Source organism: Nylanderia fulva, unplaced genomic scaffold (assembly GCF_048542155.1).
Source record: "Nylanderia fulva isolate GAGA-0341 unplaced genomic scaffold, ASM4854215v1 Scaffold29, whole genome shotgun sequence".
Lineage (NCBI taxonomy): Eukaryota > Metazoa > Arthropoda > Insecta > Hymenoptera > Formicidae > Nylanderia > Nylanderia fulva.
This window is the reverse complement of record NW_028190358.1, coordinates 1,606,987-2,760,419: the sequence shown is the minus strand read 5'-3', so window position 1 is coordinate 2,760,419 and position 1,153,433 is coordinate 1,606,987. Positions and strand designations below refer to the sequence as shown.

At 35.7% G+C, this 1,153,433-nt stretch overlaps 29 protein-coding genes and 6 long non-coding RNA genes across 79 annotated transcripts in view; 18 read left to right on the top strand and 17 right to left on the bottom strand.

Moving 5' to 3' along the window:
- Positions 1–103,653, bottom strand: part of LOC114945841 (uncharacterized) — a 148,313-nt gene extending 44,660 nt beyond the window's left edge. Inside the window, exons 1-3 of one of the 4 annotated variants that reach the window (XM_029322163.2) lie at positions 103,235–103,653; positions 47,916–50,115; positions 7,014–7,058 (exon numbers count right to left, since the gene is read on the bottom strand). In XM_029322163.2, coding sequence (XP_029177996.1) covers positions 7,014–7,058; positions 47,916–49,586 — 1,716 coding nt within the window. In that variant the 5' untranslated portion in view covers positions 49,587–50,115; positions 103,235–103,653. Of the gene's footprint in view, positions 1–7,013; positions 7,059–47,915; positions 50,746–73,550; positions 73,631–103,234 lie in introns of those variants that run through there. The other 3 variants (XM_085484101.1, XM_029322165.2, XM_029322164.2) reach the window with 3 other exon arrangements.
- LOC114945851 (UPF0669 protein C6orf120 homolog) overlaps positions 1–109,688 on the top strand; it is a 120,089-nt gene extending 10,401 nt beyond the window's left edge. Inside the window, exons 1-6 of one of the 2 annotated variants that reach the window (XM_085484109.1) lie at positions 108,082–108,290; positions 108,618–108,735; positions 108,857–108,981; positions 109,138–109,254; positions 109,318–109,465; positions 109,551–109,688. In XM_085484109.1, coding sequence (XP_085340235.1) covers positions 108,694–108,735; positions 108,857–108,981; positions 109,138–109,254; positions 109,318–109,465; positions 109,551–109,622 — 504 coding nt within the window. In that variant the 5' untranslated portion in view covers positions 108,082–108,290; positions 108,618–108,693 and the 3' untranslated portion in view covers positions 109,623–109,688. Of the gene's footprint in view, positions 1–108,081; positions 108,291–108,617; positions 108,736–108,856; positions 108,982–109,137; positions 109,255–109,317; positions 109,466–109,550 lie in introns of those variants that run through there. The other variant, XM_085484108.1, reaches the window with a different exon arrangement.
- On the bottom strand, positions 23,995–35,705 carry LOC114945848 (uncharacterized). Of its 4 annotated transcripts, XM_085484110.1 has the most exons (3): positions 35,377–35,705; positions 24,971–24,992; positions 23,995–24,872 (listed from the first exon to the last, which is right to left on the bottom strand). In XM_085484110.1, exon 3 carries the CDS (start codon positions 24,381–24,383, stop codon positions 24,051–24,053), a length of 333 nt encoding a protein of 110 aa, XP_085340236.1. In that variant the 5' UTR covers positions 24,384–24,872; positions 24,971–24,992; positions 35,377–35,705; the 3' UTR covers positions 23,995–24,050. The 4 variants fall into 4 exon arrangements, with proteins under 4 accessions (XP_085340236.1, XP_029178021.2, XP_085340237.1 ...); XM_029322188.2 differs by having other exon boundaries at positions 23,995–24,992; XM_085484111.1 differs by lacking the exon at positions 24,971–24,992.
- Positions 109,627–113,110, top strand: mei-9 (DNA repair endonuclease XPF mei-9). The gene is made up of 9 exons (XM_029322191.2): positions 109,627–109,754; positions 109,829–110,008; positions 110,087–111,251; positions 111,347–111,652; positions 111,734–111,952; positions 112,030–112,203; positions 112,297–112,437; positions 112,501–112,701; positions 112,813–113,110. Exons 1-9 carry the CDS (start codon positions 109,687–109,689, stop codon positions 112,966–112,968), a joined length of 2,610 nt encoding a protein of 869 aa, XP_029178024.2. The 5' UTR covers positions 109,627–109,686; the 3' UTR covers positions 112,969–113,110.
- On the bottom strand, positions 113,096–115,924 carry LOC114945846 (zinc finger protein 277). The gene is made up of 9 exons (XM_029322185.2): positions 115,428–115,924; positions 114,931–115,114; positions 114,667–114,844; positions 114,376–114,578; positions 114,117–114,279; positions 113,833–114,048; positions 113,615–113,757; positions 113,432–113,533; positions 113,096–113,346 (listed from the first exon to the last, which is right to left on the bottom strand). The coding sequence occupies exons 2-9, from the start codon at positions 115,098–115,100 to the stop codon at positions 113,334–113,336; spliced, it is 1,188 nt and encodes a 395-aa protein (XP_029178018.1). The 5' UTR covers positions 115,101–115,114; positions 115,428–115,924; the 3' UTR covers positions 113,096–113,333.
- LOC114945847 (uncharacterized) lies at positions 115,443–119,851 on the top strand. Of its 2 annotated transcripts, XM_085484106.1 has the most exons (5): positions 115,443–115,919; positions 116,192–116,590; positions 116,870–117,047; positions 117,469–117,640; positions 119,686–119,851. In XM_085484106.1, exons 1-5 carry the CDS (start codon positions 115,807–115,809, stop codon positions 119,688–119,690), a joined length of 867 nt encoding a protein of 288 aa, XP_085340232.1. In that variant the 5' UTR covers positions 115,443–115,806; the 3' UTR covers positions 119,691–119,851. The 2 variants fall into 2 exon arrangements, with proteins under 2 accessions (XP_085340232.1, XP_029178019.2); XM_029322186.2 differs by having other exon boundaries at positions 115,444–115,919; positions 117,469–119,851.
- On the bottom strand, positions 118,467–133,392 carry LOC114945844 (dystrobrevin beta). Of its 6 annotated transcripts, none has more exons than XM_029322182.2 (17): positions 132,925–133,392; positions 128,888–129,052; positions 128,314–128,530; positions 128,012–128,094; positions 127,780–127,931; positions 127,592–127,700; positions 127,342–127,508; positions 127,132–127,259; positions 126,949–127,047; positions 126,767–126,791; positions 126,516–126,554; positions 126,318–126,436; positions 125,688–125,853; positions 125,225–125,544; positions 123,553–123,698; positions 120,956–121,015; positions 118,467–119,954 (listed from the first exon to the last, which is right to left on the bottom strand). In XM_029322182.2, exons 2-17 carry the CDS (start codon positions 129,045–129,047, stop codon positions 119,692–119,694), a joined length of 2,253 nt encoding a protein of 750 aa, XP_029178015.1. In that variant the 5' UTR covers positions 129,048–129,052; positions 132,925–133,392; the 3' UTR covers positions 118,467–119,691. The 6 variants fall into 6 exon arrangements, with proteins under 6 accessions (XP_029178015.1, XP_085340230.1, XP_029178011.1 ...); XM_085484104.1 differs by having other exon boundaries at positions 120,956–121,072; positions 126,767–126,848; positions 132,925–133,391; XM_029322178.2 differs by having other exon boundaries at positions 126,767–126,848; positions 132,925–133,391.
- LOC114945845 (uncharacterized) lies at positions 128,190–149,816 on the top strand. 2 transcript variants are annotated; one of them, XR_014925014.1, is made up of 4 exons: positions 128,190–128,562; positions 128,916–131,148; positions 136,289–136,443; positions 144,872–146,728. XR_014925014.1 is itself a non-coding variant. In XM_085484105.1 (4 exons), the coding sequence occupies exon 4, from the start codon at positions 146,963–146,965 to the stop codon at positions 148,601–148,603; it is 1,641 nt and encodes a 546-aa protein (XP_085340231.1). In that variant the 5' UTR covers positions 130,709–131,148; positions 136,289–136,443; positions 144,872–145,130; positions 146,739–146,962; the 3' UTR covers positions 148,604–149,816. The 2 variants fall into 2 exon arrangements, 1 of the variants encoding a protein (XP_085340231.1); XM_085484105.1 differs by lacking the exon at positions 128,190–128,562 and adding an exon at positions 146,739–149,816 and having other exon boundaries at positions 130,709–131,148; positions 144,872–145,130.
- On the bottom strand, positions 133,874–150,303 carry LOC114945843 (uncharacterized). Of its 11 annotated transcripts, XM_029322166.2 has the most exons (20): positions 150,014–150,303; positions 143,683–143,749; positions 143,394–143,601; positions 142,734–142,950; positions 141,026–141,196; positions 140,406–140,477; positions 140,253–140,330; positions 139,907–140,014; positions 139,541–139,666; positions 139,247–139,418; positions 138,109–138,348; positions 137,818–137,996; positions 137,556–137,726; positions 137,002–137,187; positions 136,726–136,927; positions 136,340–136,441; positions 135,844–135,945; positions 134,433–134,600; positions 134,234–134,302; positions 133,874–134,076 (listed from the first exon to the last, which is right to left on the bottom strand). In XM_029322166.2, the coding sequence occupies exons 2-20, from the start codon at positions 143,729–143,731 to the stop codon at positions 133,958–133,960; spliced, it is 2,739 nt and encodes a 912-aa protein (XP_029177999.2). In that variant the 5' UTR covers positions 143,732–143,749; positions 150,014–150,303; the 3' UTR covers positions 133,874–133,957. The 11 variants fall into 11 exon arrangements, with proteins under 11 accessions (XP_029177999.2, XP_029178000.2, XP_029178001.2 ...); XM_029322167.2 differs by lacking the exon at positions 135,844–135,945; XM_029322168.2 differs by lacking the exon at positions 136,340–136,441 and having other exon boundaries at positions 150,014–150,302.
- Positions 150,304–150,832: 529 nt separating this feature from the next.
- On the bottom strand, positions 150,833–154,692 carry LOC146722675 (ATPase family AAA domain-containing protein 2-like). Its single transcript, XM_085484055.1, is given in 10 exon segments — positions 150,833–151,250; positions 151,401–151,502; positions 151,568–151,883; positions 152,228–152,413; positions 152,482–152,668; positions 152,731–152,912; positions 153,125–153,316; positions 153,540–153,809; positions 154,037–154,185; positions 154,273–154,692. Coding segments are annotated over 10 exon segments (2,124 nt in total). The 5' UTR covers positions 154,508–154,692; the 3' UTR covers positions 150,833–150,945.
- A 158-nt stretch (positions 154,693–154,850) lies between these two features.
- LOC114945834 (ATPase family AAA domain-containing protein 2) lies at positions 154,851–166,163 on the bottom strand. 3 transcript variants are annotated; one of them, XM_085484029.1, is made up of 17 exons: positions 165,752–166,163; positions 164,902–165,127; positions 163,675–163,987; positions 163,430–163,601; positions 163,252–163,318; positions 162,907–163,156; positions 162,612–162,826; positions 162,230–162,522; positions 161,824–162,141; positions 161,556–161,737; positions 161,267–161,453; positions 160,548–161,026; positions 160,286–160,471; positions 160,053–160,088; positions 158,959–159,820; positions 158,688–158,766; positions 154,851–155,136 (listed from the first exon to the last, which is right to left on the bottom strand). In XM_085484029.1, exons 1-16 carry the CDS (start codon positions 165,755–165,757, stop codon positions 158,713–158,715), a joined length of 3,846 nt encoding a protein of 1,281 aa, XP_085340155.1. In that variant the 5' UTR covers positions 165,758–166,163; the 3' UTR covers positions 154,851–155,136; positions 158,688–158,712. The 3 variants fall into 3 exon arrangements, with proteins under 3 accessions (XP_085340155.1, XP_085340154.1, XP_085340156.1); XM_085484028.1 differs by having other exon boundaries at positions 154,851–158,766; XM_085484030.1 differs by lacking the exon at positions 160,053–160,088 and having other exon boundaries at positions 154,851–158,766; positions 165,752–166,162.
- Positions 166,164–166,887: 724 nt separating this feature from the next.
- LOC146722674 (DGAT1/2-independent enzyme synthesizing storage lipids) lies at positions 166,888–169,589 on the top strand. Of its 2 annotated transcripts, XM_085484031.1 has the most exons (6): positions 166,888–167,748; positions 168,017–168,155; positions 168,466–168,560; positions 168,681–169,042; positions 169,125–169,328; positions 169,418–169,589. In XM_085484031.1, the coding sequence occupies exons 1-6, from the start codon at positions 167,703–167,705 to the stop codon at positions 169,514–169,516; spliced, it is 945 nt and encodes a 314-aa protein (XP_085340157.1). In that variant the 5' UTR covers positions 166,888–167,702; the 3' UTR covers positions 169,517–169,589. The 2 variants fall into 2 exon arrangements, with proteins under 2 accessions (XP_085340157.1, XP_085340159.1); XM_085484033.1 differs by lacking the exon at positions 168,017–168,155.
- A 958-nt stretch (positions 169,590–170,547) lies between these two features.
- Psi (P-element somatic inhibitor) lies at positions 170,548–181,479 on the top strand. Of its 7 annotated transcripts, none has more exons than XM_029322140.2 (14): positions 170,548–170,712; positions 171,428–171,503; positions 171,636–171,809; positions 172,202–172,331; positions 173,426–173,695; positions 173,805–173,976; positions 174,102–174,308; positions 174,446–174,629; positions 174,886–175,043; positions 175,129–175,237; positions 175,316–175,477; positions 175,564–175,775; positions 175,853–176,141; positions 179,396–181,479. In XM_029322140.2, exons 1-13 carry the CDS (start codon positions 170,563–170,565, stop codon positions 176,111–176,113), a joined length of 2,265 nt encoding a protein of 754 aa, XP_029177973.1. In that variant the 5' UTR covers positions 170,548–170,562; the 3' UTR covers positions 176,114–176,141; positions 179,396–181,479. The 7 variants fall into 7 exon arrangements, with proteins under 7 accessions (XP_029177973.1, XP_029177971.1, XP_029177972.1 ...); XM_029322138.2 differs by lacking the exon at positions 179,396–181,479 and adding an exon at positions 177,616–178,974; XM_029322139.2 differs by lacking the exon at positions 179,396–181,479 and adding an exon at positions 176,816–177,446.
- LOC114945833 (Inosine-5'-monophosphate dehydrogenase ras) lies at positions 179,300–182,374 on the bottom strand. Its single transcript, XM_029322144.2, has 6 exons — positions 182,116–182,374; positions 181,379–181,498; positions 180,887–181,144; positions 180,575–180,763; positions 180,288–180,490; positions 179,300–180,198 (listed from the first exon to the last, which is right to left on the bottom strand). Exons 1-6 carry the CDS (start codon positions 182,200–182,202, stop codon positions 180,003–180,005), a joined length of 1,053 nt encoding a protein of 350 aa, XP_029177977.1. The 5' UTR covers positions 182,203–182,374; the 3' UTR covers positions 179,300–180,002.
- A 1,404-nt stretch (positions 182,375–183,778) lies between these two features.
- On the bottom strand, positions 183,779–186,919 carry Fkbp59 (FK506-binding protein 59kD). 2 transcript variants are annotated; one of them, XM_029322161.2, is made up of 6 exons: positions 186,789–186,919; positions 186,197–186,539; positions 185,930–186,053; positions 185,602–185,849; positions 185,008–185,511; positions 183,779–184,673 (listed from the first exon to the last, which is right to left on the bottom strand). In XM_029322161.2, the coding sequence occupies exons 2-6, from the start codon at positions 186,536–186,538 to the stop codon at positions 184,506–184,508; spliced, it is 1,386 nt and encodes a 461-aa protein (XP_029177994.2). In that variant the 5' UTR covers position 186,539; positions 186,789–186,919; the 3' UTR covers positions 183,779–184,505. The 2 variants fall into 2 exon arrangements, with proteins under 2 accessions (XP_029177994.2, XP_029177993.2); XM_029322160.2 differs by having other exon boundaries at positions 185,008–185,514; positions 186,789–186,918.
- Positions 186,920–187,367: 448 nt separating this feature from the next.
- Positions 187,368–191,683, top strand: LOC114945852 (uncharacterized). 3 transcript variants are annotated; one of them, XM_085484056.1, is made up of 5 exons: positions 187,368–187,477; positions 187,580–187,807; positions 187,899–188,051; positions 188,128–188,211; positions 188,379–191,683. In XM_085484056.1, exons 2-5 carry the CDS (start codon positions 187,679–187,681, stop codon positions 191,139–191,141), a joined length of 3,129 nt encoding a protein of 1,042 aa, XP_085340182.1. In that variant the 5' UTR covers positions 187,368–187,477; positions 187,580–187,678; the 3' UTR covers positions 191,142–191,683. The 3 variants fall into 3 exon arrangements, with proteins under 3 accessions (XP_085340182.1, XP_085340183.1, XP_029178025.2); XM_085484057.1 differs by having other exon boundaries at positions 187,368–187,807; positions 188,379–189,644; positions 189,720–191,683; XM_029322192.2 differs by having other exon boundaries at positions 187,368–187,807.
- A 2,036-nt stretch (positions 191,684–193,719) lies between these two features.
- Positions 193,720–247,187, bottom strand: Synd (protein kinase C and casein kinase substrate in neurons protein Synd). 5 transcript variants are annotated; one of them, XM_029322153.2, is made up of 12 exons: positions 246,846–247,187; positions 204,335–204,726; positions 203,782–203,970; positions 203,066–203,086; positions 202,422–202,502; positions 202,341–202,352; positions 200,161–200,387; positions 199,776–199,896; positions 198,507–198,617; positions 196,487–196,650; positions 196,233–196,393; positions 193,720–195,414 (listed from the first exon to the last, which is right to left on the bottom strand). In XM_029322153.2, exons 2-12 carry the CDS (start codon positions 204,695–204,697, stop codon positions 195,302–195,304), a joined length of 1,563 nt encoding a protein of 520 aa, XP_029177986.1. In that variant the 5' UTR covers positions 204,698–204,726; positions 246,846–247,187; the 3' UTR covers positions 193,720–195,301. The 5 variants fall into 5 exon arrangements, with proteins under 5 accessions (XP_029177986.1, XP_029177987.1, XP_029177989.1 ...); XM_029322154.2 differs by lacking the exon at positions 246,846–247,187 and adding an exon at positions 220,375–220,627; XM_029322156.2 differs by lacking the exon at positions 198,507–198,617.
- Positions 247,188–248,567: 1,380 nt separating this feature from the next.
- LOC114945838 (E3 ubiquitin ligase Rnf121) lies at positions 248,568–252,479 on the top strand. Of its 2 annotated transcripts, XM_029322158.2 has the most exons (8): positions 248,568–249,063; positions 249,287–249,321; positions 249,438–249,579; positions 249,660–249,814; positions 249,888–250,116; positions 250,187–250,422; positions 250,507–250,623; positions 252,367–252,479. In XM_029322158.2, exons 1-8 carry the CDS (start codon positions 249,028–249,030, stop codon positions 252,449–252,451), a joined length of 1,035 nt encoding a protein of 344 aa, XP_029177991.1. In that variant the 5' UTR covers positions 248,568–249,027; the 3' UTR covers positions 252,452–252,479. The 2 variants fall into 2 exon arrangements, with proteins under 2 accessions (XP_029177991.1, XP_029177992.1); XM_029322159.2 differs by lacking the exon at positions 252,367–252,479 and having other exon boundaries at positions 248,578–249,063; positions 250,507–251,863.
- Ten-m (teneurin transmembrane protein Ten-m) lies at positions 252,169–773,204 on the bottom strand. Its single transcript, XM_085484047.1, is given in 18 exon segments — positions 252,169–261,019; positions 261,298–262,051; positions 262,196–264,504; positions 264,596–265,431; positions 265,608–265,824; positions 267,509–267,535; positions 269,156–269,363; positions 269,628–269,963; positions 270,600–270,974; positions 271,768–272,014; positions 272,168–272,457; positions 273,271–275,799; positions 276,126–276,289; positions 278,155–278,239; positions 283,569–283,751; positions 539,523–539,837; positions 644,605–644,686; positions 771,896–773,204. Coding segments are annotated over 17 exon segments (10,380 nt in total). The 5' UTR covers positions 644,621–644,686; positions 771,896–773,204; the 3' UTR covers positions 252,169–259,530.
- On the top strand, positions 686,829–693,386 carry LOC114933156 (dietary and metabolic glutamate transporter-like). 3 transcript variants are annotated; one of them, XM_029305638.2, is made up of 7 exons: positions 686,829–687,356; positions 688,636–689,011; positions 689,843–690,122; positions 690,342–690,927; positions 691,205–691,337; positions 692,095–692,336; positions 692,884–693,386. In XM_029305638.2, exons 2-7 carry the CDS (start codon positions 689,008–689,010, stop codon positions 693,076–693,078), a joined length of 1,440 nt encoding a protein of 479 aa, XP_029161471.1. In that variant the 5' UTR covers positions 686,829–687,356; positions 688,636–689,007; the 3' UTR covers positions 693,079–693,386. The 3 variants fall into 3 exon arrangements, with proteins under 3 accessions (XP_029161471.1, XP_029161470.1, XP_085340169.1); XM_029305637.2 differs by lacking the exon at positions 686,829–687,356 and adding an exon at positions 687,416–687,840; XM_085484043.1 differs by lacking the exon at positions 686,829–687,356 and adding an exon at positions 687,416–687,840 and having other exon boundaries at positions 688,563–689,011.
- LOC146722673 (uncharacterized) lies at positions 706,034–707,424 on the top strand. The gene is made up of 2 exons (XR_014925016.1): positions 706,034–706,550; positions 707,090–707,424. It is a non-coding gene; the product is annotated as an uncharacterized LOC146722673 (long non-coding RNA).
- LOC146722672 (uncharacterized) lies at positions 708,125–709,522 on the top strand. Its single transcript, XR_014925007.1, has 2 exons — positions 708,125–708,648; positions 709,190–709,522. It is a non-coding gene; the product is annotated as an uncharacterized LOC146722672 (long non-coding RNA).
- Positions 773,205–832,436: 59,232 nt separating the features above from the next.
- LOC114933157 (uncharacterized) lies at positions 832,437–839,984 on the top strand. Of its 2 annotated transcripts, XM_085484049.1 has the most exons (10): positions 832,437–832,490; positions 833,614–833,692; positions 833,955–834,401; positions 834,810–834,992; positions 835,258–835,700; positions 836,258–836,407; positions 838,222–838,392; positions 838,674–838,844; positions 839,144–839,314; positions 839,591–839,984. In XM_085484049.1, the coding sequence occupies exons 5-10, from the start codon at positions 835,321–835,323 to the stop codon at positions 839,781–839,783; spliced, it is 1,236 nt and encodes a 411-aa protein (XP_085340175.1). In that variant the 5' UTR covers positions 832,437–832,490; positions 833,614–833,692; positions 833,955–834,401; positions 834,810–834,992; positions 835,258–835,320; the 3' UTR covers positions 839,784–839,984. The 2 variants fall into 2 exon arrangements, with proteins under 2 accessions (XP_085340175.1, XP_085340176.1); XM_085484050.1 differs by lacking the exon at positions 838,222–838,392.
- Positions 839,985–888,627: 48,643 nt separating this feature from the next.
- On the bottom strand, positions 888,628–889,738 carry LOC114933147 (uncharacterized). The gene is made up of 3 exons (XR_003820027.2): positions 889,586–889,738; positions 889,137–889,307; positions 888,628–888,866 (listed from the first exon to the last, which is right to left on the bottom strand). It is a non-coding gene; the product is annotated as an uncharacterized LOC114933147 (long non-coding RNA).
- A 2,247-nt stretch (positions 889,739–891,985) lies between these two features.
- On the bottom strand, positions 891,986–899,740 carry LOC114933122 (uncharacterized). Its single transcript, XM_085484051.1, has 9 exons — positions 899,684–899,740; positions 898,500–898,578; positions 897,795–898,238; positions 897,054–897,236; positions 896,346–896,789; positions 895,659–895,808; positions 893,565–893,735; positions 893,100–893,270; positions 891,986–892,390 (listed from the first exon to the last, which is right to left on the bottom strand). Exons 2-9 carry the CDS (start codon positions 898,556–898,558, stop codon positions 892,195–892,197), a joined length of 1,818 nt encoding a protein of 605 aa, XP_085340177.1. The 5' UTR covers positions 898,559–898,578; positions 899,684–899,740; the 3' UTR covers positions 891,986–892,194.
- A 12,977-nt stretch (positions 899,741–912,717) lies between these two features.
- LOC114933134 (uncharacterized) lies at positions 912,718–914,151 on the top strand. Its single transcript, XR_014925013.1, has 2 exons — positions 912,718–913,253; positions 913,689–914,151. It is a non-coding gene; the product is annotated as an uncharacterized LOC114933134 (long non-coding RNA).
- A 40,304-nt stretch (positions 914,152–954,455) lies between these two features.
- Positions 954,456–954,995, bottom strand: LOC114933145 (uncharacterized). The gene is made up of 2 exons (XR_003820026.2): positions 954,907–954,995; positions 954,456–954,778 (listed from the first exon to the last, which is right to left on the bottom strand). It is a non-coding gene; the product is annotated as an uncharacterized LOC114933145 (long non-coding RNA).
- A 124,193-nt stretch (positions 954,996–1,079,188) lies between these two features.
- On the top strand, positions 1,079,189–1,090,426 carry LOC114933098 (UDP-glycosyltransferase UGT5-like). The gene is made up of 6 exons (XM_029305558.2): positions 1,079,189–1,079,315; positions 1,087,613–1,088,018; positions 1,088,107–1,088,432; positions 1,088,844–1,089,063; positions 1,089,180–1,089,399; positions 1,089,763–1,090,426. Exons 1-6 carry the CDS (start codon positions 1,079,220–1,079,222, stop codon positions 1,090,133–1,090,135), a joined length of 1,641 nt encoding a protein of 546 aa, XP_029161391.2. The 5' UTR covers positions 1,079,189–1,079,219; the 3' UTR covers positions 1,090,136–1,090,426.
- A 14,456-nt stretch (positions 1,090,427–1,104,882) lies between these two features.
- On the bottom strand, positions 1,104,883–1,112,604 carry LOC114933095 (uncharacterized). The gene is made up of 13 exons (XM_029305553.2): positions 1,110,875–1,112,604; positions 1,110,258–1,110,449; positions 1,109,763–1,109,998; positions 1,109,239–1,109,450; positions 1,109,084–1,109,160; positions 1,108,801–1,108,997; positions 1,108,574–1,108,734; positions 1,108,312–1,108,480; positions 1,108,050–1,108,243; positions 1,107,858–1,107,987; positions 1,107,604–1,107,793; positions 1,107,373–1,107,515; positions 1,104,883–1,107,124 (listed from the first exon to the last, which is right to left on the bottom strand). Exons 1-13 carry the CDS (start codon positions 1,112,274–1,112,276, stop codon positions 1,105,085–1,105,087), a joined length of 5,343 nt encoding a protein of 1,780 aa, XP_029161386.2. The 5' UTR covers positions 1,112,277–1,112,604; the 3' UTR covers positions 1,104,883–1,105,084.
- Positions 1,112,605–1,116,312: 3,708 nt separating this feature from the next.
- Positions 1,116,313–1,119,239, bottom strand: LOC114933146 (putative cytochrome P450 6a13). Its single transcript, XM_029305627.2, has 7 exons — positions 1,118,939–1,119,239; positions 1,118,450–1,118,616; positions 1,118,134–1,118,388; positions 1,117,868–1,118,039; positions 1,117,341–1,117,559; positions 1,116,692–1,116,943; positions 1,116,313–1,116,485 (listed from the first exon to the last, which is right to left on the bottom strand). The coding sequence occupies exons 1-7, from the start codon at positions 1,119,237–1,119,239 to the stop codon at positions 1,116,313–1,116,315; spliced, it is 1,539 nt and encodes a 512-aa protein (XP_029161460.1).
- A 3,528-nt stretch (positions 1,119,240–1,122,767) lies between these two features.
- On the top strand, positions 1,122,768–1,126,898 carry LOC114933041 (cytochrome P450 9e2-like). Its single transcript, XM_029305475.2, has 8 exons — positions 1,122,768–1,122,844; positions 1,123,093–1,123,444; positions 1,123,753–1,123,919; positions 1,123,985–1,124,239; positions 1,124,346–1,124,517; positions 1,124,840–1,125,058; positions 1,125,490–1,125,741; positions 1,126,600–1,126,898. Exons 2-8 carry the CDS (start codon positions 1,123,144–1,123,146, stop codon positions 1,126,770–1,126,772), a joined length of 1,539 nt encoding a protein of 512 aa, XP_029161308.2. The 5' UTR covers positions 1,122,768–1,122,844; positions 1,123,093–1,123,143; the 3' UTR covers positions 1,126,773–1,126,898.
- Positions 1,126,899–1,128,268: 1,370 nt separating this feature from the next.
- On the top strand, positions 1,128,269–1,131,734 carry LOC146722671 (putative cytochrome P450 6a13). Its single transcript, XM_085484040.1, has 8 exons — positions 1,128,269–1,128,345; positions 1,128,626–1,128,977; positions 1,129,262–1,129,428; positions 1,129,491–1,129,745; positions 1,129,839–1,130,010; positions 1,130,325–1,130,543; positions 1,131,015–1,131,266; positions 1,131,477–1,131,734. The coding sequence occupies exons 2-8, from the start codon at positions 1,128,677–1,128,679 to the stop codon at positions 1,131,647–1,131,649; spliced, it is 1,539 nt and encodes a 512-aa protein (XP_085340166.1). The 5' UTR covers positions 1,128,269–1,128,345; positions 1,128,626–1,128,676; the 3' UTR covers positions 1,131,650–1,131,734.
- A 3,623-nt stretch (positions 1,131,735–1,135,357) lies between these two features.
- On the top strand, positions 1,135,358–1,138,544 carry LOC114933119 (putative cytochrome P450 6a13). Its single transcript, XM_029305594.2, is given in 8 exon segments — positions 1,135,358–1,135,703; positions 1,136,038–1,136,204; positions 1,136,269–1,136,523; positions 1,136,617–1,136,788; positions 1,137,105–1,137,323; positions 1,137,721–1,137,972; positions 1,138,179–1,138,213; positions 1,138,215–1,138,544. Coding segments are annotated over 8 exon segments (1,539 nt in total). The 5' UTR covers positions 1,135,358–1,135,402; the 3' UTR covers positions 1,138,353–1,138,544.
- A 2,954-nt stretch (positions 1,138,545–1,141,498) lies between these two features.
- On the bottom strand, positions 1,141,499–1,147,770 carry LOC114933118 (aminopeptidase N-like). Its single transcript, XM_029305592.2, has 11 exons — positions 1,147,125–1,147,770; positions 1,146,348–1,146,797; positions 1,145,724–1,145,895; positions 1,145,476–1,145,629; positions 1,144,859–1,144,940; positions 1,144,088–1,144,467; positions 1,143,585–1,143,862; positions 1,143,119–1,143,321; positions 1,142,320–1,142,589; positions 1,142,008–1,142,071; positions 1,141,499–1,141,812 (listed from the first exon to the last, which is right to left on the bottom strand). The coding sequence occupies exons 1-11, from the start codon at positions 1,147,628–1,147,630 to the stop codon at positions 1,141,627–1,141,629; spliced, it is 2,745 nt and encodes a 914-aa protein (XP_029161425.2). The 5' UTR covers positions 1,147,631–1,147,770; the 3' UTR covers positions 1,141,499–1,141,626.
- Positions 1,147,771–1,151,848: 4,078 nt separating this feature from the next.
- Positions 1,151,849–1,152,697, top strand: LOC146722670 (uncharacterized). The gene is made up of 3 exons (XR_014925017.1): positions 1,151,849–1,152,065; positions 1,152,172–1,152,266; positions 1,152,453–1,152,697. It is a non-coding gene; the product is annotated as an uncharacterized LOC146722670 (long non-coding RNA).
- Positions 1,152,698–1,153,433: the final 736 nt, after the last annotated feature.

The window sequence follows — 1,153,433 nt, the reverse complement described above, 5'->3', positions numbered from 1 at the left end:
TTTTTCCTTCCGCACACGGATTCGTGTAAAACAGAGGTAATGGCTGGAATTTCGTCATTATTGCCGCTCGCGGGTTTGTTCTGTGTCGGCCCCCTTTTCTTCCCTTCCTCTATTCCGTGTTGCATTCATTCCTAGTGTAGAAAACGTGGCCTGGAACGGCCTCACGTTCGAGCTGTCTGTTGTAACCTCGCTAAGGATAGCTAACCGGCAGCTCCTTTAACGATTTTTCGACGCACTGCTCGAAAGAAAGATCGTATAACGAAAGGCGAACGCAAGAACGATCTACAATCTACGCTTTTTGTATTATTGCCGGATCAAGCATGAAGTAGGTATTGCGAGCGATAACTTTGGTCGAATAATTATCTGAATTGTTATGGAAGAAATAATAAAAAAAATATATTTTTTTTTTTCACAAAAACGGAAATGTTACTATTATTTGCACCTGGTGCGTTCCTAATGATTATTCATCTAATATTTCTAATGATTATTTATGTAATATTACTCATTCTCACATTGCATTTTTCGCGCAATCATATGTACGCTATTAGAAAAAAAAACAGATTACTTTAAAATATTCTTTCAACGAAGTCGCAAAACGTGAATGAGTAAAAATGCAGATTGTTCATCAACGTTCTCGCGTTCCTTCCTGCTTATTAATAATCTGCGTTAGCCTCACGATTCTGCATTCCTCTGTTGGTCGTTGATTATAATTAAAAAACGTGGAAAAACCGCGAGCGTTTTATCAAAGTTCGTGAGCAGACTGATAAATGCTTCTGCGTTTCCTTTTTAAACGACTTAAATTACGACTAAAACAACAGAAACTACCGAGTATCTCAAGAGATGATATCTTGAGACTATAAATGAAAGAAGACATTTCTCATAATGGACATCAGAATGGAGTTAAAAAAAGAAAGACTAATAAAAGTTGTAACGTGGAAAAAAGTTGTCGCGAATAAATACGCGTCGAAATCGCCGAGACATGAATCGTTAGGAGGAAAAGTACTCGGCCGTTTGCCTTTAATCGGTTCCCCGTGAGTTAAGTACATGCAATCATAGCCGGACACACTGCGGCGAGCGAAAAGAGACAAGGACCCGGGCTCGGACGTCATTAAAATACGTGGAAAAAAAGAAACCCGCAGATATATACCGCGAGCTGATTACTAAGAACATGAATAGTCCGCTCTCGGGGCGTAATTGTGCGTTAGATTCTATCCAGTCAGCGAGGGAAATGACTCATATTATGAGTTAATGCAGGTCGCGTATTAAGAGTCTATACCTGAATGTATCGGAATTTTAATTCCCTTCTGCGAAAGCGTACGTCGTGTCGGCGTTACACTTTGTCGCGCTTTGATTTAAACACGATTTCATCCTCTCTCTTCTCCCCTTTTCAATCTCGCGAAATTCACAGTCAGTTTCCCTGGCTGTCCCATCACTCCGTCCATCCGTCGCCATTACTTTAAAATTATCTCCGCGCAGTAAGATGAGAGTATTCCCAAGATACCCCAAAGAAAGAGAGAGAGAGAGAAAGAGAGAGAGGAAGTTTGAAACTTTTCCTATACCTTTCGCATAACTTTTCGTTATCAAAGGAGACAGGGGCTGCCGCGCGTTAATTTCGCGCCGTCCTACATTCGAGCGACAATTCCGGTATATATACGTATGTATTATATATGCGTATATACTCGCCTGAAAATATCTCTCTCGCGCCTTTCCTACTCCTAGCCAAGTCTCGGCGCGCTCCTGCCATTCGTGGAACTTCATTCCTCCTTATCGCGTCCAGGCTCAGCATCCGAATGATATCTCTCTCTTTCTCCCGAAGCGTTACACAATCATCTCGCGGCGAAAGTGTTCGCGTGCGATCGCGATGACGATCAATGAACGACTGACTGACTGCTACCTGTCACGCCGCCGATGACTCACGCGCGTAAGGAATCTCCGGCGTGCGTAAGACGCGACATATGAATGAATGAAAATAACGCGCGTTGCCACGGCAACGAGGTGAGACAGAGAGAGAGAGAGAGGCGTGGGTGCCTCGAGGAAGCACGCTTTTATGAATGAATCGATGACAATGTACGGTTAACGCGCGCTTGCCCTCATCTTGGCGCAAAATGCCTTCTCTTCCCCAGGTTTATAAACGCCGCCGACCGTTCCCGGAAAGGATTTAACACCTTGCTGGTCATAAAGGCTGTTCATCAAAGCGTCTCTCGCAGTCTGTATATATCGACCACAACAAAGTCAATCCTTGTCACGAATCCGTGCCCACAATTAAGCGCGCGACGTAATAAAAATAGCCGCGTTTTACCCTTGAAAAGCTTAATTCTGAATTCGTCGGAAATGCTGAACAAATTTTCAGATACCGAATTTCGCTCCGGCGATGATAACGACGGTGACAATCTTGCGTGAAGATGATTGATCATCGCGAATGAATGACGAGAAGAAATCGAGCAATTCCGAAACACACGCAAGACCGACGATGATGATTTTCTACCTACTTAGCGAGAAAACCTCTCCGCCGTGTCTTATTTGTCTGATTATTATATTATTATTAATTCCACACGTCGCACACTATCATCATTGCCTGATGTGCGTGTATGCGTCATTTTACGTGCGCACATGTACAGGCGAGAAATGTACTCAGGCACTTTTTGCTGGTCGTGGAAAAAGTTGCGCAGTCGAAGGTCTCGTCTGCGAAAAAGCTCTCGCGGTGGAAAAACGTCAAAGTGTGACGAACTTGCAGCTGCCTACGAATGTATATATGGATACGCATCGAGTGAGTTTAAACATGTAAGTAAATATGTTTAGCGACCGCTCGAGAGGGATTTGCGAAGGTTCTCAAAACGAGACGAGCCGCACGAGAGACCACCAGAGGAGAAACATTCTAGAGACGCGTCTATCTCCCTGCGGCTTCGATATCGCTACGGTTATTGCGATTATTCTGCTTACACACGCAAACACACATACAGATATATATATATATATATATATATATATATATATATATTACATACAAACACGCAGCTGATAGCCGAGTATCGCGTCGATTCTCAGGGGTTCTCTCTCTTTCTCATCAACGTGTTCCAACAGCTTTGTGTAAGTTCAATTAAAAGTTAGCTTGGAAGATAAATGTTAATTAACATCGCGATAAAGAACTTCATCATACGCCAGAGGAGAGAGAAGTAAAAAAATAATTCTTTTATTTCATTTTCCTTTAATTCAGGGGTTAAATCACGAATGCCATCCACACGTGCTGAATATAAAGATGGGCGAACACACGGACGTGCTGTCGAAATACACGAAGCTCCGCTTCAAATTTAAACTGTAGCTTCTAAGATACATTTGTCAGCGAACTACGTACGGATTTTACGTTCCGTTGTAAACTTTTTTTTTTACAAACAATTTTGTGCAAAATTTTTCGTCAAAAAATGAAACTTTTTCTTCAAACTTGTGTCATTTTTACAAAAACAATTATTTTTTAATTTCCGTACGTAGTTCGCTAGCTAATGATATAAAGAATTAAAAAAAATTTGGTTTTTTGTTCTACAGCAAAAATTGGAGCAGCTAGTAGGTCGCCCGTAAGGCACTGTCCGAAACGAGTGGTCATCGTTGCAGAGCTCTGTCACCGCCATTTTGTAAAAAAAAATGCAAAAAAATTTTTTTTATATATTTCGAAGTATGTAAGATTAAGTACTTAAAAAGGATTTTCTATCACTGTTTTTGTTTTATAGTAAAAAATTATCAAAAATAGGCCTTTTTTGGGCGCTCTACAGTGGCCTAACCCCTTAATTCGATGATACCATTGTAATCAGCCGAGCCGTTTTCATTTGCGAACGATTAATTTTGCATCCGCGTGCGCGTGCGCACACACACCTACGCGTATCAGATTTGCCAATCGTTGCACTACGCCCACGTTCACCATCACCAGCGTGTCATACACACATGTATATATCGCGGTGGTAATCCAACGAGATTCGCGGACTTCGTCCTATTATGTGCGAAAGCTGTCCATGATTCATCGTCGATACGTTCCGACACAACGGCCTTGTTATCAACAACGACCACTCTTAAGCCGTTAACCCCGTGTCGAGGGTTTATCTCGCTCGCTCTCGGAATAAATGGTGAATTTCTTCTTTTTTTTTTCCCTCCCTTTTTTTATTCTTTCCGTTTCAGCGATTCGCGCGGAAAACACGCGCTACATTATGCATGTCGCAAAAATCAACGAGGCAAGAAAATGCGATTCGTCATCGACCTTGGATTCGTCGCGGCGCGAACTTGCTCCCTCTTCTTTCTCTCGTGTGGAAACGTGTGTGGAAAATAATCGAGAAGCCATAGAATATCGTGACAATAAACGAGCGGGACACGTGGAACCGGTGCATCGCGCGCATCGTCGTCAGGCCTATAAATTCCATTAAGCGTCAAGGCTGCATAATCACATTGGACGCGTACATACGTCTAATCAACGTGAATTCGCAATCGGAGGATTTATATATATACGAGCGGACAGCGAGCGCATGGTCTCTCCTCCTATTCAGTATGCAGCTTAGTTGCGAAACGCACCACGATCTCGTTAAGTCGTTGACGAGCGCGAACGTGAGGAAAAATCGCAACAAAAACTAGGAAGGGACAATCAAATCCGGAATAAAATTGGAAATAATTTTTTTCACGTATTGAATAGTATTTCATATATATATATATATATGTATGTATGTATTCCCGGGCTCCATTTTTATTTTTGATTGATTGGCGAAATATTATTAGTTTCTGACAGTTCATCCGTTTCGAAACGTCGAGCGAAATAATCTATATTAATAAAAAAAAAGTACAATATATTCAAAATATTCACGTCCAACAAAATTTATCTCCATTAATTGTCGGCTTCTGTTTGTTTATTTGCATCTCCCGAGTTCCACAAGACAGGAATGATTATAACACCACCTTTCAGTTTGGAAGCCGGACTGGCCTAGTAATTAATTTGCATTCGCGAGATTACCAAAATTGCGAAATTATTCCCGACGATCTGTTTCCATACTCCAGGTGTAGAGCGCCCCGGATCACGGAGCCATTAACTCTCGTTAATTAACGATGTTAAGATAACATCGCGACAATGGGGAGCACTGATATTCTCGCATCCTCTCATTCGCATCTCATATACTAATCGATTGCTGATTACATACGTTATCAAAATATTTGACGCAGCGCCTCGCGTGCTCGATTCATTTCTAAAATATGTGGGACAAAAAGCTTTAATGATCTCTAATGTTCTTTTAAGAAGAACAGACACGTGTACTTTTCATATTTATCGCTCCTCGTTCTATCGAATCGTGTCATCTCGCCTAGATCTGTGAAAGTGGCGCGCGTTGTACTTCAACGAAATTAACGACACGCACGATTACCCGCGTAATTGAAGAAATTTGCTCGCGCATGCGCCGTCGTTGAACGGTCGCGACAATTAGAGAATGAAGAAAGTAAGCGAGCGAGTATTGGTGAGTCATCGTCGCGGCCTCTAATGAGACACCACCGGCGAGATGGTTTTAATGAGACGCCGCCGCGGCCGCTATCTCGACGTTTTAAGAGCAACTGAACAAACACCCGGCCCAGCTCGAAGCATATTTACGGACTTGTCGAATGGCGCGCCCTTGCAAAATTTCGAGATACTCGAAAGCGCGGTCGGAAGATCAACATTTCATCTTGCCTCTCGTACCGGGAAAATCCATCACGATTCAACATGTTTTGCACACCGGAGACTTTCGCGGAAATCCCGTCCGACTGGGAACTCGAATCTCTATGCGATCGATATCGGTTGCTACAGTTTGCTGATTTTCAAGGAACTCGATTAATTGTTACAGTTTGCTGATTTTCGAGGAACTCGATTAATTGAAACACGTGCAGTGTCCGCCCGACAAAATTAACCGTGGATTTTTCTGACCCACTTGCTTACATAATTGATAGAGGCGAGCCTTTTGATATCGAACACGCCCTAAGGACACGGTTTTTTGCACTTTCGCTTGATAAATTTTAATGCATCCAACCCAGCACCCAGCGGGGATCGCGTTTCTCGGTCGAGCATTCCCCGCCCTCATTTCTATCTCGCGCAATTTAACATTGTAGATAGTTTCATGAATTTATATACATATATAATTCTTTTTTTTGTATATATATTTTATTCAGATGCGATAATGTCATATCGCTGCGTTTCTCGACCACAATTTCTTACTATTGAATTTCTATAATTTTATTTGTATTGAAAATTGAAGTTGGATTACTTCAGCAAATTTAACTTCGTCGCCGCATAATAAGAAGAAAAGTTTTACGGTCGTTGAACATTGAGAAAATCAATGTATGCAAAGGAAACGAATCACAGAGCGCGAAAGTAAAACTCGTTATTTTCCCGGGAGAGAAGAGTGAAAAGGACAAAGAGAGATATTACTAATTTCAAATCCGTTCCTTTGCTCTCCAACGCAAGATGTATAACCCTGCGACAGCGATCTCCAAGGAGCCGGAACATTCAAAGGATGCTTATTAGTAAAAGCGCACGCGCGGACGCACTTTGGGACCAGCGCGATTTCTCTCGCAATAACCTTCGATAACACAACGAGATTTGCATGGTTCATCAAGTTATGTACGTGTACGGTGTACGTGCATCGGTATCGACAATCGGTTTCTCCTCGTGCATAATTTAAACTCCGCTAACAACATTACATCTGGTCTCGTCCGGTCCCCGACCACGTCGAGCTCAAATAATAGAATTCATCGCAAAATTATCCGCGATATTCGATACATGACGGATGCGAGTTGGCCTCTACCGCGTTATTAAATGGTTCCTTCCTGTTGGACGTAACACATACGCATGCGACTTGCATGCTAATCGAACGGATCTGTCAACGTTTGTTTCGATCGACTATGTATATAGTTTCGCCGCGTGGGTGTGAACACGATTTTGCGGCTGTCAGTCGCGAATTTCTCCGCGAACTCTCGGTCAAACACTACGAGATTTCTAACAACAACTTAAATTAACTCACCCTTCCCTTCTCTTGTGTCGCGTGTTCTTTGGACCGCCTACTCACCTGTAAGAATAAAGAATAAAGAAGGATTAGAATTTCATTACATTAATTTTTTTATTATGCATGCATGCATTTTATTCTATAAGAAATTGAATTTATCTTTCAAGTGGCATTAAAATTGAAATGAAAGCAGCGGAGAAGAAAACGGAAAGTTCCATTATTGAACAGAGTTTCTCATTCGCGTTTCTATATCTATAGATTGACACGTGTAAGTTTCATGTGCAGGTAAGTGCACGCGTCTTAAGATCGCTTTTGCGACAGGGAGCATCGGTCGAGTGATTCTAACGGGCCAATAAAGACGCCAATAAAGTGCAACGACTGACAAATTGCATCAACATGTCGGTGCACTCTGCGACGCGCTGATAAAGTCTATTGGGCTTTTGTGATCATCCGTTGCTCTTTGTCATCCTGTTACGGGGTATTAAGTCACCTCACTTCGCCAATTTCGCGGTACCAATACCGGGTGAAACAAAAAAAAAAAAGAAAAAAGTGATCGATATTTATCTGCTCCTCTAGGGAACAATAAAAACTCTCCTCGATTATGCGAACGTAATGCACTCGCAAGGGACACTTTCTCCTCTCTCCCTCTTCGAATGACATTCTTTTTTAAGCAATTAATTAGGTAAATTCGAAGCGCTAATGATAAACGCATCTTTATTACGCTTTAAACACACGCGTTACTTTCACCAAATGTTGTGCCAAGACATTAATATATCCAGATAGCCATCAAACTCTGTTATTATTCTTAACGCGTGTGCTACATTTTATCTCGAAAACAAATTGTGTGTAAAGAAGGCGTACTATAGAGCGTATTAATGAAATATATGCGAGCCACTTCCACTTTTAATTGGCGATAAAACTCCGGCGTCCACTAAAAATGTTTATGTTGGTGAAAACGATGGGTCAAACCGGAACGATGCCGGGCGAAACTTTCAAGAACACTTTCTGCGGAATTCGTCGAAAAATACATATCGATTCGACTTGCGAAATCGATAGAGAAAACCCGTCCGACTCATCGGCCACCCGATGAGTCGTCTCGTTGCAATTTTAGCAATTCGCGAATGCGACAACAGTGTCGTATGACGCAACAACGTTACACGCGGAAACGTCAGCAAACAGCGGCATTAAATCGCGCTACTGACACCGATAATATCGCCGACTAATAAACTTTCCGGATGCATTTCTTGCTCAACGACGGAGCGTCATACGACATCAGTGAAAAATCTTGGTGTCTTATCGGTTTGCGGTTCCTCGTGTGAGTCATCGATGTCAAGTCGATAATATGCATACATATAGAGTCATTTCCATGTATTATGTCCACGATGACACGAACGATAATATGCAAATATGCAGATAAATGCAGAAAGATGTCGATATTTAATACATATAATATAATAAAAATGAATAAAATTTTGATACTCATTTTTTTATATTTACTCTCATCCGTCCAAAGTTCAGACACATCGAATACTCGCGGTTCTTTACCTCGGGCGTATATCCTTGAAGAGTGACAGATCACAAATGTTTCTCCTCGAAGAGGAGAAACATTGTCATGTATCACGAGGGGATTCCGAGATTCCGATAACGTTGGAGGGAAAAGATTGCCGAATTTTTTTAGCGATACCGCGCGCGCCTAAACATTCAGAGAAATCCAATTATCGTGGCAAGCGCGCTGAGAAAAGAGAAAGAAAATAAGGTGTGACAAATGACACGATAACACATTTGCAACGTATCGTTCTCGCGGCTGCTGCGATGAACCGCGGAATCCGCATAATGCCATTCTTTCATGCGCGATATCTGAAAGGTCGTCGGATTTCATGAGCGGTCCATTATCGGACGCGATAAGAAAAATACATTCGCTCGCGTGCAATTATCGATAAATGCCCAGACTGTCAATCCCCGTACTTTAGATCCAAGGCAAAAGTGTGTACATATATATTCTCCATTTTTCTCTCATAATAAAACCCCGAGAGATCAAAAATCGGAAAGAATTACATTTCCGGGACGTTCGAGCAAAACGCGTTTCGTGAAAAAAAATCAAGCACAGTTATCTTTCGACCGATTTAATCTTAAACACTCGTCTCTCCCGGGACGTTTAAAACTCACTCGCATTCTGAACGCTCGTCGCAATAATAAAACGTCGTGCTTTAAGATCTCACCGTGGAGAACCTGATGTTCAGGAAGTCGTAATACTTGACCAGGAACTTCATTATACTTCAACAATCAGTCAGGAAGGCAGGAATAACCGTGGCGATTACCGTCTATGGAGGTTTGCGAATATATATCGGAAGATCGATAACGCAAGCCGTTAAACGTGCGAACAACCGGCGCGTGTAAGAAAACGTATCGCACTAAACCGCCGAGAGAGAGACGTAAAAGCGTCGGCCCCACGATAAACTCACTATCAAGCTGTCTATTATCAATATAACGCCTTAACGATTATCCTCGTTCTCTGCCGCGACAAGCCGTAAATTACAAATCAAATTGTCCGCCACGTTTCCGGAAAGATACGCGCAATAAATCGCTTTTTTCTTTTTTTTATCTAATGGGAGAGAACCCTGATTGCACCGGTGATCCGAGAATAATTAAACGTTCCGGTGTAAGATAAAGTGGATCATCTTCCGCCGTTGATTAATCGTGGTCGATTTTTGCAAACGGGATCTCGACATACAACTCATGCGGACTGAATTGTGGAATTTCGCCGCGGTTCGCCGAGAAGAAATATTAACCAAGTATGACTCGCGAACGTGAAAAAAGCGCATAGCGTTGCGCAATCGCGTTAACGATAATTGCGCCGACGCGCGTTTACGCGTCTCTCGGCTAACGAGAGGAACCGACACGACGACGTGCCTCGTGCACGCGTCGGAAACGAACGTATGTATATATATAGATGCATATACACGCGTTTACTCTGCTCGTTTTGAACCGCCACTTTCTAATGCACCGTGAAATACAGTGCGCGAACTGCGGATCGTAGGAATGCGCAGCGCGTTGTTAATATGTTTTGTAGCGTGCGAGATATGTATCGTGTGAGAAATTTTTGTCGTTACACGAGCTATTAAATTTTTTTTTGGCAAGAAAAGAACGTGCGAAAAATCGTCAAACTTGCTCTAACACGCTTGGCAAAATCTAATTACTATTTTTATATCTCGCAAATTTAATCTCGTTTTATCACTCACGTCAATTGGTTTACACGGTACACAACACAGCTTTATATATGTTTAGCTCCATCGTTAGTGGTAATCGAATCTCAACTGCGATCTTGAATGCGCTATCGGAAAAAAGAATTAACGCACCCTCGATTATTCGCAAACGTGTGCACGCGCGTGTCCAAAGATCGACCCACTTTTCGCCCGCGGTGGCAATACTCGATCGATCGAGCCCTCGAGAATGCGTATATATATATGTACATATATATATATTTATTCACGCAATGTCAATTAATGTCGCCGTGATAGTCGCGTCAGCGTGGATTACCATAACGGTGTGACCCGCTTTATATCAAGGGTCGATTAATTGCGCGGCACTGCACAAATTGGCGTCTCGCGAAACAATTCTCTCTCTCCCTCTCGATCAGCTGATCGATGCCGGTCGCGCGCGCTCCGCATTACGCAACTCGGTTTTCATCGCGTAAGTTTTCAAGTTCGCGTGAAACGAGCAATCGCACGCGCGAAAATGCACGCACTTATGCATACGCATTCCGATGCGTGCCTACCACACGCTTACGCAATCTTCTCTTCGTCGACGCAGCGCGAATTCGGCCGCGTTTATTTGCGGTAAGTCGCGAGATTACGTGTGCGTTTTCCTTTCGTCGACCGATAAAACCGCTAACTCCCCTCCTTTCCCCCTCCCTCGTGTCTCCAAATTAAAATAGAAACACACGGCCGAGCACACAGTTTGCCGGTTTAATAATTGCCTGGTCCCGATCGCAATGATATTTAACTAAAGCCGAGAAATGTAACAAGTGTCACAGAGAATCCCTCTACGCACGATTTATTAATAATTTATATTAGTTTTTTCAGAATATTTCTTTCTTAATCGAAAGGTAACAAATAAAATTAATTTTAACGAAGAGAGAGAGAGATATTTTATAAAGTAAATTCTCGTGTAAATATTAGAGAGAAAATAATCATGTGGTCACGAATGACACCGATTATTTTTATCGTTAATCGTTAAAAAGTATATCTCCACATCAACTCTCGCCATATATAAGGAATTATCTTTTTTCCGATAGACACATTACCAGTTTCTCTAGTAAGCCACGGCCCAGTTTAAGAACGTAGTACACCAGTAATAAAAATTCACTCGATCGTCCACCGGCAACCACAACATCGGCTGGCGCGTCATCTTTAGAAACGATTTCGCAGACACATCAGACCAAATCAACATAAAGAAAAGAAGATGAGAAGTGAGGATATTTAGACAAGTACGAACGAGCTTTGAATTATTGATGTTTGTGCGATAAAGTATAACTTAAAATGCATCACTCCTCGTAATAATAAAATTTGTTCTCAGCAGCAAAACTAGAGTTTCGACTTTCACTATCGGATTCTTTTCGAAGGTTGGCCATTGATCGAACGAAATTATGGGTTTAATCTGACATTTTATTATTATCGGATAATATAGTATATTTTATCGCACAATGTTCGGTGCTTGAAGATTCGTACCACGCCTAGCGAGATCGCGAGCACTCATCTCATCGGGAATTATATCGGCGAGCAAGCAACGTCAACGCGAAATTTAGCACACCGGGCGAGAAAAACACGCGCGCGTATAATATCGCCGTATTTGCGATTTCCGCGTCCGCAAGGCGCGGTCTCTAGAAACGATCGCAGAAACCACCTAACGAGCATGGTCGTACACGCGACTAAGGGCGACGAAGGTTACATAACGTGTGCAAAATGCGCGAGCCAAAAGCGAGGCCCATGCATACGGTGTGTCGCGCGATGTAGGCCTCAGCGACGTGCCAGAAACGAAAATACTCTCGGCGGAGGAGCAAGCGAACGCGGCGAGAAAACGCGGGCGTTCCTCTTTCCGCCGCTGAAAACGGGGCTGCTGCTCTCTCGGTTCAGGTCGATGCCGTAAACGGATGAGAGAGAAACGATCCCGACCCCGGATGTCGCGCGACCTCGTCGCAACTTAGGCAAAATTCGTGGGCGCTGTTGACCTCGAGACGACAATGAGGATGTTTAAATTTACGAGAGTACCGATACATTCGTTATTCGCGTTATCGGATATATTATTGCTCGAGATTTGTTTGCGAGATTGAGATAAGTAATACCTATACATTAATAAATATTATTTTACCTATATTATATTTTATATCATGTAATTAGCATTTTTACAATCTTCTATCTTGAGACATTGTGTATCTTCGAGTGGCGCTAAATAAATGCGTGGACTTTGGCAATATTCGTCAGCTAATGAAATTGACCTCGTCTAGGTCTCTCTTGGGAGGCCTCTCACCCTGCGTTTGGTCGACTGACACGGATCTAATAATTTCATCCGCGAAATGCGTACATTCGCACAACTGTACGTTTCACGGAATATTTTTGACACAAGGGAGATCACCGTCGAGGGTAAAAGGTCGAGGGGCATTGTTAAAAATATTTTTTTTCGAGAGCGATATTGCGACGTACACGTTTTGAAAAATTTTCGAACCTTCGATATATTGGAAATATCATAACGGTGTCCATGCGCCGAAATGTTAGTACATACCCTTTGCGAAAACATATGTACAGATTTTTAAAGTGCGAAATGTCAAGTACAAAATATCGAAAAAAATATGGAGATGCATGATACATGCATGCTTCTATCTCTCACTCCCATTTTTCGTTTAATTGCCTTTCTCCTATGTTAATATTGTTATAATGACAAGAAAATGTAAAGCGTATCGAATAAAATGTAAATTTATTTCGCACGTGCGCGTATTTCGCCTGCTATAATATTTAACGTTAAATCAAGCCGTAACATTTTAGTGAAGCGTAAAATCATATTGCTTTAAACCAATTTATACTTTCGAGGATTAATTATGACCAGTTAGTAGATTGCTATTATATCATATTGAATGCAATAAAGTAATTTTGCATGAAATGAAAACGATATTTCCAGAGAGAATCGCGGAGAAATGTCAAAAGAATTTGCGAGAAATGCGAAGAATTTGTCATCGAATAACAATATTAATCTGCAGCTTTCGAGACGAAAAGGTCCACGATATTAACCATTTTTTCAATATTACCGATCGGCTATAGGTACATGACGTAACGCATGTTCGTGAATTTAACCAGCTGCTATCGAATGCGTTCCCTTTTTACGCATCTCCCACCCGAGTGCCGAGTGCAGGGCTCTATCCGTAATGCTCCTTTTAGCTTCTTTTCTCGCGAAACCAGTGTAACCGGTTGAGCGTAAGGCCGGTAGGCAACGAGCCCGCGTTCGTAAGTTCAATACGGCTCCTTGTGCTTTTCTTTCGTTCGCGGAATTTCATTAAACGTTAACATCAATTACCTAGAACCTCCGGACGGCGGACAATGAGGGCGACACACGTATTCTCGGATGCGTGCCCTTTGTTAAACGACTGTGTCTCTCTCACTTTTTCGTGAATTAAACCGATTATTTCGACGAAGAAGAGGAACCGATAATGGAGTTTTTACAAGATGTAGAAAGACTCTCTGATTTTACAAGAGGAGCAAAAAAATTGTTTTTACCAGAAGGAATACGCGACTTTCTTTTAATAATAATTCTGTTTCTCGAATGGAAATACGTTTCGACAAGAAATGATATTTAACATAATTTTTTTTCTTTCTGTAAGTGACAGTTAATTAAAGCGCTTAGCTATAACGCCATGTAACAAATATTCATGATAAATACATAGCGAAACGTGACGTATTCATTTAATTATCGGGACGAGAGACATTTTGCGGGAATTATATGCGCGCGAGGAAACGGGGGAAATGTAATCCGCGTATCAAATACTAATGGAAAAAAATTTAAATAAACACGCGCGAAATCTGGTTTTACCACGGATAGCATTTAATTATACTTAAAAAATATCCGAGTTACTCGCAACAAGCAGTCGTGGGTGTTAACAGATCTTTCAAGCGACCGTATCAACGATATTAGAAAAAGTCATATAGAGATATTTACCAAAATGTCTTGTAGAGAGACCGGCATCACAGAGCAGGCTGACATATCCGCCGGACAAGAATGCTCTCCCTTTTGACACCCGATGCCTGGTCTCTGCGACCGTGTCACGTGTTAGATAGAGCGGATGTTGATTTATGATATCAACGTTCAAAGCCAGCCACAAGAAAGGATACTCGGCGTGGAAAAGGACACAGCTCGCCATATATCGAACGCGAATTTCATTCGGTCGGAGCAATTTCTCGCGCGGCGAAGCAATTTCTCGCGCGAGCGATTAATCTCCTCTCGGAACCTTCCCGACGCGGTAAAACACGGCACGATTATAAATCGAGAAACCGATATGATATATTTCGTTATACACTGCGTATATCAGCGCGATCGCGAGCCGCACGAGTTAGAAAAAACCGCGATTATAACAAACGAGCGAAATCTCCGCTCATCGTCGACAAGAAAGCAGCACGATGGAGATTAAAAGTCACATCGCGAAATTCTGCTTCACCCCGAATTTCCCGCGCGATTTCTTTTAAACTTCGCGTTCGAAAAACGCAACAAGCAAATTAATAAAAAAAAAAGAAAAGTCACACAGTTTGACTTACGACGGCGATCGCAGCACTCAATGAATGAGAACAAAACCTTAGAGGAGGCCGGTCGCCACGAGAGGATTTTAATTAGAGGACTGACCGGAGACCCTTCGGCTTTTCTCAGCGCGCGCGACAACGCGGGTTGAGGATGCGTGTGTGGTCTCCTCGCGATGCCTCCTTTCTATCGCGAGCATATACGAGGAGGAGAAGAACCGGACTCACTTCGCCATCGGAGGAAGGTCGACTCGGTACTGATGCGTCTGGATTCCGCCGAAGACTCTCCGACACGTATATTAAATTAAAAGCGCGAGGCATTGTGTGCTGCCTTCTCTCTCGCTCTTTCTTCCCTCTTTCTTCTCTCTTTATCTCGCCAATCCCCCACCGGTAATCCAATATCGCGGCGTCAGGTATATAATCCGCTATACGTGAACGATACACGGAAAAAATGAAACGAGTCGTACGTCACGCACGATGTGTGACTTTATCTCCGGCCATAGCGACTGTTTTTCGAGCGCATTTTAATTTTCCTTCTCGTATTTTCCTATCGGCAAAACCTATTAAAATGGGATTGTTTTCGCGAACAATGCGTTTCTTTGAATAACGCGTTTTTAAATCTTTTTGAAATATAACTTTTTGTGATATAAAATGTGCCACATACATTATATGGATCAATTACGGTTGAATTTATTATAGTCTCAAAATTGAATGTATATATTAAGGAAAACTAGATATATTTTAATTTAAAAAAAACAAAGGAAATGAGGGAAGAGAGAGAGAGAGAACAGAAAGTAAGAGCCGAGTATTTTTCACCGCAATTTTTCTCAGTGATTTTTCATCCCGCGATATCTCGTCCGGGAACATTATAATTCTCCGTCTAGGTATGTCGCCTTTGGTCATAAAATACAGGCAATTTATTTTCTAGCAAGCGCGGATAAAAATAGAAGAATCGCCGCTTCATGCGACGTAACCAGTTTCAAATTAGAAACCGTCGTCGGAATCTTTTTCCTGCCGTTATGCCGTTCAGCTGTGCCGAAGAAGAAGAGCGAAGGAGAGCGAAGAATGAATACTCGTCGCGATATCGAAGCTGGCGACGATACTGGCCCGATGCCAGGATAAAACGAATCTCGACGAATCCTTCAGCGAGTAGCGAGGAAAATCGGGATTTGGGAAAGGACGACCCGGTTACACGAAAAATATACCATGTCCATTCTCACCTTCTTGAAGCCGTGAAACGAGAATGCACCTACGTTCATCCGCATTTTATGACTCTCCACTTTCGCTTCCGAAAACACTTTCCGATCCTTCGCAAATAAGTCACGTTCTCCAGATTTATCGTACACACGTCAAAAACTGCCAATTGATAAATGGTACTTGTGCCCGACGAGTCTGAATTCCGCGATTCCTGACTGCGAATCGTCTCGTTAGAGAAAGATGAGATCGAGGAATCACCTAGATTGGTATTTCCCAGTAAAATTTAGTCACAGTAATTTTTTTTTAATTTGTGGCATTGTATACAAATTTAGAATAGTATCAAATTATAATTTTCTATTTTCTTTTTGTCAATAAAAAATTACAAACATATTATGTAATATCTTTAAAAATTGAAGCTGAATTCCAAATAAGTAGGTTAAATTAAATATCACCATGTGATGAAAAAAAAAAAAAAAAAAACCAATTAGTACAGATGTGCAAGGCTCTTTTTTCCTCAGTCCTTAAATCTCACCGTATAGAGATCGCAAAAGATTTTTGTTTGAAACACTGTCTGAGAAGTACCGAACTAGATGATAATCCACGCGAAACGAGCACCAAAAGCGGTTGACCGGTTCCTCGGCATCCGGCGGATGTGGAGGGAAGAGCTCCCGCCGATCGATTTTCGTGGGGCGTCTCGCGAGGGTCTTTCGAGACGTCTTTCGGGCAGGATGGTCGGCCGGCCACTGATCGAGATGCGTGCAGGTCCGAATACCAGCGTGTGCGACCGTGAACGTGACGCGTGTGTACACGGGCGCGTGCGAGAGCGGATGCGTGCCGAAACGCTCGCTCGCTCTTCTCATCCGGCGATGCGAGCGCACGTATATTGTGATTTCTAATTAAATCGTACCAGGAATGTCATTGTCCGCCGTCGCGGATTTTCGACGTTTTTTTATCACATCGCGAGTGAGAGAATTCCTTTAACCCGCTCGAAATTTTTCACGCTTTTACTCGCGTTGAATAAATTTGTTCCCCAACAATACGATTTCCCCTATTCTTTTATATCGAATTATTCAGATTTGATTTTATTTAAATTTTCTTGAAGCAAGAATTTATGCAAATCTTTATAATATTATATACGAATAAAATGATAAGCTTCGAAAGATGTATTTCCTTCTCAGAGTTCAAAGATTCGTAGAGTTCTGCCAAGGAGGAAAATTGCCGCGTAGCTCCGTCAAACAAGATAATAGTGTTTGCACGGGAATGAGTGTGTATAGTATGTGTTTAAATATGGTAATAATGAATTTAAATGAAAGTTAACGAAGAACGTCCGAAACACCGCCGCGGACTGCAACCGCGCGCAAGATATATCTTCCATCTACAATGAAGCTCTCGGGAAGAGCATCGTTCAAGAACGCCCGCGCGATGATAATATGCACCGTTTCCGCCACATTGGACTTCAGCTTTTGCACAAAGAAGCTGATGTTGGTAAAAACGCCGGATTATTCTCAAGCCACATTTAACATCAAACGCGGTCTTCTTTGAAAATTCAATTTCAAAGATTGAACAATTTACAGAGGCGATCGAGTAGAATGATTAGATGATGAACTATGTGATTTTTCTCATGAATAAGATTTATTATACAGCATTTTAGGATATCAACCTGTCATCCTTATTCTACTTATTTTGTAAAATGTAAGATTTATGTATGATAAATATAAGATATTTATAGTAATATTTCTATGACGCATGAATAATTGAGTAAATAATACATCGTAATTGTTAAATATATTATTAAATCGCGAAATATAGAAATTATTATTATAGAAGAATGTGTTCTACTTTTTGTATGGCTGTTAGATTTTTAAAGACCTAAACTTTCAATAATCGGATTTAATAAAATTTATTCAGGAATTACGGAAGAATTCAATAAAATGCAACGTATAATGACTAAGATTGAGATAAAAAATTTTTTTTAATTCAACATTCTGACATGTGATTGACATCCCGGATCAAAAGCATATGCGCTCGCCCTTGTATCGATAAGACTGGCGAGCTGGTAAACTTTATTATTAGACTCCCCTGTATGAATGTACTCGTCGAGGCGCGTACAACAATGGAGAAGAGATTATCGTGCATTGCACGTGTGCGGGGTAAAAATGGTTCGTTAGCACGTGTTCTTTAATCCTCGGTATAAGGGGAGATCATCGAGTGTCCACCAAGAAATTATCCTTTCTATTCCACTTGTATAGTTCCAAATCAATATATTTTACGCGATCTCCTGCGCTAGGAACAAATTCTGCTCTACGATAAATGCAATTTCGGGAATAATATCCGACGCCAAACCGCAACACGTGTTCAGTTGAAAGCGTCGGGCTTCGCGAAATCTTGTTTGTCTAATCTTCTTTCAATGTTCATGTCGACACGTGAATGACGAGAGAGAAAGAGAGATTCGTCTTTAGCCAGAAAGATATATAGTTATTTCTGAATTGACACTGGCATCACCGTCATTATCTTCCGCGGGATATATATTTTACCGTAAATCATCGCGCAATAATTGATGTGATTCACGAATCTATTGAAAAGCATTATTCGGGAGAATCATTTTTCGTGATTTGTCTTACCGAGAAAATTCATCGCGATGAAAGTTAATTAGATTCGCGATAATCCGCACAAAAACCTACTATGGAATCTAACTTTTCGATCATCTTCCACATCGCCTACGAGGACTTTCATCCGCAAAAGCGAATGTCATTTGTCTTCCCACAATTTACGTTGATTAATTCGCATCTCCCGGGCGCGAGCGATTTTCCCGCGCAAGTATTAGCGTCAGAATAAATCGCGGCCGCCGCCGTATCTAATCCATCACCGTCTTCAATTGCGAACCCGCGTGTTCGCACGTGATGCGAAATGAACGGCACCGTTATATAGCCGGTGCATCGTAGCTTTTGCGAAGCCGCCGCGTCGCAATTTGCGAGGATCGCACTTCGGGGCATTTCTCCTCGTCCTTTAGATCGTCGTGAAACCTCTGGATCGCGATCGTCGTTACTTCGCCGGAGTGTCTCGAGTGTCGCGCGAGCGAATGACTCTCTCGTACGATTAATATTCATTAAGATCTATCTTAATAAGGAGACTTGATATCTGATCCTCTGCTCGCTTCGCGAGAACACGCCGGAAAGTTACGAGACGCCTGAAATTAATGGAAGTTGCTCTTCACGAACAGGCGCATATCGGTTTATATCGCCCGATGTGCTTGCTTCTCTCTCGCAACACAGTGAGAATCCACCATATAAACGCTGCTCGCGCAGCATCACCGTGCGGATAAATATAACCGACGAGAGGCGAACTTTCGGGCCAAGGTCGCGATGCGGTTCCGACTCATCCGGAGATAAGTATTATACATCGTGGAAAAATTCACGCCGTTTTATATATATAGTATATTACAATAATTGTAACAATCCGTCCAAGTAATATCTTTTTCAGAAATGTGCCACTTACGGCTATATGACTTTCTTATGTAAATGTGTTGTAACGCGCACCGATCGATTGGCGCAATCGATAATCGCAATCGTTGCTGTTTTTTTCTACGGTGACACATTATACAGCGCAAAATTGCGTTTCTTTGTGCGTCTGTCTCGACGACTTTGTATAGGGTCACGCGAGGCCAGGCGTCACGCACATCCTGCAAAACGGCGGATGTAAATATTTTTTTTACAGGCGACTCTCTCCGAGAGGAGACGACGACGGACCCCGGCTAATTGGACGTTCCGAGACGCGGAGCTATACGAAGTATACCGACTAATTTATTGGAAGCTGGAAAATTGGCTCTGTCAACCGCGGCGAAAAGATATCTATCGTAAGTGTAGTGTCTCCCGCGGGGAAAAGATCGACAAAAAGAAAAATCGAAAGAAAGAGAGAGAGAGAGAGAGAGAGAGAAAGAGAGAACACGATTACACTCTTGCGAAAGAAGGTAAAAAGGTTTTCCTTGGAAAAGGACTTCTCTCGCATTATTACCTATTTACTGTAGCGGATACACGCCATATACCGCATATTTTTCTAGCCCGACCGCGTTTAATTAGGTCGACTCTAATGAAACGGACGAATGGGTCTTCTCACGTGTGTTGTAGCTCTGCATCAGTGTCGCAACCGTGAACATTGAAATCGATAAACTTGCAATGTTACAGTGAGCTATAAATAAATTCGATGTACCTCCGTCATCCTCCATCAATCAATCATCCCTCTCGCACTCACGAAAAGGTTCTCTTTCGGCTCTATTGCCGAAATTAAAATGTTAATTTTCGCTCGTGATCCTGCGCAACCAAATCCGCGCGATGTATGTACATAATTACACGAATTCATGGTATAATTACGAGACGGCGAGATGGACTTAAATATTTTATCGCAAAAATCTCGTTTCAATATATCGAATCACACAGCCTCGTATATATATATATACCTATGCCGTGTTCGGCGAAATCTCTCACTCTTTCGTTCCGTTCATTTTCGCGAGATATGCAAATCGACCGGTGCACGTCACGTTTGAATATCAGCACGGTGAAAACAGAAGCCTGAGCGAGCTCTCATGTTCATCCCTTCGAACAACCGAGGATGGACGATCCGGCTTAAGTCTTCGACCTGATGCGTGTATAAGCACGTGTGGTACTCGTTGCATTCGCGCGTCGATTCTTTTAAGCCTCGTTAAAACCCTGACTCGAGCTTTAATTGAAAGTCTGACCCTGGTGCGGCGGGCCTTTTTCTCGGCAATCTCGCGATCGAACGAAACCTGATGCTCAAGTATACATACGTAGATACGATAAAGGTATTTCAGCTGGAGAAAATTAACATATGTAAAAAAGGTGCGCAGAAATATGTCAGAATTCACGAATACGAGATCTTAACCCTAATTATCTCGAAACAATAGCGTGTGATTTATTCCATTGCATAATATCGAGCAACAATTGTAATTCCGTCCGCTGCACACAGAGAATAACCATAAATCCGACCGGCTATTCTTATCTATGACAAAATTTATAGCTATTTCGTACATATTGTGGTCTGGGTGGGAAAAAATAAAATCGCAAATATATCGCCACGTGAGAGAAAAAGAGACGAGAGAGAGAGAGAGAGAGAAGAGAGAGAGAGAAATTCGGAGCACGACGGAGACCGCCGTCCTAGTTACGTGGACCATATTATCGATCTGCTCACCCGGTACATGCCGAACCCTTCGCAGAACCCCCCCGACGTATGATTCCGGGGAGTATGTATATCCCACATATGTGTATATATGCAACCAACCAGCGTGTCTCCCATACGTGCATATATATATATAATATGTACACACGCGAGAGATGCGCTCGCAGAGAGCGCATCTCTCCTTCTACTCGAGAATTCAATACCGAGCCGGCGAGTCGCATGATGGCGGAACCCGGTCGATTGTGTTTCGAGAGGGAAAAGTCTCGTGCTCTCCTACGAAGGGTAGCTCTTCGGCTTACGGATTCGCATGCGTATACGCATATCGTTAATGCACGTGCATCGGCTTTAACGAATCGTGGGAGCCATATGGCGACTGAATGCGCGTTTGTTTATTTAGCGACTTAAAAGATCGGACATTTATTTATTTTTAATTTTTAATTTTTTTCCGTCAATTCATTATTCATTCAAACACCAGCCTCTGGTGTAAGAGAGGTAAAAATTAATAATAATATAATAACGTAAAGATAGTTTATCGCGGGAAATACGTCACGATCGAGGCCGATGTGTCATTATCCAAAGTTGGAGAACGGCAATTACTCAAATGAGACACGCGTCGGCAAATTACGGAGCCGATCGCCTCTTCATTTACGGGACCATCTTCGTCACTTCGTAGTTCCGCAAACGCGTCTATTAACGTCGGGTCCTCGCGGCCGCGAGCGATGCTCTGACGGTGAAGTAGACAAGTGGCTCGCGATAGGCCTATTATGTCCCGCTTAAGTGCAGCTGCAAGCGCGCCAAGGTGTATATACACATACTTGAAACACGCGCCCACACACACAAACAAACAGATACGCGCATCGTCGATTCGACCTCGATGAACCCCGCGTGATCGATCCACTCCACGAAGGTACAATTAAAGCATCCCTTCTTCGTGAAAACGCAAACAATTCGAGATTACATTCTTCATATAAAAATCGTCTGGGACGTAATTAAATTTTTTTTATATTAAAAAAAAACCCCTCTAAGAAATTAATTCAATGAATAAGGAATACAGCTGAAATTAATATAGTTCTCGTTATTTTAAGAGCCTAATACGAACCGCGAAACGCCTCGCCAACTTTGTATGCATATTTTTTTTCCGAGTCGCCGAGTCTCGAGAAAACGCGCGTGTGGGCGCAGGTCAGCGCAAAGCCCCGTTAAAAATTAACATGCTAATCCGCCGCTCTGCGGGTGCAGGGGAGAGGGACCTGGTTAACGTGCGGCTGATTGCACCTGCGAGCTCGTTAATTACCTCTCCGCAAAATTACCGCTAGGAAAATAAAGCGGCGAGCCGCGCGCTTCTTATGTATATACTACACGTCCCAGCCCATAGAGACACGGCCGGTACGCATACATGTCGTAGGTATACGTAGGTACGCTCTTTGTCACGAAACACGCTCTCGTATCGCGAATTATACCACCGCGGATACGGTGGTTTCGCGCGAAGCGAACGGAACAGCCAGCCAGAGCGTGTCGCATTGTCCGCTGACTCGGTGATACACATTCGTCATCGCGCGAGGAGAACCCGTTGCGCGAGGGAAAAATTCACGGAGGAAACGCGCGCGAGTAATATACACAATGGGATACACGTTCGAACGGATATACAAAGAAATGTCCGCGCGATACGACACGAACGAACGATACGGGCTGAACTTAATTACGCACCAGCAGTGCGGGAAATGCCATTAATATTCAACTCGCGGAAATATATATCTATATATAGGTTGTTTAAGTATTAATGTTGACACTTTGCGCGTACAGATTGTTCGGCGATTCGAAATCCCAAATTTTACAGTTCCGCTCTCGCGGAAATAAATGAACAAATTTAATTTTTAATCTCTCGAAAAATGTGTCCGTATATGTGTTGCAGTATTATTATTAATGAAATTGAATTTCGTATTTTCGCTCATTAAAATATTCAAAGCATCGGCAAATAACGTCGCGATAATAAATATTAATATTATTACTTTTATAATTATATTGTATATTACGGATTAATTAAAAAATTGAAAATTAGAACATTATAAAAATAGAGCATTCAAAGTATTTCGAACGAATAAATAAATTCGACCTTTTCATTGCACGAATGGCTATAGCTTTTATTTATCGCGCACTTCGCAAGGCTTCTGTATTATTTATATCATGTGTGTAAAGAAAAATATGGAACATAATATCTTTTTAAATCGCGCTCGTTCTTTGTAGCGAGAGTGCGATTAAACGAAATGCATTATACAAGTGCTCGCGGTAAGTTAAGTTTCTCAAGAGGCAACTGAAATACGAGAGTTACCACGGCGCTTCTATCTTTTATTGAATCCTTTAAGAGTTTTCGAACGAGTTCCGAATTTTGTGCAGAACGTCTTTTGTAACATTCCGGTTCTCTAGCGCGAAATTGACACGAGAAGAATGGAATTCGTTATTAAAGGCGTTATTCGAATATTAGATTTCCTTCCCTCGCGCCGCATCGTTCCATTATTTTTTTTTTCGTCCTATATAAGATGATTCGATCGAAGAGAGAAAAAAAATCTTCCAAAAAATCAACGAGCAAATTTGACATCGCCAACATGATTTTCACGTTGCAACCTTCAAGGTGCAGTCAATAAACTCGAAGAATTTCCTGACGTGCTCGCAATGACAACGATGACGACGACGACGATGACGTCGTCGTCGTCGTCGTCGTTGCCTCTTCGTCCGTAACTCGCCGGCTTACCACATGAGCTCTGTGATGCTGATGGTGCATAGTATGATGATGATGGTGCCTCTTCTCCTTCGCGTGGTGCTTGGCGTGGTGCTTGCTGCCGCGATGCGGCGGATAAGTGTGATAAATCATGTTGACGCCGTAGCAGGGCGGCTGGCGTCACCTGACCTCGACGATGCCACACTTGGAGACACCCATCTGCTGGCCGCCGCCCTGATGATGGTGACTCGCCGTCAAGCCGCCCGGCGTCTTCCGCGACACCGACGACGACGTCGTCGTCGTCGTCGTCGTCGTCTCGGCCGGCGACTTCTCGGCATCGTCCCTTCGCGTCGATTCTTCCAGGGCCATATCGCCCTCGTCGTCGTCGTCGTCGATGTTCACGGTGAAGGCAACGCGATGATGCGGCACCAGCTTCATGGTGGTGCCGATGGGCGTCACCGTGGTGGCCGGGTCGAGCTTCACCAAGGCAGCCTGCAGCTCCAGGGCGTCCATCTTCGCGAGAGCACCCGGACACGCTGTCCTCTCCCGGAGTCGAGTTTAGACGATGTTATCTTCCGCTCGTTCGATCGTCTATTATGATAGTCTCGATTACGAGTCCACTATGGTGACATTTCCTCGGCTTCTCCGGTTTTCGCAGAGCAAACCGAAAGCTCCATCGGGAGGAATAACTTGATCCAATGGTTTATCTCTATTTCGCCATCGAGATCTCGCGTCTCTACTTCGGGAGAGTCAGAGTTCTTGCTTCTGAGTTTGACGCGAGGATTCGTCGTAAATGATTTCGATCTGTCGAGATTTATCAGCGTCGTATTGAATCATCACACTTGAATGTTCGTCGCTCTGGTGAAGAGGATCGTCGATAGTATCTCGATGTGCACTCACTCGGAGATGTTTTGAACGGTTTTATGGAAATTTCCAGAAGTAGTTTTCTCACGAATTATCTGTACATTTTCTTTTTTATTACAATTTCATACCCCACCCTGACTTAATAGCGACGGAAAATTATTCACAGAATTTATGCAGAGTGTCTCAAAATCTGGATATTCAAAGACAACCTGCTATAAGATTCATGAATGGAATACCTATGTCGAAACGCTCAAAACTCTAGAAAAAAAAAACATTATATTGAGAAACAAAGTCAATCGGTCTCGAGGACATTTCGCAAGGATAACTCACGATCAGTCGATCACGCACGTCTTTACGTGCAACTAATTTTCGCACAATCATCGACCTCTGATTACATCTAGAATTTTTTTTGCTACGAGAGCGTTGCAGAGGAAACGACGGTCTGTGGGAGAAATGGAAACGACGTTACGATCATACATTGACGGGGAGCAGTTATCCTGCCTCCGTCACGGTCATTATTCGCGAACTACGTCGGAGAGGTCGCGTGACCATCTTCGTTACGTGCTGATAAACGTCGGGTTCATTCCGTTGCGTCTACCGCGAACTACTATTTATTTTATTGTGCCATCCGTCGCCGATCGCCACGAAGGATGGCCGCGAATGCAAATTGGCGGCTGGTACGCCATCAGGCATTTTAAAGTACGTCAGAGAGAGACACATAAGTTTATATTTATAAGCAGATTTAGAAAAGACGGCAACTAAGTCTTGCATATATATATGTGTGTGTAATAAAAATAAAAAATATGACCTGAAAGTAAAACGCGAATTTAAGACTCCTCGGTACTCCGATTTGGTCAACCTTCGAAAGAGTGACGTCAGCGTCGTCGCTGAAATGGGAAAATATGTACGTTTCGTTTATCGTCATCTCCATACGATGCTCGTTTTTATATGTCTCTGGATGTAGATACGTTTCTTAACCGGATTACCAAGATATCAAAGTGTTTTTACGAGAGTTCCAATTGCATTAAAAGTACATTAATGACGCGCGCACAAAGAGGATCGATTACACTCCTTTTTTTTTCATGTCATTGAAATTATTAATTAAAATTCCCCGGCAACGCCCGATACATTAGTTCCCACGTTTTCGCAAGCCTGGAGGCTTTCTTCGCGCGCGTGGGACGCGCGGCCGATCGATGAAAAAAAAAAAAAAAGTCGAAGGGCGGGATAAAGGCGAACGGCATCGGGCTTTGTTTGAATCTGCACGATCGCGTACGGGGACGGATTTCCTGTTATGAGGCAGCGGCCTCTCATCGCGCAGCATGATTCATATTCCCGACGTCTGGCGCGGTGCGCAGACTAGGAGGCAGGAAAATTTGCATACAACATCTAGAAGGTAGACGTTCGTGTATCCGTGCGCCCCGTTGCTCCTTTTGGAAAAGAACCGTCTGAAACCCGAGACCCCTCTAAGAACTCGCGCGTATCAGTGGGTGGACGCGAAGACTATCTATATGCACGTCGGGAGAGGACCACACGAGGTGCGCAATGTCGAAGCTGCAGCGAGATGCGAAACGGTAAGAGGTCAAATGGCTGTTTTATTGAAAATTTGGATGAGAAAAAATATCGTTTGAAACAAATCTGTATACACCATTTTTTTTATCCCGCCTCCTAATTTGACGACGGATTCTACAGACTGGAAAGTCGACGATAAAAAAAAGATAAACGAGATTCTTAGAAAAATGAGATCCCTTTTCGACATGGCAGTTTCTTCGTGGTGGAGCTGGTTTTCTGTGACCAGGTAACCGAACGGGACAGAAGGGATGAACGGCCGGTTAAAGACCCGAGAGACGAAAGAAAAAGAGAGAGAGAAAGAGATCCGTCTGATCACATTTTCGCGCATTAAAGCGTTCCGTAAAACCGCTTAAAAATTCAGGCGGGTCCAAATCTGCGAAGAGAATTACGAATGCGCGCGCGTAAAATCCGTCGCGGCGAATTGTCGTCCCGGGAGAAGAGGGAGGGAGGAAAAAACCGTTTCTTTCTTCAACGCCCAAGTTTTATAGAGAGCTTTATCTTACTTTATGTTCGCGCGCGCAGCCGAAAGCTGCGGGCGCAGGTATTCGCGGGAGGAATTTCAAGGGCACGCGCGGGTTCGCCGTCGAGTCAGTCTGGGTCTCTCTCCTCTCGAAAGGACGGTCAGTGCACCGTCGAGATCCTTTGTGCAAATCGGCGGCGGCCAGCGGTGCGCATCTAAATCACGTTGGCGTGGCATTAAAAGCTATTAGGAACCACCCACGAGACTCGCCGGTCCTTCATCGAGAAAGATCGCGCGACGCGGTCACCTGTCGTCGTTGTTTCAACAACGATGTTTTACGGTGTGCGCTTGCCGTATATACGATTTCCCTGAGTAACAACGTATTATTGCGGCACTTAGCGACACTCGGATATAGAGATAGACGCGGACGAGAAACGTTCGGTATATCGGTTCGTAAAGTCATGCGGCAATTCGCAAGGATCCCAGTGGTGAACAAAGCATCCGAGAGTCGTATGTTGTAGACCCCCTCGGCCCGACAAGCTTACTTAAAGCTGGCACTTAATACCACTTTACAGCTAGGATCTCGGTGAGACGACGGTTTTATTGCCACTCTAATAAAGTAATGGTTCTAGGTGAAGTCGGCCGCGGCGATATGAAGTTGTCCAATCTCACCGGCGCGGCAAGAAAACTGATTTCTTTCCGAGCATAAAAAGGGTATATAATCGCGCGAAACTACGGATTGATAGAGCGAACTTGATTGCGAAGGAGAGAGAGAGATGCGTTTCGCAGAATGCATCCTGGAACAACGGACGGACAATGGTACTTGGAGTGTTTAAAACGTCACGATCTTATATCGTTGTGAGAGACGAAAGAAGAATCAACACAATAAGAAGAGAGAAAAGAAGAGATGTTAAAGAGAAAAGAGAAGACGGTAAAGAAACAAGCACGGTAGTCTCATTCGCAGTCATAATGACAACGTTTCTATCCACCGTAACTACTCGGCGTCAAGCTGCAGATAATTAAAGGGCGTGGAGAGGCCGTAAGCAGGTATATACGCGCAAAAATACCGGAAGTAACTCCCCAGTCCGAGCATCGGCTAGATCGTAGCCGAGTCTTATGCGCTTAATAAGTGGGAAACTGTTTGCCGATACCGCCTGGATTCGATCTCACGCCGCCATTAATCTCCGGGGAATGCGAAGACTCATGCTTGCGAGAATGCGATCCTCCCAGTTGAACGTAATCGAAAAAAAAAAAAAAAATTAATAAAACGCTCGTTCTCCCCGACCGTGTATATCCGGGTTAAAAATTCCCGAGTGATATTAAAAGTTTAATTATCGTTTTGCATTTTGTTTCGTACAACAATCCGTAGAACAAAAATTGCAAATTGCAATCAAATCCGCGCTTGATTCACCGCATATTTTTCGAAATTTTCGTGTTCAAAATATTTCATTTGCGCAGTGGAAAAAGAGAAGGTATACGCAAGACGCAGAATTACAGGCGAAAACAACCTTGAAAGCGCGAGATTACATTTGTAGATTTAATTAACACGGTTTCCACTTATTTTTTTTTCAAACCGTATTAGGTTGGACTATCATCCCTCGGAGGGAACGGCCGTTATACCCCTCGTTTCCTACGCACAGAACCGTCTCGTAATTTCTCATTAATCAATTAAGCGCAGCAGTATAATGAAGTTTATTCATCAATAAAGTGCCAAGTTATTTAAGTTGGTATGCAGCCCCTGCCATATCTCGGAACTCGTGTACCGCTAACTCGCGCTTGCTCAAGCAATTATGTACAATGATGATCCAAGTTATGCGATACCTCCTCGCTACCGTAGCCTTATAATACAGTTTTCGTGCAGCGCACTAAATTGCAGCCGCTCCCACATTTGTTCAAACAATAAAATATTAAAAGAACATATTGAAAACTAAAAATAAAATATTAAAGGAACGCAAAAATTATAATTGAAATTCCTAGACTTTTAGATAATCTTTTATAAACTAGATTTTATTATCAAAATTAAAACCCGTTGCATACTTAAGAAGTTGATTACAAGTTTCGAATTAACTCGTCGAATCGAGGCAACCGATATTTTCTTTGCAATTCACTATGACTTCGCAAAATTATAATATCGAGTGAGACACGATTTCGTTCTTCATCGAAAGAGCAACCCCCTTAAAAAGCCGCGCGCGATCGAAGTTGCGTGATAGGAGAACCAAAGAGGCCCCTCAGCCACCGGCTGTGATCCTCGAACTTAAGCGAAGCGTAGCTCGATTACACGATTAATGTCGGCAATGCACGAAACGTCGATATTAATAAAGGGGACGAAGAGAGAGAAAGAGCAGCGGCAGAGTACATTTTCTATTAGCCTCGCGGTGTATTCACGGTTAAACATGAACGCAATTCGATCAAGAGGGAAAAGAGAGGGAAAGAAGGAGGTTCACCGCCCGTTATATCACCCGGTTAACGATGGGTGGAGATCGAGGCACTTTCCTCATTTTTTTCTCCTCCTTTCTTTCTGCCTCGCGCCCTTCTCCGGCAGCAACTTGTTTTTAAGTGGGGTTACGTGATGGGGGTCGCTTGTTATTGCCACATAATATCGGCACCGTCACGTAAGTGCTAAGTGCAAAAGCTGTTGCTCAGCAACAGTTGCTGTCGCTATTGCTGTCGCTGTTGCTGCTGTCGCGGCGAGATTAGCCGTGGTAGGCGATAATCAGGGTAATAACGAACTCCGCGGAACCGACCCGTTTCTTCTCTTATCCGCCGACTATCTATGAACTCTCTCGCGATTTCGTGCTTTTTTTCCCCTGGAGCGAGCCTCGGGCGCTCCGTTTTACGGCGAGAGTATCTTAGCCATCGGCAACCTGCTTCGGCGCGTCCATCAATCCTTTCGACCGAAGTCTATTTTTCACCGAAGAATCTGGCCTATTTTCTCGGAGATCTCTGCAAGATTTTCTATTCTCCTCGACCTCGAAACGCGCGCCAAAGGAAGATCAGTTCCGATTTATAAAAATAATTATCGCGAAATAAATACAATGAAACACCACATTTATTAAACATTAATTACAATTTCGAAAGAAAATCAATGAAAATTCCACGCATCTAAAAATCTTACTACATAGTAGTATATAAAAGAAGCAATAAAATTATCTATCCGATTCTTGAAAAGAAGTGAACGATTGAAGAAAATGTCCGCAAGCGTTGCTTCGGAGATAAGCCTGGGCACAATTGATAACAAGTGGCACCGTATATAGAATCAAATAAATGGGCAATTTCGCCCAGAGCGGAAGAAATCGCAGGCGTTATACAAAGGAAGAAACACATAGATATATCAGATAGAATCGAAAGAGCAATTGAAAAAATCATAAACTCTGTATTTGCGGAATTCAATTCAATCCTCGATTTACGATAATAAATGATCGAGAAGATAGTAGCTGTATAATATATATATATATAGACCTATCAATTTATGATATTGATTCAATGATAATATAACAAAATGGTATCGGATTAAGTTAAAGCTAACAAGATATCGGATAGAGAAATACAATACGTAACACGTTTTCTCATAATGAAGCAAAGCACCATATTTCTGTAATAAGATTTGTAATAAAAAATATGTACTTCGCCGTGTCCCAGAAAGACTTATTGCACGTGTCACTCTTCTAAGGTTTCGGAGAGCGGGAGTTGGCAAATTGTAAACATACCGCAGTTTATATCGAGAGACGAGCGTTTCGTAACCATCGGCAAACGTTTATTCGCGATAACTGCCGCATCGGGATTGAACGAGATGATTTATCGATTCCGAAGCGAAGCGCTGGTGCGAGTCGAAATGAGATACGAAATGACTTTACGGACCCTCGAAAGTATCTTTCGTTCTTTTATCAAGTTTTTTTTTTTCTCGTAATTGTTGGCGAAATAAACTGCCGGAAAATTTGCTTTTATTTTCGTGGTTGCATCCATTCTCTTTTTTTCATTAATTAATATAGGAGGGAAGTATGTACATATACACGCTATAGGTACACACACTTGGAAGTTACAAAGACAACACACTCGCAAAGCAGAATATGAAGAAGAAGAACGGAAGAATGTCACGAAACGGCGGAGACAAACTGCGTCCATTTGCGGCACGTGAAGGGATTATGGTGGATCCTGTATAAAAGCCCGGCGAATTGCGCATGCTGGAAATTTCCGGAATGCATTTTTCACGAGAACCGGGATACGCGGTGCGAGAGACTTTTCACATGTGATAGGATTACATATTCTAGCTTTTGTCCTAAACCAATTAAAATACCAATACGAGGGAGAAAATTAAAAAATAATGTAACAAATGCATATATATATATATATATATAAGAGATTGTCAGATGGCTCGAGGCGAAATGTCTAATCCCAGATGCAATGCTCAAACGTCGTTTCGCCGGAAAGTACAAACAGTATAAGCAAGGAGAAGGCCATCGCGTGCACTTTATAGTGCACACGTGTCAAGGAAGAATAGAGATAGAGTTCGGTCTACGCGACTGTTGTAAAATTTTACTTCGTGCTGTACGTAGAAATGTATTATACGTAGAATGTACTTCGATACTGGTTGGTCGGCCTGATTTACATCGCGTAACCTGTGAAACTTGAACGGGAAATGGAACCGAGTAAGAAATCGATGTTGCACGTAATACGTATTTCTCGCGAAAGTATTTTTTTTTATTTTTATTTTATTTATTTTTTTTTTCAATTTCTAAGCTGTCAACATCTCAACATAGGTATACATAGAGAATGCCTATTTATCGACAACGAAGCGTTATTTTTCCAAACAAAATATTTCGCACGAGACTCAAATCGGAAATTGCAATAGAAAAATATTCGAAGCACGAAAATGTTTTTTTAATTTCGCGACGATGCGACGCGAACGTCCACGTGTTTCACCGACTGCAATTCTTTCGTGTATACACACACACATATATTTATATATATTATATATACCGATTCTTTCTATGTATATTTCTTTCGTTTTTTTTCACACAAAACTATATACGCTCACATCAATTGAGCGCAAAATTCTATTTCTTCGAACTTCTGAGGGTTTCGCCTGTTGCACTCAATTCGCGAGTCACGAGGGATCGATCGCCGGTCGATCGATCGGAATTAGTGCCGGACGATAAATCAATCAACAGCTGGAATTTGCTTAAGCATGATCAATTAACACGCCCGGTTAATGATTTATCACGACAATATGTCCAATATGCATGTAGTTGTACGATCGGTATATGTTCAGCGATTACTCTTTGATCTCCCTTTCTCTCTCTTTTGACTCATTAACTTTTATATAGTCCGACCAATTTTAGATTTTAGATTTTCAAAATCCGTCAATCACGTATAAAAATACAATAATAAATTTAATTGAAAATTACTTTCTCTTTTGACAAAATACAATTTATCTAATTTTACAATAAAAGAAAAATTTATAAAAATTGTATACGCGCGTCGAGAACTGTTGCGAAATTTAATTTCCGTGTTTTGTAATCTTCCCGCAAAGACGCTTATTAAATAAAACTCGAGTATATATGACTTTCCAAAAACGCTCCTTTTATAGACCATAAACGCTCAACTTTGTGCGGCACAAGCATTGTTTTAAATTTTAATCATATAGTACTTGTCTACTGATTTTCTCACGGACGTACTTAATAACTTATATTAAACGAATCTTAATTACCCGAATGAATCCAAAGCGCCTGTTTCAAAAATGACAATATGGGCATAGATGATTCACTTTACGCAAGGCAAGGGTTAATGCTTTAATTGTCTCTTCGACCTTCATCAGCCGCAAAGAAACGTTTCAAGTCCCTGTTACATATCCTTTCTCCCATATACGAAATTATACATGTATATACATATGTATATACATACATATATATATATATATATATATATATAGAGAGAGAGAGAGAGAGAGAGAGAGAGAGAGAAAGCCGCTTTAAAATTTTCATCCGCTTTTGCTTGTTAGAAGCCGAGATCAGATATCAGAGATCGCAATTAAATATTAAAATGGAGAGCGGATACATTACTATTCTTTTCAGGTTTCAGATATTCTCGTGGGCGTTCGTAATGCTCGTAGATCTCTCTCCTAGACAATACGCGTGTAACGCCTGAGCAGATAAAACGATCTCGCATCTGCGAACGTATCGTAATGGGTCCGCTTGAGTCACGCTCGGGCATTCTTACGATATTTTCGCGCTCGCCACCTGGCTTCATATCGCGGGTCTCGCCCCGAACGTCGGGTATTTTACGCACCTCGGATGTGTTTACGAGCTGGTGCGAGCTTGAATCTACACGTGCGGAACGAGATTCTGGGTATCGCTGCGAGAGCAAGATGCTGACGACGACGATGACGACATGGACGTCGGTCGATCGATCGATCGTCGCGAGGGCGAAACCTCCAACACGTCTCTCCCATGTTCGAGTTTCAGCTATATGTTCCTACGGGAATGTTCCGATGTCTGTGTGGCCGACTCCGAAAAATACCGATAGGGAATAAGAAATCGTAGACTCGAAGATTTTCAAGAGTTATTCCTGCTCGCTGTTGGAATTCGAGGTTGAATTCCGTACAATGAAAATGTAGATTTATATTGCTGAACATCAAACAGAGAGAGTGCATTTTATAATCATATATTTTACTTAATATTTAATTATAAAAAAAAATAAAAAATGCCATTAATTAAATCAATGAGAAATTGTTCACGTTCATGTTTCTTAATATTTTATTATAAATGAATTTGTGTGTAAATTTGCCAATGTAATATAATGCAATTACTAATTTTATTGATTATAGCAAAGTTTAACCCGCAACACACGCGCATAGATATGAATTCGAGATAATTTTAATAAATTTGTTTGTAATTAAATATAAAAGTAAACAAATTAGATATACTGCGTATTGAATTGTCGTTTTAATTGTTAAAATAGAATTTATTGGCGTACTATAAATTGTCGCTGACACGTATGATGATAAAAATGCGGGATTTGCACGAACAATTTATCCGCAGCAGTAAATACAACGATTATAACGCAACGGTGACAGGCTTTATGCCGTTTGCGAAGTATATTTTGCAAAACGAAGAGCACCGTTTCGAGTATTATACCATATTATAGCTCATTAAATCCGACAGATGGTAATCCCCTGTTTATATCGCATTCGACTTACTTTCTGCTACGCGTCAACGCTCGTGCCAACTTTCCCATATAGCGTTCAAAACATGTCCTGCGACTCCTTCCTATCCTCTACTCTTCGAAACTCGACTTGCATCTACGCTCGAAATTGAATAAAAAAAAAAATTAATTTAACTAAAATATATGTTCGTCCAAAAATCCGTATTCGAATTCGTTTGCATTGATTTTTCTGACCGCCAAACGAGGCCATGTAGCTTCTCCCGAGCGTGTTGCCACATCGGTCATGGCTGCGACACGATCGCTATATAGACACGATCGTTGATATAATAGATCCACGCAAGTCTCTCGCACGCGATCGCACGTTCAGTTCGAGTTGACGCATGCATGAATACGTAAAAGATGTACACGGGACGAAATATTATTTTGGAATAGCGATCGCGATAAATTCGTGTTTATACGCTAAACAAGTATAGCAGCTGAAAAGAAAATCGCGGCTATACAATTTTCGAGGCTAATTGGGCGAATTATTTCAACGTGATTGCTCGATTACTGACAGATCAATTTAAAAGTCCTTTTAATGCCCGTTGCTGTCTCTCAATAACGGGTATAGTTTCAGAACTAATTTGCAGTTCTCTCACTCTCTCTTTTTCTCTATATAATTCAAGAGACTGCCGCTTGAATACAGACAACGACATACGCGTCTCTTGAACAATTTAATTAGTCAAACGCAATTTGTCAAATGAATACAGTTTCCTACATAGATTTCTATAAATATAAATAATTCACATAATTAATCTTTAATTTTTATGATAAACTGTATGATATATATAATAACTTTTCAAATTTTTTCAACCAAGATTTATATGTATATTATTTCTTCCTGTTTTTTTAAGAATAACTTTATCGATACACAACTCACGCTAGGAAGTCAAACTCGATCGAGTAGACTTTTTTCAGAGGTATACGTGAAACGAATTGGCAAACTTGATTTCACACGTTTTACGCAGTTTCTTCCTCAACTTCGTCCTCTCGTCATAAACTGGTAGTAAAACGGACGTATACAATCGCGAAAAAGAAAAATTGCAAAGTACAAGGAAGCCTCGTAAATACGTTTCGTGCTTATACACTTTCCTGCTGGCGATGACCTCTCGCGAGGTCGTGTCGGTTGATCCCGATCGTAAATCTAAACAGCAAAGTTAGGGTCAGTTCCGATCGATGAAATTTGCTCTCGGCAATCTCCTCTCCTCTTTTTCTCTCTACATCATAATCTTATAGATATATAGATATACAGAAGGGAAAAATGAAAATCTCATTAACCACGATGAACGACAACGCTGTTAACCGGCCCGTATACAAGTGCGGTGTCGAAACAAGACGATGTCGTCGACCGACACTCAAAGAGATTCGCGCGTGCACTATTTCGCCTTTTGACTTTTTTTCAGGATTTTTCACCTTCGGAACTTTTTCGAAACTTCTCCACTATATACACACATACACGCGCGCGCGCGCGCCCACACGAGAACACTTCTCTCGTCTTCTCGTCGGCAGTTTCGAACGAATGGGAGCGGCACACGTCGTCGTTGAGCGCGGAAAAACGGGCCGACTTCCTCGAATAAAAACGACACCGCGACACACAATGCGACGGCGACGGCGACGACGGCGCCGACACGTTTGCGAATCCCGATGAGAAGACACGACGACGACTCCCGCGCGCTCGCACACTCGCTGGACCACCCTCGGAGCGCCCGCGATTCTGCGACTCACCCTTCGTCTCTCGCTCGCTCACCCGGTCCGGCGTTATACGCCGACGAACCACCCTTACCGGATTTGCCCCCTCCTGCCGCGCCTCCCTACCTAGGAAACGAGGGAGTTCGCTGGGGTGGGATCAATATGAGGTTGGACAAACGCGGGAAATTTGCGCGCAGGTCCTTTCCACCCTCGACGCGCGATGGATACACACCCCTTCCCGACGTCTGTCCCTATACCGTCTATATATCCGTGCCCAACCCCGACGTTCTTTTCTTTTCTTTTCCTTTTTTGTTGTGTTCGTGACCCGACGAGAGAACCGCCAACGAGAAAAGTCGAGGCCTCGATCGGTCGCCCCGTTTTCCTTCCACGACCCTCACCTGATCGCACCTTCCTTCGTCTACTCGCGTTAGCCCTGACGCCCCTGACTCACATACGTTATTCTCATCCCCTATAATACAGGATGTGGCTAAAGAGCTGGGGCTAAGTGAATTTCTCTGCTGTCGGATAACCCTCGTAGGCAGCGATTTCTGTCTCGATATTGAAAGCCCATGGATGTTACACAATCACTCGTAATCATTTATCCACTCACAGAATCTTACCGTCTCTCTCGTTCTAAATTAATTGATTTTAGAACCTTAGATTTGAATTTATCAAGATTTTTATTTTTTAAATAAAATAAGGATTGTTTCTTTCTTCGTTATCGCGTCTTTGAGAAACATGAAAAATATAGATGAGCAAAGTTACGACTTGTACATTTTATATATTATTTGGTATAATATAATATGTACATATACTTTAATTAAATTACATGTATCTTTTCCTTAATTTAAAGATAAATTTTTACAACCGTACATTTCCGTATTTTTATCTAGCTTCTTTTCTTACTCCTGGTTCTAATTATAACTATATGGTCTCTTCTCTGACATTTTTATTTTCTCATTTAAATACTTTATATTACTTTCTTATTTTGTTACATTTTCATATATGTTTTCAAGGAAAGATATATCCTCTCACCATCAACTATACTAAATTCCTACCACCGCGTTAAACTTTTGATATAATTCTATCACTTTTTTCTTTTCGAGATTTAAACGCGGAAAATTGATATTATTCGCAACGCGCTCTCGAGAAGTTGCCGAAATTCAAGGATAATTATTAACGTCGTCGTGTTTGGCAAAAGTTCTCGAAATGCCTCGCGTAACAAAGTTCCTTCTTTACGAGCGAGTCGAGAGTCATGCGAAACAACTACGCTCGCAATTCGAGAGCCGTTTTCCGAACCGGCAAAAAAAATTTTAATGAACTATAAAGCGTCGCATGAGCATACCTTATCATACGGCCGATGTAAGAGAGAAGTTATAGACCGTAAACTCGCGACGCGTTACGCAGCTCGTAGCGCGTCGCGGAGTCGTTCCGCTTTTAATCGGCACCGTCATCCGTTCCTAGAAACGTGCGGCTCTTATTCCATCTTCCACGCGGGAGAAGAACAGGTTTCCGCGATGAGCGAACTTTTTCGCGAAATCCCGTGGGAACGTCTTGGCGAATGCCCTCTCGATTAGCGCCGCACCATATCGGGAAAATATACTATAACTCCCGATGTGACCAAATGGATTTTCCAATTCGCGCTTCCACTTTTAACGAAACGACACGTAAAAAGGATAAAATCACAGTCTATAATATAAAAAATATAATAATGAATATTATAATAAATTTATTATTAATAGATTATTATAATAAAAAAATAATAAATGAATATTAATAATAAAATGTCATCCAAGATATTTTAATATTTTTATCGTGCAGGAAAAATGGTCGATTTATTTACGCGGTTCGGCGAATCGTCATGCTTCTTGTCGAGCAAATTTCAACGATGAGTGAATTTTTCCGCGAATTTTCGTGAATAGATCCTAAAGAAGCGCGTCTGGGTCGACTTCATTGATATTCAACTTTTCAGCAGCGTTATATACACAGGGAGATCGATACGCGCGATACATACACCCACGTTACAGCCTCCATCGTTATTTTCTTCCGCTTCCTTTCCTCCAGCCTGCTCTCCCACGACGGAAGTAATCAATTAACAGCGCTTTCATGCAAACAAACGGGATTCGACACAAAACAAACGCGTAGATAAGCTTCTGATTTTCCGATTACGATGAATAAGAACCCGCGTTTTCCATCGACGTAGTTTGCGGGAGCGCGATATGAACCTTTGCTCTATTTGTTTGAGAGAGTGCTAATTAATGTTGCCATATCCGCGCGGAGTTTCCATGTTGAATTATAATTTCGCGTTCCAAATAAAACGCCTTCTGAGAACTTCAGCATCTTAGCACGGGATGGAGGATGTACGCGATAATGTTATTTGATGAAACGATTTCCATTGCTATTTGATTTAATAAAATATTACTACTTGATTTAATCAAATATTATGCGCGTGAGCGAATAGGTTAAAAGTCAGAACTCCATATAGACTTGATCAAATCACGTCGAAATATCATTGTGCATCTATCAATTTATCACGTAAATAATTACAGTCATCGGCCCACGCTCAACTTCGGAAAAATATTATTTCTACGCATCCTCGCTCGCATCTGTCCTGAGTTTCTCTCTGGATCTCATGTTATCGTTATAGGTATCGAGACACTTATTCGTTAAATAATAAATAGACGGTATCGTTATATTATTAATAAAGAATCGATCTACTCACTCTTATTGGAGTCTATTATTTAGTTGTATACTGGCGTATACTCGTCGTCTACTCTTAAGCTCCCTAAAAAAAAATTCTATTGCATAGGCTCGAAACGAACAGATGACACGACTTGACTGGCGCATCTGATTATTGATGCAATCGAACGCATACCACATGGTAGATACAAAGAAACGTTTCATCGTTGCATCAGCGTTGAATTACATTTCATACGATCGCACTTCCGCTTCTTGTCACGTAATTATTTCAAGCTTGAGATGTGACTTACCGATGCAAAGTTACAATACAAATTTATGAATGATTACGATTCCAGTATGAGACATAATTCGAGTGTCAAATCGCGTAACGCGAGAGAAAGAGAGGAGATGAGCTATAAAATCGCGGAGATCAAAGTGAAAGTTTATTTCATACAATTGCTTTCTTTTATCGTCTGGTCTTTAAAACTGTTCGAAAGATGTCTTATAAAAAAAATTAAAATTCGTTTTTGCAAATCATAATCATATTTCTGTGCATTTAAGCCTACGAAATTATTATTCTGCTGGATATAAGGACAGCTACTAGACGACAACGTGCTCACTGAAATAGCTCCAGACTCAGAGTCTTATCAAATTGTCGCGTATTAGTCCACATTATGTTGTTACGGCCTACTCGCCAAGTTTGTTCGAATTGAAACACCCGTACTTACAACGCAGTAAAAGCGGAAACTGGAGCACCAAGTGTTCTTTCTGAAGAGTTTCATGAAAATATTATAAACCATAAGCAAATCGAGAACTTCGCATCCACAGAGAACGACCGTGGAAATGCCGAAGCAACAGTGTCCGTATCCACGAGATCATTGATTACGAGAAGTTCATTCCGATGAGTCAGACGAACTAAAAGTCACTCGCGCATATTATGATAATTATATTTGTATCGTTCAAAAATTATGTAAAATGTAACTGATGTAAATTTAACAAGTAATATAAATCATTAATATTAAAACCAAAACCTTATTTTCACATTATACATAATATTCAGTATATATATTAAAAGTGATATCTGTCGCGTTGGCATTCGCGAATTATTGACTTGCTCGTAATTTCTCAAGCATCAAAGCGACCGCAAATGCCAACGCGATAAATATAAATTATTTCTAAATTGAAGTAGAAAGGTCGATACTCGAATATGCGCAAGTAAAGAAGCAACGGACCAATCGAGAGCCAAACATGATAAAAATGTGCATATTATTTTTATCAAATCGATCGTCGATGATCGAAAATCCAACAAATTATTTTTATTTACTAAATATTTGCACAATACACATATAAATATAAATTTTATATATATATATATATAATATATATTTGTATTTATATGAAAATATGTAACATGTGTGGCATAATTTATATATTTATAGCATACGCGCGAATGAATTCACTCGCGATTGCGATTACATTGAGGTGTCCGATGCCAAATGCCAATTTACGAGCTGGTCGCTAGTGCCAGGCTGCTTTTTAGATGCAGGACGGAATCTGTATTACAGTTAAATCGCTCGTAGCCGCGCCGGGAGTATTTAGCATGGCAATGCGGCAGAGTGAGAGAGATATATATATATATACGTACGACGGCCAATTCTACCGGGAATCTAAATCTCGGCAACGGCGCCCACATGAACTGGCCTGAGAATCGTATACCCGCATTCCGGGACGCAAATGGATAGATTGACAGTCTGATTGAGTGTCAGAGAGTCTCCCGTGTTTACGTATGCACGCGCTCGCAGTTACGTTTCTACATGAGCTTTGTGTACTAACACAGGTCACAACCCAGTCATCGCGAATGAATATTTATGTAACGTTAATTATTGATTTGCATAATCAAGGATCCCACCGGCTTTATCCTTTCATCGCCTAATTTATAATATCTGTGTGAATTAATTTATTTTATATTACGCGCGAATTGTAATAAGGAAGATAATAAATTATATTCGCGGGCAAATAATTGCAGTTTATCATTTAAAATTAATTAAATTATAGTTTTGTGATAATTTTTTCTGTAATATTATCTGTTTCGAAATATTTTCGTAAAATTCTTACCGCTAATATATAAATTAGACGCTGATAGCACACCGTTATTACAGGTGGAAAAAATGTTGGTGCTGTCCTCTCTACAGCATTGTCTCTCGACAGCATCGTAAATGCCCGTTCACAATGTCGGCAAAACAGAATTTCACTGGTCGACATCGCAGTAAACTGCATGTTACAGGGATCTACCACATCCGCGATCGTAAAAGTTAGAACGTTATCTTGTGTAAACAAAATGTATGGCAAACAATAAAGGAGAAATCATTTTTCTTTGCTGTTGAACTTTGTGCTGTTGACAAATTAGCGTGTCTAAAAATTATTTAAAAAATTTCTAAGAAGCAAAACATCTTATTTAGAATCTAAGAAATTATTTTCTCATACACACGGTACACGTGCAGGCTCAATCAAATCATTCAACTTAAAAAAAAAAAACTAGATCATAAATGTACGCTGTTTACTTTCGATGTAAATAGGCTTTTAGATCAGGCGGATACCTTTAATGTTAAATACGAGCTTTTGTCTTACGCACCGAAGCGATCTTAAGCGGTTTAACAACCGGAAACTCGGAGTAATCGTTTATTATATCGTTTGTTAGTTAATTAGTGCGTTAGCTGCGCTTCGTAAAGTCCTCGAGGAACGTTGTGCGTCGATCAGACCGATTCTCACATGTAGCCGTAATAATCTTGTTCGATCGCTCGCAGGGAAACTTGGCGAAAATATGAGAAATATACTGTATCGTCCGTCCAATGATTCTCAACTAGGTCGCCCGAGGATGTCACGAACATCTCATCTCGGAGATGCTGTATCGAAAGACCGTTAAACACGGATACGCTGCATATATCGTTCATTACAGCTACATTTCTCTCTTTGCGTCATCTCACTCGTATACTTATCACCGCGAAGAAAGAGCTAACTTTTATCGAAAATTAGAGACTGCAGAATTTTAGCTATGGTTTGCATAGAGCACTGATGCAAACCGGAATCCGCTTGTTTGTTCGCGGCGTTATCTTCCAGACGTAAGAGTAATGCCATGTGTCCAGATCCGGTTTGCACCGAAGTGCATTCGACCACCATCTGCGTTGACAAAAAGAAATTTCATTTCGGAGAAGAGTAAGAGAGAGACGCACGTGGAAGCGCACAACCGGGTGTATCCGACAGAGAATTTCGGAGCTGCAAATTTCACACTCTCTCTTTCTCTCTGCGCGCGACATATATACGATATCGTTCTAATCTGTTCCATCGCTGTTAATATCTTTCAACAGCGACGATAAACAATTCCGCTGTTCGTAGAGCCGTGCCGGAACGATGGCACCGTTACAATTAGCGTTCGCAACGAGCAATTTCAAGAACAGCGCCTGCAGGACAGGAGAGTCCGGTGCTTATCGCAAGCTCCGATCGGACAGCGAACTCCGCCGACAAGGCGAAGATGAAGGCAAGATAAATTTCGCTTAATGAAATATCATTAAATCACATGACCGGGCCGTCGTTAAGAGCGCTATCTCGAAAACTTTTTACGGGCACGAATAAAAACGCGAAAGTTGTCGGGGAAAATAAAATTTATAGCAATACGCGCGCGGATGCAACCTTTCGGCTTTTTTTGCTGGATAACGTTCGCCGCAACATCATATTGCGTATATGCAAGAGGAAAAAAAAAAGATAAGCTGTCGTGCAAATTTATTCGACTCGTTCCAGGCGGTATCACCTCTCGCGAGATGACATCGATGATATCGCCAATAACGAAAGTGAAATACTTTACGAAATATCTTGCTAAAAATAACTTTTAATTCTTCCGCGTCATGTCATAAATCTAAAATAATGTTTCCATGACGTAATAATGTTTTGTTTTTTAAAGAACGTCTAAATATATGTACGTACTTGTTTCGAAAATTTTTATCCCTACGTTTTTAATAAATATATATCTCTCTTAATTATTTTCTCATATAGTGATCTAAAATTATTCTATGCCAGAAAGATACAGGAAAATTAGTTAGACGAATTTTGATTCCCAAAATATAATTATTCTTCCTAAATATAATTATCGAATAATTTTATAAAAATGTACATCCTTGAAAACAGAAATTTCCGCACGAATAATTGCATTTCACTATTATTGAATAACTTTGCTGATTTGAATAAGTTTCGAGTGCCGAAAGCAAATGTGCCGGAACGCGAAGCTGAGGCACAAAGGCGACTTCTGTCCGATAGAAAAAACGTCACATGTCGTACACGAGAGTGGGCTACGAGATGGCTCAAATGGCCCGTATTTCAATAATGATAAATCACCCGGATTCGATACAACGACAGACGGGCCGGACTTGAAGAGATCACCGTGAGATATCGCCGTCAGGGGTCTCGCTATCTCGTAACTTTTATCTTATAGATAGCCCTGTCCTCTACCTCCGAGGCCCTACAAGACGGTTCAAGAGTGTCTCTTACTGCCATACGAATATGTACTCTCCTCACGAAAATCATATCTTTTTTATCGTTATATGCGCGTTCTTCCTACTCGTCACGAATTAAAATTCATAAAATGCGCGGAACAAAAATGTAAATTGCAGAATGTGGGTTCTAAGACACCAAGATACTTTTCGAAAACATCGATACACGAATTTACATTCCTGCGCGTGACGAGACCTGGTTTTTTTTTTATCCGTGCACTTCTTGCAGTGTCATTTGTAATAATTTTCCTATCGTTATTCGCGCTCGATCAACGCCGGAGGACTCCTCCTTCATCCTCTATCGGTCTGCCTGCCCTATACGTGCTTCCAACATTGCGGTCGTGTCCAGATGCGTGGAGCATAAAGAAATCATGCGAAGATAATTCCTACACGGAGATATTATGTTGTGATATAAGTTCGAGTGCCGAAGTATTACTCACTGCTGACGACGAGCAACAAAGTGTGTGTGATATATATATATATATATATATATATGTATATATGTGTGTGTACATTCACGGTTCCCGCATGCACGAAAGCAATGAATACGGGATGCGGGATCAATTCAAACGACAGATTAAATGCACTCAAGATCGGGATCGTAAGAGGGAAGGGAAGGATTCGATCGCGCAGCGATCGAGAACCTGATCCGAAGACGTGCATAGAATACTCGAATATTTCTAGTCGCTTTGTCACAAGAATCTTGAAAATTGTGAACAAAAAAAGCAGCGAAAATAAAAAAATAACAGAATTATTTTTAATAAGACGAAAAAAATTTGATATATAAATAGCAAAAATTCAGAATTAAAAAATAGGCTAACAATAGCTGCATCTGTTAATCGAAAATTTTAAAACAAATTTGTTACGATCGAATTTTTATGCCTACCCTCTCGTTAGCTCGTTTCCTACCAGCACTTTGTAAAATTATTTACGTTCTCGCGATAAAATCGAGAATTATAGTTATTCGACAGAAATGTTGGCAAAACAAAAAAAAATATAAAATTCAATGATCCTCGCGATGTGTATCGAGCACAATGGACTCGTATTATTCTCTTTTTAACAATTATTTGCCCAGCGACCGGTTCGTTCTATTTCCTACGCGATGTTACACGGTTATTTCCTCCCTGCACCTTGCATCGGGCAAATAAAGTTTCCGACATACGGCAGCCGCATACCTGATGATGCGTTCTTTTCTCCTCGTCTTGCAGTCATCTCCACTTCTGTCGCCGGGTCTTTCGCGCATCATCGTGAATCGCCTAACCGCATCAGTTCTACATCTCGCGTACGCGATACGTAATTTACCGGTCGACGAAAGTGCGCGAGAAAAATCGAAGAAATTATAGGAGAATTTTTTTCTCAACGCGCGATGTTATATATTACAGAAAACTAGTTATAGAAAATTTCTCGTTTTTATCTTCGTTTTGATCTCGCTTCGAATCAGCTGTATCTGTTTCCCTCTCTCTCTTGCGACTTCTAACGCTTCGATTATATTGTATATTTTGCTGTATTATATATACCTCGACATTCGCGCATTTACACAAGTCGAAAGACGAGTATCGCAACGTTTATACGCCGTTTCCCTCTTTCCAGGGAACGTCAGCGTGTCATTACGCCATACAGTTTATGTAATTCTATGAAATCTCTTCACGGTCGCGTCCGCGCGCGGGTCGCTCATTTCGTCGATTTGCACGAAATCATATAAATTTAACGTCACATTCTCCGGTCGTGTATAAACATCACCGGTAATTTTCCGTCCGCGGAGACGGCGGCGGTAATCTGCATGTCTTTCATCGTATTCCAACGCTAACGAAAATACGTACGTCTGTGTTGCGAGCGGATGTGTAGGTTACGCGACCCTGACCTAGGACGTCTCGATTTTCTAGAGCTAAAAAAAAAAACGAAGAGACGAGTCGTGCGGTCTCTCTGAAATATATATTAACATTTCTCTCGACGGAGAAAATCTTTCTTGCCGAATTATCGTGGTATCGATTTATGGGAGAATTTTTCTCGCGCGGAATTGCGAAAGTGCGAAAATAAGAGAACTGCAGACACACGATGCGTTAAACGACTTGGCGTGATCCGGAGTGTCGTACAGACGTATCCGACTCGCGGGACTGGGAGTTGTATTCGGCCTTCCGGCGCAATTAATACGTCGCCTCGATAATCCGCGTTCATCGATATTCAGAAACATTGCGGCGACGCTGGCGGGCGAGTTACATATTCAGGCGTAATGCACGGATAAGTTGAAACAGCACGAACGGACGAATATCTGCGCGGATGCCAACCGCCGTATTTACATCCAGGATGAAACCTATCGGCCGGGGAACGTGCTGTTCTGAAAACGTACGTTGAGAGAAGGGAAACGTGAGAGGATCTGGAGGTTTCTGCGTTGGATAAATCGACGAAATAAAAATCCAGTCTAAATCGCGTATCCACTAATAGAACAGATAGTGTAGAAGGATAGAAATATATATATACTTCCTCCCTTCGACGTGCCGCGTTCTAAAAATACCGAACGGATACATTCGATACATTCGGCAGAGGCTGTCCAATTCCAACAGTAGAAACGCACACGTGCTTCCACTTATCCATACGGTCGTAAATCAGCTGATTTGCTGTGCGTGTGGATCGTGACCCGGAAAGCGTGCGAACCCGAGTTAAAACACGCCGTTGATTCGGCCTTACGCGATCAATTCGATTGTCCGAATGAAGATTGTAAAGTCTAATAGATCCGGGATCTCATTTTTAATTTATGATACGTACACTTATTACGGGTGCATTTCCGAGCGAAAATTGGAAGAAGCTTTGACCATGCGTACTCTCATGTAATTTACATAACGATTTTATCGCTAAACTATTTTCCATCTCGCGCTACTTAAATTATATGCTTTACTTTCCTGCAACAAAAATTGCGTGGCTTCATCGTATATTTGTTCGCGTACGATCGAACGCGATTCTCTCTATTCGAACGAGTCAAAGGATCGATACTAAGGCTGCAAATGATCCTTATTACGGTTCCATTCGTAGGATGTACTTCACTATCGATTACCATACGCACAGAAGCGTGCGGAAGCGGTTATATATACTGGTGAAGCTGAACAGGATATATGACGCATATTTCAGGACAAGGTATTCGCATTTCGTGCCATCGAGCTCAATTAAACTAGAAACTAACAGAATTGCGACCTCGTAGAATTACGGGTCTAACGTATATATCGCACGACAATCTAGTTCGCAGCGCACACTATGATTTTAATTCCACACTCCGTTTTTTGCCCGACGCATATGACGTATATTATGTTCGAAACACTCCCGATTATTCGCCTTTACCGATTATTATTAATCACGTGATCGTATCGAGGATAAATGCGAGCGCCGTTTTTACTACATTCATCTATTCCACCTGTCACGTGTAATACGCTCGATGCGGATTCTTATCCAACGCTCGTTGATCAATGTAATCTCCTTTCACGCGAGATAAGAGCTTGATCGAATTTACTAAGCCGTTTATCGCGCGACATCGCGATATTAGATTTCATAAATTCCTATATACCTCGATTCTGTCTCGAGATTTTAATATCCGTAATGCTCGTACATTGAATAAGATAATATTAAATATTGCGAAACAGAAAAATGGCTTTCCATCAGTTAATCAGACTCCGAGAAATTCTTTTAAAAATTGCAATACAGCTGACAAATAACAGTTGTCTGTCACATTTGCAGCGTAATAAATGCCATATGTTAATGGAACAGAAATCATGTCGTGAATCTTATCTTTTAAGATCGTACAAATTAATTTAATGAATTTAATAAATATAATATTTTTAAATATATACAATAATTTAAATCTAATTAATTTATTTAATTTAAAGAAACACAAGACGAATAAGACGATACTTTACAAATCCGTAGCTCGGCATTAAATTTATGTTGCTCGTCTTTTTCCAGCCGATTCCGCAATCTGTCTCTATCGAATCATTTGCTACCGATCGCACAAACGGCCGTAAAGCGGAATCCTAACAGAGGCGTTAGAATCGACGGAGCGACCGACGCGGAACGGGTTAAAGGCGAGTTAATAGCGAGTCGTCGGCGAAGAAATGTCGACAGGCTAACCGGACAGTCTCTTTCTCTCTCCGACTTTTCCGGCGATCCGCCACGAACACTTTTTCTTCGACGTTTATCTTGACGCGATCGCGGAGTCGTGGCGCACGCCGGGGTGAAAGTTGCTCACCGCGGAATAAACATCGCGAATAACGATAAAACCACGCGAGTCGGCCAATAATTCCATTCGCGCAAATTGCCGCATCGCTTATTTGATTTCTTTCAGAAATCAGAATACTCCGCGATATACTCAAATCAAAATGTTTTCCCTATCTTAATTACATAATCTAACATTTCTTGCTACTCTCTCTTGAACACTAGTTAATCTAGTTTTATCGAAAATCTCTTTTAAATCTCGAAATGGCCAACTAATCAACTATACTTATCTAAGATATTAAATAGAATTATTAAAAAATATAAATGTGAAAACATTGAGGTTGAAAAGCAAAATTTCGATTTCGATAATTATAAATTATATATACCATAATTTTTACTATATTATATGATTAGCCATGAATTATAATTCTATTAAAATAATTTTCGATATTACAGCATATTATATTTTGTTAAAAAAAATTCTAAATTATAAACGTACAATATACTCATTTGTAAACAAAATTTTATTTACATGAATATATATTATTCGTATAATTTAGAATCAATTTTTCCAACCCAAATTATATAGTGTGTATATAATATATATATATGAGAGTGCATTTGAAGAAACTATATATATGCCCGTATATGTACCTACATATGAATCGACCAGGGGGAACGGCGACCCCGTCCGGCGCGATCCTTTGTCAAAGTCCCTTAATCATAGCCTCATTTCTCAAACGGAATCTCCCGCGGATCTCCACGCATGGAGTATACGCGGTGTGACGAACGACTCAATTATTGTCCGGTGCGCCCCTCAGAGGGAGGAGGAGAGAACTCACTTACCTCTTCTACGAGAGATCTCTGCATATTGGTCCAGCATAGTTTGCACGGGCACACGTCCTTACTCGCGTCCTTCGGGTTCTCATTCCGTTCGCGGTCGTTCCGCGCGTTGCCGGCGGCGGCCTGCGGCGGCGGCGGCGGCACCGGTGGTGGCAGCGGACTCGCGGCCACTTCGAGGCTGTCTGAACTCGAGTTGTGGCGTCGCGGCGGCGTGATGTTACTGCCGACGTTCGCCTGCTGGCAGGTCGCCTGTCTGACCTCGCACAACCTGCCGTGCTCGACGTGCATGCCGCACGGCATTTGTTGGCCGCATCTAACGGCCAGCGATGGAGACACAAATACACTCGCCGTGCACCTGCTTGGCTGCTGCGGCTGCGGCCGCAGAAAGTCATCCAGCAGATAAAAGCTCTGCGCGCGATTCGATCTGTTGGTGGTGGTCGCGGTGCGAGTCTCGACGGCACTCTGTTCCGTGGCTCTGCAGAACTCGCGACCGTCTCGATTGTTCCTGCATTGTTCCGACTCGTCCAGCTGATGTCGATTACGTGGCGCGGGATGTCTCTCGTCGAGATCTCGATCGACCGCCGGCTCGTTGTCCTGGTACAACCTGCGACTGACCTTCGATCTGCCGGCGACCTGACCGAACTCTCCGTTTTCTCGATAGACATCTCTACTGACTCGGGAGACTCGCGCCGAGTAGGAAGTCGGTTGATGATAGCGTCCCTTGCAGCTCGAACCGCGCGATTCTTCGCGAAAGTGCTCGCCCTCGATCATGGACGCGCTCATATTTTGCGACAAGGAGTTCTGGCTAGCGTGGGAACTCCCGCCAGTGCTGTTGGCGGGAGTCCTTAAAAGTGCACCGAGGGACCGCCACTTCCGGTCCTGTTGATTCGTCGATGTAGACGAGACCGAGGATCTGTTCCACTTCCTCTCGTTCGATGGTGATGTCAGCAGACTGTTACTTACGGACCACTTCCGCTCGTTCGTGGGCGACGTCATCGAGGACGGCCACTTTCTCTCGTTCGAGGGCGATGCCATCGAGGCGTTGGACCAGTGGCGCACCGATGACGCGATAGGAACGGCACCGCTGCCGGTGCTTTTCTCCCGTTCTCCCGCAAATTGTTCCTCCCGTTGTCGGGCCTTCCACCAAGACGACGTCGAAGTGAAGAGAATTAACGCGCCCTTCAAAGGATTCTGGTTCTTGGCAGTTCCCTTCGGCGAAAGATCGCGATCTTTGACCTTCAGCGAGCACTCTCGAAAATTCGAGTCGCACTCACGATCGCTAAAAGCGGCGGCGTCCCGTTGCTCCCTCAGAGCGTTCTTCGCCGCCGCCACTTCCTCCTCGTGGTACAGGGTCGCGTTTGTGCTACGCAGCCGCGGTCGGATCCTCACAAAGCCGTAATCGTTACCGTCTTGAACGATGGGATCGAAGGACTCGCGGGACTGTTGCTGCCGAGGATGATGAAGACTGTTGGCGCAAAGTAACGAGCACTGCGTCGCCGCCGTCTGACCGCCGTACTGATGATGACCGTTGCTCAGCTGTAGACTCGGTTGTTGAAGAAGCGTCGAGGTCCTCGCGCGATGGCCCTCGCCAGCGGTGCCGCGTTGCAAGCACGAGAAGCTCGCCGAGTGCCGCAAGCTCGAGGGCGTATTGCCCGGCTGACTCACGCCCAACATGTCGCCACCTTTTATTTTCAGTCTTTGATTTCTCGCGCAAGAAGGCGGATGTGTATAGATATTAATGTGTACGTGTGTGTACAACGAGAGGGTAGGGCTGATACAAAAGGGGCAGGGCAGGTGGAGAGGCAGTTAGCGAGAAGCGAAGAGAGCTAAGATCGACGAAGGAGAAACGGTATAAAGCGGACGGAGAAGCGATCTCAGCTCGTCATTACTCCTGGCAGTGTTTTTATCAGTCTCGGCGATAACATCCGGAAGAGAGGATCTCTCTTCTTCCCTCCTTTTCTTCTAGGCTAACCTGCTCTTGCCTCGGTCGATTCCTCTTCCCTGTATCGCGCGCGTCATCATCATTCCGACTCGAGACTCGTGGTTCTTTCTCTTTCTCTCTCTCTCTCTCTCTGTCTTTTTCTCTATCTCTTTTTGTCGTCGAAAAGCCACCCTGCCACGGGCTACATCCTTGTCGCTACAAAGTGTCTCTTTTTCTCTTTCTCTCATGCACCGTATGCGACGCCTATGCTTCGTACGAGATCTGTAACAGAAAGTAGGAACAGGGTAGGGAACAGCAAACTCAAAAAAAATGGCTGCGATCAAATGAAACAGTAGTGGCGCGTTCGTGAAAAAATCAAAGTACTCGATGAAGTGAACGGGGAAGGCACAATTTGTGCCGCACAAGGAAGAAGCGGTGATTTCGCATCATGAATCGCGCGAGATGAACGAGACGATTCTCGAGATTAGCTGTCGAAACTCTCCGGACGAGCTATGATCCACGGAGGGAGATCGGTGAAGGATGAAGGTCGTTCTGCGGCCAGCGTGCTCGAGACGGGGTATCAGTATATACGTCTACCCAAGTCTTTTCCATGAAAGTTCGCCGAGTTTCTACGACAATGAACGAGGTGAAACGCGCGGGTTCGCTAGATTCTTTTCTCGGAAGTATGAGTGGAATTCTGAGCAAGAATTAATTCGCGCTAAAATGAGAAAAGATTCTTCTTGATATTAATATAAAAGAGAATATCAAAATCAAATATATAAAATTGACAAAACAAATTTCCGATTTAAAATTTAAATTGTAAGTTTCGAATGTTTCCTAAAAAATATTTAAATAAGCAGATATATAAAGATATGCAAACTTTTTTTCGAAAGATTGTTTTCAATCTACTTATAACTCGGAATAATTTACATATTACGTTTGATTCATTATCTTGCAAGCATAAGTATATTGCAAACACACATGGTGGATTAAAATATAATGTTACGAAACTAAATGTAAATAAAGATGAATAAAAGTGAACAAAATTGGAGCGTATCGTTCGGATATAAATAAAATGCACGAATGTTATTATTTGATTACACACAGTTTACAAAACCGAATTGTGCGCTGTTGAAATTGCAACACAGTGAAAATATGAATATAACAGAGTTTTCGCGGAAATGTTCGTATATGTCGCGCTAATGAAATGTAAAAATGATTAATGACACACTGCAACTTTTGATGCAATAAATAAAAGCCAATGATGTACCGGCATGCTCCTCGATAATACATAATCAATGCAATTTATTAAAAAGAAGCTCTGGGAAAACAGAAACCGAGAATTACGAAATTATTTCGTCGACGAGGATAAAGGAATAAAAGGATATATTTCAAAAAGTTTAGGACATTACGCATCTTTTCTTTCAAGTCTATAATATTGGCGTAATTATTTCCTAATTAGCGCATATAATCTAGACCGTTATTAAGAAACGTGATTAATATACATAAGGGACGCGTCTGATTAAAAAGATCCGCTATACAAAGCGGCAAATCGTGCTATTCTTAAAGATTTTGTCTAAAGATAAAGAGGATGCACATAGTGCGAAACTTTGGTACTTTGTCAAGTCGGCATATTTTCAAAATTATCAAAGAATATCAGGAAAATGCAGAGTGGAGGACTGCACTTTATCATGATACTTTTGGGTCAAAATCGAGGGTTAATTAAGACTCTTTTCTCCTTTTCTCTCTCTCTCTCTCGCAAATAAAGCTGCATCAGTTTTGTTAATACATGCAACGTCGTGTCGTCACACGAGATATCCCAAGAAAACGAGAACGCTCGACTCGCTCGTGTCAGTTTGAAGCAATCCGCATAATTATGCCGTGTCGCAAGGCATCCGGTGATTCCGCGACACCCCGTAGATACGAGAGATCGACGCGATCGGAATTCGCTCGCTCGCACTAAGCTCCAATATGAAACGGGTTACACCGCTCCCCAGGATTTCTCTGACTTTATAGGAACGGCACGCAGGGCAACCCGTCTACTGCGCGTCTGTATGCACGTGTGTACGTACAATACGTAGGTTCGCGCAAGACGGTGAAAGGTTTTTCAAGGCGGGAAAGCAGCAAGTGACACCCACACACGGCGAACGAACTGACGCACGGCGATGCGAAAAGGCAAGGCCGCGTACGCGCGGATAAAAGTTCGCGCGCGCTCTTGCGAAATATTCCGCGCGAGCAGGCGCGGACGCCTGTCGCAACAATAATAACACGTAATGGAATAGCCGCGAATCGCGCGCAATTAGATATCGAACATTTGTGCCGGCCGATCGCTCGCAATTACACGCTCGTTCTTTTTCTATGCGCCATCGAAACCCTCTCTCTTCGTCCTTGAGAGCGATATTTCTCGGGCGTATATCTCGTCGCAATTTTCCGGGATTTTCTCGAGAGAAGGCGTGACATAATCCACGTCAAATTTCGCGTGTCGCAATCTCGCCGTACGTAATAAACTTTCATCTTTATTCGCGTAAATGAGAGACCTCGATTCCACGCGCCGAACTGATACGCAATATTTATAATACGCCGTTACATTCTTGGATACTCGAACGCGTGTAAGTTCCATGTTTACGTGACGCACCAACTATCAACTATAAGAGCGCGTGTGTTTAAGTTAAGCCAAGTTTTACGGCCAACGCGCCTTCGCGGATGCAAAACGGTTCGCGCTGCTCTCGTTGCAAACGCGCGAACACGAAAGCGTCAGTCAATTAGCTCGACGATTTGACCGTGTCGTTTTTAAGCGGACGATACGCATCATCCTAGAAAATCGCGGATCTCATAGCATTCAGGGCATAAAGTCGACAGTCATTGCGCGCGGGATGAATCCAATCAGAGTAAGAACAAATGAATGTGTCTGCGCGTACAACAAAGAGTTTTCTCTTAGAATTTGCTCTGAAAATTATGGTAATCGTGGGACAATATGGTATTGGAAGAAGTTTATGAGTTTCTCTAATTAATCTTTACCACGATCAAAAATATTAATATCTACCACAATAAGATATAAAATATATTCGATTAATTTTACTATTCAGAGAAACTCTTATAAAATCTTTCTTCCAATGCCATATTACCATATTACGATTATACCATGATTTTCAGGGTAAATTCTAAGAGAAAATTCTTTCTGTGTATATGTATATAAAGGTGAATTTCTTGAATCTACATCAAATGTGTTACGAGATTATAATTTTCTAAAAATTCTATCCAGATTATGTCCGCATAAGTACTTCACGTTTAAAAAATTCTCGAGTCGAAATTTTTTCTTATTTTAAATTTTAATTTTCAGCCGAATATGTCTATTTAGATATTTTAAATCAGATTATAATTTTTTGAAACTACATGCTCGACTTATAATTTTGCCGGAAGCTTTATTTTAAATCTCTAAGTGAAACTGTTCTTTACTGTCTATATATATATACACTTGAGGTATAAAATGGAAAAGCTGAATTCCTACATAAATTAAATCTATCAAAATCTTTTAGAATAAATTTGAGAAAATTGAAATTGAAAATGGAAATAAAATTTCGATTCTCAGAGGTTTCTCCTTTGAGAGACGATATATATATATAATCGTCCATCAATTTTCGCTTAGAAGGATTCGATATCAAATCCGTCGAGAAAAGTCGCGATTGAGGTCTTTCGTTCGGCGCTGAGAGACATACAATATATATGTCCGCATATATATCAGCTGATCATCGTGTATAGGGGAAAACTCTCACCTCGCATTGTTCGCGCGCACGCGTCGTCGAACGCGATGAATTCGCGCGTGACGCGATGCCGCGCGAGAGAGAACGCAGAAAACGTGTAAAAATAATGTGCCGCGCACATTTGCGCTCTGGATATCGCGGAGTCAACGGCGTAATTGGCCGGAATCTTCGGCCGTAACTAATTACGGGCCCGGCATATAATAAGCGCGCTCGGGCGGCGCCGCGACTCTTGCACCAAGATTCGTTGCGAAAGAAATTTGAAAGCTCTTCCTCCTCGGGCTCTTCGTCCCCGAGAGAGGCTCCGATTAATTTTGAAAGCCGACGGAATTGCGCGTTCGCGGACAGGAAAACGCAACACAACGTATACACGGTTTCGCTGGAGATCCATCATGATTTTTGTTGCCCAATTCCACTTTCGCGAGCGAATCGTGTCGACGTGTCGTAAAAATAAAAATAACATACAACGCAGTGTATGTATAAGACAAATTCAATTAGACAAGAAGTTTAAAGTCAGAGATGCGAAGGGAAATTAAATAGATGGTTACTTATCTCAATCCAAGCTCAGTCCGATGCGTCTTTAGAATATTCTTGCAGCGGAGAAAGGATTAAAGCTGTGCAAGTGATTAGTCATGATGTAACAACGCGCTATTAAAATGCATGTTCACTCCGTTACTTTTTTTCGCGCGTAATTAAGACAGGATTATTTATCGATGAGTCAGTAGCTTCTAGTGGTTGGATAACATGCAGGGAGAGCCAGAGAGAGAGAGAGAGGAAATTTCTCTCGGTCGTGCGATAACATGCTCGGATTTAATCTCTAGCTCTCCCTGTCCTCAAATCCCAGGGTTTTCCGACTTACGACAGATTTGACATCATCATCGACGTCCACGCTTGCATTGTGAATCCACCTAGGATTGCGCAATCGGATAATTTCGTAGTACGATTTATTGACCGGACGAGATTTCCGCGCGGGAGCAAGCTGCAATCGCAAGATTACACACGTGTATACGTGAACGTGCTAAAGCCGCGTTTGTCAATTCCGAACGCCGTGTTATGACATGTCAATTTCGCGCACGCGCGAAAATTTTGTTTCCCCCGTGTGCCGATACATAATCACGATATATGCTTGACTCATTCTTTTTCGTTGCACAAGGTTCGAGATTTCGTCATACTTCTGTAACTTCTATAAAAATTGCGCCAGTTCCCTGCTATTTGTCAATGAAACACATTCGTTATTATTTCTCAAAATTTAATACGTGCATTATTATCATAAATGAAAGTTTCGTCAAAGATGTCGCGGTCTTGACTTGTAACTATATTCGGAAACGTGGCTTCTCACTATCCGTAACGATTCCAATCTCCTGCTGATTAATTAGAAACATAAAAATGTCTTGGCACTCGGTTTGATGCAAATTAAGAACGATATAAAAACGTCGTATATATCCTGAATATATCTTCCAGACAGTACACGCGAGTTTCTCATTTATAGCAATGATATTGAAAAGGAGGGTCCACTTTGACGATCCATCGAACGGTCGTTAAGAAATACGAAACCGCGTTCTATCGAGAGATACTGACAGGCATATAAAATATAGCAATAAACGTCCGCCCGAATATGGGCTCGATAAGCGGAAGCGCGTCGGCGAAACTTCGAAGGGCACGAATGAAGGGAAGACGAAGAAGGTCATATATACATATATATATATATAAAATATCGAAGCTTGTCTCGATCTTCAAGCCGTAGGATCTGACAAAGTCGATCATTTCTTTCATCTGTCAAGTTTCTCCAGTATAAATTTATCATGTTTCGAGTGCGCGACCTCTGGCATCTCCAGGAAGATGAACACATAAAACTTAATTCTAGAATTTTGCTGTAGCGTATACCTTGAAATATACGATGACTCGTCGAGTCCATGAATCATTTATCCTCGAATTTTGTTCAATACGTGTTCCTATCATTTATTTCACAGACTACAGTTTGTCGCTTATCGGGTATATAAAAGCACCATTTAGAGCTTAAAGGGCGAATGGAAATTTCCGAGCAAACGAATGATAATTGCAACGGTACGCCGGGATAATTAAGAACAATGAAGGGAATATGGAAAGCGGTAATAGGTAGTCGCAGCGAGGCAAATATAGATGAAACAATTGACGGCAACAACAATGACGATAACAAGAGCGATGACGGAAAAGCGAGATATTATATATAAAATCGGTAAATTTAGCGGTATGTCTACAAAGAAATCTATAAGCAGGGACATCCCTCGTTTCTTGTTGGGATAATAATCGTTACTTAAGTCACGCGATGCGAACTGAACGGGAATTTTCGTGAGCGTGACGCGAACCTTCGTTATGTCGGGAACTCATCGGGAACGGGAGACACTTTCGACGAACAATACCGCTATTCAGCCAATGGCTGCGTCGAGATAATGATGGGCGGCATAATAGACGTATAAGGGGTTAGTGTTGCAACTCTGAATTATCAAAAGAGGGAAGAAAACCTAATGTAGCAGTGTCGTTTAATTAAAGCGTTACGTATGACTTGTCATTGAAATTAAATTAATTTTTGTATTAATTAATAAAAAAATTAATAGATCAAAAAATTAAGATTATAAAAAGATAAATAAAATAAGATAAATAAAATAATATAAAATTTAATATAAAATAAAACAAATATTTTATGTAATTAAATATAAAAGAAGTATAAGAAAATAAAAACAAGGTCGTTTTTTACGATTTTAAGTTGCTCGGAAGATGTATGCTCTTCCTACCTAGCTACACAATTCCGTAATAATAGTGTGGGAAAAAGATTCTCGCTCGTGAGGCTGAGTGTACAGAGCGGGATGAGTTGGCACACGTTTACCCTACTAAACTTAATGTAGGCTGTAGTGTACAGAACCGCGCAGCGTCAAGCTAATTACGCTACGGCGAAACGTACGGTAACTTTTAATTCCGGAATTACGTATGTGGTCGACACCCAATTAGGAGAGCGCCGTATATACCGGGCCATGGGGGAAGCGCATAATCGCTATTAAAGTTGCAGTAGCAACGGCAATCGCAACACCTGGGATAGTGTTAGGCAAGATGTCGCACTTGATGATAGTTTCGCTGTGAGAAAAGTTGGGCCTGATTTTCCCAAGAATTTAATTTCCTTAATCCTTCTTCCCTCTATATACCTTCGCTCTTCTATCGAATCTTGCTTGGCGAGATAATTATAATTATGCCGGACGTTAACGAGCGCGAGAGAAAAATTAAAAGATAATAGGTTGTAAAGTACAATTAAGATATCCCGATGCCGTGACAATCATCGGCTGTAATAATTAATTAGCGGTCATTCGATAAGCCACACGTTCTCCTTCGTTTTGCACAAAAAAATTCAATAAAGAATATAGTAATTTATCTCTCGAATACGAAACTGGAAAAAATTAAGCTGCTAATCCTCGAAGTGTATATTCTTTTAATTAAAGTAACCTATTAGTGATATAGACATCTCGTAATTAAAATAAAATTTCCGTTACATGTCGCGTTATATGCACACTCTGTAATCATTCGTTTATGTCTACACGAAGAGAATTTTCTCTTAAAAAAAATGTATAAGAGTTTCTCTGATATGTACATAGTGAATATAGTAAAATTAATCAAACATATTTTATATTTTATTGTATAGATATTAAAATCTTCCAATATCATATTATTCCACGATTACCATAGTTTCAGGGTAAATTCTAAGAGTTCTCTCTGTGTACATTATGTTGTTGCAATACATGGTTTTGAACGATAGAAACTATATGGATATTCTGTAATATTGCCGACATTTATCCATAGATTCAATCGAACAATGTCATATTTGTATAAAGTGATCGCACAGTAACGTAATTTGATATATCTAAAAAAAATCAAAAAATTGTCAACAACTGTCATCAAATGTCATCGGCGTAAGGGACAAACGTTTCCAGAGACATATTTCGCGTCACGATGATTCTAAATATTCATTCGTGCGCGTAATGAATGCACGTCGTCGACATTGTCAGTGGATTAACTATACAAATCACCGGGTGTTGCGAAGACCTGTATTCAATCGTTTGGGAAGAAAGAGTAACGCAATTAAGCGGTATAATCACGCGAGAGAGTCGCGTGTATATATATACATATATATACACGAAGTTTTCTACAGTGCCGCGGAGAGTTAGCTCGTTTAATGGATTTTACGTCGCCGTACTTTGACCTCGTCGGCCAGCAACCCTGCGCCTCTCATCGAACCCTTTTCCCGTCGTCCCGGGGACCACCCCCGGCAGCCAGGGGGCAGACGGCGCAAGAGGAAAATAATTGGTGTTTGCGAAATCGATACCGCACGTGCATCGTCCCGTGTGCATACGTATATCACGTGTATATATATGTTACGTCACATATACATATATGTATACGTCACGTGACGCGCGCGCCTCCAGAGATTCGGCCGAATGAGTCGCGGTGTAAAGGTACCATTTCATGTGCAGCGTACTGTCGCAGCAGTTTGTTGCTGTTGATGAAGTTCAATTGAACGAATAGCAATTAAAGGCAGAAGAACACGCAACTAGTTGATTCTAATTATTATTATATTAAATAACGATAAAATTAATGAAGTCGCCAGTGATGAGTAAAACCATACAGATTTATTGAAATTTCGACCTAACTGACCAGTACAATTTAATTAGAAACACTACGTTTCGACCCTTAAGTACGGGTCCTTTTCAAGTGTAACTGCACAATCAAAATATACAATGATTAAGATATGAAACAATAATTTACAAAGTTGTTAACAAAGAAATTTAGAATAATATAAAAATAATGTAATGTACCTTTCAAGATGTTGATTCGACAGCAGAAAAATTACTAATCCAAGTTAGGTCGAAATTTCAATAAAAGTATTATATTAGTTAAATAATAGGTTTTAAGAATAAAACAGTATAAGAATAAAATTGTACTTTTAACTTTGAAATAATAAGAAAACAAAGAAATATATTCTAATAAATTTGGATCATGTGATTGATTCGCTGCTGCAGCATGCTGCGTATGAAAAGGCACCAACGTAATGTTACGTTACAATATCGAACGCGATGTAAATTGCACGGATCGATGTACAATACATACATGTAAACGTAATGTGCTCTGCGAAGGTTCCAATTGCAGAGGAAAATATGTATATATCACACACGAATCAATTTCTTCAAATGGTATTCTATTAACGAAAACGATGATTAAAAATTACTCCGAGTAACTATATATGTATACTTCCTGCCAGGGAAACATTGCCATCGATTACGCCAAAATTGTAACGAGACATGCGACGTTTGTCAACTCCTCGTTTTTTACTATGGGATATTAATTTAGCGTGCTCGTAATTTTCAAACGAAAGCGCCAGTGTAAAATGACACATCCATTGTACGACGAAACGTTAATGACACGCCGATCAAAAATGCAAAAGCGCTAATTCGTCAACGGCTTTTCGCGCTCGTTTCGCAGACGTACGCTTTCTCTCATGAATTGAATTAAAAAAAAAAATATATATATCGCGGGCCGTTAATACGACGTTAGCCATTAAGGCCGCCGGCGAGCAGCAAGCCGTGAATGTTAGAAATCTCCCGTAAGCAGAGCGTATACGCCACCCGTTATAGACTAAAAAAAAAATGGCATGTTTCGCGAACGCGATCGCGGAAATCCCGAGATTCCATTCAAAGGGATCAACGAGAAAGTCTATAAGCGATAGCGACTTCTGCGCAGTGAAAACGTTCCTAATTATACGATCATAATGTGATATAGAAATAGATTCATCGAAAGAGATATTACTGGAAACCAGGATATATACATATATGAAACTTGCTGGAAACTAATACTGGATATCTCACAATCACAACAAACTGCGCGCGCAGGATGTAAATAATTAATTTCGAACGGGGCTATAAAAAAAATCTTTCTCTCAATATGTAAAATTCTTTTATAAAATTTTTTAATTCTCCAAACTTCATGATTTACGCGTCTTTGTGCGCTACGAAAAGGCGCGAAGGATGCGAACGCTTGCTCGCGCGACTTGCGATAATGTAATGTCGCTTTCTCGGACGTGTAACGTAAGAGCGACGGAACTTGTTGCAACAGCAACGAGCCGCCGTCTTTTGACACGCCACACGCGCACGCATTGTTCGCGCACCTACGCGAGCGTAGAATTACGCGACGCGCGAGCGGGTTTTTCTCGTCATCGCAAACCGGACCCCCGTCCCGATGCCTTTATTTTTGCGAGAGGAGACTACGATAGAGTCTCACCGTACACTGTAAAACAATGTGTAAAATTACATTAATAATATGTAAAATTGCATAAATAATAAATGTAAAATTACATGAAATAATAAAAATAATGAAAAGGTAAAAATTTCTATTATTTATCGTGTAATTTTACACTTATTATTTATGTAATTTTATATACATATTTTTGTGTAATATATTACATATTTTTTTACAGTGTAGCGATCCATACATACGATATGACTATATTTTCTGTGAGAAGATAAAGGTTTGAAACAAAGCCCTAAAATTTTCAGGTTTCACAATCAACATGTTTCCAAAATTCAGTTTGCTGAGTAAAAAAAATTCTGTAACTATCGGAAATCTATATACATACTTTTTATAGTTTAAAACAAATCCTTGATTTCTTAAATATATTCAGATAAAAGGTCCGTTGTTTTCGTTTCTCAAATTCTCATGCTAATACATATATATATATATCTGCCATAAGATATAACATATGTTCGATTAATTTTACTATGTATATATTAATATTTTTTATTATGATAAATATTAATCAGAGAAATTCTTATTTTTCTAATACAATATTGTCCCACGATTTTTAGAATAAATTCTAAGAGAAAATTCTCTGCGTGTAAAGAACAAAACTAAAATTTGGAAAAATGAATAAATTGTCCTCTAAAATAAAGGATGGATAATCACCGGATCCACGATAGCGAACATTCCAAGGCAAATAAATAAATTTCTCGATTCACTCAGACGTTTTATTTAAATCTCTAATTTGAATCGAAAAACATCGAAATTCGCGTGTTAATCTGATCCAGACCGTAATTTCGCGCTTGGAATAAAAAATATCACAATATCCAACTCGTGTACACCATGAAATCTCGGTGGTATCTCGCGCCTCTAGTATACATATACATATAATAAATGAAATTACTGTTTACAGAGAGCGCGTGAAATGCTAGAACGAATCGAACAGCGAGTTGGAAAACTCGCGTGAAAAACGCAAAATCGTTCGCTGTTCTCGCGCGAATTCTCTCGTTGCAGAACAACGTCGACGATAGATACGAAATCTCCCTTTCGCTCCGATAATAATGCATCGCGATAATATCCCGCTTGGTACTACCAAAGGAGCGCGCACGCAACCGTGCCCGAATATGATACTCGACGGGGCTAATTATGCGTGCAACTTGGAGCGAATGATACGGGCGGCGTAGGAAATGAAATATGAAAGAAGCGGGCGCAAGAAGAACGGTGCAGAGAGAAGGAAGAGAGTAAAAGAGAGAAAAAACGAGATACAGAAATAAAACAAGAGACAAGACGAGGAGAAAAGAAGAGACACGTGCCGCGAGCGAGGAAAGCGTGAACTTTTACATAATTAGCGGCTGCGCATGCCGGATTCATTAATTGCCGGTGGTCGTTAGTGCGACGTGCATGCGCACACCGATTCTTTGTTACTGATTGGCGTGTTAATTATATCGCTGCCGATTTAAATTTGCACGTTTCGCTCACGTGATGCTCTCTTGCGATTTGATGCGATATGGAATGCGGACGAAAACATGCGCCTATCGACGTTTGACAATGCGAGCATAAGGAAATAATTGCATATATCGTGTCATCTATTGTGCGTCAAATGTTAATGATTAAAAAATATTTTGTCATATATTAGTAATCGAAATATTTTTTATTAACTTTAAAATAAATTTTTTTCCAAAATAGTTACTCTCAAAGCAAATATTCTGATAAAATAGAAAAATGAATTTACGGCATATATATATAGCATATTTTACTGCTCCGAAACGTTAAATCATCGGACAACAAACGCGGCATGTTTACAAAAAAATTTGCACAAAAAATTACATACTCGAGATGTGAATTATTCCATGCTTTCGTGCTAAAATGCGATAGACACAAGCGCGAAAAAAGATGGGTTGCTTAAATAAATGCGAGAAATTCGCGAAACGATATATTATAGAATGTCCGCAACATCGCTCGCTGTTTCTATTTGATAAGCGACTTGTCAAATTAATATATGTAAGATAGAGTAAAAGAAGAACTTTGTGTGTGCGACGAAGAATTTACTCATCATAGATATACGCTATAAGATCGTATAACGACGCAGACACGTATATATAAAATATAAATTAATGTGTAGGTAGATTTCTGGTTTTTCCGTTCAACGTTCACACACGCGCAAATATTTTTTTTAATAAAAAAAATAAAAAAAATTGGAATTGCGTTTTTTTATTCCATCATTTTTCATATACGATCTAAGGATATATATTGCTATGCGACACGCGATAGGATCGAATCGATATTCGACGAGATTGTAAAATAACAGTTATGGCGAATAAAATTGACAGCCACAATAGGGAATCGTGTTCCGGCATGCGGTACGTGATCTTAACGCAATTTTTTATTTTATTTTTTCCGAAAAGATACGAGGCACTTGCACGCGCGAATGAGAGTCGTAATGAACCAAAAATAAAAAATAAATGACAATGACGTAATTTGAGCAACACATATACATTTACATAATGATCTCGTCGCGCTTAAATCACGCCAACCGGCTTCCATCCGCATCCTTCCGAAACGCGACCTTCTCAACCCACGATCTTGCGAGGAGATCCGCTTACCTCACGCTTAAATTCGGCAACGGTTAACGTCACGCAAGTGTAAACGATCTCGTTCGATGGCCGCGAGCATATACGTGTATATACTTTGTTGCGCGGGAACTCGCATCACGTGAGCGGCAATAACGAGCCGACAATCTGTCATTGTTCACCGACCTGAGAGCGCGAAAGAGAGAGGGCGAGAGATATCACGTCTCCACTCCCTAAACGACGAGGGCGATTATCACAACGATGCAACCGGGTAGTCCATTAAACGACGCGGGGTTGAAGATTTCAATGACTCCGCGGCGCGAATTACTCACTTGATCGTTCGCGGTCGCGCGCGAATTTTCATCGATCAATTTCAATCTGCGTGCCGCTCGAGAGCACGTCAGTCGGGCTGGTTTACGGCGCGTTTATATTATATATACGCACCCCGAGTCGTGTCGTCATCGTCGTGATACAAGAAAGAATTTTTATCTCCGACGCATGGTAGTCTCGCGTATCGCTTCACGTCTCGTTACCTTCGAGACCGCAGCGATATAGGTCCCCCTATGTAAGTCCCTCGATATCGATCATTGTCCACGTGCAATTGCGACGGTTTCTCCCCCACGGGAGAGAGAAGTGGCGCAAGGACGTCGATGAATGAAAGCGAGTAGGCCGCGCTTGGAATAGGATCGCTTCGAAGCCGAAACCGAGCGGGTTCCGCGATTACCTTTACGACCGTCTTTTCTTTAACAACGCACGATTGATACCTTTAGCCGCTCGAGATCTTCTCATCATTAAAGACATTGAATAAGTGCGCATCTTCTGTCAAATAAAGCCGGAAGAGCTACTACACATATATATATATATATATATATATATATCTTTCTCGGAGGTGAAGTAGCAGATTTAGATTAAAATAAAGATAAAATATATATGTATCTAATTTTATAGACTAGAAGAGAGAAAGCGGTTTAATCGCCAACAGTATTTCAACATTATGCCGGTCAAAAACCTTCGTTAACAATGCGTTGCAACGCTACTTTCTAATTAGTCTCTTAATTCGTCGAAAACTACCGGTCAAGCGATTTCTCTCGGTAACCGACGTACGAAATTAAGTTCCCGGTAATTAAAGATTAGAAGTGACGTTAAATTCATTACCAGACCAGCACGTGATATTCGTACATAAACCGTTCGCGAAATGAAGATCTCTTTCTGAGCGTAATTATAAGTAAATTTTGTACGTAAACAAAGAACTATAAAAATACAACAGTCATCCCGGTACAGAGCCGCTATTATTTATTGTTGGTTACATCATCTGTCATAGGAGATCGTTATGCGAGTCTAACTTGAGATGGGTATCTGCTTGACCCGACGACCCCAAGGCGCAACGGTTTATTTAGCCGGTTCTTTAAGAAAATCACCGCTACCGCAGTATTGTATAGCGGCCGTCTCCATTAAATTGTAATTCATAATATGACGCAAAGCAAGAATGCACCGCCTAAAGGCAATCGCGATTACCACGCGAAACATCGATTTCGCTATATTTATGCCCTCGTCTTTTTGTCTATTGCCAGGCTACCTATACAAAAACATTTCCGTTTCTCTGCACTTTATTTAAAATTTACATTATGATGGCAATCTATCACGAGATAGAAATAAGATGATAAATTTGAAAAAAAAAAAAATGTTTTTAATTTAGAAAGTTTTATGCAAAAAAAAAAATAGAAATGTTTCATCACAAAAAGGTCTGCACGAGAGCCGGAAAATTCTAGCTACATCGTTGCAGAATAATTTCAAGAGTAATCGAACTGTCGATGAACCTGCAACGCGGTACACGAATACAGTTTCGTGCCACTAATAGAACACTCATTCGAGAGTAATTTCATTCACTCTTTCTCTCTCTTTCTCCAAGGAACGGATTTTATATATGAATCAATTTAATCGTTCTTACGCAGGCCAATAAATACGTAACATCAACTATAAACGTTTAATCGCCGACGAGACTCTCATTTCTTCCGGTTCTCGAGTGACCTTCGTCGGCGGAGTTACTTTCATCGATAATCGATACATGCCACTAACTAAAGACGAATCTGTAGACGTACGCGTCGTACAAATATAAACGCACGTTGAAAAGTCTTCATAGAGGAAACGCATTTTAACATGACAGCGTAATAGAACCTAATTTAAAAAAGCGCGTATCTTAAGCGCACTGCGATTATAACCTTGCGATATACTGTACTCAATATTTCCGGCAGTTATTTCGGATAATCGATATGATTGACAACCTAATCTGTACTTGTCGGAATAACCTAGGAATAAAATGCCGTCACCTCTGAAAAATTCATATCAAATTGACAAGGAAATATATATTTCTCTTGGGAATAGATTTAAAAAATTCTTCATTTTTCCAAATCATTCTAAAATATTGATTAAAATTATATTTTGTAATAAAAAGAAAGCATATAAAAATTAAGAGATTAAAAAATATGCAAATTAATTAAATAAAAAAATATTATATAAGAAAAAAAGTTGTCTTATTATTTATAAGAATTTTAAAATTATTCTCTCAATATGTCCTATACACATATATGTAGGATATACTGAGACATTTAAAAAAAATTCTTACAAATATAATAGAACAATTTTGTCTATTTAATATTTTGCATATTTTTTTATATCTTATACATATATAAGAGAATATTTTTTGTCTATTTCAAAGTGGAGATAAAAACGCGAAAGATTACATAAGCGGTTGTATTAATATTCTTACAAAATTATACATCTTACAAAATTAACGATTAATTCTGTAATCATTCTACGAGTTCATCACAGATAATTCTTGAAATTATTCCGCATGACTGCCGTCCGACTGTGCCTTTTTAATCGAACATAATTCGGAGAAGGCGGGAAGATGAAAGAAACGCAAGGCCGCTCCTGGGTCATTGCCGTCGTCCTCGCTCTCGCGATTCGTTTCCGTGCAGTACGCGTGTATATATATCTATCAGACAGTTATACACTTAGAGTTCTCTGTACCTGTGTCGTTGTCTACCGGGTGTGTTATTGATTCGCGGTATCGAAACCCTGGTCTTTTTGCAAAGCAATATCCTATACCCAGCCAGGGCTGTGTTAACGACTGGAACGATTAAACCCTGGGATAATTAAACCCGAGATGATTAGACCGCGCCGTTTGTAATAAATGTTTTTAACGAGTGTTACTTTGATAGTCGTATGGTTTAATAGATTCATCCGTTACGTCGATTCCGTCACGATGGGTCTTAATTAACCGGAAAAGACGATTGCGGATATGGATGCAAGAACGATCCGAGTTTTTTACGATCCTATACATTTCTTGGCAAACGGCGGATCTTGAAAGTTTCTTGTGAAATGTAAGAGATCAACGGCCTGTTGTCGATTATACTCGGATCATCGGAAAATTTCGCGAAAATCAATGTATTGGAAACGAAAATAGAACTAGGAGAATTTTCTTCGCAGAAAATAACTAAAATTTTTTGAAGACCCTCGCGCATGCAGGTTCCAAGATCGCGAAGAAAAGAGATGGAGAGAAGAAACGGGATAATATTCCTGCATAAGGATCGGGCGACTGCATCGCGTGGGTGTTGCTCGAACTCGTACCGGTTCTAAGTGCGGGTATTCGTACGTAAAATAGCACCTTACTAACGTTATCTCACCGGTAGGTGTGATATGGATCCGGGATTGTCCACATTGTCGTGTAGGAGTGTTGTGTGTTCGGTAGGATGCATTCTTTTACATTTTTCTTTCATTTTTTTTCTCCTCTCTTTCTCTTTCATACGGCGACCTCATTTGTGAACATGAGCGACAACCATGTGAGAACTGTCATTCATTTAAATGTCATCAATATAAAATTGAGCCCTACATACTGTAAAGGCATATATATATGCAGGAAGCTATAGGATCATATATAACTTTCTAATTATTGCAGTTATTTAATATAAAAAAAATATACGACATGTTAGCTCAATGTTCTTCCACATTCGCGAAATTTCGATATCGACGAGAGAATGCCGGGCTCTCGTGCTCTATACTTTGCGTCAATTTGCGAACGTCCGCTCCGACCAGAGGGAGGAAAGACTGGGACAGCCCAGAAATAAAGGGCGGAAACTGATTTCGCGAGTGCACGCGCGCGCGCGCGAGCGAGCGAGCATAATTTAATCGCGCGTACACGCGGTCAGCCTAGCCCGCGGGGCTAAGGGTTTAGCCATGCTCGTCGATCAAAACTTCTTTTACAGATAGCCCCTGATGATACGTCCCGGAGGCTACACCTGCTCGTGATACGCCACTTTGGTGTAACCTGCCCCGCGCGAGCGAGCGAGCGGACGCGTCTATGTGTTATATAATACGAGATCGCGCGGCGCGTCCAGGGCACCGCGGACTTACATCGATACCGATGGTCATGATGGTTATGCTGGTTACAGAGGTTATGTCTGGGCATGGAAGAGTGCTGGCTGTAATACGGGTACAGTCTCAGCTAAGTATTAACAAACGCGGCGATTCGATAAGCTGCAACTATACTTCTAAAGTCAAGATTTTCGAATCACTCTTCTGATTTTTCTATGCGGAAATAAGAGGCTCTAAACAGTGAGAAAAATATATTATAAAACTCCTTTCTCTCTCTGAATTCTAGAGAAAGAATATAGGGAAAAAAATTTAGAAATATATCCAAAATATAAAAGAATTTAATCAAAAATGATTGATTTTGATTCAGAGCTTCAGCATTTTATAAAATATATATTTTATAAAATTTTAATTACGTATTGACCTCACTGAAAAAAAAAAAATTACATTTTACGCAAAATGGAATTTATATATTTTATTAATATAGGTATCTCTTTTTACTTTTGAAAATATTTTAACTCGCTCAATAAAACTGTAATAATATTCATAGAATTTTTTTTATTAATTTAGTTTTATTCCAATTTTAAACTCTTTGTCTAAAAGTTAAATGTAATTTAAATTAGAGGCAATGTTAATTTTCATAAAAAAATTATTTCGAAATTTCTCAGGAGAAAAATATGAGATTTAAATATAATTAAATTTCCCAGAAAAGGAATTGATATAATCTGAAAATAAATTATCTAACGGCCTGAAGTGCAGCAGAATGCTTAAACACTCGACACGGACAATCGAGAGAAAAGCGAAGGCCTGCATTCCGAGATACATCGTGCAACCACGATCGAAGATGCGTAGATATAATATTATAATCGTAGTAGTGAGATACCGGAGTTCACATCGCGGCGCGCACGCACGATTAAGATTCACTTGTCCGCTCATTCGCTTTTACGTATCGAATTACGCGTGATTACGGTGTACGCGCATTAAAAACAAGGAACGATCAATTTATCCGCGATTTTCGCGAACCGACGACAACGACGACGATGACGCCTCGTACAGGACGACGCTAATATTACTCGTAATAACCGTTCACCGAGCGCGGAGGAACCATTAGATGACGCGAAAAATGCGTTTTCCATTATTGCAGGAACACGCTCCGCGTGAGGAATCTCCCCGTTAAGGGACGAAGAGGCGAAGACGTGACACGCGGATTACAGCGAGTGCGTACGGCGTTTAATCGTGAAGTAAAGACTCGTTGCACCGACCTCGGTCAGCAAAAATTGAATCTAACTTTTTGCGTCTCTATATAATTCAACATGATAAATAGAAATATACGGCGTTGTAAATAAATCGTCAGAAACGATTTAATTAAAAATTTTTATTCGATTTAAATTATTCAAATTTGTATAAAAATTCATTCATTTGAAATTCATTTTTATGTTTCGTGTGAAAAGTGCATTTCCGTGACTTCCTGCACATCTGTGCATTTTCTTGTTTATTAATGTGAGGATGGAGTGCAATACATGTGTTTTGCATCACCCCTACTGACGGCTGAAACCGAAGGGAAACTTTTCTGATGGGAGTTTCACGAAGAATTCCATGCATTTACAATATAATCGCATGATACATACCGCTGTTTTGTTTAATCTACTTTTAATTACCGAAGATGACTCAAAGTGGAACGTTTAATTTTAATTAATAAATCGTGTCTAAAATAAATTATATTTTTATTTGTGCCTTCATCTCGCACTTAGCTCTAATTATTATTTACATTGAATTAAAATTGCCATTCAATTTGCTCAAACTTAAAAGGAAAAATCAAATTTTTTAATTTAATTTAAAAATCAAATTTAAAAAATTAAATTTTGGTTAGACTAACTTTTTATTCAAAGAAATCATTCTATGTAACGTCGCTGTCTCAGTGTACTGTATACGCATGTATCGAGACGAAATCACGAGGAGGAGACACGCACATTGCGTATGCTTCATCTAATGAGCGCGGCTTAAATGCGAATCTAATATTAAATCTTTCCCCATCGGCCAAACGCGTCGTCTTTCCCGGCTTTTCCATACGGTTTGCCGATTACATGGATCGACTCGAAATAAACCTGCGAATTCACCGACGCGGTCTCCCCGTTTACGGAAAGCGTCAGTATGGCGCTCGGTTTAACGAGTTAATGGGACGTAATAAAAAATTAAAAAAAATTTTGACATGTAACGATTTGAATTTTACGACGGTAATTCTAACGAAGTTAGATTGTATCAATATTGATATTGGAGAGAGACGTAGAAATGCAAATGCGATTGAAGGATATACCGCGGTGAAGTATGAAAAACGATTAAGAGAAATACAAGTATGAGACACGGGAGAGAAAGAGAGATGATATAGTAAGATGATCTCAGACGAGAGGCTGACTCTCATAATAAAGAAGATTAAATACACGTGCCGTGGGAGACAGGTATCGCGCACAAGAAGATGGTTTCCTTACGACAAGTCGTAACTTTCTACATATATCCTTTTTAATCCTCACGCATTCGCATGAAATTCGTGCATAGCATGGGCATCCGCAGGATTTTTTCCAGAAGAAGACATAATTTTTTTGTTTTTAATTTTTGTTCTTTCTTAATTATTTTTAAATTTCTTTTTTTTTTTTGTTATTTGATTTGATTTTCATTTTTTTATATTAAATATGCAAATAAATTTTAGTGTTCATTCAAAAGGAGAATGCCCCCTTTTTCGTGGTATTTATATACGATCTCTATCTACATCACGAATTAAACTCGCAGAAGATGAAGAAGTCGCACATGGCGGATCTTCGCAACTTACTCGTCCTCTTCCAAAATTATCGACACGATATAAAGACGTTTTCGCTTATACTACCGTGTAATACTTCCTTCATTTTTGATGGATCGCGGGACAATGTATGTACATGTGCGTTTGTATGTATATATGCGTGTGGCGTGCCAACAATCCTTAACGTAAGTACATAATTGCGAGTTCAACGACCGTAAACAAGAGTCTCGCCGGTGGCACTTTTCCTAGGAGTTCGCTCGGCACGACGAGAGAATCTATTCGCGGTACCGCGGAATCTATTTCTGCGCACGCGGCCTTGTGAGAAATGAGAGCGCGGTGTGTGCGATTGATATTGACTCGTTATCATTATAATACCGCGCAGAGCAGTTGCCTCGGTAACTGCAGCCGGATAATTATAGGTGGCCGGGACTAGATGTCTCGAGAAGGAACGGACGAAAAGTGACCATTACGTATATCGCAACACACGGATAATAATTTTCAAACTAGTTTCGCTAACAGACGCATAGTAAAGCGTGTTTTCACCTCAAGGACGTACATTGCGGAAAATCTGGTCGCATCGCCGGCTATTAACAAATAATGTCCTTCTCCGGGCTTTTCGCGAAAGGATCCTTCCACCTCCGGGGACGATCTACGATCGCGATCTATGGAGAAATATCGCGTGCTATGGGCGATTCTATGGTCGGTATGCGTTTTCGCCGTGATTATAGTTATAATTGGCTCTAACCGCACGGTGTGTGCAGAGTCGAAGCGGCTACTGGTCTACGGGAAAAATTCTCAGCCACTGCAACGCGCCAATTATTTTGTAGCGAGATGGAAACGTACGTACAGTGGTGCGCGTTTCAAACTAACAACATATGTCGAACGATTTTGCAAAGTTCGATATCTGCTATTGGATATCATAATTGGGCAAAATTAATATACCGCAAGAAGAAGCATATATTTTAAAATTCATACATATTTTATATATATATAAGCATATTTTTGAAAATTATGTATGTATAGAATATAATTTTTAATATGCTTCTTCTTGCAGTATATTAATTTTACCTAATTATAATATCCAATAACAGATATCGAATTTCGTAAAATCGTTCGCGATATATATATTGCAATAATTTAAAAAACGCAACACATATAAAGAAATGTAAATTAAGAAGAAGAAAAGATCCGTGTGTCATTAAAAATTCACAGAAGCTCCGCGTTGTAATTTGTTGTCGCGTTCAGAGTATGACTCCGAAAATTGAAATAGCGGATGATTCACAAAGAGATAGCTGTCGTCCTCTCTCACTCTTTCTCTCTTTTACAAAGAAGTCGAAAATGGAAATGTCCGGATACAAGTCCGCGAGGCGGACTTCTCATCAGAAATCTGCGATGACAAAAATTGTCCGCGACGCAAAATACAGTTCGCGGGAATTTTCCACGATAATAAATATAAATTCTAAGGTCTCGTTGAAGAAAAAAATGCTACGATTCCCATAGTCGACGTATATACCTTCGTACTACCGAACTTCCTGCTGCTTCTTTCCCGCATAGACGCGCGAGAGCTCCCTTCGAGAAGCCTCACGCCCATACATCGACGTTCGGATTCGTGACTGGGAAGTGAGATGCACTGACCCATGACTGGGCAACGAGCGGATAGGATAGTCGTAGACCCGCGTGCAGGGAGGAGACGACGCCCGTTCTCTCCGGCCAACTCCCACGTCCTATAGAGCAGCGTCTCTCGGACAGAGAGGTTAAACCGTGCCAGGCCGGGAATTATTATATCAAACGGCAGCGCTCCCCGTGAGAGAAAGAAAGGCACCGGTGACGTTAATGAAACAACGTTAGTCACGTCCGCGCGTTTCATAATCGGTATCACTCTGTTGCGAAATGCTATTATGGTATCACCATATGGCATCAAGAGAGAGCACCGCAGACTCGTTATGCGCGCCGAAAATCATCTCGGGAAATATAACGCTGTTACGTCGAGATATAGCGGTTTAAACTATAAACACGAATCACGCAAAGATGCCGAAAAATCTAGACGGAAGTCTATAGATCAATTTAATGATAATAGAAATAATTAAATTGAGAGGGAGAAGGAAATATTTCTATATTTTTTTACACAGAATTCTTTTCTAAATTAGATTATATAATTATTTGCATTATTTTATTATAGGCTCATTATTTATATATGTAGATTATTCTGTTTATCTCTTCGAATTTATTGTACTAATATGTATCTGAGAAACTTTCTCTGAATATATGTTTTATATGTTTAATTCTTCGCGGTTTTTCTCATTTTACGGTTATTTGATTCAGAAATCTTTATCGGCGCTGTTACATTCTCACGACTTTAATTAGATATTCCGATACGTGTGCGCGCATATTCTAAATTATAGGACACAAATTTTTTTCATCGCATCATACAGATCGAGAAGATTGATCCGTATGAGTGGTCTCTTTGATTCGAGATACAAGTCGTGTGAAGTATTCCGACAAATTTCGAGATAAAACGCGCGACTTTAATCCCACGAAAGTATATCTCGTAAATTAAGCAGAAATACTAAACACACACATTCAAAAATATATATGAATATATAATGAACAATGGCGTAGAAATTAGAAATTAAAATCAGTTTAAGATATTCGTTTTCCGAGGAAAAAAAGACGTAACGCTTTAATCCGATTAAATCTGCCATCAAATTAATATCGAACTGATTAAAACAGAAATAATCGTCCCTCACTAAGAATTTATGTTCTGCATTAGCATTCCTATTTTACGCCGCATTTAGCGCTAAAGGCGAAACGGGGCAAAGAGCGCATCACGCGCGTTTGAAGTTTTAATTTTTCTATTCTAAGCGCTAATAGAATCACTGACGAACGCTCCGTTTCGCTTTCGGTCGTTACTCCCATTACAAGTCCCATTGTACTCAAGACGAAAGAAGACGAAGACAACAACGACGAGGCGAGATGTTCGAGCGGCTATAAATAACAAAATTTCGTAAAAGCGCATCCCGACATTCCTTGCAAGGCGATGAGTCAAAAAGGCTGGAGAAGAGCGCCTGGGATACGAAAGTATCCCAGGAGAGGAGAGGAAGAAGAACGCGTGTCACTTCTCATTTTTCCCGCCTCTACATCACTGTCGAGTTGCGTTAACAGCGACCCTATCCCATTTGCTTGGCGCGTCATCGTTCATGATGCCCCGATTAGGAGATACGTTCGAAATCTCTATGCACGTATTCTACGCTATCGCTAATCTACGGTCGCGTCTCTTTCCTTTGACCCCGCGATACAAACTTAAATCAGCTCGTTATTGTGTCAAAGAAATTGAGCCCGCGTGACTGCACGCGTGCGAGTCATGAATTCCTAAATGAGCTCGGATGGAAGAAAGACAGAGAGAAGAGACAGAAAGAGGGAGAGGAATTATTTGTCTCCGTTAATTTAATAATTCGATATGGCGCAATTAAATGTTAATTAATTGCCAATTTATTAATAATAAATTCTACACCCATATTGATTCATTAATTAGTAAGAGTGTTATTAAAAATAAGAATGCTGAATTAAAATCACACTAACACTTCCACTTTGAAAAGATGCTTATAATGAATTGTAAAACAAAAATTAATCGTCCAAAAATAATACAAATACATTTCAAAAATATATTATTACATTTTTACAGACGCATGAATATACGGAACATTGTAATCGTTATCAAAATATCCCCTAGTTCTGAATTGATTATTATTCGTGAACTAAATTTTAAAAAATAATTGAAAATGTTTCAATATTTATATCGCTACAAGAATAAACTACGTTACCGCGAAGTTGAATAACAAGCACAATTGATTTTAAAGATTACAAATAATATCTTAATAAATTAATTATAAATTGACGAAATTATAAATTACTCACTTTATAATTGTTTTATTGTCAGCCGTCTTTTATCCTCCTACTGTTTCTCCATAACATCCATACACAACACTTATTTGTCAAAAAATACGATCGCCCACGCACTAATTATCCAAATCGCCTGGCATTTTAATATAGCACTCCCGATATTAATCCCATATGGTGCCTTATTTTATATTATGACAGAATAAACCAGTCACACAACTTTGATAATGACTAAGCTATATAATAACGGAAATTTAAAAATGACAACTTTATTCCGCTACTGCGTAATACTACGAAATAATGGCTAATTAACAATAAGATGTGAAAATCATAGAAGTTAATTAATCACGCGGACAAATAATCTCCAGTTAATCGTGAAGAATAATTACTTTTAATATTTTCTATATTTAATATTTGGAAGATATATTATATATTAATTCGCAGAGAGCACGCGACGTTTGCTCCTGCTCGTTCAGACATCACTAAACTAATGATAAGATCGCGCGCGACAACAGCGCATTATACGTCACAAAAATTCCACGGCACGCTATTGTTTACATGCAAGTAAAACAATTCGTCATTCGCTTTAAGGTAACGAAATGACACGATGTAATAATACACTGACTGCGATGGTAGTCAACGGTGATCGACGCTTATCTTTTCACAGTTGATCTGATATTTGGCACAAATTACGCCGTATTATCTTCTTTCGAAACGCGATAATTTTCTACGATTATTATACATGCATATTAATTTCTATGATTATTATATAATTAGTAATTATTAAATTCGCGAATTTAATTAATTTTCGCGATTCACATCTCGACTAAACTATTGTATTAATTTATCATGTGGTATACTGACAATGAGTATCAGGATATAAAGTTACCGATATCTGATATCATTCTCAAATTTCAATATTTATTCACAAAACATCGTTTAATTTAAAAGCATTTATGTAACCGTAATATTCGAGATCACCTGTCACAATATAAAATATATGTCATGTAAGATTAATGTTGAAAATGCTATGTAAAATGCCGGACAATCATTAGTTTAATCATTAATGCGCGCACAATTATAATAATTATGTTAACATTTTGCATTCGCTAGCATAATTTGGTGATATACAATATGCATCACAATTGGAATAAAAAAAAGCACTTTAATTTCTTTCTCTTCCTCTTTTAAATATTATTTCCCGCTGATAGAAGATAATAAATTCTAGATTAAAGCAATAAAATTTAAATAATATCAATTACAATGCTACAATAATATTGTCATAAATAATGCTTTAACTATGCTAATTGTGTTAGCAATGTTATTCATTCGAATCTGATTTTTCAAAGTGCCAGATTAATAAATAAAAGTACAAAATTCGATCGAGTATCCAATAAAAAATTTAAACCGGATAAATTGATGCAGAGAGAGAGAGAGAAGGATATAAAATGCGCTACTAGTAGTGCACACATAAAATACATTCAATTCGTAATAACGATAAAAATATCCCCACGACGCAGCTCTTGAACGGTAAATTAAGGCAGCTAGCAACTTGACGCTAAAATGACCACTTTGACGATGCAGGCGCGATCTCTCGCGCGACAACGCGCATAAAAATAATTCCCGTAACTGGCCGGACGCGCGTTACCGTCGTAATGGAAAGCCTCCTTCGTGAGATAACGCGGTGCGTAAATAAGCGGTCGCGTTAAGAAAGGGGAGTTTACGAGGCGCGTCATCCTCTCTCGTGCGAGACCACCACCCCGGCAAATTGACCAGCGCGAATATATATATCGCGTTTTACCCATCGACGTCATCCCGGGAGAATCTTCCCGGCGCGAGAAACCGCGGTCGTTACTTTCACTCGCGGGAATCCGAAAAATCGTCGTCGGAAAAAGAGCGGCCTGTTAGAGAGCAAAAGGACTCGACACACACGGACGCATATACATATATGTATATGTATATACACACGTTCTCTCCGCTCGCTCATACTTATGCATGAGTCCGCGTGCACGCACATGCACATGCGTACCTAATACACCGCCGAAGAATGATTTATGGAACGATATCCGCTTTTTATCAGGGGCCCCCCGATTCAGGTTGTCGTGCTCGGGGCATCGGTCGTGCCGCCGAGATTGCTCTCTCTCGCCGGAGGATGCCAGGGGCTCTGCCCGAGCTGTAATTGCACTCCATCGGAGCGAAGATGGAATGGGAGGAGGGAAGAATCGTAGGGAGAATCGGTTTAACGAAATCTGTTGTTAGGCGCGATCGAAGGGAACTTTGCAGTTTATCACCCGGGGATTTAATTCCCGTGACTCGCGCGTGAGGAATTACGTGCGCAAAGTGGTATATAGCGATCACTCGCACTTCGCCGAAGAGAAGAAGAGAAAACTCGTCCTTTCGGATTTTCTCCGAGAGCTCAAAAATAATGTGGTTTCTCGATCTTCGATTTATCGAGGAAAATATGGTCACACGGTACTGTTATCAGTGTTGGGTAATAGATACATTTTGTGTATCTGAGTCTGTATCCGAGATATATTCGAATTGAAGTATATATGTATCTAGATACAAAACATGGTATCTGAATTGCTTTTTTTCAGATACATTTTCACATATTTTTGGAATAGTCCAACTCTTTAAATTTTTAAAAGATCAAGACTGCAAATTATCAACATATCGTCAACATCAGTTGAGTGATTATTAAGCATTGATCAAATTTTAGTATCATGGCAAAATAGTTTGAGTGACGATATCTTCGAGGCATTTTTCACGTGTTAAGACTAACGAATAAGTCGTGATATAAACAAAAATATTAAGAATTATTCAGTACGTTTTGTGCACATTACCACTATTATGATAAAATATAATTTAAAAGTATCTGATATGTATCTGAGATACATTTAAAGTATATGAGCATCTGTATCTATATACGTTTTAATTTGTGTATCTGTATTTGTATCTAGATATATTTTTTTACACGTATCTGTATCGAGATACATTTTAAATGTATCTTACCCATCAATTGATCGTTATAAATTATATTATTGGCCAGTCTCTCTCTACGCGCTAAAAGCTCACGCGTGGTCGAGGCTTCGTTACCTAATTCTGTCGAGCCGTGCCAATGTTCCCGTAATCTCATTACGAAAGCCAAAGGCCCGCCAGAATCAGATCGCGGCTCGAATATGTCGAATTATTGACAAATCTAGAGTACGAGCGCATATGTAAGTCGCATCCGCGCGCGCCACTTAAATAGGGATAGATTACGAAAGTTTTCGGCCGCAAATACATCACCTGCTTCTATTCGTACATACTATAATTGTACTGATTTAAAAGCGTAACTCGCAGATCGTTCCACCGACATCGTTGCTTTGAGGGGAGAACTCGGTCGATGACCGCGTTTAGGTAACATAGATATTGTACATAGCAACTACTACTACGAATAACCTCGGCCCTCGTGCAACGCTGATCGATTATATCGCTTAGACGTGGCGTTTCACTCGTCGAGTAATAACAATGCTAATCGAACGTCATTATGACTTCGCGCGCGTCTGTATTTATAATCCATCACGACAAATCCGCCTTCAATAAAAACCTCGGCGATAATTAATTTTATATGCGTAGAGAAAAAAAATAAAGAGAAAATATATCTACACGCATTATATGCCGTTTCCGTTCGTTAACCCTAACATTACCGGTGATGAATACGAAGATTTCTCGTGTAACCAATTACAATTACGTACATATTATTATTAATCCGACATTAAGATAAAATACACTTCTAAATATTATATAAAAATGAAAATGTAAGCGTAATTATATGCGCGTGAGCGTAACGAAAAGAGTGCTTGACGTTCGCGAGATTTACTTAAAAATTTTTTACTACGCGCAAATGGCGTTTCGATAGGTAACAATACTAAAACGAGTACGAGGAGCCCGGTTAAGTATGGTCATTAAATTTATCACGAACGGGCAGTTAATCTTCCGAGGCGCGCGCGCCGGTTTACCGAGCACTTTTCACGGCGAAACTCCCGACGAGCCGACTACGGTGATTTTAACCTGCATCCGCGCGCGAGGCGAGCAGTGTGCAGTATGCGAAATATATACGCATAATGCGGCGATATTTCTCCTCGCCGTCGCGCCGACAGTGTAGGAAGCTCGAAACGCATTCCATTAGCATAGCTTAACATTAAGCGCTCACACGTCTCGACTCCGTGAATTACAGGCATTGAATCTTGAATGATTACACGATTCAAAGGGCGTACATCAACAATGTCAGCCGGAAAGCAGGACCTTGTTCACCTGTTTCCGACTACCGCGCAAAATTTAACGAGAGCGCGCTTATTAATTTTGGATAAACCTTATACGTAAGCTGCAGGCGAGAACCATATGCACCCGGCCAATTCATAATTCGAGACTCTAGTAAAATATTCAAAATATAATTAATATCAAGTTTCCACGATTATATTAACTTAATGAGTGCTGTATGATTTTTATTATTTTTTTAATAATAATTATTATCTGTCAATTTAATTTGACAGAATCAATAATCTGTTAAAAATTATCTCTTATAAGAATTTGTATTCTTGGAACATTCTCATATTTTGCCGAATTTACGGAAATTTCAGTCGCGTGATGTGACGTACCACGGTTACTACTCAAGGTGTCACAATATCGGTGCGTTACTCGTTCAGGGTTAACGAAGCCGCGCGATTCTCCGAGATCGACGAACTCAGCTGCTTTCTCACACTTTGTCAGCATCCAAGGCTGGCCGTTCGCCGCGTTCACGGATTCGTCACACTTCGATGTCAGTGACCTTCACTACGTTTTTATTTTTAAACAACCGATCATTAGAAGAGCCATACCAGGTTTACCTCGGCTTTCTTTGCTTCGCATAAAAGTACAACGACAATTATAGCCCTGATGCAACGGTATCGAAATTTTTAGGAGTAATAAACTTCCGCGGACACAATATCGATTAATAAAAATGGCTGTTACAGAAAAAGAGAAATTTTTTCTGTATAATTCTCTGTTCTATGTAGGATCTATGTAGAGATCCGAACGGAAAAGCCCTGTTTTCATTCATTAAGATCGAGAAATCATGTTGCTACTTTCTTTTATATTTAATTAATTTTACATTTACAACAATCATATATAAAATAAATTAAAAAAAAATCCTGTATTTAATAAGACTTGAAATAAGATCGGTTTTCGTATCTCTGAATTGTGAAAATGAAACGAATGCGAAACGGATTAGTATATTATTATCGCTACACGTTTAGTATTGTCTTTATTCTTTGTATCCATTCCGGTCACGCGGAACGTCAAGCATTCATACGTAATATTTGCTCAACAAGCGCGTCGCTAGGCCATTTCAAGCGAGTGTGTCAATGGCTGGTGAAAGGTATCAATGACTTTTTTTCTCACTGACCCACGACAAGGAAACTCTCGATCTCTAATATCATCATGTTTACTTACGTAATCATGATAGCGTTCGTGTGCGGAATCGTTGATGCGTGTCACTAATCTTATGCGAGTCTACCTATCTAAAACTTTGTGATATAATCGAATTAGGATAATTTAATTTTTTGTAAGTAAATATTTTAATATTATTTTTTTATAAAAAACACGTCAATCATTTTAAATTATATAAAATATCTTCGCGCGTATAATTAAAAAAAAAAAAAAATAAAGAAATTTTGAATAAATCCTCAATTAAGAATTTCATAATTTTTTTCTCTATGAATATGTATGCGCAATAAAAATATACATGTCACTGATTTAAGACATATATGCGCGCAACGTCCATTAATCAATAGCGATCACGCGAGCGGTACACCAAACAAGACAAGAGGACCGCGCGAACACGATCGACTGGTTAATATGCTTATTTAATACCCCTGCGTGACAAGGTTGCTACATCGGCAGCGACGAGAAGCGGAATCGACGTGCCAAAAGTATTACCTGATGCGTTACAATGAGAATGACGTGCCGATTTATCCCGAAAGGGGTATAGAAAGAGAGATATCCCGAAGGCGCGTTTCAATATATGGATGGCAATTTGCCACATCCGGTAAACATGTCGATCAAGGATACACAACGCGTATCCTCGAAACGTACATATATATATGTATAATCGTCCAGAATCACGAAGATATATACTTCTCACTCAGAGATACACGGCGGAGAGAGGATGGAAATTGCACATGGCAGCCTGCATCCTGCCGCTTTTGCACGTTTTAATACGTTCGATATATTCGTTCGTTCGGACGCCTGACCGCAGATACCTGTGCAAGCGGACAAAAGTAGGGTAACGTCGGGTTACGCTTGCTCGCAACAGAAGCCGGCCTTCGCACCGTGGTTGGTCGTGTAACGTGGCTCTCTTTCTTCCCGATGCATCCTTCGTGTCCACCAGCCACGATATATAGATTTTGACGAGTATGCGGCAACCGCGTGGAGACAATGAATGTGGACAAAACGAGCAGTGCAGGTCGGACCAGTCCTGGAGCGGACATTAATTGGGATCGGACGGACGTACAAAGTGTGACTCCCGAACGTCGATAAAAATCAGTTATGCGGGGACGGACGAATCGGAAAAAAAAACTCCTCGAGATGCTCCTTTCGATTTCTTCTCCGCTCGGTTTCTTGAAACGCAATTATTAAAACTCAGGATGCCGCGGGACAAAGGAGCCTGGCCGCGAAGAGAAGGAGGAAGCTCGAAAAAGGGAACCGTATACGAAATATTTGCATAATTATGCACACGTAATAAGTTCGAATAAGGAGGATGCGCAATTAGTTGCCCCGAGTGTCCCCCACGATTTATGACCGAATAATTAACCATGTCAATCCCGACTCTCCTCTTTCAGGAAAACCGCACGCTCTCGTTCTTTGTCGAGTCCCGAAGCGACGCGGATAAACATATGTGCGTTAAAAGCCGGTTCCAGATATACGTTCACTCGCCGGATACTCGTCAAGTCGAGACGCAAGCACAGGTGATGCAACACACACGTCACAAATGTATTCAGCAATATATCGTGATAAAATCTGTCACATAAATTCGCATTTGACAGATGAACGCATCGATTTATTATAAGCGCGAAATGCTATTTTTATATCTACAGGTATATTCTAATTTTTCCTAATTAATCTGTGTCACTCAATTATCGATCCACGATCGGAGGATTTAAGAATCTGTCGATTCGTACCGTGTGAAACAGCCCTTAAGAACTTAAGACGACGGTCAGTCCTTCGGCAGGGAATAAAGCACGGTCGGAAGAAGCGAAGCCAGGAGCCTTTGTGCCGGTCGTTCGTGGCTGAATGATCGCCGCGCGCCCGGAGGTAGAAGAAGAAGCCGAGACTCGCTTACCGGCTCAAACGCTTTAACCACCTGCTTCCGAAATTTGAGCGCCGCGCGTCTCTCGCGTAACACTTTCGTCTTTGGTCCTCCTGCCTTTCGACGTCGGCGCAAAGTCCGCGATACGACAGATGCCGTATAATCAACGACGGGCGCTGCTCGTCATAAGAGAGCTAAGAGCTAACATTTGTCGAAGCAGATCGAAATTATTTAACGCTCGTGCGTTTTACCCAACTTGCCTCATAGCACGGCAGATATTATTTAACCTTGGCATTCTATATATATTTATATATATGTATATATCAATGATGAATTATATATATATATATATATATATATATATATATATAATTGGCGTAGTTTATATTTCATAATAAAATAATTAAAAAATGTAGCTTTCTTGCATTCAATATCTTGACACGTATATCATTACACGTTATATTAAGAAACATTTTTGCAGTCGACAATCGTATGTAATAAAATCGTTCTACATAGTGCTTTACATGGTCGTAAACGCGAACTACGTGTCCGTACAAAGAACCGAGTTATTTCGCAAAGCCAGCGGCAAAGGGCTTTGTGCTCTTGCAATCGATCGGCAGCGGGATATCAAATGCGGTAAAACGCGAGAAAAGTATCGTCATTGCGGCGCAGTACATTCTATAGGTACATTATATTTTCAACGCTATATTTTCCGTTATATCTTCAGTTATTATCAATCAATATTGTAGCGAAGCATTTTACGACAGTTTCGTTGCGAATTATATGGCTGACAATGAATAATAAAAAAACCCCGTGAAATATATTCGTCATAAAAAGAAGTTTATCAAGTCAACATCAGCTATTCTTTATCGAAGCTAACATACAATAGATTTCCCCTAAAATATGTTATAATCGTTTTGATAACGGATAATCTTTATTTGTAGAGCCACGTTGGAAATCGTGAGATTTCGTAAGACACATCGAGCTTCGAAAATTTTCTCACTGCATATTTCGACGAGAACGTCATTCTCAAAAAAGTACGACGTTGATTATCGGAAGAAAAATTTTCATTAATCGTAAAGCAAAGTACGTCCGTTTTTCCCATCAAAAGCACGGAAAATTAATCACGTCAAGAATATATTTTTCGTGAAACGTTGAAACAGCCAATGGAACTCTTTGTACTATTTCCACATGAAGCATCGTTTACAGATTATCACAACCGTGAAGAAAGTCAATGGGGCGTTGTATAAATGGATAACTAAAGTCTCTTCTACGTGAAAGTAATGCGTTGAAAATAGCGAAAAGAAAGGGACAACTCGAGCAGATTTTGCTTGGCTCTGCCATCGCGAAGTCATTAGCGGTAAATTAAACGGATGAATCGTGTCACGGAAAGCAGTTAGACTCCCACGAGTCGACAGAATCGTAATAACTTGACCAAAATTTTATTAGGGAAGTCTTTTATTGGGACAGCTCTGAGACACAATAAACGAACGATCGTAAATTCTTTTAAAAATGTCCAATTATGCTATTATCTTCCGTGTTGGTAAAGTTCATAAATAAAAATTAAATATGTAAAATTATTCTATTCACATAAAGCGTTTTATGTAAAGAAAAATTTATGCAATTATATACAATGTAAAAAAAAAGTGTAAAATAATAAATCATTATCGCAGAATTATTTGTCCAAATAATGATTAATTTTAAATACACAGAGGTGTAAATATATGTAAAGGGGAAAAAATGTGTAATAATATATTATGAAAAATTCATCTGTAATTTCTTCAGCTGATAGATATGAAGATGTATGCAAGTATCACATTCTTATCCCACGCACGAGCGCGCGAATGCAATCTTTATTTCACGCCAATAATCCTCCGACAGGAAGTCAGTTGCATGTACGCACACATTGACACGGTCATGAGAACTAAACTCTGAATCTTCTGACCGCGACTTCTCTTTCTACAGAATTTCTCTCGCATAAACAACGTTTTTTTTTCTTTGTAAATGTCCTATTAAATCAGAATTTTAAATTTCTAACGATTTTCTCAAAAGATTAGAACGAATATTCCACCCTTTCATCTAGTTGTATTAGTATAATACATTCTTTCTTTAATCTTAAGTGAAAAATTAAATAGGAATTTATTAGAATTCGGAAACAATTCTTTCTTACGAGTGTTTAAATTTTCGAAAAAAAAGAATATTAAATTTTTCAAAATAAAGTCTATAAGTTCAATAACAGCATTATTCAAATTTATTTTTGTATTCTTAGATTTGTGTATTTATAACGTATGACAAATGACAATGTATTGAAAGAGATAAATAAATAGCCTACATGGAATTTACGATACTACGAAAAAAAAAAAAAAAAAAGAAATTGTATTCGCAGAAAAATCGTTCATACATTCGCCAAGAAGAGTATATATAATGGGAAGATGAGACGATACGACGACCATTTATGTACACGACCGCGTGCATGTGCTCGAACGTGTTCGTGCGTGTCGGCGCACGCATTTCTGTATATATAGATGCGAATATAGAAGACTCGAATAAAGGCAAAAAACAGCCTCTCCTCGGCGGAGGGATACGTCTGGCAACAGTGCTGGGACTGGACCAGCTGATCGCGCCGCACCAGGGCCGTCTTCACCCTTTCAAGCTAAAATTTATAATTTCGAGAAAGAGAACTACTTAATTTTTTGCAATATCGCTTAAACGACTTGCTTAAACCGACAACTCCGCCCGAAAATATTTTCCAAAATTATTTTCTAGTCCGAAATAATAATGACATTTTTTCTGAAAAATGTTAATATTTTTTAGGAAAATATTTAATAAATGTGAACTTAAAATTTATGCTATTCGAGGGCATTTTTGTTTGTTCAAATTATCTGACGATAATTTTGATGACAGCATACGGACTGACTAATTTCTTCTAATTCGATATGAACGCGATGATCTGTCGCAAAATGCACTCATCTAGGACGAATTGCCATCAGTCCGGTTAACAATGCGTGCACCGGCACATTCGACGATTCAATAACCCCCTCTCCCTCTTTTTCTCTCTTTCTCGGCGACGAGGAAAGACGCCAAACCGGTTTCGTAATTTCCAAATGAACGATCGTCTCGTTCCGCGCCGAGAAACCCTTCCGCGGAAGCTTTGTTGTCTTGCCCTTTATTACTCTTTCCGTAAGAATCAGCCAAATTCAAACGCAAGTTTCTTTTAAATTAAAATCGATACTGTATGATTTTTCTATTCTAAAATAATTAGAAATATATTAAGAAATTGCATCATGTATTTTTTGAGAATAAAAATAATTTCTCGCTGAAAATTATAGAACACTTGTTAAGTAAAGACCGAACGAACAAATATGGAAAAAATGATTCATTTGTTTGTCTTTAAAATTCATATAAAGGCTACATTTTCGCTCTCACAAATTTGTATTATTCGAAGATTTATTATTCGCGAGGAAACGTCAATGATAAGAAATCTGGGACGCGCGCTAATCGCAAAATTAAAAAGGTCGCGGCTGTGATCTTTCAATAACTTGTAACAATCTGCTTCCTCGAAGCATCTTTTCCCAATGGACCAGTTCCGGCAGCGCTGCCGGGGCAAATGAGAATAGACTTGGTCGACGACGAACAGAAGGCAGCGTAGAAAAGACGAAACAGAAGCAAGAGTTGAAAGAGGAGAAAGGACGGAGATAAGAAAGAGAGAGTCGCTCTGCGCGGAAAATAAGAATAACAAGAAGCTGCAGAGCTCGGCGAAGATGCGAAGTCGGGCGCGAGGCGAGAGGAGAAAGGAAGCATCCAGGACTGGCAGGAGGTGACTAGACGTGACTAACTTCGCCGAGGGAAGAGAGAGGAAAAAGAAAGAAGGAGAGTGAACTGGAAAGAAGACTTGAAAAATGACCGCCTGTAAATCTCGAAATGCACGTCGACTGAGTCGAAGTGCGTAGAATCCTAAAGACGCGGAAAGAGCCTCCTAGAGGAGTTAGAATCTAACTGACGTATGTTTGACACGTGACTCATATTCCATTTCATTGACATCGTCATGTACAGAATATTACGTATTCATATTTCTTGGAAAAAAATCAAAAGGAACGAATCGTTTATATTTAACATTCGGAAAATGTTTCTAAAAAAAAACCAGCCTTTGTAAAGAATGAAGGAATTATAATCTACTTTTGCTCGCTCCGTATGAATCATATCCAACGTTATCCTTGTCGCTCATCTCTCATCAACTCTTATATACCGCCTCGCCAAAATTACATTCGCGACGTTCTCATAATTTCCATACTAAACCAAATTATCGTCTCGCTGTAGGCGTTTTCAACCGCATCCTCCTCAGTATTCACCTCGATTCATCTCGTCACGTTCGCCTCGGAAAATTTCGATACCGTCTCACTCTACCTATACTTTCATCGACCATTGTGTGGCGATCAATTAAATCTCGCATTTAATGATTTCTATTGTACAAACATCGAGAGACTTTAAGCACGTATAGATAAATTTAGCACCTAACAAAATCAACCGATCGAACGGGTCTTGATAAATAATTGCGTATTTCTTCGAAAGAAGCTTTGTCGAGCGCGATGTAAAATCTCAATTTAAACTTCTCGGTACTTCGATTTCGCCGAACACAATCGTTGTGTCGTTTTCAATTTGAACGGAATTTCTCATTCGCTCGCGCGCGACAGCGTGCAAGTCAGTGTCGCGAAAAGTACAAAGTACACCCGGATGCGACAATATAAATCATCACCATCCCGGGCCGCCTGAAAAGGGAACTCGTATCATCCACTCATACACAAGCCCTTTAATTCGGCGAGCGCAGAATACGTAACTCTCGCAAACTACAAAGTTGATAAAGTAGAGAGAAGATAAATTGAGAGAGAAAGAAAAAACCACAGAAAACGATGAATAAAAGGATGATTTTTTGAATCTTAATAACACGATATTAAATATCAATCCTTGGTAATCTCAAAGTACAGCTATCGACGGTCGCGTACAGGTCTCGGATCAAGGCGAGCAGAGAGAAGGAGAGGATTCATCTTAAGGTAGTCCGAAGTGAAGTAAGTTTAAAGGAACGAGAGAAGGAGGATGGGAGCATCCTCGCGCGCGCGTGAGCGCGAACAGCGAACATCAGCCAGCCGGTTAGCCTGCCGAGGCTATAATCGTCCTCGCGTGTAATGTACGATCGGTAGGAGGACAAGACCCCGGGTGGTGGTGGTGGTGGTGGTGATGGTGGGTAGGTAGGTAGGTTGTGGCTCGCTGGCTGGCTGGCTGCGTGAGTGAGCGCGTCGTGGAAACTGGTGTGCGCCGCCGATGTCAATGACACTGCGCCGCTGCAGCTGTTGCACACATAAGTCAAGCCCGACCGACACCGGCGCACAACACGTGCGACCCGGGCAGGCAGGCAGGTACGTGCGGGAGAGAGAGTTCGTGTCTTTTCTCTCTATCTGTGCGTGTATGTACCTGCGCGCACGAGGGCAAGAGTCAAATATTTCCATTCCGTCCGGATGGACCCCCTCCAGACTATAAGGCGAGATGTCCACTCATGGAAAGTTTTATATCATCGCTCTGTGAGCAAAACCCTTCCTCGGTCCCGTAGATCCATTCAGAGAGACACTAGACGCTCCGTGTTTACCGGGGAATATCTTGTTATCGAGAGTCTTATTGTCGAAGAGTAAAACTTATATATATACAGTATTCATCTATGCACGCATATGCAAATCATATATATTTTGATTATTTTGTTATTCTCGACTCTCGAAGAGCATTGCAAGATTCTCAAGTGACGTCAGTCGGAATATATTGCATAGATTTTGAAAATATATTCAGACAATTTTGTATCGTTACTCTCGGTGAATATACAAGTCATTAGTATTTGAATAAAAGAGGAAAGATATGCCGTACGCAGCATCTGTGAAAGTGATATCGTACAATCTGCTTCGCGCCTTCTTCGCGGATCCCATTTCGGCGGCATGCACGTGCTGGCCGCTCGCCTGAGCGACGCACGTGCCACGACGCCCGCGTGTGCGCACGCACGCATGCGCGATCGTAATTACTACCTGACGCGAGCTTTTGACGATGAATTAAAGATAATGATTTGCGGCCACAGACCGAGGGACCCAGGGCAACTGATACCTCGGCACGATATATCTGTGGCGATCTCTTTTCAAAGTAATTGTTCTCTGGGAAACACAATCTCGTGCGAGATTTCAATTATGGTAGAGGGATAACGAACGAAATTATGCAAAACACGCATATAATGGCTCGTATCATTTTTTCTTGATGTTTCAGAAAAGAATGTTTCTACCGAAGGAGCATCCGTGCGTCTGTCTTTGTATATAAACCGAAAGAAAATTACATTTTTTCCCTCGCACTAAATTGGGTTAACTAGAGCGACATGTGTCGGAACGGAGCAAAGAGATACAAAGAGCAATCGAGACAAGACCAGAAAGGAAGACTAACGTTTATATAGATGCGCGAAATTCGGTTTCGTGAATGTTTTTCGTGATGATAAAACGCGGGTTCCTGCGGTATAAACTGGATGAAATTAACGTCGACGTAAATCAAATGACCTCTTCTGAAATAAGAAAGACCTTATAATTGTATGCTTCCTAAATTCCAAGCATTTAGCGCTTCTTGAAATGTCACGCATTTTTTTCGCATAAAATTATATATTATGGTAGCTGGCAAAAATATCGATAGAATTCTTCTAAAATTATTTTAAAGAATCTCTGCTATATATTTTCATTTGCTCGTGCAACATTTGCTTGTTTCATGTCTATCTCTCTCTCTCGCTTATATTATATTATATTATCCGGGGCCGATCGCGCGTAAAAAGAGGCGAGATGAGAAGTACACAACAAAAGTTCGTAATAAATGGCGGGGCATTAATCTCCAGCGTTTCGCGTTACGTTGGTCCATACACTTGACGGGGGACGATCATTCTGTCTCGGCCCTCTCTCCGGTTGTGTGCAACGGTCGCGCTTTTTTTCGCGTGCTTGTAATTATTATAAATCCGCGTCCACTTGCGACGGCCGCTTATAAATCCCGGAACGAGCTAAAAAGAGGAGCGGCAGCCGATTCCGAAAGAACCGCCGCAAAATTGTTTTTCCGCGGGCTGCCCTTAAGGGGGTCCGTACTTTACGACGATGCGATGCTAAGAGCATATAAGTTCGGTAGAAGGATCGCAGCCAAGTCGAAAACAACCGAAAGTTATTACGCACGTTGATGAAATTATAAAAGGATATGCACGTTTATACGGAGGGAGAAGGAGCAGGATAAATATAAATTCTATCGCTCTCTCTCTTTTCATCTTCTTTTGAAATCGAAATCTATTGCACGCGCGTATGCAAGGTTATTCATTCCGCGATTTTTATAAAAAAATTTCTACGTAAATACGCGCTTCTTTGTCTCGTCAGTTTTCCCATGTCACTGTGTATAATTATCGCACCGGTTCGGTCAAACAGCTGCGCTTTTGTTGTTTGTACATTTATACATATTACGCGTTACGTTTCGCTTCTCTTCTTTGTCCCGCGTGCACGCGATGCCAGTCTATAGGAATGAGATCCCGCATGCGTTCTTCGAGTTTAGACTTTAAAATGATATTATGCAGGGTAGCCAAGTTAAGCGAAGTACACTTCGTGCGACAACTGTCGAGTCATTTACTCAAAACGGCTCGCAAATGCCACCGCGTACTTTATGAAGATACAGGGCCGCATCTATATACTTCCAAGGTTCTAATAATAGATAAAATTCAAATAGAAATGTTGAGAATTTTTAATAATAAAATGCAATATATGAAAGAGAAAATTACTTACTTAATAATTAAATTTTAAAAAATTAATCGCGTTTTCTAATACATATTATTTGCTCAATCAGTTATTTTACGAAGATAAGACAGACCCGCATCTATATACTTCCAAGGTTTTAATAAAATAGATAAAATTCAAAGATACGTTGAGAACTTCTGACGATAAATAACATGTGAAAGAGAAAATTATTACTTAATAATTAAATTAAAAAAAAATTAATCGCGTTTTTGTAATACATATTATTTGCTCAATCTCAGTTTCTTTTACGAAGATACCGACAGGCACGCATCTATATATTTTCAAGATTTTAATCAAATAGATAAAATTCAAAGACATGTGAAAACAAAAATTATTACTAAATAATTAAATTTAAAAAAATTAATCGCGTTTTGTAACTTATACATGTTATTTATTCGATCAGTCTTGGGAAACTTCGCGCCCAGTAAACAATCAAGTCGTTCGCACTTTACACGACCAAGCCTGAAGGGGAAACACCCGGACGTCATCTATACTTTTGTTCCGCGCGTCACCGGTCGTCAGCTCGGCCTCGCAAGAGAGCGCGAATTTGTAGCGTAATTTCCTCTCGTTCGCGCCCGTCAGGTCTGAGATGCAGGACGTCGCGTCTCGAGTAATGTCCCCTTGTCAAGCGCGTTCTTCGCGCGCGCGCGAGCGATTTTTTATAAGGACGCCCGATTCTCGGCGATCCTTATAATAGCTCATCAGCGCGAGGCGACACGTACTCAATTACCTCTATAAGCGTCACGTCCCACGCAATTTATTCCTCGTATGTATCAGCACCACCCGGCGGTGACCACGAAGAAAGATTTAGCGGGCACAATGCGCGCGCGTGTATGTTAAAATGTTGCATGCCTCGAGCCTTTCGCAATTCTGGACGGATCGAATTTCGCCGAAGCATTATGATCCTGACGAGCAATAAAGTTTGATGCGCGCAATTAAATTTCTAAAAGAGAACTTTATTCTAAAATAATACAAGTATACATGAAAGAGAAATGGAAATTAAAGAAATCATTTAAACAAAATGTGATCTAACAAAAATCAAAATGACATTAAAAATATGGAGTCTCTGAATTTGTCAATTATACGAAAAAGAGTTTCTCTGATTAATATTTAACGAAATAAAAAATATTAATATGTACGTAGTAAAATTAATCGAACATAATTTATAATCTTGTTGTGGTAGATATTAATATTTTCAGAGAAATTCTTCTGAATACGATTACCATGATTTTCAGAATAAATTCTAAGAGAAAATTTTCTCTATGTATTAAAATGAAAGTGATAATTTTTGTAATTTTTAGCTAGAATTAATTGATCGAGACTTCTCTCCCTGTCGACTTGCGGCACCGTTACTTTACGTTAGTAATTGCGGTACATTCCTATCTCGTTTGTCAGTATGTTCAACAAAGCAGCTAAGAAAAGGCTAATACGCAATGTAAGAAAAGGGTTAAACTGAGCCTCGAATCCGCGCGGGACAAGAAGAGCCAATTTTACTAGACGTGTCTGAGTATCTCTGAATAGAGCGAGCTCGTAATTGAGGAGACGTTTTATATGCTCTCGTGTCTCGTTTCATAACTTCTTACGCCATTACGAGTGCGAGACGTTTGACTGATGTTAAAATGTAAAGGCAACGCGAAATGTTGCAAGCGCGATATTAAGTAAAGGAACGCAATTTCACCGTTTTAACTCGCAAATATGTAACAGTCGATACATTGTATATAAATTCGAGAAGCTTTAATAAATCGTTATTTTATCGATGTTTTCCAATTTACTTAGAGACATTTGAATGGTGCTCGGCGCGCCCTTTACATTTTTCTTGAAAAATCATCGAGCTCGAAAAAGGCTCGGGCATGTAAACAGACAACGGGGCTGCCGGAGTCGCGCTGACGGAAATAACGAGCGTGGCAAAAAGGCGTGTTCTCACGTGCTCGCGGATTCAACGTCGTCGTGCTAAGAGTTAACGGTAACTCACCGCGGCGAAGCGCCGCGATGACTCACGCCAGACAATGTTGCCAGAAATGCAGTATTCTCTACAACATGTGTGAATATTCTTTTCCGCTCGATATTAAAAAGAAACCAAATAAGAAACCAAAATTAAGATATATTTTTTTCATGTTTTATTACGCACAGAGAGTATTTTCTCTTACGAATTTACCCTAACCTGAAAATAATGATAATCGTGGGACAATATATGGCACTGGAAGAATTTTATAAGAATTTTTCTGATTAAATATTTACCACTATAAAAAATATTAATATGTACATAGTAAAATAATCGAGCATATTTTATATCTTATTGTGGTAGATATTAATATTTTTATTGTAGTAAATATCAAAGAAACTCTTATAAAATTCTTCCAATACCATATTGTCCCACGATTGCCGCATGCTTTTCAGAGTAAATTCTCTCTGTACAGTTGTATGCATTTTTGTCATTAATCGTCTCTGCTTTTAGACAGAAAACATGATGGCAATAATATAAGCAATTTTTAAAAATATATTACCCGAAATAATAATATTCTATAATAAAAAAGAAATATGTACTTTATGTGCATGTATTTATTTGAAAAATACAAAAACTTTTTGATGGATTTTTCTGCAGAACTCGGTTAAATTGCTCTGACAACCGGCCTTTCGCACCGGGTCGCATTTGCCCTCGGGAGGCTATCATCTGCCATTTTGAAACTCGTGACAAAATTCGCGACACACGGCGCGCGGAATATTATTTCGGAAACGTTTCGTCTTGGGCAAACGAGAGAACGATCGCGAAGTTGAACCTGACTCGGATATTGAGTTCAACACTCGAGTTCGCTTCGGCCTCACGCTGAAGAAAGAGGGCCCCGACACTTATCCGGCCTCGCCGCCTCCGCCTTTTCAGTCGGGCGTGTTTAGAGACACTGTCGGCCGTTAGGATCGGACCCGGTCGTGGGAAGTAAACGATAGCCGTCGAAGAATCGAGCCGATCTCGAGATTGCGATCTTTAATCAGCGGACGGCAATCAGAACGACGCATTCTTTATACGAACCGTTCCATCTCCCTTCTTCGCGGATCTTTTTTTTCGTATAAAAATTCCTTGCTATATATTTTTTTTTACTCTTGTATTTTATATCATGCCTCCCCTTATTCCTTATTCTTCTCGTTTGCATAACTGCATTCCGCGAGAACTATGACTATCGCTATAATTATACAAAATCCACGACAAAAAAAACACACAAGTGCAACAATACAAAGTGATAGTTGTGGGTAGTTATGCATGTCGAGCTTAATCACGCGTGTGAATTGCAATTTGGAAGGTTACGAGGATACCCCTCTTTTTTTACGATTGGGTATGATTAAGGGATGATTGCATCATGCAACGTGTAATTTCCAATATCTGCGTCTTCATATTGGTATGGATTAATGACAGACTAATAACGCGGTATGACATAACGGCACAAAAACTTGATAAATAATAGCTGTTGCAAAGCCATGAAAAGATGACTTTGCAATATATCGTGTCGCCGCTCTGTCTAGGATTTTTTTTATTATAATCTTAAACCATCTGGTTGTCAATCATATCGTAATCAATTTATTCAATTTGATAATGTCAAATAGAGAAATAAGTAGATCGCGCGTTAGTACCGTAATATATTTCCGTTATTTTTAATATTTTTACGTACCCCATCTCTTTTCTTTTTTTTTTCTATTTTACATACTGACAAACACACATATCACATATAAACGTATATTAAATTTAATTTATTACCGCGTTTACCGCGATAAACGTTCTTTACAATACGATCGCGCTCGTAATCTTATTATTACCTTTATTGCCTGTTACGTAGCGCCATCAAAAAATTTCTACCCGACTCTGTCGTCGAGGTCGTAACTTTCTCAAAGCAAACCTTGGCTCGGATTGTCGCAACCGGCTATCTGCGCGAACAATCCCGTAAAGCGATACCCGTGATAAACAGAAGCCTTTAAAGAAACGTTGGGGTGTGCTATCGGAGGTCGATGGAGGAAGTCACTCTCATCAGCTATCGGAAATCTACCACATGCAACATACATACGCGCGCGTGGCGGCGTAACGTTCTTTCATCCGTTTGCGAAATCGCATTGTCAACAAATAACAAATTTTATTTGATCCATCATATTCCATATAGTTCTATGTAAAAGTTATTTGTAAGGCAAATACGCGTGATTTTAGCCATGCGAAATTTAAAAAAATTTTTTAAACAAATCCGCTTTTTCTCGCGCAACTATAACTATATATAAACCTGACATACAAACTTGAAATATTTTTCGATATATTTGATATTTTTATATTATATACACGGAGAGAATTTTCTCTTAGAATTTACCCAAATAAAAAATATGAATATGTAGTAATAGTAAATTTTATTATATATAGTAATATTAATCAAACATATTTTATATCTTATTGTGATAGATATTTATTCAAAAAAAATTCTTCCAGCACTATTGCGTCCTACGATTGCTATGATTTTCAGGGTAAATTTTAAGAGAAAATTCTCTCTGCGTACATATAAAGAGTCGCAAGTATATTCGTCAGCGAGCTGTTATAAAATATTGTAACACGAATATACTTATATAGAATAATTGTATAACAGTTGGCTTTGACTTAATCCGTTGTTAACTGACAGTGTGAACGCCGCTGTAAGTAACTCACGCGTTACGCAAACGACTTGCACTTTCGTACTCCTTTTTTGTTTCTTCCCACATCGTATACAAGGCACCTACGGGCTGGACCGCACACTTCCCACTTATATATACGCACCGTGGCACTTACCGCGTATTTTTTCGCAGATGCATCGCGGCATTTTCATTCGCCGCAAATTGCGGCCGTAATTTTTAAAGAGTGCAAAGTGAAAAACGTTATCTCTTATATTATGCACTATATGACGTATAATTATATATAGGCAATGTGTAATTAGAATTATACGTTATATATTATAATTATTTGCATAGATCTTCTCTCTGATGTATAATTCCTGACACGTACCTAATATATTTCATCAAATTATTTTTCGTACATATTTATATTTGTACGTGTTTATGATAAGGTAATGAGCGTGTTTTCGCAAAATTTTGTTGTTGTGGAAAATTTTATTCCGTACGATTATAAAAAAAAGGACTTATTTTTACTTTACCGAATACATGACTTTATGGTTCAGCGCGCACGCCTCCCGTAATTGAAATCAGGCGAGAAATAAATCGGGATTACACGCAAGGATAGTATCACGCGTCGACGAACGAAAGCTGTGCTCGTCAGCTCCAATTTAACGACCATTATTCGTTTGGTCCGCTATCCGCTCTATCCGCCGCGAACGTAGTTTAGTTTATTATCGTAGTGCGAAAATATCGCGCATAATTTCCGGCTCGAATATTTTCATCAGGAATAGCTCTCTTTCTCTATTTTTATATACGCGCGTGATCATCTCTCTTTCCGTCTGCATTAATTACGAGAACGTTTTAATGAAATAAATTTTCAAAACAATCGATTCGCTGTTCGGTGCTCAATTTTCTACCAACAAGCGCGTGTTACGCTAAATAATCGAGGGACCTATTTATATCTAAATTAATCAGATCGCTATTAATTATACGGTGTGCGCTGAATAATCGCGTTAAATTGAACTGAACCGTAAAATGTGCAATATATGTACCACAAATCTATGCCGATTATACGCGACACTATACAATCACGAGAGATGTGAATATTAAATATCAATATATTATATATTAAAAATCAAAACTACACACACACCTATATAATCCAAGATTTCTATCGTGACTCGGCGATAAGCAATTTAACCCGTGAATCATAAAACTTATAAACGACGGGTCTCTTTCTCTCTCTACGGTTTCCCCCGTAACTAATTTTGGAAACTTTGCTGCTCCTATCACCATTCGTCATCGGGGCGACCCTCGCACAACTCTCGGCTGGAGAGTGTTGCACTCGAATCTGACTTAGCAGAAACGGACCGCTCGAAAGGAATGAGGATAGAAGGAGGTACGGTTAGGCCAGGCTAGATATATTTAACCTCCTCACTGCGCACTCGGCGCGCAAAGAGCAACACTTGCCTCTCCTCGCGATTTAAATAAATGCACGCTCCGAATACCGGTCATTGTTTCGACGCGTGTCCGCCACGGGTTTTACGCAGATGTGAGACTTTCTCGCAACGTGAGACTTTCCCGCAGACAAAGATGAAAATGAAAATGAGGTTGTCATCGCGAGAGAATTCAGCTCATTCCATTTCCCTACGATCAACACAGAATTTAATCGAGTAACTATCGATTAGCAATAATCTGAATTAATAATATATAGCATAAGTGGAATTGCACTATCAAGAGAATAACGAGATCATCTTACAGAACATCAATATTTTCTCGATACTTACTACAGAGAGAATTTTTTTCTTAGAACTTACCCTGAAGATCATGGTAATTGTTGGACAATATGGTACTGGAAGAATTTTATTAGAGTTTCTCTGATTAATATATTTACCACAGTAAAAAATATTAATATCTATCACAATAAGACATAAAATATGTTTGACTGTAAAATTTATTATATGTATAATATTAATATTTTTTATTATGGTAAATGTTAATCAGAGAAACTCTAATAAAATTCTTCCAGTACCATATTGTCCTACAATTACCATAAGATTTTCAGGGTAAATTCTAAGGGAAAATTCTCTTCGTGTAAAAATCTCTGACATTTTGATTACTAATATTATTGCATAATATATAGGACAAATTTAAATGTATACGTTCTAAATTAATATCAAGATCAGATTTTTAATATCTACGCCTACATCTATATTTCTGAATAGTTCTTACGGAATTTTGTATATCCTTTGTGAGTTATATATATCGATACCAGTCAAATATCTCGAACGAGGCCTCTCTTTGTCAGCCTACACAAAGTAATCTAATTTTGGGATAGGGAAGGGTACACAGTTTATCTCGTCATTGACATAGAAATCGAAATGTAGGCATCGTGATCGTGAGTCATGAATCGCGACAATCGTCTCCCATATTCCGATTCAGCAATTGACACCGTCGTCGTCTGTTGTAATTTTATACGAACGTGGAGTGGGTTGCATTTCCGTCGCCTAGACTTTCGAAACTATATAATAATAATACTTGACGGCACTTGTTGCGTAGTCGCATCTCTAAATTCTCTGTACAATTCTCTTGATAGATGTGTAATTACGAAAGACAGCGATCGAGCGCGAGTTATATTCTTTGCGATCTCTCGATATAAAAATCCTCGAATCACGAAAATGCAAACAATCCACGCAATCTCAATATTTGACAAATGCACACTAGTATTGAAAATACACAGAAATCGCGAGAGCGATATCTGAAACCACCGAAAGCAAAAAAACTATCGTATATCCCGTCTATAAAAAAAACTCTGCAACGTCACGAAGAACCTTTCGCCACTAGCTTAAGTAGCATCGAGTGGTTAACCACTAGTCAGTAGTCGGAAGTGTATACACACACACACATATATATACAAAATACACACTCTCACTCGCATTTCGATACCAAACAAGAGCGATAACGAAGCAGTGTACCAGTGAAACCGTGGAGAAGGTTCTTCCTGAAGAGAAAAAAGGAAGAAAAAAAAGAGGATATATAGGCCGATATGCTCTCGTAACGTAATTGCGTAAGTATCGCCGCATGCTGGGAGGCGCGCGAACGCGTTCACGACTATTTCGGGTCCGTTCGATTCTCATGCCCGATATATTTCGCCGCGCGGACTCCTCTTCGAGAAGAGATACGGACTCGCGCGAGCGGCACGAGTCGTGTCCCGAACTTTCACTCTGATCTCTTACGTCTCGACAATATATGCAGCCCCTTCCCGCAACGCGATCCCGATCCGACTTCTGTGTCTCGAGTACGAGGGTACAAAGAATCGTGGAAATGCGTCTCACGGCGGAAATAAATTATTTGCCTCCTCGAATTTCTCGAGACCGTCGCAAAAGATTAATATAAAAAACACACAGAGAGAATTTTCTTTTAGAATTTATCTTGAAAATCGTGGAACAATATATGATATTGGAAAGATTTTTTAAGAGTTTTTCTCTGATTAATATTTACCACAATAAGATATAAAATATGTTCGATTAATTTTATTATGTATGTATACATATTAAGATTTTTTATTGTGGTAAATATTAATCAGAGAAACTCTTATAAAATTTTTTCAGTATAGATACCATATTATTATCTTATGATTATCATGATTTTTAGGGTACATTTTAAGAGAAAATTCTCTCCGTGCTTGATAACGCGTTATATAAATAAATGCATTATATTGCATCGTTTCATTATTGCGTTCAAGGTTTTTATTAATCTGATATAATTAATATTATTATCCTCTTTTAATTGCGGCAAAAAGACTTTTCTTTAAAATTGCCGACGAGCAAAAGAAAAATGCGCCGTGCAATTGCGATGCCTTATCTCGATTTATTACTTCCATGTTAATCAGCACAAAGTAATGATGTCGTTAATTGACGACGAGAGACCTTAACCGCGCTTAAAATTTCATTTGCTTTTACTGGAAATGTCTCAATTTTTGCTGTCGTATACACATGTATACACGACTAAAGGGGTTAACATTACGCAGCAAAGCTGCTCAATAATAGTGAATATATACGATGATGCGTTGCACAATCTCGTTTGCTATTTCCCCGCGGCGCGTCATGGATCCATTAAACATATTAATCATCTAACCGGCAACCGATCGCGCTCGATATTTTATTGCGAATGCACGCCTTCGTACTCGAACCATAATCGATTTTTTGCCTCGGTTCTTTTACCTCGAGCCTGTTCCTTTCCGCTTAAAGATTACAAACGGCGAGGCCCTTCCGGTGGAAAAAGATACGTCACTGTTCCACGCGCATTCTCTTTCTCTCTCTCTCTCTCTTTCTTTTTTCTCTTTCTCAGGTATAGAACCCAGGTACAAAATTCACGAGGACGCCGGAAAAAGATGAAGGAGAGCAAGAGATCAAAGAATAGAAAAGTTTATCGCCGCGAGCGAACCACTAGATATCCGGGGACTAAAAATATGAGCGCAGTTAAAAACCCACGCACATGTACGGTTGCTCATGTAGCAAAACTTTTAAGGCCGCCGCGACAAATTCGGAAAAATATGCGTCTACCGTGAGACTTTTTTTTCTTTTCTCTCCCCTCACTCATAAGAATGAAATATTTCGACGCGTGCTGACGAGTTGACGTTTTAAAAGGCAGCCAAAGTACTTTCGTGAAGAGGACGAAGAAGGAAAAGAGACTTTAAATGTCCGGAAAACAACCGTGTCGATCGTAAGCCGCTGTTACGAGCGGAATAGCTCTAAATGTGAGATAATGGAAAATTGAATGACTGTATTAATATTGTAGTGTCGTCTAATGTGAATCCGGAATCTGTAATTTTATCGTTAAATGCTTTTAAATGATGGGGGGGCATAGTTATTTTCTTATCATAGAAGTAATCATCGATTCGATAGATGACTCTTTAATAAAAATCTCCAATAAGAAGTTATACGATATTCGAAAAAATATCTTAAGAATTTAAATAATATATTATATAATGAAAAATAATTTTATCTATTGTTATAAATCGTATAAGGCAGGCACTTAATACAACCCTGACACTAAAAGATGATTTCAAAAGCAATAGTGATAATTTCAATGAATATCTTTACAATAGTAGCATTATAGCCTTTTCAAATCAAAGTTCGAATTTATACGTTTCGTGATAAAAGAGAAAAGAAAAGAAATGCTGAAAAGTTGAGAATTTTTTCATCGTTGCAAAAAAAAAGATCACGTTTGTCACAGCAGAGTGCCAGCAAAGTGCCTGCGACCTGTCATGTGGTTTTAAGGGTCAATCAATAAGTCGCGCAAATATTGACGTCGTCTTTTATCGGGATGTGCAAATCTTGACCTAGCGCATGTGATTTTTTGCTTATGATATATGTGCGAAAACGTTTTTAGTTGCATCAAAAAACGGTCCGATTTTTATTCTATCTCAACATTTAACACGATACTCATTAAAAAAAATATTCAGAATAAGACACAGTTAAATTTTATTATAAAATAGATATCTAAATACGGACAGAGATATAAGAACAAACAGCATGAAAACATCCACGTAAATGTTCACATTCGAATGTGATCATCGGAGCAAACAATTGCCCTATTACTACATCTCGAATACATATTCGAGATACGTAATTGCAAGCGTGCGTAAATGAAAGTTGCTTGAATAAAGTGAGATACAATCCATTAGATATGATTGCGCACGATGACTTTAAAGAACATTCTTTATTGTCTCAATTGTCATTACATGTGCGCCGCACTTTGTTTACGTCAGATTAAGCCCATTATTATTTCGCGACGTAACGATACCTTACACTGTCGAGATATAATTAGTTGTTCATTAACCATAACCGCGATCCGATTATAACTCGTAATAATAAATAAAAAGGTATATTTCTCTTTATATATATGTATTTGTATTTAATGCAAAAAAATAAAATTTGTATACTTTTATTTCATACCTATATATTTTATATTTATATGCAAGAATATAAAATATATTCCCATACACCAAATATATGTATATATGAAATAAAAATGTTGTGTAAGTCGTATACCTATATTTAATTTACGGAAAGAATTTTCTCTTAGAATTTATTCTGAAAATCATATGATAATCGTGGGACAATATAGTATTAAAAGAATTTTATAATAGTTTTTCCTATTAATATTATATTAGTAAATTTTACTATGTACAATTAATCAAACATATTTTATATATCTTATTAGATATTTTATATCTTATGGTAGATATTATTTTTTTATTGTGATAAAAAATAGTAATCAGAGAAACTCTTACAAACTTTTTCCAATATAATATTGTCCCACGATTACAATAATTTTTAGAGTAAATTCTCTGTGTATAGATAAAATTTTTAATAATGATATAAATCTTTAAGAATAGCTATCATTTTATATTATTACATATTCTTTGTTGTATATTTTTTTGCATTTTATGTGATAGAAATTTGTTTGGAAATTTCCGAAGATTGAAACAGACAGCAAAGTTGGATTTCACGGAAACCTGCGGTAAAGTCGAGCACGCGTCCAGCACAACGGCTTGGCCGGAAAGATCGATTGTCGTACTGCGACACTAATGTTGGAGTTGGCATAACTCGGCGGTTTGCGCTCTCGAGCGGTTCTGCAATCGAACCACGAATAGCGAAAGTTCCTACCAAATATTCCTCGATGACAACCGTCAACGATTAAACGCAATTCTCTTCATATGTCGCATTTAATTTACGAACAATTATCGTGAGCATCAATTTGGATGGGAATGTTATTAGTATTATATAGTCGTAAGCCGCGATTACCGATAATTGATGTTGTTAACACTTAAGAGCGTGGAAACGCAGCCTTGCATTTAATTACGGGCTAGAGTACGGACAGTAGCTTTCCCCGCGAGATGGGAATATTGTTGTAATTACGGCAATTATGCTAAACTGTAGTTATTGATGGCTTACGTTATTAAGATTGCTTAAACGGAAGGAAACGCGAAACTTTGCGAAGATTCTAATGAGTTTTTAAATGTAGCACACAACCACATTTTATGATTATTAAATATATTTACTATTTTTTTGGTCGTTAATTATAATTAAATAGCTAATTGATAGAAATATTATAAAAAATTGAATATATACGTACAATCATAAAATGTCGCGTAGCATAAAAACATGATACACACACAGATATATATATATATATATACATATATATATATATAAGTTATCGTTTCTCAAGAAATAATACGTGAGAGAGAAAAGAGAAAGAAGCTGAAAAGTCAAGAGTCGAAGTCAATGTACGCCAGGTGAGCCCTACTTCCTGAAGATACGTCAAGGGCTCGATGAAGACTCCGTACGCGTATGAAGACATACTTCGAACAGCCTATAATTTGCCCTTTTTTCATTGTATCTCGTCCGGAGGAAGTAACGAGATACGAGGGAGGAGAGAGAAAAAGAAGAGAGAAGCCCCGTCACGTGATAAAATAACGACGTGCATATACATATATGTATATATATATCCGCGAGTGACATACGACCGTAGTCTATTATAATAGCCCTAGTTGGAGATATAATGCTAATTCCGTTTTTAGTATATCATATACTTATGATTATGATGCGCGGGACGCATGCACACAATTTTGTGCACTCGGGAACGAGAGGAAACGTGCGTCATTGTTATTCAACACGTGCGACCGTGTCGCTCCTTCGTTTACACGCGAGATACACACTCGATACTCGATACGCAACGTCGAAAAATGCCGGATAAACCGCGGTTGAGGAGCATCTCTGGTCATCGCGAGAGAAACGGAAAAACTTGAAAATGTCGCGTTACGTCACACATGAGACCGTCGATCATATATACATGAGGTGCACTTTCTCGGGATAATCGATATGCGGAAACGTCATTTATCTAAGCTTGCGATCGACGATGATGACAGTAAATTCGCATAATAATTATACGTTGTCAGAATTGTTATCGCGATTATTATTAACGTAAACGAGATCTCTGCTTAAAACTCACGATATTATATATTTTATATTAGATATATTTCAACAGTTATAATTTATTAGATATATTTCAACAGAGATTACACACTAACTACACGTATTACAATATCTAATGGCTTTTGTAACGAGCAAAAAATTGTTAGATATAAAAGTAGGCGATCTCTCTAAAATAGACTGCGATGCATTATATATTGCGAGAAGACTATCAGAATCACACCACAACTACTCGAGGATCACATGCACAAGCGCGACTCGCTGGAATCAAAAACTCTATTCTATTCGAGCATCTTTCTCTCCGTTACGTCACTTTTGCACGTGTTGGCAAACACGTGTGAAAACCCGGCGAATGCGGTCGTTCTCTTTCTTCGAAACGCACTCTTCAGCAAACCGTTTCGTGAGCTTTTATCGCAAATAGTAACATACACGATCTCCGAAAGTCCCATCGGACTTTTTCTAAACTCTGTTTCGTTTTGAAATCGATTCTTTCTAAGTAAAAATGTTGAGTTGCTAAATTTCAACTAATAAGCAAAAGAAAATGGAAAGTTTTTAAGTTTCAGACAATAAAACGATTTATATTTGTCGATTTTTTTATTAACTCTTTGTTCTTTTTTCAAAATTAATTCTTTCTAAGTAAAAATGTTGAGTTGCTAAATTTCGAGATTAATAAGCGAAAGAAAATGTGAAGTTTTTCATAGTTAAACTGCAAAGAATACAAAACAATATATTTTTTAGTTTAATTCACACAAGTTTTAAATGTAAATTTTATATCAAAACTGAGTTACAAAAATGTATATTAAAAAATTTAAGATAAATAATATTTTTTTCGAAAGCTAAAAGAAAATTGGCTTTTAAATGAATCGAGAAATATCTAATGAAAAAGAAGATATTCGATTACGAAGTCTGTGTCGTTTTGAGCAAACACGATAAGAGATTTCTATACAGAGAAAAAAACAATCGCGTTTCAAGATTACTCAGAAACGTGGTCGATGACAGCTCGAAGCCGATCGCGTTAATCCCGAGTTTAAGCTGAAGTACAGCTCCTTAATTAAGATGAACATCGACAAAGATTATATTTCGAGGAGATACTTATTCCTCAAAAGATATCCTGCGCGATGCAACATTGTTTATAACTTGTAATTGTCTTATACTCGACAACTTGCATTTCTTATTTGGAAGTCATACATTATACTAATATTTGAAAAAAAAATACCGGAAAAATAATCTAATCTAATGTAACCTACACACGTTAAATAACACGTTTCGTTAGATTTTATTCGACTGATTTACTTTGAATATTAATAGTTGCATTTAAATTGGTATATAATTTTTTTCCATTTATTATTATATATGTGTGATAGCATATATTTGTCCCTGATATAATAAAATAATGGAAAGTGGAGTTTTTTGGTTAACGATGAGCATCGGTTAAGGAAGCATAACCTGCTTACTTTTCAAGGAATGCTTGAATTACGACTGCACCGGTATTGAAAATTATATCGTGGCACGAGAAACTGCGAAAAACCGGTGCAAACGCGACAGTTCATTTCAATACTGCACAAATGTGAATATGCCTCGCTTGTAAGATACGATCTTTCGCATAAACATTTATCGGTGTCGTACTAATAATCTCGCTTGTCAATAGACGGCATATTTTACGGTTACGATAATCGAAAGCGCCATTTGAAAAAATTCAAACCGAAGAGACAAGTTTTTGACGAACAATTATCTCGTATTTAAAAAACATGCCAATAAAACTGGCTTCCCTATTTCCCCGAGTTTAAATATCATTTTACTATCTGATGCCATTTCAAAAAAGAGTAACACAAGCCCTTCATCCACTTGTCCCTTCAAATCTGCTACGTATAAATCGCCAACCGGCGAACAGGCCACCGGTCAATGTGGGATAATTCGAAATGCACTCACCATGCAGAAGAGATTCGCGTCGTCGTCGCGGCCACTTTCGCAGGATACGATCTGTCGCGATAGAGAATCCACCGGAAATCCGAGGGATGCTTTCCTGGCCGGGTCTCGGAAGCCGTGGTGGCCGCTGCGTGCTTTCTCCTCCGGGATGAAACACCTCCGAACGAGCGGACGGACAGACGGACGGTCGGTTGCTTCCGGGAAGAGAACAGAAAAATGAACGTGCAAATCTCACTGTGTATACGACGTCGACTCGATCGCGGCGAGAGTCGGAGAGACAGAGAGAGAAAACGCGAAGAAGCTCTCTGCAGCGAACGCGAAGCTTTTACGCGAGACGAAACGAACAAACAGACGGATGAACGGACGACCGAGCGAGCACACGTATCAACCGTACGGCGCGCGGGTTCAGCGGCCGACTGAGAGGATGCAGTTCGCTCGCCGGACCTCTGGTGGCCCCTCGTGGTTCCGAGCGCTTCCCCCACTACTACTGCCGCGCCGCGCCGCTCGGCGAGAGAGACAAAGCGGCTGCGCGCGCAGCCTCGCATTTTTTGACCCTCCGTCGCAGCCCCGTCCGCCCCCACTTCTCGCCGCCCTTAGGTTCGATTCACCGCGAGGGTATACATGTATTTATGTATACGTATATACCATTTGCGAACGATCAAGTGTGTATATATGCACGTACACAAAGTAACTGGCGAACGCGAGCGCGCAGGATCTTACAGTCGCGTTCATCGCGTCTCTGCTTCGATGGACCAAAAATGGGGGAATGGAGGGGGAGTCGTTGCAAGACTGTTTACACCCCGCGAGAGACTTGCGAATTTAATAGAACGCGTATACAATTGCCATGATGAGTAAACTGACGCGAAGCGACTTTTTCTCTCTCTCTCTCTCTTTCTCTTTTTCTGTTCGGATGAAATACAATTTTTACAGAGAAAATTTTCTCTTAGAATTTACCCTGAAAATCATGGTAATCGGGATAATATATGGTATTGGGAGAATTTTATAAGAATTTCTCTGATTACTGTTTACCACAATAAAAAATATTAATATCTACCACAATAAAGATATCAAATATGTTCGATAATTTTACTATGTACCTACATAGTAAAATACCATATTGTTCCATGATTATCATGATTTTCAGAGTAAATTCTAAGAGAAAATTTTCTCTGTGTATACTTGTAAGATCTGTTCTTTGTAGCTGCATTTATGCTTTCGCATTCGAAACGAAGGTGTATAATTAAATGTTGCAGAGAAATGGAAAAATTTAGGTAAAATACAAAAAATTCAATTGCAAAAAACGGATCTATAAAGTTAGTTAAATTGAAATTTAGACCACGAAAAATTACATCTGGAAAGTTACCTACATATATTCAATTGATTTGTATGCGCGAAGCACGAATAAAGAAAAATTAAATAAAAAGATTTTAATTAAATTTTGAAATTTTTAAAAATGAAACGTTATTTTTTCCCAATAAAGATAATAAAAATAATAAAAATTCAAAAAACCAATAATATTAATTATTATATTTGGAATATTTTGTTACGTATTGTAAAAATGTCTACTTCAAATTCATTTGAAAATAAAATATACCTCTCTATGTTTTGAAAAATTATCAAAAGCGTTTTAATTTTTTTGACAATAAAAAACAATTTTAAATTATATAAAAAAAATATTACGAAATATATCGACAAATTCAACACATCTCATTTTTGTATCTCGTGAATTATACATTTGAACGCCTTTTAGAATTGCGTACAAGTTTCAATAATTTGCAATGGAAATAATCTTTGTTCTATTATTTTTTTTTTTCAATAGCACTCTCCAAATGTAACGTTAAAACTCAAGTTTTCACAATATGCTCCATCCATATACATTTCTCCATTAATAAGAGAAAGTCTCTTCTCTTTCTAATGAAAGAGTAATGCACCGACGAAATGAACTTCTGGATATCGCCCTGATCACGCGCGATATCGTTCCGCTATTATGATGCATTTCACTTTTCTCCTCGTCATCTTGGCAGCAATTATCAAAATAAACACATTCTCTTTAAAAAAGTAAAATCATCTTGATATGTTACGTGGTATCACTCTTCTCGATCAAACGTGGTATAATCTATTTTAGTATTAAATAAAACCGCGCATTATTAATTTTGGATTGCACATTTAATATAACATATAAAAAAAATTGAATATATAAATTTACGTACTGATTTAGATTAGATTGGATTTTCTCATCGCGAATCAAATAACTGCCATCAATTTCGACCTCAATATTGTGTACTTTTGTGCGTAAAATACGAATCTGTGTAAATTAAAATTGTCGCTCTCCAATACAAGTTTATAAGAGGTTTTGTAGAGGGGCCGGGTTTTAATTTACATTCGTGTTTTAGTTAGATTCGTGTTTTACACATGAAAATAAACAACATTGCACGGAAAAAAAATTAATTACCATATAGTTCACAATCAATTTTAGCTGTCTCTACATTACAATTTGAAATTTAATTATTATGCCAAATTTTAATTATAATAATTAATATTTTTAGCTATATAGTTTAATGGAAAATTCTATAATTAAAAAATATTAGCTAATATAGCTAAAATTTAGGCATTGATAACGCTTCGGGCATTCCAATTTAATGAGATACAAAAGATGAAATGTGTTGAATTTGTTGATATATTTTGTAATATTTCTTTTATATTTAAAATACATATTGTTCGTAAAATTAAAACGCTTTTAATTTTTAAAAAAATAAAACTACAAATCTATATTATTTTTCAAATAAATTTGAAATAGACATTTTTATACGAAACGTAACAAAATACTCCAAATGTATATAATAATTAATATTATTAGTTTATTGAATTTTTCTGTAGTATATTTTTATTGGAAAAAAATAACACTTTAATTTTTAAAAGATTCAAAATATATAATACTATAGATCAACAAAAGCGAGCGGTTACGTGCATGTCATTTCTCAATTTTGTATTAATTTAATTTTTAATACTTTAGAATTTTCCTAAGATTAGTGTAATTTTTCCCAATATTAGTTTTATTTTTCATAATATTAGTTTTGTTTTTTCTAATATTAGTATTATTTTTCCTCAGGTTAATATTATTTTTCCTAATATTAGTTTTTAACAATAGTTAATTGAATAAAAGAAAAGTCACTGCAGTAATTTCCTCTCAGAAAATTAAAAAAATTTTTTAGTGCTCTGCATTTAAACATTTAAATAATTATAAAGATTTTTTTACATAATATATATATATATATATATATATATATATTCAGCTTAATTATATTTATTCAAAAGTGTCTTCGAGAAGATTATTATGATTGCAAGACAATCACGATTTCAGAAAATTGAAATAGGATCAAATTCAAAACTTCTTTAATTTGCCTTTTTCAATTTCTCTCGAATTTGTGATATATAATTTATTCTGTAAATATAGATTAAATTTTAATTTTTAATAACGTAGCATTCGAGCAACGACCCTAACAAGTGTCGAAAAATTCAGACGTCAATTCTCTTCAGCTCTTCTGAGAAGAGATCATTATTTTCCGAACAATGTAACATAAATAAAAAATAAACTCACATTGCAATAAGTCGATTATCTAAACCTCTCTGCTTTAATATGCTGCTCTGCTATAATCCCATATGGTTTGACACTGATCACTGCACTGTTTTTTATATATATATGTACAATTTCAATTATTTCTTTAAAAAAGGCATGTTATATATATATATAACATGCCTTTTTTAAAGAAAGGATAGGAACAGCTAAAATTTAGCTACAGTAACTAATTATTACTAATTATACTAAAGAGCAGCAACATTCTAGAGTATGTGTTCGAAAATCTATTCACCTAGGGTGAAGCGCTCGATCGACCAATCAAGACACAGAGATTCTCGGGCGCTGATTGGTCGGTCAAACTTTGCACTTTGACAGATAGATTTTCGAACTCAACCCTAAAGCTTCTTATGTCGTAATATGACGCTATATTTACGAATCGTTGAGTTATCCACATCCATGACTAAATTACTTTATTTATTAATTGGAATAAAAATAAAAATTGAAGAGAACAAAATTCTCCTGCTTCAGTATTATATTGTATATTCAGTTTTATATTGTATAATTAAACGAAAGTGTTTTTCCCGCGTGAAGCGAAAGATGATTTTCGCGATAACAAATAAATATATATATATATATATATATATATATCTTCGAATTAATGGCGGTCACGCTAAGAGTAGCACAAACAGATGGTCTTTATTTTTTTTTACACGTATCTAACAGGAGGGAGAAATATAAAAAATACAGAACCGAAAAGAGAATAAATACTTTTTCCAGCGTTGCGCGCGCTTTAATTGGTCATTATGAAGTCTCCCTCTCGATGCAATTATCTCGGCCCTTTCGCGCTGCTACGCGGGTAATTACTATACCTTGTTTACTAATAGCCGTACCACCGGATATCATAGTTGATAGCGGTTACGCTATCGCAGGATAGGAGCGTCGTATATAGCTAGGGCAGCTCCACATATATAAACCTCGATGCGATCCGAATTGCACATTGTCGTAGGCCATGCATAAAACGGCGAGCAAATTTGCATAAATACCGAGGGTCTGTCGACTAACGAGATGTTTAAATATATATATATATATATATGGAATTTATCCGAGGGCCTGCGATAGGCGTTTCGTCATCCGATACGCTTCCGTGACGCTTCTATTCCATTTTAATGCGCATACTGCACGTGTTGCCTCTTATAAAAATGCCTTTATCGCTTAATGAGAGACTTTGATAATTGTTTCCTCCGTTAATGGCAACTGCGCGCGCTTATTTATCGTATTAGTAATTCGCGTTGATCGTGTATTACTATAGAGTTACATTAATTGATTTGATTTTACAAGCATATATCAGTCGTGCTTCGCTACGACTATGAAAATAATCTAGCGGATCGTATAATCTTTAAACGAATACCCATTAACCTCGTTTTTAAATGCAAGGATTTTTTTAAGTAATAAAATATTTCGATATAATCTATACTGCAAAAGGTGTAGTTTTTTGTCGCTGTTTATATAATATTCATAAAATTATTATTAATATTTGCAGATTATATTAAAGATATACTTACAAATATTTTTCAAATTAAAAAAATTTTTATTTAAATAAATTTCATATATATATGATATTTTAATTTGCTTCATATGTATATATATTTTATACGAAACGGGCTGATTAGTCACTATTTTTACAATCAGCTGATTCCACGAGCATCGCCAGTGGTGCGAATGTGTGCAATTTTATACGCTTTATGTAATATGTATATAAATGCAGTATTTCGCCGATTTCAATCAACGAATAATCCCACAATTAAACAGTTACAGTTATATCTATGCAAAGTATTTATCGTGAAAATCAATATTAAACAAGAGTATATTGATCGCCAATGATGTTATGCGCTGTACTATGAAGACAACATTTGTTATTGCGACTCTGGTATGATGAGGTTATAATTCTATTCTGCGCGCTAAAAGTGCTCGAGAAGTCCTTTTGCGAAAATATTTATTTTGTGGAATTTCCGCACACACATAGTGATGATTGTCGCTTAAACTTTCAGATAACTTGCGTATTGGCTTTGGAAGAGGAATTATTGCATTACGTTAGTGACGATGTACCCGGTGGCTCTTACAAATATTACAGCTTGACATACGACGGTTATATTAAAATACGGCTTTCATCACTGTAAGTAGGAATTTAATCATATTACAGTATTGTTAATTTTTTTATAATCTTGTCCAACATTTTTAATCATTGTATATTCATTATATGGGTATTTCTACCTTCTTTCTATTAATTTGTATATATACGTTGTATATATTGTATACTTATATTCTTTAGAACAGGTGATGCAGATTTATATGCATCGCAAACTACAACCAAACCAACGTATGAACCGGATCATTATTGTTTGCAATCGACAACTTGTGGAGAAGATATTATTTTCATACCTAAAAGGTATTGTATGTTATATTCTTTTAAATTTATTTTAACAGTTTACAATATATTCTATATCTGCAGCTTTAAACGACCTGTGAGTATTGGTGTTTATGGCCATCCGTCCCATGAAGTTAGTAAATATACTCTTTTGGTATCAGAGTTAATGATTGAAGACGACACTATACCATACGATCAAATATCAAGAAGTAGTTATAAAGGAGATAATAAAGTAAATAGCTACGTATAAATTATTTTATCTTCTATACTATATACAGATATGTATTTTAATCAATTTTTAAAATATCTTATTTTAGAGGATTCACATCTCGTTTTTTGCTAATTTGATATGGTATTTCATGGATTTCTTACTTCAATTTTTAATTTAAACATTAAAACAATTAAGAAATTTAGAAATTGAATTGGAATATATATATATATATATCAATAAACATGTTGGAATACGAAAATCAAATGTTCCTTGAAATCATCCAAGAGGATGGATTAGTTATTACAGCCAAGTAAGTATCATTATTTTACTCTTGCATTAATTTGTCTAATAACTTATTTAATGATTTAATGGAAAATATTATAGGGGCCTCGGTATAGAAACGGTTTTTGCTAATGTAATAAAAGCTTATTCGGATCCAGGCAATTTAGTTATAATCCTAGGAACTACAGATCATGATGAGCATTATTTCATTGAACTACTTAAAAGTTATGGAACTAATACTTTGCCACATATTGTCAATTCTGAATATACTTCCAGTGAAAGGTATATTAAAAAATATTTTATTTTTTTATTTTATTTTATATATAAGATATATTTAATAAAATCTGTTATATTTTATAGAGAAATAATGTATTTGGAGGGTGGAGTACTGTTTATATCAGGACGTATCTTGGTAGTAGATTTATTAAAGAACAGAGTTCCATTGCACTTAGTCACTGGTATTCTTGTATACAGAGCACACAATATTCTGAATAAGTATCAAGAAGCATTCGCACTGCGTTTATACAGGCAAAATAATAAGACTGGATTTATCAAGGCGTTCACAAATTCGTCACTGGCTTTTACAGTTGGATATTCACAAGTAGAACGAGTTATGAAAGCCCTGTTTGTGAAAAAGTTATATTTATGGCCGCGCTTTCATGCAATCGTTAGTAATTCTTTGTCTAAGCACGAGCCTGATGTTATAGAATTACATGTACAAATCACACCAAAAATGCAAAACATTCAAGCAGCTTTGCTTGATGTTATGAATTACATTGTGAAGGAATTGAAGCGCATCAATAAATATCTAGACTTAGATGAATTAACTGTGGAGAATGCAATAGCAAAGAAGTTTCACAAGCAATTACATTTGCAACTAGATCCAATTTGGCATCAACTTAGTACAACAACCAAACAGTTACTTTCTGATTTAAAAATTTTACGATCCCTTATTATATCTTTGATACATGAAGATTCAGTTTCATTTTATGCTATGTTGAATCGTTTACGGACTATGGAATATGCTGTGAAAGCCAGTGGCTGGATAATGTTAGATGAAGTCGAAAATTTATTTAAATATGCCAAAAGCAGAGTTTATACAGATAAGAATGAACTAAAACCAGAACCAAATCCAAAATGGATAGCTTTGTCACAAGTGTTATCTGAAATTCAAGAACAAAAACTTAAAAAAAAGGATAGTGAAAATGTTGATAAAGTTCTCATCTTAGCACATGATAACAATATATGTAGACAATTGAAGAATTTTTTAACTATGGGTGCAAATAAATATTTATTTTATGAAGCCTTAAAAAAATTGTCGCATAATAAAGAACAAAAGGAAAGTGGTAATAATGGAAAAAACGTGAAAGATCAACAATCAACATCTGAGAGTAATACGGATGAAGATGCACAAAATGATCAAGACACTTTCATACTTACTTTGACACAAAAATGTGCAGATGAAACTCAGCCAAGTACTTCTACAGAAAATACAAATCAGACATTATTTGAGGAATGCTCGCAAGTAATTTAAATATTATATCTTTTATTTATATATAAATATAAATTTATATTTTTATGGAAAATATAAATATTACTGTAAATTTTCTGATTTTATAGCTAGCAGATTTAGATTTAACCAATTGCGCGACATCTGCACCTATTGTTTTCATACAAGCTATAAAGAAGGGAGGAGATTCGATGGCTTTACAGCGAGCGTTAGCAGAACATATGCCAAACAATATTATTTTATACGTAGCTGATATTGGTACTGTAAGACAATTGGAGGTGTATCAAAATAATAATCCGTCAATAGATCTAAAAATATATTTTTTAATTTATGACGGATCTGTCGAGGAACAAGAATATCTTACTTCCTTACGACGGGAAAAGGAAGCATTTCATTCTTTAATTAATACGAAAAAAGTAAGTGTTAAATAAGCATTGTTCAATAAGCACAAAGTATAATATTGAGTGATAACATTATAATTTCCATTGCTTTCTTAGATCATGGTTGTACCTGAAGATCAAGATGGAAAATCGGAAGATTGTTTGGCTCTCACAATTCAATCAGATAACACAAATCAAGAAAACACACGTAAAGGCGGAATGCAATCCGAAGTAAAAATAATTCCAAAAGTTATTGTTGATATGAGAGAATTCAGAAGTGAATTGCCTGCTATTTTGTATACACGTGGTATAAAAGTTGAACCAGTCACATTAGTGGTGAGTGAAATATGATAAGTTTATTAATCCAAGCTGATAATTGTTATTTCTAATTAAATGATTTAAATGTTATTAAGGTGGGTGACTATATTCTTACGCCAGAAATATGTGTTGAGAGGAAAAGCATATCTGATTTAATTGGTTCCTTGTTTTCTGGAAGATTGTATAATCAAGCAGTTGCCATGACAAGACATTATGCTAAACCCATGCTTCTTATAGAATTTGATCAGAATAAAGCTTTCTGTTTTCAGGTATATATATATATATATATATATAATCTATAAAAATGTTACATAAAAATCTACTCTTTTATATATCTAATAATAATATTTATATTGTTCTAGGGAAATTATTATGTTAGTAGAGATCTTAAAAATACTGAAATAACAGCAAAGTTACAATTACTAACACTTCATTTTCCTAAACTAAAAATTATATGGTCTCCTAGTCCACAAGCAACGGCACAATTGTTTGAAGAATTAAAGGTAATGTTAAATTTAAAATAAAATTATTAATTTTGATAATTATAATGAATATTTAATTTGTAGCAAGGACGAGCTCAACCTGATTCAAATGTAGCTGCTAAGATTGGAGCAGATGAAGACACAGAAAACAAACAACTAATGGTAGAAAGATATAATTCTAATATTCAAGATTTTATGACTAAATTACCTGGTGTGCATTCGAAAAATCTGCGTATTCTATTAAATAAAGGACAATCATTAAGCCATCTTATTAAGCTTACACAGGTAAGTGAATAATAATTAGAATTAATCTTTCCTTAATAATGTTATTTTCATTACATTGTTGGAATTTGTAAGTATTCAGAAAAATATTCAAAATTATATATGTGTAATTAGGAAGAACTAAAAGAAATACTTGGAAATACAAATGATGCTGAATTGTTGTACAAAGCTATGCACGGGAAATGTTTACCAACAGATGAAAAATCATCGACTAGTAAAGGTGCTTCTAAAGTGCGTGGCAAGAAATTTTTTTCTAGAATAAAAAAGTAATATGGATAATGTTACAATAAACAAATTTTTTGTTAGTGGAAAATTTTGAGGTGTTGTACACATGTATATAGATAAAATTGAGTAGACTTGTACTGGATATAATTGAGTCAATAAACTTATATACGTGTTTTGATTTCATAAATATGTTTCATTCTTAATATAATTTAAAAAATAGCATATTACAAAATGGCAATATAAATAAATTTATAATTTATTTATATAACAGCACAGGAGTATAACAAATTTTCTAGTATGTGTGTATATACATGTATTTATATGTATATAAAACAATGTTTGTCACGAAGTGAAATAATTGTTTATTAGTGAATAGAATTTTGAAATATACCTCCTTAGAAGAGAAATATTTATAAATTAGACCTAAAATTTTTTAAATATGTTTTTTATTTGCTTGAATTTATTCTTAATATATATCACAGCGAAATTTTTTAAAAATATTACTTACATTGCTTCAGAAAGATTCTCAATGTTATTTTCTTCATCACTATTACTGGTTGCATCAAGATTATATAAAAATGAATCATTTTCTGACATAGGAAAATAATATCTGTGTGGAATAAAATATATTTTAATATAATTTTATCTCTTATGTAGATTAGGTAAATTCTACAATTTCAATAATTCTTACTCTGGCTGATTCCAGACTTTCTGTGCAGGAATTTTACAATGTTGTTGATTCTTCATGTGCTCTAAGACATTATCTGATTTTGTTTCACAGAAAATACATTGTTGTAATTGAATTTGTCTCTTTATATAATTGACTATTTTTACCTATAAGAACAATAACATATAGAAAAAGAAAAGTACATTATTAAAAATATAAAATTGATTACATGATATAATCACCTTCTCATAAAAAGTTAAGTCTTTGACTGTTTCTTCAAAATCGAAAAAATGTGTTTCTTTCATATGCCTCAAGATACATGTGAATTCATTATTGCTATAATTACACAATAGACATATTATTTCAACAGATTCGTCATTCCAATCGGACCATGAACTTTCCTCATCTTCATTATCACTATTACCATCTCCTGGATCTAGATTCTTTTCTGAATGTGGCTATAAACATTAAGAAAAATTATATTTTTAAGATCTTAAAATTTTTACTTTAAAGCACAGATCATTACCTGTCCTTGCTTCCAAGTTGTTCCTGGCTCTAAATAATTGTTTATATAAAATTTATCGTACACTTTATTATAAGGATTTATACATTTATGAAATTTTTTTCGCATATGCTCCTTTAATACTGTACGATCCTTAAATGTTTTCTCACAGTAAATACATATCAAACTAAAAAATTATATATATATATATATATATATATATATTTTTTGTAAGTATATAATATTAAAATAATATGTAAATTATAATTCTTGAATGTAATACCTTTCAATATTACTCTCAATTTTGTTCAAAAGTTCATCAAGAAATACCAAGTTATCTGGCTTGCCGAGATGAAGATTGTGCTTTTGAAAAAGATGTTTTATATATGTAATACGTGATCCACAGAATTCTGTACGACAAAACATGCAGCCACGCTTAAAACTTTTGTCTGCACGTTCAGTTTCTTGTTGTGCCAATGCCCATTCCTTAAAATAATAATTATGTATCAGTTTACATATCAGACACAACATATAATGGAGTTTATGATTTTTTCATTGATATACATATACATACTAATTTAGCCTGATGTATTTCACTTCTCAAAGTCTTGTCTTCTGACAGACAGTCAGAAAGCAAAAAGTAATGTTCATTTTTACTTGGCTGATCATCTGGTGTACGATCCATTAACAATGTTGTACAATAAGTCGTCAATGGTGCCTCTCTGAACTTTACTTTCCAATAATGTATGTAACTAAAATTATATTGAAATTATACCTGGTTAAAATGATTAGAAACATAAATGATAAATAATATATTGTATATGAAAAATCATCATACCTTTGCAAACTAGCTATTTTCGTAACATCCGCTATAACGAGACGATGCGCTTTAAATAAATGCGTAAGAAAATCCGTTTCATTTGTCGGAAGAACAAATGTGCAATCGCACAATAGACATTTTGTATCATCTGGTTTATTATCCAGACCAACAAATTGAGATTTATACATTGCGCACAAAGTATCTAAAGTTAAAATTTCATATAAGTCTTTGTATTATGATTAATTTATTTTTGTTATAAATCTATAAAAAACACTATATTTATATTTTTGACGAATTATTTTTCAAACTTGGAGCAGTGGATTTAATTTTCCAATATCGGAAAATATGTGCATTTTGTAGATAAGGTTAGATATATATAAATATATTATTAAGATAAAAATCAAGTATAATTATATAATATATAATAAACACAAGCTTTATTCTACTACGTTTATTTAACGAATAAGCAAAGCTTTATCCATATGATCTATTTATTGTTTATATCATCTGTTCACCTGATCATGCGCGAGCATTTAGTGCAGTACGCAAATTTCGATAGAAGGCACGAGGCAGGATCAGTCATATGTCAGATTGTCAGACGTGGTGGAAAGGGATTTTTACTTATACCTGATTCAAATCGAAAGATGATATTTCTATAACTTTGTCTTTTCCAGCCTTCTATATTTTTCTTCCGTCATTTCGGGCATCATTTGACAGCTGTATTTGTTATTTTTAAATCCACCGAATTTGACATCGCGAACATATGATAAATTACACGTTAGCGAGTGTTGACGGGACAAGTGGACGAGTGGACAAGTAAAAGCGATCGTGTCTAACATTTGATCGCGTGAATCGTATATCTCGTCTCCCTTTCTTAATTCTTTCGTTCGCAAGATGAATATCGTTTGCGTTATATGTCAAGATCGTTTGCAACCGTCCGAAGAAATCTTTTTTACTCGTTGCGGACATGTGTTTCATTTCCAGTGCTTGTCACGATGGCTTGAAAGGTAAACAACACATTTCATGGTTATATTTTCACGCGATCGACGTATGATGATTAGCTCTATTTTAATCGTTCACTTCTTACACTTTGTATTTTTTCTCTTTCTCTTCTCAAAGCCTAAATGCAAGCAAAACAAACTCATTGTTATGAGATTTTATAATTGCTTTAATCTCTTTTTCTCGATTTTTTGATTTCGTCTTTACAAAGAAATAGAAAATCATATTAAGCATATATATGTATAAACATAATTTTAACTAATTTTTATTTATTCCTCAGATCTAAAAGTTGTCCACAATGTCGTGAAAAAGTGACAGAAAATAGAATCTATAGAGTTTATTTTACATCTCCAAATAGTGAAACTGCTTCAGAAATCTCAGATAGAGATTCTCAGAATCTAGATTCATCCTTGCAAGAAAGGATCGATAGTCTGCAATTTCAACTTTTATTGAAAGAAAAGCATATTAAATATTACGCTACGAAGAATGTAACTCTGGAAAAACAAAATACTGGCCTTAGACAAGAAGTACGCAAAGTAGAAAGTGAAATCAAGCGGAAAAATTCTGATATGCATGTTTTAAATGAACAAATAACACATTTTAAAGAAAAATATGCAAGATATAAATTTGTAACACAGAAACTATATGAAAAAGAAAAGGAACTGGAACAATTCAAAAAGTATGTTTATATGATAATTATTTGTTTCTGATATTAGATAACTGTGAGTCAGATAAAAAATCTCTAAGATCAATTTACAATGCAACATAAATTTTTTGTTAAAAAACTGTTTAAGTATGTATTTTCAGTTAAGTATAAGATTTAATTTCTTAGATTGTTTCATTCAAAGGAATCATGCTGCATTACAAGCTCTTTTATTTTCGAGATTTTTAATTTTATATAATAATTAAATCTTATAACATAGAATCTATAATGCTTATATCATATTTTTTTGTTCAGGGAGTTTAAAGAATGTTTAGAAGTTTACAAAAATGAAAATGTATCCTTACGACATCGAATTAATGAATTAGAAAACCTTATCAATCTATCAAGACAAAATGTTACGCAATCTGATAATCAAAGAAACTTGGATAAAAACTCTTCCAATGTCATACAAAAAGTAGATGTTTATAGCCAGGTAATTAATTTAATTATAGAATCTATAATAAAAATCAGTTCTCTTTATGTTAATCTTAGCATGGTAATAATATGTTAATTTACAAAATATTTTGACAATGAAACCTTTAACTCTACATGGAGAGAGAAAGAGGAGTATATTTTGATGTAATAGTAGATATTCATTATATATATATAATTTTTATCTATTTAATTTTATCTATTTTTATAATAATTTGAAACTACAAGAAATAATTTTCTCTATTTTCTATAACGAATTTGATATATTATATTTTTATATTATATATCTAGGATAATTACATATTTTTATATTATATTTTTTTCAACAAAACTTTCAATTTTATCTTTCTAATCAATAATTTAATATATTTTATAATTTTATTTTTATTTTATTAATTTTATAATTTTGTATTCTTTATTAGACAAACACAAAACGGAAAAAAGAAAATCAAAATACTTCATTGTCTCCAAGAATAAAAACTAATGAACATCAAAAAACTGAAATGGCAGCTATTAAGATGGACCAAGGAGATGTAAGGATAACATCAGATTGTTCTTATCCAACCATTGTAAAACGAACGAAACTGCGATCAGGTAACAATAGCAAAACAGATGGTGCGATTGGATGGATAGATACTAAATATTGATGCAATTATGTAAAATTAAAAACATTACAGAGATAAGTACACCATTAAACGACAGAAAATCGTTAAAACTAGAGCTTTAGTAATATTAATGTGCTTAAATTAAACGTTTATATAAAAATCAATTCACTATTGAAATTTATTTAGACTATTGATTTGCATATCTACTATATTCGTGTAAAATTATATAAATTCTTTTTAATAATTGATATTTATTTTGTTAAGTCTATAATTTATGACTATATGATTGTTGGGGAGTTTCACACACATAATAAATAATTTAAAAATCTTGTATATCTTTAAATAAAATAATAAAGACATATATAATTATGCAAGGGTTATTTTTTTCAAAAATATATAACGTATTATAAAATCAGTGTTAAAAAATGGTATATAAAATTCGTTTCTATATTATTAACTTTATATATCAATATGTTGTATTATAACAAAGTATGCAAAGTAATATTAGAAAAGCTATTTTTTTTAATACAGAGCATCTATTTTATATTTGCATTTAGATATTTACCTCAAGAAAAAATAATAGTTACACGCGATTCTGGATAGCGTACAATTTAAAATTATTTACAATTCTCAATTAGATTTCAATGGTTTCATTTTTTTTTAATCAATTCATTTAACTTGCCATGTGCTAAACATAGATATAAATAATAATAAAATAAAAATAAGTAATGTAGAATAAAGAAGAGAGCAAGCTTATTAAATTAATAGAGTAACTTATTATCTAATTTGCCTATTGAAGAATTAAACAGCAATAATTTCATTGTGTATCTATAAATTTTATTCAGTATTCGTAGGCGCTACATTATGTGAAGAGATAGACAAAGGAAGAATTCTGAAATCGTATATGTATATATACACAGGATATTTCATGGACATGACACGCTTATTTAAATATTACAAAACGCATTGGTTCTTATTAATAGCAGTCATCAGTTTTAACAACTGGATTGTTAATTGAAATGCTCTCTTATATTCTAGAAACTGAAATATAAGTACTTTGTAAGACTAGTTTCGTTCTTCTACTCTTTCATATATTCCGTATAATTGCAAATGCGGTCAATTCAGAATCGTTATTTAAAGCGTCATCTAATGCGTCGATATTTTTATATACTCGTTTACATATTAGTTTTTTATTTAATAGCATATTGTATCTTAAGCGCTGATACGAATGTACAAAAACACACTTTGGTTCGCCAACTAAGCTAAACTTGTAATATATTAAAAAATTGATTTAATTGCAATCATCTTATACTATTATAGTTCAGGTTTGGTCAATGGTACGGTAACCTGCAACATTTTTTGCACAATCTATGATATAAACATCTGAGTGAATAGTATTGCGAGATGATAAAATTGATTTTCGACAATCGGATATAATTGTTTCAAATATGTACAGATGCGTATGCTCTGTTAAAATTAACTTTTAAGCGATGGAATTACAAGATAGATAAAGTAGTATTGCATATTTCATTTAATTCTCTTAATAGTAATTACATAAATATAACAACAATAACAATAAATAAAAAGATATGATAAAAAACGGGGATATTTATTTTTCTAGTATCTATATATATATATGGATGTATATTTAACAAACTATAAAAGTCTTATTACATGTTGCAAATTGCAGATAAATAAAGTAGCAAAATCATTGCATATATTTTCGCGATACAAATATTATTCTAATAATTATAGTACTTGTTTCATGTGAGAAACTCTTCATGATTCGTATGATGATTCGACGAATTCATCATGTCTTCTTATAAATGCATAGACTTCTGAAATCGCACAACATCCAATTCTTGAGGATTACATTTGTATACTCTAATATCAAAGTATACATCCATAATTGTATGTATGCATATGTTTAATTCAATCGTTGCCACGTGCGATTCGCCACATTTTCTTCGTCAATTTTCTCGAATTGTATCTTCAAACATCTAATGCCTAATACACTGTTATATTTCGTTCTAGATTAATTTATCGATTGACCCATCTCTTCACCGCTTCAGCCCAATTGGACTCATTCTCGTCTTCCTTCTCTCCGTCTGCTTCCTCTCGTTCACCTCTCTCCTGTTCCTGTTCGCTGGACAGCGTGGCCGATGGCGTTTGCGGTATGTTTGCATTGCGAGCTCGTAATTCCGCCAAAAAATCGTTCTCCTGTTGATAGCGTCGTTGCAATTCCTCACGCCAAGAATTTCCACCACCGCTGCTATCATCTCCGTCCTCACCGGCTTCAAAATCTATAAGTAGATGCGGATTATTTCAAAATTTATTCACACGAAAAATGTGTGAATTTTTTTATTATAATTTTTTCTCTCTTTCTTTCACTCTGTCTCTCTCTCTCTCTCTTTCTCTCTTTCGCTTCCTCTATTTCATACACTTTATACGATACAGATAAAATAGTATATATGTATGAATATAATATTACTGAATTTAATTCCTTTTCCAACGAAGTCTCAGTCATATGTGAGAAAATATTATCTGATATTTTTGCACATTTTAACTTATAACTATAGATAAACAAGAGAGTATATATATAATCATTTATTAAAGTATACGTTTATATATCAAAGGGATTCGTATATTGTATATAAGATGACTTATCTTAATATTATCGTCAGAAGTATACATCGCGCGTAGTGCCTTATGCTTATGACGATGAAATGTAAGATATGAATATGAGTATGAATATGGATATGAATATATACAGGGTGTCCGGTAACTAACGGACCAATGATTAAGGGCGGATTCTCTGGCCAATTTGGAGACGATTTTTCCTTAGCAAAAATGTTGAGAAGTCAATAATTTTCGAGTTAAAAGTCTAACATAATTACATTCTTCAGTTAATTTCAGGTAGAGTTTATTATAATAAAATTTTAATTTGAGGCTTAGTTATAAAGATACATAATGACAAATATTGGAAAGTTGTAAAAAATGATGACTTTTTTCGACATTTTCGCTGAGGAAAATCGTTCCCAAATTGACCAAAGAATCCATTTGTAATCGTTGGTCCGTTAGTTATCCTGGACACCCTGTATATATATAGTTTGATTTGCGAAATTAATAAAACAAAAAATACCAAGAAATTAAATAATACCGAAATATCGACGCTCATAGATAATCGACGCTAGAAGTTTTGTAATTATTTCGATTAAAAAAGAGCGACATTGCCGAATATCTAAAATGCAAACGAAAATAAAAATAATAAAAATCTTCAAATCATCAATGTAGAGATACTTACCTAACGGTTTTCTGATGTTCATTAGCCCAGAGTTGTGAGAAAGGTCCTCCTGGTCTGAGTCTGCAAGGCACCAGGACACATTCACAGGGGGTGCATCACACACATTCCACAACACGTCTAAAGTGTCATTGGTCAATTGTCTTTATGTGGTATATTGGAATGTCTATTTATCAGCGATGGAATTAATTATAAAAAATATATAATTATCATAGGTTCGTATAATTTACTTGTAATTTGTGTCTTCCTATTCATTGTACAATTCGCTTTTCTAACAAGATACAAGTAAATAGTAATTCTGATCTTTTTTTTAAATTTATCTCAGATTATGAATTTGTCTGTCTAAAAAGTGATTATAATTTTGAATTTTCGAAATACGGTTTAAAAATAATTATTAAGCGTCCATTTTTCGGGATCGCAGATTAGATTATTGTTATTCTGCTATTTGTAATCTGGCGTGTAGAGTGTAGTCCATGTGCTATTCACTAGGCTAATATTGACTAACTCTATTCTAGAAAGAAAATAAATGAAAACGGGTAGAAATGGCAAACAGGCAAATATACAGACTATGTTCCAATCATTCGGACTAACTTTAGCACTTAATCTCAATGACAAAAATAATGAGAAGGGTTTATATACACGATTTGCATCTGAAAACATAGTTTATGATAGTTATCGTGTAAACCTTTCTTTTTATTTCCGTTGGTAGAATCTAGCCAAGTTATACCGAATATTTTAGAAACAAGCTGTATAGAAGAAATATACAATACCCCAAAACTATCATGTCTCCTCTCTCTTTTTCTCGATTATTAGATTGCTTGTTAAATTTTGAATTAAAAAATTTAAGAAAAGTATTTGTTAAAAATTTGGAGATTGAATTAACAATTATTTTAAAAATTACATCATTGAAATTAAACTTTAATAAAATTTTGTAATAATTTTTCTTATAAAAATAGAAAATAAAAATAAAAGAAAATTAGACAATTTTGTCAAATATATTTATTTAGTTGAGAAAAAATGTAATAGTTTTGGGAATGGTATAGATTTTTATGTATTTACATATTCAGAAATATATAAAAGAGATCTATATATGTTTCTTATGTATGTGATAATTATTATTGAATTCTTTTGATTTAATAAAAGATTTATAAGAAAACTATTGTGTGTGTAATGCAAGAGGCACTGCGAAACTGAGCTCGGAAGTCACTTATTTCGCCAAAAATTAAAATTTTATAGTAATTGGAGCGATAATATACATTCGCGTGTCGATTGCTATTCATCTCCCTACAATGATTGATTTGTTATACTTACGCGACATTCTCCGGAATATATGAACATATGTATGTACATAAATAAACAGGTGCATTCACGTTCTCTTCAATTCAAGTATATCCAACGGAATATCTTACGTGTAAAGAGATCATCTGTGTGCGGACATTTCAGAAATCGTTTACGAATATCGAGACTAAAAATATAGATAGAGTAGCATTTTTCATGCTATATGATACGATTCCGACGAGATGAGAGAATATAAATGCGACGTGGCATGCCTGTTTACATTCAGTTCTGCGATGATCAAAAATATTTGAACGATAAAAATATTAATAGCAGATAGATAGAGAATAAATTCTGCATTGTATCATTTTTTACAATTTTTAAATTGAATTAAAGGTAATAAAAAGTATATGTATCATACATACTGTGCGAGAAGTTTGCATCCCGGCTTAAAAATTAGATATGCTTTCTAAACTTGTTTAGAACGACTATATGTAGAAAACAATTTCTTTTTAAAATGGCATATGTGAAAGATATGCAATAATTAATATATACATCTAAAATGTGGCAATATAGTGAGAGTAGTAATAAAAAGTAGCAGGAGTAAAAAATAGTAGCAATAATAGTAATAATATATATATATATAGTTTCGTTATAAAATGCTACGCATGATAACGGTGAATGTAAATCAGTGTGTCTATTGCTCACCTCGCTTTCGATCGAACAATCGAAATCGACATAATTACGGCTCCATTGACGAAATTGTTCGTATTACTAACATGCTACCAGCTAAAACACGGCGATAGATGCTAACAGATACTTCGTAGCTAAGCTTGCAGTATCAAACTGATCTGTTTAATTCACAAGGCAGTAACTATTGCCTCTTAAAAATTACCTTCTGTCTGAGATAATGTAATACCTATATTTCTGCGATATTAATGTCAACTAAGTGCTTAATACACGGAAAATAATAGATTCAGTAATTATTGTATATAATTAAATATCATTTAAAAACTATAAGTATAATTGGACGTAGCTTCATCAGTCAGACGGAATTCTTATCAGAAATACAGAATAAATAAATGTATTTTAGAGAACTATTAGATATTATTTTTAATACTATTTAAAACAAAATTTTTAAAATGATTTAAAATTTCGAATACACATCATATACATTATTTAACTGTAATATACGTATTTTTAAAAAAATGTTACCTAACATAGCTATAATCGAGAAATATTTTTAAATTAAGTCTGCTTGCCTACGTCCAATTTATTAATAGTTTCTGACACTAATCGATTTTATAGCGCATTATTTGACATACCTGAATTTAATTCCCTCACAAGCGTCGACATGGCATTAGTAACGCTGTCGGCAGCTACCAGTAAGTCGTTTCTCAGGGATCGGCCCAAACTATTATTGGCACTGCTGGAACCGCTCCCTGGTAAGCTGTTTGTCCTGAACGCAGACCTGACATCGAAAATCTCTATTTTCTTGGCGCGAAGCAATTTCCAAATAAAATATATATTTTTTAAACAGAAATTGCAGCATGCAACTTTTATTGCGCAAGCATTATCATTCCGCTTAATCATAATTCTTACACATTCAATTCACTACTAGTTACTCGCAAATATCAAAACATACAAGCGGCATCTATAGCGATATCTATAAAGTTTGAAATTAAAATTAGCAAATTATCGATTATAATAATATATACATGCATGATATTTCTCAGGAAGCTATATTTATTAGATTCTTTTAATGTAACGAGATGCTAACAAAAATATATCAATATGGCGAAGTTGTAAAGGTATCGCAAATGCTTTCTTTCCAGTTTAAGTATTTATCGCGTTTGATATACATTACTTGCAGGATGATATATTTACATATCGCAACGCATAAATACAACAATGTTTAAAAGATGGATGGTGTTTTACACAAGCTTAGCGAAAAAAAGGACTGGATAGGTAACTCATACGCGTCAAACTTATATCCAACGCATCAATATATAGTTTCTCTTACAGGATAGCTGCTTTTGTACTGTACATAAATGATACATTTAAAATGACTAACAATGATAGCAGAAAAACTAAAAAGATATATCCAGAGAGATAATAAGAAAAACTTACGTCAAACCTAATATATAACTTAAAAAAAATTATTAAAATAGGGTATTAAAAGCGACATGATATGATTTACAAATATTTCTACTATATACTTATAGGTCGATATATATAGATCTGACGATTTAAGTAACATCTCACGAGGTATTTATTTCCTCATACTTATTTCGCGCTAGTACCATTACTGTTCTTAATACTAGCTAAATCAGAGAAATATCTCATCGCTCATAATTGCATGCAGGAGAGAATTTAGGATTTTTTCAACTAATTGTGAAAAAATCCTATACAGTGTGCAATAATGTCTCTATATCGATCGCTACAGTAATATTGACGGGAGAAATTAATTGTTTAGTAAACATAATCGAAAAGGGTAAAGGGGGATATATATATTTCACATACAAGTGATGAACCGGATTTTTTCGAACGTTTGATTTTTGCAAGTGACTTTATCTTATAGTACGTATAATTATTCGTTTACTTAGTTAAAAGTAATTTAGAAAGATAAAATCAATTATTTTCAATATGTACAGAAATTATTTCATTTTTATTTCAATATGTATGGAAATAATATCACTCTAATAGCGAAAATATCGATAGTTAATATTGATTTAGTTTCATGTTTTAACTATATGTCTATATCGTTAAAATATATTTTTGACGTGGAATGTATAAATTTCTAAAGTACCGCTTAGAAATCTATTTAAATGGATAGACAAATTTTTGACTGCGTAGTATAATTGTTCAATGTATGAATCGCGTGTATAATTATATATTACGTAATTTGCAATATTTAAATCCGTTTGTTCTTTACTATTTTTGCATTATAGAAGGTTCTTTTTATAATGTATTCTCTCTTTGTACATGCTTGCCTACCTTACATCGCCACCAACGCACGACAGGCTATCTGGAATAGGGTTCTGTATCGTGCCAAGGATAGCATTGCCTTGTACGTTAGGCACTGTCGTTGTCGGAACGGGACTTTGATAGCTCTGGGACATTTGTTGCGGCGTTTGTTGTTGTTGTTGCTGCTGTTGCTGCTGCTGTTGTTGTTGCTGTTGAGGCGTTGTAGACAACGGCCCGCCGGGAGTCGGCGGTGCCGACCTGCTGCTCGGCATAACACCAGGTGGCAAAGGCGGTGACTTTGTACTTCGTGGTGAACTGTTTGGCGTTGATCGTGGAGACGCTTGGTGATTCTGTTGAGACATATTATGTTAGATTATGATCGCGTTCATCGTGAAAATAATGAAAACAATGGCTTTGCTTTATTATAAATTTTTCCAATTTTTTTAGAATTACTAAATTGAGTTATTAATTGCAAGAGAATAATATATTGTACCTTCAACATTTTCATTAATCCCTCCAGCTGTACCATCAACTGTCTTCTGGAATCTTGCAATGTTACTAGATGCGTCTCCAATTCGTCCTTTCTCTGTCTCAAAGCTCGCAGTTCGGACATTAACGCCGGATTTTCTAGACCCGCGGCTTCTATCTCTTGTTGCCTTCTACAGTGAAAATAAAATTTTTTAAGAAATTTTCCGATAATAATAGAACAGGAGTTGAAAGTGGAATATATTATGATCTTACATTAGCAAATAATAATATTCCACTTCACTAACTCATTTTATTTTAAGCGATGTAATGTGTGGTTGATGTAGTATATTAGTATATGAATCTAATGAATACATCAATTTACGCGAGAGCAATGAACGACAAGAATGTAATCAATATTTAACGAATTTGTTCTCTCATTTAAATGTGAATAATATCTCTTAAATGTGAATAATATCTCTTTATCAATGTCAACTGGTAATATGTGTTGTTTCTCTTTGTTTGAGCACAAGCTATGCAACCAAGGTGACACAAAGCGAAACAAAACGTTTTGAACATGCATGATCCTAGGATGGGTCAACAGGATGAAATCGAGGTTTAGGCTTGATATAAAGGAATATAAACGACACAGGTATACCTTAACCTTGCTATCTCGCGCATTATTTCCTTGTTCTTCGCTTCCAACTGCGATATAAGCTCACGTTGTGCTCTCGAAGCATCCAACGACGCCAGATTTGCGTCCGATGGTGCTCTACTCTGTAATCAGAAGTTATCACGCGTGAAACAATTCGCAGCACGAAATTGTCAATGATACTTTAAACGATGGTATACTTACTGCTTGATCTGCCTGGGACATTCTGGATGCAGTACGAGGCTGTTAACGAGGCAGTTATGAATAAATTAATATTAGTGCTGGCCATGAGTCGCGAAATGGCATAACGCATGGCTTTAATTGGCTCTCGCAAATTTAATGAATTAAGATAGTAAGAGCAATTTATTCACGTTTTAACGTTTAAGCAAATTATAACACTAGCTGTGTAGACAGTAAGCAAAAAACGTATAATATAAATATGTTAAAGGACTTACCATGGTCCTAGCTTCTTGTGCCAACCTTTGTGCATATCGTGCTATTAATTTATGTTCATCGTCCAGTCTTGAACTGTCCATACTGGACGATACACAAAAGGAATAAGTAAAGCATGGCGTCTGGCACGCAATTGGCAAAGGCAAATAAATTGTGCATAAATGAAAATCTTGTTCAAGCTTACCTCCTCAAGGTTGAACGACTGTCCACCGAGCCTGAATCAAAGGGAGCCATAAATCCTGGATCTGGAAAACCGTTGTGAGATGGTAAAGGTGATGGTGGGCTGAAATGTAGTGAATTTATTTAAATTGTAAAATCACACTGAGAGATGATGATTGCAAAATTGTGGAATGATAAAGATACTAACACTATGTGCGATAGATCCAATGTCTTCTCAGGCTGTTCTGGGAACCGCGGTAAACTGTTCTTTCCTTTTTCAGGAACGCATCTGAAGCTTTTTCGCAAAGAATGGCCAATTTGTTTGCTCGGTGATTTCTATCATGAGAATTAAAAATCAAAGATAAAAAAAGCAAAATTTAAAAATTTCAGAGAAGTATAAAGTTTAAATAATACATACAAAACTACTATATTCTCTCGTTTCGTGATCATTGTTATGCGTTCCCGAAACTTTACCACGCCAGAAACAATCTTGACATAGCTGATAGGAATGACACTTTTGACATCTGTATCGGAACCCAGTGAAATTCTCTCTGTGACAGGCGTCGCACATAATAGGATGGGCCACTGAAAGCATGAAAAATTAAAAGATTAAAATCTCCTCTATCTTATTTAATCTTAATCAGTTTATTGCGACTTCGCGTAGTTACCTGTTTCCACAGCTGCCATTCTGTGATATAACGGTAACCAGATTAAGCAGTGTGGTCCAGGATCCGACATGAGTGTATCCAGAAAGTCATTTACAGTAACTTTGGAGTTCTGTCACATACAAAACATTATTCGTTTCATTACTTTGTCCATATATTAAACCGATTTGTATACAACATTGCGTACATACCGCAGGAAAAATAGAGTTCGCGAGACCATCCGAGTATCCAAACGACGGAGATTCGTAAACTGCTGCAGTTAGTGCTAAAACTTCTTTCAAATAATCAGCAAACCTCCAGTGTATCATGTGTCCGTTACTGTCAGATATTTGCGAGTATATATCTATTTAAAAGGATAAATTTCGTTAATAAATTTATTCAGTACGATCAATTAAGAAATTAGGAAAACCACTTGCAACTTACATCGAAATTTGTCCATGAGTTTTCCCGCGCACAACGTAGCCAAGGCTACTTTCACCGAGAATACAGATATTTTATTATTTTCCCTGAAAAGAAAAAAAATAGGACTTAATCGAATATCGAACAACACGTCAGAAACGAGAGAAATAAAATGAATATTTTTTTATAAAATATGAAATGGAATTTATCTACTGTGTCATTATTATAAAAAATTCACATAATTTCTCATTTTGTTTAAATATAATCGTAATAATAGAGAAGAGTCTTCATAAAAATTGATAAGAAAAATATTTTTACAATCGTACCCGCTAGTATAAGCAGCCAATAGCCAGTTCATGAGCAATGCCGTAGTTGCGTCGACTTTAGACTGTTGCGACACCGGGACCCTCTTGTTCAACGCATGAAATAAAGAAGACAGTAGTGTTTCGAGTCTGGATACTCCTAATGTGCTTGATGGCTCTAAGGTGTTCAGACCATTTTCTCGAAATGCCTCGATCACGTTCCATATGTCGACGTTGTGCACTGTGTAAAATTATGCATCAATCATTACAGAGGTATATCTTAATCTACCTTTAATATTTTTTACAAGACCAATTAATACATAAATACGAATATTTTTTTAAAATTCTGACATGAAATTAACGCGAAATGACTTCTAATTATGCGCATTAGTACAGTTGTACAGAGGCTGAGAAAATTAGCATTCCAGAGTTAATAATCGTGGAGCATATATAGCTAATAAAGAGATTAAATTTTATAAAAATATTGTATAAGAACAAAAAGAAATGCAAAAATAAATATTTGAGATGTTGAAAAGAGTGTATAAGTATATGATGTATATTATGTAAAATTGAAGAACTAATTGGTGTGAATACTTACAATGCACTTTTTTCTGTATAAATCTCAGCTTGCAAGCAGTACGATATGATGCAAATCGAATGGTATCAAAGTTCTGCTGTCGCATCTCTTGTAGAAGCTGCAAACGACTCGTCTCGCCGCTACTTCCGTTTCCGGAACCACCTGCGCCTTCTTCTGCCATTTTCGCTACGAAAAATGAACGAATAATGTATTTATGTATTAATTAATGTATATTTTTACGTTGATTCTTCCTGAATATTTCTTCATTTATAACAAATGTTGTTTTGCAACGAACAGTATAATCTTGCACTCGAGATTGATTACGTTTCTTTCTTAAGGAGTGGTAAATTTATGCGTCGTATAAAGATAAGTGAGTACGTAAAGCGAAGGCCGAACAACAAAAAATAAACAGTCAATTATCTTGTATGTTTTTCAAATGTTCTACAAAATGCAAAAAATTTTACGTTACCATTTTAAATGAGATAAACAAACGAGGCGCTATTTTATGTACCTCGTGCTAAAATAACAATAACCACCGTTCCATCTGCTAAAATTAATCGAATTTTTTAGCAGCATTCATTATAAACACTACACGGTAGAAGATCATAATATCATGTTTTGCTTCCATCATTTTCTTTTTGTAACTCCGACCATTTCAAACGATATTTTATTCTATTTTAATTCAATGGAATACTCCGTATAATAGGTATAGACTAACAAAGCTGTGTTCTTAATTCATCTCGTAAAATAAAGGACGTTACGCAGTGTCTGGTAATCGCGAGAATAGCTCTTCGTCAACTGAAGGCTGAAAGAGGGCTAGAAGAATAAATAGAGAACTAATTAGTAATGATTAGAATGTACATGCAATGTATTCATCTTATGAAAGTAACTTTGTTCAAACGTATGAGTCTACACGTGTAGAATTGCAATTAAAATATATATTTTTTATTTATTTAAAATACGTAATATGTATATAGAATGCTTTTTATCTTAGATATTTATGTTAATTCTGTACATATATTTACTAATTAGTTACTAATTAGTTCTCTCTATAGTCCAGTTAGGTTGCTAATTAATAAACAGTTTTCATTCTTAAGTAATGAGATGATTTGATATTAAAAATGCAATAAATTTTCTTTATATACAATAAAATTTAAGAAACAGGCAACTAAAATTTTCTCTTCAAAAAATATTTGAAAATTATAATATTAAAAAATATTATTAATGAACATAGATAATTATTTCGTTTGATTATGTTCATAGTATTTTCTTGTCATATAATTTATTTAATTTCACTCTTTTCTACTGCAATTTTTTTCATTATAGATTTTTTTACATGAAAATCATATTTTCGGAAAAAAGTTAATTCAAGATCATCCAACTGTGACAATGTAATCCGCTTTACGTACACGATTGACCTAGTTAGTAAACGTCGATATCCGAAGTGTAATTGATTTAAAACCGACTGTTCATTACTCTGGGAGGTAAAAGATTAATTTTTTTCGGTCATCAACTTTTTGCTCTTTTACATTCTTGTAATCGACACATTCTAAATTAAATAATACATTTTAAATTAAGTTAATTCTTGCAAATTATTCAAGATATAAGATAAGAAGATTCGATTACTTTGATAATATTAACTGAAGTTCATTTTTGAGAAAATAATATTTTATTATACATGAAATAATTTTTAAGAAATTTTTTAATATCCAAAATCTGTAAATCTGTTTTAAATTTTTTTAGTTGAAGAAATATTCGTTCTTATATGTAGTTGTTTATATATTGTTTAAAAATTGTTATATACAAATATTCAATAGATTAGATTAAACTGGAGTGCAATGTGTGTGATATACTTCATTTTTAGAATACAGCATCAAATTATCGCATCGTTTAAATGTTCTTAATAATTGATCGTGATCAACTTTAGATTCCGGAATAGACCGGAATAGACTGATCAAGGAAGCAATGAGGTAATATCGGCTGATAGGTTCAACGGAATGAGGGAACTAAACGCGGATGCCTAAGTTTGAATCAATACGATAAGTGGGCCAGGTGGGGGAACGTAAGATCGGTCAAAGAAACGGCGGGAACGGTTGGGAAAGGAACGCCGGACGCGTTTGAAGGAACGCGCGAAATGGGGCGGCTAAAAGGCGCGGCCAATTTCATCTCGTTGAGAAATCTTCAAGTACAGCTGATTCAGAAATCGAGGCTCGACGCATCGCGACGAATAAAGCCGACGCATTTTGACGTAATCGACAGCGGTACATCAAATGCATATTCACGTATGTAAAGCTTACATTTGCCATGTGTTTAATATGTTTTACACAACTTTTATATTGACAGTGAGCTTGCAATTGTATGTCTGTTCTTATCATAACCATACTTTTCGCGTCGTCTTTTCCATTTCCTGCCCTTCAAATCTTTGTCGAAAACGCGTATTTATTTTATTTTAAATACAAAGAGTATATAAAATAATATGTAATTAATAAGATTTCCATCTGCGATTTGCGCGGGATAATTTTTTAAGTACGCGCGTGCGCGGTTTCAAAGAAATATACTTTGAGATTTCTTCTGGTACAGCATCTTCTCAATGATTAATTAATTTTTTCATCGATTAATTATACTGCAGATTACGAATTTGTAAAGAAATTTCTCGTTGAGCACAATCTGTGTACATTAAGATTCAGCATTAAATAGATGAATGACATCATCAATTAAATACCTATCATATTTTCGTTTATTGTTTTATTACATTAATTGCATTTATAGAATTAGATTCCTTTAATTTAATTTTTTAATTTTATTAATTTAATTTAATTTTTTCTTATGAGAGACAAATGTGCTTAACTTTTCTAATCAATTTTAAAGTCAAATCACATAGATAAACAATTTTGTGATTAACTATTAAAAATATTTAATATATTTATAAAATCGCCATTTAATTAACGCGTCAATAGTTTCCTAATTTAAATCTGATAATTCAAGTGTATGTATTTTTACACGATCTTTAAATAATAGAAACGTCAATGTGAAAACAATAGAAACATCAATGTGAAGATGTTTTATTTAAATTATATTTTATAAAAAATGTTTTATATTCAAATGTTCAAATATTAATTCATTTTTTAATAATTTTAATATTTTGGATCGACATTGCAATTAAATATTTGAAATGTAAATTTAATTTAGCTTAAAATAGCGAATGAAAAATCTCAACAAATTTTAAATGGACGTCAATTATATTAACACATTAATTATATTGATTTTATTATCACAGATATTTTTTTCATTACATTAACAATACTTTCTCCAATCGAATATTCGTTACAAGTTCTCTTTAACCACATTACATATTTTCTTTATTGGAAAAATATGATGAATAAATAAATATATACGCTCAAATTCATGAAAAAAATGGCAAAAAATTAAAGAAATAAAAAATAAAAAAAGGAAAAATTTACAACAATACAGAAAATAACTTTACAAAAGTGTAGGTTACAAAGGCAATTTTAATAAACATCAATTATATTAATACATATTAATTACATTGATTTTATTATCACAGATATTTTTTTGTTACATTAATTTTTCTTCAGTCGAGTATCCATTCAAGTTCTCTCTAGTCACATTATATATTTTCTTTATTCGAAAATTGTGATAAATATCCATGAAAAAAAATTGCAAAAAACTACAGAACAAAGTAAAGAAAGAAAATAAATTTACGAAAGTGTAGGTTACAAAACAATTTTAATAGACGTCAATTATATTAATACATATAAATTACATTGATTTTATCACCTATATTTTTTCATTATATTAACAATACTTTCTCCAATCAAATATTCGTTCCAAGTTCTCTTTAGCCACATTACATATTTTCTTTATTCGAAAAGTGTGACAAATAAATATATACGCTCAAATAATCGTAAAAAAAAATAAAAAAATAAATAAAAAAGAAAATAAATTTACAACAATACAGAAAATAAGTTTACGAAGGCGTAGGTTACAGGGCACCTAACCTGTTCTACCGGTCGGTTTACTTATCCTGATTCGCTTACCTGGGGCGCTCGCTGCGCGCGTGTCTTCGGCGAGGAAAAAAAGGGCACCAACGGGGGCGTGGAGTCCGTGTCGTCCCGTCCTCGTCGAGGGCCTCCCTCGCACCCTCTTAACGCTCCCACCAGGTCATCGTATCGCGGGATGCGAAACGTGGATGATAACAGTCGTTATTCGAGCGATTAATCTGACACTAGTCACGGTTTAGCACGGAGGGGGACTCGTGCGGAACCGTTCGCGGCCACGGGAGCAATTCTCGTCCAAGTGGAAAACGTACTCGTCTCGGCCTCCCGGTAGGGAGGACGCGAAGTTTTGACAGGTGGCCCGCGCGAACGGACTCTCGTTACGTGCACCGGGGCGGTGATCCCTTTGCCGGGACGACGTCACGATAAACAAGTCCGTCCGTCGAGACCCGAGCTGACGCTGACGCACGTCGCTCGGAATTCCGCGGCCATCACTGGCCATCGGTGATTCCCGAGGACTCGCGTTGGTGGCGCGACCCGAGCTGAACGGGCGAACGCGGAATCGGACCGCTCCGATACGCGCGCGATAGCTTCGAAAGATTTGGAATAGATCGCGCGTACGTACTCGTGGCGTTGAAAGATCGACCTTGGGGAAAAGAAGCTGAAAATCCCTTCACGTCCTCTTTCCGATAGAATGCATCCAAAACACTGTACGTATCAGAAGTTTTATTAAATAATATACATTATACTCGATATCAATTAGTCATTATTTAGTCGGAATTAAAGAGCCTATTATATATTCTGTATAACCTCTAATGATGTTATGTATCATTATACTATGATACAATAAAAAATCTGCACAGTAATGCGTAATTATTATTAAAAGTTATGCAGAATAGGCTCCTAAAAGAAAATAGGGATCTCCCGATCTGCAGAGATTTACAGGTTAGGATGATTATTCAATTATAAATAATTAATATTCATGGGAAAATATATCGAATTATTTTTACTATCCGCTTCCTGCTACATAAAATTTTTTATCAAGTTCCTGCGTAATGTTTATCATTTATATCCATCAAGGACCTTTCTCGTTGCCACGATTATTTTGCAAGTAATTACTGCTAGGGTAATTACAGAATTCACAAAATCCCGGTGGTCCTTGCGTTCCTGGCGCTCCTCTGACACCGGGAACACCTGTAAACAAATGGTATTAATACATTATTCATGATTATTTTTATTATACAGACATATTGTAATGAAAATATTACTAATGAAAGTTTTAATTATTCTTTGCAAACTAATTACAATTTTTATTCCGAGCTTATTTTTCATTATATGCTTTTAATTTTACCCGGTATGCCTCGCTCGCCTCTGTCACCCTGTCTTCCGGGTAAACCAACACCGTCATTACTAGGAGATCCTGTTACATAAAATATAGGCTTACATTGAAATATCAAATATTTAAATAGGCTTACATATATGTATAATCAGTCTAAATAAATAATTATTGATATAATATTTTTTCTTATTAATGATGAATGTTGTTTTACCAGGGGGACCTATTGGGCCAGGCGGGCCTTCTAAACCGATTCCCTCGAGACCTCTGTCTCCTTTTTCTCCGCGTTCACCAGGTGGACCCTGTGGTCCGATGAGACCCTGCGGACCAGGTAAACCGACGAATCCGCGTTCTCCCGGCAAACCTGGTGGTCCTGGATCACCTAAATACGATTCAAAATAGAATCAATTAAAATCGAGAAATATCGAAAGCGATATATTGAAATATATTTGAAAGATGTATCATGCATTAATTTTAACTTGTATAATATCCAGGCATTTGTTTTTAAAGCAATTTAATAAAGTTTGTCTATTATAAAATCAAAGGTAAAAGTAGAAAATGATAGGACGAAAAAAGCATAAAGCATGTGCTGCTTTTTAAAAAAATAGATTTGTTTTAAGATACTGTTACGTCTAGTATTTCATGATATTTTTTTGGTTCTCGCAATTTAATTTCAAGGCCGGAAAAATTACATAAAAATTAAATAAAATGTTAAAATAAAAACTGGTAGGAAGAGTTGCAATCATCGAGGAACAATGTCAAAAAAAAGATAAATATTCAGGAATAAACAATTAATAGAATCATAGAAACTATAACGCTTGTAAAATAAAATTACTGTGACAGTTTTTTAGAGATAAAATGCAGAGTTTAAAAAGTAATAAATAAAACTATAACCAAATTCCACATTTTAAAAGAGACCAAGTGATAAATAGAATAAAGCAAATGTTTGTTAATAACACAAAAAGTAAAAAAGGAAAATATCTATTTTGATAGAAATATGCATTTGTTAGAAACCACATACATATATAAATTTGAGAGGGTAATAAAGATCAACTCTATATCATTAACATACACATCAAACTCTCTGTAAAACATAATCTTCGTCAAACAAACTTTTCATTCTGTACAAATAATTCTTAGAGAAAGCTCTGATAAATTTTATTTTATTAATTCAGCCAAACTATGCTTTCACATGTAAATTTTTTAAACTCATTATTCCTGGAAGATCGCATTTGATCCCATCTCAGATAAGATTCGAGGATAATTAAGTTTCTTTATCTAAAAGAGGATCGCCGAACGAACGTACGAAATAAAACAATAAGAGCAGTTCGGTCGTTGACTTACTTCCAGGGTCTTTCAATTCGATATTTCGACCTGAGGTATGCATGAGGTTTTAAAAGATAATTTTAAACGTCTGTTCCTTAGGGGAAATATAAGTTACATTCTGCCTTCAATTATTTCTCAATTATTGGTCATAATGTAACAGTATGTTAAAAGCATTTTAATCGGTATGAAACTGTTAGTAAAATTACTGAAATTTTTCTCATGTACACGACGAAAGTTTCCCTTATCTCAAACATTTTTCAGACATTCCAGAGAGATGCGTTATTTCGAGTGGTAGATACCTGGAATGCCTTGCTTTCCGACTCGACCGGGACGGCCGTGTCGAGCCGGCCCCGGCAGCCCAGGTAGCCCTCGTAGACCCTCTGTTAATTCTTTCAGCCTCTCTGTGACACATGCCAGGATATCATTATTTTAATAGGCATATAATGACGATAGCGAGACATTAATTTATCGAATCATCGATATTGTTAAAATATATGTGCATCATATGATAAATCACACCATTCGCATGTGCCATGGTTCTATATGAAAAAACGATAATGATTATGATACTTCAAGCGTTTAAATAATGCTACTATATGACATCGATATTCGTTGTGGTTTGCCAAACGTTCCTTCTCGATTTAGGATCCTAGCGTTCCGCTCTCTATGTCCGAGATTATCTATAAACTAACAATAAAAAAATCTACGCAGTAGCTGATTTTAGCGATTAATATTGTGTCGTAGGCAAGTGAAAAGCGGATTGATAATCCTGACTCGATAATCCTGACGATGTACCTGGATGACCTTGGGGACCAGGCAATCCAGGACGACCTGGACGATTTCGGCCGGGCGGACCAGGTGGACCCTGCATGTGTGATATCATCTCTGTCATCTGTTCTGTACGTATATAAGAAATAATGAGAAAAAGAATCACAATTTATACACATTCTTGTGTATACGTGATGTTATTGCACGTTTTTCATTCACGCATAAAAGATACCTGATTGAGATAGAATCATTGTTTTAAATTTTAATTAAAGTTAACCAAAGTTTAATCGATTTTACTTCTAAAGTAAAAATGAAAAAATTGACAAGCGAAGGATCATTTAAACTTCAGTAAACTTTAATTAATATTTGCGCAACAACTGCAATATATAATTTTTAATGACAGATAAAGTCACCTCTTAGCACGCTGGCACAAATATCGCGAATTTCCGCTTCGTTAATACTGTGGCCCGGCAGGCCCTGAAGTCCTGGCAATCCCATTTGACCTCTACTTCCGGGTAATCCTTGCAATCCGGGTGCTCCGTCCTTGCCGGGTATTCCGGGCGGGCCTATTTGACCTTCGGGTCCTCGTTCCCCAGGGACTCCTCTTTCACCTGGCTAATTATTTATTTTAATTAATTATCTTTTCAATTAATTAAATGGTCGAGCTTGATTCTAAACAAAATACTTACTATTCCTGGTGGGCCTCTGGGTCCCTCGAGACCGGGAATACGAAGGTTTTCGAAGCTATTATTTGGAATTGAAAGACCAGGAGATCCTGGAGGTCCTGGTGGACCTGACGGTCCTGGTGGTCCAGATTGACCAGATCTTCCTTCCAATCCTGGTATACCTGGTGCACCCGGCGAGCCCGTTGAGCCCTAAATTATATAATTTAATTTTTATGTTATAAATAATTTTGCAATTATGATTTTGCATTATTAAATAACGTATAATGAAAATTGATGAAACGAAGCTAATGCCACTAATCTCATTACTATATTTCATCTATTTGCTTTATTATCATGTTATCAACAATTATTTAAATATTTAAAATATTATATATTATATATAATATTATATATTATATAATAATATAACGAATAATTGTGTGTGTGAGATTTTTGCGTAAAACTAAAGAGTGATTAAAAAAATATTCACTTTAATTCTATACCTCGGTAAATAAGTCGAAAAGTGAATTATATATTCTTTGATCACCATTGTATAACATTGTTTTGTTCATTCTTACCGAACTTCCTGGTAACCCACGAGGTCCGATAAGACCTCGTTCACCTTCTTGTCCTTTATCACCTTTTTCACCCGGTTTTCCATCAAGCCCTGGTAATCCCGGTTTTCCTGCGATTCCTTCTAAACCTCGCAGTCCTAAAGAACCTGGTTCCCCGCGTAATCCTGGAGGCCCCTTATTACAAGCAGTTTTAAATCGTGAAATAGTGTATTATTATATATATATATAAAATTATAATAATATATAATCTAAAGAAATAAAATACCTCTGGTCCCGGTAATCCTGGAAATCCATCTTTTCCTGTTTCTCCGGGTAATCCTGGAGGACCTATTAGTCCAACTTCTCCCTTCTCGCCGGGAAGACCATCCTCACCAGGAGGACCAGGAGGTCCTTCGAGACCAGGTAGTCCTGGTATTACGTTATTATCTATCAATCCTGGTATACCTTAAAAAATAAATATCATAAATTTCGTATTTATAAAATAAAAACAAAAATTATTCATGTATTAAACAATTCTTAAACAAATTCTTCCGATATCGATAAATTAATTGCAAACCATCTTGTCCACGTTCTCCGACATCACCCTTCGGACCCATTTGACCTGACGGACCAGGAAGCCCTGTTAATCCTGGCAATCCTGGAGGACCTGGTCGTCCCGGTAATCCTGTTATGCCAGGAGGACCTGGTGGTCCTGGAATGCCAAGAGCATTTGTAAAGGCATTTCCTGCATGTCCGGGGGAACCAGGAAGTCCTGGAGAACCTGATGCGCCGTCATGACCTCTCTCTCCACGTTCGCCTAAAATATTGTTGAAGGACCGTTTTACATGACACTTGATATATGATAAAGGTGATATCTTTAATATTTTCATACGAGTCAATCGTATGTAAACATTAAATATTAAATGTACATATATGTCACAAATGTATATATATCGTATCGTAAAAGCTATTTTAGTAATGAAACTTTCTTTTCTATTGTGCTCAATTACAATAATTTTGACTCTTGAGTTATGTATAATCGCATGATTTATACGAACATTGCCACGAATTGCGATAAATTGATTTACAATGACTGCGAATGAACGTATCTGGGTCAACATCAATACGTGGAATACCATGTCGCATGAACCGTTTAATAGTCGCTATTAGAATCGTGATTTTTTACAATTTGCACGATATATACATACAATCCACTCTCAAGAATATTAATAAAAAAGTTATAAATTAACCATGAGCCATAGATAATTCGAATATTTTAGCACAAATCAATATTAACGCGAGGAAAAAAATTGCTATCATCTAATTACTTATTAATTAATAAGCTGGTGACTACTTTTCTACTTTATTGAAAATTTATTAATTTTTGAAAATAAAATTATGATTTAATATACGATGAGAACGAACATTGTAACGTTATTGCAATCGTTTTGATATCCATAATCCAGATTAGATAAATAATTGATTTAGATATTGCAGTATGATGTTAAGCACATTTGTATTAATTAAATATTCATTCTCTGTAATATTGTTATACTCTATCGTTCACAGAGAGAGAATAACGCGATTAAATATATCTCGCTGCGATTTCTGCGAAAGAGGTCGGATTACATCGTTTAGTAAGTGCATTTAATCTATTTTAATTGGTTGCTTAATATGATGTTCTCTTTCTGACAATGAGCAATAATATGGCGTACCTTTTTCACCCGGTTGTCCTTGAGCACCAACATTTCCTCGTTCACCCTTAGCTCCTTTTTCACCCGTGTATCCTGGAGAACCTATCAGGCGTGATAAGTTATTATTTCCTGGTGGACCCGGAAATCCTCGAGGACCTTGATCTCCTTTTAAACCCGGAAATCCCATATCACCCTGTCAAAAATTTTACTTTTCTATCGCTCTTCCTTATTAAAAAAATTTTTTTTAATTCACGTGTTGTTCTCCTCTCTTTCCCTCCTCCATCCCATCGTATAAAATTTAAAATAGGCGCTTACCCTTTCACCACGATCACCATTTTGTCCCGGTGGACCTGGTATTCCCGGTAGTCCCGCAGGTCCAATCGATCCACTGGGACCTTGCAACCCTGGAAAACCTCTAGCGCCAGTATTACCTGGAGCTCCCTGATAACATATATCTCTTATAATCCTTTTATATATAGGCTTGTTCATATTTTATAAATATGAACATTATTTAATAAGGAGTTGTAGAAATTAATCGACCAAACTAGCCAGTAAATAATTTATTCACTAGTTTGGTCGATTAATTTCTACAACTCCTATTTAAATACTAATGACTGCTATTAATAATTTTGGGAATTTATTATTTAATAATTTCCAATTCAATAAATAATAGTAACATACTGTTCTTCCTTGTTCTCCTGGCGGTCCAGGTTGTCCTGGAAATCCAGGTAAGCCTGGTAGACCAATTGGTCCCGGCACTCCGGGTAAGCCGGGTGGACCAGGAGATCCCTAATTATAATTTCTTTTTCATTCATCAATAATTTCAAATATAATTAGATTTAAAAAGTGAAGTTTTAATTAATTGAATATAATAGAAAAAATTATATTGTATATTGAAGTATATTAATCATTTCATAAATTTTCTTATTTAATGGTTTATTTTTTATACTGAAAACAAACTTTTTTCGCAATTTGATATATAAATATTTAATAAATAATATACAAAGTTGGTAGAGGAAAAACTTACATTTGTACCGTTGAATCCCTGCAGGCAGAGTGTTTCGCAAGCAGGTTTTATTTGAAGCGCAGAGGCTTGAAGACTTTTCTACGTAACACGTTAATTATTATATAATCAGATTATGCGCATTGCAAGATCTTATCAAAATCTATCGATACTTACCGGTAGTTCCTCGCACATTTCTCTGTCTAAACTCGCAGGATCACAATTTAGACTCATCCATTGCATGTCGATCTAACGATAGTGCAAATAGATATTCATATTATTAATTCATTATCAATTTTTCAATTATAGCTTTATAAATATATTGCATTAGTAGAAAATATTATAATATTGTATATATATCTTTTTCTTCCTCTTATATATACATACGAACGATATCTTTATTTGTTAAGACGCTAACGTCATTATGTGAGCTTTCTGGATGTGGGCCAAGAATCTAATATTAAATTCACTTCTTGTCCTACTGACAGTTTTAGCCTTCTGCGTAAAGCTGTTATTAATTAAGTAACCGGGCTACTTAATTGTGACGATGCAGAACGTTAGCTCTGAAAGATGGGCATTCTTCGCAATGACATAAGCAATGCAATTCGTGCATGTTAGATATATATATATATATATATATATATATATATGCAAGCTGGTCTTTAAGTCACAGTAATAGCATCGAAATGTACTGAAACACTTTTACGATTAAGAAACAGGATCAAATTGGTATATTAAATAGTGTTATAATTAAGCTTTCAAATGCAAATTTCGTAGATATTATTAACAAGGCTTACCGGTACTGTGATTTTACTATTGTTCATTTTGGCTATCGATATGTCTCCATCAACTTTAATTGATCTGCGCGGTTTTAATTTTTCCATACCAATGTATTCGCAATCAATTTTAAGCACTAATTTCTCCTTGAATACTCCGAAATTTATTTTGTGCCAACTTTTGTCGAATATCTATTTAAAGAAATATATATATGTACATTATACGTATTAATTACAAGAAAACTTAATAATACAACTTGTATTTATTGGATAATAATATTAAATAATATATATGTTTTTTTCGTGTTATTATTCAACAATACAAGTTATAATTAAGTTTTCTTTTTAAGCTACAGAGAAAATAGATTATAAGATTATGGTTTAGGAAGGAATAAATGAGTTTTAATTCTAAAATAAGGTCTCGAAATTTTATATTTATCGCATGAATGCACGCTATTTTAAAATGCTGCAATTTAAATGCCTGCAATAGCGATATCCTCATCGATTAAAAGATTCTCAAGAGCGCATCTTGATAATCTTATCACTGATTTATCGATTGTATAACGCAGTCGTAGTTTTTCTGTCACTTGCGTGACAGGATTTCTAATGTTAAGAGTCTTTCAAGTGATGAGACTTTGCGCAAGAAATGATTTAACGCGATTTACATCCGTTACATCTGTTTCATATAATAGTATGACGCTCATACAATTCGCTCGTTCACTTTTATGAAACTCGTCACGCATCTCTCAAGCACTTACATAATGATTTCGTGGCACAATTGATGAAACACTCAATAATAATAGATTGATTAAAAAATCGTTTTATTGACAATTATGTTTCTTTCTCTTTCTCTCTCTCTCTCTCTCTCTCTCTCTCTCTCTCTCTCTCTCTCTCTCTCTCTCTCTCTCTCTCTCTCTCTCTCTCTCTCTCTCTCTCTTTGGCAGTACATATGTTTTGTAAGAATGATCATTATCGGAAAACCTTAATTTTAAGCTCCATGATACAGGAACTATTTAACAAAGACTTTCACGTTCAATTTTTAATTATTTGACATGTATAAGTGTTGCGTGCGATTAGTCATCGAATATTTATAAACTCAGATGTTTCTCTATAACGATTTTTATCTTTATTGCTTATTTTCAATTCTCTACTTGATAAGATTAATTATTTTTTATTTTAGGAGTATATCGTTACACTCCAGCCTGAAATGATATCGAATCAACGTTAATTCGTCATCGAATCGATATCAATTTATTGTTGAATCGGGTAAATCGCCGTCGCCAAATATTGATGATCGGGTAAATCGCCGTCGAATCGATGTTGATTCAACGTCGATTTGATCATTCATTTCTGGCTGGGATATGCACTGAAAAAAATTTGTTAACTTGACTAAACTAAATTACTATTTTGTTAATTGAACATGTATCAGTATTTAAGTCAAATATACGTTTTATTAGATTTAATATATGTTATATTTAATTTACATATTTTTGAATGTTCAATTGACAAAATAATATTTAATTAAGTCAAGTTAACAAATTTTTTTCAGTGTGTAACAATATAATCTCTAAAAATTTACCTTTAAAAAAAGATAAAAAAAGGCGCCCAGTTAATGGCATGCCAGTAACATTTAATTGAGTCAAGTTAACAATTTTTTTTATTGTGTAACAATATATACGCGATACGCTCTATTTTAGAACAGTGAACAAATGTGACTAATGAAACTCACGCGATCATTCGTGAAAGAGACCGTCTGCAATTTTCCTTCATCATCAATTAATGAAAAGTCCAACGTCTGTTTCCTAGGACTCATCGTAATAAGAAATTGAGCATCACCTCTCACGTCCACGATTCTAATGATATGCCAAGGATATTTCTGTAATTTTCTAGTCCTCAACGTATACATCAACGAGAATTCCTCTGGAAGTCCAGTAGGTGTGATATTCCTGAAAAAAATTTAAACATGAAAGATATATCGTATATTTTACTAATCAATGTCTTTAATGAAATATTATAGGATAATAGAAAATTAATCAGATGTAATCAATTGTAATTGTCAGCTGATTGACGGGAATAATTTATTGAAACTTGCTACTGTATATTCGTTAGATTAGGATAGGCTAAATAATTTTTTTTCGATTATTTAGTTCAAATACTGTGGAATTATCAGTAACCCTTGTAGAAATTTATCACTAGTAACACCAATTAATCACTTATTTTGAGTACTTAAAATACTGATATACAGTAATTTAAGTACTTGAAATAAATGATTAAGTACTCGAAATAAGTGATAAATTGGCGTTACTAGTAATAAATTTCTATAAAGGAAGTCTTTTTTGGAGAGGTGTTAACTACGCCGCTGTTTCTACACGAGTTAATTTGAATATACTTTGTCGACAGAGTGACATCAGTTTCTTTCTCTAGCCGATAAGCTGTCTGCATACGATTGCTGCCTCGGACTTTCGTCATGCCGCTATAACGTGCATTCAGCATATCCAATTTCAACTTGCTAATGAAGTCGAGGGTTTGTAGATCGTCATCGCCAGGCTTATAATCTTTGCATAGTTCATTTTTGACAGTGCTTTCTCTCACGTGTTCTATCAGCAAATATGATATTTTAAGGTTCAAACTAGCGATCGATATATTATAATTCTTAATGGCTCCAATGAGATACTTACGGGCATAAATTATATGCGCTATCATAAACATCCATATTTGCATGTACATTTGTCGCGACAAATAAATCTGAAACAATGTTAATAATATATTTAAAAAATTAATACAAATAACAAAGGCTAATAATATATATATACATATATAATTTAAATATTATTTTATATTATATATTTATTATAAATGCGTTCATGATTTAATAAAAGTGGTAGTTTTGTAAATAAAATATACATAGATATAGTTCTCTGGTGTAACACATAACGCATTTGACTATGAATCAGAATAAAATTCTAAGTTCGAATCTTGGCACAATCAAATTAAACAAGTATTTTTTTATTAAAAAATTAAAATTTAAAAAATTGAAAATTACTAATAGAAAAAGAAAGAGAAAGTTTGACACTAATTGTAAGAAATGTTAAGAGAATTACATATGTATCACAATAGATAGTCATTCGCTTTTACAAAGTGATAATGTAATCTCAAGCTTATGTATATCGTATATTAGAGAAATACTTTGCTAATACAATTTATATAATTATATTGCTTATTAATTGTCGAATGTGTCTGAAGTGTATCAATTGACAGAAGGAGTTTCTCCTTAAATTGTATAATTACATCTTATTACTTGAAAAGGACCTAATAATAATGGTCGAAACGTCGTGATTGTAATTATCAAATATATTTGCCAGTTTGTTCAAGAGATAAGGAGTTCATTATTTTTATTTATATAATTAGCTATTATTGCATATTGCTGCTAAATTCATATTTCACACGACAAAATAGAATAAATGTCAATTGATTGTTTTATAGTGATCATCTAAACATAAATCTTATTCCATAACTTATATTATTCTTCAAAATTTAATCAATATATGTATGTAATTAAACATAAATTTTTTTCAGAAATTTTAATTTTTTTATTTGTTTGTTTATTCCATTAATAACTTATCTGTAGCATAACGAATGTGGCGAAAAAATCCTGATATATTTGAACACGAAAATAATGATTAATAGAGCTACGAATGATCGAATGATTTTATGTGCATTTTGTATAAGAATTTATTTATAATTTATATTTATTTATAATTTAATATTTATTTAATTAAATGAAGACTTAAAATATGATTTAAAATCATGACTATTTAATTTGTAGAAATAGATTTTGTTTGAAATGTTTGGATTCGTTTTTCCTAGTCAAGAATGTGTCTCAAGGATATGTTGACAACGGATTTCTAAGAATCCTAAGAAGAAAAGCGATAACCAAAACACAAATTGACAACGCTGGAACGACAGTCGACTTTAAGCAAGCCGCGACGTTGCTGAGGATCTTTTTTCGGCTTCTTCGCCGGCGGAATTATCACCAGCACAAAGGTGAAAGACGACACCGCGTGCTACAAGTGTTGGTTTATAGATTGCCAAAAAGGTTGAGGCAAAAGTCTGCGAAAATAACGAGGTATGAAAATCAATGGTGAGAGCCTTGCATTAGCATTACTTCTTTGATGGCTTACTTGATGAAATGTTTAGTTTTTTTCCTTCATTTTATGTACTGTATGAAATATTGTTAAATATCGAATAAGCGTAGAAAACGAAGCAAGCAAAATACAGAGTTTTCTTCGAATGCGAAGCTTCGTTAGAAGATATATTCATACGTAATAATTTAAGTTCTAATCGGGAATATTATTTTATATGTATAACATTGATAATATGCATCGAAAATTTTATAATTATTTTTACTTAGTTGTAATTCTATAATTATATTGCAATTAAGTATTTTAATTCCTATATTCTATAATTATATATCTAGAATTAAGTTTGTAAACAATCATTATTAATACAAAACTTGGATCAAAGTTATTGTAGATGTCCTGTAAATTATCGAATTTGATTTAATATCGATGTCTTCAAGTTATGCCTATAGATGTTTACATATTTTTGTCACGTTTGAGATATCCTATGATAAAACATAGAAAAACAAGTATTTCTCATTTTTTTTCTTTCGACATAATAACATGAAAAATAATATAAATGTTTAGAATATAAATAAAGAAAGAAGAGAGAGAGACAAAGGAAAAGAGAGAGAAGATAATCAACGTTAATCTGAGGGATTTAATATAATATAATTACATGTAATATAATATAATCAGATTTCTGATTAATATACTAATTTAGTATGATTAAATTGCTCAGTATTATATAGCAATTTTGTGTGTATAATCTTGAAATATCAAAACTATTACTTTATCGAAGCCATACCCTGTCTATATATATTTCATATAGTATTATAATCATAAGACTAATATCTCATTATCATAAAAAATCAAATATATTTTAATATTGCGTGCTATTTGTAATATAGCTTTTTATTACTTTAGTCTTACGAATTACAACGTACATTTCTTATATGCGATATTTTATTGTTCTTCTATGAAATATGATATTGATATATCATCAGCTGCCAGTCAGTATATACTAGCTAAAAATGTTGCGTGGATGATTGCCGCAATTCGGCTTGATATCATGATCATATTTAATGCATTATCAGTATAACTATAATCATTTGTTTTGTTAGATCATTGACTTTGGTTCTTCTCAATTAAACAGTTCAGTTTTCTTCTTATCCGAAATGTATGTCATTTCAATGTGGGATTGAATTGTATACGTGTAGACAACTTTCATTTGTCTTCCACATGAAATAATTTCAATCTTTGATTCCAATCCTCTTAAAGATTTATGAATATTTTTCTTCATTTGAAGGAATCCTGTAATTCGTATAAATCTTTAATATCGTCCACGTGTTATCACAATTTGGAGAAACTTTGTCTCAATTTGTTCCTATATACAAAAAAATTATTGAATGATTCGTTGAATGTTAGATATTTATCTATTTAGATAAATCAATCTAATTCTTCGACAAATCATTTTTTGTCAAGCTATTATTTCTGAAATATTATCTACAATTACATGTTGTGGGATATATCTTGGAAAAACCAAATATTCGACCTTTGCGAATAACATATACAATATACGATCATCATGCCAATTGTCTTTTGTCCGGCGTCAGGTTGCGTCATAGTGATCCCCACACGAGGTGGCGCCACATCAGAGCCAAGACGAAGACTCCCGATGAAATTTTTGCTGTCACAGACAAAGTTCATCAGTGACGAGTCAGCACGACAGCGATCGCGCTGTGCGGCCGCAAGGACTTTTCAAGCGAACGTCAATGCGCGGCGAAGAGCGGCGGAAGAACAACCAAGAACTCCTTAGAATTTATCGAATCTGGATGAGATGCGGGCATTCAACGACACACAATTAAATAAAAGAAGCTTCCGTGTTTCCGCTGGGGTGACTCTGCGAGAGTGCAGTGTCGTCATTATCGGAAGTACGTGCAAGATATGCGGTAGAAACTTCAAATGCGAGACCGACGTTTTTCTGCATTCACGATGGCGACACAACGGGACCATAGGATCGCTAATTGACAATCTATATCACGAGCTTTATCTCGAAAGATTTGTCATCGGCCAAAAATGCGACATATGCGATATGCAGTTTCAAACTACCACCGATTTGAAGATTCACAAGCGACTGATACATAAACATGGTACAAGAGCCAAATACAGAAAGAGACCGGGAAAAGAAACAATACGCGTAAAATTCAAACTAAACGGAATGACGACAATGGATGTGAATCTGGATCGGAAGTACTTAATGGAGCATAATCTCAGAAATTTCAACATGGGTACGCAAACTCTGGACTCGCTCGAAAATAAGAAACATGAAGATAACTGCGCTGGGGATATCGATTTGTTTCTCTCGGACCATGTAATGGATAACAGTCATATGCAACATATACGGCCCCACAAAGCCACAAATCGATACATTGTAGGTAAATTCACGTCTACTAAAGGCGACACGACAGAGCGTTCTACCCCTGTAGGGGAGAGAAGTCTTATAGAGATCTCGAATACTCCCCATAGAGACGTAATCCCCGGTAGCAACGGCTCGTGCGAGGTATATGAAAGTCGTCGCAATCTTACTTCTCAGGAAAATATAGCGAGCGTATGGATCAGAAGTTTCAATAATTTAGACATTCATGACAAGGAAAATTCGCAAGGAAAGCTAAATGAACGAGAGAGGGAAAATGTATATTGCCAAACCGAATTTTTATTAAACGATAACAAAAATACTCTTATCTCTCAACGAGACAAAAACGACAGAACAACATTACTAACATCGAAGCAAATATCGGAAAATGAAATCTGTTACGATCCTACCCAAGAATCTAATGAAGTTACGGAAGATAAAGGAAGTGCTGGATCAACAAATTCTTTAGCAGATTCTGAAGAAATAATTATTGATATTGAAAATAATAATAATAATAATAATAATAATAATAATAATAATAATAATAACAAAATCTATGAAACTATGACAAAGCGTTCGCTTACTTCCTTCACTCGAAGTTCTTCTAACATTAGAAAAAACGAATTGTTAAAAGATAATTCGAGCGTTGATGATGACGTGCAGGAAGTACTACGAATAACAAGGAGACATCTACAAAGCGATATCAATCACGAATCACCCAATCGTACTGAAAGAGAGATATTAGTACAAAATACTGTTAATGAAACATTTCCTAAACAGCGGAAATCGACTAATTGCTCAGAGAAATGCAATGCTGGATTTATGGCGAATTTTGAACCGTCTAGTTGTCCAAGATTTACGACCATGACTGAAAGTAGTTATCAATATGTGGCAAACGCATTTGAGAAAAAACTGGGTATTTGTTTAGAAGATATGCATCATTACGGAATCAAATCACCATATTACAACAAAGTAATAGAAATTAACAACAACGACTTAGAAGAGTACGCGATATATGCTCATCAAGGATTCTTAGAACCACGGATACAAGCAGAGAAGCCATAATAACCAATGGATTAAAAGCGAACAAAAGACACAATGAAGTAGCTGTGCTACATTAAGCGTATGTTGACAAAAATTTATTGTTGTGCGTTGAAAGACACGATTATAAATTGTAATCTTTTCAAAGCTAAAACAGTGTATGTGCCAATATATTATTTTTCTTTATTGTTTCTTTTTTTAAATTTTAGAAAAAAACATCAGTTATTAATATTATATATTTTATATATATATAGCTATATATAGTCATTAATTTATGCAAACAAAAGGAAGCAAATTTTTCGCTATTGTCTTTTTGTTACCTTTTGTTACCACTGTCTTTCCTTATCTTAATCTAATAAGTTATAAAATATTATGATACGCGCGCTGTGTAGGGATGAAATATGCAAAGAAGTACAATGATATAGTATAAATGTAATTATATACATTAATTTCAATTCTGACAGAATAATTTTCTCCTTTTCTTTCTTTTTTACTCTTTTATTTTCTTTTTTACAATTATAATCTCGATTATCTCTTACAGCTTACAAAAACTATACAATTTTTTAAAATATAAGATTTTTTTAAATGTAAGATTTATTTAAATATTGTTAATGAAAAATATTTATAAAAATAAGAGAGAAAGAAGGGAGGGAAGGAGAATTACACTTTTATTGGTTCTAAATATTAGTTTTTTTTTTTTTATTTTGGAATGTATCGTCGATTAAAATTTTAAATGTATGTTATTATTGTCGTTATGGATGTCGATTAAGCAGGCGTTTTATAAATAACAATTATATTAATCGACTAATTCGTTTGCGCTAGAAATTGATTTTAGTCGTCTAATTCTGTATGTGTATTAACACACAACTATAATTATAAAACGTTTTCTTTTTACACACACACACACACATATATACTATTAGAAAGCTTATATTTATGTATATAACAAAAAACATGAAAGCTGTCATGTCATATTTTGTTTAAAAGAAAATGCACTTCCGAAAATAATTGTTTTCGGAACATGATTTTTCTTTTGATATTTTTGCATACCTATGTGTTTGACAGTTTTTCTCTAAGAGTAATATTTCTGCCAAAATGTGGTTTTCCCTATAACACTTAGATATATTAAATATCTTTATTTTTTGAGAGAAAGATATTATAAAAACATATAATATTAAAAAAAAATTTTAACCTATCTTTTCTACATGTTTGTAATAAATATTTAAAAAATCTAAAATTATTTGTTTTTTTTGTATCGCCATTAGAAAATTATATATTAATAAGTTATTATAAAAAAATGCTTGCAGTAGTAATAAGCTGACAATAAGCCAAATAATAAATCTTACAAATAAGAATTAAATGTTATTAAAATTAAATTGTACTAAAAATTGATCGTCTCATAAAATTTCGTGCATCGCAATAGAAACGTCTTACCGTATCGTCACTTCTCGTCTCGTCGTATCAGATATCACGTGCGCGATGAAACCTGATATAGGGAGAGATAAGAACTTCCTATCATATATCGCTACTGATTTCAATATCAATGCAACATATATCTACGCAGCATATATCTACGCGGTCTTCACTTTTTTTCCCCGAATTAATACATTAACGCGTTTCCCCCACGTGGTCTCGCAACACTGACAATTGCGCTTGGGATGCAGACGCAGGATGCAACGCGACACATGCAACAGTCGTATGCTAACTGATAAGTTTGCCGGATTGGACCCCTCTACCATGCGCAAAGGCCCCCTCAAGTAGGAGACTGATTCGATTCTATGAGTAAAGGGAGAAATGAGACAGTCATCATCAATTAAGTATCGAGTCGGTGCATCATCAAAGGCGCATGAAACATATGATGCGAGTTGGGGAAACAATAATCAACTATAAGATGTTCTGATAGGGAAGAAAAGATCAATCGTGCTGGTATTGTAATACGAGATGGTTTTCGAAGATATTTGACATCGAGAACACGAGAGGAAGTCGCTATCATAAATTGTTTTCAAAAAATCAAATAAGATTTACAAATCACATATTAAATGAAATCAATTTCCAATTATTTTTTAAGTATGCCATGCTCTTAATTCTTTTGATTTTAATTAAAAATTAGATGTTTATTTATTATGCATTTAAATTATTTTAATATTTAATTAAATTTTAAATAATTAAATTGTGACGTGTAAAAATAGATTGCAAAAAAATAATATCTAAAATGAAAAACTGAAAATATATATATCTTTTATTACACTGCAATAATTACAAAACATTCACAAATTTATTGCCGGCTATCACGATGCATTTCGCATCGGATTTGGACATTACAGCGACGATTGACAAACAAAGGGACGTTTTCACTAAATTAACTATCAATCTTCTTCCTGTTTTGCACGCATTTTGATTCGTTTCAATTCTTCATATTGTACAACATAATCATTTACAATTGCACGTAAATCTCCATTGTTTTCCATTGTGAGTTCGAGGGAGGAAAACAGACTTTCCAGTAGATAACTTGGCCACTCATCGGTCGATCGAACGATTGTTTCGACCAAGTCCTCTATTTGCGAATTGAAAAGTTTCTCAGTGCTAGATTGAGAAGATGTATCGGATGTTAATTTTTGCCGTTTTGAAGGTGGACCCTCGCCGGACGCGTATTCTCTCTTAATATTCATTCCTGGAAAGCGAATTTATATTTAACTATATAAATTGCAGTTATAATTTATAATATATTCATGAATGAATTTCAAGAAATTGTAACTGTTTTGTATCGTAAATATAAGTGTGGAAAATTATCAAATGTGCAAAATTATCAATCAATAATTACTCGATCTGGAATACGTCGAGTGCGAGGATCTTACAGTTCTGAGCTTATTTCGCGCTTTTGAATCCTCTTTAACTTTTCTGGTCATAGGTGCTGCGCTTATTTCTTATAAAATCATTGCACATATATTAACGATTTTGTATATAAAGTTTGAAACTCTTTAAACATACCTAATAATCCGTTAGAATCACTAGAATATACATAGTTCCGCAGCTTTCTATTTTTTTCATTTTTGAGCTTCTTCGGGCTCAGGATTTGCACCAGATCTGCTACATTTGGCAAAAATCATTTATTTCGATTTATCGTTAATATAATAATCGTGCGAAAATAAAATTATTTAGACAGATAATCACCTTGAGAGGAACAATCGGAAAGACTATCGAGTCTATTGAGGAACAATTGTTTGAAGAAGGATCGTCGTTTCTGCGATGAAGGCGATTTCACTTCATACACCTCGCCACGATTATTGTCATACAATTCTGCGATCTGTAATAAAACATCAATAATTACGCGTTTTATACGATTACAGATTTTATTAAGTATCCGCAGTTTCTAAAAATTTCATCATTCTGTCAATCTTTTATTTTCATATAATGCAATGTACATTATTAATAGATTTATATATTAATATATTATATATATATATATATATATATATATATATATATATTAATATATATATTATAAATATTAATATATTTAATTTAAAAAATATCATTAAAGCATAGATATAGCTATCTGGACGAATGAATAAAAATGTATATTAAAGTACAAATAAAATAGCGGAATATTAAATAAGAGAACATGTCAAGAAGAGAAAGAACATCAACCTCCGATGGCAGATTGGCGTGTCGACAGTGGACGGTCATTAACACGAGCAAATGCACCGATCGGTCAAGACCACGCATTAAAGAGGTAAAAACTACCCTCGCCGTCTCGTTCACCAAGTCCCACCATGTCAAGGCGCCAGGAATGTAGAGCAGCGCTGGTAAAGTGCGACGTGCGGTCTTGACTTTCTGTTATCATGATAAGACGACTATCGACATTTATCTAGGAACGAGGGAGGCGAATAATCTTTTTCTACTTGTATTATAGCTTCCTCGGCCGCCTTGCCTGTTTCTTCAAACATTGTCGTGACATCTAGAATGTGACAGGGTAGATGTTCCAGGGTGTGCAGCAACGCCGGCCCTAAGTGACGAGTGTGGGAATCGTCGTCGCCGCATAATAAGATTCGCGGACAGCCACTCGATTTGGACGTGGCTTTGCCTGTTCTATTCGGATTAGAGTATTTAATTTTGATTCCGTTTCTGGATATTCATTTCGCGACGCTTACATGTTGTCGGAAGTTAGCATGCCGGTCGGGCAAAGTATCTGCAAACGCGACAGGATTTCTGCCAGATCCTCCTGTAACAACGGCTGAACCTTGGAGGGTAAACTCTTGATCGGTGCAACGATAACGCGATGCGAGGCGGGGACGATATTTTGACGTGCTTTCAAAAAATCTTCCTTTTCCACCTTGAGAAATCAAGTTAATTAAACTTCTTGCAAAAGCGTTTTTATATTATTACAGGTAACATCTGTATATGCATATATCTGAAAGATGTTCAGAGAATATTCAGAAATCTTCCGAACATCCTCTGGATGTCTTCTGAACGTCTTTCGGATAATTTCATTTGTTTAATTCGTTCAATGGATTTAATCATTTATGTTGCAATTAAATGTCTTACTTTGAGGTGACGTTCGTTGATGTGATACTTGGACCTCGAATTATAGATTTGTGGATAATTTCTACGAACTGAACACATAACTGCTTCGGCGCAAAGTGCCTGCAGATCGCTGCCGCAAAATCCTAATGTATTCGAAGCCAAATATGCTAAAAATTTCTGTGCCGGTTTCTGCTTCCAACTTTTAATATGTACCTGTCATCGTGTTACGAAAATATATTAACCCAGTACACAATATGCATATCCAAAAGATATTAATCAGAAGATATCGCAAAGATTCTTTAGGCAATAAGATATCTTCGAGATATCTTCTGAATATGCATGCTGTGAGGAGTCGCTTTTCCATTATTTTTCCCTGTCAAATTTTATCAGTTTTTTTTTCTTCTATTTCTCATATTTTTACTCTATAAAACAATACCGAAAGTATCTCTTTTCGGGCGTTGTAGCAAGGCAAGGGAAAATATAATTCTTTGTCGAATCTGCCGGGTCTCCTCAGAGCGGGATCTATCGCGTCGATCCTGTTAGTTGCCCCTATCACTATGATCTCGGAATTATTGTCCAAACCATCCATCAAAGCCAAGAGAGTGGAAACTATGCTAGCGTGGACGAAATCTTGCCGACTTGATCTTACAGGAGCGAGACCGTCGACTTCGTCGAAAAAAATTATGCACGGTTTGGTCTGTTGTGCCTGGAGAAAAAAATTATTCTTTTTGGAATTTCTCGAAGATGTTCTCTTGAATTTACATGGAATATTCTTTCGCGTTTCGTCACACATATTTACATAAAACATCCGAGGGAAAGAAGGAAAAAATCGGTAGATCGCGCCTTACATTTAATTCTGAAACGCGTGTCGCGTAAAAATCGGGATAGTAATTAATATAGAATAAAAAAATATAAAAATTGAATTTCACCGACCAACGAGAAGATCTTCTCGAGTTTCTTTTCGCTCTCCCCGACCCATTTACTGAGACAATCGGAACCCTTGCGCGAAATAAAGGAGACTTTGCGTTCGGAATTGCTGCATTCCGTTGCTAGAGCACTGGCTACGAGGGTCTTTCCCGTTCCTAACAAAGGGAAGAGAAATATTCTAATGAAGATACTTAATAAACAAGAGAAGCACAATAATGCTCATTTCATAATGAAGAAATTACCTGGAGGGCCGTAAAATAATAAACCACGTGGCGGTCTGAGATTAAATTTAGCATATACGTCTCCGTACATCAGCGGGAATAGAACCATCTCTTTTACGATTCTAATGTGTTTCTCCAACCCTCCGATGCATGAGAAATCTTTCGCGACGGACATTTTTTTCTCTCTTCTTCTCCAAAAATTCTTGAAAGGAATCGCTGATTTATTTTTACTTCTATTCGCTTCTCGATTGCACATAGTCAACCCGAAAATGACATTTTTACTATCATCGACATCTCGGTACAAATCTCTCGATTTATTCGCACATTCTGGATGATTTTATGATCGAGTTATTGTCACTGGAATTTTTATACAGATGTTATTTAGAAAGTTACGAGAGTTTATTACTCAATTTCATTATTTTTGACGTATCGCCAGCTAACAAACAGAAAATCATGCGAGATATAAATCGATCACGATTACAGCATCGGTGCGAACGTTCGTATGTTTTCACACGTATGAAAACAGAAATAAATATGCAAAATGATAATTTCATGGTGGAGAAAATACTTTGGGAGGAGCGAAATAACGCCGCAAGAAATGGATTACATTACGAAACTTTATTTCACTATATGTATGACTATAAAATGTGTTACTTACATATATAATATATATTTATATATGGTAAAATAAATAAGGCAGTGGATGCATCGTCGCTTTTCGTCCGTATCTTTTCCAACTTGTCGTGTGTATGTAATGTGTGGATTCTCTTAAGACTACGACCTACTGTGTCGGTAGAAAAAATTGCCCAGATTTGATATGCTACAGCTCGAACGCATTGACACTTTATTCTTTGTAGAGAGTAGTCTTAAGGGATTATTCAGAGACTAAAAAAAGAGAGAAATAAATGTGGTAGCGCTCGTTTACATAATCGGCAGTGTTACGAGATAATAACTTCTCGATCTGATAGCGCAGATACATTCCTTATATATGTATATATGTACACACACACATATATACATACATACATACATACATACATACATACATATATATATATGTAGGTACGGATTCTCATAATTCACGCACATGTGGTAGTGAAATGACAGCATATCCGAAAATAGCACCAAAAATTGTAAAAACGTAATTGTAAAAAGACAGCCATTTCTTTCGGATCGTTAATTATTTCGAAGCGGAATGTAAATCGTAATCGCTAGAAGAAAAATCATACATCCGCTGAGTGATTTTTTCCAAGTGCTTTTTTTATGCTTAATTTTTTACAATAATTATAATTACACGCAAGAAGAGAGTTTTGCTCGAGCATTATCTGTCGTTACTTCTTTGGCAAATATAAATTATATAAATCCCACTGATGGGAATCTATCGTCGCGCTTGTAAGACAATCTGTGATAATTCGTATGACATACTAAAGCGATCCTTTTTTTATCTTATCCTTCGTTTTCTAATTGAATTTTGAATGCGTCGTATGAATGCTAAAAAGCGAGCATTTTTCCTTCTAAATCTCAGTCTTTTCGACTCCCTAATTACTAAAAAATTTCGCAAGTAATACAATCGAATTTCGACGAATGATCCAATCGCCGAGTAGAACGAATTTCTACGCTAACTACAAAAATTTGCTATAAAAAAAAAAAAAATTCGTCGCTATCACCTGACGCGTAAAAACGGATATGCTACTAACAAAACCTGTTAGATTACATTTCAACCACGCGATTGCGAAACTAAAAATTCATCACATCTTAACAACAATGACATATCCCTAAGAAAGATATTACTCGTGGATCACATAAGTTTTATTGATAGAGTTTATTTCCTATAGCTTTCCTATTCGATCGTATGGTTTGAACGATAGAAGATGGATCGCGCCCTGTAATATGTGTACATGTACAATTCGACAATCATACGTATTGTTTAAACGGTTATTATCGGAGAGAATCGGCTTTTTAGGCTGTTTCAAACAGCTTGGATGAAAACGAGTTAGTTCTCGTCGCATACTGACTTTCTCTGATCTATCTGGTTTATCTGGTAACTAATCTTTTCACGATTATAGCAAATCACAACCAATACACGAATCTGGAAGGCAAGTTATATATTCTATAAGTATGTACTAATATTTATACATATATATAAAACAAAGTCTTCCAGAATCGTCACACAGTTTCTTCTCGAGCGCCGATATTCTCTAACTCATAAGAAAAATGGCAGTTGTTTAAAATCGAGAGACATCTCAATTATATAACTGGAGTTATATAGAGAATTAAATATGAGAAAATCTATTTACAGTCAGTTTCGATGAAATATTACAAATAAAAAAATCAGAGAATAAAAAAGAATAAGAAGAAATATAAATGAAGAAAATAAACTCGAAGAAAGTGCGAGAATTCCGGAATACTTCGTAAAACGACGGCCAGATATTCGAAAGTGCTTATTAGAACCTATCGGAAATAAACATTTTGTTATCAACATCGTTTCAAATATCAATCAAGATTTTAAAATTAATTAGTAATATTTCTAATAATTATCAATTATTACATTTCCTAAAAAAACTTTATTAAAGTGGAGTCATTCTTTTCTCGTGCCGATTCCGATTATAATCTTAATTCAAATATTTAATATTAATTACTGTAGTCCACTCTTTGAGATCTCTCTAATGCGCAAACGATAAATTTCGCGCAATTTTAAAGTCATTCACTTCCGTGAAACCTCCAATTGATTTAAACATGACTAACTAGCCGCCATTATATAACGCATTTTTTATCGAGGTATTTCATAATTGTGTATATGTGTGTATTAAGTGCTCTGTGTTTCCATGTTCATACTTTTTTTTACAACTTTGGTCTATTTAACTTGCAGATTATTAATCGCATTTTGAACATGTCTTAAGTTATTTTGTATAAAGTGAACTGTACTAATAGAGGATTGACCAAAAATTGTTATCACGAGAATAAGATCACATTTAACTGGATTAACTATATCGATTTCTCGATCAAAAACGAGATTTTGATGAAATAGTACTATTGTATAAAGATATATGTATGTTCACATACTTTGCATGCTTTTTTTAATTCTAAATATTTTATGTAATTCTTATAATAAGTTAAACTCTGTTTATGTGGATTTATTCTCGTGAAAATAATATTTGGTCTATCTTATTCTATATACGTCAAGTAGTGTATTATCTTATATTAATAATAATTTTTGAATTGATACATTTTGTCTCGCGAGGTATGTTGATATACAAGGAGAACTACAATTTTAACAAATGAACAAATTTAAACACAAAAGAAATACATTTCGTATTTTAGCTCTCCTTACTTGTTTGTAAATTTTTATTAAGAATCACGAATATTTGGAATAGTTTTTCATTAATATAAGAAAATACCGAATTTATGTCTCGTAAGTATTTAAAATATTTAATGACCATTTTCTAGAATTAAAGATGCATTGCGCTATGTTAATGTTCATTTAACTATTCAGACTACTTGAATGAAAATAGTTAAGTACATAATGTACCAATTCCTGTTTTCGTTATTCCTTATCAATATGTATTTTAAAATTCATCAATATAATTTTGAATAAACATTTGAAAAGAATTTTGTACATACATATATAGTTATATAATGTTGCATAACCTGAATTTTTTCCATAAATAAAAAATCTACAATTATTCTTAAAAATCATGCAAAAAAATGTTTAAAAATTTATTATTTTTGTTTTCTGATTATGTAATGAAAGTAATATAATCTCCAAAATGGTTAAAGAATAATAAAAAAAATAGCTAAACACATAAACGCGATGATAATGATAAAAATAATACTAATAATAATGCTAGTAATTATAATATTATGATACTGATAATAATATACGATAAAATTTGCACAATAGTTTGCAAATTTTTTTTTTTGACAAATATAAATCAAATTTATTTTCTAAAAAAAATATGTAAGTGGCTGCAAGCAATAAGACAGCAACGTAAATCATTCTTATTACTTCAGCCATGATTAAGAATCACGATGCTACTTTATCGTGTCAAATATCAAATAATTACTTGTTTGGACATTTACACAGGGCTTTTACAATATGTACAAAATTTAATTGGATTATGTGTATATATCTGGAATTCAATATTAATTATAACTAATTTCCTGCTACATCTCAAACAACAAATGTGATTGCTTTGCAGATGTATGCTATTTTTTACCTAAAGACTGGCAGTATAATAACTAAAAAATATATAATTCCAAAGTTTCATTTGATCCAACAATGATAATATTCGGCTTTGTAATTTCAGTATAAATATATAAAAGAAATGGGTTTTTTAAAATTAATGTTGCTGAAGATATTATGATGGTGTGACGTATAATACGTTTATCTCGTTAGCAACACATGCTGCATTTTTTTCATACAATACCATACCTACATGTACCATGTATATCGTGTGTATTTTAATGACACTGTCGCTTATATTCCGCAAACCTCTCCACTTCCTTGAGCAAGTCCTGCACACAATGCAAACAACAATATATTAGCAAAATATCTTCATATATTAAAATACAAATTAAATAAGTCGATATTTTTTTAAAGGCTATATGCATAGATTTTATTTCTTTATAATAGATATAAAATATATATTATATAATAAATGTATGTAAATTTTATATATGTACACATATATACACATTTATATTTACCTTTGGCAGTGATTTTCTATCATATTTATGAGCATATTTTCCAACACATCTGCTTATTTGCACATAGATATCGCACAATACCTCAACAGGAAAGTCCTTTGTTATTTCGACAGTAAAATGCCATGCATTTTCGAGTTCGCTTCTATCAACTAAAATTTTTTCATTTTCTTCAATTTTCTCTCGACTAGAATCGCTTTCGATGGCGAACGACAATTCATCCATGCTTTCGCGTCGAGACGACGAACTCGAATCACCGTTTCCAGTAGATTTATCCTCCTCTATGGAACATATTTCCATTTGATCGAGATTATCAATTCGTTGATCTGTAACAGTGCCGCTTTCCTTTGAATTTTCGTTCTGCGAATCGTTCTCTGAATCGGTATTATCGAACAGTCCCACGTGACCATTTAAAACGCTATTTGCTTCGGTTTCGAATTCTTGGAATTTTTCTAAATCAATACTAGTAGTAGTTTCATTGTTTAACGAATTACTTGTAATCACCTCTGTAACGCTTTCATCGAAAGTGATCTTTTTCTTCTTATGAATTTTCTTCACATAGCCTCTAGCCCAGGCAGGTATTTTACGTTTCCTTGAACTACCGAATTTCTTTCCATTCACGCTAAGAGAATGACTAGAATTTACGGACTCCTTCTTTTCTATTCGTTCATTCATGGAGATAGTTTCTGCCTTTGCACTTTTACTTTCTTCCTCGTTATTACACTTACTTTCTAAAATTCGACGGTTCTTCGAAATTTCGCGACATTTATCCTCGAAATCGGAGTCCAATTCAGCTTTTATTAAAGCATAAGCATTATCACGCAAAGAACACGCTCGATGTCTTATCAATTTATCAGCAGGATCCCTGTGGAAAAAGTGAAAAACATATATTAGTTTCATGTAAAATTAATATTTCAGCATTCCATTAACAGAAAGCGTGATGACTAATGGGAAGTGGCCTTCAATGATGCATAGTGAATTGGTTACAATGGTGTATCTAGTGAAACAACAACGATTATAGTGTGCTTTAAATTGAAAACCACTATTGTCTACGGAGCGAAACAGTATTACGGATAAACAGGAAAAAGCTCAACTACCTCTTTAATATTCCGAGGGAGGGCCTATCACGTAAGCTGACATGAAAACACACAATATGAATGTCAGTATAGAAAAGACAGTATTGCTAAAGAATAACCTTAAGTTATAGTACAATATTGATAGTATAAAGCTGCGCTTCTGTAACGGAGATACCTTCGCACAAGACTTATGACTGTTTTTCTCGATTCACACAAATGAGTTTCAGAAAAATTGTTCATCTCAAATTACTAACCTGTCTGGATTATACTCCAAAGCATTTCTGCATATGAGATCTATATCGTCGAGAAATTCGCGAGCGCATAGATAACAATTCATATCGATTTTAGTCATCATCGTTTCCAAATCCATAGGTCGTTTTATTATCAAGTTGTAATCCGGCACTTCCTCCGTATCCACTGGCTTAGTAAACATAAAAAATCTGAAACATCATATAATTTATAAATATCCGTGTTCGTAAAAAAAGAGACACAAGAAATAATTTGAGATGTGCTTACTGTCGATTTCTCGCTAGCTTAGCACAAATTTCTCTCAGGAAAATCCGTAATTCTCTCAAAGACACTTCATCTTTCTCATACATAATCCGTTTCTCCGCTTCAGTTAATTTCTTTGGCAGCGGATCCGGTGCTAATGGCAGTGTTTCTAAAACTTCTACTTTGTTGCTTTTGATCTGTGGCAATCTTATACTCTGAGCCATAAAAATATGTCGGAAAAATTTCTTCCTTTGTTCAGTGGTGGGAGTTTTCATGGAATATACTTCTCCACGTAATTCGCTAAACAAGTTTTTTAATTGATCAGGGAGGTCTTGATACGTTGCGTCACTTGTCGCGAGAATTAAAATTGGCAATGAAGGATCGAGTGCTGCAATACGACATAGAAAAACTGCTTTTACTGTTTCTGGTACGAGAGGCCACCATTTGTCAATCGATCGAATGTAAATTATGGACGGTACGTTCCTAGCAGCTTCGTTAATCACCTGTAATATATAATAGACATCATTAAAATAAATTTTTTTTAAATGCAATATTAAATTATACTGCGCGTAATTTGAAAATAATTATATAATATAAAATAAATAAAATCATATTTATACTCTCCACTTCATTTTCAATTATAAAACTATTATAAAAAAATTATTATAAAAGAATTTTAAAAGTCTTGACTAAATATATTTAAGAGTTTTAATAATTATAAATATATAGTAATGTTATATAACCTGCACACAAGTTTCTTCTGGAGATCGAGCGCTTTCTGCAAATAATGTACTAACATCTAAAATTTGGACTGGCAAATGTTCCATAGAATATAATAATGCTTGAGCCAAATGAGGTCCCTGACCTTCAGACAGACTACCGCCAGAAATTAATAATCTTGGGCGATAGATACCCTTAGCATTCTTTACTCTATGACAAAAAATGCAATATATAAGTATCAGTTTAAAAAAATACAATTATTTTTTCATTATTATTATTATAATGTCATGTACATATGTGAAGAATAATTACTTTGCCATAGCAGGGTTTACACCATGAGGAAATATTCCTTTCACCAAATTAATTAATTCTTCCAATGGATGTCCTAATAATGGTACCATAAAAAGTTGTAATTTTCTTCCTGCACATGGAGCTACTCTATGCGATGATGGAACAAGCATAGAGCTTGCTTGCATAAAGTCACGTTTCTTTACCTATTAATAAAATTAATAGTATCTTATCAATAGTTTCAAAAATAAAATTTTTATCATATATTGATAATTTTTGTTGCAAAACGTACTTCGACTTTCTCTGGATCTAGCAATAGTCTGTCATTTGTCATATAAATTTGTGGATAAGTTCTCCTTAATCCTTGCAGCACTGCTTCGGTACATAAAGCTCTCAAGTCCGAGCCACAATATCCAGTTGCTTTTTCTGCCAATATTTCTAACAATTGTTCGGATGGTGAATTTTTCCACTTACTGACATGAATCTTTAAAATTTCTAATCTCTCTTTCATAGCAGGTAGTGGGAAGAAAAGTTCACGATCAAAACGACCAGGTCTTCGTAAAGCAGGATCGATTGCATCGATTCTATTTGTTGCACCAATAACTATAACCTTTAAACAAGTAAAAAAAATTAAAGAAACAAGTAGCATAAAAATAGTCTTCATTTTTATTACTTGACTTTGACTTCATTTTTATTACCTCTCCCCTGTCACTGAGACCATCCATGAGTGCTAAGAGCGTAGATACAATGCTTGCATGAATCTGATCTTGCTTGGTACTTCTGACAGGTGCCAAACCATCTATTTCATCAAAAAATATTATGGACGGTTTCATCTGTTGAGCCTGTTCAAACAACAATCTCAATTGTCGTTCAGATTCCCCAACCCACTTTGATAGGCAATCTGCTCCTTTCCTCATGAAGAATGCCATTTTCTTGTTACCTTGACTGCATTCATTGGCTAATGCTCTGGCTATCAATGTTTTACCAGTTCCTAAATAAAATTTCAATTTATATAAAATTTCAAAATAAATTTTTATTTTATTTTTATTTTATTTTTTTGTAAAATAATAAATTTGGTACCTGGTGGACCATGAAACAGGACTCCCTTTGGTGCAGTAGTATTATATCTTTCAAAAACATCTGGATACAACATAGGAAAAACGACCATTTCTTTAAGGCAGTGAATGTGAGATTCCAAACCACCAACATCACTAAATCTAATATTAGTGTCTAGAGTAATAGGATTTATGTCAGCTTTTCGATCTGGTGGACCGCCTTGTGGTATCGCCGATTGTCTGCGAAAATGTTATTAATACTTATGTTTATTACTGAAATCATTGTTGAAAACTTTTTTGTAATATATATATAAATATACCTCGCTTTTTTGCCCTTCTTCTTGTCGTAACGTTGCGGCTCAGAGTCACTGGAGTCACTAGAACTCGTACTTTTACTTCTATGCTTTCTTCTTCTCATTGAATTGCTGAGAACACTTCTTAGAGCTCTAATAGATCGTCTGACTGGCTCTACATTAGCTTGAAATCTATCTACAGTAGGTTTTTTTTTACGTAAACTGTATTTCCTAGGCCCAGGAGAATCCGAAGATTCAGACAGATCACTGTCTACCACTGTATGCACAAATAAATAACATTAAACTTTATTTTTAGAAGAAAAAATGTCTCTTATCCTATAATGTAATAGACAAATATAAACTTTTCCTTACCTCTTGGCAGTTGCCGTTGAGCCGTACGTCTTGTTCTTTTAATTCGTGTATACATATCTTCATATCCCTAATAAAAAATAATGCATGTGAGAAAAAAATACAAATACAAATATATATAAATTTATAGATTGCTACTAGAGTAGTATTTGATGTAACATAATTGTACAAGTTTGCTCACATCTTCATTTTCAGAATTGTCATTATTATCTGGCTTCTCACTTTCTCGCAAACTATCATCATCTGCCTCATCTTGCTCTGCTTTGGGTTTCTCATTTTTCTCACTTATACTTCCACATAATCTGGTTACAGGGCCTTCTCTAAATCTGCTTGGACTATCAGATTTTCTCGTCCTAAAAAACATTTTAATTTCAATTATATTAAATTCTATCAAGTACAATCTAAGTATTTCATTAAACTACGTGCCTGCTATCTTTTTCCTCGTTTATTGGTCTCGTTTGTTCACTCTCTTTTTCCGGTTCTCTAATATCTTTTTCTGATCTTTCTTTAAGATCACGATCAGGTCTACCTCTAAGTTCCCTACTATTTTGTCGATCATGCTCCGTTCTGTCCCTAAGATGTTTTGTCGGAGTTTTATTAGGTGGATGATTCTCGCGAGATCTCAAGGGCATACGATCTCGAAGATCACGCTTTCTACCAGGTACATCATCTCCCATCTCTTTGTCCGAGGAAGAAGCATGTTGTTGATACATAGGATATCCTTTTAAAGTTTGCGTTCCTGTTAATTTTAATGAACATTCAGAAACAATTGCAATTGATAATGAAAAATCAAAATAATTACAATTACAATATATAATTTGTACTTTTTAATTATTTCTACAAAATTTCGATTTAAATTATTTATTGCAAAAAATGTAATTCTAGATAAATATATCGCGTTGATATTTATGTTGATGTAAACATACAGAATTTTCCGTTCTGCTTCCATTCTACTCCATTTATATTGTTTGAATTTAATTTTTTCTTCTTTTTCTTATTTATTGTACATTTAATTAAAAACATCTCAATAACTCATAAAGTGCAACTAAATTGTTGCTATTACATTAATGAGATGTGACTACTAAGATGTTCTTAATCATTCAAATGTAAACAAAAATTTTATTTCAAAAAATAATATTCTTGTCCAATAAAAATATAAATTAAGACATAAATAATTTATTAATAGAAATTCTCCTAATTATTAGATTATATAACTTTAGATAGAACTCTAAATACTCTTTCAAAGTTAATAAAATGTTTTTTAATCAACAATAAAATAAAAATATCTTATTTTCAGAATGTTAGAAAAATAAGATTATCTCAAGTGGATTATTAAATACAGAAAACAAATAAATTTAAAGATATTAGAAAGATACGTAAAAAAATAATTAGAATATAATTTTTAGGAAAGTTTGAATATTTCAATTCAAAATAGATGAAAAACTTCTTAAAATAAAAATTAATAAAAAAAGCTTAAAAGATCTATTTATTATTGTCAAATAAGATAATAGATAAAGTCTCATCAATTTTATATTTAATTACTTTACTTAAAATTCAATACTTTAAAATATAAATATCAATGTAATTATATATATACATTTATACAAATAGAGGATTAACTATTTTGTATTGATATATTATATATATTGGTACCTAAAATCCAACTAGTATTAAGGTTGTCATAAGTCTGCATTCTATTTCGTGTACTACGTCGTACACTTAAATTGTTTCTAGTTATATGTGAATTAGAGCCAGAATGCGACCTCAGCTTGCGTAGGCTCTTGGATCGCCTAACATTTGAGTCCAAGCTATGAGGAGCAAATATCTCTTCCTCGGTATCCATTGAATCCAATGCAGCAGCATCATCATCTGACATTATCTATCAAATATTGAGTAAATTACTTTATTGTATTAATGTGATTAGAAAATATGTATACATATTTTTAATAGTATTGAATATCTGTCTATTATATAATAGAAAATATTTATTCAAGCAATGAACATATGACAAAATGGTTAACAAAAGTTTGAAAAGACAAAAGATATAATTCTTATCTTATAATACTGTTCCCAACAATTAAGTCTTATCAATTTATATTTTTATAAACGTAGAAAGTATATGCAATTATAATAATCATTGTTCTATTAAAATACTTTGAAGGGTGTCTTCACATATTTTATATATATATATACACATATATATATATATATATATAAATAAACACAAACGAAAAATACACACACATACACACATTGAAAATGTGATAAAATTCTTGAAAGAAAAATCTTAAGATCTCCGATACCGCGATTAAAATTTACGCAATTAAATTGCGCTGCAACACGCCTAGGAGTATAGAAGAGGAGAAATAACATGCGAGAAATATTTCAAACGATAAATAACAACAAATGGAGAACGGCATGCATGCATTCGTGTTTCTGGAACCTTCAACCTTCGTGCATATCTCTTTGTGTGTAAATATTATCGTTCCAAGTCGGCGATTACCTTCATTTGGCTAATTCTCGTTGCCGATGAGCGATAAGAACGTGAAAATTGTTAACTTTCGTCATATATGCGTGGGATAGATAGGCAGAGTTGCAGTCACACGATCGCGAGGGATCGTCCTTCCCTTGTAAACGCAGAAGAGAGCGAGTGCGCCGAGCGAGTACGAAGCCAGCCCTTGAAGATCCAAGTTCAATCCAATTTCCTGCCCGTCAACATCGAGTAGAGCCACATAATCCAAAGTTGTTGCGCATCGAACGGCATTAAAAAGCGAGACGATATGATGATCCGGATTCACTCTGTGTGCAGTTGCAAAATTCGTCCCGTCTCCGTATATCGCACACATGCGCGCCGCACGTACACACGAATATACCGACAACCACTTCCCCCAGGTCCTCTATTCGTGTATATCACGTCCGTTGCTCTCTGAAGTTGGCCGCGTGTCGATACGGCAGGCCCGAGGAGAACCCGACCAATCAGGATCGAGAAATACGCCCCTCTCCAACGTCGCTGATAGGTCCGTTCGTTCTCACCCTGGCGAGTATCATCGATCTTTATTTCACTTCCGGTTACGTCCGAGGAAACATACGTCGTATCTGGATATTCGTGTACTATGACTCAAAGCTGCTTCATTAGCCTCAAATATTCAATACGAACATTTATGTATATATATGTAAAATATCAAATATAAGATGTCAAACATTATTTTATTAAATTTAATATTTAATTAATCGATGAAAAAAAGATTTTTATAGATTTGATTTTTTAATCAGTAATTATATGACGAATATATATAGATATATATTTACTATATACCTCATCGATTTCTTCTATTTTAAACTTATTTAATATCTATTTATCTAATTATCTATAAATTCCAAGTCAGCTGTTTCAAAACTAGGTTTGCTCTTTTACATAATATGATTACGTTAAATTGAGGTTGAAATACATTACGATGACGCTATAACATGATAATATTTCTTACATTATACGATGACACTGTAACATGACAGGATAATATTTCTTACTCATTATTAATGTGATTTTTTTGCTGTATTAGCTATACTTATACTTTTTGTATTGCATATACTTTGCATATGTAATACAAAAAAAAATATATATGTATATATATATATATGTATAAGATTAGGGTTGCAACGCTAACTTCAGACTGGAGACATCAGCTGATTGTTCCTTCTTCCATGATCCTCGAATTAATATATCGAACTAGTAATTATTGTATATACGTGAGAAAATTAAGGATTTTAGTTTCAGATCAATTTAGAAATTTTTTTTTCATTTTTCAAACGCAGTCACATACATATTTTAACATTATCGCGATTATTCCAATCTAAAGTGGATCAACATAGTCCATATAGTCCATATTTCTGTAGTGAAAGATACTTCTATATAGTTAAAGTGGTATATGTTCTAACTGTACTGTTGTATTATTGAATATGTTGACAGATTTACACACGTTATGACAGTGCAACTGACAGCTGACAGCTGTCATATTAAGCGTCGTGTTTCGATCAGTGAATTTCGGAGTTGTTTATTTACCGATATGCATTGCGTGAAAAATAATTAAAAAAATAATTTTAAACAAGATGACGAAATATAAATACATATGTAAAATGCAAATTAAATTACACACAATTTTTTATTGAATGATTTGACAGAATTCAAATTCATGCCAATTATCGGCGATTATACGTGAAAATATGGACGTACTTTAATTCAACGATATAACGACGTATTGTAATTGCGCAAGAAATTATTTCAGAATTTAAATGAATGTTAAACATGCTGAATGTATATATAAATAAGGCCATGAAATCATCAGTCTGTTAGCAACAGTGAATATGTGGCTGTTTTCTACAAAGATATTAGATTCAGTCATTTTACTAGCTATCTTTGCCTTATATCTTTCTTGTTTTTATATGTAACTCTAAACATGTTTTCCATATACAATGTATGGCCAATGATAGAAGATATTATAGGTAAGAACTTGTTATTTATGTTAATTTTTTGATATGTATCGCTATTAATTGAGCAGTGTGATCCTAATATTTATTTTATCCTTATAACAATATATTTGTATATTGCAAGTACATGCAAGTTTATGCCTAAATATTTACACATGTAAATGTTAATAATGTATTTGTGATTTTTATATGGAAAAAAAATTGTATATAATGTTTCTTATTTAATGCATTTATGGAGAGTCTAACAGTTTCTATAGAATTTATTTTTGGCATTTTTTTTCAGTTGAATATATCGACGTGGATTTTACATTGTGGCTGTCATGGCTCCTAATGCCACTTCTCGTAACATTTCTGCTCCCGCTTATGATTGTGCTGCTGTTGTATTCAACTTCCATAATATTATATATCTACAAGTTACACAGGTTTAAAAAAAATAATTTACAAGCTGTATATATGCTATACTTACATAACATAATTAATTAAGATTTATCAAATATGTTAAATTTCTCAATATATTAAGTTAATGTCTCAGTATATCAAGTACATTAATAACATTATTATAATTTACTTATTTAGAAACAAGAAAAGAAAGTTTTTTTATGCATGTATTAATCTGCGAAACTCTACTTTCTTTTGATGAAGCTAGTTCTTTATGTTCTAAATTTATATTCTAATTAATTTTTATGTAAAATATTTTAATTTTTATAAAATAAAATATTTTATTTCTTTCAGAGTTAGACTAAGAAATGCTTATGGTACTGCATGGCAAAACGCAGCACGTCATATGGTCGCAGCTCTCTGGGATGCACATGGTTGGATCTGGCATGGTATATTTCAGTTTGCTATAAAATATATAGATAAAATCATATATACTATTTTAAATAAATTTATTAATCAAAATTCTTTACTATGAAATTTGTTTCTAAATAAACAATGTAATCTTTCAGGATATGAAATTGTGGGCTTAGAGAATATTCCACAGAATAAACCAGTATTGTTCATATATTATCATGGAGCTATTCCAATCGATATGTATTATTTCATAGCCAAAATACTTTTATTTAATTCGAAACTAATTCATACAGTAGGGGATCGATTTCTATTTAAATGTCCTGGCTGGTCCATCATTTCTGATGTTATGAAAGTGATACCTGGTACAGTTCAAACATGTTCTGCTATTTTAAAGGAGGGTAATATGCTTGCTATCTCTCCTGGTGGAGTATATGAAGCTCAGTTTGGAGATTCTTACTATGAACTTTTGTGGAAGAAAAGAATGGGTTTTGCAAAGGTTGCGTTAGATGCAAAAGTGGTATGTTTTTATAAAATTTTGTGTTATTTTTATTTGTATTATTTCATTTAGATTCTATTGCATAATACTTATTTGTCATTAGAGTATAGTTCCTCTCTTTACGAGAAATATCAGAGAAGCATTTAGAACAGTGAGTTGGGGAAGAAGAATGTGGCTGAGGATATATACCTGGACAAAGGTTCCTCTTGCACCAATTTATGGTGGCTTTCCAGTAAAAATGGTGACGTATGTAGGTAAACCTATTCCATATGATGGAAATCTTACACCAGAAGAATTACAGCTAAAGGTAAATAATTATATTACATATTAAAAGTGATATGAAAATATAGTTACCAATAATATTAGATATCTGAAAATATTTGAACACATTTTTAGGTCGCTAATGCTCTTAGAAAATTAATAAAAGAACATCAAATAATACCTGGTAACATAACACGGGCTTTGATAGAAAGAATATGTAATGTAGAAAGATAGAAGGATTAACTTCTAAAATAATCTTCTTTCATGTACTTAATAATTAATAATAAAGTGCAATTCTCAGTATTTATTTATTAGAATTAGAAATTATTTTAATTTAATTGAGTAGTCTCTTTTTAAATGTTAAAAAGGAGATTGTGTAGTAAATTTAAAATGGAGGAATTACTATTTGATACAAATTTTTTCTATATTTATATTCAGTTTATATATTTGTACTTAAAATATATAGCTGGTTATTATAAATAATTTATAATATTATATTTTATAATTTGTAATAATTTATAATAACCGATTATTATAAATAAGATTAATTTATAATTTTTATATATGTACACATGTGCGGAGAGAGAGAGAAATGTCTTAATACATACATTTGTGTGTGCATATTTCGACATATGTTTAAATTGACATATTAAGACACTTCTATTCCTTTATATATGTACAATTTTTTAATATACATGCAAATAGCATAATGCCGTAAATAATTCTCTGTATATTGTATATGTTAAATATGAAAGTAAATGTGATTATTTAAGAATTATGCGCATATTCCTATCTTTTGTTACTTTATATATATGATCTGATTTTATTGAAGTATTTTATTATTTTTATATAAAAAAGATTACAATAAATAATAAAAAATTAATTTATTAAAAAAGCTTTTTGTTTACTTTTTCTTTCTATATAACTAATAATCAGAATATGTGTATAAATTTTTATTCTCTAACATTGTGTTTCTTAATATATACAGCTCCATTTACAAAATGTCAAACTTTATACATAATATAATATATATAAATATTACATATATGACAATATATGTATTAACTTACCTTAAAAGATTTTTTTATTTATTTAAGGTCTTTATTCTTCACTAGATCCATCAAGAAGCTTTTATGCTCAATAATATCCCTCTTTCAATACGCAGTTGAATTTCCCGCCACGAGTGTCGCACATGCGCAAAAGATTTGGCCCGAGCAAATGCAACGATCAAAGTCCGCCTGCTGTGATTGGCCGCAATTGGGAACCATAACCGATGTGATATGGGTTTTACGTTTTCCGGTGCATTATATTCGCGGCTTTGCGGAGAACAAATCGTACGGCGGATGGATGTGAGTTTTCGCACTAAAACGACCGCGCTTCCCATGACTGACGCTTGCGCCGTGCCGTTCTACAGTTCTACTCCCGTGAAAGTACGGTTCTTTCACTGTCGTAAACCTGTCCGCTTCTGACGAATATCGTCGTGCGCATCGAAATATCATCGTTTTCGTGTTGTACGAAATATTCGTGTTTGTCCCTCGTCTACGTGCTGGTATCTGTGCGAGACTAATCGCGTCGAACGCCGGTGACAATTTTGGACAGGCAGGACTGCACACAGCTACGTACATACATACATATATATATATATTATATATATATACGTATACACTTAACACACATACAGACAGTGTAATTAATCCATTATCGTGTTCTACAACTTCATGCACCAGCATGACTGACTATTCAGCGGTTGCTCCGCCTCAAAACTTCAGTCAAAGCACCGCATTTGCGGCGGCACTTCAGCGTGCCAAACAGGTAATTTCATAAGTTTTGGTAAGTGACACGTCGATGATGATCATTGGGCCAGATGCCGTATGACGAGTAAACGTTTACCCGCCAAGACCGCATCCCTCAGCTTTTTCCAGCTTGGAAGAACGTTATTTGTAACACACGATTATAAAAACCTCATATTTTTTTTATGTTACCTCTGAATTTTATGTCGTTGTTTCTCTTGTGGCGTAGCAGATTGTTAAACTAACAAAAATTATATATAAGATATATATGTATATATTACTATTCTAGGAGAAATTCTTTAAAATTATATATTAAATATTCTATAAAATTTATATATTGAATTAATCTTTCTAGATTGCTGCAAAAATAAATCCAGGTGGTGCAAATAATCAAGATTCCAAGTTGAAACGTCCTCTAGAAGATAGTTCAGGTAATGAATATATTTATCATATATGTATATCTTATTTTTTGTTTTCTTAATTTTATTACATTACTAAAGTATAGTAAACAATTTATTTACATTCTGTAATTATTAATATTGTGTTACATATTGTATTTTTAGAACCCGAAGCAAAGAAAATGGCATCGTTGGTAGCAGATCCTTTGATAGGCATTCGTGGAGGACCTACAGGTTCTATTGGTGATTCAAATAGTCAAGGATCTAGACCAGTTTCTTCCAGTGTAGGTGGTATATGTAACGAAGATATCAGAGTTCCAGACAAAATGGTTGGTTTAAGTAAGTAAAATAATAGGAGATTACTCTGCACTTTTCATATGAATATAATATTTATAATATTTTGTAATATGTTTTACATGTTATAACATATTGCAACAATTTAAGACTTCTATGTTATAATATTATTTATTATACAACAGTGCTACTGTAATAATTTAAGCATTATTATCTTAACATTTAATTCATACAAATTTTTATTATATTATTTCTCAGAATGGTGTGTTAAATGATATAATTTTATGATGTTATATACACAACACACACACACAGACATATAATTTTTATATTTTGTATATTATTATTATCTTATTTTTGGAATACAATAGTAGGAGAATATTATATATTATTTTATAATATATAATTGCTTTTAAGTAATAATAATATATTTACAGTAATTGGCAGAGGTGGAGAACAAATAACGAGATTGCAAAGCGAAACAGGATGTAAGATACAAATGGCACCAGAAAGTGGTGGACTGCCTGAGCGTGTTTGTACGCTAACTGGTTCCAGAGAAGCTGTCAAGTAACTTGTTTTCCCTTCTTATTTCGTTAATTTTAACTATTTTGTATGCAATGCAATATACCACAATTTTATATATATATATATATATATGCGATGAATGATTAGAATTTATCATCTTTTAGTCTTAAATGTATTTATTTTATTATTGAAGAGAAAGATGGTTGTTGGTTCTACATTTATATAGACTGAGTCTTGTGAAAAACACTTTCCTATCAAAATTATATATGAATCAGCCAAGCAAATCTGCTATCCTCCTTAAATTTTTATACAGGGATATTTTATTCTAATTTATTTAAGTACGAATCTTTTTACCACATTCCCATCTTATTCCTTAAATCACAACTGAATCATTTTATATCAAAACTGTGATATTACCATTATACATGATATTGCATATTGCTTTATGACTAGTTATTAGAACATGTGATTGGGATATGGTTAATTCTTATAACATAGTTTGTATTTTATATACTACAATTTTGTCTTAACATGTGTGTGCGTTTTACAAATAGGACATATGCTTTTGCATATTGAAATTATGAAGTGTTTTACAGAATCTTTATTTAGCTCCTGGATGCCAATAGAGCGGGTTCAAACTTTCTGTACGCTTAAGAATTTCTGATCATTGAAAATTGATGAATGAGTTGACCTTTTGATTTAATAATTTTGTATTTACTAATAGTTTTTTGCTTTTAATAGGGTATATGGAGAAAAAGAGAGAGAGAGAGAGAGAGGGGGAGGGAGAGAAAGAGAAGGAAGGAAGGAGGATAGGATATGCATGGGGAGGTGTTAATCTCACAACATCAAGAGAAAATTTTATTTATATTGACACTGTTTATAGTTAAATCTATAGCATTTTAATACCAAACCTTTAAAACCTCAAATTCTTTTATTGCATTATTTGAAAAAAAATTGATTACTAAAAAAAAAGATGTTACAAATGTGTGATATATAACATTTTGGCCCACAATAGATATTGCATATGTATGTGTTGCAAACAAATTTTATTGTTGTACAATGATTAAATTTCTTGACATGTTAAACAGCTTTTGATTGAAAAAAAAAATTAAATCTTTTTGTTCTGTGTGTTTCAGTCGCGCAAAGGAACTTGTATTGTCAATAGTAAATCAAAGAAGCAGAAGTGAGGGAATTGGTGATCTGACTTTGAGTGGCAGCAGTGCTAGTTCTAGCAGTGGAGGAATGATGGGACACCCAGGATTTGTTGAGATAATGATTCCAGGTCCTAAAGTTGGTCTGATAATTGGCAAAGGAGGAGAAACTATAAAACAACTTCAAGAAAAGTCTGGAGCTAAAATGGTTGTTATTCAGGAGGGACCATCTCAGGAACAAGAAAAGCCATTGAGGTAAAATATAAAAATCTTTTTCCTGTTTAAAAATAATTGTCCCCCTTAATTTTATCCATCAAAGCAGTATTACATAATTATTTAAAGGCAATATCCTTTTTTTATATAGAATAACAGGAGATCCTCAGAAGGTTGAATATGCAAAACAATTAGTTTATGAGTTAATAGCTGAAAAAGAAATGCAAATGTTCCATAGAGGAGGAAGAAGTACAGATAGAACAGGAAATTATTCTAATGATAGTGGATTTAATCATGGTCCTGCAAATAGTGATGGAGTAGAGGTTAATAATCTCGTTAATAAATTTTTGTTAGATTAGGATTGTAATTATAGATTTAATTATAACCTATAATTAAGAAAGAAAAAAGAACTTTATATTTATAAAATATATTAACGTTTTTAATGTAGGTACTCGTTCCAAGAGCAGCAGTTGGTGTTGTTATTGGTAAAGGTGGAGATATGATAAAAAAGATTCAAGCAGAAAGTGGAGCTAAAGTTCAATTTCAACAAGGAAGAGAAGATGGCCCTGGTGATAGAAAATGTTTATTATCAGGAAAGCATCAAGCTGTTGAGCAGGCTCGTCAGCGAATTCAAGAGTTAATTGACAGTGTTATGGTACATATATTAAAATTATATGAGTTTATTAGAATTTGTATATTTTTATTTTAATAATAGTTTTAATAACCATATAATTTATGCTAATTATTTATTATTATTTATTCATTAATTTTGAATTGTTTTTGTACTTTCAGAGAAGAGATGATGGTAGAAATAACATGGGAGGCAGAGGTGGTTTAAGAGGTAATGGTTTTGGTGGTAATCGCAATCCAAATGAGTATGGAAGTTGGGATAGGCGACAAGGAGGTCCTATGCAAGATAAAATTGAAACGACGTTCACTGTTCCGTCTTCTAAATGCGGAATTATAATTGGCAAAGGTTTTACTTATTGTTTTATTTGTTTTAATTAACTGTAAAGATGTGTATGCATCATTAAAGATGTGTGTGCATATAAAGATGTATGTAAAGATGTGTATGCATTTTTAAATAATTTTACTCTTGTAAAACGCTTAATATAATAAGTAACGTTTTATAACATTTTATTCTTTCGAATTTTTAACATGTTTTTGTTTTATTTATATACAATATTTTACTATCATAATATTTCAAGTTCTGATTTTTATTTTAACTTTAGGTGGCGAGACTATCAAACAGATCAATCAACAGACAGGAGCGCATTGTGAATTAGATAGAAGGAATCAAAGTAATGAAAATGAAAAAATCTTCATTATTCGGGGAAATCCCGAGCAAGTTGAGCACGCAAAGAGAATATTTAACGAAAAATTAGGCATGGTATGTTTTTAATTTAATTATTCCTATATATTGTATAAGTATCTTTTATTTATAAATAATATACAAGTTTATTTATTATTTAAAGGGCCCAGCTGGTTCTTCATACGCTGGAGCACAAGGAGCAGTTGGATATAATCCAAATTGGAATACAGGCTATCAAGCATGGCCAAGTCAACCGCAATCCAATGACGGAAGTACGCTTTTATGTATTTCTTATAACATATAAGCGTGACAAGTTCCGTATCTACTTTACAGTAAATTTGCTTTCGTAGGCAATGCTAATCAAGGTCCTGTCACAGTCAATCCACAGACTGGTCAACCAGATTATAGCGCTCAATGGGCCGAGTATTATCGGTCATTAGGTATGCATAGAGAAGCGGACATGATTGAACAACAGGCAAAACAAGGAAAGCAAGATCATAATCAGCAAGGAGGTAAGAATCTTTAAAAGTTTACATTATGGGGAAAATATTTTATGATTAATTTACAATTATTATAAACTCGATAAATTCTATTTCAGGCAATTCGCAAAATCAGTCTAATCCAGCGACGACGGGTTCTGCCGGACCAAACCAACAGCAGCAACAGCAACAATCTCAGCAACAACAGCAGGCGGGTGCCGCGCAAAATGGAGGTCAGGCCGATTATAGTGTCCAGTGGGCGGAATATTATAGAAGCATCGGCAAAATTAAAGAAGCCGAAGCGATAGAAGCTCAAATGAAGGCGGGCAAGGTATATTTTTCTTGAACCATGATGTGTATTCGTGTTCTTTGTCGTTTGTTATTTTAATATTACGTGATATTATGTAGCTCGGACTGCAAGGGAATCAAATGGCTCAACAACAAATGCAGACACTACAGGGACAGTCGGCTGGCCCACCAGGTACCACACCCAACGCATTTCCTCAAACTTATGGAAGTTATCCATCGATGAATGCCGGCTCTGCACCAGGTGGTTATTATGCAGCGAATGCTGGATCTAATTCTCAACCACAAACGGGACAGCAAAATCCTTCTTTCCCATCAGGGTATCAGAATTACCCTTACTCACAGACTACTTCTGAGAATTAAGCTTCCATTTGAGAGAAAAAGGCAAGCTGTAAGTAATTTTGATATTTAATATATACATTTAATAGGTGTACAGAAAATTGTACCAAAATATTGTATGAAACATAGAATATTTTAATGGGATATTAGATCAAAATAATTAGCAAGTTTATATATTTTATTTTTGCATAATAATTGAGTATAAAAGCTTTAATTCTAATGTAATAAGAATTCAATAATGTGTTTAATAATAAATTAATGATTGTAAAAGTTTGTGTGTACAATTTTCTCTGCAATGATTATATTAATAAGTCAATATAAAGTTGAAGTTGTTTTTGCACAATTATTGATACACGAGGAGCAATTATTTTTTATATTTTGTGTTTACATACTGTATTATTCATCTAAAATTCTCAATTATTTAACAGTTAATTTTATTTGTCTTCATAATTTATACAATATTTGATATATATCTTTATATTGGCTTGATATTTCGACATGTTATAAATCAATGGTGTAAGAATAAGGATATGTTATCCACTGATATTCATTGAACCTCTTTCAGGGAATTTGAACAAAACTTTGCAAAATATAAAATTATAATTTCGTGATTTTCTCTCATGTGATGATTTGAACAATGATACATTCTACACCTTTGAAATAAAATCTGTTTCTTGTATACATGGATCATCTCTTTTACTGTAATTATTTGTTTATTTCAGATAGTTTTCAGATAGCTTTCCATCGGGATGCGGTTAATACCTGCTATATCTCCATATAACTTTTATCATAAATAGTTGCTTCATAATCTTCATATATCTTTGAGAATGTCATTGAAAAATCGATTATATTCTGTTTATACTATAATACGTTTCATGTGTTTTTTATATATATACATATACATATATAGTAGGATATCCATCGTTCTAAGTTTAAGTAACAAAAAAAAAAAATATCAAACAACAAGTTAGATTGAAAAGAAGTAATATTATAATATAGTATCAATATCTGATATCTGTGTTCTACTTATACTTATTGTATGTATTTTTGTTCCATAACATGTATTATTGTAATATAAGTTGAAGCTGACAGGTGTGAAGCAGCGGATCAGATAGTGGGACGAGGGATCGACATCTGTATCCATTTTATTGCATCCTCTCTCTTTCTCTCTCATTAAACTTGTTAAATTATATATCCTTATATATGCGTTGTTATGAACGATACTAGCATATTTTGTAGCACTATATTGCTCATTATTTATGTCTCGACAAATATTCATTTACTTGAAATACTCGTGTTTCTCATTATAACTACAAATATTTACTAAATGCTGTAATCAATACAGCTACTATATATATATATGTTTTTTTACTACCCATAAACGTTATTTTATCCATGTTATGTATACAGAAAGATATGTGATATGACAATTTATATATGCATATGTCTTATTGCACTGGTGTTAAATACAATTTTACTTTGTTTTTTTTTTGCTTTCTCTCGTGAAATACCGATACTATTTTTAGATATTTGGAGCAGCCAATTAGAGAGGTTTACCCGTCCTACAATAAGTCACGGCATGTGGGGATCTACAATTTAAAATGTTTCATTCAGCACTAATCTACATGTACACATTTGGAGGAATCAGGACCTGCAAACTGGAGATTAATTGGATGGAATATATGTAACACATAATATAGAGTATAGTTTGCCAATTATATCCTAATATTGCTTAGCCAGTATTACAAATGATTTTACATGATATATTGTAATGAAATATATATTGGATTTTTATTTCTCTGAATAATTCAATTTTGGAAGACTTAACTAGTCATTTGTAAAATATCTCAAATTTTTGTACATCTTTGTTATTATACCAAGTTCTTTGAAAATAATGTAGATGAATGCATACAGGATATATCAAAGGTGGAATACAGAATGTATACAAAAAAAAGTTGGAATATTTTTCGTTTTGATTACAAAGTTATGTAGTAAATTTGGATTTAACTTGCAAAAAATTGTAAAAGATGTGAACAACACATACACATATCCTCTCTTTTCGCACATGTTTTATTTTTAATATTTAATGTTTTACATAAATTTCAAATTAAGATTGTTGAAGTAAAATTTATTTGATTATAATTAAATAGAATAAACTTATCTATTCGCAATTTCATTCACTAAAACTCTACTAATATACTTTTTGATTTTTGTTTATTTTTTACTTGTAATAAGTATGCAACTTCTGAAACATCCTGTGCATAAAAAAATTTTCGAGTAAAAAAACTTGTGTGAAAACATCTCTAATATTTAATGTCTTTTTAAATATATTGTATCCATAGATATAGTGACATAGATTTTTGTATGTACACACTTAATAATCTTCTTTGATGAAAAAGAATTTGAGAAAATTGTAATAATTATTTTGTATTTTTTAAATAATAATATACACAATATGTTTATATTTTTCATTTTTACGCGAATGAAACATAAAAAAATATGATAATATATGTTATTTAATATAATATTAAAATTACAAAGCTAGAAGAGCTAATTATTTTTATATTTTCAATTAAAGTTCAGTTATAATACATTAGAATAACATTATCGTTTTTTAAAGTCATTTGTATTAATGAAATTCTTTTTGTAAAAAGTTATGACACACAAAGCTGTAAAGAACATCTAAAGAGTTTAGTGTTTCAACATAAAGAGGAAAAGAAATCGTTTAAATAATATAAATTTTTGTTTGGCTTTGTTACTTATATGTTTTCATTGTAACATAGAATATATATCAAACATATAATTTTTCTTATTATTATTTATATATTTCCAATACAATTTGCATTAATATTTGTTATTAATAAAACAATAATTTATGTTTAAAATTCTGCTATAACATTATTTCACATATACCAATTGGAAGTTATTTATAATAAATTGTTATTACATTGCTTTTGATATATTTGAAATATATAAGATATTAAACAAAATTGATTTACTTATGTGCTGCTTTTTATATACAAATAATTTTATTCTTTCTATATTTATATATATTATTCGAGTCAAAAATAGCAATAAAATAACCATTTCGTTATTGCTGTTTTCATTCTCGATTTATAAAGAAAAAAAAAGAGAATTTGCATATATAAATTTTCTATTTCTTTGTTTCATTATAACAATAATAAATTTTTTCTTTTTTTGAGTGCACGAAAATAATATTCAATCTGCTTATTTTTCAGTTAAAATATTTTCTGTAATCTTATAGTTTTTATGCATGTAATTAATTAACATTGGCAAATGTTTCAGGGACAGGTGCAACAGAAAGTTTTCCAGTTTCTCTGATCAAGAGAAGCAAATAGCAAATACATTAAAAGATTTTCACATATAAATAAATTCTGTAAGGTGTTATATATATAGACAAAATGTTACATAGATATAGGGCACGTTTAATGCAAGGTTTGTAAGATACATAAATATTTAAATTTTATAATAAAAAGATAACAACAAAAAAGTATAAATAGAGTATAATATTCGTTGTTTAAATATGTTTAAATATAAATAGAAAATCTATTTCATTTTATTATTATAGAATTGTATAAATTGTTAAAATAAGATTGTGTATATATCTTCAATGATGCAAATAGCGGTTAACGTAACGAAATTCTACATTTTTTGTGCATGAAGAATTAATGTTTATCATTTTTCTATTTTTGAGCGTATTTAACATTAATTATTCGTAATACTTGGGTATTACTACACCAAGTTATTAACATTCTAATAAGACTGCATTTTCGCCCATTTATAAATATTATTCGCCAGCAAATAATACGCGATCAACAGATATATTGGCGTTTAAAACTTTTTTTCCTAAGCTTTCTCTAAAGAGAGCATAATTTAATAATTATATAACGCTTTACATTTCTGGAGGAGGACCGTACATAGGATTTAATTGTTGCGTACAGCGTATAAATGTCGCTCGCCGCGGAAGTTCACGCAAACGCTCGGCTCCTGTGTAAGTGCAAGCGGATCTTAAGCCACCCAGTATATCCAGTACAGTGTTTTCGACTAATCCTCTATAAGGCACTTCGACAGTCTTTCCTTCTGAAGATCTACATGTAGAAATATAGCATGTAAATAATTTCTTATTAATTATATCTTAGCGTATTGTACTTGTAGCACTGTGATAATTAGTTCTTACCTGTAGTCCGCAACACCACCAACGTGCTTCTTCATGGCTGTATTGGAGGCCATTCCATAAAAGAGTTTGAATTTCTTTCCATTTTTTTCTATAACTTCACCCCCACATTCATCATGACCTGCAAACATCCCACCTGCCATGACAAAGTCTGCACCAGCACCAAATGCTTTCGCCAAGTCTCCAGGGCAAGTACAACCACCATCCTGCAATATATAAATAATAGTAAAAGGTAATCCATACAATTACGTTTATGCTAATTTATGATAGAATTAGAATATAATATTTACAGCAATAATATGCCCCTTTAAGCCATGTGCCGCATCTGCACATTCTATTACAGCACTTAATTGAGGATAGCCCACACCAGTCTTCATCCGTGTTGTGCATACAGAACCTGGACCAATTCCTACTTTAATTATATCTGCTCCAGAAAGTATTAATTCTTCCACCATTTCTCCTGTTACAACATTTCCTGCCTGTAGCGGCAGCAATTAATCTTTACATTTAAATATAAAGTATAGATTAGTACTCAAATAGTCAAATAAATTACTAAATGTCTATTTTTGATTAAAGCTAATGAGAAACAATTGATTACTTACAATTATAGTGTGATTCGGATATCGCGCTCTTACTTTTCTTACATATTCAACAAAGTGTTGCGAATATCCATTTGCAACATCTAAGCATATAAATGATAATTCCGGCACAGCTTCTAGAATGCTTGAAAGTCGTTCGTAATCATCATTTCCTGTTCCTGAGCTAGCTGCTACATTTTTTATGCAATCAGGATTTAATGCACAAAAGTTTTTCCATTCATCTGCGTTATAATATTTATGGATTGTAGTGAAAAGACCATGCTGAAAAAATGTACATAATAAGTATGATGTTGCATTGTATCATATTATAATTTCATATATATAATCAGATTTTAATATGTTAATAATATTTGACTTAATTTATGTCGGATGTATGTATATATAATATAGTTTATTAAAAATAAACATTATAACTCTCACAATATATATATATATATATATATATAAATGTTTTATATATGTAATGTATTCTAAAATTAGAAAATTATTTTATACCTTTGATAAAGCTTTTGCCATTTCAAATGTTCCAACTGTATCCATATTAGATGCCATTACAGGAATTCCTCTGTATGTTTGTTTAGAATTGCGAAATGTAATTTCTCTAAAAAGGTCGACCTAAAATATAAATTATTAACATTTATTAATATATGTGTAATAAATAGATAATATTAAAAATATATACATATAACAAGTGGAAATATTAATATAATTTATATATAAGCATTATATACATATATAAAATGATTGTAAAAATTTATAAAAATAACAGTATCCTAATTTTCTCATGTTGTAAAAACCTGTAGGATATGAAATTTTTTATATCAGTATCAGTAATTTTAAATACAAAATAGAAAATTGAATCACAATGAGACTTATATATGTCATATTGAAATAAATTTGAGAATTTTGATTATTTACAAAGTAATTGTTTCTTTCAGGCCACAAACGAAAAGAATGAAAAATAAGGAAATTATAATTTTAATTAATATTATAATTTTAAATTAATATATATATATATATATATATATATATATTAAAATGATATGGAAACATCACACAAGTGTTCTCTCAAAACACACTTTGGTACATTTTACATCTCGTGTTATCTCATGAAATGGATAACGCGCTTTTAATCGCAATTTTTTTCGTCTGGCAGAGAAACGGATACAGGCAGTAATAAAGGGCGGATGTGATTCTATAATTCGTGTCAATTATATAAATACGACACTCACGTCGGATCTGCTTCTCAACGTGCTTCGTTTCGGGCGCAGCAGCACGTCCTTAAAGTCCAGCTTTATGTCATTTATTATGTTGGGCATTTCGGCGAGCGCGGATATTTATTCCTATCTCCTTTAACAGTTCGTTCGCTCTAGCAGACGACTCCGGTCTCTCGTACCGCGGAACGCAATCAAACTCGCGAAGACGTTCTTCAACGTTCTTGCTTATACTGGATGGTACACCCAGGCACGTCTAGATATACCTTATCTGATACGCTACTTGAGACAGAGGGGGATATTTTCGTCTCCCTCCCTTCCTCCCTCACCCTCACTCACTCTCTCTCTTTCTCCTTATCGAACCAGGACAGTGCGATGGACGGGTGCTTTAAATATAGGGGATGATGACATTCTATTCCTAAAAATTTAAGGAAAATCTCTCTGCCTCTCTCTTTCTATATATATATATATATATATATATATATATATATATATATATAATATATATTTATCGCTTATTTTTATTAAAAAAAAGAAATAAGTAAGAATAAGAGAAAGAATTTTTTTCAGCTCTTTTTTCTGCTTGTTAAGGAATATTTTGCCAAGTGTGCTATAAATATGCACGTATAATACAATATCGAATAACGAACAACATATGTGCGTCAGTCTACGTATTCCTAAGAAGAAACGATCTTTATAAAAAAATATTCTTATCACATTTCTACTAAATTATCTCTATATGCAAAACTGCGTTCTTATACCAAGTTTTATCGTTCTGGATGAATGCCAGCCTTCTCTCGTCATGTTAGCAATCGATGCATTGCGGTATAAAAGTCCAATTTTGCCTTGGTTCAAGACGCAATCATAAAAAGCATTCCTACATCGAGTACATATATCTGTATATCCTACTAATATCACAGATAAAGTGTCAAATATATTTTGTGACAACTAAAAAAATTTATTTTTTAAATTGCATTTATTTTACATGAAAATTGGAAAATAAAATGCTCTTTTGCATTATAATAAAAATTATAACATCCATATAATTTTTATAACAAAATTTATATCTTTATCTATATGTAATATTGTTGCTTAAAAATAAAATAATTGAAATAATAAATTTTAAATTTTTAGACATATTTTATCTTATATGTAATAAATAATACATTCATCTTTTTTTAAAACGTTGCTTATGATAAATTTTTTTACTGAATTAGTGTTCAATTCATATTGCGTTTAATTACTTAATTATCAAAGGACAATTGCATGCTGATGTAAAGTCTTAATTAAATTTCCCTCAATTATACAGTATTAGATAAAATAATCACAATCAGTGCATTTAACTATGCATAACTGATAATAACAGATTAAAACTAGAATAAGATTGTTCAATAAATATTCAAAGAAAATCTTAAATAAATTTATTGTATTAAATTATCTAAATCTTAGTTTATGAATTAAAAATTATAGACATGGAAATAGAAGAGATTGCGATGATAAGATAATGAAATAGGATAATATTAAATTTTCATCAAGTTGTGTTTCTCATATGTATACTTGATTCTACAATGTTTTTTTAATTCTATTAAATTGTAACACGTTTTGTGATCTAATGCAGATGATTTATGTAATATGAAAAAATGTACATTGCTGATTTTTAATTATACTTGATACGTGCATATAATTTTAATGCTGTATACTTTTTTATTAATATTGAATATCTTTTTAAATTTATACAAAATACATAATTATAATTCCAGGCGCATTTTTATTCACTGAGATTGTTTTTATATATAATGATATGAATACTAAATTCTAATAAATATTAAATTCATATAACTTGTCTTTATAGATATTATTACAGTGTTCATAATTGATGATTAATATTAAAATAAGTTTAAACAGTGTGTGACATCATACAATGAAATAGCATAATTTGAAATATAATTTCACATAATTGTTGCACAATTTTGCACAAATTCGAAATATGATAATATACAAACTGGAGTACAAGGCATGATATAAGCATGTCTTTTGTACTCCAGTTTGTGTATTATATCTTATACATATATAAAATTATGTTCTACTAATACGATGATTTTTTAAGAAATATTCTATTCTTTACCTATTCTTTGAAAGAAAGAAAATGTGCTCTTAACATTTTTTGATGCATATAATTGATGCATGGATAAAAAGATATAATTCGTAACTTGTATAGATCATATAATGTGATAAAAAGAGAATTGTTTACAAATTTGGCAAAGTCTCAGTATAATCCATAAATTACAATTCAACTTTTGTAAAAAATAGTAATATTTAAAAAATACCGAAAATAAAATTTGATGAAATATCAATTCACTGGCAGTTACACAAGGCAGTGTAAAGAAAGAAGAAAAAAAGGCCATTGTTTACATGTTTTTGAATTCACCGGAACCATTAGCGTTGAGCATGAGTATGTTAGGATTTTCCTTCTCAAAGGCAGTCGCGTCTCTACCTCCGGGTCTTTCCTCCTGTCCCCATTCTCCTAGAGTCCCATGCATCACATCCGGTTGTTCCTTTAGTTTTTGCTCCTCCTTCTGTGACATTACTCACGGTTTATGTTTAAACACAAACACAAGTTTATTTTCAAGATTTATTGGTTTAAATTAATCAGCCTTTATATCATTCATGATATTTATAACAAATGCATTTTCTACAGGAGCATGTAGTTTGTCTTAAAGTATTAAAACATGAATAGTCATCAACATCCAATTATTGAACATAGTGAAGGTAATTTTTGTTATTTTTGAACAATTAAAAATATAATTTTTTTTCATAACCAGCACCCATTAATATAAAGTTTCAGTACAAGAAAATATGATGTTGATTAGAAAATATATTCGATATTCATCATTATTGTTTTTCACAAACCTGTTTATCCTCTTGTGCAAACTTATCAAACATGTTCGCATAAAGTTTCTTCTCTTTAGCTAATTGCTTCTTAATAAGATAATTACAAACTGAGATTTGTTTAGACGCGGCCGTATTTTTTGGCTGTACTTTTAGAACCTGTTGAAAATCTAGGATAGCAACTTCAGGTGATGCAAGCTTAAGATGTGCTTGTCCTCTTCTAAACAAGGCCTTCTCATTCTCAGGATCCAATTCTAAGGCTTTAGTACACTCTTCTTTTGCCAAAAGGTTCTCATCGGTTTTTAAATAACATAAAGCGAGATTTAAGTGAGTCGCTAATGTAAGGCTGTCCTTGTTTTCCTTGAAATTCTCGAAATCCGAATCATCGTTTAAAAGCGTGAAAACTTTCTTATATACTTTAATAGCTAAATTGATTTTATCAGATGTTAAATATCTTGTTCCCTTTTCTTTCTGTATCTTTGCTTGTTCTATCTTATCTTCTGGCTTCATTGACCATGTTGCTGTCTTCTGTAACAAATAATGTATAATTAAAATTAAAGAAAGTAATAAAAGTATCAAAAAGACATTCTTATATTATCTAGGAATATCAATCACCTTTTCAAAGCTCTTTAATTCTACTTCATATTCCACATCTGCATTCGGTGGAATATTATACTCAGACTTTCCTTGTTCCTTAAATGCGTATTTACTTTTAATTAAAAGTCTACATATTTGCCCACTCACAAAATGTGGCAACGCTATTTCTATACCCTCCACAACTCCTACATCTTCACCCTCTCCAAGAGTAAATTCTACATCTCTCTCTTCAAATACTTGTCCATTATACTTTCCAACCAAATGTACTAAAAACATAAAAATTATTGCATAAAGATCATAATGTATATGGCATAAATTTAAGTTTACTAAATTATATGATACTAACTGTTCACTTGGCCACCATCTTCTGGATTAGAAAATTGCTTTTCAGCATTATTAATTATGAATCTTTCAATGCTTCTATCCTTATTTGGACTTAGATCTTCTCCTTGCCAATCAAGCAGTTCATTCTAAAGTAATATATTAGAATTACAATGTTAAATTAAATTGTAATAACAAATTTTCTTAGTATATTATATAGATGTCTTAAAAATTGACACTTTATTTGCATGTATATAAGCTGTAACAACAGTTAATGTTTATATATACTTACTTCAAATTTCAGGGTAGCATCAGGTGGGATTGATGGTGGGCTACCATTCTGGCCATAGGCATATTCAGGTGCACATGTCAGCATAGCGACTTCACCCTTTTTCATGCTAGCTACACCAATTTCCCATGCTTTGATAACGCTATTACGCCCAAGATCAAATTTAAATGGTTTCTGTCTGTCCCTACTGGAATCGAATTTGGTTCCATCCAATAAGGTACCGGTATAATGAACTTTGACTTTGCAACCTGGCGAAGGAGTCTCATCACCTTTCCCTTCTTTGATAATTTCCTTCAATACACCTTTGTCCTTTGCAGGTGATAGATCTATCTCATTGTCAGCCATTCTACAAGTAAAAGATTTAGTGAATAAAAGAAAAAATTTTTTGCTCCCTTTCTCTTTCTCTCTCTGTAGAATAAAAAATCTTAATAACAATTTATGCTCGAGTTCGATTCCGAGGAGCTTTCTTGATGCGTAAAGCGCGCGAACGCACAGGAAATGATTCCGCAAAAATAAAGAGGAGAAAAAAAATTAATACAAAAATTATGAATTATTAATAAAAATGTATAAAACACACATTAACCAAAATACATACGTTTTAGGAATTCGAGCACTTGTTATATATGTTATTCTGCCCAAGACGCGATCGCTTCCACGCGTGCCGGTGATGGTGGTTCAGAGAGTAGTAGACAGTTTTGCGTAATCGTACTTCACTCCGAAGCACGAATCGATACGATAGAACTTGCTATATAATATTATTGGCCATTTTGAATACCGACAGTCGATGACAGATGACAAGTGACATTTCGGATGTATCAGCTGATCGGTATCAATGATCGGTAAGATAGGATTCCCACTATCCGATTTCGTAAAAACCGACGCGACAAATTTTCGGTATATATATGAGTTTGATGTTTGATGACAGTTGAGTGAAAATTTCTGTCATTAATTGGCTGCTTATTATTGTTAATTATAGGAGATCAATGCGATAATTTCAAATTAATACAGCGCTGAATAATCCAAATCATTAATTAATATAATTACACGCACATATGTACATATATAATATATATATATATATGTATATATATATATATATATTATATATATTATATATATATTATATATGTGCATACAAATACATGCGAATCTGAATCGGGTGCGCCATATTTTGGTTCTTTTGCGCGTTGTAGCGCTTTGCCTTGCAATATGGCGGACGTATCCCGCCGTTATTTGCGAGTGTGTGTTCCGTTGCTTCGTGTCTGATCATCTTGGAGGGAAACAGTAAGCGAGTTATCTGAACGATTCAATTGGAATATCGCGATCGTCATCCGGAAGATTTTATATCGACTTCAGCTTTTCGGATTACGTGAAGGACTTCGTAAGATTACAGATAGCGATGTGCGGGCAGCAGCCGCGTACTTTGGAACACCGTTGAGCTTTTGGCGAGTATCACCCAGATTGTTTCGACTCTGATCCATCGCGATGTCGAGGAAGGCGAACATGGCCGAGCGCTGTCGCATCTGCCTGACTGATAACGGTTGTATGATTGATATACGTGATGAGAGCGTGGAGCCCAAGCTTAAGGATCTGACCAAATGCACCTGCATTGATGTAGGTTTTTCTTTTGATTGATTGATAATATATTTATTTGACACTTCGCTGATTATATCGCAATTCTTATTTCATTCTTTGTTTAACATAGGTGAAGTATGAGAAAAATTTACCTAGTGCTGTATGCCATGTGTGTTTGTATAAGTTGGATATGTGGGACGATTTCAAGGAACAATTTGTACAGTCCAATAAGATTCTCTTAGAACAATTAGAAATATCAGAAGTATCCGATATTTCTAGTCCTGTAAGTGAATTGTATAATTTTTCTTTATGTTATATTTTATTAATTTGATATTAATTCTCATTTATTTTTATTTTAGGTTAAGGATGAAAGATGTATAATGGAAAGTGTGAAAAGGAAACGTTTGAAAAGAAGTGAAGATAGCATTTCTGAACATGAGAAGGTGTTTTTATTTAAAGTTTGCATAATTATTTTGTAATAATGTTATTTTTACACTAATAAGAATCTGTTATGAGGACTAATCGAGTACTTGACAGAAGTATCATGCTAGTATATTTAAGAGTTACTTTGCCAATCATAAAAATACAACTTGGTTGTTTTTTATTCCAGAAAAAGTCTAAAGGAGATGTATCTTCAGAGCTCACAAATGTTGACTGTGTTACTGATCAGGTTATATTGGATACAATAAGCATATCAGATGATGATGGGACTAAAGTACCTAGTAAGAAGGCTGCAGAAAATGGCAGTGAGGAACATACAGAAAGCAAAGCATCTTCAGGACCAGCTAAAACTAGATTATTACCTGCAAGACGTGGCAGAAATATTGAACGAAGGAAAGCATCCACAAAGCGTTGGGTAGAGAGAAAAAAAGCCCTTTTGGCTGCAACAGGAGAGAATGTGTCCGATACGGACTCTATAATTTCTGATGACGCACAGTTATCGCCTGTACAAAAGGCTCGAGCAAAAACTAATGCGGATAAAGAAGCTGAAAGACAAAAGAGAATCGCAAAAGTACTGAAAAATCTTGAAATAAATCTCACGGATAAATATGCTAGGCTTCGTGACATAGACACGGATTCTGATGTGCGCAGAATGAGATTGAGTAATTCACATTCGAATACCTTGCAGTCAAAAAATAAGAGAAATTCACTATTAAGCAAAACTGATCAGAAAATTAGTGCTGAGAAAAATGTATCCTCTTTAGAGAGTTCAATGGAACGTGAGAATTCGCCAGTTTCGTTAGCGGAAAACAATGTTACGACAGATGTCAGCGGAAAGAAACCCGAATCACAAGTTGACGATGAAACGTTTATGCCGTTTACGTTGAAATCTGAGCTTGTGATCGGTGACGTTACATATGCCGTAACATCAACGTTGCTTCTTGCGGATAAAGAGAACTCGAGCAATTTATTGAACGACTCTAAGAGTTCTAACGCCGATGAAAACGGTCGAGAGAAAAATACAGATATTATTGATGCGGTTCAGTTGCGTAGAGTAAATAATAATCCTGTGACGTCTGATGTGAGCAGCAAGCCGGCTAACAAATGTGTTGAGAGATGTTTAAATATCGAGGTAGAGGGTAACGAATTGACAGTTTTGAAACGTGTACAAGTCGAATTGGCGGATTTCGTACAGAAGGAAATGAAGCACAGAATATTCGGTACAAATGACACCGTTGCGAAAACATTATTCCCTGATAAATTGGATGATGTCAGTGCGACTTCTCGTAAGAAGCTCGATCAGAAGTTGAAGGGTATAATAGAGAGAGCTATAAAGAAGAATATCGAGACCTCCATTAGAAACGCAGATGAGTCTTCGCGTGACTTCGCGAGGATCTCGCCGACGGACATGAATTTATCCAAATATCAGCCGAAGGTCATAATTAAACGTTTAGATATAACAAAAGAGAGTAAACTCTATAACATCAATAACCTTCACGTTTTAAAACAGGCCGGACCAAGAGGGAGCAGTCAGGGACCCATCAGCCTAACATCTCGTAAACGTCAAATTGTACCTCCAAAAAGGTATAACGACTACAACACATTGGAGTCCGATTCCGACAAATCAAACAACTTGATTACTCCCAAAGCAACATCCAAAACTCAGCAGACGAGAATGCAGGAGAATTTAGTGACGAAAAAATCCTCGGAGGCGAACAGTAAGATCATTTCTGCCCAACGGATGGAAAACAGCTCGACTGTCAAAACGGTAGATAACGATATTAAATGGACACCAATTTCAGTCGAGCAAAATTCGACGAACGAAAAGAAGGCCGATTACGAAGATGCAATCAGGATAGAAGATGCCATCACCGAAAATCATATATGCGGAGTATGCGCGCTCACGTTTAGCAGTCGCAAGGACGTCGAGGCGCATGTTCGTACTCACAAGGTGACGACGAGTCCCAATGCTACGAAATTACAAAACGAGAATGCAATAATGACACCACCGCGACAGATCAAGCAGAAAATGATGCGTTGCAAGAGGTGCCACGAGATTGTCGAGGCACGTTTAGTCAAGTCGCACGTTTGCAAGACAGCGACAGAGGTTCATAAGTGTTACGTATGCAATTCCATGTTCCGGACGGAGAAGCTTCTCATCAGGCATTTGGACAGTCACGATCAGTCGGAATTCAATATAATTAACGCGATCGGAAATAAGAAGTCTAACGATGCACCTCAGAAAACGCAAGAGGATCAGATAATTGAGACGAAAAATCTCTTAACCGAGAAGAACGATCAATCTGATATTCAGTCTGATAAGATAACTAGTACAGGTGTAAAACTTGATAGCGTGGAAAATAGAGAAAAGTCTAAGGAAACATACACTTGTTTCGTATGCGATAAGATCTTTACGGATGAAGAAGTGTTGAAGGATCACTTGCAAAAGCATTGCGATGATCTTAGCGAAGGGGAGCAGAGCAACAAAGAGCAATATCATTGTGAAATCTGCAGCGAGACTCTGGAATCAGATGGAGCGTTACAAGAACACGTCGGTAAACACTTGTTCGATGACGAGGACGACAATCCGAATTTGATTAGCATAAATCAGAATAATAAAGATAATAATGACGAAACGCAAGAAGTGGAATCCTATCATTGTGGTCAATGTTCAGAAATGTTCGATTCGGAGACGTTATTGGAGATACATATGCAGGAGCATGAAGAAGAAGTTGCAATAGCGGAGTGGGAAAAGCAAGGAATGAAAGTCATCAATCAGTATCAGTGTGTACTTTGTGACGAACTGTTTTATACAGAGGAGGACTTAGCGGAACATATGGATATACACAATGAAAATGCTCATGTATGCCAGTTATGTGACAAACCGTTTCGTACATTGGAAGACTTGCAGGAACATGTCGCGATCCATTGATGTACAGTTTTATTATAAATTTGATCCCACAAACATAATAATGGGAATATTACAAAATATTTCTTGCATGATAATAGTGATAAAAATTACAGCTGCTAAGATTGTAATTTAAAACACATCTTTATACAATTATATGATTGTCACAAGATCTGCCACCATTGTACATGTAAATGATATTTTCTACAAAACTTAGCAGTTGAACATTTAATCACAAAGTTTGGCACTTTTAATTTGTTCTTATTTACATATGTTTAAAAATATATAATTTATAAGGTATTTGTATATGCCAGTAGCAATTTTGATTATATCATTTCTTTTGCTTGTAAAGAAATTCGGTTAGATTATTATAATTCAAATAAGATAACAAATATAGTTACTTTATTATTTCAAAATATTCTAATAAAATATGTTATTTTAATTAAAAGCTATAACTATTATAGGCTATAAGCTCTTTTACAGAAAATTCACATTCTAGAGAAAGAGAGAAAGAGGGAGAGAACAGAATATATATAGTATAAATGATATTGTCTGTATATATATATATATATATATATATATATATATATATATAAAAGATTATTTTATTAAGATATATTAAAAATTATACGTTCTTTTTTAAGAATATAGCTTTTTAGAACAAATTATATTCTTAAAAAAGAACGTATAATTTTTAATATATCCTAATAAAATAATCTTATAAGAATAATGTACATGTACATAATTAAAATTGATTGACATTTATTATAGAAAAATGTACAATAAAAATGTAATTTTCCATAAAATATATAATCACATAATTTAGATCACTTATAACAACTTACATTCTATGTGACATTATATCAATAATACATCATTAGTCATAAGAAAATCTTGTAAAAATAATATGCTAATATAATATACAAAGTAATGTACGTATTTATTTTTCATAAAATTTTTTTGTTTTTTTTCCAGTAATTTATATATACTGAGAAATATATAAATACTCTGGAAAAAATATATAATTGTAATTATATTTCCATATAAAATGGATAAAATTATTTTTAATATAATTTTGTCTATCTTTCTTATATAGAAAATATACATATTATTAAATTACAATGTATTTTATCAAAAATAAATATTTATATTTCTCTAATCTATTTATATTACATAATTGCTAGTAAATATAAATGCACATGTATATAAAAACAAAATTAGCTTGTATATGAGATAAATAACTTCTATTACTTTATTATACATATACGAACATGTTATCTTTATAAGATTATTTTTATGAATACTGAATAGTAAATATGTCACATAGAATATAACTTGTTTAAGTTAATTTTATGTAAAATTACATTGTATAAAAAACCTCTAGCTATGATCTTTAAAAAAAATATTTTTTAATAATAAAATGCGTACCTAATTTTGTTTGAATTATACATGATAAAAAGACAATAGAGGATTATAAGTTGTTCTATTGACAGATTAAGTAATATTTATTTTGCTTTTGTTTATTTCTATTCGTGATAGCGATCACATGGAAAAATAATTTGTTCTTCAAAGAAGATTCTGTACAACATTTAATTATTATTATTTAAGTATATAATTTATTATAATTATATAATAATATTAAAAAATAATAAAAAAAACGTTTTATTTTTTAAAAATAAATTTATGACGAAGTATACGTTTCTATAAAACTAAGTTTGTATTTGAATTCAATGCTGCGTATACTTTATATCATGTTAAATTTTCCTTGAATTTAATAGTATCGAATAAATTATTTAAATGCATACAAATCAATATTGCAATATATTTTGTGCAATATATTCAGGGACTATTGTACGCTTTGAATTAATGACGTGTTTTACATGAGATTTAATTTGACAGATACTGCTTAAATCATATTTTCTCCCTTTTCTCTTTTTGCATACTCTGGATTCTCAATAAGCATTATACATTCGTCTATAATCCAAATTGTATTATGTATTGTATTAAGCAACAATTTATGCATATAAATAAGTTATCAATCAAACATCTTACTCTTATCATTTTTTAAAATATCCTGTGTTATTTAAAATATATAATTTGTGCTATTTAAGTTACATTATTTGCTCTATATATGTTTATTATAAATGTATATACTCCTATGTTGCAAATATTTTATCCTGTAGAAGTAATAAGAAAATAATATTATAAAATTAATGTCATTATATATATATATAATTAATAGTAATAACGAATATGTATAAATTTGAAAGAGAGAGAGAGATATGTGTTCCCTGTAAAATATAAATAATTTATATTTAAACATTCTAAGGATTCTTGAATTTTGTCTATTATTTTACATAAATAAAAGTAATATTTTATTTATATTTTGATTTCACGATTTAGAGTTTAGATTATGTCAATATGACATAGAACTTAAATACTATTGTGACTTCAGTTACATATACATTTTCAAATATGAAAGCGTCAAATATCAAATTACATTTTCATTTATAATGAAAGAGATTTCGTTCTGAATTTCGTCTGTTGTATGTATAATAGAAAATTACTAATATCATAAATATAATCATAAATAGACAAAATGTTTTATGTATAAGTCATTTATTAAACATATATAATAAATTTTATACACAAGACAGGGTTTACTTAACAACTGTATAAAGTTGCGAACCCTTCACAAAAAGTAATTTCGAGGGCTAATAAATGAATGATTATTAAAAAATCAGACTGAATTAAAAAAAAAAAATTTTACTATATTCTACGATATTTACATAAATATTGTGTTTATAGACACAATATATTCACAATGATGAATATTTAATTTTTTCAATGTCTATTATAATCATTATAAATATCCCTATATATGACTCTGCAGCTAACATATAAATAACTCATTGTCAGAAGCGCTTTACAAAATAAATTGTAATTTTTTGAAACTAAAATGTCAGCTACACGTTGATTTTTTTTACAATTTATACGTGGAGTATCTTTCTGGAATTTTATGCATTTAGTTTCAGAAAAATTAATTTCATGTTTGATATATGTGTGGGGTATTTGATAGATATTATTACATTTATTAAAGTAATAATGGTTAATACGAGACATTTCTATATACTTTTTACGATGTGTTACAGTTAATCCTCTGTGTGAAATATACAAGAGAGAATCATATTCTTAAAAAAAAAAAAAAAAAAAAAAAAAAAACCATGCAGATAATTCTATATCGGATTTATAGAAACAAGTTATATACACACAACATTTTAGATGTGAAAATATTTTTCTTGATTCAACATAATATTAATAATTCATTGATTATTTGTTTTGCCACAAAATCATTATTTCAACTATAAAATATAATTAATAAATGGAACAATAATTGATTTCTGGGTCCCAAATATCCTCTTTTTTTACATACTGTATATTAATTTTATACTCATTTAAAGTAATGTTTTGTATATTTTATGTTCATATATTTCAAATATATTTCAATGCTTTAAATTCGTGAAACGGTAATAATAATAACTTCGTATTGCTATACTCTTATGTCTATTATGTACAATGACACCATTTAGATAGACGTTAAATTTTAATAGTATTTTTTTAATAACAATAAATTAAATAGAACTCTCCTCGCCAAAAAATTCTTAATAGCAACAATGATCCATAAAATGTATGATTGTACAATATTTCAATATCTAAACTTGCTATACGCGCCTTATCGCGTGTAATCCATGTTTATTCATTGAAACTAACTAATGGATTTTGACTCTAACCTAGCTATCTAAAAACAAATTTCATTTTAAGAGTGAGGATCTATCTTTTTTGCATAGGAAGCTATTCATTTAAATAAACTCCGCTAGTTGCCTCTGACGCGGAGGAAAGATTTCGAAACAAAATTACTTCTCGCTATTTATACAATTCGTAAATGCAGACAATTTAGGTTCAAGTTTCGGACTTTAAAATGTCACGTGTAACTCATTTTCTTCATTCTATATATTCATTCATCATTAATCTTTCTTCTCTAATGCGCTGCGAAATTGACGTTCCGCAAATTTCAATTCAGACAATAGCGAAAAGAAGCGAAACGCAATTTTTGTTCTTCGCGCAAAGGTTACATTATTCAAGTAAGTAACGAACTTGTGGATTTGGCTTTTTAGTTAGTTAATCTATTGCGACACCAAGTCTACATAATTTGCTGGATAGAGGCCCACTTTACCATCTTTTCTTCCTTTACACCATCCTTGTTCATCTTCGTCTTCTAGTTTCTCAAATACATCTCCTGAAAAAATATAAGAATTTAATTTATATATAATATTAAATAATTTAACGGTTTAAAGTAATGATTGCTTTTTAAACTATATATTATAAAAAATACTGAGACGATTGTGTTCCTGTTTTTCGCTCCAGATATATATAAAAAATGACTTTATTAATGAATTATGTATAAATAAAATTTAATTGCTTGAGGTTCTGAAAGGACCAAATACATAAGATCAGCTTTCAGTGGAATTGACTTTTTTCATATCTTGTAGCTTATGACTTATTGAACAAAAGATGTAATAGTTTTAAAGATAAATATTCGAGTTACTGAGTTATAATAAAACAACTTGCAAAATCCTAATTTTTCGTGTTTGACTGACTGTAAATCAGTAATCACCTATTATTTAGCTTTGAGTCAGTTACATTTTTTGTTCAGCAAGTCATAAGTTGCAGCATGTGAGAAAATCAACTCATTTTACTGGGATTCAATTTCATCTAGAATTTTATATAGGTTCAAAAATCCCATACTGATCATCTAAAATTAAATTTTGATAATATCAGCCAGTTTTTCTCATATGTTGTAGTTTATGATTTGCTGAACAAAAAATGTAATAGGCTCAAAGCTAAGTAATAGTTACTAATTTACAATCAGTCAAAAACTTGAGCTCTACGAGTTATTTGACTGGTTGTAGTTCAATAACTATTCAATATTTAGCTTTGAGGCTATATTACATTTTTTGCTCAGCAGGACCATAAGCTACAAAAAAAAACAGACAATTATACCGAAAGCCAAAATCCTTTGTATTTGATGCGGGATACTTTGTGCAAAAGACACACCTTGCTTAAAACTAAGTTCGTCTGCCTCGGCTCCTTCGTAGTCGTATAATGCTCGCACGGGAACTCCTGGTTCTCCATTGTCGACCAAAGGTTCACCACCGTCCTCGTCCCATTCCTCTTCCTCGAATGGATTTGATTCTTGTTTGGCGTTAGTACCGTTACTGCAATCATCATACGTTTCATATAATACACGCTTCTTATTGATTGCTAGATAATAAAGAGTTTCATACGAGCCCCACTTTCAACAAACTTACGTAATAGTCGGAGTCCTGTTGACGTTATCACTCTCATTATTCTTCTCCGAAGACTGTTTGCTCGAACTTATTGTGTCGGTTTTACTATCCCCATGATTGCTGTCCGCTGATATTACACGGCCGGCGGATTTCGATTTTGATTTGTTGTTGACTGGTGGAAAGTCCTGTTTTTTTTAAATATATAGAAATATATTAGATATTTTTATTTTTGACAAAACTCGTATAGTGCGTAATTGCGATATGCACGAATTTCTCTCGAAAATGCCATGCGTGCAACCAAATGTTTCAATATATGATTCGAGAACTGTTCTGCGAATATTTCATGCCAACGATGCATGTGCGATTTCGTTGAAGCCCTCACTATTTTTCTGTATCTATCTTCTCAATTATTTTACATTAAGTCAAGGAAAGATTGACTGACTCGATATCCTATGTTCTCTCGTAGTGAGCACTGCTCACTTGACAAAATGTAAGAAGTTTATATATTTTTATCGAGAAGATAGACACTATTGTCCGTACATTTGGATTTTACAATTTACAATTTAATTAATGCGTATGTACAAAAGCACAATGAGAGTCGCGATTTTTCTTTTAGATGAATCTTAATAGTTAATATGACAAGAATTCTGTAGACAGATATGAATTGTCAACAGTTAATGTTACTTGATTTTTAGTCACAGATGTCATTATTATTATCGTATTATTGATGAGACATTTTGAAACGAAATATCCATTTTTTAGATGATAAAATTCAACTCTGACTATGTACAACAAAGTTTTATATTATTTTAACATGCAAGAAATTAACGTATAAAATGACCTATAACCATCACATTTTCTTTGAAACTTTCTTCTCTTTTTCGTAAATATTTCATTGAATGTCTATACAAGTTCGTAATCTCCATTAAACTCATTTTGATTCATTAGCGTTAAATTAAAATACTATTAGAGTATATTATAAAGAATACTATTAGTTAAATTACGCAAAGTTGAGAAGAATTTGTGGCCGAAAGAAAGTATGACAGTCTTGATAAAGTTTGCTTTCTATATATATACATATAATTCTTTTACTCGCGAATTTAATTCTATATTATATTTCCGTTGTTTAATTCCATAATATGACACTTTCATGGTAATATAATATTTTTAAGCATGTGGAACATGCAGATGTGTCGCACGTGATTTGAACAATCGGTTGCAGGCATATATGACTTACTGTTAAACTCGAGAGATATGATTTATATTTATTTTAATAATATTATAATTATCCATACCGTATACCATGAACAGGCTAGAATAAGCATCTTGAGAGGATCCAATTTACAAACTTCCGAGGATTATTTTTCTAACGAATCTATAAATCTAGTCGAGAAAAAAATGACATATCTTTTGTCTTATATAAATATCTGTATCATTCAAATAAGAATAAACTTGCTTAGATTCGATTATATACAGGCAAAGATTTAGTTGTCTAATCTTTCTTCTCATTTTATAACTCGGTACAAGTATCATTAATTTGTAATTAAAAAAAGATTCAAAAAAATATGTAAATTAAAAACAATCTCCTTGATGAAACCTAATCTCTTCTTGAATAGTGTATATTCTCGCAATCTTTTGTGACTTAAATTTCCTGCCTTTGTCGCATTGTATATTACTTCAACAGTTTGTAAATTCGTTCCTTCTATACTTGCCACCTAGGGGAGGAGGCCGTCCGTGTTCACCTTTAGGCAGAGAGATCCGTGCGATTACGTGCGAGCGCAAGCGCGGAGCGAATTTACGGTTAATTCGGTTAAGCCGGCTAAGAGCTAGAAGCTGAGAAAGGAAACCCATCTTGGATGACCTCGCGACCAACTGGAACATCCGCGTTAAAAGCTGTCGCGTGCTCGCCGATGATCTCTCGATCATCTTAACGTGGCTAATCGAGACGAGTCGGAGTTTTGTACGGTGTTCGACAGTTATAAAATGAGATTGTGGGTGGCAATGTGTCATGTATGTGTGTAACGTGTAAACAAAACTTTACATGCAGATCCTCGCCGACCGGGCGTTGATTGATGAGTGTGATGGAGCCTGCCGGGAGCGCCTCCTTCGACTTCGAGCCCTTCGTGATCTCGCGGAACTCCTCTGTGTAGTCCTGCATAATAGCAACGTCCCAAAACAATCACATGCATGCATTCCGGAAAATTGTCATGGGTTTTTCTCCTCTCTCCCTCTTTTTTTCTTGTAAAGTTTTATATTTTTTGATAATTTAATATTAAGAATATTGTTGCACTTTTTATATATTGTATGGGAACTTTTCGTATTGTTTAAGCATTCTTAGATTGAAGAAAAATCAAGGCGAGAGAGGTGATGTAGGGTGGGGCGTTATTCTGGCAATAAGAGTTTAACCCTTGACACAGTGCGCGCTGACGGGAGACAGAGGCACATGTAACATTGTTTAAACAAAAAACGCAATTGATTGCAAGAACGAAATACATTTCTTTGGAACGTAAGATTTTTTTATGAATAAGTTAACTGAACTGAAAAAATGTTGATAAGAGGAAATGGCAATGCTTGACCAGTATAAAATGATGATTGACGAACTCGCATTATATACAACAATTGTATAAATTTTCTATAAATTGATACAATGTTACTCTTCTTCACAGAAGAATGCCGCGACTCCTAAATAATATTCAGTGAAATAAATATGAGATTACGAGTTAAGAAGCTTAAAAACTCCAGAAGACAAAACATTGTTGTAAGCGAGGTACGCGACTATACAAGTATTTTTATTTAACATTCTACGATATAATTTGACATGTTACGAGGGAATAAAAAATGCTTAAAATGATTAAGAGTATGTCTCTAACAATAAGTGTGTAAGATTTTATTCGTTAATTTAACACGAATAGGATGTCTCTCATTCTCATTATTATTTATTACCACATTAAGAAAAATCAATATTTTATTTATTATTCTGACAAAATTTACTTTTTTTCGACAAAGCTTTATTTCCTAAAAATATCGATATATTTATATTTAAATATTTCGGGAAAATGGCGGCTACCATTATTGTATTTTTCATTGGACCAAATGTGCCAGAAATAAAAAAATATACGGCGAGGCGCACATAACGATTAACGAGTAACGGTAAAATTATTGTAAAAAAAAGGGGCAGAGCTATATAGAGTAATATTCCACGCTACAGCTATATGTTGTAACAACAGATCTTCAACCACGAGCAGGGCTTTTTCATGCGACAGTATAGAGTTTTTGTAGTGCATAGAGAGACAAGCATAAGCAAATTTACCTCGAATTGCGGCCAATTCATAGCCATATTTACGCCGTGATTGTTAGACCACCATTTAAGATCTTTCTCGTGATCGGCGTTATTTATCGTGTGATAAAATTCCTCATATATCTGTGGAAGCCTGAAAATAATAATCCATAAATTAATGACGATAATGTGATAAATTTTTCATATCCATTAAATCTGGACAAGATGGGTATTTCTATTTTACTAGTTTTAAATTAATGGAAACAGAATTAATTAAATGACATTGAGAGCCCATAATCAATACTGATTATGATAGACGATCGTATCATATTTATGCAATAATATGTAATTGGTTTTGTAGAAAAATATTTTTTAAAATTTTACATATAGCTGCGCAATAATGAAAAAAGCGACTTACACTGGATCCTGCGATACGTTCAGACATTTGTGAATGCCGAAGAGGACGTCTTTGAAAAATTGTAGTCGCTGCGCCTCCATTTCCTGGCACTTCTCAAACACTTGCGTCATATCTTCCATGTACTTTGGATTGTATTGATTGATTTCTTGAAGCGCCGCTTCATACTTCTCCTTTGCCTTTTGTACCTCCTCTTTCGTTTTTTGCACTCTATCCTGCATTTTCTTCACCTGTCAAAAGAGACGAGAAAAATATTTAGAAATCTTATAAAAAGCGTTCTTCTTTAATGTTGGCTTAAAGGTAAAGATTTTGGTCGGAATCATGAGATATGGTCTAATGGTTAAAAATTTTTTAAGTAGTTTTCAATTTTATGATAGCAAACATTTTTTCAAATGTGCTACATATATATTAAAAGGCCTTGTTAATTTTTCACATATTATTTCATTAGTTTACAAAGTTCGAAATCTCTCTCTTCCTATAAATGTTAATTAAAAAGAGAGAAGATTTTTAATAGATAATTCCAATTCTTTACCTTCAAAATCTAGTCCATCGCCAAAAAGCTACAAAATATGCTTTTTTGCGATATTAAGCGAATGATACATTAAAGATGGAGACGAGAAATATATGTATATAACGATTTTTTTTGTATATCGAAAAATGTGCAAAAATATACGTATACAATATATATGTATAAAATATATTGGCTATTTTCTACATCTAACTACGTATTATTTAATATCTACTTATATGTATTATTTCGCCATGCAACTACATGTATAAATAACATACAATCTATAATAGCTATTTTCTATTACAATAACAATCTAATTTGCATTCCAAAAAAATTTTCAGACTGATACTGAAATGTATAGTGTTACATTGTTCAGATAATTTAAAAACATTTATTTCTTGTCAAAATATAAAATTCAATCAAAAATAAATTCAATAAAAAAGAAATTAAATATTTTTATGTTCACAAACTTTTGATATAAAAAAATTGAGAAATTAATTTCGGATCTTCTTATCGAGGAAATAATAGCAAAACTCAACTCCACGAATTTCGTGAATTTTAAATAGTTTTTATATCGCAATAATTATACATTATACATAATCACATAATTGCAGCGTTTAAAATTACTTTCCAAACACGTGGAGTCTTTTTATTCGGTGAAAGATGCAAGGTCGATGGCTGTATTCGGAATAAAATTTATGTCGTTATTCGATTTGACAAAAACATTGTATGTACGCGCGCAAAGATCATTATGTATGCTGCGAGCGCTCTAAGAATTTAGTGCAAAGAGGTTTTATACACACCGATTCATGAATTATCCATATTTCATGCACGTGCGCCGCGTTTCTCATGTTTATACCAGTTTTGAGTTAAACCAAATTATATATACGATAATACACGTCGAAGTATGTGTGCACTTGTAATTACGAGTAAGGTTTTATCAATCGCGCGCAAATTATATCAGTCATATTCTCCTACGTGGAAGTCCTCTAAATAAATAAATATATATATATATATATATATATATATATGTATATAGGTACGCCGAATAATTATTTTAAATAATACTAGTAGATATATACACGGAGAGAATTTTTCGTTACAATTTACCGCATTTACTACAAATTTTATAATGTTTGGTAATAAGCCGAAAATTACCATGTTGCATGTTAAAATTATCATAAACTATTAGCTGGATCGAAAATATTATGCTGCATTGTAAAATTTATACAAAACGTTTTATGTTCATTTATTATACATATATTTTACTAAATTTAATCAAACATATTTGATATATCTTATTGTGGTAGATATTAATATTTTTATTATGATAAATTTTATTAGAAAGAATTAAGAATTAAAAAATTATAAAATTCTTCCAATACCATATTATTCCATTATTATCGCGAATTTTAGGATAAATTCTAAGAGAAAATTTTCTCTGTGTACTATCTAACGTGAGCGAGAAAAGCATCTACATACTACATCTAAATTTAAGGGACAGATCGACATTAAAGGAATTGATAAGAAAAGTGAAAGAAATGAAAATAAAAAAATGTAAATGTGTCGTAGAAAGATATTTGCTGGCTGCGTTCTAATTTCAACTGATTAATTAGAGCGAATACTTTCCGTGTGTTAATTGAAAAAGCTTCAAAATCAGAGATTTGCTTACCAGCAGAGCCTTCTGTAATAAGAGAAAAGGAGGAAAAGGCATAAGTCAAGAAACATGCGACATGCAACATTATATACATACAAACTGAACGTCGCCTATTTTATTATTCCTAAGGATTTTTGGTACTCTGAGCCTCCATGCATCACATCCACAATCTGTCATCTAAAAACGTCGTTAGCTGTCTTTCAGAGATGTCTGAATGATATCTCCGATATCAATCGATCATTATTGTGCCGATGCTATGCGTGCGCGTGAATTTTAGCGGCGATTTATGTTTTAGAATTAAATAGAAATTGTTTTGACATTTTTTTCCTAAACTTATATCAATCCCTCTCCTTTAATGTTTGCTCTAATAATAATCCAAATAATTATGAGTTAACAAAACTCAAATATACAGAAAGCTGCAATGTAGTTTTTTTATACTGCAAGTATGTTTCATCATTTAAGTTTGGTTTGTATAATTACCAGCGTGCAAGAAGTGATATGAAACGTTTACATCGGTTTCGTACAGTGACTGTTACAAAGTATCCTTTTCGTACCGAATGAGAGATGTTGGGCAAGAAACACACAGACGTGCAAACTGAGAATTCTGTGCGCAGAATCGAGTATCGTTAGCGAAACTCACTGCGAAACATTCGGAAAGAAGCAAGAATGGAAGAAGAGAGAGAGATAGTATAGCGCATGCAAGAATATTTTCTTAGGAATACACAAGATGTAAAACGTACGTTTTCAGAGCCTCGAGCCATCTGTAAATAATACTCGCTAAAGAATAACTGTATCTACCGTATGTAGAACCGCGTGTAATACGCGTGATCGAAATGCCAAGAGACTAACGTAAACATATGATGTTAAATGTTGTGCGTGTAATTATGTCTCATTTATTTGGAAAATATTGTTAGGAATGCGAAGAAATGTCTCGCCGTGAGATTATTTTAATTTGTGGATGATAATGTAAAATAAGTGTTACTGTGTTGATTGAAATAACAATGTACATAGCATGTATATACACGTTCGCGCTCAAGAATTGGAATATTCGTACAACATTTAGAACTTGTCGTTATTAGCGTAATAATTAGTTTTGAATATTATCGCACTTCTATTTATATCGAGTATTTCGAGAAGTCTTACCTAACTAAACAAGAAATGTTTAATAAAATATCGAAAAATTTTGTTTTCCATGAAAATTTCAGAATACGTGTTGTAAATATGTTATTTCATTAGAAGCAAATTCGAGATGCAATTATTTCCGCGTATTTGCTACGTGGCTTAATTTTAATTCGTCAGCCTTTTAAAAGCGAACGTGATGACGGAGCAAATTATAGTAGCACATGGTACTACTGTTCCGCAGCAATCGTTAACAAAACGTTACGAGTGACAAGTGACGTAATACGTGTGCGCGAGATATGCGGGATATAAGAAAATGTATTGTGACGACGCTCACCTGATCCGGCGAGAGAGAACTGTCCGCCGAGGCGTTCCTCTCCATGTTCGCCGCGGTTCGCTCGGTCTTGCAGCTATTGTGGTACTCCGATTTTGCCTTCTCGACCTTCTGTAGGAGTTTCGACCATGGTTTCTGCGCCTTCTTGAATGCATCTTCCATTTCCTTGCGCTCTTTCAGGGTCATCATCGACTGCAATCAAGCCCGGATAATATCAGTTAATATTACTATTGCGTGCAAGCAAGTACTTATTACAAAAATTGATATATAAAAGAAATTAATAAAAAAAGTAGACATCAAATCTCCCATCTGTTATAAAATTGATTATATAAAAAAAAATATTATAACAAAAGAAAATTTGCAATTTAATCAAAAAATAAATTTTAATTGAGAGTTGGAAAACTGATTGGGGATTTTTTTCCACCTACTTTGTCATTTTAAAAAATGCTGTTCAAGAAAAATAAAGATTATTGATCTAATTTGTTTAGAAGAAAAATAGGAATTTTGTTCATGACCCACATTTCTGTCTATTTAAAGGGGAAATAGCGATCCGTACCTTGTGATACGTGTCCTTCTGCCACGTCTTGACTTGTTGGACGATGTCGTTGCAGAGGTTTTCTTTGACCCTAAGGTGAAGATCGCAAAGTCTGTCAGATTCTACGAGGACACCCTTCCACGCCGCCTCGGTCGTACCATATTCGGGTCCTTTCTCGATCTTGTCGTTCCAATTCTTAGACCAGTTTTTGAGAGCTTTGGCGTAATTCTTTTCAATCTCCGCCCTTTCCTGGACCAATGCTATCAAACTGTCGCAGAGTTTATGACCGTCCTCAATCCTCTTCGTCGTTCGCTTGTAGTTGCCCGGCTCCCAGAAGGAGTCCGACGTCGCTATCAGCATATTGTCGTCGCTGTGATGTGACATCTTAGCCTAAGTCGAAAAATTATCTTTACCTAAAAATAAAAAGAGAATAAGCGATTAGAGAAACAGTGATAAAAAGAAACACATTTATTACTCTTTAAAGCACGACATTTAATTTCGTGTTCATTTTTAGGCTCTTTTTTTATAGAATTAAAAGTTCTGTATTCTTGTAAATTACGGTCATTACGCTTCTGTGTCAAAGCGTTTGGCTGACAAAAATTATTATATAGAGCTTTGATAAACAAAGACAGTCTTAAAATTCATTTGGAGATTAATGCAATATTAAAAAGAAGTTACGTATAATATTACTGATTGCGTAATATTTGAGTATTTGTAGTTTGTCTGGTTATGTATTAAGCAATAATCTATAAGATCAAGGAACTATATAACACATTGCAAATATATTATTTTACATACATCTAAATTTTAATCTACTAATACCAATTTTTATACAATTATTTGTGATTATTAATTATGTTATTAATATTCGAAAAAAGAACTATTTTTAAGATAACTAATTTATTTCCATGATTTCTTCATACTTTATATTTTTGCGTTGCTACATATAACAAGTTATTTTTCTCAATCTATATTTATATGCTAAGAAATTGCAAGTGCTCCGGTTTATCGACGAAGGAATTTACGAGCTGCGACGGACGTGGTAGCTGTCCCTATGCAGGAATGTTGAATATTTGCTAGAGCGGGTATGGCAGAGTTATTGGATTACGCTTCGGTTTGGATCATCGATTGGCCCAATTTGCAAAGCCATCACAAATCTGCGAGGCGAAATATGTATGTGCTGACACGTCGTGATACGAGTATGCATTTGAGAATTCCTTTTCTTAAGAATCATTTTAACACGTAAATAGTTTTATATCAAATTTCTATTCAATAAAACGTGTTCTTCATATCGACATACATATTTATTTCCCATAATTATATATAATATTTTATTTTCAATTAGAAAAAAGAAATATAAAATTAAAATAATAAAATAGAATTTGGAAGAAAAAGTTAAAAATTTAAAATAGATCCTAAGTATATAAAATGTTTTCTTCCCCATTTCTCGAAGAACGAGCGTCTCGTTATATAAAGCTCTTATCGAGAGAAAATATTTTCCTTAAATACCTCAAGACTCTTACGAAGCTTAAGAGCGATTTTATCGCGAGGTGGCACGCAAAAGCCAAAGAGAATGAAAATCGCGACTGCGCGATGCTGCGCGTGCGGCGATTCTCGATTGGGTCAAGCGGACTAACAATTAGATGCAATAGCTCGGCTCGGCGGGACTAGTCGCGCCGGTACTCGTTCGTATGCAAATGCAGTGCATCTAGCCTGCATTCTCCGACTCTAATCATCAACGGTTGCGGAATTGCCTGGCGAAGTTTTACGGCACCAACAATATTGGCACCCGCTTGTTACATTCGAACAGTGAATTAGACTATGAATTAGAGTGGAAAACTGTTTTGCTTCAAATTAAGGAAAACATCTGTTGAAGAAATGTGTAAAAATCAGATCAGTGTTATATATCGTGATATATTTTTCACACTCTACGTATCTTTCCATGTGACTTTTAATTTGATGAATTAAATTTGTAATTTATTTCTCATCCTTCAATATTTCTGATTCTCAAATTTTAACTCACTATTGTAAATAAGAATTATATGAATTGTAGAAAGATTATTAATAAGATTACACAAATTATATATGTGTAAATTTGCATTTAATGTGTAAACAAACTTAGAGTCATCAAAATACTTTTCAAACATAACATTCCTAAGAGAATTGACAAATAAGTTAATTGTTTTCTTTGGGAAACACAAGAACAATGCCATGTACTTATGGGATCACATGTAAATGAATAGAAAAGGAAGTGGATAACGGCGTTTAATAATATGAGACAATAGTCATTAATACGAGAGTATTCATGGGTTGTACGTCAAGAAACGTCCTTGCTGAACCGAAGTCTCCGGTGAAAGTCGATGAGAATGAAATCTAGGGATGAGAGATCCGTTGTTCAGTAGATTATAAAGTACTTTTTTGTAGAAAGAAGAAAAAAAGTTAAGACCCGTTGTATTTTCTTGCTTCTTGAACTCATCCTTTTGTACTTTAGATGGTGAGAGCATAAAAAGCAGAAAAAAGTAAAGTATCGATCATTGAACAGATCAAAAATTAATTGCTGTTCTGACAATTAATTGGACGATCGTTTAACAATTATTAATTTCTCAGTTAGAAGTTAATTGTATAATTATGAGAAAATTACAAAAAGATAGACAAACTATTATTTTTAATTAAATTTTTCTATTCGTCACAAATATTGACAATAATTAACTTCACTACAATTTATATTACTATTAACTTCACTCGAAATTGCAAATTTATGTATTTCTTTGACTAATTTCTGTAGCTAATTCGATATTGCTTGCTGCTTGTCTAAATTCATTAGATTGTTGGATTAGATGATACAAATCGTCATTTCTCTTGAAAATCACCTACTCTAATGAATATACGCGAGACAATTTGCAGAGAATTATGCGCACTGCGCAAGAAATAGTAGATGAGAAGTTGGACGATTCTCTGGGCTAATTTGCATAGGTTTTAATGCAAATGCTTGTGAGAATGATATAGTCTTGAATTGTTCCGTAATACATATAATACGTACTCGTACTTGAATACATACTAGACTCGTTTTTCAGATATACAAAATATATCTTAAATACTACCTTTCCGGTAGCATTTTCAAGTTCTATCAGAATAAACTAAAGCTGCATATATTTTTCTAATTTATCAATGCAGACATTTTTAATGTAAAAATCAGATATTAATAATAGATAGGATTATATAATATTTATAGATATAAAATTATGCAATGTATGCAGCATTTTAGTTTGAGATTTTTCACACAAATAATTAATATAGCAGAATTCATATAAATAATGTGTAAGTTAGAGGAACCAAGTATTGGAATATTGTAGAAAAAAAAGAGAGGAAGAGGAAGTTCACATGGAGATGAAGGAGAATTAAAGATTATATAATATATATGGATATAAAATTATGCAATGTATGCAGCATTTTAGTTTAAAATTTTTCACATAAATAATTAAATAATTAATATAGCATATAAATAAGGTGTGAGTTAAAGAAAGCAAGTATTGGAATATTGTAGAAAAAAGAGAAGAAGAGGAAGATCACATGAAGATGATGAAGGAGAATGAAAGAGGCGTAGGCTGAGGAATGCCGCCAGGCCGGCCCACGCGGGAATGATCGACCAGTTCGAAAGATCGAGCGGAAGGTCGCATCAAGGCCCCGGAGCGAACTTCGGTTTCGGCATCGTCCCGGACAGGTGAAACGAGAGCTCTTGCTTTACAGCTCTCTCGCGTACGAAATCTTTCTGTACGGCGAGCCCTTTCTTTCGCTCCGATAAGAACGGGCACGGTCGCTCTGGATCGTGTTGCTGGAATGTTGCCCCGCGAGCTGGATCGAGCGATCTGGAAGGCGCCATGAGCGTGAACGATTAGTCGATTACGCTCTTTTTTTCGTGGAAAACCCGCAGGATTTACCGGCGCGTTTTGTGAGACCGACGAGGGGATAGAAAGTGTCGACGTGAGACACGATTTATGATTCTCCTTTGATTTTCTAACATTGATTAGCTAGAAGACTCGCCTAAGGATACATATTAGAAAATTAAGAATATTGTACTTTTAAAGAGACTAAATAAATATCATGTAATTTTGAAGATATCGAAGAGCTACACAATATAATTTCTTATGCATGAGAGACTTTACTTATTTATTTATTAAAAATTATATGAAAATTTGATTAAATACACGGAGAGAATTTTCTCTTAGAATTTACTCTGAAAATCATGCTGGTAATTGTGAGACAGTATGGTATATGTACATAGTAAACTTAAACATATTTTATATTTTATTGTGGTAGATATTAATATTTTTATTACGGTAAATTATTCAGAGAAACTCTTATAAAATTCTTCCAATAACATATTGTTCCACGATTACCATGATTTTCAGGGTAAATTCTAAGAGAAAATTCTCTGTGTATTTTTCATTTAATTCGATTAAATTATGCACTTTTTAATAAGGAGTCATCAATATCGAAATTAAATGTTTATAATTGTAAATGTGAAAAATTCTGAAATATATTTACATATTTTTGCTAAATAGAATAAATTTTAATCTTTGAAAAAATAATATGTATGCAGTTGACATTTCAAAAACATGCTAAGTATGTCGCGTACGCAGATACCATAAAATGCTATTTATATTTTTGCAAATAATAAGATTGGGTCACAATAATAACTTATGTTTATTTAGTATGTCTTTCTTTCTGTCTGTCTTTCTTTTATTCTAAATTTAATTGCAATAATTCATTATCGTTAAAATCGTGTGCATTGATCATTAAAAAATCAGGAACATTTTTCGAAAATTCAATATACTTTTTTCTCCAGAAAGAAATAGAATTTCTAACAATATAATGTTTAATTATATTGTTACGTATTTTTAGCGATAGTTTGTTTTGTATGTCTATATTTGTAAAATTTTACAATTTTTTGTATTGAATAATGAAAGTGTCGAGTTAACAAGTATTATTTGATAGACGATGGTGGAACGATCTGCTTTTACGCTGACGATGCGTGTAGAAGAGAAGTACGATATGCTGAATCATTATTATCGCGCCTTCGTTTTGTTACGTCATCATTATCGGTTGCAAGGGTATCTGATGCATCTTATATGCGTGCTATATAATATCATCTTGAGTATCTTCTCGACCGTGCATGCGTGTGTTGCCGTTATTGAAAGTTGCATCGCTTTCATATTTCTATTCTTTACTTTCTTTTTCTACTTTCATTCCTTCTTCTTTAATTCCTTCTTCGAAATATATTTTTTTAATAATTAAGAAAATATGATAAAAATATAAATGTATAGAAAAAAAGATGTAATTAACTAGTTTTTATGTAACAAACTATAATGTATCTTATATAAAACATTAAAAAGTTGCAAGTGTTATTTTTTAAAGAACTACAATGAATTGCCAAAATTTCTAAAAAATATGAAAATTTATTCGTATACAGTTCAGTAATTTAACATTTTTAAAAATGTGTGTTTATATGTTCCAAATTATTTTCGCAGTAGGTATGTCATATATGTCTTGATATAAAAAATTCGAAAAAATAGAATAAACATATGGCAAAATTTATTTGGCTGATATAAAGAGCCGATTAGATGATAATAATAATGAGTAATAATTTTTACAGAGATCGTGCACAGATCCCAAACATTCAGAAAACGAACTTTACGTTTTAGTTATATTTTTTTGAAACGATTGTAGATGACATCATCTTGTTCCGAATAAATTTTCAGTGTCTGGTGACAGAGCAAAGAAAACGAGAAAGAAACAGCTCGATAAGATAAAAGATGCATAGTAAATAAACGTGACTAACCGTAATCATGTGTAACGATGAGAGGACGTAAACGCTCGTTGCAATCTCTAAATAGCACAGATGCTACGGCGCGATTTTATATAGAAATTATTTATATACATCCCTCCCCTATATTTATCAATACACAAATAACAATGGAGTCTATATATATAACATCAATGAACGATTACGTCGCGGTTTCCCGATAATCGTCGGACGTGATTAAAACGCCAAACATTTTATCCTCAGACATTATTATAACAATAATGTTTATCGTAAAGATCCGAATTAATTACTTTCCGGATACGGTATATATCCATTAATTAAATTTTCGGCCGCTCTAGTTTAGAAGTAGAACAAAATACAGTAAAATCTCGTTATGATAATTTTAATTAACATTATATGCGCGTCTCGGATATATAGGGTTCATTATATTTCGTCGGCCCACTTTAACTGTTATAAAATGCAACGGAGTTACTTTATAACGGTTGATGATTATATCAAATGTGCGCGTTAACAATTTTATCCTTATCCAATGTTCAATTTATAAAAGACATATCACATAAAAAAATTACACGATTTATTGAATTAATTATATACATATGTTAACATTGTATTAATCATATACTTTCGAAAGAAAAGATATTTTATATATTTTGCTCTCTCTCTAAATGTCATTTATCATATATGCTTGATCTCATTATTATTGAATTTAAGCACAAATTTTACGAGTCTTCGATTGGTATTCACTGTTATTTGTTCATAGCGAGTGAGAGATTCGTCAGGTTGCAGTTATTAATACATATCGATGCGACATTCCCGCTTCGGGTATATCATTAAAGATTAAAACTTCCGTGTAATCAATGTAATTATTGATTATTACTGAGCCGATGTAATAATAAGATGTCAGAATGGTTTTATAAATAGCCACCGACGCATTGTAATAACAATATTCTTGCGCCACGTATAGGATCAGATCATCGATGCATCCGGGCAAATGACACGTTTCTCGATGCGGTCACGCTTGAGTCATCGCGCTGCAGTTATCGTTTCGACTGAGGGTTTCCTTAATGATAAGTATATCCACCTTCGTCTCAGAATTACTGACAACAGAATTGTCTATACGAAAAAAAACTTCCTCGAATTTTGTTGATTCGTCTATCAATCTAAAATTTAACTTTGTTACATATATATGGTAACATCTGCTGATGTATTACATCTTAGATAAAAGTTGATAAAACAGTCAAGTCCAGAAATAATTTTATGAAAAGTACTTGTCACATTTATCCAAGAAAATTAAAATGTAAACGTTCGTTCAACGATCAGAAGCCGGGAAGGCAACAGAAATCTCGAAATGGAATTTATGCCACGGCACGCTTCGGGGACAATGCCAAGGAGATGTTAAGGAAATATAGATGACCTTATATACATATATATGTATATAAAAGCAACGTCGCGCCACGTTAGGCAAGGAAAACGTCGTGTACGGCGGATTGCAGCGGAAGAATATATAGACAGAGTTATACGCGCGAAGTTTCTTCGGAAATGAAGTTTTGCATCGCCTTTGCTATATATGAATCTAATCTAATTTATTCAGCCACAACAGCTGTGTTTAAAGAGGATCTTTATTAAATGATCGAAGAATTGCGAAAAATTTTATTATGTCAAAAAAAGTTTGTTATTTTTATTTCTCTGATCAATATTCGACGTCAAAAATAATTTCTATTCTAGGAATTTTAAACTGCATTTAAAGTTATAAAGAAAAAAATTGAGAGCTTTTTTAAATTAACAAATCTTTTTATTTTCACATTAAATTTTTTGCCAAAACGTCTTGCGTTTGATTCCAAATGAGATTTCAACGACTTTGCTGGTTGGCGCAGCTTCGAAAAGTGCAGTTTCCTGAATTAGTTTCTTATGCAAAGCTCTCGACTGAGGTATTCAAGATTCAAGATTGGCTAGATGTTTAGAGTGCTTTGATAAGAAACACGATTATACAGAGAAATAAAGCTCCCTTTCGTGACGACGATTTACGTCCGCGATATACGTTCAGAGTATACGTGTATGTCTCTTCTTGTAGTCATGAAGATGTCTTTGAACCAAACACATCGGTCAATAGTCGCGAATGAAGATATTTTATGCGTTTTTTTTATTCCGTTCATAAGTTCTTGCTGCTGCGATATAAAATGATATATGTTTACAGTGTGTCAACTTCTTTGGATGTCGAAGGTGATTGAATGTTCGATTGATTAAATCGTCATAAATTCGTGATTAGTGTCTCTCGTGTGACTAGTCATTTGTCTAGAAATTGCAATATCTCGTATGTTGATGTCAAACATGGACGGATAGCTGCTATTAGAAAGTCATCATAAGCATTGAACATCGCAAATGAAGATATTCTAAACATTTTTTTCACTTGCTTCGATGGTTTGATTTATTACATATAGCTCCTTAAATCGCAATCGAGAAATGCATTGCGTGTTTGCGTAATCAAATTATCGTAAAGTAGTGAATACTAGTTCGTGCTCATAGTTACCTTTCTAAAAGTAGCGCTAAATTGGAGTGGAATTGTACCATTATCGTATAGCGAATGAAATAATCCATGTTTTTAAATCGTCTCGATATTATAGCCGAACGTTCATTCACATATTCGCGTGATATATTCCGTTTATTTTCAATTCTAGTAATTAAAAAGTCCATATCTCTCTTAGTTTCAGCCTATATAATTAATTGACCGTTATAATAAGGCAATGAAAATGCTTAAATAATTCTACTTCAAATCCTTTTTGCTTCGAGATAGTTTGCATAGCAGTTCTCAAATTTATTTCTACATAAATGTGAAACTAGCGCAATCTCGTTTAATTATAACCAGATGGCTAATTAAACAGTTTTGCTTCATTGATACGCGACCATGTATTACATTTTCCGATAATCGAACGCGAAACGTGTTCAAATTGCGATGCTCCATGCAGAGATAACGATCCGACCTGCTGTGACGTGGTTGCAGGACGATGAAGGACGTCTGCATCCGACAGTGAATCATGGTGACGACAGGCTTGCCGTTTGCAGAACGACAGTAGCTTGACCAACGATACCTAATATTACAGTTTACACAATTATATTCGCAAATTTACGTCCAAAATCTAGGTTAATATGAGTCCTATTAATCAAACAGCTTAAAGTTGTATTAAGTAAGGATTATATTGCCGTCATGCACGCAAACGTTTTCGATGGATAATTTGAATTAAGGAATGAATAAAATTAATGAAAAAAAAATTAGTATTTCTTAATTGTAGACTTTTTCTGCCACTCCAATATTTTTTAATAAGAGAGATTAAAGTATTTTTATTAACTATGTCAAAAGTTGCGATCTTGATTCTCATTTATGTAAATTTTCTATGTGATCGATATATTTGATCGAGATGATAGCGGTATTTATATTCTTATGATAACGAACATGCAAGTTTGCACCCGCTATTTTGACAGTGAACTTGAAAATCGAATCTGAAATGTAGGTCGTGCCATGTTTCGATGTGCTTTGTCACTGTATTAGCAGAAACGTCGGCGTTTATTTCGCGCTTCGATGGGAACAAACTGTTGCAAGTGTCACAAACATCTCTTTTACGCTATAACGCTATATCATTGTCGACAGGAACTTTTCTACAATTATATTTACCTTTCCGGAAAATTCTCGTTTCGAAGATATATTTTTCTATAAATTGTTTGTGTGATATTTTTAAAAATAATTACGAGCGTTTTAATAGTTTACGATTATGATCGATATACATATACATATTTTTTCCTTTTACTACATTTTTTATTGCTAATGTTATTTGTACGAGGGGTTGTCTATACGCCGCGATAAAATGAATAATTCCAGCCTGTCGGTTATATGTTTGCAGATATTTTATGTGTCTTTCTTCGAAACGTTGCGATGCATTGTTCTATCCGTACTAGTCACGATCGATCGCGGGCGCGGACGGGAGAAGATTAAAAATTTGCTGGCGCATCGCCAATATTCGGAAAGCTCGAAAATTATTCACGAAGTACACAATGGAGATTTTTCGCGTGCGTCTAATGATAATTTTCGTAATTGGAATGCGAGTCGTGCTGGTCGCGAGACAAAGTTGCGGTTGAGTCGGAATAAATGGACGAGGTATTTCCTCGCGGATATTAAGAATAAAGGGAGAAGCGGGTTGAATATATAGATATGAATGCAGTGCATTTCAGAACCACACTCTCTGATATTGTGCACGGCACTGCGACATTTATATGTATATAGAGCCGAGGCGCAGCCAGTTCTAAAGAACGATCTTTCGATAGTGTAATCGATAATACTTTTTAAATGTTCTCTCTCGCATTCATATAAATCTAGCACATTTCTTTTTCTTACGATTATATCAATTTATTTTATGTTACTATACGTATATTTTTTACTCGTATTCGCACTTTTCCAGTTAATTGTTTTTAATAATAATTCTCTTTTTCCGTTAAATACACAGTGATATTATAAAAAAAAATAATTAATATGAATTTAAAATGTATTTTATTTTATAGACATATAAACCGTATGGGAGTATTTATTCGTAGATATGCAATGATAAATCTATCCGATTTATCATTCTAAATTGATAGTACATATCCGCAGGATATATGTATGTATATGCGGCGATGAGACCGGTTGATTAATATCGGATCGTTTACAGACACGTGGTAATGAAAAAACGTGAACTTCACGCTTCAGCCAAACTTTCTATGCATTTATCAACATTCCTCGCGACGCGCATTTTCTTACAAACCTCCACAGGCACCTGTATTTTACTGTTATCGGACCTGGTATCTGCCCCGGCCGGTTTAACAAGAAAGCATAAGAAGGTCGTGTAACGCGGCAAGATTGCTGTAACGTGGTACATTACGGCTGTCAAAGGGAATGTAACAACGGATAAATTATGAATAAATTACTCCGACTCTCATTACGGATAAAGCTGTGCCATGTCAGTAACCTTCATTCCGTGCGAATGCACGTTGACGGTCAGCTGTAGATTTGCATTGTTGAGGATTGCGCGCTGTGTCTACCGTTACGTAAAATAAATGATCGATTTCCATCGTCCAAGCGCACTTGCATCGACGAGGACGATGAATATAACGCGTTGTTTGATCAACGTTCAAGCGCGTTATACGTCGCATAATTACAAAGCTATTATTCTGCAAAGCTGATATTCCATTTTTAGAATTTTTCAGACATAATAATGGGGTTCCGGCTTTTTCTTTCAAAATTCTCAAATTTCTCAAACTATATGTTGTGGCGATTGAAAAAAAATGTTGAAAACATGAGATGTAAAATTGATATTTATGTTATTAAATAAATGGCAATAATTTTTTTATTTTATTAAGATCGATTTTAGCCGAGAAATTCTCGATAGAATTTTTGAAACGTTATTTGACATTTTTCAGAAAAATTGACATTATTAAAAAAGATTTTTAATCCTTGGAAGCTTGAAAAATTCCCACAATCAAATCATATTTTGCTATGGTTATTAAAGAATGAATACCGTCGAAAATTGTGCGCGTAAATAATCCAACTGGAAACGGCACGCATGTTAAGTTAAGCATATGCAGAGACCGTATGCCTGCAGCATCTTTTAAAAGATACTATGAAGAGGAGCCCGTGCAGCCCTTATAACCGTTATGCCATGTTTCGCACTTTAACGAGCGTCGGAACGGCCGATCTTCTATTAGGTGAGATGTTGGAAGCACTCTTCTCGGTCGTTGGAGTGCAGAAATTCATGCAGGATGATCCTGAAGGTACAATTAGATGGAGCTCTGCTTCTATTGGCCTTGAAGCGAGGCCTGTTAATCCACCTGTACGATCCTTAAAGGCTCCTTCAGACCGAGATTATTCATGTTGAGGGAGATGAAAGGTTCGAATCTGGGATTAACTTCGTAAAGCCAAAACTCAAACGTGCATCGCGGATATAATAGAAAAAAAGTCAGAAGACTCTGCTTTCCTTTAATCTCACGATCAATAGAGAATTTGAGAAAAATTGGCTATCGAATAAATTTAATAAAATAATTTTTTATCGAAAATTATATTTTTAAAATTTTGAGGATTAGCAATGCTAGGTTTTAACAAAATGAAAATTTTTAAGAATTTATTTAGACCTATCTTGCTGTTAATATAATTAAACCGATTATATTTAAGATTCAAAATAAAAGCTGCATAGACTTAACTTAAACTTGAAATATATGTTGCTTCTAATTTAGTTGTTTACGTGCACAATTTTTTAAATAATAAATAATCATGAAGAGAATTTGAGGTTCGATTCTTAGTATCTTTTCCAGGTTTCTGTAATTTAACAACTCTTTCAGAAATGTGGCATTTTTCAAGATTTTAAATAAATATTTTTAAATTTTCATTTGTGTGTGTGTGTGTATGTGCGTGTGTGAAAATATATAATGTATATATTGTATAACGTATATGGATTATTCTGAACTAGTTTAGTCTACTTCAGCTCTGGCAGAGCGCGTCAAAGAAAAGCGGTGATGCGTGTATATACGTGCGTATAAAATGGCAAGATGTGGCACAGTTGCATACAGTTTCTTTTCAGTTCGAAAGATTGATTTTACGAATACAAAAGACAGTCTTGCGAAGAGAAGAACTTCGATATCGATCGGATGAAATCACCTACTTTCTCTTATGTCTCGCTCGACACACAATCTCGCTATATGACACGCGATCGGGAAGCTATCGCATCGGTATCTCTTTCTCAGGATTTAAGCATATTATATTGCACGTCATGGATCCATGCTGTATCAGGTGCTGCGTATCTTTTTGCAAAAAAAAAAAAAAAATTGCCACTGCGATATCTACGATCCTAGAAATTATGGCGATATACCTTTTCTCACGATATACGTTACTGGATTTTAGATACATTATTATATAGTTTAATAGTTTGATTTAGTAGCAACTTATAAGATTGTACGGAAAGTTTACTCTTACAATTTCGCTACGACTTTTAATGTTAATTTATCATGTGAATTATTAAGTAAATTTTCCGGAAAATAAGTTTTTTTTACACGTTGTGCAATGTCTACCCCGTTAAGTGCTTCATATTTTTCTTCGTACAGAGTATCTCGGCTAGAAAACGTCGAGAAAGAACGGGAAAATAGATGAGAGTGGCAAGTAGGATGACAGAAGAAAGGGTTTTGAAATATGTGGAACGTAAAGAGGCCGACAAATTTCAGCGTCTTTTCGGATCGTGACACATAGATTGATAGCGATAGCCATCGTTACTAAATTATATAATCGATTATCGCTATAATGCGATACAAAATTATTTCTATCAAAGAGAAAAATCAAACAAAAAATATTTCATCCCTTTGATTCTCTAACTCGTAATAATTTATCTAAAATAACAAAATGATATACATATAGCGTATTACATTAATTATTTGATGCAAAGATCTCATTCAAAATTTAATTAACTTTGCAATGAATAAAGATCTTGTGTCGAGGAGAAAGGGAGCAAGGTTATTTTGCTACGTAAGTTTAATTAGAATCAGAGCAATAATTAAACATAATGAAAGTAAATTATAAAATTATTTTGTTGTACATACATATAATTCTTTCATTGTCAGCAACTAAGGAAAAAGATTCTCGTTGAAATTCTCGTGCGTGGACGTTGCTGCTTATGTTCCCCCATGCGATAAGCATATATTCGAACCCTCTCTCATGCAATTCCACGAGCCGTGATCGAATTAGTTTCTGAACGAGGCGAGCCAAGGTTAATAATGACCAAGTACGGGATGTAACGTGACATCGATTAAATCGTGCGACCTAATTTGCGCTAAAAATATCTGTTCGATGAATAATCCTCGAATACGTTTTAAAAAGTGAGCAGTTACATGTATAGCAATATAGTGGAAAAAGAATCTTCATAATTAGTATAACATGCCTATATGTATATAGCACTAATCTGGATTAAATTAACAATATTGATATTACAATACTGTAAAATCATAATTTGGTTTGAGTAAATTATTCCCCAAAAATTAAGAGCGTAAGTTACATTAAATTATAGTGACTTAAAAATGATTAAATCATATATATCAAATATTAATTTAAAATTAAGTATTATGTATTTTAAAGAATTAAAAAAAAACTTTAAAGATTTCAGATAATTTTTAGAAATTTTCTTTTGATCGATATTTAAAAAAAAATAACGAATAGAGTGAAGGGATAGTCTTTATCGGTGTTTGTGAATACTACAAAAGGACCGTTAGTTTCTAAAGCAGGTTCTAGCAGCGATTGCTCGTATAAGTATACAGATTGTACGGCAGGTACCTGCGAAGGGAGAAGAGAGAAAAGGGTGAGATCCTTCGAGCGTGAGTGAATATACGGAATATACGCGCACATGTAAAGCGCATAGTTCGTAACATACGTTTATGTGAGAAAGAATACGGTTCAGTAATTTTGTGTGTGTGTTATGTTACAGCATACTTGCGTAGACTTAGAAAAAAAGAGACAATGATATGTACGTATCAGTAGGAAATTCAATTTTTATCACAATTTTTACGTTTCCTGAAATACGCTAATTAAAAGACCCTCTTTCAATGGCGTTTTGATTTTTCGTATAAAGATATGAGATGAAATGATATGTACACGGAAAAAAGATTATTATTATATCTAAATTTTAATTAATAAATATTTTTAAGCTATAATAATGTAGTAGAAAATTCTCGTTAAATTATAATTAAAAATGTTCAATTACCATAGCTAAAATTTAGTCATTGTAATTAAATTTCAAATGTAATATAAAGATACCTAGAATTCAGTTATAATGGTATTTTAAGCTAAAATATTTTTTCCGATTCTATTCGTCTCTATTGATTTCTAATATCTCTAAAATAATTTGAACGATGTCAACTCCAATATCTGTATTGCACTTGTATAAATATTTTAGTGAAAAATAACTCGTCGTGCGATTTTGTTTCACGAGTAGCGAATTTTTCTCAACTTCTTATTGAAATTTTTAAACTATACGTATGTACACATTAATGTGTGATGTATCTAAATGACTATAAGCGGAACACATATTTGTGGACGACATTAAATGACATTAAATGATTCTTGTTTCACGCGCACGTGCGCAATTTTTTGGTTTTGCACGTTATAAGTATTCCGTGATAGCGTTAAAAAATTTCAAAATTTTGTCAATATAATTTTTTGAAAATAAAATTTAGAAATGATCAAATGTGATGTAAAAACAAATTTGCGCACACAAGTCTACAGGATGTCGCCCGCAGCGAAGCGTGTCCGTGACTGACTCGCACTGATAGATGCGTGCAGGGGAACTCCATGTTTAGCGTTTCTTAAGGTCAGCCAATTTAATGCTCGTACACGTCAATACTTGGACCATTTCTATCTTCTATGAGAAATTAATGCGCGAGTAAAGGCGCACGATCGTGAAAAATTAAAACCTAATGTGATTATGCGAGGTTGATAATAATAATGTTATGGATTTCGATGTTTGCGGAGCATGAATTGTTAAAAGCGATATGCAGCGATGAAACCTAATGAATTTAATCCGTTCTCCATTAATTATTCAAGGAATTGTCCGATAAGAGAGTTATAGACGACGCAAGAGTTACGTGACCTTGCAGAAGTGTTCTTCAGCTTTGCTTCAGCACTTAACACCAGACACTCTTAAAGTACGACACGCGCTAATGAGCTGCACGTAGAGTACATTTTAAGTCGTTTGTGTTCCGTAGATTTCTTACCTCCGTGATTTTCCATGCACATCATACCTATATATAATTCGAATTTCGCACTGGTTTAAAGTTAGCATAGTTTTGAATAAGAGTACATCAATTGAATCTCGAGCAAGCGTATAGATCTATAGTTCAGACCAATTATTAATCAACAACTTGAAAATTCAGATCCAAGATCTGAAACTTTAAATTTAGAGGCGTTGAAATAAACACAGCCGACCGATCGGAATCAAGATTATAAATTCCGCGAAACTTGAACTTCGTTATTTCCGCTCGGATCGGAGCGGATGTCGAGTCGGAATTAGAATCGATTTCCGTAAAGCTAACGCATGCCGATGAACGTTCCATCGATTTCCTAGATTTTATATAAGCTGACTCGGAAACTTCAACCACGCAAGCTTTACTAAAATAAGCCCCCTAAAAAAACACAAAAAAATAACGCGAACCAGTTCGACTAGCGACGCAGCCTTCCTACCTTGGTAACGCATGGTTGAACGATGAAGCTCGTCCAACAGGCTGCTTTTTTCGATTTCACTGACACACACAGGCACAACCACAGTTACGTACCGACGTGACACGCGCACCACTTCGGTAAAAGCGGGCTGGGAGAAAACCCGGATGCCACGTTCCGTACGGATTTATTTATAAATCACGAGTCTCTGCGCTACATGCAGATCGGACGTGCGATCCACGCGACACGATGGTCGAACACGGACTGACGTAGAAGAAGGCTTGTGATGCGCTCGTAGCTCGCACGTAGCTGAATGATCGTGAGAAAAAATACCTGTTATTACGCGAGAGACCCCTAGAACAGGTAGCGCTCTGCTCCGAGACGAGGCACTCTGTTAACTCTTCCATCACAAACGGGGATAATCGAATTATTCCGGAGCACTTTTTCACCATCCAGTAGTTTAATCTTGAGATCATTCTCATTAATGTGTGTTGTGTATTTTTATTTACACGGCGCACAGGTGTTGTAGTACTTTATAGTATTTTGTGTTATTCATAGATCATTTTTATGTTAAATACATTTTTTTAGAAAGAAAAATTTTAGATTTTTTTAGATAGTAAACTCTCTTTCGCGTTATATAAAAAAACATTACTTTAACAACAGCTGATGATGAATTAAATTAATAATATATATGATTAAATTATATTTAATATATATGATTATTCGAAATGCTAATTAAAATAACAAATATAATCGGCAATAATATCATTTTCCTCGATATTATAGTAAATAATTTAAAATATTAATTAAATATTATATTAAGTGGATTAAATATGCACTAATATAAAAAAATCTTAACAAATTTTGAAACTTGGAAACTTTTGAAACTTCATTTTTATTACAATCAAACGCGCCATTACTATATATCTACTAATCAGAGTATACAGAGTTATTCCAAAATCAATGAGCTATTTATATTAATGATTCCTAGCAAAAAATAGAAATGACATATCAAGGTACTTTCACGAAGATGGTCGCTGTGGAAGGTCGATATTATAGTAAACGAAGAGAAGGCTTACGTAAGAATTCATTCGTCACAAAAACTTATTTACATATAGAGCTAATTATGTCTCTGTCGAAGCGCACAGCTACTGAAAATGTATATAATATATTGAGTTATGACTTCGGTCAAGGCAAACAATTCTCGAAGACACTTCATGTTTAAAGATCGCAGGCAGAGAATATTCTAATAGTAAGTGACATTTCATTTCTCAATGGTTAAATCTTGTTTCAATATTATCACGAGTAGAAAGAGATTGTAAACTTTGTATTTATTTCTCGATGTATCTCCTGATTATTCGTTTACAAATCTCCTGATTATTCGTTTACAAATTACCCAATTATGACACTTAAAATATCTGTAAGTGATCTGTAAGATTTCTCTCCATTGATGTATATTTTTTTTTATTATTTATGATATTATTTGCAGAACAGATATTATGACGATGTAGCTTTCATGTAATATAAATGTGTAAGTGAGAAAGAACGAGAGAGAGCGAGAGAGCGAAAGGGACAGAAGAGGATAATGAACTCGGCCGATTAATGTAGGTAACAAGCACGACACGGTAATATCGCTTAATTGTACATTCTTATTAGTGTTTTTGTGCGAGTCGTCTTATATGTCGCTGCGAAACTGCTAGCATTCGTCAGACTATAACCAAGGTCAGTACTCACGCGTATTATCTAACGGTATAATTTGAATCTGCGACACGTAAAATGATGAAAATGAGAGTGAACATACATAGCAGTCTATATGCATCAAAAAATATATTTTTGTATTTGAAACAATTTTTATTCAAATTTATCATATATCTTTTCTCAATAATTATTCGAACTTTACGTAGATTCTTCTTTATATTTCTTTTTTCTAGCAGAAATCATTAGAACACTTTTTAATGAGGTAGATGACAAATTATAACTCATTCATGTTTTTACTTTCACAGAAAGAGAAGATATTATTCATATCAGAGAAGTATAAAGTTACTTTTTTATTGGATGTTACATTTTCTGTATGTTTTATTACTTTTTATCAAATATTTTATGATGCTATTTGCATAAATGCTTTTGATTCGTGAAATTTTGTCCGTTAATTTATGCGCATATAATTATATCAGTTGATTATTTTATCCAAATGTGAATAATTTCATTACTAAGTACTTAGTAAATATTTTTCTTCCTTTTTCTATAAAGATTTTTAAAAATATTTTTCAGCAAAATAAAAATCATGTATTTATTACATGTTAATGAGTTTAAATATAATTGTTCTTGATGCGTTCAAATATTTTTTGTTCATAATTGATTAATTTTGTATAAATACTAATATACATAAATACTACTAATTCTTGCTACAAAATTTCTTTTATCTGGATTTTATTCAATCCCTTCTTAATAAATAATTCAAGTAATTAAAAAAATTACAAAAATGTCTTGGTGTAAAAGTTGAAAGAATATCCTACAGGAATATACCTATATCATTTGATGTTTGTTATGGTCTAGAGATCTGCGAGAAATGGCAAACAAGCGATTGGAAAGCACGTCGTGCGTTTCTTGTCCCTATTGATTAAGCTACAGATTGTAAAGCACAAGGGGATTGGCTTCCTAATCGAGTGATGGATCAAGAGGCCGTATTTGTGTCCAATCCAATTATGAACCTACCAGTGATAATACTGCATGGAAACGCGTCGCCCTTTATCGCGGAATGACAAAAATGTGGGAAAAACTTGGTCAAATATCGATCAATACTGTTGCTGACGTTCGCAAACCTCGGAATATATTTTGTTCTCTGCCTGTTGAATTTTATGCATAAAGCATTAAAATATTAAAGTCCAAATGATAAGCTCGAATACAAATGTAATTGTAGAATGAGATGCGTATACAATGAGATGCAATTAATTCTAGGACGACTTTATGGAGAATACCTTGGCACGAGAATCGTGTCTTTATTTAAAAAGAAAAAAAAGAGGAAAGAAAAAAAAATAGAAAAAACAAAGTAAAAATGTAATCAAATTTAGAGCATTAACTGTGCGATTCTATGAAAAGTATTCGCTCTGTCTATAATGTTGATGATGATATATTATTCATTCTTTGCGTTATTATTTTGCGGAAACGCCATACTGATTGGCTATTCAGAAACTCATGAACGTTGCGCACCACCTCTTCTTAACTCGAGTGTCCCGTAACGTTCATACGGATAATGCATGCAAAATTGCTCTGATTGGCTTAATGAGGATGTACCTGTATCTGAATAGCGAGTGCAAATTATGCGCGCTGAGAACCTATATTAATGTTATGATTATGTGTTATTTCCACTTTCCTGATGGAAGTAATGTTACAGCATGTAAAACAGAGTTATCGAAGACGTCAATCGTGATAAGTGTCTGCGTTAAGAAAATAAATCCATCATTTAGCAATAATTGATATAATATACAACATTTTTGCACTCTCTATTATTCTCCTCTGTTCTTACATTTATAATTGCAATGCTATAATTATTATATTATATAATATGCTTTTTTCAGTTCTTTTATATTTTTATAAATATTATCTCTTTCTAAAATAAAAGAGTATTTCAATTTATATGTTTCTCACAATTATTCGCGCTGTATACTAAATATTGAATAAAACAAAAGTGCGATAAAATTAATTATTGAGCTTGTTAAAATGAGTTAGGACGTTATAAATGTTTCGATTTATTTTTTGCGACGCTCTGCAATAGCTTTCTTTATAGCGAACCTAAATAGAGTCGTTAATTAACGCGTCATCGAGTTCGATATTCACTCGACATTCATCGGTACCGAGATTAAAGCAGGTGTAACGCAAATGAGTGCAATCCTGCCTGGCGGCCACGCACGATGGAGCTTCACTTTAGGAATTACGGCGCTCGACGTTCCGGCATTTTTTCTCTCCTGCTCTCGTTCATTTTTTCCGTTCGTATATACAGCACGCGCGTGCACAATTAATTGCAATCAGCGTAGCGTTTCTCGTTACTCTCCTGACGGTTGCTTGTCGGGAAGAACCCGAGTATAATAACGTTCCCCTCGCGTGAAGTGGAAATTTAAGGATGCATCGTTTCAGTGTCGTGCTTGGAACTTCGGGGGCCTGAGACCCCGAATCTACAAGAGACTCTGCTATATTCAGTGACTTATTTTTAAAAAATTTACTACAAGTATGTGTTCTAGAATAATAAAGATTAATATCTCTCCTTCCAAGATTAAAGACAAGATATAGTAAATAATGACACAAGCTTACAACAGATTAATTCTTAAAGTCGATAGCCATGAAACCATTACACACAAGTATGTGAGATAAGGATAATTAAAAAGATATTCATTATAAATGACATATTTTTCACATTTGTCATGAAGAAGCCTCAGTAGAATGTGAATATCATCGCATGATGCAAATAATGGTGTCAAGGATTCTTCAAACTAAAAAGATAAATTTGATTTGCAGCATTAATAAAAGTACAAGCGTAACTCTACGTGTTTAAGTTTCTCAATAAAACTGTCGAACTTTATCAGTAAAATAATTGTCAACCAAATAAATTAAAAATTAAGAAATTTTCGCATATCTATTACGTTTTACTTTTAAAATAAAGTTTAAGAATGTTGTTTTTATTCTATTAATTTCCATCTGATCTATATCATGTAGATGTGAATTCACTTTGCGGCTGGCTTTTCTAAATCACAAATTCATCTCGTTGCGCGATTTTGTGTTACTTAATTGTAATCGTTATATTCAGTTACATGAACGAATCTGTTTCACTCTTACGCGTTTACTCTTATTGCAACGAAAGCAATTTATGGGAGATCGCGTAACGCGGCCGCTAAATGAGTTGAATACGGTCAGCTGTATCGTGTACAAAGTTTCGTGCATTCTGAATGAGAATTGTGAAACATCCGATTCATGCTTGCATCAGTTGATTAAATAATCATCATAACAGAGCTAAGAGAGAGAGAAAAGTTTCTTGCTATTAAATTTAAATCTTTTTTGCGTCTTTAAGTTTCTCACGAGTCGAAAATTTACTTTTGCGACTACATTAAAAACAGAATTGTTTGAATTGACTTATGTACATATATGTATGTATATACAGTTTCTCCAACGCGCATGCGAGTGTTGCCTGAACATCGTAAAACGAATCGTTAATCGTTTTGCGACCGACCTTGAAGTTATCTATCGACGTGCAACAAGGTGTCAGATTGTAGTGACACTTGCCGCGTTCGATCGACGACAGCCAGACAACAAGATACAACGAAGGACTTTACAAGGAAGGCACAAGCGGCTCTCTGACTGTAACGGAAAGTCGCACGAATTTATTTCGTGGGAACCGAAGAAAGAGAATCGTTCCTTGTTTCGCGCTTGCCGGATACCATCGGAGTCTAGAAAACGGTGTAATTATGTAAAATGGTTAGATTTTTCGATTGAGGAAGTAGAACGATGAGATATTTTAGAGAGCTCTACAGCGAAGAACACATTCTACGCTTAAAAAGAGAGAAGATCGTACTAGCACAAATACCAATGTCAATTATCTCATAAATATAAAAGCTAATTATATTATCGGTTCAAGCACGACTGAAAAAATGATTTTTCCTGCAATAATGATTAATGGTTGATTTTATTTTTTTATGTTGAATATTTTTCAAGAAATACATTTTTTTACAAAAAAACTTTAATATTTTAATATTTTATACTATATTTTATATTATTATAAAATTACATTATTAAAATTATATTATTATTATAAAAATATACTGAGATTAAGAAAAGTAGTTACCAAGTCTTGTGCTCTATCCTTTGCTAGCTATTGCATAGTGAGCGATAAGAAAGTTCAATGTAAAGGAGTCTTACACGCGTTGAGTATACGATTGTGAGTCACCAGCGAATTATGTAAAAGACATTCGCTGATTATTCGCGTATAATAACATTCGCGATAAGCTACAATGCCGACATATACATGTACAAAAGTATCGACAACGGATACTGCGGTAAAGTGATAAATTATTTTCGTGTTGTTGCTTCAAATATTGATCTAGTTTCTCGAAGTGCAGAAATAAAAGACGTAAAGTTCTTTTTCTTTTTTGATATTTTTGAAGAAAGTTTTTGTACGCGAAGCACTTAAATAAAAATGCTTAAGAGAATGCGATATGGGAACAAAAATAGAAAACTAATAAAATGACATGTATGTATATGTATACATGTGTTATATACGGATTAATATAGATACATTTCTAGATAGATATACAGGTGTCAAATTTAAAATCAGGTCAATCGTTCATCGCCATTAGAGAACTCGACTGTAGCGAAAAACAGATTCGAGGATCTAAATAAGCAGATAGTAGATATTTAAACCTGGCAAAGTTCGATCATGCAACAGATAGTGCTTCAATGTAATCGATGGATGAGTGTTCCGGTTGTTGGTCACCGATAATTCTTCGACACAAAGATTACAAGGACGATTCTGGAGGCTGATGGATGCTATTTTCATTTTACGTAATTAGAAATCTTTGTCTATCGCGGGCGTATGTTTTGGAATAATTATCGCGGCAATATCTTTGACAGAAGTAGGAAGTTATATATTTTTTAAAGTTTTATCACAGCATTACTCGTGTGTTGATGTAATCATTTTTCATTTACAAAGATAATTTGTGTATCTCGTGGACATTAGATAAATACATGTACAGCTAATGATATACAACTAGAAATATTATAGTATACTTATAAATACAGGCACTATAATAAAAAATCTATAAATCTTAAAAAAAATTTAATTATTAAATAATTTTTAAATAGAATAATAATTATATACAAAAAATCTAAAAATTCTAAAATAATGATTAACAAGTTGAAACAATTTTGAAAATATTTTTTAAACATAGAAATTAATAAATATATATTTTACGGACGTAAATGAAAAATAGTTTAGATGTATGTATTAGTGTGTATATCTGTGGGGTGTGGTGTGTGAATTGCACCTAGTTACATAACGCGACTACAAACAAAGTCGTATAATAACCCAGCCAAATAGCTTCCTTTCAAATGTGAAAATACAAACAACCTTGATCGCTCTTAATCTATAAGAAAGAAAAAGCTATTGGTTAAGTCCGATTGTCAGTAAAAGGGTCAAGACACGTCGGGAGCGTGACGTAAGCTTCGTCTGGCGTCTTAATTGCATTCATAAACGGTTCCGACGAAGCCGTTGATACCGTTGGGCTGGGGAGTTAACTTTCAGATAACATTATCTTCATCACGCGCGAGATCTCTTCGTAAGAACACGGGCTATTGTGAGCTCGTCCGGCTTCACCCACGATTTTTCTCCGACCAACATTCTGTCTGAGAATAGGAGCCGGGCATCGCGCAACGAGATAAGACTATATGGCTCTCTCGCGGTTTAGTTGATGACGCAAACACAACATGCATCATGTCGTTGCTCGGAATTTTTACGTCGTCGGCATGTCCTTCGTTGCGCGTATACCTTCAAGAATTTATTAATGGACGAGTCGTCTAACTTGTTTTTATTTTAGAATGGTTATACGATACCGTTACTTTTTGTGTAACAGAGATTTTAAACATAAATCATATATATGTTTATATAATTTTTCGGTTACTAACAGATAAATCTTGTAATGGTTGTAAATATATATAAGATCTATTTTCAGTTTTATATATAAAAAGAAACACTTTTGTATAATAATATTTCGTGGGTTAAACAAAACCGCAAATCTATGCTATGAATAAATACAGTATGATAACGATATATAATATATGCAAAGAGAAAATAACTTATGCGAAGAAAAATAACTTAAATGATCTACTATCTTTATAAAATTGTATATTTATTAAATCTTAGCAAACTCCTCAATTTATTTATTGTTGCACAATAACCTTCTTAGCATTTATAAATATATATCTTTATTTTAATTTTAAATATTTATTTATTGTTGCATAATAATCTTCTTATCATCTATAAATATATATCTTTATTTTAATTTTAAATATATTTATATCGGTTTAATATTTTATTGTTACATTAAGAGATTATAATAAGATGGACAACATAATTCTTAACTTTTTTAATTTATTGATACGTATATCTGAACAGTATAATCTTGATATGCATAAATTTCGATCAATTTATTTAGATGTATATAAATTCAAAATCTTAAAAGTTGTAGAGGTAATAAAACACTAAAATTTATTTAAAATAAAAAAAATAAAAGAATAGTATATGTATAGAATTTGTAAGTTAATTAAAGTACACACACAATTAGAAGAGAGTATATATGCTTGATTGAAGTTGTTTGCGAAGTATTTTGACCCCATTGTGGTATGTTCGGAAGAGAGAAGTGGATTATCGATTTGAGATTGGAATTCCAAAATTGGGGTCAACTTTGCCTGATATCTCTGCTAGCAGTTGATAATTATGCTGCATGCATTGATCATCTATAAACTATAATGGTATTTCGAATCAGGATATTATTCGCGGATTTTCCTAAGTTTATCTATAAAATTTAAATTTATTATTAAACTTTATTACACAATTAAATTTTGGTTTTTATTAAAAAAAAAAAATAAATAAAGTTCTTAAACCAATATACATATAATAAAAAAATTGTAATTAAGAATATTCGCCAGAGTTATAAAACATTTTTTGTAGAATGTATAACGAAAATCGAAAACTTTTTTTCTAACTCCACATTTTCTCTTGTGATCAACTTTTTAATAAGTTCACTATTTAAAATGAATAATATGATAGATGAATAACATGGTACGCAAATGTACATAACATTTGCATTTTCTTTATGAAATATGTATTCTAACGAATGTAAAGAAAGCGCTTTAAGTAAGACAGCACTATTTTAGCGCTGTATCTAACTAACGGATTGACACGTGGCGAAAATTACAATCTCGATATAAATAGAATAAAATGTGCCTGCAGAAATTTATACAAGTTTATGCTAGTCATAGCAAAGCGTAAAAGCGTGCAATTTTGACTATATGAAATTGTAAGTTGTTCCTCGCATTGACTCATTAACTTTAATGATCCGCACGATTTGTTTTCTCTTAGCATCGTTTCACTTCCAAGGCCTGGCATTTGGAGCACGAAAGCACTTGAATAATGGAAATGTAAGGAGAACACGCTACACGAAGCATTGTCAACGCACCTGTCGCAACAAGTGCGATTGATCTACGCCCAGCCGATATAGACAAGAATATGCTGACGTCAGGAACACATATACGCATATCTATCGTACATTAAATCCATATAGATCAAACTTCTTGACCCCATTTAAATACACGTTAATTTAGCAAGTACTATTTATCTCTAGTTTATGTTTTTACAATAAAGATAGAAATAAAAAAAGATGTTGTCTTCTTCTGAGGGAAATTATATGCATTTTAATTTTTAAATATGTATTATATTTTTTTTCTAGACAGATTAATTAAATATGTATACAGAAATAAAAAAAGATGTTGTCTTTTTTTTAGGGAAATTATATGCATTTTATATTTTTAAATTATATTTTTTTCTAGACAGGTAAATTATACGTAGAAATAAAATCAAACAAAAATAAAAAAAAACATTTTGAAATTTTGAAAAAATTTTGTTGCATAATTTAAGAATTATTATGATAGTAAATTATATATATACATATGATATATATTTTTTATATAATTATATTTCTTTTCCAAAATTGAAATAAAATGTAAACCAAATTTGTTCCTACATATCAATTTTTATCTTGCAAAATATAATAAGAAAAAATCCACATGAACAAAATGCTCCGAATTCATTAAGAGTTCAGGAAAGGATTTCGTGGTCTTGTTTCGAACGGCGAATTCCCATATTCTTACAACAACACTCTATTTTCACGTGATAAATTGCGAAAGTTAACCGGAGAGTCTTTTAGGACATGTCGAGCAAACAAATAAATCTTACCAAAATCGCTCTTTCTTTTCCGCCATGAGACTATTGTTAAGGCAAAAATGAAATATCACGTCGCTGTGAATAACTTTACGATTAAGATACTTTTAAGCACAACGGAAATCCGACATCTATATTTTTTCCAGAAATTATATCTGCATTGCTTAATACAATAAAAGATTTACTATTTTCAATGTCAGTGTATTAATTTAATGCCGAGTGCGTTTATCGGAAATCGTTAATGTCGTGCTTTTGTAGCCCTTGTGCTCTTGTGTAGTGCAGTTTCGAAAATTAAAAATTAATTTATCGTATTCTTACAAAAAAAAAATATTTTATCCAATATCGAGTTTCACCATATCAATTTAAATTTACATATTTGTTTCATGTGTTATTAATCTAAAATTTCATTTTTTAATAATATTCAATTTTGCGTAATAATAATAAGACGTGAATTTCATAGTTATACTTTTTTCCTTTTAAAGTCTTCCATATAATCAGTTTTTATAAAATGCGGGCAATATCTCGTAATTAGCTTTTTACGTCGGATAACATGTTTACCATTAAAAACCTGTCAGCATACGGGGTTGCGTTGGACAAGATTAACGGTAAGGAAGAGAGAGAGATGACCTAGCAGAAAAAGAAAGTGTAGAAGCCATTTCTCCTCTGCGGGGACGTTACCGGGATACGTGCAGATTTCTCGACGAAAGCAAGTGAGTGCACTTAAACTTTAAAATGTAATATGCGATACCGATGGAAATTTAACCTGTAATCGAGCCGATTATCGCTCGAATTTGCTATAAAATTTGCTACGAGAAAACTCGACGAAATGAACGTTAGTTTGGCCTAATCGAATTATACGATTAAAGTCTTTAGAAGTCAAGAAGAAAGATTTTTTATCATATATTTTTTGTTATATTATTAGACACATATACATATAATAAAAGAATATTTATTAAAAAATTTATATTTATAATAACATATATTTATTGTGTACTTTTAAAAATAAACAATTCAATTTACTTTCGTTTATCTCGTTTATTAATTTTTTGATTTCTGAGAAATCACTTATCCATAATCGCTACACTTGCTTTGATACGAGACTTTTTACTTTACTCCAATTCATTCGACCTTATACCCACCAGTTGTTCTTATACGCTTGGTTACTTGTATCGAAAAACTCGGCTTGAAAGGTGATTTGGCTGGAAATCGATTTCTATTAGCAATAAGCGCGTTTATAAAAAAATTGATTCGTTAGAGAAAGCCCGTAATGTACTTAATTGCCAATTTCCAGTCGTATTAACCTAAATCGATGGTTTAACGCACATTCGTGACTAACGCGATGCACGCGTTAATTATTCCTAGCAGAGTGATTACGGCTGATTACATGATCTACGCTTGATTGCGCAATGTAAAAATATCAATAAAACTTTTCATTCAAACTTCGAGGCAAAAATGTTAATATTTTTTAGACTCATGATTATATATGATATTGTTTTAATATATATTTGATTTATTTATGTAATTGTTTTTGATATGACATATCTCGTATATATTTACACAATACATATAAAACTTATTTACTTGATCATCTCAAAAGAGCTTTTAAGTCTGAAATAAATGCGGAAAAGAGAGAAAATAGATATATTCGCTTTGTATAAGTTAACAAAAGATCAACAATGCCAGGAAGACCAGGAAGAACGTTAGCTATCTCGAAAACATGATTTTTGTACTGATTCAACGCAAGACAATTGTGAGAGCGAGTCGCATGCAGAAGACAGAGAAAAAGAGAAAGAGGAAGAAGAAAAAAGAAAGAGAAAAACAGCGAATTGGACGAACCTTTTTCTACGAGCGCATAGAGAAATCATTCGCGGACGAAAGTTTCGCGATTTAAAGCGGGTCGCGGGACGAGTTCACTTTCGAGAGAGTCTACGGCAAAAACAGCGCGAGAGAGAACGCATGTACGATGCGTGCATATAACATCGCCCGATCGCTCGCTCGTCATTATGCATGCGACGTTCGTCAATATCTTTTCTGTCAGCGTTGGCAGTCATTCAATGACTCACAGACGCGTGTACCACGCCGCGCATTCTGACTTCGACGGTGAAACGATCGATTATCGGAGGCGTATACATGGGGGAATCATCTCGATTTTCCGATGCTTCAAAATAGAAAGATGTCTAAAACGATACTTTAATATTAAAAAGTATTGATATTCTTACCATAGACTATAGACATCATATTTTTTTATGTCAAACTTGTCTCCGTCTCTGTGCTATTGATATTATAATAGATATTAGAAAATTCGATGAGATAAGCAAAAAAACTTGTTTTATTGAATTTTTTCTCTTAGATTTATGATAAAAAAGTATACATGAAATTTTAGATTTGAGAAAACAATATGTATTAAAAACATGTGTTTAAAATACTTAATTTATACAATTAACGATTGTGCAGATTATAAAATTAAATTACCCAAAAATCATTAAAATTTCTGTCATGTAAGAAATATTTATGAAACATTTGGATTTTTTTTTTGACAAAAATAAGAATTACATAAAGATATTAAATAAAGATATCTATAAGTTAAGGGTTAGGGCATTGCCCGAGAAAAAGTATAAGCTTTCGCAAAAATAGATCATCTCATTGTAAACTCAAACGTCATAGACGTGATCAGAAAATCGATTGACCTATGCGCGCGTAATATTTATAGGAAGCAAGTTTCTTTACTTGACGTTTTATTTGCTGAACCATTTGATTGCTATTTTCCGATATATTATCGAAAAGACAGAAGATTGGGAACACAGCGTTCAAAAACATCTGTCTTTTTTATAGATTGCATTTTATTATATAAAACTGTTATTAAGAATAAAATAATGTCACTTGATATATTTAGTGCTTTCATGTATAAAAAATCCCTATTGAAATCGCGCAAATATTTTCTCAACAAGCAAGTTGCTAAGAAAATTGCATTCTGCTCCTTTTTCTAAAACTTTGTTAAGGGAAAATCGAATTTGAAATAAACTGTCAAAAAATCCAAAATAGAAAGAAAGTTTTGCGAATGTTGATACATTGTATATAAACAATTACTTTAAGACTTTAAGATTACATTATAGCTAGTAATGATTTTAATAAATGTCATCTCTTATGCAGTTCTTACATGTAACACAAAAACATGTAATAAAGTGTTTGTTACAACATACCAACGATACGGTGTATAAATATAAATTTATCACTTATCTAATCTCAATCATGAAAGTCATATATAATATGCTGGCGAAACTGGATTTTTTGTTTGTTTTTTTACATGTGCACACATATGAGAACATGTGTTTCCAGTTTTTATATAGAATATTTTATAGAGAATTTTTTATATAGAGTATTAATTTTAGTTATAGAATACTGTGTATTTTTTGTTGATTATAGATTCTTTGCAATTTATAGCTCAGTTTATACTATATATATAAACATCTGAAAATTAAATAAAAAATAAAAAATATAAAAATATACAGAATATATAAACAATTTGATCTTCTATTTAATTTTAAATCAAATTTGCTTTGACAAAATTGCGATTTAGGAATTTTATTAAATGTTAAAAAAAACTGAAGTACACATGTTATTTAAAATCAAATAAAAGTCCAAGTAAATTTTATTCAAACTCAAATAGAGAAGATAGCATTTTTTACATATTCTTATCTTTAATTTAATTTTCAGAGAAAAAAACTTAATTTTATATCACTTATATAATTATTTGGAGAAATTTTTTATTCCTATATAGAAACAGTTAATCAAAGAATTTATATTAAACAGAAAGTATACGCGAAAGATTGTATATCTATATCAAGAGGGACTTATAGGGTTTTATAGAGAAAGAAGTATATTCTCAAACAAAAACCAGAATAGGAGGAATTAAAGAGAGTGGGCCTCTCTGGGAGTGGTTGATTGTTACGTATTCACCTTGTGTCCTACAAAAGGCTAAAGCGCGATGCTTGATATCGATTTCTTTCTCAAGGTTGTCCCTTGAAATATCTTTTCCAGGTAGGAGTGCTCGCTTACATCCCGATAAGAGAACGCATTCCTAGACACCGTGCCGTGTCTGGATTTTAAAGATCTCGCTATTATCAGGTGAAAACTTTATATTTTGTGATATTCTCATACGCGATAAAATTTTCAACTGTTTCATTCTGGAACTGCCCAGATACTGAATTTAAAAATAATATCGATTTAATTTTTTGACTAATTGTATACAGCTTTTGCAAACTAGATTGCTTAGTGACAAAAATATAACAATTAAATAAAGTTATTAAATAAATCTATTAAGTCTTTGAATTAACATTAAATATACATTAAATTAATATAAAATTAATTTAAAAGTATAATGAGACGTAAAAATATTGGAAAATAATGTCGCTATCGTAACCTGATAAAAATCTCACAATTATGTTTCCGGTGGCGTCTTTGCTATAATCGTGTTGATCTGATAGATTTTCTTTTACACGGTAAAAGGTATGTTGCGATACTTCGTTGCCAAATGAGACGTTTCATTTCCTCAGTGTTTCTCAACTCTGAATGGTGAAAATCGTGTTCACGAAATACAAGTACTTTTAGGATGTGATATCGATCGTTGGAACCGCTATAGTGCCGTCAGAGGATATACCTCGTACTGATAATAATGAACGTATAATGGTTACAATCTAGGTCGTTTAAATCACGATAACATTATTCCTCGGCAAATGCCGGGCGAAACTGTACGAATGACGCAAAGGTCAATCGCACGTAACTGCGCACGAAAAGATTAAATCCAAGATCATTTTTTTTTCAGTCACAAAAATTCTATAAAAATTGTTAGAAGTACAACAGAGTTGTTCTGCGGTACATCTTTCGTAATAAATGTCGTTGAAGAATAACAAGGTCTTGGTTAAAAACATAAGTTGCGTCGCTCAATAAGAAGAATTGGATGTGGTAAAAAGTAATTGACAAATGTAGGTCGTCGAAGAAAAGATGTTTATCCTGTACGCATGTATATATCTATAAGATGCGTGAACAACTTAATCTTATATAGTGTTCGAATTATCGAGCACGCGTTCCCGATCACGCGTCAATTATCGTCACGGGAAGAAAATGAGATTAAATACATTCCTAAACATTTTGCAAAAAATTGCAATTACCCGTGAAAGGGCGGTCTCTACAAAGAAATAACAGCACGCAAAAACATTTTGCAATTCAATTTTCTCAGTAAAACAATTTGACATTTATACGCGAAAAAATCAATCTTTCATTAAATTATATACATTCTTTTAAGTTACAAAACAAATCATATTGTATTAAGAATTTTATTTTTTTTCTAGAAAACTTCATTTTCGATGTTTTCAGTGAGTTTCGCGTAAAAATTACACCCATATCATTCGATTTCGTGCTTTGCAAATCATTGACTCGTCGACAAATTCAAAGATGAACGAACGTACGTTCGAGGAAGGTCACGCACAGAAATGAAACGGCAATTAATTAAGTTTTGCGAAGAGGGAAAACGTGACTAGCAAGCTGCGAGGAATTTGGGACAAGTTCAATGGGAGCGTCTAAGTGAATTATATAGGAAAGGTGCCGAAGGCGTTCAAAGGTCGAAGGTGATTGTGAGAGAACTCGTTAAAAATTATGAAAACTTTATCATCGTAAAATTTTCCTAGTTGTGTTATTTTACGATAAAGATTGAATAAGTATAATTTTATCGTCGCATATAATCTATTATCTACCATATCGTGCGATAATGATTTTATTTTTTCCAAGATTGAAAAAAAATTGTCTCTTCATTGCGCAAAAGAAACTATTCTTTGTACGACTGGAACGATGAGATTTAAAATGTCAAGCAATTAAGAAAAACGACTTTTTGTTTCACTAATAATAGAAATGCTAACAGATATAAAATAAAAACAGATTCTTATTTGATTTCTGTTTCAATTAAAAAAAATTCTTTATCTACTTAAGTAATATTCGATGTAAGATCATTATTCGAAAATTCAGAAGTATTTCGTGTATAAAATTGCTAATAATGAATGTGTTATGTTTCTGTTACAGCATTTACTTTTGTTATACTTTTATTTGTTTATCTTTTGTTCCGACTTTTATCAATTTATTCAAAGTATATGTAACTTTTCTATACCACAAAACTTGATGAAATATTATTTAAAGAGATCGTTTAAAGAGATTTATGTAACTGTAGGCAGACACTCGAATAAAAGACCACAAATTGGGAGGGTTTTTATGAAACCAATGCTCACTTCGATCGAGCATCTTCTTTCTCTTACGGTACCTTCTCTCCTTTTAACCGCGAGACATGCTCCCATTCATTTCAGACTAGTTGCGCTTCGTTGCACTCGATGGATCTTCCATCTACTTCTGCATACAGTTACATATTATATACTTGACGATGCATTCCCTTCAGGATTTCCGCCTCAAGGTTTGATGAAAATTACATAATTGGTATCATGCATATTATGCATTACTATCTCTCGATAAAATAAGCCGTAATGATAAAACTCGGGAATCTACAGCAATTACAAGACGAATTCGCACACATTATTAATCCGTAACAGAATTAATTGTCTAAAATGTTTTCTTAACTGTTTATTCAAGCCATGATTATGAGAAGTATCGCAATTTAATTGGAGTAGTTGAGCATCAAATAAGTTTCTAATTTGCAAAGCAAAGGAGAACTAGCATTGTCAGAGGAAGGACTTTCTCTGCGATTATAAGAGAGTAAATCTTGAGGAATAAAATTATAATTGACGGCATCTCGCAAAGATCGTGACGTTTATGATACACTTTTAAGGAAATAAAGATGTCTTAAAAACAAATTTCTTATTTCCTTTTTTTTTTCAAGTTTAATGTTCATATAAATAATCATATTAATTATATCATTTTTCTCTATTTTCACGTAAAGTAATCATCCCAAATTATCAAAAATGTTTAAGTTAGCCAATTCTCTGATTAAATAAATAAAAATTGAATGGCTCAAATAAATGCACTTTAAAAAGAAAATCTTAGAAAATCTTAGAGATAGATATTATAAATATTTTCTTATTTGCGAATAATAATCGCAGAGAAATGCACTTGAACATTATCGTAATTTCATTGATCCTATCTGGAGATACAAAGGTCTGGGGCTTTCGCCCCATACTTTCGTATCATAGTCTTGGAAGAGAAGCCAGGATGCGCGATGCACGGCGCGGCGGCGGCACGCAAAAGCGGAAATGACGAATAGCATTTGTGCGTCACGTCCGAAGGTTGCGACGTAAAAGTGTGAGCCAAGGAATCCTTTCACTCGGCCTGCACGATGTAACTTCTTATGTTCGTTACGGCGGTGGTTTCGCGTTAACACGTGCCACCGTCTTATTTTTTTGTATGCCGAGAATCTCGCGTCATGTGCACTTCTTCCCGATGATTTTCTCTGAACCATATTTGGAATAACTAACTTCTTCGACATCGTTACGAGCGATAAGGATCAATGACCATTTATCGCAACCAGATTAAATCGCGAGTGTTATCGTTAACGCGTGTTTATGATAATTGTTGCCCCTCAAAGATGTTATTCCGTATTGAATGTTGGTTTCATAATTGGGAGCAATGATTATTCTCTTATACGTGATAAGAAAATAATCAATGTATCGTATGTCGCTTAAAGTGGGCAATTGTGGAACTTAATTTCTTAAGCAATCTAATAGAAATCTTTCTTACGTGTTGTAATTTTTTAATAGCGATCATTTTATATATCATTTTTTTTAAACTTAAAATATTCCATAATTTTTTAAATTATCAAAATTTTTTAAATAAAAGTGATTAACAACCGACTTTAAGATATCTTTAAGATATAGATTAAAATTGATTGCGCAGTTTTTTTTTAAATCATTTGTAATTGTTTGTAGTGATTTTCGTTTTGTTTGTAGTTGCGCGGTTTAAAAATTACAATTGTTTAAAATAATTGTCAAAAGTGATATTTGTCAATTTTAAAGATTTTTTAAATTTGCTTTTTCCATCAATATAAACTTCGATTGCGATTGCTACTAGCAATTATAAACGAGTCTAAATCACTTAAAAAAAGCAGATTTGAAAAATCTTTAAGATTGACAAATTTTACTATTAACCATTTTTTAAACAATTATAATTACTAAATCGTGCATTTACAAACAAAACAAAAATCACTACAAACCATTCTAAAAAAGACTGCGCAATCGAATTTGAAATATTTTAAAGTGGCGTGCTAGTCATTTTAAGAATATTTCGCTTTAAGATCGATATCGATCTATCTCCGCTTAAAGAATTATTCAAACTTAGAAATGTCGCGGATTCAGCGTGTGAATCTGGCACCTAACTTTCAAAAAATTAATTTTTTAATACGGAAAATGATAGTATATCGTTTGCAGTCAATTAAAAAATTTTTTAAATTAAAAATATGAACAGCACTCGACTTTAAGATATCTCAAATCTGTTTGCGTTGTCTTTTGTAGAATGATTTGTAATTGTTTGTAGTAATTTTCGTTTCGTTTGTAATTGTACGGTTTATTAATTGCAATTGCTTAAATAAATTGTCGAAAGTGATTTTTGTCAACTTTAAAGATTTTTCAAATCTGTTTTTCCATCAATATAAATTTCGGTTGCAATTGTTACAAACAGCTACAAACGATTCTATAAATCATCTGGAAAAAACAGATTTGAAAAATCTTGAAGATTGACAAATTTCACTATTGACAATTTTTTAAAACAATTGTAATTTCTAAACCATGCAACTACAAAAGAAACGAAAATCACTATAAACAACTACAAACAATTCTAAAAAAAATTCGTAAGTAAATTTGAAATATCTTAAAATCGGATGCTAGTCATTTTAAAAAATTTTTGACATTTTCGTTACTTTATTGGCTAGAACTATGGTTTAATAAATTCTCAGGAACTCTAGAACTATTGTAAATAAAGTCAGAACTTTTAATTATTTCTGAATTTTCATAAAATAAGACGCCAACTTCAAACACATTAATTTACAGTATATATATATATATATAATTTGAAAATTATTTGATATTCTCGAAAAAGCATGCTATAATAAAATTAAATTTAAACTTCCGCGTTAAAATGTCACATTAATATGATATACGTCAGTTCATAATATATGATTTACTTCCAATATTGCTTCAGAAACTTTCTACTCATAAATTATAGTGGAGCATTTCAAGAATGTGCTATTAGATAAACAAAAATAACTACAGTCTCCATAACGCATTATGCATTAGGAAAATATATATGTATAGAAAGGGGGGGAGAGAGAGAGAGAGAGAGAGAGAGAGAGAGAGAGAGAGAGAGAGAGAGAGAGAAAAGAACATTAGGAAATATCTTGCAAGTGGAGATAAATGCAACAACGTTTAACAATTTAAGTAATTAATTAATAACGGTATATATTATTAAAGTTAGGCTTTCGATTTTTGTAATATGATTTACGTATGTAATAATGATTTCACAGATTCATATCATGTATTAAGATATTGGCGTACGTTTTAAAGAGTATAATGAATTAGCAGAAGCGACCGCGCGATAGAGAAAATCGAATACCTTACTATATATTGCTTGTCGTTCCATTCCATTCGGATAACCCACTTTCGACCATGGTTGCAGACTTCAAGGTATGCACAGAATCCCCCTCGAATGTTGTGTCATCGTAATTCTCTGGCTATCACGTTTTATACATATCTTTACGACATATTCCGCGTTAGAGATTATTGCATAACAATTACTCAAAATTAATTGAATCTTTATTTCTTGCATGAATAAAATAATAATTTTTTTATTATGTTTTAGTAATACTAAAAAATATATATTCTTTATTCGAAAAGTTTGGGGCTCTTTGTATTGTTTTGCACACGTGTATACATATATTTCGCCTACACGTTTACAAAGCATCGCCTACACGTTATTATATGTAAGTCAAAGCACATTAGCGATATTACCGCATTCCAATTTATCGAAGCGCCGCGATCACAAGTGCCCTGTAAGTTATTTATCGGGGACGTGACCGAGCACACATACACAGATAGTAGGCTGATGGATTCGCGCGTAGGTGCCTCCGGGTCCCGCCGTTTCGCACATCAATGACCGAAGAGAATGATAACGGCACCGTACGATGGTGGATGGGACGAGCGAAGAGAGCATAGAGGAACAGACTAAGGAACGGGGTGCCAGCCAAGGCATCGGAAAATTGCGGCACCGTTGGAGGCGGCAGTTAACCGGCGACGGCCATTCACTCTGGAGGCTGCATATAACCTCGTTACAGACTACCACACATCGTGTGTACCACCTATAAACTGTGCGGGCAAGCACACACATACACGTGAAACTTCCCAATTTATATATATTTGCATCCAAAAACAATTTACTTCTTCAAAAAATTGCGTCTGGGATCATTTAAGAACCTTCCTTTGAGCTGTTATATACAAGTCAATTTTTATTGTCTCGCGTGTGAAATTTAATATATTTATATATATATATTATATCACGTACGAAATTATACATGGAGAGAATTTTCTCTTAGAATTTACCTTGAAAATCATATGGTAATCGTGGGACGAATTTTATAAATTTCTCTGATTAATATTTACCACAATAAAAAATATGAATATGTACATAGTAAAATTAATCAAACATATTTTATATCTTATTGTGCTAAATATTAATCAGAGAAACTCTTATAAAATTCTTCCAATACCATATTGTCCCACGATTACCATGATTTTCAGGGTAAATTCTAAGAGAAAATTCTCTATGCGTGATCTCTATATGATATAAAATAAGAGCGATTTAAAGTCTCTTGAAATAATTTCGATTTCCGATGCACCTTCAAACTGTATATTGTTGTTCTTTTAATATATAATTAAACAATTTCAAGAGCCCAGCCGCTCGATGCACTCTCAATGTGATTACACAAATTATCTGGGTTATCGGGCTCGTTACCACCACCGCTATCTCTGGCATCATTATACGCGGCTTATCTGATTGTAAAGCGGCATAGCACACGGATAATTCACGCTTAGGGAAAGACGCGACGTGTCGACAATAAATCCTCATCGGTTTCATTGCGTAATACCCTAGTGGTTCTTCCGTCTCTCTTTGATGAAAGAAAAAATGGGTTGCCCGTAATTGTGTACGGGGTAGGAAGGAAGTTTTACGACGTTATAGTGCCGCCGTAACACGGTTATTTAATCAACGCGACTTCTCGAGTCGTAGAAGTGCTCGCTCTTTAATAGTTTTATTATGGGAGGTGTTAACTGGCGAACTGTTCCGCGTTCTTGACATTTCGCGTCCACATGTGCGCCGTCTTATTACGCGAGCGATTTAAAAAACAAGTGATATTCCGCTTTTTTCGCGGCGATATACATACATACGACGTGCCCGAAGGATATAAGTAGTCTCGATCTCCATCGGAATGATTTCTTAATCTTCTGCATCATCAGGAAATAATTATTTGCTCGTGTACGCAAGCTGTCGTGCGATTGCTTCCTGTCATTGCTCTCAAACGATTGAGATACAGCGTATATAGATATATTAATGTTATTTTCTTTTTTTTATTCCTCGTGAAAGGAGATTCCGAGTAATCTGCTACTGAAATGCGATTGAAGTCAACTGCCTTCATTAAACGTTAAATGCGTGAGAATGCAGGATGTATATTATGACGCCGGGTCGTTGGATACGCTAGAGATCGTCCGTTATAAATTACAACCCGATGAATTATGACAAGCGATACGGAAATGGTGGCAAACACGTGGATAAACGACGTTATTCGACGATGATTGTTCAACGCGCGAGGGAAATTTACGAGCAAATTTTTCCGTGTGATTTCACTTTGCGCGTCGCGTCGTGACTTTTGTGTTACAAAATTGAATGAATTTCAAGCACATGATCGATCATCGAGAAAATGGTGATCGAAGTGCAAGATCGAAAAGTAGCAAACAGCGGATGCAGTTTTCTGCCTTAAAATTTTTTGCGCCAATAAAATTTTCAAACAAACTAACAAGTGATATCAGAAATATTCAATAGCAAAAAGCTTAATCATTTTTTCAAACTTCAAATATTTTCTTTTACTAAATTTTTAATATTTTATAAATATTTTGAGGCAATTAAGTCTGTCCAAAATTACACATGCAATTGTCCGTTCAAATAACATAAATATGATACTAAATAAAATTTCGTTTATCTACTTTTATCACTTTCATTAGTTTCATTTAATTCGCATGATACAGTTCATGTTTAATCGCTTGTAATTTGTAACACAGAAGATTAATGTGACACTTTATCATCACACATATAATTGAATCGAGGTCTTAACTCGGAAAGAAGACAGATGGAAAGAAAACCGGAAAGAAAGAGATTCGCACATATTCAGAAGATTAGCTAAATACGTGAATTACGTGTAAAAAGATGGATTACGCAGTTCACACAGGTAGGTCGCGATGTTGTTTATGCCCAACACAGCCAGTCACACTCTATTCATTGTCGCGCTCCACATTGCCCACGCAACGTCCTTTCAGAGATTTAATGCGCGCGTTACGCGACGTAGGCAGGTGCAACGAGAGGAAGAGAGAGAGAGAGAGAGAGAGAGAGAGTAGGAAAATAATGCGAGAGATGCATGGCTGGCCCGAGAAGTAACGCGCGACTTCGCGTCAGCGGATTTATTCGCAACCGGCCGCGTGATTTTTCTTTCTTTCGATGCCCCTCGAAGATGAGATCCTGGTGAAACGCGCACGCGTTATTTCTCATTTCCGTTACGGTATATTTATAGGAAGCGTCTGTCGCGTAGGAATGCACGCATCGCTAAAAAAACTTTATAGCAGTCGATGCAACTGCCTACACAGCGTGTACTCGTAATGGCGAAAGTTATCTTTAACATGAATTCCAACGAGATACGGACGAATGTTCAAAGGGTAGAATGTTAAACGCGATGAAGAAATATTGATAGGACAAGTAATAAATTTTTAAACATCTATACACGGAGAGAATTTTTCGTTATTTTACCGCAAAATTCATTACAAATTTTATCATGTTTGGTAATAAATCGAAAATTATCACGCTGCATGTTAAAATTATCATGATTGATTAGCTGGATTAAAAATGTACTGTATTGTAGTAAAATTTATATAAATATTTTATATATTACTTTTTGTCATCTATTTCATTTAAAATACTTAAAAATTTATAGTTTTTAATATATTTAAAAAATATTGAAATATAATTTAGTAAAATTAATCAAACATATTTTATATCTTATAGTGGTAGATATTAATATTTTTTATTGTGATAAATATTAATCAGAGATACTCTTATAAAAATCTTCCAATACCATATTGTCCTATATGATTACTATGAATTTCAGGGTAAATTTTAAGAGAAAATTCTCTCTGTGTATCTAAATTGAATTAAAATTAATAATACTGAAGAATAAGAATACAGAATACATTAAAAAAATGATGATAAATATATCAATATTATAATATTTTCCAGAATTATCTCCCGCAAAAGCTTTAGGAATAATTAATTTTAAGTTTTTTCTTTAAAATATAGTGTATACCTATATATGTTTAGGTCGTGTTTGATGTTGCAATAATATAGGTTCACGTTGGCATAATATATTTATAAAATATTATACTATGTGATAGTCGGTGATAGCAGAGATTGTATTATCATATTAATTTTGAATTGTAAAGATTTTTCTTTTCCTTAAGCAATGATAAAGTTTTAGCAGAATCCTTACGATCGACTAGTCTACTCGCTTATCCTTGGCCTTAACCTTCCTCACTAAGTTTGCTGACGATATACCTTACAAAGCACCATGCAATTATGAAAAGCGTCAGTGATTACAGACCTTGACTCGTTCAACCAATGAAATAGCGTCATATTGTACGTCACCGCGACCTTTTTAATCCTGCATTTACGAGATGTACAAGTTTTCGTAATTACGTTCGGTATATCAATTTCTCATTGAAATTTTTTTGTCGTTAGAGGAAGATTAAACGTGTCTGTTACGCAACGCGACTCGACCGTGGCGTTTTTTTAGCGGGATAATATTGTTACAAAACCTACAAGAGAGGTAGCTAAATCATTTATACAAGCTAGAACACGTTATCACGATCACGTGGTTATATGCGATCTGCAATTCTATTATCAGTATATATTTGATAAAATCGTAACGAATGAGTTTATCGTAGCTGCTCTCGACTGATATGAGCATTTTTTATTGTGTCATGATTTCAGTGCTACAATAATTTATAGCATCGTAATGCGTTTACAAGCCTATTTCTTGTCTTTGCGCATTGTGTTGACTAATAAAGCCATTGATGTCAATCATCTTTAAGGTTTTAAATTGCAAAGAATATCTCGCAAAAAATAAACATCTTGTTTCAGATTATATTCTTTATGTTCGGGTTTAAAGAACACTTGATAATAAAAAGAATGAACAAGTTCTAATTTAATTAACGACCCAATAATAATATATGAAATAATATTTTCACGAGATTACGTTTTGTACTTTTCAATGTTATGTTTCTAGATTAGTTATATCAAATAAAATATCGATCGTATTTTCTATGCACAGCATTGAAATTTTTTGGTCATCGGGAAAGAATATAAAATATATCGTTAATTATCGCGGATTGAAAACAAATTGTCCTCATTAGGCATTTATCTCTGAAAATTTTGGAGTACAATATTGCACATATTTATGTAGTACACGATACGCGGTCGTGTGTCAACACTATAAGATTTGGAGTGAGCACATGTGGCGCTTAGATATCGCTCTCGTGGCGGAAGCGAAAATCCCAACACAGACGCAAACGCATTAGACTCACGCGGATGCTGACGAGAGGAATGCGATATATTCGCGGGCGGGAAAGCGACGAATGCGAGAGCGCGGAGAAACCTGGAGGTCGGCCAATTTGTACGACGTCCAAACGACTGTGTTGCGAGAGGACTTTGCTCCTTCAGGGAGTTCCATGACTTTACATCCGTTCCGCGCGCTTAACGACGAAACCGCATTACCGAATCGCGATGCGAAAACGTAAACCGAGTAGAGTAGAATTAATTAGTAGTTACGAGTCTTTTTCATTATGACACACTGGGGGCGTAACTTTCGGACTGGAATATCCGCGGGAAATTGATAAAACTTTTCGAGCAAACAATCATCCTCCGAATTACCTCGGCAATTTCAAATTCACACTTCTCTCGAATCTCTCGCATTTAGCGCCACATTTATCTCGTATATTTTTATCTGAATCTGAGAATCGAGCGGTCGCAATTAACGTTCAATGTGTGCGTCGCACGAACGAAGAGGCCTAAATTTTATTACCTGCCGTATAAATCCGTCCCCGGCGATATTTCTCACGATTAAAGCATAAACGAGATCGAGCGAAGAAGGTGGAGAACGCAGAGCATTGTTGAGTTATTAATGAGTTATCGTAATTAACGAGCGGGATGGGGCGATAAATTAACGCGCTCGATAAATCTCACGCGGATCTAGATACACTATATATTCGCATTTTATCGCGTATACTTTATTGCACCGTTGTCGATCCGAAGATACAAATGGGACGCAACAGATATAAACGCGATCTTCGATTCCATCGGAGGATTGCTGGCCGCGAGAAACTATTGACCTTCCACCGCGATGTTTTCCGCATTCCGCGACGCGTCCTTTCAGGGTCAGTAATCGCGACAAAACCTTCCCCGTCGACTCTATTCTAGGCCGGAGGGGTATCTGATTAAAAAAAAAAAAAAATTTTAAATGCAGAAAAAAAACTTTCTCTCTTGTGCAATAACGCATTACGTTTTCGACCTGGTTTCGCGACGAAAATAAATTGCGCACGCTGCGTATTCTTAGATATTGAAAAAGATTGATAACGCAAACGTAACATATCACACACAAATAGAAAGGTGTAACAGGCCGGTAACTGACCTCTAATCGCACTGCCTAAGGCAAATCTAAGTCCTTGAAAATGTCGTAAATAGGATCGAGAATGGACGCTAAGAACGGAATTTAATTACGACTTAATTGCCATATATAGGAAACAGTGTCGTGGGAACGTTCGATTGTTCTACGACTGTTCTATAAAATACGCGACAACTGCTGTTACGAAGATTGACATGTGCGCATGTTTACAAGGATATACAGCAATTAGTTGGCAAAATAATAAGGAAGTTATGCAGGAGTTTTAATTGATCATCGCGTTGTTATATTTATCGGCCAGAATCACGCTCGATTCACGGATCGGAGCGTCCTGTTTTCCTTCGAACCGTCTTTATTGCTCCTCGGCGCAGTCGAGGGGGACACATGAAAATATTTTGCTCGTGTGTCAAAGGCAAGGAAACTCGGCGAGGACGCCGGTTATCGTCGTGACTCGCCAGGAACGATCGTCCTGGAGGAACTCGATGAATCTCCCGAGGAGTGTCACTGTCTAAAGAGTATAATATTCTGCGTCACACTCACCGAAAGCAATTCCTTGGCGTTGCGGCGACCGAAGATACGGGCTGGCGATAATCCCTCGCGTGAATCCGGCGAGCTAACCCCAAGAAATCCGTATATCCACGTGTGTGCGTGTATGCGTGTACTCGCAGAGAGGAACGGCGATCAGACACCGACACACTGTTCAACACACTCGCGGACACGCGAGACGTCGCGCGACACGTATCGGCATGCGATTTTCACGGCGATGGAATTTTGTCACGTCCGTCGCGGCGTTTTCTCAACGAACGGTACCACAGACGCTCATATTGCTGCCTCCGCGGAGTGAATTACCATTCCAGCTTCTCTTCCCTCTCTGTCTCTGTCTGCGCGCTCGTAGCGCTCTGGGCGTGGCTTAAGCGACGTAGAGATCCGAAAGTTCACGAGCGACCGCGCGCAGCTTTTACCTGAAATTGCACGCGCGCATTATTTGAATTTGTTATTTAACCAGTTGACATTCTCATTTTTTTTTACAATTAAATACAGTAAATACACTTTTTGAATGTGTATGTGTATCATTTGGTAATACTTGTTTTGGAATTCAAATTTTATTGTAGTGTTTGTGTGTGTGTGTGTGTGTGAAATGGAATATTAAATGGAAGATGATATTAAATAAATATATCAAAGATATAGAGCTTTATTTTGATTATTTCGATTTAATATATTTGACATTACTTGATGTTAAAGAATCCCATTTGCAAATTAAATATTATGATAATAATTTAAGACAAATTGTTATTTGATAACAAATTTTTGTACCGTTTTATATTGATAATGATAATGATATATAAAAAATATTTCTTACTCAACTGGAGCTGGCTGATTAATTATATGTAATTTTTCTAAGAGATACTCTTGTAATAAATTTTGAAACAAAAAATTAATAAAATCAACTTTATTTCTTTAAGACTAATTTTACCATGTTCAGTTAAATGAAACGACAGGTTAGCAGGATAATCAAAATCAAAACTATCATCATATAATTGTACAAAAATCACTTCGGATTTTTCTATTTTTGCACTGTAGCGCCATACTTCGGAGTGCTTGGAACTAATTGGACAAAATACTTTATACCTGTCGATAAAGTTGCTATTGACGTGCATATCTATGATCTTACAAATAAAACATATTTTTCTATTGCTTCTATATCGCTTATCACTAAATGATGAAATGATTAAATAATTTCACTCACATTTCGATTAATTCTTTTTCTTCGGGCTCGGCTCACTCTGGATTCTTCGCTGGTACTATTTTTCTTATAGAAAATTATAATCTTGGTGTCGGGAATGTCGTAAAAAGAACTTCGAAATAACTCGCGTGACTTTTTTCGTTCGCTACGTCCGGGTTTTAGCTGTCACATTTTCGGTGCGTTTCGGTAAAACGCGAGAATCGCGGGAGCTTATTCGCGCGCGAATAAAAACCTAAGCTCCGTTTTCACGTGAACTTGGCGACTCGAGTCGGAGCTGTGATGTCACGCGAGAATAACTCCGGTGGCCACTCTCTTGTTTCTCTCTGGTGTGACAGAGAAAGAGGATAGTTTTTTGAATTTAAATGCTACTTGAACATCGCTTTTGCACCCAAAATATATTAATGTTTATTTTTGTAATCGAGGAAAAATAGCATATAATTAAAAATTTACTTGAAATCAATCAAATAGTATATGTAAGAGAGTATTTTTGTGAATATTATTGACAGCGATGTTTGCATAGTTACAAAAGTATTTCACTCTAGATTCTAGACAATTTACGAATATACATAATCCTCTCTTCATATTCTGTCTTCCTTGCTTTAAATCAAACACATAACCTCTGAAAACCTATTGCATACACGTTGATGTCAACGTCAGCTATGTCGTAGAATATTTTCGGCGCGAAATATCAAAATTATTTTTGTTTATTCGGCAAAAGTAGATTTAAAAAATGCACAAAAAAGGTGATTAAAAGCTCAGAGTCTTAATGGCTTTCATATAATATGTTTCGAGCTTTTTTTATTATTTTTGGAAATATTTATTCAGTCACATAATAATGCTGAAAAAAATGCCGGTCATTCATGTTAAATATGTAATACTGCTAACAGTGTTTTAAGATACGTCCGCTATGAATCGGTTGTCTCGTGTCAGTTAATTAACTCTCATTTCTCTGTATGTTAATGGGATATAGTATTTGTGATGGATATACACGATATACATCAGATACCAAATAAGGTAAGTGCATAATTTTAAAGAATAACTGCTTGATAATAACATATCCTAGAAAACATAACCTCTCATTAAAGTCCAATAATAATTTGGCAGGCATTATTTTCGTTTCATGTATAAATATTTGTCGTTAATAACAATTGCATATTGCCAAGAGTTTTTTGTTTTGAATCACGTGTGTTATTGTCTAGAGTCTTATAATTGTTAATTTTATGTTTCTTGTTTTTAGAGCAAGGCAGAATTAACTCCAGAGGAAAAATGGAAGTAAGTTACAAAGTTGTAGTATTATGACATAAATCTTTATCTTTTTTTTTATAGTTCTAAACTTAAAACATTCCTTTAAAAAATATATTAATGGAATATTTTTTATTAAACTTTAGGATGGAGCATATAAAGATGCACGAACAGCACATGGGTCACGAATCTATGCACGCAGAGATGCTGCTTATATTGTTGGTAACGTTAACAATAGTACAGATTGCATTGGTTGAATGGAAGAAGAGGCACTTTAAATCATATCAGGTAAAGAAAGAGAAAGAGATAAATTGTACTTATTTAATATAAATATTTGAATTACATACAAATAAAATGTTCTTTTGTAGCTTGTAACATTAGTAGCCATGTGGATTATTCCATTTGGAATAAGTTTAAAGAACCACTGGTGGAGATTTATATTTTTATGGCTTTTATCTTCATGTATAACAGGTCTAGTAGTAAGAAAAGCTATTCAAAGACCAATATTAGGTACAACACCTAGGTAATGTTCATTAGTTATTAATGTTACATAGATAGAGTAATTATAAAATAATGAAGATATTTATCTCTTTCAGGCTAGTGTACAAATGGTTTTATTTCATTTATAAACTCAGTTACGCACTAGGCATAATTGGATACATTTTAGTGTTATTTACATTTGTTGGTATAAATATTCTATTAGATGTTAAGCCTCATGTTTGGATGGACTGTGGTATATTATTTCTATTTTATGGTCTTTATTTTGGAGTATTAGGAAGAGATGTCGCTGAAATATGTGCTGACACAATGGCATCACATATTGGAGTACGTATTATCTTGTGTCAAACATTGTATTACACATATAACTTTGTAATATTTAATATGTTTCACGCAGTATTACACTCCAGGCAGTATGCCAACCAGAACTTTGGAACCAAATGTTTGCGCAGTATGTGGAAACAAGCTGCTAGTTTCTGAGCATGAGGAAGGTGTGATTGAAAATACATACAAACTTACTTGCGAACATGTTTTCCATGAATTTTGCATTAGGGGCTGGTGCATTGTAGGAAAGAAACAGACCTGCCCTTATTGCAAAGAAAAAGTCGATTTAAAGAAAATGTTTCGCAATCCGTATCCTTTTCGACAAAAAATTTATTTACAGTGATTTAATGTCAATTTATCTCTGTCCTGTGTATACCTTAATGAACAATGCAGATGGCAACGACCACATGTTTTATACGGACAGTTACTGGATTGGTTAAGATGGCTAGTTGCTTGGCAACCTTTAATTTTGTTCCTAGTTCAAGGTATAAATTGGGCTCTGGGCCTTGAGTAAGTAACATTGTTGGCGAAAACCAACTCACATGCACTATTATTGTGTTATTGCAATGTTAAAGAGACCGATTTATTCATTCAATCAATACTGTGTTTGTATTTTTCTATATGTTGTTACAAAAACTTTTACATTACTTATAAAAATTATTTTATTAAATAGAAAAAATTCAATACTAGTAATAATTCTAATCGTGTTTAAATGTTAGAAGTGATACTGCGTTTTTTTTAGCATTAAATTAATTTTTATTCTTAATTTGTGATCTATATTTGCAAATAACTTCTGCTAATAACTTCCTACTAATGATAAATACATTCCATCATTCTTCTAAGCCCATGATGGGTGCTGCTTCCAGTATTTGCTTTATTCGATAATATTGTACAGTCGCAAAGAAATTAGCGCGCATGTATATTGTATGACTATTGCTCACAAGGTGTTCATATAATCAATCTATGCCGATTTGTAAAAAGAATAGATCAAATCAAATTGTTGGCATAAAATGTATTTAATACTTTTTTTAAGTTGCTTTTCGATAATTTCTTAATAATATTTTGTAATTATGAAATGCAAATTGAAAAAATATTAACAAAATGTAAATTATGTATTTATGATACTTACTTAGAATAGTCTTTATCTATCACTTAAAGCACTTTTTGATTAGAAAATAGAGATTGATAGTTTCATAAAAAGAAAAAAGTTGATTATATAACTTTTTTAAATAACATTTTTTATTAACTTATTTTTTCTATGGTAAATTTTTTTTATCTAGAATAAATATTTGTAATAGAAATGCGTTATATATGCAAATTTTGCTGCATTCAAACAAATAAAAATCAAATTATTTATACATCGCGCGCATATATAAATCAAGGAATGCAATATATGTAGTTGACTAACTTTGTTATCAATAGTGCTGATTATGTGAAAGATAACATTTTTTAAATGTAAAAATATGATTTACTATTTATAACATTTCATTCATTCTTACCATTATTTCAAGTAACAAAAGTATCTGATATATGTTACATTCTTAGAGCAATCCAGTTGTAATATTTAATTTTGTTTCTAGTCGGGCATATATGTATGTTGGCACATTATATAGTTCGATAATAATAAAATTGACGGGAATGTAACATATATTTCTTTTCTTTTGTCTTTAGATCGTAATCATCGTGTATTTGTAAAAAAACAAAATTATTGTCAAAAACACTTGTTTTGCAATAAAAATGTATAAAATTATATTCTTAGCTGTGGTATTTAATTCCTCTGTATTGTTGATCCATTAGTTCATGTCAGCAAAAAATAGTTTATTTAAATTTTCAACAAGATAAATCAATAATGATAATAATTTTAATTTTTCGTAATATAAAGCGTATTTCTTCCATTCTCTTTCTAATCATTATTTATATATTTATTTATATTGAGTCTTTCCAGTTAAAATTAATTAATATTAAAAAGAAATCCATTATCTATTAATAAGAATAGATTCTAATATACAATAAAAGATAAAAATAAGGATAAAAAAGAAGATACAAATTGGGATATTAATTTTGATCAACATATATATTAAAAGACCAAAAATTTTAAAAGTCACGCTGTTCAGTTACAGTAGGATTAATGTGTCTTTATTTTTATAGACAGCGTACTAATATTTTCCTGAGCATAATCAATAAACTCTTATATTTAAGAGCATTGATTTATACAGCTAATTTATCTTTGTTTTATATTTATAATTTTTACAGAGTTACGCAGAAGGATCAGCATGAAATGATTCATCAAAACCAAATAACGACTGTTAGTTTCTCTGCTAGAGCACCGACAGAATAAGTTCCTATTTATGCATTCGCAATCAGAGGTGAGCAGATAATAAATCTAAAGAAATATTTAATGTTGGATGTGCGTTGAATCCAATATTGCTATATACAATATGTATGTGTGTATTTGTGAATAAGAGAAAGAAAGATAGAGAAAAAGAAAGAAAGAAAGAGTGAGAGAGTGAGCAATGATAACAACTTGCCAGTGATGTTACTAAAAGATTTTAATTATCTTTTTCGTTATTATCGATAGAAAAACAACTTTCATCACATCACGTATCCATAGGTACTTGTCAGATCATGTCGGACCCGTCGCGAGAATATCGTATATCTATATATATATATATATATATATATGTATGTATTTATATTATATACATATATTTATCTGTATACCTATACAGTCTAAAATCTTTCGTGAACATTTGTGAGGTGTGAAATTACGGCAAAAGATGCGCAAAGGTGGAGGATGAGGGTAGGAATAGTGCGCGAAATGAGGTAACAGAGGGTGAGAGGAAACACATTTAACGGTAGTTCCTTCAACGGGTCCGATAAACAGAGGTGTCGACATTATTCGAGATATAGTATCTTGTTTCTTTTATTTCTTTGGCTTTGATGGGATGGTTCACAGACGCCACGATACGACGGGATCATCAGGATGGGTTCAGGGGCAGACATTCACACAAACACGGGGAGATTTTATAGATATATTTATTGAGTACTTAGCGTGTAAGAGTATAGAATATATGTTACCTTATTGTTAAATATATTATTACATGGTAAATATATTTATATATATATGTATATGTATATATACATACATATGTATGCATATGTATACATATACATATATAATGATGTATAATCTTTTTAAAATAAACCTTGCGCGCAATGCGAGCACGCGTACGTGTGTGTGTTCATTCAGAGTATTTACATAATGATCGCAATTAATATGTACAAGTTTACGAAAAACGAAAAGAAAAATATAGACGAACGGGCGAGCGTGTATTTTCGGCCGTGTCGGTGATCGCCGGGTTCACCGAGGTGTCCTCTTTTACGTCTGGAGGATTTCGGCGATCAGGACACAAGCGTTCACCGACACGCCAAATGCCGAGAGTAAATGCCAGGAAGGAGTCTCAATTTTTTTTTGCTTTTTTTTACTTTGTCACTTTCTCTCCGTCTATTACAAATTGACCGTCGTCTCTTTATGAAAGTATAAAGATCGCTACGGTGATACGATTCTCCTTTCCTCTTTTGCGGGCACAGGTGTACGAAACTACTATCACTACGGATAATTGTAGGTACCCTAATTAACAACATCAATGTCGCGTACGATTTTGTGTGACTTTTTTTTTAATTTCTTCTCTTCTCCATACGTGGCAGCTTTCTCTCTCTCTTTCTCTCTCTCTCTGTTCCATCCGCGAACGTTAACGGAGTCCTCACATGTATTTGTACCGGGTTTTTATAAATATTAAAGGAATTAATGTAATACATAATCCAAAATAAAAATTCTCATATGATTGCATGTGAGATAGAGCTTTTTTCTGGACCTTTTATATAGTGTCAAATTGCGTATGTATAGCAATTATACACATGCGTTCAAGATAAAAATTTTGCATGGCAATTCATAATTGTTTGCAAGGATTCCGCGATACCGATTGCGAAGAGATCTCGAGAGGCGCTCCCTGGGTCGTCGCGTGACGTCAATATTATTTTCGATCGTATATTATATATGTACAAAAAGAAATGTCACGCGTGACCGCTGTTATTTTTCTGACTTACAAGAAAGAAGCGCGAGAGACGAACGGTGTCTCGAGGCTTGCCAGTATATATATATATATATATATATATATTTATATATATATATATATATATATATATATAAAAAGCGCACGACTTCCTTCCTTTCCCCTCGCAGTAACTATTTTGTTAACGCAACTCTCCGCATATATTTATATATATTAATCTATATATATATATAATGTCTCTCTCGCGCGCTTTTTAGTTTCTCATACATCCTTCCTTTCACGCTCTATTCATTTTTTGACATATTTATCATCGTCTCTCTCGTATTTTATCCGAGAGGCCGGCCTTTTTCAACAGCATTCAGAGACATACACGATAGTTACGAAGTATTGCTTTTTCTTAATCGCGTATCGATCGCGCCTGCCGATCGCGATCCGGCATAACAATAATAAATTTTGCACCTTCCTGCGATGAGAGCCATGCCGAAATTTCCGTTTTTTAGATCCTCTGACGCTTCCCTTAATTATAAAATTTTATTCAATAGATTTAAAATTTGCACAAGTGTAGAGATGATTTCTCGAAAATCTGTATAGTATAGTATTTTTACTTTTATTTAAACATTTGTAAACTGAAGAATACTTTTCTGTATTTTTGATATAAAATTTAATTTGAAAATATTTTAATTTTGTATCTAAAATTTTATTTTAACAGTTACATTTGGATCATGACGAAATTGCAGAAACACTGCAAAGTGTTCTCGGTAAATTCGAACTCGAAAGAATTTTTGCTTAGACACTTAATTAGATATAAATAAAAATATCGAGGGAAAAAAATTACCAAGCGGAATTTATCCGCGCGGCTCTCTTGCGCTCGAAGGAAACATGCGCTAAGCGTAAAGTTAACTCGAATACAGGACTTCTTACTGTCGTATCATTTTCTTTTCTCTCTCCCGTTTTTTTACGTATCATTTTGCGAGTAGACGAGTACACATAGAAAATCGTTTGCAACGGAAAATCGCTCGTCCGGCTACTCTTTGTTCGAGGCGTCGACGAAACGCTGCCGCACATGTCCAGCGTTTCTGCTACAATACAAACTATACAATAATGCGCGCGTGTCGGATATAACGGCGTATTAATAGTCAACTTAATAACAAGCGCTACGAAGGGGATTTTATCCCCTCGTGCTCCGAGAAGCCGAGGAGATCATTAACGTAATATCGAGGGGATGCGGGTTACCCGAGGCGACATACGGAATATCACCGAAGAGGCAATTTTTGCCTCGTTATTAAATTTAATTAGTTTAAAGTTAATCACATACGTCCGTTTTATAAATTGACAAGAACAACAGGCCATTCCAATGTAATGCGTAAGATTTTTCAACTTTTCACAACAAAATATTTATTTCCACAAGTGGAATCTTAGAAATAATATTAACATGTCGTAATTCAGCTCTCTGATCGTTTACATATTGAACGAGATAAAATTTAATTTTTCAATTACCGAGTAAAATAATCTCGAGATTTTCTTACTCCCACATTTTATAATCTTATATAGGTAATTTTCAAGTTCTTTGAAATATTATTCCAATACATTTCAATATGAAAATTATTTCCTTCAGATTACAATAATGTGAAGAAACCATTTTACTATTAGGATTTCGTAGAAATAATATAGACGAGCCCGAGGCTTTGATGATTGATTGTGAGCAATTTTCCGCGTTAAGTTAATTAAGTTTTCGATTTATCGCTTGTTCTATTTATACGGAGGAAAATAAAGTTTAGTCGCTGTATTGTACGACGATACGGAATGAATCACAAGTCGAAATGCCTCCAACCTCGGGTTTCCCTCCGAAAAAGGCAATTAACAAAAAAAGTTTTCTTTAGACGGAATACTTGACGAAGAGTATAAGAATTTTAGCGGCATGTTATTTTACAATTATTGAAAATTCGTTTTACGCGTTATAAAATATATATATGAATTTACATATATAAATTTCTTTCTTTTTCAATTAGTTCATTTTTTTTACAAAGGTAACTTTGATTCAAGCAACGATGCGGAAGATTTTACAGATATGACAGTTGGGACTTGATTTAAATATTGCAAAATCAATGTCGTCTCGCCGCTAAAATTCTCTGATTTCGCAGTGGAAAATTTTTCTATGCGAGGATGTGAAGACTACTTTCGCGAGACAGTAGGCTATACACAACAGATATGTACAGCGATGTTTACTTGTAAGAATCACTAGCACACTTCCTTAACCGTTTGCTAAACCCCACGTCAACTCGTTAACTAGTACGTACGTTTGCAGTTATGATTATGTATCTTTTTTTTTTTAATTATATATCGCCTACGTGGAACACAACGTGGTGGAGCTGCGTGGGCTCGCACGTTGGCTCACCGTATACCCCTATATATATTATGCGTTATATTCGTTTTTTTTTGCGTCTTTACTTTCTATTTAGTCGGTTACTTCATTCGACCCAAACCACAGACTTCGATCTACCTTTTTTTCTTATTTACCCAATATTGATAAACACCGACGAATTCAGCTATATCAGTTATAGAGAGGAGGGGTCAAGGTTGTATCCTATAAAAAATAGACGAATTAAAAGAATCCCCCGAGAGAGAAATTTATTTCTCGAATTGGAATATCTAATTTTCGAAATTGAAATTAAATTTAGAAAGTTTTTGTAAGTACAATTAAAATATTAGTAATTAAATGCTGATGTCGAATTTAATTCTGAGTTATAATTTATTTTTTAATTAATTATTATTTAATTATTAAAAACTTTTTGTGATTAAATTCCTCCAAGAAGATAAAAATAAATTGATATAAATGAAAAAAGAGATAATCCATTGAATCGCTATATATCAAATGTCCTATTTTGAGAATGATAAATTAAAAATTTGAAGTAAATCTCTGTATCGATTCTTGCTAAACTCTATTTTTTGTAGGGTACTCTCTTCGGTGGAGCGCGGGGGTGAGGTTCTCTTCACAGGGCGATCCCACATACACACGGTTACATAGGACTCTTCTTCTCTCGACGACACAATTCAAAAAATAATTTTTTATTTTTAGTAGAAAGATAGGCGGGGCATTTCTCGTACACAATGGTAATATTATCGTATTCCATTATTATTATTATTATTATTATTTATTATTATTATTATTATTATTATATTATTATTACTATATTTATTATTATTTTTTATTACTTATCGCGTTATTATATTATCATTATTTTTATTATTATTATTTTTCTTCTGGACATTATTACTTCGACGCATTTCGTTACGACTGTCTCGTTTCGTCTTGTCTTGTCACGTTTTTGTTACGTGAGAATATCACGTAACAGTAGTAGTTTTTTTACTCGTTTACGTGATGCCTATTTATTTACAAGTATCTATTTTGTCTACGACGAATCAGTGGATTCGTTTATACCTCAGGCAGCCCTTCTTTCACAATTGAAATTCATCAAGTTTAAAATCTATAAAGTTCATGCCCAAGTGAGCTCAATTGAGCGGATAAATGGGACAAGTGCAACTTTGCAGCGATAAAATTAATAATAATTATCTCTCTTCTCTAACAATTATTACATATAGTTTGACATTGTGTCATTTATAATTCACATTGATTATATTAATTTTATTATTGAAAAATCAATATATTGTCTCATTTATCTAATGTCTCGAAGACCCCATTTGAACTTGCGTTATTTCAAGTATGAAATTATATTTAAAATAAAACTCTATGGTTCTTAAACTTGACTTGATTTCGATTCTAGGTGCCACACATATTTATACTTGGCTCCAATTATGCGTTGCCGTTCGTACGACTATGCCGATTTGAAGCGATATAATAATGTCTACGTCTGTGTATATGTATGTATGTATGTCAATTGTGTGCGTAGGCCTGGGTCGAGATTAACGTGAATCATCCGTCGCGAATGTCGCGTTTTTCTCCTAACAAAATTTCCCTTTGTTTTCCATATCTTTACGAACAAAAGAACAGAATCGCGACGTGTCCGATATAACTCTCTTCGCGACTTTTCCCCATATTATTTTTCCCGCTCGCATATATTTCGGGGACGTAAATTCCTATATATATCTTTATGCATGTGTCGTCTCGTGTGTATTTTTCTTTGTATACATATAAAAAAGCGGTATCGACAGTTCCACTTGTGTTTTATGACCGTTTTTTCGCGCGCATTTCTTTTACATATTATACGATACTTTATCTACATTTACCATTAAGTTCGAGTGTAGCTATATTTACAATTGCTCGATTCGCACCTAGTACACCAATTTGCGCCATTGTTAAAAATATCTGCTGTATATATCTATTCTCCACGTTTGTCTCTTTCTCTCTATCTTTCTCCCTCTCAATCTCTCGCTCTCACTTGTTTTACATCTCGCGCCACGATATACTTCAAGGTGTCAAAACCTTGTCGAAACGTATTCATCCTTAGACGAATGCGTCCCGACTAGACGATGCGAGGTGAGAATATTTCAAGTAGAAAGAAACTCGTGTTTTTTCTTATCGCGAAAACCTCCTATCTTTCATATTGAAATTTATCTTCTCTCTCGCATCTCTTCGACGTACTTTCCTCGAGATGTCTCGCTCCTGTCTCATGCGTGTGCGTGCGTATACGCGTGTCTTGTAGACCTTGTTGTGTGAGTTAACACCAGCTCGAATTTAACCGATGATCTGTGACGAAAGTCCAAGACACGTAATATTTTCCTCTCACCCTCTTTTTCGCAAGAAAAAAAAACGCTATCGATTTCGTCACGGACGGCACCTTGAAAGTTTACGCACGCACTATCCTATCTCGCATCCCTATATTGCGCTTATACTCGCCACCTCCTTTTCTCTTTCTCCCTCGTGTCTCTCCCTTGTTTTAATCTATAAACTAATCACCATATAACAAGCTTTATATTCTTCATTTCGTTAATAATGCGACTAGGTTTAATTTTGACACTTCGCGATCCGTTTTCACACCCGTTTGTCTTCGCACATCGATTCAAAATTTAAAGAACGACTGCGATCGCATATATGGCACATCGACGGATTGCAAATACCGGACATGAGACGGATCGTTCGTCGTCGCTCGTGATAGATTTTCTTGTCCCTCTGAACGACGAGCGCGGGAGGGAAGAGAAGAGGCCGAGAGGAGGATCGAGGAGAGAAGGGAGCGACGACGCTGGCCGCAAATTGCGATTTACGCAATTACAATCACATTTGCGGCGACAAAACCATCCTGGCTCTCTTTTTCTCTACCGGTCCTTCGCTTCACGCGCGAATCAAGTCCCAAGCGATATTTTGAACTCGCGTCGTGGCGTCCTCGAATCACGAGTCGTGCCTGTGAGTCCTGTTGCGTCTGTTGCCGCTCTTCCGCCTCTTCCTCTTGGTGTCGCGGGTGAACGCGACGTTACCAGGATCATCGGCGAGCTGGGGATACCTGTGCACGCTGTGGATATCGACGCCCTCGTAGCCGTCGACGGTGCCGCGACTGATGAGCTCGTCCTTCTCCTCCTTGGACCAGTCGCCCCGACCCTGGAAACCGGCCATTACCAATTGCTTCTCAATCTCCCAGGCCCGTTCGACGGCACGCTTGTGCGCGTGTTTCAAAATCCGGTGCCGCTCCTGTTCGGGATCGGCCCCGTATTTGATCACCACCGCCGCATCCGGGTTGTGCAGTCTCAACTCTTTCCACGTGCCGGCACCATGCTCCGTTGTCTCGTGCGTGGACACATTGAACATGCCGCCGAGCCGATGAAGTTCCTCCATGTCGTCGCGGATTTTCAGCGCATTATCCTTGACGAAATAAAAAACGTCCTGATCGTGCACGCTGAAGTGCAGCGGCAGGAAGTATGAGTTGTTAAATACGGACGTGACCACGTCCTGTACCACACTGTTCACACCGTCCACTACGCTCACTAGAGCTCGACCGCCGACGCGCGACACCAGAATACCTTCGCCGAAGACCGCTCGACGATGGGCCACTCGCGGCAAAAGGTTTCGCGTCTTTGGCTCCAGTTTCAACAGTGGCTTGGGCACGAAACCAAGGTCGGAGAACTTCTCTTGCACGCGATTTACGATGCATTGCAGACCGGACATCACGCCAAAGTCCGGAGTCAGTTGCGGGGACGTAACGGTGGCACTCGGTTGATATACCATTTGTTTCGTGTATTCGGAACCGAGCATTGTTGAGATGTCGTAACCGTAGAGTTTCAGCCAACTCGACAGATCCGTCATGTACTCGACGTTCTGCTTAAAGTTGATCGGATCGTTGTTGCGGAAACGATAGATGAAGATGTCGGTCGGCGTGGTAAGCTCATTGGCCATTTGCTCCCAAGCAGGGGTCATCCATTGACCGACAGTTGGATCGTAGAGCCTCTTGTTCAAATAGATCAACTTAGTATTGGGATCGAAGAGACCACCGTGGAAATCGATGGGCAAATAAAAGTCCGGATTGGTATCCTTGATGATCTTGCCAAATGGCGTGCGTCGCATCTCTTTGATGAGATTGCCATTGGTGTCGAAAAGAGCGAGAGGCGAACCGTTTTGATCCGTTGCGACGTAGAATCGTTGCTCGGATGTCTCTACAGTCATCAAAAAGTCGCGCGAATCGTAGAGGAACCGGAATGTCTTGGACAACTTCGGGAAGTGCACGTGTGTTATCAGATCCGGAGTTTTTGGATTCGCGTAGAAGAACTGAGTGATGTTCTCTCGATCGTCGTTCATCGATACCAATCGGCCACGATCGTCGTAGAAGTACCAAATTTGGAATTTCTTGTGCTCCGACGCATGAATCAGCTGACCGCGCGAATTATACCTAAAGAAAAGAAAATTAATATAACATATTTTACGGCATTTAACTATATATTTATTACATATTAATTATATTTAATTATAATATTAATTATATAATTATATATTTATTACACTATTTTTAGAACGGTGTTCTTCAATAAAAAAACTTTTGGCAAAATTTGCTGCGAAAAAAGATATCTTTCTATATATACATATAGAATTTTAATTATTTTAATAAAATTTAATGACTACAGGTATATATCTTCTTATAAAATTTTGAAAAAATAAAAAAACACTTACCTGTATTTGTGCTCGCCTCGAATCACGACGAAGCCGCGTCCATCGTACGAGTTGAACTCGACATCACCATATTGGACCACTCGATCACCACTGTCGTAGCCCAAGACGATCTTCTCGTTGTGCTCGGTCACGCCGATCACGTTCCCGTTCTCATCGTAAGCGTACTGCCAATTGTTTTCGGTGTCAGCTACCTCGAGCACATGACCGTCCGCATTGTACGTGATTTTTTCCATTCTGGACCATTCCTTCTTCTCCATCGACTCCTTTCCGATCGTGAGCTTCCTCATCTTGATGCGATTGCGATTGTCGTATTCGAGCTCCATGCGGAATACATCGAACGATCGGATGTTTATCAGCACCGTCTTGACGCGACCGTGCTCATCGTAGTCCGTGACCGTGAAGAACTGTTTGCTACTATCCTGCATAACCGATCGATTGAAGAGATTTCTGTATATCCTGAGATCACCAACGCCTTCCAGCACACCGAGATTCTGGTTGTATTTGAGACGAAGCTGAGGCAGCTGTTTGCCGTTGATGTCGACCTCGATGCCGGATATGCGCGCGTTACCGTCGTATTGATAACGATAATGAGCGTTATCCATACCGCTCTTGCTGCCGAATTTAATTTTCTCGTCCTTTACGATGCCGGCGTGATATTTGTACTCGATGCGCATCTCAAAGTTTGGTTCGTTGATGTCGATGCTGCGCACTAGACTGGTCGTTTCTTGATAGGTGTAATGTATCGAGGACAATCCTATACAAAGATATTTACATTTTTAATAAATTGTATCATAACATTTATAGAAATAAAAAATATTTTTTTTCTGAATCACAGTTAATAAATTCAATTAAAAAGAAGACATGAGCATATTGTAACGAAATTATATGCACTACTTACCAGCAAGCGTGGTTTCGAGTTTTCCAGCGTGATCATAAACGTAAGCGACCTTTCCGCTTTGATGAGGATACACCTTAGCAAGGATCTGACCGTCGTCATTGTAAAGAATCTCATACGGATGTCTGTTCATCGGTGAGTAGTATTGATATTTGTAGAATCCGAGGGACGTTTGAAGAGAGAACGTATGAATATGTCCTCTCGGTGTAGTCAACGACTGCAATGCTCCTGCCTCGTCGTATTGGAGAAGATAATCGCTTCCACGTGGCGTAGTGACCTTCAGTGGTAAACTGCTGAACATGTCCTTGAAGGCATATACCATCGATGTACCGTCGCTGTATTTGATCTCGTACAATCGACCCGCTCTGTCGAAGCCATACGTCTCACTGATGTCGCCCCATGTCCAGCTAGTCAGTCTGCTGAATCGATCGTATTCCAGCTCGACGCCGGCGAAGATACCATTCCTCGGTCCCCATTTAACGGGTCTAGCAGTTCTGTCGTAAGTAACATTCAGCAATTCCACTCGATCGTCCATAAATACTGCCACCGTGTTTGTTTCCCTGTCGTACTCGAGAGACAGCAGGATCTCGCCATTGACTCGGAGCTTTCTGCCGACCTGGGCGATCGCCTTAGAGTTTCCGCGATTCTTATTTCCTTGGATCTTTCGAAGGAAGTATCGCCATTCAAAGCGATTAGCCAGATCGCCAGCAATCTCTGTTCTCTGTTTAGCCGGCACGGGATAGCTTTCGCCTAACAGAGGCTCGATCTCAGCCAAGATCGAGTACGGCATACTGTCGGTGCTGACGGTGTGAGCCCATGGTGTCACTCTTCCAACTGAGCCATCGGCGAGAACTGTTGTTCTTTGCTCGGCTTCTCCAACCTTCGTAACAACGGATGATCCTTTGATTAGCATCGAGATGGGCTTCCTGTTATTCTGTCCAACTTTGACTATGGCACCTTTCAGGCTAAGATCGAACGTCAAGCTGATCACCTTGCCTGTGGGAGTCACTGCGCTAGTCAGCCTGCCAAACTAATCATAATTGTAAACATAGCTGCGACCGGTACTATCGAGTTTCGTCTTCAGCAAACCAGTAGGTCCGTGATAGTCGAAAGTGACGTTATAATTGTCAGGCGTACTCAACTCGTGCAGCATCTTCATTCTAGACATCCTCAGTCTGCATTTCTGTCCCTTTGTGTTCTCGATCGAATTCACCTGGCTGCTGTAGTCTCTCAGCAAAAAGACCTTGTTGCCAGCCGCGTCTGTTACCGTGCTGAGCTTGCCGTTACTAGTGTTGACGTTATACGTGAAGAGATACACAGTCTCGCCAGTGAGGATGTTCTTCGTGGCAATGTGCTGACCGAACCGATTAAATACGTAGATTTCTTGCGTGTCGGGTGCATAGATCTCGTACTCTCGTGCACCGCTCGCGTCAGGAATGCTCGCTGTCACCGAGCGAATGCGATAATTGGCCTGGTCACCGATGTGCACTACTCCGTCGGGTGAAACCGCCACGGCGGATATAGTATTGAACTTAGAGGTAGATGCCAGATAGTGATCGGCCTCGAAGCAGTCGCAACCGCGCTCCAGACAATTGCACTTGGACTCAGCACCGGCGTATGGCGAGATCTTGCCATCGGTACCGATCACGCGAACGCGATTGATCCTCTGGGAGTCGCTCTCGGCGATGTAGAGGTCACCCGATGGACCGAACGCGACGCTCTGCGGCATCACCAGAGTGGCGTGAGTCGCGAGCTCCGTATCAAACGAGGCTGACGGAGAGGCACAATGAAGCGGACGACCGGCGACGACCTTGACGCGACCGTCTGGCGCCAGTTGAAGAACCATATGATCGTCAATTATGTGCAGCGAGTTGTCCAAGGGATTGATCGCCAATTCAGTCGGCCAGCGTAGATGAACCTCCTCGACGTTCAACGTTCCTTCACAGGGTATGGGTTTCCAGTGCGATTTATGCATATGATTGCCGATCACGGTGGTGATGATACCGTCTCTGTCGACCATCCGTATATTCGTGCCATCAGCAAAGTACAAGACGTTATCAGCAGAGACGGCAACGCCCTTGGGATAAGCGAGTTTAGCGTCTCGTGCGAGCGCACCATCGCCACAGTGAGCTTCGTCGCCGGGAAGACAACGTTCCCCGGAACCGACTACTGTCTCCCAATTGTGATCGGGATCCGTGTAGTCGTTGGTGTCGCGTACGCGAATAATCTGATGAGATTCTGGATCCGATATGTAGAGAACGCCGTCCAGCGGACTTAGAGCGATGTGATAACGATATGATACCCTGGTTGCGCTAAAAGAATAGAAATATAAAATTAAATAAAATCTTTTAAATCAGAAAAAATGATCTTAGGAGTTTAAAAATTTAACGATCAATTACTTACTTTAGTCTGACTACAGTTCTGACTGTTCCATCGACGAGAATCTTCCTGACTAGATTAAAATCACCGACAAAAATGGAGCCGTCTGCTGCAGTGGCAAGAGCTACAGGAGCTAACAAACGCTGCTTGGAAGCTTGCCCATCGCAATCGTAACATTCTAACGGTCTCTGGTGACCATCTCCCATCGTGGTGAGGATAACTCTCGGCTTATGTTTCAGATAAATGTTCGAGCCGTCTCCTTTCTGTAAGATACCCTCGTGGAAGTTGTATCTGTGATGAATGTCCAAGTTCCAACCGCCGACTTCCGAGATGGACATGTCGTGTCCGCTCAACTTGGTCGTCTGCACATCCCAGATGATGTCCTTGCAATCGCTATATTCGTAGCCAACCTTGACCATAGCAGTCGTAACTCCGTAGACGCGTTGGCGATAGACATTCAAGCGGTTCCACGCATAAGTAAACTTAATTACTGGATCAGCCTCGAAGGTCTTCTCGAATAGTATACCTTCAATCGTGATTCTCAAATGTATCAAGTTCAAGGTTGCCGGTATGACTTCCGGCGTCAGCTGCAGTTGTATGGTAGAGAGGTAACCGGCGGCTCGCGAACTATGATATACCAGATTCAAGCCCGTTCCGGGAATTTGCAAACTTTCCTGTATAACTTGAGACTCCGCCAAAATAGCGCTTTTGTCCGGGCAAGCTCCTTGGAATCCGTGTTTCCAAGTCGCCAGGACCACCGGCTTCATGAGGTCGTAATCGTGAGCAGCACATGCGTGTGGAACGTGCACAGGTGGCTTCTCCTCAGCAGTGCTCATAATAATCTTGTCGATTATGACGACCTGGACGGAACAAATATATATTTTAAAAACTGCTAGGATAACAAATAAACTTAACTTTCTAAGAAAGATGTTAAGTCATTTGTTTTATATCGCAAATTTAACTTTGCTGGTTTTGACTGATTCAGTCAATTTGCAGTTTAGAGTTCACTCAGGTATTAATTTAAATTTACGCTTACCTCGTTCCAGGGCACGAAGACGATATGGCTCTGCGGCTTGAAGGGCGATCTGCCGAATTGCAGAGTTACGGCGCCACCTCCGTTCACCAGGAGATCGAACCAGCCGTCGTCTCTAGTGAGGGTGAAGCCTTCCAGCGGTGTGCTAGTGCTGACCCGGACTCCCATCAGTCCCGTGCCGAGATGAGTGACGACACGGCCGCGTATGACGGCCGATCGGCTATTAGACAACGATCTCGTTAATCGAAAAATAAGTTTGCGAACAAATCAAATAAGATCTAGAAGATCACTTCTTTGTATGCTTCGTCGTACACTACCAACAAAGCAACCGCTATTCTCTAGACTAATTTCAATCTACTACATTTTACTGTTGACACTTTAAAAATCTCTTTTTAGAGTAAACACACCGACGAAAAGAGATACTGTCACTTGATAATATTTAATTAAATGTTTGAGACATTTTTCAATTCTTCATTAAATGTATAATTAAAAATAAAGATATTATACCTGTAGTATTAATTTTTGAAAAGTTTTGTAGAGAAAAAACAAAGAAAATTAATATAAGTGTAATACATATATTAATATTATTAATGTGGATTGCAGTGTGAAAATTATTATAAAATAATACGATAATATAAAATAAGAAATACGGGAGACCTTGTATAATATTTTGCTTTGGATCTAGGTGTTTCAAAAATAAATCTTGGAATTATCGACAAATCAATGTCCGTGATGAGGAGAATCGCTATATTTACACGCAAAAGTGCCGTCTTCCCGGACGTTTAAAAAGACCGAAGTAATCGAGGTAAATTTGCATCTAGGAGGATAATGCGCGTCCATTTACATGTGACAGCATTCTTTCGCCGGTTAATAAGTATCTCGATACCGAGCATCGATCGCCAATCGCGTATGCAAATACGCGATGAATATTCAACGCGACGTTTTTACTTTCGTAAATTCTGCTTCTCAGTGCTAAAGAGGGACCACTCGATTCTTTGATTGTTTATCGCTGCACGAACAACAACGACGAACGTAATCGTCGCATTATTTTTTATCGTGATGTTTCAGATGATCTCTCTGATCACTGTAGTTTGCCGTTTTTTTCTCGAACGAACAACGGAATACGATAATCGAACCTTCATCGTGCCTCTTTGGCACTGGAGCGTTTTATGGTCGAGGACAAATCACTACTTACATACATACAGTTAATATATATATATATACATATATATATATATATATATATATATATATATTTTTATGTGAATATACACGAATAACACAAAGTCGGAAGCTCAACGTAAAAGGCACGAAACACAACGTAGGAATCAAAAGGTAACTGAACCATGCAACACGAGAATGTGTTCAACAATAATGGAGGACAAGTGCGCCGATCGTGGAATGTGTTCCAACTGTCTACACAGAGACTCTTAGATCATGTATCGTATGAACCACACATCTCATTTTTCTCTTTCATTCTTTTCGTTGCTCTCAAATGTTGATAAAAGGACATTTGCATGACATCATTGGATTTAATGAGAGTGAGAAATGTTTCTTTCTCACGCGCATTAATCCACGATTTTGTCTCTTCCATCATCTCTGGGAACAACTGATAATTGATACAAATGCGAGGTGCGGAAATACATGATCGAAGGAGAGCGAGACCTGCCGAGATTCAATCAAATCGAATGAGGTCAAACTTCTCAAGCGCAGTCGAACGCACACACGCACGGCTTGTGGTGATCAGGATGCAGGATGTATTTTTATGTACACATACGTGAGAGAGATACCAAATGCACGAAAATATTATCAAACAGCAGCAGGTTTCTTATTACCGCTACGACGGATCTTATTACGGATCCTCGTTCATTTAATCGAGCTTTATCGATGTCTGGTTTTCTTACCTTGTGTTGAAGTGATTCCAGAACATACTGACCGGGCAGCACGGATAAAACAGAGCCGAGTTAAAATGATGCGATTAAAGGCGAAAATAGAAGGAGGACGCAGGATCTCGAGAATGATTCGTCAAAGGGATGAAGGAGATTGAAAGAAAAAGAGAGAGAGAGAAATAGAAAAAAAGCAGCAAAGGATATTCAAAGGTGGGACTAAAAATATAAAGGAGTTTGAGGAAAACTTTCCGCTTTTACGAAGAATTTCGATACGTCGCGTCTCGGGATTATTAGAATTTGCCGGTCCCTTCCGATAGACCTGACGCGTCGGGGAGAAAAAACTGTCCGGTTATTGTATATAACCCCCTTCCCTGAGTCCCCCACCCCCTTAGTCGGCATGAAGAGCGAAAAGCTCGAGGCTTAAACATGGACTCACACATTCACGCAAGCTTCACTCGGACAGACATGAGAAAGAGAAAAAGGGAAAAGAATCGAAAAGGGGTTGGATTGGTATGTCGATAGAGATAGATCGTAAGGGACTGCGATAAAGATTCTGGCATAGATAGAGAAAGAATAGAGAAGAGAAAGAGAGAGAGAGAGAAAGAGAAATATACATGGATAAATGAAAAGGACGGGAGTGGAAGGGAAGGGGGAGAAAGGGGTTAGTGCAGGGCACACGCTCGCGCACACGTACGTACAAAACATATGTAGAAAACTGTTGGGATGTGATTTCACACGGGTCACAACAACGCAGATATAATATATTGAAATCTATGTATATGCATCCTCGTGTCTGTATTCTGTCTGTACGGTAATACACGTGTACTGCGAGAAAAAGAAAGAGAGAGATATACAGGGGTATGCGTGTATCTTGTAATATATGCGCGTAAAGGCAGCTAAAGATTACCGGATTCTTGCGAGAGAAGAGCCTAGGACCCTTCTATGTGTGCGCGTTTCTTCCCGCTTTAGTTAAAAATAAAGATCGATCAGCTTTGTCCAACTACTAATCTTTCAATCGATTCGGCTCCCGGCTCGAGTCAAAGGGACTGACTATAATCGTATTATTAATAACCGTTAGTCCCATCGAGCATGCAGCTTTCTCGACCTTTGCGATTCACGCTCTATACAGACTTTCACAGGTTCTCCATGCACTTTTTTTTATCATATAGGGATTTTTTGCTTAATTTAGAAAATAAATTTGATCTTAATAAAAAACAATGTCAAGGCATCATATTAATTTCTAAATTGTAGTAGGCTATTAAACATCTCAGAAATTGGATTTTAAATCAACTAAATTTTTATGTAAAATTCAATAAGGAATTACAGAGAAATAGAGTTTAATAAAACTTTTGCCAAGAAAAAATTAATTCTACACTCTTGAAGAAATCCATATGTAAAGGGGAGAGTGGTGAACACAAGTGATATCGCCAAGTGGCTAGTGTATTCCTATTTTATGCTGCCATTTTCTCCTGATCGCACATGTGTGTTGAATCTTCTATTTTACTTCTTTACTCAGAGACACGCAGACGGTAGACGCAACATCGACATCGGGACGGACAATTTTCGCTAACGATTCAACGCGGAGACGACGAGGATCATGACGACGACATTGGTCGCAAGGACAAGAGGGGAAAGTCTCGCGACGATCGACGACGAACTTACCTCTCGTTGAAAGTCTCCTGACGAGCGTAGTTCTGCAGACTGCCCTCGTCGATTAGGAACTTCATTCTCTCGAAAAAGGAAGCGGTAATGGCGGGCGGTTGTTTCCGTAGCAATATATCGATTGGCTTGGGCGCTGAGACACACAGCTGGCTGCTGCGGCATATGTGATTGGAACAACATTCCGGATCGGCGCAATCGATGAGACCATCTGAAAGTTTCATTATTCTTCATTAAGGTCGCAAAATAAGTAATGCACTTATATTGATGAATTTTTGCATTAGTTGCTGAATTTCGAATATTTCAAGTATAAGTAGTAATGCAATTGCAAAATTTTAATTTACACTATATCCATTCTCTGATATTTCAATGACTCGATCTTAAAATGAAACGTATAGATTGTACAGTAACAAGTATTATACGATTATATAATAATCGGCTTTCTATATTGAATCATTAAATTAATTTGATGTACCTTTATCGTTGTCTCGTCCATCGTTGCAATTCTGCTCTAAAAGCACGCTACAGTCTTTGCCGTCCCAACCGTCATAGCACTGACACTCCCATTGCGCGTCGTTCGTCACCCTGCACTGTCCATGGCCGGAACAGGAATTTGGACAGCCCTCCATCGTGCAGTGTTTTCCGTTCCATCCGGTGACGCATAGACACGTGCCGTTCTTGCATTGTCCATGCTCGTTGCAGCGAGGGTCGCACTGCTTCAAATTGCAAAGCTCGCCGGACCAGCCTGGCAAGCAATCGCAGGCATTATCCACGCAGTGCCCGTGAGGACCGCAATCGAGATCGCACAGTTCTGAAACAGCGGAACAGGAAACTGTAAAAGCACCTGGTTCGTTTCAGAGGACGCGAAATGTTAGTCTCGAAGCGACACTCAGAAGCCGGGAGTAAAGCGACGATCGTCCCACAAGTGAATAAAAGCTACGAGAAAAAAAGGATAGTTAATCAAGAGAATGTGAAAATGATATACTTCGTAAGTTCTGTCGCCATCTTTCTGACACCTGGAAACACAGGAATCATCAATTTTACGAAGGTACAAAACGAGTACACGAGCGTATCGATCTCGATATGTTTAACCCAATTTATATCGCGGTCACAGCCCCCAGTTAACAATATCTCTGATTTCTAAATTAACATCGAAGATTGATACAGCTATATTTGTCGTAGTTAGTTCTGAAAGACACATTTTTCTTATAATTATTTAAAAAACATAGAAATATATAAGCTGAGTATAAATATAAAATAATCGTTTTCGAGACTATGTGAAGAGAAAAATAGAAGAAAAGATGAAATTACAATCTGTCGGATAAAATTTAAAACAATAATTCTTTTGTAATATGAATTTTTTGCGCGAAAAATGCTCGATATATCGATTTTCGATTATTAAGTAATAATATTATATAATTTTACATTCGTTAATATGTTCGCTCACCTTTCGAGCAATCATCACCGGACCACATCGGCTCGCAGAGACAGGTTTGGGTCTCGAGATCGAAGTTTCCGTGACCGCTGCAGTCCGGCAGGCACTGCAGTGCCTCCTTGTCCATTTGGCTGCAGTCGGCTCCTTTCCAACCTTTTTTACAGATGCACGTGCCCTCGGCGCAGAAACCGTGGCCCGAGCAAGTCGGATGCGGACAGTCAACCTCCTCGCAATACTTCCCCTTGTAGCCGCGTACACAGTTGCATTTGCCGTTGGTGCAGTGACCGTGCCCGTTGCAGTCGGGCACCTCGCACTCGTCGTGTCGCAGGGAGCACTCCTTACCCTTCCAGCCGGGATTGCATTGACACTCGCCGTTTATGTACTCGCCTAAATCGGTGCGACAAAATTATTTGACGTGGAATTATTTACTCGTAAAGTTGGTTCAAAAGAACGGAAACTTTTAACAATTGAAATTCAACGGCAATACAGCAAAATTGTCGCCGAAGACACTTTCTATAGGTACATACGTAGAATAGTTGTGATTCGATTTATCAGATGCTATCAGAAGTCGTGAAATTGCATTGAGTTATTGTTATATCATATTTTACTTTCGAATTCGATTCTACTTTCTTTCATTTTGCAAATGTAAATATATTTTGATTATCAAGAGCACTAGGAAAGTAGAAAAAATTGGTATGTTAAGTAACGAGAAATTAGCAGGTATCGCGATTATTTGCAAAAATGCAATATCGAAGCAAGTGAAACGTATAATCGGCTTTGATTTCTATTTAAAAGAAATCAATATACAAAGCCGTAACCAGGCTTGATTTTTTTAATCGCTTGAAAAACTTCCCAATCGTTATTTCTTCCTGTTTCAATAGGATTTTAATCAAACTCGTAACCAATAACCGATTTTTGAAGTTTATTAAAATTCCAATATAGATTTTTCAATTTAATATTATTTCAACCAAACGGCTGAATCCTATTATCGCGGATTTCTCAATATTTGTGCAATAATATAATAGCGCACGTATAATATGATGCATAAATATAAGAAATATATATAGAAAAAAAGATGTAAATTATTTTTAATATTCAAGAATATAATTAAAAGAAATAAGAGCTGATTATTTATTAATTTAGAGATATCTTTCGGTAGTAATAGTAAAATAAAACTCACCTCTTTGACTGCAGAGAACAGGACAGACACTCTCGCTGCAATCTTCGCCACCGAAACCAGGATTGCACTGGCAATGACCTAAGAGACACTCGCCCTTGCCACTACAACCATTCGGACAGTTATGCGTCATATCCTCGGCGATAACAGCAATGAATGAAACTTCGTGAGGATCCCCGTCATCGTTGTAGAGCGAGAGGAACCAATGTCCCGGCTCCATGTACTGAGTTACTTCCTTTTTAATCGAGGGCTGTGAAGAAAGCGGTCGCGTGAGTACATTATCTAATCGAATCATGCGTAAGTTTCACAGTTGTGCTACGGGGTGAGTAAAAAAATGAAAAAAAATAGTCTACCGGAGACTATTGACAAGAGAGTGAAATAAAAATAGGGCAGTGGCACATACAATAACACTAACATGGGACGCCCTGGTGGTCCGAGCCTTGAAACCACTGAGAACCTCCAGGAGATCGTACTGCGTGTGCGTGGGCAGCGCGTTCCTTCTCGCGTACACGCCGATGCTGGCACCGCGCGGGATGCTGTAGTCGAAACGCACGTAGGCGGCCTCCGATTGATAGAACTGCATGTTCCAGTAGCCGTACGGCGGTATCTCCTTGCTGAGCTTCTGCCCTAAACCGACCTGAGCGAAGGTCGTCCCATCGGGCGGAAAGGACCGCGCCGGGAAGGTTCGTGCACCTGCGAAGTCCGGGCATCGTGATCAGAAAACACGGCGTACGATCGCGAACCTGATTGAGCTATCGGGTAATGTAACTCGGGATTGTCGTTAGATTTTAATCTGATTAATTGAGTTATCTACGGTCAACGGATAATTTGTGTTGCCTAAATTGCGATAGATTGTATCGAACAGCTGATTTCTTAAAGAAGAAAAAAATTTGGCATTAATTTTGTGTTAACGAGGTATCAAGATTACGTTACCCGATGGTTAAAAATATTCTCAGGGCTAATGGATGAATGCTTATGCGTGTTTATATTTTGAGTATATTACATCTTTTTCTCTCGTTTTAAACGTATTATTTAATTCATACTTTTAGTTAATTCTCTCGCAATACACATTCCGTTATTTCTCACAATCATTGGATCAACAACTAATTTTCTTCTAAAAATAATAAATTGATTACTGATTACTCTTGTAGAACATTATCGGTATAAAAATCACTAACGACAATTTAATTGTGACATTTCGTGCACAGGAATTGACTTAAAATTATGTCAATACTACAGTAACCCATGCTATTTAAATAATAACGCCACCAATGTTGTCACAAAGCACATTGCAATTACTACAAATTACACTAAAATACAACTAATCACTACAATATAAGCAAATCAATGTAAATGCATTTGACAAATTCACGAGTAAACACAAGCAAAAAAGTGAGCAAAGACAAAAGAGAGAAAGTAGACGTGTTCGAAGGAAAGTGATGTAGAGGAAAAAATGAAACGGAAAGAGAAAAAAGAAAAAAGAGACAATCATAAACGTGGCCTCACCTTCGAGAATCAATATAGTAGGCTCGGGGGGGAGGGCAGTACTCCCCGAACAAGCCCACAGATCGGTGCTTACTTCTGGCTCGTGAGTCGAAGTGGAAATCCCGTCGATTGATTCGCTATTCTTCGAGGTATCGTCCATCGACGACGAATAATAGTTTTCGGTGGTGGAAATCGTCGCGTTGGCCGAATCTTTCGCTGTTGATTCCACATCTTGCTTTCTCCCGTTCGCCGAATCCTCCCTGGACTCTAGGAATTCGTCGACTGACAGAGTGGCATTAATGCTCTCGAGCTCTCGCTCCAAATTGTCGTCGATCGCTGAAAAATTGTCCCATTCGTCAGAGGACGAGCCCATGCACGGACAGGAGCACTCGCACTCGCCACCGGCCCAGATGGGCGCCGGAGGCGAGGCAGGTGGTTGTGGCGGCGGCGGTAATCGCGAATCGATCGCGTTTATCGACTCGGCGTCCTTAGCAGGGATTTTTTTCATGCTCTCTGCAGGCGGCACCTGCGTTTGATCAATGTTAATCCCGGACAAGTGGCCGTCCTTCGTCGGCACCGACACCGAGAGAACGTATAGCGGTCTCGAAGAAGCGGCAGATGGATCCTCGGTGGCAATTGTTACATTTATGAGCACTCGATGCGGTGAAGATGTCGATGAAGATGAGGATGATGATGATGAGCCGGGATGAGTGTCGCGGTACACCGGCACCTCCACGATTTGTATTCGTTGGGTGATCGGCGAGTTAGACAGATGATCCGTATTAGAGGGAAACCTGGGTGACGCGTTACCCGATGAATCGTGCACCGCTTCATGCGGAATATTCGTGGAAGGTAAATTGTAATTAGTTCTAATCGACGAGGAGTTTTCAACAGGCTCGTTAGCTTCGACAGTCGCTTCATGGAACTTCTCTTCAAACTTCCGAAGAAACTCGTCGACGTTTTCCTCTCTCGTGATAATTCGTGGATCATTTTTATCTTTAGTTCGCTCCTTTTGGAAAACAACGCTGGACTTCGCGTCGTTTTCAAGAATTTTAGAATTAGATGATTTAGGAGAATCTATTGTTTCTACAGTTGCAATTGGTCGCTTCTTGTGATGAAGATCGACAATCTCTACCTCGTCCTGTCCGTAGCTATAGATCGGTACGGGATAATCTTTCTGAAGTTCCTCGGACTGTTCGGGAGCGTTAATGATATTGAACGAGACTTCGGACTCGGACGACGAAGATTCCTGAGACAGCTCTCGGGTTTCTTTTACAATGTTCGACGTCTGAGATTCTATCGATTCTATCGATTTCGTGGCTATATTTATTGTTTTCGAGTTATTTTTTTCTTCGGACTTATTGTAATGCTTTACTTCAACCTTCTCTCTGAGAAAGATCACATCTTCCTTAGAATCTTCAATTTTCCCGTCGTTATTTAACAATGCATGAAATGCTTGTTCATCATCTACGTTTATACTAGGCAAAATCGTGCTATCTACAGCGTCTACTCCGTTTTGCTCCACTTCTACAGAAACTAACCGTTCGCTCGTATAGAAATTACTTACGTTCAATCGTTGATCCTCCGTTAGTTCAATCGAGCGTATCTCTGTTACGGCTTCTACAATGCTATCGGCAGCGTCTATATTACCGTTATAATCGGCGGGGGAAACGTTGCTGTCATTTTCTATAGTTTCGCCAACTACTCGGTCGTAATCGCTGCTATCTGCGCCAAGTTTCGGGGACTCCGCGTCGGATGCAGACGTCGTAGTCTCGATACCGTCTCCGCTTTTGCCAATGTCCGAACTTTCGGACGTGCCGGTGTTCTCGAAATCCGCGTAATCATCGCGAACGAGTTTCGCGGCAACGTGCCCTTCTTCTCGCGTCGTCGATTTCTCGAGCGCATCAACAGCGTTTTCGTCGACGACCGGGAAAAGTTCGACGAGAGGCCGCGTGGACGTCGCGCCGGACACTTTATCATCGTAGAACGATTCGCGATTGGATTCGGAAGTTGACGCGGACGAACGACCAGAGTCGATAGAGACAGAGGACGAAGAGGTGAGATGATCGACAGTATGATCGTGCGAGTAATTAGTAGTAGTGGCCGAGACATTCACGACAGCTTCCTTCACCGGCCCTTCCTCATGCTCCCGATCATGCACAATCTTACCCGGGAACTCGTCATGCAACGGAACCGATCGCTGCTCGAACCCCGAGGTCTCGGTCCCAAGGACACTTGGGGTCGAGGACGACTCCTCGGAGTCACGAGGGGATGATGGTGCGACACTTTGGTGCAATGCATGCTCGTTAAATGCGTTCCTACGCTTGCGGCTGTATACGACATCATCTAACAACATGCTATTCGACGTGATAATCCTACCTCCTGACGATGACGGTTGCCGCGTCCTGCTACCCGATTGCGACGACGTTACAGTGGATGACGTGGACGTCTTGTTCGCCTCGTTCGACGATGGCTTCGCGTCCGTGTTCTCGCCCACCAGGACCGTGCACGCCTTTGTGCCTTGGTACGACCAGTTCACTAAATTGGACGCTTAATGAGGAATCAATTAGGATTGCACACGGTGTTAGTTTAGCGGAAGTTATCTTGTTATTATCTTGCTCTACTTCGTAGTGTTTCAAGAGTATTTCGCAGACAACAGAAGAATAAAAAATAGACTAGAATATATAAATTTGAGATATTTTTACGAGACATATCCATAATCTTGCTAAAATGTGACGTATGCTTTTAAATAGAAGCTTTAAATCTGTGTTATAATTTTGTTTAAGTTTACAATTATATCTGATATAGAATATAGAAGATAGATGGCTGACGGAGCAAAGAAACTGTCGTACGGAATGCAATATGCGAATAATTACCTGCGACGTAGGTTAATGCCGCGGTCAAGCAGAGCGAGAGCATAATTACTACTATGGCAATTAGTTTCCAGCTGCACCAATCGATTCCCTTGCGGAAATGACAGCGGATGCTTTGTCTCCTCATCGGGATCATCGACGGGGCGTGCCCGTAAGGTAAAGGTACCCTGAAAATCGATGAAGGTCGATTTATAGTGGCCGGCCACCCATTTAAATTTTCGATTCCCCTCCTTAGCTAACCCTTATCTCCTCCACCGTCGGTAGCAGATTCGTTTAACACACGTCGTCATTAACGATTATCCGGCCGCTCGTTAGCGGTCGAAGATTAATCTTTATCCCGTTGCTTTATCCGAAAAGTTAGATAACAATCCGAGTCGAATCGTTACACGGGGTTACATAATTTCTCGATGCGCCGCCGTTGTAATTAGAGAAACACCGTCGAGGAATTCGGCACTTGAGTATAGTTTTCAAGCACATTCGGAGTCGAACTTTCGGAGTTTCGCTATATAGTAGAGAGTTGCGGCTCTCTTTTTCTCTCTCTCTCTATCTCTCTCCTTCCTTCTCTCCCGTGGCGTTCGAGAAACTCGCAATGTATTCTCGCTCGTTACATATCCCCATAGAAAAGCAGCAGTCCTCGAGTGTGTTTGTAGTGAACGGTTGCCGCCACCGTCGCCGCTTCCAAGTAACTCACAAATGTCTAACCAAAATATTTAAACGCAACCGTCGGATTCTGAAGCGCGAGCGGGAAAACGCGTTTGCTTTCGTTGCACCGCGTGATAATGAAAAAAACGAGAACCTAGAACGAGCGTCTACCGTCCTCCTCTCCAGGGCTGCGCGTCCTCTCTTCCGCTGTTGATTCTACGCGGATTGGACGCGCATTTTTTTTCTCTATCGCGCAAACAAAATAAAAGCGGACGATTTGGAGTTCTCCGAGTGAAACTTCCAGGTCTCTGAATTTTCTATTTTACAGCCCGATGTCGAAATGTTTAACCGAGTGTTTGACTTATTCGTTACAAAGTTTCAATATTGGAATATCCGACGTTTTTGAATGTTAACTCTTTGGTTTTGTCACATTTACATTTTCACCATACTTCGTTGGTTTAGTTTTTAATAAAGCTAAGTGAAACGTATTGATTTTTTTACACAAATTTAAAAAAATATTCGATCATATGTTATTTCTCTCTTTTCATACCTATAAATATATCAAGTTAAAAAATTTTTTTATATAATATTCTTTTTTATGTTGAACTAATAATAAATAGAAAAATATGAAAATATGTATATATCGCGTGAAATTAAATGTCAGCTCGGCTACTAATCAGCATTGTTCATTATCAAATTATCCTTTCTCTATTATCCTTCTATTCTATTTCGCATTAAATCAATATCGTTTTTTTAATTCAATTTCTGGAAAATAATTCGTCGTCGACTTTCGAGCGCGCGCTAATGTCATTTATGTAAATTTGCATAGCGTTGCAAAAGTCTGGAAAGAGAGAGAGAGAACGCGAATCCGTTCGCTCCCGGGGATGCTAACGTCGGATATCAAATTCCGTTGTGTCCACTTTCCGAAAGAAGTTCGTTTTCCGTAAATACGCGGCGACCGTTTTGCGAGTCTCTCACAACGAGAGAGAGAGAGAGAAAGAGAGCATTCCTCAAGGATCTGTGGCGAATGTGTCGTATAAGGACTTGAAGGACCGGCGATTTTCCTCGGCGAAACCAGTCACGCGCGGACGGTCTCTCCCTCGAGGGATGACAACCCGCGCTCAAACATTAACTCATTGTGCGCGTCGGCTGAATAGATGATTTATGAGGATCTATCGAGTGGCGCGAAGAAAAAGACGGAGGTCGACGTAGAAGTCGATCGCCATCGTCCGTCTGTCCGAGGTTTTCGAAACACGCGTTTCTTCGGCTCGCACCTCGAAGCCTTCAATTCATTCACCGACGACACAATTCGCCGTTCGATATATAAAGAGAGAAAGAGAAAGAGAAGAAATATTATACGCGGTAAACGTGCGGCACGTACGGCTCTTACCTGTCCATGTTGTTCTGGAGCTCCACCTTTATTGGACTGTTCCCCGTAGACTGATTCTTGTTGTTATATTCATTCTTCGGTATCTCTGCAAGAAGGGAGAAGAAACGAAAGATGAGACGATGAAGATAGTTTGTTGCATTCGCGTCTGACAGATCGGCGAAATTTCTCGTGGGAAACGGCGCCTCCACCCGTCAAGTTTTTTCATCGCCGAAAATGTAAATGCAATTCAACGCGATGTAATTTACATTTTTACGTACTGCATACGAAATCGCGTTATAAGCGTTGTAAATACGCGGAAGTTAGTATATATATATATATATATATATATTTTTTTTTTTGCGCGCGAGGATACGCGATTATTCCTCTTTAAAAGACCTCTCCGCGTTCAGGATTAACCGTTCTCCATCCGAGCTAACTGATTCACCGGAGGTAAATGATGTCGTTAGAGCCTACTAATAGACGGCACGCACTACTAACGCAGGTAGTGACGTGGATTCTCTCTACATCTAGCAGTCAAATGCAGTTAAAAATGTTCACCGTCGCAATTCGACGGGATAATGACACCCCTTCGCTTACATTTATCCTCGCACGCAGCATTTCCGATTACCGGGGAACGTATAATTAACCGCGGAGGTTCGATGAGCGCGGGGCGTGGTCGGCCGTTAAATAAATTACGATACGTGTCGATTCTTTCATTTTCAGCGCGAGACTTTTCCCGGTGAACGACCATCAGACGTTCTTTGTGATGCCAGACGCGAACGTCTTTCCGTCCGTTCCGTTCTACACGCCGCATGTGCGTGAAAGCAAAAGAAAAAGGTAAGACGCGGTGGTCTCGCGGCTCTCCTGTTGAATCGATAAGTATATGATTCATCGCGGTTTCGGCTTGAATTTCAAGCGAACGGAACAGCGAGTCGCGCGTGAAGGGAGAAACTTTGTTTTTTTTTATAGGTTTTATAAAACCACCAGGGAGGGTCTTAAAGGGCGGGGAAAGTACATGTATCGTAACAAGTTTTTATTTTTTCTCGAACGAAGCTAATTCGATCGAACAGCGCATTTTACGGAGCGAAAGTCTTCTTCTCTTTATTTTCAATTTTCTTGAATAATTCTCGAGCGATTGCACAAGTTGCGAGACGCAATATTCTGCTACAAGAGACATCGGGTATATTTCGGCAGATTGTCGCGACGACAGTACTGATGATTAGCGGTGGATGATGGTGGTTTGAGAGATCACATTCGCAACAACATGCACGAGTGGTATTAACGCGTTGATCCTCAACCAAGGGAACCTCTCTAATACAAGTTTCCAACGTGGAATGGCGGAATCGCACAAATTCTATTACGTTGCTATTCTCTCTCGCGTATGATATCCTGCCAAAATATAGTATACGCGTATATATATATATATATTATATAATTTTAGTGAGAGACGATAATATACATAGTTTTTCTTTTATTCCGGGGTATATAAAACGCGTGTTTAAATTTATTTTCAGCCGCGCAAATTGACGAAACGTACAACATTTATGATTAGCTGAAATATCGCGAGGGAGAAAAGAAAAAAAAAAAGTAAATCTGAATTGAATATTCAATGCCGAGCGTATAATGACTGATAAAATAGAAATAAACGCGACTGAAATGTATTTACATTTGTAACGAAGCCCCGAATTAATTTTAGAAGTTTAACCCGGCTATCCGTGCGGCGAGATATCGCGCGCGGTGGCACGATGCGCAATTTAAAACGCAGCGCTCCGCGGCAGCGTTTTGAATATTAATGAGCCACTTTGCACGTTTACGCGCGCAGAGGCGGCATTCGAGTTCGAGCTTTGTTGTTTCTTGACACTTAGCCCCTTTCGAGGCTGCTTCACGAAACCCCATTTTCGAGATACTCGATAAAGAGAAAGAGGGAGAGAGCTTGTTACTTCAGCTTTTGTCTCTTCTTCTTATATTACGGGGAGAGAAATCCGCTCCGTACCTTTACACATACCACGGCGATGCGGAGTAAAACGCGGGCGTGGGAAGAAAAGGGCCCGGCCTGAGCCGCTGACCCCCGAAGCCATCGCTAATTGCAGGTGTTGCCGCTCCGGTCCCGCCGAAATCCGGTGATTATGCCATTTAGGCAGATATCCGTGATTACGGTGATTTCGGGGGTTACTCTCTCCGCTCTCTGGCCGGAGGGTGCTTTTCTCTTTTTTTTTTCCTCCGGAGCGCTTAGGCACACGAGACGAGAACCCCCCGTGGCCCAGAATCGAATTAGAGGGGAATATCTGCTAATCGGCGGTTCGCCGGCGAGAAATCTCTAATTGGCGACCTGCCACGTGATTTACCGTGGACGATGCGCTCGCGCGAAGAATATCTCAGGGTTGAATGTCAATGTGTATAAGATTGGGGTTTTCGTTGGTCGCATTTAAATCATCTGAGAGATTTTACATTTTTTCGTAGTGCGATTATTTTCAGTTAAGTATGTATATGATTCAATCGAAAGCAGCGAAAACAATTTTCTCAAGTAATATATGATATATATTTTCCAGTGTTACAGAGAGGGTAAAATATATTCTTTTGTGCTCCTGATTAGTAAAATAGATTTTCTTCAAGATTTCAGATCACTTTAATGATCAATTTTTATAATTTAGAGATATGAAATATATATATGCAATAAAAAGGAAATATACAATTAATATTTAAACAATTATATATTTTCTTCTCTCTTTAATATTGTAAATCGAGTATGAAGAATCGAGATAAAAAAATAAATTATTAACGCCACGTAAAAATATACGACGTACAAAGGGTTCCAAAAATTTGACAGTTACTTTATGTGAATACATAACTCAATTGCAAAAGATGTGCGGAACAAACGTATAGATTAATGTACTTTAAGTAACGCAATTCTTTTACGTTCGTAAAAATCCTTTTTCAATTATATACACATTCTGCAAGTTACAACCGTAACAAAGATAGGTCCACGTTTCGTTCAGAAAATGAATATGAGTGAACAAGATGGCCTCTGGGAAAGAGAAATCTCAGCTATAAAAGGAGTTAAACAGTATGCAGACCGTCATAAACGTCAGGCGATGTCGTAACCGGGCAGTCAATATGTCGAAGGATCGTAAATCACCAGTCGAGCTATCTCGTAGCTTTCAGGAAAACCTTTGAGAACGGTTTAGCCTTTGCTTTAGAAAAATGACGCAAGGGATATGCACCCTGAGAGACGCATCGGTGGAAAAGTCACCCCCGGCGCCTGACCGTGGAATTTGAAAAATCTTTACGACGAGCTAAACAAGAGGAAGGGGCACGAACACTCTTGTGTGCCGGACACTCTTTCCGAGTGGGACACTTTATACGTAGAAACGGTTAGGTTTCACTTCCGTTGTTTTCTCTTCGTATAGTCGATATCAGACGCGTTGGAGTACCTCGGAAAATGTCGCCGCAAGACGCCCCTTTTCTTTCCTCGAGTACGCTCGGTGGTACGACGTAGGACAAGTTGAAACCGTCAAGCGACTGTTCTTCGTCGTAACGTTGAATTAATTCGAATATAGTCGTTCAACTTAAATATAAAAATCGCCTATTTATCTTTATTTTGCATTAACTGTGAATTTTCTAAAGAGAATGCATTTTCTAAAAAAAAAAAAAAGTAAAAAAAAAATAGAGTTAATTTCGAAATGCAAAAATGTGGCACCAATCATCGTATTCAATCGCAACTCGCGATGCCAATGTTCGCGATTTTTATTGCTTTTTTTCATTTCACGTCTTCTAGACATCGAATTAATCAAACATTTTTTTAATTCCATTTGAAAAGTTGCCATTGGCGTGCAATGTTATTCCTCCACGTATACTTTAAATTAAAGTTGAACTTAAATATGAAAATCGTCTATCTATCTTTACTTTGCATTAACTTTAAATTTTCTAAAGAAAAAAAAATCGAGTTAGTTTCGAAATGCAAAATTGTGGCACGAATCATCGTATTCAATCGCAACTCGCGATGCCAATTTTTATTGCTTTTTTTTCATTTCACGTCTTCTAGACATTTCGAATGAATCGAACATTTTTTTAATTCCATTGAAAAGTTGCCACTAGCGTGCAATGTTATTCCTCCATGTTACGATACTTTAAATTAAATTTGTAATTAATTTGCCTATGCGGGTGTAAGTTTGAAGAACACTCGTGAAAAGCTAAGTTAGGCGAGCCGAATCAGACCGATCCGCGGATGCAATCCGGCGACTAAATTTGAGAATCGTTCGAGGCTTGTTAGAGTCAAGTTAACTACTCCAACAAACCCTCTCCCTCCCTCCTTCCACCTTCTCTCCCCGGGCTTTTATTCCCAACTTTTATTTCACGTGAAGAGAACCGCGTTTTCTCACGCGAAACACGCGAGCATTTCGCCGGGTGCGGAGTTACCACGTGCCTTGCTTTCTCAAGATAAAGCGAAGGAATACTGCGCCGGGATATCCTTCGGCAAACACAGACGTACGAAAAGTTCGTAAAAAAGGAACATTTCAGGTATCTCCTCACATGGCTTTTACAGAGAGGCCTTTGAAAAACCTTGAAACGATAAGATACGAACTCCCGCGCAAAAGAAGCTGAAAATTATCGAGGTCTCCTTTCCCACTTTGGTTTACTTCCTCATTGGTTATCACTGATTATGACATATACCCTCGTCAAAAGATGTCACTCGCCATCGTTCCTTGCCTAAGCCTTCTTTCGACGAGGCTGACGCAAACATCGACGTTATCGGAAGACACACCCTGCCAGGACACTCACATTCCCATTCTTCTCCTCGTCCGCTAAATATTGATGCATGTTGATGTTTCTCTATTGGGATACTTCACGTGGGTAATCACGCGACGCGTTATTAAAAACATCGGAGAGTCTTATATTTATGTTTATAAGAAGATGACAAATCGGGGATGCAAGAATATCAAGACAACTACGAAAATAGTCTCTCTCAGTTCGTGACAGAACTACCTGATCATAAGAAAAGAAACAATTTTCTCAGGTCGATATTCTTCTTCATTAAGATAATGGGAGGGCATAACTTGACAGAGATAAAAGGGAAAAATAAACGAGATACCTGAAATATTACCTACGAATTGTTTGTCCATCAGTTTGTTTGCATTTAATAATTTTCATAATACAAAAATATAAAAATCGTCGAGCTTCAAGAAATTATAAAAATAATAATGAAAAATTTTACGTTAAATTTTCTTTCAATGTTTATAATTTTACTGCGATGATAATTTATAAATAAAATTGTGCGACTCGATTTTCCGTTTTATACAAAGAAATCGATTTCGGATTCGTCGAGGCATTCATAGACGGAGAGGAAAAAGGGGAAAAGCGTTGTTTCCCACGTATATATTCCGCTCACTCTTCGTTTCTACTAAATCAGACTTAACGATCCCTACTTGCGGACTCACTTGGTATATTGTAGAAGTTACCGGATGGGGTGCGTACGAGGCAGGATGGCTCGAGATCGGGATCGCGTTCGTGATCACTCGCTGCGTGACTTCCTGGCAGTCTTCCGTTGAGCCGGCTCATTGCGGGATTACGGGGTGGCACATCAGGCGGGCCCCGCGGTGCCGAACTGTCCAACAAACACCCTGCAACAACAAAGGAAAAGCCAAATTTTAACTTAGGATTAACATGGAATCCTTTAATTGTTCGGCGAAGCTGTCAATAGAGTTATATATTTCGACGTTTAGTAAAGTGTGAACATGTTGAGTGATTTTTTTTCAAAAGTTTCAGAAGAAGAGAATCGGTTAGCCTTGACATTTTTTCCCTGAAACGAGTTTTTTTTATTACGTTCTATAGTTTGCCATTAGTTACTGATGTAATAAAACTCAAACCGACCACCCGAAACTGTTATAAAAAGAACTCGTTCTCAGGTATTCGTTTTTTCACGAAACTATTTTCGCTAGTTAAATGACGACTGTGAAAATACGAAGACCTCTTTATAAATGGATCAGCTTGGAATAGAGTCGGTACACAGGCCGTTTGATAAGAAAAGCATCAGATCGACATCGGCGCGAGGATTCGCCCTAGAATCTAGGTCGGCTGGCGGCCTCGAGGCTTATAATACTCCTAAGTAATCCAGGACAGGTGGCCTAGCTTTCCATTTGGCAAAGGGTTAAGCCGATCTCACGATTAGGCATGCGGTTCACAACGCATCGATCGTTATTGCGACCGACGGGGGTGGATAGATGTCGGATGGAAAAACCGCCACATATGTATAAACCTTATCCGCGAACGATCTGGGATTGTTTTCAACCCAAATCCGACAAAAGTTCACTTTTGAGCGTCAACGCGAATACGCGAGGCAACGACGTGGATTTTGCAGATGTGTCACACGGATTGGAAAGATCGTCGGGAGATATTAAAAATGGAGAGTTGCCTGGAGAGACGCAATTCGTAGGGGTTTGTAACGTATAAAAGGCTGTTACGCTATTTAATTCAGCGTATTCTCGGCGAGAACGTTAGCAGATTATATTGTTAGACGTGAAATGCAATATTCGGCGAGAGCTTTAGGTATACTGGAGTAAACACGAGTGGTTGCGAAGTTAAATTTTGGTCAGAGAAAGATAGTTCAAGCAACACGCACACAGTTTGTATTCATGTATCTGTTAGAGAATACTTTGCTTGCAATTTACTATTTATCTCAATATATCTCTTTGATATTATAGTATAATATTATTTCATTATCACCGCTCGTGAAAATATTTCAATAACAATTTAAACTTTTTAACTATCAATTCATTTATGTAGATGTAAATAATAAATAAAAATATAAAAGCATTTAATTTAAATGCAACAATTAAAACTGGTAAGGGGAAAAATTTATTTATTGACATAATACTTGAAATTGTTGAACTTGCATTGTTAGATTCTCACTAACAAAAATAATGCATATCTATTATAAATATTTATTTCTACTTCGTAAAATAAACTAAATATTTTTAAATATGAATTTTTGTTAGTGCAATTGGAATTAATCAAATAAAAATAATATTATTTATAATTACTTGTTGATATATTATAATTTAGTGATGAGAAAAATTTATGTTAATATGTTTATATATACATATATCTCCTATTAAAAATATTAGTTCGCTCATCTCTGACAATAATTGATTAATTATACCAGTCGATTGCCAGTAGCCTCCGAATACCCGAACTTAAGTATTGTGTCGACGAGTTCGAAAAAAGTTCGAAGGAAGTCGACGAGAAATTTGAGCTATTTCTTCTGCATCGAATGCCAGCCAATGAGGCGGACTTGTTCAGAACCTTTTTTTCTGATGGTCGTAACGAACATCGACTGATATCTTATTGGACGATAAAGGGCGCAACAGGAGGCGGCTTGAGTGGAAAAAGATAGAGAGAGAGAAAGAGGAAGGTAGAGCGATGAAGGAGTCGGGCAAGTGGAAGATGAAGAAAGAGAGCGAGAAGATGGTAGAAAAAAAAAGTTTTATCCCATGCGACGACAAAGGACTTTCTCAATCTCGTCTAATCGCGTGCTCGTCTCCCCTTCGCCTTTCCTTCTACCCGTTTGCTACCAAGTTCGATTCGTGCTTTGCTTACGCGACCTCCCCACCCTCGTTCACCCTTTCCTTCCGTCCCTTGATTTGGTTCACCCAAGAGCACTCGACCCTTTTACGATCGAACTTTCCCAGTTTCGACATTTCGTTCTCACCCGTTCTTCCTCCCCATCCCATCTCTTCCACTCCTTTTCTGGAAAAGTATCATTCGATATTATTACCAATGCGCATCGGTTCATCGACGAAGATAGAAATGCGTAAACTGGTATAACGCTTCAAGGGCATGGCTTTCAAAAGTTGAAAGATACTTTGAAAAGATCTTTCTTTCCTTCTTTTCTTTTATTTGTCTAGGATAGAGGCGAATGGAACGAACCATGAACGTAAAAGCTGATTATTGCATAGTATAATTGATGAGCAAATTAATGATATATTATTGCAATTGGTAATAATCATATTGGTATTACAGAATGTGAAATTCTTTTATTATTCCTCCGCTGCATTCGGCGATTAAACACGAATCCTTATATTATTAATATTTCCCGACGGCGGCTATTTAAATTTTAATTAATACAATACTGCGCAAAATCAACGCGTAATATTAAATGTACGATATATATACGCGTTGGCACTTTACATTTTCAGTCAAATCATGTAGTCGCGACACTTCCTTCATTTTGTCACGAATCGCAAAACGTCAAGAGAGAAAGAGAGAGAGAGAGAGAGGGAGCCGCGATAATTTCCGCCGATAGAGATTTCAATGAAGAGAAGCCTGAAATCGATAGTATGTCTTGTCGAGCATTTCTACCTGAACGCCGAAACTTGTTAACCCCAGAATCCGCTTGTTACGTATGAAGCGTTGGCGTAGACTTCTCTGTCTCTCCCTCTCTCTCACCTTCAAGTCTCTCTTCGGTCTATTCATCCTTGCAGAGCCATCGAGGCAGAAGAGTCTGTGGCACGTCGTTATTCTTGCTAATAGATCGGCGGGAGTGGGTATTGTCCCGAACAGTTACTTGAAGGATCTTACCCCATCGTTCCTTCTCGCCGGTTTCAGAAGTTCGCGCGAGCGAGATGAAGCGAGCGATCTCGTCGCATCGTTCACTCTCGAGGAGGATAAATAAAAACAGACCGAAAGTGTCCGGGAGAGGGAGTAAGTTCGAGCACTGACAAAAGGCAGGATCTTGCATGCCGCTATCCGGTATCCAGGATGAGCATCGCGACAAAGGACGCGAGCGCGCGGGTAGAAGAAGAAGTGAGGCATTCGTGAATCGAATTATGCTCGCCTGGTTTGCGCGGTCCTCGTCGGAGCGAAGGGAACCCGGGCTCGGTGGTAGGGCCACCAAAGGACCGCGTCCCGGTTGCTTGAATGAGTCCTGACCTCGCAGGACCGGTGTCGCACACCGGGCCCGCGCGTAATGGATGCGCGCCCATTGAGAGCGCACGTCAAAACGCGTAACATAATATCGGGGCCCTTACGCGCAAGAGCCCATGCCTAATGGAATTTATTAGAGGAGGTACCCTATTTTTTTTTTTCCTCGGGATCTCAGGTACGGAGAACTCGGGAGCTCTCGCCGGGGAATCAAGAGCCTCTCCATCCAGATTGTCTTCGGATCATTGGACGTGTTCTTGCGACACGGAAAGGCTAACTGGGATACGGCCGTATGAGGAAAGAAAGCTGAATCTCTCGATAGCAACTTGTCGTATCGTGACGCAATCCGATCTCGTCAAGTGTCTCTTCTTGATTTTTATCGCGTATCCCGAAATGGAATCTCTCGGAGAATTTTTTCTAAATATATTATCAATCATATTATGAATATAATTAAGATAGCACAGCGGATTTTACTTTAATTCAATAAAAATCTGCAATAATTGGCAATAAAATTAATCGATAATAATTTTATATTTTTATGTAAATATGAAAATATTAAAAAAGAGGGGAAAAAGAAGAAAAGAGAAGTAATGTAAATTAAATAAAATGATTCGCTGTATGCATCGTGGATTGCTTAAGTTTTGAATATCCGTTTCCGATAAAAGATATATAAATTGTGCTCACGCCTACTTTTTTTTTTTCACTGAAAAAATATGACTCGTGTGAAAATGTTCCAGGATAAAATGCCGTATAAAGCAACATCGTAGTAATATCCACAGAGATTTAGGAGGGGAAAAGTGAACAAACGATTCGGGAGCCTGGTCACGTATCAAAGAGCAGAGTGGACGAATTTTGGGGCGCAGGGCGAAGAAAATGAACAAGGGTTAGTCTCGTGTCTGGATTAGCTTTCAGAGCGGAACGAATTAATACTATATCGCGCGCCGGATAAAGCTCCGCATATTTCCACGTGCCAGTGTTAGCCGTGTGAGAACCACAAGCTTATAAAGATATAGAGCTTGCAGTTTCATATATGGAGATTAGAGATTGTAGTTTCATAAATCTAGTAATTAAAAAGACTTGCTTATCTACAGCTCGCGCTTCTATACATCCATTTTTCATAATTATATTAAATATATGTGACTATAGAGAGATTTCTGCAAAGATATATGTACGTATAAATCGAGTATAGGAATCTGATTTTGTTTTCGTATAAAACAAGGAATTTTTATCGTGTGTATGTATGTTTGTCAAATGAGATTTTCTTACATACATATATGAGAAATATAAGAGAGATTTTCTTATATATAATGTTAAATATTTAAAAAGACGACAATTCTCGTCGTAAATATCGATATACGATTTCTCTGAAGACAATAACTTACTGTATAAGTATGTTATTTATGGATTTAACAAATCCAAGTGAGAGATTGTTTAAATTTATAACTGAGCTACTGAATCTCTTGGAATTAAAAATAAAACTGAATTATATTTACTTTTAAAGGATTTCTGATAAGTGATTTTCGCTTGAACTACATCGAATTGCGTGTGTTAAAATAAGAGAGAAAAAGGGACAATGTTATGCAAATATTATTAATCGGATATGCAAACGTATGTCAATAGTTCATCTATTGAAAATATCTTTCTACATTTGATTGTAACAGTTTGATTTAAAAAATATTTAAAAAGATATATATTTGAGATATATTGCATATATATATATATAATGTATATAAATTATTTTTCTATTAATAGCATCGCACACAACGTGTTGAAAATCTTCCAGCTTTCCCGAGTCGAAATCTAAAACGGTTGAGTTTACGTACATAAACATCGTTCGCCCGTCTCCTTGTGTTCTCCTGAAAATTATGGAAGCCATGCCAGAATTTGTGGAACAACCACTTTACTTAAGAGAATCACTACGTAGCTCTAATATCGGGTAGCGTTCGCAATTTATCGCAATATCCGTAAGTTTTCGCGAAAGTATTCCACGATGCATCCATCTTTCGAGTATGCGCGCACCTGTATTAATTTACTCTAATTTAATTAGGAAAATGCTTATACGTATAACTACGCGCGTGATTAATCTTATTAAAGATGTTGCGCAAAATAAGATATCGTATTTTCAATGTAACCGAAGATCTTTAATGGATTCGCCATTGCTTCTTGAGATCGCGATCTATCACGTTTGTTCGTCTAATTTGACGATGCAATCTACTTTATCGTTTTCGCATTATTAATTTGATACATTATATGTATCTCTATATATTCTCTATACATTTTCTCGTATGTATCACACACATATATTCTCTCTCTATTCTCGCTATGCTTTTCATATTTTTATTGGAAAAATCATATATTTCATTTAAATATAAATACATTTATTTATTTATTTTTCATATTTTATTTAAACTTATTCTATTTTTATTTAAATAAATTATTCTCCATTAGAAAAATCGAAATTTCCAAAACAGAGTATATCTTTTTACGTCCAATTATAATGATTCATACACTTTGTTATCTCAGTGATCGCGATTGGTTTCTGTCAATAATCATCACTAATCTTCGCGTTTTTCGTTCTTCAGGAACGAATCAAGTCAAGCCTCTCGTTTTATCGACGGGTTCGGTGCACGCGACATCGTCGCATTACGTCTCGTTAGAAGATTTTCGTCGTCGAGTGACCCGAGAGCGAAGGAAAAGCTCTCTCGAGACCCTCTTTCTCGCTTCCTTCTGGCATCAGAGGAAAATCTTGAAAAATGAAGGGACGGACCGGTCGCACCGGGGGGAAAAGAGGAAAAAGGCATAGGGTAGGGTGAAACAGTTTTAATTGGAAGTCGGAGGAGATGCGGTGCAGAGGAAGAGAGAGAGATGGAGGGTTGGAAAAGGCGAAGGATGGAGGGCTGATAGCGGCGGTTCTTTACCCTCGCTCGTTCTACGTTCCCTATGTGTGAGAGTACCACGTCCCTTATCCTCGTGTTACATATATTTTCGCACGTACGTAGATATATATATATATATACACGTCCGGATAGAGCCGGTTGGAGATTTTACGGGGAATCTCGAATATTAGACCCTTTTAAATGTTTTTCAAGTCAAACACAATGTGACAATTAAATGTACAAATATTTGCAGAATGTGCGTTATTAATATTTATATTTGCTGTACATGTTTGGAATTTTTTCCCTCTTGTTTCTCATTACCTTTTTTATTCTTCGGATGTAACATGTATTATATTTCTTTTGATAGAGTAATTTATATATGGTATATATACAATATAATACTGCCGCATGCATACAGAAACTTTTTCTCTTATTTTGCACAGAGTATCCAGCTACGGAATCATTTTCTTTACGCCGGTCCTGCACGTCCGTGTTATAAGTTCGAATGCACCAACATCTGTACCATGAAGTCGAGCATCGCATCTTTCTTTCTCTCTCGGGCAGACTTAAACCGCGCGGAATGGCATGGCGCTGTTCGTTTTTCCTACGGACAAAGTGGAAACTCTACGAAAAGGAAAGAGGGCTGCGCCGAGGTAAGAGAGAAAGGGAAAGAGGGAGAGGAAAAAAAGACTTAATTCGTTTCCTATTAGAATTTACGTGGCTCGAAAATAAAGGCAGCAGAATAGACCGAAAACGAAGTCGGAGAGCAGCGAGAATTCGTGGAACGTTTTCCCGCCGCCAGCTCGACCATTGGATTTTTCACGGCACGCCGGTGTCCTGGAAAATCGAAATTAGCTTTTCCACGACGGCCAAGTCCGCGGAAGTTAACAGGGACGGAAGTCGAAATAAATGGTAGTTGATAAAAAAAAAAAAAAAAAAAAAAATAGAGAGAGATGGCCCGTCTCTCGCGCGTTCTCTCTTTGAAACGTAAAAACTCCGCACGCGTCCTGCTCTGAGAGAAAAAAAAAACAAAAATCGCGATGAAAGCTCGCCTATAAACGAAATACGGCTCGCTACATACGCGAACTAATAACGCGTTTGCGCATATTTGCAGCTGCGAATTAGGAAAACTGGAATTAGGAAAGCTCGTTAGCAGCGCGACAAAACTGCGTGGCGTTCCCTCTAATGGAATTATATATACATGTATCTATTTTAATCTCGTGTAAATTTAAATCGAGTTATAATACGTTCTCGCATCGGACCGTAATAACTACGCCGACGTATCCAGCGCGCGGCTGCTGCGCTATGCGCCGGTCTCTATGAAACGTATAATTCACTACGCGACCAAAACGCATACTATACGTATCTAAGCCGGAGTCTTGAATGATACATGGTCCGGAAAATTTCTACGTGTCTCAGCGAGGAACTATTACGCACGTACGTATATAATGTGTGCAGTTGCATTAAGTACGATATATCTGGGAGCGGATCTCTTTTTCGCCCGGAGTTACGCTGAAAACTTTTCACGTTCGGCGAGAATAAGAGGGGCTCGGGCGAGAAAATGGGGCGGCTTAATTCGTTTCCCATTAGAATTTATGTGCCGTGCACGCGCCGGTGGCGCAAAAGCGCCGGTGGAAAAGCCGCCGCGCGAGAACGGTTAGTCGTTCGTTCTTTCCTTCTCTTTACGACCCGGCGTGTCTGGTATGTTCGAGTGGACCTCCGCGAAGAGGAGAGCGCGCAGCACCTCGATACGACACCCTCGGCGATTCTTTCCTTCGGAAAACCAATGGAAAGGTTGAGCCGAGCGTCGAGAGGCGAGGCATTTTCCAGACGGGAAACGGAGATCGAAATCAAAGCGTCTGATCGTGTGAACTCGAGCGCGCGATCCTTAACTCTCTTTCTTTCTTTCTTTCTCTCTTTATACCTTTCGCTTTCATGTAAAAGCTCGCAGGATATATCCCTGACATCCCGCATAAAAATTGTTATTAGTCAAATAGCGCGATCTTCGCTTTCTTTCATCTTTCTCTCGTTCAAGTCAAATAATATTCCATATTATATATTCGATATAATTTTTCTTTCTTTTTTTTTTTTTGATAGAAACGATACAAAATTTACAACATAAGCTTCTTATAATAATTTAATGTTTACAAAAATTTTTGATCGAGAGATTTAATTTCTTTAATTATTCGCATTGCAAGATGGCATCACGACAAATTGGTATTACTTAACTTTGTTTAAAAATATACTCTCATCAATTAATGCTCATATATATTATAAATAATACATATTGATTTTGTACTCGTATAATTAAAATATATACATATAATGATATAATTATATAATATTAAAAGAAAAACGTAGTAATTTACGTAAATTTTTAATATTTTTTTTATTCGGCTCGTGAAGATTAACTCTTACTCTCGTGGGAGAGTCTCGATCGAGAACATTGATCGAGTATGAAGTGTTCGAGCAAAGTGCGGAATGTCAGAAATTGGGGCCGATATAATTGGTACCCTGTTTTCGGCAGACTACATATTGGCGAACCAAAACACGCGGAAAACGTTGTATGCGTTCACGCGAGCAGATCCTGTATATCGTACGACCGGTTTCGCGTTCCCTCACCCAATTAAAGAGACACACGTACGTTGAAACTTTGAATTTTTCGCATGCTTATTCTCCGGTAGTTCTCCAATGCACATTTCTCGTTAACAAATACTTAGAAACGCTTTTAAATTCGAGACGAAATTCTTCCGCGATGTTCTATTAAAAATTGACATTACAATTATTTAAAACAATTTGATATCTTTTTGTACCGATTTTTCGTGCACAGAGAGAATTTTCTCTTGAAATTTATCCTGAAAATCCTGAAAATGATATGATATTGGAAGAATTTTATTAGAGTTTCTCCGATTAATATTTACACCACAATAAAAAAAGGGAACAAATTCTGTCGGTGTAGCGCTTGAACGATTTTAATCATTCTTAAACAATGCTAAATATTTCCGGCCTTGAGAATGGCAAGGCAACACGGTCCGCGCACAATTTCAAAGTTCCAAACATCGAACGGGCAAGAGAGTCGCTTGTAAAATTGCTGTAATTTGGCGGTGAGCGAAAAGAAACGCATCGGAGCGAAACAACCGCTAACACCCCGGAGTCGGCTGTAAGCCGTTTCCATCGGCAAACTTTTGCGGTCGAGGCGGCGAGCTTGTACCTCGCCCACGTGTACCGCATCGCCCGGCCATTATCGCCGATCGATGATCGTAATATCGACGATCCCTCGTGGGCGATTCTCCCGTCGAGAGTGTAGAGACGTCATAATACGTCGGGCGATTCGATAGCGAGCGACGATTCTCGCTTTACGGCGCGCGCCAGCCAGACCAGGTACATATAGGTGTTTATATACATATAGGTATACGCGCCAGGGATACCGCGGATAAATTGCCCCGTCGGGGTCCAAAGGGCTTCGCCCTTTATCTAGCGTGGGTGGCTGGCTTGGCTTACGGACCCGCAATCGTTGCGGATCGGTGCCCTTCGTCGTCGTGCGAGTCGCATTATTGTTTCACGAGATGAGTGGTCGGCTCGGAACGAACGGGGCTAAGTATCGCACCGATATACCGGCTCGATTTCCCCGGGTCTCGAGAGAATTGCCGCATCAGCCGGTAATGCGAGGACTATATTACAGGTTCACTCGCGGTTTGATCCGAGATACTCCCCCGCGCATTTATTCGCAGACACGAGTAATAAGAATAAGTGAAATATAGGTTTATGCTTTTACTATACGTCACAAATTTATATGTCGAATAATGTATCGTATCTTGGTTGGGCTTGGTATGCTCGTGCTCGTAAAATAAAGTTCGCCAACGTAAACGTTTATGAATTGTGACAAGTGCAAGCTGATATAAAGTGTAATGAAATAGCCATCAAATGTAATTGTTGTCTATATTGTTTCACGCGAGATCTATGGTGATAATATTTGCGTTTTATTACTTTCAAAACGTTATGGAAATAATATATTTCTCCTTTCGTTCATAATACGATTTAGTCTCGTAATTGATCGGCTGATCTAATACGCTTCCCGATAATCTTTGCGAAATTAATTAGTACAAACAACCGCGGGCGCAAATCCGGCGTATCTCGGCAGCAGACACTTCGCGCTATCGTTGAATCTGTAGAACCCGGAATAGTAGAGACACGCGATTCTTAAGAGTTTTGCGTAATCAGGAGTAACGCGTCCGATCCGGCTTTCGAAGGGAAATCGTACACGCGCGCACCGGCTGCAACAGCTATTTATCAAACGGTCATTTAATAGAGCTCCACTGTTTTATCGTTTTATCGTAATGGCGTACGACCGTAAAGCGCTGCTGACGATTATCCATGTAGATATCTCGCGCGAATCGACGAGCGTTTGTATCCACCGCGTTACGTTACTCCGGTTGCTGTTTACGATCGACACACAGGCGACACGGGCAATTGGAAATCTATACGATCTGTATACGGATCAGCTGGACGTCTTCCCGCGTGTGCGAGAGAGAGAGATACAGAAAGAGGGAGCGTGGAATTAATTAGTAGTAACGAACGGATGCGCGCGGGCGTTTTAACCGGCTTTTTGACATCGGTATCTGTTAATCGGCGCAATTAACAGTCGATAGAAATCGCCTTCTCGGCGATCGCGTTTCTCGTTCGATCGCTCTTGTCTTCGATGGCATGCGAGGCCATCTATATCGGCCCCTCACGATCTACGTCCTACGAACCTAATACGATCTATCTGCAGCTATCTCGCGCGCGAGAGCGCGTTCCCTTCACGGTGATATAGGATCCGGGGAACGCGGTCCGACTATTAATTACAGACTGTGGAGGAGGCGAAGTCGTTAGTACACCTACGTAAAGAAAGGAGTGATTTAGAACGCGCCGATTCCTCCCACCTCGACGTCCCTTTCCTCCCTCGTTGGAAACTTTCGAATCCTCGGATTTCTCGCAGCACCTAATGAATAGGACCAGGCTCATATATAGCTAAGTGCCGATAGCTCGATAGATCTCGTCGGAACTCGCCTGGTATATCTATACCAACGACGTCCGCAAACGCGATCGTCCGTTATGTTCGCGGTAAAACGTCGATTTACCTCTACCAAATTGCGTTCACGGAATCAGCCAAGGTCTTCCTTTCTATTAGGAATTCAGTGGACGAAGAGAAAAAAGGTTTCCAACATTTTTGGATACAAAAGTGTTTTTTTTTTCTTTTTATGAATATCAATTCTCGACTGTTATTAGATTTATCCTTTAGCTCGAATTGTGAGTTTTGTAGATTCCCTAACAGCACACATATCCCGAAGAGATCGTTCAGAGATATTTTGTACTATTAGGATTTTCTATGTCGCGAATCCTTTCGGATGAGGTTAACACCGTTTTCTTTCGAAGCGGCCGACAGGGATCGTAAAACGTTTATCGATTCCCATCCCGGAATTTCACGCAGGAGAGGCTCGCGAGATCGTCGCGATAAGTATGTTGTGCGGACGCGGGAAATTTATCGCCCGTGTACATACGTGCGCGACGTTTGTAGGTACTACAGCCTTTTCCTCCCTTATGATATTTTCGCAATCTCCCAGAACGCCGTTTCTTCCTACGTTCCTCTTCCGTAATCGTGCGAAAGGAAATGATTCCTTTAAAGAAATACGCTTGAAAATACCGTACACGGTTTCCTTCTCTGTCTATCGGATCGGTTAAGGCATCGAGGGCGCCGAAATAAATCCGCAAAGCCGTGGTTAAAATCGATGCCGCGCGGCCGTTTGGCGAGGATAGAGCGAGGAGACGAGGGAAGAAGGAAGGAAACTGCTCGGGGAGGGTGAAACGGCGAGGGTAGGTATAGGGTAGAAAGGGTAAGGAGATCCGGGAGGACGGCAGCCGATGAGGGTTGGAAGGAGGGATTCTGCGTTTGGCAGTTCGTGGATATTGGAAGGAGGCCCGTCGCGACGAGAGGAGGTCGTGGAAGACGATCCTACGTCCCCAGGACCGGTCGTCCTTATGCCACTGAGATTCCCCGCCCGAACTTTTGCTCGAGCAATCACATTTCCCGAAGCGACTCTCTCTCTCCTCGCGAGCGAGCAAACGGATAACCGATACCCATAGCCGTGTGCTATTAATAAGAGTCGAGATTTTGTTAAATCGGCAGGAACGGTTCTCTCTCTCTCTCTCTCTCAGTCCCTCTTTCGATGTACCGTGCAACCTGTCAAAGGAAGCTTTAGCGCGCTTCGCTAGACAGATGGATTTTTATCTTTCAAATAACAGATTTTTCGTGACATTATATTTTATGTGGAATCAAAAATATGTTCACTAAAATAGAAAAACCACTGATTTTTTCAGGTCGAATAATTAATTTTTTTTAATATCGAATTTTCGCGTTTAAAAAAAAACACGCGATTTGATAAGATAAACAAGTATTTTAATAAGACTGTAAACAAGATTCTATCCTAACGTAAACCAATGGGATACCAATTTCGCGACCAAAAGTGTCGAGTTCGTCTCGTACTAAGGAAACCACTAAATTAGTTGCCCAGTGGTCGAGGCACTCTAGGAATACCAAAGTTGCAAGTTTGCGATGCAGGATAGCTTCATGGGGTGCAAGATTGCTCAATTTCGAGTGCGGCATCCGCCGAGGCGTATGTATTAAAGTTTGGCCGGGCACGGTACGATGCGTTTTACGGTTCGGTCGAAATGACTTCCTCCGCTATCCGAGGAAAATGGCAGTTTCGTCGATCTCGAGAAACAAGATGCGGAGTAAGCAAACAAACTCAGTAGGTTGCGCTAAGAAACAGATATATCGCGAACGTTATATGTACATTACATTGTATACGCGCGTTACATAAACGTATATATATATATACACGTATATGGCTTGTTTATACGTATAATTTTCTACGTACATATATATTCAAGCAAAATTAATTTCGCAGATAATCGTCCTCTCTATTATCGATGTATACTTTGTAAAATAATGCACGACCTGCGGAATGGAATGCTAAATTGTATTTTTTTTCGAAATAGATAGGATGGCTCGTATGAATTCCGCGAAGTTTTTCATTTTCATAAATTGAGAAAATAGATATCAGCTCAGCTCGTATAAATTCCACGAAGTTTTCCATTTTCATAAATTGGGATTTTCCAGTGGTTCCCAGCATATTTCTAAGCGCGGAACGGAATAAGTTAACTTTTACTGATGACTATATAACTAATGATGCGCTTCATATAATCATCATTTCAGTCTGTTACAGAGAAAAATTATCAGACGTTCTCTTTACACAAGAGAAATATAATTTTATAATTAATATAATAGTACAAAACAAAATCATTTTGTATTATTTAGCTTATGGATTGTTCAGAGAAGACAAGCCGATATCTATTTTTTTAATTTTTAGCTAATCTTTATATAGTATTTATATATTCACTTAATTAAAATGTAAAATCTCTCTCCAATTAAAATTTGTCATGCGCGACGCTAATATTATACTTCAACTACTCTAAACCATTTGATTGCATTTGGAAAAAGTCGATTCGCGACGCGCTCACTCGAACACTCGTCCAAACCTTAGAAATCTAGTAAACGACGTCAGAGCTCCGATTTGACGCTGAAGAGTTCAAGTTCGCGGTGTCGCGCGATAGGACGAGACCGCGAGATTACTCAATTTCGCATCCGCATCGCAGCATCAAAGTTTTGCGGTGGTCTTACCGATCGAGTGCCCGAGGAGAGAGAAAGAGCGCGAACACGCAGTCCCTCTTCGTCCATCTAACGATAATGACACCGGCACGGCGGCAGATCGACCCTATCGATCCAAGGACGGTAATTGCTTGTCGGTTCTCGTTCTACCTCTACCATGCAAGGTCCTTCTTGGATCTATCTCCGCGCGCGGGTATTAGACCTACGTAGAAGGGGCGCGCTCCTTTATCCCGACGTGAACTTTACCAGCAATTAGACTGCGTAGCGGCGAACCGGACCGTCTTGTAGAGACGAGTAACCGATAACCACGCACGTGCCTCTAACGAGGAATCGAAGCCGTTGTCGAGAGAGAACTGCTGCTCGACCATGGATCGTCGCCTCGGATCGTTTCTTCCCTTCGGCCTTTGGAAGAAGGGAGAGAAAGGGCAAGGAGGGAAAACTCCGTGTGCACCACCTTACACCATCGCCAGGCCGCTCTCGCGCGCTTGTTATTACGAGACGTTAATCTCGACGAAGCAGCCTGCCGCGTAATTCAAGAAGGCCGGCCCCGTCATATAGGTATTTTAGCGCTCGAGGCGGTAATAGGCGCGCGCTCGCTCTCCGGGAAGGTTATTACAAAGGCTCCCTCTCTCTCTCGCTCTCTCTTTCTCTCCCTCGTACGTCGGTAATTCTGGACATCGTGTTCAACGACTTAATACGCGTTGGAAGATCTCGGCGCGATTATAATATAATATTACGCTAGATGCGTGAAGAGAGTTCTGTCGTTAATGGGGAGTTTATTATATGTGCGCCTTGCACAGAACGCGGTACGTGTGTGTTCGTTGTTAATTCACTTATATTCGAGAATATATCTGTTCGTGCTATTTTTTAAAACAAAAAAGAGCGTAGCTCTGGATTTAAATTGCATGCTTTCAGCGACTCTGTGTGATATGCTTCTTACATTCTTATTTTAATAAATCCTTGAATATATTTTAAAACTGGATCGAATCTATATGCAGACACTCTGATATTAGTATAAAATTACTTCGAGAAGTCAAATTTTGTAAAAAAGGATATTCGTAGTTTTCGTAAAGAATTTAATTGAAACTTCATTTATCCCTCAAATATTGTGTACAATGTATTAATTTTAATAATAAATTAGTAAAAATTATAATATAATTATAATATATAATATTAATTTTAATGTAATTTCTATTATTCAGAGAGGTTCTACTTATTTTACAAAAAGCTCGTTTTATTTTAATTTGACCCACCGATAAAAATTAAAACGTTTATAATTTTATGTGATACATATTTTATATTATGTGCATTTTACTTATTCAAATGTTTTCTACCGCATATAAAATTATAGAATTCTATTTAAAATTGCGTTATAAATTATAAATCACCTACAACGAATGGACTTCAACACGTAATTGTATAAAATGCAGTTATATGAAAATCAAAATTTTTCGGGTTAATGTTAATTTAATTCGTTAAAAGTTTACTCGGTTTTTGCTACTATCAATCTATGTACGCATATAGATCCAGCTTTAAAATGTCATTCAGGGAGTTATTCTAAAAATCGTGAAGAAGCATCAGTCTCTGAAAATATATGTGCAATTTAAATTTAGTTACGTTTATTCACTACAAAATAACTCCATTATTTTCAGAATGACACATACACAAGTTTATTCTCAAAACTGGAAAAATAACATAAAAGCAATAAATCATATAACTAAAAGATGTAATTCGAAAAAAAAAAAACTCAACAAAAAAAATATATTTCCGCTAATATCGTTCGATTTGATTAAAATTCTGCTCGAAATCGACGATCGTGAATTTAGGCTCGTCTTATTTTCGTCGACGTATAACAAAAGTTTGCGACAGCGGAATACATCGCGAAATCCACGCGCCGCGCCGGTGCGCCGGAAACCGGAAGCGGAATACGAAGGGGTAGGAGGCGCGCCCCTGGCCGACGTTCCGAAGGATCGTTACGGTGCATTCAGGAATGCAGCGCTGACTGGTACACTCGGGGGTGGAGGGGAAACTCGGCAGTCGCGTCCCGAAACTTGAAAATAGTTAAAGTGAATAACTTTAATGTGCGTCGCGCGAGCAGGGGTGCGAATCGGTCACGTTGCGACGCGGATATGGCAACCGTCAGTGGATTTAAGATACTCGAGGGTCGCTTTCTCGAAGTCAATTAATTCACAATTATGTGTAATTAATTAGTATTAAAAATTGATAAATCTCTCAAGTTTTTATTTTAAAAAATGACGAAAGAAAATATACAAAAAAAAAGATATAATGTTTATCCAATAAAAATATATGGAGATTCAATTGGTTGAACATCTGCTCATGTTAAAAGAAGATATGTTAAAATAAAGATATTTGTAAAAATTTAATAGGTATATTGATTTAAAGGATAGTGATGGCTTCTCTTTACGATGTCGTTGCGACATTATTCGCTCTCGAAAATCTTCTCGTAAATTTTTGCTCGGTCCCGAAGAAAAAATTGCGCTTCAACCGGTACCGCGTGGCACAGTTTTGCGCAGAAATTAGCATTCAAAATTAAAGTGGTGAAAAAAGAAGCGCGCGGTCAATTACTTTAATGTCTTTAGCCACGAAAATACATCTTGATATGAATTCAAAGCTTCTCAAGAACTCGAGAAAGATTACTTTCTTCGTTATCACGAATGTCTTATCTATCCGAACGCTCGTAAAGAAGAAAGATTAATTTTCCTTCGAACAAAAGATGTACGATAATCATGTCCTAGTTTTACTTCTTACAAACTATCTACAAAATCTACTTTTCGGCTTTGCTAATCTGACAGAAATCACGGCAATCTTTTTTCCCAGAAATTACACTATTTTTATCAAAGTTGCATATGATAATAGAGAGAATCCATTCCTCCACATTTCATCGAGAAGAGAATATATTATCAGAGATGAATTTTAACAATTTTCCACGAGTGTTCGATAAGTGAAGGTTAAAAATAGCGCGGAAGAAAAATCTCGACGACCTCGACGTCACATTTGCACCTGGCGGAATCGATCAGCCTCGAGAGAGATCAGATAAATTTGCAACACTGCTGGACGCTCGGGATTCGACATTTTTACTGATACTCATCATCTCGCGCTACTTATATCCAGCTAGAGAGGCGCTAACTAAGCCCGTTTTATTCAATTATCAGCGAATCGCAGCAGCTGCGCGCCGCGAGTACCAGCAGCTTTGACAACGATTGTCATACAACGATGATGACGACGAAGACGAGGACGACGAGGACGACGCGCTGTTCGACCACCATGCAACGTCTTATTATGTAAATTTAATGATGTCGCCGATGCAATGCATGCGCTCTCGTACCCTCTCACGGTCGCGCCGGCGGTTCGTGCAAAGGTACCTTAAGGTTTCCACCGGGGGAACACCTGATAAACCGCGTGACATTTGGAAATGTCAGAGTGATAAATACGGCTCCCGCGTGGTGGTAATGCAACCGCTCCCTCGCTCTCTCGCCCGACCCCTTTTCCCTCGTATGTCTTTCGCGCGTTGTCGTTCTTCCGCGGCTTTCTTCCCCGAGTAACCCAACCACCATCCCCTTCTTTTCGCGCCTCGCCTTTGCCCCCTTTGCTCTCACGGTGAAAGTGTTGCGCCCGCGGGCGATCGATTCGCGCCGGGGATGAAGGTTTTATCGCGGCTCGAACGTTATCGCCAAGTCGAAACGAGTCTGTACCGGATTCTCGCGAAATGGCAGCTTTCCATCGTGAAGAATAGAGATACCGAGAGTCTGGCCGATTCGCCACTGTCAATCAATCGCGCTTTTACTTACTGGAGCAGATGTGCGTAAAAGTTAATGGTATCTATCTCTTGTTGGCATAATAATTTCTGCTCCGAGAAGCATTATTTTCAATTCTTATAGCGCTTAAATTAATTTAAAAAAATGTTTTTTAAAATTTTATTTTGCTTACATCACACTAATTATTAGCTTTTAAGTTTCTCTGAAAAATCAACAGTTATTCTTGCACGAAACGTTATTAAGAGCAGAACATTTATGTATTGACAGGTAATTGTGTAATAATTAATTAATTCGCGTTAGTGATTTAAAAATGAATAAATGATGACTTGACACATTGATTATTTACAGCAGCCACGAAAACAATATCACAACAGTTACTTTGAAAGAGACACTCTGATTTGAGAATTCGGAGTATTAATTATTTCGCGTATGGAGAAATTCGACGTATCGAGTGACAGAACGGTAGCAAGAAGCAATGTCACGGTGCAACGCCACGTTTTTCAGCAACGATAATTATGCTCGTTTTTCCGTTCACTTTGTCGGAAAACCTTAATGGAAATGTCGTGCTTGCGTAATAGAGTTTAAAACGGAATTTCGCTTGACGACTGCAGCGTGCCTCGGCAAAATGAAACAAGTTTCTGTTTTCGACAACGGATGTTATCTAGAATTTTCCCACGTCGTAAGATATTATGTTAGAAAGATGCGAGAGAAGAAAGAAAGAGATATGTGACTAGGAAGATTTGAATAAAGTAAAAGGAGCTTGCTCACTTGCTTTCATATCAATTAAATTATGTTGCACAAGACAGTCACTTGATTAATTAATTGAGAGCGTGCACAAATATTTCAATGCTCGAAAATAATTTTTTCCATTATAATTTTTAAGAAAAAAATAACAATTATTTTTAACTCGTGCATTAATATTCGAAATGGATAAAATTGAGAATTATTATTAATAATCTTTTGCGAATTTCTCATAGATCATTTTTTTACATCTTATCATTACATTTTTTACATCGTAAATATGTAACGATGACAAGCAATTCGTAAGGTAGCTAACGATACTATGCTAACGATACTATAGCTAGTGGTAGGTAGGTAGTGGTGTTCTGTCTACTCGTTTTCTCGTTTTTTCTTCACTCAACTCGCGATTTTCATCATCGAATAGTTAAAAAGTGCATATATAATGGAAAATTTCATTTACATACACTATCAAGTAGTTTTACATGCGAAAAAGTTTCTCCGAGTCACGCCTTGGATACGTCGACTTGACAAATAGGGCCCGCGTGATAATGCAATCGCGTGACACCCCTTGCTCCACGAGGATGTTTTCGTCTTGCTGCTTTTTTCCATTCACCGCGGGGAAGCGTTGCCTCGGGACAATCGATTCGCGCCGAAAATAGAAGCTTCGTCGTGAGTTGTTGATCGCGTGGCCAGGTGGATTCTTAATTATTATTCCCCGGTAATTGAGGCATTATTCGCCATTTAAGTACGATTTAACTTGCGGAGAAAATCACTGCAAATAACATTTTTTGAAACAGAAATATTTATATCTTCATAGAGATAACACGCACATATATACACGCACGCAGCGTGTGATTACGTATCTCCTTCAAATCAGTATTCAACGAAACAAAGCTCGGTAATTTGAAATAGTGTGGAACGACGTCGCGCAAATGAAAATAAATAAACGTCAATTTTAATAAAAACATTAGTCACTGTGTTTTTCTGTAGAGAAGCCGAGTTATCCGGAATAGCACTCTATCAACGCCACTCCATTTTGCATTGTTAAATATTTAACTACACTCCGATTCCCTTTGATTGATTGGCTATATTCTCTCTTATATTCATGGGAGAGAGCTGCCTTTCATTTTTAAATTTCGCATAGAACACAGAAGCGATATCGTCGTTGCACGCGTCAGGATCATTCGTGATTTCGCAAAGCTCAGCACGAGAGGTAAACCACAGATTCGAAATTTATATAAGCACTTGTAATTGCTGCAATATCGGAAATATTAGATAATATTTCTCATCAAATATAACACAATGCATTATTAAATTATCAATAAATCATAAATTCATCATAATTTCAATAATTTCCTATATAATTTGCTAAATAATAGCCTGTCAGACATATAGATACATAGATGGTACGAATCGAATATATATATAAATGTCTGTACAACGTATATGAAATATAATGGCAAACGTAACATTATCTAAATGTCAAAAAATTGATTTAATGATGATAATCGTCATTCACATAATATAATTATACAATTTAGGCAATTAATTAAATTAATTAATTGTTAGTTACAACTATAATAGTATACAAGTCGATCGATCGACATTTTTTCCCGGCAATTTGCTCCGGATCTGCGGACCTAATTTATCAGTCCACGGGCCGATTCTAAAAGCTGTATAAAAGAATCCATCGAGACGCGAACGATAGAAAATCTCGTTTGTTCCGCGGTCTCGAGCGCGAGAGAGCTCGAGCGATTCCCGGTGGTCGGGGCACCCGGGAGAGGGGCAAAGGGGGAGGAGAGGAACACCGGGGGTAAGAAATGCCACCCACCTCGACCACCGCCGTAGCAGTACGTGTACTCGTTATAATCCATGGACGGCCTCTTGAGTAATCCCTCGCCAGGCACTAGATCCAGCAACGCGGTAGGGTCGCACATCGAGGAGAGAACGTTCGCCTCCCTTTGTCATCGACAGCGACGAAGGAGACGACGAAGGAGAGACGTTGGGAGACTCGGTGATTTCGTGGATCCACGCGCGGCGTGGACGAGGGTGTTCGGGATAAACGATCACACGTGTACGTCGTCGACGTCGTCGTCGTCGTCGTCGTCGTCTGGTCTCGAATCACCCGAGACGACGAAACACACGAGCGTATTCGTCGCTTCGTATAAACGATCCTTCCGGTTTGGACTTCAAAGGGGAAACCCGCGACGTCGATGGATGGCGCGCGACCGACCGCGTTACGACAAAGCGTGCGAAACCCCACGTATATTCCCGAATTAAACTTCACGCGTTGAAATATATACGAGGAGAAAAGAAGAAGCGCGGTGGAAACCCTCGGCGGGAAGAAACCCTCTGTCTCTCGTCGGCACCTGTCCCACTGTACTTTGCCAAGAGGCAACCGAGAAGAGGGTGGAAAAAATACGCTTGTTGTTCTTGGAGTCGCGCGACTATCCCAGCCTATAAGGGCTACAACTCCGGGTATTCCTCGTTTTTCGGTATCCTGCGTTCGTCACTATATGCACTTTGTGCGGCGCACGCAAAAATCTCACATACACTTTTCCGCACCTTTGAAACGAACGTCGACGCGTTCGAATCAGTCGCATCACATGTGTGTAAATCGAAGGCGTGAGAAAGGGATGAGATTAAGGAGAGAGAGATAATAAATCGGAGCAGAAGACTCTGTCAAAATTGCGCGTCTAATGCGCAATACTTGAACTCATTAACTCATTATTTCGTCATGCGAAATATAACTGCGAGTGCGGGGCGGCACTTTCTCTCTCTCTCGTCATGACGAAGATTAATAATAACCCGCTCGATCTCGTGACGGTCCGTGACCAATTGAATGCGGGGCACACAGCGTGGGACTAGTCGGGTTGCTCCGAAAATTTTCGGAGCGTGTATATCTTCCGCGGACGACGAGGGTCGGCGATTCGCTTCGCCGTAGGAGTCGCACGTTTCGATCGATCGATATAAGGGAACACCGTTAACGGAAATTCCCTTTCCCATCCGACGATATCCGGGAAAAGCTCGCTTGCTCGGAACCGGAAGTACCGCGAGTCACGTCACTTCGCCGAAGGAGAGAGGCCCGATCGACGTCCTGTCGTGCAGACGGTGTCACAGCGACGGAGAGAGGGCGCGGATTACGAAAATGTATTCCGGGAAAATTTCAGCTGACCCCGCGACGCTTGATATACACGCGATCGGGGGTTCACGCGATCCTCGACAATTTCCTTCACGCTGATCTGTCACACTTGGCACACGCCCGAGAGTAATTCGGGCAATTTTGGACATTGAAAAGAATCACACTTGTGTTTTCACTCGATCCTTACCGAGGGGTATTGTAATCGGCACCGATCTGCGTAGATCCATTCGCGACACGGTCACCAATGCGGATCATCAATGAAAGCATGAGACCGTTCCCGTAATTCACGAGGTAGAACCGCACGCTTGCGCGGTCGGTCACAAACTGAGGACTGAACGCCAGCCGATGACTCCCGACAGCCCAACACAGCGGAGGATGGTGGATGCGAAGTTGGTGGGAGAAGGTAAGCGAATGGAGGGAGATCCTTGGGTAGCGGGAAGGTTTGCGTAAGAGGCATTTTGGAGCAAGGGTGGAAGAGAGGTCTGGTTGAGACAAGGCCGATGTTGGGGCGAAGGGAACAGAGGGATGGAGGGGACGGGAACAGCCGGTCCTCGACGATCATAGCACCCACTATTCCACTGATGCTGCAGCGGATCTCGTCGAGAAAGAAGACTCGCTCTCCCTTTCTCGTCGCGCCGCCGCTGGTCCAACTCTACTTCGGGTTCTCACACCTCTTCTTCCTGCCATCTCCACCAGCCAGGGGCGGATCTGTGTCGGAAACTCGAGTTTCGTTACTTTCGAAGAAAGCCCGCGCAATAACAATCGCTTAAGATTCTTCCTGATTGAACATTAGATAAAACAACATTAGATAGAATAAACTCGAGTTTAAACGATTTCCGCACTTCTATCTCTGTAGTTTCTTTCTCCAATAGTAATTTCTTCTTTTCTATGTAATCTAGGAAGAGGCGAGAACTCTCGATTAACTTTAATTAATACATGTTTTTAGAAATAGAATCGTCGACTTCTTTTAAATAGTCTATTAGATATGTTGGAGAGAGAGAGAGAGAGAGAATTGTTTCTTTTTATATATATATCTTCTCGCTAAAGAATTTTAAAAGTTAATTAGCTTCAGATTTTGACGAGACGCCATCCGTCCCTGCTCGTTTTATCGGAGCGATCAGTTTCTGGCGGCTGATGAACGATTAAAGTGTATCGCGAATATTAAACGCAGGAAGAAAAGAAGGACTGGATGGGATAACGAGGTGTTGCGCCATTTGTACTTTCGATCTTCGCCCACGATCTTCGATTATTATTGGACCGGTGTGGAAGCGGACGCGCCAGAGAGAGAAGTCGATTAGCGTGGGCATAGCTTTGCAAATTGGAAATCGAAGGATTTCTCTGGTGTATCGCGTGTGCGAGCGATTGAAATGCAACGGAGGAGAAAAGGTGATTACGAGAATCGTAATCACGGCTATTGAGGCAATATGTCACTGCGCATTTACATGTATAATCGTATTCCCTTTGTAAGAATGTAAGTAGTTCCGGATCAATAATAACGCGTAAGTACAAAGATTCTAAAGCCAAAGCCTATTATTTCTTTTATTCTTTTTTTCTCTTTCGTTATCGTAAAAAATCAGGAATCGCGATTACATCGGGAATAAATTAGAATATGTTGCATACGTTAATCTAACTGCTATAGTAAATTGGCAATTAGGAGGTTACATTATACCATCGCGCTATTGTTTATTATACAAGTACGCGGCAAAAATTATTCGCGATACCCGCGCGTTTATTAACGATACAAAAATATCTGAAATTCGTGGTTCTGGGGACAGCAATAATAATTAATGTTGTTACCACCGTAACTTTAGAATAATATTTCTCTTGTGGGATAACTTTGCGATGTGTGATATACAGGAGTTTTAATAATTCTCTTCCAACTAAAATTGTGGAAAAGCGAGGTAAAACACTGCGTTTCACAAAACATTATGATCGTAACTTTACTTTCGCCACAGTGTAAAACGTAAACTATATATGGCGTGCAAGTATTGGTTTCACGCAGTTTTTGACGTAACTTCAAGAAAAGCGTAAAAAAATATTTTTCAACACATTTTTGTTTTCAAAGTATATACATTTTCGCGCTTTGAAAGCTTTTTATCTTTCGCTATTTATATATATATATAAACATGTATAAACTTTGGCTATGCGTAATTGCGTTATCTGTCTATGCAATTATCTGAATTGCTTTCCAATCACCCTCGATTTGTGTTCATTCCGCATCCTAAACAATGTACGCAGATTACAATTACAGTTTCAATGGGCATCGCGAGAGGATGCAAAAAGATGCGTTGTACGCTGCATTTCTCGCTGTATGTTTACCAAAGAATAGAGAAGTAAATGTAATAAAGTATATGCTTAAAAAGATAATATTACGAAACAATCTGTTATTACGATATAAAGATTTAAATTCTATAATTGAACGTAGATGGAAAGGAAGCTTCGTATCTGATATTCTCGCGAATTAAAACTTTAAACTCGAGGATGTACCTATATCATGTGTGCGTGTCTCGAGAGATTCCCTTGTACGACAAACTTGCAGAGTGATAATGTTTATCGGGATAACAGGTTTCTCGCGCGTATCAGGGCGGATTAATTGCGATTGCGTTTCCGCAAAATAAGGGAAAAAATTGTTTAGCGTCAATATAGAGATCTCGCGGATGAAAAAAGTGCATCCGTAGCAGGAAAAATATTATCGGAAAAATTGTATCGTATATATTCTTGTCGAAAAAAAATTAATCATTCTTAGCTCGCATCAATAATATACCTACTCGGGTGGCGATTTTTTGTTTCACGACAAAGTTGCGCGACGATACTAATACTCGGGAGTTAACGTGATTACGCGGGTAGCTTAACGAGACTTAAATCATCCGGAAGACATCGCGGATGCTGTCGTGACATCGCGGCAAACTATTGGCACGACGGGAAACGTCAACGCGATATTGCGTACGCGGAAACGGGACGAGGAGAGAGGGTGGGACATATATAGGGGTGGGATGCGAGGACATCGTGCCATCTCGCGTTCAAATGTTTGCCGAGGGGTTTGAGAGATCCGTCGACGACGTCGCGACGGCGACCGGTCGAAGGAGACCGGGGGCTTTGATTGTCACCGACCGGATATCGTCGGACTCGGGGGCGCGATTCCCCTTTTCTATTATGCGAAGTTTACCTTTTCCGCTGCGCGCCGCGTATATATACGTCCAGTTATTTCTACTTAAAAATTAGGTCCGGTGTTTTTTCCGGTTGGTTTTATTAAAAAGTCCTCGGTTGGACGATTTTCGCGATTTTTTTGTCAATTTTCTCGAGACATGTGTAACTTTATAAATTCGAAAAAGGGGAGGGCAAAAAAAAGTAGGTGGATAGAGCGACGATAAAAGGAGAGAGAGTAAAGTTCGGATTAAGGGATCACAAGGATACAACTCGCAATTTACAATTCTTTATTCGCGTTCGTAACTTGTTCAGCGAGCGAGTTATTTCTTCGTAGGCAATGTATTATGTAATTTATAGAAGACTTGCGCATATAATATTGCGAAAATATGAAGAAAGAGAGAGAAAGTAGATATACCTATATATATATCCTCAATATGCGCGTACACACACAATGAAAATTTTGTTTGATATATTTATAAAATTATCCATGCGCGAACCATGTTGAAAACTTAGACAATAGCCGTAGATTTTAACAGCAACTTTGTACCGAGAGAGAAAGAGAATAAATTAAACTGCATTATCTAAATTCCCCCAGAGCATCCATTTAAATTCTCACAGCGCGGAATTGTTTTTCGCGGGAGATTTCATACAGCTGGGTTGTTATAAAAAATTCATTTAGCGGTCCGACGCATAGAAAAGCCGCTCCTCTCTGGCTGCTTTCTCTCCCTCAAGTGACTGTTCTGAATAATGCGCGTGCCTCGGAGAGTTTCCAGGCTTACGGATATCGTTTTACCGGGTTACCCGGATTCTTTCCGAGTTCGTTCGAAACAACGCGAGCGTGACCTAATAGATAGACGCTTCCCTTGTTTTTCCGTGGGTCCACGTGACGTCGAGCGTTCTCTCTCATCGCTGCTGCCGGCCACATCCGCTCTGCTGTCATCTCCGCTCGCGCTTTATCCGGTCAGATAGTTTTCGCGTTACGGGGAGACGTGCGATTAAGTTGTATGTACTTATTGCGAAATGGAGAACGGCAGAGATAAAAAGTCTTTCCGGCTCTCACGTCCGTGCTTAAACAGACTCGAGAGATAATAAGAAGCCGAGTCGTGCGGTAAATTATGACGTTTCGAAGAAGACTACCTGGACTTCGGATCGTTAAAAGCAGAACGCTCGGCGCGGAGACTATCCTAATTTGCGTACGACTCCTCTAATTAGCGATATAAAACTTTGTAATTGTGTTGTAATTGAGGATGGCAAGAAAGTAATATTTGTTTCTATATTCTTTCTCCGTTAAGATTCTGTCTCGTGCACACACAAGATATATGTATATATTTTGTCATAACATGCTTTTTCTCTGCACATAAAATTTGTAATTTCTTGAGCATTAAAAAACCAAATTGGTAGTTGCTGTTTATTGAAAGTATTAGCCACGCAGAAGGATTTTAAATTCAGGAATGGATGATAATCAAAGTGTAAGATCGATTTCCGGGGCAAAGGGATCTATATAGCTTGATATTCATTCGGGCAACTCAATTCCATCTTTTCTTCGTTACTTTTCTCCACTACGATATTGAAATCCCAGAAAAGCTTTCGACCGTAAATGATACTCGACATTCGCCGAAGATGGGGCTTTTCGTGATCCGAGTGTCGGGAGTGCTGCAGCGACCTTGTTTGCGGTTGAGAGAAACGAGAATGGTCCGTGATATTTCCTATAGTGCGCGACAAAACGATCCTATTTCATATGTATTGAAGCACTATTAGATATCTATTTTTAAAGAAGACTTAAGCTTGCTAAATGTATAAAACAAATACGAAAGTAACCACATATTAGTGTAATATGTACCTATTCTTTAAAAATAGTAAAAAAAAAAAAATAATGAGGAACAACATAACGTATGTCAATGGCAATTTAATTAAAACTTCTGCTAATTTTTTTTTTTTTTAATTATTTGTATTCATTAATAATATTTTTTCCCAGAATTTTTATTTTTCAACATGAAAGAAAGCTGTGAAAAAAATCAGATTCCAATTTACAATATTTCCTTAATTACTGCATTGTTGCATCGCGGGAAAAATGACGCAAGTAAATTGCTATTGATGTTTTTCAAAAGGCCGCATACCCCTTTAATTTCGTCTCTTTGTCTCGGAAGAATTCGCGCTCGCTCGCAAAACCCAATGATCCACGTTCGTGTAACCCGACACTCTTCGGCAACCCACGTCGTCGGTAAATTCTCAAGGTGGATGTGACCGAAGGTGAGATCGGTTCGCGAATGCGAACGGCGTAAATCGATTTTTTTTTTTTTACATCGTTTCACTCGTGGGACACTCGAAGCCGCCGTCGAGTCAAGTCGAACGAACGTCGCCGCTCGTTAGAAGAAGGGTAATCCTCATATCTTACGGACTTTATGTCTCTATAGCAGAAGGCTATATCACCCGGTTCTCCATACGGACTGCGTTTAATCCCTTTAATCCACTATCAGTTGTAAAATAGTGAGGTAAGCCAATAAAAGCGCGAACGCGCGGGAGGTCCGTACGTTCTCCCATTTCTTCCCCGAGTGAGCGGGGGATTAGAAGAAAGGATAGGGAGAGATAGAGAGAGACAGAGAGAGAAGGATAGGGCATCCCTCACGACCGCGGCATCTGCATACAAGGATGATGGCTTCGTAAATTACGGCGCTCATGGCGATGACTCTCTGCACTCCGACGCACGTCGCTCTCGGTCACGACTCTGGCTTGGTTGTGCCACGAAACTTCCTTCTCCTCCTTCTCGCGTGTATACTGCATCGCCGCGCTGGCACCGCGGATAAACACGCATATACATATATACGCCGAGTTCCGTGTAAGGACAGGCACTTTACGGTCGCGCGGAGGGATAACGAGTATGTAACGCCATAACTCTGTACGGCGGTCTTTACACGTCAGGTGCTCGATGCGCGTCGCATTTTTCGTCTCGGTAATGCGGTCTTCGCAATCATTTGCATCGGAACGTGGACGTGACTCTCGTACGAGACGCCGAAAGCTGACAGCAAGTCAGAAATAACGTTGATAATATTAGATGTACGTAATTTTTTTCTCAGCCCTGGTGACAGCTTCGCGCTTGAAAGAAAATCTCTGATCAAAATATGTCACGAGTATCGCGTTTGTGCTCTTCTGAATATATCTATCCTATGAATATAATATCTTGGAAAAATCGTGCGGTTAAAAGTAGACTTCGCGGAAAATATTTTTCAACTTGGAATTTCCGTATTTAACGTCAGCATTTTCCAATCGTATGCATCCGAGTATGGAAATATAGGTAGTTTTCATAATCCTTCCAAGTTATGCGCGTGCCCTTTATTTCTTTCAACTTTACGCATCGCCCACCACTATGATGCACTCACATGGGCAACTAAGTCACGGCGAGAAGTTTCCCAAACGACTGTCGAAACTTTGCTCGCACGTCGCCGCCGTGCTTCATCGTTGTTAGTTTGGTTAAATATGCGTTTGTCGCGCGTTTTCCCGTACCGAAGAACGGAATAAGTTGCAGTTCCCGAGCGCGAAACTTGTACGGAGCGGCAGATTTTATGGACGGTAGCGAGAAGTCTCGTTTGGCATAAAATTAGTGTCGGAAACTTCAAATCGCGGAACCTTTACGCTTATAACCCAGCGACGAAAATTCGATTGATTTTTTATTTTACTTATTTCATTAAAAAAAGTTATTTTCCATTGTTATTGAATTTAATTAAATGGATTGAAAGCGTCAAATTTTAATATCGGTAATACAAAAATTCTGCTCTTTCAATCATATTGTTTTATAAAATATTGCAAAAAAAAAAAAAAAATTATCCTAATTTCCAAGCTGTTGATGTTCTTTCTGTGGAACTGTGCGACGTAATTTGGGCGATGTTACAGAGTAAATGTATATTACATGAAACCGTCGGTTCGGTTCGGACATCTGGTGTGTTTGGGAGGATGAATCTAAAGATTACCTTGTCCATCAGACTGCTGGACCTTTCATGGTGCTACTTGCAAAGTCACGTTGGACCTGTTCACTGAGAAATCCGTTTCCCCACGGGATATACATACGATAGAGCGAGAACGCGTTCGATGACACGTATAAAAATTATAAATTGATATGCGGGAAGCTTTCATTGATCGAAAAGAGAAAATGTGTAAAGGCAAAATTTTGAACGGTAATCTTTTCGAATATCATTAAGATTTCTGCGTGATCAATTATAGTGAACGAGGTGAAATAAAAATTGTAAATCTTAAAGACTTGGAATATGCTTGAAAGCGATATTCTGTTTATCCATAAACGGATTTAACACCCGGCATTTATACCCTCTTTAAGTATTGACGGAATATTAAATCCCGCTTTTTCTCTGAGCTGACCTTTTTAAAGATGCATTAGCTTATTTCCATTACAATCCACTTTTAGAACTATATTATTAATTGGCAACGTTTCTCGAACTTTACCGCACGAAACGACTCATCTCGCATAACGCGAAAGAGAAATGTTGCACGCGATCGGATCTTCCCTTTTGGAAGATACGCGTCTCACACGAAATTTTCAGCGGACCGTCTTGCTATTCCGCATAAAATAGGAGGCGCGTATATACCTAAAGCGAAGGAGAAGGCAGGGAAAAAGAAGACCGAAAAGAACTATTGACCGGACGGAATGAAAGGGTGTCGTTCCGTCCTTTTTCGAAATCCGAGCGATCCTGTTCGCGTTCCTATCGTATCCCATATCTTTCTTTCTCTCCAACGAGCAACAGTTTCTACACCACACTATCACCATCGTCCGTGGACCAATCACCAGGCAAGCACGCACGTAACATACGTTCACACGAAAAAGGAAGAGGAGGCGGAGGGACAGGAGAAGGTGCAAGCATGTCGTAAGGCGCACAAACGTAGTTGGCTTTGCCAGAGAGAGAGCCGCCTGCCATCTGTCCGCGATACGCAATCCGCCTTAGGTTCGTTTTTTTTTTTTTTTTTTTTTTTTTTTTTCGTAATCCCAGACATTTTCCAATCTCGGACGAGCGACTCGCGAAGCCTCATCCCGGGACCGGAGGGTCGGGGTTTCATTCAGCGAACATCGCCGTGCCGAAAATCGAATTCGGGATTCCGGGATTTCGACCTTCACCCCCTTCGCGCGAATCTGCCCGGGGATGTGTCAACCCATACGGAGTGTTTCGATCCCGCGCGGAGTTTTGTATGATGGATTTGTCCGATTTCGGGCTTTCAATTCGAAAAATCTCTTTTTCCTATGTGAATTCGTAACGTTATAGAGACCCGGATTCGATATTCGGATTCGGCTGAAATACTTTGCGAATCTCTCTCTGTGTGATATTGTTTGTGATATCAAGTAATTATTAAAATAGATGTACCGTGTGTACAGAAAAGAACGTGTTCGTTAAGTTAAAATATAAAATTATTTATAATAATATAATATAAATTAATTTATCAAATTATAATTTTCTTTCTCTCTTTCTCTTTCGATCAATACTATTAGATATATTTTTGAAACTTTAGCAATATTTTTATATTAATCAAATAAGTTCATGAAAAAAGTATTTAAATATTTCACCTTCTAATTAATCGAATTAAGTATTAATTTACCATTTGTTTAATAAAGTAAGTAGATAGAAAATAATTAATGAAAATTTGCTCCGATTTTATGTGACGGCGAATTATAAATCGTCGTTTCTATTTATCAAATTATAATTTTCTTTTTCTCTCTTCCGATCAATAGTATTAGATAGATTTTTGAAACTTTACCGATATTTTTATATTAATAGAATGAGTTTATAGAAAAGTATTTAAATATTTATGAGCTCCTAATTATTAATCGAATTACGCATTAATTTAGCATTTGCTTAATAAAGCGTATATTAGAAAATAATTAATACGAATTTGCTCCGATTTTATTCGATGACAAATTATAATATAAATCGTCGTTTCTATTGATATAATTTCTTCTCTCAAATTATCGAGCTAATGAAATTTATATCTGAAAAATCTGCAAAATGTACTTTACGTCTTAACACGCACACACAATGCGCTCAATTGCGAGATGTTGAAAGACACTCAACTTCCTGTGGGAAATTTTCCGCAAGTCGCAATCCACTTGCAATATCTGCAATGCCAGGTACTGCTTGAACCGATCGTAATACAGTGTCGAGTTAGCAGTCACAGTGGGAATACTCGCTTCCTTAATGCACTTCCTGTTCTTACGACAGACTAAAGATCTTATCGAATAGGTTCGACCGTATCTCACGGCTGCTTTCCCTCGTACTTCGTAGCCCTTGCTCGCGAGTACCTTCGGGCTAGTTCCGGCCATCCCTCCGTGTCCACGGGAGACCCGTGGGGGGTATCCTTAGGAGGTAGGGAAAGCTTGGGGGAGAAGTTCTTGTTAAGGTTTCCTGCGGGCACCTTCGACTAGCCGCGAGCGGGGTGCATATCCGATTGTTGAAATCGCGGCGATCGATGATAACGCGCTAACTTTAGTTCTCTCTCTCTCGTCCGAGTAAAGTAGATTCGCGCAAATTGGCCGATGGTTAAACGCGGTTGTCCCGATGACGTTACACGACATTACACTTTGCCTAAATAACGAGCAAACTGAATTATATAATCAGAGATAATTATGGAAAATTGTTTTTAATTTTTCTTATTATCGTTTATTTTCTCTTGAAAATAGATTTGTTCAATATAGGATGTAATATTTTAAAATAGTAAGACTTCACGTTTTTACCAATCCGTGGCGCAAATGGAAATATTGTATGAATATGACATTGGCTAACGATAATCGATAACACTTTTCTTGTCTTTACCCTTTATAAATAAACATGTAAGCACCGAATTAGAAATTCCATTGTCAAATCATACGTCATTGTTTTATTTTAGAATACGGTAATATGTAAATGATCTCTCTTTTTCGACTGGTTTTACGTCAAACTGTAACTAACATTATACAGTTTCTAATGACGTAAGAATATCTAGATCATAATACTAAATTAGGTTTCGATTAGTCTATCCTGGGCATACAGTTACGTATTCCGCATATAATTATAGTTATTTAATATATCGCAAACGTCATCATCAAACCCATCTAAATCTATTCGGAATAAAAGTTCACTGCGTTCACTTTTGGATCAAAGGACGAAGAGAAACATCTTCTTCGTTTTTGACAACTGACGTAAATTTGATATCGAAATAATCGCTATCGCGTCAGATGTACAATAAATATCTTTTGACGTAGATAATATGCAGATACATATTTTATTGAACTCGCGAGTGACGTAAGATTTTATCCATATATAAAATTATCGTAGAATACTTTTAAATGGGAATTAATAAAATTTAACTTATTTTACTTGTTACATTTAAATGACAAGAGAGTACTGAAAATAGCTAACATCCTCAGAGACGTTTCGCATCGAAAATCGTTACTTTATGTTGAAGAGCTCGCTCGCGGAGAACCCTCCCAAGGCGGCGGTACTTGATATCCTCGATCTGACAAGTGCTTTGAGCACGCCGTACTAATGATAAGCAACGAGCGTCTCCGAACAAAGGATTGGAATAAATTTTCAATGGTCGACAGTGCGCGGGAGGAGCCGCTTATTTTCTGGCGTTTACGGTCGCTGATGCTAATCTCGGAGGCCCTACGGGAGACCTCCGAGTGCCGGTTTCTTCATAGGCTCGCCATCTGACACCGGGACCTCTTCAGGAAGGAATTTGGTCCGCGCGTTTCGGCCCGAATTATGCTAATACTCCTTCATCCGAGATTCACGTCGCCCTCTTTGCTGCCATACGAATTGAAAGGGAGGCTAAAGTGGTCCCGTGCGGCGTCTCGCTGAAATCTACTTAGCGTCGACAATCCTTATTTTAAAAGCGAGTTGCAATAATGCGAATTATGTATTAATTATTGTATGCGTATATGTCAGAAAAATTTTATGCAACCAATTTTTAGCGTATTTGTGTTTAAGAACAATGTTTTAATATAATTTTATATATTAAGTAATTCTATATATGTTTTTTAATCCCCCTTTTATTTTAATTAAATTTTTTTTAATTACGCAATTATAATTAAAAATTTTCTTTTAATTTTCACAGTGTAATTGTAGTGCAACATAATTTTTAAAAGTAACACGCGATTTTATACTCTATATGTAATTATTAATATTATTCTTTATTTAATTGTAAAATTAATTTAGTATAATAATAATTTTCTCGTTTTCGCGTTATAATATATAAAACTGCTACATTGAGCATAAGGAAGCGCATCATACAATTCATTTTTCGATATAGTTTTGTGAAATGTATAATGGTACAGCCTTTAAAACGTTTGTGTGAAATACATTGTGTTATTGAAGAAAAGAGTATAGCCGTTGTCGATGAGTAACTGCAAACGGCGCGTTCCACGTTCCACTTTTGTGTATGACGTATCGGATGCGTAGGCACGCACGAAAAAACACGAAACGTGCGACTCCGCCGAGACGGACAGTATATTGATATCGGGAGACTCCCTCCTTCCTTTTCTTCTAATTCCGCACGTGAGCCATGTGTCTTTTTTTTTTTAATATTATGTCATCTGCAGGCGAGAAAAGCGAATGTGTGTGCAATGTGCACTCGCGTTCTTACAATACCCAGTGGCTCTCATAATCTGCCGTCGCAAAAAAGAAAGAAAGAAAAAAAAACGCGACTGTCTATGATGGAATTTCTATATGCAATTTTTTTATAAAGCGGGATTAAAAAAAATTTTATGCGTGACTTCAAAATGAGCGTCGCACGAATAAAGAACTGCAGATTTTGAGGAGAAATATATGCATGCACATATGTAAATATCTGTACAGGTGTAAATAAAAAAAAAATGCGCGATTAAAAAATAAAGTCACAGTTTACGAAAGTATACGTTTTCGTTAGAGGCATGTTACGTCCCGAGAGGGTTCAACGTATCGCCGCTTCAACGAAGACGTTTTCCATTATTAAAAGTTCGTCCTTAGAGCGTTTTAATGCATGACTAAATTACTTATTATTCAAAGACGCAATTAAATTGCGGATTTACATATCTATTACGGCACGGGTCGTCGAGATTGCCCTACTTGCGTCTATACATAAATGCAGGAACATGATGGATGATACGAAATAAAGTGCGGAGTCGCCCCCTCAAGACAGGAGTAATTCAATTTTACTCGCGCACAGAGAGCAATATAATTTCTATATTAACTCGATTAAAATAGCGCGTTTGTTCCTAGATGTAAGACAAAGAGAGAGAGAGAGAGAGGAGAGAAGTTTTTTAAAAGATCGTTAGATTAGAAAATTCTGCTTCAACCTTTCACATCGCAGTTACTCGTTGGAGTTCATCTTCTTCTTCTTCGAGGAAATCACGTTGTAACGCGCGCATAAAGCAGTAAGCAGCTTTTTCTATCGATCCCGCTTTCAATCTGCGGAGAATGCATCAATAAGGATGAAGTATGCCGCGAACAAAGATAACTTTGCGGAAGTTCGCATGCTGGCCCGTTCAATCTTCCCTCCGTAGCGCGATATCGGCACTGATATTGCGCACGCATACGCAAACGCGCACAAGTATACGTGTACGTACGTATACTCGGCCGAGTAGCTGAGCTCTTTAAATATACAGAGAGGCAGAATTCAGCGTTCAATTCAGCGCGCAGAATCCTCACGTAATAAGAAGTTACCGGTCACAAAAGCCGAAGTACTTTTTCCCCGTGAGAGACGATAACGCTCCGATATCGACGACTGCCGTTTATTGAAAGCAAAATTGTCAACCATCCAAGATTTTCATCAGTCACAAAAGATCAGCGGCCCGTTCCCCTCGGAGATCGGGAAAAAGGGAGGGGGAGGGAAAAAAAAGAACCATCTTATCCGCAATCCAATCTCCATTAGGCCGACTGTTACTACAATTCTCGCGAATGCCATTCGAGTTACAGCGGTCGATCGAGCGGCATGAAAGAAGAACTGCAGCCCGACTCGAGTGGGGATGTACAACACATTAATGTGCTCGTTGACATTGTGTTTACCCTGGCGTGTACACGACCGAGCAAGGGGGAGAAGTGAGGGAGAAAGAACGAGAGTGGTGGAACACGGTACCGGCCTTGCGGAGATAATCGAAATTGGCAGTTGCTGCTCAGGGCGTCAAAAGTGGTCAACAGAAAATTTATTTTAAATTGCACTTTGATTTAAATATGACATTTGAAGAAACCTGGTTCTCAATGTGAGATTTCTATCTTATAGCGATTATTTGTAATTATATTAGTATTAGTTTATGCATTTTAATCACAAGTTAAATACAGTAATAACTTATAACATCAATCTCGCTCTCTCAAAATGTCATTTCCATCTTATATACGGTAGTTATTTATATTGAATTACATAATTGTATATATATGTTCCTCGAAGTGATGAGTCAGATTCGCATTAAAACGATGTCGCGGAACGTAGCTGCAGGCGCAAACATAACTAAAGCTAATGTCGATGTGAAATAATCAAAGAGGGGAGAATGCAGGTCTTCGGTCCGGTAAACGCGAGAAGGGGGCAATGTCCCTCTCTCACGGATGATGAATGTCGGGGGTCTTTCAAGTTCGCGATGCACCGTCCCCTCCCGTCCCTGTCCTGTGATTATCTAATAGGACGATGCCGAAAGGGGACCCACCACACGACCGACTCGAGAGAGAGAGAGAGATGGAAGGTACAAACCATAAATGCAACTGTATCACGTCGACGCTACCGGGTTTTCTCGGGGCTTCCCCGAGCTACATTCCAAAAACTCGTTCATGGGGTCCCCCTTCTTCGCGTAGTAGGCTCCTGTCGAACGACATACGGCTGCGACAAGGACTACATCGGTCGCCCTGAATAGTGGACCCGTAGCCAAAAAAAAAAGAGAGAAAAAACCCGCACACAAGCACGCGCGCACGCACACCAATGTAACCCCTTTAATCTGTCACTGCGCGCGCTGCGACTCGCGTCGACTCGTGCAAGGAGAGAAAGGATACGCCCGGGATCGCCTTTTCCGGTGGGGCTTCTACGGGCAACGAAATTACCGGGCTGCCACTCAAATTGGCCCGACGGCGAACAATCGGGCCTATTACGTGGCATTTGTCAGCATGGCGCTGCTGTCACCAGTGTGCAGCGAAGGCCCTTCTCGCGTTACGTTTTCCTTTCGCGAAAGGGGTTGGCGAGCGAGAGACAAGGGAACCCGCGCGGGGAGCCCGCGGTGTGTTTAGGCAGGCAACAATGTGGCGTTCTTGCCATGCTTCGACGAAAAACAGGCACGATCGCCACCTGTCGCGACGCATGCATGACACCGCAGCGGTAGCCAGCCTTGTAGCAGCGAAGAGAAGGTAGATCGAGAATGCCGCGTAAATTAAAGCAGGCGCACGTGTTGTAGATTGATTAATGATTGACGTGGGAATCGAGGGGTCGCGAGGGTATAGAGAATAATAAATGAGTGCAGGCACAGATATAGATGCACGCAAACATACTTCGACGCGTATAACGTGTTAAAAATCTCCGACAATTTTTGTAATGATTCAAGAGAAGTAGAAAGGATAATTGAAACACTAAAAGTTTTGATTTAACGCACAAAAACCATTTTTTTGAAATTTGACAATTTGACGTTTTGACGTCACGTATAATAAATCATCCGTTTGTTTCAAGGAACACATGTGCGTCACTTTTAAATATTCGGTGATAAGTAATAAATTATATTCTACACTTCGTTGAAAACGAATACCATTGAGATTCTTCCGACTGACGATTCGTAGAATAGTCTCGAAATGTGTTTGGGTCCGCAGATCATTTGTCTTTGTCGTCTACGAAGTTACAGAGAAAATAGCGAAGGACAAACTTGCCTGTCCTGACCGATCCGCGCGATCGGATCGTTTCTAAGCGAGGAGAGACGCAGACGTCGATGCCGATCGTTTCGATTTTACAGGCGGCCAGCTGCGGGCCCCTCTTTGCCTCGATATTGACGATAAATATGGCCGGTTTTGCTTGGCAGCGACAGGTTTAAGAGGCTTTTAAGAACGCTTCGCTGATCATCCAAACGCTTCGCGATCTTTCCTCCACCTATTTTTCGCGTCCCCGTGTTCTTTTTCTCGCTCGAGATCGCCATGAAGATTTGAATGAGCAGCACCGGTAACCTGCTCCTCCCGCTTGTGTATCCCGGGGAATAATATGTCCGCGGGAAGATACTCGGGACATGAAAAGTCGAGTCAAAGTGGATATCGAACGGACGTTTCTAAAGAAGGTTCTCCCTTGTATGCGAAAGTCGTTTAAGCCAGATGAGATATGTGGATCGATTTAATTGTTCGATGACAAGCAGTTCTCTTTCAGGTGATATGTTCTTGAGGGAAAAAATGTGGCTACGCATTTAAAGAGAGAGAGAGAGAAAGACGATCGAGATATAGGTACTATAAACCAAAGAACTAAAAAGTCAGTCATGAAAGTTACGAGAGTCCTTCTTTTAACGATTGCTGGATTTTCTTAACTTATATTGGATTACCGTTTTCAAGATAGAGGAGACATTCTTTGTACAAATGTATTTGATTTATAACTCTGTAAGACGCGATTGTGTGATTCGAAAGTTTTGCCTTTAATAAACGGAACTTGGAAACGCGCCTGTGAAGTACGGAATTATATTTCCGCCTCTCTTATGTACGCTTTGTTATAAACTCGGTCCATATTTTTTATCAGTTCTGATAAGTACTTATCGTTAAACGACGCGGAACTTTGGAGGCGTGCCCGATAACTCCGAGGTATTACTCCGAAGTTTAAGCTCGCAAAAGCACGGAAGTCAGAATCACTTCGCGCCGTTCCAAGCGCGTTTGGGCAACTGCGAATCGTTTTCTCTAGCTCCGGGATATTTCATCGGGCGCAAAGAAAAGCCGTCGAAATAACGTTCGCCTGAAGCTAATCGAAGCGGACAGCCGTCGCGAAAACTTCGCGAGTCCAAGTTAGTTATTAAAAGCTATGTAGATCTGCACTAATTGACAATTGAGAATGAATCGAGGAGATACCCATACGACATACGGTTCGAATAAAAATTATTTTTTTTTTAAATCTATAAAAAACCTATATACAAAAGCTATATAAAATTTAATAGATGTATATTTTCTAAATACTCGAGTTGCAGTAAAAGCTGACTTATTTATTATTAAATTTTTGTCGTTTTTTTTTCATGAAAATAAAATACATTTAATTCCGTCTTACAAGCGGTGCGGCATTTCTTTAAAAACTTTAACAATCATATTATATATGTATGTATGTAGATAGTCGAATGTACACACAGTTGATATGAAAAATCCGTACCTATACGTCGTATATCGACATCGTTGAATGTCAATAAACCTGGTGTTTAAAAAGTCAAGCGTTATCCGTGGTAATATCCCTCTATTTGCTCAATCGCGCCCTCGAATATTTCTCTTTCTCTCTTTTTTCTCTCGTTGAAATTTTGCGTCCTTGCCTTTTCCGATGGCTAACTGGGCGACGAAGGAATGGACCACGGTCGATTATTGGGATCCTTTTTGACTGCAGACTTTACCCTCTCGACGAAATATGCTCATATCAGCACGCACGAGTTCCCTTATTGACTATATCCGTCTTCGCGATGGTCCTGAGTGGACAGCTCGTAATACCTTTATACGGCAGCGTCTGACGACAGCACAATGAGAAAAGTCGAGTATTGATGTCGTCTAATCTTTTATCGGCTATTGCAGACGGTATAGCCATTTTACTTATACGACGTGTATTCTTGGCAAGTTTTACGCACAGAATATTTATTAAAAAAAGAATTTACTTCTTTGTTAACGATGTAATTGTAAATTAAGTAAATATTATTTTTTACAATAAAAAATATACTTTTTTGTATATAATACTTGTAAGAAAGCATTGGTGATATCTCGATATTTTTAAAGAAATTTAATAAAATAATATTCACAATATATATATATTATTTTTGTATTATTCATAATATAAAATTCAAATATTCTAAATATTGATTCATTTATAACAGAAAACACGATATCTTTGACACGTGGAAGAAAAACGATTGCGCAAAATAAATTCGATTTATTCGGCAAAAAATAAGATCTACAACGAAGATGCAATTATTTTACAAAAAAATACGTTTGATGGATTACGCTGACGTTCGCGTCTTGAAAGGATTCGATTAAGGATCTGATTGCTATCCGAAAAACCTCAAAGAGTTTCTTCGGCTCGATCGGCGTAATATCGTTCGGCGCATTTGGAGCAGAGTGTTGCTGTCTCGAAAAGGGTTCGTCCATTTCTTTTATCGGGCTTGAGAGCAGTTAGATTACCACGACGGGCGATTCCGAGGAGCAATTCCAATCGAAAGATAAAGAAGGGAGGGGGAGCCGATGACTCTACGGTTAGGAATTTCGAAGGGTGTCTAATTGCTTCAAAACTTGTCACGCGCGGCTTCGATCCCGATACTCAGCTGGAGTTCTGCGTGATTAATGGAACTCTAAAAAAAGGAGACGCATGGATACACGTACACATTTATCTCGATCCCTTCTATGAACTAAAGAAGCTCCGTAATGCGTTTTCTCGGTGATCTGGATCGACCGTCTGTCATATGGTGACACGAGTGAGATGGCTGGAGTCATTCATGTATGCGACCTTTCAAACGAATCCCAAACCTGTCATTAGCTTCTGTCTGTCAAACGGACCAAGCTCGTGTCTCTATGGCTATGGATAATTATAAAACGGATTTCTCATCTCCATGTTGGCTCTAAGCGATAAGTATTGTCACGTCGATTAGGCCATTAACGATCAATCATTTTCGAGACATCTCAAGTTAAGTGTAATCAATAGGTTTTAGTGCCTATATTGTGTGTAATATAAATTCATTAATAAATTTATAGCGCACTTTTTTTCTGAATTTAGTAACGTGTTGTAGCATTTTTTAATTTTTCAAATAATTTTTTTACTAAAAGTCTTATGTATAAATTAGGTATTTTTGTTAAAAGAATATTTTTACACACATCAGTATTTGTGTAGAATATAGGAATCTTTGCAAGAGGGCTCGTTGGATTTCTTTTATCTAATTAAATAAAGTAGCGCGTTATTTGCAATTCAATCAATGGAGAAAGAAAAGTTTGATATATTTCATAGCTTATCGCCTCAGATTATAATGCAGGCAATAAATAACGCGAGAGAAAAAGATATAGAATTGACGTGTTTTAATAATTCATTTTGGAACTTGGGTATAAAACTTTTGCATCGAGTTTAAGTCATACTCGATGATACGATCGATGCGATTCTACCGAAAAACATGACTATTCGCATCGAGTAATCGCGGATCCCTTTTTTCTCATTTGCTAACAACCGAGGTAAAAGATCGCATCTTTTTACTTCTCTTAATAAAACAGCAAGAAACTTCGATAAAAGCAATGTTACTTGATTAATTCCGTCATTGGACACATTAAATAACATCGATTCGACATTCAATAATTTTCGCAAGTATCACTTGAGGAAACTTACGTTTTCTATTTTGAAAACATCTCATATTTAGCAAACAATTCTATTCTTGTATTAATAAATTTTTTTTCTTCTACCATCTCTATTTATTTATAACTATTCTCATTTTCTATTCCTGTATCGATAAAAAATTTTTTTTCATTGCCTCGTATTTATTTATAATTATTGATTTTAGTTTAACTTGATATTTTTTGCAAAAACATAATGTAAAGAGAATATTAGCAAGTTATATCTATTACTTAATCCAATTGTCTAATCGAGGCAGGCACTAAAGAACTTATACTGCTTCGAGGCATGATACAGGCGGACATCTGCCACGTTTGAGCTTCGCGTGAGCGACGCAAATGTGTTTGTCATATTTCTAGGCACTCGAGCGTCGTCGCGGTGCTCGAAGGAATTAGGGGAGCGCTTATTCAAACACGCGCGGTTAAAAGTGTCCGCGGTCTCCTCCTCTCGTACGTATTATCTCGGCATGTCTATTGGCAGCTTTGTACACGCCGCTGATGAGTTACACCATGCCGTGCTGCTGCTCTACTCTCGGAAAAGAGCGCCCGATCCCTTCTGAAGCCGAAGAAAGAAACACCACGGTGCTTATGGGAACGCAGTTGCGCGTGAAAAATCCATGTATCCCGCGTCGATGTATCGGAGTCATCTCGTCGAACTATGCTAGGGAAGGGAGCTCCCATATACGTAGTACGAGTGTTGCGCAAACACGCTTGTGACTTTGTAAGTAAGCAAAATGTTTCAATCTTTCAAAGGAATATTAATTTTTTATTAAATATTGATTTTCTGCATTCTTCTAGTTTCAAAATAACAAATTATTAACTCAAGTTGTTGTCAAGATCGAAGAAAAATTAGGTTGTATATGCAGAGTGTGTATATAAATAAGTGCGAAAAATTTTAAATGATGCTTTGTCGAAAATTAAGGAGGGTTTCTTATGTATAAACATATACTCTTATATTCCTCCCTGAGAAGTTACACTTTTCTAAAGAGGGAATGCTTGCTTATAATAACGTATTTTATTTTTTTTTAATTATTGATTTTACGAAAAAAATAAAAGACATAAAAAAAGTTTCTAAAAGAATCAAACTTTCTAACGCATATATTTTTAGATGATCATATTCCGGTCCGTTAAAAAGCTCTGCTAAAAAATTAAATAGTTGTTAGTTTCATTCCTTTATAACGATACAGAAAGATAAAAAAATATCCTTTTTATTTAGTAGAAAATATTCACCAAATTTCACTTCTTTAATTTGTCTAAAATTTGGGGAAAAAACTAAAAACTTAATTTTTACCTTCCTCTTTAGAAAAGTGTAACTTCTCAGGGAGAAATATAAGAAACCTCTCTTAATTTTCGACAAAGAATTATCTCCTAAAATTTATCGCACTTGTTTAGATACACTGTGTATAAATGTATTATATATAAAAAAAATAGAAATAAATTTGACGATAAATAATAATATAAAGATGATAAATACACAGAATATTCCGCATCGTGTATTATTCTGAATTTTGTTTATCGTCTTCGACGAGATAGGTGTTGCATGCACGCATAATTTCCGCCATCTAAATAGCCGTGGAAGAGGATACGCGTCTGTTCACGCGTGCGTGACGTGCGTGCACCAGTCGCGTTATCGGCGCACAAAAGGCGATGCATTAACGCATACACGCGCATCCGAGTGATATTGAGATGTGCTAAGGGAAGATGAAGGATCAGACGGAACGCGGTGTTCAACGTGGAACGAGGGGTTGTCAAACATCGAGATGCGCATCGACATTGAAATCGGAATGCCGGCGGCTTCGACGAGTGAAAGCGCAATTTTCGAGATGCGTAAGATTGATATGCGAAATGCGCGGAGCATGCAAGAAGCGCGTTCGTTTCTGCGCAATCGATTATCCCGAGATATTTAATTATTAATCATCATTATCGACCATTATCAATATTATATTTGCTTTGATTATTATTTATACATGACACTATTATATAATTATAAGATATAGATATAACGCGTGTGTTTGAGAATTTCAAGAGAAATAGAGTTAAATACAGCTTGTTGGAAAGGGAAATATTTGGCTCTCGGCGAACAGATCCCGCAACGAATAAACTTACCTCGAACTAACGCGTGAGAATGGCCGTTTAGGGCGGTAAGGGAAATTCCTGACACGTAGCCGAGAGTATACCGGATGGCATAGGAGTAACGGAGTATCGGGGGTCGTGATGTAGGGGATTAGCAATTTCTCCAAGTGCGTCTGTGTAATGTCTCTGGGGTATCGTATCGGCTCGCGATACCAATCGTCCGTGCCATCGATCACCTTTCTCCCGTATACCTATCTATAGCGAAGCGGAAATCTCTCTTTCGATTTCTCGGCGATTCCGGGACAGCTCATATCTCCAGATATATACCAGAGTAACTGCAATCTATGACTCGCGTCTTATCCTGTGCGATTATAGCTTTTCCATCGCGTTAGTTAACTTTAGAGATATATAGAAAACTGATTAGTTAGCTTTTCCTAATTCTCATATTTTAAAAAGAGAAAATTGAATCGAGAATCAAGTTTATTTTAAGGTAAAACTAATTAATGAAATTATCATATCTAGCATCAAAGTAAGAATATATATGAGTAGAAATAAAAGATAAGAGGAAACAAAAATATTAGTTAAAAAAGGGACCTATTATACTGGAAATTATTTTTACCAGCACATTATTTAGTCAAATAACTTTCTGGCAATAACGTCACTTAACGCGCGAGGTCACGCATACAACATTTTCCGCTTCACGTGTGTTCAAAGTACATCTGGAACTGTTTGTGTTGGGAGTGTCGTGTTTCGGATGCTCCATCTGAGCGATGCTGCTGGGTCGGGAATAAGTCCGCGAGACATGTAACTCATATGCAACTTGTGTACACATTGTGACACGCGGTCATCCCGCGTTTTCCGTGTAATATCGCCTTTGCCGCCTTTCAACATATCAGTTTCGTCTTTACGAAAGCGATATGTAATTTTATAGTGGAAAAAGAAACAGTGTATAAACTATCAGACATTCTGCAGATTTCAGTCGAAACAAACCGAGCAAAGCTTGAAATTAATATCACGATTTTTTCCCGAGAAAACGAAACGCAAAATGGAATTTTAATCTAATTAAATTTTAAGTGGAGTAACATGCTTTCAATGTGACCAATACTTTTGATCAAGCTTGTATTTTATACTTAGAAACTACATAAGACGATATTGAATAGGAAAGCTCACGATTTTAGACACGACGACTTATTGATAGAATCCTTGCAAAAGTAGGACGATTTATTTTGCTAGAAACTTTTCAGCATCCCCAAGAGTTCGCGACACGACCCTGTTCGTTTTCTTCGGCAGGCAGTCAGAACGTGCCGAGTGTCGCTAGATTTCATCTGGATTCAGATAGCATGCACTATCGATGCATCTGTTCCAAGATGTATGCGGCGATTGTTCCCAGTCAGAGGCAGCCGCCCTGAATTCGGGTCTCTTCCGGTTTTCTTTTTCATTTTTCATATATTCAAAAATATCCAGAGCGTGTTACGCGCGCCGCCACGAGTCGACCACGAACGGACAATTGAAATTGTTTCGAACGGACAGATGAAAAATCGCAAAGCGATTTCTTTCGAGGCGGGACGCCTGTAACGTTGCATTTGCGAGCTACCTGTAAAACGAGCGGATCGTTTCGCTCTCGGTGCGCACATTGTCCTCTTCGCGAGAGATTTGCATTTTGCAGAGCCAAACAATAATTCTGACGGAGAAAAGTTCGCGACGGACACAAAAGCGGGGCCTCTTGTGGACGTCCAATGCCCAGCTTCCCGCTGGGTGACCGATCTTTTTTCATCTTTCGTGGCAGGAATCTCTGGATCGGAGCGACCGATCGGTGAAAAGGGACGCATCGGCGTCTCCTCGTCGGCGAGGATGTTTGGATTACGCCTCGACGAACCTAATTTCTTCTCCGTCGAGGACAATTAGTCCCTTTTAGCCTTTTAACATGACATTGTTAGTCCGAAATGGGGGAATGGGATTGGGGGATCACGGGGGAATACATAGGTAGGTATTTACCTGGGTTATGGAAAATTGGAAAAACAAACAGTTAAGCGAAGATATATAGACGGGTCTTATAAACGGAGAATTGAATCGTCAGGAACGGATGAATGGGTCGGGCATCGGCCTCGGTGATTTCAGGTGCTTCGAGTGCCTGTGAGGAAGCGCGAACGGTGAGTCGAGAAAACGTTCTTATATGTATGGATATTGTCCCTACACTCGTGCCTGTCTGCTTTAAAAACTCGTAAACTGTTTAAACTTGCCCGGGGAACCGGTTAATTGTTATTTGTATCCGTTTTGAATAGGATTTCAGTCGGATATTTTTTCAATTATGTCGTACGATAATCTCCGGCTTAAAATATATCTATCTTTTCATTCATAAATAAATTGATTAATATGGATAATCTCACAGTTTAAAATAATATTTTGAAATAACATTTTTAAAACTACTTTATGAATTTGTATATTTTTCCTTTTTATATCGTGTTATGGAAGTCGAGTCGTAACATTCTTTCTGTCCTCGTGACAAATTTGTCTTTAGACACACTTATAGAATTTGTTCACGAAAAAGAGATCGATCATTAAAAAAGCCATTAATAAATATCATTGTAGTTGGAATTTTTAAAAAGTTTTCTGCTCCAGAAAGAACGACCGTGTGACACTCGGCGAGGGTCGACGGTTGGATAAATCTTACGGACGTCATTTGTCTCGGATGCCGGAAAATTGGTTCTATAAACACAGGGTGCCGTCTCCCGGTGTTCTGCATCGCTCCGTCTTTTACGATGATCTTTCAGTGGCTGCCGATGCGGAGCGGCTGCATAAACACTAGACTTTTTCCGCTCGACGTATCGACAAAGTGCGAATAGCCGAAAACGTTTAGAAAATCAGCGGGGTATTTAAAGCCAGGTTATGTAGTTATAAATTAAAAAAAATTTCAAAGTTAAAGCGGCGCGAGAGTTCATAACGGAGACATTTATCTTCTTGCTATTCTCTATTTTTTTGTTCAATGTTCCGAAAGGAAATCCGCCGTCCTAAATATCTCTCTTCAATCCCGCAAAATAATAAAATTGCAGAATAGATTGAGCAATTTTACATTCTCGCGTATTGAGAAATTACTACCCTATTCGCAATTCAATCGGTGAATCCTAGTCGCCCTCGAGTTTCTTAGAGTCCCGAGTTTTCTAGAGTTTCAAAATCGATTTTCGTGACCTACAATATAAATGCGAATTTTATAGCGCACTTTGCAACTCCAATTCATCTTGCCTGCAAAAATTCTTCTCTCTAGCGCGGGGAATATTGAATTCTTTGTTATATACATATATATATTATTCATAAAATATATAATATATTAAATTTTACAAAATATCGGGAACGATTGATCATTAATTACTTCATTATCGCATAATCGATTCGTCGGAATATAAATAAATGAAAGTTAATTAACATCCGACGCAGTGTTAAAAATTACATATCGACTGAAGAGACGAGCCACATTTGGCTTTTATTAACATGCAAAATCAATATATAAATGCTCTTTGCTCAAGTGAGAAAGAAGCTTCTACTCGCACAATGTGCGTGGGATGAGTCGTGAGAAAGGATCCCGGCCGCATATATATGTAAAACCGGTTTCGCAATTATCCCTAGAGCTTTCTAACCGCTAAGTGATTTTTAATTCGGCAGATAGTTGCATTTGCGAGAGAGCGAGTGCACGCGCGCAAATGCAATAATTTTTCATAAAGCCGCGAGACGTTTCGCGAGATTGTTCTCGACGTGTACTTTATCCGAGCGCCGGTAATGATACGTTTTCTCAACGATATAGCCGATTATCCGCATTATCCGCGGGATTTGCTGATTGCACGCATATCTTCCGCGTCTCCTCCCGCCGATGAAGCCGTTTCGTTCTTGCAAATGCACCTCGACGACTCCATATCGAGATAAATAATACGTCGGTGGTCTCGCGAAACTCCGTTATTTACGCGCGATTCTTTCGATTAAAAAATTCGAGATACAAAGTCCCAGATAGTAAATCGATAGCAATCATTTGAGGCATGCGTGTCGGCGCGAAACTATGAGAAGTATCTATACATATGCATTAATGCGTTAAAATCAGCGATAGTCATATTTTAAATGCCATACCATTGAAAGTAATCATTTAGTTTATCAAACGTGGTTTCGCGTTTAAATGAAATATTATTGGAAGATCTATTTGTACCGTGAGAATGGCAGGTAGAAATATACGAGGTATAATATTTTAAAATACGATTAGTTTGCTAAGATAATAATTTTGAAAGAATTGTCGGAAATCCTATCATTTAAAATAATATTTGAAATTATTTCAAATATTACATAGTAAAAGAAAAGTAATTAGAGAAGAGCGACAAAAATAATATTTTTTATTATTTTACATTAGCCATTCATAACTCGGTATAAAAAACAGTTTTTATGTAAATATTCTTATTTTTTACTTCAAATATAATTTCCGTCAAAATATCTCTGCTACATATTTCATCTTTTCATCAACAAATACTGTAGACATTTTAACACTTTTACGATGTATAAATATCTAAAGCAATCATTGAATGAAAAACGCTGTGCACTTTCTTGTTTCATTTCGTGATTTCATCACTCCTTTCGTTTTAATTGAAAAGTTATTAATGAGACAGGAAGTTACGCTCGTTCTCTCCAAGAGTATAATGCGGCAAAGAGATACGTCAAAGAAGAGGTTGAACCGTAACGATTATAATGATGAAATCCTTGACTTTCGGAAGGAACCGTATGTCGTGAATATTAACAGCCGATCCTATTTGAGGTAGAAATCACCGTCCCCTATAAAGTCAATTTGTAAACAAGAAGAACGGGCCCTGGGATGCTGCGGTAAAGTGGGCCGTCGATGGAATCGTGGACAGATGTCCTAGGACAGGTTGTAAACCCGATAGGATTTTCATCCTTCGTGATGTTGCACGCGAGCGTCGCGGACGCTTTAACCCGTCGCTTTCCGTATGTCGCGACAGAGGACAGGTATAGAATTAGAGGAGAGAGGAAAAAACCAGGATCCCATCTAAGTGTTTACTATATTCGTTTATATCGAGAACCCTTCTCGCTTCATCAGAGATTTTTTTATGGTTGCCTTTTGATTTAAAACATCGTCGTTTCCCTCGTTAAACATAAGATTAGTCACGTCGTCACTATAGGCTATCTCTACGGTTTCCCGTTTCCTGTTTCTAAAAGCTGTCGCGCATCGTAATGCTCATTTTGAAGATAATAACGATTCAAAAAGTAATTTTCACGGTTAAATATTTTTTAATTATCCATAAGACAGAAGCAATAATAATATCAAAAATAAAATTATCATATATTGATTTTTATTGCTGTTTCTTCTTTGCTAATTTTATTTCTTAATCTGTTACATGTAGATATAACGCATGTTTTTCTAATTTAAATTTCAAATTATCGAATAATAAAAAATAAGCGCGAAAAAGTAATTTAAGAAGTTAAGCATATTTGGATTGTATATATAATATCGATATTTCCATTTTAGCGAAAAATAATATTTTCATGACTCTCTCTTTTCCCGACTTTAGTTTTTACATAAATACAAATATTTCTCGATAAAACAGCTTTTGTGGTGTACGCAGTAAATTATTCTTAGCGTTATTTTTAGTAAAGCGCCTTCCATAATAGAAAACAGACATAATGTCAGTGCCGAAAAAGGAAAATAACCTTGCGTGGGACTATTGTATATTCGAAGACGATTTGATAAAATGTGCTATATGTGGGTTAATTTATATCTGTTCACCGCACGATTTGACAGCACACTTGCACTTTCAACATCAAATAAATATAAACGACAAAGACGAAGAAAATTTATTGCAAAAACATTTCGAGAAATTGGAACAATATGGATTCAAATGCAAGATTTGTAATCAGAAATATTACTCAATCTCCACAAGTCAACACTTGAGAGATATTCATGATATTAATGTAAATTAGAAAATCAACATAAAAACGGCTAACCCCGGTAAATTATCCGAATATTATTATATATATATATATATATATATATAACATTACTTTTTTATCTCCTCTGAGTGGTATATTTATATGTATATTTTTGCGTACAAAGTATATGTATATAAAAATCAGATATGTTTTATAAATATGATAAATATTTGAGTAACTTTCGTTTTATAAAGAGAGTTAACATTATATAGATATTAAATTAATATAAATATTAAATAAAATGATTCATTCAAAAATTTTCGGAATCATATTTTAAATAATATTCCATTCTGAATATTGCTTACGAATAACAAGAAATCTGACAACAGTTTTGATATATATGAAATAATCAACTAATATTTAAAAAACTTTAAAAAAAATGTTCTCATATAAATAAAATTTTTTACTTTTACAGGTATAATCGTTCTGTATGTAAATACAAGTTATCGAGCATTCAAGTTTAACGAACAAGGATTCTATAAACATCGTAGATTTAAAAATGAATTCCGATATCGATAATATCAGTTTTAATAACAATTTAAGTAACCTATAATAAATAAGAAACCATTAACGCCTTTGATGAGTTGTTTATTTTATATTTACTATATAATTTTTTTTATATTTGCACCTGCTTTATGTACTCGTATTTCTTGTATATTACAAATTATGACAGAAAATAATTTTTCAAATATATTATACTAAAGATATGTAAATTCAAATATAAAATTTTCTCAATAATAAATAGCATTTAAGAAAAAAATAATGTAATTAATTTTAGATTCCTGCTATTTTTATTACATTTTTATTAATTTGGCAGTACTAATCTTTCCTAATCAAAGTAACCATTTTATTACGATGTATTTTTATAAACTTATAATTAATATCATTACTATATATAAACCAAAAAATCGGTAAGAATAATGTAAAGTCATCATTCTTATGCATATAATGAGAAACTAGTCTCTTGAATTGTCCCCAATTCTCGGTCATTTTAGTATTAATTAATAAAGGGAATTAATTTCGTAAATCTAATTAAATGTACTTACGGAATATATCGATTGTGTTATTGCTAACCGTTTGTTTCGTTTGTAGAGAAGTATACATACCTGAAACAAAGAAAAAATATGAGTTAGCATGATTATACATAGTGAATTTCTATGAAAGAATTAAAAACATCGTTTAACAAGTATATAAAAAACACTGCGTTTGACGTTTCAAGATTATCTTTACAATAAATATTTTGAGATGTTGAGATATTTATAAACGAATTTATTATGTTGTAATGTCATCGGTGATAATTAATATATAGAAGACAATTAGAAGAGAATTGTCCTCTCTAAATTTAATATAATGCGGTGTTCTACGTTCAATAATTTTGCTATTTCGCGATAATAAGCCGAACGCAATAAAGCCCAAACAACGATTAATTAAATACGAGATAATTCCATACCAGCCAATGCATACACGCATACAATAACATCAGGGTCGCGTTACAGTAGAACAGGCAGAGGAATAGAATTGTTTAAAATAAATTATTGTTAAACATATACAGCAATATCGAGTTACACTGATAATTAATTATATATAATATATTACACGTATAACTATACAACTAAATACTATATTATATTTTTATATACGCGAGGAATTAAGAGACACATCGGGCGGTTTAGTTTTGTTAACGATCCGGAACGTGACGGTGATTTTAATATTTTAATCGAGTGCTGTCCATCAAACTGCACGGACTTCAATTTCGCTTCTTTTAATTCACTTCGTAATTAAGCGCGCTCGCGCGCCATGTTTCCGCAGCACATTTAAAACTTTACGGGGACTGAAATGGCAAAGTTTGGAATAGCGCGCGCTTGCACGCTACCCTTCTATCTTAGATATCATTAAATTTAAGGATATTTAAGGGCCGATGCATGTTCAGGCGGGAAACTTTAAACTTTCTTTTTTCTTACGCGGATGACTTACGCCAAGCCCTGGCGTGGTGTCACCATCAATCTTTAGGGCGGGCGAATGTAGGGAATGCTATAGCTCTCGCTTCACCCTCCGAATACTTGGCTGAAGTACCCTTGGCTCGCAAGGTGACATGTGTGTACGCACACTCTTATACTACCGCGTCCACCCCGATATGCTTTAGATTAAAACACACCCCCGCTCTGTAATATCAACTCGACTCTCGGCCGTTATCGGTTATTACGTTCTGCGAGAGACATTCCGTCGACTAAATAAAAACCTGATGTGTGCACTTAAGTATCAAGACGAAGGGAGAAACATCATCGACTGATCATACTCATGCTGTAACCTGTGTCATAAAGATGACGATTCAGAATTATTTTAAACTGCTGGTTTACGATTTTTATGAAAAAATATACACATTTTTGATGCTCTGTTATTTTTTGAAATTTTTTATAAATTCATCAAAATTATATTTGCTTTCTAGCTATTCTCCTTAATTAAATATATAACATTATTATAATCAACGTGAACGTCTTTACGCAATATTAATTTGTCGGCAAATATTAATTTAATTTTAATCGCGACAAGAAGCGAATGTCTCCTTAATCGATCGAGCATAAATTTCGCACGGTCTACGCTTTCGGCTGCAGAGATAATCATGTCGATATTAATGATCGGTCCGGTATCGCAAATACTCGGTCCTTCCACTGTCTCTCTGGCACGGAGGAGTTACAACTCCATGTAATTATCTGGCAGACAGGGTGAATGCTAATGGAAGGAAGAAGACAGCGAGAGAGAGAGACGGGTTGGAAGACGCAAAGGAGCGCGGGCGAAGGCCGGATCATCCGTCGGCGAAATATCCACCATCTCCTTCTAGCCTGACCTGACCTCACAGCCAGTCAAGAACCTCCTTTGCCTCCATCTCGCGCGCCGTGCCGCGTCTCCTTCTCGAGAGAGCGGTTCTCTTAGCCTCCCACGCAAGCAAGCGATTCTAACTTCGGCGATTGCCGTGGTTACAATGCACCTGCACGTGCATAAAATGCACCAAAAGAGGGAGAGAGAGCATCTCTCGGGCGGCCGTGTAGCAGGTGACTGCCCCGGCACGTACATAAGTTATTCGCATTGAAATACCTCTTGGAAACGGTCTTGAAAGAATAATGAGCGCCATTGAGGCGGGAGGGATTAAAGTGACCCAGCCAGGCTCTCGGTTATGTATCTGCATATACGGCAAAATTGAATTCGCCCGAGATACTAGCCGGCCCCGGAGCGAGGAAATTACAAATTTTTCCGCGTACGTGTTAGAGAATTCCATTAGAATCTTCCAGGCGCGTCATGTTATGCATCTGAATTGCAATTTTTTCGTTTACTATAGACACCATATTTCATATGTCGTGAATGGATTCTGTCGTAATCCTTTTGTATCCTGTTCTTTTTTTCTCTTTATAGGAAAATAATTCGATTCAATGAATTAACAATGCATTCGTTCACGTTTGACACGTTATAATTTATGTGAGACACTTTTCAAGGTCAGTTAGAGACGTTTTCGCGTAAAGATTAATGGATCTATACTATGATGGATAGTTCGCAAGAGAAACGAAAATAGCGCTAAACTATTCGTAGAAACTTAAATGATGTTTCGTCGGTTCAGAAAGATCGAGGATGTCCATCATGATACATGATCCATGATCGGAACTTGCTCAGGTACGTCACCGTCTTCCCGTCTCCTCGTGTACCTTTCGTGGACCATTTAACAAAATTAAGCCTCCCACGAATTCCACGAGGCCTCCGGCGACTGTCATTACCGGCAGGTAGGACGAACCAGACCACAGCAAATTATCGTGATCGTTTGGCGGCCGGCACGATCGATTTGCGAGGCACATCCGACGTATAAACGACGTATATTCCCAGACACGATGCGATGCATCGAAGAAGAACGCCGCGAGAAGAAAATTGCCAGGAATGCTCACACGATCTTCTTCTAGGCTTCCGAGCATGACTCATTGCCGCCTAGCGATTACGAGACGGTTTTCCGAGAAGATATCGTCGTTGCGAATCGACGATCTTCCCGAATTGTCCGATGACGAGATCTTGGTAATTACACGTCTCGTAAATACAGTTTCTCTCCCCCGCGGAAAATTCTGCAGAAGACGGCGATCATTTCTACGCCGACCGTTTAAAGTCTGGTTATAACAGGCGGTTGAATTAATGGAAATGCACGTCCGGCGGAACGGTCCGGCGATAGACGTATGAGAAAGACCCTGAGGGCTCGGCCCCGGATTGATAAAGGCTGCTTTTAACCCTTAACTGGTATTCCCGGTACGTCTTAACGATGATATATGACGTGACAGGATCACGCCTGACCTTGATGGCCGAGCAACGAGGATAAATGGAGTCGTATGCTGTTTGGCGATGTCGATGTTCTCCTCGGTTTGAATAATAATCGAAAGACGGAGTATCTTCTAACGCCGATTGTCGAAATACGAGCGAGATTTGTGATAATGCAAAGAAAGAACAAATTTTCATCTTCTTACTCGAAATGATAAAACATCAAAATCTCTTTGGACGACTTTGGATTTTTTCATGACGTCTCTGAAGACGTCATTCGTCTTCCATATAGCGACAAACGGGATGAGATAATTGTGCCAGCATAGAAAAACGTTTGTGTTCTATTCAACAGGTGTCGTAATAAGTATAAGTCACTTTTTTTATTCACTACTCTTACTCGTTTCGTCACCCACTGGGTATCATCTGCTTTCCAGCAAAGTACATAATGGATGGGGAAAAAAGATCCCTAATCTGGCAAATATTTGCACGATGAACCGAAAAATGTCATCCCCGAGGGACAACGCGAAATATTAATTGCGTTACACAGGACATTCGTTTTCCGTCGACGAAATTGGACACCATCGGTGACGTTTTCGCAGTCTACAGAAGCGGGACCACACACGAGGAGCCATTGTTTCAGCTTCAGCTTCGGAGTCGCTCGGTATGTACGCGAGGCTTGTCAATAAGACCCGTTGAGACGCTTACGTACGACCTAAGGTCTGTCGTCGAATTAACGTCGATTAGCATGCTCATTAGGCGAATGTTGAATTGTGACGAGACGCGACTACGACTGCTTGAAATTAGCATTTAACGTCGCGAATTTTTTAGACTGCCTCGATGGAAGAAACGGAAATTCCTTTGTAAAATAAAATAGTAAAAGCAATAAAAGTAGAGTTATAATAAAATATAATCATTGTAATAAAACAATAAAATAAATAAAATCAGAAGAAAAATCAGAATGATGAAATAAAGAAATAAATCATACTTATCAAAATTCAATTCGAAGATAATAATATACTTATAAATCTGTATATTGATATCTCTTTTAGATTCACAATCGCTGTTTATTGAGCAAAGTAAATTGCGGTCTTATCGAATCCGAGAAAAGAAACAATAATCCGTTATATACGTTCTATGATGCATCATCACGAGTATCCATACATAGTAGAGAGGCTGGCTACGCGAACAATGAGGATAATTTCAAGGAGAAGAGAAAATCTGTTTAGTTACGGTAGATGAGTGTGTCCCTTCGTCAAGTGAAGAAAGACACGACGCGAGGAGGGACATCGCGTTTTATCCACGGATAGGCATTTGGACGGATTTAACGGCCCCATTTCCATTCTTTCGAAGGTCTTTTTACCCCGCGATGTATACCGATCTACTCTCTCTCGTAATCGGTTTTGCGAGGCATTGCGTGGCATCTGTCCGTGAGATTAGTGCACGCGATCGAAGATTTCAGTCTTCTGAAAAATTTATGAGCTGTGCGGGACGCAAAACGCGAGAGAGATAGAGAATAAGAGAGAACTGTACGATCAATAAGTATCGAAATGCGTCGATTTTATAATACACACTCCATCATGTGCTTTTGGAATAATATCGCTTATGCGTTTAACTTTAAAATGCAGTTAAACCGCACATTTTATAAGTTTTGCTACTGCTATATATTAATGTTATATATTTTGTTATGTATTAATATAGAATATAAAAATTATTAATATCTTTTATAACAAAACAGATTATGCAGATAATAGAGTATAATATATGAATTAATATAGATTTTATTTTTATATTATTAGGGTATATGGTTTACTTTTTTAAAAAAAGATTTCTCCATTACAGATGGTCGGTCTTTTGACATGCCAAAACACCGAGATTTATTAAAAAAGAAAACGCACATTTCTGGCGACGAAAGATCGCCTACATCATACATCCGTAGACCGTTCGAGAGACCTGACGGAACGGACGTAAAAAGAACTACGAGGAATAAAGGGTAAAAATCGTTTCGTCGCCGTCGACGTTGCGTACGATTTTCCACGTAGCGAAGCACACGCACGAAGAGGCAGCGTCGTTCTGCCTGAAATAAAAGAAAGTACCATGTTGTTCCATCCTTCGGCAACCCTTTCGCGGCCACCCCGTCGTCGTCGTTTCTTCGAGGAGAGCAGGGAAAAAAAAACAACGATATCGATTTCTTTCTTTTCTTCGGCTGAACGAAAATCGTGAAGCAACTTCGGCTCCACGGCCCATTTGCCAAGCCATTTCCGTAAATAGCTAATGGCCGGAGGAGCGCCGCTGCCTCCGACGTGGTATCGTGTTTCCCAAAAGGCGAGCTTGGACTAACGGACCTCTCCCTCTTCGTACCATCTCTCTCCTTATACACGTATTTTTCCTTCCTGTTACTTGCTCTCGCATCGTGTAGCCCAACGACGACGATTAAATTCGGGAACATCGCGCACCATTCCATAAGTCAGCGTTTCCTCGAGAATCCTACTTTTCACTTTAAAGCGCGGATTTGGAACGAAGAAACGTGTAAGACATTAACTGTGTTCAAGTGTGTTGCAGTGATTTAGGAAAAACGGTTACTTTTACTCTGAATAAAAAATATTTTAAGGGAAAAAATTTATCTCTGAGAAATCTTCTTACACATGAAATTATATATAATTAGTAATTAGATTAATTAGTAGAACTTATAAAACTTTTAAATGTATAAAGATGTATATTAATTTTTTCAAGTGCTTTTCTTTTAAAAAAAAGTATATAATAAGAAAATATAATAAAAAAAAATCACGCAATGGAAACGATAAAAGAGACAAGGGAACAATCGTTCCTTCATCATTGTTTCCTGGACGATTGTTCAATGGATGTCCGTCTTTTGCGAATTCGAGCGTCTTGCAGGACCCCTATCGTCTCAAGGGTGCAGGGGCGAAGGGTTCGACGAAGTCATCCGAAACTGGCAGCTGTTCGGAGACAGCCAAGAAAGAAGAAAAGAGGAAGAGCAACAAGGCAACGTCGGAGAGCTCGCAGAGAATCATAAAAGAAGAGGAAGGAAGACAATGCACGAATCTCGCAATAAGATGCAACCGGAGATAAGTCTCGGCACCCCCGGTTAAGAGGAGCGAGTTATTATTACCGATGGCGCGGCCCTTTTCAGTACCAGGTGGCTAGTACGCGGAGATCAAAGAGGATGGGCGGGATTGCTGCGATTTCCGCAGGCTGAAACGTGTTATATTCTTTTAACGCGTCCGCGCTAATGGCGTTTCGCGGAACGAACATTTATCCGGGACAGGGCGATCAACAAGCATTCTGACAGATCTAACGCGCCAATATGTGTGTGCTCCTTTGTTGCTCCAAAATTGGAACATCGTGTTCTCGCTGGAGACAGGCATCTATATCCACTCACGCTGACCCGTTCTCACCTCCCGATGCATTTTATCGGCCCGCGTTAAAACAATCCCCGCGATATCGAGGGATGATGGACGGAAAGGGAACGATCGTGTTTGCATTCAAGCCATCGTGGAACTTCACCGATTATATTTTCCATGCGAGTTGAAAGGAAAGCGTTTTTTTCACAGCTAATCCTGAATGATTCTATTTAACGAGATTCTAAAATTTTTTTCATACTCATTGCGAATCATTACATATTTCTTCGTGTATTTTATGGACTTTTTATACATTTTTTTTTAAACCGCACAAACTAATATAATTAAAATTCATGAAAAAGATTTGCGTAATTAATGCGTAATTGATATCTCAATAATTTTTTTCAGAATTTGCAGCTTTGTTACATCACGTGTTATACATCGTGATGCGAGAGTATTCCGATTATCAGTTAAAATCAAAAATTTTAATACAATCTCTCTCTCTCTCAATAATTTAAATTATAAGCAATTGAAATTAACCATCTGAATTGCATGGATTTCGCACGTTTAAACTCGCAATTATACGGTTACATCCATAATGATCGCACATTTGTTATTTAATTTTGAATTTTGCATTTTAAACTAATTTAAGTTTAAATCAGATTAACAATTTCAGTCTGATTTTTGTTTATGATTGTTTTAACCTACGCAAAATATAGAGATAATAAGTTAAATGCTAAAAAAATAAAATCGTTATATTAATATTTACTTTTTGTTTTACTGACTTTATTTTTTAATTTATTATATGTAAACATGTATGGGTTGTTTTTCTAGTTTAATTAAATCTAAGATTTTCATCGCGTAATAAAAAATAAGTATAAAAAAGCAATATAAAATATTAAGCATATTTAGATTTGCAGAGAATCATAATATTTTTATGACTTTTCCCGATTAATAGTAATAAAATCAGACGGTCCTCTCATGTCAGATAAATCTTCGCTTGTGCCATTCACAATCAGATAAAGTCTATTGTGCCTCTTCTCGATTATAGTAGTCCCTTAGTTTAAATCCGCCCTTTTCTAAAAGAGAGGGAAATCTTTAACTGAGAGACTGCTTATTTTCTCAAATCTCGAACCTTGGAAAAGCTGAGCTCAGCAGTTCAGATCTCGTCCTGGTATGTGGCGGACACATCTTTTCCGATTAATTTTTGCGACTATTTTTCGCTAAAAGAGTTCTAATATTGTGTACGCAGTAAATCATATTTATTGTTAGTGCTGCTTTTAGTAAAACACGTTCCGTCGTAAAGAGCAGCCTCGACATCGATATACAAAAGGGAAAACACGATTATTGCGTATTCGAAAACAGTTTAGTAAAATGTGTTTTATGTGATTTAATATTTGCCTTTATATTGCAACATTTGAAAGTGACTGTTATTGTTATATATTAGAATTTTTATGTGCCCCGTGTATATGAAATATGATACATAGTCTATCTAATAACTGTGACCAGGTAAATTTTTCTTTTTGAAAACCATTAGATCTAAAATTTTTGAATGAAGCAGGTAAAAGAGTTACTTTATGACTAACCCTTGTATAATAAAGTCTAAGTTATTGTCAAAAATGTATCCTTCATAACAATCTAAAATATCGAGGTCGTTTTTGTTCAAAATGAAAGGGAAGAAAATGTCGAAATATTAGAGGGAACCGTCAAACCAAACGCAAAATAAGAATGTCTAGAAGTTAATAAAGATAAATAAAATATAGCTACGTTAAAAAAGTGAAATCATCTTAGATTTGTTCATACGTCAATACGATCTTCGAGAACTGTAAAATTAGTGGAAAGTATACTTCAAAAATGTTGAGCAATAATTGATAATAACAATGATTGGATGATTTATTAATAAAAAACGTCGTAAGTACTGATTTAGTGATATTTTTTCATTTTTTAATAATAAATAGTTTAAAAGTTATCACATTCTTATTTTAGAAAGAAATAAATCACTGTAAAAAAATCATAAAAGGTATAAAAATAAGCATGTTTAAATTCATATAAATTGATCATTTTAAAATATCTACTAATAAGATCTAACGTAAATGTTAATTTTTGTATAAAGTTTTGTATCAATATGAGATAACAAATAAGAGATACGAAATTAGATCCGTTAATAAGCGAGTTAATTGGAATATATAGTATGCAATAGACGAATATAGGAGAAGAGAGATGTATGAAAATTAAGTTTAAAACTATTTTTTTCGAAAAACGGATAACAATTTAAAAAAAATATATAAATAATTGAATATCGACATCAAAAACTAAAAAAACATACTTCTATTATTATATTAATTTCGTACACAATAGCACATCGGGAAATGGGACGGCTTTTCATAGAATTTATTTATAAATCTTGAATTGACCAACTCTCTGATAATAGAAATTAATTAAAGTCGAATACATAACGGATATGATAATTAATCTCATTGTTTATGCTCCGGATTGATTTCGCGGCCCTATTACGCGCTACTGACAGCTCTTGCGCCCTAATTGCGCGATATTCGCGGATCGAATGCGAATTGAATGGAGTCACTCTCTGCGCGAGTCTATTACACCGCGTAGAGAGATCAAACGTTCGCCCACACGATCATGGATAGGGTTGCAGCTGCTGTGCCGAGGCTACAATTTCATCGAAAACTTCGCGACCTACATACATAAAACCACTTTGCGCGCCAATGGCACAAAGGACATGGCGCTCATTCATTTTGCAAGTCCGAGCGGTGGTATATCCTAGTGTGTCGGTTCTCTGGCGCTGCTTTGCTCGGTGATACATTTAAAAGCTCGCGGGATTTCGCGCCGGCTAAATTTTCGTTAAAACGAAGGTGAAACGCGAGGTGAAAAAAAAAGAGAAAAAATTCGAGACGGAAGTATGTATGTATATATGCGCGCGCGAGAGGTCTGAAATGATAATGGATAACTTGAAGGTATATGGCCCCAGGAGGAGAGCATCGTAAAAATAGTTGATTCGCGATATTTCACGGCAACAGCTCGTTTGGCAGAAAACGAAGAGAGTGAGTGAGAGAGAGAGAGAGTGATATATATATATATATAGACGAGAAACATATTATCAGAGAAAAGAGAATACAACGAAGAGAGAACAATATCGTCCGTATTGAGAGAGAGAGAGAAAAAAGGAAAAAAGACAGAACGAAGCTCTCTACCGGAGTTTAATATTGTATATCACGTTAGGAGACGAGACGCGCGAGAGAGATACAAGCATATATATCATATATATATGCAACTGTGAATTGCATGTATATGCGCGCATAGATACAGTTTGTCATATATATGTTGTACATATACATATATATATACATATATACATATATATATATATATATATATATATATATATATGTTCATACAGGGCGCGCGTTAACGTGATGTTATTAATGACTTTTTAATGAAATAAAGCGCGCGACAGGAAATTAAGCGCTCCTCTTCTAACGCTTCTCGCTTTTACCTCTCTTACCAATTTATCGCTCCTCTCCGTTTTGCTGTCTTTTCTTCTTTTTCTTGTCTTTAAATTATATTTCTATTTTTAGTATCAGCGGCTACGTTGTCCTTCCTGTTCCATGCATTTATTTTTCATATAAAATATGTCACATCCTGTCAATTTTACGTGCAGCATCTCTCAACGAAATAAATAGAAATACATATAAATACAATATATGTCTCACGTTATGCATTCAAAATTATTATATCTCCAAAAAAGAAAAGTTCGAAAAGTTACATTTCACTATCTCAAGTTTTCATTTTATTATATCGTATTTTTGCATATTTCTTGTCTTTAAAAACACATGAAATGCATATTTACAAACCATCCATTTAATATCCCGATCTAAATCTATAATTAAAAAAAAAAGAAATAAAAAAATATTTATATATACGTGATTATTAATAATACAAAATCGTATTATTTTTGATTGACCACATGAACATCATTTTCTCTTTTAATGAGAAAAGGATCAAAGTTTTACACTCCGGTAAGTACATCGCGGTCTTTGCTGGCCTAAATTAAATTTTAATTATATGGAAGTTAATTAAAATTCTGCGTGTTTAATAGACTCGCGCGCGCGGAATGCGAATTAAAAATTCATTTCAGACGAGTTGCCTAAGTATATATATACACATATATATATGCATGTGTTGATTATCACGAATATCACAAAACCAACAGATTATCTTTTAAATAATAATATAAATAGTGATATAATAAGGAAACCACAATTAATTAATTATTGCACCTAAACTATATTAACAGTAAGAAATATATATTTATATTTCTTTATTTGTGCATTTGTTATATTTTATATTTAGGAGGAAATAAAAACTTTTTAGTAAATCCATCAATGCCCTATATGTGCATATTAATTTTTGTATTCACTCACGTAGATATAGAGATTCATTCTTGCTGTTCATTTCGCGAAACGTGATAAATCATATGACATCCTTTAATTATCGTAATGAACGTGCAAATTAAAAAGGCCGACGAACGCGGAAAATAAAGGGCAGCAAAGCAAATTTGAAACAGTACATTACACATGAAGATACAAAAAAGAGAGGGGTCTTCATCAAGAGAGAAGAGCTGGGACGAAAGGAGCGCTTTCGATTGCGTGCTATTTAAAGATCTTAAAGCAACGATTCGACGCGCTCGTAAATACGTTCGGCGTAAATCTTCCGGCGCGGCGGCCCCTTACGAAAATCCGGAATCACCCGCATGCGGCCATCTCTGTCAACAATGCCGGAAGTCACTGATTTTTCACGCCTTTTATTCGTGGCGTTTGTGGTCGGATATTTACGGTCAATATCTTTTTTATCGTCGATATTTTATAAGAACAATTTATATTTTCAATAATTTAAAATTCATAATACGATTTATCGATGTGATTATTATACCATTAATTTGAAGTAAAAAATTGAGTAATTATAAAATAAATCAATAAGTAAATGTATATTGTATAACATGGCATATTTATTATAACATAATACGATTTATTTTTCCTGCATTTTGCGCAATTATATTTATCGAGTATTTTTTTATTTAATAAGATTTTGAAATAAAATTTCGAAATTGGATTCTTCGGCACAACGTGCGCGATAGTTTTGCAGCAGCAATGAATTAATCATGTAGTCGCTGTCGAGTTCCGTCAAGTGCGCGGAGACGTTTCGACCCTCTCGAAGAGTTTTTCGCAGCTCCGGCACAGGATCGTTTCTCCGACAGTCTCCTCCTTTTGGAGGGTGACTAGAAAACCCACGATGGTTCGGTGAAGTACGATGGATAAGAAAAATATTCGTCATCGTGCTCACGAAGCCGGAGGGATAAGGGCGTTTCTTGCCGCGTTCCGGTGGCAGTTCCGGTCCGACGTGTTTCCGCAAGCGTGGCAAAAACGTTCGTGGGGAATCGTGCGGGGTTCGTAAAACTTCACCGTCTCTCCGCGAGGTGACAGACAGATGACATTGTTAATTTCGTCAGATGTCAACGAAAGATGGACGAAGACGCGACGGAAATCATAAAGCTGGATAAAAGGTTGTACATATTCTGACACAGAGTATCCCGAACACGTGTTGACATATTAATGTCTATCAAAAGTCAAATTCAGTTTTGAGAAAGAAAGACGGGAACAGAGAAATACTTTCGGTGATTAAAAATTCAGTGATGAATTAAAAAACATTTGTTTTCGCGTATATATGTTATTACACTATAATTCTAAGTTTCAAGAGTCTGATCTTATTTATTTACTCAGTTATTAAATCGAAATGTATGTACAGATTTAATTAAATGTGCGAAGTAGAGTCCAGTTAATTAGTTAAAAGTCCCTTTGATGTATCTCTCTCGAGTGCTATTGAAATATCAATATAGGATCCACATCTTTTAATTAATCGCGATAAAATTGCTTGGCATAAATTACAAGTGAGCGTGTAAGTTGAGGTATATATATATATATATACACACACACACACACACGCGCGCATATATATAAAATATTTATTACATGTGTGCTTTCGTAAATGCCAGTAACAAACGGCCGGAATAATAAATGTGTGAAAGAAATAATTGAACAAGATTATATATCGTACATAATAAATATGTTACGGATATGGGGCACGATAGCCTCTCTTTGTATGCAAAATAATATCCGTCAATGATAAACTAGATAAATATAAACGGAAATTCAATATTTAACCACAAAATGCAACCTATCTCCAATGCAATTAAATATTGAATAAATACTAAATTATATTGTACACAAATGTAAGCGTGAAAATGATATGAACATGCAATCTGTACGATCGTAGAGTTCACTGAGCGGGAAAGTGCGAGAAATTCTTCGTTTTGTGCGCTCGTACAAGAATTTTTTCAGGGTAGTTTATAACGCATATAAGCGCGCACACCGGTTTCCAGATATTACGAATTCACGGATCTCGCTGGAATGATGAAAGAGGTGACTGTTGCAGTCTTTCGTCCCCACCTATATCATCTCGTTCACCATCAATTTACTCTATCGGATACGCGCGTTGGCCGATGACGATGGTACTAGAAAGATTGGGGTTTGGGCGTGGATTTCCATTGGAGGCAGTCGTTGACAATACCCGGGGACAATGCGAGCTCCCGGTGGCGCCGTATGCCGACACACAAAGGCTGACAATAGATTGCTAAAAAGGAAACCAAGTAAATACGAGAGCCCCTCTCATCTCGTACACGGGAATTACATTAATGAAACTAACTAATGCTGGAACAATGGACCGGGAAACTTTGCCTTGGCTATCCGTCCCGTTGAATCGCCGGCTTCAATCCTGCGCGCCACCCTCTCCCCCCCTGCTTTCCTCCTCTCCCCATCGCATTCGTCAACCTGTGCCGGTTGTCCAGATTCGCGAGCGACGAGACGAGACGAGACGAGACGCGACGCTCGACATCGACGCGGAAACGGAAACGTGAAGCATGTCGCGACGCGAATGGAAAAGCTGCAATATGCTCGCATACTTCTTTGACAGGTGATTGACCTGTTGCCTGGTGCCGGCAGACTTTCGGATATCGACGCGCACGAAAACGGAAGTTGCCATTTCGATTCTTGCATTTTTGATCGGCGGTCAGTTATATAATTGATGTGACAATATTTGTCAAATTATTTATATATCGCAATGATTATTATAATTTATTATAATTTCCACACTTTAATTTATTCACGATTGATGATTAAAGTTAATTTAATATTCTACATATATAAATATCTCATACATGTGTCATGAAAATCAATTTTATGGAAATATTGAAAGCAGAGATATATATCATCAACGAGAAGACATCAGCAATAAAGAATTAAGTAGATCACCGGTAAGAATTATATATTCTTTTTACTAGTCAGGCTCAGTAAATAATAATTAAAGAGTAACGAATGGGCAAAGAGCACGTACACGATCTTAGTGTAAAGTTGTAATAAAGTAATAACAGCAATCAATTGTCAAACGGTTATTATTTAACCATCTTTAGTGACAAACTTTAGAGTAGTAGTGATATCAGTCAAAAAACAACGTTCTATCTCGACATATCAAACGGACATATCAAACATTTCGTTTGATATGTCGAATAGAACGTTGTTTTTTGACTGATATCACTGTTATTCTAAAGTTTGTCACTGAAGATGATTAAATAATAACCGAAACGTTTGACAATTGATTGCTGTTATTACTTTATTACAAATTTACACTAAGATCGTGTACGTGCTCTTTGCCCATTTGTTACTCTTTAATTAAATATTCATTTCTTATGCATCTTTTCATTTATAAGATACAGATGTTTCTAAATTTATTAATTTTAAATAATTTAATTTAATTTAAAATTAGTTATATAGAATATTAATTATACATATATAAAATAATGTGTAAGTATTACATATTAAAACAATATTTCGTTATTATTTCAAAAAAGAAATTGATAATAGAATTCAAAATTTAGAGTTATATCATGAAGAAATGTAATAATATAAATATCAAAATACGAATATCTCTAGAATTCGTTCATGCAGGTATATTTCATTACAATTCAGTGAGAAATTGTCTTTGAAAAATCCATGCCAACATTAGTCGAGCGATAAATGCTTTGTTAATTATACTTGCTGGCCCATTTTATTAAAATTGGTCCAAGAGACATAATATAATCGGGTAGTCTCTCGTGATTTCCAGCCTTAATAGCGAGTCTGTAAGCGAGGATTTATTGCTGGCCGTATTCTTGAACTAGGAATCCATTGAATTTCATGAGTTGCGTTTTATGAGACCCGCACTCAATCTCTTTTTCAAAAGCAGATAAGCGTTCATCGAATTTAACGTCCCATAATCATATGAATAAAAGTGTTACAAATTATAACTAAATGTAAAAAAGAAATAAATTAGTTTATTTAAAGTTAATTACTTTTTATTGTTTTTATTTTCATTTTTTACTTTTCCATTATTATATCTTCTTTTATGAAGCCATTTATTAAAAATGGTGTGAGCAAAAATCAATTTATTTATATAATAATAATAAAGAAAATAAAAATAAAATATAAATTGAATTTTAAAAAATGGCATTTTAAGAATAATTTTAACTGTATTGCAAATTTTATCCTCATTTCTATCTCTTTCAAAGCTGAATTTTTTAACTTTAATTCAAATCATCTTTTTGAATCTTATTTATTTTTATTTGCATGTGCTTTATTAGAGATATTTCTAAACCGGAAATGTTCGCTATAACAAAAATATCATCCACATTATTTTAGCATCAGAAACTGTGAAAAGCTCATCAAAACCAGAATTAAGTTTACAATTTTTAGTTAGATGAAATTTTATCTTATCAATTTTTATTCTTCAAATACATTATTTCGTACTATGAAAAATTTTAATTATAGATCGCTATTATAAATTGAAAAATTAGTGGATTAACACTGCAATATATTTCCAAATTGAGAGTTCTGAAATAATTGATTATTCCGGCGAGTTATATAAAATCAGTCGAAAATTGAATCGCATGAGTTATTAATTTAATTTAAAACATATATTCACAGAAATATTTTACATATATTCAGAAATATAGGTTATATAAGTTGCAATCATGTAAGTCGTATTGGACATTAATAAGAAGATTTGAAAGTATGATAAAAAACTCTGGCTCACGTAGTAATCTCCGAGAACTTTATATAAGAAAATCCGATATCTAATACAGCGCTTGTGTGTTACTTCATCGATAAACTGTTGCTATATATGTCTCAGACATAATAGAAAGCTTGCACAAAGTGATTGCTTTTAGAACAATAAGACAGGATATCTTTATTCTTTTGAATTGAATTTACAACAAAGAGAAAATACAAGAGATAGAGAAATATCGTGTAATCTAAATTTTTTACACATATAATATAAGATCAATGTCCATTTAAGCTTGCAGATTTCAGTAAAAAGAATCAAATAATTTAAATTTTCATAATTACTTTACATTTGAATTTTCTTGTTACAATTCTATTTCTGAAAAGTAGATAATTTTTTGAAACAAATGAAGATTGAGCTTTTTCTTCGTATATTCATTATTATTTAATATTTCCCATATACAATACTTTACTCTTTATTTTCTTACAATTATCAATTATTCATCAGTCTTTCAGATTCAATATTCTTGCTTTCTACTTATAGAAATTTCTAACACAATTCGTATTATATATTCGGCAAGTTTTTCCAAGTGTCTCACAAAACAGTGCGGTTTGTTTTTATCAAGATTTCGTTTCTCTCACACCAACGCGAAATTAGTTCTTCCGACACACTTCTCGTCCAACTGATTATATAATCACGACGGGAAATTGTGTCGTATATCCGGTTCTTAGTGGCGAGTGGTTACAAATGGAAGCGCGTTATCCTCTTTTACGACGACATCAATTCCGCAGCCGGGGCACATTCAGTCATAAACTCCTCGCGGATAATGTCCCGATCTCGCACTCGACACGTCTCGCGATCTCCACCACACGATCCTTCCATTCAGACGGTCGACCCAATTCGACGTTTCCCGACAGACAACCGGCGCGGTGGTTTTCGCCGTCGTCGTCGTCGTCGTCGCGCAATCGCGGAATGTGTGTTCGTGAATCGCGAGATCGAAAGATAGGGGGTAAAAGAGGCGGTGGAAAATACAGCAACCACCGCCGCCACCATCGCTCCGAGCATCCCTGGCCTACGCCACATTCTGAGAATACCACGGAAGCTCACCCTGGCGCACCCTTCATTGCCGGTCTGGCGGAAGGAAGAAGGCGGGCATGCCGGGAAAGGTGGGGAAAGAGGAAGAGGGAGGACGATGTCTGTGTGGTGGCTGGGAGGGTAGGAAATCTGATTGCCAATACATTCCATAGCCCCGCGAATTTCAAACCAATTTCCTCGGTCTATTGCCAATCACAAAGAGCCCGAAATTCTTCGCTGTCGGTTCGGAACGAAATACTTCCCGTGGTTCCTTTCAGACGATCGCAGTGCCCCTTTGACCTCCATTGGCGGCGCCTCGGTAATCTCTCGGATACCTCGCGCACTCGCGTTGCTATACTTAAACGCGAACGTTTCGTTCAACGCCGGCCGAGAGATTTACGATGGCCCGACCGACGACGTTTCGATATCTTGGCGTCTCGACGAGAATTTAAGTATTTCGCTGTCAACGATATCAGAGTCGAATTTCAACGAATCGGGTCAATTCGCAGATGCGTTTTACGTCTTTACAGTGTTAATTCAGCGCAACGTAGAACGATTGAGAGCTCCATCATTCATTGTTACATTTCTTGATCCGTTACAACCGACCCGTAGAATTTCGGCTTTGTCTACTTACCGATCTCGCGTGAGTTGCTAGTCGTATTATTAATAATCCATCGTTACGTTTATTGATTGGGGTTTTAGCGTTGGAAATAGATATCGTCGGTGTTCTATGATTTAATGCAATTTGATGGTTGGTTTTGATTGATGCTCGGATTAAATACGTTTGGATCCCATTGTGCGCGAAACGAAATATCGTTTATAATCAAACCCTCGCGGCGGAAAATACAACCAATTTTCTCACGTTACGAATCTTTCTCCCGCGAATTTTCGCGATGCACACAATGCTGCTGGCGTACCAATAAACGTCCGACGTGCGTTCCGGATTTTGAGAAACACCCTCCATTATTCATAGGAACTTGGTATACGCCCGAATTATCCTTCCCTTTGAAAATGCGTCAGTTTCGCCCTCAAGAACGAAAACCTGTCAGCGAGAGATCGGTATCGAGAAAATTGATTTTGAAATCGCTCATTTCGGGACAACGTGTAACTTCCATTTCTCATTCACCCTCGGCGAAAATCCATGAATCCTTGAGCCGATCCTCCCCGCTTCTAGGCATTGAAATATTTTTGCACGCGATCTCATTTGCGTCTAAATTTTTCGCTTGAGAAAAGTCCATCGCAATCACCTCGAAAATTTCAGACGAAAAGAGTCGGAAAAGGAAGCTATAAAATAAACTTTAAGCTTAAAAGAGCTGCTTTAAAATAAACTCGTAGAACGTTTAATAGAATTCGTGACACGCGTATTTCGAGAATTAGACTATAATGTTGAGACATATGTTGCTCGGAGGGAAAAGGAGAGTTGATTAATAATAATGAACAGCAACAACATTCGCAAGCAATTAGATCAAAATTTCTTTCTTGTTAAACAACTGTCCGTGGAACACGAATAAACACAGCACGCAAGTCTTTTATACTTTCGCGGAAGTCGACCGATTCGCTCAAAGCGCAAAATGATATCCAATTATTTCCGTGAAACAAACAGGTTGCAAGCGCGCGCAAACCTCTTCTCGTTTCAATAATACCTCGATACCAATCGCGTGTGACGTGTGCTCTGCTTGAAAACAAAAATAAAAAGAGATCGCGCGACGCTTGGGGAGACTTGGACGCGAGAAACTTGGGCAAAAACTACCCCCCCGGAGAGTCGCCTTGCGAGCGAAATGTATAAACCGAGTCGAGAGGAAGCCAATTTTCCCGGACGCGCGCACTGTTACGTCGTTTTCGATAATAATTGGCGGCATGAATGGGCGGCGCGGCTCGCATAGAAATGCGCGACAGGGCGGCGGGATACACACACACACATATATATATATATATATATATATATATGCACGCAGTTGCGTCGCCGCGGCGGGTCCTCTCATCCCCTTTCCCTCGTATGGCTGCACCAGAGCGCGGGGTCCGTCATCTGAATTTGATTCCTGGATGTGTCTGGTCATTAGCGAGTCCAGCTGCGTAACATACACATCGCGTCACATGCGTGTGCGCGGCCGCCAGAGTCCATTCACGCACGCGCTTCCACAGACGGATAGGGAGGGCGAGTGACGGCTCTCGTCATTTTCGATGCAGGGCGGGAACGCAGGGGAGGTTCGGACTTGTTCACTGGCGACATTCTATAACGAGAGCTATGTATGCGTGTATGTGTGCGTACAACCCTGCACGTGGCATGCGGAAGTCGATTTTGCGACGCGAGGTAGGATACCGTGTAACTACACCAAGGGTTCGCGTGTCTCTCCACTAGTTACTCTTTAAAAATGACGTTAGCTTTCTGGGTCGCGGGGGATCAAATGTCGGGGACACGTCGCATGCTTGTCCTGGCGTGAGATTTGTTTATCTTCTTTTGTCTCGCTTTTAGAGGGTGGGAGTGTAGCGGTATTTTATGGATAAAGAAACCAAAATAAGACGAGTGTTAATATGAGAACAGCTGACGGAATAACGCAGAAGTAGAGCAAATTTAGTGACGATATTCGCGTGTAAATATAAAACTATTATATGGTTTCTTAAAAAAAGGAAATTTCAATTAGTAATGTAGTGAAATATATCATGTGCATGATTGACATCGCAAGCTTTTTTTATTCACACGCGCAGTATTTTATATCTCAATCAATATTTCGGATTCAATATTTTGACAGGTTATTTCAGTCTTTTCCTACCTTTAGATATAAATTTTACAACAATTTGTCGCGGTATATTTTTAGTTAAGAAAGCTTTTGTATATTTCGAATAACACAATCAATCCCTTTCCTTTCTTTCTTTCCATTTATATCCGCGTTAGCTCAACACGAATGGTTGAGCTCTGATGGATCTTTTCGGATCGGTACATTTAAGCGCTCTCGAAAAAAAAAAGGTGATCTGTCTCTTTAGTTCGCCTCTCTCTCTGTCTTCCTCTATTTTTCTCTTTTCTAGATGGGTAACATTCTGATCCCGAAATGCCGATTCTCCGAGCGGATTATCGGCGAGTATCGATCCTTCCACGGCGACCATCTCGTTACGGCCGTCTTTTCCTCGAGCAAGGGGACACTCGAGCGCCGTTTGTCCCCAATTTCCAACGTAGAGACATTTAATGCGCTTTGTGAGCGATTTTGCTAGGTATTCGTAGATCCTTAGTTCGTTTTGTACCTTCTAGCGTAAATCTGAGTCGCCATTATTGAGTAGAGCGTTTTAAAAATGCTCGCAACAGAAGCTCGCGGGATAGGATAGGCAGATCTTCGGGGATGCGCATTACTTTTAACGGCTTCCATTGTCGACTGCTGAATGTTATTAGGGCATTACCGGGGCACAGACGGCGGATTAGCAGCGTGACGGCGCACTGTTACGTGTTTCAATGGACGAGCGGGAGGAACTCGCCCGTCAATGGGATCTTTGGATCCTTAAGCTTCCCCTTCCGCCTCCCTTCTTCTTCGCCGTTTCTTCCGGTTTAGCGTCTCTTCTTGGGCCTCGCGTCGCGTTATCGTCCGCCTCGAACGACGAGCTAACTAACGACCGATCGTAAATGTATTATCTCATTGTCAGCTAATCCTAGAGTTACATAGCGTCTAACCAGAATCATAAACTCTACACTGGTTTTGTAATAAACTCCGGTCTGCCATCATCAGTGTATCTTATTTATTTATTTATTTTTTTTTAATTAAAAAGTTGCAAACAATTTTCTATATCATTTTTAAAAACAAGATCGATTATTTTTCGTTCTCACGTATTTTTCGATGTATTTGATAATGTTGTGTGTAATGGTATATTTTATATTTTAATATATATATATATATATACATTATAAACAAAGCGGTAGTGTTATATGTTTATTATTCAACTGTGTAATACGGCTGAAAGGAGCAATGCACGTATCACGCATAAAAACGATTGATTTATATGCGATATTTATATATGCACCGCAGAGAGTGCATCGTCCGAGAGAGCGATCGACCGTTCAATAATCCTTCCACAAGCAACTATTGAAATTAAACGCGATTCTAAGAAGTCGTTGACATCTAATTGAGCATGACGACAGCGATGATTGTTAGATCGCGAGGTCGATTCATTATACGACTCATCGAGGAAATTGAATCCGCACACATGCAAAACCGATGTAATCTATTATAGGTATATGCATACCGTCAACATCACGTACGTTGACTTGAATAAAAAATATAACACGAGACTTCTTTTCTCGGTTGCGTCGCCATTGGCCGTTTATTGCGCGACTATCTTTTAGCATTAAGCATTATTATTTGTCGATTTGAAACCTTGTCGACTCGGAACTCTCATGCAAATGTAATTCGACGAGATATTACTCATTTATGCGTTCAGTGATAATTAATTTTGAGTGTAATGCTTATACAGCACAAATATCAGCTATTTGGGGGCATCAATAGATAATCGTGAAACAAAACGTAGCCATACATGGTAATTACTGTATCCCAATGTACAATTATACGATCGGCTCCCATTATTTTGTCATAAATAGAGTGCGATTTGTGGAGATATTGCTGCACGAGAATATGCCGCATGACGATTTTATGGAAAAGAAAGTAAATAATGAAAAATCTTGATGCAAAAAAATTAATATAAAAATAAATATAGAAATTAATTTTGAAAATAAATACTATATTGCGTTCCCAAAATTATCTTACGTTTTATTTAGTTTCTAATTTTATATGTACAAAAGTTAAATTATTTCTCTTTCAAAAAGTACTTCTTTGTTAAATAATGTTAAGACCGATTGAAAAATTAATTATATAAGATTGAATAACGTAAAATTAACAATTGATGTTATTTTTCATAAATAATGTCGTAAATACTGTTTCTCTCTCTAATCACAATATATACGCGTCTTATATCTTATTGTGTTTTTACAGACGGCTAAATCTATGTATAAAATCGCAACTACAAATAAGAATCCTATAGAGAAGCGACAGCTCGTTAGGTTGTTATTATGCGACGCACCTTTGAAAGCAAATCAAGAGTCACTGAGAGTTCTTTCTATAAAAAGCGGCGAATCGTCGACTCGCCAACTTTTATAACGGGGTAGAGATAATTGCAAACCGGATAATTAGATGCCAACAGCGTCAAGATTTTCGAGCACACCGACATATTCGTACATACATACCAACGCATTCTCTCAGATAGACTGATGTATTGTCGGAGGTAACTAATCTTGGTTACCAAGAGCATAATAATTACGCAGAGGCATTTACGATCGTGGATTATAACTCTGCCTCATCCTCTCCGTTTTCCATTCGCGACGTTTATTACTTGCATTTTTTTCAACCCTTCTCCATCAGTCTTTCGTTGCCCTCGATAAGCGACTGCTACCACCATATTTTCGGTTTCGCAGTCTTTTTTTTGTTCAAGTAATTCGCAAATTTCTTTTTCACATAATATGTAGTATATTATTTTCTGCGAACAATATTAAAATGAGTTAACTGAATGATAATTTAATATACATAAATAGAATTTTAAATTCAGTTTTAACAACTGACATTTTATTTTAAATTTTACAAGTTAATTTATTTCTGCCACAATTATTTTTGTCTAAAATTTGCAAATTTATATTAAATTATATTAGTAAAACAAAATAAATACATTTAAAGTAAATTAACATTTTTATAAACTTCTTGTTTTCTATTTGCGGTAATACGACAACCAAAGCTCTGCTCAGAAAAAAAATCTTTTCAGAATAAGTGCTTCATCATTTCTCTCTTTTAGTACCTAGTTTTCTAAAGTCTTCCTTCCTACGAAGGCTCGGCTGCACGAACAAACGGCCAACCAAGAAACCTCTAATAATAAATAGGCTTGCATACAACTCGCATACAACTTTTACATCCGGCCTGCATCTCTATCGATGTAAATCCGATCAGTTAGGTTGAACGTTTATTGCTACCGTTTGCGCGCGAGCTCGGTATCCGAGGCCAGGATGGGTCGGTCAGTGTTAACAGGGCCGTGAACGCGCTTTTGCTCAACCCTTGCCCTCTCGTGGCTTCATTAATCATTAGCATCTCTCTCGACGATCGATGGCTTCCGTGCAATTAGCGACGGATGCAGAGTCGCGCGAGGACTCGAACTTGTCGGACAGGAATCGTGTGCGTGATTCCCTTGCGCGTATATATTTCCCATCTTAATATTATTTTTACACTTTGAATATTACTTTAACACGCTAAAGATTTTTATTCTACCCTTAGTAATTCAAGTTTTTGACAATAACAATCTGAAAAAAATATTTAAAACATATCCCTCGCGTTATTTATAATATATTGTTACAGTTGGTATATATTACTTTTAGTTTATATTTTTCATTATGTAAAATTGACTATGATAGACTAGATTAAATATTTAGATTTCCTGCTTTAACTTAAGAACTTGGAGGAAAAGGAAAACATACGATTTAATGAATTCCACATCATATTATATCGAGATGGAAATCACTGTCGCGAAATTATATTTAAATTTACGAGCACGTTCATTTCAAACAGAACGTGACCAGACTGAACATCCGGTCGTCTCGAATCGTACATATCTCCACGGGTGACGTGTTTGGAAATCGTCGTAAGTTCGCACTTACTTAGCCGCGATATTTAGAGAGAGGTTAGTGCGTTTAGCAGCTCATTAACGTTCGTTATCACGTTGGCTACCTAAACGAAAGCGGCAGCCTAGACGTGGTTTATGATTATCGGCGATTCCTCCTGACTGCAAATGTTTCGTCTGGCCGAAATGGTGTCACCGGTGGTAAACTGCTCTTCCTCCTCGGCCTTTCCTCAGCTACGTGGTCCGTTTTACTTTTACGATCCGGTCTTTATCGTTCATTCCTCGCCCCCGTATATATTATATGCGCGCGAGAAAAACTTTCCGTCTCGCGATTCGCGCACGTTTTTGCCGCCCCTGAGCTTTCACAGGACTACCGTCGGGACTTGGCCTCGCTAATCGGCGATTACCTTTTACGACGAGTTCCTCATATTTTTACGAGCGCTATTCCGCGGCAGAAATATCCTCGCTCACTCCTCAACCGAGCTTGGAGTCGGGAAAGAGGCGCGTTTTAAAGATTTTTCGCGCGCGCATCGTCGATGATGAAATGATGTATAAACCTCAGTACAGTGATATAACATGGGAAATAATAATATAAAACGGAATACCTCTATGCGACGCGATTATTTTACAACGATCGGCGGTTAATTCAACGATGCCAAATGAAAATTAATTTCCATTTAATCGTAGCGATATTTCTTAATCCGCCGCGCGTAAATTGCGTTGAATTCTGGTAAACAGTGCGCAGTTTACATCGGCGAAATTGCATCGAAATAATACATTCCGAATAATCAAAAGTATTTGTTGCGTGAGAAGTGATTTTTTTTTTTGCAATTTTTTATTCGAGAGAGAAAAATATTTCTTTGCATCATATATTCTTCATTTCCAATTCTGTAATTGGGCAAAAAATATACCGTCACGCACGTTGCATACAATACCGTGGTCGACACATCGAAAGCAGATTATCGAAGGGTTTCGACGACAAAAGCAGACGAGAGGCCTTTGCGGTTCTCCTGGTCTCCAGAGAGAAGGAAAATCTGAAGGCCGCATCGTCGCTTCCATTTCATTGCTGTCAATTTCGCATACGAGATATTTCATTAGGACGCGGTCAAATCGGACGGGGAGGAAAGGGGTCCTCAGCGTTGTCCCTAGACGCTGATCATCGCGTGCAGGGAGGGTGCATCGAGAAAGGGAAGGGATTACAGCTCGAGAGCTTTCACTCGTGGGAGCAGGCGATGACTCAAGGGAGGTCGCCCTTTTTTTCCCCTGCTCCCGGGATGTGCATTTTCATGTATTGGCATTCATCGAGCTTTGTGAGCCGGCGCAATATTATATGAATATCATTACCGAATATATATTTTATGGTATCGCAGGCTGACGCCATGACGGATCGATCGGCTTCGCGCAGCGAGAGGCACGCGCGGCTTCATAAAGTTCTGCCGACGAGGAGGAGAAGCAGAGAGACAGAGAGAGGGAAGATCGGCAATGGGTTGGTTTCCCCACGCGCTTTCTCGATTAGTCCCGCAAATTTCTCGCGCACGTTGATCTCGGATATATGTGTGCGAACGCATATACCTACATATGCGCGCTCGAGTTCGACGCGTGAAATTAGATTGTATTGTCGGCCTAGGAATTTCACAGGGGCGAGGCTACGCTTAGGAATAATACTCCAAAGTTCCCATGATCTTATCGTTATATCTTATACGATTGTACAATTGTTCACAATCCTGCAATTGGTGTGCTTTGCATACCTCGAGAACCGAGCTGCTTGAACTTAATCGTGCCTTATTAAATACTTAATAGTTGCTGATTATTCAATTAAACATAGACAATAACAATCTGATTCTTTCTCCTTTCAAGAAATCAAACTTTGAATTATCTTCTATTATTATGTATATTTTTTTATGCGGTTCGATAAGGAAACAATTTTAACTATGCTTCTTAAACTTGCTTCAATGTGTATTTTTGCTTTCTCTCTGGATATTTATTCTCAAATTTTCCCAGCATACTTATCAACTCTCAATATCGAAAACGCTTGTAAATGGAGTTATAATAGGCACATTTGATATCTAACTCAAGACAAGTTTTCTTTACACAAATCCTATATTTTTATGAAATTTCATTCCATCGACAATTGGCGAATTATTCGAATCCAAAATATTGGCCGCCGCTGTATTACGTCGACGAGGGGACGAAGCGAGAAGATGGTGTTTCCCGGGAGGTGCGACCATCGATAATCGAGAACAAACTCGATTACGGAGAAAATCCGTGCACGCGGAGGTGTGGATGCCGGGTATTCTTTTCGCCGGCGCGGCGCGTCGTTGATCGATGAGCTACAAATGGCATAGGAGGGTCGCTCGATGGAACGAGCCATCGACCCCTCCGTACTCGGGAATGGATGCGTTTCGGGGGTGTGTAGTTCGCGCAATAAGAAGAAGTTAATGACGCTGCAGCGGAGAATTATCTCTCGGCTTCACCCGGGTTGGAGCGATGGCTTCCGAGGGAAGATACACCTCATCCCCGAACGCGTAACGCGATATCGAGGAAACCGACGTCGGTGGAGGGAAAAACAGAGAAACTCTTTCGCAGCGCCAGACTTCAGCCATAACTGATGCCTCGAGAGAGCGAAATCTCTCTTTTATCTAACCCGTGAAAAGTTTGGCGGAGAAGGCAAAAGAAATAAAATACAAATAGGAGATGCCAATGTGAACGATTTAAATTTAAAATAATAGACGTAATTTTGAAATACACATTGATGTTTGATTCATAAATCAGATATTTTTTTCTAGATGAAAAATATTACAATCATCTCTTACTCGTTTGTTTTCTCAATATTTACGATTGACGCAAAGTTCGCTAAAATAGAAATTAATTTGGAAGCAGCGGTTGTTTGTTTGTTTAAAAATATTTAAATTAAAGTAGAAATGCAGAGTATTTTTACGCTTGTTTTCAACGTTCTCAGTGGCCGTTCGTCTCGATCCGCTTTAAAGACATTGTTACTTCGCATTAACAACGTTTTCAAACGAGTGGCTCGTAGGTTTTCCTTCCGACGCGGCGCGTAATCAGGAAACGATACCAGAACCCGACGAAGAAGTTCTGTAAGCTTGATTGGCTTCACGAGAGGCCGACGGCTGATCCTTACTCCCATAAGGTTCGAAGGTCCGGTCCGAAGGGTAAAGTCCTCGGGGTATTCACTGAAGCATACGCAAAGAGGCTCCCTTCCTCGAAAAGAAAACTTGGAATCTCGCTCGTTACGGTTAGGAGAAAACAAGCGTTTCGCAGCGGAAGCGGAAAAGTGTGTCCGAACCAATGAATCGGACCCTCCGTAATTGGGGGAGTGTATAATAGATCAAATTGTTAGCCACGTTATCGCGTTTATTTTTTTTTCTCGAGAAATATATATATCAAATTATACCTATTATAAATTTCTCCATAAAAGCCACCATTTATAAGACACTCTTTCAATTCGAAATATACCTCTTCGTAACTTAAAATAAATGTATATAATAATATTAATATGATATTCGAGCTTCGATCCGGGCAACGTCTCTGTCACCTGACCGCCCGAGGTCATAAGAATACGATACTATCGATATACCGGTATCGACGTTCCCGCGGGTATTCGCGCCGGGCGAGAAGCTCGCTCTCGCTCTTGCGCGAGTGTGCGAATGGGCACTTCCGGATTGCAGGAATACACACGCGCGTGTATACACATGCACACACATAAGGCGGATGCGGGGTTGGCAGCTGGCGGGAACGATAACAATACCCGTGGTGCTCGTATAGCAGTCGGAGCGCCCTGCGTTCTGAAATCTCGAGCTGCCCCCGGCCTTTCGTGCGCTCTCGCGTTGCTCGCATTAATCGCTCCTCCGCACCCCCACCCTTCACAGCGCACCTCATCCGCGTTTTTGTAACGTTTTAAAAAGAAAGAAAAATATGCGAGGGTGTATATGTATGGCTGAAATTTTATATACATATATTTTATATATTAAATAATTGTATATACAATTATAATTGTACATATAATTAATACGAGGGTGTATATGTATGGCTGAAATTTTATATATATATTTTATATATTAAATAATTGTATATACAATTATAATTGTACGTATAATTATAATTATAACGTTTTAAAAAGAAAGAAAAATATACGAGGGTGTATATGTATGGCTAAAATTTTATATATATATTTTATATATTAAATAATTGTATATACAATTATAATTGTACATTATATATATTCTAATTATAATTGTAATTATAATTATAATATATATAATGAGAAATAAAATTTATAATTATAACATAATTTAATATATTTAATACAATAAATTATATATATTGCGTACACACTCATCATAGGATTGCGTTTTATTTCGCGTATTTTTTCCGCGGTATTATTGTTCGCTTGTATCATTTTATTGACACTCTACTCCCATCTCTCCGTTTCTAACGATGGAATATGAAAAGAAATATAACTGTGATAACTAGATCTGTGTATTGAGGTTGAAGTTAAAACAAACTACGATTAATATTGTAAAATAGTAGCATACGATTTTCGTTTTCGTGACATTATTTCAATCCCGTGAACGATATATATATATATATATATATATACACCGATCTCCGTGCTTTATAAAGCTACTTCTAATTCATCGACGATATACGTATTTATTTCTGAGTTTTTGTTTTTCGTTTCGAACAAATCACAATTTCTGCGATGCAAATCATAAATCGTGTCAAATGTGTTACTATGGAAAAACACATTTATTTCTTATCAAGAAATTACTATTTAATGAATATGATCACCGAAAAACTTGCATATCTGTTCTGTGCATCATGTAAAAGAATTTTAAAATTAAAGAAAAATTAAATTGTTCATTCTTTCGTCATATATATGAAACAGTATAATATCACGAAATATGATAATAATAGGAAAATGTCTATCAAGATATCAATTTATTAATACGAATTATTTTTACCGACATTGTGTATAAATATATATGTGCACGATCGTCGAATCTCTCTCTAATTGAAATAGACAGTGTTTACCTACTGGAATTATTCAACAGATTAAATGCAACTAGAAATGTTTCTCTATATAAATAGTAAAGTTATTTAAAAAAAACGGAAATATGACTAAAAATAAACTGCACTGTCATTAGATCTTTCTGTAAAATAGTGAAAAGGGAGAAAAATGTCTTACACTTCATTCCACAGTCGTAATAATTCGTTACCAATATAAATTAATATTACCTAATTAACGTACCTATTTACTAACAGTTTCATGATTATAATTAGCATTAAACCATTTTGCGCTCGCATAAACAAGTATGCGATGATTATATAAACTGTGACGTAAAGTTGCGAAATCAATCTGAATATGCCAGGGACGAGCGCGATTCTCTTCGTTTCCTGTGTCATACGCTTATTTAGATCGCAAGGTTATTGCGCGTTACGAACGGGAAACAATGAGGTCAGTTATTGGCACTTTGATGACGGTGCATTCGTGCGATGCAAACAGAGAACGAAGCAAATACTTTTTTTTTTTATTTTTCCGAGGATATTACGTTGCAACGTTGCATTCCCGGTAGTCCGCGCTGTTACAGCATATACGTTTTCAATTCGGATCAGCACGGTTGTGCGGCCGTGCCAGATTTCTATAATCGGTTGCCCATTTAGGCCAACCGGTGGATGTATCGCCGAAACGATGTCGTCACACATAAAAGCGCGCCGATGTTACTGCTAGAGAAAATTGCCGGACAATCCGTTTATTTGTTAGATCATATCCATATCGAAATATAGTTGTTTTATGTCGATTTTAATACGCAGACACAAATATTCGTAATAAGTATTGTTTTTACCGATATCGGCCGTCGCTGCACAATGATATTTGCATTTTTTTCTCTCTTTTTTTTTTAACGATATTTGGCAATCGTTCAAATTTACAGAGCGGATTTGGACGTGACATTCGCTCTTTCATCTATGCACCGTGATATACATATATACAATATATTTGTGCTTTAAATTATAATTGTATCTATGAAATGTATATTTTCGATAATTCATATTCATACAATTTTTATATTATGGACAGTTCTGATTCATGTGAGTGAGAATGAATTTTTCCGAAACTCGATATATACATATATATATATGTTATATATGTAAAATATAATATAAAATATACGCACCGCGAGAGGAATCAGTGGTTAAAGGTTGTCGGGAAGCGCAATAACGCCTCCGGCGAACGTATCTTACATTATCGATATCGATGCAACGTCGTTTTCGAAGCGATGATGAAACGGCCACGATCGACAAGATGTACGACGGGAACTTTCCGTCGCGCGAATCCGTACGTAAAATTCATTCGCGCGGTTTTCACAATCGCCTGGCATCTATCAATCATCGATACTCGCTCTTTCCCTCTTTTTTCCTCCTTTCTTCCCGTTATCGGCGCCTTTTATTCCGACCTCCGTTAACCCTCCCCATTTTCCCTCCCTTCAGCCCCCGAGTACACATCCACCACCGTCATCCTCATACAACCCTCGAAAATGCATCATACAAATAAAACGGCGCAGACTGCGCAGCGCATATCAATGTTGTTTTTATCGTATCGGCGCGCGACAAACGAGCGCACGACTCACCCTTCTTCCGCCCCTTTTTTTTTCGAACCATTGTGTTTTATCCGAACAGGCACCGCCCGTATCCATGTCGCCGGCAACGTAATTAGTGATTGTCGCGCGTCAGGTCGATAACCGGAGACGGATAAGATGAATCTTTGCGCGCGGCCGACGATTGAAACTGATGATGATGAAGTCGTCGGGGTATAGATTGTAAGCGGAAGAGAAGAGACTATCTGACAAAGTAGATGTAGGATATTCTGATATCTATTTACGTCGTATATAGTAACAAGATCAATCAAAATTAATATTGGACGCTAGTGGTGAAAATAAACTTGGCAAAATTGATTTCGACGTAACTAGCAATTTTATTCAATACTTTCACGACGTTTCGACCATTTGGTTGTGGTCCTTTTATCAAGTGAGAATCCCATTAATTAAAATGAGATTAACGCAACATAAAACCGATCTTATTTAAAATTAATAGTTAAAAGAGGAACGCGTCCCATCGCTATGATGTTTCGTCAACGACTGATAATATTAATTTTAAATAAGATCGGTTTTATGTTGCGTTAATCTCATTTTAATCGATGGGATTCTCACTTGATAAGGACCACAACCAAATGGTCGAAACGTCGTGAAAGTATTGAATAAAATTGCTAATCACGTCGAAATCAATTTTGCCAAGTTTATAGTAACAAGAGTTTACAAATTTTTGGTGCGCAAAAGTCAGAGAGAAACGATATCTCGCGCTTTGCGCTTTTGCGTGTATAGTCAAGAAATTTATGATCTTTTGGAGACGAATGTTCATATTTTATTTTGCTGACACCCGGAAAAGCCCTCTAGAGTTTATGGTACCTGTTACGCATAAATCTGATGGCCCCCTGAAAAAAGGGTATGTACAGAACCCAGCGTTTCCACGTGACTTTCTCTATCTAGTAAACTATAGGTATGCATATTGCAGACAGCAGAGAGATCGATATATAAATTTTGTAGCAATGTGCTTGCGCGTTTAATTTAACTCTACTATCTCAAACTATCTCTTCGTTATCAAACTAAACAATGCTGTATAAATAAACTATGTAGCTTTATGTAAATTAAAGAACGAACACGATCATGAAGAGATACATGAATGATCAATAAGATTGTAGATAAAATATTTAATATCGAATACTTTCTCATCTCCCATTTCTATCGTTTGTCGATCGTAATACGTGAAAATTTTCACGAAAAAAATGTCACTGTCAGCAATTCCTGATTTTTTAACGACCCGTCTCATGCAAGTTTGTTACAAGATTGACGAGGAATAATCCGAAAAGTACCGATAATGCGCGTTCCTATGTAGGGACGTTCGCCATAGATCATCTCGGGGTATATAACGCTTAGCCACGCTTGCAGTACGTATCTCTCCCAGATTTTCTAGCCGCTTCTCTTTTGTCCCGGGGTTTCAAAAAGTTGAAATTTTTTCTCCCACCCCCATCCCCCTCGCGGATTTCGCATTGTAAGCAAATCCCATAGGGAAGCAGCGCGGAGGACAGTCGCGTCAGAGGTATCGTTGCTGGGATTCAGGAGGGAAAGGATGTATAAAAGGGGCGCGGAAGGCGCCGGGGGGATGCGGCACGAGATCGGCTTCGAGGGTGGCGAGACGAGACGGAGGAGGGTGGCCGCGGTAAAACGGACGGTACACCACTGGGCACAAGAACGAAAACATTGCACTCTCTCGGCCAACAAGCCGGGGTTCGTTGTAATTAGTTCCTGCGGAGCGAGAGTTGAGCCAGCTCAGCGCACAGACGTATATACACACGCACTCACACACGTACGCGCGTTCGCCATTACGAGAGCGCGATGAAACACATAGACACGGAAGAGAGAGAGAAAGAGAGATGGGGAGAGAGAAAGCTCCGCGCGCTATTGCGGCAACGCTGATGGCGGAGGAGCAAATAGGACGCAATAAACACGGCACTACATCATCCGTGGGCAACCCTTTATGCGACGAGACCGCGCAAAATCCCTACGGACGGAGTCCAAACGGGCTGCATCATGATGGCGAGCGAGCGCGGAGCTTCCGGCGCGCGCGGCTTGACAAAAAGCTGCAAACGAGTCGAAAATCGGGACCGACGAGGTCGCGACATACCCACCCACCCGGGGAGACCGATGCGGGTAATGCGTGCGTGTGGATCGTTGCGTATGTTCACCGTGCGACTGTAATATTGAGATGACTTCCGGTACTTGGAAATGTGGGTGCCCTCGGGAGGATGCGGTTCTGAGACAGGTAACTGCGTATCCTTCCGTAGAGTAGAACAATGGAGGAGGAAAAGGGGTTGCATTTCTATAATGTCTTTGAATTAGATGTACCCGTACAACAAAATGCCATGAGATACTTTGAAATTCCTCATGCAAATTGTGATTTTCGGTATTCCGCATTTAAGAGATGCTGTGAAAAATTGATATAAGAATTCCATTCCCTAAATATGTTATTTTCATCCCTCTGTCATCTTCTATCGACATTCCCACGTATAAAATCTCTTTCGCTTATTGAATCCGCGCGCGATGTACCAGACGATGGTCGATCTTCGACCTCATTTCTTCCGCGAATCTCGTGCCGTATCTCGAGATGACGATGATGACAAGGCTGGCGACGACGCCGAGACAATGACGGCAGTTGATGTCGGGGCCACGATGGCGCTTGTACCATGCGAGTCGATGTTGAAGCGCGACGATGAGCCTTCATGAATGCGGCGATCTTGAGATAAACAATCGGCGCCATTGTGCGTAAAAGGGGAGATACGCGCTCGCACGGGCCAACGACGGCGTTTCTCGCGTGTACTCGTCCGCATCTTGCCTTTTTCCTTCTTTCTGCTTTCCGTCCGCACTCTCTCACGAGAATCATGTCGAGACCGAAGCACAGTGCCGGGCTTGTGCCGGTCCAGCTGGTTGCGATTGAACGGTCTGCTGATTCTTCGCGTAGAAAGAAAAGAAGAGAGAGAGAGAGAGAGAGAGTCAGAAAAAAGAGAGGCCAACTATTACGGCTGACGCGAATAAATCGACGGCGACGATGAATTTACGAGAATGAGTAATTCCGAGTCAGAAACACGCTTGTATATTTAGATCGAGCTAAAAAGGTTTGCCAGTCGGAAATATTTCATGTTATTGGATTATAACCATTTTATTTTGCAAAGAGCTAAATTAATGCAGATGAATTTATTATATACACTTCCCAATTAATTATGTGCAATGTTTGCAAAAAGTTTAAACACGAAATTGTTAATTTAGCAAAAATCTACCGGATGTATTTTAATGGTGTGTTTCTTTTGCACACACAATTATATTCGTCTATTGAGAAAATATCTTTCCTCATGATTTATTGACACTCCCGTATAATCTCTCGCGATAATCAATTCGCGCGAAAGTGCTTAAATACCCCGAGTCATCATATTTAGCGGAATAGACATCTTTTAATAATCCCTTCAGATTAGACAAACGATACTGAGAAAGAAATATGAAGGAGCGGATTGAATCCAGTTATGAGATCCCGTGGCTTATCTCCGCGCGGCAATTCGGTTTAATTAATCCTGCTGGCAGACGTTGCAAACGGCCTCGCGCGTTGAAGTCATCTCTTAATTAGCCAACGACAATGCTCGCTTGATAGCCTTACGTGTCACAATTAACACGCCTGCGAGATGATTACCGCGAGGAGATTCCGCAAGTTCCCGCTCGAATGCAGGCACGCGAGGCGCCTGTTAATAAAATTCACAGATATTTCGCAAGATTCTAAAAGGCTTTTATAATGATATGGCCTTTAATAAAGACACCTGCCGCCAGTTAATTACTCGGCAAAATCAGCGTAAAATATCCTTATCTGAATAGAGATAATTAAGACGACTCACGTAGATAACGGAAAGAATGATTTTTAAAAATATATTAAATATATATTTTTAACAGGTGATATGCATATTTTTGCGAGATAACGCTTGGATATTAAACATTTATTATGTTGATATAATTCTGCACAGGGGCAGATTATTGCGACAATTTACCCTCTGTATACTATTATCGTAATGAAAAATTAATGTCAAAATCGAGAAAATAATTTTGTGTCAAAATAGATTGAAGAAATGTTTATTATTTTAGTCCCTGTTTCAGCTATCTACCAATAAGAATGCATTATTGCATCTAAACGATTTAAGAAAATATTATTGTTATAATTTCCTTTCTCAGCTGTCATTAATAATTCACTATTATTATGCTGATTTTAATTTATTAAAAAAAATGATATTATTGATAAATATGTCAGAAAAAATTATTAATGTTTGTTACATGTTATAATCAGTTTTGTGTAATAATTATGCGTTAGTATGACTGAATGATTACATTAACGTTTGACGTTAAATACTTTATATACATACATATATACACATAGTTGTAAATAATCACCCTCTCATCGCATCGTCCCTCTCGCGAAAGCCTCCCATTCTCTGCTCGCTTGTCTCATCGGATTACTATGATTTGAGCTTAGGAATGATTTATCTTCTAATTGCATGACGGGCCACCCTCTGGGCTGCCATAATCAAAACTCCGGCCGCTCATTAATCACCTAGGTCGCCACCATCCTTCGTGCCGAAGGTGCAAATGCCTCGATGAATTGTCGTTCGGAACAAGAAAGAAAGAAGCACAGGAATGAGGAGACAATGGCGCGGAATGTTATACAACACCGTTTTCCTCCCTGAGATTAATTTTTTAGTCGTCGAACGATTTATCATCCCGGAAGCTCCTTCGCGTGATCAATACTTAAGTCAAAGTTGAAAGCCGCATTGTCTCGGGGATAAGGTGTCACGGAAATCGATTTATCAAGAGCGGCGCGCATCCGCGAAAATCTGATCTAGCAAGGTTATTGTTAATTATACATATATCGCAGCGTGTATCAAATCGATATATTTCAATAAGTATCGAGTAGTGTATTAACGAAGAATTTAGAGACGCGCGTAATATGCAAATTTATCCAACTGCATTTAAAGTGAATGGATGGATCGCGCGCAGTCTATTTCAACGATGGGTGTCGTTCTCTCATGGTTTATTATCCTTAGCGAAATATAGCCATTAGTCACGCCATAGTAAATGCTATCAATCAATCCAATCTGCCTATCCCGTCCATGTATTATTTCACTATCTTTTTATCTATCTGCCTATCGCATTGACTATCCCTCGCGTGCACGCGGTATAATGTCGATTCCACGTTCCTTGATCAGAATATAATAACTATAACGAACTTTCGAGTTAGTTATTTCATTGTCGGTAAAGAATCGTATCGATCTGTAAATAAGCAAGTATGTAACATGCTTAAGGATATTTGCCATTTTTGTTCCTTTTAAAACACGCGATATAAAAATACTTGTAAAATTACTATTTGAATTTCCATTCTTGTTTTAATTAAATATATATGAAAAATGATGTAGTACAATTTTATTCCATTATTGCAATTACATTATTTATGTTGTATCTGAAAAATATTCTCTCAAATATGATATTTGCTTATTACACAATAATAAAATTGTTACGTACTACTATATAATTGATTAATCATGAAGGATTAATCTTGTGCATTGCGATTGTTATTGTCCATTATAATTAATAATAATAATAATGGTTGTAATAAATATATCAATTTGACTTGTCTAGCTCAGTTTTTTTTTCTACGAGAGCGAATCTATGAACCATGTGTACCTGTCTAGAGTTTCTCATACTTTTTCGTGTAATAACGACTAGTAACATAGTGGAAAACACGCGTCGACATATTTCGCGAAACATACACGAACAGATGCAGCAACAATGGAAATCGGTGAACGCAGCTGCACTTAATGAGTGATGAATCGCGGTCTGCGTCAGCCGCGCAATTGCTCGCGCTTTCGCCAGATTTCACACCTGTTCGATGCTTTTAGTCAAACGCTTCTTAACCCTTTGTCTCGTTTAAACTAACCGCGAGTGTGAATTTTACGGATATTTTGTTCGAATACATAGTGTACACACACACATGCATTCACATTTGTAAACATTAATTTCATGTTGACATCTCATATTAAGATATTAACGTTTGATTAAGATATAACGTTCATATGTATTATAAACACAATTTCTCATGTGTTTTCAGAATAATTTACTTTGTAATGTAATATATATTTAATTATCTCTTCGGAAAAATTTCATTAAATTAATTTAATCGTATATATCTATATATACATATTACATGATAATTTTATATATATCTTTGTGTAAATAAAATGTATGATATAACGTCATTTGAAACGTCACGAAACACGTTAAACATGTTAATTTCAATGCCTAGAATTAAATTGAGCGTATGAAAATGAAAAAGTGGATCGATCAATAAAATTAAAGGCTATTTATTTTTATCATTCGCCCCGGAACGTTCGCTGCGCGAATACCATTATCCGCAAAGTGTTTATTACATTACTAAATTGCGATTTTATTGTCGCCGCGCTCACGTCACCCGGGCTCCCGGATGTGGAAATAACATTTCTACCAGCCAGTGTGTGTATGCCCGCCTCGGGGCGTAGCAGAATTCGTACGGTCGAAAAGTTTCGTTAAAAGTCTCGTAAGCCCTGATGGGATCATCCCTCGGTAATCATAGCTATTACCTTGAACGTGCGCTTGTGCCGGCGCGCGTTGCACATGTACGAAACGATGCCCGGGGCAATCGATAATCCGAGGTGAGTAAAGGTGAAAAGGGGTAGGTGCGAAACGAGTGGCGAGAGGGAACGAGAGAGGAAGGTTTTCACGGAAATAATGGGGGGTGGTAGATTTTGTTCGCCAAAGATGAGAGCCGGGTCGAAGGAGAGCGTCGGGGGACGTGTCGCTTCAGTTGATCTCTTATGATAATATTTTGTGTAATACGATAACTGTTCCGCGCCTCCGGTCGTTCTTTTACGATAATAAGAATTTAATGTTTTATTAATGCAAGGATATCGAGAATTATGTGTTTGTAATTTTGCAATATTAAGATTTCTAATATTACACTATTTTCTTTCATTCTATAATTGTAATTAATGTTAATTGCTAAATATTAAAAAATTTTGACACATAAGATTGATATTTGCAAACGTACATTTCTTCAAAACGTAGAAGTGTAAAACTAATTTTTTAATTTTTGTCGAACGTATTCATTAAATAGCGTAAGATAAAAAAATTAGTTTTTCGTAAAAAAAAATTGATTAATTCGTATACATATTTAAACATTCGTATTATTCGTATTATTATTATTATTGTTATAGCGTACAGAATTTTGGGGATGCAGTTTACGCTTATCAGCATATTAGGTTACTTGGTTATTTGGGTGTCGGATTATGCAAATTTGTAGGTATTAGTATCTGCGATCGATTAATTTACACGTATATTGTCACATTACGGCAGGTATATTCGGATGGTAAATGAGTTCGCGACATAACAAAATATGCCACGTGATTGTGTAAACTTGAATCTTCATTAATATTGCAAAAATTTTCAACAACGTTACATAAAATAATAAATGTGTGTGCGTATGTACTTGTACGAAAAAGCTCGCTAAACGATATAAGGAAGTTTCTCCTCGAGCCGTTTCTTCTTCAACAACGGAATCAAATCGCCCGAGGAGTCCAGAGAAAAGGGTGCTATGTGGATAATGATATTCAGAGGTAGTGGAAGGAAACTTTTCGCATAAATGAAGACTAAGAGATGAATAACCTCAGCGGAATTAATGAGGAATTATCGGGAAAATAAAGAGATGGAGTAGCGGAACACTTTAAATAAAAGACTTTGCACAATCGATCGAACGACATTAAATACGTGAACAAGAAAGTGTACTGAATAAGCTCGAATAGATTTGTTACTTTTTTTGCAAATTAATGATTTTTACAGTATAAAATTGAATGACGTGATAAGTGATGAATATAACTAACAATATAGACATATAAGTTAACAATGATTTTCGAGCGTAATTTATTTCACATTGTTAATTTTATTAAATGTTTTCCTCAAAAAAAGTTTTTTTAACAGAACCTTTGCTCCTGAAGAGATTTTTATGATTATAACAACGATTTAATAATACGATTTACAAATGGGATAAGCAAAGGAAGTTATTGGTTGCGATAAAATAAAAGCTATCGCAATAGTAATTGTGATGCAAAAAAAAAAAAAAAAATAAATGTATATTATATAACACTCAATCAATTGTACATTGTACTTACATTAGCGAGAAGATTTATGGATTCAAGTATATGACGAATTGTACATTCTTGACTACTTGCATATCATGATTGCAGAAATAACTCACCTGTAACAAAGAAAATCTATATTTAATATCCTAATATAAATTTCATTTTTTATTAATACAAATAATAATTTTCTAAATATTTATAATGTACAGATACACATATGCATATAGCTCTAATGCTAAAATTTTAATCAAAAACACACAATTGATACATTATTTGTAGCTTCGATTAGAACTTGAGGCGCAGCCTCAATATTTTATTTTTGGTTATAAGAGATTGCGTTAACTTCCTCGCTAAATCGGCGATGGCGTTTAATGAAACTCACCGATGAGTCTACGGGAAGTATAACGCGATTTTAATATCCTCCTTTAATTGGGACCGAAACTATTAATTGCCACGAGGAGCAGGCAAATTCATCTTTGCGCTCGAGCGGAATATAGAAGGAAGGGGAGAGCAAAGGGGACGACGGAGTATCGTGGTCGAGAGGGGTTACATATTCCGGAGGTTGCGTCCCCGCAAGCAACCCTTAGCTTCGAACCCCGCTACTTCCCCTCATTCCTCTCCACCGATCGCCACTTTCCTCGTCCGTTCCTCTCGGCCAATCTCCTATCTCGGTGCTCCACTTCGCGGGCGCATATTGAAATATAATTAGGGGTGGTTTAATAAGCGACGGTCTGCGGCTTTCGCTAAGTCTCAACAGCGTAAGCAGCGGCCTGTTAACCGATACGTCGTCGTCGGCCGTGTTCTCGTCTAACGAGCTACGAGCTATACGTGCTTTGCTGCGGTTGCATCGCGGGGCGCATTGCAGTGACTGCATATGCACGCTGCATTCGACAGGCCTCGGATGTGTGCCGCGGATGATGCGTCATACTCGTCTGAAGGCGAAATTTTACATGTTCCGCGATAGCCCCGTCCGCGAAAAGGTTATCTTTCAGATTGATTCGTGGAATTACGGATGCGACCGGAAATACTTGGTTTTATTAGCGAGATAGTGCTGTAAATGAAATGTCTGTTAGATAAAAGCGAAATCATTTTTATTCCGCGAAATAGATGTATATGTATTATCTTTCCGAGAATAATTGTAACCCTAATATATATATATATATATAAAATTCCAAATTAATCAATATTATTCATTTTAATCTTGCATCGTTGCTGTATTAATTCCGTCCTAAGATTGATCCGTTTGTCTGACAATTTCTTTGCTGTCGGGGAGAATCGCAGTATGCCTTCGCCAAGTTTTACACGTCCCGTGATATAACGCGATAAATCGACACTCAAAATGATCGCAACGGAAAATCGTTGCGCTTGTCGACAAAGTCAGAGGCACTTGATTCTCGCGACACAAGTTCCCCTGCGCGCTCGCACTCCAGCGAGGAAACTTCGCCGGCATGCTCGTCGATCGTAAGAGCCATGAGTGACGCATAATTACTCGCATCCGAATAGCAGACAACTGGGATTGAAGGGTACCGAGGTTCGGAGTGACAGAGCGTGTCAAAGTTAAGCGCGTGGGTAGAAAAAGATCGTGACACTAATTGCTCGAAAATATAGGCTACGCCTGGCACCGTCGACTCGCGGAAAACTCTCGCGTTTTTAGCCGCGCGTGCTCATATGCATGACGAGATAGAAAAAAAAATATTTTTTTTTTTTTTTTTTTTAAATAAAAGTGGAATGACGCCCGGGCGTAGAGAACCGGTTAAACGAATGAAATTACGCCACTGCATAACGTCGCCGCCGGGCGATACATTAAATCCGTGTAAAATGATATTTATTCGCGACAATCGAGTCACCGACTTTATTTTGCGTGTTGTTAAAAACTATTTTTGTCAGTATCACACTGAGTGCGTGCGGCCGATATATTTCAATTATTATATACAAACAGATTTTGTTTCGATATATATAGCACAATGGAGATCTCGTGCACGCGGATGACATCTTTTACTCTGCCGGCATTTCGCGGCTGCGCGAAATTCTTCTCAGAAAACCGGCGGACGGGATTAATCGCCAGAACGGAAATCGTTTGGCGCTAGCGCCAGCAACGTGCAGCTGCAGCCGTCTGGTACGGTCTGCTTACCTCGACACGCCGGAAGGTTACGACCTAGAGCAAAGGGTTGGGCATAAACGCCGCGTTGTAAGGTAGAGAGAGAGAGAGAGAGAGAGAGAAATAGAAACATAGAGAAGCTCTTCTCCTTCTCTCTCTTTCTCCCCGTCAGCTGGGAGGGCCTGGTTAAACAGCTACCGCCATCGTATAGCTTCAGCTACGTTATCTCGCCAGCGTGCTGTGTTGTTTTCGCCCCCTCCAAAAATTCATAACTCCGTATAATAAAGGCATGGCGAGCGTAACAACTGACGCAATCTGCAACCATCGAACTGTGCCCGACTTGGTTATAACGCGCTTAATTTACTGAATAAGCTTAATTGCTTTGCAAATGAATTTCTTTTAGTTGAAGAGAAATATTGTGCTTTCTTTTTCTTTCTTTTCTTTGCATATCGTATATTTTAGTGTCTATATTATAATTAAAAAGTTCATCCCTTTTATATTTGTGTATTCACGTATTCTTGTCGAAAGATGTCGAAAGTTTCGAGAACATGAACATTGAGCGGAGGATCGATTGAACATGCTGCGAGCAATTATTCGACGAATAGTTGCGTGTCTAGTAATTCACGGCAGCACCGTGGAACATCATGCATATCCATTTCGACTTGCTTTACGTGTTAGTACGTATCGTCCTAAATCAGTTTATTACGCATGTAGTCTGCGCAGGGTCATCAATCGTCGATTAATCAACCGGAAATGGTCGATTTAATGCGTTAACATTACGGTCGTGGATACGCGTTTCGCACGTATCAGTGTGGCGTTAATTAATGTAATATAGGCGTCCGTATTACCCCCTACGCGCTACGAGGATGCCATTTGGTGCCAGTTTTTCGACTAACTAAATCAATTTCGCGGGTAAAACGCTTTATCAGCGACAGTGAAATGCTCCCTTCGTGGGAAATGCCGCCGGTCGGACATTGTCGTGTCTGTTTTACACGAAAAATACTCTCTTTTTAGAAGACCGGGGGTAATCGCTTCGGATGTAATAAATCTACTCTGCAGCAGGTTCGTTTTTCCCATTACACGCTTCGTCCCGCCCTCGCTGTCAAATTTGTCCGATATAAAACACAATTTGTTCGCTACTTTTGTACACTAACGGAACAAGATAATCTTACATAATATACAAAAATTCCCCGATTATGATTAATTAATGATCATTAAACATTGATTAGTTTAAATAAATACCGAACACATTTAAATTTCAATGTATAAAAATCATCTGTTCAATTGGACAAGGATATAAATGTTGCATGTTTCTGAAAAGAATTGCACAAAATCGAGTAGAAACGCATTTAATTTTAAGCGGGTCAAATTTTTCAAGATAACTGATGTAATTTTACTGATGATCTTCAATAATTCCTCAATTCCTATCTTTAGCTCGTGGCTTCCGGGTGACATTTGGAGCGAGAGGAACGATTTGGCTCTATCATTCCTCGGCGCGATGACGACGTCACTTCCCGGACGATCGATTTGCGCGCTTGCTCACGGGATGCAAAATAATCTCGGCGGCCACGCGCGCTATCAACGACCGCGAGTGGCGCGTCCGATAAGCAAGAAGCACTGGCCGGCCGCGCGGTGCATTTCATTTGCACGTTAATTAAAAATAAATTTGACCTAGACGGCCGCGCGGAGAGAGCGTGGAGGAGGAGTATATTGCACCCGATATCTCTCGGCCGGTTGTACGTACTCGTTGGGGAAATTCCAAGCGCGCGTAAGTGCAAAATAATAGATGCGACGTGTTAAGCACCCCGGGATTTTTTATTGCGCGAAACATCCGAACGTTTTTTTTCTCTTCATCCCGTTGCTCATTCTTTATTTCGATACCGCTATATCAATTTACAACTCGATATTAAACGACATTATATTTTATACCCAATCATGAGAGAAGATGGTCTATATATTTCAAAATGCTGGCTGCAAAGATTATTAGAATGTAAGAATTTCTATAAATAACGGTGATGTGTTTAAAATTCTGAAGATAAGCAAACATATGCCTCATCTCTATTATAAATCAGTTTCTTGAATAATAAATGAAATCGTGACTAATATCCATGATCATATCCTATGTGTGTCACAGTGCTAAAAAATGCAAACTTACTCGCAGCATCTTATCAATGATGTATTCTAACAATAACATCCTGCGCTCCATCGACTTTAGAAAACTTTCGATATATGCGAAACTTTCTCGCTTCATAATAAATTTATTTATTCCTTACATATATCACATATGCACATACATGAAATAAAAATTGTTGGCAAGAAGATTAATTTTAAAGTTTATTTTTATCACAAGTTTATATAACGCAAAAGCGATTTAACCTCGTGATATTTTAATCTGCGATGTATATATGAGTGTTCTTCAACGCGAGAAAAGTTTATTGAGCATCGTGAAATATTTAGAGACGATATGATATTTTTACACGGAATGATACTTGTTACATCGGATAAAAGTTGGCCGACGGAGGAAGAAGTAATCATAAAAGATAACGCGGTGATCGAGTAACTGACTAATTAACCAACCAACTCCCCGACAAACTATCCGATTAATACGTTGAAACTCGGATAAACTTTGTTACTGCGTGCAAGTTCCATAACAGCTGCGTTTATCAGCGAACTTGCAGACAGGCAGCGGTTTACATTCGTCTATTCCCTCAGCTAAGTATAAAACCGTAATTTATTCCGCTCAACGACGCGAGTTAAGTTTAGTTCGCACTAGCAGGACGTACATATATATCAGCAACAATAGCGGGCAATTCGAACATGTACTCGCAATGTTTCAGTCATTAATTATGTGTGCTGAATATATAAATCACTCGATGCACGTCTCCTGCGATCGAAAATATATTCTTCGTTTCGGAATTTAGAGGCAATTATTCGATCGATCCAATTAAAATTGGCTACAACTACTCAAGTTAGAATTCGAATCACAATTATCTTCGATAAAGTCACGTACAAAAAATAAAATTAAAAATAAGTTTCAGTTAATAAACCTGTTGTTCAAGTCGCGAACAGACACAAAGAAAAAAATTATACAATTTCTATCAATACAAAAATAACTGTCAATAAATGCAATTAAGATTGGAAACAAATCGTATTTTTGTTTCGCGCAAACACAATAGATCTAAAAGATCTGACTACCTTTAGGAATCGTCTCGTTGCAGTTTCATTGCATCCATGAATAGAAGCGAAAGACGCGTACCTCCGTCTTCGTGTTTCCGAACAATTTACGACGTTTTCGAGGTCGCGAGAAGACCGAATGGTGGACGGTGCAAGGGTTTTATCGTTTCTCAGCGAGTTTGAGATGAAAGGAAGCGCGTGTTGCTGAAGAAGAGGTAGTCGGAAAAATAAAATCATGACGTACGACGAAGCGCAGCAGCCGCGTGCCATTAATAGAGGCGCCGGTTTGCGATCCTGCTATCTCTATCTTTCTTATCGGGCTCTTTTTCTTTCAAGTTGTGCGTTCCCCTTTATTTATTCCACACCGATATAAAAGTATTAATATATTCACATCAATATGAAAGAATATATTTATATCAATTTCACAGCTTTTACTTTAGTGGAACAAAAGTACCCACAGTTTTATTACAAACGGAAATTCTTTAGATTTTATAATTATGGAGAAATTATTATTGCATTTAATTAATAATTAATTTTTCTACAAAGAATAGGATATAAAATGTGCATTATATATAAAAAAAAAAGTTGCTATCATCTCGATTCATTATCATATAATGCATATGTAATCGATACGTACGTTGATTATGTATAATAATGACAGGAGACTGTCGATACTTTCCAAGTATCAGGCGGAAAGTGTCGATGCTGAAGTATCGGACTATCGGGGCGAGAGTATTGAGATTGCTTCAATAGTATTGAATATCGTTAGCGTCTCTATCCAACGCTGGCCTCTCGATATCTCCATTTTCGTACAAATGGTGCGCTTCTCTCCCTTCCACCCTCCCTCTGTGCTGGACTCGTCCGGTTGCTCTTATCAGTTAATTATCTTTCACCCGGATACCGACTAATTATGGACCGGAAACTAGAACGCGCTCCGAGCCTGACCGGAAGTGTCGCGCTTATTGTCTGAAATTCGCTGCGACGTTCGGGCTTTTCAGGTACCTTTCGGGTGGAAAACGCATATATATAAATATATATATATATATATATATATATATATATATAGAGAGAGAGAGAGAGAGAGAGAGAAAGGGGGACGTCCGATACAGCCTCCGGCTGTGAGCAGACGTGTAAACGCACCGGAGTATTCTCCCGCTTTGCTGGCTATCGGGTTTGATGCGGTCACGTACACAGAGAAGTGGCGCAGATGTTGCGGAATTGTTCATCGATTGTTTTTACCCAGTTCCGCGTTTTACAGAGCGCCGATATTATTTATCGACCTGACGCGTCGTCCAAATTCTCTACGCGTTATATTTCTTTCCCCCTTTTTATTATCAATATTTCATAATGATCCGTGCACCCGCGCAAGGCAGATACATTCTATTTCATCGGTGGTCCGATATACATATAACAATGCGGAAATAACATTCGCTATACAAGAAAAAAAATTGCTTAAAAAAAAATTGAATATTGTTTTTTCTCAGGACACTTGCAAAATGTTAGTGTGATATTGTATTATTAGCTTCAATTAATTTTTTTTTATTTTTAAAAGAGACAAAGTCTAATACGAAAATGTAAAGTCAAAGATAAAAAGACTTTAAGCAGATTCGAAAAGAATGACGGATTGTGAAGAATTTGTAACTTAATTAACATGCAGCGAGAAAGCTTAATAGTGCAAGAATTAATATAAAATGTAAATAAAAAAATATAGTTTATCGATGATAATAATATCAATTGATTTTCAATTAAGCTTTCCAATTCATTTCTTTTTTTTTGAAGTTAAATATTTTGACTTTTAATTTTTATATCGATTGTATAATATAAAACTTTTTAAAAAAGAATAAAATTCTATTAACACTTTCTCTCTTTCTCTCGTGCAAAACCGATAGAAATATCATCGTATATCGATATAGAATCTCTCTAAACGTTTCATAAAATAATTTTATTTTAAAAGAAAAGAATTATTACTTAATCGAAATACTAATTAATATTTCTACAGAAAATATAATAAAGTAAAAATAAGTTTTCATCTATTCGATGTTCGATATTAGAGACATTTTACCACGCTATTTATAATAAAGCTTTTAAAAAGACAAAAATGGTATTATCGAGATAATATTTTATAAAAAAAAAATCAATTTTATGAAAAATTATGCACATTACTTAAAAACCCAATTTGCTTCAGTGAGTGAGCGAGTAGATAAACAGTAATGTAATTACTATAATAGTTGATATAAAGTGACTGGTCGACATTGTCATTGCTTTTATTAATAGTATAGAGGCTCTAGATGTTAGATAGATGTTTCGTTCAGCGATATACGAAATGATTAATGACAAAAATGTGATAAAATTCGCGTACGCGATGTAGACTCTCAGTGTAGTTATTCTAGTGTGTCCTGATTAAAAGACTATCGTTTCCTCCCGGTCTTCAACACGCAGATAAGACTTCCGATGGCGGACTGCAAGAATAATCAAGCGAAATTTTTTCGAGATAACTTTTGGTATACGCCTATTAAATGACGTCAAATTATCGTGAAGAAGCTCCTTCAATATTTCAGAATATTTCATCTTTCAGAAACTTACAACATTATAGGTTTCTCTCAACATATAGATATTTACTTAATAAATCTATAAAAAAAATTAAAATATACTCTTTGTATGCACAAAATTTATAGAAATAAAATCGTTTATACATACAAATTTTTGATTAAATAGTTGTATTTTATGTCTTATGTAAATTTTGTGATTCTGTATTTTCACGTGAAAAGCAAAGCGCTATTGATTTAATTTCACTGGTGAATTATACGTCGCGAATACTTTCTCGACGCGACTTCGCTCGTTCTTTTATCATCCGCACTCCGATCAAAGTTTCGCTCGTGACTCGCAAGACGTTTGAAACGTGCGCGCGCGAGGAAACCGCGAAGAACCGGAAAGGGGAAAAAGAATAGCGTGCGGGACAAGCGCGGTGCGCTTTTATTGACGCGAGTCTCCATAATTGAACCGACATAAGTATTCTTTTTATATCATCGTCGCGAAATGATGGAAGAGGATTATGTCGATCCCGAGGGAGAGGAAAGCCTGACGTCGCGTCGAGCCGGAGAAGAGACGAAGGACAAGAGCAACGTCAACGATATACGAAAGAGACACTGGTATATCCGGGGGAGAAGAGACGAAAGAGAGAAGGTGGGTGAGACGAACTTCCAGGTTCTCTCGTCGACTCGTCTCGGGACGAGTCGAGTCAGCAGGACGCTCTCTTCTTCGCGCGTCGTCCTTCTCCGTAACTTTGGCACCAATATCTTTCCGTCTTTATCCTCTCTTCCTGGCTCTCTGCCTGCCCGGCATCGTAACGCTTCCTGCCACAGGCACATGGCCGCTTATATAGAGGATAACGACGACGACGAATCGTGGAACGGCGGAAAAGTGGTTCTCATGTCGCCGACGACTCGCCGTTGCTCCGAGACTTAAGTGGTCTTACGGAATCCAGGCTACGTAGAAGGGAGCAAAAGGCAAAAGTTTATTTGGCCGGCGAATCGTATATAAAAAGCCGGGCAAAAAGTATTCGAGAATAACCGGCCTGGAATAGGCGAATCGAGAGAGAGAGAGAGAGAGGCCGTGGTCGTTGTGAAAGATGGGGCCTGGTATACGAAAAATTCGCCATTTGGTATATACACCACTCAAGCTATACCGTCCGCCGTGTTCGTTTTTCAGAATGAAACTGAAGCACGTTCCTCTCGAGTGTATATCGAGAAAAACCGTATCTCCTCGCGGTATCTTAATTTATTCAATACAAGATGTTTCGTATTCAAGTGTGTACCGACGTTTTCAACTCTATATCGATATATTTGTTTTCTCGAGTGAATTGCGCTAGCTAAAAATTGAATCGTGGCAGTCGCGAGAGTCAAAAAATATATCGTGTACAACGTGTAAGTGAAAATATTACACAGATAAAATTCACAAGATAAATAAAGGAAACTTCAATTAAATAGATAGCTTTTTGAAAACATTTTCTCTCCACGTTTAACTAAAATTATTTTAAAATATCTCTCTTACAGTTAAACTCCTTTCTAACATTATTTAATATTTCTAAAATTAGTTCAATTAGAGATCGAGAAAAAAGCTTTAAAAATGCCTTTCCATTGGCAGAGCTTTAATTACGATCGTTGTTTCGCTGCGCGAGTAATTTCGGTAGGCAAAAAACTTTGTAAATAACCGTTGGCGAGAAGAATATGAGAACCTTCTGCTAAATCGAAACACGAGCACGATGGAAAGCAGAAGGTAAAGTCGCGGTCTGCGCCGTGAAGCGCGTCGAGCTGTAGTAATATTTTGTTTGAGGCTGGCCGAGTGCGGAACCGAACCGGCTCTCTCGGTTGTCTTTCTCACCGGAAATTAAAACCCTTTTTGTCGCGGGTCTCCGACGAATACACCGCGGAGATCCACCGCTTTTTTCGCGTATTTTTAGGAGACCTCCAGCATACTCGGCCTCGCCAATAGTTGGCAGCCCGAAAGCTCCGGCGCATTCATTTCGAATCGAACGAGGGTAGGACTAATTAGTGGAACTGACGTCCCTTGTCATCTTTTGTTTTCGGATTTTTTAAATATTTGTGATTCGCGACGCACGATTCGTTACGGCAATCGATGAAGAAAGGCGAGAACCAAAGTTAATTGCTTTTATAGAAATATATGTTTAATTAGTTAATAATTATATCGATCAGTTAAATATATTTTTTTGAACAATTACTCTTTCGTACATTTACTTTGCCACATTGACAAGCATCTGGAAACTTGTTGGAGATATATGATCCTTCACTCGATTGATCGGCCAACGGCCATTTTGACGAGTGCTAATATAATTTCGAGCGTACGTCTTCGTTGAGAGACACACGATAAAACGAGAAAGCAAAAAATGACGGGAACGTTTGCCAACATCGACGTACAGAACACTATTGTAACGTGTGTGTTTGGAAGGAAAAGATAGATTATTGTATTTCATGACAGCAAGATACACATTTGAAATTCAATTAGCCGAACTAACGTGAAACTTCCATGTTTCAAACTTCACGTTTATTCTGATTTAATTCCCAATAATAGAACTGATACACGACGGATTTATGAACTTGTGCGGATATTCAATAATCGACAAATTTTTTATTTTTAATTCGTATTTATTTTTTATTTTTTTAAACATAAATAGGGTGATTTAATATATCTTGCACGATTCTTGTCACTATGCGCATTTCTTGCAATACATTCGATTTCCTCTTTCAAACAAAGGGTCTATATTTGAGAGATACGCTATATTTATGTAAATTAGGAAACGTCACAAAAGATAAAGAAATGTTTCAAGATATTTTTGTTTCGCGTATGTATGTTGGAACATGAGTTTTCTCGAAGGATCTGTCCGAATAATTGTTTCGTTTGTATGTGACTGTCAATCCAGATAATTAATAATTGGCATCATATGCACACGTTGGTAATTACGATTGGATTTAGTTGCCTGACATCACAGGAATAGCGGTATGCATTTGAATTTGGCAGGTCGATGTAAGACGTGTTACACGGAAAATCGGTCAATTTGAATATTTGATACGTTGAAAGCGCAATTAGAGAGAAAATCATGTACAAATATCAGTGTTGGTAGAAAAATCTTTTTTGAAATGTCTTACGCATAAATGTAAATTCACAAAAATTTCCGATTGTAATGTTCCAATAAGTTGTTTAAATTAATGCAATTATAATTAAACTTATGTGAATAACTTGGTCTCCTTCTGATTATATCTCTTGAATCTGTATAAGCTTTAATAAATATTTCCCTGAAGTAAGCAGACTTTGATATTTGCAATATATACAATCGATAAGCGTATACAAAGCAATAAAATAATAAATTTGGGCAGATGTATGATCGGGTATAGAATACGATTCTCGAGTGCCCGTCTTGGATATCGGGAACTAGGTTATTAAGCTAACTAGGAACTATTGTCGTACAAAGTAACCGCGATCCAATTATTTACGTGCGAGAGATCGATCTCTATCATTGGTTGCCACAGTTACGCTCTCTCTCTCTCTCTCTCCCTCTCTAGCATTCTCTCTTCTTGTGCCTCTCGTTTCATCGCACACACAACGTACGCGACCCTCAAGCATTAACTCGCACCCCGACCTAATCCTGACCTGCTATCGGTTGCTTAGGAAACTAACGGCAATGGTTTCCATCGACGCAATGGCGCTTGATGGATTTCAGTCCCGTCAGCACTGTGGTGATAAACCGCCGGTTGACCTGCACGCAGCCAATGTGAGGAGATTAAAGGGTGATTATATTATAACTTAGTTATCTTAACTATAATCGATCGCCCCAGCAGTGGATTGCAATCGCCTTGTGGAAGAAATTTGCCCATTTGTCTATATAGGAAATGACCTACGTGTATCATCAATGTTGCAACTTATTATAACATTTATTCTTAATCTCGAGTGAAAAATATAAAGTTTGCATTACATTAGAAAGAATATTTATTTCGCTGTGCTTGATAACGTTATTAATTTTTGGTGCCTACATTTAGTAGAGTTATGATTCTTCAAATTCTTGCAAAGATAAATATTTTCTGTTATGTACAGATAAATGATAAAGAAATAAATACTTCACATATTATATATTTTTTAGAGACGGTTTCTAAATTAGACTAAGCTTTTAATGTTCTTCTCAAATTGTAGCTGAATTTTTCCTACGTACGCGCTACATGTATTAATACATTTTATTATCGTTGAACATTTAACTTTGTCGCAAAAGGCGCGCGCGCGCGTAGTAATCTTTTTCTATTTAACCCTCGCTACCACGCCTCTTTTTGTCCATCCCTCATAAAGTCGACAGTAATCAGCATTAGCTGGTCTTTTCACGACTCTACGGTATTATTGATTCCCCGTCGTTCTTCCTGCCTCGTATATATCGGAGTATAACGTACGAAGCACGGTGTCAGTGGTTAATCGTACAAATACGTAATGCAGAGTCCGATGAAGAGTCTCTTTGCGCAGAAAAGACTCGTGTAATCAGACAACCTAACGGAAGATAAATGCACGATGCGCCCATATATCGGCTGCGCCCTCTTAGCGTTATACAAAGCAAATGCAGATCAAAGAGGCCATTCATCGTCCGTCCGCAGCTACATCCGCGCACCACGTTGTATCATATGGCCACATAGCAACCCCGGCATCAGCGTTATTACTTCATCCCCTAGCGTAAAGTAATTCGTTTTCGCGGGCTGAAACTTTCGTGCTACCGTCACATACGTGCGATACCGTAAAATCGGGTTAGATCGCATCGGCAGAGGCAACTTTGCGTCGGAGTAAAGGCAGGTTTTAAAACCACCCGGTTCGTCAAAGAAGCACGATCCTTTTTAATTAAAATTTCGGCCGAATCTTTTAAGTAACATCAAGATTTACATAAAAGAAAAGAGAGAAAGCGAAAGAGAGATAGATGAACATATATATTATAGTATAAACTGTAGGCTCTATATCAACAAATTATTATATGTCTCGAGTATTAAACGACATTATTACATATGATCTCTCTCTCTCTCTCTCTCTCTCGCTGTTTTCCTCTTTCTCCACCTATCTCTCTCGTCGCGCAAAGTTACCCCTGCGGGTGCAATCTAATCCCATCTTACGATAATACATTCGCTTCATCGTGTATTGTAACCTCTGGCGATCGGTTACATTCTCGCAGGTTACGTGGATGCACGCGTAGCCGCGGGCTCCATAATGCGATTACGCGGGATTAATATCTGGCACGCATAACGCGAATGATCGAACGGCGAGAGCGAATATAATGCCGTTATGGTATCGCCGTTGCACCCAAGGACGCAAGCGGATGGACGTGCGTTCTGTGGATGGGGAAATTGGATATTCCGCGGATACGCGCGGAAACTTTGCTTTTCACAAAACTGATATCCTAATGCTTCGTTAGCGAGCGGCGGTGCCGACGATTCGCAGCGGTGCACTCTCTCTCTCTCTCTCTCTCTCTCTCTCTCTCTCTGTTCTTCTCACGCGCGCGCGCGCGCGGCGAGCAGAAAATTATTACCTCGATAGATTAACTCGATATCTCTATAAAACGGTGCGAATATTACCGTGCGCGTTGCCAACGGGCGCGGGGACGCGGATATATCGTTCGCAGCTTAATACACAGAGTTTTGAGATTAACGTTATTACACTGGACTCTGTTTCATCCGCGTAGCGCGAGCGCTAGTTCGTTGCCGAGAGCGATTTTTGGAAATATCTGCGCGGCCGTGCTCGGCGTAAATGGATTTGAATCGTGTTTGTGAAACGTGCGCAGAATTTGACTTATGTTTATTAAAATATTGCTCCGAGTATAAATGGTGCGAGGTATTTTTTTAGCGTAACCAGCTGCAAAGTAGACAAGTCCCGTGCAAGTCTTTCGTGATAATCAGCTAATATTTTATCGTGTTTCATCTTTGTATATAAAAAAAAAATATTGTTAAAGATATAATAATTCTCTAATTATTAATAGCTTAATTAGAGACTATCAAGATTACAAAGATAAATAGATTTTTAAATAGATATAGATATTGATTATTTTTTTTTTAAGTTAAATATAAACTATATCTACTATCGATATTCTGTGTATTTCTAAATGCGCGATTCGTATAAATAAGATATTATACCAAAGTAGCCAATCAGTAATATGTAAATATAATTTTATTATATTCGTGAGAAGCTTTAAAACAGAATGTAAAGGTAAAAATATCTACAACTTGATTATCCTTGGTTTCTTGAGAGAAAAATTTCATTTAAAGATATCCGTGTCAGCTTGATCTGAAATCGATGAAAATATATATATATATATATATATATATATGGTTTTTTTGCAAACGCAGCGTCGTTTCGCTCCTTTCACCCCTAATTAATCCCGGAAATCGATTCGAGTGATTTAAAATCTAACGTGATTACATCCCCGGAACGTAATAACGTGGAAGTACCGTGGTAGTACAAATCGCTTCTCGACAAGCTGATATCGCATGACTCGCCGCCGCCGGCGCCAAAGTAGGTCGTCGCGTTTCTGGCAGATAGGATCTTTTTGAGTGATAGACAGGCGCAAGGTGGAATATCGACCGACCACGCATACCAACATCGACGATGAAGAAAAGGAATTGGCGTCCGGAAGGGCAGAATTCTAGAGGGCGATTCGGAAGCAGCGGCCGGACAGATCGATCTTTCTTGCATGAAATAAAAGCTCTCCTCGGTCTCGGACACGATTTTCGACCGTGTCTTTGAAAATATAATTCTGCCTCGCGTTCATTATATGAAAAGTAAAGTCATCAAACATTTTCGTATAAAGTGCATCGTCCATAATTGTATATATTTGAAACGATGGCAAATTAAAATAGGGGCCGATATTTTGATTATGCATTCAATAATAAATAAAACAACGTATCTCAATAACAATAAATAAAATATATCTCAATAATAATAAATAAAATAACACATCTCAATAAGATTAATGAGAATGGATTTAAAATCTCTCTCCCGCATGTTTCGACGTTTATTTTTTTTTAACTAGTAACGGCAAACAGTTTCGCTAAAGCATCGTGATTTAGCGCAAACACTTCTGCTACGCAATGTACGAATTTCACGTATACGTGTGTCGGGATTTTCGCACACACTCATGTTTTCATTGCGCAACCGAGGCCGCACGAGAGGTTTCAAAGTTAGCGACTTGGTGTGGCTTTGCACCCGCTCTCGTGTCCCTCTGCCGATATTCGCTACCCTCGCGCGCACCTGCCGCGCTATCCGTTTTAATTTGAAGTCATTTAATCAATGCGTCCAGGCAGCATTGAATCAAAACGTCCGAGCCCCACGTATCCCGTGTGCGCCAAACATTTCCACCACCACCACCACTACCACCATCACTTTCGCCTCCTCTTTCTCTCCTCTATGCATCGGTACGTTGCTACTCTGCTATGTGTCGCCCATCTCTTGTACCCCTCACCTCTTTAGCACCCTACAATTGCACATCCCCGCACTTCGCGCAATGAATTAATCAGGCAGAGTGATGAGGGACGCGTTGCGCCGCGTTGTGTGTATATATGTGTACAGTATACATACCGATGTCTCTGTGACGAAACGCGGCCGTAATTCCGTCGCGTCGATTTACTGTAACAAAAGAGACGTAAAACAGGGAGGCCAAACGCGCGGAGATATATCGGAGCCGTATCGCTGAATTACGCGAATCTCGCGCGCATGGGGATCCGAGGTGTGTATCAATTATTAAAAGCAGGATGACTCGTCACGATTCGACTTGCTCGATTAAGATTAATGGAATAAAGTGCTAAAGGTTAATGGGAAAAGATGCACATTTTCTGAGAAAGAAGTAGTAGCTTATTTTCTTATAAAGTATATTCGTTTAAGAAAATCATAGAAAACATGTAATAATAAAATAATATAAGTTAAAATAAGAGATACAAATTGATAAGATATCATAAAAAAATATATGTATTGTATATGTAAGAGTGTATTTATAAAACAGAAAAAATAGCCGGAAATAAAAGGAAAAATAAGAGCAGAAAAATAATATAATAAAAACATACGAGAAAGAAAAGAGATACATGATATTGTTAAATGTAATGAAATATATAAAAAGACAGAAATATAACGCAAACGAAAGAAGAAATAGGTCTAGTGCAATATTAATCGATAACACAATTTAAAGCGCTTCATAGCGCTTTTATTATCCATTGACAAGAATACAAAAATATGTTAAAAGTGAAAAATGCAAATAGATCGATCATGTATCAATTTTCTTGTTATATAAAATTATGTAGCGAAATAGAATTTGGGGAAAATAGTTTATACGTTTAAGATGTACGTACACACTTTGTGTAACAAGACGAGACTGCACTACATCGCCGAGAGTCAATTGTGCTTCATCGAGCGTGGAATCCGAATTGATTGTGAGATCGGAGTGTCGAGAAGGAGCGAATCGAGATTATACTATATAGTTCAACGTGCTCTGTCGTAAACGATAAGAATGAATTTCCGCAGCTTTCTGATACGTTTATCTAAGTTTTCCCGTCCACGAATGAGCTAGAAACAGAATCTAGTCCGCGATATTATTTACATTTCTCGACAATTAACAATCTTGAAAAAAATATTATCGTTACAAAAAAATTGTTGATTTTAATTCGCGAAGATATAAAGCTATAAAGATTCGTTCGACGTATCACATTATTATTATTCGCTCTCCTGCGAGACATACTTGCACTCAGCAAAATGGTACTTTGTGCAAAACTCGATAATTTTCAACGTTATTATTAAACAGTGACATTAAGTGGATTATTGCATCGGGTCATTATATAATGAAGTATCAAGTGGCGCGCTGTTTACGCGTCGAAATTTCATATTATAATTGACAATCACAATGAAGGGAGAAAGAGAGAGAGGGAGCGCGCATTATACGCAGATAAAGTGGGAGAGATAACGTTGCGATACCGCCGTGCGCGCAGGACTGACTAGCATCGTGTAAGTGGAATAACGTGTCGATAATTTAATCGAAAGCTCGAGACCACTGCGCGTTCCCGGCCGACCGCATCTCGCAAACGTACTTCCGTACGCGCGTCTCGAGGTCTGCGAGAAACCCATCTACTTCGCGAACTATGCCTATTAATATCTTCGGCATGGATCTCATTGACCGCACGGGTCAGAGGGAAGACGGGTATAGACAGAGGAAGGGTTGGCGATCAAGCGTGAAGCGTCGATAGTCGGTGCGGAGTTGGCAAAGAGTAAGCCGTAAACGAGAGATAGGCAGGGTTGCTCGCGCAAGGAGGGCGATGGTAAGAGCGAACAATCCGAGTCAGGAAGAAGAGAGACGGGCCGGGAGAAACACACGCGCGTCGGAGTCGGAAAGAAACGTCCGAATCACCCCAGCCTTCGGTCCCGTAATGAAGCCGATGCGCACCGGGTTTGGCCCCAGCCATCCCCGGTGCCGCAGTAGCCCCCATAGTCACCGACCGCCTCCTCCTGGGTCACGCCGTAATGCATCCCCGTTCGATCAATATTGCTTACGCGGCATCGATGCACGCGCTCCGCTCTATGTATCGTTCGACCTGCGAGACGGGCGGGTAGGTCGGTCAGTTTCGTCCTCTCGACCTTCTGGAAACCACCATTTTCCTCCCTTCTATAGTAGTTCGTCGGGGAAATTTCGATACTTGGATACACAATAGGGGTTCGGTTGATCGTTCGGTACATAAACGTTATCGCGTGTATATAACCGCGCTCTTTCTCGTGACTTCAAATAAACGTATTAATAAGTCATAACGAGTCATTTTCGAAATAACTGGTCCCCTTTCGATGTGTGCCATTTCTCGATATCGGAATCGAGACAGCGCGATGCTTTCCGTTTGATTTTCAACATATTCAAAAAAAAAAAAAAGATTATTATATTAAATTGGGTAACACGTTTAGAAAGCTAATGATTGCGAACTCATTAGTATAACCAGTATAAAGAGGAGGATGTATTTAATAATTTCTCATACTTATATTATGCGAGCAACGTGCGGACGCAATTCCGAGAGCGCGGCGAAAATCAGAAGATAAATCGATGAAGAGCGCCGGAGGAGGAGGCTCTCTCGCGTAGGACGGCTCTCTCGAGATGACTTTTTCTCGTTCCGACCTGGAAGGTTACTTAACCCCGTGTCCGGAGTAACTTACCTAACCCGGGGCAACGTAAACTCGCGCGAAGGATCGTGAGCGGCGTGTGCGAACCGGTTATGGTCAAGGAATTTGTTTCTGCTCCCACGCGTCCGTGGTCCCTCTCTCCGTATCTCGAGATGCACGATGTGCAGTCTCTCTCTCTCTCTCTCTCTCTCTCGCATATCCCCCTACCTCCTTATTCGCCGCTCCGACGTGTCCCGGGATCAGAAATTACCGCTCCGTTCCACGGACGTGCATTGACCGGCGTGCGAGTGCAAGTAGGGATGCGATCGAGCGTGACCCTTAACGCGAACTAGTCGTCCGTGACCCCTTCCGCCGTTAAACGCGACGCTCGCGCTAGAAGAGACACACGCATGATTTTGTGTGTGCGTGCGAGCACGCACGGAACTCTGTGAATCGGGGCGTTTCGTTTCGGTCATCCGTGTTCTGATTCGGGAACGTCATTACGGATCGCGGCGTATTTGCACGAGAGCGATTTCGATCCTGGGAATTTGGGGGAGAAACGAGCCGCGGCCCGGCCCGGCGCTTTCGATGACATTCGAATGTGTGCGTCGCTGATTTTCCTGTCCGCTTTTCCGCCGAAAAACTTTTCGCCGCCGGGCGAGATCGCGTTAATGGACGAGTTTCGTCGCGTCGACTCGCCGGGAGTCGAGTTATCGCTGGATTATCGCGTAATTTACGAATTTCCTTCGTGCCAACATCGTTTCCCGGATTTCTGCGCCAAATAACGGTGCCTTCCATGTATTTGGAATACATTGCGAGCTATTTAAACTAACTTACAGAGTTAATTTGCAATGTATTTTCAGAAATGTATTATTTGATGTAATTAAAGCTAATACTAGTTGAATAAAATTTAAATGTGAATATTTCAGTTTACAATTATGTATATACTAAAAAAGCTATTTAAACAATTTGTGAAAACAGATTCTATCTTTTTAATTTTCATTTTTTTCACGTTACATCATTTTCTATATATACATCCGTTGCAATTGCACATATATACATTTAAGCGCATATATATCAACAATGAAACGCTCTATGTATAAAAAAAAAAAACCATTCGTCGATTTATCCGCTGCTTTCGTATTCTAAATGTCGTGCGAATCCATTGTTTGCAGCAGCACAGCAGAGAGAGAGAGAGAGAAAGAGAGAGAAAGAGGCAGACAGGTCGAACATTTTTCCAGACCAGCGTGTAGATACGTTTGCGCTTTTATCTATTGGGACTTAATTGCCGCGAGGATTGCGGTACGAAAAGAAATTGATTAGCCGTCCAACGTACATAGTTCGTCGTTCGAAGTGTAATACGTGACTTGGCGAACGGTTCAAGTGGGGCAGCTGATGCCACTGGTGCGGCTTCTAGTTCGACGGCTCAGGAGATTGCGCCATTACGCTTCCCGGACAATCAGTGCGAGACAAATGAGAGGAATACTGATGCGAGAGGAAGAGAAGAAGAGAGAGAGAAAGGATGAGAACGAACGAACGAACGTCCCAAAGGGACCATGCCAGGAACGCGGACAGAGAACGGGTGCTGGAAAAAGTTGGAAATGGTGCGGCGTGGCGAGGAGCCGCCATTTGCATTCGGACAAGGAGGAGAAAGAAATAAATTAGGCGAGCGCCCAAGTGACTTTCAATTGGGGTTGTACCGGGTTTTTCCTCGCTCCTGCTTCTCCTCCCTCTATCTCTCTCTTCGCGACGGAACTCCGCTGACGCGGCACGGAAAAGAAGAGACATGTACCCGGCCTCAAAAGAGGACTTCTGCTAATTGCATCCTGTCTAACGTCGCTCGTTAGCCGGCATCCGCGGCGGCGGGACCAGAAAGTTCGTGGCTTCACTTCGCGAGAGAGAGGAAGAGGGAGGGAAAGACGGACAGATAGTCGGTCGGATAGTTAGCGACAGGGAAAGGAAAGAGGGAAGTATATAGGCAAGGCCCCGACGACGGAGGCTGGGGAAAAGTTACTTGAAAGTGGTACTTATCGACGTTGGTGGTACTCGCGTAAAGAGACACACCTAATCAAAAACTCGACTGGAGAAACCGTGGCTCCCAGACGACGCTGCCTCTCTCAAACTTCTTCCTCCTCTCCAAATAACCACGTACGTAGGATGAACGTTATTTACGTTTCCCGCGATCGCGTCGACGGCGGCTGCAACCGTCGAGTTATGAAACATTTACCATCTCTAATCCTGGAGAACCCGCGGAGAACGCGTATACGCTTTATGACGGCGCATCTTTATTAATGTACATACGTATATATCGCGCTCTATTTGAAGCACCGAGAGGCTTCGAATATTTGATTGAAATTACATTTCCGCTGCGATATTGCGTCCGCGTCTCTTGCGTTACCTATATAAGCCGCTTGGCCGGTTCATAATATGTTAATGGCGAAATGATATATGGATTCCAAGGCTAATCTTTTTCTATCCGCGCCGCGCTTTTCCATTAACAGTCTCATAATATAATATATTGGAACACGTCGGTGCATTATCGATATAATGTTACCAGGGCACAAATTTTGCATCGTGTGATCGATCGTTTCTCGCTGCTCGAGCTCCCCTTCGCGTGCGATATATAAGATCGTGAAAGGTTTTCGAAAGGCCGAGGGGTTGATTCATTAATGGAGTTCTGATTCTCCTTTCACAGGTCGTCGCCGCCGCCGCCACGTCAGACGAAATCTTCACGTGCAACTTTTCCCGTGCACAATTAACGCTCTTTTGTGCCTCGGCGAACGATTTCGTCCTTGATTTTGATCCTCGCGCACCGAAACGTCAGCCAGCTCGTTCGACTTTGATCGAATTTTAAGCCGTGCGCGGCATTCCGAGACTATTGACGTCTTCGTCCTGCTCTCTCTCTCTCTCTCTCTCTTTCTTTGGTAAAGTTAGGTTCATATCCGGCGTGGTCTCTACTCGGCTCGAAATCACGCCAACCGAGGGCCTCCGACTTCGTCGTGTGTCGGCTCGCACGGCATCGCCGTCGTCATCGACCGATCCGAAAAAGGAACGTCGACGGAGCCGGCGCACGCCACGACGCGACGAGCACGCGAGGCGACCTACGAAAATTCGACGACGACGACGACGACGACGACGTGGCTGATTTCTCGTTGTGTGTGTACGTCGCGGAAACCACTGCTATCGGCTGCGTGGCTCGGATTACTTTAGCCGGTTGCAAAATGCCTCGTCCTATCAAGAGAAATCTCGGACCCTACCGCGACAGCATAGCGAGGGTCGCTGACCACGCTGCTGCTGCTACTACTATGCCGTCCCTTCGTTACGTGCCCGGGTGCACCGCTTCCTGACCCCCTTCACCCTTTCCGACACATCGGCGCTTTCGGCTAAATTGTCAGGCATCGGAGACCCGACCCGATCGAAGGGGTGACGCGTGTACTCATCGACGGATGATTTTGCTAATATGCGACGACTCGAGAGAGAAAGAGGGAGAGACTAGTGCTCGCGTTTTTACCATTATTATTTCAATTTTTATCCGTCTCTAAAATGGTCACTGTATAAATAAATAAATGGTGAGAGAAGATAAAATACGTGTGAAAACAATTTTTCTACTTTATTTATTTTCACACTTTCAAAAAAAAGTTTTATTTCATATACATATTTAACAAAGTGAGAGATGAGAACCGCGTTATTAGATATATCTGAAGAACCCGATTTTAATTTTCTAAGAGATACACGAAGGGAGACCTATATACTTGATTATCTCGCGACGATATAAATACAGCTCTTTTATTAAAAACGTAGTATTAATAAGAATTATAAATATAATTTTCAAATTTTTAGGACCCTTCATATAATACTTGAAATAACACAGTACGTTTTATTACGTCGCAACTTATAAGCAACATATTAACGAGCCCGAGGAAATTATAAAATAGCTAGAAACGCTGTTTTCACGAGGTTCCGGCGACTACTTGAAGAAGTAATTTCTTTTACCGGGGACTTTGCTAATACCCTCGAGAGAGCAGTCCGGAGACTCGAGAGAGGTCTAAGAGGAGGTCTAAGAGGAGGTCTAATTCCAAATCAATTTCTGCGCGATGAATATTACAACGGGGTTGAGGAAATAAATAAAGGATCAGCCTTGTTTCCTCCGCCCTTCCTCGCGTTCCGTGTTCCATGGAATGCCGGGACGTGCACTCGATAAATCGAAGCCCTTAATCACGGCTGAAGGGTCAACCGGCCCCACCGATGAGTCGTAACGTCGAGGTTTCACGTGGACTCGAAACAGCCCGCACGCGCCTCCTCTCTTTTACATTTAGTAGCAACGTCCAACGTGCTGTTAATTTATCCGACTATTGCAACCTGACTGTTCTATGCTACGCCCTGCGATATAAATCCCCGGATACGCGTCGATATTTCATCGGAATCGCGCCATCTCCATTCTGCTTGTGGTTCATTTTCGCTGCAATTCGCGATAAATGATGAGACCATCAACGATTTCGTACGTGTCAAATATACATGTATACTAAAAATATAAGAGTTGAAAACTTTTTAAGTATACACATAGAATTGTGTAATTTAGCCGTGTGCGTTCTTTAATTGTGTAAATATTTCATATAAAACGATTTACTTTATGCGCGTGCTTACATTTTATATATTAAGGGTATTTACAAAAAATCACATGTTTTTCTATACATTTTATACATTCCATATGATATATAGTAAAAATATTTGCGAAAAAATCATGTAGTATTTTTTCCGGCATTACATAAAATAAAATTTTATTCACACGAATGTTTAAATATTCTATAATATTATATATATATAAATTGTATATAAATTGTATTTATTGTTATAAAAAAGAGCGAATTAGAGATATACTTAATATAGGTATATAATAATAAAGTAAAAATTAAAGTTTTATAAAATATATGACGCATGCTAATCATAATTAATTGAGAATTATTATTGTTCGCGCGTGTCAATGTGTGTTTTAAACATCGTTTTAAATTATTTTAAATATCGTTGCATTTCATATTATTACGCGGTCTCTATCTCTGTCAATGATGCTGCGATCGTATAACGCGGGACAAAACAGTCCCGAGAGTTCGCGATAATTAATCGTCGTCGACGAAGGAGGTGGAGGAAGAAAAGATATATAGGAAACGGGTACATAGAGGACATAGAAGAATCGTCGCCATTCGGAGCGTATATGCAAATGAGTGGTAGATGCTTCGCGATGCTTTGGTACGTATAAAAACATAGCGTGCGCGTCTGTTGCTCTAAGATAGACGTCCGAACAGGCGAATTTGCATTTTTAGCGAATTTACAATTTGATTAGGCCTAAGTCCCGGAGGGACCTTAGAGCCCTTAAAAGTAACCGAGACTATTTATGCTTATCTTGGCGCGTGCTTTTGTTGCTCGTGTCGTCTGGATTAAAGGAAGACCGAGATTTCCGATAAGTTAGAAGATTTTTTTAACGTGAGAGGCATCGAGCTGTCGGGTCGAAAGAATAGAACGATAAACGCAGGTAGTCGGAAGCAGCTTTATTTTCCCTTCTTAGACAGCGTGATAAATGTCTCGGAGTTTTAATCCTTTTGTGGCCGAGGAGAGATTCATTCACCGATTAGACTTCGTAATTTTAATCTTGTCATAGTTCTTCGTCAAATATAATCATATTGATACTACTCGTTCTTTCGCGATGGGGGGCAATTCTTTTACGTTTATCTTTATTACATCGGGAAACATTAACGGTGTGTCACGAGAAACATTTCGATAAACTGTTAAACGTAGAAGAAGTATATCCGGAATGTACAGGTTAAAGAAAGTAATTGGAAACTCAATGATCCAGAAATGCATACAATCTCTTTTCAAGCTCGAGTTGATATAAAGTTTCTTGTTTTTCCTACTTGCTTGCTTGCGCGCGTCGAATAGTAGTTTGATCGTATTTCCAAGAACTACGGACGATTAAACCTGTTTCGGGATCGGTGAAACGTCAGTCTTGGCCGGTCTTAAAATCGCAACGGCACTTACAGAAGTCGCGCTTGGGTTCGCCGTGAATCTCTAGATAAATGTCTCAAGCACTGCTTCGGAACGAACGTCTGATTTCTCTCGACCTGTACCAAATCCTAGATCCGGACAGGCGTTCGAGCTAGAAGTTCAACGCTCCAGTTTCGTCTTATCTTTCTTCGTCTAGTTTCTTATCTCCTTTCCTCTGTTAGTTCGCGTAAAAAAGAAACAGCATGGAAAAGGATGATGCGAGAGAGAGAGAGAGAGAGAGTCGACTTTTTTTTTCTCCCCAATCCTACCCGACTCGGGAGCGCGGGAAAAGCGCCCCGGCGAAGGGAAAACGATGCAACAGACCCCGACAAGCGGGTCAAAGAGGATCGCTGAAAAGAGCCCGGCTTAATCTAGTAATGTGATCCCCCAAGAAAAGTTGGAAAAATCGCTACGCGAGAGACTAACTTTCCATTCTCCCCTCTTCGCGCGAGAAACGAAGAACTCACCGCCGCGATCCTCTTCGTCTCCCTTTTCTTTATCCGGGAAAAACAAAGTCTCGAGAAAGTGAGGCTCGTATTGTCGCGGCCGGCGAGAGAAGAAAATTACGAAATTCCACTTTTCAGGAGAGGATACATTTTCTTTAACAGTCGATATCGACGACGCGTGTGTTGCATTTTTCTCGTCGCTTGTTCCTTTCTTCGCGCGGTACACACGCGAATTCTGATAAATAGCGGCTGTTATACGTATACGAAATTTGTACCGTGCAAGATAACGATCCTTCGTGACCGCGCACTACGCGAAGGGCACTAATTACTTTTTCATTATCCGATAAGCGGCCGAGTAACCCGCTCGCTCGTTTAGATCGCTCTTTAGAGCCGCGCGCGTTATGACACGACAATTGAATATATATTGAATGAACGCGATACGATAGCGACCTACATTAAAATTAGATCCAATTACAATCTTTAGCGCGGTAAAAGTTGCGAATAAAGCTCCGTTCCATTCCATTACGTATAAAATATAAATGGCCGATTAAAATACGTTCATATACATTTATGCATCTTTTAATCAATCACATGACGACGTTCTTGATGATTATAGCAGCTATTTAATTACTTACAGATGTTCCACTCTGTACGTCAGAAATATGGTTATTAATTTTTAATAATAGACATTAAAATAGTTTCGATCTCTCGCATGCACACAGACACTTCAATTTGATGGAGTCACGAATATAGTATCGTATCTACTAAATAGCGTGATGATTAAAGTACGTCATTTGTTTATCGCGTATCAGAATATTGAGGGGAGATGCATTTTGATCCGAATTTCCGGATAAATCGACATCGCTGATTTGGCTTCGTTCTTGTGGAGATATTAAACGAGCGTTCCATTAAGGTGCATTTACTTCAAATTACACACACACACATGCAGGCATACGTATACAGAGAAGCGCTTTTTGACAGCAAGTGTGCCCGGCAAGCTATTCCCTAGAGCTTTTTCTTTTAGCTAGACAATGGCTTTATCTTGAAAGACGCTGTAGCCAAACGCTGTACGCGCTATTTCGCAATTCTCGAAGGGATAAGCGAGACTTCCTCAGAGACTGATAGGCTAATGCTTTCCGTAAAATGTTATTCTACCTCTGCTATCGGAAGCTACCTGAAAGCACTTAAGCATTGTTAACCCACTTTCGTAAGAAGCTTCCCCCGAGATCGATGATCATCTTCGTTGTAAAACTTAGCAATAACATCACGCAAACATTTGCAAGAATTCTCGAGCAATATATTTTCTACGTACTGCTCAAGATTCAAGAATTTTTCTTTAATCTTCTTTTTATGTAAACTTCAAGCGATTGCACACCCGTTAAACTTAAATATCTCTCAACTTTCTTTATCTCTTTTAATTTGTGGTTGATCTTATTAATACTTGGCCTCGTATCAACGAGATCTACTTTAATATAAATCTTATGTCTCTTTAGAAACAGCGTCAAAAATAATTATTGTTTAATTAATGCAAAAAATATGTACAAACATAAAGAAAAAAAATTGTATAATGAGAAATTATATTTGACAATTGACATCGAGTTTACACGTGCGAATTCAAAAAATAAAACCTGTCACAGTCATATATACATATATTGTATACAGAGGAGAAATCGGCGCCGCGGAGATCTTTCTCGACAATGGGGCGCGATTAAAATCGACCGCGGAGAGAAAGCAGAAAGCTTTGGCGGATCCTCGAAAGCTTTCTCGTATAGCGAATGGTGTGTGTGGTGAGTTACTTTTTCCCCCCCGGTATCCGTCCGCGATGGATAAAGTCTCTTCTCATTTCGCGAGAAGCCCATTCGCCCATCCCCGAGCCGTCTTCTTTTCGTCTTCTCGGCTCTCTTCCCTTTATCTATCCGTCTTCCGACGAGCTTCGCTCCCGCCTCAAGTCACTCTTTCGCCTTCCACCCCAATCGCGGCCTGCCTCTCTGTCTCCTACCCCGTCTCTTTCTCGCTCGTTTTTCTCCTTTTTCTCTGAATTTTCTTCGATGTTTTCCGCGCCGCACGAGAAACTAGCTCTGCCTGCCGAAACGAATTCCACGTTTCTACTGATTCCCTTATTGCGGACGGCCTAGACGGCCGGGTAAACAGACGGCAAAAGGTGTCCTCTCTTTCATCCTCCTTTTTTTTGCATCGAAAATCCTGATATAAAAATGTCTGCCCTTTGGAAGATTCCAATAGATTATACTTAAAAAATATATTCTTTCAAGCATGACAATTATAATTAATTCTCTAAGAATTAAGTTTATACAAACAAATAAACAGATCAAACAAATATAAATAAAAAAATAAATAAAGACAAAAAACAAATAGCTAAAATAAATAAACAAAAATAGAAAAAACAAAATATTGTTGATTTAATTTTAAGAGCAGTTTTTTTTTTATCAAATTTTAAACTGAATAGTTAGAATTTAAAATATTACGCAAATATTAATCCGTTTTATTAAAATGACATGTAGTAATATCATTTGTAGTTTATCTCTTGATATATAAAATAAGAAACAAAAAGTAAATTATTACTAGAATTTTATTTATTCTGGTTTGCAGAATAATTTTTAGATAAGAAAGAGTTGTATATTTAGCATCTTTATTTATTAATGCTGAATCTCTGGTGACTTGATATCTGATGCAGTCACATTTGCAATATAATATATAATATAAAATCAGTACGCAAAGACTATTTTTGAATAGTCAGATTTTAATTTAACAAATTGACGAAGTGGTACTATTTTGATGCTAAAATTATTTTCAAAATCATTTTATTGATTTGGTTGATTTATTTCGAGCATAACAGTAACCAATTTTAATTTGTAATCAGATTTATTATTTATATCAATAAAATTCGCGCAATGTCGCAATGCGGTAAATTTCATATTTTACACTCTCTTTCTCTCTATTAATGCTAATTCTATACCGACTTTCTTTTTTTTTATCTAATCCATGCAGAAAGCATAGCGAATCCCCACTTTATCAATAAATTCAAACAAAAATGAAAAGACTATCCTCAGCCGGCTATCATAACGCGGGTGCTATCGCGGTATTGCATTAGTTAGTGTGTCGCCGCTACCTAGAGACGCGAGTTTGGAGATCGCTATCGCCCCTTGGCGTAAAAGGGTGTGCGTCCAAGCGAGTCCGGGGGCCTTATCGGTGGCGTTTGATCATCCCCCGTGAAAAAAATTGCAGGTTGTTAACGCGCGTCCGATACGTTTACATTACGAGATAGCAAGGAAGGAGGAGAAGAAGATGAAGAAAGATGAAGGGGGAGGAATCGGTGGTTGATAGGCCGGCTTAAAAATCGCGCGATGGGGGTTTTCGACACCCTCCTCCCCTTCCCAACCCCTCTCTTCGCATTAACTGTTCGCAGCGCGCAACCCGTTATTTTGCGGTTAGCCCTTTCCAACGATAAGTGCGTGTAGATGTTTGCTCGTTATCTTCCTCTCGTTCTTCTCCTCCCTTCTCCCTTCACCACCCAGCCCTTCACTGCGCCCTTTCTGCACTTGGTGCGAGAAATTTACGATCGTATGTCGTGGGACAACGATAGCGCCTCTGAACCGCCCTGCGATAAAAAGCTTCCTGGGAATTGCGACAGAAATCGGGGTTGGGGTGCAGGAAGTGTGGCGGCCGCGGCACTTCTCGGTTTACTTCGCTTAACAATCAGAATTATCAAACATTCTGTCAAGTCATTAGAATATGATTCGTCTGACAGATGCAACGGCTCCGGTTTCGATATATACATAAAAAGATACACGCGGATATATCACGACAATTCTATAAACTTAAAATAATGATGCTATTTATATGAAATGTTTCAAAGATATCTTTCTCTATCTTAACTCGCAATGTTATACATTCGAGGCAATACTATGTTTGCGGCAAGCACATTTTAACATTTAACATAAATAGGGATCTCAAATTAATTACGTTGGCAATTAAATTGTCATAGGAACGTCGAATTAGAGATCTTTCTAATTAAAATGCTAATACGCATGAGGGTGAATTCACATAGGCATTATGGAAAATGCTGAAAACGTCGAGGAGGGGGCGGAGGCAACTCTACCCCCAACGTCGACGCGAATTAAACAATCCCCCAATTCCACTTAAAATTCCATGGTGGTCCGCCAAAAAGGCCAGCCAGGCAACACGTTTACGAGAGCGGAAGAGAGCCGAGTACTTAATTACCGTCCCCCGAAGTTATAATCTGTCGTAAAATCCGAATAACAGCGTCCAGTTTTTCAACTTTATCTAAATCCCTACGAAGCAAATTCTCATCTGCACAAAACTGCGCGAGAGAAAGAGAAACGGAGAAAGAAATATTGCCATTTCTTCGTGTTTAATTATAGATTGCACATTGTAAAAAAAAAAAAATAATAAAAAAAAAAATCGATAAAAGAGCCGCGCATCGAAAATGATCGTTACGTTCGAGCACTTGTTTGCATTTCACATTTTATCGCACCGTGTTTTCCTATTAATATTAAACGCACAGCCGCGCGCATTTCGACGTAAATATATGCTCGTAAAATCCGAAAATAGAAATATTTCACGTTAATCGAATACTCGGTCTCTCTAAACGTAACATATTCGATTACACGTTACAGCGTGTATCTCGTCGTAGGATCGCACGCGGCGTAATAACGTCGGGTCAATTCATCGACTCTCATACGCGGCACGCAATGTCGTATGTCGCGTATGCACGACAGCCGGACGGACACGAGCCGGACACGAGTATATATAACCGGGGCGATATTCACCGATGTCTGAACTGAATTCAGCGGACGCGTATATCGTCGTCGCGCGAGACAGGGGAGGTCAAGGTGGTCGTCGGCTTATATCACGAGGAATGAATATTCGCAGCCGGATGTGCGCCCGGAGTCGGCGCGCGTGTCTACGTCACATTCGTCAGGAGCAAAGAGAGAAGAGAGAGAGAGAGAGAAGAGAGGATGCAAGGCGAATTCTAACAGGGGCCCGCCGTCTAATATACTCATCCAACTCCCTCCGATTTACCGCCGGTCAGAAGTTCAGATAGGATCTCAGGTACACTAGTTATGCCACGCTTCGGGAGACCACGTGATAGCCGCGTGATAAATTTGCGACTCGTTCCAGAGTCTCGTACGAGACTATTTCTTGGCACACGCGTTTCCCTTGTGCCATAGTTGGCTGTTCGTTTTTCGCTTTTCAGGATTCCGCGCGAGCGAACGTCGTGATTTATGACAGTTTTTTTACGTTATCGCGTGAAAAGATGCAGTCTGTGATCGCTAGATCGAGGGGTCGGTGTCATTCCACGAATGTTTCGTCAGATGAAATGTAGAAAGGAGGGTGGGCGAAGGGGAGACAAGGCGCGACTGGTCGCGTGTTCTCGGCGCATCCCCGATGTTGACATTTACATTGTTCTATGTCGTTAATAGCGGATTTACACGGCTTACGCGAATCCGGTACTAGCTTAATTGCGGCGGCTGTTTTGCGAGAGCTTTGGGGAATATTTAGCAGGAGCTGCCGTAATAACGTAACCGTGTTACGTTTAATTGATTTATTTAGCTTAGTCAACTCGAGCAGTTTAGCAGCAGGCAATTAGCGTAGTCTGCATCGTTTCACACAATATTCGCCTTAATTTCTGGCAGAATTATTTCATAGAAATGTTTAAAAACATTATTGTATGTGACAATTCTTTGACGTGATCAAATAAATTAAGCACGTTTTTATGGCATAAATAATCCGCGAGAAAATGTCGCGACCCGATTGAAAAGATATTTTATTCGTAATTTTTCTCACATTCTTACGAAGATATGAGTCTCTTTTAAAATTTCATTGTTATGTGTTAACGTTAATCCAATCCTTTACGTGTCGCGTTAAATATTCCCGCACATAAAGACGAAATGATCGGCTTCGCGAAACCGTCTGCGAAGGTACAAATCCGGCGTGATCCATAAGCACGTACCTATATTCAACTCGCGCATCTAGGCACCTCCGGGTCCCAGAGTCCTTTCAATCCCGCAGCTTCCTCCCCGTTGGAACAGAGTATAAAGTAGGAGGCGAATCGCGGAGGCGAAGCGATCAATTGTGTTGCGGAACTGCGGAGAACTGCCATTGTCGGCGGAAAGTTCGGAATTATACATTGGAAACTTGGAATGGAAGGAACGAAGGAAGGAAGGAAGGAAGGAAGGAAGGAAGCAAGGAAGGAAGGAAGGAAGGAAGGAAGGAAGCAACGGACGCGCGAACGAAGAAGCAGGGAACAGGGTCCAGATTCGGTTAGGTGCCTTAGGTACCCAGTCGGATGCAGCCGATGTAGGTGCTTGCGGATCTCCTTCTCTCTCTCTCCTCGTTCTTTCATATACCTCTTCTTCCCCTACCATTTCACACGACCGCGTCTTAGCAATTCCCTCAACTACTGCCGAGTCTTCCTATCTTTCCTTTCTCGTTTGAAGTTTTCCCTGGCGCTGGAAATGGCGCTACGTGGAATAAGAGACGATTCCCGGCATGGCGAGGCACGGCATGGCTTCGATTTAATTCGATGTTGATTCTGATTTAATTAACTACCGGCGCCCGCTGATCGGTCGTAACGTCAGCCAGCGCCCGTAGGTCGGCGGCTCTCGAGGCTTGCGCCAATTCTTAATGGACGTCGGAGAACGTTCGCCGATGCTGCCCTCCTTCGCGTGTAACTTTTCGTTATTCGTTTCTGCCGGCAGTAATGTCTAAAGAGGGTTGTTTCGAGATAACGACATTTGTCTGATTGTATAATAATATATACTTGCGTGAAACGGAGACGATAAACGTGAACGTGTATAGGAGAGTATATGTTTGAGTTGTAATTCTCTCTCCAAGTCTCTCAGTCTGTGATTTCAGTATAATATTAGAACGGTTGTATATTTAATTATTTATTTCACATCTTAAGAGAGGAAATGATATCGGATAAAGAAAATTAAAGATATTTTTGATTTATTCTCTGGTATCGATTAACTTGGCGCTTTTATAATGCGGTGATTTTTTCTTAATTTATAAAAAATTAAATTATTATTATACTCTATAAAGTTTAAAAAATGCAACAATGTTCTTATATAAATCTACCGTCGGCTTTTTAAAATTTCATAAAAATGGCACTGTAAAAATAAAAAAATTTAAAAGTATGCATCGTTGTAGATTTGAGAAACAATAGAAAGGAAATGACAAGCGCAGTTTTGTTTCAAGAGAGCATAAAATGAACAGATGGTGCTCGTATTCGTTAATTAAGGTTGTACTCTGAGAGTGCACATGCTAAAGCGCTAGGAAGGTTTCGTCCCGGCGAGTATTATACTCTTCGCGTATATATGCACGTACAAATAGGCGTATTCGAAACGCACCTACAGATAACGAGGAAACGTAATAACCACTTTGTCCATTGGCGTTTCATGCTGTATCAACAGCGCTTATCCCCCGGCTTTTACCTCCTCCGCATCAATTTATACATCACAAACATCGCCATGTATCATCGACGTACGCATTATATATACATACTACCTTACCACTACATATCAATTCGCAGATATCGGGTCATCTTAGTGTTCCATTTTGGTTATTCAATCCGTTATCGGTTATAGGCTTTACCAAGATAATTGCAATATGGAATGTGTTTGGATATTTCTCGAAATAAAAACGCTCCTTTATTTTAAACCATTGATCGTTTCTTTCCATTTATTCAAATATACTCTAATCGTTTGAAATGTAATGTTTTATGTCAGATATACCGAACATATTTTTTCATTAAACTAAATATCTACATGATTTCATATAGTTATAATTGTTATATATAGTTTAAAATGACAATCTGAAAAATAATAATAGAAAGATCTTATTATTCTGGATCGAAAGCCTTCAAAGCTATAATTAATGATTGATAGTTAAAAGAGATTACAAATTAAACTATACTGCACATAAATAAAACTTTATCACAGAAAACAAATAGTAATACCTACTTTTTGCAGAAAGTATTTAAATAAAAAATTCAAACGTGTATTGCGTAAAGGATAATTTTTTGTTCTAAAAATTCCTTTAATAAACATTGTTGCATTTACGTACGTCGTGATATTATAAAATGTCGAATCTTTTTCAGGAAAATATCTATATAGATATTAGAAAAAGAAAGACAGAAATGTATAGTATATATACTGGTTGATACTTCAAGCACAACCATTTAGAAACTCTTTTATTCGCGAAATGTCACGTATTCGAGGCAGAAGATAAGAACGTTGTAGTTTAATTGTACTCGAGATAGGAGACGACCCTCTATCTAAACAATCACCCGCAGTGCACTTTGCGCTCCAATTCGAATGTCGACTAAAGTACGAATCTGCTTGCGCCAGCGAGTTGAGACAATTAACGAAGGTTCCGGAAGATGGAGTTTACGGAATTAGGATCGTTACATTTTGCAAGAGGGAAGAAAAAGATCGTCGTGATTGTGCCTTTCACATTTCGAAGTTTTATGAGCTATTATACGTATATAATCGGATAAATTATTATTATTATTCGTGTAAGAAGATCACACGAATTAAAATATCGTTGAATGAGTTCGCATTGAGTTCGTAATTGATTCGGATTCACAATTATCAAAGCAAATTTAAAGCAAAATCAAGATTATTTCAACGATAAATTATTTTTTGCGAGACAACAATCATTTTAGCAACACCGTGGGCGCGTTATTATCAGTTCCGCTAAAGTTCATATTTTTTTGCACGGAGCGTAAAAAATAATTATCCAATTAACCCGAAACAATTCGAAAGAATAAACTAATGCAACAACGCTCGCGTAAAACGGATGACCAAGAGTGGCCGAAGCTGCTTTTTCTTTTTTTTTATTAAAGTCACTTGACGACCCAGGTTAAGCAACACTAGATACAACCCGGGATAGTCAGCCAGACTCCGAGCGCATGGAGATAAAGGTCAGCCGAGCGACGTCGTCGCTCGACCGGGAGAACGAATAAAACTAACGGCCATTAATCAGGCCTTAGTTGTCCCGGACGGCGCAGAAATAAGAGCGTCGCGCGAAATAAAGATCTCTTTTTCAGACGCTTTAAATCATGAGTTTATTTTCCGGGGTTCCGGGGCGAACTTTCTCTCTCTTTCTCTCGCTCTCTCCGCGCGAGACGGTTGTTCGGTACCGGATGGCCGGAGACGACAGCACGGCGACGACAGTGCGCGGAATGGAACAACGTCTAGCTAGCCGGCTAACGCAACACGATTCACAAAGTCTTGAAAGTAAATAGAGAACGACTGTGCAGAAAGAACAAACGAGCGAACGAACGAAGAGCGCGGAAAACTGACGGGGTTGGGTCATCGTCTGCTTCCACAGTTCGCAACAAAAGGCAGAGGCGAAAATCTATTAAAGGTGAACTCGAGAGAGGGGGATGGAGAAGGGGGTTGCGAGAGATTTCCGCAAATCCGTTTCTACGTCTTGTCTTGGCTAAAGTGGCTTTGCGTGGCGGCGCGGATCTCGAGTTTTTCAACAATGAACAACGAAAACTGGGCTAAAGCGGACGAGCGAAGTCGGTACGCGATTGTTAACATAATACTAACAAGGTTGAGATTTAATTTGGAACGTCCCGAGCGACGCGCGTTGCCTTTCAAGCGCCTGTAACTTTGAAGCGCCGGTAGAATGCACGTGCAACCGCGCGGGCAACGCGAAGCGTGCTTCCTTCACGGATCGATGCCATTTGTTCGTTAAGCGACGCTTTGCGCCGTGCACGCGGAAAGTAGTTTCGTCTCTTTATATTTGCAGATTTTCTTTTTTCTACCTTTTTTTTTAACACAACGCTGAAATTTTAATTGCTGTAATTGCATCTCGGCGAGAGAGAAGGAGAAAGAGGGAGTTGCGTGAGAGCGGTTTTCATATTTAATCTTGCAGATCTTATAACTCTCTATAAATTAGCTCGTTTCGCTTCCATTTGAAAAAAAATTATAATTATTTAAAAAAATATTAAAACTAATTTTTTTTTTTCCATAAACTTTTCCGCGTGTTATTTCGTCGACGTGTCGTGATCTGGACTCGCGAGAAATTCAGCTTTAGATTTTCATATTTCTCAAACTGCGCGAATAACAATTCTGCATACAAATGATCTCAATCATCTCTTGCTCTCTCGCGTACTTGGTCTAAAACTTTGTCAATTAGCATGAACGAGAATATATATACTTCCGTCGTCGTAAAACACGTAATGACTTTTCGTGTACCATGCTACGAAACCGAGCCTTCTCTCTCTTTCTCTCTCTCTCTCGTAGTTGGAGGAAAACAGAATTTGACCCAATTCAAATTCGGGGGATTGACACCATCGCATCGAGCAAACGGATCCCAGGTGGCGATGCCATTTTGCTCGGGCAACTCACGATTGGCCCAAATTTTAGTTTAACCGACTTATTAGCGACCTCCATGCGTCTTGGCGGCCGGAAACGTTCACCGAAACGTGCGGTGACCCTCACTTGGGACACAATTAGTCACAATCTACCTTAGTTATGACTTATTCGCCAGGCGCGCAAATTACTTAACTTGGTCAGCTTATGCGGGAGAGTTGCCGTCCCGTCTCTCGCCCTTCTTCACTTCTCGCGGTTCCCGCGTCACGGAACTTCGGGCTTGACTTTATCATCCGTCGTAGATTCTCATTAGCCGGTGTATGTCGTCTCCGTCGTTGTCGATGTCCGTTGTTGTCGTCTCAGCCGAGGTTTTTCTAAGGTCTTTCTAAGTGGCAGGATCTATCGCCGTGCGTTAATTTATACGTCAAACTATGTCTAATTGTACGAAGATGCCTAATACATTCGAAACGTGTGTCATTAATGATGAAACGTTTCAACGTTTTACGTTTCAGCGAAAGAGAGATGATATCGCAGGCTCATCGAAACGAGACAGAGAATTCGTTAAGGTCCGAATGGACTACTATCCCCAGCGCGTCACGGAAAAGTGGATTATCGACTCGTCGTAGAACCCCTCCAGCCTCCCACCTGGTGGTGCAATGAACCACCGAGCGCTTGGACACTCCGCGCGACGTTTACTTCCTCCCGCAGTAACCCACATTCCCGCCGACGTAGAAACCAGTCTCTGACTTTTATCGATCGATCGTCGTGAGAAGGAACGTCGTGCACGTCGTCCTAGGGAGAGCGCGTCGTCGATGTAAGCCCCGGTGAAGCAGCGTTCGTGCGAGATAACGGAATCGCCGCCAGCGAGATCGGACTCGTAACGCGACGTTAAGTCGGACATGTTACTGACGAGCTTAAAACAGGACGATTCCGGGAAGCGACCGGCATTTAGATATAATTGCTGTCGGCTTCTCGTCACTCTTCTTCTCTCACGGTTTTAGATATGTATGTTTAGAACGAGAAGAACTTTCTAGCCCGCGAGAGAGGCGGAGGACGCTTAAAATCGAGTTATTATCTTTTCGACACGCTTTCGTAATATCCGCGCATGGATTTATGCGTAAGTTAAATTTATGTATTGCATGTACAATATACAGGGAGGTGGATACGCGTGCGCGCGCGTCAGGTAATTTCTCCTGCCTCGTGTTTGCCGAGTTCGTGATGCCTCCGGGGTAAGGTGTAGATTTATACTCGCTCTCCCAGCGTTAGCTTTTGTTCTCAAACTGATGCGTTTTCCTTGAACGGGCACGTTAACCTTTATGCTTTTTGCGTTTAGATGTGTAAAGTGCAAGAAGAGAATGCACGCGCGAGATTCACTTATTTTCTCAAACTTGTATTTAATTCTCTCCCAACAGGTTTCACTCCTCTTTGATTCGTGTCATTTTATAAAATTTTATTTCAAATAAAATGACACACGTTGAAAGAACGACATATCAATGTCATATATCATTCTTGTATGATTAAAAGTTAATTTAAATAATTCTTGAAAATTATATATTATTTATACATATATTTTTTGTAATTTTTATTTAAATTAACTTTTAGTCGTATAAAACAGATATTTGTGTAAATATAGTATTGAGTTGTTAAACTTTTTTTACACATTCAAATTTTTGTTTTGAAAATTTCGAGACAATATTTAAAATTTAAAACTCCACACCTACATTATAAGATTACGCCCAGTTATTTCCATATCGATTAAATACATTAACGGGCATTAGCTGCAAACTAGGATAATCCACCGTCATAAATGTTTCGCACAGCCCAGAGTTAAAAGTTTCATTTATGCTCTCATCATACTGGAGTTCGTTTACAGAGTGCCATTCAGTAGGTTCTATGTGCGCGCGATATGCATTTATAATACAGAAGATAACTACGGTACTTCAGAAGTTCTTGACCCCAAATAGAACCAAGACTTCGCGCGCGCGACGGTTAAGCCCTAAGTAAAGTTTAATGCGTATCCCTTAACTTGCGGACACGGACCATGGGACAGACACATCTTTCACGGTACGGCACTTCTCCAGAGGGAGAAGAAATGACGTCAGGAAAATCCCGCGCACGTGCGTAAACGCGCTGCTGCGAACAAACCTTTTATAGCGCTATTCCCCGATTTTTACGATATCATCGAGGGAGGCATTTGTTCGACCCGCTCGCGTTACTTACCTAGATGAGAGAGACGAGTATTTCGTAACGAAAAATCGTCGATAGCTAGACAAGATCCGAAGCGCGTACGATTGCATTTCCCACCCTTCGGTATACCTATTTTACGAGGCTGAACGTGTAGGCGACGTTTACTTCTCTCTTTCTCGTGCCGTTTCGCAGATCCCTAAGACGATAAATAATGCGAAATATTTCGCAAATCCGAGAACGCAATCGAGAACGAGTGTCATAAAGCAAGAAACATTTAAAAAGCGACAGCTCTTCACTCGAACGAATTATGTTATGTTTATTGTCGAATATAACGTCGAAGTTATATCAGTTTCAGGCCGCGAAAAGACAGAGTTCGATCACTGAAAAGCGCGGCGCGAATTACCTCTTCGCTACTGAGAGTCTTATGCGTCTCTCGCTGCGGATCGAATAACGTCCGGTAACTTTTCCTCAGCCGGCCCTTTTCGCTGTATCTGTTTGAGTAATGAATCATTCATAAGTCTCAAACCCCCTCAGCGTCGGAAACTTTATTTCGCGATATCCATGTTGCGCACCGTCGCTTGTTGGTTTTATCGCGATAATAGCTCGGAGTAACTACACCGCCGTTAATTCGCGTTAATCCGAATTTCAAATCTCGGGGAAAATCACGGATTAATCCTTAACTTTTCCTTTCGGTACTTTTGAAGCTCTTTCGGAAAAGTTTTGCATACATTTATTTCCGTTATTCTCCCTCTCTCTCTCTCTGTATATATTTCTGACTTATAATTGTATGCTAATAAATTCTCTCACTGAAATTACAAAAAAAAAAACAAAAAAAAAAAAAAAACAATCGATATTTCGCAAAATGTATTCCATTAATTCAATTGTGCAACAGATATGTATCCTGTATAAAATTATTCCGAAAGCGAATTTATGAATAATGCTTTCAAACGCGAAAGGAAAGATTGTATATTTTATACATGTCTCTCCTGTCTAGTATCATATAATCACAAAGTGAAATTATAATGATGCGTCTAAATAGAGCAAAATTTGTACAACTCTTTCAAACGTGTTTTCGTTGACGATCGTTTCTGTAGCACTGTAAAAATCGAGTCAGGTCTGCTAACTTCGAGGTCACCCCTATAAAAGCATTATTAATGCAAACCAATCCCGGTGCGGCGCAGAACGAATTGCCTCTATAAAATGTAATTTCGAAAGAGTGCCGATACTAAATTTTGGATAACAGCGCTCCGCGGATATTCTCATTCTCCAAATATAGCAGTTCTTCCGATGATACTTTCGGAAAAGCGAATTGTGAAATCATTTTCATGAAATTCGAACTAACATTGCTTGACAACAGGTTCTCATTAATAATATGTGCCTTCTCTTATATTTAATTAAATTTTATATTACTGCATATATCTCTCCATTTTACAAAGCTGAGGTTTATAAAAAAAAATATATTTTCGTTTTAATCGATTTAACGATTCAACTAATTACACTTTTGAATTTATTAAAAAAAATTAATTTAATAATTGAAAAAACTTGATGCATAATATACCTACATGTAATAATGTGTAATATACGTGACGCTTAATATAATTGAAATTCTGAAACGTAAAATTTTAATTCGAGTTTAATTCAGTTTGATAATCTGATTTGACTGAATATCAAAGCGACTCTATCTCATAACAGATAATAAATATAATATCTTACAACCGCGTTTCGCGCTCGGAAATGTCACGTAGCGCGGATGTCTCATGTATTTATTCGCGCAATGCGTTGTTCGTAAAAACAGGGCGTTATTTGAGCTACAGGCGCGATAAAGTGAGATTTTCAGCTTCGATAGTGCAAGCAGCGGGATTATCAGCGATCCACCTTATCGCGGCTCCTGCACGAATGTTTGCCTTCCATATCTCCCACCCTCTGACTTTTCGAATTTTTCTTCCATTTCCGAGGTTGGCTCGCGCGCCCCGCGAGCAATTTAACGAAAGAGAAAAAGGAAAAAGTCGCTTAAATAAAAATATCTGGAAACGATTCTTATTCCGGTCGCGGCGGCCGAGCGCGCGAGTTACCGAAATGCGCTCGCGCTCGAGAGATGCTAAGAAAATAAGAACCGATTGCGCAACATATACACGCTCCCTCACGATCGACTGTAGCATTTTCAGAGAGAAACACGACGCGGCGATAACTTTGCTCCACATAGCCAACTTGGAGATAGCGCGGTAGAGAGTTATATTTATACACGCTGTTGTAAAATTCTTATAAGCGCGCGGATAGAAGCCGATTGGATCTCACGACGATTCATCTGACGTCACGACGTATGTATGTATATCCCATCTGTACTCACCTAGCACTACGTGCTCCCCAGCCCGTTGTATTCATATTTAACTTCCGACATTGTTAATTTCCTTTGCGAAACGATCCACATGCGTCGGTTCGCATGGATCGTTATATAGGAGAAACTAACGTTATATGTATGTATATGTCGTCGGAGAACCGTATCTGAAGAGCTGTGATGTAATAAAAAGAGTGTCGCGCAATCTCATTTAAATAAATAAACTATTAACCCGAGAAGGTGTGAAATCGTGTCTCGCTGTGACGAGCAAACAAATTTGACGATAATTCCACCCCGACGCGATCTCTCAAATTTTTCCAACCGATGCGACCGAGCGAAGCACTCTCATTTCTTCTCATCAAACACGCTCAAGTGAACCTTACCCCCTTTTTACGTCCCTGTCGTCGTTCTCCAAAGCCATCTTGACACCGCTGCAGGGGCGACATTACGTCACGGGCTTTTTGAAACTAGGCGGAAAGGGTGCGATCGATGAATTTCGCAAATTTCCGCGGCTAAAGCCCGGCGTCGCGAGTGTGGGGGTTTGCTCGGAGGGGGAAAGGGAGGGGGAGAGAGAGAGCCCGATGGGTGGTGGGCCAGGAGCAAAGGGAGTGGACCCGTGGGGGAGTAGGTGGCTCGTGAGTGAGGACGAAATCAATAGCGCCGTCGGGTTCATAGCGCCGCGCAGGAAGCGCGCCGTAGAGAAAAGGGACAAATGTAAATAAATTTAAATCAGAGCGGCGGCACACACATACAAACACACGCACACAGACACACGCATACACACCCGGGTGTATATACACGCACACGTGGAAGCGTGGGGGATAGGGAAACGGAGGTGGCCGGTACCCCGTCGACGTTGCCGCCGCTAAACCCACCAAGCGGATTACCCGGTAGCGAGAGCCATAGGAAATTCGCTTTAATCAGCAAAGAGTTGAAAATCTCGCCGTCCCCCTTTTCTCTTCCGCTCTTTCCAACGTTCCCGCGATGCTCCGTGAAATATCGCGACGACGACGACGAGAGACAATCGCGAACCTCGCCGAAAATCGGCGCGCGCTCGCTCTACCTCCGCCTCTCGTTAATGCACACGACGATCCGGTTGCTTTTGATCAATCTTCCTACTACTAGACATCCCGCGCACCCGGTACCACGTCGCAGAGATTCAAAGTCCCGGCCTGTGTCTCCCGATTATCGGGAGAGCCTGCGCGCGAGAGTCAGAGACTCGTTCGTTCGTTCGTTCGTTCGTTCGCGTCTAGATTTCGATCGTTAATGGGGTGCTTCGTGCTTTCGTTAATTCTCGGTAATCTTTTAGGGTTTATCATAGCTTTCTTGAATCCTGTATATTCGATATAAAAATGCTTACTCTTATACATAAATTATTTCGGAAAGAGAGAGAGAGAGAGAGAAATTAGAACTTTCGCAGTAAAGTATCTTGTAATATTAACAGAGTAGAGGTAATCAGCTATTGAAAGTTGCAATTTCAGAAAAATATATCTCTATCGCGAAGGCATAGCAATTCTGAATGGAGTGCAATCTACATTCAAAGTAAATAAATATCCTCTCTCTCTCCTGTGTGAATGTTCCACAGTTAATTATATTTAACTTTAACGCTGCTGTGTATCGTATGATGTAACGTTTAAATTTACACGCGAATCTCATGTCTCTTATTTCAATCGAAGTCGACGCTGTTGATCCTTGAATGAGTAAATATTACACGAATATAAATTCGAATAACACAGAAGGAGAGTAAAAATGCAGTCCGCGTCAAAGAACTGAGGATCGTACGTGCTAGATGAATTTTGTGTTTTAAACCCCAGTTTCACTCGATATTCCACATCCCCTATATACGGGCCCCGCTGTAACTTTATCGCGATATGTACTATTATTGTATTCTGTTGTCACCTTTTGCAGTTTCACCCAACTAAATTATTGAATCGCTTTTCATGGCTCTGTTTTCGGGTTTTGATCTTTGACCCGCGAGATAATCAAACAATGTTTGATAAATTGGTAATTGATCTTTACGCTCGTATTCTGCGCGCGAAATAAATATTTGATATAGATTCAGAGTACAATGCAACAAGGTTAGATTGTATCGGAGAAAGAGAGAGAGAAAGAGAGGCGGGAAATAAAGAATAGGGAGAGCTATTTTGCTCCAATATAAACATAAGTTTCGCAAACATTCAAACAATGAAGAAATATTAATCGGTACAAGTTAAACAGTACAAGAAAATTTCCTGTAAACAGAATCCACAGTTGATAAATTTCTTAGATACCGTATGATACACGGGAAAAGATCGAAATATTAAATTTTACAGTTCACAAACACAACGTTTATTTTACAATCTGAAATATTTAATAATTAAATATCCGAAAGTATTTATTTATTTTTCATTTTTAATATCATTTTTGGTATATCAACCAATTTGTTCTGCTTACGCACGAATATGCAAGTGATAAATTTCTAATGGATTAACTTATATAGAGAACATGCTATTTTGCGATGGATAAATTCGCATACGCACACTTGCGTAAGCGGTGTTCCATTTAAATTTCCGGCCACGAATTAAGAGTTAAACAGATAAAAGCGGATTGCGATGGAGATTTAGGAATGTTTTAATCCGCCGGAATTGCCTACGTAGAATATATGTGGAATTGAATATTTAAACGACATAGCAGCGCATAGTATATATGTATATATATATACGTACGAAAGGTTAATCCGATTTCAAAAATATTTAACAGAAAGGTATTTCGAACACCGGGAATCCTTACATTAAGCAGCGCGTTTCGTATTTTCCTTCGTACCGTCTTCTTATTCTTCAAGCAAGGTCAATCGTATCGTATCATTTTACAGAAGCGACGAGATGGAAATCTCATATCCTTACTATCGGATCTCGATCCGATAATAGTTATATTCAGTGTCGTTACGGAGGAATGAAAGAGAGAATCGAAAGATGCCTTCGCGACGTAAATTTGCACGGAAAATCGTAGGGGAGCCGAAAATGAAAATTTCGGTATGAATGCGCAAAAAATATCTGGATCGGTCGTCTTCTTCCGAAATTGACGGCTGAAAGACGTATAAAAATGGTGGCTGGCCCGCGTTATTCACTAGTCTGTATAAGAACGCTCTCGCTCTCTCATCTCTTTTTTTTCCTTCACTCTTTCCTCGGTCTATGCCCGGCTTTCAATCCCCCTCGTGCCATTTTCCCGGCAACATAACGACTACTTGCTGACGTGATAATAAATTCCGCTCGTTCCTCTCGCGGCCTACCCTCTGACACCCTCTCTATATCCCCCTAACATTTTCCACCCCCGACGATCGTTTACCGCCGCTCTCGCAGGTGTCCTTCCCTCCACTTTCTATTTGCGCTCTGCTATTTTCTAATTAAATAATTTTCTAGTCGCTATAAATATATACAACTCATCTCGCGTGACAATTATTGCGCGTTCTCCATTTCCTCGAGACTATAACTCACTGCTGCAGGCGATTCCCGTAATTCCCAACAATCCGCATCGCGATAGTCGAGATTGCCGTTACTTCATGACTCTCTCTCTATTCTAGTTAAGGAGCCCAGCAAATCTCGCATTGATTAATCTAGATTAGTTCAATTTCCAGCTCTTCTATATGAATGCAGTCGCGCGAAAACGTAGCAATTAACGTACAATACAGTTTTTTCGTATTTATAGCCTCGAAAATCGTAGCAACCGAACCGGAATTCGGAATCCTTGTATGTACGTAACCATCGGGAATGAAATACGCGACTCTCCACTTTGCATTTATATACATGGCGTTTATAAATAACCTTCGGTGGAGGAACTTCGGTCTGTGTGCAAAAGTCTCGATGTACCGGGCGGGCACGAGCGATCGAGTTTTTCAACGCGGGGGAGGGGAAGGGGGAGAAGGGGAACTTCCATTGCTCCGTCGAGGGACGATTTTTCATCTGGCAAATTGCCGCGCGGAGCGTGGAACCGTAGAATTTACGCGCGCGCGTTTCGTATCGGTAGGCGCGTGGGTGCGCGCACTCCTTTTAAAGGGCGAAGTACCAATATCGGATTTCCATTTTCCCGCGAGAGCCAGACCGCCTGGCGTGCCCTTCGGTTTTTATTCACGAATACACACGGCGCGGCGGTGGTAGATATGAAAAAAAAAGAAAAAAAAAAAAAGAAAAAAGAAGCACGGACGAGAGAGGGTACATGCAGACGGGTTCGAGGAGCCAGCAACCAGCGGTGAGGTTTCGCTACGGAAAGACGATAGGTAGATAGAGAGGATGAGGTTAAGGACGAAAGGGACGAGAGAAAGAGAGGGAGTATGAGGGAGTGAAAGGCGAAAGCTCCGAGGCATTAGAATACCTTATCCTCCACCTAGGGTGGTCGAATGCGGAAGAGTGAAAGGAGTCGCTGCTCGGCAGAAGAGAGATTGTAAGAGAGGGAGGAGAAAGGGGAGATGGCGCAGCCCCAGGGATTGCACTACCGTAGGCCCTCTCCACGGTTTCACAACCCTCTTTTCACTCCGCGCAGCGCCGCGACGTAGAGAGTCGTGAAAGAAAAAATAAAAAAAACACCAGGAAGAAAGGAGAAGATGAATAATCAAATACCCGTTTTGAGAGCGCACGACGGCGGGGCGAGAGTTTCATTCACCCACGGGGTTAATCAGACGTCTGGAGGAAACACATTATAAATAATTGTTTCCGACTTGACTCGAGCCACGCAAAGTGTAAAGGCGCACGAGTATAAAAGGAGTTCGCCGGAAACATTTCGCGAAATCTCTCCCTGCCGGGCTAAAAGACGAAGAGGAAGAAATACACAATTAAACGAGAACGTAATATCGAAGGGGATGACGTCGGATTTCATTCGATGTGTGTACACACGAGAGATTTTAGTAGAGATTGATATGTATTTTTTATATACAAATGCTTATATTTAAAAGTTCTTTATAAGCTATTTGATTTTTTTTTTTAATCGAAATTTCTGTGTAATATTTTCGATATTTTAATTCCTAAATTCAATTATAACGGCCCGGGGAAAATTTGATTCTACACCTTTTGTTCATGTCTGTTAATTTGATCAATTTAGTTAACTTTTGCGAAGAAAAATTTGATTAATAATTATGATCGATAATGCAATTATATAGTTCGTGACGTGATTAGTATTCGCGCGCTCACGTTAAACGTGCAGGAATGAACGCTAGAGCGTACATTTATCTTTCTCGATATATTCAGAGTAATCGAGTTAATCAAATCTTTGCGAGAAATGTTGTAACTATTAATATAATCGTCACGTATAATGAGAATAACGTGTAATTAAAATGTAATTAATTGTCATTCGTTCTCTGCTTGATAGTGTAAAAAAAATGCCGAGCGTAATCGCTAAATGCGAACTGAATATTCATCTCGAGACACTATCGAGTACATAAAGTGTAAGAGATATGGATAAAGATGGTTCGTTCGAGACTTAGATTCGAGAGAGTTTCTCCTCGTACAGCTATATTTTCTCCGGTGAGTCGTAAAAAAAATTCCTCGATACGATTTCGAGTGTGAAAGCAAAATTCATTCGCTATTAATAAGATATGATGGAATTAAATATCGGGCAAAGATCACGAAGATCGCGAGTAAATGGTGATTTTCTGGTGTCCAAATTCAATCATTGGAGTGCTATAGACAAAAATAAAGAGAAGTTGAGGTACCTAACTTCCTATTTCTATGTGATATAGCGTAGTTTTAAAAGATTGATAAATGTATATATATATATTCGAAGATTATCATTCTCTTGTCATAAAGAGTTTATAATTTAATAAAGATTTAATATAACTTTTAATAGGACTTAATACAAGTTTAATGATACTAAAACGTACGAATACATTTATAATATAGGAACACATCATATAGTATATTCTTGCACCTTTATACACATAAATGTTATATTTTAGTAAAAAGAAAATGAATTTTTCTTTCTAGCTACAAATAACCGAGATGTATAAGCTTCATAAATTTAAAATAACCTAGTTTTCTTTCGGGGGTTAAAGCTCGTTAGTTTCTATACATATAGATCCATTCCTGATCGCAGTCCTGAATCTTTCGTGAGCAAACAAAAAAGCAATAGGAACGAAAGAGTCTTAGTAAAGATTCAACAGCGGGGGTTTGTCGGATGTCTTCGTTAAATGTGAAAAAATGCATGATGCCGCGGAAGAAATAAATAACCACCGACTCCTCTTCTTCGAAACGTAATTTAGATAGTGGAAGACCGGGCAGACAACTACGTGGCGTTCATTTCGTTCTGGTATTCGCGAGAACTCATTTCTCGAAGGAAACGGTGGGAAAATAAGGGGCCATTATTTCCGAGATGGTTATTCAATGGCATTCAATTACCGCGTGGATCTTATGTTTTACGTGGATATCACGCTTTGATACCGGTCGTGCACTTTAACGGCCTCGACATTTCATGCTGGCGAATTTTGCACGCGTGCATGATTTATAAGACGACAATTTAGGAAGAAAATTTTATTTTCTCTAAAAAATATCGAAGACACATCTAATGATTAGGTACACATAGCCGTTATTATATAAATCGTATTTCTAACTGTACGTACAATAGAATAGAACTGTATTGTATTTTTACTATTTGAATTTTGCACAGGTTAATTGTTCAGCTTTTTTCAAACTTTTATTTGCCGAACAAATTATTTTTTATTACGAGAAATAGACGTGTAAAATATATATCATGTATCAAAAAAATTACAAGTTAATATTTAAAATTTTAATATTATATACCATTATATATAATTATACCATACAAATTCTACTATTTCCGATTTCTATTATTCCAAGAGCTATTATCCTTTTTTAAGCGTCATATGATTCTGTGTATTATTTGTATAAAATTATGATTATTAATGTCACTGAAGCCCTTGCAAATTGTCATTTTCGCAGACATGAAATCGCGCGTTTGTAGCATTTACCGAAATGTTTTTTTTTCTTTAGTCTGACCATTACGCAAATAACCGGGGCTCTGCTGTCGTGCAATTGAGAAATATTGTCCCTGAAATTATCTGGCACGTCTACGATATAGGTTTTGTCGGCGCACGTAGATAATCGGACGCCTTCGAGAGCCTTTGCGTCTCAGTGGCTGGTGGTTTTTTCTCATTTTTCGCGCTCGTCCCCATTCTTTCCCTTCTCCTTTATTATAACGATAACGGCCCGACGAAGAGATGCAGTTAATATGAAGTATCGGCAATAGAAAGTTGGGAGAGGAAGTAAAGAGCGAAATAAAAAGAAAGAGAGAGAAAGAGAGAGGGAATTTACTAGCATAGAACAGACTTTGGAAAATGAAGAGAAACAGGATTGAATGAAGAGAATAGAAAGAGAGGGGAGGAAGAGGAAGGGAAGGAGAGTCTCGATCCCAGGGGAGAGAACGTTGCTGCGAGGGTTTCGAAGGCCGAAGTCTCGAGTACCAAAGTCTACCCATCCCCTCCACCTTTAGATATGGCCTGCCGTCCAATCTTTACAATCCCTCGACTACCCACGATCCCCTTTGGATTTTCACTAATTAATTCCTCGAATTCGCGCGCGAGTTGTCTTGAATTTGTTGGGGGTGTCTGAGAGCGAATCCACCAATCAGTTTGCAAATCGAACCATCGTAAATGAATAAGATATTTGCTAATGACTCACTCAGTCCTCTGTAAATCCTTCAATCTTCAATCATTCATTTTTGAAAGCAGCCGATAAACCATTTGTGGACTTACCTGAAAAAGAAGAAAATTATGAATTAGAAATATGAAATTCAGTTTTTATATAATTTATAAAAATATATATAAATAGTTTTTCAGAATTTTTCTAATTGATTGAGAAACGAAAATTCTCTCTTTCCATTTATATATTTTTAATAAATGATGAATAAACTATAAAGTTTCGTTTATAACCTTATACGGAATAGTTTTCGTATAAGAGTTCACGATTCAATATCTTTCAGATAGAACGATACATTTAGATTTATAATAGAATTTATCCCACGGGATAATCGCAGGAATGGGGAGGATTAATACATCGATCTCATTGGTATGTGACTTGCGCGAGCGACATTCGTTCATAAATGCTGTTAATTCGGTAGATCATGGACGATACATCCTGTCCTATTAGGGCCGATAAAACAACAGCGTTTGGTATGTTTATGGCTTGTGCCAAATTCCGTTACATCATCGTAGTACGTAAACCACCGGCGAATGCCGGAAATTACACGATGGCGCCGAACAAAGTACGCAATTAAAGTCATGGTCATTCGAGCCGATCGAAAGCCCATTTGGGCCCCTGGTAACGCGGAGCCATCGTCGAAAATCCCATTTTTCCTCCGCATTTTCACCATCGTTTTATGGCAATTCTCGCGATGTGCCATCCCCGCAGTACACTTCGCAGTTTTCATGTGTTCGAAAAAAAAAAAAAAAAAAAAAAAAAAAAGGCGAAAGATAAAACAACAAAAAGGGATGCGTCAGACTCGTCGGCCGGGCCGACCGCCGAGAGGAGGAGGGGAAAAGAGCGACCGCTGTGCAGAGTTCAAATTACGGAGCGGCGTGAACGGAATAATTGAAAGGCATCCTGTCACGAGGAGAGCAAAGGGTCGAGCCAAGTGCAAATTGAACCAGGAGGATGCTAGAGCCAGAGCGCGCCTATCTGTTTCCGGTGGCCGCGTGCCCGAAACGAAGATGAAAGCGGAATCATTAGATCGTCAAAGTGACACAGCTGACTTCGTGTGTGTTTGCGGACCAAAGAAAAAAGAAATGCATGCCGTTTTGCCATGTATAAAAATATGAGATTTATCGCCCCTCAAAACTGCAATCTAAAGTAATTTGTTTCACTTTTGATGATATTTTTTTTTTTCGAGAAAACAAGATCTCTCTTAAAAATAAAATCCCACGTGTATGTAAACACACATGTTGTTTCTGAAAATTATTTTAAATACATTCATAAATTTCTGAAGGCTTGTCGAGAGATCGCCATTACGTTCTCGAAACACGGAAGATACCTACCTACGTTGAATTATATATACGCGCTACTGATTATTACGCGACGACGCCGAGGGGGTTTCGTCGTCGTCATAACAAAATCCAGGAAATTTTTTTTCACACTCGACGGCTCGCCCCTTCCTGTTAAGCGGATATTATTATCTCTACCCTCGTTTCTTCTTCTCGCGCTTTTCTCTCTCGTTATCGCTCGTTTTTTCCCATTGCGACAGCCACCTCGGCATGCACGCTCTCGCGTTGATACCGTTTTGTACCGACTGAGATTCTAATTAAAAAAATTAGCGTTAATTACGATGGACACGCGGCCGCGGTGTACGCGTGCAGCGTGACACGTCGCGCGCGATGGTTTCCGGTATACAGGAAGGGAGACCGTCCAGACGAAAAAATCTCAACAAATGCATTTTAATCAACGCTTCGTCGGTTCTTGCCTCGCTCGCGTGTTATATATGTAGAGATGGGCGAAGGACGTTCGAAAGATGAGAGGATTCTCTCATTGCTCTTACGCCGCGAATTTTTGCGAACTCGACGAATTTCATTTTCTCTTCGTTTCCATCTCTTCACGGCAGATTATACTGATTGTATATATTAATGTATGGCTCTATATTAAATAATAATAACGTACACGTTAAATTAATATCGTGTACAAAAAAGTTAGTTTAGAGAATTGTATAACGATTAACATAAATTGGATATTAAAAACAATGCTCTGTTTGTATCGAAATTAATTTCTCATAATCGCAATAAAATCACTTCTCTACCTTCAGTTTTTACCTTAGAGACACTTACACATATATAAAAACACATTCTAATAATAAATTTCATGTCTTGCTATCGCAGTTCGTGCATTATGACGATATATTATAGAACTAATATTTTCATTGAGTATCTACGTTTATCCTTCCGCGTCATTAATTACCGCAACGAGCTTACGCTAGGTAGGTATCGATCGACGAAGGAAAGCTCCGATAAGCTCGGTATGACCGACTTAGGGTGACGACGTTCCGGCAATCGCTCTAGATGTCTGAGAACGAGGGTAGAAACGTTAAGGCTGGGCACGGAAAAAAGATCTTTCTCCGCGTGATTCTAATTTAATGCGCGTCGAACGTGCAAACTCTCGCGTTTTCTTCGTCGTCGCATTCGACGAACGAGAAAAAAAAATCGGTTTGATCACCCCGATAATTGGAAAGGACAGATTAATGAAAACTGCGCGGAAACTAGCCGGCGAATTTTTCTCGATGTCCGCAACGCAGGTTATTACACCTGAATTAAAAAGGTTCGATCCGCGACGTCATGGTCGAACAATAACTCACCCTTCCAGTCGCATCGTCGACGCAAATGCACTGGCGTTGTCCTATTGCTCGTCTCGGTCAGGAAAACGAACGTATATACTCGTCGTAGTGTATATATATATATATATGCAGTTTGCCGTTGCATTCGGCGTTCATTTCGAAAGCCATCGCATACGACTCGCACGTCAATCACGACGAGTTGGTGTTTATTGTCGTTTCATGACGCAATTTAATTTTCTTCAATCGCACGCGAGCGACGATCTTTATAACACGGCTTGTATTTTAGGATTAATTAAAAGTTAAAAAGTAAAGATAATTTTTCAATATATGTGTTCCAATGTAGTATTAAAAATGACATGCATTTTGCAAAATGACGTCAATCACTCTACATTTTTTTGGCATAGAGATCATATACAATTAATTTTTTTTCCGACTGCTGACTTTTCAAGTAATTTGTTTTTATGTTAATTATATTTCTCTTTCTGTATAGTGCAATCAAAACATCAAAAAGAATGATATTCCTCATCTCTTTAAAAAGTCGCGTAACAAATGTAATTTTTCTAAAGTTACTCTTTATTATATATTTATTATATAATATTATATATTTTGCGTATATAATATTTATTTAACGATTAATACTTTAATAATTGAGACACATCATGGCAAGAAACAAATCAGAAACGCTTGCTTGTCAAAGAAGATAGTTGTTGGCTACGGAAAATAGGAAACAGAGGGGATTTCTCGGCACTAGAGTGCCATCGGCATTTCAAGAGTACGCTCGACATCTTAACCCCTGTCTCTTGAACCTCGGCAACCTGATCTCGTAGTGTATCCACGAGAAATCGATCCGTCAGGTTAACAGTCTTAACTACCCTCGATCGCCACAGATACTCGTACGTTGCTGTTCGTCTTTCTCTACAAGCTTTCTCGACGGAGAAAGAAAAGCTTTTGTCTCAGATTTTACATCCTCAACAGTTTCGCAGTTTCTCTTTCAACCACCGTGATTTAAATACGTAACTGGTGCGGTCGGAAGATAAATCTCGAAGATCTCAAGAGAGACGAAAAGTCTCAGAGTTTAATTGAGTATTTCCCATCTTTTCCTACTTCCGCTTTTCAGTTCGTAGTTGCCCTTTACTTCCGGCTTGATTAATTTGATTTATCTTTCCACCGCGTAAATAATTGCTATTATATGCGACTATCATTACTTATGTATACGTATATAAATTATAGACGTAATAGAAGTGTATAAATATAAAGATGATTATTGTAGTGTTTTGTAGTAAAATTGTATTATCATTTTCGATTTAAGAATTAAAATTTTGATGAAAAATCAAAATTAGTAAAAATTTAATACTTTCTTAGATATATATAAGCACAATCGTCAGAATTATTTAGAGTACAACATTTGGGCTTTTCAAGAGTCATCTGTGACCACCGAACCGTTATTCGAAATTGATATCAAAAGATAACTAGTTTATGAACGATAAATGAAACGAGGTTTCTACCATCATGCGTCTAGTATCAGCCGCGATGCACATCATACTGGCAATCAATGGGTGCACACCACCGAGGATCATAACCGCACCCAAAATCATTAGGGGATCGGAAACTGATTAAGGGGAGAAGAGTTAAGCCTGGATCAAGCGTATGAAAGAGTCACGGTGGTCCCTCATTGTCGAGCCTAGCTATTCATTTGGCGCATTATCTGCTTGGTTCATGTGCGGTTGATACTCATCTATAATTTCGCGCCTGCTAGCGTCTCCATTCTTGCGAAATCTCACTCGTTTGCATTCGTTATCTCAAGTATCAGGCCTGTCGATATCGTTTTCTCCAGATAAAATTAAGAAATTTAAAAAAACAAGTGTAATAAAATGGCTTATAAAAATTTTTAGTTTACTGACGCGATACTGAAATTATTCCCCAACATCGCAATAATATTGTACGGAATAATTTATTTGCAAAATTATTATTGTATATAAATCAATATACACATTAAATTTTGACATTAAATATATATATATATATATATATATATATAGGAAAAGTTATATCTTTAAGAATTTTTAGATAAAGGAAAACACGTAATACTAAACGTTATAAACATTTTGAGATAATATTTTCATACGCGATATTAATATTATAACGCACTAGTTTAATTTAACAAGGGTCCGAACGGTGCTGATTTATAATTAGGCAGAACGTCATAATCCATGGGTGTATCAAGCGTACCCGCGTTCCGACAAAAACCGTTCCCAACTATGGAATAACGTAGGGGTGAGATGAGTTCTGAGGCAGCCCCGATTTCCTGGGACATATGCGCTCTGGAAGCGGTGTTGAGTAATTGTTGCGATTTATCAAAACGATATGTCGAGACCGTATTAAGGGCGGTCAGCTGGCGCATAATCTTCGTAGGAACGTCGAGGGATGATGGGGCGTTGACAAAAAAAACGGCAAGCTAACCCTCTCAAGGCTATATTTATTAAAGTAGCTTAATTTTAACGGCGTAATTTTTCTTTAAGTATTAAATTGTGTCCTTTTTTAAACTCTCTCCTTGAAAGATAAATGTATATACATATCTCAATTTAATATGTATAGAGTCAAATGAATAAAATGAATCAATCACGGCCTTGGAGGGGAGAAGAAGAGGCGGTGGATAAATGAGATAATACAATTTTCAACAATAAAATTAATCATTATAATTGTAATTTAATGTACAACTAATTATGACCAATGTAATTAATATATTATATTAATAATATTAATATAATATGATCTCTTATGATACCTAATAAATTGATATTTGTTAATTTTTAATAATTTTGTAGGTAATTATAATTATTAATCTTTCATGATTAGATTATGTTATTTCACTAACAATTCCTTTTTATCATTCTTTCTACGATTCTTCTTACAAAAAAATTCAAAAATAATTCATAATAACTTAATTGTTCGCAGATGTATATTTTTACTCAAATTATATATATGTGTATGTCATATTTTCAAGTTAACAATCTATTTGGTCATAATTTGGCCATATTGAATGAATAAAATGATAGAATAGAATGGATAAAATCTTATTTTGTCAAATAACTGTGAAAATACATAGAAAATTAATACACGTGCAAAATATTTGCATTATTTTATGAACAGAGTATAGACAAACTAAACTCGCAAGAAAATAATATAAAGTAATCAAATGATTACACACACCTAACACACATAACTTTATTCACGCATTTGCGAATGTACGCGATCGTCCCAAGACTAAAAGCATCAACATAAGTAAATTTACCTATTAAGATTTAATATTCAATAATTAATATTACTGTCTCACTTTGAAAGAACCTCTCTAATATCTCGCATATCTATCTTCTCTCTATCATCAGGTACTAATCAGAACACGCTGCTGCGCATCAGAACCAACGATTAATCCACCATTTAATTCCAAATGTTCGTCTCGCAGCTTCATGTAGAAGATCCGATTCGTTGGGAAAATTATCCGAGTTCAGTCTCTGAAAGGACGAATCGTCTCCGGTGTATAGAGACCAAAGGAAAAGCGGAATGGGTATAGGGCGCTGATTCGTGCAGGACGCCTAGCCGAGGGGTATGGGTTTGTCAAAGTGACCGATCGTGACTCGGCCGTGCTATCAGCTGGCTATCATCCCGGCTTGCATTCAGGAAGGAAAGCAGAATGTATTCGAGTGGCTCTATGGTCGCCTTGGGAATAGTCGCTTTCGAGGTTGCATGTACAAGGATGTTGTACAGCCTCCCTTTGGCTGTACGTGAAATCCTATGTGGGTTGCGTATGAACACACAGTCTCGCTCTACGGGCTGCGACTCGGTCTCGCTCCCTCCTGATTGCACATACGTGATACGCGTGCGTTATGCGAACGACTCGGCTTTCGAGAGAGCCGCGTTAAAGGGTGCGATATCGCGCCGTGGTATCGATACTATTTTTCGATTCTCCGATTTGTTTCAGGCGTCGTAAATGTATGTCGGAAATAAGTTGAATAAATTGCACGTATGTACAACTGAATGGATTATTCAAATGTGTGTTTTAACATCCGCGCATTTTTCGGGATAACAATATTTATACAACAAAATCTAAATTTTTATAAAAAAAAATCAACAATTACTTTTAACTCTTCTTTTCTCTCTCTTTATATATATTTTTATTTTTGCGAGATGGTAAGAGTATTTTTATTACGATTATATGTATAATATACCTATTAATGTTGAGAAATATCTTGAAAAAATTAATCTTCAAGATTTTAGAAATATCAGCGCAAATCACTTTTATTAGTTCCTTTTCTTTAACAAGAATTTATACAAAGAACGACATATTGGACTATCGCAATGAGAGATTACTTATGCGTATGTGATGACGCGTAAATGAACGCATTTAATCGAGCGTGTAGCGTGAATACGCCTACGCGATATGCATACATTGCGCAGGAATCCACGATTTATGAAACGTATGTCAAAGGAAGGTTTTCAGGGATACGCTGGCTATATATATGTAATGTTATGATTACAAGTCCGCATGCAATAGTAACGATTTGAATAACGATGCTGTCACAAACGATAGCTCGCTGCTCTGCGCATGCGACAACTATCGCTGGCAACGCACATAACAATGCATCGATCAAATATTATGCAACGCTCAAACTGAGTCGCGATCATTAACGTTTCAATTTATTTATTTAACGAAACGTACACATTATACAAATGGTTGATGCGCGCGCTATTGAAAGTGTCATGTTACGAAATGAACACGGATAAATCAAACCGCGAATTCGAAATTGAATTCTTTTTAAAATAATTCGAAATCCATGTATTTCTAAAGCGTGCAACTATTTACATGTGTAAGCGATATGCCGTGTATTTCGATGTATTTATATCCGCCGGATTTGTCGTATATTCGGGCGGCGATACCGTAATCTCGATGGAAAAAAAATCTGTCGCGCATGTATGTATATTATACGTTTGTAGAAAGACCTCTCTTCATGATTAAAACCGATGCGCGCGCGCGTCTCGCGAATGAGCGGGCAAAATGAACGCGCCAGATATATCGAGGCGCGCGTTGCAAGAACCAAACAGGATTTGTGCTATTTCATGTGATTTATTTTTCGTGAGCGTTTCAATGGACGCCACTAATATCGTGAATTGAAATCATTTTGATTGCGTCGTTACGCATACTGTGCGTTTATACGGGCCCATGGAAAGCGCAGTGATGATAACCGGCGGTCACCGGTCTGAATATGCATGGCTAAAAAATCTGCACGTGCGAATCGATAATTGGATTTGCCATTCTTCACGGCACCACAGGCGGAGAAGTGCAAAAAAAGTTCAGCCGATCCATCGATTTTGCGTTCTTTTTTTTTTTTTTTTGCATATAATTTCACCACTTTTACTGATTCGCATTGTATTTCATTTCCCTTTGAAGATCGCGTCCTTCATATCGTTGCTAGAAATATCACCCGCGCGGAACTAATTCTATGATAAGTTCGAAATCGATTTTTTTTTTACGAAAGGTTTATGAGACGTTATAACTGCTTTGTCGCAAGCTTTAAGTATCAATATAACCAATGATTAAACTACAAGTTAAATATTTATAAAAGTAAATTTAAACGGATATATTAAAACCAAGCTATTATTCAAGCACAATTAGTTTAAACTCTTTCAATAAACATCAAATATTATTTTTCTGATTTTCTATTTATGGATATAAAAAGTACGTTGCTGTAGAGATATTTATATCAATTTTAACTATTAAATCGCGATTTAAAATTTTGGTTCTGCGAATAAATGTACGAGTAAGAATAACTTTGCCCTCGGGCACTTTGTAATTTATACGCACGAGGAGTTTAGAATCGTTCGGAGGTAAGTTTTTTCTGGCGGGGCCATTTCCACGAGTTATATGGGCGCGTAGTCTTGAAAATCTCGCTTAAGGGATTCGTTCGGGTTAGAATCGTAAACGGAGGATCGTCCCTCGGTCATATATAGAAACGAACCCTTAGAAATGTCCATAGGTAGATGGGAAGATAAGGGACAGAGGGGTGTGGCGCCGAGTTAACTCTCCATCCCATCCCTCTCTGCCTGTCCTTCCTTGATTTATTTAATTTTGTTGGTCGATTTGTAGGAGATTGCGCGCATCGATACCATTTCGTCGATAAAAGTACGCCGATAAGTCGACTACCGCACGCGGAAACCCGATATACGTTACAGAATCAATCATACTTCTAAAATTACCGTTCGCCATGAAGTTTCACGTTGCGATGTGGAAAACAAATATCGCTATTCAATTTTGCACAGCCGATGTTATTGAACTATATGTATATGGAAAGCGTACGACTTCCATGAAAAATAGCTAGACAGAGGTGGTTAACTGAGGATTGACTCTCTCTTTCTGTTTAATGTCTGTCATATAGTTTAAAAATTTACCGTCTGTCTCGTTGCCGTTGCAAGTGACGTCTCATTTAAACGTTAAAAATTCCAAGTAAAACAAATAAATATAACGTTTCATTAAAACTATAATAATTTATATTTGCCTCGCAATTGTAATATTCACCTCTCATCGCACACTTTTTTACTTTACATTAATATCCAACTTTTGAATATATTAAAAGAAAAGTAGTATTAAGTGCGACAATAATTTGTAAACTTTCTGTCGTCGGAGAATGACATGCGGAAGCTTGTGTTTTCGACCAATCGAATTTTACCAAACAAGGACTGACAGGACGAGGTTCTCGATCCTCGTCCATAGTCGAGCGAAAAACAATGACGTGCTCCGATATGACATATAATTCAATGACCGAATGCAGCGCATAGCAAACGCGATTTTTGAATCTCGCATAATGATATATGGCGCGAGACTTGTCCGAATCAAGAGCGCGAGATTTAGCTGGTGCAATTAAATTCCGTGATCATCGTGCGCGGCGAGAAGCTCTCTCTCTCTATCTCTCTACCCTCGCTTTCATCTGGCCGAATATTTATACACGAAATGGTTCAATTACCTTTAATTACATTGGCGCTAACTGGAAGAGGAACGGTTTCAACCGTGCTTATATTTCGTGCCATAAACGATTCATACGCGTCAATTCGCGATATCTCGCAAGCAAGATCTCGCGATAACGAGATTACCGCGATCGAACTGACAACCCAAAACGTGCCAAATTGATACGGCCCTACGAAGAGGATGTCCATCTCGTGCAATTTTAACATGCGATAATATCCGAAGCGAGCCAACCGTTCAATTACGCATCGTGTTGGCGCGGATCGATGGAAACTCACTCACCCTCTTTCTCTCTCTCTCTCTCTCCCGCTTTTCTATCCTCTCTCCGTCTGTCTCGAGAAGTTTCTCGCGTTTTTCTGCGAACAATGGATCGTTGCGATCCGTCCTCATTCTAATCGGTCAGTTTTTAGCCGCGGACGATCTCCCCAAGCGGGAACAGCAAGGGAAAAAAAGCTTCGACGACGTAGACACCGACTAACTCGGACCACGCCGGCCAGAGTTTCACTTTTAATTAATTGAATTCCATAATCTAATCTGGCTTCCGCACGACCGTTCATAGCGTAGCGACTTTCCTCCCTTTTTCGGCCCCTCTTCGGTCGAAACCCGCACGTTCGCAAATGAACTACTCGAACTACGCGTACATATCGCGTACGCAACGCGGGGGAGAAGAGGCAACGAGGGCAATGCATTCAAATGGCGTTCGTCAATAAGCCGAGCGAGTCGATTTTCCGTCCCGATAAGGTCGTGATAAAAGGCACCCTCGCGTCGTGCATACACACACATATACATGCGATCCGCTGGGGATCTCTTTCGTCGATCATCCGTGTTTTATCAGGCCGGAATTATGCCACCCCTTTATATCCCCGATAGGTATTCTCGGACGACTTGGTCCAATCGAGAGAGCGCGGCCGAGGATCGCCATGCGCGATTGCAGATAGAAGGAGGAAAATCTATTCCGTAGGAATATATATCGAGGGCCATCGCGTCGCGCCGTCCCTCACACACCCATGCGACGACGACGACGACGACGACGACTATGATGATTCGTCCCTTCGAAGATCCGAAGAGCGATTCTGAAGGGCCCGAGAGACCGTCATACGATTCCGGGCACGTAAGCTTTTCCTATTTATTGCACCTTTTTCGGCCGGCCGGCTTCGCTTAAATCATTGCGCATCCCCTTATTGAATGGGATGAGCAAGAGATGCATGGTTTACAGTCGTCCGCCATTCCCGGGCGAAGAGTATATGCGCTCTTCGTCCTTCTTCGCTGACAACCGTGAATAAAGTTTCCAATATCCCATTCGATCGGACGCTCATCGCGCTCGCGGAAGAAGACTGAGAGAGGAAAGTCCGGAAAGACTTTTTCTCCTTCCGGCGATGTTCTCCTACGCGCGGCTCTAAAAGCTCTAACCTGCCGGAACGTCTCGCTCTCTTTTTGAAAGAAAAGCGAGAGGAAAAAAACGCGGAAAAAGCTCGAACAGAAATCGCAATCAGGTGAAATAAAAGACATTTTTTTACGTTCGGAATAAAATATGATGATAAATAATAGTAATCAATCAATTAGTAAGAGAGAAAGAGAGACAATACGCTATTGTATACAATATTGTTCATTCAGTTATTGTATAGCGCACTATCGCTCGATCGAGTTTCTCAATTAGAAATAAGGATAATTACGTCGGCAATTTCCGCAATATGTGTGCCTTCGTGCATAGTTAGATGATATAGCGTACAGAGGGAAGACAATGGACCGCTTCGCACCACTCCGATATCAGGTCGATGCGATTGTATGGGTAATGCAACGTCGAAATAGTGCACTGGAGGCTATTTCAAGAGAGATAGATTCTTCGCAAGTAGAATCTAGCGCGTTTTAATATTAGATCTGCTCAGTTGGACACCATCCATACCGTCGACCGCACACAAACGAGGATATTTACCCGAATAACGATCAAATTCATTCTCTTGGCACGTGAGATAGCATGAAGCTATCGAAGCGATTGTATTTCATAATTTTCCGTCATCCGATATTTATAAACGATTTTGCCAGTTTTATTTTAATTTTCTGCACGGACGTATATATATGCAATACTAATGTTAAATAACAATATTCATCCAATTTTTCTTTTCTTTCTGTTACTATATAAGGTCGGGATTATATTCACATTTTTTCCCAGCTTAAAATTCTGTACTTTTCTTTCAAAATAAAAGAATTGTACTTGAAACGTTTTATTTACTTTTTATTAATTTATGGTAAGAATTTTATTTTTAGATTGAAACATATTCTTGCTAAAAATAAATTTAAAATGAGACAATTTAACAAAAAAATTAAATATTAACAAATTTTTATGAAACTTATAGATATAGAAAGTCTTATTGCGCGAAAATTCATCTAGAGAGTTTTTTATACAAGCTAATTGAAATTTTAAAGTTGCAAAAATTTTCAATTAAATTTTTAATAATCAAATTTTAATCAAAGAAATTTACTGACAATTAATAAAAAATGGAATTATTAAAAAAGTTAAATTAGAAAAAAAAAAACAATAATTTACATTTTTCATATATTTAAATAAAAGTTACAATCTCTTCAATAATAATAACAATAAATATTTTAATAATCGATTGAGGCATAGATAATAATAGTATAGAAACGTATAAAACACGCAACGCGTAATTGAGTTTTCCGCATATATATTTTGTTTTGAAATGAGTTGAAAAAACTGACTTTAAAGTAGGTATTTTTTTCGGACTGATTGTGGTGCAACGGAAAGGTTAATTCGGCCACTTGACCGGTGACCTTACGCAGTCAAATATGCGTCTCGCATCGGGACGTCAGGAATCGTGAAGGCCGCCGACCCGTCGCGAGAGGTCGAACCTCGGGATTCGCCGGTCAACCGTGCGAAAGAGGGTAAAAGGGATCCTCCGTGCCCGGTCGGGCAGTCCTTTTTGCCCGACGAGGTACGAAAACCTAAAAGGGTTGCTATTTTTTCTCCCCTCCTTGGCCAAGGAAGCCGGTGGAAAATTCTTTGAAAGCGGCCGGTGCCGCGGATTACTTTACGCTGCAGCCGCGGAGACCGAAAGGGGGGCTATGATCAAAGGATACACGATCGAGGTAATATCCGGCGATCCAGGTGTTAATGAAGGGAGTTCAAAGGAGACATTCTTTCTCTTTCTCTCTCTCGTCAACGGGCCGTTTGACAGGTTAAAAAAGGGCTATCGATGCGCCTCTCGAAGGGACCGACGATAATGGGGGGTTGAAGGAGCCACAGGATTTCTCTCGACTATATATATATATCTATCTTTTTGCTGGATAAAACGTAAATACGATACAACGGGTGTCTCGGGAACGGTCGAGAGCATTTTCGACCTCCGTTCTCTCTCGGCGCGCCGTGGTCTCTTCTACCGTAACATAAATATCTTCACGAGTAATTTCTACAGTCTCCACGACGTGACGTAAACCGCGAGTTTATTTCCGCCCCTTTTGTTAGTTCGAGTGTTTTCAACTTGTAAACGTCTCTTCCCTTTCCCGTCTGCTCTCCCTATCGCGGATCCTCTTTATTTCACCTCTATCTCCATCGCTCTTTCTCTCTTTCTGACGGAAACACATGGTAATTCTAGAGAGAGCTTTGCACAATTAAACTTCACGTCATGATTCCGCCCTCGCGTGCTTATCGTAACCGGACAATGCGGAAGGTGGTAAACGGGACGTGCTTGGAAGAGGACGGTAGAACAATTAAGACTAATTGCAACGTAGTACAACGGTCAGACATTTTTAGTAGCACGCTAGTTAAGGTATATTAATTCTACGTAAGGATTCGAAGTTGTGTCAATTGTCATTTCACCCTTTACGATTAAAAAAACTGCGGAAAAAGTCCTGTATTTTCCCTATATTTTTAGTATTGAATAAAATCAATATAAGCTGAAAATATTAGGCAAACACATTTAGCCATAAATGTGCCTGTGAAGATATGAGTTAGAATTAAAAAGATCGTTAATTTATTCAAAGCGCATTCTTGGTTCGTTAAGAGCTGTCTCAAGATATACGTCATGCGTTTCACTTTACGACAAAAATTGTGCTGACTTTTTTTAAACGCGCTGTTTATTTTGAATCGTCCGCTCTTTTTATTTGACGCATCGTATTATATGAGATTAAATTTGTCGTAAGATTTTTGCCTCGTTATAGAGTGCTATACATGGCATCCATCCATGCGAGTTTATTTTTAATGAAACAATTGCCCCAATTAGAGAAGCTCTGCACGTTTGGGAGTGCTATGTGACCATCTTTGGTCTCCGATACTAAATGTATAAAGCACGCTTTGGAGAACGGAAGAAAATTGAAACAAATATTTTGCATAAAAAACGTATAGATAGATAAATAAATATATGTTAACGCAACGGAGAGATTTAAAATTATACAGATAAATTATCTCTTATAACTAATTGTAAGTATTCGTCTTTTCTGATTATGTAAATTGTTCAACTGTTTATTTAACGAGAAGAAATTAAAAATGCATTAATGCATTGATTATAAAATTGTGTTATAATATCGTAAAATATTCATATAATATTCTATTAAACGTAATATTACACGTAGTACACAAGATTATCGCAATACAAAGCTTAATTAATTACTGGCCAGAACTCATGGAACGAATTGTTTGTTTCGCGCTATAGCAAGTTCGTATCCCAGTTTCACGACAGTTCGTTTGTTAACCATAGCCTTAGGATGATTCACATGTGAAACAGACTCTGTGGTATAAGGAACACGTGCAACGCATAACGCATGTCGTTACGCCGGCACTCCTCGTCCGGTCGTCGAGAGAATGTAAAAGCACAAGCGACTTTTAGTATCTAAATCCAGGCATGATTGGCTACGAGTTTACGACCGCGGCTGTTTCATCGTTAAAGCAGTTATAGTCATTAGCTGTCGCGTCATTGGCAACGTGGAATCAGAACTGCATTACACACATCTTGCGCCGTTGCGCGTATATGAATAATAACAAAACGAACCAACAATAACGTGCGCGCATCCGCCTTTGCATGGAATTATAATTAACCGCAAATCACTTCTCTCACTCCGTAGAACATTCATATAACTTTCTTGGTGCGTAAAATTTAATCGGTTTACGTGTCTCTATAATTACGTTAAAAGTAATAATAATTTATTAAGCCCTGTAGGAGTTATGCAGCGCGGTTGGATCGTATCTGCTCTTCTCTCTGCATCAAAATTTTGCAACGTTCCATTATACCATAATTAAACACTTTAATGCATTAACGACAAAGTTTATGAGCGAGTAAAAAATTATAATTCTAAGACGATAATTTTTTAGATGTTGGTTTTAGAAAGTACATCTAATTCTTATTTTTATTTAAATTTATAGTTATGCTAAAAAATATATACTTGTCGCAAGATCGCTGTTGATTAATTAAAAAAAAAAATAGCAAATTATAATTATAACGTAGAGAGAACATTAATATATACATATAATATCGAAGCAAAAGTGTAATGTGTAATAAAAAATATTATCTGTTACTAGCAGAAGTGGTACTTCGTGGGAGTTCTTCAAAGAGCACATTTCTATGCAGATGGAGTCTGGCAGAGAGAGAGGTACGACGGTTGTCGAGACAATTAAGGCATTTTTCGGTAATTAACCAGGCACGTCTGCCACCGGCCGCCGTCCGTGCGTCAAATGAGGCGCTCTGTTTTTCTCTCATTCGAAACTCGTGCGCGAGAAAGTCAGACAGATTTCGAGACTCGTTCATCATACGAAAATGATGAAGGTGGATCCTATCTTAAATTTTCTAAGAGCGGCGTTTTCCAGATGGTGTCTCTCGGAAGACAAATAATTTCTTGCAGACTTTTTAATAACTTCTTAAGAATAGAAAGTCATACCTATACATATTTTTATTATTGTAATTATTTTTATGATTAATTAAATTAATTTTGCTGTAAAGTAAAAAAAAATAACATTTCCATATCGAGTTTTAAAGGGTTCCGTGATAAAATTAAAGTGAGAGATATTTACGGGGCAAGAACAGGCACGTTTGACGATGTTTCATTGCTCTGTTGCGTTAGACAGCGACGTAGACAGCGACAAACGTTGACAATACGCGCGAGCAACGCCTCGGTGGCACGTGCCGGAGTGAGAACTACTACGACTTCGTTAGTTCTGTCACATTGCTATTCGTCACAATTTTGTTTCTCGTGCTCTGCTATTCTCGTTCTTACTCTTTTCCCGAGACACAGAAAACAATTCAAGAGTCGTCACGGCTGATTTAGGCGCGTGTACAATGTCACACTTAATCTGATGTAAGCGTGACGTTAATTTACGATTTTAGTCGAAATAACTACTCTCAAAACGGCTTAGGCGTGTTTATAATTTATAAGGGAACTTTGTATAAATGTGTTATTATATACACACTGCTAACGTGCTGGTTTTATAAGCGCTTAAAAAATGATGAGAAATAATTCAAAAATACAAAGAATTCCTTAGCAAGGAAGAACGCTTGGAAGATCATCTCATTTTTCAAAGAGAGATTTTGCAGATATTTATCTTCAGCATAAATCAAGTTATAATCGGAGAAAGTTATAAAAATCATGTGAGAAATGATATCAAAAATATTCAAATGTTAGAATTATTTGTGCTATATATATTTTGCATTAAAAGTATTTCAATACATTTCCTTAATTCTTCACTAACGTATAAATTTATATAAAATGAACACAATTATGTGAAAATGAAAATATTACGAGATTAATTTGATACGCATCCGAGCGTTATTTAAGAACGTTAGTGATTGTGCCTGCACTTTTTGAAATGCAGACGCATCTTTTGTGCGAACGCATCTGTGCGGCACGCGTCACCGCATGGTATATGGTAACGGTTTAAGAATATCAGACATTGCTGAAACTGATGAGCGATAAGAGATTATAGACACACGTGGCTCGTGAAGGTCTGCCGCTTTTGACAGAAGCACGTGGCTTATGTCATCGGATGTAGAGGGAAATAGAAAAGATTATATATAGGGCGAGATAAAGAGAGAGATCGTTGCGCGCGTTCTTATCGCTAACCGATGCCGTAGCAGGGATTACATTGGATTTAATGTGGGTCTGGAAATGATTCGATTAAGGTTTTCTTTTTTTGCGATGCTAGAAAAAGAGAGAGATAAAGAGAGAACGCCTGTGACGGATAACGTCGTTAAATAACTGTAATGCAATATTTTTCTACAACTATATAATAATCTTTATAAAAAGTTATAGAAGAATGTGGATAATAATCGATGAAGAAATTTTCTGATAAGATTATTAAGGTACAAATTTTAGAGATAAAAATATAAATTCGAGATCAAATCTAATCAATCGTTTATATAATATTATTCAAACATTAGAAAAGGCATATATGTATATATTTTATCTTTGGTTTTACATCGACAATTAAATAGCACGCAAACGACATAGATAATGTGAAATGCGGCACAGAGATATAATTCTATAACAATAAATTGTAAACTTGAAACAACTCGCTACCTTTTTTTTGATTTCACGGCAGTACACGGCAGCAGTTAACGAAAGATGTTATCCTTATAATTAGCGCGCACGACTCTATCACCACGGTGGGAAAGAGACGGTCTTGCGGTTAACGAGTGATCATTTGCGAGGTCACGTGCGATGTGCGACGGTGAAGAGCGAAGCGAAGCGGTAAAAAGACGGCTAGAGCGCGCTCGCCGTTGGACAGATACGAGTGGCTGGCTTTCCTCCTTTCTCATCTTCTCCTGTTTCACCTGCTCGTCCTCTCCTCTCTTTATCCCCCATCCCCTCCTCATTCTTCCGGATCCTCGTAACACGGCGCTCCGTTGAAAAACGAGAGTGTTTATCAGGGCGCGTTTAGCGTAATATCACCTCCCGAGGCACTCTCGCGTAATTAAGGTCGTCTCTCCGTGCTTTCTCCCTTTCTTTCTTTCTCTCTCTTTCTTTTCGTTCTTTCTTAAAACGCAATGTTCACCAACACACGTTCAGATACGGAAGTATACGCACCGTGTGTGATCGCCCGCGCACATTTTCTAGCTTGGTAATTTCTGTCTTTCGTTATGCCTCCCTTTCGCATTCTCCCGCGCTTTCCCTGTCTTTACTTCGCTCCCTATTCGATTCAAACTCCAATTTAGATTGAGGAAGGAGATAGAACAAGGTCCAACGAGAAACTCTCTTCTTCTTCGAGCGCGAAGGATTCTATCTCCCGCAGAGATTGTCCTTTTCTCTTTTATGTTTCGATTATCTTTTAACCAGTGAGATAAATAAAGGAAGTTACATGCTGTACGTTTTCTAAATGAAATGCACATATTTTTTGGCTATATTCTTTAATTACATATATTTTTCATATATATTTTGAATCATTAAGCTTATATTTCAGTGACAAAAAAAGACATGAAAAAAATAGAAATATTTAACTAGAAAAATAAATTTTGGTCAAAAAATATCAGTTTATTTTCCTAGTTGTAAGCTACGTTTTTAGAAAATCTTTGTGACTTTAACGGGGGGTGTTTTCGTATTGTAAAGAAGAGGACCATCGTTAAGCTAACGAGCACGTTTGTTTGAACGCACCATTCTATTCCCCGGGGAATACCGGCGAGTTTGAAAATTATCAAACTGATAATGAGCACAGCACGGGTTATCGCGTGATTTACGGTAAAATACCAATTTCCTCTGTATAGAATTACCGCGGGTGGGTATAGAATTTCTAGGGCTCGGCTCAACTCCAATGCGGCGGGCGGTGATGTTTGTTACGTTTCCATTGGGAAACGGGCATTGATCGATGCGCGCGACCTACATTTTTTGTATCAGTTGCTTTTTAATTGTTCCGACTTCCTCCAATTGCAGTTTGATTAATACCGCTATACTTTTACGTATATATGGTCGTTTATTTAGTCGTCCCATTTTTTATCGCGCTGCTGCACTTCCGTCAGTTATTTTTTTCGTATTCTTCCCCCGATCCATACCGTGTAATCCAATCAACGAAGAGGTCGCAATTATGCAAAATTCTCATATACACGCTTGTGCAATTAGTCCGAATCGTTTGGTCGAATCGTGAATTTTTGTTTTTCGATCTTGTCCGATATCGGCAACAAACGTCGCGATCACAAGCGTAACACAATAACAAGTATCGTTACGATATTTCTCCGAGATAATTGACACGACCAATTAATATTATTTGAATAAGAAAGACGTAGAAAAACGATAATATTGTTGCTCAATTGATAACACAACATTATAAAAAAATATGTGACAATGTATAATGTCGCGCACATAATATTTGATATACGAGCTTTATAATTATAAATTTATTTACTGTTGAAAATTAAGAAGAGAGCTTTGCTAAATTTAAGCTTAAATGAGTAAATAATAAAACTGTTGTTTTTCAAACAACTTCAAACACATTTTCATGTGAAAGCTTTGTTTCAAAGTTATCAAAGAGTGATACATTAATTAGCGAAAAATTAAACATCGAGCAACTCAAATTTTTTTGTTTTTATTTTAGGGTCAGCGGATGCGCGCTTTCAGTGACGTTTCTCTCCCAACTGCTATATAGAAATAGGCATTTAATCCGAGGCGCGAACGAGGCTCCACGCGGTGCGCGTCTGCATTAAACATCGGAGGGATGTCCGAGTAGCGGCTCCTGTGCTGACGATACATCGAAAATGCGTTTTCCATTATCCGCTCGCGAGAGCAAATCGCGTCGGTCAGGCTCGCGAAAAACGACGCTCGTCCGAATACGATCGTCCTCGCACCGACACGCTGGGACGGAGGTCAATTTCCAATATCGTCATTTTTTCTTTTTTTTTTTTTTTTTTTTAATGGATAATCCCGAACAAACCAATTCCACCGTACCCTACTATCGCGACGTATGTAGACGCACGTATCACACGCGATTTTCGAGCTTACGGTTGGCTACATGCCGTACCAGATGGATTTTCACGGGTCGCCGCACCATTTTCGGACGCTCATTCGTTTATTGCCTAGGTAACTACTGCATGATGGACGGGCACGAATGCAGATGACAGAATTGAAAGTGATCGCCCGTTTGGGTGGGGTTCCCTTCCCTTCTCTGCTACCCCTCCAAACGCGCTCAGTAAGAATAATGTACAAGTTCATAGATGCCGAATATAACAATCGCAGCATATATCCGTCAATATGATTTTCCATGCTTCTAATTGCGAAAGCTGTGTTCTCCACGATTATAAATAAACCGGTTTCATTAAACCGGATATTTTGGATCAGATGTATGACAGGAATATATTGATTCTAAAACTAAGAGTTAAACTAAAGCTTGCGCAGTTTCCGCTGCTGGCGATATCAAGTAAACATATTATGATATTTATGCGCGGCATGAATAGCAGTCTCAGATGAAAGGCATTCGAGGGCATAGAATGAGATCGTGATTTTTGTTGATCGTTTCGTTTAAGGATAAACTCACATAACCGGCGAGCCAATCAATAGATATTTAAACTCGGTCCGTATCGGGCAAACTAACTCGCGAGCTAACCGGCGCTGAATGGATTGAATAGCAGAGAGTTCTTTATTGACCTGTTCGATAAAACTCGCGCGCGCGCGCATCCGAACCAAGGGATCGTAAAATCAGGTGATTACACGCGTAAAAGTGTCCATCCGCGCCTCGCGTCGTTCATCGAAGTGCGATGCACTTTTACTTATGCGCCGGTGATTTCGACGCGTCCGTCCATTTCGTTCGATTCATTCCCCATTCGCCCACGTACATACATACACGCTTCTCTAAATGTGGCGCCTATTTTCAAAACATCCCTACGGATTAGCCGTTTCGCTATGCCCCCCCGTACAAAGCAGAGATTTCCCCTAGCCTTTTCCCTTCCTCGGTGAATGCGGGAACGTGACAAGCCAGGTGATATGTCATCGCGATCACGGCGGTTCTGGTTTTTTGTCACGCTAATGCGCATACCTGACGAGCCACAATGCCTCGCTTATTTCGTTACCAAACACATTTCCCGTTACACGACGACAACCCCCGGACGGTAACTGTATATCTGTACGATTGAGTGTCAGAGCGTCGAATTCGAAACTACCCTTATTCCCGCTTGGCTTCGAGTAGAATGAGAGAAAAAAAAAAAGATCGGGGAACGCGGCTAGTTTTAAGAGGATCGATTGACAAACGATATAATAGTGCGTCGCGTAATAGTATAGCATTCTTTCATAAATCATATCTGAGTTTCGAGAAGAATACAATAATGTTGCTCCGCCTAGTGCAAAATAATAATTCGAAAGTAAAGCCGTTGCGTGTTATTGTATGAAATGCTCGACGTGTTTTTTCCCCATCAACCCGTAATATTTTTCGCATTGTATCGAGGGCGTGGTATGAAATATTGAAATTAAAGATTTTCTTTCACGCGGAGGCGACGTTATTGCATATCGAACGACGTGCGAGAGAGATTTTTCGCTGAAAAGTTATAAACTCGACATAAGAGTCAATCAAAGCGACATTGAAAGATAGGTCGACAAAAACAAATCCAACAAATATTTGACCCGCTTCGAAGAAAAATGCGTTATTTGACCAACAAACCCTTATGTAGGGTGTGGCGCAACTGTCTCAGTCTCGTTTTTCCCGTCTCACAATTTTCGTAAAACGTCCACACGAGCCACGAGGGCCACCGTCGTAGAACGTTCAAGCCGGGTCATAATGCATTTCCCGAGAAAGGAATTTCGTGGGTGGGCCGCACGGGGTTGAATGCAGATAAGGGCGGGCGTGCCACTTAAAAATCCCATTAAAACGATCGACGCACTCGAGTACAACGCAGTGTTCCCGACGTGAAAGAAGTCCGCTTGATGCCGACCAGGCGATCCGAGCTATATACGTGTGTGTATATGTGTGTGCGTTCCATGTCCCACAAGGATACTTTTCGTACATAAAACAGACCCTCCCGCCAAGCCTTTTCTTGTCTAATGATATTACCTATGGCGCGGTACTTCATCCGCCAAATTTATGAACACCTCTTTCCCTTTGTCCGGTTTACTTAAAAAAATAAAAATAAAAAAAAGAATATCCATTCACGTAGGAACGGTCATCGTTCCGTTCCATTTTTCATACACGTAACTCGAGGCTTTATGTTCAGGGTGGCAAGATGGAAAATATTTTTTAAGATATGAGGGGAAGTGCGCCCTAGAAACGGTCGTTTACACAAATAGTAAGGCTTCGCGAGAAGACGCGAGTTCATTCGAGCTTGTAGCTAGCATAAGATGAAGATGAAATATGGCGTCCTATATACATATACATAGATATGCGCGTCGCACATATGCGCACAGCGATGAGCAGTTGTATGTGCAGCAGGAATAATATAGAGGGGTTGCGAAATTTCCCCCTGTATTGTCACGAGCCCTATACCTCGGGGCCTAAACATATTTCAAGATTTGTTATCTTTTGCGTCGCGCGCGCGCAATCTAGGGGATCCTCTAGATTTTCCTTTACACGGACAATATAACGATGATAAGTGTAGCCGCGGGCTCTTTTCTAAAATCTCAATCCGTCGTTGTCATTGCGGTCCGAATTTCGCACGTATTGCTGTCAGAAATAACGGAGACATTCCTTTCTCGACATCTTAGAAATAGCAGATATTTAAAAAGACAATGCTGTTTCGATGCATGAATCGATTAAAATACATAAAAACGAGAAACTATGAGATTTTCTACAGTTTTAAGATTTTACTCGGTGAAATGATTGACATTCTAATGAGAAAATAACTTACAAAACTGAAGTCGATTCGATTTGACAAATAGAGTTTGCGGCAGCTACAGGTGAATAATAATAACTGAAGGCTAACTAATATTCAAGCAGAAAATCAAAGATAGACTAGCGAAAAATTTCAACTCGCGAAAATTTTGAAATATTTATTTACTTAATATTCTTCTCCACATTTTTCCGATAGTTTTTGTATATTTGAAACGAAGAACTTTCTGCGATGTGCATAATTAATGGAGTGTCACGATTTAGAAATACAATATTTTTCATTTTATTATCTTAAAGACTATAACTGCATGGAGTATAGCTCTGCGGCAGCTACAGGTGAATAATAATAACTGAAGGCTAACTAATATTCAAGCAGAAAATCAAAGATAAATTAGCGAAAAATTTCAACTCGCGAAAATTTTGAAATATTTATTTACTTAATATTCTTCTCCACATTTTTCCGATAGTTTTTGTATATTTGAAACGAGGAACTTTCTGCGATGTGCATAATTAATGGAGTGTCACAATTTAGAAATACAATATTTTTTATTTTATTATCTTAAAGACTATAACTGCATGGAGTATAGCTCTGCGGCAGCTACAGATGAATAATAATAACTAAAGGCTAACTAATATTCAAGCAGAAAATCAAAGATAAACTAGCGAAAAATTTCAACTCGCGAAAATTTTGAAATATTTATTTACTTAATATTCTTCTCCACATTTTTCCGATAGTTTTTATATTTGAAACGAAGAACTTTCTGCGATGTGCATAATTAATGGAGTGTCACGATTTAGAAATACAATATTTTTTATTTTATTATCTTAAAGACTATAACTGGAGTATCGCTCTTAAAAATAATGATACAGGGCACAATTAGGCGTCGCGACGACGCTTTGCAAAGTTCCATCGTCACGGATTTACCGTAATTCCACTAAATACCTAGCTTTCGTACCGGGAAGGAGAATCTTCCTTTCTCGCGACATTAATGTTCAAGTTTCATGACTCTGCATCATTTCAAAACTGATATATAAGCCTCGTTTATGTGTCACATTCCTGACTTTAGCCTATCACGAAATAATTAAATAGTCTACGTTTCAAATAATAATATTTAATGCTCAATTGCGGATCAATAAATGCAAGTCGTTAAAGAGATAAATTAAAACAGCCTTCAAGGGGAAATGTAGCAATTGCTCTCACACGTAACATTTCTGTATAAATATATCTATGTACGAGAGGAGAAATCTGTCTGGTTTCGCGCGAGATGATGTGCATATCTTCCGTAGCTGGCACGAAAACGAACGGGCGAGCGAGCGAGCTATCGATGCGCCTTCTCGAGATTCACGATCTTGATCGAACTGTCAGCCCGAGAATGCGTATGCAAGTTGTACACGGCAGATTTCCCGAGATGACGATACAGCACGTAGGTACACGTCGCGACGTCGTGTCGCGAATTTTCCTCGTCGGGGATTTAGCATAATTCCGTTGGCTGGGCGCCCCAAGCTGGGACGAGAGGACGAGGGCAGGAGTGTAGGTGGCGGCGGTGGTTGTTAGAACGGTGACGATGGTGGTGAATGTGTCCCCTTCTCGTTCTCTCTTTCGCTTCTCTCCTTCCCTCCCTCCGTCCGCTCAAGGCAGGCAGGCATGCCGTGACAGCGTGTGGGTCCATTTGGTTCTCAGTGGTCGCTATGGTAACCTCGACCACCCTCTTCTTCCCTCTCGGTATCCGCCGCCCGGTTCTCTGCTACCCGGTCCTCTCAAACTCTCTCGTCCTGCTTCTCTCTCTCTCTTTCTCTCTCTTTCGGCACCCTTCTCCTCTTCCGCTCTTTTCGTCTCCTTCGAGCTCGCGCGCGTTCTCTTTTCCTATATCCGTCTCTTCCTAACAGACTCGTGTTTCGTACGATTTCTCTTCTTCTCTCTCTTATATGACTGTATAGGCGCCCGTTCACGGTGATGGCTGTCGTCGATCGGCCGCGCCAGTAGGCTAAAGGGTTAATGGCCCCTTGGACACTCCCGTGACTAAAAATTGCAGCTACCGTTGGTCAACGCTTCTGTACACACAGAGCGATGGATAGTATATATATTATAGAAAGAGAGTCACCGCTCTTCTGTCATCTCGCCGTGAATACGAGGTTCCGATACGAGATTTCCCTCTGTTTTATATCACATGTGCCGATGTAGAAGCAAAGTGTATTTATTTATGGTCTTTGCGGTATAGTATACGTTGCGAAGAACTCTGGTTACGGCAACGAAAAAAGAACGAAGCACTCGGAAAACCGTGTATCGCCTCGCCCGCCGCTGGCATCTACGATTCTCGGTGAGAGAATCCGAACATTAAATAAATCGTTTTAAACCGAGGAAATATAAATCGCGAGAAGAACGATGGCGCCAGCAAATCTGTATGTTCTCGCGTAATGTTCGAAGAGTAGAAAAATGCGTGCGTGCTCTCGCAAAGCGCCCATGGCGATCTTATTTTTTTCACGTATAAAAACAAGACGAATTTGCTTAAATTATAATGTTTAATAAAATAAACAAGATACTATAAATATTGATTTATATTAGCATACACATGTTTTTTAAAACATATTTTCTCAAATTTATTATAATATATATTATTTAAGGATATAAAATATTTTTTATTTAAATATTAAAATATATTAATTAAATCAAACATTTTTTGAAAGAAGATACATTATTTGAGAAATTTATATCATGTAACGTAGTAATCGTTTTTAAATTTTAATTTAATCTTTACGATGCTTAATTTAATCAAAAAATAGAACAGTCGGAAGACTAACTATGCACAATAACAAAAGGTTTGATTTCGTCCTTCGCTATCATTTTATTATATAACTGTATGTTACACACACACATATATCAAAGTTGCGAGGTAATTTCCCTCAAACATGTGTGGTGTGTCGCAGGTTGCCTCTATTCGTCTCTAGCGATGCATGCGTGTGGTTGTCTAAGTGCAGACGTTCCCGCATTCGCAGACTAATCAAGTTTACGGTCTCATCTCCCCGTTGTGCGCATTTCTGCTGGTCCATTTAGCGTCTGTTCGTATCTAATTCACGAGGGGTTACATCGGGATAGCGTTCGAAGTTTTCCAGAAAATCGAAAAGATGGAAACGCGAGTGTAAAATTATCGTTTGGATTTTGATCGAAACGTGAGCGGAAAATCGTACCGCGTGCCTTTCGAATATTTCAACAATGAATTTACTTTACGTAAACTCTAATCTAATGATACGTTTTATATTATTTAATTAATTGCAATGAAGATTAATATTTTTTTCACAATTTTAAAATCACAATAATAATTGAGCAGAACACAATTGTATCGTCGCATTGCGTCGCAAAAAGCGATTGAATTTCTTTCTTCCAAGAAGATCGCTCAATTCGCGGATTAATTCATAGCATTTAATCCGAAAACGCGAGTGCGATCGATATATATGATATCCCCGATATTGCGACATAGAGTTTGAGTTGGTTCGAGTCACGATCGACAGGGGCACGTCGGCGGACTCGTCGTCGTGCCAAGCACGACCGGTGCCACGATCCCGCCCCTTTTCACTTCCGGTACAAGGTGCGCTCTGGAGCACACACGCCGTAAGCTAGACGGTAGGCGGATCGATAAGGAGACGAGTACGAACGAAGGCTGCTCTACCCCGAGCGAGCGGAGAAGAAAGAGGGACGGAGAGTCGAAGGGGGTTAGATCGTGAGAGGGATGACGGAGACGCGGCGGGGGATGGGAAGAGGAGGGTATAGAAAGAGAGAGAGAGAGAGGGAGTCCAGGTCTCGGCGGGAGACGTGCCGCGGAAGAAATGAATTCGAAAAGGGGTTATCCGCGCGCTATTCCGCTTGTATCTATAGCCGCGGCCTATCGATCTGACGGCATTATTGCTGCAGGAAGCAGCGACCTCAAATTCAGCCATCTGTGCCGCGAGAGCACCGCCGTTCATATTTCATCGCCGGGGTGCTTGCTCCGCGCCGTTACCGTCACCGACGCAAACAGTATATGCACTCTGTTCGTTCTATCTCGCGAGTGAGCGAGCACTTTCCTTCGTGTTGTACGTTTCATAGTCATTATCCCGCTTCGAATGGCGCGCTCGCGTCGCTACGATATGTCGCAAGGGCGCCGAGCTATTTATAAAATAAATCCGATTAAAATGAAGGGAAATGTGACTAATCGTGACGCACCTTCTTCTCGCCATCTATATATATATATATTAATTAAGTATTTCGCGATACTGCATTTCAAATTCACGGTAAATAGGTTTAGATTTATAGCGTATATACGAACTTCGCATGGCAATTTTCATCTTCTCTCGAACGACTTGCGTTTTATTTATTATTTATAAACGCATATTATTATGGGCGTTTCTGTTTTCAAACGCGATCGCGCGTGCGATTGTAATTTGTCGATGACCCGTGAAAATGATCAGATACCTTTCGTGCGGTCGGCGAGTGATAACGAATTAATAGAGACGGGATATATAACGGAGGTTATAAGCAGAGGGTGGTTTCGTACTGCTCGATACGCGACTATAGCTCGGTCGCTTCCGCGAGTTGGTCTAGCATTTTCTCCCCCGACCGGAACCATTCACCCTATAATCTTGTCGTTACCTCGTCTCTTCTTTTGCAGCCCGCGAACGATGACATATCCCCCGAGAATATCGCGTTCCTCAGTAAGCGCGTCTCGTTCTTTAGATTCCGCGCATGAATTCCTTTCGAGACGCTTCGCGTAACATTTGCGACTCTTGAACGAGTGCGATTTTCACTTCTATTCCTTTAGCGTGTTTCTATGCGTAGGAAACGAGGTAAATGCAACGACTCTATTAAGATATTTTTCCATTTTGACGGAAGAAAGAGGTCGTAAAGAGAATGTATTTGAACAATGTATAATTTAAGTATTACATCATCGCATTTATATTTCTTTCTACAATATTGTATAGTTGAAGAAGAGTGTGAATGCATTTCTCTCTTACATTAAAGGATTGATATTACGCTGTCGAGGGGGATTATATCACCTGATATGTGTTTGAAAAATCCAATATATTCATTCAGAATCTCGTTATGCGAAATGCGTATTATGATTCAACGAAAAACATTGAGTTTAATAACGCAAAGGATAGCAAAACGATATAAATATTCAATACAGTATAGCTACGAATCTTGGTGGAGTTATTTCCAGGATTGATTCATCATTCATTAATTACGCTCAAATCACGTCAAATAGAATTTGTGAATTGCGCTAAAACTGACGCCGCGGATAAGAACGAATGAATAATAAACTATGATTGATCGATTCGCGAGCGATGCTTTCATCGCAATATGTATATAGATCGATTTCCGCGGCGGTTTTAATAGTTTTTAATTCAGGATTCATTGATCGACGGCTTATTTAGAGATGATTCTGCCTAGATAAAAATTTCAAAAGAGAGAGAGAGAGAGAGAGAGTTAATTTTCAATATATTATAAAGATTTCACGCGACACAAGTATCGAAGTTATCCAGCGCTATAGGCGTCCATCGGAGAACGCAGATGGAGTTGTTGCTAGTGGGGGTTAACGCCTATATAGGGTCTGCATTATTTATGAACTTGCTGCGCTGTTGATGAGAGCAGCTTCATCTTACCCCTCCCTCGTTCCGGCATACGATACGAGAACGCGCGTCGGATTGGCATCGATGCTGGACGTTTTCCTCGTCGAGCGGAACAAATCGCGCGTGAGTAAATCGCCGCTCGCATCTGTCGATTCTCGTAAATAATTAAAATGTGCGTCATCCATGCGACACACGGGAAACTTGTCGGGCATATTAAGCAGGAAATTTCATGTTCTCTCAATTTCACTGGGAATCTATTGGTTTTCTTGTAAATATTCCATATATAGGAAAACTAGGTACTAGTTATATTATGTTCGTTAAGGTAAAACTGGCAAGTGATGATTATGTTTCAATTGTTAATGATGATAGCAATAAAAAAAAATATGTGACTGTAATAATATGTAAAATGTCTTTCTGTAAAAAATATCATGTTAGAGACATTAATATCCTTTGACACGTTGATATAAAAATAATTTTAATTCTTAATGTTTCATAAAATAGAAAAATATGGATAAAACATGTAGATTTTTAATTTTATATAGATATTATGTATATGTAAAATAGAAATTGTAAAACACATGTAAATGCTTAAAAATAGAATTTGTTTGATACTATAAAAAATAAATTGCTCGCTACATTAAGAGATTATATTTGAACACTCAGAGAAGAAATTCGAATATTTTATATAACGATGAAACAATATTTCTTTTTTAAAAATATTGCTCTTCAATAAAATGAAAAATACTATCACATGAATAAATAAAGCCTAAACGCAATTTTCACACAGAAAGTCTAGTTCTCTGTATGTACAAAATTTGTCACACAATTTTCTCTCTCGTAAAACCACTTTTGACATATTCCACGTGTTGCATCAAATTTTGTTTATATTCATATTGTCATAATAAAAACGCGTCACAATAGTTATCAGCGTTTTTGAAAGAGAGATTCCAACTTTCACATTAAATTATAAAATGTTGAAATCTCTCACATGTTGAAATGTCCTTAAACTATTTTCTTAAATTGATTTTCGAAAAAGAAGTTAAATAGAAACTTTCTCTTTCGTTCTCTTTCTCGCTATCTCTCTTCCAATGATACGGATTATCGAATGATACTGTTGCGACGATCGATCTATTCCGGGCGGCCAAAAGGCCACACAAAGATCGCGAAGCTACGAGTTTGGAAACCCTCTACAGAGCGTACCTAATTCCACGCGGGATTTGCTAATCCGGGGTTGCAGAGTCGGTCATTATTTGGTGTCGCGTGATCTCGGGGGTAAAGCAGCGCACGGGGCGTATTTCGGTAGCACGGAACGCGCTGTATTTATCCTCCGATATATCACTCGAACCCCTAAATGTTCCGGAAAAGCTCGTCCGACCGAAACTAGGCGCGTATAGAGCGTCGCGCAGTGTCACGCGCGATCGCATTTTAGCCATACCACGGTAGTATCGATTTTTAATTCGCTTAAAAATCGCTTTAAGCCGCGATAACGATTGAAATATCTTTTGCATTAGCAGCCGTTTGTCTAATTACGAGGAAGATTAAATCGAATTGCAGCGCGCTCCGCGCTCATCCGCCAATACATTCAATCTCTTTGATCGCGTCACATTATTAATAGCTCTTTTATCGGAACGTTATTTAGCACTCCGTCCTTAGTTCTCCATTCTATCTGATCACGTTTCTCTCTTCCTGTCAGTGGTAATTGTCTTTTGTTCACGCAGCTAAAAGTTCGCTATTGGATCTATCGCAAACGGCGAAACAGATTAATCGAATCAAACAATAAAATCTCATAACTTCATGATAGCTTGTGTGCCATTAACATATCCTATATTCTATATAAAATATTGCAAAATTATGGAAAATTGCAGTTTATCTTTTGATGAAAATGTATATAGAAGATAATCGTTTATTACAATTTTCAACGTTTTAATATTATATATCTTTAGATATATACATATAATATACATATATTCTTGCCAGCTAGCAATATTTTAGCAGATGTAAGACGAGATAAGAGATTTTGTCAAAATAGATTCACGTTTGGAATTAAATGAAGGATAAGCTTTAGAGATATCTTCCCCCGGAAAGGAGAATCAAAGTTTATGTCGACGCATTTATCGCAACTGAGATTACTAGCTGCAACTACGAGTGCGAACGCGAGAGAATCGCGAGAGAGAACGAGCCAGGAAGCGTGTGTCTACGTACAGGCCGATAGGTATCGATCCCCGTTGACTCTATTCACTGTGCACGACTCTCGACGGGGTGAGTTATATACCGCGGGCCGGTGCCACGGTAGAGTAACCTCCCTTGTACACGCTTGGTAGCGTGTGTGCTTGTGAAAACACCGATATCGTTATTTATGCATCGCGCCGATGGTAGGCTGTATATCTCGTCCCCCGAATGTATCGCCCTCGTTCCCGTCTTCCTTCATCTCCCTCATTCTCTCTCTCTCTCTCTCTCTCTCTTTCGCTCGGTTGCACTTGCCGCGGTCCTTCGAAAACTGCGTCGCTGAAGTTACAGTTAGATTGTGGCTTCCTCGGGAATTCTCCGGATTTTTACGCGCATTCCCTCCTCCAACTGTCGCGTCACGGGATTCGTTTTCTCGCGTATCGATGTGTACGTCCGTCGTGTTTCGATCCCTCAGCGATACTGTCAAACGCCCTGCTCATCTCTTTCGCTATCTCCTCTCTCCCTTTATGTATATATATATATATATTATATATATTGTATTTATATATATATAAAATAGAGATGATAGAAAGAGGGAGAAAGAAATATATGTATATCCGTCTCTATTGTATAATCGTCTTCATTATTACTTGCAAAAGGAGTCGGGATTTAACGTTTTGCGGTTCACAGATGTTTTCCATGTTTCTCATCGTGCCACGCGAATTAATCACGCGCCGATTTGTCGGTATGCACGGTCAATATGCGCACCGTTGCAGCGCGGAGGTAACGTTGATATTTCGCAAATAGGCTAAACGCATTGTTGAACGATGCGGACACGCGACAAACTCCATGCCCGACAAATGCAATCATTGCGACGCAATATTATTATATCTCGGGAGCAAATGTTTTGCGATGTTAGGCAGTGACCGCTTCCGCGCGTGTTACATTGTAATCGAGCTTATCACGGGGCCTGTAATCGTGCGCCCGCGTACCGCGGTAACGCGAGAATGTAAACTATTCGCGAAAGCGATATGTAACAAATTTCATTTACTTCCGTGTTATACATATCCTTGTTCTAGAAATAATAATGACAAAAATTAATGTATTAAATACGAAGGAAATATTATATTTGTTTAATAAATATTAAGGCACTTTTACGTTCGGTTCACGGAAAAAAAGAATTAGCTATCATAGCTAAATTTTAGCTGTCCATATATTACAATCTGAAATTTAATTATCGTGCCTAAAATTTAGCTATAATAGCTAATTTTTTTTCCGTGTTATATATATATATATATATATATATAAACTTGGTTGTGAATAGATTCATTCAATTATTCTTTTTCGCATTCGCAAGAAAAGAGAGGAACAGTTTTACTGGATAAAAGCTTTATTCATGGTTGATGAAACGGTGATCATTCAAGAGAAAATCAAAACTATTAACTATACTTTCTAGCACGCTCATTTCGTTCACAATCTCTCTCTTGCCCTAGGTTATTTTGCCCCATTTCCAATCTATTCATCGAACATCGCCGATTCACGATCGCGCGATTCAATATCGCGTTCAGTGTCTCCCGTTAACGATCGTCAAAGTGCGCCGGATGCCGTCAATAGTAGACGCGAAAGTGTTAACGAGCGGGTTGCGAAAAAAAGGTGAGAGAAAAAAAACAGGGCGCGAGAAGAGTACATTGCGAATCATCGGTGTAAAATGAAAAAACGCGCGGCGGGGAGGCGAGGAAGGGGGAACCGAATCGTTTTTATCTCGACGGTACGTGGCTTTAATTTCGCAGTCATTACCGTTATTATTTCTCCGCGTTCGACCAAACAATTTACGCGATGAATACAGCCGAGTATACAATAACGCGCGGAATTAAAAAAGGGATCGACACGTACACGCAAATATTTCCATACCGGCATTGCCGGGGTAATGTTGGCCGCGTGCGTCCGAGAGGCTAAACGAGAACATTGGCTAATTAAAACTATTTATCCCAAATGTGTATAAAGGTCCGTTTTAAAATCGTGGAATAAACGTCGATTATTCGCCCCTACGTCATCCGCGTTGAATTTTCATGTAAGCGAATAAAATTATACGCCGTTGTTGGATGAAATTCCCTCGCTCATTTCGATCGGTCCGGGAAGACGCGATTGCGAGATTGCGCGCTACGAAATTTTATTAAAAAAAATTAAAAAAAAAAATCCGCTAGCATCTCGCAATGAGTTTTCTTTATGTTCTATCGGCTCAATTTTCCAGCTTCCACGTTCCTCGGACCATCGCGAGTCGCGCGAGATCTTTTTCCCCGACGATCGTCGAACGGATGCTCTCCTTGTGGCTTTGTTCGCGGCAACGAAGGCCAGTGATTAGAGGTGATTCCATTTTTCCAGTTCACCCTCCGCGCACTACCGCCCGAGTTCTCATTATTATAAAGTCACTAACGAACCGAGGAAGCGTCCCGCAAACCCCCATCCAATTTCTCTTTCTCGCATCTTTTCCTCTCTCTCTCTTATTCTCTTGCTGTTTTACGTCGGTTCTTTCGGTTTCCCTATACCGGTCTATGGACCAAATCGATTCCCTTCACAACTCGCAATCGCAAACTAGAGATTGAGGCACTTAAGCTGCAAAAGTAGTAACGGCTTTGAAATACTCGCTTAAGTAATCGTAACACGTAATATTCTGAACTCTTGGCTTCCGTTTGTTTATACACCTGCCGCAAACTTTGCTTGCATACTTATAGCACATGAACGGTTAGTGTTTTGTTGGCACGGAAGCAAGTACTATAAATAGCTTCTGAAGTTATAGAATGTTTAGTAAGAAGTTTATATATTTGTGGAGCGAATACTTTCCACAATACTTTAATACGCATTATGCAACAATGTTTTTCTTCTTTTCTAGTTATAGATTCAAATGCATTAGAATGTCAATTACTTTGTAATACAGGATAATGTAACAAACATATAACTGAAAAGGTGCAAGAATTATAATATAAAAATAAATTAAAATTTTTGAAAAGAAACGTCTGTGTTCCGGTACTGGAAGGAGTTTTCGATTGAATAAATTCGATAAAGTTTATGATCGGTTCACATTCCTTACTCATTTTCAAACAACTTTGAATCATCGCTTGAAACGCTGTAGTTCGAGCCATTATCATTAGCGAAGGAAACTTTTAATACCCACTTTTATCAATAACATCGATTTACTTAGTTTGTTATGAAAATGTATTTTAAGATATCACGGATTTTTTAGTATATATTTTCATACACATTACGTTTTTAATTGCGAAAATAATTGGCAGATAATATGTTACGTTGAATATTTTGTTGAATATAGTAAATATAACAAATAATATTGTTAAAAAGAATGTTTACGTAGTTTCAGAGAAAAGAAGGAAAAATGCAAAACATGTTATAATGTATAAAAACATATATATATATATATATATAGGTTATCGCAGCGTAGAAATAAAGATAACTTTCCGAGAGCTTTAGCTCTATTTGAGCGATAATAAGAGCCGCGGGCGTGACAAACTTATTCGCGTGGAAACAACAAAGTCTTGAATTCGAAGTCTTCGTAACAGCCAGGAATAATAAAGACCATCCAAGGTAAATGTTTTCACGACGGGTAAGTACGTGTACGCGCACCATGAATATGCAAATCCGCAACAAATTTCCCCTCCTCTCGTTCGTGCGCCCACGAAACACCTTTTTCTGGCCGCCTGATTAACACCTCGTGAAAGTAAAATCAGCGAGTTAGCAATCCCGACTTCCGCCATTACGCGCCCCCTTATCAATTCAATACGTTCCCCGCTATAATCGATTAATTGCGCCCTTTGAATCCTCGTCTACTCGAAGCGACGCACTCTTTCTTAATTCACGGCAAACACCCGCGACGACTGTTTTCGCTATGATGTTTTCTATAATAACTTCCGCAACCATTACGAAGATCTTTATCCCGGTATCGAAGTAATTTTATCTCTCTCTCTCTTTCTCCCGTATCTTTTTAGGACGACGTGTTTACTTTGAAACTTTTGAACCTCTGCGCTCTTATACTTTGCCGCGAAGACACTTGTTTTTCACGTAATCATTCGACGATTTTACGTCCGTTCCACTTGTTGTCTCTCGTATTTTCTTGAAAAATAATAAACTATCCCCGAGCGCTCTTTTCATCGTCCCATCGGCTCTCTCTCTCGTTCTCTCGCAAGAGTAGTATAAGCTCGACGGGAAGTTTTCAACAACGTCCAGAATAACCGGGTTAAAGTACCTCCGATGCGCGAGCGTCTCGCGTTTAACCTCGTTATATCAGATTTCAAATGAGCATGAAGATATTCTCAGACGTTTTTCCGCGGTAAAAATGTACAGCGCGACTGATATCATCGGCGACTGATATTCCGATTCGGCGTGTAGAACCAGCTTTTCGCCGAGAAAGACCGCTTCCTCCCTCGAATAAGGCTTTGTAAAAACTTTCGCCTCCCTCTTTCTCTCGCGTCGACGTTTCAGAGCGTGTTTTATCGTCGCTCGATGTTAAAATAAAGTGACCGCGACACCAAGCTCTCGCCTGTGGCCCCTCTCTTTTAACCATCCTCCTTTTTCAACCTCGTCCTCGTCGTCGGTCCATCCTGCCGCGAACTCGCTCTAGCTCCGGGATATTGTTTTAGGGATGGCGTTCGAGCATCAACTGAAAATAGACCTGCTGCCGTGACACGCGTGCGTTTCATCCCTCTATCTCTTTCTCCGTCGCCTTCGACCACCCTCTCTCTACGTCTCTTTCCCCTATCCCTTTCGGTTCATCGACGCGCAAGTGCATCCCCTCCCGATTTCTCTCCCTTTCGCGGCGAACTTTTATGGCAATACTAAATTTCGCAATGAGTGCGTGAGGTGAAATGGTATCAGGGCGGTCGGCCTGAATGTAATACCGACTGGCTATTGTGGGTATGGAGCTATCAGTGAACCGCGCGTTTCGCGGAGTAAATCGAGCGAGATTATCCGTCTTGTTTTCTCGCCCGTCGACGTTTTTCTCGTTTTATTGCCGAACGAAATTGCGCGACCGAGACTGAGCACTAACGTACGAGACACTAAAGCCGTTCTAATTGCTGCGTATGGGACATGAATTTGATTGTTTCGCGTTTACGATCTGTAGGAATCGATAATATAAGTTCAATAGTCGAGAATAACGAATTTGTACCGGAGACTTAAATTAAATAGAACAGATTAATGTATATTTTTTCGCAGTTATTAATAACTATTCAAATATTTATTTATAATGTTTCGATATATTTAAACAAGTCTCGCCTGCAGTTTAATATCGATTATTTTAATATATATAAACTTAGTTAAATAAAAAAAAATTAGATAAAAGTATGTGTGGGTGAAAAAATTTTTATTCACCAAGCTCTTTGTATTTTATTTATTTTAAAATAATGTTTTATTGATAATGTGCAATATACTGCAAAATTTTGCAAGTCAAATTTATAATAGTTTTTAATTCTTTTCAACGTTATTATTAATAACGTATTAAATAATAAATTAAGATTTAAGAAATGAAAAATGTAATGTTTATTAAATAGATAGAATAGACACACATTATTGGCGAGGGAGAAAGAGAGGGAAATTATTGGTCCGGTTCCGCCGAAGGCTTCCCCTTCGGAAAATTTGACCGCACAGGGACTCCAAGGGTGGGCCACGCCGGAAGTGACGCCTAACAACGAGGAGGAAGGAACCTCCTCGTTTTCCCGCTCGTTGCAAAACACGACAGAGATTTATTAAACTCCCCCGAGAGACAGGAAAGGGCCGAATGAGGAGCGGCAAGCAAACAATAAATTTAGGTTTAAGAAAACAGGATACGATGGTTGAAGAGCGATGACCATAGTCTGTGTGTTAATTCGAAGATACTTGCTTTCTCCTCTTCATTCTGAATTTAGACTGATTTATGTAATCTAAAGAGGATAATTTTAAATTATTTGTTACTTCGCCGCAGCGTTCCTGGTGCACCGAATTAAGGTGAAAATCTCATCGGATCTTATCGCCTTCAGGGTAATCCCAAAGTGAAACGAAAGTATCTTATGAAAAATTGAGAATATCTATAAAAGATGCAAGAACGTGGACTTTATTGCTAACAGAGGAGCTTATATCGAGTCTTCAAATATTAACATGCTTAATAAATATAAAAATTCTAAATTTTTCTTTTAGATTCTCCTTTATATTTTTCAAATTTTAATTTAATTTAATGTTAATAATTAATCTCTGCAGAGATAACTGTCATAAAATGTTCATAAATTTTTTCAAGATAAAATGCATATGTTTTTAATTGAGTTTGATGCAAAGTACTAAGATATTTAAATCAAAATTTTTACGACCGTCTACTGATCTCGCATCGATAATTTAACAACAGTAACTAGAAGAGATTTATATAACGCGAAATGACACGATTTATAATACATGTAAAAATAGGAAATTTTTGAACGAATATGTGTTTGTGCGCTGCTACTTCCGTAGGGAATATCATATTTTGTAACGTGCAGGAAGTGTGACAGAAAACGTATAACATCGATTGCGAACGGCGCAACTCGATGTAACGCGCCATCGCCTTTCGTTGTTGCCGTACATTTCCATTATTGCGCACTTAAACGCGCCGAAACAGAAAATTCGAAAAATTCAATATTATCGTATTGGTGCATTTCGTGTGCCTATCGGAAATATGAAAAGCATATATCTACGCCGACACGAATTTTATATTGTACTACACGTGCCCTCTGTGCGAGTAAAAATAGTTTGTCGCAAATCACTCCAGTGAAATGTACAGTGTATCGAATTCCAATTACTCAACATGCTGCGCGCGAGTTGTTATCTCCCTCAATGCAAAACTTTACCTTTCACCATTGAAATTCGTATCGTGCTTTTGAAATTTAATTGCATCTTTATATCGAAACGGATATTTTATATTAAAGCAAAGCGCGTAACACGCGTATTGAATAAAAAAGTTGCAATTCGCCGATTTATACATTTATACAAATAAATTTTTGAGCCTAATATAAGCTTAATATTTTCGAACTAATTCCCACTGGCTAGACTATTTTTTTTTTATTTTAATCCACAATGCTATAAATTTATACGATATCAAATATTGAAGAGTTTAAATATTACTTGTTTTATTTCAATTTTTCAATTTTTTACTGCACTTCAAATAACATTTTTAACAAGATGACACTTAATAAAATTTTCAGATCAAGAATTTGATCTGATTTATCAACAATGCATAAGCGATATTATATTAATGATGAGAATAAACTAATTAATCTTTCGCAGTATCATTCCCACTTAATTTGGTTTATTATTAGCGAGATCTAGATTTTTTCTAGATACGACAACACTTTTATAATCTGCTGAATAAACTCTATTCGGAGGATGTGGTATTACAACGTCCAAACGTTTTTCGCAAATGCTGACACATCGCCACATTCTACTTTCCGTGAGCGTGATGCGGTTGCCCACTGACAATGCCTGCACGTATGAGACGCGTGCACGGAAATTCAAGCATGCCTCTCTCTTTCTCTCTCTCTCTTTCTTCCTATCACACACCTTTTTAAAGTAGCGTCTGCAATCGAGGAGATGTCTCCGAGATGCATCGGCTGCGATAAGGATCGCCGGAGGTTACTGACGATGGTCCGCTCTAATTAATCAGCGATTCGTTAAAACCGTCTCTGCAGGTCGATAACGCTCTACCGGGTTTGCGCTCGCCATCAGAATCCAAAGGACCGGGAAAGGGACAGGAGAAATGGCGGGCAGGGGGAAGGAAAGGGGCGACAGAGGATGGGTGGCAAATCAGAGAGGGTGGCTTGGGAGACAGCGGAGGGTGCTGGAAGAGAAGAGAGGGTTCGGCCGGAGGGCGTAGCACGGGTTGCGCCGGGCTATACATTACGAGCTTTAGTAGGGTTTAGCCGTCGCTATATACCGTGTCGCGGTCACCATTTCGTACCACCTACACGCACAAGTGCGAACACACACACACACACACACACGTGTAAATACACGCGCACGCCTATAATCCCGCGTGAATTCGGCGCAGATAGATAGGTAGGTAGGTATATACGCGCGCGTAGGTCAGCGCACGCGTGTACACGCTTCGACCTCTAAGTGCGCGTCAAAGTGTGCGTGCCACATAGCGAAACACCGTTTGTGTGTTCGGCACCGGAATATACGAACGTGCACGTCACGAGGCCTGGTTTCGTCCGGGATCAATGTAGTGGTCTTCGTGACATTCGACCTCAATGCCCGCGATAATGTCTATCAGCTCTATCACGCACTTTGACGGCCGTCCGTGCTAAGATCCTACGTACTGTTTCGTCGCTATGCTTTGTGTCGCGCTTAGACGCGTTGCACCAAAATTATTTGCTCCCTTCTCTTTTCAAAATTCGTAAAATTCTCAAAATATGTACGATGCATTATTTCAGGAACATTGCATAATAATAATTCGTTTCGATATTTACGACTCGTAATGAAATGCCCGCGATTTTATGAGCCGGGGAATTATAGGCTCTGCTTTTCTCTCATTCTTCCTCTCTGCGTGCACGATGTCTAATTACAATTATTGCGGCGAAGCTTTTTACGGCACGAGTAAAAATAGTCGCATTGCGAATTGTATGAACGAGGCGGACGAATGAAAACGTGAACGACACGCTGCGACGCGTGTTTAGAGACGGCACAAATACAGATTCAAGTCGCGCGATGAAAAGTTCCGGCCGTGTGGAAAGCAAAGTTAATGTTTCACGAGTTTCGCGGATAAAGAACTTTGCTCGCCGGCCGAGTTTAACTTCGCGACAATTCGTTGAGGAACGCGTCCGTACTCGCAATGCGGGAATAACTCGATAATTTCCGCGCACCGTATTTGCATCGCATATTCGTATTTTTTTTCGTCTTCGCGGTCCTTCGTCATTGAATCAAGACGCGATAATAAACACGATACTTTGCAAAATCTTATGCATTTATGTGTAAAATATATGCATGTTATTTTTTATTTTTAGATAATAAGATGTTTATTATATAATGATCGAGTTAATTTGATTTTGATATCTTTAAATTTAAAAACTTTGCAAATTCAGAATATTTCTATAGTATAGAGAGTGAAATTTACATATACATATATATGAATCTAATAATGAATGATAATCAATATTTAATAAAGAAATTTGAGTAAATATTGCGAAAAATTTACATCTCACTTCGATTTTTATATTATACATACATTTTGAATCACGTTACGGATTCTTCTGATTTTTCTGAAACTTCAATTCATATCACTTCAAAATTTATTACTTTTTAAACTTAAAATAACATAATATCTGATGTAAATATTATCGATATTATCAGCTTTTCTAATTTTAAGTCTACTCATCATCATGTTCAAAAATAGTCTCAGTGTTATAATTTCATGACTTTTATAAGTCTTTTTCTTATGGAAAAGTAAATTGTTAACTTATGTAAACAATGTATTTCATTGTCTTACTTTATTGCAATGTACGTGTGTGAGCTTTCCCTCTATGCACTCACTCTGAAAACATTCTAATCTAATCCATAATTTGATTGTTAAATTAGATTTGGATTAAAATTTTGTTTCGAGAATAAAGATGCAGAATCTTCCCTGCCTGCGCATAGCACATTGCCAGTAAAGTGAAACAATAAAATACAAGTCTCTTTTTCGTCTTGTAAAGTGGAATCGCAATTTAAAAACTAGCAAAAATAGATGAAATCTATTGACAATAATGTAATAGTCATACTGAACATAAAAGAGGTAACATACATAAATAAAGGATAACAAAAAGGCATGAGTAATGCACAGTACAAAAAACTATGTATAATCAAGAATAAAAATGCAATATTTTAAAATGTCATACCTCGAGAAAGCAGAAGAATGTAACATAATTCAGAGTGCGCATACATAATTCAAGATTCTATCCACTATAATATATATGAAAATCAAAGTGATCGGTAAAATGTAATCTTATTGCAATATTTATTGAAATTTGATTTTTCAATGATGCAATAAATTATTAAAAAAATACGAATATTACTTAGAAAAAATACAGAACTTTATATTCACATTATAAATAATTACAAATACTAATGCTTAATCAATATCATTCCATAAATAGAAAAGTTCTTATTATTGATCGTATTTTATTTATAGAAATAAATTCAATTTAAAGTATGCTTTTATTGATATTAGAAAGAACAAAGTATGTGAGACACGAAATGCGTTTATTGTGCATGTGACAATTATCTATATTTGACAGTTGAATTTTATATCATAGCAAAGTAAAAGAAAAAGAAAAAAAATATTTTCCTACAATTTAAAATAGTGTTTTATATATATGTATATAACAAATATTATCCGCGGAAAAATGATAATCACGTGATTTGTTATTGTCTTCCCATGCAAAATTTTGAATATATGCATTTAAGAAGTCATGTTTAAAACTTACATATCTCAGAACAAGTGTTGCTTTTCGCGCTTTTAACAAATTAAAGTAGACGCACAAAGGGAGACATTTTCCACGACTAAAAGAGTCGTAGGAACGAAAAGTAAAGATATATACAGCCAAAGAGAAAGAAAGAAAGAGAGAAACAGAGACGAAGGTGAAGCGGATTGGTGCTAGACGAAAAGAAGAGAACGACAACGCATAAAGAGAAGCGTCGAGACGTCAGACGTTTCTCGCTTGCACGGCTTCGTAGAACCAGCTTGCTATTATACTGATTACATTTTCAAATGCGCCTACCCGGGATGCGTTCTTTCCCGACCCTTCCGGCCCTTTCTTCGCCTCTCTCTCTCTCTATCTTTCTTTCTGGTCTCACAGTGCTCCGGCAACATCTACGATCCGACATGTTCTATCTATTTTCTCGCGTCTCCACGGATTTTATGACACCTTCGTCGCTGTTTCTCTCACGGCGGCATATTTTACGAGATATATCCTATATTTCTTTATTTTCCTTCGGTGTAAGAACGATTTTCACGTAAGGAGTCTTGCGCATGACGAAATCCCGGCGGCGAGTTTCCGTCCACTTCCATTTGAGCCTCGTGTGCATCGGCATGAGAGTATCTGAATTTCTAAAAGGCACGAGAGGCGATGGTCTCGCGCGCCCGAGACTCGCTCACACAATGCGCCGGTAAATCACCTCGGCGCAAGACAAAAGGCGGAATTCAGCGAGAAAAAGTCGGTCACACTCTGCTACGACGTACTATAGACACAAAGGCCTCGGGAGTTCGCACGATTGATCGATCTCGAATGAATATTTACAACGGCCCCGCGCGTCCGCCGCCTTTTTTTGACGCGCCGCGATTAGTTCTAAGGAAAAGAGGCGCGAATAACAATAAGTCCGCGCGATAGACTCGCGCATCTGCATGCGCGGACTTTATCCTTCCGCGCGTACTCGGATTTATGGAAATTATGCAAATTATTCGATCGACAATATCACCGCGAGTTATAAATATACGCGAGTATAGACGAAGAAAGTAACTCAAAGCTTAATACAATAGAGACAGAGCGCAAAGTTATCTTGTGTTATGCTTCGAGAGATATTTGCACATCCGGTCCACGTGATAACGCGACATCAATCACGTCGCGATAACGAGTGGCAGAAGGAATCGATCTGTTTAACGAAATATATCCCGGAACAAAGCATTATTATTGCGAACGAAGAATGTGTAATATGCGTCAGCACATACATGATATTTGCATGCCGATGATGCTTTGTATCGACGACATTGGGTCATTGACCTGCGACGAGTTAAGTATTTTTAATAGTCGGCTCCCGACCAAAGAAGCGCTCTCGCATTCACTGAACCGTTCGTCAAGTGCAATTGATTGCCGCTATACCGAGCAGTTAATCATAGTCGTTCGTCGTCTACGCGATGAAGAAATGGGTTTCAATCATCTTAAGATCATTGGACGCTATCTCGCTGATTCGCATAACATTAATGTATTTAAAAATTTTGCACAATGTTTATTTGAAGAAGCTGATAGAATTACGCTCAATAATTTTTCTTGTACAAAACTCGTTTCTAAGTAACATCGATTAAATAAAATCAAAGAATTATATTATTTTTTGTACACATAATATAATACTCTAACACTCTATTATAATTCTCATAATAACGTTAAGAAATGGCAAACTATATGTATGCCTTACGGAATCTTTTCGCTCAAAGAGATGCGAGATGACGGGATCAACGATGCAATTCTAAACGCGCGATGACTGCAACACCATATCCGCAATTTCCTCGGCGCACTGTCCATTACGACTTTCGAGGGACAATGAGACTTTATGGACGATTCCCCTCTCACCTCACAGTCTTATCCCCTTGTAGTTCCCTACGTGACACCGGTCCTAATGGTGTGCCTGGAGGCCGACACATCCTACCATACCATTAACCGTAGCCGTGGCGCGACTTTGCCTTTCTACTTTATGCAACGCGCACGTCGAGACATGTGTCATTATTTTCGCGCAACTATCTTTCTAGTTACACCAACGGCACGTGTGCCGCTACTCGAACGTGCCGCCGTCGCGGATAATACATGTTGCATTTGTTTTCGTTAAAACGCTGACAAAACGCTGCCTCCCAACATGGCGACCCTTTAATCTTCATTCGCGCCGTCTCGTTTGGGATAACCTTGTTTTCTCGCGACGGCGAGACCCCTCTCCCTTTTATTGCCACGTGTTGCTCTATCGCAAATGCCAAAGCTCTTTCTCTCTCTCTCTCTCTCTCTCTCTCTCTCTCGGTATTATTATCGTTATAACGCTATTCTTGTCCCCGAGTTCAAAGATGCGCTTGTGACAGCGATACGCGATGCTTGATAAAAAATGTATTTAAAATAAAACGCGAGAACTCTCTCTCTTTCTCTCTTTAGCTCCCGTTTCGCTCGACGCGTTAATTTGTCTTGGTGCATGCATTATTATTAATAATTAATTAATTCATTAATATGTTAGCAGACCGTCGTGCGATTTGTGTGTTTACACAAATACAAGTCTAGAAAACAAATGCGATAATATTCATTAACGTATGAATGGTAGAATTTTTCTCTATTATTTCGACGCGTGTAATAAATATTCATTCGTCTTTATTGTGTCCACGTATTCGATGCCGTGTGCCCACGATATTATCATCGTTAATTATAATTTGATTTAATTTCCTCATTTATAATATCCTCGTTAATACGCATCATATTTTCACTTTTAATCCCGTATCGAGCACTGTCAACGTTCCCGCGCTGTTGATTCCATACCATCGATCGTCGTATAATAATCATATATAATTGATAAATTACTTGTTAAGCGACCAGAAAATTATGCCGATCCGATATGAAAATCGAGATGATAAATACTATAGCTCGTTACATATTATATACGCTTCAGGATTTTCCGGCTTTGACCACAGGTAAGGGATTAAGTGGCGTTGAAAATTACCATCCATCCACGATCAGATTTTGCAACTTAAACGAGTTAAATGACAAACTGAAATGTTAATATATCATCGAGGACAAACATCAATAACAATTAAATTTCATGCAACATCAAGCCGCGCTTTGACATATAAATATATATAATAACGCGTTCTTTTAGAAATAAATAATTATATTGTACATTATATTGCCGTCCCATTATTATTTAATTTAAAAAGTAAAAGTTAAAGTATCGAATGATTTGATCATACTTTCACGTTCTATCTCCAGAATACTTTTTGGAAATTATCTTTGTAAAATTATCTCTGTGTAAATGCGCGCGTTTTGTGTGTATGTGTGAAAGAGAGAGAAAGAGGAAGGGATGAGGGATCAAGCCATTATAATAATTTGAAGAAAATAACTAAATACATCATATATGCCCCATTTTCTCATATCAACGTGTCTTTGCGGACTGAAAATATGTAATATGTTTGTATTATTAGCATCGCTGTGGCGTGTAATGAAAAATATGTTCAGCCGCAAGGGGACAATGTTTTCGAGGCAGATTGCAGAGCACCCGTTTTGATTTCGCGCGTAATATTGCTATCCTGTTCTTCATACATGAATTTCAATATTTGCGCAGGATAATTCATCCACAAAAGCCCGCTCCAGTTATTTTAATTAATCAACTACTGCAATTTTTTAAAATATATTTTACGTTCCATCACACAGACGAAAAATTTAATTATTCGTTACATAAAAAGTGTTATCTCGCGACCGCGATCTCGGGAAGTATATGGCATTTTCCACATATACGTATAGGTATATCCCGGGATATTTTCTTCATCAACCGGCGACTTTAAGAGTCACGGTTCGCGCTTAATCCATAAAAAGATTCGCGTGAGTTATTCCTGATAATGTGTGTGGCAAAGGTGCGTAAGAAGTGCCCGTAACGGATTTTTCGCTGAAAACCTTCAAGTGGAAGAAAAACGCCTTCGTTATCCTTAAGAGACGCCGCGATCAATCTCTATTTCAAAGCGAGGTTTAGAGCATTATCGTGTATGTCGCATGTAGAGCTCACGCGAACGACGGAATTATGTCGACTGAGTAAGGAATTCATTCGTAAGAACTTACTTCACATTTACGAGCAAAACGAAAGTTTTTTTGGGGGCAAGCGATATACGCCTTCACGTCAGATTAGCTTTGAAATTAACAGCATTATTCACAAGATCGATATTTCTCTCGATGCAATAATATATTCCAAGAAGCTAAATTATTTCTAAATTCTTAGATTTTAAGATTATATTGTGATTTTCATGTTTTCTTTATTCTCTCGCAATTAAATCCGGATATCATATTTTTAGTAAAATGTAACAATAAAAAGTACCTAAATAAGTATCTTTTTCTGAAAAATACATTATTTTATCAATAATATATACATTATCTGTTAAAAGAGCAAAAAAAAGATTAAAAATAGTAATATTATATATTGTAACATGATATTTTATTCAAAATATTTAAGAAGGATATTTTGTACTTAATCGTAAGCCAAGCTTGCAATATTTGATTTTAATTGCATCCAGTAACTGAAATATCATATGTCGCCGTGTCGCAAAAAATCTGAAGTAAACTTGAAAACTGAAAATTGCAATCTATCAGCTTTGGTGCGATACCGAGACGCAATTCCAACATATCAATAGCGACAAGGGACGATGCGATCCATTCCCCATTCGTTACACGTTATTCCGCGCGAAAGCGGAAATAAAACGATGATTTTTCGACGCGGAGCATAAACGCGTGTCCGACTACGGGCGCGTCCGTGTAGCAGTTTCGAAACAAAATATCGTCCGCGTGAAAATACGAGATTTTTCCCGTTATATATATTTTTTTCTACTTAGCGCCGAATTACGCGGACAAATTCATCTTCTCGCGCGAATATTGCATTTCAGGGTGCACCTAAATTCGATCCTCCCCTCCCCAGCTATGTGTCCGTGTTGACGACCGAAAGGATAGTGGCACGATATCCACTCTCGAAGCGCCTTCTCGTTCGGTGCAGCGGGCGTTTACAAATGTTGGGCGTGGTGGGGAGACGAGCGGCGCGTCCTGAAAGGCACGCGACCGATGATTGCGGGGGCATCAGATAAATATAATGACAGAGAGAAGGGAATACAAAAGGAAACGTTCGAAAAACACGACTATTAAAGGGAAGCGTAGTTAGCATCCCCCGGACACCCACCTGGCTGGTACATCTACGGTCCTCTATGCCTATCGCTCGTACGGTTGCCTCTATCATTGCACACGAGCACTGCACGACACTCTTAAATCACCATCATCTTCGCCACTGGGATACCCCCGCTGGGAACCGATCTCCTCTCCCGAGGCAGTCAGCAGGACGGACCAACCGGTGAGCGGCGCGATATTCCGATCACACGGGAATACCGCAGTCGCGGTGCCGCATTCGCGGATACAGACGAGCTCGCTAATAAACGGAGGACACTGCACGCGGCTGTTAAAACAGCCGGATCTGCCGTCGATACCGGGCGCTTTACGTTCTTTTCCGGAAGCTCTCGTAACGTCGCAGGACCCAGGGTGGAACGATCACGCGGTGGTTCGGATAGCAGAGCTCGGGCAACGAAGGCCGATGTAGAGTCAGTCGTGATCCGAGTCCACCCACCCTCGGTGGACGCGCGCGAGGGCGCAGAGAGACCCGGTACGCGCTATACAGAGACAAATCTATGCTGGTGACAACCAAGGACGCGCGTGAAATCGACGTTCGCGGTTCCGGGGCTAGCAGTGCACTGACTCCGACCTCCTCGTTCGACCCGACGGTCCGCGGCTTCGACTCCCACGCGGCGCATGCGTGGCTCAACATGGCGACGTTGCGCCGTCGTCGTCGTCGTGCCGCCGTCACCGACGTCGACGTCGTCGTCGACGTCGTTCTTGTCGTGGTCGTCGTCGTCATCGTCATCGGCATCGTCGTCATTCTCGTCCTCGTCACCCCTTCGACTCGCACCGTCTCTCTTCTCATTGTGATTCCCCCCCTGCGCGATCGTGCGTGTGGTGTATCGCGCACATATATTCGATGTACACGCTCGTATATACATGCAAACGCGTTGCTTCATACTCCAAATCGGCAACCCCCGAGAGAGAGAGAGAGAAAGAGCAGACCCAGCAAACACCGATATATAATTGTTACATTGCTATAATAAAACGGAATATAACAGGTAATATAACGTGTACGTTACATGTAACATCCATGTTAGTTGTAATTTCCCATTCATAGATGTAACATTTTAATATAACATATATTACATTGTAGTTATATTGTAATTATATACCAAATAGCACATTGACGTATTGATAAGTCAGTGCTATCTTGGGATATAATGACAATATGACTACAATGTAATATACCTATGTAATATTAAAAATGTTACATCTATGAGTGGGAAATTACAACTAACATATACGTTACATGTAACATGCTTGAGTATATAACATTTATATACTGTGTTTGTTGGGGAGGTGGATTTCTATATCTTGCGCTAAGCGTTAACGTCACCTCCGCTTGACAAAAGGGATGAATGGGACACGCAGGCAGTTCTCGCGCTCTTTTCTCGTGTAACAATGAGACCAGAAACATATTTTGCAGGTAGTTCGCATGCGATCCTCCTTCGACGCGCGCGATTATCGAGCGTCGAATGAGTTCACATGATCGAGCACTTAATCATGGATTGTTCCTCGTAACGTACGAACACGTGACTTCCACAGGTCATGAGTGAGATTAGGGTTAACTGCGTCGATTATGCAACGCACCGATGTAAACTTCTCACTGGCGCTGCTTCGACCGTTCTAAATGCTGCCTATATACTTGTGCACGAATTGAATTAATTGGAACAACGGCTGATGTTTAATCAGATTGTCTTCACTAGCAGCTTATCTTTAATTAAACGTTGCTTTCCAATGACAAAGATATATTTAATTCGGTCTAAATTAAAGGAAACTCATTCGCGAAAAGTTAGGAAAACGAAAGCGTTTCTTTATATATTTTACTTTGTAATACTGGTTAATATAGATTTAATAGTTAAATATATATATTTATTCTACGTTTAATATATATTAAATTCCTTCTTTTCAATATAAATATTATAAATGGATTAGATAAATATTACGAAATAATGTGTATTAAATATATTTCTTTTCTTTAGCATTTATAATATTATAATTTAATACACATTATAAATGTTAAAGAAAATTAATTAAATAAAATTTACATGAGAAAAATATATATTTATATATATGATTTTTAAAATTACGTTCAAATTTTCTATTTCTACTTTTCGATAGAGAAGATGCTTAATAGATTACTTTTAAAATTAAATAGTTGGTTATGCATACTTATACATTGACAATGTCACGACAGATCGAGCAATTCAATTACCTACATATATTATTAGAACTATTTCGTAACGTCATAGATAAGACAGAAAATAATTTTGCAATATTTCCAAGAAACGTGTGTCCTACTGAAATGGACATTCATAAATTGGATTCAAGCGAATTTTTATAGCTCGACCGTATAATATATGCGTTTGCGAACGAAAAGTAATGGTTCGCGAATGATAACCGAGAATTTTCGTCATGATTGTCGCAAATATATCGGCATGAATAAGTTATACGTTTCTAAATGCAACGTATACGATGCATCGTTTCTTGTTCCCTTCTTTATCTTATAGTATAGCCGCTATTACTGCCGCTGCGCATGTCGCACGGCTGAATCGCGAGTCGTCTCGAAACGAATTTGGCATCGGCTCAGAAACATCCGGATGGTTGTTCAGACCTCACGAAGGATTTTTTTTGGGAGCATTCCAAGTACTTCGGACACAGTAACGAGACTTTTTCGATATGCGCAAAATTAGAATTACGTAATGTATATCTGCCGAACGATTAAGACGCTCTAGGAAAAGAAAAAAATTTCCAGTGAAATCTATCGGTGTTAGAAGCATGACGTGCGGTCTATGATCTCGTTAACGATAGAGGAAAGAGGTGATAACGTATAACTCGGTGCGCGCTGTTGGAGATAAATTAGTAGATGGCTCAGATACGCGCGCGCGCAAGGTAGATTGGTTCTGGAACTACGAAGTGAACGTGTATATAGGACTGCTAAATTAAAGCGCATTGTTAATCCCGCGCTATTCCGTTTTCTTATCTAAAACTTCCGTGTAATAAAATTTAGAATGGCAAATGAAACTTTACGTTGCTCGCGCGGAAAGCAATCCGAAATAAATACAAACGGAAATTTCGGTAAGGAAATATCAAAGTTGTATATTGATGAGAGAATTGTGCGCAATTTACAGAGAGTTACTTTTCAACCGCTAAACACATCGCAAGTTTCATTCGTGCAAATAAGGAGAGAGTACGATAATTAATTACTGATTTTATTCCATTTCATTTGACAATGTTCCATTATCTGTCGTATGCCGAACGGCCGTTACGATAAGGAACGCTCGTGACCACTTTGAAAACAGGCGAGATATAGAACATTTGACGGGGAGATAGGACTTTTCACTGGAGAAGAAATATTCCTGAAAGTTCGCAGTTTGCCGATCGATACGCGTTATTCCCCAAAGTAAATTGACAAACGTGCTTCCCTTTTATCTACAGTCGCACTAATTTGATTGACCCGATAATGCATTATGGAGTAATAGCATTACATTCCTTCGTAAGTAAAATTCCATTTTAACATTCTGTGAACCAACTTAAGTAATACTTGCTTTAAACATTTCAGAGTCATTTTATCGCAGTTAATATATTTTAAAGATAATACATAGATATTATTAAAACACGATTTTCTTTAATACTTTTTATTTAATTTCACCGAAAAATTGTATTCTAAGCGCCAAGAGGATCCTCTTAATTTAAGAAATTCCTCTAAATTTTAGTATATTTTTTTCTAAATGTAAGAATATCATCTTAAATTAAGAGGATTCTCTTGGCGCTTTAGAATACAATTTTTTCAGTGTTATATTATTTTATATTTTCCTCATTTCATATTCAAAGTTGCAAATAAAAAAAAAAGATTATATTTTTAACTATAAATCATAATTTTACATCTCGGGGCTCTTGCTCAAAATTGTCTCTAATCCGAAAGAGCTCCTAGTTCAAAGTCCCGGAAAGAGACATAATGTATAGCGTGGAAAGTATATTTAGAAGTTCCAATTAAGTGCAAGAGCCAGCGAAGGTTAAGCAGGCGTGAAGGAACCTGATTTGCCGTCCCTTCTCCCTTCCCTGCAACATTTTAGAAGTACCTTTCTTTCGTCTCAAGTCCAGTAACGACGCTAAAGCAAGACTGGTACTGGCGAAGCGTCGCCTACTGTAATCCTTAATTGGTCCGTGTGATTCATTCGGTCCATTCATCGTAACTAAACTGCTCTTCGAAGGAGAGCCATCCTCGCCTTCGGCGACAGAACCAAGCGCGTCGGGGATCTATCTCTCCTCCTTTGCCCTATGTCTCTTTCTTTCCTGCTGGCTATCACTGTTTCCCCCCCTCCCCTTCTTCTCTCTCTGTGTTTCTCCCGTTCAATCTTAGTTACACGAGATACCGCCACGACATTCTACGGTAGCCTGTCTCGCTATCTGCCGTTATAACATTAAATCAGATAAACAAACGCGGTCTTAACTAACACGTTTGACATAATCAGCTGTTCAGAGAAGCGGCGAGAGAAAGAAAGAGAAAGTTAGTACGGGATAATGATAAGAGTACGAACAAGGGAATAAAATTAAATAAAAAATGAATCTAATAAAACTATTTTCCTAGATAGCAAGTTTAATTCAGATAGGAAAAAATCATGTAAGATTTGTATAAATAATCAAGTTCTTTTTATCTATATTCGATATGATTATTCTATTTTCAATAGAAATTCATCGAAATACACCAGGATTTTTTGTTACATTTTTGATTGTGCTCTTGAATTGTTATCTGAAGAATCACCATTTTGTAGAGACGCGGAAGCGCGATTGGTCTCGTTGCGTGAATTCACAAGCCCGGGTCATTTCACGATGATGTCCCACAGAGAGAAAGAGAGAGAGACAGAGAGGGACAATGATTGTCTGGCTTAGAAGAAGTATACGAAAGGAAAAGGGTGCGCCCTGCGGGTCCTGCCTGATCGGATATTATTACGAGACTCTGCGCGTTTCCCGTTCCGCCACGTACGTGCTACGACATTCACACGATGACGACGACACGACGACAACGAAGATTACCCACTTTTCCGCAGCCGCACGTCCCCTCGAACCTCGTTATTTCAAGAATGCGAGTTACTTTGGAAGAGATCGTATAAAGAGATCGCTGTCTCGTTACCGATTACTCGAAAGGTCGAGCGAAATCTTACACTTCTTATTCTATGGAAAGCCGCTACTTATTCGGGAAGAACCAAATATTAAAAAGAAAGAAAAAAAGTGGAGTATGCAAAAATTAATAAAAAAATTCTAATTGAAAATTATACCGTAACGTGACATAATGACTTTGAATTGCTACTTTGAATATCCGTCAGCAAACATATATTAATTCATGATTTGTAGCCGAAGCAAACGTCAAATTTGGATTTATTGTGCATTAATGTTATGAAATTTTCGACAGCAATTATTATAATTGCTCTAACTGTACTTTGACTCTGTGCGGGGATGATATTATTATAGAAAATAATTTACTTGATTAATATTTAGTTTACACAGTTTATTTAGACTTCATTCTAGTAGGTGTAAAATATCATTTAAATATATTTATATGATATTTAGTATAAAATTCAATATTAAAATTTTTTGTACTCTTTAGTAATTTAAACATTTAATATGATTAGTTTCTATCAAGCAAATTTAAACAGAAAATAAATATACCGTAATTTCATCGTAATTTTAATACATACAATTTAAAATTTGTACCCAAAATAATTAAATTTCAGTTATGGTTTAAATTTTCGATAGAACCATATCGTCAGCTACTAAAAATTCGAACCGTTCGAAAAACTGTATCCAAATTTAATTTGGCCATTTACAAGATTACGATCATACTATTCGATTCAATGTTCAGGGAGCTTATTGTTCCTCATCAATAGAATCATGAGGGAATAAAATTTAGCTTTCACCATTGCATCAAAATACAGAAAGTTTCGATCCCATTTGAAAGTACAGAGCAAAATTTCTTCTTCGCTCTCTCGTCTATCTCACATCCTCTATTTTCTCTCGACCATCGCGAGTGCCCCATCGTCGTTTCAACCACCCGAGTTCTCTTGCGAGAATCAACGTAGTTCCACATAACACCGCGAAAGTCGAAAGGCAGAAGAAAAAGAAGAATGATTTCCGGGCGCGCATCTAACCGGAAATACTCGACGACGAAAGATCTAAGATTCGCGATGGGATTCGCGGAAGGATGAATAATAACGTTTGAAATTCGAGACGCGGAATAAAACGATGTCGCGGACGAAAGGCGCGTCGTAAAAAAGAGAGGCAGGCGTTTCTGGCAAATGCCGAGGGAAAAGAGGGGAAAGTTGAGGAAGGCTAGGATAGATAGGATCCTGTAGAAAGGGAGGGACATATCGCGTGTATAGTCGACGGCAACGCAAAAGAATGCAAGTGGGAAGGAAGGAAGGAAAGCTCCTAGGCTCTGTTCAATAAAATGGAATATCTAATAAGGGACAAATGCAGTCAAGAAAAGAATGGAGGGCGCGGGCAAAGAAGGCGGATAGTTCGTTCGGTTGAGCGCGAGAAGAGAGACATGAGTTCGAGGCCTCCGTTTCGTTCCTTCCTCTTATCCCTCTCCTTGAGAAAGAAAGGCTGATCTTCACGAAGAAGTCAGAGATGGTCCGACGTATAAAACGACGACCTTTGAATGAGGAGAAAGGGAGAAGGCGGAATATGCAAATTCACAAAGTCGGAAATAAAGGCGTGAGATATCGGGGGAGCGTGAAGAGCAGGGGAAGAGCGATTTTTGTCGGGAATATATTTGTGGCATTTATATAACTTTTTTACACGAATTTTTTATCCCGCATTCCGATCAATCGTCTATTATGTTACGAGCGCCACTCTTTTAATCGACCTGATGAAACGATTGAAAATATTTTCCCTCGACATAACACGTACGTACCCTTTACGGCCCATCTATTCAATCACAACCTTATTTTGATTAATGCATTGTATCTTTTATTGATAAATCATTATATATGTTACATAGCAACGAGAGAGTGTAATCTTGTTTCGATCAACATAGTAAGACGAGACCGGAGTCTCTCGATGTCAGCTTTATTTCAATTTACATATGCATCAGTGAGTATCATTATCCTATCATTCTTAAGAATCGGATTCAGATTTAAATAAAGTGATTTACAAATATGTAAATACGAAACTTATCGTAGAAGCGCGTCTCATAACCAGCATTTCCATCTTCTGCATTCGTCATTCTGTCTGATTTAAAATTACAATAGACAGTTTCTATACAAATAAATATAATTTTAAAGAATTATATTAATATCAATATCAATGTAATATTAAACCATAAAACTATTTATTTATATATTTTTTTGGATTCTTATGTAATTTTTTAAATAATTTAAAGGTAATAGATTTCGATATTTAATACTGACATAAAAAACATGTATTTTCATCAATTTTCAATATTGCGGTGTCAAATTACTTCGCGAAAAATTCGCTAAAAATATATATATATTCTATAGATATTCATGGAATATATTAAATTTTTATCAACAATTTAGACCGATTGTTGTTTTCCATTTTATTCGCGAAGTAAATCCATCCATTTGCGCGTTAAATTTCGCGTGAATCTAAAGCACGCATATATATATATATATATATATATTGTATAAAAGATAATTGCCTATATGGGATCGAAATGTAAATGAATTGCAGGATAATAATCGCGCACGAGCAAGTACAAACGCTTCGCCGGAAACGATCGATGAGCATCGAGGTGAACTCGCTTAAGGAAGGTGTCGAAGATTTAAGTTGTCTCGGATGATCCCGGACGAAACGTAGAAGAAAATTTTGAATAGGGTGCGACATCCCTCGCTCACAATCAGTTGTAAGGCTGGCGTTATCGCGGGAGAAAGAGACGGGCCGGAGGGGTCGGGAACGGTACGGAATAAAACCTCTTCAGAGGCGCGTGTATAAGATGGATAGCTCAAGCTTCGGAAAAGGGTGCATCGGTGTGGGCGCTCGACGTCTCTCGTTTCTCGTCGTGTTTCGTATGTGTTCGCCTTGCCGGATTCGAAGGATGTTAGAACGTTATCGATGATGTGAAACGAGGCTCGTAGGGCGCCCTCGGAAACAGCGCGAGTTCTTGAAAATTACAGAGAAAGAAAGATCTATACACCGATATTCTTTTCTGATTTTTTTAAACTTATACTCTTCGCAATAAAACAATATTTTTATAAATTTTGGAAAAATTTTAATTTATGGAGATCTATTTTTTTGATAAAAATTGCTAGCGATAAAATATTTTTATTTCTTTGCTTGTTAATTTATTACGATTATCACGATTGATTCACACGAGTCAGCGTGTAATGCTGTTGTAACGAAAGAGATACGATGAAAAACTTCACGGCGCATACATAACGTTGTCATGAAATACATCGCACGTGGCTCGCTTTTGTATCTTAACGAGCCGCCTGATGTATCTCTCCTTTCTTCCACGATGTTATCCTTACGAAGAAGGATAGCGCTCGTGTTTATCGCGTGATTAGATCGTCAGGATCGGATTCTCAATCGAGAAGAATTTATTTCTCGTGGATCTCATCCGCCGATAGCACCCTTTGAAAGAAGGAAAAGAGAAGCGCGATTACTTCAGCATGAATTTTACGTAAAAAGAATTCATGATTTTCTGCACAGATTAATTATACACTCTACTTTTTTGGTTTTTTTTCTGCCTCTATTATATGTATTTATTTACAACATTATATGTATATTTATTTGTTAATAAATTCTTTTAATTTTTATTTAAATAAATATGCCACTTTTAATGTAAAAATATTTTTAAAAATCAGTGATATATATTTTTTAATAATTATTCCCCGTAAAAAAGCTGACATAAATAATGTAAAAATAACACGAGCTAAATTAATAAACCATCTTTTATATGCAGGAAACCAAATATATTTTATTTTCTCATTGCATTTTCAATTGTCATTTTCAGCATTTATAAAAATAACATTTAATTTCAATTCTTCCTGAGTATATTTACCGTATGTTCCGACTAGACCGAGTCGCAACTACGAATAAAATGTCTGCGGGATTAGGGTTGACAGATCAGAATAAGAAGAAAAGAGATAGCTCTCGGTTATTTTATTTGCTGGTCACGACCTTTTTCATGTACTATCGTAGTCAGTATCTCCGCTGTCGTTTGATGACACCTCGGATCCGCGAAATTAAAGTTCTTTAGAAAAGTGGTCGGGCAGTTGCCGAGTTTCGAAAAAGGAAAAGTAAATGTCATTAATCATACGCGACGAAATTTCTTATCGAAGTAAAAGCGATATGCATAATAAAAAACTTTGAAAAATTTTTCATTCATTTATTAATTTAACGTAACGTAATTTTACCGAATATCAATGAATATACTTTAGGCATTAAGACAAAAACGGTCTGTTCCTACAAGGCAAATTATATCGACGCGGAAAATCTTTCTTCTCGAACCGAATGATTGTTCTTCCCTCCCCTCTTTTCCACGATCTTCGAATGGCTTCCCTTTCATAAAGCCGCGTGGCTAAACAAAAGATGTAACACCCATTAATTCTCTTAACGCGAGGTTTACCACGAATAATATGATAAAACTTTCGCTTTGCACAAAAGGAAGACTCATTGTCTGACATTCATTGTCATTCCACGAATTAACGAATGCGTGTTCGCTTTGAATGTCGGATCAATTCGATTCGCTTTACATATCTTTGTAGATAATATTGCTAATATCTCTATATATGCATCTGTGAATAATATCTATATATATATATGTATATTTCTAGAGCGCACCTATTTAATGATACCCGAAATATTTTGTTAGATGCATCAATAATATTTTAATAAAATAACAGACAAAACACGGTGGTTAAGAATTTATTTGCAATGAATATGGATAACTTGAATGGAAATATTGTTTGCAGAAAAATGCTGTGGCAACGAGGTTCGTTGGCGATCAATTGCCATTTGCACACCAATGTAATCGCGCAAACAAGAATGATATTTGATCCGGTCTTTCGAATAAAAAACTAACTAAAGGCAACGTGATAACAGTATAATGTAATACGAGAAGCACGTGTGTTTAAACACACGATTGCTACGACACAATAATGTTAAACCTTTCACAATATAAATACATATAATATATCATATCTACCTAACGGGAAATAGACTATTCAATTTGTAAATATATAATTTGTTACAAAAACAGTGATCCACGCACAAGATGTGTTACGTTCTTTTCTTGAAAATTATGTATATTTAAAATTACGAGACGAATTATATTTTCAATATTTAAAGCTTCGTCGCCTTTAATGAGATAAATAAAATAATTGCTTTATGATGACAGGCAGCAGAGAACAAATCATAATATGAATGCTATACAACTTTTTTTACAAATTTTAAAAAACTTAGATGTTTCCACCTATAAATCACTTAATAAAAATCCATTAAACGCTCTCAACGCAAAGATCACGACTTTATTAAAATCTTGGTTGGATAATGGATGATTCAATTTACAAACAATTGAGATGTACTAATGGCAATTTGCCTCGTGCCTATGGTTTACCTAAGATCCATAAAGTAGGTTACCCTCTTCGTATCATAATTTCAACGTTAGGAAGTCTGGTTTATTACATTGCATCTTATTTAAGTGAGATTTTGCAAAATGCAGTCAAGAAACCTCGATCTCACATTAAGGATAGTTGGTCCTTTGTTGAAATTATTAAAGATAAAAACATTGATGACGATCATGTCATGATTTCGTTGGACGTGACTTCGCTTTTTACTAACACACCGTGGGAATTAATAAAAGCAGCAATAGAAAACCGTTGGGATGATATCTCACAATTTACTTCATTTAACATTGCACAGTTTTTACATGCTATTGACACGGTTATGCGCTCGACTAGTTTTGTTTTTGATGGAAAATTTTACGAGCAGGTTTTCGGTTCGCCTATGGGGTCTCCTTTGTCTCCAATTTTGTCTGATATGGTTATGGACGATTTGGAATCATATTGTTTGCGTCAATTGGATTTTGAGCCCTATTGTTATTTCAGATATGTTGATGACATTTTTTCAATTATTCCGAAATGTAAAGTGGAGGATATGCTTACGATTTTTAATAGCTTTCACACTCGACTAAGGTTTACGTTTGAATTGGAGAACAATTGTTCCTTAAGTTTTTTAGACACAAACGTTATACGAGTTAATGGCAAATTGACGACTGACTGGTTCCGTAAGCCTACGTTTTCAGGCCGTTATATAAATTTTTTTTCGAATCATCCTATGCGTTATAAAATTAGTGTGATCACAAGCCTCGTGGACAGGGCTATTTTACTCGCTGACCCTATGTTTCACGAGAAAAACATCATCTTAGTCAAACGAATTCTTCGTAACAATTGTTACCCGTCAACAGTCATAAACAAAATTGTTAACAGGAGACTTAGGGCGATTAAATTTGGCGGTAATTTTGGTGCGTCCAATCGAGATAAATTTGATACACGAAATGTTATAGTGTTGCCGTATATTAGAGATTTGAGCGAAAATATTACTCGTTGCATAAACAAAAATGGAATCGGTGTATTATATACCGTTCCAAAAAAATTAGACACATTGATAAAAAGAGGAAAAGATAGTATTGATAACTTAAAAAGAATCGATGTCGTTTATAAGATCGAATGCGCGAATTGTGACTCTACATATATTGGACAAACAAAGCGACATTTAGAAACACGTATTAAGGAACATAAAAATAACATCAAAAAAGACACATCACACTCAGTTGTTAGTTTGCATCGGACTTGCGACGATCATGAGTTCCGTTGGGATTCTCCTGTGATTCTGCATCAAGAAAAACAAACAAGAAAAAGAGAAATATCAGAAATGTTCTATTTAAAAAACCAAAGAAAAAGCATTAATTTACAAAAAGATACGGAGAATTTCAGTGGGATTTATGATCGCGTTCTTGAAGCTATTTAATATATTATATTGTCATATGTTACATATTTATTTATTTATTTATTTATTTATTTGACTTTGTATTGACGTTTTAAAAATTGCGAAAGACACAGTACTTTGGTTTTCTATTTTCTCAACGCGTAGTGACTAAGTTTCCTGCTAACAGTCAACATCTATTTATTTCGTGCTTACTTTTGTCAGTTATACATTGTTCATCAAAACAATGGTTAATTTTGTCGGGGGTTTGCTGTAAATATGATTTATTGTATTAATCTGGTATGTAAACATATATATTTTTGTAAATTTATAATTATTTGTATGATTAAGCGCATTAAGAGTATATTTATATGTATATAATTGTTTATAGATTACTTGAAAAGGGCTGCAATGACAGCCGAAACGTTGTAATTTAACTAATTATTTAAAATAAATTATTGCCAGTCTGATCGACTTTAAAATTGGAGGAGAGATTTTCATTATTTATTACTGGCGACTCTTAAGGATTATCATTAATTTAAAAAACTTGTTATTTGAGAAAACATCTTATAGTGGAGCACTGTATAATATAAAAATTCCTTCGCTCACCATAGACGAACAGTTCTTATTTATCGAAGTCGGCTTTCCCGTCACCTGGCGTCATAATGTATATTCCCAGTATTCCATAGTAATCCAATATGCGCACAAAACATACACACACACACACACACACGAATGCGCGAACATCAATCGGAATAAAAAAGCGCGGCTAATTATGGATCCCGCACAATACTAATTGACATGAATTGACGCCCGCGTTACGTAGAATATACGGCACTCCCGACTTTCAATACAGAAGCGCGAATAATACACTTAGAACGAGTAAATAACGCCCGCTTTGTGAATGATTATACGCGCGACGCGCGCCAAAAAGTTTCCTAATATGGCGGTTATTTGCACATCACGATCACGTACCGACACCGATGACGTGATGATGTAGCCAGGCTAGTTCATGCGAGACGTGATACACGAAACTATTCGAGCAATCAGTTACGCGCGATGTCGATCGTCAAACGTCCGAAAGACCATCTCGGCACTGCCGATAGTCCCGATAGTCCCCGATGTTTAACGCGGACGCGAAACAACACGCCGAGCACGGAGTAAATAATGCCTCGAGACACGCACACACACGCGCGCGCCACACGTACATACGTGGCCGGTAGCCGGCGATCCGCAAGCGCGCGAGCGCCCCCTGTTTGTTGACCATAGCTGCGGTTGACTAGACGTTACAAATGCGCCGGAACGTTTGACTGATCAATCAGGATAAAGGAGTCTCGATTCCTTTTATCTCGTGGTCAATCGAACGCTTTCGGACGTGGGTAGTTACTCTGGTCGATCGCTGTTTATGCTGGACGCGATGCTAACTAACGAGTCGCCTCTATGTATATGTACAAACAATGGTGTTACTTTATACCACGCGCGAGTGAGCAGATTAATCCGTGAGATCGCGTATCTCCGAGCACCGAGGAATACTCACTGATTGTGCGATTGATCGTCCTCCGTCCGTAAAATCATCTCGGCACTCCCGATACTTGATACGCGCACGCGAAATACGATATTTAGGACGGATAAACGGTACGTAAGAAACACTGCGATCCGTTCACCGGCCGGTTGTCGAGTGACTATGTTCCGCGCGTAATGTATGCCAACCTATGAATTATATTGTTGCGCACACGGCGACCACCACAATTATCAGAGTTCGACTGACCAATCAGCGTTAAGGAAGCTTTACCGTGATTGGTTAATCATTAATATTATTAGGGTTACGTTCTAAAACGTTCTCTTCAAGGAAAATTTTACTGAAAAAACTATATAGTGTATGTACATTACGTGCATTATAGATTTTCAGTAAAATTTTCCTCGAAGAAGACGTTTCGGAACAATCGGAACGTAATCTAAAAGCGATGCGTATAAATTGATGCGAATTTTTTTTTACTTTGCATAGGCGTCTATTAATTTTATATATGTATAACTATTTTATATAATTATTTTTATATATAACTATTTATCTCAACGCTCTAAAAGTGGCGTTTTTAAGCAATCGAGCAAAGATATGTATTTATGATGTGTATAGTCGCCGTATTGCATGTACGATTAATTAGCGTCGCATCTGCATGTAATTAATAAACGGCGTGCTCGCGGATTATTGTTTTACGCATTATTTACTCGTCCTTTCATCTGTAATAAGTATATCGAGAGTGTTATAAGCTTTACCGTGATTGGTTAATCATTAATATTATTAAAAACGATGTGTATAAATTGATGTGAATTTTTTTACTTTGCATAGGCAATAGGCGTCTATTATTTTATATACGTATAACTATTTTATATAATTATTTTTATATATAACTATTTATCTCGACGCTCTAAAAGTGGCGTTTTAAGTAATCGAGCAAAGATTCCTTTACAATATGTATTTATGATGTGTAGTCGCCGTGTTGCACGTACGATTAATTAGCGTCGCATGTGCATGTAATTAATAAACGGCGAACTCGCGGATTATTGTTTTATGCATTATTTACTCGTCCTTTCGTCTGTAATAAGTATCGGGAGTGTTATGTATGAAATGATATAGACTATCAATATATTTTATTATTATACGCGAGATCATTTATACTCGATTGACCAATCAGAGCAAAGATTCCTTTGTTGCGATATGCATTTATGATGTGTAGTAGTCGCCATGTTTATGTACTAAATTTTGTATGCACCTTGTTTGTCGCAGATATAATTATTGCAACTCGCGACTTGTGTTTCGCGTTCTTTTTACTATTTACGTATTATTTTGCATCTGTGCGCTGAATATCGGAAGTACGAGAGAATATCTTTCGAACGTAGAACGATTAACGAAGTAAGTAATTATTGCTCGTCGATGCTCATAAAGGTATATATTTTCTATTTTTGTCACAAAACTAGTCTGCGTGTCGTTCGCATATGACATTGAAATAATCATGTAGTAATAAAATTTTTGTTCGCTTGATTTTCATCGTGAGTATATAATTAATAAACAGCGCGAACATGCGGATTATTGTGCGTTTTACGCGTTATTAATCGTCTGTAATAAATGTCGGGAGTGCAATATGAAATAATTGATAATCGATATATCGAATTATATCGTGCGAGATCATTTATATACTCGATTGACCAATCAGAGCAAAGATTTCATTGTTGCGATATGCACTTATGATATGTATAGTGGTAGCCATGTAGTGCATACGAAATTTTTCACGAGTTGGTATACATGTTTGCGCGGACAATTATTGCAAATAGCAGACCGCGGCTTGTTGTGTTTCGCGCGCTTTTTATCATTTGCATTATTTCGCGTCTGTGTTGTGAATATCGGGAATGCGGAGATGGTCTTTTTCGAACGTAGAACGATTAATGAAGTAAGTAATTATTGCTTATTGATGCTCGGGAATGTATATTTCGTATTTTTGTCGCGAAACTGTTCGCGTATAACATATGAAATAGTCGCGCATTCGGTTAATTTACGTCGCGTCTGTAATTAATGTTTGATGTGTTTTCGCGTTATTTACTCGTTCTAAGTCGTATTTAGTAAGTGTCGGGAGTACCGTACGAAACGATAGACGATCGATATAATGTGTTATCCTGCATGATTGTTTTAGATTCGAGTGACTTGCATCCAACGAGCTTGTGCGAAAGCAACGGAGTGTTCAGAGCCGTTTCAAAGGAAAAGTGACAGATCAGCGATCGGAGAGTAAATTCTTCTATCGTTGTATTATTGTACGATTTGAATATTTCCTCTATTTTGCTGGCACTGTTTCGCAAATGAATTGTAAAGGAATATCACGTTTATCTTAGCCGTTGTTCGGCTGTCAAATTAAAACTTCTATACATATATGTTCTATGTATTTTTAATTATAATACGCAGATATATCTTGTCATTGCTTTTTATGAAAATGATATATCTCGTGCGCTTTGAACAATACGGTATATAAATTCAATAGTGAAAGTGTCACTCCCTACGTGTGACTCACTCGAATTTTTCGCTTTTATTTCCAAGTACACGATCATCCATCATGTCAAAATGTCTTTCAGTATTTAATCCTGCAAATACATTCGTGCATTATGATTTCGCTTTTCGCGACTTTTTCACTTTCTGCAATCTCTTTTCGCGTTACATCGCAAGATGATTCTGTGTCAACGTCTAGTAATAACACGAGAAAAATCGGTAAAAGAATGAGGGATGGGTGAAGCGGAACAAGATGGAATGCGCGACGCGATTTCGAGAGGAAAACATTGCGCTCGCGACGTGGTGCAGTGACGGACGGATAGCAGAGGAGACGGTCGTGGATTTTGTCGGGACTCTCGACAAGTTTTCTGCAATTGGTTCGTTTGATGCGGATTCGTCGTCCGCGCCTCCATCCACCTGCGTCCAAATCGAAGGCTTTCGCGAAAGTTGTGACATTCCGCGGCGAAAGAAGTCGCGGAAAAGACAGAGAAAATGTAAAAAACGAAGGAATATGCAGATGGAAAGAGAGAGAGACTTCGGAGGAGATGGTTAGGTGAAAAGGTAGAAGGAGGGAGGATGAGGTAGAGTACGCGAACGTCTTTCTACAGTAAGTCGGAGAGAACGGGAAGATTGCTGTGTGGAGAAACTTGAGCGAATTCGAATGTTTACCACGACTCCTACTGAATCAAGAACCGTGCGTTTCTTTTCCTAGCATTAACGAACCAATTTGTTTGTTAACTTGTATATAGGCATTAGCTTTCAACTTGCGTAAAAAAATACTAATTAAAAATTAGAGACTGGCTCTTTTGTCAGTAAACAATTGTCTCGTATTATTAGATGCTTAAATTCGCATATTATAAGGAAAATTAAAAATTCAAATAATCTTATTTCCGGATAGAACTTATACATATATAATATTTTTGTTTAACATGAGAAATATATTTAAAAAAAAGAAAAAATATATTTATATTTTGAATATATTTGTTACTTATATATTAATTATAATATTACATATATATATATCAATTATAATTTTATTATAATTAATATAATAAATATATTATTATTGAGAGAGACACACAATCTTTTATATTATATATTCTATTCGCATTTGCATTTTTTAAATGCTTTATATTTCTTGCATATTATATATTCTTAGCAATATTATATATACGATGTGATATTCTTTCTATAACGAAAGAGCTCGTCATGAATTCGTCGCGGTTTAGTCAGAGTCCTGGCGTTTCATTTCAAGAGCGATCGCTAATATTTGCTTGTCTCCGAGACGAAAGCCGTGAAGAGCGGCTCTAGCGACCGGAAGATAGTTGGCATGCGTGCGCGATGAGCGGAAGAGAGTGGAAAGAGCTCGGGGTTACTTCGTCGGAATACCAAATACCTATTTTAGCTCGCCTGACTACCCTCGAATCGGACCACTACTTGCACGCGGGACTTCCTAAACTTCTCAGAAGAGCGAGATTTTCTCGAAAGAGCGTCATTCTTGATTTTATCCCTTCTATGTAACTGACCATACGGGAATTAACAGATCATTTTCCATCATCTCAAAATATTTATCGAATACTTTTTGCCGTGAAATGCGAGTAGGGGAATATTAAATTTTCACAATCCTTACTATCAAATATTAATTGCGTCGATAAACCATCGAAAAATAATAACCAATTTACAAAGTTGATGATAAATGGTTACTGACATGACTGTCGAAGTACAAATCTTCGGTTTATAGACGTTAAACCGATGTGCGTGCTCAGCACACGGGTATGCATAGAGACGTATGGGTGACCACTGCAGTATATTCTGGAGGTGGATGAAGGAAGGCGAGGATGCATCTTGCGTGAGTTAGGGTTGACCGAGCTGAATAATGCATTGAGTTGCCTCCGCCCTAGCCTCTATATTCCCGACACCGTTGCACGCGTTACTTGGTATATATTGCCGCTATATATGCAGTCTTGTCTTTGCTGTTTAGTAATTTGGTATATGCGCTTGTTACTACACGCAGCTTTATATATGCCGTCGAATTTACGGGGCAAGTTTGGCACCATTATTATATCTATATTATAACTACAGCTTTTTTAATTATATGTCTAATATTGCAAATTTTTATTTATGCACATAAAAATATAAACTTTTATTTTTGATTAGTATTGTTAATTCAAGATGGATAGTTCAAAATAAATCAATTTTCAGTATTGTAATGTCGTATTTAACGTCGACTCACCGTGTGATGCCTGTAGAAATAGTAAATGCACTCACCTGCAACAAAAGAAAGACAATTTTTATTAATACTTGTTACAAAATTGTACATAAATTTACTTTAAATATAATGAAATTGAATATAATATAAAATTATTTATATATGCTTGCTATCTACGGAAGTATTATATACTTGCACATTATGGACGTATATACAAAAAAATATCATTAAATATATTATTTTATAAAATTTTAGATATTATTTTAAAGATATATTTATAATTAGCAAACTCTTGCAGTTTTGAAAATTTAATTATTGTATAGAAAACTGTGTTTTGCATTTTCTCAAACAGAAAAGCTTAAAGCGTTTTATAAACAATAAGGATCACTTCAGCAAGGCTGAAAGAAAAAGTTTGCATGTAAACATTTGCGCATAGAATTCGCTCCTGTTTAAAGCATCTCTCTTTTTATTCTCGGAAGCTTTTTCATACGCGCGATGTCAGGCACTTTCGCTTTCATTCTTCGCTAGCAACATTCTAAAAGGTAATTTTTTTATTCGTAACGGTACGTTATACATTGCATCTTTTATATTTCCTTGATCTCGAAAAAAATAAAACGCCATTGAAGAGTATTGCACAAAAGTTACGGAGAGAAAGCTGCAAGAGAAACTAATATATTCCAAACTTTTCGGTGGAAACGCATGCGTAAGATTATTTCATCAGGCGTTATTGTATATTACTACTATAAAGCACTTTTTACTGCCGTGTACCGTGAAAAAAACTGCATTTTCACCAGTAAACGCGGCGGTCGTTCGAAAAAAGTTATGCTGAAGTCCGAGAGTAGGTATATAGGATAATCATATTTTTTATATCTCCGCATCAAGGGGGAAAATGGTGCACTTCTAAACAATACAGCCCCTATTTCGCTTGTAAAATTTTATCTGATCGCGCAGTTGATCTACAAATAAATTGCAAAACACATGCACATACACATATATATAAATTTAAAAAAAAATTTTACATTTCGTATTATATTTTAGAAATTTATAAAAAAAATAGGTTAGATTTACATCATTTGTATATTTGATAAATACAATATAAAGATGGATATTTATAGAAATTATGAACTTTAATAGTTCATTATTGACTTTTTAAAATTTTTCTTCTCAATAAATTACATTTTTTTTTCTCACGCACATACAAATTTTGCTTATGCGATTATCAATTTATATGCATAAGTAGTTTAGTTATATTGTTTTGTTTTGTATGCAATAAAATCAAAACTTGACGCAAAGAAAACAGAGATGTAACTGTACCATTTTATCGCGAACCAACACAAATTTCCTTGGCTGGCCAAATGGCTCACGTTGTGTCTGCGGATATCTAACTGGGTTTACAGTGGTTTCGCAGAGTATCCTCCTAACTACACTCGTTACTTTACGCTTAAGATTCCCGTTAGAAACGCGTCCAGTCGAGATTAGAACCATTGCGGTTCAATTACGCCCAGCACGAGCTTATCTCGGCGGGTGGATTTCGTCTCGCAGGCAGCTTGCGTAAAGTTCCGCGGATACGGCGACTATGTTCTTTCAGTACGCGTAGAAATCTCACGAATTCTAAAATTTCTCTCGCCCGAACGTAATCTTTCAGCGCCGCATTAAACTGAATTATATTTCTCCTCTCTCTCTCTCTCTCTCTTTCCCTCTCCTCTCTCTCTCTCCAGCTTTGTTAAAGCAGAAACTCGATACGTATTCGACGGACGGGCGGCGACGGCCAGACGTTGAGAGTTGAAATTTCGTTATTATGATTGGTTCATCCGATCTCTTTTCAGAAGAAATATAATTCTGCGATACTGGAGAAAGCGACGGGGCCGCCTTGGATTAAAGGCGAGAATATATTCAGTTTAAGCTTTTCAGATTCGACTATTAGCCAACAAGAGGGATAATAGTTGCATTTTCGCATAATGTCGCAAGCAAATGCCAATGCATATCGCACAAAAGTATATTTGCAATATATTTGATTAAATACTTATATATATATATATATATTTTTTTTTTAAATAATTATATATATACAAATAATTTACAAAAATAATTATATACATAAATATGAATATATTGATTGATTTCCTGCCATAAATTTATTAATAGATTCAAAGAATGTGATATGTACAGATTTTGATGCAATATCAATTTTGCTTTTTTTTGAACGTTATTGCACAACTAACATTTCAATGAATTATGATTGTTCGATGCGTTAACACTTCAAGAGAAATAGATTTCATTAAAACTGCAAATTTGATATTTATAAGGTGGGAGTCGAGAGGAGAGAAATATCCGGCAGGATGGAAAATACAGAATGGGGTGAAAATTTCAGCTTTTATGGAGACGATGTCAATGTCCTTGCGCCCCATGCGAGACCACCCCCTTTTTGCGAGTCAAACCAGGCGAGTAATTATTATTAGCGTGGGTGCTAACGAGGCGCCTGTGTTTTGGCGACCGCCAGACCGACCACCCTCGCCTCATCCACGATACAAACCGAGCACGGGAGGGAGAACGCCGGTGTAGCGACGGGAAAATAAATTTCGCCGACTGTAAATAATCGTCGTAAATTGGGCTACCGCGGACAATAGACGGCCGGGGTAGAAAGCTCCTTTTCCGGGCTGGCTTTAGCGAAAGGAACTATCGCCTTCCTACAACAGGCGTATATAGTCGATGGGGGAAGAAAGAGGCTCATGGTTATCAAGGAAATCCCATTATTAATTGTCGTAAGCAGCGATAATTACCGGCAACGGTATCTCGTTTATGTTATACGAGGTTACGCAACGCGGCCGGGTAGGCGTATTTCGTGTTAATTATCGGTAACGACTGCAATTACTCACGGAAAACTCCTTATAAGGTTCCCTTTCACCGGTCGTTTCCGCGTGTCGTTTTACCCTCGCTCCGATTTCCCGCGATATAAACCGAGCGATATAAATTTCCTTATTTTGCGCCAATTTGACGATACTGCGTTCTGTGTAAACCACCGACGAAACTTTTATACGATCTGCAAAGCGTCTATTTACAGCGAGACAAATCTTAGCTCTGAACTGGGGTAAAACCACACATTGAACAACGTTGAATCCTTAAATAAACATGTATACATTTTATTGTTTTATTTTGTCTAGATTCGTTATTCTTGTGTTTATTAAATAATTCATAAGTATTTAACAAAGGAACGATTTTTAAAATTCTAGGCAGAATTCTATTTATAATAAATATATTTAAAAAATCAAAATAACACGCACATATAATATTAAAGTATATGACAAATGGAATTTTATTCTGAATTTTGTCACGAATCATACATTATTTAAAATGGATTTAATACTAACAAATGCAATTAACTTCATTGTTTATCGGTATTTATTTGCGTAAATGTATTTTATATTACATTCACATAACTGTTTTCGTTTGATATTTTTTTTTCTATACACAATACTCTCGTTATCTTAAGACGGAATACTATAATGTATAAAAAAATGTGTATATGGAATATGATTGTATCTGAATATTTAACAATTTCGCGCACGATCCAAAAAATTTATTCTGTATATGCATATAGTTAAATTTATACGAGTATTTTGAAACAAAACGTTTTTCGCTCCCCGTAGATATATTGAAATCATCATTGTGTGTTTGTCATTTGGTCGACTGCGTCTACTTTAATTGCGCGAACGATACACAGGAATGCATACATTCATCCATATACGTGATTTCGCGCGACTATATGAATCCTGCGCTTTGGCCCTGTGCACGTGTACATAAACTCCGGGCAGGTCGGGGCTCAGCCGTGTATATTTTAGCGTCTGTGAATAATCAGCAATCAGCAGTAGCTGCGGCAATGGCGGCGGTAACAAATTGCACGTGTACACACACAAACTAGACATGCAAATTCGAGAAGCTAGTCTCGACCTTACCCGAATCCTAGCCTACCCGGCCGTCCCTTTTGATCTAACGAGTCGTGAAATCGCTACGGGGAATCGAGCTATCGCTTTTCGGACGGATTGGATTATCTGTCACGAGTCTGAAATTTCTGTGGCACTATTTCCTTTGAATTAGAGACTTGTGTGAAATTCTGATTCAGTTAAAAAAGCATCATTGAGATATATCATGTCATTTTATCCTTTTCAAAGAATCATATGATTGCGAAACTGACAAATCATAAATATTTTAATGTGTTTAATATATATATACAATATATATTCACAAATTAAAAGTATTGTCTATTATATAATATATAATTAATTGCATGAAAAATTAAATAACGCAGTCATCGTTTACAAAAAATGTTTTTGAATTATGAGCGATCTATTTGACCTCACATAAAAATCAATCTTGCGATTCAACTATAGGGATTTCAATTTTCACGTTTCGATTTTCTGTGACATCTATTATATATTTCTCCAGTAAAAACATGAGCTGATGCAAACGTCGTAAGCAAATACGCAGTGAGATGCTAATTCGCAAATTCGCTTCGATAAATCGTCGCAGCGTATTTTCGGTAGATTCAGGTAGAGAGATACACATAGTGCGATACGGAGCAGAGCAAAAGCCGACGACATAGTACGGGGATATAACGAGGAACGCAAACGTTTGGTTCAGTAAACCATTCTCGAACGACAGCTCAAATGACGATATCTAGATTGGCGTTGGAATACTTTGCCAAATGTCGCGTGAAGTTTATCAGCTCCATCGAGCTGCAAAGACGTCCTGACTTTGATCGAGATTTACTGATATCTATAAAATTAGATTATCTATTAATTTTGATCGAACTATTTAAAGCTTATTAATTAGAATTATTTGTATATACAATTTTAAAAATAAAATAAATTTTTAAATGATATACATACCCTCTATTAATTATTACAATATAATTATAATAAAATGGACTCAATTGAAAATTATAATATATAATTATTATATTATATATTAATAAAATAAAATTGTGACGGTAAACATTAAACAGGTCATTATAATGTAATTGGGAAAAGTATAATGCCTGAGTACATTGTTTCAACTTTATAAATCTTATATACAAAATAATTCCGACTTATTGATTGTAAATATATATTACATATTCTATATGGAACGAAATTAAGACACGTTACCGTAAACATACGAACACAATGAGATCGAATCTTTAGATATTTTCTCGATTACCGCTATTAGATTAACTGCGTAAATGTGTCTGTCAGTGTTGCATGTAACGACTTCGGCAGATTGATCAAGGATCTCGTTTCTCTTGATCAGAGGTTCACAGCCTCAGGTAGATAATTGACAGGCCCGTGCTCTCCGGGCCCATCGTCGAGAATAATTGGTGATCCTATCGGGAGACGTCTTGTATACGACCCGTGAACGGAAACGAAACTCAATTTTTTCTCTTTGAAGAATGGACCGTAGGTCTTCTCGTAGGTGCTGATCGATCCGGTACCGATCTGATTATGGTCAACCAACGAGCTTTGGGAACAGGTTAACGCTCGCTACGCTGTTTCATATTCATGTCTTCATATAGATAAGACGATCCGCTTTTCGAATCATTTGCATTTGTGATCATACAGGTGTGTCGATGATTCGTGTCAATTTCGGTTGGCAAGAAGGTTTCTTTGTCTGACTGTGTTTCAATTATAAGTCGTGTATAAATCGATTAAATCTTACGTTTCAGTTAGATTTCAATTAAAATACTAGAACTTATTATTTAGAATTTTAAATGAAAATTTACGATAGCATTTTATATAGTTTTTTATAGAGAGCATTTTATTTTAGTCAATTTAAATTTGTTCTCGTATAATTCATGTAGGCACTTCGTTTATAAACACGGAACATGAAATATAGCAGGAATATATAGTTTATGCACGTTTCCGAGATATAAAATACGGATTTATAGTTAGTAATTTTCGTATCGGGAGTGTTGGCGTGTGCATAATTGAATAAAAGTAGAATATAGAGCGCCGATTCGAAGAAAACACGACAACGCGCGGTTTCACGAACCCGCGAGTTGGAATTTGGGCCGTTGAACGTGCGAAGTATATATATAATATTGCATTGGACACAATGCTATACCCTTCGGCGAGAGAGGGAGGGTCGCGGAAAAGATATGACTTGTCGTCTTGCACCGAGTACATTTGATATCGGCATCGATATCCGCTCTTATCGCGCAATAAAAATTGCTTTCGATTTTTCCCGCTCCCAGGTTCCCGTTTCCGTTGTAAGAGGCTACGAGATTTCGAGAAAGGATTATTCCGGCAATCGAGGATATATCTTCGCGGGAGATACATCCTCGGAATTGCTTCTAGATACACTTTGCATGGACGATTTCCGTTGTCATATACCGTAATATAGTCAAGTACAGCCTGCTATCCGCGCGCGGAGAATTTCTACGGACAGTTTTTATAGTCTCGCAGAAATAAAGATGCGGATTTCGGCCGTAATGCGAACTTTCGATATTTCCTGCACCGGTAGTTGCAACTGCACGAGGCTGTACAAGCTGCAACGGCGTCTGTAACGTTGTTCGGCCGAGTTATCGCTGCGTCTTAAACACGCGGTTCGTTGGTCGCAGCAATTTTCCGCGGATAAATTGTATTTTGCTCTGATAGTTGATCTAAATACTGAAAAAGACAGCGGGAAAGAAGATGAGATGAAAATTTGTCCGCTTTTTTTTTGTATTTTATGATTGTCATCAATATTGTGATATGAGTATTTTAATGTGAGATTGAAGAATAGTATAAAAATATTCTCTTATAAAAGAATTATGACCTTCTCAAAATTATAATATATTCAAATTTGATTATTTAATATACATATATATTTAATACATATTTTGAATTACTTAAACAATTACCACAATGATAATTTTTATTAATATAATAATGATGATAATTGCGTGATATACAGAATAGAGAGAAATATATAGTATGTAATTTATATATATATTAGATATTATTTATACATTTATTCCAGTGCTTTATTTAAAATCTAAAATGAGTTCATCTTATACCATGCGGCTGAAATAATTCGTGTTCCAACAACGGTTTTCCCGTTTCGTGCTGCGCGCGAATGCAATTGCATGTCCGTAGCCAAGCGCGTGCGCTCGATTGTGTATGCTCCATTATTTCATCGCGGTTGCACGTTCGCGTTAAAACATATGTGTACAGAGTTTTACGATGCAAATCATGCGAAGCATGGCACGAAGTCCTGTTCATGCTGTTGTTGTGTGTGGCGGTGGTCGCGGTTTGGACGAATAACAAATTTCAAAATCGTGTTTTTAATCCTTTCCGTTCGTCCGAACACTCGTTGCCAGTTTAATCGAGAAACGTTGTGATTTAAGTGGATAAAGTTGTACATTTCAAACATGCCCTTATCCGCTTGTTGGTTTTCCACTTGCTCCACGTCACGCACATTTAAATCGCAACGCGATTCGGACTTTTGCGCGATGACGCGAGTCTGGTCTCCCTCTCGCGAAAGAAATTTCGATCTTCTTGACACATGTCATTGATCGCGTCCGCGCAATTCCGCCGAGTCGATAATCGCGATTATCCGTGATGAAAAAGGATGCTTTCGCTTATTGTCAAGTCACGCGCGGCGCGGTTTCTTCCCTCAACTCGCCAGCTTCTTCACGAGATCGCTCTCGCAGGGCTGAAAAGTGGCGGCGAAAAGGTCGGTTCTTTCACGCGCGCCTATCGGACCCTCGCGGCTGCACGCGCAGCTGTAGACGTTCTCAGGACGCGGAAGACGCGGAAGAGCGGAGCGGAGAGACAATGAAATTGAAATGGCGAAAGCGGATCACAGAATAGGTTGGCTTAACAGGGGGTGGCGAAGCAGGTCGCAAAGGGCGAGGACGAGGGGGCTAATCCGGACGGCTACAGCACTGTCTGCGCGCGCGTCTCTTGCTCCACGAAATTAATTTTAAATCGTAATATCTCCGTCGAGTAATCAATTATTAGTTCGTGGAAATTCTCTGTCCGTTACATGAACCCGGACGGTAATTACGCGTGTATCTGTCGGATGGGGGAAGGACATTTCCCGATGGTATTAATAGTATCTGTTATTAATAATTAGGTTTTTTGTTCGATAAAATGAGCCATGTCTATCGGTAATATATCGGTATATCTTCTATGTCGAGATGACAATTTAGAGATTATACGATACGCGATCTCTCATTACGAGCGCGCGTGGAACAGATATCTTGGTTTGTCACACATCACAATTCGATTGGATTTATCGACAGGATTTATAATTGTGAATTTATTTTAACCCGCATTATCGGATCGAAGGCTCGTTGATCTGCTAGGTCTCGGTTAGGTCTCGTTAGATCTCTTTAGAGACACCGTGCAATCACGAATTACAAGCACACATCTTCGTTCGGGAAAGCAGAGAAACATAGACTTTCAAGACTTAAGTACGGTGAGGAAAAAAATACACAGACGACGCGTAGAGGGAAAAGTGTGCGAAGGGACAGGAAGGAGAGAAACAGTCCGTCTTGAAACTTTTTTCCTCCCTTCGACATCGTTTTTCTTTATCTCGTTCGCCTTCTGTACTTCTATTTCAGCCCGTGCGCGGAGAACAGCCGGTTCTCGACATTTTCCTACGAAGAGTTCTCGCGAGGACTTCTTACTTATCGATGTGGAAACAGCCGAGAGATGAGAGAGGGCACGGAAGAACATAAAGGAAGGAAGGATAGAGAATGGTATGACACGGGCAGGGAATAGAGGTGAGAAAGGGAAGATACGAAAGCAGGGAAGAAGAATGAGGAGTATAGGGAGAAACCGGAGGGCACCAGCTTGCTCGAACGACCAAAACACTTGAGAGTGGGACGAGTGGGTAGGGTCGAATAGTAGAGAGAGAGAGAGAGACGTCGCGACTCTCTGGCAGGAGAAGCATGAAAACTGGAAAAAAGCATCTGACTTTGGTGAAACGCGACGCGGCAGGTTTCCCATGTTCCCCCATCTCCGCTCACTATTTTGCTCTCTTCTGTCTCTATGTCTCGCTCCTCTCCGTGCATCCCTCGTCTACCTTTTCCCGTCCTCCTTCTCTCTCGCGCTGCCTCTCATTAGAAGAAACTTTCATCGGAAGTTCTCTCGTGCAGGCTGCGCCTGCAACACCGGCGGCGAGGCGGAAGCGCGAGTGCAGTGCAGTATTTATTTCAACCCCTAATGAGTTTGCAGAGCGCTTCGCGCACGCACACGCTGGATCGCGACGCGTTCCGGGGTTGTTCGGCTTCCCTTCCGCGCGAAGTGGAGAGAACGAGAGCTTAAGTTCTCGCCTCTCGCGTTGCGGAAGGAAATCGGTATGTATGCGCGAACTGGCTTTTCGGCATTTTCACCGCGCGCGCCGTATTTCTTTTTTCCGCGAGTCGTTTACGCCGCCGCGAGTTAAAGGGGTAAGCGGCTTTCCCTTTCGGCACATAGCCCCCTTTTTACCGAGCATTCCTCTATACATTTCCCGCGCGCCGTTCCCTTCGTACTCTTCTCTCTCTCTCTCTGTCTCTCTGGCTGAATTTCTCCGCGCTCTTTTTGCGCGGTACTTAAACGCAGAAAAGAAACGAGGCCGTTAAAATGTTCCGCCATGCACAATTTATCATGAAGCTGCGAATGGCAAACGCGTCAGCTCGGGCTCGTCTCAAAGTCCAGAGAAAAGAGACGCGGCTTAATAATGTTCCGCGTTGTAGAGAGAACGAGGAGCCCAGGCCCGGCTTGTGTTCGCCAAGAAAGAACCGCCGCCACTTTTCTCGCGCGCGTTCGTTAGAGACGCGCTCGCGGACGAGAACGCGATGAACTCCTTTTCTTTTATAGACATCCGTTGCAGTCGCGGAGATAGAGGGAGAATGCGGGCGGAAATTTCGAAAACGTCTGAATATACGTCTGTAAACTTTTGCGAAGATTCGCGCGGATAACTCGTAAAATAGATGCGCCGGCATTTCTCGAAGCGCATAAAGGAAAACAATAACGGGTGAAATACGCGAGCTTCATACGTAAATATGCGCATATTACTACCTCTAGACTGCGAGCGATACGTATCGATGATTTCCTCCCGCCATTTGTGTGTGATACTTGAAATGGAAAATATCGGATACGGGAAGATGATACTACGTAGTGACACATTAATTTTTCTATCTTATGCATCACATATTCGATCGTAAAATCGTCGAGATTAATACGACGGTATGTGTCAAATACCGACTGTTGCTTCTCACTTATTCATGTTCAATCGACTTTGAAGGTCCGAAGGTCGCGTCGATGTTTAATCAGCTTACACTTAAATCCCTTTAAGGACTTAAGTCCTGCTTTCGTCGTATGGAGTTATCACGCAAGCTCAACTACTTGACCGAGGCTAGTAAACGTACTAAAGCGGCAGTGAAGTTCTCGCGGATTAATTGATGCCCCGTGTAGACGGCGTCGCTTTTCGTACTAAGTTGAGGTCCACTCCAATACTTTGTTGGTACTATGGGCGAGTGACGGACTCGAGTCTCTTCAATCGACGACGTTTAGGTAGTTATTAGTGAATAAAATGCACGCGCTCTCTATTTAGTATAGTAATGTGATGTAGTAATATGTACCTGAAATGTCATCAAATATTAAATAATGACTCATATAAAATATGTCTTTTGTCATCAAGTAGATATGTAGAAAATATAAGCTCTCGTTTTTACATTTGAAAAATTATACTGATTATATTTACTCATTCACGGTAAGAAATTAACGGATAACAAGAACTCTGTTTACAAAAATAGCTTCGTTTTTAAATTATTTATGGTCGAAATGCAGTTTGGTGCGATTGTGCATATATTCGGTTACTTTCGATTGCGCGGAGCGCATATGGTATTTGTTTTAATTAATAAATAATTGAAACAAAACAAGGTATACCACGATTACACACACTCGGCTGCTTTCATTGTTACCGACGCGAGCAACAAATAGTATATATATCTTTGGTATGTTTGAAAATAACTATGACGAGTTGCGTGTATTCATCAAATTTGCAATTAATTTAGAAATGGAAATGTTTTCGAACGAGAGTTATATACTTACAAGTTCACTGTTGCGTCTAATTATGTATTAAACATTTTATATATATGTATAAATTAACAAACGAATAAATGAGATTTTAATTTTTGATTTAGTTTATCATTACATTATTAATTTAATCCTTCGTGTTCTCATGTTTATAGTTTATAGATTTATTTTTCTCCAAATCCCCTTGCAAAGAGAAGCGAAGTGACAATAAAGCGTGCGTGTGAAGCCGGCGTCTGATTTTATGGAAATTCATAAATAATTAATAGTTCTGGACATTAAAGTCACGAAAATGCCTTGGGACAAACTAAAATGTCAACTTCATGTAGCGTCTCACTTTGTCGTATGGCATTTTCCTTATCAGTAATTATTAAGATTAAAAAAAGGTTTATAGTTCTATATGAGTTCTAAAAAGATTTCTGTCACAAAAGCGAAAAAATTAAACTAAAATAAAGACATTCGGATATTTACCATCTATAAATATTGAGATGAGACGCCAGTCAATTTTCGAGAATTATGTTTTCGCGTGCACGAATGTGCTGCGATTCGTGAATATATTCATCTTTAATTCTATATAGTTTACATATTTATATCATGTATGGCTATAATGTAAAAATGATAAGATTGCTCTAATATATGTATGTATTTTATTTGTTGTTACAGGTAACATTGCTGATAAGCTGGACGCGAGTTTGACTGCGAGATTTTCGAGTGCCCAATCGATCATTGCTTCGTCGGTTGCTTATACTTTTCGCATCGTTTCTTCTCATTGTGCAATGTACGCGAAATACGCGTGTGATTCACGCGTCGTGTCGGGAGTGCCGTGTAAAGTGTCGGCCGATCGTAATTATTCGTGTTTTCGGGAGTGTCGCGAGTGCTACCAAAAGAGGAGGAGGAGGCCCAGGGAGGCATCGGGCGACAGCCGAGCAACTGTGAGGTATGCAAAATAAAAACGTTTTTTTTCTAAACTGCATTAGAGATATTCGATCGTTTCCAGACTTTTGAAACACCTTGTTGAAATACACACACACACACATACATATATACACACATATGCACATATATGTACATAATTTGAATATTTTATTTTGAGATCAACGTGCTGTGCACTACAACTCCGCTATTGAACGTATCGGTGAGTGAGTTGTTTATTTTATAACATTTTTATAACGATAATAGAGGGTAATGTATGAAGCTAACGTCTCATTTATTATTATTGTGAGTAAAAATTGTATTATGAGAGGAAATAATTCTTTATAATAGTTTTGGCTTTATTTTCAATTCTTTCTATTTCCTAAAGTTCTTGATAGTTTAGACAAATAGTTTTAGTTATTATAGCAACGAAAATATCGTGGGGAAAAACTGAGATGTCAACTTCATGCAGTGTCTCACTTTGTCTTTGGTATTTTTCTTATTAATTATCCAGGATTAAAAAAATTTATAGTTTTGCATAGTAAATAAATTAAGCTAAATAAATAATCGGATACCTATATCTATAAATCATATCTCCTCAGCTTCATATACACCAATAAGGCAAGTATTTTTTAGCGACCGAGTATCGCATACAAATCTGTGTGATTTTTCGTAACGTTTTCCTTCCTTGTTGTCGCATGGAGAAAACTGAAGCGAGTTTGGTCGATCTCTTCGTCTCGTGTTTATTTTGGAGTGTTCGTTATCGCTCACTAATTGAGCCCTTGACGCGGCAACGTTTACACGATGTGCACGTCTGTGCAGCCGCAGTGTTCACGCGTGTTGCAGATTGCTCTTTCTGCTCTCCCTCTCTCTCTCTCTCTCTCTCTCTCTCTCTCTTTCTCTCATCATCGTTCGTTTCCTGCATTCCTATTTGACTGCATTCACTGTCAATGCCGCCAGAAAATCGGCGGTAGCAACAACGACGCCGGTAAAGACAGCCAGTGCGGCAACGACATCGCTCATTTACTTTGGCTCGCTTCGCGGAGTCGGATTTAATTACTGGATTCGTCACGACCCGCGTAGAAGAGCGTGACAGACACGGCACGGTCGGGACGGATGGTTTGCATTATATTATAGTTACGTCGCGAAACGTAAACGACGAAATTTATCTCATTCCGCGGTGCGCTCAGCTGTCTCTTGGTGCGCGTAGATCGAAACGGTGCTTTGAATGCATAACGAAAGATTTATTCGGCCATTTGTTTCAAATTTATTTTACTTACTGTGAGAAACAGCGGTTCTCTCAACGATAGTCGTCATAATTATAATTTGAGATATAAAAACAGATCTGATAATTTTATGCGCAGCATCTCATCGCGTGTAGAATGGAAGAACAATAGGTAACGGTGCATTTTGGCTTTATTAAAATTATTTAATTATTTTAACGGTTTGTTTTGCGTCATGTTTTGTAGAGAAAGTATATTATATATCTCATCCCAGATGCACAGCGGCTTGTGAAAGAGAATACGCATATTGCAGCGTTTCATGCATGTTTTGTTTTAGAATGCGAAATGTAGTCGAAACACGCTCTTATGCCGGCATATGCGTATTTAGATTTTAGCAAAGAACTTTTTTCGCATTTCTAACATCTCTCGGGACGTTGTCAATACGAGAGACGAAGCGAATAATAAACCTCAGATCCGGGGGTGTCAAACGCGAAGCAATTTTTCCCATAATTTTTCTTAATAAATTGATTTTTCACATTTATTTATGCATACAGTTACCCAGCGTAGCTGGTTGTCAATTTTCCAGATGTACGTTTGCTTTTAGTCTTTGTTTTCGCTATACGAACCGAGAACGTTCCGGAGTAAGCAAGTAAATGTGGGCGAGAGACAAAGACGCGCGAGACAAAATACGGGAGAAAGAGTTAGGTAGCGAGACGACTTTTCTTCTTGTGTGGCGTATCCTCGAGAAAAGAGTCGGGCGTAGTGACCGGAAGTTGGTCGCAACGGGTTCCTCGAGGGGCCATTCCGATGATAGATCGCGACTTTTGCGAAAGTTCGGCCTCGGTCCGCGCGGATGAGAGACTCCAAGGAAGAAGTACTCTTTAAGGTATTACACGGCGCCGATTCGCTGCGGTTTCGAGAACTCCGAGTCACCAGCAGAGAAACAGTCTTTGTCATGCACTCTCTAAGGTCTCTATACACTATATAGCACGTCTCGAAACAGCGAACAAAAAAGGGAAAAAACTTTTTTATTATATACGTCGCGTTTAGTGAAACTAGAATGTAACATATAAACTATCTCGGTAAAAGAGTGTAAAATGAATCTAAAATAACATAAATCTAGAAGAAAATTATTCTGCGTATAAAATATTAAAATAAAATTATAAAAAATCAATAGTTTATGAGATATTTTATAATTTATTTTGACACACGTGGCGACATATAAATATGAAATATTTCATAAAGTATTCACTTTTCAATATGATTTATTTTAATATTTTTATACACAAAATGGGATGTGTAAAAAATATATTATTGCGTTTAAAATAATATATCTATATAATTGCTATTACAAGTGCGTTGTTGCACCTGTATAAAAATAATTATTCAAACAATGGTATTTTGTTCTGTGAAAAATTTTACAAATATGTGTTAATGGGATGGCATCTACTTTTACAAGATATTTTATATTTTACTTCATAACAGTTATTTCAATAAATTATGAAATATATTAAAAATTTTCTCTTTTTATAAATATATTTTATATATAAAATAATATATTGAAGATATATAAATTCTATCAAAAAATAAGGATAATTTAAAAATCACAACTTGGCGTGTCCGCTTAAAAAATTAAGCTGTTTTTCTTCAAAATTCTATAAAATATCATGAATCCAATCTAACTTAATTTCCGAAATATTTGAATTTATTGATTTTATATTGGATCTGCACGACACATAAATTTTTAAAAATTGTAGTTTATAGAAGTTTTAGGTTTTCGTTTTGTTCGAGTCAATCGATGAGGAATTAATTGAGCGGAGATGCAAACACGATCTCTCGATATATCGGAGCTCGAGTATGCCTTCTCGTTATCGTCGGGATAGACGTCAGGGGTTGCGTTTCCGCGAACGAGTCGCCGGAGGAGTTGCCGGTCGGTCGCGATAGGTCTGTATATACGCTTCGTATCAGAAAATGATGATGCAGCCACGCCGTGTGATGAAAAATGGCGGGTTCGAGTGAAGTCACCGGAATGAAATGCATGGATTGGTTTAGCCCGGGGCGCCTGCCACGGAACTGGCATAGACAGCAAGTGATGGATTACCGAGAGCGCGGCCGTACCGCGAGTTCTCTCGACGTTTTCGCGCTCCGAAGACTCACCCCGTCTCACTCCCTTTCCCTTTTGCTTCGAACGTCACTCCGACGCGTTCTACCAATGTGTTGTTTCCGTCTCTCTCTCTTTCTCTCCCTTCACATATTCGTCAAAGTTTCTTCCGTTTGCGTCGTTAGTTAGATACGGGCGAGCAAATATTCGGAAAGAGAGATTTCCTCGCGAGTTAGTTATCGCTACAGAAAAATTTATAACTTATGGCGAACAAGTGTGTCGAATATTTCAGTCATGCTTCCAACATTATTTATTATTTAGTTGTAATCTTCGATATAAATCGCCATTATCGTCGCCTCCTGAATTGTAGGCAATTAATTTGTGAGGGTACTTCATCATCACACTTTATGGCCAATCATACGAAGACTTTGTACAATGATAGAATCTATTTATAGCCCCTTTTCTTTCCTTCTACCCTTCTATGATTATATCACGTGCGTTTCTTTATGGACCCTCTACCAAAAATTTCGCCGACCTTTTAAGACATTCTCGTGTGTCTTATGCACGTACACGCGCGCGCGGAGCAGATCGATTACGTCGCCCCATCCTTATTTAGTGCCCTCGTGAAACGATCCACGAGTCGCTCGTAAATTTGACAAACTCTGCTTGCAGATGTTCATTTTGACGCGCTCCACTAAACGTGATGTCGCGTCGACATCCTATTTTTTCTCCTCTTCCCTTCCGTCAGACACAATGAAATTCACGTGCTGGCAAAGTATGAAGTCGACCCTTCCTACTTCTTGAAGAAATTTCGGGGATCTTTTCTGCCTCGACGTTTCTTCACTCTCAAACTTGACATTCGCCTTTTCATCATGGATGTTCTCGATGCGCCGATTCGTTTTGATCATTCTTCCATTAAAACAGTTTTTCAACCGTACTTGGATAGGCACGCCCTTCCTTCTTTGAAGCATGTCTGCGCTCTTAAACCCTCAAAGTAGTCAGACGATTACCATGCAGAAATAAATTTCGACAGTCACTGCGAACTTTTGTATCAATATCATCCTTCAGCTAACATATTAAAAATTTGCATATCTATCGTCGTCTCCATTTTATAAATAATGTATTTTCTTTCAAAATTTTAAATATGTATTATATAATATATATACATATTTGAAATTTAATATACAAATATGTGTATGTGTGTATATCGTCGTTTTACGTATTATTTTTAATATTCGAAATATCTAATATGCATCTAATATACATATTAATTTTTATTTTTTAATTATTAATGTATACATTATTTTCTCTCTTTTTCCAAGATAAATAAATATTAAGTCCGTACACGGACGTAATTAATATATGCATTTAAATATTTAAGAATTGATTGAGAAAAATCCATTTATCACACATTTTATCAGTGTATTTGATCATAATTTTCATTGGAAAAAATTTTGTTCATCTCGTAGTAGTCGTGTTTAGATGTTCGTGAGTACGCTTTACGGCGCGAAAGACGTATGGATCATTTGCTCGCAAGTTGAATTTCGTCCCCTTTCGTATCACAAGAGTTGGAGCAAACTTCTCGCGCGAATCACAAAAGACACGGTCGATGTTTCGTCTCGTGTCGGTCAAACTTCCCGAGATTGCCGTTTATTTTCTCATCGACGCCGCTTCCGATCGTTTCGCGATCGCTCATTCTCAAAAAAATAGTCGTCCTCTTTCTCTTCCGTATATATACATACACACACATACATATATATATATATATATATACGGTGGCTATTTCAATCGATTCTCTCTTGCGCATCCCTCCACCACTTTGACGTTATCTCGCTCGGGCGAGCTAGGGTTATCTCGTGAAAGCGGCTTTGAAGGCTCGCGCGTAAATAGGCACCTCGAATAAATGATGACGCTGAAACGGGAGAAACGAGAGAGGCTGAGACGAGAAGGGGTGACCGCATTACGAAGATATCGCTTCTTCCTCCTTTGTACAGCAAAGTTGCGTCTAGGGGAAGACTCTCGTACGATCGACGAAAAAGATCGCTTATCGACCATCCACCGCTTAGAAAAACCAACGCGAATTTCATGCAGAAAAGAATAACGGAATGGCGAGATTGATTCGAAAATAGATGAAATAATATTTTATCGTAAAATATTCAATCTCTATGCTTTCACGCAAATTATTATATTTTCTTTTGTTTTGAATGATTTATTGATAAGTATTTGAATTAATATATTAGATGAAAAATCGATGAGAGTTCATGGTTATACGTCTATGTAATGGTCTGGATAAAATTAAATAAACGGTGAATCAAACAGAAGACTAAAACTCTTATCGCGTCGTCAATTGTGGCGCCGGGGGGAATTCCGTTAATTATTAACTGACAAGTTTTCTTTCCATTAACGGACAAAGAGGACGGAGGTGGATGGAAACTTTCATATCGGCCGTAATTACGATTTATAAGTTTTGTTGATGATGATAGGTTTCCTCTCCTCTTGCGATCTCTCCTCTTTTTTCGTTCTTTGGAAACGATTCACTTCGCCCGTTCAAACTCGTTCCGTTACTCCTGACTGCTTCCTTGATCGGAAAGTCGATCGTGTCATCCGATCACAAGGAAGCGCGTAGAATTTCCTTAAAAAATGTCAAGGGCATGCGCACAATACTTGTCGGAGAAGAGCAATATGATCTGGTTTTAACCTCGATCGTCTGGTAGGTAGAATGACTTTCGCGGAAAGATCGCATATCCACGAGTACAGATAGACATTTGTTCTGTGTGTTTCACGATAGCGATTGAGTTCAAAAGTATTTGCTCGTCATTGCGAGAATTATATAATAACATAGGCTATACTGTTCGATACAAAGCAACGACATATGCAATATAACAACGTTGCATAACTGCAGCAAGAAATTGTACGAGAAATGTGGTACATATGAAACTATATATGTATATATACTTTATATTGTAACATGCTGGATAAAATCAATGCAAAAATTAATTTTCACGTTAACGATGAAATTTTAACACGTTGATTGTTGCACGCCGATATAAAGTGCGACATACAGTTTATCGTTTCCATAACACTTCGTGACACGACGCTTAAAAGCATTATGATCCGATAAAGATCGCTCCGAGCATAATTTTGCAGTTATGCTTTATACGATAAACTTCCGTCGACTTATCGCTCTCGTAAATATTGCCCCAATGAATTTTCGGCCGAATTCACTTGGCAGCCGACGTGTTAAGCATGCAGGTTCTACTCGTCAGAGAGTCGCTTTAATTCCTACCGCGGAAATTCGCGGAAATTCGTCCGAAATTATCTCCACTTGCGGCACTCGATGAACCGCAAAGTGCTGCGGACGCATAACTTTCGAAAGTGAAGTTTCGCGAATTTCCTGCCGCCATTGGCGCGGCACGGCTCTTGTAACCGCCGGAAAACGAGGTGGTTGCGAAGGACGGGGAGGGATCGGAGGAAACGGGGGAGAAGGATGGGAAAGGGGAAGCTCGCGCGCGGAGTTTCCGGAGTGATACATCAAAGTAGATAAGTAGTCTAGCACGCGCGCGCAATGCACCAGGTGGGTTAATGCAAGCGCAAGATAACGCAAAGCACACACAACACTGTAGCGCTATAAACGCGTGTGTAAAGTACACGCGGATAATGCAGATTGTTATGAGCTCTCGAACTCGAAGCGCGCGAATCGAACGCGCTACGCGTTACACGTTACAACGCCGCGATGCGCTTTCGAACGTTATTAAAATTTAATTAGCGTCTATCATGCGTTACAAAGCTAGCGGAAGCAGAATTTCGTCGAGGAAAGTTGATAAGAAAGATTCGCGATTTTTAACTCTTTTATTTCGAAATCTTACAGAGGATATTCTGAAATTGTCATTTTTATATTTAAAAGAAGAGTAATTTAATTTATACATTCTTTTGTTATATTATGTTTCAACATATTTTTGTTTAAATTATATATTTGAAGTATATTAATTGTAGTCTTTATTATTTATCCTTAATCTATTAATCTTCCTCGTATAATATTATCCTTAATCCATTATTATGATTAAGTATAATAATATGTTTCTTTAATTTATATTCCAACACGTATATAAATAAATAGGTAACCAAACAGTTGAAATTAAAAGTTTTTGAAAAAATTTATATTCTATTATATATCAACATTTATATACATGTAAACAAAGAATAATTTGTATCTATTTCCGCGACCTCCTCATCTTTCTTCTATCTTTGTATACTTTTACTTGAAATAATTTTCTTTAGTATTTAGTCATACACTATCTGTAATACGTAGCGAACATCATGGCACACTCATCACGGAGTACCTGGCAATGGGCATTGGAATATTTTACAGAAATAAATGCTGAACGTGCAAAATGCAATATATGTGCTGGAGAAATGTTTTCTTTTAACATTAACAAAAATAATGCACTGCAACATTTAAAGAGGCGTCACAAAGAAGAATATATTGCTTCAAAGAATTCACCAGAAGGTTGGGAGTCAAAATTTGATAGAATTGGAACCACTCGTATGAAGTGCAAATTATGTGACAGTGAATTAATTTTATTTAAACAGCAACTGTACACAAAACACCTACGTACAAGACACAATTTAAGAGAGGAAGACCACAACTTGGTGACTGAATGTTTTAAGAAATTGAATTGGCAGAAACGACAATGTACAAAGTGTAATACGGTTATTGAAAATTCTAATTTTTCTGTCTTCATGGAACATTTTTACCAGTGTTTCAGTCAATAGATCTTAAACATCAGATTAACGAAATAAAGGAAATAGCGGTAAATATTATAATCTATGCTTTTTTCGAATTACTTACTACTGCGTTTACGTACAATGAATAAAATTGTGTATAATATATTAAGCTATTTAAATATTTATCATATATATATACATATATATCGTAAATATTACAAATATTAAAATCAGATATGTGCAATTTAAACTCTAGTATTATAAGCATTAGATTTAGTTTTACTTAGCTAATATTAAATTAATGATTACTTATAATTAGCTAATATCAAATTTAAATTTGCCATCTATTTATTAATCTTACAGTCGATAATTTAAGATAATTCGTGACAATTTGTAATAATTCGCAATTCTTATAAATTATAAATAAACACGAGGACTAAATAATGCAATAAGTATTTCTGATTTTCGATAGTATTCCGGTGTCAAACTTTGATAATATCGAATATTTAAGTTTTTGGAAAGACTTGAATAATAAATGTGTTTTATCTTTAATATAAGATTTGAATATGATTTTAAAATATTGATTAATGTAATTGTTACCTTTTATTCTGTGCAGATCATTCAGTAATTCAAGAAGTTCAAGTTTTAAAAGAGATGCTGAAAACGTTATTACAGCAATCAGTAGCAGCAAAAGATGTAGTAAAAAACATCTAGATCACATAATAATTTATATAATTAAGAAGAAAAGGAACCAAACATATATCCCTGATGACGAATCATTTGTTTTTGCCATTTTGATGTGTGACTTTAACTAAATTTACTTTAAATTTTTTCTTATTCTAAGTGTATTAACTTATTAATTATTTATTTAGATAATTATTAATTGTCATTAATAATTATTATTTATTTATTGTAACAACGATAATAAAACTTTTAAAAATTTTATAAGTAAAATATTATCAGAAATAACTATAATATATATCTTTATTTTTACATTCCAACACACATATACGCACAAAATATATATCTTTCAACTAATTTCGCATGTTAACAACGGTGCAACATTAAGTAGCAATATCTGCAGTAAAGTAAATTTTGATTTTATGAAAAGAGAAAGTCATCACGCGACTCTGAGACGTAATCATTTATTTTTGCTAATAAAATGATATGATTAAGTATAATAATATGTTTCTTTAATTTATATTCCAACACGTATATAAATAAATAGGTAACCAAACAGTTAAAATTAAAAGTTTTTGAGAAGATTTAGATTCTATTATATATTAACATTTACATGTAAACAAAGATTAATTTGCATCTATTTCCGCGACCTTCTCTTCTTTCTTCTATCTTTGTATACTTTTACTTGAAATAATCTTCTTTAATATTTAGTCATACATTATCTGTAATACGTAGCGAACATCATGGCACACTCATCACAGAGTACCTGGGAATGGGCATTGGAATATTTTACAGAAATAGATGCAGAACGTGCAAAATGCAATATATGTGCTGGAGAAATTACTTGTTTTGTAATTATCAAAAGCAATGCACAGCAACATTTAATATGGATTCACAAGAAAGAATATCGCAATATTACTTCAGAGAACTCACCAGAAGGTTGGGAGTCAAAATTTGATAGAATTGGAGAGACTTGTGTGAAGTGCAAATTATGTAACAGCGAAATAGCTTTATCTAAAAACCAACGTTACACAGCACATTTATTTCCAAGACACAATTTAACAGAGGAAGAACACAACTTGGTGACTACATATTTTAAGAGGTTGAATTGGCAGAAACGACAATGTAAAACGTGTAATACGGTTATTGAAAATTCTAATTTTTCTGTCTTCGTGGAACATTTTAACCAGCGTTGCGATGACAATAGACCTTTAGACCTCAAAATAACGAAATAAAGGTAAAAGCGGTATATATTATGATCTATGCTTTTTTCGAATTACTTACTACTGGGTTTACGTACAATAAATAAAATTGTGTATAATATATTAAGTTATTTAAATATTTATCATATATATATAGATACACATATATATATGTGTATATATATATATATACACATATATATATATATATATATATATATATACACACACATATATATCGTAAATATTATAAATATTCAAGTCAGATATGTTCAATTTAAACTATAGTATTTATAAGCATTAGATTTAGTTTTACTTAGCTAATATTAAATTAAAATATGATTACTTATAATTAGCTACTATTAAATTTAAATTTGCCATCTATTTATTAATCTTACAGTCGATAATTTATGATAATTCGTGACAATTTGTAATAATTTGCAATTCTTATAAATTATAAATAAACACGAGGACTAAATAATGCAATAAGTATTTCTGATTTTCGATAGTATTTCGGTGTCAAACTTTGATAATATCGAATATTTAAGTTTTTGGAAAGACTTGAATAATAAATGTGTTTTATCTCTAATATAAGATTTGAATATGATTTTAAAATATTGATTAATGTAATTGTTACCTTTTATTTTGTGCAGATCATTCAGTAATTCAAAAAGTTCAAGTTTTAAGAGAGATGCTGAAAACGTTACTACAGCAATCAGTAGCAGCAAAAGATGTAGTAAAAAACATTTTGATCACATAATAATTTATATAATTAAGAACAAAAGGAACCAAACATATATCCCTGATGACTAATCATTTGTTTTTGCCATTTTGATGTGTGACTTTAACTAGATTTACTTTAAATTTTTTCTTATTCTAAGTATATTAACTTGTTATGTGTGTGTGTATGTATTTATATAATTATTAACTGTCATTAATAATTATTATTTATTTATTGTAACAACGATAATAAAACTTTAAAAAATTTTATAAATAAAATATTATCAGAAATGACTATAATATATGGTATATTTTTATTTTTTCATTCCAACACACCTATACGCACAAAATATATATCTTCCAATTAATTTTGCATTTTCCTTGTTATATACTTTATATTATTTGTATTCTTTCCCTAATTTGTATAATTTCTCTCTTATTTGTTTATGTGGGCAATTTAATAAAAATTAGATAAATAAAGTAATTTTTTTTTATTATATAAAAGCTTATATTTAAAAATAGATTATTTTTTTCCCGAAATTATATAATTATGCTGTTTAATATATGTTTATTATTGTAAACATCGAATTTAATATTCAATATGTACAATAATATTTTTTTTTTAATTAATGTCTTTGGACGCTGCCACAATTTGAATTTTATATTTGTATGTTACAAATTAAAGGTGACTTCGCTTTGCTTGGTAAGTGAGAGATATTTATTTTATAATCAGTATTATTATACGAGGAAGGATAATCTATTAATATAAAGTTTCGATTAGAATATATCATGCGATTGCGCGGAAGGTATATTTGTCGGCTAAAATGTAACCAATCTAATTTGACGACTATAACGATCATTAGGATGCATTCTGCGAGTGTCATCATGCAATAGCATCTAGGGACTCTCTGGCACTAACGCGACAAATTAGGTCGATCTTCGAGGCGGAAGTGCACGTCCTATCCGAGTCAATAATGCCGGTCGTGTACTGTCGAGATTGCCAAAGGCACATTCACCGGTGTCAGACGGTTAGCGTAAATGCCGATACGTATCGATAGGTATCGATATTCTCGGCAAATATATCGGGAGATAGTCGAAGGAGGAGGATACGCTAGGATCGCGACCCGGTATGACTGTTATATCGACGAGAAAGGCCATTCTGTTGATTATAAATGCATATACGTATGCACACATATGTATATTATATGTGCACGTAGAGAAAAATTCCTTTTGAAATCGCAAATAATGGAACGAAAGAATAAAAAAAAAACAATTAATTAACTTTACAAACAAAAAGATTAGAGAAATATAACATTTACTATCAATTGAACATATTTGATTAGCTTTATCTTATATTTTACTAATTTTGTCTTTCATTAAAAGTTTCTAGTTTTGTAAAAGAAAAAAGAGTTATATATGAATGAAAAGTATATTTGAAACAAAGAATATTTTTAATCGCGCAGCGTGAGAATATTTGCAGATGTAAATGTTATAATACGGCGAATGCGATTCCATTCAAGGTGGTCTTTGAAAGATTAACAGACTTATTTAGACGTTTGCGGCCAGGTGCAGTTAACATGCGGCAGGTGATGCGATCGCTTCGGGACTTTTCACGGTCTTCAGTCAGTGCATATACGGAGAAGCGAGGCACCTGAGCGCATACAGGTCGTCCTTGCTTAAAGACCAAGTCGTAATAAGCATGATATTAATTTCGAAGATTATAATTTTTGTTAAATGCATTTTTCTTAAAAGGAATTTTTTCCAGATTTACAATCAGTTCAGTTAAAAATTTTATATTATAATTGCAGAATTTTCTTAAAAATTTTATAGAATATATAGTTCTCCATTAATATATTAAATGAATAATATTATATATCAGGATAAGCAAGTGTGCATTTATATATAAGACAGAAAGAGAAAGAGAGATATCTTTTTAATATAAAAAAAATTATTATCCAAGTTTGTTCCGGTACTATCAAATTAACACAACTTAGTTTCGCGAATGAAGATAGTTTGCGCGGAATATAACTTCTCTAGACGCACAATTCAGAACTGACGTCCGAGAACATTCCGCCGACGTCATCACGAAGCAGTCTCTCTAACGCCGACCTTAAATCGCCAGATATACACCTCAACGGCACGATCGCGCGCGCGATAATCCCTCATCAGGAGACAATGTCGGGAATGTCACAGGCCGGAGAACCGGAGTCTGCAATAACTCCACTGACGTACGGCCGAGGCGTTCATAAACGTAGATAATCGTATCTCTTGTACGACGCGAAATACACGTATTGCGCGACGATGTGCTTTCCTTCCCGCTCGCGTCCATCAACTTCGGACATTATATCGGTACTTGCCACTGCTGGGCATGCTTCAACGAGCTTGTCAAGCGCACATCTTAACTCCAAGGAACCTCGCAGTTTAAGTTAACGAGCCAAATTTAAGCTACGCGAGCTAACGTCACGATCTCTGATTCTCGCGGAATTCATCTCGAGATGCATTAGACGCGATATGATTATGTATTATAGAAAGGAACTATATGACATATTTATTTTGGCGCGATAATATCAATGAAGATCTATATACGTGTAAAAAGACCAATATAAATAAAATGACGTTCAAATGTATCAAATATCTGGGGCATTAAGTGTAAATAATCAGCTCATCGTACATTTTAGCAACGGGCTAAGGTGGGCAGTCGGTAATCCGGACTTGTTATACGACCGTAAGCGATCGTAAAACCAGCAGCGAAGTAAACGGCATTGGATTACGTGACGTCTTATAAACCCAGCAACTCCGGCGCGTCCCGAGGACCGACGTAAATGTATTATTAAAACATTTTCGTGTTAGAGAAAGAAAGTGGCTGAAGGCAGAGAGAGTCGATGGTATAGCTTGACCGATGGAGGTCGTGCCATGTTCAACGCTTTTTCGTATAACGTAGTGGCGGGAAATCTATAAATTATGGGATATCCAGTCGACTGCAGGCAAACGAGCTCGAAACCGTAAAACCTAGGAGAAAAAACTGAGACGTCCGTTGGCACTTATCGTCGTCATCTATGAGAACTTATCGCGGGGAAAAGAGTGACTGACACACGAACGTTTAAACTTACATCATCGAAATTTATGACGGATATTCGTCAACCGTAATTCGAAGCATGATTATCGAGAAGATGCGCGAGATTAGATGACATTTTCGCGTTCGGGGCAACTTGACGCACTGCACGTTATTTAGTCGAAGAGAGTTTCGTATTGGAGTGTGTTAAGGAGCTCTCCTGATGTTAGTAGTACTGTCTCGACGACGACGAAATCTGAAAATATTTCGTCGGCTTTGACAAAGTCATGTATAATCAGGACTTTCGAGTACTTCCCCGTATACTTCCGAACGCGCTAACGATAAAACTTTAACTCTTTTTTTAGACTAACTTTTCTTTTTTTCTTGGCTTGCAGCTTCCGAGTGAATCATTATTCATGCACAGCCAATAAAAACTTTTTTACTCGGCGCATCGTTATTATTTCCAGGTCATAATTGTGATATGTCGTACATAATTTTTTTTATGCGGATGTGTATGCTCGACATTTCGGTAATAAGTCGTTAAAAATAAATTGTTTCATTCATAAGATAGGAACGAGAGGAGAAAAAAATAGTGCGAACAAAAACAATGCATTATTTATATTATTTGAGACAGTATGAATGTTTTTAAATTAATTACATTTTTTTTTTAATTCTTTCATTATATCTACAAATTTTAGGTATGCAACGTATATGCATATTTTGCATAAACTGTATACAACCTCTTGCTATCGTTGGCTATCGGGTTATTTTCGTGTTTCGGTGTCTGTATGATCAATCAGGAATGAACTGGAGCGATCACAATCGTTTCGTCCTCGTAAGATCTTTGTGTCGGGAAAAATACTCACTACATGACAAGTAAATCTTACTCAATCTGTTGTTCGTGAAAAGTTTTGGATTCCGCGAAAGATAAATCCAACTTTGAATGCATATATATGCGATGTGCTGGATTTAAATCGCTATCAGAACTATACATATGCCATGATCAGGATATAATCTTGAAATACTTTCGAGATTTTCTTTTTGCTCCAATTCTCAAATCAGTATATTAATTGTTAGGAATAAATAAAATAAACTATGTGATTCATAATATAAAAGAATATCATAAAAATTCTATTTTTATAAGTTTGATTATATAAGCTTTTATAATAACTAGTACTCGGAGAAGATGTTTTTACACGATTTCTTATTAATAATAAAAATGAATAAATTATTACAGAAATAAATGATTAAAGATGTAAAAATATTGAGTTTAGTTAATGTTAAAGTTAAATTCATGTTAATAATAAGTTTAGTATAATACAATTGCAATATGTTGCATAGCAGCATTGAATATTGATGTAATTTTCATCGCGATGTAATATATCAAATCGTTTAGACATGTTTGAATATGTCTGTCGATATAACTGTGGCAAATGGTAGGGAATATAAAGTTATAGGTGAAAAAACGTTTAATCGAGATTGCTTGACTTTTCATTTACGCCGGAAAATCTTTACCTGACCTCCCCGAGGACCGATTGACCTCTCGTGGCGGCACGAAAACTGTCGGATCTCGCGAGAGATAAACCTCCACATAGTCGGAGTGTACTATATACACACAAAGTGCTGGGTTTATATCGACTTCGTGTATACGTATCGTCTTACGTGAAACGTTAAAGCCGCGCCAAGTAAACGCGGAATCTCGCTCTCCTTCGTCGAGTATCGCTTACACGCGACCGTATAAACGGGAAATGACGGGGTTCTACGAGGCGAACTTGGTACGCTAACGCTTTTTCCTTTTCAAATTCCCGTTTCCACGTTCGTAGGGATATCTTTGTCTTTCTCTTTCTGTATCGAAACGTGACGAAATTTTTCAAGTTCTATCGTTTACGTTCGTCAATCCTGTTTGCACAATTCTGTTTTATGTATGTGTCACATTATTTTCTTCATTTGTGAAAAAAAGTATAAGTAGCTTTATACACTATTCAATTCGTTACAAAAGTTTATTCAAATTATATTAAATAATGCGTCATACATAGTTCTAGATTTAAATATTTCTGTATAGTTTAAAATTATCCGCTTCCGCATTTTGTCTTTGCCTAATATTTAATGAATATTTTATCTAAATTAATTGTATTGTGATTATTAAATATTCCATTTTTTTTCCTCTCAAGAACTTTTTTTTTATTTTGTCGACTAATTTGATATTTTTGTGAAATAATTTTTTAAAAAGATCTGTTTTACGAAAGATATTTTCAAGAGAGACAAAAGTTGTTCAGCAATTCAAGACAACTGAAATGTCTAGGAAAGGACATACGTCATGACATACGCAAGAAGATAAATTGCAGAGCAGATACGACACAGCACGTATATCACTGTCCGCCAATGTATTTTAGTGGCCACGTGTCAATCTAAAATTTAATACTTACTCGGCCGTATAGCGAGATGCGAGACGCACAGTAAAAATTATTTAAGCAGCAATAAAAATTGTAATTCGACTGCCGGCTAGTAGTTTTTCGAGTACGCACATAAAATTTGACATAAAGCTCTTTCGCCCCTATTTATCTGCAACCTCTGGTTGCTGAACTTTACGGCGGTTATAAAAAATGATTCCGATCCATTTACAGACAGGCAATATATTTCTGGTCCCCGCCAAAGCACCCTCATCGCGAGATTGCTTCTAGGAATATCGCGAAGTCACGGGCTTCTTTTTCTTTTCGCGTTATACATATATTATAATATTTTCACTTTCTCTTCTGCAAAAGATGTCGGAACTGTAAGTTACTTATCGAGCCTCTCGCGCTAATCGCGTACAGTCAAAATGATTCAGCTGGTTGACCCGGTGTTGCTTATTCGTGACGTTACGGCGTGACGTTTCACGAAGAAAATTACAAAGAGGGTCCCCTGCATAAAGGGTGACTTGCACCAGGTGTCGCGACAGTTACTTTTAAAGAGGTTACTTCGAGGGTTACTGCCATGAAGTACACCCTTTCTCTACGTGCACTTCGCCACTCTCTCGACTACTTCGCGCGAAATTATTATACGGAGCAATTTTACAAACGCCTCGTCTCCGAGTTTGCTCGAACGCCACCTGATAATCGTGATATAGCGAAAAATGTAAGGGAGTAAGCAACGAGAAACGCGGGCGCGATATCAGTGTAATTTGCATTTGTGATGAACACATAATATGCAGAGAGAAATAAGTTCTTTTTTTATAAATTTACATTTTTCGTATGCAATATACATCGAGAGAAATTAGATATAAATATTACTATGTAATTTCTTTTTACTTCAATGATAGAAATGCAGACGGTACCTCTTTCGTACAGGAAAGAACTCATATTTAATGTTATAAAAAGATTTACATGCGAAAATTCATGTTTCAACAAAAAAACTGGGCCATCTATTCTAGCATCTTTGCCGGCCAGGCAGCTTAAAGATAACGAAGAAAAAGGGGAAAAAAGCGGAAATATGAAAACGGGTCAAAGATGTAAAGTAAAAGGACCCAGTCCTTTCAGACAACTGGAACCAACACTTCCGCCCAAAAGCGAAACGTGTAAGAACGTGTGCATGCACTATGCATGCGCAAGATGTTTTTCTTTCAACAACTTACATTACTGGCAACGGCTCTGGTCGCCACCGACTATCTGACTTTCGTGGCAAGAGGTAGCTATAGAGATAGAAGGTATCCTCTATTCATCGCAACCACGTTGAAAAATTTAGTCGGACGTAACGAGTACTAGAGAGCCGAGTAGATGAAAGGTCGGGTAGTTATTTTTTTTTTACGATAGGGCAACGCACATTATTCTCCACTTTTTCATTGAGGTTGCTCATCTCGGAAATTTTTGAACGATTATTCTAAGAAATTATAGTAAACTATTTAATTAGCATGCAAGATGTTTATATAATATTCGCTTTTAATTCCAAAGAAATAAATAAGAATAAGGTGTACATGTATATTATATTAATTTATTAAGTTTTTTTTATAACTTAATGAATTTATTTCGACGCTTATGTTACTAAATGATACGTGAAAGAACGCATATTGGATATGTAAGAATACATGAAGTAAAATTCCTAATTAAACACGAACGAGATTTGAATACTTAGTGCATGTGCTGAATATGCACAAGGACAAAACAATATGACGCACGATGTATGAATGCATCAGTGTAGCGCATCAACCTACTAGCAAGTCATCCGTATCATCGACAGTGCATCAGGATTTCTTTTTCGGACAAAACGTGCGAAATCGTATGTTCGCATGGGAACCAAGCTGTATGCTAGAAATAGAACCGCTTTGAAGTTGAAGGAAACATCGTTGTAGGAAAAATCAAGCATATCGAAGTAATACCCCTACGGCATCAAAATTCCGATGTACGACGCATAATCTCCACTTTCACGCCGTTTTCACGCTATTCGCATTTCGTTCGTAAAAATCTATAAATATTCTCGCATAGGTAAAAATTCGTTCGTCTATTTTATTTATAGATACATTTGGATTTAACACGAATATATCTATAATTTACATGTTTCACATCTGCAGAATATTTCGCGATTTCTTATCTCATACATTACAATTTTGTATTTTGTGCAATATTGTTCAAATTATAATCTCATAATTTTTCTTTGTAGATTCTGTAACTTGTTTAAATTCAATTTTTTTATACGCGCATCAAAATATCAAATTTCTATTATAAATTGTACAATACATTGGTAAAGGTTGATGACTTAGTTAAACGTATTTATAATTCAGCAGATTATTGTATGATTATATTGGACATTATGACGCGCACGTGGTCTTCCATTTAAATTTATCAATAGCTTAAAGCTTAAGAGTGGCAGACTGTCACGCGTACATATTCCCTGACAGCTACGAAAGCGAAACTGATTGGCCGTTAATCCTCCCGACTTTTCCATAGGATTCGCTTTTTTTTCCACGACACGAGACTGAATTCGTCGGTAATTGGGTATAAATCACGACTCGCCTTTCCAATGCAGGATTCCGTGATGCCTTTGTACGCGTTGCATCATTAGCGAACATTATATCTGGCGTGTTGGATGACAGTACTGACCTGAGTAGGTTTTGTCTGGCTTACACAGACATATTTATGCGTATGTGCACGTGTGTGGGTCAGCGAGCGAATATTAAATCAGCTTTAGAATCTTTCTCTCAGGAAAGTTATTTCTTTCTGTAGACACGTCTGTATTATTCAAGGTATACAATGTAAATATGATATTGTTCGATACGTTTCGTTAAATTCAAAGAAACCATAAAGCTTTGTTATTGCATTTTGTTATTAAAATATCTTTAAAATTTATAGGCATTAAATATGATTCGTGATATGTATGACATGAAAAGAATGATTTATAATTTATATATATTTCGAAAAGTCAGTCCTTCATCATAATTTACAATTATAAAGAGGATGAAATAATAAAACTTAAAACACTCATCGAGAGAAAAAGAGGGAATATAAAAAACAATAATCGACTGTATACATGATACGCACAATATATCTGTCGCGCAAAAAACGCCGTGATTCATTGTTCAAGAGATGAGTCGTACGCCGAGCAGGTGTACTTCCCATACGAGTATGTAAATCTCGCGGGCCCGAAGGCACGCGTCTGGTACTCTCGAACAAGGCACGACTTACCGCTTGTATTAATTTTTGTTACAAGGCCCGACATCGGGAAACCACCATCGGCAGTGGAGGCGGGTTCGATCTTCAGCTATTAAGCGGGACAGCACATATTTTCGGCTCTCCTCCTGATACCCGAGGGGGATGACGGGTACGCGTGTTTTTCGGTTTGTTGTCATTCGTGTTGCACGTGGTGCCCCGGAGTGCACCACGGGGGATCCCGGACCCCACATCACGGTCAAAGGTACCGACTTCGGGCTCATGCTACAGCTGCTACGTAACAGGTATCTTTTTTTTTATCCGTCTATTTCTCTCTCCTTGATTCCCTCTCGCGCACATCCATCGGATATTAAAGAGTTCTACTTTTTACGCGGAGATTAGGCACCCGGAGTAGTTAAGAATTTTTTCTGACGGTCTTTGGGCTTTAATCTTGATTGATCGATACTTGAATTCTCCTTCTCCCCATCGGAAACTGATGATCCGCATATTAAATTCGTCGCGGGGGATAAAGATTCGTGGCCAAGAGATTTGTGGTAAATGATGGTGCGTACCGTTATTTCTTTTATCTGCCTTATGATTCATATAATGAAACACGCGTGCGCGATTACGCGCACCGAACGATCGTACAAAGAACCATATCCGAGCGTTTGTCAGGCTTATAATACTTAATATGTTAAGCGGAATTTCTTTATAAGTCGAAAGTATGTAAGGTAAAATTCGTATAAGGAAAGAAAGATAAATTTCTTATCTTTTGCATAAATTAAAAATTAATTATGTCGTTTATCGTCGGTGATCGTTGATGACTTTGGTAAACGGGTTGTTTCGAAGAAAGACGAAGGAGAATCGAGTCCATTGAAAACAGGATAGTCACTACCAGCTTGACGATTGTAAAACGTTCGCTCCAGAGAGGGTAAACAAAGGCTGTGAAAGCAGGGCGAGTCGGTGACCTTTCCTCTTCGCTGCTTCCTCCTTGCAATGTCGTGTGCGTTTCATCTTCCATCTTGCCTTCTCGTCTCGGGGGTTTCCCAGAGAGGCGCGCGAAGAGAATGAAATTCCACAGCGTGTATTTACTTTTTCCCGTATTTTCCTTCGATATTAACACGTCAGCAAACAGTCGTTATTAATTTTATTTCCGATTGTTTGCCGAAAGTCTTGGCGAACGTAACAGGGAACTTGACCGTCGAAATAATTGTTGACAACCTACGCTCTACCTTGTACTTTTTGTTACTGCACTTTCTCAATAGAAAAACAATTTGGTCGTAAATGGTCGAGATATTTTCTGATATCTAAAATTATTATAACAATGTAAATTATGCTGCATTCTGGATTTTATTGTAGTCTTTAAAAAATACACTAGATGTTTTATTAAATAAATATTTTATTAAAGCTATGAAAAGTATTCGCAATAGTAAAAGTAATTAAAATAAAGCAGAAAATCGTAATTAATTTTACCGTACAATTTTATTGTTCTTTATTCTTTAAATTACAATGAAAATAACATGAAGCAGCGTAGAAATAAATCGTGCGAGTTAAAGTATTAAACTTAATTGATCCATTAAGTAAGTACAATGTAAAATTAATTAAGTGTCGAATAGCCTCAAGTCAAAGCGGATTTATTAGCGAATTAGTAATTAGTTCAAACGTTTAGTTGACCAAAACGATCGAGTCATCAGTAAATAGCACAATTGTCATGAAGCAGATGGTCAATGATAATTAATCGAGAATTTGCACGACTTTGTATTAAGTAAATAATTAACAATTCCATTTCACTTGATAAAAGTTCGATGATGCGCTCAATGATTGCTTATCGTATATTATATCTTATTTTATTTCGCGTTTAATTAATTTATAACACAATGTCAGTGATAGAGAGTGGAAAATGTGTGCCATATCATATTTGATTGATTTGAGCGACAATTTCATTGGTGAATTATTAAACTATTCCAACATTCGGCACTTAAACGAAAACGACATTTCCTGGTCGCAATGCTTTTTTCCCCTTCGGATTCTAGTGAATCCATATATCTAACGCAAATGTCGCTCAGTTCCGTGATAATAAATATCGGGAGGACCGGATCAGCTATTGGAAGGAAAAAAGTTATTGAAAATGGAGCTCGCGATGGTCGGGCTGCAAAAATTTACCAAACGTGACTCTTTCCAGGGGAGCGCACGCCAATCAGGATTTTCGAATTTCACGTTCCACGGTAATTACGAGGTAGTGCGCGTTTCTCTTTTTCTATCCCGGTAACATCCGTCCGCCCTCTCTTTCTCTCTTTATCCCCTTCTCTGCCTCTCTCTCTCTCTCTCTCTCCCGACCGGGAACGTGTTCGGGCATTGCTCGTGACACAATTCGTTCGTTAACCGCGTGAAATAATAATTATTATCCCGCGGGTAGCCCTGGGCGATCGCACGAGCTATCGGACGGGGAGGAGCAAACGAGTGGATGATATTTTATACAGCGGAACAGTTCGGCCTGAAAATTGATAAATCGCTCGTCTCTCATACGTTGTTCCCGCGGACAGTCCGCAATCGATGATAAAGTCGGCAAAAGGTCATTGATCGACGAGATATTTCACGTCGAAAACCAAAAACTACGAATAGAAAAGACAAATAGTAGATCATACGAACAAACGATGGTGGCTATGAGGTTGAACTTTAGTTGTTGGCTTGAACTATAAACACGATTTTATTGCACTTGGAGTGAAAAATTCAATAGGAAGTTTGTTCTTTTGTTTTATTCGATCAAAACAAGATTTACTCAACTTTATTAACAATTGTTTCAAATCTTAAGATATTACATATTACGAATTGCGATAGAAAAATAGTATGATAAACAAATGCGCTTTGATGATTATTTTCTGTAGATAAAGAGTGATAATATTTCGGTCGAGCAGTTGTTGGATCTTTCCGTCTAGATGGTGAAATTCTTTCGAATGTCAATTTTGTCTAGCCATTCTATTACCAGTGAAATAAATGCATCCTGTCTATAGATTTTACCGATGGCGAAACGATCGCGCTCGACCGCAAGCACTCGTAACTTCGTTTCAGAATTTCATCGACGTCGATTAACCCAGATACGCCTCAGGGCCAAGTCGAACCGCAACTGGGGTTTAAACTTTAGTAGTTTATTTAGCAGTTACGTGCACTGAAACGTTCTAAATAGTGGAGTGCTTTTCCGCGTGCGGCACGTTATAACAAGCTCGTTTTGCCGGTGATGTACCGGAAGTGCATCTGCATTGATGGTTTGAATAAATTATTTATTATTTTGCAAAAGATGATTGCCACGAAAAAAACCAACTGATTTTACATTACGCAGTTCCCTAGATTTGTTTCGCCATCTTTATACTTTTGCAATTCCTTCTGTTATCAATTTTGTGTAGTATATCAAAGATATATGTGAAGATATAATTATACTCTGCTCACACGCACATTTAACAACGGATTATTTTCCATATCAAAGAAAGCCGTAAGCCACTTTAACTTATTTGTACATTATTTTGTACAAATAATTATTATAATTAACAATTATCAACTCGCGCGATTGTTATTTTAAAATGTTTGTACAATTTAACATTCCGTACATCTGATTTTTTGTTCGACTTTTTGACACATTATAATTTAATATTCGGCGTATATATGTATCATAGTGCGTAAAATATTTAGGCAACGAATTGTCAACAACATAATATTCGATCTTGGCCTTGGTGTCGTTCAGCGCGCTATTGTTAACATATTCAATTTTATTATCATTCATCGACATTTAAACAGGTAAAGTAGTGGTGCGAGACAGTCCGTCGAATTCTTTTTCTAAACGCGATCGCGAACGTCATCGGAAAACTATTTGCTATGATTAATGAGTAATTGACTTCTAATTAATTAAATATAATTACATATATCGCGACTATATATAAGAGAGAGTTTTAAAATAACTTTTAAAATTGCTTAATTGTTCGACGATTTAAACAATTCGGACTGAGAATGCGCAGTAAAAGAATCAAATTATAGAATCGAATAAATAAAATAAGAATAAATTAATCGTTTAATAAATAATTAATCTTTGTATATTTAAAAATAAAATGTGCAATTTAATATTTTGCGTACTCTCGTATGTACATTCGATAATACTCAATTATAAGTGTAGATAAAATGAATAGTATAGTTTCACTATATTAATTTTATATAAAAATAATATACATATACGTTTTTAAAATATTCGCGCTATTTAAGTAATTGTAATGTGTTCAATGACGTTATGGCTAGTAAATTTTCTCGAGAAATATAGTTAATGAAATGTTGAATTATAACGATAATATCATATATAATACGCATATATAATATGCACGGTAAAGTGATACGTGCTTCTTCTCGACGGCGAATGCTTTTAATTCGGCTATTATGTCGGCTACTAAATTTAATGAAGTTTACGCAAATCGCTACGTGAGATCATTTCTACTGCCGAGTATGTTCTACCACGGAGAACCCTCAAACACGAAAGTTTCTCTCTTCCGTCTCAGCGATGCATTTCCATCTCTCTTTCTCTGTGTAATTTCTACGCGTTTACTCATATAATCGGGCCTCATAATTTTCCCAACTTGTTCGACAAGATTCTAATCGGTCGACCTCGTTTCCGTCCCGAATTTCCGGCGTGGAATACGCATAGATGAAAACGTAACGTTGGCTGCGTTGACTTCAAGCCAACGACGAAAGGATGAAAGTTGGGCCGAAACGGCAGGAATTAACGCCAGGAATGTCTGCTCCCGCATACGCTTGTGCCTCTTCTATAAAACTTAGCATGCCGGAGCGGCGTTTCCGTAGTCATAAATGATTTTGAGACACACGCCGTTCTTGTTAATGCATCGGCATAGCTCTGACGAATGGCGACGGTTAGCCGACTTTGCGAGATCCATCGAGACGAACGGGATGCATAGCATTTCACTTGCGTCACGTCAGATATATTCGTACGGAATTCAAATTGCTATATTTTCGTGAATTTAATTTGTGTAAAAAGAAAAGAACATGCATTCTTCTTCATTATAATTTTTAATCATTTTTCATTCTGTAAATAAAAGTTAACGAAGTAGGAAAGTACTTTCTTATTTAGTTTATTTTATTCTATTTATATTTTTATGATTTTATGGATAAATCTAAAAATAATCATTTATAATATTTAAATTTTTTAAATTTGAAGTACATTGACTTCAATCTTTGTGTATTTTTTTGTTGTCACAGTTTGCGCGTAGTAAATATGTACTTTCCATGTGGTTTTTATAATAAGAAAACTATTATAGAATATATATATATCGGAGGCGCTTCTCTGTCTGGTCGTTTGTTATGTTGTACATACAATATTATTGCCTTTAGGTATCTATGGTTCGTTTGATCATTTCGCTCGTTACTATGGATGCAATTGAAGCATTATGTACTGGACTGAATTGTTCGAAAGGAAAAGCTTGGCAATCGCCTTTAGACAAAAGCCATACGATCTACTATACATTGTGTGTATCAAATAAAATATAACGCAAATGTACTCTTAACTACAACCTCTAACGAATCTAAGAGGCTTTTTTCTTAGCAGGATATTAAATATTGTTATTCTCATGTTGTTATCATTTTTTACTTAATATTTCAGTTATTCAAATTCTTGAAGATTTAATGAAATTCATTTTGTTTATTTTACCGAAACCAAATTTAATTTCAGAAAGAAATATTTTTATCGGCTCTCAATATTAAGAATATAAATATAATGTTTTTTAAATCGGCCAACAGAGCCAAAGCATGAAAAATTAATTATTCGGAACTGTATCTCTTGGTTTGAGATCACTAAGTTCCATATATAAATTAATCTCGAAACTTACATATGGAGAAATAGGCGCGAAAAATATAGGTCCGAAAGGTTCCCGCTTCAGCGACTTTTCGGACCTATATTTTTCGCGCCTATTTCTCCATATGTAAGTTTCGAGATTAATTTATATATGGAACTTAGTGATCTCAAACCAAGAGATACAGTTCCGAATAATTAATTTTTCGTGCTTTGGCTCTGTTGGCCGATTTAAAAAACATCATATTCAAATTTAATTTGTAACACATTTATAATTTATAGTGCATGATTTAATTTTATGATTTAAATTTATAATTTATAGTGTATGATTTAATTTAATTTCATTTTTACAAAGTTTATTAATATTGTAGAAGCATATTTTTTCCAGTCCTTTAGTATTAAGTGGCATAATAACTTGAATCATACATAAGTTTAAAAGAAAGTTTAAAATTTAGTGTAATAAAAAATTATTATATTTTTTGGATATTTTTAGGACATTTATCGATATTTTAATATTAAAACTATATAAGTATTTTTTAATTTGATTGTTATAGTATTTGAAATTAAAGACATTCACATTACATCGTTTTGATATAGTTGAAACAGCTTGTAGTGATATAAATGTTTATGGTTGTAAATGATGATCTTTCGAAGTGCATTATTAGCGATGTCGCGAAATATGTTGATGTTTCTTAGCAAGATTGCAATCACCGATTATCTAGACAGAATATATTTCGCAAATGCGTAATTGCTTGTTCATAAATAGAGCGATTTATACGCCTCTAAATTGCATGTGTACACGATCAAGATTGATTTAGGGGCCGAATATTACCGTGAACAAAGTGTTTCGAGCATGCAAACTATGTTTCCGCTATGTGCAATATTTGTATTTTGTAAACCTTCCTTCTGTTTGTACACGCGCAAGTACATGCATATAACACTTTTATTTATAACTTAATTTTCCAGAAATAAATGCGTACGCATATACAATCTTGGGATTCGAGCATAGAACATAGTAGTAAATAACATCTGGTTAAGAATTATGAACTTCGCTTTAATATGTTAATTTAAACACGAAATTCTTTTCCCTATTGTGTTTTTATTTCTTTGTAAATAATTTAGCATAAATTTCTGTTTCCTTCTCATTCAGATTTTATCTTTAAAAATTTGTAATATTTTGAAATATTTTACAGCAATTATAGATTTAAATTAATATTACGGAAATATAAAATGTATCGAGACTAAAGCATTGTACATAAATTATAAAAATGCGTGATTAAAAGAACATATAAGTCTTACGATAAAAGCAATATAGTTCCAGGCGTAGTTTTATAAGAGGCTTATCTGAATAAGTCGCGCTCGCACTTCGAAAGCTCGTAATTTTCTAAACCTACACTCTTACGCTATAGTGTTGCGTTCGTTGTCGTTGTTGCATTACAAAGCTTTTCGCGTCACATGAACTCGTAAAGCTGCTCGCGTAAGTCGTCCAGTTCCTAACGCGGTAGCATGTAATGGTATATCGTGACTGCAAAGCCGGCCAATCGATCGCGAAAACCTGAATTTAAAGTAGAAAGGCTCAGGCTTACGACAGAATATTACCACGAAGAGCATAGTGGTAATACGTTTACTTTATCCTTATCGATCATGATTGATAATTTCAATGGCTATATTTACAAGTTTACTTTACATATTTCGTAGCAATATAAAATGTCGTTTAAAGATTTATGCTCAGAATTTGAGTTGAATATTAAATACATATTTTGAGCATAATTATATACATAATTTTTGAGAGAGAGAGAAAGAGAGAGAAATAAAAAATCTTTGTTTATTAATTTAAATTATTAAACTATATATATGTATATATTTTACAATTAATCAAAAGCTTCTTGGTCAATTATGATTCATACTGTACAAAAGCATGTTCAATGGCAATAGAAGCTTTCTGGAGAAGCGTGCAGCGAGATCGTGTCGGTATTACATTCGACGCGGCCATTTCTGCAGATCATTCGGCTGCAGAGTGTGCAATAATGAGCGATTATTGTGCGCAACATGCTCGGGAAATTACCGGTTTGCAATGCTGGGAACCCGGTCTATAACGTTTATTGGAGCATCGATGACTAGCAAATTGACGTTGAACGTCGAATTCTCGCTAATATTAGCAATCAGCATTTTTTCACGAGACGATTCTTCTCTAATGACAATTCTTTCGCGTTGACTCGATTATAGATGATGACACAAAATTCGCTCGTGCGCACGTGTGCGAGCACGTGTTCGCATGTATACAGTGCGGTGGGAAGGATGCGCCACGCGCCGACAGAAGGGTGTCGCATGTTGGTGACGACTGTCACTGCCAAGTGTCACCATTTGTTTTCTGCTCTGGGGGGTGGCATACTTTCAAATTTGTCGTCGCTCATTTCCTTGTGAAAAATGATCAAATTACGTCACATTATAAATATTATAAATAAATTTTTATAAGCAAGCTAAAAATTGGATAAAAGCACTAAAAATTGCATTAGAATACTAGTGAAAAATTGCGAAATTTTTAGCATGATTAATACACCGACTGTTATCGTTGTGAAATCGAGAATACGTTCGCTTTGTAACTTTCACGGCAACGTCTTGGCAGGTACGTTCGTGTTAATGAAAGAGGATTTTGGTGTTTCGAAGTGCAGTGCTTCGAACCCTAACACGCGATATTATCCGTCCTCCCTTTGGTGCGACTTGAATGGCGGGCGCTTGGCTGAGTCACGGTCAAAGTCAGATACGTGCATGATACCCGCATGAGAGGGAGCAGAAAAACACGAGTGACGACAGAAACGTCCGGTTCCGGTGTCGTGGGGAAACACAGCTTTCCCCCGAACCAGAGAAACTCTTCGTTAATTACCACGCGTGAAAAAACACGCATCGAAATATATCGATGACATCGCTATTTCTCTTATACATACATGTATAGGACTCTATATGATTTATCGTACATTGCAGTCTTGGTCTATAAAATTATTTTGCTATTTCGGGAAAGGACGATAATATACATATCAACATACCAAATTTTAAGTAGCTGTCACTATCAATATTGTTATGAAAATACAATTATTATCATATATACTATTTTTTTTTACTAATTATTATATATATATTAAATTATATATTAATATATTAATTATATATTAAATTATATTTTTAATTATTAATAATTTTTTTACTAATAATTTTAAGTTTGTCGATACTATTGTCGTCATGCATAGTCATGCACAATCAATTAATATTATTTTATTACTTTATACTTTCTCAAAATATTATTTTATTCAAACAATAATTCTCAAATATACATCAATTAAACATTTACGCTCGTTAAAGTCATTTAATTAATCGGCAAACATTTTTACACGTTTCTATTCGATATACATACCTAACTGACGCTAATTCGATTAATCGAAATGCAATTGAATAGGAGATAGAGCGATACGCGATTTAGACTCGCGATTCACTCGATCCTAACGATGATGCGAAGCGACGCTCGAGTATTACGTCCGGCGTTATCGGCCAAATGTAGGACGTTCAACTTATTGCGAGACGCGAGATCCTAAACTCGATGGGGAAGAGCGCGGAACCATTTACGGTCAGTAACGTAGTTATATGACCGCTTCTCGTCTGTGCGATATTACGTTGCCATTCAAAGAGTCCCGCTGCCAAATGCACCTCGGGGAACTGGATAAACGAGCTCCTTGTACGAGCTCCATAATCAACGTAAAACGGACAAATGGAGGATTCGCCGCGTGATCGCACTTTTACGCAACTTCATCTTGCAAACGCGGCGTTCGTTATTCGTTATAAAACGTTCGAAAATAAATTGCGACGACCGAGGCTCCGACGGCGAAAGTAGAGGATCGTTATGATGATAACGTTGGCGATCGCGCGGAATCGCCGGTAAAACATTAAAAGCACACACACACAGTCTCACACATATACTTTTCGATGCTTCAAACAGTCCTTTGAAGGTCGTCGGTTCAATATATGCCGTTCTCTCGACATTGGGAAGTCAGGAAGTTTCACTTTGATCGAGGGCCACGGGAATGATGCAAACGAGGGTTCATCGTGCTCGACCTAACGAGGATTCATTTATCTCTCGGCTGGTGTATAAACGTAAATTCCGCCGCGTGTCTCTCTCTCTCTCTCTCTCTCTCTTTCTTTCTCTAACTTGTATCCCTCGTATTCTCCACAAATGTCTTTTACCGAATCCGCGCGCTTTTAATTGCACAACGCGAGTATATGGTAATTAGCCCTCCTTATTTATAAATGAAAAATCGATGTTCGCAAGAGGGGGCGTGTAGCGCTTTATGTAAATGTCGTCTCCGCGAAGGATTGCATCCCGCTGTACAATTTCTCACCGCGCCGTTCCTTAATGTCTACGGATTTGTCACGACTCATCCGTAATCACGTTATTTATTCTCGCTACGAAGCGGATCTTACAGTGGATTGTTTCTGTCACTGTATTACTATACCTACTATCTGCAGCTCTTATTGTCAGTTTTTATATATCAACATCGGTATTAAGAAATTTTTCTTTCGTCATATTTTTGATAAACATATATATATATATAATAAATAAATATATCTGATAAATAAAATTATTAAATAATATTATTATATATAATAAATAACTCTTTCTGAAAATACATTGATAAACTTATATATGAGCAAATTCTCATTTGATTCGAATTTGCTCATATATAAGTTTATCAATGTATTTTCAGAAAGAGTTATTTATTATATATAATAATATTATTTAATAATTTTATTTATCAGATATATTTATTTATTTGTTACAGAGGAGAGCAGCGCGGATTCTTCAGCATGGAAAAGTCGACGATTCGAAAAACGGTAATGTAACGCAGAATCTGTCCAATTAAGCACGTATTGAAAATACAAAATACTACACGGGGAATAATCGATGCGTTTAAATAGGAATTAAAATATTGCTCGTATTTGAGCCCCCCCGGCAGTCTCATGTCATCAAACGTGTTAATGACCGTACTAATGAATCACGCGCAGTAACCTCGGCACCGACGCTCGGTTATATTACATGTGATTGACATTAATCAAGTGCGTTGAAATTTGATATAACGATTTAAATTACGTTTTTCATGCGTCGCGTATCGCCAATAGGGAGATATTTGGGTGATATTTTGCTGCTGTTGCATTCCGAATATTTCGCGCAACGGATAATATCGGTCGAGCAAATATTTAAAATGTTGTTTATTCTGGTGACGTCATTAGTGCGTTATTGTGTCCGCATTGTAGGCTATTGGTTGCTATACGAGATTGCTGGCCATCGTATATCGCCCGTCAGAATTATAGCGATTGCTTCGTCACATTTCGCGGTTTATTGAACGATCTTCATATTAAGCTTCATGACATTGTACCGTGTTAATTCAGGCAATAGTATATAGACTAATAATAGTATTGCAATTCTAATTATTAATATTACATATATTTTATAAATTATATATCTTTAGAAGATTAATTAAATTAAAATGTTTGAAAAGTTTGCTTTAAATACAGTTTTAAATTATATAGATGATGTTACGAAAAAGGTTTATTCAATATTAAATTGATTAAATGTGAAAAGTAGCCAAAGATTAAAATAAACACTTTTGCTCTATTAAATTAGCATTTTATAAATTTACAAGCATATTTTTAAATATAAATTAATTTAATACAAGTCAATTTCAATTTTACGCATTTAAATTTTGAAGTCCACAATTTAACATTAAATTTCTCCCTAACGTTAAATTTAAAATTATATAGCTGTGAAATGAACATCTCAACGTTCTCAACTCTTTCGCAAGATACGATCATGCGAGATCATGAAATAAGATCTATTTCACATTCGTTTCCACTTTGAACCCCAGTACTAGGTATATTGGAAATTCTCAATAGTCCTTTAAATTCCTTCGAGTTTACGATTTCGTGTAAGTACAAGAAAGTGTCAAATAAGAGAAAGAGAATATATTCGTGACGATTCCCAGTTGGGTATCCGCGCGCTTTAGAGGAATGCGTGACGATGCGTGCGATTAGAGATAGCCCATATACGAGAGACAGAGAGAGCGAGATACATGTGACATTATTCCCACGGGTAACGCGACAGGCGTTTTCGATCGTGGCGCAATATCTCGTGGAATCGAGACCGGTAATATTTCCATGAAAAGCGTTAACGACGCTGCCGAGATTCCGCACCGTCTTTGCGCGACTCCACCTACCTCCCTGCGCGGCTGTAAATACATTTCTTTCGTCGGGAAACGCCTGTCTCGCGCGTCCCCGAGGAAATCGACTCCGAGCGGCGGACAGCCAAGTTTGGAATTTTCAACTTTTGCAACGGGAAAAAGTAGGATTATGGGGTGCAAAGAGAAAGTTATATCCGTTTCGACATCCTTTAAATCCAATGTTTTCATTATTCAACGCAACTTTCGCGTCTCGCTTTGCTACATTAACTGATGCAATTCTGGATTTTCGATAAAAGCAAATTCTCGCATTATTAAACGCGTGAATCTGCGTACATTTATAACATTTATAAAGACATTAAACATTATTTTTTAAACATTTGTTATAATACAATAAAAAAATTAAGATTAATTTTAATTGTTAGAAAAAAATATAATAGGTATGTTTGCAAAAAATTATTTTACATTAGTTCAATAATTTTTTTTTTACATATTTCATTACATATACATAAAACATAAATATCGAAGAATGAGTAACAGATAATAAACTTACATTTGTAAGAGTTGATCAAGGGAGAAGCAGAAGCACTGTAGCATATTTGCAGTTATTATGCAGAAAATTCGTTTTGGATCGTGAATATTGAGAATCCCTCAAATGTATATATCTGAATGGATGTAAGTGTAGACACTTTTACGTTTTCAAATCCTTCTTTATTCAATGCAATTACCTCCTTGTACGCGGATTTCCGATGTTCTACTCACTTTGTATTCAAATCCACGTATGCTATGTCGGAAGCACTCACGTGCGAACAAACCGCTTATTCCTTATTCCACGAACGAATATAAACTATTCACAAACGATACGGGCGGAATACAGAAAGTACCTATTTATTCGATCGACGGGCGTTCAGTCCTTACGCTGCTCATCAAACTGAGAGCACAGAGCGATTCGTACTTTCTCGTACCAAGATATTTCTGTGGAATAAAATACTTTTTGAATAACTTTGCCGTTTCTTTTATCATCGATTTCGTTAATTCTTCGATTTTTCTTGTTTTTGGGCCTCTTTGCTTTTTCTTCGCTTATTGTTTCTTCCTCCTCGTGTCTCGCCTTTCTGCCTTTTCTTGTCACGCTTGTTGCGGATATAAGCGAGGCGTTGACTATAAAATAATGAAAATTTATGGCTCCCCATCCAAGGTTTCACGGTGAATGGAACGCAAGGGGTACGCAATTTGTAGAGCTTTCAGGGAGCTTTGCCCCTGGCCTGTGATGAAAATGGCGGAGCAACGGTGACAATTACCAGGAACCTTGTCACCCTTCTCGGCTGCTTTCTCTTGCCTTCTCTTCTCTTATCGTCTCTCTCTCTTTCCCTCTTTGTTGCTAGCACCTCCGTTACAGGTGTTCTCGCTTTACCGTTGTAACTGGATAGACACCTCGATCTCCTTGATCGTTTCTTCGTTATTTACAACGACGAGTCTCAGAAACGAAGTCCTCTATGTCGTTTACGCGAAATAGAATGATCTTCGACTTGCTAGCATTTACAACGGAAAATGCACGATAAACGTCATCAGTACAAACTAAACTTTCTTGTAATCATCTACACTGCACTTCCTAGATAATACAATACTATTCTTGTCAAATAATTTTATTTTCTGAAGAACGTTCTCCAAAATTGATATTTTCTATGTATTTGATGAATCGTTTATTAACAATTAAAAATATATACGACGCTTTTTTTTATATGAGAAAAAGTTGTCGGATGAATAGCCTAGCTAATAATCATCAAGATGATGAAACGTAAAAATGTTAAAAAGTCCACCGAGAGCATGTTGTATTAAAAGTGATATTTCCAAACTTTCTTTCTTCTTATTATTATACTTCTTGGAATAGCTATTTTCGTGAATGTCGAGCGTAAGAGACGATAATCACGAATACTTTCACCGGCGCTTTTTGCCCTCGCACTCCGCTACGGTTCTCCCGACTTTAATTCCACGGCACAGCTTCCACCTTAATAAACCTTTGCCTTCGCGTCGAGGGTAAGAGCGAGTTCGGCCTTCGTCAAGACCCCTTTGTCGCCGACATCGCGTCGTGAAAGCGTCGCGGCCTTGGCCAATGCTCGGGAACAAGCGTGGAAAAGAGGGCCCTTGTTGATGATTTAGACCCTCGCCCGCAGTGCGAGTTGAAGTTTCCAACAGGACGCCACGGTAGGTGGGTGGAGGAGTTACGCTTATTAATTGACGATTTATAATTGCCGGGAGCTAGTCCGGTTCGCGCTGTATGGGGGCGAGACCGAAGTTGCGTGCGCCCCCCCAAGGTGCTGCCACTGATAGGTCGGTATCCCGACGTTTAATTAGCCTGCCGCGAGATCTATGGATCCCTTCGCACGCGCTACGCTTCTTGCTGCCTCTCTCCGACTGCTTTCTATATTCCTTCCCACAAATATCTAAAGTTGCGTGCCGTAATTATCCGAATATTGTTTCGCCCCCTTGGCGAGGGTGCCTGCTTTCTTGCGACCGTGCGTGTCTCTCTCTATCTGCACCTAGTATATACGGAAGCACGTACACCAGCCACGTATTCCTATTCCGTCCTGGCTCTCGTGAAATTAAACCGAGAGTCCATCGTTTCCCTCTTTCGGTCGGGTCGTTGCTATAAACTTCGCCAGTTTATTGTTTCCCGCGCGCAGAGTAATTTAAAGGATCCATCCAGCGGGGCGAACCCAGGGCCGCAGCCAGACAGGGTCGACAATCATCCCTCGAACCTCGCTCATAATTGATTCTCGTACAAATACGACTTTTAGCGAAATTTCATGTTATAAGATAAATGTACCAAGTGCGTAAATTCTCATTTATGACTCTTTGCTATCTAAATATATATGTTATAAGAATATAAAATGTGTTAATAAACCGACCACAACTGGCAATGTTATTCTTTAGTTATTTATTCAAAATTCAGACAACGTTTCGACCTTAGTTCAGGTCCTTATCGAGTCTGTTAACGACACGAACTAACTGTTCGTTTTCTAATATCACGACGTTAATGTACAACAAACGTAGGACGAATTTTAATATGAATTTTATTATGTAGAAGTGTGTCAATTTATTTCTTAGCGGACTCGATAAGGACCTGAACTAAGGTCGAAACGTTGTCTGAATTTTGACTAAATAACTAAAGAATAACATTGCCAGTTGTGGTCGGTTTATTAACACATTTTATATTTTTATTTTTATTTCACTGGCGACTCATAAATTACTCGTAATATATATTATAAGCTAAATTAGAAATTATTAATAATGAACAGTAATTAATTATCCTAATTAATTATTATTCTAGAAATTATTATTGCAGTTATATATACATATGTTGGTACAAAATTTCGTTTTTTTAAAATAAATGATAAAAATATATTTCGCTTTTTCTCTTGAGAAAGTTATGTGTATATAATGTAATTTTATTGCAAAAACGATGGTGAGAGTCTTCTTTAAAAAGTCGCAATTTTGTAAATTGTCTTTGAATATTAATGAGTTGATATAAAATCCATTTAAAAGTTCACTTGAATTTAATTGCAGAATAAGATTTTATTATCCGCCCTGTCCATTTATCTTCTCTTATACGTACTATATCCAGCTGGGTATACGGGGGTCCGATTACTTTAATTCAGGGCCTGCGACGGCGATAATTCATTGCATACGGTATAGGGCAGCGATTTCGGCCTTAGGCCCGGTTATTTGTAACCGACGATCATCTTTCTTCGGCTCGTCGTCGACACCCCTTTTCTCTGTTCTATTCTCGTTGTCCGTTTGCGAGGCCCACACGCATTCGGTTACCACCCTTCGAGATCGCTATCACGTTTTTAAGGGTGATTCGTAAAGGTGCTGCTTATATTTTGATTCGTAAAGAAAGAAATCGATGCTTTAAACGCTTTAATGACACCGAAAGAGCGTAATATATTAATATAAGCTGACGACCGATTTTTCATAGCCTGAGGAGAGGATTCGCATAGTTTGAAAAAAAATATATTATGAAGTACGCGTAACTGGTTGAGAAACAATGAACTTTGTGCCCCATTGTTGCCGCGGAACTTTGATCATCCCTGGGGATATCCCGCTAAGGAATTATAATACATTAAAGCACACGGGTGGTCTTGTGATATTAGGCGTTCGATTCTTTTCTATTCTTTCTGTTCTTTATATTCTTTTCTATTCTTAATTGATTCTTGCACCTTATTGTAAATTTCGGAGGTAAAGTCGATATAAGAAAAACTTTATTTTAAATAAAAATAGTATTTGAAAACGCGATTAATAAAAAGTCCAAATAGAAATTTTCAATGTAACGTCTTACCAAAATTTATAATATTTACGTGCAAATTAATATGAAATAGTTAATTATTCAAACTCAGTGAACTGTGTGTGTATCTGGTTTTTCTATCTTATTTGTTCTGTTTAAATAACTGTAAGAAAAAGTAATCATCGATGGATGAAATAGTACTCGGATAATTAAAACTCGAAAACTCAAGTTTCGTACATTAATACGCGTAATAATTTGTTAAATAAATCCACTAAATTATTCGGTTTATTTTGTTTGCGTATATATTGTATAAGAACTTAATGTTATATAATATCTGATACGAGAAAGAGAGAGAGAGAGATTACATTTTAGAAATTAATTTAGCAAAAGCAGATATCATAGAGTTATTTAATATACCTATACTTAAGTAGTTTGATTCGTTATAACAAACTATTGCACCATCTCTCTTTCTCTCTCAGCGAGAGAATATTGAACTTCATTATTTATATACTTATTATCGTACACTCTTTTATCACACTCAATTTCTTATTTTAACAGCGCTTTAGACGCTGCGTGCCTCGGGGCTGTCGCAGGCAATAACGAAATTTGCCTTCCCGACTTTTACTCCTCTTTGCTGCCGCTCTTTCCTTCCTTCCCTCCCCAGCTTCCTCTATTACCATCGCTTTTTCCCTCCCCACTTCAGTCGGCGTCTTGCAAATCGCATCCGCATCTTTTTTTCTTCGCGTCGCGTTTTCGCGCGGTATGCAAATGGAACTTTCAGCGCTGAACGGCGTAATAAACGCGCGCTGCCATCGCGGCGTTTTACCCGACGACGATTTTTGTCGCGTCTCGGGGGTGAAGGAGAGAAAGGGGTGGCGAGGGTGAGCATTGTAATCGGCCGCATTGATATCCTTTCCTCTTGGAATCGAACGCGCCCCCGAACTTTCGCTCCTCCGTCGCGTTTCTGTAGTTTTCTGATCCGCATCCTTTTTTTCTTCCGCATTCGTCCCGTTCGTTTCGCGTTGCTTCTTCGACATCGGGCTTTTCAGGGTTCGACTGGGCTGCATATACCGCGCACGTGTCCGGAATTTTACAGCAGAGCGATTAGATTTCGGATTTAACCCGCATCTCTGCGTCGCACGATATCAGGTGTATTTTCCGAGCGCGCGCGAGCAAGTACTTTCATTCTCCAAGTATACCTCGATTCTTCGAATACCCCGAGCTTTCAAAGGGATAGCGAAAGAGTCAAAGTATCTGCGCTCGAATACGTGGTCCGAATTTTCTAGCTAATACAATCCGTGGACAATTCTTAAACGTTGTTCTCGCATATATTCGGAAAAGATATTATATTTCTTACAAAATTATATTTTTCATCGCTTAAATTGCTGTGAATTCAAATAATCAGCTTGTAAATTTTTAATATATAAATTAAAAATAATTTTTTACTAATACCAAATACAGAATTATGTATGTATTTATAATTGTACACGTAGTTACACTCGTATATTTAAATCTGTGATTCGGTGTTTAAAAGCAGTGCTTTATTGCGAGATTGCTTACTCTCAGCGAGAATTAGTAAATAAATATTTGCTCACACATGGTCATCGGAAATAGGCAGAGAGATAGGGAGATAGATAGATAGATAGATAAATAAAGAGAGATAAAGAGACATTGAACCTCCATTATTTGCTTCAGCTTTGAAACACAATCAAATCGAACTGACGCCAGTGTCTCGATTCCTTCCGCTCACGGATCTTCTGTATTTCCGTGACTCTCAAACAACAGAGACGACAGAGAAAACGGTTGCACGTTCACATATATACATATACACACAAGTACACGGAGCTTAAGACTCCCGGGAAAAATTGAGGCAACGGCACAAGACGCGAACGCGATCGCGAGAGCGAGCGACGGAAAAAGAGAGTTCGGTTTCCCAAACGAATTGCGACTCCACGGACTAGAAGAATGCGTAGGTATCCTCATAAAACATCAAAGCGGTACGACGAGAATGATTGAAATTGTTTCCTCGACCACGGGCGCCGCGAAGAAAGCCTTCGTACTTCCGTCGAGGATCCCCGTGTTTCCAGCCAGGATTCGTTCTAGATCCGGTCGGACGGATACGCCTTCTCTTCCGTCTTGCGGGACCGGCCGATCCCTCACGATTGTCTTTCGCGGACAACAAATTACATTCCGTTGCGCTATGTCATCCGCCCGCTGATTCTCTCCGCGTGTATACTCGGTCGTCTCGTTCCTTCATCTTCGGCCCGCAATGTCTTTACTTCTCTTCAATCCTTGTGATATTACGTTTAGTTTCTACGTGTCTACAAAGTATATGAGTTTTTCATGGCAACGTCTACTGTCGTTTAAAAATATTGTACTTTTAGTTTCATCCTTTAGAAGCATTCGTGGAGACACGCTATATATGTACATATATAATATAGGTATCGTATTTATTTATTTTCTACATAATAATGTGACGTGAAAAATATATGTATCTTAACTCGTGCGGGTGCTACAATTTTGTCATCTTTATCGCGTTTTTATATTTCCTGTTATTAAAAATCTCGGTCAAACGCGAGGAATCTTTATCGGAAAAATCGCGGAGGGAATGTTGGATATTATGCGTTGCCGAAGCTGAAAGAGACGTACTCGAAAAAAAGCTTCCGTTCGCGGCGGCAAATTATACGAATGACGTTATCGCAGAAAAGTAATTTGGTTCCATGCTAATAGGTCGCTCTTTCTCCCCCTTTTTTTCCGCCCCCACTCCCCCCAATTTTCACGTCCACTCTTTCTCTGAATAATGCATAGGTTGAACTTGGGTTTGATAACGACGCCCGCAAGGAGCTTCTCTCGGACCGTTTCGAGACGAGTAGAGAGGGACATCATTTCCCACTTACAATAAGGGAGAGATAGAGAGGGCAGCTATTTTCCCTTTTCCGTTTATCCAAGAATTAGTCGTCGTAAAATTGAGAGACAACGTTAAACTCTCGCGGCGCAACGCCGAATGATAATATCATTCGATCGCGATTAACGGAATAAATCTCTCGGAGACAATTCACGTAGAAAGACGAAACGGTAAAAGGACATGCGCGACAGAGTCGGTCATTCGCAATAACGCGAAATCGTTCCCCTACATTACTCAAACATGATGGATGGCCCTTGCGGCGATGAGGTGTGAGGCCACACACGGGGTTTGTCGTAGACGGGGGTTATCGGCACGCCGGCTTGTCAGGGATGACGTATCGCTCCGAAGGTATACCATACACACACACACCATATCTCGGGGCCCGTCTAGCTCATCCCGCGCTCGCCTTCATCCGACGCGTACCACCTGGAAACCCGGCTGACTCCGTACTCAACGTGGTGGACACTTGTGCGTGAAAGGTATTTATCGCCTCAGTCGCGGTGGTAAGACGAGTAAATCAATTCACCGTCACCGACTATATCTATATGTGTCTCGATCGAGAGAAAAATATCTCTTGTGCGTGGAAATCTATATAGAATAACGATAAACGCCCGAGCCGCAACGCTTAGATATTCGCAAACAGTAAATCGCAAGAATCTATATATATATATATATATATATGTACATAGAAATTCTCGAGCAAATGGATGATATAACAGAGGCTATATAATGGAGACGTATATTCAGCATCGTCACACCGAAAGCGGTAAAGAGAACGAGCGCGCGTGACGTAGCATCGAATCTCCGGTGCGACTCGTTTCCGGGAGGGTGGTCTGAGCACCCTCTTTTTTATGGGGGCGCGAGCCCGATAATATACATCCCACACCGCAATTCTCGATACTCCATTAAGATTTCAGCTGAATCACAATGACCGAGATGACTCCGCGCGCGAACGGTTCTGGCAAAATGAAAAGGAAAGCGACGGAGAGAAACTCCGCGGATTTCAATCTCTGGCATGACGACGACTCCTAACCCAATCCCTCTTAACGTGACAACACGCCGGCGCCATCCATCATGCGTACGCTTCTATTCTTCCATGAGCAAATAATTTCTGGCTCTCTCTTCCCTCTCTCCTCGTCACCCGTGACATCCTGGACACATAATGCTCGAGGTCAATCCGGCTCTCGGGCGCGCATAAACGCGCAATTATGGGCTACGCGGATTAGCATGACAGTGGAAATCATCGCGTCATCCGGAGGGGAGAGATGAGAGAGGGAAACGTATTAGACGATTACATTACCGTTGCATAGCACCGCGAAGCGTCCCGGATTAATAGCGACGCCTTCGATCATATCAAGATGACATTTGCCGCTGTACTATCGGGGGATCGTCCCTTATTTCGGCAACATAGAAAGATTACTCCGACATCTCTTTATGTATTACATCAATCGATAACGTAGGTTAACGTTTTGGAAAATGGTGCTGGATGCAAGAGAGAGAGAGTTTATTATAAAATATAAAATAATTAGGTATTTCGAACATTTTCATTATATTATAAACGAAAACGAGATATTTGACAGAAGTATAAAAATACTTTAGAAAACTATTTTAAATTTCGGAGAATTTTTTTGTCAAGAGATATACACGTTTTTTATTCTACTTTGTGTCACTAATGTCACTAATTAATATTGCTAATAGTATCACTGACATACATCACTAAACTTGTACACGCGTGGAATTAGATTAGATCGTTAATTGCATCGTAACTCTCTCGTGCGTATGAATGTGTGATTACCAGAGATTAGCATGTACTCTGGGATCGATCGCGTTACATTGCAGCAAATACTGTATCATCTTCCATCATCCTAATAGATCCTGCTTTCCGTACTTGCGGAAGAAAATTTAATGTCGACGCGAAAGAGACGAGAGAAATAATAAATACATAAATCGTCGTTTGTGTGCCGCGAAAGGGACGAAATAAATCGCGTTACATCATTCCCTGATTAACGGTCGGCGGAATCGTCGTTTTCATCGTCAGGCGACCGAATGAATTAGGATTTTCGCTGGTCGGCGGGCGTGACGAATTTCTCGATTCCGTCGCGCGCGCGGAATCGCGAGCCACGTTAATGAGACGGAAGTAATTCTCCCTCCGGGGTATTCATTCGTTCTAGTTGAAAGCCCTCCTCCTGCAGGTCGGTCATAGTTCCGGCGCAGGAATAGATTTCGCCGCGAAATTCCGGTCGTGCACTCTAATCCACCGTCTCCTTCCTACCTTCGATATTCACACGAAGGAAGAACTCTCGTTGCTTTATCACAAACGCGTTCTCTCTCTCTCTCTTTCTTTTTCTCCGTCTCTCTCCTTTGTCTGGAGAATTCCTTTCCTTCGCGTATTATAAATTTCCCGGATAATTAATGCGTCTTGTCTTCCCGTTATAACTTCTTCTCGACAATGCGCGTGCTTAAGCAGATGATTGCGTATAATTATTTTTATTATAACGTACCCTTTGTTATTATTTTTTATTATTGTTATTATAAAGATACTGGACGTCATCGTTTCTGTTGCGATAATCTTAACAATATATTTGTCACGCGTATATGTTTATATCATCGATAGTATGTTAGCGCGCGCGACAATTTATCAAATACCCTTTAGCAACGCGGGCTTTTGTCGCCGCTCGGATAATCACGGCTCGTTATATCGAAGAACGCGATGACCGGGCACTTCGACAGGTAAAAAAAAAAAAAAAAAAAAAAAAAGAAAGAGAGAGCGAGGGAGAGAGAGAAGGATGTCCTTTGTCGCTCACGTAGAATATCGGATTTCGTCTGCGTCGCCTCGCATTAACGAGCGTCTATCATCGCGAATATCTCTTGTAACGATCGGTTCCGCTCTGGCGAGTTAGTCGCTCGTTAACGCTTCGTTTTATCCTACGACTGACGATACAGCTTCGCGCGATAAGCAAGCGACACTCTGTACGCATCGCGACGTTGTCTTCCAATTTGATAGTATATAGTAGGGCCCGCTGACATCTCCGCCGACTAGACAGACGCATAAATAAAAAATCAATATATCCTTTCCCGTTCATGCATCCCTCCTTGTTCCTTCGCGCCCTTTCATCGCTCCCGGTCTCTCTCTCTCTCTCTCTCTCTCTCTCTCTCTCTCTCGTCACTTCGAAGTCTTTCGTCTCCGCGTTCTCGAGACTCTCCTCTCTTCCTTCACGTTCTGTTTCGCGCCCAATTTGCGGCCCATCATCGCTACGGAAGAAGCAATTTCTAACTTAAATGAAACTCCCTCTTGCTCGCGTTCGCTTACCCCCTCGGTCGATCGACAAGAGACGCCGGTCTTGCGTTTCAGCGAGCAAGGGTAGCGCGAACAGAGCGCGGAGGGAGGGCGCGAAAACTCTTCGTAGCGAACCCATCGTAGTGAACGGCTACCCCGTAGTTATCTCGGTCGCTCCGAGACCATTTATACACGCAACTACCAATATTCCCGACAAGATTATGACGCGAAGCACACCCTGCAACTATACACGCAACTTGATACATCCTTACATACTCTCGAAATTATCTATGCGATCGAATATTATAAAGGCCAAACTTCCTAGCAAACTTGCTAGAAAAATACCACAAATATCAATGGTAATCAAATAATAATCAATACTTTGCAAAGTAGCAAAAGAGTTGCAGCATTTTAATTCAAATGCAATACTATTGAAATAATGGTAAAGTAGATTTGTTTTAATAAAAATATATACGTATATGTGTACATAGAAACACGTATATAAATAATATAATAGAGGATTTTAATTAATTCAGATGATACAATAGATTGTAATAAAGTACATCTTTTTTTTTTTTTTATAAAAGTATATATTTCTAATTGTTGATTTCGGTAACGTCGCCTGTCGCGTGTTATTATCAACATAGCGGGACACGTACACAGCTGATAGTATTAACACAATACATGGATTATCTAGTGTTCACTGAGGTACATTATCCCAAAGTATCACTAAACCGCTTACAGGCTAGATATTACAATCCTGCCAAGATCATCGCGCAAACTTGCGGGAAACTGCAGCTGCAAGTACTCTATCCTCCGCGTCAAATCATTGCAGTGGGTGATCGTACGGGACGAGCGTCGCATTCCGAACTTTTCTTTTCCCTAGCCGTGCCGCAGAGTTACTTGCCACGAGGAGCTAGTTAACAGTTTGTTACCTTGCTGTCACTATCACGATGCAAAACCGGAACTCCCGCTAACTAGCTTCTTGCGGCAACGCTATCGCGATTATCGTTTGTCGTCCATTCAGCATATTATCTATTACATCGTTCGTAAGCAATTCGATGGAATTTATTTGACACTGTTCCATACCTTTTATGAGGCTAGAGATATGCAAATTTTTTAAAATTTTATTTCTCGCACGATATACAATATATATACAAGAATTAATCTTACATCTATCTTCTTTTCCGATCCTTTTGTATAGTTGAAGTGTCATCTCAACTACGCTTTACGAAATAATCGAGAGATTACCGCTTGTTCTTTGTGCTTGCATCCTCAAGTTTTTTTACTCGGATACTTATGTTGGGAGACAGTAATAAAGCAGGCCTGACAAAGAAGGTTAGCGGTGCTATCGCGTGGTTGGAAGTTGGCGAGATTGCCTGGCTGCCTCTCGATATGGCCTATGAGAGTGGAAGCGCGGCAAACTTCGATAATCTTCTCTGCAGCGAGCGGCCCAGGGCCCGAGTTTGGCAATCAATGCGAAGTAACAGTTTAATTAAATACGGGGTAACCCTTCACCGACTGCGGGCACGCTTGCACGCCGAAGACAGACTAATCTCGGCCGCGTCGTCTCAACCAGCTCCGCAGCTGGTTTCAACGAACGTGAGTGTTCGACGGACTCGCAAATCCGATCGTTGTCGTCGTCGCTCGCGTCCCTTCACTGACTCTCCCTTCATCCTTTGCTCTTTAGATCGCGACACGTTCAACTTTGCGGTCGGTAAACAGAAATTGCACGAATATACGATTTCGGCCGAGATTAAGCCGAAATCAGTTCGCAAGACTGCTTCTCTCTCCGAGTATCAGAAGTTGCATTGAATTCGTAGATCTCTATAGATCTAGGTTATCGATGAGATAGAATATAAATATAATATTTCCCTCCCCTTATCGGTTTTAATATGATCTGTTTGATCGAATTGAAATAAGATAGTCGATTATTATATTGATTATACGCTCTTTTTGCAAGAAATTTTTTGCATGAAACTTGCATAAGTACAAAGAATTATTTTTCTATATTTTTTATTAATGTCTGATAAATAAAAGTATTTGAAACGAGGTCACTATGAATTAAGCGAAGACTCGCGTAATAAGGGAAGCGCATGTTACACGTTCGGCTCGCAATATATTGTGAATTATGATGATCAGGTTTTCACACGTGCGGGCATTCCGGGCTTTCGGACCTTTTAATATGTTGAGCGGAGAAATTCTACATCGGTGACAAAGTATCCTTACGTGAGTCCATTATCGAAAGCGCCTCGATCTCAGGTTGGAATGTTATTGATACGTAGACGTAAGAGTTCGCGCGCAGAGACGATCGAGGTTCCCTTCGAGAGTATTATGTCCGTGGTGAACGCGCGCTTCTCATCCATTTTCCATTTTCCTTTCCGTTTTTTTCCCGCGACCGCCATGTTTATGTATGTCCGGCTGATTACCAAAAGCGGAAGGGGATACGCAACTGTTTGTCTCCTACACCCGGCGGCGACGGCAGTCGAGTGTAGTCGAGGGTCACGCTCGAGAATACTCGTTTCTCTCTCATATTTGAGCATCCTTCCTTCTCTTCTCTTCTTCGTCATTTTCTTATCCTCCCTTCTGCTTGCAACAATCCTCGCTACGCACCCCCTTGCTTCCACCCCCGATGCCACGAGCAAGTTTTATACCCGGGGGACGTCTCCTTTCCACGCCTGATTTCGATTCTCGAAACTTTGCCTCTTCGTGGTCTTTCGTTCGATCGCGCCCTATAGGATGAGTCCCCGGATCTCGCTATCCTACGCTGCTTCCGGAACCCCTTGAGTCCCTTCTTTGCTTGTTTACGAATTACCGGACTCATTTCCATCCCTCTGTCGTCTTTCGCTCTCATCCCCGGAATCTCGTTCGAGTATATCGGGAGAAAATCAACTTCTCCCGTATGTTTCGTAGTAAATGGATCGCCATGAGGCAGAAGATCCGCGAGGCATTCGGGCAATAAAGAGACTCTGTCGTCGGGTCTTTATAGTACTCTTTGCCTTAGTTCGCAAGGGAACCATTACCGCTATTACTTCAGCGAGTTCCTGACATTTTGCAGCAGTTAATGTGTGTAGGTGCATTTATCGCGCACATCCACATTAGAAAATAAATAGCGTACAATATATATTTGATGATACGTAAGAATATAAAATTTTATGAGAAACATAAAGAATTATTCTCTATGATCATTCGAAATATACAAACAGTTATATGAGGTACTATAGTAGAAAAGCACCTATTCATTCTCTCCATAACTAGAAATATTTTATGATGTGTCAGAATAAATTCCGACGTTATTTTCACCGTCAGCAAATCGAAGAATAATTCCTGTATTTTTTCCGTTATTAATAAACAATCGATAGCCGCGAATTAAATTTATTCAAGCAACATCGAGAAAAGACAAATCGCGAAGAAGCATGTTTACTCACCGTTATGAACGAGCAGCGCAGAATCACGAGCGACAGTGATAAGGTCACTATCAGTAAGAGTTTCGTCAGATGCGTTACCGGAAGTTGGTGTGTCACTGAGGCCGGCACCACTGCCGGGCATATGATACAGGGGATGTTGCTGTTGTTGTTGTTGTTGATAGACGCGCTGCTTATGCTGACTGGTATTATAATGATTATGGTGCGATTGGTTGGTTTGATGATTATTTTGCGGATAGGCGCGACTACGCAAACTAGAGGTATTATCTTCACCCTCGCTGCCACTTAGACTGTAGGCCGGATAAAGCCGTCCCTTCCCTGAAACAATCAAATTGAAATAGTTGTAGTCACTATATTCTTATCGATTTAATTTCTAGCGCAATATATTATACAATCGCAGTTTTTCAATTTCAATAATAATTGCAGTTTCGTTAATCTTGTGTCAAAACTTTAATTGGAAATGATATTGCCAATACGTGAATATTCATTATTTTAATTAATAAGATTTCTATATAATATATATATATGTATGTATGTATATCATAACTTTTTGATTACTTATGATGAATTTTGTGTGGTATTTTTTTATAACACATACATTATATAAACATGTTGTATAATTCTTTTAAAAGTTGTTACAAAAATATCATTAATTATTTTCTGAATAACCGAAGTTTTTGAAAGAAATTATAGAGATTAATAAATAACTAATTTAAGAAAACGAAATAAAAACATAAAAGTAGAAGCGAAAAGTTCGATATTATATTTGTAATTTCGAACTTATAATTTCTACCGTCGCAATCCTGCGTTAATCGCATAGTTAAATACACCGAGATTTATGTAAATTTGAAAATCAACAAGAAACCCAATAAAGCTCGATAATCTGGTTGATAACTCACATGTCAGAGGGTGCCGATACAGATAAGCCACATAAACATAGGCCTTGCTCCATTAGGTTCGAAAGCCCTTTCCCATGAAGCCCTTTCTGAACCCTTCTTATCAACGGATTAGCTTATCCGAATGTTTTTAATGATGCCTCGCTTCTTTTTGGGTTAATAGAAATTTTAAGGGTCTCGGTCGTATCGATTGTCTCTCTCTTAATTGGTTTGTTACGGATTTCGTTAAATTATGATGCTTTCTGTCACGAGAGAAATCTTATCTTTCGACTTCGACCCTTGATTTCGAAACGTACGTTTCAACTTTTATCTCGTTATAGAAATTTATTAATGTTAACTATTGTAACATAAGCAAACAGCTGATAATTGATTATATTATAATTACAAGTAAAAATGATTTAATTAATCTCTATTTTAAAAAAAGATAACTACTTTGTAATAATAATTTTCTTTTAAGAGAATAATAAACCTAATTGTTCTTTTGCGACATTCTATGTAATATTATCAATTTGCGGATATATAAAGATGAATTTCTTGCGTTTTTTCTCGATAAAGATGTAAGCGCATCATTATTGATTTTAGTGACGCGATCTAACTCGTACATTTGTCACGCAAATCGGACGAGCGCGATCGAGATCTTACGACATTATAATTTTCGTCGGTAGCAACGTTAGTTCAGTGATTCGTAGATAATAGCGCCGCCCGCAGATCGCTGTACGAATGATTCATAGCACTAATAACACGACGCGCGTTAATATTAATTGAGAATCGCGGCGCTCGGCCGATCACATCAATTATGAGAACGACGCGAAAGTAATGCGCTGAACAATTCGATTCGCGGCCGTATAAATTTGTTTTGACCCTTGCATTATATACATGAGCGTGATAAATAACGCAGCGTGTAATTAACGTAGGACGGAATGAATGTTTATCTGTCTGCGCAGATGCCTTTATCACGTTCCTGCCATATGTATACACACCGTGAGCGCGTATATGTATGCGCGCGTGCATGTATAACGTCACATAAAAGCAACATTATGCGTTTCGCAAATTGCGTTACCAATAGCGCAGGAGCTGTATAGCTTTTCCTACTCAAACTCGATGCGCGTTCTCGGCGGGTTAATAAATTAATAATGCGACGCATCTCTGATGCATCGGAATCACATAGAAGAGTGAATGCGTCCCGAAAAGCTCGATATTAATTTCGTGATTAGAGATGAAAAAAATGGGTAATTACAGAGTATAACTAAGAAATGTAATTGTAGAAATTTTGATCGAAATTCCGAAAAGTATAATTTAAGCCGAAAATTATCGGCGAGGAAGCAGAAGAATCACGGAAATTTTTTAAATTACATTCGATTGCAGAATGTGTACAGAGCCGCAGCGTTACTTATATCTGGATTTTTCGGTATTGTTTACAATTCACGTGATGCAAACAGTTTACGCGGTTTTAGCTATCGAACTTGTTTTTTTTAATCCAGTACTTGGCGAACGACCGCAGGGGAATGAACGAGAAAGAGGAAAAGAGAGAGAGAGAGAGAAGGAAAGAAGCTTGCGCTAAAAAAACTGCGTAGTTTAAAACAAACGCGCTTGGTCTCGCACGCATTCACGAGCGACCCATCGATCACCTGGTACACGTACATAGGAAATAATGGCGATCGGCCAAAATTTTACGGTGTAACGCGAAAATCGTTTCGCAGTTTGTCAAGCGGTCGAGTCTTCCGGCAGTTCATTGTCTCACGTGTTCGCTCGGCATAAAATATGCATCGCTCGTAAGTAAAGAGTCGTCGGGGCTATCTGGCCACCTGCACAGACTCTGCGCACAATTTACTTTGTACATCTGCATCTATAAATACTTAAATTTAACACTGAAGTAACGGGTATATAATTTTGCCCAGTCAATAAATGCTCAGCAAATCAAGCAGAAAAGATTGTTCAATAATATATAAATGAAGATTAATAAAATGCTCTAAAACTATACGTGAGGTAATGAAATATAAATAGACAAGATCTTTTTGCGTTTTATTCATTCACGTGTATTAATTTTTACGAATCTAACAAAAAACATTAAAAATATATACGATAAAAATATAATAACGTGAGGAAAGGCTCGAACACTTTCGATATTGTCATTTTGTAAAGATGTTTAGTATATTCTTGATATTTCCGGGGAAAAACGGTCAATGAACTTTTATTTGTCGCCTTAAAGTGTCAGGTCAGTTAATAAGTTACGATAACAAACCGTGCAACTGTGCGGCGATATCTATACGCTGCGATAACGCAGCGATAGTGACGACAATAATGATAGTAATAATCGTAACAACAACCTTTACGCTCGTAACACGCGTTGAACCTTGTGTCAATAGACGCTGGACGTTAACTGGCGATGACAGGAAGAGCCACGATTACAATTAGAAGTATAGTAGCTATAAAAAGGACTTTAAACGATATTTCTGATATAAAAAAATCATCAATTTTCACGTTTTTAGTTTGTTTTACAATTGATGCGAGCTAAGAGAATAAAGTTAATTGAAAAATGTTTGTTCTGTATCCGTCTTAATATATTCTTCTAAGATTGTCTTGTAAAAAGATCGAATGTGCTGAAATTATAATATTACTTATGTCTTATTTTTTTTGCAATTTTTCTCTTTCATAAAATTCTTATAACTATATACTTAATTTAATTTTTCCAATTAAAAAAAAATGTTTTAAATTATGCAGGTATATTTTTTTCAAAAAGATTGATAATTAATTCTAATTTCATAAATTTATTATAGCAAAATTGTAGTAAATCGATATTATCAATATTGTGTTATCGATACTGAATTAAAACGACATGCATTGTCGCTTCTACAAAATAATAATAAAATAAAATATACACTTTATATATTGCTTGGTCGCATCATCAGATCTTCATACAAATATTGCCAAATTGTACCGTTCTTTATAAAAATCATTCTCCATAAATACAAGTGGCGTACACGAACGCGCAGTTGGAAATGATCGATAAGTTTCCACTTATCTGTAAGGGCACGTTAATAGCACCTACCCACAGTTACGTTGTTATAAATATAACTATGGCAGATAGGGATAACTCAGTCCATGCAAGTTGTTCATTCTATTTCACTTTCTTGCCATCGATAACAAGTGTTAACAAAAGTTGTGCGACAACTATACCTTTATAAAGCACAAGTTGCACGCTGCTGTGTTTTTGATGACTAACATCTACTACTAATAATAACTATTAAATGAATATTTTATAAATTATTAATTTAAACAACTTGTGCGGCAACTTTTATAAATTTGAAATTGTAGATGCAATTTATGAAAAAAATTTCTGAAAATTAAATACATTATAATAATATAGGATGCAAAATTCTTGATAAATTGCTTCTTTAATTTTATACATTTTTGCGCGATAGCGAATCTATTTAATAATCTCTGAGTTGTCAAAGTTCCTTCCATGTTCGAGGGTGCAGCGGCCACGATATCGCGATAATAACTTTAAGTGCGCCAAATTTTTACGGGTCTTCTCTCTCTCCTTAACTCCGGCTCGTTCAATTTATTATTCATGAAAAGCATGAAAACTCTTAGCGAGGATGTGAAGTTTAACCTGTCTCTCTGTCGTCGGGCTCTCTCGGAAGTACGTCCCTACGTACTTCTCGGTCCGTTGACTTTAGATCGATACTCGAAGCACGCTTCGCGCGCAGAAATGAGACACGAACAGGCAAATAGCGAGCGATCGATGCGCGCAAGAGCTCAATAATTTTCTCTAAACGTCTGAGATGGCGACCGGACATCAAACAGACATCTGCTCTGACGGATCCTTCCGAGTGATGTTTTTTTTTGTTCACGGGTTTCGCACGTTCCGAGACGACAGCTACTTTGTAATAAGCGGCTCTTCAACATTATTTTTAACCGTTCACGCGGGTCCATGCTTCGCGGAACCAGTTTTAGTTAGTTTAGCTTGCATTCGACTCGACGTGTCCGACTCTCTGCCCACTTTTCTCCTCCGGTAATCGATCAAATCTTCGGCGAAATTGCATTTCCCTGCGCCCGTCAATGGTGAAAGGTAACCGATGCGAGCTTCTCATTTGCATTCCCGCCTAATGGCGTTCCGAAAAAGGGCCTCGCAACGCTCTCGCTTTGCATAAGCTAATACGCGAACGAGTACACACGGGCGGCGATGCTTTACGAGAATAATTCCGAATTTGAATAAAAAGTGCCGACGAAATGAAAATGCGAATTTCTACCCTTACCTCTCTTTATCGGAGTCGCAAAAGTTTCGCGCGCGCGCCTATTCGGATTCCCGCGAGATACATAGAGTATAATGAAATACCACCGCCACGCATTTTTCCATCGCGAAGCGCCTTTAATGCCCGTGTTTCGCTGACACTCGACATTTCTTTTACAGCCCATTTTTTTTACGCGAATGCGCCTAGCTAGCGTCGCCGTCTTTCGAGGACAAGGTTCCTATTTGTACGCGTCTCGCCTCTACGTCAGTCCAGTAACGATGCCTATATATCTCGCCCCTTCATTGCCACTTTCTTGCGAGATCTCTTACAGCAGTCTCATGCAAATTTCGCGCGGGGGTCTCTGCCCCGTTAAACCCGAACGGCGTAATCTCGAACTTTACGATCCACCAACTTTACCCTCTTTTTTTTCGCGCAAACATCTCGAAACGAGTCGCGTACCGTAATCCCGAGTTTTACGTCTTCTAGCAGGTACGGGAATTTCCTTCTTTTGCTTCCTCTCTCTCTCTCTCTCTCTCTCTCTTTCTCATATTTGTACTCGTCTTCTTCTCTACTTAGAGGTGAAAACTAGTTCTGGGATAACGCGCATATTGGAACTGTTGACATCGGAATAATCAGCCGCTGCAATAATACGAACATCTGATACCGATAATCTTACCAATATTGGCAATGTCATACTAATATCGTGGCTAAGTAATCAACGATTTCCTATAATCATGTGGAGTCCTTTAGTTGTCTGCACGCACGTCATAGATATACAATACTTGAGCTGGCCAATATAAAGTGAAACATAATATGAAAAATAAAATTTTTTACTCACGTATGATTATTCTCGGCTAATCACTTCTGTTTCAGTGAAAAATATGTAAAAAAACGAAAATAGTTTTAAATATACGTTTTTTAAATTGTTAAATACTTCATGAATTTATTTCATATATCATAATTCTCTTAATTATCTTGATATATATAGATATATTAATTATATAAATTCCACATATCTGTCTGCTATGCGTAAATTGATACGAAGAGTGAGACGCAAAGATTGAAGGCAAAACACAACCTATTGTACAATCGTTTGGCATCCAATAATAACGTACCGTAATTCTGCTGGCTTGAAAAGCTCGCAAAAACGATAGATAGCCGTTGTACGACCGCAAACGATGATATATTTCTCGATTTTTATCGGCAGCCATTCGCTTTTCATTAGGAGCGGTTACCATCAAGATCGTTTCGCGTTCGTATTTCGTCTCCGTTGTCTCGCTCTGTTCCTCGCACGGCTCCGTGCAAGTACGGCATTAAACATAAATAATTGGCTCCGTGTCAGTATATCAGTAGACGATGCACCGAGAAAAGGTTGCGCGCGAACACGCGAGGTCTACACAGCTCGTGTGTGTATCACAATTGCACGTCGTCCGATTTTTATGGAATTTTCTATATAAGTATTATAATTATTCGATTCAGATTTATGAACCACACATAACATTGTGTTTTTCATAAGAATATTATAAATATTTGAAAATTAACTAATTTAAATAATATATATTGTACTATAACAAGATAGACCAATTCAAATTTGTCATCTATTTATTATAATTATCTTCTTATTTAACTGCAAATACTGTGCATATTTCCAACATAAATTGTAATTGTTGCAGAATATAAATAGTAATAAAATATTACTGGAACGTTAAGCAGATTGTGTAAAAATATTTAATCATATAAGAGAATCATACGTTTTCCAGTGACTTTTCTCTCTTTTTCTTTTATCAATAATGCTACATTCTTTGTACATTTTTCCTTGGAATAATTTTTCTTTTGTATTTAATGGTACTCGATTTGTGTGTGTGATATGAAGTGAATATTATGTCATCGTGTCACAGTATAACTGGCAGTGGAAATACTTCACACAACACAGCGATCAGGTATCATGCACCATGTATAAAGCAGAATATACTCTTCAAAGATATGACTCAAATATGAAGAAACATCTGAAAATTAAACATTAGGATGTTTATCGAAATCTTTCATCAGGAAACGCAAGACAAGATTGGCTGTCGCAATTTGACTCAATTGGAAATCGTATAAAATGCAGAATTTGTCAAAAAAACTTAAAGCATAATAATAATTATTTCATCTGGTATGACAACATACTTAATCGATGAACACTATATTAATAAATTTGAAGGAAAAATAGAATACAAATTGACGACTACATATTTTAAGATATTACCCCCGCTTCAGATACGAAAATGCTCGCTATGTAAAGTTCTTCAAAACTGTAATTCTTCCGACTTTAATCTACGTTTTACCCAGTTTTATGGGACTTATGAACAGTTAGACCTCAGATTAACGAAACAAAAGAAAAGGCGATAAATATTATAGTTTATATCTTTTTTAAATTACTTACATATACGTTTACGTACAATGTGTGTGAATAAAATTGTGTATATATATTAAACTATTCCAATATTTAGCATATGTATATCGTAAATATTATAAATATTCAAGTCAGATAAGTATAATTTGAACTGTATAAATATTATAAGTATTAGAATCAATTTTATTTAGCTAAAACTGTATAAAAAAATATGATTACATAGCTAATACTAAATTTAAATTTGCCATCTATTTATTAATCTCGCAGTCGTTAATTTATGATAATTTGTTACAATTTGTAATAATTTGCAATTTTTATAAATTATTAATAAATGCACCGACTTAATAATGCAACATATATTTTTTTGTTTTTGCAGTATTCGGGTGTCAAATTTTTAATAATATTGAATATTTATGTTTTTTAAGAGAATTGAATAATAAATGTATTTCATCATTAATATAAAATTTGAATTATGATTTTAAAATATCGATTAATCCAGTAATTGTTACCTTTCATTCTGCGGATATCATTCAGTAATTCAAGCAATTTACATTTTAAAAAATGTTGAAAACGGTGCAACATTAAGTAGCAATATCTGCAGTAAAGTAAATTATGATTTTATGAAAAGAGAAAGTCATCACGCAACCCTGAGACGTAATCATTTATTTTTGCTAATAAAATGATATGATTAAGTATAATAATATGTTTCTTTAATTTATATTCCAACACGTATATAAATACATAGGTAATCAAACAGTTAAAATTAAAAGTTTTTGAGGAGATTTAGATTCTATTATATATCAACATTTACATGTAAACAAAAAATAATTTGTATCTATATCCGCGACCTTCTCTTCTTTCTTCTATCTTTGTACTTTTACTTGAAATAATCTTCTTTTGTATTTAATCATACACTATCTGTAATACGTAGCGAACATCATGGCACACTCATCACGGAGTACCTGGAAATGGGCATTGGAATATTTTACAGAAATAGATGCTGAACGTGCAAAATGCAATATATGTGGTGGAGAATATACTACTTTTCAATTTAATATAAATACTGCAAGGAAACATTTAATGAGGGATCACAATAAAGAATATCGCAATATTACTTCAGAGAACTCATCAGAAGGTTGGCAGTCAAAATTTGATAGAATTAAAAACATTCGTATGAAGTGCAAATTATGTAACGAAGAAATAGCTATAACTAAACATCAATGTTACACAAATCACACTTAATTCCAAGACACAATTTAACAGAGGAACGACACTACTTGGTGACTAATAATTTTAAGAAATTGAGTTGGCAGAAACGACAATGTATAAAGTGTAATACGGTTATTGAAACTTTTAATTTTTCCGTCTTCGTGGAACATTTTAAGCAGTGTTTCAGTCAATAGATCTTAAACATCAGATTAACGAAATAAAGGAAATAGCGGTAAATATTATAATCTATGCTTTTTTCGAATTACTTACTACTGCGTTTACGTACAATGAATAAAATTGTGTATAATATATTAAGCTATTTAAATATTTATCATATATATATAGACTGTAATTATGTTAGACTTTTAACTCCAAAACGTTTAGTTTTCAAAAAACTTATTTTTTTCAATCGCTTATAACTCGAAAATTATTGACTTTTCAACATTTTTGCTAAGGAAAAATCGTCTCCAAATTGGCCAGAGAATCCGCCCTTAATCATTGGTCCGTTAGTTACCGGACACCCTGTATATATATATATATATATATATATATATATATATATATATATACACACATATATATCGTAAATATTATAAATATTCAAGTCAGATATGTTCAATTTAAACTATAGTATTTATAAGCATTAGATTTAGTTTTACTTAGCTAATATTAAATTAAAATATGATTACTTATAATTAGCTAGTATTAAATTTAAATTTGCCATCTATTTATTAATCTTACAGTCGATAATTTATGATAATTCGTGACAATTTGTAATAATTTACAATTCTTATAAATTATAAATAAACACGAGGACTAAATAATGCAATAAGTATTTCTGATTTTCGATAGTATTCCGGTGTCAAACTTTGATAATATCGAATATTTAAGATTTTGGAAAGACTTGAATAATAAATGTGTTTTATCTTTAATATAAGATTTGAATATGATTTTAAAATATTGATTAATGTAATTGTTACCTTTTATTCTGTGCAGATCATCCAGTAATTCAAGAAATTCAAGTTTTAAAAGAGATGCTGAAAACGTTATTACAGCAATCAGTAGCAGCAAAAGATGTAGTAAAAAACATCTTGATCACATAATAATTTATATAATTAAGAAGAAAAGGAACCAAACATATATCCCTGATGATGAATCATTTGTTTTTGCCATTTTGATGTGTGACTTTAACTAGATTTACTTTAAATTTTTTCTAATTCTAAGTGTATTAACTTATTAATTATTTATTTAGATAATTATTAATTGTCATTAATAATTATTATTTATTTATTGTAACAACGATAATAAAACTTTTAAAAATTTTATAAATAAAATATTATCAGAAATAACTATAATATATATCTTTATTTTTACATTCCAACACACATATACGCACAAAATATATATCTTTCAACTAATTTCGCATTTTCCTTGTTGTGGACTCTATATTATTTGTATTCTTTCTCTAATTTGTATAATTTCCCTCTTATTTGTTTATGTGGGCAATTTAATAAAAATTAGAGAAATAAAATAATTTTTTTATCTTATAAAAGCTTATATTTAAAAATAGAATATTTTTTTCTCGAAATTATTTTTTTGTTTTTTCATAGTATTCGGGTGTCAAATTTTTAATATTGAATATTTAAGTTTTTTAAGAGAATTGAATAATATAAATGTATTTCATCATTAATATAAGATTTGAATTATGATTTTAAAATATCGATTAATCCAGTAATTGTTATATTTCATTCTGCGGATATCATTCAGTAATTCAAGCAATTTACATTTTAAAAAATGTTGAAAACGGTGCAACATTAAGTAGCAATATCTGCAGTAAAGTAAATTTTGATTTTATGAAAAGAGAAAGTCATCACGCGACTCTGAGACGTAATCATTTATTTTTGCTAATAAAATGATATGATTAAGTATAATAATATGTTTCTTTAATTTATATTCCAACACGTATATAAATACATAGGTAATCAAACAGTTAAAATTAAAAGTTTTTGAGGAGATTTAGATTTTATTATATATCAACAGTTATATACATGTAAACAAAGAATAATTTGTATCTATTTCCGCGACCTTCTCTATTTTCTTCTATCTTTGTATACTTTTACTTGAAATAATCTTCTTTTGTATTTAGTCATACACTATCTGTAATACGTAGCGAACATCATGGCACACTCATCACGGAGTACCTGGCAATGGGCATTGGAATATTTTACAGAAATAGATGCTGAACGTGTAAAATGCAATATATGTGCTGGAGAAATTACTTGTTTTACATATAACAAAGGGAATGGACAAAAACATTTAATGGGGATGCACTATGAAGAATATATTGCTTCAAAGAAATTACCAGAAGGTTGGATGTCAAAATTTGATAGAATAGAAACCACTCGTATAAAGTGCAAATTATGTGAAAGAGAAGTAACTCTGATTAAACAGCAACAATACACAAAACACCTACGTGAAAAACACGATTTAAAAGAGGAAGACCACAACTTGGTGACTGAATGTTTTAAGAAATTGAATTGGCAGAAACGACAATGTACAAAGTGTAATACGGTTATTGAAAATTCTAATTTTTCTGTCTTCGTGGAACATTTTTACCAGTGTTTCAGTCAATAGATCTTAAACATCAGATTAACGAAATAAAGGAAATAGCGGTAAATATTATAATCTATGCTTTTTTCGAATTACTTACTACTGCGTTTACGTACAATGAATAAAATTGTGTATAATATATTAAGCTATTTAAATATTTATCATATATATATACATATATATCGTAAAAATTACAAATATTAAAATCAGATATGTGCAATTTAAACTCTAGTATTACAAGCATTAAATTTAGTTTTATATAGCTAATATTAAATTAAAATATGATTACTTATAATTAGCTAATACTAAATTTAAATTTGCCATATATTTAATCTTACAGTCGATAATTTATGATAATTCGTGACAATTTGTAATAATTCGCAATTCTTATAAATTATAAATAAACACGAGGACTAAATAATGCAATAAGTATTTCTGATTTTCGATAGTATTCCGGTGTCAAACTTTGATAATATCGAATATTTAAGTTTTTGGAAAAACTTGAATAATAAATGTGTTTTATCTTTAATATAAGATTTGAATATGATTTTAAAATATTGATTAATGTAATTGTTACCTTTTATTCTGTGCAGATCATTCAGTAATTCAAGAAGTTTAAATTTTAAAAGAGATGCTGAAAACGTTACTACAGCAATCAGTAGCAGCAAAAGATATAGTAAAAAACATTTTGATCACATAATAATTTATATAATTAAGAAGAAAAGGAACCAAACATATATCCCTGATGACCAATCATTTGTTTTTGCCATTTTGATATGTGACTTTAACTAGATTTACTTTAAATTTTTTCTTATTCTAAGTATATTAACTTATTAGTTATTTATTTATATAATTATTAATTGTCATTAATAATTATTATTAATTTATTGTAACAACGATAATAAAACTTTTAAAAATTTTATAAATAAAATATTATCAGAAATAACTATAATATATATCTTTACTTTTACATTCCAACACACATATACGCACAAAATATATATCTTTCAACTAATTTCGCATGGTAAAAACGGTGCAACGTTAAGTAGCAATATCTGCAGTAAAGTAAATTTTGATTTTATGAAAAGAGAAAGTCATCACGCGAGCCTGAGACGTAATCATTTATTTTTGCTAATAAAATGATATGATTAAGTATAATAATATGTATCTTTAATTTATATTCCAACACGTATATAAATAAATAGGTAACCAAACAGTCAAAATTAAAAGTTTTTGAGGAGATTTAGATTCTATTATATATCAACATTTACATGTAAACAAAGAATAATTTATTATTTAATCTATTTCCGCGACCCTCTCTTTTTTCTTCTATCTTTGTATACTTTTACTTGAAATAATCTTCTTTTGTATTTAGTCATACATTATCTGTAATACGTAGCGAACATCATGGCACACTCATCACGGAGTACCTGGAAATGGGCATTGGAATATTTTACAGAAATAAATGCTGAACATGCAAAATGCAATATATGTGCTAGAGAATTTACTTGTTTTGTAACTATCAAAAGCAATGCACAGCGACATTTAATAAGGTATCACAAGAAAGAATATCGCAATATTACTTTAGAGAACTCACCAGAAGATTGGCAGTCAAAATTTGATAGAATTGGAACCACTCGTATGAAGTGCAAATTATGTGACGGAGAAGTAACTTTATTTAAACAGCAACTGTATACAACACACCTACGTACAAGACACAATTTAAGAGAGGAAGATCACAACTTGGTGACTGAATGTTTTAAGAAATTGAATTGGCAGAAACGACAATGTACAAAGTGTAATACGGTTATTGAAAATTCTAATTTTTCTGTCTTTGTGGAACATTTTAAACAGTGTCTCGATGACAATAGACCTTTAGACCTCAGAATAACAAAATAAAGGAAGGAGCGGTAAATATTATAATCTATGCTTTTTTCGAATTACTTACTACTGCGTTTACGTACAATGAATAAAATTGTGTATAATATATTAAGCTATTTAAATATTTATCATTTATATATACATATATACATATGAATATATATATATATATATATATATACATATATATCGTAAATATTACAAATATTAAAATCAGATATGTGCAATTTAAACTCTATTATTATAAGCATTAGATTTAGTTTTACTTAGCTAATATTAAATTAAAATATGATTACTTATAATTAGCTAATACTGAATTTAAATTTGCCATCTATTTATTAATCTTACAGTCGATAATTTATGATAATTCGTGACAATTTGTAATAATTCGCAATTCTTATAAATTATAAATAAACACTAGGACTAAATAACGCAATAAGTATTTCTGATTTTCGATAGTATTTCGGTGTCAAACTTTGATAATATCGAATATTTAAGTTTTTGGAAAAATTTGAATAATAAATGTGTTTTATCTTTAATATAAGATTTGAATATGATTTTAAAATATTGATTAATGTAATTGTTACCTTTTATTCTGTGCAGATCATTCAGTAATTCAAGAAGTTTAAATTTTAAAAGAGATGCTGAAAACGTTACTACAGCAATCAGTAGCAGCAAAAGATATAGTAAAAAACATTTTGATCACATAATAATTTATATAATTAAGATGAAAAGGAACCGAACATATATCCCTGATGACGAATCATTTGTTTTTGCCATTTTGATATGTGACTTTAACTAGATTTACTTTAAATTTTTTCTTATTTTAAGTATATTAACTTATTAGTTATTTATTTATATAATTATTAATTGTCATTAATAATTATTATTAATTTATTGTAACAACGATAATAAAACTTTTAAAAATTTTATAAATAAAATATTATCAGAAATAACTATAATATATATCTTTATTTTTACATTCCAACACACATATACGCACAAAATATATATCTTTCAACTAATTTCGCATGGTAAAAACGGTGCAACATTAAGTAGCAATATCTGCAGTAAAGTAAATTTTGATTTTATGAAAAGAGAAAGTCATCACGCGAGCCTGAGACGTAATCATTTATTTTTGCTAATAAAATGATATGATTAAGTATAATAATATGTATCTTTAATTTATATTCCAACACGTATATAAATAAATAGGTAACCAAACAGTCAAAATTAAAAGTTTTTGAGGAAATTTAGATTCTATTATATATCAACATTTACATGTAAACAAAGAATAATTTATTATTTAATCTATTTCCGCGACCCTCTCTTTTTTCTTCTATCTTTGTATACTTTTACTTGAAATAATCTTCTTTTGTATTTAGTCATACATTATCTGTAATACGTAGCGAACATCATGGCACACACATCACGGAGTGCCTGGGAATGGGCATTGGAATATTTTACAGAAATAAATGCTGTACGTGCAAAATGCAATATATGTGCTGGAGAAATTACTTGTTTTAAATATAACAAAGGGAGTGCACTAAGACATTTAATGGGGATGCACTATGAAGAATATATTCCTTCAAAGAAATTACCAAAACATTGGATGTCAAAATTTGATAGAATAGAAACCACTCGTATGAAGTGCAAATTATGTGACACAGAAGTAACTGTGATTAAACAGCAACTGTACACACTACACCTACGTGCAAGACACAATTTAACAGAGAAAGAACACAACTTGGTGACTATATATTTTAAGAAGTTGAATTGGCAGAAAGGACAATGTAAAAAGTGTAATACGGTTATTGAAAATTCTAATTTTTCTGTCTTCGTGGAACATTTAAACCAGTGTTTCGATGACAATAAACCTTTAGACCTCAGAATAACGAAATAAAGGAAAAAGCGGTAAATATTATAATCTATGCTTTTTTCGAATTACTTACTACTGCGTTTACGTACAATGAATAAAATTGTGTATAATATATTAAGCTATTTAAATATTTATCATATATATATATATATATATATATATATATATGATAAATATTACGATATATATATATATATATATATATCTCGTAAATATTATAAATATTCAAGTCAGATATGCACAATTTAAACTAGTATTTATAAGCATTTATAAGCATTAGATTTAGTTTTACTTAGCTAATATTAAATTAAAATATGATTACTTATAATTAGCTAATACTGAATTTAAATTTGCCATCTATTTATTAATCTTACAGTCGATAATTTATGATAATTCGTGACAATTTGTAATAATTCGCAATTCTTATAAATTATAAATAAACACTAGGACTAAATAACGCAATAAGTATTTCTGATTTTCGATAGTATTTCGGTGTCAAACTTTGATAATATCGAATATTTAAGTTTTTGGAAAAATTTGAATAATAAATGTGTTTTATCTTTAATATAAGATTTGAATATGATTTTAAAATATTGATTAATGTAATTGTTACCTTTTATTCTGTGCAGATCATTCAGTAATTCAAGAAGTTCAAGTTTTAAAAGAGATGCTGAAAACGTTACTACAGCAATCAGTAGCAGCAAAAGATGTAGTAAAAAAACATTTTTATAATTAAGTAAACAATTTATATAATTAAGAAGAAAAGGAACCAAACATATATCCCTGATAACGAATCATTTGTTTTTGCCATTTTGATGTGTGACTTTAACTAGATTTACTTTAAATTTTTTCTTATTCTAAGTATATTAAGTTGTTATGTATTTATTTATATAATTATTAATTGTCATTAATAATTATTATTTATTTATTGTAACAACGATAATAAAACTTTAAAAAATTTTATAAATAAAATATTATCAGAAATAACTATAATATATATCTTTATTTTTACATTCCAACACACATATACGCACAAAATATATATCTTTCAACTAATTTCGCATTTTCCTTGTTGTGGACTCTATATTATTTGTATTCTTTCCTTAATTTGTATAATTTCCCTCTTATTTGTTTATGTGGGCAATTTAATAAAAATTAGAGAAATGAAATAATATTTTTTATTTTATAAAAGCTTATATTTAAAAATAGAATATTTTTTCCCAAAATTATATAATTATGCTATTTAATATACGTTTATTATTGTAAACATCGAATTTAATATTTAATATGTACAATAATATTTTTTTTAATATTAATGACTTTGGACGCTGCTACAATTTGAATCTTATATTTGTATGTTACAGATTAAAGGTAACTTCGCTTCGATTGGTAAGTGAGAGATATTTATTTTATGATCAGTATTATTATAAGAGGAAAAAAATAATGTGCATTATTAAGAATAATAACTGTATATATTGTGAAGGGACGATAAAAGCATTACATTTTTACGAAATATCCCCTGTGCCGAAATATAATGGGTAGGTACTAGTTTTTATTGAAAGTCCTCGATCCGCGCACGAAGAAAACCGTAAGCCTCGATTCGAGCGATATCGACATAAGCTCTTTCCATTTAGCGGGCGAATAGAAATCGAGGAAGTGAAACGTACTTTCCGTCTCGTCTCGGGAATGCTATCACTGGCGCAAATCGATTAATCCAAAGACGATTCTGGCGTCCTGGACAGTGTGCCCGCTCGGCCGCCATTACCAGAAAGATCGTGAAACATCCGATCCAATCTCGCAATGGACGCCACTATCCTATCAATGGTGGTGCAATCTTTTTATCTGTGATGTAATCCAAGATAACGGGCTTTTACCGGAGAGCGGGTCAAACGACGAAGTAGAAGTCTTTCTATACGGTAATTCGATGAACTGCGGTCATTCATACAAGAACAATATCCCCATTGTGTTTATGATCTATTTCGCATAAAAAATAATATATTAGATGATCCTAACGGTACCAATAATATATTAGCATCAAGCATAATCGTGCTGTTACGTATCGCGATGGAAAATGATGACGAAAAATGTATAGTAAGCGCAGCATAAATTCTCATAATAGATTTAATAAATTAATTCACATACACAACATAGAACATATGTAGCACGAAGTCCCCAGATTCGCTAATAATATAGCGACGATATCTTTCAGTAATAAATTTTATACGCGGATATCGTCCGTGCGTTTACGAAATAACCAGTTAACTGTGAGCTAATTAAATTATGTCATAAAATTACACGCGACTAATCTAGTAAGACAAATTGCCGTCCCAGTTTCCAGCAAGTATGTTACGATATCTGAGTAGTTGTCTATTTATGCTTTCGACTATAATTATTGTCCCACATAAATATTAATGTGCATTTGTACTGTACGTTAAGCGGTAGGAAAGGGCTAGTTGCCCGACTCACAACTAGCACGACAATGAAAGTTTACCCCACGCTTGTTACTGAAAAATATTTTATAAGTACGTTATCTGTGCGTGTCGGAACGCCGTATAACGTCATGTCACGATATTCCGTGTTGCATAATATCATCCACTTGCATGCGCAAATATATAAAACAAGCGATACGTGAAATTGAGCCTGTTACGAAGTCATGAGCCGCGCAGAGACACGCCAGTTTTATTACGCTCAAAATTTCATAATGCCGAAAAAAGGATAGCGTAAAAATCAACCATTTGAGAAATTTTGACCTATTATTCACAAAATTATACACGTCTCTCTCTCTCTCTCTCTCTCTCTCTCTCTCTCTCTCTTTACACGCGACATTACCGTTCCTTGTCGACGCGTACAATAATTTTCGCGCATCGCGAGAAATACATGCATTATATTTATGGAAGTATAGATTACCACATGGATGCACACACGATACACGTGCAGCGTCCGGTTGCGGTAACACGGGAATTATGATGATATTATAGGGGTTAACCTAATCCGCGTTGAAGGCTAGGAAGAAATTTACAAGCCTTTATATACAATATATATACGGTATACGCGCGAATACTCGATATATACGAACAGAGTCTCCATGGTGGCCACAATGCTCCCCCATGGTAACCCGATAATGTATTATGGATACGTGAAATTCGAAGAGAATCTCGTTCGCCGCAACGCCGGAAAACAGAAAACGTTTGAACGAGTATCCACGTATACGAGATGCTTTCGCGTCACGTTTAGCTTTTTCTTCTCACATTTTTTATCACGATATAATCATGATATACAAGTCTTGCTTGATCCGTTTCTTTTCAATAAAGAAATATGAAATAAAATTCGCTTCAAAATAAAATGTCATTAAATTTTGATAACATAAATACACATATGTACAATCTATGATATATGTATATATTTTTATTTATCTATCGAATCTTAAGATGTGTGGAAATTTAAATGCAATTGAAATAGGAGTGATTTCTCATGAGAATATAATTTGGAAATGTAAAATAAAATTTTTTGTACGACTTTGCTTTTGAAAAAATCAATTTAGAAATGAACATAACATATACTTTTATACGCTTTCTTATCCAAAAATATAAATGTGTTAATTTTACAAGTGCCAAATAATTTTTCTGAAAAAGTATTTTCATACGAAATGCTTTTATTCTATGTTCTTGACTTATCTTTGTACGAAAAATTACTTCATTTCCGATACTTCTATATTCATATTATTTCATATTAAAATTAATCTAAAATTAATTATTTCACGCAGCTCGCAAGCGATATTTTAAAATATCTTTTCTTTTTGAAATTAATAATTCTTTTCCATTCTTTAGTCTCTCTTTCTCTCTCGTGTGTGTCACACCATAAAATTGAAAATTTATTTGCGAGGCATTTTTCGTGATGTCAAACTCCAAGTGTCGAAAGATACATTTCGATACATGCAGCGTATGATGGGACATTAACCCGTACAAGACTTACTATATATATAAGGGTTATTCGGACGCGCGCGGTTTAATGTTGCGCGTAATACGTAGACATCGTTTGCTGCTGAGAGCACGTGTTTACGTATAGTTTATTCGATAGGTAGTAAAAACTTATCGCGTTGACCTTATCATCGTGAGCAAGGAGGATCCTCCGTTGGTTGTAGAACGTTGTGTTACGTTGGAGTAAGAATTTTTACGATTTCCATTCGTGGCGGACTGCGGTAACCCAATTACAAAATCACTAAGCTTGTTAAGCGTTAAAACCCCGTAAGTTTGTTTAGCCTGGGGCCGTTCGGAGGATGGACGGACAAAAGTAAACAATGGGACGCGAAGAGGGTGGGAAAAGGAGGCAACGACGGAAACGGAGATAGAAGAGGAAGCGGGAAAGAGACGGAGCGAGCGGGAGGATAATTCGGTTAGTCGCGATGAGTCGCGTTGTTACGCGGCACAGGATATATATTGCGTCCATTAACGGTATGCACGCACAAACCTAATTATAATGGACCCCTGTAACCGCCGCGCCACGTCGCGTGATTGGTAACGGCGCTTTTTTGCTTTTAACAATGCCGTCGAATAGAGAATCTCCTTTATGCGCGTCCATTCTGCGCGCCGGAAGATTATTTGTACACACGAGGGTGGCGTAGATCGTGATGAGCTTCGCGATGCATTATGCCCGATATGGCGTAGACCATAATTGAATGTCGAATTACGCGCTACCGATAGATACCACTAATAACATTTGCATTTCGCTGTTACTTCATCCATCACGCAGGGAAGGTTCTTCAAAGCTATTTACATTGTATTTCAAATCAAAGCTCATCGAAGAGGAGTCGATATAATCGTAACATCAAGAATAAAACTGGGACAGTTTTTATTTTATTTTTATTTACTTTATTTTTATAATATTTATAATTTAACGAAATATTCAATGAGAGAAATTAGAAAATAGAGACTTATATAACTACTGTTTATATATTTATTTGTATTAAAGGGACCTCTTTTTCGTTTATACATATACATAAGTATATAAAAACTTAATAAATGAAAAATAATTAAAGAGATGCAATCCCGCGTTCATATCGGATGCGCACTTAAATAGAAGTTAATCGAATTTCAATTTCTATCGGATCCACGAATTTGTCGATAATCGATTCTGTCGTCGGCGACACTGATACACGTCCACCCATAAACCATTTTGTCTCGGCGCGGAGGAAGAAGCCGCCAGGGTTATCGAGAAACACGATTTCTCATCCCTCGCTTCTCAACGAGATGCTAACGAACCTCTCGCATCTTTTTTTCTTTTTTTTTCTACGGCGCGTGGAGGTAACTCTTGGCGACAGGTCGATCGATCGGCCGGTGGCGCGTCAAGGATGCCGATTCGGGGAAGAAAACCGACTTGGCGATATCGATATACCGATATAAATACGGCTTCGCCGATGCAAGACCTCGCGCGAGTCCTCAGCACGAGAGAGGTCACGGGTCAAAGGCGGGAGGCATCAATCAAAGTTTTCGCGCGATTTATCCCGAAGGCTTCGGCCATAACGAGGCGGATCGTCGGGTCCCATTAGCTTTTTTTTTTCATAACGTATCCACAATCTCCCGTCTCTCGTTTTGTCCGAAAACCGGTTTCCCTTCTCGCTCGTCGTCACGCGACATCTGGCATCCGCGACGACCTGGCGACGTCGAGTCTCGGAAACGACGACAACCCCGGGTACACTCTTGGGACCGATTAGTCTCCTCGAAAGCCGGCGCTTATACGCGCTATTATTGGCGCGGAAAAAAAAAGTACGAAGACATCCACACGTGTCTCGCGGGATCACTTTTTGTTCCGTAAGGCAGTAGCGACGAAATCATAGAGGCCAGTCGCAGGGATTCAAAAAGAAGACGTCCACGTGCGTCGGATATTCCCCTCGAACAGTCTGTGCCCGAGGATGCGGAAGTCTCTTCCGTTTCTTCACTATTTGTGCAAGTGCGCGTGACGCTAGGATTGTTTTCCCAGCTCTCTTCTCTCTTTTCTTTCTTCCTCTCGTGAGAGATCCTCGGGATCTCCTAATGCGTTGCACGTTCTCGGCGTCGCGCCGATCTCTTTCCGATGTTGCGACAGCTTGCAGCGAGGTACTAACGGCGTTTTGTTTTCTTTTTTTGTGACAAACGCAACTCTGTCGGATCTCGTGCCACGATAGAGGAGACATCGAAATTCAACCTTGGTATATCTTGTGACTTCTATTTTTCTTCTTGTACGCGCCGATATACTTTAATTTCAATAACAAATGGCTCTTCACGCAACTATATATGAAATCAGCCTTTATATATTTATAGTATATAAGCATGGTATAAGTATAGCGGATAAAAGGAAAAGAAATGGAACAGGCAGCTTTATCTTTTTGAAATGGCAGGCAGCAGATAGCGCGACTTGCTTCTCTCTCGCAAAAGATACTTTCTAATCCTAAGACTCTCGTAACCCAGTTTCACTGCTGGCATTCGTTCATAATATAAACCATCGTCCCGTTGCGTTTAAATTTCGCTCACTGCGAGACACTTTCTCATTCGTGGTTTTTTATTTCGCCCCGGTTATATCACGATACTAAGTGCCTGCTTCGTCACGTGGGTAAATAAGGGACTACCGTTCGCCCTCCGTCGACGCTTTAATGCGCCGGGACTACGGTCCTTGTTTGAATAGCGTTACAAGCGCGTTCGTAACAGTTTTTTTTCTCTCTACCATCGCGTGAACGAGACAGCGTAAGCGCTGGAATGACGGTCATCGGTGAAAACCGCGGCTCCTCTCGGATTTCGCGAGATCCTTTTAAATTCCCGTTCAGACCGGTAAATCGAGATGTCGTCTCTGCGTCTGTCGAACGATATGTAGGTGCATATTGTGAAAGGGTGTGTGCGCGATTGCGGATGGTTTGCAGTCGGGATTAGCTGAGTATTTTTTGTATGTACAATATGTTGCATATTTTTCTCTTTATCGATACAGCGGCTCATATCTGATAATGAATATCTGTTGCAGAGATGGGCAAAAATGGTATTTAAAATATCAAATAAATATGAAATATCTTTAAGCTATTTTTTCTTGCTGGATTATCAATTAACGAGGAGTAATTTATATATATGTTAATTAAAATTCTTAAAAAATGTTTTAAATATGGTATTTCTCTTTTAAGATTTTTTAAGTAATAATAATTGAAAAAAATTTAATTATTTTCTCAATATATTTGAAAATTTTATTTTTACAAAAAATTGTTTTATTCTTGAATTTTTCTCTTACGGCTTACATGTTTTAAATCCGCTTACGCTCCTTTTATTAGCTTTTATTAGTTATTTCTGTAAATTATTTTATAGCATTAAATGAACAATACGCGATTACTGTTGAAATAAATTTGTAGTTTTATTGAATTATTTTTCTTCTTATATAACGTTCATAGAATAATATTTAAAATAATGTAAAAAAATAATATTTAGAGAATAATTAGTGAAAAATCTTTACTATTTTAAAAATATTATTTTTAATCAGAATTTCTTTTCAAAATATTAAAATTAATCATTGTAATTATATCGTTTTAAATATCTCTTACGTGTATTCAAAATTTCTGAAATGTTTTCTAGAAACACAAGGTGAGTTTTTTCTTCTTTTTGATTATACAGACACAAGTTCAGTTATAGCTTACAGTGCGATTCCACAAATTGTGCTCCATTTCGATCTACGAGAGTAAGTCAATAGGGCTTTGATTAGGAATAACATTCCTCTTGGATCGCGCGTGCAATTTGCGAAAAGGGAGGTGGAAATGACTTTCTTTTCCGTATATACAAGAATCAGCTTAGGGATGAAGGAAAAAAGGCCGTATGTGTATAACGCGATCGAAACACATACAAATTCTCTACCCACACCCACGTCGGAATATATAAGATTACGTACGTATGTAGGTACGTACGCGGGTTCCGGTTCACAAAGCACGTCCCTCCTGTATCCTATTCGTCGGTTATCTGCACAGTCTAAGGCGCATGCTGCGGCGAGCCTTTGGATTTACTAGATATCTCTTTCCCTCCCTCTAAATCCCTCTCTTTCGAAGCTGACCGTCTGTTAGTTACGTGGGCCCTGGGTATCCTCACATAAATTTCTGTATCAGACAATGGGTAATTGTACGCGATCCACCCCCGACGTGTGTGCGCGCGCCGGTGTAGCCGACCTACCTGCCTGGCTGCACGAGCGAGCGAAGGAACGGCTGTAACACGCGTACGCTTTCGCGTTCACACGTGATATATGTATGTATGTACGAGACAAGCGCGTACATACACACAGAAACCGCGGCGCGCCCGCAGCGAAGTGTGAGTGGGCGTTCCTCTTCGAGATGCCAGATCCACCGCGCAGATAGTCCAAGTACAGTCTGAGTTACGTCCTCTCCTTCGCCCTCTCTGTATATCGGTCTCCCCTTGTCTCTTTCTCCCCGACATTTCTCTCTACTAACTCCTTTCTTCTCTTTCTCACGCTTAGCTTCTCTTCCTCGTTCTCGATGCCAAAAGCCACTCCGGCGGCATCACATCGAATTACCTTGGCCTTCGCGTACCTACTCGGCGGATTCTTCGGAGTTAGGAAGGAAGAGATGGAAGAGGGCCGGAAATGTGAGAAATCGATTTAAATGACACTACATCCCGAGCCGCGTTATATTTAGATCGGATAAGATTCCGGAGATCTGTCCGATTGCCATCTCCATTTCGACGTTATATATATATATATATATATATATTATAATAGCATCCCTGCATTCTAGAGTCTAGCTGGCGTCGTGTGAATTGTTTCATCAGAAATTCATTCGAGATACATATGCACGAAGGTGCATTAAATTTATATTCTTCATTTTAATAAATATATATAGGAAAGTCTAGCGCGGTGTTTAAATCTTGTAATTGTGTAACGTTACGCAGCTGCGGTGGAGAAAGTAATACGTGTCGTGAATGCGATCAATGTACTAGAGCGCCGTGTAAAATGAGCGCGATACGATTTTAATACTTTGATGGAGTTTCCAACGCTGTCCCATTTCCACGGTTCTTCAATATACTCCTGTTGGGCTTTAGCCGAAGAAGAAGAAGAAGAAGAGAGAGGGAAAGAGAGCGAGAGAGAGAGAGAGAGAGAAACGAAATCTCGAAGTCCCGGAAAATCTGAAACTCCTGAGCGAGTCTGGGCGAAACCGGGCTTTACGTTACTGCGAGAAATTCGAAAATCTCGAGAATGGAACTGCCATTAGCGTCGCCGTTTGCGCGAACCGACTCGCGCGCAGTGAAATTGAACGGAATAAACGTGCGTGGCTCTCGACGTTTCCTTTGTTCGGACGGATTTCACCCTGCTGCCCGATGTCCAGCTACGTCGCGTCGGGCTTTCGTTATTTCCCTCCGTTATTTCATCCCTCACCCCCTTCCTTCTGCCGCCGAATATTACCATATTCTGCGCATTGCCGCTTTAATATCGCGCTTTACGCTGCTGCTTCGCCTATCTCGCGAAATTACTTTCGCTGGGTTATGCGGTAATCCTGCCTGTCGCCAGGGTTCTGCGTTCTTCCAATGTACTTCGGGTGGTCTTCTTGTGTTTCTTTGCTTCATTCCGTTGACAGATCATTGAATTAACCACCGATAGCGCCACGGGGTATTAGACGATGTCGTTGGAACGATAGTTTGTTTGCTTAAGATAGTTTAACGATCATTCTATCGATGGTTTTCGCTCGGGGAAAGCCGAGACAATCTTAACCAATAAGATCAATTTGCATTTTTTATATTTTACACTGGTGTAATTGAAAAAAATGCAATGCATAAAGATTTTCATTACTCTTTCTGGTTATATGCTTATCGATATATTGCAATTTTATTGATATCTGGTATTCAATTTTCGATAATATTTTGTTTACACACGAACCACGTAATATATTCTCTTATCCTTGTATATAAAATTAAATGTTATCAATATTAATATTTAGCCAAGGGTCTCACAAATATAATAGCATTCTCCCACTAATTATTTCATTTCAAGCGCGAAAGGATTATACTAATGTATAAACATCACATTTGTCAAAGGAATGTTTTTATCGTTTGCAATTTATCGTGCATTACGTATTTTACGAAAAAAGAAGGTATTCGTAAGTAATAAAAACAAAATGCTAACTACGTTATTATATGATGTTGAATTATATCTATATATGCAGCAAAAACATTGCATCAAGCTGCATTTTACGAATATATAAAAGTTTTAATAACGATTTACTGAGTTCTGTCTGTCTCAGTTATATATACAAAATTATTATGCAAATAAAACTTTTTATGAAATTTATTTGCTAAAGTGAAGTCCCATTTACACTTTTTTTCACATTTTATTCCCATTAAGCGTATTATGAGCATATGAATCAGTCATTAATTTACTAGTATCCGTTATTCTTATTTGTATTGTTTATCACGTTTCAATTAAATCTGTAATGTGCAAACGCACAACAAAATTGTTTAAAAATTTTGTCTAAATTGAATTCTAACGCCAAAATTCAAATTTAATATTGTCGTAAAAAATCGATAAGAGAAAATTGATTCTCGAAATATTTTTCAAAAATTCTGTAAGGTTTTAAAAGATTCGGCGCGTAAGATCATAACACAAATGATATATATTTCTTTTATATGCAACACAAATTTAGGGTTCTGCGCGCACACAATAGCGCAAGAGACCGGCCAACGAGAACTTCCTTAGCAAGTCAAGTCCGTCCTTTACAATGTTAAGACCATTGTCTCGGACTCGGAGAGCAAGAAAATCGTGTTCATTGTGTCGGGCGTAGATGACATGCGGCATCGACCACATATAGCATTCGTACACGTATTATACGTACCGAAGAACTGAAACATTGTTGCTCATCGTGTTAGACAAATTAGTATCGTGTTCTTGTTGCACCGTTCTTGTCGCTTGTCATTTCTGTCCCCTCTCGCTGTTATTATGCGTTTGCGTGCATGCGTTACATCCCATGAATAATGAATTTTATCGCAAACTTTTCTCATTAAACAATAAGAAATACCAATTAAAACAATTTTGTCATATTGATAATTATAATATTAATTGCACAACGTTATATCAATTATTACTCAATTCACGTTTTATCCAAAAGAAGGATATATATATTATTATTATTTGTAATTTTATTTCATTGAATAGAGTGTGATGAAATCTTTAGATCAAAAATATTTCGGAAAATTAATACTATTCTATTCTTTTCATTATGGATGATTAATTCTTTTATTCCAAAGAATCAAGTTATTTCGCACACGCATTCGTATATTCTTATCAGTCTAATTCAGTGGAAACTCTCAAGCGATGTAAATTCTCGTCTGATGCTTCCGCGGCCAAAAACTTTTTCCTCGGGGAGACGGCGAATATGTTCGAAGAAGAATGCGCAAAACTGAAGCGAGCTGTTAAAGGTCGAAGAAACCCTGCACGAGGATAGACGAACCGACCCGAATCGAGTGGAATAAGAGAGAGAATGCGGTCGTTACTTGCCACGATGAGTCTGAGAGTTGGTTTCCCGTGGGAGCCATCTTCAAGCTAACGGCTCCCCAGGAGTAGATATGTATGCCGGCTAACCGGGGGTTGGTAGTAGTTCTCCTCTTCGTCCTGTGGGCCTTGGCACTTTCTCCAGCCTGGAGGGTTTATATCCTGGTGAAAGTATTATTGGTACAGCGGCACACATATTTCGGAGAAATAACGCTAGTTTTGCGCCTCTTTTCCATCTTCATCTTTCTTTGTGCAAAATTGTGATGATCATCGAGATACTTGACTATTTTATTCGCACTCTTCTTTTTCTCTCTTCCTCTTTCTCTTGCAGTTTTATACAAGGCGATTACGAAACTTTTTCTCTTGTTAGACCATTTTTTCAGCATATACCGAAATGTATTTGCGCTGATCTACGTCGGCGATTATAAGCGGAAAAATCCCCTATGCGGGCGTTTAATCAAACGTACAAACAGGAATTAGTGTTGAGCCGCGTACAAACAACGGCGGGAGCGGTTGATTGACTTTTCGCTTCTTGCAATAGCTTCCTCGTATCGTGTCATACCTATAGTACGCCTTCGTCGGAACCCCTCTTATTTACCCCCCGTGTTGCAGCAAGACCTACGGATCCCCATCGGTTAGTGCGGTAGGGCGTGATAATCCTACCCTAGAATGAGATCGCGCGTCGGCCCGTCAGATGAGATTTTCCGAAAAGCACTAACTTCCATCGGCTTTCCTTATCGGATTACGCGACCGAATCCGGACGATTGAAACTTGGCGCGCTGCGATCGATCTGGGAGATCGATTCTCTCGTCGATAACAGCTGCCCGATGCGCAATGAGCACCGTACAATTTAGATCAGAAGGTTACGATAAAGCTAGGAGGATATACGATAATGATTCGACAGCTGGCGCGCTTTATAGACGGTACAGAGAGTCCAGGAAAATTAGATTATTTCGGAGGTCAAAGTACTAGAACGTTGCATAGTCATCAGTTAGGTTCAATATACTATACATATATATTCGCCAATATAACTTCTGACTTTAATATATATACTTATATATTATGTATGAAACAGAATTATATGAAATATTATTTGCAGGAGGTAGGTAAAAGATAATTTGAGTAATATTATAATCTGGAGTACTATGTAATAATAAAGAACAGAATGTGGCTAACACAATATTCTCATGCTTATTATGTATGAAAGTTTTACTTATATCAAGCCAGGATTATTATTTGATATAGAGAGAGAGAGAGAGAGCGGAGTTATATTTAACGATCATTCAGCTCTCGCGTTTCACATTGAATTACGCCACGATGAAATCATTTCTAGAAAGCTCTCGTATTTCTTGAACATTGAAATATCATTATACTATATGCACATGTATGTCCGGAAGTTGTACTAATTTCGTCGATATATGCTCTTACGGTCTGATAATTCACGCCGTGCGGAATTATGCTCGACATCATGAAGCGGCGCACGATGGCGACGATGTACCACCGCGAGGTTCACCCTATATGGGACATATTTATTCGCGGTTTAATGCACGAAAACGCGAACAGAAATGCGCTCGCGCGCGGTTACGCGTCGGCGTTTTGTCCATGGAAAAGCAATGATATAACCAAGTCGTTTTGTCCGTGTTAGAGAGCGCGTGGTGTGTTACCACGAGAGAGCGACGGAATTCGCTCACGCACGTCGACACAATCGGACAATGGAGCGATTAACTTGCGTTGGCGGGCCCGTTGTTTATCGTACGGGTATTATTTGCCCGCCCGGCAATCACACGCTTAAATTATTCGTCGCGGTACAAGTACGTGCAGACTTTACACTGCTTTAATCGCTTGCCAATAATTTGACGACTGCCGATGCTGCAAACTACCGTTTCCACATTTTCGTTCGACGCGATTTGGCTCTTACACATCTGTGTGTGTAACAAATATATCATTTTATTATATCAGAATTATACTCTACCATTTTACAAATTTATACAATACGATTCGTTGCTTTATTAATAAGCTATTATATGGAAAATGGACTCGAAATCTCATGGAAAAATTATTTTTATTTTCTCAGTAAATTGTAATATTTTTTTAACAATCGCTACCGAATTCTACGACAAGTAACACGAAATTGCGATAGTTTCTTTAAGTTTAAAAAAGTCTAAATATTCATATCTTTCTTAAAAATAACCTGGTCTGAATTTTAATTTATATCTTCTACTTATTTTTCCACCAGATATTATTTCATATATTACAATTTCGCAGGGTTTTGTTCGTATATACCGTCTTTCCTAAAAAAATAATTTAAGCCTATTCCAAACTTTACGATTTGTGCGATTGTATCTCCGTTATATATATCTGCAGCATGCAATTGCAACGCGCGGAGCAACGTACAAGGTCGTAGCGTCGCGTCGGTGAGAATTTAATTATCGTCCGAAATCGAATTACTTTATCAAAACAATCCGTCGTGACATGGGCGCACCAGTGTCGACGCAGTCGATAGATAGAAAAATGTGTGCAACACACGGGTATACAGATGATCGCGAGTCTAAGCCACGTTTATCCTGACGGTGCATTTAACGCAGCGCATCGCGGCGATCCTATCCGAAACAGGATGGGGAGAAAAAGAGAGCTCGGGCGCTTTAATAATTCTTTTTACAGTCAAGCCTACGCTTAAGGATTACGCCCCGGTAGCCGGGGCGAGTGTTTAATTATTCATGGCCGAGGCACACTAGACAGCGTGACGATCGGTAGCTTCTCATTAACTCGTGATGACGTGCTCGCGCGCGCGTCCGCCCCTTTCCTTTTTTTTCACGTGCCAATTTTTTACGGCGAGTTATGGCAGTCGGGCGAGCAGAAAATTGACGCGCGCTCCAGCATCAACGACCGGCCAGCCCGGCGGCGGTGAGTGATTCTCCCGATTGCCTCTTTTCTCCACGTCGGGTTTTCGTCATACAAAAACGCGAGCGCGCGCGGCTTTTGTACTTTCGTCAAAATATTCGTTTCCATCAAGTTTGCGCAATTATGTCGGTTATACAACGTGTGCGCCGCTTGCTCCTTCCACGTCAGGAAACCAGGAGATAATCGAATTAGTCGTCCAATCGCGATTCGTACATTTTACGTATCAATTTTGTTAAAATAATCGTGAATAATCGAAGAGTCAATAGAGCAAAAGGGCGATTAATTGGAATTTTAATACGCGCGTTTCATCTCTTTCAAAGTACTCGATGATATGTCAAAGATTAACAGTCAGGTAGAAATAGAAATTTTTATATAATTTTTCCGTCAGAGAGATTTCATTCGTAACTCAAATATTTTTCCATTTGTGATGTGAAGCATTGGTGAAGCGAGAAAGGATGAGATGCGTTAACGGAAAGGGGCATCGTTTAGAAAGCAGAGAAAGAAGTAAAGTAGAGCGAGTTGCCGAAGAGAGAGAGAGAGATTGCGAGAGAAGACGAGAGAAATAGCGAGGGTGCGAGAGAGGGAATTCAGTAATTCGTTGTAACGCCAATAATAAATTTGTAAAATAAACAGCTCCGGCTGGAAGAGCGTGGTTCGTTGCAGCACCGGCTGCATAATTGGAGTCGTTCGTTTAACTTTCGAACAGTCGGCACCACGCAGTTCGCGAAACTTTCTCGATGTTGTCTATGCGCTGTTCGCGTTAAAATGGAGGGGAAGAGAAACAGCGAAAAGGGGCTTGTGCTGCACTACATTAGCAATGTTATCAAAAAGAGGGAGAGAAAGGGCGGAAGGGAGAGAATATAAGTAACGTAATATACATTTGAAGTAAAAGCTTGTTGTTGGTGTTTGTCTCTTAAGTGAAAACGCGATTTGCAAATCGATAAAGTTCATTATTTCTGGCAATTGCAACGATAAAAATAAATATCTTTTACAAATTTTTTATTACATTATTGAAAAATTTGTAGAATTTTCATTACAATTTAATTCGGATTAAACTCATTTAGTCGATTTTATTGTATTTAAATGATAAATATATGTCACTTTAATTTTTCTCTTTTTTTCTTTCGTTTTTTAATAGGATATTTACAGTTTTTCATATTTTTAAAAAAATTTTCTCAGAGATATTCTTGTTCTAACCGGCAGCAATCATTCTTCAGTAATGCAAGATATAGCGATTACGAACATAGCTTTCCACTCAACGGAAAGTGCAGTGGACAAATTTGCCCTCGAAGAGAGACGGCTACGTGAGACTACATAGAATAAATGGTTTTTGACATAAAATCGATGGACTACATTTGCCGCAAAGTCATATTTTCGTGTTCTTAGAGCGATGTTCTTAGAACATTTCAGATCTGACATATCCAATCAGTGACACGCTGATGTATTTTTAATGCTCTTTGAACTGGTTTTATTTCCCTTTCCAAATAAAAACTGTCGCGGAGAGAGAAAGAAAGAGAAGTCAATAACATTTCTACCTAATGTGAATACTCTCTAGTCCGTTTCTATCTTAAGTATCCGTCCTTCGATTCCGACGACAATTCGCTCCGATTGTGTATGCGCATCTAGATCTCCCGGTCAAGCACACATCTCTGTGACATTCAGACTCCATCGCCATTTTCAGTTCGAATTGTAAGCGATCCCTTCGAACTCTCAAGCGGATCAGTCTTCCGTTCCCATCCAGGGGCTTTCCCGTTCCTCTCCACTCGATTCGATTTCTCGAGTACCGGGCGTGATCCCCAGCACCAAGAGGACCCCCGACGTCGAACCGACTTCGACGTATGTTAACGCGCGAGTGAATGCGAGCAGGTGAGGATACACCATTTATGTAGGTGTGCGCGAGCTTTACGGCAAAGTCCCGCGTGGGACGTCCGTAGGTTGATTTTGCTTCAACGTGTTATACGTGTGGAATGCGATATCTTCGTTGGGGCATTACAATAACAAAGACTCCACGGACCGGACTCTTCTCTTTCCCCTTGACCGGCGTGCGTGCACGCGTACACGTCGGCGGAATATATACCGGGTGACCCCCTGCATTTGCATACCACCTCCGGCCACCCCGCGAAGCCCATGTACGCGTTTTCTTATCTCGCCCCTAACAAACCCTTTCTGCGCGTGGATAACCGCCGTGATGGATACGGTCTGGGCACACTTCGCGAACAAACCGTGCTCTACGGGCTCTTTCCCTCATTTCTCCCGCGTTGCGTTCTTGTAAATTACTGCCTTTAATTGCGTCCGTCTCGGAGTGGCTGTCTGGCACGATGACGGTAAATTCCGGTCATCCTACGTAGACAAAACGTACCCTATTCGAAATGTACTTTAAACAAATGCAGATGTATCTGATAACGTCCGTAATACTTGTTGGAAAAAGTGGCGCGATATGACGTGTTACTAAAGGCGCTACTTTTAATGTAATGACAGACCGCAACGGTGGATATATATACGTTTGATATAACAATATTAAGGGAGAGTACGCGTTACATAAATACGTGCATAATTGCTGCGCGACTAATTAGGTAATATTTTCGTTTAAATGAACGCTTTGAGATCGGCGCGTAGAATTTTCGCCGACGCGAGTCGCAACAGGACGGAGAAAATTACGAAATGCGATTAAGCGACGCGGTTTCGCTGTTAGAATGAGTTCCGTCGGGCCTGCCATCACGTTGACGAGATTGGAGGCAGCTGCGGTGTTGATAGACGGATTACATTTGTGTATTTTCGTGTCTCTCTCTCTCTTCCTCTCTCCTCGTGACGAGAAATGTCGACGACTACCTCATGAAAAAGAATGATACTTTACCCTTTTCGAGAATATATTTTTCTATTGTTTATAGAAAAAATGTCTCGATAATATTTATAACATTTACATAATCAGATTTATTCAAAGTATTTATATTTATCGGAAAAGTATTGCTTACGTCTGACAAAAGAATGCAATTTGCAAATCGAGTCTTAAGAAACGATCATCAGTTGTAGATCTCAATTAGATGTTATATTATTTATTTATCTTCGTACTATGTATCATCGCTCTTGAACGTTCTTGACAACGTGCCACGGCAGATTAATTAACGCCATTCCGTTCTTCTGTCTTTCGCTTCTTCTCGACCGCCTCGCGAACGCGAACGCCCGAGGGTTGTAAGGGAAGGGATGGTCTTATCAGCGCGGTCAATCGTCGACTGGATAAGACCGGAAATCCGGCGCGTGTCTCGCGGTATCAGCGGCAGCTTCGCCCACGCTTTTCGCGCGCGCAGATGCCTCCTCTTTTCTCTCGTCGTCGCTCGGTATACGATATATCTCTCGGTCCTCTTTGTCGCGAGCGAGAGAAACGAAACGCCCGTTCTCTTCCTTTCCCGAAAGAGAGAAAATTTCCTCTCGCGGATTTGCAAGGAGATGCGGACGCGAGCGAGAAGCCATTTCTTTTATCTGCTTATCCTTATCTCCGCGGTTGCTTAAAACCGTATCCGTGCTTACCCTTCGGCTTCCTTCTCGCGGCTGGCTGATTCGCCAGCTCTTCCTTACATCTCGTTCGTCCTCGTTCCATTCCGTCTTCCTCACCGACTTACCGGTTCTCATTACGGCGGATATACATGAGCGAACAACGAACGAACAGCGAATGCAAATATTTGGATGAATCGCATTTGTGTTCGTCGTTTGCTCGTTTCTTTTCGCGTTTACCAAATATTAGCGTCGAGCCGTGTGTATATATATATATATATATATATTTTATAGAGTTGAGTATTATATAATAAACAGATGTGAATAAAATTCCTTTGGTGAGGAAAAATATAAAGTTTATTTTATGATATTAAAAGAATAATTTTCTTACATTTATTGTTGGTTATATGTATAATCTTTAATCTTAATCGATTAAGGTAATTGAATTACTGTGTGATAAATGAGAGAGACGATAGGATGGCGACAATCAATAAGTTTATTTTGTCGTAAAGGGACACACGTGCCGAGAAGTGATAAAAAAATGTTTGGTACACGACGTTAACTAGATCGTTGAGAAAATGCCGGTGCGCCAATGTAGTACGATAACGATAAGAGAGAAACGGGAGATCAATAGGTTCGTGGCTTAGGAAGAAGTAAAATAGACTAGACGCCAATTCGGTAAATTGGTTCCATTCATCAGAGTGCTTCCTGTCGCTACGCCGCTGCCCTTCTTCATTAAGTACGGCTAATACCGAGAACGCTGGAACTCTAACTCTCGATCCCTTCTTGTTAATGCCGAAAGTTGCTCGATAACGATTCGTTGTCCGTGCCATTAAATGTTTATCGATTTTATTGATTATACAATTAATAACGCAATTATGAAAATCGTTATTAATTGTAACTGCAAAATTGGATCGCATATCCATGTAGCATTAATTATTGACAGGGTTGCCACAGACCTGGAAAACCGGTAAAAGTCATGGAATCTTAAATTAGAGAAAACTTATGTGGAAAAATCAGAGAAATATGTAAATAAATCTGGAATTTTAAACTTTGCTCACAATTTCCCATAAATGCTTAATATACAATATTATTGCATTATATATACTAGTCCATGCATTAGTTATTATTTTTAAAATATATATTAAAAATTGTTTCTTTTTTGAAATTTAATGTAGAAATTAGATATATTTACCAATGTCAAGTTTATTTCAATTTTAATATTTTTAGAGATTTATAAAAACTTAAACTTTATTTTTTTTTAACGTAACTTAAACATTTCTTTTACTAAATGTTTTTATTCAATTGACTTTTCTCTTATTCCTTATTTCTCTTATTTCCTCTGCATTTTTTTCTGTTGGTTTGAATTCAGGATTACGTTATATTATTAAACTGCCAATTTGCGTTGTTTCTAATAATAAAAACTATTCTTTACTAATTCCTATTTCTAAATTTACACGTATTGTGGTTATGGAAAATTTCCGCATTGTTATCTGGAAAACATGGAAAAGTCAGGCAATTTTAAAATTCATTTTTTCTGGCAACCCTGATTGAATATTACAAAGACGATTCTAATTGACAAACGTGACAACGTGTCGGAATACATGGAGCCACATTCTTTGGTGGCGAGAAATTTAATTAAATAAAAATTAATTAAGAATACAGAAATTTAATTAAATTAACATATATACTCGATGCGATAAACAACGCGCATATTGCATAAAAATAAATCGTAAAAGTATGCGTAGAGGAAGTGCATGTGCGAATAGAAAGAAAAAAGAGCGCGGTTACCATGCGCTGCACTGAGATGAGATACAAAAGGCATCAAATTTTTAATCTAAAAATCTATCTATTCTATTCACATCCATGCCACGTCGCGAACGTACATCGTACATCCATTAATCTCTTCAATGCCCAATCACAAGTTTTTTTTTTTTTTTTTACAAAAATTGTTTTCTTCTACAATCAATACAATCAATAATTTTGCTAGAAATAAGACAAAAGAAAATTAATATAGGCTATTAGTGATACAGTAATGATTATAGATAGTATTGGTATGTACATTATATTTATATCGGGCAACTTGATTTCGTAATCTATAATGATCGATTTCAAAGAGTATGATCGGTATTTCTGGAAGATCTAGTGAATATCCAACGAGATATAATTAATCAAGATTAGTATAACGCGCAATCAACCTATTTAGGAATTAAATGAGCCGCACTCCCACGGGTGATGAGCTTCCCGAGGATTCGCGGGGGTAAAGGGAACACCCGCCCAGTGGAACCAGTCGCACGGAGATCTATCTCGCCCGCGGGATAATCCTCGAAACCCAATTATATTTTACTGCGACTCGACTCCGACTTCCATCCCGGCTCTCTCAACCGCAGAGGAACGAAGACGAACGAGCGCCGTTTAGGCGATGAAATACGGATTAGCCGTTATAACTGGAAATTGCCACCCTCTACTTTCTCTCTTTCTCCTTCTCTCTTTCGCATCTTCTCTAGCCAACGTTATCCTGAAAATCCCTTTCGCGAGAATCAGGAAAGCATCGTCGGCAGCAAATCCTTGAAGCATTACTACTGGCGTAAAATAATTGTCCGTATTCAAAATTTATGTCATAATTACGCTGATAGTTAAACGGAATAAAGTTCGCGGCACAGATAATGTATAAAGCATTACAGTTGTGTAAGTGTTTGTATACGTATCGCGTTGCCAATTCTCATCGTCTTAATTCGGATAAAATTTTCTTGGCTTGGAAATATAAGAGATACAAGAGAGATTTTGAAATCTTCTTATTTCTTTTGTTAATTTAAATTATCTTTTTAGCATAAACGATGATTTTTATCGCAAATTTATATTACGGATATCGTTCTCGCGATTCATGCATGATATAGATTAGGATTTAAAAATCTAGTACAACAAAATTAAAAGACACAATTATAATAAAATTAAGAGAAAAAATATAAGATTTCTGATAATTATCTCAGTTATTCAAGATAATACGGTTAATATGAATTAGATGACTGACAGATCATAACTGAGAGGAAAAAAAAGAATGAAAATTTTCTCTCTTATTTCTTTAACGTTGTTTTTGTTCTGCAATCTCAGAGGATATCTACACTAATAATTAAAAGGGAGAGAATAATGAAAGTGCGGATAGAATTTTGTAAGAATTATAGTAAAAAAAAAAGAGAAAGATAATTGAATAAGAACAACATTGAGTCTAATAATTTACATATTACTTTCTTGCTGACAATTTCATTTTAATTATTGAAATAATTTTTCGCGCAAAAAGAAGTTAGTTATAAGACAGGTTCAATTACTCATAGGGCATTGTGTTTGTTAGAAAATTGTTGCTTGCGTCGAGAGACATTATAAAATAATTTATACGTATTTTGCAGAGCGCATTGTGTGAAATAACGCTAGCATTCGCAGTGAGAAGGATTGTAAAAAGTATCATCATTAATTCCTCGCGTGCTCACACACCTACAGATGAATGGAGAGAGCTGGCTTTCGTGAAATTCACAACTTTTCCCCTGGCTCTCTGCGATTTATCCCCCGTCCCGCCCCCATCCCCTTTTCCTCTCCCTCATTTTGCACTTTACTCGTGAGAAACTTGTGCGCGAATAGCGCGTCGGTGCGAGCCATTTCGCGCCAATGGCGAAAACATAAATTCTCTCCAAAACTGAATTCGTCGAGCGTTAGCCATATCCGCGCCTCGAGGCAAATACTCGGCGAGCCACGAGCCAGCTCGAACTCGTTTGTCCTAATAGCTGACGTACGCAGTATGTATATCGGATAATTTATCAGTCATGATGCATGTATTCGTCTATAAGCAAATTCACCGCCCGATGAAACTTTCTTTGTCGCTATTTTTCACAAAAATAGTCTTTTGTGATTTTTTTTTTTGATAATATAGATATGACTCTTCATAGCTTAAAGGATAAAAATAAATTGTTCTCGAATTTACACCTATCTCTCAGAATAAGGTGCTAATATATTTGGGCTTCCAAGTATATACTTATATATCTATTCGATCTTCAAATCATTCGATTTATTTTTCACAAATTTTTCTTCAATTATTTTGATTTTTAGGAGCAATTTGTTATTTTTCGATTTTCATGTATTATAAAATTATCAGCTGATTTTATTTCATCGGAATTTGAAGTACTAGAGGGTATCTAGATGAATACTCGCGTGTGTGATGATATAGTTATATACATACTATTCATTCTAATACGTATATATACGCGCGATGATACGCGCACAGAAAGGCGTACCTTTTCTCTTTTCCTTACTCAAAGAGTTCTTCTGGGAAATTGCCAAAGGCGATAGAAGTAAGAGCTGCATGCACGGCGAAGAGCCGAGAAAGAAAGACACAGGGGTGGCCTAACGAAGCCTGAGCCGCATGCTTGATGCATTTCATCCCGTCGTCGCTATCCTTCCGACCCTTTTCTTCGTCTCGCATCTAAATTTACCGATTCCGACGTAGAGGAGATTCCTCTTTTCGCACGTTTTCTTTCTCGCGATTCGACCGGTCCAGTCGGATACAACCCCTTCCTTTCTCTCTCTCTTTTTTTCATTCGTTTCATCGATTTTACATTCTCTCTTTTTCTTCGCGTATGTTTCATTTGCGCATGTTTCTCTCGATATTTTTCATGTGCGTCAACATCCTGTCGAAGTAACCCGCGCGTTTCACTTCGTGAAATCGCGTTCTCTTCTGGATCTTCATCGGCTTTTTATACTTCAATTTCCTCTCTCTCTTTCTCTCTCTCTTTATCTCTTCTCGCTGTCCTCTCCTTCATCCATCAGTTAGAAATTCCGACAGTATTCAAGGAATGTTTATCCGTATCGGCAAATGCGACTGAAATACCTTGGCGAGTATTACTCCGTGTTGCGCAAGAGCAATTTTTACTTGCATTCACTGGGTTTATCACATTATTGCTTCTTATTTAAAGATAAATTATAAATGTGTAGATGAAAGATTTTTCAGAAAACCTGATCTTGTGCTCACCAGTTTAAATATTTTCCATAAACTTTCGGATATCTTGAAATTGTACACATATATATATATATATATATATTGCTTTTATATATTTACTTCATTATTGAACAATTTTAAATACATAAAAAATCTATTTATCTTTGATTCGTGAGAATAAAATATTATAGTGGTTCTTCAAATTTTTAAAAAGTGCAGCTTGAATTATTTCGAAGTTATCACCGCTGATTGTGATATATTTTTATATAAAAATTTTTATATAAATACTTTAAAATATAAAAAATAATAATTTTTCGCGAAATCTATTAAATGCATAAATTGCTTTTTTCGGATCTAGCAGGAATTGGTAGTATTTTTTATCGAAAGTTCCAACTCCACCAAACGAACAAAGCTTTGTAAAACTTTTATTTGAATACTAGTTCCGAATTCAGTTTTTTGCTTAGTCTGGATGATACTTGCTTTGATTTCGCGAATCAATCTTTTATAGTCCTCTTGGTTTGAAATTGCAGATAGTTACTTGTAAATTGTTCCAATAGTGACCGGTATATGTAAAATGCGATAGTTAAATATAGTGATTTAACGTATACTTTATTGTGTCGTGAAATTATTTTTCTTATATTCTCGTTCACAGTAAAACACTTCGCTTTTTGCGCGCTCTGGTTATATTTGTTAAATTGCACAGTTTCGACGCGCGATTTTAAAAGATATATATAATGAGCGCTTTGCCGTGGAATGATCAAAGAACAGGCGCACTGTGCGACGTTAGTCCTGAAATTATAACGAAGGACGTCGAGCGTTTTTTAACGAAGGCCATCACGCACACATTATTTTTGTTTGACGGAACTAGAGCCAAAGCTACCGTTAATTAACATAAATTGTTTTCTCCTCCTTTTATGTCCATAGTTCTTCCCGTTCTTTTACGGACTTTTATTTTTTCCTAGTTTTCATCAAACAACTGTATAATAATCATAATGTTGCCTCTACCAAGACGTACATAATGCAACATGATGCATACAAAAAGCAAAGCTTTATAGAATTCACTTATATTATCAACAGATAAAATGATATTTTAAGAGTGATTATATATACAAGTATATATTATTAAAAATTAAAGAAGCTTCATATTTTGTTGAAATTGCATGTAGATAATTGACGTTAAAGCTTAAACGAAAGCATCTCAATATGATTGCATTATTCTATCGAAAACTTGAGGAAAAGTTAAAGTTAAACTTTGACGAATTATTTCACATTATATGCGTGCCGAGTAAATGCCTCAACGAAACATTTTACGTTCGCGCAAACGGGGAGGATTAACCGGAAATTTCGGTGCAACACTTAGGTGTAAGCCTGCCGACACTACGGGGCGTTAATTGCATCGTGTCTGATGCCGAGCTACCGATGCGATGGGGGTCGGCGCGCGCGATAAAGGAAGAAGACCTTGACTGGCTTCGCGCGCTCCGGCAAAGACCTTCGAATACGGAACTAATAACGCCTCGTATCCGGAGCCGGGTTCTCAGCCCTCGCCGTGTCGAACCTTCTCGCTGCCACAGTCGGCGGCGGAACAGCCGGATGACGAGAAAGGGAGGATCGGGGGCAGGGGTGAGCCACCGTTTCTCGCTCGCCCAACAAACGTTATTACTTTCCTTTAAGCGATCTTCCTTCCAGAGCCATCTCGACTCACACCTACAAACGCCACCGCTGCTTTCAATAAACCACCCGCGACTTAATGGGCGGTTTATGCAAATTCTTATCCTCAGCACAGAGCACCCGATCCCTCTCTCTCTTCCTCAGATCACCCGGTTTCCTCCCCGTGAATATCTCTTCCCTTCTCTTTATTTCTTTTCCCCGCTTTTTTACGTCACTTGCCTTTTCGACAAGTTCTTCCGGCTCCTTTTACCGCGGCCCCCTGGTTCCTTTCTCTTTATTATTATATTATGCTTATGTCTCCTTAATAAAATTATCATGAAGTCAATAATATATATATATATATATATATATATATTTAGCAAAGGCAGCAAAAGATTTAATAATTTTTAAATTTAATATTCCAGCTTTGAGAAACTTTTAATATTTTTTTTTAAATACGCATCTCACTTTTCTCCGAATATCAGAAAAATTCATCACAGATTCATAAGTCTGCAGCAATTCGTCGGATGCGCAGATTCAAAAATCTGGTCGAGTGAGAGGGAGCTATACAACGAGATTGCAATACAGCGAGGCTTTTGGTGAAAGGAGATAGTAGCGAAACGGTGATGGCGTGGTGAATAAAAGAGAGTGGGTTAGACGCGAGTTCTCATCCGCGAGGAAAGTGGACCCATTCCCTATTTTTCCACTTCCATTCCGCTTTTTTCCTCTCGTTTCCTCTCTCCCTCTCTTGCGGATGGAAGGGGAAAAAAATTGCGAGCGAACGACGGCAGAAGGGCCCTCTCGACCCGAATTTTCCGTATTTCCCGCACGGAAGCACGGTACTTCCGTTGCCGGGCGCAATATTTTCGTAGATTATCCGCGAATCCGTTAATGGAGCCATCTGCAGGGCTACATCGGTCGGTATATCCTCGCTCTTTTGTCTTTTCCCTACCACTTGTCACTCGTTTCACCCTTTTACCCGTCATGCGGAGTGAATAAACGGGCGACTTCGAAAAATTATGCCGGAATTGACCTCTTTTGACATTTACATACATTTATAGTATCAACATTCTTTACAATCGATTTGTGAAAAGTATTTGGAAGGAATTATTTTCAATTTATTTAAAGTTTGATCCTCAATTCTTTTTTGTTTATATTAAAAATCCCATATATTATTTCTAAAATATTAAATATATAATGCTATTAAAGATTAAACTAAAAATATGGATTATTCCAGTATCGAGGTACTATTTATATTTCGGGAACTGACAACACTGATGTCATGTGAATCCATCTGACGGTTCCATCGTAAAGTTTGATATTTTTGACGATATACGCACTCAGAACATTTTGTCATATGGACGCTATTTGTTTATTTTATATTTAGTTGAAAGTTTCGTCTCGGCAAAAGATGGAACTGAATCGTGAACATTTTCGTACGATGATTTTTTACGACTTTCGACGTGGATTATCACAACAAGAGTGCATCAATCAACTCAATTTGACTTTTGGCGATGAAGCTCCATTAAAAACCACTGTGTATCGCTGATTTAGTGAATTCAATCGTGGTCGTAGTTTGCTGTCCGACGAGTTTTGTGAAGGTCGTCCAAAATCGACTGTAGTGCCAGAAAACATCGATGCTGTGCACGAAATGATTAAGCAAGATCGTCATGTAACCTATTGTGAGATTGAGGCATCTCTAAGCATTAGTTCCACCAGCAGATATGCGATTTTACATGAACACTTAGCTGTGCGAAAGTTATGTTCGCGTTGGATCCTACATAATTTGACAAATTGCTCAAAAAAAGGCTCGTGTCGATTGGTGCAAAGAAATGCTTAAGAAATACAATCGCGGTGCTTCAAAAGACGTTTATCCCGAAATATAAATAATAACCCTCGTAATAAAGGAAAAATGTTGAAAAGGAGAGATTTCTTATAATTAGAATAAGTTACTGTACACATATGTCTAATTAGTATTATAAAAATGTAGAAAAGAATTTTTATTTACAATTTTTATTAAAATTTATTTTTTTGAAATGATAGAAAATTACACTTTCTTTTATATCACTTTTTCATTTTTTTTTACTTTCTTAAAACTTACAATATTTTTTAGAGAAAAATGAATCAAGAAAAACTATAAGACACTATTTAAAGTGGATTTAATACGTAGTCATATTTTATGTATATTTAAAGATTTGAATATATTATACAAATTTGAATTATATATAACTTTTTTTTATTAAGAAAGAGCTAAATTTAAATGAGCATACGCATATTATTTGCCTTCCTGACTCGCGTATTTCATACCTTATAGTGGGAATATTCATGGCTTTTACAGAAATCTTTTGTGCATTCTAAGGAATTTTCAAGAGAATAGAAAAATATTGGCTCAGAATCGCGAAGTGGGTCAGAGATTCCTTAGGCAGTGTCTTCGCGGCATACCAGTCTCCATTCTACAATCGCCTCATCCCCGAGTTCTGTTATTAAAAAATTCCCTTCCACCTTCCTATGGCTCAATAACATGGAAATTATTTGTTCTTTTATTGAAACCCTGCATCTCAATATCAAAGACACGATTCTTCCACAAACCATGCGAAAGACGATCACGCACGATATGTGCGTGTTTATCTATCAGCCTTGCGGAATTCACTTTTTTATTCTTCGCGAAAAATATGCTAATATAAAAATATTGAATTTTATCACACGTTATAGATGTTGGGTGTAAAATTTTCATCGCGTTTCAAACGCGAGGGTGAGATGGGAAAGGACATAGAGAGATTATCGTATTAGAGGGAAAGGAGGAAAATAATCGGCCGAACGCGGCTCTTGAGCTGCGCAATTACCTAGCTATCCTTTTGTTACCAGAACGACGCAAGTTGCCAGGCAGACATGGAATGGCCACTATGTCTTCCCTATATCTGCGCTAACGAGTAAGTGCCTGCCGCGACGACGTTATCGATCTTGAACGTAATTACAATTCTTTTCAATCCTTTGGGAGAGCACCGCGATGCGATAGACTCCTTTAAGTCTAGGATGACTTGATGGAACATTGAAAAATTCTCGAACTCACGTCCGTTCTGTACCGTAGGTATGCAAAAATGCCGGTGCTGATTTAAATTTCTGATTTGCGGCTGACTCGAGAATTGATCAGTCGTGTTACGACAATATCGTTCGCGATATTGGCTTTTTTTATGTAGTATTTAAATTGACGAGAGAGAGAGAGAGAGATGTATACGTATATATCTTGTATGTTTTTCTATGAAATTAAAATCATTCATAATTCAATTGCATATAGAAAAAAAATCTTTCTGTAGAAAAAGTGAAATTTAAAAAAAGTTTCTTGTGAAATTATTCTGTTAAATAAAAGGAATAAATTTCCTTCGTTGTGCCTTTCACGCAATTAAATATATTGGAGATGATTTATGATTTATGTTGATTTATTCCAAGTTATAGTTCAGCTTCGATAACGGAAATTTTTTACCGGTTATTAGAAATATTATAAGTGAGGGTATTGATTCTCTTGATACGCGAGAGATGAAATCCTTGAGAATATTCCGAGAGGTGGACGAGAAATTCCTAAAGGAAAGTCCGTTAAAAAGTTATACTACCGTTGCTCGCGGCGGGCAACGCGGTATTACAACCGGGGTTGCCGTATTGATCCTGAAGGGGCGCCGCGCGCAACGTTCAGTTCTCGGGCATCTCCGACGATCTTCGTGGAATAACCTCACCCTCACCCTTAATGTCTGTATCCTCTGCCACCTTGTCGTGGTGGTTTCCTAACCCAGGGCAATTCGAATTGCATATCCGCCTTATGATATCTGTATTGAAGTGCAATAGCGATCAATAGGAGTTGTAGGAAAAATAATGATTACTTGCACTCCACATTTAGCATGAACATCTGCCATTTATTTTTGGTCCGATTGAGATTTAAGTTCCGCAATAACAAAGTTTAACAAATTTTAAACAGAGCTTTTAACTGATTTAGTTACAGATGTTTATATTGGAAAAGATTGGAGAAATTGCGTTCAATCGAATTTTCGCTTGGAAAAAGTCGGATTTAAATTGGTCAAAGAATCCCCGGATAAAGGATGTGATGATGGTTTAGAAACATTGTACATTCTCTTTAGTCCTTTGTTTTAACTTCAATGTGGCGATAAGTCAATTCGCAATGAGTCGATTCTGTGCGACGAGGAGAGTTCTTTGAAAGAAATTTGATACCGATTTGAAGCGATTCGATAGGTGGACGTTCGATAAAATCAATTCAGGATAATAGGGTCCGACGAGCTCACGTCGTTTGCGATTAGTGGACCAATTTTTTTTTTTAGCTTTATTGCTCGTTAAATACGAAGTTGCAAGAAGACGCGTCCTCGATTTCGACAGGTAATGACTTTTTCTATTTGTTGCGCCGCTAAGCTCGAGAGATTATTTAACTAGGGAAGAGGAGAGAAGGTAGATGTACGATATAATCCTTACGATTTCATGGATACTTCACGAGTTCGATGAGAACTTAACGAGCTTCGACATCTTCTGAAGGATAACGAGTATCTTCGCTCTACAGAGGAATAAGAGATAGCGCACAAATTGGATTTTAATTTGAATTAATTTTCCTTTATTGACGGCAGCGAGGAAAAGGAGCTTAAAGGCGAAGTTTATAGCAGTTACATCACGGAGAGATCGATCTTCGTGTTCATCCGTTTTCTTGAACTCGTGCTAGATATTCTTTGATCTTTGAAGAAATTTCTGAGTCTTATTAGTATCGCCATTTTGCTGTTAATAAATGGCAATTGCAATATCTATTATCGATCATTGATATACGTAATCATAAATCTCAAAGAGGAATAATAATATAAATTTAATAGTAAATGCTAAATTTAAAATATATAATCGGTTAAGCTTTTTAATATAAAAATTTATAACATGCCCAAATAAAATCACATTTTCATATATTAAAATTGATGGCATATAAAAAGCATAGAAAAATATTTTCCCATTTTGTAGAAATTTCACATTAATATTCATGTAAATTTTCGGAAATCGCGTGAATCATGGAAATACTCATTATCGGTCAAATTTGCTGACCTAAATAACATTAAACGCTATCCCTCACGAATAATTATGCAGCACTGTGAAAATCTGGTTTCCCATTGCAATTCAGCGTTGCATTATTAATTGTAAACGAGAATCGGAAAGCTCGACATCTATATATAAAAGCTCGGAAATCTGTCTGATAGTCGGTCAGGGATCTATATGTTACTCAAATTACAGAAAAGAGAGATTGTACGTACGTCGTCGAGTAAGTCGAAGTCAGCGCACGATTGAAAAGGAATTCTGATCAAACGAGAAATTAGACTTTCCGCGCGAGCGATCAGACGATCCTCAGAAAACAAAAAGAGCCAGGGGGAGTCTCTTTGGAATACTTTTAACGATGTTCCGTCAGAGAGAGAGAGTCTATCCGGGTCGAGAGAGGGGACATTTTAAACGGAAATAATAATCTTGCTCCCGCGAGAAATTACGCGATGCCATGCCGATCGAGAAATGGTTTCTCGTCGGGAATCCTTTGGACAGCGATTACAATACCGTTCACTCCCCTCCCTGTTTAGTATTCATTCGATCTGAATAATGTATCATTAAATTATTAGTCCCGATCCGCGCACAGGCGTTAAACGATCGCTGGCCGTCAGTTCTCTACTCTGCTCCGAGGTATGCTCGTCTGTTAGTCCCGACGGGAATTCCGACACTGTCGATCGATCGATCGATCGATCGATCAATTTTTATATGGCTAATAAGAGTTTTAACCCTTAGTCTCGTTAATGCGTTCGTAGATCGGATCGATTGACTCCCAATGTTCAGCTTGGCCGAAAGTAAAAAAATTAGAGGCCGGCAGGAATGAACGCGATAACAGGTAGCAATCCGTTCTCTCACACTTTGTTAATTTTCTTAAGACCCTCCTCTCGCGTTCGCAAATTGCACGCTATAAATTGATTTACTACAAATGGGTAGAGAGATGACTTGCATGCTTCTTCTCTTTTTCATGTGATGCATTTTCAACGCCGCAATTTTTATTGATCCGAAAATTTGTCAGGATTGAAAATGGAAATTTCATGAGTGTATTTCTTAAAATTAAATTTATATTGTATTTTTTGCTATATACTCTACATAATATAGCGTTGCAAATAATGAAATCTCACTGATTGTGAGAAGAATCGCAGTTAATTATAACAGCTGATTTTTTTAATCAATAACGTGCTGTTTACTGGAATATTTTCGATTAATAAAAAATAAAATTATGTTAACGAGGAATAAATATATAAATTCTATTCCTAATTGTCCACACAGAACGGTCGGTCTTCTTGAAATTTCGAAATCGCACTCTTCTCGCGAGCTCTTTTTTATAGAGGAAAAGCCGATGGCTATCGGATTTTACGGCAAAACAAATGCGCCACTCCGGTAATCGTGAAATTGTCCTTCTGCTGACTCAATTTATTTTACAGTTTTATTTTTTTTTGCATTCGATTTTCTCTCTTCCTCCCCGTCGCTCCTTCGGGACTGGCAATCCTTCGTCTCCATTGGCTCGGACAAAAGTACGCGTATTTCCTTGATATGTCGTTGATGCGCATCCATTTATTCCTTTATTCAACATAGCGATTCTCTGTATATATTGTGTATATGTGCGTGTTTGTGTGTTGTGTGTGTATATCTTGTATATGTGGCATCAGTTTTCCCGCTTATTTCCAATAACTGTATTACATATCTGCGATGTTGGAGAAATAGATCCGCAGCAATTTCTATTTTAGATTTCTTTCTTAAGAAAAGAAAAAGAGAGAACTAGAGACTATCACGAGCAACCGAAAAGTTCTATCGCGAGATACGTGTAAGAATATTGCGAAATGATAAAAACATATCGAAATTTATTTTCTACACTCTAGCTAAATTCAATTATGCTTACAACTTAAGTGAGAATTTGTTAACGAGTGTATGTAACTTTATCGGATATAAATGAGTTTAATTGCTGCCAATGATAATGGAGCTATGAATGCAATGCAAATTAGTGCGAAAAGAGAAATTTGGGAAGTACTGCAAATATTGTGATGGTAGACACCAGATTTAACGAGATTTTTAAACGTTATTGATCGATCGTAATAATAGAAAATGGACTGACTTATACATATAATATCCTGTAGTTGAAGTCTCTTTGAGAGATTCTGCGTCTCCTGATTCGGCGACCTTGCGGGATATAGATCGCTCTCTTTCGTCAGGTATGTCTGTGAACGCCGTTGTTACGACGGTCGGATGAAAGATTCATCGACTGTTCAGGACAGAAATGCTCCTCGAAGAGGGCAATCGTACGCGCTGCTGAACCAGGAAATGCAAATACGCATCTGTATGCGTGAGGGGTCATGTGTACATGTGCATTTATATGTATGGACTAGTATCAGGGATATTAAAGATGGCATAAAAGCTCTCGATACTTGAATGAAGAAACCGGATATGAAATATAAATCATTCTTTTTATCTCTCTTCCTCGTATCGATTTACTGCATTTTAGGAAGCATGTATGTAAGAATTTGTTAAGATCACGAATTACACGGTTACAAACAGAGTTTTAACAAGTATAATAAACTTTAATGGATGAGTATATATAGAGATACAAATGTGGGTTTCTGTCCATCAGAAAATTCTGTATCAATGCCAAAAATCTCGTGTATCTGATGGAAGCATAAATGAAAATATTAAAAATATTTTTCTGTTATTTATTTAAGCTTTACTGATGGTTATTTATTAGGAGGAAAAGATGATTTACGATCACGATTCTAAAATAATGCGGAAAAAATGTGTGTATATATCGTTAAAGATGTATTAATCAAACTCGTGGAATTTTTTCTCTCGTTATGCAGCAAAACCAAAAGGTTTTAATAATTATCACTTAATTTTAGCTGAAAAAAAAATTACGTTTATGTGTATTAATAAAATTTCTATACAAATTATATGGACGACACATAGATAATTAAAACTTTGCTTATTTGCTCATCTCATTATTGAATTGATGTAGTCGATACGCTCAATATTGTGACGGATTGTATAATGATCGGTGCACATTTTTGACTCTCTCCCTTTTTGATTCGCCATTCGACGTTTTATCGTTGCCGTGATTGAAGAGCGATTCCTCTACGGTAAACATCGAGAAAATGGAGGTATTCAATTTTCGCGAAGTACCCTCGCGCACTAACGTTCCCGAGCCTCTCAGAGCAGCAATGGTGGATCATTCCATGCCTCCGTGAGGGAGGAGAAAGGAGAAGAGGGCGGACAATGATGATGTTGCAGAGAATGATCGGTCGGGGTCTCTCGCGAAAAGCATGAAACGTTTATCGTTTGATGGGCGCGCCGGTCGATGAAATAAAATTTCGAGGACGCGCAAGGAGACAAGAGAGCGGAACGCGTTCGCCGAAAGTGGACGGCTTTGTTCGACCAGCGTAACAAAAATATCCGCCGATCGTTTGGTTTCCCATCGTCGGTGAGCCGACGCGGTTTTCATTGATGAAAAATTCCATTCGGCGATACAGCTTCAGGTAACGCAGTCCCGGGATTGGTTAGTCAGATTTTAGCAATTAATTCGGCAGATGTCTGCGAGACTCCGCTCGCGTTTGGACGACCGGCAAACTCGCCACGTTATTCGTCGCGATGTACAAACTTGCCAACCAATCACCAATTATTTCAAAACCCGCAAAACTCTCTTTTTCATTTGCGAGCACGTACTTGAATCATTTTTGCAAGGCGAGCACTCGCTGTGCCGTTGAATAGTCGAATCTTGTTTTTGATCAGTCAGTCATAATAACATGAGTATACATCCCAAAATGGTGATACATTACTACTACACTCTATACATAGACACATACATAAATATATATACAGCGGATATACGTTACCCTCATAAAAGCAGTTATATGCATCATTCCGCTCCTGTGATACGCGCATCGAGCCGCTTCCATTCGATGATCAAACCGAGAAGGGAATACCTTTTCCATAGCGCTTTTCATACATATTACAGCCGGCAGAGAGAAAAACGTCGCGCGCGTTCCGCTCTTCGCGTTAACTAACGCACCATCATTTGCATTAATCAAAAATCCCGTGGGCGGGAAAGAGTGAAGAGGAGTGTGGGATGCGCGAGAAACTCGCATTTGCGCGCGTGTACAGAATGCCGCGATATGGCGAAATGTAATCCGTTAATGATCGGAGTGGATGAATCGACGGATCGATACCGAAACCGCAGTTTTCCACTACGGTCGCGCTACGGTCATTTGAATAAGGAAGGTTTGCTTTGCACTTGATGCTACCTGACCCGTCGACGCAACCACCGCCACTCGATCATTCGATCGTACGTCGCTGTATAGCTGAATCTCTCTCTCTCTCTCTCTCACTCTCTCTCTTTCTCTCTAACTCGCCATCTCTCTGTGTGTCTATATGTGGTACGAGCGCGCAGTCGACTCCCTCGTCAATAAACGAGCTCGCCTCTATTTACTCGTTACTTCATCATCCGAATCCCGACTTCCACGTCTGTACCGGCAATTCACCGAGTCACTGATTTACACGATTTCAAAAAAAAAAAAAAAAAAAAAAAAATCCACCGGGAGATGAATCCGGACTCCGTCCGGAATAGAGCGCGACTGGCTGGTCGCCGTTGACGAACTTCCGCGACGTTATCGTTACGGGAGATACGACGCGGCTTGATAATCTCCCGGCTCGCTCTGATCAAAGCCCTCGTTTCTCTATCGTAATTTTCATTTTCACGGTGACACGGTATACACGCGCATCGCTCCTATCCGTCTTTTACCTACCGCGTCAGTGCGGTGAAATCAGGCCGAGAGGTTTTTAATGAAATTGAACAGGATGACGGCCAAGATCGACGTGAAATTGATTATGACTGACTTTTACCTCATGTCTTCAATCACACGAGTCGTTTATTTCGAAAACGCGGTGGCAGAAGCTTCAAAATCCCGTTAAAATGGACGACGCGTCTAATAGAAACTCTTACTAATGCTTCAAAAGAAGAAAAAAATCAGATTGATATCATCGCTTTGTTCAAACCATTACCTACTATATAACTATTCGAATATTGAAAGGATAAAAAAAATTCAATCACCAATTGATTAACTTTGACGTGATAGATTCGAGGGATAACACACACACACACACACATATACGTATACAAATATTCCCCATGTTATGGAGTTCGATAAAAAGAAGATACGAAGCATATAAAAAATATCACGTATCTGTCTGTCGTTTTCTCGCGTATGTTTATATTATATGTCAGAAATTCTTTTTTACTTCTGAGGACACGCTCGTAAATATTATTGCGAATTCTATGACGAGATATTATAAGTACGCGAGATCCGCTAACGCGCGCTCGGCTGACTACTCAAACGACACTCGACTTGCCTCTGCACACAAGCAAATATCTTTCAATTCCGCGAGTCCGGCTGATTGCACTGAACCAAATTTCGCCGGCGAACACACTTCGGGTCGTGCGCACATAGATACATTCATACAACGACGCGTATTCGCGTGCTCGCTTTTCGGTCGTAAAGGATTTTATCGTTATGAATTTAATTTTCGTACAAACAGTCCCGGCTTCTCTCTCTCTCTCTCTCTTTCCCTTTCTCTCTACCTGCTTCAGCAACACTCGACGAACCGAGCGTTATGTGCCAATGCAGACGTGGTTTGCAGGGTACTTAGAGAGGAACAAGGGTGGCGAGCTCTTCAGCACACAACGCCATATCCCGGCTGGTTATCCGTAATCCAATAAAACCAGGAGACACAAGCGAAATTTAATATCCAACACCATCAAAAGTCGCTAGGATTGTTCCACAGCTAGTTATAACTCCGACCCATACATCCCACGATCGCTATTCACAGGTTGTATTGCTTCGCATTCGTGGCTTCGAGCGCCGCCATTGTGCCTTAGGGTTACGCGATCGTTATCTTGAAATTGCCATATTAATCTAACTGCAGGGGAAAGGAATAATCCGCTTTGCTGCAATTTTTCTCTTTTCATTTCGAAAGTAATTAGAGCTAACTGTTCGAGATTGCTGTTATTTCTTGGAATATTTATGCATTTCAAATATTTGAAAATATATTTAATATATTTAAAGTTCATATAATACTACATTATTAAAATTTTCTTCAGTTTTCGTATTTCATGAATCACTTTAAATTACTCCGTTTCACTAACATCGTCTCAATTTTCATTTCAAATATTTCCATTTCAATATCACAAATATTTAAAAAAAAGTTTAAATATAGATATGATAAAAATAATACAATGTTTGATTAAAATTATTTGAAATTATAAAATATATTCTTTAAGAAATTATTTGAAAAAATTTTATTTTGATCATTCACATCTCTATTTTAGTCGTTAACGATACGATAAAAGATATAGACGAACAGACAGATTTTTTTGAAAGAATCATATACAAAACACTAACTCCGATATTTTAAAAGCAGAAGTAATAACGATTTGCCATGCTTCGCAGAATAACTAGGCCAATAACTTTTTCACATATTTTTTTGCATATAGATCGTTAAAATCGGTTTAACTATTTGATAGCTATGAAAAATACATAACATCCTTTTAATCTCGCCCGTTACACGTTTGATTACAAATCTAAATAAATCCATAAGTATTCTCTTTGCAGAAATGTTAAAAAATGAATCCCGTTATATGTAGACTTTTTTTTATTAAGAATATGATCAAATATAATCCTTCACAAATTTGCATAACCATTCTTTTTATCTAAAAAATTGCGATTAAAAATTTGCATTTTTAATTTTTTAGTTTACTGAAATAATGTTTTTTTTAAATACAGCGGTACATGAATTAATTAAATACAAATGCAAAATAGTTCCTTTTTAATAATTTTTTAAATAATATATTTTATAATTTTAAATAATTTTAATCAAACATTGTATTATTTTATAAAATATTTTTGATAGTTTTTATAAAATTTACATTGTTGAAAGTTGAAAGTATTTACGAGGATAAATTGAATTAATATAATGGATCAAATAAATGACTGTTTTGTAATAACGAGCTTTGCAATTAATACTTTCATAAAAACTTAGGTTTCATTTTCCTTTTTCCATGCGGCGAATAAATCTACGTTGATAATATCGAGCCCAAGTTTCTGTGGCTTCTATATTGTCGATACCACGAAGTTGTCACTTCCACGATTCTACCTGTATTTATTTCTAGTAACAAAGCTGACGAGAAACTTTACGAGCGAATTTTTACGATTGCATGGTAGCGAATTTATGAGATTTTGCATTGTTGCTTTCGTCAGCAAGTTACACTGTATATCGAAAAGTCGAACAACTGAAATGGATTTTGTGAAAAAAAGCAGAGGAAGGGAGAGAGAAAGAGGAAGAGAAAGAGAGAGAGATAAATTTACACATATATATACATACACATATATTTCCGCGTTATCGGCTCAACTCTAGGCCGGCGTGTTTGTCTCGTGGGAATCTGGTGAACCGCCGTTTTATCCTTTGCGGTGTAGACGCATTCGTACTTATCGTTATTAATTAGTGGAACGTGTCCACGGAGGTAGGACAGAGGTCGAATTACTACTCCGACAAATCCGCTTTTCGAAGTTCGACCCTTGTTATGAACACCCACGGCAACCTCGTTTATCTGTTTATCTAGTTTGTACTTCATCGCTGGGTCTTGCAGTTACAGCTACAACGTGCGTAATTACTATCGAAATTTATTACGACGGTCGTTCGAAATGAAAATTACAACTTCGTAATGTCATATTTTCCGTTCTATCAGTTCTATCTCGGGGCTAGAGATTTCAGCTCAATAGATGTTGCCAGTCTAGTTTGAATCTAACTGCGCAGTAAGAGTCTCGCATTCCATCATTTATTTTCGAGAAAAACATTTTTTGAACTAGTAAAGAAACTTTATTTCAAATATTTGATTTCCTTGAATAGCAAATTATAAAGTACATAAATATAGGATATTTCTAGGGCCTAGTTATACATATCATCGAATTTTTTTAAATTTAAACAATTTGCAAACATATTTTTCATTTAATTTGCTTCAATTACATTTTTGGTTGTTGTCGATGATTTTGATGAGTCAAAGGTGTAAAGATTATAAAGCTTTACTTAAAATATCACGGTAAAACAAAACACGAGAATATATTTGGTTTTGTAAAATTAGAAAAACAAAAAAAATTAATTACCTGACGCGTCTATTCGACGTCATGTTATGTCGCGTTTCCGCTCTTCTGATTGCATTGTATATCCAAGTGTTCTGTGTCATTTTCTTGATACTCTTATCTCAAGAAAAAATATACAGTTGCCTACTTATTGTTAGTAGAATAGCTTCCGGGCTTGTGTCAGAAACATCAAATCCTCCGAACTTAGAGCAATCTTTTAATAGAACTTGAAATTTCTGGCTACGTTCAACTTTCTGAGTCATGCTGACTCACGTTTTTTGATAGAATAGCTACAAATATCTCCGAAAAAAATTAGTCATGATATAATAAAATTAGTCAAACTCGAAAAATGAGATTCGTCCAAAACGTCTAAAATATTATTGCATACATATAATATAATTTTTTACAAACTATAATTAATTCAAGCATATAAGTGTCTGAACAATATCTTCGGATCTAATTATCTCTTAATTATTTAATTCGATATACTGTGTGGTTATTAAAATTCTCAAATAATTTTGTTTTATGTTTGCTTTATGTCCAATAAATATAGGAATGTATGTAGTAAAGGTTGGAGAGAATCCTAAGATACTCGTATAGCAATTATGTATCTATCTGTAGCAAAAGCACTGACGTATCTGTGTAAAGTATTTACATATTTTTCAGTCTAAAAATAATCGCTGGAAAATGATATTTGCTTGACTAGAAAAATATGTGAGGTGCGAGTGGCTAAATCGGAAATCGTACCTTGAAAACAAGATCAGTACTTTTTGGAGTGGGTGAATAACGCTTAGCTGACCTCCGAGTAATAAACGGTGTATGTGGTGGAGATGATTGTACGATGAAAAGAAGCGAGGAGGGAGTTACCGCAACAAATTTAATTGGCTAGTTTTATCTTAATCTTTTTGTTTCATTATCGAATCGCAATCACGACGCAGAACGTTTCGCATAAGGTGCGAAGTATAACGCTTATATCTAAATTACAACCCTTCCTCGCGTACGTAGAGCCGCGTTTAGAATGTTGGTGCGCCGGTTTATTTCGCTTTGTCGGCAATAACAGTAGATCTGCCTAACGAGCCCCTAAATAAGGGAAAGTAATTTCATGTATTTATGCGTGAATTACGGTACGACCGAGGATATCTCCGGAGGCAATTAACGCCGACTTCGTAAAACCAGCATCCCTGCATGCCGCGGGAAACAGAAACAACCTAGCAGAAACGCATTCGCCCCTGTACACACATATGTATACATAAATATATATGTATATGCTAAGCGAATAGCAACCTTTTGCCGTCTCCATGAAACAAGCTAATTGCTCGCGAGCAAAAATGAATACGACCACGTGCGCCGGCCAGAATCGCAGACCTCTCGAAAATCGTTAGCGAAATTCAAAAATTGCAAATTGCAAGAGATATCTTGGAAAAAAACGCTCGCAAACACACCCACACAATTTTCCTGATAAATATCCTGTTCGAGGAAAATTTTATTCAGCTGTGCTTGATTCCAATAACTCATATTTCACGCTTGGAAAATTTAGGCATCTGGTAAATCTCACAGGCGAGAGTGGAGAAAAGGATTAATCGTTATAATCGGCGGCCGCATTAACCCTTGAACCCTTGAACGCGTTACCAGAGTCGCTCTCACGCTCTGATGAAGGAACAACCTTCATAAAGAAAATTTTCAGCTAGTCGAACATAAGCGGCCAATAACTGCCGTCGTCGAGATTTAAGATCGCGCTGTCCGATGCTAACGATTATTAAGTAAATGATATTCCAGATGTTTGGTTTCATTTATAGTTTTATTTACGAGCTTTCGCAGGAGAGAGATGAATCGCCCGCGAACGAATGAGTAGTACACGCGCATAAAAAAAAAAAAAAGAAAATACAATGCGTATTTCACCTACTACGCACGATTTATAGGCTACCAGTGATGATCGTAACCGTCTCGTGCTACGCGACGGCTTTTAATTACTGCCAGTTGATACATTACATGGCTCCCCGCCACGACTAGTTATTAGCCACTCGTCGACTTCGCACGTTATTGCGCTCGGTAGTTTGATGATTGAATAATGTAAAGTCCACGTTTATATAGATTGCTGCATTTAAAAATGAAACATCTTCGATTGTCGCGGCCGATAAAAATCGCAGCTTCGATTAAATGGAAATTGCTTTCCGTCAAACGGAATTTGCACCCGGATCGATAAAATGTTAAAAGCGTTGTTACGCAATCGTTAAAATCGAGCAAAATGATATTTTATAAAATTCAGTCACAGCGATATTTGTAATCCAGGTTGCCCCTGTTAAAATTTGTCACAAAAAATTATCATGAGAAATCAAGTGGATACATGCCTTAATTTTGACTTTGAATTATTAAAATATTTTCCAAATTAACTGCTCTTAAGATATTAATCTTACGAATAATATAAGTTTCTACGTAAAAATTTTTTTCTAAATTTATAAAATTATTTTATTATATATTTATATATAGTTTATTATTGTTGTGCACCAAATATAAAGTGCAATGTATCCAATAATAATTTTTTGAAATAGTATAATAATTAATTTGAACGCTGCTATAATTTAAATTTTATGTTTGTATGTTACAGATAACGTTTGAGCATCAACTACTCCGCTGTTGTGCATCGGTGTCAGTGAGTGCGATAAATTTTTATTTAATTTTGAGGTAACGAATTTATATTTATTGATAGTAGTTGTAGATTGTAGTTGTAATTGTAGATTGTTTATAAATAGATTCGTTGCCTTAAAATAGATGAACCAGAATAAATTCAAATTAAGATCAAACTTAGATTGGACTTTTGATAGATGACTTTTAACATACACAATTAAAACATAATTACACAAACAAGTATAAATTAAAGAAAGATATAAAGCATTTTAATTCACTTATTTATTTTATTTAAAAAACGCGCTTGTGCGTTTATTAATTGTGCATAGTAACAACTGCATTATATGTATATAAAAATAACTTATTCTTCTAACAAATGCTGATTATTTTAATTTTTTATATTCTATCCATCTATGTAGTGTGATATATGAAAATACTTTACGTTGATGTTTGATTAAATCCAAGTTATCGATCAATTAAATGTAGATAATATAAATTTTTTAAATAAATTTTATTTTATTATAAGTAACATTATATATATATTATTATTATTAGAATTAATATTAATGAAATTATTTTGATTGATGACTCGACTTTATGTTAGTCAAAGTAAAATTATATTTAACGATGTACGACAAACAATCGTGATTTCTTACGATCGTATTCGAGCGAACGAGAAAACGGAAGGAATTTCTCTCTTTCACTGCGATTTCTAATAAATGTTAAAGTTACATGATTAGATGTAGGATGATTGTGGCCAATAAAGGTAAGTCCACTGGCCTAAAAAATAGTTGATTTAAAATCGTGTAAATAATGCTATTATAAATATGAATAAAATAACGTAAACGCGATATATTCGATTTCAGATTTATTATTTAACGTTAAAATAATGCATGGATAAATATACGCATACAATTCTTCCATTGTGTATGCATTATCTATTATTTTCAAAAATATAATTATTTGTACTTTGTAATTTTTTCGACCTCACTTTTGATGAAATTCATATTGAAAACCGAATATACTAGGTCAACTGAAAGGATATCCATATTAATCCAGCCAATTTTTTTTAAATATAAAGTGCATCGGTTCTTATATTTTTTCAAGCGGATAAATCGCGAACACGAGAATCGATGTCGGGAGAGGGAACGTTACATTCGCAGGGTCGATAATTCGTAAAAGCGAGAGACGCGGGCGAATAGTTGGCTGGCTTTCGCAAGGGACGCGCGATCGCATTCAACATCGAATTACGTAATAACCAGCGAGCTAACTAGGGGGTGGGCTAAGGGTAATTTGCCGGGCCAATCTACGCGCAACCGGGTGGAAGCCTCTTCGGGGGTTGACAGGGGTATGGCCAGCACGCCCCCTTTTTAGGCAGACCGGCGGAAGATTTAAAACTGGCGCGACTCGCTAATGACTATTAACTAGTTGTCATGCGCCATCCACCCTATTCCTGGCGGCACACGTTTGTCGTGCCGTTTCTGGGTGCGTGCCGCGCTGTCATGCTCGTTCTCCTCCTCTCTCTCGGCATCGTCTCGGTTCTCTCTACCCTTCCCCAGCTCCACGTGCAACTCGAAGCACCGCCGGCAGCTAACCCCCGCGAGATTTATGCGCCGGATGTGACTCGGCTACCATGGTTTATGGGTTTCGAGTGTGTTGTGTCAGCGTGTGCACACACGCACAGAGAAAGAGAGAACAAGAGGAGATATGCACATACGAACGCGCGCTATTCGGTTTGTTTTCTTAATGCGAGCGCGGGACAAAGTCGATGTTATTTTCGTTTCGGGCGATTCGCGTTTGTTTCTGAGTTAACGCATTAGCATACAAAGCCGTAGTTTCGAAAGAAAATTTTTTATAACATGTAGGTATGTGCAGCTAGAAAGAATGTACATATATAAATGCGTAACGAATGTTTTATTTAAATCTGTGATGAATAATTTTAAATAGTTAAATATATATATCTAGTAAAACTGTCTTGAATATGAAAAGAAAAAGAGAGAGTTTAGAATTTTTAATTTAAATATCAAAAATCTAAATAATCTTTAAAAATATGTTGATATTTATTACATAAGATTTATGTTTATAATTTATAAAAAAAATATTTAAAAAGTTTAAAAGTATCAGAACATTAAAATTTTACCAAATTCAAAAGAAATTCTCAAAACTCGTAATACGCGTGTAAATAAAAACGATATTTTGGTAGGAACATATTGTATCAAAGGCTGCCTTTGTAGAGGAGTGCAACGACTTTTAATCTCAAAGTGATGTCTGATTTTTTCTTTTTTTTTTTAAATCAAATATGAATACATACGATATTTCAATGAACTATTCCCAGACTGTGAAGAGTTTCATTTTGGGAATGCATGCTCCTAATTATTTTTTAACGAAGTATGCCGTTGCAGGTGACGCGTAAGTTTAGTGCATCGTGACAGCGAATATTGCATAATAAAATGCGACGCGGCTCTCTTCCAGTAATTACGCGATATATAGCGAGGATCTCGACGGGCGTTATGAGCATGAAACCGGGTTACCTTATTGCCAGAGAAAATCTCGATCAGCCGATATACATAACGCGCGCGTGTGCGCGTTGGTACAGAGAGAGAGTGAGAGAGAGATGTGATCGTAGCAGCTTCGCGAGACGTTTCGAAAAATAAATGACGGGGAAAAATATTCCAGGCGATATAGGAACCGATCAAATTCCTCCAGGAAATTGCCTGTGATATTACGATGGTCGCACGCGGGCGCACGCTATCTCTCTTCCTTTTCCGCTCTTCCTTCTCTTCTATCTTCGTTGGTGCTACGCTGGAGGTAGCCTCCTCGTTGAACGACGACCTCACCGTTCCCGGGAGAGATCTCGAGCGACCTTAAGCTGGGAGGAGCTGGCTCGCCGACTCTGCCTGCGTTATTGTCATCGTCCTCGTCCTCGTGTCCTCGTAGTCCTTTGCAATCCACGACGTTGTCGTCGACGAAGAGTTTCATCTCAGGGCACTACAGGCACGCCCAGAGCTTCGGTTCGTCAACGCTTCGGGTTTGCACCGGAATCTCGCGCGCGCATGCATACACAGGCGCACACATACACAGGGAGTGCCTCTCTCTCCAATGCGTCGTGGTTCTGATTCTGCGGCAGGCGAAATATCGCCTCCGATATACAGCGCGGCTGTTGCGTTTGTGCGTGGCTCGCGACATTGAGCAAATATCCGTTCAGTTTACCCTCTCGCGACGCCAAGTCGAGGAAGTGGTGTCGACACCGGGCTTGTATGCATTTGGATTTAACTAGGCGTTCTAGGCCTGCCTTTCGTTGACGCTTGTGCGAGTCGTTCGACTTACCGAGCACGTATTTCGGGAATAATGTCATAAGGGCATTCCCGTAATTCCTCCGATAAAAGGCCATCAGCCGAAATATCAAGCTGTATGAATAATAATTCACGTTAGGGGGTTATAAATCAACTATTCGAGTCAATTTATTTGGATGACTTTAGAGGAATTCGCGAAACGTATGCCTTTGACAAGCACGTATTGCTCCGAAATTGAGGAAATCATGTAGACACAAATCGAGCCGATCGAGTATTTTTTTTCTCTGAAGCTTTTGGTGAACAATCTGTGTTCGAGTGATGTCTTTGGATACGGTAGATGTATCCTCCGATATGTATGCACGAGCGGATACACATGGGGGATAAAAATAAAATCGCGCACGCGTGTGATGCAGTTGTTTTTTGGGGAACGCGAGAATTTTACATCACGCGGTTTTGGGAGGCTTGCCTCTTCTTTTCTTTACGTATTTGTGTTTAGTCTGCCGCAGTCACGTACACGCACCGTAGGATTGCATACGCGTGTCGCAAGAGGGATGTGTCGCTTTCTTCTTTTCTCTCTAACATCTTTTTTTTTCACACTGCGAGTTACCTATATCGAAATTTTCATCCTTTTTTCGCTGTCCATATATTTTTCTTATATATAATTTTTTGATGGATTATTGACAGGATAATTACATCGATAACTCGCGGTAGATTGCTATGGTAATAAGTAGACTCTATGAATCTCTATGAATAAATTACTACCTATCGTAAGTGCATTTAATAATTTGGAAAAATCGATGTTCTAAAGTTGCACAAATCTTAAAAATAATTTATCTTTTTTATACATACACATATATTATATTACTAGAAAATTAATATTTATATTAATTAGTCATTTTAGGTGTTTAAGATTTTTTACATTTCAAATATTATTTAAATACCGGTAGAAATATCTACATTTTGCTCAAATAAATATCTTATAATAGAGAGAAATTTATCGAGAATGGTGACCTACATTTAGCAATAATTTTCTACCCAAGTTCTGTTTGAAATTCCGTTTGAAATTGTGACAACTGGACTTACTCCTAGCAATATTCAAATAGTTTATTATAACGTTGAATAACTGTAATTAGATCTTTTAATTTATTTCTTTTATCCAGATGGTAATTAGTAATTAGAGACAAATTCGATTTTGCTTTTGTTATCGCAAAACAACAATAATATGCAAGATCATTCTTATTTTTATACGAATCACGCACGAGTATATAATAATAAATTTAAATAATATTTGAATTTAAAAAAATATTTGATTGTGTGAAAATAAATATACACACTGTTAACAGAATTTTTAGGAAAAAATTATTTTATTAAAAAGAAGAGTTGACATCGAAATCTAACAATAATGCTTGCAAATTCATTAGTTGCAGGCTTGATTTAATTAACTGCAGAAAGCCAATGTGTAATTTGTAATTTTACATTTATACAATGCAAAGTCAAACAAGTAAATGACATATGGCTGCTGTTCTTCATTACTAATTATAAGATTGCATTATTTCGAATTACGGATTATTTCGAAATGAGAGAATAGGACGGATTTCCTCTGATTTTAACATATAACGTCACAATTTACAGGAAAGTAAAATCTTATGAAAATACAACAAATTTAAAAACTAAAAAATTAAATCTGAAAAATTAAAAAATTTCTGAATAAAACACTTTGAAAATTTTCCAATATATCACGTTGTATTTCAAACACATCAGTTCTTCGTATAAACGTATATTTTCACGACATTGAATGACAATTAAGATTTGTATCGCGTTATTACTAAAAATAACAGGTTCACAAATGATACAGCGATAATGTAGTTAAATATTCCCCAAAATCTCGTGCCGTATAGTTGAGTAATGAAGAGCTTTCGATAAAACTGACCCAGTTGTCAAGAGGAATATCATTTCCCTGCCGACGCGGCGCGGAGATGCAGCACTCGCAAGTCCGTCCGTCTCTAAGCTGGCGGTGCAGCGCGAGCAAGTTCCACTGATTCCACGAGTCGACCTCACGTATAAACGTGGATATCAATGTTTGCGGCGGCGCTAACTAGGAGAGCATATTTACCGTGCGGATCTGCGTTATATTCAGTCCAACTTGGGTGCACGAGAGGAGGCACTCGCTCCCTTCATCTCCAGGAGAAGTGTGTCACGTTTACCAAACTGTTTGAATAGAGAACCGAGGATATGTATCGCGTGACGTCTGAGAGATTCTCTCTCTCTTCTTCTCGTGATATATAATTGCGAGTGTATAATTCGGCGCGGACTCCTTCCGTATAATTCTGCCTACGTCATCGTGCTGCATACCGATATATCGCACGGGTGGTGAGCAGCATCTATGAGGATTTCGCGCTACGGAAGTATCCGGTTACTCGCCGTGTTCACGGTTCACGAGACTCGTCAACGCGGCTCGGGATGATATCGAGCGAGGAATTCTTCGAGTTCTTCGCGTGATTCGCGAATACCGTCGGCATATATTCAAACACCTCAATTCACAGCGGTAATATTTTGACGAGGCGGAATTTCGACTCGTGCGTAATCGCGCGCGCCGGCGACTATGAGGTATGCCGAAATCGTTGAAATCGGGATGGCAATTATCGAGACTGCTCGTTAATTTTAACGCCGACGAGAAGTCAATCTGAAAATATGATTTAACGTCTCATTCGCGAGATTTAACGATTCGATTATTTTGTCGTGTCTTTTTCCCTTTCTTCCGTCAATTCGCGCCGTTTTATTATTATTGTATTTCGGGTGTAAGATAGATGATTATTAATTTCATCAGGAATTCAGAACACGTGAAAGATCATGCTTGTTTCAAGTATATTTTATTACTTTGAATTAAGACGCGCGTTATTACCAGAGTTATCCCCAGTCTTGGGCTAATTACTATAGCTTCGTCCTCGCTAAACACGAGCACCATCTTTCGAGGCCATTATACCGTACGTCGTTGCCGCAAGAACGTATACACGCTGTTAATAGCGCAAACGCTAAACGGAGGTCCTTAACTCTCGCAATAATGCTCCGGTAGATACGGAATAGAGAGTAAAAGCCGCGCGGCTCGCTCTCGAGCTCGGAGAGAAGCTGGAAGGCGGGTCGAAACGCGGACAGATACTTGAACGGGATAACTGATACCGGAGCGCCCATAAGCCTTTTGGCAACATACACACACGTATCTGCACGATCGACCTTGCTCCCATCTCTCTCCCTCTTTCTCTTTTCGTATCTCTCTGCGTAAATAGCGGCACGTGCAAACCGCCGGTGCAACCCCTTCCGAGTCGCTGCTGTCGAACCCTAAGGCCCTTTCGGGATCCAGCGCTGTTTACCGGCACAATATTTACCCGCGACTTATAACCATCGACTGTTAAGCCGCGTGTAAAGCGTCTATACGATGCGCCGAATGAGAGTACACGGCGCGCGCGCACTCGCGTGTCTAGATTCGCCCTCGAGTTCTTTGTATTAGGGGCGCGAGGCGGCTTTGCGTCGCCTCCACGCGAAAATAAGTTGTCACCACCGGATTCCCTCGGCGCTAAGCGGATTTCTCATCTCGAGCCAAGCTACTTATTTCTTCATCATACAGAATGTCTCGCGGAAAATTAATCGTAATGAAAATTCTATTCCCTTCTTCGTCCGCATTCATCCTTATGATGCATCTCGCCGAGAAAAAAAAATGATTAAAAATCGACCTAGCTTTTTATTTATTTTCAGTACGTGCTCATTGATTACTCGGATATTCGCGTGAAATGACTTTTATTTTTATAGATGCATATATATACACTTGTAAAAGCTCGTCTAAAGTTTGCACGATATGTCAAATTGCAATCACGAATTCTGAAATTGACATCTTCCTTAATCGCGCATATACGTGCATTCGACGTCCGCGAATCGTTGGATAGAAGCGCGAGGATTTCGATAAGCATTCATAACAGAATTTGCGCAAAATGCCGATAACTGTTTGCGCAGGCGTTAGGTACAAGTGCTAGAGGATATCAATGAAAACAACAAAATCATCGCTCTACGCTCCCTATCTGATGTTTGCGAATGAACGATTTGTGAGTATCCTCTTTCATTAAAACAATACGCGCGCTTAATCAAATATCTCTTCAACGTCATTTTATTTCGGCGCAATGCGGTGTTGATTCGATTGCCATCGATATGCGCGGCGTGTTATGTGTATACGTTTCGCTCTACTTGAATCAGTTAAATACAATTCTACGTATGCCGCGAAGAATCTCGCTTTCGTCCGAAATCCATCATGATGATCGCGATCGCGCTAAACACGTTCGATCATCTCAAATTGGTAATTAAATTCGCATTCGGGAACACAAACGAATATCTCTTCGAGCGGACCCCCTTTCTCATTCGCCCCGTCGAAAGCGATCGCGTTGTATTGCCTTTAATTGTACGCCGTGTTTACCGATATGATTGCGAGGGTAAACAGTGGATGAAAAAAGAGAGGAAAAAAGAAAAGAGAGAGGGAGACGTAGAGAAAAGGAGCCTTTTCGCAGCTGCCATGGGCTGCGAATCGCGGTCACGTGCCATCCTCAAATACGACTGTCCCCCAAACACGTTCGGCTCGGCTTACTGCTTTTCATTTACCCTGACTCTCCCCTCGATCCCTTTACTCGCTTCGCGGTCGACTCCCCTTTCGTTCCTTGTACTTTGCTCTCCGTCGTTTGCGCGTCGATCCTCCTCCCATCCCTTTTGCCCTCTTTTCTTCTCATGCCGCTCCAGAATCGACAGATGTCACAGAGGGACAAACACGCCCGGCCGGACCTGTCAGCGTGTTCTGATGTCGTCTGTAATCGTAATTAATACCTTAATCCGCGAAGACGTCAGATGCATTTGTAGCAGCTTGCGCAATATTAAATATAATGCGCGTTACTCGATATTAGTTAGGGAACCATGTGCGATCAGTTATCAAAGTCTCGATCAAAATTTCAACTAATTACGTCTCGTACAATTCTATCAATTTTCATATTTTGCTGTAATTTGTTTGTCATTATTCCAACTATCTTTGAAAGTGCAAAGCAACTATAAATATATTAAAATTATTGCTTTTTATAAATGATTTCAAACGACACGAAGAAGCAATATTATTATTAATTAAGCATTTTTTAATATATGTATTTGCCTACAATTATATATTATTACTTGTTCGGATTAAAAATTTTTCTCTTCAGCTTTAGTTATAGTAATTTCACAATTTAATTTAATAATTCTGTAATTTCAATGATTGTAATTTCCGCCGTCGCCTCTGTATTTTCATGTTTGAAAAATCAAGTCACTCTCCGACGCTGGGAAAGAAACTCGCTCTCGGTAGCCTATATCCGCAAAATAATTTCACCCTCAACTCGGTCGGGAGTAGATTCTCATTTCCGGCGCTATTTCACTTCGTGCTTCCTCGGCGGGTAAGTATATAAAATGAGATTTAAAAAAGTAGAAGAGACGAGGGACGTGCTAGGCAAATCCGAGCACGAGGAGCAGCAATAGTGTCGATATTTCGCTACCCCTTGCGGGGACTTTTCGCTCGATCTCCTAGATCGTTCCCGACTAGCTGAACCGATCGTCTTCTGGGAATTGGGGAATGACAAGTGACGAGAAGGAAACCGAACCGCAAATTTTCGCGGATGTTGGTTGTGTCTGGTTTCTTTTTTCCTGTTCTGCTGTTTTTTTTTTTTTTTTTTTTTTTTAATAAAAATACAGATTTTAAGATCTGTCGCTGTATTATTAGTTGTTTGAGAATTTTTCTTTATATTATATTTAAATTATTTTTTTTTAAGAGCTGTAGCTCGATGCAAATAACGAAATAACAAGGATATTATTTTTTATTATTTATATTTCAACTCTGACATTTTTATTACATTGTAATAATAATAATAATAAATGAGAGTAATAAATGAGATTATTATTATAATCAATAATTATAATAATTTCAGATAAAATAAAATTAAAGATTTTATGAATGTAGTCTTTGTAGTCATATATTTGTTTCAATGCTGAATTTGACATAAAATACATATTTAAGCTCTGCCTTTTGGAACTCACTGGCATTTTGTGATAACTAAAAATTATTTATAAACGTCATGAATGTGAGCGTTATCAATATATATATATATATATATATATATATATATATATATATATATCGCAAAGCCGTTTCGTTAAAACTGTATTTCATAAGTAAAATGTTGTGCGAGTCAACGAATTTGTTTTTCACTTGATGGGAATATCGAGGATTTCATGAGTGTTTTACTGTGATAAATTGACGTCACCGATTAAAAGCATTACATTTTTATCAACCAAATCGAATGAACGCTATTTAATTAAAGCGATATTAATTCATGCGCCGGCTGCTAAATCGATAAAGCGGACATCATCTACAATTTCATTCAGCCTTCGATATATATGGAGCACGGGGAAAAATCTAATATTAACATTTTTCATAAATAAAAACCAATAGCGAGATAACATGTGCACGTGACAAACTTTTCTTATTCTTATAAGTAGCAAAAAGTCCATAACAAAAATATACAATTATTCTCTTATTGGATTATCCTCTTATCGAGCGGCTTGTGCCACATGTGTTATTAAGCGAGGTTTTTTTTCGAAACTTCTTCGTTCTCTCTATAAAGGTTTAGAATATTCTCTCCCCTGTATAGAGAAAGAAAATATTTTTCATTTTTCTATCTTAGAGACTAAGAGAGTTTCCGCTGTGTTCTGTCATAACAATGTCGAATTTATCGCGCGCGCGAACGAGTGGGCCCTCGCGAACAGCGGACCCCTCAGGACGAGCCGGGTGAGCAAAACGCGCGAGGGTCGAACGGGATTGGCCTGTATTTCGCTGTTATTCCGGAAAGTTTCCGTACTTCCCCAAGTCGGGCCAAGTATGTAAGTAGTAGTGGCAGGGAATTTCGCGCGCGTAGACGAAGCGCGCCGCACTCAACGAGAGCACTGGGCTATCGGGTTTGCGGTGTAACCGGACCCGGTAGCTATGCGAACTACTCTCTCCCTGACCCTGGCTCCTCTTATTTCGGAAGATTTCCCCCGATGCTCATTGCCTTCTCCCTCAACGCCGACTCGTTTCTAAGTTCCGAGAGCCCGGCTTATCTCCTTTCCTTCTTTTCGCCGTGCTATTTTTCCTTTCTTTCCATTTTATCGTGGTCACACACTTAGGACAGCATCGCCCTCGCGAAACATTCTTCCTGCTTCGTTTTCGAGCTGCCTCTCTTCTTTTCGTGATTGGAATATGCGTGAATTATAATGATCATATAGATAACTAGGGTTTAAATATGAATTTTCTGCTGTAAAGATGGGGAAAATACAGGTTTGTTATTTATTACAAAATCTCAACCATCTTCTATATTTTCGATTAAAGGATCGTTCGAAAGTCATTCATTTACGGTTAATTTCTTCTTACAGTTGTAAAGAAAAGTAAAAATATTAAAATTTACATAAAGTGTTCCTCATCTCTATTTTTTATGATAGAACTTGAAGCTATGGTGTAAATCCGGATAAGAACCGTATCGTGTTACGAAATAAACGAAAGGTCGCACGTGCGTTTACGGGCATTTAAGCGTCACAGCTTTGCGCTCATTATCCCGACGTTAATATAAGTACTGGTCGTAATACTTAATGATCCGTAAGTAATTGTATAGCGTCATTAGTGTGTCGCTCTCGCTATGGACATGACGCCTGCCAATTTTGTCCGACCGGTAATTCGAAGCGATGCGATGGTCGAACTCATTTGAATTACACAAATTACAGCGGACTGGATTAACGGAAACGCGGTGCGATTCCCCTTCCCAGTTGCGCACCCCTCAGTTTTATATTTCACTGACAATGAATGCATTGGCTGTGTTATGTACGAGTTTTTTACTTAGGGGTAATCAGAGTGTAATTAACGGAATTTTTATCCTTTTTCCGTCTAGCGCTATATTGCACATTATTGAACTGAAATCACATATATTTTTGCAAAGGATAAATGATGATTTATCCTGTCTGTGAATATCGTTGAAATAATTCAATTTGATAATTAAATGTGCATATAAATTGAATATGAGTGATAAAAATCACAATAATGTTGTTAGACTCGATATGACAATATTTGATGGCTTAATTTAGAATTGTTTATTATAAAAAAGATATGCGAATCTGCAAATTAATTCGATCGTGCGCTGAATTTTTGAGTAAATTATCGAGGAAGATATGTTTTGCGTCTCGAGATGGAGCAGAAGGAATTCCGCGCTTCTCTTACCAAAAGTGTCGTTAATCTCGAATAATTCGCGCAGTACAACGTTTCCTGAACATCTTCAACGACCCCTTCGCTCGACTCCGATGGCGTCTTGTATGCTGGAATTTTCACACGCTCGAGAAGCCAGAAACAAAGAGGGGCCTCCAAGATTTCGGTGGCTTCGGAAGACGCGTCTGCGAAGGGTATGCTTCGACGAGAAGGGGCGGGAAAGAGGGATGAGTGGGGAGGGCGACAATGTCTCGCGATCCTCGCTCGCATTGTGCTGTCTCTCCTTTCTCTTCTCCCGCGCGCTTCTGCAGACAGTGCGAGAAGAGATCTTGGAGAGATCCTGGAGGGATTCCGTGAGTAGAGAGTATAGAGGTCTCGCCGAGAGGACTCTCTATCCTCTCGCATCTCTCTCCTTCCTCTTCCTTGCCCCAGTCGTTCCTTTATCCCTCTCTTCCGTTTTCTCTCATTTAACTTAAGATTGGATTGCAGATTACATATCGTATTATTCTATGGCTTTTGTTGTTCTACTCTTAATTTCAGCTCAGTGCCTCGGTGCTTCTTTATGTTTTCTTTTCTCCTTTTTTTTTTCTTTTCAACTTCCATTCTCTTAGATCGAAATTCAGAGGCTTGATTTATGATCAATGACATCACGCACTGTTTTGCAAATTGTTTGGTCAGCATGATTCTAGCAGAATCAGCATATAGGTCTCTCTTTTTTACAGTCGCATTTCGCGTTTTATTTGTTCCCTCGTTCTTCCGATGAATGCGCCGCGAATATCCCTTTTCCTCTTTTCTATAGCATTTTTTTCCATCTCCAACCCTACACCTTTCTCTCTTTATACGGTTTTACGGTGGTTTGCTCTGGGGATAATAAATATTAAGGGAGAGACTAATTTGCGTTTGTGCCTTTGCGTGGTACGCCGTCGGTTCGTTTGATCGGTCACGCTTCGTAACGAGATCGAGATTTACTTTTCCACGTGGATTGCAAGCTAACCGATCCGTGCGACTTGGACGCGATATTCGATTTGGAGTTACGCGACGGAACAATTCGCGGACGAGACGCGTCGCACGTAATAGCGGAACGAGCCGTCGATGGACGAGACGTTGGATTGAACGGTAAATGAAACGCGAGCTATGTTAACGTGACCCACAAGGCGTGACTCGCGTCGCGTCAACGACGATCTATCGTGACAGAGTGATAGGAAACGAGGCGGGGTCTGACACGTGTCAGTTTTTTCAAAACTCTCCCCATCTATTACGAGAAAAATTATTATCACGTTCGTGTGCTCGAAATACTTCTTAATTGAAAAAGCAAAAAATAATATGGGAAGATAATCTTCTGAAGTAAAGATACGGTGTACCTACAATTTTATTTTATACCACTTGTTCCCTTTTTCCTTTCGATTAATCTGTGAGATATTAACGTGAAGTAGCAATATATTCCATCAAATATCGGACGCAAACATTTATTCATTCTCGTAACAATAAACTTATAAGAGGGAGGGAGAAAAAGGAATATGAATATATGTATAATAAAATGTATCAATCACGTTCACGCGCGGCATAAAACGCGGTCAAAAATGTACAGCATTACGAGATAGATATTGGTAGATATTCCTAACTTTCATCGTTATCCACTCCTCGGGGGAAACAGACTCTCTCCTCAACGTCGGGTTAACGCTAATTAATTAAACCCGCATATTGCGCCAGCTTGATCACGTCCAATCAACGTGCTAACGAGGAAACTGGAGCGCACGGCGATGGTAGACGGGTGTGTCAAGGACTTGGCGAAACTTTTCCGACCCTTGACACAATTGACCGGAATGGACGAAGCCGCCCTTTTCTCCACTGATTTCGTATAAATATTCGTGCCAAAGATATACGCACCATAAATTCCACGAGCGCGCAGATGCGCGCGCGATACGTTGAATAAAAATTCCAGACCTTTATCGATACGTGCATCGTCTCGCATTAATAACAAGAGCAAGAGCCTCTCTGAATTTTATTCAAACGTACTGGAGATCCTTTTTTTTTTTCAATTGTCATTCCGACTTTCTTTTCCTAAGGAAATTGCGGTCGGTTATCAATAGAAAAATCTGAATAGTATATGAGATGAATAAATAAATGCATATTATAAAAGGCGAAACATTTTTTTCATATATTTTATTCTTTTGCAATAGTATTCGTTTAGAATCAAGAATATCGATCTTGCTTAAAGAGAATCTTCTAACATTCGATTGAGAGTTTATAAAGAGAAACACACATACATATGCTTATTTTCAAGAATTAATTTTTTATTAAAATTAGAGAGGAATAATTAGAAATGTTGACTATCAATTAAAAATTAATTTGAATAAAATTAATAATTACACATTCTGATAATATAATAATTGTTTAACATATCTGACAATATAATATAAAAATAAAATAGGTAAATTAAATAATCGCCCAAACTAGCAAAAATCAATTTATTTAATTTCACGACGTTTCGACCATGTGATTGTGGTCGTTATCAAGTGAACAATAACACTACAAAAAATAATTTAAAAATAATATTAAAAATACAAAGCTAAAATAAAATAAAAATATATAATAAATACTCAAAAAACCGCATATAATAATGTACAACTGCAAACCGATATTGTAGTATAGTAATATTACTTACAATCAAGTCATATGAGGAGTTCACAAATTATTGTCAAAGTAAAACATTATATATCTTCATGCCACACAGTCAGAAATAAAAAAGACGAGAGACAGACGGTAACGATCGTCAACAGAATGGTAAAAATTTTGTCAGTAAGGATATTTTATACGACCTTAATTATTTGTTTCATTTTGTAATATTGTTAGTGAAGTAATTTTGCTTTTTATTGTATTAATCTCTGTCTATATATATCTAGATCACTTGATAAGGACTCAAAGAAGGGTCGAAACGTTGTGATTGAATAAATAATATTTGCCAGTACGATTGAGAGAAGATTCTTACTTTTTTTTAAATTCTGTCTGGCGATTCTCAAATATCTAGGTTTTTACTTAATTGTTTTGTAATAGATGTCATTTAAATTTTCAGTATCTTTTTGTGAGTTAATGTTATTATTGAGTTTTTTTAATAAAAAACATCTCTGCTATCTTGTTATAGATGTTTAAATTCTCAGTATCTTTTTTTTTAAAAAAACTCAATAATAATATTAACTCACAAAAAGATACTAAGCATTTAAATGACATCTGTAACAAAATAAGGTCGTATAAAATATCCTTACTGACAAAATTTTTACCATTCTGTTGACAATCGTTACCGTGATATGTTCTATGCTGTCTCTCGTCTTTTTTATTTCTGACTGTGTGGCATGAAGATATATAATGTTTTACTTTGACAATAATTTGTGAACTCCTCATATGACTTGATTGTAAGTAATATTAATACTATACTAGAATATCGGTTTGCAGTTGTACATTATTATATGCGGTTTTTTGAGTATTTATTATATATTTTTATTTTATTTTAGCTTTGTATTTTTAATATTATTTTTAAATTATTTTTTGTAGTGTTATTGTTCACTTGATAACGACCACAATCACATGGTCGAAACGTTGTGAAATTAAATAAATTAATTTTTGCTAGTTTGATCGATTATTTGATTTACCTATTTATTGACAATTGGAGCAATTGGAAAAAATTACGTTTTTGTAAAAATAAAATATAATAAAAATAAAAATCAATATAAGAAATAATTAAAAAAAAATGATAAAATAAAGTTTCAGTATATTTTAAGATCCAAGGTCCGCGTTTTCGGAACATTCCACTGTGAATGGAAATTCTACCGAATTCTTTGGCATTACTGCGAAACGCGCCGCGAGGGCAACGGTTATCAAACTGCATCAGACAGCAATAATTTATACAATTAGCTCGGCGCGCCATAAGGAATCGTTCACGGTGTATAAATTAAATTATCAAAGGCCTCCATTCTGGGTCCACACATTGCTGTTGTCGTGTCGGGCACGAATCGTCGAGTATATAAATATACGCCTGCCTGCACGCGCGTGCGATACACAAGCAGATGCATGTACCAAACGTATGGGTGCATGCGTTAAGCAAAACGACGTTAGATTCGCGCGGTATCGTCGTGCGCAAATCACGGTGCACACGCGGTATTTATGGTGTTTCGCTTTTGGTATGCGTGTATGTGAGACCATATCGCTTGTATATCCGCGCGCACACGAGAAAGGTGGTCGCCGATCGCTAATTCCGAGCTCACGCGAACCTAGGCAACAGTAGCAGTTGAATCGATGCTCGGTTCATTGTCTTGATTTATACTTAACGTGTGCGGAAAAGGAAGGGGGGTGGAGTTAATTATTGCCTTGTGCACCCTACGAGCGAATCTCGTCCGTTTATTCCGGTCGTCACGTCGGTCTGATCTATTTAACACACTCACTCCTTATTCGCACGTTTCAAATGTAAACCATTATTGACGAGAGTTATTTTCATAATTTTATTTAAATAAATTGTTGACTCTGGTTTTTCAGATAATAAGAGTTGATAGGATGAATTAATATAAGAAATATTTTGAAATTTAATTCATCGAAAAATTATTTGAAGTAACAATTCTAAAAGCATTATCAATTATATTTTATATATATATATATATATATATATATATATTTATGTAGAACAAAAGAAAATAACCCGAATTATAATGACAAAATAAGCACATGCTTATTAAACAAAATTACTATTGTTTATTTTTGTAATTTATATATAGCACAATTTAAAATAAAATATGAACAGTGATAGATTTATGAGACTGCAAAATATAAAAGGGAAATATGAATAGAATGTATGAATATAAATTCATGTTTTTGCGAAAATAGTATTTCGAAATATTTGACTATCTATATATACATAATGAGATGAATAATTACATCAATTATTTGAAACCTCTAACGAGAAATATATGTTCGAAATATTAATTTTTGATTTATACAAAATATGAGTTATATATATATATATTACAAACAGATTTTAATTAACATACAAATGAAGTATTATATTTTTATGACTTTACATTAGCCATTTATAATACTGTTTTATGTTCGCAAAATAATATTTGAAAACTATAATAATATCATCCGACATATTATCTCTTAACGTCACCGTTTGTGACCAGTGTCATCGATTTTCCGGTCGTTGCATGTAGAACGCAGAGGATGCGTTTTTGAGCTGGATCGAGAGGAATCTCGATCTCGCATACTCTGCACAATTTGCTCGTCACTCTCGGGAGTATTTTAGGATTTCCGGTTAAAGTTTTGAACGGACAAGAATTATATTCGCGTCATTAGCCCGGGAAGTCACTCCGCTGGATATATATTGGTATTACCGCGTCCGAATAAAGCACTTCGGCCGCTAATAAAGACACATATCCACGGGGAGAAACGCACCCCACAGTTACTTCCTCGTCGTATAGATCAGTAATGGCCCATATAATTCGGTGACCCCTGTCGGAAAGAGAGAGAGAGAGAGAGAGAGAGCGGATGGCTCGTCTTTGAAGAAATCTTAATTGGAAGACGAGAAATTAAGATAGTTCGTGGGAGAGCGATAACTCGATGAAATGAAGGCCATTTGTTTCTTCGTCGGAAGTGAGTCAGCGACGTTATAGAATCAATACGTTAGTGTCATGTGTTCTAAACGTTTTCTCCTTGTCTCTATTTGAGCCGAAATCGATGGGATCGATCGCTCTTGTACGCTCGCGCGATGTTCTGATGATGTTGCGTGCATTTATCCTCGCGGCGATATAATGCGTACACGTTCGCGAACACGTTTCAGGTCTCGTGGGACTCCGACAAACGGCAAGAGAGAGAGAACATTGGTCACGAACGTTCCGAGCGGCTCGTTAATCGAATCCGCTAAACCCCTTGTCACCCTTCGTCGAACTGTCAGGATTAAATGTTCGCAGTACTAGCTGGTATCTTTACGGTAACTTTTAGCACTGTCGTCATCGCATAAGCACAAAAGTGGATGGCTTAATGTATAAGTACGCATGTTTAAGATCACATACTTATGTAATTATATATTTATAATATATTGTTTATACCTTTTCTATACTAAATTATTAGCAAAGAATTGATTATTATTTGTAGATGGTGTATAAAATTGATTACCACTGCGAAAGTTTTGCCAAAATTTGTATATACGTATCAACGTTTTTTATATGATATATTTATATCGAGAATTGAATTTCATAGAATTACATATTCTTATTTAATGGTAAATTATCGAAGATATCGAGTATCGTGTTATATTTGATAGCAATCATCGACCGTTGCGGTATTTAATTCATCTACGTCATCAATGTTAATTAAAATATATTACCATAAATTTCATTTTAATTAACATGAAAGCTAAATATATTTTTTGATATATGAAATATCGCTACCGCAAGGTAGCATAAAACGTGCAACAGCGGGAATTAGATAATTTATTTCCACAGAGCTTTCTGTAGAGCTTCGAATCCAACACACAAATATATCGTTATTGTCTAGTCGAATTCGAACAAAGCTATACCAACCAGGCTATCACGCTGCCCGCAAATGACTTTACGTTCGAAAATATAAATCTGTGTTATAGAACGAGGAGAGAAACTAATACGAGACAAATCTTTCCGGACGGCAAGTAATTTGGAACGAACCGCTAGATCGCCGGTCCTAAGAACCAAGTTTGTACGATTTGCGATAACGGTCCAGTGTTAACGATGATTACTATCCCGACTACCGCTTCGTGGTTGCTCGTTAATTCTAATACCCTCGATAATGCGCGCGCCGCTACAAAACAGGATCGAAAGAAAACGAGGGTATCGATATCTCTTGCGTTACCTGGACTGAAAATCGATTCCACCGAAATACTATTACTCAGATGTTGTGCATTTACAGTAATTTTATCTCTCACACATACGCGCTACTAATATACAGAGCGATTCTTTGATCTTGTTATTAACTTATCGATTATAGAAAAAAATATCCCGTCCAAAATATTGTTAATCTTTTTAATAATGCTTTAAAAATTATTATATATAAAGAAGTATTCTTTTTTATTATGTAACGTATTACATACATTTATTATAATATTGCGCAATATATTAACGAGATATAATACGTTATACGATAATATAAAAGAATATTTTAATAATTACGTTTTTGGTTAAAAATATGCTCAAAAGAGATCATGCATATCAAATGAAAATTTAATGATAATTAAACGTACATTATTACGTGTATACGCGAAATATATAATGCCGTGCATTCGAGAAATAAAGAAACACATATCTATTTGGCCGAAGCCCTGACAAGGGAGATTACCGTGGGATAAAAGGATCTCATAAAGTCAACGCAAACTCGAACTCTGTACCAAGTTCTAGCGTGGGTGGTTACGCGTCTGTGCTCGCGCAGATGGCACATATTTGTACACGTACGTTCAGGTGTATGTGCCATAACTGAGCTCTCTCTCTCTCTCTCTCTCTCTTTCTCTGAAACTCACCCGATGCTTCAACCTCTCGAGTCGCGTTTTCTTCCCCCGGCTCATTCTTTCCGTTTTATTGCTTGCTCGTTTTATCTCTCTTGCCTGTACGCGGTAAAGATTTACTCAGCGATCCTTCGGCGACATCACATCTCAATTCTTCTACCCCGCCTTGTCTTATTTTCGATATCAAGTGATACCATCACGACGGTGAGATCATAATAACGAAGAGATTATCTTCTTATAGTCGTTTTTCGATTTTCCGCAGAAAGGAGTGGAATGGGAAATAATTATATTTTGAATATATAATATGATAGTGCATCTTTGTTTTACCCGTGAGATCATTTTTTATTTCATATGCAAGTCCGTTAGTAATGCGCTTATAATACTCTTAATTCCGTAAAATAATACATACATGTATAAAATTGCCCCTTATTTTATTATCTAAAAACAAGTATTAATATTGACGTATTAAATAAAAAAAAAAAAATGGAAAAACTGTTTCGCGTCTATTTACATTCAATTATGGAACTATTGATGCGTCTCTCCGGTTCTATCGGCCGAATTCGAGGAATTGCGATCCACGAGTCACACGTACGAGCTTAAGTCTCCCTTTGTCGACTTTCTCCGCAAAAACCCGAGACTACAATGGGAGAGAGAAAAGAAGCCGCGTCGCTTGGGAGTCGGCGGCGGTATAGGTATATCTCCCTACGCTCGCGAGTTCGGCTGTACCAAAGTGAAGCTGAGCGAGAGCGAGGCTCGAGAGAGGGAGAGAAAGGACAGAGATAGAGGGGGGAGAAGTGGGGGGGGGGGTGAACATTTGCATGCCGAACCGCAGTCTGACTGCGGTGCACACCGACAACTCGCACGTTTTGTTCCTTCGTTTCTCAACCGGCGGCATTGGAATTCAGCATGGAAAGTGAAAACGGATTTCTCCCCCTGTTCTCACCCCCTTCGTGTCGCCCCCCTCCCCACCCCCAATGACGACGCGACGAATTTCTCGTCCACTTTTACCCCGTTTTCCTATCCCTCGCGCCTTAAGTTTCAGCCTTTCCTCCGACCATTGTTTTCGCTCTTCCGCTTGTTGTGTATCTCTCCTTCCTCTATGTTATTTCTGTGTTCACCGAGATTTCCGCTCTTCATTACGCTCTTTAAACTTCTCGATCGAACGGATTTGTTCGTGTCGTAAAGCGAACTTTCCTCGCAAAACGCGAGTAATCGCATGTCGAGCGCAGTAACCCCATTTTCGAGAGAACTGCTGGAAAAGTTTATTAAAAAGTACTTTTATTTATAAAATTTACTTGAGACTTTATTTCAGCGATCTCTTATTCTATACTTACCATCGCGCGGCTTTATTCTATATTAATCCCGATGACTGCTCGTCGTCATTTTTCGGCCTCGTTCATCGCGAAGAGAAAGAGTCGCGGGCGAAATTAAAATTTATTTTCGAGATCCGGAACGCGCGGGAATCCATGAATGGTTAAAAAGCGTGTGCGAGAGAGGGCAGTACGGTAATAGACAACTTTTCATTCGAGGGAAAACGCGCGGGCTTCTGAATCCGCGTGTATTGTCCGACAGGACAATGTGTCTCCGTACTCGCCGTACTTGCGTGGCTGCGTTCGGATAACGAGGGTTGCCAAAGCGAAAACGAGTGAATTGTAATGGAGTTGATAGCGCGAATGTCCGTCCTGTTGCCACAACGACTGGACGACTGTAACCCAAGGCAACGTTTCCGGTTATCCTTACTGCGACGACGATTCTATCGCTGGGTTCAACAATCCTCTCGGACAATTTATCGAATTGGAATATGCAGTACAGAGTTTTAATATAATGCGGAATTTTTCATCCTGTCGAAGATGAAACGTAGGATGGCTCGAATTTTTTGTCTGCAAAAACTGGGAATAAATATATTTTTGAAATATATTGTTCGATAATTATTTCGATGTAACGTACGTAAAAGTGCACGGAAATTGTTGCTACGTTCGCAAACAAAGCACTTTTTTTATGAAACAATACGGCAGCGTCAAGTCAATTTTCGTCGTCAAACAGAGAAATCACGAATCACGATCGCAGTGTACTGAAATAGCTCCATATATATTCGATTCAGATCAAAAACTTTGTAAAAATATTTTATTTTTAATTGCTGGCATACGCGTTTCTATAGAACGCGAATCGAACCAACAAACGCTTTGTTTATTATTAGTCGCTTCAATATTGACCCCGATTTGAACGAGTGAAAGAGAGCGTTTAAAAGAAAAAAAAATAGAGATGTTCATTTTTAAAAAATTTTAGAAATTTCTGCAAAAGCGTCGCTCGATGAGGGGACGAAATCGGTTTCGGTTCGTTCGAAAAGAATCACGATCTCTCTCAGCGATTGTGTGAATAATGAGAAAACTGGGATATGAGCGGCAACACCAGGAAATTCAACACGTCGCAGCCGACGCGAGCAAATTTCAGCGGTCGAACCATTCGTCTCTCGATTCACTGACCCAGAAGGTGCGAAACGAATTAAACGCGTGCGGTGACGTTTTCTCTATCCCTTTCTCTTTCTGCTTCTCTTCCTCCGCGCGTCACGTTCTCTCCTCTCTCTCTCTACGTGCAACCCTCTTCCTCTTATACTACCCTCGCTATCAACTCTCTTTTTCTCTCTCCGTCGCACTTACGCCCCCGCCACGAACACACAATGAACATTGGACACTCGAGACAGAAAATATGGGCGACCGGAAGGGGAAAGAGGGGATCGCCGCTCGTGGATCAGCAGATGATTACGGGGTCGTAAATCTTCCAGGTTCTAGCGCACCGTCGGCGGTCCTCTGCACTGCATCACGTTGACGTCGGTTGAAAAAACTACGTCCGCTGTTGCACGTCTCGTGTGTCTCGTTTCACACAGACTCCCTCTGTTCATGTTTATTAATTGAGAGATACGGTACAAATGCCTTGCGCTTAAGAGACACTCGAAAAGTTTGTTTTTCCCTTTCGCTTGTGTTCGCTCTCTGTGGAGAATATATTATGAAACTTATGAATAAAAAATTGATAACTTGCGAAACTGTGAGAAACCTTAGAAAGAAAGCATAATTTAATTATGAAGAAACGTATAATAGTATATTGTGTATCAAGTGCGGAAAGTTGACAATTGTCAATCCGCAGGTGATACACATACTATTTTGTATTACAAGTGCAGGCAAAGTGGCTTTGTGCGCGTTTTCTGTGCGCGAGGTGGCCGATCGCACGCCGCCATCTTGCGGCGTGGGAAATCGGCCGCTTTCCGCACAGGAAACACGCACACAAAGTGCCACTTTGCCTGCACGTGTAATACAAAATATATTTGTCGCTAATAATAAACATATGTAGATACGCGTGTCACGTTAATGTCTTTAAGGAATTTTACGCGCATCGCGGTACTTATATACTATATTATTATACAGGCGAAATGATCTGCGACATTGCCATATCCGGATCTCGAAATGGAAGCAGCGCGGAAACGTGGATCTCGAGATTCATAACGAGGAGGATAATCGGTATCGCGGCGCGAAATTGCGCTCGTTGACGCTTCGATAGATGGATGCGTGATACCGTGCCGCTCCGGTCGAGATATTCGATTTGACCATTGCCCGTGAATAAGGACATTAAAGGATGAGGATGAAAATCCCCGAAATTATTAGGCGATATCCAAGTGGAAAATGGAGCGCTGCGCCGCGCCGGTGGGAAACGCTGACTGGTCAGCGACCGGTAGCGAATCGTCCATCTGTCCCTCGGGATAGTCGGTTCCTGTGTCTATGCTAAAGGGTCGACCGGGGGTGGGAGTGACTGGTATTGGCGGGTGCACGAAAGGGGGATGTAAAGCCGCATTGTGCGTATAATCACGTTAACCACCCGTAAAATGGATAACTTCGCATGCCATGTGATCGTCATCGTTCTTTCGCGATTAACGCGCGTATGTATTTATATACATGCGTGTTATTGCCTTTACAGTGAAATAATTAATTTAATTTTGAATATTGAAAATAAAATTCAGCTTCATAAACTCTGTAGATATTCGAGAGAGAGAGAGAGAAAAAGGGTATATACATCTAAAAATTGAGTATTAAAAATATAAAAGCGCGCACAGATTAGCTCGCGTCACTGTGCGATCCCTCGGGTTCTGACCTCGCGATTCGCGATATCCCTCTTGCCTCGTTCAATCAATCCCTTCTCTCTATCGTTCTTTGTTCCGCTCGCCGGCCATTATAATTGCCGGTAGGTCATTTTTCATTAGTTGTTTCGCGTAACACGGCGACGGCGGTAGCGGGCGGAAGAAGGACGGCGATGATTGATGACGTTGTTTTTTCGTTGTTTCATAAATCCGGATTCTCGTTATCGATGGATCCGTAACGATACATAAGCGTGCTTATAAAAATTGCCACGCAGCGCGGACGTTCTCGGGTGGAAACGTTATCAACGAGGTCACGATTAAAAGGGAACTCCTCTCTTCTCCTCTTCTAATTACGAACAATAAGACACATATCCCTTCTTTCTTTTTTTTTCTCTCTCTCGTTCTATCGATCCGCCAAAAGAAGAACGAGCGAGGATCGCTCGGCTCGCGGAGGAATGGTTCCTGAAGTGTAATTTACGAGCCGAGAGTTCTTTATCCCTTTCGTCCCTCTCGTGTAACGAGTTCCCAAGGATATCCAAGTACTACATGGTCGTTTGGTCGCTAACTCGGCCCGTCGAATTTATCTACGGAACGCAATTCTTTCCTCTCTCCGTTCCTCGTCTGTTAGCGGAAAACAGTGGACTGTCTCTTCGTAAACGGTTTAGCGACGTGACCGTGGATTAAAGCGACGCTCTGTCATCATGTTTATTTATCACTCACCGAAATGTGTCCGCTTAACGTGCCGAATAACGTACCTGAAACAGACAATAGAATGTATTGTTAGAGCGACCGATCTATATGCGAGAGAGAATAAAAGCAGTTGACAATGTATTTATATATAATTCAACACGTGAAAGCAAACATGCATGAAGCTGTCACGTTTCCCAATCTAGTGTTTTAGCTGCAGCCCCGAATTGTTTGCAAGTTCTTCGTCAGATTCGCCACAAACGGCACAACTCGAGCTAAATTTGCTTCTTCGGGGGTTACGGACTTTCAGCACGTTACTTCCTCACCTAAGATTATCAAGACCCGAGCGATTTCGTGTTAGTCGTCTCTTCCTTTTCGCGGTGCCCCGATTGCTGCAACGATGACGTTGCCGACGACACGGCGACCTTCTTCCGACCCCTTCGGAAAGCTAGCGTGTCCGAGTGAGGGTCAGCGTTGCTTCGTGGTTTTACACCGTGTAATATACACGCGTTTAATATCACACGATTTAATATCAGGCGCCTTCGTAACGTTCGGGCTTATTGTCAAGTCGGCCCGGTCAGGTTAAACGCGATCGTTTTACTACCCGTCATTCTCGTCTCGCTAAGTATTAACCCTCCCCGTGCGCTATCTGGGGTCGGCCAATTTGCATACTGGCCCGTCTATTACATCCTGACCTAACGCTGACGGACTTCTCGACGAAGCGGTAGGCGGGAAGGGAGAGAGTCGGTTCACACGGCTGCTGCCGGGGTTCACTTGCATAATGGACCTAACTATTCGATACTCTTGACTATCCTCCCTACGTGACTAATTGATCGGTAATCAGATTGACCCACTTGCGCGTCGCGCATACATTAAATTCCACCCTTACATTGTAAAAAGATATATTGTGTAAATGAATCGTATAATGTGCGAACAAAATTATATATAATATATTCCGTGTCTTTTTATGAAATTTTTATTTTCATGTATTCCGTATCTCTTTACAACGCAAGCGTATATCTCGATTGAAACCGCCGCGCGGTTCTTTATCGATGTGTATCTCGCTAGTGTTTTATAAAAACTTTCGATAAGCAGGGCGTGTCAAATTCGTTTTAGTTTCCAAACGGGTCATAAGCGATTTTACACTACGTCTAAACCGACACGTTTTTAACACGTTGAAAAAAAAGGCGAGAGAGCTGATATGCTTTTTAATGGTGTATTTTTAAATCTATATATGAAAGAAATGCAAAACACAACAGCGGGTGGTCCGTAGCCACTTTGTTGGCGAGTCGCGTGTTCGATTGTTCTCGGTTGATAAGCTCTTCTTGCATATAAAACGATAATGGAAGAGTGTCAGCTGTGTTAATACAGAATAGGAACTATAAGCGCTATTCTGGAAGATTGATTAATTATTACAACTCAGCATGTAACTTGCATTTAATCTTGCATTTTTTGCGCCTGATCTTTGCGCCTCGCGAGGGATGTGATTTTTCTTATCTCGCAATCCGCACGACTTCCGATCAGTCTTTAGTTATTTGCGCAGAATAATTTTTAGACGACGCAAATTAAACATTTGCGCGAGTTAAAAATATTATCTTCGTAGCTCCCGGCATAACTTTATATTTCCAGAGTAGGACAAGGCCGATCTTTTTTTTTTTTTTATACAAATTATGCAATTTGTATTCCGCTTAAGGGTTGACCCGTATCCGCTATATGATTATGCTGCGTACGCGGTTATCTAGCTTGCACGTTTTTATTTAGGGCAGAGAAAATGTGTCAAAACAGAGACATAAATTTATATCTACAAAAATATGCTGGATACTGCAGTCTCCTTCAGCTTGTATTATATCAGTTTTGATAATATTATTTTAAACTTTGTGACAAAAGACTTTTTTTAAAAGCTAACAAAAATTGAGATGCGAAATATTGTTTTCTAAAATATTCTCCCTGAAAACATAGTAAAAATAAAGAACCGTGGTAAAAATCACAAAAAGATAAAAGATAAAAACACAAATAAAACCAATTCAAAAAATATAAAAATTAACAAAAGATGTAAAATAATTAAAAAATGTACAAACATGTAGCATAAAGTAATATGAATAATAGTCTATTATTATTATTGTTGTTTAAATTGCGTAATTTACAAAAAAGTCATAAGCAAAAAATTTTCAAATTTTTAGAATTCTTAATATAAGTTTATTTAGCATATAAACCAGCAATGAATGTACCAACTATTATTTCTTCCACGAAAAGCTCTAATAGAGAGTTACATTGATAAGTAAACTAATTAAGAGGACTGAGTTCATATAAAAAAACTTGGATAGAATGCAACATTTATAATTACTAAGAAATGGGAATATGTTGATTTTGTAGAAATCTGTCAATTTTGACAGTTTTTTCTATTTTTGTCATAAATAAGAATTACAGAATATAAGTATCAAATTAATATATGTAATTACTGAGAGATATTGTTCACTATTGTTTATAAACGAATTAGAATTATATTTTGATTTCGCACAAACCAGTTATAGATTTTATGATTTATAACACGTGAGGGCATTTTTCTATTACTTATATTTTAAAGCGTTCTCTTTTCAGCAGTATATCCGCACATTTCTTTTATATTATTTTTTGGCGAGCAGAAAAAATGGAACACGCCTTCTTCAAAGTCCCGAAAGCTTTACTACGGGCTCCCTCGTGATTCCGCGTCTCCTCTCGCTTCTCGGTGAGTAAAACCGAGCGGGAAAGGAGAAGCAGTCGTGGCGCGCGCGCGAAGCAGATCAGCGACGCGAATAAAAGTTTCGCAAAAAGGGGAGGGGGTGTACAATGGCATCGAGGGGGTTGCGAGGATGAAAGTTACGGCTGAATCATTGGTGCGGCAGAGGACTGCTCCGCGAGAGATGGTACACCGCTCTGCCTCGCTCATAAAATAAATCTGATATTACCGGAGCGGAGCGCGCAACTCTCTCTCTCTCTCTCTCTCTCTCTCTCTATTCCAGGATGCATACATTTCAACCCTTCCAACCCTACCCTCCTCGTACATCGCGTTACCACGAAACACACAACGGGGGCGGTCGAGAGAAGCGCTCGATTCAAGCGACGGCGGCGGCGCCGCGTTTTCGGTATCGGATCGCGCGGGCGAATCGAGAGCGGCCTGCGGGGCAGTATCGTAAAAACGGATAGTTTTTGCAGTGCAGCTCGCACGCGGGTCATGAACGTCGCCCGGGGCTATGCGCTTCCCGCGTTGTCGACATGCCAGGTCGGAGAATGATCGCCATGTATATACCTTCGCGTGTGTACCTCATCTCTCTTTCTACTTTCACCGCGCTTCACCACTGAGATCAATTGTCCGCTGTTTATCGACACGCGTTTCGTGGCGTCCAGAGATAGCTTTGGTGTTTGTCGTACAGGACATTATGAATTGAGCGTAAACAAACAGGACTCTTTTAATCTATGTTTATTCTGGAATGTGCAGAAGTTTACAAGGGAGTTTATCCATATATACTTTTATTATACTTAATAATATTTACTTTTTTCCCTCGCATTTCTTTTTTCGCAATCTTGATTAAATTTTCTTCTCTTTCTAGATCTATTTCTGTATATAAAAAAATTTTCTGTTATATTTTCGCAGTGGAAATTTCACGACTACCTGCAAAACTTGCTACTATCGTAAATAAAATTGTTGCATCTCAAAAAGTGTTCAAGTATTTAGCAAGTTTCATGCGGAATTCATATTAGCTGCATCTACATATAACTTTCATTCTCATCTATTTTCTCTAGGAATTGTTTCCAACAGACACATAAGAAAGTGTTGATAGCTCTCATGATGAATCGCTTCGATGCGATCACGTCAAGAAGGGTCGTTCGGTCGTCTTTATCCGGTTCGTAAAGTCGATTCTTACATTTGAATTGCATGGTTGCTTGAAAGACGTGACTCATACGAAGAGGCACACGTTTTTACGAGTTTTCCACACTATTGCGGGTATAGTGGCGAGCAATGCCGATCTATGTGGGGAGATTGGAAGTAAAAGTGATCGTAAAAAGTGTCGCGTTTTAAGATAATCGCGAGATAGTTTCAGAAGATGATAAAAAATTCACAGAGACATATCCAAGGCAGCTTACATCGATTTCATCGTCATATCAATATACTTTTATGATGTGTCGGGCCGAGATTACCTGTGACAGTTTCAATCTTGATCAGATTAATAGAATAATAATAAAATACATTACTTAAATTTCAATTATTTATTGTTAAAAAATATTTTTGTAAATTTTGAAAGCTGATATATTTATTGAATAAGGTGCATTTGATGTGTTATTTACGTAGCTCTTGACAATTTTGTGTAACTCTCTTTTCTTATGTAAGAGAACTTTTTATAATTACTTTATAAAATATTTAATAATTTTTCAAAATTATTCTTACATAATTGCAATTATTTTGACAATAAACATTATATTGCTATATGTGATATAATAAAAGGCCAACTTAACGAGCTTATAAGATATTAATTAAAAAATTTTTTTAACAGATGTGATGACAGATATCGATTTGTTTTTTAAAAAGTACACATTGTGATTATGTTAACTAAAAAGAAATAATTGTTTAAAAAAAGTGTTATGTTCGGGAAAAAAAAATGTCGTTACATAATATAACAGCATGACATACAGAAATCTGACGCTCTAACTCAAGCCAACAAACATGAATTTTGTACTGCGTTCGTCATATGATAATCTCATAAATGTTGTATTTATAATAAGGTCGATATGACTAAATTAATTTTTTGACATATTAGCATGATATTGAAAAAGACTGTCTCGTACAGTCGAAACGTTTATCTTATCTTTTGTATATTATGACGTAAATTAATAAAAAAATTTTTTAATTAATATCTTATAAGCTCGTTAAGTTGGCCTTTTATTATATCACATATTTTAATTGTATACGAGCCGAAGTTTAATTTATAAAATATATATATTATATTGCTATTTGGCATGCGAATATGATATTTTTTCATTGGCTCTGGAGTTCTGCTTACGCATCATAAAAAGTTAATGAAGTGGCAGCATGCGAAAATACACTTTGCACAGTCATGAGAAACTAGAATCGGGGGATTGCCTGCACCGGCTTTACAGTTATGGAAATTTCATATGCCATTCGGAAAGAAATAGAAAAGAGGCAAAGGGGAAGAAAATGACACGGTGATTTGTATCCTGAAATATCGAGAGTATATTAACTTTTACGATTACCAGCATTATATTACCGGCTAGGACAACTTTATACGTCGATCGTAAAGAAAGTGTCAAATATAAAGAACACTAATAAACTTTTCTAATGAGAAAGTTGTTATGTTTACGCTGTCAGGCTTTACAACGCAAAAATATTGTACTTTTATTCACTTTTATACGAGTACTTTCCATTCCTATAAACGAGATTTTCCGTGCGATAGTATATTTTTTACACATTATTATTACTATAATTTAAATTATTATTATTACTATATATTACTATTAAATATTTAAAATATTATTAAATATTGTTTTAATACATAATACACAAAATTCTGTGAAAAAGGATGAACTAATACGAATTTAATGTTACTGCTTATTCGTTTGACGAAACTTACGTCGAATCTTTTCAACTGCAGAGCGGTTCATTTAAAATCTTTGCAGTTTTCGTTCGAAGAACGTGAGAGACAGTTTCCGGGATACGTCGTATAAAAAATAAAACTACATCTGCCCGCGGCAGGTTTACGTAAAGCGGACACGCTTGAATGCGTTTATTATAAGCATCATTTGTTATCTCTTTAAAAATAGCGATGTCAGCGCGGCTGAACGGCGACGCGGCAATGTCGAGTCGAGAGAGAGAGAGAGAGAGAGAGATGTTGCGAGACGCGACGATTTATCAGCGAGTTTGGCGACAGGATCGTCCACGTAGGTTTCCTCTCGCGATGGGTTATGAGCGGCCAAGTTAAATCCAGTCTCATCTGAATGTGAAATCTTTGCGATTATACGCGATCATCATACTTCTTTCTTGTGCTTTTTAATTTTTTATATGGTTTCATACGATACGTGAGATTATAGATATAATTATATCCTGAAATAGTGAATTATAGAGAATTAATCTAAAGCGGGATTAACTCGGCATTATAGTTTTATCCAATTTTATTTCAGTGATCTTGCAAATTTGAGCGATACGTATCCAATCCTTATATAGACATCTCGAGTTAAGAGAGGGCATCTATTAATCAAAATTTCCAGATATGCAAAACTCATGATAGCCAATTAGTCTGATATCTTCTCCGACGTCGAATCGAATCAATTTGATCTCCATCGCGCTTCCGTGGAGAGGGTACATCGGTTGCGGCACGATAGGTGGATATGGCAAAATTTCAGGGGTAGCGAAAACCCATTACCACACTGAGAGCTAGTACAAGGTAGGGTAAGGAGCATTACGAGATGAATTAGAACGCTGGTCCATTTCCTACCACTATCGCCCCTCCGCCTTCTCCTCTTCTCTTCTTCCTTCTACGATCGATCCTATCCGCTTAATAGATTCAGCAATATTATTGAATTAGCGTGGTTGAACGAAGCCAGGCTACTTAGACGCGTTAACGGGAAGATCGACGGGAAAGCTGGCCGCGGACGAGAGGGTTTACAATCCACGAATCGAAACGGCACTCCGCGATATTATCCTTCAGACCGCACTGTCCCCGGAGGACAGAACTCCTTGAATTTCCATCGCGAAATGCGAATGAGAAATGGAAGAAAGGAAGAAGTTTTTTATACAGCTGTGAAAATAAAAAATATCAAACTTGACTCTAATTTTTTATTCGCATTAAATAAATCTTCTCTTAAATTTTACTATTATCGAAAAGTTAGCGAGAATTAATTAATACGCGCATACGCTGTCGAAACTGTATCTTTTATGTTTGAAATAGTTTCGATTTTTTCTTTTAGAGAGATAATATTACGGCAAACGGGAATTTTATGTAAAATATAGATACGGAGTTCAACTAACATGAGACTAACGCACGCGGTAACCCGAGAAACTATTTTCCGCGCAAAAAGTAAGAAGCAGCCCTTGGGCGAGCAGATGAATCTACCTGTACGCGAGGCGCAGAGTGCCACTTCGTCATTGCCTTACGGTAACGGTTATGCTTTAGGAAAGTTTACCAGTTTGCTACTATCTATCTACCTCGTTTCTCGCTCGACGGATCCTTTTACTCGTCTCAGCGTCATCTTCCGCCCGCCTCTCTCACTTTTTCCTTCTACTTTCAACCCTCTCTGCGTAGCGCGTCGTCTCTCGCTAAGAGTCAAGTTGTGCGGGAAAGTACTAGTTTTCGCCTTCCGTCTCACGCATTGCTTCATTCTATCCGCATCGCATCGTTCAGCGACAAAATGTAAGTCTAATTCTCAGATCGAATAGAAATTGACTCATAAAAATATATAATAAAAAAAATATATAATGGTAAAAAGCATTTGACATATATAATTAATGCATGAATTTTGTACTTTATATTTGTTAAGAAAATAGAGCAAAATAACTATAGAAAATCGCTTGGGTTTAAAATAATCTTATGAGTTGCCTTATCATTTTGCCCTGCGAGAAATTTACGTTTCAACATTAACTAGCACTTTCCGAAGATTGCGGATTTTCCTCTGTTACGAAAAAAAATTTATTTCAAAATATATAATTTTGTCAGAAAGCTTTTAAATGCGAGATTTAAAGTCCAATTCATGAATTGCGATAAGCGAAGTAAAGTGTGTTTTTATATATTTACTGAATTTTTTATTTTCAAATATATTTCAGTATATTTTATGTTACGATGTTTTGTACTTAATTGCGAATATACCACAAATTTAATCAAATTTTCAACAAAAGGATATTCTGGTCATCGTCACGACATTTACAGATCAGTACCGTCTAAGAGAATCTCACTCGCGTCAACTGGGATTTTCCGGTTGTCCCTTCGTTTCGAGAGGTCCCTTCGGCCCGTCGCTTAATAATCTTTATTCCCTAATTCCACAAGATACGTAAAGTCGGACAGTTAAGTCCCTTGGATTAGATCATGATCGAGGAACACGAGGAAGACGAGGGTCCGCGTTTCCCAACATTCATACGGTACATAGAGCAAAAGAAAGGAGTTTATTCGTTCAACTTATGTAGAGTTCTAAGCCCTTCTCTTGTGGAGATTTTTCGAGATTAAAGTTAGCTCAAGAACAGTTTAATTACATAATATCTTTCGCATTATACTTACGTAATAAATAATACTTTATTTTTTATATAGTCCTTTTTTTATAATAGACTTTCAATATCATAATGCGATTTTAATAAATTATTTTCTCATTAAAATTTCATATTTTTATACATTTAAACATTTTTCAAACGTACAATTATCTTATATTCTACAATGATTGTTTAGACTTGTACACTTTGTTATATCTCAGACAAGACTGCTTACAAAAGCTGCAAAAAAATACTATCGGTTTTTTCTCTCGAGATTATAGAAAAAGTATCTACAGTAAGTCTGAAGATAAAGTTTCTCAATCGAGAAGCACAAGAGGGACATTAGATTATCTCCTCGAATTGAATCGATCGACCAATGTCGGATTGTCAATTTTCCAAGTTGAAGCCCTCCCTGGAGTTGCTCTGGCGAAATAGTTAGCTCGATTTTGCTCGTGGAGGGAGCCCTTTACGAGAGGATCCCTTTAGGCCTCGCGGGCGACATCTGGGCGTGTGAACTCATGCTACGACGACGGAGAGAATCGGCACCGCTAATAATTACCACCCTCGAAATTCTCTTGCTTCAAGACACCCCACGGACCATTTCTCGCGTGGCTAAGCACGCGATTTCGAAAGCCGGGCCGCCACGCTGAAATATCTCGCCTCGAGGCAAAGAATGGCGCGATTTGCCGGCGCCCTGGCGGCGGGTGTGACGTAGAATGAAATCGAGGGGATGAAATCGTTTGTCACGTCATTTCATTTGTTACTCTTGCTTTCGAGTCGTCTCGAGTCATCTAGATAGCGTTCCTGCGCCGTAATTTATGGCGCGGGTAAAAAAAGATCTATTTTGCTTCGACTGCACGCATCGCGATCATCGCTTCCTCGTTCGCGAAAAGGATTTACACATTTATCTTGATCAAACTCTATGATAAAATGCTCTGTTGATTAGTTACTTTATATACAAAATTTAATCCGTTTTTCTTCTCGATGTCCCTGTAATTGAGATAACTTGAAATTTTTCCGTGCTTTGTACGATAAAATGAGAGAAGCTAAATATAATTATATTGTATATAACAAGTTTAAACATTCACAAGATATGCATTGTCTTCCTAGCGTTTTAAATTTTAGAAATCTGATTAGGAAGAAATAGTCTTAAAGGCTCGAGATGAAATAACTGGCTTATGACGGTACGGAGAAAAATATGTAAGCTTCCCCTGTGTTCTTGAATTAAACTGTATATATCGCGCGTTCGTACCCTCGAATGTGTCGCTCTATAAGAGATCGCTTCAACGTCCCACAGATTGGCTATTAAAACCTTCCATAGCAAGTGCCTCGAGAGCATACCCGCCTTCACGAAACCCCCTGCCGACGATATGAAGGGTTGTTTCCAATTTTCCTAAATTACGCGCGTCGCGATATAGTCGCGATGCGTATCGACGAGAAAATTCGTTTTCGACCCTTCCTTTTTGCTCAAATGTATTTTCAATTGGACTGTAGGTATCTTCCAACAGTGCACGCATTTTGCTCAAGTTTGATATGTATATCTTTTTTTTATACCAGAATGAAATAATTATCTTTGTTTCGAATCTAATAATTAGTCTCATATATATGTGTAGTTATAATAAATATATAGATTTAAATCCGAATTCTTAAATTTTAATTCTTTTGCTATAAAATAAACGTACTTATATCTCTATGTTCTGTCTTATTAACTCTGCGCGATACAGATTTTCTTCTTTCGCATATTTGTTTAAGCTTATTTTAAAACAATTGGATCAATTTCACGCTCGATATATTGCGGAATCCTTGCATGTTTAAGTCAGTATTAAAGTCTTGTTGGAATAACGAATTACATTTTTGCTACGACGGAAGGAATATGGACCTGATATTCTCTGTTGTTAGTTGCAACGCGCGAACAGAGTTTGCAGAGGGTTTTCATGAATACAATAATAGTACTAGGCCAATCTCTCGGGCAATGAGCCACTATGAAGTAGCTTTTATAAGGAGTATCGATTGTAAAGGAAACGAGAATCTTTCGCGAAGAATTTGGGTTGTTACACCTCTTTATAAGTTTAAACTGTTATGAATAATATAAAAATATATAAACTTTTGTGAAGATTAACATAATTTTTTAATAGGTTTGTAAAATCTTATTTCCCAAAAACTCTTATACAGTCATTTATTATATTTAGAAATAAAAAAATATTCTGGAAATATTTTGTAAAAAATATAAGAAATATTGGATTAGGTATATGGAAAAAATAGAGAAAAATTTTTAATACATATAAAGAAGAAAGAACTATTTCATATTATAGAGATGAATTAAAGATAACTCTATTTTGATGGTGACGATTTATATTTGATGCTGATGAACTGCCGAAGAAAGAATTCTTTTTAGCTGACAAAAAAGAAAATTGACGAGAATATCCAATTAGCCCCTTATCCATCCTTTCCCCCGCACATCTTTGATGCTGAATTGCATCTTCTCTCTCTTTCTAAAAGCAGTATAATTAAATTTATTGCGCTCGAGAAAGTTATATCTAATTCTATCAGCATTTCACTTTCCCCGGCTTTAGGACGAATTTTCGTAAACTTATTAGGAGTAAATCGTATTAGTTGAAAAAATAAGTAGCATTAATGTAGCTTGAGCTCTTCTTCAATATAATTGATGAATATATAGCATAAAATCGAGTCTTTTTATTCATCTAACATTCATACATAGCATTTAAACTTTAACCTACAAAAAAATCATATACTACGTGTATATTTCATATTAATACACAATTCTGTTATATTTTACATTTTTCTTTCTGAAAACATTTTGCGCCATAATTCTGGATTTTCCGATATATTGAGATAAAACATGAAAGCTGAAAACGGAAACCAAAATGGGGAAGGAGGAGACTTCCTCGTAAAACTCGATGAATCCCGCGAATAGCCTATCAGAATCTGCCATGCAGCTTAGCATTAAGTATTCGCTGTTTGCATATTAATTGTTCATTATGTCAGCCGGCCCCTGACATCGTTACACGTAAGCGAGCGAGCTTATTTGGCCGAAGCGAGAACCATGTAACGATCCCCAACGATCGAGCAGTTCGTGATTGTTCATCTCTTGTTCTCTCCCTCCATTTTTTTTTTGAGAGATGCTCACGCACAGCTATCCCGGGAGCGATGTATGCAGATTTCTTAATCGTTCCTATTACTCGGCGAGCTTCCTAGCGCCGAGGGATCGATGTCGCGAAATACAGAGATAAAAATCGGTAGGCTCGATTATACGACGACTTGCGTCGCTCTCGGCTTTTCTCTCTACGGGAAATCTAAAAGGGGCTGGCTGCGATACGACGATAGTGCAAAGGGAAGAACACGAGAGGCGAGAAAGAGCAAGGGAGCCCATATAACATTCATTCGTGATCCATTGGGAGCGCTTGAGAGCCCGGCGTCATACTTTCCCTGCCATAATTCGTCGGGGGAGAATTTCCACCGTTCTGACTTCAGCGCCGATCGTTGTAATACTAATTTGGAAATTCCTGTCCGCGTTAACATCAATTTCCACAAACTCACGGTCTCATATACGCGAGCGTATCTGTCTGTGTAAAAGGCATTTTGTTATAGAACATTTCCCTAAGTTGGTCTATTAGTCTGATAAATACGCGCGTCACGAGTAATACGAAGAAATGAAAATTAAAAAGTAGAGAGGAAATATGTACATCCGTATATTGAGAGAGTTCGTTTGGTAAAAACGCTCTCGTGCAAACGCAACATAGTTACAATGATGTGAAACAATTTTTTCTCGATAGTTTACTACCGTCAGTCGTTTTTATTTCTGTTCTCCGTTGACGTCATCAACCAGCATATATACTAGATAAAACTGTGAGTTAATTTCAGAATATTCTGGCGAGCTAAAACTTTATTTTCTTTACACGAGTTCGAAATACACTGTATTAAATATTCATACGTTTGTAATGAAATATATACATAATTATGATCAGACAAAGCTTTTAAATCTTCATATGTTATGATCATATATTATAATTATTATACATAAGATATTTTTATAGATATTTTATCGCGATACACGGATACATTATACTAATGTACAAGTCGAATATGTGTTCGATACTAGGAGTATCACCGCCGACAAGATAGATCGCGTGACATATCTCAGCCGACATCTTTTTCAGCCGACGCAAAGAAATCAGAGATGACTTAACGGAATCTCATCCCCTTCGTTATACTGTATAGCTCATCCTATACGCTCCCTTCTTCCTTCCTGCTTCCTTTTCCCGTGTCAGTTTCTTCTCGTTTCTAACTTCTTCTGTCGAGAGAAGATGGCGTGTCGCAGTCGACTCTCGATTCAAATGGGCTCGGTGTATCGCGATCTCACGGATCACCCTCTGTTTCCGTGACGTATACGACTCCGTTTTCCATGAATAACGCATTTTTCCGGCAAAAATCGATATGCGAAATATCTCGGTATATGTACCGACATATAGTCTCCCTTTCCTTTTTCCTGTTTCTTTTCCTAGTTACGCGACGACAACGACTACGGATTTGGGTCAGTGAAAACCTCATATCACTTTCGCTTTCCTCCTCTCGTGTTTTTATCGCGATCCTTCGTCGTCGACGCGCGCGCGAATTCGCCTAAAAGACGGAAACAAACGTCGAATTTAAGGAAGCGATGTAATCCGCGAGCGTGAAATTGAATTGTCTTGTATCGCCGGTAAACAGCGAACGATCTGACGCTCGGGATCGCTGCGAACGCATCGGATTTCTATCCGACGTCTATCGATTTTTCGTTTGCGATGACGCTACGCGGTTGTACGCATAAAAGCACCCCGTAAGTCACCGCTTTTTTTTTAGGGATCGAAAAGAAAATGCAGAGAAACGTCGTTGTGCGTATATCGAGCGATTCGCCGAATACGCGGGGTAGAATAATGAATTTAGTCCGTTTTAAAGAGATTATTGACGGACTCCATTTCTGGTCCTAAACGCATGATCGCTCGAGCGTGTGAGAGCCAGAACCTCGTCCTCTCGATCTCTTCTCTTCCCTCCCATTTAACGTAATTACGCGTCTCTCCGTTCGGGTCAAGGAAAAAAAAAATGGAGATTAAATATTTTCACTCTCTCTCCGCGCGACATTTTCTCTCGCTCGCGCCTAGAAGCGATATTCGCATTCAGTAGTTTTGTGTTCGAATCGTTCGAACGTAATATCAGCCATAAACCAATGTTAGTGTCAAAAGTTATCGCGTAACACGCAGCTCGGACGAGTAGCGCGTTCGCGCGGCTACCATTTCATCCAATTTGCAGTGGTACGGTAGAGTGCATTGAATGGGTTGCGTCGTAACGTTATCGATGTAAATTCACGGAGGGATTGCTGCGAACCGAAGCGAAATTATTTATTCGTTCATTGCGATAAACAGTCTCGGAGAAAAATAGCTTTATCAGCTTCATCCGCGAGGTATAAAACAAATCGAAATATTTTTGATAGAATTTTTCAAAATCGTCCCGTCGTAAGACACGTGAAATTATACATCAGGAAAAAGTCTTTACGGACCTCTCTTTTCCCAGCTACCTGAAGAATCGACGATAATCCACCTCCATCTTACGAATTAACTCTCTCGATGCGGCGTCTCGTGGGAGGAGACACGAGTCAGACTGCGAAGGAAAGAAATGCCGCCATAGAGGAGCCCTCTTTTCTCATCCGCCAACCATCCGGCTTATATATTGTAAATACCACGTAATCTGATGACCTCCCGGCGACGGTCCCTTCATTACTGGCGCGGGTGCCATTGTTCCGTAGGTATAATTGAATTCCCAAGGCAGCCCGCTCTGCCGCCAGCTAACCCTCATCCTCTCGACATCAGCGATCCGAGAGAGAACCGCCGATTCCACGTCGGAACTCTACGAGACCCTGATTTACCCCATTCAGTCGGGAATAATGCGATATCTCGTCCCCCGAAAGCCACGTCGAATTTCACTCGAAAGAGAGAAGGAGAGAGAGAGAGAGAGAGAGAGAGAGAGAGAGAGAGAGAGAGAGAGAGAGAGAGAGAGAGGGTCATTTCGACGTAGGAACGGGTTAGTCTAAGCTCGATTCCGAATGTCCATTGCCCACGAGTCCCGCACGTCTTCGCGAACGCGAATGTCGCTTCCACTTTGAGTGTATGAGCCAACAATGGATTCTATCGGTGCACTCGGGGAATCGTCGATAATTCGAAACTGAACGCAGAACTCTACCACGTAATATTCAGCAGTAATTTCGACTTCGAATGTGGATTGTCAGAATTGCTCTCTGAACCATGTGAATTTAATGTAAGCCCGCAAGGTTTATGCATTACGCTCATTTAGATAAGTTGATAAACAATGTATTGTAATTTTATATTTTCGCATGCACGGAGAACATTTCTCGAATTTATAAAATATTTTCTCTTATTTTTCCCTTTTATATAAATCTCTTAAATAATAATTTATAATATACTTTTTACTTTGCAGAAATTTAGAGTAGTAATTTATGAATCGCAAGTCATTGAAAGTAGTTTGCTTTGAATCGAGCTGCGCACAAATGTGAAAATAAATCCCGATGTTTTATTTAATTTCAAACCTCTTTCAGAGATTTTTTGCTCATAAAAATGTAATAATATTGTCAGTAATGTTCGTCATACTATATAATAAATTTTCATGAATGGCAGCTAGCGATCATTAACTTTTTAATGGTCTTTTAAGTGTCGGAACGATCGTTTCACCAGTGAATTGCCCGATTCGCTTTCAACACGCTAGAGCATTCTTTACTACCATTCTTTCTCTAAACCCGACGACATTAATTCTACTCAAATCATCTTCCGCGTGTTAAAACTCTTACTATAATCCGCGGGATATGTATACATTAAATATGCACGCGTTGCAATAAATATTTTACTTTAATATCAACATATTAAAATTATCATCAAGCTCAAAGTGTAACTTTTCAATCCAGAATTATGCATAATTCAGCTCAAAGTACAACTTTTCAATTCAGAATTCTGTATAAATGTATAAATCTCTCATGCGTAAAAGTAACGTAAATTGGAAAAAGAGAGAGAGAAAGAGAGATATTCTTTTTAATATTTAAATTCTCTTCAAAAGAATATATTAAACTGAAAATTATTTGCCGTATTTTACGCCGATCACGTTCACAATTTTCAGGTAGCTTGAATGATTGATAAGCAGAAAAAAATCGAGTCAATCTGATAGAAATTGAAGTGCCGTACTCGTTACGATGAGTTCGAGCACCCCTGCGGTACAATATACATATATATATATATTCTACGGTCGATTATACTCGCAAATTAAACGATCGACTCCGGTCGCGTCATTCGTCATTCGTCAGAGAAACGTCGACTGTCAGTGTCGGAGATGATAATAAAGCGTGCGACGTGTGTCTAAATAGGCGAAACACGCGCGTCGCAGAGATACTATTCACTAATCGTAAGCGTCGTCGCGGTTTATGCGCACAGGTTCACCTACGGCGTTCTATCCCGGACGTTACGGTCTGCCGCGTTCGTCCTTCCAGGACGACCCCTGGTCGGTGATCATGAATAACAATGTCGATAATGCGTCGGCGTCGCTGCGTATATACGCGTCGCCCGTAATTAATGCTCGTCAGACGCACCCGGGGGTGGAAACGTGCTTTTTCTCCACGGCTCATCCCCCGGATGATTCAGAGACGCCGAGGTGCCTTTACGCTTATTTTACGACACTGACTAGAGCCGTGCGTGTATCCCTCGTACAGACCATTTCCGGTGCGGTTGACTAACCCCTTGCTGATGATGCGTTTGTCCCCTGCTCTTTTTTCCGTCTCGCGGAGAAGCTCGATCTACATTAAAAGTAGCTATGCGTCGAGAAAAGCAGTAACGATACATTATGCATTTAATCGATCGATCATCGTGATTAATTAATATATATATAATTTGTGAAAGCTACAAATTAAGACTCTTGTTTTTGAAACACCGCTTTAGATCCTCGATTCGCGACAAAATTCAAAAGAGAATTCCATTTATTATTTTACGTTATATCGCATATTTTATAATGAATGTATTTATCCTGATTCAAATGTATGTGTTTTTAATCTGCCACGATATATAAAATTATATAAATGGAATTCTATCTCGAATTTTGTTGCAAATTATGGGTTATTTAAAGCAAGCTTTATATAGGACAAGAATGCTTTGACACGTATCTTCTTATAATCCGAATACGCATAAAAATATATAATTCTCGAACGCGAATTATATTATTTTTTCATTATTTTATTATCAATAATTTCCGCGATATTGAGTTTTCATTGACGCAGCATCTCTTCTTTCTCCCTCTAAAATCGCACAATCTGCCTTTGTATACAGGAAACACGCACGCACACGCGCGCACGCATAAACACGCCGCCGTGCCGTTTACGACGACGACGTCGTTGGGCCGCTGCAGGTGCCCTGTCACGGTCATGACTGATGACCGACATTACGATTTGTCAATAACAATTGTCCCGGGCATAACCGCCCCCGCGCAAACTGCAACTGATAGCTAACATCGATTGTCCACGTCGACGTAACTGTCCGCCACCCGGGGTGACCCATAACGCATCCGCACCAAAAATCTGCCGCGGACAGCCGGGTGCGAAAACGGATTCGCTGCGCCCGGCAACGGTTGTCTCGGTATACGAACCATCGTCCATTGCGAGCACACGCGGCCGATCATTTTGCAGCATTGCCAATTTTTGTGTATTTTTTCTCGGTTCCTTTTTTGTATCCATTTTTTTCCCTTTTTTCCTCTCTCTCTCTCTCTCTCTCTCTCTCTCTCTTTTTTCAACATTCGAGGGTCAATCCGCGCGTCAATTCGCCCGCCGCCGTTCAACTGCATGGAAACGAAAGCTATTGTTCCGTTGGGAAATAACGGGGACTTTTTGTTTATCGCTAAGTGTCTCTCCGATAGACTGACGTTTAACATAATTAAAATTTATTCATTATCGACGCGTGAAGAAATATTAGATCTCGTAATATTTTTAAATGTTTCGCGAAATGCGCTACAATCTCGAGCGATATTTACGAAAAGAAAACTATTATTCGATAACGTGTAAATATTATGCACAATTTCCTCCGTAATGTCGGGCGTTACTTTACGATCGTTCTCGTGCACGCATCTCGAACGCGAAATCCCGTGAGATTTTTTCCTCGGCCACTCGACCGCCCTGCTCTCAACGAGTAGAAGGAAGTGGATGTAGGAAATTCAATTTGATCGCCGACACGATTTTCGATTGGCAGACAGCTCGAGAACAGCGTGTGTGTCTGCGAGTACGACCAAGGACAGAGAGAGAGAGAGAAAGAAAATGAACGGGACCGAGTCTGTAACGAGTCGCATTGTACGACTGAAGAGATCTTTCTCATCTCCCTCGATACTGCTCTCTTTCTCTCTCTCTCTCTCTCTCTTTCGTTTTATTTTCTATGGTGGATTTATCGTCTCTTCGTTCGCGGATATACGTAGTCTCGCAAGGCAAGCTGTGGAAGAAACGGCCAGTGTCCCTCCGAGCGCCATTTTTCTTTCTCCGTTTGATTCGTAGGCGTCTCCAAGACTTATGCTTGAATCTTTTATTTTCTATTATTACAGCATCATGGTGATTTATGAGACGTTAAAAATACTAAGAGATAAAAAGAGGAAAAAAAGGAATCTCTATATATACGAAAATTGATATTGAAGTAAATATTATCCCATGTTTAAATTGTGTCTAGGAATCTATAAATATTAATATTTACAGAACTCGGGCGAAAAATTGCGCGATTGTATCTTGAATTCGTTTCAGAATTCCTTTGTTACTTGAATGCAAACGTTGTATAGAAGGCTGGCTGGACTGAGGGAAGAAAAAAAATACATTCCAAGTAGAGACCGTTGTGGTTAAACGGGTACTTCTTCTTCTCCCGAAGTCCGTCCCGATTCATGCCGCGTGAGACTTAAATGAACTTGCAAGGGCCGCGATTCGTACGTCCGTCGGCCAAAGCGAAGCGGACAGACGACGTAGGAGTGCTGTATCTGGTGGAAGGTTAACGTTCACCAGACGCTGAAGAGGCCCCCCGAGTACCGGAGGCGTGCTCGAGAGCCTCTATTGAATTAACTCCATTCACCAAATTGCTCTCGTATTATGCTGGATCACGCCTGAGCTAACCTCCTGCGCCTCTGTATCGCACAATCTCCCACTCTATATCTCTATCTATGTCTCTCCCTCTTTCTGTCATAAACGGCATCACCGAAGACGAAGTCGTTGATGATTGAGATTCGCGTTCCGTTCCGCAGAAATATGCGTGCGCTTCCCTTTGTGGACTCATCAAAGCTAGTTTCCTTCCGTCGAGACTTTGTTTCGCCCGGCCATGTCGCGTCGTGCCACTCCTTTAAACATCGTTCTCAAGATTCGGTTCAACCATCGTCCTGCTCGTTATCGGTAAGAATATCGAAATATTGGAAAATTTAATTGTATCGCAGTATTGGATTTCTCCAGCAGAGAAAGGTAAAAAAAAAAGATACCGGCACTGATTGGTTAAGAGAAGTAAAATCAGGCGCTCCGTTCTTTTTGTTGACTGCTAGTGGGCCCACTTGGAAAGTCTCTCATTGTCAGACAAATAATAACGCAGACAACATCGTGTTTTGTCGGTAAAATTTTAATTGATCGCTTAAAATTACAGCGACGAGACACTTAGCTTTCGAATGTCCGAGGAAATCTTCTTTCGCAAATGACGTCGTCGCTCTGCCTTTCACATCGCGGATGGCGTCGTTGAAAGAGTTTTCGCGAAATACTACCGTGTTGGACAGAAGGATCCTTCGAGGGTTTTCTCGACGAAGGTTGACGAGAAGTTAGTGTTATTACCGTCATTGAGGGTGTCCCGACGAAGCGTCTTCTCTCTCTTACGTGCGATCCTTAATTTACCCGAAAGCTCGTCCAGCGATTCTTCGCCAAATTTAGAGCTCCTTGTCCCTAAAATTTAGCGTCACACGTTTCGAGCATCTCGCGAATCTTTCTTTTTTCCTTCGTTTTTTTTTTTTATCTCCTCGTCGAGAAGACGGTGTCATAACCGTAACGATCTCGTTCTTAAATAGTCGTGCTCGGAATACGGTGTCTCATCTCTACAAGGTCGTTGTTGTAATTTTGATACCGTCGACGCACTCGTATAAATCTCAATGTAGTCGCTGGGAAAACGGATGCATTGAATCGCACGTACTTTATTAGACAGGGAAACGTATATGGCGACGGGCCTTACATTTATCCGCCGGTTCGTAAATAGCGCGCAGTTAAGGCACGTAATGAAATCTAAATGGCGATTGTGCGCGCCGCCCGGAGGCAACGGCGATTGCAACGGTGGCGGCGGCCGCACGGCAGGTAACGTTACGAGGGCTCTTATCGAGCGCATGCCCTGAGTGCAGGTGACTAATCCATCCTTTCTGCCCGCTCACTGGTGCAACAACGCGCCCTGCGGACTTAAAGATTAATCTTCCATACCGAATGAAGTCAAGAACGGGCGTAATTAATGGAGGTAATTAGACGCATAATATGCTATAATACAACTTCCTTGATCTGAAAGTTAAAAAAAAGTCTACCCTATAAAACTGCAATTAAAAATGCTTGAGAGGAGCAAATTGATTATGAAATATATCATCCGGTGTAATTTATATTTATGATGGATTCTTCAAATACATACATTGCAAATGTATATATGTGTTAAAATTATATTATATAATAATAGGATAATATTATAGAATCGTGTAGTATATATAATAAAGTAAAAAATATGCTATAATACAATATGCTATAATACAATCATAATATGCTATAATACAACTTCCTTGATCTGAAAGTTAAAAAAAAGTCTACCCTATAAAACTGCAATTAAAAATGCTTGAGAAGAGCAAATTGATTATGAAATATATCATCCGGTGTAATTTATATTTATGATGGATTCTTCAAATACATACATTGCAAATGTATATATGTGTTAAAATTATATTATATAATAATAGGATAATATTATAGAGAATCGTGTAGTATATATAATAAAGTAAAACATAGGTATTGCAGAACACAGTTTTTAGAGATCAAAAATTTTTCTCGTTTTCCGCGTTCTCTGTTTTTTTTTCTTATTCGTGATTTTGTTACTTTTAAAATTTTGCGGATTTCACGCATTTTCTGTGGTTCTTACGCCAGTGCGGCTTTAGCACTCATTACACTCTGGCAACCGCTGCCTTAATTTCTCTTTGCCACGTACCCTTTCTCGCGGAATCCGACCTTTCTGGCCGCTTGACCATTATTTACACCTACTACCGTTCTAATTTAACAGTCCTTCTTTTGAAAATTCAACGATACACTCGCTGAATGTTTACATTTTCCTGTCGCCTTCCACCATTTTTTCCGACCATTTTAATGCAAATCCAAGGATGATTATTTTCTTTAAATTCCACCTGTACGTCGTGAGAGCTTTTTAATTACGATTTTTAATTGCATTCCACATGTACACGCTCAGGTCAGATAGGCAATCGGCACATCCCGAGGGTGCAAGGAGAGACATGCTGTCAACATGTTTTTTCCCTCTTTCGCGGCCTAATTGTCCTCATATTCGACATTATCTCGTTTATCTGCCCAATAGAGAGACCACCCGGCGAGGAGAGAGGAAACACGCTCGTAATCCAGAAACCTTCCTCGGTCGTTCACATGCAAATGTATGCCGAGACAGCCATTAGGTTCTCCACGGATCCAGGCCGATGTACAAGCGGACACTGATCCCTGATGCATCCTTTGTCCTTGCGACGCCTTCCCGCTACTTTCGTCTCGTTTGCTATTTTACGGAGGGATACCCTCTCCGAATGAAGAGGAGAGCGGTACAAATTAGTCGGATCGTTAGTGAAATCCATATTAACGAGACACGCCGCGTCGCGTCGGTTCTCCCTCAGTGGAGAAACGCACTCCGGAGAGATCCCATGTTAATTTCAATCCCCGAGTCTTCTCGGACGACGCACAAAGCGAGAGAGAGAGAGAGAGTTGCGAGCGTCCCGTGTTCTTTTGTCGCGGTAATATCCTTTGCCAAACAAGTCTTGAATATTTTAAACATATTTCATAGAAACGCATAAACGCCGTCCGAAAGAATATTTCTCTTTCGTCGCACACGGACAGGAGAAAAATACAGTATGCATGTTTAAAGCATCTGCATACGTACTCGACTGGATGTCGAGCGCGGTCAAAAGGATTGATTAGCCATCGTAATTGAAAGAATACAGAAGAATAATCAAGTAAGATAAAACAATTGAGAAAATAGAGAGGCCGCGCGCACGTACACACGGGGCAAAAAAAATCCGATATACCATATATATATATCGCGACTTTACAATCTTTTCACGCATCAAAGGGCAACACCGACGCGTGATCGATAGCGCGCCTTGCATCGGCCATATAGATTCGCTCGGGTATCTCATCGCCACAACTCCCTCGTTCGGGAATTACACGCGCTGCACAAGTCCACGTCCGCGCTGCGTGTGCGCATCCGATATATGTACGTATATATATATATATATATATATATATATATCTCGCAGCATCGTGCTTTTGTACTCCTCCGCGATTAAAAGCTGCATAAACTGGCGCCGGCTCGTTTATTTCTGGCCGTTTGCAAAGCGATTGCGCCCGATATACGAGATAGTCATAACCAGTTCGTATATACCGAACGGTTCATCCACCAAATATCGCGAGAAATATTCGCGAAAAGATCGAGTATCAATGAAACTGTTAATAACGCGTCAATTTTCCAGATGCGCCCCCGTTCATCTGCGCGGTATTATTATTATTATTATTATTATTATTATTAATATTATTATTATTATTATTATTATTATTATTCGTTTCCCTGCATCTCCCCTCTTCTTCTCCACATCAACATTGCGAATTGAACGAAATAAATTACACAATTTTCGACGATGCGAGTAATGCAACGGGAAAGTGCGTGTAATAATGTATTTCTACACAAAATTGCGTTACACGAGCGTCAGAAATTCGACGTTTTTACAGCGGAAGTTATTTGATTTTTCCTGTGTATACCGACAGCGTCGAATAATTTCAGCATACCTACGCATCTGCGAATGGTGTAAAATCCACCGTCGTCTCCATAATCCCATTCGTTCGTGATGGAAAGCGTGCACTTTTGCGTGAAATTTCCTATCGCTGATCAAGCTCGGGTACAAATAGAACCCGCGAGTCTAATTGAACTTTTGGCGCGCGCAATGAGCTCTTTCCCTCTCTCTCTATCTCACCGTCCGTCCGTATAATTAAATCGCGCAGTTCGGGAGAGCGCCAGACATGTGAGTCAATTTACAACAAATCCGTGTGCATCTGCGGCGATAATAGATGGCTCGGCTAGCACGAATCAATTAATCGTAGTTGACGCAGTGAAACCAAAGTGTCATTATCGATGCAGACTAAAACGAAATGCTTTTGTAGATCGATTTGGAACGGTTCATTTGCTGAAATCGCCCGAGTAAATAACGGACGAGAGATCAGCCTGATTTGTCTTTCGTAATTTGAGCTCTTGGTAAACAGTTGTTTGCAATCTGCGCCGATTCACTGTCTTTATTGTATTCAGTTCCGTTGGAAATTTAAATTGCCAAAACGAGAAACGGGAACACTGTGTTGCTGCGCTGTGCGCAGCCAATCGGTTATCGAAACGTTAATCGGCTTTATGGATTCTGTGTCAGAGTATTGATCTAAATAAAATTTATAAAACATTTTTTTTTCTCGTATTGTAGCGTGTACTCTCTTTTGAAACTGTACAAACAAATGTTTTTAGTCGATGGACCAAAATAATTGTTGTTTTCATGCAAGAATTCTTCTTCTTCTTCTTCTTCTTCTTTTGTCAAACATTAATATCGTTTATATTGTGTCATATAGAATTTCGCTTATCGAGAATAAAAAAACAACGCGCGCACTTTTTTATAAATACTCTAATTGGAATGAAATTAAACGAAGGGAAATTATATCAGAAATTTAATTTTCATCTTTCTTAATTATTCAGATACTTAATAACGAAAATTAATAATATCGAGAATCTATGATGAAAATAATAATATTCTGTGAAATTTTTATATAGAACAGATTAATTGCGAATTTCATATAATACAGATCGTTTTTTTTTTTAAATCTTTATAACACACAGTGACGGAAAAAGCTGTCTATAATGAAGAACGAGAATAAATTTGCAATCGATTTTCTCCCGCATATATTTTATTTTATCTCAATTTCTAATAAGATTTATTATTTTATACTACTCCTTTCGAGGTCTTCCAAGTTTTAATTACATAGCCACGGTAATGTTCCTCCTTTTTATTATCGCGTTAACGCCGTGATAGAGCTCCCGCCTTGCGGAATACGGCTACTAAATTCACGAAAGCCTGATAACGCTTTAAACGAGGTCTTTAGATACGCGGAAGGAGAACGAATGCCGGCAAATTCCTTTGGGTAATTAGCGTGTTCGTAAGTAGTAGAGAGCACGACGGAGGATAGAGCGAGGTATATAAGACTTCGTTTGCGTTTCCGCGATACGTACGCATGGATGGACTTTCCCCGTTTTCCACCATCATCATCACGCAGGTGTTTGCGCTCGTACAAACAGGGACAACATACACACACACACACACACACACACACACGCGTGTGCGAAGCACGCTTCATCCGACCACCCATCCGATGGCGAAACTAGGTCGGACTTCTTGCTCGGTGTAGCGTGATTTTGTGAGATGTACATTTAACACTCCTCATTGACCTGCCGCCTAGTTGCTCCGATCGAATTACTCATGCAGACCCCCTTTCGCTCTGGGGCGAGCTGCTAGACGCTCGCCCCGTCACGTTCGATTTTATTGCGATGATTCAGACGGCGTGGCGAGCATCTCGTCGTCAAATGCGCTTTGAATAGTTCCATCGACAGATTGTAAAAAATGCGAGTTACGAGTCCGTTTTACGTGCCGCTTCTACGTGAAACGCGTCCCGGACGTGCCTGTATGGAGATTTAATGGCCTAGACACACGCGTATCAAACGGAGAAGAGTGCTTCTTTATGCACGTATACGCTTGATGTCTTTATTTAATATCTCCTTTTCGCGTTCTTCTCTTTTTTGCGCGCGAATCAATCTGTCGTGGAAAAAGATAGGGATATATGTTTATGCGCGATTATTTTTACTTGTGCAAATTTATTATATGTATGAAAAAACTTTTAACATTTTCATACTTGGCTTCATAATTAGCTTTTAATTAGTAGTGATTAATTCCGTATAAAAATAAAGCATATTAAGGGAAATAATAACGCTATTAATTTACAAAAGGATACCGACAATCTAAGTAATATCTACGACAAAATAATAAAGGTCGTTTAGTCTCCAATAACTCGTCTAAGAGTCTTGACGTGTTGTCAAACCGACACTATGTTCGTTCTTGACATCTTAGAATTATAATTTTATTTTTATTTTTACAAGTAAGTCTCGCTTCTTTTTCTTTTTATCATTTTGTAATATTGTTAGTGAAGTAATTTTGTTTTTTAATGTATTAATCTCTGTCTATGTATATCTAGATCACTTGATAAGAACTCAAAGAAGGGTCGAAACGTTGTGATTGAATAAGTGATATTTGCCAGTACGGTCGAGAGAAGATTTTTACCTTTTTTTTTTTAATAAATCAGTTTTAGTAGTTTTTCGAATTTGTGCATTCAATTATTATTATGTAGATTTTAATTTTACGGTTCAACTCAATAAAAAAATCACGAAGATATTTATTTACTTAAGAAATAAACACGGTTTATCATAACTTTTTTTAATTTTTACTTTCAATATTCTATATATATATATATATATATTTGATATGAAGACACGACGTTTATATAACTTTTCTCGCGTGTTTGAAAATATTGTAATTTTTTTCCGATCTCTCACACATTTTGAAATATTCAAATTAAAAGACCTAATACTCTTGTATCGGACGACAACATGATGGACAAAGTCAAAACCTGCGAGAGCGTAACTTTGACCGTCGATTAGGTGATCCGTACACGTCTGCATCGAGTCGTTTCCCCTCGTTAAGGAATGTAGGTGGATGAGAGAGGGCGAAGATGGCGTGCGGATTGCGGAGGCAGTCGCGAGCGTTTTCGCGCTTCGCAGCCGCAGCAGTTCGAAGTTACCATTCGGAGCACGTAGATTGCTAACCTAACTTGTTTAGCGGTTTTAGCGGTATTTGATTAGTTGAGTGAATTTCCGAACTGTTTCAGACCGCCTCTCGCTCACTTGGCCGGGCTGGAAATCGGACGGCGACAAACCTTGGGTGAATTCGATAAATATACACGGAAATATATCGATGACGCGTCTTTCTCTTTCTCTCTATCGTAAAGCAAACTCGTCTATACTTCCGGAAATATGTTTCTACGTTATATTTTCGAATGCAGAATATTTCAACATTGGCTTACCTTGCGAGTAGTTCATGTCCTTCGTTCATGTACCTCGATGGTTACTCCTTGTCGGAGTCGCAGTTACGTAGGGATAAATCACCTGAAATAAATTATAATTCAAAATTAGGCTCTAAAGCTGACAAGGATAAATTCGTTAAAAGTTAAAAAAGGCGAAAAAAGTTCTTCCGAAATTACAATATTTTAAAATACAATATTTAATGAAGGATTATTTCGAAAGAAAAATAACAAAATATTTTTTATTTATAACAAAAAAGTTTTTTATAAATTTTATACGTAGAATGAATATTCTCTCTCCATTCGGCGATCATAACTAGAATTAATTCAACACCAGTACGTTGATTCGATTGCAAGTAATTCGAGCGAGGAATTCTTGGTATTCAAACTATATTCAACGTTGACGACGTTAGATCAAAGATAATATTGATTCGTAGTCAAGGAATGGATCGGGTGTTACATCCGATGTTCGAAGTTCACTTCTCGCAACCGCAGCGATTTCGAGGACGATAGCCGGAACGTTAAATAAAGAGGATATTTGGCGGCGACGACGACGCTGACCCCCACGAGTAAATTAGTTCCGGAAACTATTTTCAAGCCGGTTTAACGGCCGACGTATCACCAGCAATCCCTCGTACGTAAGCTCAGGAAGTTCTTCGACCATCGTGCTGCCCGAGCACGTTTTGGAAAAACCACTAATAAGGCTGCCCCTTTTTCGACGAAACGAAAAAAGAACATAGTGTATTTTTTAGTAAAATATTGCTACATACGTATATATGACGATAATATTTCTTCGAATATTCGAAGCCTGTCAAATCCGATTGGCAAAGATTGTCTTGGAAGAAAAAATTACATAGTATTTTTGTAATGTGTAAAAAAGTTGATAAAACTATAGATTTTTTACACACTGTGTTTTATCGATTGAATAATGCTCCTTTTGTTTCCTTTCGTTTTTAACGATTGGAAATCGAGATATAAACGGGGATTGATTAAAATCTGCGTTAGCTACTTGTAATACACGAAGGTTTATTAGCTAAGTCAATATTATTGCAACGGTTTGTCCATTTGGTGAACTAATTAACAACTTGTGCAATATGAAACTGTGTCGATCATCTAATAATGATGTCCGTCGATATTTTAGCCGATATATTTGCTTCGAATGTTCGCACATATAGAGCCTCGACGGTAAATAAAAGATTGATCTCAACGTCCTTGTGCAGGTGCCACTGAATTGCAATGATTATGAGAAAAAGAATAAAATAATAATGTGATGTTTTTGGAGTAATACTTTCCATATTTTTCACATTTGTTTTATTTAAAAATTTATATTCACCTTAAAGTCTGAATATAAAATTTCCTTACAATCAGTATAAAAGGAAATCTACCTTCAAGATATTTTGATAAAAGCATCGCAATTGGATGTTAATTGTCATTGTATTACAGAGAGCTGATGATAAAAGAAATCTTTTTAGATGAGCGCTTTTTCTAAATGTATTCTTGCAAAGAAAGTTTAAGTTCAACACTGATAATAGTATCCAAGAAAAAAAAATCCGTTTTCCATGATAATTTTGTATGCGGACTTTGTGTTATATAAACGAATATACTACATGTATGAGTGCAGGTGTTGAAATTCAGTTAAGCTCGATATGGTTATTGTTTGCTCCGGCTTTTCACGATATTGGTTGCCCAAAAAAATATAACGTAAAAGTAGTTTTATTTGTACCATGTTTGTATCAAAAATAGATTACGGTTATTCCCAAATGTATTTCGACTATATTTAAAAGACAATACGACACCAATCAATACTATCGCAATATTGTATAATTTCTGATATCTTTTAGTAACTGAAAAATTTAGTTTTATATTATATTGAATATAAAGAATCTTGCGAATATATAAAAACTATTCTAAAGGGTCAAAAATCGTATACATTAGTTTCTATTAATTTATGAAATTAAATTTTTAAAATGTGCGTGCAAACGCGGAAAAGTTCAGCGTAACACAAATCGGATAAACTAGAAGAAGAAATACATATACCTACATACGTATTCGAGCAGCTGCTATGACTCTGATCCTATGCAAATCCAGAAAATTCCAGGCGCAATACTTGTCGAAAAGTCGAAACATCGATTCTTGTGAATGGTTCTATTTAAAATCGATTCGACTAGCCCCTCTCGACTTCATTGCTCACATGCTTCGGGAAATCGAAGATTACAAAATAAGTACTTAGAAACGACGTGCATCGTAGAATCGTAACGCACACACTATTTAATTAAAATTAAAATATTTAATGATTAATAAAATAAAATAAAAAAATTTAATTATAAAAGTGAATGATAGCTATGCAAATAATGGATAAAAAATTTATATATGTTTATACAAGAAATAACGTGTTACAAATAATAGGGTATTTTTCTACTATAAAATTTAATTGGTTTACAGTAAAAAAAATAAAGTTTTTTTTTCAAAGTTATCTAAACGCTTTTATGATTATATGATATTTGATCATAAAATTGTAAACGATTGGTTTGTTTTTTATATAAGTGCAAAATTAATCGTGCACTGGCCGACGATTTATTAGAAAATACATGAACGTGGACAACGCGTCAAAGACATCCCGTCAACGTCGGATATGAATTTTGAAACCGTATGCCGCAGAACGTTGGCAACGCTGAATTCGTCAACGAAGCTCGACAGAAATTCGCATTTGGTGTAGATGGGCGTGCGCGAAACGGTCAAATTTGCATTCTTGACCGCACAGAGAGAGAGAGAGAGGGAGAGAGATAGAACGACTAGGTAGAGCAAGGAGGTGAAGCTAAACTGGCACAAACGAGCTAATTTGCTCTCATTAGTGCGACTGCGTACATTGTCCTCGTTATGAGCGGCGGCGTGTTAATTACACTTACACGTTGTCCGAACAGGCAGATAATGCATCCGGTCACCCAAGGTACCCGTCGTATCCAGCGTATGTGTCTGCGGAGGAGAAACGGAAAGGGCGATCTTTCATGTCGAGCGGACCGTTTCCGTCACTTCCGTGAGTCCGAAGCGATTTCAACCCCTAAACGGACATTCTGGCGAGCCAATGAGCAGTAAATTTGATAATTTACTCCAAAGTGGTAAATAAAGTTTGTCTCATATTCGTTGAAAAGGCGTCGTAAACATAATTGAGACATTTTCAGTCTAATTATCATACTCGAATTTAGGATCTTGATCTTGGCAATTATAAATAATGTTTTTTTTACAATGAAGCATATATAAAAAACAATTGATACAAAGATTCGCTCGTATATTGAAATACAAAAGTGATAAATGAAAGACCAACTTATCGAGCAATTATTAGAGTTGTTCGGTCCAATAACATTTATTTCATGTATAAGTTATTAAGCTACAATCATTCAATATGACAACTTACGCAAAAAATACAGTCATTCTAAAATAATAAAATAAACGTTTCGACCGCACGCGATCTTCTTCAGTATAATTACAAAATTCTAAAAAATTCACATAATATCAAATTTAATTTTAGTTATTCAGAGTCGAGAGTTTATGAGCAGTTACGCGTGTTTTAATCCGTCATGTTCAACAATGTTCGCCTCGATATGATCTTTGATTTTACTCAGATCTCGAATAGTTTCATCGTTAATATGCGAGAAATTAAAACGTTCCGTAGGCGTTGACATCGTCCTTCTTGACAATTTTAACCACGTCTTTTTTAAAAAAAAGTTATTGAAGATGACACAAGACAAACCAACAACATAAAAAGACACCTCATTTTAAACTCTGACGCATATATACATCTGTAAATATCGGTGCCGATAATTCGTACGAGGCTAAGAAATTGAAGGAATCAGCCGAATAGGTGTAACTGTCGTTTCCCTTTTCGTGTATTCCCGCGAGAAAGTTTTCCTCGCTGTTTCATCCGAAACGGGGATGCACAGTCGTCGCGTCGCGGTAAGGCGCGATGGTCGCGGCGGCATTGCGCCGCATTCCGCATCAGCCTCTATCCGGGAATCCCACGGTCTGCGTGTAGCCGAGCCGCAACGGGGGATTTAGTTGTATTTTATTCAGCCACTTTATTCCAAGACTTGTCGCAGTTTTACATTTCCATCGGCTGCGGGCGCGGCATGTGGCGCACCGTCCGCTATTTCTACACACACACACACAGAATGGCTACGCAACGCGCTCTCATACAATGACGACAATATCAGCAGCAGCAGCAGAAGTGCAGAGTATATAGCGGCAACAACTCTTCTTCCATTTCCCTTTCCACCCGGTTTTCGCGGGCCACCAACACACCATCCACCCTTGGTACACAACCGTCTCCTCGACGCTCCATCTTCCGTCTGTTCTTTCTTTCACTTTCCGACACTCTTCTCTTTTTTCTCTTGTCTTTCTCTCTTTCTTTCGTCGCCCATGACTCCAAGAATTTTACCAGCTTTCCTCCTCTCTTCTCGACGTCCACCCTGCAGACTTCATTTCGCCTTATACCCTTCAACTGCTCCTTATTCCTTTCCTACCGTGCGCCTCGCAGTCACCCTCCCGGTTCTCGCGACACGCCTTCCTCGGTATCTTCATTACGCAGCTTTGTCACTACTCAGCGAGCTCACTTAATTCGCATAATTCGCGCAATTTCTGTCTTTTCGACACGCCTCCTCCGTTCCCTAGGCGTTCTTTTTTCGTTCTCGTGCCTTCGCGAAACGAGGGTTCTTTCGAAACAGCAGGAATCCGCAACGCCACTAAAATGAGATTTCGGAAGATAATATTTTTTCCAGGACGAAACGAGGGATGAGAAATGTAACGACGTTTTTTCCATTATTAACGCGCGTATATATATCATTCGAAAATCTTTATAAGCTTGAATTAAAAATAGTTTCTCGCATTCTATATTGTCAATATTGAGTCTTTCGTTTTAATTTCGTTAAACAGTAAAGCTTCGTGTAAATTGATATAAAAAAAGATTGACTAAAAATATATCTGCAGTTATTATTTCGGTGATATATTTTTAAATGTAGATCAAATATATTTCTTGCTCTTGAATGTAGATAAGAAAATATTTTCTCTGAAAGACGCAGCGTCTTTAGTGCTTTGCCTGCTGCAGTATTCTTAGTCATTAATGACAGAAGACGTGCATCTCGGGTACCAGGAGAATTTCTTCTTAGGAACGGTAGATTTTCCTGCTTTCCTCTTTCTCTCCCTCCTCTCCCCCTCTCAGTCTCTCTCGCTTGCACCCGTACCTATTTCTCTAGATCTCTTCTTCGAATCTCTTCTACTTGCTCTCTTGAATGGAGACGTTGCGGTCGCTAAATGGATTCGGGCGTATTACCGCGTCAGTCTGAATGTGGTTCAACCCTTGGAATAGTATACCCTTTTTACCCTCCCATTAGACTCGCGCCGCATCTTTCTCGATATACATGAGCGCGTGCAGCATATTATGCGATATATATATATATATATATATATATAAGAAGAGAGTTGTATTAACAAATTAAATTAAATTGAAATCCATAACGAACGCTCGAAAGTTCATTCCGTAAACTGAAGAGTTCTGCGTTATACGGTCTGCCCCAGTTTAATTCGTGTGCTTTCACTATAATTCGTAATACATATTCACCAACCCGTTAACGCTCGCGCGTTTTTCCTCCGACAGCCATAAAATTACAGACAATTTTCAACGTTGAACCGGTCTCGACCACCTGCGCCGCAAAGTTCCGCGATCACATCACAGTAACTCTCGGTTATATTTATCGTCTCGGACGTTACACGCTTTTGTACGCGAATATATCCCGAAAAATATTCGTTGTGAGAATACCGCCGGCGTGTGCATCACCATGATTGGTTCAATTCGCGGTATTGCTCGTGCATCGTCGCCGTTTCATAAACTCGCATGGAAAGTAAACATGTGTGTGGATGATAAAAACTTTTTTTTTTTACGATCCATTGTTGCCGTAAAAGGTGATAAGATAAAATTCAAGAAATTTTAAATCGGTTTTACAACTATGCGTACGACACTTGAAACATATGGCTGAATATTCATGTAAAAATATATATGCCCTATTGAATCTTTAAATTTGATCGGTTCGCGCCCCGTTTACAAACAAACGCGAATTTCCGTCGAGTTTCGTTGACGAATTCAGCGTTGTCGACATTCTGCGGCGTGCGATTTCAAAATTCATAGTCGATATATCGACAGGATGTCTTTAACACGCTGTCCGCGTTTATGTACTTTCTAATAAAACGACGGATAATATGTACAGTACTTTGTGTATCGATACGAGACAAATCAATATTAATTGTGTTTACAGTAGTATAATCAACGCGATTATAATATAATTACAAAAGTGTATAAATAATTTTTAAAAAGCCTCTTTACCTTCTTTATTATAAAGTAATTTTATAATGAAAGGTTATCATATTTTGTTTATGAAAGATTATCCTCTTGCTATGCTTGAACGTAGATATAGTAAATGATATACATATAATATTCTCTCACTATTCGCGTGGCAATAATTCTATTAATTAAGTTTTTTACCAAATTTTTTATTACATATAAATTTCAAGTGTAAGACAGGCAATAAGAGCCAAATCGCGGATGACAGTGCGTTATCTCAACGAAACTAAATTTTTTTCGTTAGAATTAAATATTTAATGGGAAGAGCAGTCGCCCGGCAAGCGAAAGGTCTCGGGTTCGATTCCCGATTCAGCGACTTTCGGATCTATATTTTTCTCTCGCATTTATTTCCTTAGGGGGGAACAGAAGATGTATGGAATTAAATCTCTTGTAGAGATTATTCCAATTTTAAATCTTGGCCGTGACCAAGTAAAATGTGGTGCCTTGTGCACAGGTATTTAATTCTAACAAAAAAAATTTAGTTTCGTTGGAATAACGCACTGTCATCCGCGATTTGGCTCTTATTGCCTGTCTGACTCTTGAAATTTATATTAATATTACAGAGCTTTGTTAAACTCTTAATTTTTATTAAATATTTGAAAGCCAAATAAATACGATGCATGATTCTACAATATGGTGATTATCCTATAATCTAAGTACCTTATTTTGCAGTCTCCGATTTTCTCGAAGTATGTGAAGATGAAGTCGAAAGGGGTCGAATCGATTTTAAATAGAATCGTTCGTAAGAATGGACGTTTCGACGAGTATTGCGCTTGGTATTTTCTGGATTTGCATAAGATCGAAGCCATAGCAGCTTTTCAAATACATAGGTACATATATTTCCTCGAGTTCGTCCGATTTGTTATCCCACACTCTTCGCGACCTGAACAAGATGCATTGACTGGATGGACTATTGGAAGAAATAGTCCATGTTGGCTGTAAATTACGCTAGAGAAAATATTTTACTCCATTTCTAATTCTTGCATTTTCTATCATAATCCTTTAGACATGTATTAGTAAGCATCCCTTAAAATGAAATAATTTGTAATACACATTTGTATACGATATAGTGTATGTATACATCTGATATTATTCCTTATTCATAGACGGGGTTTATTATCCATATATTATATATTTATTTTCCCCTTTTCTCTCTTTCGCTTAATTAATTTATTCGAGTTTCATATTTAAAATGAGACCTGCGGTATAGAAAATTTTGTGGAATAAATCACTAGCAGACTCAAAAGACGGTGCAATATCTCAGATGTCGATTCCTTTGCTGGTTGATTTTAGCTCTCTATCGACATTCTTGAAAAGTCAAATCCACATCGTGCAGAGACTTGCCAAAGGAACTTCATAGCGGAAATGGAAACAAAAGCGTAGAACAAAGGAGAATAAATATTCAGAATATCCGCAAACAAGGCAGGTTTACGATTTTATTTATAAAAATTGTAGAGTTACCTCGATCGCCATGTTACGAATGCTCTCACGTTTCTTTGCTGCAAAATGCCCCGAAGGATAGAGGCGCGGAAACGTGTTATAGAACTCAAAAGAGAAGGTCTAAGGAAAAATGTACAGAGACGGTAGTGCAAGTATTCGACAGATCACAAAATATGAAAAATGGAGTGGAGTTTAGCAACGTTGTGATATTTATAAGTCCTTTTTTTCCCTATTTGTTCTTAAACATTAAAAATTTATTTATTTTTTTGCTCTTCAAAAGCAAATACATTTTTTTCTTGTTTTTCGAAAGCATGAATTTGCCATAATAAATTCGTGCCGTGGATAAACTTTAGCTTTCGTTCTCTTTAATATTCCATAAACTGATTTATTGCTTCAAGTTCTTAATTTTCTTTGTTGTCACGATGCATGTATACTTTCATGCGCAAAGTATGCGAGATATACATATATGCATCTTGCCTTATACTTGTCCTGTACACTCTTCTTCCTTTATCTTTTATTTTCCGTACCGTTCTGCCGCTTCTTTCTCTTTTGTTCTGTAGTGCCTGCAAAAAGGGTCCCAGCGTTGCAACGTTAAAGTGCATTTCACCTGGGAGAAACTTAACTATAATGGCTTGCATCATTTCGTCGAAAAAAGGATTGGCAAGTAATAATTATCGAAAATGTAAAACTTATAATCATCGAAGTTACTAGTACAATTTTCGCATGCAAATTACAAAATGAGATACCGAAAACTCGATCGATTATTTTCCTATTATGTTGATACTTTTAAATTAATTTGAAAAGGCTACGGAAAAAAGACATTAATTCATATATATATATATACATATAATGGAGCGTTCAAAATATTAGAAATTAATATTTATTCCCATAAAGAGATTAAATGTTCTTCGATCGTATATATAATATTTATATATACTTGCCATGTTTCAATTCGCTCTCCTTTTTCCGACGTCTCAGACAACGTCGTCGTTGTCTGACGAGGTCGAGGTATTTTCCTCGAAAATTCCCTCGAAGGGATACTTGATGCTTGCGTAATGACGTGGTCCGTGGAAGAGGATACCTTCGCGGGAGGCCTGTAGAGATCCCCGGTCAGGTTTGCAGGCGGTCAAACCGCAGCGTCGGATTACCGTACTCTTGTAGAAGCAGTCGAAGGAGCAAGGAAGAGAGACGACTAAGTAGGGGCCGAATACATTGTTTTCCCCCTTCAAATTCGCACGACGTTAACGAATAAACACCGCGTCGCGTCGTTCTTCTCTCGCTCTTCGAGTGTTACCTTTCACGTCAATGAAGACGTTAATCCCTTCTACCTTTCTCCTCTTACGATCGCGCGGCATGAATGGCCTCGACTCGCGAAGCGTGAAACAGGTCGAACAAGCGAACTCGATAATCGAGTCGGTTGTTCGCGCGGTCGTTGCTTCATCCTGCTAATTGCACTCATTATCGACATTATCCCGCGGAATACGGAAGAACGTTCTTTCGCGCAACATTTTCGAGCATCCTCTTTTTTTTTTTTTTTTTCTTTTTCAAAAAGAAGAATGAATAGTGAAAGTCTCCCCCTCCTCTTTTTTATTCTTTTCTTCCTCTTTTCGACGGACTACTCAAATCGTACGGCTTCGGAATAATAAAAGCTATAGGGAAGCGCGATCAAACGTCGAAACGTTCAACGTTGATATTACAATCGCAATTCGCTCTGTAATTTCGCGATCTATGATTCTCGCCACTGCGATGAAAATCTCTTTGAGAAACATTAATGCCGCTATTATGTCCATTCGAATCGATTATATCGCGAAGAAATGGAAAAAAGTTGTATTTCAGCGCAAATATAAGCGTGTATTACGTATATGACAGAGATTGACACATTCATATAGAAAAGATCATATTGTTATATAGATTCATATCACACACGGGACTGGAGCGCATTCTCATACATCACCGTCAAAGAATCACGCCACTTTCGAATGTTATCGATAGTCGAAGCGAATAAATGCATTAATAACTTCCAAGGTGGGGGATAGCTATTCTTCCTCCGTTTCACAAACTTTGTCTATTTTTTGTTTTCGAGTGCGAGCGCGAAATTCGCCCCGGCGTCGCCGGAAGAAGAAACGATTCGGCGCCGCTCTCGCTCAATTATTTCGGGGCACTCGCGGGTACATGCGTACGTTACGGAGTGATGGATGACGCGCTCGGAAACTCACCCCCGTCTCACGCCCTCCTCCACCCTCCCTTGCGTGACTCGCCCGCCACGAGGGATGCCGCTTGAATAATTACCCCCACGGCGCACTAAACCCGCGTCTGACTACGTGAAATCCGAGCAGTGAATTCGCCAGACCGTAGCTGCCGTACTTTAAGGCCTCGCCGGTACTTTAAGGGCGGGTCTCTAATTAATACGCGCCGACCTCGCCTCGCCATGCAGCCGGTCGGCTGACCAGTTTCGCAAATTTCGCCGAGATGTAAATCGTTTCTTTGGCCGGCGAGGCTTCCGTTAATCAAAGAGGAAAGCCTGACCTGTAATCCCCGTGGCGAGTGGTTTTCGCAGCGCTGTTTAACAATGCCGAAATCTCCGACGATAAGTATATTTCTAATTCGAAATATCTATATGTCATGCTGTTTCACTGGACCTCTTTTACCGACTCTCTCTCTCTCTCATCAATCGAATGGCATTATAATATTATTCCGCTATTAAGATTACACTCGTCAAAGTATTGCGTCGTAATTATATATAATTGCGTGATTAAAATATCAGGATTATTCCGAATAGAATTTATTCGATAACGGTAATTTCCAACAGGGTTTAGGGCGGTCGTGAGAGATTTCATAACGGAGGGTCATATACGTGTAGCGATCAAAGCAATCGGTATCGCGGTGTCCCCGCTATATCGGGGGTGCTCGTAGCTAGAAATTTGATTTTGTGTGGGAGCCTTTTTTTCAATCAGTGTTATCGGCCAGTTGGCAATTCCATCATCAAAGGATGAACAGCGAAGAGGGGAACATGGGAAGGGGGCGAGCAAGAGAGAAAAAGAGAAAGGAAAAAAAGAGGAGAGAAAGAGAGAGAGAGAGAGAGAGAAATAGGTGTGTAGGAGGAGACAGGACCGTCGTGCGGGATAAAATACACGCAAGCTAACATCGAGCGATCTGCTCTTGCCTCTTCGTTCTCGGGAATTGAAAAAGGACGGGGCGACGGTTTAAGCGAAGAAAGACTGCAACCTTTCAGACTCGAAGTCTCGGCACGTCGCCGATGAATGGTCTGACGAGACTCTGTGAGACTTTGCGAGACAATCACTGGGGAAATCTGGGGCCCCGCTGATCTATCCTTCGTCTGCCCTTTCTCTCTATCTATCTAGCTTTCTTGCGCGCACGCACGACGCGTTCCGTTGCTTCGTCTTGCACCCTTTTATTTCCCGAGACGCCGCGCCGTTGTCTCTGTCTCTCCACGTGCCGGTCTTGCGTGTGTGGCACCGGTGACATTTAATCGTACGAACGAATCGCGATTAAATTTCTCGCTCTCGCGCTGGATGATCTCCCGAGTTACCGGCCCCAAAGGTGCAGGGGTGACCTTTCCGAAAAGAAAAAGAACCGTTACAACTGTATACTTTGATGAACGACTTTATAGGAGAGGAGTATTAAAATAAATATATCGAAATGGGATCTAACGCGGCGGATTATTACTTAAACGTGTTTCCGCTTGGTGAGACGAATATAAAAATTTCAAGTCAGCCGGTTATCTATTTTACTTCGATCTCTACGTCTTCTATACGAATAAAATATGTATAAATACGGTGTGTATGTATATGTATGTATTTCTACTATAAGCAGACATTTGGCAAAGACGGTGTCATTCTCTCTACTTCTCGTTTCCACTTCTTCTGCGATTCGCCGTCCTCTAACAACGTATTCCTTTTCGTCCGAGGGTAAAAGCCGGGGTGCTACCCTACTCTCTAATTCTCATTGATTCTCCTGCCGGCGAACCGCTGGGGCGGAAAATTAAAACTCTGGTTTCCTTGATCACGCCAACGCCGAGAATGAACAGAATTCGCGACGCGACTTGTAAATAGATACTTTTTCTTCTTTGTCAATAGAATGTCTCTTCGCTTCCTTCCACTCGTGAATGTACTTTGATCGAGTCTCGAGACGTTACTGAACATTCGCAATCGTCGAATTCACTTCTAAATAAGATCCTGAAAGCTCGAGAGCGATACAAGTGCCAACTAAAAAATTGTTCTTAGATTAAATGCAGAATAGCGTGCTCTTCGACAGTTGCGATATATCTGTAACGCGATGTATTAGTGTTTATTTGTGATGATTCAAACTACAGTAATGATGGGAAGTAATATTAATGCGGAAGCCCGATATTCCAAACGGTAAATCTATGATAGAGAGATACTGTCTATATATTGAGTAACATACGAGCAGGTATAAAATTATATCGCAGTTATATGTTTTTTTCGATAAATGCAAACATTAAAAAGAGAAAAAATTTCTTGAACTGTTCTTTAATTCAATAATCAAAACTAAGAGGATCTTTTAATTAAGAGTTGAAGCTGCATCTTGATATGTGAAGTACACGCTGACGTTATTTAATTTGCTGAATTTAGTTAGCTCTCTCGTTGACGTCGTTAGTATTGAAATCTCGCTCGCTGCTGCTTTAGTCGTGAGGTAAAGCGGAAAATATAACAATAAAAATGCTACATTCCGCGTATCCCGAAATAATTGAATATGCGTTGGAGTGAATTAGTGGCGGCGTTGAATTAAATATAAGACGCGGGTAAGCCGCGGGGATCTGAATCGTCGGCGGTGCTCGCTATTAATGTCACCAGCCCTAACCGCGGGTCATGGACACCGTTGGAAGGGTGCATTCTTAATCAGGTGTGCCTTTCGGCACACCCGCACGCCTCTATTCCCTCATCCTCATTGCAAACCGAATGGGATAATAAAGCTGCATCCGCGGGATACCCTAATAACTTTACGAAATCTGTGACTCAACTAATTAACGCGATAGATTCGATACATTAATTATTATGAAAGAGCAATACGCGTTTAATAAAATATCGATTATGATCGGTATATAACTCGATGGTGTAAATTCCTTTGGCTATAATAATTACTATTGTACAATTCTAGTTTGAATATCTGAATATAATTATTATTATTAGTAGGTATTGTCGATCGATTAGAGTTCTCGCGTATATTATTTTAGAGAATAGAATTTGATATCGTTGTCGAATAAACGTTATACAAATCCTTTATTGCAGTTCAATATTTATTTTATTCTTTTATTTGCAGTCGAGATGTGTTTCTTTAGCGACAACTTAACAAAGAGCTATTTCTATCAGTCCTTCAAATTGATTTTCTGTTCAAACATTGTTCAATATATAATTATATATTTATTTATATTTTCAATTTTTAAACGCTTATAAATTTTTAAAATAATTAATATATTTCTTTGTGCATAAATATTCTTGTGAGTTTATAACTTAATTCTTCAGTTAATTTTAATATTTACATATTTAATTAATTAATTGTACTTGCTTGCCCTAACAAAAACACGTTATCAACATCGTTATTGCAATGTAAAGTAAAATCTTGTATTAAATACCGAAAGAATTAAATAGATTAATCAAGAGAGGTAAAGATAAGATCAACCATATGAAAAAAACTGACGTTGTGTATCTGATAGAATGCAACGATTGCAATGCAACATATACAGGGCAAACAAAAAGACAATTAGCTACACGCGTAAACGAACATTTTTAAAATATTAAACAACATCATAGCAATTTCAACGTAATTAGCAAACATCGTATAAAATATGACCATGATTTTAAATGGATGGAACCTAGGATTTTACATTGCGAAAAACACAGAAGGAAGAGAGAATTAGCGGAGATGTTTTTTATTAAAAAATATAAGAATAACATCAATTTACAAAGGGACACAGAAAATATAAATCCTATTTATGATAAGTTGATCCACAGTATATGATTGTCTATGTATTTATTTATTTATTTCGTTGTATTGTCGAACTTTGATATTATTGTGTTTTTAACGTTTGACTTAAATTGATTTACTTGTCTCCGGTTCAACATTAGTAATTTTACTGCTGTCGAATCAACATCTTAAAAGGTACATTATTTTTATTTATTGTTAATTTCTTCGTTAACAACTTTGTAAATTATCGTTTCATATCCTAATCATTGTATATTTTTATTGTACAGTTACACTTAAAAAGGACCCGTACCTAAGGGTCGAAACGTAGTGTTTTAAATTAAATTGTACTGGCCAGTTAGGTCGAAAATTTTCAATAAATTTGTATGGTTTTATTCATCACTGGCGACTTCATTAATTTTATGGTTATTAAAATCTTGTATGTCTAGAGCGAAATTCTTGAAGAAATCTGGCGTCATCGCTCAAGTAGGCATACTATAAATTTTATTGTATATATATATATATGTATATACATGGTTTATATACATATATATACATATACCGTGACAAATTTACTTTCTCCCATTCGCACAATCCGATGGGACAACCGCGTCGCCGGCGCGAGCAGCACAAAGGGTGAGCGATGATGAATTGGATGCAACTCGCATCCCCTTGGCGCTCCCCCGGAGGGTTCGTGACGTGTCCGATGTGCGGCACCTATATACACACACGCATACACATACATATATACATAATATATATATATATAATATATATATATACACGTATGTACGTGACATTTGCTCGTACACGATTTTCGTGGGTGCGCGGCTACTTAACGATTCGCCCGGTTTTTGCGGCCTGACAGTGTGACTCACGTCAGTGCACATGTGCCGCACACACGCGTTAAGTCCGCCAAGTCGGCGGATTTCAAAATGAAATTACGAATTATGAGCACATGGATATTACATATACGACGAGACGGCGGAAGGAGCGGTTTGCGAGACTTTACGATTTGCGGTTACTTCTTCAACGAAGAGAAACGCGGTTTCAAAATGACTCGCTTATGAGACGACCTTTAAGATCGCTATGATTCTTTTTCTCACAGCGAATATTTGATTTTTCCATTACTGCGTCGCAATATTTTCTCGTCGTAATTCAAAAAGAACACGTATTAATAATTTGATTTGATTATAATCGTCTAAAAATATCATTACTTTTGCGATTACTGAAAGGAAGGAAAAAAGAAGAGTTTTAATATAACTTGAAATATAATAAAAAATTCTAATATTTAAAAAATTAAATTTTTTTACGCGAAGAAATTTAAATAATTATTCAGATAATTATCGATATATATTTCGTTTTGACATATTCAATATCATAGATACTCGATACGCGTGTATTTATTTGCACAGCAACTTTGTGAAAATCGACAATGCGTTTCGCCAATACATCCCTCAGTGGCGGTCAATTTTAATGCCCGATACCGTCAGTCGTTAGATTGATGTAACAACATCAGTCGAGTATTAACCTGAAATGAGCGTATAATAGCGGTGTCGGGTATTTGATGCCTGTGCTCAGGATGCAACGTATGGCGCCCGCTTGCACATGCAAGTTCTACGATATTAGGCTTTACATTATATACACCGTTCGTGTGGTTAAAATTAAGCGATATATCGATATGCCATATACTACGTATGTAGTTGCACGAATATGAAGAAAGATATCAGAATAATTCGTACGAGAGAAAATGAAAGAGTGAAAGAAAATTAGATTTACATCAATCAAAGATACACTATAATTCTTTCATTAGAAAAGTATCAAATCTTTTTGTGTGATTTTAGTAAGAAATTGTCTAAAGTTTCAATTGAATGAAAGAATAATATATTCGTCATCTCAATCCGTCGATATCGAATTTTCAAAGTTCGAAATCGTGTTTGACACGTGTAAATTCGAAGTGAAAATCAGAATGAATTCAAAATATATCTACAACTAAATCCATTCAATTCTTCATATACTTTGTACATCTTTATTCCGAGGGATGATTGTCTTACTCCGGCAGACAATTGACAATTGTGATAAAGTGATTCGAAGTGCAAACCGATTTTTCTCTGTCTTTCTCTCTTTCTCTTGCTCAATTCTTCTCGTTGGTTCCCTAGCGGAGTGTAAATACGTATGGGATTTCGAGCATGTGTGTTTGTATATACGTCCACGTATCGGAGAGAGGCCGGAGAAAAGTCTAGATTCTTAAAATTCTCGATGCAGGTTTTCCGCTCGCGGCGATATTGGAAAAGCTATCGGCGCTCTCATCTACTCGCTGGCATTCGGTACGAACTGGACGAAATATTCGGACGCAATTTCTTTATGATAATTCAATTTATCCCTTGATCGCACGTCAGCGCGCCTGCTGCGAAGTGCATCGACACGATCGTATACCGATACGATCGAATACCTGACGTATCTACCTACTTACGTCCCCGATGGCCTCCCGGATCCTTTCTTCTGCAAATGGCCGGATCTTATATGCGTCCATATTGCTGGGAATAGCCGGCCCGATAAAGAATCCCACTCGTCTTTCGTGAATTCATTTCGCGAGCAACCATCGTCTCACGAACGAAGATTCATGAAAATCGATCGATCTGTGTGCCTCCGACACACCAAGTTTTGCGCATTAGATATGTTCCCTTATCAGGATTTTATTCACAGTATTTTTACAATCAAGTTTTATTAATATCTCAGTTAAAAATCCATTACTTTTATGTATTCTCGCTTTCGCAAATAAATGCAATTCTTAACATTTTCTATGATAGGAGATTTGTATTTATATTTATATCTATAATTATTTTTATCGTATTTTTTAGAAGTTAAATTTTAAGTAATATCATTTAATGTTATATTAAGAAGCTGGTTAATTTATCAGATCGAGATTATGTCATTTGTGTGTCTAATTCAAATTCTTTTTATTATATGAAATTTTTACGTCAACTTTACTTCCAATTAAAATCTCTCCGAAGTAATGTTATGATAAAAAAGTTTAAAGATTTTTTTATTATATTGTACAATACGAGCTTTCACATCTGCGCATATTCCTTTTATTAACAATCTTTTTCATTTTACCAGATTTTTTTAATACCTGTTTTTCTTATTTTAGTCATATATTTTAAATGTGCAGCCATCTGGATGTTATTGAAATACTGATATGCGAGAAACAGCATTTCTCAATTAAGCTTTTAAAGTTCTTTTAAATTTAATAATTAATTCAATGAGGTAGAAATGAACTCTATCACAGGTTTCAAAGAATTTTTTGTGGAAATCTTATTCTATGAAGCATATATACGTGCACTTTATGGCAAACAATCTTCTAAAAATATTTGTAAAAATATTTTTAAAATCTTTTCAGATGTACGATATTCGAAATATATGTATGTACATTATATCAAAAGTAATACCTTGAAGATACTTCTAAGACATCGGGAAAAGAAAATTTAAAAAATACATATAAAAAATCAATGCCTATTTTTATTTATATATAGACATACACACACACACACACACACACGCGCAAAGTGTCAGTTTGAATTTTTAACGTCTTTAGATTCAAACTTAAACATTCATGTAGCATCACATTTGATTTTATCGCCTTCGCACGGATGAGAATTGCAGGCTGACAAAACAGTCTCTACTGTCAGATATACGACGCATGATAAATATTACATTTGTCCGAGTTTGTAACGACGATTGTATTGACTCATTTACATTTCGGTATCTCGCATTCAAACAACCACAACGACGAACGACGACGACGACGACGACGACGATGACGACGTCGAGTTCCCTCGATGTCGTAATACCGTAGCGAACCTCGTTAGCTCCGGTTTCCTGTGTGTGACGGTGGCGTGCCACCGCCGCTGCATTACACGTACCCGACATTACAGGCAATCGTCCGACGATCGAATCGACTGACTCCCGACTCCCAATGTGTATTCCGTGCGCGTTGCACGTCAGCCCAATTTTGCCCGGAAATACGTGTCGCCGCGCTGTGCTACGCTATGGCTGTAGCACGCGTCGTCCTGCGCCCGGGCGGGTTTCGTGCCGCGGGTTAATTAATAAATGGGGATTCGATTTGGCGGGAATAATTCAGGAATTAACATTGGCCTATCGGTATCCGCTTCGGATGCTGCATCGACGCGCATCGCTTGGCCAGCAAGGCGACACACGTACGCGCGCGAACGTGTCAATATTGGCAAAGAGCTGCAAATGTCAATAATTGATAAACGGCATTTCTTCGTTGTACAGTCTGTAAATTACTCCATGCACTCGTTTACTATAGAAATATTTGTACCAGATGATTTGCACGTTTGTACGTCAAAAGTAGATTAACCTTTTATTCTCCTAAATATATTTCAACTGCATTCAAGCGATGACGTCAGTCGACACAATGTCATTTTTCCTTTCATCGCTAATATCTCTTGGCAATTGGAAAAATTGTTTCCATTTGTTGTATTCTCTCTCGCAAATATATATTTTGAGATATTGAAAATATTCAAAGAGAACATTTTTCTCCGGGCAACATATGTATCTATATATAATATTATTAGAATGATGTGTTTAATTTCGCTGATAATTTTAAGTTTACTTATTTTTTTGATTATAGAAAAATAAATATAGTAGGAAGAAATGAATTCAAAATAGAAATCTGCGAAAACTGGTTCAACAACACGCGTACGAGGTAATTTGTTTATAATCAGTTATAATGAACGCGTTAAACAGCGTTTAACTGCGACCACGACGCTCTTTAGCGGACAATTTTCGTTCGCATGAGAATTGCCAGCTGTCTATTACGTCTTCTTGGTGTACACTTGTCCGCATGTACCGTCCGTGGTCGCGTATGCTTTGCGGTAACACCAGCACGTGGCCGGTCCGAGAGCCAGAAACCCACTCTCGTGCCTGCGGTTCCCTTTGTTTTCTCTGTTTTGTTTCGTATCACTCCATTATACCGCACGGAGAGAATCCTAAAAGAGAGCAGTATCTTGTGTAATCTAACACCTAGCATAATTGCATTACCTCGATTTATACTGACCGATAATAAGTCTATAGTCTCCCGTCTTACTCTTTACTGTATCGATTCGCAAGGGGTGAAAAATATACAAGGGGCGAATCGATACGACGATTGATACGATTGTTGCTTCCGTAATTGCGCATCAAACTGTGAATGCGTCCTATTAGCAAGCATCTTGGCAATGTTTGTTAGTGAAGTGTCTAGAATACCTCTTGAATAGCGCAGAATTAATTACGACATCTCATTAAACTTTAGAGACTGCAATAAATCATATTACTGTCGGAGATAATGGTTCGGCTTCGAGAACTAATTTAGAAAAATTTTGATAACCATGACATATATGCGCGCAGATGTATAAAATAAAAATTCGCGATAGCTCGAGTTCGAGTTCGACGTTCGATGATGGATTCAAAAGTTTTATGAACGGTTTACGCGCATATAGGAGTACGCGGAGCTCTTACGTTTTATTGAATTTTTTGAAAACTCGGGGATTCGGTTTTCGATAGAAGATGAAAGTTTAAAAATGTATGTTAACGTGAAACAAAATATCGCGGATTCTTTGGAAATTGAGCGAATTCGTTCAGAGTATATACGTACGTCTATTTAGAGATATTTATTCACCGTGACGGATTTCGCTCTCTGCGCGAGAGCGGACGCGACGGGAGAGAGAAACAATTAGAGTGAAGTGGCCAAAGTTTTCTCAGCAAATATCACTTACGAAAATACAATCGAGACCCGTCGCAATCGAAGGATGCATTGTGGGACCGTGGAAAATGGCGGTCGGAAATAATCGGATAACGTTCGCGCTAGAGGGGCGAAAGGAGGAGATCGAGACGAGATGAGGAAGTTGGGGAAACGGAAAAATAAGAGAAGGGAAAGACACTCTCTCATAGATACGATTCGATGCGCTTAAGATAAATTGATACGGGATGGATTATGAAGGAGATATATAATATATACGTGTGTGTATATACAGACACATGTTTGTCAATTTATCTCTCTCAAGCTCATATTGTATATGGTATATTTCATATAACGACACAACGTTCACAATTTTTGATTTATTGTAATTAGAATTTCTATTCGTTTATTTAGGCTATTTTTATCGAATTTTTATACACGATAGTTGAACTTACTTTACGTCCGATCTTATATTTAATTCAATTTTATCTCTCGCCATACGCATTTACTTGAGTGCACTAAGCCCTCATAACTTTTTAACGGCAAAGTGTCCAACGCTATCAGATAACTGACACCGCATGTTTCGGCGGTGGCATTATCAGGGGAGTCTACGATGCCAGGCCAGAGCAAGAATTAACGCGTAAACGAATTATATTGTGCCGCCGCATCAGCTAATTATAATATTTATCAGACACATACTGCATGGTGACCCTCCCGGAGCGTTGGTCGCGTCGAGCACACACGCTGGAACCACCGAAACCGGTTAATATGCACGTGCATAGCGGTGTAACAAAATAGCAGGTACGTACATAGGATATGTACGTGTGTAATGCATGTACACAACACGTGCGTGCACGGATGCGTATGCTGCACTCTCGTTTAATATTTCAGTACAACCGCCACATGCACCGCGTGGGTTTCGGGACATTTCGTCCTGTCCTCCGTTGAATCGTCAATTCCCACGAGTTTATTGAAACAACGCGTTGTTTCGGAGTAATAGGTCGCTCTCTAAATTATACAGCCTCCCGAAAATGTCTCGTATCCTTCGAAAAACTGAGATTAAAACAACCATTTACTCTTATATTTTTTTTGAAATTATTCCATTTGGAAAGCGAAATCATGGAGCTTTTAGTATCATTGCTCAATACTCGTACGTAATATCATGATTTTTATATTATAATCGGGAAAAAGAAAGAAACGATATAAATATAAAATAAATATAGCTTGTACATTTTGAGAAAAAAGTATTTCTAAATCAAGCTTTTTTATCAATCTCGAGAGTCATTAGGTACTTCGCGATGCAATGATGCAATTTAGCAGTCTATTTTCCGTCACACAAATACTTATACAGTGGTGCAAAATAAAGTAATTCTACACAGCACGTGCCGGACACAAGATGTTCATAGGCACGTCATTATCGAACGTCGTTCGCCGTGAAGAGCATCGCGATGTCCTGATGTTAATCGAGCGTTCGAGAGGTCGCGGAACCACCCAAGTAGATAGAGAGAAGCAGGAATGGGCAACACGTGTTCTCTCGCAGACGCAAACTGTTTCGCACGTCACGATTAATCTTTACATGTGTTTCTGCGAAACGCATCTTGCGCGAATCGAGCGCGTTGATATCCTGGGGAGTCGATGACGAGTCATCGGTTTAAGGAGGTGATACGAACGAGATGAAGACCCGTCGTCGTGATGAAAGGTGGTGGATGCGCGCGTTGGATGCTGCGGGAGATCAAGTCACAATGTTCCTTTATCGGTTGTATCTCTTCAACGCGTATATAGATAGAATCTTTCCTTCGAACCCCCGCCTTCTTGTTAACTTCCTGATTGCTCCTTCGACATGAGTCTCGGGATTAAAAAATCTTACGAAGAAGAGAGGAGGATCTCTATACAAGATTTTCTGTAAAGTCGCGTGTCATATAAAACAACGAATATATCATACGTCATATCAATCTCACTGTAGGCCCAAGTATTTTACACTTTAGGCATTGTTCCAAAATGATATCTGTATAAAAGGGGTTTGGATATACATACAATTGTGATGTGAGATTTGTATGTGTTTCTCTTTTTTTTCTTATTCAGGTTAAACCAATCTTCAAGTGACGATTAATCAAAGCTGCTTGGACGTCCAGCTCGCGATTCATGGTGACGTGTTTATCCCGCTCGTAATTAATTACGAATCACGCGGACTGTCTTCCAGGAACGTCTTTTGTTGTTTAATATGCCCGCGAGCCGTGTTGTGTATGCCCGAAAAGGTGGCCATTCAACAAAATGCGCGTCAGAATCGGGACAAAGGCAAAGCGTCATTGCCGCGGATACAGAGAGAGAGAAAATGGAGATTGCCGTGTCGTCCAATGGCGCGCGAGGCAGAGGCGAACAATTTGTCAAACGTTGACGCTAAGCCGCTAACTTTACCGTGTAGCGTCATAGCTCATCTTACGAAACCCCCGTTGTGAGGCTTCCACCTTCACGTCGTCGCCGTCGTCTGAAGGTTACCATCGTGGTTCGGATCCACCAGTTGTCTCGCCAACGCTTGAAAGTTATTTTGCTCTCTTCTGCTCTCCTCTCCTTTTCCCCTCTCTGTCTCTTATTTTTTTCCTCTCAATGCTGCTAATTATAGCAGGTCGCGCAAGATTAAAGAATCTGTCGAAACGGATTTAAATGTGAAAGAGGATTTCATTACGATTTTTAAATCCTTTTGAATTAAATTTAATTTTAGAATTTGTAAAAAATTAGAAACCTTTCTCTTTACAATTTTCATTTTATTTTTAAATATTTTTTATTTAGAAAAAATTGTCTTTTATTTTAAATATTACCTTATTTATTTATTATTAGAACTAGACTTTTCTAGTTCTAATAATAAATAAATAAGATAATATTTAAAATAAAAGACAATTTTTTCTAAATAAAAAATATTTAAAAATAAAATGAAAATTGTAAAGAGAAAGGTTTCTAATTTTTTACAAATATAAATTTTGACTTTGAACTTTCATTATAGAGTCTAAAAATACATTTTTTTATTAATTACTCATAACCGTAACTTGAATAAAACGATATTGTCATTCATAATACGTAAACTTAAGATGGAGAAAATTATTCGGGTCACATTGCTGCCTCTTCACCATGTTTGGCAAAGCCGAATTGGCGATTCTGCGACATGCATTAGGGAATCTGAAAAATTGAGCTGTTCTATATATCTCGTTCCGAGCCAGCAAAGTAAATTCACGGACGGAGCGCCCTGGAAAACGACATGTGCGACAGTTGCCAACTGTCCTGCGGTTATTGGAAGCGTATACGGAGTCTAGTCGTTCGCTGGCACTCGTGACGTTTCGACTATCGGGAAGTTATTAGAGGATAGAAAGCGGTACGTGGTAGAGTGAATGGCTGGTTAAATGGCAGCTGTATACGTGCTAAGAGTTCGATGCGGCGCGCCGTAATGAATTTCGGAACTTGAGGTCGCTCTCGTGCCCGAATCAGCGAAATTCTGTAAAGTACATTAGATACGTTAATAGCGAGGGAGAGAAAGAGAGTTGCTAACTCTCGATACATTTAAGCGTGCATTTTGCAAACATTCCGACGAATTTCGAATCTGTTACAAAGAGGGAGAGCAGGGATTAAAAAATTTGAAAGCGATGAAAAAATCAATTTTTCAATATGTAGTTCCTTACATTTATTCCTTATAATATAATCCGATAAAAATCGCGCGTCCCGATTTGATGATTTATTTAGGAGAATAAATAAAATACACGATAATATATCAGCAATTCTCGGCACGACGAGTATCTAGTGGCGAATCAATAAACCCGTATTTGCGCGCCTACATCTCAAACAGTCGCGCCTTGCTAATCGCTTTTGCCGACGATATATACTCAGAGGAATACAGCTACAAGTCGGATCGTATCGCGTCGGAGTTGTGTGTATGTAGCTCTAACTACCCGATGAGTTACATGTGAACCGAAAACCATGAAACTGGGATATGCGTAACGCCATACGTGTATAGAAATAGGGTTCACGCACGCGTGACGTGCCGCGGTGTGACATAATTGCCGAGAATTTCGCCTGAATAATTATTTGTCTTTATTCGATTTCATGCCATGGAATGCGACAATTAGACGCCTGCTGATATAGAACTGGTGGTATTTTGAAACGACACGGTCGTGTCACGCGTGACATTAATAAACAAGGAAGTATTTGACGTTATCGAGACATCACGACGCGGTCGAATATACACATACATATATGCACGCGGTATACATGAATACAAATGAGGGAATAAGTACACGGTACAGGAAGATTGTTCGCGTAACGATGGTCAGGAAACTCGAGCATGAGCCCTTCGAAAAGCATTTATCATTCCATTTATCTCACAATTATCCGACATTAGATTACTAAAGTGGAAACACCTCGTTTCCTTTTCAACGCGCTTAATTGCCCACAGAGAACATCTTGAAGAAGAACATCGTCGTAACCGACGGGCGTTGCATGCGTTACGACGGATAATAACACGTTCGTCTCGTGCCCGGTGACTTAGGGAATGGGGTTAAGTGGCCGACAAATGTAGCAGCTGGCACTGGTTATAGGGTATTCTCTCGCTCGATCGCGAAATCGATTCGCGGCCGAGAGCGCGGCTACGGAACGCCTTTGGCGACACGGACAATCTTGGGATTGGGAGTTGAGGAAAGTCGTTGCGCACGGTGATTACAGTTAAACCGTCAACCGGTACCGGCTGGCTGGTTGGCTGGTTGGTTCCGAAGTCAGTGCCAAATTACCAACATCAGCGAGAACTGGAGGGACCGCTTTCCTGTCCAATCTAAACAAGCGGAGCATAAAGTTACCAACTTCGCCGACACCGCCTCGCCTTGTCACCGCTAGCAGCTTGGACGGTGCAGGGAGGTGTCCGGGCGATGCGACTAAATAAATTAAGCTGGCAATTTTGCACGCCGAAATGCGCATTCGACGCGTTTTCCATTTGGATTTATTTTTATTTCCATTTATTTTTATTTTCCCGTGAAAGTCCAGCGGTGGCAGAAAGAAGACGGTTTTTAGCGCGTGAAAAATATAACGAGGGAGAAATGCCTTTTTCCGATGATATTGAAATTGAATATGAAATTGAAAATTGTTGAATATTATTTTTAAACGAGATTGCTTTCTCTTAAATTGCAATATAATGCGCTATATAATATTTCTTTAAAGGTATCTATCGAAACTATTGGCTTGATAAAAATGTGTGTCGCGTTTTGTCCATTTCTTCGAAATTGATGTTCGGATGTATTCAATGTTAGAATAAGTACAAAACAGCCGACACTCTTTTCGCCTCGGTGTACAGAATATTGATGTACCACTGCCCTACTAACGGACGCTCTCTTCATTGGAGGATGGAACTATTACCTTGCAAGGCAGAGAAACGCTGTCCACTTCAATTTCTGGGATTATTTCCTTCCTTCGTCTATTTCCCCTCTTTTTTTTTTCTCTTTTGTCTTTGGCAGCCTCCCGCATCTTTACGACCCTCTGGAGAGATCGATGTTTCCGCTTCGAGATACTCGCGTTACCCCATTTTCTCTAGGACGGCACTCGACCATAAAGAGAGATAAGGAGGGCGAAGTTTCGTGTGGCTAAAAACTTCTAATGTCGCCCGCCCGTTCGCGGGCATTTAAAATCCGTAAATTTTCATAACGCCCGTCCAAAGTTTCGCGCGATTCGCCATTAGTAAGCGGAGACCCGCCGTTTTCCATTAAAAACGCCGATACGTTCGAGCAAGTTCCGCATCTTTTACAACGTTAACAATGGTTCGTGTTCTACGCATGATTTTACCTTTAAAGTCGAGTTTGCCGCATGCATAAACACAGTCGCCTCGGTGCGTCGCGACGTAAATAGAAGTTACACGAGAGCCTGATATAGAGCCAATTTTCAAACTTTGCTCTTTGTTAAATTACAGTTGTTACGCAAATATATACATTTAGATACTGGTAAGTTTCTATAAAAGTTAAACTCCAGGTGAACGCTTTTGCATCTTGAAAAATTATACATAGCAATCTTGCTTATTTGTTGTATAGTTTACTTCTTCATTAATTTGTACGCGAAAGAAGATATTTGTAAATAACTTTTTCAAATTTGATTCTTCCAATTCTTACCTAAAATCTGGGTATTGTGTTTTGTTAATTATGACCAACTTGGAATGTCTCATGCCGCAAGGCTTGTTGACTGTCGACGAGAGAGAGATATTATTAAAGGTTAGATTAGGATTCTCGGATGATGGTGCACGAGCTATTCTCCGTGGATATAATGGTAATTAGTCTTATCTGCAACCAGCAAGATTGCACGAGAGGGCTCGAGAAAGCGGGAGGAATGGCAAGAGAAGGAAGGGAGAGTTTCCAGACTGAATTCCTGCGCGTTTCTCTTTGCGTCTACCAGTGGTTGCCTAATATCCTATGTCCTGACAAAATCTAACGTCGGATCTCTCGACGTTCTCGGCCTCGGGGAGAATGCCAATTTCACTCGCCCGGAAACTAGTTTTGAATGAGTTCGATTATCTTCTCGGATATAGAATCCGACGGAAAAACTTCCGCGACTACGTCTAATGAATGCAAAATGACGTCACGAATGCGATCTTGGCCGAAGAATCAATAAATTAATAAAACTTTAATTACTGACATTTTAGAACATTATTAACTTCTTACGCAAATATGATTCCTTATCTATAATACTATAAAAAAAAAGAATTCATCAAAATGCTTCAAATTTAAATCTAAATCTTGCTTTAATAAAATCTCTCTCTCTCTCTCTCTCTCTCTTCGAAACGAGATGTAATTGTTTTCGTAGTAGTAATATGGATCCGATTCACCGAAACATTTCGGGACATCCATGCGGTCGGCAGAAATTTATAATTAAAAGGCTCTAATTATTCTGTCTGATGGTTTTCACCGAGTTCGTTCATCGACACATGTATGCGTGAGCACAAACTCGGTCTGGCGCGACGACGTCATTACTACTACGTCATGCACTATCGTTCTTGCCGACGTAGGTACGTCTGTCGCCGTCTGTTTATTCGTTGCGTATTCGTTGACGAGTGTCTCTGGAGAAGCGAGGGCGCGTACCTATCCAAACAGCTCGGGAAATTTGCAAAGTGCTGGATTCGTCGGGGCTAAAGGGGGTAGAGCGGAGGAAGGGAACCGCTCGGCACCCTCGTGAAACTTGGGAAAAGAATACCTGCATTTCACCGAGGACGGTTTTAGAGACAATCGAGCCGGAGCGCTTGTTGCGTATAAAAAGTACGGTCGTACGCCATCGTACCGAACATCTGAAACGACGCTACTATTCTGCGTGAAACATGTACATGTATACGTGTGCGTATACACAGATACACCTATATTCCCGAGCTGTATCCCGCGCTTTTGCTCAGGTACGTAGACGGGCGAACTTGAAGAGATTGTTGAGAGACAGAGTGAGGGAGAGAAAAAGAGAAAGAGAGGCAAATAGAAAAAGAGAAAAGGAAAAGAGACAAATTCGAGGAAGAAGGACCTCTCAACGATTCGACTGCGCAGTCGAGGCACTCCACTCAAATTATTTACAAACGAGCATGGGTTTTTCTTCCTATAGCTTTATTTCGTTTTTAAAGCACAATTAATGAAATTGGCATACTAATTTTTGCAGACGAAATTAAAAGGACGGAATTAAAAAAATTTTTTTTTCCATTATTTTTCTTAGTATTCAAGAAACGAAGGAGAAGCAGAGAAAAGTTGAGGCAAACTAATTCTTTCATCTAGATTTATCGAAATGCAGAAAAGTCAAACTGGCCGTAAACTGAGATTTCGTTCTTTTTACGACTTCGCTCGGTTAAGAAATGCCGGAAGGTAGCATGTCGACATTCTTCCCGTGAAGTCTACGAGTCTTGGAAGAGCAGTTCACCTTAAATAATTTCGCGTCGCACGATTTTATCGGAAGCATAACCGCAATTTCTCTCTTTTCTCTTCCTCCGTCTCTTCCTCTTCCATCTTTGCTCATAAAATGATCGTAATTCAACGACGTGAAAGGATGGCGTCAGAAGTTTCTTCTTGTTCGTCACCACCCTCGTGTAGTTATCCATAAACATATTAAAGTTACTATACTGCAACAATGATGCACAATTGTCGCGTATGCGATAAAGCATACGTTTCGCCAAGTTTTAAAACACTACTAAAATCGTGGAGAAATGACTCGAATGATTTTTTGTATTTAGAGAATTCGCAGGTGCAAATTACATTTACGAATCGACACTCATCAACGTGCGTGTGTCAATCGCTTAATATTACGACGACCGATTAAATAGATCTCTTCTAAAAATATTTTTTATACGACGAGCAGGATCGCATATGCACATGCAGATGCGCTTTTTGAAAGACGCATTTATTACTACAGCACAGATATATTATATATGTACTTGTTTTCGTTTCCAAAGATAAATCTCTTCGTGCACATATTTTTCTTCAATTAAAATTATGCCTGAGACACGTGACACGTTATTCTTATTTCTTATAGTACCGACACGGTGGCTATTTTTTACTGGAACGCTGCTATAATTTGACATTAACATCGTTAAAAATATTTATTATTATTATCTACCGTAACTTGTTCTACTTTGCTCTTACAGAATTAATTATGCAAATCGCTAACCACGTGGCGATAAAAATTGCTTTTAAAAGGACAAGATACGAGATACACACGCACGATATCGTAAAATATAAAGATATCAGAAAAAGTATCATATTCGTTCACATCTTCAAGCGGAGGCAGGTCGTTCTTTAACCGACTTCACGACTTGGATGATAGCGGTCTCTCGAGAGGCCAAAGGAAAAAGGGTTACGTCCGCTTTTACTCGGACAGAGTTCAACAGGATAATATACCCGGAGGGCGTGAACACCTTTATCGCATTAAAAAAAAAAAAAAAAAAAAAAAAAAAAAGCGACAAGCTGCCGTCTCGACGCACGAGACTCTATATAACTTTCCTTTATTCTGCGCGTCTGGTCTCTCATGGTTTCTCACGGATAGACGTCGCAAGCTCGTCACGTTTCGGATCGAACCGTAAGAAACGTCTTACAGTATCTCGAACGCGAACGATATGATCCTCTTAATATGTCTCCGAGGCTTACGAGTATTATGATACCCCCCTTCTTCTCTGACCCCCTCTCATCCAATCCGCCTACGGTCTGGGAGATCACCCTCCGTTTAAGCCGGACAACGAAGCCCCGGCGTACATCGGCTTACATGCATACTGATGCGCCTGTACACGTGGATACGTATTAATATGTTAATACGTATATCGCCGTTATGAGACTGTTTGGTATTACAGCTGCTATTCGTTTGTGATTGTTGTGCCTTTGTCAAATATTTTTGCTTTGTCATATAAGACCGATATGTATATTTTTATGAAAATATTCAATTGATCGGTCGTGTAGAACGTGAGAGATCTTGCGTTGCACTTGTTCGCGCGAAACAGCTGAATAAACGCTGATTTAAGTTACACTATCATCTTACTGACCTTTGTTCTCGACGTTATTTTCTATAATTCGTTAAAAGTGTTGAAGTTTGCAGATATTTGAATGATATGAATACTCTTTTATGCGTCAAGAATAATTTTGTAATAAAAAAAAAACAGTTGAAAACTTTTTACAAATATATACGTTTTTATATTTCTTTTTCGCTTCATCTTTTATTTTCCTCGAGCTGCCACGACAACCTGACGAGTCAGCTTCGCGAGTCGCGATCACGAAATTGCGGTCGTAGCTTCGAGAAATAGTCAATGCCGTCTGTCCGCGTCGCTTTTCCGCTACGTTTTCTTAAGATTGTGTGTAAAGCATCGACTGCGAGGAAAGGCTGTCGCAAAACGACGCGCATGATTCCTGACGCCTCGTCTCGGCAAGAATGCGGCGCCAGCTAAGCACATTCGTAAGCCCGTCGCGTTATGACATTCCTGCGTCGCGAGAGGGTGGAGAGAGAACAGCGAGATGTGACAGCGTCTTGTTAACGGCACACGATGTCCTCATTATCACGACTGACGATGATGACGATGCAGGTACTGCCTGCGATGCGAAGTGGATTCTTCGCTCTTCGAATGATGAAAGCGCAATGCTGGAGTGGCGCAAACGAGTAGGAGGAGAACCGTGGCCTTCTCATTAAGATGTTCTGGTATTCGTTAAGGATAAGAGTTTAAGACCCTAAAAGGGGAAAGATGTCTAATGATCGTCGCTTTATCATTTTTCCCCGAAATGAGAAAATATATATATATATTCAGCGTAAAAACGTATCTTTTGAAATAAACAGCATGAAAACTACGTGCTTGTTAAAAAAATGTATAAGTTGTATCATCTCGCGATATTTACTCAACGAGTTAAAAGCTGATTAAAGTTGATAAATGTCTGGTGGAAGTGTACGATATTTTTTTACGGGAGGGGAGGATCATATACTGAAGCCCGTAAAAATGTGTCGGATATAAATATCGATCTACACCGACTTCAGCTTAATGTCAACGTCATTTCGCTCCCTTTCGAACATTTTTAAATCGCTAATAATTGCATAAGGAGAACAAGTCACTATATAAATACTATATATAATATATATATATATACATATAAAACTGCGCTATTATTAATTCTACTATATATAACGTTTATTTGAACTTTTATCCTATGATAAATCGGCAATAACTCATGTAACTTTGGCTGACGGTACAATCTCGAATTTTCATCTTATAAGCCGCGCACGAGCGATGTCGTTATATATCGAAGCGAATGCACACACAAGACGAACAAAACGTCGGTTTTAATATTCCGTATCTCCTCTATCTGAAATCTTCGGCATCCCGCAGGGAGACACGGCTCTGTCTATCGTAAGCGAGGAATAAATTAAAATTTCTGCAGAGAGAAAGACTTTGTTTCCCGCGATAACATTCAGGAGTCAAAGGGCTCGTGATTTCTCCGATCGATAATAATACGGTCATTCCCAAAGCATTTTGTATATTCTTGTTCGAAGGTAATAAACAATTGAACAATCGCTAATTCGCCGATAACAATTTTGCAAATCTTTTTTTTCGCAAGCGAGATCGCTTGCACGAAAAGAATTTTGTTTGATGTGCAAAAGATATCGAGAATGATTCGTCGAGAAAAATAACTGTTTGTCAGCCGAAGAAATACGAGGCTGTAACGAAGCTCTGGGCGCTATCGATCTTCGCCGCGGCTCGTTCCCGCGTCATTAATCCTAAATAAGGTTTATAAGATAAAGCGAAATGGGCTCGTGAAGGTCAATAAATCTGGGAGAAACGGTAAATTTGTTTCGTATATACTCCAGATTCATGGGTAGACGATACTTACTTACGTAACATGATTTTTTCAGTGATGTATGTCTCGCTCTGTGCGATATTTTCTTTAGGATTTTACATTTCTCGTGTAAGAAACTGTTATTTCTATTGCAATATTTACGTCTTATATTTAAGATTCTGTATTATTCCGTATTTCTTTCGATAATATATTTCGCGCTCATTAAAATGTATGATGCTCGTGTAAAAAAATGTATATACAATTATGATAATTTGACACCGCGTGCTTTTTAACAAAACAATTGGTTAACAACCCGGATTCTCATTACTCCAAGCGAAACGTAATACGCTTCGGCACGACTTATTATGCTGTGCGCCCTGAAATTACAAGGCGAGCCTCGACGGGACCATTCAAGCAATTTCATAGGGAACTATCTCATCGGCAATATGAAATTTCACGGCATCTCGTACTATGTTCGTACCCTCCTCAAGTCATGATGTTAGCATAAATATTCAGACGCTGTTTCTGACCCGGACAGGAAACCGTATCGCTTTATGAGACCCTTGCAAAACTGCGATAGAACCGTAAACGATATCTCGACTTGTTTCGATTTCGCGTATCGGCACTAACCATTTTTATACGATACTTGAATCATTTTTTCTTTCGCACCTTTTTCGCAGTTCAATTAACAACCATGGCGGTTAAAATGATGAATTCGTGAGAGATTAAATATTTCTCCCTCCCGAAAGGATCAGCGATTCAATTTACGATTCGCGTTAATCGCGATCCAAGCAGGCGGCATATATTTAAATTTCTCATTCGGTGTAAGTCGTCTTTGGGATTCACGGAAGGAACGGAAGAGCCACGCCCGGCTCGCGTTGCTCGTTATTCACGGCGCGGAGGAGCTTCATCTCTCTCCATCTTGGAGCGCGCTCAGAGATCTCGTCCATGAATCTTATCCGGGCCGCGCGCGGGTCTCCTCGTTAAATCTCGCCAATCAGATATATATCGGGGATGCGAGGCGGTTTCGTGGTCGGGCGGTCGCTGCCCGTTTACACCGGATAAAATACTGCGTCGGCAGATGCTCGCGAAGTTTAATCCTCTCTCAATTCTTCAGCGGTTGCGGCGGCTGCGGCGCATACATTGTGTTTATGGTGTACGTTGTCCGCGCCTTGCCTTGCCTTGCCTTGTACACTCCCGTGTAGCTTCTCCTACGATTTTGTATACGGGGGCACCAGCGTCGGTGTGTTGTTGGAAGAGCGACCGCGCCGCAACTTCCCGCCTCCGCTCTCGTGGTGGCTCCCTCGGGCCACCTTCTCATTATCCGTTGGTGATGGTGACTGTAGGATAGCGCTGGTGATAGTAATGACAACGACGGCGTCGGTGGTAGTGAACGATGTTGGCGTTGGCTGCCTGGTAGTAGTAATGCTTGCGTCCGTAGGTAATGGCAGTTCCGTCGCAACAAAGGAATCGTTATTAAGCGTCGACCCGCCTGGGGACGCGGTCCTTCCTGGACAGTCCCCGTGAGAGGAGACGGATACGCTCCATCGTTGTCCTCCGCGGAGGATCATTTTTAAACAGGCCGCGATTTTTTTCGCACCCTCCCTCTTCTCTATAATAATCATGAATATTTTTTCTCGTTTGCGAGAAATTTCCTCCTCCGCGTTTTCCTCTCGATCCAAGTACGAAGACGGGCATCGAGATGCAACCAGATACGAGGTTAAGAAAAATGCGCCGGACTGATCTGGTAGACTCCTTTCTCTCGGTCGAGTATTCGGACGAAAACGATTTCGTCGAGGATTAAAGCGAGATGCCAGACGGGCGCAATTGCATCTTATATCTTCAAATCGCGTTGCCCTCGCGTGATATATTCTCATCATTAGGCTTCCAGAAACGTAATCTTACATAGCGAGGCGTATCGTTAACATCGTTATATATATTCTATGTCTACAATTTTTATCTAATTACTGATCAGAGACTAAAGTCGGTTTATTTAAATGCTTAATAAATCACGTACACGAGACAGTAGTTTGACAGTCCCCTTAAAATTGAGATTATGGAAGATACGAAGAGCTTGGCCCAGAATTTCTTCTCATGTAAATTTCGTGAGCCACAAGACAGAGAAAGAAAGCGTAAGCAATAGCAGACCTAACTTAGCTCCCTTATTATACTCTAATATTCGTGTAAAGGGGCCTTAACAAGGCCTGCTCTTTCCCAAAGTAGACAGCTGTTACGGTAGTTTCTTGTCTAAGACGCACTTTGTCAGGTGAAACGACAGTACGCTCTTAAAAATTACAGTCTGTTTCGTAAATTATATATTCTTCACGTTTTCGAAAAACGCTTTGGTTCTCGCGCACATTCGCTCACGCTTCTTTATTTAAAACTTAGGTATTTTTATTCTCTCTTCTTTTTTTTCTAACTTTATCTATAGGTATGAACTAGATATAAGTAAATGATATACGCAAAATGTGTGTATATTAAAATCAAAATATTAGTTAAATGAACAGCACTTATTCGGATTAAGAGACTTATTGTTAGAGAGTTATTACTTGCCTCGCGTCGACCATATTTTGCCTTAATTTTTCTACTCCCGCCGGCCGCGCCAAACTTCGTTCTCTATGCCTTTCTGGAGGCACTCGGTTTAACCGGATTCCAGATAATTCACTTCCTTGCTCCTCGTCGTAACAGGACATTAACAAAATTAACGTGTGCGCTCGAGGTAAGATAAAATTTATATCATACGAGAGATAATATGTGCGAGCGATAATCTTCGGGCATTATGCGCTGAATGTAAAAAGAAAAACCTGACAGGATGCACGTTTGAAAATGACAAATTTTCCGTGCAGCTGTTTATAATACAGAATAGCTCTTTTTTCGCAAAGAAATTTATTTTTTTTATTTTTTACGGGAATCTATGATTTTGTTTATCATAAATTAAGAAATACTGCAATGAATCCTTTTTGTTTGGGCACCACCTTTACAAGTCTCATTTCCCTCCTCTTTCATAAGTGGTTTTGTTTTAAATTGCATTATTAATGTTCTCGCTAGCAATTACTCACTGTCAAACGTGACGTAAGTTTAGACAAAAATTTTGAAAAGAAGATAGATAGCTCCCATTATACGCATATAATATACGGAAATGATAAATGATTTTGTAATAGATAAACATATATGAAAGAAATATATTTATCATAAAATATTCACACATGTGAATAAAAATTAATTTAATTAAACTCTTATAGATATGTAATAACGAACCACACATTTATTTCTAAAATATTTAAATGAAATATATAAATCCATCGGCATTTTTTGCCTTTCGTATATCAGGCCGTAAAGTAGCATCTAATATCGCAAACGTAACTCTGTGTGCGTAACCAGTCAGCCGAGAGATTAGCAGTGCTGTTTACGAGCTGTCGACACCTGTCGAAAACACCTTTTGAAAGTCAGAAAATTTTTTGTTTCCAAGATGCTCCGCCCGAAAGATCAGAAGTCTTGTTAGTCGAAGATTTGTGGCCGTTCCGCCTCATTAGCGCACAGTGCTGGCAATTGTCTCCGGGCTAACCCTGTATTTGGGCCCCGCCTAATCGGTGTAAAATTCCACAGTATTGGGAATGCCAAGTGGCACTTTAAGCAATACGTTCGCCCGTAATTAGCCCTCGAACCTGTCGATCGCTCGCCTCTCGTTATGTACTTGCGAGGCACTTCTAAGCGCCTAAGGTTCCTCCGAAAATGTGGCCTTCTGGATACCACGATTACAGTGCGGAAAGATATCGGTGGTTCGAAACCCGAATTAAAACGGGTCAGCGATGTGTAATCGATATCTGAAAACGAGAATCGTTACTGCAAATTACCGCTTGAATGGTGAGAATATATCGCGTTTCACTGTCGATAAAATATCTCTTACCTCGTTGGCTCGAACAACGCTTCTCGTATTAATGCGCGCTCACGTGTGTACTCTGAGTGTCTATTTACAGAAACTCGTGTGTGTGTCAGTCTAGCGATTACGGAGTTAGCCATTTAAGAAGAAAGTTCTTTCACGGGATGACGAGTTATTAGTACCGGTAAATGTAGCACAATCACGTTCAGATAGATAAAGTTCAGTAAACTGCGAAATCGTATGTATTACTTAACAGTTTGCACAAAACGCGATAAGAATTGATAAGAAAATTTAAAAAAAAATTAAGATTGTTTAACCTGATTGCACGTAAAAATTCAAGTGGGTTATTTCAAGAGTTAAAGTACAAATTTCAAGAAGATAATAAACATATTACAGATACGCGAATCTTGCACACTGAATAATATCTTGATGACACATTATTTCTGCTCTGCGTAATTATTAATTTCGTTATTTGATTTTGGTTGTCGAATTAAAGTGAAAGGTTTCCCTTTTACATATATTATACGCATCGCGGGCAACAATCGATCGCTTCAACTAGTTTTGAGGTCTATATGGTTTAAAAAAGCACTTGGCACACGGGTGAAATCATCGAAATACGATACGGCGATTAAACACGAAACAACGACCGGAAATTTGTTGTTCGTTTCGGTAATACCCCGGTGCTAGAGAAAGAGAGGGAGGGAGAGACAGGGAAAGGAAAAAAGGGAAAGGAAATATGGCAGAAGGGGATGTTATGCTGGCGGAGAACGGAACCGGATTAAAGCCGCATCAAAAGCGGGATGGATATATAATTATATTAGCTTGTACTATCGGGTGGAAATAATAGGTTTTAGACGCGGCCGAGAGAGACGCGGTAATTAGGTTGTATCGGGTTCGTAAGTCGCGTTGTCAGCGAACGAACGACGCGCGCAAGCGTGCCTAGCAAACACATTAGGATCTAATGACACGCTATTATATTTCGACGATCTCGCAATAAGAGGCGTTGCATTACAGATTTCCTCCGTGTCGGTCTTTAGAAAAAAATAGATGGACACTTGAATCGATCAGATGTTTTCTCTTCAAAGAAAGAGACGCAATAAACGCTTGCTTTCTATTTCTATTCCCATTCTACGTCTTGTTAAGTGTCATCGTAGACGAATTTACAACGAGTTTATTGCTAGTTTTGTCGTCGCTCTCATTAACGCGTAAATTTATAAGTTGTGTTGATAATTAATTTATCGCGTACAATCCAGATGTACAAATATTAAATGCGACAGTTGCTTCTTTATTAACGCACATAAAACTCTATCAACGTGAAATCGATATCGCCGTGGCTCTTTGACATTTGCATCATGAATATTCAATGAAGTATTATCCGATCATTAATTATCTAAATTGATGAATCACTTCCTTCACATTTTACGTGAAATTCTTGGGGAATATATTCGCACGTAAGAAATAGTAAAAAGGGGGATAGAGAGAAATTGATAATATATAAAAATATAATGTGTGTAATATAAATAATAACTATTAAAATTTCTTCCATTTTATATTTTTATTGTATTTTCAATGAATAAATAATTTATTTTATAATGAATGCTGATATATTACCTACATATCTTTATATTAATATTTAAATAAATATATGTTAAACTTGGCGTTTGAGACTTAACGATAATATTTAATCATACTAGGCAGTTTTTGATAGTATGTTTACGCACATACATTGTATTATTCATCTTACGGTATATAATAAATAATACATAGCACACGATGAATAATATAATGTACAATATGTGCGTATGTATATTATATGGTATTATATTATAGTCTCAGCTTATGTACGTATGCTTTCTCGCGTCGCATTGTACTTAATATCTGAGGACAAGCCGATAGAATATAGTGGAATAGCCCTGCGCTTTCTTCCGTCATGGTTGTGTTGTTTGGCTGCGTTGTGGTTGCCATTGTTGTTGTCGTTGTCGTTGTCGGACAGCAGCTTGTATTACTGCTGCAGCAGCAATTTGGGAAAAAATGACTAAATAACGGACAATTTTGAAGAAATTCGTAAAATCCTGGTGTCGAATTCTGTCGGGAAAGAATAGATATATTGTAAGATGCGAGTTGAAATATATCAAACTTTCTGGAATACGACTCTTCATTTTACAGAAGAGAAATCTACCGGCAGAAAATTGAAAATTTCTTTCCTATATAATATTAATACTCACAGCCTCTTTGATCATGGCGCAAGCCACGGCGACGAGTAGATACGCAAATATCGCACGCATTGTTGAGATATGTCTTTGTTGAGATGTCTTCGATTAGACTTGTGACATTCTGGCGCAACGAGAGCATTTTTATACCAAGCTTATGAATATTGATCTATTTCCCGTCATTGATATCTCATAATACCTTTTTGTGTCGCCACTTGTGTCGCAATTACGTTTTATGGCAATTAGGTACTGACAATTGCAATGAAACAACGAATTATTCTGCACTCCGTTAAATGTATGTCACGCATATTCGTAAGGATGTCAAGTGCACGTAGACATTATAAAAAACGAGTCGCAAAGAATAAAAAATACGTGCTATTTACCTACAAAAATGTACAGACGCTCTTCGTTTCAAACAATTCGAACAATTGTCACAAATGAGTACACGATATCTCTTAACAATAATGTTTTAGCATTATATATGTTCATTTTATATATTCACATCTTAAATGTGAAAGAAAAAAATTTATATACCTTTATCAAAAATTCTCTTATAAAAAATGTTAATATTACTAAACATCATTAATATTATAATATTAACGCTCTTAAATATAAAACAAAAAGAATCTTAAAAGTCAATATAAGAGCTAAAGAATCGTTACTATCATAAAATATTACATATGTTTATTAGTCTGTATCATCCGAAGATTAGGTTGAATATAAATATTACTACTTCGAGAAAATATGCTGTTCATTATGTGCCAAACATCGATATTAACGACAAAAACCTGATCGCTTTAATTCTTATTTTATTGTTATAACTTACTATTTCTCAATGTTTTATTGTATAACTATAATTTTCTCATGATTTTTATATTGTTATTTTATGTAAATTGAATATATTGATAAAGATTGCTGTGACAGTCGAAACGTTTACTTGACTAATTAGTTGAAGAAACATATGTAATATTTTATGTATAATAATAACTATTCTTTAGCTCATGTATTGGCCTTTTAAGATTCTTTTTGATCATTAATATTATTTAATAATACATGACATCTCATAGAATCATTAGATTATAAATTATATAAATTTGATATTGTTAAAAAAATTACAATCCAATATACGGAAGTAAATATCAACGCGATTTCCGCGACTTACGTATATATATATGTATATGTACGTATTAATAACCGTACATATGAATAATAATATCTTCTTGACGCATGGCGGATTTATGTCAAAGTTGTGATGCAAATCACGTCTAATTGCAGGGTATTTTTTAAAAAAGCGCAACTTCTCGATAACTCGGCTACTGCCTACAAATTACTGACGTCCCCTCTCTTTTCTCCCTACAGATCAAACGGAAGAAAGAGATCCTCGCGTGGTCGTCCATCATCGTTAGCATTTCATTCAGTGACAGTCGGTCGACCAACGGCTGCCGTTGAACTATGAAAGCTGTGTAAACTCGCCGAACAAACAAACGTTTTATGGCCGTTCAATAGCGCCATCGTCTGCGTAATGTCGTGACGCATACATTTCCTAACGCGTAAGATAAAGTGCACATATTTTACGAAGCAACGGCTGCATTTTTCATTCTCTAACGAAAAATCGATATCGACGGTCTTCATCAGGGTAGCACTGCCTGTCCTCTCTCTCTCTGCCTCCAATATAATCCAATACTCTTCTACAAGAAAGGTTTTCCAGCAGCTCTGGTTATAGTATCTACATATATTCATATATTGATGCGCCAACATAACACCGCTATACGAGAGAGATTCCAAGAATGTAATAACAAAATATTGCATAATCACGACTGGTTAAATAAAAAAAAATAGGTCTCCTAACTGTATATAAATTTAAAATAAAAGAAATGCATGAAAAAATTTAAAATTAAAAAATAAACTGACAATTCAGTAAGAGAGCTAAATTTGTAATTCTGCGTAAATGTTCAAAATATTTATTTCTTATATTATGCATTAATTTTTCATTCGAATTTTCTCTTTATTTTTTTTTTCCGTAGCAAAAACTCAGCGAGTGACCGTAAATTTCTGTTTTACTGCTTCACGTATCGGCTCACTTATCAAAGTAGGTACGCTCGTAGTGTCAAAATAGATAGAAAATGCTCGGCCAATATTTGCTATGACGCTTTGACTGTCGTTCGCTTGTGCCGGCGGCATTTTCGCGAATCGATTCGTCTCTCGATCGGTGAAAGAAGAGGGAAGGGGGTTTCCGTATTCTACGGAGAATTTTACCGGAAGCGATGTACAATTGTCGCGACGACGTCGTGAGACGTGCTGGTAAGGGAAGAAGAGAACGAAAACGCGGTAGACGTTCGCGGTGGCGACGACACGGAAGGTGAATTTGGGGATCACGAGAGCGAGAAAGAGAGAGAGAGAGCGGTTGAGTGAAAAATGAAGGTACGAAAGCACGCGGGGGTGAATCGCACGGCAACGTGGCTTGACGCATTGCGGCTGGGAAATATGGGTCGTTCCGATTATGTCGGGAGAGAAGAGAGCACCGCGGCCGGAATCTGACAGTGGCAGAGTGACGCCACGCGAAACCTCATACATCTCGTGTATAACTAATGTCCGCATATATCATCTCTTCGTCTCTCCCGCGTATGTGTATTTTCTATCTTTTTTTCCTCCCCCTTCATCCCCCTTTTTCATCTCGCGAAACAAAATGTATGCCGCGCGTGTATATATATATATATATATATGCGCTCCTTCGTTCGAGCGGGATGGATACTACTCTGCCTCCTGTTTCATTTGAATACGATGCGGAAAACGCGCGCGGAGATTTTTCACGAAAGATAGGACGCGTGCGAGATGATGCATTACCTTCGATCTGCCGCGTTATTTCTTCCTCAAGCGCGCGCGTTGCATCCTCGTTTGAAAATCGTTTCCTCTGATTTGCAAATTAGTCCTCTCCATAGGCGATATCTATATAGATAACTCGGTTCGAAGCGATTTCTTTGGAAATTTATGTCGATCTCACGAGGTGTATTGAAATTTAAGTATATATTAAAATTTTCTATCTATTTTTCTAAATTACTTTATTGCTTATATTCTTTTATTATTCATCGCGTAACAATGGGAAATAAAAATAACACATCAACATCTCTGTTCAAGAAGAATTTTATTGAACATTTGTTGTTTACTTTGAAATATTTGATTAATATGTGATGGATGTCTGTTTGATTTTATTACCGTATAATTTCATAATTTATCTTGCGAATTGTGACAAATAAATTTTTCAGTGTCACACATTTTAATTAGAATTGATGTAACAAATCATGAATAATGAGTGAATGGATCGACTAAAACGAATATATAATATATACAGCGCTCAATTTGACATCCGTTTGACATCTTTTCCTTGTAGGTGGTCCGGAGTAACGGAGGGAGAAAAATTAAAGAACGTTCGGAGTGTCTCGCTCGTTAGTCAAACCGCTTCAACCTGCAGCAGCAGCAGCAATAGCTAATTGGTATTCGACTGGAATAGCCAGGTCTCCGACGGGTCTGGAAGTAGCTGTACGGTCTCGAGAGCTGTGCGTTTACACTGCGGACAGAGTCAGCAGGCCCGAAACGTCCTGAACAATACAAACCAGTTGAAGTGTCCGAATCCTTCTCACGTTCGGGTCCACAAACCCGTTCCGAGATTTTCACAAATAACTAACCGACCGACCGCGCGATATCGACGCTATTATTCCGTCGCCATCCCGAGAGTCCTTCGTGTCTCTTTAATCGACGCAAAATGTCGTTCCCTCCGACGTTTCTCTCTAGGTTTCGAGTGCACTTTCCGCTTTTTTTACCCGCATTTTTCCTCTCTCTCTTTCTCTCTTTTTCTCTAGATTTCCTTTTTTTCTCCACTTGTCTCGGATGCCGCGACGTATCCATTTTTATCGGTATGCGCGAGAAGCTTTGCATTTTCTCGAGTGGATTCGCCGGCACCCTTCTCTCTCGACCTGCCATATTCCTCCAGCACAGGTACGCAGCGCGAGCATTCACCCCGGGCACGAATGCAGATGTGCGCTGGGCCGAATAAGCCCAGAAGAGACGCAAGGATGATGGCAACTCGTGCGTCTCCAAGCTTCGTCGTCGTCCTCGTCCTCGTCGTCGTGAGATCTGCTGCGGCAACCACTTCCGTTCCGCACGCTTCTCGTTTCTACGAACGTTTCGTCACGCTTGTCACATGCTTACCACACGAAAGAGAAACCGCGGTCTGGTAAAAATATTGTGATGACCGGTGCGGGGTCGTTATATTGTCCACCGAATGTTTTGCGTTCGCCGATTGCCCATCGAATGTGTGCAGAAACCGTGTGCGGTTTTGCACCGCGAGAAAAAAATACGACATCACGTGCGGTGATGTTGCGTTAAAAATCTCGGTTGCTGATGCTGCGTGAATGAAAGTATTATTGTATGAAAATCGAATGCGAGATAAAGAGTTGAGGGTCAAAGTGTGCTTTTTGCTACGCTCATTCGTATATAGATTGTTTTATAATAAGCGTGTTACATAAAACTCGAGTTATTGCGGCGTCATAGGTTGACCCACATAAACTCATTATCTCGAAATATCCGATCAGATTTGAATATGGATTGGTTCTATTTGAAATTTAAGAAGAGAAAAGGAGGATTCTTTAAATATAAAATGTTTTACAAATTTAGCCAATATTAAAGAAGTGACACATAGATCAATTGCAACGTCGATTATTTATATGACGAATATGTATTTATATTCATATTATCTATGTTTAATAAATAGATACATTTTTATTATATATACAATCTGCGATAATTATGCACTAATATGCGAATTTTTGATATGCATGGAATGAGATATCAATGATACATAATATATAATATTCATCTTTAAAACTAGCTGGATGATTACGTATAATTATTATTTTATAATTTTTCTCTCCTTTTTTATCGTTACATTTTATTATATAAAACTATTTATTTTTTAAGAGTGAATTATTATATTTTTATATATTCGCAGCAAAAATCATAAACATGTTTAAAATATTCAATAATAATTTTCTTCAAATATTTAAAAAACTTCGCTGTTGTCAAAAATCATTCAAACCCATGGCTGTGTCAAAATAAAGTGTATATAGATTTACGTAAGAAACTCGTTTGTTTTTTTTGAACGACATCTGATATGAACAATGCACAATGCACATAATGAACGGGAAGATAATTCTTCGCGCGCGGCAATTATTATCGCAATCTACCTAGTTTATCTCGATTCGGTGAACGGAAAAGGATGACGCGTGCGTGTTGAGTATAATTCGGTGGGCGTTACAGATATGTCTGGATATCCGTTAGTAGACTGTTGTCGTGATCGGCGGGAGGTCGTCCCAGGATGCGCTCCGGGACGTTTCTCATCCCTGTCTGGACACGGGCTCACTGGGGAGATCCCATTATCCTCAGCCCGTAAACATTAAGCGCGGCGTCTCTCGCCGACTGATATCTCTTAAGAATGTACCGTATACCGTGTCGCAACAAGAGGAAGGGACTTGAGAGCCCCGGTGCCCCGGCTACTCATCGTGATAGCAAGCGAAACATTCACGTTGGATATCACGCGAGTAAGACCTTGCCGTCGAAACTGGTAGCGGAGAGACGAAACATCGTCGACGTTTGTGTAATCAAAATAGAGGCACACTCGGCTTTAATTATCGCGCAAGTAACGGCGTGTGAATATACAGACATACCATTATCGTCGAAACCGGTTTGTTAGAGAAGTGGTGTCTGTGTGTTGTTGTCTCGTCGGAATTCCATTCCATTTTCAACGGACGAAAAAAATCGTCGAGCGACCTCGCAGGATCACCTTGAAAATAAACTAGTTATAGTTATATGTGTAAGTATGTTAAACTGCTAATATTTTCATCAATTATTTATTATTTTATTTCACATTCATTGTTATTCATTACAAATTAGTTAGATGTTATTTTTTGTTATTTTTATTTATAATTTCATTATACAGTGCAGTAGTATAATACACACAGTTTCTTTAGCAACAAGGTCGGTAGCTTATTTGTTGAAATTTTTATGATTAAGCGCACAATTTTGTAAAATCTATTGCAACATAATGCATTTGAAATATGCAGCAACAGATGCAAAAGACACGTTGCTTAAATCATTCACATTTACATCATAATGACATGGCAAATACAAAGCGGTCTTGTTCTGTATTATGGAACCACTACCACTCATGGTTCGAATTACTGAAAGTTAAAACGCGTTCGTTTCCATAATCTAGTTTAGTAACTGCGTGACCGTCGGTCAATTCGTGTCGAACTTCCTTTTGTAGCACAGCTCACGCGTTCCGTTATATCAGTCTGGTATGTTTAGTTAAGTCTGGTACCACGCCTGCACGCGTCAGTCCAAGAATTCTCCTTGTCCGCCTTTTATCATTTCTCTATCACTGTGATGGCTTTATCTACTGTACATATTCTATTTACGTCTCCCGCGTTTTTTTATATAGAGTGTCTCGAAATTAATGACTTATCCAATCTGATTTTTTCTGAATTTAAAGAAGACTTTTAGCTGAAATATTTCATCTCGATAGATTTTTGATTTGTAAATTAATCAATTTTTTTTACGCTAAAAGAAAAATTAATTTTGTAATTTTAACGGCGATAATTTTGAAATACCGTGTAAATATCGAGCAAATGTTTTAAACATATCAGTTTTATAAATCGAAATTTGAATATTGATAAGATGCAAAAAGTGTAAAAAAATTTGTATTTTGCGGTATCATTGCATTTTTAAATTCTTAACAAATATTGCATCATTCATAGAGATTATTAGATTATATATTGTACAAAAAATTTAGGTAAGAACATTGTCTCGCAAACAAATATATTTATTAAAGATACGACATTAAAATTAAAAAAATGTCATACATTGCTCAAGTATGATAAACATAATTATTAAACTGATAATGTTTATTATATACATATAGTATATAGTTACGTAATGAATATGAAAGGAATATTCATAGAACATCTGCCTTTTATATGAAACGTCACTTAATGAAAAAAAATTTTTTTGTTCCGCGTAGCAACATTGTAGCCTTTAATATATGCACGTAACTGTTATCGTCAGTATGTATTTATCAGAATTGTATATGTAAGGTCGTAAAGCATCGAACTATTGACTTTGCGAATGGGTGGCAGTCTTCGCTCTCGCTGCAGCTTGTAATCTCGCATCGATAGTAGTATAACTCGTCGGGTCGGCTTATACAAGTCTAAAAAAGAAATTCGTGGAGGAGGAATCTGAGTGTAGATTTCACATGGGTGCCGTCTCTTCGTCAGTGATATACTTCGATAGTCGCCATCGAGCTGTTGAATGTGCGAGCGTAGTCGCGTGAAATTCTGAGCTGGTGAACGTGTCGATATACGAAAACAAACGACACGAATACAGCGACACTGGCGTAGCGATTTGAAATGTGATGGTCATCAATGTCATCGACTCATTAACCGAGGTCACATTCAATATTCAGAACGATGGGTAAGGAAAAAAATATTTTCCATTTTATTAATATCTACTCTACTCTATGCTACGAAATTTTGCAAGCAATCATTTTTTATCTCTTGAGTGTGTTATCTCGAATATGCAGTATAAAAAAAATTTGTTTATTTATCTGTTTTACACTTAAATGCTAAATCATTGCTTTCCACTCGTATTATCATTTATCTTGAATGTTCAATGATGCGTGTATTTCTCCGAAATATTGATAATATAAACGTGTATAATAATTTTGAAATTTATAGATATAAAAATTAATTTTTAGTATAGTATTATTTGGAAAAATTATTAATTATTTGTATGTGAATCTATGAATAAATTCATATTTTATATACAGGCATATATGCGTGTTATATTATTTTCTATTACATTTTGTGAGTTAGAATTGTTAGGTTAATACAGTTTAAACAGATAAACTGTTCTATTTTTATACATTATGTTATTTTATATATCTATAACTATAAGAGCTTCTAATAATTTATTTAAATAATATCTGCTCACGTGTTGTGTAATATATATTATATATATATATGTATATAATTGTATTGCAAAATGAGTAGAATAATTTATATTGTTATTCATAATATTATAATATTATATAATTTTCAAATTAATATATAAATTATTTTAAAATAGATGGCAAAATACCCTTTCAGAAAATTATTGTTACTAATATCCTAAAAATAATTTTTGTTAAAATTCGAATATATATTTAAAATCTTGATTAATCGTAAGATGTTTATTAGACGTAACATGTTATTACTATATCTGCACGCTCAATGTTAACACTATCTCTTACAATGATAATTTTAGAGATTCGCGTACGATATTTGTTCGCTATAATGCTATGCATTGCGAACATGATTATTTACGGTTTAAAAGTGAATATCGCGACGGCTATTATCGGCATGGTGAAGAAAAAACCTGGCGTACCAGATTGGTCGGATGAATGTCCAGAATTTGAAGCTCCCGGAGAAGTCACCGATATTGACGGTCCATTTGACTGGACGTCAAGTGAGCAAGGTCTGGTCATTAGCATATATTTTGCTGGATATCTTATCGGTATGTTTCCGTCGGGATATTTGGCTGATCGGTAAGTGCTTCTGGAGAGAGAATTTAATTATATATTTTTTTCTAATTATATTTTTTTTTATGTAAATAGATTTTGTGTTTTGTAATATTGCACAATATTTCTAATTGTATATAAAATTTAAAAAAAATTGATATTATTTACATAAAGTATAAATATATGGTCTCCAATTTTAACTCTAATTTTAACTCTAACAACTATATATTATTTTTCGGTGCATAGATTCGACACCAAGATCGTCTTGCTATTGTGCGTGTTCGCGAACGGGGTCTTAACGATATTGGTACCGGTTATTGCGAGCTCACTGTACGTACTGTACGCTGTGAGATTTTTAACCGGTCTTGTGAGCGCGGCGAATCTCCCTATAGTGAATGTTCTTCTGGGAACATGGGTTGTGTACGAGGAGAAAAGCACGTGGGTCGGTATCATATACGCCGGCACGTCGCTCGGCACCGTGATATCTATTCTTACCTCAGGAATGATATTAAATTACGTGGGCTGGGAAGCTATTTTTTATATCCACGGATCGTTGCCCTTGATTTGGTGCGTTGTCTTTTATATATTTTTCGCCGGTTGCCCGGAAGAGCAAAAGTACATCACAGAGCAGGAGAGATCATTAATTGTGAGCTCGTACGGTCATCGAACGCCTAATTCCGCGAAGATGAAAATCCCGTGGAAGAGTATATTCACGTCGGTGCCATTTTTAGCATTAATCGCCACCAATACTCTGGGGAATTTCTGCTGGTATTTCTTACTCACCCAGTTACCGCTTTACATGAGCAAGATTTTACGATACAAAATCTCATCGGTAAGTATACAATGAAAATAAGAATTTGTTTTTATTTTATACAAATATAAATTATTGATTAAAAATGTTAAATTTTCTCTCGTTATTATATTAATATAAAATTATTATATAAAGATGGAAAATTATATATTTTATAATATATATATATATATATATATATATATATATATATATATTGCATTACAGTATTAATTTTATTCTGTAGACTTTTATGCACACAATTTATAGTTATAAAGTATAAATCACATTGTGTAAATATTTTTAATCTGTTTTTTAGAATGCCGCTATTGTCTGTACACCATATCTCATAAATGCTTTCACTAATCCACTAATTGGAAGAGTTTTAGATTGGGGACGAAAAAAGGGATATTGGTCACAGACGGTTGCTCGTAAAATTGCTGTATTCATAAGTACGTATTTCAAATGGACTTTATTATATGTATAAAAAATAGATACTTGTCTTTTATTCAAAATAAAAAGGGAACAAATTAAATAATTTTATGGAATAAAATTATAATAAAATTATAATTAAATTTCGTCAAATAAAAAGAATACATTCATCTCAAAATTATTATAACTTTTGATAATATATATATTAGAATGTCTATAAAAATAAAATGGTTAATCTTTTAATAAATATAAAATAATTTTTTATATTGCTTTTTTTTTAATTGATTATTTATAATAATGATAGGATATAATATTAAAAAGACACAATATTAAAAATCTGTCTTTCTTATTTTTTTGGCACCAGTAGTTGTGCCGAATATGATAATGACACAATTTAAACTTGAACATATACATGTAATTTACATATTAATGAAATAAAGATGAGATATTGTTTGCAAATTTTCTGCATAATTCGCGCAATTGGCCGATGTAGAATGTAGCGTACGTTGTAATTCTTTTATTAGTGTGGCATTGTAATTATTTTATTGCTATCTCTAATAACATTGTTAAAAATCGGATTATGTAATGTTTACATCAAATCAGAGCACATTGCAATAACAGCACATCTTGTTGATTTCTACATTTATATATCATATATTTAAAAAAAATATATTTTACGTTAACGCAATTTATTATAGTTGTATACATAATAAAGACGCTAATTATATTTAATCTACATCATATCTAATATATCTAAAATATTTCTTTTTCTTCTAGGCGCCATACCACCTAGCATTTTTCTAGTTATAATTGCGTACATTGGCTGCGATCGCGTATCATCAACTGTGTTGCTAACTTTGAGCATAGTAGTCTGTGGTGCTATATTCGTCGGTCACCTCTGTAATCAGAACGACCTGGCCCCGAATTATGCAGGAATTCTCATGGGCATTACAAATACCCCAGGCACCATCTCTGCCTTTATCCTACCACCGATAGTCGGGGCTCTCGTAGCGGAAGGAGTGAGTGAACATTATTAACGCCACTTGTAGAATAGTATTAACGCGATTAAGAATTGTCAGGCTAAGAACAGCGTGACATAATCGCCGATTTCTTGAATCTTTAATAAGTTATCCTCGCGTTATTCCACTTTTCTGAAGTTTTACAGAAAGTGGAACGGCCGATAAGAAAGTTAAGTTGACATTTTCTTCGAGAGACATTGAATCCTAATTGCACAATCAACTGCAAACTCAACTTTATTGTAACATTAAGAAATAGAAAATGAGATTTATAATATAATGTTACATTATTTGCTTTTTATCGTAAAGTAATTTTCAAAGTAATTTCAAATGTTGCCAAGTAATCATCAAAGTAATTTTCAGAAAAAATCCTGATAATTAAATTTTGCAACACGTATACGTGTATTATAAAATTTATATTTTATTTATTCAATTGTTTTTATTATTATTTTATTTATTTATTTTTGTTTATTTTTTATGATTAGTATTGCATTATACAATATACAATATAACATGTATATACAATTATTTACGTTTTTTCTTATGTCAGCATACCATGGCGCGTTGGAGAGTTGCGTTTTGGATTACCATTGTTTCCCAGATTATGGCTTTTGTAATATTTGCGATTTTTGGATCCGCCAAAATCCAATCGTGGAATTATCCAGTGCCAGATGTTGAAAATTGGGACGTCGACGAAGGACAACAGCAACAACAACAAGAACAGCAACAAGAAACAAAGACTTAAATTGAGACTATTTTCACATGTGTAGTATCTCCTTGTTAAATAATCCAAAAACAATTTTCACAAGAAAATTTATCTTGTTTGTTGCACAAACAAAAAAATTTTGCAATTTAAACATATTATGCAAGTATGTTGTGAACTAATTTGTTATAAAAAATTACCTATGTTAAGAATTTTTCGATTTTGATATATGTTGACTTATACATTTACATATATAAATTTTTTGATATCTCAATGTAACATTGCCAATCATTTTTGATAATTTTATTGAGATTAATTAACAGATCTATATGTAATTATTAATGTTTAAATGTTATAAATATCTTTAATTATCTACATATTGATAATATCTTGTACACTATTTTTTTCATCAAATTATCTAGCTTTATTGAAAATATAAGCTCTTTACAAGATATTATTAATGTCAAAGTTTTAGTTGCCTTATACGGGCAATATTTTTTATTATTTTGTTGTCATTGTAAAAGAAACTTCATATATAACCACATTCCTTATTTCTACGATTATTTCCACTAATTTAAATGTTTAATTTGTAAAAAAATAAAAAATCAAATTTTATATTTAAACAGAAAATAAAATGACAAATGATATTTGATATAAATGAATCGTTTTATTACATTACAAATTCGGCGATATTTCAAAGTTCACGAGAGATTTAAGAACGTCTCGACGTGTCAAGGTTTACGCACTGATAATTAGAGTCGCGACACCACTCTTAATGATGGGCGACCAATTTAAGAGACTATACTTGTCACAAAAATTCTTATTTCAATTAGATGTTGCAACCCTGCCAGTCGCGGCGCGAGACGAAACGGCAGGGAAAAAGGATGAAAGAGCACCAAAGGTTTACATCGCACCGGCAACTGGGGATATATTTACGACGCTTGAAATATTACGTGTGTAATCTATTTCCAGCCTATAGCCGTGTTCGCACTTGGACGATGGCCGTGACGAGAAGCGAGTGGTAACCATTTCGTTCTCGCCGCGCGCTAAAAGTCATTTCCTCCATCTTTTTAAATATTACCAACGCGAGATAGAAGACTTGCGGTTCTGAACGAGGGAATTGAGACTTTTCTATATCTTTGATAATTTTTTGAAAATTTTATTGAACGGAAAGATCGAAAAAGACGGGATATATACGAACTTATTGCACAATACTTGCGTTTGACGTTCTATTTTTAATCAAGAAACTATATCGCTCAGCATCCCTTGGAAAGTTTAAGACTTTTTCTCACCACGATTATTTTTTTCCTGAAAGATTTTAATTGATTTCTTTGTAAGTTTTTATTAACAAAAAATGTATCGCACTCAAGTATTTCTCGAGATCTCTAAAGATTATTCTTATGATGATATTATTAGTAAAATTTTAATTAATTAATTTAAAAATTAATTGGTGCAATTTCTGATGACGAGGCAAGCATGAAAGACAAGGGAATCTCGTTTGGACTTAATATTCTAGTAAGCTTCCTTGTAGGGATGCACCGATGCGCGCGAGCCAGAGCTTCTCCTCATCGTGTTTACTAATTCATGAGATGAATAACTTAAGGATAAGCATTCACGCGGTATGAATAATGCTTATTCGTCTTCTTAACCCCTTGAGCAGGTGACCCGTTCCTTCCGTTTATGTATATGCGCGATCCAAACCTGGCCGGGCGATCCATCGTTCGATCACTATACTTTCGACGTGGGAAAACACCTGCCGCTGTCTATCATAGCTTAATGCCGCGCGTTGACCGATCAAGATTTGTGCTCAGACTAACATTCCGCTCGAAACTTACGATTAATACCTGTCAATAAATATCTGATGGTATATAATCCGAGGCACGAGTATATCTCTGCGATCGATTGTTTCCGATAAATTTTACGGTCGATTGTCTTCGTACTTGTTCCTACTTTATCTCAAGCTTGCGTGCTGCGGATGCTGGGTTTCGCATTATGAAGATCAATGAGGGACGCAGCTAGCCGAATTGATCGAATATCCTTGCATTTATTCGCGGAATGTGCCCGGAAATTCGCGGAGGAATCCGCGATATGCATTCGTTCTTGTTATATGCATTCTTTCATTGTGATGAATATTTTCTATTTTCCAGATTTTAACTTGAACTGTCGGGTCTGTCCGATGGTTGTTCGTAAAGTCGGCAGACAGTCGACTAATTTACATAGTCCGATATTTTCAGAAGATTAATCGACGCATATATACACAGTAGACCGTTCGTTGCACAACGACGACGACGAGTCGGTGAAAAATTCTCTCCGTTTCCGAGTTATCTGTCAAAATGGCAATTAATCAAGCGGTAATTATAAGTTCCAAGCATCTTTCGTCGGGCCGTCGTCTCGTTTGCTTAGAGAAGCACGTAGTAGTCCGTAGTTGCGGGTCGCTCGACAGGGGCGGTTAATCAATCCTGGAGCTCGTTACAGCCGAGCACTATGGTACTTGAAGTGGCGTTAACGCATCCGGAGCGCCACTAAAATGTCAGGAATTGTTAATCTACCCAGGCAAACGCATACGCGCGCTTAGCGCACGCTTGATAACACACTACCCTTCGTCCTCCCTCTTCCAGGAATGAGGGGTTACTACGAATAAACCCTTACTTTCCAGTTTCTGACCTCTTCCTCTTCGCGCGACGATCTTGCGAGCTTGCTCGACCGAGGGAAGCTTGGCGGGAGATATTCGCCGCCAAGCAGCACCAGACCGCACCATTATTACTAGCGATAAATCGCCACCTTTAATAAGAGCTCGCGCCAGACGGAAGCCAGAAACGACGACGACGACGACGACGACGACGACGACGACGACGAAAGGATGGTGAATTTAAGGGGCGAATAGGACCGAGTACACTCTATTCAAACGATATCCTCTCGATTTTACCGAGTTCTCAGTGGCGATAGCCGACACCGCGCTGTCTCTTTATTATGTGCGCCTGATGGCGCGAACGATTTAATTTTGGATATCTAACCACGCGCGCGCGCGATAAATATTTCGCATATAAAATACCTGCCGGCGTTACGAAAATTTATTACATTTACTGCAAGATAATATTGTAACGTGCCTATCTCTAACGCACTATCAACATATATACGGTATGGAGTTTTCGGTATATGATCCGTGGGATATGATACGCTGATGATTTATTGCCGTGCGTTTTGATTGACGTTGTAACAAGATAGTAAACGTATTTCACGTGGCGCCGCGTTTTAATCCTTTCTATCCCGATATCGACGTTATATGTATACGCCATTGTACCGCGTCAAGCTTTTATCCTATAATATCAACAAGCAATTAGTGACGTGTGCGCAAATATTTCTCAAATACTTAAATATACGGATAATCTGTTTAACTGTATATCGACACTAGTGAAAACATTTCTATTTGTGTAGATGTAATTTAATTATAATATATGCTAATTATTTTTACTATGTTTTATTATTTTTTATTATCAATTTGTTATTATATAATTACTGTACAATTATTCATATATCATATACAATAAGATAACAAGTAATATATATATATATATATATATATACACACACATATATATATATATATATATATATGTAAAAATAATGAACACAAAAATTCTGATAAAGCGTGGAATAAATTGTCCTTACTCGAAATTTGAAATTACATTTAGCTAACTATTAGAAATAGATCTATTTCTTTTAATAAAGTATGTATCTCTTGACGGGTAGTATTTCTATATATATGGCAATAATTTTTCTTTTGTATTTAGTGGTGCCCGATTTGTGATACAAAGTATGATCGAAATACCATGTTATTGTCACAGTATAGCTGACAGTGGAAGTATTTTACACAACATGGCAATCAGGCATCATGTAACATGTATAAGGCAGCATATACTCTTTAAAGATACGACTCAAATATAATAAAAACATCTAAAAATTAAACATCAGGATGATATTGAAATATTTTTTCATCATGATGAACACAATATTAATTTTTGATTTTATGAAAAGAGAAAATCATCACGCACCTCTGAAAAACAATGATTTATTTTTGCTTTTTTGATGTGTAACATCAAACAATTTTAACAAAATTTATAATTACTTTAATAACTATTAAATTAAATATATTATTAATATAATTAGTAATTTATAATAATGCAAGATGTCTGAAACATGAGAATTATTTAATTCGGTTTCAAGTCGCAAGGCTGTGAATTAATTTTAGAATTATAAATGTTATATATAACCAATTGTAGTTTATCTTTGCTATCGTCTAGATTTTACACGCTCTTCGATTTGTAATTTGTAATGTATCTGCATACTCATACATTTCTATACAAGTATTATAATTATTCGATTCGGATTTATGTACAACTACATAACCATTTCCATAATTTTGTTCTATTATATAAATTAATAACCAAACAGTATTAAAATTAAGAGATATTTAAACTATATCAATATTTACATGAACAAATAATAATGTGTATGTACTTCTGCGATCTTCTCCTCTTTTCTCTATCTTCGTATACTTTAACTTGGAATAATCTTTTGTATTTAGTCGTACACTATCTGTAATACGAACATCATGTCACACTCACCGAGAGCCCGGGACTGGGCATGGAAATATTACATACGACAAGATGCTGAACGTGCAAAATGCGTTATATGTAGTGCATACATTCGTATCTTTTTTCTTTCCAAAGTCAATGCAAAGAATCATTTACGCGGAAGACACAATAAAGTGTATTGCAACATTACTTCAAAAAACTCAACAGAACGTTGGGAATCACTATTTGATACATTTAAAGACGATGAAAACAGTTATATGAAGTGCCAAATTTGTGAAGGAGAGAATCGTATGATCAAACGGGAAAACCTCACAGGACATTTATATAGGGTGCACAATATAACAAAGGAAGATCACGACTTTTTGGCTACACATCTTAATCAATATATCATATTTTGGCAGATATAACCATGCACAATCTGTAAAAAAACTTTTCAAGACAGGCGTCTTTCTAATTTCAAACTGCATTTTAGCCAATGTCAGGGGAATATGATGAACCTTTAGATCTAACTTTACCGAAATAATAGAAAAAGCGGTAAATATTAAAGTTTATGTTTTTCTTCACATTACTCACATATGCGTTAACGTACAATGAATAAAATTGTGTATAATATTTAACTATTCAAATATGTAGCGTATGTATATCATAAATATAAATATTCAAGTCGGATGTGTAAAATGTGAACTGTACAAGTATTATAAGCATTAGAATCTCAGTTTTACTTAGCTAATACTATATTAAAATATGATTACTTAGCTAATTCTAAATTTAAATTTGCCAGCTATTTATTAATCTTATAGTTTGTAATTTATGATAATTTGTGATACACACAATTTGTAATAATTCGCAATTTTTCTAAGTTATGAATAAATACGAGAACTAAATAATGCAACAATTATTTTTGTTTTTGAATAATATTTGGGTGTCAAATTTTTGATAATATCGAATATTTAAGTTTTTGAAAAGACTTGAATAATAAATGTGTTTCATTATTAATATAAGATTTGAATATAATTTTAAAATATTGATTAATCCAGTAATTGTTACTTTTTATTCTGTACAGATCATTCAGCAATTCAAGCACTTTAAGTTTTAAAAAAGATGCTGAAACTGTTATACTACAATAATCAGTTGCAGTAAAAAGCTGCAGTAAGAAACATTTTGAGCTTGATAATTTAAATAATTTCAAAGATGAAAAAAAAGCAAACGTATATCCCTGATGACAAATCGTCGATGACGATCTGTATTTGTCATTTTGATATGTAACTTTAAATAGATTTACTGTAAATTTTTATTATTATTATAATCATATTAAATTATTAATTATTTATATAATTATTAATTGTTATTAATAATTATCAATTGTTTGTTGTAATACCAAAAATAAAAGTTTTATAAATTGTATACATCAAATAATTTTATCAGATAACTATTATAACGTATATCTTATTTATTTTCACATTCAACTAATTTATTTTGCATTTTTCTTTTTATCATCTTGATGATTTAAATTAATTAGTTTAACAAAATTTATGTTAATCAAATATGCTGTGAGAAAGTGCTATTAATAATATGTTTGTGCTTATTGTTTAATATTTGCAATTGTGTAACTCTTTATATAATCTTTCTCTAATCGATTATAAATAAATAACCGAATCATTAATGTTAAAACATGCTAAGCAGATTTAAAATGTGTATCAATATTTTTATTTAAATAAAGATTCATATGTACTTCTACGCACGACACTTGCTACTTTCTACTAGAGTCAGCTTTACTTAGCCAATTATTATTAATAATTATATTATTATCAATTGATTGTAATATAGGTAATTAAAAATGAAAAAGTCTCACAAATAAAATGATTTGATTTAGTATAATAATGTACGTCTCTTCAATTTATATTCCAACGTATATAGATTAATATGTAAGTAACCAAATAGTTAAAATTCAATGTTTTTGAGGAAATTTAGATTTTATATCAATATTTACATTTAAACAAAAATAATATGTATATATTTTCGCGACCTTCTCTTTCTTCTATCTTCGTACTTTTACTTGAGATAATCTTCTTTTGTATTTAGTCGTACACTATCTGTAATACGAACATCATGTCACGCTTACCGAGAGCCTGGGACTGGGCATTAAAATATTTCACACAAATAGATGATAGAAATGCAAAATGCAATATATGTGCTTCAATAATTGTTCCTTTTATTCTTAGCAAAAACAATGCAAAGATACATTCAAGTAATAACCACAACGAAAGGTATCGCAACATTACTTCAGAAAACTCAACAGAACGTTGGGAATCACTATTTAATATATTTAAAGACAATGAAGACAGTTATATGCAGTGCAGAATTTGTGAAAGAAATTTTCGTATGATCAAACAGGAAAACATCACACAACATTTAAAAAGAGTGCACGAAATAACAAAGAAAGATCACGACTTTATGGCTACACATCTTAATCAATATATCACATTTTTGCAGACACAACAATGCACAAAATGTAAAAGCATTTTCCAAGACACGCGTCTTCCTGTTTTCAAACAGCACTTTAGCCAATGTCAGGGGAATGATGAACCTTTAGATCTAACTTTACCGAAATAATAGAAAAAGCAGTAAGTACTACAGTTTATGTTTTTCTTCACATTACTCACATATGCGTTTACGTACAACGAATAAAATTGTGTATAATATATTTAACTATTCAAATATGTAGCATATGTATATCTTAAATATAAATATTCAAGTCGGATGTGTAAAATTTCAACTATACAAGTATTATAACCATTAGAATCTCAGTTTTACTTAGTTAATACTATATTAAAATATGATTAATTATATTGTTAACTAATTCTAAATTTAAATTTGTCTACTATTTATTAATTTTATATAGTTGGTAATTTATTATAATTCGTTATATACACAATTTATAATAATTCGCACATTTTATAAGTTATGAATAAATACGAAGACTAAATAATGCAACAATTATTCTTGTTTTTGGATAATAATTGGGTGTCAAATTTTTGATAATATCGAATATTTAAGTTTTTGAAGAGACTTGAATAATAAATATGTTTCATTATTAATATAAGATTTGAATATAATTTTAAAATATTGATTAATCCAGTAATTGTTACTTTTTATTCTGTGCAGATCATTCAGTAATCCAGAAACTTATAGTTTTAAAAAAGATGGTGAAAATGTTACTACAAAAATCAGTTGCAGTAAAAAGCTGCAGTAAGAAACATTTTGAGCTTGATAATTTAAATAATTTCAAAGATGAAAAAGAAGCAAATGTATATCCCTGATGACGAATCATCGATGACGATCTGCATTTGTCATTTTGATATGTAACTTTAAGTAGATTTACTGTAAATTTTTATTATTATAATCATATTAAATTATTAATTATTTATATAATTATTAATTGTCATTAGTAATTATCATTTGTTTGTTGTAATATCGAAAATAAAAGTTTTATAAATTGTATACATCAAATAATTTTATCAGATAACTATTATAACGTATATCTTATTTATTTTCACATTTATCTAATATATTTCGCATTTTCCTTTTTATCAACTTAATGATTTAAATTAATTAGTTTAACAAAATTTATGTTAATCAAATATGCTCTGAGAAATTGCTATTAATAATGTGTTTGTGCTTATTGTTTAATACAATATTTGCAATTGTGTAACTCTTTATATAATCTTTCTCTAATCGATTATAAATAAATAACCGAATCATTAATGTTAAAACATGCTAAGCAGATTTAGAATGTGTATCGATATTTTTATTTAAATTAAGATTCATATGTACTTCTACGCATGACACTTGCTACTTTTTATTAGAGTCAGCTTTACTTAGTTAATTATTATTAATAATTATATTATTATCGATTGATTGTAATATAGGTAATTAAAAATGAAAAAGTCTCACAAATAAAATGATTTGATTTAGTATAATAATGTACGTCTCTTCAATTTATATTCCAAGGTATATAGATTAATATGTAAGTAACCAAATAGTTAAAATTCAATGTTTTTGAAGAAATTTAGATTTTATATCAATATTTACATTTAAACAAAAATAATATGTATATATTTTCGCGACCTTCTCTTTCTTCTATCTTCGTACTTTTACTTGAGATAATCTTCTTTTGTATTTAGTCGTACACTATCTGTAATACGAACATCATGTCACACTTACCGAGAGCCTGGGACTGGGCATTAAAATATTTCATACGACAAGATGCTGAACGTGTAAAATGCAATATATGTGCTTCAATAATTGTTTCTTTTACTCTTAGCAAACGCAGTGCAAACATACATTTAAGTAATGACCACAACGAAGTGTATCGCAACATTACTTCAGAAAACTCAACAGAACGTTGGGAATCACTATTTAATATATTTAAAGACAATAAAGACAGTTATATGAAGTGCAGAATTTGTGAAAGAGATTTTCGTATGATCAAACAGGAACACATCACAAAACATTTAAAAGTAGTGCACGAAATAACAAAGAAAGATCACTACTTTATGGCTACACATCTTAATCAATATATCACATTTTGGCAGACACAACAATGCACAAAATGTAAAAGGATTTTTCAAAACAGGCGTCTTTCTGTTTTCAAACAGCATTTTAACCAATGTCAGGAGAATGATGAACCTTTAGATCTAACTTTACCGAAATAATAGAAAAAGCAGTAAGTACTACAGTTTATGTTTTTCTTCACATTACTCACATATGCGTTTACGTACAACGAATAAAATTGTGTATAATATATTTAACTATTCAAATATGTAGCATATGTATATCATAAATATAAATATTCAAGTCGGATGTGTAAAATTTCAACTATACAAGTATTATAACCATTAGAATCTCAGTTTTACTTAGTTAATACTATATTAAAATATGATTAATTATATTGTTAACTAATTTTAATTTAAATTTGTCTACTATTTATTAATCTTATAGTCGGTAATTTATGATAATTCGTGATACACACAATTTATAATAATTCGCACATTTTATAAGTTATGAATAAATACGAAGACTAAATAATGCAACAATTATTCTTGTTTTTGGATAATATTTGGGTGTCAAATTTTTGATATCGAATATTTAAGTTTTTAAAGAGACTTGAATAATAAATGTGTTTCATTATTAATATAAGATTTGAATATGATTTTATAATATTGATTAATCCAGTAATTGTTATTTTTTATTCTGTACAGATCATTCAGCAATTGAAGCACTTTAAGTTTTAAAAAAGATGCTGAAACTATTATACCACAATAATCAGTTACAGTAAAAAGCTGCAGTAAGAAACATTTTGAGCTTGATAATTTAAATAATTTTAAAGATGAAACAGAAGCAAACGTATATCTTTGATGACGAATCATCGATGACGATCTGCATTTGTCATTTTGATATGTAACTTTAAGTAGATTTACTGAAAATTTTTATTATTATAATCATATTAAATTATTAATTATTTATATAATTATTAATTGTTATTAATAATTATCATTTGTTTGTTGTAATACCGAAAATAAAAGTTTTATAAATTGTATACATCAAATAATTTTATCAGATAACTATTATAACGTATATCTTATTTATTTTCACATTCAACTAATTTATTTCGCATTTTCGTTTTTATCAACTTGATGATTTAAATTAATTAGTTTAACAAAATTTATGTTAATCAAATATGCTGTGAGAAAGTGCTATTAATAATATGTTTGGGCTTATTGTTTAATATTTGCAATTGTGTAACTCTTTATATAATCTTTCTGTAATCGATTATAAATAAATAACCAAATCATTAATGTTAAAACATGCTGAGCAGATTTGGAATGTGTATCGATAGTTTTATTTAAATAAAGAATTATATGTACTTCTACGCACGACACTTGCTACTTTCTATTAGAGTCAGTTTTACCTAGCCAATTATTATTAATAATTATATTATTATCAATTGATTGTAATATAGGTAATAAAAAATAAAAAAGTCTCACAAATAAAATGATTTGATTTAATATAATAATGTACGTCTCTTTAATTTATATTCCAACGTATATAGATTAATATGTAAGTAAGCAAATAGTTAAAATTCAAAGTTTTTGAGGAAATTTAGATTTTATATGAATATTTACATTTAAATAAAAATAATATGTATATATTTTTGCGACCTCCTCTTTCTTCTATCTTCGTACTTTTACTTGAGATAATCTTCTTTTGTATTTAGTCGTACACTATCTGTAATACGAACATCATGTCACACTCGCCGAGAGCCTGGGACTGGGCATTGAAATATTTTACACAAATAGATGATAGAAATGCAAAATGCAATATATGTGCTTCAATAATTGTTCCTTTTACTCTTAGCAGAGACAGTGCAAAGAGACATTTAAGTAAGGACCACAACGAAACGTATCGCAACATTACTTCAGAAAACTCAACAAAACGTTGGGAATCACTATTTAATACATTTAAAGACAATGAAGACAGTTATATGAAGTGCACAATTTGTGGAAGAGATTATTGTATGAGCAAACAGGACAAACTCACACAACATTTACATAAAATACACGATATAACAAAGGAAGATCAGGAATTTATGGCTACACATTTTAATCAATATATCACATTTTGGCAGACACAACAATGCACGAAATGTAAAAGGATTTTTCAAGACACGCGTCTTTCTGATTTCAAACAGCATTTTAGCCAATGTCAGGGGAATATGATGAATCTTCAAATTAAACTTTAACGAAATAATAGAAAAAGCAGTAAGTATTACAGTTTAAGTTTTTTTTCACATTACTCACATATGCGTTTACGTACAATGAATAAAATTGAGTATAATATTTAACTATTCAAATATGTAGCGTATGTATATCATAAATATAAATATTCAAGTCGGATGTGTAAAATTTCAACTATACAAGTATTATAACCATTAGAATCTCAGTTTTACTTAGTTAATACTATATTAAAATATGATTAATTATATTGTTAACTAATTCTAAATTTAAATTTGTCTACTATTTATTAATCTTATAGTCGGTAATTTATGATAATTCGTGATACCCACAATTTATAATAATTCGCACATTTTATAAGTTATGAATAAATACGAAGACTAAATAATGCAACAATTATTCTTGTTTTTGGATAATATTTGGGTGTCAAATTTTTGATATCGAATATTTAAGTTTTTAAAGAGACTTGAATAATAAATGTGTTTCATTATTAATATAAGATTTGAATATAATTTTATAATATTGATTAATCCAGTAATTGTTATTTTTTATTCTGTACAGATCATTCAGCAATTCAAGCACTTTAAGTTTTAAAAAAGATGCTGAAACTATTATACCACAATAATCAGTTACAGTAAAAAGCTGCAGTAAGAAACATTTTGAGCTTGATAATTTAAATAATTTCAAAGATCAAAAAGAAGCAAACGTATATCCCTGATGACGAATCGTCGATGACGATCTGTATTTGTCATTTTGATATGTAACTTTAAGTAGATTTACTAAATATTATTATTATTATAATCATATTAAATTATTAATTATTTATATAATTATTAATTGTCATTAGTAATTATCATTTGTTTGTTGTAATACCGAAAATAAAAGTTTTATAAATTGTATACATCAAATAATTTTATCAGATAACTATTATAACGTATATCTTATTTATTTCCACATTCAACTAATTTATTTCGCATTTTCCTTTTTATCAACTTGATGATTTAAATTAATTAGTTTAACAAAATTTATGTTAATCAAATATGCTGTGAGAAATTGCTATTAATAATATGTTTGCGCTTATTGTTTAATATTTGCAATTGTGTAACTCTTTATATAATCTTTCTCTAATCGATTATAAATAAATAACCAAATCATTAATGTTAAAACATGCTAAGCAGATTTGGAATGTGTATCGATAGTTTTATTTAAACAAAGAATCATATGTACTTCTACGCACGACATTTGCTACCTTCTATTAGAGTCAGCTTTACTTAGCCAATTATTATTAATAATTATATTATTATCAATTGATTGTAATATAGGTAATTAAAAATGAAAAAGTCTCACAAGTAAAATGATTTGATTTAGTATAATAATGTACAATACGTCTCTTCAATTTATATTCCAACGTATATAGATTAATATGTAAGTAACCAAATAGTTAAAATTCAATGTTTTTGAAGAAATTTAGATTTTATATCAATATTTACATTTAAACAAAAATAATATGTATATATTTTCGCGACCTTCTCTTTCTTCTATCTTCGTACTTTTACTTGAGATAATCTTCTTTTGTATTTAGTCGTACAACTATCTGTAATACGAACATCATGTCACACTTACCGAGAATCTGGGACTGGGCATTAAAATATTTTACACAAATAGATGATAGAAATGCAAAATGCAATCTATGTGCTTCAATAATTGTTCCTTTTACTCTTAGCAAAGACAGTGCAAAGAGACATTTAAATAAGGACCACAACGAAAGGTATCGCAACATTACTTCAGAAAACTCAACAGAACATTGGGAATCACTATTTAATACATTTAAACACAATGAAGACAGTTATATGAAGTGCAGAATTTGTAAAAGAGATTTTCGTATGACCAAACAGGAACACATCACAAAACATTTAAAAAAAGTGCACGAAATAACAAAGAAAGATCACGACTTTATGGCTACACATCTTAATCAATATATCACATTTTGGCAGACAAAACAATGCACAAAATGTAAAAGGATTTTTCAAGACACGCGTCTTCCTGTTTTCATACAGCATTTTAACCAATGTCAGGGGAATGATGAACCTTTAGATCTAACTTTACCGAAATAATAGAAAAAGCAGTAAGTACTACAGTTTATGTTTTTCTTCACATTACTCACATATGAGTTTACGTACAACGAATAAAATTGTGTATAATATATTTAACTATTCAAATATGTAGCATATGTATATCATAAATATAAATATTCAAGTCGGATGTGTAAAATTTCAACTATACAAGTATTATAACCATTAGAATCTCAGTTTTACTTAGTTAATACTATATTAAAATATGATTAATTATATTGTTAACTAATTCTAAATTTAAATTTGTCTACTATTTATTAATCTTATAGTCGGTAATTTATGATAATTCGTGATACCCACAATTTATAATAATTCGCACATTTTATAAGTTATGAATAAATACGAAGACTAAATAATGCAACAATTATTCTTGTTTTTGGATAATATTTGGGTGTCAAATTTTTGATAATATCGAATATTTAAGTTTTTGAAGAGACTTGAATAATAAATATGTTTCATTATTAATATAAGATTTAAATATAATTTTAAAATATTGATTAATCCAGTAATTGTTACTTTTTATTCTGTACAGATCATTCAGCAATTCAAGCACTTTAAGTTTTAAAAAAGATGCTGAAACTGTTATACCACAATAATCAGTTGCAGTAAAAAGCTGCAGTAAGAAACATTTTGAGCTTGATAATTTAAATAATTTCAAAGATGAAAAAGAAGCAAACGTATATCCCTGATGACGAATCATCGATGACGATCTGCATTTGTCATTTTGATATGTAACTTTAAGTAGATTTACTGTAAATTTTTATTATTATAATCATATTAAATTATTAATTATTTATATAATTATTAATTGTCATTAGTAATTATCATTTGTTTGTTGTAATACCGAAAATAAAAGTTTTATAAATTGTATAATTCAAATAATTTTATCAGATACCTATTATAACGTATATCTTATTTATTTTCACATTTATCTAATATATTTCGCATTTTCCTTTTTATCAACTTAATGATTTAAATTAATTAGTTTAACAAAATTTATGTTAATCAAATATGCTCTGAGAAATTGCTATTAATAATAGTGTTTGTGCTTATTGTTTAATATTTGCAATTGTGTAACTCTTTATATAATCTTTCTGTAATCGATTATAAATAAATAACCAAATCATTAATGTTAAAACATGCTAAGCAGATTTAAAATGTGTATCAATATTTTTATTTAAATAAAGATTCATATGTACTTCTACGCACGACACTTGCTACTTTCTATTAGAGTCAGCTTTACTTAGCCAATTATTATTAATAATTATATTATTATTAATTGATTGTAATATAGGTAATTAAAAATGAAAAAGTCTCACAAATAAAATGATTTGATTTAGTATAATAATGTACGTCTCTTCAATTTATATTCCAACGTATATAGATTAATATGTAGGTAACCAAATAGTTAAAATTCAATGTTTTTGAAGAAATTTAGATTTTATATCAATATTTACATTTAAACAAAAATAATATGTATATATTTTCGCGACCTTCTCTTTCTTCTATCTTCGTACTTTTACTTGAGATAATCTTCTTTTGTATTTAGTCGTACACTATCTGTAATATGAACATCATGTCACACTTACCGAGAGCCTGGGACTGGGCATTAAAATATTTCATACGACAAGATGCTGAACGTGTAAAATGCATTATATGTGCTTCAATAATTGTTTCTTTTACTCTTAGCAAACGCAGTGCAAACATACATTTAAGTAATGACCACAACGAAGTGTATCGCAACATTACTTCAGAAAACTCAACAGAACGTTGATAATCACTATTTAATATATTTAAAGACAATAAAGACAGTTATATGAAGTGCAGAATTTGTGAAAGAGATTTTCGTATGATCAAACAGGAACACATCACAAAACATTTAAAAGGAGTGCACATAATAACAAATAAAGATCACGACTTTATGGCTACACATCTTAATCAATATATCACATTTTGGCAGACACAACAATGCACAAAATGTAAAAACATTTTTCAAGACAGGCGTCTTCCTGTTTTCAAACAGCATTTTAGCCAATGTCAGGGGAATGATGAACCTTTAGATCTAACTTTACCGAAATAATAGAAAAAGCAGTAAGTACTACAGTTTATGTTTTTCTTCACATTACTCACATATGCGTTTACGTACAACGAATAAAATTGTGTATAATATATTTAACTATTCAAATATGTAGCATATGTATATCATAAATATAAATATTCAAGTCGGATGTGTAAAATTTCAACTGTACAAGTATTATAACCATTAGAATCTCAGTTTTACTTAGTTAATACTATATTAAAATATGATTAATTATATTGTTAACTAATTCTAAATTTAAATTTGTCTACTATTTATTAATTTTATATAATTGGTAATTTATTATAATTCGTTATATACACGATTTGTAATAATTCGCAATTTTTCTAAGTTATGAATAAATACGAGGACAAAATAATGCAACAATTATTTTTGTTTTTGGATAATATTTGGGTGTCAAATTTTTGATAATATCGAATATTTAAGTTTTTGAAGAGACTTGAATAATAAATATGTTTCATTATTAATATAAGATTTGAATATAATTTTAAAATATTGATTAATCCAGTAATTGTTACTTTTTATTCTGTGCAGATCATTCAGTAATCCAGGCACTTATTGTTTTAAAAAAGATGGTGAAAATGTTACTACAGAAATCAGTTGCAGTAAAAAGCTGCAGTAAGAAACATTTTGAGCTTGATAATTTAAATAATTTCATAGATGAAAAAGAAGCAAACATATATCCCTGATGACGAATCATCGATGACGATCCGCATTTGTCATTTTGATATGTAACTTTAAGTAGATTTACTGTAAATTTTTATTATTATAATCATATTAAATTATTAATTATTTATATAATTATTAATTGTCATTAGTAATTATCAATTGTTTGTTGTAATACCGAAAATAAAAGTTTTATAAATTGTATAATTTAAATAATTTTATCAGATACCTATTATAACGTATATCTTATTTATTTTTACATTTATCTAATATATTTCGCATTTTCCTTTTTATCAACTTAATGATTTAAATTAATTAGTTTAACAAAATTTATGTTAATCAAATATGCTCTGAGAAATTGCTATTAATAATGTGTTTGTGCTTATTGTTTAATATTTGCAATTGTGTAACTCTTTATATAATCTTTCTCTAATCGATTATAAATAAATAACCGAATCATTAATGTTAAAACATGCTAAGCAGATTTAGAATGTGTATCGATATTTTTATTTAAATAAAGATTCATATGTACTTCTACGCATGACACTTGTTACTTTTTATTAGAGTCAGCTTTACTTAGCCAATTATTATTAATAATTATATTATTATCAATTGATTGTAATATAGGTAATTAAAATGAAAAAGTCTCACAAGTAAAATGATTTGATTTAGTATAATAATGTACGTCTCTTTTATTTATATTCCAACGTATATAGATTAATATGTAGGTAACCAAATAGTTAAAATTCAATGTTTTTGAGAAAATTTAGATTTTATATGAATATTTACATTTAAACAAAAATAATATGTATATATTTTTGCGACCTTCTCTTTCTTCTATCTTCGTACTTTTACTTGAGATAATCTTCTTTTGTATTTAGTCGTACACTACCTGTAATACGAACATCATGTCACACTCGCCGAGAGCCTGGGACTGGGCATTAAAATATTTCATACGACAAGATGCTGAACGTGTAAAATGCATTATATGTAGTACATACATTGGTATCTTTTCTCTTTCCAAAAACAGTGCAAGGGATCATTTACGCGGGACACACAACGAAGTGTATCGCAACATTACTTAAGAAAACTCAACGGAACGTTGGGAATCACTATTTGATACATTTCATGACACTTCTGACATACAGTCGTATGATATGCAAAATTTGTGAAAAAAATTTTTGGATGACCAACCGGGAAATCTCACAGGACATTTATATAGAGTGCACGATATAACAAAAGAAGATCACGACTTTATGGCTACACATCTTAATCAATATATCACATTTTGGCAGACACAACAATGCACACAATGTAAAAGCATTTTTCAAGGCAGGCGTCTTCCTGTTTTCAAACAGCATTTTAGCCAATGTCAGGGGAATATGATGAACCTTTAGATCTAACTTTACCGAAATAATAGAAAAAGCGGTAAATATTAAAGTTTATGTTTTTTTTCACATTACTTACATATGCGTTTACGTACAATGAATAAAATTGTGTATAATATTTAACTATTCAAATATGTAGCGTATGTATATCATAAATATAAATATTCAAGTTGGATGTGTAAAATGTGAACTGTACAAGTATTATAAGCATTAGAATCTCAGTTTTACTTAGTTAATACTATATTAAAATGATTACTTATTGTTAGCTAATTCTAAATTTAAATTTGCCTACTATTTATTAATTTTATATAGTTGGGAATTTATTATAATTCGTTATATACACGATTTGTAATAATTCGCAATTTTTTTAAGTTATGAATAAATACGAGGACTAAATAATGCAACAATTATTTTTGTTTTTGGATAATATTTGGGTGTCAAATTTTTGATAATATCGAATATTTAAGTTTTTGAAGAGACTTGATTAATAAATATGTTTCATTATTAATATAAGATTTGAATATAATTTTAAAATATTGATTAATCCAGTAATTGTTACTTTTTATTCTGTGCAGATCATTCAGTAATCCAGACACTTATAGTTTTAAAAAAGATGGTGAAAATGTTACTACAGAGAGTTAAGAAATCAGTTGCAGTAAAAAGCTGCAGTAAGAAACATTTTGAGCTTGATAATTTAAATAATTTCAATAGATGAAAAAGAAGCAAACGTATATCCCTGATGACGAATCATCGATGACGATCTGCATTTGTCATTTTGATATGTAGCTTTAAGTAGATTTACTGTAAATTTTTATTATTATAATCATATTAAATTATTAATTATTTATATAATTATTAATTGTCATTAGTAATTATCATTTGTTTGTTGTAATACCGAAAATAAAAGTTTTGTAAATTGTATAATTCAAATAATTTTATCAGATACCTATTATAACGTATATCTTATTTATTTTCACATTTATCTAATATATTTCGCATTTTCCTTTTTATCAACTTGATGATTTAAATTAATTAGTTCAACAAAATTTATGTTAATCAAATATGCTCTGAGAAATTGCTATTAATAATGTGTTTGTGCTTATTGTTTAATATTTGCAATTGTGTAACTCTTTATATAATCTTTCTCTAATCGATTATAAATAAATAACCGAATCATTAATGTTAAAACATGCTAAGCAGATTTAGAATGTGTATCGATATTTTTATTTAAATAAAGATTCATATGTACTTCTACGCATGACACTTGCTACTTTTTATTAGAGTCAGCTTTACTTAGCCAATTATTATTAATAATTATATTATTATCAATTGATTGTAATATAGGTAATTAAAAATAAAAAAGTCTCACAAGTAAAATGATTTGATTTAGTATAATAATGTACGTCTCTTCTATTTATATTCCAACGTATATAGATTAATATGTAGGTAACCAAATAGTTAAAATTCAATGTTTTTGAGAAAATTTAGATTTTATATGAATATTTACATTTAAACAAAAATAATATGTATATATTTTTGCGACCTTCTCTTTCTTCTATCTTCGTACTTTTACTTGAGATAATCTTCTTTTGTATTTAGTCGTACACTATCTGTAATACGAACATCATGTCACACTCGCCGAGAGCCTGGGACTGGGCATTAAAATATTTCATACGACAAGATGCTGAACGTGTAAAATGCATTATATGTAGTACATACATTGGTATCTTTTGTCTTAACAAATACAGTGCAAGGAATCATTTACGCGTGACACACAACGAAGTGTATCGCAACATTACTTCAGAAAACTCAACGGAACGTTGGGAATCACTATTTCATATATTTCATGACACTTCTGAATACAGTCGTATGATATGCAAACTTTGTGAAAAAAATTATTGGATGACCAAACGGAAAAATCTCTCAGGACATTTATATAGAGTGCACGATATAACAAAAGAAGATCACGACTTTATGGCTACACATCTTAATCAATATATCACATTTTGGCAGACACAACAATGCACAAAATGTAAAAGCATTTTTCAAGACAGGCGTCTTCCTGTTTTCAAACAGCATTTTAGCCAATGTCAGGAGAATGATGAACCTTTAGATCTAACTTTACCGAAATAATAGAAAAAGCGGTAAATATTAAAGTTTATGTTTTTTTTTCACATTACTTACATATGCGTTTACGTACAATGAATAAAATTGTGTATAATATTTAACTATTCAAATATGTAGCGTATGTATATCATAAATATAAATATTCAAGTTGGATGTGTAAAATGTGAACTGTACAAGTATTATAAGCATTAGAATCTCAGTTTTACTTAGTTAACACTATATTAAAATGATTACTTATTGTTAACTAATTCTAAATTTAAATTTGCCTACTATTTATTAATTTTATATAGTTGGTAATTTATTATAATTCGTGATACACACAATTTATAATAATTCGCACATTTTATAAGTTATGAATAAATACGAGGACTAAATAATGCAACAATTATTCTTGTTTTTGGATAATATTTGGGTGTCAAATTTTTTGATAAAATCGAATATTCAAATTTTTGAAGACACTTGAAAATAAATGTGTTTTATCATTAATATAAGTTTTGAATATAATTTTAAAATATTGATTAATCCAGTAATTGTTACTTTCTGTTTTGTGCAGATCATTGAAGCAGCATCGGCAATTCAGTAATTCAAGCAGTTGTCTTTTAATCTTTAATCTATACTTGCAATCGGCTTTAGTTAATATCTTCAGGTACAAACATTTTTACACCAAATATGTGTAAATGCATATAAGGAAAATAAGAAAGGACAAAAACGTCGTTCTCTATTATACAAATAAAATTTTATCTACAACATGCGAACACACAATCGAATAAATCTTTATTGCGATACTTTATGTATTTAGAAATATCGGTACTTCTTTTTCTATTCAAAAATCCAATGGCTATTTTTAGTCACATCGGAATTATTTTACGTGAATTAGAGATGTTTTTAGCGTAGAAACGATTGCAGTTTCATAGTCTAGTAAACTATGTCATCGCGACGTTGATTTGTTGCGATGGTCTTTCTCATACACACACACACACACACACACACACACACACACACATACACGTTCAAGTTCAATCAGATCACGGTTTTCTCGCAGATATTTAGCCGTGATTATTTCCTTACGATTCATCACGTTGATACGAGATTGTATCCTGTCAAGAAGCGGAAAGTGGCTGAAGAAAAGGATTATGGCGGTTTCATTGAAGAACTCGATACACCAAGTTTTTAAGGCAGTAAAATAACAGAACGCTGCTGGATGAAACACGGAACGGGGGAGAGGAGGGAGAGCTCGAAACTCGGTCACCCCGTTTTCAATTGACCAGCTTCCTCTCTCGCGGCGTAGCCCGCAGTCTGACTGCATTGTACAAACTTCCTGCAGATTTTAGCCCTCCCGCGTGCGTTTCATATTTTAAACGGATCTGCGGGGTAGAGGGTAAAACCGGCCGACCGTGTGTCGCTCCGGGACGATCGACGTGGACACGGAAGCGGGACGCGAGCGAGCACTGTATAAATATGTATATGCCAAGTATACACACAGAGGGAGATAGAGTGAAAGGGAGAGAGGTCGGCACAATCGCGGACCTATGTCAAAAACCGTTCGATCGGTCAACTGCGTCGCATCCGTCGCGGATTCGTGACGTTTCAGAAGGGGACCATCCCTTAATCGGCGGTCGTTGCTGCATCGGATTTTGATTAGCGCGACCATGTCACGTTTGTCAACGGATTAAAAAATGCATCGCGCCGCCTTAATTTATAAACCAAATACACATACATGTATACGTACAGATATGTTCTTTCCCATACAGCACAACAAGATTGCAGCAGCATTGTGGCAACATTTCATTGCAATATTACAACATTGCATAAACATTGTGAAATGTTGCAGCAATCTTGCTGCAAGGTTGCAGCAATAGTAAAATATCCGCTTTCAGAAACATTGTTTTATAACATTACAACAATAATGCAATAAAATATATATGTAATATTACTATTGGATTATTGGAAATGGGCCAAATACATGTTCGGACTGAATGGTCTGTACCTAATATTTATTGCGTGAATTTTATTTTCATAATATTTCTGAAATGTTGCTGCAACGTTGTTTAAACTATATTGCAAATCATGCCTATATAATATTTCTGCAATAGTGCTGTGCAATGTACAATATTGCAATGTTGTTGCAATATTGCTGCAATCTTGTGTGCTGTATGGGTTGAGTCATTTGTACGTGTAGACTCGCTCCGTTCTCCTGAATTTTTTCAATATCCGGTGATATTGTATACACAAATAATTACGTGTCCGCGTTTTCGATTAAGTGTCGTCTTATTATGTCATATAATTTTATTAATCGAATACTGTATCGTCGTGTTGCCACTTTTGTACCGCTCTATCTACTGGATGATCTTTTTGTCAACGAATTCTGCGCATTCAGTTAAAATATTCGAGCACTCTGTGCATAATATAGTTCTATGACTTTTAAAACAGGATTATATGTATATATACCGTGCGCATATGTGTATAGAGAGAAAAGGCTCTCGCGTTTTGACGTATAATTATATTCTCACGTGAAACATCACTGCGTTCTCTTAATCTACGTACAAATTTCTGCTAAGCGTTTTAGATCGACACTTGTGTATTTAACAAAAGCTTTTTAATAAAAAGAGAAATTTAAACTTAAATAATTATATTAAAAACGTGTATTCGCTCGTCTATTGATTAAAACAAAATTTGGTATATAAAAAGGCCAACTAATCGAGCATTATTAGATGATATAAACTAAGTATTTATTCTATATAAGATAATACAGTACAAACGTTTCGACCGCACGTGGTCTTCTTCAGTATAGGAATTAAAAGTAGATGATCATAAGTAATATACTGACGTAAGAAATATACTGACGTTTTGTAATTTGACTTAACACGACATGCACTAATTCGGCGATAAAATTGCGACTTACAATCACTTATGATCATCTACTTTTAATTCCTATACTGAAGAAGACCGCGTGCGGTCGAAACGTTTGTACTGTATTATCTTATATAGAATAAATACTTAGTTTATATCATCTAATAATGCTCGATTAGTTGGCCCTTTTATATACTAAATTTTCTTTTAAATCATTATTATGACGTCGGCTGAGAAAATTAATACAAGTAATATGCATCTTTTGTACCTTTTAATAAATCCTAAAGAGTTTGATGAAATAAAGTTGAAGCATTCAAGAGTAGGGACGCTAATAAAAATGAACCGATCGGCCTAATCGTAAGATGTTTGATCGCACGGCAGAACATAAACTTGACGGACGTGGCGAACAGCTTGCACCCCCTGTATAATTTAATCATATCTTCACGCCCCTCGAGCGACAGAGCTCGACGTAAGGGCCCCCTTCGTTTCCCTACCGAGGTATAGAGCTGGCAAAGAGCTCGGGGTTATTAGGCGCGTTCATTGTTGTGCGTTCGTACTTTATTGTTGTTTCAATTACGTTTGAGAGAAAGGCTGCACCCTTTCGACTCTCGCACACTTTCCTCTCTCTCTCTCTCTCATCCCCTCATCCGTTCTTTCAGCTACCCCCGCGAATCGCGTCCAAACTCGCGTTTTCCTCTTTCGTCGCCGTCCCCCTGTCCCCCTCCTACCCCCTGAAACCCCGTCGAAAGCCGTCAGCATATTGCGCATGCATAATTTAACGTGTTCAAACAAATAACAAAGTTTTCGCATGCTGATGAGAACGCCACCGCGTCCGGATTTCGACTGCCACCGACTGGCAGTGACATATTTTCATTTGACACGCGGAGACGGGGTGGGCCCGACTAGCGGCCGAGGAATTCCGCAAATCTGCGCGGCATGATCGATCTCTCTCTCTCTTTCTCTCTTTCTCACGTTCACAAACGCGCGCCGCGACCGGGCCATGAATACTCGGAAATAACCCGTGAAAAATAACAGGCCGAGCAACGTGAAACTTATGGCCTCTCGAACGCTCGAATCGATGATCATTTGAATGAAACGCGTTTGCCTAATTTTCTACGGAGGAACTAGGAGAACAAACTGCGAGGTTCGAGATTCACGTTGAAAGATCCTCGAATACGAAGGTTAATAATTACACGTAGACGGTCGGGATTATTTTTTCCGGCCGCCAGAAGCGTACCTTCCGGTCGAGGGATGCGATATAATTGTTTACAGGCTTCGCGTGATCGTCGACGTCTCTTTCTCTCCTTCCCTATGCCTCCAACCATCAGTCGCAAGAACAGAAAGACATATTACGGAGCGTGTTGTAAAAAGGTGGCGCGACTTCGGCGAGTACTCTTTGGCTTGCGTGTTATGCGCGAAGGACAAAATATATAGTCAATAAGGTACACGCCACCCTCTCGACGTATCTCGGATATTACCAGGGGAGGAGACATCGATATGGAAAAGAAATGTTTACAGAGAGAGAAAGAATTTTATAAAAGTAAAACTCTTTTTTCGACCGTACTGGTAAATATTATTTGTATTACACGTGCAGGCAAAGTGGCACTTTGTGTGCGTGTTTTCTGTGCGGAAAGCGGCCGATTTTCCACGCCGCTATCTAGCGGCGACGCGGTGAGTGAATAAGCCGCATTCAAAGCCATTACTTACGGCTGAGCCGCGTTCAAAGTCATTGCCCACGGCTTCAGCCGTGGACAATGACTTTGAACGCGGCTATTCCCGCACCGTGCCGTCGCAAGATGGTGGCGTGCGATCGGCCACCTCGCGCACAGAAAACGCGCACAAAGCCACTTTGCCTGCACTTGTAATACAAAATAGTATATGTATCACGTGCGGATTGACAATTGTTCACTCGTGTGGAGTGAACTCGCCTTCGGCTCGTGCGTCCATCTCTCGCACTCGTGACCAATTGTCAACTTTCCGCACTTGATACACAATATACTATTATTAAATTACAACGTTTCGACCCTTCTTTGAGTCCTTATCAAGTGATCTAGATATACATAGAGAAGAAATACAGTACAGAAATTAATACAATAAAAAAAATACTTCACTTAACAATATTACAAAATAATAAAAAGATGCTAAACATACTTGTAAAAATAAAAATAAAATTATAATTTTATGTCTTCTGCTTGTACGTACGCAATCATTCGAGAGAAAAGATAATTATGCCTCTGAACAGGAACAAATGACGGCCGCGGCTAATCTTTCCTTCATTGCTTTTATAATCGGGGGTAGCGCCGCGGTTAAAGCGGTTCAATTCTCGCACGTAACCGGCAATTCGCTCTTATCGCGAGAGATGCTTTAAAGATAAACAAGCGAAATGCCGCTTTAAGTACCATTGTAAAAAGCCCGACGTTATAATTGGCGCGAGCTATCTCGCTCTCTGCGCGAATACGTAATTCACTTTGCGGAATGTTGACACTGCACTGGTGGAAAATCTTGCCGATCGCTCAACGTCTCGTTCTCCCGCCCGTTAAAGGTGAAGTTTACGGTAAACAGCGTCGTGACGGTAATTATTTACGTTATACTCCGGCGATATACGATCTCGGCGACAGCGCGCGGCTTATAAACTCATCGCTCTCGTGATTCGAGTGCTCCATCCCCTTTAATGGGAAAGCGTGTCTCACGTTGCACGTTCGGTTAACTAAAGCGTTATTAACTTCCAAAGTAAACTCACTCTTTTCCCCGTGGCACACTTTGTCGCGATACACGCGAGTGGGATCGCGGGGCGTTACATAATGCTCGATGAGATAGGCTAACCCTCCCTTTTCATCCCTACGTATATCTATGCAAGTATATCGCCGGGTATATTCGTTCGGTCCGACTGGCAATTTGCCTTTGCATACCGCAGTCTCACTCCAAGTATGAATAATAATGATCCGAGATATATGAATTACGAGGCGATTATCTATGACAGAAGGGAAGAAGAGGGAAAAGGAAGGAAGGAAGGAAGGACGGGATCCCGCCGTTGGTTATTGCACCCTGGTGCATAACCCTGTTGAGAATCGATTTGGTATAAAATAACGGCGCTACATAATTTTCTAATTGCACAACAATTGCTGCACCTTTCATTATATTCGTATATATATTACAGGTAATAAATAAATATAAATAAGTAGATGGCAACAATTCTTATTTGCAAATGTTTTTCGAATTGTGCATTCTTGATATGTTTTTTCAATTAAAATTACGTCAATATAATTTCTATGCGGGTTGCTTGGGTACCAGTGTGTTAGTGCGCGATTGAAAAAACATGATTAATTAATGTTGTACAATATATTATATGTATATAATATAATTAATTTATACTATATGATATGATATATGAATTTATATTATATTTGTAATATGTACATATATATTTGTATTAAATGTACACACATAGTATTATTATAATTCTTAGTGAAATCAAATTTCTCGTATTGATTTCAATGATCAAAAAGATAATATATAAATTATGAGTATGTTAAAAAATTTTTTTTATCTTTAAGTTGAATACTCTATTGGATTATTTAGGATAGAAAGGGGTGAAGTTTGATACGAAGCTTTTCCGCAAACGGCGCCACTTGATGGACTCCTTTGAAAGGATGAAAAAAATTGAAAAATATATATATCAATAAGAATTAAATATCTTGCAATTAGAGTGAATAAATTTATTATCGTATCAATAATTTTGCTAAAATTAGTAAAAGTAATCTCATAAAAGTTGATTTGATTCATACAAAAGATATCTCTAGATCTGTATTTCATTTTAATTTATTTAAAAAATTTTTATATAATATCTTTCTATTTCATAAAACACGATCTTGCAATAATAACCTGGATTTCCTGTTTCTGCAAATTTTTTTTGCATGCAAATTGATATAAAGCGTATATGTGGAAAATAATTTGCGTGCAGTGTGCGCGGATAAATATAAGGATTAACTTTAATCTGAAAATAAGAATATTTCACACCAATAATCTGATTAAGCTATTTTGAGATTTTATCGCATACATACGTCGATTTTTTATTCGACTTTATTTTGTTTCACGATAATATTACATTTAGAAGTTTAAAAATGTAATAACTGTTGTGTACCATCGCGCATTCCATTTTTTCCTGAAGTATATGTTTGAAATACACAAGAGCAGTCGGAGACACATTGTATCTTGTTTCGTTACATATCTGTCGTCCACTCCCTTTTCCTCCTCGTCCGGCTTCCAATTGTTTAAGTTTCGCGAATTCGCGTTGTGACTCGAGAGGGCAAGAAGGATCCGGACAAAGGATCGCCGAGGTGGGTATCCTCTCTCACTGTGTGTGATTTGTCAAAAACATTCCCTCGTCGAATTTGTGCCGCTTTGCTGTGATGAGTACATGTATGCTGCGTGGTGAGTCTTCTCGCATTCGTTTAAACGAATGCCAGACGACGGGTTGGGCTCGGATTGAAAAGAATTGCTTGAAAGGCAAGAGCATGGTTTGTGCAATATTAATTTGCTTGTATTAAGGTTTTATGAAACTTTGAACATTACGCCGTACATTTTTTCTACGTTTATAAATAGGTATTGTTTTGTCCAACATCAAAAGCGTACCCTATTTATAGAGAATATCTAATATATATATATATAGTAACGTAGTATTGTAATGTATTATTATACAGTTATTTTTAATATTACTTCTATGTCGTATATTTTTTACGAGTATTTATATTGGGAAGTTATCTCTATCTTCCATTCTCAATCTCACCATTTCCTTCACCACTAGAGTATTTTATCAATTGAAAAAAATTAATAATTATATGCTCGTAGATTTGAAATTTTGTATGTCTTCCTGGTCACTTTTTCTCATAAGGCTATTAATGATTATTCGCTCAGGCTTAGATTAATAGTGTTACAATATTTAAGTTTGTACAGAGAATCGTACGAATTTTCGCGCCTTTTTCTCTTTCTTCTATCAAATTATATATCCTTCGTACATTTTTCTTCAAATGATTATTCTTTTGTATTTAATAATGTACGATACATAATTATGTTAGGGAGCAGAAAATATAATAATTGGCAGCGGAAATATTTTTCCCACCACAAAACGATAAGCAAGCACAATATGCAATACATACAGTTTTTCTTATCCCAAATAAATCAAATGCAAAGTACACATAATAACTCAATATGACAATGTTTATCATAATAAGCTTAGAAAACTTGACTTCGACGTAACTAGCAAATTTTATTTAATTATTTCACGACGTTTCGACCATTTGGTTGTGGTCCTTTTCAAGTGAAATTTCTACAACATAATATTACACAATAGTTTTTAACATACGAGAACTCATTTAAGTGTTAAATTAATAAAATAAATATAAATTTTATAAACATACCCATCAATTAAACTGAGATTAACGTAACATCACACTGGTGTTATTTAAAATCGAAAGTTAAAAGTTAAAAGAGGAACACGTCCCATCGTTATGATGTTGAAAGTTAAAAATTAAAAGAGGAACACGTCCCATCGTTATGATGTTTCGTCAACGACTAAATTTGAAACGCGCCACTAAACAATCTTTATTATTTTGTCGTAAATGTTTGTCAAATTCTCGGTGTCTTTCTGTAGGTTAACCGTATTGTCATGCTTCTTTATGAAGAACATTTCAGCAATCTCTCTCTTTCTTACATGTTTCTCGTTGTGTAAAATGGTCGGTGATTTCCAATCAAAGTTATGTCCAAAATCACATCTGTGTTTGCTCAGAACCGAATGATTAGACTCATGTAGTTTAATATTGCTGGCATGTTCCTTCACTCTAGTGCATAAATGTCTTTTCGTTTGTCCAATGTATGAGGCATTACAATTTTTACAATTAATCTTGTATACTACATTCGTTTTAATATCATTAGTTATTAAATCTTTACTTCGTTTTATCAGCCTATTCAACTTTTTTGGCAAACTATAAACGATATTTATGTTAGCATTTTAAAGGACCTTTTAATACTGTCGCTAACATCCTTAACGTATGGGAGTGGAATTACATAATTCTTATCTTGAGCCGAATTCACATTAACGTTATTATTTAAATCATTACTTAAACTGTCGTTATTATCCGCATTGTGACCGTTAACATTCCTATTGTTATTCAGTACATTAATTCTTTTATTTACATACTTATTAATAATATGATCCGGAAAACAATTATTAATTAAAATGTTCTTTACAATCTCAATATTCGTATTATGAAATTGTTCGTTAGACAGTAAAATTGCATGGTCTACTAAATTGTAAATCGTATTAATTTTATACTTGATAGGATGACTCGAAAGAAAATTGATGTATCTGCCAGAACATGTAGGTTTCCTAAACCAATTAGTTGTCAATTTATCATAATATTGCACCATTAGAAAACTCAAGTAAAGTTTGTCAATCGCAATTTGATATAATTGGAAATGTTCATACGAGATGCAAAATTTGTAAAAAGTTTAATATTATATCAAATAGAATCACGCGATCACTATAACACAACACTTGATCAATGAACACAATATTGATTAATTTACAGCAGAGAAATAATACAAATCGATGACTAACTATACTAAGTAATTAGATTGGTATCCGACACGAGAGACAAAGCAAAATGTGCAATAAAGTTTTTCAAAATTGTAATTCTTCTTTCTTCATGCAACATTTGATTCAGGCTCATAAGATTAATCTACTTTTAACTAAACCAATAGAATATATATATATATATATAAAAGAAAAAACGACAAATATTAAATATTACCGTTTATCTCTTATGATTTATTTACATACAAATACGCCTTTACATACAAAATTACAATTGTATATGTAATGCATTAAATTGTCAAATTCAAATATCGAGTATATGTTTACTACAAACATTATATATTTTAAATATTAGAGTCAACTTTATTTAACTAAAACTGTATTGAAATATAAAAATTTAATTTTGCCTTATATTTATTAGTCCTGTAGTCGGTAATTTGTGACAATTTGTGATAATTTGTGACAATTTGTATTTCCATAAATTATAAATAAATAAGAAATAAATAATGCGATAAAATATTTTTGTTGATAATATTTGGATGTCAAATTTCTGAGAATAACGTTAAAGTTATGAGACTGTTAGGCGGATTTAGACTGTGTATCAATATTTACATTTATACAATCATACGTTTTTCCGCGACTTTTCCCTTCCCTTTTATTTTCCAACAATGTTATATTCTTCATACCCTTCTCCTTAAAATAATTCTGCTCTTGTATTTAGTGATACAAAATCTGTGATACGTAGCGAATATCATGTCATTGTTACCGAAAAACTGGCTATGGGAATACTTCACACGACATGGCGAAAAGGGAGCATGTAATATTTGCAGCAAAGAATTTACTCTAGGAAGATACCGGACAGCAAAGTATAACGTGCAAACCAAACATCCAGATGTTTATCGAAATGTTATTTTAACAAGAGAAACAAGAATTGATTGGCAGTTGCAATTTAAGAGAATTAGATGTCGTATGGAATGCAGAATTTGTAAAAGATCTTATATCACAATATTTATTACGTTTCGTATGAAGAAACACTTAATCGATGAACACAATATTAATAAGAAGAAACAAAATACAAATTGATAACTAAATATTGTAAGAAATTATTTTTGTCCCAGATGCAAAAATGTATATTGTGTAAGAGAGTTATTCAAAACTGTAATTCTTCCGTATTTATGCAACATTTTAGCCAGTTTCACCAAAATATACTTTTAAATCATGGATTAACGAAATAAGAGGAAAAGCGGTAAATATTGTTTGTTTTTTAAATTATACTTTACTAATTAAATAACATACATGTCAGATATGTAGCATTTGTATTTTATAATATTGTAATTAATATTATTAATTTCAACTTTATTTAGTTAATACTATACTAAAATATGACAATTCAAAATCTATTTATTTGTTCCCTATTTGTCTCGTGATTCCCTATTTGATCGTAATTTGTGACGATAATATGTAACAATATGTGACAATTTGTTAAATTTTAAATAAATATGAGAACTAAATATAATGTAATGTAATGAGTATCTTATTTGTATTTAGGTAATGATATTTAAATTTCGAATCTTTGGAATTTTTGAAAATATCGAATATTCAAGTTTTTGGAGAGAGAAATTAATAAAAGTATTTTATTATAACAGTAATAACAGTTTAAATTTAATATTGTGTATGTATGTGCACGCGTTCATGCTTCAAGTACAACATTTTATAATATTGCTTAATCTAGTAATTATTACTTTCCATTCTGTGCAGATTATTCAACAGTTCAAGTAATCTAAGTTTTAAAAGAGATGATGTAGACATTGCAATCAATCAATATTGCAGTAAAATATTGTAGTAATATGGATTTTTATTTTCATAATTTAAATAATTTTAAAGAAGATTGAGAATTAATTCACACGCGTCCTTTATGAATAATTATTGATTTATGTAACATTAGGCAGTTTTGCACGAAATTTATTATTCTTATATAATTATTATTGAATTATCTATTTTTAATGTAATTTACATATTATTTTTTGATTGTATAATTAAGATAATAATAATAAAATTATATAAATATTATAATATTATTAAATAAATATGATAATACATCTTTTTAATTTATATTTTAATGTACAAATACACAAGTTTAATTAACAATAAGTTATAATGTTGGATTAATTTCTAATATTTCTATTGTAACAATAAACTTATTACTATTTGCAATTGTGTAATTCTTAATATAATAATGTTCTTTAATCCGTGAAATTGTTGCCAGAGGATTGACGATAAACTTTAAAAATTAAGCAGATTTAGACCATAATCAATATTCACTCTTATATAAAGTGTATAATGCATTTTTTGCAATCTTTTTCTTTTTCTTCAATATTTTTCGTGTATTTTTTAATATTTTTTTAACATTTGAATTTTTTTGTATTTAGTATATAATCTAGTATGAACTGCTAGTATAATAAACTTTTGTTTATATATTAAACTAAACATATGCTGTATTGTTATGATAAAAATATATATAAGTTAAACTCGCAATAAAATTTTTTTTTAAACTGACTCCGAATCTTATATAGTCATATTCTATCATAATTATAGAGTTGTAGGAAATATACAGTTCTCATTTATTCTACAACAGTCTATGTAGGTCAAGCTTGAGAGAATCGTCTTTTAATTAACTACTTTCGGAATTAACGCGACACAAAGTTGGAAAAACAATACCAGCGAAGACTCAAGAGAAAACCGTAAAGAAGAACAAAATGAGAAATGAGAATACGTAGAAAACTATTTGTTATTCTCAGTACATTGACTAATGAAAAGATACTACATTACATTTTTCGCTTATGTCTGCGCTTACGAGAATAGAAAGTTCCCTCTTCAGTTAAAAAAATATTAATATTAAGAGATTTAGTTTCAAATAATGAACAAATTAAGTTTTAAATAATTTGTAAAAAAATAGATATTAAAATTTTTAATTATAGATAATTATTTTATGAGGTATATGATTAATTGATCTCTCCGTTAAAAAAGATTTTATTATTATTTTTTAATGAAGTATTTAGATCAAAGGATCTTTTGGAATTTGTAAGCATGCTTAAATCATTTGCAAGCCTTATTTATGTCCAGCCTTATTTATTCAATAATTTTAACACAACCGTTCTAATAACTGTTAAGTTATTGTCTTAACACACTTTGGAGTGAATATGTTTTCATTTATATATTTATCATGTTTTATTTTTGTATATTAAAATAATTATAATCTACTATAATTTATTTATCCAAAAACGAATAATTTAAAAATTTGAAAAATAATGTTTAAAAAAAATGGATTAAGATTTGTTTTTTCCCATCTTCAAATTAATCTAATTCTCCTCTTTAGAGACAGATAAATCACTTTCAAACTTTTTCCTAAACATTCTTTCTCGAAACGCATATTAAATACAATTCAACCACTTTTTACAAATTTTCTCGATTTTTCAGCGTACAATATATCTAAGAAGTAATTGCGGAGCGCATTGTAGCTTATTGCGTGGGATGCAGCAAAGACTATCGCTTACGCTAGATTTAAAAATCAAGTTAATGGTCAGCCCGTTATTTCCGCGAGATGAGCTACGCCGCCTTTCTCTCGTCGAGGGATGGAAACAGAGCGAGAAAGGTGGTGAGAGAGAGGAGGGAAGGTTTCTTTACCCGTCTCGCTATGATTGTAGCAGAATCCTCGGCAAGAAGTAATCTCTTTCTCCCGATGCGCGGTATCTCGCGCCGAGGCGGGATATTTATTTATGGTGATTAATCACGCAAAGCCCGGAGACGCCGGATCCGAGAAGTGCCCGGAACTGAAGGAGGCACGAAAACGAGCAAACATTAGAAGCGAAACGATAAGACGGGCTCGCATAATGTCGCGGCAAAACGCTCCCCTTCTCTCTATCTTGAGAAGCGTCACTCTTTTTTCCACCCTTAACCTCATCCCTCTCTCTTCGCGCGCCATAGTATTTTCTCATTGTCAGTCGAACAAATCGTGCTCGCTACACTTCCTGACGATTCATTCCCGAGAACACCATTGCATTCGTTGATCTTTCGAGTCCTCCGTCTTGCTCTTGCGGCAACCGCGGAAAGCATCACTTCCACCTTCGCACTCTTCTCTATGTTGTTCTTCAAAGTGGAGTTATTTGTTATTAAGGTATTATACAGCTGATCGCCAACACCGATTCTCGGACGCGCGCATTAATCAACAGAAAAATATGTTTCAAGAAAAGTATTTCTTTTAATCCTCAATTCCCTTAATTTCTAACAATCTAATAATCAATAATTAAGACTCCAATTCCAATAATTATCTTGAAATGTCAAGAATATTACGTCTTCGATCTTTGTAAACTGTTACTTAATAGCAGTATCAATTAAATGTGTAACGCGGTTATTGGTCTGTAATATAAGTCCTATGTTTGCCTTGATTAAACGAGTTAGTTTTTAAAAGAAATTGGCAAGTGGAGTGTGCTTTTCACATCGAGCGAAGAAAGTTTAGCGGAAAGTTCGTTTGAAATCCCGATCGAACAGTTGGTTAATTAATTGGGGCATGAATCGACGAATAAATCGTTGTCCGCGAGCGACCGGGTGGAAATAAACGTCGACTAGCAGCGCAGGATCGGAATGTCTGTGATCTGGACTAACGAGCAATTAGTAACAGAGCCGCTCGCTCTGTATGTACGTAGTACAGCCAGCGAACGTGGCCGCCACATGTCTCACGCTAAACACTGACACCCAACTGCCTACTGTCAAAGATTTATCGCCCGGTTACAGATGCATTCCCCATTCCACCGAGGCAAGAATATGTTCTCGAGTATTTTTATAAACTGCTGAGATCGTCTCTTTCACAATGCATTCTTTAACCATAAATTGAAGGTACGATAAACAATAAATAACTTTTTGTTACGCGGTTATCATTCAATTTAATGTAATGATAATTTAAAACTAATGATTTATAATATAATTGTGAGAATTGTTGTATTATATTACTAGATAAAAATATAACAAAAAAGATACACGTGTATTTCCTTTTACTTTTCCTCTATATATTTTTTTCTTATTAAAAGTGTATGATTTTATTTAATTTGTTATATTTGCAAGCTTAAATGTGAAATTATCGAGATGTTGATTTGATCAATAATTAACGCATCGTATTCATGTGCGATCTTATATAGGTGTTTGTAATACGTGATATATCTACGTGAATGTAGCTTGAATTAAATATTTATGCAGTAATTGTGAGTCGGACAATTAACATACAAAATTATCCCGGAGCTTGTACTTGCAAAGGTGAATTTTATTTGCTGAAAGCGAAAAAATTATACGAATTTGCCGCCGATATTTTTCATCCTGAAAATCCGCGAATACCTTGTTTTATCTCGCAACTCGCTTCTACGGTCTTTTTGGTCCTTTCAGAAAGATATTCGATGTTAAATATGTTTCGACAAATTTGTGGAGGTACATTGAGCTGCGAGACAGTGACGCGTTACGCGAAATATTCGATTATTCGACGTCGAATTACAACGGCCAAGAATATTTCCAAGAGAAATTCGAACTTCGGATGTTACGAGCCGGGAGATCAAGGAATACGATCACCCGCGCGAAATAATCGTAGATCTCTCGCGCTCGATTTATCGTGAAATTCACAATTTATTTAACCCCCAGTTGGCAACGAAGCGATTCCGGGAAAATCAGAGAGTAAGAGCAAGAGAGAGAGAGAGAGATTGTGTAGCAAGGGTTAAGAAAATCGATCGTTCGGCAAACACGCGGACGTAGCTGCTGGGTTATCGTGCGGAAGGAATGACGGTAATTGCCGGTTTTGTCTTCCGACGAGGCGACGATAGACGCCCTTTAGACGTTATGAAGCGGCCGCCGTCGCGCCGCCTTTCACATCGGGATTCGACTTCGTCGTCGTCGTCGTCTTCGTGTTCGTCTTCGTCTTCGACGGCACTCGGTTCCGTAATATTAAGGCACAGCTTGGGAACGATGACAAGGACGTGCCACCTCGTGTTCGCTGGCGCATGGCGCACAATTTTAACTCGGAGAACGTCAAGTAATTCTTCATTAAGTGCGCGAATTACGAATAATTCACGCCGCGGGACGAGAGCCGAGAAATAGATACATGTTAAAGGTTAAAATGAAAATTGCATTCCACCGAATACATTTAACTTACACCAAGTGCATTCTGATGTAAATAATTGTGCAAGTTTGATCTCGTCGTTGATGTGATACATAGTCGATTAACGATCACTATTTCTCTCTTTTACATCGCAATTCCAATATAAATAAAAGAAAGAGAAAGAAATAAATCGAGTGAAGAAAAGAGTTGAGAGAACTCATGTTACCAGACTATACGGATTAACCTGGGACCACAGATGCTGATGAAAATGGCGGTATGATACGAACTTGGGCGGAACTGACGTTTGGACTTCGTTGATTAAACGTACAAAGAGGACGGGGGTCTTCTTGTCCTGCGGGTCATTTACAGGACGCGGCAGGACGAGGTATCCTGCACCTGACGTCGTGAGGTGGTACATAGAGAAGCGTCAGGAAAGAGCCGAACAAGGAGAGAAAGGTCGGGCTAATTGGATGTCGGAGGCGCAATCTTGCGGTCTCCATTTGTCATTCGCTAGCGCGCGAGAAACGCGAAACTCCTCTCGCTCTTTTCTTCTATATTTCCCGGCTCTATCTCCATTTTTCCTCGCGTTTCCATATATAAAGCCCCTTTCGTTTTAACGCGCTCGTACACTCACGTGGAATCTATCTTTGAATTCGGCGGTCGCACCGGGTCCGGACGGACGTTAGCCGGATATTACGAGAATTCTGGAGCCCCTTCGAACCTCCATGGAATTCGATCCACGTATCCCGGAGGTCGCGCCAAAAATCCCACGACTGCCGCCGCGCTGTACTGCGATCCCCTTCTTGTCGACGCGCGTTCCCCGTTGTAGCCGAGCTATATACCCTGATTGGGATTCGAGGGATCTCATCGATTAGCAATCGAGAGTCCGATAAGAAGTTGAACGTAGAGGGATAATTAAACTGTCGTGTGGAGAAAATATCGAGTCATTTTATCTCTTGTTCAATATAATATTATGTCTTTTGATTGGGAATTGTTACCGACAAGTATATCAGCTATTATTTCATTAGGAATATAATCGCAATCCGTGCGTAAAATTACTCCAAGCTCATAGTATAAATATCGATGTGCTTCATCGAAGAATGCATATATGTGCGGCATTCCTTTTCGTACTTTACGAAACGACGCGACGCGACGGCTCGCTCGAGTGATCGCCGGATATTGCAAGAATCTAGACATTGCCTTTGCCAATCCCCGGCATTTAATGCACACATAACTCATCTCGCAGCGAGGGTCTATGACTCTCACCGTTGTATGCCCCGCGAACTAATTATCGTTGAAATTTACATGAACGAAGCATTTAAGGTCGACACAAAGACCGCGTTGTGCGTCAACCTTCTCGATTATAGATAAACGAACGATAATGCGCTACGTACATAATAAGAATGTCCCGCGAGATTTGACATTTGTGCAAGTATGAGAAAAAATCGATATACGTAACGCAAACACATTAATTCGTTAATTAGATTACATCGTGTGTAAAGACGACGTAATAATATAGTCTCCGTCACCGTACTCGTAATGTTTCTTTAAAGAAGACGGGAAAGTCGACTAATGATAATAAGGGTTCGATAAGAACTCGGCTGGAAATATTTCGTTCCTACAAAGTCCCTTTAACTAACCTTTGCCTCCGGTATTAATTGCGGTTAGTGTCGCAAGGAATACGAAACGCGCGCGATCGCTTTGAGCAACAATCAACGATAGTCTCTCTCGCACAAGGTTAATCTTAATAACGTTCAAATTACTTTACAGAGAAAAATGAGACAGAGACATAGACATTTACTCACACTATAGCTGGATTAGTATAGTAGTTGATTCGTGCATCAATCGAGCAGTTGAAACTTACCTGAAACAAAAAATGTATTTTGTGTTAAATATTTTATATCATATCACATATAGAATGCAAAACAAGATTCGGCTACGAAATTATAGTAACACGCAACCAATTTTTAAGTTACGAATTTTTTCAAGAAGCTACAATTTTCTTGTAAATTCCAGATCATATTTTTTATTGATATATTTATAAATTTTATTTATAATGTTTAGCTTATTGATATTAATTAGAGTATAATAAAAGGGAAGCACGTAGCAATTTAATAAAAAAAGCTTTAATTTATATATTAAATGATTAGGCTGTGTAATTTTTCTAGTCTGATAATTATTTATTTATTTGGAAATGACGAAGGAAATTCGAACACATACAAAGAAATAGCATGTTTAGGGGGTAGCTAGAGAAAATGTCGGAAATAGGATTCTTTGGTGAGCAATAGCAAGTGCTGATAGCACGGACAGCGTAATCAGTCTTCCATTATGCTCATGTGAACGAACCTTTATTATCTAAGACTTTGCTATGAAAGGTGCAAATAGGGTCATTCTTTGATTGCTACTACTTCCAATATTTCCATGCCGATCCCGAAAGAAAAGTGATCTCGAAGACCATCCTTACAAATCAACCGCTTTGTTCGATGGATGACTTATCAGTGACAATGGACACGGTAACGAAAAACTATTTTTTTCCCTTCGATCTCTCTCGAAGGCCCGAAACGAAAAGCGCTCTGTAACAAATTACATCATTTGTCCCTACGCGATTCATCAAAGAGAAAAAGCGAAAAATTATCCACTTTCTTTTATAGTCTTCTTTGTGTGGAATTTTTACTTCAGTTTCTTTCATAATTATCACAAAATAAAAATATAAAAATAATATATATGAAGAAAAAATGTGATTATGAGATGATTATGCGATTGTGTGATTAAATTTCTAAATAAAATTCCCTAATTCTTTTAATATTACATAATCAACGTCATAAAAAAACTTTCCAAATCTATTTATCGCCAAAATTAATTTCCAACAAATTTTCGTGCAATTTATAATAATGGAAGATATTTACAATTTTATGAAAGTTATATAATTCGATTACAAGTCATAAATCTATGCATTAATTTCAGAATTATGTTTTAGTTTATAAATAACGGATTATAGTTTATCTTTGCCGTCGCCTAGACATGTGTAAAAACACGCTCTTCAATTTGTAATTATATATATATATATATTAGGAGTACAAATAAGTTTCCGCCGTTTTAAGGAAGGTGTCGCGGCGCGCGGTTTTCGTTAAAATATATATATACTCGTATGTGTGTGTGTGTGTTAATTTAGCTAATATACTATAACAAGATAGAACAATTCAAATTTATCATCTATTTATTATAGCTATTTTCTTATTTAATTGCGAATATTGCGCATATTTTCAGTATAAGTTTGAAATTGCCATTGTGTAAAAATAAATAGTAATAAAATGATCAAACACGGTTAAAAAAGCAGATTTAAACAGCGTAAGAATATTCAACCATAAAGGAGAATCACACGTTTTTCAGTGATTTTCTTCTCTTTTTCTATCAATAATTCTAAATTCTTCGTACATTCTTCCTAGGAATAATTTTTCTTTTGTATTTAATAGTGCCTGATTTGTGTGTGATACAAAGTGAATATCATGTCATCGTCACAGTATAGCTAGCAGTGAAAATACTTCACGCGAGCACGATTCACGGCGATCAGGCATCATAAAACATGTGTAAAGCAAAATATATTCTTCAAAGATACGACTCAAATATAAAGAAACTTCTGAAAATTAACATCCGGATGTTTATTGAAATATTCTTTCATCAGGAAACTCAAAAGACAAGATTGGCTGTCCCAATTTGACTCAACTGAAAATCATACGAAATGCAGAATTTGTTCAACAACTTACAGCATAACAATAACTATTTCGTCTGATATGACAGTACACTTAATCGAAGAACACAATATTAATTTGAAAAAAAAATAGAATACAAATTGATGACTAAATATTCAGAGACATTACTTCTGCTGCATGCACGAAAATGCTCGATCTGTAAAAAAGTTTTTTTAAAACTGTAATTCTTCCGTCTTTATGAAACATTTTAGCCAGTTTCACGAGACTAATAAACCTTTACCTCAGATTAACAAAATAAAAACAAAGCGGTAAGTATTATAGTTTATGCTTCTTTTAAACTATTTACATATTCGTTTCCGTACAATGAACAAAATTGTGTATAATATATGAAACTATATAATATTTAGCATACATGAATATCATAAATTTTATAAATATTCAAGTCAGAGATGTACAATTTGAACTTTATAAGTATTATAAATATTAGAATGAATTTTTCTTAACTGATACTATGTTAAAATATTACGTAGCTAATATTAAATTCAAATTTGCCATTTGTTTATTAATCTTACAGTTGGCAATTTATGAATATTTGTGACAATTTGTAACAACTCGTAATTTTTGTAAATTATATTAGATAAATATAACGATAAAATCATGCAAAAATATCTTTGTATTTATATAAAATATGGAACATTTAAAAATATAATGAATTTTAAAATTTTCTTGAAAAATAATAGTATTTTATTAATAATAACATTGTATGCATCTTATTAAAGTAGAAGATTATATTATTGATTAAACCTTTTTTAATTATTATTTTTATTTAGTGCATATCATTCAGAAATGCTGAAACGTTAGCTTAAAACTAGAGCAACCAGCTACAGCAAAAAGCTGCAATAAAAAAACATTTTTGTCTTAATAATTTATAATTAATGATTTCAATAAATAAAAGAATCAAGCGTATATCTCTGATGACGAATCATTATTTTTTGCCATTTTGATGTGTAACTTTAAATAGATTTACTCGAAATTTTTTATTATTACAATTATATTAAATTATTATTTATTTATATAATAATTGTCATTAATAATTATTATTTATAATAATAAAGTTAATAAAATATTATACAAATATTCACATTTATTATAAGATTTGTGATTGCGTTACTTTTTCTATAATCTTGCTCGAATATGTAGATAAATAACAGTATTGAGATTAAGGGATATTAATAAACTATATCAATATTTACATTTAAACAAAAATGATATGTATATATTTTCGCGACCTTCTCTTTCTTCTATCTTCGTACTTTTACTTGAGATAATCTTCTTTTGTATTTAGTCGTACACTATCTGTAATACGTGACGAACATCATGTCACACTCACCGAGAACCTGGAACTGGGCATGGAAATATTTCATACGACAAGATGCTGAACATGCAGAATGCATTATATGTAGTGCATACATTAATATCTTTTCTCTTAACAAAAGCAATGCGAAAAGACATTTACAGAAGCAACATAACAAAGTGTATCGCAACATTACTTCAGAAAACTCAACAAAATGTTGGGAATCACTATTTGATACATTTCAAGACAGTTATATGAAGTGCAAAATTTGTGAAAGAAAGACTCGTATGATGAAACGGGAAAACCTCACAAGACATTTATATAGAGTGCACAATATAACAAAAAAAGATCACGACTTTATGGATACACATCTTAATCAATATATCTCATTTTGGCAGATACAACAATGCACAAACTGTAAAAAAACTTTTCTAGACACTCGTCTTTCTGATTTCAAACTGCATTTTAGCCAATGTCAGGGGAATGATAAACCTTTAGATCTAACTTTACCGAAATAATAGAAAAAGCGGTAAATATTAAAGTTTATGTTTTTCTTCACATTACTTATATACATATGCGTTTACGTACAATGAATAAAATTGTGTATAATATTTAACTATTCAAATATGTAGCGTATGTATATCATAAATATATAAATATTCAAGTCAGATGTGTAAAATTTGAACTGTACAAGTATTATAAGCATTAGAATCTCAGTTTTACTTAGTTAATACTATATTAAAACGATTACTTATTGTTAGCTAATTTTAAATTTAAATTTGCAATTTTTCTAAGTTATGAATAAATACGAGGACTAAATAATGCAACAATTATTTTTGTTTTTGGATAGTATTCGGATGTCTAACTTTTGATAATATCGAATATTTTAGTTTTTAAAGAGACTTGAATAATAAATGTGTTTCATCATTAATATAAGATTTAAATATAATTTCAAAATATTGGGAGAGATTAATCTAGTAATTGTTATTTTTTATTCTGTGCAGATTATTCAGTAATCCAGACATTTATAGTTTTAAAAAGAATGATGAAAATGTTACTACAGAAATCAGTTGCAGTAAAAAGCAGCAGTAAATAAATATTTTGAGCCTGATAATTTAAATAATTTCAAAGATGAAAAAGAAGCAGCGCGTATATCCCTGATAACGAACCGTCGATCTATTTTTGTCATTTTGATGTGTAACTTTAAATAGATTTACTTAAAATTTTTATTATTATAATCATATTCAATTATTAACTATTTATATAATTATTAATTGTCATTAATCAATATTATTTGTTTGTTGTAATAAGAAAAATAAAAATTTTTTCAATTGTATAAATATAATAATATAATATAATAAATATAATAAATATAATAATGTTATCAAGTAACTATTATAATGTATATCTTTATTATCACATTCCAACACACACATTCACAGAAAATATATAACTTTCAATTAATTTCTTTCGCAATTTCTTTTTTATGAATTTGATGATTAAAATTAATTAGTTTAAAGGTATTTATGTTAATCAAATCTGCTCTGAAAAATTGCTATTACTATATATTTGCGCTTATTATTTAGTACCTATTAGCTATACATTGTGTAACTCTTTTTATAATCTTTCTCTAATCGAATCATAAATAATAAATAACCGAATCATTAAAGTTAAAACATGCTATGCATATTTAGATTGTTTATCAATATTTATATTTAATTAAAGAATCAAATGTACTTCTGCGCGTGACACTTGCCTCTTTCGTCTATATTTTTCCTATACAATTCTTTGAATTAATTCTTTTCTTGTAATTAGTGATATAATCTGTGATACGTAGCGGATATGATGTCTTAAATGGTAGTAGGAATATTTTACACAACACGACGATAAGACATTATGCAATATGTGAAACGTAGAATATATTCTAAATAGAAATGACTGATATATAAAGAAGCAGCTAATAATTGGATATCAGGACATTTATCGTAATATTTTTTCATCAAAAAAATCAAGAGAAGCGTAGCTATTGCAATATGTCACAAATAAAATACTATATGTAAAATTTGTCAAAAGACTTAAAAAATAATAATCTAATCTTCTTTTCTATTTGTTTTCGTGTTGAATTTTACTTTTGTTTCTTTTATAATTATTGCAAGTATATAATTATAAAATGATATATTTGAAGAAACATTTGATTAATAGAAATAATTTTTAAGCAGAATTCTCTATTTTAATATGATATAATTAACGTCGTGTGATAGAAAACTTTGCAAATTTATTTTATTGTCCAAATTATTTGCACGTTCAACATATTGATATATGAAATATTCTTATGCCCAATGTCAGGTATTCCATGAATGTGACATGATGTTCGTTACGTATTACACATAGTGTACGATTAAATATAAAGAAGATATATATATATATATATAAGAATATTTCATATATCAATATGTTGAACGTGCAAATAATTTGGACAATAAAATAAATTTGCAAAGTTTTCTATCACACGACGTTAATTATATCATATTAAAATAGAGAATTCTGCTTAAAAATTATTTCTATTAATCAAATGTTTCTTCAAATATATCATTTTATAATTATATACTTGCAATAATTATAAAAGAAACAAAAGTAAAATTCAACACAAAAACAAATAGAAAAGAAGATTAGATTATTATTTTTTAAGTCTTTTGACAAATTTTACATATAGTATTTTATTTGTGACATATTGCAATAGCTACGCTTCTCTTGATTTTTTTGATGAAAAAAAAAATATATATATATATATATATATTATTTCAAGTAAAAGTGTACGAAGAAAGAAGAAAGAGGAGAAAGTCGCGGAAAAACATTTCAATTGTAACACAGTGCAATAGCAAAGCTTCTCTTGAATTTTTTGATGGTAAAGTAATATTACCGTAAATATATTCTCATGTCCAATTATTAGATGATTCTTTATATTACAGTCATTTCTATTTAGAATATATTCTACGTTACAAATATTGCATAGTGCCTTATATTATCTTTTTGTGTAAAGTATTCCTCCTATCAGTTGAGACATTATATCCGCTACGTATCACAGATTATATCACTAAATACAAGAAAAGAATTAATTCAAAGAATTGTATAGGAAGAATATAGACGAAAGGGGCAAGTGTCACGCGCAAAAGTACATTTGATTCTTTGATTAAATATAAATATTGATAAACAGTCTAAATCTGCTTAGCATGTTTTAACTTTAATGATTCAGTTATTTATTATTTATGATTTGATTAGAGAAAGATTATAAAAAGAATTACACAATAGCTAATACTAAACAATAAGCGCAAATATATTAGTAATAGCAATTTTTCAAAGCAAATTTGACTACCATAAATTACATTAAACTAATTAATTTTAATCATCAAGTTCATAAAAAAGAAATTGCGAAAGAAATTAGTTGAAAGTTATATATTTTCTGTGAATGTGTGTGTTGGAAAGTGATAATAAAGATATACATTATAATAGTTACCTGATAACATTATTATATTTATACAATTAAAATTTTTTATTTTTCTTATTACAACAAACAAATAATAATTATTAATGACAATTAATAATTATATAAATAATTAATAATTTAATATGATTATAATAATAATAATTTTTAGTAAATCTACTTAAAGTTACATATCAAAATGACAAATACAGATCGTCATCGACGATTCGTCATCAGGGATATACGTTTGCTTCTTTTTGATCTTTGAAATTATTTAAATTATCAAGCTCAAAATGTTTCTTACTGCAGCTTTTTACTGTAACTGATTATTGTGGTATAATAGTTTCAGCATCTTTTTTAAAACTTAAAGTGCTTGAATTGCTGAATGATCTGTACAGAATAAAAAATAACAATTACTGGATTAATCAATATTATAAAAACAATGATAAATTATTAAATTAAGGCCATGTGTAACGAGCAATACAATATTATTTTATTATTGAGAAGAAAATTCTTAATTTGAAATAATAATTATACAAACGTTTCGAGCTCTACTTGCTCCTCTTCAGTGCGCAAAAAAATAGTGATAATAAATAACGATAATAAATAAATACATAAAATTCTAATAAAAAATCCGCAATACATAGTCAATATAAGTTATATAGTTGAGTCATAGTTAAAACGCAAAATATATTTACAATGAATTGAGACCATTCAAATAGTTCAACAAAGTAAGAACCCAATTAGAAGCAGAATGATTCGTCCGGTTATTCATAAAATATATTAGAACTATTAATAAAAACTTGGAGTGACACTTATACATTACTCCAGATGAACCACTTATCGTTATTTGACGAAAGTCCCTCGATCTGGCAATGATTATGTTCATCCTCTCCAAATTATTTGATATTTGTTAACTGAATTTAAAGAATTTATTCAATTGTAAAATAGGATTCCACTAATGTGTATGTAAAAAAAGATTAAAAATTATAAATTAAACTAAATACTAAAATGTTGAACCTTTATGCTTACAAATTGTTCCGAATAACTTGAGATGACGATGCTTCTAATTGTTGTTGGCCTTATTGTTAGTACTTGACTGTTGTCTAGTCTTTTAAAAAGTCGAATAAATAGGTGTCAGATCTCACAAAATAAACATTTACATAAGTCTAAAAATTCGATATTTCTTCTAGAATGTCGAAATACGCGTTGTTAAGCAATTCGGTGTCTGTGTTATTATTTATACCATGCCTTTGTTCCTTGATGTGTATCATTTCCGAGATAAGTCTTTTATAATAATTAGATTCAATATCGAGTATTTTAACGTTATCCCAATCAAAAGCATGTTTTTTATCTATAATATGTTCAGAGACCACAGAATGCTTGGAGGAATCAAATTTAATATTATTCATATGCTCTTTTAGTCTAGTGCGTAATTTTCTTTTGGTTTGCCCAACATACGAAGCTTCACAATCCTTACAATTAATTTTGTAGACAACATTATTATTATTGTTATGCACGTTTTTGTCCTTGTGGACTTTAATTAATTTGTTAAGATTATTTAGACAACGGTATCCTACTCTGAAATCTGATTTTTTTATTGTCGATGCTATTGTCTCAGAAATGTTATTAATGTATGGAATGACGAAAAATTTTTTCTTGCTATTATCTTCTGCAATTTCTTTTTTTCTATTGTTGTTAAACTGACCATTGTTTAAAACTCTTATTCTCTTATTTATTTCTTTAAAAATTAAATGAATAGGGTAACCGTTGTCCAATAATATTTTAATACACAGTTCTAAATTTTTCTTATGATATATGAGATGAGATAATAACATTGTATAATTATTATTTCAAATTAAGAATTTTCTTCTCAATAATAAAATAATATTGTATTGCTCGTTACACATGGCCTTAATTTAATAATTTATCATTGTTTTTATTGTCATACGAGCTTGAGCATTGGTATGTGATGTTTTGATTAGGTATTAATTTTGCAATATTATAAAATTATATTCAAATCTTATATTAATAATGAAACACATTTATTATTCAAGTCTCTTTAAAAACTTAAATATTCGATATTATCAAAAATTTGACACCCAAATATTATGCAAAAACAAAAATAATTGTTGCATTATTTAGTCCTCGTATTTATTCATAACTTAGAAAAATTGCGAATTATTACAAATTGTGTTTATCACAAATTATCATAAATTACCGACTATAAGATTAATAAATAGTAGGCAAATTTAAATTTAGAATTAGCTAACAATAAGTAATCATATTTTAATATAGTATTAACTAAGTAAAACTGAGATTCTAATGCTTATAATACTTGTACAGTTCAAATTTTACACATCCGACTAGAATATTTATATTTATGATATACATACGCTACATATTTGAATAGTTAAATATAATATACACAATTTTATTCATTATACGTAAACGCATATGTAATTAATGTGGAAAAAACATGAACTTTAATATTTACCGCTTTTTCTATTATTTCGGTAAAGTTAGATCTAAAGGTTCATCATTCCCTTGACATTGGCTAAAATGCAGTTTGAAAACAAAAAGACGCCTGCCTTGCAAAATCCTTTTACATTTTGTGCATTGTCGTGTCTGGTAAAATGTGATATATTGATTAAGATGTGTATCCATAAAGTCGTGATCTTTTTTTGTTATTTCGTGCACTCTATTTAAATGTGGTGTGAGGTTTTCCTGTTTGATTATACGATTCTCTTCTCCACAAATTTTGCACTTCATATAACTGTTTTTATCAGTGTGTTTAAATGTATTAAATTGTGATTCCCAACATTCTGATGAGTTTTCTGAAGTAATGTTGAGATACACTTCGTTGTGGTCCTTCCTTAAATGACTCCTTGCATTGTCCTTACGAAGATAAAAGATATTTTTGTATGCACTACATATAATGCATTTTGCACGTTCAGCATCTTGTCGTATGTAATATTTCCATGCCCAGTCCCAGGCTCTCGGTGAGTGTGACATGATGTTCGTATTACAGATAGTGTACGACTAAATACGAAAGAAGATTATCTCAAGTAAAAGTACGAAGATAGAAGAAAGAGAAGGTCGCGAAAATATATACATATATTATTTTTGTTTAAATGTAAATATTGATATAGTTTAAATCCTCTCAATATCCCTTAATCTCAATACTGTTATTTATCTATATATTAGAGCAAGATTATAGAAAAAGTAACGCAATCACAAATCTTATAATAAGTGTGAAGATTTGTATAATATATTATTAACTTTATTATTATAAATAATAATTATTAATGACAATTATTATGTAAATAAATAAAGAAATATATATATATATATATTTAAAAAATAATTACTTATAATAAAACAATATTAAAAAAGTATAAAAATACACCTATTTAATTTTTTATTCCATCACACGTGCACACAAATTTATTATAATTTACAATTAATTTATTCTCGGCATCTTTTTTCTTTCTTATCAATTTGATGATTTAAATTAATTAATGTAAATAACCTTGGTTTTCTTAATTCAAAGATACTCTGTAAAGATTGCAGTTTCTAATATTTACGCTTAATTGTAATGATTTCGATTGCAATATTTGTGATTGAGTGATACTTTCTATATAATTGTTTTCAAATAGAATTATCGTAAATAAATCAATAATTAATCTTAAGAATAAGAATCCTCGTTAAATCGAATTCATTTTGGAATTTCTGAGGTGGTAAATTAGACGTGATGATTTATAGGAAAGAATCGGATCTTTTTTTTGTAAAAAAATTCGCATCTTCATAACTGTGCAAAATGTTGCCGTGCACATGCTAGTCCGGTTGTCTATCTTAACAGAAGTGCGAGAGATTAAGCTATCTTTGATAAGGAAGATCAGATGGTAGGACCAAAAGGACTAGTAGCAACCACAGAAAACGCAGTAGAGGAAGAATTAGAAGAAAGAAGGAGAGAGAGAGAGAGGGAGAGAGTGAGAATCTTGCCTACGAGTCTGAAATCCGGAATAAGAAGTTCCGGACTGTTCGAGGCTGCGGGCTGTAAGTAGATGATAGCGAAGAGGAGGAAGAAAGAAACGAAAGAAGAAGGGAGAGAGAAAAAAAGATTGAGAGAGAATGAGAGAGGAGACTAAGAGATAAATCGAGAACCCGGGGCGACCAGATAAAAGTCACTAACAAGTAACAAAGGTCGGTGGGTTGAGAAGCGAAGAAAAAGAGAGAAGAAGAGAGAGAGAGAGAGAGAAAGAGAAGGAAAAAAGGTGTGCTACATATTGGTTCCATCGCTTTCCCTCGTCCACTGGCCCTCCGAGACTTTTGTTCTCTTCCCTCGGACTCGGGGAAAGTCCCTCACTGTAGTCTCTCACAGAAACCGGCATCCGCCAATTTTGAAGTGCGGGTCTTCGGACCACAATTGTTTCCCGTCAGTAGCATCTTATCATTCTCCACCCATTCGAAAACTTTCAATCAAATTTGATTGATCATTGGTTACTCGCAATCTCTTTAGCATTGAAAGAGAAGTATTTGAATTTTTATTCATCTACATAAGTTGACGAAATAAAATGTGAAATACAAAACTCTGGTTATAAAATATCGATAAACTTTTACGTAATAAAGCATAATTGATTCGTGCCATTAAATTTTTCCATATCTTTATCGAAGTAGAAAAATATTTGATATAACTAAATATAATCATTGTAGTATATCTTTGCAAAAATATAAAACCATTATTTTTAAAAAATAAATATTTACAAATATCGCTTTATTCATAAACTTTTACAGTCATAAGTTCACTAATAATCAAACGGAAATAAAAGAAGAAAACGATGGGATATATATGTGTGTGTGAGAGAGAAAGAGAGAGAGAAATTCGAGAAAAAGAATGAAAGAAAATCGTTTGTTATGCGTGACTGGCGGCCAACTGAACTAAAATTGTGATGGAAACAAGGGCCACCCAGCTGGCGGTATGAAAAAGGTGGAGAAAGTAAGTATAAACTTCGAAAGAAATTTCTCGCGCGGTCTTGCAAGGAATAAAAAGAACGGAGTTTTACTTATCGCGCCTCCGACGAAATCGCGAAACTTGTACCTGAAAACTCAGTGACAAAATGCCGCGCGGTTTTCTCTCCCGTATAATATCTTCCGCTTCCTTTTCTTGTTAGAGATACGTGTAGCCTCAAATATATAATTTACTTTAGTTTGAAACATTTCGCACACGGAGGACCGCACGTGCTATAACGGAGTTTACGAATCTGCAACATCTTCTCTCTCTCTCTCTTTCACTTTATTTGTCACTCGAATTGCACATATACATAAAAAACACTTCATTAGAACAAAAATTTCAATTGGCTTTCTATAAATATCAAATTTGAATAATATGCTATTGTGTTGATAATAAATATTGATAAATGCAAATAACAAAAACTTCAAATTTACAGATTTATCAAATATTTTTTATCCTTTCCTTTTTCTTACAAGAATAGCCATTTTTTAAAGAATATATATATATATATATATTCTTCTAAAATACAAAATCTTTATATAAAAATAATGCAAAAAGCTAGATGCTTTTTATCATCTAAAGTCGTGAAGATATACATATATATCTATAAGAAGAGAAGTTTTCTTCTGTCATGGTCAACATCGTAACTCTTCCTCTTTTGGTACCAAGGTTAAAAATGAGCTCTGAAAATGCGAGGTCGATAGAGCGACTGTGCGCTATATAAGGGTGATATCAACTTATCTATAACCTGAAGGTAAGGCGGCTGCCGACCTCCCATCGTTTTCGCAGCCAGGCTCACCTTCTTCTCATCTCGCCCGCGCCGATACCCGACCTTGATTGAAAAGCAGATGACGCGGAATAAGGAGTTTTCCGGAGGTCCAAGGAAAATGTCTTCTACCCCTGAGGCTCTCCAATTTCTCAGAAACGTGGAATTTATTTCATTCCCCAAGGTCTGATGTAGGACGAGGTGAAAAGGAAAAGGGAGATGGAACGGAAGAAATCAGAAAGAGTGAGAGAGAGAGGGAGAGGAAGAGCCTAGATGATAACCCTCAGCGAAATGTTCACCCCCTTTTCCCCCTCCTGGCGTGTATTTATATAATATATATATGTATATATATATATATATATTTGGATGTGACATAAAATTGGTCTGACACGGATTCCACCTCATTTTTGAGAAATACGCAATCGAGACTGCGGTAAAATTGCGCAAAATTTTCTTTTAATATTTTATGCACGTTGCTCTATCAAAAAAAGTGTCTTAATAAAAAAAATTGATAAAAATCTTTTCCATGTGCATTAATACATATGTAAAATTAATAATAAGTTAATACATGTATATTTAATATTATAATATTAGCGAATTATGTTCTGTGATACGCACCGTCGTCATGTATACAGCTCTATTCAGAACGCTGTAAATAATACTTAAGATGTGTAAAGGGAGCAATCAATTCCGATAAATTTAACGATTCTCGCAGAAAGTACATGGCTCGCACGCTCGCGGAAGAATGAGAAGGCAAAAGTAGAACGTAACGTAAGATCTCTAGGGATTAAATCGATGCTTTACGGTTGCACTGGAGGCGCCGGAGAACGATGGAGCTGGTTAGTTGCAAATCAAGATTAACGCGTGGTTCGTGTTATGCGTATGTGAGGAAATTCTACGGTCCATGTTTCTCGGGGAAAAAAAGACTGCCCTAGTCACGTAGACTCTTTACGCGAGGAGCCACTCACTGCTGCTCTTTCGAATTACCACGGGGAGCGGAATCTCTCAACTTGCGCGCAGAAAAAAAGGAACGAGCATGGAATAATAGTGCTTTTCCTTCGGCCGAAAACGTGCTCGAAAATCAAACATCGAAGATCGCGAATGTAATATAAATCGTACCTTTTAGATTTTAATAAAATTAAATTGCGGACAGTATAGATTATTTTGTATTTAAGGGAAAAGGTAGATTTTTTTATATATTTTCGATTTCTCTAAAATTAAAATAAAGAACAGATATTTTTGTCTATGTAAGAATAAAAACTGTTGCAGGTAGTATCCGTTCAAAGCAACGTTAAATTCGAAATATACGCTCAATTATGCATATTAAAAGCCGCAACATGCTCCATTTTGATGCTAAAACGAGAGAAAGAGAAGATAGAGTTGCTGCGTGTTTTTTGGGGTCCCTGTAGGAACGCGCGATACGAAATAAGTCGCCGATGGTTGAAGACAATCCAGGTGCACGTCGACAGAATTATAGTGGCGGTTCGCGTTCACCTAAAGAACCGGCCTTCCGCGGGAATAAACTGGGTGTTGTAAAACCTCGGGGAGCGTCGTGAGCAGGTTAAGAATCCGCAACGAAAGGCGAGAGCGCACGGGGGTTACGACTGGCTCAACGTTGACGTAGACGATGAACGATGCGGTGGTGGAGGAACGTAATGCGGTTTGCGCGTTGGAAGTCGAGACACGCTGGTGAACAATCCAGTGTTGATAACCGCACATCGGTGACGGCATGTTAATGTTTCGCCGCGCAATCTCGCGTTCGGTCCTTCACGCCTTTCGCCTTTCAGATCACTAGCGGCCAACTCTCCATCGGTCGACATCTCTGGAATATCAACCTATCTATCGGAACGTTGTGCGGCTGATCGTGGCCTAGCATGGAACGCATATATTGTATACGACCCATCATTTTTCAAAATATTCTTAATAAGCGTTTTTATAAATATAATATATATATATATGGAAATTTTTGTAAATATATAGTATATATACATATTTATATTACGAAATTTATAATAATATATCTATTTATTCTTATATTCCAACACACATATACAAATTTATTATAACTTTCAATTTATTTCGCATCATTCTTTTCTCTCATAAATTTGATGATTTAAATTAATTTGTTTAATAGAATTTATTTTTGTTATTTCAGAAAGGTTCTGCAAAGATTGCAATTACAAATATTTACGATTATTATAATATTTACGATTGCATTACTTTTTCTGTAATCTTGGTCTAATATATAAACAAATAACTAAAAAGTGTTAAAATTAAGACATATTGAGGAGATTTAAACTGTATGGTTTACATTTAAACCAAAAATAACATGTATATATGTATTTTGCGACATGTATATATGTATCTCTCCTCTTTCTTCTATCTTCGTACATCTTTACTTGAAATAATCTTCTTTGTATTTAATCGTACACTATCTGTAATACATAGTGAACATCATGTCAGAGTCACTGAGTACCTCGCACTGGGCATTGAAATATTTCACACAAATAGATGATAAAAATGCAAAATGCAATATATGTGCTTCAATAATTGTTCCTTTTACTCTTAACAAAACTAGTGCAAAGACACATTTAAAGGACGACCACGAGAAAGTTTATCACGATATTACATCAGAAAACTCAACAGAAAATTGGCAGTCACAATTTGATACAATTAAAAACTATAAGAAGTGCAAAATTTGTGATAAAAAATGTTGTATATACAAAATGCAAACGTTCACAAAATACCTATCCAGAGAACACAATATAACTGAGACAGCACACAACTTCGTGACTACATATTTTAAGAAATTGAATTGGAAGAAACGACAATGCACAAAAGTGTAATACGGTTATTGAAAATTCTAATTTTTCTGTTTTCATGGAACATTTTAACCAGTGTTTCGATCGCAATAGATCTTAAACTTCAGATTAACGAAATAAAGGAAAAAGCGGTAAATATTATAATCTATGCTTTTTTCGAATTACTTATACTAATGCGTTTACGTACAATAAATAAAATTGCGTATAATATATTAAAATATTAAAATATTTATCATATGTATAATATAAATATTATAAATATTCTAATTTTTACCTTTTATTGTGCAGATTATTTAGGAATTCATGCAGTCTAAATTTTAAAGAGATACTGAGAACTTCACTATAGCAATCAGTTGCAATAAAATGTTATAATAAAAAGAATTTTTATTCTGACAACTTATAGTATATTAGCTAACCAGTGCGGGGGATTGTAAATCGGCCGAGAGTGCGGAAGTTTGGCGCACGAGGCGAAGCCGAGTGTGACAATCCGCACGATCGGCCGATTTATGACCCACACATGTTGGCTACAATATTTTGTGTGACCGGTGCGTGGAAAGAGAGTCCTTTCTAAAATCCCATTATGTGCGTAAAGAGCGACTTTTCGCGCGTCGGTTGCACAAAATAATTTCGAAGAAAAATGAGAATCAATATATATATATATATATAAGTAATAGCAATCTTTCAGAGCAGATTTGATTAACATAAATTCTGTTAAACCAAGTAATTTAAATCATCAAGTTGATTAGATGGAAAATGCGAAATAAACTCGTTGAAAGTTATATATTTTCTGTGAATGTGTGTGTTGGAATGTGAAAATTAAGATATACATTATAATAGTTATATGATAACATTATTATATTTATACAATTTAAGAAATTTTTATTTTTGTTATTACAACAAACAAATAATAATTATTAATGGCAATTAATAATTACATAAATAATTAATAATTTAATATGATTATAATAATAAAAATTAATTTTCCTTCACAAATTTTGCACTTCATATAACTGTCTTGAAATGTATCAAATAGTGATTCCCAACATTTTGTTGAGTTTTCTGAAGTAATGTTGCGATACACTTCGTTATGTTGCTTCTCTAAATGTCTTTTTGCATTGCATTTGTCAAGATAAATGATAACAATGTCTGTACTACATATAATGCATTCTGCACGTTCAGCATCTTGTCGTATGAAATATTTCCATGCCCAGTCCCAGGCTCTCGGTGAGTGTGACATGATGTTCGTATTACAGATAGTGTACGACTAAATACAAAAGAAGATTATCTCAAGTAAAAGTGCAAAGATAGAAGAAAGAAAAGGTCGCGAAAATATATACATATTATTTTTGCTTAAAAATAAATATTGATATAAAATCTAAATTTCCTCAAAAACTTTGAATTTTAACTATTTGGTTACTTACATATTAATCTATATACGTTGGAATATAAATTGAAGAGAGTACATTATTATACTAAATCAAATCATTTTATTTGTGAGACTTTTTCATTTTTAATTACCTATATTACAATCAATTGATAATAATATAATTATTAATAATTATTGGCTAAGTAAAGCTGACTCTAATAGAAAGTAGCAAGTGCCATGCGTAGAAGTACATATGATTCTTTATTTAAATAAAAATATCGATACACATTCTAAATCTGTTTAGCATGTTTTAACATTAATGATTCGGTTATTTATTTATAATCGATTAGAGTAAGATTATATAAAGAGTTACACAATTGCAAATATTAAACAATAAGCGCAAACATATTATTAATAGCAATTTCTCAGAGCATATTTAATCACCATAAATTTTGTTAAACTAATTAATTTAAATCATCAAGTTGATAAAAAGAAAAATGCGAAAGAAATTAGTTCTTAATTAGAAAAACTTAAATATTCGATATTATCAAAAATTTGACACCCAAATATTATTCAAAAACAAAAATAATTGTTGCATTATTTAGTCCTCATATTTATTCATAACTTATAAAAATTGCGAATTATTACAAATTGTGTGTATCAACGAATTATCATAAATTACCAACTATAAGATTAATAAATAGTAGGCAAATTTAAATTTAGAATTAGCTAACAATAAGTAAACATTTTAATATTGTATTAACTAAGTAAAACTGAGATTCTAATGCTTATAATACTTGTACAGTTCAAATTTTACACATCTGTCTTGAATATTTATATTTATGATATACATATGCTAAATATTTGAATAATTAAATATTATACACAATTTTATTCATTGTACGTAAACGCATATGTAATTAATGTGGAAAAAAACATGTACTTTAATATTTACCGCTTTTTCTATTATTTCGTTAAAGTTAGAAGATAAAGTTCTGAAGATTCATCATATTCCCCTGACATTGGCTAAAATGCTGTTTGAAAATAGAAAGACGCCTCTCTTGAAAAATCCTTTTACATTTTGTGCATTGTTGTGTCTGCCAAAATGTGATATATTGATTAAAATGTGTAGCCATAAATTCCTGATCTTCTTTTGTTATATCGTGCACTCTATTTAAATGTAGTTTGAATCCCGTTTTCTTTTTGCTTATACGATAATCTTTTTTACAAATTTTACATTTCATATAACTGTTTTCATCGTCTTTAAATGTATCAAATAGTGATTCCCAACGTTCTGTTGAGTTTTCTGAAGTAATGTTGCGATACACTTCGTTATGTTGCTCATCTAAATGTCTCCTTGCATTGCTTTTGTCAAGATAAAAGATAACGTCTGTACTACATATCATGCATTTTACACGTTCAGCATCTTGTTGTATGAAATATTTCCATGCCCAGTCCGAGGCTCTCGATGAGTGCGACATGATGTTCGTCACGTATTACAGATAGTGTACGACTAAATACAAAAGAAGATTATCTCAAGTAAAAGTACGAAGATAGAAGAAAGAGAAGGTCGCGAAAATATATACATATTATTTTTGTTTAAATGTAAATATTAATATAAAATCTAAATTTCCTCAAAAACATTGAATTTTAACTATTTGGTTACCTACATATTAATCTATATACGTTGGAATATAAATTGAAGAGACGTATTGTACATTATTATACTAAATCAAATCATTTTACTTGTGAGACTTTTTCATTTTTAATTACCTATATTACAATCAATCGATAATAATATAATTATTAATAATAATTGGCTAAGTAAAGCTGACTCTAATAAAAAGTAGCAAGTGTCATGCGTAGAAGTACATATGAATCTTTATTTAAATAAAAATATCGATACACATTCTAAATCTGCTTAGCATGTTTTAACATTAATGATTCGGTTATTTATTTATAATCGATTAGAGAAAGATTATATAAAGAGTTACACAATTGCAAATATTATATAATAAGCACAAACACATTATTAATAGCAATTTCTCAGAGCATATTTGATTAACATAAATTTTGTTAAACTAATTAATTTAAATCATTAAGTTGATAAAAAGGAAAATGCGAAATATATTAGATAAATGTGAAAATAAATAAGATATACGTTATAATAGGTATCTGATAAAATTATTTGAATTATACAATTTATAAAACTTTTATTTTCGGTATTACAACAAACAAATGATAATTACTAATGACAATTAATAATTATATAAATAATTAATAATTTAATATGATTATAATAATAAAAATTTTCAGTAAATCTACGTAAAGTTACACATCAATATGACAAAAACAGATGGACGGTTCATTATCAGGGATTTACGCTTGTTTCATTTTCATCTTTGAATTTACTTGAATTATCAAGTTCAAAATTTCTTACTGCATCCTTTTACTGCAACTGATTGTTGTAGTATAATAGTTCCGTATCTTTTTTAACACTTAAAGTGCTTTAATTACTGAATGATCTGCACAAAAAACAAAAAATAATTATTATTAGATTAATCTTCTCTTTCTCTCTCTCTCTCTCTCTCTCTCTCTCTCTCGCAATATTTTAAAATCATATTCAAATCTTATATTAATGATGAAATACATTTATTATTCAAGTCTCTTCAAAAACTAAAATATTCGATATTATCAAAAGTTTGACATCCGAATACTATCCAAAAATAAAAATAATTGTTGCATTATTTAGTCCTGGTATTTATTCATAACTTAGAAAAATTGCGAATTATTACAAATTGTGTGTATCAACGAATTATCATAAATTACCAACTATAAGATTAATAAATAGTAGGCAAATTTAAATTTAGAATTAGCTAACAATAAGTAATCATATTTTAATATAGTATTAACTAAGTAAAACTGAGATTCTAATGCTTATAATACTTGTACAGTTCAAATTTTACACATCTGACTTGAATATTTATATTTATGATATACATACGCTAAATATTTGAATAATTAAATATTATACACAATTTTATTCATTGTAGGTAAACGCATATGTAAGTAATGTGAAGAAAAACATAAACTTTAATATTTACCGCTTTTTCTATTATTTCGGTAAAGTTAGATCTAAAGGTTCATCATTCCCCTGACATTGGCTAAAATGCAGTTTGAAATCAGAAAGACGAGTGTCTAGAAAAGTTTTTTTACAGTTTGTGCATTGTTGTGTCTGCCAAAATGTGATATATTGATTAAGATGTGTAGCTGTAAAGTCGTGATCTTCCTTTGTTATATTGTGCACTTTATTTAAATGTCGTGTGAGTTGTTCCAATTTGATTAAATTATATTCTCCTCCACAAATTTTGCACTTCATATAACTGTTTTCATCAGTGTGTTTTAATGTATTAAATTGTGATTCCCAACGTTCTGTTGAGTTTTCTGAAGTAATGTTGAGATACACTTCGTTGTGTGTCCCGCGTAAATGATTCCTTGCACTGTCCTTACGAAGTTGAAAGATTTTACTGTATGCACCACATATAATGCATTTTGCACGTTCAGCATCTTGTCGTATGTAATATTTCCATGCCCAGTCCCCGGCTCTCGGTGAGTGTGACATGATGTTCGTATTACAGATAGTGTACGACTAAATACGAAAGAAGATTATCTCAAGTAAAAGTACGAAGATAGAAGAAAGAGAAGGTCGCGAAAATATATACATATATTATTTTTGTTTAAATGTAAATATTGATATAGTTTAAATCTTCTCAATATCCCTTAATCTCAATACTGTTAAGTTATTTATCTATATATTGAAAATTCTAATTTTTCTGTCTTCATGGAACATTTTAACCAGTGTTTCGATCGCAATAGATCTTAAAATTTCAGATTAACAAAATAAAGGAAAAAGCGGTAAATATTATAATCTATGCTTTTTTCGAATTACTTATACTAATGCGTTTACGTACAATAAATAAAATTGCGTATAATATATTAAAATATTAAAATATTTATCATATGTATAATATAAATGTTATAAATATTTTAATTTTTACCTTTTATTGTGCAGATTATTTAGGAATTCATGCAGTCTAAATTTTAAAGAGATACTGAGAACTTCACTATAGCAATCAGTTGCAATAAAATGTTGTAATAAAAAGAATTTTTATTCTGACAACTTATAGTATATTAGCTAACCAGTGCGGGGGATTGTAAATCGGCCGATTTATGACCCACACATGTTGGCTACGATATTTTGTGTGACCGGTGCGTGGAAAGAGAGCCCTTTCTAAAATCCCATCATGTGCGTAAAGAGCGACTTTTCGCGCGTCGGTTGCACAAAATAATTTCGAAGAAAAATGAGAATCAATATATATATATATATAAGTAATAGCAATCTTTCAGAGCAGATTTGATTAACATAAATTCTGTTAAACCAAGTAATTTAAATCATCAAGTTGATTAGATGGAAAATGCGAAATAAACTCGTTGAAAGTTATATATTTTCTGTGAATGTGTGTGTTGGAATGTGAAAATAAAGATATACATTATAATAGTTATATGATAACATTATTATATTTATACAATTTAAGAAATTTTTATTTTTGTTATTACAACAAACAAATAATAATTATTAATGGCAATTAATAATTACATAAATAATTAATAATTTAATATGATTATAATAATAAAAATTTTCAGTAAATCTACGTAAGGTTACACATCAATATGACAAAAACAGATGGACGGTTCATTATCAGGGATTTACGCTTGTTTCTTTTTCATCTTTGAATTTACTTGAATTATCAAGTTCAAAATTTCTTACTGCATCTTTTTACTGCAACTGATTGTTGTAGTATAATAGTTCCGTATCTTTTTTAACACTTAAAGTGCTTTAATTACTGAATGATCTGCACAAAACAAAAAATAATTATTATTAGATTTATCTTCTCTCTCTCTCTCTCTCTCTCTCTCTCTCTCTCGCAATATTTTAAAATCATATTCAAATCTTATATTAATGATGAAATATATTTATTATTCAAGTTTCTTCAAAAACTTAAATATTCGATATTATCAAAAATTTGACACCCAAATATTATGCAAAAACAAAAATAATTGTTGCATTATTTAGTCCTCGTATTTATTCCCAACTTATAAAAATTGCGAATTATTACAAATTGTGTGTATCAACAAATTATCATAAATTACCGACTATAAGATTAGTAAATAATAAACTAATTTAAATTTAGAGTTAGCTAACAATAAGTAATCACATTTTAATAGATTATTAACTAAGTAAAACTGAGATTCTAATGCTTATAATACTTGTACAGTTCAAATTTTACACATCCAACTTGAATATTTATATTTATGATATACATACGCTACATATTTGAATAGTTAAATATATTATACACAATTTTATTCATTGTACGTAAATGCATATGTAATTAATGTGGAAAAAACATAAACTTTAATATTTACCGCTTTTTCTATTATTTCGGTAAAGTTAGATCTAAAGGTTCATTATTCCCTTGACATTGGCTAAAATGCAGTTTGAAATCAGAAAGACGCCTGTTTTGAAAAATTCTTTTACATTTTGTGCATTGTCGTGTCTGGTAAAATGTGATATATTGATTAAGATGTGTATCCATAAAGTCGTGATCTTCCTTTGTTATATTGTGCACTCCATCTAAATGTCGTGTGAGTCTTACCGATTTTTTTATACGTAATTTTCCTTCACAAATTTTGCACTTCATATAACTGTCTTGAAATGTATCAAATAGTGATTCCCAACATTTTGTTGAGTTTTCTGAAGTAATGTTGCGATACACTTCGTTATGTTGATTCTCTAAATGTCTTTTTGCATTGAATTTGTCAAGATAAATGATAACAATGTCTGTACTACATATAATGCATTCTGCACGTTCAGCATCTTGTCGTATGAAATATTTCCATGCCCAGTCCCAGGCTCTCGGTGAGTGTGACATGATGTTCGTATTACAGATAGTGTACGACTAAATACAAAAAAAGATTATCTAAAGTAAAAGTACAAAGATAGAAGAAAGAAAAGGTCGCAAAAATATATACATATTATTTTTGCTTAAAAATAAATATTGATATAAAATCTAAATTTCCTCAAAAACTTTGAATTTTAACTATTTGGTTACTTACATATTAATCTATATACGTTGGAATATAAATTGAAGAGACGTATTGTACATTATTATACTAAATCAAATCATTTTACTTGTGAGACTTTTTCATTTTTAATTACCTATATTACAATCAATCGATAATAATATAATTATTAATAATAATTGGTTAAGTAAAGCTGACTCTAATAAAAAGTAGCAAGTGTCATGCGTAGAAGTACATATGAATCTTTATTTAAATAAAAATATCGATACACATTCTAAATCTGCTTAGCATGTTTTAACATTAATGATTCGGTTATTTATTTATAATCGATTAGAGAAAGATTATATAAAGAGTTACACAATTGCAAATATTGTATTAAACAATAAACACAAACACATTATTAATAGCAATTTCTCAGAGCATATTTAATTAACATAAATTTTGTTAAACTAATTAATTTAAATCATTAAGTTGATAAAAAAGAAAATGCAAAATATATTAGATAAATGTGAAAATAAATAAGATATACGTTATAATAGGTATCTGATAAAATTATTTGAATTATACAATTTATAAAACTTTTATTTTCGGTATTACAACAAACAAATGATAATTACTAATGACAATTAATAATTATATAAATAATTAATAATTTAATATGATTATAATAATAAAAATTTTCAGTAAATCTACGTAAAGTTACACATCAATATGACAAAAACAGATGGACGGTTTATTATCAGGGATTTACGCTTGTTTCTTTTTCATCTTTGAATTTACTTGAATTATCAAGTTCAAAATTTCTTACTGCATCTTTTTACTGCAACTGATTGTTGTAGTATAATAGTTCCGTATCTTTTTTAACACTTAAAGTGCTTTAATTACTGAATGATCTGCACAAAACAAAAAATAATTATTATTAGATTTATCTTCTCTCTCTCTTTCTCTCTCTCTCTCTCGCAATATTTTAAAATCATATTCAAATCTTATATTAATGATGAAATACATTTATTATTCAAGTCTCTTCAAAAACTAAAATATTCGATATTATCAAAAGTTTGACATCCGAATACTATCCAAAAATAAAAATAATTGTTGCATTATTTAGTCCTGGTATTTATTCATAACTTAGAAAAATTGCGAATTATTACAAATTGTGTGTATCAACGAATTATCATAAATTACCGACTATAAGATTAATAAATAGTAGGCAAATTTAAATTTAGAATTAGCTAACAATAAGTAATCATATTTTAATATAGTATTAACTAAGTAAAACTGAGATTCTAATGCTTATAATACTTGTACAGTTCAAATTTTACACATCTGACTTGAATATTTATATTTATGATATACATACGCTAAATATTTGAATAATTAAATATTATACACAATTTTATTCATTGTAGGTAAACGCATATGTAAGTAATGTGAAGAAAAACATAAACTTTAATATTTACCGCTTTTTCTATTATTTCGGTAAAGTTAGATCTAAAGGTTCATCATATTCCCCTGACATTGGCTAAAATGCACTTTGAATTCAGAAAGACGCCTGTGTAGAAAAATTTTTTTACAGTTTGTGCATTGTCGTGTCTTCCAAAATGTGATATATTGATTAAGATGTGTAGCTATAAAGTCGTGATCTTCCTTTGTTATATTGTGCACCCTATATAAATGTCGTGTGAGTATTTCCAATTTGGTTAAATTATATTCTCCTCCACAAATTTTGCACTTCATATAACTGGTTTCATCAGTGTGTTTTAATGTATTAAATTGTGATTCCCAACTATCTGTTGAGTTTTCTGAAGTAATGTTGAGATACACTTCGTTGTGTGTCCCGCGTAAATGATTCCTTGCACTGTCCTTACGAAGTGTAAAGATTTTACTGTATGCATTACATATAATGCATTTTGCACGTTCAGCATCTTGTCGTATGTAATATTTCCATGCCCAGCCCCCGGCTCTCGGTGAGTGTGACATGATGTTCGTATTACAGATAGTGTACGACTAAATACGAAAGAAGATTATCTCAAGTAAAAGTACGAAGATAGAAGAAAGAGAAGGTCGCGAAAATATATACATATATTATTTTTGTTTAAATGTAAATATTGATATAGTTTAAATCTTCTCAATATCCCTTAATCTCAATACTGTTAAGTTATTTATCTATATATTGAAAATTCTAATTTTTCTGTCTTCATGGAACATTTTAACCAGTGTTTCGATCGCAATAGATCTTAAAATTTCAGATTAACGAAATAAAGGAAAAAGCGGTAAATATTATAATCTATGCTTTTTTCGAATTACTTATACTAATGCGTTTACGTACAATAAATAAAATTGCGTATAATATATTAAAATATTTAAGTATTTATCATATGTACATATTATAAATATTATAAATATTCAAATCAGATATGTACAATTTAAACTCTAGTATTATAAGCATTAGAGTCAGCTTTACTTACTAGCTAATATTATATGAAAACACAATTACTTAGCTAATATTAAATTTAAATTTGCCATCTAATTATTAATTTTACAGTCAATAATTTATGATAATTCATGACAATTTGTAATAATTCGCAATATTTATAAATTATAAATATGTACTAAATAATTCAACATGTATTTTTGATTTTGAATAATATTCGGGTTTCAAATTTTTAATTACATCGAATACTTAAGTTTCTGAAGAGACTTGAATAATACATGTGTTTCATCATTAATATAAGATTTGAATATGATTTTGAAATATTGTTTAATCCAGTAATTGTTACCTTTTCTTCTGTGCAGATCATTCAGAAATGCTGAAAACTATGCAGCTGCAAAAATGCTGGAGTAGAAAACATCTTTATCATGATAACTTATATAATTTCAAAGAAGAAAAGTAATCAAACGTGTATCCCTGATGACGAATCATTTATTTTTGCCATTCTCATGTGTAACTTTAAGCAGTTTTACTTGAAATTTTTTATTATATTGTAAATCATATGAAATTATCATTATTTATATAATTGTTATTAATAATTATTATTTGTTTGTTGTAATAGCAATAATAAAAATTTTAAAAATTGTATAAATAAAATAATATCATCAGATAACTATTATATAATATATATTTGAGAAATATTAAAAGGCCAACTTTACGAACTATAAAACAAATGTTCTTTTAAAAAACAAATATCATTATTATTTATTTACAAAATTCAGTATGTATAAACGTTTCGACTGCTAACATTTTAACATACAAATGCGACTTATTTATTGTTTATAAAGGATAAAAGTTTTTTTATGTATCTCCTTTTTCTTTTATATGTATTTTAGAGTCATACTGAGGAAGACTGAAATTGTAGCCGAAACATTTATACATACTGAAATTTGTAAATAAATTATAATAATATAATATTTGTTTTTTAATAGAACATCTGTTTTATAGCTCGTAAAGTTGGCCTTTTAATATTCCCCACATTATTTGTAATACACAAGCCTAATTCCTAATAATAAAATTATATACACTTTTGATGATTTGAATTACTTAATTTAACAGAATTTATGTTTTCTAATTCAATGGTGCTCTGCAAATTGTATTTTTTTAAACAAAAATTATTTAGTTTAAGAATATACTTAATTTAAAGCGGAAAGTAATACTTTTTTCTATTACATTAGCACAGTTTTGACAGTAAATTAGTAATAAAGTGCACATTATAATAACTTTTTTATAACTTTAATTTATTTTTTTTAATTATTATGATATAATATTAAAATTTTTTCAAAAAAAATTCAAGGAGTAATTACAGTTTTTGTTCTTTAGTACGAACAAGGTATTATTATATTTTTTCGTCTCACCTAAAAATGACGTATGTGTAGATACTTATATAAGCAGATTGCATTACGCCAGGTTTACGCACACACATTTTTAAGTCTGCTGACTCCGGAAAAACTCAACGTCGGAGGGCATCTAACATCGGCGAAGCTTTACGAGCCACACCACCCCTCGAGATTCTTCACGGAAAGACATCGTTCGGGGACGAGGTTCATCGTTGGACGCTCGTGCGAAGGACGTGCGTCGTTACTCTTCATCTGCGAAATGACCTTTAATAGTGATGATGGTGAAATATAACCGTGAAATTTCTTTGGCGCGATGGTGGTACACGAAGGGGTGGCCGCGCCAACCCTGTCGGCGCTATTATTTCGTCGGGCGCTTGACAAACGATTACGCGGGCACCACTTTCGCGAGAACTAAGAAAACACTCTCGCTAAATCATAAGGAGGCCATTACCGGAGGCGCGGACGCCGCATATAATACACGGGCATTTGGACGAGGGGTTTGCTGATCCTTTCGTTTTTCGCGGCGTCCTCTCTTTCTCCTTTTCCTCCCCGTCCCGTCGCGATTTATCAAGTTCCAAAGAAGATTCCTTCGTGTTTATCTTCCGTCTAATGTCTCCTCTTCTTCCGCGCGGTGGTACACTTTCGCATGATGAATTTTGCCAGGAACGAAAAAAAAAAGAGTAGTCTCGAGGCGATGCACTCGTAGTCCTCGTTTAAAAATTTTATAATAAAAACTGAAGGCCGGTCTAACGATTCCCATCGTAAGCAGGATCGCTCGATACTCTCGAGGATCTAAAATATCCCAAGAGCGGAATCTTGCAAGAAATATGTCGTCGCATTAAAATATTGAATTGTCCAATATACATATGAAATTCACACGCGTCGAGAAGCTAAGATTTCCAAACGGGAGGGGATGGATCTCGCTTCGAGTTACCGGGGTGTGTGCCCGGGTTATACGGAGGTTTAACACGATCTACCGATAATGACGGGGTCGTGGCCTCGTATCCACTCGCTTAGCTCGATGCTCGCGCCGAGTCACGCAATGGCGTGTCACGCAAAAGTAAGTACGAGGATAGCGTGCCGGTCGCACGACACAACACGGCCAACGTGCCAATTGTCACGGCACGTTGGCGGGGAATCCTTAATTATTGTCTTCTCGCCGGAGAAGAAGAAGGAAGATCCGGCCCTATTCTCGATACGACGCTATTTTCCTCTCGCGTGTCGTGTGCGTCGTCCGAGAAATAAGTAGCGAAAGAGAGAAAGAAGAAGAAAAACATCCACGCCGTGCATTTCGATGCTGATCATTCGCGCAGATAATCGGCCGGCCGCCCACATTTTCACCCATTCCCATTGACCATTCTTTATATCCCACTCGGGATGTTATTATTACGACACGCTCGAAGCTCTTTCGCGGCAGTTTCCTCAATCTCCTTCTGATAACGTTTTACGCGCGTACAGTTTACGTTATATATATATATATATATACACGTAATTCCCTATTCGTGAGTGTATTAAGAGTTGTTCAACCGTCAATGGTAATGCACGCAATTGCAGGATGATTGTCGGTAATCGTATGGACGTAGCGTGAGCGGATTAAATCCCGCGTTCCCTCATAAACTTCAGAGTTAACTTTAGTTTAATGGGTGCACGGTGCTTGTGGAAAAACGCGTCGCATGCACGTATAGAGAGATTAGTTTTACATTTATTAATATTTAACGTATCGGATTCGTCGATCGGGGACGATCTGTGGGAAATTTATTTAACGAAGTCGAATCTCTTTTCAAATCAGTCATTTATTCTTCGAACGATCGTAACATCGTCGTGCATAACGTGCTCTTTGCCTGTTCACCTGTTCACCGGATGACTGCATCGGATCTGACACTGACACTGACTGTTCCCATCGAGGGGAAGGCGAGCCCTCTCTTAGTAGACCGATTATATAAGGCCAGAATTGCTTTCCACTTAACTCGGTGTATTGGTAAGGCAAACACAAACGAGACGTTTAACGCTCGAGTTCGTCTGCTGACGTGTGATTTAGCCTTCCGGTGTACCAAAGTATGCACGAGATAGCGACGTTTACAGTGTGGGAAATTATGTGTAATTCTCGGGAATCTCCGATAGAAAATTAAATCGATATAGACTTAAAACGATGAACCTGCATTATCTTTTGTGTATGTTATCTTACTGCAATAAATCTGCGCTGAGATTTAATTATTGAAAATAATCGTTTATTTTGCAAACGCGGGGTGGATAAAGAAAGGAATTGAAAAAAATGTCTGCTCTCGAACGCTTCCTTCCTCTTTGGAAGAAAGCGAAAGTGAGGAAAGACACATCGCGACAGACAACAAACGCCGCGACAGTAGTAGTCGTAAGTTTCGGTCGTCTGAATATAAAAGAACGATCACTTTGCGATAGCGAACATATATGCCTTGTACAAAATGAGCTATAAAAATGTCGTAAAAGCGACCATGAAGTTAAACTCTTGTGTTGGGGTAACCGCAAGCTCGCCCTTTTGCCGATGCCGACTGCATATTTTTTCTGATATTCCACATTTTCCTTTTACCGCTTGCAACTAACACGTAACGCGTGCAAATATGCGCACCGGAAGTACGAGTTAAACGAAACACCAAAATTAGATTACTTTAAGAGACCGCAGAAAAAAATTTCATCCTCTTACCATTTTTAGAAATAATTTGACATTAAATGAAAAATCAAACTTCTAAAATTTTATTTATTAAAGATGTTTTTAATTCTCTATAAATGATTCTGAACTTTGAGAGAAAATCTCTGACTCTTCTCCGAAAACTTATAATTTTATCAATTCTAATATTTAATCGGTAATCTCGTTCGTGATTATATTCTTTCATCTGATATTTTATAAGTGCGAGAGTGTCACAAACTTAAATCGTAATAACGTGAGAGATAAAAGAGATAAAAGTTTGAGAGGAGCGGGGAGTATTGCGAAATTTATGAGCCATCGCTCCGCAGGTCACTGCAGACGATATTTCGTATTCCCGGCATGCTTTTAACGAACTTCCTCCTCCTTATAAGCGCGTCGTTAATAGACCCAGCAGCTACTAAAAGCGGTCCATGAATACGAATCTTTGGATAGAGACGAAAGACCAGGATAGGACAACGTGTTTTACGAGCTAAAATATATTATGCGCGGGTATGATAGACGTAAAGAAGGCGCACTCTCTGGGGAGAAAAGTAAAAATATATGGTAAAATATATTTCATCTTGACTAAATCCAGAGGAATGGCGTATGTCGTTGTATGTGAAGATGTAAGAAGAAGAAAAAAAGAAATCTTCGTCCAGTTAAAGTGCTGCGCTCGTAAACCGCGAAGGAAAGCGCTATTACATATGACAACCGCAAACGTACATTTCCGTTTGCATTGTAACAGAATAACTTTCGCATTTAAGGAGCCAGTCTGACGTAACTAAATTTAACTTGCATAATGGTCCCTCATAAATTCAAAATGTCATTAAAAAATCAAGCTCATTCTTTATTTTTATATCCATGACGTCTCATCTGAATAGTTTTGAAATTAGAAAAATTAGAGAGAATAAAAAATAATGATTTAGATATATCGCAAAGGAAGACAACTGCGTATAAAATCTTGAAACAAGCGCAGATATATATATAATTATTAATTATTTAATAGAAAAAATAAAGATAATTCAATTGCGGTACTATTTTGGCTTTTAAAATAAAAATTTACTTCCGAGTGGATTTTTTCTCATCAGCACAAAACTGATCGCTTACCGGATATTGCTCAAGAGCGTATTTATGGTTGGGAACATGCTCGACTAACAGTCGGTCTGTAAAACCCTATTATCCTTTTACGATTATTTCATCGAACAATAAGAATATTCTATTGTTGAGGCACATCGTTGTTCGCCAAATTGCGAGCGGATACGGGAACGATACAGTTTTGTCACCATTGAAGACATTGGACCACCCCTTGTGACATGTCCGAACATCCGTCGATATCCGCCATCCATTTCCAGTATTCTTTCATCGCGACACGCACACAATCGATGCCTTCCGTTCTGGAAGAATATTGGCGAAAAAGACGTGCGAGGATATCATTTTCCTGTGTACAGATGTTTTAACGATATATTTATTTAACGCGTGTAATCCTATTGGAATTACATTTAAATTAAGGCAAATAATTTTTGCTAAACTTAATAAACGATTTACAGTTTTTTATTAACTCGCAATAATTTTGTTAAACGCTGATGATATGTGAAAAAAATTAATCAAAGTATTCACGAGAATATTGCGAATCATGTGACAATGCGACGAGTAAAATTGTCGAAGCATGAGCTCATCCGCGATTCTGCTTAGCTTACGAAATCGTAGGATAAGACAGGATGTCACGAGGCAATTTAATGGCTCGTCACGTATCTTGGCGGTTGCAAAGGGACGATTTAGCGACCAGAACGCATCACGTTTTGTATTTATGAATAGATACAATGTGTGTGTGTGTGTACTTTGTTACAGGCGAAATCGATCGTCGATTTATCTTGACCTAGAACGGCATAGTGATTGAAGATCACGAATCAATCTTTGTTTCACCGTTCAAATTGACGGATCGATGAGTCACGTTTCACTCCTCGTTCTTCTCGAAAATTATATTTCACCACAATTACCGGAAATTGTATTACACACGTTGTTTACACATTCTCGGTCTCTCCAAGTTGATATCATTCTAGGCGGGAATTCAATTTTACGCGAATATTCGTTCGAATGAATAAAGCACTTATTTGTGAAAAATAATCGTCAAATCGTGAAACTTTTGTAGAGTCGACAGAAACGTCTGTTACGATAAATCTCACACGGTTTGCGGCACTGGGAAGTCACTTGAAAAAGTCGGTCACGTATGATCAAACACTTCACACTCGTTCCTCGCTGTTTGTGTCAAAGATATCAAAAGAAAAGTACTGAGAATTCCTAGAGACAAACAAGTACCGAGAGAAGGAGAGAGCGAATCGGTGTACGTATGATCGCACTCGCATAGCAGAATCGTTTGATTTAGTTCCGTTGCTGGAGAAAAAAAAGTTTGGCTTAATGGCGTCATCTTAACTCTCGAGCGACGATCGTGAAAAGTACTTGACACGGGAATATGAAACAAAGATATAGTGATAGTCGGGTCCATGTACGTGCCAAAGGCGTAAGATAGAGGGTGGGACCACATGTAAAGAGAGAGAGAGAGAAAGAGAAAAAAAGAGAGTGAGATGGAAAAAGTCAAGAGCTACTTTAGGTGCGCATGTTCAGTATAATGGGGTTCTTTTGACAAAAAACAGTCGATGGAACAGAGGCTGCATGTGTAAAGCTCTCGAGGGGTGTCGGATCTATACGTATGCTTTCTCGTGAGATGCCCTGCAGCGACGATAAAGCTTTATTATTAGTCGTTATCTCACGGTTGAGCGGAGCTATGCAAGAAGAGCCGAAGAGAGTGAGAGACATGATATACTATTAGTGCGCGACTTGCGGTCTACATAGTTTTCACTTACACGTCTTTAGGGTGCTCAATGAGTTCATTATGAAGATACTTGACTCATTTTAATTGGTATCAGATATCGGATTTTTTCAATTTCCCGTACCTTAAATCAATTTATCTCGAAAAGAAATTCTACACTTTCTCTCTGTTTTCTTTTATAAATAATTATTAATTTTAGGAGACTATTTATTTTTCCTTTATGCTTTCTCTTTCCTTTTATTCTTTCTATTTTTCTTTTATACTTATATACAATAATAGAACTTTTTTTTACATTTATACACAAACTGATTTGATATATAAACAAACAACAAAAGCACAAATTATGGATTTCTGACGAGAAAAATTAAGTAGGTCACTCTGAGTGAATATATATGAAAATAGTGTAGCGCTGTGAAATGAGAGTATACAGAATTTATCAGACTTTATTGATTTTAATATTTTCCATAATCTTGCATAATATTGTTAAGTGATCAACTGGCAAAACTTTGTCACGATTCCTCTCTCCTTTTTTTTACACGCAACGTGCTTTTTCGGCGCGTATAGTTGGTCGAACCTGCGTATAAATATACATACATTCATCCTCGGATTAATGAATATTGATGTGCGCGTGTTTCGCGGAAACTGAAAATAACCGGAATGTGCTTTCCACCCGCCAAAGAATCGCCACGTGGCCGACACAGGGTGCGACGCAGAAACGCGATCAGCGAGGTGGTACACCATCACGGTGTGTACGTACATACACTTTTATCTCCCAGGGGTGGCGCTTCACGCTTTTTACGCCGTCGTTGCAACCTTTAAAATTGCACGTTGCGCGACACGGAAAGCGCAGATTTATTTTCCGCCACCGCACCGTCGTCCTGCTTGGTGAACTCCTTCGTCGGTTATGCTATGTACTCAGCGACCACATGCAAACGCCGCATTTTCCCCGCGACTCGGCTATAAACTATTCTCTCTTTCTCTTTTCCTTTTTTCCTCGATAAAAACTCGGCGATACCAGAAACAGATATTATTTCCCGAGCGAGGATCGCTTAAAACGCGAGCGAATATTATTTCTCGACGCAAGATTTACCGCTGTTAGCGGTGCACTCTGATGTTATAAGCGTTTTTTTAATTTTTAATCGATCAGCGACTATCGCGAGGAATTTGAACATACTTAATACAGAAATGTGACAGATAAAATAATGCATAAGCATTTTAAATTTGCGGTGCAAACAAAAGATTATTTCTATATTTATTTTCTAATTTTTTGTCCTTTATTTTATCCGTATAATAAAATATACAAATTCCGGTCAAAGTTATTCAGTGATTATCTACCGATTTTATTCAAATATGTACTTTTTTACCCTATCGACTCGCCGGAAAAGATTACGAAACACCGCATCTGCTTCTGTATCTGAGTCTATTATTGAGTCTCATCGAAGAAAATTTCGATGCGTGCGGTCACTTTGAACGAAACACGTCGCCTGACACCGCGTGACATCCGGCGACAGAAACGACGGACCTCACCCACCTTCTATTATCATGTACGTAACGTTTGAGAAGGATAAAGGAAGGGGAGAAGGACAAGGAGAAGGAAACAGCTTTCTGCGTACAATCACTATTCCGACGCGTCTTATTCCACGGATCTTACCTACCTACCTACCCGTTGAATAAAGAGCCATTACGTCGCACGGAGTCGTGGAAGAGTCCCCTTCGCCATTTCTTTCACTTTATGGCCTTCGTCGGTCGCTGTCGCTCCTTTTCTTTCCCTCTTTTTCTCTCTTTCGATGTACTTTTCTCGCGGAGGTGGTTTTCGAGAGAACGATTGCGTTTTTTTTTTTTTTTTTTTTTCACTAAAGCACGTACATACACACGTTTTGCCTGCCCACACGCGGTCTGTCATCACTTCCCGTTGTCGTCTATTACGGGTGGCCACCGCGATCGCTGCATATGAATTTCACTTGCTTTCGGAGTGTCCGGACGTGCAGGATGATTCATGGGAGACGCGTTGAAAAAAAGCCCTTGAGTCACGAAATAGGTACGCGTAAATTACAGGTTCGTAGAAGAGTAAATGGTTCTTAAGATACGCGTCACGCATGACAATTTGCGTGGAATACTAAGGGAAAGGAATTGCAAGGGGAAGAATCGTTTTATGATTTCATGATGATTTTAAAGAGACTTGAGATTAAAATATTATTACACATTTGACCCATATGATTTTTAATCAAAGGTTAATATATTATAATAAGCGAGTTGACACAGAAAATCATAATAGCATGTAATTAAATTCGCTCCCTCTCTCTCGATTTCAATATCCATTAAAATCACGTGTATCACGCAGACGCTTCTCGTCGTATCAACATTTCGTTTACTTTCTACGTGTCAACCCTATCCGGGGCGCGTGTATTTTCATAAAAGCGCTGTCCATCATCGTTAACAACGTGGCAGCCAATATCACGACGGCTATTGTAGTCTCGTTTAAGCAATTGTTTATTAACTTATTCTAACCATCACGCGCTATGATCCGGGTCACCCTTCTTTTCTACACATTCAATTCCGCGGGACGCTTCTCTTCCTTGGAAGGCGAGATTTTAATGAAACAGGGACGTTGAACCGGATCAACGTCAATTATCGGTACTTAGGACATTAAGTTTTCTACGAATTTATTACGAGAAAAATTTAAAGTGACTTTGTTGACGGAAACGGATCTAATTTAGAAAAGCCAATTTCCATCTCACGTTTATTAAAATTGAAGGTAGATCTCAATTATAAATACGGGATTACGTTATCGCTGGATCACGTAAATTGATGTCTGTGTATTTTACGTTTAAATTAGATTTACATAACTATCTCTGCAATTTTATACATCGATAAATATTTATAATACGAGTTATATGTCGCGCATTCTTTAATCAAACAAATTAATAAAATAATTTGTATTATTAATTAAGAATTTCTTTTCTCATTAATGACGTAAAACGAATCAACAATTATTATAAATGTGATACTAATTATTGACTGTTGTTTTTAAATATTGTTAAAGATGAAGAAAACACAGATGCGAAGTCGTGGCGCAATGTGCGCAAAAAAAAAAAAAAGAACAGAAAGTAAAAGATTGACGGTATAACTCTCTCTCTATACTTTCGAATTACACTCTCCATTGTCGTTTCATTTCATTCACGAGTGACGACTAGATCGTTTTCCGCGTAATTGAAAAGTGATTAACGGCCAATTGTTTTTCTGACAAGTCGACGGGCATGTCACCCGCCGTTGCCGCTCTGTCAATCTGATTACAATGTAACTGTCGATCAACCGATTTCCCTCATTAATCGTATCCCAACGGTCTGTGCACGTGCGATGCGGGAGGTATGATAATCGAAGGACTGACCTGCCTCCATAATGGCATCGAACCGTAAACGTTTAACGGGAAAGGTTCCCAACCCATTGCCAGGTATTGTCCGAGCGTGTTCCCAAAGCCGTTGAAATTATTGGATAGCGGATAATTATTTAAAAACCAGATTACACCGGACGTTTTTGCATAAAATACATTCGTTAACACACTTTCCCAATTTGCTATTCGTACGTTTAACATGTATTAAAACAATATTATACATATAATATAAATATATGTATCTGTGTATAAAATTATTTCAATTATTTGTATTTGTGCTTTTGCGATAAATCGAATAACTACTGTCTTCGGCAGAGAGTAAACTGAAAATGTATTGAAAGTTATATGTTATGTATACAGGGTGTTAAAAAAGTGTCGCATACGCTCAGTACTATTCGATAGAGAATAAAAATCTAAGAATAAATGTCTAATACTATTTTTCGATTTGATGAATAATTTCACCGCAATTAATTATTGTAATCAGTCAATCAGCGCGGAGTTACAAAAGTCAGAGGCGGGCGCGCATATACATATACAGCTATGTACAATATTGAATAATCAATGCAAACATATATCCGAAAAAATAATAGAATACCCGCGCTCTGCATATTGAACTTATTTCAATAGTTTATTGATTCGTTGACGAGTAATCGAGCACGCTGTCTGCTCTCAATATGTGACAATAGGATGCATATAAATAATAGTAATATTGTATGTAGAGAGAATATTGTCCCGCATACAAATGCCGAATACGCAAAACGAAAATAAAAAATATTTCCTTGATTTCAGTCACACATTTATATATTAAAGTATCTTTTGTCTCTCTTTTTTTATCTCTCTCAAAATACTTTCAACATTTTTAATTTTTTCGAATAATATATATTAATATATAATATAAAAAATATATATGTATAATTATATATCAATTTTATATATGCGTCTATCCACTTACAATAGATCTTTATTATTCACACATAGTCTGTGCATCTCTATTGCTCGCAGAAGCTATTCAGTCACCGTAATGGCCGTTTCGAGTTCTAATCACAGTTACAACTATAGCGGGGAATGGGAGGAAGAGGAGGAAGTCAATCAACTGCTAATTAGTAGCTGGTGGACGGGCATAACCTTATCGGCCGCCGAAATGCTCGCGATGCGCTCTCGGCTCTTCATCCGGGATGCAGATAGGAGCCACGTGGCGCACGTGCCAGCAATTAATAATCGATTCAAACAGGAAGTTCCGCCGATTGAGCACGTCCGACCGTGACAGCTTCCTTCGCTCTTTATCGGATAATCTATGCTACCTACTTTGCGGAATTCCTAGCTTATGACGATCTTTATGTAAATTGAATCCGACAAGAGACTAATATCCATCAGCTATATCACACAATTGATCCTTTTTCATTTTAATAACATAAGAGAAATGTTACACAAAATCTAATTATAATCAGAAGAAATTTTTTTCTATAATATAACATTTTAATAATTAATCATAAAAATTTTATATCTATGCTGCAAGAATTTTACACACAACATGCACATTTTTAATTTAACAAACTTGCACAATTTTTTTGCCTTATATCATTATCATTATATATTTTAGCAAAACTGAATATATTTGCTATGTAAATATCGAAGCGGAACAAATATATGCATAGAGAATATATAGAATATGCGCCACATATCACGAATGCACCATTTATGTATGTATTTATAAATTTGTGACTCTCGTTGAATAATACATACATTATAACATCAAGAAATCTCGAGGCACTTGAGAGATGTGGGTCCGTCAATCGGTCGGTGATTTCTTGTTATTTTGAACTAGCCGGGTTTCGACGCGGTGCGACTTTCGGAATGCATTCCTATAAAGTAACAATGATTTACGTCTCGCCGGGAAGACGAATTTCCCGCCCCCGTAGAAAATGAGCGGCCCGACAGAAATGTCCCGTAATAAACGTTGCGCGTTAAACGCGGCCACGGTTCGCTTATAACGTTCGCATGAATTATCCGTGTATCACGTTACCAAGGCGCAAGCCATCAGCTACCAAGCGTGCACACGTCGACCATTACTGCGCCGCCAGTAAAGCGTTGTTTACGAGCGGCGATCAAGTTCTGTTAACATCCGCCGCAATTGATCGTACGTAAAAATGACGAGGGTACACGCGGGTCCTTTCTGCGCTCCACGTCTAAATAGTTTATTGGTCCAGGCCGAGGTATATCGAAGAACCTTTTCTCTCTTCAAAAGAGGAATCTTCTGGATTCATCCCTGTGCCGGAACAGAGGACAAAATTTCCGATCGATTCCCCCGAGATAATTTTTCGCGACCTTAACAATCTTGCAAACGTGTCTCGGGGATAAAAATTGCCCGATCTCGCTCGTCATGTCGCGAGGGTTTATTAGCGAAATTGGAGAGTCCTCGGGAAATTGCGGCATCATTATAGCGCAGCCTCCAATCTGCCGGTAAACGGCAACGTCTCGTAGTGCAGCATACTGATCGAGGTTAAAGATCTCGGGAGATTATAACGGGAACGAAATAATAATGGCAATAATAGAGGCGAATCCGATGACTAGAACGCGAGCGGAAGAAAGACGACGCTGACGTAGCATAATCGGGAGTTATATAGAATTTAATGAATTTTTTCACGAAGACGCGCGCGACGTCTCCGCAAAATCCGGGGAACAAGTCCGCGACAATACTGGCATTGTTAAAAATCGATGCAATAAACTGATATTGGAGCTCTGCGATTGAACACTGAAGATATTCTTCACTTATAGAAACGCGTATAATGTACCTATATATCGACGATTTGTCATATTTCTTTTCCCAATAGCGACAAGAATGCAGTTGTTGCTATTCTTCAGCTGGAATATTTAAGACTTCTCGAAAGAGTAGAAATCTGAAATAAATTATTATATATAAGAGATATATATATGTGTATATGATCTTCTTTTCTCGCAAAGCTGATGTAGTTTCGCACCCGAGCATAACGCGACGCCTCTGATTTATCGCTTTGACACCTTAGGCAACTACGTCTACGAACGATTATGGTAATTACGGTTCTTACCAGGTAATTCGATGATAGAGGGACCCGGAGCCAAACCTGCTATCCGATGCTATCTGATGTTCAGCGAAAGTCTCTCTCGTTCGCGCATCGAGTGCTCGCGATAACTCGTGGAGCACGAAAAACCGGATGTAGCGAATCGGCGCGTAGAAGAGAAAGCGAGAGAGAGAGAGAGAGAAGAGATTTATCGCCTGGTTCTTAAGATATGGAAGGCGGAGAAACTTATTTATGGAGTGTGTATGAGAACGAAATCAATATCGGGGAAATATAACCGGCGCGCCTGAGATAGCTCGTGTGTATGTAACGCTTCAAATTTTTCATCACCGACTCCGGAAAATGTCGAACAGCTGATAAAGACGGTCGTGATTGGGATGATGTACGTAACGCCGATTATTCATAAGGGCTCGTTAGATGTGTCTGGTGACGCAATTTCTTGGAAAAATTATATTAAACTTAATAATATACTTGATAAAATTTATAACACTTGTTTGTACAAAAGTTTAATTCGGATCCAGTAGAAACACGAATTAATATAATAATTTTTATAATAGATTCGATAAATCTTCGATAAATTATTAGTTTAGAAATCTGTTAAACGCGTTTTATATACATTTCAAGCCATTTGTGTATGTGAATTAAAAAATAGAATAAAATGTATCAATTTCCAATAACGATTTTATGCTTCAAGAGATTAGCACTGTTATTATACAAAAAAGATTATAGAGAGTGAGTCACACACATACATTCGTATATATTTGGAATAAAAATTTCATGCCTCAAAAAATTAGTTTATTATATAAAAAGGATTATCGAAAGTAACTCACGTGTATATGTATTACGAGATCCTATATTTGGATAAAGTTTATTGGAAAACCGCCCTTACAATGCCATGTATTTTGATATTATTGTTTATACATATAAAAATAGAATTTAGATTTTTATTATCGCAAATTTTTTATTAAAATATTAATTTACACATGTGTTGTATATGTAAAATATAAAAATATATTTTATACGTACATACATAAATAATTTATATCAGATCATACAATTTGTATGTCTTATCTTAAAATTACGATAATCAAAAATAAGTGACAAAGCTAATTTAACATTGATATGTTATTTGCCATAATTTCTTTTTTCTTTCTCTCATCTTATTCCATTAGCAATTCAAAGGTTTGTTGTAACAACGTAATGGCATCGTCCCTCTCGCAGTAGTACGATAATTTTTTGCCCCGAATGTCCGTCCATCCTCTTTGAAATTCACGTCCAGACAAGTTTGTAGCTTTGACCTCTCAAAGATTCTTACGACTCCTTTTGAGATGTTCAATGCGCGAAAAGGTGAACTTCGGGGACGGAACTTGCGAAAGTCGAACTGATCGAGTACAGTGCCGTCTTTCCAGCGAATTCTCGACGACTTTATCGAAAGTTCTCTATGTTGGAAAAGGACGAGACGTATCGTAACAGAGGATTCGACTGTCAACCCCTCCGCCCTCTGAACGACCCAGCAGTTTTGCAAGTCTTACATTGTGCTATTCGTGAACATGGCATGCTCTAAAACTCTTCAGGCGATACATTTTTTTTCTTGACTGTTAAATTATATCGTGTCGAGAAAGCTTACATAAATGAATAATTATTAAAACTGTTTGAATAATAAATTAAATCAATTGCACATTGCATAACTAAATATCGAATTAAATATACAATATATTGTATATTTTTCTCCTATTAATTAATAAAATGTTATTGTTTATTGTGTTTACTGATTATCTTATATTTAATTTAATTTTTAATCACACGCATGATTTTTTGAATAAAAAATTTCTCATATGTTTTTTTCATAAAAAAAATGTTTAATATATTCCATGTAATTTAATTGATATCATACATAACTGATAATAAAATAAAGTGATTATTTAATGATCATTAGGCAAATATGACAATTACAATGGAATATGATCAGCAGTATAATTTTTATCAATTTTATCGTGAAAAATATTCATTGTGTACGACAGAAAAGAGGACAGAGAGCGAATACTAGGCAACTGTCCCTGGACCAAAAGGTTGGACAGCCACAATGGAATAGTCGGTTATCGAGATGGGTCACCATAAACTAGGACGCGTGTTACCGAGTGCGAGCCAGCGGTAAAATAGCCGCATGAAGGCTCGTCGTTCTCTTTTCAGCTTCTCGCTGGGTCGATTTATCCATCTACTTCTCTCCGTTCGGTTACCCCTCTGGATGCTGCGCGATCGACCAGTGACCAATATCGGTCGGTTAGGATGTAATAAACCCTCGGGCGTCACAGATCATCCCTCTCCCGCAGTCCCGTTATTGAGGCAATATTATGTGACACGACGTACACGCGTGTGTCCCGTAAAATAGCACGCAATGCGCGCGATGTGCAAGTCTGTACACGAAAACGAGCGACGTAATTCACTGCATGACCAAAGAGTAGAAGCAACGTCACGGCCAGACTGCATAACGCTTCACGTGCCGTGGCTGATTTAATCGTGCAAAGCGAATTCCCGTTACAACTGCCACGACAACCGATGTAAAGCGCCCCTTTGGTTTATAACATTGACGTCTTCATAAAAATAATTCATTTGTTGAAAAGACTATTGCACACATGTTGTATCTGTCATTATCTTACGATCTGCTTCATTTTTCACGCGAGAAGATATATCATTTTTATTCTAATTTATACGAAAGAAGCTTTCAAGATTCTTAAATTTTATCATCAGTTTTCTTCTCTCATTTCATTTTGTACTTACATACTAGAATATTTCGCATTAAATATATGTTCATGACTTGGATAAGTATTAGCACACATACATTGGAAATGCAATGGAAGCTTTAATGAAGAACAGAGTATAATCAAAACTGTCTAAGTTATATTGAAATATATATAAGATATTAATTAAGTATGAATAGTTCTTGCAAATTAAATAAAACAATATCTAGCATATTAGCGTCCTGCGTATAAAATTAATTTTTGATTTCAATTTAAATTCGGAGAAATATGATAAAAATGATCAGCTTGATATGTATCTTACCTTAAAATTCTCGTGTAGTCTTCAATTTCTGTTCTAAATCAAGGTTTGAGATGTCAAGAACTTATTATATGAAATGTAATTTATTTAAAATCAGAATATATAATTGGAATAAAAGTTTTTTAATAAACACAAATATGTTCGAGCAAGTTGATTAGGATGAAGAAACTCTCAGCACTGTCACTTCTTCAGGATTTCAAAGGAATCTTCACTTCATTGTTATTTATTACAAGATTAAATCAAGTCATGCAAGTCACTTTCTTTTAGACAACTCATTCGAGGCATATATATCCGTACAATTCAACTCCTGTGCAGTTTCGCAGAACTTTTGCACTTTAGCAGAACTTCAAGTTGAGCGTCGCGCAATTCTTCAAGGCCATAGTTCGCGTCGACAGTTGTCGAAATACCGTTTTATTTTAACAGCATGAATTATACTGTGATTATTTTTTTAAACAGAACTTGGCAATAAAAAAATCAATGAAAATTTCAATGATTCAGAATTATCAAACATTAGATCCATTTAAAGCTGTTAAAGTTTAATAGTTCAAGTGCCACAAAATTGACAAAAAAATGCTTATACACGGAATTGGTATCTCTGAACATTTCAAAACGAATTCTCTCCGTACCAGACAACTCGGTTTCAGCCGTATCTCGAAGTAGATCTTGCCGCGACTAAGGGATGCAGTAAAGGGTACAGTTCGGATCTGACGCCACGATGGGTTATTCTGGTTTGCTTATGCGAAACTCCCGAACCTGGAAGCCAGAGTGCTTCGATGGCATCTTCCGAAGTGCCATGCGATAGAGTCGAGGAAGAGATCTCACGTGTTCGCCTGTCAATATAGCGTTGGAACGGTGCACTTTACGCGTACGCTGTTTACTCAATATCAGATTACCTTAGATGCACATAGCTCCACGTGAGATACCTCTTTCCGTCTCTGCGTAAATCGTTTAAGTATCACAAATGTTCGATGCATCAAAATCGTCGAGCGTTAATGGTGCACTAATGTTTGTGATGCTAAACTTTCCATATTTATCGGATACACTTTATTGATAAAATTGCGTATACCTGTGAAATTTATTTATTTGTGTCAATAATTTGAGAACACAACTGTAACATACTTTTACAAAAGAGTGTCGCGTACAACGATAGCACGGTTGATCATCGCCTACACGTGGCAACTCCTCGAGAGGACCGATTTCGATCGCGCGGATCGTTGTGGAAAGAAACGTACGTGTAATAGACGAAAGCTCGTGATCTCTCGAAAAGGACTCGACGAGGAAAATTCGCCAAGACCGAAGTGCGAATCGCGGAGTCCTCTGGACTCGACTGACGGCACGAGCGGGCCACGGCAGGGTCGTCGGGACGGAGGGTGCAAAAGGGGTGTCGTTGAGGAGGGAGGAGGTGGGAAGGGGGGACGCAATGCCACCCCAAGATAGAGAGAGAGAGAAAGAGGGAAGCTGTGTGGAAACGAGGGCGAGGGTGGATGTCGGACGCGCCGCCGCCTTGACGCTGTTTCCGTAGATATCCACCTTCTCTACAAAATGCGAGAAAGTCGCGGGAAAACGAAAAGTATATATATCGGGTAGATGGAGAAGAAGAGGACGAGTCAGTTCGCACGGCGAACGGCGACCGGTGAGGATGATAGGATGGCAACTATATCCTCTATCCGAAGTTTCCGAGGAAGTAAGTGGAAATCGTTGTAGGTTCTCGTTCGCCAAACACGTTCACCAGCGTTGCACCCACGCGGCGGTATCTCAACATTCAAAATTTCTCCTCTTTGTCGAGGGAAAAATCTTCCTTTTCGCCTTACATAAAATCACATATTCCGTTACACAAAAGTTCGATTCGTCAGCGGAACGTCGTCGCTCTAGATATCGCGAGAAACATGACGTCTATCGATGTAACGTTAGAAATCAATATATATATGTTAGTCGCTTCGTGACTTGAAAATGTGATGTTGCGATGATAATAAAAAGTAATTGAGTTAAAAAGAAAAATTTGAGCCACCATATGGTACCGCAAAAATCAAACGACTATATGATCAATCATCTCGATCTTCAGTCTCCAACTGAGAGTAAGAATTTATGATACGTCGTCGTTCGCTCGAAGAAAAATGGCGGAACAAAGAAACGGAGGCGGACAAGATAATTAATTTTATCGGCATTGGGAAGGAAAGAAATGTGCAGTTTCGCCGAGGATTTAGTCCGGAGGTTCCGGAGAAGAAAAGGAATAGATACGGCCAACGACTCTTCCACATCCACTCGTCGCGTGTCCCTCTTTTCTGTTCTCCCCCGCTCTGGTATCCTTCCCATTAGCGTGCGCTGCGACGAAAAGGGAGAAATTAAAGCGAAAATAAAGCGGGAAAGGCAGATAAAAATAAAAAGTCCTTTCCGCACTGTTGGGTTAGGTTGGACTGGTAGCGACGCGGCAGCGGCAGTTGCATATACGTATATGCACGTATGTGTATGTATATCTGTGTGTGTGTGTGTGTGCACGGGACTCTGGAATAGTTTCATTTACCTACCCGTAATTTCATAGCCTCTCCAACCTCCTGTCCTCCCGTGTGCCGCCCACGCCGCGTGTGGTACAGACGAGGAGGCTGCGATCCCACCGTGCTCGTCTTCTCTTTCTCTCTCTCTCTCTCTCTTCATCCCCATCCCTTTCTCCATCTCTCTCGCTCCGGCCCGTCAAATGTCTTCGTTTTATTGTACCTCTCCGCGCCCGGAAGTGAAATTCGCATCCGTGGAGAGCGTCGACCGTCGCAGTCCCTCATAATTCGATTCCACCAGGCACCCGGTCGCCGGCATGGACGCGAATTCTCGCGATTTCGTTCGGAATTTAGTTAAAGGGCCTGTGCACATTACGTCGGATATACGGAAACAGCAATATTCAGCGGCGCAATATTTAGAGAGCGACGTGATTTTTATATATGTATATGTATATATAGAACAAAAAAAGTTAAACGCTCGCTCACATATGTTTTTTTTTCCTATTTAAACATTTATTATTTTATTTTTTTTTTAGACACTTATGTACTCTACTACTAGAGCGCGAAATGTATTTTACCATATCCCGTGCTTTCTCGGCTTGTCACACAAAACATGTTATATTAATAAAGCGTTAAACACATCATCGGATGTTGATGGAATTAATATCCTGTCGCGCGCGATTTACATGTACATGTATTCTGGTGCATTTGTATATGCATAACCGAGTAGCTGCCATCAAAATATTTCCTACACACACACACACACACAAACGAATATGAAACAGATTGAATTGAACACGAAACGAGCGGTCTATCTACCGATTAATAACGAACTACAGCGTTTGTGCCTTTTGTGAGAGAAGGCAGAGAGAGAGAGAGAGAGATAGAGAGAGAGAGGGAGAGAGAGAGAGAGAGAGAGAAGAGGTACAACTTGAGAAAACATTTTGATTTGCTTTTGTACGCGAGAGCGCAACTGTGCACAAAGAAAGATAAATAAAGGCAATGTGGTAGCAGCACGAGAGGAGGAAAGAGAGAGAGAGAGAGAGAGAATTGCACACACCGGGCTCGAATGCATCCAAGAGTCGTATTTCTCGGAAGTACTCATAGGTGGGTAGGCTATCCGCCTTACCTTACCCTGAAGTCTTGGAGGAAACCGGGCGAAGTAGGTGTGCTCCTGACAGCTGGGAAATAAATATTTGCACGTATTTCAACGATTAATCTGTTATAACCGACGCGGGACAACTGCCAATATGTGGTTCGAACGATTACTCAACACTGTCCTCTCCTTCGATTTTTCTACATCTATCGCTCTGCTTCGTAATTATTGACAATTTCTCCAATTATATTTTTGATCGCAGAATTATATAATTTTTTTCAAAAGAATAGGATTTTTCTTATATACAATTTTTTTTATACTAAATATTTTTACAACTCCCTTTATAGGAAGACTGCAAACATATTTAACATCTTACATGTATATAAATACAAGGAGAATATCATTATTAATTAAAATATGTTATTAAAAAAGATTAGCATTCGTGTTGGACGACTTCAATCACGTCTCTGATAAATGACAGCGGGACACAATGCGAACATTTGTTCCGCTAGGTAATGCCCTTCGTCCGGCACAAATCGTCACGAACGAGCCGCGCTTTAGTACAGGACCGAATTGAATCTCCACGAAATCCCGGTAGGCGTTCCGCGTCATCGTTCCAGCGCAACGTTGCTCCAGTTGACGTTTCAGATTTCCGGCATTAGCATGCGCCGCGCATCGCGCTTCGTCGATGCGTGTCACGTCGTCAGCCCGGCGTCGCATTCCTGTGGAAGCGCCCTTAAAGGGCGGCACGTTATGCCGTTTAACCAGCCTCTCTGTGGATCCCTTCCCGAAACGATCTCCGACCCGCTCTGCTTCGGAAAGGTCACTGATCGACATTGCGAACCAACCGTTTCCACATCAGAGGGTTGCCTCTGAAGGCACAAAAGCGGTCACACGAGATGTTTCGCTCGGTGAAAAATTATGTCAAAGTCCGTCACGAAGATTTCATTTCTCTTAAAGCAATATTTTTTTTTACGCTCCCTTGAGTGACATTGTTTCTCCCTTCTTCTCATATTCTGTGTAAAAAAAAATCACACGTACAAAAATAGAATCGAGAGTGGCAGGTGGTACCGAGTCACGTACGACAAATCCTTAACTGACGAACTTTTCGACCGAAGAAGGTATTTTAAAAGTCGCCCTTTTAGTTCTGCTTCGAGACGGCAGCTCGTACGTCTTGCTTATTCTTCCTTTCTGTAAAGCAACGAATTCTCGTGTTACGCGCGGCAAACTTATTCCACGTAGATTGCCGAGGACGAGAAGAAATGACGTTATCTATGAGAGGCGTAAGATCGGCTGAGCAGGCTGAACTCGGGGAAGATAGCCGGGAAAGGTAGAATGTGGTTGCGAAAGATTTAAATCTATTGGAATTGATATCCCACTTCTAGGGAGATTATAGATCGCGGCACTCTATCTACGGAGTTACGTTGTAAAATGTAAGGTATGGGCGCGACGTCGAATAAAGGGTATAAAGCGAAGAGAGGGATCTCATCGTCTGGCATTTTTTCAAGATGGCGTGGCTTTTGGTTATAGGGGCGCGGCACGGAGGGTGCTAATGTGCACCCTCGTGAAAGACTAACAGCCCCGCCATTTTGCATCGAAGAAATACGATGAGGAACGGCGCATTATGAGATAAACATTATAAACCGCCCTGACTCCGCTTTCCATGACGTCGTAGTATGCTCTCGAAAACTTTGCCACCGGGATGGCTAAGCGTATCCCGAGATCAAAAATGCACATATATTTGAATTTCTTCTATATTTAATAATTTGTTTGTATATATATATTTTTTTTTAATTTATAACGAGATATTTATTATATGACAATCAACATTCGCATTTTGTATCTCGGAAGCGTTCTACTATAAAGAATTGCGAATCTTACACAGTAGTCGCGTGGCTAAACACCGAGTATGAGATATTGCGAAAGACCTATATATACCTACGGAAACGTCTTGTGCAGTTTCACGGCAGTCGAGAAGCGGTCTATAAGCGGCGAACGCTGTTGTACACATTGCCACGAAATAACCTCCAGCATTATTTATTTACGCATCTCTCTTTCTTCTCAAGTTGACCGTTGTGGGTAGACCATTGTCCAGGTCCGCAATGACATACGTATATATCAGCGAACCATAACTGTTCGCCGATTTTTCTTACAATCCAAACCGTATCTATACATCGACATTTCATTTTATATCTGTGTAGAACGTAGAGAATGTAGAAAAATTGAAGACTTAAGAAAAAAATATTGTTACTAAACTTTCTCTGTCAGTTCGGACACGCACAATAAAATTGTCGAGATCAGATCGGCAAATAACGTTATATTCGCTGCGTGAATAATTAATAGGTGAGTATTAATATGCGAGAGGATATGATCTGTTTGTGCGTTAATGCGCGTCTGCGAGACGATAAGAAAGAGAGAGCAATTATCGTAATTATGTTAGGTGACGCGGTTTCACTCTTTTTTCTGTGTTTGCGCCTACTCGTTGCGAATTATCTATGACAGATCGTGATAATTCTGCTCGAATGTTTAATTACACCGCTAATGTAAACGCCCAACAAGTTAATAATGCTCGCGGCAAGGGAAGTGGCAATCTCATTGGTAATATGTCATGTACAAAGCGCGTCATTAATATCACTGACGTGATTATCCCGCACACAGCTTGTACTATACTTAGAAACAGAAATTTGTTCTGGTATATATAAAATACAATATATATGAGAAAGCTATTATTCGTGTGTATACACATTATATAATTTAAATAAAAATAGAAATAAGATATTTTCAGTACAAATAGTTCAAGATATTTGCTCGAGAATGTGAATTCATGTTCAATTTGCAATAAAGGATTATAACTGGACTAGAAGTTTCTATATCTGGCCGTGCAACGTCGCGATAAATTGCATTAGAGGAATTTATAGAGTTATAAAGTAATGGACAAAGATCTAAATCAGAGGAGCCAACGGTTGCTGGAATTTTCATTGGTACATTATTGATTCTACTACTTTTAGTTATTATAGGAAGAGAAACTAAGTTTATATTTCTCTCTCTATATATATATCTGATTTATATATATTATTATATATGTGCATCTGAAGTTTAAAATACAATAACAGATATACATTTAAGGCCAATAATAATATCCTTTTTAAAAATTGAAATAATTTCACTCTCTTCGAACTTGTCGCTTTAAATTCTGAAATATATATGCATCTCACGTAACGTCAGCAATCGTAGCGGAAGATATCTAGGGGCAATTAAATAAAATACGATAAAGGGAAGCATCGCGCGCGTCAGGGGAAATTTGTAAACGAAGTAGCACCCGATAATCTCTCCCGGCTATGGTTTTCGCGTGCACGAAGACACTTCTTCCGTTTTCTCGACGAGAGAGACTAACGACGATTCTCGCCCTCTTATCTGCTCGGTCACGTAGAGGGAAAGGAGGAACGTCGCGCCGTCGCAGGCGGTTCTTCAGAATGATGCGAAATGCGAGGAGGACGTCAGGGGTGTAAAAGAGCGAGGGAGGGGGATGGATAAGAATCGTCGGCATTCCCGGTTAATTTAGCTTGCTAGGAAGTGCCGTAAATAGGAAATGTCACGACGACGACGCCGCTCTCCTTCCTCGAGTTCCGGGGTTCGTAGATATGGTACGTCGTAGAAGTCATCCTTTGGAAGAGAAGACCTTTAGCCGAGAACTGGCCAAAAACAGACAATGACGTACGAAGCGATGGATCCGTTTGAACGGGTATAAGTGTTTATGTGAGCTTATGGAATATTCATTGTCCCTATATTCTTGGTCTCTTAACCTTTTAAGATGATCTGTTCGCATAGTGTGCGATAATCATGACTCCTTTTCAAGCTATTCAACTTATTGACAAATATTAGAAATGTGAAAGTTTACAGAGATGCATGTATCACCTACAAGCAAACTTGGCTATTGTGTGCTCGAACTTTTTATTATTTTTCATCATCGATTTATCGACAAAAGCGAGATAACTCGTTCATCACACAGATATGTCACGTATAAAGTATCATGTTACTTAATTAATGTAAAAAAGTTTATAGAAACAATATGGCATATGCAAGAATAGAGTACGGTCAATTAGATATAACAGGTTTATATTTTATTATTCATTAAAGCAATTTTTCCCTCTCTGCATTATTATAAAATATATAATAACAATTGAATATATTAATAAAATATATCTTAATATAATGTTTAGTATTAATGACATATGCTCTTTGCGCTCTCCTCTTCCTCTTCCTCTCTCTCTCTCTCTCTCTCTCTATGACTTCGCCGGCAAACCAACTCGCAGCAGAGCACATAATGCGTGGTAATCGGTTCCCATTTATTAGCTGTGCTTCCATCACGCTCGTAACTTGTGCCTTCCACCATACTGGGCCCAAAGCATTATTGAAGTATCCCGGCCGCGTACACCGAGAGGAGATACTGTACACAAATCACAACAAAGCCGGTGCATTAGCGCGACATCATCCTGAACCTTGTATAACATGTCCAGTATTCGGAGCGACGTAAACTACCATGGTAAAGCCGCCCCGGTCTGTACGACCACGAGAGCGCATCGATCGTGTGGAGAGCAGAATTTACAAACGCCCTTTCAATTCCCTTATATAATGGCGACGCGAAATAACGGGGTCGCGAGTCGAGGATCGCGAGAGATTGAGGAGACGGAAATCGCGACCGGTGATTTTTTAATCGTCACATTTCCGCGCGCGCGTTCGAAACAAATCTCGACAGTTGCACCGTCATCAATGCGGAAATGGCGAAGCGTATCGTCATTCCCCGGTTATATCAACAGAGCGAAATTCTACCATCCAGTCCATTGGGAGGTAATACAAACACTGCAGTGTAGGAAACTTGGATTTTCATTTGCATACTCGGCTAGGAGACGGCGGAGTGCATACTAGGGAGTGTATTATACATGCTTTCGAATTAGCATACGCTTGGCATTTGCAGTGATACAATTAACCCGGGCCGACGTAAGCTGCAAAAAGTGCGATTCCTCTTAAGGTTTTTCGAGCGCTTGCGAATATTCGCGAAAATTCGCCCTTTCGATACACCCTTCCCTAACTTAAGAGCCAAATATATATATGCATATAAATATATGTACACATGTATCGATTCCTCACATCATTTTACGCGTCACGCGAATATCGAGAGAATCTGTTAATAACGTCGACAAGCGATATTAATGAAAGGTCTGCCTGCGAACGACATCATTTTGTACTCGGTTCCTCTCTTTCCTTTTTTTTTTCCTCCCCCAGTCTGATCACAGGACGCTAACCAAAGCTTTCAGATCGAGCTGAAAACTTTAGACATCCGATCGAACTCTGCGCATGAAGATGAATGGGCCGCGAATTGCGGACTAAGTAGGATGTCACGAGGCAGCTCTCCTGCCATTTTCCACTCCCAACCCTGTACAACACAGCAAATCTCTCCGTCTCTCTCTCTCTCTCTCTCTCTCTCTCTCTTCACGTTCTACCCCACTGTTTATACCTCGTGTACCACAGCTCTCGCTTTCTGTCTATCTCTCTATCTCTCGTTCTCTCTTTCATCCCTTCACCCTTGTTGCTGTACAACTCTCGTTCTCTCTCGGTATCTCGGTTATATCGGGGCTCTCGCTTCTGCCGATGGCGTAACAAACGCAAGCGCGCGCGGCCGCATCCATCATGCGAGCCACTTTGTCACAACGGGATCAACAGCGCTTAAATTGTATTCGCGATTCGAGAACAGCCCATAAATTCTCATCGTCGCGACGGGTGGTGCTTCCTCCTTAACACGCGCCCGAGCGCCGTGATTCGACGGGGTTCTCTTCTTTCTCGTCGTGTATCCCGGTTTACATCTCCCGCTTTTATGGATTATTTTCCGTAAAATTTATGCTACATTACATATTTTGTATGTCGTACAACGCATTTTACCATTCATTCAAGCGAAGTACTTCGTTGATGAAATCGAAGAGACATATCGTACTTGATATGAGCTTCGAGTTGTTGAAGAATAAAGATTGCCGAGTAGCGCTAATGCGTTTCTAATGAAAAATAAAAAATATATATATCTGACTTTTTAAAGTACTTGCTTAACTCTGCACGCTAGTACGGAATTACGACGACGCGCTAATAATACAATGCAGTACGGGCAATTTCTCTTGAAACATTTCTAATGGCACCGAGTCAGTTGGATAGTTAGCGCTCAAATACCTGTCGTTAACTAGAGCAATCTAGCCCGAAGCGTACGGCGAACGTATTCATAAGGGAACCGAATATATCATGCTCGCGCATCTCCCTCTTGGTGTGAATGTTCACTGAACAATGGTTAACGATGACATTTTCGAATCGTGTGCGGAGTACAGCGACCAGTTACACGAGTGCTTGTACAAGGGGAATGTACATAGTAATCTATTTGATTTGATCAACGGCTTGTGTGCTTAATACTCGACAAAAAGTTATTTTAACTCTAGGATATATGACTTGCATCGCGAATACGATGGTGTAACGCGCGCCAATTTTATTCTATTCGCAAATTTAATTATTATCCATATTGATATGCGATACGTCATTTTTGCTTCGTAATCGATCGCTGATGCATCAAAATGAAAATGATGAAAGCAAAAATATGGACTGCACACGTGTAAATATTTAAAATTTTTTAAATTAATTTTTTTCTAATTTATTGTGATAGATAATTAAAAGTGGAATGTATTGATGAAAAAGTATTTCTAAAATATTATTAGAAATAATTTGTTTAAGAATATATTTAGTTTAATAACAATATATTGTAACAACGTTTCTCTTGCAAAACAAATGTATCAAAATTTATATTTTTGATACAAAATATCAAATAAGATTTACTTATTGTTAGTACGATATAGTTTTGAAAAGATATTATCGCATCACTGATTTAATTTAGTACGATTACGGAAATTTCCGACAACGCAAACTTCTGCGTAAGGAAGGTTAATCGGAAAGCAATGAACATCCCAAACTAATGCAATCAAGATCGTAATTAGCGCGGTAAACTGTATTAATTCTATTCCTGATAGCAGGACGTTTCTGGCTGCAAGTCGACGAAAGAACTTTCTTCAATTCGTGCTTGAAACAGGGTCACACGGCGGCTGCACACATGCAGAGAAATACGGATCTCGAAGATACGACCGAGTCTGCGACCACGTGCGACTGCGGTTCGGTACTTATGCAATTACTGGAATAGCCTTTGCAAATTGAATCTCAACCGCGGGTCGAGGATATCGAGGAAAAAAAAATTAACATCCATGCTACTATTATTGCCCCGAGAGAGGATGGCTCGAAAGGGATAGAGGCAGAGGACACGGCGTGACCAGCCGTATTTCCAGGGCTCCTAACTGTTTCCGGATATTGGATATTACAGCCATCCGCAGAGACATGAGGATACGCGAGAGTTAGATACACGTATATCGTCGAACATGATAGACTAACGGATAGTATATGGATTTTTATTTCATTTCTCGCTCGCATTTCATCTACGAAATTCTAGGAAACGTATAATTGATATTTTACTTTAGGCAGATAAATCGATTTTCTCGTAAGCTCCGAGGAATAGTAGAAAAAAAATTATTCCGTAGAAAAATACGACTCTCTTTTCCTGCGCAGAGGAATCCTTCAGAATTTTCAATCAGAAAAAGAGATTTTTTAATCTCTCTCTCTTTCTTAATAAATACATTTTAATAAATATAATACACTCCTCAAAATAATTAAGGGATCAACAAAAATTGTTCAAAAAAAAGGTAAATTTTAAATAGTTGTAACTTTTTTAAAAAAATAAGAATTTAAATTTTAGAAGAGTTTTAAAGCTTGAAATCTCTATTTTCGAAGGGTCATAGCTTTCTTCATTTTCTTCAATACTGATATTTTTATGTACAAAAAACGACGAACATAACGAAAATGGAAAATTTTCTTCTAACTTTGTAGCATGTCGCATACACAAGAAAATTTGAAAAAATTTTTGGACATTTTCACGTTTAAGCCGATATAAAGTTTTTCCTGCAAAATCGTTTTTTAAAATTTAAATTTTGATCTTTCCTAATCAAGTTATCGCAAATTGAAGAGAAAATGTCATTTTCACTTTGATCGATAACTTTGTTAAAAATCATCGCAAGAAAAAACGCAAGCGTATATCCTTAACGATGCGAATCTTTTGTTTCTGCTATTTTGATGTGTAACTTTAAGTAAATTTACTTGAAATTTATTATTATAATTATATTAAATTAGTAATTATTTATATAACTATTGTCATTAATAATTATTATTTATTGTAATAAAGTTAATAAAATATCAAATATTCACGCTTATTATATTTGCCATTGCGTTACTTTTTCTATTTATAAGCTCTCTTTCTCTTGCTCTAATATAAATAAATAACCAAACAATTTTAAAATTAAGAGATACTGAGGAGATTTAAATTATTTCAATATTTACATTTTAACAAAAAAAAAGTATGTACTATCGCGACCTTCTCCCCTTTCTTCTATCTTCGTATACTTTTACTTGAAATAATTTTCTTTGTATTTAGTCGTACACTATCTGTAATACGTAGCGAACATCATGTCAGGCGCACGGAATACCTGGGCATTAAAATATTTCACACAAATAAATGCTAAACGTGCAAAATGCAATATATGTGCTAAAGAAATTACTACTTTTACATTTATTAAAAGTAATGCAAAGACACATTTAAGAAAGGTCCATAATGAAGAATATCGCAATATTACTTCAGAGAACTCACCAGAAAGTTGAGAGTCAAAATTTGATAGAATTGGAAACACTCATATGAAGTGCAAATTATGTGAAAAAGTAATAGCTTTATTTAAACAGTATCTGTACACACAACATCTACGTTCAATACACAATTTAAGAGAGAAAGAACACAACTTGGTGACTACATATTTTAAGAAATTGAATTGGCAGGACCGACAATGTACAAAGTGTAATACGGTTATTGAAAATTCTAATTTTTCTGTCTTCGTGGAACATTTTAACCAGTGTTTCAGTCAATAGATCTTAAACTTCAGATTAACAAAATAAAGGAAAAAGCGGTAAATGTTATAATCTATGTTTTTTTCGAATTACTTTGATAGATTTGTTCATGACGGACGTCTTTCTGCTTTCAAACTGCATTTTAGCCAATGTCAGGGGAATATGATGAATCTTTAGATCTAACTTTACCGAAATAATAGAAAAAGCGGTAAATATTAAAGTTTATGTTTTTGTTCACATTACTTACATATGCGTTTACGTACAATGAATAAAATTGTGTATAATATTTAACTATTCAAATATGTAGCATATGTATATTATAAATATAAATATTCAAGACAGATGTGTATAATTTGAACTGTACAAGTATTATAAGCATTAGAGTCTCAGTTTTACTTAGTTAATACTATATTAAAATATAATTACTTATTGTTAGCTAATTCTAAATTTAAATTTGCCTACTATTTATTAATCTTACAGTCGATAATTTATGATAATTCGTGACAATTTGTAATAATTCGCAATTCTTATAAATTATAAATAAACACGAGGATTAAATAATGCAACAAATATTTCTGATTTTCGATAGTATTCCGGTGTCAAACTTTGATAACATTGAATATTTAAGTTTTTGAAAAGACTTAAATAATAAATGTTTTATTTTTAATATAAGATTTGAATATGATTTTAAAATATTGATTAATCTTGTAATTGTTACCTTTTATTCTGTGCAGATCATACAGCAATTCAAGCACTTTAAGTTTTAAAAAAGATGCTGAAACTGTTATACCACAATAATCAGTTGCAGTAAAAAGCTGCAGTAAGAAACATTTTGAGCTTGATAATTTAAATAATTTCAAAGATGGAAAAGAAGCAAACGTATATCTCTGATGACGAATCGTCGATGACGATCTGTATTTGTCATTTTGATATGTAACTTTAAGTAGATTTACTGAAAATTTTTATTATTATAATTATAATAAATTATTAATTATTTATATAATTATTAATTGTCATTAATAATTATCATTTGTTTGTTGTAATACCGAAAATAAAAGTTTTATAAATTGTATACATCAAATAATTTTATCAGATAACTATTATAACGTATATCTTATTTATTTTTACATTCAACTAATTTATTTCGCATTTTCTTTTTTATCAACTTGATGATTTAAATTAATTAGTTTAACAAAATTTATGTTAATCAAATATGCTGTGAGAAATTGCTATTAATAATATGTTTGCGCTTATTGTTTAATATTTGCAATTGTGTAACTCTTTATATAATCTTTCTCTAATCAATTATAAATAAATAACCAAATCATTAATATTAAAACATGCTAAGCAGATTTAGAATGTGTATCGATATTTTTATTTAAATAAAGAATCATATGTACTTTACGCACGACACTTGCTACTTTCTATTAGAGTCAGCTTTACTTAGCCAATTATTATTAATAATTATATTATTATCAATTGATTGTAATATAGGTAATTAAAAATGAAAAAGTCTCACAAGTAAAATGATTTGATTTAGTATAATAATGTACGTCTCTTCAATTTATATTTCAATGTATATAGATTAATATGTAGGTAACCAAATAGTTAAAATTCAATGTTTTTGAGGAAATTTAGATTTTATATCAATATTTACATTTAAACAAAAATAATATGTATATATTTTTGCGACCTTCTCTTTCTTCTATCTTCGTACTTTTACTTGAGATAATCTTCTTTTGTATTTAGTCGTACACTATCTGTAATACGAACATCATGTCACACTTACCGAGAATCTGGGACTGGGCATTGAAATATTTTACACAAATAGATGATAGATATGCAAAATGCATTATATGTGCTTCAATAATTGTTTCTTTTACTCTTACCAAACACAATGCAAAGAGACATTTACGTAATGACCACAACGAAAGGTATCGCAACATTACTTCAGAAAACTCAACAGAACGTTGGGAATCACTATTTAATACATTTAAAGACAATGAAGACAGTTATATGAAGTGCAAAATTTGTGGAAAAGTTTATTGGATGATCAAACAGGAAAAACTCACACAACATTTACATAAAAGGCACGATATAACAAAGGAAGATGACGACTTTATGGTTACACATATTAATCAATATATCATATTTTGGCAGACAAAACAATGCACAAAATGTAAAAGGATTTTTCGAAACAGGCGTCTTTCTGTTTTCAAACAGCATTTTAGCCAATGTCAGGGGAATATGATGAATCTTCAAATCTAATTTTAACGAAATAATAGAAAAAGCAGTAAGTATTACAGTTTATGTTTCTCTTCATATTACTCACATATGCGTTTACGTACAATGAATAAAATTGTGTATAATATTTAACTATTCAAATATTTAGCATATGTATATCATAAATATAAATATTCAAGTCGGATGTGTAAAATTTCAACTGTACAAGTATTATAACCATTAGAATCTCAGTTTTACTTAGTTAATACTATATTAAAATGATTACTTATTGTTAGCTAATTCTAAATTTAAATTTGCCTACTATTTATTAATCTTATAATTGGTAATTTATGATAATTCGTGATACACACAATTTTTAATAATTCGCAATTTTTCTAAGTTATGAATAAATACGAGGACTAAATAATGCAACAATAATTTTTGTTTTTGGATAGTATTCGGGTGTCTAACTTTTGATAATATCGAATATTTTAGTTTTTGAAGAGACTTGAATAATAAATGTGTTTTATCATTAATATAAGATTTGAATATAATTTCAAAATATTGAGAGAGATTAATCTAGTAATTGTTATTTATTATTCTGTGCAGATCATTCAGTAATCCAGACACTTATAGTTTTAAAAAAGATGGTGACAATGTTACTCTAGAAATCAGTTGCAGTAAAAAGCAGCAGTAAAAAATATTTTGAGCCTGATTTATTTAAATAATTTCAAAGATGAAAAAGAAGCAGCGCGTATATCCTTGATAACGAACCGTCGATCTATTTTTGTCATTTTGATGTGTAATTTTAAATAGATTTACTTAAAATTTTTATTATTATAATCATATTAAATTATTAATTATTTATATAATTATTAATTGTCATTAATAATTATTATTTGTTTGTTGTAATAAGAAAAATAAAAATTTTTTAAATTGTATACATCAAATAATTTTATCAGATAACTATTATAACGTATATCTTATTTATTTTTACATTCAACTAATTTATTTCGCATTTTCTTTTTTATCAACTTGATGATTTAAATTAATTAGTTTAACAAAATTTATGTTAATCAAATATGCTGTGAGAAATTGCTATTAATAATATGTTTGCGCTTATTGTTTAATATTTGCAATTGTGTAACTCTTTATATAATCTTTCTCTAATCAATTATAAATAAATAACCAAATCATTAATATTAAAACATGCTAAGCAGATTTAGAATGTGTATCGATATTTTTATTTAAATAAAGAATCATATGTACTTTACGCACGACACTTGCTACTTTCTATTAGAGTCAGCTTTACTTAGCCAATTATTATTAATAATTATATTATTATCAATTGATTGTAATATAGGTAATTAAAAATGAAAAAGTCTCACAAGTAAAATGATTTGATTTAGTATAATAATGTACGTCTCTTCAATTTATATTTCAATGTATATAGATTAATATGTAGGTAACCAAATAGTTAAAATTCAATGTTTTTGAGGAAATTTAGATTTTATATCAATATTTACATTTAAACAAAAATAATATGTATATATTTTCGCGACCTTCTCTTTCTTCTATCTTCGTACTTTTACTTGAGATAATCTTCTTTTGTATTTAGTCGTACACTATCTGTAATACGAACATCATGTCACACTCACCGAGAGCCTGGGACTGGGCATGGAAATATTACATACGACAAGATGCTGAACGTGCAAAATGCATTATATGTGCTTCAATAATTGTTTCTTTTATTCTTACCAAACAAAATGCAAAGAGACATTTAAGTAATGACCACAACGAAAGGTATCGCAACATTACTTCAGAAAACTCAACAGAACGTTGGGAATCACTATTTAATACATTTAAAGACAATGAAGACAGTTATATGAAGTGCAAAATTTGTGGAAAAGTTTATTGGATGACCAAACAGGAAAAACTCACACCACATTTACGTAAAAGGCACGATATAACAAAGGAAGATCACTACTTTGTGGCTACACATCTTAATCAATATATCACATTTTACCAGACACGACAATGCACAAAATGTAAAAGAATTTTTCAAAACAGGCGTCTTTCTGTTTTCAAACTGCATTTTAGCCAATGTCAAGGGAATAATGAACCTTTAGATCTAACTTTATCGAAATAATAGAAAAAGCGGTAAATATTACAGTTTATGTTTTTCTTCATATTACTCACATATGCGTTTACGTACAATGAATAAAATTGTGTATAATATTTAACTATTCAAATATTTAGCATATGTATATCATAAATATAAATATTCAAGTCGGATGTGTAAAATTTCAACTGTACAAGTATTATAACCATTAGAATCTCAGTTTTACTTAGTTAATACTATATTAAAATGATTACTTATTGTTAGCTAATTCTAAATTTAAATTTGCCTACTATTTATTAATCTTATAATTGGTAATTTATGATAATTCGTGATACACACAATTTTTAATAATTCGCAATTTTTCTAAGTTATGAATAAATACGAGGACTAAATAATGCAACAATAATTTTTGTTTTTGGATAGTATTCGGGTGTCTAACTTTTGATAATATCGAATATTTTAGTTTTTGAAGAGACTTGAATAATAAATGTGTTTTATCATTAATATAAGATTTGAATATAATTTCAAAATATTGAGAGAGATTAATCTAGTAATTGTTATTTATTATTCTGTGCAGATCATTCAGTAATCCAGACACTTATAGTTTTAAAAAAGATGGTGACAATGTTACTCTAGAAATCAGTTGCAGTAAAAAGCAGCAGTAAAAAATATTTTGAGCCTGATTTATTTAAATAATTTCAAAGATGAATAAGAAGCAGCGCGTATATCCTTGATAACGAACCGTCGATCTATTTTTGTCATTTTGATGTGTAATTTTAAATAGATTTACTTAAAATTTTTATTATTATAATCATATTAAATTATTAATTATTTATATAATTATTAATTGTCATTAATAATTATTATTTGTTTGTTGTAATAAGAAAAATAAAAATTTTTTAAATTGTATAAATATAATAATGTTATCAGGTAACTATTATAATGTATATCTTTATTATCACATTCTAACACACACATTCACAGAAAATATATAACTTTCAACTAATTTCTTTCGCAATTTCTTTTTTATAAACTTGATGATTAAAATTAATTAGTTTAACGGAATTTATGGTAATCAATTCTGCTCTGAAAAATTGCTATTACTATATATTTGCGCTTATTGTTTAGTATCTATTAGCTATACATTGTGTAACTCTTTTTATAATCTTTCTCTAATCGAATCATAAATAATAAATAACCGAATCATTAAAGTTAAAACATGCTAAACAGATTTAGACTGTTTATCAATATTTATATTTAATCAAAGAATCAAATGTACTTCTGCGCGTGACATTTGCCTCTTTCGTCTATATTCTTCCTATACAATTCTTTGAACTAATTTTTTTCTTGCATTTAGTGATATAATCTGTGATACGTAGCGGATATGATGTCTTAAATGGTAGTAGGAATATTTTACACAACACGACGATAAGACATTATGCAATATGTGAAACGTAGAATATATTCTAAATAGAAATGACTGATATATAAAGAAGCAGCTAATAATTGGATATCAGGACATTTATCGTAATATTCCTTTTTAAAAAAAATTAAGAGAAGCGTTGCTATTGCAATATGTCACAGATAAAATACTATGTAAAATTTGTCAAAAGACTTAAAAAATAATAATCTAATCTTCTTTTCTATTTGTTTTTGTGTTAAATTTTACTTTTGTTTCTTTTATAATTATCGCAAGTATATAATTATAAAATAATATATTTGAAGAAACATTTGATTAATAGAAATAATTTTTGAGCAGAATTTTCTATTTTAATATGATATAATTAACGTCGTATGATAGAAAACTTTGCAAATCTATTTTATTGCCCAAATTATTTTACAAGAATATTTTGTGCAGTTTATAATAATGGAACATATTAACAATTTTATAAAAATTATTTAATTCCATTACATGTTGTAAGGCTATGCTATTAATTTTAGAATTGTAAATGTTTTAATATAATTATTTGGTTATATTTTATTATTGCCGTCTTCTAGATTTTACACGTTTTTATATTTGTAATAATGTATCTGTTTTATGCTGATACATTTCTATATAAATATTATAAATATTTGAATCGGATTTATATACCACACAGAGCACTTGTGTTTTTCATAAGAATATTATAAATATTTAAATTAATTTGATTTAGCTAATACTACAATAAAGTAAATTAATTCAAATTTATTACTTATTTATTATAATTATTTTTTTATTTAGCTGCAAATATTGCGTATATTTCCAGCATAAATTTAAAATTGTAACTGTTGAAGAATAAAAAATAAATAAATGATCTGAGACGTTAAGCAGATGTAGACTGTGTAACAATATTTATAGTCATATAAGAGAATCACGCGTTTTTCAGTGACCTTCCTCCTTTCCTTTTATCAACAATTTTATATTCTTTGTACATTATTCCTTAAAATAATTTTCTTTTTGATTATAGCAGTGCGATTTGTTATATGAAATGAATATCATGTCATTGTCACAATATAGCTGGCAGTAGAAATACTTCACACAAGACGAATATCAGGCATCATGCAACATGTGTAAAGCACAATATACTTTTTAAAGATATGACTCAAATAAAAAGAAACATCAGAATGTTTATCGTAATATTCTTTCATAAGGAAACTGACAAGATTGACTGTCACAATTTGACTTAATTAGAAATCGTATGAAATATAGAATTTGTCAAAGATCTTATAGCATAACAATAACTATTTCATCTGGTATGAGAACACACTTAATTGATGAACACAATATTAATAAAGGAGAAAAGATAGAAAACAAATTGATGTCTAAATATTCTAAGACATTACTTCCGCCTCAGACACGAAAATGCTTGCTATGTAAAGTTCTTCAAAACTGTAATTCTTCCGACTTTTTTCAACGTTTTAGCCAGTTTCACGAGACTAATAAATCTTAAGGTTTCAAAAACGGTAAATATTATAGAATTATATATTTTTAAAATTATTTACATATACATTTATATATAATGAATCGAATTGTGTATATTAAACTATTCAATTATAATTAACTAATACTAAATTTAAATTTGCCATCTATTTATTAATCATGCAGTCGGTAATTTAAAATAATTCGTGACAATTTCTAGTAATTTGCAATGTTGATGAATTATAAACAAATGCGAGGACTAAATAATGCAACAAGTATTTTTGTTTTTGGATAGTATTCGCGTGTGAAATTTTTGATAATATCGAATATTTAAGTTTTTGAAGAGACTTGAATAATAAATGTGTTTTATTATTAATATAAAATTTGAATATGATTTTAAAATATTGACTTAGAAGTTTTCAAATAAAAGTTGAAAACGTTGCAACACATCAAGTAACAATACCCGCAGTAAAATAAATTTTGACTTTATGAAAAGAAAAAATCATCACGCGCCCCTGGTAAGTAATCATTTATTAATGTTTTTTATGTATATATTTTATGTATTATAAATTAAAGCATTTTTGACTATATTTATAATTAATTTTAATAATTATTAAGTTAAATATTATTAATATGATTAATAATTATCATTAATAATTATATTATTATCACATAATTATAACAAAGGTAATTAAAAATATGATGTAAACTCATAAATAAAAAGGTATGATTAAGTATAATAATACGTCTCTTGAATTGATATTTCAACAAGTATATAGATAAATTAATTTCAATCATGTTTAGATATAGGCATCCAAACATGATTGAAATTGAGTGATATTGAAGAGATTTTAACTATATCAATATTTACATTTAAACAAAGAATTTCTATGCATTTCTGCGACCTTCTCCTCTTTCTTCTATTTTCGTATATTGTTATTTGAAATAATCTTTTGTATTTAGTCGTACACTATCTGTAATACGTAGCGAACATCATGGCATATTCACGGAGAACCTGGGAGTGGGCATTGGAATATTATACAGAAATAAATGATGTACAAGCACAATGCAATATATGTAATACAAATAGTTTCTTTTTGTCTTAAAAGAAGTAATGCAAAGAATCATTTAAGAAATAAACATAAGGAAATTCACCGCAATGTTACTTCAGAGAACTCAACAGAACATTGGGTGTCGCAATTTGATATAATTGCAGACACCCATATGAAGTGCAAAGAGTATTACGAAGAAATCCGTATACATAAAAATGAAAAGTTAACACAACACCTAGCAAACCACAATTTTACAGAGGAAACACACGACGAGCTAACTACATATTTTAATAAAAAAGGTAGTACGCAATTACGAGAATGCACAATATGTAGCCAGCTTTTAGCAAATGTTGCCGATTCCTTAAACCATTTGAGGCAATGTCATGCATAATTGATGAATCAATCTTAAAACATCAGACCAACGGAATAAAAGAAAAGGCGGTAATAAATATATATTATTTATCTTTTTTTAATTACAAATGTTTTTATACGTACTGAGTAGAATTGTGTAAAATGTATTAAACTGTTAAAATATTCAGCATGTGTTTCTAAAAAAAATATAATGAATTTTCAAATCAAATATTTATAATTTTGATTTTATGAGTATTATAAATATTCGAGTCAAAACTACCATTTATTTATTAATCTTATAGTCTGTAATTTATGACAATTTGTAATAATTCGTAATTTTTATAAATTATAAATAACTATAAAGATAAGTAATGTAACAAATATCTTTATATTTATATAAAATATCAAATATTTTTGAGAATATATTGAATTTTAAAATTTTCGGAGAGTCTTGAATAATAAAAGTATTATATTAATAATAAAATTGTATGCGCATTATTGAAGTAGAAGTTTATATTATTGATTAATCTTTTTTATAATTGTTATTTTGTATTCTGTGCAGATCATTCAGAAATACTGAAAACTATGCAGCTGCAGAAAAAAGCTGGAGTAAAAAACATCTTTATCATGAAGACTTATGGTATATAATTTCAAAGGAGAAATGGTATCAAACGTGTATCCCTGATGACGAATCATTTATTTTTGCCATTCTCATGTGTAACTTTAAGCAGTTTTACAAAATTTTTTTATTATAATGTAAGTCATATTAAATTATCATTATTTATATATTTATTAATTGTCATTAATAGATATTATTTGTTTGTTGTAATAACAATAATAAAAATTAAAAATAAAGAGAAAAAATATAATTTTATAAAATAGCTGTATGTTATATTTTATTTCTATTTAATATTAATTTTTTTTTCAAAACATTGCTGCTTTCTTTGGTCTTGTCTTATCTAATTTTGGCATTCTAATGCAGCAGCATTTAATGTTGTATTTTGCATCTGAATTATGAAGCAGGGAAGCTTGTAATTAACCATTTAGCAAGCTATCATCGTGCAGCGTAACCCATGTTGCGCTATCTTTTCGCTTTCACTCGCTAGTCGCAATTCATAATTCTGCAGAGCTGTTGCAGCTTCAACGCGGAATCATCGCACCCGCTCGTCCCGAAAACTCAAACGCGAATCACACACGCGTTGCGTACGCGTTGGCGCGTATTATTCTAAACACGAGGCACATCCTATTTGTACTATTAATGAGAACAATACGCACGAGAAATACGCACGTATGTGATACACAATATAACGATATATACATCGCGCATTCTCGTCGTTCGCGCGGAAATATACCCTGTATTCCTCGTTTCTCATCTCGCAATTTCCAAGGACGGGAGGCAATACGGAATAGACGAGGAGAAGCCATTAATTACGAAAAGAGCATTAGAGTTCGACGCGCGAAATGCGAACTTTCCCAGAGGATCCGCAGGCGCGGATGTCCCGCAACTGCGAGGTAAGTAGGGCGCGAACACGTAACGACATTAATATCGAATCGCTCGTCTCGTTCGCGCGTTCGAGAGCTCGCTGCTTGCGAATCGCGCAGCGTCTCCTGCGTTTTCAGGCCCCTCGACTGAAAAGCTCCACGGAATAAATCCAAGCCGGTAATTCCGGAAAGAAGTTCTCTCTCGAGGATTTGTTTCGATGCCGAGCAATATCCTTCGCGCTGCCTGCTTCCTTTCATCCGGAGGATAATGACATGATGACGATAATTCCACTTTTGATAGCAATATTAAAACTCTCTCTTTGTGCACTATGTAAGGTACAAGTGAAACTCTCAAGTTCAAATTTCGCCATTATTTTTCATTGTTGTATTTATATTCATATATTTGTGTTATTTGTGGCGATCAGCTGATTGCCAAAAAATTCACGCGACAAGTAAGAGTATAAATCGATTCGAGATTTTTAGTGAGAAAAATTTAAAAAGGAATATATCTCTCGGTGTGAAAAAGATCTGGACATAAAACGATACAATTTTAAGAGCTAAAAATTTTCGAGCGATATTATGTGAGAGAAGTAAAGAAACGAGAGAGCGAAAGAAAAAGAAACACGAATGAAGCTATTAAAAGAAGGATTCGAAAAAAAGCCGTGTATCGCGGAACTTTTATGGATTTTACGTTTTACCAGCGAGGAGCAACGATTCTGGAAAAAAAACTCGTTCGCGAAAATCTTTTCTCCGATTTCTTCCCTGCATACGAATGTCGAATGTTAACGCGCTTAACTAGCTTATCTCTCGCGTTTCTTCATCCGCAGAGAAGATTCGTACGTACATGTGTATGTGTATGTGTGTCTATGCAAGCGCAAGCGCGAAAGTCGACAGAGACGTGTCTCCGTTCCATCGCGGAGAGCAACTCTCTTTTTCTGTTCTTGTAATTACTTAATACATTATTAATAGACGGCTGACTTTACATAAGCTCTCCAGGGGAAAGACGGAAAATTTCGAGACGAGAAGTTAAGCAGATTGCCAAGACTGGACATTTGCATACTGGCGCCGCTGCACCTCTTCCTCCTTTTACCCGTACCGACAAAATCCTACCATCATTTCACCGCACGTAGTCATAGTAACACTTTTCCGAGCGAAATGCTATATTATTGGATGAATCTCCCGACTTTCAAAAAGTTTTCGATAATGAACTCCGTTTTAAGTAGAGATAAACGGATATAACGCAAGGAAGAGTAAAAACATAAATGGAGAGGAAACTTAAATTAATTTAAATTATCGCATTAATTTTTTTCAAGAGAGATTCCTTCTTCCACATCTATTCTTTTTCTCTTAAATGAACGATGCATCTCTTCTGCAATTTCGCAAACGATGCGTCGTCCGCTCGTAGAGTCCGAGTATAATAAAAGTGTTTTATTCTCCTCCCCGAAGGTATGCTAAATAAACTTGAAAATATCCTTTTCCGAGGTAACGATAAGATGGCTTTAAAGCGCAGATTTGCACGCTTTAACTATTAGTCGAGGAGCCGTTCGCAAGATACAGTACGCCATCAACAGTGGGTAGATATTCAACCCTCGGAAGGAGGACAGTGAAGCTCCAGTGTAACTTTAGTGGTAAATTGGAGGTAATTTGCGAGAGAGGCGGTCACCCGGGCAGTTAGCGAGCCAACAACCGCCGCCAGAACAACAGACTTGCTCGCCCAGTGTACCGCTGTTACCTGAACGTTGGCTTTACAAAGGGTTAGAAGGAGCTGTGAGCAAATGGTCCGCTCTTTCGTCCGCATCGATATTGCTTCTTCTGTCGTTAATCGTATTTAACCAAAATGTAATAACGCTTGAACGACGACTTGGTCCGCCTGTTTAAAATTTCAAGAAACTTAAAAATCTTAAAAATCGAGAAAAAAATTAATCATGTGTCAACTCTTTTCAAGATTAAACAATATTGTTGTTGAATTGCATGGAATTTTTCTCGATTGTATCTGCTTTTGTATAAAGAGCGATTCGAATGTATGGAACGTGAATATTTGCAAAAATAAAATGCTGCATTCATTCTATAAAAATAGCGATATCTCGGTAACTTGTGTAACTTTTGTAAAAATTTACAAAGCATCGTAATGTAAATGTATTCGTCATTATACCGCGAAGAAAGGATACAAAAGGCTCAATAACGAAAGGAAAAAAAGCGCGATGCGATTTAAATTTTACATTATTTTTATTCACCCCGTTGGAGTCGACCGGTTAATCATCTCTTTGTCCAGGAATCACAATCAATACTGCCGTTTGTACGATTAGAGAATAAGTAAAGCTAAACGCATAGTCCCTTCCCTTTCATATTGATGCGCGAATCACGTACATTGAAACGATAAAGCGCTCAATATGGAGCACAATGAAAAGCAGCGCTCTCGCGCAAGAGGATGAAAGGAGCTTATGTTTCACCATCGGCGCACCGTTTGCAAATCATCGTCACCGATTTCAGACCACGAGAATTTCACTTCGTTCTATTCCACGTACATTCACACACTGGTATCCTATTTTTACACACTGGACGGTGACCGCGCAAAAAGGCAGTTTCCGCGAATGCGGCGTTTCGCTTTCTCACTTCCGCGGAATATGTGCGGTCGCGTAGACTTTTTACTTTCTCTTTTTGTTCCTTTTTTTTTTTCTTAATTTCACGGATATATTTTCTATGCCGACGCATTTGCATTTTAATGAAGGGACCGCGAAAGAAAGTTATAAATAAGAAACACTTGGGCACGAACACTAGATTAAAAGCAGGATCAAATGGAGGTCGGGTAAGTTGCAAGCGACGAAATTATTCACGACGAGGAGACCGGTAGTCATTCTTTTTTCGCAGTGTCTTGAGGGCCACAGGTGCGCGCATAAGAAATAGCGAAGAAAACTTTGATTCTTAATGTTGATCTTACACCGTTGCTAATCTCGAGATGTTATGTACCGAACGTATTGCAAAATTACGTAACCTCTGATGTTAAATTTCATTTTTTCCAAAAGATATTTTTTCACCGCGTCGTTTAATCTTCACAACGACATTTGTTACGATTGCGCGATACAATCTTCCAAAAGTTCCCTACTAAGCTTACTCTTGAGTCGCGCGAGGGATTTGAGGCGAGTATGCGACTTATTACATTTGCCGTGCAGCTTAAAACTGTCTTAGAGACACGGAGGGTTCGAGGAAATGATCGCGCGATAGACGGAACGATGTACAAGAGTTCCCAATTATCCCGTGGTACGTGGTGAAAAATCACGTCAGCGTCGAAGACGGCAGGCTCGGAGCCGTAATGCGAGCTTAGTTGAAAAGCTGAATCGCACTCCTGGGGCAACGCCTCGCTCGTTGGCTCGGAACCCTCCTGACTTACGAGCAGATTAAGAAACTCCCCGGGTCTCGATAACCAGCCTCCAAAGTGCCTCGGGTCACTGCTCGGCCGTGAAACGAATATCCCCGGCGGAACCCCTCGAAATTCGGTAAGATATTATTTTCCGACTTTCTTCGTTCGCGTGTTAATTACAGACCGGCTTTACGTTATTAACCCTGCCTGGGAACCTTTCTCGAAATTCAACGTCCCCTTTTGGGTTCTACGATCCTGGCGAATCTACGCGATTGTTGGAGCGCTAATGTTGCGAAACGCCCGTAAATATGTATCTCTGTGAAATCTGAGATTTCGCTGTAATGAGCGAATCGAGCAAGTCTGACGAGATGGAAGTATTGTATAACCAATAATCAAATTAATTAATATTTTAATACATCCAATTAATTATTAGAAATACTAAAACAAATTCTCTCTCTCTCTCTCTTTCATCTTATTGTTAGTGGAAATTTATTTCTATAAAAATATACAAAAATGAAAAAATTACAATTCAAATCTCTATTTCACAATGCATTTTTTAATTACATAGTTTTACATACAATTTCATGTACTTTTATATAAGAAAGAAAGACAGAGAAAGAGAGATAATTTAGTTAATACACGTACTTGGCTGCAGTGTCTTGCATAAATCTCATCAAACACTTACGCTGCTGCTGCATTCATGAGATTTTTTCGCGACGGATGAAATCTCATGCGAAGATGAGCCGTGTATATGCACTTAAGTTCGGGGAAGGGGCTCCGGTTGAGAAATTTTCCATGACACGATGACGTTATGGAGTTTGTCCCATTTTTGTGCGCGGGGGAGATTAAGATTTTAATTGTGCAGCACGCGGTAATTACAGAGCAAACTTCCTCTCCGCGAGCTTTCTCGCACGTCTTCTCCCTTCCATCCTCAACTTCTTTTTGCCGTTCTAAAGTCTATGATGCAATTCTCTCTTTCATTCTCCTTCTCTCTCTCTCGGTCATACGTCTTTTCCTTTCTTTTTTCTTCTTCGGTGCTCCTTTCACGCGAATCCTACGCCGAGGTAGTAGAAGTTTGCAAGGCCTCGGAGCTCTATGATTGGACGAGTTTTCAGGGTAGTGAAGGCAGTTTTACCTGCTGGAACAGGGGAGAAAGATCTTTTTCCTGGATGGAGCTGGAATAATATTTGTAGATTACGAACCGCGGAACTTATTCGCCGCTTGAGAGAATAAGAGAGGGAGAAAACGTCGAATCAAGTTGAATGGAGTAAGTGAAGAACGGCGGAACAAGAAGAATATCTAGACGTACCGTGCACTCGATAGATCAACATTGGTATATTTCTCACCTCACTTTAGTCATGCATAAAGGATACACAGGATGATTAAACGATCGCATCTAAAAATATATATACATTCATAAAACTATCCATAAAAAGGAATAGCCCATTAGACTATCGATTCTATGTATAATGTTCATTAAAGAAAAAAATATTTTGCAAGCGTATAAAATAATTTTGTGAAAACATTTCAAATTGATTTAACTTTTACTTATTTTAATATAAAATATATTTCAATTTTCTTGTATTTTATTAATATATTAGAGAGTTAAATTTTATTTATAAAACTTTATAATATTTTATATAAGTATGTACATAGAAATATAAAAATTCTCTGGCATTCAACAAAGAAATTAAAATATATTTTACATTAGAACAAGCAAAAGTTTTTAATTTCATACTATTATATTTTGCAAGGTTTTTCTTTAACCTTGTGGAATATTTTATAATTTAATAGTAAAGATATTTTAAAATTTATCGTATAGCAATTACTTTTTTTATAGATATTTCTTTCAACAGATGGTATGTATATATTCTATATAAAAACAATCTTCTAATTATATTAGAAATTAATAATTTAGAGAAGATAATATATTATTTATGGACATTTGAAATAATCAATGTAAAGATAATAATTCTGGATTAACTGTGATAATAATACTGTAATACTTTAATGTTTCACAGACTGAAGTGGATACTAAATTCTACTAATATTCATTGTCTCCATGTAAAAGAATGGAAATAAAAGTATTTAAAAATAAATTTGCTTGATACTTATGAAAATAAAATATTCTCCTTTTGTTACATTAAAAGAGATTTGAAGAACATTTGTAATGGGAATTCCGATATTCTGTGTACTAAAACAATACAATATCTTTCAAAATAACTGTAACTTATGAAAGAAAATAAAATAAAAAAATATTATCATATAAATAAATAAAATACACACAATTCTCATCAATTCATGTTTTCTGTATTGTTAATCTGTTATTGAATTATTATTTGCATACACAAATATTTTTATACAAATCTCATAGAATCAATTTTGATGTTTTCCACAATATTACGTCCAATTTAATTCATTCACATTACGAGAATAGCAGAAAAAAAATTCCCTCCACAATAATAATCAGCATTTTTGAAACCATCAGCTTTTATAATGTTGCTAAAAAAAAGTGTCGAGATTTTCTCGCTTGTTTTTCCAAACAAACTTGTATTATTTTATATCCTGGTAATACAACAAGTTAGTTGGTGGCGGAGAGTGTAGGAGAGTAATATAAACGTATTGTTAATCCGATGGATTAATTAACGTGTCGCGCGACGCATCCTCCATTGCGTTAAGGACCAGAGCAGGAACGAGTCGGCTCCGCAGGTTTCTAGTACTTTCGGTGCGGCAAACTTGGTAAGCTCGGGAGTTATGCGTTCTCCGGGCAAACTTGCTCCGGCCAGCACGCACCAGCGGCAGCCACCGTGTTAGATGGTTATACCACGTACACGGGCTAACTTGAATAATAGACATTGTTGTACGAATTAGGCGGGTAGGGGTAGCCACGAAGAGAGCCGGTGGTGGTGGTGCGACCGGACCTCCCTGCGAACGCGAACCTCCGACTTTAATTAACGATGTCTGAACATCCAGTCCGCCGGACGTGTTATTAACTCGTCCCTCGTCGAGCTGGCGGCCCGGAATCCGAGAATTCGTGGACGTTTCCTCGGACGGGAATTATTTCGAAACGTTTGTCGGTGTCGGAATAAGGCGGAAAGAATGTCCCGGATAGTTTACCGCGGAGGATTTGTCGTCGTTCTTCAAGTTCGAACTCGCGATATATACTATAGAAGATTCCCAAACCCTCTCTCCGCTTTGACTTTCGAAGTCTTCTTCGGTAGAATAGTACGATAAGAAAGTAACAGACGGAAAGAACGGACGGATCGCGATGTCAATTTCCAGAGAAAGAGAGAGAGAGAGAGAGATCCAGAAACGCGATCCAGATGCGCGGAAGAACACGGACCGAGAAAAAGTTTTCTCCCGCGCTTACGGTATTACGATTCGGTCTGACCATAAATAAGAAACCGGCGCGGCGTGCTATTCTCGATATAACTCACTGGATTTCCATACGATGATAAAACGGACGCTCGGACCCTCGGCACGATGATTTATAAGATTCCCGATGCAGTCGCAAAATCTTCCCCGTTGCCTGATCCGTTCGAGGATGTTTGCGCGCGATAACGGGATCTGTCGCGCGTTTTATCCCGCTCGTCTCTCTTTGGCTTCTAATCGTACAAAACGGACAAGCGTAAGATTTTTTTTTCTTAACGATCCACTCCCTCTCTCACTTTCTCTCGCTCTCTCATGTTTGGTATATGCGTGTATTGGTGGGTTACGAGAGCTACATCCATTCTCGCACACACAAGGGGTTCCTATCAATATGTTTGATGAAATATGGATTATTCCCGATGGACCCAGCGGGTCGGTTCAGGAATACCAAGAAATCATCCACGACGTCCGTATTCACATCTTGATGTACGATCTGTGTGGATATGGTGCCGTTTTTCACATCCGTGCTTTCATTGCTGCAAATTTTAGCATAAGTGAATTAAACCGTATCTTTGCTACGCGATCGATTATCCTCCTTCAAGATAATTCTCAATTTCTATTTGTCATCAAATGCACACTAAAAATTGTTTACGTGAATCTTCGGTCTTATCGTTATTTATTAAGCAAGTAATACCGCGTAATGTATTGTGTGCAATTATATAAAGACGAGCGTAAGGTTTAGCGCTGATGAAAAGTCACCCTCTTAATGAACACGAATATTTTCAGTCGGCAATCGATGTTCGCAAAGTTGGCGCTTAATAAGGTCTGCGGTATCCGGTCGAGTCGACGCAATAATAGCATGTCGAGAGATTTAATATCGTCGAGTTGTGTGCCGCTCCGACGATCAATTAATGAGCGTCAGATTGTGTTTCGCGGAGTTTCTTCCTCCCGAATCCCGAAAAATGGAACGGCCATCGAACGAGAAAGAGTGAGAGGAGGTTGATCCGAAATTAAATTATCTTCTCGTTTCTATCTCACGCGCTTCATTCTTTATCACGTCGTTCGGACCGTGATATATTGCGTGATGCGACGGCGCCGGTCATTTGTCAAGCAGCTCGAAAATATCTATGAGAGACTAGGAACTCTTCGGCGTATTCACTCGCACGGATTGTGGATTTGTTGACAAAAAGTTTTGCCATAAGTCAGACGACGGAGAGAGAGAGAGAGAGAGAGAGAGGGCTGCGTCTTTTTTTCGCGTCGCAGGCTCGAAAAATTTCTCTCTCGCGGGTATTTTATAAATAAAATTGTTTGCCAAATCGAACAAAACTCAAATTTATGGCTACTCTGACCATATAAAATGAAGTAATAATGACATATGATATTTTGCAAATAAACCCGTTTGTTAAATCGAATAAAAAAATTCATGGCTACTCTAACAATGTAAATGAAGTAATAAAGACATATGCGATTACGCTGGGTAATATTCACAAATTGAGTGTTCATGATATATAATATTTATGTATAAGAATATATAAAAACAACGCATGTATAATTTTATTCGGCAAAATATAAATATTTTTTGTATAAATGAATAAAATAATAATCAATATGTTTTAATTCTATGGAACTGTTTTTGAATATTTCAAAATAAATAATGTAATCAAAATTACATTACAATATAAGATGATTTCTATTTACGTAAGTAATTACTCGACATTTTCTCAATTGCGTTTTCTATCTCTCCGATTTGAATCGACCACACTGCCATGATGGAAGTAAAGTCTACGATTTGATGAAAACCGTTAGATTATCGGCGAATTCGATGTCAATGCTGTTAGAGACTCAAAGGTAGGAGGATGTGTCGAGACAATCGAAGCTATATAATCGAAGCAATTAGCTGTCTGTAAATAGATTCCAAGAGCGAAAAGGGAAGTCGAATTAGCTGGAACTCTTCGTGTGGTCTCTCAAAAAGCGTTCAAAAACATCGAATGTATATATGGATCTCGTCCTGTCATATTAAAAAATTTAGTAATGAAACATATGGTTGCATAATTAATATTTGAATGGAACGCAACGTAATTCATTAAATATTTCGATAATTTTGAAAAATTTTATTTTATCGTATATATGCAATATATAATCAAATTTTGCATAACGCATATTATTATATAATATTAGTCAACATTATACATAATTTATAAATAAATTAAATATGCTAATACATTATAGTACTTTTATATACATAATATAAAATGCACATTATATTTTTAACATAATACTAAAAGGAAGCAAAGTTGCTTGTTTAAAGGAGAAAGAATAAAGTCAAGAAAAAATATTTATTCCCAAGTAACTTTTATCCTGCGAAGCAAAGTAATACACCGATCAACAATCTCATTTTCTGTACAAATTTTTAAGTTGTTCCCGATGAGTTTATAAGTTGTAGGTGCCGGGCTAACGATGCATCCGCGAAAATTGAAGGAGTCATGGATGACAATTATCAGCAGAATGCTTTAATTATTCTCCTGGCTTCCCTGAGCCGGAGGCCCATCGAAGTTTTAGTAATCGAACGAAGGGGGACAACGAAGAATTTGTAAGGGAAGGAATATTCTCCGGCAACAGCGAACATTCTCGTCAATTTTTAATATGACAGGACAATAGTGCAAACGACAAGAAAGAGAGAGAGAGAGAGAGAGAGAGAGAAGGGGAGGGAAAGAGAAGAGGGAGAGAAAGAAAGATTTCCACTAATTAATATCGGAAGAAGTTTAAGTCTCGTCGCACAACTTTTACGTTTTTTTTTAATCTCTTGATTTACTAATTAGTATTGCAATAATCAAAAAATATTTTCCTCTCATTATATTTATATCAAAATAAAAATATAAATATTTAAAAAATAATACAAGAAAAATTTATATTATTGATAAATGGTTAATAAAAATAGCTAAGTGTAATAAAATTGTTTTTTTCTTTGTTATGCTGTGTAAATTTTGTTTATCGATTTCATTTAATTGTTTTTATATTTAAACTTATTATATTAATAAACCAAATCTTTTCAAAGATTAATTATATATTTTATAGTATATATATTTCCATATTATTTTATGCATATGCATTGTGTGTAAATTCATATACATAAATTATTATACATAAAAAATATGATTGTTTATAAATGTGTGCATAAATGTTTGAACTTTATTTTAATTTACTCAGCAGTTGACAATTTTTAAGTGCGCTTTTTATGAGTTTGTATTGGAAATTCTATATTTTTCATTCACTTCGCGCATTCTAAAATAATGAAATAAATCTATATATACGATTCCATTGAAGTATAACACAAATAAACAAACGCGAGCAGCAAAAAAAATAAAAAAAAGTCTGATTTTAATTAATATCGGGAATAGGAAAAAAGCGGAGATCCATCAAAAACTTTTCATATTTTCCTCTTCTCGAACCACTGGCGAGTTCGCTAATCTTTTCGGCATGGTTCACGAATTAACATGGTTTCGTGATTACTTCCAAGTTCGTCGCATGATTATTAACTCGAGAGAAATAGACAAACTGAGGAGAGAACTACGAAGATCTCGATTAACATTTTGATGAACATAACAGCCAGATAGAGAGATGTCGGATTATTACAGAAATCGTCAGATTTAAGAGGAAACTCTACGGTCGCTAAGGATTTCAATTATTGCAATTTTCATGTTAAGCTGTTACCAATGTTAATGTTGTGTTAGTTTTTAGATAGATGATATATTTAATATGCAACTTTTAGTAGTTTTAAAATAAAAAGATTGAAACGTACAAATCGTAATTTAGTTTGCAACATTTATAAGATTTGTTTGAATAATTGTTAATATTATTAGAGATTTATTGTTTTTAGTATATCTATGTATAATCGATATAAAAAAAGAGATGAGCTCTCCATTTAATAAAAGTAGTAAGTATATAATAAGAATAAAATGTTAAGAATTCAATTTTTTTACTATTGGCACCAGTTTCTCTCGTTTTCATTTTTGCTTGAAACTCTTCGCTAAGTTATTTTTTTCACGCAAATGGATGATAAAGGAATTATATGCGATATGGTATGTATTATATAACGCGACTCATGTACATACGTACGTACAATAATGCACCATGAAGAAATCGCATTTTGTGTCCATTACTTTGTTTTAATAAGATATTCTCACGATGGGTGGTCACTACGAGGATACACGCCAACCCGTGTCCGAGGATTTTACGTGCCCGACCACAGTTTCCAGTTAATCCGTGAAGATAAGACCGGTGCAACTGTATATTTCTATGTTTATTATACTCCGGTAACAAGGCAGGAGAGAAAGAGAGAGAGAGCAAATCCAGATACGCGGTCTCCGAGACGTGGCCCGGTAACGAAGCATCGAGAGAATTTCACTTCGAAATACACATGTACAATAACGATGAAGGTGTGTATGTGTTTGCGTGTGTATATGTGTCGCTACTCGTTTACCAACATGCTTGTCGAGATCTGGAAACAACGCGACATATTATGCACGAAACCATACGATTCTCTGTCTCTCTTGCTCTCTTCTCTTTGTGTTTCCCCTCAATCATGTTTGATAGAAAAATTTTATAATATCCTTGAGCAATAAAAATATCAAAACGTTCCGCAAATGCGTACATGCAACACGCTTCTCGTTGCTTGAAACGCGCTGACGTACAGCTGTATTATGCAATCCTCGCGATAGTTAACGAGTCAATCGGGGATCGCGACCGCACGCGATTGCGCTCATTTACATTTCTACGAGCCTTCTTACAATAGAGACGCGCGTTTTTATCACGGCAAACTCCCTTTCTGGCTCGATATAGACCACCCAGCGCACATGCTATGTTGGCGCGATATTGGATTACACATTCCTATAGATTGTCACGTAGGTGTGCGTATACGTGTATTCGCACGTATGTGTGGACATTTCGTTCGCATGGTGCGCAGACACAGACACACCGTACATACATAATGTACAAAGCTGGATAATGTACAAGGTGGATGGAACAGGTACGACATAACGTACGCGGACCCTCGACGCGAAACGAGGCTTTATATCAAATGCATAACAACGCTATTACTACACTCAATTGCTATAAGCCGTAGATTGCGGATTATCTGGTCGCGCTCTGCCTTGCAATACACAGCCTCTCCGGGCACGCGCTAACGTTAATATAATATTAATCGCCTAATGATTATGAATGCCAATTGATATTAGCAGTCGGCGATAGTGAGGCGCGCGATGCTCGCAGCTGGAATCGCGCTTAATGCAACTGCGAATGGCGACTCGTTATACTACGCGCGGTGGTCTGATAATACGCTGTCTATTTTCACTGCGATACGTCAAACTTACTACGGCAGATTTCTATTTTTTTTTCAATAATAATCACTGTACAATGAAACTATATTAAAAATGAATATTATTTCTCAGAAGTTATTATTTAACAAAAACTATATTAAATATAGATAAGAAATAGAGATAAAGATCTGTCAAAGAATATATTACAATTTAACAAGTAGAGAAAGAGAAATTTAAAAAAAAGATACTTTTCTCGTAATTTTTTTTTTATAAATATGTAGTTTTGTTATAATTTTAATTTTATAAATGTCCTACCACATCACAGCTATAAAAAACTTGATGTGAAAAAGATTGTTTTAAAATAATTTACTATGTAATAGAGTATTTCGAAATTTCATATTTCCCAAGTTATTATTTAACAAAAAAAAGTTGTGCAAAAAAATTATTCTTTTTATTCAGTTAAAAAAGTTTTTTTCTCAATTGTATTATCTCCTGAAAATTATATTAAAAATGATGAAGTAGAGATATAAAAAGCTTTTTTATAGATAAAAAATCATATATTGTTTTTTTCATATCCTATATAAAATTCTAGCACGTGTATTTAGGGCTCTGTGTGAAAGGTGATTCTATTAGTTGACGAGGGCATATATGGCTTTCAGAAAAATAAGAAGCAAGAGCATTATTTTTTTCTGTGGCATATATAAGCGTGAGAAGGTTGAAGCGTGTTCATGTTGATGTTTCAGGAAGCGTTTAATGGATATACGTGTCTCGAGTCTTGGGAACCACGGAAATGCGTGGCACGCACCTGTCGAAACGAACGAGTGTCTTTCACAAAATCATGACATAGGACATCAGCTGTTATTTATATCGAAGCAATTTTTCTCTTCTCTTTACCGCCGTGAAAGAGCTGGAAGGAAAGTTTAACTGTCAATATTATCTTCGTAGAGAGAGAGACTAAAACGCGATATTTCAAACATTTTTCTTAGAAATTTTGCAATTGATGTCTTGAATATGTAATTAATAATTAATTTGAATATAAGCATCATGTATACCTCATTGCACTCATTGTTAGAGCTTAAAACAGGTATGCGCGTTGGGTATAACTTTTGTGAAACTGAATCACGTCGCAAAACAATTAGAAGATTAATGAAGAGCATCTCCTAGCGTGTCATTTAAGACACTAACATTTAAATTTTATTGTTAACAGAAAGTATCTCAACACTTTGCTTATAATGGATGTCTTATCTTGAAAATTTCCATTAATAATTTTTCAAAGAAAAACGCGCAAGATTAATCGGATATTAATACTATTAAACTTTGTGCACCAGACAAGCTATTTGTCAAACATTATTCGGAGAGCAAAAATGTTTAGATGAAACATCGCCTATTCATAAACGTGCCAGTCGTAAAACCGCTCTGGTGCACATCTGGAAGCTCGCAACGAGTGACGAAGAGCCGGAAGAGGATGCAAGGAGGGAAAAGCTTTTGGAAAGATAATCATCGACCGGTTGATTTATCACTTCTACGAATTGGAACTCATAATCAAATATCTATGTTAATGAAAGTGAAACAATTTGTAGATCGCAATATTGAAATATTTATTTTCCAAACATTACGTTAATCACTTTGCCCATCTTTCTGCATTAATACATACATGCATATTTTTAATACCTAATTTAATCTTGTTTGTTCGCAATAATTTTTTAATAGAATACAAGATGCTCAAAATATGTGTCATATTCGTAAATTGTAGAAATAAAATAAATTAGATTTATATTTTGTTTACATGCTAAATTTCTGACGCAGTTTAAAGCAGCGCGTCATTTATTGACATTTAATTCAGGAAACATATATTTTGCTCGAAGATCGTTGACACGTTCCTTCTATCCCTTTGTTCGCGCGATCTGTGGCAAAATGTGACACTCTGGCCGGAATTGTCTGCGTGGCTCCACGAAACAATGGCTCGAAAAATATTCAGCACCTTGTGTTTTCTCTATTTAACGCCAGAGCAGAGAAGAGGCCTTTTTTCCATCCGTTGACGTGACGGAACTCCGCCGGAGAAATGGAGCGTGCGCGTGGCAAGAGAGCCTCGCGAAAAGGAAAAAGAGGGGAAAAAAGAAAAAAGGCGTATTCCTGCGGGGATGCGCCTCGGAGCAACTCGTGCGAAAAAAAAAAAAAAGAATTTGTCGAGCGCTTCGCGTGCGTTTTCCATCGTCGCCTCCATTCCTTCTCCGGTGCCGGTGGAAAATAATGAAAATATTGACCCACGCGAGAACGACGACGCATTATCCCGACGTTTCCCAGGGCCCGGGGACCTGTACCGGTTACGTCGTCGTCGTCTATGTCATTGTCGACAAGCATTGCGAGTGTTTCGGAGAGAGAGAAAGAGTCGCCTGCACGGCTTTTAACGCCCGGTTTTTCGGGCGTCTCCTAAGTAAACAGACCTTCCACAGACATATATATATGCAGAGGAAATCCCGCGTTTCTTTCTCCATTGCGTGCACAAGCACGCGTGTCCGTTTTGTCCATCTCCGCGTGACCATATTACTGGAGGCCGGAGGAGAATGATATCCACGTTTTTGAGCCTCCCGGCCATCGACAAATATCCCATTGGTGCTAGGTACGTGCGTAAACAAGTCGCGGTTCGAATCGCATTCTTTGACATACACGCGCTTCGAAAACATTCACGATCAAACATGGTGACTTTGTGCAGGGGAGAAAAAGAGAGACGAACGAAGAGATATTGAAAGGCTTCGATAGATGAGATGAGTTACATGCGAAACAGATTTGACAGACGAGCGACTGAAAACGATAAATTATATATGGATTTTACATTTTCCTCCGACGTGATAATTTGTACATCATCAAAGGGAGAATGAAAATGTTGTTAAAAATTATACCGATGATAAATTTAATTATTCTATATTGGGTTGTAAATAGAATTCTGGGGTCGCGACAGAAATGCGCACATACGGAAATATTGGAGAGCTTGAAAGTTCGAAAATGAGATATAAATGCACGCTCGCGAAACTATCAGCCTGTCCGCATAAATGCGGATGCTGGGGGAGTGCATTCGAATAAAGTGCATGCAACGCGATGAATTGGCCACGATAGAAACTCACGATGGCGCAAAATCGCGAACGCTATTCAATAGCAAGCCACAATGTCACATTTACAATCTGTAAAATGTTGAACGCTTATATAAACGAATTAATATAACGTCATATATACACATACACACATACATACGTACGTACGAATACCTATGTATTATAAAGGGCGTGAAACGTACAATATTGAAATTCACATTTAATCTGCCTTCTACAAGCTGCCATTCTTGTAGGATCATTTCCATATATTGTTTGTTTAATTTGTATGGCTTTTACATCTATATTAAAAATATAAATTAAATAAAAAAAATTTTTTTAAACTGTTTTAAAATTACATTACCTACAGAGTGTTGGATGGAAAGTTGTTGAAATTAATCAATTGTTATTTTTAAACGCTTATAGAAAACAGAAAATGGAATATCCTCTAATAGAAAACATTTGACAGTTTTATTTATATAAAGTCTGTATTACATGAAGACTAAATAAATCCGAGATCTTGAATTTTTTTCTAATGTCTCTGACTGATCTCTGATTTTTAATCTATATAAAAATAAAACGATCAACCAAAACTATCAAATGTTCTTTATTAGAAAATATTTAATTTTTCCTGTTCTCTAAATATATTTAAAAATAACAGCTGATTAGTTTGAACAATTTTCTATGAGACACCATTATAAAAACTTAAAAGATAAAATATACGTTATTCTTTTCGTTAAAGTTTAGAAAAGCTGTTTTATATATAATTTAAATATTTTTGAAAATATTTTAACTGTGTAAATTATTTATATATAATTTTCTCTACAATCTAAATAAATACTATTACACATTTTCTCTCTTTTCCTCCCATCTTTCTTTCTCTTTCTCTCTCAATGAATCTGGATGCAGATAGTTCCTGGCTAGAGACACATTTATTATTACAGCAGTCGTAAAGTCATAATTAATAAAGATAACACGTGAACTCTCGCTAATATTTATTATTAACAACGTAGAAGCAGCTTTGCTCGCGTTACATCAGCGAAAATAGTAATGAATATCTCGCCACACAGCGGGATATCATTAGTGTTACGCTTTAAAATTCACCGTATAAAATCACCGAGAGATCCGGCTCTCCTTTTTCCATTTCTATGTTTGGGGAATGCGCTTCTGAGAACTTGTAAAAATGGCACGGCGTGTGACACTGTGTGTCGGCACCATTTTACTGTATTTCTCATCCTAATTATATCCCTCCCATGCAAAACTCGTTACGCTCATCTCTTCACTATCGCGTCGCCTTGCATTAACCTGCATAATGTTTTGCTCGCTTAATTACTATGGCAGTTTCGTTAATTAGGTCAGACACGTATGTCGTCGTAATCGCGGCTATTCTAGGTGTATTTTAAAGTATTAGATTTATAGTTATTCGTGACTTCCTTTCTTGATTTCAAACGATAATTTTAGGAAAAAAAAAGAGTTGACATATATACATAATAAAATTATTGATTTTAATAAATAATCGATTTTAATAGAGAAAACATTATTTTGAGTAAATAGATGTGCTCTTTTATAAATGTCAATTAAGATTATTTGAACTCAAATCAAAATTAATTGAAGATTAATTGATTTTATTTCAATAGATATTGCAAGGATCGCACTTTCTTATTCTTTCCTGCTTCTGACATACAGTTTGCTTTTCTGCTGAAAAGCAATAAAAGTGTGCTCGTTTTTTTTCCTTTTGACGGAAACAGCGAAGATTGCGGGTTTAAAGCTATTCGGAAAATGACGGAAATGGAAAGCGACGTAATCAGGTCGACAGCGTTATTTACACCGTTAATTCTGTTCTTATTCGAGAATAAATGGTACCGTTTCTAAACGAGGACGTTAAAGTGCTATTTCAATTATCAATTTTTTTTGCGTAAATAAATGATCAGTAAGTGTAACACATTAATTTTTGATTCAATAACACATTATCATATATATCGATCTAAATATCAATTAAAAATATCTCACACTCTAAAATATCATACAGATTAAAATCCTATATTTTCAAACGCGATAACATTTTAAAACCCACATTATTCATTAATCAAATTATAATCGCAAATAATACTCATTAAAATCCTTATATAGTAGCTTCAACAATTATGCAATCAATGATCAATGAACATGCATAATCTTCGATTTTATAATCAACTGCACGAGTAAAACTCATAATGGCAAAATTATCTTTTATAATTCCAATCTTTTAAACTCATTATCGTTTCATGTGGGTCGATTATTGTTATTCATACTTGCAAATGTTTAGACATATGTACCGCAGCGTCATGCAGCCTACATTACAAATTAGATGTTATGCGATTACTTGGCGATTAAATTAAGTGTCTCAATGGCCGCGTTTGTAACGGTAACGCGTTACAAGTACCGCGTCTGTAAGCAACCGCACTCACAAAGCGCCCAAGCAACAATCCGAGCGTTTACTAAGCTCGCGAAATACTTTGTCCCACAACGAGCTGTGACTAATTACAAAATGTCGTTAAGAACATTCTCCGCGATTCTAAGCGCCCGCTGCATCTCGTTGCAGAAAGATAAATTGCATTTTACACCATCCATTTTATGTTGCACGAGCGCATATAGGACCCAAAAGTGTTTTAATCTATTAATATACCGCTCTAATGTGTCAAAGAGTAAACTTTAAAATCCAGTTTCCGTGAAACAATCCAAATTCTCAGCGATATACGCGCAATTGGATTCCCCATTATGAAGTTTTAGACAACCATTATGAAGTTTTAGACAGAATTTTTTTTCATATGATACAACACATATTAAAATTCTTTCTTATATTTCTATGTAAAATCAATGCGAGATGCGAGATGTTAAAGTTCATCTGTCTAGGTTCTTGATTTTTTTTCCAAACTCGGCGTTTTACGGCACGAAATGTAGCTAAAGATCGGCAAAGAGTGTTCAAAGGACTGTCGTTCTCGCCTTCTTATTCTCCCGTTCACTCGTTGAGGCCATTAAGGCCAACCAGTTGGGTGGCCGATTTTCAGCGTTGATGTCGTGGTTGGTATGTCTTTGGTTCCGAAAATAGTCGCGCTAGTAATGCACATAACCCGATATTTCTGAAGTCTACGCGGTTCCCGCACTTGAAAATTCTCGGAGGTAACGATATTTCGTTCGAACATCCGCACGGGTGGTCCCATCTGTAGATATTTTGCTATCGACATCATAGAAAAAGGAAAGATTGATGTCAAACAATTAAAAATCGGTGCGATAGAATTTTATAATTATATTATCAATATAATATTTTAACATGGCACGAATAATATGTCACACGCGCATCAATAAATCGCTATTCCATAAATTTCTGTTTGACAGAATTATTATTAAATCTGATGATTTTTATTACCGTGTACTAACAATTAGAGAAATGACAGCAGAGTGCGTCGTAAATGCGGGAGAATAAAAATGCGATATTCGGAATAAAAACAAGGGAAAATGCAAGAAAAAAAGAGTGAGAAGGAAGGAGGGAAGAGGGAGATGTAAGTGCGAAATCGATTTAAGATACTACACATACCGCCGTGATGCGAACATGTATTGGAAAAACTCGACGCATCCGTCTTGACGCTCGCTGACGGATCGTTTGATTGCTTCTCATACATATCGCGGGGAAAAGCATTTGCGAGGAAGATTACCCCTTGCTGAGATGTTCGCGAGGGACGACGTTCGAAGGGGAATACGCGATAACGTCCCGAAACGAGCCCTCGGAAAGAGAAGGAGGTGCCTCGCCTGTTCCGTTATTTATGGTTGCATTACCGAAAGCGGCGTAAGGACAGTAAGTGCGTGGGAGATGCCGCGTGCAAGGCTAAAGTATGTATAAAGTGGAGAAGCACATTTTTACGATGCCACGCTGAGCTTAATCCGCTTCCTCCCGCGATCGGTTTCACCCCCGTGCAGTTTCCGCCTGTTTTCTCACGTGGGGGGTCTCGCGCGCCCTTATGTTACGGTGGATCGCGTTGTTGTAACGCGGCGATTGGATATTTTCCTAAACATTATATATGTATAAAATCTAGAGAAGTGTTCTCGTAAACCAAAGAATTTCATTACTTACATAGTAGTAAAGTTGGAGTAAAAATACGCGGATCGGTAAAATAAGAACGTAAGAAACGATCTTCTCTTAAATCCGAAAAATGGAAATTTATTACTGTTATAAATGTAATATTTTTTTATGATGAAATGCTTTTTTAACAGAATATTTTTCAGGAGCTTTATTCTCTGAGACCATTGAAGAACCATTGGAGAATCGTCAATTTAAGTTGTAAACTGTAAAAAGATAATATGTATATGGATCATATCCAGAGTTTCTCATATTTTAGTGAAATAGATCTTTTTTTCAAATAATATTCATTAATAGAATTATAGAAATATTGATAATATTGACATAATTTTATTGACATAATTTTATTTACTCTACCTTGTTTATTTAAATTTAATAAGCAAATTGAATACGTATTTGTATTAACTTTTTTTGTTGTTTGTTTATTGGCTAAATTTCGATAATTCTTATTACTTTTACTAACTTATGTCACATTATATTTATATTTCTCATATGCAAACATATAAAATAACATTCCAAAAAATGTTTCCCGTTATCTCTTAATGTAAATTATCAATATTTTTCGTAAACAAATTTATTTGAGATTTATCAAAATATGTAAGCATTTCAAAGTACTCTATATTTTAAGAGTATCAAAAATCGAATATCTTAATACTTTTTTTTTACACCTGATGGCAATTTACATACAAACGCACATTTACTCAATTATCCTGTAGCTTGTTAGTGTTGTTATGCATTCCATGACTTCTTTTACGATAAATCAGTATCTTATCATTCACAAATATATTAGAACCTAACTGAAGCACTAGTGAAAGATAAGCAGGCAGCGGTTGACGCGACCAAAGAGAGCAGAGATACGCGATGGGACCTTAATTAAAAGAATCTTCGTTTACCGAGTCTGGAGTGTCAATCACCGCGTTTAATTACTTGCCACTTTTTTATCATTTAAACTTTTTATTGGGAGTTAAGGAAATTTACGTGCGGCCCTCATTAACGTTTATCAACGTCAACCCTGAGAGTCGAAAGTACTAGGCTACTCAACGATTAGAAGCGAGCGAGCTTGTTTCGCTCACGATATGCTAATGAGGCTTTTCGACGCTACGTACGTTCATGTTTGTAACGAACGATAGAAAGGCGACGTCATCGCGAAGGCAATCTCGCTTTCGTCGTCATGTTATTATTGCAATGCATCGTGCTAATTTGTCACGTTCGTCAAGATTCCTCGGCACGATTGTATGTAACGCAATTCGAAGCGCCATTTTTATTTACAAAATCGCAAGAATGTTTTAGGATCTCTCGAGTTAAAAAAGAAAAACAACATTAAATATAATATGTATATATGTTGAATAATAAAAGTTTGCGAACCGAATATTTGCTTGTTAAATTTAAACATTCAATTTTCAACCAACAAAAAAATAGTCAATATAAATAAATATTGTTTGTCTACTAAATAAAAGATATTGTAAAAAAATAACAAAACAGAGATAAAAAATGTGCAACTATATGTACATGGTACACGGGTGTGTCTGCATAAAGGGAAAAAAGTTATTTTTTGAAAGATGCTCTAAAGTACTGTGAAATTTGTAAGGATAGGGATTTACAGAAGAATATCAAAAAGGAGGCGCTAAAACGTGAATTTCTTTAAAATAAAAGAATATTATCAGCACATGGCGTTGAGTGTTTTCGCACTTTTCTCGGCTCTTGAGAAGCGCGGAGCGCAAGCTATTGTCAGGGTTGCTGGAATAACAAACTCGATCGTCTCGACCCTTTCGGGGAATAGCCTAGCCATCGGGAGTGTTGGGGAGCATTTCGAAATGGCAAGCTCCTTTCGATCATAACCCAGTCACGTTTGCGAAAGAAAGCTTCCTACAAACATTGCTTGGTTTCGGCGATAGATATACTTCAAATGTCAACGACGTGACGAACGTATCCGCGCTGGTCTCTGCTGCTGTCGCGAGCAGCTTACTCGAGGTATATTTGCGAAGGATCAAGATTGAAACTTGCAGAATAATCTTGCGTTGTATCATTTTGAGAAAGTATATCACGCAAATTCAATATCTGCATTTCATGCATCAAAAACAAACTGAACGGACTGTTTTTTTTTATTATTACTTTCTTATCGAACGAATCTCTTCGAGAATTTCTCTGATAATCTTATGAAACGCGCTTTATTATACGACCGTCGAATAGAATGCACAAATCATCGAGGTCAAGTAGCAAGATCTCGATGAATAATTTAATTGGAAAGGAGAGCGAAGAGATAAAACGAACGGGAGTCTCAAAGATACCGTTCATTAATTTACGAAAGACCGTCGATGGCTGATTCTTTTATGTTAAAGCGCACATTGTCGACGATATTTTAACATTGCTGGCCCGTGGAACAAACGACAATGTTATCGCACTTTTCTCGTCGTGGAACGATAGGCCTGCATATATAAATATCGATATGGCAAGATGGTACTAATTTATTGCCGAGCCCCACGAAGATACGATTTCGCTCCCTTGCCGTTTCAACTTCTCCGGTTCCTGTTTCTTTCCTCTCGACTGCACGAATGCCATCATTATACATTACGATGTGTAATTTTGTCCGTAATGACGACCTCAGATCGCTTAGCAGTTTCAGTTTTATTGTGAATGCTCAACGATGCTACTTTTTTTGCAAATCAAGATTTTAATCGAGATTTCAATAGATTTAACAATTGATCATTAAATAACGTGTAAAATTGAAATAAATAATAATATGTTACATCAATCTTTACATAATTTAAATACTAATCCTATATATGCAAAATACAGCGTTAAGCGTTATATTAATATTTACAGCATAAGCATTTCATAAGTTACAATAAATATTATGCCAAGCAAGCTAGCAGTATTCTACCCAGAAGACGATTAATAATCTCGTTTTTATCGTACTATTGTAGTCAAATCGACAATTTTATTTAGTGGAAAACCGCTATTGAAAACAGCGACGCAAAGAAAACGATTTATGAAATTCCAAACAATCGTGATAGACTATCGGCAAAGTCGCGGTATTCCGCGGTAATGCTCGCGATATAACAAACGTAATAGTCCGTGTGAGTCTACGAGACGCAATAACATCAAAGTGTGTATCGCGAGAAAATTGTGCTTCTCTCGAGGAGAATCCGTGGCTGAATCCGTTTCCGTGAGAAGGTATCGATGCGCGAATAACGAAGCACTTGGGGAATCGTAGATGCCGCGCGTCCGTGGAGACACGCGCGCATCTAAAGGTGACTCGATAAAAGGAGTATCGGCGGTTGTAAACACCGAAGCTACCGGTTTACACCTGTGCATGCTCGCGCATACAAAAGCGCGCGACTGCAATGGCAACTGCATTTACCATAAGCCCGGTGTTCGGAGTACAACACGCTGCTATGATGCTATATCGGCAAGTAAAGAGAGAATCGATGTTATTATCAAAATACTCTACTCCTTTTTTTCTCTCCAACGAAATGGTCACATTAAAGTGTTGAATAGTATCTAGATACATTTTGTGTATCTGAGTCTGTATCTGAGATATGTTCGAATTGAAGTATCTACGTCTGTATCTAGATGCAAAACATGGTATCTGAATTGCTTTTTTCAAATACATTTGCAGATACATTTTCACATATTTTTTTGAATAGTTCAATTCTTTAAATTTTTAGAAGCTCAAGACTGCAAGTTATCAACACCGGTCGAGCGATTATTAAGCATTGGTCAAATTTTAATACCACGGCGAAATAGTTTGAGTGACGATATCTTTGAAGCATTTTTCACGTGTTAAGACTAACGAATAAAGTCGTAATATAAAGAAAAATATTAATAAAGAGAAAAGAATTATTCAGTACATTTTGCGCATATTACCATTATTATGATAAAACATAATTTAAAAGTATCTAATATGTATTTGAGATACTTTTAAAGTATCTGAGTATTTGTATCTATATACATTTTAATTTGTGTATCTGTACCTGTTTCTAGATATATTTTTTTACATGTACCTGTATCTGTATCGAGATACATTTTAAATGTATCTTACCCATCACTGCATTAAAGAAGAGTTTTTAATGTCCCTTAACGTTCCTTTGGAAACAGAATGATGCGAGGCTTCCACGAGATAGATATACATTAAGATGATCCAATATTTATTTTATCCGGAGTATTTATAAATGATTTACCTATATCTCGTACGCGTTTATCGTTCTTTTTGTATATACTGATCTCCGCTTCCTATCATGACGGTTCGCATCTTTTAGCGTAGTCAGCCGAATCTTTAACGATTCCCAGAGGTTCTCGCCGCTAATGGAGTTGAATATCTCAATACCTATCTTAATATCATTCTCCCCCTCTTGATATCCCATCGTTTCTTCGACCGCTTCCTTCTTGGCCGCCTCCCATCCACGTCTTTAGACTGGAACAACCGAGTGAGTCATTCCGCGAAATCGTTTCGCATAAACATGTCTCGCAGATATCTGGTACAGGCAGCATGAATTTCCAATATCAAAGATAACGCGGAAGAGTTTTTAAGAAATTTATTTTCGGATGGACATTAAGATAAAATGCAAGCAAAATCGCGGATAAAGAGATCCTTTGCTTGCGATTGAGCGCGAAGGAATACTCGAAACGACGCAAAACACGAAAATGATACTCCTCTTAAAATTAACTAAAAATGTAATGTGTTATTTCGCTTTTACAAGATAAATCGGCGAAACGGATTTTCAAACCGGAGCATTTTATGGTCATTTTATCGATCCGAGTTGGACGAACGATAATGAATCGCGTCGACATTTTCAAACTTTTCGAGAGACAGAGGCAAACATGAAAATTCAGTTTACGGGATGATTGCCGCCACGCGATCATCGGAATTGTCACGGCGTATGATCGGCGCCAGCGTATGTATTATATGTTATCTCTTTTCAATGATTGAGGAGGGTTTTGCGGCAACGCAGGTGGAGTTGCAGGAGAGCAGGGGAGTGTATTTACATGTCGTACACAGAGACAGCAAACAGGCACAGCGCTGATTTAAATAATGTATCGCCAAACAGAGTCCGGGGCACACAGAGGTGTGATGTAGAATCGCCCTTTTATTAGCGGTCCGAAATCTCGTCTATTCGAGATATCGATTTTTGCGCTACAATTCTGGCGCGCCAAATTCGACGTGTACATTTTAAAAAGTAATAATAATGTTCAAAAAATAATGATATTCGAATCTATCTTTGGATTACATTCGCTGGAGGTGTATCATTTCGAATTGCTATTTATTTTATCATTCGGTATTCTAAGCTCGGGGCTCAAAGCAGGTTGCAACGTGATTACAACCGCGTGTAATAATTTTGCTTCGTGTCCCACATCGGATAACCTGTCGGATTCACGGTTGCGCGCACCCGCGATATATCTGTCAAAGTATCCTATATATACGATAGCGCATTAGAGAGAGAGAGAGAGAGGAAGCGCGTTTCTCCGGGATGTGTATCCTTTCGCGTTGAAAATAGAGTATAGTCTGTACGAGTAGTATGTACGGTACAAGATTGGGCGAGGAAACCGGAAGATGAAAACAAGCTCTCCAACAATGGGATCCCGGCAGGACGACAGCGATATGAGGGGAGAAGAGTCGCCGGGGTTGATGTTTCGCCGGACAGGAGAAAGGGACAAGAGGGGTAAGAACCCATCGCACCGAGAAGGGAAATTAATACGAAGTAGTATCATTGTCTCTCATTTCGCATCGTCTCGATGCCGGGAACTCCGAGGAATTGTGGTCGGACTCGACAGCGGGAAAGTTCCCGGAGTCGGAGGCAAACCTGGATAATGACTTTTTGATTACAAGACTCGTCGTCAACGGGCGTCGTCGTAGACGACGACGACGACGACGACGACAACGACGACGCCGACGACGACGACAACAAATGCAATGAGAAAAGAATGGAGAGAAAGATAGAGAGTCGGGAATGGTGAATTGGGCAGTCGGATCATCTTGGTTCCGACCGATAAAAGTTCCATCTGTGTACGTCCGCTGACTTTTGTGCCTTTTTTTTCGGCGCACTTTTTTATCCGACCGTCCATTAAAAGTCATGTCATCTGTGCACGTCGAGCTTTAGATGTAGGACGACTTACATTTTTTCCCGTGATCGATCGGGGAGTATTAAAAAAGAATTACGTCTTCGAGTCACGAGCTGCTTCGTGTTAACCCCTTCGCGAACTATTTATCTGACATGTACAGTTGTGAATTTTCGAATTTGCTTTTGTGACATTAATTCGTAAAGAATCAAGAAAAATTCACAATTTTTCATTTATACCAAAAATATCAAGCTTATTCTTTAACGTCATTTTGACGAACATTTTATAAATACAAAAGTTTGTTGTCGCAGTTTTAGTGCGCTTTCATTATTTTCTTCGCATAATCGCATACAAATATCTTTAATTGTTAATTCCAAACGCTTCTGCAAAAAACTGTATAATATGTACTTACATAGAAATTGGCACTGAACTCTGCCTTGCGTGAACTTTTATATACGTACCTGTAAAAAAGAAAAAATTACATTATATAATATTTTATTATTTCACGTTAGAATATAAATTAATTTTAATCTTTATCGATACAATATGTAAATCGCTCTTTGAAAAAGAATAATATTTAGTAGATGTCTTTATTAAGAGTGAACGATAATGTAAAGTGAATCACTACATGCACTTCCGGCTTTCATTTTTCGCGATTTCTCTCACAACTCGATGCGGCTCCTTCAATTGGAAATATCGGCGATTTACGGGCAAAGGCGCGCGAGTCACGCGACCGACAACGAACAGCTGATAAGTTGAATCACGTGAGTTTAGACTCACGTGACCGAGCGAATTAACTCTTCATCGTCGCATCGCTCGACTTGCGTGCACGCTTCGTTCATAGATTCATATGGGTAAGCAAATTAGCTGTTCAAACGAGAAATTATTATTATTATTTTGTTTTAATATAAATTTATTTTAACCTCATTTTACACGGCATGCAAATTATTATAATAATAATTAATATTATCATAATATATTAATTAAAATGAGCATATGTTTAGAGACGTTCGAGCGCGGCATAATCATTTGAAATATATACTACGCGAATAAATTAACTATATATGTATGTATGTATGTATATATATATATATATATCGAGAAATATCGAAGCTATAACTTCCTTGGTGTCCATATAGCAGCGAATCGAGGATCATACGGGATTTCATATCGATGTAGCGCGCTATCTGACCAGAGCTCCGAGCGGAAAGGACACAAGGGGGATCTGAATCATTGGGAAATTCCGCATATCTCGTACTCGTGCCCGTAGTATCGCAGACCCTTGGAATTGTATCGCATTCGCGACGATAAATAAGCGAGGACAATACGCGACGCACGATATCATTCCCAACGCTGCGGTAGACACGTACGTGAAACCCATAAAGCGAGATGATCTGCCTCCGTTTCTCGTCTCTTTAGTAAGAGCACGCTCCGTCTGACGTATGGAATCGGTAAAACCGTGTAGATAATCGGATGCGATTCTGTCACACCGGAGCTATACACACGGATGTGCACATAGTTTCCCTCTAGGTTGTTCGCCGAAAAATCTGTTCGTTGTGTATATGTATACGTGGCAAATACCATGTTCGGGAAAGTATTATTTCTTAAAATAATACTTTAAAATATAATATATATAAAGGAAGGATAATTATAATTCTTGTTTGCACGAATCAAAATTTGAATCTAGAAAAAATTTGAAATTAAAAATAATTTTTTAAGTAGATTATATATGTATCTCACTAATGTACGTATTATTATTAGTTCGTACAATATTAAAAATTTAATTTTTTTTAGTTATATGAGTTTAAATACATCATTATTAATTAACTTATTTTACTAAAAAGATTAAAATATGTTAAACGTGTAAATGTTAAAATCGCTCTAGTAAAAAGGAATTAATTTTTAGACTGGTCAGTCTGCGTGTATCATGAGGGCATCAAATTAAAAGTAATAAAAAATTTGATATCAGCAAACGAGAAAGCGGATGAGTGAGTAAATGAATAAAATATCTGTAGTTTAATGTACGAGAAATCTATATATTTGAATTATATCATAAAAAGAATATAATATAATTAAAAAATAATTTTTATTCAAACAAAACAAACATAACGCATGTTGAATTTCTTCGCAGAAATTTTTATTTTTTATTTCTGTGTAAATTATCAAATTATTCAGACAATCTTGAAATTTGATGAAGATATTGCAATATCAAACAGTTTTCACCAGTCAACTTATGGTATTGACCTTACTGATTTTGATCTTGATTTGTTTGCTAATATAAAAGCGGAATAAGTTTATTGGAGAAGAAACATATTCAGTTGCTCCCACCTAATGAGTAATTATTTACACTACTTTTTTATGTAACATGATAAAATTTTTTAGAAGAAAATAGATATTTTTCAGAAAATTTATTTTTTTCTATATAATAAAATGTGGCAGTTAAAATTTGCTGAAAATGTAGCAAGCTAGAAGCAATGAAGAAATAATAGATCATTCAAAAGAATTACAAACAAAATCACAACAATCGTTAATTGCAAGAATAAAAAACGGTAAAAATTGACTAAACAAAACAAATAACATATAATTAAAAAAAATGATAAATATGTATGCAAGAAAAATATCAATTTTTATTATTATATAATAATATTCGTAAATGAGAAAGACAAGATATATCCAATTTATCTATCTATATATTTACTTATTATGACAAATTATATTTCTTATGCGATAGTCGTAGTGTAATAATCGTTAATAACAAACTATACACTCGTGTGTTTTATATATCTCTTTAGTTATAAATTACATCTTTTAACGCGCAGAGCGGGCAAATTTACGAGCGGTGCGACTCGAGGCACATATAATCGTCCCGTAAAAGCCCTAATCGCAAGGCCTATATATAAAATCCCCCTAACGTTACCGAGAGCTTGAAACACCTTGCCGCTAATCCCGTTCCCATATCAGGGGATTCCGCTGTTATTTTCTACGTGCCGTATTGCTGACATCTAATCTCAGGGAAAACTGTATCGTCATCGAAAACGCTTTCCATCGGACCGCTTAACTTTACAAGCGCCGTATTTCCTTATACAATCGTTAAAGATGCGATGGAAACCCGATGGTTCTTCTATTTTTTTTCTTTTTTTTTTCTTTTTTCTTCCTTTTTTTTTTTTAGAGTAAGCTAATTTAAGATTTCAAAGTTTTATATATATGTGTATTAGAATGATATACATATATGTATCCATATATAAAAATATATATACATAATTTTAGAGTTTTAATATCGATATACTGAAAGCAGAGAGAATTTTTAATCAATATTATATCGAGAAAATTAATTTTCTAAAGCGCAGAGACAAGTGAGTCAAGTGCACATGCATCAATTAAATTTCTCATCAATAAATTTATAAAATATAATCTGTATGATTAAATCGCCTATTATTTAATTAATATGTGTAAACAAGCGATTAAAATCTGCGATACCCATTTCTTTGAATGCCGTGACCGTTTAATTTCTCCGCAAGCTCCAACAAATTATTGCTTTCGCATATTGCGCCACGCTATATGCCGTTCGCCGTGCTGTGTTTCTTCTCCCGTATTCACCCTCGGCACGTAAACGCAAAACATAAATGCAACGCCGACGTGCGCTGTACCGCGATCGCATATAATAAGCTCAGACGTTATATCCGAACTTGGGTGTGCAGCTGCAGATGCGTTGGCGCATTTACAGAAGTACAATAGCTCGACATATCCGGCCCCGTGCGATCGTCGGCTATAAATATCGAGATTTATCTCGATTAAAGTGCAACCACGTATCCGCACGTGTGTACATACGTACACGTACGCACGGAGAAATGACCCCACGTGTGTCTATGTTCTTTCCTCTTTTCGTGTACGCGTCTCGCATATCCGACATGGCAATAAGTATCCATTTAACTTATCACAACGATGTAAATAGTTATCAACTCTTTTGGTATGCTATATTTTTTATAATAAAAATTGATTAAATCGTATATACAAAATATTTTGCATTATAATTAATTTATTATACCTATTTGTATCATTATGTATACAATAATCTACTCAATTATATTTAAAGCTAAAATTATTTTGATTATTTTTATGTCAAAATATATAAATCCTATGATTTATTTAAAAGCAATCCGCTGCATAAAAATAGACATATCAGAATCGAAGGAAATATTTCTAAACGATACCACTTCATCATCCTTGCTGTAAAGCATGTATATTTTCGAGTTTCGATGATGGAATAATTTATACAGGTTGCGAGCATTTATTTTGTTTATCGCGCGTATCGGCGAGTACAGCTCAGATAATCCAATAAAGTTAATTATTCTACAGGGAATATTCTATTGTGTGTGTAGGAATATCGACGAATCATCGACGCGCGGCAGCGGGTGACTCGCTTTACGGGAGGAATTGTGAAAGAACGAAAAAAAATCGAATTTAGTTGAAATTTCGGTGCAGATCGACGGTGGTGCGACGTGCTCGAATTGCCAACAAAGTTATTATAAAATCAACACGTATGCGTACTTTCTGAGTGCAAGCGCGTTTGATAATGTTCCGGAAATAAAAACTATCGAGCTAAATATCTTTGATTAACAGTTTTATTTCAAATACACGGATCGTATCAAAGAAAATGTCGAATTCAATCATACTTATTAAAAACATGAGGTTAAGAAAAATAAAAGCAAACTTGAAAAAAAAATATTGTGTAGATTAAATGATATAATTTAAAATTATTTTTATCATTGTGTCAAACATTTTTTTATTTCATTATTTTAATATAAAAATAGAATATATAGGAAATATACGTAGCTTTTTACTGTTTATTGCAGTTTGAATGACTTAACTTCTGTCACTAATTAAAGGCTGATCAAGCACAAAGCGTATTCTAACGCATGTAACATGAGTTAATTGGCATTTGATGCAAATGGCCTTTAATGAGATTCCGCAAATCGTTTTCGAATAATTATTCACATGGTACTCAACATCGAATCCCGAAAGTCGATTCCAATAATGATCGTAATTGTAAAATTTGTGTATGCAGAGTTTAGCATTAAGATATATCTGCTAGAGTATATACAATTTTCTTTCTCTCTTTTTCTCCCTCGGAATCTTTACAAATCTTTTAATTCGATAATTATTCAAACAACAGTCATAAGATATAAGATAATCCTATTAGCAATTCTATAAGATTATATATCCAATGACATACGATAAAATCTATAGATTATTTCTGACTTTTTTCATTGTCAAAAATTTGATTATTGAGACATAATAAATCTCGAAAAATTTATTTACTCTGGCAAAATTTATCATTCACTATTAGAAGATTACAACATTTTATTAATAAAATAACAATTCATAAAAATTCGTCAATTAATATCGAAGCTTCGAAAACTAGTATATTTTGCTTAATGAAATGGAAATAAATCATTATTTTCAATTTCATGTTCTTTTCTCTGGAATATATATTTTTGTTATAGCTTTAATGTTTATGAATTTATATTTAATGGATATTTTTTAATGGATACAAAAATAACTCCTAATAATAACATTACTTATAATTTTGTTCAATTATTATTAATAATTATATATTTTTTATCAATTCTTTTTATTGCCTATATGAAATATATTTACATGTTTTTTTACCTTTTATTTGTTACATGAAAATAATTATATAATTTGCGAGTTAATCCTATTTGATCGCAAATTTATTATAATTAAAAATAATACAAGCCACGCATATTTGTAGCAGAATCTATTTATACAAACTCATGGTAATTATTGATTTTATTCGATGTCATTAACAATGTACATCTTGCATTTATAATTGTAACCATTCAAACGTTCAACATATGTGAAAATTATAGTAATGTTATTTATATAACTTGTATAATTTGATTCTCTATATTTATAACATTTCATATGCGAGAAAGCTTTCTGGATATACTATATTCAACCCTCAACTGCACAATACACGAAAGCAAACAAATACTTTTTACCGTTCATCAGAAACAACTTATAAAATAATGTATATAGAATACCGAAAGAATAATCAAACTTAATTCCAGTAATAATAAATTCAAACACTTGAAATTATTTGCCATTTTAGCACAATATTGCGATAAAATACCTCGAGAAACCTGATATAGCTTTACTTGCGCGTTCTTTCTTAAGTCCAACAATCACTATTCTCCGTCAAACCGTCGAAGAGAGAAAAAAGGAGAGAGAGAGAGAGAGAGGAGCATGTGCGCGCATAAAGATTCGAGTGGTTTCTCTTCATCAAAATCGGGTCAACGAACGAATATGCTAACGACCCCGTGAGGTTAATTAGCCTTTTGAGCGAGGCTACTCTCTTGTCGCGCGGCTTTTCAAAGACTGGCCAATCGCGGAACTACTGCGGAAACTCGTGACTTGAAGAATCTGTGGAAGACCTACTTCGACAGACGTGAAAAGGAGATGTTGTTGCTCTCTGCATATTCGTTGCTGATAATGACAGACTCAATTTTAATATAATACAAGATGAGCACCTTTTGCAAGCAGAACGATAGAATATCAGAATAAAAAATTTGAAATTTTTACAAGAAAACAAGAATAAATCTTAATATTTATTTTCTTTTCTATTATTAAAATAGCATTAGATGTTTTTAAAAACTTAGAAAAAATAGTAAAAAATAGTAAAAAATAGTATTTTTAAAATGTATTTTAGAAATTAAAACGTCCAATCATTATAGCTCTATAAATGTAAATGTAAAATAAAACAATGAAACAATCGAATTAATTGTCTGAAATAGATATAAAAATATATTGCTTTCTCTCTACATTTTATTTTAACGACAGACTACTTATAGCACTTAACACATTTAAAAGAATAAAAGTTTCTACGGAAAAAATTACTTAACTGCAAATATTAAAATAGGTGCAAATATTAGAAATTGCTAATAATAGACACACATACATACATATATATATATATATATATATATATATATATATATATTAGTATACATATGAGAGATACATATCATTTATTACAATGAATCGTGCATAATTTATAGAATTTATTTTGAATGCAAATTTTCATTTAAAATGAGCTTTACAAATTCAAAACTTTAAACATTTAATATTTAAATAAATTTTCCCGTGACGAATATAATATAATTGCGCATATAAGAATTCTGGATATACATTTTACGGTGAAAACCGGGAAGTGCAACTTGGAGAAGTAATCCATTAGCCAATTTTTGTCAGAATATAGCGCAAGAGTAGCATCATATTACGTTAAAGAATTTACGTTTTTAGAATTTACAAAATGTAAGCTTCTTTTCGTAACCAATAAAGAAAAGTCAACGGTGTAAAAAGCAGGTTTATACCTCTCTCCTTTTTTTCTCTCTCTTTTTGTTTCTCTAGTCGCTCTTGATTTTACCATTTCTTCAAAAAAAATTGCAGTCTATATCTCGTCGGACAAATGCTCTTTTCGATTTGTTATCGCGTGTTCATCCGATTCCGTCTATTGCCTCGACGAGGAGCCACGGCCAGGAAGCCACGCGAATGCAAATTAATGTTCAAACGTTATACGCGCGATGGGAGAGCGTTATGGTGGCGCAACGCGTTTACGTCGGTTCGTCGTTCCTTTATCTTTATCGCCACGGGAACGGCCGAGGAGCCAGACTGTCGAGAACTCCGGGAGACTCCGAAAAGAGAGTCGGTTTTCGCGGTGGCTGCACCACCGGCGCTCCGCGCTGAAACCGCCCTCCTTTTCCGCATAATAAGCTCGTTTGTATCGCCTTTATTGGCGAATGGGGCAGGAATATATGCATCTCATGCAAAGAGAGGGAGAGAGAATTTTCTCTCTTTTTTTTTACTTCCTATGCACCGATATACCGACATACTCCCGCATTTTCAAGCACTATATGCCATTAAAATATTTAAAGGCCTTGTAAAGGACGTTTAAATGTAACGCAGCCGCAGAGATGGGAGCTAGTTAAATAGTTGGAAATTGTATAACATATTTGTTGAATTATCTCGGTACATAAATAGGTCACTGAGTAAAATTTGCAAGTATGTCATATAAGGTTGGGCGGTTTTCATAATTATGAAAGCGATATCACTGTTACATTTAATAGCTCGACTTTTGCATATGTATAGAATCTCTGTGTGTATATATATATATATATATTATATACGTACGTGTATATATTAATTAGAATATAATTTGCGATCATTAATTTCTTCTCTCGATCTTTCTCCTCTCATCTCTCGGAGCAAAAAAAAAAAGAAATAATACAGTCTAAATTTTCGAGTGGCGTACAGAGGCGGCGGATCGATGAACTCGTGGGATATAACGTGGAAGATGGGCCACCGAATGCGAGGCATCTGATCTCATATTAATGCAACGGAGCATCTCGGAGGTGCAACCCAATTTCTACTGGGTCAGATATTTTCCCGTAGCGCCAGGCGCTAATGCTGCAAGCTACGCGAAGTCAAGTCGCTGAATATCGCACGTGCTCGCGACGATATCTCGTAGAGCGCACGATAATTCACGCGAGAGCGGGCTATTAATAATCTTTCTTGACTTTCTCGAGCAGAAGCGCTCGCGCGCGCGCGCGAAGCAAGAATGGATGAAGAAGCCCCCATGTGAGTGAGAAGACCGAAGGAGACCAAGAGATGGAGAAAGAGAGAGTGAGAGAGAGAGAGACGAAGGGGCACGGACGCTCATTACGTCGCCGTACCTCATGGCACGAGATGAATAATTAATAACGCGAAGGGCATGCGAGAGAACCGCGCTTTTATACTACAAAATAGTCTTGTGTAAGTCAGCCAGGTAGCAGGACGCGCCTGATGAGAATCGATAAGCGAACTTATTAAGCCGTATGCATACGTGAGCGTTTTCTATGAGCGGGTTAGATCGTCGAAAATTGTCGATGTCTATAAAATTTGATTCTTTTTGCACAAATGCAAAATATTGGTAAAAAGCCGTCATTTGTAGCGATAATCTCTCGCCTAATTTGTCAGATTATGCGTCCTAATTCCTTTCTAAAAAAGCATGCAAAGTCGATTATCGCAAATATTGTTGCGGCTTTTCCGCGATACTGATCAGTTGTCTTGAGTAATATTGTGTGTTATATTAATAATATCAAACAACAGATATATATATATATATATATATATATATATATATATCATTTTATTTAGTTTAATCAAATATAATTGCGCACGCAAAGCGAAGTTATATCTTTTGATAATAAAATCTCAAAAATTACGACGCATGCATGTAAAAATTATTATTGCAATCAATGCATAAAAATATATTAATTACTTATGCAACGCATAAAAATTCATTTAAATCTTTAACAGAAAATACGAACGAAGAAATAAAATTTTCTACAAAAATCTTTAGTGATCAAATAGCTACGCTTTCATTAGACTCACGCGAGACTCAACTTCACTTCGCGCACATAATTATATTTGATTAAACTAAACAAAATGAGACAAAATATATATAAAGAGATACATATATACAAAATAGTTCTCAAATACAATAGAAATTCGGCAAATTAAAATTATGTACATAATAAAAATTTGGGAATTAAAATTATGTACATAATAGAAATTCGGCGAATCAAAATTATGGTCATAGCATCAAACAACTTTCATTGCAAAGATTAACAATTTGACAGTTGTAAAATAAACAATAGAAATAATATCAAAGGAGCACGCGAAGCACGCGCTTATGTTGTCTATATAGTGATTGAAAAAAGTCCAGTTACATTTTCAAAGTTAAATACTTTCATATTATTGAAAAAATTAATTCAAAATACATCGACGAGATTACGAACAAAAAATGCGACGTAAAAGTAATTAGCTAGCTGCCACATTCGATTTTTATATTGCAACTTTACTTACTAGAAAAGTAGTGCATATGTTATAAGCGGATAGATCACTGAAGTGGTGATAATATAAAAGTATATATGTATATCGCAACTCTCGTGTTTGCAGGATGGGCTATTGCAGCAAGCTACTGACGTCATAAACAACTCAGAAAACTTTGATTGTAAAACTTTTCTATGGATAAGATGGCAAGAGAACAGAGAGAGAGAAAGTATAGTGATTCCCAATATGCGTTATACAGGCGCGTTCGCCCCAGTCCGGAAACAAATGTCACTGAGCTATTAAAACTTCTAAACTCGCAGCCGTATCGAACGTAAATAATGCTCTTTCCGCTAACACTAACCAGATTTATCGACATTTCCAACTTGATTCCGCTATCCATGGATTACTGCAAAGGAAGCTGTGACGGTTGATATTTGTTTCGGGAATCACGGGGCGATGCCGTGCAGAGAGAAATTGGAGATAATTAAATCTGAAGCATTGCATATGTGCCGTATTTACGCATAATAATACGTGGATCTTTATCAGATATCAAGTTCAAAGTAATCTTCGCCGGCATACTGTTACAGTTTTATAAAATAAAATCTCACAATCAACTCTTACAAACAAAAGTGTTGAAACTTTTATTTAAAACATTATTTAGTAGAAACACTTTTCTTTTACTGTTTGGATAGTATTCGATCAAAAACAAAAAATCTATTTTTTTTTTGCAGAAGTTATTTTACTCTCTTAATGATTATTTGTGTCTATAATAATATAAAAAAATGTTTCTTATATTTTTATCTAGACCACAACATGTCCAAAGCTCATCAGAATCGAAACGAGACACTTCCAATTCTTTTCTTGTAAGATAATAGCATGAGTGTCGAGAAAAATGCATCGCAACATTTTCGTACAGATAACGCGCGAGTATGTGAATATGCGTAAAATACTGATATATCACCAACGCGCATACTATACTTCTCGAATGCAGCCGAAAATGTAGATTCCAGCGGCTCGGGGGTCTTATATATAACAAACTTTTGTCAAGCAGTATTAAATAAAAGTCGATTATCTTCACATAAATCGCAACGAGTAAAACATCTGTATTGCTGGCACATATTCCTACATAATTTTATTTATACAATTTATTAATCTAATAATTATTTATTAATTCTTCTTCTATGCGAATTATCGAATAGTTTCAGTTGTTTTAATAATTCTAACAAAATATGTTAAAGATATTACTATACCAAATAATTATATAAAGTCATAAATAATTTTTATTAATATAATGTTAAAAACTTAAATAATATTAAATAGGCAAAAAATTGACAAATTTCTCATAAATAAGTTCTGGTGTAATATGTAATTATTGTTAAAATATTCTTATTATTATATAATTATTGTCTTATATAAAATTAATTATATATTAGTGCAAATAATCTGTTGATTATTTATCAAGTATTGCCGAAAATAGATTTTTATTTATATTTTTCATAACGTTTATATTGATCATCTTTTATATATATTTTATATATATATATATATATATATATATATATCAAATATTTTATATATTAATAAGAGAAAAAGAGAGAGAGAGAGAGACATAAATTTTCTACGATAGATTCTGTAAGAATAATCTTATAAAAAAGTATTTAACAAAAATATTTGCGCTAGAAGAATACTTTCGCTTTTGTAATTTGCTTTGCTCACACATTTAATACTTTGATTTACTTTAACGGAAACAATCTTTGCTAAAAGTACCCGTATAAATATATTTCAAAATTTTGAAAGTTTTAAATATTTGCATCTATTGTAATATTTGAGATAAATTTTTAAATCATTATCTAATCCAAAAATTTAGCGGTATTGAATTAAAAATTAATGATAAAAGTGAGGACGCGCGTAAGACATATTTACACTGTGTATCAATATTTACATTCCTATAACAAATCATACATTTTTCGGCGACATTTCCCTTTTTTGTTAATAATATTTTATATTCTTCGTACAGTTTTCGTTAAAATAATTCTTTCTATCTAGTAGTGCACAATCAACGATACAAAGCAGATATAATTATAGCCACGTCGAGCGAAGGTAATGACTGATTACAGAACTCTATCACAAAACAATAGTTAAAATTATAATTATATGAACTATTTTGCGAACACAGTTTGTTAATTATCAGGCAATTTGTTAGTTATGAATTTGCTTTTTTAATTTATTCATATTTATAATTTTTTTACATTTATAATAAGACATTATATATTATATAACATAAATTTATTATTAATTCTGCAAGAATAATTTTAAAAGTATTGTATTGATAAAAATATTTAACTAGATATATTTTTGTGTTTGTTTTGAAATATATTGTTGATAGTCATTTTGATAAGAATTGATATAAAATATTTAACATAATAAAGAAGGTCGCATTTTTAAATAATTTTAATGGTAAAAGTGAGGACGTTAGACATATTTACACTGTGTATTAATATTTACATTTCTGTAACAAATCATACATTTTCCGGCGACCTTTCTTTTTTTTTGTTAATAATATTTTATATTCTTCGTACAGTTTTCGTTAAAATAATTCTTTCTATCCAGTAGTGCACGATCAACGATACAAAGCAGATATCATTATAGCCACGTCAAGCAAAGGTAATAACTGATTATAGAATTATATCAAAAAACAATAGTTTATGTAATATTTGTGATAATTTTTATTAATTCTATCGAATACAGAATTAAATTTTAATAAAATCTTGAAAAAGTATACATAGTGATGGTTAACAAAGTCATGTTTCATCATCAATTCACTCACAAAAAATTTAACAAATTTATTAAAATATTTTGTTACAAAATAAACTATATTACAAAAGAATGAATTACAAAATATCAAAAAAAGTTTTGTTATAAAACTGACCTTAAAACGAAGAATATATTGAATATTAATAAATAACATAATTAAATTATAATTTTGTTTTTCTTAATTATTTATATGTATATTTATATTTTGTGTTGTATGTGTTTACGTACATTTGTAAGTTTTAAACAGAATAGTATTTGTATCATAAATAATAAAATAAAATTCAGACTTTAAAAATGTAATTTTATCACAGATATTAAATATATACTATTTTAGTACCAATTTCGAAAAAATCGGTCCATAAATATGCAATTGCGTGGGTGCGTGCGTGGGTGGGGATGTAAAACTTAAAAAGAACCACATAACATCTATCCCCGAAAAATTTGCAACATTTTGATACCTGTTTTACGAAAATCGGTCCATATATGTGAAAGTAGTTCACGGTTAGACAGACATACAGACAGATGGTGTTTATTATTCTAGATATAAATATTTGAGGCTATTTATTTAGCTAATATTATATTCAAATGCAATCGTATAAATATGCCATCTGTTGTATTTTATACTCTGTAATCTATAACAATTTAATTAGGTTGTCATAATATCTATTTATAATTTTATTAAATTGAATAAGTACAATAATTAAATAGTTAAGCAAAAATATTTGTATTTGAATAATAATTGTATGTCGAATTTATAAAAATAGTATAAACAGATTGAAATTTAAATTTTTGTCAAAAAATGTTTAATAAAAATTTTTTATTAAGTTAAAATGATGTACCCTATATATATAGATGCCTATATATATATATATATATATATATATATATATGTTTTATTAATAATAATAATTTATAATTATTTCAGCATTCAAACTTACTTATTTTTGAATTTACCATGAAAATTTTATTGTAGATTATAATTATAAGAGGACAATGGAGATTGCTGAAGAAGAAAGTTGTTCATCGTATTCACCATGTGTTCCTATCAATAAGTAATTATTTACACTGCTTTTTTTTAATGTAACATAAAACAAAATAACACAAAAATATTTTGACTTTTTTGAGAACATATAGCTTGTTAATTATCTACATATATATTAAGCATCGATATAGACACAAAATGTTTTAAACTTTCATCAAATAATTTACATTTATTATTTGTATTTAATAATTATACATTATGCACATGAATTACGAACAAGACATTAAAATATATTGATTAATTCAGCAATTTGTACTTTTTATTTTATGCAGAAAATCAAGGTTTAGTAGTAAATGGATATGGCATTACTTTACAATATATAATGGCGACTTTATTAAATGCAATATTTGTTTTCGTGTATTCAACCACGATATAAAACGTAGTTTAATGATACATATGAAATCAAAACATTTAGCAATTTATAATAACTCAAAAACAAAATGGACGCATTCTAAAATAGATCAAAAATTAAAATGCAATTATTGTGATAAAACTTATGAACCAATATATAAAATTGATATAATGATAAACCACATAAACAATAGTCATAAACTTAATAAAGAAATAACAGATAAACTCCAAACCTGGGTGATTGACCAATTAATTATTCTGGAATGCGAAATTTGCAAACAATTTAGTAAATACCATGCCTTTATATTTATGATACATTTATACAAAGTTCATCATGTCATTGTACCTGAAGAATTCATACCACAGAGGTAAGAAGAATAATCGATAAAATTATATTGCTATGTTTTTTATATCTTTATGTTCTATTGTATTTTTTGTAATTCGTAATGTTTAATAATTTAATTAAGCATAAATTACGAATAAGTATAAAAATTAAATAATCGGACAAGGAATATAGTATTTAAATAGTATTTGTGTATACCAAGTTTATGAAAATATTAAAAAAAATTAAAATTAAAATATTTAATACGTATTCAAATTGTATTAATTTAATTATGAGAAAATTGAAAAAAATAGAAACTAAAATTTTCAATAAAAATTGCTTAAATAAGAAAAAAATTTTATTGTAATTAATAATTATTCATTGTACACAATGTTCAAGCAAATCTTATAAGATTGATTAATTCAAAATTTTTGTTGTTAATTTTGTTATGCAGATTATCATTTAGATTAAAAAATCTTTTTTATCCTTGTAAAAATGTTGAAAACATTCCAACATTAGCCAGCAATAATCATCAGCAGCCATCTATACTTAGAACTTACTTTGAGAATTATGATCCGACTTTTAATTCTTCCGATTCATATGAAGGAGAGTGTCATTCAATGCCTTCAACTAATGAGTAATTATTTACACTGATTTCTCGATGTAACATAAAGTGAAATAATATGAAATTATAATTATATTGACTGTTTTACGAACATACAATTTGTTAATTATCTACATATTAAGCATCGATATATAGACAGAAAATTAAAAAAAATTTTTTTCAAATGATTGACATCTATTCTTTGTATTTAATAATTATACGTTATGCACATGAATTACAAACAAAACTTTAAAATATTGATTAATTCAGCAATATGTACTTTTTATTTTTTATTCAGAATATCAAGGTCTTGTGAATGGTTATGGCATTACTTTACAATATATAACGGTGAATTTACCAAATGCTATATTTGTTTTGGTGTATTCAACTACGTTATGAAACAAGGCTTAAAGAGACATATGAAAAAAAACATTTGGCAATTTATAATAACTCAGAAACAAAATGGACACATTCTAAAATAGATCACAAATTTAAATGCAATTATTGTGATAATACTTATGAACTAGCATATAGAACTGATAAGATGCTGAATCACATAAACAATAGTCATAAACTTAATAAAGAAATAACAGATAAACTCCAAACCTGGGTGATTGACCAATTAATTATTCTGGAATGCGAAATTTGCAAACAATTTAGTAAATACCATGCCTTTATATTTATGATACATTTATACAAAGTTCATCATGTCATTGTACCTGAAGAATTCATACCACAGAGGTAAGAAGAATAATCGATAAAATTATATTGCTATGTTTTTTATCTTTTATATGTCCTTTTATGTACAAAATGAACAGAAATGTGTACAATGAATAAAAAATAAATTTTTAATTTAAAATGCGTAGGAATATGAATATTTGAGTCAATATAACTTATGTAGCTAATATATATTATATATAAATGTAATTACACAAATTTGTTCTCTATTGTATTTTTTGTAATTGGTAATGTTTAATAATTTAATTGAGTATAAATTATGAATAAGTATAAAAATTAAATAATCGGACAAGAAATATAGTATTTAAATAGTATTTGTGTATACCAAATTTATGAAAATATTTTAAAAAATTAAAATTAAAATATTCAATGAGTATTTAACTTGTTTTAATTTAATTATAAAAAAATTGAAAAAAATAGAAACTAAAATTTTCAATGCAAATTGCTTAAATAAGGAAAAAATGTTATTGTAATTAATAATTATTCATTGTACACATGGTTCAAGCAAGTCTTATAAGATTGATTAATTCAAAATTTTTGTTGTTAATTTTGTTATGCAGATTATCATTTAGATTAAAAAATCTTTTTTATCCAAGTAAAAATGTTGAAAACATTCCAACATCAACCAGCAATAATCATCAGCAGCCATCTATACTTAGAACTTACTTTAAGGATTATGATCCGACTTTTCATTCTTTCGATACATTTGAGTAATTATTTACACTGATTTCTCGATGTAACATAAAGTGGAATATTATGAAATTATAATTAGATTGACTGTTTTGCGAACAGTTTGTTAATTATCTGTTTATCAAAAAACATCGACAGAAACAAATTTTTTAATATTATTTATAACATATATATATATATATATATATATATATATATATTAATGTATGTATGTATAAATGTATGTATAATTGTATTATAGTAAGTTTAACTTTAAATGTACCACAATTTAGTTTGAAGCATTTGGTTTCTATGTTTTGTGGCGATTGTGAAAAATGTTAAATAATGATCTTGGTTCTGTCAGTTGTATAAAAAATGGTATATATTTTCTTATTCAAATGTTTACTATTTTTTTACAAATAAAGTACAAAAGTCATTTTTAATGCAATTTGATCCGCTGAATCTGAATCTGAAGTTAGAAAAACAAAATTTCTATTTTTGCAAATAAATAATTAGTTATTGATATTTACTTTTAAAAAATAAAATTAATGTTATTATTTGTAAAAATGCTATTTTTTCTTTTTACTACGACATTTCTGTGCTAAAATATTAACTAATTATCGTATTGTGCACAATTGCACATTTGGCAGTATCAATTATATTTTTAATATTATATGAAAATGTAGATTATTTTATAATAATTTTATTATTTAAAATGTAAAATATGGAGCTAAAAAATAATGTATAGACAATATTAATCCTGTATAAACGCAGAAAACTTTTTCATAAAATATTAAAAATATTGTTGATACTGCCGAATGTGCAATTGTGCAGAATACGATAATTATAGTTAATATATTCTAACACAGAAATGTCGTAGGAAAAAGAGAAATAAGCATTTTTGAAAATATAGACATTAATTTTATTTTATAGAAGTAAATATCAATAACAACTAATTATTTATTTGCAAAAATATATATTTTGTTTTTCTGATTTCAGATTCGGATTCAGCGGATTAAATTACATTGAAAATAAATTTTATACTTCATTTGTAAGAAAATAGTAAAAATTTAAATAAAAAAATACCATTTTTTATATAACTGACAAAACCAAGGTCATTATTTAACTTTTTTCAAAATCGCCATACGGCACAAAAAACTAGATGCTTCAAGCTAAATTTTTATACCTTGGAAGTTAAATTTACTTGAATACAATTGTGGGCGAGGGAGTGGTCGATTTGACGTGGAATGACCCATATATATACATATATATATATATATATATATATATATATATATATATATATGAGTCCAGAGTTCAGAAGTAACACGTTACTTGTAACGTCGTTACCGTTACCGTTACTTTTTTCGGTAATTACTTTTTTCTATCTGTAACGGTAACGGTAACGTCGTTACATTTTTACAATAACGCTAACGAATTAGCCGTTACTTTTATCGTTATTTATTAGTTCTCTCTAAATTAATACTAAATTAATATATACTAAATAATAAAGATTACATGCAATAAATGCAAATAAATATTTAATATTAAAAAACGCTTTCTACATATAATTATACATTTTAATAGTAATAGATTCTAGCATTACAAAAACCGAAAATGTAACGAAAAAGTAACGAATCGTTACTTTTTGAGTAACGGTAACGATAACGCGTTAATTTTTATAAACGATAACGGTAACGCATTACTTTTATAGAGTAACGGTCGTAACTTTGTATGGGTCATATATATATATATATATATATATTATTTGTACTTAATAATTATGTGCATATAATTAACAAGCACAACGTTAAGATATTAATTCAGGTATTTATATTTTCACAATTCTGTGCAGATTACCAAATACTTTAGTCAATCTTTTAAGTTCTGATAACGATACTGCAACATCAAGCAGTAATAATCAGCAGCTTTCTACACTTGGAACTTACTTTAGGGATTATAATCCGAAATTTAATTCTTCCGATTCATTTGAAGAAGAGTGTCATTTAATGCCCTCAACTAATGGGTAATTATTTACACTGCTTTCTTAATGTAACTTTTAAAGTGGAATAATATGAAAGTATAATTATATTAACTATTTTGCGAATATACAGTTTGTTAATTATTGTTTATCATCAAGTATCAACAAAAACCAATTGTTTGATATTATTTATAATATATATATATATATATATATATATATATATATATATATATTATTTGTACTTAATAATTATGTGCATATAATTAACAAGCACAACGTTAAGATATTAATTCAGGTATTTATATTTTCAAAATTCTGTGCAGATTATCAAATACTTTAAACAATCCTTTAAGTTCTGGTAACGATACTGCAACATCAAGCAGTAATAATCAGCAGCCTTCTATACTTGGAACTCACGATGAGAATTATGATCCAAATTTTAATTCTTTCAATTTATTTGAAGAAGAGTGTCATTCAATGCTTTCAACAAATGAGTAATTATTTACACTGCTTTCTTAATGTAACTTTTAAAGTGGAATAATATGAAAGTATAATTATATTAACTATTTTGCGAATATACAGTTTGTTAATTATCTGTTTATCATCAAGTATCAACAGAAACCAATTGTTTAATATTATTTATATTATATATATATATATATATATATATATATAATATAAATATATATATATATATATATATAATTTTTACTTAATAATTATGTGCATATAATTAACAAGCGAAACGTTAAGATATTAATTCAGGTATTTTCATTTTCACAATTCTGTGCAGATTATCAAATACTTCAGGCAATGTTTTAAGTTCTGGTAACGATACTGCAACATCAAGCAGTAATAATCAGCAGTCTTCTATACTTGGAACTCACGATGAAAATTATGATCCAAATTTAAATTCTTTCAATTTATTTGAAGAAGAGTGTCATTCAATGTTTTTAACAAATGAGTAATTATTTACACTTCTTTCTTAATGTAACTTTTAAAGTAGGATAATATGAAAATATAATTATATTAACTATTTTGCGAATATACAGTTTGTTCATTATCTGTTTATCATCAAATATCAACAGAAACCAATTGTTCGATATTATTTATAATATATATATATATATATATATATATATATATATATTATTTGTATTTAATAATTATGTGCATAAAATTAATAAGCAAAACGTTAAGATATTAATTCAGCTATTTATATTTTCACAATTTTGTGCAGATTATCAAATACTTCAGACAATCTTTTAAGTTCTGGTAACGATACTGTTACATCAAGCAGCTTTTATCAGTCAATTGTCAGTACTGAGCTTACTGATGCTGAGGAATTGTGTGATAATTATAGAGAACTGGAAAAGTTTTTGGAGTGTGATAAAGAAGAAAGTTATTCAATTATCCCGTTTGATAAATATTAATGATTTATTCTCTTTTTTCGATGTAATATAAAGGAAATAACATGAAATTATAATTGTATGATCTATTTTGCGAACATAGTTTGTTAATTATCAGGCAATTTGTTAGTTATCAAGTTGCTTTTTTAAATTATTCATATTTATAATTTTTTTTACATTTATTATAAGACATTATATATTATATAACATAAATTTATTATTGATTCTGCAAGAATAATATTATAAAAGTATTGTATTGACAAAATTTAAAATATTTAACTAGATATATTTTTGTATTTGTTTTGAAATATTGTTGATAGTCATTGGTAAGAATTGGTATAAAATATTTAATATAATAAAGAAAGTAGCATTTTTAAATAATTTTAATAGATTTTCATTTTATTAGTTTCTTTTAATTTAACATTTTGACCCGTTTAAAATTTGGTATGGTCTTTTAATGTATAATTTTTTTTTCTTCACATTTTGATGGTTTTCGATTTTATAGAACTGTTCTAAGTTATTTCAAAAATACTTGCGGGAATTGTCAAGTTTTAATATTCGCCTATTAATTGGACTATTTATGATTGTGTAATTTTTGGCGTGATGTTTCTTTAATCGGTAAAGTTTTTGGCATAGAATTCGCAATTACTTTTAAATAAAATTACGATATATTAAATAGATTTTAACTGTATCTATTATATTAATATATTTACAAAATTCATTGTGAATAAAGACCAAGATATAATAAGTTTATTTAATATCTAAGTTTATTTAAAACTAAGTATTTTAAATCTTTTTAAAACTTAAAAAATGGCGAAAAAATATCCCAATTTTGGCTGCATTAATTGTCGTTCAACTCGGCACTAACGATCTATGAGTATAGTATAAGAAATGTAAAAGATGTAAAAAGAAGAATTTGTAAAATTTCGAAAGACAACATAGACTATACTAATCATTTAACCATTATTAGTCAGAACAATTGTTGAACATGATTTCCACGATGAATGTTAAATATTCAACTTTTTAGAATATTTTACATTCGCGCGAATAAAGAACAAAAGAATATATAGATAAATGTTGAAAGTACCGAGCGCGCGATAATAATTAATCATCTCCGCTCAATTATTAAAGACATACGTAATCCCACTCGATCGTGTCGCCTTTGTAACGCACCCGTTCACTCATTTATGTATGACACTAATTACGCACAGATAATGCGATTCGCCGCTGTCTAGTCTGTCGATTGGAGCGTAAATTTGCGCGCACTTTTAAGAACATTCATTATATCCAGAAAAAAACAAAAGGTTGTAATTTATCGGTTTTCTTAATGAAAATCAAATCCACGGCATCGTCATCGAATCTAAAAGTCGAACACACAATCGAATCTATACTACTGAAATAAAGAACCGCTAGACGATGAATTCTTTCTTCGTGAAATATAAAATATTCCAATGAGCTCTGAGAGAGAAAAGAGATAAGAAACTGTCAACTATTCGAGGAACGTCCCGTGCGTAACAATGTTCGGAGAAATGGCCGAGATAGACGGAAAAATGAAAGATCGCGGAAGAACGCGAAATTTTCAACAAGATCGTGCGGCCTGTGTGGCAGGAATTTGCATAGACAAACGTCATCGTCCACAACCTTTCGAATCTTCGCGGCAACTAAGAAGAGAAAGAGAGAGGAGAATTGACATTATTTATCCTCTCTTTCTTTCCCTTCGTCGAACCTCCCTTTAAACGCCACAACCGGGAATTTCAACCGGGCAAGAAACGTCAGTGTCGCATTCTCGTTTTCTTTGCTTTCTCGTGTATACATTTTCTCCCTTTTCACGCAAATATACTCGAAAGAATTTGCTTGATCGTTCATCTTTTCCCGAGCGAAGGACAGATTTCGATAAGTAAAAGAAAGTCGATAGGTTTCTTTAACGTGTTACATCGATTATTACACCACCTGTTTCGAACAATTCAACAAAGTCAGAAGAGACCAGTTTCTTTCTATTCATCTTATTTATAAAATATTTAGTAATACAAAAATATTGCATGTGTAAAGGAATATTATTAAAACTAATATTTTACAAGAAAGCAAAAAACAAAGTTATACTTAACATTATTCGCAATAAAAGAATGTTGGACGATGAGTTCGCTTTTAATAAGCAACGATATAATTTAACAGCATCAATTCCAATTAGCTACATTTGTAAAAAAAAAAAAAGAAGAGGAAACTCGGAGAAAGGAAACTCGAATGAAAGAAACGGCGGGTAGAAGTCCTGAATGGACCTCACCGGTCTTATCGTTGTAATAGAAAGAATAACGTCGAACTCTCGCGCGATAGAAGCAGCTGGGCTGCAATAAACGAATTTCAATCTACTGGCCTTTGTTTCACGAATCAAGAAAGTGCCGAGGCTTTTCGTACTTCTCAAAGATAAGAACCATGATTCAATGGTAGATGAGAAAAAGCGATAGGAGAGGGACGACCGGAATGTGAAAGGGAAACGGAAAGCAGCAAAAGTCAGAAGAAACAGTTCTCTCTCAATCCGCTTTTCATTGAGCACGCCGATTCTACCACGCTTCTAATTACATTACAAATACAAAGCCGGTCGGCTTTATATCGAGTGAAAAAGTAAAATAAGTCGATATTCTCTGTATTTCCTTCAAACTTGAGAGTAACTTGAAATAAAAAAAAACTTAAAAATATATGTATATATTTTATACGATTAATTGAAAGGAAAATTAATCAATGATACCAAAAAATTAGTAAAAAAAGATCCAATAAATTGAGAAAACCACTAATGTGTATTACATTTAAAATACACGTAGATTATCAGTGAAAAAACGTCAGGTGTAAGTGGTAAATATGAGTTAAAAAAAAAAAAAACAAACAAACAGTCCTGAACAAATATACGGGATCTGTGGTCGAGTTACTCGCCGAATTTTAAGTACCCTTGTGCCGGACTTGTCGCGCCGGGCTTTAAATGCGGTTGAACATTCCATAAAACATGGCACTCGTCATGGTTAGAGCACGCTCTAAAATCTCTATGCAGTCGGGCACTGCGTAGAGTCCGGTGACTCTACTGTCAGAGTCACCAGATTATTTATGCGAAGCCTCTTTGCCTCGATGGTCATTCCCTCGCTATTTATTGGTCCTCCAAATGCGAGAATGACCGCAGACTAAGTTCAGAATCGGTCCCGACTGTGTCGAATAGCTCCTTAACACGACGTTAAGTTAAGCGAGTACCTAGCAATAGATAATAATCTTCAGATTACGTATATTCTTCTCTCCAATGTGAATACCCCCCATTGAAACTTGCATTCACAAAAGATACTTAAAAATTCTTAATTGAGCATATACCATTTAAATATTTTATTTAAATATATTTTATATTTTTCATTTATAATAAATAAGAAAAGAGGAAGAGATATAAAAAATTATTCTTGTCAAATTATTTATATTTTTGATTAGAAGATCTAACCTGATAACGAAGATAGTAAATCGGATTAAGTCGGTGCCAGTTGCGGTACTTGAAAATAATAATTAAATTGCATTCACACAAAAGATATACTTAAAGATTCTTAATATACCATTTAAATATTTTATTTAAATATATTTTACTCAAATAAGAAAAGAGGAAGAAGTATACAAAATGATTCTTGTCAAATTATTTATATTTTTGATTAGAAGATCTAATCTGTTAACGAAGATGGTGATTAAATCGGTGCCAGTTGCGGTACTTGAAAATAATAATGAAATTACGCGAGCCTTACGGATCGCTTCTCCGGTATCAGTCGGTCGTCGCGCAGCCTCATGCGATAAAAGTCTCTTTTCGAAATTCCCTGTGTGAGTATTTTTCGGCAAGTGCCGGCACGCATCGCGCTCGCGCATCAATATTTCAGACACAGAGGCGCTACGCCCGTTGTGCTCGCTCTCGGGGATTCTCACATCCGACACGTCGCGTCGCGTCGGTGAAACGAAAACCGGCGACGCTAATTAATTCAACCGCCAAATGAATTCAAATCGAAATGATGGGCGCTCCCTGTTTGCGCTGACGATCCGTCCGGTGACAAGAATGTTTTAATTACGCGGCTCGCGTTGCGCCACCAACGGCAGCGCATACACACATACCGAGATCATCCATCGAGTTCAGGTTAATGCGGTAATTCACATGCACTTTGACTGTATTCGGCAAACATCGTGCCAAACCCGACAAGCCGGCTTCGATGTCACAGACCGCCCTTCCGTATACACCGCCCCCGTGTCCTTTCATGCGCCGAGGGTAGTTTGTATATCGCGCGTTTCCCCGAGCTGAAATATTCGATATTCGGCACAGCGCAGTTTAGCCAGCACAATTGCGACGGAAAAATGCAGCGTCTTTCTCCGCGCTTTTCTCCGAGGGTGAAATATTGATGAAAATCTCGTCCGTAATGAAAAGAAAAGTATCGAGCGCGCGTGAAAGGAAATCAAACTGTCCCGACGATTTTAAATTGGAGAACCGAATCTATTCATGGTTTTATATGTTGTTTATGTACAAATATTGAAAATTATTTATCGGGCAAATTGAATGGAACAGATTGTAAGAATGTCACTCTCCTCCAACATGGCGATTAATAATTGTAATTGCAGTCATTTTTCATTGCCGCTCAATTGCATTATTCGTACGATATATTCCGGCTATTTGGATGCTAATGACGTTTGACAATAAATCACTTTACTCGGTCAATTATGTTACGATGAATTCGCTGCGGTGTAAAACCGCTCGTAAAACTTTCTTCGCGCACGTGCGTTTTCCGCGTCCAGCTTTCGAGACCGGAAGGCTCTTTTCAGTTTTGGTCGTGTTTCATTACTTCTCATTAGTCTTTCCCGCGCGGTACTTCGTTCTCTTTCGCGCGGTCGCACCCTGGGAAAAGCTCGCCTTATGGCTTTGCCATGGGGGGGCAAAACACGGAGAGGACGAGCACTTTAGCGGCACTTTAGCGGTGCGAGTGAAGGCCCCGGCCTTTCACACTTTCGAAAATCAGTCCGGTAGACCGGGGACGTCGGCAAATAAACGCCTGCGAGTGGCGGGGACAAATTATGTTTGTCCAGCATTTAACGTTTTGCTAACACACGCGCGCGCGACGAGTCGACGAGCTCGACTGTACGGGTTCGATTTTGTCGACGCCTGACATTGTGTAACGAGCCTTTGTCCGCCAAATGCATTGGAATGATTGTCGCTTGACAGTTCATTATTTCGATATTGTACAGTTTTTCTTTTTTGCCCTCTCGCTTGTTAGCGATTAACTCGTTTAGATAATAGCGCGCGTCGAAGATGTAAAATTGTATATTAATTGAAATTTTTTTTGTAAATTGTGTCTAGAGAATAGAATGATGAAAAATCTCTTTTTTTTGTTAAACGAACGCGCGCTTCTTCGAGTTTGACATTTTATTTTCGCTATTATGCCATTTAGTATATTATTGCGTATTAAATATGTCAAGCGAGGCTTTCGAATGTTACACCGATAATTGATTCTGGCTTCGGGGAACATTATAATATACTATACGCATATGTACACAAGTATTTATACCGCACTTTGTGGCATAAATGTAACTATATGTAGAGATTCGGGGACGTCGAGGAAAAACAAATGAAAAGTCGCGCGTAACAAGCCACCCTTGGGAAAAATATATGTTTGTTCCCATTGCAAACTGTTGCTGCCCGCTTTTGCTTGTACAAATGCAAATGTCACGTTCAGGCCACGGCTCATCTCAAACAGTATAACTGAGAGGACACTCCATTACGTTGGCAGAATTTTGTAAAGAGGCAGGATGTAGAAGGCTTTTATTGCCTTCAAGGAAGGCACTTGAAAGAGGGTGGTGGATAATCATTTCAATGCTTTTAAACGTACATATTCTGATAAAGAAACTGTTATTCGCAGAAGTTACTTGCGCGCGTTACATTATAGCATAGCCAAATGAATGTCTAACATTCATTACTTATCGTGTCATTATTGGATTATATTGGAAGAGATCGATGTCGTAATTAAAAATTAAGAATCTAATTAGAATTTATATGTAAATGTATAATTTTCGTTCAATTTTTTGAGAAACATAATAACTTTTATGTTTTAACGGAGGAATGCATCTCTGAGAAAATGCACCGGCATAAAATGCAATAGGATGCGACGTAAAAAGTATACAACGCGACATCGTCAGACGCAAGCAGCTTCTGGTTGTCTTGTTTACCAAGAAATCTAATGTGTTTGAACATACATCGTTGTCACATACCGACGGAAAAGAAACCAAAAAAAAAAGAAACATAAATCTATAGAGATATAGTTTTTGTATCGCACATTATGACCCAAAAAATGCGCGTTTTGATTATTATTCAAGGAGGCAAAATATTGTTTGATTAGAAATATTTGCCAGTTCTCGATATTGCGAACACCGAGCTTTCGCAAAGAAACCGATTGTCACAAAGCAAAGCATTAACGATGCAATCGTTAAGCTCGCGATTGTGCGTGAGAATGCGGTTCGGGACTTTGTAAGGGTGCATTTTCGATGTAGAAAATACACACACACAGAGGAAAGGGGCGAATGTATAACGCGAAGAAAGACTGATAAATACGTTGCTTGGATTCTCGCGACGCCGTCGTGAAGTCGAGTGTGCTGAAAGGTATTGTCGTATAAACAGGCCGCGCGTAAAAACCGCTTGTACTCGTTGAACAGACCCAGCGCATTTGCCTCCCTTCCTTCTCTCTCTTTCTTTGGCTTTCCGTCTATCGTTCGCTTAGCGAACCTCTCTTCTCCTCCGTTATATAGAGATCCGCGGTCTTTATAGACAGCTGCACTCACCTCGAGGCACAGGACAGGGGTTAAGTAAACACTCTTTACAATCTCATCCCCCACAGCACACTCCAATCCCTTTTTCTACCCTTGCCTCTCGTCTCCTTCCACTCTTTATCTCTCTCTCTCTTTCTCTTTCTCTCTTATGGAACGTTGAAAGTTGACGCGACCCTCTCATTACCTACCATATTGGCTTTCGTTGTCAACGTTTTCTTGCGCCCGCGTCGACCTTCCCGCTCTTCGCGGCTTCGAACTTTAACTTGGCGTACGCCCGATAAATGGAAGAACGGGTCTTGTTCTTCGTCGGCGCACCAGCGAAATGCTTCTCAATGAGTTTCCTCCCGAGTTTCCTCTATCGACGAGATTGATCGCGCCAGTCTCGCTCTCTCTCTCTTCTTCATTTACCCTTCCGGAGGATCTTGCTGTATTCTCAAGATGCATACACGCGAATCCGCCGGCATGCGAGCACTTGAACTTGGTATGTTGTTGGTGGCCTTTACCGCCATCGCGTCGTCAAAGCGCGGCTAAAACCTAAACCCACTCTAACAGTGGAGAACGCGAGAAGATATACAAGCTTGGAGGAAATTGCAAAAGTTACCTCTTCGCTTGTTGCGATCAAATTAAATATATTTATGCTCAAACAAGAGTTCAGTATAAATATTTCATGTATATATGTATACGCTTCGTATCTATGAGATAGGGTTGGTTTCTCTTGTAAGAAATAATATAATAGATTATAAATATATATCTGTGCATTTCTCTTTTAGATTACTTCAAGTTTTATATTACTGAAATACATAGGCAAAGTTAAGTTTTTTAATCAATGCTTACATATTTATATGAGCTTTTTATTAATAATGCGTGTGATGATAATTATATATGGAGAAATAAAATTAAATTTTAAACACACATAAATGCTAAGGCACCACCTTATAAAAAGTAAAGCATTGAATATGCTAACAAATAATGAAAGAAAAATACAATAATATGAATTTTTTTTGAATATGTAATTAACAACGTAATGTGCAAAATACAGAAATATGACAAAAAGCATGCGGCTTTTCGTGAAAAAAAGTCCTTCATAACGATCTTGCATTATTATTATAACGCGATACGTCGAGAAATAAAGTTCTAAATTATTATATAATGCGAGCAATGGATGCGACCTTACTTTTTAACGAAATTAAAAACGAGTGTTTTATTCCAAAGATATATTAAATTTTTTTATCTTTCTTATGCGGAATAAATACGGTATAATACATGTAATATAATTTTTCTCTCACTGTCGATTCAATCTGTTGAATAGTCAAAAATTACGAATCGCAATAAGACCTAAAGCAAGATTGGAACGTAATACTCTTCTCGCGAGCATGAAAATTTTTAGACGATTTTAGTCGATCGACGGAATGAAAGAAAATCTCGGAAGGATGCAATTTCCCTATTTCAAATGGCTCGTAAAGTTTTAACACCCCTGAGCCACGCGAGTTCTCACGGATGAAATAACATGACTGCATTTTTCATCTTCGACGATCTCGTCGACAAATTCGTTTAATTTTAACGAACAAGAATGATGAAACCTCCTTTACCTGAACAAGGAGAACTGTATCAAGGTTTTATTTTAGCATTCAAAATATATAGTTATTTTTTCTATATCGCATCGAGAAATATCTCTCCCCGGCAAAGCGTCATCGAAAAATTTATTATTATTATAAATAGTAGCTGTGCAACTAGATATCTTGATGGAAACTGCGGTCGCACGATAAAACGGCCACCACGATGCAGTCGGTATATACACGAGTTAAAAATAGACACCGCGGCTTTCGTAGAACGAATGTCGGAATGCAAATCAAGCGGGTGAGCGGGCGTAGCTCGCTAGGAGATTGACAAAGCGACGCAATCACGATCCACAGCGGGTAATTAGTTAGCAACGCGCAGTGAGGCTTGATCGCTTTCGATTTTTCTCGCGCGCACCGCTCGTTAATTACTAACCACGATCGATACCGCCACCGCGAGCGCGCGGCGAGATCACGGCAACGTGATACGACTAATTTCGCCGTTGCGTATATTACCTGCGCACGCGCGCCACTTATATTTCTATAGTTCTATCAAATATATATATATATATATATATATATATATAAAGGTCCCGTATAATAAATTTAAGGGAACCGCACGTTCCTCTCTCCTTCCCGCAGTCTCGAGTCTTAAACATAAAACGTGCGAATCGCGCTTGTCGCGATTACGTTTATCAATTTTGCAGATAATCACACCGCGAAACTGCATCGCAGAGCTAATCTGCAGAATTTTCACGCTCCTCTCTATTATCGCATAGTAATATTATACTATAAAATAGATTCCGAGAAAAATAGTGAATTTTATTCCTAGAAAAATTATAAGAATAAGTGTGTTGAAAATTTTAATATATATATAATTAAAATATTAATCTATTTTTTACTTACTGATATAAATTGTTTAATAAGAGATGAAATATAGAAAAAACAAAATTCCTTTAATCTCTTTTTTGATGTAAAATGTTTAATCAAACTACAAGTAATGTGTAAAATAAAATATCTATTTATTATTTCAGAAAATGAGACAAATTGTAATTTAAAATATGAAATTAAAGCTAAAGGAAAAGAGAAATCAACAGTAAAAATTAATTATTTCAAATCTTTTTATCTTTTATTTCCGTTAATTAATACAAAAAAGTTGTAATTCATTGTTCATCTTTAAATTATAATTATATTAATTAATCTAACTGTGTAAATATAATAATAAAATGCTACATATGTGAATAACAGCAAACGTTTCATATATTGAAAAGTTAAGCTCTAATTTACATTTTCGTTAATAATTTATTTCTCCAGGAATCGCAAATTGCACTGACAAGTAAGTGAATTTATAATTAAAATCTCATTTATAAAAACTCCTTTTCAATGTAACTTCAACTTTGCTAGAAGAGAAATAGTTACACTTATGTTCAATTACCGTGCACCACGCCTTTAATTTACCTTAATATAATAAATCTCCGACTCATCCTTCAGTCTCATTCAACCGCCGCTTCGTTGCTATACTTTTTCATCACAGATTGGGTTTCACTCAGTCGCGAGAATATGATTGGAAAACGCCGATAAAGTTTCACGGCATAACAAGTGATCGCTGTTGTTGCAAACCTAGATGACCTCTTTCTGGTAACGGCACTAACCAGCCCAACCAGACAACCAGCAGCAACCAACCAACCAACCAACCGACCAGTCATGAGCCCCCTTTTACCTTACGTAGCCCTCCACGTGCCTCTCTTCGCATCGCCGCTCCAGATCTTCGGATAAGAGCGAACACCATTTTAGCGGTTCCTTACACACCAGACATCCGCTCTTTTCCTATATGTATATATATATTTACAGCTGCACTTCAGAGAATCTAGCTGCATTTTTTCCGCGCGAATGTCAAGCGAAGAAAGAAAGAAAGGAAAGAAGGGATGGATGGACGGGAAGGTAAAAGGAGAAGAAAGAGTGAAGGAAAGGGATGCCGAAAGAGAGGAAGGAATTGAAAAAGAATAGGGATACACGTGTCAGAACCGAAACCTTCTAATCCTTCGTACCTGGGTACCCGGTTCTTAAGTACGCGTGAGACCGGAGGTAGAGAACGGGATTCGTACCGTTTTGTGTGTATGCGCGATAAGTGATTTTGCTCCTCCGTAATATTCCCTGCAATCAGATCTAGCGTTTGTTTGACGTTTAACTGGACTGAGAATTTCGCTACCGTTTTGATGGATCATTGTCATCTTAGCGTTTATTAGAGAAATTCGATTAAAATACGCGTGGAGCAATTTTGTATATACATATAAGAGATGTATATGATTAGCGAATGTCGTTTGGTTAATTATTGATACAACAATCTCTTCATTTTTTTTCAAGTTAATTATTCATTTGTAAATCGATCGTAGATATTTGAGAAACTGATTAAAATGAAACATGAATGTGTGCACATTCTCTGGATTTCACAAGCGGATGTCGCTTATTTAGCGAGGTCTTCTTCACTGTTATCCCGTAACGTTACTTTGTCCGCGAGATGCCTAATCGCGCATGCTTCATATTCAGGTTAATTTCGCATTTAATTGCAGAATTATCTGTTTACGAGACCTATCCGCTATACAGTTAGAGCGATAATCAATCTCATCGGGAACGGTAAGAAGATCCACTTTAGGAGAACCGTCACTTTATAAAATTATGTGCTGCCACATTGTGGAGTCGTATTTATAATTGTAGCAACGCGAGGAATAATTGGCTGGCAGTGGAAATACTTCACACGAGCACGATTCACGGCGATCAGGCATGATGAAACATGTGTAAAGCAAAATATATTCTTCAAAGATACGACTCAAATATAAAGAAACTTCTGAAAATTAACATCCGGATGTTTATTGAAATATTTTTTCATCAGGAAACTCAAAAGACAAGATTGGCTGTCCCAATTTGACTCAACTGAAAATCATACGAAATGCAGAATTTGTTCAACAACTTACAGCATAACGATAACTATTTCGTCTAATATGACAGTACACTTAATCGATGAACACAATATTAATTTTAAGAAAAAATAGAATACAAATTAATGACTAAATATTCAGAGACATTACTTCTGCTGCATGCACGAAAATGCTCTGTAAAAAAGTTATTTTAAAACTGTAATTCTTCCGTCTTTATGCAACATTTTAGCCAGTTTCACGAGACTAATAAACCTTTACCTCAGATTAACAAAATAAAAACAAAGCGGTAAATATTATATATATATATATATATATATATATAGTTTATGCTTCTTTTAAACTATTTACATATTCGTTTCCGTACAATGAACAAAATTGTGTATAATATATGAAACTATATAATATTTAGCATACATGAATATCATAAATTTTATAAATATTCAAGTCAGAGATGTACAATTTGAACTTTATAAGTATTATAAATATTAGAATCAATTTTACTTAACTGATACTATATTAAAATATTACGTAGCTAATACTAAATTCAAATTTGCCATTTGTTTATTAATCTTACAGTTGGCAATTTATGAATATTTGTGACAATTTGTAACAACTCGTAATTTTTGTAAATTATATTAGATAAATATAACAATAAAATCGTGCAAAAAATATCTTTGTATTTATATAAAATATGGAACATTTAAAAATATAATAAATTTTAAAATTTTCTTGAAAAATAATAGTATTTTATTAATAATAACATTGTATGCATCTTATTAAAGTAGAAGATTATATTATTGATTAAACCTTTCTTAATTATTAATTTTATTTAGTGCATATCATTTAGAAATGCTGAAACGTTAGCTTAAAACTAGAGCAACCAGCTACAGCAAAAAGCTGCAATAAAAAAACATTTTTGTCTTAATAATTTATAATTAATGATTTCAATAAATAAAAGAATCAAGCGTATATCCCTGATGACGAATCATTATTTTTTGTCATTTTGATGTGTAACTTTAAATAGATTTACTGGAAATTTTTTATTATTACAATTATATTAAATTATTATTTATTTATATAATAATTGTCATTAATAATTATTATTTATAATAATAAAGTTAACAAAATATTATACAAATATTCACACTTATTATAAGATTTGTGATTGGGTTACTTTTTCTATAATCTTGCTCTAATAAATAGATAAATAACTTAACAGTATTGAGATTAAGGGATATTGAGAGGATTTAATTATATCAATATTTATTTTTAAGCAAAAATAATATGTATATATTTTCGCGACCTTCTTTTTCTTCTATCTTCGTACTTTTACTTGAGATAATCTTCTTTTGTATTTAGTCGTACACTATCTGTAATACGAACATCATGTCACACTCACCGAGAGCCTGGGACTGGGCATGGAAATATTTCATACGACAAGATGCTGAACGTGCAGAATGCATTATATGTAATGCAGACATTGCTATCTTTTATCTTAACAAAGGCAGTGCAAAGAGACATTTACGTAAGGACCACAACGAAACGTTTCGCAACATTACTTCAGAAAACTCAACAGAACATTGGGAATCACTATTTAATACATTTCAAAACACTTATGAAGACAGTTATATGAAGTGCAAAATTTGTGATGGAAGTTATTGTATAAACAAAGATGAAAAACTCACACAACATTTAGATAGAGTGCACGATATAACAAAGGAAGATCACTACTTTATGGATAGTACACATCTTAATCAATATATCATATTTTGGCAGACACGACAATGCACAAAATGTAAAAGTTTTTTTCAAAACAAGCGTCTTTCTGTTTTCAAACAGCATTTTAGCCAATGTCAGGGGAATATGATGAATCTTCAAATCTAACTTTACCGAAATAATAGAAAAAGCAGTAAGTATTACAGTTTATGTTTTTCTTCACATTACTCACATATGCGTTTACGTACAATGAATAAAATTGTGTATAATATTTAACTATTCAAATATTTAGCATATGTGTATCATAAATATAAATATTTAAGTCAGATGTGTAAATTTGAACTGTACAAGTATTATAAGCATTAGAATCTCAGTTTTACTTAGTTAATACTATATTAAAATGATTACTTATTGTTAGCTAATTCTAAATTTAAATTTGCTTACTATTTATTAATCTTATAGTTGGTAATTTATGATAATTCGTGATACACACAATTTGTAATAATTCGCAATTTTTCTAAGTTATGAATAAATACGAGGACTAAATAATGCAACAATTATTTTTGTTTTTGGATAGTATTCGGGTGTCTAACTTTTGATAATATCGAATATTTTAGTTTTTGAAGAGATTTGAATAATAAATGTGTTTCATCATTAATATAAGATTTGAATATAATTTCAAAATATTGAGAGAGATTAATCTAGTAATTGTTATTTTTTATTCTGTGCAGATCATTCAGTAATCCAGACACTTATAGTTTTAACAAAGATGGTGAAAATGTTACTACAGAAATCAGTTGCAGTAAAAAGCAGCAGTAAAAAAATATTTTTAACTTGATAATTTAAATAATTTCAAAGATGAAAAAGCAGCGCGTATATCCCTGATAACGAACCGTCAAACTATTTTTGTCATTTTGATGTGTAACTTTAAATAGATTTACTTAAAATTTTTATTATTATAATCATATTAAATTATTAACTATTTATATAATTATGAATTGTCATTATTCAATATTATTTGTTTGTTGTAATAAGAAAAATAAAAATTTTATAAATTGTATAAATATAATAATGTTATCAGGTAACTATTATAATGTATATCTTTATTATCACATTTCAACACACACATTCACAGAAAATATATAACTTTTAATTAATTTCTTTCGCAATTTCTTTTTTATGAACTTGATGATTAAAATTAATTAGTTTAACGGAATTTATGTTAATCAAATCTGCTCTGAAAAATTGCTATTACTATATATTTGCGCTTATTGTTTAGTATCTATTAGCTATACATTGTGTAACTCTTTTTATAATCTTTCTCTAATCGATTGTAAATAAATAACCAAATTATTAATGTCAAAACATGCTAAGCAGATTTAGAATGTGTATCGATATTTTTATTTAAATAAAGAATCATATGTACTTCTACGCATGACACTTGTTATTTTCTATTAGAGTCAGCTTTACTTAGCCAATTATTATTAATAATTATATTATTATCAATTGATTGTAATATAGGCAATTAAAAATGAAAAAGTCTCACAAATAAAATAATTTGATTTAGTATAATAATGTACGTCTCTTCAATTTATATTCCAACGTATATAGATTAATATGTAGGTAACCAAATAGTTAAAATTCAATGTTTTTGAGGAAATTTAGATTTTATATCAATATTTATTTTTAAGCAAAAATAATATGTATATATTTTCGCGACCTTCTCTTTCTTCTATCTTCGTACTTTTACTTGAGATAATCTTCTTTTGTATTTAGTCGTACACTATCTGTAATACGAACATCATGTCACACTCACCGAGAGCCTGGGACTGGGCATTGAAATATTTTACACAAATAGATGATAGAGAAGCAATATGCAATATATGTGCTTCAATAATTGTTTCTTTTACTCTTAGCAAACGCAATGCAAAGAGACATTTAAGTAATGACCACAACGAAGTGTATCGCAACATTACTTCAGAAAACTCAACAGAATGTTGGGAATCACTATTTAATACATTTAAACACACTGATGAAAACAGTTATATGAAGTGCCAAATTTGTGGAAGAGATTATTGTATGACCAAACAGGAAAAAGTCACACGACATTTACATAGCATGCACGATATAACAAAGGAAGATCACGACTTTATGGTTACACATCTTAATCAATATATCACATTTTGGCAGACAAAACAATGCACAAAATGTAAAAGGATTTTTCAAGACACGCGTCTTTTTGTTTTCAAACAGCATTTTAGCCAATGTCAGGGGAATATGATGAATCTTCAAATCTAACTTTAACGAAATAATAGAAAAAGCAGTAAGTATTACAGTTTATGTTTTTCTTCATATTACTCACATATGCGTTTACGTACAATGAATAAAATTGTGTATAATATTTAACTATTCAAATATTTAGCATATGTATATCATAAATATAAATATTCAAGTCGAATGTGTAAAATTTCAACTGTACAAGTATTAACCATTAGAATCTCAGTTTTACTTAGTTAATACTATATTAAAATGATTACTTATTGTTAGCTAATTCTAAATTTAAATTTGCCTACTATTTATTAATCTTATAATTGGTAATTTATGATAATTCGTGATACACACAATTTATAATAATTCGCAATTTTTCTAAGTTATGAATAAATACGAGGACTAAATAATGCAACAATAATTTTTGTTTTTGGATAGTATTCGGATGTCTAACTTTTGATAATATCGAATATTTTAGTTTTTGAAGAGACTTGAATAATAAATGTGTTTCATCATTAATATAAGATTTGAATATAATTTCAAAATATTGAGAGAGATTAATCTAGTAATTGTTATTTATTATTCTGTGCAGATCATTCAGTAATCCAGACACTTATAGTTTTAAAAAAGATGGTGAAAATGTTACTCTAGAAATCAGTTGCAGTAAAAAGCAGCAGTAAAAAATATTTTGAGCCTGATTTATTTAAATAATTTCAAAGATGAACAAGAAGCAGCGCGTATATCCTTGATAACGAGCCGTCGATCTATTTTTGTCATTTTGATGTGTAATTTTAAATAGATTTACTTAAAATTTTTATTATTATAATCATATTAAATTATTAACTATTTATGTAATTATTAATTGCCATTAATAATTATTATTTGTTTGTTGTAATAACAAAAATAAAAATTTTTTAAATTGTATAAATATAATAATGTTATCAGGTAACTATTATAATGTATATCTTTATTATCACATTCTAACACACACATTCACAGAAAATATATAACTTTCAACTAATTTCTTTCGCAATGTCTTTTTTATGAACTTGATGATTAAAATTAATTAGTTTAACGGAATTTATGGTAATCAATTCTGCTCTGAAAAATTGCTATTACTATATATTTGCGCTTATTGTTTAGTATCTATTAGCTATACATTGTGTAACTCTTTTTATAATCTTTCTCTAATCGAATCATAAATAATAAATAACCGAATCATTAAAGTTAAAACATGCTAAGCAGATTTAGACTGTTTATCAATATTTATATTTAATCAAAGAATCAAATGTACTTCTGCGCGTGACACTTGCCTCTTTCGTCTATATTCTTCCTATACAATTCTTTGAACTAATTTTTTTCTTGCATTTAGTGATATAATCTGTGATACGTAGCGGATATGATGTCTTAAATGGTAGTAGGAATATTTTACACAACACGACGATAAGACATTATGCAATATGTGAAACGTAGAATATATTCTAAATAGAAATGACTGATATATAAAGAAGCAGCTAATAATTGGACATTTAAAAATATAATAAATTTTAAAATTTTCTTGAAAAATAATAGTATTTTATTAATAATAACATTGTATGCATCTTATTAAAGTAAAAGATTATATTATTGATTAAACCTTTCTTAATTATTAATTTTATTTAGTGCATATCATTTAGAAATGCTGAAACGTTAGCTTAAAACTAGAGCAACCAGCTACAGCAAAAAGCTGCAATAAAAAAACATTTTTGTCTTAATAATTTATAATTAATGATTTCAATAAATAAAAGAATCAAGCGTATATCTCTGATGACAAATCATTATTTTTTGTCATTTTGATGTGTAACTTTAAATAGATTTACTGGAAATTTTTTATTATTACAATTATATTAAATTATTATTTATTTATATAATAATTGTCATTAATAATTATTATTTATAATAATAAAGTTAATAAAATATTATACAAATATTCACACTTATTATAAGATTTGTGATTGCGTTACTTTTTCTATAATCTTGCTCTAATAAATAGATAAATAACTTAACAGTATTGAGATTAAGGGATATTGAGAGGATTTAACTATATCAATATTTATTTTTAAGCAAAAATAATATGTATATATTTTCGCGACCTTCTTTTTCTTCTATCTTCGTACTTTTACTTGAGATAATCTTCTTTTGTATTTAGTCGTACACTATCTGTAATACGAACATCATGTCACACTCACCGAGAGCCTGGGACTGGGCATGGAAATATTTCATACGACAAGATGCTGAACGTGCAGAATGCATTATATGTACTAGAGAAATTGCTATCATTATTTTTGACACATGCAATGCAAGGAGACATTTAAGTAATGACCACAACGAAAGGTATCGCAACATTACTTCAGAAAACTCAACAGAACATTGGGAATCACTATTTAATATATTTAAAGACAATGAAGACAGTTATATGAGGTGCAAAATTTGTGGAAAAGATTATTGGATGACCAAACGAGAAAAACTCACACAACATTTAAAAGTAGTGCACGAAATAACAAAGGAAGATCACGACTTTATAGTTACACATCTTAATCAATATATCACATTTTGGCAGACACGACAATGCACAAAATGTAAAAGGATTTTTCAAGACAGGCGTCTTTCTGATTTCAAACAGCATTTTAGCCAATGTCAGGGGAAGATGAATCTTCAAATCTAACTTTAACGAAATAATAGAAAAAGCAGTAAGTATTACAGTTTATGTTTTTCTTCACATTACTCACATATGCGTTTACGTACAATGAATAAAATTGTGTATAATATTTAACTATTCAAATATGTAGCATATGTATATTATAAATATAAATATTCAAGACAGATGTGTATAATTTGAACTGTACAAGTATTATAAGCATTAGAAGTCTCAGTTTTACTTAGTTAATACTATATTAAAATATAATTACTTATTGTTAGCTAATTCTAAATTTAAATTTGCCTACTATTTATTAATCTTACAGTCGATAATTTATGATAATTCGTGACAATTTGTAATAATTCGCAATTCTTATAAATTATAAATAAACACGAGGATTAAATAATGCAACAAATATTTCTGATTTTTGATAGTATTCCGGTGTCAAACTTTGATAACATTAAATATTTAAGTTTTTGAAAAGACTTAAATAATAAATGTTTTATATTTAATATAAGATTTGAATATGATTTTAAAATATTGATTAATCTTGTAATTGTTACCTTTTATTCTGTGCAGATCATACAGCAATTCAAGCACTTTAAGTTTTAAAAAAGATGCTGAAACTGTTATACCACAATAATCAGTTGCAGTAAAAAGCTGCAGTAAGAAACATTTTGAGCTTGATAATTTAAATAATTTCAAAGATGGAAAAGAAGCAAACGTATATCTCTGATGACAAATCGTCGATGACGATCTGTATTTGTCATTTTGATATGTAACTTTAAGTAGATTTACTGTAAATTTTTATTATTATAATTATAATAAATTATTAATTATTTATATAATTATTAATTGTCATTAATAATTATCATTTGTTTGTTGTAATACCGAAAATAAAAGTTTTATAAATTGTATACATCAAATAATTTTATCAGATAACTATTATAACGTATATCTTATTTATTTTTACATTCAACTAATTTATTTCGCATTTTCTTTTTTATCAACTTGATGATTTAAATTAATTAGTTTAACAAAATTTATGTTAATCAAATATGCTGTGAGAAATTGCTATTAATAATATGTTTGCGCTTATTGTTTAATATTTGCAATTGTGTAACTCTTTATATAATCTTTCTCTAATCAATTATAAATAAATAACCAAATCATTAATATTAAAACATGCTAAGCAGATTTAGAATGTGTATCGATATTTTTATTTAAATAAAGAATCATATGTACTTCTACGCACGACACTTGCTACTTTCTATTAGAGTCAGCTTTACTTAGCCAATTATTATTAATAATTATATTATTATCAATTGATTGTAATATAGGTAATTAAAAATAAAAAAGTCTCACAAGTAAAATGATTTGATTTAGTATAATAATGTACGTCTCTTCAATTTATATTTCAATGTATATCGATTAATATGTAGGTAACCTAATAGTTAAAATTCAATGTTTTTGAGGAAATTTAGATTTTATATCAATATTTACATTTAAACAAAAATAATATGTATATATTTTTGCGACCTTCTCTTTCTTCTATCTTCGTACTTTTACTTGAGATAATCTTCTTTTGTATTTAGTCGTACACTATCTGTAATACGAACATCATGTCACACTCACCGAGAGCCTGGGACTGGGTATGGAAATATTTCATACGACAAGATGCTGAACGTGCAAAATGCATTATATGTAATACAGACATTGCTATCTTTTATCTTAACAAAGGCAGTGCAAAGAGACATTTACGTAAGGACCACAACGAAACGTTTTGCAACATTACTTCAGAAAACTCAACAAAACGTTGGGAATCACTATTTAATACATTTCAAACCACTTATGAAAACAGTTATATGAAGTGCAAAATTTGTGATGGAAATTATTGTATAAGCAAAGAAGAAAGACTCACACGACATTTAGATAAAGTGCACGATATAACAAAGGAAGATCACTACTTTATGGCTACACATCTTAATCAATATATCATATTTTGGCAGACACGACAATGCACAAAATGTGAAGGTTCTTTTCAAAACAGGCGTCTTTCTGGTTTCAAACAGCATTTTAGCCAATGTCCAGGGGAATATGATGAATCTTCAAATCTAACTTTACCGAAATAATAGAAAAAGCAGTAAGTATTACAGTTTATGTTTTTCTTCATATTACTCACATATGCGTTTACGTACAATAAATAAAATTGTGTATAATATTTAACTATTCAAATATTTAGCATATGTATATCATAAATATAAATATTCAACTCAGATGTGTAAATTTGAACTGTATAAGTATTATAAGCATTAGAATCTCAGTTTTACTTAGTTAATACTATATTAAAATGATTACTTATTGTTAGCTAATTCTAAATTTAAATTTGCCTACTATTTATTAATCTTACAGTCGATAATTTATGATAATTCGTGACAATTTGTAATAATTCGCAATTCTTATAAATTATAAATAAACACGAGGATTAAATAATGCAACAAATATTTCTGATTTTCGATAGTATTCCGGTGTCAAACTTTGATAACATTGAATATTTAAGTTTTTGAAAAGACTTGAATAATAAATGTTTTATTTTTAATATAAGATTTGAATATGATTTTAAAATATTGATTAATCTTGTAATTGTTACCTTTTATTCTGTGCAGATCATACAGCAATTCAAGCACTTTAAGTTTTAAAAAAGATGCTGAAACTGTTATACCACAATAATCAGTTGCAGTAAAAAGCTGCAGTAAGAAACATTTTGAGCTTGATAATTTAAATAATTTCAAAGATGGAAAAGAAGCAAACGTATATCTCTGATGACGAATCGTCGATGACGATCTGTATTTGTCATTTTGATATGTAACTTTAAGTAGATTTACTGTAAATTTTTATTATTATAATTATAATAAATTATTAATTATTTATATAATTATTAATTGTCATTAATAATTATCATTTGTTTGTTGTAATACCGAAAATAAAAGTTTTATAAATTGTATACATCAAATAATTTTATCAGATAACTATTATAACGTATATCTTATTTATTTTTACATTCAACTAATTTATTTCGCATTTTCTTTTTTATCAACTTGATGATTTAAATTAATTAGTTTAACAAAATTTATGTTAATCAAATATGCTGTGAGAAATTGCTATTAATAATATGTTTGCGCTTATTGTTTAATATTTGCAATTGTGTAACTCTTTATATAATCTTTCTCTAATCAATTATAAATAAATAACCAAATCATTAATATTAAAACATGCTAAGCAGATTTAGAATGTGTATCGATATTTTTATTTAAATAAAGATATATATGTACTTCTACGCACGACACTTGCTACTTTCTATTAGAGTCAGCTTTACTTAGCCAATTATTATTAATAATTATATTATTATCAATTGATTGTAATATAGGTAATTAAAAATGAAAAAGTCTCACAAGTAAAATGATTTGATTTAGTATAATAATGTACGTCTCTTCAATTTATATTTCAATGTATATAGATTAATATGTAGGTAACCAAATAGTTAAAATTCAATGTTTTTGAGGAAATTTAGATTTTATATCAATATTTACATTTAAACAAAAATAATATGTATATATTTTCGCGACCTTCTCTTTCTTCTATCTTCGTACTTTTACTTGAGATAATCTTCTTTTGTATTTAGTCGTACACTATCTGTAATACGAACATCATGTCACACTTACCGAGAGGCTGGGACTGGGCATGGAAATATTTCATACGACAAGATGCTAAACGTGCAAAATGCATTATATGTGCTTCAATAATTGTTTCTTTTACTCTTCACAAGCGCAATGCAAAGAGACATTTAAGTAATGACCACAAAGAAAGGTATCGCAACATTACTTCAGAAAACTCAACAGAACGTTGGGATTCACTATTTGATACATTTAAAGACAATGAAGACAGTTATATGAGGTGCAAAATTTGTGGAAAAGATTATTGGATGGTAAAACAGGAACAACTCACACAACATTTACGTAAAATGCACGATATAACAAAGGAAGATCACGACTTTATAGTTACACATCTTAATCAAGATATCACATTTTGGCAGACACGACAATGCACAAAATGTAAAAGTTTTTTGCTAGACAGGCGTCTTCCTGTTTTCAAACAGCATTTTAGCCAATGTCAGGGGAATATGATGAATCTTCAAATCTAACTTTAACGAAATAATAGAAAAAGCAGTAAGTATTACAGTTTATGTTTTTCTTCATATTACTCACATATGCGTTTACGTACAATGAATAAAATTGTGTATAATATTTAACTATTCAAATATTTAGCATATGTATATCATAAATATAAATATTCAAGTCGGATGTGTAAAATTTCAACTGTACAAGTATTATAACCATTAGAATCTCAGTTTTACTTAGTTAATACTATATTAAAATGATTACTTATTGTTAGCTAATTCTAAATTTAAATTTGCCTACTATTTATTAATCTTATAATTGGTAATTTATGATAATTCGTGATACACACAATTTATAATAATTCGCAATTTTTCTAAGTTATGGATAAATACGAGGACTAAATAATGCAACAATAATTTTTGTTTTTGGATAGTATTCGGATGTCTAACTTTTGATAATATCGAATATTTTAGTTTTTGAAGAGACTTGAATAATAAATGTGTTTTATCATTAATATAAGATTTGAATATAATTTCAAAATATTGAGAGAGATTAATCTAGTAATTGTTATTTTTTATTCTGTGCAGATCATTCAGTAATCCAGACACTTATAGTTTTAACAAAGGTGGTGAAAATGTTACTACAGAAATCAGTTGCAGTAAAAAGCAGCAGTAAAAAAATATTTTGAGCCTGATAATTTAAATAATTTCAAAGATGAAAAAGGAGCGCGTATATCCCTGATAACGAACCGTCAAACTATTTTTGTCATTTTGATGTGTAACTTTAAATAGATTTACTTAAAATTTTTATTATTATAATCATATTAAATTATTAACTATTTATATAATTATGAATTGTCATTAATCAATATTATTTGTTTGTTGTAATAAGAAAAATAAAAATTTTTTAAATTGTATAAATATAATAATGTTATCAGGTAACTATTATAATGTATATCTTTATTATCACATTCCAACACACACATTTACAGAAAATATATAACTTTCAACTAATTTCTTTCATAATTTCTTTTTTATGAACTTGATGATTAAAATTAATTAGTTTAACGGAATTTATGTTAATCAAATCTGCTCTGAAAAATTGCTATTACTATATATTTGCGCTTATTGTTTAGTACCTATTAGCTATACATTGTGTAACTCTTTTTATAATCTTTCTCTAATCATAAATAATAAATAACCGAATCATTAAAGTTAAAACATGCTAAGCAGATTTAGACTGTTTATCAATATTTATATTTAAATAAAGAATCAAATGTACTTCTGCGCGTGACACTTGCCTCTTTTGTCTATATTCTTCCTATACAATTTTTTGAACTAATTCTTTTCTTGTATTTAGTGATATAATCTGTGATACGTAGCGGATATGATGTCATTGATGTCTTAAATAGTAGTAGGAATATTTTACACAACACGACGATAAGACATTATGCACAACACGACGATAAGACATAAATTTTATGTTGCTATATGAACTTTATTTTTAGGTAGTGAAACCGACGCAAATCGTGCGTTGAATTAGTTTATTATCAATATTTTCTATACATATGAACCTGTATTTGCACAATTTTTTCTCCAAGATTCTATTGAAATCTTCGCTTTTTAGTTATAAAAGCGCGTGCACGTGGTAATATACATATTTTGCAATTTGTCGTAAAATAAAAATTTTATTCACTTAAAATTCTGTGATATAACATACATATTTATATCAATGAGTAGTAAAAATACGTGTTTAATTCTACTTTGCATGAATTAAAATACTTCTGTTCTTTCGATTTTGTTTTATTTTGATACATCAAAAATGTAAATGTCAATTTAATGCAATAACGAAAAATGTAGTTATAACATGACGTTTAAAAACTGTAGTTTATTAAATAAATATTTTAAAAAGACATTTTAATACAATTTTCTCTGTGTAAATTAATAAATTTAGATGATATATTTGCGAGCCTTTATCTTACAATTCTGCCATAAAAATCTTTGCGATTAAATGAAATTCATTAAAGTTACAAACGTTTATTTTTCCCTTTCCTTTATATCACTTTTACTATTGTGAAACAGACGAGATTTTAATGAACGAATGCTAAATAGTTTTCAACGCATCATTGTGTGCGGATCGAACGAGGATCGTCATTCAATTAAATTTTCATCTATCGTATTATTAATCTGCCAGCTCACCCGCGATCGAGCACAACGTCTTGTTCAAACAAGCCAATCAAATATCTTTGCCACGAGCTATCCCACGGGATTCCACGACTCTTCGCTTCGATAAAACGTCATAAATCACGCTCTGACGTGCGCAAGATCAGGAGTATTTATTAATTTGACCGGGACGGCTCCGAAATCCATTATGGGTGGTTACGAGGCAGAATACGATTAGCCACAATACGCGTCCTTCACCGGGTTGTGATGTCGGCCGTCCATAAACTACCATCCACAAGATTCTCGGACGAGAGTTTCGCTGTCGAAGACACGGGCAAGTCATGGACCCCCGCGTGTGCTCGATATATGAATTACCAACTATGTTTGATGCACGATTAATAATCACCTGTCTTCCCGCTTCTTCATCTCACAAGGCGATCGTATTATTCAATTCTATTGATAAGTTGCCCTTATTTGTGAACCCGTATCTCGAAATCAACAATTATAAAAGATGCAAAGATGCCTTTAGAAAAAAAGGAATAGCAAATATGTGTAGCTATAATTAATATGTCTCTCAAATGTTATGTACAAAAGACCTTTAAATCGATGATACACCGAAAAAGGATATCATTCTTAATTCATAAAAGAATAAATCATTGAAAATATAAGATACATTTTTTTACATTTTTATTTTTTAGATAATTAATTTTGACAATTAAAAAATTAATAATAAATTTTAATCTTTAAAAGTTGAGTGATTTTCAATGAATAATCATATGTCGTCAAATGCAATATTAGTTATTAATAAAAGAAAATACATTTTATGAAATAAAATAATGTAGAATAATTTAAATAGCTGGAAAGGATTGTGTTTAATATATAAATAGAATATCAATACCACTTGAATTTGTTTCAATACAATTGTTGTAGTCCTTTTATTTTGATAGCAGTTACAAAAATCAGTTTGATGATACGATTATACAAATTTGTTAAAGATCATTTTCTCTTTTTAATCACATTGTAAAATTTCATTTTACATCTAGCTTATTGTTTCATTATTATTCATTTATTTATCGATTGCATCACAAGTTTGTAGACTTTTACAGGTACTTTTCAGGATGAAGAAAAATCGATCGCATAAATAAAATATCAATACCACTTAAATTTTTTTCAATAAAATTGTTGTAGTCCTTTTATTTTGATAGCAGTTACAAAAATCAATTTGATGATACGATTATACAAATTTGTTAAAGATCATTTTCTCTTTTTAATCACATTGTAAAATTTCATTTTACATCTAGCTTATTGTTTCATTATTATTCATTTATTTATCGATTGCATCACAAGTTTGTAGACTTTTAGAGGTACTTTCCAGGATGAAGAAAAATCGATCGCATAAATAGAATATCAATACCACTTAAATTTTTTTCAATAAAATTGTTGTAATCCTTTTATTTTGATAGCAGTTACAAAAATCAATTTGATGATACGATTATACAAATTTGTTAAAGATCATTTTCTCTTTTAATCTCACATAAAAAAATTTCATTTTACATCTAGCTTATTGTTTCATTATTATTCATTTATTTATCGATTGCATCACAAGTTTGTAGACTTTTAGAGGTACTTTCCAGGATGAAGAAAAATCGATCGCATAAATAGAATATCAATACCACTTAAATTTTTTTCAATAAAATTGTTGTAGTTCTTTTATTTTGATAGCAGTTACAAAAATCAATTTGATGATACGATTATACAAATTTGTTAAAGATCATTTTCTCTTTTTAATCTCACATAAAAAAATTTCATTTTACATCTAGCTTATTGTTTCATTATTATTCATTTATTTATCGATTGCATCACAAGTTTGTAGACTTTTACAAGTACTTTTCAGGATGAAGAAAAATCGATGCGCAGATAAAATTAATTAAGATCCGACCATGAAATAGAAGTAAATCAACCGCGCGATGCGAGGATTATGTTGAATGAGAGTTGGGAGAAACGAAAAGTGAGAAGGGCGAAAGAGAATGCGACAAAAGGGGTAAACGGGGAGGGAATACATTTTTTACCGTTTCTACGCTAGCACCGATGCGGATTAACGGCGAAAGTGGATAAACCGGGCGTCAAGGGCTGGAGTACCAGCAGCGCAAAGAGAGGGTGGGAGTGGGTGCGTACTGCCAATAAAACTAGGGTAGGGCACGGAGGGAAACGGGGGGGTGTCAGTATATCACGTGGCTCTGGCCGCTCGTGTCCAACGATACAGTCCAATATATTATCCAGATAGCCATGCTAATTCAGCTATAGTCCCCGCCGGTTTGCGCCTGACCGAGCGGCCTTCGTGTTGTCACGGGGTTGCGCGTGTCGTCGTTCTCACGCACACGCGAACGCATAGATACGTTTCGTCATCCCGACGGATCCAGCGGGATCTCTCTCGGCGTAGTCGTCCCGGCGTGGCAGGGATTTCAGGGGGGATGCATTGCATCCTCGTTACACGGTATTATACGATCGGACGCCGAGACAGGAGAAGATTACGTCGCGTCGCGTCGCGTCGCGCCGAGCCGCGTTTGACCGGAACGAAGATTCTCGCGCGCGCGTTCTAGAATGGTCTATTAATAGGGTTTATTCTCGAATGAATACCAATGGCGTGTCGTGGTCTCTGAAATTGGGGAATGCAGCGCGCCGATAACGTAATAAGCCGATTTCGCGACCGGTTGGAGCACGCGCGATTATATACGACGCTTAATGCGCAGCCGAAAACGCGATTGTGAAGACAAAGGGAATGCTGACCTTGTCTGTTTTACCGACTTTGAGTTCACTAACTTTTCTTTTTATTGGTTATACATAGATTGAAAAATTCTTCTCCACAATTAAAGTACGCAGTTTTTTTTATCGGTCTCTTACATTAGCTTATAACAATACTCAATGCAAAAGGTTTCCGGATGGATGCCGCGTGCAAAGGTGTCATCAACATATCGAAATCATGTAGAGGGTTTGAGAGGTGCGTTTTTCAGGACTTTATTTTCAAAATGTTCCATGAAAATGTTTGCAATGATGATCCGTAGATGAAAAACCTCCCATAATATATATAAGGATCAAGAAAGCTCAATATCGAAGCTCTCAGTCCTGAAGATGCAAACTGACAGTTTGCGAAACGTCGGCATTACGCTGTTAAACCACGCGGCATCTATCCGGAAACCTTTTGCATTGATGATTCCAATGGCCGCGAAAGTCTCAAAACTAGAATTATAACAATACTTATTTAATACAAAAGTTCTGCAGTTTATTTGTACACAAAATGTGGCGCTCCCAATAGAGATGACATGAAAGAATAATACAGAAGTAATAAAAATGAGATTGAAAGCCTGCATGTATGTATATTTGCGTACGGAATCGATGTCGAGGCATAAAACAGCAAAAATTAGTTGCCGGACTCATTATTATCAGTACTTTCATTGTGAAGAATTTTTCAATTTGTATATTCAATAAAAAGTCAACCTAACTTAAAGTCAAACAAAATTACGGCAACATCCCCTTAAGTGTCACAGCTGTCTCTCTAAAACTGCAATTTTTCTTGCTTTTTTGCTTGGATTAAAAATTACTCTCCCTATCGAGATTAATTTGCATAGCTTTTACAAATTAGATATTTTCTATATTATTACAAATATATATATATATATATACATAAGTATTCTTGAAATATTAACTTTTACACTTTTATCTCATTTTTAACGAAAAAATATTTATAATTAATTTTTAATTGTTTAAATCCAAATTATAATACGATAATTCTGCATTAACGTATAAATTATCGCCGCACTTGCGCTGAAACTGCGCCATTACACCGCGTCGGAAAACCTGTCGTTTTGTTCGCTTTGAACTCCTAATTGAAGGTGCTCGCACGTAACAAAGTCCGGAATACAATTTTGCCGATTTTGGCGTGTTGCACACGAGAATGAACGTTATCCCATTTCGTCGCTCCAACATTCGCCCCGTATCGCCTCGTATCGAGGGAACTCTTTTAGAAAATAATATTACACTACGTTTCGTAACCGCGAGAAATGTTTCGCAAATTCTCATTGTTCATATTTATGAAACGGGGTACAGAGTGTCTAGCTTTCGGATTATTACTCTGTCAAATTTTCGCTTTTTAACTTGCTCAACATTTTATATTAAATTTTTAAGTCGCGGACCAGCGCGAGAATAGCCATTTTTAATAGTTGTTAAAAAAATCATATATTTCTATTTTAATATAAAATATATTGAATATCACGTACACAATTTTAATTACGTAACATGATTTCGATTGAAACATTTGTTTATAAAAGTAAATGAATAAAAATATCATTTCTAGTGCTAAGTAATCGTATAAAAGTATTTAATGAAATTATCAATTTTTGACATTATATAATATTAAAAGAGATAACTTTAGAAACACCAATAGATTAATTGTCTCCCTCCTTCTTTCTCACCCTCTCTCTTTCTTTTTTTTGCTCTCTTTCTCCTCTGGGCTTTCTCTCTCATAACATTTCCTCAACCTCTGGCTTAAAGGAATTAGCGCTCGTAAAGCGACGAAACATCCTCGTGTTACACCTGTCGTCGTGCAGTAAACTGGTTCCGACGGAGATACAGGCGCGTTTGCAACGGTCTCAATTAGCCCGGCTTCGCAGTTCGTTAGACCCTTTAAAACCGGTTTGCAGCGCTAAATGTTTTCAGTGACGGGAGCGCATACATGTCCCCGGAAGACGCACGCACGCAGGAAGGATGAAAAGCGAGCGGAATGAAGGAAGTGAACCAAGGTCGTTTCCAAGTGAACGCGAAACATCGAGGGGCGGTAACTAGTTTAACCTGTGAAATTTAGTACGGTTTATCCCGACGGCGTGAAAACTTATATTCTCTTAGCCGCTACATTAAGATCGTGTTCCGTGACCTCCGACAGTGGCAGCAAGACGCACAGCAGATACGATACGACGATATTTACGCTCATTTATGCTCAAGAATATTCATTTAAACCTGTCACATACCTGTCACGCGATGTTTATATTCAATTGATACAAAGATTCGCTCGTATATTGAAATACAAAAGTGATAAATGAAAGACCAACTTATCGAGCAATTATTAGAGTTGTTCAGTCCAATAACATTTATTTCATGTATAAGTTATTAAGCTACAATCATTCAATATGACAACTTACGCAAAAAATACAGTCATTCTAAAATAATAAAATAAACGTTTCGACCGCACGCGGTCTTCTTCAGTATAATTACAAAATCATAAAAAAATCCACATAATATCGAATTTAATTTTAGTTATTCAGAGTCGAGAGTTTATGAGCAGTTACGCGTGTTTTAATCCGTCATGTCCAACAATGTTCGCCTCGATATGATCTTTGATTTTACTCAGATCTCGAACAGTTTCATCGTTAATATGCGAGAAATTAAAACGTTTCGTAGGCGTTGACATCGTCCTTCTTGACAATTTTAACCACGTCTTTTTTTAAAAAAGTTATTGAAGATGACACAAGACAAACCAACAATATAAAAAGACACCTCATTTTAAACTCTACTTGATCGAAGAGACTAGATGTTTATATTGTTTTAAACAATTATATTCGAACACAAAAAGTGGCTGCAAAACATAAAAAAACTCTTTTTTTTATTCAATTGCATAGAATATCGTGCATAGAATAGAAATGGCTTCTTGCTGTATAAATTTCTGTGTGCCCATTAATTTCATTTCAATATAGATATAATTAAAAACATAAAAAGAAATGTTCCGTCTCTGTGAAAAACGGTGACTAATGGTCGCGCTATTATATCGGCATAAATAATGGAAAATTTTTGGCATGGGAGTGAGAAAGAGAAGAGGGAGAGGAGAGAATCGGAGAATTGACACGCAAAATGACCCATTAAACGAGGTGGAAATAACGTCTGCGGAAAGTTCGTCCGTTAGCGGCGGTCGAAGTAATTAAACTGAAAACGTGTCAAACGGACGTTCACCAACGTCAGCATTAACGAACGGCGTCTCTCTCTCTCTCTCTCTCTCTCTCTCTCACTCGCCGGGGGCAATAAAACTTCATAAACTATTTCATAAACACAGATAGCGGCGAATCGTGCGCGCGGATCGTATCGATATAATTTATTTTTCCCGCTTATTTCCCCGGGGACTCCCTCGCCATCCCTCGTCCAGATATTGAGACTTATCCGAACGATAGTCACGCTTTCCTCGCTTTTCCGCACACGTTTTACCCTCTTTTTTCGAACTAAAATAAATTTATTTTTAAAGAAGATTGCATACACACGGTGAAAGCTCGGGTATATATCTGCGACTGGACTCCAGTTTATGGGTAAGTGATTTTGTAAATCGTATGTATTTGTATAGAAAAATACTTGTGAGTATATAAAAGTTTGTCGTTTTTCTCTTCTTTTCTTATATCAAAGAAGCATAATTGCATTTTTTTCTAAATGCAAATAATAGACGTGTGCAATTATCCAATATAGATTTCTTTGTCATATATGTACAATATAATAACAATTGTCATATATATTATTGGATATAAATTATTTAATATTGTAGAGATATATTTATGAATATTTCTTTTCTCGATAAATTGCAACACTCTGGGTTAGCAAATATTTGAATAAAAGTCTAGATTTTCATATGAGCAAATACTTTAATTTATATTTGCAAAGTTAAAATTTTGAATATTATTTATTAAATATACATAAAATATTATGCAAATATTTATATATAAATATTTATAATTAAACCGCTATCTAAATAAAGTTTCTTCTAACGTAAAATTGTTACCAATTGTGATAAATTACTTAAACGACACTACATTATTTATGTAGAACTTTGAAACATAATTTACTAACAGATTTCAATGTAATGAAATATGGAGGAGAGGAAAATCCTGGTAGAGAGAAAAATTCGACAATTTTCAGACATTTGATTTAATGCGTTAAATCGAGGCGAGGCTAAAATTTTTATGCGACACACGCAGATTTAGTGTTCGCAATTAGCAAATGCAGACGCAGGTAGACGCGCAATTAAACCCGACGCTGATAAAAGCACGTAACGCGTAATTCGTCGGAACCGTCGAAACACGAAAAATTCCACGCGGAAACCTCCCTTATCCGAGTCGACGATATTGCGCTCCCCCAGGCACGCAGAATTCTTAATTAAGCACGCTACGATTTGCGAGGGCCTTTGATTTTCAACGATCGGCCCTCCCTCGGCAATAAAGCCGCGAGACTTAGCTCGCAAGTTGAGAGGAACACGTCGGGGACGCCGTCTTTCTCTCACCCTCTCCTCTTTTCCAACGCGCGAACATTTTCGCGCAAAAGTTAAATCTGCGCGCGCCGCGTGCTCGAGGGCCACCTCGAGCGTACATTATTTCATTAACCGTGCTTTCCTCATCGTCCCCTACGCCGTTCTTCGAGACCTCACCACCTTCGCAAGACGCCTTGTTCCCGGCACGGAGTGAACGGTGCCACGGACATGGCCGACGTCGCGTCGGTGTGGTAATAGCATCGTAAGAATGAGACTAAGGGTAGAGAGAGAGAGCGACGTGAAGGATCAGGCCAGTTCTTCGCGCGCGCTGCCCCATTCTAACCGGCTTTCATATTAATTAATTTGCTCGAGAGTTTTAACGACTTATTGCACTTCAATTAACTCATTTTAAATTGCATAATCCGCGGAGAGTGCCCGCTGTAACCGCGCTCACTCGCTTCTGCATCCACCCATAAATCGTGAGGATTACGAGATCGATTAACGTGTAAATAAAACTCGGACACGTATATAAGTAATCATGATTTTAACGAAAAATAATATTACGACCGACTTCGTCGACGTTAATTAAATTTTACGTTTCATTCTGTATCGGACATCGAATTACTCCGATTTTCATTAAACTTAATCGGCTAATCAAAATAAAAACAGCCATAAGATCTGCAATGATTATAACTTGTGTTCTTTCCCGAGATTGTACAGCTATTGGAAGAAGAGAGTGACAATTATATTGACTTATAAATACGTAGCGAGTCTCTCTCGATCATCGTTAGCTCAAGAAATGCGAGGCGCAAAATACAAATCAATAAGTTAAACTCACGCAGAGAGAGAGAGAGAACGAACGAACGGACGGGTTATTCAACAGATCATGCGCGCACAATCCCCGGAAACGTTTCAAAAAGTTGGGGAATCGAGACGGCTCGCGCATATAAAGTCAGAACCTCCCTTCTGGCTGGCGGACCGATCTGAAAGGAACGTGCTCAAGTTTGCCGGCGGGAATGGCACGGAAAACCACCCCCACCCCCTGTACAGGGCGCTCGTTCCGCGATTCGAGCGAAGACCGATCCGAGCCCGTAATTACAATCCGAACAAAGTTATGCCGGATCGGAGCGACCGCGGGGATGTGTCAAGTATTTAATCAGCGTCGAGTCTCCGTATGAGACAATGGACGACGGCCAACTCCCTTTACGAGGCCCTGTTCTCCACCCTCAACCCCGTCGCGACCGCTTCTAGGACGGATTGGGAGGAGGAAGGGGTTGGTAGTGGAATGGGGAGGGTGCAATTATGTCGACCTCATTTCAGGACAGCTTTACTTATCTTCTCTTCATTGTACTCCGTCCGTCTATATCTCTCTTCCTTCTCCTCCAACCAAATGCCCTTGCATGCCCTTCGTGTCTATCTCCTTATCTTTTTCATGTTCCACGCTTTCTGGTCTCTCGCAGAGAGACAGATATACGTGTACACATATCTTTATGTTCTCTATATTTGGAATTAGTTTCGTTTCTCCGCTCTTATAAGGGTGTGCTATGTTGGGAAAAAGGGGTTTGCGTAAACTTTCAACTCTCTGCACATATTACATAGATTGTAATCTATTTGTTATCTGAGAAATTACGGAAGATACGCGTACGTGTACACACATGCGCACGCGACCAATTCGAGTTCTGCTTGCTGGACGGCGTTTTTACGACGGAATTCCGAAAACAAAAGTAGCTCGGTGGTATTTCGTTTGTAATCTTCGGTATCTGATCGCACGGAAGGCATGCTCTACCTACCCCCTGCAATCCGGTACATCTACCCCTTGGTATTCGCCATCTCGATATACGGCAGTGACGTCTGTTCCTCGAATCACGCGCGATCCGTACAAATTCCCGAGCTACACGCAAGCTGCACGTCAGTGGCTTCCGGAAAGAAATCCGTAAATAACAACCGTAAATAATTATGTACTCCTTTTGGCGGGAAAAGGGTTTAATTTATCTTCGCGAAGTCTCTCGACGACAGCGCTAGCCAATGTTTTATTAATGATAGAGTAATTCCAGAAAGGAGCAATTAATACATCTTAAGAAAATCATGGAAGATAAAATGCAAATGTATTTGCTCGAGAATCGTAAATCACTTTAATATCTTACATAAAATAATGCGCCGTTTTGCTTTATACTTTTTTTTTTATGTATGTATCTCTATTCAAATTTATGTCATTTTTCATTTTCCAGACGTAAAGACTCTTTAGAACTTTTTTATCAATAATTAATTGGATTATTTAAAGTAAAGAACATGTTTAATAAACTTAATTTTCCAATATTCTTAGAACATGGAATTCAACACTATTACCGATACTTACAAATATCTTTTTAGTTATTCCCTTTTTGCTATTTTTAACATTTTATCTCAACTTCAATATTACAATTACATAATATGTACAAGCAATATGACAATATTGAGAAAGGGCAATAATATGAATAATATCAATTGTTTCATATTTGATTTTTCTTTGTCCACCTCAATTATCAATCTGTTCCAAAGATTCGCTCTATCATTATAAATTTTAATTAGTTTTTACATCAGTATGCATGTGTAATATAAAAAATATTATATATATATTAATTAGTTTACAGTCGGTTAAATACATATAAAACCAATTAATCAGCATTATAAATGTCAAAGCTAACATCATAAAATAATACTTTGAGGAACCCTGGATTTATCAGACAGCGTTTAGAAAATAAAGAACTCTCGGTTGTAAGCAAGTTGTCAATTCCGAGCAATCTGCTTACAATCACGAATCACACTTTATCATAAATTTTATAAAGCTATAATATTTGATATATACAATTCCCGGTGCACAATGAGGCACTTTACACAAATCCGCTGGAAGTGAGCACATTATAACATATATTAATGCTCCGCTCTCCTCTTTCTCGTGCACGCCAAGTATTTTACAACTAAACGTATTTCTGATGAGAATATAACGTTTATGGAATATATGGGGCGCAACGGCGCGTTGGTCTCCCTCGTGTATTGCTCACACGCGGTTATACAAATGTAGACCAACGCACTCTAAATTAAGGTTTAGAGTTGGTACAAATCAGTATCGAAGTTATGAGCATACGTATAGACGCATACCTACGCACATAAATACGTACATACGTGCGCCGAGGCAGTAAATCTAAATCCCTCGCGATTGTCTGTCAATTATTTATGATTGGCGGCAATTTGTCCAATCGAGAATAAGCCCTTTCCTACTCGATGGGGTTTACCGGCTGCCATTCAATATTTCGGACTGTATTATCCGTTTTTCTCTTCCTTGTATTCCTCTCGTTTGCGGTACGCACAAACGCATGTTTGTCAAAAGTTGGAAGGAAAACGCTGATTAAATTCGAATTTTTCTCAGAATATATATATATTTGTAGATTGCGTCGGATGAAAACGTTATCGGAAACACGAGCGATATGTTAGACGCATATATAGTTTCGATAACAAATGTTACGTTATATTGAAAATTCAATCGAGGTCACGCGGAATTTCCATTTAAATTGCATTTTTGTGCGAAATATAAATGTGCACTGCAGACCCAATTAATTAATTCCGACAATCAGTTCGCGATTCTCTCTCCACGAAGAAGCGGATATGGTACACAGGTATATTACGGCGACACAATTTCAATAGACGTTATACTGTACAAGGAACCAAAAAAAAAAAAAAAAGATGCGGGTTGACAACAACGTTGCAAAGATGATATTGCTGCCATTTCCAGCCGGCCAATTCAAAAAGTTAAAGCAAAACTCTTCTAGCCCGAAAAAGAAAAAGTATACTTTTTCCAACTTCATTCCAACGTGCGATAAGCAACCGCACAGAAAAAAGTCTACTCGCGTGACACGTATAGCGAGCTTTTATCCGAGCTCTCCTTACTTTATAACGTAACGCAGCTCTTCGACTTACCTTTACTTTCTATTTACTTTTCAGTAGTAAGCTCGCGTAATTAATCAGACAGAGCGTAACTGAATTAATAAACATTTCCGATATCTCTGCGAAATGAAATCGTAAGTTTATATATATATATATATATATCCATATATACAATATATGTATACATATATACCTACCGTAGAACTGATTGAAATAATCTCGTATATATCGAGTTTTCGACGAAAGCGCTGCAGCTCGATATTAATTAAGCGAAACGAGGGAATTAATGATGACTAACTTTCGACGCGTTGAATTACGCGAGTTCTCTCTCTCTCTCTCTCTCTCTTTTCCCGGGTTGCTCCCAGGCGACGCGTAATCATCGTGACGATCCTCAACCCTTTTTTTGTATCCGTCGAAATTTATTTGCGTGATGTTTGCCTAACAAGCCGTCGCGTGACGCACAGCCTTCATAGGCCTCAATCGGAGGACGAGTTTTTATCCCCGTGTAACGCGTTCATTTATGCGCGACCCTCTCTCTATCTCTCTATGTCTTTCTCTCTAGCTACTTAGTTAACTAAGTTTGCCCAAAAAACTAACGTCGCGTGCGACTGCGGCGAATTTTCTGTCTACGTGATGTGGGAAAAAGTTTGCGCGTCGCAAAAGTAAATTAATTGTCTGCGCCGCAAAAGATCTAATTAATTTTGTTGTAAGCTATTTTTTGCTTCCCATTCATCTCAAAGGACTGTAATGCGATTAACTACACATTAATCTAAAAGACAAAATTTTGCTAATTATAAATTCCATTGGTGGCGACATGAGTTTTACACGCGAAATAACGACTATGAAATTAGTACGTTTTATCAAATTAATTAATTTAAAACTTATATACATATATGTAAAAAAGAGGAAACAGTCTCAATATTACTAATTGTTCCTTCGAGATACTCTGAAAATATGCGCATACATATATTTTTCGTAAGCGTGAATTGCGAGGGAAATGCAAACTTTGGCGATTGATCGGCGCGTACATAAATCAACCGAGTTCGCGGTTGAATAGTCAACATCTGAATTCATGATTCGGCGAAGTTAACGCATATTCGCGCAAACGCGCCGTTTGAATTTGTAACCATCGAATTATATCGTCGCGCATATTAATCGAATCGGCGTCTGCTCCGGAGGGTCTCGTCCAAGAGAGAGCGAGAGAGGATGAGAAAGAGCGGGAGAGAGACTGCAACGAGATCTTTCTACTTTTTTCTACTCTATCCGGTCTCGCCACTTTGCTACGTCCTTCCGTCTGCCATACTTCTGCTTTGTCAACTGTCTTTTCTATCCTTTTTCCGCTCTCTTATGGGCCACCCACGACTTCGGCCGGCCCTTCCACTCACGTCAGCTTAACGTCACTCATGTTCGTACGGCGGATCCTCTTTTTGTCGTACTCTACTCTCTTTCCGCTTCTCCTCTCCTCATTTTTTCTCTCCGCTCTCTTCTTCGTTTTTTACTTCGTGTACTATTTTAAAATGCGCGTTCGAACTAACGGTGTCCACGAGAGCTGGATATTCGCTAAACGTCTGCTGTATATTTAACCGTAATTATCATCGTCCAAGGCTTTTAAGCGCTACTAATTAGAACTAACCAAATTAGAGGAGATAAATCACACTACCTTTTTCACAGCGGAATGTAACAATTTTAAATTATATTTACATATGTATGTACGTGCGCTCCAAAATTATTGTTCGTATTACTATTATTTTACGGATAAATGGAAAAATGAGAGATAAATTTTGTAATATAAATTATTACATAAAAATTGATAAAAATTATTCCCGCAAACTACTTTGTAATACGACAGTTATGCGAATTAATACAGACGTTGAAAAGTTTCTCTTTTTTTCTGATGAAAAAAATAATAGCTCGAGATGCGCGTCTGGCGAGGAACTATTATAGTCTGGTATCAAGAATAGATTGTCTGACATAATGCCAGCAACACTTGTTGCTCATTCGGAGATGATTGTAAACAATAAACATAACTGTCGCTACTTTACTCAAAATGGGTCTCCCGTTTCCTCGATCAAACATTAAACATTTGCTTTACAACGTGCGTTTCTTATAGGTACGCTTCTAACAAAATAATGTTGAAACTAAAGACTCACCAGTCTCACGTGTCTGACGCGACAATTCCCACTTCGGAGGCTTAACCAGGGTCTTTTCTCCCACAGTTCTTTTTTCCGCGTCCGTACTCTTTCGGTCTCTATAACTCTCTCGTCACGTCACGTTCCAACTGCCTTCCCACTGTCCCCGGAGTCTACTTTACACAGATTGCACTGCACGTCACAGTCGTCCTTCCACTGCCGTCTTCCCCCTTTTTCACGTACGAACTCTTTAACAGTCGGAAAATGTATCAAAGGATCCGCACAACACAAAGCGCGGAACGAGGACGATTTGACATCTCTATATTTTCGCACAATTAGTGTCCATTAATTAAAAATCGACGAGCTCTTGCGGAAAGACTTATCGGTTCCTCGTTCTAATCTCGTGCCCGAACACGCCGCAGTCACGTGTCAAGAGAAGGAAACTGTCTTTCATGAGAGGCTTCGATTTGAAAAAACGTAGAAAAATCTCAGACGCGCCAGAAGGGAAGATAGTTAATCGTCAGATTTCGCTCGCCCCGAAGACGACGTCCAGGGCTGCTATATTGACCCGTTTATATCGGCCACGACAGTTCGGAAATTTTTCACGGAAACAATTCACGACGCGTCGAGACGAGCCGAATCCTGAAACGAGATTCTACGAGCATTCCTCGACCGGGATGCGTGTGTCTTCGCTGTCCCGTCCGGTCACGTGGCGGCGAGCGCCACGTTCATTGATCGCGAGGCGACCTTGATGGTGCGAGCCGGCGACGTGTGAGCCGTCGACGACGAGGTCAATGCATGCACTCGCAGGTTGTGTGTCGCGCGTCAACCCCCAAGGATTTTCTCCCCGTGGCGTTCTCGCCCCAGGATCGACGCGGAAGAAAATGCTCTACGAGAGAACAGGTGGTTCGTGCCGCGTGCAAATTCGTGGGGGGTCCTCGCATTCGCGTTGGGGAAAAACTCGAGACCACCCACGTTTTATCTCCCTCTCTCTCTCTCTATCTCTATCTATCTCTCTGCTGTCGCTCGTGTTTACGCTCAGGACGAGTGCGTTCTCCAGAGCCCACGAGGAGGAGGAATAATACGTCCGTTCGCGAACTGTTCGCCAAACGTACTGAGGGAACCCGGCGGACGGTTCGCCGGTGACGTTGTGCCTCCGCGGGTTCGATTCCCCGGATGGGCATGCGCCACGTTCAGCGCTTTCGGGGGGTTGCTGTCGCCACCGACGCCGTCGCCGCTTCTGCCGCGCTCGCGGAGATACATCCACCACCGAGAGGTGATTGCCACCGGTGGGGTTGCTGAGGGCTACCTTCCTTCTCGCGCTTCCTCCTCGAACTTTACTTCTCATCGATGTCTCCGTCGATTCGACTATCATCGTGTTAAATATGTACGAATGCATTTAATGCGCGCTGACTTTCGTCGCAATTGAATTTCTTTTTTTTCAGAATTCTGTCACAGCAGGATATGTCAGAATGATTATGTATTTTCGACGCCGTTCAATTTGATCGGATTGATTGAGATTTTATATCAATCGTCGGAGCGAGAAGAATCGGTTGTTTATCAAACTGTCGTGTTTATCTTGCTCTTTCATACAATTGTGCACGTAAATCTCTGTATTTGTATTCATAATTTATCACTATCGTTTCGTATCAACATTTTCATACTTTTACTAATTTGAGAGTATATTTTGTAAAATAATCTTTATACGCGCGCGCGACGCATTAATATATGTATGTTTACGACAGCCAAGATATGTTTAATCTTAATGTAACACGCATAATGAGATAAACAATTTAAAGATTTTATGAAATGCATCTCTTTTTGGAGCTGTATTATTATTATAAATTTGACAATCTATTTGGTCGTTTTCATGAAATGTCTATTTGTTGCGAGGTAACAGTTCGTGAAGCGAAATGGAAGGTAATTACGACTGGCGCACTTGTTGCTCTTGCTGTTGTTGCCTTCCTACTGTTATTGCTGAACATACCGTACGTTTGAGTATCATATCACCTTCATCACCTTGAGAAAATATATTTGATAACTTTATTTATATTTCTCTATTTATGGTGTATCTGACATATTTAATTAATGTACGTACAAACGAAAGAGAGAGGGAGAGAAAAAGAGAGACAATATATGTATATACATAATTTATATATTAATTGTGTTTTTAAGATAGCTAATCTCTGCCTGAATGAAACTCGATAGCAATAAAACTCTTATCTTATTCGATGAAGTTTCCAATAATTAAATTCTCTGTAAATTTCTCGATAACCGCATCATTGTAACGCGGATAAACCGTATATATCCTCGATGTGTGTCCGACGGTTCGCGGAAATGTAGCGTGTTATTTATTTACATATCGCGTTTATGTCTAAATATATCGTCTCGAGAGTAGAATACACAACACATGTAGAGCACGGAATTGCATTGCATTCCTGCGCTTGTTCGTCCCGCGTAATTAACGTTACACGTACTGTAATGCATGTTTCATTATGCGGGCGTTGTATCGCTGTGCCATAATTAGTAAGCTTAAAGGTAGATATTATTCACGACACGTGATAGTCGTACGCGCAATAAAATAGGTTTCAAAGGGTAAAGCGGCGCGTATAATTGATAATCTGTGAGTGAGAAAAGTCGTCCGCGAGAATTCTTCTTATTCCCCTTTTATACCGGGCTCTTTCCAATTCCGTTCTCATTTCAACCCTCGTGTCTTTTAGTTCAGTCTACTTACGTTTTTATTCTTATTTTATCTTCAAAGTCGTCTAATCAAAATATGCCAAAAATAAAATGAAACTGTTAAATATTAAAATGTATCTATAGTCAAAAATGAAGAAAAGTAAAAAAGTAAATTATTAGAGAGAAATTATTTTCATAGAATAGTACTTAATTATATTACAAAGAAATAGGGCAATTATTTTGTTTGATTATTTTTACGAGTGAAAAAGTGCCTTTCTCTGGCACAATGTATCATGATATATAACTGAATAGACCATTACCATCTTTTCTAACAGACACATGTGGGTATATTTCTTTATCTATATGTTATTTTTTAAAATATCGTTATACATTGCACCTATTGTGCTAGCATTAATATACGTCATGACTATATGTTTCTTCCAAGTTCATTTCGAACAAATGATTCCACTGTTTCATTGCGTTATTTTTTGTAAAACATAATTATACCGCGAAAGAGCTTTAGGATTATATACCGACTGTATTCTATGTAATATCGATCGTATTCTATAAAATTCAACGGTCTTTGTAAACACATCTTTGAATTTTCACGTCGTGTAATTAACGAACGCTCATCAAATTTTCGTATCTTACGCCAAACAATGCGGGGTCTCAGCTGGCTTATAACTTTCTAACGTCTCTTAGTGAAATCTCGATTACTGAACGTAACTCGTAAAGTAACGTCAACTTCCACGAAGGCATTCGTGCGGTCCTCACTTACGTCCGTACATGAAGGCACATGTCGACGTTTTCATTGGTCGATCGAGCATGAATTTAGACGGTGCCCCGGGATAACCCCGTAGATTGAGACAATACGCGGCAGAACCGTGTCGCGTTGCGGTCGCCGTTGCGGAAGGATATGCAGGTTCGCGCCACGGCTAAGAGAACGAGAAACCTAGTTAACTCGGCAGGTTGATTACGCGGCGGCAGGTGTCACGCGCGCGCCAAACTTTACAAAGTTTCGTCTAATCGTGGGAAATATCTTACAAATTACGAGTAACAACAGAGTTTCCGTCCTTAATGCCAATATTGCATTTAATTGCGCTCGTGAAAGAAATTTTTGATTTCTTTTTCAATCTATTTCGTGAGAGACAGAGAAATATATAATAAATTCGAGAATAAAATATATATTTGACAAACAATTAATTTAATTGATACATATCTAGATATATATCTAAAAAAATTTATGAATCTTGAATAACAAATTTTATATACACACAATATTATAGAATCTGATTTAACTTTAATTTCAATTTTAAATTAGTGTAATTTGATTTAATTTAGAATTAAAAATATTGTTTTAAATATATAAGTATTTTAAAATAAAATCTAGAAATATTTTATTTTATACGTATTTTAATTATATTACGATGTAATCTGAATCATTATTATGAGGAAACCAATTTGAATATTTTACAAACAGCAAATAATACATTAACAAAATTATAAATTACCTGTAGTTTCTCTGCTGGTTTTTCCAAGCCTATTCCTTATCTGTTCTTTATTTTTTTGCTATTTCTTCATATCACTCGCAATAATATTGTAAATTACAATCGCATATACACACATTATTAGAATTTGATAATCGTGCGGCACTTTAATACTGTCAACGAAATTTTATACAATTTTATACTAATACTGTGCAATATTGTACGAGTCAATGAAGACCTAATAATCACGAAAATTAATTAATTGCGCGAATTGATAAACTGTGATTATAATAATTATAGAAAATAATCGAAAGAGAATATACGACACACAGAGCGGTTTATTCCTTCCCGTTCAAATCTCCTCGCGCAAATGACAAAGTCGTGACTTGTGTTACATATATAAATAATAATAGGCACGTCATACATCGAAGATGACAAGTTTTAAATACCATGCAAGAATTAATTTATTTTTAAATATAATATAAATTAATATATATTGTAGTATAAATTAATGTAAATATTGAAAAATTTAAAATTAACTATTATTAAATGTGTAGCAAGTCTTCTTATTATAATACTTTAAAGTCATCGTTTTCTAATCTCTTTTTAAAAGCATTCGATAATATTTATCAAAATATATTTTAGTTTCTTCCATGACTAACAAATCGTCATCAGGTTTATCTGAAAACAAAGCATTGAAGCTACTTTAAATGATTAAGTCCAGACCGCTGATTTCGATTAGATTTTTTTTAATCGGTGTTGTTGCGCGATAAAAATTGATTAAAACTGGAAGAGGCGCGGATTAACAGCTCAGTCATTGAACACAGAAATAATCTCGCTTACGGTTTTCCGGGTTATTAGGTCAACTCATTATCTCTCTCTTGCTTCCTTCCCTCCTTCCTCTCTTTCCTTCTCCCCCCTCTCTCAGATCAAGAACTGAGCTGTAATAAAATGCCTCAGTTCCGCAAAATCGACCCCCGAGGGGAATTAATCTATTCCGACGCGATCATTCAATTTTCTCGGATTGCAGTTTTTTACATTCTCGGGCTATCTCTTCCTCTGTCTCTCCTTCTCTCTCTCTCTCTCTCTCTCTCTCTCTCTTTGTATACAGCACGAATATGCTGGGGGTAAAACGAATCTGGTGAGCTCGACATTTGATTTCATCGAATGACCTACACCGCGAATGGCTTTTCATGAAATCTACATTCCCACATAGCGATCAATTGATTCAAAAATAGGGTAGGTCGTCAATTCGTCGCGGCTTCCAAATATCGAAGCGCGCAACGATCAGCGGTCGATTGTAATCGCGATGAATTGTCGGGCAGTTACAGATGCTACATACGCAGTTACATTGGTGACGAGTGAAACTAATATCTCCAAGCAAATTTTTCGGAAATGGGCATTCTATATAGAGCGATTCATTACCGAAGGAATCAAAGGTACCATGTTCGGTTACTTCAATGTGCAGTATGATATAAGAGAGATCTTTATTTATAATCGGTAATATTGAAAAAAGAAAAAACAAAATAATGACATACATCAATGGAATAATAATATCAATAATTGTAATTTTATAATATTTAACCAATTGTCATTTATATGAGATTTTTAATTTTGCATTGCAAAATATTTCTGAAAATAATATGGCTGAGAATTGTAATTCTGTAAATAATTTTTAAATATTTTGGTTTCAAAGGTATTACAGAATTTAATACGGAATATCTTTCTACAAAAAAGCTGTTGTTAAAAAAAGCTAATTTTTTAAATTGGTTTTGTATAATTATAATACGTACAATACAATTACCGTGTTCAATTACGAAATACTTATACGTTGTGCAGAAGAGACGCGATTAAAAAAAAAAAATACAAAATTATATAACACACAATATAAAATAATTATGCAAAGCGAAAAATAAAAATGTTGAAACGAAGAAAGAAATTCCAAAATTCCACGTCCGCATTTCCCCAGCCATCTTTGTTCTCACGTCTCGGTATTAATTTCGCGATTATTAATTGCGATGACATTATTAACTCGCGCCTCGACAGGTCGTCGAGGAGAGGAGAGACGAGGAGACAACACGACAACGTCGGCAGGGTGGTCGCTTTAAAATGCGCGAGGAATGCGCGCGTAAAGGCAGGGAGCGACTACGTCGAGACTACGACGAAGGTCACGGAAGCGGCGATAATGAAAGGAGTTAATCACTCCGACCAGACAGTACTAGTGACAATGTGCCGCGCACGGAGCAAGCACTTTGTATTTAGGGACATGAGCTATTCGCGGATGCGCAGTTACCTGTGTGCAAATGCACTCACTCCCTTGAAATTCCGCGGGTCCGCGAGAGAAGAACGTCTCCAACTGCAAAAATGCAACGCACGTAACGCGCATCTTCGGGATGTTTTATTGGGGGATATATATATTCCTTTCTGCGTGTTTTCGGCCTCGCTGTATGATTTTTCGGCAAATATTTCACGTTTAAGAATATTTACAAACTAGAAGAGTATATTGTAGACGGCAGAATGAATTGTCATTGAAAATGCAGAGAGCACATAATGGCATTAAACGGGGCAATGCATCAAGCAAGGCGCGTCTCATAAATAATAAAAAAAAAAAAGGGAAAGAAAAAACGGAGGAGAGATTTTTTCCTTCCTCTCCATATAATTCGTCGTAAACGTTAGGACAGATCACGAGAGAGAAAGGAAGGAAGTATCGCTAGCTGTAGCATCCCTCGAGGACCTTCGCAACGTTGAACCAAAGGAATAACTTATGCCTCCGCCTCTTCGTGGTGTCGAAAGAAAAATGCGTTTGCACCAAGCTAGCGATCGGAGGGAACAAAATGGATGATGGAGATACAATTCTAGGGTTGTCGACGGAATCTTAAATCACGATTCTCTTATAATGAATTGTACGGAGCGAAACTCACGCAGTTGCTTAAAAACATCGTAAAATTTCATTTTTCTTCCCGCACAAAAGCGACTACTCCAATTATCCAAGAAGCCTCGATATTAACTGACAGATAATTGCTTAAGTAAACTTTAAAAGGCTGTCTCCGATATATATCGCAAATCTAACTTTGTTATCTCATAAATGATCGTATTATTTAATTTGATAAAATTAAACAGATAATGTATATATAACATATATCTATAGCTTTATGTTATATTCGTCTTGACAGAATTAATTTCACACCTTTTTATCTCGAAAATGTGCATGATATTTTTGTCGAATATTTGCAACTTTTTCTTTAAATTATGCACGATAAGAGAATCAGACATATTTCAATGTCGATGAAATCAACTCTGTCGGAAATAATCCGATACGCATTTGCGGGATCTAACTTTTTCCGTGTCAGTTCGGGGCGGGTTTCTCGCTCTATCGCCATCTCACCCTCGCGGAATCGCAAACCCCTCGGCGGCGTCGCCGGAGAATCTAATGAATTTGAGCCGTCAATAATAACGTGCGGCACATTGGTGGGGGAAATTTACCCCAGACGCACACATGCGCGCGTACACAACACGCACACAATCGAAGAAGGTGGAGAGAATGTATGGTGGGCCTGCTGGTTCTCTCGTCCACGTGCATACACGCGCGCGGACAAAAGAGCCCGATCGATGTGCATGAGAGGCGACGGATGCAGTCACTGTGAAATTAACGAATTTTTCACGATTGGACACATTAACCATCGCCGGCCGGGTCAGCAAAAGTGCTCCCGATGCTTTATGACAACAATGCGAGCGATACTCCGCGAAAGGATGAGAGCGTGACGATAAACTGGATTTACTGTCGCCTAGTGGTGGGGGATGAATTTATGGCGAACACGAGACTTTTCCTCCGCGAAAAACCAAATTTTTCTACGGATCTTACAACGGAGCAAAAAATAATCGTGTCAGAGAAAAATATAATTTCGCTATACTAATTTCCGCATCGTAATTTATATGAGAAACGTTGTTGGCCCGATATCATTTTCGCGTGCAGTACGAAATACGAGTGCGAGTAGTTTAACAGTTTACACGGTCCTCCTTTACTTATTTTTGCACCACACGGTTTCTTTGATTAAAAATGTCTCGACGATTTATACTACTGTTTCCAAGCGTTCTTCAAGCGCGAATTTAGAGCGCGATATGCGTTGCATCGCGGTGATAATTACGAATTCCGGGCACCGTAAAGTTGTTCTTCGATTATTATTCGACGACATACACAGTTGGGCGCGCGATTCTTTCGCAGAGCGATCCAATTAACTTTCGAAGTTGCATATATATATATATATATATATATATATCCCGTCCTCCTCCCGGTCGAAATTAACATCCGGTTGCGTTCCGAAGTCGAGACTCTCGAAAAAAATCCGCGCCTCCTCCGTTAAATTCCCATCTCTTGCCGCGCACCTACGACCGTTGCACGGGGGCTAATAGGATTCGCGAAATTAATTACCCGCATTTACATAAGCCCCCGTAAACGTTTTTCTTTTCTTCCCGAGCCTCCGGTCCTCGCTTACCTTCGCCACCGGCCGGTATGCAGAGGCGGACGAATAATTCTCGTAGAGAAATTCGTGATTACGTTAACGATATCTATGCGTCCTCCCTCGTATTTTCTCACCCTCGCGCGCGGATCTCCTCCCATTTCATTCCGGCTGCAGCGAGCCGCGTTACGCCTTTGCGTTTTAGGTCGTCACGACGTTGTCCCTCGTCGTCGCGTCGTGCCGCGTCGTCGGCAACAGCAGCCGCGACGCGGGTAACGAGATTTGTCGTCCAAGATAATTAGATTATCCGCACTCCGGACGGCGTAGCAGTCGGCGTCAGTATGGGACGAAAAGGTAAAACGCGCGTTCTCTATCTACGCCGCAGAGGCGACAACATCGTCCAGGTAAACGTCTGTTTGCTATTTTTTTTTTCTTTTTTTTTTTTTTTGAAAAAGAACGCGAAAGGGAGGAAAAAATATGCTTCCGCCGCGATGACACATCGCATCTGACTGTCATGAGACGATCGCCGGCGTTCGTCTCCACCTCGGAACCGGTATTTTAAATTCGAATAAGATTAAGAGTAAGATCGAGATAGATTGGATTAAAGTCAAATCTTATCATTTAGATTACTTAGATTGCAGTGACATTTTTCTTTTGAATTAGACAAAGAAGACAAGACTTTTGTTTTATATCTTATAATTTTTAATATTAGATCATTTATATCTGTTTTTTAAACCAATAATTTAAATTTTTAAATTGTAAAGAAAATTATTAAAAATTGATAAGAAATCATACTTTATGTTTTCTCAAAAATCGACGAAATATTTTATATTTGTTTACGAATTAATAATAATGCTTGAAATACTTCTATAAATACATTGTAATAAAGTTACATTTTAGAGCACGCTAACATGTGTGGGTTGTGTGTAAACGGGAGATTAATTTAATCAAGATCTTTTAATTTCCTCACTCAATGTCAAATAAAAAATCTGTGTGTGTGTGTGTGTTGTTACAAGAAATTAAACTTTAAAATAAAATTTAAAAAGTTGAAAAATCATATAACTTTATTTTCTTTTTATATATTTTTTAATTTAATTATGAATTAAATTTATAAATTAAAGAAAGTCATATTAAAACATCGAAAAATTCACATCCTTATAAATTTCTTTCAATTTATTAGAAATTTGACTTTTTTAAGAAATATTAAGCTTGAGATACCTCTCTATAAGTGCAACAGTATTGTAATAAAATTGCATCGTCGTATAAACGAGCAATGACGTATAAACGAGTGTTCTACATAGAGTCGCACTTACAGTTTTTGGTAATACAATTGCGTATGCACGTCGTCTCGGTGCCGTAAAAGCGGATAGGACTGAGGAGGCGCGAAGTAATTACTTGCAATCTATTCTCCGTGTTCGCATCGTTTGTGCGCGAGGTAAATATATAGGTATATTACATCCGGTATAAACGAGAAAGGCCACCTTATCAACCGACGTGGTACATGTCCAATCAATTTTCAACGCGACGGCACACACGCCGCTTTTGTATTAATATCTATTATTCGGTATCTCGGGCCGGAGGCTACATTCTACCCTCACGCATCGCACACGCGTGATCTCCCCGTGACAATGGGATGCCACAGAATTCCCAGCGTGTTCCCGACCCCAGTTTTTTCCAGATCAAAAAGCGCTGAACTCTCGCAACTTCTGATGTCTGATGACGAGTCGGATCTCTCGTGAGGCGCTTTGACGGTGTAATGCGTTCGCCGTGGTTTTTTTTTTCAGATTTAATCTACTCGAACGAGACGTCCGGGTTACGAAAAACGCGCGAATAAAAGGTTCAAAGTTACAAAAACAGACAATCTTTAGTTGCGACATGATTGCATATCATTGGATGATATTTTATCTCATGACTGTATCATATAATTTTACTGAAATATGTGCGCGCATGACATTGCAATTATATAACTTAAATTTAAATCTATATAAATAAATAAATAACTATAAAAATATATGTATTATATATATATATATATATATATATAATTTTTTTTTCTTTTCGTTAAAATTAATCAAATATAATTACGCGCGCAAAGCAAAGTTATATTATTCTTTGATAATAAAATATTAAAAATTGCAATTCTATTTTGTGCAAAAAAAGTTTAATATGCACTCACACACATAAACACGCACACACACACACACACACACACACGCGCGCGCGTTAAACGATTGTACCAAATTTTGAAGGGGTTAAAATGTTAAATTAGAAGAAACTAAAATGATCAATCTATTAAAATTATTTAAAAATGCTATTTTCTTTATTATGTTGAATAATTTATATCAATTCTTATCAAAATAATTATCAACAATATTTTAAAACAAATACAAAAATATATCTGGTTAAATATTTTAAATTTTGTCAATACAATACTTTTATAATATTATTCTTGCAGAATCAATAATAAATTTATGTTATATAATAAATAATGTCTTATTATAAATGTAAAAAAAATTATAAATATGAATAATTTAAAAAGCAACTTGATAACAAATCGCCTGATAATTAACAAACTATGTTCGCAAAATAGTTCATATAATTATAATTTCATGTTATATCGCTTTATATTACACCGAGAAAAGAGTATAAATCATTAATATTTATCAAACGGAATAAATGAATAACTTTCTTCTTTATCACACTCCATAAACTTTTACATTTCTCTTTCATTATCACACAAATCGACAAATTCCTCAGAATCAGTAAGGTCAGTACTGACGATTGACTGATAAAAGCTGCTTGATGTGGCAGTATCGTTACCAGAACTTAAAAGATTGCCTGAAGTATTTGATAATCTGCACAGAATTTTGAAAATATAAATACTTGAATTAATATCTTAACGTTTTGCTTGTTAATTATATGCACATAATTATTAAGTACAAATAATATATATATATATATATATATATATATATTATAAATAATATCAAACAATTGATTTCTGTTGATACTTGATGATAAACAGATAAATAACAAACTGTATATTCGCAAAATAGTTAATATAATTATACTTTCATATTATTCCACTTTAAAAGTTACATTAAAAAAGAAGTGTAAATAATTACTCATTAGTTGAAAGCATTGAATGACACACTTTTTCACATAAATTGTAAGAATCAAAATTAGAATACGAAATCTCATCGTAAATTCCAAGTATAGAAAGCTGCTGATTATTACTGCTTTATGTTGCAGTATCGTTATCAGAACTTAAAACATTGCCTGAAGTATTTGATAATCTGCACAGAATTGTGAAAATATAAATACCTGAATTAATATCTTAACGTTTTGCTTGTTAATTCTATGCACATAATTATTAAGTACAAATAATATATATATATATATATATATATATATATATATATATTATAAATAATATCAAACAATTGATTTCTGTTGATACTTGATGATAAACAGATAAATAACAAACTGTATATTCGCAAAATAGTTAATATAATTATACTTTTATATTATTCTACTTTAAAAGTTACATTAAGAAAGCAGTGTAAATAATTACTCATTTGTTGAAAGCATTGAATGACACTCTTCTTCAAATAAATTGGAAGAATTAAAATTTGGATCATAATTCTCATCGTGAGTACCAAGTATAGAAGGCTGCTGATTATTACTGCTTGATGTTGCAGTATTGTTACCAGAATTTAAAGTATTTGATAATCTGCACAGAATTGTGAAAATGAAAATACCTGAATTAATATCTTAACGTTTCCCTTGTTAATTATATGCACATAATTATTAAGTACAAATAATATATATATATATATATATATATATATATATATATTATAAATAATATCAAACAATTGGTTTCTGTTGATACTTGATGATAAACAGATAATTAACAAACTGTATATTTTCAAAATAGTTAATATAATTATACTTTCATATTATTCCATTTTAAAAGTTACATTAAGAAAGCAGTGTAAATAATTACTCATTAGTTGAAGACTTTGAATGACACACTTTTTGATATAAATTGTCAAAACCAAAATTAGAATACAAATTTTCATCGTGAGTTCCAAGTATAGAAGGCTGCTGATTACTACTGCTTGATGTTGCAGTATCGTTATCAGAACTTAAAAGATTGACTAAAGTATTTGATAATCTGCACAGAATTGTGAAAATATAAATACTTGAATTAATATCTTAACGTTGTGCTTGTTAATTATATGCACATAATTGTACAAATTATATATATATATATATATATATATATATATATGTATATATATATATATGACCCATACAGAGTTACGACCGTTACTCTATAAAAGTAATGCGTTACCGTTATCGTTTATAAAAATTAACGCGTTATCATTACCGTTATTCAAAAAGTAACGATTCGTTACTTTTTCGTTACATTTTCGGTTTTTGTAATGCTAGAGCCTATTACTATTAAAATGTATAATTATATGTAGAAAGCGTTTTTTAATATTAAATAATTATTTGCATTTATTGCATGTAATCTTTATTATTTAGTATATATTAATTTAGTATTAACTCAGAGAGAACTAAAAAATAACGATAAAAGTAACGGCTAATTTGTTAGCCTTATTGTAAAAATGTAACGACGTTACCGTCACCGTTACAGATAGAAAAAAGTAATGACCGTTACCGAAAAAAGTAACGGTAACGGTAACGACGTTACAAGTAACGCGTTACTTCTCAACTCTGGACTCATATATATACGAGTATATATATATATATGGGTCATTCCACGTCAAATCGACCACTTTCTTGCCCACAATTGTATTGAAGTAAATTTAACTTCTAAGATATCAAAATTTAGCTTGAAGCATTTAGTTTTTTGTGCCGTATGGCGATTTTGAAAAATGTTAAATAATGACCTTGGTTTTGTCAGTTATATAAAAAATGGTATATATTTTCTTATTCAATTGTTTGTTTATTTCATTAGTTATGATACATATACTATTCTGTTTAAAACTTACAAATGTACGTAAACACAAACAACACAAAATATAGATATACATATAAATAATAAAGAAAAACAAAATTATAATTTAATTATGTTATTTATTAATATTTAATATATTTTTGGTTTTAGGGTCAGTATTATAACAGAACTTTTTTGATATTTTGTAATTCATTCTTTTGTAATACAGTTTATTTTGTAACAAATTATTTTAATAAAATTGCTAAAATTTTTGTGAGTTATTTGATGATGAAACATGACTTTGTTAACCATCACTATGTATACTTTTTCAGGATTTTATTAAAATTTAATTTTGTATTCGATAGAATTAATAAAAATTATCACAAATATTACATGAACTATTGTTTTTTGATAGAATTTTATAATCAGTTATTACCTTCGCTCGACGTGGCTATAATGATATCTGCTTTGTATCGTTGATCGTGCACTACTGGATAAAAAGAATTATTTTAACAAAAACTGTACGAAGAATATAAAATATTATTAACAAAAATAGGTCGCCGGAAAATGTATGATTTGTTACAGGAATGTAAATATTGATACACAGTGTTAATATGTCTAACGTCCTCACTTTTACCATTAAAATTTTTTAAAAATGCTACTTTCTTTATTATGCGACTTTTTCGGACCGATATATTTTTCTCGTCTATATTAATTTTAGGAAATTTTAGGAGGTTTTTTAGGAAGGAAGAGGAACTTATAAATCTCGATTTGAGATAGTTCCTCATCTTGGCAAATTTGCTAAGCATTATATATTGACTCTCACAGCAATAGATCTCTATCTTTGTTATTTACAATAAAAGCGATCTAGCCATATTATTCGTTTCTTTATTATGTTGAATATTTTAATTTTTATCAAAATGACTATTAACATTATATTTCAAAATAAATACAAAAATATATCTGATTAAATTTTTTTATCAATACAATACTTTTAAAATTATTCTTGCAAAATTAATAATAAATTTATGTTATATATAATATAATGTCTTATTATATATGTAAAAAAATTATAAATATGAATAATTTAAAAAAGCAACTTGATAACTAACAAATTGCCTGATAATTAACAAACTATGTTCGCAAAATAGTTTATATAATTATAATTTCATGTTATTTTGTTTTATGTTACATCGAGAAAAGAGTATAAATCATTAATATTTATCAAACGGGATAATTGAATAACTTTCTTCTTTATCACACTCCAAAAACATTTTTACTTCTCTATCACACAAATCGACAAATTTCTCAGAATCAGTAAAATCAGTACTGACAATTGACTGATAAAAGCTGCTTGATGTGGCAGTATCGTTACCAGAACTTAAAAGATTGCCTGAAGTATTTGATGATCTGTACAGAATTGTGAAAATATAAATACTTGAATTAATATCTTAACGTATTGCTTGTTAATTATATGCACATAATTATTAAGTACAAATAATATATATACATATTATAAATAATATCAAGCAATTGGTTTCTGTGTATACTTGATGATAAACAGATAATTAACAAACTGTATATTTGCAAAATAGTTAATATAATTATACTTTCATATTATTCCATTTTAAAAGTTACATTAAGAAAGCAGTGTAAATAATTACTCATTAGTTGAAAGCATTGAATGACACACTTTTTGATATAAATTGTCAGAACCAAAATTAGAATACAAATTTCATCGTGAGTTCCAAGTATAGAAGGCTGCTGATTATTACTGCTTGATGTTGCAGTATCGTTACCAGAACTTAAAGGATTGCTTTAAAGTATTTGATAATCTGCACAGAATTGTGAAAATGAAAATACCTGAATTAATATCTTAACGTTTCGCTTGTTAATTATATGCACATAATTATTAGGTACAAATAATATATATATATATATATATATATATATATATATATATATATATTATAAATAATATCAAACAATTGGTTTCTGTTGATACTTGATGATAAACAGATAATTAACAAACTGTATATTTGCAAAATAGTTAATATAATTATACTTTCATATTATTCCATTTTAAAAGTTACATTAAGAAAGCAGTGTAAATAATTACTCATTAGTTGAAGACTTTGAATGACACACTTTTTGATATAAATTGTCAGAACCAAAATTAGAATACAAATTTTCATCGTGAGTTCCAAGTATAGAAGGCTGCTGATTATTACTGCTTGATGTTGCAGTATCGTTACCAGAACTTAAAGGATTGTTTAAAGTATTTGATAATCTGCACAGAATTGTGAAAATGAAAATACCTGAATTAATATCTTAACGTTTCGCTTGTTAATTATATGTACATAATTATTAAGTAAAAATAATATATATATATATATATATATATATATATATATATATATATATATATATATATTATCAATAATATCAAACAATTGGTTTCTGTTGATACTTGATGATAAACAGATAATTAACAAACTGTATATTTTCAAAATAGTTAATATAATTATACTTTCATATTATTCCATTTTAAAAGTTACATTAATAAAGCAGTGTAAATAATTACTCATTAGTTGAAGACTTTGAATGACACACTTTTTGATATAAATTGTCAGAACCAAAATTAGAATACAAATTTTCATCGTGAGTTCCAAGTATAGAAGGCTGCTGATTATTACTGCTTGATGTTGCAGTATCGTTATCAGAACTTAAAAGATTGACTAAAGTATTTGATAATCTGCACAGAATTGTGAAAATATAAATACTTGAATTAATATCTTAACGTTGTGCTTGTTAATTATATGCACATAATTGTACAAATTATATATATATATATATATGTATATATATATATATGACCCATACAGAGTTACGACCGTTACTCTATAAAAGTAATGCGTTACCGTTATCGTTTATAAAAATTAACGCGTTATCATTACCGTTATTCAAAAAGTAACGATTCGTTACTTTTTCGTTACATTTTCGGTTTTTGTAATGCTAGAGCCTATTACTATTAAAATGTATAATTATATGTAGAAAGCGTTTTTTAATATTAAATAATTATTTGCATTTATTGCATGTAATCTTTATTATTTAGTATATATTAATTTAGTATTAACTCAGAGAGAACTAAAAAATAACGATAAAAGTAACGGCTAATTTGTTAGCCTTATTGTAAAAATGTAACGACGTTACCGTCACCGTTACAGATAGAAAAAAGTAATGACCGTTACCGAAAAAAGTAACGGTAACGGTAACGACGTTACAAGTAACGCGTTACTTCTCAACTCTGGACTCATATATATACGAGTATATATATATATGGGTCATTCCACGTCAAATCGACCACTTTCTCGCCCACAATTGTATTGAAGTAAATGTAACTTCTAAGATATCAAAATTTAGCTTGAAGCATTTAGTTTTTTGTGCCGTATGGCGATTTTGAAAAATGTTAAATAATGACCTTGGTTTTGTCAGTTATATAAAAAATGGTTTTTTCTTATTTAAATTTTTACTATTTTCTTACAAATAAAGTTTAAAATTTATTTTTAATGTAATTTAATCCGCTGAATCCGAATCTGAAATTAGGAAAACAAAATATATACTTTTGCAAATATATTATTAGTTGTTATTGATATTTACTTCTAAAAAATAAAATTAATGTTTTTATTTTCAAAAATGCTTTTTTCTTTTTTTCCTACGACATTTCTGTGTTAGAATATTAACTATAATTATCGTATTCTGCACAATTGCACATTTGGCAGTATCAACAATATTTTTAATATTTTATGAAAAAGCTTTCTGCGTTTATACAGGATTAATATTGTCTTTACATTATTTTTCAGCACCAAATTTTACATTTTAAATAATAAAATTTTTTTAAATTTAATTTAAAAAACTTAAAATTAAAAATTTAAATATTTAAAAACTTAAAAAGACTAAAAATTCAAAGAATTTAAAAACTTAAACTTAAAAAATTCATAAAAGAAAAAGTAATGTGGGCTTTCAAAAATAATCTACAGACAACATTAACCCGGTATATACGCAGAAAGCATTTTCATAAAATATTAAAAATATAATTGATACTGCCAAATGTGCAATTGTGCAGAATACGATAATTAGTTAATATTCTAGCACAGAAATGTCGTAGTAAAAAGAGAAAATAGCATTTTTACAAATAACATTAATTTTTTTTTTTTTAAAGTAAATATCAATAACTAATTATTTATTCGCAAAAATAGAAATTTTGTTTTTCTGACTTCAGATTCAGATTCAGCGGATCAAATTGCATTAAAAATGACTTTTGTACTTTATTTGTAAGGAAATAGTAAACATTTGAATGAAAAAATCTATACCATTATTTATATAACTGACAGAACCAAGATCATTATTTAACATCTTTCAAAATCGCCACACGGCATAAAAACTAAATGCTTCAAGCTAAATTTTGGTACCTTTAAAGTTAAACTTACTTGAATACAATTATACATACATACATATACATATATATATGTGTTATAAATGATATTAAAAAATTTGTTTCTGTCAATGCTTCTTGATAAACAGATAATTAACAAACTGTTCGCAAAACAGTCAATCCAATTATAATTTCATATTATTCCACTTTATGTTACATCGAGAAATCAGTGTAAATAATTACTCAAATGTATCGGAAGAATTAAAAGTCGGATCATAATCCTTAAAGTAAGTTCTAAGTATGGATGGCTGCTGATGATTATTGCTCGTTGATGTTGGAATATTTTCAACATTTTTACTTGGATAAAAAAGATTTTCTAATCTAAATGGTAAACTGCATAACAAAATTAACAACAAAAATTTTGAATTAATCAATGTTATAAGACTTGCTTGAACCATGTGTACAATGAATAATTATTAATTACAATAAAATTTTTTTCTTATTTAAGCAATTCTCATTGCATTTTTTTCATAATTAAATTAATACGATTTGAATACTTATTAAATATTTTAATTTTTATCTTTTTAAATATTTTCATAAATTTAGTATATACAAATACTATTTAAATACCATATTCCATGTCCGATTATTTAATTTATATACTTATTCATAATTTATACTTAATTAAATTATTAAACATTACCAATTACAAGGAATACAATAGAGAACAACTTTGTGTAATTACATTTTAATATATAATATATATTAGCTACATAAGTTATATTGACTCAAATATTCATATTTCTACGCATTTTAAAAATTAAAATTAATTTTTTATTCATTGTACACATTTCTGTTCTTTTTGTACATAAAAGGACATATAAAAAATAGAAAACATAGCAATAAAATTTTATCGATTATTCTTTTTACCTCTGTGGTATGAATTCTTGATGTACAATGACATCATGAACTTCGTGTAAATGTATCATAAATATAAAGGCATGGTATTTACTAAATTGTTTGCAAATTTCGCATTTCGGAATAGATAATTGGTCAATCACCCAGGTTTGAAGTTTATTTGCTATTTCTTTATTAAGTTTATGCGTATTGTTTATGTGATTCAGCATCTTATCAGTTCTATATGCTGGTTCATAAGTATTATCACAATAATTGCATTTAAATTTGTGATCTATTTTAGAATGTGTCCATTTTGTTTTTGAGTTTTTATAAATTTTTAAATGTTTATTATTCATATGTCTCATTAAATTTCTTTCTAAATAGTGGTTGAATACAAGAAAACAAATATTGCATTTGATAAATTCGCCGTTATATATTGTAAAGTAATGCCATAACCATTCACGAGAACTTGATGTTCTGCATAAAAATAAAAAGTACATATTGCTGAATTAATCAATATTTTAAAGTTTTGTTTGTAATTCATGTGCATAACGTATAATTATTAAATACAAATAATAGATGTCAATTATTTAAAAAAATTTTTTTTTAATTTTGTGTCTATATATCGATGCTTAATATGTAGATAATTAACAAATTGTATGTTCGTAAAACAGTCAATATAATTATAATTTTATATTATTCCATTTTATGTCACATCGAGAAATCAGTGTAAATAATTACTCATTAGTTGAAGGCATTGAATGACAATATCCTTCATATGAATCGGAAGAATTAAAAGTCGGATCATAATCCTTAAAGTAAGTTCTAAGTATAGATGGCTGCTGATGATTATTGCTGGTTGATGTTGGAATGTTTTCAACATTTTTATAAAATTCAAAATGATTATTTAATCCATTTGACAATCTGCATAACAAAATTAACAACAAAAATTATAAATTAATCAATGTTATAAGACGCTTGAATCATGTGTACATTGAATAAACATTAATTATAAGAAAATTTTTTTCTTATTTAAGCAATTCTTATTAAAAATTTTAGTTTATATTCTTTTCAATTTTTTTATAATTAAATTAATACAAATTGAATATCTATTAAATATTTTAATTTTTATTTTTTTAAATATTTTCATAAATTTGGTATATACAAATATTATTTAAATACCATATTCCTTGTCCGATTATTTAATTTATATACTTATTTATAATTTATACTTAATTAAATTATTAAACATTAGCAATTACAAGAAATACAATAGAGCACAAATTTGTGTAATTACATTTTAATATATAATATATATTAGCTACATAAGTTATGTTGACTCAAATATTCATATTCCTACGCATATTAAAAATTAAAATTTGTTTTTTATTCATTGTACACATTTCTGTTCATTTTGTACATAAAAAGACATATAAAAGATAAAAAATATAGCAATATAATTTTATCGATTATTCTTCTTACCTCTGTGGTATGAATTCTTGAGGTACAATGACATTATGAACTTTGTGTAAATGTATCATAAATATAAAGGCATGGTATTTACTAAATTGTTTGCAAATTTCGCATTTCGGAATAGATAATTGGTCAATCACCCAGGTTTGAAATTTATTTGCTATTTCTTTATTAAGTTTATGCCTATTGTTTATGTGATTCAGCATCTTATCAATTCTATATGCTGGTTCATAAGTATTATCACAATAATTGCATTTAAATTTGTGATCTATTTTAGAATGTGTCCATTTTGTTTCTGAGTTATTATAAATTGCTAAATGTTTTGATCTCATATGTTTTCTTAAATATTCTGTTATATCGTGGTTGAATACACTAAAACAAATATCGCATTTGATAAATTCACCGTTATATATTGTAAAGTAATGCCATATCCATTCATCAGACCTTGATGTTCTGCATAAAATAAAAAGTACAAATTGCTGAATTAATCAATATATTTTAATGTCTTGTTCGTAATTCATGTGCATAATGTATAATTATTAAATACAAACAATAAATGTAAATTATTTGATGAAAATTTAAAACATTTTGTGTCTATATCGATGCTTAATATATATGTAGATAATTAACAAGCTATATGTTCTCAAAAAAGTCAAAATAATTTTGTGTTATTTAGTTTTATGTTACACTAAAAAAAGCAGTGTAAATAATTACTTATTGCTAGGAACACAAGGTGGATACGATGAACAACTTTCTTCTTCAGCAATCTCCATTGTCCTCTTATAATTATAATCTACAATAAAATTTTCATGGTAAATTAAAAAATAAGTAAGTTTGAATGTTGAAATAATTATGAATTATTATTATTAATAAAACATCTATATATATATATATATATATCTATATAAATTACAACATTTTAATTTAATAAAACATTTTTATTAAACATTTCTCGACATAAATTTAAATTTCAATCTGTTTTTATTATTTTTATAAATTAGACATACAAATAGTATTCAAATACAAATATTTTTGCTTCATTATTTAATTATTAAACTTATTCAATTTAATAAAATTATAAATAGATCTTACAACAATCTAATTAAATTGTTATAGATTACAAGAGTATAAAATGCAACAGATAACATATTTATACAATCGCATTTGAATATAATATTATAGCTAAATAAATAGCCTCAAATATTTATATCTATAATAATAAGTACCATCTGTCTGTATGTCTGTCTAACCATGAACTACTTTCACATTTATGGACCGATTTTCGTAAAACAGGTATCAAAATGTTGCAAATTTTTCGGGGATGGATGTTATGTGATTTTTTTAAGTTTTACACCCCACTCACGCACCCACCCACGCAATTGCATATTTATGGACCGATTTTTTCAAAATTGGTACTAAAATAGTATATATCTAATATCTGTGATAAAATTACATTTTTTAAGTCTGAATTTTATTTTATTATTTATGATACATATATTATTCTGTTTAAAACTTACAAATGTACGTAAACACAAACAACACAAAATATAGATATACATCAAAATGATTAAGAAAAACAAAATTCTAATTTAATTATGTTATTTATTAATATTTAATGTATTCTTAGTTTTATGGTCAGTTTTATAACAGAACTCTTTTTGATATTTTGTAATTCATTCTTTTGTAATATAGTTTATTTTGTAACAAAATATTTTAATAAAATTGCTAAATTTTTGTGGGTGATTTGATGATGAAACATGACTTTGTTAATCATCACTATGTATACTTTTTCAGGATTTTATTAAAATTTAATTCTGTATTCGATAGAATTAATAAAAATTATCACAAATATTACATGAACTATTGTTTTTTGATATAATTCTATAATCAGTTATTACCTTCGCTCGACGTGGCTATAATGATATCTGCTTTGTATCGTTGATCGTGCACTACTGAATAGAAAGAATTATTTTAACAAAAACTGTACGAAGAATATAAAATATTATTAACAAAAAAGGGAAAGGTCGCCGGAAAATGTATGATTTGTTATAAGAATGTAAATATTGATACACAGTGTAAATATGTCTAACGTCCTCACTTCTATCATTAATTTTTAATTCAATGCCGCTAAATTTTTGGATTAGATAATAATTTAAAAATTTATTTCAAATATTACAATAGATGCAAATATTAAAAACTTACGAAATTCTGAAATATATTTTTACGGGTATTTTTAGCAAAGATTGTTTCCGTTAAAATAACTCAAAGTATTAAGTGTGTGAGCAAATTACAAAAGCGAAAATATTTTTCTCGAGCAAATATGCTTGTTAAATACTTTTTTATAAGATTATTCTTACAGAATCTATTGTAGAAAATTTATGTCTTTCTTTCTCTCTCTTTCTTTTATTAATATATAAAATATTTGATATTCATATAAAATATATATAAAAGATGATAAATATATCCGTTATAAATTGAATTCTATTTTCGGCAATACTTGATAAATAATTAACAGAATATTTGCACCAATATATAATTAATTTTATATAAAACATTTATTAAATGTTACAACAGAAAATGTTTATTTATGAGAAGTTTGTTAATTTTTTGCCTATTTGAGATTATTTAAGTCGTTATAATTATAATTCATGTTAATGAAAATTATGTATGAATTTATATAATTATTTGATATGTATAATTAAATATTTTAATTATATATATCAAATAATTATATAAATTATGTATTAGCAAAAATGTTCTTCATCGTACATAGCATACAATGTTGACAATTCAAACATAAATAATAAATAAATGTAGGAAATTAGAATAAAGAATTTTAGAGTAGTAAAAAAATCAAGAAATTAATTAATATGAGAACAATGGTGGCCACAAACGAGGGACGTATAAAAAAATGACGATAAAGAAGGTGCAAGGCAAAAATTGTAGCCGCGAAGAATCGAGCCGAATCGACAGATACGATATATCTAATGTACATCTAGAAACACACACACACACACATACACAGCGGGGGTGTAACTACTAACCGGACCTGTCTACCAGACAATTCTCGTACACGAACGCAACACTATCCAGAAATTGAAAGTCGATTGAATAGTGTCGCTTCGCGCGCAATGGATACATCCCGATTGTGTTTGTGGATCCTCGGAATACAATGGACTCAATGAAACGCATCATTATTGTCCAATTTCTCTCACCTGTTTCGACCACCTCATCTCTCTCATGTATCTGTATATACGTACGTTTTCATCTTCGACACCCATTTTTCCTCCTCTACATCAACGTGTTTTCTTTCTTTTAGCATCGAGATTTTCTATATTGCAAATCGTGTACTTCTTTGTAAGTACAAAGAAAGAATTATTTCACGAAAAATATATGAAGAATGTAAAAGTTAGTAACAAAAGAAGGGAAGGTCGTGGAAAGACGCAATTATTGTATGAATATAAATATTGATACACAGAAAAATCTAAATCTGCCTAATGCGTCTTAACTTTCACGATCCATTATTAATCCAATGTCGATAATTTCACCTATTAGGAAACGATTTAAAAAATTTATAATCACAAGAATTAGAAAAGATGCAAACATTAGAAACTTTCAAATTTCTGGAGAATATTTTTTTTTTTTTTTTTTTTTTGTAAAGATTACTTCTGTCATAATGATTTCTTCATTTTTAATTATCTATAATTACAATAATCAATTGATAATAATATAATTATTAATGATAATTGGTTAAGTAAAACTGACTCTAATACTTACAATTAGATACTGACTCTAATAGAAAGAAGCAAGTGTCACGCGCAAAAGTACATATGATTCTTTATTTAAATAAAAATATTGACCCGCAGTCTAAATCTGCTTAGCATGTTTTAACTTTAATGATTCGGTTATTTATTTATAGTCGATTAGAGAAAGATTATAGAGAAAGAGTTACACAATTGCAAATATTAAACAATAAGCGCAAATATATTTGTAATAGCAATCTTTCAGAGCAGATTTGATTAACATAAATTCGGTTAAACTAATTAATTTAAATCATCAAGTTAACAAGAAGAAAAATGCGAAATAAATTAGTTGAAAGGTATACATTTTATGCGTATGTGTGTTGGAATGTAAAAATAAAGATATTGTATACTATAATAGTTATCTGATATTATTTTATTTATACAATTTTTAAATTTTTATTATTGCTATTACAACAAATTAACAAATAATAATTATTGAATGACAATTCATAATTATGAAAATAATGATAATTTAATATGACTTACAATATAATAAAAAATTTCAAGTAAAACTGTTTGAAGTTACACATGAAAATGGCAAAAATAAATGATTCGCCATCAGGGATATACATTTGATTCTTTTTCTTTTGTGAAATTATATAAGTGCTATAGTACCATTTTCAGCATTTCTGAATGATCTGCACATAATAAAAAGTAACAATTACAGAAAGGTTTAATCAATAAAATATATTTCTACTTTAATAACGCACATACACTGTTATTATTAATAAAATACTTTTATTATTTAAAACTCTCAAAAAATTTAAATTCAATATATTCTCAAAAACATTCGATATTTGATATAAATATAAAGATATTTGTTGCATTACCTTCATAGTTATTTATAATTTATAAAAATTACGAATTGTTACAAATTGTCATAAATTACAGACTAAAAGATTAATAAATAAATTGTAGTTTTGACTCGAATACTTATAATACTTATAAAATCCAAATTATAAATATTTAATTTGAGAATTCATTATATTTTTTAGAAACACATACTAAATATTTTAACAGTTTAATACATTTTACACAACTTTACTCAGTACGTATATAAAGACATTTATAATTAATTAAAAAAAGATAAATAATATATATTTACCGCCTTTTCTTTTATTCCGTTGGATTCCTCAATTCTGTATGCCATTGGTTTAAATGTTCAAATGTTCCATCTCCTCTGTTAGATTGTGCACAAGTAGATGCTCTGTGAGATAACGGTTTTGCTGTAAAGTGATTACAACATTTTCACATATTTTGCACTTCACTGTACCAGTGTTTCCAATTTTATCAAACAATGACTCCCAATCTTTTTGCTCTGAAGTAATATTGCAATATTCTTTGTTGTGGAACGTTAATAAATGAAACTTTGCACTATATTTGTAATCTGTAAGAAAAGTAATGTTTGCATAGCATATATTGCATCTTGCAAGTCCACCAGACATTTCTGTGAAATATTCCATTTCCCATATCCATGGATCTGACATGCTGTTTGCTACGTATTACAGATAGTGTACGACTAAATACAAAAGATTATTCCAAGTAACAGAAGATACGAATATAGAAAAAAACAGGAAAAGGTCGCGGAAATACATAGAAATTACTATTTGTTTAAATGTAAATATCGATATAGTTTAAATCTCCTTAATATCTCTCAATTTCAATCATGTTTTGTTTACCTATTTATCTATATACGTGTTGAAATATAAGTTGAAGAGACGTATTATTATACTTAATCATACTTTTTATTTATGAGTTCACATCATATTTTTTATTACCTTTATTACAATCAATTGATAATAATACCATTATATATGATAATTAATAATCATATTAATAATATTTAACTTAATAATTATTAAAGTTAATTATAAATATTGGCAAAATTGCTTCATTTTACACATCGAAAAACAATAATAAATGATTACTTATCACAGGCGCGTGATGATTTTCTCTTTTCATAAAATGATAATTCATTTTACTGCTGGTATTGTTACTTGATGTGCTGTAACTGTTTTCAATTTCTATTTGAAAACTTCTAAATCAATATTTTAAAATCATATTCAAATTTTATATTAATGATAAAACACATTTATTATTCAAATCTCTTCAAAAATTTAAATATTCGATATTATTAAAAATTTCGCACCCAAATACTATCTAAAAACAAAAATATTTTTTGCATTATTTAGTTCCTTGCATTTATTTATAATTTATCAACATTGCAAATTACTAGAAATTGTCACGAATTATCTTAAATTACCGACTACAAGATTAATAAATAGATGGGAAATTTAAATTTAGTATTAGTTAAGGAATTATATTGTCATATATAGTATTAGCTAAGTAAAGCTGACTCTAATACTTATAATATTAGAGTTCAAATTATATATATATCAGACTTGAATATTTATAATATTTATGATATACGTACTTATGCTAAATATTTGAATAGTTTAATATACCATACACAATTCGATTCATTATATGTAAATGTATATATGCAAGTAATTAAAAAGAATATAATCTATAATAATTATTGCTTTTTATTATTTCGTTAATCTGAAATCTTAAGATTCATTAGTTTCGTGAAATTGGCTAAAACGTTAAAAAAAGTCGGAAGAATTACAGTTTTGAAGAACTTTACATAGCGAGCATTTTTGTGTCTGAGACGGAGGTAATGTCTGAGAATATTAAACATCAAGTTGTTTTCTATCTTTTCCCCAAATTTATTAATATTGTGTTCATCAATTAAGTGTTCTCTCACCAGATGAAATAATTATTGTTATGCTATAAATTCTTTGATAAATTCTACATTTCATACGATTTCTAATTCAGTCAAATTGTGACAGCCAATCTTGTCATGAATCTCCTGATGAAAGAAAATTTCGATCCTGATGTTTGATTTTCAGATGTTTCTCTATACATATAATATTCTTTACCAAATGTAAAAAAATTATATATATAAATAATTGAAGAAAGCTGCCAGATAAGTATACAAGAGTGTCCGTCCATAAATGTCCGCAAATATCTTGCAACTGAAGTTACAAGAAAGTTTAATAAGTAAAATTTGCACGGCACTGAGTCGAGTTTTCGGGTTATAAAGGTGAATATACTTTTTTTAAATGCATATCTATATTTTTGGCATACTTACATAATAGAGATCATTTGTAATCAAAATCGTACAAAAATTGCTACTATATGTATCATTTATAAAATAATCGACATCTTTGGTATATAAAACAGTAAACTGGATTTTAAACATTTCTGAATTTTAATGTTATTCACATATATAAAATTTTGCAAAAAGCAATGTATGCGTATATAAGAAATATAGTAGCTTTTTGATGCGTAAGCCTTTCAATAGGATTGCGTTCTCTTTTTTATACGCGCGAAGAAACATCCAATACAATACCTCGTTTCTCTATCGGGCTCATATAATCCGCCGTGCGCGCCCGGTCAAAAGCATTAATTTTCTGCCTTACTTCGGTATCATCGCAATGAAAGCTATTATACCATCCCGTTAATATCGATACGCGCGTCGTTGCGGGGCCGCGTTACGCAATGTAAAAGAGCAAAATCGGACAGGGGATGCATACATACGTGTGCCGGGTTGATTCTTTTCACCGCATCGCGAAACTTGATCAGAATGATTAATAGCGCGAGCGGGGTTAAATCATTAAGTGGCTTATATATGGGTATGAGGACCGCGGGAAATGGCTGACGAGAAAGAAAGAGATGAACGAAAGGAAGTGGAGGAAAGATAAAAAGAAACGAACCGCACAGAGACAGAAGGGAGCGAAGCGGAATGAGGGATAAGGACCTAGACGCGCGGAGATACTTTCGACGAGGAATCCTACTGTGGCGGACAAAGAGAAAGAGCGAAAGAGGGTGGTTAGAGAAAGAGGGATGGAGCATGGCTATTGAATGCCGCTGCTGTATATAGCCGGGCCTCTCCATAGCTAGGTACCGCACAGAAAGAGAGAGAGAGAGAGAGAGCAATTCCCTTTAGTTTATTTTTCCATGGATAATGAACCCTCGCGCATCTCCCTCGCTCACGATGTGTTGCATCGAGGCCGGCCGATAGACCCGGTCGCTATTTCGCGTTTCCGTGGTGCTTCACGTTCGACCGCGTCTCCCTGCTTTCACCCTCGCTTCTTGCTCATTTTATAAGCCAACGCGCTTCAATGCTCCGCGAACGCATCGCGATGTCTGAACGCGCACGAGTGACTATATATATGCTCGAAGGAGCTGAACGATAAATTATACACATCGATAATCGCCGGTTCTCCATTTCTTAATCTCGCTTTTGTCCTTTAGTCGAGACGAAGGAAATAATAATATCCTGAAAAAATATAACTAAAATTAGTATTTTAACAAAAATGATTATCACGATAGAACGTGTATAAAAAAAAATCTCTAATTTTTTCAGATTTTTATTTTGAGTCCTGAGTCTTCCTGTTGGCATGTAATTTTATTAATAATTTTATTAATACCACAGTTCTGCAGCTGCTTCTGTCATCAATTTTTGTTCTAAATAGTTTGAAATTTTAGTGAAAAAAAGTTGAAACTATTTGAAAATACCGAAAATATAGTATAAAATAATATAAAATAGTTAAATAATATAAATAGCGGAATAGCCCATATAATATTTATGACTATCTTTTATGAAAAATTAAATAATTTTGTTCACTACTTTTGCAACTGACTCCATCTAGAACTGAAGTAAATTAAGTATTTTTTCAAATTATAAAAAATATAATATAAATAATATTTAAATAACATATAAATAAATAAATAAATGAACTGATATAAGAATATATAATAACATAACACGTGTAAACAGGGAGACTCAAGGCTGAAAATAAAAATCTGAAAAAATTAGAGAATTATTTTTTCTACATTTGGAGCTGATTTATGATCATCCAACATGATGTTCAATTTAACGACCACCCTAATATATATATATATATATATATATATATATATATATATATACAGAATGTGAATTGGGTTTTTGAGACTTGATATTGCGAATCCTATCGAGACAAAAAATCATTTCTGAAGACTGTTCAGGGACAAAAATAGTTTCTCCTTCATAAGGCAATGTCTCGCGCATTTACACGACGTCACGGCCGGTACTTTTTCCCCTGACTAAGCGCATCCTGCGAAAGGAGTCTGACGGCGAATTCCTCGGGGTATTCTTCGGGAACCGCGCCGAGAAACTCGGCTTTATCGCGCGCAACCAACGTCACCGGATTAAGCCACGTTGCGGCGGGTAAGCGATGGTGCCTCGGGCCATCGCGTAATCTACAATTTTATACGCCGTATTCCACGTGGCGGAGGGAAAGAGAAAGAGAAAAGTAGAAAAGAAAGTATAGAGATTCGGGCAGCGTAATTGCTTCGCGAATATGGGCCAATAACAATGCGCTCGCGTTAAAAACTGGCGTGCACGAGGACTCTAAACAGTTTCATTTCCAGTCCGAATTCTCGGCTTACGAGCCGCAAAAATGTTGGTATGTATATTTAATACGCGCCGCGATGCAAAATTATATAATATGCGCAATTCGGTTTTTATTCTTTCCGAAACTATCTGCGAGATAAGAATATGCGAGACTCTCTATTATTTTATTTATCTCGCGAACGGTATTCTCGCGGTTAGCTGACAGAGGAGCAACTATTGGATCGTTATTCTAAATTAGGGAAAAACGCGAGAAAATTAAACATATAAAACGATGCAAAAAAGTAAAACTTTTTTTTCTTAAAAAAACAATTATTAAAATTATAGTGACGGAAAAAAAGAAGAAAAAATGTAAAAAATACAGAACACTTGTTTCGAGAAATAATGGGAAACGCATCGTGGGATATTGCCGCGCTCCGTTATGCGATAAGTGTGATTGACAAAGTCGAAACGGAGTCTTTCGAAATGAGTATACATTCGCTATTCGAGCTCTGCATTATCGATAAACACAGTCGACACAGAGAGAATGCGCTAAATTGTCGGGGATAGTCGGTGTTAGTCGGACTCTCGGCTGTGCAACGGTGTGTCTACATAAATGCAGCGTGCATGCCCGACAGGCAAACAAAAGGGTACAGGAGGAGGATATAGAGGTTGAAACGCGGCAGAGAAACCGAGGGGGACCAGAATACCTTGGTCGTCCGTATAATCTGCGGATCTGACCGCGCGTATTCCAGGCCCACGAATCCCGTGGGTGGTAACCGCCCCGGGCACCAGATTTACAGGTGTAACCTGCAATAACGGCGCGATCTATCGAATCCGAGAACTTGGGGTCGCACTCAGTCTTCGAGTACCGAGAGCGGGCATATTTTCGCGAAGCAGAGAATCGCATCTCTTGACTCTCACGGAGTTTGATAGAAAGATCAACTCCGTTATATCGAATACAAGTAACGGCGAAAAGAAAATTGCGACCGCGACTCGCGCCTCTAGGAACAATTCTGCGTTCTATTATAATGGATGGATTCGTGCGGCGGAATATGCGCGGAATTTTTTCTTCCTCTTCTTCCTCTGCATAAATTTGCCTGCCAGCTTGCGTGCATTATCTCAAAGTCACGAGCGACAACATGCACGATATCGTTCAAATTTGACAAGGTGGTATGAGTGTATATATATAATATAATTTACAAATATTGTAATAGTTTTAATGTTAAAAATAAATTCATAAATATATTTGACGGATGAGACTTATGCTTTGACTTATACTAAAATCATCGAGTAGTGAAAACTCTTCGAAAAAGATTGATAATTTTGTATTTACGCGCTCTACATTTTTGAATAAAATTTATTTATATTTTTACGTTACATAATTTGTTGGTAAGCTGCATCTGTTTTACTTTTTCATCAACGCTCGTAATTTACATGCTGACTCAGTACAATACAAAATGTTTCAAATACGTTTCTAAACTTGCGAAACGTTTATCATGCATTTATTCTTGCTGAAACCGCACAACGCGCTGTAAAACTGGACACGTAATTAACAGGAATAATTGGCAATCGCGAACGAGCGTGCGTTAACGCAACCGAAAGAGCTCGATTCGCACAACTTTTGACATTAATTCTAACGAAGCGGAAACCCCTCGGAATTTCTGATGTTTAAACGGAACATCGTAATTACTCGCGTGACGCGAAACCAGAGGAATCCAGGATTGACACGTGAAAATTTCTCTCTCGTGAGATAGTCTCGATGATTTGTTACGTGATTTCATAATACGGCCATGCGCTGTCATGCAAGATCGAAGATGTATCGATCGATATATATCATTCAGTCACGTCCAGGCATTTCGGAAAAGCCACAGGATGCGATGGGTAGGAAAGTTTATAATTAATTGACTTCAACTTGTAATTATTGCACGGCGCATGTAACAACTATTATCTATCACGCGTAATTTAGGGGAAATTTCTTTGCACGCGAAATATTAGATTATTTATCTCTTTGTAACATTTAAAATATAATTAACGTCAGTATTTAGCCAAGAACCAAGAATTTCAACGATATTATTATTCTTTTTTTAAAAAAAAGGAGATGATTTACTGACGTTTTTGTTTTTTACCATAATGTTCGTCCACTTTTCATTGCATTCTGCGCGCTTTGCGGAGAAATATTTCTGAAAAGAATTTTCTTGTGCAAAATTGATAACGATATATGTATATGCGCAAATATCCCTCGCGACATCATTAAATATCACTGAAATTATACGGGGCGAAAAGAAGGTGTCTGATTACAAAGGAAGAAGAGACGACTCCGCTTCATCACGAGATATCGGAAGAGATACTTTGCGCCAAAGGGTCATCGTGGATGCACCTCGATTGCACACACAACGACGTTGTAACCCAGTTTCAACGGGCCACCAATTACAAGCGCAGAGACACAAGAGCGGCTCGGTTCGAAGGCAAAGCAGGCTGAAAAGAACGCGACGTTGACCCATTTCGCATTGATTTCGTTGAAAAGTTTGCAGTCTTTTTTTTTTAAATAAAAGAGAATACCTTCTCGCTTTAGCTGTGCAATTACAACCGACCGAGGAGGATCAAGCGGGCGACGGGCTTGAAAGACATTTTGTTAACGACATCGACTTGTTTGTTGCATTGAGAAAAACGTCGCTCATATTTTTATTTTCCCTCTTTTCCCAACCAGCAGTATTATCATTACGCTGTTACGCGCGGGCGCGTGGAGGAATTTGAATAACTACCGCCAACAACTCGGCGCGCTTTTCATAATTCCATGGCTAATGAGCTCCTTTTGTCGGGCGTACAAGTGTACGGTGCACTCGACAAAAGTTTTTAATTTGACCAGCAGATTCTTGCCAATGTAAAATTAACAAGTACAATAAAAGCATATTGAACTATTTCACAAGCCATTTGAAAATAGGCGCACAAAAAGACTGGGAATATTAATTAGTTTTGTATATTTATGAGAGCACGAACAACAATAAAAAGAGAAATGGTAAAAAAAGTAAATAAAAGAAGGAAAACAAGGAAATCCTCTGACAAATATGACGATTTAATATTTCCTCTTTATATAAAAATTAAGTATTAGAAATCTTATATATAGATCTTATACGTATATTCTATATATAAATTAGACATATGTATAATGTACATATAGTATATTATTCTTTATATAATTTTAATATAGGTATACGCGATATATATTTAATATAATAATCTAATGCAATTCTTACTACATTTACAGCTATTTACTTTTTTACATACATCTATAAATAACTGATAAAGATCTTATACATATATTCTATATATAAATTAGACATATGTATAATGTACATATAGTATATTATTCTTTATATGATTTTAATATAAGTATACGATATATATTTAATATGATAATTTAATGCAACTCTTACTACATTTACAGCTATTTACTTTTTTACATACATCTATAAATAACTGATAAAGATCTTATACATATATTCTATATATAAATTAGACATATGTATAATGTACATATAGTATATTATTCTTTATATAATTTTAATATAGGTATACGATATATGGTATATTTAATATAATAATCTAATGCAACTCTTACTACATTTACAGCTATTCACTTTTTTACATACATCTATAAATAACTGATAAAAAATGCAAAAATAATATCGAGTATCTTTTCTCCCACAGCGCGTGATAAACACATTTCCATGGGGGGCTCGCGCAACATATGCCTGGCGAGCGCGACGGACCCGTCTTAACCCACCACTCTCGTAATCGTCGCTGAACGTCGGAATAGCTCCTTCTGTCGGGATTGCCGACACCTGCGAACCACCTGGTCATCGATAGCTCTCGCACGCGGAACAAGAGCGGACAAAGGGAAAGGGACTTGCGCGGGCCACACCGCTCGCGGACGGTGCATTCGCGGCGATGCATTCAAGTGCCCTGAGAGGACTCCTCGGGTACAGATACGAAACACGGGTAGCGTGCCCCGCGGCGATGGGATCTCTCGGGACGAAATCTGTGCCTCGCGCGATGGGAGAAACGCGGAGCAGGTGCGCACACTTGAGAAATCACTGCATCTCTTCCTTTCCTCTTGACCCCCATGTCCACCCTCTTCTCTTGTACATCGCGAAAAAAAAATTCGAAAGGCGTAAATTTCACCTGGAACTGATCGGAGATTCGCGAGAACCTGCTTGGATTCTTCTACCACTGATGTAAGAGATCCAGATTTTCGCTACTCGCGTAATTTCGTCTAATTATATGTCTGCAGGATTTAATCGTGACCGAAGGTACGTAAAATGTGGCGCGTGATTTCGCAAGTGAAATCCTGGTTTCTCTTTGGAATCATTTTGGGGCATATATTTTCTGAGATTTTTGTGAAAGTATATTTAATATTGCTAATTTTTTTATTATCTTTAACGTAATGCTTTTGTTTGAATGTAATGTGTAATTTGTCACAAATGCGTAATTTTATTACAGATTGTCTCTTTATAATTTGTTTTTAATTTCGCGGGATTGTCGTGAATCTCTCAATTGCGCTTAATCGAACGCCATTTGCAATACGATTACCATTATTATTAATTACAGTTGTTAAATTCAACATGACACTCCATTTAGATGAAACTCAACGAAACGCACAAATGTCACGTTGTGGCACGCGCTCGAAATTAAAATTTGCGATTTAGTGTAATATTGTTTAGCTGCAGAGAGAAAAAGAGTGAATTTATATATTCTTTTTTTTTTCATAAATAAAACGCGCAATTTTTTTTATTGCCCAGATGTGGTTGTCGTGCGTGCAAGTCCAACAGATGTCTGCACGCGCGTGAAGCTCTACGATATTATTTTTATACTGTATATATGTGCACAAAAACACACAACACACGTATGTATATTCATAAATATCTCTGTTCCTACGGCAGCGCAAAATATTTTCCTTCCTTGCTCCATTGTCTCTCATGTTACTTCATCTGCATAGATCCTCATTCCTCTCTATATAATCCCGTTTTTACAAAAACAACTCTTAAGCTCAGTCGGATGGCAAATTTTTATCGGGCAATTCATGTTTTAATCATTCCAAATACGGTGAACGAAGAATAATGCGCGTCTATGTACACATATACAGGGTCTCCATAAAGTCTGTTCCTGCCCCTATATTTTGTAAGTGGCACAAAATTACGAAAAACCGCGAAATACGTGTTCTATTATTCCGAAGGTTTACTCTTTTAAAAGAATTGCCGAGATTATTTTAGAGAATAGTTAATATTTTTAAAATATCTAAAAGTTTTTTATTCTTTAGACTTTAATTTTTTAGATATATAAGAAGAAGATTTTATTTTTTAAGCAAGATTAAATATTTAGTTATACATTTGGCATACGTTCTTTTGGCGTTACATATTAGGCATATTTTTTACAATGATTTTACTACTTTTCTATAGACTGCTTTTATGTATAAATGTTTCTGTAAATTCAAAATTAAGATCATCGAATAACAAAATATTAGGCAATTATTTCGATATTTATATTTCAACAGACTAATAAATATCTTCCATAAACACACACGTACAAACATACATATATACATATCGACCTTTTCTTCTCTTACCAGAGGTTTAATTTCTATGAAAATATTTTTATAAAATAATTATTCTCTTTAGTAACACACAATCTGCCATACGAAGCGAACATCATGTCCGTGCAAAGACCTAAGTGGGTATGGAATTTTGACTCATCAAATAATGGTAAAGCATGTACTATTGGTAATGAAAGTTTTCAAGGTTTGAGATTTACGAAACCTATGAAATATCACATAATTAGAGCGCATAAAGAAGAGTATAAAAATACTGCGAAAAAACACAACTGGGTACGGCACTTTTATAAAACTGATGATAAAAGTGACAATGAGTTAAGCTGCAAACTTTGTAATAAACGTTATACAATACCAACAATTAACACTACCAAAATAATGAAACGTTTAACCGATCAACATGAAGACGATAAAAAAGAAGTGAAAGGTTCTGAAGATCTTTGGAATTTTATTATAAAAGCTTTATGTGCATTTCAAAGATTTAACGGAAAAAAAAGACAATGCAAACTTTGTGGATACATTTTTCCAAAAAAAAGCAATTCTTTCATATTTATCGAACATTTAGAAAAATATCATTATAATGATTATGAAACTATATTAAGGCAACAGAAATGTCGGTAAGTGTTTTATGGATATTACAATATTATTTTATCTCTTTTTTTTTAATCGCTCTTGCGTGTAGTTGTATGTACAATAAACACACAAAATTTAGATATTTAACATTTGCTTATCATAAATATCACAAATATTCAAATTAAAAAATACATAATAAATTCTTGTTTTGTGTTATAAAAATTTGAGTCAGTTTTAGTCAGTGAAAATTTATATGGGTCTATTTAAAAAATTTTTGAATCTGTATAATATTTGTATCTGCATACTTTATTTCTCAAATGAAAATGATTTTAATAATAATATTAAATAATAGATAATTTTTATCTGACAATAAAATAACGTGTATGATTGAAAAACTTTATAAAACTGATTACTCTTCTATTAATTTTATTTCAATTATTACTTTACTCATGCTATTCTATGTATATCCATATATACAGGTTATCAAATGGTTTAATTTCAAAATTCGAATTCGACAGTATTGATATGGATTTCAAAAGAGATGTTGAGGACAATGCTACATCAGGTCCGTCACCAGCAATATAATACAAATTTTGACAATAATTTGATTTTTACTAATCAAAATATCAATGTTCTTATAAATATATAACTAGCAAACTTTGTACTAACCCAACGTCTCTAAACATTGAAAGTATTTATATTCTTTGTATTTATCGTGTATTTTGTCTACGTAATTTATATGTATAGTACACATATCTGTTCAGTTTAGTATACGTACATACATATATCATATATTTTATAAGAATAAGCTTCTAAATAAACATACGATGCATTAGCAGTAATAAAAGTAATATGGTAATGACATGCATCAATAAAATAACGATCTTCGATAAATGTAGTGATATGTTTATTCAATTTATAATAAATTCCTGATCAACCTCATTACAATATTTATTTAATTTATTTCACATATTTCCTTTTTCCCTATCGACTTGATCATTTATATTAATCAATTTGACAAAATCAATTGTTTCGAACTAAAAGATATTCTATAAAATATTATCTAACAATTTTTAATATTAAAGTGTTTATTGCAACTGTTAAGTGATTGTTTGTATATATTTCAGGAAACAACATAAATGATTTATTTTAAGAAAATAATTGAAATTAGTAACAAACGTATTGCGTCAATCAAAAACTACTTCAATATCTGTTTTTCTTTTTTTTTAATAAAATAATAAAACGTGTACACCGAATACATAAATAAATATTAAAGTCAAAATGGTTAGCTATTAAAAAGACGTACGTGATCATACACAAGGTTGCGCGATGAACCGGTTCCAGGCGCACGATCCGGACCACTCGTTACGAAATTGCTGGTCAACCACGCTCGGTCCAGCAACGATATGCACAATGCACTGGACCTGGTCGATTGGGACGAAAAAAAATGACAAACTGACATTCTGAATTTCGCACTTCGTCCGCTGGAACGACATATGGGACGCGCGTCAAAGCGCACAATTATTCGCCTCTGCCGAATAAAGATCGGTCGGTCCAACTCTCAAATTTCTTTTTCAAATCGGTCAATAAACTCTAGAGAAAAAAATTGTCTTCTTTCGAGAATAACACGCGACGGTCACGAGTCAAAAGTTTCGTCAAAAAATGCCAGGTGTATTTAATCGTTGGGCCGGAAGAGTATTTTTAAAACAAAAATTGTATCAATCTATCCTTTTTTAATTCGCAAACACGAGTTTCGCATTTGCACCGACAAGTAAGTAAAATAAAATAAAATTTTTTAAATAATTATCCGACTGATGAACTCACGGCAAATATCAGTTTTCAAGGAAAATCGATCGAAAATTCGATGTAAAGACAAAATTGTAATACCGGCATTAATTTATTAAAATATCGCAATATATTAAAAGGAGAAGATCATGAAATTAATAAATTAAAATTATAATTAATTTAAAGGATTTTCATCAGAATTTTGATTAAGAGATTAATTAAGGGATTAATTAAAAGCACTTGAAGAGAGAGATCATATATTTCGCTAAGATATTATTAATAACATATGATTCCGATATAGTATTTTAATAATCATTCTTTTTTATAATTATTTAAATAATTATTGCTTTACTATTGTTAATATATAACAAAGATATTTGACTGTTTGGATGCTTACGAAAAAAAGAAATGCAATTCACATTTTCTGCTCTTCGATGTGCGGACTTGATGCGTAATACAATCATACATTTTCGATATGTTATGCCAAGTGGCAATAATTGAGTTGGTTGGGACACGAGCGAAAGCGTTAACGAAGATATTATGCAACCGATCGTCGCTAATCGACAAATGGTCCGAGACCCCAGATGTTACTACACGTGCGTGACCGCCTTTGATTTCGATATTCGTGCGGTAACAGATTTGCAGTTCTTTCCACGTCATGTGAACCGACATGACATGGTGGTGGCTTATTGTTCCTGGCCCCACAAATTCGGCCAGTTGTTCTCTCGCGAATGCATCGCATTTAAATTGTCATTAAAGTACGACAATACATTTCTTTCAACTTATTCTTTCGAACGAAATCTCACACATTACAGATACATACGTTTCTCTATATTTCGATGTATATATCCATTTGCATTTATTAGTCAAAGTAACAGCTTACTAAATACATGAAAACATCAGCATATAAAATTGAAATCAAATACTGAAATTAAATACAGAAAGAGATTTTATATTTCCTCAATGTTTTATGAATGCCTTTGCAATATATCAGCATGCGAAATGACGGATCATAAAATATAGGTCGGTCAAAGGTTATAAAATATATTTTATTACAAATTACGGTGGATTAGCGCTCGTAATATATGAAAAGCGTGAATGTAAAACAGGTAAATCATATACATCAAATGCCATTATCAAATGAAAAAAAAAAAAAATGTAAATAAATGTGATGCGAGATACACATCGAAGAGCAGACTATTACCATGGAAAACTGCGAAATGTGCCGTGACGCAATGCAGTATCGAAAATTGCGGCACGTCTCCTCCCCTTCTTTTCCTCTCCCCTTTCCCCTCCTCCTCTCTTTTTAATTTTTGGCGTTATAGGTAATTATAAGGCTAATGATATACATACGCAGTAACGATATTGGTAGATTGCAGTTGGTACAACGAATTATTAGAGCGATAATCAGTATCGCGAAGCCGAGAGAAGCCGATATCCCATATCCACAATTTGTAATTAAGAATTTTATTAGCGAAGATATTATGCGGCTAATCGTCGGTAATTGGTAAATGGCCCGAAAGCCATGTGCAGTAACCATCTCCCCCGATCGATTTTACTACCCGTTCAACCCAGGGGTCGTGTGTGCGTTCCCGCCGCGAAATTTATTTGCATTTTTACATTGTTAATCCGACGGTGATATATATTTTTGCGAGAGACACTAGATTCACACACCGCGCTCGCGATTGCAAAATCTTTTCGAACGATAAATAAGCGCGAATTATTTCCAATTTTCGAGACCGAGAACCATCTTCCATATATATATATATATAATAATCATCGTGTTAACCCACATAAGTTCAAACAGCCACTAATTTGCATAAATTATTATTACTCCCTTTTTTTTTTGCTCGCGATAAATTCTGCGATAATCAGAGATATCGATTACCGTATAAATATATAATCGCGCTTACGTGACTCATCAATTTCGAATTAACGAGTCACGGAAATACGGAGCTCGAATTATCGCATATATCTCGTGAAACTGGCGTCCCGCCGCTCGATGACTATTAAAATTTCATAATAACGAGAAGGGACGTATTGCGCGAGAGCAATTTATTCAAATCCCGGACAAAGACGAAACCTGATGGGCAACATTGTGCCTCGGTGTAGCGATACGATGGGTGTAGGGTGCGAGCTAAACAAAAGTCATTAGGGGTAGGAAATCACTGTGCGTAACCAGTCTCCCAATACCCCGAGATTGGAGCCAATCTCTCCCTCTTCCATTCCGGAAACATCGCGCGTGTATTTGCCATAAAGATATACACCAACGAAAACACGCGTGTGTCACTTGCCGAACAAATTGAGACGTACAAAGACCGCGTCTCTTGATTGTTACAGCTCTCCTCGATGTCCCCGAGGGAAGATGCGAAAAAGGAAAATGGGGGACGCGTCATGATAAACTCTAAATCTAATTATGGTGTCGCGAGACACAACAGCACGACGCTCTATCTCGTAATTTTATCGTTGATAAGCTTTTAAAACGATCATTAATATCGCAGTTGATTCCGCTCCTTCTCTCTCGCAGTTTCCTTACATTCCAACCGTGAAATTGGCCGACGGGAAAAAAAGAGGCCACCCACACACTTCGTTAGCTTCCCATCCTTTCGTCCCCTTTTGCGAGAAGGACCGAATGCGCGCGCGATTCCACCGTCGTTGCACCATGCATATGGATCGCCGGTGCATTCACCGTGTACACACGTCGTGGATAAATATGTATGAGAACGAGAGAGCGCATCGAGATTATCCTACTACTACCTCGTTTTCTTCTACGGATACGAGAGAACGTCGACGCTCGCGCGATTTTCCCTTCGTTTGCCGCGTCTCATGCTAAACTCTACGCATTTCAATGCTCCGCATATATTGTTCAAATATTACCAATAATACGTATTACTTGCTGTCTCTCACGTGCATTAATGCTTCCCTATATGGTATTAACGAATTTCTATATTTTAGAAAAAAGAACAGCGAGAGAGAACAAAGATCGGCGGAATTATATAGGTATTGTGTAACAAATGTATAAATAATATCATTATATTGAATAACACCATTTCATTAGCGGTACATTCTAAAGATAAAACTCTTTCAGGCTATTTTTTTTTTTTTTTTTAATCGAAATCGAAAGAAATGATAATTATAGAATACTACTTCATTGAGATATATTTACACGGATTATAATTATTTTTCTAACAATTTATATGTACATTTTTTATAGATTCGAGTATATCTCATATTGGGTGAAATATTTGTTGCGAGTAATATTTTAATACACTTTTATAAGCCGGTTTTAAGATACGGATCATGAATAAATATGAGTGGACAGGACCGGGTTAAAATAAATGGGCTAGAATATTATAGCTTGGGTTTATGTGATCGTTTGTCTTTCACGATTTGAATGACATGTAAAGTGTAAAATCTTTACACTCTGCTAGCGATAATAATCAGCCAGCAATAGAAAAAGAGTTCTCTTCTTTTTCGAATTCCGACTCGAAAAAATTTAACCAGAATGAATGTGGCTAGGAACTAGAAAAAATAGATTTAATACTGACCAGAAGAATGGACATGAATGACATAAATTTACAATTTTGTATATTTGAATGCATTGTCGAATACATGCATAATTCTTTAATTTTTATATCATGATATTATTTGCAAATGTTATTTATTATTGCGTATCCATCATTTGTTTTTAATATTCGTATCCATTCTGAAAAACGATATATCATTTATATTTCTATTTGAGCTTCGTTTTTCATTTGGAGATATTAAATTTGAATTATTTTTCTCTCTCAGTCTATTTATATTAATCTATTCATTTTAGCCACAGATTATTTATTTATTTACATTTATATGAAAAGAAACTATAAGTTATATAAATGCATTTGCAATATATATGCATTTGCAGGATATATATATATATATATAAATCAGATGTTTTAATTTCTTTACAACGCGATAACTTTATTATAACTTTATTATAATATGGTAGTAATTTAATCGACCAAACTCTGGCAAAATAAGTGATCTTTATTCAATATTCACAACGTTTCGGCCATGAGTTTCGGCCCTTATCAAGTGCTATAATATATAATAATGACAATTATTAAAAAATTAAAAAGTAACAATGTAACTATAATAAAACGATAAATATTTCCACACATTAAAAAAAAAAAAGTTGTGTTTTAGGTAGGTTTACATATTAATGTGTGGAAATATTTATCGTTTTATTATAGTTACATTGTTACTTTTTAATTTTTTAATTTTCTAATAATTATCATTATTATATATTATAGCACTCGATAAGGGCCGAAACCCATGGCCGAAACGTTGTGAATATTGAATAAAGATCACTTATTTTGTCAAAGTTGATCGATTAAATTACTACCATTTTTTAATTATCATCTGGTGACTTCACAGTTTTTTGCATTTTTTATTATAATACTTGACAAATTTATCTGTATTACAATACAAGCAATCGCTACTTTTTTTAATACCAACCATCTCTTTTTGTCTCATTCCGTTTATTTCTGTCAGAGGTGGCTATTGTGTAAAGTTCGGTAAAACAAGTTGAGGGAGACAAAACGTTGGTCGCGGAAGGATTAATGAGGCCGTGCCGGTAATTAACATGTCGAACACAAATGGCACTGCGTAAAGCAGCGGCAGTGCCTGCTCGCCAGCGAGCTTGTTTTATTTTTATTGATCCTTGTCGTGGGATTTCCGCTATTTCCTTCCCTTCGCGCACGCTCTTCAGTTACCGTTGATTAACAATTTATCGTTAATTAACAATTTATTACCGAGCTGAATCACCAAGGACCGATACCGATGAGTATCTCCAGCGCAACACGGCAAACGTCAATTGTTACTCTGACTTGTACGACACATTTTCAATTTGACTGACATGGTACATCTACGACTATCATTCAGGAGGTGTACATGCAGCTATTAATACGATCAAGGTATTAATAAATCGATTTTTATAGATGCTTATTAAAGATTCTGTGGTAATATATACATATCATTGTATCTCGGTTAACGCTTAAATACGTACAGAGAAAATATCTCAATTTCTTAGATAACTTCATTTTTATAATTAAGATATTTGCGAAATATCGCATAGTGACGTAAGAAGATGAAAAGCGTTTATTGAATGTCCTCGTGGTTCGTCTCGCCGCAGAAAAGTGCGAGAGGAAGAGTTTAACAAGAGAATTCTTGACGCCACGCGTATAAGAAGATATCAAAAGAGATACTCTTTCAATCTAATCGGCTCTTATTTCACACAGCACAGACTCATATTTCAGTCTCGGGATATAAAGCCAATTCAATTTCTGTAAAATTACCTACGCGGCGTTCCGCAGGCGAGAGGAGACTTTGTAAACGAATTTTCAAGGCGATAATCCCGCGTGATTCATTCCCGAACAATATTTACGATATATCACGGCTTTCATTTCGTGTGGCTTACATTATCATACGATAAAGCCGAATTCATCAATGTCGTAATGGAATATATCTCGGATAAGAATACCAGGAATTGTGTGTTCGTTTTAAATCCGTATAATATTTAATAATTTATTACGTTCACCAGCGTAGCTCATTACACAAAAATTGCACATTGCGACATCATTTATTTAACCTTATATATTTAAACTGTTTTATATCCGTATTATTCTCAGAATAATTTTCTAATACTGTTTAACGATATTTCATATAGAAATGTGTATTTTTATTGTAAAATCTAATCGAATAGCACATAATGTAATAAAATATCTGAAAATAAGAAATAGATAAGAGACAATGTGATTAAATCGATTTAATCGACGATATTCGATTTAATCGCAGGAAACGCGAAATTATATCTCGTTCCTCGCGGACAGGTAAAGTTTAAAGGCCATTTACTAAAGGACGCAACGCAACTGCGACAAAAGCGCGATTTCCGCACGCGACGTACGGTTCTTTTTCTTTCTCTCTCGCTTTTTTTCCCCATGCACTTCGCTACCGGGGATTATAGAGCGAAAACGAACAAATTCCCCATCATAATTTATGATCCTATCCGGCCACGGTTCGCTGGATAATCCACCGTCGCTTGTCATAACCCCTCGATTCCCCTTTTCTAAAAGCTTATACGCGAGCTGAGCATGCATCGAGAACCATGAAAACTCGAACTCGCAGATACATATAGTCGATTAAAAAAAAAAATCCATTCTTACGCGTGTTTATGGAGATTATTTCATATTAATTTTCCAGAATGTCTATTTCAATTTCTATCTCGTTCAATTCAGCATTTCGGACTTTCTTCTCTCTCTGTCCGCTCCGTGTATTGATTAAAGATTAAATTATGAGAGTAAAACTTTATTTTTTTTTTTTTTTTTTTTTTTTTTTTAGGAGAAGAAAAAGAAGAAAGAGAGCTTGTTTTTATATCATATATGTTTATTAAATTACAATATTCAATTGTATGTTATTATAAATGTAAAATACATATATTGATGATGAAAATGAGATGGTTAGTAAAATGTTTGAATTTTCCCACACGTGAGTGCCTTATGTTATTAATAAATATTTAAAATTTCGACTTCTCTCTTTGGCGTGCAAATTTTTCACGAGAAATTTCGAGGTCGTTATTCGAAATGCCCGGGGCAAATTAATGTGCTATTATGCGAAAGTACAGAACACAGCTGAGAGTGTGCGTGAAATGTTTTCACATTTTTCGATGCAAATATATATATCATATATACCTCAGATCGCGGACGATCTTTTTTTCTCAAAATTCGCTACGACGGTAAAGGGCGCGATTATAAAATTCGTGAGGAAGCTTTCGGGAAATGCTCGGAGTCTTGATAAAATATTCTCATGGAGAGAGAAAGCGAGCGGCGCGCATAGCCCGACTTTTCTTTTGACGATTACACTCTTCGCACAACGTCGGCACTCACGGCCGCGTGCTTACGTATTTATCTTAATGCGATATCCCGCGAAGCTCTGAACCTTCCGCCCCTTGTGACGCCTGTGGGGCGAGAAATCGCGAATTCCTTGATGGTACGTCGCATGAATCGCTTCAGCCGCAGCCTCGGCGCCCAACTTTTCGCTGCGCCGTAACTCGCGTTAGCTTTTGCCTTCGGAATGGAACGAGCTTCCCAGCAATTTCTCTCCTATTCCCTTCTCACCCTCACTTTTGCTCCCTTTCATCCCTCTCTCACTTCAGGCCTCTTCCGCTTCCGTGGCTACCTGATTCCCACCGCACCTCTTTCGCCCTAGCCCGAGCTTCGCAGCGAATGAATTTATTCGCGCGAACGATAGCGGCCGGTGAATCATTTACGCGAATATCGGCCGCTCTGCCTCTCTGTTGGATATTATACACGTTTCGCCGCTTTCCGTTTTTCCCCTCTACGCTCGGCTGCCTGTTGATGTTTGACTTGCCCCAAAGATAGATCCTGAATCGAGCCCAATTCCGTTTTACGGAATACACACGTTCGCGTATAAAAATATATATGTACGTATGTGTGCATGTTTGAATATAATTTCATAGAATTTAATAAGGTCTATATCATCCGAAAATGATGTCGATCGAAAAATATATTCTCTTTTTATAGATATGTAATATGTAATTTGGTTGTCACCTTTCATACGATCCGATGTCTCCTTTTAGATATGGTTTCATTCGAGACTGAAATAGTTTGAATTATATAAATGTATTCACATAGGAATTAATGATCACAGGTAAAATAAATGAGTGATATCGCAAATAAATTTCTCGATCGATATTAATAAGTCAAATTATATAACTTTATTGAATTTTAATAAATGTTCGCGTCACGTACGCGCGACAATTCATCGAAAGGAACAAAGGAATAAATGTAAGCGGATAATTTTAGTCCCATCTCGATGTAGAAAATCATTTGTATAAGTAGCGATACAAAAATTAGTCTCAGCGCGAATATAATTCATATCGAACGATCAAACAAAAAAATGAAAAAAAATATATACAAGATATGACCGCGAGGGATTCATATTCTCGTATCGGTGCGATCCCGCGGCGACACTTGGATAAATCTGATAAACTCGCCTAATTTGAATAGTCGGTCGCATTATTATGAAAACGCGATATCGGCCGCGCGCGAATATATATCCGTATCGGAACACGCTTTTAATGCATATAGATTAGATCAATTTATAATAAGCCGGATTTGCGCACAGCATCCTCTCTCTTAGCGTCCAGCGAAGTGGAGCCGCGAACGAGTCGCTAAATTTCTATTTATATTTTGCGTTTATTGCTATAATGCCGCGGTATTATCGATATTTATTGGTCGCGCGGGTCGAACACACGTGCTTACAATATTCACGCGAGGATATCAATAATTTCCCGGAGCGAGCGCGCGCCCGCGTTCGATCGGGATGATAAAATGTTTATAAAAGTATCCTTTTCGCGGTGTAATAAAATATGGAAACGTTATGTAGAGTGTGGCGCGCGGGGACTTATCGAGAAAATATTTAAAGAATAAATGGATTCTTTGTGACGGTATCAAAGTCGATATTTCCAGAGTAAAATTCTATCTAGTAAAAATTCTGTGGGGAAACTTTGATTCTCTCGATTGATTTTTGATATTTGTCTTGATCAAAGTTTTATTCGAGTACGTATTTATACTTCTTAAGAAATTATATAATAATTTAATATTCGGAAGTTAAACAAATTTGCGGCAAACGTATCTTCTCAGATATCTCATCAAAAGTTACAGCAATATATATATCTAAATTCCAACATTTCATATCAATGATACCTATCATAAAAGATATAGCATCGAGGAGACAAATTTTCTTACGAGACTCAGACAAGAGTACAAAAGTTTTTAATTACATCTTGTAAAATTCTTTCTCCCGCATTCGCTTCCTCTGTTGCTTATATCTTGTGCACCGTATCACGTGACAGTCTCATCTCCTTGGCCTCGCTACATTTTATCTCTTTATCCATCCCGCGATATATAGAATCAGCGCGATGCTCCTGGAGAGAGTTCGCGGTATTCCAATTTCCAGGGATAATGCATCTTCTCAGTTGGCTCTCACGGACAAGAACCGGGGGGCTTGCCAACTGGAAGTTCATTAACGAAGTGAATTACCGTATCCGTTACTTTTATCGTGCCACTGCGAACGTATAACATAAACCCACACGCGAAATCGTTCCCGGCGATATTTGGCTCCGTACATTTGGTTTCCGCGACTAACGGTGACAAACAGAATTCGGGAACGTATACCTCTCCGTGGACCGAGCGGAATGTCGGAGAGAAGCACGAATGCGACTTTTCCAAATGAGGATAGTTTGGAGTATCTTGGGATATTATTTTACATATTAATCTCTGGCGCAGTCTCGTGTTTCACTAAAAAAAGATTTTTTTTTTTCACTTTTTAATATCGCACAGTTTTTGCACTGAAATGTGATTATTGGAAAGAAAATAAAAGAAGCTGATTAAGATCAATTTTGTAATCAATGATGTGATAAATATCAGCAGTGATAGGAATAATTTGTGTAAAATATATGTAGAGAAATAGCCCCATACATTCTCATTGTTTCGATAAAAGATTGATTGGTAACGTATGCAGCTAACGTTACAATTACAAGAGTCATCAAAGCGTTTTTGAGACTGATTTGCCGCTCGTTGTAAAAATTTACGCTATTAATGCCTTTCGCGGGCTTGAAATCCGCACGTATAATTGTGATAATAGAGCCGCCGACCATACGTTACGTACACGCACGTCACATATGGTAGGTGGATACGCAACTAAACTGTTATTTTTTAACTTATGCCCTCAATTTACTAGCTCAACGAAGCTCGGCGCGAATAATTAATGCTAACCCGGTACGCCAGTTCCATGAAATTATCTACCCAATAATTTTTGTTAAAACCCACCATTAAACTATGCGTACACGTCGGTGTATAATCGCCGTTGCTCACGCACGTGCGCTCTCTCATTTTCCACCCCTCTATCGCGTGGCGTAATGATGCCCATTTTCACACATCTTGTCTATTATCCCGCGTTACTGCTACTAATTTCCCTCCTTCATCGATATAAATTTCCCCCGTCCCGTCATTACACGCAATTATTTCATTCCCGACTAATTAGCCGTGCGTTTAACAAATTTTCTACAACATTGCAGGCGCAGTCGATCTTACTCGCGCATATATCGCGCAGCTTTTCTCTTCTCGAGAATTACGAAACACTCGGGGACTAAGACTTTTTTTAAGCCAATGGTAATTGATGGTATTATTTATAACGAGCCGTCAGACCGCGTTCGGGGTTGAAAAAGAGAGAGATCTCGAGGCTCTTTAAAATGAATATTCCACGTACTCGCGCGAGGATTTCGGCTGGGCGGACGTCTATATAGCGGGCGATAAATTACGGTGAACCTCATTGTTCTCGTAAACCGCATCTCTCAGCGCGCTCCACGGCCGGCACGAGAGAGCAGGTGTTTCTCTTCCTCAAGATCGACGCGCGGAGGTAAAAGGAAAAAAACAAAAGTTGGAGAAAAAAAGGGAGAAAGAGCATCATCCCCGAGTAACTATCCCGGGGTACAGATATGTAAGTGTCTTTCTCCTTCTCCTCGGGGGCATTCCCCCGAAACAATGGGCCTATATATCGTGCGGCACATGCGTGCGAAATCGTATTAATTTATCGCGAGGCAATTACAAGAAGCCATATATTAAGCGGCCGAACCCACGGGGTTCTGGCAGAGTCGCGAACTACGGAGAAGAGGAGTGAGAGAAAGAAGAGAGAACAGAGAAATGGAGCGATCGGACAGGCTCGAGGTGGATGAGAAAAGAGACGAGGGAGGCGATCCCTAAATTTATTTCGATTCGCGGGGGTGCCCGCAGCGACAATCCCGCATCTGTCGCTGCTCACCCTTTTCTCGTTTTCGAGATCTTTGGCTCGCGATCGTCCCTTTCGATAACTATACAATATAATCACCGGGAACAAAATTATTTTCAATTTAATTCAGCCATTTAAGAGGTAAAAAGCATTTATATACTTTAATTCCATCCCGAATGCGCAAACTTATTCACTCGGTGACAATATACATATGCGAGTGTGTTTTCCCGATAGGCCATAGTGATTTTTGTTTTCTCGTTCGCGTTTTACGTGCCATCGATGTCCGCCGTGAATCCCTTTCGCTATCTCTCTCCCTTTTAGTCGGGTTTTAGTTGGATTAAAAAAAACCAACGGCGGGACTATTCGTTAAAGTCTATTTGAATGATAGAGATGCGCGCACGTCCCCCGACTTCAGTTTTTAATAAAAGTAAACTCGTAGGCGCATATGTGCATACCCGTGACGAGGCACCACCCTTCCTGGAATATGACTGCGAAAAACTCGACGCGCGTTCTATATAAAAACGAAATTCACGCCCTACAAGCAAAATATTTGCTCTCCATCCCACCGCCATTTTTGGGCTACATACTGCAAGCTGGAAATTGCCAAATATGTATTCATTTTTTTCCGGGTATCGTAGCATATGGGCGATACACCGCGATGATGAAGCGTGAGAGAATTTACACTGCTTGTCCACGTTACCTGTTACAGGGTATACACCTATCGGCAACAATATGCCAGGACTGCCGCAACCTGTGTGCGCTTTGCTATTAAAAAAGATTGCGTGGAACCCAGCACTGTTACAACGGGGCGAATATCACCCAATTCCTCATAAAATAAACTCTCGCGAAATCGCGTGACACGTATTCGCGAAATCTCGAAATGTTTTTCATACACACGCTTTCTTTTATAGTACACAACAGCGTTGCTATTTAAGAGACGCTTTAAAAAAGCGAGGCTAATATATAAATTCGAGGAAAAAATTTAATCTAATCTCCGCACAAGAACATTGTTCTCGCGTGAAAGGGACGAGAATATAAAAATTCTCTCTACATGCGCAGAGAAGTAAGTAAATTTACAGCCAAGGAAGAACAGAGTTTTTCGACTTGAAAATACCCTTATTGCGAAATACCTGCGATACGGTACGCGTGATTCTTTATGCGTAAAAAAAGACGAGAAACATGATTTACGTCGTACGTTGAGAAATTCCGAAATGATGACCGGTCAATCACGAAGACCCTGAGCATCCGAATACAAGATGTAGATACAGTTCTCTGACCCTCGGGGGAATCTCTCTCGTAACGGGATAGAATTGAACGCGATCTTGTTCCGTACGAAAAAGGGGATAACGTTACGGGAAAGAAATGCAAAGCCGTTCGCGACGCTGTAAATTGGTGCGCATTGTCGTTACAATTGAAAGTTCGCATTGTGTCTCCGCGTTTTCTAGCCGATGCGGAACAGAGACTCGCTCGAGTATCCTAAAATGCCGGGGACTTTATCTCGAGAACGTATTTCGCTTACGAACAATTTGCATGAATCCAACTTATCAACGAATTTTCTTCGTAATGGATGTTGCGTGACGGAGAACATTTTATATCTCCGAAATGAGATGATGCTGGACGCCGCTGCACTTTCTTCTTCGTGCAATACTCGTGACGCCATCTCTTGAAATGCACCTGCACCATTTTATCGGCGTTACTTTATCTCTTATATATATTTCATCTTTGTTGTTCTTGCTTTTTTTTATTATTATTATTATTGTGTGAAATACAACATGTTTGTTCATTACGGCAACGACTAAATATCGTATTGTCTTCGACATTGATCTATCGCGTTGATTTATCCGGGGGTTTGTCGATATGCGTGCGGGGCGGCAAAGAATAAAAATCAGAAAGGAAAATCGTTAAATTTGTTTCGTGATTTGATTGATGCGATTGTTCAATCAGAGTTGCCGCGCGTTTCGCTAATTGCTTTGATCACTCAATGTGATTCAATGCAATGAAATATATATGTAATCTATAGACTTGGGCAACGCATTGGTGCTGTAACGTATACAATACTATATTATCGGGAAAATCGCATAAAACAATATATATATATATATATATCGATACGCTAATGTTACTTTCGCGATGAGCTATGAATCGAAAGTATGTATACGACAATAAAGATTTTATCGCGAGCAAAACAAACAAACAAACAAACATGTTTGGTATACATAAACATAAACATAAACGAATGAAAAAAAAATATGAAATAATACACAAATATAAATAAAATATAATTTTTTTAAAGAAATTTATTAGATTTTATTATTTCGTGAGCAAATAGCGGAAAAGTAAATAAGAAGGGACTCGAAATTTTGCGGAAAATTGATTCGCGATGAGATTTATATTGTATGCACTCGAATGCGAAAGACTCTTTAAGTACCTTACATTGTAACGTATGGCGAGGCGTTTATTTATTTATTCGAGTAAAGTATCGGATATCGCAAACGTACCGGAAGATGAACTAAGCGGCTTTGCGCGCCGTAGTCCGCAGCAGACTCGGGGAAAAAGAACTGGGAACGATTGAAAGTACCAAGTTCATTTATATCTATCGCTAGACTTAGACCGGGCAACTTTGGCTAAAGTACGTGTTCAGAGGAAAGTACGTGGGAGAAGGGGAGATTTAAGGGACGACGAAGGGATGTGTGGACCAGGTCCACATACAGTTACAACTTTGATTCTCTCCTCGTTCTCTCCCAGTTGCCGAGGACGGTTGCTGGAGACAAAAGTGATCGTGTTAGAGAAAGAAAGGAACGGAAGAAGAAGAAAAAAAAGAGAGAAGAGAACAAGAAGAGAAGAAAGAGACTAGCTGAAGGGAACGGATGTGAGCGTATACGGGCGTGCTTCGTTCCTACATCCATTTGTCTCGTTATAGTTTACCGATACAACGGATGAAATGAGCCGAGTGGACGACGCCAGTCGTCCACTCTCGAGAGAGTGCGCGATGACACTTTAAAACCACTTTAAAACTTGGAGACCGGATTCGCACGTGCACGTGAAACGGAGGGAACTGGAGGATAGTCGCTTGCACGCCGGAAAGGCGAAACACCGTGTCCTCTCTTTCAGTGTTGGAAATTTATTGGGAAATAATGGAGCGCGTTTGCTCCCTCTCTCTCTCTCTCTCTTTCTCTAAGACGGAATTTGCTTCGGGATGTAAGAAAAAGACCATACCTCCCCTTTTATATATCCTTTACACCGGACAACCCTTTGAAGTCTAAATTGACCGTTCCTCGGTCGGCAACCATTACCAAGATCTTTTCTCCTGCCTTCTTATTTTTCTTCTTGCCGGAACTTCCTCCTGTCTTCCGGGCGTCCCTTGCGTCTCCAAAGCGTTGCTTGGTCCCGCTTTTCTTAACGATTGTCAAAGGATCGCCGTTGAAAATTGTCGATGCTTTGTAGTTTATGTAGGAATAAATTGTACAAGAAGTTCATGTTTCTCTTCGAAAATTTGCCGAGCTTCTAATAATCGAAAAGTGTGTTATAAATATTTTCTTTTCGTAAAACATTCAGACTGGATAGATTTTCTGTTAACGCTAAAACGTAAACCACATTGTTGCAAAATTATATAATTGTATGTATTTCAACATAGCAAACATATTTTTTTTATCTTGTAGTAAATATTGAATCTTGCTTTTTCTAATAAAACTCAGTTAATCCCGATTGTGCTTTTGGTCGTATCAAAAACCAATTATTGTATATGTTTCCGATACATATATGATCGTGGAACAAAATTTAGAATGATTGCAAAGTCGCAGCGCCGTAATTGCATCCAAAATGGCAATCGATAATACGGCTGCGGTTAATTAGAGAAATGCAAACATGCTTTATTGCTTGATCTTCAACGGAGAGGCACAACAATTTCAAAGTAATTACGAGTTGCATTAACTCACCTCAATGAACACTTTACAATGGTTATAACTGCTATTTCGTTGCTACTTTGTATCTTGTTAGAAAACTCAATAGAAGAGGATTTGATTATGATAGAATGAGAATAAAGAATATATGTATGCATATATGAGATGTGCCAATCACACACACACACACAATTGACAAAAAATCTAACGAAAGTGATTATAAGATTTTACACTTCCTCTTTTGTACTGATTTTGAAAATGTTTTATTTCCTAAAAGTTTCAAAAAATTACTAATAACATAAATCTGCCTATATCTCAAACTTTTCAAATTTACGATTTATTATTTGCGATATTTCATGTACAACTTTGTGTAATTTATAAAAAAAAGTTGTGACTTATTTTGTTTAATCTCTGACTCTAATATTAAAATTTTTTAAATCTCTAAAATATCTTTAAATAAGAAAAGATTCTGAGAAAGTAATTAATGTAGACAGACTTTGGTATTTTTCTAACGTAACAATTTCGAAATGAAAAGAAACCGCGACGCATTACGATAGTCATTATAAATTTTTCTACATACCTATGTTGAGACCCTATCATTTCGTTTCCTTAACGAAACTTGACGAGACACGCGGATTCATTTCGACGTTCTCTTCGTGCTTTATCGCAAATCCCAATTTACTCTAGATGCTCAGAACACGTACGCTCACTGAGAGGCTGTTATTTCTAATAGGAGATTTTCAAAAGTTGCATCCCCGCGACCTCTCCTTGTTAGGGATGAAAAAGAGAAGGGGTCAGTAATTGCACGGTAACAACGTGCTAAGATGCTGTCCGCTAAGAATCTGACCGGACGAGATGATGTCGGGAAGGGGATGAAGAGGAGTGCGCGAAGTTAAGGGATGAATGGTGACGCGGGAAGAAGAAAAAGAGGAAGTGAAGATGGGGCGGAACGTTATCACTGGAGATCACGCTAATCTAACACCTTCATCCCTTGCACGATCGTGCAACCCTCGGCCTGATCCGACTTAACTTTTTGTAACGACTTCTTCTACCACCACCTATACCAAGTTCTGCCTCTCCTTGCGTCTTCATCCTTTGCCCGAGAAGCTCGTTTCCGACGGTAACCCGGCAGCTTTCATTCCAATCCACACAGCTAGAAGAACCCAACCCCGTAATTATCCGATAAGCGAAAGGGAACGCCCGGCGGGCTGTGTTGATACATAGGACAATCCCCGAGTCTGTTTCCAATTACGTCGCGGGACAAGGGAAAATGACTGAATTCGTTCGCCTTGGCTTTACTTCCGCGTGGTTTACACGTATTTCTGTGCACATTATTCCTTCCTTCCTCTTTTTTTCTCTCGATTCTCCGAGTTGTTAGCGCGCCAATAAATGAGTTTCTCTGACGATCTATCTCGCGAAACTCTTTCCATTAAGTACACTTATATATTGTCTTTTTTCCTGTCTTATTCCAAATAAATTTTTTATATCTTTTTTATCCAATTTAATTAGGATAATTTTTAATCTTACAAATATATGTACGCTCTGCATTATTGTCCGCACACTGAGGACATTAGATATCGATATTAATATCTAGAATATGTATTAAAGTTTCCAAGCCATAAACATAAAATATTTTAAATTGGAGTTAAGTATATTAAATTATGAGTCTCGCGAGACGAAACGTCAATTTTACAAGCGTGCTATTAAAATCGATCGACACGACGGTCATCAATTGTTTGCTCGAAAAATCGCCGGTCAATAAATAATCGTTTTTTTTGTAATAAATACTCGTATCACGCAGCCACGCGGGACCTTTTGCCCCAAATGAACACAATCCGCACTCAAAACCCGATAGATACCGTTGCGATGTTATCGTGATAATCGACATTTGATAATATCCTCCAATAAATTTGCCCTGATAATAAAGAGGATTTATATTATTGTACATGTATATAGTAATGCTAATTCTCTATAAACGCCCGTTTACGGGACGAGCTCTACGAGGCCAATTCGTTCCGCTTTGACTGTGATTGATCTAACAAGCGCGACGATAACGTCGCAAATTTCTCTTTGTCTCTCCCGTGTGCTTCTCGATTCCCATCTCCAATTGTTAGATATCAAATTTATCGTATAACGATAATTAATTTCGCAGACTCTCTGAGTAACGCGCTAAAATTCATTTTAAAAAAAACCTCAGAAAATTAATCGCATTAATAAATAATTATCGTCAAGTCGAGGACAAGATGTATCGTTTCTTTCGCAAATAGGAATAATATATGCGACGGATAATACATAGAAAAAACGTAAAACGTTAAACCTTGTATACGATCCTCGTCTCGACGGGGTGAAACGCGACAGAATAATAGTTTTTCCAGTTGTAAAAGACGTCGATGCGGTCTCCTTGCGGACATTCTGGTCGCACGATGTCGCGAAAGTCTACGTGCGATAGTTTAGCGACTACACACCCGCGCGTATAAACTTTATGAACTGTCTTTATGATCGCATAAAGATTTCATGAACACCTTTCGGAGTCTTTACGGTCTTCTCGTTTCGTGCCTGACTCGTCGCCGATTTTCTGCGAGTCTGAAAATTGCTTAGGATTAAGAAACATTTATTGGCAGAAGAGAGACTGATCATACACGATATTTATTTTGTTAAAAACTGAAAGATGAAAGCTCAATTTAACGCAATAAATATTTTCACGTGAAATAATAAATCGTTGACACATTTTAATCAGATTTTTTTCTTATATATATATATATATATATATATATGTATATTATAAAATTTATTTATCAATCACAATCCGCTATAATCGATTAATGTGCTTCCGTTTGACAAACTCTTTGTCATCTCTTGAAATATTGTCATCATTGAGTTTAATCGCGTAATAAAATGTTTTTGTACTCTTTGTTTGTCCAGGCGCTTTCCACAGCTTTCTTCGGCTGAAAGTTTGCACGGGGAAAAATAAATAAATCGCTATGGCGCATCGCCAGATCTTACTTCCTGCCTTTCCTAGCATTTTTCTTTTCGCCTCCTTCCTCTTTCCGACTACAATTTACCGACGAAAGGCCAAGGATGATGTTCAGTAACTTTCGTTTTCCCTTTCAGATACAGCGACTCGTTCAACTAATATCGGTCTCATCAGAAGAATATTTAACAGCATAAAGAAGAAATCATCGTTTTATTTACACGCACGGAATCTTCAGGAATTTATAAATAAAGAAATAAAAATAATATAATTGACGAACGCTATTCTTGGCGCGAAACGGATTTTACTCACGCAAAATTTATTTTGATCTTGCGAAGAAAGTTTACCAAAGCTTTTCCTGAATTTCCACGGCAAGGACTAAAAATGAAGATTGACATTAAGAACGCAACTAGGTGAAAGATTGCAGCACGTAGCAAACTCGTGATAAACTTAATCATGAGAGTAGCGAGCTTAATCATAAGGGAAGCGAGAGAGTGGATGTAAAATATGATGATGCGTATCCTATTCAAAACCACCATGTGGAAAACGCTTTTAAGAGGCGCACTTACTGTTTTAACTTTTACGCGTTCATTAAACCAATGGGCAAACTCAAACCAGGCCGACAGCATCGTTCTGGGATATGTTGTATCTTACGCTTTCGCCTTACGCGTTTAGTTACCGCTTGTTACGACGAGAAATATCCTCATTTACATGGCACGATGTTGCGAGAGACACAAAATGGCACCGGTCTTACAGAGGCGTCTACAAGCGCAAGCTGGCACGAGGAAATAAAATCGTAGCCTTTGCACACCGAAAGTACCAGCGCGCCAAGTGATTTTTGCTGGGATTTCGCGACGGTACGAAGACGAGGAGAACAAGAGGGAAAGAGTGAGTGAGAGAGAGAGAGAGCCTCTCATTTGCGTTTCAAATTCTAATGATGCTATCGACCTAACTTGAGAACACTTCGCACAGAACGTTATCGTTACTTTCCTCTCCCTTCCCGACAGGATTAATAAAGAGAGGCTTCCCATTTTGTACCGCGATTTAACGAAAAATCTTCTTGTGCACAGAGTTCGTTATTAGCTTCTGCAACGTAATTAGCATTTGATGCAGTTAAAATATCAAGGAAGAAATAATAAAGTTTTATCCCTTTTTTATATTATGTGATTTTATCGAAACAAATTTGAATCTGTATTCACTAGAATTGCCACTCCTTCGATTTCGGTCTCTGGATTTAAAGAAGGGAAAAAGGAGGTCTCGTTCTCTCCAGAGAGAGAATTTTGGAGCCCCGTTTGGCACGAATTTTATTTTCTTTTTCTTACTTCCTTAAAAAAATCATATAATACAACACAAAAAAAAAAGAAATACATTAAATAATAAGAATATAAGAATAAATGCAATTTTGATGTAATCTTTGTGTTGTAATTATTATGTCATTATAATTATATTTTTCATTTTGTAATAACTTAATTGTTATTACAATTCCTATAAAAATATTATGTATAATTAATTTTGAAAAAAATAATTGAATATACTAAAATATCTATTTTTTAATTCTTTTTTTATTAAGACACTCTTTGAGTAAATATTATATCAAGATGGCAATTTTGTTTGTGACACAAAATGTGAAATATTATCTATCTCTGTATGTATTATTTATAATTTGACTTGATAATAACATAATGCGCACGTATTGTGTACGACACATAAAAATCAATTTCTCAAATTTGATTATAAAATAAAAAAAGGATTATAAATACCTTTTAATATTTATATATCAATATATAAATGTATATATAGGTCAAATTGATTCGGCGAACCAAAGCGCTTAGAGATAAGCTAAAAAAATCAATTGTAATCGGTCTCTTTCGACGATATCCGGAGCTATCGCAGTGCGGCAACCGAGCGCGAATCGATGCGTAAACGTGGGGCTTCAAAGTCGAATCAGTTTAGCCGCCGGTCCCCATCGAACGAATCCGAATCGATATTGCGCGGCCAGATCCCGTCGAGTATTGCCGATCGGTTGGTTGAAAAGAGTCACGGACGCGGAAAAACAGTTGCAATTTATTCAATGCCAGAATCGCGGCGAGAGACCGGGTCCGATCCGATCCCACCCTCTCCTCGATGCCGTTAGAATTGGACTCTATTGGGCCATAACAATTATTAGCGTTGCGACGCGGCGTGGAAGTGGCACAATAATATGCATAGAACATAGAGGGGCTTACAGCATTTCCATTACATTAACCCTCGCACAAGTGCGCGGGCGCGCCAAACGATCTGGAAATAAAGCGGAATTGCATATCGGAAACTTGGTTGCCTGGCCCATCGCCAGCCAAGTGCCTCCTAATTCTGTCCTTTCGGAAAAATCGACACTTTATTTCCGTCGCGCCTCCGTAAGTTTGTCAGCGCGGCCGATCGACGACGCGAACCACCAATCTGAGGAAGAATAAGGAGAAAGAGACGCGAACGTCTTAGACAAGATTGCGTTCGATCAGAGAACACTTATTTTTAATTTTAAAAATCTTACATGCAAATATTTAATCATATTTACAGGCAAATATATATGTATATATACTGCGCATAGAGAATATTTATCACGGATTATTATACAGCCCCAAATAATTTTCCCGATTTAATGGTGAACGCCAAGTCCAAGCAAGAAGTTGTTAAACAAGATTGCGTTCGATCAGAGAACACTTATTTAAAAAAGCATCTTAGATGCAAATATTTAATTATATTTACAGGCAAATATATATACTGCGCATAGAGAATGTTTATCACGGATTATTATATAGCCCCAAATAATTTTCGCGATTTAATGGTAAACGCCAGGTCCATACAAGAAGTTGTTTCGAAGCGTTAGCGTCCTTAATCAATCGCAGTTACGCTTGCGGGATTACAAGCTGACAACGAACGTTGATGCGTGCAATTAGAAGGGAACCCGCGACAAATCGCCTGTACCATACCATTGGTTCGTCGTAAACTGGTAATTAGCCGCGTGCATTCGGTGAAAGCACTAACAACACGCTCCGTCACCGATTTAATTAGTCTATAACTCTTCCGCCAGGATTTGGGTGGCCCCTCCTCGTGATAACAATAAATTATCGTCGAATCGACGTGCTGTTATTCTGGCTCATCTAGCGTTCAGGAGTGATACGTTTTACAAATTCGGCGAGTCGATTCGAGAAACCCATCGGATTTTAATTGAACTCTCTCTCCCTCTCTTCAATCGACGAGCGCGTTAACGAACGGTTATTATTAAAATTGATTCGTGATTGCTCTATCGAGAAGTGGTTCCGATTTTCTCTCGCGATTTCTCTGCGAAATTTCTGCGAATTCTTGCAAAATCGCGGCCAATCCACTTGATGTGAAAGAAAATCGCGCGATTTCAGCGAAGTTTCACCAGTCATGGAGATATTTCTTTCGAATCGGCGAATGAAGCGAAGTAAATGAAATTGTACGGGGCTATAACGATTAATAGGATATATGTTTCGCGCGAGAAAGTCGAGATACGAACGTCAAAACGTCAATATTAAATAATTGCGATTAATTAATGAAAAACTTTATAATATATATTAGCTCGAAGCGATTTTATTTAATCATCGGATGCAATCTTCTAAATTACTATCGGAATATTTTGTTGGACCATCTTTGCATTTTCAGCTAATTGGATCGGTCTAATATCGTTGACTTCAAGAGCGGAAATTGGCAAAAGTTATGAAAATGCCCTGAAAATATCGACGATTGCCCGGCTTCGGCCTCCACGATGCCTTTCAATGAAAATCCATTTGCCGCAGGATCAGCTTCTGGGTTGCGTCCAGATTATTCTAATAGCATTCGTGGCTATCTGCGCAATTGCCGCGGCTGCTATTGGCAGAATCCGATTATATCATCGACATACATACCTACATATACATATATCGCAACAAGAAAGACACTCGCCCAGTGGCGACTGGGCGATACACCTTTAGGACACTCGTATATTCACGAGTTACCTCTGCACGCGGCTTATACATTGGTAAAAGCTGGTAAACGGTATGATCCGACAGTATGCTAATAATCAGATTAGCAACAAACTAATATTACGTTTACTTCCCAAACGGCTTAAAGCGCATTTACAAGCGCCCCCCGATTAATCTTTACAAATTTACTATATATACATATACAATACATATAATATACGAGTTTGGAAATTTTCAACCCGCATAAGGTAAAATGTGATGCACACATTGTGAAGATTAAAAAAAAAAAAAAAAGAAAAGAAATGATTACCCGCGAATATATTGAGAATATTTATATTCCATTTCTCGACGTAACAACGAATGTTTGAATATTTTCGACCCTTCAGACGTGCAAACGAGGAAGAAAGTACTTAACGCTTTATTTGACGCAGTTTTCAAACGCGACGTATTCCAAAGCGGACACGGCGCAATCCCCGATGATTCTCTCCCATCGGGGGAGAGAGTTCGTCAGACGAAAACTCGTACAAAGTACCCGTACTCGTCGACGCTGTACAATCGGATCGAGAAGCGTAATCAAACGCAGCACACTGACTTCACTCGGTGTCTCTCCTCTCTCATCACGAGTCTCGCTATCAGGAATTAGAGGTAACGGAGAGCGAGAGAGATCGAGAGACGGAGAATCCTGCAAAGCGCGACGATGTTTCCTGGAAGGAAGGCAACGTGAAGAGGGCCCAATGGGACAGCAGCATGCGCTCTCGAGCCACAATTCCGTGCGAATAGTTCGACTAATCCCTTTCTCGTCCTGCACAGTCAACGCACTTACGTTTCGCTCTCTCCCTCTCTATCTATCTATCTATCCATCCATCCAACCAACCATCCATCTATCTATCTATCTATCTATCTGGCTATCTGACTATCTATCTATCTCTCTCTCTGGACACACCTAAGTCCCTAATAGAATATTCGCGTATTCTGAAGAGGAGGCGGTTTCATGCGCGCGAGTCCAAACGGACCTGGGATGCATGCACACGTGCACGTGAACGAGCGACTCGAGTCGGGCTTCAACAAACTTTGCCCGTAGAATCCGTACGAATGCGCATCGCCCGGCCGTTGTCCTTTGTCATCTCGCGTGTGAGAGGAACCGTGGAAACTTCCTGCCTTCGACACACGCTAAATTTCGCCACGACCAGAGCCGCGCGAGGGAGGCTATATAACGACGCCCGTCGCTAATTCCGCCCGCGCGAATTAGACTTTTGTCCGGACGAGCGAGTTCTCTCCGCCAGAGCGGAGAGTAGCAGTTATCACGTTTTCGCGTTATTCCGAACGTTTGGCCGCGAAGAGAACGCGGCGCGTTGGGTTAGTTCCTTCCGATTTCATCTCCCTTCAACGAGCCCCCTTTCAAGCTGCTTATAATTCTATTTCTGATATATATGAATGTGCTTATATTGATTTGTTATACATTTTATTTAGCTTTCGAAACATCGAATTTATATCGAAGGGCTTACTGGAAAAAAAATTTTGTTGGATTAACAAAAATTCTGTTCGGAAATGGACGAAACGGAATTACTAGTTGAATCTACCAGAATTCCTTTTAATGTAACAAGCATCTTGTTTGTACAACAAATCAGTTTGTTGGTGCAAACAAGATATTTGTTGTATTAAAAGGAATTCTGGTAGATTCAACCAGAATTCCGTTTCGTCCATTTTCGAACAGATTTTGTTTATCCAATAAAATTTTTTTTCCAGTGCTGATATAAAGCTGCATACACTTTGCAGAAAATAATGTTATGCGTTAATTATATTAGATATTCGAAATATTGATGTATTCACAAAGCATGCTGTTTAATTAAGAATAGATTAATGTGATTATTTGTGATTTATAATTTTATCCTCTTAATTACGTAAAATTCTTTACTTTACGAGATCAATGAAGACGTCTTTCAAACGAGAGAGAAGAGAAATGCTGCAGAAATAAGAAGAGGAAAAGGTAGAGAATAAAGTAGAGGGTTAGTAATCCAAACATGCGGGCGACTGATTGCTCAGACAACTTGGAATCCTTCTGGCCTCATTGTGATAAGTCCTTCATCAAACAGAAAAAGTTCTTCCCTCGTGCAATCTATCATTTAATTGTAATAATGTCATAATCTTTAAAGTAATTCACCGCTTATTAAACGCAATTTGCGGTTTAAGTTTAAACAAAATGTTACAATTTTTTTACAAAGCGAACAAAGAAATTAAGAGAACAATATACATACTCCTTTTGCGACTACAGCAAATTATAATCAATAAAATAATGAGATTTAAATTTTTAATTAAAAATCTATCTCTGTGTAAAAATATTGAATTCTCCCTTTAAAGATAGCACTCCTTTTACATTCTGCAATTATTTCGTGTATTAAATTGCAACTGTTTTAATGAGTTTAACGCAATTATGTTGGTTACGTAGATTGAAAACAAATGCACGTTATTATTCGCACGTTATTATTACGTTGATGCTACGTGCTGCGGATATCAATTTTTTGTACTCTCTTATAAAATAAAAGGAAGCGTGAGATTAGGAGGAAGGGTGACCGGTAAAAAGAGAACGAAAATTTCCACATCGGCGCCCAGGGTGCATCGTCCGATCAGCCGGAAAACGTCCAAACTCACAATCGGTCCCATGAAATATTTCATTCACAGTAAAAATTTTGCTCTCGCATTCTTCTCTTAGTTTCTCCATTTTTTCTGCCGAACCATCTCTTTTTCTCTTCCACTCTGTATCGCGGTCCGAAATTGCAAATCAACTTCCGTACGTAGGTTGATATAAATGGAGGGAAAATAGAGAAAGAGAGAAAGGGAGAGAAATGCACGCCATACGTAAGAGAGGACCACAAGGGGAAACACCAAGAGAGAATCATTAACCTACGCGCCCTTTGGATCGACGCACTCGCCCGGAAAATTCGAAAACACGTACGACCATCGGTCCTTTGCCCTTACGCTCGTTATCGCGCGTCCATATGACCGTTTCCGTGTGTACATTTTGCACCGATAAACACAGGAATCAAACAGTACTGTCGGTTTTGCCGAAATTTCCCTCTCGCTCGGTAGAAGAGCAAGAGTAAAGTCAGCCAAACTAGTTGGAGAAGAAACGTGATTGGTAATCGTTAGAGTTCTCCGCCACTTTTCGTTTTACTTTTAATCAACGCGTACAGCATGATCTCTCTTTAGGTCTACTATTTTATTAAACGTCGAAATGATTTACCAACCAGCTTCTTTATTTAAGTGGAAATTAATTGCAATTATATTCTGCGTTTCGAACAAAAATCCATGAATGATATTCTTTTTTACAAATGATTTTTTTTTTATATTATATTAAAATATTACGAAACACTATGATTATTTGTCAAATAACAATCGCCTGCAAATATGTGTCGTCTTTTCCTGGCTACATATTCACGCGGCTGGAGTAGTATTTATTACGAAGTGGAAATCAATTGGGGTGGAAACTTTGTCGCGGACAATGTCGAAATTTCTTTCCGAAGCGTAAAATCCGAAAGAATCACAGTTCGGGGAATGAGATCCATTTTTTCTCTCCGAGGGGACTCTTTCCTTATTTTATCGCCATATTAGGCGAAAAAAGAGGGATAAGGTCCGACGCGGCGCGTTCGGACGCGGCTTATCTTCGCAAAGCCTCGCTTTATCCCGCGTATGTAAACTACGTAAACTGCGCTCGAGGGGCCGTCCTGAAAACCAGCCAATCGTCGTCGAACGGTCGCTGGACCTTCTCCGTTGAACCTCGACAATTCGAATATTCCCTATGTCCGATCTACAAATATCAGTGATTACGATCGATGTTTGTATTGTTTATTTAAATCACGTTTGTCCGACATATGGGTTCCTTTCCTACGACGACCGTGTGATGTTCGGCCAACTGGACTCTATATTCGATGACAATAAGTATACGCTACGTAATTTTGTCCCTCGAAATTATCTGGGGAACAAATTGGTATTATCTTGCGCTAGGGACGTCCAATATTTTGTTACATCACTTATGTGAATGTACAAGTGGAAAAGTTTTGTCTACACGTAAAACCGAATGCGATATTTGCGTGCTCTTGAGAAACTATAAAATATGTATTATAATCGACATACAATATAATACAAATTTTTCGCTCGCGACAGAGTCTCCGATACTGAAAACACCAGTGATAGGACAACAACACATAAAGAGAGAGAGAGAGAGAGAGAGAGAAAGAACTGTATCTTGGGAATTGCAAATAACGCTTTTCTCGTAATTCCTTAGACAAGACAGTACGAGGAATAAGCGTGCATAGTGTCGCGAAGGAGGTCACGTCGAGTTGCCCTTGCAATCGTCATCTCAGATCAATCACGGAATACGGGTAACGTAATCGGAAAGTCCTTTATATCCGACGAAACTAAGTTCCAAGGCAATTTGTGTCTCTCTTTGTAAGGAGTAGGTGAAGACGACGAGGGAAAATCGAGGGATGGGGCAGCTACGACAGAAGTAGCGACTTAGCATTGCTCGAAGCTCAGTTCAGACTGCTTTGCCCTAACGTGAGGAGGGGGCATTTTCCTTTTTCTGCTCGTCGTCCTCATCTTGATCCTAACACGTGGCCGAGCCATCCTTTCTTTCCCTCTTCCTCCCTCGTCGTTACTTTCTTCTCTTACCTGCCTACACGACGGGGGCTGCCCTTCGCAATTCCCTCCAATTCTTTTCTCGAAACAAGTTTGTAAAACGCAATTTTCTCGTAGGTTGACAAGTCATCTAATCGCGCGTTGGAGTACTATATATATATCTCCACTTTCCTTTTTCTCTCCGTCATTCTATCCACAATCGTAGTCTTCATCTTTTTCTTTCTCCGAAGCGTGCGTATCAGTTTTTTATTCTCTCACATACTAACTAACAATTTCTCTTAATTTATTTTATTATTTATTATATTTATAAAAATTTATATTTATATTTGTGTCATTCTAAACTATTACGATTATTAGAAATAAATGTAGAATTTATTAAAGCTTTAATTCAAGTTATATTAATTCAAGTTAATATTAATTTAAAGTTATAATCAATATATGATATTATTACTTTACTCGCTTATCAATCTGAAATTGTTATGTACTTCTATTAACATTAAAGATTCTAATTTAGTCAAAATATGCCCGCAGCCACACGTACGAAGCAAAGTTTCAAGCTCTGAGAAAATGTTGTAATGGTAATTGTGTTTGTACCTGAGAAAATAACATGCAATTCTCCATTACTCCATTTCTCCATTTCCTATACAGAGAATACATTGCATTTATTATATCAATTACATTTGATACATTAGAACTTTGACTATCGTATCTTTAATCGGGAGAAATAACTCTCCGATTGTATTTCTGTAGTTTTACTAAAAGTTTACTAAAGAAGTTCTTTTATATAATATTAAGGCAAAACTATAAATTTAATTAAAGTTAATTTAATTAAAGTCTAAAAAAAATAGTAGAGAGTGAGAAGACACAAAAGTACTTAAGAGCTAGTAAAAAAAAAAAAGTAAGAACCACCCAAAATTATTCCATAGTGGAAAAACTATTTATCCACAACATTATAGCTGATCTTTACACACTTATAATAGTTTAGTTAACACGTAATCTATATAAATGGATCAAGTCGTCTACTTGCGCGATAATCCGAATCGATTTCACATATTGCCGATACGAATGATTAATTGATGTTCCTCGAGGTATTCGCGATCTAAATTCCACGTCCCTTACTATCCGTTCCTTTCGGAGGCTTCGGAACGATCATATCGATGGGAATCGATTCCCTCGGATCCGGCTTTAATACCATTTTGGCCCGCATTCGCACCATCGACGGCGTCTGCACGTCACTCGACGTTGAATTATACGATTAATCTCTTACCGAAAATTAGGTTAGCGGAGTGAGATCACGGCGGATGCTCGGATAGTTCCATCAGTGCAAAGAGGAGAGGAAGCGCAGTTTAACGCAAGCGAATTGGAGATTGGAGAGTCGAAGTTTCTGACTGTTCCGAGACCATAATTTTCCTCCAATTAATAGTCTCACATTGCTATATATTTCTCCATTGATCTCATAATTAATATACGTTATCAATCTAATCGACAGATAAGGATTTACAAAATTTATTTGCAAACTGACGCGCTGACAAGTATATAATTAATATATATATATATATTGTAATATCTGTAATAATCTTTATTTCTTGTTGCTCTTCTAATTTCGAATTTTATCGTCCTAAGATACGTGGATTAACTTTTTGTGAATATTCTTGCAAATTATGTATATCGATTCGTTCAAGAAGCGCCTTCGCGGTCTTATCAAGCTCTACGGCCGATCTCTTCGGAATTCAAGACGAGCCAATTGCAAGCACAGGTGTACGAAACAATGAGGGTCCCATATCGGTTAAAGAAGAAGAGTAAGTGTAGCGCGAGAGGAAGGGAGGAAAGTGGAGGTACATTTCACCGATTACAGGGCGAATCTACGAGATCCCTTTCATGCTCTCGTTCCGCGAACGAAGTCAAGTAACAATTCCGGGATTACGGCGCTCCCGAAATGAAATTTCATTCGCGAGTCCCCTAGGAGCGCGTTTCAAGACGAGAGCGCGAAGCAGATCTCTTTCCCGCTCGACGCCTCCTGGCTCTTCTAGCCGAGCCGCCTTTCTCCAGGAGTCCGCCACCTCCAGTCTCTTCCAATTTTCTCTTCGTTTCGTGAAAAGCGGCGGGAGGTGCGCCACCAGGGAGTTTACCGAAAGGATCTCGTCGTGGGACGATATTATTCCGCGCCGTCTCATCTCTCTCGCGGAGAGGGAAACCCTTTGTAAAGGACTTTCACGCGACATCGTCTTTAAGGCTCGCGACTTTATTTTAAATGATTGACGCGTAATCAGCGCGAGCGCGCTAGGAGATAACTCGCGAAGATAAACTCGCGAAACGAGATTGCGAAGCGTCTCTGGCTGTGCGCGAATCCATCGAAGCAAGTTTGTACGAAGAGGAGAGAGAGAGAAACAATTTGGCGATCGCGCGAACGTACGAAGATCGATTTTTGCGGGATCCGAGAGATGAGTTACAGCGCAAGCGGCGAGCGAGTGCATTAATCGCCGGATGAAATGATTTTCTCGCTGATGGATAAAGTATTCTCGATGTTGTGCGATCCATTTGAAAGAGTGAATTTATACACGTCATGCTTCTCTCTCGCAATGTCGATGCTGGGCGCTTCAGAGGCCAACTATGGAGAAAGCCAGAAACGAATGGGCGCCGCTGACAGGCGTATATATACACTCTGCATGAAATAGAAACGAGGCGGAAGTTAATCGCCGCCCGCAACGATTTGTCCCGGGATTATTTGGACAAATCGAGATAACTGCCGGAACGCGCGTCTATATCCTATATACGGGCGTATAAGCGTAGGATAGCTCGTTGATTAGCATGCCACAGCAGCGAGATAAGCGGCCTAGCCGCGACGATATAGTCAACTAACCGATCCATGGATTCTCCTATAGAACGTTTCACACGTGATAATCCGCGTTCATTGGCGCGGCCTCGATCTTGCATAATATATGCCCGATTGCACTCAAACTATAACATTCTCAGTGTCACCCTCTGCGATTGAAAATAACAAAGTAGTATATATGCGAGCCGCAAGAAGATTATTTTTCTTTTAATGATGTGTATTATAAAAAAAGACAATGTATCATATTTAAATTAAAAAAAAATTGAAAGCTTCTTATAAAATTTTTTAGGTAGATTTGAATTTTACGTGACAAGCGCGCATCTTTGATAAATAATAAAATATATAGAAACTGTTAATATATTTCAAATGAAAGATATATATTCCATTTGTTTGTTCTAATTGTGAATAAGTCTTTGAATAAATACAGAAGAGATTTATTTTCTCGTAATATAGTTGATTTTAAAAAAATTCAGAAAGACAATTAGGTCTTTTGCCAGGAATTTTATGAGTAGATAGTGCGGTATCTTTATCCTTTGAACCTGAAGACTTACTTGGCGATAATAGTAGAAAGTACACACGTAAACGCAGTTTAGAATGCGCCTGTTGTAGGTCGGCTGATGCTCTAGCCCAGCGTGATGTAGATAGGAGGCGAACAATAATTGATCGAAGCCCTTAAGCTCTAGCTATAAGCTCATGATCCTGTTATTGCAGATACGCATGGGCGCTGTTATCAATAAACTCATCTACGCTCCCCGAAATACGTATATTTTAATTAAGATTCACCTTCTGAGCCTTCTGAACAAAATATCAACAATTTTATTAGATGCATGTTGAATAAATATATATTTTGTGACGTCATTAACATATCAAAGTTGATAAAACAGTCATGGTCAGCATCTCCTCAAGTAACATAAATATTTATCGATTTGGATTAATTGTGATTCTATACATGAATTTTATACGAATCAGGACTGTCAAAATTAGTCGCTGCATTTATACACATAAATGCGGGTATACACGTGAACGCAATTGTTAGGCTTTTAAAATATCGCGTATAGCGTTGTTATTTCTGTCACAACTTTGACGATATTTTATTCGCAATTATCGTTCATAACGTATCGAAAACTAATAATCGTCGCACGGCAATGCGCTTTTACGCGGCGATAACTCGTCGCTATTTTTTCTCCTTTTCAAAACAAGCGCGGGTGGAAAAAATGGTTACGCGAGGCGCGGAGAAATGTGGAAAACTGGGTCTTGCGATAAATCAACGATAACGCGCCGAGCGAAATATAAATTCTATCCGACCGCGATGGCATCGCGCGTGTATCCGTTCATGTGCGTGCGTGGGTTAGAGGAAAAAAAAAATTATAAACGCCATCCTCTATACTTTGGACCATCAGCCATGGTCACCACATGGTACCGGCATTTTAGGCGGCCGGAGCGGTAGGTTTTCGCGCGCGGAAAAATAGATGAAAAAGGGACGAATCGATGCGATGAGCGACGCGGTACAAAAGCGTCGAAATCGTTGACGATTCGCTCGACCGTGACTCGAAATAGCCATTGTTATTCATTTGATCGTGGTAGTTCGTTTCATCTTCGCCCTCATGCGATTACGCCGACGATAGCAATAATAATAACGTTGCATCTCGTTATAGCAGCGTGAGGAATTTCGTTTGAATAATTTATGAGATAAAAGAGATCGCATTTCTTTCTTGTATACCAGACATATTAATCTCGAGACGTGTCTGTTACGACAGAAATATAACAATAGCATCATATATGACAAAGATGCGCGACGTCAATGAAACCGTTGTTGAAGACTGCGCTAAGTTTCTAGCATTTACAAATCATCGATTTACAGTTGCCAAACAAGATGATGAGCGAATGCCTACGGGCGTAATAGGCCCACAGCCATAAGCGACGCTGACAAGATTTGCATGACAGTACCCCGTCATTACGCACGGCTCGCCCAATCAAATGTCGAGCGCACACCGTTTGCTCATCGAGTGTTTATTGCCCACATGGCCTATGCATATACACACATGCGTAGATTTGCTTCTACGAGGACGCGCGTACACATTGCTTGGTTGCACTAATAATCCGTCACTCCGTCTAGACCAGAAACACGAATTAGCATTACTTAAGGCGTGTCAAACCTGCATTTCTCGATTCGTACAAACAGAAATCACAATGGGAAAAAAATAAAAATTAATTGTAATTTATAATGTATTAATGACTACACACACAATTATACAATATCGTAATAATTGTATTATAATATGCCACGTGTTAACTCTCAAGAGAAAGTACTTCGAAATGAATATATCTCTCTATAACAATATTTCGTTTCGTATACATATACTTGTGATATTAATAATATAAAGTATCAAATCTTATCTAATTATTTGTATCCTTTAAATTTGATGATACGCGCATATGTAATGATCATTCAACAGGCTAATTATAAAAGAAAACAGAGATCGAAACCATAAGGAATTATCTCGAGAAATTTGATACGAAGGGACCCTTTACAGATAAAAAAAGAATAAAATGAAGAAATTAAGATTATCTTTTAGATTGATTTCACGAGCATTGGAACATGAAATTCAATCTGCGATTCACAATGGCGATAGATAAACGTATAAATTCCTTTGACCCCTGAACACTGTATACTTTTCTGTTCTGCAATTTGTTTAGATAAAAATCATCGGTTGTAAAAAAAATTCATTATACAATTAATCATGATAACTATAATTGTTCAGGCAAATATTTTATTCTAATCAAAAAATCTAGGTATAATCAAACAATATTCTTCACAAAATTTATTCAAATTTAAAATCCATGCAATATTGAAATTGTTCAAATCGAGACATGAAAAATACATTTAACATGTCAATAAAACATAATTATAGTTTATAAATTAATGCTATCGAAAATGTATTATATATGTAATTGTAACTTATCTGTAACTGCGTTTAGCAGGAACATTTCGCTATATATGTGCCATCAAAAGAATTGCTGGACCAAAAGAAATAATATTTGTCGGCGTAGAAATAAGTAATAACTACTTGCCGGAGTAGAATTGTCGAACTCTTTATTCCTTCCCGTTCCGAGCGAGACCGCGTCGGCGCCATTGAGGAACAATAAATGATTATTGTCGGGACTATTACCGGCCGGAGTGGTGACCAGGCCCCATTGGAACTGTTCGGCGGTCAGTTTCCCTCGGCGAATGTGGGCTCGTGTGTACAAGCGGCTGGCGCGCGTATACGTGCCGCCATTATTTCTCGTATCTCGTGAGCCCATGCACAGTGCAACCCCTACCGGGTCCACCATCCGGCGCCATCGGCTGGCCTTTCCCTCCCCCGATCACCCTCTCGCTTATTCCACCCCTGAAATAGTCGACGACACGAGCAAACAAACTGCATTCACTTAATTCGACGCGAGAGCCCGCGCCGAGGAAGATAAAGCGATTTTTGTGACAAGTCGCGAGATTTATAGCCAAAGAGAATAAAGAAAAGAGAGTTTCTTACATTTCGATACATAACGTAACGCATAACCAATGGCGGTAAAATGTAATAAATTGCTGCATGCGAATATATATCTGCATTTTTCGAAAGTACTTTAAAATGGAAGTATTTTTCTCGCCTCCTCTTTTAAAGCTAATCTATTTATTTAGAATTGGTTCAACTTTCCCATTTCCAGTACAACTAAACCTTCGGAATATTTTTTATCAAATGCAGTTAATCAAATAATTTGCAATTAAAAATATTTAATAAACTCATAATTAGTTTAATGAGATAATACTATTTTACGTTAAAACAATAATAAGTACATTATTACAAATGATCTTTTTTTTCAAAAATTAGCAAATAAATATTTATTTTTGGCTACTGTCTGATAGGATTGCAAGATCTCTATAATGACGAAGTTGGTTATTTATATGTGGAGAGATAAAAAAAAGAATTTAAACACATTGCAGAGATTCGAGCGTTTCTTCTGTCAGGAGACATACAAAGCAGCGAATAGTCATGCCATATTCAAGATTGTTATCGGTTAAATAAAATGTCCTGTTTCACGCACAGTGAGAGCTGTCAAGCTTGAACAGCGAATCTCTCTCTTTTTTTGTAGATAATAAAACAAGAAACTGTGATATACATATATTTCTTTTCTTTTTCTTCATTATTGTCTTCTTATTTGAGAAGTAATGCCTTTGAGGGTTTTATTTAATGCAAAACCAACACGATATAGTGGTGTAATGGGATTACAAGGATACACGCAACCTTATATACAATTTGCATTTCTATGGAACGCGATCGTAACAACAAAGACATCCCAAGTATGAGAGAGAGGCGCATAAATTAATTAAAACGCTAAATCTTCATTTTTTAAGAATACTTTTTCGCGCGCATTGCAAAGTAAATAACAGTATATTAGCACGTTCATATTTTTTATTAATTCCTGTACAAAAATTACTCCACATTCTCGTGCATATAATATTCTCTTATTGAATCTATTAAAGTCTTTTCTTTTTATGCTAATGAATTCATATATTAAAGGAAGTTGTAAAATAAACATTTTTCATTTTATGTGTTACGCAAATACTAAAGAATAAAAATAAAACAAGAGAATAAGAAATATTAAAAGATGATTTTTTATTATAATTTATAATTGAGGGAAATTATATACAAGTATAAGAAAATAATGAATTTGTATATATTGTATTAACAGGGCGAAACAATTTGTACACTGTACTTTAAATAAGAGCGCCAAAGACGCGCGTTGACATGAGGCGGCTTGACTAAATTAGCATGGCACGAGTGGACCCGTTTAAATTCAATTCGGCCAAGGGGGCACCGTATCTGCATGAGAAAAGAGGATCCAATTTACTTAAACGGTGCTTCAAAAAGGACGTCCAAGCCAAATCGTCCTAGAAATATTACGCATGAATTTATCTCGTCCGTGCCATTGAACGTGGCACAGACGTGTTATGCGTTACCTATGTAACATGCCTTTGCGAAATGTTGTAACTATATAGAGAATCCACATTTTATACGATATTCTACTGCGCAAATTTGCGTGGACATTCGTAAATGAACCCCTTTAAACAAAGATGCTTTAGCTTCCAAGATCTATTATAGATAATATAACTTTTAGATTATACTCTGCAACAGTTTCAACATGAAAGTCATTTAAATCAGCAGCCTGCTTTAAATACGTGTAATGAAATTTTCTTTAATACTGTTACTGTTATTTTTACGCAAATTTATACCAAGATTTTTTTTAACACTCTGGGATCATTAAACAGAGAAGAAAGACATCTCCGAATTATTATTTCGCAAATAAGAACTCACAAGTTTCTTTCACAGGTCGAAATGAACGAAAATGGATGCGCGAAAAAAGCGGAAGAGATTGAGGATGTTGTAAACGCCACAAGCGCAATAATTATGTAAGACTCTCTCTTTCTATTACGATTTATAAGTTCTCGTCATAGCTCCTCGAAAAGTTAATCGCCGGTCGAATCTTTCCGGTCGATAGCAGTTTCCTGAGATTCCCCGTCGTGATTCCTGCGATACAGATAGGTGTATCAAACCTCGGCAGGTGATTACTTTTCACAATTACACCGCGCCGTTTCTCTCGCAATGGGCGATGCATTTTCTTCCTTTCGCAATTACTTATCCTGCCATTAGCACCGTTAGATACTGTCATTGATGCACGTTAGAGTCACTCGAAGATGAAAGCGGGAGAGAAGGAGGCGTAGAATTGACGAAAAAAAAAAAAAGAGAAACGGCAAGTCGTAAATGCGGAAACGGGATACGAGAACGGTGGAAGAGCTAGCGGGATATGCCGAGAGCTGCTGGTATCTGAAGGGTGAAAGGACGCGGCTCCGTCGAAAGAAACGGAGAAAGAAAGACAGCTGAAGAACGTGGAGAAACGGGCCGAGAGGGGCTAAACGAGGTACGGAGCGGCGGCTTCAAGGCTCGATTATGTGATATAAAGTTGCCAGAGTGAGGGGTGACGAAGGAGGTCGGAGAGGGATGCACCCTCGTTGATTGAGCCGCCACCTCCAACGTGCCGTGAACACATGTGCTGGTGGCAACGCTCTGATTGGAAGCCAGATGGGCTCTTCAGCCTCTTACCTCCGAACACAAATTCTCTCTCTCTCTCTCTCTCTCACCTTCACTTCCATCTTCTCCTTCCCTCATCTTCAGCGTCTCCTTCTTCGATATCCGAAACTCGCAGCCGCCCCGCGCAGAATACCGCAGCGGATGACTATCCCGCGTCGGTTGTCGCCAGTGTTTCATCTGGATAGATGTCTGCGATTGCCATGCGATTGGGCTTAAGACGAATCGGATTTATCGCGAGGAAGAGAGAGCGCCGATTGAAATTTGTTCGTTGTTGCTTAGGATTTATCGCACCGCTAAATAACCGACGTTTTTTTTTTTTTGTCAATCTACATTTATTTTATTCAATATTTTATTTGTTATATTTGAATTATATGTATATTTTAATTTTTTTAATTCAAATATTAATATAAATAATAAAATATAATAAAGTGCACTTGTGCTAATAAATTATAAATGCTTTTTCTATATATAAAAAGTGATCATTTTTTTTGAAAAAGGGAACTATTACAAAAACTTTAAAATAGAATTCTTATTTGATACTTAATTATAAAGATGTGTATATAATGCAAAAAAATTGAACAGTTTTTAAAAAATTAATAAATTTAATAATCTCCCTTGATAATCGATTCCTAATTTGTTTAAAGAATCTAAATTATTAAAAAAAAATCGGTGTAATTTTAAAACTTCTACATATATGATCTTATGTAATAAAATATCTTTACGTTTGGATATTTGGATCGTACAATCGTAGAAAGTTTTCTTATGTGATTGCCGTGAGAAGTTTGCAGGGAAGGTTTTTCGTGAAATGGTGCTATGCTTTATTCAAGCGCTCACTTCCTTTCCTATTGCACGAAAAGACGCGGCTACGACAATCGTTCTAACGTGCCAAGAACTATTCAAAAAATCATTGGTGGAAAAAGCCTACCATTTTGCATTAATGGTGCAGTTTAAAGTTTGCGATCCCGCTTGATACGTCGCGATAGAATACATTTTAACGAAACGAGAAAAACTTTACATGCAAAAGAGCGAAGTTGAAAAAAAAATCTGAAAGAAATACTAGAGAAATGTTTTTGATACAAAAATGTACTTTTTTTATTCATTTAATATATATTTCCCTAAAATGTGTTTTTAACTGTACTTCTTAACGCAAATACAAATGAGAAAAAAATCGAGACACAGAAATTCATGACGTTGGTTGTGACAGTGATAAATGAGAGACTTTCCAACAAAGACTCATGTTCGCAGCAATTAACTGTTTCGTGAAATAATTGCTCGAGTTTACTTAGTTTTTCTACTATATCTGACAATTTTCGTGCTCGATGCGCGAGGCCTATTATGCGAATTCCCTTTTATTTCGCCTCCGTAAAAAGTCTTGGTCTAGAACGCGAAGTCGTATTCTTCAGGATCAGCGGGTGGCGTCGCTTTCTGTCTAACGCAGTGACAACGCTATGACAACGTCATTATAGCGTGCGGCTCGTTACATCTTTGTCGCGATGATCTCACCCCTGCGTGACAATCGTTACCGACAACAATTGTAACAAAAATCGCAGTCTATTAAGAGAGAATCTCGTACATTTGTAATTAAAATCTGAAACGTCAGGACTTGTTCATTCCCAATAGATTTTCACATCCGTCGTTAAATCCTTTATCAAGTCGCGTCGGCGAAGAAAACGCGACGTTTCTTCCGCTCACCGTAGCGGTTTACGAATGGACATAAGCGGGCTTGTTAGGAGGAGCGAGTGGGTGGATGGCGGGTGAATACAAAGATTTTCACCGTAGGAGTTGGTGCAGTCGAGAGACATACACACACACACACACACATACATACATACAAGGGACAGTTCACTAGCGTGTAGCCATCGGCGGTCCCCAGAGGTGGCGATCCTGTTGCAAGCCGAACCTGGCCTGCGGTCGCCGGCTTGTTAGATCCAGTTTGGGGTCGCGGCATCCGAGCGAGAGGGTGGAGGGCACCACTCTTCAGTAGACCGCAATCGGGTATGCAATTTACGTGGTGTCCGACCTCTCTGCGATCCTTCCCTCGTCGAATCGGTGCTTCCACTTCGACCTCTCTCTCGTCCTTTCCATCCCACGCATTTCGAGGATTCGCACTCGCGGACCACCAAAACGAAGGGGTTGGTTCTCTGCATTCGATACGCAACAGTGAAAACGTCGCACACGAATGGTAAATCCTGACTGCGACGCTAGTTGACGAGAGAGAAAGAGAAAGATAGAAAGGGGAGACTCGGTCTGAATGAAGCGGAAGAACGAAAAGCTGTAGCTGTCGCGAGCAGAAGTTCCTACGATCGTGGGGGTCGGTTTCTTTTCTCGTGGAGGTAGCCATGATTTCACCTGGCCGGGATCTCTATAGCCCGAGGAAAAACGCGCAGGAAATTGGTAACAGGACGGCTGCTTGAACACGTGAACTAACAATCTGTCGACGTCGAAGAATGTTTCCGTCGCCATTTCCATCACTCTCTCAAAAGATTTTGCGCGTAACACGTCGAAGCGGATAAAGAGAAACCGCAGCGTAAAACACATTTCGCAATATAAATAAATATCTTATTTTATTTTATTGTCAAACCATTTATTCAAATAACGCTCTTTGTTTCTCTGCAAAAGTATGAACAAGAATATATGAAAGATTGTTTGTAATTTTAATATATTGTTTATGAAATAAATTTTCATTGGATACATCTTAAATATTGCTCGATAAGTTGGTCTTTTTGAATACATTTGTTGTTTTATACAATACACGAGCGAATTCAAAATTTTAATTGATATATGAACAAGAAATTTCACTCGAAATGAATGAAGAGATCATTCTATTGTATTTACTTAGCGCCAGGGGTGAATGTAATTATTGCGAGCAGTTTACGCGCTTTACACGACTATCCGTTTAAGGCCCACGTGCTAAAATCTCAGGCCGTTCGACGCGTACCAATGCAAATGTCAGGTCGAACGGCATTATCCGGCGTAACGTGCATGTTAATCAGACGAGGCTACGTCGGGTGCCAGCACCGGTGGCATAATTCGCTCAATTTACAAGCATTATCGCGCTCGTTGCATTTAATCGCTGAAAATTAGGTTACGCCACCGAGCTGACGTGACCACGCTGCTGCTGCTGCTGCTGCTAGCTTTTGCCGTATTAAAATCTTTTTTTTTTTTTACGCTTTTACACCGCGCCGCGCTTTTACGAAAGAAAATAGAATCGATGATTAAAAAAGCGATATAAAGGTGTTTTTAGTTTTAAAAGGGGCGACTGCGTGATACTCTGATAACTACGCGACGTTTCTGTTTCAAAAAACTATAACGAAATAAAAATAGATTTTCGTGATGATGTCTCTCTATTTTTACCCGAAATTATAATACAAGTGGAGTAATCGAAGTAGAGTTCTCCCTAAAAAAAAAAACGCGTCGTCGTACGATCGTCGGCAACACGCAAACCAAACAGGCATCTACTTTCACCTCTATGAAATTTATGTATGGAAATACGTGAATAACGCATGTGGAATATCATAGGTACCCGGCAGCTGCGACGACGTACACACGCACATACACACATGCACGCACATCTCATAGGGAAAGTAAATTCTAGCCTAGCGAAGCCGCCATGATAGAAATGTGCGCTTGAACGACTTTTTTCTTTACCATATCTTACCGCTTTTCGCCACATCTCTCGAAGACATCATCATCGCAAATCCAGCATGTTCGACGAGGGACCCCGCAGGCACGATAAAGAGAAGCGATAAAGCTCTATGTACACTCTCGCGTATATGCTTGACACACGCGTTTTTTCAATCGCAATGATGGTTTTTTTCTAACTAGCAATGCGTCGAGTAATCGCGTAGAATTTTTCCATTTTTCGTTTATTCTGCATAAAAGATATAGATCAATTTGCACTAAGAATATATTTTATGTCAAATATACTTAAAAAAATTTTACACGCATGATGGTAGAAAATTATTATAAATTTTGTAGAAAACTGTTCAAATTTTTTTGATTGTCGAATTTTATATTGAATATCCTCACCCTTCGAATATGCTGGATTTGCGACGCTTTCGAGATGCGACGAAAAGATGTAAGATTTGTCTGCAAGGAAAAAAGTTACTCGAGCGGATATTTCTAGTACGGCAGTTTCACTAAACTCAAATTTCCTTTAAAAATTTGAAAAATTATATATCTGCAATATATTATATTATATTTTTATTTGCTAAAGACTATTTCTTTAGCAAGCTACAATTCCAGAATATGTTAGTTTAGCTTGTTAATTTAGCAAAACTATATAAGCATACAGTACATCATAATGAAATTTTTGCACACACTTTAACACATTTTATTTATTTTCCTCGCGTTTTGACCAATCTTGCTCGTGCATATAGGCCGGCTGTGACAACGGTCCTGCGTTTATTTCGCACAGTCCACTTTACGTAACCATGACAAGACGGACCATCTTGTGGCGTACAGGGACGAGAGATGCGTGTATATTTATAGTCGCCCTTCAGTGAATCTCCCTGTAAACAAAATAATGCATCATTATTCTCCGACATTATATAATAATAAAAATTATGTAATAATAAAAATTATATAATAATAAAAATTATATAATAATAAAAAGAATTATCAAATTCAAATTACTTACCTGGGATTCCTGGATCATGGCATAGACCAGGATAACCACGATTAGACACAACACTGTCGGTCTCATGTTGTAATCTTGCGTACCGAATGTTTGCATCGCAATGCAATAACGCGATATTTATACTGTTAAACATCTCTCTATTAACAATAAGCGATATTGATAATGAATAATTGCACGATCTGTTTCACCAGTCGCGTGCCATTTAATATGTTTTGTATCAGCAATATATGTACAATTGAAAAAGTGCGGAACATCAAAACATGCTTTGATGAAGCATGTTCCGCATTTTTTTCATTGTATATTGGTGATACAAAAGTTATCATATACAGAAGCGTCTAACAAGTGTATTATAGACTCTAATGTTACATAGAAATAGAAATATTCAACCTTGACATTTAAAAATACAACGGCGTCTAACAAATGTATTATAGACTCTAATGTTACATAGAAATAGAAATATTCAACCTTGACATTTAAAAATACAACGGCATTATTCGTCATATCTCTTATACTATTCTTTAGACAGACAAATAAATTAATTTCATTTAAAAATACAAGTATACAATAATAAAAAAAGGATATATATATACAAATAATAAAGAATACAATTATATATAATCTAATGATAGTTATAATCTTTAGTAAAAAGATTGTTATATACGTAATATTTTGTGTATTATTGCAGTATAATAAAATTAATTTAATTTAACGTGACTCGCGATTAGAAATTAAAGTGCTTCCTCTATTGTAACGTAACTGCAAGGAAACGAAATATACTTTCGCCGTTATTAGATTGCGGTATTAACGAAGCATCGCGCTCTTTTTCCGCCTGTAATCGGATAATACGTCGACAATGACTATCACGGGACGTATTACTGAAGGGAGTACAAGGCGGATCCAAGCCCTACATGCTTCGAGATTATACGGTAATACAACCTCCTCTCTGGCACCCTCGTCAACTCATACTGCTCTCGCTGTACCCCAACAGTCGAAGCCCATCTCTCTTTCTCCTTCTCCCTCCATTCCCTCTTTCTCTCTCGCGTTTGGTATTTAATCGCCTTTTCCTCCCTATTGTTGACCGATTTGATAACGCCTAACGGCACCTTATACGAGAAGAAAAGAAAAAAAGAGGGGGAAAAAAGAGAAAGTGATGAGAAGAAAGGAAAAAAGAGCGAAAAGAAAAGGGTTCGTACGTATATAAGGGCATCTTTTGATTTATGTCGTCGCGTCTATCGAATGACGCCCAGCATCAATCATGTGAATGGAGGTATCGACATGACGTATGAGCCATCGAGCGAGAGCCGCGTATGCGAATCTCGGGACCCGATTCGACAGGCCGGATGAACGCGAGGAAGGCAGAATCTTAGCACCCCTTGGCTGCTGTTGGCCCCTTCGATTTAATTCCTCATCTTCCGCGTTGTCGCGCAAAGGGTGGGATGTTCATTCCCTCTCGCGCAGTAGAAGTCGAAATTTATAAGAATGGAAAAGGTGTCGGAATTATATTTCCGAGGATTGCCATTCTTGCTCTCGTGTCTGATCTTTTCTCTCTCTCTCTTAGGAGTTTGAAGAAGACTTATCGACAAAAATCTTGAGAAATCCCTTGAGAAAAGAACTACGAACAATTTAAAAATAGAATGATTTTCACGAGCATTACAATTTTATTGAAACTACATAGCTCACATTAAAGTGTACAATAAATATATATCAATAATATATTATTAAATATATTTATAATAATATATTATAAATGTGATATTAAAAAGAAATATATGTTTAATGTATTAAGTTGTTTTTCTCTTATCTTTAATTTTATGTCGGAATAAGCACGAGATTTTTAATACGTATAAATATTTGATCTCACACGTTTAGCAGAAAAATTACAAAAAAATAAATAAATATATATATATATATATATATTATTATTATTAAAACCAAAATATATATATATATATATATATATATATATAACAACATCCACACACACATAATGTTTCTTTTTTTATTGATTGGAGTTTATCCATATAATTTAAATATTATATAATGATAAAATAAATACTATAACAAGCATTTTATAACATATCTCATTTATACGAGTTCTCATATGAATTTAATCTTCATGCGGATCACAGGTTAATATTAATCTTTGCTTTGTATTTAAAGCTTTGATCAACTTTTTAATTGTAAAAGTGAATATTTCCATTTCGCAATTATTGAAAAAAATGATGCAATAAACAATGCATATATTATGGCCACTAATTCTATTAAAAGCTACACGCTGAAAAATCGCGCTAAATTACATGAATCTTCGTTGCACTTGTAGCAACAAGAATAACGTAATAATTGATATAAATGATTCAATTTAATATAATAATGGTTTTTACACAGAAAATGCGACAGCACAAAATAAAAGAGGATGCTTCTATCGATAAATAATGCAATTTTCAACAACACAACGCTTTCTCTGTTTTATATATTTTTTTTTGTTCTTTTTTTCTCTCTTTTTTTTTATAGGCTTTGTTATATAAATGGACGTGCATTTTTTCGGAAAATATGCTTTACACAGCACGGGACCACGGCCTTCCCCGATCGTGCGCGGCTGGCGCACGTGCGTGATTGGCAGAAATTCATTTCGTGCAATTTACATGTCGCGCGGAAATTGCGTGTCTGGTGCGCATTTGCGGCATGAGGCCCTTTGTTTAGATGGCAAGGTTTGTCATCGGTTCTCTCCGCGCGTTGAATTGTCGTACGAAGTATAGACAGAATACGAGGGTGTCGTTAGAGGGTGACTCCAAGACAGTCACCGGAATATTGGGCACAGATGCACGCAGACGCCGTCAAGATTACTCACGAGCTTGATAAAGATACTTCAATTCGCACAGCGAAAATCCGCTATCCCAATAAAAATTTCGATGACTCATTTTTCTTAATAATATAATAGTATTTTTTTAAATTTTAATTTATATCAAGGCATCATTTTTTTCGTTTACTGAAATTATATAAAAAAGCCTTCTTTAAAAAATTCTTGTTTACATGATTTCGTATTTTCTTTTTTTAGAAAACATTTATGGTTTGTGTACGGTGTGGCAATTATTTAATGAGAACATATATATCTTGTAAAAAAATGCTAATTCAAAACAGATTAGTGGCAAACAACTCAAATGTAATTAAAAAATTACTCCCGTAGAAAGCTGAATGAAGAAATTTTTAATTAAATTAAATTAAGCATTTCATTTGGCTAAAAATATATGTCGCGAATATTTTTGAGAGATGAATATACTTCTCACACATGGGATGCACTATTCCGAAACGCGTGCATCGCGCAAAGCCACGATGTTTGCCGATCAAACAGACTTTATAACGAGACGAGCGCGTGCAGCCTGTTGATGGAAAATATTGAATGAACATAAGCTCTATTGTTCTTCGTCATCAAAAAGGTGGCCAGTTTGTTCGCGTTCGGTGGAGGAACTCGCAACCCCTCTGCTATTGGCAGGGATATACCGACCCTTTGCGATTCAACACAAAACAAACCTATTCAGACGAAATATCGAATGCTCCTGACACCGATTCACGGAATATCAATTTAATGATCGAAAGCTCAACATTCGTTCACGCGATTACCCGAATCGAATTTTTCTCGTGAAAGAAACTTCACCAGAATAAGTCTCGTGTAATAGTCTCGTTGCGTCGACATCTTGGTGTCTGTTGAATTGAACTGTATGGTTTTACAATATTTTAATCTAAAAATTATATCTATTGTTTGCGTTTCCGCAATACTTATAACATTGCATTTTGAATGGCAACAATTGTATAGTGTATGACTACTTTTATTATAATAAACTTTTGATCAAACAAGAAAAAATAGTAGAACAAACTTGTTACAGTATATACACATTTAAATATAAAATAAATAATATTTAATTATTGTTATATAAGTGTAATGTTTCACACTGTATTGCTAAAAATGTAAACCAATAATGGTCATATTAAAAAGAGAGAGAGAATTTGATATATATTTTAAAGAATTAATATCACATCAAATTTCAGGAAACTTATCTTTAAATTACACAAGAAAAATAATGTTAGTATCATATTATGATACGAGTATTTGATATGCATGATGTAAGAATGAAAGACTTTAAAAGACATTAAATCTTGACAAACATCCCTAACGTAATGACGACTGTTAGAAGCGCGTGATGAACACTTGAGATAGATCTGCAAATTAATCGACGCGGGAATCGCGAGTGATCCATTCACCTATGTCCATCCTTCTCCCGCCGGTATCAAACAGTGGCCTCGTAATGGGATAGCCCCGACCACAATACGCTCTTCAGCCAGGCGGAAGAGAAACAAGGAAACAGCATTACCCGGGAAACGCGCCGGTAATCCCGACCGATTCAAGAACCATCAGTATCGATGGATGTATCAACGTCATTGTTGCCATCGAAGTCGGACCACGCTATCACTTTGCGAGCAGCTGTATAGACATTCGTAGGATAATAAAAAAAGTAACGTGGAAAAAAAAACAAATATACATTAAAAATTGCTGAAATTTTACTCGTCTGGAACCTCCACGATTACGATTAAAGTTCGAGTGATTCAATTTCACTTCGACGTCTCGTGATGTACCGATCTATACTGTAATTAGGATTATACGATCGTAACGGCAAAACACGAGTAGCGCAACGCGTTTATTACGCCAATGGAGTAAATTACATCATCCATTGGAATACACGCACACGCAGGATGCCATTATCATCGACTAACGAGGTGATCCGAACGAATATTGGCTTACGGAAGCGGCGCTATTTCGGCCGATAATTAGCGCATCGCATTATCCCGCGATCAACTGCGGAAGTACCGCACGAAAGATCGATTATCGCCTGGCAAATCGTCGATCGAGACGTTAAGCTCGCGGGATCGCGTTGAGATCAATTTCCACGTGAATTTCCACGTGCAGCGCTACATGGTCGATTGAAGAGAACGACACTCGCACTCGAGATCCAAGGATTTAGGCGTGTGATGCTTGATGAAGTGGCCATTGCGCTAAGTCTGATCAGAACGCCGAGGATCGGCCGTTAGGATCGCCGTTGGTGCTCCGTTAGGCGGCTTACGAGGCAGTTACCAGGCCGTTACCATGTCGATGGTACCACTTGTCTCGAGAGGTTGCTACCTGCTTCAACCTCGGCCGGATGAATGACACGATTTTGGCTTCGGGTATTCGATCTCATCAATTGTTCGACCAGCCTCGGGCTGAATCGATAACGAGCTGATAATGTTTTGCGTATTTTATCGCGTCTTTCGTTCACAAATTTTTCGAATCCAATTAATCCAGTCAAGCTGGAAAATGCAATGCTAATGAAGAAATAATAGATAATTTTCTCTTTTCGTAATTTACATAAAATTATGATTAAAAGTAACAATTTTTTTTAATGGTATAATAAATCAGTGTTATCAGATAAGGATCTTTATCGTGCTGCTGTTTTTTACTCTATCGCGTTATTGCGCTATAACTTGTTCTTGTTAACGAGTCTACTATACGCGACAGAGAGCTTTAAGAGATTGTCTGCAATGGATAGGATAACGGCAGTGAAAGAGAATGGCACATAATGTCACTTTGAACAATGTTGAAGATATATAGACGAACATATTAATACAGCTTTCATGTGAAAAACACAATTGAAATTGCTCGAGAATCATATATATGTATATACTTATTAAATACATTTATCAACTCTAGAATCTTTTTATAAAGCAATAAAAAATTTAATAAACGATATTTATTGCCAATTTTAATAACTATTGCACAATAATTATAATTACTAGACATTAAATATAAAATTTATGGATCTTTTTCTGCGTTGAATGTTAAATATCGAAACGGTTGCAAAAAGAAAAAGAACGGCATTTTAAGCGCATTGTCGGCTGCTGTTCCTTGTAGATAAAATAGACCAGACCGTCTGAGTAAGATAAATAGGTCGAGCAATGCGAAGCGAATCAGTGCCAAAAAACTCTTTATATAAATCATAGATGATCATTTTTAACCAATCGGCTGTACAAGCTTCGAAAATTGAAATATGGCAATTTACATCCATGAGAGAGCTTCTTTGCTCCCTTATATCAAGCTGATATATAGCAGAAATAATGCATAGTGGAATTAAATTATACGTCAAGTACAAAATAATTATATAAATTCTCAATTATTACTTCCTGTATCAATAAAAATGTTTTATATTACAGTTATAATAAAAAATTATATAGATATAATACAAAATTCTTTAAGATTATTTTCAATGATTTTTGTTAAAGAAGAATTATTATTTAATTATATAATTTTTTCCCGTAAAATTATATCTACATTATGGACGACATTTGCAATAAAATACTAGCAGTTTAACAAATTAAATACATTACGTGCATTAAACTATCAATGCTGATTGCTTAGGGAATTACATCTGTTACCTAAAGTAATCTACTTCATTACATGCGACAACGTTACTTTGTCACCGGTACCGCAGTGCGTCCTATATGCCGAGATCCCACTGCTACGTTATCCTCGTTTAATCCATTTCGATCGTATCCTTTTTTCGAGAGATCACAGAACAATCTCTGTCGCGGTAAAACGATGGATCTCTCTGAACCGCAGCAGATATCGGTTCCATCTCCTTGCCCTTTCACCCTCGTCTACTTTTATCCGTGTCTCCGACGCAGAGTTCTTCTCTTTACCGCGAATAGTATCTCAACCAGAGACGATTTTTCGCCGGAAGGAACGAATCTAGCACCGCCTCGAATTTCCACAGTGCACAGTCGATCCGGCTCCCGTCGCGAAAATGGAAAAACGAAACTTTATTTGTGCCTATCGGAAGAGAGAGAGTGAAATATGTCATCATGATTTGAAATCTTGAATTTTACATATAATTGATTATGTAATATGTGCCCAACTAATTCTCAATATTTTACAAACGTATCAATTACATCAATATTATAGATTGTTACAACCCAATATTTAATCTTAAAGATATTACAGACTATATATAGACTTAAAATAATTTTATATTTAATTCGATTTAATAATTTAAATATTATATTAATAATTAAAAAAATTATAGTCGCAGTTCAGGCTATGCGATAAGTTTTTTTTACACAAATAATTTTTATATATAATATTTCTCAATATTTTTTATTTACTTGCTATCAAAGATTAAATTTTAAATACAATTTTCTTTCTTTCAAAACATGATCTTCTTTTTATTTAACTATTTAAATCTTATATAGTTTATTAATTGAATTATATGTATAACATTCATTACTAGAAATAAACCATTATTTTCTTCTCTTCGCTTTATTGCTTCTCTTATTGCTAAAGAAATTTAGTATGTATAGAAAAAAGAATATTACACATTAATATTTTATAGAAATTAAAATATGAAACACGTATATATATGTTTAATTTTAATAATAATTTAAAATAATTCGTTTTACGTATTATCTTAGAATTTTATTTTATAACTTTATAGAAACAATTACTCAAAAGTAGTTCGGCAAAAATTACAATCGAAACAAATATTAAAAATCTAAGAAAAGCAAAGAAAAAGAATGTAGAGATAGCTTCACAATTTAGAATAAGCTAATTTATAATTTTTACAATTCTTCTAAGAAAAAAGTGATTCATCTACAGCAGATCTCCACTTCACAAAGCATTATTAATTAATTAACATAACAATAATACGCTTATAATCTCTGCGATTATTGAACTTGGTATTAATAAAAATCACGTAAATCGTATTTTTTAAATCTCGTGAAGAAGTCGTATTTTTTTAAATCAACTTACACAAGGTATGTCGGCTGTTCGGCTTCAATTCATTCGGAGGATTGGTGATTTCAGCGTTAGCCAACATACCAATGAATTCGGTTACATCAACGTAATGGATTCGGCGGTGGTATCGTAAGCGATATTATGGCGGCGGCTTAAAATAAGCGGAAAGTTGAAACTGAAACGCAAGTATTGTAATTATGCTAATAGCCACGGTGTGTTCAAACAACCTGTGATGTGGTCTAGCGCCAGACTCGTTCGGGTCGCGCGGTCGATCAAACCAACTTTTCCCTACTACTTATTAATATTACCTGACTCAGACTCTCGTCTCTCTTCTTCATTCGCTTTGCTCGTTCTCGCTAAATCTTTCTCTTTCTCTTTCTTCTTCTCTCCATCTTTATTTCTTCTTCGATTCTTTTTATACTCACTCTTCAGTATACCGCCGCGCAATTCCCAAAGTAAAAATCTTTAACATTTCTTCATTACTTTGAGTCCGGTCGCCAAGTTGCTATCGAGGGAGAGTATAAGTAGCGAAGGACTTTCGTCAAAAAAAACCTGACGGAAGGAGAAAGATAGAGAGGCGATGAACAACGGACATTCAATCTCGCTAAGATGACAAAAATGTCATGTTTGGTGTAAAAAAATTTAAATCGCTTAATGTAGAGATTTCTTTGTCAAACATTTAACGCAGTTAACGACATATATTTATATTATCCACTTATTAATGAGAAAGTTTCTGCTAAAGAAAAATCAGCATTTAAAAATTTTGAAAATAAATTTTCGAAAACGTATATGACACGAATTAAGTCTTTCAGAATGATCACGGTATATCATTGAAAGACGAGAATGTTGCAACATTAACGAGCGTGCATTGAAGTAAATGTTTCCGCGGAGGTAAAGCTTAGTTAGAATGCTAAGCAATCGACACGTAACGCTACGGTATTTATTTGCCGTATTATACTTACATTGCATTACGTATACCGATTCCCGTTCCCTCGTTATTCCTACTACTCCATATATTGCATTTCGCTTGTTAATCATACCAGTTACTTTCGCACGCAGATCTCAGCGTGCAAAGTCTGCACGAAAATATACGCACGAATTTTCTGAATAACACGCAAATATTAGCTCGTAATTAACTTTTATACGCTTATAAAATATTTGTTACACGATATGTGGGCGCAGAAATCAAATGTAATTACTATAAAATTTTACAAACTCTTTATTCATGTATTAATCGTAATTTTATATGTTGCAGTTTAACTAGCGCGAGATAAAATTTTTACATCTGTATATATGTACGAAGAAAAGAAAGTGCGGAATAAAGCAACATTAAAGTAGAAATGTGATTTCTGCAGCTTAGTATGAAAAGTGTACGACCGACTTCTTTCGCAATCATTTGTGATGAGCGACATTCTCGACAAATATACATACATATACACGAAGAGGAATATAGAAAGAGGAACATCATAACGTGCGCAAAAGCGTAATTATGACTCCCGACTTGATTAACAGCTTCGTCGATGAAATCTCGTCACGTCAACAAAGATGTAAGTAAACAATGAGTCGTTTTTGAATATGCGCGTTTTGTATCAACAAGCAGTTTTATATAAATTTAAAATCTCAAACAGGCAATGAGAGCCAAATCGCGGATGACAGTGCGTATTATTCCAACAAAACTAAATTTTTTCGTTAGAATTAAAAACCTGTGCACAAGGCACCAAATTTTACTTGGTCACGGCCAAGATTTAAAATTGGAATAATCTCTAAGCAGTTTTATCTTTGTCGCTACCGGACGAGAAAGAGAAGGAGAAGGAGAGTCTCTCTCTCTTTCTATATATATATATATATATATATATGTATACTCGTATATTCAAGAACTTTCGAAGAGCAAAATATCATTGCAGTCTTATGTCTCCGCTGAAGCTCCGAGGGAGGATATTATCTAAAGCCAGTCTGCAACCGTCTATCAAGCCGTACGTCTCTCGTTCGGTGTTCCATCGAATCTCACGGATCTCCAGACAGAGCAGGATGAGGTAAGACGTAGGGGACGAGGTAAGGTCGATCGGATGGTAGAGGGAGGAAATAGCGGAAGAGGAGAGGAGGTGATCGTAGCGGAGTAAGTAGAGGAAAGAAGTCCGGATCCAAAGGAATATTTATCGAGTGGATATTGAAATTGATGGTCGCTACCTCAGACATGCTAATCCGACGAGCGAGCGGATTTCTGATAACGCCCGGCGACGGGCAAGAAATAACAGAAGGGTAATTCAAATCGCGAAGACGCGCCGCCAGCGAGATTACTTATGAGGTTTACTTATGAGGCGCCGTGGAAAAACGCCGGCACACCCTTCTCTTTTCTCTTCCCTCGTCTTCCGCTTTCCGGTCTCCTTCCCGGGTGCGTATCCTCTCCGAAGGAGAGACCTCTTTGCCGAAATCAAGAATTTGCCGCGAGCAAACGAGTTGTGCCGAGAAAGTACGCGCGCGAGGATAGTTTGTCGAAGAGACAAATTCAATGATTGTGAAACTGGTAAGAATCTTCTCTCGACCGTACTGGCAAATATTATTTATTCAATCACAACGTTTCGACCCTTCTTTGAGTACTTATCGAGTGATCTATACAAGACAGAGATTAATACAACTATACAAAAAAAAATTCATCTTTCCACTCAACAATATTACCAAATGTATAAAAAGAACGAAATATATTGTAAAATAAAATAAAATTATTTTTAGATTGCTAAAATTACACTTAGATAATAATAATCAATTTTTAATTGATAGAAGACAGATCCGCCTGGTTATCTTCAAAATACGTTTGCCCTATTTTAGCGACCAAGATTGCGCTTCCCCTGTAATATTTGAGGATTATAAAGGTGCGAAGCGCGCTAGTACACGATTGATTCTGCTCTTTTTCATTCAAAGACATTTAATTTCGCATGGCTATTACACTTACGGAATGAAAAAGCGCGTCGCAAATAACCGGTAACACTCTATTTAACGCAACCAGTGCGAACGCGAAGGCGTGGACAACGAGAGGATCGGCTAAATCCTAAGATAGTATAAAAATTCAATTAACTTAGCAGTTTTAATAATTCTCTGATTTATATACGCGATAATACATAGACAGAGATTAATACAATAAAAAACAAAATTACTTCACTAACAATATTACAAAATGATAAAAAGAAGCGAAATATACTTGTAGAAATAAAAATAAAATTATAATTTTAGATTGTAAAATTCTTACTCTTAGATAATAATAATGCGTTTTCTAATTCGATAGAAGAGCAGATCCGCCTGGTTATCTTCAAAATACGTAGCTATTTATTAGCGAACAGATTGCGCTTCGCCCTGTAAATATTTCGAGCGATTTTATCAGAAGGTGGCGAAGCGCAGCGTACACGATTCGATTCTCTCTCTTCTTTCACAAAGAAATATTATTTCCGCATGGCTATTACACTTACCGGAATGGAGAAAAGCGCGTCGCGAGATAACCGGTAACTACCCTATTTAACGCAACCAGGTGGCGGCGAACGCGAAGGCGGTGGACAACGAGAGGCACGGTAACATCCCTACAAAAAGTTATAAAAATTCAATTAACCTAGCAGTTTTAATTAATTCCGTATTTATATGACGCGATAAACAGAAACTGCACCCTGCGCGGCCGTTTCGTTTAATCCACCAGCATTGTATTATACAGCACCGCAGCGACAAGCGAACCCTGGTCCGTCGCACGTTCCATTCCACCCTTTCGATCTCAACGCTGATTCCCAGAAAGATATCGAGAAAAGATCTACTCTTGTCACTCTAGTTCCGTGTCATTTTAAAAAGATCATGCATGCGAATTTTTTGTCGTCGACAAAATCGATAATGATATATTAATTTCTTATAATGATATATTAATATAATGATATATTAATTATCATTGATATATTAAATGTGTAATGGTCGATGGAAAAATGGCACCTACAGAAATTACACACATGTCAGAGTTTAATTGTATCACTCATTTTTCCTGTAAAATTTACCATCACATTTTGATATTAAAATCATTGTATCTAATAAAGTTTGATGTAATTGTGAATTTTATTTGAGCAGGATATGTAAATTTTTTAAAATAAAATTATGTATATAGAAGTTACAAAAGATATATTTTCAAACGAAGACAATTTTTAAAAGACACGATGAGAATTATATTTTACGAAAGTTATGTACGTGGCAGTATAAAATCAGCAGCAGAGGGCGGCGAGCCCGGAACAGGACATCGCGCTGATTCAAAGACAAAGAGAGACAGGATGGAATCTTGTTAGCCCGTTAGCTTTTGCGGGACATCGGAATTTTCGGCGTCGCTTGAAAGTTACGTCGACCGTGAGCACCGCGATACGGATTTAAATTCAGGCACCGCCAGAAAATTCTAGGACGTCTCGATAGGGGTTGGTAACCGGGCTCGGATCGCGCGTCCTGCCGAGGTTTTGCGGCTGGTTGCAGGATTGGCTGGTTAATTTCACACTCCCATGATTATATAGGCGAGATGGGGAACATTTATATTCGCGCGCGCGGGAGAGAGCCGAGGGTGTCTGATTGGGTCCGATATTCAGGGAATAAAAAAGTTTGGTGCGACGCGCCACACCGATTCGCGTCGTTTCGCCGTTTCTCTCTTCATCGTTTTTCGTTTTCCCACCAGCTGTTTGTCCCTGTTCCGCGTCCTGTCCCTTCATTCTCTCCCGCCCGATCTCGCAAGAGCGTATAGATAACCATCAGGAATGTATAGACGTAATGCCTCCGTTCGCCGAATCGAAATGTTCGATCATACGCGAGATTGGCTCATTCTTTACCTTCTTGCGGCGTTCTATTTTCGTAGGGCCGACGAGACCCTGCAACTTGGGATATGTGCGAAAGATACTTTGATCGTCGTGGAAAAAAATGGACGAAATCTTGCAGAAGTCAATTTGCAAACTTTTCAAGCAGATATAGTCTTAGTGACTCACTCGTCATTGAACGCGAATAAAAAGAATAAGAAACAAAGATATTAGAATCATATATAAAAATGATTAATAATTGTCACTAAATTGTTATTGGATTTATTTGAAAGGAATTTTTATTATGCTCGCGGATAATAAATAGAACAGTTCATAATTCGATATATTTTAATTATTATAATTTGACGGATACTATAAAATGTATCACGTCGTATACTGTCGTCGTATCTGTGGCTTCTGCATTTCGTTAATCATTGGATCATTACACAGGAAGCTCCATATCATAAAGTACGCCTTAATCATGAGATCTAAGTAACGACTACGATAACAGTTTTACAGCTCATAATCTGCGGCGATATAATTACGAGGTCTCCGATAGCATTTTAAGCACTGCTACTGTGTAATAAAAGTAGCGTTAAAACCTTCCTAGCGATTAACATTAACAATATATCAAATAATTTGAACGATAATGTTGCATATACATTATAAGTTTACTTTAATATATTTTCTAAATAAATTTAAAAAATATATTTTTACATGAGAAAGTTTATATAAAAAATTGTAGAATAATAATCCTAAAATTAGCACATTTTTTTAGAATTTAATATATTTTCTAAATAAATTTAAAAAATATATTTTTACATGAGAAAGTTTATATAAAAAATTATAGAATAATCCTAAAATTAGCACATTTTTTTTAGAATTTAAGAAAGCTATCAATCAAACGACAATCTTTAACTTTACAAGATATCGATGTTTCATCTCTTTTTAGAGACTCTATAAAATCCAGCCTTCAACTTCAAACGCTCGGGCCGATATATCCGCACTGCGATCAAGCGCGGTGGCCTGTAATCGCCGAAATTTGGAAAAGGGCTGCAGCGAACTATTGTGTGAAACGAACGATGGACGAAGGGAGAGGAAGAAGGGACGAAGGCGAATGGGTGGCAATCTATAGCGAAAATGCGATTCGCGCGGGACTCGTTTCGAATGGTCAGGCTACGCCAACACTGGCTGCTTTTAGTGCGAAATGAATGCTTGTAATTACGAAGGGATCGCAAAAAAGGGCGGAAGAGCGAGGGTGAAAAAGAGAAAGAGAATCAGGGACCAGTCGAAACGGAAAGAATGAAAGTACAACGGTTTGCTAAAGTCGGTCCACAATGACAGACCGGTTGGCTCCGTCCATGTAGCTGCAACGCGCTGCACGCTATATCCATTCTGTCATAATGTCCACTAATTGTAATAGCCACCCTCTCTGTCGAGGCTCTACCGAAGGTAAAAAGACGAACGAGACGAAGCGTAGGCTTGCGAAAACGCGCGGATCTCGAGCGAAAACGCTAAATGACAAGGAAAGATGGGAGAAGAAATTTAATCGATTATATGATCGTCCCCGAGAAACTCTTGGTATACGAGAATTTTTTATTCCATTGAAATATATACGCACACATAGTTGCTATACATTCCCTTTTGAGGTCTATTTTTTGTTATCTAAATACAGGTGAACCGCTCTGTTACCCTCATTCCAATCGGAATTCTCTCTTTATTCGAGAACCTAGATATCCGCTGCACCTTGATCAGCTGCACAATTTTTTGTCCGTTAAATTCTTCTACGCCACAGTGTCGTGTTATCGTGCTGACTGGTTTCGTCCAGCAAAGAAATCCTTTTGCCGGGTATCTACTGCGCAGTTTTTTACGTCAACTCGAAAACGAAAATAAATAGCTGGATTCTGTAGCTAGGTCCTATTCGAATATTCATCAGTGTGCATGCAAATCTTTATCCGTGAATAATGATTCTATGCAGTTATGTTAAAAAAATTATTTCGGATTTTTTTTTAATATAAATATTATTTACACATTCTAAATTTATCAAATCTCTCATATATAGATTTCACCTTCCTAAAAGATCAATAGCACAGAGCTGCATGTATATATGTCTATCTTTTCTTGCATTTCGTGAATTGCCATTGAGGTGGAAACGAGAAGAAAAGGAGAAGAAGGAAATCCTATTGCAGCAACATCCGCCACATAAGGCTTCTCGTTACATCCTTTTCAAAATCGGCACAAAATCTGCACAGATTTTATTAAAGATGCAATCATATTCGCGCGACACAATGAACCGAATATCAATGAATTTTTGCAATTATAGAAAAAGTGCATAAATATATTTATAATACATAATTGTATAAATTAATTTTTTTATAAATACGATTTAGTTAAAATAATTATAAGATTTTCACTTTTATTGATGTAGAGAGATGCAACAAATTATTTTCGTCATATTTGTTATAATAACAATAAATTTTATTATTTTATTATTTTTTATAACAAAGTATGATGTAAAGAGAGAGAGAGAAGTTATAATAAAATGATTAAATATTTTCGTGTATGTGCTTTTTTTTACAAAAGCTCATATTTTATTTTATTCCCCAACGTGCTATAACATCATTTTCGGGAGAAACTCATCCCCACCACGCAATTGACTTGTGGCTACATTAATTTAGCGATTCGGGGTAATATATTTCGGAGTTTGCCAGCTGAAACAGCTTTATACGCCAGATTTAATTAATAATCTAGATTAGATATATGAGAGTCGTGTGTTGCGTGGGGAAGTGTTCTTAGTTGGCAGATTTGGCCCCGACTGTAATTTCGCCGGTAATTGGACCGATACGGAAAACTTGCTTTTCCATCTAATCGTCTATCCCGAAACTTGTGCCAAGTTGATACTATGTAAACAAGATGCATATTGCATATTTTTTTACTTTTATGAAAAATATTAAGAAGCATGCAAAATATAAACAGTATTAACTAGTTTATAAAATTCACATTAGAGTAAATAATTAAGTCAATAAAAGGAATGTAGAATAAATTAATCAATTATTAAATCTTATGTGTATAAATTAGTAAATCTTGTGTGTATAATTGTAATGTCATATATTAAATAATACTACTTAAAATAGATTTAAAAAATATATATACAAAATTATAAGAATCGAAAATGTTGTATATGACAGATTGCATTGTTTGTATATTTGATGTTTTTATCATTTAGTTAAATTAGCTAATAAATATTCTTCCGCTATTATATAACTGTCAAATTTGTACAAAATGTATAAATGCATAATTTTGCATAATTTAAAATTGCATAAGAGAGAGAAAGCACAATTTTTTATAATAAAAAAAAGAGAGAAGTTAAAAAACTTTTAGCTTGAAGCTTTTGATTCCATTACAATTGATAAATCATGGTTCATTTATTCTTAAAAAATGAGAGAGTAAGATTAATTTTAATGGGGGTAGAGAAACCAATTTCAAAAAGAAATATCTCTTTTTAAAAAGAATCTTAAAAAACATATATCTCTTTCTTTGTTAAAACATTGGAAGACTAATTTAATTAGGTATGTATGCATATATATTTATAAAGATTTTTTGTGATTTTCTTGCTCATAAATAATGCTTTTATTCCATATTTTTAAATGCATAAATAAACGACGTTATCCACACGACAATTCATTAACTACGTCGGGAACAATTACAATTGTCAAATCGAGACGTAACGAGATCTGAGACGCGAGCATAATTATGGCTATCAGATTCGGAGCTAATAGCTCTGCATCACCCTAAGCGCGGAGTATTGTTGCCATCTCCCTCATTGCCCCGGGGCTCTCTACGTAATTACCATTACCCACAAACCGATAGCTACTGTGCTTATCATATTCTACGGCAATAACAGGGTTGGTACAGCTATCACACTGTGATTGCATTCGATTCGAGATGTGGCGCGTGGGAGACAGTCCCAAAAAATAAAAAATGTGTAAGTATCTAGCAAGAAAAGAAAGATTTTCAATCAAATACCACCATGAATATCCATGTATTATTATTATTATATTGGTCTTATATGTAATATTTTGATCATTTTTTAATAAATCTCCATCTCAATTCATTGTTTTCTTTTTCTTAAAAAATATTTCTATTAATTGCACACATTATTACAAGAAAATAATTGGACAAATTTAAAAATTATAAGTTAAAAGATTATGCATAATATATAAGAATAATATATACATATTATATACTTGTACACATTTTCGTTTATTTCCAACGAAAAATTAATTTTCGTTGGAGATGTACGCAAGAAACATTCGCGTATGGCTCTTAAGCTTTTCTTATTTGTATTTAATATATAAGAATTAATTTTAGTCAAAAGTTATATATATATATATATATGAAACACGATCGATAATATTGAAATAATAAAATATATACACGCAGAATTAAAAAAATCGGCTTGATGCTGAATTCGTCAAATTTCACTTGAGACGAGAGTAATATTAATAAATTTTCTGCTTACTTTCATAGCATCATCACTTTATTACCCGTATCTAACCGCATCGCGTATTTACTTCTCGCTTAATATTCTATGCTTTCATGAGACGAGAGACCGCTTTACGACCGCCGCGAAGTACCGTATAATGCAGTTTTAAGCCACGACTTGTAAGCTCCGGAGACCAATAATAAACCGCCAACAATAATAATGCTTACACGACGCGGTTGAATGCACTCTGGAAAATGCATTACGAGATCCCATGCGCGCTGCCTAGATCCGAAATAAAAACGATAGGTTTGCGTGTACGTAATTGCATCATTAACTTCTCTAAATCTCGTTAATTACGCGATCTCTGGAATTTTCTGAAAATAATTCTTCATCCAGTTACATTTTATATAGTAATGTCATTTGTCACATTCTTTCGTTTAAAAAAAAATCATGTGCATTTTTTTCCATCTTACTCGAGACGCCGATATCGCAATATTATCAGAGACATGGCATATTTTAAATTCAGTAGAAATATAAAAATTGTTTTTTCTCTCCAGAGCGTTAACGCGTAAATTACAATTTTCCAAGAAACATTAAATACGAAGGAGATTGGTTTTTTAAGGAAATTCACAATCCGCCGGATGGCGCGTTTAAAGGCTCGCTCGTGCCTCAACAGATACCAGGAGAAAAGATTCTCGCAGAAAAGAGACGCTATAAACAAAGGACCTGAGAAAAGAGTGAGAATGAGAAAATGCTTCTCGCGACGAAGGACTTGGGAGGGAGAGTAGGGAGAAAAAAATTAATTTCGAATAGTCCTCGTCGCTGCATCAGACAAGACACTGATTTGATCTATTCTCCGAGCGAAGAAACGCGCAAAGAAGCGCATGAATATACTCGAAGACCTTACGGTGATGTATGCGGGGGATAAAACGAAGGACCCCGTAAGCCTTCTAACACGAAAGTAATGTACCTCAGTTACGAATCAATATGTCATCAACGTGTAACTTGCACATGATTCTATATACGCTTTATCCTTTCTTTGTAACTGTTCTATTCGCGTGTTCTTTTATATACGATATTCTAATTCAATTGAAAACTTGTGAAATCTAATAATATAATATATATAATATAATATATATATATTAAATTATATAAATATAAATAATAATAATATAAATAATATAATATATATATTAAATCTTGGCCGTGTCCAAGTAAAATTTAGTGCCTTGTGCACAGGTTTTAATCCCAACGAAAAAATTTAGTTTCGTTGGGATAACGTACTGTCATCCGCGATGTGGCTCTTATTGCCTGTTTAACACTCAATTTATATTTATATTTATATTACAGAGCCTTGTTAAATTTTTAATATAATATATATAACTTCTGTTTTTGAAAACAGTGTAAGAGCGAAAGTGGTCTAGAAAAGAGGAGATAAATAGAAGAGAGGAAAAGAGAGTGATTTAATTAAAAGCAGATTCATAATGTGGAAGAATAAATCTTATCACGCAATTAACATGTGGGTTTCTCCGCGTCTGCCGGTTTCCCTCGACATCTCGTATTCCGCCTTTTTCGCCCGCTTATCCTTCTTCATCTTCTTTTGAAATACAGAGCGAATCCATGTCCTCGCTCTCCTCTTTTAACATTTGTCTCTTTTCCTCTTTTTCATTCTCGGTAACATTCTCCCTTGCGTGGGAACCAAACGTGAACTCTTGTCACGAGCACGTGCGCACGCCGCAACACGGCTTCTAGGAAATGACGTAATAATTAATGGACTCGTATCAATTAGCGGGTGCCTACGTTCCCCGTTGGTTGTCAGTTTTAAATCGGTTCACGCGGCACTGCAAATTTCTCTGTTTCTCTTGCCTCTCTTTTCTCTCTCTCTCTCTTTCACGTCTCGCGTACGCGCCGCACCTATTAATTACGAAAAGTCCATCAATTTGACACATTAATGTATCGCCGGTGCAGATGTCGCCCTAACGCTAAACCGCGCCGACATATGCGGCGAAAAATGCCTTGTTCGTTTTAAAAATTTCTCGAACGATCGTTTCGCGTTAATGGCGCGTAAAGTCACCGAGGTGCGGCCTCAATGACTTTATAATTTCGAACGCGAGCTTTAAACGATCAGCTAAATATTAAGATTTTAACGACACTGCATTTAATATGGTCTTTAATTTTTTTCTAAAAATTTTTTGATATATACATAATCGTGTATACCACGATCATAATTCACGTGGCACGAGATCGAGACAAAACAACATGCCAAAAACAAAGGTGAAACCAAAGCCTAACGCCGCAGCTGGCACGTGAGCGAAACCATTATTTATAGGGTTTATACGGGATCTAGACCGCAAAAGGCAACGGGTACTGCGTCTTTGTAGGGGCTACGACTCGCACAAATCGAGGGTGTTGCCAAGTGGAAACTGAGAAGACGTTACTGTTTACTATATCCTATCCCCCGAACCCCCGGAGTATACGTTTGCTTACATCGTGGACCCGCGGTCGCATTCTCTGGTCGTATCATCCTTTGAACAATGAATGTACCGAGCACACCTCCTGGGAAGTTAACGACGCCCTGCTTAGGATAATGCGAGCATTAGGAAGTGCTGCGGCTCGTAATAAAGGTACACGGACTTCGGTCGCGTGCCTTCATTAATGTCATGGGAATGGGAAAGTGCTCCTGTAATTCAATGCATCTTTATGTCAATTAAACTGATATTCAAATCGCACAACTGTTATTTCTTTCTAGACTAAAAGATTTTTTTAAATCAATGATATACAGTTTATTTTTAACTCTATATATATCTTATTTTTTGTCAAACGAAATTTTTAATAAATTATTATACATCTCTTATATAAACAATTTGATATATTTTTATTTATTTAATAATTATATGTCTTATATAAAAATAAAAATAGATGAAAGATTTAATGAAATATTTTTGATTTTCAACGATGAAAGGGAAATAGGTAAACGCTTATGTCAGCCGCAATTTGACGTAAATTCCCGGACGACAACTTATTTGCGGAAATAAAGTTCGGGCGGCCATTTTTGCCGAATCTTCCGCACAAAAACGCCATCGTGAGATCTTCATGCTTTTTCCGTTCCGTACTCCTTACAAGGGTGCGTCTATTTGTACCGCTACCTCTCTGTTAGACCCTTCGAGATAGAAACCCTTCTCCGTTTGACGTATCTCGTTTAAGCTCGAAATCCGCTTGTTTATACAAACTAAGGTGCACCGACGGCAAGAGGAATGGAAATAGCGACAGGGTGGAAACGTAGAGGAAGACAAACGCTAGGGAAAAATTTTTCTATAGACGCCTGCTCCATACAATTTCATCCCTAACCGACAAACTTTTCTTTTTAGACCGACAAGCTTCTTATTGTGAGAGACAATTCCAACAACTGACGTTCTTTCCCAACCTGCATGCTCGCCACTTTTTTTCTTTTTTTTTTTTTGTTCTTTCTTTCTTTCTTTCTTTTCCCCCGTAGCTTGCACTTTATCCAGCTTTCGTCCCGGCTTCTTAGTTTCTTTTTTCACACTCTTTTTCGTATGTGATCTACGAGCACAGCCGTCCTAGACTTTGGCGTCTCACTCTCGCTTTTCGTAAAAATCAACCCTCGTAAATCATAAAAATTTGGCGAATAATTTTTCCTATCGTCTTATTTATTCTAACAGAGCATATTTTATTATAGTTTTGTATAAAAAAAAAAAATAAGTATGTTTTATTATAAATTTATAAACCAATAACTATATATATATATGCAGGTTTTTTTCTAATGGAAAAAAGTTGTAAAGCAAAGTTTTAGATAGATATATACCTCTTGATTTCTGTATTTGCAAATTACATACAAAGGAAAAGTACCTTCGTGATTGAGATAGCTGTGAGCGAGAGGCTTAAAGCTACACTTTGCTTTGCCGCTCTCATGCCAGATTGCTACAAAGCTTTCCGATGAGTCCGCGATTGTTTCACGTTCAGCATGCACTGACCTGTGCGCCAGGTTTGTTTTACGAGACATTCACAAGTGCGTAACAGTCGATTTACATTTATATTAGTGCTCGTCGAAGCGTGAGTCTTAGACCATTGTTCATTTCAACCCTGTCAATTCGAGCCGACAGCCGTGACCCCGATCGAGAGCGCCAATTCGTTCCCCTTCTTCCTCTTCGAAAACTTTAACTCTCCAGAGACTGTGTTTAATCGCACGGAATGAGCGGCTGGAAGGTATGAAGATGCAATGTCGCACGGAAGTATGGCGTCCAATCCGCGGGGATTAAGAGTCGATCGTCCAACAAGCGATAGGGCGTCACATATTAATACGCCAGCTGATGCACGACGATCCACGTGACGCTTTCTGCGTCTCATAGATAATTCGATCTGGTGGAATAATAAATGAGACGGACAAACGATCCATGAAATAGGCTCAGTCGTGCGACTGGTGGCTTCTGACGCGAAACGAGTTTAATTCTCCAAAGGAAAATTGGCACCCAATTTTTGTCATCTTTTTTTCCCACGAGTATACCAGCATATTTCATAAAACTGAAGGCTGTCTTTTATATATATAATAGTGTAATATATGTATGTAACATATATATATTATACTGTTATCAGTCGTCCGGGAATTTACGCCAATTCGCGGCTGACATAAGCGTTTACCTATTTCCCTTTCATCGTTAAAAATCAAAAATATTTCATTAAATCTTTCATCTGTTTATATCTTTATGCATATAAGACATAATTTTTTTTATTATAGTATATAATATAATTTACGCTATAATTACACTTATAATTATATATATATATATATATATAAGATGTAATTAAAAATTAAGAGAAGATCACGTTTTCTTTTTTATAATATTTATAATTAAGTAACAATTGATAACATTAATAATATGTTGTTTATTAATAAAAAAATTTGCAAAGTAGATTTTGAAAGAAATAAATTGTAAATGATCACTTAATCGTAAGTATGCATACTCTTCGAGAATTACTTAAGACTGATTAATCGATCTAATTAAAAACAATTAGACATGCGCGCGCACTTGTTTCTTGTCAGCGAAATAAAACTCGGTAAATACCAAACGTGATTGCAACTATTTTCTTAAAAGACTTTTACAAAGTTTCCAACGAGCGCAAAAGAAATTTCCTTCATTTTTCGCAAGCTGACAAAGTACTTTAACAATTAAGCAGCTTTCGAGTTAAGTAAATTATCTTAGAATGACGCAAAGTAAAAATATGCCAAAATCAAATCAAAACGTAGTTTTATTCAACTTTTTATTTTATTTTATTTTATTTTATTTTGAAGAGAGAAAGAGAAAAGAAAGAAAAAATAAGAGAGAAAGAAATAGACGGAAAATGTAAATATTATACTACCATATAATTTCAGTAAATCATTGCGCATATTTTGCAAATTCTTGCTACGCTTGCAAATTAAGAACGCTCGAAAATGATCTTTCTTGTGCGTTTATCGAATCACGACATACGAGACGGGCCATTAATTACTGTCGCGAGGATAGAATCGCGTCGAGCTCACGGTGGAAATGGGATAGCATTTTTCCACCGGCTTATCCGACATCGGGAATTCGTCACGAATAAAGCTAGACGATTTAATTCAGCCACGGAACTAGGGTTTCTACGATTAGCTAACGCGGTCGCGCGATATTGCATATACGTATAATAATACGTACGTCGAGCGAACATACTGCCGTATGGTCGCACGCCACAAAGTTTTTCTTGCCGCGCAGATGCGAAGGAAAAATCCTATCCGCCGGTATGAATATTCAGTCGCGATAAATAAAATTATGCGGCCGCTCTCGATTCGTGCTACCGCAGGGCTCTTTGTATGCAAGGTGTATGTAGAGTCGACGTGGAACTAGGCACGATAAAATTAGCGTGTCCCCGATTACAAGTAAACTAGGAAATTGCGGAAAAAAACTTGGGATAACATCATATGCGCCACCCGAATCTACGGCGCGTTACGTTCAATACCATATCGTTGAATCCGGAATGCAATCCGGCAAGATGCGGAAAAAGTGAGGTCGCGACGAGATTAGTTGCTTTTACGATTATAGAGATTACCGAAGTGTTTATAGAGTTAAAATAAACCACAAACGCCGCAGCGCAATTATTCTTGTGAATAAATGACAAATTAAATAATTAACGTAAGGTAAATGAGTAATCGCGTATCCGTAGATAAGTCTGCGCTGAAAAATTACTTTCATTTACATAGATAACAGACGGAGCAATCATTTATATTGCCGGCAAATCTACCGCGTCTCTTTTCCTACAATATATGCACAAATGTGCATAGATACTCGATAATTTTATAACTCTATTTACATTTCTTTTCATTTTTTCTACGCATTTTTTATACGCGTCACAATCAAATGCATACATCTTCCTTCTCGAATCATTATTACACGCTACGATCGTTCGCCCAACGCGCGAGATGATTTAATGCCGAGCGTGTTAAAAGCATATTCGAGAAGTCGACGAAGTCATCTGACGACGCGAGCAGATATTAATTTAGGTAGCATAAGTGAGGTACATACCGCGAGGCTAGGTGCTACGTAATATTTAAGCTGAGTGCTCCGCGTTTCGCTTTTATGTACGAGAAGGGATGTACAGCCTGCTAAGCTTGTCCACAGCCGACCCTTCCTCCGTTCCTGCCGTAACCGCCTGAATTAATCGCGGCGCTCTGCGAAAATAATTATTGCTCGTCCCTTGCCTCACGTGTACGGCGCAATAATTAACGTTTACACGTCGCATCGCTCTTTTAAGCGCGTTCAAGGCGCGTTGCTTCCGGAGAAAGTTAACGAACGAGGCCGCGGCTGTTACCTAACATACCTCTCACTGATTTCGTTAGAACACAGAAAAAACAGTATCCTTGAGAGAATGCAAATACGCCTTGATTCAAGTATATTTTATCCTTATAATAGCGCCAAATATAAATAATTTTAGATAAAGGATAATTTATTCTTAAAACAAAGTGCAAAATATTCTTGGTTGAAGCTGAAATTTACTTATAAATATTGCAAGGACAAGTGACAAGTGTGCATCGGATATAAACGGTACTTTCAAATATATATAATGATTTCGCTAGAACACAGAAAAAACAGTATCCTTGAGAGAATGCAAATACGCCTTGATTCAAGTATATTTTATCCTTATAATAGCGCCAAATATAAATAATTTTGGATAAAGGATAATTTATCCTTAAAACAAAGTGCAAAATATTCTTGGTTGAAGCTGAAATTTACTTATAAATATTGCAAGGACAAGTGACAAGTGTGCATCGGATATAAACGGTATTTTCAAATATATATAATAATTCTTAGTTCAAATGTGACTAAGTTTGTTTTTACCATATGCGATTTTTAAAACAAGAATATATCTTAAGGATAAAATATACTTTACACAAACTTATTTATTATTAAGGCAAATGAAAATTTGTGATTACAAAGAGCATTCTATGCTTAAATCAATCAAATAGCGTTCAAGAATAAAAATATACTTGAATCAAGGATTCCTTTTTTTCTGTGAATATATAATAATTATTTATTATATAATGCTGGAACGAGTGTTGTTTACAAAATCGATTGCAAAAATTATACTGCTTCTTAATTACATTGGCCAAACGAAAAGGTACTTAGATTTTCGTGTGACAGAGCATTTCAATAACAGAAAATCACACGCAACCAATCGTTATTGTTGTTATTAGCAAGCATAAATTGAAGTTTAGACATGAATTTCACTGGGCATCGCCAGTATCGGCCAAAAAATATTTAGTCTTTTAACTATTTATTTATTTTATTAATGAATTTTAATTAATGTGACGCGCGCGTAAAAGTGTATTATGTTTTGTAATATCTTTAAAGCAGAGAATGTTGGAAAAGTTAAGTAACTCTTTACAAGTATTAAAGAAAAATAACAAGTTGTTATATTTTTTCTCTGTCTTTTTTTAATTTTATTACAAACTATATATAATATACACACAAAGAAAATTTACATTTTCTATATATTTTATTATACCTACTAAAATATAACAAACGCGATATAATTTCGATATCGTTATTGATATAAAATATACGTATAATAATACTTTTATTCGTTACTTCTTACTGAGAAAATGTATCAACTTACTAGTTTGTTAGTAAAATTTGTAATTCCGTTACAGTTACCGAAAAAAGAAACTGTAACGTTACAAGTAACGCGTTACTTTCCAACTCTGCTTTAAAGTAAAACCTTCTAGACTGTTTTCAGAATTGAAATCGATTTTGTTTAACGTGTATGTTCGAGCCAGGGTAGCAGTTGACTCGGATCACCGAATAGCGAGGATCGTAACGAAGCAGCAAGTAAGTGCAATTCACTTCAGGTGACAGATCGTGCTTAGAATCCGACCACACACTCGACCGACCGAACTCCAATCCGGTTTGCTAAACTCCGAGATTTTTGACCTCTCGGGTCAATGACACCTGCCAAGTCGAACGATTCGATCTCGTGATTTAACCCGAATCCTGCCACATATCCCACCCCCTCCGTCCCTTTTGCTCTCCCCCTATCGTGACTAATCTAGGTTTCCGTAACGCTCGGCAAAAGACGGCTGGAGACTGTCGCAGCTTCTTTGGGGTGCGGATCACGTCTTGACCGCACCTCGTCCCGTCGAATCGAATCCCGAAACCAACCAGTCCAGGATCCGGCGACCAACGTAGCGTAAAGGAGCCTGATTGTCCGTATTGTCCGGCCGCGCTAAGTTATGGAGATCCGTAATGCTAACCGGGCTGTCCTTAGTCTTAGGAACACGAAATCCATCGACTCCCGGCGATACATCTCGACGATGGCAAAAATCGTGAGGCACGTCACGTAATAAAAGTAGGAAGCGGACATGTGTTTCCAGCGAAAAAGAATGATAAAACTTGGCCAATAAAACTCAGCGCGCCGGAAATCGACTTCTCCCCAATCGTTATGTCAAAATATGGTCACGGCTCTAGCCTTCTAGGCAAATAATTTGTATTTTATATTTAGTGCCCTAAACAAGTTAATCACGATGTACCTATATTTTTCTAAAAAAAAGTTTCGATCACAGAAAAAACAGTATCCTTGAAAAAATGCAAATATGCTTTGATTCAAGTATATTTTATCCTTATAATAGCGCCAAATATAAATAATTTTGGATAAAGGATAATTTATTCTTAAAACAAAGTGCAAAATATTCTTGGTTGAAGTTGAAATTTAAGTGAGCATCGGATATAAGCGGTACTTTCAAATATATATAATAATTCTTAGTTCAAATGTGACTAAGTTTGTTTTTACCATATGCGATTTTTAAAACAAGAATATATCTTAAGGATAAAATATACTTTACACAAACTTATTTATTATTAAGGCAAATGAAAATTTGTGATTACAAAGAGCATTCTATGCTTAAATCAATCAAATAGCGTTCAAGAATAAAAATATACTTGAATCAAGGATTCCTTTTTTCTGTGGTATTTTCGAATATATCTTACTTAATGCCTGTTGCGTCTTGCTTTGCTACGTATATAATATTATTTCGACAATACGTAGAGAAGCTCGAGCGTTATAGATTTGACAGAAGAGCCTGTCGCGTTAAATGATGTTAAGTCTAGAACAGCAAATAATGGTGACTATAGAGCGGCCGGATAGGAACAGGACGTTCCTGGTCCTCGTTAGCGCCCTTCTACCGCCTGGTTTGCGCTCTCTTCCGCTTCCAGGCACATCCACTTTACTGAACGAAGGCATCGTGCCGAACAATCGTCTCGTAATTCTTCCCAATCAACCGATTGTCGAAGCTAAAACTATTGTGTCTTTCCACTGGTGCTCCGACGAGGCTGAGGATTCGAAAGCATCCCCTTAACCGGCGTATAACCCTCCTTGTCCCCCAAGTTTTCCTATCTCCGCCCGTCCGTTGACGACACGGTCGTCGTCGTCGTCGTCGCTTCGATGGCAACAGTCGGTAAAACGTTCCGGTCTTTCGCTAAGTGCGGTCAATCGACCGGCAACGACGACCATTGTGTCTCGTCGAGAGGCGTTAAAAGACGCGTTTACGTTTCGTCATTGTGGCCCTGACATTGCTGTTCACGATTTAGCGCGCTTAAGGAAATTCGACGAATGTCCTGAAATCTCTCCAGCTCGTGGACGAATAAAAAAAAAAAACGCGATGAGATTTTTTGTTGTAACTTAAAATCTTTTTTCTCCTTACGTATAATCAACCTCACCCTCTTAAAGTAAACTTATGATTGAGTTCTTTTAGCGATCTACAAGTTTATGGAACCGTGGGAAAAAGCATTATGAAAATAATTCGTTATAGTCACTATCCTATCACTAGATCCTCGCTACGCGTTAACCTCGTGTTGCTCGCAAATTGAAAGTAACTTCTTTTTCCCGGAAGCGGCATACATTCTCGTAGGGGTTGTCCCCGGAACGGTCCATAGACGTGTCCGCAATATCGCCGCGCATATAAAGTCAACTCGAGGAGCGAGATAACGCGGATCCATTGCAGGAAGGAAGAAAGATAGGAAAGACGGCGTCGGTGAACTAATGATATCCATCGATATTAAAGTCAAGTGACGCGGCATCACTTACGCAGGGTCATCTGCATTTAAATGAAATCTCTCCGGGGGTAGGAGAGGGAGATTGACTAGCCTCCGACCATTTTCCACGTTTACAGAAACTTTCGGTGGCCGCGCTATCGATCGTATTCGCATTTACAAAACGCTTCCAAACATATGATAGACTTTTATTTTATAAAGAAGCTATTGTGAAACTGTAAATGATAACGTGTAGAAATAGCATTTGCATTTCCTTATTGATTTATTTTACCGAAACATCCGAGGGCTGTAGTTTTTCGAAGGGATCAATCTTTTAAAAAATTGTATAGATAAGCGTAGGAAATATTAGTACAAATATTTTTAAGCAGTACATTTCCAATTCATTTTGTATGTCTTCCTTTTTTTTTTTGGTCTTTGATAATTTACGCTAATCAATATAATTTTTTCAGAGAAAAAATAGTAATTCTTAATAATTGTTTATTGTAATATGCACAGCCGAATATTTATTTTTAACACTGCAAATAAAAAAATTAAAATTATTATTCAGCTATGATATTATTAATTACTTTGTTTATACAATATCTGAAATGTATAATTATAAATCGTGCTTCTAAAAAAATCTATGGGGCTGAGATGAGATAAAGATACAAATGTGAATATAGATGACGATCGCTAAATTGATAATAAATCTTAATTTGATAATACTTAGTCTACAAATCTGATTTGCACAAGAATTCGATACACCCCGAATTTAAATAAATGCACCAAAAATAATCGACAACAAGAAACTGCCATTACTGCGAAGAGACGGGGCAATGGCGAACAAGTCACATAATGGAATACTTTTATCCGCGCGGACGCGATCGTTAATTATTCAGAAACAATCTTTCACGTTAACCGAATCCGATGTCTGTGTGGTATCGGCCGTACATTTTCTCACACTAAAATTCATTGTAGGTTCTGCGGTTAGGACATTCTATTTGCTTGAAATAGAAAAGCTCGATTCTCTCGTCGAAGACCATTATTTATTATTAAGATGTAAGAAGTGCTTACAATTCATCTGTCACTATATATATATATATATATCAAAATTTATTTATCACCATTATTTAATAATTTATTGCTTAATCGTTATAGAACAAAAAAAAGAGTAAAAAATTTAATCAATTTTTATAGCATGCCTTATAGCATTATAAAATTATTTTTTATACAGGAAGGAGATGAGAGAAATTGTGGATATATGGCTAGAGATTTCATAGCTGTATTAATATAACGTCGTTTGCACCAAAGTTTGCGAATCACTGGCTTCTCTACCAAGAAATCCACTAAGTAAGAGGGTGGTTAATGATCTGTGACTATCCTCGAAAGTGACATCTGAACTCATACTCATTTTCACGTCATAATCGATCAAATTTCTTCTGTCCGTCTAGTATAGTATCTAATAACATACAAGTGACTATACAGCAAGACTATGCACTCAATCATTTACGTCTACTAAAACGTTGTAACTATGTATAAGTGTACAAATATATATTTATACATATATAATACACATTATATAAATTATATATATACAATATAAAAAAATATCTTGTTTTTATTTGTTTTTGCTCTCTAATAATGTTAATAATAATATAAAAAAAATGTATGACAAATATATTAACATGTCTAGATACAACAAATCTAAAGAATAAATGATAATTAATAAATCTTACCTTAAAAACGTAAACTAACTGCGAACGATGGTAACAAATTCACTTCTTGCGGAAACGAGGGTCCGAGGTCGTGTATCGTCAAAACGGAAGTACAGCCTGCCGTGATGCATCGTCGCAAGGAAGATGCAATGCGCGATATATGTATACGGAACAGAGAGACCCTGGAATCTGACTGTTGAGCCGAGTTTAGGGTCGAGTTTTAGGCTTAATCCAATTGCAGCGGTCCAACGACAACGATGTAGTGCCTTCCGCTTCGAGGGACAGTTCGTAAATAACCACCCTTGCACGCGACCTTCAAAGCGTTCTCGCTGAGATGCACCCTTACGCTCGAGAAATTTATCGTTTTCTAGTTGAACAAGAAATATTCCAGCCATCCCTCGTGCGAGCACCGGCTGATCCGCATAACATACCGCGCGTAGACGCCGAATTTGTAATGAGAGCGTCGCGTCTAGCGGAGAATGAATATATTTCCGAGAGAGTCGGGGAAGAATATCGTAATCTTTCCCTCGTCGCGCAAATCGGAACAGCGACTTGTCATCGTTCGCGCGTTATAAATTGATTTGCATATTTATCTCTTAGAGGAAAAATTTCTATCTCGCGCAGGATTTTCTCCATTCTTAATTTTACGTAGGTGTGTACCACGGACTACATCAAACACATTTGCGACGATTACAATATTTTTGAATAAAAAAAAATTGGAACGCAAGAATCACGGGATAAGTGTATTTAATGCGCGATAAGAACGAAAAAAATAACTCGAAAATAATTTTAATATATTTTGTATATCTGAGATATATTCAAATTGAAGTATCTATATCTGTATCTAGATACGAAACATAATATCCAAATTGCTTTTTTCAGATACATTTTCACATATTTTTTTGAACAGCCCAATTCTTTAAATTTTTAAAAGATCAAGACTGCAAGTTAACATATTGTCATCAATACCAGTTGAGCGATTATTAAGCATTGATCAAATTTTAGTACCATGGTGAAATAATTTAAGTGACGATATCTTTGAAGCACTTTTCACGTATTGAGACTAACGAATAAAGTTGTAATATAAACAAAAATATTAATAAAAAAATTATTCAGTACATTTTATGCATATTATCATTATTATGATAAAACAATTTAAAAGTATCTGATGTGTATCTGAGATACTTTTAAAGTATCTGACAATGAGTATCTGTATCTACATACATTTTAATTTGTGTATCTGTATCTAGACATATTTTTTTACACGTATGTGTATCTGTATTGAGATACATTTTAAACCTATCTTACCCATCACTGTCCAATGTCAACGATGACGATGAATCATAGAGACGCGTGATAAGTTCTACGTTAAAGCGCACTTATGAAATTCATCTTCTTCCGCCGTGAGAATCTGACGCAGATCGTTACTTCGTTCCAGGAGCTCCTCCGACAATCGTGAACGCGGCCTCAACTTTCCAGCAAGTGGTACTCGATAATTCATGGTAAGGAGGCTTAAGTCGCGCATCCACGCGAGACTATCGAGAACAGAGTGGAAGAAGGGGGACATCATCGTGGCACGCTCAGACGCTGTCGTCTAACAGGTGCCGATGGATATATCATCGGAACGCTGCGGCAGGGTAGTTTGCATCCTCTCGGGTCGACCCCGTCTTCTATGCGAGGGTGACGTCACTCGCGGTGATAGATCGCCTGAATTATAGGCATCGCTAGTCTTGCGCGATGCCTCCACAATGCGCTCGCTGATGCGGAAACAGTTTTCATCATGGGGTTCCCACTCTCTCTCTCTCTCTACAATATACGAAGTAACGCTTATCTAACTTTCCAAAAATGTTTCGTAGTTAACATTAGTTGAAATTTATGCGGTCGAAATTAATCCGAAACGTGATAAGTTATGCGCTAATTTGACACGCTATATGAGCCAAGCGATCTTTGGACAATGATATGTTTCGATTTTGACATTTCTATACAATTTTAAAAAAGCTCGAGAATATATTATTAAGTTTCTAATCTTCAAAATTAATTTTCTGGAAAACAAAGTCTTGTATAAAAAAAATCAATTAGATCACAATTCCGAATAATCTATATATTTTTAAGACAACTATAAAATTATGCATCATGCATCACTGCATGTCTCTCTTGTCGGAAGGAAATAAGACATTTCAAGCGAATCGACCATGAATCGAGATGTCGACATATCCACAGATATATGCTGATATAAAACCGAGATAAGTATGACAAAGGGTGCTGAAAGGAAAGAGGATCCGACGTGAAGATTCTAAACGAAGATGCGTACGGGCTCGTATGAATTTCCAGCTGGTGCCTTTTCAATAATCTATGCACACGTGCGCTGAGAGAGGAGAAAAAAGGTAGACGACATCTCTCTCTCTTTCTCTCTGATCGGGGCCCGAGGAAGCAGGAGAAAAAGACAGGCAGGGTACGGCGCAAACGGTGGGATGAGTTTTCGTATGGCGTATGTGAAGACTAGCGCTGGGATAGGAATCGCTCACCGGGATTCTCAGACAGACCGAATCAATGCAAACAACTGGATATTGCCGGCAATATCAGTTTCCTTAGAGCGGCGCGCCGCTCAACTGCGAAACGCGCCCAGACGACGACGACGACGACGACGTCGAAGGTGGATGCTGCGCGGAGCTTCCGTAGGAAGGAGGAAAACCGTCATAGAGAGAAAAGAGGAGAGGGTTAGGAGGACGGGGAGGAAGTAAAGGAGAAGCGGAAGCGTCGTATACCCGTCGTAGGCGAAAGTTTGTCTTGCCTTCGCGCATCCTTCGCTCTCTTTCTCTCTTACCCGTTCGCATCCACGAACTTGCCGACTACGTGATTTATTCAGCCTATTTTATGCGAGAACCCACCATATGAGATTTCCACGAACACCTTATTTCCTATCCCGGGCTAGCGTAAGCGCGCGACTTCTTGCGAGATCGAAGTAGTCCCGAAGAACGGAAAAATTTCCCTTCGGGGGCGCTAGACTTTCTAGCGAGTAGCTTAAAGAAGAATCTTTCGCTACATTTGACGTATTTAATAATAATCGAATATTTCGGATTAATTTTAGGATTAATAGCATAGATGAATTATTAGACATTGTTGATATTAAACGTCATGGAGCGCTGAAGATACGAGGACGCGATAAACATGTTTAAAAAGTGCTGAAAAAGTGAATGTAAGGTCGGAAAAGAGAAGATTTTATGATCTCGGAGATCACACAGAGGGGGACCGACGCAACGAGGATGTGTCTCTGTCGGACAGGTACAATAACTTACTCGCAATCTTGATAAACAGTCCGACGCACTTACTTTGCATCTCGCGCTTTAGCGGTCGCATTTCCGCGTTAATGCATCTATCGCGTCGCCGGGTTAGCATAATGTAAAATAACCGTAAAATTTCCAGATTCGCTCTTTAATTATTCATCGAAATTTTATATAAAAAAAACTTTAATCTGTCCGCGAAATGCAACTTTTCCCAACTGTCAAGTTTGGTCGTTCAATTAACAAAAATAAATGAACAAAAAACAAGTAAATTATTCTAAATGTATATATTTAATTTTTTATTATGCCTAATATTCCTCGCAAGTCACTGTAAGAAAATATTAATATATTTAATTACTAAAATGTTTTATATTGCGCCTTATATAAACAAACAGGAAAATATTTTTACATTTTACAGAACTCAATATCTGGAAATAAAAAATCTTAAATTTTTTTAAAATTTTTACTACATTTTTTTATCGTAATAATCACAAACGAAAATTTAATTGATTCAGAATAGCTGTACGTAGAAGGTTTCTGAAGAACGTCCTTCGTCATAAGCACATAATTCGCAATTAACTTACGCAGAGTCTGTTCAACGCTAATTAATGAATACGTCAGAAACTTCGGGTAACGTACTTCGATTAGTCTACCAAAGAGTTTTATAGTAGCCATATTAAGCGCCATGAAATTTAATTTCCGATACATCATCGGAATTAGCAATTAATTAAGAAATCTCGTAGCTGACATTTCTTTTTACATTCTATATTATGTAAAGCAAGGAATTATCTATACTTTACTAATTATGTGTCTCTAACGTTATAGACATCTTAATTTTATCATCTTTTCTTAATAACTATGAAATTGCAGTAACATAAAAGTTTTAACATTTACAAGTTAAAGTAATACACGATTACATAGCATCGAAAAATCAATAAATTATTTTATGTTATGCATTTATAATATAAAGACAGAGAAAAAGAAAGTAATATGTCATTATAATCAGCTTTATATATTTTTAATTTCGAGAAATTCTTCAATAGATTTATATCCCAAGTATTACGTCATGATTTTCGTTACTCGTGCATCAAAAGCTCTCGCGAAAGCGGGCGCGAAACGTTCGGACGTCAACGTTGAAAATTGCCGACGTCATCTAAAGGCGAAACGCAATTACCAGCAGAATCGTACACCCTCGTATATACGCGGGTACTGAAAGATCTGCGATTCCCATTTTTATCCGGCGCTAATGGGACGATGTCAAAGTAAAACCCCTATTTGCCATCTTCGTGATTTTCTGGTTCATCGATCCCAAGACTAACCCAATAAGTTAGGCGCCATTCGTCTTGAACGCACCCGTAGACTCGCGTATAATCACGAGGATTAGAGAATATTACCGATCCTCAGTCTCGGATATATACATATACTATATTATATATATATATATATATATATATACAGGGTTTGTCCGGAAAGTAATGCGTCGCATTTTTTTAAAAAAGAATTTATTGATCGCATAGGTAAAACAACTTAAAATTGTTCGAAGTATGACCCTTCTGCGTCAATACATTTTTGCCAACGCGATTTCCATGCGTCATAAGATTTCTGGAACTCCTTGACTGGGATGCTGTTCAGGGAGGCCGTCGAAGTACAGGTAGCTTGTACGTTGTCAACCGACTCGAGCTGTTGTCCTTTGAGCTCCCTTTTCAGCCGAGGAAATAAAAAAAAGTCCGTCGGGGCCAAGTCGGGACTGTAGGGCGGCTGCGGCACCGTTGCCACACCGATCCGGGTCAGGTAGGCCGTAATAACAAAGGCGGTGTGAGCCGGCGCGTTGTCGTGATGGAGTTTCCATGAAGCGCGGATCTCCTTTCGGACGCGGGCGATCCTGTGATTCAGTCTCTGAAGCACTTCCTTGTAAAATTGAGCGTTGACAGTCTGGCCGGGGGGTACGAATTCATGGTGCACTATCCCCTTTGCATCAAAAAAAACAATGAGCATTGACTTCACCCGGGACTTGCTCATGCGAGCCTTCTTCTGGCGCGGCGACGACGTCGTGTGCCATTCCGCACTCTGCCTCTTTGACTCCGGATCGTACTGAAAGACCCATGACTCATCCCCAGTGATAACGTTGTTCAGGAAATTGGGATTATCTTGTCCAGCTTCACGCAAAACTTTATCGCATAGCGTTGCTCTATCGTTCTCTCCATCACAAGTTCGACGCGACCACTAAGCAGAGGTTCACAGAATAAGCCGTCCTAACCCTCCAAGCGCATGGAAACAATTGAGCGACCTACCGTTGGAAAGCTAAGGGTACCCCCCTTCCTCCCCAACCGGTCCCATCGCTCTGCGATGTATAGTCGCGTCACAAAAAAATGCGACGCATTACTTTCCGGACAAACCCTGTATATATATATATATATATATATATATATTAGGGTGATCGTTATATAGGTTTTTTCAGAATTTTAATGTTGGATGGTCGTAAATCAGCTCTAAATACAGAAAAAAAAAATCTCTAATTTTTTCAGATTTTTATTTTGAGTCCTGAGTCTCCCTGCTGGCATGTAATTTTATTAATAATTTTATTAATACCACAGTTCTGCAGCTGCTTCTGTCATCAATTTTTGTTGTAAATAGTTTAAAATTTTAGTGAAAAAAAGTTGAAACTATTTGAAAATACCGAAAATATAGTATAAAATAATATAAAATAATTAAATAATATAAATATAATATAAAATATAATATAAATATATAATATAATAATATAAATAATATATATATAATAATATAATTATATATAATATATATATATATATATAATATTATAATATAATATAATATATAATATAATATAAATGAATAAATAAATAAACTGATATAAGAATATAACATAACACGTGTAAACAGGGAAACTCAAGGCTGAAAATAAAAATCTGAAAAAATTAGAGAATTATTTTTTCTACATTTGGAGCTGATTTATGACCATCCAACATGATGTTCAATTTAACGACCATTCTAATATATATATATATATATATATATATATATGATAAATATTTAAATAGCTTAATATATTATACACAATTTTATTTGTTGTACGTAAACGCAGTAGTAAGTAATGCGAAAAAAGCATAGATTATAATATTTATCGCTTTTTCCTTTATTTCGTTAATCTGAAGTTTAAAATCTATTGACTGAAACACTCAGGCATAATTGCGTTTAAAATATTCCACGAAGACAGAAAAATTAGAATTTTCAATAACCGTATTACACTTTGTACATTGTCGTTCCTGCCAATTCAATTTCTGAAAATATGTAGTCACCAAGTTGTGTTCTTTCTCTCTTAAATAGTGTCTTGAAAATAAGTATTTTGTGTAATATTGCTGTTTAGATAAAACTATTTCTCTGTCACATAATTTGCACTTCATACGAGTGGTTCCAATTCTATCAAATTTTGACTGCCAACCTTCTGGTGAGTTCTCTGAAGTAATATTGTGATATTCTTCCTTGTGATAGATCATTAAATGGTACTTTGCATTCGTTTTGTGTAAAGAAAAACAAGTAATTTCTACAGCACATATATTGCATTTTGCACGTTCAGTATTTATTTGTGTAAAATATTCCAATGCCCATTTCCAGGTACTCCGTGATGAGTGTGCCATAATGTTCGCTACGTATTACAGATAGTGTATGACTAAATACTAAAGAAAATTATTTCAAGTAAAAGTATACAAAGATAGAAGAAAGATGAGGAGGTCGCGGAAATAGATACAAATTATTCTTTGTTTACATGTATATAAATGTTGATATATAATAGAATATAAATTTTTTCAAAAACTTTTAATTTCAACTGTTTGGTTACCTATTTATTTATATACGTGTTGGAATATAAATTAAAGAAACATATTATTATACTTAATCATATCATTTTATTAGCAAAAATAAATGATTACGTCTCAGAGTCGCGTGATGACTTTCTCTTTTCATAAAATCAAAATTTACTTTACTGCAGATATTGCTACTTAATGTTGCACCGTTGTTAACATGCGAAATTAGTTGAAAGATATATATTTTGTGCGTATATGTGTGTTGGAATGTAAAAATAAAGATATATATTATAGTTATTTCTGATAATATTTTATTTATAAAATTTTTAAAAGTTTTATTATCGTTGTTACAATAAATAAATAATAATTATTAATGACAATTAATAATTATATAAATAAATAATTAATAAGTTAATATACTTAGAATAAGAAAAAATTTAAAGTAAATCTAGTTAAAGTCACACATCAAAATGGCAAAAACAAATGATTCGTCATCAGGGATATATGTTTGGTTCCTTTTCTTCTTAATTATATAAATTATTATGTGATCAAAATGTTTTTACTACATCTTTTGCTGCTAATGATTGCTGTAGTAACGTTTTCAGCATCTCTTTTAAAACTTGAACTTCTTGAATTATTGAATGATCTGCAGAGAATAAAAGGTAACAATTACATTAATCAATATTTTAAAATCATATTCAAATCTTATATTAAAGATAAAACACATTTATTATTCAAGTCTTTCCAAAAACTTAAATATTCGATATTATCAAAGTTTGACACCGGAATACTATCGAAAATCAGAAATACTTATTGCATTATTTAGTCCTCGTGTTTATTTATAATTTATAAGAATTGTAAATTATTACAAATTGTCACGAATTATCATAAATTATCGACTGTAAGATTAATAAATACGTGACAAATTTAAATTTAGTATTAGCTAATTATAACTAATCATATTTTAATTCAATATTAGCTATATAAAACTAAATCTAATGCTTGTAATACTAGAGTTTAAATTGCACATATCTGATTTTAATATTTGTAATTTTTACGATATATATGTATGTATATATATATATATATATATATATATATATATATATATATATATACATATATATCGTAATATTTATCATATATATATATATATATATATATATATATGTGATAAATATTTAAATAGCTTAATATATTATACATAATTTTATTTGTTGTACGTAAACGCAGTAGTAAGTAATTCGAAAAAGCATAGATTATAATATTTACCGCTTTTTCCTTTATTTCGTTAATCTGAAGTTTCAGATCTATGGACTAAACACTGGTTCAAATGTTCCACGAAGACAGAAAAATTAGAATTTTCAATAACCGTATTACACGTTGTACATTGTCGTTTCTGCCAATTCAATTTCTTAAAATATTTAGTCACCAAGTTGTGGTCCTCCTCTCTTAACTTGTGTCTGTTACGTAGGTGTGGTGTGTACTGTTGCAGTTTAGTTAAAGCTATTTCTGTGTTACATAATTTGCACTTCATACGAGTGGTTCCAATTCTATCAAATTTTGACTGCCAACCTTCTGGTGAGTTCTCTGAAGTAATATTGTGATATTCTTCCTTGTGATAGATCATTAAATGGTACTTTGCATTCGTTTTGTGTAAAGAAAAACAAGTAATTTCTACAGCACATATATTGCATTTTGCACGTTCAGTATTTATTTGTGTAAAATATTCCAATGCCCATTTCCAGGTACTCCGTGATGAGTATGCCATGATGTTCGCTACGTATTACAGATAGTGTATGACTAAATACAAAAGAAGATTATTTCAAGTAAAAGTATACAAAGATAGAAGAAAGAAGAGGAGGTCGCGGAAATAGATACAAATTATTCTTTGTTTACATGTAAATGTTGATATATAATAGAATCTGAATCTCCTCAAAAACTTTTAATTTTAACTGTTTGGTTACCTATTTATTTATATACGTGTTGGAATATAAATTAAAGAAACATATTATTATATTTAATCATATCATTTTATTAGCAAAAATAAATGATAACGTCTCAGAGTCGCGTGATGACTTTCTCTTTTCATAAAATCAAAATTTACTTTACTGCAGATATTGCTACTTAATGTTGCACCGTTGTTAACATGCGAAATTAGTTGAAAGATATATATTTTGTGCGTATATGTGTGTTGGAATGTAAAAATAAAGATATATATTATAGTTATTTCTGATAATATTTTACTTATAAAATTTTTAAAAGTTTTATTATCGTTGTTACAATAAATAAATAATAATTATTAATGACAATTAATAATTATATCAATAAATAATTTAAAGTTAATATACTTAGAATAAGAAAAAATTTAAAGTAAATCTAGTTAAAGTCACACATCAAAAAGGCAAAAACAAATGATTCGTCATCAGGGATATATGTTTGGTTCCTTTTCTTCTTAATTATATAAATTATTATGTGATCAAAATGTTTTTACTACATCTTTTGCTGCTAATGATTGCTGTAGTAACGTTTTCAGCATCTCTTTTAAAACTTGAACTTCTTGAATTACTGAATGATCTGCACAGAATAAAAGGTAACAATTACATTAATCAATATTTTAAAATCATATTCAAATCTTATATTAAAGATAAAACACATTTATTATTCAAGTCTTTCCAAAAACTTAAATATTCGATATTATCAAAGTTTGACACCGGAATACTATCGAAAATCAGAAATACTTATTGCATTATTTAGTCCCCGTGTTTATTTATAATTTATAAGAATTGCGAATTATTACAAATTGTCACGAATTATCATAAATTATCGACTGTAAGATTAATAAATAGATGGAAAATTTAAATTTAGTATTAGCTAATTATAAGTAATCAATTTTTAATTTAATATTAGCTAAGTAAAACTAAATCCAATGCTTATAAATACTAGAGTTAAAATTGTGCATATCTGACTTGAATATTTATAATATTTACGATATATATATATATATATCGTAATATTTATCATATATATATGTATATGATAAATATTTAAATAGCTTAATATATTATACACAATTTTATTCATTGTACGTAAACGCAGTAGTAAGTAATTCGAAAAAAGCATAGATTATAATATTTACCGCTTTTTCCTTTATTTCGTTAATCTGATGTTTAAGATCTATTGACTGAAACACTGGTAAAAATGTTCCATGAGGACAGAAAAATCAGAAGTTTCAATAACCGTATTACACTTTGTACATTGTCGTTTCTGCCAATTCAATTTCTTAAAATATTTAGTCACCAAGTAGTGGTCCTCCTCTCTTAACTTGTGTCCACGTAGGTGTGATGTGTACAGTTGCTGTTTAGATAAAATTAATTCTCTGTCACATAATTTGCACTTTATACGAGTGGTTCCAATTCCATCAAATTTTGACTCCCAATCTTCTGGTGAGTTCTTTGAAGCAATATATTCTTCTTTGTGCAACCTCTTTAAATGTTGCAGTGCATTACTTTTGTTAATGTAAAAAGAAGTAATTTCTCCAGCACATATATTGCATTTTGCACGTTCAGCATTTATTTCTGTAAAATATTCCAATGCCCATTGCCAGGTACTCCGTGATGAGTGTGCCATGATGTTCGCTACGTATTACAGATAGTGTATGACTAAATACTAAAGAAAATTATTTCAAGTAAAAGTATACAAAGATAGAAGAAAGATGAGGAGGTCGCGGAAATCGATACAAATTATTCTTTGTTTACATGTATATAAATGTTGATATATAATAGAATATAAATTTTTTCAAAAACTTTTAATTTCAACTGTTTGGTTACCTATTTATTTATATACGTGTTGGAATATAAATTAAAGAAACATATTATTATACTTAATCATATCATTTTATTAGCAAAAATAAATGATTACGTCTCAGAGTCGCGTGATGACTTTCTCTTTTCATAAAATCAAAATTTACTTTATCGCAGATATTGCTACTTAATGTTGCACCGTTGTTAACATGCGAAATTAGTTGAAAGATATATATTTTGTGCGTATATGTGTGTTGGAATGTAAAAATAAAGATATATATTATAGTTATTTCTGATAATATTTTACTTATAAAATTTTTAAAAGTTTTATTATTGTTGTTACAATAAATAAATAATAATTATTAATGACAATTAATAATTATCTAATTAAATAATTAATAAGTTAATACACTTAGAATTAGAAAAAATTTAAAGTAAATCTAGTTAAAGTCACACATCAAAATGGCAAAAACAAATGATTCGTCATCAGGGATATATGTTTGGTTCCTTTTCTTCTTAATTATATAAATTATTATGTGATCAAGATGTTTTTTACTACATCTTTTGCTGCTACTGATTGCTGTAATAACGTTTTCAGCATCTCTTTTAAAACTTGAACTTCTTGAATTACTGAATGATCTGCACAGAATAAAAGGTAACAATTACATTAATCAATATTTTAAAATCATATTCAAATCTTATATTAAAGATAAAACACATTTATTATTCAAGACTTTCCAAAAACTTAAATATTTCGATATTATCAAATTTTGACACCGGAATACTATCGAAAATCAGAAATACTTATTGCATTATTTAGTCCTCGTGTTTATTTATAATTTATAAGAATTGCGAATTATTACAAATTGTCACGAAGTATCATAAATTATCGACTGTAAGATTAAATATATGGCAAATTTAAATTTAGTATTAGCTAATTATAAGTAATCATATTTTAATTCAATATTAGCTATATAAAACTAAATCTAATGCTTGTAATACTAGAGTTTAAATTGCACATATCTGATTTTAATATTTGTAATTTTTACGATATATATGTATATATATATGATAAATATTTAAATAGCTTAATATATTATACACAATTTTATTCATTGTACGTAAACGCAGTAGTAAGTAATTCGAAAAAAGCATAGATTATAATATTTACCGCTTTTTCCTTTATTTCGTTAATCTGAAGTTTCAGATCTATGGACTAAAACACAGGTTCAAATGTTCCACGAAGACAGAAAAATTAGAATTTTCAATAACCGTATTACACATTGTACATTGTCGTTTCTGCCAATTCAATTTCTTAAAATATTTAGTCACCAAGTTGTGGTCCTCCTCTCTTAACTTGTGTCCGTTACGTAGGTGTGGTGTGTACTGTTGCTGTTTAACTAAAGCTATTTCTGTGTTACATAATTTGCACTTCCAACGAGTGGTTCCAATTCTATTAAATTTTGACTGCCAACCTTCTGATGAGTTCTCTAAAGTAATATTGCGATATTCTACCTTGTGACACCTCTTTAAATGACTCTGTGCATTCCCTTTGTTAATATAAAAAGAAACATATTCTCGAGCACATATATTGCATTTTGCATATTCAGCATCTATTTGTGTAAAATATTCCAATGCCCATTTCCAGGTACACCCTGATGAGTGTGCCATGATGTTCGCTACGTATTACAGATAGTGTATGACTAAATACAAAAGAAGATTATTTCAAGTAAAAGTATACAAAGATAGAAGAAAGAAGAGGAGGTCGCGGAAATAGATACAAATTATTCTTTGTTTACATGTAAATGTTGATATATAATAGAATCTAAAACTCCTCAAAAACTTTTAACTTTAACTGTTTGGTTACTTATTTATTTAAATACGTGTTGGAATATAAATTAAAGAAACATATTATTATACTTAATCATATCATTTTATTAGCAAAAATAAATGATTACGTCTTAGGGTCGCGTGATGACTTTCTCTTTTTTAATGTTGCACCGTTTTCAACACGCGAAATTAGTTGAAAGATATATATTTTGTGCGTATATGTGTGTTGGAATGTAAAAATAAAGGTATATATTATAGTTATTTCTGATAATATTTTATTTATAAAATTTTTTAATGTTTTATTATCGTTGTTACAATAAATAAATAATAATTATTAATGACAATTAATAATTATATAAATAAATAATTTAAAGTTAATATACTTAGAATAAGAAAAAATTTAAAGTAAATCTAGTTAAAGTCACACATCAAAAAGGCAAAAACAAATGATTCGTCATCAGGGATATATGTTTGGTTCCTTTTTTTCTTAATTATATAAATTATTATGTGATCAAAATGTTTTTACTACATCTTTTGCTGCTACTGATTGCTGTAGTAACTTTTTCAGCATCTCTTTTAAAACTTGAACTTCTTGAATTACTGAATGATCTGCACAGAATAAAAGGTAACAATTACATTAATCAATATTTTAAAATCATATTCAAATCTTATATTAAAGATAAAACACATTTATTATTCAAGTCTTTCCAAAAACTTAAATATTCGATATTATCAAAGTTTGACACCGGAATACTATCGAAAATCAGAAATACTTATTGCATTATTTAGTCCCCGTGTTTATTTATAATTTATAAGAATTGCGAATTATTACAAATTGTCACGAATTATCATAAATTATCGACTGTAAGATTAATAAATAGATGGCAAATTTAAATTTAGTATTAGCTAATTATAAGTAATCATATTTTAATTTAATATTAGCTAAGTAAAACTAAATCCAATGCTTATAAATACTACAGTTTAAATTGTGCATATCTTGAGTTGAATATTTATAATATTTACGATATATATGTATATATATTAGGGTGGTCGTTATATAGGTTTTTTTAGAATTTTAATGTTGGATGGTCGTAAATCAGCTCTAAATGTAGAAAAAAAAAATCTCTAATTTCTTCAGATTTTTATTTTGAGTCCTGAGTCTCCCTGTTGGCATGTAATTTTATTAATAATTTTATTAATACCACAGTTCTGCAGCTGCTTCTGTCATCAATTATTGTTGTAAATAGTTTGAAATTTTAGTGAAAAAAAGTTGAAACTATTTGAAAATACCGAAAATATAGTATAAAATAATATAAAATAATTAAATAATATAAATATAATATAAAATATAATATAAATATATAATATAATAATATAAATAATATATATATAACAATATTATTATATATAATATATATATATATGTATATATATAATATTATAATATAATATAATATATAATATAATATAAATGAATAAATAAATGAACTGATAGAATATAACATAACACGTGTAAACAGGGAGACTCAAGTCTGAAAATAAAAATCTGAAAAAATTAGAGAATTCTTTTTTCTACATTTGGAGCTGATTTATGACCATCCAACATGATGTTCAATTTAACGACCATCCTAATATATATATATATATATATATAATATCCATATTAAATCCAATTAGGATACGTTATAATTATAACTATTACGGTACGTTATAATTATAATTTTTGTTTGTAATTTATTTTGATGAAGCTGTAGTCATAAATTTATGGAGCGCAAAATTTAAATGTATACTAACTTTAAAAAATAAAACCAAGATTATATTAAATTATAATTTGTTTAAATAAAAGATATATTTTAAAGTATACTTTTCAGCGTTATTTTAAATGCTATATATTTACATTCCTCTAAAAAATTAGATGTTGCAATGCATGAAAAATCCCGAAAATAGCAATCGATTTCACTGCTTATCAACCAGTTTATTGCGAGTAAAGTCTAACGATGTTGCAACAGCATCGTTAGATTTGTTGCAGAGATGACCGTGCATCATTCATGCGAGCAAAGACCCGAAACAATAATTGGCTCGTCCACTCAGCATCTCTCGCTATGGAGCGGCCGATGGCTGTATTCGTTGAGATTACGCAAAATGGTCGTAAATGCCTGGAGAGTACCGGCCAGTCCAGAGAGTAGAACTCCACCCTGCCACCGTCGAAGAGTGAGCTACTATCTCTCAACTGCAGTTACAACTGCACAAAGGTTAATGCATGCTATTGTTGCTGCCAGCCGGCCAGAACTGCCGTGTTTTCGTCGGATCGCAGACAGACGCATTCATACGGATGTCGCCGAATGCACTCTTAGGTTTCGGTGATAATCGCTATACGAGTATTTAACAAATAACACTATTGTATATAAATAAATTCCCAAAATTATGAATAGCAGTCACTAGTGTTTAAATAGGAATTGTATAGAAATTAATCGACCAAACTAGCGAGTAAATGATTTATTCAGCTTCACTATTATATATATATTTGTTTTGTTAATAAAATCTTTCAATATATAGTATCTTATATTCCAAAACAAGATTTTATCTAATTATCTATCTTTGAAACTTTTTTCGTCATTTCTCAATTTCCCATCGCTCGAAAATTCTCTCTCCTCTTTTTCTCCATTCTTAAGTTTTTCTTTGGTATTTCTATTTCGAGATAGCAATAATTTGGAAACTTTCCGTGTTTTAAGCAGACGAGAGAAAACAAGAACTCCATTTGTACTAATGCATTTTTCACCAAGAAAAGCCCGTTCTTTCCGGACTGACAGCTTTACTGATAATTGACGTGTTTCGCCGCAAAATCACATCAAACAAGCTAAACAGCCTACGTAAAAGCGTACGTTGATAATACCGGGGATTGCCGCAAGGTTCTTACTCGAAGTGAATGGAGGGTGATAAAGCGAGACGAGATTCATCACGTGAATGGAAGAGACACGACTCGGCTCGGCCCGACTTTGCTCGGTGCGTCGCATCGCGTCGCGTCGTCACGTGATAGGAAAATGAGAATCAGGGCAGATCAAAGCAAAGCGGAGCCGGTACACGTCGAAGTTGATGGAGAACGTTAGCGAATTGCGAATCTCGTCGAAGCGCCGACGCATCTCGACTAGGAGAGGAATGAGGAAGAAACCGACGGGAACGGACAGAGAAAAGACTAAGTCGATTTTAATTTAACCGGAGGATAAATTAAAGGGCATCAATCCGTAGGGCAAAGTGCTACGGAGGATTAACAGTCGGCTCTTAAGGATCTAAAAGGGCGGCGGGGTAACGACAGGCCTTTCGAGTGAAACGACGGCCGGATACCTAATTCGCTCGGCCCTTGGTCTACCTAACGGAGGTAATCTTCCAACTCCGTCGTACTTAAGGATGTACGTGCAGCTCCTGCAAATTGTACATGGAACTAAAAATTTTTTTAAAAAATCCTTTATGCAACAAAATGCGAAAAATTACATTATTTTAATAACTAAATTACAATACAATCTCAAATTTTTAAATTATTAATATCTCTTAAATTTATATACCAAAATTATATCTTTATACGCATAAAATAGATTAATAAAATATTATATATATTAATTATTAGATATATAATATGTAAAATTTAATACACTATTTTATTAATATATTTTTGAACATAAATAAATTTAATATATAATAGAAAATATATTGATTAAAGAAATATAAAATATATAGCTTGAATTTGTAATGACTGTGCACTACACCGCATTGTTCTATTATAAAAACGCGATGTCTTTAACTGAGATAAGGCAGCCAGATGGAGCAATTCCATTGTGGCAATATTAGGGTCTTGCATCGACTTTAACAATCGAAGCCAGCTTTTCGATAATGACAATACGTAAACTGCAGGTTAAAAAGAGCCATAAAATCAAGAATACGCCGCGCCTATGACCATTCGCTATTGTCGTGCCAAATCCCCAGAAAGGTATATTCCATTTAATAACATTTTTCGATAACGATATTACAGACGATACAAACTTATTTTCTAAAACACACCGTATCGCGCCGTTACCATTATTAATCGTAATTGTTAAACGTAACAACGCAAGGAACGTGATTGTACAAAATACGTATTTATCTTATTTATTTTCTTATATAAATACGTTAGTTTTCTTTTTTTAGTGTTGCGTGAAAATAAATATAATTACGCAACAATGCATTATATTTTAGAATACAGTAAAAGCAGATGTAAAACGTCATTTAGAAAGGAAACTCACTGAATTATAATTTCATAAATGGGGATGCAAACGGATATATAAAGCTCCGAAAGCTTCAGGTCGACGTTTCACGTCATCTCGTGCGATTAGGGAACACGGGGACGCAACATCGTTAGCGATTTATAACGGTAACACATAAAAGTTATCTGCGCGCGTTTCCACTGAATTTCTTCTATATAAAAGAAAAATAAGCGTCTTGTCGCGTGCCGCGAGAATTTAAGAAGAGAATATATTCAAATTAATGGTTACGCGCTTTCAGTCTATTTCGAAGTCATATTATTACCCAGAATACAATGTCACTCGCTTTTTGAACATAAGACAAACGTGCTCGTATCCATTTCACATTTGTACCAACCTCTTTTTCGTTGCTAAGACCGATTTCGAATTATAAATAAAATAGAGAAAGATTTTTATTAAATTAATAGAGGAAAAAGTGAAAATATGAATTACTTTTTTATTTTAAACAGAGAGATCACTTAATTTATTGTATCATATATTATTATTAATTAGGAAGAAAAATAAGACTATTGAAAGAATATAAAAATTTTTTGTTAACACTTTGCAAAATGTGGATCTTGGTAAGATGGTAATATAAAGCAGGCATAAAATTATAAGCAAAGGTTTTAATTTTTTGTAATTTAATAAATTTTATATTATTAAAACAACCTTTTCATTAAATTTCTTTGAAATGTAAAAGAGAAAATTATAGTTTAAAAATACAAGGAAAAAATTGCTTTTAGAAATTTTAAAAAGTAGGCTCAATTCAAATTACATTGAAGTCTTTTACGAATAAAAGTCGGAAATGAAAACGTCAAATTTCCATCCATTGCGTAACCCATTTCTATCATATCAAACATTGAACCCAAAGTTCTCTGGATATTAACATTTTAATGTTTCACCACAATTATTCTACATTAATTTCGCCCAATGCTATTTTTTAAGCAATCAAATGAATCTCAGAATTAAAAATATATTTTCAGATAATTAATTCTACCATTTAAACTTTAATCTTATTACTATCCGACACACTACAGATGACATATATTAGTTTTATCAAAAAATATAAGAAAAATATTTGTAATCTTATAATTTACGAAAAGTTTGATATTTAAAAAACTCAACACTTATAAGAAATATTCAATTAAACAAGTTTTTATTTGAAAAGGAAATTTTATACGATTAATATATCATCTCTTTCTCCTCAACTTATAGGACATAATGGCGTGAAAATACGCGAGATGACGAGTGGTATAAGATAAGAAGATTAGATGAGATGGGATAATATATGCGGTAGGTCTTGCGGCTGTGCTGTTTTAACTGTTAATTCGTTGTGGATTAATTAAAACGGTTTGCAAGGGAGTGGAACCCTTATACTCGTTGTTAGTATTGCTCCGAGATAGACAATAACGAAAGTAATATATTTCGTCAACGACAACCACTAAACTGCTCATCCGTACATATACATGTTCACCTAAACGAGTGTTAAGCCGCTTGCCAGACGTTACAAGGGCTACTTTACCCTCTGTCTGATGAAATTCTCTGCTGAAATTATTTTCAGGCTTGGCGACGAGTTAACGAAGCAGCTTGTCGTCAAAAATAAAAGCGAGAAGATGAAGAAAAAGGGATCAGTCAGAAATTTTCACGTTGATAATACAAATCATTTAACTAATTAATCTAGTTAATATAATGAAATTTTTGTTAGTCAAATACAAGATATATTTTTTACGCTAATAGATTTAAATTTTTCAAATATTGTAGACTAATATCAAATATATATATATATAATATTAAATTCTGTTGTACATATATAACTACCAGAAGAACACAATTAAAACAATATCATTTGAACGAGTATACGCGGAACGCAACTTACATCTAGTCGCAAGAAAAATTCGCGCAGATTTATATTGTCAAACATCTCTTTCAAGCAATTTCAAACCCGCTTGGTTCCCGCGCGTATAAACGATAGAGTACGATGATTACGCGCCGGAAGCTGAAAAGCAATTTCTCGTCGCAGACGTCGGGGAGAAGAGTTCGCGTCTCTCTCACTTGGAGCAACCCGGAGAGGTATAACGCTCGAATCGTTCCGCGCCTTGCGAAAGCGCGACTCTTGCCGATTGCATTCTCTGCCGACAACGCACAAACGTAAATTAAAAATGCTCCGACGCGGTTAACGAGCGGCGAACGACAAAGGGGCAACGGCGGGCAACGCAAAGAGAACAAGAGACGCGGCGGTGGCGCGCGCGCACGGTGGCGAAAATTAATATCACCCTTCTGCTCTGCCTTCGACCCTCCCGGTGTTATACACGCGCGGGATCCCTCGCGTATGCAAGCGCGCGTGTAACGCGCGTCAAAAGTGCAAACGCGCCCGCTGTTCGTCGGAAAACTTTCGTCCGACCGTGTGTGTTTCCAATTTTCCCGCTTGTACCGGAGAAAGGGACAAATTAAATAATGGAATCCAAATTTTAATTTAAGTTTCGCCAAATCTAACAGTTATATAACTGCAAGCCAGAAATTGTCGGCCTATAAAATTTTCGGGAATATTTTCGACAAATTTCTAAGAAGTCTTTCAAGATATTTTTATTGTATTTTAAGATTCGATAAATTATTACCGCGATTATTCCTGATACGCGCGAAGCGTAAAATGGAAAGATACATTAAATAAGGCTGATCTATTGTAGAAAATAAATTATGCAAATATAAATATTATGACGCTGTTTTAATAATTTTTTATTTTTCTAAACTTTTATTTATTTTTATTTTTCTTCAGTACACAGATTTGAATATTTTTCGAGACGGAAAATTTCTCGACGAAAGCCGCGTCAAAGAGAAATAAATTATTACAAACTATCGTGTCGCATAGCACGAACTCTAAATTTGTTCCACTCGATGCACCCGAGCGTTTCGCACCGCGTTAATGCCATGTTCGACCTCGAGAAGCATTAACACCAAGGCTGTTGATCGCAGCCTTAATTTACGATGTTTAAACGAACGGTCAAACGACTTGGTGACGCGAAAGAATTTAATTACATACGCGGCCTGAAAAAGATTGTGAAGTCGAAAGCAAAAAACTGCGACTACCACATCCACACCTATAACTCGGCCTGTATAACTGAAAAGAAAATTAAAAATGAAAGAACGATTTGCCTCTTAAACGAAGTACTACAGCTAACCCGAACGCGAGACTATCTAACCAGAATATGATACAACATCGCGTCGTCTCGTTAGAGAAACGTTTGCTTGCTAAGGGAAACGAACGTCAAAAGAGAAGCTACGTGCAAAGGATGTAAAAAAATGTGTTACTTAGCAAATATCATTAATTTATTAAATTTAATCTCTTTTTCCAGGAAAAAACTTTTCAACTTAAATTAATATTGGTCATAGTTAATTGTTTCACATATTATATCATGTCACATTTTAAGATCAGAAATTAAGTTTCTATATAGAAAGTTGTGTTTTAGCACTTGATAAGGGCCGAAACGTCGTGAATATTAAATAAAGATTATTAAATAGCCAGAGTTGGTTGATTAAATTACTACCATTTTTAATTATCATCTGGTGACTTCAGAGATTTTTACATCTTTTAAATTAATATATACCTTCAATTTTTAATAAAATACTTAACCTTAATGTCTTACATCAATTTGCTTGGAATATCTCTTCATTCTGACAGAAGGATTTATTGCTTACTATTGTGTGATCGCTCGAAAGCGTCAACGGATCGCGAGCCAAGTGCTCCGCGACGATACGATCCAAAATGAAAGCGGATTGAAATAAAAGTGGATTGAAGTGAAAAAAAGCTGATGAAATCGACAAGCGAGCGCGATCAGGCGAAAAGAGTCGAGTATCGCGGAAAAAGGGCGAGAGGAAGGGATAGGTGTCGAAGGATAGTATAGTCCGACCCGTAGCGTTCGACTCGTACAATGTCGATGAAGTAAAACGCAGTACCGGGAGGTAATTGGCACACCTTTCAGATGTAAATGCGGTTCGTTAGGGAGGTTTCCAGCCGGCGATGCATCGCTGACGATGCACCGGGAGAATCAGACTCGGCCAGTTGCCGCTCTATAACGGGATGGTGAATTGACACGACTCACCCTTCTTCCTCTGTCCCTCTCTTGATCTATCCGTCTCTCTTTTCCTCGCCGTCCCGCGTTTTCGTGACGGAGCGAGCAAAACCCCAGAAGCCGAGCCACGAACGCTAAGTGCCACGTGTTTTATCATGGTAATACGTCATCGGAAACTCTTTCGCGACACCGCCACCACCAATCATAGATACGACGACGAACTGGCGAAAATTTGCGAACGAGTCGCGTGGCGTACTAATTTCGAGTCTTATCGAGCGATTCGTTATACATGCGCGACATTTTACCCTCGACCCTTTACCTAGAGAAATAATGGATCGCGATATATGGTTCGCTGTATTTTTATCACACGATACATATACTTCGAAATGCTATATTAATGTACGAAAGAAATGATGTATTATAATTGAATTACGAGTTCTTTCTATCGAACATTTTTATTTATAGGTATTAAATTGCAATATTATTTTATTATTTGATCGTAATATTTTTGATATTTTATTATTTTTTTCCGAACTGAAATAAAACGGACGCTGTTTACGCACAACGTGATAACGCGTTTGTCTGTGTCTTAATTCAATTTCGTTCCTTTTGCGCACAGTTTGTAACGAACGTTTTCTTTTATCCCGCCAGATTACCGCAGTAACGCGGAAAATTTTCGTCCGAAACTCCGCGCCCGATTACAGGCGATCGTATCTCCTTCGACGAAACTCTCGAAGGTCGAATATACCGGGGAATCTGCAGCCGGCCTCGTTACGAAGTTTCTCGTTACCCGTAGAGGCACCCTCCATGGTTCCCTAGTCTAGTACGAGGTGAGCTGTTGGATAGCGAACGAGCTCGCGCGCGCGGATGAGCTCGAGATTGAATTCAGCGAAAATTAACGGATATTGTTTATAAGCGGAAACCTCCACGCGCGTTCCCCGTGTAGATTGACATTACTTGCACGGGTGATTATCGGTATGTCGAGAGATCGATCGATCCCGTCTCGCGCGCGGCCTCCGCCGCATTCCTATCCGAAATTCGCATTCAGTCTGCCGTAATCCTAAGAGCGTATAGAAGCCAAGTGATGACGGTGCTTTGAGCCCTCGCACATAATTACGCGTGATAAGACGAAAGCCGGCGAATTTCGGGACTGGAGGAACGCATCTTTCGAGAATTCAATTCGCAAGATGTCAAACTCCAGAGACTAAATAATCGAAAAAAATCACTCCAAAATTCCTTCGTTTTTTTATGTCGCACATAACTTATTTTTCGCTATCTAAATATAATGTTTTATATCACATTTTTTGAAAAATATATATATATATATATATATGTAATTTGTTTGTAAATTTTGTATTATTCCCTAAAACGTAATTTAAGATGTAAAGCTATTTAATGCACCCTCCCCGAGACGCGATTAATATTTGGACGAGACAAGACCACCATCGCCGAGTTAATAGCGCATACACGCAACCATAATAATCTTTCCATAATTGCTAATCGATTGCTGGTAATCTACGATCATTCACGGAACAGTATCAATAGAGGGAGGGAATGCAATGTCACTGCCATAAGGCTGGGCGCGCGCTATTGATAAATCTTCGACGACAGCTCGATTGAACGAAAATCACGTCAGCGTCACACACAGCCCCATGATAGGAGGGTATTAACGTTCCGTAACGTTATTCATTTATCAACTATTCATATCCAGAGCTTGAGAAACACGCTCACACGTGTCTACACGTCATATTTCACATATACGTGAAATTGTTAATCGCTCTAGTTATTAGTCATCTTTCAATTGCAATTCTACATATGTCATTCGTGCAAATGGGAAACGCTTTAATAATTTTCAGAGAAAGATATAAAAAACATAGGTCTCGCGTTATTTTCAGTTCGATTGTTTCACACAACGAGCGATAGTTATTTCGCCAATTTGGCGATCGATGTACGCTCATTGGAATTCCCAGCCATTCCGTGTATCGTACAGAACTGGATGTATGAAACAGCGGTTCTCGTAGCGAGAGGCGCGGCGAGCCGCTGATTAGCAGAAGTCAAGCTGTGGATTAATAGCGTTTACCGATCCGCATTAGTTACGGTTAGTACATTTCAACGCGGTGCCTTGAAATTAGGCACGTACGATAATTAGACGCCGAGCTGCCGCTATTCCATTGCAGGGACCATACGCGCTGTGAAGGATAATTCGTATGGTCAATAGTTACCCTTGCGCTGCGCTGCAGTGTCGGTCAAGATATTTAATCGATCATTACCGGGATAAATGGAGAACTCGTAAACGCGATCTTGCATATTGTCGACGTGATTTTCCATCGATAAATTATACAAACGCTTGTTAATATTTGGTTGAGTTTTCACATGACATGGGATATTAATTTATAATTTCTATTTGATCTCTTATTTGAAGCAAAATAAATTGTACATGCATTTATTATGAGACAATACAAACTGGGAAAAAATTATTTAAAAAATAAAATAATAATAATACTATAAGAACTTTGAAGAAAGTAAATGTATTTCGGGACAAGCATATATCGAGATAGACGGCACATAAAATTACTAATTGCATTAAATTTAAAAAAAAAATTTTAGTCGTTAATATTTGGTTGAGTTTTCACATGGCATGGGATATTAATTTATAATTTCTATTTGATCTCTTATTTGAAGCAAAATAAATTGTACATGCATTTAGTATGAGACAATACAAACTGGGAAAAAATTATTTAAAAAATAAAATAATAATAATACTATAAGAACTTTGAAGAAAGTAAATGTATTTCGGGACAAGCATATATCGAGATAGACGGCACATAAAATTACTAATTGCATTAAATTTAAAAAAAAATTTTAGTCGTTAATATTTGGTTGAGTTTTCACATGGCATGGGATATTAATTTATAATTTCTATTTGATCTCTTATTTGAAGCAAAATAAATTGTACATGCATTTAGTATGAGACAATACAAACTGGGAAAAAATTATTTAAAAAATAAAATAATAATACTATAAGAACTTTGAAGAAAGTAACATACACAAAATGTATTTCGGGACAAGCATATATCGAGATAGACGGCACATAATATTACAAATTGCATTAAATTAAAAAAAAAATTTTACTCGTTAATATTTAGTTGAGTTTTCACATGACATGGGATATTAATTTATAATTTCTATTTGATCTTTTATTTGAAGCAAATTAAATTGTACCTACATTTAGTATGAGACAATACAAACTGGGAAAAAATTATTTAAAAAATAAAATAATAATAATACTATAAGAACTTTGAAGAAAGTAACATACACAAAATGTATTTCGGGACAAGCATATATCGAGATAGACGGCACCATAAAATTACTAATTGCATTAAATTTAAAAAAAAATTTTACTCGTTAATATTTGGTTGAGTTTTCACATGGCATGGGATATTAATTTATAATTTCTATTTGATCTCTTATTTGAAGCAAAATAAATTGTACATGCATTTAGTATGAGACAATACAAACTGGGAAAAAATTATTTAAAAAATAAAATAATAATAATACTATAAGAACTTTGAAGAAGGTAACATACACAAAATATATTTCGGGACAAGCATATATCGAGATAGACGGCACCATAAAATTACTAATTGCATTAAATTTAAAAAAAAATTTTACTCGTTAATATTTGGTTGAGTTTTCACATGGTATGGGATATTAATTTATAATTTCTATTTGATCTCTTATTTGAAGCAAAATAAATTGTACCTACATTTAGTATGAGACAATACAAACTGGGAAAAAATTATTTAAAAAATAAAATAATAATAATACTATAAGAACTTTGAAGAAGGTAACATACACAAAATATATTTCGGGACAAGCATATATCGAGATAGACGGCACATAAAATTACTAATTGCATTAAATTAAAAAAAAAATTTTAGTCGTTAATATTTGGTTGAGTTTTCACATGACATGGGATATTAATTTATAATTTCTATTTGATCTTTTATTTGAAGCAAATTAAATTGTACCTACATTTAGTATGAGACAATACAAACTGGGAAAAAATTATTTAAAAAATAAAATAATAATAATACTATAAGAACTTTGAAGAAAGTAACATACACAAAATGTATTTCGGGACAAGCATATATCGAGATAGACGGCACCATAAAATTACTAATTGCATTAAATTTAAAAAAAAATTTTACTCGTTAATATTTGGTTGAGTTTTCACATGGCATGGGATATTAATTTATAATTTCTATTTGATCTCTTATTTGAAGCAAAATAAATTGTACCTACATTTAGTATGAGACAATACAAACTGGGAAAAAATTATTTAAAAAATAAAATAATAATAATACTATAAGAACTTTGAAGAAGGTAACATACACAAAATATATTTCGGGACAAGCATATATCGAGATAGACGGCACATAAAATTACCAATTGCATTAAATTAAAAAAAAAATTGTAATCATGAATTATAGATTGTGTAAAGTGGATTTAACGCGCGTACCGCGTTGTATGTAAATTATTTTGTCTAGACAGAGCAGATCCGCACAATCGATCGTGAGCAATTTGTCTCGGGGACCGTGCCAACATCCGGGTGTTCGCGAAGAACGAAGAGAGATCTTGGTTCCGTTGCCTGGCGGCGCGGAAGTGGATAACGACCCCGCGGTGGAAAAAACTTTTAAAGTAAATATCGTAAAAATTCATTTCCTGCCAGCAATACGTTTCTATTCGTTTCCCTCGTTCCCGCGTTCTCCACCTCCTTCTCCCTCTCGTTTTTGCTTCTTTCCGCTCGCGCGTTTCCCGCCTTTGCTCGCTCGAATACAATAATCCTGGTATGGAAGTTCTCGTATTTGCGAGCATTTAGGGTGGTTTGAAGGGAACGGGGGCGAAAAGTGTCGGGGGATTGGCCCGGGAAAGAGGCAGGTATACAGGTGTTAGCATATATCGTTTAAGCGTGCCGTGTTCTTTATGGTGAAATTAAAACAAGCGGGATCTCCCGCCCATACGTGAATAGAGAACGGTTAACGCGAGGTGTTCGTCGACGGCACACAAATCAGTCCCATAGAGCTAAACCCCGATCGAGCCATATTTTATATCTCCAACGGGCAATCAAAGTATTATCCGCAAATATTTTTCCTCGAGATATATAAATGGGTATGCCTCACAATGGCTCTCGTCAACACATTTTTCAAGAAACGACGACAAACGCCCCGGCCTGAAAAATGTCTCCTGTCTGATATTGGCGGAACTTTTCCGATTCGCCATTGGCAATGTAAACTCGCCTCTACGTGCATTATGCATGCCAGGAAATAGAACGAGTAGGGAACGCGACCTAACACACGTACGCGCGTGTATATCGACCTGCAAATGTGTCGGGGGTGGCTCGGCCGGGGCCCGGAATTCGGATAATCATGTTACAGTGAACGAGTTGTAAAATTCATGCCTCGTAAATACGAAATTTCCATTGACAATGGAGAAATGGTCCGATCCCGATAGCCGCTGGCCCTCTTTTTTTTTCTCTCGCCATAGTGTGTGACGAGTTTTGAAAATGATACATTCGTATTTCGCACTTTCTGATCGTATTTGATGATAGAAAAAAATATATAGATAGGTATATTTTTTTCAGAGAAATTTCGAATTTAAAATTTTTCAAACGCAAAGGGAAAAAAGCTATCTTATTCTCTCGTACAATGTCATTCCACGAGATGATTTATAATAGGTATACCACACAGCTTCATCGTGTTTACAGACATTTGTTGATTTATAATAAATGCGTTTCGCTGCTGTCCCCCTGCTACCCTTTGCGAACTGTTATTTATCAGCGAGCGAGATTATCTGCGATAATTGCGCGTTCGTGATTTCACAATTAATTCGTCTCCGATATGACTATAATTCAAGATTTTGCATGCTCGTCACGCATGTCTTGTCATTATGACATCGATGACAACATATAGTAATCGCCAATACCACGTTTGTACGATCAGGTTAATGTTGATTGACGCCCTATATACGCGCATACGGAGGATGCTCCTCGTCGTATGCACACAGACGAAGTATCGAAGCCGGGGGGATATGCGCCGAGCCATAATTAAACCAACACGTACCATGACTGTTTGCCTTCGTATAGCCGGACAGCCTATACGTAATGCTATAAATGCAACTAATCAGATCTACGAAGACCAAAGGGAAATTGATTTTCGAACGTGCGTGGAACACGTTCTTGGAAATATTTTTTTTTTTTTAATCTTTTATCATTGAGGAAAGATTTTTATTAATTATTATCTATTTTTTTTAATTCGACTCTCGTGGAAGAAAAAGCGATCGATACCATTTACAAGACATAATCCAGCATCTTGCGTATCTTATAATCAGTGTTGGGTAGTAGCTAGATACATGGATCTAGATACAGTATTTAGATATGATTTGTGTACCTGAGTCTGTATCTGAAATATATTCGAATTAAAGTATAATCATTCTTTCGTCTTTATTAATATTTTTGTTTATATTCCGATTTTGTTTGTTAGTCTTAACACGTGAAAAATGCCTTAAAGATACTCCAAACTATTTCGCCATGGTACTAAAATTTGACCAATGCTTTATAATTTAAAGAATTGTATTTAAAAAAAATATGTGAAAATGTATCTGCAAATGTATCTGAATTGCTTTTTTCAGATACATTTGCAGATACATTTTCACATATTTTTTTAAATAGCTCAATCCTTTAAATTTTTAAAAGATTAAGGCTGCAAGTTATCAACATATCGTCATCAACACCGATCGAGCGATTATTAAGCATTGGTCAAATTTTAGTACCATGGCAAAATAGTTTGGAGTATCTTTAAGGCATTTTTCACGTGTTAAGACTAACAAATAAAATCGGAATATAAATAAAAATATTAATAAAGATAAAAGAATTATTCAGTACATTTTGTGCATATTACCATTATTATGATAAAATATAATTTAAAAGTATCTGAGTATCTAGATATATTTTTTTACACGCATCTGTATCGAGATACATTTTAAATGTATCCTATCCATCACTGCTTATAATAAAGTAACACGATGTTTTTCCGCAGTCAACACTGTGTTCAACCAACGATAATCTTCGTAGATAAATTCTTACAAATATACTTCATCATCTAAACACGCGTCACCAAGGTTCATCGAGTTAAAAATGCAGTCACTATCGGGCAACGATTCGAGTCAAATACCATCGGCGGTATCTTATTTTCCAAGAAACAAAAGAGAGATTGAAAGGTCGCGTCGAGGAAACGACATACCACTTGTCCGACAGACAAAGAAGCCCGTTTCTCCATAGCTCCGACATTACTATTTGGAGAGAAGGTACGTAACGCCGTGCGCAGAGACCCAGGAGATCCAAACGAGGAATTTGAAATTCTCCGTCTTATCCCTCCCTTTCTTCATCCGGTCTGTCTCCCGTGATGCGGGAGCCGAGCGGGTCGAAAGTCAATAATCTTCAAGTAATCCGTCTTTCCGGCGAAAGCTATTTTCATTGTACTCCAGATTCGTGGCGCGAGTCACGGTTAGAGGACACGAAGGGGTGGGCTATAAAGGGAGGGGAGGAATACGGTGCGTTAATCAACTAAAAGCCGGTAGTCTGGGTTTACACACCGCGTCTCAATAGCCACTATCGTCTACCTCGCATACCGATAACTCCGTCCGGAGAGACGACGAGATGCATACATAAGCGCGCGCGTGCAGGCCACATTCTGTAATCAGCTCCCGCGTCCGTTGAGCGATAGCCCATATTTACTTATTGCGTGCCATCGATCATTCAAGATTCCAGACGATAGAACCGTTGCGTGTCGCGACGAGATTCAAAGTTACGCGGCGATACAGAGGGACGTTTGACAGTTGTAATTGTGACTGGGCGTCGTCTCTTATGACATGACACAAGAAAGTCTTGCTAAAAATTATAATAAGTTATATAATAAATTTGAATATTAAAAATTAGACGATAACACAAGCACGTTGCGAAGATAATGTGCACAACAATTTTCATCATATAGAACACGCGAATAATCGTAAAATACGGATATAATGTCGACGAGAATAAAACCGAGAACACAAAGCGCAAGTATCACTTGCAGTTCTATATGACGAGTAGAGACAGGTACTTTTGTCCGACATTTTATAAAAATCTCCTCACGAGTATATTAATAAATTATTTAACATGTACTATATTTATATATTACATATTAAGAATAAGAAAGAGAGAGAGAGAGAAAGAGATAAATTTATCATGGATTCTACAAAAATAATTTTCTAAATACTGTATTAACAAGTATTTAAATAGATATTAAATTTTCCAATTTGTTTACATAGCCAATGCATTAATTGTATAATAAAAGTAATATAAAATTAATGCAATCTCATAAATAAAATGGCATTATTAAATACGAGTAAGTGTAATACAGTAAAGATTTTTTATTTCATGTAATATATACGTATTTTTTCTTTCATTTGATTTGATTGTTTATGTTAAATAATTTAGTAGACCTACACTTTTCTAATTTGAATATACTTAATAAAGTAGTTTTATTTTTGCTTAATTCCATATTTACAAAGCATTTAACTAACTATTTCTGTTAAGATTGAATAAAAAATAAAAACAAGCTTATCGAGAGTAGGAGACCATTATTCCATATTTATTTAAACTGCATTAATCTAATATGTTTTGTACTTATACAAATTGATTGTAATATGAAATATTAAATGTATACACAAAAAATGTCAATATTTTAAAAATTCGTATACACACACACACGCACACACACAAATGCTATTTATTTGTTGTTTCTCTAAAAATATTTTATTATTTACAACAATATAATAAAAAAAACTAATCAAGTAACTAAAAAATATTATTTTAAATATTTTAAAAAAAAGCAAGACTATTCTCTCGACCGTACTGGCAAATATTATTTATTAAATCACAACGTTTCGACCCTTCTTTGAATAAAAAAAAATTAGATAAATGCAGTTTAAATAAATATGGAATAATGATCTCCAACTCTCGATAAGCTTGTTTTTATTTTTTATTCAATTTTAACAATTTAAGAATGTTTCGCTTCTTTTTATTATTTCAACCCTTGTGACATACTTGTGAAAATAAAAATAAAATTATAATTTTATTTCTATTTTCACAAGTATGTTTCGCTTCTTTTTATTATTTTGTAATATTGTTAAGTGAAGTAATTTTTTTATTGTATTAATCTCTGTACTGTATTTCTTCTCTATGTATATCTAGATCACTTGATAAGAACTCAAAGAAGGATCGAAACGTTGTGATTTAATAAATAATACTTGCCAGTACGGTCGAGAGAATAGTCATCTTACTTTTTTTGAAATTCCGTCTAGCGATTCTCAAATATCTACGTTTTTATTATTATTTTAAAAATTTAACTTTACATATACCTACAGTTCTTCAAAAAAGTTTTCCGAGCTAAATCGTAAACGTTACAATCGGCGTTCGCGCACATATAATGTGCATTATTAATTCCGCCGCGGTGTCAGTCGTTGGTGGACAAAATAGGATAAAAAGATTGCCGAACAAGCGTTAAACGATAATCGACTTTCGGTGAACAGTTACGGCCTGTCGCCTTCACAAAGGAGCGTGTAAATGCGCCGGACGAGGAACAGTTACGATTGCAAAGCGCATATAGCGGGTACAGAAGATACGATCCCGGACGGATGTCTATGTAGAAAGAGAGAAGCGACGTATCGAGGTGGAAACACGATGGCAGACGAGGAGCGAAGGGAAAACATTGTGCACGCTGCCGTAACTTCGCGTCATGGTCGGTGAGCTTCATCGATCACCGGCCAACTCAATTTGTCTCCATTGATACCAATCTGCTGAGCAAGCTCGGCCACTCTGTATACCTCTTTCTCTATCTATCTCTCCTTTTTCCTCCTTCATCGGCTAATATCTCGCTATCGCGGAAGAATGTGCTAAAAAACCGGATGGATGTTGCGACCCTCGACATAATGCGAGAAAGTATTCGTATGCATCAAGCATGTCAATGCAATCGTTTTATTCGACGCGTTCACACATTTGCGCTCGTTTATTTCATCCGTATACAGGATTTGCTGCGTGGCGTAATTTGGATCGCCAACCATGCATTGGACCGTCAAAAATGCATTTCTTTCGGGGAAAAAAATTGCTACTTATGGGAACATTATAGTATAGTACGAGTGATCGTCGAAAAAATAAATTTTGATCGAAATGGCAAAACAAAGAGTTTGAATGGAAATGAACAATTTCCATTTTCCGCGTAACTGCGCGCAATCTTAAACGCTCGAGCTTGCGAATAATTTCTCACGAAAGTTACACATGTATAATAATTTTGCTCGCACAGCCGATAGTGAATGATTAAATTGTGCGAACGTCGTGGAATTAATCGGCCGCAACTACTGTATACGGGATTAACTCTAATCCTGGGACAAGGGTTGGAAAGATCGCGATATAATCAACAGAATTAAACTATCCCTCGCTGATTTCCTGGCGACGGTTCCGAAAAGTCCCGCCGTCTCTCCTGCAAGAGCCCTTAGTAGACACCTCAGACCGATAAAGCAGTCGAGTTCGCGCTACGGGAGGATGTAGAGGGTGGATAGAGGCTGTGTTAGATGTGGGTATACCTATCTACGTGCGTTACATGGAAGCGTAAGAGAAGTCGAGGACGCAGAGGGCGGACGAAAGCGGAAAGTGAAGCGGAGACGTGGGCGCCGGAGAACCGGTGTACAGACACGGTACGAAACGGGTTTCTATCAAATTATAAGTTGTCACACGGATGACGACGCAGCGCAGCCGAGCCGAGCTGACTCCGGGCTTAGCTTTCCCAGTTAACGCCGCCGCCAATCAGACCCACTCCCCCAATCTCCTCCCTTTTCATCCTTTCGTCCTGCAACTCTAACTCGCGCGGTGTGTCTCTGTTGGTTCTCTCTCTCTCGCTCTCTGTTTCACTCCTCTTTATCTCTATCCGTCTATCATCCGTCTCTATGTCCGTCCCTTTTTATTTCCCCCGCATTATTCTCCTCCACTTTCGACTCGTCGTTCTTCTCTCTCCACCGTTCGTTCCCTTTATTGCGCTTCGACGTGCCCCTCACCATGATACCGTGGTCTTTCCGCTTCTTGAGCGCTCGTATGGAAGGAAGCAAGAAACTCTGGCTCGTAGGCGCTTCACAGCTGGCGGGCTCGGCATTTGCATGCGAGGAATTTATAATTGGGCAATGTTTATCTTATACCGGTAGAACTACACCGTCGCGCATTGCTACGCTGTAACTACGGCAAACTGGAGAGAAGATAGCCTCAACCCAAGGCTGCCTCGTTAGTCTGCCAGTTAAATCGGCACGCAAACGAAGCAGAGACTTTTCCACAAATGAAAGAAGTCCATAAACTGCGCAATCTTCTGTATTACTATACCGTACAGGATAAATTACACGGCTTGATCGTCCTGATATTTTATTATTTTTACCTAAGAGATATGGTTTTCAATCTTGAGAAAAACAATTATAATACGTACTTTAATATGTCTTATTAGAGTTTCGCTTTTATTTGAAAAAATTTTATTCATTATATGTATGTATAGATTATTTCAATTTTTAAAATCATTCTATATAGAATATTTTTCAACGTCGCGAGAAGACTCGAAAATTAATTAATGACTTTCAATGCAAAAATTAAGTGTTACATTTAAAAAATCACACATAATTTGTACGGTCTGTATTCAAAGTCCCTCGAAAATAGGTCGCGCAATATTAAGCGGAGCCAAAGAGACCGAATAAGCAAAGAGAGAAAAGGCTTTAAAGATTATTCCCTGGATGTATCGGCTGCCAAAAGTATTTCAGTCTGTATTCCAAGCTGAAATTTCGAGCGCGAGTGCCGCTGCGATTTGGCAGTTCCTCCGTTTCTGCGTCGCGTCGGGGGTGAAAAGATATCGCGATATTATACGATGATAATGGGGACCGCTCAATAACATCGCGAAGAGTAATAGCAGCGGCATTGTGCTTAATGGCTATAGGGTATTCCACGGAGGGAATCGAAGCTCCACGGTTTATCGTAGCCAGGGTAGGCGTTAGGGTTCCACAGTGACGGATAGTCGTGTCGAGTCGGTCCTACAGGTTACTCTTCCGCTCGGTGAAGTAACGCCGAGAATGAGAATAAGATATAATGAGTCAAATTAATAACGGGGAAGACTCCCTTGTGTCTATAGATTTTTATAAGAATCATGCGGGGGACAAATAAAAAACATTGTGAGAGCAATCTTTAATAATTGTTCGCAATGTAATTATCATGTAAAACTCCAATTCTGAATAATACAAAGTTATATAATATTTTTGTAATATGTTTCGTATAAATATCCTTTTATATTTTTATTTTATTTAACAAGGTGCATATTTTATAATTTTTTAATTACTTATTTTTCATATTATAATTTGCGATATGCATTATATTAAAATACTCGTATCTAGGATTTTTTTTTTAATATGTGAAAACAAAGAAAGACAGAGAGAGAAAACGATAAAGGAAATCGAAAAAAAATTAACTGGTATAGGGGAGGCGTTCAAGTGCCATTACAGCATGTTGAGTGTAAAAAAGGCACAAGAGATCAAGAACGAAGAGAGGGTGACAAGCGTATCTAAGAGGTGTGACTCAGTGCCTTTAATGCTTCGGCATTTCAAAACAAATATCCTCGGTGCTTCTCCTTCGCGAGGGCGTTCATTGGTACACATTTCTCCGACTTGCGCATCATCGCGAATTCTTGGCTCGAATAATTTCCAACGGATTTCCATAAGAGCTTACCCGCGATTTATTATAAACGCATTATGCTTCTTGGTGATGGCCCTTTTTATACCCTAACCCTAAAGCATTGGCACCCTCTTCCCATGCGAAAGAGGAGCCACGCAAGATTCGCGTTCCCATCCTTTCAAAGAGGATTTCTTTTCGAACTTACGTCCCCTACAAACGGGAGTTGAGTTCCTTCACGACGAGTTCAGATTTGTGAACGTATTTATGCCGGATAATCACTCAAGAGAGGGTCTTTCTTATCCTTGTAGATTAATGACTGTATATGAAAACATCGTAAGAGAGCAATCCTTGCAAATACATAATACATTATTATGGCCTACAGCTTTTAGAATTAGAATAATAGAGTGTCAATAGAATATAAAATATAATTATATTATATATTAGTATCCAAAAAATGAAAAAATTGAAGAAATGTTAAAATATTTTTTGGAGAGAGAAATCATTTTTTTTTTGTTATATAGAATGTTATAAGAATTACATATAATATTTTAGAAACTTTTTGATGTGTGCACGCATGTTGTGTATATTTTGATCCAAAAAATACAAATTCGCCGGCAAACTCGTTCGAGCAATAATGAAATAATTGATTCCATCCTCGCACGACCTGTCCATCGATCGATCGATCACGTATCCTCGTTGACGTCAAATACTGCGGCATTCCGCGCCCGTCGATCGCAGAGACGCGGCGCGTCGCGACGCGACGCGCTTAAGAGTTACAAGTTGCAAGCTAATGTTTGCAATTTACCCAGGCGTGTGGTGGATCTCGCCGGCGAGCAAACTGGGTGGCCGATGCGGAAGGGTTCCTAAAGCATCCCCAGGAAACACGGTGAGCGCTCTCTCCAGCCACCGCCGCCGCCACTCTAGCAGTAGCAGCAACGGCAGCGATAACGGATAGCGCAGAGCGTACTGTAGCAGCACCAACCAGCGCGCCGCATCAAGTATCACTCTATTTACCCGTCAAATATTTGTGCTTTTACCGTGGAACGCCGTATCCGAAGCCCCTCCTCTCTCTCTCTCTCTCGCTATCGTCCTTCCTCTTAGCTATCCACTCTATCTTCTAGTGCCACTTTGTATACAGCGAACACTGCCGGCTGAATTTCCCTAACGAAAACTTGCCGAAAATTTGCAATTCGTAAAGAGTACGGGGCAACGGACCCTTATACTTGCCGCTCGTGGATGGCGAGGCAACCAAGACGAAGTCGAAATAACGATTTCGTTTTAATGTCGAACTGCTATGAAACCGAGTGAGCGTTCGTTAGATATTATGAAGATATTTTTGGAGGGAAGACAAATTTGCAAGTTTTCTGGAATATCTTATTCGTGTTTTAATTTTTTGGTGGTTTTAGATATATGTGTGTTCTCAGACACGCAAAGTTAAACATTCGAATGGAGTTATATATATATCTAGAAGGAATATTAAGTTGTGATAAATAATACTATATGAGAGGGATTCATATATTTATAGGTCGCGCATTCTTCATAGGCAAAAAAAATCTTATTATATCTACTCTTTTTATTTTTATTTGCAGCTCTGTCTTTTCCGGTAATATTTTCTATTTAAATCCAGAAGAGACATTCACATAAATTAGTCTAAATCGATCGATTAAAATGTAGGAATGTCGAGAGCGACCGCGTTTCTGTATCTGGAATAAACGGTGCAAATAGAACAAAGGATTCGTAACATGTGCCAAAAATAAGGATTTCCTCTAGAAGAAAGGGAGGACAACGATGGCAAGCATCAGAGTAGTGCCCGTAGGCTAGTCACGAATGTGAACGCACGAGCAGGTACTGCACGGCCGTCCTTCTTTCTTCTCCCTCTTCTTTTGCCTCTTCTTCGTTCTCTTCAGTTTTGGCCTCCCCGAGCCAGCCACTCTCGGGAATCCTAATATCTACGTTTGACGTCATGCCAAATACTTATCCTTACTCGTCTGGAATAAGGCAGCGGACGAGACGCCGCAATAGGCGACGCCTAGTAAACGGAACGATCGGCGGAGGAAGGAAAAACGGACGTCCAGAATCTCCCTCTGACGACGTATTGTACCTTTCTGATGCGCGACCCGCTCAACCGAGAACGAGAAATAGTCGTCATTAAACATCCCGACGTAATAACCATAATTCCGACTTTCGACTCGAATTCATCGGACGTAAGTCGTGCGAGCATTTCGCCGATTCTATTGCCGAATTTAAAATCAAGAAGGCAGAGAGATTGCGCACGTAATGTCCATTGTAGTAACGATCGAAAAATCAGTACATAGCTCCGATATAAAATTCTCGATGTAACCATTTTATTCAGAAACCCGTTCATTATTGTAACGTCGTTCGTGGTTGTCAGGAGAAAATTGATCGAGTCGAAAATTTCAATGGAATTTCGATGGTGCTACGCGACGCGTTCGAGTTCTCGAGCGCGTTACTTTTCGATGAGAAACACACCCCTTGGTAAAATCGACGAAGTTTGCACCTCCCAAATTCAGTCCGGCCGACTGATTGCGATGGAAATCGTCGGAATTATCGACAGCCGGGTTATAGTACATATATGGACACGCAGGATGCGGACTGTCCGATTTGAATACATAACTGGCCAGATATAAACGAGCCTATGAATAAAATTTAAATTCCAATCACGGTGACCGAACAATGCAACAATATCCGCGATCACGCGGTAGCAATTGTGTCATATAACGCGAAGCGTAACGAGAGAATCTGGATTCTCCGCCGTCTAGAAAACTACTTGCGAGCTATACCTAAGATGAATCTCTCAGATACGACAATCTTAATTAATGAGAATTATTTGTCGCATGGTTAATAATGCAGCAACTATATTTTTTTAGTCAAAATACAGATGATACAAAACATTTCGTAGGTATTCATATCTTTTCATATATATATATATATATATATATATATATATATATATATATATGTATATACAGGATTTGCGGAGACTGTGTACAGGATTGCGAGGAATCGATTTACATAAAAAAAAAAAAGAATATGATTCTATTTAAAAAATTTAAGATGATTTTTGTAATGTGCCATCTAAGGTCAAACTATTTAAACCAGCTAAATGAGTTTTTTTAAACACTGTAATTTTTGTTTAATTTTTTGTAAAATTCTTCCTTTCCAAAAATTAAACCATTCCGAGACTTTTCTCACACCCTGTATATGTGTACTTTAAAAAAAAAAGATAAAAGAGAATATATACCAACTGTAAAAATATTTAAAAGTATGTATGTACATATATACGAGAAGTTTAAAAAGTATCTATCATTCCAAATACATTACAAAAAAGAAGACTGTTGTAAAATAGTCCGCTTGTATGTATTATATATGTAATTTTTAATATTTTATATACATGACACCTTTTTTTCGTCTGTACTTAATTAAAAGAAATAAAGTTAATTGACTAATTTGACAAATTTTATCAGTCGACAAATGCGCAGTCGGAAATCTCGTAACGAAAGGCAAACGTGTCATAATTGCCACGTAATTATGCGCATTTTAATTTGCAAGCGGGCGTTTATACCATCGGTTTGCTCTCAATCTCTTATACACACGCGCACAAGTGAAATCCCGGCAAATTACAATCATGCCTGTTTGACGTGCGCGACGGTTTGATTTATTAATCACCGACTCGCTGCGGAACAGTCCCGAATATTTTCGCACCGTCGGAGAGTGCCGTAATTTTCTCCATCGACACATACGCGTTATAATATTTACGTTCCAAGTGCAGGCATGCATTTTATATTATCCCTGATCCTGTCATCGTTCCCTTCCTCTTCCCTTCGATCTCTTCAATCTCTTCGCGGATTCAGAAGAACGCAAACCACGTTTAACGCGAAGAACGAGCGGAATATAAGCAGTCTTTATTTTTATCAGCAAATTTATTAGCAATTTAACGGGATGCCCGAAAACACGCATCATTTCAACGGAAACGCATAGACGGAAAAAGAAAATCGCGACGGATCGGTCCGGTAATTATCACACTGGCTTCGTGATTCCGCGTGTGTGTTTTTATTCCGCACCTCGATGTTGCTATCGCGTTGATTAGTACGAACACGAAAACGATTACGATTGGGGAAGTCGTCCTCGCATCGATGCAAACCCTCGTTAACGTCGGGACACATATATATATATATATATATATATATATATATATTTATATTGTATATAAACATGCGTCTATAAATGTGTGTACATGTGTGTGTGTGTGCGTGCGTGCGTGCGTGTGCGTCTGCGTGTGTATGTATATATATATATATATATATATATATATATATATGTATGTATGTATGAATGTATATATAGAAAGAGACAAAGAGAGACGTGCAAGCTGCATGTAAATCGCGATAATGTCGAATGTATGTAACGTACGTTGAATGACGCTAATGAGTAAATAATATGCGCACAATATTAACGTTCACAAACAACTTGGTTCGTTATGCTTTGTTTCCATCGGCGTGGCGCAGCAGAACGTTTAATTATTGATATTCGCTGTGATTCTGGTAAAATGAACGCCACCGTTATACCCGTGCGTTTAACGAACGACTTATGCGCATTGTACCACACAGTCTATTTGCTCGAAACATTATCAAGTGATAGGATAATTGCTGAAACTCTATAAATTTATAACTCTGCGCTCGAAACAGCGTATTTTTATTACAGTTTTACAATCAGTTCATTTCGGACCTTTATTTTGTTCAGTTTTTTTTCTAACGATAATATAATATAATTTAATTTAATGTATCATAAGCTTGTGTCTCTTCCAAGCTTTATTTTATTTAACCTTAAATCGAATTTTTATCTTCAATCGAATAATTTAATTTAAATATATACGAGTTTACTTATCTTGAATAAAATATTCGATTCGCTCTTTATAATTTCTTAAAATATATATAAATATACTATAAAAGAGATAGCATAATTGTAATATAAATAATACATATATTATATTATGTAATATTTTACATAAAGAATATAATTTTTCTCACGCGCGCATGCACATGCCAAGTGCATTATTTAATTTACTTGAATAAGGCGCCATGCTAACGAAATTACACACGCCAGTAGTCTGATTGTATTACACCGCCCTGATTAACGGTCTTCGTTCTGATCCAAGGGGGTTACAATGTAGCGCGATATATCAGCGTCCTGCAGAGTTTCATGGATCAACAACCGTGCTGACGCTAGTACATTTTCGTAAATCGGAATGGATGCATATGACAAAAGATGTGTTTCGACGAGCTCATCGTCTTGGAAATTTCGAAATATATCATTAGTTCTCTTTAATCTTCGAAAGTGCCGTTCGAATACGTTTGTAACAATGATTTCTAGATAATGATGATAAACGCGATAAAAGTCGAAACATTGTAGATAGTCTTGTCATTCGTGTAATAAATGTATTAATATTAATACTGTTATATTACACACTTTGCTGCAATAAGTTCTAATACATATATTTCATAATTGCATATTAAAATCTATAGCACGTACAATTTTTCAAAAGATATTTATATTTGACAGGATATTTATAATTTAAATATCTCACACAAAAGTTCACGATTTTTAAGATTTAAAAATTATTCCCTAGATTTTTTTCCGCTGAGATATATGCGAAACATCAGAGGGTGTAATATAGAATACTGTGGAACAAGCTGCGACACGTGGAAGATCCCAGATTTCGGCAAAATCGAGGGGGAGATCGTCACCCAGGGGAGGAAAATCCGGATGGGAGAGAAGTGAGGATATAAACAACCGGCGTGGCGGAGTAAAAGTCGCATACGAAACTCGGAGTAACTTATCACTTTCCCTTAATCGGGATCAGCCGCGCGACGGAGTCGGCGATGTTCAAGTCTCGTCGCGTTAAATATTCAGAAGAAGTCTGCTCGCCGGTGTAAATCAGCGGGCCCAACCACCCTTTGCCAACCCCTTTCTCACAACGCATTGCTCCCATGTCGCCGACTACGAAATCAACAATCGTCCTTTCTCGCACGCATCCCAAAGGCCAATGAGATCTGAGAGAAGTATAAGTAGAGAACAAAATGTGAATTCAAACGAACTGGAGAAACTATGCTACAATCAATAATTGATTGCATGGAGTCGATCCTGTGTTAAAAAATAAAAGTAGTTCTTTGAAACTCATAAATTATGAGTGTAAAACATGAATAGCTTATATTATTTGTATTATATTATTAAAAAATAATGTTTTATGTGTCATATGTTTACTATTTTATACGCATTATTTTTTCAATAAGCCTTTTCTCAGTTCAATTTTAGTTTATTTTGTTATGTCTTTAAACATATCTTATGTTAATTATTTTCTAATTATTTATTACAATCAAGTATTTATTTACGATAAACTATTTATTATAATCAATCGTCAAAAATATAATTTTATTCTATCTATACATACCTAATATTATTTTATTATGTAATGTAAATTATACAGAGTTTATAAAGAAATAATCTGTCAAATGTATATTTTATTAATAAAAATATTCAAACATAAATTTAACTGTCATAGTTCATTTTTAAATGAACATGAATATATAAAATTTTTATAATCAAGATACTTCTATATACAATATATAGGTATCTATAAATGTATAAAAAAACATTATATATTGATGCTATTTATAAAGCAAATTTTATCGCTGTTCGGCCCCTTGTCTGACACGAGACAAATAAATTCCATAATTAGGGAATATACTTCCGCTTGCTTTTGATTCCAGCGGATAATAACGCAAACGACGGTAAATCAAGATGATCAATGTCACGCGGTGCATGCGAGGATTTCGAGGGAAGTAGGGTCGAGGGTGATGAACCCTCCAAGGAACGTAGGGAAGCGGATGGTGAACCGTTGGGGATGAGACAGAGTAGACTCGCTATTACTATCAATTTGCATGCCTTCGGTCACTCGAGCTGCCTTTATCGTCCTTTCATCTTGGCGATATACCGGAGGCTTATTTCCGCTCATATATTTCTCAGCCTCCAATAAGAGATCCGCAGTCTCATCCTTTCTCTTTCCATTTCCTTCTATTTCCTCTTAAGGACACTCTCAAGCAGAGTGCCAGATTGCACAAAATTCCTGTTCGACGGTACCATTTGTTGACGCCAATGATTTCAATAAATCGAGATGAAAGAAAGAAATTTGTAAAATATCAATCCATATAATAAAATATCTAAGAAAATACATGTAAAATAATAAGATTCAATATATCAATAAAATATCTATTCTCTAAGAAATATTAAATATTCTCAAATTTTAATATACTTGTATATCTTGATAATTTTTAATTAACTAACAAAACAGTTAATCTAATAATTTGAAAGAGAACTGATTTTGAACAAATATACTATTGCAAATTTTGACTGACAATAATTTATATAAGCTTATCAAAAATGAAAGTAACATATATGTATATAATAATACATTTAAAATAAATTGTTGGATGATTAATACAAAAATACTCGACATGACTTGGCTTCTTTCCCAATTTGCGTCTGAGAGCACTTCATCCTTCTCTCTCAATCTCCCCCCTCTCTCTTTCTTCTCTCGAGAATTGCAAAATCATCATTTGATACCACGGATATCTCGCCTGAAACGAAACGAGGCGGAGAGTCGAATCGTTAGAAAACTTATGCAAGGCGAATCTCTTCTCTTTTTGAGTGCTGCGCTACGCGAGGAGGAACATGAAAAGGATCCTCCAACGAGTGTGGCCGCCTACCTCGCGATCAAAAGCTCCAGGGAGCAAGAAGAAACTTGGCCGGTTGAAAAACAAGCAGGTAGGAGGAATCCACTCGACCCAAAAAGCATTCGACGAAGCCGTCGACAAAATATGAGCGCGAGTCCGGCACGAATATGATGGAGAAATATCGAATGTGTGCGTTTTTCTCTCGCTATAGACCGGACGAAACTTTGCGTTTCATCTCATCCCACATTCATGCAAAAATGTAGACTCGCATCGCGCGATTGAAATCCGTGCCGTTAACAAATATTTCGTAAGCATAAATTGCAATTACTTTCAACGTAATTTCGATCTCAAGGTAAACTTCGATCGTTCAACTTGAAGAGTCGATCGATATTATCTACTCTCGCGAGAGATCGTAGTTTCGAACTAACTGAGCAAGTTACGATGAGACGAGCTCTATCTCGCGAAGCACTCTGCATATAGTAATACAGTTATACGATTTATATCGTATCGTTGATAGCATAATAATTCCACTCGATGATTAAAGCGAAACTTTAATTACGCTCGACTTTGGGAGTTCCATTTTGCCACGGACGTAGATATAGATGCGTGTGCATCAGTTTTAACGCATTATCGAGGGAACGCCGGTCAGCCATCCCGTTATCCGTCAACATACTTTTAGCGAGTAATGCGAAAATCGCCGCGGTCGGAACTTTTTTATTAAATTTCCATCGCATTACTTAGTGTCCGACCATCATTATACTCGTCTACCCGTCCGCGACAGAAATGTCCGGGACCGGGTAGCGGGAATCATTCAAATTGTATTTATGAATTCTAAAGTTTTTCCGGCAAACCACACAGCGCGCGCGCGCGCACGCGCGAACAGAGCCGGATGTAGGGAAACTTTAAATAAAATTCATTTGCGAGATTCGTGATCCGGCATTACCATAAATTTGCAAGCTACCAGGTGCGCGGACTTGAAATTTATTTCAACTTCAACTACCGGGACATTCCCACTGAAGAGAGGAGAGAATCTCAGAATTCTATGCTGAATACACTTCTCGGGTTCTTTACCGTTATAATCCTAATGATATCCGCAAATTGCGATGATTATAATAAGACCGTTGCCGGGAACCTTGAACATTGTAGTATTTTTATCAATTTTTATAATTACAAAAGTAAAACTCTTCTTCTCGACCGTACTGGCAAATATTATTTATTAAATCATTGTGATTTAATAAATAATATTTGCCAGTACGATCGAGAGAAGAGTTTTACTTTTTTAAATTCTATCTGGCGATTCTCAAATATCTACGTTTTTATTTTTTTATAATTACCATTCGTACTTTCAGCAGCCGACAAAACGGATAAAAATTCTGCATAAAGATGTCGTGTCTTCTTTGCATCTTTTTAACATTTTAAAGATATAAAAGCATATATAACGACATCATCATAATGTATCTCGTAATAAATAATATATATAGATACATTTTACATAATTATATGATACGTTTTAATTCACAAGTAATAAACACGCCAATTTATAATAACTTTTACTCGACAGTTTGCATTATCCTAATAACATCCTTTGTTCATAAATAATCCCATTTTTATATATACGACACTTATATTTTTCATTCAAAACAAATTAAGTTTGCGTTAAAAATCGATAGACGACAAAAGGGAGAATGAAATGTCCTATAGCCGCGACATTACAACGGCGTATTCACTGTTATCCTTACGAGTAGTCTGATATACAGGCAGCCCCGGCGGTGTCCTACGGTGCTTTAACCATCCCCCAGGCGGCGGACCAATTGTCTCCCTCATAAATTACCGAGGCTCGTCGCCAAATTCTCTCTCTCGCTCTCTCTCTCTCTCTCTGGAATTCGTAGTCGTCGTACTTGAGCGCACGTGTGCGTGTACTTGAGGGCGAAAATACGAGGCGGCGGCGTGCACGTGTGCACGAATTTACAAGGGCCCGGGGCAACGTAGACGATGGGGGCGCGACAAACACGCAATACACGCGTCGCGAGACAACGCGCCACCGTCCGGGATGTGACGTTTCGCGCCCGGAGAGGAGAATGTTATCCGGCTCCTCTCGGCCAAGCGCTATTCGTTCTCCACGCGCAAAGTGGCGAACCCGCGCATTTCTCGTACGTCGGCGGACGAAACGAAGACCGAGAAAAGGGAGAGAGAGAGAGATCAGAAGAACCGTGGGGTTTAGAGTACAATGTACCGGCAAAACGCGCGTCGTCCTGCGATATTACAACCGCAATGCGTAGGTATCTCTCCACCCACGGAGCATGCGCGCGACAATGCATCGCGTTGCTGCATCCGGCCTATACGATCCGAGAGGAGGACGAAGACGCAGGAAGAGACAGGGCGAGAGATGAAATCGAGGTGAGACAAAGCGGAACGGAAGGATTTAGAGGAACGAAGAGGCTGGCAAACGGCCAAAACGGCGAGGGAATGTTGCACAATCGCTGGCGTATCGTCCAGTCCGTGGACCGGATGTTAAACGGCGAACCGAATCGAACGACGCCGGGATATCGATCGAAGTTGAAGATTTGCGAAAGAAATTCTAGTCGTGGATTTTTTTTTTTTCTTATGAATAACTCATCCTTTGTTATTTATTATATGTTACTTATTATAAATTATTTATTATACATCTTTTATTATGCTTAAGGGGATGCTAACCATGACTTTGAGTTTAAGGGCTATACAGATTGAGAAATCCTTTTCCACAATTAAAGTACTGATAATAATGAATGGAGAGCGCTGTGATTTCGTATAAAAAAAAACAATAAAAGTTAAAAAAATTATAGTTTTTTTATCGACCTCTTACATCAGCTCATAACAATACTTATTTAATACAAAAGTTCTGCGATTTATTTGTGCACAAAATATGGCGCTCCCAATAGAAATGACATAAAAGAATAATACAAAAGTAATAAAAATGAGATTATAAGAGCCTGTATCAAAAGATTTGTACTTGAATTAATTATGTATGCAATATATTTGCGTGCGGAATCGCATTAGTTGCCGGACAGCGTCCCCATTCATTATTATCAATACTTTCATTGTGGAGGATTTTTCAATCTGTATATCCAATAAAAAGTGAACCCAACCCAACCCAGTCGTTAAAACAGAACAACAGCAGCATGCTTTTAATATGTAAAAATATGATGGAATTTGCAAATATATTCGCAAATTGCGCAATACTTTCATTGTGGAGGATTTTTCAATCTGTATATTCAATAAAAATTGAACCCAACTCAACTTAAAGTCGGTAAAACAGAACAACAGCAGCATGCCTTTAATATCCAAAAATATGGTAGAATTTGCTAATATATACTTAAACAAAGATAGTACTCGACATTATAATACTTGATGCAACGACGTCTTATCGCGATAAACATTTATTAAATGGACAAGTATTCCTCTGTCCCTTTTTCCACAACTATTAAAGGACGCTTCGCTGCAGTTAGTTTATCCAACTTCGGCGTCCTTACGTCTACTTGCCTCCTCAACGACGTCTCTTCCCGTTCTTTTCCACCCCAGAATGCGGAAGGTCGTTCCCCTGGCATTACGAGAGCGCAGATATTCGAATATGCCGGTATTAAGGTTCCGTGTACATAGTTAGCTCGCTAGTGTACACGCTATTGCACGTCCAACCAACGGGGCAAGAAAACGAAGTCGCTGCGCGACGGCAAGCAACGGCGCGCAGTGGTCCGAACGGATCGCAAGGGTTGCCGGGCAACTGTACGCAAGAGCTTCCAATTAACCCCCGCATTTAGACAGTTTGAGCACAATAACATAGCCCGAGGGTTCCTTGCACCGGCATACGAGCGACTTACAGCAAGAGAGCAAGTTGGGTAACGTTGGGAGGGTAGAGAGAAGCCGACTCTCGCCGCCTCTCTTTCCTTCTTAATATAGCCTGCATTAATTAACCGTCGAAGTAAGGTAGTCCGGAATATTTCTCCACTACTCAGACCACCGAGAGTAGAGCACCCTCAGCGATCCTGAAATATTTGGTAGCGAATTTTTCCCGCATCTTCAAGAGAACTCGGAGAGAGATTTGCAGTTATAAATTATATTTCTCTCTCTCTCTCTCTCTATTAAATGTTATTAAATAATAAAAATAAAAAATTTTATAAGATCCTTTTTATTCTTTTCAAAATTTAATAATGTTAAATGTATATTAATCAAGTAAATTATCAAGAGATATTCATATATCAAGAGATATTCAAATAAATTTCCAACTCCATATTTTAATAAGTCCTCTAATGTAGAATTATAAAATAAATATTATAAAATATTAATGTCAAAGAAAGAGAAAGAGTTAAGTATTCCTATCATTTAATTATTAATTTGTGAAAATCTTAATATTCTTTTTGAAATTTAACACGCGTGACATCTCGTTCGTATATAAAAAAAAAAAAAAAAAAAACCTTTCGAAATCGATTGGATTCACACGCAGCGGTACACCAACTTTAATCCTCGTCTACATCGATTGTACCGATAGCACGAGTCGTCGCGACGTTTTAAGGGGTTTCGTATCTCTCATTTTCACTATCCGGCCCCGTCACTCTTCCTGACTCTTTCTCCATTTCTTCCGGAGCACATCTCCGCTCTCGAAAACCACCCGCCGGCGGTTCGTCCTAACGTTCCCTCGGGTAAAGACAGCCGCGACCCTTGCGGGGTCTTCGTGCCGCCATAAATGGTTTCATTCTCGATTCTCTACATCCCGATATAAAAATCTTTCCCTCGGATTCTCTCGTCGGCGCATCGCGCGGCGAAAAGGATGAACGAGAGAAAGTAGAGCAACAGCGCGCGATGAGAGAGAAACGAAAGGAATCAGAAAAATGCAGGCATCTCCGGGGAAATTAACGTAATGAGGCAGTTCGATTCTTCGCGCAGCGATGAAAAGAGAGAGAGAGAGAGAGAGAAGCGGAAGAAAAGAATGGGGGCGAGAGAGAAAAAGAAGAGAAAGAGGCCGGAGAATGCTATCGTCTTCCGCAGTCGTTCGCCATCGCAAAGTTATTGGTTTCTTCGAGACGCTTACTTCCGTAATTCGTCGGATGAGATCGTTCGATGAGAGACCGAGTGTCTCGTTAAAATTAGAGTGGATCTTCGATAGAAAGAAGACTTCGCATTGATTATGGCGCGAGGGCTCGATATCGTTTTCCTTCATCGTCGCGACGAGACTCCTGTTTCTGTTCAACGCAACAACCGCGTCGGTCCGGAAAAAAAGCGATCGATTTTCGTTAATAAGTGTCTTTCCAAAGAAGCCGGCGACTTTCTGGTTACGTCCTTGTAACAAGTACGCAATTGAAAAAAATTAATGATTTTCGCGAAATTATAAATCGAGAAGTTTATTCGTGATTTTGAACGATTGTATAGATCGAATTATATATTTGACGTGCATCAGCCCTTTTTCATTCCTTCGACATTGAATTGGAATTAATTTTCTCCGGGATTAACGAAGAATCTTCATTATCGTTCACTGTAACATTAACGATACCGCTTCGACATCTATTTGGGAAGAAGGGAGTTGATATCTGCGATCGCCAGTAAAATCAATAGAAAAGTACAGCCGCGTTTGCAATCGCAGTATTATCGAGATAACTCGTAGAGAACGAATTAAATAAGCTGAATGAATGTTTAATTATAATTACCAAAATAAACTTAGGCCATTGTACAAGTTACAGTGCCGAAGTAGCTTTAACTTTCGGAATGGAAACTTTTATTCCCGTCGATCGAGGAGCGTTCGCGGAAAAGTTGAGAGCGAAGAGAGATCGACGCATTCAATGAGAAAACTTATTCGCGAAGGAGCTAAGCGAAAGGTATATCGCCGAGGCCCTTCCTCGTCGAAATCGAACAATTACGTTAAAAAGACCGTTACCGAAAAATCACGATGCCTCGTTATTCGATTTCGCGTTCTCCGACTTTTCCGCGGACAATGGCACCACCACCACTTCGAGGCATCACAATGCGAGGCTTGTCCACAATCCATTCAATTACATGACTCGCGCGGAATCTCATCCTTCATCGACGAACGCCCATTACGGCCGGAATCCTTTCTAAACGCCCGTTCTTCGCCCGACAAACAATGGGCAACTCATTTTTGCGCATAATAATAATCCGGACCTTGCCTCGATCGATCAGTGGGCTAAGAAAAAAAAGAAGCTCACAAATACATGAGTTGATATAATAATATATACGTGTCTCGTACTATGGTATAGGGTAAAGGTACCGATTATGAGATAGGTTCTAAATATGAGACAGCGTCTTAGTAACGACACCGTACATCTGAAATGCGTGACGTTTGCGTCATTCACTTCGTCTTATTAATTAATTAAAAATATGAAGGTAGGCACTTATACTTTAAATCAAACGAAAAAACTATCCTTAGAATAGAAAAATAATTAAAAAATGTACAAATTAAAATCTTTTTTGGTTTTGTTTTTTAATTAATTAATTAATTAATTAATTAACATTTTTTAATTAATTTTAAAATTTATTTAAAATTTTTAAAAAATTTAAAAATTAAAAATTTTTTTTTTTGGTTTTGTTTTTTATTTTATTTTTCTATTCTAAGGATAGTTTTTCGTTTGATTTAAAGTATAAGTGCCTATCTTCATATTTTTGACATTTTGATATAAGAGTTTAGGAAATAAGTCTAATAAATAATATAATTAAAGTTATACTTTTAAATTTTATTGTTGGTTCTGAAGATATAATACTGTAAAAGGTTTCAAATTAAGACAGGTAATAATAAAACCATTTACTTTTATCTATATGTCTTTTATTTTTGGTGTTAATAAAAATGAAATTAAGTTTATCTAATAAAAGGCGATATCTCATATTAAGATCAACTAGTATCTCATATTAGGAGACCTTTTGGTTTTGATACAAAAACTGACTTACTTTAATCAAACCTATGTATATTAAAACTCGAACGAGATATAACTCATTAAGATAGGATTTCTAAAACTACACGAAACGACGATTAAAAACAGTATATAGATACTTTCCTAATTGCATATATTTTGGAAATAATTAAGAAAATGTAAATGGCACCTTGACCCTACATATATTTCTCTCTCATATCTTCCCACTCGCGGATCTGTCTCTTTTCTTTCATCCTATTCCCCTCGTTCTCTCTCTCTCTTCTCCTTTTTTTCTCCTTCTTTCCTCCGTCCCGGGCCGCCATTGCAGTTCAATTGTCCGCGAGAGCCGGGAGAAAGATTCTATTAAAAGTTGATGACGGGGACCGACGACGACGATGGATCCGGACTTGCGAGTTTTAATGCACTCGTTATAATCGGCCCTCTTACCGCGAAATGCCTAGCGAGAGCGCGCGCCTTCGTTCGTTATCCTTCACAGCGTTCTCGTTCCTACCCTTCTTTCTCTGCCTGCCTTGCTTCCAGCCTCCTTAGTAACTTTTCCCGCGCCTTTTCGCGTGAGCGTCCTCGTAAATTGGGAAAATAATTTGCTGTTTTAAAAAGCGACTCCGGCTACCCCTCTCGAGAACCGTCTCTCTCTCTCTCTCTCTCTCTTTCTTTCTACTCCTGCCCTCGGCTAAATGCGAATCCTCCTTTTTAAGCACAGCAGTCTTCTCGCGACGCCGGACATTCGCCTCGTTTTCATCGTCAAACGTCGCTCTGCTTTTAGCGTAAGGCGTCATTTTCATCGCTCGTCTCGTCGGATAACTAATTTTCATAATCTTCGGCCGCGCGAGAAAGTCGCTCGAAAAAGAAAGAGAGAGAGAGAGACTTATTGCGCGACGGATGGCTCGTCTTTTTATCCGAGTTCTTAAAGTTTAATTAAATTTTAATTTATCAATATCCGTCCACGCAGCCTCCGACGAGAACGATGAGTTTATTCTTAATACTAATGGGATTCTCTTTCCATCATTTACATCGACGTGTTAATATTTCGTCTTTCGATACAATATGTTTCTTATACGATGCATGATAAAAGAATCAAGTAATTCCAATTGCTCGACAAAGGCCTATAACTACTTGTGCCCCAACTATGTATTTTCTTTTCCACTAATTGCGCGGACAAAGGTAACTCGAAGCAAAGAATCGTTAATTTGGAATTGATGTTTAATTGATTCGATCAATATATAAGTACAATCCGCGTTCTGTCGCAAACACTTGGTTTTACATTCAAGCACAAAGTAACGGAACTCGCTAATTGAAAAGCTTATCCGATCTTATCTGATCTCGCGTATCTACTGAGTTATTACCGCTGTAAAAAAGTAGCGAATGAATTTTTAACTTGCACGGGAGATCTCGGATCAAACAGGAGTGAGGCGCATCCGGGTTGCAAGAAGGAGGAAAATGAGGGTTGTGCGAGGAGAACGGCTTAATAATACAATCTTGGCATCATTAGCCACGCGGTAATGGTGTGAACTTTTAATTAGTTGCGCAGTTCCATTCGGAAACACTTGCCCGAGCGGCGAATCCATTGTGTTTTTATTCATGACCCACGAGATAGGCAACACGGTCCTATCTTCTCTCCCTAAACCTTTCCACTTCGCGTTAACCAGAGAAGCCCCTGGGCCTGGGAAGAGCAGAAAACTTTCTTCCGCTGTCTCTCCCTTGTATCAAAGAATTCTGCGAGAAAGAGATGTTACGTATTTGTGTCCATTAACACCCGTAGACAATCACCTCGATATCCTGACGACTTAATCAAGAAGCGAAAGACTTTTATTCAGGATCGATCGTGATTGGAAAGATTTATTAACGCACTAGAGAAAAATACGATACCGAGTAATATCACTATATGTAACATTTTTAAAAATTAGTTTACTAATTAAATGCTTGATATCATTTAATCGTAAAAAAAAGATCTAGTCACTTACTATTTTATTATTAAACTCCAAAATATCGAAAATTTATGGAAATAAAGATATCCATTTTTGATGAACAAATAGACGTATTTGTTCATTAACACCCGTAGACAATCACCTCGATATCCTGACGATCTTAATCAAGAAGCGAAAGACTTTTATTCAGGATCGATCGTGATTGGAAAGATTTATTAACGCACTAGAGAAAAATACGATACCGAGTAATATCACTATATGTAACATTTTTCAAAATTAGTTTACTAATTAAATGCTTGATATCATTTAATCGTAAAAAAAGAATCTAGTCACTTACTATTTTATTATTAAACTCCAAAATATCGAAAATTTATAGAAATAAAGATATCCATTTTTGATGAACAAATAGACGTATTTGTCCATTAACACCCGTAGACAATCACCTCGATATCCTGACGACTTAATCAAGAAGCGAAAGACTTTTATTCAAGATCGATCACGATTGGAAAGATTTATTAACGCACTAGAGAAAAATACGATACCGAGTAATATCACTATATGTAACATTTTTAAAAATTAGTTTACTAATTAAATGCTTGATATCATTTAATCGTAAAAAAAGAATCTAGTCACTTACTATTTTATTATTAAACTCCAAAATATCAAAAATTTATAGAAATAAAGATATCCATTTGATGAACAAATAGACAGACGAAAAATAGATTTTAAAAAATTTCTATTTCATTCCAAATTAATTCCATCAGAGAAAGGATGTCCTAGAGGCTATAATTCCTTTCGGACATTAAGGCGCTTTATCCATAATCATTCGGTGAAGAAAATGCACGTAAATATTCTCGTATTTGCGATGAAAAGAGTCTCGACACTTTAACGTGCCGGTCGTAAGCGATCGGTCAGAAGAGACAGCCGATACCCTCCGCAGATAATGGTGAAGATCCTTAAAAGGATTCGGTTTACTAATCCCTTCACGATCCCCGCCTATAAACTCAAACACTCTTTGCCCTCAAACCCCACCGCGGGGTCATTCAATAGAACCGCCGGTATAAAACGGATTTGGATGGCTTTAATTACTCAGCTCTCGACCGGCGATGTAAATGACGGCCATTAAATCGCTTAGCTCGATGTTTACCTCGGAACCGCTAAAATGCGCGAGCGATATGTGTCGCAAAAACGGTTCGCGCTCGTTTGAGCAAGCGTTTTTATGCCGCGGCTATTTCATCGATTTCGCGTCAAAGATCCCCTGCATTTTGGATATTCTTAAATCAGATTCAATCGTATCATTAAAAAAAATTGTGCAAATCAAAAAAAATTATAATTAAAACTACAACAAAATCATCTATATTAAAATAATCTAATATTGTAATTGATAAGAAGAGCGTGACATTTTTCAAAACTATTGATTATATACAATGTAATGCATTTTGTAATTCGTAAAAATTTGTGTGGCAGCCAAACATCAAATAATTTTAAAATTCGATAAATTATAAAAGCAATCTTCGCTAATATAACAAGTCGATGTGCATCATTTATTTGTTTCGAGAACTATGGACTTTGCGACAGAGTAAGTAGAGAGTGTTTGAAAGTTCGATCCGAGAAATATAAAAAAAACAAACAACTCTCTCTCTCTCTATCCGAGTGCCTATTCCGATTGATTAAAGCGTTGCGGGATATTCCGGCGTGCAAAATTGGTTATTCGCGAGACGGAGTGCGCGGGAGCGTATTTTGCAAAAAATACGCGGCAAAAAAAATGGCTCGCCGTTTGCTTATAAACATGCAAATCGTGGGCGGCAGAGCGAAATTTTCATTACGCGTCCCTCTCGCTAGTGCGTTCTCTCGGTTCCGCTTCGCGGCTCGTCGCCGCGTTTTTGTCCCTCGCGCGCTAAATTCATCGATGGTTATCACCGTTCATCCGTTTTCCTTTCCATTCCAGTCATGTGTATAGGACTCCCTTGCATCAAGTCTCGCATTCGCTATCAAATTCTCGTTTTCCTGCCCTCCTAATCCTCTCCCACACTTTCAGTTTTTTTCGAAAAAAAAATTACAAATAATTTTTATCATCGTTTGTAATTTTACTCGGAAAATTACAAAAATTCCAGAATGGTCTCTACTTGAATAATTGTATCCGTGATTTTTATCTGATTGATAAAACGGCGCAGATTAGATAAGAGAGAAAATTCCGAAAGCCCCGAGAGCTTTTTCCAAATTCACGTCGATTTGGCGTGATCGAATTCCCAAGTCGCGGAAAATGACGGCGCCCCTTTATCCAAGGGTCTCGCTGGATGAACCCCCCGAATGCTGGCAGATTATAGTGTCACGCGGTCCACAGGGTCCCTCTCGGTGAGGGCGAGGGGCGCCAAATATATTATCTGTCGCACGCATCGCGTACGCGCATATACGGTTCTGGGGCCGACGAGCGTAACGCCGACGCGACAGATTGGCCCGGGATAAATTAATTTCATTTACCGGTGATTTAGACGATCCGCGATGTTGAAGGGGCGCCATTTGACATCCTCCACGCTCGCAACGTCGCGCCGCTACAAATAGATCCCTTAGTGTATGTCTCGGGCACCGTTATGCAGTAAGTTAGACGAACGTTAAATGCAACCGCAATCCCGCAACAACCATTAATCCCGGAATATTGAGAAATAAAACACATTAATAATAGTCGCTGATTTGGTATTTTACAAATTTTAATACTCTATTAAAATATTAATTTTTCTTTCTAGCCTTTCTAATTTTTTTCAGAAATTTCCTTTTTCTTTATCTTAAAATAAAATAAAATTTATAAATCTCTAAAGCGAGCCTATCAATTTTAGTCGCGATCAAAAATTCATATCGATATTTAACAATTAAAGTGCTATTGAATTATGAATGATTATGACATTGCTCTTTAAATGTTTTAATCGAAAGTATGATGTGAAGAAATTTAGATACAAAAATATAAACGTGAATATAATTACAATCTGTCACTACTTTTACATACATATAATTTGATTTTCATATTTTTCAACTCAATATACACATATTTAAAATTATTGCACTATTAAAAACATTGTGCATGTATTTAATAGAAATACACATTATAAAATTTAAATATGTAAATTCTGACAAGACGTATAAATATAATATAATATTTATTCTTTCTATATAGATAAGTGAACGTTTACAAGTAATCAAGCAAGTTTCAACGAAAGCAAGAAACTTTCGGAGCAACGATCTTGAGCAATAAGTAACACGCACGGCCGAACATTTACATTCATCATCCGATCATGGCGGCGGAAATGTTTTGGCCAGCGGTATCCCGCAACTTTCCTCTGGCTCCTCTGTTCTGGTTTTAATACAATTACGGCAGAATCTAATATCCCGCGAGAGAACACGGCGTTTAATACAAAGGACGCGAGAGCGTCGTCCTAAGAGAAACGAGGATTCACGCGTTAGGAATAGTAAGCGGCAAATGTTGCACAATGGATGGGTGAAGAACAAAGGTGGAGAATAAATTACCGTTTAAATTACACGTAACTGTGATAACGTGCGATTTTATATCAACGAATACTCGATTAATTGATAACGGTGTCTGATAATCCATAGATAACGATTTGTAGTTGACACTTCAATCTTTGCGTTTATTCTAATGATTATATGCCACCATAGATTTATCAATTTAAAGTTTATTTCTCGAGAATTTACGGAACATATTATATTTCTTTTGTATATAATAAATAATGCATGTTGCAACAGTTTAATTTTATTATACACAACATTCGAACACATTGACACATAGAGCCCATAATTACATTCCGATTCGTAAACCTGTGAAACTCAATCAACTAAAAGTAATTTCAGGCGATTTAAACGAAGGAGGGGGCAGTAATCATTATTATAACAATACACGTCCCGTATTTTTCTCTCGTGCGAACGTGTCTAGGCTGCATGAAAAAAAAAAAAAAAAAAAGAAGAATCTGTCGCGACTGCTCCCTCGAGATCCTGGGATGGGTATAGGAGACGGGAATTTTTCTTGAAAAAAATCTTACGACGCATATAAAGCCGGGAGATTGCGCGCCGCTTTGCCAGAACTCTCTGGAAAACAGCGTGTAGTCGCGATATTTCTAGGATGGACCGAAATTATGCGGCGGAGGCGTCGCGAGATGCGGGCGCAATTATGCTTGAAAAACTTTTTTTTCGGGTGGAGAACGCGAGCGAAAAAGAGAGAGAGAGAGTTTAAGAAGTGACATTCGTCTCTCGAAATTAACCTCGGCCCGCACGTGCCCGTGATACGAAATGCCCCCGTAGTTTTTCCTGTTCCTCCCTTTGTGCTCACCCCTTTCTCCCGTGAAGACAACGAACGAATGCGACGCGCGGAGAATGAGATACAGAGAGCCAGGGCAAGAAGTCGGCTGAACACGTAACGACGCGAACGCGCGAGAGATTCGCAAAAGTTTCCGAAAAATTATATCGCGCGTTGGGCGAAGATACATCTTCGGGCAACTGGGTTTTATGCAATATTAGTTAAAAGGCTTCCGCGAGAAAGTCGTCCTCTACGTGGTGCATTCTTTTCTTTTCTTGCAAGTTAACGTAATGCAGTTAACGTAAGTATCATCCGTGTTGCTCTAAATACGGCGAGCAAAGTTTAAGTTCTCTTTAAGAGTAATCTCGCGTGTAAAATGCAATTGTAATCATTAAAGGACGAGTAAAATTAAAATATTTGGTTCAGTGAGTTTATATTATTTATATAAAATGTATAAAGAATATATAATACCTTTATATGCTTTTATTTATGTTCTTTCTCTAAATACTTTGTAGCATAAAAGAAAGTAAAAAGTTATTTATATATAAAACGTGGATTATATAATATATTGATTATATTGAGTTTTATACGTTCTACTTTCTGCAAAAGGGTCTCTTCAGTTTCATCCACAAATGTGCTTGCGTCTCGTCACATCATTCGAGATACCTACGCTAAATCGATATAAACGGCAAATTAGCCTCGAATTATAATTAAACTGTTTCGCGCGAAAGTTCTATAGCTTCGGTAGCTCATTTCGTTCCAATTTAGGATTTTCCGCGAGACGATCGAGTACTTGAACAGCCAGGCGCAACACGCTCGGTAGGCCAGCACAGTGTAACGTGAAATTGGTACTTTGAAATTTCATTAGTGAAGTCAGGTGGCGTCACAGATTCAATTAGCTTTTTATTGGATTTCGAACTGTGCGAACTGTCAAAGCGGTAACCGCGCGCCGCTAGCCGGTTGGCTCCGGGTCTCTGCGAGAATACCGGGGCTCTCGCTAGTACAGGGAATAACGCAACGCGTTTGTTGCGTGTGCGCGTGCACACGTTAACCGAATAAACGATCGCTTCGCCGCCGAATCGATATTTTTACACCAACTCGGATAATCGCCTGCACAACTTTGGCCGTGCCTTCGAATACCGTGGAAATAACCGATGGCTTTTCGGTGATGACCGCCTCTCCTGCAGTTGGTTTTTACGCTTTTGCCGAAAGCGCAAACTCCCCGCTTTCTCATTTTATCTTTTTTTTTTGTTTTCCCCGTCAATTCTTTAATTGATATTTCGCAGTTTTCGAAAAAGATTCAAATAATCAGACGCGTGTAATTTTTTGCGTGAAATTATTTCATTTACAAGTTTAATTTCTCTTTATTTTCTTGTGATATCCTATTGATTGAAAAATATATTTATAGATAAATTGCGGAAAATTAAAAAGCAGTTGAGATCACGAAGGCAAAGTTTCAGCGCGTTTGATTTATTTACCGTATAAATTCTGAATAAATTACATTTTCTAATAAATGAGATTTTTCTTTTCATCAGCAAAAAATAGATTAAATTCTGAATCTTTCTTGTTTCGATCGTTAACGTTCATGAGATACAAGAGAGAGAAAAGCGAAGAGCGGGAACAAACTTTGAAAGTCGGCAGAATTCGACCCCATGGTGGTCGGTCGCGCTCGTGCATCATAGGTTTATGGTTCCGCGATGGCATTTATAAGGTTTGCTCGACTTGGCAAGTTAGACTTCCATCGCCGAACTCGCCGAACAGACATTTGGGGTGGCGATGCCCGTGGAACGCGTCATTACCGCTATGATATATATACGGGGAATGCTGTTAATGCGTTTTTGGGGTTCCTTATTGAAAAATATTGCGTCGATTCTGCATTAAAGTGGCAGTCTATTGTCTTTCTACCTCCCACCTTTCCTTATATATAGCTGCATCATAACTATATCTTCGGGAGTTCAGTCGACGTAGCGGCGCGACGTCTCGCTAGAATAATAATTTAAGAGGATGCTGCCGTAGTTCTGTTTTACCGATTTTAAGTTAGGTTTATTTTTTATTGAATATACGGATTGAAAAATTCTCTACGATGAAAATTATTGATAATAATGAATGGGGAGCGCTGTCCTGCAACTAATTTTTGCTGTTTTATGCCTCGACATCGATTCCGTACGCAAATATACATACATGCAGGCTTTTAATCTCATTACTTCTGTATTATTCTTTCATGTCATCTCTAACGGGAACGCCATATTTTGTGCACAAATAAACTACAGAACTTTTGTATTAAATAACTATTGTTATGAGTTGATGCAAGAGGCCGATAAAAAACTGTAATTTTTAACTTTTATTGTTTTTTTATACAAAATTACAGCGCTCTCCGTTCATTATTATCAGTACTTTAATTGTGAAGGATTTATCAATCTATATAGTCAATAAAAAAAAAAAGCCCTTGAACTCAAAGTCGGTAAAACAGGCACGGTCAGCGTCCCTTGAAGCACTTGATTTACATAATATTACTATTGTCGATTTAATCGATAATAATCGATAATATGTATCGAGCAAGTTGAATATATTTCACCTGTCACGCTTTCGCGTGAAAGCATCGAAAACCGTTCAGACCGCATTGTTTTTACAGTTGATCGACTACGCGTGTCCCTTCGTCCTCTCTCCTTCTTTCAATCCCATAAATTAGGGAAGACACCCCTTGCCGGGAAACGGGACGATTTCGGACGCGCGGCATCCTGACGTCGCGTCGGAGGGGTTCATCGATTTCGATGGGTCCTGGACGACTCGTCCCGCAATAAATCAGACCGGACGGGTTACACGCGGATGCAATGCGTTTTCTCTACGTCCAGGTGAAACCCTCCCTGTAGTTTTATCGAACGCGTGCGGTTACGTATAACACACGCAGACGTCCCAACGCGACGCTAAATTTACCAAACAAAGGCATACTTTTTCCACAAAATTCTGTAAAACTAATTACCCGCTTGGGTAGAGAAAATGTTGCCATTTTCTAAGCATTGTGATCAGTGTATTGCTTACGCTACCTTTTATACGTAATTTATATCCATTCTTCTGATACTATTAAACTTATCTTTTTGAATTATAAGGCTAGTAAAAACGAAATGCGATTGCTCAACTTGTTGCAACTCTAACTGAAAATGTTGACGATCCACTGACGATCGTGAACGATCGCGCCTTGCAGACACGTGAATCTATGACGTATGATGCGATTAAGAGATTTATGTGACTGAACGAATCAGCTGTGCATAGTAATGCGTAGTAACCATGACCTATTCCCCTCTCTTCGACCTTCGCGAGTGACCATTCACTCATAAATCGAGCGCAAATGCGCCGATTAATTTTACGAGCACCAATAACTCTGCGAAAAATCGAGGGTAGCGATACAAAGATTAAGGCTATTCTTTCGTACCACGTTTCGTGGATGCAATTATTGTCAAAATTTCTATGGATTTGTACAACTATCATTAAAATATTATAAAATACATTTTACACACGTGCCATTTATTTCTTTATCTATATATTATTTAAATCCTAAAAGAGAGAAATATCTTTGTATTTAAAAATATATAACGTATTATTTATAATTTATAGAATTACATAGTTTAAAATAATTATTCAAAATAAGTATGCTACAATCCTTTTCATGGCAGAAACAAATTCAATATGAAATATATATATACTGAATATATAAATCATATAATAATCATTCATGTAATTATTCTTTGCAAAATTCTTTAAATATTCGAGCTAGCAAAATATGCAATTTCTACAATAAACAACGATCAACATTGTTTAAACTCAGGAAAAATACATTTATTTCATTTTATATTTTTCAAAAATAATATAAAACAATATATAAAATAATGATTTCATTTTAGGAGAGCATTAAATTTAAAAAATCGTGAATATGTGATTAATTTTCTGATTCTATAAGTCAATTTTTTCCAAAATAAAATCTGTGCAAACAAAACAAAAATAATAATTTTGATTCATTTTTGTATCATAAATCAACTTCTTTTTCGATTGCACTACATTTTCTGATTTATCCTATGTATATCTCATTCGTGAAAGAATATAAATATCCTTGAAATTTCTCGGAACATACTGACAAGCGAAATATACTGAATCTCGTCGTGCTCCCTCATGATGAAAAACGTTTTATCGAGAAATATATCCTAAAAACCCATCGCGCGAAAATTCGATATACATATTCGCAAATTTCCGCCACACCGTTTATTCCTCACTTTCCGCCGTCAAAACTACTCTTACGATAACATCACCAGGCAGCGCGTAGCCTGTAATCGACTTTTCCTAAATGCGTTCCACTTTTTTGAAAAATTCAATTACGACGCGTCACTCCGGGAGCGCGTGTACACACATATAACGCGGCTTCTCCAGATATATATATATATATATATATATATGTACACATATATCGAAAATTTCACGCGCGCGTAGGAAGCAACGCGCACGCTTGACGTAATAAAAAAAATTAGAAAAGAGACAATCCTTTTTCTCCCAAGCATAGAGCTTGTCGCAGCAGTTAATCGCGCAGGATAATCTCGGGAGAGAGTCGCTTTGTAAGCCCTGAATCGAGCGACGCCTCGATATAGTAGTCCGTAGAAGTCTTAATCAGATGTTTGATTCGTGCCAACGCGGCTTCCTGACGCGGCTTGAAATGGCAAACGTGCGGGGAAAACGTGTGTTTGCGGAGGAATTTACTTGCAGGCAATTAGACGGAGTTATAATTAACCTCGGCAGCGGTGATTATGGCGTATGCGGACACCTACCACACATCTGCCGTATAAGAGCGTGTGGGAGCGAGGAATCAGTGAGAAATCAGACGGTACGTAGATACGAATCACGTAACCGTCGCGTATACCCTCGGTGTTTACCGGACGTTCGTTGGACATCGCGAAGGATTTGTTTGTATTACGGATTACAACGGTTCGCAAGCTTCCCCGACGTTTCTCAGTAAACTGGCGGTTGACACGACGTCCTCTTACGGGGACTTAATCTCGTAGCGTACCGACAAATTGGCGCTGATTGGCTCGGATGATCCCACGATTACCGTCTCTTTTCCTCGATCAAATTTCTCTTCAAGGATAATCGAATGATAATCGAACTTTTTTGCTTTTTATTTTCAAAATCGCCATCATCTCCTCACAGAAAAAATTGTATTCTAAGCGCCAAGAGGATCCTCTTAATTTATTCTTATTTTCAGAAAAAATATACTAAAATTTAGAGAAATTTCTTAAATTAAGAGGATCCTCTTGGCGCTTAGAATACAATTTTTTCGGTGCTTTTCTTACGTATATTTTATTTTTCTACGCCCCGTCTCTTAAAAAATGATGTATAAATTATTATTATTATTATTATTATTTTAATATAATGTGTATTTGATACGTGAAATGCACAGCTTGTGATTCGTACATTTCTAATTAAAGACATTTAAAAAAAACAAGACATTCGTTTTACATGTTATCTCCGACTTTTTATATATTCTCTATATTTCATTTCTACTGCTAATAAACTTGTCTCGCTTTTACATATTGATTATGTGAATTAAGTTCTTATTATTAATAGTAATAAAAATTAAAAACAGAAGATCTTATCCCTTATTTTTTTCTGTATAAAATAATATTTGATCAAGGAATACACGTTTAAATACATAAAAGCTAAAGCAATAATCTGTTTCCAAGTTATCGATAGATATTGCCTGAAATATTTATCTATAGATACGAAGCTTTTCCTATGTAAATACTTAAAGACTTACTAAAGATTAACTGTATGCATACATAAAAGATAAAGCCCAAGAAAATCCGTTACATTTTATCGATACTTCATAGCATTCCTTTCGATAAAAGATTTTATTACATTACATACACTTCGTAAAGATACTATTTTTGAATGTGTACGTAAAAAGATAAATACACTTGAAAAAAAAATAAACACATTTCTATTATCTTCAAATTTTTCAGTCTGCCTTCGATTTCATTTCCCATGGAAATGTAATCAACTTATAAATTTAATCGAGACAACTCTCTGTAACTTTGAAATAAATGTGAAATATTTCAATTATTTACAATAATGTGCCTAGTTGCCATTATTACTTAATGATATTTCTTAATTAAATAGTTTATCATTTTTTACACAATTTATTATATTATTATATTAATTTTCTCTTACAAAATTTTCAAATATACGTTTCTCTTTATAGAGAATAAATCGCACAGAATCGCGCAGTTATTAATCACTTATTTTATCATTACATAATAAGAGAAGTCAGTCGCTCGCAATTTTTCGATTCCGCCATTCGATTAACTTCCTTCTTACTATGAACCGCACACATGTATGCAAATGCATGTATGCGAATAGGAAGAGAGAGAGAGAGAGAATGAAATCGAGCGCGCGTGCCTTTTTCAGAGACCGACGTGACGTCACCATCCCATCCCTATGTAACTGACGTTTCATGAATTGGAAATGTAATTTTACCACCCGGCCGTTGCTCGCGGCGTCGTAACTGCTTGCATGATACCCAGGGCGCGAAGTAAACGAGCGCATAATTTTAGCCGCGAACATGTCCGCGGGGCCCGGCCCGGGAGGCGCTAAAGAGTATATTTTGGCCGCGTGCTAGGTGACAGCGCGCGTAATCGCGGTCACCACCGTGCTTTCGGCGCTCGTATCTCCCTCTTTCAAAGGATCGTTCGACGCTCGTTCTCTCCTCCCGCGACCTAATAATCCTTTACGAGACAATACTGCAGCGAGAAAATAAAAACAGAAACATTTAGATTTCAAATGCAGAAGTGCTGCATGCATAATTTAGATTCCAAAATAGGGAGCATATATAAGTCTTCCCAATATTTTGAGAATCAGACTATTTTACGGTTTTGAATATATGTGTACGTATATTGAAAAGAAAATATTCTTTCTGTAATTTTAATTATTGTATTAATATAAGTGAACATTTTCTTTTTTTTATATAAATAATATATAAATAATATATAATAATAAATAATATATAAATAAAATAATATATAATAATATATAAATTTAATTATTATATTAATATAAGTGAACATTTTCTTGTACAAGAAAATTGTTTCTGACAAACAAATATATATATATATATATATATATATGTATAAGTATTATAGATTGTTTGTCAGAAACAATTTTCTTGTACAAGAAAATGTTCACTTACATTCGTACAAATAAAATCGCAATCGCGTATACAAATAACAAACTTGTTTTTTTTTCCATTCCACGGTTTTCGCTGCTGCAAACATCTGCGATCCGCACGATCAATTTCATCGCTCTATGATACTTAACAGCTGAGAGAAATGCTCTCGCAATTACGAGAGTATCATCCGCGAATTAAGACGATGGTCGCGCGAGCAAAATATGCCGAGAACTAGGAGAAAAACCGAGGAAAGACGAAGGTCTCCCTCGGGTAAACGCGCATAATACAGCGACGATGTTTCCGGACCAATAAGAGTCGTGTCTTAATTCTTTTCGCGCCTCTTCCTTGCACCGACATTATCATAACCGACCGGCGGAATAATCTTTTATTTGTTTCTCGGCGAGAGGGAGAGAGAAAGAGAGCCGGTAACGTTCCTCGCGTTTCGACGAACTACCCTCCAACTCAATTCCACTTCCGCATCGTTCTTTTCCCACCCTTTTCATTCTCCGCCGATTCTCTCTCCCCAGCCTTTCTTACGCCACTTAAATAAATCATATAAATACGACCGCGCGTTCGCCATTTACCGGGCGACCAACAAGGGCGCGCGAGACAGTAGGGGGTTTATGCATTTGCCGTTTTAATCTAATCTGCGGGCGCATGTAAGAATATATTAAAGAAAAACTTTCAGACGTACTCACGAGAATTATACCGTCGCGAGGTACGGCGTTGTCAGAAACCCGTTCGAAGATGATGTGGAAAGAGGGAGGAAGAAAAAAAAGAAGAAGAGACAGAATGAGAGAGAGAGAGGAAAACGTAGGAAGACAGAAGGGTGAAGCGGAAAAAGCCGATGTAGTTCCTGCAGGTCGGTGGTTCTACGCCTATACATATATATATATATATATATATATATATATATATATATGTATATATACTGCAACCGTTCGGTTCTGCACAAACTCTCTTTTACCGGCAACTATCTAGACCCATACATTTATTTACATGTAATTACGTTACACCCTCGTCTCGCCGAGTTCTGGAGATCTAATAAACATGTACGATGGTACCAACTCGGAGGGGGAAACACCCTACAACGTTGCCGTAATTTATTTATGACAACGTATAGCTTCCTGAAACGATGTCCAGAGTATAAAAATATAGAAAAATTCCGGAAGCGAGGGATTGTGAGATGGACCAGAAATCGAATTTTCAAAATTTATGAGACGCATAATGCTATCCATATATTTCATATTTTCGTTACGCTCGTTATATCAAGATACTCTTTGACATTATCCTATTATATGCACAAATTGCGATTTCAATTTTAATAAAATGTTCAGATTTTTTTTTATAATTGCAAAGAGAATAACTTTTTTAAATCTGATCAGCTGGTATAGATTGATAAAGAGTTTTATAAAAGTTTTGAATAATTTATATCCATCCTTAAAAAATATAAAAAAGTTCAACCAATTTCAAATAATTGTTTAAGATATCGATAATATATGCAATCTGTCTTGATTCTAATTATTCGGAAATAATTGTAAATTTATATTAAAACACGTGTATAACAAATTAAAAAACAATATTAGCTATGCAATAAAATCTGATTTTTTAGTCTATTATAGATAAAATTCAAATTTAAATATTTCATTTTTAATAAAAATTTAAGTTAATATAAAATTTGTAATTAATATCAAATAAAAATAATGCAGGTATAATTGCAAGTGTACGACATATAATTACAAGCTTAAGCGCACAAATTTTATACGATGTTAGTAATTAACTTTAGCTTATAACTCTGAAAGTATTTTCTTCTCAATATTTTTAAAATTCTCTCTAGCTATTCTCTTGTATTTTAAAATTCTGTATAAAAGGACATTATTTCATTTACATCACAGTGAAAGATATACTATAATAATAATATAATGTGCAAAATATTAATATAAAATATTAATAAAATAATTATAAAATAAGAGAATACATATTAAATATAAAGAAAATTTGAACAAAAATGCTATATTAAGAGGCTGCTAGAATAGCTATTTAATTATTTGTCAGCAATATGATGAACATAAATAAAAAATATACCAATGTTTTAACGTTTTAAAAAATATTTTGATCATTCATTCAGTAATTTGTTTCCAAATATGCTATTTGTATATTCAAGCACAATTATATATAAAATTTTTTTAAATTTTAGTCCTAAACTTTTTTCCCCAAAATTGTTTTAAATCCATTCTTTGATAACACACATCGTTTTCTTTTCTACAAATCTATCTCGTCCATTATGTTAACTAATTAAAATTGAATTTAACTTTGTTTTTTATATTCTCACATATGTATATGATTCAAAATATTTCTATGTTGTATAATTTTTTAATGGATTTATCTCATCGAAATGATTACAACTTTTGACATAAATCTATTCAAGAGTTTCAATTTTCGACTTGATTTATTCGATAATTTATAAAGCTCGTTTTTTCTTCTTTACGAAGATAAGAAATTTAACAAATCCGAATTTTTGAATTGCGAATATTTTGTTTGATCGCAATAACGTATATGCATTCGCAATCACTCGCAAATTACTGCACGCGTATGATGAGGGATTATGAAGTGCTCTCGCCTAATTCGGAATGCACCTGTTACTCAAGTCTGCACACGACTTAAGTGGAATCGGAAACCAGATGTGCGCACGTGGATCGATCGAGGTTTAGGTATGGTGAACGGAAGGGGAAATAATCTGGAAAAAGGAATAAGAAAATATTTCACAACTCGTCGGATTTCCACGCGGACTGCATACGCCGAGGCGAGACGTATTGACACGCGTTTGTATGAGAGGTCTTCCAGGTCTCGACTATGCGGCGAAGAAGAGAAGGGAAAGGGGTTGCTTTAAGACGTGGCGAGGTCGCCGTTCGCAACGTCAGACTCACTACAGGAAAGAGGAAGACGAGAATCGTCCGTGAGAGAGCGACGCTACGTGCTATGAGGGTGGGTGACGTGGAAAGGGAGAGAGGATGGAAACTGGCTGCTGCCTTATCTCCGCGCACCGAGATTGACTTCCTTTCTATCCATTCAGCCGCTCAAATGAGTTCCTTTGATAACTGTTGTGTGATCGAGTGTACTGAATACTGAAGGGTCCGCAGCCCAGCGGCGAATATTTCGCCGTCTGATGTCGTCGCGGAAAAATTTTTAGCTCAGACTGTGTTGCAAGACACGCATACATACACCATATTGTGGCAATTCTTCCTTTTACCTCAATAACAATTACTCGAAAAAGTCAACTAACCAATTAAACATTTGTGAAAATTTCGAAAAATCCGCATCAGTTAATTCACAAAAATCTAATTTTTTAAATCCATATTTTTATATACATATATAATATGAATATTAGGGTGGTCGTTAAATTGAACATCATGTTGGATGGTTATAAATCAGCTCCAAATGTAGAAAAAATAATTCTCTAATTTTTTCAGATTTTTATTTTCAGCCTTGAGTCTCCCTGTTTACACGTGTTATGTTATATTCTTATATCAGTTTATTTATTTATTCATTTATATGTTATTTAAATATTATTTATATTATATTTTTTATAATTTGAAAAAATACTTAATCTACTTCAGTTCTAGATGGAGTCAGCTGCAAAAGTAGTGAACAAAATTATTTAATTTTTCATAAAAGATAGTCATAAATATTATATGGGCTATTCCGCTATTTATATTATTTAACTATTTTATATTATTTTATACTATATTTTCGGTATTTTCAAATAGTTTCAACTTTTTTTCACTAAAATTTCAAACTATTTACAACAAAAATTGATGACAGAAGCAGCTGCAGAACTGTGGTATTAATAAAATTATTAATAAAATGCCAACAGGGAGACTCAGGACTCAAAATAAAAATGTGAAAAAATTAGAGATTTTTTTTTTCTACATTTAGAGCTGATTTACGACCATCCAACATTAAAATTTTGAAAAAACCTATATAACGACCACCCTAATGAAAATATATATATTCATTTTTTATTTCTTTATATATGTATATCTATATTATATATATTTATATCTACTATTGATATTTTAATATTTAAAGAAATATATCTAATATAATATTTTACCACAGATGCATACTTATCGATACCAAAGAACACTTGTATTTACAATTGGAGCGTTCTCATACGTTAATGCCGGATTAAATTTTTCCACCGACAGTACTTAAACGCGTTGCGGCGTCTTCGTACGGAAGATTGCACCCTTTCCAGTCCTTAGAAGCTCTTAATTTATGACACCGGCACGCCGACGCAGGGTCTTCGCCAACGCGCGGGAGTAAAGGAGAGTTTATGCTGCAGTCCTGTAATCTCATGATGCCGTAAGTTATTCTAAATGCACTAGTGGGACCTACGAGATATCCTCTCTCGGTGTTCTCTGGGAGGTAAGTTTCGACCTTCTCCACGCTGTTTCACGCGCCACTATGCCACCCCTTTAGTGGTTGGTAGTTAAGCGCACCTGACATTCCCGTAGTACAAACAGATAATATCGGGTAGAAACGACGCGCGGTTTGTTTAAAAAAAAAAAATAAACTAACAAAAAGCAGGAATAACTCATAAATAAATCATCCGTCGATATTCTGTTTTAAATCATGATGTAATATACGCTTGAGTAACGCAGGATTTTTCCAATACATTTTTCAATTTTACGCAGAAAGAATTTTGCGGAATACATTTAAATGCGCTGTATACAAACAATATAGTGTATTTTACAATGAAGCTATAATACAAAAATAAAAGAAAATAATCGTATATATCTACATATATAAATATTTCGTAATTATAATACCGCAAGGTAAAACATTAATGTGCAATAATTATAATAATGAAAATATCTATGTAAAATACAATACAATTATTTTGTAATTATTAAATTTTATATTACAAAACTAAAGTATATATAAACATATAATGTATATAGGAAATGAATCAAAAATTGTAATACAATCGAAAAATAGAGTAGATTTATTAGAGAATAAAAATGTAAAATAAAATTTGTTTGCACAAGTATACGTGTATTTAAAAATTTAAATGTATACTATATTATTTCTGATCTGTCATATCAAGAAACTTACAAAACATTCCAACTAGGAAGGGAGTAGAAACCCCCTGGAGTAGAAACACAATTTACGATTTTTAACCATCACATTATTACTATGTTGGAGGAATATCGCTTTTCTGCATTTTTACATCATGTTCTCTTTTTCTCTTACGATAATATTTTTTAATCATTATATCTATCATTGTATTTTAATGCGTTACATAATTTATAACGTTTTTGACTATGCTTGATTTATATATTACCGTTATGACACCGTTTATTATTTGTTAAATTCAGAATTTAATTAACGTTGATAATGGTCAAAATATTGACCGAAACGTTCGCTTTATATTTGTATTTTAAGAGTACTTATGTTTAATTCTTTTTTGTCACCTTTTATTGTAATTTATTAGTAGACATTATACTAAAGAATATTATTTTTATATATGACTTACTTTCTAACATAATTTGAATTTTTATATTTACTGCTCTTAACAGCCTTTTATCAAATTTATTAGAATTTAATAAGAGCCTTGACTTACTACGATTTAATTCCAACTTTCATTCTAACTTTAATTCAAATACTTGAACATAAATAATACCTATTATTGCCAAACATTAGTATTGTTAGTTAGATAATGTGTCACAAGGGTAGCATCGTAAAGATTCTTGAAGATGCTCGCAGCCTAAGGGCCAACGTAAGTAACGAAGAAAGGTCGAGGGGTGATAATTGTCGGGATACCCCGGATTTGCCCCTGGCCCTACAAGGCCGTAGATTACAAACTCTGTCCTCTTCCGTCCCTTCGCTTCCCTACAGAACCTTCTTTCGCCCTCGTTGAAAGGTAACGCATCTAAAGTGCGCGTTTACGCGAATGTTGTTGGCCTCCCTTCTTCAGCCCTTCTGCCTCTCCGCTTGATTTATCAACGACATTATTAACCTTGTGGCTAGATGAGATATTAGCACCGCTTGTCTCGTCTTGAATATTAGCTATCGACCCTAAGAAAATGAATTGAGAATAATTAACGTGCCGTTGTATGACTCGCGCGAATAACCGTAATATTACATGGCAATTTCAAAAAAGAGTATAATGCTCTTTTTCAATCAATAACTTTTGCCATATGTCGCATACACTTTTTAGAACGAGAGAATAGAAGAGAGAAAAAGCTGTTATTATTAAAACATTCACTAACAAAGGCCGAGAAAGAGATAATAAAAGAGAATATTTTATATGTGCAAAAATAGTGATAGTAAATAATTAATTTTTTATTCGTGTAGAATAATTGAAAAATTGCAGGTATTTTAAATAAAAATATAATCCGAATATGTCGTATCTAATTATAATTTGTAGTAATAAATTAATTGGTTAAATTATTAAATAATATATGTTTAATAGAAAATAGAACAGAACATCATAATATCGTAAATTATATCTTGTATAATTAATCTAATTATATTTTTTATAATGTAAATGTTGTAAGCTTTTGTTTTAAATTAATCTCTTCACAAAAAAGCTTAGTATTTTTGTAGGCAGATGTTTTATAAGAAGTCTAAATTTTTTTGTAAAAAGGCTGAATTTACAAAGAGCCTGCGACACATAGATAATAATATCACTCACGTAATAATTCAAATAGAACGTACGAAGGCTGCAAAAGCCGTTCTCGCGTTCTCCAACTGAAAATGGAAATGGAGAATGCAATGTACCGAAAGAGAGAAAGTTTTGCTTTTATACCTCTCATATATGCGCGCGTTTTCAATTCGATTTATTTCTCAGCAGCCGAAGCAAAGCACTCTGCAGAAATTACGCTCTCTTTACTTGCTTATCCCTAATCATTTCAATTCTTTCTTCGCTTTGCACAACGCGTCGGCGAGATCTTGCGCGAATAAAAAACTTTCCTACGATCTTTGCATCTCCTTTCTCAGAGATGTTTCTTACATCTTTCGCGTGTCGTTCAAGCAAGTACGTCGAGAGGGATCTTTCTCGAGCTCCCTGAAAACACTCCAGGCCCAATAATATCCCGAGTTCCGATCGCTACCTCCGGTCGGGTCGGAAATGAAGGAGCAGGCTGAGTTGTTTTTTTTTTTTTCGCCGACATAAAAATAAGCGAAAGGAGAAATCTCTCTCTTTGCATCGACGACTCGGTCCTGATCGAACAGTGTCGGCCTGTTGCTTATCCTGCGTCCTGTGTCCCTCTGCTCTCGATCGCGATATGCGTCGCGACGTCGACGGAAACGGCATCGGAAATTCCGAGAGGCGTATTTACACTTCAATAAACGTTATTACTAGACGTCGCGCCGCGACACGACGAATCCGGCCGTGTGTAAGCCTGATATACATCCGTTTTATACATAGTAAGGAGAGAGAAATGCGGATGTAGTATATAGTACATGCGACATTGACGCGAATTTAGGGGTGCATTTCTTCAATTCGTTCTCCTCCTCTTTCTCTTTCTTTCTCCCCAGAAAAAAATTTTTATATATATAGCAATATAAAATTATATAGAAATATATAAAATTATACCTAATTACAAAATTATATATAAAATTTGTCCATACATAATTAAATAAAAGTGCTTTCTTATATGTAATTATATAAATTTATAATATATTATATATATATATATAATTATATTATAAATTTATATAATTACATATAAAAAAGCACTTTTATTTAATTATGTATGAACAAATTTTATACATAATTTTGTAATTATGTATAATTGATGTGATTATATATATATATGTTTTATATTATAATTAGACATGAATATATATAAACCCTTATAATTTATATATAAATTTATATAATTATGTATAAAAATGGACATATTTCACAAATATAATTTTACGATTATATGTATAATTAAACAATTAGTTATATATAATTATATATAAAAAATGTTTTCCCGGGTTTCTCAATAGGGGTAGCACCGACGGCGAAGGGTGCTGCCGTTGGATTCTGTCCCCGTCTGCTTCTCTCTCTCTCTCTCTCTCTCTCCCTCTCATTGAATACAAAATACATTACTCCAGGAGTCTCGAATTCCCGCCGGCCACGTGCCACGACCACGACCACGCTCTCGCTAGATATTCTAAATCGTTGTGGAGACGTTGCTCGGAACGAAGTCATTTCTGCGCGGCACGAATGTTAACGTGCGCACCTTCGCGGAAATCAAACCTGTCGATCAGACGGACCCTGAGATCGGCGACGGTGAATATATTTCTGGTTGACTGAATGAGCGCTGGCTTCCCTGATTTTTACGTCTAGCCCGAACGCTTTTTTGTCCGGCGCGAAGGTTGCGAGATGGAAAAGCGATTGTCGACGTTTTGCCAAGTGTATGCAAAAATTATATGCGACGCACGTAAACGTCGGCTGCATAAATTTGCGAGTACATGTATGCTTCAATACTTTTTTACGAGCGATTAAAATTTTTCTATTTATCTCGTTCGCAAAATTTTGTAATGGAAATCGAGCAATTTATATGTATGAACTCGCTCTTTGTAAAGAAAAGAAAAATCCTGGAGGGATATTAAGTCGAAGAATATTAAAATCTGACCCAGATGTAAATTTTCAAAGAACGATAGAATATTCGCGAGAAGAAGCGTTTATAAAATGTGAGAAATGTCATATTGGCCGATCGATGATTATCTTCCGAACAGGATCCGAAATGAGGCGCGCGCGGTCTTGAGACAAACCTCATCAGTGAATTAGCAATTAGGGACAACCCGGAGAAAAGCCACCGTCAACATCGTCCTGCTCGTCCTCGACACTTTGTCGGCCGTCTTTCCTGCGGACGAACGGTGGGACCGGATGATATAGCGCGTGAAATTTGTCGCCATTGTGCAACGGCAGAACTACACGAGGGGGTAATACGGCGCCGCCGCTAACTAGCCCTTGTTATAACGCCATTCGTTCGTCGTTGTTCGTACTCCCCTTCGCGACAACCCTCTTCCCCCTATACCCTACCCCATCTCGTCTCTTCTTGGTCGACGTTTCATTTCGACGGACCAACGGACCCAGCCAGTTCGCACTGCCGAGTCGTCGAAACTATAACAGCTCCAAATGTCCCACGCTCCATAGACTTCGCCAAAATCCGGCAATTACCTCCATTCTAAACGCGAAGAGAAAGGTGGGTGCGAGAGAAAGAGAGACAGAGAGAGAGAGAGAGAGAGCGAGTGAATTACCAGATCGGCGACAATTTCGGCAACGCTTTGGCGAATCTACCAACTTATTTTTTCTCCCGACTTGTCATGCATCCACATCTACATTCTTGTATATACGGGACACGTGCACTCATATATACGGACTTATTCGTATCCGTTTATTTGGTTTCGAGCAAATTGTAAAATATATGGGTATTGTATAAAATTTTGAATAAAAGCTCGTTTTTTCGAAGAGAATACTGCTTAAATTATAAGTATCGGTTACCGCGAATGTTACTTAAATTTCCTCTAAGTGGAAAGGCTTGTAAGAGAGTTTCAGTGGATTCGTCGGATTTGAAAACGAACTAAAGTGCAATGGTTGATTTCACATCGAAAATACACACGCGCCTAGAGTCTGTCGCATATAAAACTGTATAAAACATTTGGCAAATACGCGTCGTTGAGCGATGCGCGATATAAAAGGGGCGCGAAATAAGAAGAACTTTGTGAAAATAGTGGGTATTAAATTTCATTTTAAATGGCGGAAACCTGTCAGTCCCTGTGTTTCCGCAGATGTTGCCGAGGATTGCTTCCTATATTCGATATTTCGCGTCGCGCATCCCCCACATTTGGCACTATTCCGGCCTTCAACCCTAGAAATGACGATCTTAAAACATTGCCGCGCAAAAACTACTAGTCGGAAAAATGATATTTCGATGATGACATATTTTAAAGAAGGTCGAAAGAAAAAAGAAAAATTATCGTGACAAGAGAGCAAGCAAAATATAATTATAAGAATCGTAAAATATAACATTGCAAACCTAAATTTTTTATTAAATTTTACTACGTAATGAAAATAGCACACGATATAACGATTGCAGAAGAGATAGACCATCAATTAAGACAGAGCACGTTTTGTAAAATATGAATCAGATGACGTTTGTTCGTGTATGTTTAATATTAATATTAAACATTTAATTACGCTCTATTAAATTAGCTAATGACTTCAACATTTCCAGGAATGTATGTGGTATATAATTATGATTTAAATTTAAATGAAAGATCAAAATTTTTATAATAATATAAAAAGTGGTTATGAAAGACTATTTGTAAATATTTAATTTATATTTTGATATTCTTTGATCAAAATTTTACAATTATTCACCAAAAAATAAAAGGATTTAATTAATCATAATGAGGATAAATCAATAATAATAGATAAAGCTAGAGAGAGATTCTTTCTTAACTTGTTCTTTTTCTTAAATTATCTATAAATTTATCTTTAAATCAACAGATTATACTGTTTTTTTATGTAGAAATATAAAAAAATACTAAAGAAGTGTTATTAAAAGAATACTCAATTTAGAGGATTCTATGTAAACTATATAACATTTAAGGAATTATTGTAATACCAGCATTAAACCTATTTATCACCTAATGATATATATTGACATGAATAAAAATTTCTCATCCTTAATTTAATATTTAATGTCTAATAAAAAATCATAAATTATCCATTTGTTTCTGTGTGCTTCCGCGACCTTTGCCGCAAAGAAACGTTCGAAAATAACATGTTTTCTTTGAGTAATAAGGATTTATCGTCTTTCTTTTCAGCACGAGAGAAATCCGAAGAACAAGAGAACAAGAGGTTTTCAAGGAGGAACTCTACCTGCGTGTCCTTTGTAAAACTTTAACTCACTTGAGACAAAGTCTTTGAATGAATCAAAAGGAGGTGCTTCGGGAGAAAACCGAATAACGCCGTTCTTAGCGGCGACCACAGAGCCGGCAAGAAACTTGTCAAAAGAAAAGAAAGAGATTCAGGTAGAACGCCATTAACGATTCATGACTACCATCTGCATTCTACGACTGGTCGCAGATTGCGTCGACGCACAGAACAAGAATATTTATTGCGGCGCAATCTTTTCCGTTCGCAAATTTCGTTACACGGACTTGCACATTTCGAGAGATCTCGAGAGGGGCGCGATTTAATACGCCGAATATCGGGGAAGAAAGAAGCACGCGCACGATAAGATGTCGAGAAAAAAAAAAAGCAACAGACACCCTGGACCTCCCCATGAGGGAGCTTCCGAAGCGGTGACAGCACAATTTGGTGCGCATAAATCACCGAGCCGTTTCTTTATATCGTTTAATATGAATCAGTCCGCCTGTTTCGTTTTTATATGAGACACGAGGCGTCGAGAACAACGGTTGTACCGAGAGATTGATTGTGTGCTATGATTTCGTTACGAAGTCAAATGAGAGTCACACAAGTTGCAAAAAAATAGAATCAGATTCAAAATTGCATGTAATTTTCAATATTCACGCGAAATATTCATCGAGCATGTATTTACGCAAAGAATTAATTGCTTGTAATTAATAACGATATTGCTTTCTGTTCTCGAAAAATTTTTAACAGAACGAAAACGCGTTTATTATAACGTCATAGCGCGCGGATCTAATATTTTTGCGTTGCACGTTGCTTTTTGGGGATAATAAAGAGAGAGAGAGAGAGAGGGGGGGAAAGGGGTTGACGCTGAATTCGGCTCACGTACCCATTTATCCTTTTTGCGGAATGAGTGATAATTCGATGAAATCGAATTACCAAGCCGGTCCGGCGTGAAAAGCGCCCAAGTTAGCCGCGGTGGACCGTAACACGGCGGTGGTGCGCTGCGCAGCGCGTTTTCAAAATTTAATTATTACGTGCTGCACGTGCGCGAGGATCCGTGCCATACATATATGATACGAGCAAAAGGAGCACGTATTGAAATGTAACTAGCTCATTGGCCGCTGCCAAAGGCAGATCGCGGCCGGGGGCTTTGCTCTTTCGCCAACAATTTTTATTTTTAAAAGTAAAAATTGCTAATCTAATAATACTCTAGAAAAAAAAAAATATATATATATATATTAATATATAATATATTATATATACTTTTTAAATGTATGTATATATTTTTAACTATATTATTTTATTATAAAAAAAATTGTATTATGTTTTATTCGGTTTTATTACATTTTTTATGCTATTTTATTTTAAATGCCCATTTTGAATATAATTTTAACTTGACATTTGATGTTTCATAAAGTTTTGCAACGTTCAAATAAACAATAGATTTTTTTACGCAACAATAAAGTAAAAATTACCCGAGGATTTAAGATTCTTCTATTATACGTTAATTTTGTATTGTCTCTGGTAGAAATTGCCTTGCCGGTGCCACGACACTTGCTAGCACCATGCAAGTTTGTCACACTACAAACTTATCTAAAAGAATTGGAAAGATACATATCAGGGCCATCCTTGCGCCTGATATATAAATGGCGTAGTATTCATTATAAAGTTAAACGGCCGCAAGTCTGGATTTGACCAGACTTCTAATGCGGCCCATATTTGCGCCACGTCAATTGCTGTCGAGATTTTTATTGATTTTCACATTTAATGTGTATCTTTTGTCATACATATATCTCTTGTTTTTAGGATACTTTCCTTTGCCTGGATTTTTTGCATGCAGGGAAATTGTTAAACGAGTATTTAGGCGTCTACGCAGAAATTTGTGCGCATATATATAAACATCTCGTTAAACGGAACTCTTCCGGGCCTTGTTTATTAACAAATAAATTTTTTTCTGTCGTAAATAATCTAAAAGTAAGTAACCATACTCATAATTTTTGGCACCAAACACAGGGACGACTGTAATAATAACTACAATTTTATCGAACATTAGAGACTTTAAGAAATTGGTCGAGAATAAGAAAAATTATACAAGAGAAAAATAGAAAAAAATACAATATTAAAACATTAATTTAATTAAATAAATAACAATGTGTTTTGCTTTGATTTAGGTAAAAGCGGGCTGCGTGAGCGAGCTTGTATTTTCGTCTAAAACAGATTCTAAGGTTAAATGTGCCAAACCAAAGCGTTGATTATTCACGGCTATGAAATGTAATGTTCCGGAAATTCATCTGTCGTACGGTTTCCTGTTTGTAAGAGAGAGAGAGAGAGAGAGAGAGAGAGACGCGGTTCTCGCTGTAAAATAAACAAAACTTAAACACCGATATATCCTAATGATGTCTTTCAAAGTTCAGACATCCGTAAAACCACGTATATATACATTTGAGTGAATATTCTCTATTGTGACAGAGAGTTATATAACAAAGAGATCTTACAATAACATGTTTCACTCGTAATGTGCTTTTGTTGAATATTTTTGCCTTTGTCGCATTTCGTTACTTTTGATTGTGCCAGATCTCTTTCGTTTGAGCAAAAAAAGCTCTACAATTTTCTCGAAGAAAATGTTGAAAGATGTCAGGGACATATCGTAAGCATTTCCAAAAGTTGCGCAATTCATAAACATGCAAAAGCTCTCTTCCAAGTATTCACTTTATAGGATTGCTCGTTCGAATAAACGTCTATAAAAACATATGTCCCAGCGTGAAGCGCGTATATATAAATGTATACAATGCCCCGTATCGAGAGAACCGAGAGATGTGTATCCTGTGAAGTGTCCGGTTACGATCCTCGAAAATTTATATCGACTTATGTCGACGATATACCGAGCGATAGACAGGGTCCTCGAGTATCCCGGAGAACGTCGGTTTGATCCCCCTAACTGCGTCCTCGAGCTCGATTTATTATGAAGCCCGGACCGTTTCTAGAGACACATTATCGATAAGGCGAAGAACCAGGCTTAAGGCCCTCGAAAGACCGTGCGTATAATTCCGCAGATTATACCTCTCGATCATTCTGTTCTTTTGCTTCTCTCTCGCTCCCTGTATCGTCCCGTCGTAACTCCCTGATTCCACTTTCAGTAGAAATATTCCATATTGGTCAGACATATGCCGGCTGAACGTCAAATGTATATTACGACGAAATACGATTACACGAATCAATAAAGATAAGCTTTCCGGCATTCGAAATGTTCGATATTCGATGATAAGATTTAGAAAATAAATAATTTTTGTTATAAAATAAATCTCTATAAATCAGAAAAAAATCAAATTATTCGAATGAGAAATCAATATGCTTTTCTATCGCTTGCACTAAAATTTCCGCATATCCTGTGCAATCAAATTTCCAAATCGACGACAAAAGATTCAAATGATAATAAAGAAGAAAAATAAATAAAAGGGGAAGAATATATTATATCTCTGCCAGTTCAATTAAACTCTGACCGAGCCGCGGAGTCTGTTCGTAGATTATTTCGTCGTAAGATTATTTGAACAGCTGAGGTTAAGGAGAGAGAAAGAGAGAGAGCGAGAGATAACCGGTGAATAACCGTCAGACTTCGCGAAGGTAGATAGGAAAGATTTGATTCCCGGAAACGACGAGACGAATTAATCGGCCGGAGAATGTAAGGAAAGAGGAGAAGGGAGGGAGAAAGATATCCGCGATGCCGCCGCGCGCGGTGGCCGATAAATTCGCTGGAAGTTTAATTTCATTTTATAGGCGCGATACTTTAGCGAAAGCACCTGCACTTTACACTAACGGCACCGCGCTGTCCTGAGAGCCGCGAGAGGACGGAAAGGGGTGATAAGAGGGAGAGGAGGAGATGTGCAGACCTGCGCTACACCGCGGAGCGCTAGGAATTATACATTATATCGCTTTAAATCATGGCTCAAGCGCAACCTCGTGTAATTATATCGTCGTTTTTAGTGCCCACCCTTAATAAGCCGTTACGGCCCATGAGTCTCACTAACGTTTCGCGCTATCCACGGTGGTCCGTTGCTTCCTTAAGGACCAACAGCTTTACTGCGCACTAAGAATGACACCGAACGATACTCTCCTTAGATTTTATCAACTTTTATCAAACACGACTCCAAGTAAGTTGATCTAGAAAATGTATAAAAATTGCATATATGCTTTCCTATATAATATTTTGTATTACACGTGCAGACAAAGTGGCACTTTGTGTCCGTGTTTTCTGTGCGGAAAGCGGCCGATTTCCCACGTCGCCATCTAGCGGCGACGTGGTGAGTGAATAAGCCGCATTCAAAGCCATTGCCTACGGCTGAGCCGCGTTCAAATCATTGCCCACAGCTTCAGCCGTGGACAATGACTTTGAACACGGCTATTCCCGCACCGTGCCGCCGCAAGATGGCGGCGTGTGATCGGCCACCTCGCGCACAGAAAACGCGCACAAAGCCACTTTGCCTGCACTTGTAATACAAAATAGTATATGTATCACGTGCGGATTGACAATTGTTCACTCGTGTGGGGTGGTCGCACTCGTGACCAATTGTCAACTTTCAGCACTTGATACACAATATACTATTAAATATACAGGGTGCATTTAAGATCGAGAAATACAATCAGAAAAGAAATGCAAAAATAAATTACATGAAAAATGTATTCTTTATTTTCTACTTGTTTCTTAATCATTTCTTTTCTGAAGAAGAATCGTAGATTATAATAATTTGTCATAATTATGAATTATCATTAGCAAGAGTCTGAATGTCATTTAGTACTCGATGGAGGCAAACATTCGGCAATCCCTCATAAGCGACGACCTTTGTTGTTTACGCGACACGTCGAGCGAAAAATGCAGCCAAACAACTTTCACTCTCACAAATGAATGAATACCGACATAATGTGATATTAATCGGTGTATTCGTGCGCATTCGTGCAAGTCGAAGGGAAGGTGGCCACATTGCCAACCGAACGAAGACAATGAGGGCGAAAAAAGAGGGGAGGGAGAGCCGCTGATCAAACACTTGATTAAAGAAAGTTTCCGATAGCTACTCCGCGAGAAAACCGACGTCCCGGCCGTGGTGATTGGATAAGGTAAGGTACCAGGAATTTCCTTCCCTCCCACTTATCAGCTTTGACTTGCCGCCTTCGCTTCTGACCCAACTCTCCTTTTTTTACTCCTCTTCATCTCCAAACTCGAAAGTTTTTCTAAGCGAACGAAGCGAAAGTCTAAGCGGCTGTCTTTCCTTCTTCGTTCGAACATTCGTTTTCAGTACAGATATTCAGCCGTGATTCATTACAGACGCGTTCTACGCGATAGTTTAATGACATTACTATACAAGCTCGATATTTACTTTATTCGTTTGTTAACTTTTTCCGAGTTAAACAGAAGGGTTTGTGTACAAAATTCTATCCGCTACTTTAATTTAAATGTAGGTATATAAGATGATACTTTGTATATATATATATATATATATATATATATATATATATAATAAATTATTTTTACACAAGTTATGTGTAATAATCTTATACAATATAAGTCTCTAGATTATATAATATTAAAATATGTAGAGAATTCTATTAATAAAATAATTATATTAAAATAGAATAAATTTACATTACATTTTTTGTCCTTAATAGTTAATACTCCGTTTATTATACCGAAGAAGCAAGATCAATCAGAATTATATTACGTCCCACCGTAACGCTGGGACGATTTATGCGATCTGCATAAATCTCGCGCCGAGGACGGTTATTAGAATGTTAAATGTTTCAACGGAAGGCGTACGCTTAACGTTGAATAATCCGGTTACATATACATTTAATATCGGCGCATTTCACGATTTTGGTCGGCCGGAAACAGTTTAGGGGAGAGGTTAACGACATGCAGAATACGAAGGGCCACGGTTTTTAAATTACTTAAAAAGGACAAAAAAGGGAGGGAGGTAAAAGCCAAGGTCTCTAGGAGCGAAAAGAGAAGGGCCAGACGATTCCGAGCGAATGAAATGTAAATCGAGGAATGAAGGTAACGTTGCGGAAAATTAAATACCATTTGAATAACGCAAATGCTAATAGAATTATCGGACTGATCGATTAAAGCAATAATACTGCCTGTCTTTCTGCCACTCGTGGTGGTTCTCGTCTTCATCCCTTATCTCTCACTGCGACCCTCTATATCCCTCCTTTCTTCCTTCCTACCTTCTAACTCGCTTCCTTACCCGTTGTCTTAGAACGAAAAGAAAAGATCCACCCTCTATTCATAAAGTTCTACCGTTTCCGGGAAGACCTCCGTTCCTCTTTTTTTTTTATCCAAAGTCGTTTTTTCGTCCTGCAACTATTTCTCTTTCGTTCGTTCGGAAACAATGACCTTTTTTTTTGCTTCTACAAACACGACGTTGAAGAAGCGACGTCGATGGAAGCCACGGCGAAAGCTCGGCTGAATCTTCAGCATCGGGCGGCAGAGAGAGAGAGAGAGAGAGAGAGAGATCCCTTTCTATCACGGGCTTTTCGTTAACGAATGCTACGCAGGTACGATTGTTTAACGCAGCAGGCGTGAGGAGTGAAGCTTTTAGCCAAGACGAATGAGACGACTGACTCAGTCCCGGCACCAACAGCAGGAAATTGCGTTTCATTGTAGCGAGACGGTGTTTGCTCCCAAGGTACGATACCTACGGCGGCTCCCTTACTCATTCCACCAATCCCCTCTCTTCTCTATGTTCTCTCTACGATTTCCTGGCTGTTTGCAATGAGATACGAATGACAATTACACCCAGGTATGTAACAGTCGTGCGTCCTTCGCCGCGCGAGCGTCGGGGATTTAAAACGTCTAGGTTTATTATGCAAAGAGATAGAATTGTCAAAGAGTATCTATCACCGCGAAGATAAACGCGAAGATCCATGCCATACATGTATGATACGAGCAAAAGGAATATATTGAAACGTAACTGGCTGCCAAAGGCAGATCGCAGCCGCGGGCTTTTCTCTTTCGCCAGCAATTTTTATTTTTAGAAATAAATAATCGCTAATCTAATAATACTCTAGAAAAAAATATATTATATTGATATATAATATATTTAATATATTTTATATATTTTTTTAAATGTATATATAATTTTTAACTCTATTATCTTATTATTAAAAAATCGTATTGTTTTATTCGGTTTTATTACATTTTTTATACTATATATTTTGTTTTAAATGCCCATTTTGAATATAATTTTAACTTGACAGTTGATGTTTCATAAAGTTTTGAAACGTTTAAATAAACGATAGATTTTTGATTCAATAGTAAAATAAAAATTTTCCATGCGTTAATTTTGTATTGTGTTTTGCTTTGATTTTAGTAGAAGCGGGCTGCGTGAGCGAGCTTGTATTTTCGTCTAAAACATATTCTAAGGTTAAATGTGCCAAACCAAAGCGTTGATGGAGGAAGGTATTTATGGTTCCGACGTATTAGTTTGGAAAGTAGCTCCCAGGATTTTACATACCGAGGAGTTGCGAAAAGCGATTTTCGAAAGTGCAATTTTCTCACAAGTGTATCTTACATTAGGAATTTAAATAGGGATTTATTATTTATTCTCATTGCATACTGTAATCATCTTATAAGAACCGCGAAGAGCGACTGAACATGGCGGGGATATAACTCATCGTATATATAAGGATGGCAAAGAGGACTGCCAAGCAGATTGAGTGCGGCAGGTCTGTCCCCACGTGGCCGAGAGAGTCCCGGTTATTTATATTCATATCGATGCATAGGAAAAGTTGGCAACCTTCTTGCCGTCGCGAACCACCCTTCCTTCCCGTTGCACCTCACAGCAAGGGCCATAAATACAAAAAACCCGTACAGTCAGCCGCTCGCGGGCGATTTATTGCATATGAGTTCTCGGATTTGTCAATCGCGTATACCGACCTCTCTAACCGCCTTCTCGTCCCCGACGCGAACACTTATTTCAGAGAACAAAACTCTATGAATCTTTTCGCGGATATATCGAAAATTGCGACAGCGGATACACGCGGCAATTATAAATGTTACTCGTAAAGAAAAACATTTTTTTTTTTCGCGAGACCTATTATTCTTTTCCAAACAGAAAAAATGGTGGTGTTTGGTTAAAGCTGAAACAATGAATAAAAAATATTGAAGTAATAGTTTCTAAAAATGTTCATATCTCAGCGAGAGCGGGAGAAAGAGAGATTTACTTTGGTATTTTAATACATTCGTAAAAGATCGTGCTACATTCATGATAATCAAGGCAAATTTTATTTGCAAAGGGATTTATTCAACCAATTTCAAGTGTGTGCGCGTGACATCTTTTATACGGGGCGGGCTCTTAGTTCACCCTCGAGATTTCGACGATAGAGCGCTGCTGGTATTACGTACACGTACGGGACGCCCCGTTAGCCCGATCGATTTATCAAGCGAGACAATTTACGAAGGCGAATCGCTGCGGAGCTCATCTCGAAGCAGCGGAGAGATGGTAGATCGAACTTGCGGCCACCCAGAAAATGGAGTGTCCTGAAGCAGACCGAGCGTGTCGACCAATTTATGACACGTAATTAAAAAGTCTATAGCGACAAAGTAGTCGGCTTCTCTTTAAGACGCAGAGATTTCGTCAACCGGAAATTAGACGCGAACGTGACGACGATTCCCCAGAATCCCAATCGACGCGTTAAAGAGCTTATCTGTACGCGACGATCAAAATGCTTTTTTTAACGAGATCACTTTTACACAAAGATTCGCGAAAAATGCTTTCTAAATTTACGAATCCCATTTTTATCGCTCAATGTACGTTCGTACTATACTATGATATATATATATATATATATATATATATATATATATATCGTACGTAATAAATTTAATTTAACGAAAAAGAGATTTAACTTCTATTAAAAGAGATTTAATTACATATGTTGTATAAAACCATTGTATATGGACATGAACGTATGTTTGGTAAAATAATTGGCACACTTTCGAGATAGCAGACTATTCGAAACTGTAACATTTGCTCAGCAGAAAATCGATACTTGATTTTTAAAACAATTGTCACATTTGTGCATCTCAATATTATTTGAACGATTTATCCGTATTATTTTTCTCCTCCTCCCTCCGCTCTTGCTCGTAATAATTATTTGTAAATAATATCAATTAATTCATGACGTCAACATTAAATACCTTAAATGCTATGCACGGAAACCGCGTTCAATCTCGACATGGGCGCATTTAAATTAATCAAAATTCAATTAAATTTCATGTAAATTAATATTCTCCACCTCTCGAATTGCATTTTATTCCGTTACGTTCGCATACCATATTTTCATTGAAAATATATATACTATCGAACGCATGCTACATTTCTACAGATTCTTGCAACTAATTCCTTTATTTTTTGCGCCTCGCAAACGAAATGTTCACTCGTGCGCTTCTTCTTTTCCTACGCCATGAAACTATATAAAGTTGTAAACATTAGAATACGAAACAAAGATGCTCGAAATAACATATATGTACATACATACACCGTTTTCTTACAATTTTTCAAGGACTTAGAGAAACGATAAAAGAATGTGCGAAAAAATTTTCTGCGTAAATTATAATAAAAAAAATGTTAATAATGCGAAGATTTTGAAACAATATTTACGATCTTTTTTGTCACTTTTTATTGTAATTCATTATTAGACATTAGATTAAAGAATATTATTTTTATATATGACTTGACTTTCTAACATAATTTGAATTTTTATATTTACTGCTCTTAACAGCCTTTTATCAAATTATTAATATTTACGATTGCATGAAATCATTTGATATATCTGTGAAAAATAGACACGCCTCGATCAATAATGTTTTCCCAAAAACTTTGCGTTCGATTTAATTGCGTTTTATTCACACAGTTGTGTTAATCTTGCCTTATCAACGGGTAGAAAAGTAAAGTAGAAAGGGGAGAAGAATACTACTACTACGGTTCGTGAGAGAGGAAACGGTGGAGGAGGAGAGAACGACACGATTGTCGCTCTTCTCTCATTATACGTAGAACTCGGACGAATGCAGGAGCTTGCTTCCAACGGCAAACTTGCTTGAAAATTCAGACTGCAGGCAGAAAACTTCTTTTAATTTCATTTACTCTAATTTGTAAGGTAACTTTCCAATAGTGATTCTCTCTTGCAGTCACGGCAACGGGAATATGGGTGGAATTGGCAAGAGTGTATCGACAAACTTAGGTAATTTCGCTGTCCTATTGGCTCCCGCTATTTTGATTCATTGTAACTTTTGCATTTGAATTGTGTCCATCCGCGCAAATACCCGTGTATTTGTTCGTATATATTCCCTCAAATGTCAGCGGATAAAAATACCATGACAAACACAAATTATTATTATTATTATTATAATCATAAATTAATATATTATTAACATAAATTGTAATTAATGTGCGCGCGTGAAAAAGGTAAACGAGTAAATTTTCGATTAAACGGCTTTAACAATGGTCCGGCGTCGAGATATTACACAACTGTGCATCGTGTCGTTGGAATTAATTAATCCATCTTTGAATAGAAATCTTTCTACAAGATCAAGAATATAGCTTTGGGGAGTGTCTGCCGTCGGTTGGTATTCAATTAATTGAGAATAATCCGAATTTACTCCAGACAGATCCATGCTGTCTCGGGGAGAGCAGCTTTTCATACTATAATCTTTTCCAATTCATCTCTCAGTTTCATCTTCGTGTACCGTCTCGATTATTGTTCTCCTTGGATCTTTGAAGAGCGTAGAAAGCTATGAATATGTCATAAATAAATACTCGAAATTTTGTTCATAGATCATTCTATGAATAATTACAAAAATACCGAAATAAAAACGAAGTGATTTTCTAATCGCCGATCAAATAAAATTAATTTTAACTTTTATTTTTCAATTATTATTTTTTGTCAACTCTTTCTAATTTTGCACTTTCTAATTAATAAGATAAATCTCTTATTAATATCTATAATTGGCAATTAATTTATTATTTTGGCAATATTATTAATTGCTTTAATTTTTATTTTTGTAATTATGCAGAATGGAGTATTTTCTCTTGAGACAAAATCTGGATTTATTTATGATGTACTTTCAACTTTTTACGCTTCTCAAAGGTTTGCAAGTAGAACAATAGTCGAGACGGTGCACGAAGATGAAGTTGAAAGACAAATAGAAAATTTATCGATCAAGATTAATTAAAATGAAGTATAATTGAAATGACTGAGACAATTTTTGCTTCGTAGAAACTCTATGGGTGATAAAAAACAAGGAAGATAACGCGTCGAAGTATATTTCTAGAAGATTCCGGTTTAAGATTCTCGAACCAAACCGACGCTGCTGTTATTTCAAGTAATGGGGTGTGTTTATGCACGCGAAGTAACTAAACTTAGCTACTGCACAAACGAACAAACCTTCTTCAGCAACGGGCTCTCCTTCGCCTCTTGGCACACCTCCGCTTCCGCCCGTTCTCTCCATTCTGAATGATAATAAGATTTGACTCGTTAGAAGTTTCATTAGAGCTTTGTTTACTGCGTCTATGGGCGAGAGCGGGCGAGAAACGGAACAAGATGCAGACAGACTTGGAGCCACTCCGCGAAGATGCTGTTCGTGTCCTGTCGAAGGTTTGCCTGGTGCCTATATTACTTCGAGTGTTAGATATATACGATACCTAGAAAGCTACATAGATAGAGAAAACGCTAAAACGTTATACGATTGTAAATGTCAACGACTTCTTAAGGAGATGCTGCCGTTGTTCTGTTTTACCGATTTTAAGTTAGATTAGGTTCATATAAATTTAACATATATAAGATAGGCAATAATTAGGTTCACTTTTTACTGAATATACAGATTGAAAAATCCTTTACAATAAAAGTACTGATAATAATGAATTTTTATTACTTCTGTATTATTCTTTCATGTCATCTTTACTTGGGAGCGTCATATTTGTGTACAAATAAGAAGTTGCAGAACTTTTGTATTAAATAAGTATTGTTATTAGCTGATGCAAGAGACTGATAAAAACTGTAATTTTTTAACCTTTATTATTTTTTATACAAAATTACAGTGTTCCCCGTTCATTATTATCAGTACTTTAATTGTGGAGAAGGATTTTTCAATCTGTATAGCCAATAAAAAGAAAAGCCCTTGAACTCAAAGTCGGTAAAACAGACATGGTCAGGGTCCCCTTAAATCAATAATATGCATAATGAATTGTATAATATGCTTATATGTAAATTAATATCACGCTACAATGTGTTTGTAGAGTTCTGCTCGTTACAAGTTTCAATAATTTTTAGAAGCTATTCGATACTTTTTCTCTCCTTCCCTTCCTCAAAGAGATGTGATGGCTGACAGTGCAAATACGAACATTTCCATCCTTCGACGTTCGCGCTCGACGAAGCAACCATAAGTGCGCACTCACGCCGACATTTCAATTTCAGGTGGAAACCCGGTTCATTTTTATATGGAAAGAACTACACACAGAAGAAAAGCAAAAAAAAAAAAACGCTCTCGCTTTTGCCTCGCGGACTAATTGCATCCTGCGTTTATCACAGTGATTTCTCTTTTTTTTTCTTTTCTTTTTTTATTCCGCGCCAAGCTCTGCACTATCTTTCGTTATGCTTTTATTCTCCGCCGTGGACACAAAACAGGCCATTTATAATCGAGATAGAGACGGCGCTATAGCTAAGATAATCAAGAGAGACGGCGCGCCGTCTGTACAATCGCAAAAATACAATGAGGTGCAACGATATCGCGCTCTGCCAAACTGTTCAAGTTCGCGTTCATCTGTGCATCTGCATCGCGCGTTATTTGCACATTGCCCGGATTTATTATCCCGTTATATATTATAATAAATATATACAAACGATTTTTCTTTTTTGACTTTTTAGAAAATGACTGATTTCATTAGATCAAGATTTTGACAATCACGATTGTCAAATATTATACTACCGCGAGCAAGCAATGAGAAGACAGGAAATTCAGGAGTCACGAGGCCAACTAATCAATTACATGGATGCAAATCTGCGATGAATCTGATGCGATCGCATAGGATAGGCAAGCCAGTGGTGGGAAACGCGCAGGACTGACTTATTATCGCGAGGAGCGCGAGTAGATTGACCCGCGGTATGAATGATAAATCTCAACTAGGCAAATACAGTGATTTAACATTCGCTAACGAGTCATCTATATGGTAAACAGAGGGGCTCTCGCGCTGTACCAGTAGCTCATGGCTCTCCGCTTATAACGCGCCCTTCCTTCGTACCGTGCCACAATATCAAACACCCCGCTTCGCCCTTGTTGCATGGATTTAACCGATGAGCTAACATTTGGACGAGTTCCCAAATTCGCTTTTACCACGACACCGGCGCCAGAGGTGCCATTTCGCACGATATTCCGCGCGCATTTCGTTCGTTGCGAGACCGAGCGATAACGTCGACCTCGGGATGTGATATAATCGCTATCGCGGGACGTTTTAATTGTTCACCCTCGACTGAGGGCGCGAAATTTTGGACGGCGGAACAAAAGGCGCGAGATTTTTTTATTTATACGCCGCGCCGCCTCCATTTAACAAAATTATATAGAAATTTCCGCAATTTTATGCAATAATAGATTTATGTAGATACTGGAATATTTGCGCGTGTTATTTAGATTGTAAGTGTATAACAAACTTATGCTGTAAATTTAAGCGTCTATTATAATTTTATAGGTCAGAAGAGTATATTGCGCCGCTTCCCATAAAAGTAAAGCAAATACTTTCAGCTGAAGATGGAAATAAAAGCGTTTCCTTGAGAGTAAGCATGAAACAAGCACATATCCCATATATTTCATATTCGTATACATAACTCCTTTTACTACGAAGCGCATTCGCTTTGTATTTTCAAGTATTTGCTTGTCTACGTCATCACTTTCAAGGAAGATTTTAATATCTTTATTCATATTCCGCTCGACATATATATCCGTTTCGATGAACATTTTACTCTCCGTTCGATCTGTTACCGAGCTTGCAAACCGCAAAAAGAGATTTTGATTCGGAATACCCGGGAAACGAATTTTCTTGCGCGATCGCAAAAATATCCAGCGGAAAGAAACTCTGTCATCTGAAAATTTAGAAGACAGTATCAATTTCAGGAAGCGGGCTTCCCAGAGTCTCTTCCCCGCCGGCCCCCGAGAAAGTCCCTTATTGAACGGGAGAAAGTCAGCCCGGTACGCCAAAGCCATTTTTCCATAGCTTGATCTATGGTATCAATTTGGCCGCGGCGAATTCTTGGTTGACGTTTGAAATCGTTATTTATTACTTGTAAGTCTCCGCGGGAAAGGTGGAGCATCCGCGAACCAAATTGGATCGAGATCGAACGAGAAGTGACTCTCTGGTATATATATAGAGTCCCTTTATACTCAACAGTCCTCGTGTATACATACATATATATATATATATATATAGACGTTCACTTTCACAATGATGGAACTCATATCGATTTTTTTTCCCATAGACATTAAAAGACTTTATTTATCGCAGATACGCGTTCTTCATCTCCGCGATGATAATTGCAATTAAAACGAGTGTGTCTGACACGTTATTCTGACTTTTGCCGAAACCGCAACTTTGCCCGAGAGATTGCACGCCGTCTCTGAGAGGCAAAGACGCAGACCAAACGCATATCACAAACAGCGCATAATTGGCAGAGAATTCAACAGGCAGCAGGCAAAGCGAAATCGCCGGTCCGTAAAGCGACACCGCGCTTCCGGTTCGCATATTCGGCTCTGAAGCCTGAAATGATATGCATATCTCTCGACTTCGCGAGAGCCCGTCTCGAAATATTTTCAAGAGACATCTAGACACACAGATATCGTACACGCGGTTGCTTTTTCCACTATAGACTATTTTGCTACATTTTTATCAAAAACAAAAAGATTCCTAGAATAGGATCCTAATGAGAGACTCTTGCTTTCTCGAATATTGTTATTTTATATATATATATATACATATATTGTGCGCACATAATCTTATGACATAATATATCAATATATTTTTTTTATTAAATGTTGCACTTTACGATGTATTTATAAAATGACTTAACAAAAGTAAACTATATACAAACTATATTTCGAAAGAAGAGGAAGAACTTTATTTATCATCGAACTAATTCCGCATAATAAAAATTCAAGCGAGCAACAATGCAAATAAATATTATCTGAAAAAAATTCTGAAACTTTAATTAACGTTAAGCGTTGTATTTACGCGCACGTGAAAATATACGCATATACGAATGAAAAATATTTTAAACGCGCGTGCCAATTGAAATTATTGAATCGTGATGTCGGGGACAAAATGATGAGGCGCGATCGCAAAGTGTACGCGCGATTCGAGAGGAGAACGTCTGAGTATTAGCGGGAGAGACGAATCCACACCGCCGCGGACTTTCATCGGATAGAAAACCCTGAAGGATTTCGGAGGTTGGGGTAAGAGCGAACTGCTGTACCGTGCAATGGATCGGATTAAATATTATTATGAGGAAGAACGAGACGTGTCGTGCCGCGCGGTACAGTCTCCTCCGTTCCGCGTTTATCCTCCGGTCGGTCACCCTCTTTCCCTTTTCCCCGGTCCTCTACCCTCTTTCTCTATGCCGCCAACCCCTGCCGTCTCGTTTCACGGGAGCTCACGCTCTGAAACCGAAGTCTCGAAAGTTTGGCCCCTTCCCAGCGGTGCCGCCATCGACTACACCGCAAGGAATGCATTTTTCATATCCTCACGATATTACCGCTTTCCGTCGCATTAATCGGTCTGGAAGGAAAAAAATGGGAGGAAAAAAAAAAGTATCGTATGACAAAAAAGCAACGTAAATTTGCGAAGAATCGCGCCGCGAAGCGCGAGCAGTACTTTAAGTAGAGAAAGAACGTTAGGGTCAGACAAACGAAGCGTTCCTGATCTCAATTGCGATCTTCTCATCGGCAAGTATCCGTACAAAATTCGAAACTACATGAAAATCGAATTAGCGTTCAGCTAATTTGTTCTTAATCACGTCAAGCTTGATAAAAAATTTGTCATGTAAAAATCGAACAACGTAAATTTGCGATAAATCGCGCCGCGAAGCGCGAGCAGTATTTTAAGTAGAAAAATAACGTTAGGGTCAGACGAACGAAGCGTTGCTGATCTCGATTGCAATCTCCTCATCGGCAAGTATCCGTACAAAATTTGAAGCTACATGAAAATCGAATTAGCGTTTAGCTAATTTGTTGTTAATCACGTCGAGCTTGATAAAAAATTTGTCATGTAAAAATCGAGCAACGTAAATTTGCGAAGAATCGCGCCGCGAAGCGCAAGCAGTATTTTAAGTAGAAAAATAACGTTAAGGTCAGACGAACGAAGCGTCGCTGATCTCGATTGCAATCTCCTCATCGGCAAGTATCCGTACAAAATTCGAAGTTACATGAAAATCGAATTAGCGTTCAGCTAATTTGTTGTTAATTACGTCGAGCTTGATAAAAAATTTGCCATGTAAAAATCGAGCAACGTTAATTTGCGATGAATCGCGCCGCAAAGCGCGAGCAGTATTTTAAGTAGAAAAATAACGTTAGGGTCAGACAAACAAAGCGTCGCTGATCTCGATTGCGATCTCTTCATCGGCAAGTATCCGTACAAAATTCGAAGCTACATGAAAATCAAATTAGCGTTCAGCTAATTTGTTGTTAATCACGTCGAGCTTGATAAAAAATTTGTCATGTAAAAATCGAACGCGATTGAGCAACGTAAATTTGCGAAGAATCGCGCCGCAAATCGCCAGCAATACTTTAAGTAGAGAAAGAACGATAGGGTCAGACGAACGAGGCGTTACTGATCTCGATTGCGATCTTCTCATCGGCAAGTATACGTACAAAATTTGAAGCTACATGAAAATCGAATTAGCGTTCAGCTAATTTGTTGTTAATCACGTCGAGCTTGATAAAAAATTTGTCATGTAAAAATCGAGCAACGTAAATTTGCGAAGAATCGCGCCGCGAAGCGCGAGCAGTATTTTAAGTAGAAAAATAACGTTAGGGTCAGACGAACGAAGCGTTGCTGATCTCGATTGCGATCTCCTCATCGGCAAGTATCCGTACAAAATTTGAAGCTACATGAAAATCGAATTAGGGTTCAGCTAATTTGTTGTTAATTACGTCAAGCTTGATAAAAAATTTGTCATGTAAAAATCGAGCAACGTAAATTTGCGATAAATCGCGCCGCGAAGCGCGAGCAGTATTTTAAGTAGAAAAATAACGTTAGGGTCAGACGAACGAGGCGTCGCTGATCTCGATTGCGATCTTCTCATCGGCAAATATCTGTACAAAATTTGAAGCTACATGAAAATCGAATTAGCGTTTAGCTAATTTGTTGTTAATCACGTGGAGCTTGATAAAAAATTTGTCATGTAAAAATTGAACGCGATCGAGCAACGTAAATTTGCGAAGAATTGCGCCGCGAAGCGCGAGCAGTATTTTAAGTAGAAAAGTAACGTTAGGGTCAGACGAACGAGGCGTCGCTGATTTCGATTGCGATCTTCTCATCGACAAGTATCCGTACAAAATTCGAAGCTACACGAAAATCGAATTAGCGTTCAGCTAATTTGTTGTTAATCACGTCAAGCTTGATAAAAAATTTGTCATGTAAAAATCGAACGCGATCGAGCAATTAAAGTCACTCGAAGAGCAAGACATCGTCTTCTTCTAACAGCAACTCGCTCGTTTCCTCTTTCCGACATCGGTCAATGACCGGGATATATCTCCAGAAACACCTCGTATCGAACATTAAGAGAATCGCAGACGATCCTCGACGAGATGGCTTTTGTTCCGAGAACGACAGATCGCCGACCTGTATAATTCCTCGGAGAGTTCCAATAATTTTGATATGTAAATACAAGGTGGAATCTCCTTGTCTCGCAATATTGGCCTGATTAAAATATCTCGGGTGCTTGGATTATCACCGGAACTCGTCGTCGTCGTCGAAACTGTCCCAGCCAGACATCTTATCCCATACTTGGGAACCTCTTTCGACCGGAATAGTCGATCGAATTATCCAACCGATTTTTATTAAATACGAAAATGCTGGCAATGTTCAAATGTTTTTCTTTTAATTGTAAAACCTCCTTTTTTAATTATTTATATTTAAACTTAAAAATTAAAGAATCACAAAAAAATATATACAATATATTTAATTTTATATCTAAATTCTAATGTTAATTTTGCACAAATTGATAAATCGTTTACTGTTAATCCATTATTCTGCTCAAAACACTCGACAATTTTATCGTAGCCGATTTGTGACCGGCATATTCGTGAAGACCAAAAGCATATCCCTCTTCTACTAGAATTGAAAGACCGTACGTTGTTCTCGGTGAATAATAATTAGCGGTAAGCACCGACGATTCGTCGAGCATCGGGACAATTTAAGATTTTCATCTCGCGATGTCTCCTGATATCGAATTTATCCCCAGCTTCGCACGAACGCGACGACAGAATTAAAGATAAAAAAAAGAGACGTGCTGACTTCGATGAGGGTGAATGAACAATTAATAGCGGGAGGGTGACTCAATGTCGGCTAGGGATGGCGAAAACGCGAGGAGGCAACCGGGGTTATAATGACGAGGCACTAAATAACAGCGGCGACCGTTAAGGAATGACGAGATAAAAACCTTCTTGGATCGTTAGCAAGCATCCCGGCCATTTCTTATTTTCTCTCCGCTCGATCTCTCTCGGTCCCTCTCTCTCTCTCTCTCTCTCTCTCTCTCTCTCTCTCTCTCTCCCTCCCTTCTATGCCATCCTTTACGCGAAATGGACTCCTTCGCTCCTCGTCGAATATTTCTCTCTTCTCCCGTCCTCTGCCCATTTTCTCTCTTTGCCCTCGTCTTCCTCTACTCAATTCTCTCGCACCCCTTACAGAAACTTTTAATGTAATTGCCGCGGGACGTGAAAACCGCTGATACCGTTGCCCCTTCCTCCTGCCCCCCTCTTGGAGAAATCCGATCCGTGAAAATAAGTCGAGATAGCGGCATCCCCTGAAATCCCACCCACTCGCTTTCTCGCTTTTCCTAGCCGCGGTCTCTCTTTCCCCTTTTCTCTCTTTCTTTCTCTAGCTCCCTTCTCGTCGAAAAATTGTTTCATCTGCTCCTGCCGAGTCCCGTTTAATTTCCACTCTTCCCAGACCATTCCTGATAACGTCGCAAACGTTCTCTCACCGAGAATCTATCTCCCTTTGCACTCCTTTATCGTGAGCTCTCTTTATACTCACTCTATGCTCTTCCTCTCCTTCTTATATTATGTATTTTACACTCGCATTTATTATTCGTTAACCACATGGTTCCTAATATTGTGCAGGAAAGTGAGAGACATGGAAATTTTTCTAATTTTACTAAAGATCGGGATTATCGCAAAATCTAAAATTCTCATCAACGCTGAAATATTTATTTATTTATGTATAAAATTTATGGAAAAGAATCCTTTAATACAGATAATTTGATTATAATTACTAACAAAAGATGCAGAATAAGATGATAAAAGAAAAATATAGGAATAATAATTTTTGACAAGTTATAATAAAGAAAATTTAAATATCAGAATGCAAAAAAATTAAAGATGATACGATAATAAACGTTTAAAGGTCGATTATTCCATCTTCTTGATAAATTTTATCCGACAGATAGCATATTTTTATCTCGTTCTAGATAAGTTTAAAATAACGAATATATGCTATCTTGGATAAAATTTATCAAGAAAATGGAATCGGCTTTAAAAAACTAAGAAACATAAAAAAATACACAAGATTAGAGAATTTATTTACCCATACCCGATTCAGGGGGATTTAAATTTACCATAAAAAATACAATGCAATTCCTTATAAAAAATTAAATTGTATCTAAGAGGCCGGGAGGTTGGAATATGCAATTCAATAAGTCAAAGCAAATAATATGATCATGCTAATCCAATTAAAGAGAAACAATAAATATAAAAAGTTTCTTTACTTTTTATGTTCTTATCTTAACGTTACTAACTTAAATTTAGTATGAAATTATATGTATAATTGAAGTAATATATTTGATTTCCTCCGTAAAAGTATTCTGTGGAAAGAAAACGATCTTGGATTAATTATTACACAATATTTAATTTAATGCCCAAACAATGGCGACATATTTCAGTTTAGTCTATAACCAATAAGAAAAATAATAATTTTAAAATATTAAATATTTTTAAAATTTTTACACAAAATCATAATAAATTTAAATTGTAAAACGCACAATTTGTGACTATTTATTTACGTTTTTAAAATAAGAAATCTAATCTGCAAATTACTACATCTAAATCACGAATGGGGTTCATTACCGAGAAATCCAATATAATCTACAAAAATTATGACGTATATAAACATTTTTTCCAATCGTCATTAATAAATCATCAGTGTTATCAATGGGATGAAATATTTCAGATCATTTGCATACAATAGAAATTAAAAGCGCGCTTAGAGGCACCTTCTTCGTCATATATTATTAATAAAAAATAATTCTCCGTGAACGCTCATGAGATAGCGTTACTTAAACGTTATACAACCAACGACCACGCTTTACTCCAGTTTGAATATTGCGAGCGCTGGCCTAATCGTGCAAGCAATTACAAACGGGGAGCGTCACTCGGGCTGCCCGGTCGCTGAAGGCCAAGAAGACGTCTCGGCGGACGCCGGCGATACCGAAACGCCTCTAACGATATTATTACGCGGTTCATTTAAGTTAGATAACAATGACTGTCTATGGCCGGCGCGCAAGGAGGGAAACGCGCTACAGTATCCGCCACATCTCTCGCTTCCACCCTAATTACTTTCCGGCCTCCGGCGGCGGCGTCAGCAGCAGAGCGTCGGAGAGCAAGGGTAGCTCGGTAAGGCCATCTTCATCGACCTATTCCTTCCTTGTCTCTCCCTTTACCTACCCTTCCCATCCTACCAAACGGACCTTCGACCTAACACGGCGTAAGATAGGTAAGGTAAGTAGATAGGCACGACGTATCCAGGTCGAGCACCTGGCCGGCTCGTCTATTCGCAAGAAGAGGGCAAGAGGAATTCCTTCTCTCGCGCTCCCTCTTCGTTTTATTTCTTATACTCCAGTTTAATTAGTTCCCCGATAATGCCCGCTATCTCTCCTCCGCAGAGCGCGGAACCCAACCCCGAAGCCGGAGAGTCTGAACATACCGAGCCGTCGTTGGTCTGAAACGATTCGTCTAGCATCCCGCAGTGGCGTTCCAGTACCGATCGGCTCGACTACTTTCGCCCGTCGAATTTAATTTCTCAACGATCGTCGCTGCGAACGCACACGCTTCTGTATATCTATCTGGGTTATCACCGATGTGGAAATTCGGTGCATATCTGAATATAAATAATACTCGTTCGACTATATGTCATTGTCCGAAATTCCGATAATTTTGACGACATTTTAAATGATTTGTTTTGAAAGCATTTTGAAAAACGACAAGTCGCTGCAGCCATATAGTTTTCGGAAGTTATTATCGAAAATAATGGAGATAACATTTTATATTTAATTTCTCATCACGTTTTTATGACTCTTTCAATTCGAATTAGATATTAAATTATTTTTTATTCAATTCTTTATATGCAACAGGAGTTTGGCGAGCAAAAAAAAAGGCAGAATTCATCGTGTAAAATATTTTACACAGTGACACAACAGTGAAATATCGAAAAAATATTGACGAGTAAAAATCGAAATGACAATAATTTGATATTTAGATTCATAAAATGTTTTCAAAAATTTCTTTCGTATCGCTTTCTTTATGACATGCAATTTTAATTCTTATTTCGTAATTTAATTCAAATATTAACATATTGTTAAATGGAAATAAAAACCAATTGTGCCACTTATTTTATGTTGCAAAGAGATACTTAAAAATAATTACTATTCACACGTTATCATGTTATCGATATCATGACCTTATCCAAGTTATCTTATCTAAAATTTTAAAGCTTAAAAGCGAACCGCACATAGAAGTCGACAGTAAATTTAGAGATATCGATAGTGCGAATTAAGGTTATATCTAGTAATAATGTTAAAATCAATTATCATAGTGTCAATTTTATGGATTATTGCTGATGCTGCTCGCATTCTTGTAGTTCTTCTAGAGCCATCTTACAGTCATCAGGTTTCTATACAATTATTCTATTTTTTATATATAAAAATTTTTGTTGTATTATAAAACAATTTTTTATAAATTTTTGTCTCTTGATCTTTATTTTGTTTCTTTTTAGATTATCTTAGAATATTTTATTAAATTTAGATTTTTAATTAGATTATATATTATTAAACGCAAGCGTTGATAAAACGTACTTTCTAAGTAACTTTTAAAATATTTAAGGCCAGTTCTTTCAACTTTTTGATCAATTTTATCCGACAGACGACATATGTTTATCTTTTTTTAAACTTATTTGAAAAGAAACGAAGATATGCTATCTGTCGGGTAAAATTTATAGTTAAGAAGTTGAAACAACCGTTGAAACAAAAGCCTTATTATCTCTGTCTAATCTTCAAACCTTTTGTAATTTTTTAATTACACTATTCTAATACAAGAAAAAAAATTAACTTTACTAACTGTTGCATAGACAAATTATAATTATTGCACCTTATTTAAATCACCAATTTTCCTCTTGTTTCTAATCTTCGCTCACATAACGTCGTTATAATATAAGCTTCAACAATTAACAAGATATCTATATAAATAGATCGATAATACTGCGTCGAAAGTATAAAATCCGAAGATCTACGAATACTCCTGAACACGGCGAATAATCTGCAATCCTAACATATAACTTTGCAACAAAATAGCACCGGGTTATCGATCGATTGGCACCAGTCGGCCGAAACGCCGACAATAACTCGCGCCTTTCGCGTACGAACCGCGTAGCCGATTTCCAGGCAAGCTTCCAACCAGGAAACGATTCAACCTGTCCAAGTCGTATGTTTGTTTTGGAATAGCCGCAATGTGCCCTTTTCCCTTCCCTTGCTCTCTCTCTCTCTCTCTCTCTCATCAAACAGGTCGTCTTTCTGGTGGTGGCGTCGCCGCCGCTATCTCCCACCGCCACCCATCGTCCATCCGATACGCGAACCCAACCCTCTTCGGTGGTAGCGGCGGCAGCAACTCCAGTGAAAGAGCACCCTTTCGGGGTTTGTGATGCGTGCAGATGGTCGTGCACAGGGAAATCACGCGTGGCTGCGCACAACTGCGCGGCTACACCAAATGCAAAACGCTCGGCGGACCGACGCCAATTAGGCCAATGACGCTCCTCGTGCTACCTATGATAATGGTAACGTTGGTCTCCCTTCCTCCCAGTTCACATCGACCTCTACGTCCGTAGTTTTCCGCCCTCTCCTCCCGATATAACCTGTATGCGCCCCTGCGCAATGAGATGTCGAAGAGGCAATTGGGAGCACGATCACAGTTGCCACTGTCACATCCGCGGGAAATGTTATACTTTAGAAGAACGCGGCGATTTCCACGAGGAATCAGTTATGTGTCAGAAATAAAAAATATTGGATTAAATTATTATATATTAAAATTATATTAAAATAACAGTTCAACAACAGCTAATTATAAGACAGAAAACTCAATTAATTGACATTTAATTATAAGCCACCTATATCCTTATAAGCGCATGATATTATTTAATATTTAAGCAATATTCTAGGCGTATTTTTAGAATATTTAATATTCTAAGAATACGCCTAGAACATTAAATAATATCATGTGCTTATAGGGATAGTTCTTCCTAGTAAAAAACCACTAGTTAAAAAGACGTCGAATCAACGTCTTTTACACCAAATTTGGCCTAGAATATTGCTTAAATATTAAATTTCTAAGAATACGTCTAGAATATTAAATAAAATCATGTGCTTATAGGGATAGTTTTTCCTAGTGAGAAATCACTAGTTAAAAAGACGTCGAATCAACGTCTTTCACACCAAATTTGGCCTAGAATATTGCTTAAATATTGAATTTCTAAGAAATATACGTCTAGAATATTAAATAAAATCATGTGCTTATTATAAGGATAGTTCCCAGTGAGAAATCACTAGTTAAAAAGACGTCGAATTACCAAATTTTCTTTTTAACTAGTAATTTCGCACTGGGTTATGCCATTGGATCTTAGGGTACATTCCGTTTCACGCATGATGCACATGATGCATCATTTATCCTTGTTTAACATTTGGTGAACAACAAGGATAAATGATGCATTATGTACATCATTCGTGAAACGAAAAATGTACTCTTTTACTCTCTGGACCTCTTTTCCTCTCTTATTCTTCTGTTTCTGTTTTCTTATAGCATTTATTCACGAAAACACAATTGCGCGCACACTAGTCAACAGCAAAAATGTCAATAAATCTACAAATGTCATCACATTATCTCTCAAGATAAGATCATAACAAGTACATACATTTTACGTAATGCCGATTACACATTTTTTACAAACAAGTAAGAATTATCAGCTTGCACAATTTAATTAATTGTCGCGTTTGATAATTCGTAAGAATATACGGCTATTTAAAATTAAAGTTTTGAAGAGAATATTCAGAAATATATGATATATATGTTAGTATACTAACTACTCATGTGATAGATTTAGATAGAATCGCGTAAAATACGTGAACAAAAATTTCACAAATATTATTACTATAACGTTAAAATATTATACCTTTAATGCTATTTTTTGAATCATTTTACTCATCGATTAATATATCAATCTTTCAATTCAATGTCATGCATATTATACTTATATATAAATAAATAAAAAACTGAAAACTCAGGATGCGAAATATATTCGAGTTCAAACAAATTTACAAAATGCAATATTATCGCTCATATAATATCGCGATGAAACAATTTATAATTTCCACTTTCCATCGCTACATGATTTCTACTTCGAATTAATATATTGCAAAATATATGCAAAAGATGAATATCTGTCGTTCACCTTTACGCGTTGCTTATCGTAAAAATTAGTTAATCGCACGAGCTGATAATTGTAGTAATCATAACAGATAATCGTCTTTGATAATTCTCAATATTTTTTACGATCGCATCTCGAAAGGTCATACACCTCTGCCGCACGAATCAAGGCTGTAAATAACAACAGCACGCTATGCCTTACACTGGGTAATAATTTGTATTGTTATTATAAAATATTTAATATATTACGAAATAAACGCACAGGGAATATGTCTCTTGAATTTCAAATTAATAAACGCTTGACGTTACTTTAAACGCTCGATCCTGTGATTCGTATCACATTCTTTATCCAAAAATAATTAACAAATTACATTTGAATTAGTAAAAAGTTTAAAGTGTGAGGCAAAATGTTATATACATTCAATATTTCGATATTTAAATAATATTTCAACCATCGCTCATAAATATCGCAATAAAATAAACAATAATTTATAATTCCAATCTTTTATCGCTCACTATTATATAAAATTGTGTATTTGCATACTTAAAATAATTTAAATATACTAGATAATCAAATAATACTTATCAATTTTAAATTATCTTGGAATCTTAATTTGATATGTCAATCATTCAAATCACTTCTCTAAAAGCACTAATATATAAATCTAAACACCTTTCTATCTTCCTATCTTATATATAGATAGATAAGAAATGATAGGAAAGATGATAAGAAACACAGCTCAAAACTTTAGCATCTCTTATTCAAGTTATCTTATCCGTGTAATGATATCTTCTTCTTCTTCTTAAATTCTTTTTGAGCCAGTCGCAAGTGCGACTGTCGGCCATCAGTGAGTTATATTTTGAAAAGATATTAGACCAGAACGGAACACAAAGGAAAAAAATTTTTCAGACGAAACACGTCTAAACGTACTATTATATACTTTTAATAAACAGTAAAACTGCTGTTTTTAACTAAACACGTCAAATGGACGTTCTTCTGGTGGCATAACTAAACTGTTTTCGAACAATAAAACAGGGCAGGTTCGATCGTTTGCTGAACACTCTCTCGTCATTTGTGTGCTAGTAGGGATATAGTATTTGTGTCGACGCGCGTTTGCAATGGTCAGAAAATAACAAAAAAAACCACGTGACTCCAAGAGCCAATCAAACTTCGGAGTTGGGACATTTCTTATTACAGGAATTTACTAAAGAGCTAAACTAAAATTTAAAACAAGGCTTATGATAGACCTTCTAGTGTAGAGAAGTCTTCAGTCACGAAAGGTTCTGTGCATATCTTGTGAAATGTTGTTAAAATCAATTTTAATAGTGTCGATCCTATGGATCCATTGGACGATTATCGCTGATACTGCTCGCATTATTGTGGTTTTACTGGAGCCATCTTACAGCCACCAGGTTTTTTCTCTATTATATAAAGAATTTTATCATCTTATTGTAAAGTAATGTTATGAGTCTCCTTAAAACTTTCTTAAACAACGCCAGTGTTTTTATATTTAAAAGATGCATCTATTTTTAGATATCTTTAAAATTTCATGAATTTTTGCCTAAAATTGAATATAATAATAAAACAGAGAAATAGAATACTTTTAAAATTTGTTCTTAACTTAACTGTCTTTATACATAATTATGTATAAATAGTTTTGAAAAAGATATTTCTATTACATTATATTTAAATGTTCATGTATTTATATACAAGGAAGCTTTATTTTATATAATAAACATATGTACAATATATGTCTATAGAAAGCTTGTAGAAATATAAAAATTTTCGCGAAATATATTCAGATAATAGTTATCCACAGTCAAAGAGCTAAACATTATATGAAAATATTTTAAAGCGGTGCTCTTTATTAGGACACGCATCTTGTGTGTGAGCTATGTTTAAAATTCAGTTATCTACATAGCCTTTATCCGCTTTACATCGTAGAGATTTGCACGAAAAGGCGTGCTCTTATATACGATGCGAGATATTAAATTCCTTACTTACGTCGGTTTATGGATAAAGAAAACTAGATGAGATGTAAATAAAAATTTTAGCACATAATTTATACGAATATATTGTAAAGATATTTTTCAATCAAAATCTAATATTTCTTTCTATAATATTGCTTTGTTAGCTTCAAATTTCTATAAGGAATATCTTTATCTATTTTCAAATTTCGAGAAGAGAGATATTTTTATACTATATCTTGTATAGAGGATATTTTTTATATAGGAAGATATATGATCTTCTTTCTTCGACAGAGTCAATTCTTCCTCGGCTCGAAACAAACGTAGCAGCGTTATTCGAGAATTAGTTACGTTCTTTTTTCTTATTGAATCTGGGTAACAATAGCATGAATGCATAGATAGAGCTAAATACTGGGAAACAAAAGATGTTTTGTTAAAAAGAAACTATAGAACGATATTTCTCCCTTACCTGAAAAAGGAATTAAGACTGGCAAGACCTTGACTAGCCAACATCAGACAGAAGCGCACAAAAAAATTTTGGAAGTTGTAGAAAATTAAATCAGAACAAATATGCAGCGTAAAGGTTCAAAGTTTAATACATAAAATTTGATATCTTTTTAAGTAAATGAAAAATATTGCCAAGCGTCCTGATCGGTCTTAACTTAAAGAAAGACGATCGTAAAGTTGCATTATTAGGGGTGGTTATTTAATGTATTTTCTTAAGGCTGAAATTTTTATCAACTCGCGTTCTCCAGACCGTTAGATCGGTCTGGCTTTCCACATATATTACTTTGATAGCATCGAAAATATGCTGTAAAAATTTCAGCCTTAAGAAAACACTTTTGTTCCCCAGTATTTCAGCTCTATCTATGCATTCATGCTATTGTTACCAGATTCAATAAGAAAAAAAGACGTAACTAATTCTCGAATAACGTTGACTGCGGTGCGTTTGTTTAAGCCGAGCGGGAAAGCCCAAATAGATCTATGACAAGAAGGGTCAATGACCACAAGGGAAGGCCCAAATAGATTAATGACTAGAAGGATCAATGACCACAAGGGTCACTTTTATTCTATTCAAAGCCGTTCACTCAATGGTCCCTTTTTTAGCAAGAGAGCTTTTTCTCACGACCGGACTTTGCGCTATTATTGGAGTTGGAAAGAAACAAGAATGGGTTTATTTAATTAATTAAATGCAGATATACATAGGATTATTTAATTAATTAAATGCAGATATTCTTCAAATTATTTATATATTTTATTTTACGATAAAATAAATTTGATAATCGTTGATATAATCAGTCAGGAAAATTAGAATATTATGCATAAATGCAATATGTGTTGTAGTAATCACATTAAATTTGTTTATTTCTATTTCTTTGTTCATTCTCTTTGTTCTTCTTTATTTGTAAACTTAAGAATGAATGAACTTAAAGAAATTTATCCTCAAAAGCACAGAAATACAATATATATATATATATACATATTGTAAAACATTAAATATATTATGTGTGCAATTTAATCGATATTACAATATATTAACCTGTTGCGCACATGAGTTTTCACACTACATTTACATCTGCTTTATATTATTATCATACAACATAATAAAATTAATTGATTAATTTTTCAAAGTTATTACTAATATTATTTTAAAGATATTATTAATATTATCTATTATAAGATATATTAATATTGAAAGAAAAGTTCAATATCACTTGAGAAACGTGATTGGATACTTAAATACTTATGACATTAATTATATTGTTACATGCTTTTTTTAAATTAGTTTACATGCTTTTTTAATATTAGTTTATGTACATAAAGAAATATGTCAATTCTAACGCTAAATATTCATTCAAATGACTATTTATTAGTATAAGACAAACATTAGCAATTTTGTTGATGTGCATAATATAATAACGCTATACAAATTTGCTATTCGTAAACATAATAATTTAAAACACGATCTACACTCCATTCCTCTCAGCCAATAGAGCCACACGCGATGTTATTGCGACAAGAAAGAATTTGGAAACTAAGGAATTTGTGTCCTATGGTTGGGATCTCAGAAATTCCTCTTGTTCCTCTCCTCACTTTCCCTGTAAAGGGAAATAGGCGAGAAAAATATTGGTCCGAAAGTCGGCTGAATCGGGAATCGAACCCGAGATCTTCCGCTTTCCGGGCGACTGCTCTTCCAACTGAGCTGAGAATAGCTATTGATTTCTAAGTGTTAGAAATCAATATTTCTCTCAATATTTATACCTCCAAAGCGTCGTGATTAGGCCCAGACGCGACGAAACAATCGAAACAATAATAAGAATATTAAGTCGGCTCCTTAATTTTTAAAACACGATCTACACTCCATTCCTCTCAGCCAATAGAGCCACTCGCGATGTTATTACGACAAGAAAGAAAGAAAATTTGGAAACTAAGGAATTTGTATCCTATGGTTGGGATCTCAGAAATTCCTCTTGTTCCTCTTCTCACTTCCCCTGTAAAGAAATAGGTGAGAAAAATATTAGTTCGAAAATTTTGCCGCCTATTTCTTTACAGGGGAAGTGAGAAGAGGAACAAGAGAAATTTCTGAGATCCCAACCATAGGATACAAATTTCTTAGTTTCCAAATTTTCGGACTAATATTTTTCTCACCTATTTCTTTACAGGGGAAGTGAGGAAAGGAATTTCTGAGATCCCAACCATAGGATACAAATTCCTTAGTTTCCAAATTTTCTTTCTTTCTTGTCGCAATAACATCGCGTGTGGCTCTATTGGCTGAGAGGAATGGAGTGTAGATCGCGTTTAAAAATTAAGGAGCCGACTTAATATTCTTATTATAATAATTTAAGTTTAAATATTTAAGTTATTATGATGCTTATAGAAAAATTTTTCAGCTTTTGTTCTACCTTATTGTTTATCATTAAGAAATTATATTTTTACTAACTGCAATTTTTACTAATCTATATTAGCATTTTAAACAAATTTAATTTTTTTTTTTAATTTGATTTATAACAATATTTATATTATAATTATTTACATGGTTTGCTATAAACAAACATTGACAAGTATGTACTTAGAAAAATGTGATTACTACAACACATATATTGCATTTATGCATAATAATATTCTATTCATAATTATAACAAAATAAAATCTATTTTCCTGACTGATTATATCAACAATTATCAAATTTATTTTATCGTAAAATAAAATATTCTAAATAATTTAAAGAATATCTGAGACAAACCCCTATGTGTGATAAAATCTTATAATTACATTTATAACATATCGTAGTATTTTATAATAATAATCATAAGATATTTTTCAATTACTGTATACTTATAAAACTATTTCTATATATATATATATATATATATATATATATACATATATATATATATAAAAGATATCAAGATTATGTTATAAGTATATATTGTGTATAATTATAGGCCTCAAATATATTACTTATCACTTTCCATAGCTATAGAAATCTATAAATATTAAACATTATAATTACATTAACTTTATAGGTGGCTTACAGACCAATAATGATAGAATTGGCTCAAAGGGGTCACGAGTTGACCGTTTTTACGCCGATTCCCATGAACGATTCGTCTCTTCAGAATTATACCGAGGTGAAATTGGAGTATTCCTCTTACAAAGTGGACGAGAAAATGGATGTATTTGCGTATGGTAAATTAGGGGTACAGTCGATTTTAGATGATTTCTATCATCGTAATGAAGAAATGACCGATAGTGCGCTATCCAATCCTGTCATGCAGCAATTAATATCACCGAACTACACCGAGAAATTTGATTTGGTCATTGTCGAATTCCTGTTTTATGACGCATTTTATGCACTATCGTACCGCTTCAACGCACCGCTGATCGGAATCTCTTCGGCATCGCTTCTGACTGTTCATCATTACGCATTTGGTAAGCGGAATGTTTAGTATTCGTGCATATGTATGTACGACACGTGTATAATTATGTCATTAATGTAATTGTGTTTCTCGTGTCGCAGGAAATCCCATATTATGGTCTCATTTGCCGGATTTATTAGTAAATGATTTAGATGATGAAATGAATTTTATACACCGTTTTTACAACGCGTATTATAGCCTTTTTCAAATATATTGGCATAAATATAAAATTATCCCCGTGCAGGAGAAGATGGTGCGGAAATATTTTGGGGACAGTGTGCCACCTGCTCACAAGCTTGTCTCAAATATGGCATTACTTTTATCAAATTACCATCCGTTCCTTTCACCGAATCCTTACGCACAAGAAATTATTCCTATAAGAGGATCTCGTCCTATAATAACTCAGAAGAATCATAGTCTACCACAGGTGCGTATAAGAGTAATATAAACTGTAAACAGAAAATGTCGTTGCAATAGATGTGTATAATAATATTGCTATAATATTAAGAAATTCCTGCATCTTAAAATCTTTGGCACAAAAACATTCTACGCATACATATACACATATATTGTACAACATAAAAAACCCTTGTAGAAATTTATCACTAATAACGCCAATTAATCACTTATTTTGAGTACTTAAAATCTACTGATATACAGTAATTTAAATACTCGAAATAAGTGATAAATTGACGTTACTAGTGATAAATTTCTATAAGGGAAATATTACGAAAAGTTTCTAATATATAATACAAATACTGCTTTTATATCTCAATGTTGCAACATACAATTTAATTTATATAAAGTTAATTGAAGCAAAATGTGTGCATTTTTGTAGGATCTGCAGAAAGAATTGGATGACGCAACAAAAGGATTTATATATTTCAGTTTGGGCTCCAACATAAGAGGCGTTTTTCTGTCTGACGAAAGACGTAATATGTTTCGAAAAACTTTCGAAAAATTACCTTACAAAATAGTGTGGAAGTTTGAGTCTGATTTCCCGGATAAACCAAACAATGTTATTATAAGGAACTGGTTGCCGCAACATGAAATTCTATGTTCGTAATTTTCATCGCGTGAAACCTCTATATAGAATATTGTAATACTGTTGAGTGTATGTAATACTGTCGAAAATTTTCAATTATATAAACATTCTGGGTTTATTTTATTTTAGCACATCCGAACATACGGCTCTTTATTTATCAAGGAGGCTTACAAAGCACCGAGGAAGCGATCGAAAATGGAATACCTATGATTGGCTTCCCCGTTGTAGCCGATCAGTATTATAATATAAAGCAACTGGTAAAGTATGGGTCGGGAAAAAGCTTTAGCATCACCGACGTGACTGAAGATGAGCTCAGAGAGACTATATACGAGGTCATTACGAATTCCAGGTAATTTCTTTGTTTTTATTTTTTTTATTAGCCGCGTGAATCCGTCTTTTTAAAAATATGCATGTCCGTACTTATTAATATCTCGATTTTTTTTACTTTTAATCTCAATTTTCAATTTAACTTTTATTTATTATTTCGTAAACAGTCATTTCTTTGAAACTATTATTTAATCCAATTTTGTCAAAAGCTCTTCTTTTAAATCTCTAAGTGGCAAACTATTCGTAGAACACAAAGTACGATTTTAATTCTTCTATAATTTAAATTTCTAGAATCTATAAACATAAGAAAATTGAGATCAACAATAGGAACAAATTTTGAGATGTTTAAGCCATTAATTCATTTGTGTCATCTCTCTACTTTTAGTTACAAGGAAAATATGCTGAAATTGCGCAACTTATTGCATGATAGACCGTACGATGAATTAAACTATGCCGTTTGGTGGATTGAGCACGTCATACGTCATAAAGGAGCACCACACCTTCGGAACAAATTGCGAGATATGCCCTGGTACAAGACTCAACTATGGGACATTATAGGATTTACATTGCTCGTATTGCTTGTTTCCGTTTATAGTTTATATCACTTTATTACTAGGGGACAACTATGGAACATAATAATAATTCTTACACTCGTATACTTGTTTCCGTTTATAGTTTATATCTTCATTATTATAAAGTTATTTACTTATATATGTAGTTTATATCACTTTATTAGAGTTAGTTATCTACTTACGTAGATTATACTGCTTAAGTACTAAATTACGTACTTATACTTACGTAATTTTTTCAAAGAACAGCAAATGCGTTTCCATAGAAAAGAAAAAGCAAGAATGCGATAATATTAAATTAAAGACACTCTAAAACGACATACTTACTGGAAATTATTTATAGAAAAAATGAAGTTTCTACGAGTACTTTTGCACGTTCTTTTGTATACATATTGTCGTTTTCACGTCTCAAATTACTCTGCATGTCGCAATGACTTGAAAGAAAAATTTCATCTCGATATCATCCATTTATTTTTCATCACTTGCGTGATGAAAAATAAATGGATGATATCGAGATGAAATTTTTCTTTCATATTGTAGTAAAACCACCAATTTTTCATTCTCGATTTAACGCGGATATAATGACATCTAGAAAAATTGTATTTTTTATGTAATAAAACAATGTACTAGATTAGACATATAACGAGATTGTTTCTTTCAAAGTCCCGAATTAAAGCGTATACTGATAATTTCAAAGTTATATTATATAATAAAGTTATTAATAATAATAGCACATATGCAAAAAAGAGATCAATAAAGTCATTGTTATACAATAATAACTAAGTTTGCTTGAAGATCATTTAATAGTACATGTGTATATAAAAATCATATACATTAAATTTTATAAATTATAATATTAAAACTCATATAACACAAATAGCAAGTATACCCTGCGAGGAAAATCGAAAAATAAAACGCTGATTCGCGTGTAAATTTAAATTTAATTATACAATAATACGCTGCAAATGATAACTCTCACGAATTTTCTGTTCGCAATTTCCGCGGTTGCGATATTCAAAATATACTCGTCGGAAAAATTGTTCATTTCTACAGGCACGTCCGCTTCGATGGCGGATGGAAGAGAGACGAATGGGGTGGAGAAGGGACAAGAGAAGGGGTGGAGGAGAGATTGGTGTACGTTTCAATAGCAATGAGCCGCGAAATTGCTTTACGCAATCGGCCATTATTTGCTTGAAAATTTCGCCGCGTATCCGCGAACGAGTCACCATTTGATATGATACGAAATATTATTCAATGTGCATCGCCGAGCGCGTTTGATTGCGCGCCGATCGCGCAATTATTGATGGTAACGACGCGCTAGGATACCTCTTCCTCGCCTCGTGTATATAATAAAACGTAACCGCACGCGTGCACGCGTGTACACACGCGGTTAGCGCACCGGCGCCTCTGCGATTATAAATCGAAGGAATGGATCAAACACAGACTATGATGCAATATGACGGCCAAAATTTCAGATTTATAATTTATTACAGAAAACGTAATAGGGAATACGCCCTTGACATGGTCCTCAATTTGATGATAAAAATTGGAGAATAAATGTTACGCGAGTATATTTCAAAATTAATATTGTCCCTTTAAACCATCCTATCGATATCATTCAACGATGAATAATGAACAAAAATTTCACTACTTGATCAATTTTCAAATATAAGAATAACAAAACTTTGTAATATTTTTTAGTTAATTATTTAATTAACTAATATAGTATGCGCTATATCATTATTTTTAAAATGTCACGTTACATGTAAATTAGCATCAACAATATTATAAATATCTAAATGTTTCGTTCAATTATCCTAACAAAGATATTTATATTGATATATGTAGAGCGAAATAAATGCAATCTTGTATTTCGCGAAACATTCAAGGTTGTTTCGTCACAAGAAACGAGGACTCAAATAGAATTCGAATTATAGCAGCATTCAAAATAATTCATATTTCTAAAAATTATCACTGCAGCTATTGAATTTTATATATAGCACGTACAATATAATTAAATTATATTAAAAAAAAAAAAATAAAAGACTATTTTTTTAATATAAACTTTTCTTTTCCTTAGGTTAGTTTTATTTTTCCTAATATTAGTTTTTAATGTTAGTTAATCCTCATCTCAGAAAATTAAAATAAATTTTAGTGCTCTGCATTGAAGCATTTAAATAATTAATTTTTGTAGAAATAGAAAAAATTTTATTTTGACATCTGCGCTATATTCACTTAAATCAATTGAATCATGAAGTTCTCATTAAATTTTTCTACGAAATTCTTTTTGAAGAATTAAAAGTTTCAAAGATAATATTCAATTTAAAGAAAATAAGATTCTTTTCCAGTGCATCACATATTATTGTAGCATATAACAAAATTAAAAGAACAACCGGTAATATGTAAAAAAAAATTACAAAGATTGATTCACTTATTTGTTTGAATTTGAAGAAAATGATTTCTTCTCGAATCGTGTAATGATTCGAGAAGATGTAATTGATTCGAAGGCTTCCATTTTTCTACGAGCATCTTATCACGCGTAGAACCATCCCCGATAACGCCAAGTTCGAAGTCTATGTTAAGGGAAGGAGAAAGTACAGACAGACAGAGAGAGTGAGTGTGTATAAGGAAGCAGCAGCGCGACGGCGGTCGGGCTGAAAGGGGCGAATACCTTTTAGGAGCTTAGAGATTACACTTGGGGGACGAGCTGGCAGTAATGCAAAGGTGAGTCTCGCGGGCGCAAGCCGCTCATTCCCACGAAGGATTCGACTGAACTTATAATACCTACGATGTGGGATCGGTTGCGGCACGCTTCATACCCTCTCCTTCCAGCCTCCTTCTCTTCTCTCTCTCTCTCTCTTACACTATCGTTTCATTGACACTCTCAGTTGATCACGTCACGCGCGCTTGACGCATTCATAATTCAATATCAAATGCGAATCGCGTCGATCTCGCCCCGATAGGGCTTACGAAATTACACCCGGATTCGATTGATTGCCGATTTATCGAACAAGGAGCTTTCTTTATTAATTATGAAGCAGTAAAGGATCTATACGATTGCAGAAAATATTAAAAATAAGTGTAAATCAATTAAACGAATACTTTTTGATAGTCCGAAGTATCTTACATTGATATATCTTTATATTTAACATGTGGTATATATGATTTTTTTCTTTTTAGAGAAGGTTGGATTTATTCTTAATAATTAGATTTAAAACAATTTGTCTTGCCCGTATAACGACGAACGTCTCTCTCCGGGATTTTTACCGCTAGCAAAGCAACGATGAGACTTGTCATTCAATGCGAGAAATACCTTGAATAGCAATATCTATTATCGCGGGATTACACTTGAACGGACATCTCGTTTCATCGTGATCGGATTAGGCTTTATAGGAGCGAGGAGGAAAGGGAAGGTATGGATCGAGTGAAAAAGGAAGCGGGAAGATTTCTCAAAGAAGCGGGGAAGAAGAGTGAATATCGCGTCATAGGAGACGGTATCGCTTTAATCCGCCACGGGGAAATCTTGTAAATAATCGAAGCAATTATCCGGCTCGGTGGCACGGAGACGACAACGATCCTGCAAAGAGCTCAACGCGAGAAGAGAAAAGGAGAATATCTCATTTCATTTCATTCACGAATCGATTACTCGACGCGATTGAGAACTAGGTGATTCTTGCGACGAATTTGGAAAAAAATATTCGTGATTAGATTAAGACATAGACATGTACTTTCGAGTAACGATCATTCCTGTAGATACAGGTAGGAAATTGTAGGAGTTCTTCGTCCCTATCAGAGATAATATTCATACGATATGAACGCACTCAGCTCCAAGGGGGTAACCACTTAATGTAATCGTGGGACAGTGTCCCCGAAATCATTATGAAATCCTTATGAAATCCCGTGTAATCGTTTACAATCAGATGTAATTGATAAAGTCAAATGAAATCATGCGGAATCATTAGAAATCATATGTAGTCAGCAGAAATCATTTTGAATTTTCGTGTAATTATTGGAATCATGTGTAATCATTATGAAATCTGTGATAAAATTATGTGTGGCACGAGCACTTTCCGTAGTAAATTGCGATCAAATTCAAGATAAAATGCTATTTATAATTTTATGTGTCACATAAAATCCTAAATGATTACATGTGCAATCACGAAAATGCATTGTGTAATCAGATGAAATCATTACTTTTATGAAATGATTTCATATGTAATGAAAAAAATCCATTTGCAATCAGATGAAATCATTTATAATCAGATGAAATCGTTTGTAATTAGATGAAATCATGAAATCAAATGAAATCATGAAATCAAATGAAATCATGTAATCTGTGGGACAACATTTTAGCTAGTGGTTACCCTCTCGCTCAGCTCCGTACGAGTAAAGATTAAACAAGGTTCTCCAATGATGTGTCGTAAGGCATAATTTCTCATCATTTATTTGCATCGAATCCTCGCGATCGTAAATACACACCCACCCATCTATTCGCATTAACGCACAATGTCTCTCCTCCGTGCCGTCTCTTTGCCGTTCTCGCAGTCGCTTCCCAGACAGTGTCGCGTATTCACGCGCAACAATCCCGGATCCTGTAATGTGCCGACGAAAGCTTCCCCTGCATGAATACCCAAGTATGCAAATGTCTCCGTGGCGACGTTAGAGACGTTTCTCCTCGCCTTCAAGTATCGCTTGAGAGTTTTCGTCGTTCGGCAACTACGTCGTGTCGTTTGAACTTGTTTACAATATACTGGACGTATTGACAAACTCGCATAAATTTAAGAAAAACCAGCGAATATTTATTTAAAAAACTCGCAAAAGTGCCTTATACTTGATTTATTTCAATAACACCCCAGATGATTGATTAACTGAAATAATTATTCATTATTTTCCGATATATTATCACGAATAGATTTGCCGTTTTATCAATTCTTACATTTATTTTTTTTTCCAATTCACACAACTATTTTCTTATAGGTAAAAATTTTGATACATTGTAGAGAGATGAGGGGGTGCGAATGTTTTCTGTGTATTAGCTAAAGTCGATAATTGTAATAATGTATATACATATATATCGATTGCTTCACTGTTCTTAATTTTATATTGCAAATTTTCATTTAAATTTATGTAAGTTGAATTAAAAATGTCTGTTCTTTATTACATGCATGGCAAATTAAAGTCAATCTAACTAGGCTCAGCTTTTACTTGCTCATCCGGTTTTATTTTTCAGTTTGTTTTATATGTAGATATTATATATATTTTTTTTTATATATATATTTTTTAATCGTGAATTTTAAATTGCAAATAATGAGAAGAGAAGCGACTTGAAGCATTAGACAATTTGTATTTATAACAACTATAATAGCATTTTTATTCTAACGACTCAAATCCCAAACAAATTAACAAAAGTAAGTATTAGAAAAATCAGACAAAAATTAGCATTATTAATGATTACTGATATGTATATAGCAAGGGAGAAAAAAAAGCAGAGAGGGAGACAGCAAGAAAGAGAAAGGGAATGTTCTGAATACAACAAACACATAATGCATTTTTAATAAAAAATACGCATCACTGGTTAGAAAAGTGCTTAAATATATTATTTTCAGAATGAGTGTCACCTGTCTTAAGTAAATTGCGTTAGAGATGAAAAAACGAACAGAAAACAATTATAACATAAATAATATAAAATAATAAAAATAAATTAATAGCATAAAATATAATTTTTATTAATAACAAACAAATAATATAAAAACAAGCGCAATATATAAAATTACTTAGTATATATATTAATGTGTACTTGACTTGTCTTTAGTTTATTAGTATATAGAGACATGTATTATATACATATTATATATATTGTCAATTCTAAACTATTGTTGTCAATATAAGAAGTAATAAGAAAATTGAACAGATTTAAACTGTGTACATCGTTTTCAACAGAAACATCTTTTCGCGACCTTTTCTTTTATCTAATAAGAAATACTTTTTGCGCGATTGGTAATATTTTCTTCATAAAACATACGATCTGTGATATAAAACATGGAAGTCAGTCTGCCAACACTACAAGTAAATCCACAACCTCACTGGATAATGGACTTTATTCAAATTATACACAAAAATGCAACATGCATGATGTGTAACACAGATTGGAAGCTATTTGAAACACTAGAACGTTTCAGTGAACACATAGTTGCTCAACATAATGAAGTTTATGAGAGTGACATCTGTCAAGAACAACCTAATTGGATATGGAAATTTTTTTACATAACAGAAAATCTTGTTGCAAAGTGTATTCTTTGTAATACTATGTATCACGTGCCAATAACTATTGTGGAAGAAATCATCTTTCATTTAACAAATTACCACCGTTTTTCTAGTATTGAATCAACATATATCCGAATTTTAACAGAACCATTCTTTGAGAACATAAATATATTCGAAAAAAAATGTCGACTTTGTGGCAATATTTATATCAATGCTCAATTCAATTGTCTAATTTTATACGCCCACTTGCTTTTCTATTGCTTCTTACCTCAACTTATTGTTAATCTAAATACATAATCATAAATTTTAGCGGTAAGTTTTAGAAATATTATTTCTTTATCTTTTCGAATCGTTTGTGTGTGTGTGTGTGTGTGTGTGTATTTGCATGTGTATGTACAATGACAACGACGCGACGCAAAAAAGTAACTAACCGCGACGATTATGTTTACGGTATACCATCGAAACGCTATTAATAATAATAAGTAACTTATCAGGAATAAAGATGATTCCGGTTTTTTTTGTTAAATGCATTTTAAAATATCATCAACATTAAAACCGTAATTTAGAATCTAACACTGTTCTGATATAATATCGGTATAAGCTTTCAATTGCGATCAATCCAAGTAAGAATTGGTGTAGTCAATTTCGAGATCTCGAGATATTTTGTAAGATGTGACATTTTTATACTCATGTATGTATGTATGTACATATGTATATACACATGCACACATATAAAATAAATTTGTCTATTAAGAAGTGCAATTTGAACAGCGCTTTCTTGTAAGATATTTAAGATGTGTGCAAATAAATGTACGTTACGCGCATACTTATATAATTATTTTATCTTTCAAGATGCACTTGTATTTCAATTGTCATATTAAATCGCGCTTTGAACTTGTATTGTTTAAAATGACATCTATCAAAATGTGATAGATGACAGATGTAATATTGACAGATGTCACGTGTTACATTAACTTTTATAATAAACTAAATATATACGTGCATCACTTGAAGAGTCAATTTAAAATATTTCGATTTGGAGTGTCTTTTTAAATTATTTTAACATATAAAAAATTCCCATCAAAAAGAATCCAAAGAAAACAAACGAAAAAAGAATAATCTAATTAAGAGTCAAGCATGGTAATTGCTTATTTATTTTTTAATCTAAATATAATTAATACTTTATATACTTATATATTTACATAATCAGACTTGAAAATATAGATCTAGACAGTATTAGGATTTCCATATTCGAGTTCTTGAATATTTACATAATAAGCTTTGATAATAAATAATTTTTTAAAAATCCTAATCAAAATGTTTTAAATTGATTTTAAATAATAATCTTATAATGAAATAACTTAATAATAACTGTACATTTTTTTAAAAAATGTTATATGTAGATTGTATACTATCTCTAATTATTTTTTACTATCTATAATTATTTTAAGGATTCCCATATGTAAATGCAGGTTTAATTAAGCAATTTCAAGTTACAACCTCAACAAAAGTGATGCAGCTCAAAAAACCCGTCAAAGTACTATATCAGGCATTCACCATCAACAAAAACATTGACACTTAATTTTAAAAGATTAAATGATAATAAATAATTTAGTACCAAAAACAAATATAGAAGGAAAACTGACGCTCTAACAATAATACGCAATAACAAAATATTTAAATTATAATGCAATAATCTTATCTACTTATGAATAAATGTCTAAACTTTTTTATAAATTTATAATTTGTTAACTATTTTCTGAAGCATTATCAACATTACATTTGATACGTTTTTTTATCTAGATATTTGTTATTTTTTTATAGATCTTATTATATAATCATAATATATAATATATTATAATATAGTGTTATTATAATATAATTATAATATAATTATGATCATATAATTACATAATAATAATTATATTATAATAACAGATCTTATTATGTAATCCTATAATATAATTGTAACAAAATGTACTAATAAAAAAACGTATATAACTAGGTATTTTTACTTTTTTAAATAGAAACATTTCTTATCGCGTGTATAGTTCATTAATTGTATTAAATATAATATAAATTTGAGATATTGTTATTAATGCAATAATACTTTCAAATAATTGTAATATTATATCTTTTGTAAAATAATAATTATTTTAAACTAAAATAAAAATGTAAATATGTTTTCTTTTTTCAACGTTCCTCATATGTTCGATTTATTTGTCATTTATTATATTTATCTGATTATTCATACTAATCAAACTAGATTAAATTTTTTTTAATTTAAAAATACTGAGCAAACTCTTAATACTTTATTTACGTTATAACATTTATGATTTAGTAATTCTTTGTAAAACTGTAAGCTATTTTTTACTTAATAATTAAATTGTTTTGAATCGGTTATTGAAGAAGTACTTTCTAATAATTTTACAATTTAAAACACTTTTTATATTAGTTGTACTTCATTATTCTCTCTTCTGATTATTTTAATAATTCTATATGTAAATGCAGATTCAATCAAGCAGTTTCAAGTTCAGTCTTTAAGTTTAACAACAGTAAAATGCTAATTCAAAAGTACACTTTAGAATGTTACCAGAGATTCACCACTGGAAAAAGTTTTAACATTTTATGACTATGAAGATCTAAATAACACTACATAATTGCAAGAAAACTAACGCTCTGATTAATAATATGATTTTATATATGATGCAGTCTTATATATGTCGATTTACGAATAGATCGAATTTTCTGCAAACTTATACTTTGTTAACATTTATTAGTCAAACACATGTGAGAGAAATATTGTTTTTTTTAATTTATCGCTCACTTTTCAAGTATTTTATGTTACTGAAATCATATTACCATGGCTCTTTTGTAATAAACCTGCATTATCTTTCTAGCATAAAATGCGATTTTATCCGAGAAAAAGATGTCTCGTGGTGAGAAAATCGGGCGAGCAAAAAGGAGAGAGTTATATGCTTTGATTCTGGTATTTATATTTATATCGACGAACTTGATTGTCTTTCCGTTCCGTGCAGTCCCGCGGGAGAAACGTCACGTCACGCGACGCGGTATAGCATCTTCGAGGAGAGAAATGCATCCGGGAGAAATCAGGGAAGAGAGTTTTGGACGGTAGTCGGGACACGTCTCGCAGAATAGAGAGAAGCGATGGCGCGAACTCGTAGTCGTCGTTGTGCACGCGCGTGCACACGTGGACCGAAATCAACAACAATGGAGAGAAACGCGCGGCATTCACGTTGCGCACTCGGGGACAAGAAAAGCAGATAAGCAGCCATACTAACGAGACGATGCACGGAGAGATCACGTCCGGCGCGGCGGCCCGTTCCCGAAGAGCGACGCGAACGGGGTGGAAGAAGCGTCGTCAGGGAGAGAAGAAATAGGGTTGGCGTACAGGCGGGAGAAACTTGGGTACAGAAGAACGTGGGAATCGTGCTATCGTAGGCGCCGCCGTCGCCACTGCCTCCGCGATTCGCCCTCTCGATAAAGTAAATAAGAACGTACCGACACGTACGTCGCGCGTACGTGCGAGGCAATAACAGGCGACGAATATTTTCTATTGTATTCGACTTCTGCGTTACCTTTTCTCTCAACTCAACTGCCTCGCACTGGCGTCTTTGTCGCACGTCAGCGTCTCTTCGTCTCAGACTCGCGGGAGGCAACAACAACGCGAAAGCACGCCAGGGTGAAGTGCGACAACGAAACTTCAGTTTCGCTATCGTTATATCTAAAGAGAAAATATTTTAACGCTTGTCTTTGGATACGCAATTTATTGTATTATGTCATCGAAATTAAGAGTAAGTTGAACCGAAAGGAAAAAAGTGACCTCTCAGATCGCAACAGTTTCTTCGGTATCGCTTCGTGAGAGAATGAGATAAAGGGTAGTCTAAGAATTGTGAATGCGATTTATATAAATAACATCAATTTTGATTAAGTCTTAGTTGCTAATTAAATTTTTTCAAAGTTATTTTGCTGATTTAGTAGAAGGTAAGGGGATAATAAAGAGAATATGAGAAAATATTTTAAAACTTGTCTTTGGATACGCAATTTATTGTATTATGTCATCCAAATTAAGAGTAAGTTGAACCGAAAGGAAAAAAGTGACCTCTCAGATTGCAACAGTTTCTTCGGTATCGCTTCGTGAGAGAATGAGATGAAGGGTAGTCTAAGAATTGTGAATGCGATTTATATAAATAACATCAATTTTAATTAAGTCTTAGTTGCTAATTAAATTTTTTCAAAGTTGTTTTGCTGATTTAGTAGAAGGTAAGGGGATAATAAAGAGAATATGAGAAAATATTTTAAAACTTGTCTTTGGATACGCAATTTATTGTATTATGTCATCCAAATTAAGAGTAAGTTGAACCGAAAGGAAAAAAGTGACCTCTCAGATTGCAACAGTTTCTTCGGTATCGCTTCGTGAGAGAATGAGATGAAGGGTAGTCTAAGAATTGTGAATGCGATTTAAAATAACATCAATTTTGATTAAGTCTTAGTTGCTAATTAAATTTTTTCAAAGTTGTTTTGCTGATTTAGTAGAAAGTAAGGGGATAATAAAGAGAATATGAGAAAATATTTTAAAACTTGTCTTTGGATACGTAATTTATTGTATTATGTCATCCAAATTAAGAGTAAGTTGAACCGAAAGGAAAAAAGTGACCTCTCAGATTGCAACAGTTTCTTCGGTATCGCTTCGTGAGAGAATGAGATGAAGAGTAGTCTAAGAATTGTGAATGCGATTTATATAAATAACATCAATTTTAATTAAGTCTTAGTTGCTAATTAAATTTTTTCAAAGTTATTTTGCTGATTTAGTAAAAAGTAAGGGGATAATAAGGAGAATATGAGATCGAGGGACTGGTTTGCTAAAAATTCACTCGTAACTCTTGGGCAAGAAGATTTTCGCGTTCGACGGAGACGTCAGAGATGCGGAACAGCCGCGATTCTGAACCGCTATCGAATTCTTGGCTTCTGAAGACCCGTCGTAGCCCCGGGATCTTGAAGCCTAGAATTTCAAGGGTCCCGTTCTGGGCTTTCGCTCGCGGCCACGATCCCGCGCAGCATCGTAGTCGAAATTGGTACGAAGTGATCCGTGGTAGGTCGTACCGCTCGCGCTCCAACCGTTTCGGATTCCTCGGACGTTCGGGATCACGTTGACTATGCGATTTTGTGGCTTCATACCCGGGAAAGCGCGGGAACCGGAAGCACTCATCAGAGAGAGCAGAGAGAGAGAGAGAGAGAGAGAGAGAGAGAGAGAGAGAGAGAGAATCTCCCCGGATATTCGTATATATTTCACGATCATGATTCCACATCGCGTAATATCGACTCCCGCGCATTTGCTGCCTGATAATATCGGAATATTTAGTTCTAGGTTGCGAAATGTATGTTTTAATGGAAATCGATCAATCTTTTTTCGAGCATACGAAATTATAACAATCTTATATACATAAACGGTAAATTAAATAAGAATGACGGATATATTTCTTCTATATTGAAATATATTGTTTCTCCGTAATATAATTAACGAATATTAAAAAATTATAAATAAAGAGATGTTTGCAAAGCAAACTTAACGTTAATTTATATTTCCAAATTTACATTATAAAGAAGTATAGAAAATTATTTAATTGGATATTAATATCTTCGATCTGCCAATATATGTAAACAATCGCGAAGATATGTCACTGCAGGAAAGCGCGCAGTATGACACTTTAATAACGCCGGATATAAACAAAGGGGGTAAGCAATTGTGTCACGCAATATATGTCGAGGCCAAACGTGTCGTGCGAGCATTCCGGGTCGGAAGTTGAGAAGAGGAGGGAGAAGTAATTAGTTTCAATGTAGAAACATGGCATAAATAAAGCACGCGCGTACATGGAAGGATCATAAGCATAAAATATGATCGGTGATATGCTATCTTTTCATCGGTTTATGTGCGCACGCATTATCGGTAATGTGCGTAAAGCGCGAAGGGGAGGGAAGTAAACTTCGTTTACCTTCTCATTCTGTTTGACAGGCAAACGCGGTCGGTCCAAAGTGAAAATCATAAACGGTGGGCCACGGACATTGTAGGTGAACGGAAGTAAAATTCACGTGGCGCTATAAAGCGTAGATCGTCTCACGACCGCGATAACATCCGGTCGAGGATCGCCTATCAGTCTAAGCGGCGAGCTCTTTATGAGATTTTGTCTCGTAAAGTATGCAACAGCTAAGACACAGAGAGAGAGAGAGTTCCTTTTGCATAGTTCCCCTAAAAGAATGCATCTTTTTGCGCTTTCACGCTAACAAAACATGAGTCTCATATTTAAAGCAAATTATAATTGCGAGTATGCGTCCAGAACATTTTTAAGTAAAATTCCAATAGATAAGAGATAAGAATATATCAATATCATTAATAATAACGATATTTATTTATTTTATTTTAAGTAGCGTTATGTAATATTGTTATGTACGTATATACCATAATGTATATTGTTGTGCAGCATTTTTGAGATTTTTACGAAATTCCTGAACTGTACGAATAGTGAAAATATATGAAAAGTGATATATGTAGGTACACAGAATTTAGATCCAAATTTATAATATATATATATATATAATAAATTGTTATTTTATAATTTGTTTTCTTGCTCTCTCTCTTCTCTTTCTTTCTCTTAATATAGAATATTTTTTCTAAATATTAATTGTTTTTAATTTAATAAAATTTAAATTAAATTTTTAGAGAAAAGAATATTGTAAAAATATTCTGTTAAAAAAGTCGTAAATATGCAAAAATCGTAAACTTCAAAACTGATCTAATTTTTATAGTACATAACTATACTTAATTCGTTTTAAATTTTATTTAGGAAATAGCATTGCAACACAGATATAAAAATTGCGTTTTACACATGAGAGCTTATAAACGTTGTAATGATTTTTACGTCTAACAAATATGAAGATTAAATAACTATGACTTTTCGTAAATTCGTAAAGTGTGCAACAGCTAAGACACAGAGAGAGAGAGAGAGAGAGAGAGAGAGAGAGAGAGAGAGAGAGAGAGAGAGAGAGAGAGAGAGAGAGTTTTCTGTATAGCCCCCCTAAAGAATGCATTTTTTCGCGCTTTAACGCTAACAAAACATAAGCCTTATATTTAAAGCAAATTAATTAATAAAGCAAGTAAACATTTTGATTATAAAACTTCATATTCTATTTGTGTGTGTGTGTGTGTGTGTGTGTGTGTGTGTGTGTGTCATATCAATTTTTTACAATTGTCAAATTAATTGTAAGAAAAATATAAAAAGATATATATAACAAGGCATGATTATCGATGGCATAATTTTCTCTTTCTAATACTCATTAAATATTTCTTGGTTTAATGGTGACAAGTGATCTGTTCGCAATCTCCGAAAAATAATTTTTTTATTTTTTACAAAATTGCATTTTCAGGAGCTCCTACTTTTCAAAAACGCAATAAGCCATATATTTAGATTGAAAAAAACTAGAGCATACATTGCAAAATTGCGAAGTGGTGTCAGAATTTTCTGCACTAGAGTTTCCGAGTGTAAATTGCAGGATCACATAAAGGGCGAAGGTTCGATGATGATTTCGCGCGCGTTATGCATGCAGCTTCTTTTAATATGTATTCGCGACTCGATCGGGACACCGGAAAAATTGCGGATACCGGAAACATACTCGAGAACGTTCAACAGAAGTTGAAGTATGTTAGTGTCGAAAGCATCCCTTTATTCTCGCGAGAGCTTACATGTTACTCCAACAATCGATCGACCCGATAGACGATGACATTTGCAGAGATTAGTGCCACTATCTTCGAACCGGATGGGCGATCAAGTTTTACGACGCTTCCGGGAAATTTCCGACAGATCTGCTGGTGGTTTGCGTCTATCAATTGGGCAATTTCGACGTATATATGTACCTAAACAACAAGACGGCGGCAGATATCCGCAGGTAGTATCTGCTTAAAGAAGCCAATGTTTAAGTGTCTGAGATTTATCTCTGTAAGAATTAACAAATCTGTCTGGCAGTCTTTTAGAGACGTTAAAAAGAGATATTGAGAACTGATAAGGAAATTGTACTGATGGAGCGTCTGCGTATTTGCCGGCTGCACAACTGAGAATATTCAAGACGTCATTTGATGAATCGCGACTATGATCTTCAGCGGTTCTTCTCTGAAACTTTGTTCAATAAAAAATATATATAAAGATATTATTATATATAAAGATACATATTATATATAAAGATATATATTATATTATAAGATATTAAATGTTATATATTATTTATTATATATTATATATTTTATATTTTGTTTTAAGTATATTATTATTATATATAAAGATTAGTTTTTTTTTTTTTTTAGAAAGACGAAGATCATGTAATATAATTTCGTTGACAGAATCAATGCAATTCATTTCCTTGACTATAATAATTTCTTAAAAACGATCATCACGTAAAAGCATATTACAAAGTTATTTTTTGTTTATTTTAATTTTCGGCGTAAAGAATTGACATCTACTTGATTATCAGAACCGAAAGAAAAAGGGATAACTCGTGATTTTATAATTAGGAAACGCTCATCTGTATGACGAACACACAATTATATATAAGAAGCAAAATATTTATCAAAATGTAGAGAAGATATATGTGTTGCAGCACAATATTTTTTTATAATTTATTAACTTATAAGGATTAAAATATATAAATTTCGATTTTGTCGTCCTCGTATTTTTTCTTCTGCAAATTCTGTTGCTCCGAGTGATTGCGATCCATTTATTTTGCTTTTCTTTCCAAGGCCTTGCCTTCGACCCAAACTTGAAGATAAAGTACACTTTCATACGCAATTGTCTAAAATCATTTTCGTCAAGTTTCCTCCCGCTCCCAATCCGCTTCTTCCGACTTACTCCTGTTGTCGGTCCTGTAAATTTCGTCTTCCTCTTCCTCTTCCTCTTCTTCTTCACCAGGCCAATTAAATTTCCCCGAATCTTCGTCGGTCTCAGATTTCGAGCTCTGTCTATAATCTCCATCACGGTGATCTCTATCTTTGCTGTATTCCGTCGAGATCGAATCCGTCTCGTCCGTGCCGGATTTCGAACTGGTTCTAGTATCCTCCGTATCGGTGCTCCTACCTCGCAGTATCACGGCAGCTTCCTCGTCAGCGAACGATTCGGCATCCTCAGACTGCTCGCCGCTGTGCTCGCCGCTGTGCTCGCGTTTGATCGACGTCTCCTTCGTCGTCTGTTTCGTCTCGGACGACTGTTCCTTGGGATTTTTTATAGCGTACGCCGAGGTGCCCTCTTCCTCCGATCGGGACTTTTGCACCTGCCAGGCCTTCTTGAAAGGATGTTCCCGCTCCTGCTGAACGAGCTTTGGCCTTTCCGGTAGAAAATACTCAGGATCCTCCTCGCTAGCCTGACTCTTCACGATAGACTCCCGCTTGAATAGTCCAGTCGACGTCGGCTTTAAAAGTTCATCTTCTTTCTTCACGACGTTCCATCCGGCGTTCGTCAATTCCTCCTGCGACAAATTCGACAGATCTTGTACGGATTCTCTTTTGCTTCCCTCAGTCAACACGAAATTATAGTTGTTAACGTCTTCCTCTTCTTCCAAGGACGTCTTCTGGCTACCACTAGTATACGACTGCCTTCTCGAAGTGTCCTGGCTACTCTCCTCTTCGCTTAAGCTTTCCTCTCGCGAAGGTGGACCTTTCTCACGATATTCCCTTCGTCGCATGTAAATACCTTCGTCCTCGGGCTCGCTTGGTTCCTGAGAGGATCCGAGCGGCGTCATTCGCGCTCCAACGCTGACAGTCCACGAGTCCATGTTATCCTCGCCGGAAAGGTCATCCCTCAGCAATGCTAGCTTGCCCTCCGCGGAGGATCTACGTTTCAAGGGTTCTGCATCGCTTTCGTTCCTCTCCTCGGACAGTGATTCGCGTTGCTGGGTGATCAGCTGTTCCATAAACTGTTTCCTTCGTATTCTCAGCTCGTGTTCCCAATCCTCTTCGTCGCTGGTTTTTGTTTCAAAACTTGGAACGCGTTCCGACTGCGTTCCTTCTCGAGTCGATGATTCTCCCTCGCTCTCGGAAGACAATATTCTTCTCGCGAGAGGTGCTTTCGTTTGTCGCGATATTGTTTCGTATTGTTCTTTCGCAGAGGAACCTTCCTTCCCGACAAATTCCCAAGAACGATCGTCCGGTTCCTTAGTCCTTCCTCTAGATTCGGGTCTTTCGAACTGTCGCGAATCGTCATCGCTCTCTCTTCGGCGTTGTCGCTCGTCTTCACTTTCGCTCTCTCTAGGTGTCAATTTCTTATTATCTTTGGTTCTCGATAGCGAACGCCTGTTGCGTTGAGCAGTCTCGTGTTCTCGCTGACTTCTTCGAAATTCGATAGCTTCTTTTTCGGAGTCATCCGTCGCGTATCTCTGACTATTTATGTCTCTCTTGCTACGCTCCGTGTAATCTTCCGTTTCTCTAGATAATTTTCTAGCAGGTATTTTATCTCTACTCGACACCTTCTCGGGATCGTGCGTTTCATTATCGATAAATGACATTTTTCTTCCGTTCACTTTCTTCAATATCGGTACGTCTACCGTTTCCTCCTCCGTCTCGTGTCCTTCGAGCACAGCCGGACCTCGAGCTATATCCTTCTGCCAGTCCCATCCGGTAGACGCGATCTCGTCATCCTCAAAAACATTTGCTTCGATCGTCGATTTCGCGGCTTCCGCCACCTCGATTAAGTTTTTATCTTCGCTTACACTCGTCTTTTCTTCCTGGGAAACTTCGAGCGTCGAAATGTCTGTGCTTTCCATTATGACGTTCTTTACTTCCTGCATCGGAAGATCAAAGAGTAACGTCAAAATGACTGACACAACTATTACTATCACTACTTCCAGAGGATCAATCTGCAAATGTAAGAATAATGTATTCATTCATTTTTATCGCACATCAAGCGACTCTAAATGTGACTGTCCGATTCTGAAATTAACATTTGAAATATTTCTATCATTTAAATTTGTGAACAGAATATAAAAGCTCTAATAAAGTATTAATAAAAGACGATAATCAGAGAGGCACGTTTAGAACTAAATACACGATGAAAAAATACAAGATGAATAAAGCGAAGGCCAGCAACTTTGCCAGCGCGACTTACTGCTCTGTGAGGTTGAAATTCCGAAGAAAATCTTGTGGTCCCAACATTGTAAAAAAATACCGCGAATTGTGTTAGGTACATGGCGTAAGATATCCTGCTGAAGATCACCAGCCAATAATTGGAGAGGAATCTGTTAATGACGCCTACGAAGCGAGTGATCATTCCGTCAATGTTCCATCACATTTAAATCACCGTCCACGTGTTTGTAATCAATCACTTATTACAACAGACCTCCGTGTTCCGTGAAGCAGGCAAATATTGACCAGCATAAAGCTATAGCCCACAACACCGGCCCGATTACTGCATAATGAGCAGCCTCTTCGACGTTGTACACGTAGTCTCGTCTGGCCTGACGCCAGGGTGAAAATAATGACCATGAACCCAAGAACGTTGCAATCGACCAACCCAAGATCACCAACACCTGCAAATTAGAACGTTGTCACGCGATCACGTACATAAAGCACTTCATAAAAGAATACTGCTACCTTGTGAATTTTGACGTTCTTCCCGGTATAATGTAACAATACACCGAGGCTAACACCAAAAACGTATGGCGTTGCTCTGTGCAGCGGCAACGCATAAGTGAAATTAGCGGTCTTATATAGGCGCCTTAATCTGCGATTAAAAATAATATATATTATATCGAAATAGCACGCAATATTCAAAATAATACTCACGACATTCCGTGAAAGATGACGAGAGAGAGATAATTGTTCGTTGTTGCAATGTAACGTAAAGTGGCGGACAACAGGACGAGGAAAGCTATCAAAAGAACGCCGATGAGCGGCTTATATAGTAAGAAGAACACCAGAATGGGCGCCAAGAGCGACAGCTGCATATCCAGGGCCAACTGATGCGTATGCGTAGCGCACTGCGAAAGATACGTTTCATCAAATGGATTTGATCCCACCGTCTATCTTCGTTTATCGTACGACTCACCATCTCCTCGAACGGAAAGAAATTTTGTACGTATAACAGATTCGTCCAGGCGTTCTGCTTGCAGAGCTCCGCGTTCGCCGTGATGATGCTGTTCCATTGTGGACCCGAACCCACATGTTCCATGACAAACGCATACCAGAACACCATCGCGAGCAATGCCGGTGAAAGTCTGCGAATATTGATAGTGTGAAATAATAGGAACGTTTTTCACACGAGCGACAAATTAATGTCTCTTTAGTTCGTAATGAAAATTACAACGTACCTGATAAATCTGGCGATGAAACGACAAAACCAGCGAATCTCGCCGCGATTCTTCAGCTCTCTTGCCATGTTGTACGCGGTCAGAAGGCCGCTTAGCAGTAAAAATGCATCCGTATAAACTAACGATACTCGCAAAATAGAGCTGGCCGGATTGTTGGCGAGCTGACGTTTAAACATTGATTAACATTAATTAATTGATGCCGGAAGATGATAATATAAAGATCTTACCTCGGTAAGAGAAGTACGGTTGCTAAACGGTATTCGGGCGATTGTTACAAGCTGATGTGCAACGTAAAGAGCGATCGTGGCCAGCGCTCTTATCCCGTGAATACAAGTAATATCCGCACCGCCCGTCGCTTCCTTCAATAAGGATTTAATCGTCCTCCGCAAGGAAAATGACATGATTATCCTCTCAGAATAATTTCCTGCGAAAGAGACACGTGGTATTATAATCGCGCTGCTGAGTCGAAATATTTTCGTAAACACGATTTTCGTAATTTGTCGAAACTACCTTTTCCTTGCGTTTCCACGAAATAATCTCTTACAGTTGCTACGATAACGAGACAAACGATCATTGCGTAAAAATACCTGAATGAAATAAAAAAAATAGCTACATAAATTTTGTTAATATACTACTTCTTTAAAATACTGTAAAAAGAAACGTACAGAACGCCGATCGTTTCTTTCGAATAAGTTTGAGACTTTTGTTTCACGTAACACATATTAGGATCGACGTCCACCGTAAATCTAATTCCAACAGTTTCATTGTAATCCTCTAAGGCACTTTCTAACGCACGTTCGGCGTCCTTAGCTGAACACGCCGCGGGTAGACACAGCGCCCAATTGACTGTAGTGAATTTCGGAATGAAATGACCTGGCTGCAACATTCAATGGATTGCTAAAAAGCAACTAATTTAAAGGAATAAATATTTTATATTGCTTAAATTAAATATCACATGTGATTGATTGTTTTAACAAGAGATGAAAAGAAATAGATTTTTAAAGCAAACTTCTAATTACAAAAATTTATAAAATAAATTCGTATCATTTTATTTATAAAGTTATTATTATACATATTAATATTATTTTATTTTTTTAATTTATTTGAGCGTTTTGCAAAAAATACAAGCAATGTATAATCTTTCAAAATTTATTCCGGTTATTTCAAGTTAAGAGCAAAAGTCTCTTACGTCGTGCATGCTTGCTCGTATGAAAGCGCGCCCTTGCATTAAATTGACCGGCAGCCTCATGTCTGGATGGGAAGCTTGCATGTCCACAGTAGCCAAGCAATATTTCCCTTGAATTTTTATCGGTCTCTCGTCTACTTTAACATATGCCAGCACACCCAAGCATTGATCGTAATCCCCGAGCTGATTCACGTTTCCTCGTAATAAGCCCGACGAAATCTTTGCGCTTGAATCTAGCACTGAAAGCAAGATAGCTCTTTTTCATACGATAAAAAAATAACAATTATCTATTTTCAATCAAGAACATTCAAGCCATACAACTAAAAAATAAATATAATTAGAATCTTTGACTAAAAAGTTTTGATAAAACACATGTTTTTCTCAAAAGAAAAAAAATTGCATTAAATTACTGAATACCTTCTGGTTAAAGTGATCATAATGACTTTGGCTCGTCAATGCGAAAATAGAATGAACAGTTATTTCTGTCAATCGACTCACTTTGCAGCGCCCACAACTTGTAACCTCTCAATTGTCGTAGGAATATCTTGCCGTGTTGCTGACACTCGAGATTTTCAACGTTCGTAAAATTTGGCACGAAGGTCGGCACACGCAGAATTGCATCATTCAATTCGGACAATATAACAGATGCGTCTGTACGTTCCCTCGTAGTTGTTGGCTTTGTTTCTCGCTCTAAAAGTATTAATTAATTACGAAAATATTTCCTGCAAAGTATCACATTTTGAAAATTTGAAACACATTCCCGCCTATATTATATATTGTACTTTCAGACTCGAAGAAATACGCTCTTAAAAACATATTTATACAATAATATATTTATGCTATCAATATATATTACTTTTAGAAAGAAAAAACTACGTGCATATAGAAAGAAGTTGTAAATTTTTTTAACTATTCAAATAGAAACAATCAAAAATTTCTATAAGCGGAAGGAAATTCAGCGAAGAATAAAAGGATTACACGGCTCTGTTGAATATTACTTTAGTTAGATTATTACTTAAGATACTACCACATTGGCGCTTATTCACCTGGAAACGTTAAACATCTTTAGACAAACTCGCGCTTTTCATATTGAACCATTTTCACATAATACTCACTCTCCACTTGCGAAACTTCCCTCGACGGCTTCGAAGTTACTTTTGCTGTTACTTTTTTGACATCCGCCTTCTCCAGTTGTTTCGCCTGCTCCTTGATCCTCGGTGCAGGTGTTGAAGTTTCCGGTTTCACGCGCGTCTTCGATCTTTCGTCTACTACTTTTGTTGCAGTTTTAGATACCTCGGCCTTAGGCTCGGAAGGAGCCTTAACTGATTCAACTTTTTTTGTAGTTTCAGATAATTTTTTCGCACCTTCAACTGATTTCTGCATAACCTCGATCGATCTCTTCGCGCTCTCGATAGGTTTCTTCGTACTTTCGATTGATTCAAATTTCTTCGTGCTTTCGGTTGTCTTTTTTACGCTTTCAACTGCCGGTTTCGTGACATTAGTCGATCTTTTATCTTCATGTTTTGACTTTTCCACATCGTGCTTGCTAAGTAAAATGTTAGTTTTGTCTTTATCGGCGAACCTTACTTTCTCCAACTTTTTAGATGATGGAACGCTTTCTCTTATATTATCTTTATGTCTAGCTTTATCTTTGTCGTCTTTATCCTCGTCACTTTGCAGAACCTGAATTTTATCTTGTTTTTTAAATGGTTCCCTGACTTTTTGCCGATCTGTCTTGACTATTGGTCTCTCTTTTTCTTCTTCATCATCATCATTATTGTCATCATCATCATCCTCATCATCATCATCATCTCCTTCTTCTTCTTCTTCTTCTTCTTCATCGTCGTCGTCGTCGTCGTCATCATCTTCATCGTCATCATCATCATCTTCATCATCATCTTCATCATCTTCTTTTTCAACAGCTTTATTTTTGCTATATTTTATCATTTTAGTTTTAACCTCTACATCATTATCGTCTTCATCATCTGCACTTTCATTATCACCATCTTCACTAATAATCGTTTTTTCCTTGTCCTTGCTTTCAACATCTTGATCCGATAGCTTGGACGCTCTTTCTTCCTCTTCATCATCCTCATCACTCCGATCTTCCTCCGATCCCTCATCCTCTTCAATTTCTTTCTTCGCTTCTACATCTTCATCGTCATCGGTCTCGACATTTTTTGTCCTGAAGTTTTTCGATATAAGTTTGATCGCATCCTTGTCTCTTGGACGTTCCGTGGTCCGGATCTTCTCTGTTCCAACGCCTAATGTTGACTCGGCAGGTGGTTTTCGGTCACCATCAGCAATTTGCGACGTCGTGCTCTCGTGCCATTTTCGAACCGAGTACACCGATTTCCCGGTTGCTGCCGTTTTGTCCGGGCAGACTCTGTCGTGCGCGGGAACACAGGCGACCGAGTGCGGCGTGACATCGCGTATTCGGAAGCCGTAGCAAGTAGCGTAGAGCAGCACGACAAGACCCAGAAGCGCGACGCACTTGCCCAGAAGGGCGATAGCCATGACAAGGCGACCTTCGCATGGAAATGGCGAAGATTGGACGCCGTGCGCGAGGCTCGACCTAAGACGACAACGACGACAATGTCAGTCGTCTGTTGACGTGCAGCAGCAAAAGCAACAACTTGCCTTTAAAGAGCCCGTTTAATGTCCCGTACTTGTCTCTTCTTTATCTTCCGTTCCACCGTTTTTCCTTTTGCGATCGCGGGAGAAGAATCAGCACGAATTGTCGATGGTCTCGTCGCGCTGATCGCCCTCCGACGTGGCGAGATCCCGGGCCACCACGTCCACAGCCGGCTGTGCCTTCGGGGAAATTAGAGCGCATGGCATTGGCCCAAGCAGCTAGGAGTTTTATTTAGCATCAAGTTTTCGAGGCAGTCGACCGTCGCCGTGGTGGCGACGGCAGCGGCAGAAGCAGCCTCTTCCACGTCGCAGCTGCGACTGCGTCAATTCTACCGGAGCCGGTTGATGTCTCATGTCTCTTATTATGCAAAATATGGGGAAACTTACTGCGTGGATCTTCACACGTAATTTTGCGTGTGTCTGCAATTCAATTTAGCGTTTTGTAGTAAGTTTTATGTCTCATAATTTTTGGAATTTAAAATTTAAAAGACAACACGTAATCGAAAGAGAATCTTGTACCACTTCAACCGTACTGCTTCAAATTTCAAAAAAATACTGCGGCAAGGCAAGTAGTAAATATCATCGAGGAACATTTTAAGTACGCAATAATTTCTCTAAATATATTTACAAATATTATCTGCGAGAAAGATACATACAATTTACAAACCTTGAGAAAAAATGTTTATTATGATAACAATTAATATAGTAAATTATTTACATTCTTCTGATATGAAGCTCCTCAGTATGTGTGACATATATATATACAATGATAAAATTTATAGCAAAACAGAATTTAATCGTCATATACGAACATGAAAAGATAAAAAGAGTTCGAATATCAAGAAAAAATCAAATCATATCAAAGCAAATTTATCAAAACTTTTATTGAAATGTTACGTTTAAAAAAATTTTATTTTTGATAAACTAAAAATTGACATATTTTATATAGGTATATACATATATTAAATAATCACATATAAAATTAATATAATAATTTGCACACATTTCAAAAACTTTAATGATAAATATTTGAAAAAATGATAAATTATTTTATTAATGTTGTTGGTCTTATTGTACGTTTTACTACTGTATTACTAACGACTGACACTTTATATTTACTGATTAAGAAGAAATGTGTCTTGTCCTCAATTTTTATTTTTTGAAAATAATAAAATGTGTCAATGCTGAAGTCGCTGAAAAACTTCAGATAATATATCGAGAGTAAGTATACACGAACTCACAATACTAGTTCTTCTGTTGAAAGATCTAAAACTATAATTAAATGTGTTCTCGTGAAAGGCTTTGCCTGCTTTCAGAGTTAGCAAAACTCTGTTTTTTCTTAACTTTTTGACTTTTTCAACTCTTTTTCTAATGTAAAAGTATTTTCATCCAATCTGTTCTGTTAGCTATATATGTATAACTAAACTTTTATCGGTGCATTAATTAATTTACTAAAATTTATTTTCTATGTCCATTTAGATCTATTTACTTTTTCTTCTATTTTTAAATTTTCATTTAAATATATTAGTAAATAGTTTAAATTTTTTAATCAATAAATAATTAAATTTTAATGCGACTTTCTTATAATAATGTAATTAATTGAACATAATTACACTTGATGATTATAATTATTTATTCCTCTTTAGATCTTAGTATATTGATAAACAAAATATGTTGATTCACGCATCATGAATTTACTGAAAAAAACGGACAACGGTGGTGAAATTACACACGAAGGTCATACACCGGTCTTCACAACCAACAAAACTTATTGATATGTATTTTAATTTATTACAAAAGTATCAGAAAAGTTTAAGGTATTTCACATATTATCTATCATACATTTTTTACGAACTCGCAAAATTGAATTAAATTTTATCTCTCTCGTACCAGACTTGACCACGTTTAGAAGTTGAATGGAACGATTATACTACCTAGTCAAGTGTCAATGCGCGAATGACAAAAACACTCTATATTTATAAAAGCACACTATGCCAAGAACAAATATCAAATACATAGTTCAAATATTTAACACATTAAAAATTAAGTCATGTCAAACATATTTTATTACATTTCTACTTTTTTAACTCCAAATTTATTGAGTATGTTTATATGTGCATCACAGCATTTTATTACGCGAATCTATATATTAAAATAAATATGTAGTGAGATACTTATTTGATAAATATAATCGATAAAAGTAGTAAAAGTAAATTAATTACGTCAACTGTAATTATGCAAGATACACGAAACGATTTCTTTTACCTGGATGAGTAGCCTAATGTCGGCGCATAAATGTGTGTGTGATAATAGCATGCTATTATCATTGACGACACCAAGGCAGAATATGTTACTAATTTGCCAAAATATTTTATGTACTATGACATATAAATACGCAAAATATTAAACTATAAGCATTTTAAAAATAGATATATTATTTATTAAACGATTGATATAGAATTATGCAAATTTTAATTATTATAGTTAATAATTAAAACATGCTCTTTAAAAATTGAAGGAGCGTGTTTAAAAATAAAGGAAAAAATTAATATAATAGCCCTCCGTTTAATAATAAAAAACGATGAAAAAACACGTGACATATACTCGACTGTAAAATTATGAAGAAATTAATTATCGCCACTAATAATTAAAAAATTCTTGAAAAGATAGCATGCTTAAAAATATAAAAAATGTTAATAAAATGATCTTCCATTCGATATTATATCATCCATCAAATTTAGATATAATTACGAAAAAAAATTATATGTATATATACATATATATATATATATATATATATATATATATAGTATATATGTATATACATATATTTACAAAATTCACCGCGTATTATTCAAACAGTGAAACACTTCCTGTTTCATAATTCGGTCTTCTTACTTCAACAGCCAGTAAGACAAATAATACAGTTATTCAGTTATCAGCAGCTGGTCATTTACCTATCTATAATAATTCTCACTTTCAATAACCGTAAATTATTATGTCAATTAAACTATAAAATTTTCTCTCGACAGTATAAAGTTTTAAGTTGAGAATTATGTTTATCAAAAAGAAAAATATAAAATATTTTATTATATAGAACTACAAAAAAAGTGATCAAAATGTTATAATACAAAATTTATTTGAAGTTTATTTATTGTATATTAAATTTATTTATTGTGTTTTAAATATATTTAATTATATTAATATATAAATATTACAATGACAGATTGTTTGTTTGTCCTCGCAATGATCTTTAAAACACGTAGACCGATTGAAATGAAAAAGGATTGATTCTTTATTAGCTTGAGAATATTATATGCTGCATAATATATTCTTCTGAAAAAAACTTTTTTGGAGGTGAATATGCATAAAAAAATTTTTTTTAGCTTTTAATGTCAATGTGTTCGAAATGTATTAAACCGTCAAAACTCGGCTGTGTAATATATTCTTCGGAGACATTTTTTGAGAGGTGAGTATGCATAAAAAAAATGTTTGTCAAAAAAGTCGAAAGTCAGTTTAATGTCAAAATAATAGCAAAAAGAATTTTCTCAGAAGAATATATATGTATAAAAATTTTTTTGAAGAAAAATATATATAAAATCCTTAAATTTCGACCTTTAAATACATTGCAAGCACATTGACATTAAAAGCTGAAAAAATGTTAACACAGTCTAACATTCCCAAAATGATAAAGAATCAATTCTTAAAGTTTTATTTTAATCGATGCAATCGTTTTTTATAGTTTTTTATCGATTTTTTATCAAGAATATTTTACAAAAATTTAATAAAACACACACAAATATGTATATATTTATTTATTTAAAACTCAACTAATTAATATTCCCGTATGTACATATATAAATTGTGATGTAGCCAATGTTGAATTAAAAATTTTGATCGCGATAAATTAAAAATACTTCTATTCTTGTAAACGGCGGTAGATCTTCAACCATATTCCAGATTTACTTTTCAACGTGTTACTCATCGGTTCAAATTGTAATGGAATAGCAGTCTTTCCACTTAGCTCCACTTTATAATTTGCAATAAGAGTAACAAGACCTACTTTTGTTTGGAGGTAAGCAAATTTCATTGCTGTTTACAAAAAAAATAAAATATTAAACGAAAAATATACACTAATAATAATTTTATATAATATAATATAAAGCAAATATATAATATAAAAAATAATTTCTTCTAGTAGTATTAATGTTTTGCAAACTGTAAGAGATATTAATGTACACCGAGCAAAATAACATTATTTAAAGGTTGTTCAATAATTAAATATTTAAATAAAGTACCAATACAGATGCGTGGTCCACTGCCGAAAGGTAGATATGTGCCATTATGATGAAGCTTCTTATTTTCACTAATAAATCGATCCGGATCGAATACATTTGGATTTTTATAATAAAGCGGATCATGATGGATTGCATAAATGGGCACGATAACTTTTGTGCCTTTTTCTAAAATAACATCAGAATCCGGAATTCTGTATGGTTCTTTGCAGATTCTTTGTGTCGCACCAATAGGTGGATACTTCCTAAGTGATTCTAAAAGTGTGACATCTCTTTAAAATTGTCGATATCTCTTCATTAATATAAACATAATTATATAATGATATATTATCGTGAAATATCAAATTATGTGTCCTATTCTATTTTTTTCTTAGCATCTCATATAATACATAAAAATTGCAACAATATTAAAAAACCACGTACTTAATTATTCTGAATTGAAATAAATAAGAAATTATTGATACGTAACTTCTATTTTATCTTTTAATATAGATTAGTGATTATTGATCTTCAGTGATAATTTTATACTGCTGTTACTGAAACAATTCAATTCTATCGCTGGAAATATATTGCGATTTGTGCGATACATTTCACAAACGTATTTACATTTTACTATTTAATCATCAAAATGTCCATACGAATGAAAACTTACCGCGAACGATGCAATCGAGATAATTCATTTCGGATATAGCATTGTAAGAGAAACAGCCGTGCTTCTTGTAGGTGATTTGTATTTCGTCGTATAATTTTTCTTGAATCTTAGGATTAGCTGCCAATTCATACATAGCAAAGCTCATAGTCGTTGCTGGGCTGTCGAAGCCAGCCACAAAAAATAGTGCAGCCTGAGCTGTGATTACCTTGTCATCGATAACTAAAACATGTGTCGAAACAATCGATCTTTATGCACTTTGCAAGAATTTCAAGAAATATATTTAAATGGATTATTTTTTATGTACATATATCTTCTCAAAGTTCAATTATTTTAAATTTAGACTTATACAAAAGTTATGTTTTTTCCGTAATAATGTTATTCTCGAAAAACGCGCCGATTGTAATATTATATTAATATTATACATAAATATTAAATTATATAAAAATATATAAATATTATATATAATTTAATTAGCTGTGCTTAAAATAAAAGTATTTTAGACAAAAAATGAAATATTTTTCTAATACCTATATCATTAGATCCAAATGCCATGTTTTGCGAATGTTTTGGCGTATCTTCTATTTTTGTTTCCTTATATTTTAAATCTATCAAAGTTTGCATAAAATCATTTCGCCTTGTATTATGCATTTCTCTGTGTGCAATTATTTCTTTCACTAACTTTGTGAAATAGGTAGTAACCTATATATATAAGATGCATTATTATCAATATAAATTATAAACAAACATCTTTCTCTTGCTGTTTATTTATAATAATAATAAATTGATACATTACATCTGGAGGTGTAAACCGAATTGATAACCATTTAAATACTTTTGGCATATAATCGCGTATATATCTCCTCATCGATATATCTAACGACGGATCTACGAGTTTCATACACATTTTTCGAAATTCGGAATCATCATTTTGTATCGTATTCATTTGGAGCCCGAATAAACTGGTTGTGGCGATTTCACTGGTGATTTTGGCAGCAAGATCTCGAAATTCGACAGGCTCTTCATTGGCTGCGTATTGCTCTAAAAATTGCTAAACCACACCATTCCATTAATTTTATGCAAGATCTATAACTTGACAAATAGTGAGGTACCTTAAACTGTTCTGACACTTTCGTGATTAATTCAAACATATGTCGAATTTTGCTGCTTGTGAAGACATGTGTAAGGTTCGTGCGCAATTTTTGCCACAGTTGTCCATTGATATTAATTAAATGTGCGCTAAGCGGATCAGTGTCTTCGTTTATCACAATACCACGGCCTAAATAGAACTATGAATAAATAATTGCAATCACCAAGTGTAATTGTATTAATTCGAATACAATTAACATGCTACAAAAGTCACATTAAAATTTTGTCATTTATTGCTTAAAAAAATTAAAACTATTTATTACTAAATTTGATTACAATTATAAGAATAGAAAAAAAGCATAAAAATGCATAAAATTTAACACAGAAATTTAATTTTGAAGAAACTAATTAGGACAACGACAAAATGTTAAATATACATAGGACAAATTGGATGAAAATACTTTTACATTTGGAAAAATATTTTAAGAGGACCAATTTTTGCAGTAACTTACTTTGAAAGCAGGCAAAGTCTTTCACAAGCACACGTTTAATTAGTTTTGGATCTCTCAGCAAAAGAATCGGTGTTGTGAGTTCATAAGTCCCGACGAACGGATATCCTTCGTACTGTTTATATAACATCTGAAGACTTTCAGCAATTGTAATTTTCAATCTTGATGCATTTCGACTATTTCCGAAAAACGAAAATTTAAGACAAGGCACGTTTCTTCTTAACCAGTAGGTATGAATTCTCGTCCAGTAGTAATAGTACAATAGTAAAACGCATGACGAGATCAGCAGCAATAATAAAACCATTGTTTATAATTAATGAATTATAATACCATAAAATGTTTAACATTAAAGTTTCTGAAAATATACAAATTATATGGATAATTACCTTAAAGTAGCACTACTTAATAAAGTTAAATAAAATTAAAATTTTATTTCATTTTTAAATTTAAATAAACACAATGCACCTATATACATATATATATATATATATATATATATATATATATTATATCGATTATCAAATAATTTATTACACGCTTATATTTGATTTATAAATGAACAAATATTTAAAAGGTTTCTGAATTTATAAATGAAAATGATTAAACATTTATATACTTTCATTATACTTACATTTTTATGTTTGTTATTTAAGCTTTGTATTATAAATATGTCAGTCTCTTTGAGAAATATTATTTTGATATTCGAAAGATGCGCGAACAACTGCAAACTATATTGAGAAATGCAGTATTATATACTTTTGTATAACAAATATATATATATTTTGTTTTTTTAAATCTCATATAAAGTTTAGTTTCTTTTAATCAAATAAGATGAAGATATTATTTTTTCTTTCTGTATTTATTTAATGTTGATATCTACAGCGTTATCAGCAGCTGGTCATTTACCCATCTATAATAATTCTCATTTTCAATAACCGTGAATTGTGATGTCAATTAAACGATAAAGTTTTAAATATTAGTACACCTTATCTCTCGATAGTATACAGTTTTAAGTTGAGAATTATGTTTATCAAAAAAAAAATACAAAATATTTTATTATATAGAACTACAAAAAAAGTGATTGAAATGTTATAATACAAAATTTATTAAAAGTTATTTATTATTTTTTAAATATATTTACTTATATTTATATATATAAATATTACAATGACAAATTGTTTGTTTGATCTCGCGATGATCTTTAAAAAAAGGAAAACCGATTGAAATGAAAAAGGATTGATTTTTTTATTATCTTTGGAATATTATATGTAGCATAATATATTCTTTTGAAAAAACTTTTTTGGAGGTAAATATGCATAAAAAATTTTTTTTAGCTTTTAATATCAATATGTTCGAAATGTATTAAAACGTCAAAATTCGGCTGTGTAATATATTCTTCTGAGAAAAAATTTTTTGAGAGATAGGTATACAAAAAAAATTTTTTTTGTCAAAAAATGTCAAAGTCAGTTTAATATCAAAAAAAATATCAAAAAGAATTTTCTCAGAAAAATATATATAAAAATTTTTTTCTAAGAAAAATATATATAAAATCCTTACAATTTTGATCTTTTAATACATTTCAAGCACATTGACATTAAAAGCTGAAAAAATGTTAACACAGTCTTACACTCCCAAAATGATAAAGAATCAATTCTTAAAGTTTTATTTCAATCGATCTATATTTGAAATAAATCTCAAACATCGATAATCGACATAACAATTGACATATTATTTTTTATCAAATCTATCCAACTGACAAACTCTGTGTTTTTATATAAATAGTATAGATAAACTAATAATAAACTCAATAAATAAAACTAATAAAAATAAAAATATAATTTATTAATTGTTTGACCTGACTGGCCAATGCAAATTGTTAAATACACAACGTTTCGTGCCTTGGACATGGGTCTTTATCAAGTGTTACTTTCAAGATGTCAATTACAAAGATGCAGGATTAATAATATATTAGTTGAAACGTTGTGTATTTAACAATTTGTATTGGCTAGTCAGGTCAAATGATTAATAAATCATATTTTTATTCATCACTGGCAACTTTATTTTAATTATATAATGTCTAATAAAAATAAATTACAAAAAAAGTAAAATCTTCGAGAAACAAAAGCTTCGAGGCCCGCGCAAAGCGCAGGCCGAAACGCTAGTATTTTATAATAGCCGAACTGATAAATTTGTCCTTTGCCTTATTATTATTAATATCGGGGAAGATCAAATTAAAAAGGTAAAATGACATTATTATACTTTGATATTATTAGACTATTAGTAAAATACATTAAAGATATAAAAATACTATTTCTATATTTTTATATTATTATTATATATAATTTAATTAGCTGTGCTTAAAATAAAAGTGTTTTAGACAGAAAATAAAATATTTTTCTAATACCTATATCATTAGATTCGAATGCCATGTTTTGTGATTGTTCTAACGTATCTCTCTCTCTTATCTTTGTTTCCTCATATCTTAAATCTATCAAAGCTTGCATAAGATCATTTCGCGTTGTTTTATTACGTTGTGTTAATTCGAATACAATTAACATGTTACAAAAGTCACATTAACATTTTATTATTTATCGCTTAAAAAAATTAAAACTATTTATTACTAAATTTAATTACAATTATAAGAATAAAAAAGAGTATAAAAATGCATAAAACTCGACATAGAAATTTAATTTTGGAGAAACTAATTATGGCAACGACAGAAAGTTAAATACGTAGGACAAATTGGATGAAAATACTTTTACATTAGAAAAAGTATTTTAAGAGAAACAATTTTGCAGTGATTTACTTTAAAAGCAGGCAAAATCTTTCACATACATACATTTAATTACTTTTGGATCTCTCAGCAAAAGAACCGGTGTTGTGAGTTCATAAGTTCCAACGAACAGATATCCTTCGTACTGTCTATATAACATCTGAAGACTTTCAGCAACTGTAATCTTCAACCTCGATACATTTCGGCTATTTCCGAAAAACGAAAATTTAAGACAAGGCACGTTTCTTCTTAACCAGTAGGTATAAATTCTCGTCCAGTAATAATAATACAGTAGTAAAACGCATGATGAGACCAGCAACAATAATAAAATCATTGTTTATAATTAATGAAATATAATACCTTGAATTGTTTAACATTAAAGTTTCTGAAAATATACAAAGTATAAGGGTAATTACACTAAAATAACGTTACTTTATAAAGTTACATAGAATCAAAATTTTATTTTATATTTAAATTTAAATAGACACAATTGCACATACTCACACACACACACACACACACACACACACAACACACACACACACACACACACACACACATATATATATATATATATATTATTATTATTATGTCGATTATTGAATAATTTTTAAACGTTTTATATATATTAAATTCGTAAATAACCAAATATTTAAAAGGTTTTCAAATTTATAAAGGGGATGATTAAACATTGATATACTTTAAGTATACTTACATTTTTATGTGTGTTATTTAAGTTTTGTATTAAATATAAATATGTCAGTCTCTTCGAGAAATATTATTTTGATATTTGAAAGATGCGCAAACAACTGCAAGCTACATTGAGAAATGCAGTATTATATACTCTTGCATAACGAATATATGTATGTTATTTTTTTAGATCATGGTCTAATATAAAGTTTACTTTTTTTAATCAAATAAGATAGAGTTATCATTTTTTCTTTCTGTATTTATTTAATATTTATATCTACTGATCTAAAAAAACAACTTACATATATTCGTTATGCAAGAGTATATAATACTGCATTTCTTAATGTAGCTTGCAGTTGTTCGCGCATCTTTCAAATATCAAAATAATATTGCTCGAAGAAACTGACATATTTATAATACAAAACTTAGATAACACACATAAAAATGTAAGTATAATGAAAATATATCAATGTTTAATCATTTCTTTATCAATTTAGAAGTCTTTTAAATATTTGTTTATTTACAAATCTAATATAAAACGTGTAATAAATTATTCGATAATCGACATAATAACATATATATATATATAGATATATATATATATATATATATAACATATATATTATATATGTGTGTGTGGGTATATGTGCAATTGTGTCTATTTAAATTACCCTTATAAATTGTATATTTTCAGAAACTTTAATGTTAAACAATTCATGGTATTACGATTCATTAATTATAAACAATGATTATATTATTACTGCTGGTCTCGTCATGCATTTTACTATTGTACTATTACTACTGGACGAGAATTCATACCTACTGGTTAAGAAGAAACGTGCCTTGTCTTAAATTTTCGTTTTTCGGAAATAGTCGAAATGCATCAAGATTGAAAATTACAATTGCTGAAAGTCTTCAGATGTTATATAAACAGTACGAAGGATATCCGTTCGTCGGGACTTATGAACTCACAACACCGATTCTTTTGCTGAGAGATCCAAAACTAATTAAACGTGTGCTTGTGAAAGACTTTGCCTGCTTTCAAAGTAAGTTACTGCAAAAATTGGTCCTCTTAAAATATTTTTCCGAATGTAAAAGTATTTTCATCCAATTTGTCCTATGTATATTTAACATTTTGTCGTTGTCCTAATTTGTTTCTCCAAAATTAAATTTCTGTGTTAAATTTTATGCATTTTTATGCTTCTTTTCTATTCTTATAATTGTAATCAAATTTAGTAATAAATAGTTTTTTAAGTGATAAATAATAAAATTTTAATGTGACTTTTGTTAATTATATTCGCATTAACACAATTACACTTGGCGATTGCAATTATTTATTCATAGTTCTATTTAGGTCGTGGCATTGTGATAAACGAACATATTGATCCGCTTACCCTAAATTTAATTAATATCAATGGACAACGATGGCGAAAATTGCGCATGAAGCTCACACATGTCTTCACAACCAACAAAATTCGACATATAATTGAATTAATCACAGAAGTGTCAGAAAAGTTTAAGGTATCTCACTATTTGTCATATTATATATAAATCGTGCATTAAATTAAAGTAATGGTCTTGTTTAGCAATTTTTAGAGCAATACGCAGATAATGAAGAGCCTGTCGAATTTCGAGATCTTGCTGCCAAAATCACCAGTGAAATCGCCACAACCAGTTTATTCGGGCTCCAAATGAATACGATACAAAATGATGATTCCGAATTTCGAAAAATGTGTATGAAACTCGTAGATCCGTCGTTAGATATATCGATGAGGAGATATATACGCGATTATATGCCAAAAGTATTTAAATGGTTATCAATTCGGTTTACACCTCCAGATGTAATGTATCAATTTATTATTATTATAAATATTATTATAAATAAACAGCAAGGGAAAGATGTTTGTTTATAAATTATATTGATAATAATGCATCTTATATATATAGGTTACTACCTATTTCACAAAGTTAGTGAAAGAAATAATTGCACACAGAGAAATGCATAAAACAGCGCGAAATGATTTTATGCAAGCTTTGATCAATTTAAAATATGAGGAAACAAAGATAGAACACACACACACACAATCACAAAACATGGCATTTGAATCTAATGATATAGGTATTAGAAAAATATTTCATTTTTTGTCTAAAATACTTTTATTTTAAGCACAGCTAATTTAATTATATATAATATTTATATATTTCTATATAATTTAATATTTATTAATAATATTAATATAATGTTATAACCGGCGCGTTTCCCGATAATAACATAAGTAGGGAAAAAACAAAACTTTTGTATAAGTCTAAATTTAATTTAATAGAATTTTTTGAGAATATATATAATACATATGTACGTAAAGAATAATCTATTTAAATATTTCTAAAAATTATTTAGGTGCAAAGTGCATAATGATCAATTATTTTGACTCATGTTTTAGTTATCGATGACAAGCTAATCACAGCTCAGGCTGTACTATTTCTTGTGGCTGGCGGCGATAACCCATCAACGACTATGAGCTTTGCTATGTATGAATTGGCTGCTAATCCTAAAATTCAAGAAAAATTGTACGACGAAATACAAATTACCTACAAGAAGCACGGCTGTTTCTCTTACGATGCTATATCCGAAATGAAGTATCTCGATTGCATTGTTCGCGGTAAGTTTTCATTCATCCGTATGGAAATTTCGATGATTAAACGGTAAAGTGTAAATATGTTTGTGAAATGTATTGCACAAATCGCAATATATTTCTAGGGATCGAATTGAATTGCTTCAGTAACAGCTAGTATAAGATCAATAATCATTGAGTTAATTAATACCAGCTTATCCACTAATCTAGAAGTTACTTATGAATAATTTTTTATTTATTTCAATTAAGAATAATCACGTAGGTTTTAATACTGTTGCGATCTTCATGTATCGTATAAAATGCAAAGAAAAAAAGGAAAGAGACATATAATTTGATATATATATATATATATATATATATATATGTATATATTTCACGATTATACATATATATCGTTATATAATTATGTTTATATTAATAAAAAGATATCGACAATTTTAAAGAGATGTCACTTTTAGAATCACTTAGGAAGTATCCACCTGTTGGTTCAACACAAAGAATTTGCGAAGAATCATACAGAATTCCCGATTCGGATGTTGTTTTAGAAAAAGGCACAAAAGTTATCGTGCCCATTTATGCAATTCATCATGACCCGCTTTATTATAAAAATCCAAATGTATTCGATCCGGATCGATTTATTGGTGAAAATAAAAAGCTTTATGATAATGACACATTTCTACCTTTCGGCAGTGGACCACGCATCTGTATTGGTAATTTATTTAAATATTTAAATATTCAAATTAAAAAGTTTTGAATGGCCAGTGATGATAAAAATTATTTATTTTTATTCATATACCATCAAACTGTCTATGAAGGATAAAACATGATAGCAACCATAGTGTGGTCAGGAAACAGGATAAAACGTGAACATGATTTTTTGTGATCGAATCCGACGGTTTTACATTGTGCACACACAAGAAAAAGGAAGATAGCAGAAATATTTTATATTAAAAATCGTTATAATACAATTAATTTACATAGGGACACGGAAAATTTAAATCCTATATACGACGAAATAATAACAACCACGTGAAAAACTTTTTTAAATAAACATAGGTTGCCTCACTGTGTTTCTCGGCTGTATTTGACATACATGACTTGTCACTTTACAAAGTCAATTTAATTGCGAAATATCTATTTTAATATTTGACAATCTTTAATATGTGTGAAGGAAATTCTGTGCGGAGTTCTCATGCTGTCGTGATCTATTTAATTTAATATAAGGTATTAGAATTTGTGAACTGATATATTTTTATAATTTTGTATTCTCTCAACAAAAAATTATTTTATTACTTGAAAAGGACCGAAATCAATGGTCAAAACGTAGTGATCTACCTTTATATAACTATAGCCAGTTTCGACGTATATAAATGAAAATATTTAATTATTATTGAACAATCTTTAAATAATCTTATTTTGCTCTGTGTACAAATCTCTTACATTTTGCAAAACATTAATACTACTAGAAAAAATTATTTTATATATTATATACTTGCTTTATATTATATTATATAAAATTATTATTAGTGTATACTTTTCGTTTAATATTTTATTTTTTTTGTAAATAGCAATGAAATATGCCTATTTCCAAGTAAAAGTAAGTCTTGTTACTGTTATGGCAAATTATAAAGTGGAGCTAAGTGAAAAGACTGTTATTCCACTACAATTTGAACCGACTAGTATGACGTTGACAAGTAAATCTGGATTATGGTTGAAGATCTATCGCCGTTTACAAGAATAAAAATGTCATAAATTTTTAATTTATGACAATCAGAATTTTTAATTCAACATTGGCTACATTGCAATTTATATATGTACATACGGGAATATTAATTAATTGAGCTTTAAATAAATAAATATATATATATGTGTGTTTTATTCAATTTTTGTAAAATATCCCTGATAAAAGATCGATAAGAAACAATGGAAAACAATTGCATCGTTTTTAATCATAGTTATGAATCAAAAGTTAAAAAAAAGATATCGTTAATGTATAAGTTTTGATTCTAACGTTTCTTTTCGTAAGAATCTTATTAATGTATTATCGTTTCTTTTCGCTAATAATCGTGGATATACGAAAATCTATAGTAAATTAATGATAAAAGTTCTATCGTTTCCTTTAATAATTATTAAATATTTATTCTTAAAAACACATATTCAAACATGACGCTCAGAAGATGTTTAACATCTAGCATGATTAACAATTATAAGTTTCTTTTCTTAATTGTATTTTGTTTTTCTGACTTCACATTCGGATTCAGCGGATCAAATTACATTAAAAATGACTTTTGTACTTCATTTGTAAGGAAATAGTAAAGATTTAAATAAGAAAATACATACCATTTTTTATATAACTGACAAAACCGAGGTCATTATTTAACATTTTTCAAAATCGCCACATGGCATAAAAAAAGATGCTTCAAGCTAAATTTTGGTACCTTGGAAGTTAAATTTACTTTAATACAATTTTGGGCAAAGGGGTGGCCGATTTGACGTGGAATTACTCATATATATATATATATATATATATATATATATATATATATATATACTATATATATATATATAGTGAAAACACGAAATGACTAAAAACTCAACCTAATATAATAATTCTCATTTACAATAACGTACATCAGTAAGACAATTAAATTATAAAAATTTAAGTTAAGAATTATATTTTTCAAAAAAAAAAATACAAAATATTTTAATATAAAGAACTACACAAATAATAAAATATGTCATAATACAAAATTTAATTAAAGTTAATTTTTCTAAATCAAATAGCACAAAATTATTTATACGATAATTGAACAATAATTCATTAATTTGACGTTCTAAATATGTATTACTTTTGTATTACTTGTGCATAATTGTAATTTTATATTATACGTCTTAGATAAAATTTCACTAAAAATCAATGTATTGTATAAAAAAAGACGAAAAGGTTATTTAAATTAAATTCATTATTGTTTTTTAAATATATTTACATAAATTAATATTGAAATATTACATGCAATGACTGATTGTGTGGTATTTATTCACATACATAATAAATCATGTAAATATTATTGTTAAATAAATACAGAAAGAAAAAATGATACTCCACTTCATTTGATGAAAAGAAAGTAACTTTATATCAGACCTTGATCTAAAAAAAACCAGATACATATATTGGTTATGCAAGAGAAAGTATATAATACTGCATTTCTCAATGTAGCTTGCAGTTGTTCGCGCATCTTTCGAATATCAAAATAATATTTCTCGAAGAAACTGACATATTTATAATACAAAACTGAGATAACACACACATAAATGTAAGTATAATTATAGAAAGTATATCAACGTATAATCATTCTCTTTATAAATATGGAAATCTTTTAAATATTTGCTTATTTACAAATCTAATATAAAATGTGTAAAAAATTATTCGATAATCGACATAATAATATACATATATATATATACATATATGTGCGTGTATATGTGCAATTCTGTTTATTTAAATTTAAATATAAAAGAAAATTTTGATTTCATTTAATTTCCTTAATTAAAGTTACTTCAATGTAATTATTGTTATAATTTGTATATTTTCAGAAACTTTAATGTTAAACATTTTATGGTATTATAATTCATTAATTATAAACAATGGTTTTATTATTGCTGCTGGTCTTGTCATGCGTTTTACTATTGTACTATTACTACTGGACGAAAATTTATACCTATTGGTCAAGAAGAAATGTGCCTTCTCTTAAATTTTCGTTATTCGGCAATAGTCGAAATGCATCGATGTTGAAGATTACAGTTGCTGAAAGTCTTCAGATGTTATACAAACAGTACGAAGGATTACCATTTATCGGTATTTATGAAGTCATAACACCGGTTCTGTTGCTGAGAGATCCAAAACTAATTAAATATGTGCTTGTGAAAGACTTTGCCTGCTTTCAAAGTAAGTCATTGCACAAATCTTTTCTTTTAACTATTTTGATATCGTATATGTATATTTAACTTTTTGTCGTAACACTAATTAATTTCTCCGAAATTAAATCTATGCGTCAATTTATATCCAATTACTTTTTTTCTATTTTTATAATTATAATAAAACGTAGTAATACATAGTTTTATTTTTCTTAATCAATAAATAATAAAATTTTAATGTGACTTTTGTAGCATGGTTATTATATTCGAATTAACACTCTACAATTGCAATTATTTATTCATAGTTCTATTTAGGTCGTGGAATAATGATAAACGAACATGTTGATCCGCTTAGCGCAAATTTAATTAATATCAATGGACAACGGTGGCGAATATTGCGCACAAAGCTCACATCAGCCTTCACAACGAGCAAAATTCGACATGTATTTCAATTAATCACAGAAGTGTCAAAAAGGTTTAAGGTACTTCACTATTTGTCAAGTTATACATCTTGCATTATAATAATAATAATGGTCTAGTTTAGCAATTTGTAGACCAATACGAAGACAATGAAGAACCTGTCGAATTTCGAGATCTTGCTGCAAAATTCACTAGTGAAATTATCGCAACCTGTTTCTTCGGACTCAAAATTAATACGATAGAAAAGGATGATTCCGAATTACTAAAAATGTGTAAAAAATTCACCGAACCATCGTTAGAAATATCGATAAAGAGATATTTACGCGATTATATGCCCAAAATATTCAAATGGTTATCAATTCGGATAACACCTCTAAATGTAACGTATTAATTTATTAATATTATTATAAATAAACAGAAAGAGAAAAATGTTTGTTCATTATTTATATTGATGATAATGCATCTTATATAGGTTTCTACTTACTTCACAAAGTTAGTGAAAGAAGTAATTGCACACAGAGAAATGCATAAAACAACTCGAAATGATATTATGCAAGCTTTGATAGATTTAAAATGTAAGCAAACAAAGATAGAAGATACGCCAGGACAATCGCAAAACATGGCAGTCGAAGCTAATGATATAGGTATTAGAAAAATATTTCATTTTTCGTCTAAAATACATTTTAAATACAGCTAATTAAATTATATATAATATTTATATATCTATATATAAATCAATATTTATGTATTATAATAATATTATATTATAATCTACGCGTTTTTCGAAAATAACATAATATAATTAGAAAAAAAAAACAAAATTTTTTTATAAGTCTAAATATAATAAATTAATTGAATTTTTAAAAAGATACATGTACATAAAGAATAATCTATTTATATATTTCTTTAAATTATTAATGTGCAATATACATAAAGATTGTTTTGACATGTGTTTTAGTTATCAATGACAAGCTAATCACAGCTCAGGCTTTTATATTTTTTCTGGCTGGCTTCGAAACCTCATCAACGACTATGAGCTTTGCTATGTATGAATTGGCTGCTAATCCTAAGATTCAAGAAAAGTTGTACGACGAAATACAAATTACCTACAAGAAGCACGGCTGTTTCTCTTACGATGCTATATCCGAAATGAATTATCTCGATTGCATCGTTCGCGGTAAGTTTTCATCTGTATGGACATTTTGATGATTAAATAGTGAAATGTAAATATGTTTGCAAAATGTATCGCACAAATCGCAAAATATTTCTAGCGACAGAATTGAATGGTTTCAGTAACAGCTAGTATAAGATCAATAATCACTCACAATCAGTTAATTATTAATACCAGCTCACTCACTAATCTATATAAAATAATTTCAATTTTCACAAATCGTTACTAAAATTAAATTTAAAAGATAAAATAAAAGTTACGTATCAATAATTTCTTATTTATTTCAATTCAGAATAATTAAGTATGTGGTTTTTTAATATTATTATTGCAATCTTTATGTATTATATGAGAAGCTAATTGTAAGAAAAAATAAAATGAGACACATAATTTGATATTTCACGATAATATATCATTATATAATTAAGTTTATATTAATAAAGAGATATCGCCAATTTTAAAGAGATGTCACACTTTTAGAAACACTTAGGAAGTATCCACCTGTTGGTATGACACAAAGAATCTGCGAAAACTCATACAGAATTCCGGATTCTGATGTTATTTTAGAAAAAGGCACAAAAGTTATCGTGCCTATTTATGCAATTCATCATGACCCGCTTTATTATAAAAATCCAAATGTATTCGATCCAGATCGATTTATTGGTGAAAATAAGAAGCTTCATGATAATGGCACATATCTACCTTTCGGCAGTGGACCACGCATCTGTATTGGTAATTTATTTAAATATTTAATTATTGAACAGCCTTTAAATAATGTTATCTTGCTCTGTGTACATTAAAATCTCTTACATTTTGCAAAACATTAATACTACTAGAAAAAATTATTTTATTTATGTATCATATACTTGCTTTATATTGTATTATATATAATTATTATTAGTGTATACTTTTCGTTTAATATTTTATTTTTATTGTAAACAGGAATGAAATTTGCCTACCTCCAAACAAAAGTAGGTCTTGTTACTCTTATGGCAAATTATAAAGTGGAGCTAAGTGAAAAGACTGCTATTCCATTACAATTTGAACCGACTAGTTTGACGATCATAAGTAAATTTGGAATATGGTTGAAGATTCATCGTCGTTTACAAGAATAAAAGCTATTTTTATTTATGACAATAAGAAATTATAATTCAATATTGGATAAATCGGAGCAATTTCTTTACATATGAGAATATTAAGTAATTTGGTTTTAAATAAATAAATATATACATATGTATGTGTGTGTGTGTGTGTGTGTGTTTTATTAAATTTTTCTAACATATATCGAGCTTTTATAAAATTTATATATGCATCAGTGTGCTGCACAATTAATATGCATAATTTGCAACATAAAATATAAATTATATTTACATTAATCAAGTAATATGGAAATTTATATTTAAAGACTGAAAAGCGAGAAATCAAAACATTTACATATATGTATAGATAAATAATGAAATAAACGTATAGTATTTAAAAAAAACAGAATATGCCAGATTTATAATTAACGGTATATAACAATTTTATTATTGTTTATAATTATATATTTTCACATTTACACATTTATTTATTAAACGTTGATTTTTTTATGTAGCATTATTTTGTGCAATGTGCATTGTAACAGAGAATTAATTGTTTTCGAGACCGTTACGAACTTTAGCCAAGTTATCATTAATTTTGGTTTTTATTCTGTATTCAAATCAATATATAGTGAGATATACTTATTTGATAAATATAATCGTTAAACGTAGTAAAAATAAATTTATTTCTACCTCACCTATCTGTGAGGTCGAAAAAAACATATATTTTTAAGAATTTTTCTTAAACTAAAAAATTTTTCAAAATAAATGATTAATCATTCAAATGTAAACATCTTAAAAATTCTGTAGTATTTTTTTATTACAAAATATAAAAAAAACAAAACAGATATCAGCGATCTCCCCGAGAGCATTTTTTTGTAAGTTTTTTGCAATGACCACTGTAGCTTTGAGCTCGTTTATCTGAAATGAAAAATTCGAGCAAATTTAGTTAGTATATTAGTTTATCTAGTGCCCGATCGTTCATTATCTTAAAAAATTAATTTGGAACAAAGTGGCGGTTGTTTAAAGTTAAAGTATTGATTTTCGACAAAAAGAATCGTTTATTTTAATCTGTAAAAAAAACAACGCAACAAAAAACAACGATCGGGCACTAGATAAACTAATATACTAACTAAATTCGTTTGAATTATTCATTTCAGATAAATGAGCTCAAAGCTATAGTGGTCACCAAAAAAATCTTATAAAAAACTGTTCTTGCTGATATCTTTTTTGTTTTTTGATATTTTTTGTAATAAGAAAAATACTATAATATCTTCAAAATATATACATTCGAATAATTAATTATTTATTTAAAAAATATTCCGTATTAAAAAAAAAAGTTCTTAAAAATACATGTTCTTTTCGACTTTACAGGTAGGTATAACCTTTTGATCACGTCAACTGTAATTATGTAAGATACGATTTCTTTTACCTGATCGAGTGGTCGAGTGTCGACGCATAAATGAGAATAGCACGCTATTATTGACGACACCAAGGCAGAATACATGTTATAATATTAATTTGTTGCAAAAATATTTTACGTACTATATGACATATACGTAAATACATAAAATATTAAATTTAAGCATTTTAAAAGTAGATTTAATATTTATTAAACGATTGATATAGTAATATGAAAATTTTAATAATTATACATATATAGCTATAATGATTAAAACATACTTTTTAAAATAGAAGAAGCGTATTTAAAAATATAGAAAAAAATTAATAAAATAGCCCTCCATTTAATAACAAAAAAACGTTGAAAAAACACGTGACATATACACGACCGTAAAATTATGAAGAAATTAATTATTGCCGCTAATAGTTAAAAACTCTTTTAAAAAGAGCATGGTTAAAAATAATGAAAATGTTCATAAAATGATCTTCCATTCGATATTATATCATTCATCAAATTTATATCAAATTACGAAAAAAATTATTAATAGTTTTCATAATGAGAATTCTTTAGAAAATAAAAAAATGTGTTATAAAATGCAGGAAAGTCCTAATAGAAATGTTGTCCTTTTAAAAAATAAAATGTCTTAAAAAACACTTGGACACCTTATCATAAAATCTTGTATCCAAAGTCAGTACAATTATAAAAAGTTAATTATTGCTTTTACTGATTTAAATTCTTTTGGGAATACAAACAATGTATTATAAAATGTAGAAAAACCTTAATAAAACTATCTTCCATTTAAGAAATAAAAAATCTTAAAAAGCCGGCGTGCACAACTTATCATTATACCTATATATATATATATATATATATATATATATACATTTACAAAATTTACCGCGTATCGTTTATACAATGAAACACTTCCTGTTTCATAATTCGGTCTCTTCACTTTAACAGCCAGTAAAATCAATACAGTTATTCAATTATCAGCAGCTGATCATTTATCATCTATAATTATTCTCATTTTCAATAACGGTAAAGTGGTATGTCAGTTAAACTATAAAGTTTTAAATTAAGAATTAAATTTATAAAAAAAATACAAAATATTTTAATATATAGAACTACACAAATATTGAAATACGTTATAATACAAAATTTAATTAAAATTAATTTTTTTTTAATCATGTAGAAAAAATTATTTATACAATAATTAAACAATAATTTATTAACTTAATGTTATAAATATGTAGATATTACTTGTACATAATTTTAATTATATACTATATGTTTTAGATAAAATTTCAATAAAAGTTAATGTATTATAACGTTATTAATGTTGGTAAAAATGAATTTGCTGCAAATGTATTTTATTATTATTTTGCAACTTCTACTTTATCATTATTACAACATTTGTTTATCATTATTGTCTATTAGTAATGTAAAAATTTGTGCACTTTTTATAGATTCGATTATACATTCAATACATTATGGTTATATAAACAATTTTTACACATTTAAATATTAATTTTGTGATAATATATTTGAATTGAGCCAAAAGTTTAATATAGTATTGCATAATATTATATTACATAATTTTATATTATACGTCTTAGATAAAATTTCACTAAAAGTCAATGTATTGTATAAAAAAAGACGAAAAGGTAGATTAAATTAAATTCACTATTGTTTTTTAAATATATTTACATAAATTAATATTGAAATATTACATGCAATGACTGATTGTGTGGTATTTATTCACATACATAATGCTGTAAATATCATTGTTAAATAAATACAGAAAGAAAAAATGATACTCCACATCATTTGATGAAAAGAAAGTAACTTTATATCAGACCTTGATCTAAAAAAAACCAGATACATATATTGGTTATGCAAGAGAAAGTATATAATACTGCATTTCTCAATGTAGCTTGCAGTTGTTCGCGCATCTTTCGAATATCAAAATAATATTTCTCGAAGAAACTGACATATTTATAATACAAAACTGAGATAACACACATAAAAATGTAAGTATATTTATAGAAAGTATATCAACGTATATATAATCATTCCCTTTATAAATATGGAAACCTTTTAAATATTTGCTTATTTACAAATCTAAAATAAAATGTGTAAAAAATTATTCGATAATCGACATAATAATATACATACATATATATATATATATATATATATATATATATATATATGTGCGTGTATATGTGCAATTCTGTTTATTTAAATTTAAATATAAAAGAAAATTTTGATTTTATTTAACTTCCTTAATTAAAGTTACTTTAATGTAATTATCGTTATAATTTGTATATTTTCAGAAACTTTAATGTTAAACATTTTATGGTATTATAATTCATTAATTATAAACAATGGTTTTATTATTGCTGCTGGTCTCGTCATGCGTTTTACTATTGTACTATTACTACTGGACGAGAATTTATACCTACTGGTTCAGAAGAAACGTGCCTTGTCTTAAATTTTCGTTTTTCGGAAATAGCCGAAATGCATCGATGTTGAAGATTACAGTTGCTGAAAGTCTTCAGATGTTATACAGACAATACGAAGGATATCCGTTCGTCGGGACTTATGAACTCACAACACCGGTTCTTTTGCTGAGAGATCCAAAACTAATAAAATGTGTGCTTGTGAAAGACTTTGCCTGCTTTCAAGGTAAACTTTCACTGCAAAAATCATTTCTTTTAACTTTATTGACTTTATAACACTTTTTTAAATGTAAAAGTATTTTTATCCAATTTGTCTTATGTATATTTAACTTTTTATCATTGCACTAATCAGTTTCTCCGAAATTCAATCTCTCTGTCGATTTTTATCCATATATTTTTTCTTTTCTTATAATTGTAATAAAATTTAGTAATAAATAGTTTTAATTTCCTTAAGCAATAAATAATAAAATTTTAATGTGACTTTTGTAGCATGATAATTGTATTCGAAATAACACAATTACACTTGGTGATTGCAATTATTTATTCGTAGTTCTATTTAGGTCGTGGCATTATGATAAACGAACACGCTGATCCGCTTATGGCACATTTAATTACTATCAACGGACAACGATGGCGAAAATTGCGCACAAAGCTCACACCAGTCTTCACAACCAGCAAAACTCGATATGTATTTGAATTAATCACAGAAGTTTCAGAAAAGTTTAAGGTACCTCACTATTTGTCATATTATAAAGATCTAGCATTACGTTAATAGTAATGGTCTTGTTTAGCAATTTGTAGAGCAATACGCAGACAATGAAGAGCCTGTCGAATTTCGAGATCTTGCTGCAAAATTCACCAGTGAAATTATCGCAACTTGTTTCTTCGGGCTGAAAATTAATACGATAGAAAATGACGATTCTGAAATACTAAAAATGTTTAAAAAAGTCGTTGATCCGTCATTAGAAATAGCGATGAAGCGATATATACGCGATTATATGCCAAAAATATTCAAATGGTTATCGGTTCGGTTAATACCTGTGGATGTAATGTATCAATTTATTAATAATATTATAAATAAACAGAAAGAGAAAGATAATTGTTTATGATTTATATTGATGATATTGAATTTTATACAGGTTACCATCTACTTCACGAAGATAGTGAAAGAAGTAATTGCACACAGAGAAAAGCATAACATAACGCGAAATGATATTATGCAAGCTTTGATAGATTTAAAATATAAGCAAACAAAGATAAAGGATACCACTGGACAACCGCAAAACACGGCATTTAATTCAAATGATATAGGTATCAGAAAAATATTTTATTTTTTGTTTAAAATACTTTCATTTTAAGCACAGCTAATTAAATTATATATTTAAAATATTTATATGTAATTCAATATTTATGTATAATATTAATATTATATTATAACCTGCGCGTTTTCCGAGAATAACATAATATAATTTAAAAAAAACAAAATTTTTGTGTAAGTCTAAATATAATAAATTAATTAAATTTTTAAAAAGATACATGTACACATAAAGAATTATACATTTATATATTTCTTTAAATTATTAATGTGCAATATGCGTAAAGTTTGTTGTTTTGACATGTGTTTTAGTTATCGATGACAAACTAATCACAGCTCAGGCTTTTATATTTTTTCTGGCTGGCTTCGAAACCTCATCGACGGCTATGAGCTTTGCTATGTATGAATTGGCTGCTAATCCTAAAATTCAAGAAAAGTTGTACGACGAAATACAAATCATCTACAAGAAACACGGCTGTTTTTCTTACGATGCTATATCCGAAATGAATTATCTCGATTGCATCGTTCGCGGTAAGTTTTCATCTGTATGAACATTTTGATGATTAAATAGTAAAATGTAAATATGTTTAAAAAATGTATCACACAAATCGCAAAACATTTCCAGCGACAGAATTGAATTGTTCAGTAACAGCTAGTATAAGATCAATGAATCACTCAATTATTTCCAGCTTGGCCTACTAATCTATGAAAAATAATTTCAATTTTTACAAATTATTATTAAAATTAAATTTAGAAGATAAAATAGAAGTTACTTATCAATAAATTCTTATTTATTTTAATTCAGAATAATCACATAGTTTTTATAGCACATGATTTAATATTTTACCATTATAAATCATTATATATAATCATGTTTATGTTAATAAAGAAATGTTGACACAATTTTTAAGAAATGTCACACTTTCAGAATCACTTAGGAAATATCCACCTGTTGGTGCGACACAAAGAATCTGCGAAGAATCATACAAAATTCCCGATTCGGATGTTGTTTTAGAAAAAGGCACAAAAGTTATCGTGCCCATTTATGCAATCCATCATGACCCGCTTTATTATAAAAATCCAAATGTATTCGATCCGGATCGATTCAGTGGTGAAAATAAAAAGCTTCATGATAATGATACATTTCTACCTTTCGGCAGTGGACCACGCATCTGTATTGGTAATTTATTTAAGTATTTAATTATTAAACAACTTTTAAATAATGTTATCTTGCTTTGTATACAATTAAATCTCTTACATTTTGCAAAACATTAATACTACTAGAAAACATTGTTTTATATATTATATACTTGCATTATAATATATTACATGTAATTATTATTAGTGTATACTTTTTGTTTAATATTTTATGTTTATTGTAAACAGGAATGAAATTTGCCTACCTCCAAACAAAAGTAGGTCTTAGTTACTCTTATTGCAAATTATGAAGTGAAGCTAAGTGAAAAGATTTCTATACCATTACAATTCGAACCGACTAGTATTACGTTGACAAGTAAATCTGGAATATGGTTAAAGATCCATCGTCGTTTACAAGAATAAAAGCTATTTTTATTTATGACGATTAGAATCTATAATTCAATATTAGTTAAAGGACAATTTATATATATAATACGGGAATATTAATTAATTCGGTTTGAAATATATATATATATATATATATATGTGTGTGTGTGTGTGTGCGCGCTTCATTAAATTTTATAAACAAATATATTATTTTTTAACGTAGTTATGAATCGGAAATTAACAAAAGAATATCGTAAATGTACGATTGATTTTAACGTTTTAAAATATTAAACGTTTCCTTTCGTAAGTATCTTAAATTATTAATGTATTATCGTTTCTTTTCGTTATTAATCTTTCGTTATTGAATATACAAAAATCTATCGTAAATTTATGATAAATGTTCTATCGTTTCCTTTCATAATTATCAAATATTTATTCTTAAAAGCACACATTCAAAAGATGACATTTAGAAGATGTTTAACATTTAGCATGATTAATAATTATAAGTTTCTTTTCTTAATTGTACGTTTAAAAACTTAAAACTTTCTTTATCATAAATATACAATATTGATTACGATAAATTTTCGATCATATTTTTCTCGATAAATTCCAACAAAACGATAAAAAGCAAAATATTATTACTATACGAATTTTATCGTATTTTAACGACTGAATCCAATTTTAACAAAAAATGAAAAAAAAACAAAAAGAAACGATAATATTTCTTTGAAAATTTAAAAAGTAAAACAATAGGTTACGAGAGCAAACAATTAAATATTTTACAAATTCTATCGGTTCTTAATGTTCTCTATCGAATTTTTGTATCAGGGATGTCAAATTTTTTGTAAACTTTAAGTATTCATCACTACAAAATTAAGATGTATAATTTGCAACATAAAATGTAAATTGTATTTATATTTCAAGTAATATAAAGATTGATATTTAAAGTCTAAATAACGGAAAATCAAAACATACATGTATGTAGATAAATAATAAACTATACTTATTATTTATAAAAACAAAATATAACAGATTTATAATTAATAATATATAACAAATTTATTATTGTTTATAATATTTTCATATTTGCACATTTATTTATTAAAGTTCATCCCTATTTAATAATGTAGCAATATTTAGTGTAATGTGCATTGCAACAGTGAATTGGTTGTTTTCGAGAGCATTACGAATTATGGCCAAGTATTTATTAATTATGGATAAGGTTTTTGTCCTCTCATCTAAATACATACTTATGTCAAGTCCATGTTGTTCGGCAAAAGCTTTTATCTATAACACAAATTATTTCGAAATTCAAGGTATACTTATCACATTGAAAAACAGACTAAATATTTTTAATAATATAATATTATATGATAAATAATAAAATAATAGTAATATAAAAATATAGAAATGGTATTATTTTATCTTCAATGTATTTTACTAATAGTCTAATAATATAAAAGTATAATAATGTCATTTTACCTTGTTAATTTGATCCTCCCCGCTATGTATAATAATAAGACGAAGGACAAATTTATCAGTTCGGCTATTATAAAATATATACATTATTTAAAATTGCTTTAAAAATGGTTATTAAACGTTTTTTATTATATCTATCTCTGAGCAAATGATTATCTACATAAATTAATATAAGCAAAACTTATTTAAACACATAAATAAATTTGCTTTGCATGAGTATAATTATATCGTGCATCAACACGTACATATCTTTCAGAAAGAGAAAGACAAAATGTACATTAAGAGAATATTAATTTTATATGAAAAAGAATACTTATTTTATAACAATCTTGTCGAATTTTTTAATAAAAAAATCAATAGTTGGATCGATATTTGACATATTTTGCAACATATTTGTAAAGAGATTATCATAAATATCATATTCTACAAAATAGTATATATTATAAGTTATTAGCCTTTCGACCATGTCTAAATTCTCCGAACAACCAAGAAATTGAAGATGTTTTAGTGTCTCATTTACTTTCTGTACAAATTGATTCCAAATAGATTCATTTGCTTGCATCAGGCCAAAGCAAATAAATTGTTGGTCACATTGTAAAATTCTATATAATACAAAATTAAATTCTTTCAAACGCTAGTCGTAAAATAAATTGACAGAATTATTTTTGACAAAACTAGCAACTTTATGCAATAATATCACAACGTTTCGACCATTGGTTTTGGTCCTTTTCACGTGAACAAAATTATCAAATAAAACATGCGATTATCAGAATAAATTGACCATAGTTCCAAGAAACCGATGTAAATTTGGATATGAAAGACAAACATCTCCTCGATAAAACGATTCGTCACTTACATAAGTAAATCAATATATTGTGATAATCGCATGTTTTATTTGATAATTTTGTTTACGTGAAAAAAACCAAAACCAATGATCGAAACGTTGTGATATTATTGAATAAAGTTGCTAGTTTTGTCGAAAATAATTCTGTCAATTTAAAATTAAAATATTTAAGACTTATAATAACATTAATACACAAAAAATCATACCATAAGACTTTCAAATTATATATATATATATATTTATATATAATAAAACAATGTAATGTGCCAAAAATGAAAATTATTTTCTATTATTCACAGATCTTTTTAACAAACAATTTGTCCGGCAAATTATTACACAACATGTTTTTCAGAAGATGTTTAATATTTAGCATGATTAACAATTATAGGTTTCTTTTCTTAATTATACGTTTAACAACTTAAAATTTATTTTATCGTATATATATAATTGATTACGATAAAAGTTCAATCATTTTTCTCGATAAATTCTAACAAAACGATAAAAAGCAATATAGTATTACTATACAAATTATATTGTATTTTAACGACTAAATTCGATTTCAACAGAAAATGAAAGAAAACGATTAGAAACGATAACATTTCTTTGAAAATATAAAATGTGAAACAATAGGTTACGATAGAAAACAATAAAATTTTTTACACATTCTATTAGTTCTTAATGTTTTCCATCGATTTTTTTATCGAAGATGTCATTTTTTTTGTAAACTTCATATAAGCATCAGTGTACCATAAAATTAAGATGTATAATTTGCAACATAAAATGTAAATTGTATTTATATTTCAAGTAATATAGAGATTTATGTTTAAAGTCTGAAAAGCGAGAAATTAAAACATACATATATGTAGATAAATAATAAAATATACTTATTATTTATAAAAACAAAATATAACAGATTTATAAATAATAATATATAATATAACAATTTTATTATTGTTTATAATATTTTCAAATTTGCACATTTATTTATTAAAGTTCATCCCTATTTAATGACGTAGCATTATTTAGTGTAATGTGCATTGCAACAGAGAATTGATTGTTTTCGAGAGCATAAAGAATTTTGGCCAAGATATTATTAATTTTGGATAAGACTTTTCTCCTCTTAACTAAATACATACTTATGTCAAATTCAAGTTGTTCGGCAATAGCTTTTATCTATAACACAAATTATTTCGAAATTCAAGGTATACCTATCACATTGAAAAACAGACTAAATATTTCCAATAATATAATATTATATGATAAATAATAAAATAATAGTAATATAAAAATATAGAAATGGTATTATTTTATCTTCAATGTATTTTACTAATAGTATAATAATATCAATGTATAATAATGTCATTTTACCTTTTTAATTTGATCCTCCCTGCTATTCATAATAATAAAGCGAAGAACATATTTCTCAATTCCGCTATTAAAAAATATATATTATTTAAAATTGTTTTAATAATGATTACTAAACATTTTTTATTATATTTATCTCTGAGCAAATAATTATCTACATCAATAAATATATGTAATACTTATTTATACACATAAATTTTTTGCTCTATATGAGTATAATTATATCATGCATCAGCACGTACATATCTTTTAGGAACAGAAAGACGAAACGTATATTAAAAGAATATTATTTCTATATGAAAAAGAGTTACTTACGTTGCAACAATCTTGTCGAATTTTTTAATACACAAATCAATAATTGCATCTGTATTTGGCATATTTTGCAACATTATTGTAAAGAGATGATCATAAATATAATATTTTTCCAAATAGTCTATATGCCTTTCGACGATGTCTAAATTCCCCGAACAACCAAGAAATATGAGATGTTTCCGTGTCTCATTTCCTTTCTGCAGCACAAGATTCCAAATAGATTCATTTGCTTGCATTAGGCCAAAGCAAATGAATTGTTTGTCAGATAATTGTCTATAATACAAAATTTAAATTAAAATATTTAAGACTTGTAATAACATTAATACACAAAAAATCATACCATATGATTTTCAAAATATATATATATATATATGTATATATATCTAATAAAAAAATGTGATGTGCCAAAAATGAAAATTATTTACTATTAATCACTGATCTTTTTAACAATCAATTTGTTCGGCAAATTATTACGCCACATGTTTTTATGTTAATAATTATATAGCATTAACTGTATTTATGAGCAGCATGTTATACATTATGTAAGGCAACAGTATTTATGCCTTATATCATTTTGATCATACATACATGCTATCTTGCTTTAATAAAGCAAAAATATAATTCAAAAATATTTTTATATATTTTAAAATATTTTTATATATAAATCTAATTGTTAATTGTTTTTATTTGATACAGAGGATCGGCATTATCTGATCTAATTTAGTGACGTTTGAGATAAAACCAAATTTGTTGAATTTATTTGTCATATTCATATTTCTTAGATAACATAATAAAAGCTCACAAATTTCTTGGACCTTCCAAATATGCAAGTAATTTAGCGGTAGCTTTTGCTCGACATTTGTCAAGCATGTCTGGATATATGTTGTATAAACAAACAGTTTTCATGAAATCTGCCCTAATTTTTATAGTCGCAGGATCATCATCAGAATGCTCGTCGAAACCAATATGTTCAAATAGCTTATGCGTCAAGTTGAAGAAATATGGCTTAAAAACATTTTATAATGATCAAACAATTTAAAATGCAATAACTTAATTCAGGATAGTTTTTTTTCTAATAATTATTCTACTAATCATTAAATATTTAATTTAGAAAAATCAATCAAAATATTATCATAATTTATGTATATTAATATTTAAATTTAATTAATATTAATGTTTCTCTTTTTTCTTCCTCTTTTTATTAATTTAGATAATTAATCAGTACTAATATATACATATATTTATAAATTATGCAAAACATAACTTACTTTAAAGATCGCAGCTACATGAGGCATCCGCAAATAATTATTTAATCTGTGAATGGTTCGGAATGCTGGAAACCATGGGATGGGATCGATTTCGCGCGACAAATAATTTATAACTTCGAGAAAAATAATAAAATCAAGCTGTTCGGTTGCTATCATGTGATAAACGTCGTCGATTATTTGCGCACGATTCAAAATTGGGATTTTATTGTAATCGTCGGAATTAAGGGAAGCAATGATTCGTCTCCAATTGATTATATCATAATTAACACGATAATAGCCTGTATTTAGAATAAAAAAGCAATTAAAAATATGTAATGCATATAATAAAGATTAATATTTCAGAATTTGTTATCAAATTTTGAATACATTTTTTTAATTTATTATAAATAAATATAAAAAATTTAATAAATTTAATAATTGTTTAAATTTAATATCTAATTTTGAATTAAATTTAAAACATTTTTTAATGTGTACCTTATCTGATAACATAACGATACTTATACCTGTCAACTGCTTATTCACAATAATCCAGTCATTAATGTCGACTCCTTCGATCGTTAAACTCTCGTCCTGAGGTTTTAACCAATGAGTAGCCAGAGTTGACAAAGAATTCGGATTACTTTTGGTAATATAATTCAATGGTATCCACCATGCGCTGTTTGTTTTAGTGTCCTCAAGAGATGAGAATTGAGCTCTCTCTTGCGTCACGTTAATCTCACTTGTATCATAATTTCGGCGGATTGTCACGACAGGATACGCTGCCTGTTTGAACCACGTGTCCATCACTTCTTTTACTTTAAAATCATCGTGCAGTACGTCTGATTCGTCGAGAGCATCTTGCAATGCTTTCCATAAATCGTCTGGTGTAGCACTATTGTATTGGCTAAAAATCAATAATGCATGTAATATAGATATGTAAGTGTACTTGATAAAGATAAGACTTTTGATAATTAAAAGCCTTTGCATTTTCTGTTGCCTAACACATTTTTTTAAAAAAAATTAATATATATAAATTTAATATTTTGAATTTCTCAAAATTCATTAATTTAAGAATTTTAGATTAGATTATGTAAATTTTTTAAACACAGGCATGTGTGTTTGTGATTAAATACACAAAATGAGTTTAATGTTTAAATGACCAAACGTACAAGCGAAATGTTTTATATACGTGAAGAAATTTACGACACTGTCTTAAATCTATTAACTTGAAATATAAATTTATACTTTATTTAAAGGTAAATAATAATACAAAATTTCAAAAAAATTGTACTTACTGTGCTTGAAGATATTTTATCAAACCTTTTCGAAACACGTCTTCCGTCAAGAAATGCGATACCATTCGCAATAGAAGAGCAGCTAAAAAAATTAAAAAAACATAAGTTGTAAATATATTTTATAATATATATATAATATAAAGTATAATATATATTTACGATATAAAATACGATAACATTTATCTTGATATAATAATTTTAGAACCTATGATTATATGTTTTTCGTTTAAAACGAACGTTTGTAAAAAAATAAATGTACATTAATATATTATAAAAATTGACTTGTGTAATATTTCTTAACAAATTAAACTTTATAATTCTTTTTTCTGTCTAACATATTAACATAACATATTAAGATCTTTATAAAAAATATTATAGTTATTTTATATAACAATTATCACATTTCTTTAAATAGATATTTAATAATATCTTTTTATATATATATATATATATATATATATATATATACATATATTGTAGTTAAATAAATATATATTTAAAAAATGTCTTGCATTTAATAATATCTTTATATATATATATATATATATATATATGTATATATATATATATATACATATATTGTAGTTAAATAAATATATATTTAAAAAATGTCTTGCATTTTGTATAGATGTTGTTAGAGAATGCTGCGGAGACATACAAGTGATTAATGATGCGTAAGTTGATCGGTTTGGAATAGACACTCTCCTCAAACAATTTTGGTTGTTCATATTCCACCACCAATAAGTCCATCAACCGCCATTCTTTAATAAACTGAGAAGAAAAAGTTTATTAATAAGTATAAAAGTATCATAAATAAGAAAAAAATTAATAAAACATATATTTTGATCGCGAAATTTGCCAATACTTTGTCAGTAATATAGAACTGCAAATAGGTCGATATGCCTTCGCTCAACCAAACATAATCCCACCAAGCCGGGCTAACTAGATTTCCAAACCACTGATGCGCCAATTCGTGAGTAATTACCATGGTGTCAATTATCGAGCGCGAATTCTCATTTTGAAGAAGTACGCCTTGCCTTAAATTTTTCAAATATTTTCATTATAAATACGCACGATTATATAATATAAAATATATTATTACATTGCAATATACATAAGTATAATTTTCGGCAGATCATTTACAATGCTCATATTTGTAAACATTGAAATAATCTACATAAAGAAATAATCTTTATTTTTCTCTGCTTTTTCACCTTTTTTATCAAAAATGTTCTAACTGTCGAACAAATAATTGAGGCATTTATTTTATTTCTCAATATGTCTTCAATTGTTTGAAAAGTATAACAAAATTCTTTTTATTCTAGTTTTAATATTAGCACAGTTTAAATAATCTTGATAAGTTATACATACAAATGTATCTCCTTGATTTGATAATATATATAATTATTTAATTATTTCCATGACTTTTTAAAAGATTATTTACTATTAATTATTTTCGCTAGAAAAAGAAATATGTTTATGTACTTACTCATAAGCGATCATACCCCAGTTTTCAGTTGCACCTGAATAACGAGGAATGGAAACGTGGTCCATTTTCGACACGGGAACGGTGCTATTGGTGAATCTTTCGAGTTCGCGCGTTGCTTTCTCAGCGATATCAAGATGATATGCGGCATAAGAAAGAAGATGCTTCGGACCCCATATTTTTGTGGTACCATTTGAATTCGAGATATACTCATAATCGGCGATCACAAATCCCAATAAATTAGTAGACATGATAGGTGTCGTCTCGAAGAATGTCCACAATTTTCCATCGGCTGAATCGATCTCTGACCGTATGGACGGCATGTTCGACAACGCTGTGTAATTAGGATAATGTTTTATGGAAAATTTGAAGGTCGCTTTTATAGCAGGCTCGTCCCAGCATGGAAACGTCTCTCGGGCGGAAACTGGTTGGAAATGCGTTGCTGCCAACCATCTGTAAATTCATTGTAGTTTGCTTCAACGTATAAATAATCGGAGTGAGTGAGGGAACAGATCGCTATATAATTCAATTAACTTTTTAAGGGCAATTACAACAGTGAAAAACACGATAATTGCGCTTTTTTATTAACTTTTTTTATATAATATATATTTATTTTTTTTATAATATATTAATAATATATAATTATAATAATATTACATTTATTTTATACACACATGTTTTATATATTTATGTTTTATAATATTAAAATATTACATTTATGTTATATCTCCTATTAATTTTATTTGTACGTGTGTAAATTTTATATTTATGATTACTTACACTTTGTGACTTTCATTATTAGTATAGAAGCTTCGATAGAATCCATGATAAACAGTACTAATCACACCCGTGAATTTGAGATATAGCTGGTAAGTTCCAGGATCCAATCGCTCCTCGAATCGTATTGTCAAAATTTGCGTGTCACGATTATATTCATGCTGTTTTCGAATATAATTCGGTACAGCATCTACATCGTTCTCTTTGCGAGTCAATATTGTTAACGTTTCATCTATTATTAGTTGCACAGTGTGCAATGCGATCGTGTTTGTCACTTTCCATACCTTAATGTTGATGCACTCTTCGCCAACGAAAGTAAAGTTACCTTCCACGATATGCGGTATTAATTTTATATCGTAATGAATAGGCGTGACATATTTTGGTAGCCGATATATATTTTCTATGTATTCTTCCACTATTGTATTATTCACTTCTTCATCAGCTTGAAGAAGAACACTATGGCCTGCGATAAGCAATATAGCTATCGTTAACATACCTTTGATGACCATTACGAGAGAATATATGTAACTATGTAACGCACGTGTAAGCTACTAAAAATATAAGTTCGTTATAATTCCGTTATTTGGGAGTCAAAAATATATATATGTATAAGATAAGAAAAGGACGAAGAAACACGAAAACAAGGATATCGAGTAGGGAAAAGCGCAGGTATGCGAATACCGAGAGCAGAAAGTCGAAGTCAGGCCGCGAATATAGACAGACTGATATCGATAATGAAAATTGATCAATGGTGAGAGACTGCATGTCTATCGTAATTCTGCACGTGTTATCTGTAATTATTCTCTAAAGACCAATTCTGATTTTTGACTACGTGCTATTTTTATTTTCAACAGCCATCAAGAAATTATTTTTGTGCAAGTGGTAAACGAAATATTTTTTCAGATACTTCTTTTCCTAACGATTCCTACACACATCTCTTTCATTAAGAAACTGAAGTAATCTTGTAAAGCAATCTTCCAGAATATGATATCAAAATCAGAAAGTTTATATATACGTCCGCTTTATAAGATATTCTCTAAAAGAAATATTATCGTCTATAACATTATTACAGAGTATAATAGGTCACAACTGCTGCTTTTTTTAGTATGTGCCTTTAACATGTTTCAGCATCTTTCGAAATAATTCTATATGAAAAAAGCCGAGAAGTGTGCGTTTGGAGTCGATATGTATCGTGTATATTGTTGCCGCTCTTTTACGTATGTATAATTGGTAGTCGATTGCGAGCGATCGAAACTGCGTTTATGACAATGACAGTTCGTACAGTGTCAAAATAGTGAAAGAAATCGTATTTTTGAACATAAGTTTGGGCTGCTGATTGTATTACGACAGTTCTGTTTTTTTTTTAATTCTCGTAGATCTGGGCATATCTAACATAATGATTCGTACATTTGGTCCTAAAGGAAAAATTAATTTCATTGGATTAATTTTTTTCATTGGAAAAATATTTGAAACAAAAATAGTAGGGTTTTACAAAATCTGTTAGCTGATGACATTATTTTTGTATTTCGAATGACCTCGATGAGGCTCTAATTGTATAGAGTACTAGAGTTATGTGTAGATCAAGGTCATTTAAAGTCATTCAAAATTCAAAAATAATGTTACCATAGATTATGTTTTGCTTTGCTTTGTTTTGGTGAAAATTTGGTTAAGCTTTATTTTGATAAAAAAATTTTTTTTAGATTTCTATATCAATGTGTTTGGAATGTTTTAAAATGTCGAAAAATTAGATTTTTAAAAAATAGATACGTATGTACGGATGTATGTGCACACCTACATTTGTGTTTAGATTTTAAATATCTCAAAAATATTTGACTTGCAAAGCTGTAATTTGGTATGCAAGTAAAGTAAAATTACACTTTTATTTACTGTAATTTCTAGTAAAAATTTATAAATCTCATTTTTTATAAAATTTTGCATTTTTTTAGAAATATCCGTGGTTGCTCTAACTTTCATAAATTTTAAAATATCTTGATAAATTTTTTAATATAAATAGACTATCATCAAAGGATGGTTAGTATTAAATTTGACGAGGTTCGGTGAAAGAGTTTATTATTTATATAATATTGAATTTTTTTAAAAATGACTTTTGTTGCAGCAACTTTTATAAATTTTAAGATACGGGCATAATTTTTTTTTACATGAATGGACTATCATTTGAGAAGTGTTGGTATTTAGTTTGGCGATGATCCGTAAAAGAGTTTATTTCTTATAAAATTTAAAATTTTTAAGAAATATGCATTTTTATTTTTCGCAAATTTTAAAATATTGAGCAAATTTTTTTTACATGAATAAAGTATAATTAAAGGATATTTGGTGTTAAATTTAACATAAATCGGTGAATTATAAAATTTTGAATTTTCAAAATAATTAAAATTTTTATACGAAAAAAATATGAGAGTGAGTACATACATACACACATACACATACATCTATCCATCATTTTAAAAATTACTATATGTAAAAAAAGTGAAAATTTGAACTTTATTAAAAAAATTATCAATTTTTCGAAATATTTTTTCTTAATAAAAAATACCGAACATGAAATAAAATATATTTTATGATTACACATACTTTTAATTTATCTAGAGCTTATTATTTTCGTAATTAAGATGATTAAAAAAAACTTAAATAAAAACATTGTGCAAATTTCAATTTGCACAATTTTTCTATTCTTATAATTGTAATCAAATTTAGTAATAAATAGTTTTAATTTCCTTAAGCAATAAATAATAAAATTTTAATGTGACTTTTGTAGCATTGCAATTGAATTCGAATTAACACAATTACACTTGGTGATTGCAATTATTTATTCGTAGTTCTATTTAGGTCGTGATTTTATGATGAACGAACACGCTGATCCGCTGATGGCACATTTAATTACTATCAATGAACAACGATGTTGAAAATTGCGCACGAAGCTCACACCACTTTTCACAACCAGCAAAACACGATATGTATTTGAATTAATCAAGGAACAATATACTAATTAAATACTCTTTAATTCAAATAAAGTATTACACGTATAAAAGGCTAATAAGAGCAGAAGTAATATGGCGGTTAAAAAAGAACTAATTTATTACATTTAATCACAATATATACTCATAAAAACAATAAAGTTTAAATTAATATAAAATTATAAAAATAAATACTTGAAAGTTAAAACAAATAAACAAGCAAACGTTTCGATCCAATTTTTCGGATCTTCTTAGCGCAGTACACAAAGCAAATTAAAATCACAAAAGTCTAAAGTTCATGTTTAACGTATAAAAATTTAATAAACATATTTAAACGCGGTTACATCAATAAACGAAATAAAACGTCATAAGATTAACACTAAGATGATTCTCATTAATCCATCACATTTACGTAACTGTGGGAAGCGCTTTTCTTTAGTTTTCTGACTACGAAGTTGGCAGGTGTTAAAATATAAAACATTAATTGCATCATATACTTATGATGTGACGGTATTTTAATTGTAACAGTAACAAAAGTGACGCTAGTGTAATCCTCATGTCAGTAGAACGGCTCAGAGGATACTGACTTTTTCATTTGTTCTAACTTTCGAGTTTATTTTTATAATTTTATATTAATTTAAACTTTGTTGTTTCTATCAGTATATATTGATTAAATGTAATAAATTAGTTTTTTATAACCGTAATATTACTTCTGCTCTTATTAGCCTTTTATATGTGTGTAATACTTTAAGCAAGGAAGTTTCAGAAAAGTTTAAGGTGCTTTACTATTTTTCATATTATACTCTTATAGCAAAAAACCAGCAATATCACTGGTTTTTTGCTGTAGGGGTATATATCGTTATGCATTAAGTTAGTAGTAATGATCTGGTTTAGCAATTTGTAGAGCAATACACAGACAATGAAGAGTCTGTCGAAATTTGAGATCTTTCTGCCAAATTCACCAGTGACATTATCGCAACCTGTTTCTTCGGACTTAAAATTAATACAATAGAAAATGATGATTCCGATTTTCGAAAAATGTGTATAAAGGTCGGATACGTTGTTTAATATATCGATGAGGAGATATTTACGCGATTATATGCCCAAAATATTCAAATAGTTATCAATTCGGATAACACCTCTAAATGTAACGTATCAATTTATTAATATTATTCTAAATAAACAACAGGATAAGATGTTGGTTTATAATTTATATTGATGATAATGCGTCTTATATAGGTTTCTTCTTACTTCACAAAGTTAGTGAAAGAAGTAATTGTACACAGAGAAATGCATAAAACAACTCGAAATGATATTATGCAAGCTTTGATAGATTTAAAATATGAGCAAACAAAGATAGAATATACGCCAGGACAATCGCAAAACATGGCATTCGAAACTAACGATACAGATAACAGAAAAATATTTTATTTTTTATCTAAAATACTGTTATTTTAAGCACAATTAATTAAATTGTATATAATATTTATATATTTATATATAATTCAATATTTATGTATAATATTAATATTATATTATAACCTGCGCGTTTTTCGAGAATAACATAATATAATTAAAGAAAAAAACAAAATTTTTGTATAAGCCTAAATATAATAAGTTAATGGAATTTAAAAAAAGATATATGCACATAAAGAATATTTCATTTATATTATCCATTTATATATTTATATTTTTTCAAATTATTAATGTGCAATATACATAAAGATTGTTTTAACATGTGTTTTAGTTATCAATGACGAGCTAATCACAGCTCAAGTTTTTCTATTTTTTCTGGCTGGCTTCGAAACCTCATCAACGATTATGAGCTTTTGCTATGTATGAATTGGCTGCTAATCCTATAAAATTAAAAAAAAGTTGCATGATGAGATACAAATCACCTACAAGAAGCACGGTTGTTTTTCTTACGATGCTGTGTTCGAAATAAATTATCTCGATTGCATCATTCGCGGTAAGTTTTTATCCGCATGGAAATATTGATGATTAAATACTAGAATGTAAATATGTTTGCGAAATGTATCGCAACAATGTACGCACAAATCATAAAACATTTCCAGCGGCAGAATTAAATTATTCAGCTAGTATAAGATCAATCAGCTTTATGATAATGACACATATCTACCTTTCGGCAGTGGACCACGCATCTGTATTGGTAATTTATTTAAGTATTTAATTATTGAACAGCCTTTAAATAATGTTATCTTGCTCTGTGTACATTAAAATCTCTTACATTTTGCAAAACATTAATACTACTAGAAAAAATTATTTTATATATGTATCATATACTTGCTTTATATTGTATTATATATAATTATTATTAGTGTATACTTTTCTTCAGACTGTTATTCAGACTTCGCAACACACACTTGAAATATCGGGAAAAAGGACTTGTTAAAACGATAATCATGTTTAAATGTCGCATAACTTGGCATCTTAGACCAATCGCCTTGCACATCTATTGGTCAACAGCGAAGAATCGTTTTAATTTTATATTTTAATATTTAACTAACTTTGTATTTTTAACATTTAACTCTGTATTTTAATATTTAATTTTTATGTATTGACAAAGACTGTAGTGCAGTCGAAACGTTTACGATTTATATTGTTTCTGTAACGGAATGTTAATTTAATTATTTAACTATTAATAAATTTTTACATCTTATTTATTTGCTCGTTCAGTTGGCCTACTATATTTGATTTGTTTAATTTTGTACACTTTTCGTTTAATATTTTATTTTTATTGTAAACAGGAATGAAATTTGCCTACCTCCAAACAAAAGTAGATCTTGTTACTCTTATTGCAATTTATAAAGTAGAGTTAAGTGAAAAGACTGCTATTACAATTTGAACCGACTAGTTTTACGATCATAAGTAAATCTAGAATATGGTTGAAAATCCATTGTCGTTTACAAGAATAAAAGCTATTTTTATTTATGACGATCAGAATCTATAATTCAATATTATTAGCTAAAGCGCAATTTATATATATACATACGGAGATATCAATTAATATGGTTTAAAATAAATAAATATATACACATGTGTGTGCGTTTAAATTTTTGTATAATATACCTGATAAAAAATCGATAGAAACAATAAAAAATAATTATATCGTTTTTAATCGTAGTTATGAATCGGATGTTAACAAAAGAATATCGTAAATGTACGATTGATTCTAACGTTTCCTTCCGTAAGTATCTTAAATTATTAATGTATTATCGTTCCTTTTTGCTATTAATCCTGAATGTACGAAAATCTATCGTAAATTATTGATAAATGTTTTATCGTTTCCTTTTATAATTATGAAATATTTATCCTT

What these genes read in the sequence shown, in the direction of transcription:
- LOC114945848 (XM_029322188.2), bottom strand. Translation starts at nt 24,383, where the DNA reads ATGGACGCCCTGGAGCTGCAGGCTGCCTTGGTGAAGCTCGACCCGGCC.
- mei-9 (XM_029322191.2), top strand. Translation starts at nt 109,687, where the DNA reads ATGTTGGAATACGAAAATCAAATGTTCCTTGAAATCATCCAAGAGGAT. An exon ending in GGATTAGTTATTACAGCCAA is followed by an intron (nt 109,755 to 109,828) that starts GTAAGTATCATT and finishes AAAATATTATAG; the next exon opens with GGGCCTCGGTATAGAAACGG. An exon ending in TTGAACCAGTCACATTAGTG is followed by an intron (nt 111,953 to 112,029) that starts GTGAGTGAAATA and finishes AATGTTATTAAG; the next exon opens with GTGGGTGACTATATTCTTAC.
- LOC114945846 (XM_029322185.2), bottom strand. Translation starts at nt 115,100, where the DNA reads ATGTATAAATCTCAATTTGTTGGTCTGGATAATAAACCAGATGATACA. An exon ending in ATTGAGAGTAATATTGAAAG is followed by an intron (nt 114,280 to 114,375) that starts GTATTACATTCA and finishes ATAATTTTTTAG; the next exon opens with TTTGATATGTATTTACTGTG. An exon ending in AAAGTCTGGAATCAGCCAGA is followed by an intron (nt 113,534 to 113,614) that starts GTAAGAATTATT and finishes TATTCCACACAG; the next exon opens with ATATTATTTTCCTATGTCAG.
- LOC114945847 (XM_029322186.2), top strand. Translation starts at nt 115,807, where the DNA reads ATGAATATCGTTTGCGTTATATGTCAAGATCGTTTGCAACCGTCCGAA. An exon ending in TTGTCACGATGGCTTGAAAG is followed by an intron (nt 115,920 to 116,191) that starts GTAAACAACACA and finishes TTTATTCCTCAG; the next exon opens with ATCTAAAAGTTGTCCACAAT. An exon ending in GAACTGGAACAATTCAAAAA is followed by an intron (nt 116,591 to 116,869) that starts GTATGTTTATAT and finishes TTTTTTGTTCAG; the next exon opens with GGAGTTTAAAGAATGTTTAG.
- LOC114945844 (XM_085484104.1), bottom strand. Translation starts at nt 129,047, where the DNA reads ATGGCAGAAGAAGGCGCAGGTGGTTCCGGAAACGGAAGTAGCGGCGAG. An exon ending in ACTCATGGACAAATTTCGAT is followed by an intron (nt 127,932 to 128,011) that starts GTAAGTTGCAAG and finishes CCTTTTAAATAG; the next exon opens with ATATATACTCGCAAATATCT. An exon ending in TGTCCCAGGCAGATCAAGCA is followed by an intron (nt 126,437 to 126,515) that starts GTAAGTATACCA and finishes TTCTGATTACAG; the next exon opens with AGTAGAGCACCATCGGACGC.
- LOC114945843 (XM_029322166.2), bottom strand. Translation starts at nt 143,731, where the DNA reads ATGTACATGCAAATATGGATGTTTATGATAGCGCATATAATTTATGCC. An exon ending in TTGTGCCAGCGTGCTAAGAG is followed by an intron (nt 136,442 to 136,725) that starts GTGACTTTATCT and finishes ATATACGTACAG; the next exon opens with AACAGATGACAGAGATGATA. An exon ending in TGGCCCAATAGGTCCCCCTG is followed by an intron (nt 134,303 to 134,432) that starts GTAAAACAACAT and finishes TTTATGTAACAG; the next exon opens with GATCTCCTAGTAATGACGGT.
- LOC114945845 (XM_085484105.1), top strand. Translation starts at nt 146,963, where the DNA reads ATGCGGGCATTCAACGACACACAATTAAATAAAAGAAGCTTCCGTGTT.
- LOC114945834 (XM_085484028.1), bottom strand. An exon ending in TAATACTAGTTGGATTTTAG is followed by an intron (nt 163,988 to 164,901) that starts GTACCAATATAT and finishes TAAAATTAACAG; the next exon opens with GAACGCAAACTTTAAAAGGA. An exon ending in TAGATCCAGAGAAAGTCGAA is followed by an intron (nt 161,738 to 161,823) that starts GTACGTTTTGCA and finishes TTTTATTAATAG; the next exon opens with GTAAAGAAACGTGACTTTAT.
- LOC146722674 (XM_085484031.1), top strand. Translation starts at nt 167,703, where the DNA reads ATGTTTTCCATATACAATGTATGGCCAATGATAGAAGATATTATAG. An exon ending in TATATCTACAAGTTACACAG is followed by an intron (nt 168,156 to 168,465) that starts GTTTAAAAAAAA and finishes TATTTCTTTCAG; the next exon opens with AGTTAGACTAAGAAATGCTT. An exon ending in CAGAAGAATTACAGCTAAAG is followed by an intron (nt 169,329 to 169,417) that starts GTAAATAATTAT and finishes ACACATTTTTAG; the next exon opens with GTCGCTAATGCTCTTAGAAA.
- Psi (XM_029322140.2), top strand. Translation starts at nt 170,563, where the DNA reads ATGGGTTTTACGTTTTCCGGTGCATTATATTCGCGGCTTTGCGGAGAA. An exon ending in ACCGCAATCCAATGACGGAA is followed by an intron (nt 175,238 to 175,315) that starts GTACGCTTTTAT and finishes TTGCTTTCGTAG; the next exon opens with GCAATGCTAATCAAGGTCCT. An exon ending in AGATCATAATCAGCAAGGAG is followed by an intron (nt 175,478 to 175,563) that starts GTAAGAATCTTT and finishes ATTCTATTTCAG; the next exon opens with GCAATTCGCAAAATCAGTCT.
- LOC114945833 (XM_029322144.2), bottom strand. Translation starts at nt 182,202, where the DNA reads ATGCCCAACATAATAAATGACATAAAGCTGGACTTTAAGGACGTGCTG. An exon ending in CGTTGAGAAGCAGATCCGAC is followed by an intron (nt 181,499 to 182,115) that starts GTGAGTGTCGTA and finishes TTTATATTTTAG; the next exon opens with GTCGACCTTTTTAGAGAAAT. An exon ending in TGGCAAAAGCTTTATCAAAG is followed by an intron (nt 181,145 to 181,378) that starts GTATAAAATAAT and finishes ACATTTTTTCAG; the next exon opens with CATGGTCTTTTCACTACAAT.
- Fkbp59 (XM_029322160.2), bottom strand. Translation starts at nt 186,538, where the DNA reads ATGGCTGACAATGAGATAGATCTATCACCTGCAAAGGACAAAGGTGTA. An exon ending in ATGCTACCCTGAAATTTGAA is followed by an intron (nt 186,054 to 186,196) that starts GTAAGTATATAT and finishes ATATTACTTTAG; the next exon opens with AATGAACTGCTTGATTGGCA. An exon ending in AATTAAAGAGCTTTGAAAAG is followed by an intron (nt 185,515 to 185,601) that starts GTGATTGATATT and finishes TATTTGTTACAG; the next exon opens with AAGACAGCAACATGGTCAAT.
- LOC114945852 (XM_085484056.1), top strand. Translation starts at nt 187,679, where the DNA reads ATGTCGAGGAAGGCGAACATGGCCGAGCGCTGTCGCATCTGCCTGACT. An exon ending in TATCCGATATTTCTAGTCCT is followed by an intron (nt 188,052 to 188,127) that starts GTAAGTGAATTG and finishes TTTTTATTTTAG; the next exon opens with GTTAAGGATGAAAGATGTAT. An exon ending in GCATTTCTGAACATGAGAAG is followed by an intron (nt 188,212 to 188,378) that starts GTGTTTTTATTT and finishes TTTTTATTCCAG; the next exon opens with AAAAAGTCTAAAGGAGATGT.
- Synd (XM_029322153.2), bottom strand. Translation starts at nt 204,697, where the DNA reads ATGTCACATCACAGCGACGACAATATGCTGATAGCGACGTCGGACTCC. An exon ending in TGGCTCGAGGCTCTGAAAAC is followed by an intron (nt 202,503 to 203,065) that starts GTACGTTTTACA and finishes CGACGTTTTTAG; the next exon opens with ATGACAGATTGTGGATGTGA. An exon ending in CGGTCGGCGAGGATCTGCAT is followed by an intron (nt 196,651 to 198,506) that starts GTAAAGTTTTGT and finishes TAAAAAAAACAG; the next exon opens with GACTTTCCACCAGTCAACAA.
- LOC114945838 (XM_029322158.2), top strand. Translation starts at nt 249,028, where the DNA reads ATGGATATACACGATATACATCAGATACCAAATAAG. An exon ending in AAGAAAATGTTTCGCAATCC is followed by an intron (nt 250,423 to 250,506) that starts GTATCCTTTTCG and finishes TGAACAATGCAG; the next exon opens with ATGGCAACGACCACATGTTT. An exon ending in AATTGGGCTCTGGGCCTTGA is followed by an intron (nt 250,624 to 252,366) that starts GTAAGTAACATT and finishes TAATTTTTACAG; the next exon opens with AGTTACGCAGAAGGATCAGC.
- LOC114933156 (XM_029305638.2), top strand. An exon ending in TCGGGATATTTGGCTGATCG is followed by an intron (nt 690,123 to 690,341) that starts GTAAGTGCTTCT and finishes TTCGGTGCATAG; the next exon opens with ATTCGACACCAAGATCGTCT. An exon ending in TAAAATTGCTGTATTCATAA is followed by an intron (nt 691,338 to 692,094) that starts GTACGTATTTCA and finishes TTTTTCTTCTAG; the next exon opens with GCGCCATACCACCTAGCATT.
- LOC114933157 (XM_085484049.1), top strand. Translation starts at nt 835,321, where the DNA reads ATGCTATATTTGTTTTGGTGTATTCAACTACGTTATGAAACAAGGCTT. An exon ending in CATTCTTTCGATACATTTGA is followed by an intron (nt 836,408 to 838,221) that starts GTAATTATTTAC and finishes AATTCTGTGCAG; the next exon opens with ATTACCAAATACTTTAGTCA. An exon ending in TCAATGCTTTCAACAAATGA is followed by an intron (nt 838,845 to 839,143) that starts GTAATTATTTAC and finishes AATTCTGTGCAG; the next exon opens with ATTATCAAATACTTCAGGCA.
- LOC114933122 (XM_085484051.1), bottom strand. Translation starts at nt 898,558, where the DNA reads ATGGAGATTGCTGAAGAAGAAAGTTGTTCATCGTATCCACCTTGTGTT. An exon ending in CAAGAATTCATACCACAGAG is followed by an intron (nt 895,809 to 896,345) that starts GTAAAAAGAATA and finishes TTTGTTATGCAG; the next exon opens with TTTACCATTTAGATTAGAAA. An exon ending in AATTCTTCCGATACATTTGA is followed by an intron (nt 893,736 to 895,658) that starts GTAATTATTTAC and finishes AATTCTGTGCAG; the next exon opens with ATTATCAAATACTTTAGTCA.
- LOC114933098 (XM_029305558.2), top strand. Translation starts at nt 1,079,220, where the DNA reads ATGTTAAAATCAATTATCATAGTGTCAATTTTATGGATTATTGCTGAT. An exon ending in AGCCATCTTACAGTCATCAG is followed by an intron (nt 1,079,316 to 1,087,612) that starts GTTTCTATACAA and finishes TTAACTTTATAG; the next exon opens with GTGGCTTACAGACCAATAAT. An exon ending in GAGGTCATTACGAATTCCAG is followed by an intron (nt 1,089,400 to 1,089,762) that starts GTAATTTCTTTG and finishes CTCTACTTTTAG; the next exon opens with TTACAAGGAAAATATGCTGA.
- LOC114933095 (XM_029305553.2), bottom strand. Translation starts at nt 1,112,276, where the DNA reads ATGGCTATCGCCCTTCTGGGCAAGTGCGTCGCGCTTCTGGGTCTTGTC. An exon ending in TACGAGCAAGCATGCACGAC is followed by an intron (nt 1,109,451 to 1,109,762) that starts GTAAGAGACTTT and finishes TGAATGTTGCAG; the next exon opens with CCAGGTCATTTCATTCCGAA. An exon ending in GTCATCTTTCACGGAATGTC is followed by an intron (nt 1,107,988 to 1,108,049) that starts GTGAGTATTATT and finishes TTTTAATCGCAG; the next exon opens with ATTAAGGCGCCTATATAAGA.
- LOC114933146 (XM_029305627.2), bottom strand. Translation starts at nt 1,119,239, where the DNA reads ATGGTTTTATTATTGCTGCTGATCTCGTCATGCGTTTTACTATTGTAC. An exon ending in AGACTTTGCCTGCTTTCAAA is followed by an intron (nt 1,118,617 to 1,118,938) that starts GTAAGTTACTGC and finishes AGTTCTATTTAG; the next exon opens with GCCGTGGTATTGTGATAAAC. An exon ending in ATTTGGATCTAATGATATAG is followed by an intron (nt 1,117,560 to 1,117,867) that starts GTATTAGAAAAA and finishes CACATGTTTTAG; the next exon opens with TTATCGATGACAAGGTAATC.
- LOC114933041 (XM_029305475.2), top strand. Translation starts at nt 1,123,144, where the DNA reads ATGATTATATTATTACTGCTGGTCTCGTCATGCATTTTACTATTGTAC. An exon ending in ATTTGAATCTAATGATATAG is followed by an intron (nt 1,124,518 to 1,124,839) that starts GTATTAGAAAAA and finishes CTCATGTTTTAG; the next exon opens with TTATCGATGACAAGCTAATC. An exon ending in TCTCGATTGCATTGTTCGCG is followed by an intron (nt 1,125,059 to 1,125,489) that starts GTAAGTTTTCAT and finishes TGTCACTTTTAG; the next exon opens with AATCACTTAGGAAGTATCCA.
- LOC146722671 (XM_085484040.1), top strand. Translation starts at nt 1,128,677, where the DNA reads ATGGTTTTATTATTGCTGCTGGTCTTGTCATGCGTTTTACTATTGTAC. An exon ending in AGACTTTGCCTGCTTTCAAA is followed by an intron (nt 1,128,978 to 1,129,261) that starts GTAAGTCATTGC and finishes AGTTCTATTTAG; the next exon opens with GTCGTGGAATAATGATAAAC. An exon ending in TTCGGATAACACCTCTAAAT is followed by an intron (nt 1,129,746 to 1,129,838) that starts GTAACGTATTAA and finishes CATCTTATATAG; the next exon opens with GTTTCTACTTACTTCACAAA.
- LOC114933118 (XM_029305592.2), bottom strand. Translation starts at nt 1,147,630, where the DNA reads ATGGTCATCAAAGGTATGTTAACGATAGCTATATTGCTTATCGCAGGC. An exon ending in TAACAACATCTATACAAAAT is followed by an intron (nt 1,144,941 to 1,145,475) that starts GCAAGACATTTT and finishes TAATTTTTTTAG; the next exon opens with CTGCTCTTCTATTGCGAATG. An exon ending in ATAAAATATCTTCAAGCACA is followed by an intron (nt 1,144,468 to 1,144,858) that starts GTAAGTACAATT and finishes ATTGATTTTTAG; the next exon opens with CCAATACAATAGTGCTACAC.